Source organism: Lissotriton helveticus, chromosome 4_1 (assembly GCF_964261635.1).
Source record: "Lissotriton helveticus chromosome 4_1, aLisHel1.1, whole genome shotgun sequence".
Lineage (NCBI taxonomy): Eukaryota > Metazoa > Chordata > Amphibia > Caudata > Salamandridae > Lissotriton > Lissotriton helveticus.
Window position 1 is genome coordinate 785,545,131 of NC_136063.1, and position 1,153,433 is coordinate 786,698,563.

The following is a 1,153,433-nucleotide window of genomic DNA, read 5'->3' on the forward strand; positions in this document are numbered from 1 at the left end:
GTTCGGTGCTTGTAGGTACGGATAGAGCCAACTTCAACCTATGGCAGATTTCTTTCGATTCTAACAAGTATTACAAAAGGCTAAAAATAAACCTTAAAGAAAAACCTTGACCCTTCCCGCAGTCCCCCCTCCACCCCACTACATACACTTGTGTGTTGCTGCCCTGTTAGTGCAGTGCCTCCTTCTTCCCAGCTGTGTTGCGATAGCCTGTGCGAATCATGACAGACATTTATTTGCTAGCATGGGAAGATGGAATATATGCGTATAGCGCATCTGTGTGTGCCAGTTACCCACCCGCGCAAGGTCTCAGACTGAGGAGCCTCCCAAGTCCCCACTTGTGTGTTGTTGTAGCTCGGCTAAACACGCGTTCCAGTGTGTGGCTATGGGGACCTGCCTCAGACCAAATGTTTCCTCACGCCTGATGGCGAGGCCCTCCACCTTAGCCCAAGCAAGCATTTAGTGTCGCCATGCCTGCGCATGTAGTGGATTCGCTGCTTTCCATCTTTACGTGCGCAATCTCGTGGCCACTACTATCCCCAAGTCTAGGAACCTGGATGTCACTTTGGTGGCTGCCGTTCTCCGGAATGTATGTAATAGATGTACTGGCCAAGCATAAGGTAGTTAGCGCCCTGTGCAGGCGTGCAACCGACTGGCTACTACGTTCCAATACGCAACGATCCAGGGACAACTCCATAACATGTGTATTATGTCAGCTCCCACCTCAGCACATCAGGGGCATGCCGCGTCCGTTCTACTAAAGTAACGGTTAATGTTGGCAGGTGTAAGTTAGGCCCTGTCTATTAAATACAGTTGAATTTGTCTGAACCGCATGTTTCTGGGTATGCGTGTTGGGCTTTCTTATTGTCTGAGCCCATTCCTTGTCAGTAAGTGGGCGTCCCAGGTCTAGTTCCCATTTTTTGCAGAGGCGGTCCAGACCTATTGCTGCATGAACCCTGAACGACGCAACAAACCAACGTATTAGATGCTACCACACCCCATGACGTGTAAATATTGCATTACAAGATGTGTCTGCAGTTCTGTAGCCATGTCTCCCCATTTGGTCGTTAGGGTGGCTATCAGTGAACGATGTGCGAGAAACTGCCCTGGCGGAAACCCCGCCTCTTCTACTTCATTTGGCTTTCCCTTGGCAGTGCTTTTGAAAACGCCTATGGCAGTGCCTTTGAAAAAGGCACTGCCATAGGAACGCCAAAGCAAGTTCCTGCACGGCATTGACTGTTAAGTACATGCCGTGCAGGAACTGGGCAGGCTTGCAGACAGAGGGGCACAATATGTGCCCCCCTGCATGCATCCCATGGCATGAGGCACCGGAAGGCTCTTTAGGGCCCCCTTAGTTTCCTCACTGCAAGTAGTTTCATGGTGTGAACACTGCCATGAGACCCTGGTAGTGAGGAAACTCGTAATATGCTTGGTGGGGCTCCAGCGGCCCTGCCAAGCATACTGAAGCCTCACACCACCACGTCACCACCAGGAAGCGCGGTTCCCTGGCTGTTACATCGGTGCCATGGTGGTCCGACCACCATAGTTGTAATTCAGTGGTCAGACCACAAGTGCGGCGGTCTTCCCGACCACCACCGCACCTCTACCACAGGTTTGGGTGCCCGATGAACTGCCGAACTCGTAATCAAGCCCTAAATCAGTATCAGACCTCTGTACACCATACCAAATATGGACAGCTTCCTGCCAACGTGATGCAATCTGAAAAGAGCAAAACTACCAAAAACCAGGAATAACAATGTACACAATGTTGTGTACACACTTACACATAAAAGCTGTGTCGGACACAACACACAATGGATGACTATGTACACAGAGCACAACGCAGCCCCACAAAGGGAAATACAATATATGGGCCAATGGCTGGTGAAATGAAAGGGATGCATACAGCATGGACTGCCACCAATCAAAATCTCCATAAGAATCACCAAGCAAAACACACATTTTCTTACACAAACTTTGAAATAAAAAAGTACATTTACTGGAAAATCAAATGCATGCTATGAGGAGAGTGATAGGGAGAACTAAGGCCACGGCACAAACTAACCCAGGGAGGGTAACAAAAAGGGGCACAAGGGGTAAAGTCTGAGGCGTTTAATCTGGCAGCACACCTATACATTTATTTTTGAAAAACCCTGCCTCACTAAAGAAATTGGCAGCAAGGACAAATGTGATAGTAAATATATTCAGATTTACGTGGTCAGTAACATACTAGATTTTAAAATGTCTGTGTAGGGTTAAGGCCCCTGCTGCAGAGACCTCTGTTTGTCAAGCAATGTCCAGGGACTACTGGAGGTAACATAACTCTGCTTATTAAAGCCTTTGCTGGAGAGATCTGTGTGCAGTCTAGTCTCACATTTGACTTCTCGTTACAAAGCATAGATGGTTAATGTGCCTGCTGTAAAGTCCATAACGTGACAGGTTGTTAAAAAAAGTTGCCTTTGGGTAGTAATAGGCGCTTTTTAGTAAGTGCTCCAAAAATGGTTATTAGTTTAAATTCTTATACTGAGAGGTAAATCTGACATCCTTACAGTGAGCTTAAAAACTTCAACAGTGGCACCTTTTAGGTTTCGCCTATTATCATTCGCTTGCGAATGTAATAGGCGAAAATTCAAGGGCTCAATCGACTAGTGAAACCACTGCGGTTTCTTCACAGTGCATGTGACCACGTGACCACAAAAGCGGGTCACGTGACCAAACAAGCACGCGCATCTCCCTAATCCGCAAACAGCATTCATTCAAAAAAACACAGAAACCCCCGCCCCCATCCGGCTTCCCTCCGCGCATCTGCCTGCCACACTTCTCCTCCCCTCTCGCATTCCCGCACCCCCACCAGGCTCTCCCGCCCCCATCCGGCTTCCCTCCACGCATCTCCTTTCACCATGCCTGCTTCTATCCCCACACTTCTCCCCTCGCTCGCATTCCCGCAACCCAAAATACCCTTTGTTTAATGGGGTCTGTGCCATACGATATTCTCACGTCCTTCGGGATGCAGTTAGAAGAACAGCTTTCACCCTCTACAAACTGCAGAACCCTAATACTGCGTGAATGTACCTACTTGGCTCATAAACTGAAAGCACACCCCCATACCCAGAGCAGGAGTCTTCGAACGCACACGGATGCCGATGTTCGGTTTTGCGGTTTGGAGTTAAAGTGTTCGTGTAGAGCAGACTTCTTTTCCGCAAACAGCATTCATTAAAAAAAAACACAGAAACCCCCGCCCCCATCCGGCTTAACCAAATAGCGTTGCCAATAGGTTTCGCATTTGGAAAGTTGGAGCTATTGGTTTTGTAAATGACATTTTATATTTATATATTGTTATTGACAATGCCAATAACGATATATAAATATAAAATGTCATTTACAAAACCAATAGCTCCAACTTTCCAAATGCGAAACCTATTGGCAACGCCAGTGCTTGTTTTTTAGTGGCCAATCTAAGACGGTGGGTGCCACTTAGAACAAACATGTTCCCAGTAACAACAACTTGCTAGAACAAGCATGTGCAATGCAATAGGTCTCACATTTGAGAGCGTTTGAGCTATTGGCATTGTAAATGACCACCCACCTAATTTAGATGTGTGCATATATACCAGTTTTTCAATGCCCGTCACTGGCAGTAAAAAGCTTGCTGTAGAGTGCATTGAAAAGTGTTGTACGTGAAGTGGTGAGTTAATGATAAAGTTGCAGTGTTACTAGAGAGGCCAAAGAGCAAATGGGCATGAATGTAAACTTAACTATGAAGGTTGGCAAGAAGATTTTGTAAACACACTGAAAAGCTTCTGCAGGGAGGCTGTGTTGCTGTTTATCCTGCCCTTGATTGGTGTTTGTATTCGGGTGGTACCAGGGCGACAAGATTGTGAAAACCACGAACTGGGACGTTCCACTATTATAGGAGTAAGAATCCAGGGGCATATTAGCAAGAACCTCGTTAAAATTATTGCTGTTTTAGCAGCAGGAAACTGCCGCTAAAATGGTGATAATGGGCTTGCTAATATGCGTTATAGAATTCCAATAGAAGCCCAGGTTAGATGTCTTGCGCATCTAACCTGGGCTTCTATTGGAATTCTATAACGCATATTAGCAAGCCCATTATCACCGTTTTAGCGACAGTTTCCTACGGCTAAAACGGCAATAATTTTAACGAGGTTCTGGCTAATATGCCCCGCAGTTTCCTATTCCCAAGCAGCACAGAATGAGGTGTCAGCGCAGACCAACTTGAGAAAAACAGAATACGAAGCATTATGGGGCAATTTAAAGTTACTTTAGATGTAGTGATAAAGCGCAGACCAACATTAGGAAAACTGAACACGAACCATTAAGTGGCAATTTAAAGTAACTGAGCGCACAATATTATGTTGTCTGCACTACGCAGTATGGCCTGTTAGTAAACTCTTGCTGTGTATTATATTTTAAATAAAATAGCGCACAGGAGTACTTTTATGAAATAGCCTCTCCTTTTTGTTCGCTTAATTGTGAAGTTTTGTGTGTGGTCCTGTGGTTCAAAAATTAAAGCCCGAAAAAAAAAGAAGACGGTGCCCAAAATCCCGGAGATTGACAGCCAAGCGCTATAGGCTTTGCACAGGTTTGGTGGAAGGGGCACACTTTCTGCGTTATATCTGTATATCATGAGGTGCTTGTATTTTATGTATTTATTTTTCACTTCTTTTGTCCCGCTTCATGATTTCCACTTTTCTCAATAAAGTGGTTTCTAAAATAAAAAAATAAAAATATGAAATGTGTCGTCCAGTATCGCCAACAGCAGCTGTTCCAGAATGGCCCGTTGTAGGGTGATGTCTGGCAGAGTTTTTGCATTGAAGAATCCTACTTTCCTTAATGATATCTGCTTGAGTTTGAGGGCTACTACAGCATCATTCAATGCACTCCTTTAAATACCAGGACACACTGATCACCTACTCTACAGGAGCTGTTAGACCTGGCATCATTGGCATGAGTCTCTCCTCCATTTTTTCCTGTTTGCCTCCTCTGTTTACGATGTTTTTGCTGGTATATGCTTTGGGCACTGTGCCACTGCTGATCAGTGCCACAGTGCAAGTGCTCCCTATGTGAAATTGCTGTATTGATTGACTTCCATGTTTGGCTTATTTGGTTTACTGTCAGTCCCTAGTAGAGTGCACCAGGAGTGCCAGGGCTTGTAAATACAAATGCTGCTAGTGGGCTTGCAGCACATGTTGTGCCACCCACAAGAGCGGCCTAGTAAAAGTATGTCTGAAGGTCTGCCATTGCCAGACCACGTGCAGTCTGACTGCCACGAGGACTGCGCAAGTACACCTACTTGCCAGTCCCTAAACCTTCCCTTAACTTCATGTTAGTCACCCCTATAGTAGGCCCACGGGCAGGGTGCATTGTAAGCATAAGGTAGGACAAGCCTGACAAGGTTGGCATGTCCTAATAGTGAATTACATCCATAGTCGTTTTTCACTATTGTAAGGTAGCCTGCTCTCCATCAGTTAGAATGGGCTGCCAGGATTATTAATGCTATAATCCTAGCGGGCTCGGGGAGCATGGTGCAATGTCGAGTTTGGTATCCCTGAACTCAGGGTTTAATAACGCATCCGTTTGTGTGGATGGTTTTTGGACTCTGTGTTTGAAAATAGCACTTTTAGAAAGTAGCTATTTTCTTGTCTAACTGTCTACCGGTCTCTGCTGGTTCTGGTGTGCGTGTGACAGGAGCTGGGTGGCTCCAGAGAGTCTGAATGAGTCAGTGTGGGATGAGTGGGGCATTTGCATTGAGAGTAGGGGAGAGTAGCTCTTGATAGCCTGCCCTGCCTGATACAATGTTGGCTCCGCCCCCCTGCCAGGCGACTGATGACTCTGTGCTTGCCTGGGACTTCCCTGGCCCGCCTCCTGCCGGGCAGCTGATGGCCCTGCCCCTGCCAGTGACAATGCTGGCTCCGCTCCTGCTGAGCGGCTGAGGACTCTGCCCTGCCCAGTGAATAGGCCAGGTGCTCTGGCCTGGCAACACCCACAACAAACCCAAGATGGGGGGAATTTCCCCTGCACGGACAAAGGGATCAAAGCCAAAAAGGGGTATAAGAGAAGGACCCCTGAACCAAGAAATCAGATCACTTCTGACAAGGAAACCTGAACCAAGGACAAGAAGCCTGCTGATCTAAGGACTGCCTACCCCTTCTGCCAGAGTGCTGTTTGTTGGGGGAATCCTGCATTGCTTCTTTATTTTTGCCAAGGAACCAGGAGAGAGGAACTTTTGTGTGTACTCTCACTCTTTGCTGAGAAAATCTCCAAGGGCTGGAAGAGTGCCAGTCTCCTGTTGAAGTCACAGGGCTAAAGGACTTCATCTGTTAAAGTGCTATTTGCTGGAGTTTGTGAATCCAGCACCTCTGAAAGAATCCAGCAATCTCGACGCCGACGGACGCCGCCGAATCCAGCTCGACATCGTGAGTAACGGCTCCAGTGTCCCGCTTCCTCGACGCCGGCCGCCGGGCCCGATCGACGCCAGCAGCAACGCCAGTGAGTAGTGAGTTCGGCTCCAGCTCCAAGTGACCCCGTGTCTGCACCGCCGCTGATCGCATCGACTTCGAGCCCTCTCGACGCCGTGAGCGCTGCTCACTCTTGCACCATCGACATCGACGACGCCGTATCCTGCTTCATCCCGTGAGCGCTGCTCCCGCCTGACTTCGGTCGACGCCGCTGCAGATCGCCCCGACTCCGAGGCTCGATCGACGCCGAAGACGCGACGCCGGACATCTCGACGCCGCTGATCATCGAGTGCTTCACTTTTCCAAGGTACTGTGTTGTTGGGGTCTGTGCGACTCCGGGCTCGACGTAGCGCTCCTCGCGGTCGACGCCGAACCTTTGGATTAATTTTGCCTCGACGTCGTGTGACTCCCGTGTGGGTTACATTGTTGCCAAGAACTGTGTTTTAGAGAAGAAAAGTTGCTTTTGATACTAAAGACTTTGTGCTAAGAAGAAACCGTGCTTGAACTATTATTTTTCCTTCCAAGAGTATTTATTGAGACTGTGGTATATTTTTGTCGTTATTTGGTCTTGTGCTAAACCTTATATAAAAATACTTATTTTTATAATACTACTGTGTCGTGTCCATTTGTAGTGTATTCACTTTATTACTGTATGTGGTCATAAATGCTTAACGCACGGCCTCTGAGATAAGCCTGTCTGCTTTGCCAAGCTACCAAGGGGGTGAGCAGGGGTTATCTAAGTGTGTGATCTCCTTGCCCTGACTAGAAAAGGTGTGTCCCTATTTGTCAGAAGTGTATACCTCTGCCAACTAGAGACAGCCGCTTCTAACAGGAGCCTCTTGGACCTCCTCTGCTCAGGCATGTCTTTAGACACCTAGCATGTTACTCTCGGGCATACCTTTCAGACACCCAGCATCACACTCAGGCAAGCCTTCAGACATCCAGCGTCTTACTCTCAAGCATGACTTCAGACACCTTGGGCCAGATGTAGGGCCAGATGTAGGAGCCATTTACCGACCGGTAAATGAGTTTTCGGTATGTAGGGGCACTTTTTTACAGAATCGGTAAATTTACCGATTCGGTAAATTTACTGATTCTGTAAAATACCGAATCGGTATTTTTACCGATTCGGTAAATCTCAGATGTAGGTGGGACTCTTCAGAGTCCCAAAGGCCCTACAAATTCGGTATTTTACCACCCAATCCAATTGGGTGTTAAAATACCGAATTCAGGTGTGCATGCACATGTGTGCATGCACACCTATGCCATGTGACAGACAGACATGCCCTTAGGGCATGTCTGTGTGCCACATGGCGCACATGTCAATTTTTGGGGTGCCAGAGGGTGTCAAAGTGACACCCCCTGCACCCTTGCTAAAATCGGTATTTACCGATTCTGTAATTACAGAATCGGTATTTCCCATTGATTCCTATGGGCTTCACAGCCCATAGGAATCAATAGGAAATACCGATTCAGTATTTACCGAATCGGTAAATACTGAATATTACCGATTCAGTAATTCCACATCTGGAATTACCTACATCTCCCCCCCTCTATTTTACCACTTCTTAAATACCGAATCAGTAAAATTCGGTATTTAAGAAGTGGTAAAATAGATTTACCTACCTCTAGCCCCTAGTTCACTAAATACCGGTCGGTAACGGCCGATTTCGGCCGTTACCGACCGGTATTTGGTGTTTGAGATGTAGGGGGCCTAAATATTACAGAATCGATAAATTTACCGATTCGGTAAATTTACCGATTCGGTAAATTTACCGATTCTGTAAAATACCGATTCGGTAAATTTACCGAATCTGTAAATCTATATGTAGGTGGCACTGGAAACAGTGCCACAGGCCCCTAAGAATTCATTATTTACCATGTAATACTATTGCATGGTAAATAACGAATTCCTGTGTACATGCACATGTGTGCATGTACACCTGTGCCATGTGGCACACATACATGCCCTGAGGGCATGTATGTGTGTCACATGGCACACAAGCCTGAATTAGGGGTGCAACAGGGTGTCAAAGTGACACCCTGTCCCCCTTGTCAATTCGGTAATTTTACCGAATCGGCATTTACCGATTCGGTAATTGCCATAGGTTCCTATGGGCCTCTAGGCCCATAGGAATCAATGGCAATTACCAAAACGGTAGATACCGATTCGGTAATTGATTTGGTACAAATACCTACATAGCATTTACCGATTTGTAAATACCGAATCGGTAAAATTCGGTATTTACGAATCGGTAAATACTAATTACCTACATCGGGCCCCTAGAGTGTTACACTCGGGCATGTTTTGATACACCCAGCGTGTCATACTCGGGCATGCCTTCAGACACCCAGCATGTTACTCTCGGACATGCCTTGAGAAATCTAGTATGTGACTCTCGAGCATTCCTTCAGACACCCAGTGTGTCACACTCTGGCATAAGACGTTTGCCACCCAAGGTGATGCAGAGCAGCAAAGGGAATTATGCGCTGAAAAGTTGCTCTTTCTTCAGCTCAAAAAGTGCTTTGCGCAGCTTTGCAGAATTTTGTCTCACGGTAGTGTTACTGGGGCAACTCCCAGACACTCACAATAACACCCAAGCTGCAAACAGAGTGTAAGGCCATGCAATAACACCAAAGGAAGGATGTGCACACAACTCCCAGACACACACAGTAACAACATTCATGCTGCAAACAGAGTGTAAGGCCATGCAATAACACCAAAGGAAGGATGTGCACACAACTCCGAGACACACACAGTAACAACATTCATGCTGCAAACAGAGTGTAAGGCCATGCAATAACACCAAAGGAAGGATGTGCATACAACTCCCAGACACACACAGTAACAACATTCATGCTGCAAACAGAGTGTAAGGTCATGCAAGAACACCAAAGGAAGGATGTACACACCACTCCCAAACACACAATAACACCCAAGCTGCAATCATAGTGTAAGGCCATGTAATAACACGAAAGGAAGGATATACACACAACTCCCAGACGCACACAAACACAATAACAATATCCATGCTGCAAGTAGTGTAGGGCCATGCAATACCACCAAATGAGAGGTGTTCACACTACTCTGCCACACACTCACGCGCTCACAATAACAGCATTCATGCTGCTAACACAGTAGAGGTCCATGCAATAATACCAAAGGGTAGATATACACACAGTAATCATTACAGACGAGCAGGTACGCACATTGCGCAGGAGGCAAGGGTAGCAAATTGGACTATATAAACCAGGCTGAAAAAACTAGGGACACTGAATTGCAAGATGCAAATATAAATTGAAGGCATCAAAAACCACCAGCCACTTTCTATCCTACATAGAATCATCTGCAATGTACTGAAAAAACAGCTGTCTGTACAAGTTTTAAATCACATAGATCCCCATACGGGATCCAATATAAACGGATGTATGACATTAAAACGCATGCTTTTACCACGCATGCCTTTACAACGCTGTTTTTACAACGCATGCCTTTACAACGCATAGTGCTTTGGGGCGCTGGATAGTGAATAGTTTAATTTACTATTCCAACTCCAGTCCCCGTGGATAGTAGGGAAGGTGTTGGATAGTAAATTAAACCTATTCTCTATCCTAGAGCGCCCCCCAGCGCAATGCATTGTAATGGTTTGCGTTGTAAAAGTTGCGCCGTAAAGGCACTGCGTGGTCAAAGTTGCGTTGTAAAGGATGTTTCCCAATATAAACTAACTGACCCGCAAGTGGACAACAGTGTTTTGATCCCCAGTATGTGAGACATATTAAAATACTGAAACTCGGTTATCAACCATGTTTAGTTCAAGACATGATTGAAAAATGCAACTATACCTTCAAGCAAGAGATAAAAAGAATATCAGCCCAAGCATACAGGTAGATACTTACACCAGATCTAAAGACTTGTACTTTTCTCCAAAATACACACAGAGTGATGACTGAAGGGTGCTCCGTGACAGCGCATGACACAACTAAGTCACTGGTCAGGACTGGGTGAACTGCACTTAAGTCACACTACCTATTTTCGTATAAGAGGGGTGGAAAATGTTGCACAATGTCAATTCAAAAACTCAGCATGCTTTTCTAAATTGCAATTCTAGTCTGAAAACCCTTTGTAGAAAGGGATGTGACAAGATGCAGAGTAGCTAAAATGTTTGTATTCTTTTAATACAGGAAGAGTTGACAGTGTTTGCACCCTTAAATTAAGGTGTGACATGCTGCCTCCCCAGAGGAGTGCCCGCCGCAATCAGCGCACAATGTACTTCTCACCACACACCCTATGGTCTACGTGCCAGCATCCATCCACGCTCCACTCGGCCCCCAGGGCCACGAGGTCCTGCTGCCCTGGTGGCCAGTGTAGAGAAGAGAGGAGGTCCTACCTACCTTCGGCCGCCTGCAGCACGCTGACCTCCTGCCTCTTGAAGGCCTTGATGGCCAGCTCCTCCAGGGTGCAGTGAGGGGACGTCTGCGAGAGTAGAGCCCAGCTGGACAGTGCGAGGCCCACGGGTGGGGCTTCTCGGCGCCCTGGAGTTGCGCCGCCGCCCAGCACAGGCCGTAGCTCCGCCGCACCGACGGCTTGCTCAGGTTGTCCTTGATGCTGAACGATGTCAGGGGCTTGTTGGAGTTGGCCGGGGGTGGAAGGTGGTCCAGTGGGCTTCGCCACCGCTCGTCCACCACGGAGGACTTGGACTCCTCCTTGGAAGTCATGCTCGACACTCACAGTCTGAACAAATATAAAAAAGCAAGCAATCCCCTTCTTGTCGTGTGAGAGCCGTCGTGCCACCAGAAAAGTTATTTCCGCTCCTAGGAGGGGACCCCCCAGCCTCCTTCTTAAAACAGGTCCAGAGGCCACTCGGCCAGGTAACAGATATGTCCTAAGATGTGGATGGGTTTGCCATGGAGGAGTCTAGCGCTACGGGCATTACGGTACAAACAGCCATACTTTTTGCTGCAAAGCCAGACTGAACTTTGTATCAAAAATAACACGGTATTGAAGCGTGGACAAACAAAGAGAAAGGATTTATTAAAGAAAAGTAACACGCGTTGCACGCGCGCTGAAGTTCACAGCACACCTCAGTCTTGCACCATATAACAAGTATGTCAAAAACACACACACATTTTTTTTTTAAGTACATGTAGCACAAATACATATTCTAAATAAAAAAGCATACCTTTTATCCCTAGTCCGCCGTCAGGATAGTACTGTTCCTGGCATCTCCTAAAAATGCTTCCAAAGGTATGTGCACATTCGCGCGTTGACTGGGAGATTAAAAAAAATAACGCTAGGCGCGAGAGTGCACGCATGCCACAGAGAGCCATGTGGTTTCAATTATCTTGCCCGTGTCTGGGCACAATAATTGAAACCACATGACCATTGGTGATCGTAAAAGACACCAATAGGCCGTGGGCGGAGCAATGCGCCCGCCTTAGGCCAATTGCGTGCAGTCTTTCATAAAAAGACGCACGCAAAGGCCAATAGCGCGGCACAAAAGGAATCACATGCGTACGAGCTTGTGCGATTCCTAGACCCGTTTTCAAACCCCCCTACAAAATGTCTCGCGCTGCGCACTGCACCGCTAGGCACGAGACCTAAAAAGGGGTGCTCAATTCGTCGTGCTGTCACACAGATCACATAATAAAAATGAAAAAGTTTGTCTAAAGGATAATGTTCTTTTTATGCAACACTTAAAACTTCGGGTATAAAAGTTTGGTGATAAGAGTGTAACAGTACTGTTTTCATCAACTTTAGTATGATGAAACGCCGAATCAGCCCAGCCGGGGTTCAAACAAGTCAACAATCTTACTAGGGGTAACGTGATCACAACGGTTATTATCACCCTGGGCAATGGGACTCACTTGAAATGACTTCGTAAGTATGAAAAGGTTGACACAGCCGCCCTGTTGGGAGTTGAACCTGTGACTTGATGGATCAAAACAAAGGCCTCTGCAGTGACCGCTTAAATTACAAAGCTGTTCACCCGGCAGAGGCAAATGATATTTCGGTAGCAGGTGCATTCACCCACTATTTCACCAGGTTAACTCAACCGTGCACTTAATCACATGGCGTAAGAAGATGCATGATTTTATTCTGTGCCTACCTAGGACAGGCACAACAATAATTTAGTCGAAGATAAACTTCTCTTTAATATTCTTGTTGGCCAATTGGGGCAATCCAAGCGGTCACTGCCTAAGTTAGATTACTTTTATTAAAAAGCAAGCATTGACAGCACCAATGTCTACCTTACAATTGCGGTACAAAAGGGGGTGGTGATGGACGGAGCATCTGAATCAATCAAACACTCACACCCAGTCAAAAGATCTGGGTTTAATCCATCACCGTTCTTTAGCCCACTCTGCCACCCCAGTTCAGACATGGCTATATGCAAATCAGTCTGACCTTGTGCCTCATGGGAACAGTCCAGCCCGAACTGCCAAGCCATGTCTTCCCTGGACCGGAAACAAGCTTCCGAGGACCGATTTCTGGCATTCCAGCCGTCTTCAGCCCGGCTTGCTTGAATCCAGTGGCAAAGTGAGCAAGGGACTCACGTCTGAGCATACCCTGCCACACTTATGGCGGCCAAAAGCGGTACAAAAGGGGGTGGTGATGGACAGAGCATCTGAATCAATCAAACACTCACACCCATACCTTACAATTGGCCAGGCTTCTTCATCAGCTGCTCAGTTAGTCTGTGGAATTGAGGACGGATCAGTGGCTGAATGCAAACATGAGTTAATGGTTAGATGAATGGCTTCATGAGTGTGAGGAAAAGTGAATGATTGTATGGATGAGGTGTGGTGAGTGCTTGGAATCACTGTCTCATTACTGGATTCGCCCATGTACAACGCCACTTACCAATAAATTACCAACCAAACAACAATTAGTATTAGCTTTCAGTTATGTACCAATGCCTGATTATGTTGACACTGCTATCAATTTACATTCTGCTGTCAGCTCTCTGAGCCCCGGTTTTGTGGAGTAACGAGTTTTATAAAACAAACCATTAACAGGTATGATACTTAAAGGATTCACATGTAACTAAAAGTTAATCTCAGGTAGCTGCTACATGCACTGCCGACTGGGAGAGGAATTAAAACAAAAGCATTTCTCAGGGTTACACTACTTAGCCATGTCACTCCCGGTTGGCCCAGCCGCCCCAGCCGCCCCTTCCCTTTCTCTCTGGGAATTGAGGAATTCCAGAAATGTGAACTCGGGGCTCTAAAACAACAATTGAGAGGCGAGCAGTAAATCTTCACCATGCACGACTCTCTGGGAACTTAAGCAGGAAGGATGCAAAATGATGTGTTAAAGCTTAAGTGATGCAACCTTTGCTTACAGCACTAGGCCACATGCATGAAACACAAATATGCTGGGGGGGCGTGGCTATGCACGCAATGAGGTGGGACGTCTTTGGGTAGAGCTCCCCTTAACCCGGGAAAATTATCCGTATAAATCAACTTTGGCCGGTCCACACTCTGGCAACTGCAGCCCGGACCCGCTGACCATCGACCAGCTAAGTTGTAGGTCACTGGTGGGTTTCTAACCGCACCGGAGTCCCGAACCACGGAGCGGCCGCACTCCTGGAAGCCGCGGCAGGGGGGGGCGGTCACGCAAGGCCGAGGACTACCACGAGGGTAAAGGCCGCAACCTACGGCCTGCGGCGGAAAACAACTGAGGCGGAAATTAGCCGGAGCACTGAGGCCTCGCAGCGCTGCTCTCTGCAGGTGATCTACGCCCGCGGCATCAACTTACTGCCACCCTCCGGACCGGGACGAGCGCAGTACGTGCCCACAACAGCGGAGCGGCTGCACTCCTGAAGGCTGCGACGGCAAGGGCGGTCACGCGAGGCCGGGGCCTGCCGCGAGGACAAAGGCCGCACCCGGGGCCCAAGGCAGGGGATAACGGAGGCGGAAATTGTCCGTAATCCTGAGGCCTCACAGCGCTGCAATCCACAGGTGAACTGCGCCCACGGCATCAACCTACTATTGCCTCCCAGACCGGGACGGGCGGCAAACGAGCCCACAGCACGATTGCCATATATTGGGACAGGCGAGCAGCAAGCACACCAGCCGCGAGGACGGACCTGGCGGACCCGGTCCCGGACACAGAGACTGAAGGACACTGGAGACGTGCAGCCAAACAGTGAGTGTGATTACGGGCACTGCCCATTGGTGGGGTACCGCTCCCTGAAGTGGAGAGGAGCCGGGCGGCGTCAGGGCACACTGAAAGGACTAGACCAGCTGCAGCACTGAGATTGCCCCACTAGGAGACCACCTCTACTGACGGTTGGGGCTCACTGAAGACGTGCACTGCAAGGCAGAGTCGGAAGACACCCTTGAGGCACAGTGACAAGCGGCCACAGGAGACGGAGGGGCAACCGAAAGAGGAAGGCAGAAGCTGGCAGCGAAATAGAGCAGGGGCACAACATAGGTACACTTGGTGCCTGGGACACGCAGCTGCCACGACACCAGTGACACGGGGGCAGTTGACCTAGCCTGGACACCACTGGTGACACACCCCAGCGGCGGTAATAGCGTCCTCACCCGCCAGCTCCCTACTGTTGGGAACTGCATAGCTACGTGCCATTGTAACATACAAGAATGACGGAGAGACGTGTGACCACCGAACGCCGCTGTCCTTGTCGCCTACCCCCTCCACGCGTGGACGCTGCCCTGCCCGCGCTCGTTGCAGACACGCCTGCTACTGAGGGAGCAGTCGGCAACGAAGCACGTGATTGCCGAGCGCACGACCTCGACGCTGCCCATGTCTGGGGGCACCAGAACACGCACTGGCTCGGGCGGAGTGCAACTGAGGGGCAAAATGGACAAATTCGCAAAACAAGCAGAGGCTGACTCGGTGACGACTAAACTAGACACGGTACTGGCAGCCATGGAAAGGCTGGAGGAGTCGATGCAATCCACGCGTACGTCACTCGAAGCGAAGATAGATGGAGTGGCCATAGATCTAACCCACTTACGAGCAGACCACAAGAAACTAGCAGATCATACCACGGCCCTTGAGAGCTCAGTGTCGGATCTCGAACCACGTGTCACCCAGTCGGACAAACTAATAAAAGATCTGCTTAACAGATTGAGTTCCTGGAGGATCGGGCGGAGGACGCGGAAGGACTGGCGAGGCGGAACAACGTCCGAATAGTAGGAGTGCCGGAACGATGGGAGGGGAGAGACCCTGCGACGCATGTGGAAGACTGGCTGCGCAAGTTGCTGCCCGAAGGGACACTGTCGCCACACTTCGTGATGGAGCGGGCGCATCAAGTACCAACGCGCCCTCTCCCGACGGGCTCCAATCCCCGCCCGCTCCTTCTCCGTGTTCTAAACTATAGGGACCGAGACTCCATCTTGAGGGAAACACGCAAGCTTCCAGACATTCAGATCGACAACGCCAAGATCCTGTTTTTCCCAGACTACACGATCCAAGTGCAACGCCAGAGACACTCTTTTTTGGCAGTAAAACAACGCCTGAGGCAGCAGGGCCTCCAATACTCCCTCCTGTTCCCAGCTAAGCTCCGAGTGGTGGCGCACGACACAACACATTTTTTCACTAGCCCTGAGGAAGTGGAGACATGGCTGGACAATGGCACAGATAAGGCACCCAGAAAAATAGCGGGAAATCCCACAATGAAACGACACCGAGGCCCGAGGAGGAGGCGTCGGAATAAGTCGCAAACAGCCCCAGACGGTCAGCCACAGATGAGCCCTGGACCTCCAGAAGACGTCATACACCAGGAACAGCAGGACGCCTTGCGAATAGTTGCAGAAATTAGTCACTCACCAATTGCCCACTCGCTCTTGACCACCAGCCCTCAGGCACTGCCCAGCGACGATGAGGCGATATATGGAATACCGGACTCTCAGCTCTCCTCAGAAATACTGGATGTTACCCCGCAAACAGTCGACCTGTTCGGATGATGAACTTTGTCGCACCATTTCTCCCTTCCAATATTCGTGAGCCTCCAGGAGATCTGAGACGCCTAACCCCTTCTGACTCCAGCTGGCCGCACGCACCTACTTGTCGCAAGTGGAGGGCTGCTCCTGGGGCACGTGGCTTCCAACCGGAAAACGCAGTAAGTAGTGCTCCTTGCGATATGGCTGATGGCAGGTGGGCAGACCAGCAAAAACTGATGAGCACCTTGACGGACACGTCCAAACAGGCTGTCCTCTACTCCACCGGGCTCGGTGGGACTGGTTCGCTCATACTAGCGAATGATGTTTGGAGGGTGCACTATGTCCGGCTGCCATACCGGGAACACTGTCACAACTAACGCTGCACGACCGGCTGTCTATGCATGTTCTTCCCTGGGTGGGAGAATGTGAAATATCGCTTACCCAACGACATTGACTGTTCGACCATGAACGGCAAGCAGCGACCCCTATAGACTTGAATGTTGACTATCTCGATAGAGAGTTTGGACGACTGCACGGTTTGCAGTCGCCCTTTTGGTATTATTCCCCAAGTTGAATTTTGTTTGGACCTGAAGAGCTGTCTGGATTGTTTATTAATACTCTGTGTTCATACCCCCACACCACAGGTAACTGTAACAAAGTGTTTGAAGCACAGAGGTGGGAACAGCTGGGTGGCAAGGTATCCACTCCTGGTAGGGCGAGCGGGGGAGATGGGTGGTGGGAAACGTAAACAATGATGTAATGATGGCACTCAAACTTTGTACATGGAATGTACGGGGCATCCATACCCCCTCTCGTAGATATCAAATTTATTCATATTTGAAAAGACACCAAGTTAATATAGCGTTCCTGCAGGAGACCCATTTGAGCGCCGTGCAGGCATGCACACTACGTCGCAGGTGGAGTGGGCAGATATATGCTACGGGTTATTCCTCCTTTGTCCGTGGCGCCTTAATATGGGTAAGGCCGGGGACTCCCTTCGAGGCGGTCCATTCCCACGTCGATAATGAGGGCAGACTGGTGGTGGTAAGGGGACGCCTGGATGGGCAGCCAGTGGTGCTGGCCTCGCTATATGCCCCCAATACAGATCAGCAAGGGTTCCTCACACGGGTCACTACCGCCCTATCCCCATGGCACGGGGTCCCCTGGATAGTGGGTGGCGACTATAATTGCGTCTTAGACACCGCACTGGACCGCTCCTTTCCACCGTTACCAAAAGCTCCTATAATGGGAGCCGTGAAAGCCCTTGCCACCTGGGCGACACAATGGGATCTGCAAGATGCTTGGCGAAGTCGTAACCCAGATGCACAAATCTATTCCTACTATTCAGGCGCCCATGATCTGCATGTACGCCTAGATAGGTATATGCTATCCAGCGCCTTACTTCCACATGTAACTGACACCTATTACATGGGCCGCACACACTCAGACCATAATCCCCATATATTAGAACTCGCATGGGCACGCGCACACCCCCCTATCCCCACATGGAGATTGCAGCCTTATCTACTCCTAGACGCCCCATTCCGGGATTCCCTGTCTGCGCAAATCATACATTACTTCGAGGACAACATAGGTACGGCGTCTACCCCCCAGGTAGAGTGGGACGCATTTAAAGTCGTGATTAGGGGCCACTGCCTAGGCACACAAGCCAATATAAGACGACAGTTAGAAACGGATCTGACACGGCTTTGGGCCACCCTCTTACAGACGGAGCAAGGACCCACCGGAGACGGGGATGGAGGCGACTTACAATCCCGGGCGGAACACAAGCGGTTGTTAGACAGGTTGCGATGCCTCAACTACACGTCCTGCACGCATAGCAAGGGTGATAAACCGGGCAAGCTTTTGTCATGGTTAATAAGCCAAGACGACCGGACAAAACCGATGACGGAGATATGCGACGGCCGGGGAGACATGCTCTACACACAGAAAGAGATTCACGAAGCCTTCGCCACTCACTACATAGCGCTGTACCGGTCCCAGCTGCGGACTCCCCATCCAGACACTACAGAATATCTCGCACACATACCTTTATTGTCATCATGGGACACCCAGCGCGGAGTCCTGGGAGCACCGATAGCACCTGAGGAACTCCGGGAGGTAATAGCTGCGCTCTCTAATCGCAAGTCCCCGGGTCCTGATGGACTACCGGCGGAATTCTATAAGGCTTATCCGGATCTCCTGATTCCGGAACTGACCCGAATGTATGAGGCGGCTATAGAGGACTCTTCTCTCCCACCCACCCTCAATGAAGCCACCCTCATCTCCCTTCTTAAGCCAGGCAGAGATGGAAAGCAACTGGGCTCATACCGGCCTCTTGCTCTCCTAAATACCGACTATAAAATATTGGCATCCACCCTAGCGCAGAGACTAGCCCCCTTCACACCAACTCTAGTACACGCCAACCAAAATGGTTTTGTGACCACGAGGAGCACTTCCCATAATATCCGCCGCTTGTTCAGAATACAAAAATACGCAGTGCAGCAATGGCCACGATCGGGATGCCTAGTGCTAGATCTAGAGAAAGCCATTGACTCGGTAGAATGGCCCTACCTCAGAACGGTGCTACAGAAATACGAGCTGGGGGATGCATTCATAGATATGGTCACCCTACTATATCAAACACCCACAGTGCGGGTCCGCACCGGTGGCCTCTTGTCTGACGCCATCAGAGTTCGGAGAGGGACAAGACAGGGATGCCCTTTGTCGCCGCTGCTCTTTTCATTAGCAATGGAGCCTCTAGCTGAACTGCTGCGAGGGCAAAGTGCAAACTGGGGCATTCCCCTGGTGGACGGCATCCACGCAGTCTCCCTGTATGCGGATGATCTGCTTTTATATATCAGAGATCTCACACAAGTGCCGCAATTACTAACAGACACCTTTTGCACTTTTGCAGCCCATTCAGGACTCAGGGTCAATTGGGGCAAGTCCGGGGTGTATTCCTTCAGCCCGGACCTGCCGGAGTGTGAGGTGCGACTGGACGGGATGCGGCAGGCCTGGCACGCTACAACGTTCAGGTACCTAGGGAACATATTTACCGCTCCCCAGCGGATGTGCTGGAGGGTAACCTGGTCAGGGCCATTTCCTCCTTACGGGTGCAAATAACGTTTTGGAAAACCCTCCCCCTGAATGTTCCCAGCCTTGTAACCCTGACAAAAATGGTCGTTCTACCGCGGCTACTTTACTACTGCTCTAACATACCAGTAAACATTCCAACCCGCATCTTCCGAGAACTGGAAACCATGATCAGAGCTCTTATCTGGAACACTGGTAGGCCCCGAGTGGTGCTAACGAAACTGTATGCACCAGTAGCTGCGGGAGGTTTAGCGGTTCCTAACCAGGAATTGTACTACCTGGCAGCACAGCTGCAATGGGTGGTTGGATGGCTGAGCGGGAAATGCCTAGCTGATACCACCTCAGATACCACGACACTAACACACACACAGGTACTTACGCTATCTCACCCCCTGGCCAAAATCCCTCGAACAACGCAATTGCATTTGGCAGTGGCCCACAAGTGCTATACGCGCAGCCTGCGACTCATGTGAACGGTGACGCCCTATGCCCCCGCACTCCCACTACTGGGTACTCCCAGAGACGGAGGGTTACTGACAATATCCCTGCTGGAAAGATGGACACAGGCCGGGATTGAAACGATGGGTGAGTTATATGCAGACGGCACCCTGCTCCCGTTTGAGAAGTTGGCCGCGGCCACTGAGCTACCAGCAGGGCAGTTTCTATTGCACACCTCACTGATGCGCATGTACACCAAGGCTTGGGGAGATATGACAGAGGAACCACAACCACACCTATTAATACAGTATCTACACGTCATGGGAAATGGCTCGCACGTGATCCATTGGTTAGCGCAAGCGCTATTGTCCCATATGACCTGTACCCTTCAGCCACTGAGAGACAAATGGGCAATAGACAGAGGTAAGAACTGGACGGACAAGGAGTGGGAAAAGATATTGGCAGGACCCACCAATATTCCACGCAACTCGCGTTTTAAAATCATTCAATTTTATATAATGCATAGGGCGTACTTGTCGCCGGATAAAATCAATAAATATTTTGCGACTGACACGTCCAAGTGCCCCAGATGTTCCCCAACGCATGCAAACCTCCTGCTTATGCTTTGGGATTGCCCCAGGCTATCGGCATACTGGCAAGCCGTCACATCACTGTTGGCGAAAGGGACTGACACAGACCTACCGCATACATGGGAAACATGCTTGTTGGGCCTATTTAAAAGAACGAAACATAACAAAGTGCAGGCCAGGTTCTGGGATCTGTGATTGGTCACTGCCAAGAGGCTCATCACCAAACACTGGAAAGGCGCAGACCCACCACACGTTCAACATTGGCACACCTCTTTTAACAACTGGGCGGTAGCAGAAGGCACCACCTTACACAGGGAGGAGACGGCGAGACTCAGGGCCATCCCGATAGCAAAACTATGGGGTGATATTTAGAAAGCCTTTCACCAGGCATGCCTCGAGCAGGGGATCACATAAACACTCTAAGACCAGATATCACTGGAATGCAGACACGGGGGAAAGAATAATAAAAGAAATAACAAACAATAGCAAAGACGACCCTACGTGGCATGCTCGGATCCCAGCGGTCAATGATAAACTGTAGAAAGAGTATGGAGTACCGACCACAGGACACACCTGAATGAGATATGGGCTCCCTCCCACACGTGTAACCAGATGTCGAGACCCCACGTTACACACGCCAAAGCTATATACACTCACCCCACCTAGCGACCCTTGCGCGCCCAGAAGCAACAACACAACGCACCTGCTGACAAATGGGAGCACTTTGCCCACCCACGCACCTAATAGAACAACCCCAGACTAAAGCTCTTTCCTCCTTAGTTTTTTTTGCACCCCCTTCCTCTTCTCCTATTGTTGCAGATCCCTTCCCCCTCCTTTAATTTTTTCACTCCCGACGCGTACATTAGCTTTTTTTCCCTCCCCAGTTGCCTGAGTTAGTAAAGTGCCGTCATTTTTCTTTTTTTTTAACAGACATAATGGCCAAAATAACTAGAGGGACACAATAATATTAACTGACCTGCAGTACTCCTGCCCGCAACTGAGGGACCACCCCACATAACGGGTCTTTCGGCATGATTTGCGTTAAGCGACGCCACAGCATAGATGCAAAAATGGGCTTTACCTGATACACTTGTGGAGTCTGAGTCATGATTGAAACTAATCCAGGGGACAATACTCACCTTTGTCAAAGTGATGGACACACAGCGGCACCACGAGGCAGACCGTGGCTTCGTGAAAGACATCGCTTATTCACTTACCAAACACTGTCGTATTATTAGCTGATAGCCCATTTCCCTGTGGAGATGGGAAACACTTTTTCTGTTATATGTGGAGCGAGGCAATGTTATTCGACCCAGATATGTATGTCCCTACTCCCGCATCACTGGTTATGATAGCAGATGCACGTAATATATGATGCTATGGATACACATGCTTCCTACCGGGAATTGGGATGATAACTTCCTGCCATGTTAAAATGTCTTGCATTGTATTTTGATGTACAACTGAAAACGAATAAAAAATATTCAAACAAAAAAATTAAACACGAATATGCTGGTGAGTGCACACACTGTATAGAGTGGTTTCATTCCCAAGTGCTATTTAATTTCTGAAGATGAAGGTGGGCAGACGTGACCCAATCGCTTAAGTTGTGTTTTCAAGACCAACATCACCAAAACAAATAACTTTTTTCTTAATCTAGCACTATATACTTCCGCTGTCCCTAAGTGCTATAAATAACAGATAATACTACTATCAAATGCATGGTTCTCAAGTCACCAAGCTCAGAACAATGGAAGGCTGAGTCTTCCTTCCCTGGAATCTAACTCACTACGCCATCGCAATGCGCAGAATGCCTTCACGATTTTAAAAACAAAAATGTAACACCAGGCTAGTGATCCCCTACTACAGATTAGGGCTGCAATGGGACCCTAAGCATGCAGATAAGAACAAGATTTACAGGGCTGTTTGAACTGGGAGAGTCTGCAAACAGAGCACTTGTATTAAGTGCTCAAAACAAACAAAAAAAGTTGTTCCTGAAATGGCAACTGGGGATGGATACTAGAACTTGGCCCCTGCTGTCGGGGAGGGATAAACACAGGAAGAGGCATGTGATGCAAGCTTGCAATAAACAAATGGGGAGAAAGGAGAGCGACGATGGAGCCAGCAAATGAGAATCCAATGGGTGGGCTGAAGCCCACAAAAGTATGCACAACATGTCTTTTCTAGACAGTGCATCACTGTCTAGAGCCGAGACCTAAAAAGGACCCATGTGCTGAAAGGAGACTAGCCCTGGTTTTATTGTTTCATCTAGCACAGCAGCACTGATATAGATTTGGTAGCTCTCATTCTATTGAGATATAATTTGGAAAAAAAACAATATAAAAGATAAATAATGATCTTGTGGATCTGAGGCAGGTCAAGGCATGGTGCTACGGACTCAGAGATCAAGCCTTGCGTCAGAGAGTGCGCAGAGGACAAGTTGAGGAGGTCAAGTCAGATAACAGGGCCAAACATAGGGATCAAAGTCTGGAATAATGGGAGGAAAGACAACTGTGTCAGTGTCTTTGGCTCCAGCAACACACAGGTAGCTGAAACCTTGGCAGCATGTTATGCTTTTGATTGATCAGCAGTGCTGCCCTTAGGGTCCCCACCTTCTTTAGTTGTACCCACACCTGTGTGAGAAGCAAGGTAGATATAGCCTTCAAATAAAGTATATGCAAACCCTTTCTAAATCATTCTTCAAACTACAAGGAGAAATTAATGCCTGAGACTGGCAGGTCAACTGTTTGTTAACATAGACCAAGTCCCAGAGTTACTGGCTGGCAGCTCGCTTCTCTAGAGACCACAGACTGTCATGCATCAGCCTGATAATGAATACTGTATGGTTAGTCTGCCATCTGCCTTTCCTTCATCACATGTGTAGAGATGTCTAGGAAAGGAAGTCCTTAAACCTCCAAGAGCAGACGGAATAATACTGACTCGCACATCAAAACATTCATGCCATGCATGAAGTTACACCCATGATTAGCTCGTGGCTATGATTGGGGGAAATAAATGTCATGTGTTAGTCATGTACGTCAGTGTCCATCAGAGTGTGCGTGTGCAGGTTAACACTTGTTTGTGCAGTAGTGAAAGTGTTTCAGAAAGAAGAGAAGCAGGAAGTTAATTTTAGGTCTAGTTAAGCAAGGGATACAGGTGGTGGTGTAGGATGCATCCGGGGCGGCTCCTCCACTAAGGTGGAGGAGTGTTGCCCCACTAAGTACAAAAAGAAAATGATAATAATGCAACCTTAATATCATTACGTTATCATATTTTTCTACCTCAGTAAGGAGCCAGCCAGGTTGGATGGGGCGCGAGGGGGGCTGGGCTTGTTACAGCCTGGGAGAGGGAGGAGGAGTGGTTCCTGCTGCCCCTTAAGTAAGCATGATGGTTTGGCCGGCCGTCTTGGGCCGGCCAAACCGTCTGAGCACCAAAACACGTCGCTCAGACCAATCACGACGCTGCTGTAAGACAGTGCTGTGATTAGCTAGGGGAGTCTGCTTCCTGTTCCTGCATCAGAGGAGGGGCGGAGGCTGGCCATCGACGACAGACGACAAAGTAAGTGTTTTTTCTTCTAAAATTTCGAATTTAGTGCCGATGGCCCTTTAAGTGAGACATTTGTGCTGGGCCCAGCTTGAATTCAGAATTAGAGGCCCCCATCACCCCCTGCAAGTTATTCCTCTGAACACAAAGCAGGCAAAGTCCAGTAACCACTGAATGTGTCCCCGTGTAGGCAAATTGCTCTCTGACATAGCCAGTCAATTTCACTGAGGCAGACTGTAACCCAGATCTGGCTCAATATTGACCAGCTAAGTACCCTGAGGCGGAAGCCGGGGGTGTCTGTGTTGCTGTTAGACTAGCGTTTTTAATATTTGTCTGCTTGCACTAGCGTTTTCATGTTGATTTTAAAAACTTAAAACCGATTTGTTCTTCGTTTTGCTCATTTGCACAAAAACAGCGCCTGAGGGGAAGATCTAAATCCCTACTCAGCGTCATTGCACCCACGTGACTCGGGGCCACGCCCACCCACGTAGCCACGCCCACTCCTCTATCCCCTCTTTATCATGCTCATTTCTCGACAGCGCAGCGGTCGAGCGCAGCGAGCACACTTTCAGCACGCCGAAGACACGCCAAAGACTAGCCCGTCTGTGCCCGTCCGTGCCAGGACGGGGCACAAGGCCGAGGCTCCAAATCCTACCACCCCCCCTAGGCTGGTAAGAACATCATCCGCGTTGAAAGCATTGCGGCCTACCCCCAATCCGAGTTGTTCTATATTTAACCTCTACAAAGTCGGAACTCATGCCTGCTCCGAATGTAAACTGTCTACTACCATATATCAACCTCACACCGACCCATCTAGGAGACACAGGAAAAGTAAACTATTACGCAAAAACGAGCCGACGACTTATGTTTTTTATAGCACAAATTGTCGATCACTGCCCAAGCATAAGCATGATATATTCAACCTCCTTACTGAAAAAAGCCCTAGTGTTGTTTTCTTAACTGAGACCTGGCTGCACGACAGCGCCGGACCGGATGTGGCTATTGCCCTCCCCGATAACTACGCCATTGTCAGAATAGACAGGGAAAAACAGGTAGGGGGTGGGATAGCTATCATCTTTAACAGAGAACTTAAATGCACTTTGGAACCTGTATCGATCCCAGACTGTGAAGCGGGTCTTTTTAAAATCTCTTTGAACCCCAATTTTACAATGTCAGGCCTTCTGATTTATCGACCACCAGGCAACTCTTCTCAATGGGTATCCAATTTTGCCAATCTTATTACTCCCTACTATATGTCATCAAGCAATTTTTCCTTGCTGGGTGATTTAAACTTGCACCTAGAAGATTCCACCATCCCCTCATGCTCTAATCTGTTGGAAGACCTAGCGGCACTAAATTTGTCCATAATAAATTCTAGTCCTACTCATATAGCGGGCCACCTGTTGGACCCCATAATATCCAACATCAGGGAACTTACGTGCATTGCCACCTTGCCTTCCGGCTGGTCAGACCACCATCTTATTAATTTTAGCATTACTTTTCCACCCTCTCCCAGTTTGAAACAAAACACTGACGCCTCATACAGAAAAAATTGGAAGTTAGTAGACATTGATGCATTAAATGCGGCACTAAAACAAAACCCTCCAAGCCTTAAGTCCAACATGGACAGCGTAGCAACTGAAACACATAACTGGCTAAATAATGCAGCAAACAAATGTCTGCCTTCTACTTGCACCAAAGGGAGTAGGCATCGTCCTCCGGCCACATGGTTTAATGATAACCTTAAAATTGAAAAATCAAAATGCAAAGTACTAGAACGCAAATGGCGCAAAAATTACGACCCCAATGCTAAAAGAAGCTATCAAGAAGCCAGGAATCATTATCACGCTGCCTGCACAAAAGTACGAGCTGCTTTTGTCTCAAAAACAATTATCGAAGCTACTAACATGCCAAAAACTCTCTTTTCCAAAGTCAAGGAACTGGCGGGCGCACATACCTCAGCTGTTGCACCCCCACTAAGCACACAACAGTGCCAGGCGTTAGCATGCTTCTTCACTGAGAAAATCGATAAAATTATCTCAGATATTAAGACAAAAAATTCTGACCCAGAACTTCCTCCCCTTTCTGACTCAATACTGATTCAACCCATTTCTCGGGGTGAAAATCTACTGGAATCCTGGCCTGCTCTTTCAATAGATAAACTGAAAGGAATCTTAAAAACTGTTAAATCCGGCTCCCCTAGGGACCCCATCCCTATTAAAGTCATTAAAAAATTGGATGACCATTCTCTGGGGATCATTGCTAACCTCCTAAACTCATCCCTCGACCTCGACACTGTCCCAGCCTTATGGAAGCATGCCATGGTGACACCCCTTCTGAAAAAGCCTAATGCTAACCCAGAAATACTGGCTAATTATAGACCCATATCTCTGCTCCCAGCTTTTTCTAAATGTCTAGAGAGACACGTACACTCTACTTTAGCCACTTTTGCAGAGGAAAATTCCTTACTCCATTCTTCGCAATCTGGCTTCAGGGCTGGTTTCTCGACTGAAACCGCCCTGCTAGGTGTCACTGAACACATCAGAAGACTTCTTGACCATGGCCAGACGGTCGCACTTGTGTTATTGGACCTAAGTGCGGCGTTCGACACCATCTCCCATGAAACGCTTATCAAAGACCTATACACAAATGGTGTAAGAGGAAAGGCTCTAGATTGGATTAAATCTTTCCTGGCAAATAGAACTTTCCAGATCGCATCTGCACAAGCCGTGTCAGACACCCTACCCGCATCACATGGAGTGCCTCAGGGGTCCATCCTGAGCCCTCTATTTTTCAATATTTATCTCAAACCTCTGGTCGATCTTGTTGAAAAGTTAGGTCTAACACTTATGAACTACGCCGATGACACCCAAATTATCTTTTCCCTATCTGAATCTTGTCCCCACTCCCCTTCGTTACTTAAAGAAGGACTATCAAAAATTTTGAACTGGATGACAACAAACCAGTTAAAACTAAACGGCGACAAGACGGAAATACTGATTTTGGGAAAAGATCAAGAACTTTGGAATCCCGTACATTGGCCGGATCAGATGGGCGTTTTTCCTACCCCGGTGTCCCACGCTCGTAATCTGGGCTTTATACTGGACAACGCCTTATCCATGAACAAACAGGCCAGTAAAGTAACCGGCCTTTGTCTCACCATAGCTAAATGGCTGAGGAAGATCCTGTGGATGTTGCCAGTGTCAACGCAAAAGACCGTAGTCAATGCCCTTATTACATCAAGGCTCGACTACGGCAACATTCTCTATTTGGGCGCAAACAAATCTGTGATCGGACGATTACAGGTAGCGCAAAACGCTGCGGTCAGACTCCTCTGCAATATCCCGAAGAACGCCGGAGTCTCGAACCATCGTCGGAATCTTCATTGGCTCAGGATCGAGAGCAGAATCCGTTTCAAGGCCCTGAATTACATGTTCCGAATAAAAGCAGGAACAGCACCAAACTACCTCCAATCTCTTGCCTGCCTCTATACGCCCAAGAGAAACCTCCGGTCACAGACAGCAGCCTGTTTCTGTATACCAAGGTTTAAACGAGCAAGAACAGGAGGCAGATCTTTTGCCTATCTGGGGCCCATCCTTTGGAACACGCTCCCCCCCTGTATCCGGAAGGAAGAAAACTACTGTAGGTTCAGAAAGCTCGTAAAGACCTGGCTGTATGAACAATAACCACTTAACAGTCACCTCCGCTTCTCTGCCCTCTTTCTAGCTGTGTCTAGGCGCCGGGAAACCCTTTTTGGGTAGCTGTTGCGCCTTATAAATTGATAAAATAAAATAAATAAATAAAATATATTAATTAACAGATCTGACTTAAATCCCCTTTTTACGTCACTAAACCCACCAAATAGGACACAAGGCAGATGCACTTTAGTAGAGATGGAAAGGGGTAGGTCATCCTACATAATACCCTAGCTGCAGTTGCACAACTATGGGTCTGATTACGATGTCGGTCGGAAAGCCTCCGACCAACAGCCGCATTCCCCTAGACGGTGTCGGAACCCATCCGCCCAAGTCTGTCAGAGACAATTCCGACCAACCGATTATGATGCTTGTGGTTGGAAGTGGAACCATTCCGTCATTCTGAATCGGTTCCGACCTGCATTTGGAGAATCTGAGTCGGTCGGAGCCGATTCGTACAGCTCAACGGGCAGTGTTTTTGACCGACCGATTACGATGTCAGATTCCAACCGCCTTTCCGACTCGGCCTGTCGGAAATTGACTTTGGGGGACTAGCAGGCCCCCTTCATCCTGAGTCCTCCGGTTTGGGGTTGAGGGGGTACTCATGGGACTCCCCAGTAAAACCATGCACTGTGTGGCAGGCACCATGCGGTGCCTGCGACAGGGTGCAAGGTTTTCCGCCGACACCCATTTTCCCCATAGGAGCTTGTGTTGTCAGTCGGAACACAGGCTCCCATTGAAGTCAAAGGGACTGAACGGTGTTCAGAAACATCATAATCGGTCGGGCGGAACTGCTGACCGCGAATCGGTCTGAACCAAATTCGAAAAGAAGTTGGGTGGTTTAGTTTCTGACCGACATAGTAATGAGGCCCTAACTACGGATTTCAGAAACAAACTGCTCTGCAAGCAACACAAAGGATTGTACACACATTTGTGTACATTTTCAATGTCCAAATGCATAAATTATATTTCCTCCTGAGCACACTGGCACCATATTGGGAGCAGTATAGTCTCTGTCTGACTTTTGTGCTCCTCGCTGGACCCATCTCTCTTAGTAAGCTAGGTATGGAATCAGCAGTAGGCAAGAATAAAGCATTTCTGATAAAGAACGACAACCAAGGTCTTCCGTTTTAAAATGTACTCAAACAGTTAAAATGCAGTAATGCACAGGCTGATCCATCAGAGCTAGATCAATAAACATGTAAATTATAAAAATACCGCAAAGAACTCAGTTAAGTTATACAAGAAATCCAGCATGGATTTCCCTTCTAAGAATGAGGTAAAGGTCTCTTCCTAACGTGGAGAAATCTCAATCATTTCTAGAGGATTAGACAAAGGCTTCACACATTTACTACATTAGTGCATGGGTCACATGCTCATAACCAATAGAAATCAGGCAAAGAGTAACAGTTTCAGAAAAATAAATTTGTGTGTTAAATTATTTGTATTGATGTTTACTGTATACAGCGGTAAAGCGAAAGTACAGTGATGTTCGCTCATTTGCATAACATACGTTGTGAATAATCAATAGGGACTGGAAGAGACAATAGATTATGGCAGACTTGACTAAATGTCCTATGTTGCACTGTAAAAATATACATGGTACATCAGGCAATAGAACAAAATACTAATGTAAAAGAAAAATAAATAAAATTATAACTAATAGAGAAAGAAAAGGAAATATATTGCAGGAGAGGAGGGAGTTTGCATCATGACGGTGTATAATGTGACTTGATCAGGTAGTATGTGATTGCTGAAGAAGGGACGTTAATAGTACTTGTGTCTGGAAAGCTAGTCAAAGGCGTAAGAAGTGTGTTGCTATGTTCGGGGGTTTGCTCTTATGCACTTAGAGGTCCAATTTATTCCAAAGTGGTTTTGAGGACCAACTGGATGTTAGAATATTATCAGAGCTCCTACAAAATGAAACCAAAGCCCACCAAGTGTGCGATGAAATGTTGTTTGAGTTCTTCCATTCACATATGATTGTCTTGATATCTATAGTTATGAGCCAGTCTAGAAAAGATAAGTCAATACCTGATATTTTGTGAGACACTTCTAAATACCAGTGTCCAATGGTAACAGTACAGCGGTTTAATATACTGCTCGTCTGCAATATGTCACAGATTATTTTCTCTATCTCAGACCTAGTTTATGTAATCTCATGGGCGGCCAATAACTTTTCTGGATAGTGAATAGTATTTTGTATTGTAGGCAGTTAGACCATATGTAGTCCCATGAATTTTCAGGAGGCAGAGTCACTGACAGTGTTGTATGAGATCTTCCCCATTTCATACTATGGTCCTGGCATAGTTTGCTGTCAGTTTCCCTAGTAATTTATCGATGTTGATGGCTATGTGATCCTTTTTTATTTATAATCCTAAAATATGACATACATTCAGCCTTGTGTTTGTATTTTCCTACAGCTGATTTTAACTTAAGAAATCTATCAAACAAAAAATTAGGTTGATCATGTTTTTGTTGGAGCATTGAAAAAGAAAAATGGGTTTCCTCATCCTGTTACCGGTCTCTAATAGTTCATATGTCTTTCTCAGCCCAGTCCTCCCCCAGGATCAGTTTCCTATCATTCCTCATGTTCTTATTTAAGCAGAGGGATGTTGAATATGAACTTCGGATTTTATGTTGAAATTTAAGATCAAGGATTTTGATGGCCATAATCATGTCTATTAAGCTATCTAGTGAAGTCGGGACACATAGGTTGGGAATGCTAAACAGATTAAGAAAGGATAGAGGTTTCATTACATTTATTTCAATATTGAGCCACTGAGTATTCAAAAGTGTATGTGGAGCAGCACTTGTGCTGCTTGACCTCTCTGCAGTAGAAATTATTGCAAGTCCTAGAAGGGGCTGGTATCAAAGGGAAAGCGCTTGCTTTACTAAAATCATTTTTGTCTGGTCGGGAGCAATTTGTGGCTGTTGCTGATTTCAAGTCGCCAAACTTCACATTTCCATGTGGAGTACCACATGGCTCGTCATTGAGCCCTACCCTTTTTAATATCTATGTTGCACCACTGGCTAGGTTAATTAGATCCCTGGGTTTCTCTGATATCGTGTACGCAGATGACACTCAGATTGTGGTCTCAGTGTCAAGTTCTCCAGACGATACAGCGGCACAGTTCCATACCTTTCTCTGTCAGGTGGGGGACTGGATGTCCTTGAATTGTTTGAAGCTGAATGATAGTAAGACTGAAGTCTTACTTTTTGGCAACCACACTAACTTTTGGACCCTTGTTCTGTGACCCGCAGAATTGGTTGTTGCTTCCCAAACCAAAAAACATGGTCTAAAACTTGGGGGTTACGTTCGTCTCGACGCTCTCCTTTGAGGGTCATGTTACCCAGGTGAAATCAGCCTTCTTCCCTATGTTAACAATATTGAGAAAAATCCTTCCATACATCCCAGTGGATTTGAGGAAATTAGTGGTTTCGGCTCTTGTGCTATCTAGAGCCGACTACTGTAATGGTCTTTTCATGAACCTTCGTAAAAAATGCCTCAATAAGTTGCAGATAGTGCAAAATGCTGCAGCGCTGTTATTGTTGAATATTCCGAAATATAAATCGACCACCACAGCACTCAAAATGCTTCATTGGTTGCCATTTGAAAGACGGATAGAGTTTAAGGCTCTCTGCATTGGGTTTAAAGCCACTAACAACAAAGGGCCAGCATTCTTTAAACAGAATTTGCGGCCTAATGTTCCTGACCGCCAGCTTCGCTCAGTACTCTCTCATAACCTGGTAGTTCCTAGGTTTAAAAAGTGCGCCTGGGGTAGCAGGAGTTTTCTGGTAAGCGCAACCAGACTTTGGAATACTCTTCTGGTGCGGCTTAAGGAAGAAACTCATCTGTTGCCATTCAGGAAGGCATTAAAGACGTGACTTTTCAATCTTTGAGGCTGTCTTTTACTGGTCCGGTATGTCTTGTCCTGAGCTAGTGCCATGATACCCTCAGGTGAATGTTTCGCGCTTTATACATTTCCTTTTCATTCAGAGAACCATCAACCAGCCTGTCTTAATAAGAAGGAAGTTTAATAATTCTAAAAGTTTAGTAAATTTAAACCACCACATCTTTTGTGTAGTTTCAGCTGTTTGAGGGTGATTCCAACTCTTTTATACTTCCAGAGGTATTGTGAGATCAATTTCCCAATACCTTTATAGACATTTACGGATAGGAAAAGAGGAAACATGCTGGTAATATAATTTATCTGTGGTGAGATCATCATTTTAGTACATTCCATTCTGCCTCACCACATTTAGGAGACCATATTCCTGAAAGATTTTTGATTTTCAAAGTAAGGGTATTTTCAATATGAGGTGTTGTATCCACAAGATTGTGTTTACATTCAATCACTAAGCATTTCAAAATGTTAGATAACCATTTAAGCCCAGATGAATTAATAATGGGAGGTTAGCAAAGGCTGTTCAGTGGGAAGTTCTCTGTTTTGTCTCTGTTGAGAGAATAACCTGAGTTTATTACATAATTATTAATGATCTCCAGTACTGCTGGAATAACTATATCCGCTTCTTCTGTGAATATTAGGACATCATCCGAACATGTAGCTAGGTTTTGAGGGACTGAATCAAAAGGGATGCCTTTAAATTGGGGCGATGACCGAATGCAGTATAACAAATGTTCAATGGCCAGTAAGAAAAGTAAAGGGGATAGAGGGCAGCCATGTCTAGTTCCTTGAACTAAGACAAACCTTTTTGAGATGTCACCATTGATATGAATACTAGCAGGCAGATGTGAGTGTAATAGCATTACCATAGGTTCAAAGGTCTGACGAAGTGCAAATCTCTTAAGCATCACTCTTTATCAAAGGCCTACCCTGTGTCGAATGCCATAGCCATTGGTGGATTAGCAAGCAATTTTGCCTTCAGCCTTACTTGGATGAAGAGTCTTATATTATCTGAGGCAAGTCTACCTTTAATGAAATCTGTTTGGGTTTGGTGGATTAATGTAGGTAATACTTTTTCCAGTGTCAATTCTAGAATTTTGGCATATATTTTGCAATCTACGTTTAAAAGTGATATTGGTCTGTAGTTTTGGGGGTCCGATGTGCCTTTCCCTTCTTTGTGAATAGCTAATGATTGTGGCTTCTGATGGAGTTAAAATACAGTAATGCACAGACTGAGCCATCAGAGTTAGATCAATAAAAATCTTACAAATACAGCAAAGAACTCAGTAAAGTTCTACAAGAAATCCAGCATGGAATCGCCTTCTAAGAATGAGGTAAAGGTCTCTTCCTAACCTGTAGAAATCACACTCATTTATAGAAGTTTAGACAAAGGCTTGACACATTTACTACATTCGTTCATGATCACATGCTCATAGCCAGCATAAATTAGGCAAAGAGGAACAATATCAGCAAAATAAATGTTTTTGTTCAATTATTTGGATTGACGTTTAAGGTATACAGCGTTAAAGCAAAGTACAGTGATGTTCACTCATCTGCATAACATCAACTCCCTGTATCGGAGAAGTACCTAAAATGCTTTGTCAGATGAGGAAGAAGAGCATCCTGGTAAGTTTTGTAGAAGGAAAAGGGGAAGTCATCCGGTCCTGGTACTTTCCAACTTTTACGAGAAACAATAGCCTTTGTAATTTCAGAGCTGAGTATTTATTTATTCAATTCAGAGCTCTCTTCTCCTTTCAGAATGAGCAGGTTCATGTCTTTACGGTAGTTCTGACAGGTTTCAAAATTCACAGCAAAGTTTTTAAGAAATTATCTCTGTTGAGATGTATAATACCCCCCTTGTGTCTATTGGCTGCAAAAGTTCATTTATAGTTTTTATATTTAAGGTAACTAGCTAGAATTCCTCCAGCTTTGTTGTGCTCTATAAGAGTTTTGACTTTGGACAGTTTAACCCATTTATGTGCCCTTTCGGGAAACAACCTTTACAACGCAACTTTTACAACGCACTACCATTACAACGAAACTTTTACAACGCAACATCCATTACAACGCATGCATTTACAACGCAACCATTACAACGCATGGCACTACAACGCACACCACTACAACGCATGTCATTACAACGCAGTCATTACAACGCATACCATTACAACGCATAGCATTACAACACATAGTACCCTTACACTATCCAACACTTACCCTACTGTTGCACCCCCTGGAGTTAGAATAGTAATTTTTACCCCTACACTATCCAACACTTACCCTACTGTTGCACCCCCTGGAGTTAGAATAGTCATTTTAACCCCTACACTATCCAACACTTACCCTACTGTTGCACCCCCTGGAGTTAGAATAGTAATTTTTACCCCTACACTATCCAATACTTACCTTATATGCAATGTAATGTTATGCGTTGTAATGGTATGCGTTGTAAAGGTAGTATGCGATGTAATGGAATGTGTTGTAAAGGTAGTTTTTAAAAATCCGTTGTAAATGCATGCGTTGTAATGGAATGCGTTGTAATGGATGTTGCATTGTAAAAAATGTGTTGTAAAGGTAGGCGTTGTAAAAGTATGCGTTGTAACGTCATACATCCGCCCTTTCACTTAAGATATTATTAAATTTGTACTTGAGAGATTTCTGCGTTGGATTCAAGTCTTTATTTTTGGTCCTTATGATTTCTTGTTCTAACTGTTTGATTTCTTGTTCTAGAGATTTAAGTTTGGCATTTAACATTTTAGGTTTGTTAGACATGCTGATCAAAGTACCCCATAAAGTTGCCTTCATTGCATCCCATTGGGGGGGAATGGGGATAGAGTCTGATATGTTCTCCTGAAAAAATGGTTGATCACCTTAAGAATTGTATTCTTTGTGATTGGGTCATCTAATAATTCATAATTCATCCTCCAGATCTTACTGCCTTGTGGGGGAGTGTTAAAGTCTAAGTATATAGATAAACAGGTATGATCAGAGATTATATTAGGTTCAATTGTGGGATTAGAGACCTTGAGTGGTTAATGTTTATTCATTAGTAGGTAGTCAATCATAGACATAGAGTTATGGGTATGTGAATAAAACGTAAATTTGATACCGGTGGGGGTATGAAGACCTCCATGGATCATACAGGTTAGGAGTTCTGAGTAGATGTGTCATCATCCCATGTGATTTGTTAGGGTGAAAATGAAAGGACGAGAGTCTGTCATTTATTATGTCAATTGGAAGGTTAAAACCACCCATAAGATTAGTACTGTATCATCAAGAAGTCCAGTAGTGTTGCGCTCAAACCAGAAGTCAGGCTCGTCACTGTAGGAGCATATATATTGACAACATAAAAGTCAACCTTACCCCGTGTGTGTTTAGTTTGGTAAGGAGCCATCTTCAAACTTTATCATAAATTACTTCTACACAGGAGCTCTCCGTTTACTTTGCGATCAGTGACACTATGTTCTTTTTCTTAACAGGAGCAGTATCCGCTATCAATCTAGTTGTTATTCATGTACTGCGCCTCCATTAACCTGATGAGGCAAGGTAAAGAATAAGATTTTGTTCAAACTTGTGAAGTTAATCTCCCATAATAATAATTGAATTAATAAGCATGTGGTGAAAATTACTAATCAACTTAGTTTAAAATACATTCATTAGTACACGTGGGTTGAACTAATGTGCTTTATGTTGCAAACGTGAAGAAAAATAATAAACTAACCTTGTCTATTGTCTTTGTCAGTATTAAATGCGGCTGTTTAACTAATGGCATGTGCTTATTTGTGTGCTTATGTTAAGTCTTTTCTGTGATAAAAGCTCGAGGAGTTCATGCAGTTCCTGAAGGAGAGGTAAATATAAAGCTGCTTGTTTGTGCTTTGGCTAGGTAACATATTTAACAGGATTAATTAGTAAAGGGGGTGCGTAAAATAATGGGTCTCAATTCTTTAATTAATTGATGTCTTGTGTTTATTTAATAATAGTTTCCGAAGTGAGGCCTAAAGGTGGTTCAGAAAACATGGCTGGCAGATGCGAAAGCTTGTCCAGAGCGATGTCTTGCACATGCGTAGTTGTGAAGATTTTTACTGCACCAACACCATTAATTGAAAAAAAAAGTTACATGGTCAAGTCGAACGTGCTCAGAAAGAAAAGGCTCAAGGACAGGAACTTAAAGTGTCTGCCAAGGCTAGGAAGTAAAAGTTCAAAACTCGAGGAAAAAGTATCTTTCTTGAGGAAGCCAAATGTCGTGGAAGTGAAAGACAATAGGGCTTATGTAAAGCCTGGATTTGGTCAAAATCGGAGGTGACCTAATCGTGGACTGACTTTGGACAGCCAATGAAAAGCACGAATTTGCTTTAAAGAATGTAAAATGTAGAAAGTTTAGTTAGAAAGAAAGGTATAAAACCTGACACCATGAGCAGGGGTTTGCTCTTGCTGCTCGCCATTTCCTGAATGACGTGACATGCTGTTGGACTTTTGGCGCACGTAAGGACAGCAGACTTTGAATAAATTTTTCCTTTCTAGGTGGAGTGAGAAATAGACAGGGAAATAGATTTAGGGAATGGAAACTGTTATTCTGCTAATATTTCATGTTTCTGAGTTTGCTTTGAAAGTGTCAGTTTTCTAAATCACTTCCTATTAAAATGTTGCTTTCTTGTTTGCTAATAAAATAAAGATTCTAAACGTAAATGCTATTTTTAAAAAAAAATAAAGGTAATAAAATTAGATTTGAAATGACAAGCTGGTCTTGTTTATTCATGGTCTAGTTTCCATCAGTTGATCCAATCGCCTATAGTGGCCTGATTATAAATGATAAATGTTTAAAACCATGGTGAAAACAGTTAATCTGCAGTTGTAAATAATAATGTAAATAATATGTAAGGAGTTTAAATAATCAGACCACATGATTCAGTCGCTCAAAAATGGTCTCATTGGTGTTATGGGCCTTTATATGTGTTTAATGAAGAAAGGTGAGTATTGAGGTTATAGGTAGCGTTATTGAGACAGTTTTTCAATAGGAGCACTGGATCAATTCTTTGGTAGCAGAGGATGGTTACTATGGTAACTGGTATGTTACATGGTAATACATAGGATTAAAGTCTAAAACATGTTAAGTTTGTTCAGTTGTTATATGTAGTCGAAAGGTTTTTTCCAGCAGTGTGAAAATTCCTGGTTTGTGCCGGCATAAGAAGTGTGACAGGTGAAGTTACACAGTGCATTTGTTCTGTTTCAAAATAGTGATATCGCTGTATATCACTAGTGTTGTGGACGTACAGCACAAGTTTAGGGATTTTAGGTGTGTATGGTAAAATGCATAGTGAGGGTTGTCTATGAAATTGTAGCTTTCGAGTATAGGGACTGATGTCCTGTTTTAAAACTCACTGTGAAAAGAGTAGTAGAATTTATCTAAGCTTGAGTGAAGGGTAAGGAAGCGCCGTCTATCTTACTGGCGAATGAGGATTTCTATTGGTGGGTTAAAGTCCTACTAAAGATTTATGTATGCATGGTTAGGGATTTTTCCGTATAGATGTGCGTAAATGAATTTGTAATATTCGATCAAGTTAAACTCTGAATTGCTCTGTATGTGCATTTACAGAGAAACGAGTTCGTTATTACCTGCTAGAAGGGTAAAGTAGCCTTACTTTATCAATGAATTTAAATATTCTGTGAAAATAGCGTCGTCTCTTTCACGTAAAAAGAATACTTGAATGTTTGGGAAAGCTATCACTTTAGTTTAGCGAAACAGACAAATGGTTAGTTTTTGTGTAGTTACTAACTGAATTAAATTGAAAGATTTGTAAATATGGCGCTTTGAAAATATTTTGTAAAGGAGGTGTTAGTTTAAGGAGCGGAGTGAGAGACAGAGAAGCTGCAGCGGCAGCATACGAAGTGTCGCGCCGTGATTGGCTAACATACGTCACAGTGTTTGCGCACAGATTGGTTCACGTGACTAAGGCAAGCTTACAGCTGATTGGCTCATACTGAAACCCAGTAATTCTATTGGTTGAGCAAAATAGTGACTAAGCTTAACCTGATTGGTTTGTTGGTGAGTTTGCGCACGGATTGGTTGGTGTTGCAGAATAACAAGGAAGTTGTTTCGATCTTTACAGAAGTAAGGGAAATTGTTTAAAAACAATGGATTATTATTACATGAAGGAGAAAAAGAAGATTTCATGGTTTCAGAAATTGAAAAACAAATTTAAACTTGACAAGAAAATTGCAACGCGGGGTGGAAGATTAATTCATAAGTACAAAACACCTGCAGTGTATATGTTGGGTGAATATGGTTATCATACTTGTCTTTGGATTGAGAATTGGATGAAATATACTGAAAATGATGGTGCATTAGTATGGCCGGAAGATGGATCATTTAACATGGCAGTTTTGAAAAACTTAAGAGAAAAAATGATGAAACTCGTACCAAAGCCTAGACCTACTCAATTTGAAGCTTTAGTTGAATGGGAGGATGAAATGTTTGAATTACAACGAGAGAGTAGAGGAATATCAAGGAGTATAGGATTAGGTCTTGATAGAGAAACACATCAGGATAGAAGGCGTCGATGGAGAAGTGCAGACATGTGTGATGGCTTGTACCCAGTGTGACTAATTGATGAGGTAACTGGACAAAAGAGTACCCAAAAGAGAAATAATAAAAATAGTGAAGAAAGTGATTCAGAAGATGCTGTATTAGAAGAAATGTATACTAGAAAACCACCACCTTATCAACCAGTTTGTACATGGACTTCTCCAAGTGCCCCTCCAAGAGAAATTATTGATGAGACATCTCCTAAAACGAATCTGAATAAAAGAAAAACACCTGAAAGAGTAGAAACTAGAAGTAGCTCAAATATATCAGGAGAAAATAGAAATTTTGCAGAAACACTGGTTCGATGAAATGAAACCCCAAGAAATGAAATAAGAACAGAAAGGTGTGAGGAATTACCAAATACCTCAGAATATTTTCGTTCAAAGGATGAATTAATACAACAGCTAACTAAAAGCATGGAAGCAGTAACAGTACCTGTAACGATTGGGCCTGTTCTTCCAGTATTCGATCAAAAAGAAATTCGACATTCAGCTTTAACTGTACCATTAAATTTAGAGATACAGAAAGTGACTGAAAAATTTTATGCAGATTTGTCTGAAATACATCGAGAGAAAATGATGATGCCTGATTTAACTTTTAATCAAAGTTTGTCATGTAAAACTCCTTCTGGTGCAGAATCTGACTCTGGAACTCCAGAAAAGAGTTTGAGTAAAATAGATTTAACACAAACCCCAGAATGTAAATTACTTGATGTTCCAAAATTAAAAGCAGATATAGAGGAATTAATAATTGGAACGATTGGAACTGACAGTTTGAAGGCATATCAAGATGATGAAATATTATTTATTTGCAAAAGCATAACATGGAAAACAAAAAACAAATATAATCAATTAGAGGATTTGGCTGTTGAATTAGAAGTAGATTTAAGCAAGCAAAAGAATTTGCAGAAAACGTATAGGGTGGATTTCTCTGAAAAGGATATTGAAAATATGAATACCACAGGAAGAATAATTCATATAAAAGATTTAATTGTGATTTTGAGAAAATGGGGTGAATTAAGCAAATGGAGAATAAAATGGGCAAAGAAAAGAGATGAAGGCAGAACAAGTTTAGCTTTTCCTGCCAGAGAAAAGGAAAATGTAGTAAATGAGTTTCCAATGAGAGAAATACCGGGAGGAGGGTATGTACATGTCCCATGGACAAGACAGGACATTTTACTGTTCACGAATGATTTTCCTCGTTTAAGAGAAAAACCTGTAGAATGGTATCGACAGGTAGACAGATTTGTGAAAGTGTCGAAGGTTTTATGGGTTGATCTTGATGGATTCTTTGACATAGTTGTCCCATCAGATCTATCTATGGACAGAATGTAAAATTACTATAAATTGGCCTAAAGAAGAATATCCTCGACATGCAGTAACAGGTGCTCCTTCACCAGAGGTAATGAGAAAGTACGATCAAGTAATCGTGTTTTTGAAAAATAAAATTCCACCAAAAGAGGTAGATTGGGTTAAAATAGATAGAACAACCCAAAAGCAAAAATAATCAGTACATTCATTTTATGAAAGATTACTGCTGGTATTTAAACAATACAGTGGTTATGAACATTTAAGTGAAAAAGACATGAGCCATTTTATATACAGATTTGTATATGGCTTGAGACCTGAAATTAGTGAAATGGTAAGAACTGGAATAATTGGTTGGCAGTCCAACACAGTAGATGATATCTTGAGAAAAGCAAAATATTGCAGTGATGAATTAGAACCTAAACAAAAGAAGCTAAAGGAAAAGGCTATGTGGGCACAAGTAAAAGTGGCTGAACAACAAATCAATCAATCAATCAATCAATCAATCAATGGCATTTATAGAGCGCGCTACATACCCGTAGGGTCTCAAGGCGCTGGGGGGGGGGGGGTGCCGCTACTGCTCGAACAGCCAGGTCTTCAGCTTCTTCCTGAAGGAGAGGTGGTCTTGGGTCAGGCGCAGGTCGGTCGGGAGGGAGTTCCAGGTCTTGGCGGCCAGGTAGGAGAAGGACCTTCCTCCTGTTGTCGCTCTTCGGATGCGGGGGACGGCGGCGAGGGCGTGGTTGGCTGATCGGAGGTGGCGTTTCGGAGCGTAGAAGTTGACTCGGCTGTTGAGGTAGCTTGGGCCTTGGTCGTGTAGGGCTTTGTGTGCGTGGGTGAGGAGGCGGAAGGTGATTCTTTTGTTGACGGGGAGCCAGTGAAGGTCTCTCAGAGGTCCGGAGATGTGGCTGGTTCGTGGGATGTCGAGGATGAGTCTGGCTGAGGCGTTCTGGATCCGCTGGAGTCTCTTCTGGAGCTTGGCGGTGGTACCGGCGTAGAGGGCGTTGCCGTAGTCCAGTCGGCTGGTGACGAGGGCCTGGGTGACGGTCTTCCTGGTCTCGGTGGGGATCCACCAGAAGATCTTCCGTAGCATGCGTAGGATGTTGAAGCATGATGAGGAGACGGCGTTGACTTGTCTGGTCATGGAGAGGGAGGAGTCCAGGATGAAGCCCAGGTTGCGTGCGTGGTCCGTCGGTTTGGGTGCGGTGCCCAGGGCGGGAGGCCACCAGGAGTCGTCCCAGGCGGAGGGTGAGGAGCCCAGGATGAGGACCTCCGTCTTGTCCGAGTTCAGTTTCAGGCGGCTGGTCGTCATCCACTCGGCTACCTCTTTCATCCCTTCGTGCAGGTTGGCTCTGGCGGCGGCGGGGTCGTTGGTCAGGGAGAGGATCAGCTGGGTGTCGTCGGCGTAGGAGATTATGCTGAGGTTGTGTTTGCGTACGATGGCCGCGAGGGGGCTCATGTAGACGTTGAAGAGGGTGGGGCTCAGAGATGATCCTTGGGGGACGCCGCAGATGACTTCGGAGGCCTCTGACTTGTACGGTGGTAGGCGGACTCTCTGTGTTCTTCCGTCGAGGAAGGAGATGATCCATTCCAGCGCCTTGTCCTGGATTCCGATGTTGCTGAGGCGCCGGACTAGGGTGCGGTGGCAGACCGTGTCGAATGCCGCGGAGAGGTCTAGGAGTATGAGGGCCGCTGTTTCTCCATTGTCCATCAGGGCTCGGATGTCATCGGTGGCGGCGATGAGGGCGGTCTCGGTGCTGTGGTTGGCTCGGAAGCCGGACTGTGAGGGGTCGAGGGATCCGTTCGTCTCGAGGAAGGCGGCCAGTTGCTTGTTGACGGTCTTCTCGATTACTTTGGCTGGGAACGGGAGGAGCGAGATGGGGCGATAATTCTTGAGGTCGGTGGGGTCCGCTGTTGGTTTCTTTAGGAGAGCGCTGAGTTCGGCGTGTTTCCAGCTCTCAGGGAAGGTGGCGGTGTCAAAGGATGTGTTGATGATGTCTCGCAGGTGGGGTGCGATGACAGCGTCGGCCTTGTTGAAGACGTGGTGAGGGCAGGGGTCGGTCGGTGATCCGGAGTGGATGGAGTTCATCGTGCGGATGGTGTCTTCGGTGCTGATCGGGGTCCAGGCGTGGAGGGTGGTGGTGGGGGGTGGTTGTTCGGTCATGGTGTGCGTTGGTTGGTTGTTGAAGCTGTTGTGTATGTCCGTGATCTTGTTGTGGAAGTATGAAGCGAGGGAGTTGCAGAGGTCTTGCGATGGGGTGATGTCGTTGTTTCCTGCGCTGGGGTTGGAAAGCTCTTTCACGATGTTGAAGAGTTCCTTGCAGTTGTGTGCGTTGTTGTCCAGCCGGTCCTTGAATGCTGTTTTCTTGGCGGCGCGGATCAGCTGGTGGTGTTTTCGGGTGGCAAGTTTGAAGGAGGTCCTGTTGTCCGGTGTCGGTTCCCTTCTCCAGACTTTCTCGAGGGCTCGGCAGTTCTTCTTGGAGCTCTTGAGTTCATCGGTGAACCATGGGGCCTTCTTGCTGCCGGGTCTGCTAGGCGGGGTCCTCAGTGGGGCGAGTTCGTCCGCGCAGTTGCTGATCCACTTCGTGAGGTTGTCCGCGGCCTGGCTGGGGTTCGTTGAGCTGGCAGGAGGGTGCTGGCTCAGGGAGGTGGCGAGCTGGTGTGCTGTGATCTTGTTCCAGCTTCTGCGGGCGGCCTGTTGCTGGTGGTGGTGGGTCGTCGTTCTCTTGAAGGTGAAGTGGACGCAGCTGTGGTCCGTCCATTGAAGCTCAGTGGCGTGGCTGAAGTCGATGTCTGTGCTGGATGAGAAGACTGCGTCGAGTGTGTGTCCGGCGAGGTGGGTGGGGGTGGACACCAGTTGTTTGAGTCCCAGGTTGGCGAGGTTGTCGAGCAGGGTGCTGGTGTTGCGGTCGTTGTTGTTCTCTAGATGGAAGTTGAGGTCTCCCAGGAGGATGTAGTCAGCGGAGGGGAGGGCGTGCGGGCTGACGAAGTCGGCGATGTCCTCGCTGAATTGTGTGCGTGGTCCCGGAGGTCGGTAGATCAGGGTGCCTCTGAGGGTGGTGTTCGGGTTGGTGTGGATCTGGAAATTCAGGTGTTCGGCGCTGGTCAGGGTGTTGTCGGTGCTGGTCGTGAGATGGATGGTGTTCTTGTGGACGATGGCGATGCCTCCTCCCATCTGGTTGGCGTTTCGGTCCCTCCGGACGATCTTGTAGCCCTCTGGGATAGCGATGGCGATGTCGGGAGCTGAAGAGGCGTTCATCCAGGTCTCCGTGAGGAAGGCAACGTCAGGGGCTGTGGCGTCTAGGAGGTTCCAGAGTTCGATGGCGTGTCTGTGGACGGAGCGGGTGTTGAGCAGAATGCACTTGAGGTGGGTGCTGCTGGTGTTCGACTTGGCGGGTGCTGGTGCGAGGCAGGTCCGGATGCAGGAGAACTTGCAGGCGTGGCAGCTGAAGGGTCCGTGGGTGCGTCGTGGTGTGGCTTGGTGGCACTCTGGGCGTCGGCCGGTGTTGAGTGCGCTGAGGGTGGCGGCTGAGTACATCCTGCGGGTCGGTCGGGATCCTCGCGGTCCAGGGGTCCTGGCGCTGGGCGCGGTCCGGTCGCGGACGGGCGCAGACGGGCTTAACTTTGGCGCGCCTTCGGCGCACAATTGGCGCGCCCGCTGCGCGTGACCGCTGCGCGTTCGCCCGGTCGCCATTTAAGGCGAAGTGCGCGGGTGGGCGGAGCAGCTGGGAGGCGGGAGCGGGGAGGGTTACAGAAGAGAAAAAAGGGGCGGGGACAAGCGGCGGTGGCGGGAAGGAGGGCGGAGGGCGGCGAGGTAGGCGGACAACAAGGAAGGAGTAACAACTTTAGGAAATAAAAATGTTGATCAGAATCATCAAGGGAAATTTACAGGTAATTATAATAAACCAAAATTGATGGGAAATATAGAAGAGTTAAAACAGAAACTCCCATGTTTTAATTGTGGTGAAATTGGACACTGGAAGAGTGAATGTAAGAATACGCCGAGAAATTATTTAAAAAATGCATCATTAAATCCACAGATGCAGAATGAGATAAATCAGCAGAAACAGCTACAGCGACAGGTAGTGATTCAGCAAAGTCAGATACCACAACCGCCACTTCCAAACTGTGTAAATGTGCAGAGATACAGTGCAGACACAGGATTAAGCAGAGGTGAACAGGTAAACAGATCGCCAAGAGTGAATGTGTCGAATGTGTCTCAACAATATTGCCTGAAAGAAGATGGAGCGAGTGATTCTGAAGATTACTACTGACGGTGCCTGAGAGAGGAGGAAGAGTGTGTGCTTGGAGCCACTCTTGAGGTAGATCAATCTGGTCCATTTGTAAATGGTAAAGTGAATGATGTAGAAATTACTTTCCTAGTGGATACGGGTGCTACCGTTCTACTGTTAGATCAGTGGAAATAGAAAACCTTCCCCTCTCTGGTGAAAAAATCCAAGTAGTAGGTGTAGCAAATCAGCAAATAAAAACAGATTGAACTGAACCAGTTGAAGTTGAAATAGGTAAATTTAAAGACATGCATAGGTTTATAGTTTGTGATAGCAGTCCTGTAAATCTATTAGGTAGGGAAAAAATGAAATTGCAAAATATATTGCTCACCGGATGGAATTGAGCTTCAAACTCCAGAAGAAGATGGGCTTTACAAATTAACAATGTCAATGGTTGAGGCAGAAGAAAGTAAATTATTTCCTGTGTTTGATAAGAATAATCTACCTGAAGAATTAAAAGACACAGTGAATGTAAACATTTGGGATTTCACTGGAGATGAAATGGGTTTGATGAAAAATGTAGATCCAGTAAAAATACCAGTAAAACAAGGAGCAGATTATACAAACATTCCTCAGTATAAAATGAAAGCAGAAGTGATTGAAGGAGTTATTCCTGTAATAGACAAATTCATAAAACAAAGTGTTCTAAGAGAAATTGAGAGTAGCCCATGTAATTCACCGATTATGGGAATTAAAAAGCCAAACAGAACTTTCAGAATTGTTCAAGACCTGAGAAAGGTTAATAAAATTGTTGTTCCATGTTGCCCAGTTGTACCAAACCCAGCGGTAATTTTATATCAGATTCCGCATGATGCAGAATGGTATACGGTTATTCATTTATGTAATGCATTCTTTACTGTTCCATTGCATCCAGAAAGCCAGCAAATGTTTGCGTTCCGGTTCAAAGAGCGTATTCTAGCATGGTGTAGAATCCCTCAAGGGTACACCGAAAGTCCATCTATTTTTAATCAATTGCTAAAGAAATCCTTGGAAAATCTAGATTTACCTGGAAAATCTACGTTAGTGGAGCATATTGATGACCTTCTTGTGGCAGCAAAAACAAGAGATAATTGTGTAACAGATACCATTACTCTTTTAAATCATCTGGCAAATGAGGGACATAAAGTATCTCCTGCAAAATTACAGTTTTGCAAACAAGAAGTAAAATATCTTGGTCACAGAATTGCAAAGGGAGTCAGACAAGTGACAACAGAAAGAATAAAAATGATTCAGGCAATGCCACCTCCAAAAACACAGAGACAGGTTAGAATGTTTCTAGGAATGGTAGGTTATTGTCGCCAATGGATTCGTGGATTTTCAGTAATTGCAAAGCCACTGCAGAGATTAACAAAAGCAGACATAAAAGATCCGATTAGCCTAACAGAAACTGAATTAGAAGCCTTTGAACAGTTAAAGAAAAGTTTGTGTGAAGCACCAGCATTGGGAATGCCTGATTATGAGAAAGAATTTGAGCTGTATTGCAGTGAAAGAGAAGGATGTGCATTATCAGTTCTGATTCAAAGGCATGGAAGACTGAGAAAGCCAATAGCATATTTCTCAGCTGTTTTTGACCCTGTTGCAAAAGCATTACCTTTTGGCCTGCCTGAGCAAGTTGGGGATTGATGGGCCAGCCTATGAATGGATGGTCTCTTTTTTGGAGGACAGAAAATTCCAAATACACTGTCCCCCCTTTAGGTCCACGCCTAGAACTTTAAATCAAGGGGTCCCGCAGGGCTCTATTTTGAGCCCTACGTTGTTTAATCTTTATATGGAACCCCTGGCTAGGATGGTGGAATCCTACGGGGTGGACATTGTATCTTATGCGAATGATACGCAACTGGTGGTTACTCTATCCCACAACCCAGTTGAGACGGCAGACAATTTCTCTGCCTGTCTCGTATCACTTGCAGCATGGATGAAGAGCAATTGCCTCCGCCTTAATGGCAATAAGACCGAACTTTTGGTGATTGGTTCTTCTCCATCTATTTGGACATATGCATGGTGGCCAATGGAATTGGGTCCTACACCCGTCCCCTCAAATACAGTGAAGAACTTAGGTGTTCTTTTGGATACCAATCTTTCATACTCCCAACATATTGCCAAGATAGCAGGGAAGTGTTATGGCATATTGAAGGTCCTGCGTAAAATCTTGGACCTCCTACCTATTACAGCTAGGAAAACATTAGTACATGCCTTGGTAACAACCCATCTTGACTATGGGAATTCCCTGCTTTGTGGCCTTAGTATTAAGGGCCTGAACCAGTTGCAATATGTTCAAAACGCGGCGGCCAGGTTGGTTTTAAAGTTGCCTAGGAAGTCCTCAGGGAAATGTGCGTTACAGACCTTGCACTGGCTCCCCATGAGGGAACGCATCCGGTTTAAGACCATGTGCTTAAGCCATCGGATTGCTCATGGCAAGGGCCCGATTCATCTCCATAGGTTACTAACCATATACCGTCCCAAACGCCTTCTGAGATCTATGGGCAGTATGCTGTTCTCGGCTCCCCGCATCTACGAATCACGGATGGGTGGGCGTTCTTTTAGGTTCTTGGCAAGTAAGCAATGGAACGATCTCCCAGTGGAGCTCCGTATGGAACCGTCGGAAACGAGGTTCCGCTAGAAACTCAAGACCTATTTGTTCCCCGTAGTTTAGTATCAATCCTCCGCCCTCTTTTCCTTTCCCTCCCTTTAGTATGAGGTGATTTCTGTCTGATTTTAGGTGGGAAGGCATCCTAGCGCGGAGACGCACTATTTTAGTGTATTCAGGTGCTTAATAAATGTTTTTATTATTTATTTTTATTATTATTACCAGGTTGCTTAAAAGCAGTAGCTGCAACCAGTGTAAGTTTGGAACAAAGTGAAGGAATAATAATGGGATTTCCTGTAAAAGTATATGTACCACACTCAGTTGAAATTCTCCTTACCAGAAGCAGAACACAGCATTTGACAAATAACAGGCTAACAAAATATGAAAAGGTTATCCATGGCTCGGATAATGTTTCCATTGCGAGATGTGTGAATTTAAACCCTTCCACATTATTACCTGATACTGCTGAAACAGAAATCAGGGATGAGGTTGATCATGAATGCCTGGATGTATTAGAATATTGCACAAAACCAAGGCCGGACATAAAAGATGTCCCATTAGCTGAATCAGATTATGTTTTATTTGTTGATGGTTCATGCTTAAGAACAGATGAAGGTGTTTTGAATGCAGCATATTCAGTGTGCACAGTTGCAGATGTAATTGAAGCTTCTTGTCTCAAAGGAATTCGTTCAGCTCAAGTAGCAGAATTGATTGCTTTGATTCGTGCATGTGAATTGGAAAAAGAGTTATAAATAACTGTAGTGACTGATAGTCAATATGGTTATGGCGTAGTTCATGACTATGGCCAGCTCTGGTCTCAAAGAGGTTATTTAACTTCTGCGGGATCACCAATAAGAAACGCACAGTTGATCAAAAGATTAATTGATGGAATTCAGCTACCAGAAAAAATTGCAGTGGTAAAGTGTACAGCACATAAAAAAGGTGAGGATTATATAACAAAAGGAAACTCATATGCTGACTCAATAGCAAAATTCTGTGCGAAAGAAAATGTATCAATTAATCGTGAAAAAGAAAATGAACATGTTTTGAACTCACTTATGTTAACATCTGTAGTTGAAACTTGGCAGGGAGTAAAACAGTTGCAAGATGAGGCAAATGATGAGGAGAAAAACACATGGTTAAAAGCAGGATGCAGACAGAGAGAAGAAGATGAGGTTTGGGTTTACAAAGATGACAGACCAGTAATGCCAGGCAGCATGATTTCTGACATGGCACGCATGTACCATGGTCCAGGACATATTGATAGAGATTCAATGATTAGATTATTTAGACAAACATGGTACAATCCAAAATTCAGAATAATTGCAGAATCTTTTTGTCAGAGGTGTCTGATCTGCCAGCAGATCAATCCAAACAGAAAAACTGTTGTAAGCATGGGAACAATAGGACGGGAGGGTGGTCCATTTACCAGAATACAGCTTGACTTTATTGACATGCCACCTCACAACAAACTCAGATATGTCTTGGTGATAATCTGTTTGTTTTCACGATGGGTAGAAGCATTTCCAACACGTCACAATGATTCAGTTACTGTGGCGAAATTGCTTTTGAGAGAAATCATACCAAGGTATGGATTTCCGGTAACGGTCGAGACAGATCGTGGAACACCTTTTGAAAACAGATTGCTAAAATTGATTTGTGAAGCACTGGATTTAAAGCAAAAATTACACTGTGCTTACAGACCAGAAGCATCAGGTGTTGTTGAGCAAGTGAATGGTACAATAAAAAACAGAATAGCAAAAATGTGTTTAGCAACAGGAATGAAGTAGACGGATGCACTTCCACTTGTTTTGATGTCTTTGAGAAGTATTCCAGATAGAAAGACAGGTTTGAGCCCTCATGAGATTCTAATGGGTAGGGTCATGAGGCAAGCATTTGTTCCAGTTGATAAACTGTTGAGCATTAATGATAGCATCATTATGTATTACTGCAAAAATCTATCTGATGTGGTGACTTCTGTGTTCCATCAGGTGGGAACTGAAGTAATTACAAAAGAGAAAGAACAAGCTCATGATCTGTTACCAGGAGACTGGGTGAGGACAAAAGTTCACCGAAGAAGAAACTGCCTAGTACCAAGGTGGCAGAAGGCAAGACAGGTGATATTAGTCACAACAAATGCAGTAAAGTGTAGGGGATTGAAGAGATGGATTCATGCTAGTCATACCATACGTGTGTCAGCACCTGAGAATCCTGACAAAGGTGAAACTACAGCTGATTCAGATTCAGAAGAAGAGCCTGAGAAAAGTCCAGATCTTGAAGATCGACAGGAAAGTCGATATTTGGAAAATTCGAATGCGAATGAGGCATTGAATGAAAAAAATGTGATACAAGATTCTGAAGAAAATGAAAATGATGAAGATCTGCTAGATCAAGAAGCAGAAAAAGAAACTGAACAAGAAGTGATTCAAGATCCAGATCAGGAGAGTATTGAAAAGCAGATTGGAAGCTCTGGAAGCAGGAACGAAAATTCTGGAACTGGTGAATTGGAAGTAATTGAAGAAGAAGAAGAAGAAGTTCCAAGTACCAGCTATAAGGAAGATGTTCCTAACAGAGTGAAACTGCCGAGTAAAGAAGTACCTGAATCTAGAGAAGAATCTGATACAGTAAAACTGATTATTAATGAATCAGCTGATAACACAGAAAGTGAAACAGATAAGAGTGGAGATGAATCAAAAGTGAAAAGATCAAGGAAAAGAGCTTGGAGAGTGGAGTATAATTTGGCGGAACCGAAAAGGAAATTGTCAAGAAAAGGAGATAATTGGCCAAATGAAATGAAGGCCTAAAATTTAAATTAGTGAATAAAACAAAAGAGCAGGTGAATGAGATCACAAGTCAAAAGGAAGAAGACTCAAATAAGAAAAAACAAGAAGGAAAGAAAATAGAAGTGATAAACAGCAGAGCAAAAAGAGTAATAAAGCCAAATCAGAAGTACAAATCACCTGAGTGTACTTACATAATAATTCCACCGGTGGTAGAAGTAAACAGTAGTCAAAGAAAATTTGATGGTGAAAGTGATAATGATTGATTTTGATCATTAGGTGACACAAGGTTGAAAAAATGGTGTTAGGTGACACAAGGTCGAAGAAATTGTGTTAGCTGGAAAAAACATTGATGTATGACATAAGGTCGAAGAAAAGCTGTTAGAAAATAAAATTATGTGTTGAAAAAAAAAGAGGGGAGTATATTTAGTAATTTTAAATTTTTCATTTTTTTTTAAAGGCTTTTGTTTGAGAGTAAAGATGCCTATATTAATAATAATTCAAGATGCTCGATTTTCAAAAGATGTTGCAAATTGTCTTCAATATGTGTGATCTTGTTAATTTTAGTTTGGTTAATTTTAGCTGTCATTTTTCCTTTTGGAATAGCTAAAGAGATGTATAAAACTAACATGACTAGTAAAGTTGTGGTTAATCATGATAAAATTGAGAAGACTGATAAAATTATTGTACATAAACCAGAGATTCATCAAGATAGATCTTTGGGAGATTTTTCTAGTAATACCTTTTCAAGACTTTTATCTGAATATGTTAAGGTAATGGATGCAAAAGATTGCTACATTTGTGTGAAGTTACCTACTTCTGTGTCTGAAGGTGTTACATATAATATGCTTCCTCTTACTTATGGCATAACATGTAGTGTAATAGCTAGTTTGTTTTATCAAACTGGACGTTTGGAGTATTACTATTCAAATTATGATGAGATTTTTGCAAATTTAAAAGTTGTAGATAGCTTGAATAAAGTGAAATATACTAAACAGATGAGGGAATTTTTCCTAGTAACTAATGAACTCACTTATGAGTATGCTTTTAGAAATAATTTCACATGTAAATTGAGAACAGAAGAGAAGGCATTCTTAAATATGGTAGAAGAGAGAAGGGCAATTTACAAGCGAAATGAGGTGCAGAAACATACTAAGTCTAAATTTTGGGAGATGGAAGATGAAAAGCTCAATGATAGAAATGAAAATGTTGCAATTCACATAGATAAACCTGTTAGTGGAACATTTTGTATAAGAAGAGATAATACTTTGATAATTATTTTGTTGGTGCAAGTCAATGTGAAGACACTTATCGTATTATAGGGGGTTGGGGATTTAAAGGAGGCAAAGATACAATTTTCCCTGGAATTTATTTTGTTTGTGGGAATAAAGCTTATTACAATCTCCCAGACCACTGGTATGGGACATGTTATGTAGGTTTAGTTTTTCCAAAAAATGTTCATGTAGATAGAAATGCAAAGGGTTCATTTGAAATTAGCAATCACCTGAACAGATTTAAAAGGGAAAGCTTTACAGAAATAATGGGAGACATATTTGGTGCAATAATACCTATGGTAGGTATAACCCTGAATGCGGGAAAAATCAGAAAAATGTCTACAATTGTTGATAGATTGTCAACAGATACTGCTAGTGGATTTCAATTAATGAATACAGCGCTTATTGCTATGAGAACCATGGTGATGCAAAATCGTCTTGCTTTAGACATTTTGCTAGCAAAAGAGGGTGGAGTCTGTGGAATTCTGCATGTCCAACACTGGTGTACTTATATACCTGACAAAAGTCAGAATATAGAAATGTATATCAAGAACATAACTGAAGTACATGATGAGGTAGATCCTTTAGAAGATTAAAGTTTTTCAGAACGTCTGGGTAAAAGATTTGCAACAATTAAACACTGGTTTCAAGAGATTGGTAGTTCAATTATAGGTAAAATAGTTTTTCCTTTAATAGTTATAGCAATAGTGATACTTTTGTTAAAAATTAGTTGCATGTTACATAAGAGAAGAAAACATGTTATGGAAAAGAAAATAATTTACAATTTGAGAAAGGAGAAAGGAGAAAGAAAAAGAAATAGAATTAGAAGAGTTTCGGAGAACTCAATATGAAAGTTGCAGAAAATTAGATGAATCTAAACTTTAGAAATACTAATATTAAGAAAGTCCAAAACATGTTCAAGGGTTGAAAATGTATACATTTTGGGTATTATTTGGTGATTTAGAAATCAGCAGATGAGGGAGTTGATGAAGCAAGGTAAAGAACAAGATTTTGTTCAAACTTGTGTAGTTAATCTACCATAATAATAATTGAATTAATAAGCATGTGGTGAAAATTACTAATCAACTTAGTTTAAAATACATTCATTAGTACACGTGGGTTGAACTAAAAGCTCGAGGAGTTCATGCAGTTCCTGAAGGAGAGGTAAATATAAAGCTGCTTGTTTGTGCTTCGGCTAGGTAACATAATTAACAGGATTAATTAGTAAAGGGGGTGGGTAACAGAATGGATCTCAATTCTTTAATTAATTGATTCAGAAAACATGGCTGACAGAACTGCAGATGCGAAAGCTTGTCCAGAGCGATGTCTTGCACATGCGTAGTTGTGAAGATTTTTACTGCACCAACACCATTAATTGAAAAAAAAAAGTTACATGGTCAAGTCGAACGTGCTCAGAAAGAAAAGGCTCAAGGACAGGAACTTAAAGTGTCTGCCAAGGCTAGGAAGTAAAAGTTCAAAACTCGAGGAAAAAGTATCTTTCTTGAGGAAGCCGAATGTCGTGGAAGTGAAAGACAATAGGGCTTATGTAAAGCCTGGATTTGGTCAAAATCGGAGGTGACCTAATCGTGGACTGACTTTGGGTAGGCCAATGAAAAGCACAAATTTGCGTTAAAGAATGTAAAATGTAGAAAGTTTAGTTAGAAAGAAAGGTATAAAACCTGACACCATGAGCAGGGGTTTGCTCTTGCTGCTCGCCATTTCCTGAAGGACGTGACATGCTGTTGGACTTTTGGCCCACGTAAGGACAGCAGACTTTGAATACATTTTTCCTTTCTAGGTGGAGTGAGAAATAGACAGGGAAATAGATTTAGGGAATGGAAACTGTTATTCTGCTAATATTTCATGTTTCTGAGTTTGCTTTGAAAGTGTCAGTTTTCTAAATCACTTCCTATTAAACTGTGCATTTGTTTATTTCTAATAAAATAAAGATTCTAAACGTAAATGCTATTTAAAAAAAAAAAATAAAGCTAATAAAATTAGATTTGAAATGACAAGCTGGTCTTGTTTATTCATGGTCTAGTTTCCATCAGTTGATCCAATCGCCTATAGTGGCCTGATTATAAATGATAAATGTTTAAAACCATGGTGAAAACAGTTAATCTGCAGTTGTAAATAATAATGTAAATAATATGTAAGGAGTTTAAATAATCAGACCACATGATTCAGTCGCTCAAAAATGGTATCATTGGTGTTATGGGCCTTTATATGTGTTTAATGAAGAAAGGTGAGTATTGAGGTTATAGGTAGCGCTATTGAGACAGTTTTTCAATAGGAGCGCTGGATCAAACCGAATTCTTGTTTCTTGGAGAAGGATGATGGTTACGCCGAAATTTGGACCTTGCCTTACTTCCCAAATGTAAATGTAAATGTAAATGTAAATGTGGGATACTTGTAAAGCGCACTGTTACTCTACCCGAGTGTCCTGGCGCTGTAGACCGCTGGGAAACCCGTCCTGGTTTTCCCTGTGAGATGGTCCCTTTCTGGGTATCTCCAGGGTGAAATCAGGCATCCCCGGCGTCTGTGGGGGGCCGTTGTAGAGATGAGGCAAGCTTAATGCCCAGAGTTGCCGAGTGTGATCCCTGGTTAGAGTAGGCACTGAGGCGAGAATTATCGAGTCAAATTTAGCACTGATGGTCTTTTATTTGCCTACTGAAAGTTGTCGAGGGAAATAAACACTTCAAGATTATACTTACAATATAGTCATGCGTTAAGGACCACAGACTCCGAATTCTAGTTTATGGATTTTATTATAAGGTCAAAAATAGCTAGATGTACACACATCGGAGTATCAATGAATATAGATACACAACAATTAATACAGAGCCAAATCTACGCATATAATTGATTTGGCATAGGAGACACAGAATAATAAACTCCAAGATTAGTACACAACCCAAGATGGAGGCGAAATCCAAATCCTTTTTCATTAGGAAGGAAAGCATAAAATCTCTTTCCCTACACTACTCTCATAAATGATGGTTCTGTCTGATTCCCCTGTCTCATTTCTCAAACGTGTCAGCACGTGTAGACTTCCTTAGAGGTACTCACGTCAAATGAGTCAAATAGCTCAAAGCTATGGAGCTCGCTCTTAAGATGCTCCTTCTCCTCCGAAAATCTAGACGTCTGAGTTTCTGCCCCTGCGCACAATACAAAAAGGATAAATATAGTCCCCTCCTAAATTTATCACGTGACAATTATTTCACTTTTCAGCACTTCTTTAATTAAATCTTTCTTGCTTCTTTGTGACCTTGGAGTGTAAATAGGCCAGGCACAAAATATATCCTCCCCTCTCGCTTCTCAGACTGCTCATAGGCATTCCAGTTATCTCCTTAAACTAAAAATAAGGATGGTAAATTCTTTATACCTACAATGGGATGAGAGCATACTGTTCTGGCACATACAAAGATACATTTCATAATTTCTTCAGTAGCTGAGGAAGCAAAACTATAAACAACCTGCCGCTCTGGGCCTAGACTGCAGGCAACTTTAACACACACAATTACATTAATATTATTATAATGTCTTTCTGCACCTGTGTATACAAAATAATGGTTTCTTCTAACATATGACACATTACATTTCTTGTTTAACGTGTAAAATAAATACCTTTAATAAACATAATACATTGTGATACTGAAAACATATGCAGGTGCGTATAAACCATAAGTATAATGCACCTCTATTCTTTAGAGTGCTGTTTGCGTTCTATCAATGACATTTACTTTGAGCTTATGACAGCAGTCTAAAGTTTTCATTCTTTTTACCAGTTGGTTAAGGCCCTTGACATTGAGAGATAAAACCTTTTCTAGTCAAGTAGATGTGGGCATTTACATTGCGTCAGTCGAGCTTGGTCATTAATGTATGTGAGTACCCCTTTGATGTTCGTTCTAAATGGGAGACAGCATAAAAGACAAAATGAGAGAAAGCAGAGAAGAGTAGGAAGAAATAAACAAGCATTTACAATGCAACGGTTTCGCCTTTGCCAAAGTTAGAGCTATTGGCATTGTAAATGACAAAAATTTTATTTATGTGTTGGTTTTGAAAACAGATAAATAAATGGCATTGTCATTTACATTGCCAACAGCTTAATCTCTTGCAAATGTAAGACCTATTGTACCCTACTGGATTTCACTGAAGAAATTCAGAGTCTGGTCTGCAGGTGTCACGTGACAGATGGCCAATTGACAGCTGAGGGGGTTAAACCGTGCTGGGGTGGCACATTAAGGCGACGCTTGCTGTCCGTGCTTGTGAGGAGGTAGTGCACCTGTTGAGGGAGAGAGAGTGTGTTTGCATATGTGCGTGCATGCATGTGTGTGTGTGTGAATAAGCACTTCCAAGATTTAGTGGGACTAGAGTTTTTATCTACAAATCATTGTTTTCAGCTGTGTTCTAATGGAATCAAAACAACACTACACCCCCCATAATGCATAGTGTGATCACATAAAAGTACAGAACTGGAAAGAGTGTCCATAATGACCAGCTAGACGGTTGTCACCCTAAGAAGGATGTGCTTCAGTCTCCAGTGCCACGGGCGAGTGGAAGCACACACTGTGCTGGTGGAGAAGTAGAAGAAGTACAAGTGTCCATAGAAGAGAAGTAGAGGGGATGCACTCTCCACTCTCTATCCACTCTGCACTCCCTATGCACTCTCCACTCTGCACTCCCTATGCACTCTGCACTCCCTATGCACTCTCCACTCCCTATCCACTCTGCACTCCCTATCCACTCTGCACTCCCTATCCACTCTGCACTCCCTATGCACTCTGCACTCCCTATCCACTCTCCACTCCCTATGCACTCTCCACTCTGCACTCCCTATGCACTCTCCACTCTGCACTCCCTATGCACTCTCCACTCTGCACTCCCTATGCACTCTCCACTCCCTATGCACTCTCCACTCACTATGCACTCTCCACTCTCCACTCCCTATGCACTCTCCACTCCCTATGCACTCTGCACTCCCTATGCACTCTCCACTCCCTATGCACTCTGCACTCCCTATGCACTCTGCACTCTGCACTCCCTATGGACTCTGCACTCCCTATGCACTCTCCACTCTGCACTCCCTATGCACTCTGCACTCCCTATGCACTCTGCACTCCCTATGCACTCTGCACTCTCCACTCCCTATGCACTCTCCACTCTGCACTCCCTATGCACTCTGCACTCCCTATCCACTCTGCACTCCCTATGCACTCTCCACTCCCTATGCACTCTCCACTCTGCACTCCCTATGCACTCTCCACTCTGCACTCCCTATGCACTCTCCACGCTGCACTCCCTATGCACTCTCCACTCACTATGCACTCTCCACTCTCCATGCACTCTCCACTCCCTATGCACTCTCCACTCCCTATCCACTCTCCACTCCCTGTCCACTCTGCACTCCCTATCCACTCTGCACTCCCTATCCACTCTGCACTCCCTATCCACTCTGCACTCCCCATGCACTCTGCACTCCCTATGCACTCTGCACTCCCTATGCACTCTGCACTCTGCACTCTCCACTCCCTATGCACTCTGCACTCCCTATGCACTCCCTATGCACTCTCCACTCCCTATGCACTCTGCACTCCCTATGCACTCTCCACTCTGCACTCCCTATGCACTCTGCACTCCCAATGCACTCTCCACTCTGCACTCCCTATGCACTCTGCACACACTATGCACTCTGCACTCCCTATGCACTCTGCACTCCCTATGCACTCTGTACTCCCTATGCACTCTGCGCTCTCCACTCCCTATGCACTCTGCACTCTCCACTCCCTATGCACTCTGCACTCTCCACTCCCTATGCACTCTCCACTCTGCACTCCCTATGCACTCTCCACTCCCTATGCACTCTCCACTCCCTATGCACTCTCCACTCCCCACTCTGCACTCCCTATGCACTCTGCAGTCCCTATGCACTCTCCACTCTCCACTCTGCACTCTCCACTCCCTATGCACTCTGCACTCCCTATGCACGCTCCACTCTGCACTCCCTATGCACCCTGCACTCCCTATGCACTCTCCACTCTGCACTCCCTATGCACTCTGCACTCCCTATGCACTCTCCACTCTGCACTCCCTATGCACTCTCCACTCCCTATGCACTCTGCACTCTCCACTCCCTATCCACTCTGCACTCCCTATCCACTCTGCACTCCCTATCCACTCTGCACTCCCTATGCACTCTGCACTCCCTATCCACTCTCCACTCCCTATGCACTCTCCACTCTGCACTCCCTATGCACTCTCCACTCTGCACTCCCTATGCACTCTCCACTCTGCACTCCCTATGCACTCTCCACTCCCTATGCACTCTCCACTCACTATGCACTCTCCACTCTCCACTCCCTATGCACTCTCCACTCCCTATGCACTCTGCACTCCCTATGCACTCTCAACTCCCTATGCACTCTGCACTCCCTATGCACTCTGCACTCTGCACTCCCTATGGACTCTGCACTCCCTATGCACTCTCCACTCTGCACTCCCTATGCACTCTGCACTCCCTATGCACTCTGCACTCCCTATGCACTCTGCACTCTCCACTCCCTATGCACTCTCCACTCTGCACTCCCTATGCACTCTGCACTCCCTATCCACTCTGCACTCCCTATGCACTCTCCACTCCCTATGCACTCTCCACTCTGCACTCCCTATGCACTCTCCACTCTGCACTCCCTATGCACTCTCCACGCTGCACTCCCTATGCACTCTCCACTCACTATGCACTCTCCACTCTCCATGCACTCTCCACTCCCTATGCACTCTCCACTCCCTATGCACTCTCCACTCCCTATCCACTCTCCACTCCCTATCCACTCTGCACTCCCTATCCACTCTGCACTCCCTATCCACTCTGCACTCCCTATCCACTCTGCACTCCCCATGCACTCTGCACTCCCTATGCACTCTGCACTCCCTATGCACTCTGCACTCTGCACTCTCCACTCCCTATGCACTCTGCACTCCCTATGCACTCCCTATGCACTCTCCACTCCCTATGCACTCTGCACTCCCTATGCACTCTCCACTCTGCACTCCCTATGCACTCTGCACTCCCAATGCACTCTCCACTCTGCACTCCCTATGCACTCTGCACTCCCTATGCACTCTGCACTCCCTATGCACTCTGCACTCCCTATGCACTCTGTACTCCCTATGCACTCTGCGCTCTCCACTCCCTATGCACTCTGCACTCTCCACTCCCTATGCACTCTGCACTCTCCACTCCCTATGCACTCTCCACTCTGCACTCCCTATGCACTCTCCACTCCCTATGCACTCTCCACTCCCTATGCACTCTCCACTCCCTATGCACTCTCCACTCCCCACTCTGCACTCCCTATGCACTCTGCAGTCCCTATGCACTCTCCACTCTCCACTCTGCACTCTCCACTCCCTATGCACTCTGCACTCCCTATGCACGCTCCACTCTGCACTCCCTATGCACCCTGCACTCCCTATGCACTCTCCACTCTGCACTCCCTATGCACTCTGCACTCCCTATGCACTCTCCACTCTGCACTCCCTATGCACTCTCCACTCCCTATGCACTCTGCACTCTCCACTCCCTATGCACTCTGCACTCCCTATGCACTCTCCACTCCCTATGCACTCTCCACTCCCTATGCACTCTCCACTCTGCACTCCATATGCACTCTGCACTCCCTATGCACTCTCCACTCTGCACTCCCTATGCACTCCGCACTCCCTATGCACTCTGCACTCCCTATGCACTCCGCACTCCCTATGCACTCTCCACTCCCTATGCACTCTGCACTCTGCACTCCCTATGCACTCTCCACTCTGCACCCCCTATGCACTCTCCACTCCCTATGCACTCTCCACTCCCCACTCTGCACTCCCTATGCACTCTGCAGTCCCTATGCACTATGCACTCTCCACTCCCTATGCACTCTCCACTCCCTATGCACTCTCCACTCCCTATGCACTCTCCACTCCCTATGCACTCTCCACTCCCTATGCACTCTCCATTCCCTATGCACTCTCCACTCTCTATGCACTCTCCACTCCCTATGCACTCTCCATTCCCTATGCACTCTCCACTCCCTATGCACTCTCCACTCCCTATGCACTCTCCACTCCCTATGCACTCTCCACTCTCCACTCCCTATGCACTCTCCACTCCCTATGCACTCTCCACTCTCCACTCCCTATGCACTCTCCACTCTCCACTCCCTATGCACTCTCCACTCCCTATGCACTCTCCACTCCCTATCCACTCTGCACTCCCTATGCACTCTCCACTCTGCACTCCCTATGCACTCTCCACTCCCTATGCACTCTCCACTCCCTATGCACTCTCCACTCCCTGTGCACTCTCCACTCCCTGTGCACTCTCCACTCCCTATGCACTCTCCACTCCCTATGCACTCTCCACTCCCTATGCACTCTCCACTCCCTATGCACTCTGCACTCCCATTGCACTCTCCACTCTGCATTCCCTATCCACTCTCCACTCCCTATGCACTCTGCACTCCCTATGCACTCTCCACTCCCTATGCACTCTCCACTCCCTATGCACTCTCCACTCCCTATGCACTCTCCACTCCCAATGCACTCTCCACTCCCTATGCACTCTCCACTCCCTATGCACTCTCCATTCCCTATGCACTCTCCACTCCCTATGCACTCTCCACTCCCTATGCACTCTCCACTCCCTATGCACTCTCCACTCCCTATGCACTCTCCACTCTCCACTCCCTATGCACTCTGCACTCCCTATGCACTCTCCACTCCCTATGCACTCTCCACTCTGCACTCCCTATGCACTCTCCACTCCCTATGCACTCTCCACTCCCTATGCACTCTCCACTCCCTATGCACTCTCCACTCCCTATGCACTCTCCACTCCCAATGCACTCTCCACTCCCTATGCACTCTCCACTCCCTATGCACTCTCCACTCCCTATGCACTCTCCACTCCCTATGCACTCTCCACTCCCTATGCACTCTCCCCTCCCTATGCACTCTCCACTCCCTATGCACTCTCCACTCTCCACTCCCTATGCACTCTGCACTCCCTATGCACTCTCCACTCCCTATGCACTCTCCACTCTGCACTCCCTATGCACTCTCCACTCTGCACTCCCTATGCACTCTCCACTCTGCACTCCCTATGCACTCTCCACTCTGCACTCCCTATGCACTCTCCACTCCCTATGCACTCTCCACTCCCTATGCACTCTCCACTCCCTGTGCACTCTCCACTCCCTGTGCACTCTCCACTCCCTATGCACTCTCCACTCCCTATGCACTCTCCATTCCCTATGCACTCTCCACTCCCTGTGCACTCTCCATTCCCTATGCACTCTGCACTCCCTATGCACTCTCCACTCCCTATGCACTCTCCACTCCCTATGCACTCTCCACTCCCTATGCACTCTCCACTCCCTATGCACTCTCCACTCCCTATGCACTCTCCACTCCCTATGCACTCTCCACTCTGCACTCCCTATGCACTCTCCACTCCCTATGCACTCTCCACTCCCTATGCACTCTCCACTCCCTATGCACTCTCCACTCTGCACTCCCTATGCACTCTGCACTCCCTATGCACTCTGCACTCCCTATGCACTCTGCACTCCCTATGCACTCTGCACTCCCTATGCACTCTGCACTCCCTATGCACTCTTCACTCCCTATGCACTCTTCACTCCCTATGCACTCTCCACTCTGCACTCCCTATGCACTCTCCACTCCCTATGCACTCTCCACTCCCCACTCTGCAGTCCCTATGCACTCTGCAGTCCCTATGCACTATGCACTCTCCACTCCCTATGCACTCTCCACTCCCTATGCACTCTCCACTCCCTATGCACTCTCCACTCTGCACTCCCTATGCACTCTGCACTCCCTATGCACTCTGCACTCCCTATGCACTCTGCACTCCCTATGCACTCTTCACTCCCTATGCACTCTTCACTCCCTATGCACTCTTCACTCCCTATGCACTCTTCACTCCCTATGCACTCTCCACTCTGCACTCCCTATGCACTCTCCACTCCCTATGCACTCTTCACTCCCCACTCTGCAGTCCCTATGCACTCTGCAGTCCCTATGCACTATGCACTCTCCACTCCCTATGCACTCTCCACTCCCTATGCACTCTCCACTCCCTATGCACTCTCCACTCTGCACTCCCTATGCACTCTGCACTCCCTATGCACTCTGCACTCCCTATGCACTCTGCACTCCCTGTGCACTCTCCACTCCCTGTGCACTCTCCACTCCCTATGCACTCTCCACTCCCTATGCACTCTCCATTCCCTATGCACTCTCCACTCCCTGTGCACTCTCCATTCCCTATGCACTCTGCACTCCCTATGCACTCTCCACTCCCTATGCACTCTCCACTCCCTATGCACTCTCCACTCCCTATGCACTCTCCACTCCCTATGCACTCTCCACTCCCTATGCACTCTCCACTCTGCACTCCCTATGCACTCTCCACTCCCTATGCACTCTCCACTCCCTATGCACTCTCCACTCCCTATGCACTCTCCACTCTGCACTCCCTATGCACTCTGCACTCCCTATGCACTCTGCACTCCCTATGCACTCTGCACTCCCTATGCACTCTGCACTCCCTATGCACTCTGCACTCCCTATGCACTCTTCACTCCCTATGCACTCTTCACTCCCTATGCACTCTCCACTCTGCACTCCCTATGCACTCTCCACTCCCTATGCACTCTCCACTCCCCACTCTGCAGTCCCTATGCACTCTGCAGTCCCTATGCACTATGCACTCTCCACTCCCTAAGCACTCTCCACTCCCTATGCACTCTCCACTCCCTATGCACTCTCCACTCTGCACTCCCTATGCACTCTGCACTCCCTATGCACTCTGCACTCCCTATGCACTCTGCACTCCCTATGCACTCTTCACTCCCTATGCACTCTTCACTCCCTATGCACTCTTCACTCCCTATGCACTCTTCACTCCCTATGCACTCTCCACTCTGCACTCCCTATGCACTCTCCACTCCCTATGCACTCTTCACTCCCCACTCTGCAGTCCCTATGCACTCTGCAGTCCCAATGCACTATGCACTCTCCACTCCCTATGCACTCTCCACTCCCTATGCACTCTCCACTCCCTATGCACTCTCCACTCTGCACTCCCTATGCACTCTGCACTCCCTATGCACTCTGCACTCCCTATGCACTCTGCACTCCCTATGCACTCTTCACTCCCTATGCACTCTTCACTCCCTATGCACTCTCCACTCTGCACTCCCTATGCACTCTCCACTCCCTATGCACTCTCCACTCTCCACTCCCTATGCACTCTCCACTCTCCACTCCCTATGCACTCTCCACTCCCTATGCACTCTCCACTCCCTATGCACTCTCCACTCTGCACTCCCTATCCACTCTCCACTTCCTATGCACTCTGCACTCCCTATGCACTCTCCACTCCCTATGCACTCTCCACTCCCTATGCACTCTCCACTCCCAATGCACTCTCCACTCCCTATGCACTCTCCACTCCCTATGCACTCTCCACTCCCTATGCACTCTCCACTCTCCACTCCCTATGCACTCTGCACTCCCTATGCACTCTCCACTCTCCACTCCCTATGCACTCTGCACTCCCTATGCACTCTCCACTCTGCACTCCCTATGCACGTTGCACTCCCTATGCACTCTCCACTCTGCACTCCCTATGCACTCTGCACTCCCTATGCACTCTGCACTCTCCACTCCCTATGCACTCTCCACTCCCTATGCACTCTCCACTCTCCACTCCCTATGCACTCTCCACTCCCTATGCACTCTCCACTCTGCACTCTCTATGCACTCTCCACTCTCTATGCACTCTCCACTCCCTATGCACTCTCCATTCCCTATGCACTCTCCACTCCCTATGCACTCTCCACTCCCTATGCACTCTCCACTCTCCACTCCCTATGCACTCTCCACTCTCCACTCCCTATGCACTCTCCACTCCCTATGCACTCTCCACTCTCCACTCCCTATGCACTCTCCACTCTGCACTCCCTATGCACTCTCCACTCTGCACTCCCTATGCACTCTCCACTCCCTATGCACTCTCCACTCCCTATGCACTCTCCACTCCCTATGCACTCTCCACTCCCTATGCACTCTCCACTCTGCACTCCCTATGCACTCTGCACTCCCTATGCACTCTGCACTCCCTATGCACTCTTCACTCCCTATGCACTCTTCACTCCCTATGCACTCTTCACTCCCTATGCACTCTCCACTCTGCACTCCCTATGCACTCTCCACTCCCTATGCACTCTCCACTCCCTATGCACTCTCCACTCCCTATGCACTCTCCACTCTCTATGCACTCTCCATTCCCTATGCACTCTCCACTCTCCACTCCCTATGCACTCTCCACTCTCCACTCCCTATGCACTCTCCACTCTCCACTCCCTATGCACTCTCCACTCCCTATGCACTCTCCACTCCCTATGCACTCTCCACTCCCTATGCACTCTCCACTCCCTATGCACTCTCCACTCTGCACTCCCTATCCACTCTCCACTCCCTATACACTCTGCACTCCCTATGCACTCTCCACTCCCTATGCACTCCCCACTCCCTATGCACTCTCCACTCCCAATGCACTCTCCACTCCCTATGCACTCTCCACTCCCTATGCACTCTCCACTCCCTATGCACTCTCCACTCTCCACTCCCTATGCACTCTGCACTCCCTATGCACTCTCCACTCTCCACTCCCTATGCACTCTGCACTCCCTATGCACTCTCCACTCTGCACTCCCTATGCACGTTGCACTCCCTATGCACTCTCCACTCTGCACTCCCTATGCACTCTGCACTCCCTATGCACTCTGCACTCCCTATTCACTCCCTATGCACTCTGCACTCTTCACTCCCTATGCACTCCTCACTCTGCACTCCCTATGCACTCTCCACTCTGCACTCCCTATGCACTCTCCACTCTGCACTCCCTATGCACTCTCCACTCCCTATGCACTCTCCACTCCCCACTCTGCACTCCCTATGCACTCTGCAGTCCCTATGCACTATGCACTCTCCACTCCCTATGCACTCTCCACTCCCTATGCACTCTCCACTCCCTATGCACTCTCCACTCCCTATGCACTCTCCACTCCCTATGCACTCTCCACTCTGCACTCTCTATGCACTCTCCACTCTCTATGCACTCTCCACTCCCTATGCACTCTCCATTCCCTATGCACTCTCCACTCCCTATGCACTCTCCACTCCCTATGCACTCTCCACTCCCTATGCACTCTCCACTCTCCACTCCCTATGCACTCTCCACTCTCCACTCCCTATGCACTCTGCACTCCCTATGCACTCTCCACTCCCTATGCACTCTCCACTCTGCACTCCCTATGCACTCTCCACTCTGCACTCCCTATGCACTCTCCACTCCCTATGCACTCTCCACTCCCTGTGCACTCTCCACTCCCTGTGCACTCTCCACTCCCTGTGCACTCTCCACTCCCTGTGCACTCTCCACTCTGCACTCTCCACTCCCTATGCACTCTCCACTCCCTATGCACTCTCCACTCCCTATGCACTCTCCATGCACTCTGCACTCCCTATGCACTCTCCACTCCCTATGCACTCTCCACTCCCTATGCACTCTCCACTCCCTATGCACTCTCCACTCTCCACTCCCTATGCACTCTGCACTCCCTATGCACTCTCCACTCCCTATGCACTCTGCACTCCCTATGCACTCTCCACTCTGCACTCCCTATGCACGTTGCACTCCCTATGCACTCTCCACTCTGCACTCCCTATGCACTCTGCACTCCCTATGCACTCTGCACTCCCTATTCACTCCCTATGCACTCTGCACTCTGCACTCCCTATGCACTCTCCACTCTGCACTCCCTATGCACTCTCCACTCTGCACTCCCTATGCACTCTCCACTCCCTATGCACTCTCCACTCCCCACTCTGCACTCCCTATGCACTCTGCAGTCCCTATGCACTCTCCACTCTGCACTCTCTATGCACTCTCCACTCTCTATGCACTCTCCACTCCCTATGCACTCTCCATTCCCTATGCACTCTCCATTCCCTATGCACTCTCCACTCCCTATGCACTCTCCACTCCCTATGCACTCTCCACTCTCCACTCCCTATGCACTCTCCACTCTCCACTCCCTATGCACTCTGCACTCCCTATGCACTCTCCACTCCCTATGCACTCTCCACTCTGCACTCCCTATGCACTCTCCACTCTGCACTCCCTATGCACTCTCCACTCCCTATGCACTCTCCACTCCCTATGCACTCTCCACTCTCCACTCCCTATGCACTCTGCACTCCCTATGCACTCTCCACTCTCCACTCCCTATGCACTCTGCACTCCCTATGCACTCTCCACTCTGCACTCCCTATGCACGTTGCACTCCCTATGCACTCTCCACTCTGCACTCCCTATGCACTCTGCACTCCCTATGCACTCTGCACTCCCTATTCACTCCCTATGCACTCTGCACTCTGCACTCCCTATGCACTCTCCACTCTGCACTCCCTATGCACTCTCCACTCTGCACTCCCTATGCACTCTCCACTCCCTATGCACTCTCCACTCCCCACTCTGCACTCCCTATGCACTCTGCAGTCCCTATGCACTATGCACTCTCCACTCCCTATGCACTCTCCACTCCCTATGCACTCTCCACTCCCTATGCACTCTCCACTCCCTATGCACTCTCCACTCCCTATGCACTCTCCACTCTGCACTCTCTATGCACTCTCCACTCTCTATGCACTCTCCACTCCCTATGCACTCTCCATTCCCTATGCACTCTCCACTCCCTATGCACTCTCCACTCCCTATGCACTCTCCACTCCCTATGCACTCTCCACTCCCTATGCACTCTCCACTCTCCACTCCCTATGCACTCTCCACTCTCCACTCCCTATGCACTCTGTACTCCCTATGCACTCTCCACTCCCTATGCACTCTCCGCTCTGCACTCCCTATGCACTCTCCACTCTGCACTCCCTATGCACTCTCCACTCCCTATGCACTCTCCACTCCCTATGCACTCTCCACTCCCTGTGCACTCTCCACTCCCTGTGCACTCTCCACTCCCTGTGCACTCTCCACTCCCTATGCACTCTCCACTCCCTATGCACTCTCCACTCCCTATGCACTCTCCATGCACTCTGCACTCCCTATGCACTCTCCACTCTGCACTCTCTATGATGCTCTTCAGCGCTTTGCAGTGCGGTTAGGATATGAAGCGCTATATAAATTCAACTGTAATGCATTACGAAAAATGCCAAACCATGAAAAAACTCCCTGTTGCACTCTCCACTCCCTATGCACTCTCCACTCCCTATGCACTCTCCACTCCCTGTGCACTCTCCACTCCCTGTGCACTCTCCACTCTGCACTCTCCACTCCCTATGCACTCTCCACTCCCTATGCACTCTCCACTCCCTATGCACTCTCCACTCCCTATGCACTCTCCACTCCCTATGCACTCTCCACCCTGCACTCTCTATGATGCTCTTCAGCGCTTTGCAGTGCGGTTAGGATATGAAGCGCTATATAAATTCAACTGTAATGCATACGAAAAATGCCAAACCATGAAAAAACTCCCTGTTGCAAATCTTATGAGCAGTTTTACAAGTGTCTCACGAGGGGCACGAGATGCTTAGCCCATACGAGTCTATTTAGGCCGTTTGGGTACTGAACACCCGCAGTTTTAAGGACATTATTAAAACGGACTGTAAAGTCGAACTGAAAGAATGAAAAGTTATGCATGCTGCAACAAAGGGGATCAGCCGAGCAATTTCACATCAGACAAACCACTGCGTAGTCCTCACTACAAATAAAGGGGCAAAAATTAGTTTTAGCGCCCATGCACTTGATGAACAGCCAGATCGTGGCCTGTGTCTTCATCATGTATTTTTAACTAACGTACACTGAATTCACGTGCTCCACCACTAAAAAACAAGCACTCACCTGGGCTTCCTCGCATGGAATGACCAAAACAAACACAGAAGGAAAAAAAACGAAGCTCCGCCCACCGCCGCGATGACGACATCGCAGAGGCGGAGAGGGAAAAAATCGCGGGAACGCCCCCGAATCTGGTCCGGCCTTGATGGACAGATCCGGCTCCCAATGGCTAGCCTCCATTTATGGAGCTAGCCAATGGGAGGTGGGGGACGTTCCAATAGCCAATATGGTAAACAAAAGATTTCACCTGCGCGAACTGCTTGCGCAGATCGCCAGGTCGAAACCTAAAAAGGGCAGGGATGCCCAAAACATTACCCACCCTTCTTTCTCAGCCCCCCCCCCCCCCCCCGAACCCATTTAGTAAACAAGAGAGCACTGTAGGCTGCAGAAGGCCATCCCCGCTGAGTTCTAACGTTTGGGGAACATTGTTTTAAAACGAATTAAATGCCAGAACAATAAAAAGTTAGGAATATGCTAAACATTCCGAGCCATTCTGAAACATAGGATATGGGTGCAATTTATTAGTGCAGATTTGAAACTTAGGTATAAACATATTAGTTTAACCTTGCATAATCAAGTATAATTGAGTAAAACCTCTGTTGTCCCATGTAGAAACGTTTCAACCGGAAAGCCAAAAAAGGTGTGATATTGAAATACAAGCAGCCTGAAAAAAGGTACAGAATATGATGAGACCTCATCAAACATAAGGGTGAAGAGAGGTGATATATGAAACAAAATCTGTGTCCATGAAATAACCACTTTCTCAACTTAGAACATCTCTTTGATATAAGTAACACGTAATCACAACCTTGTAAAATTTTACCAAATAACATATATTGAGTTGTGAGACAGAGAATGTATAAAGTGGATGTATGAAGTAGTGCTAGACATTTATACCATCAAAAATATATCATCACTCTCCATGAATTAACATTAATACAACAGTCATAAATCACAGTAATATAACAATTGCTATTCGCACAGTAGATATCTAGTAATACTGCACCCATCCCCTTGCGATTTGACATGCATGAGAGTTACTGTTATAGTATCTGGACAAGTTGGTAGTAGATAGTCACAATGTAAGGGTGCTAAGTGTCCATGCAAGAATGATAAAGAGATTCAGTGAATATCGCAAGATCCAATAGTGTGTTGAAGAACATATTTTTCCCATTGTGAAGAATTCTCACTTTAGATGTACCTTCAAAGGAAAAGGGTATGTTCTCTGAGCACCAGAAAGCCCTTTCACCTTACTATGGTGGCCGTAGCGTAATCTTGCGATATACTGATTTTAGTGCCATTCCAGTTGGACACTTTGATTCTCCGCATACAGTTAAGAGATACCTCAGAGTGCTGATATCTGAGTGGGCAAAAGATCAGTGGCCTTGTGGCTCCGTGATGAAAGGTTTGCCAAGAGGGTACTCTATGTGCACATTCTTTATCAAAGTGCTTATCGAAGGTAATGCCTTGCGCCTAAGGGATCAGGATTGCAGAAAGGTTGCACAACTACTGTTGTTTGCTTCAGAATTTTCTGGTAGTCCAAATATTCTAGTATTCCCTCGTCTGTTTCTGTCTTCCAATTTTGTTCAGTCTAGTTCCATAGTGTCTATTCTCTGCAACAAAAGGGAGGATTTCTTTCCTTGTTCAGTCTGAAAATCTTACGTTTTACTTAGTCTCAAGTCTGCTTCTTCAAGACGGTTACGCCAAGGCGTAAATGTAAATGTAAATGTAGTGCTTATATAGCGCACGTATCACCCCCGAAGGGGTCTCAAGGCGCAATACACATACCACTGTGGAACCCTTCCTGGCCTTTCCCTGTGAAGTGTCCACTCCTGGGCACCCCCAAGGTGAAGCCAGGCATCCTAGCGCTGTTGGGGCCGTTGTGGAGATTAAGCAAGCTATTGCCCAGAGTTGCAGAGTGGGAACCATGCTTAGAATAGGCACAGAGGCGAGAATTATCAGGTCCGGGGAAATTGAGCCCAAGACCCGCTGAGGCAGGGATTGAACCCTGGTCTGGGCCAGACCTCTGCATCAGGGTCTGCCGCTCTAACCATTGAGCCACACTTCTCCACACATCACTCTGCAGGCCCGGCATCTCCGATTGTAATGAGTAGGTGTTTGTTTTGGTTATTAAAGTGAAGTCATGTAGCTTGTTTAGGGGTTGTACAATAATATCCATGTTTGCCACCATATCTTGTTTTCCTTTTATGGGAGAATCAGGTAATGGTGGTTCTTGTTTGTTTCGAATTGTAACAGATTTCTGGTCTTAAGGCTTTTTTGCAGGTTTTGTATCTTTCTCTCTTTGGTTTATGCCATTATTGCACCAGGAGTTATGATGTTCCTGTTTAAGAACTCAACGATTGAGGGATAAGCAGGAGATATGATGATGGAGTGACAGGAGATGCAATATTGAAGAAAGCGGTGCCAGGAATAGTGTCAGAACAATCTCAAAAGAGTCACTATTGATAGATCATTAATAATAAGTCACTGATGGTATTACCCCTTATACAGAAGGCTGTGGCATGTGCATATGGTATAGGGAAGTATTGTCATGCCATTATGCCGCGTGTTGAGCACAGACATATTTTATATGCCTCAAAAGGAAATGCAGGTGAATAGCGTGTGCAGTGGGGATTTCTTATGGCATAGCACATTACATAAATTATGCTTTGCAATATGCATGTTGTCTCAGCAACCTACGCTGTAGGCAGGCATCACAGATCTTATATGCTTGTGTGGTAAGTAGCTTCATATATTAATCCGAGCCTAACGAACAGCTAATTTGTGGAGCAGCAACAGAGAATGACCCTAAGATTATGACTAACAGTAATCAGGTTATGTGCAGAACCTACTATCTCTTATCCAAAGAGTTGCAAGTTAGGATTAATAATTGTGAGCATGACCAAAAAATGAGGAGGCATCATAAGTGCAGGGGTAAGAAATCAGAATTTCCCCATTGTTGTTTGGGAACATGCTTCTGTGAGGGATCCAGGGTGTGTGTTTGCAGAGGGGGCCTCATTGAAAACACGAGAGTTAAATGTGTGCAGTGCTTCACCTTATGAAGAAAACGCTGTCGCTGACTCTGGTGGCGTTGAGGGAATTGCCGTGTTTCCGCTGATGTTGGTTGGTCATGCACAGTGCCGGTTTTAGGGCAGTGTGACTGGTGAGGCCGACCACACTGGGGGCTGACTTGTGGAGGGGGTGCCGACCTCAGGGGGGCTGGGGCGCTGTGTTCAGCAATAAGTTATGATTGGAGAGATATGGGGCACTTATGCCCGGTGGTAGTGAGAGAATCCGAGGAGGCGTTCATGTGGTGTGGGGGTACCAAAAATGAGTCTCGCACGGGGCGCCACCAGCTTTAAAGTCAGCCCTGGTCATGCAGATGAAAAACCTCCCGGGCCCTGTCCTGCTGCGTTAGTCGGAAGATGGCGGTGTCAGTGCACTGGAAGGCTGGCGCTGCTGCTCACTGCAACATTCCAAGGCTCCAAAAACGACCAAGGAGACAGTCGTTGAGTTCAGGACACATCCACTACAGCAAGCCCTTGCATCGGTGGAAATCAATTCGGGGACCCAGTGAAAATGTTCACTTTAAGACTCACCTCCGTCACAGCTCGACTACTAGGCAACCATTTTGCCAACTGCTGGCCACGCCCCTCTTGCAGCAAAATGCATTAGAGGATTTTCTTACTAGTCTAATACACAGAGTTCTAATATTCACAACATCTGTTCCCAGTACATGAAATTGTTACATAGTATGTTATTCATTCTTAGACAGTTGCTCTGTCTTTGGGAAAGTACACTCAGGCTCAGACAGCTACACAGAATCATTTTCTCAGCTAGAATAATCCACAAGTCTTTAATATGACATAGAATAAATAGTAGTTCAAATCACGTGTTAAACGGCAAAGTCTCAAGATGAACTACTGGGCCTAAATTTCCGTAAATTAAAGAGAACTTGAATTCTTACACTCTAAATGTTTACATTTTGAGATTTGAGCTACCTGTGTTATCAACATCATAGACTGCATTTACTGCCACTGCTTATACTCCACCTCATACTTTGAAGGGTACTATCTGGAAGCTTACATGTGGAGCCTTACAACATCAATATCCAATCGGGAGTATAGCTGGGGAAGGCGAGATAGAGCAGGCAGTGCAGTTTCTTTAATCTACTAACAAACAACCTTCCTATACAAACAGCACAAGAGGAGCCATCTATAGATTTGACGCTGCTACCTTGGAAATTTGTTTCCTCCATATTTGGTCAATAGTTCTGGTTAAGAAGCATGAGAGAGGTAAGGAACTTTCCAATTGCATTAACCCCAAGACAGAAATTTCTCAAGAACTCAGGTCCACGACTGGGCTAGGGTTAGTCAGTCTTGAAACAGATTCAGATATATCACTCTTAGCATGATAGTAAAAAAACCCAAAGAGAATAGGATGAAGACAAACCTCCAAAACCGATTTACCCTATACAGCAAGAAGAAGACAACCAACTCAGTTATTGCCACATAGGTTATAAGGAGACAAAAATGTGAGTTCGATTGCATCAAACTCTTTAAAGGAAAATCCCTACAGTTCCCTAACTAACCCTTCTTTACGTAAAAGCAGTGGAGCTGTTAGAGAGATCATTTGGTCAGCCATTCAGGCCAGGAAGGAAACATTTATACCCTCCTTCCCCCTGCCTGCTTGAACTGGGACAGATAATAAGACCAAACTGAAAGTGACCAACCATTAGCACATTAACAGTTAAAAATGAGGCCACATTTGAAAATTGGGGCGGTTTTGAACTTGTCAAGACATGCTGTATAGATATTTTCAAAGGTATGGGAGACTGTAAGCATTAATACTTGTTGCATGCAAGATTTGTAGTAAGATCAGGAAAATCAACAGTAAAACCCAGCACACCAGACCCACACACTGCCAATAAAATCAACACACACACTGAACCTCCTTTGGAGACTGTACTGGCTGAGGGAGCAGCGGGGGAAAAAGAAAGCTGTAGCCACCATCTCATCCCCTCTCTAGGTGTTTTGCAAGGTATGGGAGACAGCATGCAGATTTGAGCTTGCTACAGGGAAGGTTTGTGGTAATAACAGGAAAATCAACTCCGGGCCCGATGCAGCGCATCTTGCGGTCGGCGGCATACTTTGGATTTATGCCTTTCTTAACGTTGTAATTGCCCCAGTTTGACCTATTTTGTTTCTACAAGTTATATTTTTGAAATAACTGTTCTAAAGTCATAATTGGCTACTTGCATGTTGGATTTATGTTGCTTTGGTCTTGCTTGGTTCAGATAAAGATACTTTATTTTTCTAAACTGGTGTAGTGTCCATTTGTGGGGTTTTCACTGTGTTACTGTGTGTTTGGGGTACAAATACTTTTCACATTGCCTTTGGGATAAGCCTGTCTGCTCGTGCCAAGCTACCAAGGGGGTGAGCAGGGGTTATCTCAAATGTGTAAACCCTTTACCCTAACTAGAAGCAAGGGTCCCTACTTTGTCAAAGGTGCGTACCTCTGCCAACTAGAGACCCCCATTTCTAAGAGGGGTTAAATTCAGGATTAGGCTTTTCTGCATGTAAAGAAAGAGCTGCCTAACGCTCCACTTCTCTCTCCTTACCAAACGGGTAAACCTTTATTGATCACAGTTGATGCAAGCAGAGTTTGAAGGACGGTGGCTAGGTTCCTGATTTTGGATATCTCACCTGTGTCAGTGTGTCTTGCATTGTTACCACAAGTTCCTTGTTTTCTTATCACTTCCACATGGAGAGCTCAAAAGAAGGCAGTACGTGTTGTCTTTCCAAGACACTTTGAATTGAACCCAGTCTCCCAATTCAATGTTTTAGTGGTGTGGTTGATGATAGGCACTTGTGCTGTCATTGCCTGTTTCTGGTGTGCAACTGTTGAAGCCTCATCAAGAGCTGCTGGGGTGCAAGAGTGATTGTGAGGAATGATTTATGGGGCAACTCTTTTTATCCACAAATTGGCTTTCATGCATTTCATAGTCCAATGAGTAGTCTGTTGGTATTCTTTCATGAAATTACACACATGCCACTCAATATTGCATTGTTATGAGTGAGCGACGTAAATAATCTTCTTGATGGTTCATATAAATTGGACTTTCTGATCGCTTGAGGCCAGCATGGAGTGATACTGATGTCCATACTAGTCAAGAATAGCCAAATAGTCAGCAACTTCCTGCCCTGGAATGGACAACCATTGTCTGTTTTCAGCTCTTGGCAAGTTGGGTCAGACCATGAGTAACCAGCACTTTCTCAAACTTGGGAATTACTACTTCCTTCCTTGAGGTTTTCTACTTCAGAGTATTTTCAGTAACTGTGTATAGCAACAAAGATAGCAACAAATAGATGTTGGCCACTGCCTATTCTGAGACCACCGCCGACAGGTGTACATGCACATGGTCCTGCGAGACCCGACGGCATTCCTCTCTCCCCTCCATCTCACTACAGTCCACCTGCACACCACTGTTCTGTTACCAGAAACAACACTTACATTCACTAAGTCACTAAGCGATCTTATGTTTGCCTTTGTTAGTTTCTCATTTAATGGTTGCCTCTTGCTTTCCCCCCTATTTTCATGTGTTGTGGCATTTGCTATTGGGACTCATTCACATACCTTAAGTTGCTAATTCAGGAGAATACGATCACCAAACTCTCAGCGTATTGACTCTGGGTCTCTACCTCTCATGGTTTGTTCACTGTATCTTGCTACTATGCAATGTACAATTAACCCAATCAGCACTTGAAGAGTTGTCATATATCAATTTATCTTGCCATGTCTGCACATTATATATGGAAAATGGCAATAAAGCTTATTTAAATTAAAAAGGAGATGTGTCCCACCAGATGGGCTGCCGACATTTGCAGTGACTCCAACCCATAGAGATTGCAAGATGCTTTCAGTGATGATTGGTGGAGGTGGGTCAGAGAAAGCCAATAATTGGCAGATGGTTATAGAAAAACAGTGGTCCTCAAACCAATCAGTCTCAAGAGAAAAATTACTTATACTGTTTTCTTAGTATGGAGCTATATTAAATTCACGCTCCTTCTGGACAATGCAATGATACAAACATATATATAATGAAACTTAGAAAATGGACGTGCAAAGACTTAACTTTGTAAGAAACAACATGAATTTATTTTCATTCCTCGTGTTTTTTGGACGTTTTTTATATAAAACAATGGTTGCTCCAAGGGGAACATGCAAGGAAGTAGTGCTCGAAAGTTAAGTAGGTGTGGGAGTATTCCCAGGGTGAGAAATGAAGAGAAAATAGAAAGGTTCAATGTGGGATTGATCAAGAGTGTCAATCTTTGTGTCCTGACCCAACACTATTTTACATGGTCTATTTACATTGATTTTTACAAACACAGATTGTAATCATCTGTGGCACGTAATCAGTAAGGGCTGGGTGGGTCCAGGTGCATGGGTATGTGTTCGTCGACGTTTCGACTCAGCTTGTGACATATGGGACAGTTGGGCCTTTGCCTGCGAGTCTTCCTCAGGATGGGATTGATGGGGATGGGAGGCAACCAACACGTGGTTTTAACACCTCGTCTGCACAGGAACAATTGCGGGAAGAGTAGCCGTGTCATAGGCTTGATTTCATTTTCAAAGGATACCCAGGGGTCAGTCCGGATAGCAACTTAATTGTTCAGGTTCTTGTCAACCGCTGATGATAGAAACTGGCAACAGAAGCCTATTCTCCCCAAAGTTGCCCCTGTATCTGCACCACACCCAGACTTGTTGGCTGGTGTCAACAGACAGCTCTGGGTCTTTTTCTGGGTAAAAATATAGCTGGGTGGTTTCTGATGTCTGGGCGTCCTTTGTCTCTTGAAATGCCCATTGATATTTTTCTGTACAGTCTCAGGTGGGGTGACACGTGATCACATTTCTCCAGGGACCCATGAAGGACATGAAATTCTTAAACCTCCAACAATTTGTCACCATACTGAGAAAGCTGTGGGCTTTTGAAACAGAGATTGATGGCGGCAGACTTAACACCCGAGACTTTGAGGGAATCAGCAGTGACACCACCTTCAGAGAAGTGATAGCCAATAAAGTTAACACTGGACTTAATAAATTCACATTTCTTCCAATTGAAGGTCGATCTGATCTTCTTTATAGGCTGCAGAAAGGCTTGAAGTCTAATGTTGTACTTATCAGTCATCTTTGCATGACTAGAATGCGTGACAGATTCTCCCAACTACAGTTGTGGAAGGGAAACAATCATTACAACACAACTTTCACAACGCACTACCATTACAGCGCATGCCATTACAACGCAGATGCTATTACAACGCATGCCATTACAACGTAAGTATGGGTAAGTATTAATTTAAAAAATATTAATTTAATTTTAATTTAATTTTCTTAAATTAATTTAATTATTTTAATTATTTTTAATTGTAATTAAAATTAATTTTAATGTAATTTATTTTAATTAAACCCCCTGGAATTAGAATAGTAATTTTAACCCCTACTCTATCCAACACTTACCCTACTATTACACCCCCCTGGAGTTAGAATAGTAAATTTAACCCCTACACTATCCAACACTTACCCTACTATTACACCCCCCTGGAGTTAGAATAGTAATTTTAAACCCTACACTATCCAACACTTACCCTACTATTACACCCCCCTGGAGTTAGACTAGTAATTTTAACCCCTACACTACCCAACACTTACCCTACTATTACACCCCCCTGGATTTAGAATAGTAAATTAAAATATATTTAAAAATAAATAATACATTTAAATAAATTAATAAACATTTTTGTAATTAAAATAAAATTAAATTAATATTAATAAAATTAAATACTTGCCTATACATACGTTGTAATATCATCTGCGTTGTAATGGCATGCGTTGTGAAAGCATGCATTTTAATGGATCTTGCGTTGTAAAAGTTGTGTTGTGATGGTATGCGTTGTGAATGTATGCATTGTAACGTCATATATTTGTTGTGGAACATGTCTGCTACACTATAAATTCCGAACTTTAGTCTCTTGTATTGCCTCAAACCCAGATGAGTGGGAAAAGTTGTTATAAACCAAAACTCGGGTCAATGAGTAGCTGCTCGTACCCAGAGTTCAGGTCAACTTTAGAAAACCAACATGCTTTGTAGACCTCTGCCACTAATTCATCCAGGGTAGGCATGAGAGTGTGCTAGTGTGCTCTTTCTTGATGGCAGCATTCATAAGTCACATATTGACCAATATGAGTATTTGTTTTGGCTCCTGGGCCCCTGAGCCACCACTATGGAGGACACTCAGGGTGTAAGCCCTTTCACTCATTCAGTGATGCTTTGTAAGATTAGCTTGTTGCTTCTTAAGTGTAACTTCGACATCATTGGAGATGGAATGGCAAGCATTGGTAGTGAATGGTATGATTGATATGGAGTTGGATAGGTTTGTCTTCCGATAAAGTGGAACAGTCATGATCTTGTAACAGGCCATCAAGATCACAGGTATGAACGTTGCAGGAGAACTGAATAAGGTGTAGTAGTTTCAGTTAAGGAATGTTACAGAACTTGTCTCAGTTAAGACAGGTTCTGGACTTGGTGGATATCCACTGGTCTTCCTGAGTGATATCAGATGTAAATACTCTACACAGTGGGAGCGGATGTATGTTCACCAAGATGCACGTCTGTGTGTTTCAGCATCAGTGCATATGGAAGTCTGTTAAATTGAGGCGTGGACATTACAGTAATAGAGCAGCAGTATCGATGAATGCCATGTCTGTTTGCTATCAATGTGCACATTGCATTTGGACTGAGGGTGATGTCTTGTTCAGAGATCTATGGTGCAGGCCACATCTCCAGCCTCTGCTGTGCCTTCTTTGTCATTATCCAGATCGTCTTTGTCAGTGTGGTTGGAGTGGCTAAAAACCTTCCGTACTCTTTTTCTTTTTTTATATATTCATTTGGAGATAGTTCATTAATCCAAAAAATCCATAGTAGATAAATATTACAAGAAGAAAATACTTTAATACCACAAACAACCTAACCACATGATTACAACCGATGTTTAAAGCCATACACAGTAAAAACCAAGAAATTGATAAGGTGCTATAATTCAAATCAATAATTATACAATCTAATTTAACAATATTATAAAAGTATATCCATTCCGGAAACGTAACAGCCCCAAATTACATTTTAACCTAAGTTCTCCCATAGGTCCTTAAACTTCCTATAGGAGCCTGCTCTTAAGGCATACTTTCTTTCGTGCTCCTTAATCCTGCTTAATTTACTAAATAGCTATGGGGAAGTTGGAATATCATTCGATCTCCACCTTTGTAAAATCAAGGACCATGATAAATATCTGTTTTTTTAAGTCTGTGGAATATCCTAAAACCATTGCCTGGATATCCAATATCTGTGGAACTTTCAATATGTTGTGACAGTATGTATTAATACTCTCTCAAAATTCATCTAATTTTGGACACCCACAGATGGTATGGGTCCAGTTGCAACAAAAGCAGTTTGATGAGGTCTGGGGATTGATTTTATGAAGGAAGTCCAGGAGTACGATACAACAGTTACTTAGAATAAAATTGCATCCGCTTAAAGTTAGCCGCTTTCAACAAGGAGCTATTAAACTTATTAATCTGATTCCAATCAACACCGGCGATATGCAGCCTTACTTGATTTGTCCATTTTCTCTGTGCTTTCAGTAGCTTTCTGTACTCTTGGCAACTCTATGCAAAATAGGCGGGAAGCAGATAAGCAACAATGCTTTGTCTTCCTGCATGAATACAATATCTTTTCTTCAGCAGGGCACCCTCCAGAGTGTAGGAATATACCTCTACAATGGCCGCACTGGGAGTTCTTGTGTGACCTTGAGTTATGTTTACTTTTGGCAGCTGTTTTGTATGCCACATTCATTGACTTCTTCTTGATTGGCTCAAAAAAACATCTTCCATATTTGAAACTCTGGAACTGGACAGTTCTAGAAAGCATCCGAGGTTAGGATGTCAGGCAGAAACCTACTAGGTTTGTGCAGGAGTTGTCACCATTTTTTTGAGGCACACCTTATATCAGTTGGGCTTGGATTTTCTTGTCCTCATTATGCAAGGTGCAGGTACCAGCCAACTCCTTTAGCATGGCATAGAAGTTGTCAACAGGTTTCTCTAGCTTGACTAAATAGGAATCTTTCATACTGCGCTCCAGATGTCTGGTGTGCCAGAGAAATAATCAGGGATAGTAAATATTAAGTATAATGAATCATATTGGCAAATCAGTGAGCCCATTTACAAGACTCCAAGCAGACTGTAGCAATGCCAGTTTATAATAGCTTGAAATATATCTTGGTGATTGTCTGCTTGTTTTCCAAAAGGGTCGAGGCCTATCCCATATGAAGATCAGATAGCCTTACAGTTTCAAATTTTTTGTTAGGGAAGTTGATTCCACATTTTGGGTTTGCCAACTTCTATTAGGACAAATTGTGGCTAACACTTTCATAATGAGATTTTGTAAATATGTTGTACTGCCTTCCAAATTAGTCAGAGGTTTGTCGTAGTGATTCTCCTCAATCTTCAGAAATAGTTGAGAGGATGAATGAAAATCTCAATATCAAATTGGCCAAAGTCTGTGCTTCAACTGGCTTGAAATGGCCGGATGCTCTTCCCCTTGTTTTAATGAACATGAGATGTACCCCAGACAAAAAGACTGGTCTGTTACCTCATGAGGTGATCATGGGCAGAGTAATGAGTTTGGCTTATGTTCCTTTAACTGCATGGTGAAATCGGTCACTTATGAAGTAAATGTGGCAACAGAAGCAACAAAGGAGTAGTGCTGGCATGGACCCTATCAGGTAATCTTAGCAACAAACACTGCAGTGTAATGTGCTAGAATTCCACAGTAGATCCACACGGTTCACACAAAAAAAGTGAAGGCAGCAGATGAAAAATTTATGAAAACAACCATTGATTCGCAAAGTAAAGCTTAAGATCACACAGTGGATCTAGAGTGGGGTGAAACGTATGAAACTGGTAAAGAAAATTAGGTAATAAAATTCCAGATCAGTGAAAGATCTAGTGAAGAACCTGGTACCTCTATTAGTGGTGCTGCTGTCCAGTTTCAAAGCAGGAATCAGAGTGAAGAGCTGTTCCAATATCAAAGTCAAAGGCATGAGTGACAGCATGAAGAAGTAGTCTGTGATCCAAACCATGAACGACTACAGTTGAAAATTCAAGTCACGAAACCCAGGAGAGGATAACAGCCCACAGTGCATTGTGCAGTTGAAATTGATTAAGATACACGTTTTTCATTAAATGGAGAAACAAGTAAAAGACAGAGAGAACAGAAGGAGATAAGTCATTGAACAGAACCTGCAAAAAAATCATGGTCAAATAGAGAAACAAGAGAAACTTGCCGCATTAGGTTAAATCTTGTTATCTTGCTATGGTGTTTTCTAGAGTTTATCATATGAGTGCAATGATGGATGATAACGTTGGTTTGAAGACAGGAAAACAAGGATTTGGACAAGTAGTTATAGATATATTGCGTGTTAATATTCCTCATATAGGTTTGACAATGAATAATGTGAAAATTAGACGTTTATCTAGATTGGTGGCTAGACTTGCTTTAAGTACAGTTGGAGCACGTAATCAAATTAATTCAAAACAAAACTATTTGCTGTTAGCATAGATATCCTTCTTTCTAAGGAAGGCTGTGTTTGCAAAATACTAAGAGGTGCGTCACTGTAATTCCTGATAACTGTTCAATTATTAACTCTTATACCACAAACTTGACTAATTTCTCTTGTGGATTATATTCTTTCAAAAAGATGGGCTTCTGGAAAGCCATAGGTTCCTGGGTTAGTGAGATAGGGAAGAGTTTTAGTAATGTTGGTGAATGGATTGATAATTCGGGTGGGGAGACCTTATGTATTATACTAACCCCTATAATAATTATAATGATTTGCACACTTATTCTGCTTCTTTTGTTAATTTTCTGGGTTTCTGATTAACAATTGTGGGTTTAAACATGAGAAAAGACCAAAGAAGGAAGAAGTGGTCTGAACAGTATGAAATAGAGAATAACAAGGATCATGCATACAACCAATTAGCACCTATAGTGAAGGAGGGCTTCAGATGCCTCCGAATATTTGTAACTCGTGATCACCAAGTATTCATGCAGCAAAATCTTTTCCCCCAATTAAACAGACTTCAAACTGACGTGATGCACTGGAGTACCCTGCTGCTGTCTTTAATGGGAAGGGTAGCCTTCTACAGGATGGTAGTCTGACCACGCCTCCTGTATGTCCTTCAAAATACACCCTACACAGTCCCAGTGACCTTTTTTACACACATAGCCCAGGAGTTCTGGACCTTGCTTTGGCAGGGGGGTACACCGCGTATTGCCATGCATAAATTACAAAGAGGGATCTATGAGGGTGAATTGGAAATCCCTGATATTAAACTGTGTCACTGGGCCTCACAACTCATAGTAATCAATGATTGGGTCTATACAGACAGGGAGAAGCCGGTCTACAGTGTGGATAGAGCGGCGATGCCAGTTGGCAATTATGAGTCTCTCCTATATGCCCATAAGGTGAGTCCAGCGCCATGAAACCTCTGGGTGACCGTGCGCTTTATAAATTCCTATTAAGATAAGATAAGACAATGCCACATATGGCAACAGTGGTGAAGTGCTGGATAGAGGCAAATAGATACCTGGGCTGGCACTCTAGATTGACGAGCATGACCCCCCTAAGGCATGGGGATCGACTGAAGGAGCTGTCCAATCTACGGGGCTTCTCACGGTGGTTGATAATAGGCATTGAGCACCTGGAAGATGTCCGGAGGAATAGGGCACCTCTTCCCTTAGACACCCTCAGTCAGGTATACGACCTGGTGCCCTCCCAGGTGTTTACTTACCTGAGATTCGGGCACGCCCTTAGGGTCTACACTAAACAGGGCACGAACCTTCCCGACTCCTCCCATCTGGAAGACCGGCTTTTAGCAGATGCCATTCCTGATAAGGGGACATCGGTTGTCTACCAGAAACTAATGAACAATGCCCCTGCCCCTTGGGCTCCCTTAGACGCGCCTGGACAGATAACGTAGGCAACATTGATGACGAAGAGTGGGTGGAGGCTCTACAGAGCCCCCGAGACACTGCGATCTGAGCCAGATTTAGGTTCATACAACTCAAAGGTTTGCATCTTTCATACTAACGCCGCACTCTGTTACATAAATTTTGGGGTACACAGACAAAATATCGAAAATAAAATATCGACATGCAATAATATCGAAGTTTTAATATCGATGGTACAGTATATCGATGTGCCATAATATCGACAGACAGAATATCGAGAATAAGGTATGTATGTTAGTAATATCGAAATTTTGTTGTTTAGTGTTATGTATTTTATTTTGTTGTTTATATGTTTGCTAAATATGTTTAGAAATGTATGTTTGAAAATTAGTCATTTTGTTAACATTTTGCGTTTTAGTATTAGAGCGGGTTGTGGGTTTATAGGGGAATAGGGTGGGAAGTAATTTAATAATAATTAATTAATTAATATATGTTTGTACATATTTTTAATTAATAATTAATTGGTAATTAATTAATATTAATTAGTTAATTAATTAATATAATTTTGTACATATTTTTCATTAATAATTAATTAATATTAATTAGTTAATTAATTAATATTAATTTGTACATATTTTTATTTAATAATTACTTGGTAATTAATTAATATTAATTAGTTAATTAATTAATATAAATGTGTACATATTTTTATTTAATATTTAATTGGTAATTAATTAATATTAATTAGTTAATTAATTAATATAATTTTGTACATATTATTAATTAATAATTAATTGGGAATTAATTATTATTAATTAGTTAATTACATTAATTAGATTATTTTTTTAATATATATAATTTTTTATATTGTTAATTAATTATTTGGGAAAAATTATTATTAATTAGTAAATTAAATTAATTATAGCTAATGTGCTAATATATTTACTTAATTGTTATTGTTAATTAATAATTAATTGGTAATTAAATAATGTTAATTAATTTTGGGTAAAGGAGTATTTTTAGGGTTCAGGGTCAGTTTTCAGTTCTTGGGTAAAGGAGTATTTTTGGGGTTCAGGGTCAGTTTTCAGTTTTTGGGTAAAGGGGTATTTTTAGGGTTCAGGGTCAGTTTTCAGTTTTTGGGTAAAGGGGTATTTTTAGGGTTCAGGGTCAGTTTTCAGTTCTTGGGTAAAGGAGTATTTTTAGGGTTCAGGGTCAGTTTTCAGTTCTTGGGTAAAGGAGTATTTTTAGGGTTCAGGGTCAGTTTTCAGTTCTTGGGTAAAGGGGTATTTTTAGGGTTAAGGGTCAGTTTTCAGTTTTTGGGTAAAGGGGTATTTTTAGGGTTCAGGGTCAGTTTTCAGTTCTTGGGTAAAGGAGTATTTTTGGGGTTCAGGGTCAGTTTTCAGTTTTTGGGTAAAGGGGTATTTTTAGGGTTCAGGGTCAGTTTTCAGTTTTTGGGTAAAGGGGTATTTTTAGGGTTCAGGGTCAGTTTTCAGTTCTTGGGTAAAGGGGTATTTATAGGGTTCAGGGTCAGTTTTCAGTTTTTGGGTAAAGGGGTATTTTTAGGGTTCAGGGTCAGTTTTGGGTTTTTGGGGTACAGGGGTATTTTTAGGGTTCAGGGTCAGTTTTGGGTTTTTGGGGTACAGGCGTAAAGGGTAAAAATAAAATAAATTTAAATTTAATTTAAATCAATTAAATTAAATTAAAAGAAAAAAAATTACATTAAATTACTAAATTTTTAATTTATTTTAAATGTATATGTATTACTTTTAATTATTTAATTATGTTTTAATTTTTTATTAATATTTGTTAAAATATATGTATTTTAACATTATTTTTACATTATTATTAATACATTTAAAAAAACAATATTTTTAATTTCGATATTTTTGTACTACGATATTATTTTTTCGATATTTTTGTACTTACCTTTATGAAGATAGGATCCCGATATTATTGTCCTCGATATTTTTGCTCCGATATTTTTGTACGTCGATATTGTGAATCTCGATATTTTGTCAGACATTCAAATTTTGGGCAGTACATACAGTGCGTGAGAGGTTGCACTCAAGAGGGATCCTTCTACCATACCCTATGGGAATGTCACGTGATTTGTTCACACTGGCAGGGGGCGATGGCAGTGATGTCTAGGGTCTTAGCGGTGAGGGTGCTTATGGATGCTAAGTGGTTACTGTTGATGCTACGGGGCGAAGAAGACTGGCCCGGCATAGTAGACTCTGGCTGTCATTGGTATCGGGAATAGAAAAATAGCAGAGCGGTGGGGGGCACCCCGTCAGTGGCAGAATGGGAGGTTGACTTGGACTGGTGCCAAAGAGCGGAGGAAGTGATCTCCAAAAGTAGAAGGTGCCTTAGAAAGTGGGAAAATATATGGTCCCCTTGGTGGGAATACAAAGGTACATCAGAGGGGCTGTAACAAATGCCAGGTCCTGAGATCGTGTGAGGCAAGAGCGGCTTGTGCCCCACACAGTAAGGAATATCATTAGGCGATTCTTGTGTTGTTATGGATTTCGGTCCCAACCACATCGCAATGTAACATGTATGTGGAGTATTGAATAAGTGCAAGCGAAACCGTTTTTAATCTGGATTAAATAATGAGCTTGTTAAATAAAAAGATTCTTAAAAAAATGTGTACGACCAATTAAAGATGGTGGAGGAGAGTTCTAGAAAGAAGCAGAAATTGATGCAGACTGATTTATTTTTTGATTAATAAAGTTTTCTTAATTGTTCTAGTGATTATAAAATAATCAGAGGTGAGTTAATATTGAATTTTATTTTCAAGTTTATATTTTTGTATACTAATAATAATGTATAATATGCAGTTTTACACATGATCCTACATATATGAACTGAATTAGTATAATTGCAATTTAAATAAATTTCGTATGAATTAAAGAAGTGAAGTTATTGATGTGTTTAATTAAGCACGTCTGTATAAATCTCCATTTTGTACAAGATGGATGCCATTCCTGTCGCTCACTCCTATTCTTCCTTCCCCCTGTCCTCCTGGAATACATCCTCTCCCCACAGGCTTCGCAGAGCACACAGCTGATGACATGATGGTTTATTTCTACTGCAGTAATTGCCTTGTTCGTGTTGAACTTGCTATAGTGTAGTGTGATGTAAGATTTCAACAAGCATCTATGTCACTCGGTTTTGTCACTGGGTTCATTCCCTGGGAGAAAGTCTTAGGCCCAGATTTACAAAGGCTTTGTGTCAGGTTGCTTTTTTTTAATGAAGACCTGACGCAAAATCTTTTTGGGGATTGCAAATTGGTATTTGTGTCGGTTTGTAAGAAAAGGTCAAGCAAACCAGTGCAAAGCATTTCTTTGTGTTTCTCTGCATCAAGGGGGCGTTCCATGGATGGTTTATGGGCATTCCTGTACCACCACCTATGGCTTTTGATACAAAACCCTATCTACTAACAATAGTAGAAAGGGTTTTGTGCCAAAAAATTAACCCCACTTAATAACAGGCGTTAAGAGGAGAAGTGCTTTAATTTCTCCTTTCTTTTCTGACTTTGCTTGTGTGCTGCACTGTACATCACACAACCAAAAGAAGGAAAAGTTCTAAAGTCTGTCTAAGCATAGTATTTTGTACTGGAAGAGTACCGTCCCAGTACGAAACCTATGCTAGACGCACACAGACGCCTTTGCACTATCGTGCATGATTCTGTGCCAGCACTAAGGAGAGAGGAGGACAGAGCCATATCTCTGTAGATACAGCACTGTCTTTCTCTCTCCCTCTCATGCAAAGCAGTGCAGCAACTTTGGGTGCTGTGCTGCGCTGCGTGAGGATTTTGTAAATCTGGTCCTTATTGTCTTAAGTTTTCCTATTTGTTCAAGCATCTCTAGATAAAATTAGCATAGAGCAGTGCTTCCCAAACATTTTCGAGCATCGACCCAATTTTTAGAACAACAAAATTTCATGGCCCACCTAGCTTTCTTTAATGGATATGACATAGGTGATTTTTTGTATATAACTAAAGCATCATGTGGTTGCTCACTGTCATTTACAGGCAGCACATTTTCCATTAAAATGGGCACTAAATGTGTGCAATTACTAATACAACTATACTGCACACAAATGATAATGTGTGGAAACTGTGTGTCAGTCAATATATATTATTGGTGCCTCTCGAAGTAAAGAGTCTCGATTTGTTTCTATCCTATTAAAAACTGTTTTCCATTACACTTCAGAATTACAAAAAATTGACTTAATTTTTGCTTTCCTAACTGCTAAATGTGTAGTGTATTTACATTTTGTTGTATGTTACAAAAATGACATCCTAAAGCCCTGCACCCAAGCAAGATTGTGACATAATTCACTTTACTTTTCTTTCCCCATCTGCAAAGTAATAGAAATAACAATTTGTCGGAAAATATGGCCTGACATTTGACCTCTCTCTTTAAAGCACAGCAGAGGTGACAGGATAAATACTGAATTCAAAGGCATCTTTATTCATTGCTTGAACTTTCATGACCCACCAAAAATCGGCTCAAGTCAGGACCCAAAGTTTGTGAATCACTGGCATATAGGGTGTTGAATACATTTCTTTGAATTGGGATGGTGCTTATGTATTAAGGTAATGGCTTTTATTATTCTTGTGTTCTGATTTGCTAAAATAATTTCACTTTTGCTTACACCACAATGAGTTTGCAGAATTTCTAATTAACGGTGTAAGAATTGTGTATAAAAACTCCTGGATTTTGAGGTGAGCGAGACGACATTCTTATGCTACTGTGTGTGTTTCTATTTATATAGCGCACTTCTACCCAGAGGTCTCATAGAGCTGTATTCATACCACTGTAGAACCCATCCTGGCTTTCCTGTGAAATGTCCACTCCTGGGCACCCCCAAGGTGAAGCCAGGCATCCAAGCGCTGCTGGGGCCGTTGTGGAGATTAAGCAAGCTATTGCCCAGAGTCACAGAGTGGGACCCATGATTAGACTAGGCACCGAGGCGAGAATTATCAGGTCCGGGGAAATTGAGTCCAAGAACCACCAAGGCGGGAATTGAACCCTGGTCCCGGGCCAGACCTCTGCATCAGGGTCTGCCGCTCTAACCATTGAGCAACACTTCTCCACTACTAAGAATGCTGCCGAATTTTCATCTTATGATTTTGCTGCCTATTGAGACTTAGAATATTTTCTGATTTTACATACTCTGTATAACTGCATCTAAGAGCCTTCATTACATTGACTCTGAATTGCTTATTGTGCTTATTTTGAATGTTTCTAATGAACGCTTTAACTTTTCATAGATCTAGAACTTAATTATTGAGTGGACCACATTACTTAATGAACTTATTTTACTCTGCTAATTGATGTTTGAGGCTGTGCCCTAATGCAGGGACACATTGCCTCAAAAAATTGAGATTTAATACGTCTCTGATCCAATACACTGTGGGAGAACCGAATGAGGTAACTTTTGGGTTGTCCAGACAAAAGGGCAACGTAACTCACCAGGGCAACACCCTTTCATTCTACCCTGACTTCAAGGCAGTGGTGCAGGCAGCTAGAACGGAATTTCAACCAGCAAAAAAAATTCTAATCGCTGAAAATTTTCAATATGCTATGCTCTATCCGGCCCGGTTGAGAATAGGTACAGACGACAAGACCAAGATTTTTGCTAACCCCAAGCAGGCTATGGACTTTGCCAAGTATCTCCGCCGTAAAAAGAAAACATCTCCTGGCACATCACTGAGGAATGATGCTCACAGGCTCTTGCGCACTAACTGTCTCACACTATCGACATTAAGGGGGGTTCTGGCAGTACTGACTCACTGCATGATGCAACCCAACCCGCTGTGGAATTGGAGCCTCCATTCTCACCGACAGGTTGTAGGCATAGACCTGATTCTGCTGTTTTGTACCACGCTATTGCAGGAAAGGAGGTATTGACTCATGGAGCACAAACTGTTTGAGCCGATGGCCACCTCCCTTGTCCACCAGGGAGTTGACTGTGCCGCGGCGTTCCCTCCAATGGGTGTACCCCATCTCGTTCTAGATATCTCTTTTCATATGTTGGGGTGTTTTTTGATTAAGGGGTATGGATTTGGCAATTTGGGTCTGCTAAAGTGGGTGGAGGGATCACATGTTGTTGATATGGAGAAAGTTAAATGTGATTGCATTGATGCAGGGGACAGAGACTGCATTTATTCTGTACGGTATTCTGGCTGCCAGTTGATTACCCGCTGCTGATAAACACATTCACAGGTGTTAATGGGTGATGGCAATAACTGTTTGACGTGGAATGTCTGCGGGCTGAACTCCCCAAAACAATTTCACCAAGTCTTTGCATACTTGGACCGACACGTAACTCAGGTCGCTCTCTTACAGGAAACACACTTTACTTCTGAAACCAGATTTGCAGACATATGGGCTGTGTTTAGGCTGGCCTCCTCTTATTCCTCCTATGCCAGGGGTGTTCTTATTCTGATTAAAAGGGGTATCCCATTTACGTCAAGCAAAACATATACGGATGACGGGGGACGATGTGCCATGGTCCATGACAAGCTTACAATTCACTGATCACTATCATAAATATATACGGACCTTCAGCAGACGACATCGAGGTATTTCAGCGACTATACAGAGTGTTGAGAGACTGGCCGAAGGCAACCATTATGTGAGGGGATCTTAACACTTACCTAGACCCCAATTTAGATAAATCCAATCCACAAGGCGTTCGCACTCCAAGGGTTGCACAGTGTGTTAACAATGCGATGCTGTAATTTGGACTAGTTAATATCTGGAGACTTCTCAACGGTGCAGCCAGAGAGGGTACACATGCTATGCCAGCACACAACAGCTCAGCTAGTCTAGGTTGGATTTCTGGCTTCCCAGTGAGGGATCAACTGAATGGGTCACTGGGGTCACTACTCTTCTACGCACTTTGTCAGATCACAACCCAGTGCACCTTGTTTTTAATATTCCAGCCACGGTTCATCGTCCGTTCATGTAGCGCTTTCAAGCAGAAGTGTTACGGGATCCTATCTACGCCTACACTATCAGATTAGCCATAGTTCACTATTTTATTTAAATACAGGCACAGTGGAAAGTATTGCCACCCTTTGGGAGTCCTTCAAAGTGACAATACGGGGGGTCTGCATCAGTACCACAGCCGGTATCTTGAAAGACATCAGGGGTCAACTCACTAAAATAGAAGCCACTCTGGCAGCCCTTGAACGTGACTACACAGCTAACCCATGCCCCGCCACACTTTCTCGTATCCATGAGCTAATCCTGGAATACGACACATTGGCAGAATCCGAAATCCGATATTTATCATGTAGACATTGTGAGAAGATGGCCTAGCATATGCTGTCCACTATTCTAGTGGGCACCTTGCACCAGTCCAAATAACCCTTATTGATGGTAGGTTTAAAGACAACCTATATAAAAAAGCTATCGTAGTGGTAGCTGTGGAGAGCAGCCTTCAGTAAAGCAGCTTGTTTTACCAGTCTACAATCTCATGAATGACCAAATGAAAGGAGAACCACACCAGGTATATATATATAAAATATATGGATTTATTCTAAACACATCCCTCTAGTCTCTTTATGAGGCTAGAGGTAAAAGTACATTCAGTAAACTTATTTAGCACACACTAAATTAGCACAATATACGTTGAGCCCTAGGGGCGTACCAAACCATATATAAAAAAAGTGGTATAAGAACCACGACTGACATAGATACAAGGCCTAGAGCCTTTAGAACCGCTGGGGCCACGAGGAACCACCCAAGGGAGTGACACAGGGGACCCACGGGCGACGCATGCAGTGTCTAAACACAGCCGCAAATCACCATTAACTTCCATGGGGAAAGTCGCAATTGGAATTTTAAAGATTAAGGACACTTAGAAGAGGACTTGGGCCAAACTCCTTTAGAACTAGGAGGTTCTAGAGTCAACACCCACGGGAGCACCGGAGTACTCGAGTTACCTCACCCAGGGAAGCCAGATGCATAGGTGTCTTTTCGTGTCGGGTTTCAATGGAGAGCTGCTGCAAAGTGTTGCTGGCGTCCAAGTGGAAAGTGTCCGGGTGGATCCGAGGGTGGATCGGAGATGTGAAGAACCTGAAAGCAGAGGGGACAGAGTCTGGGTCACTTGCCAGTGACCAGGAAGGCGATGAGAAGATGCCCACCGATGTCGGGTGATTTCAGGTGAAGAAGGTGAAGCTTGACTCTTCAGCCACGAGGACCAGGAGGCGTCGAGGACAACCAGGATCTGGATTCGAGCTATCCCACAAAGGATGTCGAGTGCTGCAGTGTTGGTTTCCAGATTGAACCCAACAAGCCTTGGCAACAGCAACCCATGCAGAAAGCAAAGATTGGCTTGGGTGCAGACCAGCAAGGTCTGATGGACTCACCCCTTGCGGGGGAGTGAGGGAACATCTGAAGCAACCAGGGAAGCACAAAGGAAAGAAGAGTTACCTTCGTGGGATCCACCAGTTGACGGACCAGGGATCGCGAAGGGGCCTCAAGCAGAAATGCTAGAAGCAGGCTCACGGAACACTCGTGGAGTGTAGGCCCACAATCTTTGATGCATATGGTGCTTGGGGCTTGGACTACAAGTAGCCCAATGCACAACTTCAGAAAAGCTTGGGAAGTCAATGCACTTGCAAATGTGCACAGTGTCCAGGAGTTCCGGTCCCACGTCACTTGTGTGGGCTGCAGGTCTCAGCTTTGCTGGGATCTCATGTCGGCCTCTGAGAAGTCTGGAAGTCTATGTCCTGAGTCACAAATACTACAGAATCCGGCGGGAGCCTCGGAAATGCAGTCTAGAAAGATGCTTCTTAGTGCCTGCTTGAGCAGGGTAGTCACTCCTTGACGCCAAGGGAGATTCTTCCCTCTTCTAGTCGTGTAGAATGTCGAAGTTCCAGGATATATGTTGCAGAGTTTCATCCAGGTGTAATCTGAAGTCCTAAAGATTGGGTTCCCATACTTATACTAAGGTATGGGGTTGGACATACTCTGAGGACTCACCTATGAGAGGATCCAGGGAGGGGGGTGGTTACACCCCTTACCCTGTGTCCAGTTTCGCGCCAGAGCAGGGGCTGAGTTCCCCTGCAACCGGTTTGAACTGGGGTATGCACAGGGACACCAAGTGTGCCCCCGGCACTGTCTTAAAAGCATTCTATAAATGCAACCACCCAGCCCCAATACACTTAAGCCTGTCTGGGAGGTGGTTACACCTCCCTGTCACAGGAAACCTATTGTCCTGGCCTCCCCTGCCAGAGTTTCGTCCAGCAGCAGGAGGTCAGACTCCTGTCTGTGGCTGCAGCATCCATTTTGTGATGCTAGGGCTCTTTTAAACTATTACCGGTTAGGTAAGTGTGTACATGTCTTCTCCCTCTAGAAGAGTGGAATTCTACCCCCGCCGCCAGGACTGGCGGGGGGTATGATTCCAAAGTGTTTGACCCCAAACACAACATGTTTCCATGCAGCCATTCCAAAGTTTGCATTTACCACGAGGTTATAATGCACTTAAGAGTATATGGTCTGGCTGCATCACAGAACAGCCTCAGAGAATAGGCTCTAAAAGCTGCAGAGGGGCCCAGCTCATGCATGGGCACCCTCTCACACAAAACCAAGCACTCTGCCTTCAGAATTGATAAGGCCTGCCATAGGAGTGACTTATAGGTCTATATGTGTCAGTGATTAAAGGTAGATATAGGTAGCCTATATCTTTGTAAGGGATGCATGCACCACCTTACCCAGGCTGCAGTAGCAGGCCTGTGGTGCCATTTTGGAAGGCTTTCCAGAGGTGGCATAATACATGCTTCAGCCCCTGGTAGGCCTCTGGGGTACCTATGCCCTTGGTACCTAAGCTACCATATACTAGGGACTCACAAGGGTAACCAAGTAACCAATCTGGAGTGTACCTAAAGTACATGCAATCATTTTAGAGAGGAAGCAGCTAGGCTGGGGTCCTGGATAGCAGGGCCCCAGCCAGACTAAAGTCGAAAAACAGTGAAACACCAGCACAAAGTGGGAGTAACCATTGTAAGCAGATCCTACTCTCCTACAGACATGTAGCCAGGTCATATGGAGAGGGAGGGAGACCTAGCGGCAATCTGGCTACAAAACTTAAATCTTGCATTGAACATCACCCCATAGATAAAATAACGGACTCTCAAGGGGCGGAACATTACACTTCCCTGTAAATAGTGGACCAGTTTCGAGATTTTTATGCCTCGCTATACCCGTCGCGAGAGACAGTGACAGATTTAACGGTAGCGGAATATTTGGCAGATACAGTTTGTGCGTGGCTGGCGGATGGTCACCGTGAGTATTTAGATCAACCAATTGATGTATCGGCTATAAAGGCAGTGGGCAATTAACGCAAAGGCGCCGGGCCCCGATGGTCTCATGGCCAAATTTTATAAAGAACATGCCGATCTACTCGCACAGAATTTATTAGAAATGTACGCTGAAGCACATGAATTGGGTGCTCTGCCGCCGTCCCTTCATCAAGCATTAATCATCACACTCCTAAAAAAGGACAAACCATCTGACCGTTGCGAATCGTACCGACCTTTGTTCCTGTTTAACCTTGATGCAAAAATACTTGCAAATATCCTAGCCACCAAATTGCAACCCCTGATGCCCTGCTTGGTCCTCCTGGACCAATCTGGCTTTATTCCAGAACGATCAACATCCCACAATCTCAGAACAATATTTGCGATGATGCATGTTCTTGAACCGGGCTTGCACGCTGCCACCGTAATGTTAAACGCTGCTAAAGTGTTTGATTCCATAGAGTGGAGCTACATGTTCCAGATTCTACAGCGGATGGGGTTTCTGTTAATGTTTCTGGGCTTGGTGAAGTTATTATATACCGATCCGTCTGCTAGGGGGAGGGTGGGGGGACCTGACATCCGAGCCATTCTCGATTAAACAAGCCACTCGTCAGGGATGCCCCTTATCACCACTGCTGTGTGCAATTGCACTCGACCCCTGGCTTGCGTGATCCGACAACGTCATAGAGAGATGGCTCTCAACTTCATACACTCCCCTATTGATATATCCCTACATGCAGACGACATGGTCCTCTTTATCAGGGAGCCCTGTCGATACTTAGCGCAGGTCCTGAGAGAGTATATCAGTTTTGGTTTGTTCTCTGGTCTCACCATTAACTTGGACAAGTCAGTGATAATGCCTTTGACAGCTGTAACCTCCCCGCCGACCATGGAGTATCCCCTAGTATGGACCACGATGCCCATCCGGTCCCCCTATCTAGCATCATTACACATACATGGCAAGGTACCCCAAACGCGAAGATGAACACACTGGATTCAACGATTGCAGCATGGCCAGCTAGCTACTAAACTTCCAATATACACCCCAGCGTTGCCCCTGGCACATCATGCCGCACTCTCGGTGACACAGAAAGACGGCCCCGTATGATCGCTCAGAGAGACAGGCATTGTCACTATGCAGGACCTTTACCCAGGTGGCACGTTCATCACTTCTGAAGATCTTCAATATATCACTAACCCTACACCATTATTCCAGTTCACTATCCACAGGCTTAGGCGGGCTGTCAAATCGCATTTCACTACATATCCGATCGAGCCACAGGCGCTTCAATCGTTACAGCTCCTATTAACCACTCCTACTTGGAGAAAGTTAGGCACGAAGCTGTATAAGGCTGTACCGGCCGAACAAACTAATGCACCAGATCAGAGCCTTGCCCTCTGGAATAATAAGCTGACTCCCCCTTTGACACTCACCGAGAGGGAACATATATGTAACCTCACTAGCACACTTACACCCAATGGCTACCTACGAACTATACATTATCTCCATCAGATATATCATGCGCCCCTTCGGTTGCACAGGTATGGACTGCGTAAGTCCAGCAGATGTAAGTGGTGTGGCCGCATTGACTCAGACTTTTTGCACCTCGCCTGGGAATGTGGGCTGGTAGCACGATTTTGGGAACAGGTGGTGCGCCATGTACAAAAGTTTTCTGGGATAGTACTACAATGAACACCGCAGGTCTGTTTACTGTTATGTTCCCCATGTGAAAGGTCCTATAGGCAAATTTTTACGCATCACACTACTGATGGCCAAGCGCCGGGTTGCTGTAACGTGGGAGGGCACTGATGCACCGAAAGGCGAACACTGGCTCAAAGACATGGTATATTGTAACGAAAATCTCGAACTGTACACAGAAGAACTACCAACATCGTCCAAGCCCAAGGATATTTGGGAGCCTTTACGTCACTTTCTTCAACAACAAGCCCTAATCAACTCTCCAGATGTAGCTAAATAAGATCCTGTATAATTCTAACCTGTCACCCAAAATGTCAACTGTGGTCATTGATTTGAAATATGATGGTCATTTTTCTCTGTATTGATCAATCACACATTGTTGTTGTTGGTTTGCTGCTGAGCTGTCTTGCATGGTAGCGTTTGCTGCTTCTATTCTTCGAAAAGGCAATAAAAAGATTCTTTTTTTTAAAACTTTTGGGTTGTCCAAATTTTGAGGTATGTTTGGGTCCCGCAACACTTGAATAAAGGAGATGTGATAAGTGCCCATCCCCTCCACCTCTGGACAGCTGTGGAAGAAGATGACTGATGCCCAGCAACAGTTAACTGATTGGCTGAAGGACTGTCTGAGCAATATTTACTAACCATGATGATATTGTGAGATATTTGCCATCAACGAAGGCCCCAGACTTTAACAATATTGGTGGATGTTTGCCTTTAAGTAACTGCACTCAAGATTAAGCACATGTAGGTAGCCCTTTACCGATCGGAATCGGCCGAAAATACCGATTTTCGGCCGTTTCCGATCGGTAAAGGGCCATGGAGATGTAGGGGCACATTTTCGGTAATTTTACCGATTCGTTATCATTACCGAATAGGTAAATTTACCGAGTCGGTAATATTTACCGATTCGGTAATGATAACGATTCGGTAAAATTACCGAAAATGTGATGTAGGTAGCCTATGTTCCGGCAGCACATGGCTTACAGAATCGGTATTTTACCATGGAATACAAATCCATGGTAAAAAACCGATTCCTGTGTACATGCACATCTGTGCATGTACACATGTGCCATGTGACAGACAGACGTGCCCTTAGGGCATGTCTGTGTGCCACATTGCACACATGGCCGTTTTGGGGGTGCTAGAGGGTGTCAAAGTGACACCCCCTGCACCCTTGTGAATTCCTTAAATACCGATTGGGTAAATACCGAATCGGTAATGCCTAATCATTCCTATGGGCTTCAAAGCCCATAGGAAAGAATGGGCATTACCGATTCGGTATTTACCCAATCGGTAATTAATGAATTGTTAAGGATTCGGTAACGAATCCAGATGTTGGGACCTACATCCCATTTACCGATTTTAAAATACCGAATCGGTATTCAAAATCGGTAAATGGGATTTACCTACATCGGGCCCAAAGCATATAAATATTGAATCGTTCTAAACATTCAAGTACTGCACCCCTCCTAAGTGGCTGATAGGGGTACTCAACTGTCGCTGTCTGAGAATAAAACTGGGCCAATGGAAGTTTAGAGCCCTTCCAGTAAAGTATTGCACCAGGATTGGCTATTCTCCCCACATACGTCGGACTTGACTCCTTGAACTGCAGAGAAGCTTGCATTGCTGACATCCACAGAAGAGAAGCTAGACTTCCCTGCATGCTGAGAACCTGCCTTGCCAGCTTTAGGAGGCTCAGCTGCTTGAATGTTACTGTTGAGATCATTACCCAATGCTTGAAGTGCTGCAGGTTTGGAAAAAGACCCACTACCAGGCTTACCCCAGATTCACAAAAAGTGGCCCTCTCATTTGATATTCATTGAGGGGAAATGAAGTGGAGCTCCATTGTCCTGCCAGGAGGAGCGAGATGGAAGAGATCAAGCACTCCTGTGGTCAACCATTGCGACTTTGGGCCTTTTCACAACACACTTCCTCACCCGTAGCCTAATATTTCATTTTTCCTTGCAATCTGCCTCAATGTGGACTTGGCTGCATCCTCTGTGCAGTTTGATAAACCAGCCAGCAGTACCGTGAAGGACTTGTCATTTTCCTGAGACCACACACGCACGTTGTGCAGGAAAAGCTGCACATAACGTAATATCTGAGGACTGCGAACAACCAGGTACCCGAGTACACATAACGTAATATCTGAGGACTGCGAACAACCAGGTACCTGAGTACACATAACGTAATATCTGAGGACTGGACCAAACAGGTAACTGAGTGATGGGCACTTCATTGCCTGACCAGGCGCTTACTGCACATATCCAGTCCAGAAATTTGCCCTGTGGTCAACACAATCATAAACACACAGATGATTGACCACATGAAATAAACAGTGTGACATTTTAATGCCACCCCAGAACCTCCTGAACTCCTGCCATGCAGATATGATCCTACCTGATTTCAATAGATAGGTTTAACGCATGTAGGGTTGCTCTCTGTGTCTGGGATTTTCCATAGAATCTCCCTCTAACATGTGTGCTAACATTTGAGAACAGATAAAAGGGAGATTTTGACATTTTACTTTTCCTATTAACGTCTATTGAAGTGGAACGTTGTTTAGGTGGGAAAAGGCTATATGAAGACCAGGAAATTATTTATGGAGGGAACTGTTATAGAGAGAAATACATTAGATTAAAATTCCGGATTGCCTGCAACCAAGAGGTCTCAATGAACACATTTAATTGCTATGTTTTCTCTAACATTGTTAAGCTTTGCTCTTGGATTTACAAGAAATGTTGATTAATTTTCTCCACCATAAAGAATGATTATACTGTTTGGAACTAATTTATTAATTTGAATTGTCATGATACAAACAGGATTAATGATATTTTCGCTACCATCTTTGAAGGTTGTAAAGTGTCATGCGTTGAAGCTTGCGCCATTCTTTGCTCATCCTATAATAGACTCTGAGGATGATGCGCCTGACTGTGCAACATATATTTCGGATGAATCTAGTCAAGCAACAGAGGATCCTATTCCAGGTAGAATTGTCTTGATGGTTATTCTACTATTGATCAGGATACAGGAGTAAGACATACAGGTGCAGCAGTAGTCAGAGCATAATAGCATGACTCTTCAGACACACGCCACATAGTAGAACCATCAACACTACCAACTTATTATTCTGCACAAGCAGCAGAGTTGACAGCCTTGATAGCTGCTCTTAAGCAAGGAACAGGAAAAGTCATCACAATCTATTCAGATTGTACATTCCAGCATTATCAGATGGAGCAGGGGGGTTTCCTTAAGTCAGACAGAAATCTATGTATGCATAAGAATCGAAATTTGCCTAGCATTGTAATGGTAAGTTTCAATTCTATTAAGGACACGGAGGCAAGGATTATGCTTTTTACCTTCTTCGCTGATTTATTCACAAACTCACAGCAGCCAAAAAGCAATAACATCAGCCCTACACCTCAGAACAAAGGGTATGGGCGAAACAAAAATTATACGTGTCCATCAACTACAACTCCCATGAACAACATCAGGCAAGGCATAACGTAGTCCTTTCTTAGTGTCTACTGCAGCTAGGTAAGGCCTCCCTCTCATGACCACTTCCTCTTTCTTCGCGCGGCACGCTATTCTGTTACTGATCTTTCTTGACGCCATCATTTCCTATAAGAAAAATACCACAGCGTCAGCAGTGAAAGGGAAAACCTGCCAGTGCACAAGGATCGTACAATGCATGACATTCAAGTCTTATAACCATAGAACTGGAAAACCTGAGTACTTACAGTGGTACGGGCGGGTCGTCTCCTCTGGTAGCCAGGGAGGGATAATCCTCGCCTCCGTACCCTTAATAGAATTGAAACTTACCGTTACAATGCTAGGCAAATTTCGATTCTATGTCAGGACCGGAGGCTTCAGATTATGCTAGTTTAAAGCTGACTCACCACCAAATGCGCAATATCAACCACCGGTTTGAAGTAAAACCGCTTAAAGGTGGAATCAGAGGACCAGTCCGCAGCATGCATCAAATCCTCCAACCGGGTACCTAAAGAGAATGCTTTGGAGGCCATGGCCCCTCGGGCCGAATGAGCACCAAACTGCTTTGTGTCAATACCTGCTTCTTGCATGATCCACCGTACCCATCTGGCGATGGTGGGAGATGAGACAGCCTTGTGCGGCTTTCGCAGCGCAATTAGCAGCTGTCGTTCGCCCGGAGGGCGAAGTTCCAAGGTTAAGTCCTCATAAGCCTTCAAACATTGAACCACGCATAGCTTGGGGGCGTCCACGAAGTATGGATAAGAAATCGTCCTTGAAGCACACTTTGTGCGACGCCCCAACGTGAAGACCACTCCATCCGGGGAAAAAACCCTTGCCGAGACATCCAAGGCACGTACATCCGACACTCGTCTGCATTAAACCAGACACAAAAGCATTGCCAACTTCGCCGAAAGTTCCTTCAAAGGACAGATACTTGTTCGGCTGCCATGACAAAAAGAGGTTAAGGACCAGATTAACATCCCAAAGAACCGAGTAACGCGGTTCCGGAGGCAAAGAGAGTCGAATTCCACACAGAAGCCGACAAACAAAAGGATGCTCTCCTATTGGCACCCCCGCCACCGGCTGGTGGCCCGCCGAGATCGCTGATCGCATCGCGTTGATAGTACGATAGGCCAAGCCAGCCGAAGCTGATTCCGCCAAGTAATTCAACATCGGAACGACGCCTGCGACCAGGGGATCCAGGTTCCGTCGAAGACACCAACGGGACCACTTATTCCAGCCAGAGCGATAACGCTTAGTTGTGCTGCTAACCCAGGCCTTTGAGAGGAAACTCTCAGCCGCTCTCGAAAGTCCCGGGAGCGACCAACGTCGCCCGAAAGCCTCCACGCCATGAGGTGAAGAGAGCTCTGAGTGATCAGGTGATGGGGTTCCCCGTCCGCGCTGAGAAGAAGACGCGGAAACAGGGGGAGTAGGATTGGAGAATCCCAAGAAAGTTCCAAAAGAACCGGAAACCAAACTTGAGACCTCCACCAGGGAGTCACCATGACCACGTCCGCGTGTTGGCGGCGAGGATGGGCCGCCGTCCTCAGCACCATCGAAAACGGGGGAAAGGCATAAGACTTCTCCCGGCTCCAGTCCTGGAGGAAGGCGTCCGTGGCCTCCGCAAGTGGGTCCGGCCTCCAGCTGAAGAAACGCGGGAGCTGATAATCCAGACGGGATGCAAAAAGGTCCACTGAGAACGGGCCTCAGAGGTCGTTCAGCCACCTGAAAACTTGCGGGTCCAGCTACCACTGACTGGAGTCCCACAGATGCCGGGAATGCCAATTCGCTACCTGGTTGTCCTGACCCGGCAAGTATTCCGCCGTCACCGACACATGGTGTGCCAGGCAGTAATTCCAAAAATCCTTCGCCAAGTCTGAAAGAGCCTAGGAGCGAGGGCCACCCAAATGGTTTACGTAGCGCACAGCGGAGATATTGTCCATGCGAAGCAAGACGCAAGAGCGAACTGTGTCCCTGGTCCAGCAGCGAACCGCGAAGGACCCGGCCAACAGTTCCAGACAATTGATGTGGAGCTCCTGCTCCCCAGACGACCAGGCGCCGCCTGTGGAAAACTCTCCACATCGGGCGCCCCAGCCAGCGCGGCTGGCATCGGACTCTATCACCAAGTCTGGGAACGGACCGAAAATTGCTCGGCCATTCCAGGCCTCCATATGTGCGAGCCACCAGGCCATTTCCTCCTTCACCTCGTCCGAGAGGGGAACCACCTGATCGTATGTCAAACCCCGACGGAGATGGTGCGCCTTGAGGCGCTGAAGGGCCCGGTAATGCAGGGGTCCCGGAAAGATCGCCTGGATGGAGGAAGACAGTAGACCTACCACCCGGGCGATCTGGCGGAGAGAAGTGTGGGATCGTGAGATCGTCTGACGGAGGGTGTGGCGGATCTTCCCTAGTTTCCTGGAGTGAAGGCTCAGAGTGCACTGCACCGAGTTCATGGTAAAACCGAGGAACACCACCAACTGAGACGGAACAAGAATTGACTTTTCGCGGTTGATCACAAACCCCAGCCCCTGGAGCAAGGATACCGTCTGCCGAAGCTGAAGGTCCAACTGCACGGGGCACTGTGCCAGTAACAGGATATCGTCCAAATAGACTATCATCCGGAAAATTTCACCGCTGGGTGGAGGAGCTTGGTGAAACACCAAGGGGCTGAAGAAAGCCCGAATGGAAGGGCGGTAAACTCGAACACCTGACCTCCCCACCGGAACTGCAGAAAACGCCAGTGCGGAGGTTGAATGGAAACCACCAAGTACGCATCCTTGAGGTCTAGGCGGACCATCCAATCGCTGGGAAGCAACACATCTCTCAAAAGATGGATCCCCTCCATCTTGAAGTGCCGATAAACCAACCACCCATTGAACTCTTTGAGGCTGATTACCGGACGCTTCCCACCATCTGCTTTGTCCACCAGGAACAGATTGCTCAAAAACCCTGCCGGGTGTCGAGTCGAATGACAAATGGTGCCCTTGCGAAGCAAGTTTGAAACTTCTTCGTCGACCAGTTGCACGTCCGCGCAGGAAAAAACGATAGGAGCAGGAGGCCTGTCCTGGCGGGGCTAGTCGTAAAACTCCACGTGGAAACCACGTATAGTTTGCAAGACCCAGGCATCCGCCGTGATCGCGGCCCAGGCTTCTGGGAACAAGGCCAAGCGCCCCCCCCACGCGGACGTGGTCCGCCAAGATAACACTCACCGTTGGAGGTGTTCCCAGCAGCATTCTTGAATCCACCACGGCCACGGAAGCGTTGTCCTCTGGTAGAATAGAAGGTGTTGTAATTCTGAGAGGAGTTATACTGCCCTCGTCTGGAGCCTTGATTTCTGTTGGTCGGTTGTTGACCACCACGGCCGGCCCCCCTGGAGAAACGCTGCTAGAAGACCTTTTTAATACTTGACTGGGCTCTATCTAAGGGCGTGAAAGTATTGACAAACTTCCCCAACTCCTTTATGAAAGGATCTCCAAAGAGACCACCCTGGGCTACTGCCCCTGCTTCAGAAGAGGCCAGATCTCCCAGCTTGGGGTCTAACTTAATCAAGAGGGACCTTCTGCGTTCTGTAGACAGAGCGCAGTTCGCGTTCCCCAGGAAAACGACCACTCTCTGCGCCCAGTTAGAGGGGACCTCAGGGGAAATGGCCGCCCCGGGCACTTTCGCTTCTTCCGCCATGTCCAGGATTTTCGTTATCGGGCCTATGGCGTCCAAGAGCTTATCCTGGCAAGACCGCCAAGAGCGGTCAATGCCCTTGCGAGGATCTTTAACGAACTTCGCTAAAAAAGTGGCCATCTTGGGGTCCAATTCTGGGGTCAGGGCAACCTTCCCCTCTAACGCAGGCCTGGGGCATTCCCCACGTAAACAACTCCTCACCTCCTTCTCCTAGGGCTTGCGGAGGCAGCTAGCGACGAACTTCGCCACCTTCTCCCCAGGGGTCCAGGCCGCTGACCCAGGATGCATGATTTCATCCGGGTCGAGCATGTCCGAACTATCATGTGGCAGTTCGGCGGCGGAGCGCGAAGGCCGCCAAGAACGCACCGACTCATCCTCATCATCGGTGTCCGCTGGGGTGGCCGGACCGGAAGACAAAGGGGCTGTCCCTGTGGACCCCGAGGGGCCCAGGGCCGGTGAGGGCACAGGGGCGGGATCGGTCGCCTTAGCCAGGAACGCGTCGCGTAACCTCTCAAAGGCTTCCTTGTCCACACCCTGCGTTCCGCTCGACACCCCATCCTTACAAGGTCTCTTAGGAGCTGGGCCCGTAGGTACATCAGAAGCCTCCAGGTGTGCCTGAGTCACTCTCTCGCACTCCTGTATAATGCGCGCAGAGAGACGTTCCTCCATATGCCCTACAATCTCTGTTACACACCGGTAAATAGAGCTATCCACAGCCTGATAAAACTCGTCGTCATTCAGGTAGCCTTGCGACTCTTCCTCTCCATAATAGTCATCCCCCCTCGCTACAGGGATCTAGCGCCAAGCACAGCACCACTAACTGGGGAAAGAACCAGAGAGATCGCTTAAGGAGCAGGGCAGCAGGCTATAGCCTGTACAGAATTGAGGGAGCAGAGCGAGGCTGCCAACAATTGATGCCCGGTAGCACCGGGGTTAATGGGGGGCACTCAACCCACTAGAGCGCAGGCCCTCTTAAACAGACCGGGCCTCTGTCACCTCCCTACGCGCCAGAGACACGTGTAAACAGGAAGCCAAAAAAGACAGTAAAGTGCCCTTATACGCCCGCAGGCGGCAACGCGGTCAAGCCGCAATACAGACCCCAGCCAGGGCGTTTGTTTGCTGCTAAGTGGGGGCTGGTACCGACTCAAAGGCTGAGCGTCTCGGTGAGGTGACTGGGCAAGCACTGGCACAAACGTTCTCCTCAGCGCGGTCTCCTGACGAAAAAACGCGCCGAGGAGAACGAGACGCGCTGGCTCCCCCTAGTACCCGGAGGACACACAGGGCAAAGTCGCGTAGGGGCAAAGAATGTCCCCGCGGCTTGTAAGGGGCTCTGAAAGAAAAACGGAGCACCAAATAAACCCCCACAGTTGTAACCATACATCAAAAAACAAAAAATTAACCTCAAAATCCCCCCAACCACTAACGAAATTGAGGAGCGAGGTAAAACCACTTAACTGGCTGCGAAGCAGCGAAGAAAAAGGGGGCGGTCATGAGAGGGAGGCCTTACCTAGCTGCAGTAGACACTAAGAAAGGACTACATTATGGACTGCCTGATGTTGTTCATGGGAGTTGTAGTTGATGGACACATATAATTTTTGTTTCGCCCATACCCTTTGTTCTGAGGTGTAGGGCTGATGTTATTGTTTTTTGGCTGCTGTGAGTTTGTGAATAAATCAGCGAAGAAGGTAAAAAGCATAATCTGAAGCCTCCGGTCCTGACATAGAATCTCTTTGAGGCTTTAATAGAGGAACTTGCATTACCCTAGGTAGTGGCAGTTGTGAAACATGCAGCACATACAAATGGACAGGATTTTGTGCCATGTGGAAGTGCACTAGCAGATTGGGCAGCTAAAGATGCAGCTAGGCGCACACCCCCACCTGTACCATCAGGTTCCCAACATGTCCATGTTTTAGTGGCCCAGACTGCCTTGCGATCTGAGTCTGAATCAGACACTACCACCGATAAGGTAATGCCTCAATGTGGTCGGGCACCCTCAACAGGCTGACTATTTCACCTCTTCCCCTCTAATATTGAATTAGTCTGAGGCTATGACTGGTAAGTTTTATTTTAGTTGGGTTGTTCAGCAGAATAGTTTCTTAACAGTACAACACAGTCAGCGTGGCTTTAAAGAAACATATAGTTCGTCTTAACAGAGGTGGGTCCTTCAGAATTGGCTTCTTGCTCTTCTCCTCCAAGCTTCTTCCTAGTTCAGGTGGACTTGTACCCCAAAAGAAACAAACATACAAACAAAAGAAAGGCTCAGGCTACCATTTCCTGTTTTTAAACACTCGAAATGAGGGAAGGGAGCGTGCACCGTCACCAGCCCTACAGTGTTGTGCCTAGTGTGGGAAAACACATTGGTGGTTCAGTAGTGCCCAGTGATGCGCCCCCACAGCCCACGTACAAGCCCCGAGCATGCACCCGGTACTTGCCTGCTCCCCCAATGGCGAGGAGGCAGGGAGAACCTGCCTCCTCGCCGTCGGGGAGTACAGAGGTCCCGGAGGCAGTGCTCCTTGAGCGGTTCCTTGGTTCTGGCTCCTGCTCACAGCTGTGTGACTCCCGCACTGCTGTATAAACAACAAGAGAGAAAGGGCAAAATAAAATACTCCCACACCCCTAGGGTAATCAGTTCAAAACAACAAAAGAGTATCCGAAACTAAGGTATATACAAAGCTCTAAAAGGGGGAAAAACGGTAAGACAGCCCGTCCACCACCACCCTTAAGTGCCTTATATCAGAAAGTGAACTGTGTCAAAAGAATAGTGACTTCCCAGTGTGGAAAAAAGGAACCCTCAGGCACCCACACACAGTAGGTAGCCATGTTTCTGCATCGGGTTCCTGTGGTTAGTAGTGTAAGGGTATAATAAACCAGACAGGTGCAGATTAAAATGGGTGTAGACCACTCCCTCGACCAACACTTTTAATAGAGGGGTGATTCGAACCCAATTAAAAACAATGTGAATGTGAGGACAAACAAGGGTTGAGTAAATTTGAACCCCCTGTCCTAAGAATAGGTCGACATGTTTCAGCTTTAGGGTCCTGTTCTACCCAGCATTCCTCAGGACCAATGGTAAAATCTCTCCCAAATTGGCATGGCAACCCTAAGTAGCCTACTCACGTTGGAAGGAAGATAATCAGCTTTACGTATGTATTTTTACCAACTTGTAATCGCTGTATTGATAAAAACTCCGGTGCTCAACCTCCGTTTTATGAGGGGTATGGAATCTGAAATGAGACCAAAAACAAAACACCCAAATACAAAATAAATCAATATTTTTTCAAAAGATTATGTCTTCAATTCCAGATATATATTACAGCTATGATTATGAACTACCCATCACACGCCCAGTGACACAGAAAAAGATATGCAGTCATTTGAAAAAATAAAAAACTAACCCCTATCCATTATGATCAGGGCAAACTCAAACTTCTGCTACTGACTACCATTCATGTAGTAGCACTCTCATTATGGCGTTACATGTAATCTCGCGCAACAAACGGGTATTTTTTTCATATGCCCTATAGATCAAGATTAAGGCTTTTCTTTCTTATCCAAAATCTATTTAAAAACAACAGTATTCCTTCGAAAAAATTACTAGAGACCAAACATAATAAATATCCTATCACGCTTTTCAAACAGGAAGACTCTGGTACATGCATTCAATGATATAGTTAGACTCACTCAGTATATGTTCCGAATGTTTCCCAAACATAAGTAAAGGCAAATCTTTTGCCACAGGATCTATTTGGAAAAAAACAGACCTGAAATCAAGTTCTTTATCTGTATTTTCATGAAGCCTTATATTTAGGATCATCTGAGTAAGTCAACCATAACAATATGATTCTAACTAGTTAGACATTACTCATAATACACTACCGTCATAAAGTTTAGGCTGAAACAACATTATCTACATTGTGAAAATACTATGTTTGGTCTCTAGTAATTTTTTCGAAGGAATACTGTTGTTTTTAAATAGATTTTGGATAAGAAAGAAAAGCCTTAATCTTGATCTATGGGGCATATGAAAAAAATCCCCGTTTGTTGCGCGAGATTACATGTAACGCAATAATGAGAGTGCTACTACATGAATGGTAGTCAGTAGCAGAAGTTTGAGTTTGCCCTGATCATAATGGATAGGGGTTAGTTTTTTATTTTTTCAAATGACTGCATATCTTTTTCTGTGTCACTGGGCGTGTGATGGGTAGTTCATAATCATAGCTGTAATATATATCTGGAATTGAAGACATAATCTTTTGAAAAAATATTGATTTATTTTGTATTTGGGTGTTTTGTTTTTGGTCTCATTTCAGATTCCATACCCCTCATAAAACGGAGGTTGAGCACCTGAGTTTTTATCAATACAGCGATTACAAGTTGGTAAAAATACATACGTAAAGCTGATTATCTTCCTTCCAACGTGAGTAGGCTACTTAGGGTTGCCATGCCAATTTGGGAGAGATTTTACCATTGGTCCTGAGGAATGCTGGGTCGAACAGGACCCTAAAGCTGAAACATGTCAACCTATTCTTAGGACAGGGGGTTCAAATTTACTCAACCCTTGTTTGTCCTCACATTCACATTGTTTTAATTGGGTTCGAATCACCCCTCTATTAAAAGTGTTGGTCGAGGGTGTGGTCTACACCCATTTTAATCTGCACCTGTCTCGTTTATTATACCCTTACACTACTAACCACAGGAACCCGATGAAGAAACATGGCTACCTACTGTGTGTGGGTGCCTGAGGGTTCCTTTTTTCCACACTGGGAAGTCACTATTCTTTTGACACAGTTCACTTTCTGATATAAGGCACTTAAGGGTGGTGGTGGACGGGCTGTCTTACAGTTTTCCGGCTTTTAGAGCTTTGTATATACCTTAGTTTCGGATACTCTTTTGTTGTTTTGAACTGACTCCCGCACTGCTCCTTCCTCGAAGGTCCTCTCGGCGTCCTCTGTCTCGTTCTGGGTGCCGATTCCGCGGTCCTTCTCCCTAGTTCCTCGGTTTGCGTCCTCCTCTCCGTCTTGCTGCCCAACATGCGATGACTCTTCCGGACGCCAGCCGTCCTTTTCACTCGTCCCGTTTGCTGGTCTCCTTTCGTCGGCTAGAACGCCAACCTCACTTCTGGCATCTTCGTCGACGGCGGCCATCTTGGGTTGGTCGGCGCCGTCAGCGAGATGATCACATTGCTTTCCCCTTCGGAATGGACGATCGGGCCATTAAACGACCGGAAATAGGGAGAGATAATCCACATTTGTTTCCCTGGTACATGTATGGCTTCAAAGGTGAAGGGCTGTAATGCAAGAAACCATCGTAAAAATTTAGGATTAGAGTCCTTATGTAGAGACAGCCAGGTAAGGGGAGCATGATCAGTTAAAACTAGGAAAGAACGTCCCAAAAGGTAATATGGGAATGCCTCCATGGCCCATTTGAGTGCTAAGCATTCTTTCTCAATAGTCGCTTATCTAGTTTCTCTGGGAAACAATTTTCTGCTGAGATATAGGATGGGGCGCAAGTTTCCGGAGTCATCTGGTTGAGACAAGACAGCCCCAAGTCCCCTTCCTGAGGTGTCGGTTTGGAGTACAAATGTTTTTTGGAAATCAGAACAGGTCAGTACAGTAGAAGTACACAGAATCTTTTTCAGTTTCTGGAAGCTTTCCTCTTCGGAGGCCAGCCAGAGAAGGTGTTTCCCTTTGGGTTTTTTTGTGAGTATATTGGTGAGGGGGCTGGCTATTTGAGAGAAATGTGGTATAAATCTCCTATAATATCCCACTAACCCAAGGAACAAACAGACATCTTTTTTACAGGAGGGCCGGGGAATCTTGGAGATGGCTTCTATTTTCCTGACCTGGGGCCTTATGCATCCCCCATCGATAGTGTATCCTAGATACTCTAGGTTGTCAGTCCCAAAAGTGTTATTTGGGGTTTGAGGATGAGACCGGTCTGTTTTAAAGATTGAAGGACCGCTTCCAAATGGACCAGGTGTGTCTCCCAATCAGGACTATACACAACAATGTCGTCCAGATACGCAATGGCAAAGTTATGATGTGGGGTTAGTATGGTGTCCGTTAACCGCTGAAAAGTGGCGGGGCCCCATGGAGGCCGAATGGCAGTACTTTGAATTGGAATAGTCCCATGGGTGTTGAAAAGGCCATTTTTTCCTTGGCTGCAGAAGTTAATGGTATCTGCCAATAGCCTTTGGTTAAGTCTATTGTTGTCATTACTCTGGCCTCTCCGAGACTTTAAATTAATTCGTCCACCCAGGGCATTGGATAGGCATCCAACTTTGACACCGGGTTTACCTGGCGGAAATCAATGCAAAATCTGATGCTTCCATCAGGTTTTGGGACAAGAACGACCGGAGAGGACCAGGCACTATGGGAAGGTTCAATAATATCGGCATCCAACATGGCTTGTATCTCCTGATCAACGGCCTGTCTCCTAGCCTCGGGAATACGGTATGGTTTGAGTTTGACTGGTTGAGCTGTTTTTGTGACTATGTCGTGTTCCACTAAGGTGGTTCACCCAGGAGTACCTGACACAACAGTGGCATACTTTGCACAAAGTTCCAACATTTGTTGTCTTTGTTTGACCGTCACTTGTGGTTCTAATTGGATGGGGGTGTCTTCCTTACGGCCCTGGGGAACATAGGATGCTTCCATAGGTTTGTCTATGGCAATATGGTTTATGGGGGTGTCTGAGGTTGGGGTTCTTGAAGGAGGCTCTTCCCAGGCTTTGAGAAGATTGACATGATAGATCTGGCCCTCATTCTTTTTGTGGGGGACATCCACTCTGTAGGTTACCGTATCCAATATTTTGTAGGGACCCTGCCATGTAGCTAATAGTTTCTTGTCAGAACTAGGTAGAAGAAAAAGTACCTGGTCTCCCTTTTTGAACTCTCTAAGTTGAGACCGACGGTTATACTTCTGTTTTTGCCTGGTCTGTGCATTTTCCATATTTACCTGAACCTCTCCCCATAGGGAAGATAGGGTGTCTTTCAAACTGGCTGAATATTGGAGTAGGGGTTTGCCCTCATCTTCTTCCTCCGTCCACTTCTCTATGGTCATGGCTAGAAGCGTTCGGGGTTGTTGCCCAAACAGGAGTTCAAAGGGCGAAAAGCCTGTTGACTTCTGTTCATGTGTCCTAATAGCGAACAAGACGAGGGGAAGTTGCCTGTCCCAAGCCCTCCCTGCCTTGTCTATGCTTTTTCTTCGGATGGTCTTGATCGTGTGGTTGTATCTTTTTACCAACCCATCTGTTTGAGGGTGGTAGACTGAAGTGCGTATTTGCTTTACTTTGGGAATAGCACATACTTGTTTCATCAGACGGGACATAAACGGGGTTCCCTGATCTGTTAACAATTCCTGAGGGAACCCCACCCGGGAAAAGAACGTAACCATCGCAAGGGCTATAGCTGGGGTGGTTGCAGAAGAAAGGGGTATGGCTTCTGGGTATCTGGTAGCATAATCTACCAGCACTAGAATGTACGGATGACCCCGAGCAGAGGGAATCAAGGGGCCCATTAAGTCCATCCCTACTCTTTTAAAGAGAATATCTACAATGAGAAGAGGTTGAAGTGGGGCTTTAGGAATGACAGGGTGGTTGACTAATTGACAACGGGGCACGTAGTACAATACCTAGTTACTTCTTGATAAACCCCTGGCCAATAGAATTTTGGTAACAGGTACTGTAGGGTGTGTTCCTTTCCATAATGTCAACCCCCAGGCTGACTATGGGCCAAGGATAACACCCGGTAGGCTTGTGGCACCAATAATTGTTCTTTCCTTTTGTCTCCCTCCTGTGAAACCCAATATAAAAGTCCTTTTTTCACATAGAAAAAAGGGTCTACCTTATCGGGCTGGTCTTCCTGAACCTGATTCCATGCATGGAGAAGCATGGTATCATCTCTTTCGGCAGCTCGAAATCTCTGTCCTGTCTCTTGCGATGGGTCTGGACAGGTAAAGATAGGAGTGGGTGAGAGTGCTTCAGACTTCAAATACAGCGCTCGCTCTTTCCTTTTCTCACTGCGGGTTTTTGGTGTTTTAGCGAAGGTTTCCTCTATTTCTTCGGCATAAAAAGTGGCACAATCTAACAATAGGGCCGAGGAAGGTGATGTGGTATAAGCCTGTAGATATTCATGGAACCGGGGAAGGTCTGTTCCCAGCAGGACTGCCTCGGGGAGGTTCGGGACTACGTCCACCTTCCTTAGCTGGGACTCTCCCTCTGTATCTAGTAAAACTTCAGCCAAGGGATACAACTTTTTGTCTCCATGGACACATGTCACCTGTATACATTCCTCTTCTACTAATTAGGAATCCCTTATCAGAGACCGATCCACTACTGTCTGGTGACAACCTGTGTCTAGGAAAGCTACCACTGGCTTCCCATTCAGGTATATCTGTTTCCTATATCTTTCTGGGGGTTTCCCGGTCACCAACACCCTCCCTCGGGTATACCCCACTTCCATGGGCTCTTGTGGAGGAAGGCGGGGGGGGGCAATGTCGAGCTATGTGTCCCCACTCAGCACAGTGGAAACACTGGGGGCCTGTTAGGGTAGGACTAGGGACTGGTGGTCGGGACCGGAGTCGTGGAAAGGCCTGGCTCTTCTGCTCTACGGGAAGTGTGGTGGGTCTGACTACCATCCTTGGGGGTCCAGTTTGTGTTTTATGGGATGGAGCCTTAAACTCAGGGGAACGGTGGAATGCGCAGGCCAGATCCACTGCAAGTGTAACAGTCAAATTGGGATGTTGCTTAATCCAGGCTCGGTTATTAAATGGTAGGGCCTCCAAGTATTGCTCGAGATATACTTTCTCGGTGAGCTCATCCACAGACGAAACAGTAGGTTGTAACCAGCGGTTACCTAAGTCATTTATCCGATAATACAAGGCCCTAGGATTGTCGCCTGTTGTCCACTTTTCCTTTCTAAAGCGAGAGCGATAATACTCCTGGTCGCACCCTAACCGTTCCAGGATGGCCTTCATTATATCTGCGTAGGTGGAGACCCCTGATGGATTGGCATCCTGATAGGTGGCTTGTAATTCGCCTGACAGCAGGGGAGCGATATATTGTCCCAATCTTTATGGGGGCCATGTGGCTGTGGAGGCAACCCTCTCAAAGTTCACAAAGAAACAGTCTGGGTCATCACCTTGTTGGAATTTTTGGAGGACCGAGCCAGGTACGTTAGGGTGGACACGTGCATTGGAAATAGCAGTGGTTAGACGAAGAACCGCTGTATCTTGTACTTTTTGATTCGATGTTAGAAGAGCTGCTTGGTCTTTCAGGGCTGCCTGTAAGGCCTCTCTCTCCTTATACGCTTGTTTGGTTTGTTCCTCAAAGACTAGTTGTAAGTGGCGCTGCCCTTCAGCTAACTGGGTGATGATTGCTTCCATGTTGGGGTTCTGTCGTTTAACCCAGACTAAGATCCCACTTCTGACACCCCTCAACAGGCTGACTATCTCACCTCTTCCCCTCTAATATTGAATTAGTCCGGGGCTATGACTGGTACGTTTGCTAGGTTTTATTTTAGTTGGGTTGATCAGCAGAATAGTTTCTTAACAGTACAACACAGTCAGCGTGGCTTTAAAGAAACATATAGTTTGTCTTAACAGGGGTGGGTCGTTCAGAATTGGCTTCTTGCTCTTCTCCGCCTAGCTTCTTCCTAGGTCAGGCGGACTTGTACCCCAAAAGAAAGAAACAAACAAAAGAAAGGCTCAGGCTACCATTTCCTGTTTTTAAACACTCTAAATGAGGGAAGGGAGCGTGCACCGTCACCGGCCCTACAGTGTTGTGCCTAGTGTGGGAAAACACATTGGTGGTTCAGTAGTGTCCAGTAAAGCGCCCCCACAGCCCACGTACAAGCCCTGAGCAAGTACCCGGTATTTGACTGCTCCCACGACCCTCCTGGGCCGTAGTGTAGGGAGACCCAGCCTCCTCGCCATCGGGGAGTACAGAGGTCCCGGGGGCAGTGCACCTTGAGCGGTTGCCTGGTTCTGGCTCCTGCTCACAGCTGTGTGACTCCAGCGCTGCTCCTTCCTCGAAGGTCCTCTCGGCATCCGCTGTCTCGTTCTGGGTGCCGATTACGCGGTCCTTCTGCCTGGTTCCTCGGGTTGCGACCTCCTCTCCGTCTTGCTGCCCAACGCGCGACGATTCTTCCAGACGCCAGCCGTCCTTTTCACTCGTCCCACTTGCTGGTCTACTTTCGGCAGCTAGAACGCCAACCTCACTTCCGGCATCTTCGTCGACGGCGGCCAACTTGGGTTGGTCGGCGCCATCGGCGAGATGATCACACTCATTAAGCTGAAAGATAATGTAATGCCTCATTAAGCTGAAACAGCATGTTCACATCTTTGATAGTTGCAGGAAACTGCTCCACCATATGAGAAACAGTTATGGGAGGCTTGAGAATTATCCCAGTCAGGGGGAGATCTAATTCATAGACAAATATCCACATGTAAACCAGTGATGCCTCAGGCTTTACTCATGACAGTCCTTGATCAGCTGCATTTACCAGCCCACATCTCGAAAGATCATTTGTCTATGCAAATACAACAAGATTGGCTTGTCCCCATCTTACATGATGTGCTTACCATGTACCTTCATAATTGTACTGTTTATTAACAATTCTCTCCAAATCCCACATTGAAGGTGATAAATTCTACCATTTCACGGCCATAAGGTCCATTTAAAGCTCTCCATATTGACTTTGTGGACTTGTTAGATAGGTGAACAACTATCTGTATCTTACAGTTGTAGTTTGTCTTTTTTCTCAATGGATTAAAGCAGGACTATGCATCCACTGTGATGCGAAGACAGCTGCTACTTTTCTGATTAGTGAGGTGATTCCTTGCTGTGGAATCCCAGAAGGGAAAAGATCTGTTAACGGCACACATTTTGTTAATGCAATCTTCACACATTTCGCAACAATGTAAGGGATAAAACATAAGTTATGTTCCATTTATCATCCCCATAGCAATAGCATTGTTCAGCACCTTAATGGTCTGCTGAGGAACAAGACCAGCAAGCTATATTCCATGTTTTAGATGAAGTGGTTGTACTGCTTAGCTTTGGCACTCTTTTCCCTTAGGAACACCCCTTCTTCTGATCATCACCTGACAACCCATGAGATTGTGACAGGGAGACCTATGGATACACAGATACCTGCCACTAGAAGTAATGTACAGAGAGAATGTATTGTGGAAATCTTACACTATGAAATGCATGTTTCTGTAGTAGGGGATCTCTGTGTATAGTCATAATCTAGTGAATAGTCCCGCCCATGTGCGTGGAACCCGGAGCAATCAAAAATAATCTCTTATAGTGTCAAAAAATGCAGAAATGCATAGACACTTAAGAGAGAATTTAAAGACAGATAATGTAGCCTAAAAAGGCTACACTGTCCAGTACTTCAACTAGAAATTCCACCATAAAATCCACAAAACAGCAAAGCCTGTACAGATTTCCCTTGCTTTACCAGCAAAATCCCTCAGGAATGATAGAGAGAAGAACCTGGACAGACAAGCCCCATAGGCTGCCATTATGAGGCTCAAAACAGGATACTGTGCCTTTAAGAGAATCTTCCAGAACCTTCTCCCAGTATCCCAGAATGCATAGCAGGTCCAACTGACTTCAGTTCTTTTTTCCGGCTCCTGCAAGCAGGACCCTGGAGCATTGAGCTCTCCCTTTTTAGGGTGGTTTGGTGTTTTTTCATTGAAATTTCGTTTTTGAGTACTTTTAAAGTACTTTGTGACTTTTCTTCTTGGTGTTTGCACTCTTTTTTTGTCGAATATGCCTTCTTTATTCAACAAATGCCCTGAGTGCTCCAGGAAGATGGCTAAGTCAGACCCTCATGAGGTGTGTATCCTCTGCCTGCCCTCTTCCCATGTTCCAGAGAAGTGTGAGATCTGTAAAGGCTTCTCTGGCAGGACCCTGAAAGACAGGAGGAAGATCAGACTTCAGGGCCTCGAGGAAAGGAGGCTGAAGGCTCAAGGTGGGTCTGCTGGGGCTTCATCTGCCCATGCTGAGGCCTCTGGGGGGCTCCCCAGGGGCAGGAAGTCCAGCAAACGTCCTATTTCTCCGTCTGGATCGGTGGCTCCGACCACGACGTCGAGAGGAAGGTCCACGGCCAGTTCCCAGTCTCCCCAGGGCTCTGGGTCGAGAAAACGTCACCCGTCGACGTCGAGGAGCTTACACCGGCCGCCGTCGAACCCAGTGACGGTTTCTTCGTCGTCGCCGTCTGCGTCGACGTCGAGTGGACGGCGTCGACGGACCAGGCGTCGGCGCTCGCCGTCGAGGCGACACCGCCGTTCGCCGTCAAGGACATCATCGTCGTCGAGGGGATCCTCGTCGTCGAGGCCGCCGTCGAAGCGGAAGAGATCGCCGTCGAGGCAGAAAGGGTCTCCGGCGAAGAAGAAGTCGACGTCGAGGCGATCGAGGTCGCCGTCGAGGCAGTCGAAGAGGTCGCCGTCGAGGCGGTCGAAGAGGTCGCCGTCGAGGCGGTCGACGCCGAGGCACAAGCGATCGTCGTCGAGGTTCCGAGGATCGTCTATCTGGTCAGGATCGACGTCGAGGCATAGAAGCCGGTCAACGCCGAGGCATGTAAACCGGTCGACGCCGAAGGGCCGCTCGACGTCGAGGGGACCATGTTCGACGTCTGAACACCGGTCTTCGACGCCAGGGGGTCGTAAGGACAGGCCGAAGACTGTAGGGGGCTCCCCTCAGTCAGGACGGGATGGTGGCTCGCCGGGAACGGCATACTCAGAGGTGTATACCCCTAAGAAGACTATTACACCTCCTCCTCCTTTGCCTAGAGGCCCTCCTCCGAGGGCTCCGACTCCTCCTCCATTGCCTCCTCTGCCTGCTCGTCCTTCCGGACCGCAGGCCCCGGTACCAGGTGTTCCTCCTCCGGTTCCACCGAGATCGGTGTCGATGCCCAGACTTCCGACACCTCCGAAGAAGACTCCTAAGTCGAAGGTTCCTCCTAAGCCCAAGACGTCCGAGCCGGGGAAGCCGGCGGAGCGTCCCAGACCCAGGAGATCGAGGTCTCGCTCAGGGAGGAGAGATAGATCTAGGAGTGGACACGGATCCTCCTCGAGATCCAGACATCTCCATAGGAGGCATAGGTCCAGGTCTCGTTCGGCCTCTGGGACCCGTGCGTATTCACCTACATTGTCGGATTCACCGGAGACGAGGGTGTCTCCGATAGATGACTTTGGCACGTTCCAGGAGGTTCTCCTGAGAGGGGCTGCGAAGTTGGGGATCAAGGTGACGGCCCCTACGCCCACGACTTCTGTGATCTTCGAGACTTTGCACACGAAGCACCTGTCTCGTCCCCTACTGCCTTTGGTGCCAGGACTGGTCGAGCCTGCTGAACAGCTCTTCCTTACGCCGGCGGTGGTGAAAGCCGCTCCCTCCAGGCTTGTCAAGAAGTACCGGGCTCCAGAGTCGGACCCGGCCTTCTTACGGAAGGACCCAGTACCTGATTCGGTGATTGTGACGGCGGCTCGGAAACTGCATGCTACCTCCCCGTCCTCCACTGTGCCTCCGGATAAGGAGAGCCGCTGGATTGACTCGGCTGGACAGAAGGCGTGTGGGACGTCTTCCACGACGATGAAGGCCTCCAGCGACTCGGCGTTGTTGGGGCGGTATGACCGTGCACTGTGGGACTCCATGGAACAGTTTGCGGATCTTGTCCCGCGTGACAGGAGAGAGGACTTCATGGAGATCGTCCAAGAAGGGATGCTGGTTTCGAACCAGGCCATCAGCGCCGCGGCGGATATCTCCCTGTTGGCCGCGCATGGATACTGCCATGGTATCAATCAGAGACGCCATGCTTGGCTCCGGCTGACGTCGCTCAAGCCTGAAGCACAACAACGAGTGGCAAATCTGCCGTTTTCCGGCGATACCCTCTTCGGGAAACACGCAGATGACGAAATGGCCAGGATGAAGGCCGAGGCTGAAACCCTGACGGCAGTGGGCTTGGAGAAGCCCAAAGAGAAGAAACCCTACCGCCAGTTCCAACGACGGTTCGGGTCACAGGGTAGAGGAAGGGGACAGTCTTCTGGGCAACAGCAGCAGCAGCAACAACAGCAGCAGTACAGAAGGCCCTTCCAGAAACATCAGAGGGGTAGAGGTGGACAGCAGTCCTCTACCGCGAACAAGAGCCCGGCTGGGTCTCGACCCTGAGCGGTTACTTCCCCTTCGTCCGTTACCCGCTCCGGTGGGGGGAAGCATTCAATTTTTTGTGGCAGAACGGAGAAAAATTACTCAGGACAAGTGGGTGCTGAATATTGTTTGCAATGGATACAGTCTTCGGTTCACCAGCCCTCCTCCATCGATTCCCCCGGTCAGCTCGCAGTATCAGCTGCGCGAGCTCCAGGCGGAGGCCGATATCCTGTTAAGGAAAAGGGCGATAGAGGACGTACCTCTGTCTCAAAGAGGAAGAGGCCTGTACTCCCGGTTCTTTCTGGTCCGCAAGAAGGACAAGAACGAGTTCAGGCCCATTCTGGACTTGCGACAGGCAAACAAGTGGATTCGCAGAGAAAAGTTTCGCATGCTGTCGTTGCATCAGATCTACCCTCAGTTGCAATGAGGAGATTGGATGTGTGCCATAGACCTACAGGATGCATACTTCCATGTACCCATTGCATGCAAGCACAGGAAGTTTCTGCGATTTCAAGTCGGCACCAATCACTATCAGTACGCGGTACTTCCATTCGGGCTGAAGTCTGCGCCCAGGACATTCTCGAAGTGCATGGCAGTGGTAGCGGCACACCTGAGGAAGAACAAGGTGTTTGTCTACCGTACCTGGACGATTGGTTGATCAAGGCCTCCTCCTTCTCGGAAGCTCAAGCACACTTCCAGAAGACGTGCGTTCTATTGAACAAGCTGGGGTTGCACATCAACATGTCCAAGTCTGTCCCGACTCCGGTCCAGTGCATCCAGTACTTGGGAGCCTCCATCGATACGCTGACAGCAAGCGTGTCTCCTTCGGAGGAGCGACGATTATTACTCCTTCGGAAGGCTCAGGCTCTTATGGCCGCTCCATCTCCAACAGTGAGGACGGTGTCGTCTCTACTGGGATCAATGGCCTCTTGTATCTTCCTGATGCCACATGCACGGCTGCACATGAGACCGCTGCAAGAGTGCTTAGAAGATCAATGGGACCAGAGGAGAGGATCTTGGGACGACAAGATACAACTGTCTCTACGTGCTCTTCAGTCTCTAAAGTGGTGGTGTTCAGCGGAGAATCTCCTCAGAGGGGTTCCCTTCCACAAGGACATTCCCACTCAGACTATCGTGATGGATGCTTCTCTCCAGGGCTGGGGAGCGCACTCCGGAGACCTACAGATTCAAGGGACGTGGTCCCCGACGGAGTCCACGTACCACATCAATTTCCTGGAACTCAGAGCTGTTCACTTGGCACTGAAGGCCTTTCATCCGTCCTTTCAGACCACGTCTCTGCTTGTTCAGACGGACAACACGACAACGATGTATTACCTCAACAAGCAGGGGGGCTCGAGATCACGCACTCTGTCACAGGAGGCGCAGGCGATCTGGCACTGGCTTCTGGCTCGAGGACTGTCGATAACGGCCACGCATCTGCCAGGTGTGCAGAATGTTCAGGCAGACGAACTGAGCAGACTGATTCAGGAAAACCACGAATGGGTCATAAACGACGAAGTACTAGGAGAAGTCTTTGCAAGGTGGGGAACGCCAGACGTAGATCTGTTCGCCACCGCCGAAAACAGCAAATGCCGAGACTTCGCCTCCAGCTACTACCAGCAGGGGACGCTGGGGAACGCGTTATGGATCAACTGGTCGAACAGCTTTCTGTACGCTTTTCCACCCATTCCCCTGATTCCGACGGTTCTCATCAAGCTGTCCCAGTCCAGGGTGCGGATGATACTGATTGCCCCGGAATGGCCCAGACAGTGGTGGTTCACGGACCTGCTTCGCCGGTCTCTCCTTCCTCACATGAAGCTGCCGTGCAGGCCGGACCTTCTCACGAAGTTCGGGGGGCGGATGGTGCACCCCAACCTCTCGTCTTTGAGTTTGGCGGCATTGCTCCTGAAATAGTGCAATATGGCCATCTGAATCTCCCTGAGGATTGTATGGACATACTGAAGGAGGCTAAGCGACCTTCCACTAGGACTTCTTATGCTTACAAGTGGAAGAGGTTTTGCATCTGGTGCAAGTCTAAGAACTATGACCCGACTACATGCAAGGAGGATGTCATCCTTCTATATCTGCTTCATCTGGCGCAGTCTGGCCTTAAAGTTCATTCCATTAAGGTTCATCTGGCTGCTTTGACTGCCTACAGGAAATGCCCTTCTCAGACTTCCTTCTTTCAGATCCCTGTGATCAAAGATTTTTTGGAAGGCTTGAAGAAAGAGTTCCCTCCTGTCAGGCTTCCTTCGCCTTCGTGGGACTTGAATGTGGTGCTGTCCAGATTGATGAAGGAGCCTTTTGAACCTATTCATAAGGCTTCGTTGCAGCACCTGTCCTGGAAGGCGGCGTTCCTCGTGGCCATTACATCGGCCCGCAGGGTGAGTGAAATTCAGGCGTTGTGTTGCCAAGAACCTTATACTGTATTTCATGCTGCTAAGGTTGTTATGCGTACTCACCCTAAGTTTCTTCCCAAGGTTGTTTCTGATTTTCATATCAATCAGGCTATAACTTTACCTACGTTCTTTCAGAATCCTTCGTCTCCAGCGGAAAGGTCTTTGCATTCCCTGGATGTTAGGAGGGTGCTGAAATTTTATTTGGATAAAACCAGTGATATTCGTAGGTCAGACCAATTGTTCATCAATTATGGATCAGTCAGGACGGGTCTTGCGACCTCTAAGCAGTCTATCTCTAGGTGGATTGTGTCCTGCATACAGCTGTGTTACCAAAAAGCTAATAAGACCTTAGGAGGTAAGCCTAAGGCTCATTCCACCAGGGGCAAGGCTGCCATGACAGCATTGCTCCGTAATGTTCTGATTGCAGAAATATGCAAGGCGGCCACTTGGAAGTCGGTTCATACCTTTGCTAAGCATTACTGCCTGGACTCTGATGCCAGGGCAGACGCTCAGGTTGGGCAGGCTTCGCTGCGAAATCTGTTCGCACTGTAGTGGCGTTAATTCTCTTTTTTCCACCGCCGCTTTGGTGTGGGGATGGGCTTGCCATTCTATTCACTAGATTATGACTATACACAGAGATCCCCTACTACAGAAGGTGTAGTTTCTGTCCTGTAACTCCAGTTCCTGAACCTATTTCTGTCATATGTGGGTACCACATGTTATCTAATAATCTATAGGACACACTAGCATGAGTAATGAGTTCTCTTCGCAGGTGTGTGATGTAACTAGTATTCCTAGAATGTACATTACTATAAAAGAGCAATAATAGAAGTGATAGTAATAAAAGACAAAAAAATAATCCCCAAAATTGTCCAAAAGCAGAAAATTGTCTTCCATGCACAGCTTTATGTCTTTTGCATCTCTACCTATGTAGGGTAAATGCTGCCAACACATGTTAGGGCAGTACAGTTTCTAGTTAATGCCACAAAATATGACTCTGTAGCAGACGTTTTATACAGCCTTACAGATAGGCGGGACATTAAGGATGAGATAGCATGAATGAAGAAAACAGGTCGTCCTAACACTGTAGAATAGATACAAATAGTCTCAGGTTTAGGGTTCTTAGGAGTAACATGCCCGCCCACTAAGTGAAATAGTTATTTAGTAAATCCTTTACCCTCCGACTGTGTTCGTAGGCCAGAATTTAGAGTTACTGGATCAGTTTATGCCCATAATCAATGGCATTCTGATATCAAATTTTCCTGTAGGGTCATCTCTTCATGGAATAGTGCTGACACTAGTCAGGATGTAGTAAGAAAGTGTGTGTGTATATGGATATAATGTTGTCTGATACACTTGGATAGATAGTACAGTAAGTCCTCAGACAGTCATGAGATTAAAGTCATTTTATCTTATGTTTCAGAGGAAATGGCACTGTTAATGTAGGCTTTAATATCAACTGCAGTGCCACAATAGATAACACCGACATGCAGGGGGGCATCACCAGCCTCATGGACCATTATTGGCAGTATGGCAATACCACCAAACTAGAGTGGCCTATGCTCATTCATCACCCGGCAGGCCCCTCTCTTGGTAATTCCTGAAGTGATTTTGTCAGTAATTCAGGAACATCTCATGAGCCATCCAGTGACTTTGTTACACCATCATCGAAGGAAAAGAACTGCAGAGTATTATGGCACTACCACCTGGAAGGATTTTCCCCAAGAGTACCAGTTATATAATGATGCACAGTTGTTCTTTGGAAATATTCTGTTTGTTCAGGCAAAGGCAACTCATCGATGGCTACACGTAACTCTATGGGAACTGATGAGATCTATAAACACTAACAGCTAGATTCATCAAGCCGAAAACGGCTCGCAAAGGGCCAGATTCTGAGAATCTGGCCCTTTGCAAGTGCAATTTTTGCATTTGGGATTCACCATCCCAATTGCAAAAATCGCTAATAGCGATATCGCATATTTGCGAGGAATTGCATTTAAGGAATCTCTATTTGAGATTCCTTAAATGCAATTCATCAACCATTTTCAATTTGCGAATTCGCAATTTCCGGCCGCTATTTACCACGAAGTCAGACTTCGTGGTAAATAGCGAAAACTAAGAAAAATGCACTTTAGTGCATTTTTCTGAGTGGTATGTTACACACACACACATGTCCTTTGGACATGTGTGTGCGCAACATCTGGCTACATTTGCTTTTCAGGGGCGCTACAGGGTGTCCTTTGGACACCCCTGGCACCCTTGAAATCGCATCCTTATTTGCGATTAGCAAATTGCTAATCGCAAATAAGGAATTAGCAATTTGCTAATCGCAAATAAGGAAGATGTAGGAATCGCAATATTTTTTGCAATTCCTACATGAATCCCGTTTTACAAGTCCTTAATAGCGATTCCTTATGAATCGCTATTAAGGACTCGCAAAACTGGATAATGATGAATCTAGCTGTATGAAAGATGGATTTAACGTCATAAAGGAAGGACTGCATGCCATGAGAATGGTGATAATGCAGCACCATTAAGTACCTTACCTTATGACAGCCATGGAAGGAGGGGTATGTGCAAAGATTGGGACTGCATGTTGTACTTTTGTCCCAGCAAATGATGCGGACAATGGAACTTTGTCAGAAGCTATACAAACTTTGCATAATCTACAGAAGAAAATGGTAGATGAAAGAGGTGCCCCAGATAATTGGTTTAGTGGGTGGTTTTCTTAACTATCATCCTGGTTGTTGAGACTGTTGAGGGAGCCTTGTTGACGGCTCTTGTGGCATTACTGTTGATATATTTTGGTATTCAATTAATTTTATCATGTTGTAGGAGGATCAGTACAAAGGCGGGAGGGATGTTTCCAGTTAGGAAACCAACATGAGTAGTACAGATTCAGGATTAGAGCCTGAATTTGAAAAATCAACTAGAAGGGGTATGTAGGAGTGGAAATGAAACATTAAGAAATTATGCTATAGCAGACATCGGTAGAAAACAATATAAAAGCATATGTGGTGAAAGAACAGTGTAGGACCAAATCCTGTGCTGATGCAAGAGAGGTAAAGAGTTCACTTTAAAATAGAGTGCGTGACCTACAAGGTCTTAGTTAAAGGAAAACCTGTGTTTGTAAGCTTGAGGGAATTTGTGGTCTTAGCACACAGGCAATTATTCTGTTGTTTTAGCCAATTAAGAACATGACTGAAGATTAGGAGCAGGAGATTGAATTAACCAAAATCACAGAGAATCTGATAAGATGTCTTGGGAGAAGAATGATAATAAACACACACAAATACACATGCTTTCAAGAGTAGAGAATAGTTAGTTTGCTAAGCATTTTTAGAACATTCAATGCAGACTGTGCAGAGTGAAGTCATAAGGTTAGGAACACAGGTGACGAAATGTTATGTAACCAGCTACTGAGCAACTCATTATTTGACCTCTGTAAAGAAGCATTGTACATTGTGGTATATCAGTGGATGCCTGTGAAAAAGCAAGTTGAGACCAGCTGTTTACCTGCGTGGGGATGGCTGCTCTTCTTGTTGCAACTGTATAAAGCTATGTTTGCCTTGCCAAGAGGAGTCTTGTCTTTTTTTTTATTTTAGGCTACCTTGCAACAGATAAATCAGTGAGTCGAGCTTTCTCTGCATCAATAGTTTTTTCAGTTGTCCACTGGGGCAACTACCTTTAGCACTTCTTTGCCTTTATTGACTTCTTTTCACAGGGTTATTTTTCACTTTGCTGTTACTGGTTGTTGAGCATTGCGTACCTGGTTAGCACTGCCTTTAGAGTTATCGTACTGTATAAATGATGACTCTGTGTTAGGTTGTGCATCGTACCTCTAAGCTTGGTCATATTAGCAATTTTCAGACCAATGACAAAATGAAATTTTCTGTTGCGCCTTCTCTGTGTTTGAAGGTCTGGAGTTGGGCTTTGACTCTACATAAGCCAAATGTCGATTCTCACTTCAACACAGGCACATGTGCACGGAAGAGCAGTTTGCTGGACATCGGCAAACTTTCTGGGAGGGCATTCTCGACTCTGTAGGCTGTGGGGTTTACCTATCCCCTATCTCATCTCCAGTTGTACAGTCCTGCCCAGCCCTGTAGCATGTAAATGAATCATGCCACACACGGAAATCGGTAGTACACGTCTTTATTCTCTAGACTATAACTGTTAACTGACACATACTGCGTCATGAATTTTATTAACCACACCCAATCACTTACATCCCTAGACTACAGAGTCCGTTAGGGACAAGAGGGGTCCCACACTCTATAATACACAAGACACTACGGTTACATCACAATCTTTTCACGCATCTGGAATTAAGGCGATAATGGGACTGAGCTTTGGGATTTCCTCAGCGCCTCAGTGTTTCAACATGCCATCAAGAAAACACTATAGGGCGTGACGGGTTCCTTAATATCATCAATGATATTCGGAACTACTCGTCCTTTCTGGCAGAACATCACAAGTAAGTAAATTGATACTTGTATAGCGCACTACTCACCCGCAAGGGTCTCAAAGCGCTTGTACGAATACCGCTGTGGAACCCATCCTGGCTTTCCCTGTGAGGTGTCCACTCCTGGGCACCCCCAAGGTGGAGGCCAGGCATCCTTAGAGTTGTGGGGGCCGTTGTGGAGATTAAGCAAGCTATTGCCCAGAGTTGCAGAGTGGGACTCCATGATTGGAATAGGCACCGAGGCGAGCATTATCAGGTCCATGGAATTTTTGAGCCCAAGACCCACCAAGGCGGGGAATTGAACCCTGGTCCTGGGCTAGACCTCTGCATCAGGGTCTGCTGCTCTAACCATTGAGCCACACTTCGCTAAGTCAAAGCGACACTACAGAGGCTGGGTGATGCAGGGCTGACGCTCCACAAAGACAAATGTTAATTTTTCGAGTCTCAAATTGAGTTTTTTAGATTCATCTTCTCGTGGAAGGGTTTGCAGGTTGATCCACAAAAGTTAGCAGCAATCAAATTGGCATTGGCCCCAAAGCACCCCACAGAAGTACGGAGCTTCCTGGGAATGGTGACTTACTATGGGATGTTCCTACCACATTTCGCAACACCGTCAGAACTTTTGCGAGCTCTCACAAAGACTGGTGTCAAGTGGGTGTGGAGCCCTATGGAGCATGCCTCCTAACCCACGCACACAAAGCACTCGACAACGCCGGACCAGCCTACCTGAACAGCAGACTCAGCTTCTACAAACCCACCCGCCAGCTCCGCTCTGCCAGCCTCGCCCTCGCCGCTGTCCCCCGCATCCAACAAACAACCTCCGATGGCAGATCCTTCTCCTACCTCACCGCCAAGACCTTGAACACCCTCCCTACCCACCTATGGAAGACCCAAGACCTACTCGCCTTCAGAAGACTCCTCAAGACCTGGCTCTTCGAGCAGTAGCGGCACCCCCTCCCCTCAGCGCCTTGGGACCTTCATGGGTAAGTAGCGTGCTTTACAAGTACTCTGATTGATTGAAGGCGTTAGAGGACATTAAGGAGGCACTGTTGACGAACACCACAATGGTGTATTTAAAGGCAGATAGAAATAGGGAATTGGTGGTTGATGCTAGACCAGCTGGACTAGGTGCAGTCATTTTTTTTTTAATAAAACCTTTATTTTTGGTTTAAGAAAGGAAGACATAGAAGGAAGGCAAGAAAACAGAATTAAAGAGCGACAATTCCGTACAACTCCCCACACAGGGGGCAAACAAAGCGGCTAGACATTATGCAGTGGTTCCCAATCTGTACGCCGCGGCGCCCTGGTGCGCCCCCAGACATAGCCAGGGGCGCCGTGACACAACACTTAAATATTCCCGGCTTGTGCATTACTTGCATTTTGTAAACTCGTGATCTAAAATATGTTTTGGTAATTGTATATGAAACTCCCTTTTGCTCCACTAGATGGCAGAGCGACATGTAAAATAGCACATTAACTTCTCCTGTTTGTCAGATATTAACGCAGTTCACACAGTGGAGATTCAACGAGGGTGTTGCTTGTATGATTCGCATGTGCGTCCGCAGAAATTTTTCCAGGGGGGGGCACCATTTTTACTTCATCACCATCCTCCGACATGATTGAGCACAAGTATTAAATAAACAAATAAAAAAATCTAATAATACAAAGAGCTTAAATAAACAAAGAAACCCATGGGGTGGGAGAAAAATCATGTGAGGCTTCACAGCAGATTACCTGGCAACCACAATGAAACAGAGGAAAAAACAAACAAGCATTGACATAGCCAATAGGTCTCGCCTTTGTGATCTTATAAGTGTTTAGCCATGCAACACTTGAAGTTGTTGCACCAAGGATAATGTACTAGACAACTAAACACTTAAAAGGTCCCAAAGGGGAGACCTATTGGCTATGTCAATGCTGTTTTTTTTTTAAATGACAAGCAGTGCTATATGGCTCCGGCTGCCACTTAGTCCACCACATCCCACGTAGATGCTGCAGCCATCTTTGAATGGTTTTAAAGCCAATTCAAAAGTTGTCACCAGTGTATGTTAATCCCTATCTCAGCTGTGAGACTGCTCTCCTGCTTCCCAATTCTATTAAATACAAATGATGTAAAAAGAACATCCCTTTCTGAGCTGCACGGCTCATCCTACCCACGTTTAATGCGCAGATTTGAAATACTGATGGTTTGGGCTTCCCGGAATTCAATTGGTTGAGAGATAGACAGGTGTAGAGAGGTAGAGAGAGGTAGAGAGAGAGAGGTGTAGAGAGGTAGAGAGACAGAGGTAGAGAGAAGTAGAGAGAGAGGTAGAGAGAGAGAGAGGCAGAAAGGTAGAAAGAGGTAGAGGTAGGGAGAGATAGAGAGGTAGAGAGAGAGGTAGAGGTATAAAAGTAGAGAGAGAGGTATAGCGATAGAGGGAGAGGTAAAGAGAGAGAGGTAGAGAGAGCGAGAGAGAGAGAGAGGAAGAGGGAGAGAGGTAGAGAGAGAGGTAGAGGTAGAGAGGTAGAGGTAGAGAGAGAGTGGGAGAGGTAGAGATGGTGAGAGAGGTAAAGAGATAAAGAGGTAGAGAGAGAGGTAGAGAGAGAGGTAGAGAGAGAGAGGTAGAGAGAGAGAGGAAGAGAGAGAGGTAGAGAGAGGTAGAGAGGGGGTAGAGAGGGGTAGAGAGGGGTATAGTGAGGTAGAGAGAGGTAGAGAGAGAGATGTAGAGAGAGAGGTAGAGAGAGAGGTAGAGAGAGAGAGGTAGAAAGAGAGAGAGGTAGAGGTAGAGGTAGGGAGAGAGAGAGAGGTATAGAGGTAGAGAGAGGTAGAGGTAGAGGTAGAGAGAGAAAGAGGGGTAGAGAGAGAGAGAGGTAGAGAGAGAGAGAGCAGTAGAGAGAGAGAGAGAGCAGTAGAGAGAGAGAGAGGTAGAGAGAGACGTACAGGTAGAGCGAGAGAGAGTGGTAGAGAGAGAGAGAGAGGTAGAGAGAGAGAGAGAGAGAGAGAGAGAGAGAGGTAGAGTAATAGAGGTAGAGAGAGAGGTAGAGGTAGAGAGAGAGAGGTAGAGGTAGAGGGAGAGAGAGAGAGAGGTAGAGTAATAGAGGTAGAGAGAGAGAGAGGTAGAGAGAGAGGTAGAGGTAGAGGTAGGGAGAGAGAGAGAGAGAGGGAGAGAGGTAGAGGTAGAGGTAGAGATGTAGAGATGTAGAGGTATAGAGAGAGTGGTAGAGGGAGAGGTAGAGGGGGAGAGAGAGAGAGAGGTAGAGAGAGAGAGAGAGGTAGAGAGGGGGAGGTAGAGGAAGAGAGAGAGGTAGAGAGAGAGGTAGAGAGGGGTAGAGAGGTAGAGAGAGGGTTAGAGAGAGCGGTATAGAGAGAGGTAGAGACAGAGAGGTAGAGTGAGAGAGGTAGAGGTAGGGAGAGAGAGGGAGAGGTAGAGAGAGAGAGGGGTAGAGAGAGAGAGAGGTAGAGAGAGAGAGCAGTAGAGAGAGAGAGAGAGAGAGGTAGAGAGAGAGAGGTAGAGAGGTAGAGGTCGAGAGAGAGAGAGAGAGAGTGGTAGAGCGAGAGAGAGAGGTAGAGAGAGAGAGGTAGAGGTAGGGAGAGATAGGTAGAGGTAGAGAGAGAGGTAGGGAGAGAGAGGTAGAGAGAGAGAGGTAGAGGTAGAGAGAGAGAGGTAGAGAGAGGTAGAGGAGGAGAGGTAGAGAGAGAGGTAGAGAGAGAGGTAGAGAGAGAGGTAGAGGGAGAGAGAGAGAGAGGTAGAGGTTGAGAGAGAGAGAGGTAGAGAGAGAGAGAGGGGTAGAGAGAGAGAGGTAGAGAGAGAGAGGTAGAGAGAGAGAGGTAGAGAGAGAGGTAGATGTAGAGAGGTAGTGGTAGAGAGGTAAAGAGAGAGAGGTGGAGAGAGAGAGAGGTGGAGAGAGAGAGAGGTAGAGAGAGAGAGAGGTAGAGAGAGAGATAGAGAGAGAGGTAGAGAGAGAGAGAGATAGAGGGAGAGGTAGAGAGAGAGAGGTAGAGAGAGAGGTAGAGAGAGAGGTAGAGAGAGAGAGGTAGAGAGAGGTAGAGAGAGAGGTAGAGGTAGAGGTAGAGGTAGAGAGAGAGAGAGAGATAGCGAGAGGTAGAGAGGTGTAGAGAGAGGTGTAGAGAGAGGTGTAGAGAGGTAGGTAAAGAGAGACATAGAGAGAGAGACGTAGAGAGAGAGGTAGAGAGAGAGAGGTAGAGAGAGAGGTAGAGAGAGAGAGGTAGAGAGAGAGGTAGAGGTAGAGAGGTAGTGGTAGAGAGGTAGAGAGAGAGAGGTGGAGAGAGAGAGGTAGAGAGAGGTAGAGAGACAGGTAGAGAGAGAGAGGTAGAGAGAGAGGTAGAGAGAGAGGGAGAGAGATAGAGAGGGAGAGGTAGAGAGAGAGAGGTAGAGAGAGACAGAGGTAGAGAGCGAGAGAGATAGCGAGAGGTAGAGAGGTGTAGAGAGAGGTGTAGAGAGAGAGGTAGAGAGAGAGGTAGAGGTAAAGAGAGACATAGAGAGAAAGATGTAGAGCGAGAGGTAGAGAGAGGTAAAGAGAGGTAGAGAGGTAGAGCGAGAGGTAGAGAGAGAGAGGTAGAGAGAAAGGTAGAGAGAGAGAGGTAGAGGTAGAGAGGTAGATTGGAGATCCTAGCATTTCCAGAGCATTAAAGGCACTACTCATTTGTAACGTCATTCCTTTCACTGCCATCCTGCTTTATCTAAATAACTAGGGCCCTCAAATACAAAAGGATGTTGTGGTCATAAAGCTTACAATTTGCAGCATCACAGTGGTTGCTACTGCAAAACCCCTTTTTAGAGTTGTGTATAACCTTCATGATTGACAAAAGGGGTTCTGCATCTTACTTCATATTGGAATTTGGAGGGGCAGTGGAAAGGGTGCTATCTACAAATTGCAATTTACAATGACATATATCAATGGTTTTCAAACGCAATGGCAGTCGCAAACCATTGATCTGATACCAACTCTGAGCTGCAGTTGGTACATAATTCAGAAAAGAAAAGTTGTCCCTGAGGGACAGCTTTCCCTTCGTGAATCATGGCAGGTGACAGTGAGTACAGACAGTGGTCCAGGGGCTACACTCGATACTGCAGTGAACATGAGGGACTGCCCCTTTGGAGCTCAAGGCGTAAACTCTTTAATCCATCTCATTGCAGGCCCTTCTGTAATACTAGTGCTTATGGTGCAAAAAACAGGCATATCGTGTGTGGTGCAGACACTTGTGTTCAGTTTGAACTCTTTTTCAGTTGTCAACAAAATATTTTAATTCATATTTTGGTTTCCATTGTCAACTGTTTTTAAATATATCCATTATTTTATTTTAGAAATAATGGATATATTAAAAAACGTATAACAACAGTTAACAATGGAAACCTAAATATGAATTAAAATATTTTGTTGACAACTGAAAAAGAGTTAAAACTGATTATTACCATGGAAAAGAAATTGATGAAACTTGAATGTTCGCTGAAAAGTGCACACATCCATCGGAACAGAAGTGTCTGCACCACACACAATATGGTATACGAAAGGGCACCTAAACAGTAGGTACCAGGATGTAGCAGCACCAACAAAAGAAAGGAATATAGCTTGAGTACGAATAAATCACGAGTGCACAGAAGGACTTTCCAGTTGATCTCGCAAAAAACAGGCAGCACATCCATTGCATCTCTGGGCGAATTGTGTAATTCGGTGCCGGCGTTAATGAGGCTTTGATGGTTTTCACCCCTTCCTAGGGCCCCTGGCTGCAGCTCCACTCTTCCTTAGCTTGAAAAATGTGCCCCTGCCCCCCACTCCCTGAAATTCGACTCTAGGTACGCCTCTGCTTCAAGCTGTGTGAGCAGCCAGACCCGGACCTTCTCTCTTGCCCATCAGCATCAGTTTTCCCGCTCATCAAGCAGGACCGTCATTGCAAGTGCTTTCTCACGCTTTTAAAATTGACAAACACCACTTTGGGGGCTATCAATAGTGACGGGCCGGTGTTCCAGGGGGGGGCAAGTGCCCCCCCTTGCCCTCCCCTGCGGACGCCCATGATGATTCGTTTTACCATCACCTACTCGTTCAAAGATTGGGACTTAAGCATTGTAAAGATGCCTCTGTACTTCCACTTGTCATGCTCCAGCACTCTACATCTCCATTCTTGAAACCTGGAAGTTGGTCAAAGTGTATGCTTTTTGATTGTGCTCCCAAAAACTTTAGAATCAATCTTATTTCTTCCCAACCTCTAAAGTCTGTAATTTAGGTTTTACTTTAACAGCAGTCTTGAGCATTTCCTGTGTATATTCGCAATCTCAAGTGCTGCTGCTTATGACGTAAACTACATAACTGTAGCATTCGTTCTTTCACTAAACCCACCGCTCCTTGCCACTCTGTCTAGTTTAACCCTTGGGTGGGTTTATAGATCCAGTCTGGCACATTTTGCAATACCAAATCAACAGTTGCAGACTTCTCAAATCGTAAGACAAGTTAAAAGGGAGAACTATTTAACATACTTGACATCAACGCAAGTGATATTAGTGAAGTGAAATATATGTAGAACACCAAAACTTTTCTAATATGGACAAATGCTACTAGGATTAGTGGAGCAGCATTTGTATATATCAAAAATGGCTCCTTAACAACTAAAATGATTTGTTGGAGAGCATCCAATTCTACATGCAAACCACAGTGCTGGGGAGTATTCTTTCTGACTTTATTAAACAACTGTTACACTTTTATTTTGTTACATCTATGATTATAATACCTTTGCTGTGCCTGCCGTCGTATACCTTCATCAGTTTCATGCCAATTATTTTCAGGGAATAAAATGGAAGTACTCCAGAGGCCGGGCTTACATTCCCCCATCCGCCCAAAAAAGTAACATAATGGGGAGCCGCGGTCAACGGCCAATAGGCCAAGGGAGCCGCAGGTGGAAAAAGTTTGGGAACCACTGCATTAGGGCATTGAGGACAAAAGAGCCGACAATATGCAATCAAAGGTGCAGACCAGAAGGTTTATAGGCAGTCCCGGTAATGTCCGAAATGAGGCGGGATCTAAGGACATAGCGGGGAGAAACGGTCAGTTAGGTAAGCTGGCACATTAAAGAGTGTCCCCGGTTGCGTAAGCTCTGAATCCGCTTCCGATGCCATGAAGAGTGTCGCAAGAAAACAAGGAAGGAAGAACAAACCCCTCCCTCCCTCCCCCCTCCCCCAGTGGTGGTGACAACAATCATACTAGCAGACATACCGAGAACATCACTCATACCTGGAATAAATGGAGAGCTCGGACTGTGGCCGGACAGACAGCGGACGGTAGTCCCCTGGAGAGGAAGTGCACTAAGGGTCCCCAGCGAAACATAAAGTTTTTGAAGTTGCCCAGGAAGATGTCCGCTACCCGCTCCATGCTCAGTAGTTTCCACAACTTTGCGTGCCATAGGGAGATCGGCGGAGCCCTCACCTTCTTCCAGGCTGCCGCCAAAGTGAGTTTAGCAGCTCCGAGACATAACCACAGAATCTGTTTGTCCGCTCGTGTCTGGTGTTTGAGCGCCGGGTCTCGAAGACCCAGCAGGACATGAGCCATTGAGTCGGCGATCGGGTACCCTAGAATCTCTCTAATATGAGACAGAATCTCCTTCCAGTACGGGCGGATGACCGGGCAGTCCCACCAGATGTGGCGGAAATCCCCAAGCAGTCCGCAGCCCCTCCAGCACCTGTCAGAGGAGGATGGGAAGATGCGATGTAAGCGGGCGGGGTGCAAATACCAGTCCATGAGGGTTTTGAGGTGGGCTTCCCTGAGCTCCACCGAGTGTTTGTGCGTGGTGATGTCTCGCCACAGATTCGACCATTCCCCATCTGAGATGTCCCGCCCAAGGAGATCCTCCCAGGTACTCATGTAACGGGGGCGAGGTGCCACCGCAGAAGTAAGCAGAAGGTTGTAGAGGAAGGAGATAACGCCTTTCATGGAGGAAGTGCGTAAGAGGAAGGCCTCAAAGGCAGAGGGGGGTCTCGTGGCCGTGGCATTGACCGTAGGGGACGTAGCCCAATGGAGCAGCTGGACGTGGAGGAAGCGCTCGGACCACGGCACTCCGTAGTCCCGCATACAGTTGTCAAAGGTAAGAGGAGCATGGCCATGGAACAGATGCGTGAGAGCACGACATCCTCCCTCTCGCCAAACGTCAAAGGGCCCGTCACGTAACGCCGGCGGGAAGGCCGGGTTAAAGTGTATGGGCTTAAAGGGATAGGGGAACGTAGTCCAACGCTCATCACCAGCCACCGTGTCCCAGACCTTTGGAGTAGTGCTAGTGGGAGTACTAATGTATGCATTCTTGATCCTGTCGTGTTTAGGCTTCCATGCCAGATCCCAGATTGATCGACCCTCTACACTCCTGTCCATGTGCAGCCAATGCTTCTCCGAGAGTTGTTGGGACCACTCCACTAAAACCCGCAACTGCGCGGCTTTGTAATATAAGTGCATATCAGGGAGGCCCACCCCTCCCTCCTTCCGCGGCCGGCGGAGAGTGGCAAAAGAGAAGCGAGCCCGTCCCCCTTGCCAGACAAACCGTATCACCTGGGTCTTAAGACGTCGGAAAAAGTCAGTCTCAAGCGGTATAGGGAGCGCCTGGAAAAGATATAAGAATTTGGGGAGAAGGACCATTTTAAGGGCGTGGATTCTACCCAGCCACGAGATGTATTTCGGTCTCCAGCGCTCCAGGTCCGCCCGAGTTTGTGCCAACAACGGGGGGAAGTTCGCGGCATACAGCTGCCCAAGGGAGTGAGTCAACCGAATCCCCAGGTATCAAATGGAGCGGGGGGCCCACGACAGGGCCGTGATTGGCCGCAGTCGATCCACTTCTGCCGTGGAAAGCGTGAGATTGAGTACAAAGGACTTATCGTAGTTGACTTTGAAGCCGGCCACTTCCTCGAAGCGCGACAAAACTTGCTGGACGTGCAGGAGGAAGTGAGCTGGGTCCTCAAGAAAGAGGAGGACATCATCAGCAAACAAGGTAATTTTATGCTGCTCTCCGGAAAATGGAAGGCCACGTATCCCCCGTGCTCACGTACCGCAATCGCCAGTGGCTCAATACTCAAGGCGAAGAGCAGGGGGGAGAGGGGACAGCCCTGCCTAGTGCCGCGCGAGTGCGAGAAAGGGGCAGAAAGGTGACCATTCACTGCCACTCTCGAGCGGGGGCTGCTGTAATTCGCTCGCACCATAGCAAGGAATTTAGCGAAAAACCGAAGGCTGTCAGGGTGTGGAATAAAAAGCCCCAGTCCACCCGGTCAAAGGCCTTTTCGGCATCAAGGCCCACCAGGATGGCTGGAATCCTGAACCTGTGGGCCTTCTCAATCAAATGGATGACCCTCCTCGTATTATCATGGGTCTGGCGCCCCTTAATAAAGCCAGAATGATCGGGATGGATGAGCGCCGGCATCAAGTCCTGGAGCCGGCTTGCGATGATGGAGGAGTACAGTTTGGCGTCTATATTGAGGAGGGCTATCCGCCGGTAAGAGGAGCATTTAGACGGGTCTTTCCCCATTTTGGGAATAATGGAAATCACGACCTCGGCCATTGAGCTCGTCGTTTCCCCGGCTTCTGCCATGGCGTTAAAAAGAGAGACCAGAAAGTCGCTCACCTCTGACGCAAAGGTTTGATAGAAAAGAGCGGTATAGCCATCAGGTTCAGGAGCCTTATGGGGTTTCAAGTTGTGAATAGCGGCCAGGACCTCCTCTCTAGTGAACGGGGCCTCCAGTAACCCATTCTATTCCTCGGAAACCCGGGGCAGCGGAAGACCGTCCAGGTAGGCCTGCTGGCTCACAGGGTCAGAGGCCTCCCCTCTGTAGAGTGCCGCGTAAAAACGTCCGAAGAGATCGGCCTTGGCCTCATCTCTGTGGTGCAATGTCCCCGCCGGATCCTGAATGCCTCCCACATACTCCCGTTTCCGCTTATCCCGGAGCTGGCGAGCCAGGTGCCTCCCCACCTTGTTTCCCTGGGCATAGGAGAGGTGTCGAAGTTTCAAGAGCGTGAACTCCGCTCTGTTGTTATAGTGGGCTCTAAGCTTCCCCCTAACCGCCGTCAATGGGCGAAGGGTCAGCCTAGAAGGGTTCCGTTTATGTTCCTGTTCAAGAATGGCGAGTTCCTTTTCTAACTCCTCATGCTCCTTACGCCGCAGCCTATTAAGTTGGGCATTGAGGGCCAAGCATGTGCCTCTCATTGACGCCTTAAAGGCGTCCCAAGTGGTAAAAATCGATGTGTCAGACACGGGATTAAGTTCGAAAAATTCTCGTATAGCCTTGCGCAGGTCTTTGCACGAAGTGTCATCCCGGACAAGCGAGGCCGGGAAATACCATTTGCGGAGGCCGTCTCCCCTTGCTGACCAGCGTAGGCCTAGCACTAGCAAGCTGTGGTCAGAGACCGAGAGTGGAAACATACGGGCATCACGGACATCCCCCCTAAGGGATTGGCTTAAAAAAATGTGGTCCAGGCGAGAGTAGGTATGATGAACATGGGAGAAGAAGGTGTAATCTCGAGCTAGGGGGTGAAAATCGCGCCACCCATCCACCAGCCCTAGGTCACCCACCAGGCGTTGTGATTCAGTGGAGAACACCCCAGTATCTGAACGCTGACTGTGGGAACTATCTACATCCTTGTTCCAAACCAGGTTAAAATCTCCCATCACAAACAGGACACCCTCCACAAAGTCATCCACCCTCCGTAGTAGGTCTTGTAGAAAGCTATTCTGGCCCGCATTCGGAGCATACACAACCACAAAGGTGCATTGTCTCTCATACAGCATCCCTTTAACCATCAGCCAACGTCCTTCCTTATCGCTGCGCACACCCAGGGGCTGGAAATGAAGAGCGGACCGGAAGAGAAGGGCCACCCCCCTGTGCTTCGTGAGGGCCGATGACCTGTAAATAAGGGGAACATTCTTATGTTTGAGGCGTAGCTCGTCCTTGCACGCCAGGTGGGTCTCCTGGAGGCCCACCACATCCAGTTGATGGTCTTGCATATACTTCCAGAGTTTCTGCCGTTTTTGCGGGGAGTTCAGACCCTTCACATTCCACATACCTATATTAAGTGGCATGGTACAGGAAAGACCTCCCCTTTCGCTGCGCGTACACTGCAAGGAAATCTCACAACTCCCCTTACTCCAAGCAGCCAAGAGTTGTGGCGGGATAGTACTCCCCAAAGAGACACAAGAGTCCAACAACAGGCATCCGTCCGCATGCATACTTTTCGGTCACCACCACTGTCCCCCCCAATCCCCAACATCCCCACCCCCCGCTAGGACCCACCAACAAAACATACCCCCCCAGTCCCCGAAACCCACTTACAGAACAACAGAACAGAGGGAAGCAGTGGGGAGGATCAAAGGAAGGTCTCTCCAAACAGTTCAGAGGAAACAACAGGTCCAGAAGGCGAACTGGTTTGGGCATCCGTAAGGAAGAAGGGCCTGGGGAATAGTCAGTGATTCCCCAGAGGTCCGGTCCGGGGTGTCTTCCCACAAAGTACATAAGAACCCACAGTACCTGATTCGGAGGCGTCCCTCCGACACGAACTGTTCAGCCGTCCAGGATTCAGCGCCACGGAGCTGCCTTGCGACGAAGCCACCGTGACCGTGGTCACGGATGCGACTGCTGCTCCCCGTTCATGCTGGCTGGCAGTGGGGTCCGGCCTCCCCACCGCGGCCGCGGCGCCTACTCGGTGCCAGGAGGGAGAGCGCCTTCTCCGCCTTGAAGGGGAGCTCCCTCCTCTCGGGGAGGGAGCCTTGTCGTCCAAACCCAGGAGGTCTCTGGCAGCCTGCAGGGATCGAAGCTGAACCAACCTGTTTTGCCATCGGAAGATGAGAAGGAAGGGATGTCCCCAGGAGTAGGCCACATTGTGATCGTGCAGGAAGGAGGTAACTGGTCGAAATTCGCGTCGCTTCTGAAGCGTCGAGGCCACTAAGTCCTGAAAAAGCTGAGGGTGATGGTCCCGAAATTGCAATGCAGGAAGCCCCCGCGCTTTCCTAAGTATGCGTTCTTTCAGTTGGTAGTCGTGGACGCAAACGAGGTGTGGTACTGAAATGTAGCACCCGTGTCATAAGAATCGCCGTATCATGACGATTTTGGTAACATCAGACCGAAAATGACAAGTGTAAGGTGTGCGAGTATTTCTCGTCACATTTGAGTGGCGAGATCACCATGAAATCAGGGATTCCGTTCTGAACCCTCGGATTCCATTTTATGTACGGCAGCCATTTTGTGGTTGCCCTCACATAGGCCGATGACTAAGGCCGAACGAGTCCTAGGAACACGTACACTCTCGTTGACTTCTGTGTGACCTGGGCAAGCTGACTCCACTGCCCGAAGCCAAACCTGTTCGGCCAGTTCCTTTTCCAGTGGCCGATCGAGATTAGGAATCAAGCCACAACATGCCATAAACCCTGTATTGCACACAACTATGTCTAATCTTACTCACACCTGTCTCTGTTCCTTTCTTTATGGCCTGCTTTACGATGAGGAGGTGCCCAATTTTATTAGGGGCCCGTCCGATTATCTGATGAAAAGTGTTGGGCCTTGCCGGGTAATTGATTGTGGGCTGGACAAACTTAAATATGGGCTTGTCATCATGATTCTGCTTTTTCTTTGTCGTGAAAATATGTGAATGGTCAACTGTAAATAAGGAATGTTTGCCTGAAGCATAATATTTGGTATAAAAGGGATGACCAGCTTTGTAAAGTTGAGCAGTCTCTTGAGAACATACACCGTGTTGTACTTCTAGGATACCTGTTACTGGTTGCAGCCAATAAATCTGATCTTTGACGTCACCAAGAAGTCTCTGCGTTTCTGTAGTCTGAGACAGGAGAATCCGAAGTCTTTGGGTGTGTCCCTGGCACCGCTGGGTTCTAAATAACCCGGTACTTCAGAGGATGTCGGGAGGGGGAGCTCCACCGCTTCTAGGTAGGCCCACTCTATGGACTCTGTCCATTCGGATTTCGTGAAGATCCTCCTCTCCCAAGATCTGCAGGAAAAGGGCCTCCACTTAGCCACGCAGGTCTCCAGCTTCTCCATCCCAGGGCACTGCTCGAATGCGAATGTTATTTCGGCGGGACCTGTTTTCCAGGTCCTCCACGTGGGCCTGGAGGTCTAAGTTCTGTTCCGTGAGGCGGATCACGTCCTGCTGGAGCTGGTGCACCTCGTCAGCCATCCCCAAATCATGGTCCTCCAGCGTGGCCACTCGCTCTCCAATGTCATCCATATCTCTCCTCATCTCGCGGAGATCCGAGGTGAGTTGGGAGCGGAGCTCCGAGATGTCCTCCTTAATGGCGGAGAACAGTTCCAGCATGAAAGCCTTAGTGGCGGGTGCTTCATCATCCCTGGGTTTGGGCGAAGCGCTGGGACCGGGCGATGCCGGCGGCTGGGAGCTCCTTGACGGGGCGTCTTTGCCCGGCTTCTCTTTACGCGGCGACCTGTTGTACATGGCCTCAATTCGTCGGAGCCACCACCCCAGCGGGGGCGTCAGGGCAATTGCCTTGGCGTCCAATGGGCCCTGCAGCGGCTACTCCTAGGCCCCGTAAGCTGCGCAGTCCTGAGCAGGCCCCAGAGATGAAACGGCAGACCTTGTGTGAATCTGCAAGCCGCGGGCCCGAGGGAGGGGGTCCCCAACCCAGCTCCGTTGTACTACCTCCGCCGATATCGCAGAGGGCCAACAATCCCGCCCGGTGCGGCGTCAGCAGGGGGAGATCGCCAGGGATGGCGCCGCAGCAGGCCAAACTATTGGTGCCCCGAAGATAGTGTGCCAAGGGGGGAGAGAAGTCCATCCACAGCGCCCACGGTAATGTCAGAGGCCCCGGAGAGGGAATACAGAACCAGAGCAGGCACCAGGCAGAGGAAGGGGTAGTAGGCCCAAGATCCCCGGGCTCTAGTAGCGTAGTAATCTGGACCGCCGGATGCGGTCACTCCGGACCCCGGCGAGCCCGCGCGGGACCCCCGGTATAGCGCTCAGGCTCACCTCCCAGTAGGCGGTCTCTCCGGGTCGCAGGCGGTCTCGGCGATCTGTGCGGGCAAGCAGTCCCCTCTCCGTGCCCCGGCTCCTCGGGGCCGCCCCGGACGGAGCGCGAGCTCCGCTCCCACGTCCCAGGCCACCCGAAAGTCCTCAGGAGGTGTCAGGGGGAGGCTCCGGCCTCAGCAGCAAGACTCCCGTGTGCCGTTCCGCAGCCGGGCACAAGGGCGGCGCGGGGCAGCAAGGTCAGGCCCGGTCCGCTCGCCAATCTCCGGCCTCAGGTGGAAGCTGGCGCCGGCCAGCCGAGAACACCGGGCCGTCGGCACAGCCCAGGGGCAGCAGCGGAGCCGTCCCGGCAAATGCAGAGAGCAGGGATGCCAGTCGCGTCTCCCAGAGGGGGCCGTGGTGCCCCAGGCAGCGGCCGCCGCTGTTGTGGCAGTGAGGGGGGCCTGCAGTCTCCACCGCCAACCACGCAAGGCCCCGGCTTCAGCAGTCCGACCACGCTGCAGGCCCCGAGGCGCGCAGGGGCCGATCTCTCCTCCGGTGAAGCCGTGAGGCCCCGCAAGCAGCGCCAGAGAAAGCTCCCAATGGGCCCCGGAGCCAACGCCACTGGACGGATCCGTCTTGGTAGGGCTCAGACAGGTGCTAGCCAAAGCTAAGGTAAGTGCTGTGTCGGAGGGACGAAAAGCGCGTCCTACTCGTCCGCCATCTTGGACACGCCTGCAGTCATTTTTTTAACAGAATTATTTTTATTGTTTTTTTCCAAAGACATAGGGCCACAATTTGTGAAACAACAGATGACTAGGTGCAGTCTTGATCCAGGAACAGACCTCTGGAGTGTGGCTCCCCTAGCGTTTGTTAGCAGAGCTCTAACTGTGACTGAGGTAAGTTATGGTGAGTGGTATCCCACCTAATCATGCACTGTTCACCTGGTGCTATGCACTTTAAGCAATACTCAAAATATTATACCATGAATTCATCATTATAATTCTCGCATTTATTCAACAAATACTTAAGGTGATTTATACAAGAAGCTTATGTATGTTATTGTATCATCATAACAATTCTCTCATATGCATATACAAAGGACTTGTGAAAGCAATACAATCTATACAACATTTTCACTGTGTTATGCATTTCAAATAATCAACATGAAGCCCAATGCATTTCGGCACATTAGCTGTGCCTTCATCAGGGGCAGCTCTAAAAGGAAAATGAGAAAATAATATGTGTCAGTGTTTATATATTTGGAGACATGGGGGATGAAATAAGTTGTGATGTTTGGCGTACCTTAATGTCCAACTGCTAGTAACGAAATGTCCATGAGTACCAACACTACAAACCAAAAAGATTCTTATATAGTCAATGATGCTAATGTATGCTCATGGGTTGAATATTGAGCATTAAAAATGTCTATGTAACATACCTGATAATCTGAATGCTGAGGCTGTAATTACAAATAATGATTGTGGTTTAATATAAAAACCATAATATCATCAAGAATATTGCGTGAACCATGAAAACGAAAATGACCCTACCTTATCTTCATAGATATGCGAATTCTACACGAAAAAACGAAGACAATGTGTTATTCCCGACTGTGGAAATAAATTAATAGAAAAAACGTGCTCTATGTAACGCGCAGTGATGGGTAACTGCCACTTTACCTTATGCTGAATAGCGGGTCGTCTCTCTCAACGTTCACTGCTAGCGTGTAAAGACTTGTGCAGAGTGCTCCCGACTCACTCCATTAAAATACATGAACATACACGTGGTGATGTGTATGTGGAAATCATAAACGGACTGACCGCTTTACAAGGAGGAGTTCATGCGCACCATCTTGTAATGGGAAAATTCACAAAGGCAATATATGATGCCCGACGATGTATACAACGTTCATTGTGTGTCTCAACGTTCAATAATAACCTGTTGAATCTTGTGCTAAGTGCTACCGTCTAGCTCTATTAAAATATCTGGAAATACACGCAATGATGTGTATATGAGAATCAAGAACGGACTAGCCGCTTTTCAAGAAAGAATTCATGCGCTCCATCTTGAAATGGGGAAATTCACGAAGGCAATATTTGTTTCCCAACTATAAAAATAAATGAATCAAAAACGTGCACAATTTAACGTGCAGTAATGAGTGACTGCCACTTGATCTTGACCTAAATAACGGATCGTCTAACTTCACGCACATAGATAACCTGTTGATTCCAACTGTCTCCATTTTCATGTCCAAAAAACACGTAGAGATATGCTTAAAAAATCAAAAACGGACTGACCGCTTTACAAGGGAGTCTGCATACGCACCATCTTAGAAAGGGGAAATGGGACTGACTACCCTGAATAATCATAGCACCAGTGGAAAAGTTTATTTATTTTGGTATAATCATTTGGATTAAAACGGAGTGCTCCTCACAACCCCAATTACCCTAACTGTGACTGAAGCACGCTGTGCGCAAATCTAGAGGGAGGGTTTGGCTATTAAAGGAGCGTGTAACCACTTTCATCTCTATGTCTTTAGCAGAGAGTTCTAAGTTGTAACTAACCATAAATCACTGGTGAGTCCGTTTGCGGGTACAGCACCCCACCTGCAACCAAGGATTGACATTGGGTGTTCTGCTACTGCCATACTGATTCAATGTTGTGTATTGACCTGGTGCTGACAATCCAGTAGACTTCCCATCCCATCACCCCTCTGAAACTGTGGAAAAGGGGCGTGGGTGGACATGCCGGATGAGGTGAAGTTTGCCCGCATGGAGGCGGCTGCAGCCTGTCCGTTGGCGCTGACAGTGGAGGATGTCCGACATACCACTAAGAAGGATGATGAGTTGGTGTGTGTGACGGAGACTATTACAAGTGGGTGAAAACTGTTCTTGCAGAATGCCAATCAATGAGATCCGGAAAAGAAACCGGTTGTCGGAGTTCTGGAAAGTGAGGGAAGAGCTATGCTGCATGGTTGGGAGTATAATCATGAGGGGCCATTGAATGGTAATGCCCAAATTGCTGGAGAGACGAGTGGTGGAGGTGGTGCATCTGGGGCATCAAGGCATTGAAAAAACAAAGGCCCGGATGAGAGAAAAAGTGTGGTTCCCAGGTGTGGACTTGCAAGTGGAGGAGACGGTGAAGAGTTGTATGGGGGAGTCCCATGGCACAAGTCCCACTAGCCACAGAAGAAACTCCCACTACTGCCTAAACAAACCTAAATCTGGACGTTGGAAGCTTATGTTTATGTTATGTTATAGGAACTTATAAAGTGCAACGGTTACCCGGAGGTGTCCTGGCGCTAGCCGCTATCCCCTGGGTAAAAAACGGTAGACAGCATTTACAGGTTAAAAAGCCAGGTCTTTAGTCCCTTCCTAAATGTCAAGAGATCTGTGGTGTTTCTCAGGAAAAAAGGAAGGTCATTCCAGGCTTTTGCAGCGCGCACAATAAAGCTTCTTCCACCCCAAGAGGCTTTTTTTTGTTGGTGGTACTATCACCAACTTGGCTTCCATGGAACGCAGGGTTCTTTTAGGCCAGTAACATTGTTGATGCTGTTTCAGATAATCTGGACCTGTGCCTTGGAGGGCCTACCGGATGCGCTGCTCACCCTCCTTGTGATTGTGGATGAACAGTAAAATACCCAGTTGTTGAACTAGTGGCAACAACTACATTTTCTCATGTGCGCCCTGTGCTGGATAAAACAATGGCAGCGTATGGGCTGCCTGAAATGATCAAAACTGACAATGGGCCTCCATTTCAGGGGGCGGTATTCCAGAAGTGCTCAGAAGGCTCGGTATCCAGCACCAAAAAACTAACACCACAGTGGCCACAGGCTAATGGCACTGTGGAAAGGTTCATGAGAACTCTGAATAAGGTGCTCAAGATTGCAGTGGATTTTAGGCATGACATTAGCTAAAAGTAACATAGCACAATTATGGGGTGCCAGACAGACTCATACGGTGGGTAGATGGTGGTGAGATATGGACGACTTAATGGTGACTGAAAAATCAGTCTTTGTGCATAGAAGATGCCCCAAAAAATGGACACGAATATGGGAAAAGTGGAATTCGTATTGGGGAAACATTTGTGATGCCCCACAGGAAGATTCTTTATCAGAAGATACTGACTAGATAAGATGACAAGAGAAGAGGTTTGTACACTAGATGTAACTGTGGACAGAAACGAGGGTGCAAAAGAAAAAACCCGAAATGGAGGTGGTCCAATTATGGTATTTCATGATTCTGTCGTGATTCGTTACTGTGATATATGCCGCAAGTAACATGTATGGTATGACAGCATTGTTATTCATTGAAAATGTTAATACAAATATTTTTTTTTTTAAATATTGCAGTGGATTTTCAAGAGGATCTGGAATGGAGTTTACATAGTTTTCTGCAAATGTATTGCAGTACGCCTCACTGCACCACTCAGTGCACCCCAATGCAGTTGCTCTTTCAGAGACCAGTCAAAGACAGCATTCCCATTGGGACAGGGTGGACCCCGGTCCTGGTTGACCTAGAGGGCACTGAGAGACGAAGGAAGCTAACCAATGAACGTCCAGTAGAGTCAGAAGAGCAGAGCCCCGGAACCAGGGAGCAGGTGATTGATCAAGAATTGCCATCCTGCATGGAAGCTTAAAACCTCGTTTGAGAAAGGGGCTGGGTGGTCCAGAGAGTTCAATGATCGATGGTCACATCTCGACGTGGATTAGAGACTGTCGCCCGCAAAATATCCTGGTTTCAGAGGTGGAAAGAGGTGCTCCACGGAGGGGTGTGGAATACACCACACTAGTGATGAGCTGGTGGGTGACGATCTGGACATTTGGGATGCTCAGGTGTCAGGACTAAGGATGCCTCACTCTCCAGATCCTGAAATGGGTACCCCCGATGATGACCAAGAGTCACCCAGCCTAGAAATGAGGAGCCTCGGAGAGTAAGAGTAGAACGAGGTTGACCTACTGGGCTGAGTCATAATCTAGCACCCAGCCAGCTGCTGAGGGACTATTTATACAACTAGTAATCTAATTATTGGAGGTTGGATGGAATATACTGAGCCACGGGGACCCGGTAGCTCAGAATACGTTAACATGCACTGATGAGGCCAGGCACGGATGAGCCAATAAATAAAAAGGGGAGCTGCCCACTCGGGGTCAGTCCCAAACTGTATGCCTATGTGAGCTGATGTCGTTCATTGAGGGCTAGGGCCTAGCGCAGTCCACCACGAGGGGTCTGTGGTACACTATTGACAAAGCCAGTAGGTGTGCCTTACCAGGGGCGGCCTTAGGCATGTGCAAGCTGTGCACCTGCACAGGGCCACCAAACCCCAGGGGCCACCACGCCAATATATATCCTTAATATAATAATCCGCTGAGGATGGATACATATTTGCGTGGCGGCCCCTGGCAGGGATTTGGCGGCCTCCGGCTCTGTTCCACTTCCAAACACCCTGACCCCCTCTTCCCTGGCCTCCACGCTCCGCTCCGCTCCGCCCAGACCCCCTCTTCCGGGGGCCCCCTACCTGCGCTCCCTGCCCCGGGCCGCCATGAGCCTAGAGCCGCCCCTGGCCTTACTGAACATGCCACCCTAATATTGTTACTTTACATGTTTTTCAAACTCATAAATTCACAGAAAACCTCCAAGGTCAAAGTGACGTTATAGTTAGGGGAAAATGTCAGTGTCAATGTAACGTTTTAAACTCACCTCACACCCTCACCTGTCAAACTGTTTATTGACTGGCTCTTCAGTGAGAATGAAGTCAGATGTTCAAGAGGGTGATCCATTAAAACAAATAGAGAATGAACAGGGGACATCAGATCTCCAAAGAAGCCTTTCTAAACCCTTCCCGCTGACTCTTCCCCCTCCACCTCCCTTTTACTCATCCCAAGCCTTCTCCTATTGCTATGAGCTCAAAAAGGAAAATCTAAATCCTTCCTTCTGCTATCCCTCCACTATCCCTTTCAATCCAAATAACAGACTAACATGTCCACCACTCAACTTAATTTCATATTTTACTATAATAATTCACCACTAATCCTTTAGGGGTTCCGGAGTAGCGTACTACTCGCCAAACAAAGCGCTTCAACACCTCATCAGGGGTAGCAAGCTCTTTATAAATTTAAACATTTTTCCCTCTACTATCCCTTCACTATCCTTCGCAATCCAAATAACTGACTAACATATCCACCACTCTGACTTTCATATTTCACTATACTAATTCACCACTATTCCCGAGTAGCGTGCTACTTGCCGAAAAGCGCTTTGACGCCTCGTATGGGGTAGTAAGTGCTATATAAATGCAATTACAATACAATAATACATAGGCTTATAAAGAAAGGAACTACAATTAGGTACAAGGAGACATTTTTGTTTGTCAGACGGTGAATTAGGGCGAAAAGAATGTGACAGCACCAGCTGCATGAAAATGAATGAAAATGTATGGAGGTGGGTTCGATTGATCATTATGCCTCTATAGGAACCATATTCCCTTTGCAGTTTAAGAATGCCACAGCAGTAGGCGCTGCCTCCTCAACATATGTGAACCGACAGATCTTAAAACACATCAGACACAATGGGCTACCCTGGAATTCATGATAGCTAAAGGAAACCTCGCACAATTGTGAGGAGCTGCTAAACCACCTACGTTGGAGGCCTGGGAGAGAGACCTTGACTGGTTTATGTTTAGGGAGAAGACGGTATATGTCGCTAGGGGGTGCCCCAAAAAATGGGTGCCCATCTGGGGCCCTTGGAATAGCTACTGTGGGGAAATCTGTACACCACCTGATTGCACTGAATCAAACGTCCCCCTTTCCCTGTGATGTTCCCCTTTTTACGTCGAGCATAGAGCAGCGCGTGCGCTGCGCAAGTAAAACGACCTCTTGGAATCGCTCTGGCCTTTTCACATGCTCGTGTGTGTCAAAAAGGCCAACGGCTTGCGGTTACGAGCAGCAGCGCCCAGTGAGCAATCTGTCAGATTTCACACGCGCGCGCAGCTGCCCGATTGTTGATCACTGGTTAGCTTTACTGTCAATCCCATTTACTTGCTTTTGGTTTTATTCAGCGACTTTCATTGCCCCCGATATATCTGAGCATAACTTATTTCACTGCCCTTTTGTTGGACGACTTGTGTCATTAAACACCGGACATCAGGGAGCTACTGTTCGCATTTTCTCTTAGCACTTCATGATTGTGCGTTCTGCCTCTCTCCCCTGTGTACTTCTTCACCCTCTGACTTTGCCCCCATGCTCTCCATATTGTTGATTCCCCCAACTTGTCTGTTGCTTTCTTCATCATCGTTTAATAAATATATATGCAGCCACTGAAATTTTCTACCTGGCTGCTCCTTCTATACTTTTATTTAATTACCACTCCAAGATGGGCATACGCCGAATTGGAACAGTAAATTAAAGTAAACCAAATGCCTTCCACTGCTTAATGACTCATACGCTTACATGCCTGGTGACACACAAATGCCATTATGCTGGGGTCAGTCATTTTTTTTTTATGCCCTTCAGCATTGGCTACAACAATTTTAAATTCCTTTTGCCTATGCTGTTTAGCATTGCCAACAATCATTCAGAAAAGCAAAACGTCAGACTACCAGCTTTCAAAGGCATGACCTTTGACTTTGCCACTGCTTTTTTTGCTGAGTGGACTCAGTGGCTTGACCCACATTTTTGTTCCTTGGCTGGTACGGGATATATACATGTGTCAAATAGCTTATGGCAGCTAGTGCCCTTGAACCGGTTTAATGCATAACTGTTGCTGTTTGAGTGTATGTTGAGTTCTCTATTATGGGTGCTATTATAAGGTGGCCTATAGTATATGTTGGTGAGCAGTATGCTTGTTACTACATTCAGACCCACCTTTGTGACATGTCTGTTCTATGCATAAAACTACAGAGTGGAGAAGGGCCCGAGGGGAAAAGGTTTATAGACCTACCAGCATCTTGTCCCCCAACTAAACATACTAAACACACGGAAGATGCCACAGGTCTTTGCACGATCCAGAAACACTAAGGAACCTACAAAGTATTCCACAGTAGGAACTGGAGTGACAGGATAGTGAAGAGATACAAAGGGTGGAAAAGTACCCATCAGCCCACTCAATAGTGGAACTTCGTCATTTGGGATTTCATGCTTGAAAAGTTGGTGTCCAAAAAGCACTTCCTCAAGTAGACATTGAGGCTTGCCTAGGACCCAATGGTTGAACCTTCAACCAGAACAAATGACAGAGTATGAGGCCTAGGTTATGATGACGAGATTTTATCATCTATTCTAAGCGAGAACCCTAGCATGCTAGACCAACTACCGACCAAGACTCCGACAATAGTAGGAGATTGGGAAACAGTACTTAATCTTAAGAAAAGTCTTTCTAGAACATCAGTGCATGGACAGATCATGGCAGAATATTTACATGGTAAATGTGCACCCACAGGACTGATAGTAACGAACGCACCAAGGCTTTTTCTGACTGATAAAGCCTTTATCAAAGATTGGTCACTAATAGCGTGGCGTTGTACTAGAGATTGGCTCATTCTTATCATTACAACGGCCAAGAGAATAGCAGATGCCATCCTAGTCGAAATACAAGTCCTAGAGGGGCAGATAAAGACTACTCTTACCACTAAGAAGTTTGAGAAACAACAGGAAGACTCAAATAAGGCCAACAAAGAATACAGGGAAACTTGCCGAAAAAAGCGAAAAAAGCACTGGCAAACACAACAAAGTGTGTGGAAAGAGTGGGTTAACGAAAAATAAAGAATTAAAGAGCAAATAAAGACCACTAAAGAGACAAGGAAGGGTGCAACAATAGAGAGCATCACACAAAAGGAAAAGAGACAAGACAAAGAACAAAGGAGGGAGTGCAAATGGCAGACCCAAAACCAAGTGCTCAATATAGGAGGCCACTACCATTTAGCTTATCTGAACCACAGACGGGGATCAGATGGGAAAAATGGGTGAGACGTTTTGAAAACTACATCGACGAAACTGATGTTACAGCGGCCAAGAAGCGAGGACTGTTCATAAACTTAGTTGGAGACGAGATCGAGGATTTGCTAGTGACCCTGCCAAAAGGAGACATTGACACATATGACAAGCTAAAGACGTGTCTAACGGTCAAGTTTGACCCACAAAGAAACGTGGACTTTGAGAGGTATAGCTTCATGATCGCGTTCCAACAGGCGGAAGAGTCCCTGGATGAATTCGCAACAAGGCTGCGGAAACTGGTCACCCACTGCGAATTCGACAAGTTCGACAATGAGCAGGCAATAAGACTGCGCATTATCGAGGGATGCCGCGACACAGAATTTAGAGCCAGGGTACTAAAAGAACCAATCTCCCTAGAAAACATCCTCGCACTAGGAAGGGCGGAAGCAAGAGCGACTGCCCACACAAAAGAGATGGAACGAGGCAAAACAAGAGGGGGAGAACAGATACAACGAATGACCACTAACAATCGGCCAGGAAGCTGGAGGAAAGACAGAGGAGACCAGGCAGTGAAGAAGCAACCGGAGGGAACCTGCTACAGATGTGGACTGGAGTTTTCGCACAGAGGGCAGTGCCCAGCATTCGGCCAGACATGCCGCAAATGCAACGGGCGAAATCACTACGCCAGTGTGTGCCAAGGGACACAATTTAGAAATGACCGGGGAAGACCTGGAAGAGCACGGATGCCAACTAGCAGACACATCAGGCACGTGGAAGTGGGAGTGCGAAGTTCGTCTGCAGAGTCAGGGGAGGAAAGTGAGGAAGATAGAACAGAACGGCTGTACCTCATGACAGACGTCACCACAGAATCCGGCGAAGAGGAAGAAGAAAGTGAGGAGAGAATATGTCTGGTGGACAAAAAGAAAATTAAAAAGACTGAATCGGTAACCATCAATGTAGGACAACACAAAACGAAGTTCGTCCTGGACAGCGGAGCAACGTGCAACATCATGTGCGTCTCCGAATACAAATGAATGAAGATGCAACCAACCCTGAAGCCATCGAGAGTACAAGTGTTCACTTGGGGGGCGAAGACACCAGTAATAAACTTGGGAAAGTTCAAAGAAGAACTGCAATACAAGGGAGAAGAAATACATGTGCTAAAAGGGGACATTCCCGCACCATGCCTCTTGAGCAACGTCACGGCCCAGGTAATGGGGCTAATGGAGATGACATACAACATGTCGGACAGGGGAAACATCCTGAAAGAATACCCCAAACTGCTAAAAGGACTAGGAAAACTAAAGGGACGGCAGATAACACTGCACATTGATGAGACGATCAGGCCAGTTGCACAACACCACAGGAGAGTGCCCATACACCTGCAGCCACAAGTTGCCGAAGAACTGGAAGAGCTACTAAAACAGGACATAATAGAGCTCGCAGATGGTCCGACACCATGGGTATCGCCAATAGTAGCTGTCCCAAAGTAAGACAAATCAAAAATAAGAATCTGTGTGGACATGAGGATCCCAAATAAAGCAATCGAGCGAGAGCGACATCCTGGACCACATTTGGACGACATGATTAGCTGTCTCACAGGCACAAGAAGATTCTCGAAACTAGATCTATGCAAAGGGTACCACCAACTGGAACTAGACCCTCAGTCGCGATACATCACGACATTCTCCACTCATCTAGGCCTATTCAGGTACAAGCGTCTGAGCTTCGGGATCTCTTCCGCAGCAGAAATCTTTCAAGAGACTATACGACAAATAATAAGACCGGTCAAGAACAGCCTAAACTACAGCAACGATATTCTGGTGTTCGGAAAGTCAGACGAGGAGCACGACCAAGCACTCAGAGAAGTGTGCTTGCAACTAGAGAATGAGGGTCTGACACTAAACGAAAAAAAATTCGAACTGGGGCGAAGCGAACTCGTATTCTTCGGCCACATCTTCTCCAAAAGAGGAATGAGGCCGGATCACAGCAAGGTGGAGACCCTAGAAAAGGCGAGGAAGCCCACCAATGTGGCGGAAGTAAGGTCCTTCCTAGGGCTAGCAAGCTACTGCGTACGCTACATCAAAGACTTTGCCACTGTAAGCGCCCCACTACGAGAGCTGACAAAGCAAGGACAGAGCTTCGTGTGGACAAACAAGTGCGAGAAAGGGTTCGAAGAAATAAGGAAAGCTGTGACGGCGGTGGATCACCTAGCGTACTTCGACCCCAAACTGTGCACAGAACTAACTGTGGATGCGCGTCCCGTCGGACTAGGGGCAATCTTGGCACAACATCAACCCGGAAAAGACTCCCCAAGAAACATAGTGGCCTATGGGAGCAAGAGCCTGTCAGACATTGATAGGGGATATTCCCAACCTGAGAAGGAGACCTTGGCGGTGGTATGGGCCTGCGAACATTACCACATGTTCATCTACGGGAAGCCCTTCACAATCATAACGGATCACCAGGCGCTGATAACGATATACGGTAACCCAAATGCAAAAATACCGCCAAGGATAGAAAGATGGGGGATCAGGTTAATGGACTACAACTTCAAGATAATCCACAAGCCCGGAAAAGAGCAAAATCCAGCTGACTATGTGTCACAGCACCCCCTACCAAAGAAGTCGGAATCAACGACAATGGCGGAGGAATACCTCAATTTCGCACTGAAGCTAAGCACGCCTGCAACAATAACACTAGAAGAACTAGAGCATGAAACAAAAAAAGACAACACCATGCAGGAGATCATGAAAATCACCAAAACACAACGCTGGAGACACGTAAACGCAAACACCAGCGTGGAAAGAGGAGTAGACAAGGAGGAGCTGCTGGCCTTCAAAAGAATCAACGAAGAACTATCTGAAAGTGAAAAAGGGATAATGATGAGAGGCTCAAGGATCGTAATGCCCAGGACCCTGAGAAGAAGAACGGTGGAGCTAGCACACGAATCACACCGGTTCATGGTAGCAACAAAAAAGATGCTGTGGAAAAAGGTGTGGTTCCCAGGACTAGACAGCATGGTGGAAGAGACAGTGACACACTGTTACGTCTGCCAAATAACGGGGCCGACATCCAAACCAGAACCGCTGCAAATGTCCCCGCTACCGACAGCGGTGTGGACGGAGCTCGCAGCAGACTTCTACGGCCCCCTGGAGACAGGAAGCTACCTGCTGGTGATCATAGATGAGTATTCAAGGTTCCCCATAGTGAGACCCGTATCAACTTCAGCGAGCGCGACACTACCAGTACTAGACGATGTTCTTGCAGCATGGGGCTCACCCCAAACACTTAAAACAGACAATGGTCCACCATTCTCAGGGGAAGAGTTCAAGAAATGTATGGCATACCTGGGAATAAACCACCGGCGAATAACACCCCTGTGGCCGCAAGCAAACGGGATGGCAGAGCGGTTCATGGGGACCATCAAAAAGACAGTACAAAGGGCAAAATTGACACAGATATCGATTGGCCAGGCCCCATGCCAAGTACTAAGGGACTATCGAAATACCCCGCACAGCTCCACGGGAAGGTGTCCCGCTGAGCTGGTGCTAGGGCGAGCAAGTAGAACAAGACTGCCGCAAATCAAAGAAAGAGAGAAGGCAGAACATAAAGACATTGCCAGAAGAGACCAGGAACAGAAAGAGAAGATGAAGAGATATGCTGATCAAAGAAGGCACGCGGCAACTGGCAAAATAGAGGAAGGTGACATGGTGCTCGTGAGGCAGCGGCAAACAAGGAAGTCAGACAGCGCTTTCTCCAAAGACCCGCTGAAGGTAACAAAAATAACTGGACCCATGATCACCGCATCAGCAGGTCAGCATCATGTTACACGGAACAGCTCTCACTTCAAAGAATTGAGAACAAAAGAAGAAGACAGGCCAAAGCAAGAGCAGACAGGAGACGCGATACAGGCGGAGCGACCAACGGACGCTAGAGACCAGCGACCAAAAAGAGAATGCAAAAAGACAAAAAGACTGATTGAAGAGATGTAAGGAGGCGGAGATGCAGGACCGGACGTGCGAGATATCTCTCTCTCTCTCTCTCTCTCGCTCTCTGTCACGGGACGCGGAGCTAAGGACAAGCAAAGTTTGTTTTACAAGAAAGGGGGAGATGTCGTGCCCAGGTGGCACTAGGACCCTGCAAGGCGAGGGTCAGGGACATGGGACACCGGACACCACATCCGGTCAGGGGAGGGATCAGGGACAGTGTTGCCAGATTGGGCGTTTTCCCGCACAATTGGGCGACTTTTTTCCCAGTTGTGCGGGAAAAACCCATGACTGGCGGGAGGTTACTTTTTGGGCTATATGTGTGGCCTTGTGCGGAAAAAACTGGCTTGGGCGGGCGCCCACAATCACACACACACTTAAAGCGCATCGCGCACACGAGCAGAAAGCAGCCTGCCATAGAGCGAGGTCTGGCATCCATCAATGAGGCCTGGCTCAGGCCTTTACATTCCAGAGCGTTATCTTATCTTGCTTGTTGTCACTGTATTTCATTAGCATGGTCACACACTCAGCACATGCGCGCTGTACCTGGACGCCCACCCCCCCCAGGTCACCACCTTGATTTGTTGCTTAGTTACAGTTGCAACGTCATGGCCTGGAGCCATTTGCCACTGTAAATTAGCCCTAAATTAGCCAATGTGGGGGGTCAACCAGGGCCGTCATTCACGTAGCGCGCGAAAACGCTACCAATGAGGGCCCTGGACAGCAGGTGAGGTGTTGGTCAGCCCCCACAAGCTTCCCATATATGCGGGGGGCTGACCGGACCGCACCTCTCTCTCTCTTTCGGCGCGGTGACGACGGTGATATTCGTGGTGGTGGAGGTGGTGCTGGTGCTTGAGGGCGGCGGGCCGGCGGTGACTTTCCGACTTTTTGACCCGGGCTGTTTGCTGGAGAGGAGCGGAGGTTGGGAGGAGGACTCGTGAGCCACTGTCTGCCACTGGTGACACTCGTCGTGTGTCACACTGCCGCACACCCAGGCCCCACGCACCGCAGTGAACTTGAGGCAGCGCCCCAGCCCTTGAAGAGACACGGTGTTGTGACGCATTTTAAAGGTAAGACACCAGCCTCTGCCCCCAGGCCATGCCAGGCCATGCCAGGCCCAGCCGGCCCATACGTATTTATTTCAGTGTATTTCCTTTAATGGTGTTTATATATGTTCACACAGTTCACGCTCCCTCGTTTTGTAATGTATTTATGCGATGTTATATAGCGCGGACTTTACCAGAAAGCGCTTCACAATAGGAACAGTAATATACATGAGGAGGAAATTAGAAGTGAACAAAATACAAACGCAAACGTTAAGTTACATGAATCAAAAGTGGCAATAGAATTTTCAATAGTGGGAGGTCCTTTGTATTTTTTTAAAGTTCCTTCACGTTCGTACTTCACCAAAAATCGGTCTTCCTTATGATTGCTTTATTTAAATACATTGGTTTCTTTATCTTCTTGGTGGAATGTTCCTTCACGCATGGTTTTATCTCCGGTGTGTTATTTTCTTCACCTCATCCCCAATGTTAAGTGAAGTGAGAGACAAAATGCAGGCAGCAGTGATGACAAGGCTCCTCCTTTATTTAAGTGTTACAAACAAAACCCTGGCAGGAGCGGAGGGACGCAGCCGACCGACGGTCACGTCATCCCAGTCACAACCCCTCAACTGTACATATGCAAGTTACTAGCTGGCATTCTAAAATGCCAGCTGGTGGTGAACAGGGTAGCGCGAGGGCAGGGGACGCACGAGGATGGAACGGGGGCCTGAGGGGGGACAAGATGCCAGCTGGTGGTGAACAGGGTAGCGCGAGGGCAGGGGACGCACGAGGATGGAACGGGGGCCTGAGGGGGGACAAGATGCCAGCTGGTGGTGAACAGGGTAGCGCGAGGGCAGGGGACGCACGAGGATGGAACGGGGGCCTGAGGGGGGACAAGATGCCAGCTGGTGGTGAACAGGGTAGCGCGAGGGCAGGGGACGCACGAGGATGGAACGGGGGCCTGAGGGGGGACAAGATGCCAGCTGGTGGTGAACAGGGTAGCGCGAGGGCAGGGGACGCACGAGGATGGAACGGGGGCCTGAGGGGGGACAAGATGCCAGCTGGTGGTGAACAGGGTAGCGCGAGGGCAGGGGACGCACGAGGATGGAACGGGGGCCTGAGGGGGGACAAGAGGGCATGAAGGTAAAAAACAACATAACACGCAGACTTTACACTCAGATCTGAGACCAAGTCCCTTTGGCTGCAGCTGTTACTGTGCAGCGAGCGCAGGAAAGTTGAGATCAGACACAGGTGGGAGGAAGTACTGGAGGAGTCCCTACTCTTCAACGAGTCTTCAACTTCTGGACGGGGTGATCAGACCTCAGAGTGCTTGACACCTTCCTGCTTTCATAAATGTGCTTGAAAATGCACCATTTGCCCACTCTTTTTTCCGGTGGTTCAGGCACGTTTGCTGCACTCACTCTGCGCCGCACCAGGCCTAGCCCAGCCCCCAGTCAGGCCCAGCACCCAGCCCACGCCAGGCCCAGCCACACTAGGCCCAGCCTCAGGCAGGCCCAGCACCCAGCCCACGCCAGGCCCAGCCACACTAGGCCCAGCCTCAGGCAGGCCCAGCACCCAGCCCACGCCAGGCCCAGCCACACTAGGCCCAGCCACGCAGCCCAGGCCACGGAGCCCAGGCCCAGCCACTGCCCACCACAGCACAGCCTGGCGACGGCGCACAAGAACTGACTCACACACTCTCTCACTCACTGAGAAAACGAAATGACTTAAGGGGCACTGTTGGTTTCTAAGCACTAGAAAGTGACTAATCTTTAAAAATTCATATCTCTGGTTCCCTACAGTGAATTATTTTCGTTTTGGTGTCATTTAAAAGATACAAATATTACCTATTTTTATAAATTGGTGTTGGATTTTTATTTTGTGTTGTGTCTTAATTATTTACTCAAATGGTGTTTTTAAATGCTTTACACACCTTTCTTTGAAGTGAAGCCTGTCTGCTCGCAGCCACGTTACCAAGGGTTGAGCATAGGAATAATTTTCTAAGGCCTACACTGAGTCCTATCATGTGTTAGTGGCCTTATTGCCAGTGACAGACCTACATTTGACCCTACTAATAACCCGCTTTCCAAATATTGGAAAGTGGGTTATTGGTAGGGGCAAATGTAGGTCTGCCACTGGCAATAAGGCCACTAACACATGATAGGACTCAGCATAGGAACCTCACTCACCAAAAAGGACCAGCATCTTGTTTCTATTGCTTAATGACCTCACTGACTGACTGATATGCTCTATGGAATACCAATGCGCCTGTATGCTATAGTATCCATTGCCAAGTAGGGATTTATTGATAGTATTTTGTTATTGCTTTTTACATGTTTGGCAGTGAGCCAAGATCAATGATTGCCTTTTGTCTGTTGCAATTTCAGGCAGTCGTCAAGCCTCATCGTGAATAAGTCCATCTTTCTGCGCCCAGCTGACTTGGCAGTTTGACTATTGCAAGATGGGCAAGTGGTCACAATATAAAAAAATATACAGAAAAGAGTGGGAGTTGGATCCTGAACTAAAAAAATGGATTGCTCCTGTAAGGACAGATGATAGCAAAGCAGCATGCAAGTACTGCCATGTGGAGATCCGTGCCCATTATAATGATCTGAAGCAACATGCAGCAACCACTAAACACCGCTCGCGCTGTAATGCAGCGAGCACATCTGTGGCATCCTTTGTCCAACCTATCCCTTCCATTTCTAACGATCAGAAAAGAAGAGAAATCAGATTTGCCATACAAACTGCTTGTTGTACATCCATTAATAACATTGATGGGTATGGTGACATTTTGAAAGATGAATTCCCTGCCTTCCGAATGCACCGCACAAAATGTACAGCACTAATTAATTCTCTGTTGGGCCCATATTTCAAAGAGGAATTGCTGAAAGATATTGGAACATCACCATTTTCTTTATTGATTGATGAATCGACTGACATTGAAGTGAAAAAACTACTGTGCATTTGCATTAAATATTTCAGCACAAAGCTTAACAAATTTGTAAGCACCTTCCTTGCCATGGTAGAATTAGATCAGGCCTGTTCTGAAGATATAGCAAATGCAGTCCTAAACATGCTGGAAACTTGTAACCTTGACATTAAAAATTTAATTGGCATAGGTACAGATGGGGCAAGCGTCATGTGTGGGAAGCACCACTCAACATTCACCTTGTTGCGAGATAAACAACCATCCTTGCAACTTGTGCGCTGTATTTGCCACTCCCTTGACATCATTGCTAAGAAAGCAATAAGGAGCATTCCTAGCAATATCGAATTTATGATCCGAGAAACTTACAACTGGTTTTCCCACTCACCAAAACGCCAGGCTGACTATAAGGAGTTGTATCTGACATTGGACGGAGGAATGCCCCTGAAATTAATTTCTCCTTGTGAAACACGGTGGCTAGTGATGGCAGATTGTGTAGATCGTTTACTAGAACAATATGATGCCTTAAAATTACACTTTTGCACAGCATCCTATGTGGAACACTGCTATGCAGCAAGGATGCTCCAGGAAATGTATCAAGATGAGATAAATCTACTTTACCTCACTTTCTTAAAGCCAATGCTCCAACAAATAAAGGTTGTTAACAAGATTTTTCAGCTAGAATCTGGGGATACACTCCACATCTTCCGCGATCTATATACTCTGTACTTGTCCACACTTAAAAGGATACTAAAACCAAGTGTTTTCACAGCTAATAATCAGGAGCAGTTGCAGAGCCTAGACTTACAAAGTTCTGCCATTTATCTTTCACTGGATGATGTGGATCTTGGGCTCGCTTTCCGTAACATGCTGGATAAAAGTAAACTCCCCTCTGTGTCAAAGGAAGCCATTGTGACAAGGTGCCTAGAGTTCATGAAAGTGTTGGTGTCTGAATATAAAGTTCGTCTCCCCGAGTCTCTCAGCATGCTTAGAAAGTTAGAAAGTTTGAGTCCGCAAAAAGTACTTGCAGATCCCAAACCACCTGTAACAGATTTGCCACAAGCCTTTTTCACCTGTCCATTGGAGGTCCTGGAGTCACAGTGGAGAACTATATCTTCATGCTCATTTCATAACACTTCAAACATAGAATCGTTCTGGATGGAAGTGTATAACTACACCGATGCTGCTGGCAGCCATTGTTTTCACGAGCTTGCAATGGGTGCTATAAAGATGTTGACTCTCCCGATATCCAATGCTCATGTTGAACGAGTTTTTTCGCAGATGACGCTGTTAAAAAATGATAGAAGGAACAGAATGGGCCTAAAACTGCTTTCAAGTATTCTATATATTAAGTTTGGACTGAAACGCATTGCAATAAAGTCCTCTTCATTTCTTCCACCCCCGCAATTGTTTGCACAATTTAACAGAACAATGTATGATTAAAATTCTAACAGTCAGTGCCGCCACCACCCCGGAGCTGCATGCAGCTCATGTGTGTTGTCAGGGGTTGAAAACTTTCAATGTAGATTTTTAATCTGTAATGTAAGGAATAATGAAGCCACTAAGTTTTACAGACTTTACTGCTCCCAATAAATTGTATTTTAATAAATTGCTCAGAACACTATTTTTGCCTTGCTTATTCTTTGTTTTCTACTATTGTATTCTGAGCGGTGCCTGTTTCACATGACAAAGTCACAGTAAGGACTGGTCTTAAAATTGAGTAGCATTAAGGCAGGTGCCCAGTTAACACCCTCCCACCATCTGTATATTGAATACAATGTATATTTGTCCTTAAAATTGTTTGTGATGATAATTTGTGCATCATTTCAGAGTTCCTAATTTGGGCTGGTTTTTGGGCTGGAACTGGTCTGGTTGGGCTTATTTTGGGCTTGTTTTTGAGCAGCTTTGGGCTTGGGCCGGGTCTAAAAATCTGGCAACACTGATCAGGGACACACACGAGGACCGGGCCTCAGGGCGAGAGGTCGCAGGATGTGGGGCGCTGTATGACCGACCATGATCGAAATACAATAAAGGTACCTGTGTAATAACACGACGTCTGGCGTGTGTTCTGTGGGTCCCGGGGAACACGACAGTGATCACCCCAGAGCATCATACAGGGTTGTTATCAGTAATGTAACAAGCATTGGCATAACCAGTAGGTCTCGCCTTTGGGACCTTATAAGTGTTTAGCCATGCAACAGTTGATGTTGTTGCACCAATTATATTGTGCTGGATAACTAAACACTTATAAGTTCCCAAAGGCGGACCTATTGGCCATGCCAATGCTTGTTTATGTTGAAATGTAATCCTCACCCTCCATATGTCGTTATTATATCTTCACTTAATGTGTCCTCTGTATTGTTTATTTGAACTGATGCTTGTTTCAATAAAAAGATGTATTTAAAAAAAAAAGAATGTCCCAGCACACGAAGTTGACGAAAGATGTCCTATAAAGAACTATTTCGTCATATCAAATACATTTAACGTCGTTAAAATAATACATATATTATGCTTCTATGGATAAACATATTTAATAGACGAGTTTGTATAAAATAGTGTATATATAACATATATGGAAACTATCGTAATATACATTAAAGGAGATCCTAATCGGTAAAGAAAGCGTGTTAGTATACCTTTTCTTTAATTTACATCTATCCTACAGATGTTTGTTGGGGAAATACTCCACTCAAAAATGGCGGACAGTTTGCAACGAAATGAATGGAGCCCTCTGTCAGCAATGTTTTAGTTAGTCTAGTTGTCTTTGATGGAAGGCAGGCCGCAGTAGCCTAGTCAGTGTTTCTTCGTCGCTGGTTGGAGGATGAAGGCTCCGTGGCGTCAGGAGGCCCCAGTCACCGGTGGCGTGAGCAGGAGGGGCCAGGCAGCAAAGGGTGTATGCATTCTAGAGACGCACAGGGATCTGGAGAGGCGGTGACAGGCAGGCAGGGAGGGAGGGACGCTTCGCATCATCCGCGCGGGGAGACCCTCCCCTTGACAGACGCACGCCTGACTCACCGGTGGCTGAGCTGACCCCTCCTTCATACACATCGTTCCCTGGCACACAACGCAAACTGTGGCACCGAGCTAGCGCTCTTGGACCCGCTCAAAACAGGCACAGACCCCCCAGCCATGTGGACCCCCTCCTGCAGAAGCCTTGGACACGCTTGCCCGGCACTTCTCATCCTGCTCCTCCTGGCTTCCCAACCTCTGCAGGTCAGTTGCTCTCGCATCTGTTTGACCCCTGTATCGCCCTGAAAACAATTCTGTAGGGATTGTAAAATGATTAACTTATTCTGTAGTGTTGCGCATGCCTTCTGCAATAGTTTTGCAAGTCAACAGTTACTGAGAACACGAACGGGTTTTCTGTTGGAAAAAAAAAACTTCACCGGGAAGATGAAACGCATTTTGTGTTTTTAATCATAAATTGCTGTTATCCAAAAACTCTTACAATACTAGTGACAAGTTTTAAGTGCAAACAGAACAGTTCTCGTGGTTATGTACAGGGCTGGAAATGGAAATATGTTTCGGAATCCCATAAATTGGTTGTCAATGAGTAGCAGCAGAATGGTGGTGGAGTCAAAAGGGATGATGTCCAACAGTTAACTTTTACTTTTTTTAATTTATAATTGTGCCCCAAAAAAGTAGAAACAAAGTCCCATCTGAATTTGTTAATGACTCTGTATTGGCCTACTTAAGTGGTCACAAACAGTCTGCTTTGTAAAATGTCTTACTGGGCTGATGCACCTGCTGCCTAAATCTTTGCGTACCCAGCAAGTTCCTGGGTACGGTAGTTGAAACAAGATAACGGGCGGCCAGTGCGTTTTATGGCGACATCTGTATGCAGCCTAGTTACAGGATTGACTCATTGTAAACAGCATAAAGCATAGTTCTGTTGGTTACTGCTTATGTTGCAGAGATTCTTGGGTGTTGCCTTAGGTCACAAGTTGGTATCCTTTTTGCTTGTAGAGCTATGTACCAGCATCAAGAAGCTGCACTCAAACTGCAAAGCATACGGTTAGAACCGTATTGTTTCTTCCCAATCTTTTGTAATTCTAAGGTTGTTAAAAAGGGTTCCTTTGGTTAGTAATACCCACTTACTGGAAATGCTATCTAAGTGTTGATTAGTGTAATTACTCGAATGGATACATACATGCTTATATAATTATTGCTGGACATACATACCTCCTATGTACAAAGTTAAAAACTTCAAAACCCTCCATCCAAATAATAGTTTATCCCGTAAAAACTTGTCAAGTGACATGTAGCTTCCAGCCAAGATTAGACTTGAACAAAAGTAGTGTTGATGGCCTTTTGAGTGAGTCATGTGTCATGCAAGGCAATGGTCCCGACCCAGACAGGCGGCTCCCGGTTTGCTTTATTTAAGTCAATGGGAGTAATACATTTTCACCATTGTTTTTTAAATGTTGGCATGTATGATGTATGTTGGGCCCAGCTGTAACTTAAAATAAGAGACCCCTCACCTTCAGGCTGCAACTCTGAGCAAAAACCACACACAGTGCAGGCCCTCCTGAATGTGCCCCATGGATGGCAAATTGTCCTGGGACACACTCACATCATTTGATTGGGTCCAGCCTGGATCCAGCTCAATAATCGCTGCTGGGTCCCCCTGTAATCCAGGACTGAATGTGTGCATTTTGTAAATGTTATATATTACTAAAAATGTATGTGGGTGGTTGTGGGTTTTCAGGGAAATCTGGTGTCCCTAGAATAAAGCCACTTATGTTTTTGGAAAGTTTGCAGCAGTTTATAAAGCGGTATCAGAATAATCCTGATCACATAAGGGGTTGACAAGACTGAGTTTACCATTTATGTGGCATTCCAGCAGTGTTTTTCATGCACATGACAAAGTCAATGCTTGGAGGAAGACCTCCAGCATAAATTCTGATTACAGCACGAAAGACTTGTTAACTACTCCTGTCTAAGTAGACAGTGAATGGAACTAGTATCTATTTCTTGTAGTAATAACCTACCTATTCGATGTTGTGATTATTTGTTTTGCAGTAAAATGAGGTGACAGCGTTATATATAGAAAAGTATGGTCTTAACCATTTATTGAAAACGTTAATAATCTGCTTCTCTTGCCTATGAGGGTAAATTGTTTGTTATGGGTTTCAAAATTAGGCCATGCACTGGGAAAAGTGTCTGATTGGATTGTAAACAGTCATGAGGTGTAAACTGAAACTAAACTGGTATAGTGGTGACTGTTGTTGGTCCCTTGTTTTCTTACTCATAATTTTGAACTTGACCTACTTGACAATGTCATGAACTAGTAAGGTAGCTCCTAGTGCTAATGGACTTTGTACCAACGCACTTCTTACCTAGAACAGAGGTTTCAATTTAAGTGGGCTGATTTCCCTCTCATTCCTCAGATGGTCATACATTATCATTGACTTATGACTCAAGTAATGAAGACACCTGCTTCTAAATTGAAAGTTGTTTATTTCAGGCTGTAGACCGAATACTTGATTTATTGTAATAAACGTACAGATTAGCCTACCTCCACCAGTGGTGTAGTTACCCACTGGATCCTGCTAAGTCACTTAAAGCACTGATTTACAACTAAAGGTCTGAACTGAAATGCTAACTAAAGGCATTCTTGCCTTTTTGGATTGCAGCATTTTACCTTCTGCTTTTGAAGCTGATTCCTCCTGTTGTGCTTCGCCCTGTGCCCTCTGCTACACATCCTCTGCATCCCCCTCATGCACATAGCTGTATGCCCCTCAATTGGAGATTGGCCTGTGTTCTGCTGATATGCAGAGCATAGTGCTTACCTCATGCTCATCACGGGTTGCAGCTCAGAGCCTCATTGTCCAGTGTTATATTGATGTGCGTCGCCCAGTACTTCTTTGTGGTGCTTCTCCCTGTTCTTTTGCACATGCTTATGTACTACAGATAGTCTTTACGTTCGTCACTGTGTATGGATGTTTGCTTGGACTGTTTGACAGTGGAAAATGGAATCTTTGTACGTGTAAGGAAATGTTTTTCGACTCTGAGAGTGCACTGAAGCCTGCTAACCAGACCTCCATGCCAGTGCCCTGACCCTACAGTGTATGTCGAATTGACTGTACCCAGTTGGAAATGGCTAACTTACCAGAAAATCCCTTGTAAATGGTACTCTGGTACCCAGGGCAAGTAAGTTAGACGGGTATCCCAGGCCCTGCAGCCCTGATAGTGCTTCCCTGGTATTCCCCCAAGTAAAACAAGTTCCCTAGTCCTCCACTGCAGACTGGTAGGGCAGTCATACACTGCTAACCAGAAGTTGCCATTGAAACAATGGCAAAGCCACCACGTCCCCAGGAAATGTGTGTAAATCACCCTTCTAGCAGACCTACTGAACCCCAAAGGCAGGGTGCAACTTATGACACAGTCCTTTACTACCCTGACAGTAAAATTCCCAAAACAACTGTTTTTACTGTAGAAAGGCTTGGTCACTTAAGTGGCGAATACAGGGCCACACACTGACCCCTCAACTATGCTAACTCCTGAACAGTGCTACTAAAGTGGGCACTGCAAGGTATCAAACAACTTGTACCATTAAGCCCGACTTGTATCTCAAGTCGAAATTGATGTAACTTGTTTCAGTGTGCAGCTTTAGCAAAGCTAGCTCTTTGTTGTCTTTAAAACTCCTGGGCCTTCCCAGGCACACGTGGAGCCTGCTCCACGAGACAGCTTTTGGCCCTCCTGGTGAGACGTGCCAATGACTCTCCGGAAGGAGAACAATGAGGGATTACAGTCCAGAGTGGTGTCACCTCCCCCCTGCAGAATGCCACTTGAGTGTTTGTCCCAAAAGGTAGGCTTCAAAGGTGAAGCCCCATTTGAAGGGCAGATGGGCCGCCCCATTGTTGGGAGAGACAAGCTGGCACAGGAAGCAGAGAGGGGAACCCAGTTCCCAAACTGGTTTCACAGGCGGGGAATAGCCCTGAGGTAGCCACACCCCAGGAGTGGGCTAGTGAAGTTTGAACACCGACAGATAAGTCTCTCCATCTTCTGAGTGGGTAGAATGGTGCTGCCCTGGTGGCACTTTCTGAGCATAAAGGGTACACCCCTGGCACCCAGACCTTGGATCTTGACCAACTTGGAAGAAGGACCGAAGGAGGACTGCCCTGCTGTTCCCAGGGACCAGCAAAGAGTGGCTGCAACGATGACCACTGCACCTGCTGCATTTGGTAGCTAGTGAAGAGAGGGACTGCTGTGTCCTGCTCAAGAAGAAGCTGTCTCCAGAGATCAGTCAAGCCATGAGAACTACAAGGTCCAGCTGACTGGCCTCCTGTTCGCAGCACAGGGACACAACAGCTGAAGAATCCTGCTGGGGCCAAGTTGGTAGCCCAAAGCTTTCAAGTCACTACTACCACCACCACCATGCAGCACCAAGGACTAAGACCTGACACACAGAGTTACACCCGAGTTCGCTGAACATGGGAGTGCTGTCAGAGATTTGCTGGGACCATCAGACGGTGAGTTACCGACCCAGGAAGGATTGGCCTGTGACCGCGACAATGTGCGACTGGTAGTCTACTGGCGACTGGACTTCAGCGAGCCCGGAGAGGACTTTGTGAGAAGTCGACCCTGCACTCAGAACCCCCTCATCATCTTTGTGGACCGAGGAATCCCTGCAGAAAGACCCCGTTGACAGTATCGCATCAACACCATCTTTAGAGCCAAGGATCTTGCTGGCCCCCCTGACAAGCTTCCTGCTGGAGTTGGTCGCCTCAAGTGCTTCTAACTGACTGCATTGACACTTACCTACCTTTTCTTTGAAAAAGTTTTAGTGTTAAGTTCGTTGGCTTTGCCAAGCCTTATTCATGGTTGAGCGAAATTGCTTTGATTTATTATTGCTTGTAAAATCAATATCTCCAGAACCTTCCGGTGGATCTTTTTCGTTCTAGTGTCTAAATTCTTATAAAAAATAGACTGAATTTTTATAAATTGGTGTTGGATTTCTTGAGTATTGGGTCAGTTTCATCTTGAAATGTTATGGTGCTGTTTAAATGCTTAACACTTGTTCCTTTGTGCAAGCCTTGTTGCTTGGTGCCACAACTACCCAGGGTTGAGGTGAGGCTTTTACAGACAAAACCTACTCGACATAAAGTGTTGGAAGTGTATTACCACCATATAATGCATCCCATTTCCTCATGGTAGCTGTTTTGGATCTGTGCATGCTTGTGAACTCATAAGCTGAGTTCCTATGTATCATATTGTATCATTTATATAGCGCTTACACCTATTTGGAGCGTTGAAGCGCTTGCCTACTTGGGTAGCATGCAATGTCGAGTGTGTGGTTGGAAGTGTGTTTTCTTTGTTTTGATCCTGTGTGGGAAGTGTTTCCATGTGCTTCATGATGACCACTGAGGTGCGGTTATTGTGTTATAGGAGGCAGTACTTAGCAGTGTGATAAATGAAGAACTGAAACACTTTTTATGGTTTTCAGTAAACTGGCAGCTTTGTACAGCTCTGCAGATCCCTTTATGGTATTTCTTACATATGTAGCTGGTTACTGCACTGGGTTGTTCATTCTGAGATATTTGTTTGAATTTGAAGGCCCAAAGCAGCCATAAGTTAAATGCCGCAATGGTGTGTGCATGGTCTATACATGAGCAATACACATTGGCTCTGTCAATACTTGCTAAAGGGCAGTTCTTTTAAGGGACTGTAAAACACTGGTCTTTCTGAAGGGAAGATGGGTCACTGTAGTGTGCTGCTGAATCACCACTACTTTTTAGTTTGTGTGCATATTTACACACACCCCTGGTTTGCATTTTTATACGCACCGAGTTTAGTGTTGTCATTCCTTCCTCTTCAGTTGAACTGTTCTTTGAGTTTTTAGTTCTGTAAACAGTTAATGCTGGCGAAACAAGAGGCTCACCCAATTTCCCCGCTGAAACTCTGGTTGCCTAGACGAGAATAGTACAGTGAACACAAATCCGTTTTTGTTCCTGATAAACATTTCATGGCGGTTTCTGTTTTACCGAACACGAGAGATGTTTTAAAATGTGTATCTTAAACTGTTTCTAAAAACAGCGATGCATGTGTTAACCCCTTTTTAAAATTCTAGTTACCAGTGCATGCACTATTAAACTTCAAGGAAGCGAGAGAACTCGGACACCGTGTACTTTCGAGCAATGTGCATTGGGGAGCGCCTCGCAGAGAACCTTTTAAGATGACTAATGTGCACTGCCCGCATTTATTTCCAGTATTGCTGATCACTGAACACAAGGCCTCGTGTCACATCCTTTTCTACAGTGTCACACTCTTAAAGCTGCTTAGTCATCAAAGTGTTGCCTTACAGCAGCTTGAAATTCTGCTGCACAAAGCACGGGTATACACCACTGTTGAAGATAATTGTCTCTTGTGGTGTAAGTCATATTTCTGAATTTCTTCCCTTTTGCTTGCGGTGTTTGGAACATTTTTTAGGTCATCATTTACAATGCCAATAGCAAATACCACATCGTCAGTGGCAGTAGACTATTGTAACATAAGGAGAAAACGAGCATTGGACCACATATAAATAAAAAAAAATGTTTATAAGCAAGAGGAATTAAGAGAGGAACAAGAAAAAAAAAATATGGGCCTAATGCTGAAAAAGATACTTAGGAAAAAGACTATCAGAATCATAGAATTTGTTTCAACAGTACATGTTCAGAAATCGCTATGAACAGCATTTGTAAATAAATTATTCAAACCTATTACTTATATTTAATTTTTTTAATTTTTCACTAAGTGTCAATTGTCAATGTCTGAAACTTCAAGCATCCCTTGTTCTTTAGTATTCTGGAGTCCCCGTATTGCAGCAACAAATGTGAGCAAGCAGAATAAGGCCACACCGAGAACCAGATTTAAATTGGGGTGCTGAACGAGAACTTTAAATAGCAGAAAATGGGTGTTGCTTTACTGGTGTACACATCACTGATGAGTTGTCAACTGAACTATTGTGTTATTTTCGAGAGGCTGTATCTGGATTTTATATCCAGTTCTGAAGCCCTTGTGTGGATTTTTTCTGAGTTATGAGGTCTCCTATGCAAGCTTATGGTTAGCTCTATGTTCCAGCTCCTCTATATGAATTGTTGTCTGGCTTTATAAGCCTCATTTATTGTATTGTGAAGTTCGCGAAGGATCCTCTGGACCTTTTGAAAACTGTCTTTGTCCGTAATAATAACTTGATTTTATATAACGCTTCATATTCCTTTTCGGTAGTGATCAGACCAGGAGGTCCCATCTGGGGTATAGTTTCCAGTTATGGAGTTTGCCTTGTTGTGTTTCTATTTCTTGAAGTTCATCTAGAGTATTGTGTCTGATTCTGGAGGTATCATTTGGAGTGCTCTCCAGCAAACGTCATTCAGAGTCACACGCCTTGTTCTGAAGGTCACCTGCAACATCTTGTTTATTTCTCGAAGCCACCTCCTGGCACTTTCTCTTCGGGGAGGGGGGGGGGGGAGGTCTCCTCTGACGTACAGTATCTACTTCTGAAAGTCACAGATCAAGGAGCATGGGGAAGTGTGCGTGTTTGTAGCTGCCATTGCGGATTTATATCCTCTTCCTTTTTTGCAAGCGTGTGTGTTTGTACGGGAAGTGTGCACTGCTCGTACCTTGGATGCACTTGATGTTTGTGCAAGAAAAACATACTCTGCTTCTGTCCCTGTACTTTGAGAAAAACCTCTTCACTATATAAAAAAAAGTACAAATGTGATTGGCTTTGCCAATGCTTGTTGGTAGGACATGGAGTCATCAATGGACCAATAATGTCTTGGCCATTGACTTCCACCACTGGGACCACAAGACTTTGAAGCAGTCTTAATTTAAATATCCTTCTTTAACTTTTTTTTCACCCCCGTGGAGGCCTTTACCTCTTGATATGGCTGACTTCTGTGCTTTATAAATGTAAACTGTCTGCGAGCTTGTGTGTAGAAGATGAACATTTAGAAAGCTTAACGAAAATACACCAGAATAATCATAATGTGACACTGTGGGAATGATGTATTTTGCTGGATCTACTTTCCAGGAGAGCAAGAATTATAGATCCCGCCAGTGTCGCGCTGACGCGGCCTGGCCATTGTCTAATGTCGTTTGTGAGCAAGGCGAGGTGCCTTACAACCTTCCTCTGCAGGGATGACTACCAGGGACCCGAAACTGCTCGGCCGGCCCCCCGGGGGGGGGGGGGGCTGAAGGGGTGTGGCCGAGCTGTTTGCAAGGGCCGGTTTCAGCCGATATTATTACCGTGGGCCGAAATTGCAGTCCCCCGTAACAAAAACAGCCCCCCAGGGGCCCAAAACCGTCCCCGGCGGCTCACCGGGGAAACGCACGGTGCCCGTTACTGCCAGTCCGGCCCTGATGACTACTCTGCGCAGTTAAATTGGAAGACTTTGATTTGATGCCACAAAACATGCGCAATTATGATTGTAAATATCCCTTGGATTATTTCAGTGAGCGAATATCGATGATCTTTCTAAACCAACCCCCCCCCCCCCCAAATATTGAGGAAAGTGAAAACGTTGTAAAAACAGGCTGTAATTCGGATTTCGTGTAGGACTTCATATCTGCATGTCTGTGCAACAACATTTCAGTTCACATCTCCAAACTTGAGTCGGAAGCACCAAGGGGGTCTGTCACATTTCCTTTTACTCCGGCGTTCCTTCTGGGCAGGCCCGTATCCTGACCCAAATCTGCCACTTTCAACAGACACGTGGACAAATCGGATAGCTTTTTATGCTTCTTCTATACTTTCCCAGTGAAATATGAAGTCACAAAATACCAATCACTATTTAACTAATTTTGAGGTATGGAAGTGATATGCATACATTATTTTGCATAAAGCTGCCTTTGACTAGTGAGCGTAGTGGCATAAATATATACCAATAAATGTGACTTTCAGATACTGTGCCAACCTTTAATTCTGAAACGCATCTTCACTAGAAAATATTAAAGTGCAGTGTTGTCAGTTGCTAACTCCATTTGCCAGGTTGAGGCATTCATTTCAAGGAACTATGTTACTTTTAGGAGGTTGTTCATTTCCTTCCTGCTCTGAGAGCTTGATATCTCCTTTTAACAAGCATTAACCCACAGCTTACACAAAGCACTATGGTTACTCCCTGTACAGCTGTATGCTATAGTTTTGTTGAAAAAGTATTCACTAATTTCTAAATCTGTAGGGTTTGCATGTGTAGTGCCTATATGTGAAATAATGGCAGTGCACCGTAACTACTATCCGCATTCTGAGTAATAAACTACAAAATCACTAACCAATATTCAATAATAAGCAGTAGCCTAGTAAACTGCTCACAAATTAAGGAAATAGCTAGTAATATTTGGCAGATATGTAGCGGATAAGCTGTACGTTTGCTTATGCATTACTACTTCAATGTTAGGGCTGCTCTTCAGAAAGATAGAAACCATGATGGTGGGAGAAAAGACTTGCATTCGAGGAAAGGAACTGAGAGACAATTTTTGGCTATGTATTGGACAAGACATTGAGAGTTCTACCGGTGGTCCTGCCTGAGCTTCCCATAGTTACTGGTACACAGTTATAATTGTATGGCGATCTGCTGTTTTTAGGTCGCAGCCTACCTATGCTAAAGATATCCTACGGACTTTCAGAAAGTTGACCTGGGAATGCATTCCGCCAGTTGCTTGCTATTAGCTTTGTGATAAGTAACTCACGTTTTCTGGCTTTCCATTTACTGATTTTATTTGCTTTAGGCTGTTCAGCTTGAGTTTGTACCTCCCCATGCCAAAGCTGTGTATACAGTATTCTTCCACGAACTCGTTTTCTGTAATAAACAGTAATAAACAGGCCTGTAAATATTGTTCTTATCTTGTCACATTTACTCCGCATTCAAAGACAGAGGTCATATGTCAAGCTGTGTCTTTGAGGGAGCCTGGTGTTTAATTTACTTTCGGCTGACTTCATTGTGAAAGCGTTTAAAGGAAAGAGGAATGCAGCGTACCTTCTCCATGGCTCCTGCTTGTGCCTTTACAAGAAATATATATATTTTAGATATATGCATCTCAAAAGGTATCACAATCTTCATCTGCAAAAAACATTCACCTATTGTTCTTGGGGCATAAAGTTCACTATTGGCATTCTCAGGGGTGGGTGGAAGCATGAACGTTTCTAAAATCATGTTCGAAAACTATTAAAAAAAACTTGCATTGATTTAGTCTGATGTACTAGTAGTGCTAAGATGTAACAGTTCTGCATGTGAATGGAATACATTTTTGCAGAGACTTTTTGATTTTGAACGCTTTAAAAAAACATTTCTTTATAAATGAGGGTGGCCTGAAAGTTGTGTGCATGGCACCCTTGTTACTTGCTCCATACAAAGTTCTGTAGGGCGATTGCAGCGCCCAGACTATAGATCTACAGGGACGTTATAGTATAGATTATACAGCAGCCCTGGCTTCAGTGCAGCATAGCTGCAGGTAAAAAAAAAGCAAAAAACGCTACAAGGCAAACAGTCCTGGCTGTGCCATAAAGCTTTATTTCTTACCTTTCAGCCATTTGCAATATTACTAAAAAACATAGATCTTGCAAAGGTGACACATATTGGCTTTGCCAGGGCCTTTTTTTCTGTTGTTGAAAATTAGTATAAAGTCTTTCTTTTCTTTTTTTTTTTTTTTAAAGTGGTAATGCATTGATCCTTAATTGCAGCCTATTATTTTGAATTCCATATCAGTCTTTTTGATCGCACTTGTTTTCTTTGATTGCCCAACCTCATCATCCTTGAGAGATTTCCCTGCATCAGAGCGATTCCACCTGCTCTACCAAGAATAGGAGCGACTGTTCAACCCCAGCGCTGCCAGACACGTGTTCACCTGGATCTGCCCTCACAACCGAGCGTCTCCTCGTAGCCAGAGCCACAGCCCGCCAACTAATGTGTCGCTGATTCCACCTCTCGCTGTAAGAGACCACAGGTACTGCGCTTCCATAACACTCCGCCCTATCATAAGACTGTGTGCCACTGTCCCACCAGCCTTAATTTCTGTGCCGGACCCCTCACGAAGGCCCAAGCACAGCAGTCGAGCAACGGCCCTGTCCTACTTGGGTGAGAGTCCAGCACCATTAGCCCACAGTGTCTTCTTGCCGGTTCTACACGGGACCACCCTGCTTCCCATAGCAATCAACCTCAACACATCGTGATGGCAACCAGAGAGGACAGGAACACTATCAAAAAGGTGAAGCCAGACCCACTAATCTCGGACTCCCCAATTAAAAGCAAATCGGACATGGCTGCCACGATGGAAATGATCCTCAGGAAACTTGCAGACCTCCACGAACTTTCAAAATCTACCAAATCTAATACCGACTCTATGCAACTAGAACTCACTGCGATTAGAGCCGATATGAATGCAATAAACACAGGTTTGGGAGCAGCCGAACAACGTATTAGCGACGTGGAAGACCTGGCACGTCAGTCAGCGACTAAGATCCAACGCCTAGAGAACACCACGGTCTAACTCAAACGCCATAACGCGGAGTTAGAAGATAGGAACAGAAGGGGGAACATCAGAATTTTTGGCGTTCCGGAGAACTCCGAAAAAGACGCAGATTCATGCGTGGCCTTCCTTGAATCATGGATACCTATGATCACCAGTATAGAATTCCCACAAGGCCTTGAACTGGATAGGGCACATAGGATCCCCACCTTCGCTTCTAAAAACTCCAAAGGCCCCAGACCGTTGATATGCAAACCGCTCAGATTTCAACATGTCGAGATGATCCTCCAATTCGCAAGGAAAAACCACTCCATCACGTGGGAAGGACATAGAATCATCTTTACGCAGGACTTTTCAAAAGACACAGTAGCGATCCGTAAAGTTTTCCTGAAACTCCGAGACAAACTCAGATCCAAAAACATTGCCTTCTCCTTCGCAGGTCCTGCAAAATTCAGAATCGTAGTAAATGGCCACCCAAGATTCTTCACGGACCCCAGAGCCCTTGCAGACCTACTCGAAGATCGACGCAAACAAGAAATGGATCTATCGACCGGCCTCTCGAACAAAAGGAAAACGTGAACTCCACCTGCTCATATGACATCGTATTACCTACTTGTATTAAATGCCTGCAAGCCTTTGCCTGTTCCCTAACGGGCTTGATATTAATCTAGTGCCATGTTCTTCAGTCTGATGTCGTCCGCTTCAACTCCGAAGCCCATCATCCCACCTGAACACTCTCCTGTACCGTGAGTTTATGCTCTTAAAGTTGTCATATGTTTTCTATGAAGTTTACAACTCTACAATCTAAATGACTATGCCATCTATTAACCTGCAGGTCCCGAGCTTCACTGCAATGGAACACTAATGTTAATCTTTAATATCTTAGCTTAAAATGTTTTAGGTTCTCATTCCACTTCCGCTTATTACTGCTACTATAGTGGCACTTACTCAACCCAAAAATGTTTGTTATATAAGACAAGTTACAGGTTCACTGATACTATGCTGTTTTTGATATCTAGGGACTTTTACTAGCTAGTCGCCTACTACTCATGTTCCACCTAGCACGGTACTGCCGTCGTACTCCCTATGTACGAATTTGGGGGGGAGGGGGGGAACGTGGGTAGTTTTGTCAGGGGGGGGAAGAAAATGGAGTTAAAAGAGTTCAAAGAATAACAGACTTTCTTTATGTTTTGTACTGCCTTTTGCTTATGTTCATTTCTTACAGGTTCATTCACCTTCCGCTGCACTCCCAAATCTTATGTACATGCTGTATCCTGCTCTTAGTGTTGTATCTCCTCACACTGTCCCACACAACCTTAGCACACAGATCCAGTTCCCACACCGACCGCCCAGTCGTTGTGATCAATCCATGACACCCTACACCAATAGCGTTCGATTGCCATTTTACTACCCAGCGATAAATTCTCACTCCGATGTCTAATCCATATCAGTCTTTTTGATCGCACGGGTTTTCTTTGATTTACTGTATTATTAAGTCTTATTCTAATTTTGTATATTCATGAGAAGTATTTTGTGTATTTACATTTTTTCTTCAATTCATTGTAGTGCGCTTTGTTAATTAGCAAGGGGATACACTTTATATATACACAGATGTTCTTTGGCTTACCTTGGTTGTTTCTCTAATTTTAACTCACCTGAGTGAACTAAAATCTTTTGACATAGTATAAGGTAAGCCTGGCTGCTTTTGTGTCAAGCTTCCAGAGGGATAAAGAGAGGTTGATTTTGTGTCTTTTGTGGTTCACCCCAACAAGGAGTGTGGTTGTTACTCGAAGGGTTTTCACCCGGCTCGCAACCAATAACTCAATTCCCGAAATGGCTCCTCCCTTCACATCCCCACTCCCCATGCTCTCTGTTTTGCTCTTCTTCCCTCCCCCCCACCCCAGCCACCTTCCCCCAGTTCCTCCCTAGCTCCCATAGTCTTCCCTGATTGGTGGTGTTCCTCAATGCTTCGTGGTAGTGTTTTGCTGCTTCCCCTCATCATGTCCAGTTTTTTTAATTAGAACAAAAGAATTCGGAGGGCCCACAGTGGGGCACCTCTCTTTATAATCAACCTTTGTTTTTTGTTTTTAATTTGCCACTTGATCTTGGAACCTTAAATTGCAAAAGAAAATAGCTAAAAGGACTGCTGTACCATCACACTGGAGTTGGCCTTTTTTTAAATGTATTTTTTTATTATCTGATGATGTACTGTATTAGCAACAAGATTGTTATTCCTTTTGTGGATGCTGTTTAGCATCAGCAATAAGCATTGGAAATTCAAAAGGTCGGCTAATTGTCTTTCAAAGATGAGACCTATTGGCATTGTAATCCATGGTTTCCCCTAATGATTGCCAATGCTTAATTTGCCACGTAATTGATGACTTTATTTTGTATTTGTAACATAGCTGTTTACAGTAGGGAACGTCCACTCATGCAAGACCACAAGTGAGGGCGAATTGAGCCCTAGTAGTCTTATTAATTACTAAAATGAAATACTTCTTGGAGGGTGCTTCCTTCACTTGCAATATCGGGTGGCAGGGACTTAAATTTGCTGTTCACATAGTATTTGTGTGAACCTTAGGAAATGTTAGCTTGTTGTGGTCCCTAAAAATAACTCTGGAAGGAGTCGTGCATGAGAGTACTATCCAGTCGAGGAATTACACCTCTACCATACTTTAATGCATTGATACCTTACTAGACCTTGGTTGGAATGGAGTGGGTGTGTCAGTTTGTCCAGCACATCAGTACTTACTTAAGCCATCTTATGCACTTTGCACTATGCATATTGTAGTATGACTTTAATTTATTAAGAAAGGTGGCCACAGTCAATTATGCAAAATTGATGGTGTGGGCCCGACTTGCTATGGGATGAGATCAAGGTAGCGTACGGGACATTACCCTAAGTGGTCTAATATTTGGTATACTGGCTGTAACAAGGCTTTGGGCCTTCCTTTCCATGTTCTGGGATGCTTCGCTTCAGGTTTTCACATTTATGTGTACTTGGAACTTTTTCTGTAACTGCTTCCAACTGGATAATGCATAAATCTTCGTTAAGTCTTAAATAAGGTAATTTTGGAAGTGACTCATTTAGCAGTCAGAAGCTGGATTTTAGGCCGGAGAAAGAGAATAGGTTTACAGGTCTAGCTGCAAACTTCAGAGCAGTGGTTCTTAACCTTTTGTCTTCTGTGGATGCCCCACTTAATGATTACTGGAACCTGGGAACACCCACTACATCATTACTGGATTTCCCGGATCCCCACAGAGTCACTACTGGAAGTTGGGGACTTTGGCCTAAACATTTTCGATTATTTGAACTTCAAAAGAATACACAATAGAAACAAGCTTTCATCAAACAAATACATAAATTATCAAATATATTAATTCACAAAGAAAATTTAAAAAATCAAGTTTGATTTTATTGAAATGAAAAGAAATGAAAAAGGGACTTCTAAAGCGCACTGTGGCCAAGCGGCTTCCTGGCGCTGGGGATCACCTCGATGTCTAACCAGAGTGCACGAGAAAGAGGGGTTTATTCAGAAAAAGCCTGGAGAAAAAAGAAAGTTTTAAGGGCTTTGCGAAAATGGGAGAAGATAGGAATAGAGCGGATAGAGAGAGGGAGAGAGTTCCAAATCTGAGGAGCCCGCACAGAGAAGCGTGTGCCACCTGTGCGGGATTTACGGAAGCGGGGAACGTGAAGAAGAGAAAGGGATGAGGAGCGAAGAGTGCGGGTGGGAGCGTGAGAAGAAATCAAAGAGTTAATGAAGTGAGGAGCAGAACGGGCATGAGCCCGAAAGGCCAAGCAGGCAAGTTTGAAGTGGGACCTGAAATGAACGGGGAGCCAGTGGAGGGTTTTAAGGGCAGGGGTGATGTGGGAGAACTTAGGAAGACGAAGGACCAGACGGGCCGCCTGGTTCTGGATGGCCTGGAGACGGCGAGTCTCGTAGGCTGGAATGCCGACATACAGGCCATTGCCATAATCCAGGCGGGAAGTGATGAGGGCAGTGATGATGAGTTTGAGGGCATCAACAGAAAAAAACCGGGAGATTTTGCGAATGAGGCGGAGGGAAAGAAAACAAGAGGATACAACAGAACTGATGTGTGCGTGCATGGAAAGATCATTGCTGATCTTGATGCCCAAGGTTGGATCTCTTCTAAATTCAATAGAGCCCCCTCATTGTCCATACTATGTTCTGTTTGATGCTCTTGCACTTCTCCCAAGAGTCAATTTGAGGATACTAACTTAATTTTTAGCCTCCAATTTCAAACTTCTTCACATTCACAGAAAGTTTTAAGAATTTCAGTTTTACCATTATGCTTCCACATTTACACTGTATAAACCTGGTAATAATATTTAATGTTCTAAGTAGTCTCTGATCCACTTAATAGACTTTGCAGACCACAGGTAGAGAACCACTTTATTAGAGTTTGTAGGCTACACAGAGCAGACCTAAGTGGAGTACTCTGAATGTTTTCACGGTCTCAAGGTGGATGGCACAATATAGTGCTTCAGTCCGTTCCATTTAATTTTAAATGTCATAGGTATCGTTTTTAGGTTTTGCCTACGCAATGCGTACGAAGTACGCATACGCTAGCAAAATCTAATGATATCTCTATGTGGGGTCGGGTATCCGCCCCCTCCTCCCATTGGCTAGCTCCATAAATGGAGGCTAGCCATTGGGAGAAGGCTCTGTCCGTCAATCTCGGACCAGATTCGGGGGCGTTCCCGAGAATTTTTCCACTTTGGCTACGTCACGCTACGTCAGCCAAAAGCCGGGAACGCCCCCGAATCTGGTCCGCCATTGAAGGCACCCGGAAGAAGTCCAGGTGAGTGCTTGCTTTTTTTTGCTGCCTCGGCTCCCGTTCCCGCCCCCCTACCACTGCCTCGCTCTCCGTGTCTCCCCGGCCCCGTTCCCGCCCCCCTACCGCTGCCTCGGCTCCCGTTCCCGCCCCCCTACCGCTGCCTCGCTCTCCGTGTCTCCCCGGCCCCGTTCCCGCCCCCCTACCGCTGCCTCGGCTCCCGTTCCCGCCCCCCTACCGCTGCCTTTATATATTGTTTCAAGCTTCCAACAGCAGTGATTGCTTAGACCGAATCCCGGTTTCTAATAGTAATTCAATGCAGTCCAGAGAAGTCAGTCTCCGTTGTTGTAAAGTTCCGTTGCCATCTAAACCACATAAAATGTTTTATGGCGAAGTAAGCTTGCTTCTCTATTTTTGATTGGTGAAAGATCCAGGCACGTCACAATCCCTTCGCAGACGTATAAGCAGCTGTTGCTGCCCAATTTTTCGGAGAGTGTCGCCGTCTGAAGTAGAGAGTGGAGCCGGAGACATGGAGCTGCTTCCCAGACGCGTAGGCCCCTTGTTACCCCTTCAGTACGCCGAGTGCGGCAGTACGCCCAGTCTGCTGTGCAGAGAGTCTGGGGGAGACCAGTATTTCAGGGCTAGGGAGCAGGTAAGGTCCCGAAGGGGTTTTGCTTATATGAGTTAAACTGACGTGTGTGGGGAGGGAGGGGGGGAGAGGGGGTGTCGCTTTGACAAGTTTAACTGAGGATCAGCACCGTCCCACGCCCGAGCTGCGCCCAAAAGTAAATCCGTGGGGAGAGTCCTGGACTATAAGCATAGAGCGACCATCCCCCCCTACCCCGTCAATTTAACTGGAACAGCACCCAGGCAAAGTCCCTCAAGGTCTGGACTGCACCCCTTTACCGCCACCATCAGGGTTAACAATTTCCGCATCTTGAAAAGCGTGAATGGCTAGTAACACCCCTCCCCCTATAGAGTAAGGCCCAGGGCTAATTATCTTCCTTCGGTGGGGTAACAAGACTACCCCTCCCCCCGCTTGATTTGGACACAAAACCTCGAAGCCTTTCTGAGCCACATACTGTACTCTGGTTAGCCCAATCCTACATTTGAGCAGCCCTGCTCTGCATAATCTTAGAAGCAACACATTTGACTCCCTTTCTTTGCTCCCGTTTACAATTGCTCCCCCGCAACCCTCATCGATCTCCAGTGATCCGGACCCTTAGGGCACCTATCACCTGCATATCAATAAGTGGCCTTAACATTAGCCCCAGGTTTATAGGTGAGACCCCATGTTACCCTTGAAATAAAACGAATCGGGTGTACCCCAAAACTGGCGGTGATGTATAGAGGTGTTTTGAGCGGAGACGGATTGGGAACATTATTGTTACGCTCTCAGTAACTTTGAGCATTTGGGTTTGCCTTTGGACATTCTGGTCTTGGGGCTGCCCTGTGAACGGGGGCCATAAAATGGGCGTGGTAGATTTGCGGACCACGGTGCATTGGCTAATCTGTGAAGTGTTAATTAAGCCGGTCCACTGGAAGCATGCAGTGAGTGCATCATCGTATATAGGTATAACTGAGGGAACAGTATTTATGTACAGATATACCTAGCATATCTTCACCCTTTCGGTTATGTCTGCAGCAGATCAGAGACATAATTTCTCTGCTGAATATATGCCTTTACTTTGGTGCGTCCAAGTCTTCCTAGGTCGTGTGTGGTTTTTTTTTTTTTGCTAGTGGGTATTCCAGAAACTTCTTCAGCGTCACTGACCCGCAAGGACATGCCCAGGCAGCCCCTAGGCACCAAGGGAGCCTGGCTTGTGGGGGCGCAGACACTGGTATGACCCCGCCCATTCGTGGCTGGAAAGGTGACTACAGGACAGAAGGCAGCAGCCGAAGAGCAGTACTGGTCTCTTTGTGTGTCATGGGAGCGGCGTTTGTGTTGGACGAACACAACCAGTGAATGCCCTCTGTTGGACAGGCCACATGAAGGGCTCGCTCCCTCCCCGCAGGACAGGGCCCGGGCCACCGTCAGCACCATTGCCCGGCCCAGCCGCCATCTTGGACACGGCACCACGCGGCCGTGCGGCCTCAGCCCAACCCCAACCCTGGGCCTGGCCAGGCCCCGACATCCCGGCACCACCCTCCACCCAGGAGGTGAACGGCCCACTTGGCAGGTCAATGGGAGTACGAAGTGTCGATGGCTCTCCCCCGCCAGGTGCCGAGCACCCCCAGCCTCCTCGGGCGCTGGCTCCACCCCCCTGCTGGGTGTCTGGACTCCCTCATCCCAGACCTCCCGACCTCCAAGAGCGAGGGTCCGGACATCAAAGAGTGCCAGACCTATAACTGAGGCAGCCCCAGGACAGGAAGGCAGTTGTATCCTGGATTCGAGAGACCCAAGAAGAACTCATCCGTAACTGGCCTGCTGGCGCTGCCGCGGCCCTCTGCCTCGTGAAACCTTCGTCTTGGCCTGCTGGCGCTGCCGCGGCCCTCTGCCTCGTGAAACCTTCGTCTTGGCCTGCTGGCGCTGCCGCGGCCCTCTGCCTCGTGAAACCATTGTCTTGGCCTGCTGGCGCTGCCGCGGCCCTCTGCCTCGTGAATCCATCGACTTGGCCTGCTGGCGCTGCCGCGGCCCTCTGCTTTGTGAGACTATCATCTTGGCCTGCTGGCGCCGCCGCGGCCCGATCCACAGACACTCCAGCTCGAGGATTGTGAGCTCGCCTCGTAACACCACCTGTACCGATCCGGTACCAAGACTGTCCCGCTACCCCCTTTTCCCTACAGAGACTAGAAGTGAGAGGACCCCCGGGTCCGAGATATCCTGTATCGCTGATATCCTTGCCTTAAGAACCTTACATAAAGCATTGAACTCGACTTGGTGTGGTGCCTGTTTGTGGGGCGGGAGGTACCTCGTCTGTACGATCGCCGGAGACGGTCCCACTCGGGGATCTCTCCCCCAGTATCCGGCCGACCCTCAGGGTCCCCGTCTAACATTGGTGGCCAGCGACGGGATACGAACCTACGCATAATCGTACAGAAAGTCACCCGACCCACGACACACGACCACCATGACAACAGAGAGCGGAACAACGGAGAAATTCCAGATGGAAAAATTGGAAGACTACAACCACCGAGAACTGAAGCAATATTGCATGGAACTTGGTCTCCCAACCACGGGTCTGAGTACGAAGGAAGACTTCAAACGAGCCCTAGAAGCCTGGGCGGAAACGGGTACGGCCGTACCCCGAACACAAACAACCGAAACGAGCCCCGCACCAACTAAAGAAAGAGCGGGTCTCTCCCTGGAAGAGATCCGAGAAAGAGAAAAAACCAGACTCCACGAATTAGAACTAGCCCGACTTCGCTTGGATGGAGAACTCAAGCTGGCAGAACAAAAAATAACCCTGGAACACTTACGGCTCAGGGAAGAGCGAGAAGACAAGCAAAGACAGAGGGAGCTAGAGGAAAAGAAACTAGAGTACGAACATGAGCGCAATCTCAAAGCACTGGAGATCCAGAAACAGGATAAAGACCTCGGGCTCCCCGAACGACCGACCCCGTCTGCCTCGACCGAACCCAAGGTTCACATCCCCAAAGATGTCATCCGGGAATACCACAAGAACGATGATATACAGCAGTGGTTTAAAGCCTATGAGGTGGCAATGACCTCCCACCGGATTCCCCGAAGCGATTGGGGAGCCGGATTATGGGGGAGGTTTGTCAACGAAGGGCGGGACGCCCTGCTGCAACTCCCGGACCAGCTGATGACCTCCTACGACCACATGAAGGCCGCCCTCCTCACTCGATACGGGCTCACACCTGAGATGTACCGCCAACGGTTCCGCGACTGCAAACGGATTCCGGGTACAACTTGGGTGGAGTACGTGAACTTTTTTAGCCGAGCCTTCGAGGGGTGGATCAAGGGCAACAAGGTAACCACCTACGAACAACTCTTTGACCTTATCGTATGGGAACACCTGTCGAACAACTGCTTCGTGGAGCTCCGGCAACACCTCCTGGACAGTAAGCTAACCGACCCTCGACAACTCGCCGTCGAAGCCGACCGGTGGGAAAGCACCCGAGTTGGCCGGAACGCACCCAGCGAATTATCCAGATCGTATCGCCCCCGAGGGGGAGGAGGAAGTCAGGGTCGGGGGAGAGACCCCGGCCCCTCGTCACCCCCCAGAAACCCCTCGACCCCGGTTGGCCGAGGAAGCCCTGCCGTCCGGGCCGGTTTCCGGGCCAACATTACGTGCCACAGGTGCCAGCGACCCGGCCACTACGCCAGTGATCCCAACTGCCCAAAGAATCCGAACACTACCCCCCGCCAAGTTGCGGCGGCGGCCCTAGGGGAAGAACTAATCCCGGAGGACCAAGAAGAGTACGAGGCCGATCCCTCTGAATGGGCACCCGCCGCCATGGCACTGGTCTGCTTAGGGGAGAGAGACATGATTCCGCGGGCCCCCCTTCCCGCCAACACACAGAAGTACGGTCAATGGGTCAACATTAATGGCCGCCGGGCGGAAGCCCTCCGCGACACCGGGGCCAGTGTAACGGCGGTCCGACGCCACCTCGTCACTCCAGACCAAATCTTGCCGAACATTCTTTGCCCTGTCCGATCAGCCGACAACTCTGAAAGCCTATGCCACATGGCCTGCGTCCCCTTCGAGTGGGGGGGAGTAACAGGGATGTTAAAAGTAACTGTCCGCGATGATGCCCCCGTGGACTGCCTCCTAGGTAACGATCTTGAAAGCTCTCCCTGGGCAGCTGTCGAGCGGAGGGAGCACCTGGGGATGCTTGGCCTCCCCGAATGGGTCTGCGTCACGACCCGGTCCATGACCGCCCGCGCGGTCCCCAGCCCGGAAGAGCCCGAGTGGCCAGAACCTCCTCCCGCGCTCATCCCAGAGGAGGCCGCCCCAGAAGCCAGTCCATTGACCCAAACCGAAGAAGGATCCGACCAGCTTCGGGACGTCCCTGACCTGGCACACTGGCGGCAGGAGGGAGGCCCCACGCAGGAACAATTCCGGGCCGAACAGAAAACTTGTCCCTCTCTCGAAGGACTCCGGCAGCAAGCCCTGGCCCAGAGCACCGGGGATACCTCGGGGGCCCACTGGATCTACTGGGACCAAGACCTGCTCTACAGCGAGCAGAAAGTTGCAGAACTAGGGGCCGGTCGGGTGCTGGTGGTGCCCCTTCGCTTCAGAGACTTCCTCCTGAACTTAGCCCACGATGTCCCCCTTGCCGGACACCTGGGGCAGGATAAAACCTACGACCGCCTGGTGACCCATTTTTTCTGGCCCCACATGCGGAAGGATGTCACCAACCACTGCAAGGCCTGCCCCACCTGCCAGGCCAGCGGGAAAAGTGGCCGAAAAATCAAAGCACCGTTACAACCCTTTCCTGTCATCACCACCCCGTTTGAACGAGTGGGAATAGACATTGTGGGGCCCCTCGACCCGCGAACAGCCCAAGGACATCGGTTCATCCTGGTCCTTGTAGACCACGCCACCCGCTATCCCGAGGCCATCCCTCTTCGGACTGTGACGGCCCCCGTGGTGGGCCGGGCCCTGATGGGGATCTTCTCCCGGGTGGGGTTCCCCCGGGAGGTCGTCAGTGACAGGGGCACGAACTTTATCTCCAGATATATGAAGTCCCTCTGGCAGCAATGCGGGGTCACCTACAAGTTCACGACCCCCTATCACCCGCAAGGAAACGGACTGGTCGAGAGATTCAACCGCACCCTCAAGGGGATGATTAGGGGCCTAGAAGAACCCCTTCGACGCCAGTGGGACGTGCTACTTCCATGCCTCCTGTTTGCCTATCGGGAGGTCCCGCAGAAGTCCCTCGGCTTCAGCCCATTTGAACTCCTGTACGGGCACCCCGTCCGGGGCCCCCTCAGCCTAGTCAAGGAAGGTTGGGAGCAGCCTCCCCAGAAAACTCCCCCGGACATCTACAGGTATCTCCTGGCTCTCCGCAACCAGACCCGGCGGTTCCGAGACGCCGCCAAAGCCAACCTCGAGGCCAGTCAGGAGGACATGAAGAGGTGGTACGATCAGCACACGTCCTCCATTGAGTTCGAACCTGGACAACAGGTCTGGGTGATGTCCCCGGTTGAGCCCTGTGCACTCCAAGACAGATGGTCCGGGCCCTTCAAGGTAATCGAACGCAAGGGGCCCGTCACCTATTTAATCGACATGGAGACTGCCCGGAACCCCCTACGGGTCCTCCATGCCAACAGGCTCAAACCCCATTTTGTGCGATCCGAACTCAGCCTCCTGATGGCTACCGATACTGGGACAGAAGAAGACTCCGAACCCCTTCCGGACTTACTGAGGGTCCTCGAGCAGGATGGCTCAGTGGAAGGGGTCCAGCTCTCCGAGGCCCTGTCCCCGGAGCAACGCCAAGACTGCCAAACGCTCCTGAGGCAGTTCGCCTCCCTGTTCTCCCTCACCCCCGGAGTCACCCCCTGGTGCCTCCACGATGTGGACACCGGGGACAGCCCTCCTATTCGACACCGAGCGTACCGCGTACCAGACCGGGTACGAGCCTGCATCCAGACCGAGGTGTCCAAAATGCTGACCCTAGGAGTGATCGAACCCTCAGACAGTCCCTGGGCGAGCCCAGTCGTCCTGGTTCCCAAGGCAGCTGCCCCGGGCGTTGCCCCTGAGCTCCGGTTCTGCGTGGACTATCGGGGGCTGAATGCAGTTACCCGGACCGACGCTCATCCCATCCCCCGGGCAGACGAGCTAATTGACCGGATGGGGGCCGCCCGCTACCTGAGCATCTTCGACCTAACAGCGGGCTACTGGCAGATCGGCCTCACCCCTAGGGCCCAAGAACGATCCGCCTTCTCTACCCCAGACGGGCACTACCACTTTAAAGTCATGCCCTTCGGCATGAAAAACGCCCCGGCAACGTTCCAACGGCTGGTAAACCAGGTACTGGCGGGCCTGGAAGACTTCAGCGCCGCCTACCTGGACGACATTGCTGTGTACAGCCACCAGTGGACCGACCACCTCCGCCACCTGCGGGAGGTTCTACACGCCCTCCAGCAAGCCGGGCTCACCATCAAAGCCAGCAAGTGCCAGGTTGGCCAAGGGTCCGTGACCTACCTAGGACACCAAGTGGGAAGCGGGCTGGTGGCCCCTCTCCAACTCAAGATCGCTGCCATCCAGGCCTGGCAACCCCCTACGATCCAAACGGAGGTCCGAGCCTTCCTGGGGCTCACCGGATACTACCGGCGGTTCGTGAAGGACTATGGCAGCATCGTGGGGCCCCTCACAGAGCTCACCTCCAAAAAGAGCCCCAAAACAGTCAACTGGACCCCGGCCTGCCAATCGGCCTTCGAAAAGCTAAAGACCGCCATGTGCACGGCCCCCGTGCTCCAGGCTCCCGACTACAGCCGGGAGTTCATTGTGCAGACGGACGCCTCCGATCATGGTGTGGGGGCCGTCCTCTCCCAACTCAACGCCGAAGGGGTCGACCATCCGGTGGTCTTCATCAGCCGACGCCTCTTGCCCCGAGAACAGCGCTGGAGCACCATTGAGAGAGAGGCCTTCGCCGTAGTCTGGGCACTCAAGAAGCTCCGGCCCTACCTCTTCGGCACCCACTTCCGGGTGCAAACAGACCACCGACCCCTGCAATGGCTGATGCAAATGCGGGGGGAGAACCCGAAGCTGCTACGTTGGTCCATCTCCCTGCAGGGGATGGACTTCACTGTGGAACATCGACCCGGCCAAGACCACGCCAACGCGGATGGCCTGTCCCGCTTTTTCCGCCTCGACGAGGAAAGTCCCCAAGAAGATGGGTGACTCTCCCCGCCTTCAGCTGGGGGGGACGCATGTTGGACAGGCCACATGAAGGGCTCGCTCCCTCCCCGCAGGACAGGGCCCGGGCCACCGTCAGCACCATTGCCCGGCCCAGCCGCCATCTTGGACACGGCACCACGCGGCCGTGCGGCCTCAGCCCAACCCCAACCCTGGGCCTGGCCAGGCCCCGACATCCCGGCACCACCCTCCACCCAGGAGGTGAACGGCCCACTTGGCAGGTCAATGGGAGTACGAAGTGTCGATGGCTCTCCCCCGCCAGGTGCCGAGCACCCCCAGCCTCCTCGGGCGCTGGCTCCACCCCCCTGCTGGGTGTCTGGACTCCCTCATCCCAGACCTCCCGACCTCCAAGAGCGAGGGTCCGGACATCAAAGAGTGCCAGACCTATAACTGAGGCAGCCCCAGGACAGGAAGGCAGTTGTATCCTGGATTCGAGAGACCCAAGAAGAACTCATCCGTAACTGGCCTGCTGGCGCTGCCGCGGCCCTCTGCCTCGTGAAACCTTCGTCTTGGCCTGCTGGCGCTGCCGCGGCCCTCTGCCTCGTGAAACCTTCGTCTTGGCCTGCTGGCGCTGCCGCGGCCCTCTGCCTCGTGAAACCATCGTCTTGGCCTGCTGGCGCTGCCGCGGCCCTCTGCCTCGTGAATCCATCGACTTGGCCTGCTGGCGCTGCCGCGGCCCTCTGCTTTGTGAGACTATCATCTTGGCCTGCTGGCGCCGCCGCGGCCCGATCCACAGACACTCCAGCTCGAGGATTGTGAGCTCGCCTCGTAACACCACCTGTACCGATCCGGTACCAAGACTGTCCCGCTACCCCCTTTTCCCTACAGAGACTAGAAGTGAGAGGACCCCCGGGTCCGAGATATCCTGTATCGCTGATATCCTTGCCTTAAGAACCTTACATAAAGCATTGAACTCGACTTGGTGTGGTGCCTGTTTGTGGGGCGGGAGGTACCTCGTCTGTACGATCGCCGGAGACGGTCCCACTCGGGGATCTCTCCCCCAGTATCCGGCCGACCCTCAGGGTCCCCGTCTAACACCCTCTTTGCTGGTGATAGTCTGGGGAATAAGGAAGTGACGGCCAGGAACATGAAACGTCTATCAATAAACCGTTATGATTTATATCGGCCTGGTGATTGGCAGACTTTAAGTTTCACTATAAAACCTTGGCAACAGACGTCAACACGCATAGTAGTATTTAATATTCGGGGTTCCTAAATGTGTGCGTCTGTCTTTGGGATCTTCACATTTAAGTGCTTCCCCTTCCTTTGTTTAAATCACCCTACTTTTCATTTACGATATTTTTCTTTTGGAACATTTCAAGCTACGTGGTGTGTTAATTCTGAGTTGCCGGTCAACGGATAAGCTGGGGATAGTCACAAGATGTCCATTTCATGCTTGTACATTAGTGTCGTTATTATGTTGCTTGGGAGGGCCAACTCGTGTGGCAGTTGAGTAAATTCTGCTTCTAGAAAAGACCACCTATGTGACGCAATGCAGCACATTTTGTGATAGTATTACTTCATTATTTTGTCATTTTTACACTTCTTAACACTGTCTAGGCATTGGTTGCACTTAACTGGTACCAGTTTAACATTTAACCATTGACAGCCAATGTGGGCTGCAACCTTGTAACGACAAAGCCTTGATGACTATTTTATAAAAAAACAACAATAAAAACTATATTGTGATTAAAAATAGCAATAAGCAACGGGTTCCCAGTTAAGCTTTGCAAAGGGCCTTCCACTGCACATAAATGTGCATCACTGCTTTTATTAACTTCTGAACGGTTTGAACCAAAATCAAATTAATTACAATCTTCAAATTATACAGCAGATGACGGATTATGTGGTAAATCTACAAGTCAGTACCCTAGTTAAGGGATGGACTAACCTGCAAGCTCCGCTTTGTATCGGGCTTCGTCCCCAGTCAGCATAAAAGAAAGGAACAGTAACTGGCGTCTGCATGGTGCTGCTTACCCTTTTCAAACAGACCAGTCATCGTTATTTAGAGCAACTATACTGTTGCCTGCTTGTGCCTCCGTGTGCCCCTGTTGCCTGCTTGTGCCCCTGTTGCCTGCTTGTGCCTCCGTGTGCCCCTGTTGCCTGCTTGTGCCTCCGTGTGCCCCTGTTGCCTGCTTGTGCCTCCGTGTGCCCCTGTTGCCTGCTTGTGCTGTGTGGGTGTGTGTGGGTGGCTGTGTGTGTGGGAAGCTTTGTGTGGCTGTGTGTGTGGGAAGCTTTGTGTGGCTGTGTGTGTAGAAAGCTTTGTGTGGCTGTGTGTGGGGGGGCTTTGTGTGGCTGTGTGTGTGGGGGGCTCTGTGTGGCTGTGTGTGGGGGGGGCTCTGTGTGGGGGGGGCTCTGTGTGTTTGTGTGTGTCATTTGCGAGAGATAAAGCTAGTGGCATTGTAAATGACAATGCCATTTATTTATGTTAAAAAAAACTGTGTGTGTGGGGGGCTCTGTGTGGCTGTGTGTGTGGGGGGCTCTGTGTGTGTGTGGGGGGGCTCTGTGTGTTTGTGTGTGTCATTTGCGAGAGATAAAGCTAGTGGCATTGTAAATGACAATGCCATTTATTTATGTTTAAAAAAACATAAATAAAAATAATGTCAAGCGCAATGCCAATAGCTCTAACTTTAACAAAGGCAAACCATTGCATTGTAAATGCTTGTTACTTAATATACAGTGGCACTTTAGTCAATTTAAATATTCCAAATGGGGTTTTAGGCCAGTTTCAACTGTTCACTGGATTGCAAAGTCCCAGTGATAGAGTTCAAAACTACCAGCAGACGAGTCCAAACAAATGAATAACTATGATTGAACGCTGAAAAAGGGGTCACTTTTCAACAAGTGCAAATATACCTGCTTGTAGCTGCTGATACAGCAGCGTTTAAGCAGGGATTAGGACGACATTTTCCAAGAATGAAAGGATGCGCTGACTCAGCAGTCCGGTTTACACAAGGCGGAGTGATTTAGAACGGACGCAGTAGTGACCGCGTGAACAGGTGACTCCACCTACCCAGCCTTGGGTTTCATGGAAAATTGTAGCGCATTCTACAAGTTAAACTCTTCTTTCACTTCACTAAAACCAGTTCGGCTAACACGTGTTAATGTGTTATGTGTTGGCGGGAGGCGGAAATAGCTGGCTGAACACAAGCAGCGTAGGGTGTAAGCATCTCTGTTCCGTTGCTCGCTGTTACTTTTTTAGTCACCGATGCATTTTAAATGAGCTGAATCGGTTTAATTTCTGTGATGCAGTGCTTCACGTGTTTTGAAGCAGTTGTCAGATGTCTCTCTGAGCTGCAAGAAGGTGGGGAAGAGAAGAAATGTAGGCGGCTAGAAGTGTTCTACCTGCTTCTGCACCTAAGAGAAAAGAGAAATGAAAGAAGCTAGAGCTTGCTCAGCGCTCTAAAATGTTAGATAAAATTAAGGGTTGTTTTGGAATGTTGGTAATTGCCTGCAGGTGGAATTGCAGTTCTTAAAGGGCATCTCGTTCCATTGCAACACATATCAAACCCCTAGGATATTGAGGCATGGATTTGGAAATTTTGTGGCACAAAAATGAACGTTTTGCGGCACAAGATTCTGTATTTTACGGCATTTTTGATGCCCCTTATTTTAGTGACTGTTAATTGCTCTGTCCTACTAAAAGGAATCTGCATGAAAAAGCCATGGTGCTGATCACAACAGCATTCTGCCTGTCACCCACTGTGAAGATGGAAATGATGAGACACTTAATGAGAAGGGTTTCTATTTTTGTACTTTAGTGGAATAAATACAGGAGCCCACGGGTGCAGCCTTGTGTTATTATTTCCGTCTGCAACTGCCCAGCAGTAGCATTCAGAACTCCGAGCAGGTTGGTAGCTATGGGCCACAAGTCAAAGCATGACAATTCTAAAGCATGCATAACAGGCACGTTAAAACATAACAATTCCAGAAAGCATGCAACAATAAAGAGAAGATGTAATAAAGGGAGGACTAAGGTTATGAGCCCATCGCTACACCTCCACTCTACCCTCATCCTCCAAGACATGAGAACAAAGCATTAACCTTTGATGTCCGAGATGCCCATCAAGTCGCTGAATTGCACAGCATGAAAAAAAAGAATATCAATCATGGATTCATGCTGGATCAAATTGTGTGATCTTAACCAAATACTTTATTCCATTGAGCCTCCTTTTTAGGTCTCGCCCTGGAATTCGCATCCGAAGGATGCGTCCAGGGCTGGAGACTTAAAGCTGTCCGATGCCGGGGAATGAGGGACAAAAAACTGTCACGAGCTTTAGCAGGCGGATTTGGCTGCGCGAACGCGCACGTTCCGTCCTGCGCCGTGCACTTCCCTCCCATACTCCCAGCAAGTCAGGCTAACGCGCATGCATGCACACGCATTTACAATTACACGCAGGCACCCAGACAGGCAACCCCCCACAGTCACACACACACACACACGCATACACACAGACTCCAAGACACATACACACACACACACGCACGCTCGCTCACACACATACACAGCCCGCCGCCGCCGCACGCGCGCGCACACACACATCCCCCCCCAACAAGGCGAAGCCCCACTCACCGGCTTCCTCGGCTCTCACCGGCAGCAGGACTCTTCCTTCCTTCTTCGGCACCGGGGCGCAGGGTAGGCTCCTGCCTGCTCCGGTGCTCAAAACAATCGCGGCTCTTCCGTGGGAGGCGGGGTAGGCTCCCGCCCTCCTACTTCCTGTTTCCGGTTGTCCCGCCCGGCCTGCCTGACTTCCTGGTCGCAGGCCGGCGGCGGACTGCAGCACGCGCCATGCTTGTTCCAAGGAGAGGCCGGCGGCTTGAGCAGGGGGATGGGCAGTTTGGTGTTTGCGTGGTATAGGAAGGTGAGAGCCCAGCAGGAGGACGACAACTTGGAGTTTGTTCTCATTTCATTATATTTAATTACACCCCACACTCACCACGTACTGGCGCCCCTTGCACTCACATGCTACCTCTACACTCGCACATTAAGCGCGCATAGCCTCCCCCCTCCCAAGTTGAGGACACCCACGCTCACTTTAGTGCCTGGATGTAGGTTTTTCGGCGGGGATACGGAGGGTGGGTGAGGGTTTTCAGTGGGTTTATGTGTTGCAATAGCAGTCTGTTACGGTGTGCCTAACCCCCTGTAATAATGTCACATTATTGAATGTGAGAACATCAGATATCTCATTTACTTGTTCTTGTAAGCAGGAAATTAAACACTGTGCCATCCTGAAATGTAAGTTCCTCGATTGTGAGTATTTGGTGCTTTTTGATGTTTATCACCATGGCAGTGCTTGTTGTATTCACATGCAGCTTGTTACAACTCGCTTGCTGACTGATCTATTCCCTTTGCGAAACGCTGCAGAGAAGGCAATCGTTCTAACTTCCATTTAAGAACCTGGTGGTAAAGGGCGGTCATGTGGGATAGCAGACTAACAGCAGCGAATGGCCTTGTCGATCCTTCTCGATCCCGGGTCCAAGAAATTCACGGAGCACAAGTTCTCGGTCTCGTGAGTGGGTTGATAGACGGATAATGAATGCCATCTGTGTGAGCTGCTACATTCAGGCGGGGTGCGTTAATCCTGTGGGGGGTGCCTGTGTTCGCGCCCCCGCCCCCACACTCCTCTTCTGCCCCCACTCTCCGGGACGCAGCCCCCAGGCCGCCAGACTTGTGTAAAAGCAGAGAGTCTGTCCAAGTCACAAGTGCGTAGCGCACGTGGCAGCCATTTACTGACACTGCCAGCAGGATAGTTCGGTGGGTTCGTGTGCCTGCCGCACAAGGTTTGCCTCGCCAGAGGAAGCTTTCATCCTCCCCAGGTTGATACATTCCGAGCTGCTGTGCCGTGTAATATTAACCCTGCCGTAACCACAGATCATCAGACACAACCCACCCGTGAAATTGCTCAGTGGGTTGAGGCACTGCTGCATGTCTGCAGTAAAAAAAAGTGGTTCCCTTGTTTGGCACCGCGGATAGCCGGTAGTAATCTGTATTCATGGTACAGTACGGCATTTGGCATTAATTTAATGCCATGATAAATTGCAACTCTTCATTTCTGAGCTGATTACCACAAGTGTGAATGAGCACTGATTTTAAATGACAGCTGCTGTTGTACTGAGGTTTACATATTTTGTATGTTTATTATTCGTTAAGTTGCAGTCTACACACAACATTGTTATTGCCTCTAGAGATGGTGAGTGTACTGATTTATAGTCTAGCCTGGATCATAAGGGTCAGGTATACAGGATCTAATGTACTCGACCAAAGTGCTTGCCATCCCTGCCCCATGGAAAATAAACCCTTCCACCTGATAAAAACCCAACATGGTTTGTCCCATATACATTATAGCATACAAGGCTCTTTAAAAAAAAATATATATATATATATTATATACACCTTTACAAAAAACAAATACAATATAATGCAGTTTTACCTTTTATGGGTTTTGTTTTCTAGACTGTTGAATTTTTACTGCGCACAAGCTGTGGCAGTCGGGACCTATATGAAATAACTTCTGATGAATGCACACAAATATGTATGAATTCTTAAGTTTTATAAAACGTTATGTTACCACTGTCAGTTCTTTCGTAGAGTCCAGTTCAGTCAGTCAGTGGTATCATTTCAGGATTAGCTTTTTTGCAAGTGTCAGTTTTTCATACACAGTAACTTTCCTCAAAATCGAGGCAGGTGTTACACTTGATTTGTTGTGTGTCGAAAGCCTCAGATATGTATAAATTGACATTCTAGCCAATCACAATGCATTGCCGATGATCCAGTATGCAATAGTGTTTAATATTGCTTTTCATTTACAGATGACTGCATTCAATTCTGGAGCAGCAAGTACATTTCCTGATTTTCCTCTATTGTTTATTTCAGCATTCATTTGCACCCCACCCACTCCCCCCGTTACTTTCAGACTTTTCTTTCTTAAACACTGCAGGTCCTGTCTGGCTTCTCCTTCCTGTTCGTGCTACTGAAGTTCAGATGCAGGATTGGAAGTTTTCTTTGCGTATTTGCATAAATGTGTTTTAAATTGGTTGCTGACTCCTGAAAACATGTGGAACTTCAAATGCCCGTGGGTCTTTTGTCTTTGTGTTACAGCTTACTGGTGGGCGTTTCAGTTGGCTCAGGATTTCAGCCTGATCCAGTGAGTGAAATCTGTAATTGTGGGCATGTGAACTTCTGAGGCCAAAATCAGTTGGTTACATGCTAACATGCAATCCACACCATGCACAGTTACCCCAATACGCGCACACACACAAGCACAAACCCACACGTTCATGCAGTTACATTCATTACTGTTACATATATGACCGCACAAGCACTCACGCACATATGAGCTAATTCAGACATGTACAGATATAAAAAAAATAAAGCAAAGACAGACAGATACAAGTGAGTGCAGAGTGACAGTGAGTGCAGAGTGACAGTGAGTGCAGAGTGACAGTGAGTGCAGAGTGACAGTGAGTGCAGAGTGACAGTGAGTGCAGAGTGACAGTGAGTGCAGAGTGACAGTGAGTGCAGAGTGACAGTGAGTGCAGAGTGACAGTGAGTGCAGAGTGAGTGCAGAAACAGTGAGTGCAGAAACAGTGAGTGCAGAGTAACAGTGAGTGCAGAGTAACAGTGAGTGCAGAGTGACAGTGAGTGCAGAGTGACAGTGCAGGGTGAGTGCAGAGTGACAGTGAGTGCAGAGTGACAGTGAGTGCAGAGTGACAGTGAGTGCAGAGTGCGTGCGGAGTGACAGTGAGTGCAGAGTGCGTGCAGAGTGACAGTGAGTGCAGAGTGCGTGCAGAGTGACAGTGCGTGCAGAGTGACAGTGCGTGCAGAGTGACAGTGAGTGCAGAGTGACAGTGAGTGCAGAGTGACAGTGAGTGCAGAGTGACAGTGAGTGCAGAGTGACAGTGAGTGCAGAGTGACAGTGAGTGCAGAGTGACAGTGAGTGCAGAGTGACAGTGAGTGCAGAGTGACAGTGAGTGCAGAGTGACAGTGAGTGCAGAGTGACAGTGAGTGCAGAGTGACAGTGAGTGCAGAGTGACAGTGAGTGCAGAGTGACAGTGAGTGCAGAGTGACAGTGAGTGCAGAGTGACAGTGAGTGCAGAGTGACAGTGAGTGCAGAGTGACAGTGAGTGCAGAGTGACAGTGAGTGCAGAGTGACAGTGAGTGCAGAGTGACAGTGAGTGCAGAGTGAGTGCAGAGTGCAGAGTGAGTGCAGAGTGACAGTGAGTGCAGAGTGACAGTGAGTGCAGAGTGCGTGCAGAGTGACAGTGAGTGCAGAGTGCGTGCAGAGTGACAGTGAGTGCAGAGTGCGTGCAGAGTGACAGTGAGTGCAGAGTGCGTGCAGAGTGACAGTGAGTGCAGAGTGCGTGCAGAGTGACAGTGAGTGCAGAGTGCGTGCAGAGTGACAGTGCGTGCAGAGTGCGTGCAGAGTGACAGTGCGTGCAGAGTGCGTGCAGAGTGACAGTGCGTGCAGAGTGACAGTGCGTGCAGAGTGACAGTGCGTGCAGAGTGACAGTGCGTGCAGAGTGACAGTGCGTGCAGAGTGACAGTGAGTGCAGAGTGTGTGCAGAGTGACAGTGCGTGCAGAGTGACAGTGAGTGCAGAGTGTGTGCAGAGTGACAGTGCGTGCAGAGTGACAGTGAGTGCAGAGTGTGTGCAGAGTGACAGTGCGTGCAGAGTGACAGTGAGTGCAGAGTGCGTGCAGAGTGACAGTGCGTGCAGAGTGACAGTGAGTGCAGAGTGCGTGCAGAGTGACAGTGCGTGCAGAGTGACAGTGCGTGCAGAGTGACAGTGCGTGCAGAGTGCGTGCAGAGTGACAGTGCGTGCAGAGTGACAGTGCGTGCAGAGTGCGTGCAGAGTGACAGTGCGTGCAGAGTGCGTGCAGAGTGACAGTGCGTGCAGAGTGACAGTGCGTGCAGAGTGACAGTGCGTGCAGAGTGACAGTGCGTGCAGAGTGACAGTGCGTGCAGAGTGACAGTGCGTGCAGAGTGACAGTGCGTGCAGAGTGACAGTGCGTGCAGAGTGACAGTGCGTGCAGAGTGACAGTGCGTGCAGAGTGACAGTGCGTGCAGAGTGACAGTGCGTGCAGAGTGACAGTGCGTGCAGAGTGACAGTGCGTGCAGTCACTCAGCACCACCACATTATCACTCAGAACCACCACAGCATCACTCAGAACCACCACAGCATCACTCAGAACCACCACAGCACCACTCAGCACCACCACAGCATCACTCAGAACCACCACAGCATCACTCAGAACCACCACAGCATCACTCAGAACCACCACAGCACCACTCAGCACCACCACAGCATCACTCAGCACCACCACAGCATCACTCAGTGTTGGACAGGCCGCATGGTCGGGCTGCCCCCCCTCCCCACAGTAGGACCTGGACCCTGGCTCTCCCTGCATCCCCAGCCAGAGTCCCTAAACGACCACCCGAAGTACCCTGCAATCCCTCCACTACAAGACACCAGCCCCGGACCCAGCTGGCCCGGGTCACCATCCACACCACGACATCGAACCGGCCGCCATCTTGGGGCACTGCAGCACGAGGCCGCGTGGCCTCAACTCGACCCTAACCCTGGGCCCGGGGCACCAACCTCCCCCCAGGAGGCAGAGCGACCACTTGGCAAATCAATGGGAGAAGGAATCGTCAACGGCTCCCCTCCGCCAGGTGTTGATCACCCCCGGCCGCCCTGGGCGCTGGCTCCACCCCCCTGCTGGGTGTCTGGACTCCCTCATCCCGGACCTCCCGGCCCCCAGGCGCGAGGGTCCGGACATCAAAGGGGACCAGACCTATAACTGGGGCAGTGCCAGACCAGGAAGGCAGTTGTATCCTGGAGTCGAGAGACCCGAGAAGAACTCATCCGTGACTGGCCTGCTGGCGCTGCCGCGGCCCTCTGCCTCGTGAAACCATCTTGGCCTGCTGGCGCTGCCGCGGCCCTCTGCCTCGTGAAACCATCGACTTGGCCTGCTGGCGCTGCCGCGGCCCTCTGCCTCGTGAAACCATCGACTTGGCCTGCTGGCGCTGCCGCGGCCCTCTGCCTTGTGAGACTACCATCTTGGCCTGCTGGCGCTGCCGCGGCCCTCTGCCTCGTGAGACCATCGACTTGGCCTGCTGGCGCTGCCGCGGCCCTCTGCCTGGTGAGACTACCATCTTGGCCTGCTGGCGCTGCCGCGGCCCGATCCACAGACCCTCCAGCTCGAGGATTGTGAGCTCGCCCCTTACCACTACCTGTACCGATCCGGTACCAAGACTGTCCCGCTACCCCCTTTCCCTACAGAGACTAGAAGTGAGAGGACCCCCGGGTCCGAGATATCCTGTATCGCTGATATCCTTGCCTTAAGAACCTTATATAAAGCATTGAACTCGACTTGGTGTGGTGCCTGTTTGTGGGGAGGGAGGTAACTTGTCTGTACGATCACCGGAGACGGTCCCCCTCGGGGATCTCTCCCTCAGTACCCGGCCGACCCTCAGGGTCCCCGTCTAACATTGGTGGCAGCGGTGGGATCCGAACCTACGCATAATCGTACAGAAAGTCACCCGACCCACGACACACGACCACCATGACAACAGAGAGCGGAACAACGGAGAAATTCCAGATGGAAAAATTGGAAGACTACAACCACCGAGAACTGAAGCAATATTGCATGGAACTGGGTCTCCCAACCACGGGTCTGAGTACGAAGGAAGACTTCAAACGAGCCCTAGAAGCCTGGGCGGAAACGGGTACGGCCGTACCCCGAACACAAACGACCGAAACGAGCCCCGCACCAACTAAAGAAAGAGCGGGTCTCTCCCTGGAAGAGATCCGAGAAAGAGAAAAAAACAGACTCTACGAATTAGAACTAGCCCGACTTCGCTTGGATGGAGAACTCAAGCTGGCCGAACAAAAAATAACCCTGGAACACTTACGGCTCAAGGAAGAGCGAGAAGACAAGCAAAGACAGAGAGAGCTAGAGGAAAAGAAACTAGAGTACGAACATGAGCGCGATCTCAAAGCACTGGAGATCCAGAAACAGAATAAAGACCTCGGGCTCCCCGAACGACCGACCCCGTCTGCCTCGACCGAACCCAAGGTTCACATCCCCAAAGATGTCATCCGGGAATACCACAAGAACGATGATATACAGCAGTGGTTTAAAGCCTATGAGGTGGCAATGACCTCCCACCGGATTCCCCGAAGCGATTGGGGAGCCGGATTATGGGGGAGGTTTGTCAACGAAGGGCGGGACGCCCTGCTGCAACTCCCGGACCAGCTGATGACCTCCTACGACCACATGAAGGCCGCCCTCCTCACTCGATACGGGCTCACACCTGAGATGTACCGCCAACGGTTCCGCGACTGCAAACGGATTCCGGGTACAACTTGGGTGGAGTACGTGAACTTTTTTAGCCGAGCCTTCGAGGGGTGGATCAAGGGCAACAAAGTAACCACCTACGAACAACTCTTTGACCTTATCGTATGGGAACACCTGTCGAACAACTGCTTCGTGGAGCTCCGGCAACACCTCCTGGACAGTAAGCTAACCGACCCTCGACAACTCGCCGTCGAAGCCGACCGGTGGGAAAGCACCCGAGTTGGCCGGAACACACCCAGCGAATTATCCAGACCGTATCGCCCCCGAGGGGGAGGAGGGAGTCAGGGTCGGGGGAGAGACCCCGGCCCCTCGTCACCCCCCAGAAACCCCTCGACCCCGGTTGGCCGAGGAAGCCCTGCCGTCCGGGCCGGTTTCCGGGCCAACATTACGTGCCACAGGTGCCAGCGACCCGGCCACTACGCCAGTGATCCCAACTGCCCAAAGAATCCGAACACTACCCCCCGCCAAGTTGCAGCGGCGGCCCTAGGGGAAGAACTAATCCCGGAAGACCAAGAAGAGTACGAGACCGATCCCTCTGAATGGGCGCCCGCCGCCATGGCACTGGTCTGCTTAGGGGAGAAAGACATGATTCCGCGGGCCCCCCTTCCCGCCAACACCCAGAAGTACGGTCAATGGGTCAACATTAATGGCCGCCGGGCGGAAGCCCTCCGCGACACCGGGGCCAGTGTAACGGCGGTCCGACGCCACCTCGTCACTCCCGACCAAATCTTGCCGAACATTCTTTGCCCTGTCCGATCAGCCGACAACTCCGAAAGCCTATGCCACATGGCCTGCGTCCCCTTCGAGTGGGGAGGAGTAACAGGGATGTTAAAAGTAACTGTCCGCGATGATGCCCCCGTGGACTGCCTCCTAGGAAACGACCTTGAAAGCTCTCCATGGGCAGCTGTCGAACGGAGGGAGCACCTGGGGATGCTTGGCCTCCCCGAATGGGTCTGCGTCACGACCCGGTCCATGACCGCCCGCGCGGTCCCCAGCCCAGAAGAGCCCGAGTGGCCAGAACCTCCTCCCGCGCTCATCCCAGAGGAGGCCGCCCCAGGAGCCAGTCCATTAACCCAAACCGAAGAAGGATCCGACCAGCTTCGGGACGTCCCTGACCTGGCACAATGGCGGCAGGAGGGAGGCCCCACGCAGGAACAATTCCGGGCCGAACAGAAAACCTGTCCTTCTCTCGAAGGACTCCGGCAGCAAGCCCTGGCCCAGAGCACCGGGGATACCTCGGGGGCCCACTGGATCTACTGGGACCAGGACCTGCTCTACAGCGAGCAGAAAGTGGCGGAACTAGGGGCCAGTCGGGTGCTGGTGGTGCCCCTTCGCTTCCGAGACTTCCTCCTGAACTTAGCCCACGATGTCCCCCTTGCCGGACACCTGGGGCAGGATAAAACCTACGACCGCCTGGTGACCCATTTTTTCTGGCCCCACATGCGAAAGGATGTCACCAACCACTGCAAGGCCTGCCCCACCTGCCAGGCCAGCGGAAAAAGTGGCCGAAAAATCAAAGCACCATTGCAACCCTTTCCTGTCGTCACCACCCCGTTTGAACGAGTGGGAATAGACATTGTGGGGCCCCTCGACCCTCGAACAGCCCAAGGACACCGGTTCATCCTGGTCCTCGTAGACCACGCCACTCGCTATCCCGAGGCCATCCCCCTTCGGAAGGTGACGGCCCCCGTGGTGGGCCGGGCCCTGATGGGGATCTTCTCCCGGGTGGGGTTCCCCCGGGAGGTCGTCAGTGACAGGGGCACGAACTTTATCTCCAGATATATGAAGTCTCTTTGGCAACAATGCGGGGTCACCTACAAATTCACGACCCCCTATCACCCGCAAGGAAACGGACTGGTCGAGAGGTTCAACCGCACCCTCAAGGGGATGATTATGGGCCTAGAAGAACCCCTTCGACGCCAGTGGGACGTGCTACTTCCCTGCCTCCTGTTTGCCTATCGGGAGGTCCCGCAGAAGTCCCTCGGCTTCAGCCCATTTGAACTCCTGTACGGGCACCCCGTCCGGGGCCCCCTCAGCCTAGTCAAGGAAGGTTGGGAGCAGCCTCCCCAGAAAACTCCCCCGGACATCTACAGGTACCTCCTGGCTCTCCGCAACCAGACCCGGCAGTTCCGAGACACCGCCAAAGCCAATCTCGAGGCCAGTCAGGAGGACATGAAGAGGTGGTACGATCAGCACGCGTCCTCCATTGAGTTCGAACCGGGACAACAGGTCTGGGTGATGTCCCCGGTTGAACCCTGTGCACTCCAAGACCGATGGTCCGGGCCCTTCAAGGTAATCGAACGCAAAGGGCCCGTCACCTATTTAATCGACATGGAGACTGCCCGGAACCCCCTACGGGTCCTCCATGCCAACAGGCTAAAACCCCATTTTGTGCGATCCGAGCTCAGCCTCCTGATGGCTACCGATACTGGGACAGAAGAAGACTCCGAACCCCTTCCGGACTTACTGAGGGCCTTCGAGCAGGATGGCTCAGTGGAAGGGGTCCAGCTCTCCGAGGCCCTGTCCCCGGAGCAACGCCAAGACTGCCAAACGCTCCTGAGGCGGTTCGCCTCCCTGTTCTCCCTCACCCCCGGAGTCACCCCCTGGTGCCTCCACGATGTGGACACCGGGGACAGCCCTCCTATCCGACACCGGGCATACCGCGTACCAGACCGGGTACGAGCCTGCATCCAGACCGAGGTGTCCAAAATGCTGACCCTGGGAGTGATCGAACCCTCAGACAGCCCCTGGGCAAGCCCAGTCGTCCTGGTTCCCAAGGCGGCCGCCCCGGGCGTTGCCCCGGAGCTCCGGTTCTGCGTGGACTATCGGGGGCTGAATGCAGTTACCAGGACCGACGCTCATCCCATCCCCCGGGCCGACGAGCTAATTGACCGGATGGGGGCCGCCCGCTACCTGAGCATCTTCGACCTAACAGCGGGCTACTGGCAGATCGGCCTCACCCCTCGGGCCCAAGAACGATCCGCCTTCTCTACCCCAGACGGGCACTACCACTTTAAAGTCATGCCCTTCGGCATGAAGAACGCCCCGGCCACGTTCCAACGGCTGGTAAACCAGGTGCTGGCGGGCCTGGAAGACTTCAGCGCCGCCTACCTGGACGACATTGCTGTGTACAGCCACCAGTGGACCGACCACCTCCGCCACCTGCGGGAGGTTTTACACGCCCTCCAGCAAGCCGGGCTCACCATCAAGGCCAGCAAGTGCCAGGTTGGCCAAGGGTCCGTGACCTACCTGGGACACCAAGTGGGAAGCGGGCTAGTGGCTCCTCTCCAACTCAAGATTGCTGCCATCCAGGCCTGGCAACCCCCTACGACCCAAACGGAGGTCCGGGCCTTCCTGGGGCTCACCGGATACTACCGGCGGTTCGTGAAGGACTATGGCAGCATCGTGGGGCCCCTCACAGAGCTCACCTCCAAAAAGGGCCCCAAAACCGTCAACTGGACCCTGGACTGCCAATCGGCCTTCGAGAAACTAAAGACCGCCATGTGCACGGCCCCCGTGCTCCAGGCTCCCGACTACAGCCGGGAATTCATTGTGCAGACGGACGCCTCCGATCATGGTGTGGGGGCCGTCCTCTCCCAACTCAACGCCGAAGGGGTCGACCATCCGGTGGTCTTCATCAGCAGACGCCTCTTGCCCCGAGAACAGCGCTGGAGCACCATTGAGAGGGAGGCCTTCGCCGTAGTCTGGGCACTCAAGAAGCTCCGGCCATACCTCTTCGGCACCCACTTCCGGGTGCAAACAGACCACCGACCCCTGCAATGGCTGATGCAAATGCGGGGGGAAAACCCGAAGCTGTTGCGCTGGTCCATCTCCCTGCAGGGGATGGACTTCACGGTGGAACATCGTCCAGGCCAGGACCACGCCAACGCCGACGGCCTGTCACGCTTTTTCCGCCTCAGCGAGGAGAGTCCCCAGGAAGATGGCTGACTCTCCCCGCCTTCAGCTGGGGGGGACGCATGTTGGACAGGCCGCATGGTCGGGCTGCCCCCCCTCCCCACAGTAGGACCTGGACCCTGGCTCTCCCTGCATCCCCAGCCAGAGTCCCTAAACGACCACCCGAAGTACCCTGCAATCCCTCCACTACAAGACACCAGCCCCGGACCCAGCTGGCCCGGGTCACCATCCACACCACGACATCGAACCGGCCGCCATCTTGGGGCACTGCAGCACGAGGCCGCGTGGCCTCAACTCGACCCTAACCCTGGGCCCGGCCGGCCCCGACATCGGGGCACCAACCTCCCCCCAGGAGGCAGAGCGACCACTTGGCAAATCAATGGGAGAAGGAATCGTCAACGGCTCCCCTCCGCCAGGTGTCGATCACCCCCGGCCGCCCTGGGCGCTGGCTCCACCCCCCTGCTGGGTGTCTGGACTCCCTCATCCCGGACCTCCCGGCCCCCAGGCGCGAGGGTCCGGACATCAAAGGGGACCAGACCTATAACTGGGGCAGTGCCAGACCAGGAAGGCAGTTGTATCCTGGAGTCGAGAGACCCGAGAAGAACTCATCCGTGACTGGCCTGCTGGCGCTGCCGCGGCCCTCTGCCTCGTGAAACCATCTTGGCCTGCTGGCGCTGCCGCGGCCCTCTGCCTCGTGAAACCATCGACTTGGCCTGCTGGCGCTGCCGCGGCCCTCTGCCTCGTGAAACCATCGACTTGGCCTGCTGGCGCTGCCGCGGCCCTCTGCCTTGTGAGACTACCATCTTGGCCTGCTGGCGCTGCCGCGGCCCTCTGCCTCGTGAGACCATCGACTTGGCCTGCTGGCGCTGCCGCGGCCCTCTGCCTGGTGAGACTACCATCTTGGCCTGCTGGCGCTGCCGCGGCCCGATCCACAGACCCTCCAGCTCGAGGATTGTGAGCTCGCCCCTTACCACTACCTGTACCGATCCGGTACCAAGACTGTCCCGCTACCCCCTTTCCCTACAGAGACTAGAAGTGAGAGGACCCCCGGGTCCGAGATATCCTGTATCGCTGATATCCTTGCCTTAAGAACCTTATATAAAGCATTGAACTCGACTTGGTGTGGTGCCTGTTTGTGGGGAGGGAGGTAACTTGTCTGTACGATCACCGGAGACGGTCCCCCTCGGGGATCTCTCCCTCAGTACCCGGCCGACCCTCAGGGTCCCCGTCTAACACTCAGCATCACTCAGCACCACCACAGCACCACCACAGCACCACCACAGCACCACCACAGCACCACCACAGCACCACCACAGCACCACCACAGCATCACTCAGCATCACCACAGCCCCATTCAGCACCACCACAGCATCACTCAGCACCACCACAGCACAAATATGTTCTCTCAATGTTTCAAGCTTTATTACAAATGTCACAAAAAGATGTTAATATTTCACTTCTGTTCTTGGATTTCGTTACAATAAAATACACTAAACATAATCTTCACAAAAGTTATCTACAAAAGTTTAAGCTATTGCCATTATAAATTACAATCACTTTTATTAAGTATTAAAAAAAATTAAAAGCCATTGTTATTTGTAATATCAATACATCTAAGTCACGTAAATACAAATGTTGCATTACAAATGCTATAGGTGTCACATTTGCGAAAGTTATAACTATTGGCATTGTAAATGACAAAGCTATTAATTTAGCTATTTTCAAAACCAACACATAAATGAACATTTGGTGAATTACCATTAAAATATTTGACTTTTTTACTAAGATATTATTGTACTCTTTTATGCAAACAAAATTTAGATACTGCATAAATAACTTTAATAAAACATATTTTATATGTAGCTTTTTATGTAAAAAAAAAACTATAGCACAAAGCAAAAAACAATTGCCATTTACAATGCTAATAGCTCAAACTTAAATAATGCGAGACCTATTGCATTGCAAATGCTTGTTTAAACTACTTTTTTGACCCTGCCAGTGTGCATCTGCCCTCCACTTAGCAGGTTAGGCTACCCGAAGACAACTGTTGGTAACACACAGGGTGAGTAGGCTGTCCAGTGCCCCCTCCATCCCACCCAGATGTTCCCCTATAAATTGAAACTACAGGTACACATGTTAGATCAGTCAGTGAGAGGCTGAGGGGCTAGGATTGCAAGTAGCCACGTGCTCAGTGGGAAAATGCAATATGAGTGGTGTGCGTGCATGGGTGCCATGTGCTGAATATGCCCGAGTTCATGGTGTCTAAGTGCAGGGTGAGCAGTGCATTTGAATAAGGGCAGGATGGGAGCATGCCAGTGTGAGTGCATTGTGAGCAAATTGCATGAGTTTCATGCCTTTTTTGTATGTGCGCAGTGTGAGGCATTTAGAGGTGTGGGTTCAGAGTGAGGAGGTGCCTGTGTGAGTACAGGTTGAGAAGTGAGTGTGAGTTCAGGGTGCACTGTGTGCTATTTTAGTCCAGCGGGAGGGTGTGTCCTTGTGGTGTACTTGAGAGATTGCAGCCCATAAAAGTCAGATCTATTGCTTTTTACAGTGTTCGTTTTGGTAATAATGTCAAAGTTGAAGAACGGCTTAGAAATGTTGCTCATCTGGATAACACACACGCTTGTATTGCTCTGCATGCTTAAGGTTTGTATTACAGATGTTTGTTTACTCTAAGGCCTTCATCAGAAGGTTGCACAAAATCAAGGGTAATACGACAAGCAAACAGTTACGTTTCAGTAGTTGGGATATATATATAAATTATTGAAGGTGTGGCGCAGCAGCCAGGGCGACTGACGCCGGACGCAGGGGATCACGGTTCGATCCCCGGCACCGGCGGCAGGGGTCTGCCCAGCACCATGTGACTCTGGGCAATAGCTCGCTTAATCTTCCCAACAGCCCCCAGCGCCGGGATGCCTACGGGTAGCTGTGCGCTTTACAAATACTGGATTTACATTTACATTTTTAAAACATATGTATCAGAAAGTTTTTGTAAATAGTATTTTGTCTATATCTATGCCTAACAAAGCTCTTTAGGCACTTGTCACTTTAAGGATAAACAAGAAAAAAATGAGAAAAAAGTGGTTAATTTGAAAAGTTTGAAAAAATGGATGTATAAAAAAGGCTGTGACAGTTAATTGCACATCATGTGATCAAGGCACTTTCAGTGCCGAAACGCGTAATGCTGCTAATGCTGATGGTGAACCGAATAAATTGAAAATCTGCACCTTACCGGAGGTCCGTGCTCCGTTGTCTTTTTCCAGGAAGAGTAGGAGTTTTCTGGAGATCTATAATGCACCTCATAATATGGGGTTATTATTCAATTTAGACTTCATAGCCCATGAATGACAATTAATTAGGAGAGATGACTTGACAATAGATTTACAGATTAAGGTACACAATATTTACAGGAACCTTTCGCACATGCCAAGTACAATGTTTTTTCCATAATATAATGTTCTTTTGGCACGTTTCAGTAAATAGATAACAGCATATTTTCCAAACTATGCTGGCGGACCAGTTCTCCATGAACTGTGCGATTCGAGGACAATTGACGATATTTATGACCAGTATTGCCCTTTTCCTTGGACTCACAGAAGCCAGAGAGTGCTGTAGGTTTGCTGAGTTGTCAGGTGCTGGGTAATGTTGGCAAATATATGTATTCATTCTCGTCCTCTCCCTCTTGGCGCATGCAGAGCTTAGGTTCCAGGTAAACTAGAAAAGTGCAACTTGAGAGTTTCTTACCATTGTCACAATTAGTCATGTTCATTCACTCTTCATTCTTTTGTTGTCTGAGAATTAGGCTACTTTGAGATGACATTTGGTTACTAAACCAGTCACGACGACCAGGAAAGACAGTCGTCCCAAACAGGGATTTTTCAAGCAGGTAGCAACACCTCTAGAGGTAGGCGCAGGTGAGAGTGCCGATGACTGATCTGATTTTGGGTTTTATAAATCGCGAACAATCACCCTGAAGCGTCTCCGCGCCAAGAAACAAAGAACAAAATGAACACAGGGTTTAGTAAAGAGACTTTTTTTTAAAGGTTGCGGAAACTCAAAAGAGAGGGAGCTAGTTTTATCTCTAAGGGAAGGCAATTCCAGATTCGAGTCATGCAGAGCATAAAGCTCCTACCTCTCCAGGCGGAGAGCTTGTAGGGTGGCACAATCAGAATCATGGTTTGGCAGGACCTAAAAGTCATGTTAGGGACCTACCATCTGAGTTTTTCTCTTAAGAAGGCAGGATCTTGTCCCAGAACCACCTTCTATGTCATACAAAGGGTTTTAAAACGAATCCTTTGATGCACAGGGAGCCAATGAAGGCTCACCAATGCCTGTGAGGCCGACTGGAACATCGGGATTCTCATCAGCAGCCTTGCTTCTGTATTCTGTAGAGTCTGCAGCTTTTTCAAGGGAGCCTTAGGTAAATTAGCATATAGTCGATTGCAATAGTCTAATTTGGATAATACAAGGCAAAGAACTACTGTTTTCAACAGGTTTGCGGAAAGAAACTGTGCTATTTTCCTAATCTTCTGAAGCACAAAGAAGGATATAGAAGTTACATTTTTGACTTGTTCTTTATAAGTCCGTTTATCATCAGGTAGGGAAAAAGTTGGGATACTGTCTGGCTGCTCATAATGGCTGGTGCACAGAATCTGGATTAGTTAGGGGCTCTCGGCATGCTGGGTGAGCGCCAAGAGGCATGTATCAACTGGTCAGGTGCTCGCAGGTATGGAATATGATGCAGACGAGGTGGTCACTTCTTGTCCCCAACCTCTAAAACCACAGGGCAGGGTCATAATTCAGGGGGTATGAGGCACACAAAGCGGAGGTAAACTGGTAAATAGATCCTGAGTATGTAGCTTAGATGTTCTTGACTATCTCTCTTTGCTTACCTACTGTTGTGGTTGATTGTTATTGGTCAACTTGAGAGGGGCTTTGCTTTCCACCCTCCGGATTCCTTTATTTGTCAGTCAGTCAGCATTCCTCCAGTCTTAGCAATACTTAACAAAATGAGGGTTCTTACGGCAGCAACTCTGCCTGGGGTTCTGTTTCTGATTCTGACAGTGTCTCTTCATTCCAGGCAGTCTCCATTGCTCGCCCCTCTTCCCCTTCCTCCACTACACAGAATCAGAAAAGTCCTGACCACTTCTGTAGTGTATTCCCTGTCTCTATAGGGGAGACAGACAAAGTTTTTTTGGCTCTGGTGTTAACCTTTCCCTGCACAGATGTAAAGAACTCTTTCAAGCCAAAAGGGGAAGTATGAATACGCCAATGGGTGCATGTGCATTCAGAAACAGTATTAGTTACCCTCCAACCGACCACTCAAATTTAAAGCGGTTTCCAAACATCTAAGCTCAATTCTTGCAGATACAATGAAACTCAAAGGCAGAATTCTACCAAGGTTAACTGTAGATTAAGTTTTTTAGCTTAGAAACAGAGTGGCCTATTTCCAATTAGGGTCTGTTGCAAATTCCTGGTCAGAACATGATATTGGAGCAGGCTGTCACTTTTGACTCTACATAGGCCCATCAAAAAAGACAGTAAGACTCTTGCAAAACACCACCACAGTACTCTCTTGGTACTTCATGCATACTAGACGCAGCACCTGCTGTGCTTACAATGGTGGCTGCGAAAAGGGTTAATGAGTGTAGGATCTGTCAGCACACTTAGACAAGACAGGTGGTTGTTATGTTGTATATTCCTTTAATATGCATTCTCTTTATACCGCGAGTTAGAATATAGAGTGTAGAGTGTACTTGTGTTCTAAGGTTCTAGTCAATTGTAGGCTGAGCTGCTGAGGTGGAGACATCGTTTCCTTGGCCCTCACCTGTTGTCACTTTTACTGGAATAAATACCAATCTTACAACCTGCTACGTCTGGATTACCTTACTACAAATTGGCGACGAGGGAAACTGGCGTTTAAAGCGTTCTCACAAGACTAAATCTTTCAAAAAGAATATATATATCGAAGGAAATTCTCAATTAGAGAGAAAGAAATAGGAAGAAAAGCGGACCGGAGCAAAAAACCGAGCAAAAGCCTTCTGTGAGTTACAATAATTTTTTTACTACCACCGCTTGCTGACTGCGTTACTTACATAGCGCAACCTTAGTTTAGTCAAGGCCTCTGCGAGCAGCCGTTGGTGGTCATCCTACTGGCATTGTTCAACTGCGCTCGCCATTCCACTGCGTGCGCTGATTTCGGAGGAGCCCGCGCGTCATTCACCAGCGCGTCCTCTATCAGGAACTGACATCAGACGCGGGTCACGCAGCATGACCCCAACGTGGCGGCCATTTTAGCTCGTTTTGTTTACTACTCGCATTTTAGATCGGCACTTCGAGGAAAAGTTGTGACAGATCGTGAGGAGGCCACGTTTCATTTAAAAAAAAAAAATGTTTTAGAATACATCTGCAAGGGCTGGCCCAAAAAGAAGAATATTCCTGGATTGGATGTTTTTTGGCAAATCCGTATGGAATTGTCCTCGGAAAATGACTTACTTTTTAGGGGTGATAGAATTGTTCCACCCGTATCCTTGAGGAAGAAAATTTTGCAACTTTGTCATGAGGGGCATTTTGGTATTATGAGAACCAAGTCTATCGTCAAGGGAATGTTTTGGTGGCCAGGAATTGACGGTGAAACTGAGGTTTTTGTTAAGAATTGTGTAGTTTGTGGGTCTGCTGACAAGACTCTTAAAACGTTCAAGCCCAGGATGAGTGATGGTTTAATTCCTGACTTCCCTTGGGACACTGTCGCAGTCGACATAATTGGACCCATTGGGGATTCTAAAGAATATGGATTAGTTGCCATTGACCTTTTTTCCAAATGGCCTATTGTAAAATTTGTAGACAAAGTGGACACTCTGACGGTGCTTAGTTTTTTAGATAAAATATTCATGATGGAGGGTTTGCCAGCTTGTGTGCTATCTGATAATGGTGTCCAATTTACGTCCAAACAGGCTAAGGAATATTTTGACAGGTGTGGTATCAAACATAAGACTACCGCACTGTACAACCCTAGTGGGAACGGCACCGTCGAAAGGTTTAACAGAGTAATTAAGGGGGTCATTCAGGCTTCAGTACATAGTAAGCTCGACTGGAAAGTACAAGTTCAGAAAGCAGTCTGGTCATACAGGGTCACTGTACAAAACAGCACTGGCACTTCCCCGTTCACCATGATGAGAGGCAGAACAGCAAGATGTAAATTTAATCCTGCATGGCTTTTTGATGGGAAAATAGTTTCTTGGTCTCCTGTTGAGGTCAAAAGTAATTTGCTGTCCAGTCACGACAAGAGCAAAGAGTTTTATGACTCTCATCACAACACCAAAGATGTCTTTGTCAAGGTTGGAGATTGGGTAAGAGTTAAGAAGCCTTTCAAAGTACCAAAGGGGGAAAGTCGCTTTGAACCTCCATGTAAAGTTGCGGAGGTTTTGAGGAATTCGGTGAGATTAGATGATGGAAGAGTATGGAATCTTAAAAACATTGCCTTAAATCCTGATCAGAATTATATTGAGATTCTTCCAAATTCCGATGTCAATAATTTTGATTGGGTGGAGGACCATTTTGAGAATAGTCAGGTTCAGTCTCAACTCGGTAATGATTTTGTATCTGTGGATATGCCAATGCGACCAAAGCTTCCTCTGCATATTGAGGGGGGAGTGGGTGAGGGTTGCAGTCATGATTTCCTGTCTAACACCAATGCATCTACCTCCACGAGTCTGGGCATATCTGGTACTCAAGATAAGGTCAGTGTTTTGCCTGACAAAAGAACAAGAGTTGCCCCCAGATGGCTCAAGGATTTCACTGTATAACATGTTGTTCATGTGTAGAATTTTGCTGTTTGGCTTTGTGTTTCTTTCCTTTTTTTGTTTTCGTTTTTCCTTTATTTTTCCCTTCCAGGTTCTACATCTTTTCCTTTCATTGTGTGGGGGGGGGGGGGATGTGTTATGTTGTATATTCCTTTAATATGCATTCTCTTTATACCGCGAGTTAGAATATAGAGTGTAGAGTGTACTTGTGTTCTAAGGTTCTAGTCAATTGTAGGCTGAGCTGCTGAGGTGGAGACATCGTTTCCTTGGCCCTCACCTGTTGTCACTTTTACTGGAATAAATACCAATCTTACAACCTGCTACGTCTGGATTACCTTACTATAGTGGTTTCCATTACTTTTATCAAGCATTAGTAATTAACTGTGAGGCTAAATAAATACGTTTTTACTTTTCTTTGATCTTTACATTGTTATTTCAAGTCTTAAGTGTATGACGCCACTTGTACACTATTGTGTGACTTCCAGTAATTACAGTATCTTAAGTAAGCCCACATCGCCAATCAGGACTAAGCCTTGACTGCTTGCCATTGCTGCCCATTTAGAGTCAAAGAAGTGGATTCTTAACCTTCACTGCACTCGTAGTGGTATCCAGTTTTTGGGTCTCGGGCCATTCTGGGGGTCACTGGCCTTCAACCATGGGGGTTGAAGGCATTTTCCACTTGTCCTGTGGTACCTTCTATTATGGCTCTGCATAATTGACCAAGTGCACCAGTTCAGATCTTGACTGTCAGGGTGGTGAGGGCAAGCAGAGACATGTTTCTTCAGGGCGTTTATAGTCAAACAGACAATACAACTTATTTTCCAGCTCAATGCTTATCTTCTAGTTAAAAGAAAAGACTTTAATGTTGCAGCTGAAACGAAATACGTAGTAGTTCAATAGAGGTTTCAGGTATAGGGTTGTAAACTCTTCGACAATATCTAATGAGGTTCTACACTCCTTCCAGTGGACATTCCCTGCTATAGGAGTTCACTAATGTCTACAGTGTCTAATATGGAATACACATAGACCATAATTAGGATCAAATACAGTTTAGTGGCTTTCAGTGACATGAGTTCACTTGAGCGAAATTCTTAACATCTTAAGCCTTAATGTCATATAGCAGATTCCTCCACTTTAACCTACTTGGTTGAAGATTCAGCTCTGGTGTTAACTGTGGGTTCATTCTGAAGGCCTACCCTGCAGCTTTGGCATTATTAACGCCGGGCCCATGGTATCGGCCTCTCTCAAAACACCAACCACTTGGCAGGTTTAGCATGGCAGGCCTGTACAGCAGGCATTCAGCTTTAGAAGTTGCTGCCTGCTAGACCAGATGCATATACACGCTTTGCCATGGCAACTGCGGCCTCTGGGCCAGGACTCTATAAGGTGTACATGTTTGGCATATCTGGCTTCTGGACTGATCAGAACTTTAGCTTCTGCAGTGATGAGATATATTTAGCTCTTATATTGGCTGCAGCAGTCATTTTTCTACCACAGCAGGTTGCCAGACTTCCCTTCCATGCTTTGCGCTGGAAAGTCTTGGGGCAGTTAATGATGGCCAGGGGTTGCTAAACAGGGGGAACCCACACAACAAGTGACACTCCTAGCTTTGCTCTTGAAAGACTTGGTGTAGTTCACAATAGGAACCACTTGTAAGAAAGTTGGACCCCTAGCATTACAGGTTACTCATGGCCTTGCTGCCTCTCTGTTAGAGTCCACTGGTAACATGCCAGTCTTCTCTGACTGCTTCCTCCCCCCCCCATGCTGCCCCCCCAGCAGTTAGCCAGGCTCTAGACACCAGGGAAACCCTCCTCTTCTCCAGTAAGAAGTGCAGACTTTTGGTGATGGTCCTTATCTTTGGGAGACTGACTGTCATGCAGACATTAACCCGTCACGCAGAACCCTTTGATTACTCGGCAGATCATTTCTTCCTTAATCCTGAAGAACTTTGAGCTGGAATAAAGTGGGATGGTTTGGGACTATGTTTTATGCTCATTTTTCCAAGTGGGGGATGTGGATCCCATTGCGGAGGTTTCAGAACCAGTTTGGGTTTGTTCTTTTTCAAAAATCATTTTCTGGCTTCTCCTTTGACACTTTTGTGTGAGATGATGGCTTTCACAGCACATATCAATGATTCCGACATCCTGCAGGAGTATTCAAAATAAAGGCACAGTGACCTTTAAGATCTTTGTATCAACTCTTTCTGAAACAGTAATCATAAATAGACAGAAGGGCCGACCTTGCCTTGAAACTTCTTCACTGCAGTCCTATCCTTAACCTCTACTATTTTATCAGCTTGCACTGATTAGGAATAACTAATCAGTAGCCCTCTGTCAAAAAGGACCTTATTGATTTCCTAAGGGTACTTCAGAGTCTGGATCTCCTTGTTCCATCCACAAGAATGCAGTCGGTACCCTTCCAATGTCTGGGTAAGCTATTTTCGCCCTTCATCTTGCCTTAGGTTGAATCAGAGTCCATCCAAAAAGGAACCGGATAGTCTTACTCGGAACTCTCCCCATCAGTCACTCTCCCCTCTTACAGAGACCGGCTTCCACACATGTGCTACACACCCACTGCACATTGAAGCACTCAGCATGCATATGAAATGTAATCGCAATGGTCTGGGGTTCACATAAACACACAGTTTACACAAGTGGGGTTAGTAAATCACACTTTCCTATGACCGAGGAATAAAGGTCTGGTCACAATAATGATCACCAAAAGTTGCTATACTTCTTTATATGACTTATCAGGGGTATTGGAAGTAGTCCTTTGCCAGCTACGGGGGCATTTGATGTGCCCCTCCAGGACATAGATCAGGTTCTAAGCCTTTCCTTACAATGGCCCGGCGTAGGCCTCTGTGCACATGCTAAATTAGCATGGTTAGTGTGACAAAAAAAGTCAGAAATACAGTTTTACATGGAGTGAGACCCCCAGGGCAGGGGTTTACATATGCCTGTTTACCAAGGAGGGGGCCTTTTTGCCTCCACTACTTTATTACAATGATTGTCCATTTGCCCTGAATTCTCTGTGCCACAAAGAACTGGCTAGACAGTATTTATCAACGACCAGCCTGTCTTTCCATGAATATGCTTGAAAGTGAAGGTGATTTTTAGTGAGCAGTGTCAGAAGATTTTTTTGATTACATGGTGCAAGAAAAAGTGAGTGGAAAAATAAAACTTACAGTATACATATCTTTTTCCATGATCCCTCTGTAAACCTTCGAGTAGAGGGCGCGACTGTGTGTTTAAGGAGCTTTTACATCACAGTTGGTCTCTGGGGTATTTAAACTGTAGGCGATACCCCCAAGATTTAATGGACATTCGACTGTCTTGTGTATACTGTCTCCACATCAGGGTACGATGATTTCTATTATGATATATAATCCTTTGAGAGCTTCTAGCATCCATTTACCATGTTCATGTAGTTAGAAACATTGAAGCCACTTTGGTTAACTTATGTTAAGTGTTTCAGCCAAGTCGGGGATTTTGAGGCAGTCCTATCTCTGTTTACTCCTTGTTACAATTAATTAACCATTCGAGAAAAATGGGAGGAAGAACAAAATATTTTAAAATTACGTAAAAATTATCAACCAACTGATTAAGGTTTTCATCATAGACAGATTTTCACTTTTTTGGTCTCGCCTGGCGTTAGCAGTGCGCATGCGATGCTCTCGCCATGCGAGGGCTTCTTGCAATCAATACGGTTCGAGAAGTTCAGTTTCTGCTCCGTCCCTAAATTTCATTGGCCAGCGTCATTTACCGTCATTAATTATGCCGAACAGAGTGTGATCATTGTACCGGAGGCTTTTCAGTCCCTCCTGGTTCCTGCCTTGTCCACTTTTGACCACGCCCACGGGGATTGGATCTTTCACTGGCGGCGTGAGATGGTGGGTTTTTTAATGACCGGCGGCACTTTTTTTTTTACTATTGTGTACGTTCGCACAGTTGCGTGGTGACAGCTGTTTGTGTTCTTGTTCTTTAGTGCCTTTGTTTACTTATAGCAACAAAAAAAGCACAAAACTGCATGGAATATACTGTGATTACATTTAAACATGATTGCAGCATAGGTCACGCCGTACTCATTGCGTGTTGCCGCAATTTAAATAAGTCTGTGACCCATCAACGAGCCAAAGTAATTTTTGAATTCGATCCAAAGTATTTTTGAATTGTTTTTTCTGTGGCCCAAAATGAAATCAGTTACCTGGATGCGATACACACCCCTTGTTTGTATGGACTAGGAGTTGGGTGGGTGTTTTTTGTTGCACTTGAGGCTTGGGCGCAGTTATACAGGGACCCTGGAAGGGTCTACAGAACACTAGCTCTTTTTTGCAGAGTGCCGCCTCCTCAGTTCAACTTTCTGCTCTGATGAGCGAGACTTCTGTCCCAACGTTCGTGACAGTTTTGATCTGTCGAGCTGTTAAACTGACACCGAAGGGCTCAAGGATACACTTACCCATAGAGTGGTACATTTAGTCAAAATGCCGCCTGACTGGGTTTAGAATTGTAAATTAGCTTTCGCAATGTCAGCTGTACAGATGGTGGCAATTAAGTCAAGTACGCTCTGGCGAGATCACTGGTAGCCAAACTGACTGCCACACCTCAATTACCTTTCACTGTTGTCCCGCTCTAACCAGCTCTTCATTTAATCATTTAACCCACCAATAATGTTTATTTAGCTAAAATACATTTAGACCTGTGGTCCATTAAAATGCATTCCTTTGGATTAATCCTCTGTAAAGTGTGACCTAAACAAGAGAGTTTCCGAGTCAGGCCTGCCAATAAAAGGGTAATAAAAATATCTATGCTCAGAAGTGTAAATAAATCGGTTTATAAATCACAACCTGTTTTTATTTCTACACTAGAACAACGAGCCAAAAAAGTCATAATTAATAACTGCAGTTTTTTGAGAAAAAACTTAATTTACTTTGCTTCTGAAATCTGCAACATTCGTTTTCCGACATCCCCAACAGTTTTTCAAAGAAACACCCACGATATAAGCAACAAACATTTGCAATGCTATAGGTCTCGCATTTGCGAGAGTTTAAGTAAGCTATTGGCTTTGTAAATGGTAATGCCTTTTATTTATGTTTTAAAAATCAACACATAAATTAAAGGCATTGTCATTTACAATGCCAATAGCTCAAACTCTCGCAAATGCGAGACCTTTTGTATTGCAAATGCTTGTTTTAAGTGTGCGTTAAATAATGTATTTTATAGAATTTTTTTCAGAATGCAAGAGATCAGTTTATGAAAATAATTTTCACGGACTGCACTGATGATTGTGAGCAGAAATTAGCTTTTCAAATAATAGCAGTATGTGAAACTAAATATTTTTCAGAACAGGAGTTTTAGTGTTGGAAGACCCCTTTCTACTTGTGGCTTCTGACCTTGTATTCTTCCTCTCCTTCCAAAGACACATCTTGCATAAAAACACATGGTAATTCATATCCTACCTTTTTCACTGATCTCTTTACAACAAGAATTCATGTCTTGTGCCACAGCCCTTCTGTTCTGCAGAGAGTTGCACTTAGACTTCATCCACTACTGCTGTTCGCTTTGGTTTTTTCTTTAAAAAAAAAGTTTCAAATGGCGCTGTAAAGTCATACGCAATATGTGGGTGGAAATTTATATATGTATAAATGTGACACAAATGTGGTTTTCCATATTTCCTTTCTTCTCCCTTGAGACACTTTTAATCCCTTACACATTCATTAAACCGAAGTGGACTCCCTCAGCATTCCCACTTATTCCTGCAAATTGCTAGTAGAAAGTGTGTTTTCGATGGCGGGTAACTATATGCAACACCCATACATGAACACGTTTTTAGATGTTCTGCTTTTTGCCTGATTCCCACTTAAAAATTCCCAAAGTTCCACCCCTAAACTTCCAAATAGGACAATTCCTTTATACTGGCAAAATTCTCACCTTTATGAGCAAGTATTAAGTTCAACTTTGTTACAGAATCAATGTTGTGAATGGTACCCTGTGTCTTTAAGTCTCGTTTTGCATTCACTGAGTTTACCATGTACAAGTTTAGTCTTATCTCTGTTGTTGCACAAAATGCCTGTTTTCCCTGTGTTTGAAATTCACCCAGCTTTGCGATCTCATTACCAACAGGACAAGATGTCCTCAGATAGTCTCTTGTTCTTAGTGCCAATCCGCTGAGTATCCGCGGAAATGACCAGCCTTGTCTGTACTCTCATTTCACCTTTGGATGTCTGTCCCTCCTGAAGTCACCTGCTCTCGACTGTCTTCCCAGACTTCAAATCTCAATTAAAGATCTAGCTCGAACCCCTCGACCTCTTAAATGCCTCCGGATTTCTCCCTCTCTCCCTCTCTCTCTCTCCCCCCTCCTCCCCTCTCTCTCTCTCTCTCTCTCTCTCTCTCTCTCCCTCCCTCCCTCCCTCCCTCCCTCCCACTTGGTCCAGTTTCTGGTCGCTTGTTGGTGCATCCCACGTTGTGGCACTGCACAGACTCATGAACAAATACACCACTGACGTGCCTTGGCAGCCGTGCACAGAACCGGGCCCTTCTATTGTACGCAAAGAAAAGGCTATTGATTTGGACGTAGGATATAATGAGACTTGTAAATGAGGGTGCACATGTCAATTAGATGAACATTATTGTGCAGGCAGGCTGAAAGGCCGAAGCGTCCCCGTTAGCATTCCGTGAAATGGAGGTCAGCCAGTTGGGTGTGTGTAACACAAGCATGTAGGCCTTAGATAGATAAACGCGCCCGTTTAACTGTTGGCTGTCCAGGCTGCCTCCCAGACTCCATCACCAGAACGAGAAAGGCAAGTTGTGTTCTGCACAGACCCAGGGCTAGATGTCCACTTCTGGCTGGTTGTGATGTGTGAAGACACTGATTTCCCGCTATAGATGGTGTACAGTATATACCAAATCGACCTGTCCGTTTGTTTGAGAGCTTATTTCTTCTGCGTTGAATGAAGGGCAGTTTCTGGCAAAAGGGGTGAGCTAATATGGCTTTTTCACAGTTTCCAATTACTGCCAAGAAGAAAACTGTAAACCTAGCCTCTGACCGGTTCCCCCATGTCTTAGCATTAAACCGGTATCATTGATTAGGGTAGCTGAACAGTAGGAATCACCAAGTGATAGGTTATAAGGATGTCCCACATTAGTAGACTCGGCTCACACTGTGGGAAAACAATTGGGCTAATTCACAGCAGCATTAATAAGGACGGGAAATAGTACTACAGGAGTACTTTTTACATACTAATGACTTTGTAAATCGTTCCTGAAATGTCCAATTCTCTATTAGCAAAAGTGCAGAGAGTGCACAGTCCCTTCCTCTTTGTACTGTTTGTATAGGACTATTCCTTGAATGTTCACATTTTAGTCCCATTTTAGATGTTTTGGGGCCAATTCACAAAACCACGTAAGAGCTGTAAAAGAGTAATACGGGAGTATTATTTTACTTTTTCCAAAATGCTTTTTAAAATAACCCCGTGTCTTTATTTGAAAGAAATTGAAAGAGTGACCTGCAGGGAGTTAGCATGAGTTTTGTACCACCTGTGATCTCTATTTTGCTAAATGCAAAAGAGCAGTTTCACCTCAAGCTGCTGACTGATGCTTTTTAACTGCAATTGATAACAAATGTAACTTGTAATTCACTGATCCTCATGTAAAGCGCCCTGATACCTACGGGTCTAGCCAGCGCTATATAAAACTCAATAAATAAATAACTTGTCTCTCCCTCCCTACTACCCAAAACATTGCTAAATATTTTTGTAATTTTTTAAAGTTCTTTTTATGGAACACGTCAAACATGCTTCAGAACAATATCATATATCAGCGTACATTTGAAGGATTGGTGGTTACAACAAGTATCATAAGGTGCATATGCATATTATCTCACTTCCTACAGGACATTTCTATGATCAGTGCGCTCTGCGTAGCCACCCACCTCTTAACTTCTGCTGGAGTCCTTTACATTCTTGATAACAATGCTCAGTGGCCTCTGTACCTTGACCTTGCACCCCATATCTTTTCCCATTTGCATGCGCAACCCATACTTTGGTAAATCAATTGTTCTGTCCTGTGACACCAGTACATGTCTCTCATCCAGGAGTCCAATCACAGGGGCTCCCCTACCCCAATGCCCGGCAATGTTTATCTTGGCCACCCCACCTGCTAAGGCCAGTCATGTCCTGGCCCATTGTGGCCATAAAATCTCCCCTGTTACTCCCAGGATGTGCCACCTTGGCTCCATCTGGACCGTCGCCCCCACCACCTCTGTCATTACTCTGGCCAAGTCCTCCCAGTACCTTTGAATTATGGGGCAGGACCACAGAATGTGGAAGAATGTCCCTTTCTCGCCGCAACCCCTCGCGCACTCTTCACACACAAATACCCACATGAAATTTCGCCATTCCGGAAGCATATGATCGGTGTAGAATACGAAGCTGGATAAGTCTAAATCTTGCCATACCAGCTATTTTTCTGGGGCTATGTAGTGCTTCGGCCCAGTTGTCGTCCTCGGGCAGACCCACATCTGACTTCCAGGCCTTCCCTCAGGAGTATTGTGTAGTCCGGGGAGTTATTCACAAGTTTTCTGTATATGAGGGATATAGCTTTGTCGACCATAGGGTCTAGGAGGGGGTCTGTCCTCGAGTGGTGCATATTCCAATATCAAGTCCCCTTCCTTCAAGTAATGGTGAAGCACTTGTCTTAACTGCCGGTATTGAAGAAACTCACCTCCTCCCATCTGGAATTCCTCCCTACAGGTGTCGAATTCAAGCATTTCCCCACCCTTCCAAACATCTCCCAGTCGGTCGATCCCTATGAAGCTCCATTTCCGGAAGCCCTCTAGTTGCTGCACATCCCTCAGGCGGTCTCCCTCCCATAATGGTGTCTGCTCTGTGAGTTTAGTCTCCCAGCCAGTCATTTTTGTTTCTATATGCCATACCTCTGACTGTCAATGTGTGGATCAGTAAATGTGGATTTCCTCTCCCTTTTCGATCTAACTCAGTCAGATAGCTGCTTTGCGCATTGCCCATCTGTCCACCCTATACACCAGCTTCTCGAATGGTGCGAATACCCAACCATTGATATTAACCAGTTGAGGTCCAATAATATTTCCTAATATCCGGAACGGCCAACCCCCCTTCGCATACACCTTTCTGAAGTTTCTTGAGTGCGATCCTGGCGCTACATTTACTTGCATTAGTGTGTATGAATTTGGAAGTAATCGCGTGCTAACAAGTTGCAAACTTTGACTATTCATTTTTCTCACTTATTCCTATGTAAGTCGCATAAGTCACTTGATGAGTACACTAGACTTTCAGACATAGCATCCTTAATTTTTATTGGACTGATAATACCAAGTTTGACGAGTGCCACTTTTGATATTTCATACCAGAGGGTGCCTGTTTCACAGAGATCCAAAACAACCGGGGTTGGCTCTAATCAGTAAGGCTGAGCCAAAATAGTTAAACAACAGGACAGAAAGGCCAGTACTGATACTCTATTAGATGTCTTATTCTATCAACCAAAAGAAGTCACCTGATCAAAACTGGGAAATGCTCTTCAGTAGCTATTTTATTTTACAAAATAAATTTTTGAAAGTACATTTATTTAAGCTTTCAACATATACTGTAAAAAAAAACCAAACATTTTATATACAAAATGAAAAGCGGACACAAAACTGGGCAATAAAATCAACCATACAATTCCAAAATCAATCATATAACAGTCATACCACAAACACTCATGCATTCATTCTACAGTACTTAACCCATTTGTTTATCTTTTATTCAATTTAGGTTAAGTATTAGGTCTGCTGCATACATAAAAGAAATTTAACAAAGATTTGTGCAATACACTCATTAATTTTGATATACATCTGATGAATTATAGATATTAAACAAAGGATGGGTGTATAATTGAGGGCCGCTAGTGCGGCAACAGATCAACAATAGGGCAATACAAAATGAGCAGACGCTGGACGTAAGAAGGCCTACGCGTTTCGAATCCCTACGAGTTGGAAGGGAATCTCATCAGGGCCAGATCGCTCACAACTGGAGTTATCCAGTGAGAGGGATTGAAGCACAAATGTCACCTCTACGTTACATGATGGTGTGTCCCGGGGCGTGGGTTTTTTAGCAGGAAAGGGGGTTCGCCGGGGAGTCGGCCAACCGCGCTGACAACGGAAATCTTTAGGTTCAACTGTGCCTAAGTGCATGCAGGGCGGTTTTCTACTCGCCTAGCGGCACGGAGAGTTCTAATCTTCTCTGCCAAGTCCTACGGGCGTTCCGCTCGGCACTACTTCCTCGCACAGGACTTGGCAGAGAAGATTCGAACTCTCCGTGCCGCTAGGCGAGTAGAAAACCGCCCTGCATGCACTTAGGCACAGCTGAACCTAAAGATTTCCGTTGTTAACGCGGTTGGCCGACTCCACGGCGAACCCCCTTCCCTGCTAAAAAACCCACGCCCCAGGACACACCATCATGTAACGTAGAATTGACATTTGTGCTTCAATCCCTCTCACTGGATAACTCCGGTTGTGAGCGATCTGGCCCTGATGAGATTCCCTTCCAACTCGTAGGGATTCGAAACGCGTAGGCCTTCTTACGTCCAGCGTCTGCTCACTTTGTATTGCCCTATTGTTGATCTGTTGCCGCACTAGGGGCCCTCAATTATACACCCATCCTTTGTTTAATATCTATAATTCATCAGATGTATATCAAAATTAATGAGTGTATTCCACAAATCTTTGTTAAATTTCTTTTATGTATGCAGCAGACCTAATACTTAACCCATTTGTTAATCTTTTATTCAATATAGGTTAAGTACTGTAGAATGAATGCATGAGTGTTTGTGGTATGACTGTGATATGATTGATTTTGGAATTGTATGGTTGATTTTATTGCCCAGTTTTGTGTCCTCTTTTAATTTTGTATATAAAATGTTTTTTTTTGTTTTGGACAGTATATGTTGAAAGCTTAAATAAATGTACTTTCAAAAATTTATTTTGTAAAATAAAATAGCTACTGAAGAGCATTTCCCAGTTTTGATCAGGTGACTTCTTTTGGTTGATAGAATAAGACATCTAATAGAGTATCAGTACTGGCCTTTCTGTCCTGTTGTTTAACTGTTTCCCAGAGAAGCCTTGCAACTCTATACTTTTCAGAGAAGCAGACATGGCAAATTCAGGGTGGGGTTCCTTGCCATTTGTGACTTGCCATACTACTTTCTTAGGAGCTGCATCACAATTTATAAACCACTCTTTTCTTCGGATCCGTAGAAGTGTATGGAAATCCACTGTAAGCAGTAAATGTCTTAAAAACCTAATTTCCTACCCCTTTTATATAAACATATACCCACGTGGTTTTACAGAATTGGCGAAGACCAGAACTGCATCCATGTCTAGGAATGAATGAATGAATGAATGAATGAAAGGAGTTTTATAAAGCGCGAACAGCTGCCCTGAGGCGTCCAGGCGCTAATGAGTAGAAGAAACTTCTGCTGGGGTGGATTGCTGGTGAGGGTGAGTTATTGGAGTCCTATTGGTTGAAAAGGAAGGTTTTCAGTTGTTTGCGAAAAGTAAGAAGGTTGGGGTTGGACCTTAGATGAAGGGGGAGAGAGTTCCATAGCCTTGATGCATTATAGGAAAAGCAGCGGCCTCCTGATCTGGCTCTTCGTATCTGTGGTACAACGGTTAGGAAGGCTTTTGATGAACGGAGTTCTTTTTTGGGATGGTAGAGGGTGATCAGGGGGTAATTGATCGCCGGCCCAGATTTCCAAAAGGCTTGGTGGGTGATGCACCCTTATGATGGACACTTTGGTTTCAGTACATTCTTGCACTGGATATAATCATGATCTAAATACATTTGCTTTCCCCAAGGTATACGTGAGTACAGACCTACTGTAGCAAAGGACATTATGTTTACCATATTTAGTTAGTGTAGTTTGCATTGAAAGGATAAATAAACACTGACTAATAAGGAGTACCCATGCCCAGCTCAACCCATATATTGTTCCAAAATGATACACCAAATAAATGTAATTTAAAAAGTCCATAAAACAGACGTGTAAAATAAAATGTTACTATCTTTGAAAATTCTCCAAATATAGCTTACGTCTAAGGAAAAAATATAGAAAAAACGAAGTGCCAAACAAAGTTCATGCTTTACAAGTATGTTGTGATGGTTTTTCCCTCTCTCTCACTTATGGAACACCCCAAGCTTAGGGTCTCACTAAGGGCATGACACGTGGTCCTTGGGAATATTGCAATGTGATGCTTTTATTAAGACTACCAGTCCAACAGTTTAAGTGCACCATCAAAATTGATAACACAAGGGAGGGATATCGAAGTCCTGGAGCATAGTCCTGTAAGGGAAGGCCTTCTTCTTCCAGTCGTAGTTCTCCAATACTTCAATCAGGGCCGGTACTCCCCCAAAAAGAAAACAGAAAAATAACACTACAGTCACTGTCTGTACTAAAGTCTTAATACTCGATATTGTGCTGCCCATCACCATCATTCATGAGTCACCGACAGTGTGAGGTAGGGAAGGAAACAACTGAAGGGCGGGGAAAGTGAAGGGTTCTGTGCAGGGGTTATCACTCAGTAACTATAGTGCCCTATTTGTGCCATAGCCCCATGAAGCCCTTCCCCGCCAACCTTCTTCTCCACCCTTCCGCCTCAAGACACTTGCCTTGAGCTACGGTCCACAAGGACCGTAGCGTCTGTTATCGCGGCGTCCTGTTTCCTCAGTGGTCGTCTGGATACTGGCACAGGGTTTGTTGGGGAACTCTCCCTCTTCGGTGCGGCACCGACGTCTTCTGCTCTCCCCCTGGCTCTCTCGATACTCCAGTCTTCCTCGGTCGCGCCTTCCGCTCCTCCAGGTCTCTCCTCCTCTCGCTGCCTCTCTCCTCCTGTCTCGTAATCCCATGATGATCTTCTCCACCTGTCCCATCCGACGCTTTTTCCCGCGACATCATGTCTTCCGCTTTCTGAGGCACTAGACCGCTCGCGTCTCTGTCGAATGTCGTCCCGCCGGGCGCCATCCTAGATTCCTCGGCCGCTCCGGTCTCGCCCTCGCCTATATTACATATGTCTTTGGAGGCACCCCTTCCGGAAATTGCATTATTCGTTCTTAACCTGATATTCTGGATTTGTTTAACTACTTAAAAATATTATTTATCATTGGTGATCCAATTACAAAATGTAAACAGGAACAATGCAAGGCATTATAACCATTTCTAAGCGCATACTCCTCTTTATTATTGCATATGCACAGTCTGATGACTCATAGGTGCATAATGTGAGTTTTGGGTTCTTATAAAGCACACTGTCGTTGATGGAGAACCCATCTGACTTTTTAAAGAAGTTAGAATATATGTTAAGAATGTCAAGAAGATCGTAGGAAAAGTAGGCTTACTAATATGAACTATGTTCTGTAAGGTATAAATCGAATGAGGAAGGTAATGTAATTGTTTTACTAGCTGACAAGTGAGTGGTTCTGTAGAGGAGACAAGCTTGCATGAGAGCATAATTGACGGCGTTTGGGTAAATAACATATGCTGCTCATTATCGCAATAAAGGTAATGGGACATATTTCAGATTCTTTTGTCAAATATTATGTTACAGCTGAGGAGGTGCACCACACCACAAATGCCAAGCAATCATCAGAGATCTTTTGGCCAGAATGGCATTTTTCTCTTCTATCCTTCCGTTATCCTTCCTAATCCATATAACCGACTAACCTATATCCACCACTTTAATTACTTTCATATTTCACTATACTAATTCAACACTAATCCTTTATGGATCCCGGTGTAGTGTGCTACTGGCCGAAAAAGCTCTTAGACACCTTGTCGGGGTTAGTAAGCTCTAAATAAATGCAATTACAACACAATACAATACCTAATACACTGCTTAAAGCACACCCAGCATGATGACCTGATTCATCAATGCCTTGAGACAATGTGCTTTTGAGACTATGGATTTTAATTAGTTATGATAGGGTAGCCTTAATATGGCCATCTTCAGAAAATACAGCTCTGAAGATAAGCCAGAGTTCTATCGTCTAATAAACTTATTAGACAGTGGAGGAAGTACCGACACCCACCTCACCATAATCATGGATGACTAGTGGTATGGGCCAAGAACTTCATCTTGCTTTTACTGAAACAAGTTCGGTGTATGATCAGTTGCTAATCTGTAGTTTACGGACCACCGGCTTTCAGGTCCACACAGCATGGGGGGAATTGGGGGGGGCTAGTGTTTGCACTGTTGTTTGGCAACATTCAGTTAGGTGATCGGATCTGATTGAATGAATCGGGAGAATGAGACGTGCCTGGAAAGGGGTTTGTCAGTTACTGTCATCAGGATGTACCTGAATACAAGAAAAAGAGAAACTACTTACTAAGAGGGTAAGCACTTCATAAGGTTTAAAGCAGGTAAACTTGTTTGCATCCTGCTTTTTTATACCTGATTTGCCAAGTTTCCGAAAACTTTTCCCATCAAAGATTGTTCACTTCGTTTTTTTGCCTTTTAACTCTTTATTTTATTTTTGTGCATATTTAAGACATACGAATACATAATGTAACATACATAGTACACATGCAGGCATAATAAAGTCTTTGTGAGTGGAGCCAACTAAAATTAAAAAGCGAGCCTTGTCAACGTTAACCACATATGACAGATTTTTCTTTTATTTAATTTGGTTTCATCATGCACTGATTGGCAGCTTTCCTAGGAGGACATGGTTTCACAGTAAATACTATTAATAGCCAGGAGACATTTTAACCTGAAAGTTCAGTGAGTGGGCCTGCTCACACTTAATTTTTAAAAAGAAGCAATTAATTCTAGACCCATTGTCTCCAACAGTAAGCATGATGACTTCCCGAGAGCAAAAGAAAAGCACCTTCAGTTCCATTAAAGTGGTGTGGGCTGGCAGTGGGTGGATGTTGAGTGGCAGAGGAGCTCATTACCTTAAGAGCTCTTTACTGCCTTCTTTGGTTTTAGAGAACAAAGCACTTTGGGTTGCTTTGGGGCTCCTGACCGTGGAGTTAAAGTGGGTGTGAGGGTCTATGGCTTGCTTTGGAATCCTGCGCCATTAGGATAGCTTCCCTTGTGGACCAACTGAAAATCCCACCCTGAACACCTGTGAATTTGGATGTCACAGGTTATGTAGGCAGAAGAACAGTAATTTTGTTTTGGAAGAATAAGCATCCCCTGCTGACTTGCTAGATGCTGGGAAAGACCAACCGCGCCTGGTTGGGTGTGGGGGTCTTCCACAGACTACCTTGCCAAGAGGTCTGAGCTGTGATCACATCCTGTGGACTGTGACCACTATCAATACGCTTTGAAACTTTTCTGTGATGTCCCTAAGAGAGGAGCAGTGTGAATCAGAACTGAATTTTCGCTGTCCCTACGGGCCTTTTAGCAACTGGCTGATTACCCTTTTGTAAACAGTCTCTAAGTACTGCTGCTGCCTCGAGAACATTTCGAATTGACTATTCTCTTCGACTTGGTTTGTTTTGTTTTATCTTTCTTTTTTTCACCAAATGTATGTTTTTTGTTTAGTAAAGTCATGTCTTTTTAAGTAAAAGTGTTTTTGATCTTTTTTAATTTTTTAACTGCATTGTTAGTTGATTGTGCTATGACACATTTACCTTGCACTTTACTCTAAGATTCTGCCTTGTCGCTGCTGTCTAGATATTAAAAGTGAGCCAAGGAAATATTGGGCATTCCTGTTTACTTCTGTAGGCTGGAGTACGCACCATTGCCAACAAACGTGCTTCACACAGTTTCCTTTTAAGCGCCTTCAATAAACCAGGAGGATTGTATTTCCTCTGACTTCACATCTGCTCTGTTAACTTTAGCTGCACCCTGCTACCCTCTTTTCTAGTTGAGGTGTGGGCAGGTAAGGCAGAGCCGGACCAGATAGGGGCCCCCTACCAATGGAGGGAACACCAGGAGGCGGGAGTGAAAAGCCTGTGAAAATTACTTGCAGCGTTTGGCATGCATGTTTTGAACTGACCAATAGAAGTAGGAAGGCCTGGGTGAGTAAGAGGTCAAAAGGGGGGGGGCACCGGACCACTTACCACAATTGACTCTCACCGTTGAGACGGGCCTCTCACCATTGACTGCTCGTCATTGGATCGACCTCTCTTCAGGACCGGCTCACCTCGCTATCAGAAGGCGCATCAGACTGAGCCGCTGCACAGCAGGAGCAGCGGGGGCTGGGCAGTTCTGGAGCCTAGCCAGGATCCTGCTTCTTTTGGGCCTCCAGCGCGGTGCAGATGGAACAGCGACCGAGTTGAGGAGCCGTGAGCAGAAGCAGGCCGCTGTGGGCTGAGGAAGTGCAGCAGTAGAGAGGCAGATGGGCGGAGCCAACAAAGGTGGGGATAGACCATGCTTCGGCAAGAACAAAGCCCGAGCAGGTGCAGAGCGTGGTCAAGCAGGGCTGGGGGCTAAGGCAGATAGACACAAAGACAAACCGGGTATGGGGCAATAATGACTGCACCTATCATGCAATTGGATTATAGTTAGTCTTGTTCTCAGGGTGCCAGGGATCTGAGGCTCAATACCCCTAAACCTCCTAGGAAACCATGTCCTACAATTTTGAACAGTACAATATGATCCAGCACTCCACTCAATGTCAAACAGGTCTGATATTAAATATAACAACATTTCAGATTCATTCAGCAGGTCTTGTATCAGTTTTCTGTATTCATAATCTTCTTAAATACAACTGTAGCCAATGCGTTTCGTCCCTAAGGACTTCTTCAAGGCTACAAAAAAGTATACATGATATGTATTATATTTACTGTCATTTACAATAATATATACAGTTAAAAACAATTTTACATAATACATTTTTTATATACAATTTGTTGTCATAGACACTCTAACGCAAAGTTGTGATTTGAATAAACATTTTCAAACCAGCTTATACATTTAGATTATTATAGACAAATATATACAGTTTGTGAATTCTTATGCTATAAGAGAACTCAAAGCAATTAGAACAATACATGCTATTAATTTACGACCTGCTGGAAAAAACACTTCTAAGTGACATTCAATTTAACATACACCATGAGGATCTTTTTTCTAAGTGACATTCATGGATATATAGTCTGTCATGATTTCAGTATTGGTGGAAGAGAATGGGGCACACATTTATAACTAACAAACACTTTATAATTCCATTGGTGATACGCCATGTAGCGGAAATATCACAGAGAAGTAATGAGAAAAAAATTATATGTATATACATCAAAGGAAAACATACTACTCTAGAGCTACAGATTCAAAGCTTACCAAGTATAGTGTCATGAGTCTTTCTTTATATTAATCATGATAATTCTCGAGATCAGTCACTCCCTTCCAGAGCAGCCTCCTATATGGCTAGAGCATAAACAAATGATAAATCATTAAAAACTGAACCCTATACCAAAGGTGGTTGTAATGGATGTATTTTATCAAAATAGAGATGCCTTGTATATTTCAAGAGGTGTTTTATTCTAAATATTGATGTCCCTATAGTTTGGGGATCCAATTTCTCATCGATCTCTGAGAGGATATCGGCGTTAGCCTGTCGCAATCTATAAGTCAGTGTGAAATTAAGCAGCTTTTAGTTTAACAGAAAAAATGGCTCACTGACTGTTTAAAAAGTGTAAAAAATAAGAGATTAAAAAAAGTTTTTTTAATAAGTAAGCAACTGATTTTCCTAAAAAAATTTCATTCAGTAGTGACCGTGTATTAGACTGACCTATCTAGTCTAAACTAAAGTTATATAAACTGAGAAAAGGGAGATGATTGGTCCACATGAAATATTTAATAGCCAATCATGGTTGAAAGTTCGACAGAGAAATGCCTCGAAAAATAACAAATATTATAAACTGGAATAGCGGAATTCACAGTGATACCCTAGTATTGCCCTTTATGTTATGGTATGTAATGGAGCCACACTTAGTATACCAGAGTCATATTCTAGGTATTAATACGCACTATTTCCTAACTACCGAACACTACAACATAGATCCACAATTGATGTACCAGGCTCGTATTTAAGATAATATTGGCCCTTTCTTCAGATTTTAAAGGCTAACCAGGCATCTAACCAAGTACCAACAAAGGTATTAAATCTATTTCCCTCCTAGGACTTACTTGTGGTCGGCATCGATGTGCACCCGTCCCGTGGTCCTTCTGTTGTATTTTTAGCTGTCAAACACCGGCATTTAAATAGCCCGCGTTTGTGAACACCTGTTTTCAATTATCACATGGAACACGATTTACGTGTCGTAATCGTGGCCGCCATCTTGAAATGAGCGGAAAACTAATTCAGTTATTTAAAATTAGCAAAAGAATACCCATTTATATTCCAAAAATGTGCTCCATTACAAATGTCTAAAAGGACAACCAGTTAGAAAATTATAAAAAGTGGTGCTAAACAAAAGGAAACGTTTTTTATGATTATTATGGCACAATATATATACCAAATTTGTCGTTGCCATCTTAAAGTTTCCGGAAGTACTAGTTACGTGCTTCCTGAACATTGTATATTCTAAACTTCAGATGGCGTGATTAATAATGGCCGTCATCTTAAAAGGTTCAAAGTGACATATTTACACAGTGAATGATCCTAACCATATAATATGATCCCAATTTATTTTAAGGTTTAACAGCAATAGGAAGTTGATAATATTCCGTTCGCACATTAGCAGAACGTGACTAAAATATCCCCTATTTGGTGTAGACATTCCCCAGTTTATGAAACGAACTATATCATAACCACTTATTTGTTGGTAAATATTATTTACAGATTAACCCTAAGCAGAGCAAGGGTAGTGACAATCTGATTTTGACCCTTCACTGGCAGCCAAGGCAGCACTGCAGTAAGTGAGGGGGCTGAGACGACTCACCGGGAGGCATAAAAAACATGGCAGGAAAGAGCGGCAAAGTGGGAAGGCAAAGGAGGCCAGCCCAGCTCCAGGAGGGAGCAGCATAAGAGCAGGAGGTAGGGCAAGCACAAGATAGGAATGGAGCGCTCACAGGGAAAGGGGGCGGGCTGACCCTGAGCTGTGCGACAACCTGCAGGCCCTGCTGGAGAGGGCGCATGTCCTCGTGGTCAGGCGAGGGAAGGAGTGGCCTAGTGAGCTTTTCATGGATTACCTGGAGAAAGGGCCTGCAAAAAAAGCGCAAGCGGCCCCAGGGAGGAAAAGCACACAAGGCAGCTGAGGCCCCAAGACCCAGCGGAAAGGGGTTTGCAGCCGGAACGGTGTACCGTCCCAAAACTGGTGTCGCGGGCATGGCAAAAAAGGGCCAAAAGCCTGGAGCAGCACTTTTCCAGAAAGGGGCAGGGCCAAAACAGTGAGGTCAGGGCTGTCTGGTGTAGAGGGAGTGTGACACAATCTGCCCCATCCAAGAACAATTAGAACAGTGACTCGGATGGCACCAGCGGGGACGGCAGCGATGACCCCCAAGTGGGGCCCGAAGCCAACACGACGGCACCAGAAGGGTCAGGGAGCGCAGCGAAGCCACATGTACTGGCGAGCATCATGTGCAAGATGGCGTTGGGCTGATTGCAAGGGTGCGTGAACCGCCACAGGTGTTGTGGGGGCATTGCTAATTATGGTACTGAAATAGGTGTCACGAACTCCACAGCACAGGGGCAGTGTGGAACCACCCACCTTTGGCATGCAAGCCGGATAGGTACACGGGCATAGAGTTGATATAAAGGGGAAGCATGGGGACAGTCACCCTTTCGGCAACAAGCTCACCCCCGCCACCATTTATGCCATGATGGCCATTGTCGCGGGGGCCAAGCACTCAATTTAACCCAGACTATCTCCCAGTGAATTGGCAGGGCATGAACCCCTGGGAGAGCCAGACAACATCTAGCGAAGTGGATGCAAACCCCAAAGAAGTGGCAAGTGAGACTACAGCTAGGTCAGGCGAGAGCACGGGGAACCCAACGAGCAAGACACTAGGGCCAAATAAGATGACTGGCAGCGAAAGAAAGCAAAGGGGCTGACCAAACATCCTCAGGAAAAACTGCTTTAGCTGGAGAAACTGAGGCTGGTACCTTTGGAGGGTGCACAAGGGGCAGGAGATGGCATGCCTGCTAGCGAGCTCATCCACCCTTTCCCAGAAGATCCTCCCATTTCAGCCTAACCAGCCATATCCCCCTTGCATTGAAAAAACGCATATGGTGCAAGGAATATATTGAATCTTTTTCTCTGTTAGAGGTGTGCCGTAGAGAACTTTTTGCAAGCATTTAGAACCCTGGCATATGTATTTGTAGGTAAATTCACACAGAGTGCCGCAGCGCTGTTTCTGCACGAGCAAAAGGTACATGAGGCCCAGCAGAAGTACCAAGGAATTGGCAGAGGAGCTTGGGGGTCCCTTTAACCAGGGAGAAGACCGAGGACCCGGTCACCGGGCTATCATTCCTGGGAATTGAACTGGATTCTGTGGAAGGGGTATGCAAGCTCCCAAGTGATAAGGTAGCTGAAGTAGATAATAGGGCAGGTGCTCAGTAAAAGGAAGGCAAATCTGGGCAAGCTCCAGCAACTGCTAGGTAAACTTATATTTGCCAACAAGGTGATCCTGGCCGCACGATCTTTCGTCAGGCGGCTGGTCTGGTTGACCAAAGGGATCACAAAAAGGCATCACAGGGTGCGCTTCACAAAGGGTAAAAGAGGGTCTAGAACAGTGGGCTACATTCCTGGCCAGTTTCAATGGGACACGTGGAGGGAGCCCTGGGTAACGTCAGGGAAGCTGGAGCTCTTCACGGATGCCGCCGGGGGCCGCAGCTGCGGGCAATGCTGGGCACTGCCTGGACAGCTGCACGGTGGCCTGACACCTGGCACGCCAGAGATATCTCCAGAAACATTACACTCTTGGAGCTCTTCCCCATCATAGGGGCCTTTTTTATATGGGAGGACAAATTAGCTAACCGGCATATCACACCATGGTCTGAAAAGTAAGCAGTGGTGCGGGCACTATACTTAGGAACAGCGCGTACCCAGCAATGAGGCGAATATTGTAACAGTTAGTTGGCTGTCAATTGAGGGCCAACATATCGGTTAGGGCCAGGCACATCTCAGCTGTCATGAACTTGGTGGCTGATGTAATCTCTCGTTGTCAGTGGGAAAGATTCAGAGAACTGGCATTGCACGCACAACAGAACATGAAGTCGGTACCCGGGAAACTCTGGAACCTTGTGGACCCAGCCTAGCAATGCTGGTGGGCAATAGATAAGCCCCTAGGACAGCGAAGAGATACCTAGGAGCACTCATATCACATGTGCACAGCGGTAGGCATTGGCACGTAAAGACTACGAGGGGATTTGGCTACACAACACAAAGGTGACATGGTTAGGACGACCTGGCATGAAATGGGGACAGCTGCTTCAGCCGTACTGGACACGTTGCTCCAAGAATGGCAGCCAGATGCTATCCTGGGTCACCTTGGGGGGGTGGCAATAGCCTAACAAGCCTGGGGTGAAGGGATACGCTAGGGCCAATGGTATCGGCACTGGCGGCTCTGGCAAGGTTGATCCGACCAGCGGACTTCATATGGTCGGAAATAATGGCCCGCGCGTTTCGAGAGGGGCAGTAGATCAAGCCGCGGTGGACAAATCAAAGCGAAAGCGGACCATTTCCATGGCAAAAAAATGTAGGGCGAACGGAGGGGGGTTCATATGACATGGGCTTATCAATCTTAAAATATCTGGTTACTACACGGAGGACATGATCCACTTGGCTGGGGTGGACATGGATATTTTCCTGCTCCAATATAGTCAGGGGTCCTAGAGCTGCTAGGTTTCTCCTAAAATGAGCAATGGGGGGAGCTGCCAATGATCGGGAAACCGCTGGCACCGTGGCGGAGACAGCACAGAAAGATACCCAGAGAAAAGAGTAATCTATAAGAGCTGCTCAAACGGTGTCCTTGGGATGCCCACAGCAGGGGCACTGGGAGCAGGCAAGTGGTCGGGTATGGTCCAGGGCAGGTGAACACAGCACTTGCAGCCCAGGCTGGGCCTGGCAACTGCCCACAAAGCAAGGGAAGCCTAGAATACGCTAAACACTCAGACAAACACTGAGACACCTGTGAAGGAGCCATTGCTCCTATCAACCGGAGATAGGAGTTAGCAAAATAGGACAACTTTGACATTGACGAATGTGATGTTCATCAAGTAAGCATTTGGGTTGTGAATGACCAACCAATAAGTTGCGAAATGTATGATCCAAGGATGGTGTTAACTCGCCCGTCTGTAGGGGGGGGGGGAGGTCCACCCCAGGTTAATAATTCTTGCCACCTGCCTAGTGTTTGAGTTAGCCAGGACAATGCCCTGCTGAAACAGTAGCTGGGTTGTACTGTGGAAACTTCCGCATTGCCCGAGGTCACTAGAAAAATATTCAGGACAGTAACCATGTGAATTACATCACTGCTGTTAACTAATTAAGGGCCATAATGCAATTATCTGCATTCACGTTATCTCATTTACTAAATTTAGTTTCCTCGTTCCCCAGACGTGCTGTTCTTGCATAAGTAAAAAGTATCCTTGTCCAATGTTGTTTTCATGGCTTTGAATAGGGATGGTTGTGAAACAGGACTGCACAAAACTGTGCCCAGCAGCACCTCCCGATGCCGAAGATGGCTGCAAATGTTAACCCATACCGTTCAAGGCCGTAAAGGACATGTTGAAATCGTCCTTGCTTTCAGCCTTGTGCTCTGAGCTCCCCCAGTGACAGAGGACACAGGCAAGGCTTGTTGTCAAATGAATATTAACTTGTATGTATGGACCACTTCCTATTGTGCTTCTGCCATTTCTAAGATCTATAAATGACGTGTTACTATTACCCAATTTAATAATCCGCATTTTACCCACATTGGAAGGATGAATGGTAGGTGTGCCAGGATTTCAATTTGCTGCCTGCAGACCATCGCATTTTTCATCTACAACCTTTCCCCTCACTGAGCTACCCTGCCAAAACTTTTGAATACAACTTTTTTTTATTTCTGAGCTGAATTCGAAATTTGCATATGGTTTTCATAAAAACAAGCGCCAACATTAACCATTTGACATGATTTTGCTAGAAAATGGTAATGCCTCACTATCTTCAGCAGATTAGTTCCTTCATTAGAAAAATGTCATGTTTTGGTCAGATCTGTGTATCTCAGAGTGGTAGAATAGAAAATGAGTTGTACATCCATGCCGAGTAGAAAGTGTACCATGTCGTGTAACGTCATCTGTGTCTAATGTTCATTCTGCCGGAACCGTGATATTAGCAGGGCCAGAAGATCAACTTAATGTGTCTCCTCCCGATCTTTTGCATTTATCTAGATTGTCATGTAGCTTTTCAGCCATTTAAAGGGCTTTTTTTTGTCCAGACTTCTGTTGAATTTTCCACTGGTCCAGTTTTGTACTGGACTCTCATATTTTATGGATTGTGGGAAAATAGAAGGTAACATGGAAGGAGATGTGTGGAGGAAGGAAATAAAGTGGAGCATAGTGATCGGAAATGGGGAGAGCATGGCTGGGGAAAGGCAAGGAGATGGAAGGGGAGACCAGTTGCGAAAGGACCGAGAGAGGGAGGGCTGAAAGCAACGCAGGAAGACGGGGAGGAAGGCGGTTGGTTAGAGGAAACGAGATCTACTGATAGGGAAAGCAGAGGAGATAGAGGCAGGTAGCTGATAATGCAGCCAAGAAGTGATCACGAGGCAGAGAATGGGAGGAACAGTGGAAAAAGGCACAATGAGATTAAAAAGGTAAGAGAATGGGGAACTTGAATATATAGCATTATAGATGGGTAACAGTGAATTACCGGGGTGTTTTTCACCAAGTGGTTCAGAGTGACGTCAAATAGACAATAACACACAACCCCAAGGTGAAAAAATGCCCCCGTAGTACAGGTCATCTATAATTTTATGTTATGTATGGCCTCCCAAATCATCTGCCCCTGCCTCCAACTGATGCTTAAGGACCGAGAATAATGGGAGCGCTATAGATAACATGCTCTCTCCTGCCTGACACAAATGTGAAAACGAAATATCTTACCAGCTATGTTTAACTAAAACTTACCATCCCTGCCTTCCTTCCCCCTCCTGGAAGACCTTTATGGCATTACAACAGTTGGTAACCAATTTTGTTATTAACAGTTGTGATGTCATAGCAAAAGGAGTTATGACTTTCAGAAACTGATCTAAACGATAGAGCCTTCTACGACAGCCATACGTAACATGCAGGAAAGTACAGGATTTGCGAGAGAGAATATGTAAACTGCTGACCGGTGAGGAAAGACAAGTGTGGGAAAGGCCAAAAGTTAGCAATCTGGAGACAGACGAATGTCGGAAATGGGCAAGTGGAAAGCAGGAAATGGCTACATTTAGATGGTGGGTGAAGTAGGAAAGGGGCACAAGTGAGTGCAAAGCGGGAGAGAGGCCGCTAGGTTGAAAGGTGAAAACAAGCATTGGAAATGCAATAGGTCTCGCATTAGGAAAGTTTGAGCTATTGTTATTGTAAATGACACTTTTTTTTAATTTATGTGTTGGTTTTGAAAGTAGCAAAATTAATAGCTTTGTCAGTTACAATGTCAATAGTTTTAACTTTTGCAACTGTGACACCTATAGCATTTGTAATGCAATGTGTTGTATTTACGTGACTTCGATGTATTGATATTACAAATAACAATGGCTTTTAATTTTGTAAATAATTAATACTTAAATAAAAGTTATTGTAATTTATAGTGGCAATAGCTTAAACGTTTGTAAATAACTTTTGTGAAGATTATGTTCAGTGTATTTTATTGTGACGAAAATCCAAGAACATTGCATTTGCACCTACACACACACAGAGACACACACACACACATATAGATGTGGTGGTGGTGGTGGTGGTGGATCTGTGGGATATGGTGGTGATGGATGTGGATGTGGTGGTGGTGGGGATGGTGGATGTGGTGGTGATGGTGGTGGATGTGGGTGTGGATGTGGGTGTGGATGTGGGGGTGGATGTGGGTGTGGATGTGGGGGTGGATGTGGGGGTGGATGTGGGGGTGGATGTGGTGGTGGATGTGGTGGTGGATGTGGTGGTGGATGTGGTGGTGGAAGTGATGGTGGTGGAAGTGATGGTGGTGGAAGTGATGGTGGTGGATGTGGTGGTGGTGGTGGTGGAGGATGTGGTGGTGGTGGTGGTGGATATGGTGGTGGATGTGGTGGTGGTGGTGGTGGTGGTGGTGGATGTGGTGGTGGTGGTGGATGTGGTGGTGGTGGTGGATGTGGTGGTGGTGGTGGATGTGGTGGTGGTGGTGGATGTGGTGGTGGTGGTGGATGTGGTGGTGGTGGTGGATGTGGTGGTGGATGTGGTGGTGGTGGTGGATGTGGTGGTGGATGTGGTGGATGTGGTGGTGGTGGTGGTGGATGTGGTGGTGGTGGATGTGGTGGTGGTGGATGTGGTGGTGGTGGATGTGGTGGTGGATGTGGTGGTGGATGTGGTGGTGGTGGATGCGGTGGTGGTGGAAGTGGTGGTGGATGTGGTGGTGGTGGTGCTGGATGTGGTGGTGGTGGTGGTGGATGTGGCGGTGGTGGATGTGGTGGTGGTGGATGTGGTGGATGTGGTGGATGTGTGCGGTGGATGTGGAGGTGATGGTGGATGTGGTGGTGGATGTGATGGTGGATGTGGTGGTGGTTACAGCAGGAACCACAACATGCCGATCTGAGGACTGTTCAGCAACACCCATTCAGAATTTACTTATATTTACACTAGAAAAATTAGTGTAAGTGCTATTGTGAGCAAATACACAGACCGTGATCAATAACCAACCAATTCTTGGCATAGAAAGCACTTCTCTGAGGTCTGTGGTTGCTGCTTTCTGACTCTGAGGTTGGTCTTTAATGCCTTATCCATTGACTTTTCCCGTAAATATGTCTAATTGAGGCCATCCTGAAAGTCCAACAAGAAATGATACCGCTTGTTTGGTAAGAATTTCTAATTAAGCTAGTATGTAAAACCCGAAGCCCCTTCTTTCTTTCAATACTTCCGCTCTGGTAAATGCAATCCCATGTAACATGTTGTAAACTGTGAACCCAAGGTTTCTATCTGATTCAGGAGATACGGGCAGATGATTAAACAAGCAAGACTTTACTTTGGAATGTGCTCGTATTTCATTGCTTTGGGTCAATACCAGATTTGAGCCTAGGTGAAATCAATAATTTTGAAAAAACATTTTCCTTAACTTAATAAAAGCTGCGTTAGCACGAATTTCTCGCATTTCAGAAATGGACTTTATAAAACTTAACTTTGGGGGAGCGAACTAGGTATTATATTTGATGCCCACTGGACAATTAAAGATACATCACTATTCATTACACATTTCTGTACACTGTTGGTTGCTGGCCAGTAGTAATGCCCGAAGTTGTGTTTAAAGTAAAAAAAAAAAGTAGACACGGCCTTCCGGCCGTGAAAGTGAAAGTACGGCCGGGCGGCCGTGTCTCGGGGAAAATACAGATTAACACCCAAACACAAGAATAAGCAATTTAAAAGTGAACAGTCAATATTTGCCAAGAGCTTTCCATTTCACTGCAAGAAGCGTGGCTGGAATTTGCGCTTTCGCTAAAGCGCTTTAGGCATGCTGAAGGGCGAGGGAGGCGAGGGAGGAGAAATGCGAGAAACGTGTGAAGCAGGGGGCGGGGGTAGCGGATACCTTTGAAGTGAAGCTAAGCTGCACTTCAAAGGCTTGTTGGCACAGCGCACGCTGGGGAATGCCTCTGGGAGGGAGGCTGGTGTCTGTGCATGCGCTTTTTATTGCAATGCGCATGCGCATTGAGCGAGCTTTACACGGGCACTGCATGGAATCGCCCGATCTCGGTAAGCTCTGTTTAAGCCCCTTTATCTCTCGCTCCGCTCAATGCGCATGCGCATTGATAGGTCACGAGACCTAAAAAAGAGGGCGGGAAGAGAAAGTGAAGACGATAGAGGGAGCGAGGTACAACAGAGGCAGAAAAGGACCAGGAGTGGTTAAGACGAGGGTGAGAGAGAAGGGTATGCACTTATCCGACCGATTTCACGTTTCATAATCTGTCCCACTGGAAATATGCAGCAGGGGAGGACCAAATAATGCGGCATCGTTGACTAAATTATGCGTCAAGAAAAGGCAAATTATGCAGCATAATGCAACACATTGTTTGCTAGTATTCATTGTTTTGTCATTTTTACATCTGTCAATACTGTCTGAGCACGATTTCGCCTAATTAGTACCAGTTTAACAACCAAATACAGAAAGAAGCAAATAAAAGATGACCAGTTGACCTTTGTGAATAGCCTTCCACTTCACGCAAACACGTTGCCACGGTTTTAGTAACTTTTGATCCCTTTGAGCTAGAATCATTTTTTGGGGGTTAAAATCTGCAGATTATGCAACAGATGATAGGTATCTGGGAAACGAGGCAAATCAATAATTGTGCGAAAAGTTTCGGCTGCAGAATTGAATAATTCCAGTGTCCTTGTTCATAAAACAGACCTGTCACGTCTATGTCCGGACGGAAAGCATATCATTAATAAATAACTCCAGCTTGAGGACGGAGAGCTGATTCAGGAGGAACTTATTGTGATTGCATATTGTAGGTGTTTAGTTTTATAAAGTAACTCATCCGGTCTGAACTGGAAATTCAAGAACATGGCAGTATTGGAGCCTACCTGCTCAGGAATTATTTATGTATTCGATTTAATAATGTTGTTTGTTTATGTTCGTACATCCTCAGATTGTATGCTATGTCAACATGCCATTCTCCCAAAATGCTCTTAAAAACCTGCATTAAAATTTAAATTTCCAGTTGTTTCATTTTCTTTCTTTAGACACTGTCCTTACTTTCCACCCTGTGCATGTTTCCTACTCTGTTTACAGCATACTTTAAGTAAAGTGCATATGTGCCTTAATCTCTAGCGTTTTATTTATGCAAATTGCCCACACATCATCTCCTAGCTTACAGTCGCCTCATTTGAATCCACATCCCTGCAACCTAATACTCAATGCCCTCTAGCCTGTCGACCTACCCAAATATCCCACCAAGCTTTTGTATAAACTTACAAAGCCCACATCAACTTATATAGCCCGCATCGATAATTGCCCATATTATTTTATTCTAGCCCAGAGAAACTGTTGTTTCCTCAGAGCACAAGGCTTATTGCAATAGCTTGATCAACCACTAACCTTCGCGGAGTTGAAAGCTACTCGGCGTAAAGCACTTCAACACCTCTTCGGGGGTAGTAGTAAACCCTAGATCATGCCCTTACAGTTTCATAGAATCTGTGGCCAAAGCGGAGCTGAGCTCTCTGGATCGAACTGGGACCAGAAATAGGTCTGGGGCACATATTTTCTTAAAAAAAATAAAAAAAATGGTTGGCAACGTACAGCTTGGTGACCATGCAAGGATCGCAGCATTTTATGAAACACTTCCTATCAGAGGGGTAGGGGTAATTTTGAGAGTGGAACGAACAAAAAACGGTTATGCTTTAAGAAATAGAATATCCTGCAATAACTTTATAGCTTATTATTAGTGTTTCGATCTCTTTCAGGTTTGTAGGAAAAGGTTGCAACAAGAACTGAAGAAGAGAAACTCAAAGATACGCCATGTTTTCTTTAAATGTTCCCCGCCCTAAGGGAGCAAAAAAAAAATATATATATATAAGTAACACATTTAGAATGCCTTTCAGGACTTCTAAGAGTCAGGCATTGAGAAACCAAAACGTGCTGCCATTATAAACTATATATTTCCGTTCCTGGGTTGGGTCTTAAACATGTTCGCAAATATGGAAAATAGACACATACTTAGTTGTGTTAAAGGACTATGTGCACATCCACACTTCTGTTTACTTGGGGACCCTACATTGTCTGTGGGTTTACCTTTTTCACTCAATACATTCTGCTTCCAGTCCTTGAGTGACACTTGTCCTGTTGGGATGGGAATACCTTCTGCTTATCCCCATGTGAAACAGCGCTGCAGAACTTCTCCCACTCTTTCCTCCCTCAAGTAGCAATGAGATCAGTCAGCTGCTGTCCTCTGTCTCGTCTCTGTGGCTGCTTCAGTTGGATGCTCCCATGACCGAGAGAGACTCAAACCAGTTGAGGCCACCTGACAGTGGCGAAGAGTGGTACTCCCCACGTTCGAGCCTGAATCTTCTTTAGCAACACTACAGTGTGTCCAGGGGCGGCTCTAGGCTCATGGCCGCATGGCCGCCCTGGGCAGGGAACGTAGGTAGGGGGCCCCGGAAGAGGAGGTCTGGGCGGAGCGCGGAGGCCAGTGAAGAGGGGGGGGGGGGGGTGGGGGGTGTCAGGGTGTTTGGAAGTGGAACAGAGCCAGAGGCTGCCAAATCCCTGCCAGGGGCCGCCACGCAAATATGTATCCATTCTCAGAGGATTATTATATTAAGGGTATAAATTGGCTTGGTGGCCCTGTGCAGGTGCACAGCTTACACATGCCTAAGGCCACCCCTGCTGTGTCAAGCAAGGGTCTGGGTCCACGCAGCACTAAAACGGATTCCATCCACCAGACCTACTTTGCTTGAGAGTGCAAGACTAAAGCGTTAATAAAACAGGAGGTGAGTTGGCACACGTAGATAGTCATGAACTAGTCAGAAAACTCATTCAGTAATTTAAGTGTCTATGGTAGCGGTTTGTATGGAAGCAGCAGGTCATAATTTTTGGCCCTAGCAGGGTCCACTCAATGTTTCAATTGTTCAAAGAGGCTTAAATAGGTGCCTTTGTGTTGGATAATTATATGTGTCATTTCAGCACTAAGAGACACTTGTGGTGTGCATTAACAGTATGAAACCGGAGTACACTGCGGGCTTTACTTATGTGCTTCGAAGCATGAAGGAAGGGCTGAACCGGCAAATAGAGGGGGTCCTCTGATTTTTTTTTCGGTTTCATAACCCCAACCCCCCTCTGTACTTTATGCCCTTCACCAAAGAGCTCCTGGGGAATGAAAAACGTGTTTGGGCCTCAGAAAATGAAATATTAGATGAAACTAAAAGTTATCAAGATTTGCTTCATTATAAACACTGCGACCTGGCATAGATGGCCCACATTGTGACCACAATGCACTAAGAGGGCATCTGAGTTGTTTCCTTTCAAACCCACAGCTGAGGGCTATTAGTGAGTGTCATTCCTGTCTTGAGTGCAGCCATATGGAGGCCGTTGGCACTAATATTGCTGTACAGTCACTATGCAGTGTACTAAGTAATAAACAATAACTTATGAGCAGTGTTCGTTTATATGTAGTGGGCAGTACCAACACTACTTTGCACGGTTAGAATACATACAATAAACCACATTAGCACTTCTTAGAAGGATTATTATACTTCTAGTTCAAAAGAGACCATCTCACTACAGGTGATTACTGACACTGTCTTCAGTCTTCAACTTTTCACCTGCAAATCAGTGATTTCAGGTGTGTTAGTCTAATTAGTTGATTTGGACCCGAACAGGTCTACAAGAGGCCTAACGCACCCAGAATTCATTCGACTAGGAAACCAATGTCTAGGTCTGAAAGTAGTGTATTTAATGAGCTAGACGAAGGTGGCTCGCCCTGTCTAGTAGTCCAATACCATGATTTCTCTAAAGGACTGCCATACTTTGTAAAGAGACAATACCACCAGTTATTTGCAAGAAGCAGATACTTAATGTAGATATGCATTGTAGACATATGTTGTGAAAGAAGACAGCGTTTCTCCATGAAAAGGGACCTGGGTTCCTTGATACCATCTCAGCCCACACGTCCCCTATACATGATAGCAGGAATCCCATCTGGTTCTGGATTGATGAAGACCCAGAGCAAGCATGGCGTTCAATTTAATGATTACTTTATTCGATTGACATCAGCAATAATAAAAGTACAATAAAAACAATCATACAAGTATATTAAGAACATCAATTAATATTTCGTAAAATACTATTCCATACTGATTCAGTCTCAAGCATAAGGATGATACACAGCTATTACAAATCTCAATACATACCAACAAACAGTAAAATTATCTAAAAGTTGTAGATACAAGAGAGCGGGTCTCACTTGATTAAAATTCAAATGTACAAGTAATGGGCGAATATACTTTAGTCTCAGATTAGCCCATTTGGGACAAATTAAAACAATAGGTAATGTGCCGAGTGCAGAGAACTCATCACAAGAACATATGGGAGGGTCTTGTGGCCTATGCCATCCAGCTACAAGTTGCAAGAACATGTTCAAACGAAAATATGTTAAGAATCTTCTGTGGTGGACCAGCATATCCAATGAGATAATAAAATTAAATGTTATCAATAGATTTTACCATAGCATAATACATGCAGCAGAGTTTACGCTGTGAGTCTAGCATTCTAACTTCTTGAGTATGCTCGTGAAATGCTTTCTTGACTCCTGCAGTAACTGATTTGGAGATTTTCTCTGGCAAATTAAAAACATGTGATAGGCCCAGATTTGACAGGGTAGTTTTTATATAACTCAGCCATGGTATACACAAGCTATAATTAAAATTCAACCAATCTCTTAATATTAATGTTAAAATCCATTTCTTTTTTAGTTCCTATAGAGCCCCAGAAAAGTATGGGGCTCAAACATATATAGTCAGCTATATAACCTGCCCCTGTCTCTTCATGAGCTATTTTTGCAGGGACATTCTGTGAGATTCGTAACAATTTCCTTAGATATTTATTTTCTGCAATTTGAATAGAGATAGGTGATGTGTAACCCCAGATTTCAGCCCCATAGATTACAGTTGGACCCACTTAGCATTATAGAGGTGTAGTGTAGGCGTTTATATGACTATAGCCTAAATGCCTAGAAAAAGCGCCAATACTGAAGGCAACCCTGTTAAAGGATTGAGTATGTGATTTCAATAATGGCGCCCAGGAAAATCTGTCGTCCAACGGGATACCTAAGTAGCTGAACCGGTCTACCTTGCCTATAGTATTATCCTTTTACACATATTTTCTAGTCTTGGTGCCTATGGGTCCTACGGTCATAGTATATGATTTAGAATAATTAATTTCTAGTCCCAAATTTTCCATAAAATCATTATAATGGCTTAATAAAAGCAGCAGGCTATTTGCTGTACGGGAAATAAGAACATCATCATCTGCATACAACAAAGCAGGAACTGTTCTATGTCCTGTCCTTAGGACATCTTTACAATGATCCCTTAAAACTGATCTAATTGATTTATATATAAAATAAAAAGGAAAGGAACTAAAATACATCCCTGGCAGACCCCTCTCTCTAGCTGAAAATGCCTAATGCATTCTCCTGATGGACCAAATCTTACCGTTGCTTCAAGCCCCGTGTGTAAGTTATGCAAAAATGTCACTTTTGCATCATTCATCCCAATATCCCCCAGCGCAGCCCACAGCTTAGATCTTACCACTGTGTCAAAGTCAGTGCTGAGGTTCATAAAGGCTAAATGTATACTTTCTTTTTTAGCCACCGTGTATTTGTTAACAATAAGATATAAATTCAAATTCTGTTCAATCGTGCCTCATCCCAGGCTGAACCCATGTTGAATGTCTGATAGGATATTATCATTAGCCCAATCTATTAGACTCTTCAACAAAACCCTACCCAACACTTTTACTTCCGCATCTATCAAAGAGATCAGACGGTAGCACGCTGGGTCAGCGCGGTTCCCTTTTTTAAAAATAGGGAACTATGATCGATTGCTTCCAAGAAAATGGGATGTGATCACGGGCTGCTACATTCAAATGTTGACTGACCAAAGGAGCCTATAGATCTATGCATGATTTTAAAAGGTCGCCAGGGACCCCATCTGGGCCCGGCGCCTTCCCTACTGACAATTCCAATATGCTTTCCCTCACCTCTTCTATTTCAAAATAGACCTTATTTTCTGTAGCAGAGAAGGCAATTTTAATGTGGTCGCTATCTCCTGCATATATACGGCCAAAATGCTCTTCCCATTTTTGCGCAGGTATGGTAACGCTTTGGTCTAATACTGTGCCCTCATTAAAAAGTGTCTGGTTAACTACCTTCCAGTAGTCTGTGCTATTCCTCGCATTGCATTCCTCTTTAAGATTATCCCAGTCTTCCCTCTTCAGGGCACTTAGACTGTTCCTGCTAGCTAACGCTTATGCCAGCCTGGCCGCTTTAACTGCACATGTCTGCCTCGGTTTAGTCTTTAGGGCTAGCTTTAGATCTTTATGGGACTTTCAACAATTCTTATCGAACCATTTAGGTCCTGGACTAATTGCTTTGACATTATCTCTAGTCAAGGCTTGCTGAGTCTCTTTGCAGATAACAGAAAAATAATCTAAAATGGCCTGATCATGCGCAAATGTATTCACGGAGACCTCAAAATTGCGACTGCTCTTCTGGACCAGATTCTTTAAAAAGTCCTCCGGGAAGGCTTTCCTCCTGCTAATACGCCTCCCTTGAGTTTTAGGTGTTAACAGATCTTTATGAATATTGGGCGTCTTTGCTTCAAGGTCACTCCAACTAAGCTTTGTTGTTTTCGGGTTGTGATCACTAAAAATACTCCATACTATTTTAAAATCTACCAAATACTGAAGCAGGCGTGCAGAAACCAAAATATAGTCAATAGCAGTGTTTTTATTTCTTGGCCATGGGTGAGACCTATTCTTCTCTAGATAAGAGATTAAAAAGTTTGAGTTCTGAGATCAAAAGATTACGATTATCACCCTGACTAGTGTGCTTAAAATGAATCCGCTTTGGTTCCTCTAGATGGACCTGGTCCCTTTCCTCAACACAGGTGTCACAGGGGTGTAGGTTAAAATCTCCAGCTAACAAAACTATTGGCGAGAAGGACCACTCTAACCATGTTTTTTCAAAAAATCTCCTAAGCTCCATATCCAGAGCTATCTTAGAGGAAGGTGAATTATAAATATTAATTATCAAAACGTTGTTATGACGGGCTAACGATAGTAATACTCCCAGGATAATTCCAGACTTAAATGTTATTAATTTGATGGTACAGTCTTAATCTCAGGTTAATAAACGTTGCCAGGCCCCCTTTAGCTCTACCAGATTGGGATGACTCTGCCTTAACCTGAAAAGCAATAAACCCATTCATGAATACATTACCCTCTAAATCCCAGATATCTGTAAAGCACATTATCCCATATTTTTTGCAATGATCCATTCTTTGACTATCCGCTAGTAATGTGCTTAGCCCTGCAATGTTCCAGCTTAGTTTGGACACATTATTTTTTTATCCTATTTAAAGGTACTCCTTCTCCAGTCCCCGTCTTATCTTTGACAAGCAAATTCCTATCCTCGCTAGGTTCCGACTGAGATGGATTGTTATCCTCACTGGGCAGTCAGTCTACATCTGCTAGGGCGTCATAACGGTTGTATGTTGTTATATCAGGATAACTGTACTTGTGCGCTATGCCCCTTTCTTCACTATAACATCTGTCTGTGTATCCTCTCTAAATACCCTTGGAGCCCTAATGGTCGCCTGGCTCAGTTGGTGTCCTGTCAAAGACAAGATCCCTTTGGACTCCTTTTAACCTTTTAAAGCATACAGGTACACCCAACTATTGCACATGCGCAGTTCAAATCACCAGCATTCATACGAAACCAAAAAGATAATATAACAAGCATTTACAATGCAATAGGTCTCGCATTTACGCAAGTTTGAGCTATTGGCATTCTAAATGACAATGCCTTTTATTTATGTTTTGGTTCAAAGGCATTGTCATTTACAGTGCCAATAGCTTAAACTCGCGTAATAGCGATACCTGTCGCATTGCAAATGCTTGTTTCTTTTGTAACCTCCCTTGAGGACTGCCACTCTTGCATATGGATTTACTCATGTTATTTATTACTGTCTGTGCACTGTTTTTTCCATTTAGCTCAGGAACTCATTTGCGCAAATGCTTGCTTGCCTCTCGCAATTATGAACGCTGCTCTCTATATCGGTTAACGCTCGCTTCCTCCATCTTGTTAAATATAGTGGTGGCGCCATTTTTTTATTTAAAATGTAAAGATGGAAAGTAGTTATTTTTTTTTAAGTGCCCAATGCTGCACTTTTACTTAAACCATGTTGGCCGTACTCCTTTCTTTATTCGCGGCTCGCCGTATTCACGTTACCAAACGTAACCATTTTTATTTTTAAAGAGCACCATGCTGAGCCTCCAATTTAACAATGACGGCTGCTCGCCTTTCTTTATGCACAGCTTACCGTATTCACTTTGCAAAACACACAAGTCTCTAGGTCTGTCCATTCTTTTTGTCTGTGGCGGAGCGTAAGTTTGTGGCATCATTTTCTTCTTCCCTCGTGCTCACTTGTCTACCTGTCTTTCTCCGTCTCGGGCTCAACAGTAGCAGTCATCATGGCTTACCGTGGCAGTTCTTGCAGGTACAGCCCTCTCTGTATACTGAAAACTTTATCGTGCAGGGAGCGGAGGAGAGCGACTACTGTGTGATTATCAAAAATATTAGTTTTGGCCAATTTATTATTCTTCCTTTTAATGATGGTCTAAACCCTGCATCTCAGCTTGTTGGCGACCCACACTTGCTCCCAAACGTCAGCCCTTGGCCATCACGTGATTCATTGCACCCCTGTCGTACTTTCTCATACATCTAACCACATTTCAGAGTTTATGACCCTGTTGTTGAGCACTGTTGTTTCCTTCAGCCATAACTGTACAGACAGTCTAGAAGTCTAACAAGTACAAACAACAGCAGCCACTGCAGCGAACACGGAAGACTACGAAAGCGAAAGCAGCTCAGTACTGGGTTGTAACTGAGGGCGGGGGCTGCCTGCGCATGCGCGTCATTCCAAAGTTTCGTTTTTAGGAGCGAGCCCCGGAGCGAAAACGAAGTGGCAGCTGAAGTCCCGGGTCCCCGGAGGGGGCCCGGGTGAAGACCAGCGGATACCAGTGCGGGAGAGAGAGACACGGAACACGCAGAAAGAGACCGGTGAGTGGGGGGATGTGTGCGCGCGCGTGTGTGTGCGTGTGTCTGTGTACATGTGTCTGTGTACATGTCTGTGTGTAGAGCACGGTGAGATGGTGGGGGGGGTGTCGGGCGTGTGTCTATATGTGTGGCTGAGTGTGTGCGCGTGCGTGATCATGATCCATGGTGACTGAAGAGCCTGCCGGAATCGGAGCGCGTGTTGACGCGCGCGACCTGATCCCGGCAGGCTGCTGCGTGTGTGCGCGTGCCAGTCTCTTGTCCTCTCCCTTTCAGTCCTTGAAAGCCAGGATGATTACAATAGTCTCGCTTTGCGACAGCAGGCCTTTGGCCTGCAATCGCAGGGCGAGACCTAAAAATGGTACTATATTTTATTATATATAATCCTGTTAGGATTCAAAGTAATACAAAATTAAAAAGCAAATTAATGTTAAAACAACATATACATCATCAATATGCATCAAATAATCAAATAGGATTAAAACATATCCTAAAAGAACACAATCTGAAGGACTGTGACAGTTGTTGGAGACATAAGAACCCAATAGATCAAATTGGCACACTGAGGGACACATGTATGAACACATTTTCTCATAGACACAGAATGGGTAAAACCCTTTGATACATCTGGCCCTAAATCTTAAAACAAAACAACGCTGGGTCAACACTTTGTCACGTTATTTTCTTTTCTAATGGACCCCGGTAAGGCTTGGGGGCTCAATCGACACAAATAGACGCGTTTCGGTGGTATAGTATGGTTCACCCCCTTCTTCTGGCTTAATGTAAGAAATCATTGTCTCCCCAGGCAACCTAAAACAACAATACATAAAGAATATACAATTAAAATTCCATCTTTGGATTTTGACATATAGAATAATGCATCTTTTTCGTTTATTATTTACTACATTTTAAAAATATATTTTTTTATTATCTTTTTGGTTTCGTATGAATGCTGGTGATTTGAACGGGCATGTGCAATAGCTAGGTGTACCTGTATGCTTTAACAGGAGCCCAAAGGGATCTGGTCTTTGACAGAAGTGTCTAATTTTTGTGTCCTGTCCCTTCGGTGAGTGGGACCCTTTCTCCTATTTTTGAATTCAGTTGGTGTCCTGGCCTATACAAATAACACAGAGGCAGTAGAACAATATTACTGAATTCCACATGAGTATACAGTTCCCATGTAGCAAACTTTTGGCCAAATTGTGAGTATTGAAATTAACAATGATGCAGTCTCGTGTGTCAAGACTCCACTGCCCGATCCACCACACCTGCCTTTGTGAATTTTGTGAATTTGTGAATTTGTGAGGGTATTTGTAGAGCGCAACGGTCGCTCCGAAAGGAGCATCTTGGCGCTAAATTTCCCGGTAGAGGATTAGATCATATCCTAGAGAGAGAAGAAGTTATATGGCGGCTTTGGTGTAGTCGTCTTTTAGGCTGTAGATCCAGGTTTTTAGTAATTTTCTAAATTGTTTTTCATGGGTTTGGAATCTCAGATTTTTGGGCATGAGGTTCCAGGCTTTAGAGGCCAGGTGGTGTAAGGTTTTGCCACCTTTTGTCTTCAGGTTGAACCTGGCAGGGAGGATGAGATTATCATGGGAGGAGCGCAGAGACGATCGGGGGGCGTGGCCTAAAGGGGGCGTGGTCAGCGCGCACGCCTGGGCTGATGGCGGCCGCTGAAATGGATGTAAAGCGCGACAGCGTTGAGATCGGCTGTGCGCTGAAAGAGGAGCAGTTCTTAGCAGTGGCGCTTAGAGTGCAAGCAACAAAGTAAGTGACACCACACGATGATTAAAAGCAGTTTTTAAACTTCAATTCAATAAAAATATACACTCGTACCACCAGCTCCCGGCTTTTCGCCTCAGGACTGGGTAAGGAAATGGACTTTGCATCAGGATGTTATTAGCGAACCTAAGCGGAAAACTTCTACAGCGACCCAACCAGTGTCTTATTAAGCAATTGTTCATAAGATTCCTTTTGGCCCCCTCCTTAAACTTGGGACACCTGCGAGAATTCTCACATATGGGCATGAGGCAGGGGCACACCAATCATTGGCTGTACTTCTATTGAGGCTTCTTCCCTCTCTTGGTTCTTATTGTTTCCTTAGTCCTTTGAGGAAATGGGGGGGGGGGGGGTGTTCGTCCCTTCTGAGATTGATGTGCCGTGCTGTAGATTCCATATGAATATGTGGAGTTGGAAGAGAATTAGCACAATTATCCCCTTTTTTACGCAACCCTGTAATAGGAGTTCTAGTATCCACTCGGGGACACAAATGTGAGGTCTCTTGCCTATGTAACGCAACTTTGGTGTTTCTTTCATCCTTATCACAATAGGCACCAGCTTGTTCTCTACTACCCAACATCTTCTTAACATCCTCAATGGCATTGTTTAAAACATCCAGCTTTGCATATATCAGTGACAATTCAGCCCTTAAAAGTGATGAGTTTAACCAAAGTCTCCCCTTCTAACATCATGTCATCTTTCACATTCACTGAACAACAACACAGGGTCTAGACTCTTAACCAGCAAGGCTAAGTCAAATAAACGTAAACAACAACACAAATGCCAGTGCTGGACTCCAATTAACAACCTTTTATGCTAAACAGTGGTACGAATAAAACATACCAGTTCGCTATTACTTACGTCACTAGTTTATTTTAGTCATTTATAGTCACTAGTCAAAATATTTTTCATTCTTTTTCAAAGACAGTATTTTATGCATATATACATTATATACAAATACATACAGTTTTTACAGTTACACACAAATTTTTACAGACCTACAAAATAACATCACATCCGCAAACACCTTTCTCACTACAAGCATTCAGCTTACATTCATATTCATGCACTCTAAACCTCTTAAAGTATGGCCCTTAATCAACAAAGCTACTTCATCATATAGAATCGTAAATCATATTTGTCTAGTCGTGGAATTAATATAGTGAAGACAAAATCAGTCAGGATTGCTCCTATATTGTCCTAACATAATTATTAAACTCTTGAATAGTGACAAAGAGCCAGAAGTGGTCGACGCGTTTCGAATCCCCTATTGTGGGATTCTCCTCAGGACCAAAAGGTTTCTATAAAGACAAAAATGAACAGATAACCCAAAATTAGAATCCCTATACTATGAATAGTGTATTCAAAGAACATAGCTAGCCACCAGCTCAAATCCGCTTACCTTTAAATTCCTGTAAATTGGTGTCTCGTGTAAGGAGTGTAGTGGTTTAATCACAATATTCTGTAATTACAAACACAATAACAACACACACACTTGTTACATGCACTTCGCCACTCTATTTGTCCATTACCTAGAGCGGGCTGTAAGAATGCTTGTAGTACTAACCTGAGTAACGATGTAACTGCACAGGAAGTTCCTACAACAAGGCATAAAGAACACTAGTTGGTTGCCATATATTTTAGGTGTTGCAAATCCAAATGAGAACTTGCCCGATAGTCCGCGGCTTACCCGGTTTTTAACTTTGTCGGCCTCCGCCGGGGCTTGATGTTCGTACCGGCGCGTCTATCCGCGGGGCGACAAGTCACTTGTTCCTCGTACTCGTTCCTAAAGAGAAACGAGTAACAGCCATTTTTTTAGTTTTGTAAAACGAGTCAGCTTCAGATCCCTGTAGGAATCTATAGATGATACCAGCCGGCTTATGTTTCGGACGGCGTCTCTGCTCATTCTCTCCCGCTAGATTGTGTAAAGGTGTGCCGTCTTTTCTTTCTGCTTCAGATCACGCTCACGTGACCGCGATTTTCTTAAAGGGATCGAAGCATTTCAAAACCCTTAAGCTTTATTGATTACGGGGAACATTGTCTGCTAGAGGGGTGTCCACAGTACATTACCTTGCCCCCTGTCAACTGATCGGCCATCTGTGCAGTTATTAACATGTGGATTGAACCTGGTATATTTGGGTGACCAGGGTGCCTTGTGGTATATGTAGTGTCATAAATGTGGTGGACTACCTGTTTGAGAATCTTCAATTGTGTCAACCATGTTGGTGGGGCCACAACTATTGCTGCATGTCCGCAAGTCAAAAGAGGCTTTAAACAAATTAGCCGGGGGTCCCCTTGAAGATTTCTGAAATCTCATTTAGCCCAGTCATAGCTGTGTTGTATTTCATTATTAACAACGCTTCTCGTTGTGCCAGTCTAGCTTCGGTGTTTCTTTCATCCTTATCACAATAGGCACCAGCTTGTTCTCTACTACCCAACATCTTCTTAACATCCTCAATGGCATTGTTTAAAACATCCAGCTTTGCATATATCAGTGACAATTCAGCCCTTAAAAGTGATAAGAGTTTAACTAAAGTCTCCCCTTCTAACATCATGTCATCTTTCACATTCAGTCCTTCTTTCTTTCCGGCTTGAAACAGGTATGCTGGATCTAATGGAAATATCAGCGGAGGGTCAGCTGCTGTTGGGATGAGGGCAACATCCAGGGACTTAAAAGGTAGAGAACTTCGGGCCGCTTTTTTGTTAGCCTTAACCTTTGGGATTTTCTTCTGGCATTTCACTTGCTTGGATTGGGATGGACTGCCTGGCGAGCTATCTCTCGGAGGCAAAGATGTAGCACTTGAGCCATGTCCCACTCGACCTGTCTCTATTGGTAATTGTCCTTGCTCAGGTGATAAAGATGTTGCAGGACGAGGCAAAATCCTAACGCTATTAGAGGTGCTGACCGTGACTCTTTGTGATTAAATTCTTAATTGCCTTCATGGCCTTCTGATCTGGAAGATTGGTCCCGCCTCCTGCGCCGTGCATAGAGCTAGGGACCGAGTCCCACCCCAGCCAGGAACAGGTAGGATCATTGCAAGCCTTAGACAGCCTGAATTGTGCAGCCCGCACTGCGGGACGCCTGGATTGCCTTTGAGGCCACATAGACGACGGGCTTCGCCTCCCGCGCGGTGCTGAGAGCACTCTCTTCCACTGCCTCTCTCCATGCCCAGTCTTTGGCACTCCCTTTATCTGTCATTTATGGCCATGGCTCAGCCAAGCAGAACAAAAAAAAAAGGCAGAGCATTTTCCGAGCAGTTGAACAGCATTCACAAGCAACAACTTCACACTGCACAAACCAACACACGCTGGGATTAATGCCACGAAAAACAAGAATGTCCTCATCTGGAAACCAGGGGCAATTCATATTTCTTGTTTAATGTAGTTGGAGAAGTCCAGTTTTTACTCGCCCCTGCCCTGCTTCTTTTCCCCAGTCTCCTGGTACCTCCGTTGTGAGCTCTCCACCGCCCCCCTGCTGCTCTTTCCCTCCTGCCCACACCAAACCTCTGCTCGATTACATCCACTCTTCATGTTTATATTTGCAGTTTTATATACTTGGAACATGGTCTGAGTCCTTTTACATGAGCACTAGTAATATTACACAGTCACATTCATTTTTTTGGGAGTATGCGAATGTTAATACATTTCTTTACATGTACTTCTGCACTTATACATATATGTAACCAGTGTTACCCTGACATGATGCCCCTGGGGAACTCATGTGCTAGATTGGATGCCCCATTAGTCGGTCTTTCGGAGGTTAGGACAACACAGCTTTGGCAACATAGAAGGTGTCTTTCCACAAAGCTTCATGCCCTTGCATTAATATTGCAACCCCAGGACATGTGATGCTGTTATCTGCTTTTGGAGCTTAATCTGACCTTGCATCAGCAAGCATCGGTTACAGCTGCACAGATGTTGCCTCAGACAGCCAGACTATCAATCCAGCTAAGCTGAAGGAAGCCTCATAAAAGCATGTACAGCACAGCTAAAAATATGGACAAAGCCAATAGATCTCGCATTGTGAGACCTATAGGCTTAGCCAATGCTTTTTTCTGAAAAACCGGGACTAAATATGGGTTATGTGTCGAGGGTCGCTGTGTTGGGAAAGGGTTGAGCGTGGGGGTCATTTAGGGGTCGCTGCTGCGGCATGCCCCTTGTGACCCCTGCACTGCCTTCGCGACCCTTAGCTTCAACAGTGGCATGAACAGAAGCAGCTCGTCCTTATGGACGACGGTGGGGGCTTCCCTCACCTCGTTTTTGTCAATTTTTCATTATATTAAATGTGAATAATATTACATTATTCGCTTTTAGTTTAATAAAAAAATGGAATACAAATAGTTGTAACCTTTTTGTTTGATATGCATATTTGATTTGTTTGGGTTGGTATTCCTTTTTAGGTCACATGCACAGCTGCCATCGGGTGCTCTCACTTTCGCCGCACAAGCGCCCGCTGTTGCTGAGCCCTTGATCGCGATCACTTTCACTTTCGCTGCCGTCTCTCGTCGGAAAAGCAAGGCTCCTGAGGTGAAAAGCATTGCAGAAAGCAATTTCTTTCCAGCCACAACCCCCCCCCCCCCCCCCCCCCCCCAACATTGCTTTATAAAGGCCTGGTCATACTTTCTAAATGAAATCTCAGATTTTCCTATGGGTTTCCACCTCCACAAATAAATGCTTTCACGCCAGCCCTGCATTGTGAACACTGAGATTTGCATTTCCGGTCAGTCGCGCGACACCGGATGCTCCCCAGCTGACAAACACCCCTGGTCGTCCCATAGTAAATAAAGAAAAACAATTGAGCGCTGTTCTGCGCCGCTCATAAAACCCAGGGGACGTTATCATTTAATGACATCCAATTTTTGCTGCCAGCTCTCATGTTTTATGTGTTTACGTTTGCACGCAGCAGCTAAACAAATCATGGACTGCGCCGGGAGATGCACAGAAACCTTATGCAAGACCCGCTACCTGTTTGTGCTCCCCGCCCCAGCTACATTAGCACACTCCATTGAGTTATGGCCAACCATAGGGCGGTGTGATTTGATTTTGGTAAGGGTGTGATGACTGTATTGTTAATAATCTGTCGACTCTGAAGGGCCATGATTTAGTTTCGCATGTTGAGTTACGGCTCATGTGTCCTGTACTTGAGGAAGGAAGCCAAAAAGCTGTCACTCCTACTTCCCATAAGTCTGCCTTCTTCTGTACCCCTGTCACGATGCATTAAAGCGGTTGCGTCTTATTTTATTCGAGGCAGTTTTAGCAGTATTCCACGCTGGAGTTCTTTTTTAGGTCTCGCCTGTCGATGCGCATGCGCATCGAGCTTGCGAGCCTATTGCGGCCTAACCACGCTTTAACTAACAAGCAAGGAATCGTGGCGATTCCTTGCAGTGCCCGTGACTTTTAAGCTCAATGCGCATGTGCATTGAGCTTAAAAGCGCGTGCACAGCCGCCCGCATTCCTCCGACACCTTTGAAGTGAAGCTTAGCTTCACTTCAAAGGCCCGGCTTCTTCACACCCACATGCCGCTCTCGCTCTCCCCGCTCCGCCCCTCCCCTGCCCGCCGTGTGACCTCGGCTTACACTCACCCCTCCTTTCTCCCCTTTAGGCTGCTTTCGGATGCTTTGTTCGCAGCTTGTTCTCGATCTTATTCGTTTTGCACTTTTCACGCATCCATTTGCAGTAGGAATTCAACACTGTATGTCAATCTCTTAAGTACTGCCCATTCTTCAAATACAGCTGCAAGCGCATTTGTCTTTTTTTGTTTTTGTTGCCATCATTTTTCATATGAGCTGATCTGGTGTAGCTAATTTTGTTTTCGTATCCCTCCTGCAAGCATGAAGGACATTGGGAACCACCTTAAAGTCTATCTGATTACATTTCATGAAAATCTCCACTTAACAAATCTGTTCTTTCCTCGAGGACATTCTTCAGAAGAAAACCCTCCGTTTTTAATTGTATTTTATTTCGGAGCAGGTGACAATTTTTTCAATGCTTTACTTTGTGAAAATGTTTGTTTAATGTTTTTTTGTAAACACATCAATGACTCCTCTTCGTCCATATCCCTGGCCCAGCTCACAAAGGTATACAGAATTTCATAGTTCACTTTCACAATAAAGATTGCTTCCTTTTAAAAGTTAAAACTTTAAAAAGCTTTTGTAGCATGCTGTATCGTAATTGATTTTTTATGTCTAAAACTTGTAAGTGTTGTGTGTATTCTTGGTAAATGTCACGGCTGTGCTTTGACTTTCCTGTAAAGAGAAGCTAATGTTACTGGGAAGATGAGTGGGGAGTGCCTTGTCAGCCTGAACACGTTGGCCTTAACAGGTGCCCTTCAACACACGTGCTTCATGCTCTCGTAGTGGGGAAAGTGCGCTCGTTTCATGTGCATTAGACATTTTCTTACTTGGGAAGTGAAGAGGGCATTTTAAAACTGCTTCCAGATGAACATAGCTTAACTACTCAATATGAATTGAATCACCTTTGGAATGAGTCGACTTCACACAGGAAATGTCATTGCAGGTGGGGTCAAGTTAATGTTTAAAAACCATTACTTTGGGCCGCTTCCGTGTACTGCATGAGCAGTCCCTGTAACTTCTGCAGGCCAGCTGCTGCTGAGACGCTGACACTCTCCCGCTTTCTGCTTGGCGCCACCAGCCCTTCCTCCCCTCCTCCCCGGACGACCACCGTCTCACACCCCATCCCCATATGCTCCTTCCCTCCCACTCGCTGGCTCCCCCTCCCCCCCCCCCCCCCCCCCCCCACCAGGCTCTCAATGCTTGTTTTAAACCAAGGCAGCGGGGGCTCTTCAGCGTGTCCGACTCAACATTTATCCAGTGACTCAACAAAACAACATTTAATCAAGAAAACTGCACTCAAATCATCGTAGGTTCCCAGCTTGACAAAATGTGTGATCGTTGTCAAATGACTTTGCTTCACCGTGCATCGGTTTACTCGAGAGTCGAATCCGAGACCTCTTGTGGACACTACGTTTAGAATGTGTGCAATATAATAAATAACACCCACCAGGCTCTCAATTCTTGTTTTAAACCAAGGCAGCGGGGGCTCTTCAGCGTCTCCTTTGCCTAAAACTCACATGGTCGCTCTTGGATTTATTTTTATTGGCCATTAACTCTGTGGTTTGCGCACTCTGTCAATTTTTTACAAACAATTTTTTATATTCTCCCACTGGGCAAAGTAACATTTGCTGTGGGCTTAAAAATATCAGCATTCGTTAATCACTCGTGCATGGCTTACTTTTTTTGGTATCACTTGTTCTCTCTCTCTCTCTCTCCCTCCCATAACTCTCTCTCTCTCTCTCTCTCTCCTCTCTCTTTCTCTCTCTCTCTCTCCCCCTTCTCTTTCTTTCTCTCTCTCTCTCTCCCCCTTCTCTTTCTTTCTCTCTCTCTCTCCCTCCCATAACTCTCTCTCTCTCTCTCTCTCCCTCCCATAACTCTCTCTCTCTCCCTCCCATAACTCTCTCTCTCTCCCTTCTCTCTCTTTCTCTCTCTCTCTCTCCCTCCCTTAACTCTCTCTCTCTCTTTCGCTTCCCTTCATTTACTCGCCCACGCAACGCCACTCGCCCACGCAACGCCACTCGCCCACGCAACGCCACTCGCCCACGCAACGCCACTCGCCCACGCAACGCCACTCGCCCACGCAACGCCACTCGCCCACGCAACGCCACTCGCCCACGCAACGCCACTCGCCCACGCAACGCCACTCGCCCACGCAACGCCACTCGCCCACGCAACGCCACTCGCCCACGCAACGCCACTCGCCCACGCAACGCCACTCGCCCACGCAACGCCACTCGCCCACGCAACGCCACTCGCCCACGCAACGCCACTCGCCCACGCAACGCCACTCGCCCACGCAACGCCACTCGCCCACGCAACGCCACTCGCCCACGCAACGCCACTCGCCCACGCAACGCCACTCGCCCACGCAACGCCACTCGCCCACGCAACGCCACTCGCCCACGCAACGCCACTCGCCCACGCAACGCCACTCGCCCACGCAACGCCACTCGCCCACGCAACGCCACTCGCCCACGCAACGCCACTCGCCCACGCAACGCCACTCGCCCACGCAACGCCACTCGCCCACGCAACGCCACTCGCCCACGCAACGCCACTCGCCCACGCAACGCCACTCGCCCACGCAACGCCACTCGCCCACGCAACGCCACTCGCCCACGCAACGCCACTCGCCCACGCAACGCCACTCGCCCACGCAACGCCACTCGCCCACGCAACGCCACTCGCCCACGCAACGCCACTCATCCATGCAACGCCACTCATCCATTTGCAAAACGGAAAATGTTAAACTCTTCTATTGCGAGACCTATTGCATTTTCAATGCTTGTTTAATAAGTCCTAGTAATATGTTTATGAATAGCTTGGCTTTCACAGAAACGCAGTTAAAGGATCTACCAAGGCCCGATCACAAATGGGCTGTAAAAACCAGATGAGCATTGTGGGCCCTCTAATTTTTGGTTTCGTAGAGTGAAAAAAATAAAAAAAAGCAGCACAATATGTGCACAATCACCACATGCATTCCCCAGAATGAGGAATAACTTTCTAATTGCAGATGTGTAATTCCCCATTCCACAGCGTGCAAACAACACCTATCCACTGTTTGATACCAATATAGGTGAGAGGTACCACCAGCTGCAAATCACAGGAGCAGACACCTGCAATCCAGGCCATATTATAAATCAGTTTTGAATGCAAGCAGGAGTGTTCGGCCAAAACGGAGTTTGTGCCGTATCGTGATGAGCCCTCTGTCTGAATCTGAAAATATGCACACTTAAACAGAGACCAGATCATTTGAAGATCAGTGTTCAAAAAGGATTTCCTTTGACCCCCCAAATTTATGGAAAATGAAGAACCTAATAACGAGTGAGAAAATGCATGCCTATTGTTAATGCACATGTATTTTCCTACATTGAAGCGTCTGTAAGTGCTCAGAAGAGAAAGGTGTCCCCGAAGAGCTACACAAGGTGATTATAGGTCAGAAGAAAGTGAATTCCAAAAAGAATGTAGCTTTGAATAAAGACTACCTCCCATGTCCAGCTCTTTTGAATGTGGGGACAACCGGATTGTGTTAGCTGAGTGCAGCAGTCTTTTTGGCTGATACATATTGAGGCATTTCCACAGAAAATAATGGTCTGACCCTTTTTTGTGCAATTTGGGTATCTGTTTATTTTGGGCCCTAGCTCAGCCTGTACCTAGAGAAACCTAAATTAATATAAGTTTTTCCCTCTTGACCTATATTTCTTTATTCTTGGCTAAAATAAGCTCATACTAAGGGCACACAGAAGCACTGAAACATTACTCTGCTACAAATTAAGACTCTTTTGAAAGACATTTTCTTTCCTTTTATTTTTATTTGTCTTCTCAGCTGGAGTGTATGGGATAACCCACCCACGACACAGCATTAGAGGGTTGAGTTCTTCACCCCTAGGGAGTTATCGGTGTATGTAGGTTGTTGGTGGGGTATGAAATGTGTATGTATGCAGTGCATGTGATATGTAAGTAGAGAGTGTAGAGGTGTGTTTGAGTGTGGGGGATGGTAAATATTCATTTTTGTATCAATTTGTATTGTGAAGATACCAATCATGTGTAGTATAAATAGAGTTTTTTGATGATAATTTGCTTGTACTTTATTAGGATTCATTGATTCATATTCACAATTTTTTTTTCTTCCACTCATGTATAGAATGAAAATTTAAATGGTAAAACATATCAAATGCAAATATGTAATTTATTTTACAATCAAAAAAAGTAATGTATATAGTTGAAATCAGATTGTAATTCATAAAGCAATGTTTTTCAGCTGAAAAGACAAATAACAAAAATAAAATAAAAATAAAATGTATTTCAAGAGTCAGATTTTGTAGCAGAGTAATGTTTCAGTGCTCCTTTGTGCCCTTAGTATGAGCCTATTTTAGCCAAGAATAAAGAAATATAGGAGGGAAAAACGTATATTAGTTTGTACTTTCTCTTCCCCTCTTTTCCCTGACCTTCAAATTACTCCTTTTAGGGGGGTGCCTTTACTCTATTCACCTAGAGAAACCTAACAAACCTACACATTTTTTAAAACTTTACACCTGGGGAAATGCAGGGTCCGGGTGACTTGCATGGCACTCACCAGTTTTTTTTTTTTTTTTTAACCCAGAAGCTCTTGCAAAACTCAAACTTTGATTACAAAATATATTTTTCTATCATTTCTATGATGGAACGTTCTGTAATCTGCAGGGAGCCACACAAGTCCTACCATCTAGCATTCCTCCAAGACTCCCAGTAAAAATGGTACTACACTTGTTTGGGTGGGCCACGGGGCCCACGATCGGAAAGGGCCCAAATCGTAACATGGACACTTCACATTTTTCTCCTGAAATCTGACTCTTTTTTCCAAAGTGGGTAGCTGTGAACTTTGGATCCTAACTCAGCCTGCAGGTATGGAAACCCTGAAAACCTGCACATTAAAAAAACAAACTAAAGACTGGGGTAATCCAGGGTGGGGTGACTTGCATGGCTCTCACCAGTTTGTGGTACACAGAATCCCTTGCACATCACAAACTTTGTCTGAAAAATGCTTTCCCCTCACATTTCTGTGAAAGAAAGTTCTGTAATCTGTGGGGAGCCACATATTTTTTTCATTTTTTATTCAAGGCTTCATATCTGTACCACTTATTTACTATGGTCTGATGAGCCTTTAGCAGTATGGAGCAGATAAAACAGGAGAGGGACCAGAGCCCTCACTTGGAGCTTCTAGAAATGCTGACACATTAGGCTCTGGTCAGCCCTACTCCCTAAGATATCTTTAAAAAACACAAGGATGACTAAATAATACAAGCATTGGCATAGCCAGTAGGTCTCACCTTTGGGACCGTATACATGTTTAGCCATGCACCACTTGATGTTGTTGCACCAAGGATATTGTGCTGGATAACTAAACACTTATAAGGTCCCAAAGGCAAGACCTATTGGCCATGCCAATGCTTGTTGATGATTGTACTGCAGCGATTACCTTCCTCTCCCTCAAATTGTAAAGTGCTCTGATATCCTTCGGGGTCATGTTTGCGCTATATAAAACTTTATAAATAAATAAGTTGGACTATTACTTTCCCTGGCAGTTGGGGTAAGTAAAACAAATGCTTTTAAATGTTTTTATGTTGTGTTGGCTTGCAGTTTTTAGTGTGTTTTGTAAGTGTGTGTGTGCATGTGTAGACATTGTGTGTGTCGTTATTGCCTGTTTGTATAAGCATATGTGTGAGTGAAATTGAAGGGCAAAGGGCAAGTGAAGTCACTTCCGCTACCCCTGGCATTGTGGTGAATTGGCGTCCATTGGTAAGAGGAGGCCCAGTGGGAAGAGTGGCTGAGTAATGAAAGGCGCCTGGGTACCTCGATGCCATATCAGCCCTCACGGCCCCCTGTGCATGGTAGCAGGGTTTCCATCTTGTTGCGTCTCACAAGATGCTGCCGAGGGAGTTCCATCACTGCACATAGTGCAGCCTGATTAATTCTTTTCTCTCCTCAGTGAGTGCTCACACGCTGTACCATAGCTCTTGACACACTGGGACTCTGCTGGGACAGTCCGTTGGCACCGCCATTGTTCTGACCAGAGGACTGGTGCTAGACCTGGACACAAAGCGATGTTTGTACATATTTCAGATTTTAGAGACCATGCTTGCACATTAATAATAATTGTATCTGTTTACTTACCTTTAAAAAAGGTTGCACACGTGCTCGCCGAAGGGCCGTGTTATAGAGGGGAGGAGGCTAAACCACGAGACGAGTTAGAGGAAGATGGGCCTTGATTAAAAAGGAGCAAAATCGTGCTTGTGAAAACCTGCATTGCTCAGCTGATGAGTGATTCTTTGAGGGATGTTTTCCCTGTGTGCTATAGCTACCCGACCACACTGAGCTGTCATTGTTAACACTTTATCGGCCAGCGCGCCTTTGCTTTTTGTTTAACGAGAAGCACATGTGCTGTGATTTTGTGAACGGGCTCGTGACTGTCTCGTGGCGCACCAGAGAAGGCTGCTCGGCGCGCGAGGCACGGCTCTGGCAGCCTGCCCGCCCTCGCGCTTGCCTCATCTGCGACCGGTTTAATGGCGGACAAGGACAGTGTGACCACGGGAAGCTCTGAGGGGGATTAGCGAGCAGTCACTGGGACAGGGCAGGGGTTACTGCAGGTCCTTCTGCTTTTCCCCTCTCTTGCTCGGATACAGTCCTCACAAACAGCAGCTTGTTTTTCATGTGCCTTAGAATTAATATTTGTATTGTGTGTTTATTTAAAGAAGTATCCTGACCCATCTACGTCTGTGTTGTGGGCAGACTCACTTTCTCTTTTTTATTTATTTATTTGAGAGTTTTAAATCATTGCATGCAGTTTCTCCCCAGAAAGTGAGGGGTTTGCAGTTTATGGCAGTTCTAACTTGCATCGGGCATCGCCTTGGTTTTATATTTGAACTGTGTAACTAGAAGGCACTGTTCAAATGGATTTACTGTTGCACTTCTGTAAATTCAGTATTGCCTTTTAAATGAAAACGTCTAGTATTGCTTGAATTATAGAGATGAACATATGTGGTTTGCATAAATGGAACACGCACGCCATCAGAAATCCCTGCTCATGTCATGCGTTTCCCTGCTCCGTGCAGTTGAATGGGCGCCTCCACATTCTCTAAGAGGAGATTGCGACCTCTCCCTACAAGCTAGGACTCTGGGTGCTCGGCCTGTGATGGAAAGGTAGTCTCCTGAGATTTTTCATTCGAGGGCAGTGGGCCCAGCAGTCAAGGCCTTACTTAAAATAGGTGGTGTGGAGGTTGATCCAGAAAGTGTGGGACAGGTAGTGTGACCACTCTTCCCTTATTTCCCCGGACCGTCTGTAATTTCAGGTTGACATCCGTTGTCCTTAACCCGTTGGCTGCTGCTGTCGGCCATTGGCTGACGGCAGCACTACCTCGCTGGTGCTCCCGTCGGCCAATGGCCGACGCAACCGAGCCCGTTTTTTAAAACGGCCGCACTGCCGCAAAAAAGCAGAAGCAGCCAACGGGTTAATGTTGTCTCTTACGGGCGCCTTTGCCCTAATTTTAGTAACTGTAGCCCTTGACCAGCAGCGAGAGATGCCACGGCATATTTCAATACATTAATGTTGCCTGCAGGACTCTACTAGCTAAGAGCAGCCAAGCACTCAAAGGAGACCGGGCCATCTGCAGCTGTTACCCAACAAGAATTGTGCAGCGCGGGCCCTGCTTTTCTGTGGTTAAAAAGAACAAAATAATTGTACCTATTTTGTTCGACATTTGCCTTAAGGTAACTCCATTAATTGAATGCACACAACTTAAATGAACAAACATTTGAAATGCAATAGGGTTAACATTTGCGAGAGTTTGAGCTATTGCCATTGTAAATGGCAACTCCTTTTATTTATGCGTTTTGAAAACCTGCAAGTGGTACGTAAGCATGCACGTTGTACTTATAGTCCTTGCTTACTAGAAGCAAGGCTGGTAGTAAAAGAGGCGCAATTACTACCAGCCTTGTTTCTCATAAGCAACGACTATTAGTACAACGTGCGTGTTTACGCCCTGCTTGCAGGTTTTCAAAACACATAAATAAATGGCATTGTCATTTACAATGCCAGTAGCTCAAACTCTTGTATTATCCGAGGAGACCTATTGCATTGCAAATGCTTGTTGAGACTGAGGCGGCAGCAGCCATAGACAGGGACCATGACGCCAGGCCGTGCGTTTCAAAAGCATGAGGGAGGAGGAGGAGGAGGTATTTTCAGCCAAAGCCGATCTCGGTCTTTAAATGCAGGGCAAATGTGGAAAGATAAGAGCAAGATTTACAGCCTGTTTACAACAGGGCTCTGTAAACTACCAGCACTGTTCTTGTGTTCCAGCAGAAGGAAAGAAATAGTGCTCAGAAGCTCAGAGTAACAACACGTGTAACAGAGGCAGTTCTTGAAAATAGGCGGAGCTTTTAAAGCCCATATCCTGAATATACAGGCCTCGCAGATTTGGCGCAAGTGCTGCCTAGACGAGACCTAAAAATCCAGTCTTTGTAGGTTATGAAAGCTCTGTTGGTTAATGCAATCACTGCAGCTAACTGTGCGTACGAACCACACAACTGAATCCTAGTTGATGCAGTGTGGAATAGTCAGGCCACTGAATTTATGAGGTGGGGGGCTGCAAATTGTGCAGCAGCGCCTACTAACTTATGCCGCAGCAAGAGGCAAATTATACAGTATAATGCTGCACATTTAGTGATAGTTTTTTTTCCATTAATTTGTCATTTTTACATGTTAATATTATCTGGGCACATTTTTCATCTCATTAGAACCAGCCCGGCCGCGGGCTGCATACATTTAAAAAAAAAAAAAAACTTACCTTACTGCTGCCGGGTACCGTGTCCTCTCTCTTGAACGCCTGTGTCCGACTCCAGGTCGGAACAGGAAGCAGGCAGCCAGTCTCACACCCCTAAGCCAATCACAGTGCTCCAATGGAGCATTGTGATTTGTCTCAGCACAGTGACGCAGCACTCAGCCAGGGGCTGGAGGGATGGGCATGACTGGTTTGGGCGGCTCCAGAGGGCCGACCAGTCATTGCACACGTAGGAGTGGGCAAACGACTCCTCCCCTGCTCCGTAAGCAGAGCAGGCCTGCCCAGCCGCCCGCAAAAAAACCCATAAAATGGTAATAACTAAACTTTATTACCATTTTATACTTTTGCTTCTCGCACTGCGAGAAAGCAGTGGGGCGAAGGTCCTTCGCCATAGCAGAGGAGCCACCACCGGAATCAACACAACCATGGTGTTGGTACTACAACTCTGACATTAAGGACGTCCATTTTAGGATGCACAGGACTTCCATCCACCAAAGTGGCATGCTTCATTATCGAGCCGTGTTCCTCATGGGCGGGCGCTGCAATGCCCATCAGTCCCTTACGAGGGGGATCTTTGCCGGAGACCTTTAACTCCAGTCCAGAAAATGAAACCATTGAGAGTTGCCCTGTGCATGACTCAGAAGGGGAAAGAGGTCTATTGGGATGCAAGTTTAAAATTGGCTATAGATTAATAAATGCCAGTCTTTATTGTTCAGGAAAAAATCCCAAGCCAAGATTAAACATAGGAATAAGTACCTAATAGGGAAACAATGGGCATTAGGTTCTTAAAAATGGGGTCAGTATGATGTGTCTATGGCAATTCATCAGGACCGGGTTCTGTGCCGAAATCTACTTTAAGAATACATTCATATATGTGTGTGTGTTAGAAAAATATTCCTATGTGGTGTCACTATTATAGTGATTAAGTGCAAGTTTTGTAGAGCATACAAATTTAGGTAAAAAGTCGCACATTGGCAGACTTGTGACCCAGCATGTCATCTGCGCACCTCAAACAGTGTTAAATCGGCACTTTATCTGCACACTGCAAACACTGGGACATCTGTATCATCAGGGAATAATGAGAACAAAACAAGTACTGCTCACCAATTATTTAAAAATTGATGGGCCCCTCCGAGTTCCATGGAGCTGCTTCATAAGCTTGTGAACTGACAAATAATTAGAAAAAACAACAATTGATGGACGGAATGTTGCACAATGGCAAAATATTCACCCCCCAGTCACAGATCTGGGTTTAATCCATCGTTATTTTGCTCACCACACCACCCCAGTTCCGACATGGCCATATGCAAATCAGTCTGACCCTGTGCCTCATGGGAACAGTCCAGCCCGAACTGCCAAGCCATGTCTTTCCTGGACCGGAATCAAGCATCCTAGGACCGGTTTCTGGCTATCAGCCGTCATCAGCCAGGATAGCTTGATTCCAGTGGCATGCAGAGCACGGGACTCACGTCTGAGCATATCCGTCCCACTCGGGGTGACAAATGCAAAAACAACAATTGATGGACGGAATGTTACACAATGGCAAAACATTCACCCCCAGTCACAGATCTGGGTTTAATTCATCGTTATTTTGCTCACCACACCACCCCAGTTCCGACATGGCCATATGCAAATCAGTCTGACCCTGTGCCTCATGGGAACAGTCCAGCCCGAATTTCCAAGCCATGTCTTTCCTGGACCGTAATCTAGCATCCTAGGACCGGTTTCTGGCTATCAGCCGTCATCAGCCAGGATAGCTTCATTCCAGTGGCATGAAGAGCACGGGACTCACGTCTGAGCATATCCGTCCCACTCGGGGTGACAAATGCAAAAACAACTTTGGTATCGCTTTGTTCGCCCTAAGTTGGCAGGGTATGCCCAGGCGTGGGTCCCTTGCTCACTCTACCACTGGATTCAAGATAGCCTGGCTGATGAGGATTATGAATCCGAAACCGGTCCCAGGATGCTTGTTTTCGGTCCAGGGAAGACATGGCTTGGTAGTTCGGGCTGGACTGTTCCCATGAGGCACAGGGTCAGACTGTTTTGCATATGGCCATGTCTGAACTGGGGTGGTGGAGTGAGCTAAAGAATGGTGATGGATTAAACCCAGATCAGTTGACTGGGGGTGAGTGTTTGATTTGCTTAAACGCTCCGTCCATCATCCCCTTTGGTATCGCAAAGAAATAATTAGGACAGGATCATAAGTGCGAAATTCATTTATGGTTACAAAACGGATGCCCAAAGACATAGCGGCAATTGGCCACTTACTTGCTTTGTAGAGAAACTAGGAAAACCTACCGGCTCGTTCGCACTCCAAAAATAGGCAACATGCCGATCGGGTACTGGTACTTACTATGGGGGCAGGGTGTGGTTTATGTCCCAATGCCGTGTAGGCCCCTCTTTTGTAAAGTTCAGCTATTATGTGTAAGCCCAGAACCATGAGCTGAAATCTTGTGTGTATGTCGAGTACATGTACGTATGTAGTGTGTGTAGCACATGCGCCTCAGTAGGGCTCTGTGTATAAGTGGGCCTTATACCTGAAGCCAGTGGGATCTATTGTCAGTGTCCCTGGTTTGACATAGAATAAGATGTAGGGTGAGGACAGCTTCCCCAACAGTGGAAGTGCACTGCCTACAACTCTGGCTTGAGGATAGCGAGCCAGACATTGAAGTGAGGAGGAAGGAGACCGAGCTACCCTTAGTTATTACATGAGAATTTTTCTTAGCACAGGGATGCAGATTCGTCCTTCCTGAATGCTGCCATTTGGTTGATGACCGGGTGAGGGGTTGGGGATGCTCTTAACATTGTGCTATGTGAGGACATTTCTAGGTCGGTCCTTCCCCTTTTTTAAATGTGTATGTGATGGAGTGTGCAGGGACCTACTTGCTCACAATTACCATACTCACCTGGGCCCATATAGCATTCACACTTTGAACTATCAGTCCTGCCTAAATATTTACTAATTTAGTAACCTTATCAGTGCCTAGAGGTCCTTTTAGGACATATACCTGTACACTGTGACTTACCAATCCCTGTCAACTAGGGATCGAAAAGGGAGTTAGAATAAACAGGCAATATTTTAACAAATTTACTTTCTTATAATAACCACAGACTTGGGGAAAGTTTTAAAACCTTTATCTTTGATAGATTTTCTGAGTCAAATGAAAAGGGCCACAATCTCGTGACTATAAAATTTACAAGCAAGAATATAACCAGTAGGACATAAAGTTTGTAAGAAATCACAGTAACACCTTTAAACACTGGTACCTGGGAAGGGTGAGAAAGGGGAAATAGCACAAGGACATACCACATAGATTATATTTACCTAGAATGGTGCAATGACCAATCCTGGCCACGGGCTGGGGCAAATAAACAAGACCAGGAACAGGCTCCCGACTAATCAGCTTCCCACGGGACAAGATAGGTGCAGATCAGGACAGGTGACCTCAGCTAAGTGCAATGCCAGCGTCACACCCCTCTATCTAGGAAAGCCAATTAGTACCCCAGTTGGGTAATCGATTCTTCTGACAGAGTGCTCCGCCAGCACCTCTGTTCTCGATCACCTATTGAGTGCGTTGGGTCAGTGACAGGTCAGCTATTCGAACAAGTCGGACAATTTCTCTATCTAAACCTACCTTAGTTATACCATTTCGAGGGCAATGTACCACCCCTAAATATTGCAAATCTATGCGTTCCCCTTCAGTGATTGGTTGGAAAGACGAGGAGAGGTCATCACACCACACTAAGATGAAATCGTTTCAATATTGGTTTCAATTGATTCCGGTTATCACCCATAATTTTTTTTCCCCATTCACTTTTATTCCACCCAGCAATATTGGTACACATTTTGAATACAGGTCAGATGGTCAGATGAGCAGGTTCCCAGGAACATCGTGAGTAAGAAGAGTGCTGGCTGAGGTTCAATGCCAATGCTTCAGCAAATTCGGAGTTTGAGTGCGCGTGCGCAGCCTTTTTAAAGATTGGTTTTTTCACAGGATTCAGGCCCAAGTACGAGCTAGCAGTAAAATCAAAAAGAGACACATTAGAATACAAAAATAAATGAATGCACTGTATACCACTTAACTCTACTCTAACCCTATTACTGTATTTTATCTTTCACATTAATAGTTAAGCAAAACGAACAAGCTTAGTACAAGCTGCAGCATAAGCGTTAGCCTATGAGATTTAAAGCGGCCATTTCTGGCACTAGTGCGCAGAATCGAGAAGTTCCCACCAAAGCAGAAGTACGTCGCACCACGTAAGTGTGGCAGACACATGCATAGTACAGTTCCCGCGTTTTTGACAGCCAATTTTAATGTATTCGAGTTACTGATAGTAAAAGCACATAGGCGAGCTTCCCCTAGATACTAGAAATGTTGTGTAATGCAAATATTAGTTGACAAAACATATTGGTTAATATATTAGAGGTTATTTCGAGAGAGCTGAATCCAAGCAAGTCTCTGCATATGTGAGACCTTGCTCCATCATATGCTTACTCTCTCCATGTATGGAGAGAGGAAGTATGTAACCAACATGTAACCTGGGCCTAATTTTGAATGGCCGAGGTATTTTGGGACTGGCGATCACTAACGGAGTCCTCCATCCTGGAGGTGGGAGGTTTTCGACGGGAGTCGCCTCTTGCAGCCTGCCTCTATCTGGGTGTTGTTTTCGGCGGCTTGGTCTTTGCCTAGCGCCAGACCGCAAAAACTCACTCTTGCTCCCCCATCACAGTTTGCCTGCTTCCCGTCGGTGAAGATAGTGGGCTTGAGGCGGCCATTTTCATCTCATCTGATGGCCTCTCTGTCGTTTGCTTGTCTTTGGATCGGCAAGCAAAACCGTCCTGCTGCGTTGTTGTGCTGCCTCCACAACCCTCCTGTGGGTTTTTACCCCAAACTCATATTGCTCTGCCTTTGCTTAAGGCCCTGTGAATGGACTGGCCCCGGGCGTGCCCTGGTGGGTGCTGGTCTGCTTGGCTTTAATCTTTTCCTACTGCCTTCTTCCTGGCTCCTGATCCCCCTCTGCTCCTTGCTGCGTTTGCCTGTGTTTATGCCTTGCTCCGCTGCATTTCGCAAGTGTTGGACATTGATGTTTGTATCTACTTTTATGTTAACTGTGCAACTATTCACGTTCTCACCTATGTAAAGCGCTCTGATACCTCCGGATCTAGCTAGCGCTATATAAAACTCCAAAAATAAATTAATGTAGGTGCATGATCGCAGCAAACTATTGGTCGAGTCCTTAAAGCATTCTCTCTCCATTGTTGTATGGTGATCTTCTTTTATATAGAAGGTACTTCACTATGTTTGGAACACCTAGCTAGGGACTGACAAGCTACTCCCTCCATTTCTTTTTGTTTTTGTATGCAGTTTTTATACAGCGCAAACTCAACCCGAAGGTTCCGGAGCGCTTTACATGAGCACCAGTTACATTATACACAAGGACACATTCATTTTTTGTTAGGCATTGGGAGATTAAGTGATTTGTCCAGAATCACAGGATGTTGAGCCCACAACGAGACTCAAACCTGCTTCCACAGCTCCAAAGGCGGCAACTCTGGCCGTTAGGCTACATCCTGTCCCCCACTGGTGGGAGTGGGGCTAGCATTCCTTTGATGATTCATGTGCTTTGTGCAGGTTAAGCTGCTCTGTTGCCAGTTCTTTTTGATGTGAATTAATGAGCTGTTGACAAATCAGGGAGTTCATGGAGAGTTGAGTGTGTATTTTAGGTGAGGTAGACCTCTGGTAAAAGGTAGTGCTGTGGGTTATCTACACCCATGGGGTTTAAAAGAACTATCTTGCACTTATAAGTGCCAACATGGATTTGTGTTAACATACAAAAAGTAGGTAACAAGATTGAGTCCGAAAACTTTATGCACTGATGGCTTGAACAGCTCTTCCAGGTAACATATGGCCCTCATGTTTGCTGTGTCATGTCTGATCGAGGGTGATTGTTTGGGTAGCACCAGGGCACGTCCTAAAAACAATTGTGTGGGTAGTAATTAGCTTATGTAATTACATCATATGCAGTGACCTGGGGGAAATGCCACAAGAAGTGATGCTGCAACCCTTTACTATCCCTTATGTAAAAGGAACTAACCTACTTTACAGCCGAAGCTGTTAGAACTCAGATACTATACGTATAAAATGTAAATGTGTATAAAATGTATTCATGTCTACATCAAACATACACTAATTTTATATCTGAACGCAAAGCTGTGAAGGTTTTAAAAACAAGTCTATACTTAAATCATAATCCATGCTTTCTAAACCTTTAATCATGTGCTTTTATAAAAAAATGTGCCTCGTGGAAATAAATTCTTGACGCACAAATACAAATTATAAATACAGATACTGACAAGGATGTATGCGATTTGATCTCTGTCATGTAATTTAATGATGCTGGTAACACTGATTATACAACATTAATGCTGTATTTAATTTTGGCCTGTGGTTGCCGGTACGTTTTTTTGAGGAATAGAACTTTTGAATGTCTGTCCCACAAGCAGTCCCTATCCTGAGTAAACAAATGTCTCTGGCCTGGTGCTGCCTATCTTTATCCCATGAGAGGACTGCCCAGGCCCTGGAATTTGGCAGACTATATCAAGGGATGGGGGACAATTCATTGGTGCCCCTTTTATCATAAAACACACCCAAATCTGATACTGGTGCAGCCCAAAATATTTCCCAGGCAAAACAGACATTGGAGAATAGGACTAAGGGAGATTAGGGAGAGAAGTAGGTGGACAAATGAAAGGAGAGAGAGGGGGTTTCAGAGAGAAAAAGGAGAGAAACCTGGACAAAGGAGAGATGAAAGAGAGAATAACATGGCCAGTGGACAAGAGAGCAATAAGGAGATGCAAGCATGGGTAAATGGAGGGAGAAAGAGATGGGGCTCGCCGATAAAAGAGGAAAAAGAAAAAAAGAGGAAAACGAATGGGGTTCGAGGGGAACGGGGATTTGATTTGATTTGATGAGGGAAGAGGGGAACTAGAACAACTAATTGGTTGTGACAGACGCATAAATATAAAGAGCATGTTAGAGACAGAATCATGTAGGGTCGGAGGGCAAAAGAGGAGGAGACTGGTGAGAAACTAGAAGGGAGGTTGAGATGGAGAGAAAGGGAAGGGAACGAGGGGGCGAAGAGAGAAAGAAAGATAGGATCAGAGGGGAAAAGAGAGAAACAGATGTGGCCAAAGTTGAAAAGGAGAGGGTCAAAGAAAACAAGCATTTACAATGCAACGGTCTCGCCTTCGGAAAAGTTAGAGCTATTGGCATTGTAAATGACAAACTTTTTATTTATGTGTTGGTTTTGAAAACGGATAAATAAATTGTCATTTACAATACCAATAGCTTACTCTGTCGCAAATGCGAGACGTATTGCATTTGCACACACACACCCACACAAGAGCCCCACACACACACACGAGCCCCCCCCACACACACACACAAGAGGCCCACATACACACACACACAAGAGCCCCACACACACCACACAAGAGCCCCACACACACCACACAAGAGCCCCACACACACCACACAAGAGCCCCCCACACATCACACAAGAGCCCCCCACACACACACACACAAGAGCCCCCACCACACACAAGAGCCCCCCCACACACACACACACACAAGAGCCCCCCCCACAAACACACACAAGAGCCCCACACACACACGAGCCCCCCACACACACACACACAAGAGCCCCCCCCCACACACACACACACACGAGCCCCACACACACACACACGAGCGCCCCACACACACACGAGCCCCACACACACACACACAAGAGCCCCACACACACGCAAGAGCCCCACACACACAAAAGAGCCCCCCACACACACACACAAAAGAGCCCCCCACACACACACACAAAGAGCCCCCCACACACACATGCAAGAGCCCCACACACACACATGCAAGAGCCACACACACACACACACACACGCAAGATCCCCACACACACACGCAAGATCCCCACACACACACACGCAAGATCCCCACACACACACACACACACGCAAGATCCCCACACACACACACACACACTCAAGATCCCCCCACACACACACGCAAGAGCCACACACACGCAAGAGCCCCACACACACACGCAAGAGCCCCACACACACACGCAAGAGCCCCACACACACACACGCAAGAGCCCCCCACACACACACGCAAGAGCCCCATACACACACACGCAAGAGCCCCATACACACACACGCAAGAGCCCCACACACACACACACACGCAAGAGCCCCACACACACGCGCAAGAGCCCCACACACACACACACGCAAGAGCCCCACACACACACACACACACGCAAGAGCCCCCCCCCCACACACACACACACGCAAGAGCCCCACACACACACGCAAGAGCCCCACACACACACGCAAGAGCCCCACACACACACGCAAGAGCCCCACACACACACGCAAGAGCCCCACACACACACGCAAGAGCCCCACACACACACAGAGCCACACACACACACAGGCTGGGCGAGGCTCTGCGGCGGTCAGTCAGTTGGAGGAGAGGTTGGGGGTTCCGGGTGATGCAGCAGGTGCTGTAACACCAAGGCCTGGGAGCGTGTGAGGACCTTCTGCAGTCCGATTGTGGGTGTTTTGCCTGCCCACTCACTGTGCTCGGAGGCCATTTTCCTTGCATTATGGCTTATGCTATCGTACTTAAGAGCAGTGCCGGCTACTCTACATTTCATTTATTTTTTGGTAGTTTTATATAGCGCGAACTCGAAAGTTTCAGAGCGCTTTACACGAGCGCCAGTTGCACTACAGAGGGAAACATTTATTTTGTTGTATATTAGGTTTCTTGTAGGCACAAGGAGATTAAGTGATTTGCCCAGAATTACAGGATACCTGAGTCGCCCGCCAGACTCGAACCTGGTTCCCCATCGCCACCGTCAGGCACTCTAGCCCTAAATCCACTGCCTGCTTCACCTTACAGAGCAGTCGAGCTTTGTTATTAACTCTACCTTCTAGAGGAGCTCATTTCCCTGGACACCTCCGTCTGAGAAGGCCCTCTTCGTCTAGCGCCGACTTCTAGGTTAGCACGCTATATGTGGGAGCCAATCCAGGAGAAGCAAGCTATACTGCCCTCTACTCCATATGGCAGCAACGCTGTCCCCGGCACCTCGTTCCTAGAGCAACATACCGTGACCCCATGACTGCTCCCTAGCTCTTAGGGATGTACAGTCTCCCTGGTTCCTTCTTCCTAGACTACTCGCGGCGCGTTCTACATAGGATTTAATTATAATTGAATGCGATTTTATATAGCGAACATTACCCGAAGGTCACCAAAAAGAGTGGTGCACTACCAAGATATCCAAGAATTAATAAAGAAGCTCAGTCAGTATCTTCGTGGAATAAGTCTTTAATTGTATAAATCCAAAGCATAAGTGTGAAAGCAATCAGCCAACGCGTTTCGTTCTTGAAAGAACTTCGTCAGGGCTGAAGAAAAAGACATAAATAACAAACATAAAGGTCCAAAGTGAAACAGCAGAGACCGCATTACATATAAAAACATTTCATGTTTAAAAAAGACACAGAATCCGGAAACCCAATGTTAACAGCAACCTAAGGGTTCCATACTGTGCTTATAACCAACACACATTTTAAAACCGTTCCATCTAGAAATCACGTGGTGGCAACATTATCATAACTGGTCCCCAAAAGTATGTATATGGTAAGTATGGGGCCTTTCAAAAGTAAATCACACCTCTAATGTGATATGTCTTATTCAGTAAATCACACCTCTAAGTGTGATATGTTTTATTCGATATTTGAGAAAAGGAAAGAAAAGAAAGTGGGGGCAGGAAAAGTAAAGCCTGTGCTGTGTGTTTTATATATTCCAAAACATATGTAGTGCATAGGCACATGTTGGACATACTCAGATAGGACCGATTCTGGCAACCTCATGTGATCCTACCTATGAATACTGTAAAAAAACAGATTGTGAATGAAAAAGCACATCACAAAGTGAGATATCACATACGATCTAATAAAAGCATGTTGTCATTAAGGTCAGAGGAACAACCAGTTAGTTGAAATCATGCTCGTGTTTTTCCTGATAAAGTACTGGCAAAGATTTCTGTATGTTAATCAATGAGAAACAAGCGTCCCTAAAATGGCAGTAGCACAGATTTATGTATGCTAATAAATGGGAAGCAAGCGTTTAGCAAGTATTCTCCAAATGTAATCATTAAAACGGTTGTCACAGCCTTTGTAACCTTCCCTTAACACAGATTATAAGCAGCCATGAGTTTGGTAGTCCCTAATGGCTAAGGGTAACAGGAAAAAATATATATTCTATGTGTGGCACGCATTCCATCAGTTTAAAATCTTCAATATCTTTAGTTTGTATACAGAATCCAATCTAAAAAACAGGCATTCAGTAACTAATTCACAGATCTATCCTCATGTAGATTGTGATCGCCCTCGTGCCCAATTAGTTAAAGCTGAAAGCACAGGCAATTATTAATGACTAAGACATAAGGGAAATAACCTTCACTTATAGGCATTTCAAGAGATGCTGAACAACAATATGTAGATGTACAAACCAATTATTAACGTTGAGCAGTGGTTCCACTGGGTCAATGAGTTCAATGATGTCTAAAAGTCGTCGAGAAAAGTGTAGCGCGTAGGGAGCGTAGGCCACCTTGATAAGGGCCAAACCGTAGCACTAAGAATAAGAGCAAAATGCAACATGAAGGCTGAAGCAGTAAGATTAAAGCCTGTGCTTAAAATAAGCTCAAATAGAAAGATTAATATAACATAAACGTCCCCAAACTGCATAGCTAGCTTGAGCTTTTAGGGCATGGCGTTATGCAATAGCCAAAACTGGGACATACCAGCAAGTAGAATCTTAAGTAAAAAGTGAAGCTTTTGAGGCCTGACTTCGGGCTATCGTACGTGGCGCAACATGTGAGAGTCCACATTTCTCACCATCTTTTGCACATCTTTTAAGTTTGTGCAAAAAAGCCCTAGCGATCTACGGAGCCCGGTGTGGACATATTCGTACCATGTCAGCAGCAAGGCTGCACTTCAATAAATGAAAGGATGGTGCATTTAAGTATTAAAATAAAAGCATCTGCCTGCTTAAAACCATGAGTCTATAACGATCTGAAAACATAACACATGGAGCCAGGGGCATCAGGCTCTCACTCCCAAAAGTTTTTCGAAATTAATGTGTAGTCATACCGCCAAGGCGGCAGAATGCCCAAGCTGGGGTTATTTATACAAACTACAACAGCAGTGGGCAGTGTATATTTCCAAATAATAAACCGCCTTGTGGAAAAAGACACACGAGTGTTCATCTAGAAAGATCACACAATCTGCCGTGACGGCGAGCTGCCAAACCCCAAAGCAGAACGCTAAGCAATAAAATAAAGTCACAGGACAGAGTGGCTAGTTCTTACCTACGATTCGTACGTCTCGAAAAGATGTCGATTGTGTGCTGGGAAGGGATAGAAATGCGAGGCCCCTTATATATCCTGCTGTTTGGCGCGCGAAAAGAAAGTTTCACCGTAGAAAGACTCCGTTGGCTTAATGCCAAAACGAGTAGTTCAATCGTCATGCATGGTTCTGCATACAACTGACGTCAAAACCGGCTGTCCGTCACATTGCACCGCGTCCCGAGCAGTGTTCCCAGGCAGCATGGAAACAGATAACCCAGTTGTGAAAATAAGAACAGACCGTAAAATCCCGGTCGATTATAGTATGATCACAATGTAGGCAGGAAGAGAAAATAACGCTCCGTTCGAAAACCCATTAGCAAGCAATACACGAGTGCGCAGAATTGAATTAATCAAGCACCTTCCCAAAATGCAAAGTTTTGCATACAAAAACGAAAAGCTCCGGTGTAAAAACAAACAAAAAAACCCGATCAGTTATAATTAGATCGTAGTAAGGGATGAAAATAATTCTCTATTAGAAAAATGTTCCGTTAGAGGCAAGAAGCAATACACAAATGCACAAGATTGAATAGTTCGAACTCCAGCGTGGAAGCGGAAACAGACCCTACCAGCCTGGTCTATTTAAGTTGGATTGTGGTAAGAGACAGACACATTACCCGAAGGTGTCCGAGCGCTTTACAAAAGAACCAGTTGCGTTACATAAGGACTTTGGAATACATGAGTTACATAAGAGATACAAACAGAAAAAAATGCAACTATACAAGTGGAGTGAAATGAGGGAAAATTTGCAAATGCACAAGATAGCACTCCTTTCAGAGGATAGCACGGGCCCCTGACTCCTGCTTATAGGGCTGCAGGCCACCCCTGACCCCTCTTTCGTAGGGCAGTACGCCACGTCTCTGTCCTCTGGCCGCGAGCTGCTTGAGAGAATCACTGTATTGTCCTGGCTTCTTGCTTCAGCTGCGCGGCGCGCGAGGGGAAGAAAGAATGGAAAGTTCTGATAAACAGAAAGTGTACTCGAGAGCTGAGGTTACAGCCCCCTCTGTTCGGGATCGTGGTTAGTTGCCGCAGGCAGAATTCCCTTGACGAGAAGTGGCCGTGCTCTTTGCAAGATGGCTCTGCTGCAGCACAAGAGCTGACCGGACACCTCCCTCCTCCACAGCCCCATCTGGGCACATTCTTTCAAAGCTGACAGAAACCCACCCACAGGGCTGTCCGGAGCAAGAGCCGGTCAGAGGGGGGACTTGGTGTCTACAAAAACATTTATTAGGCTTCTGCTGTGCCAGTTTTAACCCCCCTCATTCAGATGTTTGCAGCCAGTAGGAAAGATAACTAGAAAAAGCCATGTAAAGCACACGCCTTACACTTTCCCCCACGTCCAGAAACTCGAAAGTTTCAAACCGGCATCCCGGAGCGGCCACGTCCACTGGTACAAGACGGTACTGCGGAGCTTCGCAAGTAAGCTACTGGCCGGCGCCATCTTCGGAGGAATGACAAAAACAAACCTTGGAAAAAAATAAATAAATAAACAAACGCCCACCGCTGCATGATGGAGAAAAGGGGCGGAGCTTAAAAAAAACACAAACGCTCACGAATCTGCTCCCACAATGATTGACACATCTCTCTTCCAATGGCTAGCCTCCATTTATGGAGCTAGCCAATGGAAGAGAGAGGCGGGTTAAAGCCACAGTACTGGAAATTTTTGCCTGCGCTACACTGCTGCGCAGTGAACGCCAGGCGAAACCTAAAAACCGAGGGAAAGTGACCGGGAAGGCGAGAGTGAAAGATAGGCGCAGATGGGGATAGAGAAAATGAGAGAGAAAGGAACAGAGGTAAAGGAGTGGAGAGAAATGGATATGGTGAGGGAAAAACAAGTTAGATGTGGTGTGGCAAGAATGTAATAAAGGAAAGTGTTTGCTACAAAGGGGAAAAGACAGACAATAAAGACAGATACTGATGGGGCATGGCTGAAAACAAGAGAGAAGATATATAATGGAACAGATAAGTTACAGTGAGGGCAGGAGAAGAAAAGACTAAAGGTGGGTCTGCTCCCATGGAGCAGTGGTGTGTGGGGTGCCCTCTCACCGTTAGTGGCAGTGGGCGTCAAACTCCAACGTTTGGGGGGTCTGCACTTATTTATTTTTACATATTAAACACTGTATTATTAAAGCCAATGACTTAGGACACATTTAAAATGTACATGGTGCATGACGTTTGTGATGTAGAGCGGCCTTCTGAACGAACGTATATGCCCTTTAAAAAACACGAATGCACTAGCAAACAAACATGGAAATAAAGTTGATGAAGTATATTTTAATTTTGTAAGTCACATAAATGATTTCCTTATAAATGTATAAACTAAACGTAGCAATGGCTGAAATTGACAAAGTTTTTAAACAAAGTTGTGGGACCTTACTACGTTTTAGACATGTTTTACTGAATAAAAAAGTGCTGGGTGCAGTTAAGCGATCCAAAGAGAACTGCTTTCATTTAGCAAATAAAGAGAAAGCCGCAAGGGGGATGTAAACACCCTGGGGTAAAGTGATGCGAATCATGCGCTGTTTTGAAAGCAAATGTGAGCTGACACGTGATGAGGCACAAGGTGGCAAAACAAAACACCTCACAGAACCCCCTGGCTGCTGGGTAAGGGGAACAACAAAAGACCTCACAGCACCCCTTGGCTGCAGGCTAAGGGGAACAACAAAACACCTCACAGCACCCTTTGGCTGCAAGGGAAGGGGAGCAGCAAAACACCTCACAGCACCCCATGTCTGCCAGCGAAGTGACCGGAGTCCACCCTCTCTAACTAAACTAGTGGGAAGATCCGTACACCCTGCGTCCACCTCCAACTTGTTCCAGGAAAGCACACCAATGTTATCTTAAGTATGTTTGAAAGTAGTAGGCCAATTTAAGACATTCTTTAGGTCCATTTGAATGGTTGGAGTCCCGTAAAATATGTATATGTTGCAAAAGTTGTGCATTAAAAAAATTAATTTTTAGATCTTGGCTACCAGACAGCGCAAGCTGTCTCTTGGCGAAAAGACCTATTGTCAGTTTACAGTGGGTTTAAAGGCCACACATTGGTTTTGTTTATTGTCGCTTATTTGTTTACTTTTTAGTCATCAGCTCGTGTGGACTTTATTTCCTCTTCCTATGTGTTGGACCCGGCCTCGTGGCGTGGTCCCCCTCCTCCCGCATGGCGGGCCCTGGACGACATCGACCCCTGTCCTCCCCCCTGAAGCTACCCTCTCCAGCCTTCAACGAGGGCCGCCACTCCTGGCGACCCCCGGCTCTCCCCCTCAGGAACACGGTGACTCCTACTCGCCCCACTCTGCTGGTCCGGCCCTACCTCGGGCCCCCATCTCAGGCCCCGACTCCATCTTGGGCCCTCCACGTTCGGACCACGTGGCCTCGGCCGCGGCCCCAGCGAAGCCCCGACATCGAGGCACCAAGATCCGACCAGGTGGTAAAGCGGCCACTTGACGGATCAAGGAGGAGGGGAGTTTCGATGGCCCTCCAGCCGTCCCCGGACGCCTGGTTTCGATCGCCCTCCGGCCTCCCTGGGCGCTGGCTCCACCCCCCTGCTGGGTGTCTGGACACTCTCATCCCGGCCCCTCCGACCCCCAGGCGCGAGGGTCCGGACCTCAAAGGACTCCAGACCTATATCTGGGGAAGCTCTGGAATGGGTCAGGAGTTGTATCCTGGAGTCGAGAGCCCTGCTGATCGAATCGCGGCTGACCCTGACAAGACCTCGTTACTCTGAACCCTGAAACCATCTTCGGAGCCCTGCTGGCGCTGCCGCGGCCTGACTTCGCTGAAACCATCTTCGGAGCCCTGCTGGCGCTGCCGCGGCCCGACTTCGCTGAAACCATCTTCGTAGCCCTGCTGGCGCTGCCGCGGCCCGACTTCGCTGAAACCATCTTCGGAACCCTGCTGGCGCTGCCGCGGCCCGACCTCGCTGAAACCATCTTCGGAGCCCTGCTGGCGCTGCCGCGGCCCGACCTCGCTGAAACCATCTTCGAAGCCCTGCTGACGACGTCGCGGTTCGACCTTGCGGAACCCCCCCAGCTCGAGGATTGAGAGCTGTGTATTCCGGTGCCAGGCTGGTACTAAGACTGTCCTGCTACCCTATTCCCCCAATTACCGAGACATTAAGGATCCATCGATCCGTTTGTATATACATTGCTGAGAGAACCTGCCTTGATTGCTGGTAAAGTCTTTAAGTATCCATCCTCTGGTGTGGTGTCCATTTGTAGTGGTGGGATTGCTCGGCTGTACGATTCTAGGAGAGGAGCCTCACCCAGGAGGCCTCTCGATGGCGCTCGGCCGACTCCAGAAGGAGAGGTGGGTCTCGGGGTGGTCAGTCAGACAACTTCTGCCTCCCCTGGGATCGCCTTTCTAACACTATGTTTGTCCCTGGAAAAGCCAGTGGTTCACAAGGCATGACCAATTGGCTTTGCCAATGCTCTTTGTTATGTACTGTGGACTAACTTGAGTCTGCTTAGTACCTGATTTCGCAATGAATATTCAGTATCGAATGTCAGCTCCACAGTTACTGGAACTTTGAAGTAATACTCGGTGAATCGTAAATGGAAGCTTGTTTTCAGTAACTTGTGTTGTGTCCTGCTGTTGTTGAGGCACAGTGTACGTTGCTTCTGTCTGATAATCCTACGTGCAGTTTGCATCAGCGGCCGCTTATGGTAGGTTTATTCCAGAATTGGCACCCCAAGGTGACACTTGTGTCCCCCCAGTAAGGAACACGTCTTGCACTTTGAACTCAAGGAGGCGGACCCGTTTGACTCGATACTAACCCTAACAGTGCTACTTCCCAGTTAGTGGTTCCAGTATGTTGCTCGTGCGTCTCTGGCAGTGGTCCAAACTGCACATTCTGCTTCAGGATGGACACCGGTAGAGGAACAAGAGCCCCTTAGAACAGATCAGCATTGCACTGTGCCCTCCTTGATGGGGCGCCTTTGTGCTGCTCATGCGTTTCTAATCAATCACATGTGCCCTTTGCTCTCACCCGTCCTTGTTTGTTTGCCAACTCTTAGGGCTTCTTGGAAATGGCGGGACTTCACACAACAATATAGCTTGGAGGCAGAGCGCGAGACCAGGCTGCTCAGAGGCCTGCAGTCTGTCTTCTGCTGTATTTGCTTTAACTTGATGCAGTACTTCACTTTGTTACCGCCTTAGACTTTGTCCTAACAGAAAAGTGACTACATGTTTTTCTTTCGCATCAAGTCGGTTGATGGTAGCACTGTACAAACATTGGCACCCGTCAATGGCATTTGTGTACAGGCCAGGCCGACTTTTGTTTTAATTAATAGTGCTAGGTGTTTAAGCATTGCGTTGCCATGTAACGTGCATAGTTCCCAACTGAGTTTGCTCACCTTTCGGTAGTTAAGCGCTTTGTCTGAAATAATGGTCTAAGAGGAGTTCCATGTACTATACATCAAAATCATATACATATTTTATCGTTGTTAAAAATCACACCTCCAAAATTACAGTTCCAGGTTGGTTGTAAAACACAGGCCAGTGCCACAGCACCACGATTAATAAACATCATTTTTAAAGATGAAATATTTAGCCAGACCTCGGTAGCAAACAAATCAACCATTTATGTAGAAATAGGGAATGGGATGGGGCGGGGGAGAGCAGAAGGAGGCGTGAAATGACCCAGCAGTTAATATACATTTGTTCTGTAATGGGACTATTGGCAGGGATTATGATTATCTTTACTACTCAAGGCAGCAGCAAATCAAAAACATAAATACGTAAACTACATTCCCCCCGGAAAACTAGTGAAATTAGTCCTAAAGCACTGTTCTTGTGACATCCGATCCCCTACGTTACAGCACAAGAAAGTCTCCTGTGTGAGGCTTGACTGCCTCTTTATTTGTTTGAGACAGTACATTGTCTTTAGTAGTGTTTTACAACCTTTCCCGTGGCCTCGAAACTTGGTGGCCCAAAAGCACAATCCCAACACTGATCATTATTGTTCCTTCTGGGGCCCTGAAGGGTTGGCAGTATGTGTGGAGGAGGGCTCACATGATCTTTGAAGGATTCTCGCAGGACTTCAGTGAGATCCGTGTGCCCCTTCACAGAAAGAAATATATGTCGATGCCATCACTTTAATATGCTTTTGCACATTTTCCATCTTTTCGTGCTGGGTGTCATGAGGTTAGTGTATCTCTTCCCTAGATACTGAAGATAGTTAGAGGGACCGTTGTAATGTACCATTAAGGCCTCTGTTGTGACGGGGGCGTGGCTAAGCACGCAATGGCGACGGACGCTACTAGGTAGAGCTCCGTAAAAAGTTCCCTTTCCCTGAGCCATTTATCCGGCAATTTTTCACTGTGGCCGCCCGAAATTGAAAGCGGACCCCTCCGGAGCCCACCGCGGCACTCTGGGTGGACTTTCGGTTCCGGACGCCGACGGGGCCGACCCCGGCCTCTCCTGCAGCCCTCCTGCGGGACTGAACGCCATCTGGCCGGCGGAGCAACCAGGGGAGACCGAGGCTTGGGCCTAGTGTGCAGGCCCAAAAGGACTGACTGCACCGCACTGCCAGCGACCCGCGGGCCGCCCACTGCCCCACCGGGAGAACACACCGGAGGTCCGGAGGCCACCCCACATAGCTGCGGGACACCTGGGGCGGAACTGGCCGGACGGAGATACAGGCGCTCCCAGCCCATGCTGCGGCCTCCGCACGCCTGCTGCCCCGGACGGAGGTGAGGCACACCCGGGCCCCCACTTGGCGCACCCGCAGCAACGAGGAGGCGGGGACCGACCCAGGAGAGGCACGAGGAGTGGCGGGAGCCCCGGCAGACAACAACCCTCCCCCGGGACGCCACACTGCAGCCGACACCACCTGGAGGGCCCGCCAACTTCCCACAGGCACAGAGGAGTCGGCGTGGAGCGGCCGCCCCCAGACCCGACACTGAGGACCTGAGCCCTCGGCCTGGGAATCGCGCCGCCGCCGGAGACGACACGGCCGCCCCCCCTACACCGGGGGCACACGGAGGGACCCTCGACACCGGGCCCGCCCACGGGCCCCCTCCCGAGGAGGTGGAAGTTGCCTGGAGGACAACGGGGCGCACGTGGCGGGAAGTTCTGGCCTGGAAGGTGACGCCCAGACCTCACGGGCGCACTCGCTGCACACACTGCCCCGGCCTCTACCACACCGGGACCGGCGGAGCACGGCCAGGGGGCGGCAGGGTGTGGACTCGCCCGACAGGCCCCCCCCCAGACGAGACAACGACAGCCCTGATTGAAGAGGCGACTGCCGACCGCTGAACCCCCCCCACCCAGGAGAGAAGTAATTCCGGGGGAGCCATCACCGAAGTGGGCGACTACCCTGCTGGACAGACACCATCTGCACATGTCCGGGGGAGTGCGGACACGCACCGGGACGGGTGGGGACCCGCCAAAGGGGAAAACGGACAAACTGCTGCACAAAATGGCCGCTGACCAATTGGCCGCGAGACTAGACAGCGTGCTGGCGGCCGTGGAACGCATGGAACAATCGCTCCAGCAGACCAGAACCTCTCTTGAGTCCAAAATAGACGGAGTCGCTGTGGACCTGACCCTCCTGCGAGACGACCACAGGAAATTATCCGATCGGACCAAGACCCTGGAAGGCGCAGTGAAGGAGATTGAACCCAAGGTCGCCCAGACGGACAGGCAGGTGCAAGATCTCCTGAATAGAGTGGAGTTCCTGGAAGACAGGGCTGAGGACGCGGAAGGAAGGGCGAGACGCAACAACGTCGGACTCGGGGGAGTCCCTGAAAAATGGGAGGGGAACCACCCAGCGCGACATGTGGAAGATTGGCTTCGGACCCTGCTGCCCGAGGGCTCGCTATCTCCCCATTTCGTCGTGGAGCGCGCTCACCGAGTGCCGACAAGGCCCCATACCACCGGCGCCAACCCGAGACCGCTGCTCTTCAGGATATTGAACTATAGAGACAGGGACACGGTGCTGCGGGAAGCACGACGACTGGGAGAAATACGTATTGACAATGCGACAATCATGTTCTTTCCAGATCATACCGTCCAAGTCCAACGCCAGAGACACGACTTCATGGAAGTGAAGCGGAGACTACGCACCGCGGGCCTCAAGTACTCCCTACTTTTTCCTGCCAAACTGAGAGTGGTGGCGGGGGACAACACCTACTTCTTCGGCTCCCCTGAGGAGGTCACTGAGTGGCTTGACGGGGGCATGGACACAACACCCAAACACTCCCGTGGAGGTGGGACGAGGCCCAGGCCACGCGGGCTGCGGCGCCGCCGCAGGCGAGGGACCCAGCAGTCCCAGCACCGGGAGGAAGGGTCGCGCCACTCTCCCCCGGTCGACCAGATGATCCAGGAACAGCGAGATGCACTCCGGATGGTTTCCCAGCTGAGCGACCCACCCTCACAAGAGATGGCCTTAGACGGCGGCCAGCGGACAGTACCAAGCGATGATGACGCGGCCATTTACGGGATCCCGAACTCGCAGATCTCCGTCGACTTGCCTGTTGTAACGCCTCAAACCTCTGACCTGATTCACTGATTCCGCAGGTGAAGTTTGCAATGGTTAAGCCTTGGAGGGGGGGGGCCGGCAGAGGTCGAATGGACGATGGAATGCGGCTGGTGCCTGCTACTGCTGGGGATGTCTCCCTCCCCCCCCCCCCTACCTGCCGTTTGATCAGTGGACACCTGGAACTGTGAGTACTGCCCTTGTGGCGTGGGTGGTAGGCAGGGTGGGAAATGGGGGGGTTGCCACATGACCTACACCCACCTCTGGTCGACCCCGTGGGCGGGTCTGGGCGGGAAGGGGTTCCTTCCGGTGGGGGCCCGCGGCCCTCGACACAGGATGCTCTGCCCCACACCTGCAGAGACTCACACTGCTGAGACCGCACATGAACAGAGTACTTTTGCGCACCGGAGCACAGACGGTGGCCACCAACACCCTACGCTGCAAGGCTCGGGGAAGGGATATGCTCTCCCTGACTAACTACATATCCTCCTTGCCGAGACTGTGCTCGACGCACGTTGCCCCTTAGACGAGTAAGGTTGTTTCTCTCACTCGAGAGCATGGACGGTGGCCCGTTTTGCCACTGCCCTTTTGGTATTTTAGTGGGGTACGCCCGCTGTTGGTTGTTGTTATTCATTGTTATTCCTAACCCTAATGTCTTCCCGAACATTGTTGAGTGTACTGAGGGGGGGGGGATACGGGAGAAATGGGAGAACTGCTGTGGGAGCACCTGGTGGAGCTGCTGTTAGTGGAAATGTTGGGGGGGAGTGTAGACTGCCAACATGACTGCGATAAAGCTGTGTACCTGGAACATTAGAGGCATGCACACACCTTCGCGTAGGTATCAAATATACTCCTACCTGAAGAGACAACATGTACAGGTCGCACTCCTGCAAGAAACACATCTGAGTGGGGCAGAGGTGGCTGCGCTGCGGCGAAGATGGAGGGGACAACTGTATGCCACTGACTACTCCTCGTTTGCCCGCGGAGCGCTATTGTGGGTGAAACCGGGCACTCCCTTCACAATGTCCGAAGTTCACATAGACCCCGAGGGGAGGTATGTCCTGGTAAAGGGCCGCATGGACGGGCAACCAATAGTCCTGGCGTCCATATACGCTCCCAACACTGATCAGGGCACCTTCCTGGCGCGCATCTCAGAGACACTGGCACCTTGGCATGGAGTCCCATGGATACTGGGAGGTGACTACAACATGGTACTGGACCCTGCGAAGGACCGCTCGGTCCCGCCCAGGCCAGAGGCAACATCCCTGGGGGCCACGAGGGCACTCGCGCAGTGGGCAACACAATGGGACCTGAAGGATGCATGGCGCGCGCACAACCCAGACGCTAGGGTATATTCATATTACTCAGGGGCACACACGCTACATGTCCGCCTTGACAGATACATGGTCTCAACGGAACTATTACCACACGTTACTGACTCCCAATACCTAGGCCGGACACATTCGGATCACAACCCCCACACCCTGCACGTGGCTTGGGACCGCCCGCACCCACCCATCCCTACATGGCGACTACAACCTGCTTTGCTATTAGACGGCCCCTTTAGGGACTCCCTGCAGGCCTGCGTAGCGCAAAACTTCGATGATAACTCGGGCACAGCGTCCTCCCCGAGAGTGGAGTGGGACGCCTTTAAGGTGGTGGTACGGGGGCATTGCCTGAGCACTCAGGGAAGCATGCAGAAAAAATTGGAGGTGGAACTGCGCAGGGTAGAGGCGGACTTACTCCGCTGGGAGCAGGAGGCGGTGGGTGGCACGGGAGACCGGCTGAGGGAGGCCCGAGCGGAACATGAAGCATTGCTGGAAAGGCTGCGACACGTTAACTTCGCGGCTCACTCGGCGCGAGTGCACCAGTACAGTGGCAAGCCCGGGAGGCTATTGGCCTGGCTGGTCAGACAGGAGAACCGCACGGAACCAGTATCCGCCATCCGCACGGCTGAGGGAGAAATAGTGTACACCCAAAATAGGATACATCAGGCGTTTGTGGGGCACTACCAGGCCCTCTACAAATCACAACTACGGGTTTCCGCGGCCTACATTGCGGATTACCTTGCGGACATCCCACTGCCTTCCCTCACGGACGCACAGCAGGGCGCTCTAGGGGCGCCATTCACCCCAGACGAAATGCGTGAAGCCATTTTCGCGTTATCCAATGGCAAATCCCCTGGCCCGGATGGTCTGCCAGCCGAATTCTTTAAGGCGTGTTCGGACACACTGATCCCAGAGATGCTCAAATTGTACAACAACGCAATTGAGGACTCGACACTCCCGGACTCGCTCAATGAGGCGAACCTGGTCTCACTACTAAAGCCAGGCAGGGACGGTACGCACATGGGGTCTTACAGACCGTTAGCCATGCTGAACACAGACTATAAAATCTTCACCTCCCTCCTGGCCCGACGCTTGGCCCTAGAGGTCCAGACCCTGGTGCATGCGGATCAGAATGGCTTCATGCCGGCGAGGAGCACCTCCCGCAACCTGCGTCGCCTCTTCCGGGTTCAGGAAGCGGCCACAACGCATTGGCCGAGATCAGGGTGTCTGGTCTTAGACCTGGAAAAGGCCTTTGACTCTGTGGAGTGGCCATACCTGGGGGCAGTATTGGAAAAATTGGGTATGGGAGATGCCTTCGCGGAAATGGTCGGACTGCTCTACCAGAGACCCAGTGTCCGAGTGCGGGCGGGCGGGCTCCTGTCGGAGAAGGTCAGGGTACGCAGAGGCACCCGACAGGGCTGCCCCCTGTCGCCCCTCCTTTTCTCCCTGGCCATTGAACCCCTGGCGGCCTTGCTGCGGGACAGAGGAGCGGAGTGGGGGATCCCACTGGCCGATGGAACACACACGGTTTCGCTCTATGCGGACGACCTGCTGCTCTATGTGCGGGACCTTACTGAGATACCCGCCGAGCTGTCGGACATCTTCCAGACCTTTGCAGAGGTCTCGGGCCTCAGGGTCAACTGGACCAAGTCGGGTGTATACTCGTTCAGCCCGGACCAGGGGGAATGCGAAGTACACCTCGGAGGGGCTCGGCTTACATGGCACCCAACCTCGTTCAAATACCTCGGGCTACACATTTACAGGTACCCACAGCTCATACTGGAAGGTAATTTGACGCGTGCCATCTCCTCACTGAGAGCCCAGATGTCCTTCTGGAAGACCTTGCCGTTGAACGTGCCCAGCCGGATAGCACTGTCCAAAATGATAGCGCTCCCCAGGCTACTCTACCACTTTGCGAATATCCCAACATATGTCCCCTCGCGGATATTCCGCGACCTGGAAACAATGCTTCGCGGCTTGATCTGGAACGCGGGACACCCGCGCGTGGCCCTGGCTAAGTTATACTCCCCCACTACGGAGGGTGGACTGGCAGTCCCCAACATGGAGCTATATTACCTAGCTGCACAGCTACAATGGGTGATGTACTGGCTTAACGACACCCACCTCGACGACACGGCCACCGCGGGACACCAATGGACCCACTCCCAGGTGTGCGCCCTGTTCCACCCGTTAACCAAGGGACCCCGACCCCTACCCCTGCACATGGCTGTAACCCGCAAGTGCTTTGTCCGCAGCCTGAAACTGACGCAGGCCATCAGACCGTATGCCCCGGCCCTCCCGCTGCTGGGCACCCCCAGGAGGAACGGGATGATAACGCCTCGCAACCTGGAACACTGGATCGCAGCCGGAGTGGAGACCATGGGCGACCTGTATGCTGATGGGGCCCTGCTTCCATTTGCGGAACTGTCGGAGGGCACAGGCCTGCCGGCAGGGCAATTCTTGCTACACGCGTCGGTACTGCGGGCATATACCGCCTCCTGGGGGGACATCCAGGAAGAGCCACCGATGCACTATCTAATCCAATACCTACATGTTATGGGCAGAGGCTCACACATTACACACTGGTTGGCACAGGCGCTTCTCATCCACACACAAAAACCCACACAGCAGATCAGGGACAAATGGGCGACCCACAGAGGGAGGGACTGGACAGATAAGGAGTGGACCCTAGTTCTAGCCAGCCCTGTGAACGTCCCCCGCAACTCCCGCTTCCGCATCATCCAGTTGTACATATTGCACCAGGCTTACTTAACACCAGATAGACTAAATAAGTATTTTGCGATCAACACTGCCGCTTGTCCCAGATGTGACCTACTGGACGCGGACATCCTGCACATGCTCTGGTACTGCCCATCTCTGGCTACATACTGGGGGGAAGTAACATCGCTCCTAACTCACTGCACGGGCCCGGGATTGCCTGACACGTGGGAGGCATGTATCCTCGGGTTGTATAAAAGGACTAAACTGAATAAAACACAAGCCCGGTTCTGGGATCTGGGCCTCATCACGGCCAAGAGGCTGCTCACTAGACACTGGAAACGGCGGGAACCACCCACCACAGCACACTGGTTCGCATCCTTCACCAACTGGGCTAGAGCGGAGGGCACAGCACTTCGCCTGGAGGAAATAGCGGGCCTGAGGCAATTCCCGATCGCACAGCTTTGGGATGGCATCCTGGGGTCCTTGCAGGGGGAGGGTGCGATCAGAGGGCTCACGTAGAGAATGCTATGCTGGACGAGCGCCATGGGGTGACAGCCTAGTAGGCGGCGCCACCATCACCATCGCGTATCACGCCCCCCCCAGCCCTTGACACCGACCCATGCGCGCGCAGGCCGCAGACTAGGACAGCCACCCACACGAGTGCTCTCCAGCAGATGCCACCTTCCAGTTCGCCCCCAGCTCCGAACCGTTGCACCGCTCCCGTAGGTACACTCCACCCCCCCCCCCTTCCCCTTAAATGTTCACATGTTTGAAGTATCGGACTCCTGAATCCTACCTGTAGCCTCAGCACCCCTTCACGCCATGGCGGACAGAAGCCATTAGTCGCGCCCCCGACGGCGAGTCCAGGCGCAGACGACATCTGCTATCACAACAGCTAGGCTACCCCACTTGACTACTACTCGCGCCAATAGCCTGGCAGGCGACCGGCGAGGCACCACGACCCACTGGAGCTGTCCCATCCCAAGTTGCGTTTTATTGCACGAGTGCACCACTGACCCGCTAATATACTGCCACATTATCAGTGTCCACTGCACCATGCGACGGGGTCTTACTTTAGCACCGTGCAAGCAGGACAGACATGACGCGGCGCAGCTGCGGAAGCGACATTGGGACATGCCGATACGAACTGTTCTGTTTCGTTTGCTGAATTCATGGTTTAGTTCTAGAAAAATTATAAAACAAGACGTCACTTATGAAACTGTTTATCTACTGAAAGGAAGTGATGTGACTGCAATACCTGAAGTTTCACCTGCCGGCGACAAGAGGGGCGCAACGACACGCCCTCCTTTGCAGTCCCTCACCCTCGAGATCTACTGCCTTTTTGCAGCCGGCCCGCAGGGTTGTAGGCTTGGCTATATGTACTGTACTTTTGAACACTAATAAACGTCTTACAAAAAAAAAAAAAAAAAAAAGCCTCTGTTGTGACCATCTATTTTAGTGGCGGTAAATTAAAAAGGAGATTGATTGAAAAGTGTACTAGGGTATACCCTGTGTTGAGAAAGCAAATTGTTGAACCCTGTAGACATTAGATAGTGTTTCCTAGATGCCATCATGTTGGTAAAAAGCCCACAAAATAGTTTGTTCTCCAGTCATCACATAGGAACAACCAAGGGTTAATTACCTACGCGGAAATATGCTCGAATGCCAACCTAACTTTGAAGTCAGTTTTCATTGGTGTACGGGTCCCCCGTGCATACTTGGAGTGTTAGATTTGTTACATTCATGTGTGTTGAGCGTAACATACTCTGGGGCTGAATTGCTACTGAGCTTTTATTTTTGATTTATTTGTATTTATTTACACAAAATGTTATAATACTGCCATGACCTATTTGTTGTGCACCATTCTAGGGTTAATTTCGCCTGAGTGTTATTGGCATGCTGTGAGATTGTAACATGTTTCCTGAGGGTCTAAGGATAGCAGGCAATACTTTTACAAGTGATGTCCTGTTTCCCACTAGTTCCCAAGGCCTTGGTTAACTGGCATGACAGGCCCGGCTTGACTTTTCAAGGGATAGAGGCTGCAAATGTAGACTTTGCTTGTGCTGGCAAGTGTATTGTCTCTAACCACGATGGGTCTTTCTTATGTAACACTTCTGTCATGAATGTGGCATAAATGGCTATTTAGAGCACTAAATCAGCCATGGCAATATTTGTTGAAATCATATAAAACAAGCGAGATAATACTTACCTCAGACTTACCTTCGGAACAATATCTTGTCAAGCTAGTTTTATATTCACACGTATCAGCCAAAATTACAAACATCTTTCAAATTTGCTATATGTCGGTGCATTCACCAAAGCGATACACGCTTTATACTTAAGTGTGTTGCATGTGCAAAGATGTGCATAATAGCAGGACAAGGCACATAGAGAGAATTAAGAATTCCGTCTTCAGCCCACTTTAAAAGTGGTGTTGTGCATCGCAAGGGTCCTGTCAAAAAGAACATTATTTGATACGCACTTATTGTAAACCAGTATAGCCAGCCCAACGGTGGTGTCCCCCCCCCACCCCCCCCCCCAATGGCTCTTTATTAACATTTTAGGCATAGCAATGCCACATTTTTTCATAGACTCGATTTACAGTAGAGTTTGACATCATCACAACCATAGAGCATGCTTATTTATACTGTTTAACCACCGTTCTCCGTGCATAAGTCAACTATTTCACATTCGGCCAAACGGTACAAATAAATTAAACCCAGGCCAGTCCATCAGTGAGTCCAGTGATCATTCAAACTGATAGGGGAGCCCATATATTAATCACATTTTCTGAGCTGCAGTTACTGTGCAAAGATGCCCAATCAAAATCCGGTGTCTGTGTATAATAGCATACCACTGTTTATCTCCCCCTTTAAAAATAATCCCTTCCTCTCAATCCCCCTCCCCCTTCCAGGGGTTCACAATAGAACATGTCCATGGCAGTGACAACAGAATTTCATCCATTTTAATCGAGAGGGCCAGCACCATCGTATTCAAGTCATCAGTACCCCTATTTTTAGGTCAAGCGTAGCGTATTACCTCTTGTTTACTTTTTAGGTTGAGCGCAAGCGTACAACCTCTTGTATCCTTTAGTATACTTCTCTTGTGGACTTAAAGCCATCTGCCTGGTTTTGATTTTGTTTATTTCAGTGTCCTTTATGCATCCTCGCTTGCTAGTGGTCAGTACTGCCTTTTTGTCCCTCCTTTACTCGTGTTCCTCCCACAGAGACCGGACTAATTACTGGATCATTGCGCCGCGTCATGTTTGTGTTCTTTGGGGTCTTTCTTTTTCTTGGTTTCCTGCTTGTGTTTGATGAAGCGTCCCTTTTCATTTTCAGACCATTATTACTCTGAGCTTTGCTGCGTTTCTGTAAGCCGGGCTGTAAAGCATAAAGCATGCTGTTATCGCCCTCACATTTACAACACCGTTGCTCCTCTTGTGTTTTGTTTTTTTTGCTCCCTCAGGCCGACCGCTGTGCTCTCGGTTCTGCTCTCAAACCTTCCTGCCTCTGACACTTCCTTGTTTCTGCCTGCTATGATGCAGGTCCTCACGCCTCTTCTGTGCCAAGTACAGGGCTGCCTGAGATTACTTTTTCAGTGCATTGGTAATAATGATTGATGGGTAGATGTTGTTAAACAGTGTGCACAAGTGAACTAATTAAGTTTTGATTGCCTTGCGCTTTTTGGTTATACGTTAATATCCCCCCCCCCCACCTTCTGCATAATAAGTATGCACATGTTGTACTTGGCTAACTTTTGAAATAGTTGGCATGTAGTAGCCTTAATTCTGTCAAATATAACGCCACCCAAATTTTGAAAGTCATTTAAAACTGGCCTAGTGTCTAGCAAACGCAGCTCTGTGTGTGCAAATTATTTATTCCTTCTTTAGTCCACACTTGCCCTATCCACATTTGATCCAGTCGAAGCGTCGTGCGGGTGGGCCCTAGGCATGCATGATGCTTTGGCCAAACGCCCTTGTTAAACGGCCGCCTTTTGGCAGCGGCCTCTGGACATATGTCGCCTCTGTGTTTAGCAGGAGACCGAGCAGGTGCTGCCCTAATCTGAAAAGATTTGACGCAATGTTTAGCAACTTTGTTTGTTAAAACTCTTTAAAAACTGTAGCAGAAGGTTAATCCGGCAACGGATTTGGAAACTCTTTCGAAAGAGAAGAAGGAAAGGTATTTTCTTTCATTGCTGAATGTATAAAAATGCTTCCTTTTTAAAAAAAAAATCGGAGATTGGTGCACTAAAACTACTTCCTTGCTATTTTAGAACGTTTAGGTGATTTTTTCATTAGGAGTAAGTAGTGAGTATACATAGGGTGTTGTGATAGTTGAAGAGTCACTTCTATTTTAGACCTATTGCTGTTATGCATTAGAGGCAGTAATATTTTTTTTTTAAATGGCTCACTGGAAGTTTCTCGATTTGCCTTTGCCATAGCCTTTTTTACACGCCACGGCAGTAAAAACACAGAGGGAAAAAAATTATTACGATGAACTCTTTCTGAATAGTTGTGCGTTTTATCTTCAAATTTCACCGAACCATTGGAACTACATTCACCTCAATAGCAGTTCGCCTATATTCGTGCAAACCCCTGCAAACGTATTATTACACAGAAGGATGTCTGCATCACATCTCCCCTCATTTTGCATGGTGGGCTCCTGTCTGGCTATTTTAAATTGTAAGAAAAGTTGTTGAGATGGTCTCTGACCCCTTCCTTTTCCTTTGAGAAGTTTGCTGCAGTGCTTTGTTTGCCAACTATAAACACCAACCACACTTGCAATTATATAGATTTTGTAGCCTGCTCTTCTCATTTGTTTGTGATTGCCTCTGAACCCGTTGCTGAGTTTTACTGCAGTATTCTGTCTTATTGGATTTTAGATGCTGGGAGATAACATTCCACAGACTGAGTGGAGAAATTAAGAAAACAGGTGGATTTGGTGTCTATCGATCACTGTTGAGAACATGAGTAACACACCCCCTTTATTCTACCCATGGCTGCTTCCCGGGAGAACTTTGTGTACATTGAGTGCCAAGTTGGTCGTCGTTTAGAAGATAAGCTTCAGTTGTCGAGGCCTCTTTTACTGCCAGCCTTGCTTCTCGTAAGCGCTTGCAGGTTTTTAAAACATATAAATAAAAGGCATTATCGTTTATAATGCCAATAGCTCAAACTCTCGTAAATGCGAGACCTATTTCGTTGCAAAATCTTATTGTTTTCTTGTCATGGGTGTGTCAGATGTGTCATCGGTAGAGCTCTCGACCATGTATGAACATCATGCAGCCACATTTTTGGTGCTCGGTTCTCTATTGGCCTTCCATTGCATTGCTACATTCCTCTTGGTATTTACCAGGTCCAAGACTATGAACTTAAATACTTGTTTAGTGGTCTAGGATCTTGGCATAAATCCTAGTTAAGTACCCAAGAGCACTAAGTTCTGTACACTTATCGAACACTTTGGTTATTGGTTTCAGTATTTCAGATCAGAGTTGCTTGATGCATTGCCATACCATACAAGTCTGCTTGTGCCACCTGGCTTCGTGGGCTAGCATCAGATGCACCTCATTATATACAGGCAACCCTGCTTGGAGACAAGTAAGCGTGGGGCAGATAAATAATGTATACTTGAATCGGGAATTCCTAGTTATTGATTTAGTGTATGGCAAAATCTCTTCCTATTCTTTGTAAGCTCCACAGCTGTCTTCTCATCTCATCGCCCCTTCAGTGTTGAGATGTTCACTTGGTTCACTTAGAGGACAGGGGCCGGTTTCAAGTGGAGTATAGTTACTGCATGTCTGCATTTCCATATGTTAAAATCGCAGATAGCAGTTCAGAGTGAGGGGGTTCGTTCTGCTCTTCCTGCCACGTGAATTGGCCGCTTTCACCAGCACATTGTGTTTCATAAATTGCCCTACCATCAGTCTTTACTGCTCCATGAGGGAGCCGGCCTGACCTTTGGTTAAGGCCATGCTCCAGGTACCACTATAGCTGCACTGAGAGGGGAGGACTGTCTATTTACACAGAAGAACCAGAGGGGCGGGAGCAAAACTTCACACCTCAGTCCTCCAACATGGGACCAAATGAGGGTTCAAACAAAGTTTCAGGTGTTTATCATGAGCAGATGGTACCCGTTCAAGGCCTCTCTAACCATCACGCGTTTGTAAAGTTGCGTCTGGTGCTCAGCACTGGCATATAGTTTTTAGGTCTCGTGACCTACAATGCGCGCAAGCGCATTGAGGGAGCGAGAATTCAAGTAGCCAAAATCATCGTCAAACCAAGGGCTTTCTGCTGCGGTTTTCTTGAAGTTCACATGAATCACGTGAGCAAACAAGCACGCGCATTCACGGCCAGCCCAGCACATCAAAGGGCTTCTCCTCCCCTAATTATTCATGGCCGGCCGCACTTTGTTTCCCAAAGGGCTTCTCCTCCCCTAATTATTCATGGCCGGCCACAGGCCGGCCGTACTTTCAGTACTTCCACCACTCGTGTTCTTCTCCCTTGTTTTTTAATGCATCGCATGACTGTTCTCACATTGCCCTCACGTAAAGCGCATTTTGTTTAATTCAGATTAGTTTCACTATCCTGTTATGTTCGAATAAACTTGAGGCTGGAATGTCTTCGTTTTTTACCACACACGTGTTGGGGATCGTATACTTCCATAATCCTCTGCAGCGAAAGCCAAAATCTTTAAATGCTAATTTTTTATACACCGTACAGTTTAACTTTCAGAGTTCTCTACGTTTTTCAATAACTTAAGTTGCTACCACTAGTGATATTGAAGACCGCATCTTGTAATTGGTGCAGCAGCATCGTCCACAGCGTTTGTTTGTTTGTCCGCCCTCTCGAGATCTCCCTCTAATTCTGTTCCTCCTCCTCTGGTTGCAACTTGGTGTTGTGAACGAAGACGAGACTCCTTGCATTTGGCATCGTCCACACCGTTTGTTTGTTTGTCCGCCCTCTCGAGATCTCACTCTAATTAAACAGCCCTTCTTTCTGTAGTGGCTGTACTTTTTCAGTGTTAACTTGGCCAGTCTATGCAAATCTCTTGTCTGCCTCTTATTTATGAATATCTTTTCAGTTGTTCGATGTGCACAAGTTACCTATAAAACTGTCCCCCTAAGTATCTCCACCTGCACACCCCTTGATGTTTATCTGCTGGTATTTTACCCATGCCTTTGCACGACAGCTTGCTCCTATAATTTTCTCTTTGTGATGTTTGTTCCTACATTGAATGCTAACTTTTTATTCACCGTACAGTTTAACTTTCAGAGTTCTCTACGTTTTTAATAACTTAAGTTGCTACCACTAGTGATATTGGACAAATAACAAACTTATTTATATGTGGTGACATATAACACAGACATTTGGTTCATTTCTCTTCCTCCTACACCTCACGGACATATATTCATTTCTCCTCCCCCCTCCCCAGCCAGCTTCCCCCAGGCCCCTGCTGCTTCACACCCTCATTGCCGCTCGGCCCCCTCCCCTGCCCGCCGTGTCGCATTTCTCCTCCCCCCTCCCCTTCTCTGCCTTCCCTCCGTCTTGTTTGCTTTGTATTCTGCGACCTGGTAGTCTTATTTTGATTATAAAACTAGAACACCAAATCACACAATGCCGAGCAAATAAAACTGGACTGCCTATGTATTTGAGAGCTCTCCAAATGTTCACAGCCGAAGCCCGAGGGTGTAATTAGTTTCCTGCAGTAGAAATAACATGCAACATGCTGTATTTCTCTATGATGTTTCCGAAGTACCCGAATACATTCAGGTACTGATACAGAGGCCCCCTTTAAATTGACACAAATTATACATATTGTCTCAAAGTAACACAGTATTACGGTGAAACCCCAAGAAATTGATAGAAATTATCACCGTTCACTTTTAAAAGTGAAACATTGGGAACTCGAAACTGGCAATACATGAGTGTCCGCTGGGGGGCAATGTCCCATGGCTTTTACAGGCGAAGCAAGAATGGACCCCAGTTGGTGCAAACGTTGTCCAAATTTGAATACTACAAAATAACCTACATCAGAGCACCAAATGACCTATCCAGATGTTCCAAAAGGGTCCAGATTCAATCAACTGATTAATAGCAGAACTTTGGCTGGTCAGGTCATATTCTCTAGAAAATCACACAGATCATACAGCCGCACCTACACTGACACTCACACACCCTCAGCCTCACACACCCTCAGCCTCATAACACCTCACACACACACACCGTCACCATAACACCCTCTACCTCATACAAAGGCACACGCACACACCTTCATCCTCACAACACCACACACCATCGGAATACACACACCCTCCCCCTCACACCACCTCACACACACTCACCCTCACACACAATTACACTCAAAGACCCTTACACACCCTCAATAACCGTCTCAAAAATCACACACACTAACACACCCTATCAGCATCACACATCATATCACAAGCAATCACCCTTTTCAAACTCACTCACACTCTCTCACATTACACAAATGTCACAAAAAAACGTTAATATTTCACTTCTGTTCTTTTATTTTCCTCACAATAAAATACACTGAACATAATCTTCGCAAAAGGTATTTACAACAGTTTAAGCTATTGCCATTATAAATTACAATAACTTTTATTTAAGTATTAATTATTTAAAAACCATTGTTATTTGTAATATCAATACATCTAAGTCACGTAAATACAAAACATTTGCATTAGAAATACTATGAGTGTCACATTTGCAAAAGTTAAAAGTATTGGCATTGTAAATAACAAAACAATTAATTTCGCGATTTTCAAAACCAACACATAAATATAAAATGTGTCATTTACAAAACAAACAGCTCCAACTTTCCTACTGCGAGACCTATTGGCAACGCCAGTGCTTGTTTTTTGATGTTGCTGTTTTATGTAGTGGTCTGTTGATCATTGATCTATAGAAGTCATTTAGGTGGAGATGCTAGTGCAAAAACATGTGGAAAATATATTTTTGCTCTCTTTAGTACCACTGCCAGTTTAAATCGGAGTGCAAATTGTGGTAGCTTTGGTATTCTGCCTGACCTTACCACTAACTTTTAGCTGGTGATCACTTCAAGAGCAAACTAGGAGCCCATCATGGTGAAGTCAGTAGGTTTAGTGTTGGCTACTAGACGTTTGGCAATGCTTGTTTTGTTTTGACACTGTGTTGGTAAAACCTCATTCTTAGGGGAGCTACTTGGCCCTCCCTATACAAACAAAAAAGTCGGTTAAAATTAGAAATATTCCTTTAGTCTCAGAAAACACATATTGGAATATAAGTCCCCGACTTTGAAGGGAGTTACTTTGAGTAAGGATGTGCTTCTTGTGAAACCGCAGAATGCGTCACTCACAGTGAAGTTATTAATGGCTGACATGGGCTGACTCATTGCCCCATGCTGCATGTGGTAGTGGTCCGAAAAATGTGAATGACACAACAAACAAATGAATGACGAGGTCTGGTGGTGAAAGCCCTTATGAGTAAGTACATTTTGTATATCATGTTAGTAACATCAAAAGGTCTTTGCTTTAACCAGACCTAAAAATGTGCAACTATCGTAAAAATCTCGTTCCATATGCCGTATAGACCTTACTGGGACAAATGAAAAAATGCAACGAAGATCCCGAAATGGTGACAAAACAAGAGATTTTCATTTTTCTTTTCTATTTTTTATTTCTATTTTACTTTCTTTTTTCAGACTGGCATCCCACTTTAAGATACCCATACCAAAGAAGACTTTGGGAATTATGTATTTTCCTAATTATTTCTGGTGATAATGTGAATTGTTTTATTCACTACACTTGAGTACCGTATTCACATCATGTACATTACCAATTAAACTAAGCAATCTGTTAGCATTAGGAATAAAATGCCATTGTTCTTATTTATTTTTATGATAAAGTTGTATTCCAAAATTCGTATTTCATCGGCTTCGCATCATCTCTCCAAATCTTATCGACCAGTATAAACTTTTCGGTAATTGAAGGTTCCATTCTGGCCTTGCTGCTGCTGGGTCCTTGAGTGTGGTTAGCTCGCTGTGTCTGAGGCAGGGGGGAGATAAAGATGAGGTCGGTGGGTTTGAGGAAGTAACTCGCGTTCTGGCGAAACAAAGATTGGATTGATATTTTCATCTAGCGGAGTGCGAAGGCAGATGTTAAATAAGATGTAATTCTTCGTTCCGGATACCACATAATGTGGGCTTTAAGATAGACTAGAGGCCCAATTTATGGTGCGACAGACTGGATAATTCATCACAAGATGTCCGCTGTCCCATGCGCTATATTAAGTGTATTGTAGTCTATGATCATTTTAAGAAGGTTTTAGCAAATGGTGTTCTCTCCTTATTTCCTTATCAAATGATGCAAAGTGTTATAAAATGTTTTTCCATATGTGAATTGTACCTTAATTCACTGTCCTTCCTCTAGCATAAAATGTACAGTTCGCAGAAGTTCTAAAGTGCGTTGTTCTGCAGTGATGTGTACAAAACACAGTGTTTTATCCTCAACCTAATCTTTGTGGCTCCAATCCATGCAGTTGCCTTTAACATAATTCCGACAAGCATTCTGTAGCTCTGTTTATCTGCAGAGGAATATGAAGTACCCAGTGTGAGGACGAGATGTTTTGCGACCAGAACTCCAAGTGCGGTCTGTAGCCTGGCAGATGATGATGATGACGACGATGGGTGGGTGGTGGAGTTTGTGTTGGGGACTAGTGGGAATGTTTGGGATTAGTCAGTCTGTTCTGTGTGTGGGCTGGTTAATGGCATGGTGTAAGGGTTCTGTGAGCATGCCAAGCTCAGTCTAGCATGCCAGGTGTTGATGTGCTTTTTCCAAGTCTGAGGCGTAGTGTGACACAGCACTGAAAACCCATCTACAGCCAGTAGATGAGCAGTATGGTTGGTGGCACCATTGGTTAGTTTTAATAGAGCACGTTTTAATGAAACCACAGCTAGTAATGCCACTTTATTACCTAAAAACACCAATGGCTACCTGTGGCAGTTCAGAGGGTCTCTCTTAAACTGAGGACCACGCTTGACACAGAAAAGGGATAGGAGCGAATGTCTACATACACAAGTTGCTGCTCTAACAGATTAAGGGTTGGAAAAATAATTTAAATATTACATCATCAGTGAACTCTTGGAAAGCAGACATATAGATTAATTGAAACAGTTTTTAATCTATCGGGCGTTATCCTGTGATCTAAATCGTTTGATGGCAGCATCAGTAATTGGGTAACTTCCACATTGGAACCCCTATTTCAAATTACTGAGATTATAACTAACGAAAAGTTGCTTGTGAGAAAATTACATCCAGGCTACCAAGTTACATCATTAAAGCCTGCAGAGAACGGACAGTTTGTAGCAGGGAACCTACCTGGGTTGATAAAACACTCGACCCGTATGTAAAGCTGCTTTCCTCTGTGTTATATTGCTTATTTGCTCCAGGCAGGCATTATTCTGAGACCTCGGGTACCAGGGCATGTTCCTGGTGCTACAAAGAGGGAACTAGTAGGGCAGCATGAGGATAACCACCTTCTTTCTGGAAACGTTGACAGAAGTAATGTCCAGAGAACACCAACTGAATTCGCTCTAAAGGTACCTCCTGGTGAACGGTTGCATTGTGAAACTTAGATTCACTTACACTTTAGATCGGATGTGGCGATGCCTTTAGTTCAGGGAAATCATATGCTGTCCATACTGAAAGGCTGCATGGTTTCAGATACTCGGTCCACCTATCTCACGAGAATTATCAAAGATTTTGGGTCACTAACTCCATCGCAGGTTTCCCCAACTCTACCTGGCCTCCAGTCTGCCAAAGCCATCTACAAAAGTTATGGCTTTTTGGTGTCTGTCAGACACCCAAAAGCTGATGGTAGGACTGCTTGCAGTACATCTGACCACTCGCAATCGCATGGGCTAGCATTCCAACCCATCAGTCCTTTACCCACCATGCCACCTCGGTTTGGACTCAGCCATACGCAAATCAGTCTTGACCCTGCACCAATAGGACGAGTGTAGCCAGAACTGCCAGGTCAGGGACTAGCTGAACCGGAACACAAGCACCCCAATGCAGGTTTCTTCATGATTGAGGCTTGTAAGTTGGGTGTAGCTTTGTTAAGGTGGCACAGTGAGCACGGCACCCACATCTGGGCTTCCCCATGCCACTTGGGGCAGTACATGAAACACAGACGGTGATGGAAGGAATGCTTTCAATGCCGCTAGCAGTCACTCCGGTCTAACCACTGGCAGTCATTCAGGTTAGCATTCCAACCTGTTGTTCCTTTGCCCACCTTGACATCTCAGCTTGGACTCAGCCATGTATAAATCAGTCTTAACCCTGCTCCAGTAGGAACCAGCCCCCTTGTTGAAAGAATTAGACTGCGCACAGACTACAGCACCTACAAACTAACCGGGATATTTTAGCCATGCTCCCAAAAGCATCTGCACATTGGCAGCCAGCCACTGTCCACCTTTAAAGATTTGAACAGTTTATTATACAACCATATGACGGTGTGCATCCCAGAAAACACACATGAGGTTAGGTCTAAAACATGGGAAAGGGACAGTCCTGTACACGTGGCTTCTTTCATTTATTTTCCATTATGCTGGTCTGTATCCTTTTCCGGGAGATGTTTGTATGTCTGTCTAGATATGTATATGAGAATACTAAGATCCCAAATATCACATGACTGGGCTAACCGGATTCTGCGCCACATTCCACAGCACACCAATCCGTGCGAGCCAACAGTTTTTATAGCCTAAACAGTTCCTGTTCCTCACCCTCCATAGACACAGTATTTCATTGAATAATATCACCCATATTCCCTCCCAAGCTCCCCTAGCTTGGGGCACATCCAGAGGGTGTGCAGGAGAGTGGTGTGCTGTCCATTGTCTCAAAAACAGATTGGTGTTTGTCTCTTTTGCAGCATAGTCTGAGGTTCTGTGCAGTAGTACAAGTAGCACAAATTGTAAGCAGCATTTAATTGCCACATCTCTGGGCGAAATTAGGGCCTCCTCCCTATCCTGATCCTTCAGTGACCCTTTGTCAATTTACTATTTTGTCTTCAGTTTATCTAGACCAGGGGTCCCCAAACTACGGGCCGCGGGCCAAATCCGGCCCGTCTAATGAAATCGAGTGGCCCTCCTGTTGCGTCCAGATCCACAGGGTTATTGAGTTATTCCTACGCGTTATTCCTACGCTCTGTACCTGATTGCCTCGGACACATGCGCAGATCGAAGGCTGCCTGTGACTTGACTTGACTGGACGGCGTACGCGTGCGTCTTGCGTCATGCGTATCTGTGCGTGGAGGGTGCGCGGGAAGAGTCCGGTGTCCGGGACAGGCGCGGAGATCGGGAGCGGCGCGGGAGCCTTGTGAGCCGGTGAGTGGGACCGTGGATGGAGCGGGCAGCAGTGGGTTGTGCGTTTTTTATATAGGGCGGACTTTCCCCGAAGCAAAGGTGTGATTAGCTGAGGGGGGGGGGGGGGGGGGGGTCCATGGAGACTTTGTTTTATCATTGTGCGTTTTTTATATAGCGCGGACTTTACCCGAAGCAAAGGTGTGATTAGCTGGGGGGGGGGGGGGTGTCCAGGGAGACTTTGTTTTATCATTGTGCGTTTTTTATATAGCGCGGACTTTACCCGAAGCAAAGGTGTGATTAGCTGGGGGGGTGGGGGGGGTCCAGGGAGACTTTGTTTTATCATTGTGCGTTTTTTATATAGCGCGGACTTTACCCGAAGCAAAGGTGTGATTAGCTGGGGGGGGGGGGGTCCATGGAGACTTTGTTTTATCATTGTGCGTTTTTTATATTAATTTGCACCAATACTAAGAATTCAGACATAGATTTTAACAAAGGGCTCTCCGGTGTCGGCCTCCTATATTGAGTTTAACTGAGTATTGCCCCAACCAGACTTTTTCAAGGCAGTTGAAATCCTCACAGGGAAATGCTCACTGGCATTCACAAAACGCTTCTCCTAGCTTTCAAGAAATGTATTTACTCATCAATTACCGGCCTTTCAAAATCACCTTGAATTGAGGAAACAGAATGCTGGGTACAAAGTACAAGTAGAGTTATAATACTGCAATAAATGGAGGACACAAGAACAAACGTTACTTGGGCAGTGGTGGCATTTGTGCAAGTATCGAAAGCGAATAAGAGGTAGCAAATGGTCAGTGTGTTACAAGAGAAAAGTGACGTGTGCATGTTACAAAAGAGTACCAAACACAGAAGGATAATACTGCAATAAATGTAGTATTGTGAGATAGTGTTTTTAAAATAAAATCACTGTAGTTCCCTGCATTTACTTACTATGTTTACCACAATTGTGATTGTCTGAAAGAGATAGATAGGCGGAGGAGAGGGAGTGAGCGGGGAGGGGTGCTGCAGTGTCAAGGAGGAAGGGGGGGATGTGGGAGAGGGGAAGGTGTTGTCAGATACCATGGATGTGTATTCTGAATATACTCGCTTGGACAAAAGGCTATCTTTTTTGCTCAAGTTGATTTTTTAGAAATGCGGTCATGGAGTTGTCTGCCTGTGGTGAATTGTATCCATGCCAGACAGGCATTTTACCTTGCCAGTCACAAAATGTTGAGCATTTTGGAAGATGTCCTTTGCCTGCTTCTACGCAAGTAAGAACTGTGTGCCCATTTTAATCAGGTCTCCCTTATTTCCCCTATCAGCTACTGGTTGTCACTTTGGCCATATCATTTCCTGTTATAAGACTGACCCCGGCCCCTCACCACAGAAAGGAAAGTTGATGTGGCCCCCGCCTAAAAAAGTTTGGGGACCACTGTTCTAAACACCTTGCCTAACCCCAGTCCCACCCGCTTCTTGTTACTCCCTCATCCCTTGCACAAGCCCATCCATTGCTTTCCCCACCCTTTCTGTTTTTTGGGCTTTTTCTGGGCCCACCCTAAAGTACCTCCTTCGTTTCTCCGCATCCTCCCCCTTGCATCACTGCATCCGTTACTCCACCCCCCACCCACTCCCCTATTGTTCCCTAAATCCCTCGGGGACCAGTGAATTCACATTTTTTGGTGTTGCTTGGAACTGTATAAAGTGCTTTTTATTTCCTGATCCAAGTAACGTCGACATCGTGGTTTGGTAAATAGTAAGCAAAGAAGATGGAGCCCACATCATTTTTTTTTTGTTTGTTTTTTCTACCACTTTTTTTTTTGTAAAACAATTTTTATTGCAGATCCACTCATTAGATGTAGTAGCAGCTTGCACATCATAGTTGTAATCACAGTTCCCAAAAGAATATTATACTCAGCCATTCAGCCCTCAACCCGGAGGTCGGGCGGCGATTTGTGTGGGTCCAGTATGCCCATAGATGTGTTGGGCCATGTATGAGGAGGACAGTTCAACCAGTTTCTGCGTTATGTTTTTAATCCCCTCCCCCTGCGCTGCTTCCAGTCTCGACCGTGGTATTATGGTAATGCTTGTAGTGGTCTGCGCTCCCCCCCCTCCCCCACTGTGTGTCTGCGCCTATGTCCGGTGCTGGTGCCCATAGCTATGGTAGATGTTGAAGGAGGTTTATGCGTTTTCTTGTGTGTGTGTGTCTGGTGACGGTGCTGGGTGAGCGACGGGTGCCAGAGGAGCAGGAGGGCTCTCTGCTTCTTCCCCTTCTAGTCCCTCTAGTGTATTATCCTTCAGAGCTTGGACCAATGTCTCCCATGCTCTCGCCGTGTCCTGCGCTTTCTCGTCTGAGCCTTGTTTTTTCTACCACTGCTGCACTTTTGCCTGTGCTGAACAGCATTGGCAAAGCCAATTGGTCAACAAGGCGAGACCTATTAGCTTTGCCAGTATTGCTCACATTGCTAGCTCCTAAAACTAAAATTAATGAAAAAATGCACAATGGAAATATTGTAGATACGGGAAGCAAGATGGCGGCCGCTACTGCAGCCGAGTGAGGAGGTACGCGACCTACCTGGTCTGACCGGTCTGCCTGCGTGCTGTTTGCCCGGTCTTGCTCTGCTCCGAGGCGGTGTTTTCTCTGCTTTCGTGTGACGGAGCGCAGTGGTAGAGCAGAGAGACGGAAGGCGGGGGCGGAGAACCTGGACGGAGCAGAGAACAGCGGAGAGAGGTCGGCGGTGTTTCGAGTGGTGTTTCGAGGGCGGCGATGTTTGTACCTGAGTTTGGACCGGTGATTCTTCTTCTGGACGGAGCGGAGCCTGCAGATTGAGAGACGGGGAGAACCTCTAGCTTTCAGCTCCAGCTGGGGCCTCAGGTGGATATACTGGTGCCTGTGTCCTGTGTCTGGATTTCGTTTTGCTGAATTCCTCTCAGGATATGCTTGGCTTTTACCAGTAACTGCAGTAGTAAGTGAAGCAGCAATTATTTTTTCTCGACATCACAAAGGAAAAAAAAAAGGAGAAAACAAGACTTTAAAAAAAAAGGCATTATTCCAGCTTTATCTTTGAACTTCACGGAACTTTAGTGATCTATTTTTTTTTTTTACAATCATTTCTCATAGCTGTCTACTAGCTGCTATTTGTCACAGTTTTTGCCCAAATTAATTGTCTATATAACTGCCTATATAACTGTTTAAAATTATGGCGCCTAAAGGCAGAGGACAGAAAACAAAAGCTACTACTACTTCTTCTACCACAGCTAGCGCAACGCCTAATACTGTCGGAAATAGTACAGCTGCTGAGCTCAACTCACTTAATAGAACTGCCCCTGAGACTCGAACCCGTCAGCAAAATGAGGCTATTAAAGAGCCAGTAGTACCTGACCTATTTAAGAGGAAAAATACAACTACCCTGCCTAAGGGCAGTACCCTTATACCTGGAGCATCCAGTCCTTCTGTTGCTGTTGCACTTGAAAACCAGGATGTAGTCCCTCCGCAACATACCCCTTCAAATCCACTTTTGGGCATGGTTGCTGGCGGAGGACCTCCCCCTTTGGAAAAAGACATTGATGATGATTTAACTGAACTTTGCCAAGCGGTAGGGGGAGTGAGAGTCTCGCCTCGGGCTGTTGAAGGGGGTGCTAAAGAGAAGGACGGTGCAATTTCAGTAACAAACGATGTAGAGTCTGTCGGATCAGGGGGTCAATTTTACTCTATGTCAGATCTGTCGCAGGGATCAGACGGTGAGATTGGTGATGAGCTTATCAACGAAGGCCATTCATTTATGAGGGATTGGGCGGACAACTGTAATCAAACCTTGGAGGAAGGTCTTCTTGGCTCCGGTTTTTTGCTGGATGAAGGGGCTCCCAATACAGTGCGCAGGGCTGCAGAGTTGCCGGTCCCTTCTGCAGGTGCTGATCAACATGTGCTAACTCAACCTCAGTGGGAAGGGACAGGAGTCATATCTGATAGCCAGGTTGAACTTCCTGAACTTTTGGAGGCAGACGAGGAAATTACGCTGAAGTCTATCTACAACTTGCAAACTTCAATGTATAGGTTGATTATGGCTCACAGGGAGGAAACTAAGGCAGAGGGGCTTCGTACCCAAGGAGCTGTTCGCAAACTACAGAACGTTGTTCGCCGATTAGTAAAATCCAGCAATGAAACGAATGTGAGAGTACAGGAGACTGAAGGTCGCATTTCTACTGTCGAAGATGAGCTCTCCTTACAGAAAACGTCTATTAAGGAGCTGGAGAGTACCAGGCAAGATATCGATTGGAAACTGACAGACCTTGAAAATCGCTCCCGGCGTAATAATTTGCGCTTATTGGGTATAGCTGAACAATCAGAGGGTAGAGATACACGCCGCTTTGTTGTAGAACTGTTCTCGGACGCCTTCCCGGACCTTAAAGGATGGGACTGGGATAAAGAAATCATTAGAGCTCATCGTTTTCCTTTCAACCAAAAACGTGGTCAGGGGGGAGAAAATAAGAACTCAAGAGCCATTTTGATTTGCCTGCAAAACTATCTACTTCGTGAGATCTTGTACGACTTGGCCAGACCATCAAAGACTAGAAAGGGCTTGGGTCATGAGTTTTTTGTACGGCCTGACTTTTGTCAGGCAACTGTGCAGCAACGTTGGCGGCTTAAATAGCTAATTGTCCCAATTCAGTCAAAAGGGGGGCAAGTATTTTTGTTGAACCCTGCTAAACTCAAGGTGGTGTATAAGGGGAAAACCATTTTTTTTGTTTCTGAGGTTAAAGCACAACAATTCTTGGATACAATGTAGGTGTTAATGTAGTAGAGATAGGATAAGGTTTGTGTATTCTCCTACAGGTTTTCTTCTTTTTCTTCCTCGTTTTTTTTTTTTTGGATTCTTTTGTTTTCCCAATGTTAAGCTAATTGGGTTCAAGATTTAATATGGTTTGGACGACTTGGGTAGACTTGGGCAGACTTGGGTAGAGCCACATAACTCATACTCACTTTCCATCAATGTGGGCACTAGCCCTTAAGCTTCTGGTGGTGGGGTTTTGGGAGGAGGGTGGGGTGGGAGGAGTGTGTAGGGGGGATGTGTGGGGGGGGGGTGGGTGCAAGGAAGTACAGCTACAGTATGTTCAGTTTTGGTGCCCAGAATTTTTTGGTTGTCAGTACTAAATTTTTGTATTCTTTATTGTTTGAAGATTGATCGCAGTACAGCATTAACATATGAAAATGGCTAGAGTCTCGATTTGTTCCATTAATGTTTGCGGTTTAAATGACAAAAGAAAAAGGGGCGTAGCAGCCCAGATGTTCAGAGCTATTCGAGCCGACATAATTTGTTTACAAGAGACACATATTTCTTGGGCAAACAGGGCTTGGCTCAAGGATTTGGGGTTGCAGGTTGTGGGGTGTTCTCGTCAGAGCTCTACAATAAGGGGGGTTGCTATTTTAATGAGGTCCGGGTTGGGGGAAGTTAAAAGAGTTAAAGAAGACCCACTGGGACGATGGGTAATCGTAGAACTTAAACTTGGGAATTCGATTATTGCTATATGTTCGCTTTATGCCTCCTCTATCGATGACCCCACAGCGTTGCATCAACTAAGTGTGGAGCTGGCTTTATGGTCACCTAGGTTAATATTAAGTGGGGATCTCAACCTGCATTTGGATGCAACTTTTGATATTAGTGGTAACAGTGTGTATGCAGGTAGAAAAAGGAACGTATTTAAGGCAGTCAAGGGGATTGCTCAAGAGTTTCAGTTGGTAGATGTGGGGTATGAAAAACGGGAGGGAACCTATGGTTGCACATTTTTTTCTGCACCTCATAAAAGATATTTTAGGTTGGACTACTTCTTTGTCTCTAAGTTACTATTTAACGAACTCACTAATATAGAATACAGGGTCCTACCAAAAGTCATATCTGATCATAATCCTATTACCCATGGCTTTGATTTAAATATTGTACATAATCCTAGGTCGTGGTCTTTTGACCGTAAGCTTTTGTTTGATTTATCCTACGTCGGGCATATGAATACCTGGATTCCTGAGTTCTTCGCTAACAATAAAGGGTCTGCTTCTGCAGAAGTAGTTTGGGATACATTTAAGTGCGGGGTTCGAGGCGAAACCTTGAGCTATGTAATAAGAAAGCAGAAGGAGAACCGGAGGAAGGAAGAAACTGAGATGAATAACTTGAGACTGTTGGAGATTCAGCTTATGCAGGCTTGTAGCAAAGGATTAGCCACGGATACTATTCTTAAAGAGTTATTGGTTTATAAGGTTAAGATTCACCAAGGTTTTGCTTTAAAATCTGCCCAGCAATTGGCTGCATTTAGAACAGAGGTGTATGAAGTAGGAGAAACCTCAGGGAAACATTTAGCTAAAAGAGCTAGGCAGAAAGCTGTGTTTGCTAGTATAAATAAGATTAATAATGCTGTAGGGAAGACTGTTAATAATGCTGCTGATATACTTAATGTGTTTGCCGAGTTTTACTCCAAACTATACACTGAAGACATGGTAGAGGATTGCTCAGCTCAGGTAACCCAATTTACAGAACAGGCCTTGAACGGTATTTTATCTACACAAGAGAGGGAGAAGCTGGACTTGCCCATTACTTGGGAGGAGATTGAGACGTCATTGTTGTCCTTGGCGTCTGGAAAAGCTGCTGGCCCTGACGCTATTCCTTTAGAGTTCTTTAAGCTCTTCCGAGGCATACTAAGACCAGAACTGGCTGACTTATTTTCAGCAGCTCAACGTGGCAGCGCCCCTGCTTCTTGGCGGGAATCCACAATTACTGTATTTCTTAAAAAAGACAAACCCCCTTTGCTACCGTCATCTTTTCGTCCTATCTCACTCATAAATGCGGACAGTAAAATCTTTTCTAAAATCCTCGCCTCACATCTGTCTAATATTATTTCTTCTTTAGTTTCTAAATATCAACATGGGTTTATTCCTGCTCGCGATACCGCTGACCATATTCGACGGGTAATCACTTTCCTGGATTGGTCTCAGGCAACTCGGTCCAATGTTGGACTCATATTTCTAGATGCAGGAAAAGCCTTTGACCGGGTTGCCTGGGGTTATCTCTGGGATGTGCTTGCTAGAAAGGGATTTGGTCCAGGTTTTATAATGGCTTTAAAAACATTGTACGTTTCTCCGAAAGCCCGTATTCGAATTAATGCCCAACTTTCCCCTTCCTTTTTAATTTCTAGGGGCACCCGTCAAGGATGCCCCTGTTCACCTTTACTTTTTGCACTTTATATAGACCCCTTAATTAACCGTTTTATTTCTGAGGAAAAGATTAGACCTATCTACCTAGCCAATACAAACTACCGAGCCTTGGCTTATGCCGATGACATTGTAATTACCACCACGGATGTTCAGACTGCTCTTCCGGCAATAAATGATCTTGCCAAACAATTTGGATCATTCTCTGGCTATAAATTAAACTTGGGGAAAACTCAGATTTTATGCTCTGGGGACAATCCATCACCAAATATTCCTATTATTTCTGAGGTTACATATCTGGAAATTAAAATATCTTTGCCCATTGAAAAAATACCAGAACTTAATCTTAATCCTATGATAGCCCAAATCAACACTACATTAAGCCGCCTTGATCATCTACACTTATCACTATACGGCAGGCTCAACATTTTGAAAATGCTGACCCTACCAAAGGTGCTGTATCTATATCGCACTATACCTTTGGAATTTCATTCGTCCTGTTGTAAAAATTTAGAAAGGGCCACCTCTAGGTTCCTTTGGGGCTATAAACGACATCGCAAAGCCCTTAAAAAAATGATTCTGAGTAAAGAGTGTGGGGGATGGAATGTCCCTTACTTTTTGTTTTACTACCTGGCGGCAGCACTCCAGTATATCAGCCCCCTCATAATTGGAGACAGAGTAAATATCCCCACTTGTCAAACTCCATCGATCTTTGAAATGACTATGGGAGAGAGAGTGAAAGCTAGCTTCCTTAAGGTTGTTGAGCCCAGCTATTATAAAAAAAACAAAGTATAAGACGCTGAAGGCAGCTTTCATAGTCTGGCAAAAAGTTCGGAAGCTTTTGGGTTTGTCTAAACTTAATGCCTATACTCCCTTAGCTTCTCCCGGTCTTTTGCCATCTGTGATTTTCTGTGACTTAACTACTCACAAGTGGGAGCAGAAAGGATTACGATATTTGGGCGACTTATTCATGAATGGTGAAATGGCTTCATTTCAGGAATTAGAGAATAACTTCTCCTTGGCAAGAAGTGATTTTTTCAAATTTCTTCAGATTCGTAGTTTCTTACAGAGCTCTTCGGCTATTAAGTCAGCTAGAATGATTAGAATTCATTTGTTTGAACTGTTACAGAAAAAGGCTCCTATCGGCTCGTTGTACTTAAGTCTGGTTCAAGAATGTGGGGATGATATGGATCAGTGCCAACTGAAATGGGCAAACAAACTGGGGGTGCCGGGGGTTGATGTTTTGTGCTCTGTTAAATTAGCTTCAGATTGTTTAATCACAGGGATGATGAAATCACAGCATCTTATGTGCTTTCATGACCTCTATTACACTCCCAGTAAGGTCGTTAAGTGGAGTACGACCACTGGAACGAATTGTAGTCGGTGTGGGCTACATGCAGCTAACGATGTCCATATGTTTTTTCAATGCCCTAAACTCCGGGATTTCTTTCAACAAATTGAAAACTTTTTGTCGGTTGTTCTAAGCTGTGATATTATAATAACTGCCGAATTGGTGCTTTTGGGCTTAGAATCCGACATTTCAAGAACTAAATCAATAAGGTGCTTTTTATTTATCTGTATGGCAGTAGCCAGAGCATGCATTACTAGGGAATGGATTAATTCAGATCCCCCTTCTTTCTTTACATGGCGTGAGAAGTTACTTTTTATGTATAATTTAGAGTCTGCTATTTATAAGCTAAGAGGGGCCAAAAGAAGAGCTCTGGGGGAGAAGATCTGGGCACCCATTGCTGAATGGATTTAATTACTTTGCTTAAATTTGCAAATGTCTTTGTTCTTATTATGTATACAGTCGGAATTATGTTACTATCTACTGCTGTATTTCCTTGCAAGAAAACAATAAAATAAAAAAATAAAATAAAAAAAAAAGGAAATATTGTAGATACCTGTTAGCAATGTAATTGTTTTATTTGTAAGCTTGTAGGTAGAGCCCTCCAACCCCTCCCCCAGTATGAGTAAACGTAAAAGATGCATAATTTTTTTTGCTAATTTTTTTGATCACCAGGCATTCCTCAGAACGATAGTTTCAAAAGTAGTTTTAACAGTGCATGCGTTCTGTTTACTCTTTTTACTGTATTGTACATGATCTCTCTGTTTAAGAGGGCAATCCTGAGCCTCATCACTGTATTTATTAAGCTTTATTTTAAAATGCATTTTAGCTGCTTTGAGCCACAGTAAAATTCTGATAAATGCTTCGCTAAGGACATTTGCAATGACTGTTTTCCAACAGATGGTTTACGTTTTGGTCGCTGACCTTGTCTGTCATTAAATATGTTCCCTCATTTGTTCTTGCTCTCAGGTGGTGTCTCAGTCCTGTGTGTGGTATGGCGAATGTGGGGAGTCTGCAGTTGAAGGAAAACGGTATAACTGTGAATACGATGGGCAACCCATACCATTACCGGAGGACGGCCATGAACTGCTTCAAGTAAGAAACAAAGTATATGTGCACAGAGATAACTATTGACTTAAATACTGGCAAGCACGACAAGAGCTTACCACCATCACAAACTGCACCCTGATAAATCCTGCTAACTCTCTCCTTTAGTCCAGATCTTGAATGGACCCCAGTTCATCATTGTTATTCACAGGAGAGCCCTTGTCTCATTGTTTCTTTAGCTGCAAGCATCTGGAGAATCCAGCAAAGATTAGGATACACAAGCCCTCTAACCATGGTAAAAAAGGTCTCTTTCCTGCCACCAAAATAAAAACACCCAAAAATAGGTATAGTACAGTACCTCTCTAATAAAAATAAGCGAAACAGTAAAAAAAGTGTTGATCCACGGGTGCAAAATGGGTATCGTTTGCACTGAAAAAGCAGTACTTCATTATCTTCAAACCTGGAATAGACATCACTACAAGAGTTGGTGAACAGAAATGGAAGACTAGTTCAAGGAATGTTCGGCGTTGGATATGACCTTAGATTAACAAGGATTTAAATTAATACCCAATCAGGGAAGTTGGTTGTGAGCAAAGGTTGAATGGAGATTTAGAAAACAAGCATTGAAAATGCAATAGGTCTCGCAATAGAAAAGTTTGACCTTTTGGTGTTGCAAATGTAAATTCTTTTTTTTTTTTGTTTATATTTTTTCAAATTATAAAAGTATTAATTTTGTTTTTTGTAAAGTAATAGTTATAAATCTACCAAATGTTACATTTATAGCATTGGTAAAGTTACATGTTTAGTTTTGTCCTTTTTTACATGTTTTGATGTGCAAACTCATAATTTTGTGTAAAATGTTATAAATAAAGGATAGTGACCTAATGTTGTTTTTAATTTTTAATGGTAAAAGTTTTTACATGTAAAAAAGGACAAAACTAAACATGTAACTTTACTAATGCTATAAACAACTACAGGCAATGGCATAATGGAGAAATTAGGGGTGAAAAAGAACCTTCAAAACTAAGATTTGAAATGTAGAGTGGAGGGAAAAAAGAGGCTCCTGGTGGAATCACCGTTAAGGCAGCCTTGGTATTATGTAATTCTGGCTTAACTGGCACCCTAGAAAAACTGCATGTATTTATTTATAATAAACTAAGGACTGAACAGTACACATGCCGCAGCTGGGTAATAATCTGTGCAAATTCCAGGAAACACCAGGGACCTGATGCTTGTGGCCAGTCAGCAGGGAACGATGCTGGTAATGGAGGGTGGGTGTGTATTGGAATGAGCGCGAGGTGTGCGTCTTGTATGTGCTGATAAGCAGCGAGCGTGGGGAGGAGGGAAGGGTTGTGAAAAGCAGCAGTGAGGAGAGAGGGCTGTAGTTGCCAGGAGATGCGGATGTCACCTTGCATGATTTCCAAGACAAGCATCAGCCTGCTGTCAGTTTAGTTCCGTCGCTCGCCCAACAGGGCAAGAAAACCGGCTCAGATGCCTTATGACTTCCCGTCCATATCACTACAGGAACACTAAGAAAACAAGCCAAAATGTACCTAGCAGATCGTAAAGTAAGGAAATTCTTGAGCAATTTATTTCAAACAAGCACTGGTAAAGTCAAAGTGGATTTTGTGTTAGAGAAGCACGTGTTATTCAGCAGTACGTGTTGCCAAAACCTGCCCAAAGAAGATCTTAAAACGAAATATCTTGGACCACAGTGCCATAAATAAGCGGAGAGGCAGAAGAACTCTCAAAGTAGTATTATAAAATCGAGTCAGAAGGTAACGTTTGTACTTTAACTGGTGATCTTAAAAAGCACACACTGCAAAATATTAGTTAATTCTTTGCACAAAGGGATTGTGTTTTTGTTTCTCTTAAGCCTCTGTCCTAACAAGTTTCATTTACGGCATTTGATATAACTATTGCGCTCAAAGTGAAAAAATGCATCCACGTGTGATCAATGAACAGTCTTTAACGCAGGCAAAAACATAGACACTGCACACACTTGCATGTAAATCTGCAAATAAAATGTTATCTTTACTGCACCGTAAATACATCAAAGAAAAGACGTTTGGTCTCAAGCACGGTTGGCCGGCCGTGAAAGCCTTTGACGGAGGGCATTGCTGTGGGGAGGGGGGAGGAGAAATGCGACACGGGCGGAGCGGGGAGAGCGACGAGTGTGAAGCAGCAGGGGCCTTTGAAGTGAAGCTAAGCTTCACTTCAAAGGAGTGGGAGGAGTGCTCCTGGGGAACAGATGGCGATTTGATGATGTGCACGCGCATTTTAGGTCAATGCGCTTGCGCATTGACCTAAAAGCGCACGGGCACAGCATCAAATCGCCAGTCTAGGTAAACCTTGTTTAAGCCCCTATAGTCTCGCTCAATGCGCATGCGCATTGAGAGGCGAGACCTAAAAATGGGTAGGACCTTGCGGGAACTGGCGATTGGCAAGCAAATTGTGGGTCTCCGGCAAACAGAAAATGCATTTGGAGAAAAATTATCCATGGGCAGAGGTGTGCCTGTGAGAAAAATACCCTTTTTTACTTAATGACAACTCTTTGCAGACCAGAGGGGCAATTGAATTGAAGTTGGAAAATAAATAATTAACACAGTGTCAGGGCACGACAAAGCTTAAAAAAGGTGGCTGCAAACCTAAGGCAAAGAAACAAAGAAAAAAAGGCCACAGATGGCTTGAACTACTCTATGCAATCTTTGGACATAAAACCCCTTCCAGAAGGGTAAAAGGAAAGTTCAACACTGGTATAGGTCTAGGAACAAGTCTTGGTCCTGAGGATTACCCATAATAAGGGGAATTTGGCGATAATTAATAGCTACTCCCAAGGCAATCCTAAACCGAATATTGGATGCTTTGTTCTATCCAAAGAAAACGGTGGTATATTCCCTCTTAATGTGTATAAATAAGGAGTTTGCTTAAAAATAGAGCAGAATAGGACAACTCCATTCATTTCTTGAATGGCAGCCAAAATGTAATTGTGTAATTTATAGTACTGTGTTTTGTTATTAATTTGATGTATGATATAGGATTTATATCCTTTGTTTTTTGAGTTTGTGAGCTTACAATATAGTCAAAAGTGTGGTGTTTGTCTTAAGAATGACAAGTGCATAAATATGCTGTTTATAATAACTAAAGGTTTAACTAAACTATGAGGACAAGAACATTAAAAACTTGATCACTTAAAAAATGTGGACAAAATAAGTATCAGCAACGTATCTATTGTTTGATTTATAAGTGGCCCAGCCTTGTTGAGTAAAGAAGCCCAACCCCCCTTAGTGTCTAAGGAAAAACTATCCATTAGGATCCCAGCAATTGACTTCACAGATCGAAAAAGCTCTCGTACAAATTTCTTGTCACTTTTCAGTGTGAAAGAAGAGTTTGCAAGCTCTATTTTGCTGATAAAAACACATGTGTAATGTACTCAGTAAATTTAGTATAATAAACTTTCTTGGGACATAGATAACTTAGGATCGGGGAAAACTGCAGGAAATCATTTTTCTCCACTTTTGTGAGCAAACAATCTTTTCTATGTTTTGAGAATCTTTTTGGGCATTTACGACTCGTATTTACATTGTTCTTCCTTGCAGTGACTTCCATATTTCATTCTCAAAAGGCAACATTAACTGCTCTGCCCCTTCGCCACCTCTTGGTTACAAGTTGCATCTTACATTGCAAACACAGGGCCTGATTCACAACTTTGTTTCTGTGTTTTAATTGTGCCTTACTCCTGTCTAAAATGTGAGTTATGCCTGAATTTGCAGGCCTGATCCACAAAGCATTTTCTGTGAGTAGTTTCCAGAATTAAGGAATGGTGAGTTGCAAAAGCCTTGGGTAAGCATGTCTTACGCCTTGAAATTGACGAGCAGGCTGTACTAAAGTATACATTAAGATGCTCTCTCAAAGAAAAAGTATCCTTGCAGGTTGTTAAGAGACTGCTTAAGGAAATTGTGTGCTTAGCAGCTTTTAATGAATTTCCAATCTTAGCTGATCTGGACTTATGGTCTTTGTTTCAAGATTCAGAAGCATCTAGAATGTACCGTTCTCATATAGACTGGGAACCCTACAGAAAACGGGGATGGTCAGCCATCAGAATTATGCAGGTTTGATTACATTATTGAGACTTTGCGGGAAGGCCATGTCATATCACTACAGATTTTCACAGGAGGATCGACACCCATTGGTACCACCAGAACTGTATGGTGAGACACAAATTGCTGCCTGACACTGGTTTATATGCATATGGTTACTGCCAAGTAAAGCAGTGTTTGCCTCTGCGTTGAGCTCCAATACCTTCCTGCAAATCTTCAGTGGCCTGTATAGGAGTATACACATCTTGTGAAAATTGAGTCCAAGAGGACTGCCAAAATCATGTGCCAATTATACAACAGATTTTGCTTCAATATTAGGAAAACATCAAACTAAGAAATTTTGAAAATGCAACATCTACATTAAAGAGGATGATGTAGTATAAGGCATACTAGTTTTGCATAAAATATGTAAAGCTGAAGCAGTTATCTATGTTTTCGAGAACGGGAACAATTAGCTTCCTGCATGTAAAAGCCAAGATTGAGTATAGTACTCTGGGTTGTGCGAGCTGCGTTAGTGAGTGCTCTAAAACAGACCTGTCAACTGTATTGAAAGTGGTCTTTGGGTCTCCCTTTAATGGTTGGCCACCTTCTACCAGCATCTTTCAGCCATTAGCTGGAGACTTTGTCAGTCGTGCCTTGATTAAGCCCAGGGGAGTGCTATTGGCTGTTGGATGTGCCATGCTGCCCTTCACACCAATGCTAGCATTGAACTGGGTAACTACTTTAGTTATAGCCTACTATTACTGGCTCTCGCGTCATGCTGGAATGTGCTAACACGGCATGCATTAGCACATTAAACCAAACCTATCGGCTTGCCAATCATTTTTTAAGGCTTGAATGGGATTCACTTAAATTGTGAACATTTTTTCATGTGTTATATACCTTCAAAAAAGTGGCATGGTGACTGGTATGCTATTAATGCATCTGATAACTTCTGACTTGGCAGAGTCCTATTTAATTGGGTGCAATAAATACCACCTACTTGCAAGTTTTGGGGGTATAACTTACTAATTTTGTTGCTTACCGCAAGTTCTAGTAAATACTAGGCATTTTACTATGATAAATATTGGCAGGTTATGACATGCTGATATTTATGTCAAAATCATAATTGCAATATGTGCAATAAAAAACTGGAATTACTGCACTTATCGCAATTAACCATGTTTCTCACAATCCGTGCTGTAAGGCAACCCCCCTGGCTGGGCATTTTGCACAGACATAATTCTGCTCTACAGCCCTGCTTACTTGCTGTTGAACATCACTCATTCAGTCTATATCTTGCATTTCAAAGTACAACTTGTCAGTAGCTATAACATCCTCTCATGTCCTGTTCTCTACTCCGCATATCCAGGGCATTGACTTATACTGTATGTATGTGCATTTATATAGTATTTCTAGAGATTAAACCTAGTCAAAAGACGGGAGGGCGCTATACATGGTCAGTCTTGCAACAGTCGGCCCCAACCATACATGAGTAAAAAGCAACTGTTCACTCTACTCTGTGGTCTCTTTAACAAACATTACACACAGTAGCACGTTTGTTTTATGTTACCATTTAAAAGGAAGGCTGCTCTTCCAGCCCCCTCACTTTGCATAGTCAAGCAGAATACGACCTTTGGACAACAAAAAGTTTAGAATTGGATGCTTCCTCTTTTGCACTCTTTAAAAATCGGTTTTGTTTGTTTGCATGAATGTGCAGGGGAATCATAATGAGCTTTTGTCACCAAAGGGGCAACCCATTTCTGTGCACAGGCATACATTCAGTATTTGGCAATGCATAGCAAGGGATATGGTGGCAATGGGCTGCAGGCAGTGGCAGTGTATTACCTGCATTCTTTGGTTTGGGGGCGGAGACCACGGTGAAATGAGGAACAATGCAGACAGGGCTCTTATTAGAAAGTCAATCAGGGACTATTAGGAAGTGGCTGCAGATTACTTGTGTTCCCTGAGTACTGCAGGCAGGGGCGGCCTTAGGCATGTGCAAGCTGTGCAACTGCACAGGGCCACCAAACCCCAGGGGCCACCACGCCAATATATATCCTTAATATAATAATTCTCTGAGGATGGATGCATATTTGCGTGGTGGCCCCTGGCAGGGATTTGGTGGCCTCCGGCTCTGTTCCAAACACCCTGACCCCCCCTCTTCAGTGGCCTCCGCGCCTGCGTTCCTCTGGGGGCCCTCTACCTGTTCCTGCGGGGGGCCCCCTACCTACTCTCCCTGCCCAGGGCCGCCATGAGCCTAAAGCCGCCCCTGCTGCAGGTTTGGTGGATGGCAACTGTGAGGGAGAGACTGCAGTTTCTGTTGCTCAGGTGAGGGAGTCTCTGGGCAGGTCCTTTCCTGTGTGTGTGTTTGATGCTACAGGAATGCGAAATGACCAGCCGACGCAACATCTTGCGCTTCATAATGCTTATGGTGTGGTTGCTCCAGGTTGGAGGCGGGCCCGGACTACCTGCCCTGAGAAGCGTTACATCACACCAACTCACTTAACCAGACTGTGTTCTCCTTCATCCTGCCCTGATTATCAGAGGAAAGGGGGAGGGGCATCTCTTGCACAGATATTTAAATTACAACAATCTGGTTTCGGTCATGTACTCCATCAGATTTTATGGGAAAATTAAACAATATTTAAATTGTGTTTACCAGTGGGTGGTGATGTGTGTGCATGTTGAGGTTCTTGTGGCTAACAGTGGTATTGTAACATGTGCAAATAGTGTTGTTTCCTTCTACAGTTGTGCATGCTTCCTCATAATGCATCCACAATAGTCCTAAAAACCCTGCTTGAAAACTGACCTTGACTTAAAACTTCTGATTGTCGACTCACCTCTCTTTCAAACAAATTTCACTTTCCCTTTCATCATCTTCTGCATGCTTCCTCTCTCTGAGCACAGCAAACTCTAAGACACATGTATTTTGCATTAAACTCTCCATTGCTTTATTTATGCAGCTTACCCACACCTCAGTTCAAAGATCAAAACATCTTCTTTAAAGTAATACACCTGCATTCTAACAATACCTAATTTTCTGTAGCTCATCTATTAAAACCGCCAACCAGTGCTTGAATGCACATACCCCACCCCCTCACTAAATATCACATCAAACTCCTATTGATTGAATCTACCACATAGAAACTGAAGTAAAAGTGTGGCATTTTTTCCTTAAGAGCGCAATACTAATCCCTATAGGTAAAAACAGCAATAACCTATTAACCCTGGGATCCGGAGCAGCGTGCTGCCCGGTGTAAAGCACTACAGCATCTTGTATGGGGTAGAAGTGCTATAGAAATGCAATTAAAATACAAATTCAATATATTATTGACTCTACTAGTAATATCATAATGTCTGTATTTGTTGCTTTGCATGATTTGGGGAACCAGAAAATAAAGAATTATTGTCATCTACGAGAGCAAGCAGTTTGTAATGTTTTGTCCTGTATGCTATGATATTGTGACTATTTTTGTTGAGACCATTTATTTTGTCCCCATTTAGTATTAAGAATGCCATAAAGTAGTGAATTGAGCCTCATCTCTCACTAAATGTTTGTTTTGGAGTGCTTCTCCCATCTGTAGTTTTTCTCTTTCATGTTTGCCTGGGTCTTTTCAGGACGGTTGACCCAGATAGTGAGCACCCAAGTAGTTTGGGAGTCACACAGAGTGCAGTATGATATACCATAACCGTTCTTGTTCTGCTAGCAAGTAATATCATAATACTCAGTGGTTGGGCAGTCGATTGTAGTTGATACAGGCAGCATAATAATTCTCTTTTACTGCTTGACACTTACATTTGCATAAAACACATCACACTGTACTGTAGCAGTCCACGACAAATAAGCCACCCATTGCCAACTAAACAGGCATGGAATGACTGAAGAGGTCTGCTACATGCTGCTCGCCAACGGACGGGTTTAATTTGATCCAACACTGCAGGTTCCAACTAGCTAAACACTATGACCTCTTCTTTACATCACACAATTACAGTTAATATCATATCATCCCATAATCTGATTAAGTCCAGCCCTGCAGATCTCTCCACCATTTCTCACTTTGACCTATGCCAGCTTAGAAATTTTACCCTTAAACAAAATATCTCAGAATAGACAAATCAGTGCAGTAACCAGTTAAGTGAACAGTGAACATAACAAATACCATAAAGGGGCCTGCAGAGCTGGTCAAAGCTCCCAGCTTACTGAAAGCCATAAACTGCACGCCTATCTCTCACACCTCTTCAGCCATCACATTAAGTGCTTAGTCCCATAACACGATAGCGGGCACCTCACTCACAACACTGAAACACTTCCCACACAGGATCAAAACAAAGTCGGCACCCTTCCAGCCACACTCCCTACACAGTGTAGACTGCTAACTCACACGGTGCCACTGTGTGTCACACGATTTCGGCTCCCTTCACACAGTCACCCGGTGAGGAGCTGAAATCACACTGTGACAGGGCAAACGAGTTCAAAACTACTGTAAACAGTGAATATTTAGCTCGTTTTTGGAGGCTGTAAGCAGCTGATGTCCATGAAAGGTGTGAAAACACCCTTGGACATCGGCGACGACCTCCATGACCCTTTGTTTTTTGTTTTTTTCGTAGATGGTCGGGGGCTTGGTGAGGGGCAGAGTGCCTCTTAATTAGCTCTTGGTACCAGGCCCTGCCCCTGATAGGCCCGCCCCCTCCTCACACAGTGAACATATTTTGTACATTCTCAGGAATGCATGTAGGCAAGCGCACATTACAATACAATATTACAAATAATAAAAAATCTAATTTTTATTTTTTAACTTCTTTATTTTCAGATTACACATAAGAGTTCTGAATTTGAATTTATGTAATTGTGAAGAAAAACGAATCGGTGTTGAACCACACGTTAAAGCTTCAATTTAGCGGTGTGGTTGGTAGATGAAGTGTAGATGTTACTGCACAACTATTTACGTATGCCCTCTTTTTCCCTCAAAAAGGGCGGCCTGGCACACATGGTAAGACTGGTAGTGGAACCCAGTATTTAGACTTCTCTTATTGCGTAAGACTGGGGATAAGGCAAGAGCAGTAGAATGTTTCCATTTTGATCTGAAGGTCTTATCTTAAATTCTTAGTTCACGTCTCATTAGTTGTTTGAATTCCAAATAGTTAAACATTCCAAAGTTTCCAAGTCTTTGCAGTACATAAGGTCAAGGAGATACAGTTGGGTAATAACTTGGGCACGCCTTGCCTCTCACATCGAAAGAAATCTAGGTATGAGATCAGATGGTTACTAGAAGCTGTAGTAATGTAAGCATTTATGTAAGACTTTAAGATTCACAGTTGAAGTTTCTTACTAACATATTGTTTCTTTGAAGGAACTGTGCCCATCACTCTTATATGGCAATGTCAGCCTCTGCTGTGACGTTCAACAGCTGAAGACACTCGGCACTAACCTGCAATTACCGCTCCAGTTTCTCTCCAGGTTAGTAGGTTATTGCTTGGCAATGAGCGTTCTCCTGGGTTCCATGCACTTGAAAACCCATCGATCCACTGATTATATCTCCCTTTCATAATCGATCTCTTAGATCAGGTGAGATTTGAGGTTCGGAATCTGCTAGCTCTGGTTTGTCAGATATGAGGATACTCCGGTACACAGGTTTTTGATGATTGTCTGCACCTTTCTTCCTTTTATGTCTAAATGACCTGGCGCCAATCGCATAAAATGTTATTTCTGACAAAAAGAACAGCCCCAATTAATGAGAAAAACCCCCAAAGCAGTGCATTTCAGTGCTTCTCTTTATCGAGTCCACACATTAGCTAGCTTTTTGTCTGAATTGTATGCTTTTTAGGTTGTTTATGTTGAAATGTTTATTTCCTTTAGAAGATCAGATTACAAAATAATTTGAATTTCAAAAAATAAAACAAGAATATATATAACTTAATACTATGCAATGCATATAACATATATACATACATGTCTAGTAAACCCCATATATGTCTACTCATGAATATTTTTAAGGAATGAGCATCCCTGGTAATCTTCCAATGGAAATTTTCAAATATACTTGCTATTGTAGGAATTCAAATCCTTTCACCTGCTCCCCTGAACCTCTTTCTACTATTCTGGATGACCCTATATATTTTCCTCTAGAAGTCAATGTACGCTTGCTTGAAGGTGATTTGCATAACTCAGTCACTTACAGTAGAGTGTTGATCCTTCCCCCTCAATGTCTTTTGGTGGGATTGATAATTTGGCGCATCTGATTGATCTGCGTGGACACAGGCTCTTTTTTGTAACCTCTTTATTGTAGTTTTATCGGCAAAGTTTAGCATAACATTCCGTTCATATATTTCTCACCAATAACGGTCTGGAGCAATCCAGGTAATATTCATAAGAAGACCGACACACAGGTGCCAGGCATTGCATTACCTCCCACAAATGTTGATATAGCATGCATCTCTGTCATTAAAAATCAGTACATAACCAACTGCCAACAATAGAGGGTTATCAAGACGGCAAATTGCAGAAATATCTAATACCACTGGTGGTTGCAGTGGGGTACAATCCCTGTGATTCATGTCTTTTTATATGCGAGCAAAATGCGCCCCATCCTTTTTTTTAGATCTGCCCGCCTTGCCACAAATTAGAACTTTTCATTTTTCCTCTGTATAGCTCTTTGTCTTGGTGGTCATAGACCCTTTTGCTTGTACTTCTGAATTCTGTTTGGTCTAACCTAACTTAAGTCCCTCACTTAGCCCGGTGTTTGTGATTTATGGCAGTATTTCATATGGAGACCATGTGCCACAGAATAGCTTCGCCTTTGAAGACACAACATTGCAATACATATTCAACCTTACAATCTGTCAAGCCAACCATCTGGATTTGACTTTCAGCCTTGTTAAGCCCAACTAAGGAATACAAAAAAGTGATGAATGGAATGCTTAAATTGATCTCAGCCACTGGTAATTACTCAGGGCTGCATCCCAGTCCCCGTTTCTTTTTTTTTGTCCACCATACCACCTCAACAGGACCCATCGATATGCAAATCAGTTTTGGTCCAACTGCAATAGGAACAGTCCTGCCCGAACCACCAGGCCAGGTCCCTTCTGAAACAGAAGTCGAGGAACTCCAGCCTGGTTTCGGCCTTGTCAGTAGTGTGCACCTTTGTTTCACACTGAGCATGGGACCCACATGTGGGCTTGCCCGTCACATTTAAGTCGTCACTCTGAGGAATACAAAAAAGTGATGAATGGAATGCTTGAATGAATCTCAACCACTAGTGATTACTGGATCTTGTCAGAGGGAGCATGGTGTGCAAAAGAACAATGGACTGGGATGCAACCTGAAAAGCTACCAGTTGCTGAGATTAAATCAAGCATTCCACCTATCACTTTTGTTTATTTGCTTTGTTCAGTGTGGTACATTTAATGCAATGGGTATGCCCAGACGTGGGTCCCATGCTCACAGTTCCATAGAACTGAAACGGCGCCCAGCTAAAGAGGTCCAAACAGACCAAAACAAGTCTAAGATTGCTTGTTTTCCCTTTCAGATGGCACTTGCCCTAGCTGGGCTGTTCCATTGGCGCAGGACCAGGACTAATTTGCCAATGGCTGGTTCCTGTGTGAGGTGGCATGGTGGACAAAAGACTGGGATGCGTCCCAATTGATTACGCGTGGCTGAACTTAGTTCAGCATTTCACTCATACTTTTGGTTTCCTTTTCTTAATCCCTCAAAAACCCTCTTAAAAACTCAAAAAGAAGCCTGCAGCACCATCTAAGGGCATGAAGTGACGGAACTAGGATCTGAAACCCATTGCTTCATTCTCATGGATAGAACCAAGCAATGATAAAACATTCCTGCTAGGATATGGCTTCCTGGTGTGTGGAGAGGAGCTGCCCGGATGGAGCGCATAGCCATGGTCCAACTGATGCCGTCCTAGTAAACCAACACAATTGGAGATCCATCCAGCAGTCATCTGCAACCCAGATGGCCTGGACAAGCAAGGCATATCTTAATCGCAAGTGGAATAAGGGCATGTTCGGACACCAAGAAACACTACTTGCCGGCACAGTCCCCTCACTTGCCCCTATGCACTCGGATCCTTGACTTAATGGTGGTCAGGCATCATGTTGATGCAGAGCTGCTGCAGTCCTCATCTGACTTGTAAAATGCCTATCATCCAAAGGAGTCTCCTATCCCGTGACTTCCAAAGACTTTTCTACAACAAAACAAACTGCAAACATCCGGGCCCAACACTAGGTGGCCATCTATGCACAGTGTGTAACTCTGCAACTCTACATGCCAAGAACAGATGCATACTGGTAAGTAGCATTTTCCATTCTAGGTTTTGTGTCCCAGAGGAATGCTAGGACACCCCCCTCCTCCTTTTGGCCCAAGACATTTGACCATATCAAACCAGGCTGGCTCTTCAGAATCCTGGACCACTTGAACTATCTCACTAAACCAGGAACACCCTCCTTGAAAACATCGTTAGTCAGTTCATGTCCTAACACTCTACTCAATGATTTTCTTTTTTGTATGGAAAGATTTGCTCAGCATGCTAAGTAAGCATCATTTACTTTTCGTAATACCAACAGCATTCTTTCTTCCACTGCCTTAATTTCTCTGAAGTGTAAATTGTACTCTGCATAGATACACATGTTCAACAGTTTGTGTAACTTCTTAAAGACCTCTTGAGATCCACAAAGGAGAAAATCAAGCAATGGCAACGCTGATTTTCCATAATAGTTCTTGGCATGGAAGATACCTTTGTGTACGGATATGCTCTTTGTGAGAGGGCCGAATGCCTTCATGTTAGCCAGTGACTGAAATGGCCTGACCCATTGCCCCAAGGTGGATGCTGGAGTCGGTGAACGAAAAGCTGAATGACACTACAGCAGACAAGAGGATGAAGAGGTCTGACTGACAGCCCCTTTAACAATGCAATAGTGAAGACCTTTTGATTTTACTAAAATTATATCGAACACCAGTCCTTATAACAATGTCTCTCTGGATCACATTGTAGCTCTTTACAGAGTTGAATCTAGTTTGTATATGTGCGTCCGTGTAAAATGCATTTTTAGGCTGTGTGTCATGAAATATATTGTCTTTAAGGAGCATTAGCACCTCAACTTGTTTTCTATTGTGTTCTAGGTGCCCGTCATGTTTTCATAATTTAATCAACCTCTTCTGTGAGCTGACTTGCAGCCCACACCAGGTTCAGTTTATGAATGTAACCCAAACCCAGGACTACCCAGTGCCAGGTACAAACATCACAAAACAGAGCATCACTGCAGTGGAGTATTACATTGGGAACCGTTTTGCGAATGGTAAGCTTAGTGTTTCCTCATGCCTGTTCAGTAATCTTTTTAATGCCTTTTACCACTTGTCTTTGAGATTCTATCCACATTTTTGACATTTGTGCCTAGGTCAGACACTGAGAGTCTTGTTTAGCCTTTGACAGGTAGCATAGGGGTGCTCTGCTGCCTTGCAGGCCACAACCTGCCATATTGAAAAATCACTGCCTGCCTGACTGAGATATCAGTGCCTTCAGAAGAGCTGCTATCATGGCGGATTCTCTGAAGGCACAGAAGCTTTACTATGCAGGCAACATTTCCAATGCACCCGCACAGCAACATTTTTTGTTTTTCAGAAACAAACTTCCAACGCAAGAGTTTTTTTAAAAATAAATCTCTTTATTGAGCAAAATAAGCAATCCACTTTTGTACAAAGAAAAATTAAATAAGCCTCCAACAGGCCCTATTTGTAGCATAGTCCAGTAAACCAACGGTCGCACAAAGGGATCATGGCAAGTGAGTATATCACATTATTGTTTTCCATTTGTGCTTTCAATGAAACCATAAGCATGACATTATATGAAATAAAATAAAGAAAATAACCTAAAAACAAGAAAGAAATCATAGCTGCGAGTACGTGAGAACAGAGGAGCAGAGCAATTAGCACAATAACTTTGTGGAGTTGAGGACAATTAGCAAGCGAATGCAAGCATCATTACAGTCTGCCGCAGGACAGGCCACAGCAGGTAGTACTAAAGGAGGAAGTCGCTACTAGCCGCGCAATAGGCACACATCCAGCCTGTACATTCAGCACACAGGTTATTCCCATTCATCACCACCATCTGCTGCGGAGTATGCGGCCATGCTGTGCCCCCCCAAGAAGCAGCGGAACAGATTTGCACAGCGCCCTCCCACAAACCATCCTAGCCCACACCCTCCGGCACAATGGAGCTAATCGCCCGGGATTGCACCTCCTGGGTAAGTTTTGCAACGTATGAGCGGTATGGCCCCCAAATGTCCAATGGTCGGGAAGCTGAGGGAAGTTGTTGGGAGTATTCCACACTGTTAATATTGCAATAGGCCAGGCTACGGAGCCAAGCATGTACAGTGGGGGGGCGTCTAGCACACCAGAGCAACGCTATCTCTCTTTTTGCCAATAAAAAGCCAATGGCAGCCAATTTACGGAGTGGGTGCCGAAAATTGACCATATAGCCAAGCAGAGCTATTTCCGGAGTAGGTACCAATGTTAGGCCCAAAATGTCGCCCAGAATCTTGTGCACCTGGAGCCAATATTCCTGCAAAAGCGGGCACGTCCAGGACAGATGGGAGAAATCAGCCTGTGGGGCACTGCATTTGGGGCAGGAGAGCGGCTTGTTGGAATCTATCTTATGAGCAAGAGCCGGAGTGTGATAAACCCGCCTCAAAAATTTTAAGTGTATAAGTTTATGTCTGCTGTTAATGGACACTTCCCTAGTGGCAGTGCAGCACGCCGCCCACTGGTCGTCAGTAATCTGGGTGCCGAGGTCGCCCTCCCACATGGTCCGCACCGCTGCATCCGAGGAAGGAAGCGAGGCCAGGCAGAGCCTGTAGAGCTTCGAGACCACATGCGATCCCGTCTGATTCTGGACTATGAATGTGAGCATGTCAGCGTCCGCAGGTGGAAGTGGGAATGTGCGAAACGCAGCATGGATCTAATCCTAGTCGGCGTGAAAGAGTCCATAAATGTTCGGTCCGTAAATCGCTGATCCTCAGTTATGGAGAAAACATGGCCGTCTGGGAAGAGATCCCCGATCGTGGCCAATTGGAATTTGGATAGTGTACGTCGCACCACCGGTTCACCAGTGATGGGGAGCCAGTGAGGGTTAGGCAACGGAAGAGCAGGGGAATACAGTTTTTCAATGCTCAACAGCCGTCGCAGCTTCTCCCAGGCCCAGCACGTGGTGGAGACGGTTTGTATGTCTTGAGGGTCTCGGGGAAGCCCTCTGGGAAGGAGTGAATTAAGGGCCACAGGCAGCGCCAGATCGGCTTCTGGTCTCAGATAAAGAATTCTGGCGTCAGGGTGAAACCAGGAATAGGCATACGAGCATTGCGCAACTAAGTAATAAAGGAAAAAATCGGGCACTCCGAAGCCGCCACGCTCATAGGGAAGCGTCAGCGTACGCCAGGCTACCCGGGGGTTCTTCCCGCCCCATACCAAATGCAACAAGACGGATCAAAGTTGTGAAAAAAAAAACCTGGTAAGTGGGATAGGGATATTGTTAAATAAATACAAAAACCGAGGGAGTACAATCATTTTGATAATGGCAATCCGGCCAGCCATAGACAAGGGAAGTCGAAGCCAATGCTCCATACTGTCTTTCAGGAAGTCAAGGGCATGGCCGTAATTTAAGCGGACGATGGACACCGTGTCCAAATGGACATGGATTCCCAGATATTTCATGGAGTCCGTGTTCCATTCAAGAGGGAAAGTGCTCGTCCATTGCGAGGTGGAGGGGGTAAGCGGAAAAATTACAGATTTGTGCCAATTTATGCGAAGGCCTGAGAATTCGCCAAATCGGGTTATCTCCAGCAATAAGGGTTCCAAATTGGTCCGAGGTGTCCGAACATATAGAATCGTGTCGTCTGCATATAAAGAGACGAGGAGAGGTCCAGTGCGAAACCTGAGGGCCCGCGATGGAGGTGCTTCTCCTGAAAATGGCACACCAGAGGGTCCATAGCAAGGATGAACAGCAAAGGGGATAAGGGGCATCCCTGACGGGTGCCTCGTGAAAGAGAGAATTTCATGGAGATGGTGCCATTTTAACGGATCCGGGCAGTCGGTGCTGTATACAGCAGTTCAACCGTCGCCACAAACAGCTCCGGCATACCCATACGCCTCATAACCGATAGACAAAAAGGCCACTCCAAAGTGTCTAATGCCTTTTCGGCATCCAAGAACACCGCTGCAGCGGGGGTGGCAGGGTCAATTCTGTGCAAAACCGAGAACAGCGTACGCAGGTTGAGGGAGGTGGACCTGTGTGGAACAAAACCGGCTTCGGCCGGCGAAATAATGGATCCCATAAACAGGGACAGACGGATCGCAAGAACTTTAGCCAAAATCTTATAGTCCAAATTTAATAGGGACAGGGGCCTATAAGAGCTGCATAAGGATTCATCGCGGTCCGGTTTGGGAAGAAGGACAATAACAGCTTCCCGGAGCGTGGGAGGGAGATCGCCAGACTCCAGAGCCTCCGCGTAGACCTCTACCAGTTTTGGTACAAGTTCCTCTTTACACTCCTTGTAAAAATCAGCAGAGTAACCGTCAAAGCCCGGGGCCGAAGAGCCCCGCAGTGAATCAATGGCCTCAACAATGCTATCCGGAGTTATGGGCATGGCTAGAAATTCCTGCATATATTTTTCGAGGTATACCATGGCAATCTCATTCAGATATGGGCTGGGGTCGCGCCGCTCATCCACAAGCGAGGAGGTGTATAAAGTTTTGTAGTATGTCAAGAAAGTGTTGCATATAGCAGGAGTGAAGTAATGTTGTGTGCCCTGCGTGTCCACAATTTCTGATATATAGGCCGCCTGGTGGGGAGGACGGAGCATCTGCGCGAGCAGTTTGCCCGTCGTTCACCTTCACCATATTGACGTGCCGTATAGTGTTTGCCCAGAAATCGCAGTTCCCTGTCTGCAGCGTCCCTGAATTCCAACAGCAATGCCAGTCGTCTGGCCTCCCTGGATGTCGATGGGGATGTAAGTATTTCCCTCTCTGGTGCAGAGATATCGGTCTCAATGCGGGTCAAGGTGGAGCGTATCTCTCGCAGAGCCCCCACGTGCTTAGCAATGCATGCCCCGCGAATGGTGGCCTTGAAACCCTCCCATAGCGTGGCCCAGGAACCCACTGTGCCGGTGTTAATGTCGAAGTACTCGTCAATGGCGCCACGGATCTCTTCCTTAAAAACCGGATCTTGTAGGGCTCTGCCAGGGAAGCGCCACTGCCTTTCATAGCCACCCAACCTGGGGACCAATAGAGTCAAAACAACAGGAGAGTGGTCTGACAGCGTGCGCGGCAGGGTGGAGAAGCCCTCCACCCAGCCAGCGATGCCAGGGGAGAGGAGCCAATAGTCAATTCTAGTACTAGTGTTGTGGAAGCCGGAATGATATGTATACTCAGGAACATTAGGGTGCAGTCGAGCCTCTATGTCCATTAGGGAAAAATGTGTACAAATTTCTGCAAGTACTGCTCTGGCCTGACTCTTGCAGTCCGGGGAAGGGGAGGTACTGTCTCTACCTGGGTTCATTAACAGGTTAAAGTCGCCCCCCCATCACTAATAGATCTATGTCGGAGTGGAGCAGCATCAGTTGGAGGCCCCGGAAAAAAGCGGGAGAATCCACGTTAGGACCATAAACCCCCACCAGTGCAATCTTGTACCCCAAAAGCACACCAGTAATCAGCACATATCGGCCCTCATCATCTGACTTACTGCCAGTTAATACAAAGGGAACACGCCTGTGCACAAATATTGCAACACCTCTGGCATATCTACTGTAATTTGAAAAAACTCTGTGTGCCCTCCATCCCTGAGCCATGGAGGAAGCCTCTGCCTGCGCCAAGTGAGTTTCTTGCAGAAAAAGGACATCAACCTTGTGTCGTGCCGCATAGTTCAATACCTGTTTACGCTTTCGCGTGTTGTTCAAGCCACGGACATTCCATGACATATGCGTGAGTCTGGACGGGCCAGACTGCAAACCTACCCCGGCCATAGCACTGCACCAAAAAGAAGGACAATCAAGCTTGCATCGAACAGTCCACTCTCATTAGTCCCACCAATACTCACAATCAAAAATGACCAAGCAAATAAAACATTCCCCGCCCTCCACCCGCCACCCAGCCTCCCAGTGTCCCCAGAGAGGCAAACCCCAAACAAGCGCTGACGTGAGGTACAAAACTTAACAAGTAACGACAGTGCCATTAATCGAAAATGCAGCAAATAAACCAATACCCCAAATAAGTAAGACAAGTAGGCATACGCCATAGGGGGTAGCAACGCCACACCATGCGGGCGGCCCAACTACAGCGACTACAGTAGTGGTGACAATTGAACAAGTGTCAAAGAAAAAAGAGGCCACATCAAGTCAGCAACCCTGTGAACAGGTCCCTTAAATCAGCCAATAAAGACCCTTCAGCCTTGGCAGGTCTCAGCAAATAGGTCTGCACTGGACTGTGTGTCATTCCGGGCCGGCGAGTGCGCCGCGGATCCAGAAGCCGATGGGGAGCCCTGCCGTCTATAACCTTGACAAAAGTCCTGCGCCTCCGTGGGGGAGTCAAAGATGCGATATCTGCCGTTAACATCAACCTTCAATCGGGCAGGATACAACATACCGTATTTTAAACCAAGATTACGAAGAGTAGCTTTGACCCCATTATATTTGCGGCGGGCCTCCTGAACCATGAGCGTGAAATCCGGGAAGAAGGAGAGGACGCTGCCCTGCCACCGTACCTCGCCGGCCTCGCGGGCGGCTCGAAGCACGGCGTCTCGATCCCGGAAGTTCATGATCCTGGCGATTATGGGCCTCGGGGGTTGACCAGGGCGAGGCTTAGGACCCAAAGACCTATGTGCACGTTCGACCACAAAGCCAGCCGTGAAGGTGTCCTTGCCGAACAGTTCAATGAGGAGGTGTTCAACAAAAGTGTCAAAACAAAACCCGTCGCAGTCGTCTCCGCCACACCAAGGATTCGGATATTGTTGCGCCGACCACGCGCTTCCAAGTCCTCATTTTTCATGGTCACGTCTTTAAGAATTTTCTCAACTCTTTCCAGTCGTTTAAGCGCTTTGGCGGTACCGTCTTCCGCATCAGATATACTGGATTCAGCAAAGTCCAGTCGTCTGTCGCGGGCCTGCACCTTGGTGCCCATATTGGCAATCTTCTGGTCTAGGCTGTCGAAGCGGGTGTCGAGCGCCTTGAAGCCTGCGCACATTTCGCTCATCATGGTAGCTACCATGGAGGCGGTGTCCCCCATGCCTGCGGAGCCGGTCGCCCAAGCGGATGAGCCTGGCGGAGGGTCTGTAGCAAGGAGGGATGTCTTGTCAAAGCTTAATTTTCGCTGATTCGGGTCCCTCTTCCCCATAATCAGGGCAGTGAGAATTGCATTGGTGCCAGTGAAAGAGTGCGTGTCCGAATGCGGCGTGGAAGGATGTATCAGGGCAGATCCAGGCCTCAGGTAGCATCACGGCAAACCAGGCCTCAGTGTGCGGCGTCTGACCGGGGGGTGTAGTGACCAAGCATTGGTGTGTAGAATCAGCCCCACTTCCTCACGCCGACAGCGCAGGGAGCAGTGACCGCCGTGGCCAGCCGCCACAGAGCCCCTCGGCGAAGTAGAACTCACTGTGGCCAGAGCAATGTGGGAGCGTCCCTCTCCTTAAGTCCATCAAAGGAGGGTAGGTGAGAAATAAGGGTCCCCACGCGTAGTGTCTAGGCGGGGCCGCCCGTGGGCAAAAGGCGGCGCCCCAGCCGCCACCGCCCCCCACCGCAACCGGGCGGACGGTCCCGCTCCCCGCCCTAGTCCAGAAAATCGAGGCCCCGGCTCCAGCGCGCGGACAGGCCCGAAGGCTGCGGCCGCACCACGGAGACCGGTGCCCCCACCCAAGAGTCCGCGGAGGACCAGCGGCAAGCGCGAGCGCCCACACCCAGCGCGCGGCGGGACGGAGGCTCGGCAGAAGAGCACCGCGCCGCACTCACCAATCCCACCGGCGCAGAGAGGGAAGATGGCGCCGAGGTCCGAATGGCCTTGGTTGCCCTCCGCCGAAGACACCACTCAGGACGCTCCCGTGGCCTCCGGATCCGCCCAGTTGGTCAGGGCGATTTCCCCATTCGGATCGGCAGCAATGTGGTGGCCTGCGACAGCGGGTTACATGTATTTAGTCGCCGTCGGGAGCCCGCATGGAGGAGCTTCACTCAGAGGCGGCCATCCCGATCGCCTCCGTGGCTACGCCCCTCCAAAGCGAGAGTTTGTCTGCAAAACAAAAAATAAATGTCCTTGACATGCTGAGAATTTTCTCGCACTATGTATGTATTTGTTTTCCTTTTCAGGACCACGGGGCTTTCCCTGGCAGTCCCAAACAGAAAAATAAGATACATTTGTTTATATAGGACAGGTCTTAGCCATTCTGACCAGCGGCTCAATATCAATTAGGCCATTAGTCAAACGTCCATCAGAAGAAACATGACTGTGCATCTGACGCTAAATAGAATAGGTGGACAGGGAGTTACGCAGACGTGGTATTCCAACACAGCTCTACACAGTGTTCGGTCTGCCTCATTCAAAATTAAGCCATTAGTCTGGGCCAGGCCTCCTTTTATTGTTTTTCATATCTATAGATCCCCTTCTCTCCGCAGAGGTACTTCTTGTTTTTTGGCCTGCGCTTGCATCGTGTTTAGCATTATGTGAATGGCAGAAGCAGAAGATACAATGTTACAACAGCAGTCTGTAGCCTCACATATCTATGCTGCATCTGGTTTTTATTGCTGCACTAGCCCATTTTTTTCATTTGGTTTATTTTTTCATAATTATTTTATTAGGTTTTTAAACCTTTTGAATCAACGGTAAAGAAGAACTAATTATACAGTCACTTGGCTGTTGCTACCTCTTCAATATTAGAAATATACATTCTAATATTGCCATACATTGCATGTGATATAGAAACAGACTTCTAGTCTTAATTACCATCAACAATCAATAATGTATACATATCAACATATTACCAACATTTGTCCATGAGAATCTAGAATAGCAACTCTTTGTCCTGCATGCTTTTCCAAATTTGTTCAAGCATTCTCGACTTTAGTATATTATTCTTTAGACCTCCGTGCACTAAACGAGATGTCTATCAGTGAGATTGCGTGGCTTCCATATTTTTTAAGTCCATCTTGTTTTGTGACCACTTTAGTCAAAATTACAAGTATCTTATTCTATCTTAAGTTCTGCCCATATTACGAGCAATGCCTCTCTTGGAGATAGATTGTTGAGCATGTAAAACCTGTTCGGACGCATGCCCTATAAATCCAGTTCCATTTTTCTGGGCATTGACGTTTGGTTCTCAAGGTTGTGTACCTAGTAATGCTTTAGTGTTCCCCAGTTCACTCAGCCAGAATGTAGGGATCCTGATAGACTGTTGGAGCTAACCAGACGAGCCTTCGTCGTGGTGGGTGAAATAAAGCCATCATTCAGTATCTCTCAGGGAAGGGAATTTTAATGTGTCATGCTGTCAGGTACTACTTCTTGGTCCTGGGAATCAGACTACATAAGATAATATATTTTCTTATGTGGGTGTCTTCTGCAGGCGCTCTGTAGTCTGCGTTAAAGTTTGGAAATCCATTTCACAAGGTTTGTTGCACTTACATTCTTTGGCTATTTTAACTCTTCCTGCTTCCTATCTCTATATCTGTTGAACCTGGAAAGCATGTAAGAACATCAGACGTTCGGTAATCTAAGGTTTCTCTTTTAGGAACGTGGACTGGGTCCCTTGTCCAGTGGCTGCCAGAGGTTGTTTAAGGTTTTCCAAAAGCCTTGGGTTACAATATATATAATGCACTGCGACTGTCAACCTTGGGCAGTTACCTTAATACAATACAGAAAATGACATAGAAGAAGTGAGCAGTAAACCGGCTCATTATTCAACAGTTTGGCTCAGCAAATATGATATATTCATCTGGGAGTTAATGTATTTCTCAAATTTCAATGACTTGATTGAGTTTCTGTTTAAAACAAAAAAAATAATATAGCATTGAAAAACGATTGTTAGAATGGTTTCACTCTAGAAACAACTTGAAGTGAATAGAAAGATTCCCTATTAACTCTAACACTGTAACCCAGCGGTACATTGCTTCGATATTACAACTTGCAGGGTTTCATTTCACAGTTTCAAATAGGCTTCAAACTAAATCTAGAGTAATGTATGGGAATATTTATTGCACTTTTTAAGCATGCTGTGTAGGTATCAGAATGAATACAAAATAGGATTACGCAGTGTAACCAACTATTGCCTGGGATGGCCAATGCTGTCCCTAATTTTCGAGTTTTGCGATTAGAAATCTAATTTGATGCACAAATAAGAAAAGCTACATGCCTGTTACTGTGGTACAAGTAGGCCCAGGTACTCTTCTATTTCAATCTCCTGCCCCGGGGTGTAGTCATTATTAGCTTTGCAGACGCGATGACTGTGGGCCAAGGCTAGTGAGGGACCACCCTACTCTAAAAAACAAATAGCAGTCTTTTGCCACCCAGCAAGGGGGCACGAGCCCACTAATAATGCTTGAACTAGGGACCTTGGCTCACTTGCTACACATTGGACCACACTTTATATCAGATTCTGCCATAACCAATATTGGATACTCCCGGTCTGCATTACATATGTATAGAATAAGGCTATAGATGCCCTGTAAATGTCCAGGCAATGTAAATACAGATCCGAGCTTGGGGCATGTTGTGCAATGCCCCTAAAGCTCATTAGCCTAGAATTTTCAGAGTTGCTTGTAAATAACTATTCCTGTTTTTGAAAGGTTCACGTTTGATTTGAAACCCAGTAGATTGAAAATATTCTCTACATTATACCTTTAAGCTAAGCCGCTGAAGTCTTCTACTCTCAGCTTGATTTTTGTGCATCGATGAAAATCAAGCATTTTATATTCAAGTTCATCGGTCCACCATCTAACCTGATTTACCCCCATGCTTGGACATGTAAGTGTTCTTAGGCTGGTATGGTAGAATTGTGTCTGCATCAGTGATGTTTGCCCAGCACTGGCTATCGGGGTACAGCACTTGGTAAACCCATTACTCGTCCACAGCACACCTCCATTTTCAGTTCTCTGTCCCTTTATGTTTTAGAGTTCTGCATTCTAAAGGCTGGCCTTCTTTGTTTAATTTGTATTAATGACCACTCAATCCCTCATCTAGCAATGTACAATGCCTGCCGCGATGTTGAAGCTCCTTCAAGTAACGAAAAGGCGCTGGGTCTGCTGTGTGGCAAGGACGCCAAGGACTGCAATGCCACTAACTGGATTGAGTACATGTTCAACACAGACAATGGACAGTCACCCTTCACTATCACACCCATCTTCTCAGGTAATGCAACAACTATGACTTTTCAGAATTTATGACTGCATTATATAGTATGTTAGAAGCGGAGGCTTAAAGTTTAGCATTTTATTTTTTTAACACACATGAGGAAATGCAGTGCCACATTTCTGAGAGAGTTAATGAGGATATACATCCCCTATAAAATATAATGTTCTTATTCATATTTTTAGTGAAATGTTAAAAAACAGTGTAACATATTGTCCAAATTACAGTTGGGTGATGGTTCTGCTGCAAATCAACACATTTTGGCCATTTTTCAAACAACATGCTTGGTTTTTATAATAGTGTTATGATGTACTTGAAATGGCAATTTTAAGCCATTTGCTCATGTTTTAAAACTATACAAGGTCATGTTTCAAGCAACTCCATTCCCCCATACACTGTGCAAACCTGGTCTAACACCAAATCCTACCCATGCGTTACATCATGGCTGTATTTTTTCTTTATTGAATAAATCGTACTGTGTCGTGAAATGCTTTTTTTCTGTTTTTATAAAGCAATTTCTTCTGTAATTGTTTTTTTTTTTTTTTTAAATTATAAATATTTTTTTTTTCAAAACTTAAAACATCTCCTTCTCCAAATCTGTATTGGTCAAAAGTACACTCACACAGGCAGTTCATATTTCTTGTATTTCGAATGCAATACATTTCTAAGGGCTGAATTGAGCATGTATTTTTGCATACAGGGCCTTTCACCTATGGTCTTCCTCATTCTGGTCATTTACTGATGTTGCCCCCCTCACTGGTGCCTGACCATGTTGGTTTTCTACCTCGCCCAGACCATAATAGTTCCTCCATCTGTACCACACATTTTCAAACTTTGGAGGACAGTCTCTTCCCTCATAGGCTCACTTTTCAGCCTAATTGCACATTCCATTCCTGCTTACCATTTTGCCCTCAAGGGTGCTCTTGAGGTCCACAATCGTGGGCTGCCTCTTGCTTAGCTACTACACGACCAAGTGCAAAGAACTCGAGGTTTTTTTGTCAAACATCTTTTTATTAGTTTTCCAGAGATCGAGGTACATAGAGCTGCAAAAATAACACGTAGGGGAGGGAGACCCCAAAGCGCCAGACTAGACCCCCGAAGGGGTATCTCTGCGCTATTGCTGCAACACGAGAGTGTGCTAATTCTGAAAGTGTGTCCAGTAAGGAGGAATGAAAGCTAGAGGCATTAATTATCATGCATCTTCTGCATCTTCCAATGCATAGTCTCAGCGGAACCGTACATTGTGCTAAGAGATCTAATACAGTTTATGAACTAGTAATTGGCGTCTTACAAGACTCTTTAGTGGTCAACTTTTGTTTTCCCCCCTACCGCCCCTCCCCCCAATGTTAACCCACAAAAACTTAAACTAAGGTTTCACGGTCAAACATAAAAAAGCCAATGTTCCAGTCAAATTGCTGTGTTAGGTCACCATCTGAGGAACTAGAAGCCCTTCCGTCCTAGCATCCCCTCCGGGGGTGCCAGTGGCTGTACTAGATGTGGAAGAGTTGAAGCGCACATATCCTTGGACCACAAGCAAACAGGGGCAGCCCCTTGGATAGGTATTCCACCAGTGGGCCCACACATAGTTAAAACTCTTACGGGAGTTCTCCACAATGTCTGCCATTCATTCCATCACCAGTGCCCGCCACAGCCTGGCATGCCATTGTTTGACGGAAGGGGCCTCAGACTTTTTCCACGCTGCGGCCACTGCTATCTTGGCTGCCCCAAAGCAAAGCCACATCACCGATCGATCCCCTTGTGTCTGGCACTTCAACTTAGTGTCTCGGATCCCCAGGAGTGTGTGTTCTAGAGTATCTGGAACCGGGTAACCCAAGATCAGCTTGGTTTGAGCAAGGACCTCCTTCCAGAAAGGCTTGATGCGGGGGCAGTCCCACCAGATGTGTCTAAGTTCACCCAACTGCCTGCAACCCCTCCAGCACCTGTCGGAAGCAGTGGGGAAGATGGTGTGTAGCCTCTAAGGGTGGAGATACCAATCATACATAATTATGTAGTGGGCCTCTCAAGTGCATAGACCGGTTATATTTGAGAATAACCCTATAGAATGAGGACCATTATTTCTTCTGCAGTGGGGTGTCTAAGAGTGTATCCCAGACCCTTTGGTGTCCCGGTGTGTGCTGGGAGTTATGCGTCCGTAGAAGGGAGTAGAGAAAGGAGATGGTGTCCTTTGAGGAGGCCCCTGACTGGGCACATTTTTCAATGAGAAGTAACTCCCTGGTAGCGGCCAGCCGTACCTGCGGTTGCAGAGCCCAGTGTTTAAGCTGAAGATAATGGAATTCCTCTGCGAGTTGGAGTTGAACTGCCCTAGAACATTCCGGGAAGGCGAGCAGTTCGAACTAGAGATTTTTGTTCAACATGTCTTCATCGGTCGAGATGACTAGTATCCCAACCCATGGGGTGCAAGGTTTTTCATAGTTCAGTATGCTTTCCAACTCACTCATAATTTCCCTCCAAATAATCTTTTCCATCTATCCACTGTTTGTAGCACTCCACTGGACTGGGTAGACTAGGCCATATTCTGATAATCAGCATCCCGATACCCGATTCACAAGTCTACCAACATGTAAAACAGTCCTGTTCTTTGAAGGATGTCTCCATTGACACTTTCAAGTAAGACCGCCTCACTCTGGTGACTCGCACTGTTAAAGTTACCGTTCCCTTTTCCTGGACCCAGTCTCTCGCTTCAAGCACACTTAGATGCTCAAGGCCCTAAGAAGCTGTGCTCTGTGAGCACTCAACACCGTGGATAGTCCAAACTCACTAACTGCAAAAGCTATGTCTTCAAGCAAGACAATCAGCAACCACAAACCTTCCCCCAGAATCTGCATTCCCACTAACACTCAGTTTGCTGGTACCGGCTGTCGTCTCTGCACAGACTAAAATCATACTTTCTTGAAATCAGCTTCAATTGGAATTGAAGTTTCCTTGTTCAGCCCCTAGTCCCTTCACATCTGGATGTTAGCAGTGCCTCACTTGTCAGCACCTCCACCTTTCCCTATATCCCCAAAAAAGTGTGTGGTACCCTGCAACTCTTCTTGTCTAAGGATGAGAGGATTATTGACACATCTGTCTAGATCTGGTATTCCTGCATTGGCTTCCCTTGTAAGCCCAGGCCTTGTTTTAGACCTGCTCCATCACTTGTAGAAGTCAGGCCAGCAGGACTCACAAAAATCCTTTACATGGCTTGACATTAATTCAAAAATGAAGACCAGTCTTCTCAAACTAGGCACTGATCTGAAACTGCAGTCCATCATATATCAAGCTCAGTCCTCTATTTCAAAAAGAAGTTAAATATGTCTTCTCTTTAGTGAGCACCTCAAATGCCACTTATAATGAAATTCCTATTTAAATCTACCCCAAGTGCCATGCTATGAATATAAGTAATATTTTATCTAGTTCCTTTCTCTGTATCTCATCCTACTCACTTTGTAGACCCAATCTTGACTCGCCTATAACGCTCTTTACTGCTGACAGTGTTCTGGTGCTTCTTTGCTAGGTTCATGCTACATTACTGTATATGCATAGAAATATGTGCGCCACAGTTTGCACACACTGCCCTTAAAGCAGTCCGTAATTAAAGTTGTGTACACAAAGGGCTGCCTGATAAACCTTTCCTGCCCCTTTTACATGTGTAATTGATACTCAGACACCACATAATGTCCAAAGTTGCGTTGTTGGTCTCCTCTGTCCCTTTTGGGTGGATGTTCATTTATTTTGTAAACACATTTTATTGAAGTTTACGAGTCTGTTCAAACACACATCCTGTAAATTCCCATAGTAAGATACATACAATCAGCGAGAGTAATGGAACCAACATGTAAGATGCAATCATTGAAGCGTTCTATGCATGGTAGTGTCCCTCCCTCCCACCCTCTACTTAAAAAACATAAACAGAGACTATAGAAATGAATTCCACATTGTATGTCATCCTCCCAACATTCGCTCCTGTCATTGTCAAAATGTAACTCTATTCTAACTTCCCAGAACTACCCCCTCCCCGCCCTCCCTCCCAGGCATGTCACTTCTAGTACTTCATACAAATTACAGTGTGTTGATGTTACGTTGTACTTTCTTAGTCTACCAACATTATCAGAGGAAAGGGTAATGCACAGCAGTTGCAGATTCATGGTGCGTAACATTATCAGAATTCCCATTATCGGTTAGACTCCAGGACAATCTGTCTGGCCTCCCACTTCAGGGGCCTATGTCCCAGGTTCTTCATCACTGTCGCTGTCAGGGATCTTGAGGAGCACTACCAATGCCTTTGCCGCATCTAGTGCCTTCTCGCTCCCCGCCCTCATTGCTAACTGCATCCAAACTATTCCCTCACATTCTGCCCATTTAATGAATTCTTCCTTCCAACATTCTATGTTGGGGCCCCTCTGTGCTTTCCAATGTATAGAGATCTCCCATTTAGCTAGCAGGAGATCCATGTCTATGAACTTGCTAGTGATTTTACTTTTTTGCAGTAATTGGAAACAGGTGTTTCTGGTGCTCTTCCACGCCCTCTTCACAATATCGGCCCAGGCTTTGTCCGGAATCTCCACCCCACATCCTCGTCCCTGTGTTAGCCGTCTATGCAGGCATGTAACCGCTTTGAAGGTTCCTGCCGCTCTTACCAGATATTGACATCCCAGTGACTTTTTTGGTTTAATAAGGCCCTCTTTCCAATGCTGACGGATAACCGCAGTAAGTGCAGCGTGTAATAGAAAGTCTCCCCCTAGTAAGTCATATCGCTCCTGCAGATCGTTAAAGGGAATCATAGATCCATCTTCATATAAATCCCCTACGGTGGCCAGGCCTTTCTCTTTCCACCGTCCCCACCCTTCCCCAGGCACCCTTCAAGCAACACCTTGCACATGGACAGTGGGATATCCGGCGCATAGGGAGCACCAATCCTCGCCTTTTTAAAGCTCTTCCTCCAACACTGTCTTGCTGTTTGGAGGACCCCAGGGAGGTCACTGGCGCGAACAGGGAGGTCCAACACAACACGAGAGAGCACCCCCAGTTCCGGTGTGCCATCTCTCTGCTCCCCCACCCCTCTTATCCTTGTCGCTATGTTTTGTGTGAGCCATTGTAATTGAGCTGCTAGGTAATAAGTTTCAAAATCAGCCACCGCCCATCCCCCTTCTGCTCGGGGTCAAAACCCGTGATCATGGCTTTGAGTTGTTTAAAATATCGCAGTGGGATCCAGATTTGGGTGGCTGTTAATGCAGCAACTTTCTTTCAAGTTAAAAAACAACTAATGTTAGGATCTTGGGTGTATTGGATTTCCTTAAATGAACACAAGCAGGTTTATTAATAGTCTATAGCTGAAATGTACCAAAAAGTGGTCACATTCTGAAAATGTCTTAAAACGAATCATGTGAGATAGTCACTAACATTCCAGTCTGTGAGAAAATAAATGTAGGAAAATCAGTAGAAATGTACATTATATAAAGATCCTGTCTTTTAGGACACATTGGATTTATACAATTATGTTGCTGGTCATTAGAAAACTAGAGTCTCCTTTTATCTTAAATATAAACCTTGTATGTTGGTGCTGCTTCTTTCCTCTTCAGGAGTCTAATGATATACCATACCCTCTAATCTGCTTGTAGATGTTCCCCTTCGTGGAATGATCCCAATGAACAATGCCACCATCGGCTGCAATGAATCTGTGGAAGATGGAGGGTCTCCATGCAGTTGTCAAGATTGCTCTCTTGTCTGTGGACCCAAGCCACAAGCCCCTCCGAGTCCCATCCCGTGGACCATTTTTGGTTTGGATGCCATGGCGGTCATCATGTGGATATCCTACATGGCCTTTTTAGTGCTGTTCTTTGGAGTAATCATCATTGTCTGGTGTCAAAGGTAAAAAAAACCATATCCTTATAAATCACATTTCACAATATTAATGTGGTTGTAGCTTTAATAGATCTTGATACTGTAGCAGATGAGCCTAGGGGCTTTGTGATGTGAATAAAAAGAGAGCCACATGGTTTCTAAACTGAATATTCAGTAAAAGCTACAGGCTGTTATCGCTGGCTGTTAAGCTGCATTTACAAAGAAATAAGACCTACGTTCTCTTTGCCCCCAAGGCGTTCTGTATGATTAAAATAACGTATATTGGTGTGTGTTTATATAAATGATGCATCATTTACAAAGCCTCCTCTAACTGCACCTTTAGTGGTTCTCTGCACACACAGCATCAGACTGGGGACAAGTGTTAACAAAAAAAAACAAGGCTACATACCTTTTCCATCTATGCCCACAGGATTTGGAACATCATCTCTGTGTGCACCAGGGTCACCCTAAACCTGCTACAATTCAGGAAAGATTCGAATACTCACCTCTTTAAAGAACACTAAATCATGATGCACTGACAAGCCACAAATCTGCTACCTCTCAAATCACTTGTTGACCACATCCTTGCCTTGACCTTGTACATCACTCTGCTGCTTCTGATTGTTTCCGCTATGCACGTACAACATACATAAGTTCATGCAGAAACTGGTAATTTTCTGAATTTCAGTCGACGGGGGGATTTCTTTGTGGTTCTTCCCTCTGGGTAATGATTTCATTTTAATTCCTGTACTAGTGATCTAAAATAAATAATTCATTGCGATTAAGGAAGTTAAACCTGAAAGTGGTTTGCATATTAATAGTTTTCGTTCTCTAAAATGTGTATTGGAGTCTTTTAGAAAGGATAGTTGCAGTGTATCCTAGTGGTACATTTCAGCCCATTAGCAAACACTGCATTGTTCATATATTTATTTACTTCTGAACTCTGTCGTGAGATTCTTTTTCTGATGGATACTTCTGACCAGAGAGGCCTCATCTTGTTAATAATATTCCCAGAGTCAGACTGGATCCAGACAAAGCTGTACTCCTGCGCACCAGTCTGTGGCACTGTGCGGCACCGCGCTGACTTTGCTCGGCTCTGGCAAAGCCGAACGGAGATGCATATAAGTGCCACCTATGTGACCTAATCCGTTCTTTTAGCACCTTCGGCTGCAAATCTGGAGCTGTACTCCTTTCTACTCTGAAATTGTATGTATTTTTCAAATCACTGTGGAAGGGAAATGTCCCCTCCTAAAATGACAGGGTTTAAACCTCTTAGGGTCTGTTACAAATAGATGTCTGACAGATCCTCCACGATTTGTGCCTCTGGGGTTTGGGGTCAAAACACAACTCTTAGACCTGCGACGATTGTGCCCAGATGAACTGGAAGGCCGTTGTGGATCTCTATACCACAAAGCACTGCAAGAATCCACGCTAGTCCCCGTTGAAGTTGAGAGTAATGTCTCATTTCCGCTTCCAATGTAATTCCTTAGGCAGATCATGTTCTAAAGTCTGAGATCTGAAGTCTGTATGAGCAGAGCACCCGGGGAATGTATCCGATTCCAACCAGTATCGGAGGAGATTGCAAAAGATATGCAGTGGTGGCTGCTAGACTGTGATTGAGCTGGTAGCAGACCCTTCACCTTGCCCAACCCAGAACTGACAGTGGTGACTGGTGCATCGCTGCTTGGTTGAGGAGGTCAACTGGGAGAGATGGAGATCAGACACCTCTAGGTACCGACAGAAACCTGGCTCCAAATCATTCTATTTGAGTTTCTGGACATCTGCTTGGCATTGAAGGCCTTTCTAGTGTCCATTAATGGGAGGCTGGTGCACGTTCTCTGGGACAACACCACTGCTGTGTGGTAGTGCAACAAGCAATAGGTAATCAAGCTGCATATGTCTCCTTTGAAAAATAGGACCACCACAGGCAACTTGAGAATAAAGCAATATTGTCCACTTGAAAAATCACAAACTAGATTGCCTCTCTCTGAACCGGGGCATATATGTGGATTAATGCAACAAAATGTTGTTTAACAACATCAATTTTAGTGAACAAGTTACTTGCCATTGGTAAAGCTCTTTCTGGTGGATACTCTAACTGTAGATTCCTCATCGCCCTTCCACCTCACCATCTTGCGGAACGGTCTCTTTTTTTTTTCTCTATCTAAAACGGTCCAATCTAGAGACCTGCACACTGGTGGTATCAATTTGCTGATGTGCTCTGGGTCGGAGGGTGTAGACAAACCTGCGAAAGAAACTCACATCCATTCACATAGGTAGCGCTTACATGTGACTCCTTTTGTCATTTCTGAAGTGGAACAAAGTCGTTGTGGATCCGCAAGGTGCCACCCACTAGAGTGTATGAATGCTGCTTTAGAGTTTCTTCACATCTAGTATGACGCCTGGGGAATATTCACTAGCTGAGTAATCTGTAGTTAGAGGAGCCACCAGAAAGAACACTACTGAAGGTAAGTAACTTATTTTTTTGGAAGATTTTGATTTTCTTGCACTTACATGAACAAAATAGTTTATAGTGAGGCATTTTGCTATACCAATGTAGATTTCCCCCAAATATTTATAACCCAATATGGTTTCACTTCCTTAGTACTGACGTGTCATATTTGGTTATTGTTATTGCAAAAACAGCAACAGTTTCACAACACATATTACTGTAAGTCCATTTAAAATGCATGTTGTTAGCCAAATGATTTGCCTGTTTTTGCCCTTTAATAGCTATAACTGAAAACATGCTTTTATTGTTTTACATTTTCTATTGGTTTTACGCATTACAAGGTACCATTCAAACAATACAGTGTTAGTAGTGCAAGGAAAAAAGAGTGTCGGAGATCAATCAAAGTACAATCCGAGTCATTAATAGTAGAGGAAAATGAACAGTAACTGATGTGAGAGACCAACACTTCATGGTAAAGTCATTTTGATCATAAGACAGGGTAAAAGAGTACAACAGATCCAAAGGCTAGCTAGTTCAAATAAATAACTGAAGTGTTGTAATGCATTTGAAACGAACGTGCTAGTCTGAGGATAGTGGATGCTTTTTACGGCAGGTTGTCATCTTTTAGCTTTCATTTTGAGCATAATGGAGTGCCAGTCAGTTAATGCATTTGGTTTCTTTGTGTGGGAATTTAAGAGCCATATAACTGAGTCTTCTGTCTGTGCCATTTAAAGAGCTGAGATCAAATGTGGGCAATTCCGGTGCATTGGGCCACGTCCCACAAGTTGCTGTGGCATTCGTATCCACCAGCAGAGCCAAATCAATGAATGTGCCGCTCTTCCCATCAGCCTTGGGCCTAGGTAGTAAGCCTGAGAGACAAGGTTTTGGGTCCATCAAATGTAATTTCCTTGTCCAACTCCAAATCAGGTCAGGAGCCGCAGGCGTTGCGGCCTGCTCCATACCCGCCGGTCCCTGGGCAGAACGCGACGCCGGAGGAGATAGAGTCCTTCCTCATGGCCATGAGGTCGCTCGCTCGCTCCTCCGTCTGGTTCCGCGGTGCCATCGTGCCAAGCGGCCCGACTGGGTTCCCACGCGGGCCGGGTGCTTCGGCCCCGGCGCCGTCGGGCGCTTCGGCCCCGACGCCGTCGGCGACTTCGGTCCCGTCGCTGCAGGGCTTCGCCGGATCCGGGTCGTTGCCGGTCGACCTCACGACCTCGCCGGCGCCGACCCCCAGGGAGTCGACCCCGGCGCCGTCCCAGGATGACGCCGTCCCCGGTTCTACCCTCGATTCAGGTCCGGCTTCAGAGCGGCGCCGCTCTGCGCCGTATTCAACGCCGCTTGGAGATTTCTACTTCTACGACCCGGCCCCATCCTTTGAACCGGAGTACCAGGTGATGGGTGATGAGGATTGGGAGGGGTCCGAGGACCCTCTGGCACGTGAGTGTCAGTCTTCTCAGGACTGGACAGGTGAGCTTGGGGAGGCCAGTGGTCTGGACACTTCGCCCGACACTGGTTTTGTCTCCCCTCCTACCGTGGCTACGGAGGAGGGGGCTGCCTATAGTGTGGTGCTGACGCGGGCTGCCAAGGCCTTAAGCTGCCCGTCGCGGCCGTGAGGACTAACCTCCTCACTGAGGTCGTTAAACCGCAGGCAAGCTCGGCCGAGCCTCTGCTGCCTTTTAATGAGGCCTTGTCTTCTGGGCACTTGGTCCAAGCCCGCTACATGTCCGCCTGTAGATAGGAACGTGGGCAGGCGGCACCGCCCGGCTCCGGGCGACCCTTGCTTCCTGTCCACCCACCCCACCCCCGAGAGCCTGGTCGTCCAGGCCTTTAACTCCCAGACCGCATTCCTGACGGCTCCCCCGATCGGGAATCAAAGAGGTATGAGCAATACGGGAAAAGGGTATTCTTCTCCATGAGTTTGGGGTTGCGGTCAGTCAACACCGCATGCCTCTTGGGCCGTTACACCCACTCTCTATGGGACACGGTCGCGGACGTGCTGCCACAATGTCCGGAGTGGGCCCGGACTAAACTCGCCCAAGCCCTTGCGGAGGGTCGAGATGCGGCACGGTATTCCATCCGTTGTGGGCTGGATACCACGGATTCACTGGGCAGAGCGATGGCAACGACGGTGGCGATTCGTCGCCACGCCTGGTTGAGGTCCGCCAACTTTTCAGCTGATGTCCAAAACACCCTTATGGACATGCCGTTCGATGGCCATCGCCTCTTTGGCGACAAGGCAGACCAAGCGCTTGAGCGCTTTAGGGACTCCAGGGCTACGGCCAAGTCCTTGGGCCTCTTGGCCCCGCGCCAGCAAACGGCTGCCTTTCGCTCTTTTCGTGGCCAAGGAAGGGGCGCCCCCACACGTCCTGCCAGCCACAGGCCGCAGACTACCATCCAGCGCGGTGGCGGATGTGGAAACCGCCGTGGCGGCGGTCGGGGACAACGGCGAGGCCAGTCCACACCTACCCCTGCAGCATCCGCCTCAAACCCCTCCTAGTCCGAGCTTTCAGGCCCATGTGACGCCAGTGGGGGGCAGGGTTCGCCATCACCACCTCCACTAGCGCACTGTCACATTGGACAGGTGGGTGCTGCAAATCGTCAGAAGGGGCTACTCCCTCCCCTTCGAGGCGTCCCCGCCAGCCATGCCACCGTAGTACAACCGTGTGTCGGGGGATCACTTGAAACTTCTACAAGAGGAAGTTACGGCCCTCTTGGCCAAGGGGGCCATCGAGTGCGTTCCTGGGCCAGAAGTAGGGTGTGGGTGTTACTCCCACTACTTTCTGGTACCCAAGAAGGGCAAAGGGGGCCTACGCCCTATCTTGGACCTGCGGAATGTCAACGGCTTCCTCTGGAAGGAAAAGTTCAAGATGCTGACACTGGCTCAGGTCTTAGCTGCCCTGGACCCAAGAGACTGGATGGTAGCTTTGGACTTGCAGGACGCTTCTTTTCTTATCCCCGTCCTGCCGGCCCATCGGCGTTACCTGCGGTTCACGGTAGGCCACGAGCACTTTCAGTTTACCGTGCTCCCCTTCGGCCTTACCAGCGCCCCACGGGTGTTCACGAAAGAGATGGCGGTGGTCGCAGCTCATCTGCGCAGGTTAGGGGTTTCAGTCTTCCCCTACCTCGACGACTGGTTGTTGAAGTCGTCCGCCACCTCCAGACTACGGCCGACCTCCTGCACCTGCTGGGGTTCTCCATCAATGTGCCGAAGTCACACCTGTGTCCCTCTCAGAAGCTCCTCCTCATTGGAGCGGGTCTTGACTCGGCGCAGTTTCGGGTTTATCCTCCCGAACAGCGGGTTAGGGATATTCAGGCTCTGATTCCGATCTTTCAGCCGTTATCCCGAGTCTCGGTCAGGTTGACGCTGCGGCTTCTGGGGCTGGCGGCCTCCTGCATCCTTCTGGTGCATCACGCCCGGTGGCAGATGCGGGCTCTGCAGTGGGACCTGAAGTTTCAGTGGGCCCAGCATCAGGGCAACTTGTCCGACCATGTCTTGATCTCGGAGGGCACTGCAAGACAGTTGCAGTGGTGGCTCATGGACCGCGATTGGGTCAGCGGCTGATCCCTCTCCCTACCCCAACCAGAGCACGTAGTTGTGACAGACGCGTCCCTCTAGGGCTGGGGGGGCCACATGGGAGAGGCGGAGATCAGAGGCCTCTGGTGTCTGGCGGAGTCCCGGCTCCACATCAACCTTCTGGAACTCCGGGCGATCCGGCTTGCACTGAAGGCATTCCTCCCCTCTGTCCGGGGGAGTGTAGTGCAGGTGTTCACGGACAACACCACCCCCATGTGATACTGCAACAAATAGGGCGGGGTGGGGTCGTGGACCCTATGCCAGGAGGCTCTGCGCCTCTGGCAGTGGCTGGAACATCAGGGCGTGACCCTGGTGGTTTAACACCTGGCAGGTTCCCTGAACGCCAGGGCAGACTAACTCAGCCGTCGGTGCATGATGGATCACGAATGGCGTCTGAACTCGGACGTGGCGCAAGGCCTCTTTCAGCAGTGGAGAGAGCCTTGGTTAGATCTATTCGCCACAGAAGAGAACGCGCAATGTCATCAGTTCTGCGCGTTGGAATTTCCAAGGCGGCACTCGCTCGGTGACGCTTTTCGTCGCGAGTGGAGCTGCGGTCTGTTGTGTGCCTTTCCGCCTATACCACATCTGCCCAGAGTGCTGAAGAAGATCAGGCGCGGCCGGGCCCAAGTTATCCTTGTGGCTCCGGACTGGGCACGAAGATATTGGTATCCAGAGCTACTCAGCATGTCTGTCGATCCCCCGATTCGTCTGCCTCTTCAGGAGGACCTTCTGTCGCAGCAGCAGGGGGACGGTCCTCCACCCGAACCTGTCCAGTCTCCACCTCCATGCTTGGAGATTGAGCGGCGACAGTTGAGGCCATTTGACTTGCCTCCTGAAGTTTGTAATGTGATTCTGGCAGCCAGGCATCCCTCCACAAAGTCGGTATACGCCTGCAGGTGGAACAGATTTGTGGCATGGTGCACAGCAAAGACTGTGGATCCACTCTCTGCCCCCCTTTCTGAGGTTCTCCTCTTCCTTCTTTCTCTTGCACAGCAGGGCTCTGCTCTTGGCACTATCAAGGGCTACCTTTCTGCCCTTTCCCCCTTCTTGAGGCTACCTGATCAGCCTTCTTTGTTCAAGTCCCCGATTGTTAATAGATTCTTGAAGGGCATCACTCATATGTTCCCCCCTGTTCCTTTCGTGATGCCCCAGAGGGACTTGAACCTGGTTCTGACTTACCTGATGTGCGCTTCCTTTGAGCCGCTTCATAACTGTCCTCTCCGTCTTCTTACACTTAAGACTGCTTTCCTGGTTGCCATCACCTCTGCCAGGAGAGTGCGTGAGCTTCAAGCTCTTTCCTCCAAACCTCCTTTCTTTTCTGTCCTTCCGGACAAGGTTGTGTTGCGGACAAGACCCTCTTTCCTGCCCAAGGTAGTCACAGCCTTCCTCATCGGGCAGTCCATCACCTTGCCCACCTTCTTTCCGCCTCCGCATCCCTCTAAAGAGGAAGAGCGGCTCCACCGTCTGGACCCAAAACGTGCGCTGTCATACTATCTGGATCGCACACGCCAGTTCCTGATGGATGACCAACTCTTTGTTGGTTACTTGGGTGCTAAGAAGGGGGGGCAGTGCACAAACGGACCATCTCTCGGTGGGTCGTGTTTTGCATCAAGACATGCTACTCTTTGGCTAAGAAGGATCCTCCTGTTGGGCTGAGGGCCCAATCTACACGGGCCACGGTGGCTACTACTGCGCTGGGCCGGGGAGTCCCCTTGCAGGACATCTGTCAGGCAGCTACGTGGGCCTCGCTGCACACGTTTGCAAGACACTGCTGCCTGAACAGCCAAGTCCGGAGGGATGGCTTCTTTGGCCGTTCCGTCCTCCAGGACTTTCTGGTGTGATTATTGGTTCGCAGACCCACCACCGGGGTTGGTATTGCTGGGGTATCTATTCTTTTAAACAAATATATTTTTATTTGCATTTTATCAAAACTCAACAGTACAGTCGTGAAATCAGCAGTATTTATACCCCTACTCCCACACCCACCCACCCACCTCAGAGCTCCCATTTTCTGTCACAGTATACAATATCTCAGTTCAAAGTCCATTGATATATGGCACACTTGTCTCATCACATCCCACCCTGTGCTCTCTTGTCAGCGCTCTTGCGCCTGGATAGTCAGATTTCTACTTTCCACCCATCCAACCCGTGATAATGTCGCCATTTGGACCAGACCCTTTGAAATTTTTTCGGGCACCCCCTCGCTTTGAATGTTACTCTCTCGGCCGCCATGTAAAGGTCTAGCCCTCTTCTCCATTCCTCTAATCCTGGTGGCTCCGGTGACCCCCAGTACTTTGCAATATCCCTTTTTGCTACCACAAGTGCAAGAACCAGGAAGGTGAGGAGTGGGCGTGGCAGGTCTACCTCGTTAGTCATGCCCAATAGTGCCAGTTTGGGCTCCTGTTGGAGCGGGACCCCCAAACCCTCCCCCAGTTCCGTGAATATGTGCGTCCAGTAGATTTGTATTGTGTTACAAGCCCAAATGGTATGATATAAGTCTCCGTCATGCTGACTGCATCTAAGACAGTGTGAGTCGTCTATTTTCCCCATTCTGTGGAGTCGCACTCTATCATAGTAGGTTCTATGTAGTACTTTAAACTGAATGAGGCGTAGTCGTGATTTAATTGCCACCTCCCGGGGATGCATTAACACAGTGTCCCAGTCCAGATAGTCCATGTCTCCCACCTCCGCCTCCCATACATGTCGAAGCCGTGCCAAATCACCTAGCATGTTGTTAGTTAAGGTTTTGTATGTGAGGGAGACCATCTTCCCCTGTATCCGTTCTTGAAGGAGCCGTCCCTCCAGTGGTGCATATTCTGGGATATCGTGTAGTTGGAGGTTCTGGGCCTGCCACGCATGTCGCAGCTGTGTGTATTTGTATAGCTGTGAGTGGTGTAGCCCAAAGTCGGACTTTAGGGCCGTAAAGGATTTCAGTTCCCCTTTGGCGATCACATCTCCTATGGTGGAGATACCTATGTCGTCCCACCTTCGGAAGCCTCGTAATTTCTTGAGCACCGTTAACAACTGACAGTGCCATAGCGGCGTCTGCCGGGTGGGCTTCTTCTCTCAACCCATGGGGTATCTATTCTAAGGTAAGGAATCTAATACTAACCTGTTTCTTTCAGATGCACAAGTTACTTACCTTTGGTAACGATATATCTGTAAGAAACAGTAGTTAGTATTAGATTCCTTACCGCCCCACCCATCCTCCCCGTTCTGCGAACCGATATCCAGGGTTAAGGCCTTCCCCTTTCAGGGCCCTAGTGTCATGGCACCAGTGTTTGTTTTTATTATGGCTCTGCGTTTCTGGCGCGGAAAAGCTGTATAAGAACTGACGTCAGCGCGGCGTCTAAGTACTCCGGCGACGTCATCCCGGCGCCAACGACGCCGACGACGGACGCGGAGCTGCAGACGACGCCTACCGACGCGCAAGGGTACTGCTACGCAAAAGTTTCCGGATCCAGTCTGACGCCTGGGGATATTCTAAAGTAAGGAATCGAATACTAACTACTGTTTCTTACAGATATATCATTACCGAAGGTAAGTAACTTGTGCTTCAAGTTCCTCAAGAGAAAGGCCCTATAGAGATGCAACTGCTCTTTTCATGGTATATGTAACAAATTGGCCAGGTGGCTTTTCCGGATCCAGTCTGACGCCTGGGGATATTCTAAAGTAAGGAATCTAATACTAACTACTGTTTCTTACAGATATATCATTACCGAAGGTAAGTAACTTGTGCTTCAAGTTCCTCAAGAGAAAGGCCCTATAGAGATGCAACTGCTCTTTTCGTGGTATATGTTAAAAATTGGCCAGGTGGCTTTTCACCTTCTTGCTCTGTAAAGGGTCTATATGCTTAATAGCGGCTGACTTCCAGATAGTCAAAATAGTATAAGCCTTGATTGGTAAAAGGCGTGAACGGCCCAGATGCAATCTCGGGGCATATGCAGTGTGTCGTCTAATTCTTTGAAGATATCTGTGCTAACAGTGTCTGACCATTACCAAAAGACAAGTTGTCTCAATAGGAAGCAGTCATATCCTCTAAGAGAAGCTTAAGTATGATTCACATATTCAAAGTGAGCTACAGATACTGACTGTAATTCGGGACTTTGGATTAGTGTTAGCCAGAGTACAACCCAGTTGCGCGGGAAGCTAATAGGTCACAATATCAGGGACAGTGAGGCATCCTGATCTGTAGGGAGACTGAGGTTGGGCATGGCCAATCTGTGTCTACCATTTCTCCATCCTGTTAACGTTATTGAAAGAAATGGTATGTAAGCATAGTGGAAAAGCAATATAACAGACTGGTTAAGAGGATAATTTTAGCAATGGCTGTCCTACTTTGGGACGAGAGAGGGAGCTTCTTCCAAAAGCCAGCAATGATCTTGCTGCTAATGCTTTATCCAAATACCCTAAGAGTATGTTGGGTTGCCTCCTATAACTATTGAACCCTAAATATTTTATTTTGTGTAGGGCAACCTTAAGACACTCCGTATCTATTGCAGTGAGAGCTTGAGTCCCTTAATCTGTTAAGCAAAAGATGAGGATTTGTCTCCACTTTTAATCCAGACATCCAGAGTTTCATTGCCAGTGAGAACAACGGTAGTGATAATTTGTATTCGATCAGAGATGTTCCTCCCTGTTTTAATTCTGACTATGGAATTGGCATAAAAGGGCTTGATTCAAGAAACAAAATCTTCGTCAAATTGCATTGCCTTTATTACCATAAACCGGCAGGTCCAATCATGCATACAAAATGTTTACTCCAAATAGATCGAGATAACCGCTGCTAAAGCTATTATCATCTGGGATATGGCCTTAACATGAAAGAGTTTATGCAGATTAGACTGCAGAACAGTGTTGTACTAAATTTCTATGCAAAAACAACAGTTGATGGACAGAATGCAGAACAATGTCATACATTCACCCCAGTACAGAGATCTGGGCCTAAATCCATTGTTTTTTTGCACTCCACACCACCCCAGTTCAGACATAATTTCTAAACGTATTCAATATCTGACCCGTATTTTTATTAATTATAACTGATGTCAAGATCCAGGTCTTGGAAGCTAAATGGGAAGAGGGAAAGGAAATGGGCTGTCCCAGTTTATAGAAAATCGATAATGTGACCCACATTTTTCAAATATATTGAAGACCCTGTCAAAGAAAATGTTGGTTCCACTCTAAATAGCAGGATATCATCAGCATATAGGGATTGTCTTTCCTTCCATGAAAACTCCAAACCGAGGTATGAATCAACCAATCAGGGATGATAAAGCCCAACTACTCACCCGTGAGGGTCTCAAGGTGCGGGGGGGGGGGGCGGCTCCGTTGAAGGCTGGGGTCATCCGAAGAGTCCGGTCTTGAGGTCTTTCCTAAATTGGGGCAGTGTGGGGGCTTGGTGGAGGTTGTCCCAAGCCTTGGCTGTGAGGTAGGAGAAGTACCTTCCACCTGTTCTGGTCCTGTGGATGCTTGGGACGGAAGCCAGAGCGAGCTCGGCTGATTAGAGGTGTCATTTGGGTGCGTAGAAGGAGAGGCGGTTGTTCAGGTATATTGGTCCGGTGTTGTGAAGGGCCTTGTATATGTGGGTGAGGAGCTTGAAGGTTATTCTTCTTTCGACTGGGAACCAGTGGAGATAGCTGAGGTGTTGGGTGATGTGGCTGCGACGGGGGATGTTGAGGATTAGTCTGGCTGCGGCTTTCTGGATGGTCTGGCGTTTGCAAAGGAGTTTCTTGTTGATTCCAGCACAGAGGGTTTTGCCATAGTCCAGTCTGCTGCTGATGAGAGCGTGCATGCGTGACAGTTTTTCTGGATTTGGAAGGGATCCATCTGAATGTCTTCGCAGCATGCAGAGGGTGTTGAAGCAGGTCGAGGAGACTGTGTTGATCTGTTGGGTCATTGTGTATCCAGCCACATTTATCCTGCAGGCCAGAAACTCGAATGTGAAGGCAACAATGTAAAGACTATAATGCTTGACTTCATTTTTCGTAGCGGCTCAGTTTTCTGTATTTTTGCAGGATCATCAACATGTCTGCCTTTGACCTAGATGTTGTCTGTCCTTATTTTCCCAAGAAACTGGAAATCTTAAGTCACTCAGACATAGACCTCTATATGATACGTAATGCAACATCAGTCTGGAACAAATGCCTAGTTATCTCAATTTCAAGGTCAAATAAGAGCAACATCCCAAAGTAGTTAACCCTGAATAGTCCTATTTTTACCTTATTTGTTTAAAAGAATGCGTCTTAGACTAGCTTCTTGGTGGTCTTTGGTTATACCAGAAATTCCTAAGGTGATATTGGAAATTCCATCTTAGATAAGATATAGTTTAAAAGGACTGCAACTTGACCGCTTGTTAGGAGATGTCCTTCACCTCAGATTATTGGGCACGATACTGCCAGAGAAGATTTTGACTGCCAGAAATGCTGCTGTATCGCACTTTCTACTGAAAGCTGATATTGAGGCCGAGTCTGGCAGAAGCTGATGGTGATGCGGCGCAAGCTTGCCTTTTGCAGGGATTACAGCCTCCCTGACTACTGATAATTACAGCGCTTGGCTGTAAACACGGAAAACAGTAGACTGTTTCTCCCTAAGAAACTCTAGATGCAAGTTAGACTACTCCATGCGCTCCTAGCTTTGCGTATAGCAGTAGGTTTTAGGGTGTTAGGTTTTTTAGATGACATTTGTAACCATGGTAGAAATGTTAATTTTTTTCTCCTTGTTCGCAACATGCATTATGCTGTTTTAATTATATTCTGTGTGGTTGTTTTCTATGTGCTAAGCAACAGGTTGCACCATTTGAAATAAACTCTTCTTAGTAAAAGTGTATTTTTCTTAGTGCTGTGTGTGTGGTATTGACAAGAACAAAATGTGTGTTTCCAATCACTACGGTGTCACTGGATCCCTGTTTAGGGGCTGTTATTAAACCAATAGCATTGACTCCACTTCAGCTGCATTGGGTGGGTTTCTGCGGGGCTACTAAAACCTATCTTTCACATTCAAGAGTTGGTGCATTGAACTCCGTTCGCTTGTGTCATCCGTGGATGTGAAAACAAATTTTGTAGAACTGAGCCATAGATACAGTTCACACAACAGCAGTTGACCTCAGAAGAGGGAACACCCCTTCCCAAAATAAAGATTCCAAGAGAGCCCCCAGTAACAATCACTCTGGCCCACATAGAGCAGTCAAAGCTAGGGCAAAGCATGTGGACTGAAGCCTAACTGCTCCAGAACTGCAGACATATATGTCCTTTAAATTAAATCAGATATGTTGCCACATCTAAAGAGAGAATCACTACAGTTTTGGTGATGGTATTAGTGGATATTATGAATTAAAATAGCCATTCTAGCATCAAGTTGGATTGGTCCAGGTGTATTGACTATACTATCAACCTGCAGAGGGTTAATAAGTGCTTTAGCCAGGATTTGATTTCTATATTCAAAAGCAATATTGCCCTGTATGTGGCAAAGTTAGTTTTGGGCATTTCCCATTTATTAAAAGACAATATGGTATGTCTCAGATTTTGTGGCTGTGCCCCATCAATTCTAGCATTAATAATATATGACTTCCTAGTTTCCCAGATAATTACTTAAATAATTCTGGTGGGAAACCATTAGGTCCCTGGGTCTTGCTACTCTGTAATTGAGTAATAACCTCTGAATTCTAGTTTATCATCATTGCCTCTCGCCAGCACGGGCATGTTTTGAACAAAAAGTTATGTTGTCTACTTCCTTGGTTTTGTAGACTTTCTTGAAGTACTCCGGAAATGTTTGTGCTAGCAAGTAGTCCCAGTTATCGTACTCCAACTTTATTCTCCACTGCAATCACCCATTTAGTACCTTCACCACACATGAGCCACGTAATTAGTTTCTACTTCATTTCCAACATTGTAAAATCTACTAAGCATACCTACATAGTGATTACATTCACCATTTTTGGCCAAGGACTAGTATTCCTGCTTCCCTCTCCAAAAAGAAAAAGTGAAACGAAGAAATGTGAATCAGTCCACTACTAACACAGAATATTTGAGCAGATTTGTGCATCACGTCTTATTCATCTTGTGGTCATTGACACAATAGAAGGAACATCTCCATCCACTTATCAGGGAAACTGTTGTGTCACCAAGCCTGCCAACCTGCACTCATTCAGTTCCTCCTACTTCTGCTGCCTTTCAGCTGCTTTATAGTTCCTCCTGCATTGTATCCTGCTAATTTATGTCTCATCTGCCACCCTCAAGACTTGATCTGGGCCCGAGACTCTTAAGGAGCCTTCACTTCTCCCAGGTTTATTTCTGTTCAGCGGGGCTCAACCTTCGCTCTTCTCGATTAGCTGCTGGCCTGTTCCCTAATTCTAGCCTTTTCAGTTTGAAACCGAGATTGATGACCGCCCCCATAACCTTATGAGATTTCCACAGACCAGTCAGTTGCTTTTGTTTTCCTTACCCTCAGTTCACTCTTGTTCTTCGGCCTACCTCCGGCATCTTCCCAGTCCTTCCCATGGCCCCATTAGTGGCTTGTTCCTGTCATGATGCATGGTGGTGTTCATTATGTGGTCATTCTCTTTTGGAACAAGATCGAAATAATCTACACATTTTGCAGCATAATCTGCTAGCTTAGCATGCTGTTCACTGTGCTGCCATTTATTGGTTGTATCCGAAAGTGTTTATTTACAAATGGTTGTCTCATCTTGAAGTTAAAATGCTAATTCTGTGCAGTAGTTCATCCAACAGCATTTCATACATGAATTTCAGTATTTTTAATCCATTATAATGTGCTGTCAGCTGACACTTGTTCTGCGTATGACAAAATACTTTCTCAATGCTAAAACAGCTGGATTTAAGCAGTGTATGAAGAAAATAATGGAGTATATACATTCAGTAGACCTCTTTGTCACCTATATATTACAACCTCAAAGATTTGCATTGCCTTTAGTATCCCTATAATGTTATTTCTCCTTTACTGATCAATATCTCTTCTATTCAGTGTCAGCGAACGTTACTCTGGTGTTTGAAGTCCCATGGTGTGCGTAATCTTTTAAGCATTTTAATTGGCCGATAGTGATTCACTTTGATACTGTTCAAGTCCCAGTCCTGACTTCTCACACACTGTCCTGTGGCTCAGATGTACCATAAGACAATTTTAACCTCAATATCACACTGAGAATTTTTACTGGCTTAGATCTCCACTGGAAATGTGTTTCCTCTCGATGCTTTGGTGCTGTTTGAAGAAATATTAGTTTCAAAGAACCTTCCTATTGCAGAGGTACGTTCTACTGAGCAAATGTACTTTCCATCATGATGTAAAACCATTACGCTGCTCTGCTGTACTTTTACCTGAATCCACTGCACACCAGACCTTACCCAAGCTTCCTCCATCAGCATGCCCAGGAACTGTCAAGCACTGCAAGTGTATAGTAGAAAGTCAATGGAGTTATGCTGAAGTCTCTAGTCAAAGAGCTCATGTATAACTTGCAAAGCAATATACTCTGTCTGGTCAAGGCTCTTCGGAGCCATGCCATTGAGTGCCAATTATATTACCATCTCTATAAACTCTCAGCCACTGGAGGTTGGTAAATCCAGGCCTTCGGTGACAAATCTACACCAAGCTCAAGTCTACTGCTGAAAGAGACTTTATAAACTTGATGGGCCAATATCCAAAATAAGTCTATTGGACTTGATTAAAAAATAATACAGAAGTGGAGCAAACATTCAGTGTGTTCATATGCTCTGTCGCCCATTCTTCAGTGTTCAAAATTCAGTGTGCAACTTGTGCATTGGCAAATTGCTGCATGGTAGTAAAAATCGTCGTCATTTTTAAATCCGTCAAATTGCCACTAATGAACAGATATGATCATCTCATTAGCCTTTTCCTATAAGCAGTTCAATCTTCCATCTTCATAGAAGGCACAGTTAACTAACAGTAATTCAACAGTATTATTCATGCAAACGTAAGGTTTTAGTCTGATGAATTTTGTGTAATCAATGCCAGCTATCGTTCTCTGCGCTCCTTAAGCACTAAAACGGTCTATGACCTTAAACAGTTGAAGTTTGGGAGGTGGTGTAATTCAAGTGCATAATTTCGTCACTTTCCGTTTTGTGAAAATTTTGGCCATGTGCCAACATAAGGTACACATTTATGTGAAAGGTACTTGTTTTCCACTTGAGCAAATTGTACATTTTTACAAGGAGAAATACTGTTGGGAAACCAATGTATTTTTGGGAATGCCTCATTGTTTTCTTGATTTGTCCTTTGATATGTTCTCCAGAATACACGTATAAATAGGCCTGTTATCTCCTTTAATGCATTTGGTTCTGCTGTTATTCACCTGAGTGGAATGAAATCCAGGCCCGTTTATAACTGTACACATTTCACGTAGCATACCCTACACAACTGAATTCCTTCTAGGTACTTGTGAGAAGATTCTGAGAAAAGTTTCTGGAGAGAAGCCAGGAGTCCTGCAAGTTAGAAATGGTGGTTTTTCAGGTTTTCTTTCTGAGGGTTGCTTCCATACTGGGATGGGAACGCAGGTCCCCTCAGGTCTTGCAGTTTGGTTTGACTTATCAGCTTGTTCTGCGAGCAAGAAGTCTCCACAACCTTTATTTCCCATGAAGTCCATAAAAAGCTAAATTATGTAAATCTTATTGATAACAATTTTCCTAAAGTTGGTAGCATGAGTAACTCAGAAATTCCATATTCACAACACTGTTGTTTTCTCTTTCAGGAAAAGAAGTATCACTTCGGAGTACACACCGATTGACAGTAATTTAGCTTTTTCCCTCAATTCACATCCAGAAATAGGTAGGTTCACTTTTAAAGTTTTTTAAACTTGTTCTTGAATGTGTAGGCTTCTGGTTAACCTCTTTCTTTGCATTTTGCACAGCTAAGGAATCGACTTGTTGCGACCGACTAGGCGAAAGGTTTGAGAGCTGGCTCAGGCGTATGTTCACATGTTGGGGGTCCACCTGTGTTAGAAATCCCCTGATTATTGTGCTGCTGTCTATCATCTTCATTGGAGTCTGCTGTTCAGGACTGAGATATATGCAGTTGACCACAGACCCGGTGGAGCTTTGGTCTGCCCCCAGTAGTCAGTCTCGCAAGGAGAAGGAGTACTTTGATGCACACTTTGGGCCCTTCTTCAGGACAGAGCAGCTTATCATCACCGCACCAAATGCCAAAGTAGACAATTTTTCATCCTACCCATCGGGGGAAATTATACCATTTGGACCACCTTTGAACCTTGACATTCTGTTTCAGGTAAGGAGTAAATTAAAGTAACATTTATTGCACGTGTTTGTATCCGTAAGCATCAATGTACTTTTTGAAGTGGTCTAGATAGGGTATTGGAATAGTCTAGGATGGCATTCACAAAGTCCTTGACTTCCATTAATATACATTTTCACCTCAAAATTAGAAATGTTTTTTAGATTGTATTTGCTAAACTAAAAATAGCAGTATTAACGTTTTGTGCAAAATTATTTTAAATGATACCTTTCGCTTTCCTTTTTAAATGTGTGAAACGTACAAAATTAAGATATTGAATAAAAAAGAAAAACGGGTAAAGGGGTATGAGGGTAAAGATGTGAAATAAAACTGATTTAGAAAAGCAAGAAAAAGAATGGCAGAATTAAAGTAAAAAGATTTAATGGCAAAGATTTTAAAAAAAGCAAAGACTAAAATGGCACTCTGCACCTTGCCAAAAATCTCAAAGTGCTCACTTCCCTGTCAGTACTTTTGTCGTGGCACAAGAGAAATGAGGATATGACTACAGTGCCTTTAGTTTTTCTGCAAACCATGTGTTTACTACCTAAAATCACATACGTAGGTAGATTCAGTCCATCTTCTTCCAGACCTATGAGGTAGTCATGATAACTCTACTAGTGTGCAGACATGAACAGCCACACACTAGTAGAATATCCTTCCCCATCGATCTGTGCATCACAGTGTATATGGAGGAAAAGAGAGCATTGTAAAATGAAAGTAGGAAAGAATCCTCTATGCTCATTACTTCTACCTCTTGATTATTTCACAGCTGTGATGGAAAGGAAGACACAGCCTGTATTTGATTGTAAAAATTATTTCTTTTTTAAATGCACTGTTCGCGATGTAGCTAACCGGAATTGTGTGGAGGTGTATGGATATCTTTGAGGTAGTGGCACTTGTGTGGATTACAGGTGCTATTTATTTTTACCTTTATGTGACTTAGCTGGGAGTAGTGCAAAGCTAGATGATTACACTTACTTTTCTGGAAACTATGCACATCTCTACTACAAAATATCAGGATTATAACAAATCTGAAGCAATGATGCATTCATACATTTCAATGAATTTGAATTTGAATTTTTAGTTATTTATAGAGCGCACATTCACTAAGCAGATTTCAGAATCGAGGGAAGCATCGGGAAACTAAGGGCTGAAAGCCTGCTGGAACAAAAAGGTCTTTAGAGCCTTACGAAACTCCAAGTAGGAGAGGGGGAGGATCTGAGAGGAAGGGGCAGGGAGTTCCAGAAGGTAGGTGCGAGTACCGAAAATTTCTGGCCACCGGATCGTTTTTTCTTAAACCGGGGGATGACTAGCAGGGACTTGACAGAGGAACGTAGGTCTCTGGCAGGGCAGTAATTAATGACGGCGGAATTAATAAACGCAGGGGCAGTGCCCGCCCGGGCTTGAAAGGTGAGGCAGCCAAGCTTAAAAAGGGCTCTTTGTTTAATCGGTAGCCAATGTAGGGCAGTGAGAAGGGGGGGAGGAGTGATGGTATTTCGGCAGGCCATGCACCAGGCGAGCTGCCTGGTTCTGCACCGTCTGAAGACGTTGAAGTGCATAAGCGGGGGCACCATTATAAATGATGTTTCCGTAATCGATCTTAGATAGGACCATGGCCATAACAATCAGTTTGAGTGCTGAGGGGGAGAAAAACTGGGATACTTTCCTGATGATGCGTAAAGTAAAAAAACAGGAGGAAACAACAGAGCTAATGTGGGTGTGAAGTGTCAAGTGGTGATTGAGCATAATTCCGAGGGTCTTAACAGAGTGGGAAGGGGTGGGAGGGGGACCAAAGGAAGGGGGCCAGAAGGAGGGTGTCCAGGGATTGCCGCTGCCTCCAGTCAAAATCAGCTCTGTTTTATCCGGGTTGAGTTTGAGATGGTTTGCGTTCATCCAAGCCCGGATAAACAGCAGGATAGACTGGAAGCGGGGGGCAGCTAATGGTGGAACAGAAAAATCAAAAATGAGTTGGAGGTCATCAGCATAGTTGTAAACTGTGACCTCAAGTTTGTTGAAGTGCGAAAATAAGAGGAAAAATATAAAGGTTAAACAAAAGAGGGGAGAGAGAAGAGCCCTGGGGAACCCCGCGATTCACCCTGCAGGGTGGAGCCGAAAAATTCGGCAAGATGGACCGCCTGAGTGCGCCCCTCCAGGAAGGATCCTATCCAGGTGAGAGCCTGGTCCTCTATGCCCGCCGCCCTGACACGGGACAGAAGGATGGAATGGTCTACCGTGTCAAAGGCGGCGGACAGGTCGAGGAGGACGAGGGCCTGGGGGATGTTGGTGTCGAGACCCTCCCTGAGTTGGTCCATAACTGAGATGACCACCTTCTCAGTAGAATGTCGGGGACGGAAGCCCGCCTGGCAGGGTGCGAGGTAGTTGCTGCTCTCTATAAAGGAGCTAAGTACATGGGTGACGTGGGACTCTGCTACTTTTCCCAGATAAGGGAGGAGGGGTATAGGGCGGTAATTTGCAGGAAGAGAAGGGTCGGCTCCTGGTTTTTTTAATATTGGGAGAATTATGGCAGTCTTGAAAGGGGCCGGGACAATGCCAGAGGTAAAACAGTTGTTCAAAAGAGAAATGGCGGGGGAAGGGCACGCAGAGAAGAGCTGGTAGAGGATGCGTGCCGGGCCAATATCAGCTGGGGAGCCCGACTTAACGCGCCTAAGCAGCAGAAGCAGGGATTCTCTCGGGAGTAGGGGGATAGTGGTAAGGGAGCGATTGTCAGGGGGTTGTGGGGGAGAGAAGGAGAGAAGGGGGGGGGATATTGGCTTTGATCAAGGCAATCTTATCAATGAAAAACTCATTGAGCGAGTCGCATAAGACCTGAGAGGGTGGGATCTTGGGTGAGGTTCTGTCCGAGGATGCCAATTCATGGACGGTGGAAAATATCTCACGAGATTGACATTCGGCCGCTAAGATGCGCCCAGAAAAGTGCTCGGTCTTAGCTGTCAGAATGGCAGCTTTATATTCATTGAGCACGGTGATAAAGTGTTGTCTATGGACGGGGCTGTATGCTCTTCTCCAAGCGCGTTCGGCCTGCCTTAGCTCCAAATTCTTTGCTTTAAGAGCGGCACTGAACCATTTGTTGGCATTATGGGTGCGGTTGATGGCGATATGCTTCAAAGGGGCCACCGGGTCGCAGGCGTTAGTGAGCCACTGATCTAAGGTGGCGGCCTGAGGGCGAGGATCGAAGCCCAGAAGGTCTGGGCAGGTGGCAGTTAGTGAATTGCAGAGAGAAGAAATGTCTGCTTTATGCCAGCTCCTGACCCAGGTGTTTTTGGGGAGAGGAGGAGATGAAGTATGGTTCAGGTCCAGGGAGAAAGCGAGCAAGGAGTGATCTGACCAGGAACAGGGCGAAATGATAGGAGTGGACATAGGAATGTTAAGTGTCCAGATCTGATCTAGGGTATGGCCCCGGGTGTGAGTGGGGCCTTGAACGTGTTGGGTAAACTTGAGACTAAGGAGCAGTTGGGTGAAGTCTTTAGAGGTGGAATCCTCAGCAGGATCGGTAGGCCAATAGTTAAAATCACCCAAAACAAGGACAGAGGCATTGTTAATTACCAGGGTAGCCAATAAGTTCTGAAAGGCAGGGAGGAAATCGGGGGATGGCTGAGGTGGTCGATAGATTAAAACACACGTGAGTGGGGTCTTAAAAGAAGTGGATCGCACTGCAAGGCAGTCGGCTGCTGGTAATGTGGGCGAGGCCAGCGTCTAAAAGTGAAAATCCTTGTGAGTAATCAAGGCTACACCGCCTCCTATTTTGCTCTCGGGTCGATCGGCACGGAGCATGGAGTAGTCGGCCGGGAGGGAGGCTAAGATGCTAGGCAGGGAATCAGGTCTGTACCAGGTTTCGGTTAGAAACAAGAGGTCCGGGGAGTTAGAATCCAAAAGATGATATATTTCGGTCTGGTGCTTGACGGCTGATCTCGTGTTAAGGAGAAGAGCAGAAGTGGAGGGGGGGGGGCTGACATGGTGGGCGTGGGGGAAGCAATGCCGAGCTTTTGAGCATAGGACAGCGTGGTGGGATTCAGCTGCCAGTTGGCTCTGTAGGAACGCAGCTGTTCAGGGGTATATGCATGAAATTGCACAGAGTATGGTGCCCCGCGTCCCGGTCAGTCGTGGACGGGCGCAGACGGGCTTGCCTTAGGCGCGCCTTTGGCGCGCAATCGTCGCGCCCGCTGCGCGACCGGAATGTGCACATGTTATATAGAGAAAGGAAGTTGGCTGTGGGGGCGTGGCCTGGGTAAAAAAGGGGCGTGGCCTGTGTGGGCGGCGGGGAATGGCGACAGTGGCAAGATCCTGCATCAGCGTTTGGCTCCGCTGCGCGATGAAATGTTCAGAGGCTGGAGGCGCCCTGAGCAAGTGAAGGAGGGGGCAGGTAAAAACAACAGTTTAAACGCGACACTCAAATGTTTAAAAAACGAACAAACAGGCCTACTCCTGGCTTCCGCCTCAGGAGAAATCACAATCGTCAGGGGCTAGTAATCAGCGCCTTAAATAGTGCGGAGGGGGCGTGGCCTCGGTAAAAAAAGGGGCGTGGCCTGTGTGGGCGGCGGGGAATGGCGACAGAGGCAAGATCCTGCGTCAGCGTTTGGCTCCGCTGCTCGATGAAATGTTCAGAGGCTGGAGGCGCCCTGAGCAAGTGAAGGAATGGGCAGGTAAAAACAACAGTTTAAACGTGACACTCAAATTTTTAAAAAACGAACAAACAGGCCTACTCCCGGCTTCCACCTCAGGAGAAATCACAATCACAATGAGGGGTGGTACTTGTTTTTACCAGAGTTATGATGTAGTTCTCACAAATTTGCCGGCCTTAGTAACCAAAGTGTAAGCCCACCACACTAGTACAGAGCTTTCATCTGACCTGCCGGTCTGGTTAAGTGTAGAGTTGTCCTGAACTCTGGAGCTGAAGTTTTTTCTCATTTTATATGTAAAGCTCTAAGGTAATGGTGCTTTGCTGAGAGAAGGGAAAGTACTCATTTGAGGCACGTGGGCTGCTGAATTCATATCTATAGCATAGATCACCGCCTAGTGTTGGGTCCGGATGATTGCACATTGTTGTCCTGGAAGAGTCTTCGAAGTATCACGAGATAGGTGGCTCCTCCCCTGGACTACAGTGCGCATGGGCATCGACTCTATCCCCAGATTGTTTTTTTCCGCCATTGGGTTCGGATGTATATTCGACATCTCCAGTTCGGAATCGATATAGACTTTTCATAAGGCCCAAAGGCCTTTTCCTATACCGTCGGTATTGTCTTGCGTTCGGTGCCCAGCTCTGTTCTGGCTCAGTTCCCGAGTCGGACATCCAGAAGAGTCGCGAGCCTCTTCGGTGCTCAAGGCCCAGTTACCCTCTACAAGAGGAAGATCACGGCGGCAAAGCCTATGGAGTCCTACACGATTCCTTTGAAGCGCAAGAAGCCTTCTACGGATTCCCCGGTTCTGGTTGAGCCGCTTGCCACACGGACTCAAACAGTGGCTACACCCTCCCCCACTTATTCGGATGGGGAGGCTGGGGAAGGTGATGAGGAGGAGTATAATTTCCCTGCCAACACTGATCCTGAGGATCACCAGGACTCTTGGATGGATGCAGGGGACCAGCACACTGCCCCGGACACTCAGGTGTACAATGTCAAAACCTCTCCTACAGAGGATTCTGCAGCATTTAATGCCCTAATTGAGAGGGCGGCTAAAAACCACGGCGTCCAGCTGCATGCTGACCCTATTGAGGTGGACTTCCTCTTTGATACCTTTTCCACAGCAGAAAAGACTGTCAAGACTCTCCCAATGCTGAAAGGGGTTCTGAAACATGCTGTGGACATTTTTAAAGAACCCACACGTGCCAGGGTTATCAACCCTAGGATTGAAAAAAAGTATAGACCGGCACCTGACGACCCTACCTACATCAAGGGCCAGTTGCCATTGGACTCTCTGGTTGTTTCTAATGCCCGGAAGAGGGCAAATTCACAGTCCACTGGTGATGCTCCTCCCCCTGACAAGGAATCTAAAGTGCTAGAAGCATCAGGGAAGAGGGTGGCGGCTCAAGCGGCCAATATCTGGCGCATTTCAAACACTCAGGCACTCTTGGCCAGATATGACAGGGCACACTATGATACACTAGAGACCATGTTACAACATCTACCAGATCAGTATAAAGAGGCAGCGGAGATGCTGATTCAGGAAGGGAAGCTCATCTCCAACGCTTCTATTAAATGTGCCCTGGACGTGGCGGACACCGCGGCAAGGGCCATTAACACTAGTGTCATGTTGCGACGTCAGGCCTGGCTCAGAATCTCCGGGTTCAAGCCGGAGATACAAACCACCATCCTCAATCAGCCTGTAAACCCTGATAGACTATTTGGTCCTGAGGTGAATACCACCCTGGAAAAAATAAAAAAGGATACCGAGACTGCAAAGTCCATGGGGGCTCTCCAGTCCCAACAGTTTCGGGGCACTACTTTTCGTCGCTCAGGCAATAGAGGTGTTTCCAGAGGCCAGATGTCCCAGCAAACGCAATACACTAAAGGTGGGGCGCAGTCCTCTTACACCAAGCAGAGTAGAGGCGGCTATCGGGGCAACAGCACAAAAGGCAGAGGTCGTGGAAACAACAACTCCCGCTCCTCCGCCACCAACAAACAGTGACGCCCTGTCACTGCCCCCCGACCATACAACACCTGTCGGGGGGAGACTGCAGCAGTTCCTGCCGGTCTGGAAATCCATCACCACAGACAGGTGGGTCAGAAAACGTATCCAGTACGGTTATTGTCTGGAGTTAACCTCCACTCCACCCAACTTGCCACCAAAACACCGTCCTATGTCCACAGAGCATTTGCACTTATTGCAGCAGGAGGTACTCGTCATGCTGCAAAAAGGGGCGATCGAGCTCGTGCCAGTGGAGGAAGAAGGCACAGGAGTGTACTCCCTGTACTTCTTAATCCCGAAGAAGGACGGGTCCCTCAGACCCATACTGGACCTCAGACCCCTAAACCAGTATATTCTCTCAGAACATTTTCACATGCTGACACTGCAGCAGGTTCTTCCGTTGCTCAATCAAGGGGACTTCCTCGCAACCTTGGATCTCAAGGATGCATATTTTCACATTCCACTACATCCATCACACAGAAAATACCTCAGATTCACCATTCAGAATCAGCATTATCAATTCAAGGTCCTCCCTTTCGGGGTGACCACAGCGCCCAGGGTGTTCACAAAATGCCTGGCGACAGTGGCTGCGCACCTCAGGAGACAAAACGTTCACGTCTACCCTTATCTGGACGACTGGCTTGTCCAAGCAAAGTCGGCCCAGCAGTGCGCCGCCAACATGTCCCACACCATTCACCTCCTTCACAATCTGGGATTCTCACTAAATTATCCGAAGTCGCACCTTCAGCCAGCCCATGTGCTACAGTATTTGGGCGCGACGATAAATACTCTGGCAGCCACAGCACAGCCAACTTCTGTGAGGATCGACTGCATTCAGGCACTGATCCAGAAGTTCAGACCGCAACATTCGCTTCCAGCAAGAGTGTTCATGCAGTTGATGGGCATGATGGCCTCCTGCATCTTCATAGTCCCGCACGCGAGGCTACATATGCGTCCGCTCCAAGAATGCTTGGCTCATCAGTGGACTCGGGCTCAAGGGCAGTTGAACGACCTTGTGTTGGTGACCGGTCGGGCATACAGCTCTCTGCATTGGTGGAATCCACACAACCTTTGCAAGAGCCGACCGTTCCAGGAGCCTGTGCCACAGATTATCCTGACGACGGACGCATCTCTCCAGGGATGGGGAGCTCATGTACTCCACTACACGGTGCAGGGACTATGGACAACGCAGCAAAAGAAAATGCACATCAACTACCTGGAACTGATGGCAATCTTCGTGGCGCTGAAGGCATTCAAGGTACATCTGTGCAACAAGGTCGTGTTGATCCGGACGGACAACATGACGGCCATGTACTACATTCAAAAGCAGGGAGGTACGCACTCTCCACAGTTGTCTCATCTGGCTCAGAGCATGTGGAAGTGGGCCATTCAGAGGAACATCTTCCTCATGGCGGAACACCTCCCGGGCAAGGACAATCAGATGGCGGATCTGCTCAGCAGGTACGCCACCAAATGCACGAGTGGGAGATACATCCATCAGTACTCCGCCCGTACTTCCAGCAGTGGGGTCATCCAGAGATAGACCTGTTCGCCACAAGGGAAAACGCAAAATGCCAAAGCTTTGCCGCCAGGTTCCCGCACCCACAGTCGCAGGGCAATGCGATATGGATGAACTGGTCAGGCAGATTTGCGTACGCTTTTCCCCCAGCACCTCTCATACCGCTGGTGGCACGAAAGCTAAAGCATGTAGAAAAAAGAGGGAGGCCTCCTTTTCAGTCAAATTAGGGACAAGGAGTATAAGTTGAAGGAACAGAGAAAGTCCCAAGGTCACTATCTTACTCAGAACCTTTCAATGTATTACCCGTTTATCTCACAAAGCCCAGTTGCCAAAACATAAATGTGAAAAATCATTTGATAATCAATTAGAAACAATTTGAATAAAAATTTGAAAAAGGAATAGAAACCTCAACAGTGTGTATATTATAAAAGTATACAATTTATTACAAATCATTAAAAACAGTAGTTATACAGTGTAATAATAGTGCCCAAAATCACAAACATCAATGGTTAAAAATTTTTTTGATAATCAAGTGAGCACAATCTTTTTTTTAAAAAAATACAATTTTTAAAAGCAGTCAAAAAATCACAGTTGTTGTAGGGGTCGACGCAGCGTTACGGTGTTTCAATGATTTCACCTTCTTCAGGACAAACAATTCTGTGGGTCATTTAGTTAACAATCCTCACTTTCTTGAATTTTTAGAGGAAGTTAGGAGCGTAGTCACTCTTATGTTGGAAACTGCTGGTCTTTGTTTGATTCCAGACAGGAGTGCCTCCTAGTTTCAGGAACTTTTCCAATGATGAGGATACTGGAGGGGGGCCACCGTATTGATAATTAAAATAAGCTTAAAATGGGATTCTATGTCCCTTACTGCAGCGCCACTGGATGCCTTCAATTCTCCTGGCAGCGTCAGAGTATTGTTTTGATTAAAAAAACCAAGGTCTGTCATCAATCCGACCGTGTTGGTTGTAACCGGCCTCCCTGCTCCCCTCTCAGTCCGGCTTGGTATTCGTTCACCGCGCAATTCGTCTGTTACGAAAGCTAAAGCAACACTCGATGACACTCATCCTGGTTGCTCCAACGTGGGCACGCCAACCATGGTACACCACGTTTCTAGAGCTCTCCGTGGTACCGCATCAAAGGCTCCACCTCACACCCAGGCTTTTGACGCAGAACCATGGTGACATTCAGCATCCAGATCCGCAACAGCTCAACCTGGCGATCTGGCTCCTGAAGTCTTAGAATTTAGCTACCTTAACTTGCCTCCCGACTGCATGGATATCATACGGGAGGCGAGGAAGCCCACCACCAGAGCTTGCTATGCAGCAAATTGGAAACGGTTTGTCATTTACTGTGCAGAACACAACATCAACCCGCTAGATGCATCTACTCACGACATCATTTGTTATTTGTTACATCTTTACAAATGCAATCTAGCATATGCTTCCATTCGGATACACTTATCCGCCATAGCGGCTTATCTCCAAAACAGGCAGCGTCTCTCGGTTTTCAGAGTGCCTGCCGTTCAGGCTTTTCTGCAAGGCTTGAAACGAGTCATTCCTCCCAGAACCCCACCGGCTCCTGTATGGAACCTTAATGTGGTCCTCACCAGGCTGATGGGCCCCCCTTTTGAGCCTCTGCATTCTTGCGAGGTTCAGTTTTTAACATGGAAAGTGGCTTTCCTAATAGCCATCACGTCGCTGCGATGTGTAAGTGAACTCCAAGTGCTCACTGTACAGGAGCCATTCATACAGATTCACTCAAACAGGGTGGTGCTGCGCACTAACCCTAAATTCCTTCCTAAAGTAGTTTCACAGTTCCACGTCAATCAGACCATTGAACTACCTGTGTTCCTTCAAAACCCAGAGACTGTGGCTGAAAGAATGCTCCACACTCTCGACGTCAAACGAGCTTTGATGTACTACATTGATAGGACCAAAGATTTTAGAAAAACGACACAACTTTTTGTTGCCTTTTCTGCCCAGCACAAGGGCAACCCCATTTCCAAAGCAGGTATAGCCAGGTGGATCGTTAAGTGTATCCAGATTTGTTATCAAAAAGCTAAGCGCACTTTAACGGTCCCCCCCAGAGCCCACTCCACCCGCAAGTTGGGGGCCTCCATGGCTTTCCTTGGTAATATCCCTTTGGAAGACATTTGTAGAGCAGCCACATGGTCTACCCCACACACATTTACTAAACACTACTGTGAAGATGTGCACTCCAAGCAGCTGTAGGGCAGGCTGTTCTGAAGACACTTTTTCAAACATCTGCAGCCGGCACGGGCGGCCGCCAATAATGGAGGGACTGCTATCTATTCTATGCTATAGATATGAATGTCAGCAGCCCACATGCCTCGAACTGAATATGCTACTTACCAGTATGCATCTGTTCTCGGCATGTAGGGCTGCTGACATTCATATCGCCTGCCCTCCTCCCCGGCGCCTGTAGCGGCTGCAGAATTTACACTTACTCTTAGCATGGTCATCGCTCACACTGTTACACTCCATCTTCGCCACAATGGCTAAAAACAATCTGGGGATGGAGTCGATGCCCATGCGCACTGTAGTCCAGGGGAGGAGCCACTTATCTCGTGATACTTCGAAGACTCTTCCAGGACAACAATGTGCAATCATCCGGACCCAACACTAGGCGGCGATCTTTGCTATAGATATGAATGTCAGCAGCCCTACATGCCAAGAACAGATGCATACTGGTAAGTAGCATATTCATTATTTGTCACTGGAATGGGGAAGCATTTCAGTATATCTGACATTTTTTGTATACCTTTGCAGGCTTGAACAATCCACTACTCTGAGAGACACTACTTAATTTCAATAAGCAAATCTAATACTGTTCTTTTCTTAGATTTGTCTTGACAGTGCAGTTGTCTGCATGACCTATCCGTCCACCAGAGGAAACTTAGCTTGAAAATGGGATACTGCAATTAGATGGTGTGTGCCTACTCTAATGGCCAGCTGGAGATAATACTGAGTTGTTATTGAGAGATTCAGCCACTAATCTAAAGATACCTGCAGTGATCGCTTTCATTTTGCAATTAGTATTTTAAAACGTTTAAAACCTACATTATTAAAACTGGGACTTGAATATAATTAATTGGCCAGGACTGATGGTGCGTTTGGAAGGTCTGACCATCCTGGTATATCTGTTAGAATACGATAATTTAAAGAGATCATCCTAAAGTTGGCCATTAACTTGCAAGTCACTGCAAACTATTTTAAGTTAATAGATAGATGGAGGAAACCTAGCAAAATGAATGATATATGTTTGTAAAAAGCCCCCTCTAGACCCATCAACAAAGATGGGAATAATCTTAAGATTGAATCATCCGCAATAACAATTAAGGGATTTGGAAATTGTGTAGTGATGTAATCTATTCCCCTTTCCAAGGCTTTTAAAATATGTATCCTCTAGAGCGCGGTCTGAAGTATGAGTGCATGCATTTATAAAAATCAAACTAATAAACTTAGCTCAAGAGGATATAATTGTACTGCTCAAGCAGCAAAAACTCATCTTACCTAGTACTGTTTTGTTTGGATTGATGCATCTTTGTTGATGTGCCATAATCATGGTTGTGAGCTCTAACACATTTTTTGTAGCAGACCAGACCTGTCTCTATTGTGCTTGTAGTTGATTCCAATGCAGTGTTGTCATGATTCAGAGAGATGCTGACAAGGACATAATGGGACATGATGGCATAGAGCCTGTGCAAACACGATTTTTAAATTAAATAAACTGTGTGTGAAAGTCCAGGTTTTTTTATGTGAAAGGTGAACTTTAAAAAATGCTAAAATTATTCAGGGCTGTAGTTGCTCTTTAAGAATTGTCCTTTTTATTGATGTTTTATGGTTACATTGTTTGACACCTTAGTTTTAACTTACTTCACTTTTGCTGGTCAGAAGTGCTTAGTTCTCAACCTACAAGTGTGTTGCTTTTATCTTGAGCTAACCTAAAGGCCTCTGTTAATCTTTTGTTTTTCTTCTTTTAAAATATTAGTTGGATACAGTTCTTCTTGTATTTTATGTTGTAATCATTTGATCTCACTAATTTGTGACCGGTTTTGCTTGTTTCAGGTTCTTGACTTGCAAAACGCAATAGAAGGCATAACGGCATACTATGAAAATGAGACTGTAATGTTGAAGGACATCTGCTTGGCCCCTTTGGCTCCCTACAACAACAACTGTACCATTCTCAGTGTACTAAATTACTACCAGAACAACTATCAAGTACTCAACCATTCTATCGGCGATTTCTTCTACACTTACGCAGACTATCACTCTCACTTCCTATACTGTGTTCGGTAAGCTGTTTAAAATTGCAATGGCTTGTTGCTTGTCTTCATGAGGCCTCACACTGACCATGCATTCTTGCTGTTTTCCAGAGCCCCAGCCTCACTAAATGACACTACCGTCCTCCATGATCCCTGCTTGGGTACTTTTGGCGGACCAATCTTCCCATGGCTAGTGTTGGGTGGATACGACGGTGAGTACTGTGTAATTTTCCCACTGTGCTTTTTCAGCAAAGGCTATAGCTGGAATTCATTTTACAATTAAGATACAAACAGACAGAGCCATGTAAACACTGTTATGCATGTGCTCAGAGCGGTGCAGAGACTGAGGCAAGCACACAACAGTATGTAGGTCGCATATTATAGTAATGACAAAAGTAACTCTTTTTGTAACTCAATAAAGTAAAATGTAGAGAGAAGGCTCATGCCAACTGACGGTTTGTGTGGAATAGGAAAACAATGAAGTAGTCTGCTGCATTTTAAATTGACTTTTCATATTGAGTAAACTAAATTTGAATTCACCCAGACCCAACGGATAATGGTACCTAACAGATCAGAGACTAAAACAAAGCCAGACTTGGTGCCCCAACCGAGCTATTGATGGGAGTTTTGTTATTTCTGTTCTGAGTCTTGTCATATAAGTAATACCTTCCAAATTTGAAATGTTAATCACCCAGCTGTCTACTACTTTCTGGGAAATGTGTTTTCCCACAAAAATAACAAAAATCCACTGGAACAGGTGTACAACAGTATAAAAAGACACCTAGTATTGTGGAATTAATGTCACTGTCCTTGGTGTCGATGTTATGTTAATACCATTTATTGAGCGCACAAATACCTGGAGGTGTAAACGTGAAAGAGAGAGTTTGCTGGAGGTTTTGCCAAAAATCACAATTTCTGCTTCACTGAAAGAACCTGATATGTACCAGCCCAAACAACAGAATACATTGTAATGGTGAGCATCTGGAATGGAACTGAAAAAACGACTGATCCATGAATAGCTCACTTGGCTCCTGACATATGAAATTTTGTTAATATGTTTGAGACCTTAATAAGTCCCGTTGGGCTTGTAGATCTAAATTTACTTGGGCTGAAAAATGCCATGCTGTCTGTCAGAACTAGGCACGGAGCTTCAGCACTGCTCCCATATTTGAGGCATGCTGTGATGGTGGGAGTGATATAATAATAAGGGAGCTTGTAAAGCGCCTGGTTATGCCAGATGGCGTGTCCCCGCGCTATAGTGAGTAGCTGAGCAACCCCCCCCCCATCCCTGCAGATTGCAGCGTGCTCCCCTATTGTCGGAACAGGTACGTCTTGAGCTCTGATCTAAAACTTCTCTCTGATGGCTCCAGCCAGAGCTCAGTGGGAAGTTCATTCCACTTTCTGGCCGCCAGGAGCCTAAAGGACCTTCCACCCATATGTGGTCTTCTTAATGCTCCTGCTCAGAGGTGCAGACACACTGGGGCGAAGAGCGGTCCTGAGACCCAAATTTATTGTGGAGACACTGGTTTTGGAAGTGAAAGGCCCCGAAGCCAGCGTCCACATACAAAATGGTGCTACTCTGAGTCTTTACCAGGAGGGAAAGTCACCTGAGAGTGAGAGAGGTCTTACAGGGGTTGCACTGATACACTGATAAAAGACAAGGATAAGCCATATGCTTTCTAGAGGCTCTTTGAAAAGTCAAATATGTGAAAGACTCCGCCACCCACTGTGCAATGATGTGGCAACAGTGTGAATGGAATGCCAGAGATAGCCACACCAACTAGGGAACATATTACTGCAATGAGCTGAAACAGTTTGTGAGTTTCCAAGTAAGAATGCACATCAGGAAAAACTGAAGCATAATTTCTGAGCAGTTACCTACCAATGCAAATGCGCCTAAAGAAGCCAAGGGCAAGGAGGCTCAAGAAAAGGAGGGTTTTTGTTTGCTTGTCGTGACTGTTCCCCCCGTTGTAGGGCAGGAGATAGGAGCTGAAAACAAAATCATGCAAACGGAAGTTAAGTTCAAAACTGGAGGGAGTAGTGAATGACTGTGGGGAAGATCTAAGATGAAACAATACATACATTTGAACAGTGAAATCTCCACAATCGCTGTCCTAGAGCTTAAAGGTACAATTGCTTGTAAATGTGCCCCTTACGACAAAATTGAGCGACATCAAGGCTCTTTCCTCTAAATGGAGAACTTCATTTAAGATGGAGGTATAGTCACCAATTTTCCAACACGCATCATTCTGCTCACTGCAAATAATAGATGAGCATGGAAGGCCAAGGCCCACGTCTTTAGAGAACGGCTTTGTACGGTATTCTATTGTTTGGTGTAGTCTATATTGTGCTTCTTTGAACAGTATTTCAACTGTGTGTGTATGATGTTACCCGTTTAGCAGCTACTACAGACACCATTTTGTGACTATGCAATGTGTTACATAAGCTGGGGCACTAGAGTTTGCAATTCTGAAATGTGTCCTGGATAATTTTAGATTTGCCGCCATTGCCACATATTTCCTGATTTCAGCAAAAATGCATTAAGTTTCTGGTTAAAAAGGATAAAAATTACTATTAAAATGTGCCTTGTCTGTTACAGCACAGTGCAGACCTCTTGCAAAGGTTAACTGGTCACTGGTTAGATGCTGATTGATGTAGTCCGGTGTTCAATTGGTACTTATGATGTGAAGCATTTGGCCAAACAGTATTAGTGTGTGTTCAAATGACAAAATGGTGAAAATCCTCTCCAAAGAGCATGCCGCATTATGCTGCGCAATTTTCCTTTCAAAGGGGCTCGCCATTATGGGGGCAGGTAGTCCCTGTAAGTAAACACAAAACACTAATTAGATGACCATCTTAAGATCAGGCTTGCACTCAATTTTTAACAAAAAAGTTTAAAAAAAATTGTCTGATACACTAAAAATGGGAAGGAGCAATTTCTACGTACAGTGCATAAAGAATTGAGTGTGCGATGAATGAGTGTATTTTTTAGATGAAAAATACTCCTTCGTGCAGTGCAAGAAGCACTTTACATGAATTGGAGTGATAGACTAAGCAGCCAATCGTGTCTGGCGAGGGAGTAATACTCCATTGTGCCCACTGCAAGTATATTTAAGAATCAATAACACAACGTTTTTTAATAGCTATTAAAAATTATACATTAAACATTATACATACATTGTCTGTTAGACAAATCTAAAAAGCAGAACTGAGATTTATTTTCTTAGTGGTTTGTTTATAGTTGAATACGTACGATTTACATTGAGGGTGAAAAGAGTACTCCAGATTCATGCATGGCCATTGTTTTATCCTCTGTCTGAGTTCTGCTCCGAAGAATATGGTTTGTGTCTCAGATATTCTTCTTTTGACAGCTTTGTTACTTAAATTCACTGCTTCGCTCATTCATACCCTTATGCTGAATACATATGTGTAAAGTTTACATTTTATCAATGTTGCTGTTCATTTCTTTTCCCTTTGACTTGTATGTAGAGGAAAATTACAACAATGCAACGGCACTTGTGATAACCTTCCCTGTGAACAATTACCACAACGACACCGAAAAGCTGAACCGAGCCTTGGCCTGGGAGAAAGAGTGAGTTGATTGTGATGTAGCATTAATTTGATGAAAGAGAGTAAACTGTTCACCTAGGGGATCCCCATTGAAAATCATGAGCACTGAATAGTCCTGCCCATGTGCTGGGATCAGAGAGCACTTCTTTAACACACATCTTCTTAAATGTAGACATTCGCCATACTCCAGGAAGGCCAAGCCTAGGACATGATTTTGGTAAAAAAATGTTTTACAGCCTATAAAGAAGGCTATATTGGCCGATTACTTTAATTAATATTTTTTTTAAAATGTCAAAATAACATTGATAAAATAAGAATATTTCCCAGGAGCGGAGTAATTGTTTTCTTATATATATCCTTCATAAACCTATTTTTAAAGAAATGGAAAAGAAGGAATAGGGCATCGTAGACATATATTCTACAATTCTGTAGTTCTAAAAAAGCACACCACGCCGTTGAGGGCTCATAGCCCTCCAGTGCCCCATCCCATCATGCCCAGCAAGATTACAGTAAGAAACGATTCCTTATTTAGGCCTCAAAGAATGGTATCGAAATATGTTAGTGATGTTGTACTAAACCGTCATCGAGCATAGTTATGGACCACAGACCTCACAAGGGACCTTTTCATTTGTTTATTATACATAATTTTTGCACTCCAGCACTTCGAATCCTTTGCTGAAAGGGCTTTGTACATATTTAGAAAATCATGTTGTGAGGGTGTGTGCTTTATGTAATATGGACAAATTCTCACTGGCTGTTCTGTCTCTCCTTTTAGAACTTTGTTCTAAAATGGCTGACACTGCTTATCTGCATGGGTGCACTTGGAAGTTCTGTCCATTTATTATAGAGCAAGTGAGATGCCTGGGATAATTAAAAAGTTGACAACCATTTTTCCCTCAGAATGCATGTGCTTTTACACTACGGAGCAGTATGTGAGCCAGGCTCTGAACCTTTGATGGCACATTTATATTCATGCTGAAAAAGCAACAGACTCCTATTTTTACAGTAACCCCACATATAATCTACGCCCACGTCACCATCATGACGGTGATCTCCTACTTTGAGGTATCTTAATTTTCATGCATCAGAAAAAGAGTTCTGTTTCAACACATAGATGTTTGGAAAAGAAGATATCTCAGAAGCATTTTTAATGGATCGAATAGAACGTATTCTAGAATAAGCAGTTATTGAAAGTTTGGTTTGGAAAACAAACACTGTAATCTGGATTTCTTTGCATACATACTACACTGGAAGTTTTCCAGCAGTTGTGTTGCTGAAACTGAGAAGTGATCTCCTCCGTAAGGTGCTTAACGGTTTTCCCTTCTTGACCCCACAAAGTCTAAAAGCACATCTGAAGTCCTTAATAGTTTTAACAGATTAAGAAGCAGAAACGATTTGACTATTTTTGTTCTTATAGACCTGTGTGTTCACCATGTTATTGCATCGTGAGCAGATCGGTTTAGTAAAACGTCATCAAGGGTTTGTTTAGTCTATATTCCCTGACTGTAAAGGCTTAAATAAGATAATTTTAGAAGTGAAAGGGTGGAACTTGCCCTGGCACAGAGAGAGTAGGTGAGAGGAAAACAGTCCCTTAGAGGAAGTACAAGTACAGGTGCTTGTCCCCTTGTGTTTGGGTGGTGATTGAATAAATCCAAAGGGTATTTGTACTGAAGGTCAAAAATACTAGAGCAGATTCCACCGTAAGAGAAGTCCCAGGGAAAAGTCTAATTAGCAACACCTGATGGGAAGCTCAAGTTTATCTACAGATCCCTCTGAGGGCGTAGTTTGTAATCTGTTTTTGCTTTGCTGCCTCAACAGGCGGGGGTGTCGGTGCAAGCACAAATATAATTGCGTACCCTTCTGGTCATCACTTACTGGTCCCGTGATCTCTCTTAACAAGTTGAATTAGTATCTTTTTTTTTTTGGTTTTTTTTTTTTGTTCAAAAACCTTTATTTGAGCAAGCATAGAAAAATACAAGGATGGGCCTACAACCTCACGGGCTGGCCGCTAATAAAAAGGCACGAAGCATGAATCAGAAATGTACTCCCGTGGCCAGGTACAAATCAAGTACCAAGCAGTACTCCCAACATATCACAGAGCAGCTTGAATTTTTATTTTATACAAAAAGAAAAACAAACACTAAAAAGGCGAATGCACAGTAATCAAGGTCAGCCCAAAGAACGGAGGGGATGGTCTACAAGCAGGAGAACATATCAAGAGCCCTGAGGCTCTAACAAAGTCGGGGGGGGGGGGGGGAGCAGCGGGGAGAATCGGAAATTCACAAAACAGTATGAAAAGGTTCCGGGAACGCTCGCCTAGGGAGATAGGACAACATCAGTAGTGCCTACAAGGGGAGGGGTACAGAGATCCCCACGATACTCATTCCACTGGCCCCAAATCCTCGTCCACGCCCTGGGTCTGCCCCTGGCCACATATACGGTCTTCTCACGAAACATGGACCAGTCCATGTTGTCCTCCCATTTTGAGACCTCAGGGGGCCTGGACGCGCCCCATAGTTGCGCAATGTCCCGTTTCGCAATCATGTAACCCAAGGTAGCCCATCTGGTCTGGGCTACAGAGTAGTCAGTGGGCTCCCACACATTCAACAGACACCGTCGTGGCTCCGGCCGTAGGTCAACACCAGTCACAGCAATCATCACCTCAAGCACAGCAGTCCAGTAAGCCACCACGACCGGGCACTCCCAAAGAATGTGTAAAAAAGTAGCACTCGACCCACAACCACGCTTACATAACCCATCCAGGGAAAAGCCCATCGTCACCAGACGCGGACCAGTGACATATACTCGATGAAGGATTTTAAGTTGAACTAAACGGAGACGGGCAGGAATGGCTACCTCCTTGGGAGAGGAGAGCGCCGATTGCCAATCCTCGTCGTCCAGTTCCAACCCATCGCCGACCCAAACCTCCCGAAGTCGGACCAATAAGTCCGCCCGAGTATTGATCAGCTTCTTATAGATCAGGGAAATAGTGCTATCAGGCAGATGGCCATCAAGGACACGATCCTCGAGAGGGGAAGACTCGGGCAGGGCCTCGTCAGGAGTCAAGACTGAGGCGAGGGCGTGTCGGACCTGCAGATAACGAAAAAATTCCCTACCATTCAAACCGTATTCCGCCTGGAGGGCCTGGAACGACTTCACACTACCTTTCGACCACACATCACCCACCTTACATATCCCAATCATATCCCAGCGGTCAAAGCCCTTAGTAGACCAGAGACACCCCAAACGTTCCGAGGCATAAAGCGGCGTCGCCAGTGTCATTCGATCCCCCCAGCCCAAACTCACATTCGCGGCTCGCCACACAGTTGCTGCAATCCTGGACGGGCCCACAAGATGGCGCCCGGCTGATCGAGAATAAAGCACTCTATTAAAGTCCCCACCCGGCAGCTGGAGTCTATCCATCTCGAATGCAGGATTTCGATCCGGCGAAAACATCACGTGATTAATAGCAGACAACTGGGAAGCCCAATAATATCGCTTGATATCGGGGAGCGCCATGCCCCCGTCGTACCAGGGGATGGTGAGCTTCGCGAGGGCAATACGTGGACACCCGTCCCAAATCAGTTGTCTTTGAAGACTCTCGATCTCTCGGAAATAGGTCTTGGGGATATCGTCATAGGAATTCTGTAGCGCGTAGAGGAACCGCGGCAAGGACATCATTTTAAACAGAGCCGCCCTGCCCAAAGGAGACAAAGGAAGCTTACGCCAACGGGCCACGTCCAGTCGCAATCTAAGCAACGGGGGGAGGAGATTCCGCTCAAATCGGAGCGAGGGGTCCAGCGTAATGAAGATCCCTAAATATTTGAAGCCCGACTGGACCACCTGGATAGGAAGTCTGCTAGGCAATGGGGGTAAAACACCCGAGAGAACATACATGCAGGACTTGGCCCAGTTAATAACGAGGCCCGAGTTGGCACCAAACGAAGTGAGAACATCAAATAAAACAGTCAAAGATTTACGCGGGGAGGTGAGGTATAAAAGAATGTCGTCCGCGTAAAGCGAGACGCGGTCCTCAAAGTCCGGTGACCAGCGAATCCCCTTGAGCGAAGGTTCCCATCGAAGCCAGGCAGCTAATGGTTCCAAGGCGAGTGCAAAAAGCAACGGAGACAAGGGGCAGCCCTGACGGGTACCCCTGCCAAGGGTGAAAGGGGTCGAAACTCTACCATTTACCACTACTTGCGCCAGAGGTTCAGCGTACAATAACTTGATCCAACCAATAAACTCAGGCCCAAAACCAAATTTCTCAAGAGCCGCCCAAAGATAAGGCCATTCCACAGTATCAAAAGCCATTGAGGCATCCAACGACACCAAAATGGCCGGCTCCGTCAGAAGCCCCGCCCTCGCAATCGCACCGTGGAGACGACGAAGGTTAAGAGCCGTGTTGCGATGCGGGATAAATCCGGACTGATCCGGATGGACCAAGCCACCAATGACCGACCGGAGGCGGGACGCCAGCAGTTTCGCCAATACCTTGGGCTCAACATTCAGCAGGGATATGGGCCTATAGGATGAACAAAGGTCCCGCGGTTTACCATCCTTAGGGATGACAACTATCGTGGCTAGTCGCTGATCATATGGGAGAATACCCCGTTCCCGGGACTCCAGAAACATGGCGCGAAGATATGGCGCCACTCTGTCGGGACGCAACTTGTACAGTTCGATTGGCAACCCGTTCGGGCCCAATGCTTTGCCCGAACGGAGTGAACGGATGGCGGTAGCTATCTCATCAACAGTAAAGGGGGAATCCAACGCTACACGATCCAGGTCGGAGAGACTGGGCAGAGCAATATCACGCAATATAAGGCGAGCGTCAGCCACATCCCTCACAGACACAGGGGTATATACCACACGGAAATACTCAGCAAAACAGTCAACTATTCCAATCGGGTCCGTCACACTCTCACCACTCAAAGATTGAATCACGGGCACCACACGATTAGCTCTCTCCTTCTTATCCAGCCATGCCAGCAATTTACCCGCTTTGTCCCCCACATCGTACAAACGACCCTGTTGCTCCCGAAACATCACTTTAGCAGCATCCGTGACCATAGATTTATAGGCAAATTGTTTCAGACCCAGGGCGTGGAGTTTCGCAGACGTAACACCAGATTCCAAAGCATCCTCCAATGCAGAGATCTCCCCCTCAAGGTCCACCACCTCCCTATTCCTCGCCCTCTTAGCTTCAACAATAAGGGAGAGGGCCTGCCCACGAATCACCGTCTTAAAGGCCTCCCACAGGGACACAGCTGAGGAAACCGATCCCTCGTTATCCAGAAAATATGCGTCCAAAGACTGAAGCAAAAGGCTGCGGGTCTCGGGGGAGGTAAGGTACCACGGATTGATGGGAGCCACCCGGCCCACTGTCTCCACTCCAACCTCAAAGCGGAGCCAGAGCGGAGAGTGGTCAGAAATACCCCTGGGCAGGTGTACAATCTCACGCACCGCTGGCGACTGAGCCGCAGGCATCAGAAAATAATCCAGCCTAGATAGACTCCCATGGGCCCCAGAATGAAAGGTGTATTGAAGCTGAGTAGGATGTAAAAGCCTCCAGCAATCCACCAGGCCAAAGGTATCCAAAAACCCACCCAACCACTGTTGGGCCGCAGGAGTATCTCTAGGGGGGTGGCGATCATGGAGACCGGAGATCACCGAATTAAAATCACCAGCCAGAAAGAGAGTACTATCAGGGAGGTCCAACAACACACGGCCCAAATCGGAAAAGGTAGAAGTTTGCAAACCGGGGGGCACGTAAACAGGGAGAGGGCACGACCCTCATAGCGACCCACAAGGACAGCATATCTCCCTCGATCATCCTGAATCACATCATCAATAGCTAGGGGGAGGGAAGCCCGAACAAGGATACCCACACCCCTAGAACCCGAGGTGAACCCTGAATGTGCCACGAGGCGATATCCCCACCTATTCATCGCATGACAAACATTGCCTACCAAATGAGTCTCCTGCAGGAAAACAATATCAGGAGATAAACGTCGTATACATTTCAACACCACACTCCGTTTAATACGATCACCCAGACCGTTAACGTTCCACGAAACAAATCTCAACCCGCTACCCCCCATCCCACCCAATAAAGCCAAAACCCCCCACCAATGAGCAGGACACAAGAAACATCATCAAATACAGGATAAAGTCGCCTTGAAAATAGAACACACAAACAACGAACTTCCCAACCGCCCACCCCCCAAGTAACAACAAAACACCCCCCACCCTGCACCCCTGCAAAAAGCTAAAAAGCCACCCCAACCTGCAGTGTGCCTGTCGCCCAAGAACCCCTATTCTACACAAAGACCCCGGAGGAGGAAAGGCTCCGTCCCACCCGCCACCCCGATCAAGACCAATAACGAGAAACAATCATACATCAAATCACATAAGCAGTAGAGGAACGGAGGCATACACTCCTGGAAAGAGATAATCAAAACAAGGCACCAGGCAAAGACGAAATGTTCAGCTCTCTACACCACCTTCAGCACCGCCCGGGTGGGCATCGGACTCCGTCTCAGGAGGTTGGCCAGGCAAGGAGTCCAGCCAGTCATTCACAGCATCCGGCCGATCAAAGAAGAAAGTTCGGTCATTGTACTCAACCCGCAGCCTGGTTGGAAAAAGCATAGCGTAGCGCATCCCCATGTCTCTAAGACGCTTCTTAGCACCACGAAATCCCATCCGCTGCTTCTGGACCTGCTGGGAAAAGTCCGGATAAAAGTTCACCGTGGCATTTTCAAAGGCCACCGGGCCCTTCACCCGCGAGGCCCGCAGGATAGCGTCCCGATCCCTATAGTGGAAAAGTTTTGCGACAATAGGTCTCGGCGGGGCACCTGGCTTACCCTGGCCCCCCGGAACCCGATGTGCACGCTCCACTGTGAAAAATGTACTAAGGCCAGATGGAGAAAGGTGGTTTAGGATCAGGTCTTCAACCAGGAGATCAACCGAATGGGGTTCTGGATTCTCCGGAACACCAACCACGCGAACATTACAGCGACGTGCCCTGTTCTCAAAATCGTCCAGGCGCCGGGCCATGAAATCGTTCACCCTACGGAGATTGCCAATCTCCGTCTGTATCTCAGAGACGTCCGCCGTGAGGCTGGATGACTTGATGTCCAATGACTTCACCTTCTCATTCGTTTTTGAGAGATCGGCCCGAATTAAGTTCACATCGATGGCCACGGTGTCAATTTTGTGGGCCAAGGTTTCATATTGTTGGCCTATCGACTCCCTCATGCCAGAAATGGCGCCCATGATGTCCTGCAAGGAAGGCTCCGTCGACGCATCCACGACGTGGTCAGACGCACTGGGACCGGGCAGGGCAGCTCCGGGGGACCCCTTAGAGTGGGTATAACGGTCCATGACGTTAGATTGGACCGGACCCCCGCGCAGAGGTGTCTTCGTCTTCCGCGTCTCCCGGTCCCCTCTGCCCGCCATTTTGGAGATGCGTCACAAGGAGATTCACCAGGGTCAACGGACCGGGCACCAGAAAGGGAGGTTTCGGGACCAGAGGACCGCAACAAGGGCACCACTAGGACAGGGACAGCCAAATAGGAGAATAGTCCAGCCAAAGGCCCGACAGCCGACTCGTGCCTTGGACCCAGCTCCGGCCTGATCCTCTCGCCGATGTCCCAGTCAGAGGCAGAATCGAAACCGAAACTTAAGAAGGGGACCCACAAGTCCAATCCCCCTGCCGTTGTTGTTCAACTCCAAGACGGCCACTGAACCTCACCCAGTCCCGGGCGCCCCTCAAGGGCGGAGCCCAAAAGTTCGAATCACCGTAACTCAGGCACCCGGTGTCAAAATAAATTTCTGAAAGGTCCAGGTAGATCAGCCCAACGTCCTCTAAACAAATCCTCGTGAAAAATCAGGATTTATGCAGGATATTATGCCGGGAGCGGCGGGGGTCCGGGGAGCGCTGTGCTCACGCGGCCATCTCGGATGCCCGCCAAGCTCCTCCTCCTTGAATTAGTATCTTGACTGGGAGGAGTATCAATTCACCGTGGAGGAGTTTATGGAGGGTCTCCCAGCAGGTGTGGGAAGTGGGTTAGGTCAGCGAATGAGTTCATCTACTGTCACATTGAGGTACCAATGAAGGGTCTTTGTGGGGAAATCTGCCTTGGTTTCCAACAGACCACTGCAGCATGTGCACTGGGATGGAGCTGTGACGCAACAAGAATTGTGGGTGCGCTTTGTTTATTTAATAGCACTGCTTAGGTTTTCAGTGGGGAACTAAAGGTTTGCTAGGTGGGATGTCAGGCCCAAGGCCCACACCATTGATATGTATTTTTCATTAGGAGGTGAGATGTTTTTCTCTTACGAGGAAAGGAATATATCCAACTGTAAGTAGGTCTGTAAATATGTAGACATTCCCAGAACATGTGAATTATAAGTATACTCTTTTCATAATAATGTGTTTATCTGGTTATTCATTGAAGTCGCTGCCAGTCACAAATTAGTTAGGTCTTATTGGACCATCCACCCAGTATTGAAAGTATTTAGGCCGTTGTCACCCATAAACGAGGAGACTGCTCTGAAAAGAGTTCTCCTCTAGTTCACCAGTACACCTAATGTCTCCCTAGGTGTTGAGGTACCACTGCAGGGAGTTAGTTACCACGCCTCATTACCGCTTTCCTTTTTCAGAAGCTGCTTCATATTACATTAGTACATAATTATGTATGGATATAGTGGTACCTACAGTGCTAACTTAGCTGGAAACAAAAGGAACAGTGATGCACATAGTGAGTGTGAATACTAAGACAACCTAAAAGATTTTGCACAGAAATGGAGGGGATGCTGAGTTTCCCAAGTTCCTCTTGGTGGGATCACCTAGTGAGGTTGACCAGGTTGGGGAGGGGTTGGGGATGTCAAAGTCTCTCTTCTGATTGGAGCTGCTTCTTCACGCCATGGCTTAGTCTCACTCTTGGTTACCCACACATTTTGGGCAACAGTGTCTCTGCCCAGCCCAGTGAATGCAGGCTTCTGGATATTACAAAGGATAGGAAAGCTGCAGGAAGGCTTGCATTGCTCCTGACCATCTGTGTACGGCCTGCTCTATTAACAGAGGTGTAGCACTTTCAGTCTCCGCGAGCATTGGACATGTTTGACAAGTACAGCGTTTACTGTACAAAAGTGCTGAGGAAGCAAAAGCACTGTCGTTTGATTGTTACCAGGTACAGACTACTACAGTAAATGTGTCATAACTATGTATGTACTTAGGTTTAAAATACCAGCTTTTAATGGTACCTTTTTTCCCACTTGTAAATCTATTTTCTGCTTTCCTCCTCAGATTCATCAGTTTTTTGAAGAACTACACTAATAGCAATTTGAGCATTTCCTTCTCTTCTGAGCGGAGCATCGAAGATGAGCTAAATCGTGAAAGCAACAGCGACCTGTTCACCGTTTGCATCAGTTATGCTGTCATGTTTCTATACATATCGTTGGCTTTAGGAAACATTAGAAGCTGTGCCAGGCTTCTGGTAAGTGTATTTTATAAAATTCTGTCCATCTTCTTCCTAAATACAGTTTTAACTGCTCGGTAAAGAGGTACACAAAATACATAAGTCATCATGCGCTTCTATGACTTGGCCACTTCAAAAGTTAGAACTGTATTTTCAGAACGCAAATCTTGATTCACTGTATCAGGATTTGCATATTCTATGAATGTGAATCCATTCCATGATACAGAAAATTCTCCTGTCCTGGTGACATATGCTTTGTATAAAAGTGATCAAGGAGAGGATGGGGCGGGTAACAGGGTGACCTCAGTGCAAATCCTTATGCAAACCCATAAATTTGAACCTTGTTTACATCCTATGTTTCTTTCTGGACCTACACAAAACAACCATTGAAAAAGGTAGAAGTGAATGTTGTTCCAAGGTGGGAAACCGAAGGCGACGCCCCCAAATGTATGCAGGCGCAGCGAAAGGGGGTTCTCTTATTGGAATATACTATACTTGCTCATAAGGGAAGGAGAAATTTCACATTTTCCTTTTACTTTCTCATGGAGATTGGCTTCATGATAAAGAATCTGCAGGAGAGAGTGATGAAGTAGAAATACTCAAGTTAATTTTCACCATTCGCAGAGATCCACGAGTACTCCATGGGATTTTTGTAAATCGTATAAAAACGAGATAAGTACTCCAAAAATAGGACGAGCCCTACAAGGAGTCGATTTCTTACTTTTTTTCTATTTTGTGAATTTTTATCCCTAATGTTAGTGGCTTGTTTGTACTAAGGTGGAAGATGAGAGTAATTTAGGGCAAACTCTTTTTTCGTATTTCCAAACGAAGTAATATTTCGTAGGATCTAATTCCTGTTCTTTTGCCTCTCTCATCCTGCTCTTTAATGTCTCCCCCCACAATGGTCTTGTCCTCTCTGGATGTGGAAGGAATGTGTTTTGTAGAATTACATTTCGCAAATGGGTTCTGGAAGTTTAAAAGACATGCCATGCGAAGAAATATCCGACTATATATCTCATGCAAATGAGAATAGTATTAATTTTGATATTGTGTGAAAAGAACTTTTATGTCTATCGCAATATAATTTTTTTGTGACATCTAAAAAAAACAATTACCGTGGTTTGTTGAATCTCATTACTCTTGCCCTAACCAGTACAAATATAATTATATATGTCTTTATTCTTATTGTAGCTTCAATTCGTTTCGGTTCTTCTACTCTCACCTAAGGATGCATTCAAGGTTTTTTTTTTCTGATAAGTTTTTATTGGTTTTTAAACATGAGACCTACTGTCCACATTCCATTGCATTGCGCAAGTATTCTGCCAACTTCCCGCTTTGATTACACAATGTGTTAGTGTAATAATAAGAAAGAAAGTTTGTCGCCTGAGATAGCAAGACTTACAATGGAGTTACGAAAACAGGACCAGAACCTGTTAGAGCACACAAGGAATAGTAGGTCTGTTATCAACGTGGTAACTAGAACAGTTCCCTTATGGCTAGAGTCAGGACTTCTGTGGTGACCTGATGAGAGTAGTCAGTATCCCCCGGGCAGCTAGTATTGGTCATAAGAGATACTGGGTTATGGTTTTAGGGACATCTTTGGTCCTCTTCTCCTTGGGCCGGGCGGCTGAGTGCAGAGATGTTCTCAGGGGCGGGTTTTCACGACCGGAGACATCCGCGGTAGAGGGGTCCTGCACAAAGTTGCTGCAGTTGAGTTAGGAGGACCACTGTTGGCAAAGTCAAGGTGGGCTTAGCCTCTCGAAGGTCTGAGGACCAGGCACTGTTGGCCCTCTTTGACTCTGTTTATGGGGCACGGGTGTGGGGATGCTTTTCGGTTTCGGTATTGGCGGTCCTGAGTCCTCACAGTTTCTTCTGAGGTGCCCTCAGGGATGCAGGGGAGCAGCTTTACTACTCGGGGAGTTGCTGGGTCTTGGGTGGAGGACTGGCAGCCCTCCCTGGATTTTGGAGGCACAACAGCCGCAGGATGAATTGTCTTTGGTGAAGTTGTCAGGGACAGCAGACAGGCCGGAAGGGCTGGCGCCAAGTCAAGTTGCAGGTCCTTTTTTCTTGCTTTTGCGGTCCTTCAGTGTCTTCCTTTGAGGTCGGCAGGATCTGATTTCCTCGTGCTAGAGATCCCCTAAATACCAGATTGAGGGGTGTTAGGGGAGTGCGGAGTTGTAGCCAATGGGCTTCTTACCCTTGAAGTCATGATGCCCCTGTTATGCCCACTTCCTGTGGCAAGTGGGCATAACCCTGTCCCAGAGTTCCTAATTCTCCCATCACCAAGATGGCAGACTTTTAATTTCCGTGTCCACATCAGGTAGCTCACCTTAGGGGTGGAACAAGCCTGAGGGTGACAAGGCTTCTTTAACTACAAACTTTCCTGCCTGTCCAGGCATCAAATGGGTCCTGATCAGGGGAGTTGGCATCCCTTCACCTCTGAGGGAAGCCAGATTTGCATACCAATAACGGCAGGCTCTTTGAAACTCCCTGCCTTGGAATGCTAATTTATAGGCCATCCTACTGGACGGGGGTGTAAAACACCCTCTGCTTGAGGAGGATTTGCTCCTGACCTCCCAAGAGCATGGGCTCTCACCCCTGGTAGTCAGATTCTCGTCTGTGGTGGCAGACTGGTCAGAGCAAGTCAGGCAGCACACTAGTAGTCGGTAGACTTTCAAGGGGCTCACCTCCAGGGTACCCTTTGTGTGCATGTATTGGCTCCATCACTGGAGTCAGTGTGGGTTTATTGATGCAAGATGTTTGATACCAAACATTTTTGGTTTCAGTGAACCGTCATTTGAAGTTTTTTATCAGTTTCCAGCACATGCACTTTAAAATTACTTCCCTGCTCATGTGTAATCTCTAAGAATGGGCTTAGACATTACAGGGGCAGCAGATATGTTCAGATATGTAGTATAGTGGACCCTGCCTTAGGTCTGTAAAGTCTACTGTAGGGGTGGCTTACTTATACTGCATGCAGTGTCTGTAGGCACGGCACACAGGGATGTGTGCCATGCCATGTTTTCACATTTGGCTGCACCAAGACACAGTCTACAATGGCAGTCTGCATGAGTTAGGTGAGGGGGCCCTTAGAGTGGCACAATACATGCTGCAGCCCTTAGGCACCCTCTTTAGTACCCATGCCCTGGGTTGCCGTTTGCCAGGGACTTACAGGGTGCCAAAGGTATTGACAATTGGGCGAACAATTATACAGTTTTAGGGAAAGAGATCTGGCACTGGGGTCCTGGATAGCAGGAACCCAGTGCACTTTCTGTCAAAATTGCATCGAATACCAGGCAAAAAAGTGGGAGTGACCATGTCCAAGAGGGGCACTTTCCTACAGGGAGTCAGTTTCCAGTTCACAAATTGTATCGATCCTTAGATTCCTTACGAGTTATTCAACTTTTTAACTGCTGAATGGGAATAGGTAACGAAACCTCAATAGAACTAAACACAAATGTGGCTATGTTGTGCTCATTAATTGCTCTTGTTTTGTTGTCTTTGGAAAATATGGCAAAATAGCACTCTTCCATGAGCTTTTGCACTTTAAAGCTATACATTCAGACAAAATGTGACTTTATAGAGGCTTTCTGAGCTGTATTTGTGCCTTGCCTCCAGTTTAAAATGGTTATATTCATGAACACAGCAGCAAATGCATTTTTTTCTGGCTTGTGTCTCCCCCCTACATTTAGAAAGTATTTTCTCCAACCTAGTAACACATTTTTAATTTACTTAGATGTGCACCAGGTATGTGCTATCATTCAGATGTGTAAATCAAGGCATAAACAGCCCTCCGTGGCCAAGTTGTTGTCTTACTTTGAGAGTGACGGAGCGTGTGTTGTGAAAAAAAATAGACCTGTTGAGCACAGCCTATCCACTTTACTTCAGTTGCTTTGAATACTCTAGTCTGCCCCGAATTGGTTATTCTCTTAGCCAGACAGAACAAATTCTTCTTTGATAGAGGAACTGTCTGCTTCTCTCTTTTGACAGGTGGATTCCAAGATCTCCCTGGGCATCGCTGGTATCGTGATTGTCTTGACCTCTGTGGCCTGTTCATTGGGCATCTTCAGCTATGTTGGAATCCCAATATCTCTGATCGTTATAGAAGTCATACCTTTCTTGGTGCTGGCAGTTGGGGTAGACAACATCTTCATCATTGTGCAGACTCTACAGGTAAGGTAGAGTTATTTATCCTGTCAAAGTCTGTATTTATCTGTAAATGTGTGATTATGTGCTCCTGTGCTTCAATACGATGTGGAAGTATAGGATTTGCAGACATATACGTCTCTTCGATCTACTGCCAAGAGATTGGCTAATTGGAAAGTAGAGTTTTATTACGAAAGACCTAGCATTACAAATAAAATGCTTTAAGCTAAGGGACGTCTTTATGAAGTATATTTTAAATAACTTTGTTTGAGGTGGACTGGCATTCCTTAAAGAAATGTACTACGTTTTATTCCTTCCTTTTTTATTTGTAACATTTCTCAAGCAGACACATTTTTACTCAAAAGGATCCCGCTAATGTCAATCCATTGTAGCCCACGTGCACACTTCAAAGGTGCATCGATTTCCTTCGCTGGTCACCTCTTGACTCTGGGTACTACGTTCACTGTTGTGTACCGACACGTAGCCAAATCATAAACGCAAGAACGAGGAGACCACTCTCCACTCGCTCCTCAGATCAGTATTTACACATCTATTCCAGTCTCTCCATTGACTTTACTGTCCTCTGAGAATTTTCTGCAAGTTTTCACACGTTAACATAGGATCCTCTGCGCACTCCTGTATCTCTTCCTCATATGTCTGCTCGCTCCTCCCCACACCGTATTGCCCCTACCTGCTTCTTTTTAACCCACCACCAATGTCAGTTACTCTCAATGCATGTGCCTCTACTTTTCATTATCATCTAATTCTGCAATGTTCTCTCTCTTTCAAAGTACTTCCTCCCACCTGAGTCCTAAGTAAAACAATACATTTTTAAAAACCTGTCCTTGAACGCCCTCATGCCTTAACACTGCATCATTGTCTTTCTCACACGGCACTGCCTTGCACTCTGCAACATCCCAGCCCACTGCCCCCACGACCAACACGGAACCTTCCAAGTAGTGTTCCTTCAAGCTAGTAAGCCCTGAAAACAAGAGAGCATGTTCTAGCTATTCTTGATTGAATGAAAAGACTGAATACGTTTATTGTCCAGAAGAAAAAGTAATTTGATTAATAACCGATTTCTTAACACTTTTACAGAGAGATGAACGTCCTCTTGGAGAAACCCTAGATCAGCAGATCGGCCGTGTTTTAGGAGAGGTTGCACCCAGCATTTTCTTATCCTCGTTCTCGGAGACCATTGCATTTTTCTTGGGTATTTATCACTAACTCTTCTTGAATAACATGTGGGTACATATTTGTTACTCTTTTCAATGCGTTCAGGCTGCAGTAAATTGATTACAGTGCGGTGACCTGTTCTCAATATGGAAGTAAGCTTGTATAAATGAAACCTTGTAAAGATGTACCACGTGGAGTGCAAAACAGTAGGAATTCAGTCTCTCATTGTAACCTGAGACAAGTTACAGTTGAGTATTGATGGGTACTGCATCATGTTTCTCCTGGACCCATGCCCAGTTTTTGAGTAGGTATAATGTAGCTTACCAAGGGCTTGCAATTACCTGAAGCATTGTTGACTCTTAATGATTTCGAGAGGCTCAGTATCTGTAAGCCTTTTTGTGGTATCCTCCGTATCCTTGGCTTTAGTTTCAGTTATTTAGCTAGTATTATTAAATTGAGGTGAGTCTGGCAACATAGAGTATTTATTGCAGTGGTCACAGTCTGCCTTCTTTTCTTCCTATTTCAGGGGCTTTATCGACTATGCCTGCTGTCCGCACGTTTTCACTCTTCGCTGGGATGGCTGTGTTCATTGATTTCCTTCTCCAGATAACCTGCTTTGTGAGCCTTTTGGGACTGGATATCAGGCGTCAGGAGGCGAGTCGAGCAAATTATGAAGCAGACTAATGTTAATAAAATGTTTCCTTTGAACCAAGTTTTCCAATGCTCCACTTTTGTTGTGGTTTCTTGCAGAAAAGTCGGCTAGATATTCTGTGTTGTGTCAAAGGATGTGACGAGTCCAGTGGTGGCGGAAGGTCGGAGAGCTGTCTGTTTGTGTTCTTCAAAAAACTTTATGCACCACTTCTGCTAAAGGACTGGATGCGGCCAATTGTGGTAAGTTCCCCAAAGGTCGATCAGTGTTTAAGCATGCTTTAGGCGAGGAAACTAAGCAGTAGATGTTTTTTAGAAGCAACCTGTGCCACTATCTTCATATGGCGGTCACACTTTATTGACACTGACTTTCCTGTTACTGAGCTGAGTGGTATTCTAAATCATAGTCCCTCATAGTATGAAAAGCAATACCCTTTTTACAGGATGAATATCGGTGTGCACACAGACATTTGCAGTAAGAGCATTACTTCACTGACAGACCTACTACGATTTGACCTTAGCCTAAGTAGCACACAGGTATTTACAGCAAACCATTAGTCTCCTTTCCCAAGACCCACTAAACCATACATGGTACCTGTGTAACTCTCCGTATAGGGCCAGTATGCTTTTCTATTGCCTTTAACTCAAAGGCATTCTCTCTGTGTCAGAAGGGGTCTTTTGCTGAGGACAATGGGCCTTTTTTTCTACAACCTCAGCAAAGACATGACATCATCACCTTCTGGAGTGCGAAGAACTATTTTCGCAGAGCTATGAGAGAGCAGGTGTTCAGGCCAAAACTAGGAGTGCTTGAAATTTGGGTAATTTGCTTTTGCATCATTACAATTTTTGGGGAAATTGCACAAAATTATACATAATTTCGTAAAATGCAAATCACCCTCCCTTCCACTTTGCAGTATGTATTTTGTGCTAAAAAAGCATGATGAACACAAGTACTGTGAATGATAGCTGCTTTTGCATTAATGCCATTTGCGTTGTTCCATTACACTAGGAGGCATAATGGCGTCATTTCATGAATTTCAGGTAAAAAGTGTAATGAAGATTTTTGCTCTGCAAATGCATCAACTTCGGGATGCTTCAAGGATACTTAAATGCTAGCTGGCACTCTGTTTATTGGCTAGGGATATGCTCTCCTTTTGTCTGCCTGGCATTTTCACTGCAGTTCTGGCTAACCTCATCATGTGTTTGTTAAATTATTTTCCTTTTATCATTGCCTAAGTGGTTGTGACAATTTTCAAATCTTACTAGCTGGTGAACTTGATACGTAATTTAACTTCTAAACTGTCTTTTACGTGGGGTTTGTTTTGCAAGTTTGCTTGAGACCAGAATTTAGGTTTAGCCAGCCATAAGCACTAGATTATATGGTATGTGGGAACCTCTATCAGCCTACCTATTGATGCAAGGCTATGGATGGGATTACGGAGCACGCATGCTGATTAGAATGGGTCCCGACAAGCATGATGTAGGTAATACAACTGTCTGCATATTAGCAAGTCGAAAGGAGAACCATCCTTTAGTCAGCTTCTTGTAGGATTTGTGTATGTATACTTTAAGGGATTAATCTAGAGATATTGTACTAGAGGGAATTAATTCCAAATATGCATAAGAGTTTATGCTCACCATGAACTCTTCTTTTCTCCATGGTCCTAATTTTACTTACATTTTAAGGCCGAGGCAGGGGAGTCAGTTGACGTGTAAGCCTTTTTCTCTACTTACCTTCCTAAATCTGTTCGCTGATTGTTGATTTCACTTTTCACATTTTGGCACTTTTATTCTCCCAGAGTCGAGAGAACTACTTGCAGAAACTCAAGTTAATGCCGGCAGTGACTAGGAAAGAGCAGACTATTTTAGCTTAACCAAGACTGTAGGGCTTCATAAGCCTATACATTGTCCTATCTTTGTGTTGTATTTTCATTTAGTCCAATAAAATGTTTCAAATCTGGAGTATTTGCAGTAACTGTGAAAGTGGCTCAATTGCCAAGAAAGTTGAATCCGCTGAAATCTCAGATATGAATGCAGTCACAAGCTATTCTGGATGCTTCTGGAAAACAAGCCATTTAGATATTTTTTTTTTTAAACCTGAGCTTATTAGAGGTCACGGCTAAAGCACATCACACACTTTTCTTTGCCAATACATAGATCAACCAAATTTCCACTTTCTTATTCTTCAGTTGTTGTTGTCCCATGCTCCGATCTCTGAAGTAAAATAAGGGTTACAAGTAACAATTTACAAAAGCCTGTAAATAAATAAGTAAATAATAAAAAATGGTTCTCATGGCAGGCTGTGGGATGAGCTCTGTCTTGAGAATAACATACAGTAGTTTACAACCTCCCTCTCGCTGCTCGAGTACTTTCGAGTTACAATTTACACTGCACCAACCCCACAGGCAGATTTTCCCATGTGGCCAGCTGCCTCCATTTCCACTGATTCTCTAGTGTCCACCAGATTATTCATGTACACTGGTATTTGTATCTGATGTTGTATATTTCTTTTTTCAATTTGTTTGGGGCAAAAACCTGTTGGGGTGGGGGGGGTTAGTGTGCAAACTGCAGTCCTACATTACTTAATTCAATTCAGGACTGGAAAATTAATGCAAATGTCACACGTCCTGCAGAGTGTTATAGACCATACGGCCTTATCCGGATTTCTGCACTTTTGTCCCAAATTAATTCTTCTGTTCTTTTCTTATAGATCTCAGTGTTTGTTGGAATTTTGTCCTTCAGTATTGCTGTTGTTGGCAAAGTAGAGATAGGATTGGATCAGTCTCTTTCGATGCCTGATGTAAGTATTTCTTGGTGAAATCTGGATGAAGGAACTTTACATCTGGCAAAGGTTTTTGTTCCTACATTTACAACACCTGTAGTTAATGCATTAATGGAACCTATAAATGTTTTTTGTTTTACATTTTTGTTCATTTGCATTGTACTTTTAAAGTACTGCAGTCCAGACTGTTTGTTCTTTCATTTTATAGAGCGCAAACGTTTACCTTGAGACCAGCTAGCACTTTGAGATCTATGCAATCTGAGGGTAGCAGTCAAGGCTCAAAGTGGAAGTAGGAGGTATTCATCCTGCATCTCAAGCTGGGGTGATCCTCACTCACTGTCAGAATGGTAGTAGATTCCGGATTCTTGCATTCTGAAAAGAAAAAAGCCCAACACCATGCCCCCCTCAACTTTTGATAACACAAATTACTTTTAGCAGGTGTTCCATGTGCATCAAGTCAGTTTGGAACATTGTGTAGCAGTTATTTTCTAGGTTGAATGCGTATGGCGCTTAGAGTGAACATTTTGTATTCTATACTTAATTTTAAGGTACCAGGGGCCAGCCTCCTTGAACCATTTGCTTCTTTTGCTCCTTATTCATTCACTGTTGTCTTGAGACATTTTTAATCAAATCATGGGTCAGCCCGCAAGATTAATTTAGTCTTACTATTTTTCTATCGGCTCTTTGGATGTGTCCGCCTAGGGACTATTTTACATCTGAAATCATTTGGATAGCGGCCCAAATGCACTTGGGGTGTGCAATGACAAAACCAACAGAAAAAAGAAGGCTGTGAAAATTCAATTTTTTTTCTAAAAGAGCTTTGCAGTTAGCCTGTAAAAATCTGTGCATATTGTGTGTAAAGTTCGGATTCCTGACGTGAAATGTCTTTGATCTTTTAATTTAAGTAAATTGTGCTGATTTGTTTCCAACTTTATCACATTTACCTTCTAGGACTCCTACGTGCTGAACTATTTTAAATCTCTTGGTGAATACCTGCACACTGGCCCCCCTGTATATTTTGTGATTGAAGAAGGGCACAACTATACCTCAGAGAAAGGGCAAAACATGGTATGCGGTGGAACAGGCTGCAACAATAATTCCCTTGTTCAGCAAATTTACAATGCAGCCCAAATTAGCAATTAGTAAGTAAAACCCTTTTAATGTTTTCTCTAGAAGAGTATGTAGCCCCTTTGTAGATTGCTATAAGGACCACAACAGGAAATTAAAGCACCTGCGCATACTAAAATATTTTCTAGGCAGCGTATAGGTGCACACCAAGCGTATAGGTGCACACCCAGGTGATAGTTGCCCACTATTACCAAAAAGATAAAGTTCAGGCAAAACCTGGAGAAGGAGGCACCCCAAGTAACAATTCAAATGCAGGTTCATTAAATTACAAAAGATACATTCAATGTATTCATTGTCAATATAATTTAATTAACATCACACAAAAGAAAATCAATTTGATAACATCACCAAAAACTATTGAATCGCCCAAATTAAATAACACAGAACTCCAGCCGACACTTGTTTCGCGACTCTTGTCGCTTTCTCAAGATTCAAGATAAACCAAAACCATAATCCAAATGCTACTGCATTCACACTCCCCAGGTCCAAATGTAGACGGAGAACTTGGATCCAGTCGGCAAAATGTTTTTTTTTTAATCCATCTTGAAAATTATCCACGTATATGTCTTGCATCTCAATAATTAATCGTCATTCTCCTCTGAAAAGACGAAAGCTTATTCACATATTTAAACCGACCCATGATAAGGTATCCGGAAAAGTCGAGATTGTGTAACTTAAGCAGGATATTCTTGTGATTTATTGTGAGCCGTATATTATCTTGACATATTGATAAGATATATAAAATAATTTTGTATGTTGACAATAAATGTATCTTTTGTAACTCAAAGACCCTCCATTCGAGTTGTTACGTGGGATGCCTCTTTCTTCAGGTTTTGCTTGAAATTCATCTGCTTATACCTAGACATGCATATTCTTACTTTTGGGGTTTAAAGGTGGCATTTCTTTCTCTCTCTCTTCTCTCTCTTCTCTCATTGTCATGTGCCCCAGGACTACTCTTGGACAGCAGTAGGAAAGCATGCATTATTAAAAATTCTTTAGTATTGAATCTGTTTTTATTGACAGAATACGAAGCAGAGAAATCAAATTGAGTCTTCTACAACCCAGCGAGCCGGCTAGTTGTAATAAGGCTGTACAAGCAAGACAATGATAAAAGTAGGGCCTCTCAATGTTAAACCCAGCAAGCCGCCTACAACCCCTCAGGGCCGGCCGCGTCTTAAGGGGGGAATAGTAACAGAGTGGTAGTGCTGTGGGCGGGCACTCATGCCAGTTAAAAACAAGATGCCAAGGGAGAAGTATGGTGACCCACCGAGGCGGTAGTCTCCGAGTAGTATTCCGTATTTAAACACTCAACGGAACAATGTGACAACGATAAAGAAATAAAAACATAACACCATCCCTCCCCCAGCCCCTCTCCTCAGTGATCAAAACAAAGGAAGGATATACATTAGCTCATGTGCCCTGGATGTTAAAACAGGTCCACCATGTCAGGGAGTGGAAGGGGACCAGTGATACGCATTCTTATGGGATGATAGTGGTGTCATCCGGAACTAATTTTAGGATGCAGAGGTATGGTGTGCAGGTTAATTCTAGGAATTCAGTGGAGAGAATAGCTAAGAGAGGGGCCCAGGTTTTGGCATAATCTTTACTCTTCCCCGCTGCTGCCATAGAAAGCTTCTCCATCACTAGGAGATTCCATAGCTGGTGTAACCAGTGTGTGTGCTCCGGTATCTTATCAGATTTCAGCCTTGTCATTATAACCCTGAGTGCAGTGTTCAATGCAAGCGCCATTTGCTGCCCCCTAAGCGAGCGCAGTGGAAAAATATTAAACATTCTTTAAAGGAAGATACTCTGAACATGTGACCCAATTTCCAAATTATATGCAACTTTAGCCAGGGTGATGGGAGGAGTGCTGTTGTCAAGAGGACTAGTTCGCTCAATTCAATAAAACTTCTCTCAGGTAAACTGACCCCAGTGGCTTAAACTGCAGAACAGACTGTGATTATGATGGTCCATATTTCAGCAGTGGTGTGGTGCTAGAGGAAATTGAATCAGAAGGCTAGATGAGGAAAGGCATAGAAATAACAGTGGAAAGCTATTCTTCAGGAAATTTGGTAGCTTTGTAATCCGCAAAATCAGTAGCAGCACTCAAAGCCTGTAATGGACTAATTGACATCTGAGCCTAAGTTAGTTAATGCAGTGGGTGCAGGAAGTGGGGGGGAATAAAACATACCTTATCGCGTCTCTCCAGTCTCTCCTCCACGTCAGGACTCGGCTGAAACCAGAAAGCACCCGGGCTCCCTTGACCAATCACAACGCTGCAATGCAGCGTTTTGATTGGTCTGAGCACCATGGTTCAACACTCAGCCAGGGAATGGGGGCCTGGGCATGTTCTCCATGCAGGCTCCGAGAAGGCCAGCCAAGCATTCATGTGCACTTGGAGTGGGCAAACCACTATTCCCCTGCTCTGCGAGCAGAGCAGCCCCCCCCCCCGCCCTGCCAGCAAAGCAGCAGAAACAAATAAAATAATAACATTCAGTTATCATTTTGTTTTTCCTTTAGTTACACTGCTTAAAAGCAGTGGGGCGATGCTCCTCTGCCTTAGCAGAGGAGCCTCTGCTGAGTTAATGTAGAGAGCTTCTACTGGCCAGAGTAAACAAATGGACATACTGACATTGACATGACATTTGCCGTCAGTCACCTTATACTGGAAACTTTCTGTTGAGCTTCATGGTGAATTAATACTGCGCTGGCAAACGTGCATAAAAGTTGTTGCTGGAAACAACTGATAAATTAATCCTACACCTCTGCTAATGTGGGTGCTGGATATTCAGGTTATTCAGGGAAATTGGGCTTTAAAAAGTTCTACTTGTGGTAGACTTACATTTTTTTCATTATGTTAATTTTTCATTTTAATTCTGTCATGGTTTTCCAACTTTAAGTTCTTGGTGTCTATGGATTATCAATGTTTTTTGCATAACCTGATAACATATTAAGGTGCCTCCCGATCTAGTAATATCTTACCCATATTTCACTTTGTAATGCATTTGAGGTGTTACTGCTCAAAATGTTTAAAAGTGTGTTCTCTCAAATAGTTATGACCGCTCATTTGAGGTACCTGGTCTTTCACTTACACCCCCTACCTCAACACTGGTTAGTGATTTCAATACCTCCTTATACAAGCCTTAGGTGATCCCTACACCAACTGATATATTATCTGCTTAACCTAGACCTTCATGTTATTGAGGCCTAATAATTTATTTTGCACTGTTGAGTCAACAGGTTTCAGATCACGCATCTTCAGATGTGGTTATCATCAAAATCACCAGAAAGCATTATTCAAAGGTTTCAGTCTGGAGTTAGGCTAAACCCATTCTTTGGCACAGATGTGCTTTTCCAAAATGTATTTTTTATATCCCTAGTCAGACATGCTTATTAGTCTTTTTGTATATGTCCATTTTGAATACTCCTGCAAGCGGTATAAGGTGTCTCAGTTGCTCCATTTACCAATCATAGAGTATCCCTACCACTGAGCAGCACAGGATTCAGGGTCAGATGTATGAAACCTTTGGCTTTCTTATACACTCTGATTCAGAATTAGCTAACACAAACAACATTTCTGGTCATGTGCAAAACCATTTTATGAGTTGGAAATGTGCGAATTGATACAGATTTGGAATTTGGAAGTGGCATATTTTGAGTATTCCTTCCAAATAGCGAATCTGTATCTGGTGTATGAATGCCTTGCACCTGAAATGCCTGTCCCAAACAATTAGAAAGTTACTGCTTGTTTGGCCCTTTTCCTCTTTGAGAAATTTGGAAAACATTTCTGAGAAAGTAGGTGGTGGTCCATGGAATCTCTGCCAGTTCCCAAGAGAATAGTTAAAACAAATAAAAAGTTCTGTATATAAACAATTACAGTTTCTACTTTTTTAAAAGCTCCTTTGTTACTAAAAGACCTGGTGATCTGCTGTCACTTGCAGGCCAAAGTCGGGGTGATCTGCTGTCCCTCGCAGGCCATAGTTGGGTTGACGCAAATTGTCACCTACCTAATATTAAATGTTAATTAGGTAGGCAGGATTAAGACACTATCCGAACCCTTACTTTACGAACCCACCTAATAGTACATAGTTTGGTTTGCAAACTAAGTTTCTAGTTACACATTTTAACAGCTTTTTGCAACTAGAGCTTAAGAACATCTGGCTCTTTGTTCTGTCAAACTAGACCATTTGTACCAATTCTTAACTGGATAATAACAATGAAGATGACTTTTGTAAAGTATTTTGTATGAGAACTCTACAGCGCATTGAATATTGTTTCAGGTGTGGGTAATCCACCATGCCACTTGAGTTTTTCTTCTAGGGCAACCAATTTACCTTCAACAGAAACTCCAGTCCCACATTTTTCTCTTTTCATCCTGACTGGAACACCCTGCCTCATGACTGCAGTAGGACACTTCTGTAGTAGGGGATCTCTGTGTATAGTCATAATCTAGTGAATAGTCCCGTCCATGTGCGTGAACAACCCCGGACCAATCAAAAATAATCTCTTAAACTGTCTTCTTTGCAGTCCTGCATAGACACTTAAGAGAAAATCAAGACAAATAATGCAGCCTAACACTTCCAAGGCTACAAAGGCCACCACTTCATCTAAACAGTGAAAAGGATAGCCAACAATGTCAGATTTTACACATTTTACCAAGTTTCCCTCATAGACAAAACTCCCCTTCACCAAAATCCATGAAATGATAGAGAGGAAGGGTTGGACAGACAAGCCCCCATAGGCTGCCATTATGTGTCCGGAAAAGGGATACTGTGCCTTTAAGGAACTCTCCAGAGACCCTCAGTATCCCAGGATGCACAGCCAAAGTCCTTTTACGTTCAGTTCTTTTTGAAGGTGTATAAAGCAAGGCCTGTAGCATACATTACAGTACCATTTTCTCCACCGGGGAGGAGGGCGGGCGCTTATGACTATAACAGAGATACCCCTAATACCGAACTGGAGTTACAGGTAAGAAACTACTTCTGTAGTAGGGGATCTCTGTGTATAGTCATAATCTAGTGAATAGAATGTTAAGCCCATCCCAGAAAACCAACCCTGCAGTGGAGAAAAAACAGACAACACCACTACTGTGCAAACAGATTTCTCAATGAAGCCTGCCCAACCTGAGCATCTGCTCTGGCATCAGAGTCCAGACAGTAATGCTTAGCAAAGGACCGACTTCCAAGTGATTTTTACCTCAGCAAATTGTCCTGATAATGGTCTCAAGTACTGTTTAGGCAATGAGACTAAAACATTGGCAGAGTAACCACAACAAATGCCCACAAATGCACTTAGTTGTCAAACCTTTCTCCGGAGGAAAAGAATCTTCATGCACAATTGATGAGCGATTGAGTGATTGCCCTATCTGTCTGAGATCACGTCTTGTTAATGGTGTAGTTTCTTCTGTGATCATTGTGTGACATAAGGCTTGTGCTGTTCATCTGACCCTATACAGACACTGTGTTTTAGTTGGAGAATTGCTTATTAAAAATCAAATATGGCTATACCGTACCACGCCTAATATAATTGGCCTATCTATTTAATATTGATACATTAGTTTGTGTGGGAATTGGATGTTTTTACACACCAAAATCCTTATCAAGAGCAATCAAATAAAAATGTTCTCCTCCTTCAGGAGGCAATTTGTGTCAACTTTACAAGGCTTTCATTCTGCTCAGTGCTTCAGTGAATTCTAGGCGACCCTCTAGCTCAAGGACTCCTACTTCCTAAATCCCATCCACCCTGCTCACGTCCAGTATTTCAGGTTTGTGATGATTTCAGGTTTGTGATGAGTGGGAAAGCACTATCCGCTTAAAGTACAGCCTTTACGAACAAAACAGCCACCCCCTCTGTGTCTGGAAGTGGTCGCGGTGCATCTTCAACACAGTTCATACCTCGACAAATGGCTGGCAAAGAGATACAGCCAAGAGCAATACCTCACGCCTACTCAACAAGCAGGTTCTCTCTTCTGTACATTAAAGCTCACAGTAAATTTCAAAAAGTCTCACCTCTGTCCTCAATAAATGCTTCTATTCTTCTGAGCCATACTCAATACAGACAAAGCCTACCCCAACGAGATAGTGGCGACATTTCAGGAGCTGCTACCCCTTTACCAGATGGTGCATCCTCTGACAGTGAGAATTATAATGAAACTAATCAGAATGATGGCTTCTTGTGCTGCAGTGTTGTCACCATCCCAACCTCAGGGCACTAAGTTTTGCAGGTTGACTCCTGAAGTCTTGGAGTTTGGGTATCTCAACTTCCAGGAGACTGCATGTGTTGGACCCGGCCTTGTGGCGTGGGTCGCCTCTGTCCCTCCACACCCTGTGAGCGTAGGCCTGTACCCCGAGGCCCCTGCGCAGCCACCCCGTTAGTGTAGCCTGCAACCCGAGCCTGGTCGTCCTACCCCCGTTAAGCCTAGATCCCCCTGGAACCTCGACCAGGCCTGCCTTCCCCGCTCCACTCCCGGCTCCGAGCACCTAACCTTGCATGCCCCACAAGGCCCGGATGCCATCTTCCCTTTCCGACATCCCGGTCTCCCTGAGCCTAGCGTGACCCCGGCCCCAGCGAAACCCCGACTCCAAAGGCGCGCTAGTCCCGGCTGGGGGGTAAGGAGCTCCCGAGGGAGATAAGCCCGGGAGTTTCGATGGCACCTCCGGCCTCCCCTGAGGGGCTGGTTTCTGTCACACCTTAGGCCCTCCCGTGTGGGCCAGTTTCGATCACCCCTCTGGCCTCCCCGAGGGCTGGCTCCAGACCCGCTGGGCGTCTGGAAATTCCCAGACCCATCTTTCAAAGGGATCAAAGAGCCCACCGCCGGACCTCGCCAACGACCAGCCCCCAGGGCCTGAGACCTCCGCCTGCGAGGGTCTGGAGATCAAAGAGCAGAAGGACTATACCTGGGCCCGTCCGACAACTAGCGGGCAGTTGTATCTTGGACCTAAAGCCCTGCTGATCTGATCGCGGCCGACTCTAAGAAGACTCATCCGGAACCTCTGGGCCCTGCTGACGCTGTCACGGCTCTTTCTTCGCCTTAAGGAACTGAACCACCTGAGCCCTGCTGACGCTGTCGCGGCTCGAGCCTGAACCTGTAACCATCAGAGCCCTGCTGACGCTGTCGCGGCTCGATCTCTCAGACCACCGGAGCCCTGCTGACGCTGTCGCGGCTCAAGCGGAACTTGCAACCATCAGAGCCCTGCTGACGCTGTCGCGGCTCTCACGAACCTCGCCAGATCGAGCCCTGCTGACCTCGTCGCGGCTCGAGGAGTACTCTGGTCCGGCTGGACCATCGAGACCACCATCACGACCGAGCCGACTCGACGGAGGTGAGGCAGCCAGTACGACCATCATCCCGTACCCCCCGGCTCGAGGATAGAGAGCTGTGCGTAGGGTACGCCGCGTACTGACCCAGAGACTAAAAGACTGTCCCGCTTCCCCCTCCCCGAATCCTCCAAGACTTTGTGGTCCCTTGACCACTGTGTATATAAGAGTGCTTCCTTCATTATCTGCTATATAAAGAACTTGTTGCTAGCACCCAACGGTGTGGTGTCTGTTCGTAGTGTGGTGTGAGCTCAGTGTGTACGATCCTAGACCCGAAGTCCTCCCCGGTGGGGACCTCCCAATCAAGACTTGGCAAGTTCTGTGGGAGAGGTGGATCTTGGAGGTGACCGGGTGAGCACAACCAGGCCCTCTGAGATCGCCCCTTCTAACATTGGTGGCAGCGTCGCGATAAGAACCTACGTCTAGGGATCGTACAGCACTGACACACTACCCGAACGAAGAGCAACCATGAGCATCACCAACGACGAGACTACCTTCCAGATGGAACTTCTGAAGGACTATTCGCACCGGGAGCTCAAGCAATTCTGCAAAGATCTCCATATCCCGTCAACGGGATTAAACACCAAAGAGGACTTTCAACAAGCTCTAACAGCCTGGGTGGAGACCCGGAGCCCAACCTCCAGCACTGACAGAAGCCGATGGAGGGGGAGCACCACTGGTCGAAACCCACGCCCCAGAGCGAGGAAGAGCAGAGTCCCCGACGCGGACTCACAGCCCGGAGAGAGGTCTGTCTCGAGAAGAGATGACCGACGCAACCGAAGCCACGAGCTCGAACTAGCCCGTTTGAAAATAGAAGGAGAACTCAAGCTGGCCGAGAAGAAGCTAGCCATCGAGCAGCTGCGGCTGCAAGGAGAACTGGAGGAGAAGAAGCTCCAACGAGAACATGACGGAAAGAAGCTCCAGCTGGAGCACGAGCGCAGCGTATTGGAAATAGAACTAAAGGCCCGGAACTAAGGCAACAAGACAGCAGCGACCCGAGAGTCTGTTCCCACAGTGGAACCCAAGGTCCACATCCCCAAGGATGTGGTCAAAGAATATTATAAAAACGATGACATCCAGCAATGGTTCAAGGCCTACGAGGTAGCTATGACCTCCCACCGAGTTCCAAAGAAGGATTGGGGAGCCGGGCTGTGGGGTCGATTCCTGAGTGAGGGGAGAGACACCCTACTCGACCTACCGTCTGCCGAACAGACCTCCTACAGCCACATGAAAGAGGCCCTCCTCACAAGGTACGGGCTCACCCCAGAAATGTACCGCCAACGCTTCCGAGAATGCAAGAAGATCCCCGGCACCACATGGGTAGAATATGTCAATTTCTACAGCCGGGCCCTAGAAGGGTGGATCAAGGGCAGCAAAGTATCCACCTTCGAGGGGCTCATCGACCTCATTGCCTACGAACATTTGTCCCTGAATTGCTTTGTAGAACTCCGACAGCACCTCCTGGACAGCAAGTTGGCCGACCCCCGGAAGCTGGCCGTCGAGGCCGATCGCTGGGTGAGCACCAGAGTCCCCCGGGGGCCAGGGGGAGATTCTGGCCGAAATGAACAGGGATTGGCCTGCTAGTTGGTTGACCAGCTAGGACCCTGAGGCGGAAGCCGGGGTGTCTAGTCTGCTACTAAAACGCTGCTGATTTTTTAAACTTGCTCTTTTGCACATTAGAATTGTATTTTAAAACTCGATCTTTTGTTGACTGGTAAAATGCTCTAAACAGCGCCTGAAAAGGGAAGTCCTTTGTCCCTTTCAGTGCCGCTGCATCACGTGACACGGGGCCACGCCCACCCTCGTAGCCACGCCCACTCCAGGAAGCCTTATAGCGCTGCGCTTGCCAGAAGCCGGTGTTGACCAGCTAGGACCCTGAGGCGGAAGCCGGGGTGTCTAGTCTGCTACTAAAACGCTGCGGATTTTTTAAACTTGCTCTTTTGCACATTAGAATTGTATTTTAAAACTCGATCTTTTGTTGACTGGTAAAACGCTCTAAACAGCGCCTGAAAAGGGAAGTCCTTTGTCCCTTTCAGTGCCGCTGCATCACGTGACACGGGGCCACGCCCACCCTCGTAGCCACGCCCACTCCAGGAAGCCTTATAGCGCTGCGCTTGCCAGAAGCCGGTGTTGACCAGCTAGGACCCTGAGGCGGAAGCCGGGGTGTCTAGTCTGCTACTAAAACGCTGCTGATTTTTTAAACTTGCTCTTTTGCACATTAGAATTGAATTTTAAAACTCGATCTTTTGTTGACTGGTAAAACGCTCTAAACAGCGCCTGAAAAGGGAAGTCCTTTGTCCCTTTCAGTGCCGCTGCATCACGTGACACGGGGCCACGCCCACCCTCGTAGCCACGCCCACTCCTCTCATCTCCTTTTACTATGCACAGGACCCGACAGCGCAGCGGTCGAGCGCAGCGGGCACACCTTCAGCACGCCGAAGACACGCCAAAGACTAGCCCGTCTGTGCCCGTCCGTGTCAGGACGGGGCACGAGGGCGAGGCTCTCTCTCTAACTGCACCCTCCCGATTGGTAAAAACATCCTCCGCTTTGAGAGCGCTGCGCCCTACCCCTAAACCAAACTGCTCTCTGTCCAACCTTCACATAGTCGGAACCCATGTTTGCTCCGAGTGTAAACTATCCACTGACGTCCGGAAACCCTACTCTGACCCACCTAGGAGACGCAGGAAATGTAAAATCCCACGTAATAATGTACAGCCAACATACGTATTTTACAGTACAAACTGCAGATCATTGCCCAAGCACAAGCATGAAATCTTTAATCTCCTCATTGAAGAATGTCCTAGTGCCATCTTCCTAACCGAGACATGGTTACATGACAGTGCTGGCCCAGACGTTGCTATTGCCCTCCCTGACAATTACGCCATTGCCAGACTCGATAGGGAAAAACAGGTTGGGGGCGGGATAGCCATCATTTTTAACAGAGACTACAAATGTACTTTGGAACCTGTTCTAATTCCAGATTGTGAAGCGGGTCTTTTTAAAATTACCTTGAACCCCAATTTCACTATGTCAGGCCTTCTGATATATCGTCCACCAGGTAACCCCTCTCAATGGGTATCAAACTTCGCAAATCTTATTACCCCCTACTATATGTCATCTAGCAATTTCTCTCTGCTAGGTGATCTAAATTTACACCTGGAAGATCCCACCATCCCCTCATGCCATAATTTTCTGGAAGATCTAGCTGCACTGAATTTATCTATTATCAACTCCAGCCCCACTCATACAGCTGGCCACTTGTTGGACCCCATAATAACTAACATCAGTGAACTCACGTACATCGCCACCGTACCTTCTGGCTGGTCCGACCATCACCTCATCAGCTTTAGCATCTCTTTTCCACCCTCCCCTAGAGCGAAACAAAATACTACTGCCACTAATCGAAGGAATTGGAAGTCAGTCGACATAGATGCCTTAAATGAGGCACTCAAACTAAACCCTCCTAGCCCAAACTCCAACATGGACCACGTAGCAATTGAGACACAAAATTGGCTAACATATGCCGCTAATAGCTGTCTGCCTTCTACTCAAACCAAAGGGAGTAGACATCGTCCCCCGGCTCCATGGTTCAACGACAGCCTTAAAACCGAAAAGTCAAGATGCAAAGTATTAGAACGTAAATGGCGTAAAAAGTACGACCCTTATGCCAAAAAATGCTATCATGAAGCCAGAAACCACTATCACGCGGCATGTACAAAGGCAAGAGCGGCCTTCGTCTCAAAGGCAATCACCGAAGCAACTAACATGCCCAAAACTCTTTTTGCCAAAGTTAAGGAATTGGCGGGCGCACATACTACAGCCGCTGCACCCCCCTTAAGCGCTCAACAATGTCAGGCATTAGCTTGCTTCTTTACTGAGAAAATCGACAAAATTATCTCAGACATCAATACTAAAATATCTAATGATGATCCTCCCCCTCTGTCTAACCCCAGCCTACCTCAACCCACTACTGTTGACAACAACCTGCTGGAAGCCTGGCCGAATCTCTCATTAGAGAATCTCAAAGGAATCCTAAAAACTGTCAAATCCGGTTCCCCTAGGGACCCCATCCCTATTAAAATTATAAAACAATTGTATGACCAGTCCCTGAATATCATTGCCAACCTCTTAAACTTGTCCCTCGACCTCGCCACTGTCCCGGCCTTATGGAAGCACGCCATGGTGACACCCCTCTTGAAAAAGCCTAATGCTAACCCAGAAATACTGGCCAACTATAGGCCTATATCTCTGCTTCCTGCTTTTTCTAAGTGCCTCGAGAGACACGTACACTCCACGCTAGCCACTTTTGCAGAAGAAAACTTCCTACTCCACCCTTCGCAATCTGGTTTCAGGGCTGGTTTCTCGACGGAGACCGCCCTGTTAGGTGTCACTGAAAATATCCGACAACGTCTTGACCAAGGCCAAACGGTAGCACTTGTGCTGCTGGATCTAAGCGCGGCGTTCGACACCATCTCCCACGAAACGCTCCTTAGAGAATTACACACAAATGGCATAAGAGGAAAGGCTCTGGAATGGATCAAATCCTTTCTGGCAAACAGAACCTTTCAGATCGCATCAGAACAGGCCGAATCAGACACCTTACCCGCAGCTCATGGAGTGCCACAGGGGTCCATTCTGAGCCCTCTGTTTTTTAATATCTATCTCAAACCATTGGTAGAACTTGTTGAGAAGCTAGGGCTCACACTCATGAACTACGCTGACGACACCCAAATCATTTTTTCCTTGTCTAATTCTTGTCCCCACTCCCCGTCACTACTCAAGGAAGGATTACTAAAAATACTGAACTGGATGACAGCAAACCAGTTAAAACTGAACGGGGACAAGACGGAAATTCTGATTTTGGGAAAAGACAAAGATCTCTGGAACCTCGCGCATTGGCCAGAACAGATGGGTATTCTTCCTACCCTGGTGTCCCATGCTCGAAATCTGGGTTTTGTACTAGACAACGTCTTATCCATGGATAAGCAGGCCAGCAAAGTTACTGGAGTGTGTCTCACCATAACCAGATGGTTGAGAAAAATCCTATGGATGTTGCCTATGTCAACTCAGAAGACCGTAGTCAATGCCCTTATCACATCAAGGCTTGACTACGGCAACATCCTATATTTAGGCGCAAATAAATCTGTCATTGGACGACTACAAGTGGCGCAAAACGCTGCGGTCAGACTCCTGTGTAAGATTCCTAGGAACGCTGGTGTCTCGAACCATCGCCGAGACCTTCACTGGCTCAGGATTGAGAACAGAGTTCGCTTCAAGGCCTTGAACTACATGTTCAAAATAAAAACAGGAGGAGCCCCAAAATACCTCCAATCCCTTGCTTGCCTTTACACACCTAAGAGAAACCTCCGGTCCCAGACAGCAGCACGGTTCTGCATACCAAGGTTCAAACGTGTAAGATCAGGGGGCAGATCTTTTGCCTATCTTGGACCCTCCCTGTGGAACACGCTTCCTCCAAGCATTCGGAAGGAAGATAACTACCATAGCTTCAGAAAGCTTGTAAAGACCTGGTTGTTCGAACAATAATCCCTCAATGTTCCCTCCGTTTCTGTCTCTTCGCTTCTAGCTGTGTCTAGGCGCCGGGAAACCCTTCTTGGGTAGCTGTTGCGCCCTACAAATTGACAAAATAAATAAATAAATAAATTGGCCCGCCAGAGGGGAGGGGGGAATCAGAATAGACAGAGGGGTTCCCAGGTAGGGTCCCCGCGTAGTCCCCCCAGAAACCAGCCCGGCACCTCGCCTCCCACAGCGCGCGCAGGGTTCCCCCCAGCTAAGCCAGGGCCCCGAGTCAGCCAAGCCTGCTACCATTGCCAGAAACCCGGGCACTATGCCAATGACCCCCGCTGCCCCTTGTTCCAAAAGCCTGCCGCTGCCGGGCTCCCAGTGCGCCACATCACCTCAGTAGCCCTAGAAGAGGAGGGGGAGGAAGAGTTCGAGGGAGCAGACCCCGCAGCTATGATGTTAGTCTCCCTGGGTGACAGGGAGATGGTCCCAGGAGCCCCCCTACCCGACAACACAGAGAAATACCAACAGCAGGTGACTGTCAATGGCCACCACGTAGGGGCGCTCCGAGACACTGGGGCCAGTATCACTGCCGTCAAACGGCACCTCGTCACCGAAGCCCAGATTGTTCCCCATATCTCCTGCAGGGTGATCGCAGCTGATAACTCCGTCCGCACCTGCCGGATAGCTCAAGTCCCGTTCGAATGGGGGGGCGTCTCTGGGGAGTTACGAGTGGCAGTCCGCTCCGACATGCCTGTGGACTGCCTGCTCGGCAATGATCTAGAGAGCTCCCCATGGCAGCGGGTTGAGAAAAGGACCCACTTAGAGATGGTGGGCCTGTGTGAGTACCCGGTCGATGACCGCCCGAAGAACCACCCCCGAAGAGGCGGCACCGGCGACCCCCGAGGACCCCGAGGTCCCTGAATCCTTTGAGACCCCTGAGCTGTTACCCGGGGAGAGCTTCCCCCCCCGACGCAGGTCCCCTCGGCCCTGGTGTCGAACCGACCCCGAGCTTGGACGACCTTCCTGAGCTGGCCCAATGGCGCCAAGAAGGGGGACTGTCCCGAGAAGAATTCTGCCTAGAGCAGACATCCTGTCCATCCTTGGTGGGGCCGCGGCAGCAGGCCGCCGCCCAGGCCGCCGGTGACCAGTCCGGCTCCCACTTTGTTTATTGGGAAAACGGCCTCTTATACAGCGAGCAAAAGTCCGCCGAACTAGGGTCCGGCCGAGTGCTGGTGGTCCCCCTACGCTTCCGCGGCTTTCTCCTGAACCTGGCCCATGACGTGCCCCTGGCGGGACACTTGGGACAAGACAAAACGTATCACCGCCTAGTCACACACTTCTACTGGCCGGGCATGCGCAACGAGATAGTGGCGACATTTCAGGAGCTGCTACCCCTTTACCAGATGGTGCATCCTCTGACAGTGAGAATTATAATGAAACTAACCAGAATGATGGCTTCTTGTGCTGCAGTGTTGTCACCATCCCAACCTCAGGGCACTAAGTTTTGCAAGTTGACTCCTGAAGTCTTGGAGTTTGGGTATCTCAACTTCCAGGAGACTGCATGCAAATTCCTAAAAGGTCTGTTAGCTCTTATAAGGGCTTGCTATGTAGCCACATGGTAAAGATGTGTTAGCCACTGTACCAGTTTCCAAAAGCAGCCCTTACAAACCTCAGTGCAAGAGATCTGTTTCTTGCTCACATTAAAAAGGAAGGCTTAGCATACTCTTCCATAAAGGTACATATAGTGACTGTGGCAGCTTCCCTGCAAAAGAGAGCACGCCAGTCAATATTCGAAATTCCCGTTGTAGGAGCCTTCCTTCATGAGACCTCAACATTATTTGTGCCTGACTCGTGGAGTTGCCATTTGAGCCTTTATTATCTTGCCTGCTGCAGTTCCTTTCATGAAAGGTGGTTTCATGAAAGGTGGCCTTCCTCTTTGCAGTCACTTCCCTTCATAGAGTTGATAAACTGCAAACCCTCACATTGGAATAACCATTCATTCAAGTGCACAAAGATTGGGGCGTCCTTACACTCTCCTTTTCTCCCTAAGGTCTTCTTCCCGTTCCATGTCAATCAAACCATTCATTAGCCAATGTTTTTCCCCCACCTCAGTCAGTTGCAGAAAGAGCCAACACACTTTAGATAGCAAGAGTACTCATGTACTCCGTCGGCATCCAACCCTTTAGAAGGACTTAGCAGATCTGTGTAGCTTTTAGTCAGCCCTACTTAACCTCTTGAGTGCTCATAAGGAGCTCAGCTCGTCATGAGCCACAGTGGCGCTGAGCTCATGACGAGCTGAGCTTGTCATGACCTCTGCGGAAAGCCCACGCGGGGGATAATTTCCCTGCTGTGCTGGGCGTTCCATTGAAACAGGCGTGGTCATGACGAGCTCAGTTCGTCATGAGCACAGCGCCAGCATGCAGGGTGACGAGCTGAGCTTGTCACGAGCACCGCGGGACTGCGCACGGCCCCCCTCCCCCAGCACCGTGGGGAATTAGCCCCGCGGCGAAGGGGCTAAGTAAATCTATTTCCAAGGAAGACTTTGTTAGATGGATTTTCAAATGTAATCAAGTTTGCTAATCCAAGGCAAAGTGCATACCCCGTTCTGTGCCTAAAGCACATTTTACTCGAAAAAGCGAGCCACTTTCTCTAGGCAGCAACCTAGTTGTAGCCCTATGTAAAGCTACATCGATATCTACTATCAACACTTTCACCTAGCATTATTGCGTGGACATTTTTGCCCGAAAAGAAGCACAAGTTAGGCAAACTGTCCTTACAAGCTTCTTCCAAACGTCTTCTGCTCCAGCTTGAAGGCCACTGCTTTTAAGTCTGTGCAAATCATGTGATCTGCGAAAACGTTACTTACCTGTAACAATCAGTTTGCAGCTTGTAGTGCTGTAGATCCACATGTTCCCCACCTCCCTAGATGCAAGCTCACATCACTGCATTTATAAAAGTATTTACGCTCTAAATACATATTTCCATTCCACCAGTACACAGACAGCCCAGCTTTGCATTTCTATAAATGCTTACTTTCACATATATGGGAAAACACATTGTAAGGTGTGATCTATACTCTGGTGCATTGTGGGTTTTATTGGAGATATCATGAGTCACTTAAAACGAAACCTCTACTTCGAAGAAAAACAATGTCCAAGACTAGGTGGCAGGAGTGTTCATAGAATGTGAATCTACAGCACTGCAAGGATCAGATTGTTACAGGTAAGGAGCTTTTTACTTCTCAGACTGTGAGCTCTAATTGTGCAATGCCCAGCCTGCCAATATGCTCCCACAATTTAGTCTTCCTGATCATCCCTACCTGCAATCCTGTCTAGTGTGATGAACCTTCTTTTAGTGAAAACTAAAGAGCAGAGCACTCCTACCTTCTCCATCTGCACTTGGAGGATAACCTACTACTGAAGGAATTACTTCACTGCATTTGTGTTGCAGCGATTTAAGATTTATATACCTATAAGTGTAGGGTTCACTTTGACCACTGCATAAATACCAAGCATTGAGAATTGTTCTTGAAATAGAATTCCCTGTTCACAAAGACTTCCACACCTCACTTAGCTCTGCAGAAAGTGCTATCGATGAGTGTAAGTGATGCACTCTGATTCATAGAAAGTGGATTTGTGGTTGCTCAGGGTATTAGGTGAAACTTAATATTGCAGAAAATTTGGCTCTGTGCAGTATTTATATTGTTCATTTTAGGGTAAAGGCATGCAAACATAGCTTTGCCCAGGCATGGGGTAAAGTGGTGTGGACATTGGCAATGTGGTGAACATCCCAAAATCTTAACTTTGTGAACATTCACAGATATTCCGAAAGTCTATTCACACACAGCTTGCACGCTTAACTTTTTTGCTAAACATTGCTGAGTTTGTTTTGTGTGGAAAAGCTCCAAACACAATTCAGGTGACCAAATAGTTTCCAAATGAAAGAACGTAATATACAAATACACATTTCTGCAACCTTTACCCTTGAAATTTTTCTTACTTGCAGACAATAAGTGCATTACATTAGTACATCACCTAAACGCCTTGTTTAGATGACCAGGTGTACTCCTGTGGATTTTTATGAGTTGTTGGCAGGGTTTTGCAACTGTGAATATCCTTTTTCATTTTTTGTAAATGGGGCAAAGAATATTTCTGATTGTTGGCCCAGTTGACTAAAGATTTTTCCTCCGGTTATTTTTTATTTTAGCACAAAGATCGGCTATACGCCGTCCTCGTGGCTTGATGACTATTTTGATTGGGTTAAACCACAGTCTACGTGCTGTAGAGTCAGAAATACTACTGAAACGTTCTGCAATGCTTCAGGTAAGAGCCACCAAATTTTCTCTTTTAATGTCCATACAGTTTTGTTTGCTGAACCAAGTGTTCAGAAGAGTCACTCAGTGATTTGAAATTAATGTTAGAGGTATTTAAAAATGCGTATGAATGTTAGCCGTCTACAAATGCTTCTGCTCTTTAAAAAGTTTTTTATATACATATTATGCATATTTAGTTTATCTTGATGCAGAATTGAAGCACTGTGTGAAAGCTTTGTCTGCTTGAGAGAGCAAACTCCATTCATTCTGTTCAACAGGGAAACCTGCATTAATAATGGTCTGCATTGGTAGCTCCTAATTAGTGCCTAGTGGTGTGGTATGTGTGATACACATTTACTAGTTTGCTCTTATTGAGGCTATTTCTCTTGCTGGCTTTCTCACAGATTTACAACGTAATATATGTTTCATGCATGAACGAACTGGTGAAGTTCAACTGCAAGCATAATACCACAGCAGTTGGGTGTGAACAAACTCTCAAAGTACATGGGAATAACCACATAGAATGCATCCACAATATGGAATATACTGTCAAAAGGTTTGGGTGTGCACCCTTCCCGCAACAAAACTGTCATCACCCCAGTGAGAAATCTATATTCCTTCAAATACTACAAACATGGAGCCAGTTATGCTTCCGACTTCTAGCAAGATCAAAAGTGACCAACTAATTGCTCATGTCGATAATCACTTCTACCATCTTCTTGGTGCATCCTACAAACATGTCACCCATGAAACAGAAACTCTTCACTCAGTTACTGACCCTGCCCAGTCTTGTCTTACAGTATCAGCTGTGCATCCTTCTCATGTGGTATACATGAAGCCTGCTGGAACCCGACCTAGATTAAGCCTCTTGTCCCTATTATATTAAAGTGCAGCACACACCTCACATTAAAGGTGGTGGTTACGGGAGGGTCCCTTTCTTTGAAAATCAGGGACAAGTGCCAGAGGGTAATCTAAAATGTAGATTTGACTACAGGGACAACTACTCTACTGCCTTCTGTCCTCTGCGGAAATAATTACAGGATTTAACCTCCTCTTAACTGGGCGCCTCCAGCTCTTTCCCTCTTCTTGCACTCTGTTTCTCTCAGTTTTTTGCCCCTCCGCCCAGGCTCTGTAGGTAGACATTATATTCCATTTATTACTGAACCCATGTACTGTAGAATTGAATTCTTATCGTTTTTGCAGTAGCAGAATGTAGGCATTACATATTGTGCTGTTCTGTGCTTTATTTAAATATCCATAGCCTTCTGCAGCTGTCTCTAATTGAATTGCCCAACTTCCATCTCTGCGACTACATTTAACTCTTCATGACACCGACCTTGTTTCCATGCTGAGACATGCCTGCTTCAGCAGAAACTGTGAATGATTGACTCCACAGAATGATAAAAAGAGGACGGATGGGAGATAATCACATATCCTCCCTACATTAACCTATGAATCAAAAATGTGAAGTTCCTGGTCGAAACTTTACCTGTGGACTGTGGTACTGGTTTTTCTTATAGTACTTTCTACATTCAGTGATTGACTCCAGCCAGTGTAGATGTTTGTTGGTTCAGGGATATTGCTGTACACACAGCACCTTTGTCATGTGTGTTGAGGTAGCTGGGAAGCATATGCGGAGCACACAGCAGATGGTTAAGCTTGCAGTCAGTTTTGGCTTTTAGATTCATCAAGACTATCTGTTTGATTACTGCCTACGCATGTTGCCTATCCACTTGTAAGTACCTGGGGTGTTTTAATGCTCATTGAATCATGTACGTGCTGCGAGTGATTGATGATATATAAATAAGAACGTGTGTTCATTGTTCCCTCTAGTTGTTGATCCTGCATGTGCACGTTGCCGCCCACCAACTCCCGAAGGCAAGAGGAATCCAGTGGGAGAAGATTTCATGAGGTTTTTACCCATGTTCTTGTCAGATAACCCTAATCCGAAGTGTGGGAAAGGGTAAGTTCTACTCCTCATCTCAGTTTATCTCATGTCATTAGACCGTTTTCTAGATAATGCATAAAAACTAAAGTTTAGATAGGAATGAAGCCAGTTTAGTACAGTTAAGAAAATATGTGCTTCCACATTTGGATTAGTTTAACCTACCTTTCTGTTGCGTCGACATGGCAAGTGACTTCGGATCACATAATTTAATGTCAGAGGGTGGCATAGTGCTCAGTGCAACAGATCAATTTGCATTGGCTTTTAATTTAGAACAGATTGGTGTGTGACATCAGTTGTTTTTTTTAAAAAGTAATTGATTATATAGATTTCATATAAATGTAATAGTGTGCTATACATTGCCTTTCGGTTACCTCAGAACTCTGATGATGCATGGAATATAGCAACGCCGCTGTTCGTATTTCTGGAACTACTAATAGCCTGTATTTGTTTCATGTTACTCTAAACATGATGGGAAGAAGCAAGGCCAAAATTATAATCCATTGAGGCCAAACATTTAAAACTTACTGGCAGAATATTATGTCAACGAAATCTGCCCAAAATTGGTAAATATGTAAAAAAAAAAAAGAACAACAAAGTTCTAGAAAGTAAGCTTTGGTTGCTTTCTAAAGCACAAATTGTGGTCCGAAACAGCAAATGCCTTCTTAATGAGTGGGTGAAAAACATTCATGTTGTTGCTACAGGTTTAAAGTGGACTGCATCAAAACCCCTTTCTTTTCAGAAAATACTCTGGGAATACACATGCAGCAGCACTGTTTTTACCTGAAGAGTTTAAAAGCTGAAATGCTTATTTCGTTCACATGTTTAAATGTTGTTTGGTTAAAAGCTAGAAGTTCATAAATGCTCAAGGATGTTCTTAATAATATTGTGGTCTTGCTCACTTAGAATCGTGTTAGATAGTTGAATCATACTTATTTATGTGATTTTTTACCTGTGAGTGACATTGATGATTAATGCTACAGAGTGTAGTTCTGCACTACACAAGTAATTTCCCTTGTTTTCTAACTCAAGTAAGAAGTCATCTTTTTTGCGAAATATTATAGGTTACAGAAAAGTGAGGTTGACACTTCAAATACCACCTTGCTAGCTGAAAATGTGGATCACTGCTGTGAAATAATTTGGCAGCTTGTGTTATGTAATTATACATTCAGGTGCATTGAGTGACATGTGATTTCTATTCTTCCACAGAGAGGAGTAGAGGTCCTTCTAGCCCATCCTGCTCTAGCCCTTTTATCCTCTGTGTTGTTGGTGTGTGATAGAAGCCCACATTTTAAAAACCTCAATACAACAGATATTTCAGAAACTTGCCAGTTCCTAAGAATAGTTACCACCATCAGGAAGTGATTTTCCTAGAGTCTTGAAATGGCATCTTCCCTTGTAAAGATATCCTGAAAAACGCCTGCTCCGTTGTGTTTCCCCACTGGGCGTGCAAGAAGTGTGACTTCAGTCAGCTTAAGAGAATGACCTGTCTCTCTTTCTCTCTTTTTTCTTGCAAGTAAAGTAGTAGGATCTGTTGTATCTTGTTCCCATGATTACTATGAACAAGAATATCCATACAGATCTAGTTAGGTTTAGCTTTACTACTGCAATATTTCCGAACCTGGTTTATAATTTGCTGACCTGGCAGTACAAGGTTTTTTCAAAATACCAGGCTTAACAAAAAAAATACCCCAACAGAAAAAGTGTTTCCAAGGTTGTGATGTCGGAGCCAGTGTGCCCAATAAGATCCAAATGACATAGATGAAAACAAGAAGACATTTTGTTAGTGCATGCAGAAGCCCTACTAGTTTAAAAGAGTATGTTACCCATGGAAGCTGTTAATCCATTACATAATAGTTGCAGACATATGTAAAATAGTGTGTTATTAGGTGCTTAGTGGAGTGGTGTGGCTCACTGGTTAGAGGCGGCAGACCCGGGAGCAGAGGACGGTCCGGGACCAGGGTTCAATTCCCGACGCGGCAGGGTCTTGGACCAGGGTCAACGGACTCGATAATTCTCGCCTCGATGCCTACTCTAACTAGGGATCACACTCTGCAACTCTGGGCATTAGCTTGCCTCATCTCCACAACGGCCCCCCACATATGCCGGGGATGCCTGGTTTCACCTTGGAGATACCTTGTAGGGACCATCTCACAGGGAAAGCCAGGACGGGTTCCCCAGCGGTTTACAGCGCAGAGATACTCCTTCGGGAGTCGATTCTAGCGCTTTAGGAACCCACAATCAATCAATCAATCTAAGGATGAGTCTTTAACAAGTAATAAGTCTGCACCCTTCTGTTTACTGGGAACTTGGTACCCCATTGTAGCACTTTACTCTGGTAGCAAAGCAAAGCTACCCAAGGTCCTAGTCAGGGGAGGTGGTGTGGACCAGAACTCCAGTTCACTGGTCAGAAACAAGGAACACTCAAATATTTGTCCACTCAGTGCTCTTGCTTATAAAAAGGCATAGTACTTTATTATGCACACACATCTGAATAATACTCATTAATTTACAAATATCTACAAGTGGGCAGATGGACATACCAATGTGATATCTTCCTGATAGTTCACACTCCTTGTGAACCCTGAACCTTGTAACAGTACCCCCACTTAAACTAGACACAATGTAATGACGTTTTGTTATCAAAAGGCAGGCCTCCGGGCTTTGTCAGGGAATCTCCTCATAATAAAAAGCAGAAATGGATCATACAAAAGTAATACAACTCCATTAAAAACTCTATGGGTGGTACCATCTTATAGTAACCTTCATTATACCATATATCATTTAATTGACAATTTCATCATTGGCACACATTATACTGTTGTATAATGCTTTATTGACAGAGTCTTTCTTCTGCTTTTAACATGTTGTCGCTGTAGCTTTAGGACTAACCAACAGGGGTCTCTGCAAGCCTGAGCCTGTGTGCAAAAGCATAAGCTCCAGGAGTGCTTGAAACTAAAGTAACATTCTCCCGGTGGCTTCTATATAAACGTGGAAGACTTAAGGTAAACGTTTGGGAACATATTCTATAGGGTCAGATGCACCTCTGGCAGCCCCGCAAAAATTTTTACAAAATAATTAGAAATGTTGGTGCTAATTTGCTAATATTGAGGTTCTCACGGGGTCTTTATGGGACGCTCCAGCAAATGAGGCAGTGAATAATAATGTTCCCCTTTCTCCACTTCAAAGATATTTTTTTCCATCTTTCAGAAGCGGCCCACGCCATTGGTTTACATTTTCTTTTTTTTTTTAAGTGCCAGGTAACCTTACCCCTTCGATGGGTGACCCGGCATGCGCACAGAACTGGGGTTGCACAGGGAGCCCACTGCCTCGTGGCACTGGTGGCACCCATGACAGCATAGCTTTTGTGTGCTGGCTCGGAGTCAGCATCCTCTTATTTGCCCAGCCTATGTCTCAGCAGGCGAAGTGTTATCGAAGGTGTTCTTTCTGCTCCCCACAAACATGGACATGGGGAGCCGGGGTGGCACACTGCGTTACCACAGGAGCGCAGCAGCGCTACAATTTTCGTTCCTTTCCCAGGGATATGGGGCAGTGAGACAAAACAACTACTGCTGCGGAATAGAAATCATATCTGAAAGAGACCTGTTTGTGGTAGATTCCTTGCCTTAGAATATCCCCAGGCATTAGACTAGATCCGGAAAGTTTTGCTAGCAGTACCTCGGCGCGTCAGTAGGTGGCGTCATGCAGCTCCGCACCCGTTGCTGGCGTCGAAAGCATCGAGATGATGTCACTGAGACTACTTAGGGGCCACCCATGCGCGCTGACATTAGCTCTTTCTTTTTCCGCGCCAGCAAGCGCAGATCCGGTTAGAGCACGTACCTTAGTCACTTTTTGGCTATCCTTTTTGGGACTTTTTGTCTCTTGGTCTTCTCTGGTGCATGTAGGGATGCCTGGTTTTAAGTCCTGTGGGGCCTGCCGTCACAATATGTCGGTGGCGGACCCCCATGACGTCTGTCTCTACTGCCTGGAGCGCGACCACGACTCCAAGTCCTGTCTGGACTGTCGGGGCCTGGACCCGAAGGCCTTGAGGGAGCGGCGCCAGAAGTTGCTTGAAGTTCGGCATTCGTCCCAGCGCCATTCGCGGTCCAGGGGCCGTTCTAGAGAACGCACGCCGGGCCACCATCACCGCTCCCCGGGCTCCAAGTCTTCACCCTCGGATTCGGGTAAGAGACGACACAAAAAGAAGTCGAAGAAGCGTTGTCGCTCTCTGACGTCCCCCGTCGGTCCCCGGATGCGGTTGAGGGGGACAGGGGTTCCCCCCTGCGACTCCTTCAGAGCCTGGGAGTCCCACGGCCTACCCGGGTCCGTCGGCCACTCCCGCACAGATGCAAGAGTTTCTTTATGCCATGGACCGCCTGTTTAGGCCTTGGGCTCCTGTCGGTGCGCCTTTGGGCCCGCGGTCCCGTGACAGGATCCTGCCGGACCGTCGACTCCACCGGTGGCTCCGGCCCTGGTGCCGCCAGCGGCATCGGCCCCGGCGCCGCAAGATCCTGCGCCGTTGGCCTCGGCGACATGAGGTCCCTCACTGCCGGCTCCGGCCCCAGCGCCACTTTGGCTCTGCGTTCGGCACAGCAGTGGATGCTGTTGGTTCAGCCTCTGCCTCAATTCCCGGCCGGTTTTGTCCCCGCCTGGGATCTGAATAGGGGCATGGCGACGGTTCGGGGACAGCCGGCGCCGTTCCCGGCGCCGTTTTCTACTCTTTGTTCCTTCCCCAGTTCCTGCCCCCCGCCGTGGAGGACGACTGGGAGGGGTCCGAGGACCCTCTTGCTCGTCAGTGTGATTCTGAGCAGGATTGGGCGGACGACTTGGAGTAGGCTGGCGGCCTCGACGTCTCCTCTGATCCGGGGTTTGCCTCTCCCCTGCCCACTATGGAGGAAGGTGCCTTGTACACGGTGGTGCTCCGTCGGGTAGCTGAGGTCCTTAACCTTGATCTCCCTACGGTGGCCCTAAAGACAAATCTCCTCACTGAGGTGCTCCAGTCAGCGTCCACTTCATCGGAGCCACTGCTGCCATTTAATGACGCCCTCACTGACGGCTTGTTGGGGACTTGGTCGCGGCTGGCCACAGGGGCCCCTGTGGATAAGAACGTCGCCAGGGGTTATCACCTGGCGCCAGGTGACCCTGCCTTTCTGACCACTCATCCGACACCCGAGAGTCTGGTCATTCAAGCTTGAATATCCAAGAGTGCCTTTCCCACGGCTCTGCCGGATAAGGACTCTAAAAGGCTGGAGAAGTTTTGCACGCGGTTGTTCTCCTCGGCCAGCTTGGGGCTGCGTTCGGTGAACACCGTATGTCTGTTGGGCTGCTGTTCCCACGCAGTGTCGGATAACCTTGCTCAGGTGTTACCTCAGTGCCCAGAGGAGGTCCAGGCTGTGCTGTCCCAGGCTGTGGCTGAGGGTAAGGATGCGGCTAAATTCGCCATTCGTTGTGGCTTAGACACCGCGGACTCCCTCGGTAGGGCAATTTCAACGACTGTGGTGCTTCATCGCCCTCCTGGTTGAGATCTACCGGGTTCTCCCCGGAAGTCCAGAGCTCGCTCATGGACATGCCCTTTGACTGCACTCGCCTGTTTAGTGATACCCCCCCAGCCATGCCACCTCAGTTCCACCGCATGTCGGGGGATCACTTTGCGCTTCTCCAACAGGAAGTTGTGGCCCTCTTGGCCAAGGGGGCCACGAGCGCGCCCTTGGGCCAGAAGTAGGACGTTGTTGTTATTCCCACTACTTTCTGGTCCCCAAGAAAGACCAGGGGGGCTTGCGCCCCATCTTGGACCTTAGAAACGTCAATCGCTTCCTCCGGAAGGAGAAGTTCAAAATGTTGACTCTGGCTCAGGTCTTGGCTGCCCTCGACCCTAGAGACTGGATGGTAGTGTGGGACTTGCAGGACGCATATTTTCACATCTCCGTCCTGCCGGCCCACCGACATTACCTGCGGTTCACAGTCGGCCGGGAGCATTTTCAGTTTGCCATGCTCCCCTTCGGCCTTACCAGCATCCCTCGGGTGTTCACGAAAGTGATGGCGGTGGTCACAGCTCATCTGCTCAGGTCAGGGGTGTCAGTCTTCCCCTACCTCGACGACAGGTTGTTGAAGGCGGGCTCACCCACCTTCAGACTACGGCTGACCTCCTGCATTTATTTATTTTTATTTATTTTGAAAGTTTTATATAGCGCGAACAAGATCTTTGCAGATATCAGAGCGCTTTACAGAGGAGGGGTACGAGCATGTGAGTGAATAACCATTAGGGTGGGGGTGGTATATGAGGGAGCATAGACAAACAGCTACATCAATAATGATAAAAGTACAAATAAGTGGTAGGATAAACAAACCGGTAAGTCAATATCACACGTCATACAAAAATGCAAGGGGTTCGCACAAGTGGTACAGCTCGGTATCGAGTCTTTGAAGTTAATCCCCAGTAGTAATTCAAGTACATTTAGCCATGAGGATAGCTTTTACTTCTTTCTTAAAAAGTATGGTAGAGGAGATGAGCCTAGTTTCAGGAGGGAGTGAGTTCCAAATCCTGGGTGCCATTCCTGAGAAAGAGCGTTTATAGGTTTTTTCCTTGCGGAACCTTCTAGGCTTTAGCAAAAGATTGTTAGTGCCTCTAGTGTTTCTGGAGCCTCCAGAAATCGCCAGCTTCTGAGCGAGGTATCCTGGTGAGCTCAGGTGGACAGCCTTGTGCGTCAAGCAAGCGATTTTCAGATGTATTCTGGCTTCAAAAGGCAACCAGTTCAGGGATTTGAAGTCAGGGGAAATGTGTGAGTGTTTTTTTGAACCAGTGATGAGTCTCGCTGCGGCGTTTAGAGAAGCTCTTATGGGTGCCGTAGTAGCTAGGGGGAGACCGCAGAGGGTGATGCTACCGTATTCTATTCGAGGTATGACTAGTGATTGTACCGCAGTTTGGAAGTCTTTGGCTGGAAGGAAGGGTTTAAGTTTCCTTAGGGTGTTGATTTGGTAGTTCACTCCCTTAGTTGCTTTGTTGATGTGTTCCTGCATGTTGAGATTGGTGTCCAGTGTTATGCCTAGAGATTTTGCTGAGTCCACGATGGTGGGTTGAACATTGAGTGCCGTTAGGTGTTTAAGCCACGTTTGTGCGGTAGTGATCTTCGCGGGAGGTGAGATCAGAAGGAACTCTGTTTTAAGTGCATGGAGTTTGAGATGATTAGCGGCCAGCCAGGATTGGGTGCTTCTGATCGTTGAATTCAAGAGCATGATGTCTTTGGGTGATTGTAATTTGAGATAAAGTTGGGTGTCATCAGCGTACATGTGGAAGTGAACATTGGATTCTTGTAGCAAGGTGGTGAGAGGTTCCATAACTAGGTTGAACAGAGTTGGGGATAGGGAGGATCCTTGTGGGACGCCTAACGATACAGGTATAGGCGAGGACATCAAGTTGTTACTCTTGAATTTCTGCGACCTGTTGTGTAAAAAGGACGTGAACTACTTGAGCACAGTTCCAGATAGACCCATTCTTGTGTTTAGTAGTTCGAGTAAATTCTCATGTTTGACGGTGTCAAATGCAGAGGAGAGATCAAGAAGGATGAGGAGGCAGGTATCGTTTTGATCTAGGATTTGAAGGGTGTCGTCAATTATGTGAGTCATAGCAGTTTCTGTACTGTGATCTGCTCGGAAGCCTGATTGATGAGAGTTGAGGAGATCAAACTGATTAATGTGTTTAGTCAATTGTATTTGTGCGCATTTTTCCAACAGTTTGGCAAGAGTCGGAATATTGGTAATGGGACGGTAATTGTTTAGGTCAGAGGGGTCGGCTGTAGGTTTCTTTAGTAAGGGTGTGACTTGTCCAACTTTGAGGGAGTCGGGAATGGTCCCTTGTTGAAGTGAACTGTTAATGATTTTAGTCCAGAGTGGCAGGAGCGACGGGGTAAGGTCTTTGACCGCGTTAGCAGGGAGGGGGTCCGTGAGGTGATTGGATGGTTTCAAAGTGCTGAGCAGTCTGCCAATTTCTTCTTCCGAGTAGGTGACAAAGGATGACCATGTAGCATTGTTTTTTGGTTCAGTGGGTGCTATGCAGTGGGGTTTGGAGTAGAGGCTTGCGTCAATGAGGAGATCGTTCTTTATGTTGTCGGTTTTTTGGATAAAGAAAGAGGCGAAGTCTTCGCAGGAAGGTGCTTCGCACATAGTGCTGAGAGGTTGGGGTTGTTCCTTGGATTGTGTTCTGATTAGCTCAAACAGCATTCTCGGACGATTTTTGGCTTGGTCGAGCTGAAGGCTGAAGAAGTCTGATTTTGAGCGTTTAATTTTCCTGAAGTAGGCATTTCTCTTTTTCTTCAGGGATTTTAGGTTCAGTGCAGAGGGAGCTGATCTCCAGGTGCGTTCTGCCATTCTCATGGCACGTCTATCGTCATTGAGACTGCCATGGAAATTTTTGCGGAGGCTTTTTTTAGCTGTAAAGGTGCGGCTTCATTAATTATTGAGGTCATAGTGTTGAGATAGTGATCAGTCAAGGATTGGACGTCTGTAACGCCAGTAGGAGGAAGTAATAGGTTGCAGCTGTTGGGGGGTAGAGAGTTTGAGTTGACTTTTTTCATGTCTCTTTTCCAGACTTTGGGCTTGGAGGATTGAACAGGGTTAAATTTAACTTTTTCATTGATGAAGAATGTGAGTATATGATGATCTGACCAGTCACAGGGTTGGATAGATTCGAGTTGAATAGAGGCCTCTTTGGAGATGATAAGGTCGAGGATAGAGCCTTTCTCGTGAGTCGGACTGTTGCATATTTGAGTGAGGTCAAGGGCGTTGAGGACATTTTTCATACCTTTTACCACCGCGTCATTGTGATCGTTCCAGTGGAGGTTGAAGTCACCAAGGTATATTTGTGTGAGTTGTCGCCCAGAATTAGTTGAGATCATATCCATGATTTGTTGGGAGAAGGTAAGGTTGTCGCCGGGTGGGTGGTAAATGCCGTGAAGAGAGCATATTGGTTTGCCCTCACTGATAATATCGAGGCAGATGTATTCACAGGAGGTTGGGGCGGGTAGGGAAGGAGAGGTTACTTTCAGGACAGAGAGGTTGCTCCTGTATATACATGCGATTCCCCCACCTTTTTTTTTGCCGGACCTGTCAAGTCTAGTGATGTGGTAATTGGGGGGAACCAGAATGTCCATTATGGGTGTAGAAGATTCAGTTAGCCACGTTTCAGTCAAGATGATTAAGTCAGTATCCAATGTTAAGATGAGATCAGCGATTGCGGAGGAGTGTCTAGAGGCCGATCTGCAGTTGAGGAGGGTACATTTGAGACGGGGTGTGTCGAGGGTGGAAGGGGGTTCTAGAAAGAGGGGGACTTTACTCAGGTTACTAAGGATAGCGGCTCTGTTTTTCAGTGTGGGGGGTCTAAGGGGATTTGAATGAATCGTAGGAATGGCGAGGAGAGTGTCGGGTGTGTTGCTATGGGGAGCTGGGTCGTAGGAGCGAAGGAGGGTGATTGTGTCGAGGTCCGAGAGAGGGTTGCAGGAGCGATGGGGGCGGTTTTCGCGATTGTGAACAGGGATTGAGGTCCGGTGCGGGGGGAGTTGAGTGCGAGAGTTAACCGCCCGGGTGGAGGGCCTGTTAGGAGGGTTGGTGATGGTGGAGGCGGGTGAGGGGTGTCTGGTGTGTGTGCCGAGTAACTGTTTGATGATGTGAATGTCTTCTTTGAGCTGGAGGAGGGTGTTGGGTGAGGGGTGACTGGAGTGTGTGCAGAGTAGTTGTTGTTTGATGATGTGAATGTCTTCTTTGAGCTGGAGGAGGGAGGCCATAATTTAGTCCAGTGTGGGATATGTGTTGGAGGTGGGGATGGGTGGGTTGGGCGTGGATGACATAGTGGGGAGGTTGGTGGTATGGATGAGAGTATTGGTGGTAGGCGGAGAGTGCAGGGTGGAGGATGGGCGTATGTTAGTGTTGATGGGGGTGTATGTTGGGTAGTGGGGGGTGAGAATGGGGGGGAAGTGGGATTGTAGATGGTTCTTTTTTGAGGGGGTGGAGTTGAGCTAATGGAGGTGGTGTGTTCTGTGTGATTAGTTAATGGTTGGAAGTGGGGGCTGGGCATGGGGGGGATAAAGGGTGGGGTTTGTCTTTGTGCTTGTTGATCTGGTGCTGATCTAGGTTAGGCGGGTTGCGTGTGGGATCTGTGGTGTCAGGGGTGAAAGGAATGGGAATGAGGGCTGGTGTATGGGGGGAAGGGGTGAGGTTGGTGTATGAGGGGGAGAGATCTATGTCTGTGACTGAGGGGTGTGGGGTAGCTACAGTAGGTGGGTGAGTGACTGAGGTGCAGGGGGTAGAGGAGAGGTGCATGTCGTTTTGGGGCTGAGCTAGATTAGAATGGTTGTAGTTTGGGGCTGTGGTGTCAGGGGTGACAGGAATGGGAGTGGTATGAATGGAGGTCAAGGTGATGGTGGGGGGGGGGGTGCCGATGGTGTATGTGGGCGAGAGATCTATGTCTATGATTGAGGAGTGTGAGGTAGCTGCATTAGGTGGGTGAATGTCTAAGGTGCCGGGGGTAGAGGAAAGGTGCGTGTCATTTTGGGGTTGAGCTAGGTTAGAAGGGTTGTGGTTGGGGGCTGTGAAGTCAAGGGTGATAGGACTGCAGTTGCTATGAGTGGGGGTCAGGTGATTGGAGAGGTGTTGTTTGAACGTGGGGAAGAGGTTGTCTAGTAGTTCCAGGTTCCTGTCTGTGGATTGAATTAGGACAATCCCGTTATTGTAGATAGTGATGGTGGTTCTGCCCGGGAAGAGTTGGGATGGTGTGATGGAGAGTGTTAGGCCATGCGCGGATTTCCTGGAGGTGGAGACGTGAGTAAGGTGAGGAACGATTTTCTCCATTGGGCTCTGCGTGTGGTGTGGAAGATATCAATGTTCAGTGAACCATTGACTGGTGAGAAGTAGGTGTCTGCAAAGGGAGTTTCAGGATGAGACCTCAGGAAGTTGTGTTTAAAGCGTTTAGCTGCTTTTTTGGTGAGTGTGGGTGGGTAGTTGATTCTATATGTATTCTTGCCGATGGGTTCCATGTTGGGATGACGGTATAGGTAGGTGTGGGAGGGTGCACAGTCATAACCAGTTGCATGGACCAGACGTGACGCTAGTGAGCAGCCAAAGTATATGAGGTAGTAATCGGTGCATACAGAAATAAGGCTTGGAATGGGTGCGGGTTGCACAAATGTAGGGTGCACAATAATTCTATACGGGAGCAGAATACCAATGCAGACAATAATAGCCAGTTGCATGGAACAAAAGTGACAATAGTGAGCGGCCAAGGTATATGAGGTAGTACTCGGTGCATACAGGAATATACGGGAAAGAACAGTGTAATGGGTGCAGGTTGCATCAATGTGACAAGTCTATATGAGGTATTAGTCGGTACATTACAGGAATAACAGTTAATTTCGATGTGGGTTACAAACAAGTGCAGAATAAAGTAGGGGTATAATACTGAAAATAAAACCGGAATAAAATATCTGTGCAGACAGTAACATATCTGAATCGAAAGTGACAATAGTGATTAGTCAAAAATATGTGAGGTACATGGAACAGTAGCAGAATACAATTGCAAACAAAAGTTATATGAAACAAGTGACACTAGTGAGCAGCAAAAAATATATGAGGTAGCAATCGGTGCATTACAACTGACGAAAAAGTGGGACGTGCAAGATACAATTAGGAATATAAAAATATAATACCACTGTAAAAGGCAAAAAGTATGTGAGGTAGCAATCGGTGCATTACAGGTGCAGAAAAAGTGAAATGTGCTGGATACAATTAGGAATATAGTAATATAATACAACTGCAAAAGGCAGACACTCTATCATAATCCGACGTGAAAACACCAAGCTGTGTAAATTGTGCAGCCGATAAGAGTAGTCTAGAAAGACCTTAGGTCCGATGTTGGAAATGACTAGTCCATGAAGGTCTCCTAAAGGTAGACAGACTAAGATGGCCGAATCGATAGGGGAGCTAGAAATATTAGTCCTCTGTCTGCTGCTATAACTTTGAGCCCAGGGAAGGGCAGTTTCACTCTCTACTTGAGCAAGCACTGCTCATAGCTTGCTGGGAGGGAGGCTTATCTTTATTTTTGGTGGTCTTGTGTGGGGGAGTTAAGCTGAGGAGCCTCGTGGACATCAAAGGTACCGGAGGGGATTTATTTCTACAGTTTTATGGCCCCGGCCATTTTGCACAAAGGAGGTAGTTTAAAAATGTGAGCAGTTTATGGCCCCATCCATTTTGCACAAAGGAGGTAGTCTAAAAATGTGAGCAGGCGGGTGGGGTGAAATAAATACCTTATACCTCCGTAAGCGTGTTGAGCTTGCCAGCAGAATTTTGTAGTTGCAATGTTTTAATCCAAGTGTGTCGCAGTCCCTTCCGAATGCAGCTATATGTGAGCTGTGTGTATGCCTCAGGACTCCAAACCTTCCAGGCGACGTGAGCTCAGATGTTTACCACAGGGGTTCTAAACCTGTATTTCCCTGAACGGTGGGGAAACTCATCACCAAGTATCCACTCCCGGTGCCGGTGGGGGCAGGCTCCTGTCGACCCTCTAGCTCTCGTTGGTCCCAGGGCTCGCTTCAGCAGCTCCTCCGGGCAGCGGCGCCACACCTTCGGTCGCATCCATCCTCCGGTGCAGCCGGGGGCAGGCTCCACTCAACCGACGCCCCTCCCGGTCCCGCATCCAGCCTCCAGTGCTGTGGCGCGGGCGGGAGGGAGGGGGGGGGGGGGGTGGTCCGCTGTCGTGGCCTCGTCCCGGCCAGTCCCGGCACAACAACCAGCGACCTGCACCTTGGAGCGGGCGGGCGGGGGGCCTCTCTCAGCCCTCCGACGCCACCAGGACTCTTCTGCTGTGACCAGTGCAGGCAGGATCCCGGAGCCTCAGCCGCTCAGTCCCGGCAACGCGATGGGGGGGGCTTGATGTGTCCAGCCGCAGCGATGATCCACGGGGTAGGAGCCAGTGCAGGCAGGCTCCCGGAAACCTCAGCCGCTCAGTCCAGTATCAGATCGAATGTGCTCCGGTGCTCCGGTGCAGCGGAGCGGGCGGGCGGGTCCGTTGTCGTGGTCTCGTCCCTTTGTAGTCCCGGCACGGCCACCAGTGTCCTCTGCAATGGAGCGGGCGGGAGGGGGGCCTCTCTCATCCCTCCGACGCCGCAGGGACTCCTCTGCTATGGTGTGGGCCGGTCGCAGCGATGATCCGCGGGGAAGTGCAGGCTCAGCAGGCTCCCGGAGCTTCGGCCGTACAGTCCCGCAGCGCGATGGGGGTGCCTAAAGGCGAGTGTCCAGTAGCCGATCGCCGGGCTTTGCAGGTTCCAAACCTCCGTCGATCAGGTAAGCGGGCAATCCAGTTACTTTTGTTACTCCAGTTACTTTTGTTGCTTTTCCAGTTACTTTTAGTGTTTCCGTTCCGTAGGACTGGTGGGTGCTAACAGGGATAAAGCCCTAAATGGGATCCCAAGCACTGGGAGCTCTTAACAGGAGCTCCTACCAGGCGGCCATCTTGGAGTCCCGGCGGAGTCCCGGCTCCATATCAACCTTTTGAAGCTTCGGGCGATCCAACTTGCACTGAAGGCATTCCTTCCCTCTGTCCGGGGAAGCGTAATGCAGGTGTTCACGGACAACACCACCGCCATGTGGTATTGCAACAGAAAGGGCGGGGTGGGGTCGTGGACCCTATGTCAGGAGGCTCTGCGCCTCTGTCCATGGCTGGAACATCAAGGCATTACCTTGGTGATTCAACACCTGGCAGGTTCTCTGAACGCCAGGGCGGATGAACTCAGCCGCCAGTGGCGCAAGGTCTCTTTCAGCAGTGGGGAGAACCTTGGTTAGATCTATTCGCCACCGAAGAAAACACGCAATGTCATGAGTTCTGCGCGTTGGAATTTCCAAGGCGATGCTCGGCGACGCTTATCGTCGCAAGTGGATTTGCGGTCTGTTGAACTCCTTTCTGCCTATACCACTTCTGCCCAGAGTGCTGAAGAAGATTCGGCACGACCGGGCCCAAGTCATCCTTGTGACTCCGGATTGGGCACGAAGATATTGGTATCCCGAGCTACTCAGTAGGGCGATCGATCCCCCAATCCGACTGCCTCTTCGGGAGGATATTCTGTCACAGCTACAGGGGATGGTCCTCCACCCGAATGCGTCCAGCCTCCACCTCAATGCGTGGAGATTGAGTGCCGACAGTTGGCAGCTTTCGATCTTCCTCCTGAAGTCTGTGATGTCATTCTGGCAGCCAGGCGTCCCTCCACTAAAATGGTATTCACCTGCAGGTGGAACAAATTTGTGGCATGGTGCACAGCAAAGGCTGTGGATCCCCTCTCTGCCCCTCTTTCTGCTGTCCTTCTGTTCCTTCTACCCATGGCCCAGCAGGGCTCTGCTCTGGGCACTATCAAGGGTTATCTTTCGGACATCCACGGCTTCCAGATCAGCCTTCTCTTTTTAAGTCCCCGGTTGTTAACCGTTTTCTCAAGGGCATTACACACACGTTTCCTCCTGTGCCTTTCATAATGCCTCAATGGGACTTGAATCTTGTCTTGACCTATCTGATGTGCACTCCTTTTGAGCCCCTTCATAACTGTCCTTTACGACTTCTCACTCTAAAGACGGCTTTCCTGGTCGCTATCACCTCTGCCAGAAGAGTGAGTGAGCTCCAGACTCTTTCTTCTAAACCTCCTTTCCTTTCTGTTCATCCGGACACAGTGGTTTTAAGGACCCGTCCTTTTTCTTGCTAGAGGTTGTCATGCCCTTCCACATCGGGCAGACCATCACTTTGCCCACCTTTTTTCCGCCTCCACATCCTTCAAAAGAGGAAGAGAGGCACCACCGTCTGGACCTAAAATGTGCGCTCTCATTCTATCTGAAGCGCACACAACAGTTCCAGGTGGATGACCAGCTCTTTGTTGGCTATGTGGGTGCCAAAAAAGGTCGGCCCGTGCGCAAATGGACCATCTCTCGATGGGTTGTTATGTGCATCAAAGTATGTTACTCATTGGCTAAGAAGGAGCCTCCTGTGGGGCTGTGTGCCCATTCTACCAGGGTGACTTCAGCCACTACTGCCTTGGGACGCGTCGTTCCCTTGCAGGACATTTATCAGGCAGCTACGTGGGCTTCGCTGCACACGTTTACCAAGTATTACTGCCTTGACAGTCCAGTCCGGAGAGACGGCTTCTTTGTCCGTTCTGTTCTCCGTGACTTTCTGGTGTAATCTTGTTTGCAGACCCACCACCGGGGTTTGCATTGCTGGGGTGTCTATTGTAAGGTAAGGAATCTATCACTAACGTGTCTTTCAGGTGCACAGGTTACTACTTGTGTAACGATGACACATTAGACATTATTTAGTGATAGATTCCTTAGTGCCCCACCGATCCTCCCCGTTCTACGAACTGATTTCTAGGGTTAAGATCATCCTTTTCAGGGCCCTAGTTTAATGGTACCAGTGGTCAGTTTCTTGCATGGCTCTGCGTTCCTGGCATGGAAAGTCGTGTACAGAACTGACATCCGCGCGCATGGGTGGCGCCTAAGTAGTCTCCGTGACGTCATCTCGGTGCTTACGACGCCAGCGACAGATGCGGAGCCGCATGACGCCACCTACTGACGCGCAGAGGTACTGCTAGCAAAACTTTCCGGATCCAGTCTGACGCCTGGGGATATTCTAAAGTAAGGAATCTATCACCAACTAATGTCTCTTACAGATATATTGTTACACAAGTAGTAACTTGTGCTTTGTGTCCTTTACCATCAAGATGGTTCAGTGAATTATGCTCCTGTCATCTTTATGTAACCTATAGATTAAAAATGCGAGACATCCAGGTCCTGCTCAAAAGGTTTTTCCCTGAGGTCAGGACATTGAATGCCATTAAATTGGTTATTAGTTACACTAAGAAACTGGAAATATCTGTAATAAGCCATATATTAGTAAAAACTGGTTGTTGTGGAATTTTCATCCCCTGACAGCGGTCTTATTTGTCTCAAAAACTTTACTACATTATGTCTGTCCGATCTGGAGAGTGCGCCTATGCACTAAGAGCATTTATTTGAAAAAGACGCCTTTTTTCCACTAACACTTTAATTTGTCCTAGAGGTATTCCTGGGTCACTCAGGCAAGAGACACCGGACTAAAGGATACGTCAATCCTCATAACGCTTTTTATGTGAAAAGGTGAAAATTAAAAATGCGTTGTCTCAAAGTGACGTCGCTAGCTGAAAATGCCTTTGCTACTCCGTTTCAACATTCCAATTCTTTACAAATTCTGATCAAAATGGACTAGCAATACACTGTTCAATCTTCCTTGTAGTTCACAAGAAAATGCATCTATTGCAGCTGGCATGAGTGACAGCCTCTTCCTTGCAAATGGCAGAGGCGGACCTCAGGTTGAGCAGAGAGAGAGAGACCCTGTAGACCTGTGCTTGTTCAGTGTCCCCATAATCGCACCTTTTCAGTGTTGGAGGTACTGCTTGGAAAGGTCTGCAACATTTAAGACCTCACACACCATCTGGGTTTTCTGAAAAATGTATGAAATGTCCTTTGTGTTTTTTACAGGTAGTTGTGAGAAGGTCTGGCATATAAAAATCTGATTATTACTTGTCGGTGACCACCTGAAGTGCATTATTGCTTAAATGTACCCTTCTGAAGTTTACAACCAATACTAAAATCGACCATAGCTGTTGTGTTATGTAAGCATAAGAGGAGGGCATAAGGAGAGCAATGATAATACCTGGAAACCAGCATTTGGTATTTCTTACTGTGTGTAATGCGTGCCACCTTTACCCAGCCTGCTGCGCTCATACTTAAACCTTTAGTAAGAGCACATGCTCCTTTTCACAATCATCTCTTCTCTTTACAGGGGGCATGCTGCATACAGTTCTGCTGTCAACCTAATAGACCACGGTACTAATGTTGGTGCAACATATTTTATGACTTACCACACAGTGTTGAATACCTCCACTGCCTACATTGACGCCATGAAGAAAGCGCGGATCATAGCGAAGAACATCACGGAGACGATGGGCATCGAAGATCAGCACTATCGTGTCTTCCCTTATAGGTATACTTGTTTTATTCCTGCCACAGATATGTAAAATATGGTATGATCTGTTTATAACTATTTCATGTCTCCCTGTAGTGGCCAAACATTGTCTTTGAGATTCCACTTTTAAATTATCTTTCAGATGTTCAGGGCTGTGTTCTTGTGTCCCATAGCTTTAGGTATCTGGACTTCTGCTTGACGTTCTAGGCCTTGCACCTTTAAGAACCTAAAGTCCCATGGTGAATTCTCCCACTCTCCACACCTGTTATTCAAGATTGCAAATCACGGCACAATGCAACCATTGTTCAAGGTCTGCTGTTATTTCCAAGCCCCACCATTGTACACCGTATTGAATTGTTTGCTAGTTTTGTACTTAATATGGATTTGCTCTCTACCCCACCACCGTACACTATATTAAGTTGTTACCTACCCTCACCGTTCTCTACACGGTTGCACGTAGTCCGGAATCATTCCCTACGCTTTTCGTAGCATACCATTATTATTGTACACAATCTTGAATTGTTCCCAATCCCGTTTATCAAGCATGAGCTCAAATCCCTCCCTACTAACTCACCATTGTGCATGATTTTGAATTGTTCCCTCCCTTGATCCATGCCGTTTACCCAACGTGTACAGGCTGTGTGACTCACCAGCTAAGTTTGCCCTTTATAAATACCTTTGATTTCACATATTCATTCAAAGATAAATGTGCATTCGCAGTGAAGAAGAGATTGGGGTGCACTATGCTTGATGTACACTTTCATAGAAGGATGAGCGCGTGGTTCAGCAGCCTGTTGTCCTATTTGGGAGTTCTCAGCATGCCATCCCATGCTTCTGAATTGCTTTGTAGTTGTGAGCGTTCGCCTATTTGCTGGTAAGGAAGTGACTCATCCGGTAGCCTCGACCATTCATCATTACATGTGCCACTGACTGAAAATGAAACCCTTTTTGTTCTACTTCCCTAACGGGCTGATTTTACTCAATTGCGTGTTTTCCTGTGAAACCCATTGTGGAATGATCCCCAGAACAAAGCTTTCCCAAGCCATCATTGAGCAAACAGTAGAAGTTGTGTAAACTTTTAATCACTGGATTCTGGCTCAGAAAAACTATATTTGGGAATAATGTTGCAAGCAGTGTAATGATTTGTAGATCCGGTTCAGGAATGATAAGGAAATAAAGGACTTGTTTCTAGCTCTGGTTTTTGATTGCAGCATGGTGCACCCATCTGTGGACGTGCAGCAAACATGTTAGTTGAATTTATTGGACATCCTCATGAAGGAAAAAGAGTGCGATTAAATCCTTCTTCAGTAGCATGTATTGGAAAGTCATTGACTAAACACTGATGTGCGTCTTTGCTCTTTACACAGCGTGTTCTACGTGTTTTATGAACAGTACATGACTATTGTCCATGACACAATCTTCAATATTTGGGTGTCCTTGGTTGCGATCTTCTTGGTGACGGCCATCCTTCTTGGATTTGAACTCTACGCAGCCATCCTGATGTGCCTAACCATTTTCATGATACAAATCAACATGTTTGGTGTGATGTGGCTCTGGGGCATCAGCTTGAATGCTGTGTCACTAGTAAACCTTGTCATGGTGAGTGCATTTTTTTTTAATTTACTGTTTACGTGCTTTTAATCTAGCACGCACCTCAAAGATGTTTTGCTGAGGCGTGGGTTTGCGTTGTTTATTTCCAGTCCTTACCTTTCATCTACAAATTGATGTGAATTGCAATTTTCTGTGAAAATATCAGCAGTTCAGTACAGTCAGAAGATGGGAAGGCCTAGATTTGCAGCCTTTTAGTTTGATTGAATATGTTCCTATATTCAAGCTCTAAGACTGTTTCCGTGTAATTCATATGTTGTATGCTCATCTATACTTATACCAATCAGTTCAATAAAATAAATGGTTGCCTACATCAAATCCCCAAAGCACAATTGTGCTGTATTGTTGATAGTTCCCGGAGCACAACATCTCTTAGTCCGACTACATGTCTGGGTCTCTTTTTACTACAGATTTTTGAACAAGGCTCCTGAAGTGGGCTTGAATTCTTTTGTATTTGCAGCACTGCAGAATATCCATGTGTTTGTTGCATGGCTCTATGGAGACTAAATTGAGTGATCTTTTGCTTTCTTGGGTCATATCTCCCTGACCAGGGACACCTACCATTATTTTTTTTGACATTACTGTCTTAGTTTTATCATGTATTACATTAACTCTTTCTTATACATTTATAATTTTTTTATCTCAATACCTTTTATTCCTTGCAAATTTTATTTTGTTACAAATGTCTACACTCAACATTTAGTGCAACACAATAATAGTTTTTTATTTTAGTATTTAATATTATTTTAATACCTTCTAATAAAATGTGCCCCAACTCAAACCATGATCCTAGGTTGCTACTTTACTTATAAAAAGTTGTTTTTATTAATTAAATTAAACCATTAAAGTGCCCTTGCTCTGTCGGAAAGGCATTCATTTTAAATTAAATTAATTCAGTTTGGCACCATCCTCACAATACAAATCCTAATCACAATAACAAATCATTATTAATATCTTATTGCTTTAATTATATTAAATCAATTTAAATTACTTTTATTTGCCTTTCAAAAACAAGGAACTTGTGTAGTTACACTATCATTACTCCACACCCTAGTCCCCCAATGGTAAATAATATATTTTTAAAATTAAATTAAAAACATTTTTTCATAACTTTAATTATTTCTTTTAATGTTGTGCATTTACTCTTACCCAATGCTAGTCTTAGCCCTTAACCCCACCAATGTTATAATATTTTCAGATATATTTTACTAGTTTAATTTTATTTAATTATTGTAAATAAAAGTAAACAAAAGTAATAATTTACAAAAATTATGTCCTCTTTGATCACATAATTCTGGACAACATAAAGGCATAAGACAAAAAGTAATACAAATTCTATTTATCGGAGTTTCCAATCCTGCACAAGACCTTCCCGCACCATTTACCCACCTGTTGTAATTTGAACTAGAAAGTAAATTGTAATACTCAAGACGTACAGAAATTATATTATCCCAGAGGTATGACAGATCATGGGATTTGTATCTTCAGACCAATTACATTTACTTCCACTTAATGGACCAGCACACAGTTGTTTTTGCACCACTGGTTATTAGCCTTGAGAAACCAGGATTACCATGTAATATGTAATCTGTTGCTGTGTATGAAAGGAATAACCATGCTAAGATTTGGAGTGTAATTTTCTAATATGGAGCTTGGGTGGATTTCTGTTAAGACAAATGACGTCAAAAGCGAATAAAGACTGTGTTGAAAAATTACTTATTGGATCTGCCTTATCTTTGGGACAATATATGGACAATGTAGTTCCTTGTATACCTCTAGTATTACAACTGATTATATAAGACGTCAAGCATAGGCATAGCAACTGGGTCTTGCCTTTGGGACCTTATAAGTGTTGAGCCATGCAGCAGGAACACTGCTGCTGTGCATTTGTTACATGTTGCATGTAACAGGGTTAAACCCATAAAGTCAACGGGACCTGGGTGAGTACACGTTATGGACAGAGGGGTCCCAGACTTGGAAGAGCAAATTATATACAATACAGATCATCAATATAAAGATAAAGAAGAAAGAAACGTATCCAAACATGCGATGTTTTTATTCACAAAGCACTAAACCTTTTCTTTGGTTGAAAAGAATTAATCACGATAATTTTTTGTATTTTATCACATTATTTACATGCCCACATGGGAAGAAGGGGAGGGGAGTGCTGTGTAGGAATTGGTGAGAAAAATACGCTATTGGTTTCAAAAATCAACAATATACAGCAAAAATCAATATTCGTATTATATTTCTAAAGTGGTCCCCATCCGTCGGAGCCACACAAAACACAATTTGTTACAAGCACTGCTGCAAAACCGGCCCCCAGTAACAAACTCTCCCCACTGGTCCAAAACCGGCCCACATACAGTGTACCTCTTTTTGGTCCAGTACATAAAAAGCCTGCTCCTACGGATCCCTACTAAATCGTTGCTGGACTGCAGGGACTCTCAGTGAATCATTAATGGAATCAGACAACACTCCTAACCCATTACTGGAAACCGGGGACCCCATGGCTAAGCAATTTCTATGATTTGAATTTCTAAACAACATGAAAAAGTACAGGAACAAGTGTACAATAAACAAATGCTCAAATGAAGAACTATTTAATTCACAAATCTAGATGAATCGAAAATGTAATGGGAAGGTTGGTCAACGTAATAAAGAAAATATGAATATGAGATCTAGCCCCGATACAGCAAACGCTGTATGTTCGTTGCTTCTAAATATGTTTTTCCATTCACGGGGAATACTCCTGTTCACGAAGTTACAGGTCCTGACCAGTTTCAACAGTTCTTCTTGTGAACATTTGTCTAAAATTGTAATTGTTTTATACGCAGTCCATTTTAGTTTTGATTAATAATATTTCTATCGCCGCTGTATGTTGTGAGGGTCTTTAGGTTGGCAAAACGTGTGGCTTACTGGGCCCATTTCATTATGCTTAAAGCATGGATTGGGTTCTCCTAGCACCTATATGACCTGCTTTGATTAATCCTGTATGTTCATAATGTCTTTTACAGAGCTGTGGTATATCAGTGGAGTTCTGCAGTCACGTGACCAGGGCGTTCACCGTCAGCACAAAGGGCAGCCGAGTAGAACGTGCAGAGGATGCACTGGCACACATGGGTAGTTCGGTGAGTGTTATTGAGAAGGTTCTTATTAGGACTGTGATTAGCTGCACACGGTGGGCACACACTCTCACTGCAACGTTGACAATTTAGAACAATTACTGTGCTGAGTGATCGCCAAATCAGTAGATGTTGCCATGCTCAAATAACTTTGTAACAATGTAACCTGTAACTACGATCTGACCCTCATGTAAAGCGCTCTGATACCTCCGGGTCTAGCCAGCACTATATAAAACCTTTAAAATAAATAAAAGAAATAGAGTTGTACAGTGAATCTTGACGGAATAAAGAACCGTTTTTTAAACGAGTTCAAGGCCCTATAACGGGTCGGGATTTAAGTGTGTATTGACCCCAAATACTGTAATGCCCAGTTACTTAACAGTAAGTTTAATCACTCTTAGTCTACGACCTCCACGTCACAGCCCTTACATCTATGAGCGTCGGCTCCTCCCCGCAGCCTTATTCGACCAAAACCAGAAAACACATACAGCTCCTAACCCTTCCCTCTATGCCACACCCATATCCTGTGGGATATAAACCCCTGACCTTATAACCGAAATCCTGTCATCCGAAGCCAAATAAAGCCAAACACAGGGAGGGAGGGAGGGATGGGAACTTGATGGAGAGGTGGTAGACTCATGAAACTTACCAGTAAGTAACCGGGCATTACCTACTTGTCTGACCGCCCAGTCTCAGTCCTTACATCTATGAGCAGATACCCAAGCAATAAATGAGCTTCATACACTACTGTTGCAGAAACAGAAATGTATTTAAAAATCTACTTTGCAGGACTTTAGTAATTGTGTACAGAACTCCATACTGCATCACCAAAACATGTTGAAACCTCACCGACCACCAGCAATCCTTAATGTGACATAAAGGTGTGTGGCAAACTCCACATGGCGGCCCTGCAAATATCTGCCATTGAAGCACCCTTCAAACTCACCCAAGAAGCAGCCATCCATCTTGTAGAGCGACCCTGATCTGAGCCAGGCACTGACTCACCCACGGACTCTTATGCTGCAGCTATAGCCCACTTCATCCACCTAATGAGAGTAGACACAGAAGGCTTCAGACCCTGTCCAGCCAAATCAAATGTTACAGAAAGTGAATCTACCTCACGAAAAGAAAGAGTAAAATTCAGATACACACAAATCGCCCGCTTTCCATCCAAACAATGCAGAAGAACTTTATCTTCTGTCTGAGGGTTAGAACAAAAAGCAGGTAAAACCAACTCATCTGAATGATGGAAAGTTTGAAGGCACATTAGGAACAAACTTAGGATCTGGCTTCCGAATCACCCTATCCGGATTGCATTTAAAAAATGGTCTAGAACACAGCAAGGAGTCTAATTCCCCCAACTCTTCTTGCCAATGTAATGGCCACTGGAAAAATCACCTCGATAGTGAGAAACCCAAGGGAGACCTCTTCCAAAGCTTCAAACACCAACGTTAAATCCCGGACTCTGCGACTTCACCATCGGTTTCTTAAGAAAATAACTCCTCAGAAGTCTTGCCAGCAGCAAATCCCTGAAGCAGATATCTCTTAGCCAGAAATCTTGGTACAAGCATGTTTGTCCACATCCTTCTATTCACCCTCCAGAACATTCTGGACAGATTTATGCATTGAAAGACTCCTTCCTCTGTTAGTTTGCAAAGAAATCCTCTGGGAGTCTGGAAAAGCCAAATTGTCTTGCACATGTTGCAAGATACTCTTAAGCACTTACCCCTGAATAAACCGTTCCTTCACCTCGCCCTCAGAATCACAGTCAAGATCTGGAGGTTCAGGGAAAAGCAGAGGAAACTGCAGCCTCCATCATTTTTTGCACCTCTGCAAACGAAGGGTCAGCTTGAAGAATAGGAATCATCTCCTCTCCAATATTCCTACACCTCTCCACTCTTTCCACCCTCCATGATCGCGGATAAAGGAAAAAAAAGAAACGGCCATTTATATCTATCCAGAACAACCCTGAGTCAATGAAAAATCCCCAAATCCATAATTTCCCCCCTTCCTGTAACAACTGCTGCTAGGAAGCTAACCAGCAATGGAAATGTCACAGGCAGGCCAATACCGCCATTCAACCAAAACAACTGAACTATAACCTGGCCCAATAAGCATGGAGCATATCAGTCCAAAGAAAAAACACCCTTATTAGGCTTGCGCTAACCAGTTACCGCACAGCCTCCGAAACAAGTGACAACCAATGCCGGAGGCTCGTGCTGCCTAATCACACCCAGGCGCGAGCCTTCCAATCAAGAGGCTCACGCAGGCGCAGCCAACAATAGTGCGGCCTCCTGAACTATGCCCCCAGCTGGAGATGAACTATCTGAACACAACCAGATGCGCCCCCCAGAAAACACACTCTGGCTTCTTTTACTAAGCTCAGGGCACAAGTCCTAAAAAAAGAAGTGGGGGGACGCGGACGTCACAACAGTAAGGGACGTCACGAAAGGTGGCTTGCACCATCAGACTCATTGCCTCCCCTCGCCCACCCCTTAGATGCGATTGCATCAGAGAAGCCAGCGCGTGAGCAGCGTTCTGAATGAGCTTCAATCTCGCCCCAGAGAGGCAAAAGAGTGAATGTGTGGCTCCATTTGCTCCAGTTATCGAGCTCCCGGTAAAATAAGTGGGGGGACGCCGTCCACCTGCGTGGTACCCCGACTCGAGCCCTGACTAAGCTCGTACACCAACATGGGACAGGAGCTGGTTCTGCTAAAGCACGGACTCTAATGCTCTGTACTACCTGAATTGAAGAAAAAGGTCGCTAGTGCAGACCCTTGGCAACCACATATCTACCTTCACATCCCGGAGACATGCCAGCCAACGATCCTACTTGACGACGCACCTGCAGAACAATGCAACAGAATTTCAGTATATGAGGTCAGGGGTTTTATGTGGCCTAGAAGGAAGGAATGGGAGCTGTATGCGTGTTTTTTGGTTTTGCTTGTTTAAGGCTGTGAGAAGGAGCGGACGCTCACAGGTGTATGGACTGCGACAGGGAGGTCAGACGAGGAGGTAATATTGCTTATAGCTTTCTGCCATCTGTTCATCATTGAGAATACTTACAACTCTGACTGCTTCTGTTAATATCACTTGACCTGACCCAGCGTGTAGCCCCGTAATTGACTGATGCTTGTGCTGCTTAAGGCTTTCTGTTGCTTTTGAATGTATAGTGTATAAATTCAGTGCAGTGCTCCAAAATCTCATGGCATTTAATAGATGCTCCCCATCTCTTTCTATCGCTATGAATATTCCTTTTTAGCTGTACGTGCTTTCAGCAAAAATTAAATTTGGGGAATGGCTTATTTTTTAATTTAAAACATAGCTTCAAAAAGGTTTGTCTAGCAAAAGATTTTCTGTAGAATTCTTATTCATCCTGAAATCTTTTTTTCATTGCATTCCTTTCTACAAGGTCTTCAGCGGCATTACTCTGACGAAATTTGGAGGCATCGTGGTGTTGGCCTTCTCCAAATCTCAGATTTTCCAGGTGTTCTACTTCAGAATGTATCTAGCAATTGTGCTACTCGGAGCTACCCATGGCTTAATATTCCTCCCTGTCTTGCTGAGTTACATAGGTAAGCGTATAGACAAAGCTACACCCAAATAGACAATAAAACGACCATGCTCCAAACTTGCAAATTCAACCTTTAAGTGGATTCAGTATATAATGGAAGAATATAATACTTCTATAAATGCTTATCAGTATCGATTTGTTTTGTTAATGTTCTTGCGACAGACGTTATCTTGTGATATACGAAAGCCTCTACATCATTTGGCCCTACAGTGGCATGTTTGAGTTCATTCTTGATCATAACTTAGTTATTTAATTTTCACATTAATGTACTTTATTGGTGGAAATAGACTGCAGTGTTTTCACACACACACTCTATAGGAGTGACGAGTACATAAAATACCTGGGACTGGTGTACCATTTCCCTATTTCTCAAAATGCCCCCGTCCATTTGTTCACTGAACCCAGTAGCAATAAGTACACAGACACGGTTGAGGGGGAAACCAAAATCGGCCCAAACTTAAGCATGGCCTGTACATATGGTGTACTTGGTCCCGTATTCTGCAATGAGAGCAGTGTCGCAGTTTGCGCTTCAACTCTGCTTTATTCGTGTGACTGAGTGCAAACGGGGACAGAGCACCTTATTACAATAAACTTGCTGCAACCAGAGCAGCTGAGGTTTTGTGCCTATCTTGTGGGCAGAACGTTAGTAAATGGTGAAGTGGCTGTGTGATGCAGCTGCACCTTGTTTCATTCTGCTGGCAGCAGCTGCCTGCAATTTAAAGGGGAAACAAAAATCCCAATGCAAGTGGGTGCAGTGAGTGACTGCAACCGCCTTCAGTGGGATGCCTAGGAAGCTCCATAGGACCCCGTTTACCCTTTCAGAGAGTAGCCTTCAGAGGCGAGCCCTCACGGCGTGTCTCCCAAGCGCCTCTTCGCCTCTGGCAATAATATGGCGTGTGCACGGAAGCAAAAAAAAAACTCCTGTGATTCTGGGCAAATCACTTAATCTCACCGTGCCTTAAAATGAAAGTGTGTGTCCTCATGTAAAAAAACAAAAAACTTAACTTGTGCTATGTAAAGCGCTCTGATGCCTGATTCGGTTCGGGTCTAGTTCGCGCTATATAAAAAAACTCTATAAAAAAGGGTCCATTCTGTAATACAGCAGTGCCCCGGGGCTGCTGAAAATGGTGCACACACCTGTTCTACCCCGGGCCCATGATGTTCAAACCCAAAGAATACAATGTGCGCCTTTTATGGAACCTGCGATTGATATTTGAATATGGCAAGTGAAGGTGGAGCAGGGCCGGTTCTAGGATTTGCGAGGCCCTGGGCTAAAAGGGAATGTGCGAGGCCCCTCTAATGTGGATAAGTGGCCCCTTGCAAGGAGACCCATTCACAGACACTGTGGGAGGCCTATTGTCCATCATTTTGTCGCCCCCCACAGTTTTAACTTTGAGCGCACAAGACTTTCTCACACCTTCAGTCCGATAGGTGTGAGAATTGCTTGTGGGCTGAAAGTTAAAACTATGGGGGCGCCAAAATGATGGACAGTGGGCCTCCCACAGTGTCTGTGAATGGGTCTCCTTTCAATTGAAGGGAGCGTCTCTCTCCCTTATGTATACAGATACTGTCCCTGAGAGGCCCGGGGAGGGGGGCCCCCCTCCATTTCAAAGAAAGGTGACCCCTTTCTTTGAAATGAATCACTAGGGAACCAACAGGACACATCACCAGTGCGTGGCCCCATGCTGGTGGGCTGAGTGCGAGGCCCTGGGCAGCTGCCCACGCTGCCCATGCCTAGCGCCGGCCCTGAGGTGGAGAAAAAGTGCAGTCCTGCACTGGAAAATACGAACCTCTCCGCCCATCTATACAGCATGTAGTGTGTGCCAGAGGTAAAATGACTGGGTGATTGTCATGAAATTGCCAGTTGAGATATGAATGTTTAGAGAAATTACCATCTTTACCCTCAGTGACCTTAAAATGATTCTGACTTTTTAAAATGCGGTTAGTGATTTCATGGCAGAAGGAAGCAGGTTAATTTTGGGTTTTTACAAGTAAAGGGACATTTTGACCCAAACATGTTTTTAAAAAGAAGCTATGGGAATGTTGTGGCAACTCATGTACCAAGATTTTATATATATTGCCCTAGTAACCGCTTATCTTGGCTGAAGCTATATATATATATATATATATATATATATATATATATATATATATATATATGTATATATATGTATATATATATAAATATATATAAATATTTTGAGCATGAGCAACATCAGAAGGTAAACGTTTGCTTGGATGACTCTAGTCTAGTGTGCCAAGTTGAAGTAAAATGCAGAAACTCCTAGGGAAACCCACAAGGCTTAAATGTTAAATTCAGATGAGGAACTTTTGTTAGTGTTATGCAGTGGCACTGACCCCAGGAGAACTGCAAAGAGTAGTGTCACAAACCTCTTTCTGTTCCTTTTCTGTAATGGCAGTGTGGTTTCCCCATGGGGAGTGAGCTATAACATTAGGAAGAAGAAATACAGACATGCAATCTGTAAAAAAAATACAACTGTTGAGTTGATCTCTCACAGTCCCAAATGTGATGAGGAATAACATATATGCAGCACGCCTCTCTAGGTTCGCTCAAATACAAGCATAATTAACCGCGTCAGCAGAGGAGTCTAGCAAGGGGAGGCAGTCCACAATGTGTTCTATCTCATTTAGCACCAGTTGAAATGGAAGTCATGCCTTTCCGTCGTTGTATCAAGATGTTCTGTAACTGTTAAAGTAATTCCGAGATGGATGGTCACGGATGAGAAGATCTTAAGACCCCTGCCCCTATGATTTCCTTATTTTGCTGAACGTTTTTACAGTGGCAATCAAAATTGAGGGTATTTTCTATGTAGGGTAGATAGATGGGCTTGACATATTCCTGGAATAGTGCTTCAGCAGCCTGAGAAGAGTATACCAGCTATGTTCAGGTTATTCACATAGTCTGAGCTTTTCCTTCATTTTTAAGAATCTTCTCCTTTTCTTTAATGTTTGTTAATGGGATTTAGAGATTCACCATGTCACTGACCCTTTACTCGGCTGTTGGTGAAGGGTCCTCATACGGTTTTCTATGTTTAGTTCAGTCGCCCGTCTTGCCCGCCCCTTCAGTCTCCGCATAGCCCTGAGCGGCTTCCTGCGTCGACGTCGGAGTCTACACCCTGTTCCCTACATGTTGCAGTGGGGTCGATGTCAGATGGTGCCCAGGCCGAGTCCCCTTTGGAGGTCGTCGATGTCCAGGCGACTCCGACTCTACGTTGGTTGATGCCGATGTCCACGCCTCTTCTATTTCATGAGGTTGGTGTCCCACCTGACTCCTCGGAAGTCGATGCGACTCCCTTACTGCATCTGTCGACGCCGGTGCTGGCGTCCATGACTCCTCTTATGCAGGAGGTTGAAGCTCCTCTGGACTCATCAGATCTGAGGTCGTATTGGTCCATGGTGCAGGTACCTTGTGTGGCGTGGCCTCCAGATCAGCCTCAGGTTCCTCCACTTTTGCTATCTAGTGGACGGGTTAGACTCCAACCGTCTAATAACAATGGTTTATTATCACCTCCCCTGATGGCAACTGAGGCCAGTGCTGCTTATGCACGGATGATTTAACAGGGCGGCAGCTATTCTTAGTTTTCAGCCCCCTGTGGTTTCCCTGCCTACTGTTCCATTGTTAGATCTTCTCCACATGCAGCCAGTTGAGGGTGAGCCTTTGCTGCCCCTTGGGGCATCTTTATTTGACATCCTGCTGGGCACATGGGCTAGGCCTTCCTCTGGTGACCCTGTGGATCGGCTCATAGCTAGTCAACACCGCTCTACCCCGGATGATCTATCACTTCACCCTAGAGCTCAGGGCCTACTTGTTCAGGCGGCTTTTGACTTAGTCTTCCTCTGCCTTACCGCTGTTACCTCCCACCAGGGAGTCTAGGTGGTTGAACGCGTGTGGTCGCCAGCTTTTCGCCTCTGCCAGTGCTGGCATCCATGCATTGAATATAGCTTGCGTGTTCACACGCGCATCCTCTACCCTTTAGGACTTGGTCGAGGCTCTTCTTCTTTCAATTCCAGAAGGCCCGCGGGTAGAATTAATCCGCCTTCTGCATGATGGCAGGGGAATGACACAATTTTCCTTCCGCTCTTCTCTTGACACCACTGACCCAGTGGGAAGAGCTCTTGCTCGGTCTGTTGCTTTGCGCCGCCATGCTTGGCTGCGCGACAGTCATTGCCCGAATAATGTTCGGGATGCTCTTAGGGATCTGCGTTTTAATGGCATGGACCTTTTTGATAGCCACGCAGATTCAGCCGTCTCCCGCCTCAAGTCTGGGCTACCGGGACTCTTGCGGCACGCCTTTTTGCCTTGTGAGTATTCTTTTATTCTGCGTAGGCGATGTCCCCGTGTTAGTTTGATTTCATATATGTCCTGGTTCTCTGGGTAGCACCCGGATAGTGTAGGTGGTGGTTCCGCCATCTCAGTATTCTTTCCGTGCACCTGGACGGCTGGTTCTGTCTTTCCTTTCAGCCCTCTGAATGTTTGCTTTGCCCAAGAGGACTCCCCTCGCAGTGGTTTACACTTACCCTATGTGTTGTATTTACAGCTTATTGGGTGGCTGCCTTAGCACGATCCTATGGAGTTTTTCGCCACAATCTTGCTGTGGGCCTCGTTTTCTGCTGTTCTGCGATCCCGACGTTGGCATCGCTTATGGCACTTTCAGTGCAGTTGACTAGTTGTCGGTAGTCCCTCTACGCCAAGGTGTGGGGTCCATACCGTATGGCTTCTGCCTTTCCTGTATTCACGATCGGGGGGGGTTCAGCTTCGCTGTGATTCTCTTGCCCATGATGGCTGCTCTTTGTTTGCCAGTCATTATCCGTAGGGCCCTTGTTCTGTTCTGTTCAGGCACTGTACTCACATCCGACGCCGTCCTCATTTTACGCCAGGATACAACCATTGTGTGGCACGTTTCTAAGTGTTGGCGTAACCTGGAAATGCACCCTGGTATAATTGCTATCATAAGGTGTTTGTGTTGTTTCTTCCACTGGTATGGTGCTGGTTCTTCCCTCCCCTTTAAGGGTTCGTGTAACAGTTTTTCGTGCTTCAGCCCTTACTTTGTTTGTCTTAGGTTGCGGCTTCGCACTGTACCTCTACAGTGTACATTGCCTTGTGCCTTCGTTGTCTGGGCACTTTCCCAACAGGAGTTTACACATTCCCTGCTACTTTCCACACAGGTGTTTTCAACACTTCAGCTTGGTTTCCTGCTGTCACCACTCTCGAGGGGAGTGTTCTCTTTAGGCCACTTGCTTTTTGGACCCCTGGAACATTCGGTTGGTCCTGAATGTCTCCTCCTCCTCTCTCTTGCCGGGGTATGTTACTCCTCCCGGGCGAGGGGCTGCTGTAATTTACTGGTCTGGACATAGGTTCTGCTACCTCATGACTGTTGGTACTTTTCGCGTACCTTAGTTATCTTGTGTGATGCTTCATTTTTGAGCGTCTTTCTTTTGCCTCTATATCTGCTCTGTGCTGTTACACAGCAAAATCGTGCTGTCAACGTTTCTTCTTCCGGTGTCCGTAGTCATTGACTCAGCCTTCTCGCCTACAAGCTCCTTAGTGGGTGTCCAGCTTGCCTGGTGCCCCTTTTTTGCAAGTTGCCTGCTGGTTATGCCATCTCTCGCATCAGGGCTGCTCATGTAACCCTACAGAAGGGTTCTTGTTATACTTCGTGTAGTTCGACCATCCACACGGTATGCTTCTGTTTCGTCCAGTCTTCCACTTGGCTATCATTTTTACTGTACTCCTGTTTTGGGTGCTTCTGCTGGTTGCCATAAGCTCTTTCACATGCCTGGTAATGGAGTGGCTCTCCAAAGGCATATCTTCTGTTTCTTTTACCACTGGCACTTTTTAAACATGGATCGGCATCCTGCCAATACTGTCCAACGTATTTGGCTGGTACAAGATTTACCTTCGGTAACGATGTATCTGGTAGAGACGTAGTCTGGCCGCAGATTCCTTAACGCCCGCCCGTCCTCCCCGTTCTGCGAGGACCTTTTCAGGTTGGGCTTTCTACACTCTCCTCCCTCCGGGTGACTTGATCCTTCTGCAGGGTGACATTTCACTTCACTCCGACACAGAATGCTTCATTCTGCTTTCATTGCTCTACTCCGCCCATTCTCGTGATTGGACGGTATGCTCATGTGTCCTGTATCCTTCCAACCCTACGCCCTGGGTTGTATAGTGTGGGATCTATTCATGTTTTTTCCCACCCCCGTTCTCCCCTTTTCTATCGCCTTGTGGTCTCTTACCACCCCTGCGATCCATTGGTTTGAAGTCTATTGGCTCTGTCACATTTTATAGGTCTCTTATTGGGGATACAACATCTCTTTCTGGTGACGTCTTGTGGTCAATTGTCCTAGCTCCTGTGTTCCGGACTTGTTGTCCATCACGGTTCTACATTAGGGTTGCCGACTTTCTGTCGTCTGCCATGATATTGTTTACATCTTCATTTACCTCCAAGGGTGGTTGTCCTTCACTTTTGCTGGGTTGCTTCTCAGAGCGGTGCTCTGCTCTTTCCCTTTACTAGTTTTAAATATACAGTTCCTGGCACTGTCCTTTATGGTGCTGTTTTTCACCATTTCCATGTCTTTCCCTTTTTCGTCATTTTCGCACACTGTTCCCATATTCTAACAGTTTTTTGGTGGTGGCTCTGCGTTGTTGCGCGGAAAAGTTTCTCCGGCGAAAACTGACGTCAGCGCCCCGGGAGGGGCATATATGGCTCTGCTGATGTCACGTCCGTGGGCGACCTCAGGGCGGAGCGGTGCGACACCACCCCCGGCGCGCAGATGTGCTGCTGCGGAAAGTTTCCCCGATCCAGTCTGGCGCTCGGGGATATTCTAAGTTAAGGAATCTGCGGCTAGACTATTTCTCTAACAGATACATCGTTACCGAAGGTAAGTAACTCGTTCTTCAAAGAGATTACTGGACAGGGGCAGATGGTCGGTTTAGCTCCACCACTGCGCTAGACAGTACAATATTTTTTCATAAATTTGTTGAAAATCGCCAAGTGGTTTGAAAAACAACTATGCATTTGAAAAAACAGATAGTAACATTTAGAGCGTGTTCCATTCTAATGTAGATACATGTGAAGTTGCGTTAACATTTCAAGTTGCATTATCCAAATCTTCATCCATATTCAACTAAGGAGTCTGATCTCTGCATGCCGTGCAGCACTTTATTATCCTCCTGTTAATAGGGAACCCAGGTACATGAACCCTCAGATTTGTGGGTGAACAGTGAGTAGTTGAGCCGTATCAGGGTTCGAGGCACAAACCTCTCAAGAGACCTAGACTACGATCTGAAGGGTGATATATACATCTTGTCATCAAAGGCCTGCATATGGAGAAAAATAGTGACTTGGTTCTTACAGAAAAAGCTTCTTACTAGAGGAACATATAATTAAATATTAATTAGTGAAAACATTTGTGTGTGAAAAAACCTGTCGCTGCGCTACAGCCCCCTCAACCCTGGCTGCTTAGTTTGTAAAAACTGCAGTCTCTTTAGAAAGTGAAGTACACAAATGGCTACAGGATCAGCAGCCGATACCTCAAATGATCATGGAAATGCACACGTAAGCCAAATGTCTCATTCGCAACCATGTGAAACTAATGTGCTATGAGTAACTTGCTCTGCTTCTTTGTTTGGCGTGTGCTTGATTGTGAGAATAGTATTTGGATTTTAGATGTCTTTAATCTCTTGCTCCATCGGTACACATCTATTTGTCTTGTGATTGTACCAGTTTTATATACATTTCAGTTTAAATGTTGGCAAACCAAAAAACTGGTGGGCACTCAGGATTGTGCATGTACACAAGCATTTGCTATGCAACACAGACCATCCATGCTGCATATTAAATGCTTGTATACATGCACAATCCTGAATTCCCACCTGCTTTTTCATTTGCCAAAATTTGAATTGAAATGTACGAGGGTTCGCCCCCATGATTGAGCATCAACACTCTTGGTGGACTTGGCCACATATCAGCGATGTCTTGAAATTCATATATATACATTTTCTAGTGAAGGGAAGAAGGGTCCCTCCTGCTCATCTGACCTGATCCAGGTCAGTTTCAGAAACTATAGGGAATTGCCCCAGACTGCATACCTAAAATGATGAGACGTGCTTCTTGCCCATCTTATTTATTTTAACAATTTATAGAGCGCGCAAATACCCAAGGGTGTCTCTCCCTCATCCTGTATTACTGGAGATGTGGTGGTCCAACAACAGCGACTGACTGGGCAGAGTCTATCCGGACCCCAATACACATACGTAGAGTAGTAGTTCCTCTGTCGCCTAGTTGCCATGAAGCTGTAGCACTCTTGAAAAGAAAAAACGATTTATTTGTGTTTCATAGAGCGCGGACTTGACCCGTTGAGTATCGGAGCGCTTTACAGGGTTAACAGGTTGTCTGCAAATAAGACTTGGGAAGGGGGGTGGCACATTTGGGACAAAAACAAGTACAAACATTTTACATGAACGAAGGTCCAAGAGTATAAAGGTGGAGTACCCAGAGGTGCTGGGTGGATAGCATCTTGTCAGTCCAAGGTGTAGTAGCAATAGAATAAAAACATTGTCGCTGAGGTGAGTGCAATGCAAGAATTAGGAGAGGAATTTTCTCATTAGGAAGGTTTTGGCTTCCTTTTTAAAACGTGCCTGAGATGGAATTCTTCTAATGGTGGGCGGGAATGAGTTCCATATTTTTGGTGCAGCCCCATTGTTTTTTCCTTTCGAAAGCGCAGTGGCTGGAGCAAGAGGTCTCTGGAGTACTGGGAGTTTCTGGCTCTTCCGGATACCACGAGTTTCTGGGTGAGAAATGCAGGGGATTTAGTGCATAGAGCCTTGTAAGTGATACATGCCAGTTTAAGTTGAATTCTGGCTTCAAGAGGAAGCCAGTTTAGAGCTTTCAGATGTGGTTTCACTTTTTAGCACCTGTTAGGAGTCTGGCGGCAGCGGTGAGGGAGGATTTTAAGGGGGCCAGGGAGATCTTGGGTAGGCCAGAAAGGGTAGAGCATCCATATTCGAGTCTGTAGATAACTAGTGCCTGGACTGCCATTTTTAGGTTGGGCATGGCAAGGAAAGATTTTAGTTTTCTTAGATAGCTCAGGTGAAACCTGGGTGTTTTGGCCATAGAGTTGATGTTGTCACGCATATTCAAGCTGCTGTCCAGGGCTATTTGGCAGAGTCCACAATGGTTGGTGGGCAGTTTGAGGCTGTGATCGACTTAGTCCATTCTCGAATGTCCGGGTTGATTTTGGGTTGGGAGATTAGAAGGTATTCTGTTTTTTGTGCATTTAGTTTGAGCTGGTTGGAGGTGAGCCATTGGACAGTCAACTTGAAGTCCTCATTCATGGAAAAAAAATCTCCTCCGGAGAATAGTTTTTGATGTAGATCTGGGTGTCGTCGGCATACATGACGACGCCCATTGGCAAAGCGTAGTACTTATGCTAGCCGTTCGAGGTAAAGATTGAAGAGGTTAGGGGACAGGGTTGATCCTTGAGGGCCTCCAATCTTAATCGGAGAGGCAGCGGAACGATTACCGTTGATTAAGAATCTCTGGGATCGGTTCTGGAGGAAGGATCTAAACATTTCGAGCACTGAGCCATCCAGTCCCCTACTGAGTTTGAGGCGTTCGAGAAGTTTCTCGTTGTTGACCATATCGAAAGCCGAGGATAGATCCAAAAGAATTAGGAGACAGGTTTTTCCTTGGTCAAGTGCTTGGAGAGCATCATCCATGATATGGAGAATGGTGGTTTCAGTGTTGTGCCCAGGCCTGAACCCGGATTGGAATTTCTCTAGTAGGTTGAAGTTGGTGATGTGTTGGCTCAGTTGAAGCTGTACACATTTCTCCAGAACTGTAGCTAGGAGTGGGATATTTGATATAGGTCTAGAGAGGCAGGATTCAGCGTAGGTTTTTTTTTATGATGCAGATGACTTGACCGGCTTTTAGAGAGTCCGGTATCGACACCTTGATTGCCGAATTCCCATGAGTGTTTGAGGTCAACTTTGTGGTCGGTTGGTGGCAGCGACCACTATGCTGGATAGAAGCTTGACACCTTTGGTTTATCTGAGCCTCAACACTGTGGGGAAACAGGATGTATTATATGGTGTGACCTCGACCGTGTAATACCCTACCAACCCCTTTATGACCAGTCAGGTTTCATTTGTCAAATCGTAGCTAATTTCTGGGTAGCTTTTGCTCTGTGCAGTGCACAGAGGAACAAATGTAAAGCATGTAAACAGCACCAAAGCAAATGAAGAAGAAAGAAACGCAACTCCAAAAATCCGGCACCTATTTACAAAAAATAGGTATTTTTAGGAATTTGTGGACATCAAAATGAAAAAGATAAACGGGAGGGTTTCAGAGATATAGATTTTACAGGGAACAATAAATCAAGGTTTTTTGCTTAAATGTGAACAAGCATTTGCAAGTACTACAAATTTGACAAACTTTTTTCAAGAAAAACTTGGTTTAGATGGAATGCAGTTAGTTTGGGCAACCAACTCTGGGAGGGAGCCAGTCAAGGGGCCCAAAGAAATCTGAAGAAACGGGTAGTCTTCTGTCTAGTTTCAGTGTCAGTGGTTTCTTGTTATTAACTTGAATGGAGTGGTCCTTGATGAAGGATCCTGAAGATGTTGTGCAGTCAACGGGGGCCTTCCTGGGCTACTCCTCAGTCCATGAGTCTGGTGAGGTGATTCTGACCACAGAGTTTGACAACCCACAAAGTTCTCTCTGGTTAGTTGTTTCCTTCTTTTGGTGATGCCTCCTTCTGGGCATGCAGTCTGCACTCCTCCGACTCTCCCAGGTTCAGCATACTCGGGTGCAACTTTTGAGCGTTTGGTCCTGGTTTCTTAGGCTGTATAGGGCGAGGGTGGACGATGCAGGGATCTCAGCTACCAACTTGCTGGGCAAGCTCCTTGAGCTTTTGTGGCCCTGTGCTGTAAACAGTAAGTCAGCCAACTGACTCTTGCAGTCTCTGCTTCTGGTTGGGCTCAGATGATGACTTCTCCACAAGTAGGACACAGCACTGTAAGGGGTAGCTCAGAGCGGTGATCACCTGGTATGTGACAAAGAATCTTGCTCATTGCAGTGGGGAACGCAAAACCTACGCTCCACACCCGGATGCACAGCGTAATTGGATACTAGATCCCACCATTTTTTAGTCCATATTTCTCTTAACTCGAGTTTAGTCCATATTTTAACTATAATTGTTCGTTTTCTCTTTGTCAAATCCACATCATTCACATTTTGCATTTTAGGAAGCTTCAAGTATTCAAGTGAAAAAAATATTCATTATATATATATATTTTTTTTTCACTTGATTATTTGATGAATAATATTTTAAAAAAGAAACTACTGAACTGAAAATTTCGTGCATTAATGTGATTAACTGTATAAATCACTGATGGGTTTTCCTTGATTGATTAATTTACAGTGACCCCTGACGAAGGGCTGGTGACACAGCCCGAAATGCATTGGGCTTTCAATAAAGAAATGCTGCTTGAAACTATTGGTTGTATTTGGATCATATTTCAGTGAAGGTCTGGATGGGCACACCGAAATACTTGAAGCTTCCTAAAATGCAAAATGTGAATGATGTGGATTTGACAAAGAGAAAACGAACAATTATAGTTAAAATATGGACTAAACTCGAGTTAAGAGAAATATGGACTAAAAAATGGTGGGATCTAGTATCCAATTACGCTGTGCATCCGGGTGTGGAGCGTAGGTTTTGCGTTCCCCACTGCAATGATGTTGATTCAGTGCATTAGGGCAAGCACAAACCTGGATTGCACGCAAAACGCAGAAGGATGATTGTATCGGAATGAACTTTTAAAATTTGGAGTGCATACCACCCCTATTCTTAAAGAATCTTGCTCAACAGAAAGTGCTGAAATCCTGATCCCCTCATTGTTTTTGTAGATAATTCGTCCACCAGGAGTGTCCCCACCCCCCCACCCCCTTTCAAGCACAGAAAGAAGTATAGTGCCTGACTCTTGTCAAGCTCATTTTCAGTTTACACAGGTGCAGCAGTCTTGTTGAGAGGTCACTTCAATGCCTGGGAAGCACCAAACCTAGGACCGTGCAACTCCCACCACTGCAAATTCAGATCGTCCATCTCTTTAGGTCTTTATGTTCTTCAAATTATTTTCTGGCGGTCAACCGTATCTGGGAAGGTATACTCTGTGAGATACATATCCACTTTGTATCTTGACTTGGTAAACCAATCCTACCTCCCAATGGATCCAAATGTAGCGTTTGCCTCAATGATGTATTCATTCTTCACTTCTGAGTCAGTCTTCCATGTTGAAGGTTTGGGGCTCCGTTCCTCGCTCTCAGCCTCCAGTGAAGCACATACTGACGCTGGGGGCTTCTCCTAGGATTAAGGAGCAGCACCAGATTTGTCTTTACCAGCACTACCAAGTGTAATCCAGCTGCTGGTCCCAAATCCCACCAGGTGGGACTCCAGAGATGAGGGATGCTCTTGTAGACAAATATCCTGACCCACGTGAGGTTGTACTTTGGTGGGGGTGGGGAGGCAGCGCTGTCTCGGGGCTGATAGTGGAGGCAAGGCAGCACTTGCACACAAAAACACACAAGAAAATGAGGGGTGAGAGGATAAAGATCCCTCTTCGACCTCCCGCTCAGTAGTTTTATCTCACAAATAGAAGAGGGATAATAACGCTACTTGAAGGTGGATTAGTGAAGGGGAAATGCACCAAATTAGTAGAACTGCCCTCACACACAGCAAGCTGTGTCATGCTTCATCATAGGGCTGCTAACACACCTCTGCGCAAACCAAACGCTGGAGGTGGAGCATTAGGGAGGGGGACAATACAACATACAGTGTAAGATCACAGGTGAGAAAAATGTGCAGAGTAAGTCATATAAAACTGGTATCAGGGAGTCCTTGTCATAATTTTAATGTTGGGTACCCTGTCAAGATTTAAAACGAAAAATGTGGATGCTGGGTTGGGGAGCTTATAATGAGACGCCAGCCCCTCCACTCTGCATACGCGTTGACATCTTTCAGCCAGCAAAATTAATACCCCGGCTTTCCTCAGGACTCTCAACACTGTGATCCCTAGGTGCTCACCCTACCTCCTTTAAATCCAGAAGTGAAGGGAATGTCACATTTCCGAGTCATTGCTCGGTTGAAAAAGTAGTGGAGCCCCTCGCTCTTGAAGAGGAAACTGTAGGATGATTAAAAAACAAAAAACAAGTACAATCACTTTGTTGCAATGCAGGATTATTGCAGTGCTCACTCTCAATTTTCAAGCACGTGCTATCAACTATTATGACTAAGGCTGTTGAAGTGCTGTGTAGTCAGGTGCATGTGCCCAGGCTGGAAAATTAGGGACTTTATGTTCTGCAGACCTTAACAACTCCCCCAAGGCCTTTCCTGGGCATTGAGCCCCAGGCCCTCAAGTTGGCTCAGATCTGGACGAAGGAAGTACATAGAGCTAGCAGTCTCAATATTTCTGGACAAATAATATCCAGCTCCCAAAGACAGCACAGTTTCTGGTGGGGATGGTTGTTGCATGAAGGGCAAGGTATTGTCCTCCCACGTGGACATTCAGGTTAAGTGCCATTAAATATATGGAACAAAATGTATCATTTGGGCAAGCCAATGCCATTTTGGCCAGCTACAGACTGCACCTGTGGTACAGGTTTGGCAGGTTCCTCCTAGGCTATGCTAGGAATATTATACATTTATGCCTAATAGGCTGTTGAGGACAGAGTCTGGTAGGTCCTTGTGTTGGTACTTGTGAGTGGAATCTTCAGATTTTATGCCAGAGTTCCAAAGAAAGCTATCTAACCTTTTGATGTGGAGAACATAGTCCGATTGTCATCTAACCATGTTCAGAAGTAAAATATTGGCATGCTAACGGCCAAATAAGAGTGCAGTACAGTTAAGGATACTTCTCTTCCAACTGACGAATGCCTTCCAGTCTTAAAAGATGAAGTCATCATTTTGTTTCAAGCTCCCAGCTGGAGCCTCCTTCTAGGGTATCATCCAGAAGTCGAAGAAAAGCTTCGGAAGGAAGAACTTGCCCAGCAAAAACCGAGGCCAAGACGTTTAAGGATCAACCTGTGGTTCCTAGACCCTCCATGGCACCATCTCAAGAGGTGTATTTCAGTTTCAGGAAAAAAATCACCAATGAGTGGGACTTCTCTTTGGTGAGGAAAAACTATGCTCTACAGCTCCCATGGCCACCTCTGCTTCCGTAGGTACGCTGCGAAAGTCTGGAGGATGTTGAGAAGCTTCTCCTTGTAGGAACAAGAGAGCCAGTACTCTCAGAGGAAGAAATACTACTACCATTTGTTTCTTTGCAAGGAGACATGGTGGAGAACTTGTTCCCATGGCAACCATGGAGCAAAGTACTATTGGACACTAAATTCAATTACTAATAACTCTCTTCTAGCTCTTGACACTCAATGGTAACAAGACAGAGTAGTCCAAAACTTACTCAAGAAGCAAATGTGTCCGACTTCAGGACCGTTTTTTTTTAATTTACATTTCTGTCCTCTTTCGAGTGGAGAGTTGGAGCAAAGAATGTCAGAAAGGGGATGGATTGTCCATCATGAAAGGGTGTATTAAGATTCGTCGAAAATGCCCCCTTGTCCACAACATCATATTGTCTTGGTAAAAGGTGATGTATGGTGGATGATCGTACAGTTTGTAACGAACTAATGCAATGAGCTTATGTTATTGCTATAAGGAAGACTATTTTGAAAGTCATACATAATGGACTGCTGTGAATCGGCTCAAATGGGCTACATGTCAGGAAAATGAGGACCAATTTAAGGTCCATTGGGGCATTACAGAAGGTTTGGGTAAAAGCATACGGACCAGACCTTTAAGAAAACACATTACAACAGGTAAATTAAATAAGGATGGTTGGTCCAGTACACACAAAAAGGGCTACCAAGCAAGTTTTAACAATCTCCATGTCAACTCCTTGCTGGGCTAAAGACAGCATAAGAAGCCACACATCTGACAACTTTGCCTTTAATGGGTCTGTGTGGCGTGAATTAACCCAGACCACAAACCAATTCCAGCGTAAACTTCTTTTGTAGAATGCCTGGCTGCTAGAATGGCATTCAAAACTTTGGGAGGGAGATGGAAAGCTTCCAGCAGTCACTGCTCAACCTCCGTGCATGAAGGTAAAGATTGCCTAGGCCTGGGTGTGGGACCCTGCTTTGCTGCTGTGAAGATCTTCCTAAAGCGCCAGCATGATTATAGGACAGATGCCATGCCCAGAAGTTCCGGGTACCACATTCTCCTGGCCCGATTAAGAGCTGCTCAGATGACATGGGCCTGGTCGTCCCTGATTTTGTTCTGAACCCTGAGTAGTAATAATAGTGGGAAGGCATACAAGAGTCCTGTTCTCCAAGCAAAATGAGTCCCCTAGAAGGAGGCTTCTTCGAACCCCAACACAAGTATTGACACTGCCTATTCTCAGCTGTGGCAGTTAGAGTGAGCTTGTTTTCACCCCATGATCCACTAGGGATAACCATCAGAGTTAGTTTCCCTGGCATTCAAAGATCCAGCCAGGTGATTCATGACAACAGAAGCCCTGTTGACCAAGCCAGTTCTAGAGGCACAGGACCCTCGACCCAACTCTGCCCTCTTTGTTGTAGTACCACATAGCAGTAGTGCTGTTCATGAGAACCTAGACCAGCCTCCCTTTGATGGACTATAGGAAAGCCTACAGCTCGAAGTGAATGGCCCACAACTCCAACAGGTTGATGTGAAGGCAAGTCTCTGTCAGAAACTAGAGTCCTCTGATCTCTACATCTCCCAGACAACCTCCCCAACCAAAGGTGATGCCTATGTCACCTCCAGGTGGGGTAGGGCGAGGCGTCTGCCACTGGTCCAGTTGAGGTTGAGCTATCACTGCAGGTCTTTTACAGTCTCCTCTATAACCTGGATGAACTCTGACATGTTCCCTTGGTGCTGAGGCCACTGAGACTTCAAATTCCACTGCAGAGACCGCATGTGCCATCTGGCATAGTTAACAAGCAGGAGGCCAAGAAGTCTCAGAGCCAAACTCACTGAGACCTGAGAACGAGGTTGAAACATAGGGTTAACAGCCTGAATGTCCTGGACTCATTGTTCCCTTGGGAAGGCCTGAACGTTTACCGTATCCAGGAGGGCTCTGATTAAAGGGAGAATCTGAGTTAGGTGTGACTTGGATATGTAACTCGAGAACCCCAAAGATGTTAAGAGGTCTACCGTCATCTGAAGGTTGTCGAGATAAGAGAAAACTGATCTCCTTAAGCCACTAACATGTGCTGCAACCACTGCCATCACTACCTGGGTCACCCTGGTGAGGCAGAAGGGTAGCACGGAGAACTAAAAAAGCAGAACTGCAGGGAACACCTTGAGGAATGCAAATGTGAAACTAGGCATCCTACAGGTCCAGCACTTACATCCAGTCTTCTGGATCCAGCGAAAATATAATTTTGGCCCATGTAAGCATCCTAAATGTGTACGTTTTCATGAAGAAATTAGGAGTGCGATAGCCTAAATTAGGACAAAGGTGTCTGGTCTTTGGCATCCGGAAATAACTGGGGTAACATCCAGTCCCTATTTCCAGAGCTTGGACCCTCTCTAGATCTCTTTTGTCCAAAGGAGCCCCGACCTCCTGCTGCTATTTGAAGCACCCATTTTTTTAATGTGATGCTCTGCCACCTGAGGAGGAAATACCTTATCCTGCCTACTAGAGGGTGGCCATGTGGTGCCAAGGGCAAGCTCAAGTGGGTTGGTGCTGGCAGAAGAAGGGGTAGGCTTGGGCTGAGCAGTTTAATGTCCCTGAAGGCCTTGACGTTGTGGATCCCCAGCCTCAAAAGGACTGGTTGTTGCTGTGGCATTGTTGCTTTTGAAGCCTCGAAAAGGGGGAACTGTCTGGGATATTGCTGCACAGCCATAGGAGGGCCGGGGGAGCGTGCTGTAGCCATGCTTTCCATGTAGCGCTCCAGGGCTGGGTCTGCCTTATCTCTAAAGAGACAAGTGCCATCAAATGGCATGTCCATTAGTAACCTGAGCCTAAGCACCGACTGCCTGCCCAAGCACTCAGTTTTCAGCCCGGAGTGAATGACCTACTTCTCTGCGTCCTGATGATGTGCTCCAGTTTGGCACAGTATTCTTCAGGGACTGGTTGCAAGATCCTACTGACCATATCCCACAACACGTTTAAGTATCCTCACAGGAGGCAGCTGGCATTTACTGAGCTTGGCTTCAAAGTCCTGAATCTCCTAAGGATTAATTCCTGGTGCAGTTCCCGCAAGTCTTGGAGTTGTACAGGGGTCGTAGGCACCAAAGACATACCTGGTGGGGATCTATCAAACGCATCTGCTTGTGACAGTCCTTACAAGGTTTAAACCCTGAAGTCTTTGGAGGGAACATAATCCCTTACATACAGAGATAATATTTTGACAAAAACCTGAGGGAGAGAGCTCCCGATCTACGTCTGAAGATGCGGAAAGGAACGGACGTCAGCGCACAGGGGTAGCACATATACATGGCTCTGGTGTCCCTTCTTGGCATTTGTGGAGGCGCTTGATTCAACCTGCTGGGGCGCGGGAGCAGTACTGAAAAAAATTTCAGGATCAACCTGGAGGGAGTGGGGGGGGGTATTCCAATGCCAAGGAGTCGGCAGTTAGACATATGCATTAGAATGACTTTTTTTTACAGATGTTGTAATCAAAAATAGAGAGGAGAACTAGAGAGGCTAGTCCGTTTCCCCAGTTTATATGTTAGCAATCAATGAGAACTAGCTCTGGTTTAAATTGTTTGTATGTCTGCGGGTGGAGGAAAACTATTAGGTTTTATGAAGGCCCTCATCCACCAACCTAGTTGGTGGCATGCTTCATCATCGGGCCCCACCTGAGGTACCGAGTGTACCTCAGGTGTGCTTCGACGCCAGATTACTGCAGAGCGGGTTTTTTGGTTCGTGAGGGTGCTGTGAGTGAGGTTTAAAATACTGTCCTGGGTGTCCCAAAGACTTTTAATGGTGGGCCCCAGGCAGTCAATTAAAACAAAGGCTTTCGGACGTGCACGGTAGGCTTATGGCCTCCGACGTCCTGTGCGGTCACTAGTTTCAGCCAGGCCTTTTCTTCTACTGGCTTTCGTCAGGACCTTATATGTGTAGGGTGTTACAGGGGTTTGTATGAGTTTGTCAGTGCCCTGTGTGTAAAGCACACGCTACGGTGCTTATATGTGCAAGAGGTGTTTCCTCTCAAGTTGTACCTGTGGGGGGTAAAAAAGGACAGACATAACATTTAAGTCAAGGCTCCTTGTAGCGGGCTAAAAGCATTCAGTGAGGCTGCGCTGGGTGCCTAGAGGGGACCACAGGCAAGGCGATAGTGTTGGCGTCAGTGGCGGGCAGTGAAAGTGTGGCCGGTCTCACAATATGCGTAATTATATGCACAACTCAGCATGGAGTTCAGCCGGGGTCCTGGCCCCCGGCTGAGCTCCATGCTGAGTTGTTCGCTAAAATCAGGTGTAAGCAACTCCATTTTAATGTTTTTTATTCCTTCACCACTGTTTCGCCAACCCCAGTTACGGTACTTAGGCCTAATTTCACATATAATTACGCAGCTATGAATGATGAAAGCTTCTGCTTCTCCATGTTCTGAGTGGCACTACAAAAGTGTGCCTTACATTTTATTGGTGTGTCAATGACAGTGAGCATATTAAGGTCCTTCAGTATGCCCCTTAGTATGTGCCTGACTTAGTGGTGGTGGGCAAACAGATGAACCTCTGTGTGATTATGTCAGTGATGGTGAGCCTGTTCGGGTCCCTCAGTGTGCCCTTCACAGTGTTTTAGTGAGTGGCGGTGTGTGAATGCATGTCCCTGTGTGTGACTCGGAGCGTGTCACTGTGCTATTCACACTATTGGTGTGCCACTGAGGCAATGATGGTAAACATGTTTTAGTCACTCAGTGTGCTCCTTAGTGTGCATTTGAGTGAGTGGTAGTGGGTGAACACAAGTCCCTGTATGTGACTCTGACTGTATGAATGTGCCTATGACACCTTTGGTGAGTCACTGTGTCAATGACCGGAAGTATATTTAGCTCCCTCGGTGAAACCCTGACTGTGAATTTGGGTATACATGTCTTAATCAAGCCCCTTCAGAAAATGGTAGGGGTTATGCTACTTAAAATGGTGGATCTTAAAGGTAACCACAACTGACAAAAACTCAAATGTGATTAACATACGTCTTTACAACAGCAATATATGAAAAATTTAACTTTTTCTAGCCTCCTGGCACAGTTTTAAAATGAATATATCTTAAACTATTGAGTAGATTATAAAAACCAACAAAAGCACGATTTCTAAGTAAAATTCTACTCCGAAGCCAAGTATGGTGCAAATCCTGTCAGTGGGTTGGGCTGTAAGTACAAGCAAAATTTCCTATGGCAGCTAAAATGGAAAATCACTTCTTTCTGACCCTCTCCTTAACTCACCCAGCCCAGATCTGCAAGAGAATTAGCAGGCTGGACCTTAGCTGATTGAGCTACTGATTTGCAAAATGTCTTGCAAATCCATCAATGGGGTCAAACATTCTACTCGAAAAATGCCTTTTTAGGGTGTGTGAGGGCCCTTGCTCTTAAAAGGAGCACTCCCCTCTGTTGACCACTCTCCAAACTAGATACCTACCCAGGAACAGTACGCTCCTTGTTCTCATAGCTGTAGGGGATCGGGTGCTGGACCTTCAGAAAGCCCCAGTCCATCCACCCTTGTTTTGAATAGTACGCTCCTTGTTCTCATAGCTGTAGGGGATCGGGTGCTGGACCTTCAGAAAGCCCCAGTCCATCCACCTTTGTTTTGATTGTGATTGCCTAAAGCCACTGTCACGCTTAGAAACTTGTTCGGGATAAAAGAAATCCAATGGAGACAACAACCTTTCATTCAAGGATGCTCCTACTTCATAAGAACAATGTTATCTATTTAAAAATAACATAAAATGTCTGCGAAATACAGGATTTGAAGCTCCCACTTTTTGTGGAATAAAATCAGACAAACAATGATCAAATATGTGTATTTATTCATGTCTTTTTAATTGTTAATTTCAATTGTTAATTTCAATCAACAATTGAACTTGTTAAACAAAGCAAATACAATTAGGTTTCTTCAATAAGATCTACTCCTTTAATTAGAATACTTGAAATGCTAGCTCTTGTTTTTAAGCATCCCAAAATATGTTCTTTCTGCAAAAAAGAATTATATCAACACGCACATAATTACAGAATTCAGAGATTTACCAACCACCTGCGGCCAGCCATCACCCTGTCATTCGAGAATGATAAAAAAAAATATTGGCTGTTTTTCTCATTTCAACGCTGTTGGTGCTTTACACAGGCGCTTGGTGTCATTTGGGCACACATTGGCAGACTGTAAGGATGCCATCAACAAGGTGGGCCTTAATTGCCACCAGGGCAACAAATATGGCCCCTGCTGTGGCAGATCACCTAAATGTCGCATCCACCTCTGCAGCAAATCTCGTTGCAGGGCATTGCTTTTATTAAAGGGAAACATCAATGTGCTTGCCTTTTTAGCCACAAATCCTGGCCTCAGCCCGCCCTGCACTTCAGGAGGTTTCTTTTGCCCTACTCCAACCAGGCCCACAAAACAAACCCCAATTTATGAGATTTGTGTTCATAGAAAAATGCACTTTCGTATGGAAAAAACAGCCCGAAGCACTGCCCTGGCCAATCATGCTCTTTACCCTTTTCAGATGTCAGTGGCGTTTGGCTGCTGCTTAAAAATGTACGAGGTGGCCGCTGGTGCAGGAGATCCATGTGCAGGTTAAGAGGCTCATGTTTACAAATGGCATGAAATCTGCACAGGGCATTCCAGCCCACTTAGCAGCCTCCTACCTTTATACAAGCGCAGCACACATTCAATAGGGCCTGGCTCTGCCCCCGGCACCTGGAAGAGCGAAGACAGGGTGCGCGTGGCCTGATAAATGCTCCAGGCGGCGAACTCAACCTGGAAGCGTGCTTCTCCTTGCAAACTCCTCCCGTAAACTGGCAAGAAGGGCCGCCTGAGTACCCCAGGCATTACACTCCGAACTGGCGAGGCACTTAGCTAGAGAAATACGCATTATTAGGGGGCGGAGCTTGCCAGCGTTGATGGCGGACGCCTAAGCGAGGAGCTCCGTACCATTACCCACAACGATCCTGATAACTATCCTTTCTCTGCAGAGTCAGACGGTGACAGACGGAGGCATTGTCCCCCTAATGCCCAGCGTCGGACTTTGCAGTGTGTCCCAGTAGCCAACGCCCGTCGGAAACGAAGACTAGAGCCGGCGCCGCATCGCGGCGGACTGGGCCGCAATCCCCGGTCTCGCTTGGAGAGTTGCCCGGTTTGCGTAGCTGTGCGTGCGGCCGGCGGTGCGGGGAAGCCCCCGGTCCTACCGGAACACCACCACCGGGGAGAGACTGCAGACTGGATCGGACATCGGAGGCCTTAAGGGGGAGACCCGCTACAGTACGGGGTGAGACTGGAGGCATACTCGCCGGTGCAACACGGTAACTAAGGAGACCAGGTGAGGGCCTAGCTTTGACGGCATATAGAGCTGGGACCACGCGGCTTGCTCTGCCTGGCGGCTCCCCGGGACAGCTACACCGTCGAAGGGGAATGCCCAGGACCTACACCCACACGCTCTGACCACAACCTTAATTCTGCTGCATGACTGTGTGCTCTGGTTGTCCCATGCGTGGCTGCCGACGCAGAAGGAGTGCCCTACAGCACGTGTCCTAGCGTCCCTTCCTCTCGATTAAGGCTGGGGTTCGTTTGAGCCCAGACACAGAAGGACTGGCGAGAGTACAGGCTACCGGGTGGACAAGAGGCAGGGCCTTGGGGCTGTGGAAAGGAAGCGTTCACAATCGCTTCTTGAGGCCCTGCCCTTCCCCCCCTTCAGCGCCATTTTGCGGTGAGGTGACGGGTCCTCTGCCTGCACACTGACTCAACTGCCTCGGTGGAGTACAAGGACCCACTGAGCCCTTCGGTCACTGACGGCTACCTGATAGAGCTGTATTTGAACGCTCAGCCCAATTGCTTCGGAGAGTGTTGCCACACCAGGCGAGGGGGTTCGGAGAAAAACAGTGTTCACGGCTGCAGAGGGTGGGGCCCCTAGAACACGCGACAAATATTGAGATTGACCCATTGATCAGTGTGATTGGGTTGTAGAAGGTGGCATACTTCGAGACTCCTAGCCCTAAGGTCCATCAATATACTAGACGTCGAGCTGTGGGGAGCCGGAGAGTGGAGCGCGCGTTATTCCGCGCAAGTGGCCTGACGTGCGTTAGCTGGCAGTAGTGTCCTCTTCGAGGTCGTCCATATACAGGCGCGGTGAGTCAGTGGTGGTCGCTTAATCTAGACATTCTGTTTTTTTCAGCATGGGCAAGGGCGACAAGACCCAGACTAAACTTGCCTTCGACCAACGGCGGGCGAAGGGGCCGGAGGCCCAGGCCCGTGAATCATCACCACGGGGTAATGCCCCTGAGAGCTCACTGTGTGCGGATATCAGAGAAATGCTGGTGTCCATGGAGAAGGGCCTACAGGATAGCATGGCCTCAATATGCTCCAAAATCGATGTCCTCACGTACCGTATGTCCGAACGGGTGGACAAACACTCGGAGCGCCTCGACATGTCGGAGAGGCGCCTCACGGAAGTGGAGGAAGCTCAAACGGAATGGGACAAAGACCGCAAACAGTTTGGTAGACTGCTTCAGGTCATCCAGGACAAGTCAGAGGACTTGGAAGCCCGCTCGAGACGCTCGAACATCCGTATTACGGGAGTTTCGGAGACGACGCAAACTGGAAAAATTGAGCTTTTTGTGGAGAAACTCCTCATCACTCTGTTGGGAGAAGACGTCTTTTCGCCGATGTTCATTGTGGAAAGAGCCCACCGCACGCTGGGACCCCGGCCGCGACCGGGGGCACCTCCGCGACCGATAATAGCTAAACTATTGAACTACAGGGACAGAGACACAGCGTTGCGAGTGGCCAGGGACAAGGGGAAACTGCAGTTCGAAGGTATGGACATTTCCCTATGTCCTGACTTTACTGCAAAAGTCCAAGAGGAAAGATGACATTTTGCCCCATACAAGAAGCAACTCCGTGAACTAGGACTGGACTATGCGATGCTGTACCCGGCAAAGCTGCAGATTAACAGACAAGGTCACTCACATTATTTCACGGACCCCAGGGAACTCCAGAAATCCTTGAAGGAATGGTCTAAAGAACGGAGGAAAAGTCCAAAGGGCTGCGAGGATGCCCAAGAAGAGGCCTCCCACATGGATGAATGATGCTGCGTCTGCTCCAGCTCTCTCACTACTTGTCAACTGGGGTTAAGTATTGGGTAGATGCTAGGTCCTGATTACAATGAATCCTGAGAGCTATTCAGCACCTATTATGGACTTCTAGGGTGCCAGCGCGAAGACTGTGCTGCCGGGACTGGATGAGATCATTTCATTATATTTCTGTTCCCCTACAGGCATGCTACGTTGATCATTGGTGTGCGAACTTAGCTACAGAGTGTACCCTATTACGAGTGTTGGGTGAACATTAAACATACTGCATTGGGGATAGGGATAATGGGAAGACACCAGCTGAAGTCTCCTGGAGTAAAGATGTTGACTCATGTTGATGGACACTAGATGGGTAATGGTGCAGGGGCGGTTTTGTGAAGTACAATGCTGAAATATGGCTATTTGTTGTTTCTGGTAACCTCTGCCCTTGTGCTGTTAGCTCACGTTGCCCCTAGAGGGGCTGTTTTGGGGACTGTTAAAGGTAATTGCGAAGGGGGGGTGAGGGGGGGAGTGGAAAGGGACTGTCTGGCCAGGTTGGGGGTGGTCAGCTGTGGGAGGGGGGTGTGAGTTCAAGGGAGAGTTTTGGTTTTGGGGAGGGGGAGATGAAAGTAATGCCAAGAAATGTGTTGTCCGATTTTGCCTATTGTATACTACCGAAGACAGTCATGGCTTTGCAGCGGATGGTGCGCAGAGCCGAGAGAACTCCGTTTGATGTCTATCGCATTTCACTGCTGAGATGACTGACACAAGCGTAATGACCACAGTAGGTGACTCTGAGTCGCTGAGAGCATTGATGTGGAATGTGAGAGGGCTGAATGATTATCGTAAGCTTAGGAAGGTTCTAAACTATCTATACAGGCATCACATCGACCTCGCCCTTCTTCAAGAATCCCATCTCCCACTCAATAGTAAGATGCTACCAGCTAAGGGGCTTGGGGGCAATAGTGTGGCGGCAGGATTCACTACACACTCCAGAGGGGTAGTCACCTGGGTCAATCCTAGATCTAAATTAAAATTAGCCTTGCTTGAAGCAGATCCGGAAGGCCGCTACATAATAGCCAGGTGTATTGGCAAGGGACACGACCTCATAGTGGTAAATGTCTATGGGCCCAACTATGACAACCCTGAGTTTTACGTTGCTTTGGCAGCGCATTGCAGAACCCGTGTTTGCTCAAGAATGCTGTGGGGGGGAGATTTTAATTTTGTGTTTGATCCGGACCTAGATAGATCGACAGGGCCGGCCCGACGACCGGCCGCCGCGGCTCTACACATGCAAGCGGAACTGATTAAACTAGATCTTGTTGACATCTGGAGATACAAGCACCCCACAAAGGGCGGTTATACACACTACTCAGCCTTTCGCGACGTTCACACGAGAATAGACTACTGGCTGGCGTCTCAGGTACTGCTGAACTGTATTAAGGAGTGCGCGATATTGCCGCGTACACTTTCGGACCACTCCCCTTTGCTTCTAGTACTTGCGATACCGGTGAAGAGAGTGCCCCCCTTCATATGGCGGTTTCCCCCTTATTCTCTATCGGATGACTTATTTAGGGGAGAACTGGCAGAGGACATAGATTTCTTCTTTGAAACAAATTTGGGGTCTGTTGATAGCTTTCAGACAGTATGGGACACTTTTAAGGTGTATATCAGAGGGGTGGCAATGGCCAAACACTCAAGTGTTCTTAAATCTATAAGGCAAAGACTGAAACACCTTGAGACACAACTGTCGGACCTTGAAGGGCGTCAGCGGAGTGACCCCGATGCCGATACGGCAGCGCAAATCCAATCACTGCTTGCTGACTATAATGAGGAGGCAGATAGGGAAGTGCAGCAGATGGGCAAGTATGCCGCGGCGCGAACATACGGGGAGGGGGAGAGACCTAGTTCACTGTTGGCACGACTGATGCGAAACAACAGGCTCCCATTGGTGGTGGACGATCTGATCACGGCCACAGGGGAGGTAATCACAGACGAGTCGGAGATTCTCAGAGAATTTACGGACTATTATACTGATCTCTACAAGTCCAGGTCCTCTCAAGTGGAGGAGGAAATAGACGATTACCTTAGCTACATTAACCCTTTCTGCAAATGCTGGGAGCATTGTATTACAAACCCGCGGCTAAGGATAGGAGACAGAGTCACGGATGCCTTCGAAATAAGCAAGGGAACTAGGCAGGGATGTCCCCTCTCACCCCTCCTATACGCGCTGGTCGCGGAACCACTAGCATGTGCGATCAGAGAATATCATAGCTTGAGGGGTGTCAGCTTTCCAACATACAAAATTGGTATCACTACGTATGCTGATGACCCGGAAGTGAACCTCGCGCCGGTGCTAAGAGAAGTGGTAAGGTTCGGAGCTCTTTCTGGACGGAAAGTAAATTGGACCGAATCAGTTGCGTTCCCATTAACTCCAGTAACCCAACCGTTTGATATGGAATACCCATTGCAGTGGACTACCGACTCGATTAGATACTTAGGGGTATGGCTCCACACGGATCCAGAAATTCTTGTGAGGGAGAATTACGGAGTTGCATATACAAAACTAGTGGAAGACGTGAAAACATGGTGTAAGCTCCCGTTATCCTTAATGGGAAAAATAGCCATCATGAAGATGGTGATCTTACCAAGATTTCTGCTCCTTTTTCATAACATCCCTGTGGTTTTATCCAAGGCCTTTTTCAAACAATTGACCCAGGTCCTCATAAGGCTAGCTTGGGGGGGGTAAACAACCCAGAGTCCAGTGGAAGGTACTGATGCTTCCTTATGAAATGGGGGGTTTGGGTGCCCCGGACATGGAGAGATACTACAGGGTGGCTCAGGCAGCCCATCTGCACACATGGATACATGGAGACCCAGATATCCCTCATGTTATACTTGAACGGCTGTTCGCTGACCCTTCCCCATTATCGGCCACTGTCTGCTACCTGGTTGACCCAGGCGTTGGCAAACTGGACTCGATCAAAACTACGAATCACGCCTGGCATGCGTTGGTGCGGGCACGGAATTGTGACCTGCTGTATTCCCCACTAATGCGGATAGAATGGGCAGTGTGGCTAGCCCCACTAAAAGAGAAGGGAGTCACGAAAGCTTTGCATGAACTGGGAATTACAAAGATGGAAGATATGTTCTTCAATGGGACGGTAAAAACCTGGGAGCAGGTTCTCCCCTCGCAGACAGAGGCCTCCCTTTTACTACGCTTTCAATTCCACAGGGTCCGAAGTGCGTTGCTGGACCTCTTGGGTACGGACTTGGCAGAACCGCCCGAAGTCCCGGAGCTCACTTACGTGATCAAAACGGTGCCGTCCCGCAAACTAGTTACTAACCTCACTAAACTAGCAGTCCAACATAAGCAGTTCCAATACTCCAAGGCTAGGACAGAATGGCAGCGCGATTTGCAAATGCAAATAGATGACGAGATGTGGAGGTATTGTTGTTCCAGCACTAGGAAACTGTCACTAAATGGAAGGCACAGATTGGTTCATTTCAAACACATACAACGCGTTTACTATACCCCAGAGAGACTCCATAGATATGGACTCAGGCAGTCAGGGGAGTGTGAACGTTGTCATGTGCAAGTTGCAGATTTTATGCATTTGGCATGGAACTGTCCAGGTATCGCTAAATTCTGGGTAGAGGTGTTCTCGGAACTGAGCCGGATATTAGACACAGAGATCGCGGTGAGCTCGGCACTGGCGCTTCTGGGATATTCCAGGGCACTCCCGGTGGCACTGCGACGCTTGGCTGATATGGCTTTGTTAATTGCCAGGCGGGTTGTTGCTGTTTGCTGGATGAGGGGACCATTACCTACAAAGAAGAGATGGGCCAGGGACATGTTATACTGCTGTACTCAATCGGAAATATATAGCGAATTACTTCCACCCAAGAGCCGTCCAAAGAACTTCTGGGGTCTATATCAGACATATCTAAGTGCAGGGGAGGGGGAGGAGACAGAACAGGGTGAGGTAATTGATATGCTTGACGCACTTGAGGGATACGCTAAGCCTGAAGAGGGGGAGTGCACTGAGTAACGTGGGATCAGAAGGGGAACGATATGAACCTAAGGGGGGAGTGGGGGCGGGGTGCGCTACACAGCCTAGCAACACTGCCAGGAGAGTCGAATGGAGAGTGGTTCTTAGCGACGCTGTACTAAAGATGCCGATGACCAGACTCCGGAAGTGGTGCAAGCTTTTCTGTAGTGGGCGGAGGAGGGGGTTGTTTGATAGACTTCTTCCATGTGTTCAAATTGGGGGGGCAACAGCTGGCGAGTTGAGGGTGGGGGGTTGTTGGGGTAGGATTTCAGGATTAGGATAATGTTAGGAGCCTACTCTTGGTTTACAGCTCACTGGGCTTGGCGTGTTAATGGCCCAACCATAGGAGAAGGCGTTGGTGCAGGGTGTTTTTGACTAGCAGAACGCATTGAAACTGATGATATGAGTGAAGATTCTGGCATTACATCCCCAGTGAGCGCCCCCGGGATGCCGGCTGTAAGGCTGTGTTAGATGTGACTATCTATGCGAACAACCTGCTTATACTTTGCTGCCGGCCCCAGGGTTGTAGGCTGCACGCTGTGTTAAGTGTTATGTGAGAGAATAAAGGTTTAAAAAAAAATACGCATTATTATAGCTTGTAACACCCCCTCACACGCAACACGCCTTGTTACAGCTGCTTATTACAGAGTTAGCAGATAGGCTGTTTTTCATATTTCAGCCAAAGCAAACAAGCGGCACTGAAAGCGATCGCTATTGTTAAATTAAAAAAAAAAACGCACGTGCCACTGCAAGCCATATGTCTTCAATTATAGCGCCCGTGTCTGGGCACGATAATTGAAGACATATGGGCTTTGGTGCGCGTAACAGACACCAATAGGCCATGGGCGGAGCAATGCGCCCACCTTTAGCCTATTGCGTGCTCTGTTTAAAAAAACACGCACGCAAAGCCCAATAGCTGAACCCAAAAGGAAAAGCACACGCATGAGCATGTGCCATTCCAGGGACTGTTTTCAAACCCCAGAAAAAATAGCTCGCCTGCGCAAGTAGTGCTGCCCACTGCATCGCGAGGCCTCAAAGGGGCTGTGTGGGGGTCATGTACCCTATGTTGGGAGGTGATTCTCCTTTACATGTGGGTGCAGCAATAACAAATCTTCTAAATAGCAGCTCATCTCACACGTTCTTTCAAAGCGACAAGGGATGCACTCGGTCATCTCCAGACTGGCTGTTCCATTCATGGATCTCTTCACTGCATATGGATCAGGAAGTGTCCTGTGTTGTTCCATATACTTCTCTCTGAATTTTCCCTTGGAGATGCCTTTAGGTTTAGTTGGTCTTGGGCCTGTTGTATTCGTGCCCGTCAATCCCACTTGTGTCCAAAGTCCTGCTGGAAGTGTGGGAGGATGGGGCAAAGCACATGCTCATCACTCTAGACTGGGCAAGGAGGTTCTGGTATGCTGATCTGTTAGCAGTCTGCTTCACTTTCCTTTAAGCACAGAGTAGACCTGTTCTCGCAGCAGGAGAAGATTCTGCTCCTCATTCGCTGCAGCTAGAATCCTTGTACCTTCCTAATGATGATGATGATGATGCAGGTATCTGGGTTGCCTAGGAAGTCTGGTTCAAATCTGTCCAAACAGGCCTTTAAAACAGGCTTGTTCTGTTTTGAGAGTTGAAAGGTATTTCTTTAATGTAAAAAAACAACAAAGGAGTGACTTGTTGGCGCTGTGGGCAGAGAAATAAAGCCAGGGACACCAAAGGAAAAAAGCCTCCCACCAATAGTGACAAGGCGATATTGGAACCTACTTGGTCCGCAAAACGTTTCGGGCGGCGGCAGCGGACCAAGTAGGTTCATGGCGGCGAGCCGCTACTAGCGAATGGCCGTAGCGTGAAGAGAGCCTCCCCCGCTCAGCCCACTGATGACAGCACCACAATATCGTGCTATTTTTGGGCCCCTGGAAATACTAGGGTTGCAGAAACCGAATAATTCCGGTATTTTTAGAATATAATTTTTCACATACTACATATCCACTGGTTGGACACGCCTTAGCGAGCGTGGACCACCAGGGATATTCACTTTAATGGTCCTGAAGAAAGCTGCATTAATTACCATAGACAGCTGAAACATGTCGACCTACTTTTGAAGGGATATAAGTGGTCAAGAATATTACCACTACCAATATCCTATACACTGCTTTTTACAATATTAGCTGACCACAAAAGAAAGTTGTTTTTGGTACAACTAATATTTTTTAACATCTCACTAACACTTGCACATAACACATACCTATCAAGTCCATTTCACAATAACCTGCTCCGCTGCAAATCAGGCGTTGAAGCACACTGGAGGGACATTCGGGGCCTCCAGTGGGAACCCCATGATGAAGCATGTCACCACTAGGGTGAGTGAGGGTTCTTCTTAAACAAATATGAGTTATTGTTTTCTCCCCTTTGGTATGTGATTTCACTCTTTCCTGCAATTTTGGTTCCAATATCGCCTTGTCACTATTGGTGGGAGGCTTTTTTCCTTTGGTGTCCCTGACTTTATTTCTCTGCCCACAGCGCCAACAAGTCACTCCTTTGTTGTTTTTTGCATTTATGATTGGGGATACAGGAGTGACTTCTTGTTTATCCTCTCTCTCTCTTGTTGTTAATATATATTTCTTTAATGTAGTCAATACCAGACCAGGTAGGTCTGGTGGTGACTACATTAAAAGACTATGTGACAGCAGTGTCTGCATTAGTATGTCTTCCTTACAACATCCTTCCTTGTTAAAATTGTTGCTAGTGGAGCAGTCATTTGTTTCCTCCCACTCCATTTATCGTTTCTTAGTGGGATTTAATTCTTGTATCGATTTTATTGATGGCATCTCCTTTCAAACCAATGCTATTGCCTAATTTGACTTACTCTAAAAACTGTTAATGGCAATAACGTATGCTGGTAGGGTCTGAGGAGTTCAGACCCTCTGTTTGTTCACTCTAAATTGTTTCCTACACGGCTACGTTGGTTTTTCATACCTGCCCCCTCTTCTTGCCCAAGTTGCTTTCTCTGTTCCACCTGGGCCATTCAGTCACCCTCCCACTTTTCTTCCCTACTCCACATCCAGCCAAGGAGGAGGAATGGCTGCATAGACCAGACCCTAGATGTGCGCCATTAGATTGCTACAGCATGCGACTGGTCTGTTAATGACCAGCTCTTTGAGCTTTGCGGGTCTAAAATGGGCACGGTGGTGACCAGATGTGCAGTTTTGAAAAGTGTCATCCTCTATATAAAGATCTGCTCTGCCCTCGCCAATAGTGTCCTTTAAATGGCATTTGTGCTTATTCTGCTAGGGTCATGGTGTTCCACAGCTCTTTCCAAAGGTGTAGCCACCTGGCTGATATATGAAACTGGTACATCATCTTTCTTGAATTCTTTTGCAAAGCTCTACTGCATCACGGCTCGGGCACGCAGAAATGTATTGCATGGCATCCTTGGTTAACCAGCCCTATCCACTCCTACTTTGGTACTGCCTTGGAACGCATTCTTAAGAATAGGAATCTGTGGGAAGATGTTGCCCTCAGTAATATTTCCGGTTTCCCCATTATCTTCCTCCACATTACTCATTGTCTTCGATACATTCAGTAAGCTAGAGCCGTACTTAATAAGACCCCATGCTACCATATGTTATGAGCCTCGGTGGAGAGCGGAAAAAGGTATCAGGAATTGACATCAGTGTGAAAGGTGGCGCCTATTATACTTCCATGATGTTGCCTCTAAAAGTGGAGTCCTGCCTGGAGCTGCGTGGCACCACCTGGCAGAAAAAGGGATTTGAACCAGTCTGAAACCTGAAACATTATACAGAAGGGGAAGAATAAGCACATTATTCTGTATCAATGAGAATTATAGTTACAGAAGGCGAATAACCCTTCTGTTATTTTAGTGCCTGTTATAGCTATTTCGGTTCCTCTTCAGACTTGGTTTGGTGCAAATAAAAAAAAAAAAGTAATAAAGTAACACCACCGCTTTAGGTGGCATAGTCTATAGGTCAGAGCTATGACTGGAGTTGTATGGTGGCATTGGACAGCTTTTGCTAGAAGAAAACGTTTACAGATTTGGTATGGCACCTGGGGATGTTTGCAAGGAAAGGAGTCTGTGGGAAGATAGCATATTCACCAGAAAAATACATATTTTTAGAGAGGCATTTCAGCGAGGGTGTAAGTAGAGGTGAAACAAGCAAGTTTGTAAGCCCATTTTTCAGCAGCAACCATTGAAGATCATTCAGCACTGGTCTTTGCGGTTGAAGGGTGGAAGCCTAGATTTGTAAAGGCCAATCAAGGAGGTATTACCATACTTGATTGGTTTAAGACACACAGCTTGAACAACAAGTATACATTTGTGAAGAAAAAGTTATTTTATCTTCAGTAACACTTTTTCTGATGGATAATCTATCTACTTCACAAATACCTCACCTTTTTAATATCACTTGGTGCCAGACTGTATCCGAAACGTTTGTATAGCTCTCCTCTGCTGGTAAGTGGCGCCATTACTGTGAATTGCAATTAACTCCTGTGCAACTACAGGATCAGACACCACCCACTCTTCCTCTTTGAACGACAGAAGCACATGAGCTAGGGACAGCATCTTGAACTTTTTCTTGTAAAAATTCCAGACCTGGAGATCCAGAGTCTGATGCAGACCACTGTCCTTCCGGGGAAATGGGCGGTACTGAGAGTAGTGTCCCTGCCCAATTTCCTGCTATGGATCCAGCACCACTGCTCCCTTCTTTAGAAGGGTTTCCATCTGTTGCTTTTGGAGCCCAAAGTGATCTTCTGACTAAAGGGACTCGAGAGGGGTACGCGAAGGGAGGAGGAACCTTAGTCATGTGTGCCTCCTCAAAGTTACTGAGGACTCCATAGCACTGCCGCAGAGTACCCTGTATCCAGGCCAGCCCTGATCTGCATGGAAACGTCCTGGTCATCCCTCACTACCTCAACAAAATTATCATTTAAGTGATCAAGTAAACTCAGCACCACTGTGTTCACAATGTCTCACAAAGCCCTGGTATGCATGCAACATTCATGGACCTCTAGGCCAAACTGTTTGTAAAGAAAACTTTCTTCTGTTCCTCCTCCAGTTTTCTGGGATTCTCAGTTCGAAGGAGCCATACGTTGGCTCAAAGGAAACGATGGCAGAGATTGAGGATTGCCTTATCACGGTTGCAAAAAGATTTAAAAAGAATGTGGCTAGCTACTGGGAGCTTGTCCAAACATCTATGATAACCTGAGATGTGTGTTCACTTGTGGAGTTCAATGACATGGGGGAAAGGCCACAGTAGCCCTTATTTGGTAGTATAACCTTGAGGTGAAATCCTGAGTAAGAAACTTCTCACTAGCAAGAGGCAGTAAAGTAATTTTAGACGGATTCTTAGTGCCAGGTAGCTAGATGACGCTACCTTGCAGATTTGATAAGATAAAAGACAGCAGGTGGTCTGACATGATTTAAAGGTTCTGCACATGTTTGCCTATAGTCTTGTCAGAGCTTTGGTCTCCTACCTCTGTCGTGATGACCCACAAAGAAGGATGTAAATCCTGTATTTAATTAATTAGCATCAGTGTGTACAGCAATGTCCTTAAGAAGAGTGGAAATTTGATTGAGTGCCAAGGGATTCATGGTGGAGATGCAAGACTAGCCAAGTCTTCTATGCAGAACAATAAAAAGAGTGTCCTTAGGATCTAATAAGAGGGGCAAGTAGAACTATTTATTGAATAAGGTTGATCTAAGTTAGGAACCTTGCGGGACCCTGCAAGAAACCTTCCCAAAATTGAATAGAGAAAGAGTAAGAACTATGACTTGCTCTGTCCGATAAAGATTGGCAAAGCAGTGCACTGGCTCTCACTTCTAGTTGGACCAAATGCAAAATTAAAATTGCGTGAGAGGTGGTCTAAAGGGCAACTGATCCTCCTTGGTCTTAATGTCTGATATCATCCGATCCCGCTGTCAAGACGGATCTAGTAGCATCAACCTACCAGAACAGGATCCTAAAAAAAAAGTTTAAAGAATGTGCCTTAGATTGTGGCTTTCAAGATTTTCACAGAGTTCAATAGAGGTGGGAGTAGCTCTCTCAGAGCAAGGAGGATTAGACAACTCAATTTTTAGGAGAGAAAATCTTGCTGGAGGAGTAACTGGTTAGAACTTTAGAAATATTGGCTTTATACATATTGCGTGCTTGGATATGTACAAATATGATTCTGGGCAGTTGTTTTTCTACAATTACATTCTGCCTGTCTGAAGTAAAAGCTGTATTTTTTTTTTTAAATGAACCCTGTGAAAGGCCTTTCATTGAAGGCCAGATTTTCATTATGAACAGCGCCAGTCTTAAAGCATCAGTGATCCAGATTTCTGATTGTAGAAAAATCGGAGGAGGTAATAAATATGATCAATAATATAGCCTACTATAGGTTGTGCAATGTCTACAGATTGCTTTTGCCTCTTTGGACAAAACAGCTTACAGGAGTGATATGCATATCATGAGTGCAGACACTTAATGTATAGCAGGGTTGTAACTCAACAGCAGCTAAAAGTGCACTCAGCCTGTGGCACAAATTTAATAGGGAAATAGGCGGCACCTAAAGGCTAAGGCTCAGAACCCCATTGTGTACTGGTACACGACTTGGGGATGCTACTGTGCTGGCTGGATTTGGGTAATCAACCAGGTTGGTAGAGCAGAATGGCGTGGAGAACATACACGGAAACGAGAAGCTGAAGCAGGAGAACACGGCGAAATCTCTCTCTTCCCCTTCTTATATTTGGGTTCAGCATACACGGAAAAGAAAGACTGAAGCAGGGGAGCGAGGCTAAATCTTTCTAGACCTCCTTCTCACAACTGTAGTGCCTCGGGAGAAAGAGCAATAAATAGAGTCCCTTACATAATCGCTGTCTTTTACTTAGAGGAGTATAGACCATTCTATACTTCTTCCATTCGCAAAAACACGCGACAAAATAGATTATGCCGTATCCTTAAAAGCCCTAGTCCTGATGAGGCCCGTAAATGTTTGGGCTGAAACGCGTCGACATTTGTTATGAAGACACCATCAAAGATTTATGACTATTAAAATTGATTACAAGGAGTACTTACATAATAGAGATCCAAACAAATATACCTCCTAGGCCCTTATGTTTTTGGTTGATCTCGTTTTGAAGGAATGCACTTTATAGTTTTTGAAGCATGATCCTCGTTAAAAAATATGGGCTACAATATACAAAGGTCCAAAATATATGTTAGTTTGTCAATGTAAATATTGTGTACATATTTTTGTAGTTTGTATTGAGTATATATATGTTGTGTGTGTATATATATATATATATATTGTATTTGTTGTGTATATATATACATGTTTTGAAAAAGAAAAGAAAAACTTTTTCTTTCTATGAAAAAATAGAGTGAAAACAAATAAAAATAACAGACTTATTATTGGTTTGACGGTTGGTTGCAGATGAATATAAAACACAGATTGTTTTATATTCAGGTTCAAGTCTCGGCAACAATGCTCAACATCCTGTGATTCTGGGCAAATCACTTATTCTCCCCATGCCTAACAAAAATGAATGTCCTTCTGTAACGAAACTGGTGCTATGTAAAGCGCTCTGATTCCCGATGTCTCGGGTCTAGTTTGCGCTATATAAAACTATTTTTTTTTTTTAAATGAAGTGATAAAGGAAACATTGCCCTTTGGATAGATTTTTGGCGACAGAGATACATCATGGGGGCAATATTCCGGACTGACAACTCCTGAGTAACACAGCTGGAGATTTATTAAAACTGATAAGACGGGCTTTAATGTCAGCATCTTATTGGAGATCCTTGAATTTTCTACAGAGTTATCGATCTCGGGCAGTTCTAATCGGATCCAATTTGATTTTTCACTGGGTATATATATTATGCTAGAAAATTCTAAATAGGTAGGGCAGTTGACAATACATGCTTGCGAGGGACAGGCACCTTTTTGCAAACACTATGGGAGTGCCTCTCGAATAAGAGTTATTGGGTGGGGCGGTGCAAAAGGAATTGGAATCAACCCTTGGACTCTCTCTCTCTTAAACTGAAGCATCCACTTTACAGCTGGGTATAAGAAATGAAACTGACCTCTATTAAAAAACTACTTAATAATCAAGGATTTGCAGTTTCAAACATAAATTTGGCCAGAAATGGGGCTGCTCTGCTACACCACTCTTGGAAGAGTGGACCAGGGCATGGACTGTTGTATGGCCATAGAGCAGGTGTCAGAAAGTTAGTGAAGATTTGTTGGGGCAGGATAGAACGAGCTAGTATTGGTTAAGCTGCTGGTAAAGTTTTGACTCCCAGGGCCTCATTTACAGCCAGCCTTTCTGCTGCACGTCAAAGAAAAGGGCAGGAATAGATATGGCGCATTCCTATCCTCCTCACCTGCGCTGCCTTACAAGCAGGTGTGCGCCAGCGCAGATACCCTTGCGTCATTTTGCAAGCGTGCCTGCGCTGAGGGATTGATTGTTTTTGTGCAGAAAGGTGTACTGTAGAATGCAGCACGCATGGAAAAACAAGGATAAATGTAAGTATTTCTCCTTGTTGCGCCTCCTTACGCCGCTCCCGGGGAGGCGTAGGTTTCTGATGCATTCCCAGGTTTACAAAATGTTGTCAATCTGGGAATGAGTCAAGTTCCATGGATGTTGAGTTGGAACACCCATGGAACGTTAACGCAGTTAAGCATGAAAGAGAAACATATTTACAAGGCCATGAAAAGTCGAGCAGGGTGACTTTACAGGGCCTTGCATATATGGGGAAGCTCATTGTGCTGTCGGTGCATCAATAAAAGTGACGCACCGCAAGCGTAATACTCTTGTAAATAAGATCCCCAGTTTAAAATAATCCAGGGGTCTGTGCCTTAAATTATGGGATACGTCCTTCCTGGGGGTTGTTTAACCATGTACTGTACTCTACTGGACCACTACTTCTTTTGGCACTGTCGTTTCATACCAAATGACAATATTTATTTAACTTGCAGTTCAATGTTCTATTGCTTGATACTTTTAACCCCTTCGCTGCGGCGGCTATTCCGCCGCAACGTTAAGGGGGCGGGGCGGCGACGCGGCGGTCCCGTGCTCGTGACGGAACCGCTCCGTCACGGCACGCGGTGAGCTGTGCTTGTGACGGAACGGTTCCGTCACGGCCCCGCCCGCTCAATAGAACGCGCCGCGCAGGCGCGGCGGCGGGGCCGTGACGGAACCGTTCCGTCACCAGCACAGCCCACCCGAGGCTCGTGACGGAACGGTTCCGTCACGAGCATGGGAGGGGTTAAAGTATGGCAGTCCTGTAGGTAGTGCCCATCAAAGAGTAGTTTCTCCTCATAAGTGATAGTTATGTACTGTTGAAAGTAGGATTGTCGTGTTAAGATGTGGCGTGAAGGGTTTCAGAAGTGAATGCCACGTAGGTGCCATATTAGCCACTTCCCTAGCATTGCCCCTCTACATGATCGTGAGTACATAAAGTCAATTTTTGGCCTTTCCAGCAAAATCAGTTGGTTCAGAACTTCAACAGGGCAGTAATAAAATAAAAATGTTGCCACATATCACGTAACGTTAGTTTATTTGAATAGACATGAAAAGAATTTCAATTCAGTGTGTCCGTAAGGAGACAAATGTATCTTGGTGATGTCCTCAACAACTTTTAATTATCTTCTCTATAGGGCCACGAGTAAACCGAGCCAAAGTGAACGCCGCGCAGGAAAGGTTTAAAGGCACGGAGCGAGAGAGACTCCTCAATTTCTAGGCCTTGGCGACAGAAGGCGGAAGAACAACAAACAGTGGTTACACGGACACTAAACAGGGAAGCGCACTGTGCCGACGCGGCGGCTAAAGATGGCTGACAGTGGGGAGCGCATGGTGGGGACTGTAAGGCTACGTTTTCAAACAGCAACTTTGTAACTCAGGAAGCTTTTCACAGGTTATTCTGCAAAATCATCAGTGTCAACAAAGGCTACGTCTTAGAACTCGAAGACTTTTATAGAAAATATTGAAGAAAGTGAAACGATGTTTGTACACCTGGGTTTTTCTTTATGCAAGCAGATGTACAATTTGTAGATTTTTTAAAGAAAAAAAATGCTAATTAACAGTGTTTGCTGATTTGTTTGGGGGGGGAGAGGGGGGGGGGGGGGGGTTCGCAATCCGTAAGAAGGAGAGCTGCAGACTGTATATACATAATATATTTTTATTACATTCTCAGATATGTACGCAATTTTGTAATGAAGAAAAACTCTTATTAATGCTATAATAAATTAACTTTATACACATTGTGTACAGAATAGCGGCAAATGCTTTTCAGAAAGCTGTAGGTTTCATGAGAGCCTGTTCCCCGAACACCTGCTTGAAAAAGACGATATGTTCCTCACAGTGTTCTCCTGCAAAAGAAAACAAAGTGTCGGGACTGACAGATGCATGGAGTTTGTCAGAAGAAAGGACTATGAATGAAACCAAGCAATAACGTTTACACTTTGCATTCCAGTTTTATTTAAAAAATAAAATAAATAAATAAATATACATGCTCGACTAATTATGGTTAAAATGTGCTATTTTTGCGTGTTCAAAAGAAGTTGCCACACGATAACTATTCCTAAAATTATGCATGTCCTAGATGCGAAGTTCCCAGCACTTGAATGGAATTACCTACCTTCGGTTCCAATCTGTTTTGGGGCTCTAGAAAACGGATTTGGAGACAATATTCCTTGAAGAAGATTGATATTTAAAGGGGTAATGAATGCATGTTCTGTTTTAACAGCAAATGATTCAAGGCGACGATCATTTTATGTGTGCATGCTCTATGGGGGGGGGGGGGGAACTGGTGGAATGACAACGGTGCCTGTGATTTCACACTTTTTTTCTGATGCTATTTTTGCTGTGTTTTGCCATTTAAATGACTGAAGAGGTTAAATGAAGAAAGAGTAGAATAAAACAATACTCACTTTACAACATCTGTCAATAAATGTGCAGTTATTTCAATGGATACTTTAGAGGGGGGGAAGGTGTAGCACGTTTACATTTTCTTAAGTCACCACAAATTCAAGTGGAGGACCAGGGTCCAACTGGATTCACAGGATGTACGGTTTCTGCATCGTCACCCCAGATTTGATGCCTTTGCTGAACCCTACATTTTTGATGGCTTTAGAACTCTGTGCACCTTACCCCTGCTATCTAGTAGTAAAAATGGGTGCACTCTCCTTTTAGCCATGGTTAAATGTTCTTCGTAATTGGAACGTTTTAACTTGCCTAAAATCCATAGGGAAATATGGTGTAACAAAGTGAATCCAGGGCTTGGAATTTAAAATGCTACTTGGGACTGCAGCACATATTGTAATACCTGCTGCTTGGCTGTGCACACACACACAGCGTCTGACCTACGTGTTTAGCCTGACAGCTGCAGTGTGACTTGTAAAAAATAACTTTTTTGGGCAGTAAAAATCTCCCTTTTAAATAGTAAGTCACCCTAAGGTTCCCCTGTAACCCACAAGGTAGAATGCATCTTATTTAAATGTGGGGCATGGAGAAAATTACTAATATTGCCATGACCCTACTGTGACGCGGCCCCAAAACCTATTTTCACCGTGGCAGGTCTTGCTGACTTACGTAGAAACCCAGGGCCTCATTTACAATATTTTAGCACACAGCAGCACCGAAAACCTCCCTGCTGCGCTGGCGTGTGTCAAAATAAAAGGGCAGGAATGTGCCGCATCTACAAGATACGGCGCACAAACAGCAGCTGTGCGCCAACGCAGACACCCTAGTGTCATTTTGAAAGGTGGCCTCGCTGACCGGATGATTGTATTTGTGCAGGATGGGACACCTTCCTGCACAGGGACAATTAAAGGCATTTTCCTCTATCTATGCATGCTGCAGAATGCAGCACGCATAGAAAGAGGAAAAAAACGAGGATAAATAAAAGTATTTCTCCTCGCTGCATCTCCTTATGCCTACTCTAGGGAACACCACAGCAACACCCATGGAACGCCTTTCATGCAGTCATGCATGAAAGGGAAACATATTTACACGGCCATGAAAAGTCACACAGGTTGACTTTACATGGCCTTGTAAGCATGGGGAAGCCCATTGCACTGCAGGTGCATCAATAAAAGTGACGCACCAGCTACGCAATGGGCTTGCAAATAAGCACCCCACAGTGTAGGTTAAAATACTAATATGGTATCTCGGGAATGGGACCAGGTAGAAAAGTAATTAAGCAACTACTTTTAATAGGTAAGAAAAATCCAATTTAATGGTGAGGTTGGGTTATTTTGTATAAATATTAAGGAAAATTTGCTTTTAGAAAGCTCCTTTTAGCCTCCTATTTACATCGCAATGTCAAATCCTACTTGGTAGGTTTGTTGAGCCACATGGGAAGCACTTGGAAGGGAGAGAATAGGTTGTCAAGATAATTCTTTGGTATCACCTGTCTGGTGGATGAAGGAGTCTGCTTTGTCCGTCAAGGCTTGTCTCTGGGTTTGCTGTGAGTACAATACCTTCTCCAAACTGGATTATAGTGTTAGATATGGGGGGGACACAGATTACTGTAGTACACTCCACACACTCATCCCTCAAAGCCAAGGTTTAGTGTGGCCAAGGACTTTTGCCATCTTCAATTGGCCCATACATTTGGGCCTGATTGCAAAAAGGAACTACTGAAAAAGTAAGTAGGTCAGAGCCTGGGAACGTTTACCCCATTGGTTAGAGAAGGTACAGCAGTGCCCTCCATTCACTAGATACTGCCGGGCATCTACAGATACCCACTACAAAACACTTTCTGAACTTCAGAAGATGAGACGTGTACTGAACTTGCTGGTTATGACCAGAGAGGAGCTCTGAAGGACTGACTTGGTCCCTCTTGAACCTAGGACAAAGAAGTTGACCCTTAAGTGTCAGTTGGCTGACCTGTGTAGTTACAGGGAGATCACAAGCTGCAAGAGAACTTTTTTCCTGGAAGTACCCTGCTGACCAGTGGCAACTGGACATGGACTGGACCCTTTTGCTGGCCTCTGCCTGATACTGTGTGCGTCTCTAACGGCCTCCTCTGAGGTCCCAGAGGTTTAGAGGTGTACACCTGTGGTGGATTAGGACTTAAGAGTTTACCTTCTGACTCAAGTCTTATTAGTACAAACCTGGTTGGCGTATTTGATCACAGTCAACCTCAAATTGTGACTAGGTTGTGATCTGCCATGACCACTGCCTATCTCCTGTTCTCTTTATTTGAATTTTGTTAATTACATTTTACTCTATTTTTCTAATTCCGTTTGGGATTGTATTGTTTGGCATTTTGACCATTTTATTATGGTTTTGGTGCTGCATAAATACTTTACTTATCACCCTAAATTAAGCCTGTCTGCTGCGTGCCATAGCTACCAGGGGGCTGAGCTCAGATTAATTTAGTGACTGACAGTTTACCTTGACATGGTTTGTGATTATTTCTTGACTCAGATAGTCACCCACCCCAAATAATAATCCACGTTCTTACAGAGGTCTTGCAATGGAGGAGATATTTACTTCAGACAAAGCAGATTTTACCTTGTCTATTTCTAACTAGCCCCTTCGGCGCTGATGACGAGCTCAGCTCGTCATCAGTTGCGCCGCTCGCACGCTGATGACGAGCTGAGCTCGTCATGTAACGCGCGTTTTTAAAAAACGCCGCGTACCGCGGGAAAAGCCGCAGCGGGCATGCGGTTAGTGAAACTCCCTGCAAGTCCAAGCCTACCAGAAGAAAAAAATTACTTACTTCAGTAGTGATATATCTGGGGGATGAGTATAGGTACCATAGACTCCACAACGTATCACTTCAAGGCTTCAGTCTGGTACCGAAAAGCTTGTTTGAAATGCATGTCTATAAAGGATGCCTGTCATCTCCAGAGAAGCCCGCAGACCTCATCCGTCCATGGCGATGGAGCACACTAGTTCCAACTGCTCATCCCAAGCATTCATCAGTGGTATTCAGCCCAAAACAAATTACTCATTTGGCTGCTTGCAGACTATCCTGAATGCTTAAGCCAGAGTAGCCTGAAATTCCTCAGGCTAAAGCTCACAGACCATGTCCAAGAAAGCGTGTGTTTAACGTCTAAGAAGGCAAGTTTATAACGCATGCCTTTACCACAAAAATATAAATATATATCAGGTAGGTGAAACCCCTTTATATGCATTACCTTCTGGCAGTCGTCAGTAGGTAGTTATAGTTGGGACCTTGTTTCCATAAGAAAAGCTTTTTTTGATTTGCCTATAACTTTGACGCAGTGTGACAAATCTTCATGAAATTTTCCAAAACAAGTGCCCCAGTGAATCTTGTTCTGTATGGAAAGTTTCAGGGTCCAAGAAAATGGGAGGGAGGGGTGTGGTTGAGTGTGTTTCTCATGTTAATACCAAAAGAGTCTTTAGACACGCCTGCACCCCGAACCACTGGACCGAATTACACCAACTTTTGCAGGAAGGTAGATCTCGCTTTCAGTTATTTGTTGTAAATCCGTTCAATGGTTGTTGAGAAATGTAAGGAAATTCAAATTTGTATATCTACGATCATGAAGTCTTCGCAAATAATGACAAGCTTGTGCAGAGCTCTGATTGGCTGCCAAAACTTCTACCAGCAAATGTTGGCATTTATCTTTGGACTTTGCTTAAGCCAAGTCCCACATGCAAAATGTGAAAAAAAGAAAAGGGGGCCGGGTAGGAATACTGTGACCTGCAAGCCTTGGTCTTTTTGGGGTCCCGGAGGGCCCCCAGCAGGGCAAAAAAGCATTTTGTGAAAAAGAAATTGCTGCAAATTCGTGGCCCAAAAAAAAAAAAAAGAACAGGTTCCTGCGCTTGTTTTGAAAAAGGGCCCCTGGAGAATTTTATAATAAAAAAGGAGGGGGGTACACGGGCCTCCCCCTCCTGAGGCTCTTGTGTGGAACACTACCACCCAGGGCTTTATTTCAAATAATGGAAGGGGGGCGTGCAGACCCCTTCCTGGGCTTCTAGACGCAGCAGGGACTACCACCTTCCCGGGGCTCTGTTTTTAATAAAGGAGAAGGGCAGCGCGGGCCCTCTTCTGGGCTTGTCGAAGCACGGGGGACCACCACCTTCCCAGGGCAATAATCTTTGCAGGGGCGCCCGGACCCCGGGGACCACCACCTTCCTGGGGTCTAAATAATACTGAACACGGCCACGCAGCCCACCTCCTTTATCCATATATGGCCCTGGGGACTACCATACCCCATGACCAGCTCCTGCTATGTCCCAGGGTGCTCGCCCACAAGACATAGCTGTTTGCTTTTTCTTGGCTTCTCTTTCCCTGCCCGCAGACATGTGGGCCCTTGCACACAGGGAGCTACATTTACAGCAACTCCCTGTGTGCAATACCATGCCTGCTCCTGCAGGAGGCAGCGAGCCGGCTGGGTCCGCTGGGCCTTGCGGCTCCCCCTACAGTGCCATAGAACACTGGGTGCCCTGGATAGGAGCATGACACCCAGGGAGTTGTGGTCAGGCCTGGGGCCAAAATTGTCCTGAGGGGGGTACTTATGCACAACCCACCTCCACCATTTAAATGTGGCTGGGCCCTAGGGCCGAAATCGGGGAGGGGGGCTGCGCAGTCCGCCTCCTCCACTGAAATTACAGCAGCCGGCATCTTAAGGATTTCAGGGGCCTTGGGCCAAAGGTATTTTAGGGGCCCTTATTCGGGGCAGCTTTGAATTCATGATCCAGTTTCAGCTCTTTCATGCCTCCTTGTCCAACGAAGAGGCGCTCTAGTCCAAATTCTAAATCGGTATGTATTTAATATTCATAACTAGTTACATGTTTTTCCAATATTATAATGCAGCAGCCACTCACTAATAGTTTTGTAAATAACTTTGGGACCCTACTCTCCCATTTCCCACATGTGAGGTCCTGTTTTGATCTAGAACAAGTTTCTTTTATGGATGTTACATGGTCATATCACCCACATTAAAAATAAATTCCAGGATAACTATTTGAAACCATATGTATAACAACTGTTCAAGCTCATCAGGGCAAGACTCTACAAAACAGAACTAGTTCTAAATGGGGAGGGGAGGGCCTGGATCAGGGCCCACTTTGCCTACGCCTTAAGACATATGCCCCTTCCTCATTTATAGGGAGGAAAAACGGAAAAACAGAGGGCAAAAACGAAGTGCAAACAAAACGAGGAGAAAGGAACAACTAGCAAAAAAGACAACACAGAGGGTAGAAAACCAATCAGGAAAGGCAAAACTGAGCGGAAGAGGGAAAACAGAGAGCACTCAGAGACACACCCATGCACCTACTTACAGACCCAATGATACTCTCAAGCAAACTTTTAGAAAACATTCACAATCACTGACATCATTTGCGATGTCATAAGTGATCTAACATGTGAGGTCATAAGCATTGCATTGCGGGGGCGTAAGTTATAGTTAGCTCAGGGAACTAGAACTGTTGAATTTCACTGGTTTTGTATTGGTCTAACTATAATTTCCCTGTAAACATTTGTTTTTGTCAGTGAATTTTGAAGGTTTTTCTTATTCTATTCCCGAACTATAATGTCCCTGTAACCTTTGCTTTTTTAAGTGCCAATCTATATATATAGCCACTTTAAAAACAAAATCTGTATATTTTCACACTAATTGACCCCTAAACTCAACCACCCATAACCTTAAATATACCTTTAACACTTAATAACCTTACCCACCCACAAACATACCTTTACCACCAAATACCCTTATCCACACCTAAACTCTAGAAATACCCTTACCGCCACAAACCCTAAAAACACCCTTTCAATTCACACTGTGGATTTATGGCCAAGGATATTTACCTCCACTTCATCTGACCCCATACATTGTGAGAGACTGTGTGAAGAACCAATGACCCTCATCCTTGTACCACCAACTTGAACAAGTGCTGGTATTCCATGCTCCTAGAAGTGTTGGACACATTCTCACAAGAAGTTCCCATTGAGTCCAGACTTCCTCATCAATCATCAGGATCAGCTCAGACATTCGAACCTCAGCCAGATGAACACAATAGTGTTTAGTGAAGGTGTGTTGTAGACACCTCTAAGCACCCAGTCAGGTTCAGACAGGACCACTGCTTTTGCCACGGTGCTGCACTAGCTTTTTGTCTCTGACTCTAGTCAAAGCCAACTAGAAACTGAAAATGACACCCATAGCCACAGACCCTAAAACCATGCAACTTTGAATCTTTTGCATTTGTTACTTTAGGCCCACTGAAAACGACAAGAAAACTTAAAGAAAATGGAGCCAGCAAACACTGTCCACCTAGAATATCACTGGCCTTAGACATTAAAGACATTTAAAAGGCTAGTGTGTAAATACTATACAACCACTCTGTAAGGTGCTACCTTCTAGGTTTCTGAGTAAATAGGAATTTTCTTAGGCTGTTAATAAATATACTATTTGCTAATAAGCTATAGCACAGACCGAAGTGAGTGCCAACTCTCTATCCAAGTTTCTGATGAATACTTCTAACCACAGATTTCTCACCTCTAGAATACTCACCAGAATTGATCTGGAAATGTTCATAGCAGTGTTCTCATGCACCACCAGGAGGCGCCGTGAGGCTCCACGTTGTCTTTGTTCCCCCAATGTATATCAACACCATCCTTTCAGTCTAGCTTCTGTTCCTTTGTTTCCATGCCTTCGAACGCCGCTGCTCTCTTTTTTGTTTGAAAAGTTTTCCAACCTTAATTCCAATGAATAAGGGAACAATGTCCCCACTTAAAACCACAGGGTTTAAACCATTCCTTGATTGGTCTAAACAGCTGTGGGTGATGGACCTGCAAAGAAGTGTTTGGGCTTGGGGCACAACATCAAGTCATGTGTGGAGGGTGTGAGGGTATCATGCATCCAAAGGCAATTCTAGACAGTGGAGTGAAGCTAGCTGTAAGTCGGTAAACATTGAGAGAAGCCATGCAAATCCCTCTCCAAGTCGGGGGTGGGGACATGTTCTAAATCTCGAGGCCATCCAGTAAGTCGAAGACCAAGTCGAGGAAGTAAGCCATGCTGTGTATTTATGGCATGCTTTCTGCTCCCTCTTGTGTGCCTTCAGGCCCAAAGGGGCCTCCAGTCAATTTACTAGCAGCGAATACATCCTCTGTGCCCTTTAAGCCTAGGCCTGACTTCTATCTATTATGGCTGTGCGACCTGCTTCGGTCCCTTTTTGTCGTCGCCCGAGCTAAATGAGTTGTCTGACCCCAGGCAAAATCAGTCTTGATCCAGACAGACTATGCTCTGACTCCACTTCAGTGCTCCCGTGGGAGAGGTGTGGCCCAGCGGCCAGGGTGACTGATGCTGGAATCTGGGGATCACGGTTCGATCCCCGGCACCGGCAGCAGATTAGCCCAGCACAATGTGACTCTGGGCAATAGCTTGCTTAATCTTCCTGACGGCCCCCAGCGCCTGGAGACCCTTACGGGTGATTGTTCGCGCTTTACAAATGTGAATTATTATTCCTATACCATCTGATTCAGACGAAACACTCCATCTACCATGGAACAGTTCTTAATTGCTCCACCAGCTTTTCGGTTCCAACCCTGACCAGAATTTGTTGCCACTTGTTGAAGACAATTAAGATGTTGAGGATGATTTACCCCAACATTATAATGCTGAAGATTTAGGTTACTTACACTGTAAGCATCTGTGCGTGGCATGTAGTGCTATAAATTCACATGCTCTGCATACTCCTGCCATCTAGTGTTGGGTTCAGAGTTGAGCAACCTGTTTTTCTTCGAAGAAGGCTTTAGAGTCATGAGGTAGAGTGACTCCTCCTCTCAGTGATAATGCACAAGAGCATCGAATCGTTTGTTAGATTGTTTTCCCGCAGGCGGATGAGAAAGGAGTATAAGGAAAGTGTCTGAATAAAGATGTCCATACCAAGAGAAGTATATAAATGTAACTGCGGCCACAAGCGTCTCTGGAGGGCGCATGTGAATCTACAGCATAACATACCACGAACAGATGCTTATGGGGAAAGTAACCTAATCAATCAATTTGATGGCATGTGTGGCTGCAGATACACATGCTCTGCATAAACTGTATAGCAATCCCTCCTTAGAAGTTGTGGCTAGCGTATGGCAGTTGCAGTAGTTTGAAAAAGGGTATGTAGCACTGCCTGACCTACATTGGCTTGTTGGCGTGCTAAAGCATCTACACAGTAGTGTTTAGTGAATGTATGTTGTGTAGGCCATGTAGCTGCTTTACAAATTTCAGCTATGGGGATATTTCCTAAAAAAAGCCACAGATGCTCCCTTTTTAAAAGTAGTGTGCGCTCTGGGAGTTACAGGTAAAGGTCTTTTGGCTTTAATATAGCAAATTTAAATGCATTTTACTATCCATCTGGCTATGCTTGATTTGTGTATAGGGTAACCTTTATGAGGTGAGGAAAATGCTACACAGAGTTGCTTTGTTTTACTGAAAGTTTTAGTTCTATCTATATAGAACACATGTGCTCTTTTTACATCTAGGGAACAAAGAGCTCTTTCTGTCATAGAATCAGGGTAGGGAAAAAGACAGGTAGCTCAATTGATTTATTGAGATGAAATTGAGAAGCTACCTTAGGAATGAATTTGGGATTAGTCCAAAGAACCACATTTTCTTTATGTATTTGAAAGCATGGCTCTTTCAAGGTTATTACCTGGAGTGCGTCAACCCGCCTGAGTGAAGTAATGCATCTAGAAATGCCACTTTCTTGAAAGAAAATGAAGAGTGTAAAGGCTCAAAGGGATGACACATAAGTCTAGTAAGCACAATGTTTAGGTTCTAGGAGGGTGCTGGAGGTACATGAGGTGGAATGACTCAGAGTCTTTCCATGAACACTTTAATGACAAGAACTTTGAAGAGTGATAGATGCTGTCTATTTTGGAGATAGGCGGCTATTGCAAGATGCAATCGAATGGAAGTTTATGCCAAATTGGACTTATGCAAATGAAATAAGTAGCAAATACAGTCCTGTACAGTTGATTTGATAGGGTTAATGTGGTTAGATTGGCAATAGTAAACTAAATGCTTCCATTATGCAGCATAACAGGCTCTAGTTCTGTGCTGGTTTAAGAATATATATACATTCTGCTGGTAAGTTTAAATAACCAAACTCTATGACCGCAGGAGCCAGAAACTCAAGTCCAGCATCTTGGGGTCTGATTTGTCCCTAATCCTGAGTAAAAAAGGTCCGGCCTGTAGGGGAGCATCTCGTGTGGGACTACTGAGAGATCCTGTAGCGTTGCGAACCAGGGCTGACGTGCCCAGGTGGAAGCAGCAAGAATCATGGTGAGAGATGTTTGTCTGCGTTTCTGAACCAGAAAGGGAATGTGAGGGAGATGCGGAAAAGCGTAGGCAAACATCCCTGACCAACTCATCCATAGTGAATTGCCCTTGAATAACAGATGTGGGAATCTGAATGCGAAGTGCGGGCATTTCGCATTTTCGTTCCTGGCAAACAGGTCTATGTGAGGAGCCCCCCACTTTTGAAAGTAGGGACGGAGGACTGGCGGGTTGATTCCCATTAGTGAGTCTGTTGGTGCGTCCTGCTGAACAGGTCCGCAAGATGGTTGTCTGTCCCTGGAAGATATTACGCCAACAATTGAATTTGATGGTGAAGAGCCCAGTTCCATATGGTCTGAGAGAGGTGTGACAACTAAGAAGACCATGCCCCCCCCCTATTTTTGTTGATAGTACATGGCTGTCATATTGTTCGTCCTGACTAGGACAACCTTGTGTGATAGATGGGGAAGGAACGCTTTCAGTGCAAGGAATACTGCCTGAAGTTCCAAGTAGTTAATGTGTAGAGATTGAGGTTTGGCATCCCACAGACCTTGTACTGTGTGGATTCGTAGATGTGCACACCAATCAGTCTCTGAAGCGTCTGTCAAAGTAATTTGAGAAGCAGGGTCCACAAAGGGCTGCCCTTCAACAAAATGTTGTGATCCGAAGTGTCCTTTCGGATCCCACTATGGCCAGGTGGCCGTGGCGGTCCGCAACCTCTGGAAGGGAAGAGTGTTTGGAACATTTTTTAGTTGGAGCAGGATCTGGGGCAACAGTCCTCGTGTGCTGCCCGAGTGGCAGGGTGTATTAGAGTTTCTCTTCCACATCAGAGACGGAGATCTCTTCGATAGAGAACGCCCTTTTTCCTCTTCACTCACAGGCTCTTCTTGGGTGTGCACCTCATCGAGGATGTTAGAAGTATCGACCTCGCTGCGGCAAGACATTTCCAGTTGAAGCGCTCTTCGATCACAAAGTGTCTTCTTCGATCGGAAAGATATGCAGGCATCGCAGTCAGCCTTGTGGTGGTCTGGCGATATGCAGAGGTTATACACCTGGTGTTGATCAGTGTGCGGATATTTGGCATGACACTCTGGGCAAAATCGAAAAGGTGTCCATTCCATCAAGAACACATCTTCGGTATCGACGGTGCACGCAGAAGGGTAGGCCTGAGATGGGTGCTGCCCCGTAGGTTGATCAGTCGATGTCCGAACTGATGAAAGTTATCGAGCAACGCCGGAGTGGAAAAGCACAATTGACATGCACTATACCGTCAAAGACAGGATAGGACCGAAGACTTGTACCAAACAGAGTTGAACACAGAGGCGAGGAACACATGCCTGAATCGGACTGCAGACAGAAAACAATCGAACAAAGATCTGTGGGCACTAGTGTGATGCTCAGTTGCCATGCATGGATAACATCCACAAGCTTTTCTGTAGCTGTACAGGCATCCCTCATGGATATCCCTTTTGATGAATCACACTTTTTTGAAGAAAAAGCGGATTCTACCCTGGAACACTTCAATGAATGCCAGGCCATAGCACGCTCCAGGGCTTACTGACAACACCAGGCCCTCCCACCCTTGTTACAGTCAACTCAGGACTTTCATGTCCAGGGTTCAGGCAGACCAGGTGCACCCAGTAGGAGACACGATTCAACATTTTCTCATAGGGTAGCAGTCCATCACATTTGACAGATGGGTACTCCACATTATGCAGCAGGCCAATGCCCTTCCGTTTCTTTACAAGCCAACATATCTGCGGCCTCAGCAGAGCAGCTCTGAAAGGATCACCTATCCATTGTTCAAGAGGTGCGACCACTACTGTCTAAAAGGTGCCTTCAAGAGCATGCCATTATTTCATTGTGCCAAAGAAGGATAGAAGCCTTGAGATCTAGAACGAAAATTAGAGATCTGCACGCTGTTACCTCTAATTATTGTTCAGCTCCATGTTCGAGAATACGAATAGAGTTAAAATGAAAACAACGTCAACGTGCTGGGGTGGCACTAATGTGCGGCTCTGCTCAGTCACTTCCTGAGAAGAAGAAAGTCAACATGGAGCCACATGGCACCACCAAGAGCAATGCTATGAAAATTTACAGATCTCGTCTGGTGCCTGGGGAATAATATTCTTAAAGTGAAGAATCTGTGGTTAAATAGAGTATACACAAGAAAGAGTAAAGTAGACGGTGATTCTGTTCTTCTGAACACTACAACGTCCCAGAGCACACCTTGATTTTGTTACCCCTGAAGTCAAGTGCCCAAAAGAATTAACTAAGTATCCAACTTGAGTGCAATAATGTGGATGACCATGGGACTAACCTTACTACAGCAGAAGTAAAATGTACCTATAAAGGATATTTCTTTTTCTCCATACTGTGCCAGGTCTACTACTCCTTGCAGCTCATTCCCAAATCACTCACTGTGGGACTATGGGGACTAATGCCATAAATGTATATGGGATTCCCCTTTCTGTCAGCCTATTTGCACAACTTTTCTCTTTATTACTACTGCAGTCTAATCTCAGACCTGTACACCTAACAGGTTTTTTTTCTTCAAATGTCAGCGCCTTATCCCGGTTTGTCCTACACCTGTGTTTATAATGAATACATTGCAGTATGCCAAAATATACTGTCAATATATTAACACAATGTACATGTTTTGGGCTCCAGTGACTAACTTTGCAAATCGAAACTAACGGCGTTATTGACGCGGACAGAGAGGTTTCACTATGATGTATATGTATACACAGGTGGGATGGTTATCAGCAGTTTTACTGACCTGTTCCAAATTATTTCTATGCTGCAGCCATTTAGAACCATAAAGCAAATGTGTAATTAATTCTGGATTCATTGTGCTCTTTGGCTTTAGCACATTCAAAAATGTCCATCCTTTGAAAGACTTCAATCCATGCTACGCCTCTGCCTTTAGTGCTAAGGACAATAAGTGTAAGTTACTCCTGTTAAAGCTAGAATTAGGGAGAATCTTGATGTTGATTTAGACCCTCACAGTGAAGGCTGCATAGGGTTGTAAATCACTAACTTCCTTCGCAATAAAACATAATGTGGATGGATTAGAAACAGCGGGACACCAAAGCCGGAGGCCGAAAGATTGGAACTCATAATCCATGGCAACGAGAGTGAAAGGCGTCTTAACAAAGGATACTGTAAGGTTCAGTCACTACTATTATGGCCCTTTTCCTGAATGCCGCTCGGGCTTGTATCACAAAGAAACTCTCTGGTGGACATGCAAATATCTCCTACATAAAAGTAAGGGAACCAGACTGTCTTCAGGAACTTTAGGCAAAGTAGTAACAGGGGATTCTTTAAAATGTATAATCAGTGCAACTGACGATCGAGTTAATCCACTACACAGTCATATATAATATATTAAATTGCAATTCGAAAAACAATAAGATGAACTTTAGTCAGCAGAATCTAACCAATAAGGCAGATTTACCAAATTCAACTACATGCACCTATACTAACTTTACTACGACAACAGTGTATTAAAAACAGTGAATTATTCCAGTTTGGTAACATGTCACGGACTAATCACATATATTGATGAAGCATCTCTGCAAAAATTAAATGAAAAATTAAGAAAACAGTGTATTGTTTGTTGTGGTATCTATTAAATGGTCACCACAGCCCAATTTGTGTACCAAGCAGTGCAAGAGATACTGAAATTAAACCCCCTACAATTGAAAGTAAAAGACACTTTTATATCACCCCGTCGGAGAAACTGCATTAAAGGCCACCTTCAGGACATCAGTTTTGTGTAAATCGGAAACACTCCAGAGTTGGTGAATTAACAGATGCTCAGAAGCACTGACTAACTGATAAAACAAATGTCTATTTTGCAGGTCTGTCATAGAGTTACAGAAACCCTTATGGAGCAGACCTGGGAATATACACTTTTTAAAAAAAATATTTTATTAAAGCGTGACAGGCAATCCACAGATGGAGAAAGTCAATAACATAGCCAGTACCGGAATCATCATATGCCATAGAAAACATAGCGCGTTGAAAAACTGGTGTATACATCAGGATTGTGTAGTTATCATTGAAATGACACAAGGGTAACATTTTGAATAATAGCAACAAAAAAGCATAAAACAGAAGTACAAAACACAGAAATGTAAACCAAAAAATAGAAATTAAAGACAAAAAAATCATATCTACGAGATTGCAAGACCAATACAGTCAGCCAGTCCGCAACGTGCCAAATAGCATCATGGGCAACAGTAGTAACACAGACCCAACAAATGTCATCCGTCCCCCCGGCATCTCTCGAAATGGGCATCAAGGAAACACAAAAATAGGTGAGCATTAGTATGAAGAGGCAGTGAACAGTACAGGCAGTCGTAACCTGGTAGACAGCCCGGAACGCCGGCCCGAGTGAGCCAGCGTCGGGGGCGCGTCCAAACTGCAAAGGAGACGCATGAGCAGTGAATGGTTGTCGGGACGCTACAATCGTTGTAATGGACACAGTACCACCAGATGACACACACTCAGTCGTTTGGAGCATGGCATGGGGCAAGCGCAAGCAGCCCCCACATCAAGGTGGTGTAGAGTGTGGCCACTAAGTAGCTCTTGCTCTAGCCCAGCCCAGTCGGCGTGACAGGATGAAGCGACTGGGAAGGCGTTTCCTGAGCGATTTTCGCAATGTACTGTCGGTATGGACCCCAAATGTCAGTTGGGCGGGAAGAAGCAGGAAGTTGTTCCGAATATTCAACACTATTCACGTTGCAGTAGGCCACACTCCTGAGCCATGAAGCTAGTGTCGGAGCGTGTCGTGCGCACCAGAGCAGTGCCACCTCCCTTTTGGCCAAGAGGAAGCAAATGGACACCAATCTGCGAAGATGGCGGGGGAAATTTGTAACGTAGCCCAGCAACGCAATTTCGGGAGTAGCAATCAACGTCAGTCCCAACATGTCGCCCAACACCCGGTGCACCTCCAGCCAGTAAGTGTGTAACCTAGGGCAGGTCCAGGACAGGTGCGAGAAGTCCGCCTGCGGGGCGCCACACTTGGGGCAGCAGTGGGGCCTACTGGTGTAAATCCTGTGAGCAAGCGCCGGGGTGTGATACATCCTTCGCAAGAATTTAACGTGTATGAGCTTGTGTCTACTGTTCATGGATACATCTCGGTCACCGTACAACATGCCTCCCATTGGTCGTCCGAAATCGGCGTGCCCAGATCCCGCTCCCATGCAGCGCGCACCGCCCCGTCTGAAGCAGGAAGAGAGGCCAAGCACAGTTTGTAGATTTTGGACACCACATGCGCCCCTGACGTGTTTTGTATTATAAATTTAAGTGCGGGGTTGTCTTCAGGGGGAATGTGGGAAATTCAGCTCGTAACATCGAGCGGAGTCTCGTTAAAGTGAAGGAATCCATGAATGTTCGGTCGGTGAAGGAGGGAGTCCTCTGTCAGAGAGAAAGCATGACCATCAGGGAACAAGTCGCCGATCGTGAGTAGTTGGAACTTGGACAGCGTACGACGAATTACCTACTCGCCTGTAATGGGGAGCCAGTGAGGGTTGGGTAAAGGAAGAGCAGAGGAATACAATATGTCTATGTGTAGAAATCGCTTCAGCTTGTCCCAGGCCCAGGCAGTGGTGGACAGCGGGTGTATGTCATGTGGGTCACGAGAGAGGCCTTTGGGGAGGATTGTGTTAAGTGGCAGTGCATCAGCTTCCGGTCTCAGATGTGGGATCCTAGCATCCGGGTGAAACCAAGGGTGTGCATACGAACATTGCGCGACCAAGTAATAAAGATAAAAATCTGGTACCCCAAATCCTCCTCTCTCATATGGAAGAGTTAATGTGCGCCAGGCCACACGGGGGTGTTTACCGCCCCATACTAACCGTAACAGGGCAGTGCGTAGTTGGGTGAAAAAAATCTTGGTGAGAGGGATCGGGATGTTATTGAAAAGGTACAAAAACCGGGGGAGGACTACCATCTTGACGATAGCAATCCGGCCAGCCATGGACAAAGGGAGACGGAGCCACCGGTCCGTATTATCTTCCAAAAAATCTAGGGCTTGTCCATAATTCAGACGAATAATGGACACCGTGTCAAGGTGCACGTGGATCCCCAGGTATTTAACAGAGTCCTCGCACCATTCCAGTGGGAAGGAGCAAGGCCACCGTGTGGTGGCGGGGGTGAGCGGAAACCGCTGCGATTTGTGCCAGTTGACTTTGAGGCTGGAGTATTCGCCAAAGCGAGCGATCTCTGACAGCAGGGGTTGCAGGTTGACTTCTGGGGTACGGACATACAGGACCATGTCGTCTGCATATAGCGAGACTAAAAGTGGGCCGGTGCGGAATTGGAGCCCCCTGTGGAGATGTCTCTCCTAAAAGTGTTGCACAAGGGGGTCCATAGCAAGGATGAAGAGGAGTGGGGATAAGGGGCATCCCTGCTGGGTGCCTCTAGAGAGGTTAAACCCTTCAGTGATGGTGCCATTCAAGCGAATGCGAGCCGTGGGGGCAGTGTACAGCAGCTCAACCGTGGCAACAAACATCGCGGGCATGCCCATCCGCCGCATCACTGACAGGAAAAAAGGCCATTCCAGAGTGTCGAACGCCTTTTCGGCGTCTAGAAATACAGCCGACGCCGGAGTGGAGGGGTCTATCCTATGTAAGATGGAGAAAAGCGTACGGAGATTCAGGGAGGTAGACCTATGGGGGACAAAGCCGGACTGGGCCGGTGACACAATAGTATCTAACAGCAGCGCCAGTCGTATCGCCAGCACTTTGGCCAAAATTTTATAGTCGAAGTTGAGGAGCGAAAGCAGTCGATAGGAGCCACAGACCGTGGGATCGCGTCCCGGCTTGGGCAGCAAAACAATGATTGCCTCACGGAGTGTTGGAGGGAGAATGCCGGTCTCCAAAGCCTCCGCATAAACTTCGACAAGTCTTGGTACCAGTTCTTCCTTATATACTTTGTAAAAGTCGGCCGTAAAGCCATCAAGACCAGGCGCCGAAGAACCCCGCAAGGAGTCAATGGCTTCAATTATAGAGTCCAGTGTGATGGGATCGGCCAGGAAGTCTTGCATGTATTTCTCTAAGTACACCATGGCAATTTCATTAATGTACGGCCCTGGGTCTTGGCGGTTCCCTGGTAGGGCGGAAGTGTAAAGGCGGCGGTAGTAAGCCAAAAAGGTATCACATATATCGGGGGTGGAAAAAAAGTGTGTGTCCTGTGAGCCAATTATGTCCGTGATGTATGCAGCTTGTCGTGGTGGGCGGAGCAGCTGAGCCAGTAATCTGCCCGGCCTATCCCCTTCACCATACTGGCGTGCCGAGTGGTACTTGCCCAGAAACCGCAGCTCCCTGTCGGCGGTTTCCCTGAACTCAAGGAGCAGCTCAAGTCGCTTAGCCTCGCGGGTCGGCGAGGGATTAGCGAGATTCTCGCCCTCCACCGCCAATAGCTCGGCCTCCACTCGGTCCAGAGTAGCACGGACCTCACGCAGAGCCCCAACATGCTTGGTGATACAGACTCCCCTGATGGTGGCCTTGAACCCCTCCCATAACGTGGCCCAAGTGGCCACAGAGCCAGTATTGATGTCGAAATAGACCTCGATGGCAGTACGAATCTCCTCAGTAAAGACAGGGTCCGCAAGTGCTCTACCCGGGAAACGCCACTGTCGTTCGTACCCACCCACCCTCGGCACCGCCAGGGTCAACATCACTGGAGAGTGGTCAGAAAGGGTTCGCGGAAGTGTGCTGAGATCAACCACCCATCCCGCCAGGCCCGGAGATAGTAACCAATACTCAAGTCGTGTGCTGGTGTTATGGAAGCTGGAGTGGTGAGTAAAAGCGGGGGCGTGAGCAAGCAGTCTGGCCTCCACGTCTAGCAGGGAGAAGTGTGAGCAAATAGCAGCTACCGCAGCGCGAGCAAGTGGCTTGCGATCTGGGGAGGACGACGTACCATCCCTGCCAGGGTCCATTAATAGGTTGAAATCGCCTCCCAACGCCAGCAGCTCAATGTCCGAGTGGAGTAGTGTAAGATGCAGGTCATGGAAACATTCCGGGGAGTCAGTATTAGGGCCATAGACCCCAACCAAAGCAACTTTATGTCCATACAACACACCAGAAAGTAGCGCATATCTGCCTTCTCTATCCACCTTACTGTCCGTAACTACAAAGGGAATTCGTTTGTGGACAAGGATCACAACCCCCCGTGCATACCTACTGTAAGTGGAAAATACTCTATGAGTCCCCCAACCCCTAGCCAATGAGGCAGTGTCTGCCTGCACCAAGTGGGTTTCTTGTAGGAAGAGAATGTCCACCCCATGACGGTCAGCATATTGCAGAACCTGTTTTCGTTTTCGAGTGGTGTTAAAGCCACGAACATTCCAGGACATCAACTTAAGCCTGGAGGGACCGGACTGCAGACCTAGCCTGGCCATAGCGCTAAACCAAGGACTGTAAATGGTGGGCATACAGCTAACAGACCGATACCATGAATCTCGCAATCAAACACAAATATAAAATTTCTCAAAGAAAACATACACCCCATCTCCCACCCACCACCCAGCCTCCCAACCCCCCCAAGAGAGGCAGAACCCAAACAAGCTCTGAACAGTTGTGCAGAACACAAATAGCAAGGTATACATTGTAATAGAACATATCTGCCAACTAAAAATTAATAAACCCCAATAGGATCTGAACAAACAGGCATTCGCCATGGGGGAAGCAACGCTACCCCATGTGGGCAGCCCAGCAGAGCGTCCAACGAGGTATTAACACGTAATTGAACCCACAAGAGCGGAACTCTCAATTGCCATACAGAAGGAACCCAAAATAGAGAGCAACTGGGTGATCAGCCTAGGCCAGTTTCAGCGAACAAGTCAGCACTGGCCTGCGTGTCAGACTGAGGCGGAGAATGAGGCCTGGAACTGGGAGCCGAGCCCTGTTGTTTCTTGAAGCCATGGCAGAAATCTTGGGCCTCCGCCGGAGATTCGAAGATGCGAAATCGACCGCCCACTTCCACTTTCAGCCGTGCCGGATAGAGCATGCCGTACTTCAAGCCGAGATTGCGGAGGGCGGCCTTTACACTAGTGTACTTCCTACGTGCCTCCTGCACCATTAGTGTGTAGTCCGGAAAGAAGGACAACTTGCTTCCCTGTCACTGTACCTCTCCCATCTCGCGTGCGGCGCTGAGTGCAGCGTCACGGTCCCGAAAGTTCATAATCCTGGCAATGATGGGACGAGGTGCTTGCCCAGTGCGTGGCCTGGGTCCTAGAAACCTATGTTACCCGTTCGACGACAAAGCCAGCCGTGAAGGTGTCTTTTCCGAACAGTTCGATGAGGATGTGTTCCAAAAAGGTATCAAACCGGCCCGTGGCAGTTGTCTCCGCCACTCCAAGGATGCGAATATTGTTCCTGCGACTACGCGCTTCGAAGTCCTCATTCTTAATGGCCACCTCCTTAAGAATTTTTTCGACACGTTCCAGCCGTTTCAGTGTTTTGGCGGCCCCGTCTTCAACATCGGAGATTCTGGACTCCGCCAAGTCGAGGCGGCGGTCATGTGCTTGCACCGTGGTGCCAATGTCTGACAGTTTCTTCTCTAGGGTATCGAAGCGAGTGTCCAGGGCCTTGAAGCCCGCGCGCATTTCTCCCATCATGGCGGCTACCATGGACGCTGCGTCGCCACCACCCGTTGAGTCGGCAGCACCAGAGGCCGCACCAGGCGAGGTGAGGAGGGGAGTCTTATCAAAGCTAAGTTTCCTTTGGTTAGGATCTCTTTTCCCCATCTCCCAGGCTGTGTGGAAAAGCGCTGCAGCCGCAATACGGCTAAGGAGGCGGACAGTCAGTCAGAAAGCAGGGACCGATGCTCAACTCGGCGGCCCTACCACGGTGCCACCAGGGTGTGGACAGGCCAGGCGATGGTAAAGGCAAGAAGGCAGGACCCAGTCCCTGGGCGTGTGGTTCCAGAAACCAGCGGTCGGGAATAGCCAACTCCGCAACCTCAAAGCGGGACCCCCTCCTGAACGGGCGCGTCGCCACACTGCGCGCAGCGAGGCAGGGACAAACTCTCTCTCGGTGAGCTCCACCAGAGGAAAGGGGAGATACATGGTCTCCCAACCGGCATGCGAAAGGAGGGGCCGCTGTGTGTAGCCGGAGAGCACCGCCAGTTGCCCCAGCCGCCTCGTTCCCAACCCCCACGCCACCGGCCAAGCCCCACCGCGACCGCCCAAACACCAGCGCGGGTCCAAAATCGAGGCCCCAGCTCCGGCGCTGCACTAGGCCGTCGCTTCGCACCGGGAGCCAGACGCCCCAGAAACGGGAGCCGCGGAGGAAGGGAGATGCGCGCGTGAGCCCAGCGGGGGGAGAAGCGGGGGAAGGAAGCACAGCGGCCGAGTCGCACTCACCCAGCGCACCAGCGCAGAAGGGAAGATGGCGCCAAGGTCCGGAGGCCTCGATTCCCCTCCGCCGTTTACGCAGCCTAGGTTGCTCCCGCAGCGCGGAAACTTCGCTCAGCTGCCCAGGGTGTCATCAGTAGTCGGCTTAGTGCATCTGGGGGAGGCAGGGGTAGCGGATCACATCCCGCTCGCTGCCGCTGGGTGCCCGCATGGAGGAGCTCACGGCAGAGCGGCCATTTTGTTCGCCGCCGTGGCCACGCCCCGGGAATATACACTTACACTTATACATATATCACTTTATTACATATTCTTGCCAAGTTAGTTTAGATAATCTGGCTGAATAGCCCACATTCAAAAAAAGCTTTCCTAAAACACTGCAACAGCTATGTAATGGTTCAATGAGACTAAATGATACAAATCTGTAATTATCACATTGGGTTTAATACACTTAAGCGTTAGAAGTGTTATTTTAGAGTATTCAGGTGTACCGTAGTGGATAGCCTCTTAAAAGAGCGGTTGGGGAAGATGTTAAAAGATCCAAAGATCAGGAGTGAGAGATTATGGATCTATATTAGAGAGCTATCCTACCTGGTATCTGAAGGGAGGGTGAGCATAGTATATGGATGCAGCTAGGGGCTCTCTTCAAGGGGCGGAAGGCGATGAGGGAAACACCAATGTAAAAGTGAATTAACGATTAAAGCAATTATGTCCTGGTGTGTTTCAAGGTGAGAAGGGAATAGACTTTGCATATGCTGCAGGAAGAAGTAGCAGAGAGGATAAAGCATGGGAATCACATGCAACTGTCAAATGGACACTGAGATGAGCAGACAGGAGGGATGGGATGGCATAAGAATGAAAGGGAGATTGAGGAAACAAGAATTTTACAAGCAACATTTGGCAAAGAAAATGTAACCCTCTGCTAGGTTAAGCTTCAGGTAACAATGAGCATCAAGATAGCAGAAATGGAAATGGTTATGCAATCTTGAAGTGAGCTGGAAAGGGAGGAAAAAAGAATAACATTTTGGTGTTGTGGAATGAGTGAGATATTGCCAAGTGTGATTACATCAGGATAGAAGAGTTATGGCAAAACAACTTTGACTGGTTCCAAAAAGCAGGTGGGAAGAGGAACTTGAGCTTAGAGAAATGGAACTGTTGAGGAGTGCTCTCCCAATGATGTGCAGGTTAGCCATAGTTTTGCAATCTCACTGAAGGATGCAGAGAGTTTAAAAAATAAGAGAATGGAGAAAGGGTGACAACAGTGAACTGAACGATGATGGAGGTTTTGAAAAGTCTGTCTCTATGGAGTACGCTTTACTCATGCATAAAAGGAAGAGCTATGCTCCTAGGTTTTAACCTCACTTAGCTTTTGAAAAACTACTGCCAGTACACTTAATGTCAAGGGTGCAACATTTGTTGCTATGTTTTGAGAATTACAAATTGCATCATTGTTTCATAATGGTTTTTAAAAGCTAAAAGAGGTTCTCATTTTTAAACTGAAGAACAATTAGCCCATTGTGCTCATTGTTGCAAGTAACAACACATTAGACGGCTCCAATGTACTCTAGCTGGCCTCTAGAGGCAGGTTTCTCTATAGATACATGTCAGCATAGATTAGATAAATATTTTAAATGTGGCCCTTGGAAAAATGAACCTGTTTGCTATAGAGATAGCACCAGATTGCCTCCCAAATAAGCGAAAGGCTGCCCACCTAAAATTACATATTCCTTTAAAGATGACCTGGTCACTGGAAATATATACTACAAAACGTGGGTCTTTCCTTCCAACCATTCATTTAGGTTTGTTGTTAGGCTTTATGTCCTCAGACTAAAGTCAAGGAAGTTTGGGGGTGAGATGGAGAGACGATTTTTTGTATCTAATAACCAAAAAAAACACAATAGCTTACTTCGTGTGACACTACCGTTCACCTTTCAGTGGGAACCTATGATATTTTCCACATCACCAACAGACTGCTTGTATTTATTGTAATAACATTAAATGTAATTACTTGCTCCAGAATTCCTACCAATAGATTCTTACCTGGAGTAAAATTAGGATTTCCACGTAAACGCTGGTTCCTTTGTTCAAAAAATCGGAAAACAGTATAAAACAGCATGTTATCTGCAGTTTGCTTTGCTGCATCCAGGAATTTGCGTGCAGAAATATTATCATGTCCTCCTATGCTACGGATAAACCTCAAAGCAGCCAACACTTGTTGCTTTGACAGCAAAACCTCTACAATCTCATCATTAGCCGTTGAGAGTCTCTGTTGGAGAAAACATGAAGAACAGCTTTATATACCCTACAAGTAAGGTGCAATCAGCATTATTACATCAGCAAATAAAATATAATTTACTTGCATCATTTATAATTAGGACGGACACGTTTTTGGTGTTTCATCTTGTGTTTACTACAAGGTTTAGGTTAAAGCATGTCAGCTCCAAGCAGGAAAATATGCCAAGGCATGAATGTGACCATTATGCAATCATTCTGGATTACTGTTCCAAGTGGATAAGAGCTGGAAAACAAAAAGAAAACAAGTTACTTACCTGTAACTTTGGTTCTCCAGTATTGGAAACTTTCATAGATTTCCATGCTTGAATCATTCCCTGTCGTCCAGAAGGGAATCCCCGGTATACATAAAATAGCAATCAAACCATTACAAAAAAAGAAACTAGGTCTAGGCCCATTCCAGTTTTGTAACATATCCACATCTTTTTTTAAAAGAGACCAAATAAAATGAACCACCAATCAGATTAGCCTCACCCTCTATAACCTTCCTGAGAGAACCTCAGACTGTTGTAGCTGTTGTGTAATCATATAACTGAAGATGCTGAAGGCTGAGCTTTTTCAGGGGAGGAGGGTGGGTCGCATGGGAATCTATGAAAGTTTCCAAAATTGGAACTTTCATAGATTCCCATGCTTGAATCAGAGTAGCTAGCAGTTATGAGCACCTTTTTGGAACCTTGATTCCATATTTATCCATTATTAACAATTAGCACCAAAAGGCAATGGTCACTAAACATATTTATAAACATAAGGTAAAAAGGAAAACACCAGCAAATGAACTTCAAAAAATGTGCAAAGAGCATAAACAGAAAGACGGAAGGAGGGTTGAAAAGGAAAGCTCACCACTTAATGAAATTGGTTCCTCAGGACTGCCTGGCCCACTGCTGTGTCACTCTGCGTTGAGTAATGTCTTGTAAACGTATGAGTGCTGCTCTGCAGATCTCCCGGATAGGAACTCCAGCAAAGAGGGTAAGAAGAGATCGCCCTCGTGGAATGAGCACAGACCCGACCTTCAGGGGGCTTGCCCGCTGCTCGTTGACAATACTGGATAGCACTGGTAATCCAACAAGCAATCCCCTGCTTGGAAAGGGGAAAGCCCTTACAATAGGCACTGAAAGACAAAGAGCTGAGGTGACTGCCTGAAGTCTTTAGTATGTTGAAGATAGAATTTTAAGCACCTCTGAATGTCCAGTGAGTGAAGTGCTTTGTCTGTCGGAGTAGTAGGTTGAGGGAAAAAAGTTTTGAGTATGACCAGCTCATTCAAATGAAAGTCTGAAGGCACTTTCGGTATAAACTTTGGGTTGGTACGGAGTATCACTGTCCCCTTTTTAACTTGTAGAAAAGGTTCCTGAATGGTGAGTGCCTGTAATTAACCTACTCTCCTTGCCGAAGTCAAGGCTAGCAGAAGAGCCACTTTCCAGGAGAGAAATTTCAAGTCCGCCCGATGAATAGGCTCAAAGGGACGCTTCATGAGCTGGGTGAGAACCAAATTAAGATGCCAAAGAGGCGGTGGAGGCTTGACTGGAGGGAAGACTCTAAAAAGGCCCTTGAGAAACTGTTTAATTATCCTTGCTGACCAGAGGGAAGGACCAGAAGATGTGCGTCTGAAGCGAGAGATGGCAGTCAGATGAACTTTGATGGATGAGTGAGCCATCCCTGCTTTCGCTAACGAAAGGATGTATAGAAGAACTTCATGCAGTGCAGAAGAAAGAAGAGGAATGCCTTCCCTCTGGCACCAAAAGCAGAAACGCTTCCACTTTAGCCGGTATGTTTTGTTCGTACTTGGGGCCCGTGCCTGAGAAAGCACGTCTCTACATTCTGCCAAAAGGGTCAAACCAAGAAATTCTCTGTGCTCAGGAGCCATGCCGATAACTGCAGGGATCGAGGATCCGGGTGCCAGACTTGGCCCTGGGACATTGTCAGCAGCAAAGGAATCGGCTGCAAAGGAAGCAGACATTCCAGGAAGAGGAGATGCAGCTCTGTGAACCAAAATTGGAAGGGTCACACAGGAGCTATCAAAATCATTTTGCAAGGTTCCGCCTTGAGCTTCCTGAGAAGTCTGGGGATCAGTGGAATAGGGTGAAAATAGTAAACAAAGGCGTCGGACCAGGTCATCAAAAGCGCATTTCCCGAGGGGCGTGGCTAGCAGCCAAGCATGGCGGCAGCCTAGAAGACCAGCTCCGGCAGACGAAGCGGCCTCTCCATTGATCCGACCCATTATCCGTGGCTATCTTAGACCTCAGTCGGAGGGACCGAAGGCCCGGGACCGGGCGGCATAAGCGGCGAGCATCCGGATGAAAATCGGACACCGGGTGACGAAGATCTGACCGGCTGTCCGCGAGGCCCGAGCACAGGCCGGTAACCAGGGAGCCCAGTGCTTGGAAGCGCCGACCGGAAGTGAGCCCTGGACGGCGGAGGTGGACCGGAAGTGGCCGAGGACCCGAGAGCGGCGTCGGAGGAGCTCTGGCCGTCATTTCATATCTCCCCTCCTGTGCCCGTGTCCGGATCCGACGGCTGCGGTGCGTCTGGAGGGGCAGTGAACGTGTATGCGGCCAGAACGCCACCCTGCAACAGCCTGCATTACGGAGGTGAGGCGCCGCATACCCATACCGGCAAAGCGGGACTGACCAGCGGGGGCCGCGGGCGGATGAGAGAGGCCCCCCCCACCCTCCCTCCCGTGCCAGAACTGCTGAAACAACACGCCTGATTGAAGCCTGGAGGTGCCGCCGTGGAGCGGACCGGGGGGGCAGCAGTGCACAGAGGGACCGTTCGTTAACTGACCCCGGGCCCAGGAATCACTGGTGGCATGCCTGGCTGATACACATTGGCCCGCTCTGACACCACTAGAGACCGCCAGGGACGTGTGTGTCCCCAACTGCAACCGGACACTGTTTAATATAGCCAGGAGGTTCCACGCACTGTCGCGGTTGTAGCGCTGGGGAGTGAGATACATTTGAGGGGGACGGACCACCGAGGCCCCAGCCTCATACTATCACAGATAGGGGCCCTTGTCTGATTTGGACTAGTGACCTGCCTTGAGCGCTACAACTCTACCACAGGCTATACCACAACTGGGACTGGTCCGCCCCCCCCCTTCCCTCTCCGTGCTCCGTCCTTCCTACAGGCTAACTCTACACACAACTGCCTGACCACTTCTGGACGTCATGGCGGGAAGAGGCCCCAAAGGCGGCGCAACGCAAACACGCATTGAACGCTACACATGTGACAAAACCGCGTCCCCTCCAGCAGACGGACGGCACGCCTCTGGGAAATCAGTGGATGGCGCGGGGACTAAAAAAGCGACGCTTGACGACGTGATGCGTGCACTTACGCAAGTCCAGACCACGGTAGGCTCAATCTCTACCGAAATAACCCTTATCAGAGCGGATCTCCACAAAATGGCTGAAAAGGTGGGTTCGCTGGAACTGGTCACAAACTCGCTGGTGGAGGATGTCTCAGAGCTTCAGACGGCGATGGAGAAAATAACGGCGGAAAATAAAATGCTAAAGGACAAGCTTGATGACCAGGAAGGGCGCTCTAGAAGGAACAATATACGAATTCTTGGAGTTCCTGAATCGGAAGGAACTAGAGCTACTGATCTCTTCGTGGAAGAGGTAATCAAGTCACAACTCCAACCTAAAGGACTGTCGGCGTTCTTCTCGGTTGAAAGAGCACACAGAGTGCCGGGTGGCCAGCCAAAGCCCGGGGCGTCTCCGAGGCCTATCCTGGCAAGATTATTTAATTTCCGAGATAGAGATGCCATCCTGCAGGCGGCGCGGGTGTCCCCCCCTGTGAAGATTCAGAACTCCACACTGGCCTTCTTCCCAGACTACACGGCGGAAGTGGCCCGGAAAAGAAAGACGTTTCTGGACATAAAACAGGAGCTCAGGAAGAGAGAGATCCAATATTCCATGCTCTTCCCGGCTAAACTGCGAGTGGTGGCAGAAAACAGAACGTGGTTTTTTGACAATCCGGAGGTGGCCCGGGACTGGCTGGACGGCTGGCGACCTGCCTCTCAACCCCGCCGCGTGGGACGAACAAAAAAGGGCCACAATGTAAGGGACCAGGGAGACGTCCGATCAGAGGGACCGGAAGAAGAACGACGCTCACCGCTGAGAGACAGTGCGACTGGGACTCTGGAAGAACAAGATTAATAACCCGACAGTTACAATGGCACCCCTTGTTTATTATTAATGTGCTTGCCGCTGTGGCTGCCATGGACACCGGGCTGTGGACCTCTGCTGAGGGTATGAGAGGTCGCTGACTCCGGAGAACTCTTCACCCCCAACGAGCAAGTAACTCTGTGTTTCCTTTTGGGTGGGGACAAGCACTCTGCTAAATTGGGGGGGCGGGCAGTTTTGAGTCCGTGTAGCAGGGGAGCAGGGAGGGGGGGGAGTTATGGGATTTGGGGTAATGGTAATGTTTAACTGTTTGAATTGTTTGACTCTGCAGAATGCAGAGATGGCAGCAATAGTCACAATACGCCGGAGACTGCACGCTGGCCAGGCCGGCAATAGCCCGGGGAGGGACGGCCCGTCTCTGCAAGCGAGTGAGTGCGTCCGTGTGAATGAATGCGGCGTGGATGCGCTGACACTTCACCATGTCGATCTCATGTATGTACTTGTAGGCACACAATGGCACACATGTCACAGCCTGATACCGTAGTAGACAATCCTAACACGGGGCCTGTGCCACCGTTGCAATTGATGTCCTGGAATGTCAGAGGTCTGGGAGACAAGGTGAAGAGAGGGTTGGTGCTCCAGAGTATCAAAAGGGTGAATCGTGACTTAGTCCTCCTTCAGGAAACTCATCTAGTGGGAGCGGCCAGCAGGGCTCTAGATAGGCGAGGGTACCGCATGTTAGTACACTCAGACTTCACGTCAGGGTCCAGGGGAATGGGCATTTGGATGAAGAAGTCATCCCGATTTATTTTACAGACTACTAAGACTGACGCTCATGGCCGCTTTGCAGCAGTATGTGGACAATGGGAGGGAACATCCCTTAACGTGGTGTCTGTCTATATCCCACCAGCGCTACATGCGGCCGCACTTCCGGACCTGGGAAGGTTCCTGTTAGAACTCCCTGATGGAGATCTAGTGGTGGGAGGGGACTTTAATGCGGTGGCTGACGCTGCGCGAGATAGGTTCCCGGCTCGGGCGCCCACATCCGGTCCAACCCGATTCGGTGAGTTCCTGGAAGCACAGGGTCTAGTAGATATATGGCGGTGCATGCACCCCGAGGATCAGCAATACTCTTATTATTCAGCCGTTCACAACTGTCTGTCCCGTATTGACTATTTCCTTACACTGGGGGACGGCCGCCTCGCGATTACTGATGTGAAGATAGGGCCCCGGGGTATCTCAGACCACTCCCCTTTGACGATGAATCTGACATGCTCGGCGATTGCCCGAAGGAGAATCTACCCAATTTACCCGGGGTACCTTAAAGTACCTCGCATCCGTAAGGATCTGAAGAGGACAACTAGGTACTATTTTTCGGAGAATTCAGATTCAGTGGCCTCCCCGACGACCCTCTGGGAAGCGTACAAAACAGTGTTACGGGGGCAGGCGATCACAACAATAGCAGGACACAAGCGCTCACAAAAGCAGGAGCAGTTACATCTGGAACTGCAGCTAGAACAAGCAAATACGGCCCATATGGCGCACCCGTCAGAGGACACACTTCATTCACTCCACATTTGCCAGCAATTACATGACGATCTCCTCAGGCGACAAACACTAGGCAATATTGAGGCGACTACACATAGGGTATATGACATAGGGGACAAGGCCAGTAAACTACTAGCATGGCTAGATAAAAAAAAGAGGGCACTAGGCACATTTTGCAACTAAAGGACTCAAACGGCTTACTTCACTCATGTCCCTCTAAGATTATAGAAATCTTAGCTGATCACTTCCAAGATGTCTACACCCCCAGAGCCATGGTTACGGCTGAAGCGGCAATGTCGGCGCTTCAGGCTGCACGGGTCGAGACTCTACCTCCGGAAGCAGTTACTGAGCTAGAGGCAGATCTGACGGAGGACGAGATTCGAGCGGCGATAGGCGCATTGCGCACAGGCAAGGCGCTGGGCCCTAATGGGATTCCGATTGAGTGGTTCCAGGCTATGACGGACACCCTGAGCTCTCCTCTGCTGGCCATGTTCACGGAATGCCGGGAGGTGGGGACTCTACCCCTAGATCAACGGGTGGCAACCATCGTGGCCATCCCAAAACCAGGTAAACCGCCCATAGACTGTACGTCATACCGCCCAATCTCCCTGCTTAACGCCGAGGCGAAGATTCTGGCGAAACTTCTAGCAAACAGACTGCTCCCGTACCTGGCGCACTTAATCCACCCGGATCAGTCTGGCTTTATGCCACATAGAAGCACAACACTGAACCTCCGGCGGGTGCACGGAGTATTGGCGCGAGCCCATCAACTATCGGAACCAGCGGCCATACTATCATTGGATGCCAGAATGGCATTTGACATGGTGGAATGGCAGTACATGTTTGCGGTATTGGCTCGCATGGGCTTCGGTCCCAAGTTCCTTTCTTGGATTAAATTGTTGTACGCGAGCCCTGTAGCACATGTAACGGCCACGTCTCCCGTACGATCCCCCTGGCTAGGGGGACGCGCCAGGGATGCCCGCTATCCCCCCTACTGTTCGCACTAGTACTGGAACCTCTGGCCTCCGCCCTTCGGACTACCCCGTTATTGAAAGGACTGCAATGGGGTGATGGATGGGAGGATAGAGTCTCCCTGTACGCTGACGATATGTTGGTGTACCTATCGGACCCGATGGCTGGTATTCCAAAGCTATTGGAGATCTGTGATGCTCATGGTCAGACCTCCGGATACACAATCAACTGGACAAAATCTGTCATTTATGTCCTGAAAGGTCCGCTACCCATTCTTCCTGATAGCTGTCCGTTGATGATAGCCGCCACCTCATTTAAGTATCTGGGTATACACATTGCCTGTGAGGTGGATGTGTTCTATGATAAGAACCTGTTGCCCCCACTTGCCCGCCTGAAGGCGGACGTGAGACATTGGAAAGCCCTGCCTCTCACACTGCTGGGACGCGCGGCATTATTCAAAATGATGGCTCTGCCGCGCCTTCTATATGTACTGGAAAACACTCCGGTCTTGATACCGCCTTCCTATTTCCGGAAAGTAACGGCGGTGATGACGGACCTGCTGTGGGGAGAACGCCCTCCCAGAATAGCGCATGCCAAACTCAATCGTGGGTGGTACGACGGAGGGATAGCTTTGCCAAACATGCAGCTTTATTATTGGGCTTCACAGCTCAAAGTCATTAATCAGTGGATCCACGCACCACAGGCTGACCCAGCATATTTAGCAGATAGAGCGCAATTGGGAACGCGCAGCATGTTGGCTCCTCTCTACAATTCTAGCCAAATGGCGACGCTGTTCGGCCCAACCAAACATACCGTATCGCTGTGGCACAGGGCGACGTCGCGACTTAAATGGAAAGGGGTCATAACTAAGCTCACTCCATTATGGGACACCAAGCGCCTAGGCTGTCTTCGGACATACAACGGCTTTAATCAGTGGGACACCATTGGAATCTCGACAGTGGGAGATCTCTGGACCGCTACGGGTGTGATCCCTTTCTCCCAATTACAGCAGCAATACGAGCTGGGCCCCAATGAAACGTACCGATATTTACAAATAAAGCATGCATTGATGGCAGCGATTGAGCCAGGGTCGACTGTCCCGGACTCCTCGCCTCTGGAAGACAGACTGCTCACAGATTTTATGCAAACAGGTGCCACCTCACTCACCTATCGTAAATTGCTGAATAATCTCCCAGACCCCCTGCTCAAGCTGAGAGAGAAGTGGGAAACTGAATTAGGGGCCATGGATGAGACAGACTGGAACGCCGCACTAGCATCACCTCGAGAGGCGGGCGTTTCAGCTCGATTCCGACTGATACAATTCAAAATACTTCACAGGGTATACTACACCAGAACCGCCCTGCATAGAATGCACAGGGCAGAACACCCGTATTGTCTTAGGGGATGTGGGGAGGAGGGGACATTACTGCACACACTTTGGGATTGTCCCATTATTTTGACATATTGGCAACAGATCATGCGCACTATCTCCCAAACCCTTGAAACCTCATTGACGCCAGATGCGCGTGTGTGTCTGCTGAATGTGTGGGAGGGAACCGACTTGACACATCGGAAGCGGCAGTGGATAACTATTGGGCTCATGGTAGCCAAGCGAGACATCGCCCAGCGGTGGGGAGTGCCTGACATACCTACGTTGACACTGTGGTGCAGAACGATGGATAAACTCATGTTAACTGAACGGGCAGTGTACGAACTGAGAGCCAACCCTCGCAAATGGAACGAGATCTGGAAAGCATGGAATAGATATAGAGGGGGACTGTGTGAACCCCTTTCTGAGGAAGTGGAAGACAGTTCGGGAGATGAAGGGGAACTGGATGAATGAACATTGGGAGGTGGGACAGGGGCAGAAGGGAAGATAGCGACCGTATGACATGGGGAACGCCCGGCCTAGAGCTCAGGAGGGGATTAGGACACATACTGCAACACCTACACCGGCAAGTGGCGACAGAGATGCCACGAAATGTCTAACGATGAATATTTGATCTGTAAGAGTCTAAAGTTTTGTTTGATTTATATAAAAATGAGACGATGCATGATCCGAGACTACTTATGTATTGCCTAGCAACATTGTTCGAATTTGCTGCCGGACCAGAGAGTTGTCGGCTAAACAGCTGTGTACATTCATAGAGGTGATATCGCATGTGTAACAGTAACTGTTGATTCGCTGACTGCTACCTTGTATTATTGGCATACTTACAATAAAGTCTTTAAAAAAAAAAAAAAAAAAAAAAGCGCATTTCCCAATGATCCCAGATGGGGAAGCCTGCTTGCGTAGAATTGGCATTTTTTGTTCTCCGGCGTGGCAAAGAGGTCTATGGACGGCCTGCCCCATAGGCGAAAAACCTGCTACATAGTGGACTGGTCCAGTTCCTATTTGTGGCTGACAGATTTCAGTCTGCTCAGCATGTCCGCCATCTCGTTGAGAACGCCCAGAAAACGTTCCGCTTTTAGCGATATCCCATGCTGGATCGCCCATTGCCAGATTGTATGAGCTTCTTTTGATAAAAGTCTGGTGCCGGTCTCCTTGTTTATGTAATGCATGGCCGTCGTGTTGTCCGTTCGTACCAGGACTGCAGACTGCTCTATCCGCAGGAGAAAAGACTGCAAGGCCAGGAAAATCGGTCTGAGCTCTAGGAGATTGAGATGCAGAAGGTGATCTTGGGGTAGCCAACGGCCGCTTACATGAAGGTCTTGCAAGACTGATCCCCAGCCCTCCAGCGAGGCGTCCGTAGTTATTATTTGAGGAGCTGGTGTGACCCTGAAAGAGAGACCCTGAGAAATGTTTTCCTCGTTCTTCCACCATGATGCGGCGTCCCTCATAAAGGCGGTCACGAAGATATTGTCCTCGAAGGACCCCTCCACTTGGCGCCACTGTAAGTCTAGCTCCCCTTGTAGAGGGCATATCCGTACCCTACAGTGAGGAATTAGAGGAATTCAAGAAGAAATGGACCCTAGGAAGGATTTGTAGAGGCAAACTGAAAGTGACTGCCTTCTTAGAAGTAGACGGGCCATGACCATCAGCTTTTCTGGACTCTCCAGGGTCGGAAAGGCTTTGCTGAGAGACGTGTCCAGAATGGCTCTCAGGAACCGGGCTGTTCTGGATGGACACAGAGTCGACTTTTCTTTGTTGATAATAAGATCCAGATTGTCGAAAAGGAGTGTGCACGCTGCTACTGATTCCTCTGCCGCGTGCTTTGAAGAAGCCTTTAGCAACCAGTCGTCCAGGTGAGGGAAAACCTAAAGATGTTGCTTCCGCAGAAAAGCTGTCACGGGAGCTAGTACTTTTGTAAAGATCCGCAGAGCAGATCTGAGTCCAAATGGCAGGACCTCAAACTGAAAGTGGCTCTCGGCTACTGTGAAACGAAGGAACTTCCTGTGGGTTGGATGGATGGGTACATGAAAGTAAGCGTCCTTTAGATCCAATGTGGCCATGTAATCTCCTGAGTTGAGGAGTCAAAGGATGTCCTGCAAGGAGACCATCCGAAATGACTGTTTGATGAGATAGGTGTTGAGCTCCCTCAGATCTAGAATAGGGCACCACTTCTCCAAGGACTTCCGAACGAGAAAGAACTGGGAGGTGAAACCCTCTCCCCACTGAGAGAGAGGAACCGGCTCTATCGCCACTTTCAGGAACATTTGATGGACCTCTAAACGTAGAAGACGAAGATGTTTTGACTCGGTGGCATGAGGGGGCTTGGAAGGCAGTGCCTGGACAAACTCCACAGTATGGCCGTATTGAATAATGTTCAGAACTCAACGATCCAATGTTATTTGCCACCAGTTGTGGAAGTAATGTGAGATTCTGCCTCCCACTGGTGTTACAGGAGGAGAAGGGTCAGTAGTCAGAGCCAGTAAGCTGCTGGTGATGCTTAGAGGAGTCCTTCCCCTGGCGTCCTTGTCGTCCTCTGTTAGATCAAGAGAAAGAGGATGATTGTCCCTGCCGCGGGATATATTGCGGGCGGTAAGATTGAGAGGCTGATGCATATGAAGAATATCGCTGTTGCTGGGATCCTCTTCTGTAGGTAGGAAGACCTCTGCCTCTGGCCCCAAGAAAGAGGACCTTGGGGTATTGCAGAGTCCCTAAGGATTTTGCGGTCTCCGTGTCTTTCTTGATATCTTGGAGCACATTATCAATATGCTTCCCAAAGAGTGCCTCCCAATAGAAGGGAAGATCCAAGATTTTGTTTTGGACTTCTGGACGTAACCATGTAGTGTGAAGCCAGCCTTGGCGACGAAGGACAGCAGCTCCCGCTAGGGAGCGGAACACACTCGTTTCAATGTCCATTGCACAGTCAATGAACTCAGATGAGGTTTTCTCCCCCTCTTGAGGAATCTTTTTTGCCTCCACTCTTGCATCCTCCGGCAACTGATCCAGGTAGGGGGAAAGGTAGCACCACATCTGACAATCGTAGCAACCAAATATTGCTAAGGAGTTTGCAGCCCTGACCATCAGGCTGGACATGGAGGAAAACCTCTTGTCGAGGCAACTGTCCTCTTTAACTGGAGGTGTAGTGAGGGGAGCCGAAGGATTTTTGGACTTTCTTTGGGCTGCCTGGGAGATAACAGAGTCCGGTTTAGGCTGACTGACCAGGCAATCCAGGCTATCCTCAGGAGCCTTATATTTCTTTTCAAGGCGAGGCAGTACTGGAATCCCTGTGGCTGGACTTCTTATCACCTTTAGACCCTTGTCCCAGACATGACCAACGATAGGAATGACCCGAACAGATTTTCTGTAAGGCTCCTTAAAGTCATAAAGGAAACATTCAAATAAACAGCATGGGCAGGTCGAATCTCTTGGCTGCCCGCTCCATCAAATTATGGAAACCCCCTATGTCTCCAGGGGGTGAATCCACTGGCGCTGGGGAAGGCGATGCTGGATCAGGAATAATATAGTCATTCCACACCGTGTCTGGATCTGGAAGAGTGACCGTTGCCCTGGTCCTCATCAGAGGTGTCATCCTGGATGATAGGGATGATTTGCGGTGTATCCGGAGCCACGGGCAGTGGTGTAGGAGGTGGCAATTGAGGGGTAGAAGGCAGTGTAGGAGGAATAGCTGTAATTGGCACCCCAACCGGAGCTGGAGATTGTGTTGGGAATCTCCGTCTATAGTCCGAAAGCATGAATTGTAAGTCCATTAACAGGGAGGAAGGCATAGAGACCATCTGCTGTCGGTAGACCTCTTGATAACCTAAGGGAAGATCATATTGCTGCTCCTCCACGTATTCCTCCTCAAAGTCTGTATCCTGGCACTTAATGTGCAAATGAGATGGGCTATTTGCATACCCATTCGGCCCGTCATCTCCCTCAGATCCCTCCACTTCAAGGAGGAGTGCGGATGGTAGAGGTGTCACCCTCCTGGGGGAAGTCATCTCAGGGGTAATCTGGCACTTCCTGATCATAACTGCAATTTTTCCCCTCGTCGACGATGTTGTAAAGGTCGTCGACGAAGACATGAACGCCATCGACGGTGCAGTCGTCGAGATCGTCATCACCACTGCAGCAGGTACTGCCGTTGTCATGGTAGACGTGGTTGCCGTCATCACCACTGCCGTCTAAGTCATCGATGCCATCGTCGACAACAAAGTTGCCACCACTGCGGATCCCACAACCGGTGTCGATGCCATCAACGCTGAACCATGCAGCGTAGGTAGAGACGAGGAAATTACCGTCGACAGAGCCGGAACTGAAGGAGACAAGGACTTTGACTGTACCTTTGAAGTCTTCGTTGACGGAGTCGTTGACAGCATCGTCAACAAATGCATTTTTTTTCACAGATTTTCCATCAGAAAAGACAGATGAGGACTTTTTGAAGGCCTTAGGAGCTGCTGGAGGAGAGGATGGAGGAACTGAGCTGGACTTCCTCTCTGATGACACTCCTGCTGATAGTCCTTTCCTCTCCTCTACACCTCGGTGAGGAGATTTGCTAGGACTACGCCTTTCAGACCTATGAGAGATCTGTTTCAAGGCTTTACTGGGACAGTCCTCAGAAGGTGAAGGGGAAGACCGACCCCTTTTCACTGACCTCCTAGAAGATGAAGCAGAGGAGACCTCATCACAATCACTGGAAACTTTCTTCTTCCTTGACTTAAGCTTTTGGAGCCAGGTCAAGAGACGCCCCTCACGAACTTACAATGTCTTCGTTGAGAAGGTCTGGCATATTTTACAGTCTGCTGCCTTATGGTTTGGGTACAGACGGTAAATGCAATCCTTGTGCTTGTCTTGTCCTCCACATAAAGTCTCTTCTTGGGCAAGTTGCACACGCTTTGAAGAAGGCTTTCTTCCCCTGGTCAGACATATTGACACGTAGTTCAAGCAGGCTTTGTAGAAAAACAGCTGAAAAAACTCCAGGAATAAGGTTGATAGGAAAAAACTGAGCAGAGCTCAGTGGAGACTCCCTTGCACAATGTGCGGTAGAAAATCTGAGGGTCTGAAGTTCTCTCAGGAAGGTTCTAGAGGGTGAGGCTAATCTGATTGGTTGTTCATTTTATTCGGTCTCTTTTACAAAAAGAGGTGGATATGTTACAAAACTAGACTGGGCCTAGGCTTAGTTTCTTTTTAGGTCTCGCCTGTCAATGCGCATGCGCATTGAGCAGAGCGAGACTATAGGGCTTTAAACAAAGTTTACCTAACTGCGGCGATTTGGTGCTGTGCCCGTGGCTTTTAGGTCAATGCGCTTGCGCATTGACCTAAAATGCGCGTGCACATCACCAAATCGCCGTCTGTTCCCTCAGCCGCATTCCTCCCACACCTTTTGAAGTGAAGCTTAGCTTCACTTCAAAGGCCCCGGCTGCTTCACACCCACATGCCGCTCTACCCGCTCCGCCACCTCCCCTGCCCGCCGTGTCGCATTTCTCCTCCCCCCTCCCCTTCTCTGCCTTCTCTCCGTCTTGTTTTTTTTTTTACCCGCTCCGCCCCCTCCCCTGCCCGCCGTGTCGCATTTCTCCTCCCCCCTCCCCACAGCAATGCCCTCCGCCGTCTCTCGTGTTTCTTTTGACTCGTTTTCGTTAGGGTTGGTGCTGTCTTTTCATGCTGCTTCACACCACCTTTTGCAACAATACTTGTCTTGATTTGGGATTTTATCTTTTTACACCGAGTTGCAATAGGTTCGTGGTGAATTCACATGTTATATTGTTCAGCAAAGTGGATTATTATTATTCCAATCTGTAAAGTTGCAAAACAACCCCCAGTAAGAAACGTGAAACTGTAACTCGGGTCAAGAACTGCATCTCCGTCATTACCGCATGCGTTCATGCTTCACCGTGTCACTGATTAAGGTAAATCAGCAGTTAGCTGTATCTTTGAATTTGGAGCAAAATGTCATTGGCAAACCTCTATTTTTTTTATTAGACTGCATCATCTAAAGAGCTCCTATGCAGAGCGAATAATCATGTTATGCCGCCTCTCCCGATACTAATTTACTGGAAGTTTCTACTAGACAGCTTTGACTATCTATCCCAGCTGATACAATGTCAATCAGAAAACTGAGCGAGTCACGGATTTTAATCATAACTATTTTTATAACCCTTTTAACAAGACACGGTTTTATGGGCAACTCAACATTTCATATAAAAAAATAGGAGATTAAATTCCTGCTGCTTCACACCCTCATTGTCTACACACACACCTACAAGCATTCCTCCAAGTTGTCTCTCTCTTCAATCATGTGTGTTGTATCCTGCACGAGCGCCGCGTCAGCTGTGACCCCGCTCTGTGCATGTGGACGCTGTGAATGTCCCTGCGTGTGCGCTCCACTCGTGTCTTTCTATGCAGGCTGCCTTCTGCTGTGTGCATGCGTCTGCTGTACTCGCAGACTGTATGGGTGCCTATTTGTGACTATGCCCGCAGGCGTGCGCCATGTTTTGTATACTCTAAGTGTGTGTTCTCTAAAGGAATGCATTTACTGTTGTAGGCACAGTTTGTGTGTACATTCACTTCGTCATCTGCTATGTAGGTATACCTTATGCACGCTGTGTGCGTGAGCCTTCTGCGATTGCCGTACATGCAGCCTCCTGTGTGTGTTTGCGCCGTCTGCTCTGTCTGTCTCACCCTCAACCCCTCACTCACCCTCAACCCCTCAACCCTCACCCTCACTCTCACTCACCCTCACTCACCCTCACCCTCACTCACCCTCACCCACCCTCACTCACCCTCACTCACCCTCACTCACCCTCACCCTCACTCACCCTCACCCTCACCCTCACTCACCCTCACTCACCCTCACCCTCACTCACCCTCACTCACCCTCACCCTCACTCACCCTCACCCTCACTCACCCTCACTCACCCTCAACCCCTCACCCTCACTCACCCTCAACCCCTCACCCTCACCCTCACTCACCCTCACTCACCCTCAACCCCTCACCCTCACTCACCCTCAACCCCTCACCCTCAACCCCTCACCCTCACTCACCCTCAACCCCTCACTCACCCTCACTCTCACTCACCCTCACTCACCCTCAACCCCTCACCCTCACCCTCACTCACCCTCACCCTCACTCACCCTCAACCCCTCACCCTCACTCACCCTCACCCTCACTCACCCTCACCCTCACTCACCCTCAACCCCTCACCCTCACTCACCCTCACTCACCCTCAACCCCTCACCCACCCTCACCCTCAACCTCACTCACCCTCACCCTCACTCACCCTCAACCCCTCACCCTCACCCTCACCCTCAACCCCTCACCCTCACTCACCCTCAACCCCTCACCCTCAACCCCTCACCCTCACCCTCACCCTCACTCACCCTCAACCCCTCACCCTCACTCACCCTCACCCTCACCCTCACTCACCCTCACCCACCCTCACTCACCCTCACCCTCACTCACCCTCACCCTCACTCACCCTCACCCTCACTCACCCTCACCCTCACTCACCCTCACTCACCCTCACTCACCCTCACCCACCCTCACTCACCCTCACCCTCACTCACCCTCACCCTCACTCACCCTCACTCACCCACCCTCACTCACCCTCAACCCCTCACCCTCACCCTCACTCACCCTCACTCACCCTCACCCTCACTCACCCTCAACCCCTCACCCTCACTCACCCTCAACCCCTCACCCTCACTCACCCTCAACCCCCACTCACCCTCAACCCCCACTCACCCTCAACCCCTCACTCACCCTCAACCCCTCACTCACCCTCACTCACCCTCACTCACCCTCAACCCCTCACCCTCACACACCCTCACCCTCACTCACCCTCAACCCCTCACCCTCACTCACCCTCACCCTCACTCACCCTCAACCCCTCACCCTCACTCTCACCCTCAACCCCTCGCCCTCACTCACCCTCAACCTCACCCTCACTCAACCCCTCACCCTCACCCTCACTCACCCTCACCCTCAACCCCTCACCCTCACCCTCACTCACCCTCAACCCCTCACCCTCACTCACCCTCAACCCCTCACCCACCACACATATTGTGTTACAATAGGTGTCACATTTGCGAAAGATAAAACTATTGCCATTGTAAATAATAAAGCTATTAATTTCGCTATTTTCAAAACAAGCACATAAATAAAAAATGTGTCCTTTACAATACCAATAGCTCAAACTTTCCTAATGCGAGACCTATTGCATTGCTGTGCTTCTCTCCCCTGCTGCACTCTCCTGCTCTCTAGAGAGGTGGCCTAACGACCAGAGCTGCCATCTAAGTGACGTAAATACAAAACATGTTGCATTCCAAATGCTATAGGTGTCACATTCGCGAAAGTTATAACTATTGGCATTGTAAATGACAAAGCCATCAATTTAGCAATTTTAAAAACCAACAAATAAATAAAATATGTCATTTACAAGACCAATAACTACAACTTTTCTAATGCGAGACCTATTGCATTTCCAATGCTTGTTTTGTAATAGTTTTTATTGCTATTTTATGTATACCGGGGACTCCCATCTCGACAACAGGGAATGATTCAAGCATGGGAATCTATGAAAGTTCCAATACTGGAGTAAATGTTAATACTGCATCCACCAATCACCAGTGAGCACAGTCGGTCTATGTAAGGGCCACAGTAGCATCCTCTTTCTTTGCTGTTTTTGAAGCAGGTCCTATAATGTGTGCACAGTGTCAAACTATATGATGAGGCTGGGAGAAGTTGGAACTGAGGGTGCGGGAAGTCGCTAACACCAGTAAAGAAATGCCAGATGTTCACAGGATATGGTACCTCAGTGTGTAGGTTTTTATATTTGTCCATTTTTTCTGTGAAGAGTCACAAGTGTATGGAATAAGGCAGAAGATGTCTCAGAAAACTAACGAGTGGTTGCCAGTGATGTTAGTATATCTAAACTACTTAGAAGTGCGGGGCAGTATCCACTCACTTACATCAGTTTCATGGAGCACACTGTGTGGAAACAGCCAGCTTTGGTTTCCTTCTACAGTCACTTCATGCATCTCCTTAGAAATAAGGAGGGTTTGCTAGGGTATGCCTGCATGAGGCTGGCAGTTGCATAGACTACTGGTGTGCTGCTTCAAGTATGCAGATGCAGGTTCTGCATATGCAGCCACTATCTTTAGAAGGCCTACATTTTCTGAGATATTTTCACTAGTTGTACATTTCCTCTGAAAATAATATAGGTCGAGAGACTTTAGAACCAAAGTAGTGAGTCGGCTATCAATTCATGTATGAAATGGATACATGTAAAAAGTAGGCTGGTAGTCTCCCATTCCACCTAATGTGATTTATTATGAGTGACATTACTGTTTCAACACCCATGCAATAAAAAAAGGAGGTTGGCTAAGTATAGCATAGGCTATGAAATTAAAATACTAGATTGATACCAACTACAATAATTGAGAGCTGATGAAAAAGTTATTTACCCCCAGTAATATCATTTTCGTGAATTGTCTACCTAACTGCAGATTCCTTGTGCTAGAATACTCCCCATAGGCCAGAATGGACCTATAAACATTTTTCCTGCTGTGTTCCCACAGACAACTAGCTGGCGCCATGCAGCTCTGGGTTGGCTCTATACCACTCCAGAAGTGACGTAGGAAAGTTGTATTTAAGCATTACCCCTGCGTGCTGACATCAATTTCATATTTTTCAATCCACGCTCTCAAACACAAAGCATGAACATTTGTTGGTACCAGTATGCGTATTTCCAACTTGTGACTTTTTTGGATGCTGAAAAGACACCACACCACAGAACGGGGAGGTGAGAGCGCAGTGAGGGCACGCAAAGTCATTGTATAAAGACGATCGAAGTAGACCTCCCCCAAACAAAGACCTTAACGGGAGCGAAGAATTAGACATCACCTCTCACACATCGGGAATATTGGATGACGATGCTCCCCCACGAAAAATCTTAGTTTCCACAATCCTAAAAAAATTAGACATAATGGGGCACCGGGCCCCAAGGGCCTGCCTGGCTCCCTCTTCAGGGTCGACACAGACTTCTGGTCAGAAAACCTGACCCAGTTATACACAGAATGCCGGCTTTTGGGAGGCGTTCCAGACTCCTGGAGAGGGTCGCTCCTGCAACCAATACACAAGAAAGGGCCGAAACCCATCCCAAACAATTACCGTATGATTGCCCTGCTGGACATCGAAGGCAAGGCCTATGCAAGTATCATTCTGGCGGAACTATCAAGCTGGGTGAGCTCAGAAGGCCTGCTGCCCTTCTCCCAAACAGGGTTCAGACCCCGGGGAACAACAGTGGACAATATAACCGCCCTTCCATACCTCGTCCATCAGGCAGTTTCTCGTAAAAGCCTCCCTCTCTTCGCTTGTTTTATTGACTACTCTGCAGCGTTCGATGGGGTAGATCGATCCATTCTTTGGCAGAAGTTGGCACTTTGGAACATTAAACCAGGTTTACTAAAAGCAATCCAATCATTGTATTCAAGAACGTGGGTCAGAATTAAATTCTTGAGCGACTCTGCCACAGAGAAAATTGAAACGGACCGCGGCCTAAAGCAAGGGTGCGTCTTAGCACCGTTGCTGTTCAATTTATACACAGCAGATATGGGCCAAGCTTTGATCGGAGCCACTCTAGCCACACCCATGATTGGGGGCACCAAGATCCAGCTAATGCAATACGCGGACGACCTTGTACTTCTAGATCACACCAAAATAGGCTTACAAAAAGCACTGACCGCCGTGGCAACCTACAATGTTAAAAATAAGCTGGTGGCCAAGCCATCTAAATCCAAAATCGTAATTTTTGGGTACTACCACAAAAAAAAACTAGCCAATGGAGGCTTGGCCAGCTGATCCTGGACTGCACACAGCAATACATCTACTTGGGTGTCTGGTTTAGCCAAACAGGCCGCCCAGGAGTCCACCTTCAAAAAATTCAAACCAAAGGCAAATGCATCATCAACGCCCTCTATAAGCTATACGCTACTTTACATAGCCCCACAACGACGGCCATCCAAAGAGTTATAAGGGCAAAAGTAATGCCATCCCTTAACTACACACAACAAGCGTTCCCAGGAAAACTAGCCAAAGACCTTGAAAAAATCCATTGCAGTGCATATAAAAGGCTATTCCACCTACCTGCCTGCACCAGGAACACCTTAGTGTGACTAGAATTTACTCTGAACCAACAGAAACTGGAAGAGATGGCTTCCCTGAGTAAATACTTTTATCTTACAACAGCGGCTCAAGAGAAAACAATGAAGGCAGTTTTTAAAAGCATTTTCTTGGAACCTGGCAACCCTTGGTCAGCCACCCTCGCCGTGGCCAAAGACCTTCTGAATCTAGCACTTGAGAACTGGGACCCTGAGACAATTAAGTACTCTGCTATCAAAAATACAATTAAAAAGCAAGTCCGTCTTCGCTCTCGTATCCTAGACCTGGAATCACTGGAAAAAAGAGGCTTTCATGAGTCCCAAAGTCTTCCGAACACAGAGCACAACCCTAAACTTCATCTCACGCAGGCCGTGGGCCGAGAAGCCTTACATAGGATTCTAGCATACAGACTACACCCCTTGCCTCTTAAAGAATTATATACCACCGAGTCGACAAGAACGGCGATCATGGAGTGCCGGCTCTGCAAATACAAATGCAAGTCTTTGACCCACCTCCTACTTTGCTGTCCGGCCCTGCGCTTAGTCCGCAGACTTTATCTCAGGCCCATCCTGCTCGACCTGGGCACGCGATCTGCCAAGGAGGCAGTCCATCTACTGTACACATTGAACAGAGTAAAGCAGATGGCTATGTTTGGCAAATTCATCCAACAGACTCGTACGAAGTTGATGACTAATCCTGGTTAAGTGACCAGATAACCAGATAACGTAGGTTGGACTGAAAGAACATGGACCTCTTGCCCCTTAGACTCTAACTACATAGATTTTTATTTTAAAATGCTTATCCTTTTAACTTTTGTATCTTGTTTTTAATGTAATGGTTTTGAGTAACCAAGCAATAAATAATTCATTCATTCATTCATTCATTCAGTGAGGCCTCTACGGTTGAATACAGTGTGCACCAGAAAGAGCTTTACCGAAGATAAGTGACAAGTTCTCCTGAAGGATCTTTCTAACCACCAATTCCTCACTTCAGAATAGAAGCCAACACATTCCCTCCCCAGGTAGAGGGTCTGTTGAGTGGACTTCGACTTAAAAGCCCAGCAGCACCGAACAGGCTAAGTCTCCTTCTAGCAAGAGAATGCTTTCAAGGCAGTAATGATTGTGAACATATGGACTGAGGCCCACACCACAGCCAGGAAGATGTCAAGGACAGGCACTCCATGAGCCAATGCCACCGTAGCACCCTAAGAACTGGTGGAATGAGTTTTAGACTTTCCTTTTTGACAAAAATCTTACATATCAACAGGAGGAGAGTCCTCACACTTACCAAGGTGTCAAACTGTTAAATTTGAAGCATACAGCTATCATAAGATGGAAAATCCACTTTTATGATGTATCCTGATGGAGCATTAGAACGTTAACTTATTAAGCACTGAAGAAGTTCCACAGTTTCATTAGGGAACAAAACGCGTTGGCTGTTTTTTGGGGTTTTAAATAAAGAAAAATTTTGAAGAAATCACTATGGACTAAATTAGAGCATTTGTTAGTGGCATACAGGACACACGCTGCCCAAGAACCAATATCTGGATCCCACCCACAAATGTCTTCCTTGGTGGTTATCAGATGTGCGCTATTTTCCACAGAGGCATCTATAATTCATTGGATACTAAAGGATTGACACGCAAACTGCAGGTAGGTAAAAATGTGGCTGCACGCATGTGACTTGGGATCCCTAGAGCGCAATCAGTCAGACAGGGCCTGAGAGAAAGTCATTGGCTCCTCATTACGCATAGAATAGAATTTATCATTGTGTATTTTTCATCGTGCTCTGCAAGGACAAGGTCCACCACCAATTCTATTCCAGTTTGCTTCCCTTTACATTCTCAACTCCTTCGAACCTCCATTTGGCCTTAGCACCCAGTGTTAAATGAGCCAGAAGTGGAGGACGATCTTTCAGCTTAAATGCAGCTAACCTCGAACTGTCTTCCGTAAGCCATTCGTGCAACAGATACAGAACTATGCTTTCGAAAGCACTTAAAACCTGGCTTTTTAAATAATAACACTCTCTAGATGGCATCCCATTTTGTATGGTGCAATGCCTTTGTGGCCAGGGCTGGGATGCCTTCGGGTCGCCATGCACTTTATAAATCCGATATTATAGTATAGTATATTCAAATTAAATCTAAAAGAAGGTGAATACTAACTGGAGTTTACCATTTCACAAGGGTTTATTACCTTTTTATAGTTTCTTGTAAATTGGTGAGTTTAACTAAATGTGTCTTCTCCGAATACTCCTGAGTTGGTTTGCTCAAGCAGCAAAGGGTGTATGCTTAGTTTTTTGTAAATATCCTTAGATACCTTAATTTCGTTTTTGCCTTTTGAGCCATCACTACTTGTGAACTAATGTTTACTCATCACATCTTCTCTATTTGTCCAGAGTAGTTGACAGACTTATGACTAAGTTCTACTCCTGTTCGGGAATGTTTTCCTAACCCCTATGATACAGCTGATATACGTCTCGGACATCACCAGTGTAACCACACAGACCTTCCAGAAAAGCGGGTGGAGAGTTGTAGGGAAGTGCCACCTCAGAGAATTGCACACAAAAATAGGTTTATCCCTATAAACGGAAGAGAATGCAGTGCTTAAAAGGTAGGGATAAACCACCCCACTCCCTAGAATGTGGTCAGAGTCAACATAACAATATACAGTTTGTCCTCAAGCACATGTTAACACATGTTAACAATAAAACTTGAGATACACAGTTCTCTTCTTTGTTTATTCTCTTTTTGTGTCTTTTTCTTGTTCGATTGTTGTAATCTTTTAGCCTCACGAACCAACATGTGTCTCGTCGCTTACAAGGAAATATCCCGCAACTTCCTCAGGGCTATCTTCTCCTTCTAAAGCTTCTTTCAAGTGGTTTTAATTCCGTCCTGCTCTCTTAGCATAAGTAGAGATCATTCTTCCACATAGACTCTGTAAAAAGTATCCATAAGCTAGCTCCATATATCAGATAACCCATTTAGGTGTATAATCCTTCCCGGTGTCAATCTCAGGAACGATAAACAGCGAGTGAGCTTGAAAGGAGCTATGGAAGAAGATAATAGCCCTGAGTAAGTTGCAGGATATTTCCTTGTAAGCGACTAAACATGTGTTGGCTTGGGAGGCTAAAAGATTACAACAATCGAACTTGAAATGGACACAAAAAGAGAATGAACAAAGAAGAGAACTGTTCATCTCCAAAGTTTTTTTGTTAACATGTGTTAGCGTGTGCTTGAGGACAAACTGTATATAGCAACAGAGACCTCTCTGTCACCCTCTTTCAGCTCATCCTCCTCTTTTGAGAAAATATGCATCACTGTCTCCGATGTCCTTCTATAATCTGAATCCCGTAGTACTTTGATCTCAGCTTTCTGGTGGAGATAGAGCAAGGTTCACAGCAAGACTAAAGCAAGCACCATAGAGGAATGTGGTCTGTCAATACCAATCTTAAATATTCCCCATACGCATAATCATTCCCGTCAATGTGTAATTTTGCCAATATTGGCATAAAATGGTAACATTGTAGTGCACCGTACTGTTCCTTCAAGACCTTAACCAAGTGCCAACCTTCCAAAGCAGTCTTCACTGCTACTGCCACTATCTAAGGGAAGACCTGTTCAGCACATTATTTTGAAAACACCCCCTTTCTCACAACTTCAGTATAGTCCCATAATTATTGGCAACAATTTTGGGATAACTAGTGATGTCATCCCGGTTCAGTGCAGGTGTATTAACAGGGTGCACTTTTCTATCATTCAGTTACCTCACTGAGTCTCTCGTTGCACTGCACTCAAGCGGGGATCACCTGGTACCCAGATTGTCTGAACATAGGTGGAATACCAAGTCATAAAGTTGCCTCTCGGTCAATTGAGTGTTCTGCATTTTTTCAGGTGAGTGTCCTAGAGGAAGGCAAAATCTATTTACTTTCCTGTTGAATAGGAGTCTGTTATGTCTCTTCTCGTGTCCGTCCGTACCATTAGTTAGTTTATTATCAAGTGCCTTATGGTTGCCCTTTGATATGCAACTGAAATCAGCTCTGTCTACGATTTTCTTCATTGAACCAGATTAGTATACATAATTTTTCTACAATAACATCAGTTTCTTTATCTCCGTTTTCAGAATCCCTCACAAATTCTAAAACAAACACATGCACTGATCTTCCACTCAAAAGGAGCAGTAATCATTTGTTTATGGGTTCTGAGCCCAGCCGCCTCTTGGACAACTTACAATATCCAACACCCAGCCTCACTTAAGATACAATTCTAGTATGTTCCAGCCCTCTTTCTTGCCTGTATGCCACATGCAAGTATTTATTACCATTGTATTATAAGTTATGTACATTAGGAATTTGGGAGACCTACACTACCATATGTTAGTTGTATTTTACAGGTACCTAGGTACACCTCAACCTCCTCAATTAGAATCTGTAAATCCATGCACCAGACTACCAGTTGCCCAATGTACTTTTTTGTTACATCATCATGCGTTATACATCTGTTTGACTTTTAAATCTACCTTTCTCTAGGTAAACCAAATTTCTACATTTTCCCATTTAAGTCAGTCCCAAACATATTGTGTAGTAAGCAGACTCATGCCTTTTCAAAAGTTTGTGTATACGCCAACATACATTGTGCTTACTCCATGCTCTGAGGGACCACATTTATAAATGCCCACAGGAGAAGGTCTGTCAAGAATGAGCAAATTAGCATAAGCAGTGGCCAAGTTGAAGTCTTCCCCAGTGATTTACTCGACAGTGATTCATGCCCTCTTTCAACAATGAATAACAGGATAGATATTTCTGTGGCAACTGTTCAACCATCTCTCCAAAAATGCCTATTGCACCTTCCTTCATTTTCAGCAATCGACTACAGTCGGGTTAGCTCATATTAAGGACAGACTTCTTCATCCTCAGCTCTGTCTTCAAGCTGAAGCATTTTTGCTAGGAGGTCAGTCAACTTGCCCTATGGTGGCTCGGCTGTGTCGTCCTCCTCGGACACCTATTCCTCGATTTCTGACACCCTGGATGTCACTTTTTATAGCTTGCTTGCTAAGGGTCACTTTAGAGAAAACCTCTCTGATCTTTGTTCCAGCAATTGCCAGATACTGGTATCTTCTTTACAATATCTAACAAGATTTTGTCAATTATGGGAAAAAACACAATGAGAGGCCCTTGCTGTACCTGTGTCTAACTGGGGTTATCTGCTGTTCACTGTATTATGCTATTTGTTACATTCCCGGTGGATAATAGTTCAATGTGTTATATTATATTCATGAAAATTACAGCTTGTTTGAGTCTGTTTTTGGACACGTATTTCAGGTGGAGGTTTTTTTATTTTTATATTGATAAAACATTATTTTTTATATTTTCACAACAAGGAAATGGATTTTAATAATCAAAACTAATATAGAGTGTTTGAAACCGGTTTCTTTCTAACACTTTCTGAACACATGAAAAAAGGAATTAAACACACAAAGAGCATACTCACAGTAGGTAGGACATGTAAATGTTTAACCAATGAGTCCGCAATCAGAAAGTCTCTCTTGTTTCCATTTGAACCAGATCCAATGAAATTTAACGGGGCATTTTCTGGCTTTATACACCTCCTTCATGTCGAGGTGCACCTGCCCATACCTCCCTTGGTGGGGCAAAGTTCTGCCATTTCCTGGCAACGTCACGATTATCATTTAAGTAGCCAAAACCAATCAAGAAACATGAGCTACAACCACCTTTGCAACCATCCACGATATCCAGCAGGGCAGCTTTAGGGCAGAGTGGGAAAGTGTGACCAAATACCGTCTCCAAACATGCATGCACTCTTTACTAGAATTTGGCTGATTGGAAAACCCCAAATAATGTGCCGAAAGGTACCCTCTGTGCTGTTGCACTGCCAGCAAGCAGCTGAAGAGGATCTGTCCATCCAACAGTCTGAAAGGGTAGAAGTACATGGTGTAAATATTTAAATAGTATGAGTAGAAGATGGGTAGAGATAGCCAGCACTGTAGGGGCCATTTTGGCTTCAATCCACTCTTCATCGTCCATTGCACAAAGGTCCAACGTCTATTGTACTCTAAGACACAGGAAGGGGTGAGGGGAATTAATGGTGAATGACCAGTAAATCTGAGATATACTTTCTCTCTAGTTGTTCTATTGCTGTTTCGCTTCCAATGAGTGGGAGCTGCAGAGTCCACCGTGTCACAGAAAAGCCAGTCATTGAGGGGGGCATTCATTGCATTGCCCAACATAGTTGGAAATGTGGAAAACCAAGGCCACCATCAATTGTGGCCTGCATATATTTAGTGAAGGATATGGGACAGATACCACTCTCCCATAGAAAACGTGTCAGGAATGGTGTATTGTATGGAGAAGAAATGATGGGGGAGTGGGTATGGGTAATTCTGAATAGTGTATTAGATACAGTGCAGGGAAATCATTTGAAACTGGCTCCTCATCCCATAATAGTGATTGGCAACTTGGCTCAGTTCCCAAGATCATGCTGGATCTTAGTCAGTAACGGGCCAATATTAAGGCTCCAACTTCACCATGGGTCAGGTGTCACTATCATGCCTAGATATTTTAGTTGGGTTGCGCCCATCTTGAATTTTGATATGTGGACATGGTGGAGGGGGTCACCAACAAGTGGCATGCAGATAGATTTCACTCAGTTCACTTTTAGGCCCGAGGCATCCGCATACACCTGTAGTAGGTGGAAGATTCTGGAAATAGAGCTCTGCAGGTGTTGTACAAGCAAGAGGCGGTTCTCATTTTATAAGAAAGCTCTGACTTCAAGACCCTCTCCAGGCCACTGGAACCCCCACAGACCGGTGTCAAATATTTTGGTTTCAATATTAATAAGTGAACCTGGTCTTTAGAATTAACACGAGTGTGGTGAACGCCCCAGGTTTTGGGATAACTAGGATGGTGGCACCTCGCAAGTCACATGGAAACTCACTCCTGTCCCACGCCTCATCATATGCCGCAAGAAGGTGTACAGCAATAAAGAGGTGAGCTCTTTGAAACATTGCAGAGGAATGCGATTTGGGCTGGGCGTTTTACCAGCAGGCATGTCTGAGATTGCTTGCATCTCCAATTCAGTAATAGGTAGGTCCAGCTCCGTGCTACCTGGGGCAGAAAGTGATGGAATATGAAAGTCAACAGTAATTGGAGATTCCTGTCTGATCTGGAATAGCATTTGCTCTGCATAGAGATCTTTGAAACGCTTTTCAAACGTTTGTGCAATATTAGAGGCGCCAACCACAGTGCAACCCCAAGCATCCATGACCACAGGTACAAATCTGGTCTCCAAGTGTTTGTTGGCCATCCAGAAGAAGAGATTAGTAACTTTACCGCCCTACTCGTATATTTTGCATTGTGTAAGGAGCTCTGCATTTTTAGCTGCACCCATTAGGTTGTTTTTGAGGACATCCCTAGTAGTGAGTAAAGACTGTAAAGTATCATCCCTGGGGTCCTCTTCATAATGGGCTCCAGGAGACACAGCTGAACTTCCTGGTTATCCAGCTACTGCTTCCTTTCTTTTTCCTTGACTTTACAATATGACATGGTTTTTTATGTAGCAACTGTTTTAAAGGCCTCCCACAGTATCACACAGGAGAGAAGACCAAATCTTTCTTAACCTGGAAGTATTTGATTATATCATTGTTGAAGAAGTCAGAAAGGCGAGTGCCCTGAAGCCACAAGGCATTCAGTATCAAGATTTTTCCCTGACATTCCCCAGCATGTTTTCAGAGGCACAACACTACAGGGCAAATATAAGAAAGGTGAATCTGATACTGCCATGGTCTTGCTTGCGGGTATAATTATGAAGTAAATGAGGGACGGAGAGCACTCGAGTAGCGAGTGAACTGTCTGATATTCCATAACAACTGCTATAGTTACGGGCCTGTAGAATAATAGATTAGCCCGATGCCCAACTCAAAGGCTCAGTGCCACTGGCTTATGTGAGTATGCATACGCCAGAGTTTGTGAAAGCGATAGGCAAGAAGAAGAAAAGCCTCTCAAGGGGTTGGAGAAAGTTCTCTGGATCTCAATCTTGGAGACAGGCACTGAGGGTGACCGTCCTCTGTAGGATCTTGTAATGGGGTGTCACATGAATCGTCCTAATAAGGATTTATTGTTAAAGTTAACCCTCAGCCTGGCTGGAAACATAAGAGCACAGGTTAATTCAATGGCCATCAGCTTTTGTTTCACTTCAGTGAAGAAGCAACATTTTAGCATAGTCCAAGAAAAGCATGATCATATTTTCATACTCCATAGAACCTGCAACTTCGCGACCCTAAGGATTGCATCTTGGTCACTGTGGTTGAGTATACAGGCTATGACGGGTCAGGGAGGAGCGCTGGGGCAGAGGCTTTTGCAGCAGGGCCCTATGTGCTCGCTCAAGAATGAAACGCTAGGTGAGACTGTCCATAGGATCTAATAAGTGCAGCCAGGTGCAGCCAGGTGATGAGGAAGGTATCCATGGCCGCCTCCTTAATGCCCACTATTCTGATGTTGTGCCTTGCCTTCCGTTCCTCACCCTCAACCCTGTCTTCAAGGAGCTTGGATACGGCTTATAACTGGGTCAGAGTTGCCTGCAAAGTCTGGGTTTGATCCTCCATCTAAGATAATTTCATCTCGGCCTCCCCAATTCTGTCCACAGTGTTGCGGAGGTCCAGCAGAAGCAGCGTCATGTCCACACAGATTTCTTCCATCTTTCCCCTTAAGGGCCATTTTAGGGTCTCTGATGGTCTGTCGTCTGTGCGAGAGGCAGTTGTCTCCTCTGCACCCGGTGATGCCCCACCAGAGGTTGCCGCCACACAGCCTTTTACTGCCCTAGTGTTTCAGTTCATTTTGGTCGGGCCTGGTGGCAGAGTATCTCCTCAACCATCACACCCTATCCCCCTCTGTGCGCACGTGTTTCACAAGAGGATGTGCACTTTCCCTCGTTGTCAATGTTCGTATCTGATTTCAGATGGCAGTTGGGGTTCCCTGTGCCCATAAAACAGGGAGTGGGGTTTTCCATAACAGAGAAAGGGCACCTAACCACCCAGAGAGCAGGAGGGGCAGCAGAGGACATCACAGAAAGAGTCACAGGCCTGTTGGTGTTCGAGCTGTGGACTTACGGATCCGGTTGGGCCTAGCACACGCTGGTCACTGACTGTCTTATGTCTGGACTTTAAATCATGCTTTAACCTTTTCCTCTTGGATATCAGTGAGGCGGCGAGCACACAAAAAGTAGCAGTCAGAGTAGTATCCACGTCTCCGTTCTAGGGGAAGGGCGAGCTCTACTGCTTTCAAAGAAATAAGCCTCTAGACTTGCTGCAAAACAAGTTTTGGTGCCAACGAGGGCGGAGCTGGTTTGGGTGGGAGCGAATGGGGAGCTCTAGATTGTAGCCATTCTCCTTAACAAAAGATCCCATGCAAAGGTGGCTATCAGGTCCAGTGCTGGTAGGGGAGAGCATTAGTCCTTTAGAGATGGTGTAGGGACGTTGGGTACCTGGAAAGATATGGGCGCTACTTTACTTTTGTTGATGCCGGGAAAAATAGGCATGTTCAGCTGCCTTCTCTTCAACTTTTAGTTGGTATCTGAGGAGGCGGCAACTGCTTCCCCTGGCTGTCTTCCGCAAAAAGATCAAACAAGCTCTTCCCATCACAAGTTAGACTCTTACCTTTTCCTGGGACTCTGGCATAAGGGACAGTGATGTAAGTCATTAATGCTGGTCCTGGACAGACTGGTGTTCAAACTCGTGGTGGCAGTATCAACAAGGCCTTGAAATGTGAGCAGTTTGTACTCCACAGACATCTTGCAAGGATTAAGCATGTACTTAAAGCATACTCCTCTCCAGCTAAGTCTGGAAGCATGGAGAAGTACCCATCAACATTGTGATAAAGGTCCAGCTCACCATGATGGCACTGGCTTGGTTAGCGAGATCGCTTGACTGAGCTCCCATTTCACCAGCAGGGTATTCGTGGCCAGAACGACCCAGAATGGGCATTTAAGAAACCTATTGATGGCTCTACTTGACAAGATTTGACCGTCACAAGGCTTTTGGGAACAACAGCTTAGACTTCTCACATGACTCGGGTGCAGGACTGGTGTGTGACAAGGTTGCGACTGGCGAGACAATGGAGTGAACGTTGTTCCATTCTGATGGTCACAGTCCACCAAAGTGGTTGCACAAGACAGGATGATGTTGCATTAACACGGTGTGTGTAGTGTGTGTGTGTCTTTTGACAATACTTTTGCAGCCAGTTACGTCACCCTCAAAGGAACCACATGGTGGATATGACCTACTCCACCGCTCCCCATACTAATCCCATTAAGCAGGTCACACAGAGGTTGCCCTTGAGGTCTTCTCTCTAGCTTCAGGTGTAGGGAAAGATGGATCTTTGACTTAACTGTCTTTTACCAGGTGATAGTAAGAGCCTCCTTTCAGCAATACTATTTTTGGAATCATGCTGACCAGTGGTACAAGCCTGTAGCCTGAGAAAGCCGGACTTTGGCACAATGACCCTCTTCAAGTAGCTGGAACTTGGTTCAGAAGTTGATACAGCAGGCAGTGATCACACAAGGCAGGCCTTCTTTCTTTTCCATAGTTTGCAGCAACTGAAATCTTTACCCACAATCCTTTGCATTTAGTTCGGACTCACATCCAGTGGAGCAATTCTTTATATGTTTGTGTGCTCAGGCATCAAGTTTTTCTGGCTTACTGGGCCAGAATTTATCCATGCATCATTGGGAAGAACGGTGAGTTAGCTGTAAACTACTCCAAACTGGTGCAGCATCTAAGTTTGCAAGGGATCCACTCAGGTTCCAGTGCATCTTGGTTTACTCTGGTTTTCAGAGTGCTGATTCCATGGTGATAACAGACATGGCATAATATGGATCTGACTGGGACAGTCAGGAACTTGTTGCTGGACTTCATTCCTTTTCTACCAGAGGTGACAGGGAGTTGGAATGGGCAATAAGCGCATCATCTTTGGTCAAGTGGTACCAGTGTCCATGCCCTTGACCAGTCTGTATGAAGGTAATGAATCCTTAGAGACCACACGCCGAGATTCCAAAATGTACCCAGTTACGTTCTGGGGAGAGTGAATGTTCCCAGTCATGGCAGACTATACGGATTTACTAGGGAGTGCCAGCAGGCAGCCCCACAAGTTTGATTTTAGAATCAAATGCCTGTAGACGACAGGTATTAATCAGCTGCCACCAAGTGTTTGACTTTTCATGATCTGAACGCTAGTACAGTAATAACCCTTCTTAAAAGGAGTACACCTTTGAATTGTGGAGTTCTCTGCTATTGAATAAAAGTGTAACCAAATCCTGCAGAGCCAAGGGACTCAGTAGGTTATTATAATGCCTGTCAGAATGATTAAAGGAACAAGGTGGCACAGTGCAACTGTGCCAGGGCCATTCAAACATGTGCTTTGCAACAGTGGTGGAAGCCTGCACACAGTGATTGCATACTGCACAATAACTCAAAGAAAAGGCATCATGCCTGTGAACTCAGGCTCCAGACTCACATTGGCAAGACTTGAAACACTAAACAAACAATGGCTGCTATGTTAAACTGCCTTTGGGGTCAATAGGGATATGTTGACCATACAATATGGAGCAATTACCTTCTGTATCTAGTGTAAAAGTGTACAACAGTTTTTGTGCACTCAAAGCGGACTTTAATGTTGAAGTTAACTGGAATGGATCTCCCTTGACAGAGCCATCTACTCCCTTCCAAAACTGACAAACCTTTTATTTTCACTAGAAAGAGTTGCATTGTGCTTTACTCACTCCAGAAAATTCATTTTAGAACTGCATAGGTCAAGTATTAATATCTAATTACATGAAATGGATTCAAAATCTAGTGATCATCTTGCCACACATCCTTTCTAATGTGATCAAATAAACCAATCAAGTCCTTGTTGGCCCATTTTAGGCATCACCAGCAGCTATATTCAGAAGTTCTATACAGAGCATCTCAAAGTGAAACTATCCACCTACCTCCAAGTGAAGCGGCCTTCTATAAATTGCTCTCCATTTGCTCAAACTATGGTTGCAAAACCTAATGCAGCTAGGGCAATAAGATGTTTGAAATTACCCAAACTCTATTCTTCCAGTAATCAATCTTTTCAGTACGGCCAGAAGGTAAACTCGATATAATGTCTACTGAATTTACTGAAATTCCCCAGATATATTTCTCAATAAAGTATGGATACTGATTTTACATTTAGTTCTTACGCTGCAGCTAATTCCTTCACCGACTCTAAACGCTAAAACATCAATACCCTTTCTTTAAGAACTTTACACAATCGTTTCTCATTCATACATGGGTTTCATAGTACAGTTTAAGGGTTCTCACCTTAAGCATATCCAGAGAAAGCTGATGTGCAGGGGGATAAATACTCTCTAGGGTGAGTAGTTGACATGCCTTGAAAAAACAATAAAAAAAGTTAATATCTTCAAACTGAAAGGAAGAAAGAAATTGGTGTATGTTTATGCAACAGTTACAATATACTGGCTAAATTATGGCAAGCACAAGAACACTTTAGTAGCTTTAAATGCAGATCTCTATACTAATAATGGCCACACATCTAATGTTGGTTTTCAAAGTCCTAACACATTCTGGACTATATTACTGCCTCAAGATATAACAAGCAATAATACAGACAATAAAAAGACACAATGCATGCAGTCTCTGTATCCTCCTTTGGACTGGCAACAACAATCATTGGGGGACTGGTGGGGCATAACTGTCTACTTAGCTGTTGGATGGTTTTAAAAAGCATAGGTCCAACAACATCCATATTCTGTCCTTTGAAGTCATTATTTAATCATATGTGATTGATATTATGTCATTATCACAGCGTGTAAAATTTCTGGCAATTTGTCACACAGTGGAAGAAGGCGACGTTACTATCTCAATATCCCACGCCAGGTCCTGTTGAGTGAGGCTCAAGTCCATCATTAAGGACAGTCGAATTAAATAGAGATTCTGACTTTCCCTCACTGAAGTTGATCTATAATAGTTGTCAGGGGCCTTGCTCTATCACACTGTATGTCATCCCTGAACTTGCTGTTTTTATGTATTTTCTATTCTGGTACCATGCTATTCTGACCACTGGACTCCAGAAGAGATGGTACAATGTATCTTTACTGCACTCCACTCCCTTTTTAATGGTAACATAAGGTGAGATCTACTTATGTTTTTTACGGATACCAACGGTGGGGTGAAAACATTTAGTGATCCAATAAAGCTCAGCGCCTAGAGACCCTTACGGGTAATTGTGCGCTTTACAAATGTGGACTTTACTTTTTACTTTTTACACTCCAGAGCATCTCTACATCTCATCCCATCAGTTAGGCTTGCAGTAGAGAAACAACAGCAACCAGTGCAGACTTATCATATATACGTTTGCTCATGAACTAAAGAGTCGACACAGGATTAGAAACCTTACCTACAGGGAAATCATACACCCACAAATGTCCTTTTGAAAAGCCATTAACCCCACTGTAAATTATTTGAAATGTATGGAAGATTTTAAATATCAAAGTAGCTAAATGAATGAGTCTTAAACGTGGATCACTGATAGTTATACAGGTATTAAATACATTAAATAACTTGATTACCATTTCAAAGCGCTACTGTCAACTCCCTTAATACAGTGACTGGAATAAATCGAGAACCATTTAAAATACGTACCAGAGGCTTGGAATCACTGAGGACATGATACTGTAGGAACTGGTGCAGCATGTAAAAGAGTTTGTGGTGGACGAGGGTTTTGATGACTAACTCATACAGGTAATGCTGTAAGGAGAAGATTAGAGGATGTTTTAGCTGATGGTATTTGCCAAGTGGGAAAATTCAGAGTAAAATACGGCCTTTCAAAACCATAACGTATTGTAAATGCCAATTTAAAATATACTACACTCTATTAATTTAGAGGAATTTGCTAAATAGTTCACTTTAAAATGTAAAGTATTCCGCTTTAGGTCTAAATGTTATCAAAATCCTGAAGTTGCACTGTTAGCCAAGGCATCAACAGTGCTGTCGTTTTATGCCGTAATGCAAGATCTGGTACTAGGGTCCTAGTTCACTTAGAGGTTATTGGATTTCAATTGTTACAACTGGAATCATTTACTACCGAGTGCCCCGAGGCCAATGTACAACTGGACCACAAACTGGATATCCAAGTCCCCCGCCCCCTGCACTCAACGTTCTCAGGATAGTGGAGCAGAACAGGCCAAGGCTTACTCAAGGAGACAATTTAGGTTAGACACTCAGAACACTGTACACTTCAATGTCTCTTAATAATTTACTCTCCAGTCAGTGCTTTACTTTATGAAAGGAAAGCACTTTAATAGACATACACAAAATATACTAAAGATAAAAAAAATCATATACAACGAAATTCAGTACTCTTGATTACTTCCGAGCCTCAGATCAGACCCCAAACTCTAAATCATACACTGTATGTTAATGTTAGAGTCTATCACTAAGGTTAGCCAGCTAAGGCAGTGCTCAGAGCCACCAGTTTCAACTTTACAAGCACAGACCACAGTATCACAAGTCAATTGTTGTCAGTTGTTCAATAGGTAAAATTCATGAGTGATCGTAATTTCTGAACTTTTGAGTCTGCACTAGTCCCCCCCTCAAGAAGTGTGCAACTCAAAGAGTGACTGGTTTCATATGCTACTTTTCAAAGCAAAATGTATCTTTGCACAGCAGTGATCTGAGTTTTAGTTGTTGGCACTGGACAGTGCGAAGTGCCCACCCAAATCCTTGGAAGCAGATGGCATTCTTAAAAGGGTACTGGAATGCAATTTGGTGCCCAGTGTCTGTTCACAGTACACTGGATTCCACTAGTCCACAGACTATTCAGTGGTGTGGGAGGATTGCATTTTGTTATAGTCCTGGTACACCAGTGTCTTCGCGGTATGGCACAAGAAGGTTTAAGGTCATAACTTGGAAGCCACTGTTTGCAGTTGGAATTTTTCAGGGACCCCAACAGGTCCAGAGTCATGGCCTTCAGCAAACGGTGCAACTTAGAAAAGGACTGCGGGTTGAAATGTGAATATCTTGAGAACAGCGTAAGCTGTAAAGATATGGTAAACAAACCTCTATTCACAACAACCTCTGACGACGTGCCAAGGGTTGAACCCAACGTAACCCTGGAAGCCACAGAAACGATCAAAGTCACACACAGGTTTTCCTGCAACACAGACACGTGCAGTGAGGAAACAGGCAATAGATACTTGCTCAGCTGTGGGGAAATGTTTTGTAGAATGCAGTCAAGAAGCCATCAGCTATAGTGCAATGCCTTCAAGGCCTTGTATATTTATCTCAAGCCAATGGGTTTCTTCTATGGAATCCTTTATCTCCTCTGACAAGGACAACCAGGAATAGTCATCTAATTGGGACTCTGTGTCTTCACAACACTCTACCCCCCCTTATCCTTTTGCCTTCCCCTCCACACCAAACTGCCTCGAATGCCTGTTGCTCCTGTTTGGTGTGTTTTTTTATGAAGCAGCTTATTTATTTGTTTGACTATTCCACAGCACGTCCCCCTGACGAAGGACCGTTCTGGTCCAGAATGCATTGTGAATACTAACTGTGCTCAAAGAAGGAAAAAGCAGCAATTGTACAATTGTTTATATGGATTTGAATCATGGATTTTTTTATGAATTGTCTGGTTTGACATATTTAATTAGAAGATTAAAATGAAGCAAAAAGTTGTATGGAAGATTTCACATTGAATGCGTTGACTGGTGAAAATCTGAAAAGGCTGTAGAAGTGTGTCTGGCTTTGGGACCATTCACAAGTTTGGGAATCAGAATTTTTCATCTTCTCTCTGTGGTAACGCTATCGCTTAGGCTATATTGACTCCTGTCTTGTTACAACTCTTATAAAAATATTGTCCAAATTTCAAAATGGCGAACTCCACTGTGTTTGTTCTATAAACTCTTAGCTGGCCCCGGATCATTGCTAAACATCAGTCTCAAGCACTTCTAACTTTTCTGCAACTTTACTTTCTTCCAACTTTTTCTCACTTTAGTCACACTTGTGCTAATGGCCATGCCCCTGCTATGGCGTAAAGCATTACAGGTTGTGGTGTATGACATTTCTCCCAGTTTATTGTGGAAGAATTCTTCTCTTTCATCATCGATGTCTTATGAACCAGATTCCTAAAGACATTCATTTGGAATCTTTTCCCCAGATATCCCAATCAGTGTGTGATCCCAGTGATCTATCTATATATACAAGTTCATGCCTATGTCATTGACCTGAGAAGTGAGTGGGTCACCAGGAAACAGTCAACACAGGAGAGGGTGTGTGAATGTGGGAGTGTCTGTGAGAGCGTGTGTGCGTGTACAAATGTGTGGTTATAAGTAACTATGCCCAAATGAGCTGCGCTTCTGCTCCTTTAAAAGACTAATCATTTTCTGCTGCTGGTTGGTACCGGTACCAAATATCGTTAATGGAGGCTTGCCTCTGTTGCCCTGCAATCTGTCCTTGTGTGGCAATACGTTCTCTCAAGGGGCCCTTGATCAGAGTGCACATTTTTGTGTAGCCTATTATATATTGGTTAGAAGCGCCAGATAACCCGCACTATGGGTCGAATCAAACGTTTAATCCGGCTTCATTTTCCTGTGATGTCTTAAGAGTGTGGGCTTAGCCAATTGTTGCACCTAAAATGCAAGTATTTTTTAAGCCACTCAACCATTATCTGTTCAAATTCCATCTAGATGTCCAAGCCGCAAGAGGCACTACATCTCTAAAATTTCAGTTTTCTTCATGGGGGGTGGCAGGGTGGGGGGGGGCGAGGGGGGTTGCATCAGTCAGATATCTGAGCATCTCAAGCCTATCTCTGGCAGAGTGTGTTCTCTGCTCCATGTCCTCCAAAAACAAGTAACCTGCCTTACTTGCCTGTGCTGTAGGCTGCCTTGTTCCTTCTGCCACTTCCGTAACATTGGGTGGTTCGGCTAGTGGCCACCCTGCAAGCTGGCCATAAACTCCACGAGATGGCACCTGCAACCCCCCCCCCCCGCCGCCCCCATGCCTCTGGGACCTGCCATATTCCCTGCTATACTACCAAAGCTAGGGGTTTAGTCCACCTTCTGTTCGTGCCCCTGGATAGCTCCTCCATCTTGTTGCTTGGGCCCCGGATTACGCCCTGAAGAGATCCTATGCCTCTGCCACTATGGTGCTTCCATCATGCGAAGGCTAGGAGGACACTCAGGTTCTTTGTCCCACAAGAGCTAATCAGTTGTGTCTCTAGTTAAGCGGGATGTCTCACCCATATGGCCTAGAGTTCCCTCATTTCTTCCAAGCCAGGGTAAGCTCTAGGATCCCCATGTGCCACATTAGTAGCTTTAAGTAGGTCCGGTGGGGGCAATTCCCCAGCCCTTAGTGAATAACTCCAAGCTAGGCTCAACCCGAAGTCAAAGTATAACATTTTAGTGCAGTCCCACTGCTTTGTTCACTAGAGATTATAATGGTGTTTTCAACAGTCAGTCATCCAGGTAAGGGTGATGCATACCCTTTTCTGGTGAAGGTAAGTGACCACCAGATCTACTGAAGATGTAAGGGGCAGGTTTGAGGCTGAATGGTAGTGTGTTGTACAGATAGTTTTGTCCATGTACCATGAAACACGAGTGCTTTGTGTGCCCGCGGTGTGTGGATATATGAAAATAGGAGTCCTTCAAGTCTTTGTGCTCTTGAACATCTTTTTTGTTAATGGCTTATAATTGGCCTTGTGGGGGGAGCCATTAAAGATTCATCTCTGCTGAGGAATTGGTTTAGTTTCCTGAGATCGAGGATGGGGGAGCACCATGCTGTCATTTTATTCAACAAAAATAATACTGAATAAAAGCCCTTGCTTCTTTAGGTCTTCAGCACTTCCTCCACAGTATTTTTTAATATTAGTTTCAGAATTCCTACCAAAGTGAACTCAGATGTGGGTGATGTTCCTTCTTCAGGACGGTGGTTAGATTGTTCTGAACAAATTCAATACAAACGCCATAGCTTATGACATCACTCAGCTGGGCTGGGAGATGCCCCTGAACCCTACCCACTACTGCTCTTTACTGTGCAAGTAGGATTCCTGTTGGCAGTCTTGCTCTTCTGGCTTACTGTGCCTCCCATTTGAGAAGTCTTCTCTAAATGGTGGTTTAGTTTGGGCTCCCTGTTGACTCTGACGTTTGATGCATTGGGCATATAGCATTGGTAGAAGCCTGGGATCTTGTCTGTAATGACAGTGACTCTCGCATTCATAACTTTCCCCTGGTCCAGAGGGTTGCCTCCTGTGCATGAGTATGGGGTGAAACCTTGTAGAGTCCCTACAGATCTTGCTCTGACCGTGCCAGTCCTTAAAGATTGAAGTAAAACATTTATATTTCTCAAACAGGCTGTGTCTGTAGAATGGCATACTCTGTATGCGTCACTCTATTTCTGGTCCCAACAACGCATTCACAGCTATTCCCACTCCAGTGCAAATCCACTGGAAAAATGTCTGAAATCGGGAGAAGGGAGTGTTTGCCAGGAGGATAGTTTTGTCTGAGGTTTCACAATATTCAGGTAATTCTCAAGAAAAGGAGATTTGTTGTGACATAACAGTCTGTTGAACATGACAAAATGGCAGTTGGATTGCCCAATTTTTATAATGTGCTTGCAAAAGCATGCTCTCTTTTTCTATTTATATCTAACTTTATGATCTTGCAGCACTTTGCAAAAGAGTACAGTTTGTGGACTTTCTTTGCTCCTCAGTAAAGGTTACAGACTCTGCTTTTACTTGGTAAGACATTACAAAAAATGGGGTAGCCCAGTAATGGTCAGTGACCTGGGCACAATTTAATACAAAAAACAATGGTCCTTGACCCGAATTTAGAAAGAGATAAATCAAATCCCTTGTTGGAATATTCATAAATTATTTCCAGAGCTATTAGAATTAATTGTGTGAGCTCCTGAGTAATTAATACATCATTTGAAAAGAAAGAAACAAAATGTGCAACTCCCTGTAATTGAAAACACCATATATTTTTATTTCAAACTGGTGAGACCGTTATTTAAACACGTCATATTTTTGGGGGTAGGTTGCTCCAAGGGGTAGATAACGTGCAAAAAGGGGAGAAAGGTGCTCAAGTGAAATGTGGTAGGAAGGGGACTCAAAGTAGGTGACATAGGAGAGAGTAATTCATACAATTTATATACAAAAGGATCAGTTGTAATTCACCGTCCTACAAAGCCTAGCCGAGTACAATTCATATGCAGTTTTTCAATAGTTTTGATATACATAGAATGTATCATTCATAAAGCACGTGGGGGGTAATGGGTCCAGGCCCTTAGCTGGATGGGGTATTCGTCGACGTTTCGATCCGTCTTATAGCCATCAGGTAGTCAAAGCCTTGGCTGTGTGGATCTTCATCAGGACTGGGTGGGGCAACCTTATAGGGTGGGGTCTAGTCACCCACCCTCTGGTCGTGTCAAGATATGGGCTTTAAGTCACGCTAGTGTAGTCATGGCTGGAGTAGTTGCGCAGTCACTGTATAACTTAGTAGAAATGGGGTCAATCAATGTGCTATTGTGGCCTTGACATGACAGACGGTGGATCATCCCGGATTCATTCCCTGACCAGCACTGATGCAATTCGTCTGGGGAACATATTAGATAACCCTTTCCACCCACATTGATTGACCCCGTTTCTACTAAGTTATACAGTGACTGCGCAACTACTCGAGCCACAACTTGTGGTGCCTCTTTCGACGCATAAGAAGATCTTGACACATAAGAAGGCTCCAGTAGCATGAAGCAATAATGGGTTTGTCCTTAGGTGTGTAGGGCTACAGTCTTTCTGGCTGGATCGCTGTCTGGTCAAAGGACTGAGGCGCAGCTTTCTTGTGATTTACTGCTCATCACTTGCTGTTCTGTTTAACCTGTTAAGTTTCCTTGAGAAGAAGTCTCACGACACGTGATACATGGCTTGCTCCTTAAAAACAGCACGCTAGACTTTGGTGGAGGGCTGGGGTCATCTCAAATGATATTCCCTTTAGCATGGGTGACTATTGCTACCATGACACTACCAAAAGTTGGTGGCAGCAAATTATTATAAGGGGACAAGCCATTTTTTTCTGAACCATAGTAAACAGACTGCCTACCAGCATGCCATCGTAAATCTGTGGACTGGATCACATGGGCACAAGTGAGTTAGCATAACAGTGTTACAGTTCTCATCATAATGTATGGCACCCATATGGTTGTACTGAACGTCATGAGGTTAGTGGTAACAGGAGCTTGCTGTCTTTCCTCTCCCTCCACACCCCAGTTGCACTACTTCTCTCATTACCACCCCCTCCCCCCAACCCTCGAAAATGTCAAGTGCAACTATCTAGTTTGAATACCCATTAATGATGGTGGAGAAAGAGTTATTTTGTTTTTCTCTGAGATGACTAAACCAGTTCAAAACTTTTAAGATGTGAGCAAAAAGGACATAATTGCATAGCCTAAAGGTAATGCCAGGATGTATGCCTTCTACTATGAAGAGAGGGCACTTGCCCCAACCCGTGCTTTGCGCTGCTGAAAAGAAATGCCAGAATTTAAATCCACAAACCCAGAAAGTTGGCATTCAGCCACTTGCCTAGAGGAGGTTGGAGATACAGAGACTGCCAAGAGCAGAAGCCAACTAACCAATTACTCCCCAGCTAGACCAGTGGTAGCCCCATGACATGTCTCCAAAGCAGATTCACTTTTTCCTACTACACTCTGCCTTACATGTAAAAAGAGGAAAGTCTGAGGATTGTTTTTGAGCAGGAAGGTCTCTTTTCCGGCACAAAAACAATCCTGCCTACAAAACAGGTACCATTGCACCACGATGCAAGGGTGTCTGAGTTGGTACAAGGCATAAACATTGTGCACCAGTGCAAGGAAAGGACAGGAATGTGCAATATAAAGTTAAATATGGCGAAATACTGACCTCTTCCTTTATGCATAGCAGCAAGGTGCCTTGCTGTGTTGCGTGAAAGTTTGATAAATCTGGGCCTAAATTCCTAAATTTTGTCAAAAATAGTATAATTCTAAAAAACCTCAGCAGCCCCTGCTTTCAACCTGTGTCTGGACAGATTACACTGTGATACACCTAGAAAAAAACGGTTATTAAGGAGACACAGAAAAATGGGCGGTCAATCCCAAAAAGGCACTGTCCAGAAAAATCATTCTTTTTTTTTTGTTTGATGTTTTTTGCCAATCAAACATATTGGGTAGCTTGCCTCTAATAACCCGCTTTCCTTCATAAGGGGAAGGTGCAGCCGGTGTATTTCTAGGCACCAGATCAGAGCCAATAAATGGAATCAGGTTTTCTAGAGATGGGGTCACACGAATTAGAGGAGCAATGTGAGATCCTCGGTGCAGTTGGGGCTCACTCGTAGTCAATCATTAGCCTCCAGTGAAGAGCAATCTGCTAAAAGAGTATGTGTTTGCATAGCAGGTTGGCTACACTGGCTGTCAAGTGAAAATCACCTAAATTGTACAGAGGAAGTTTCAGGCAGGCAGGTACGGAATTCCAGGACAAGAAGGTTTTCTGTCAGATCAGCCCCATTAAGGGTAAGCTCAATGTGATCTAGCGGTTTGGGAGGGAAAGGTAAACCTCTGAGCCCTGATAATATCATCCCGTATAACTGAACTTCAGCCCCTGACATGGTGATTCCAATGAATGGCATTGTTTGTCAGGGAGTCTGCATTTTCGACCCCATTTCTAGAGTCAAGCTTGGGCACATTAACCATGTAGATTTTGGGGGCTTCGAACAGGTTAAGAATGTTTGAATGGGTCGGCCTATGTTGTACACTATATAGGGGATGTTGTGCCTGGGATGAAGAGGTAGGTCTGGTGTGATGTGGTTTGCCTGCGTTGCTGCACTGTTATGGCGGACGTTTAGATGGCTGATGCTAGAGTTGGTTGGACGCTTAGCCATCGGGAGGAGTGGCGCTGGCTTATGAGATGGGACTGCAGGAGGGGGCAGGTTGGGACCGGCAGGGCAGGTACTCTTGCCATGAGCAACTGCCTCACATTCATTATGATTAACCTGAATGGGCTGTAGGAGGTGACCTGTCTTAGGATTGAAGGAAAGCGAGGGGAGTTAGGTCCTGGGACTTGTAGTCAGTTGGACCATATATACTTGAGTAAGGAAAAGAATTTACCAACTACAAATTGTTTTAAACCCACTATTCAAGGGAAAAAACAAACCAAGTGATACTCCTAGGTAATGGGGGTATATTTTATTCGTACCCTTTCAATGTATTTTTATTTTTTGAAGTGTAAACGTATTGTATGAAAAGGACACTTTACGTTCTCTCACATTTATAGCAATTTTTCATTATATATACAAATATACAATACAATTAAACAATACAACACTTACATAAACACACTTTTGTTACCATATATACAGACTGTTATTTCCCGAAAAGGGGCAAGGGTCAAGCTTTCGACGCACGAAATGATTCAGCTATGAACAAAATGCAGTTTTTTAACAATTCCTACCCCATAAATTAATTCTGTGGTCTACTAAACAACTAATAGCTAATCTTTTTCTGTGTGCCGACGCGTTTCGAACTCGATGTATTCAATTGTCGAGTTCTCATCAGGGCTCGATCTCTTGAATTTTTCTAGAAATATATAAAACAAAGTGTTTTTACTCATTAATCTATACTCCGTCTGCTTTTCATCTAAATACTCTAGTGTCACAGTTTTTTACCTTTGTCCCAGCAGCCGCCGGTCCGCAGGTACTTTGGTTACTTTCAACTGGAATGACTTGGACCTGTAGGTGGGTAAGGGAATTGTATAACTTCCTCTTCAGTTTGCATACAAATGAGAATGCACATACTTTAATTTGGCATACCTCAAGGTGTGGGCAGAGATCTGTGAAGACCCTCCGAGTTGTTTTTCTCTGTTCTTCACGATATTTTAACTGCCTAAAAATGACAGTGCATTACTTGAAAGTTTATATTCATTGACCTCAAAACTAGAGAAGGAGTTCAAAACTCGAAAAGACATACCTGGCGTTTTCGCCTAATTCGAATATGGGCTGCAGCGCTTCTCTGTTTCTTCTGCGTGTCAGCCTAAAACGGTATAGCAGTACTAAGCATTTTTGTCTAATTTGATTCTTCGATTTTTCACAAAGAGGCATTACACACTCGATAGGGCATACCTGGCGTTCGCGCCGGTTTCAACTTTAACTGCAGCGTCTCTGTGTATTCTACGTGAATTTCAAATTCCCATCCGCGGTCGAAATACCCGCTATTCTCCTGTGTATGTAAATATGAATAGAATTTAATTTAATTTCGGCTCCGGGCAGCGAAGTGAGGTTTCTAGTTTAATCTTAGGTGGCACTTACTTCCAACCGTGGCAATCCGGCGACCTCCTTAGTGAGTCTGTGGATGCGGCGGCCATCTTGCAAGGGCTTTTTAACCATGATGGTTACTCAATGGAAACTTCCAGTATTCTGTGGCGGCCATCTTTGAAGGGGTTTATTTTAAGGTTATAAACCATTTGTGATTAGAATAAAGCAATTCTTTAGCATGGTGGATTTTCAGTACATCTTGCTATATTCGTCTTTCAATTAATCAATTAAGCCCCATATCTTTAAATCAGTGTGGCTTTGGCGCATCTTATATCTCACAGCCTTGCAATTTCTGATAGCGAATTCATACCATGTAACGCACTATTGAATCTCAGTATTAAATATGCCTCCTTTTTTAGCAGGATTTCATCTGGATCCATGGGCCTACTGTGTTGTAGGACATACAAAACAGACCACTTAAAGTCGTTTTCAGTGTGGTTTTTCTCGATGAAATGTTCTACCATTGGGGCTGTCAAGATTTTATTTTTTAATCTTGATTTGTGCTGTGTCATTCGTGTGTTCACTTGCTGTGTTGTCTTGCCAATATAGAGTTTTTGGCATGGACACACTATGACGTACACGACATTGCGTGTTCTGCAGTTAGAGAAATGCAAGTGTTTCCATCTGACACTTCCATGTCGGAATTCCTTCCCTTCCAACGTGTTTCCACATGCCACACAGGAACCACATTTGTGGTGTCCCTCAACTGGTTTCATCCCCCATTGGGACAATAAGTTGCTTTTTGCTTTGGGTAGTGCAATATCCGCCCTTACTAATTGCTGCCCGATACTTCTATTTTTGCGGTACGCAAAAAGCGGACGTGGAAAGGAACAATCCAAATTTTCCAACAGGTGCCAGTTTTTTAAAACCACCTGTCTCAATTTGTTGGTGTCGGGCCCAAAGGTTGTTACAGAGACCAATCGGTCCAATTCAGGTTTAATTCTAGTCTGCAGCAGACACTCTCGAGGTGTATACCGTGCCCTCTTGAACGAATGCTTTAGCAGCTTTTTAGGGTAACCTCTCTCTGTTAGTTCCTCACAGAAACGACTCGCATGTCTTTCATAGTCTGCTGACGCTGTACAATTCCTCCTAATGCGGAGCAGTTGACCATAAGGAAGATTGGACTTCAGATTTCTGGGGTGGGCACTTTGATGATGTAACATAGTGTTCTTATCAGTCTTTTTCCTATACAGGGAGGAAATTAGCCGTCCTTCAATGCATGTGATCTCCACATCAAGAAAAGTCATTCGCCTGTCGCTATGTTCCATTGAAAATTTTATATCCAAATGTTTGGCATTTAGCCATGCATGGAACTGAATCAATTCGGTGTGGCTCCCCTGCCACAGAAGCCACACGTCGTCGATATAACGATACCATTGTTTGATATTTCCACTATATGCATTGTCATTGTCAATGAACTTTCTTTCATACTCAGCCATGTACAGGATGGCCATCTCTGGAGCATAAGGACATCCCATGGCCGTCCCTTTCGTCTGCATGAAGAACTGCTCGTTAAATCGAAAGTAATTCTTCCTTAAAGCTATTTCAGCTAATTTAAGAATAAAACTAGTAGGAACCCGATGTGGTCTCTCGCGGGCTTCCAAATATAGTTCTATTACCTCAAGTGCTTCGTCCTGGGGGATCTGCGTATACAGTGACGTCACATCCATGGTGACTAACAGCTGTGACGTAGGATAACATTCTGTACCTTCCACTTTGACTAAAAAATCCATGGTATCTTTTAAATATGATTTTACTGTACTTATGAAAGGTTTCAAAAAGAAATCCACGTATTTAGCCAGCGGTTCCAGGCAAGAGTCACACCCAGAGACGATCGGTCGTCCAGGCGGTTCGTTTAGATTTTTATGAATCTTTGGGAGAAAGTAGAGGACAGGAGTCCTAGGGAATTGTTTAATCAGAAAATCACCTTCTTTTGTTCCCACATAGCCATTATCTATACCAACTTTGACAATATCAGCTATTAAGCCTTGTATGTTTTTAACAGGGTCTTCCTCCAGCATTCTGTACCACGCATTGTTGTTGACCTGTAGTGCAGCTTCTTTTAGGTATTTGTCCCTTGGCCAAAGGACTACTGCACCACCTTTGTCAGCCTGCTTTAGGACTATTGACTGATCTGCCCTTAATTCTTTTATTGCACTTCTTTGTCCTTTGCTTATATTTTGTTGGATGAATTTTTTATTTTTATTTTCTAATTGATCTATAGAAGATAGCAAAGTCTGTTCGAAGGCATACACTTGTTTGGGAATTTTCTGGGTTGGTATGAAGTTCGATTTGTTACGTAACCCAGTGGTCTCTTTCTCAATCGTCGGCGGCTGGTTAGCAAAGAAGGCCCTCAGTTTGATTTTCCGACAAAACTCAACGGTTTCGAGTTCGAGAAGGTGATTTTCTGATTAAAAAATTCCCTAGGACTCCTGTCCTCTACTTTCTCCCAAAGATTCATAAAAATCTAAACGAACCACCTGGACGACCGATCGTCTCTGGGTGTGACTTTTGCCTGGAACCGCTGGCTAAATACGTGGATTTCTTTTTGAAACCTTTCATAAGTACAGTAAAATCATATTTAAAAGATACCATGGATTTTTTAGTCAAAGTGGAAGGTACAGAATTTGATCCTACGTCACAGCTGTTAGTCACCATGGATGTGACGTCACTGTATATGCAGATCCCCCAGGACGAAGCACTGGAGGTAATAGAACTATATTTGGAAGCCCGCGAGAGACCACATCGGGTTCCTACTAGTTTTATTCTTAAATTAGCTGAAATAGCTTTAAGGAAGAATTACTTTCGATTTAACGAGCAGTTCTTCATGCAGACGAAAGGGACGGCCATGGGATGTCCTTATGCTCCAGAGATGGCCATCCCGTACATGGCTGAGTATGAAAGAAAGTTCATTGACAATGACAATCCATATAGTGGAAATATCGTTATATCGACGATGTGTGGCTTCTGTGGCAGGGGAGCCACACCGAATTGATTCAGTTCCATGCATGGCTAAATGCCAAACATTTGGATATAAAATTTTCAATGGAACATAGCGACAGGCGAATGACTTTTCTTGATGTGGAGATCACATGCATTGAAGGACGGCTAATTTCCTCCCTGTATAGGAAAAAGACTGATAAGAACACTATGTTACATCATCAAAGTGCCCACCCCAGAAATCTGAAGTCCAATCTTCCTTATGGTCAACTGCTCCGCATTAGGAGGAATTGTACAGCGTCAGCAGACTATGAAAGACATGCGAGTCGTTTCTGTGAGGAACTAACAGAGAGAGGTTACCCTAAAAAGCTGCTAAAGCATTCGTTCAAGAGGGCACGGTATACACCTCGAGAGTGTCTGCTGCAGACTAGAATTAAACCTGAATTGGACCGATTGGTCTGTGTAACAACCTTTGGGCCCGACACCAACAAATTGAGACAGGTGGTTTTAAAAAACTGGCACCTGTTGGAAAATTTGGATTGTTCCTTTCCACGTCCGCTTTTTGCGTACCGCAAAAATAGAAGTATCGGGCAGCAATTAGTAAGGGCGGATATTGCACTACCCAAACCAAAAAGCGACTTATTGTCCCAATGGGGGATGAAACCAGTTGAGGGACACCACAAATGTGGTTCCTGTGTGGCATGTGGAAACACGTTGGAAGGGAAGGAATTCCGACATGGAAGTGTCAGATGGAAACACTTGCATTTCTCTAACTGCAGAACACGCAATGTCGTGTACGTCATAGTGTGTCCATGCCAAAAACTCTATATTGGCAAGACAACACAGCAAGTGAACACACGAATGACACAGCACAAATCAAGATTAAAAAATAAAATCTTGACCGCCCCAATGGTAGAACATTTCATCGAGAAAAACCACACTGAAAACGACTTTAAGTGGTCTGTTTTGTATGTCCTACAACACAGTAGGCCCATGGATCCAGATGAAATACTGCTAAAAAAGGAGGCATATTTAATACTGAAATTCAATAGTGCGTTACATGCTATGAATTCGCTATCAGAAATTGCAAGGCTGTGAGATATAAGATGCGCCAAAGCCACACTGATTTAAAGATATGGGGCTTAATTGATTAATTGAAAGACGAATATAGCAAGATGTACTGAAAATCCACCATGCTAAAGAATTGCCTTATTCTAATCACAAATGGTTTATAACCTTAAAATAAACCCCTTCAAAGATGGCCGCCACAGAATACTGGAAGTTTCCATTGAGTAACCATCATGGTTAAAAAGCCCTTGCAAGATGGCCGCCGCATCCACAGACTCACTAAGGAGGTCGCCGGATTGCCACGGTTGGAAGTAAGTGCCACCTAAGATTAAACTAGAAACCTCACTTCGCTGCCCGGAGCCGAAATTAAATTAAATTCTATTCATATTTATATACACAGGAGAATAGCGGGTATTTCGACCGCGGATGGGAATTTGAAATTCACGTAGAATACACAGAGACGCTGCAGTTACAGTTGAAACCGGCGCGAACGCCAGGTATGCCCTATCGAGTGTGTAATGCCTCTTTGTGAAAAATCGAAGAATCAAATTAGACAAAAATGCTTAGTACTGCTATACCGTTTTAGGCTGACACGCAGAAGAAACAGAGAAGCGCTGCAGCCCATATTCGAATTAGGCGAAAACGCCAGGTATGTCTTTTCGAGTTTTGAACTCCTTCTCTAGTTTTGAGGTCAATGAATATAAACTTTCAAGTAATGCACTGTCATTTTTAGGCAGTTAAAATATCGTGAAGAACAGAGAAAAACAACTCGGAGGGTCTTCACAGATCTCTGCCCACACCTTGAGGTATGCCAAAATAAAGTATGTGCATTCTCATTTGTATGCAAACTGAAGAGGAAGTTATACAATTCCCTTACCCACCTACAGGTCCAAGTCATTCCAGTTGAAAGTAACCAAAGTACCTGCGGACCGGCGGCTGCTGGGACAAAGGTAAAAAACGGTGACACTAGAGTATTTAGATGAAAAGCAGACGGAGTATAGATTAATGAGTAAAAACACTTTGTTTTATATATTTCTAGAAAAATTCAAGAGATCGAGCCCTGATGAGAACTCGACAATTGAATACATCGAGTTCGAAACGCGTCGGCACACAGAAAAAGATTAGCTATTAGTTGTTTAGTTGTTTAGTAGACCACAGAATTAATTTATGGTGTATGAATTGTTAAAAAACTGCATTTTGTTCGTAGCTGAATCATTTCGTGCGTCGAAAGCTTGACCCTTGCCCCTTTTCGGGAAATAACAGTCTGTATATATGGTAACAAAAGTGTGTTTATGTAAGTGTTGTATTGTTTAATTGTATTGTATATTTGTATATATAATGAAAAATTGCTATAAATGTGAGAGAACGTAAAGTGTCCTTTTCATACAATACGTTTACACTTCAAAAAATAAAAATAAATTGAAAGGGTACGAATAAAATATACCCCCATTACCTAGGAGTATCACTTGGTTTGTTTTTTCCCTTGAATAGTGGGTTTAAAACAATTTGTAGTTGGTAAATTCTTTTCCTTACTCAAGTATATATGGTCCAACTGACTACAAGTCCCAGGACCTAACTCCCCTCGCTTTCCTAAGTATAGAGCGGGCAACCCCCGCGAGAGTCCTAAGGGCATATGATTAAGTCTCCCTTGTTGTGAATTCTTTAATGAGATAAGGAAGGATAGTTTATCCTTCTCAAGTGATGTCTGAGAGGGACACCCTATCATTCAGCGAAGATCACATACAAAGCTTGATAGCTTCCGCTGCTTTCTCTAATGTCACCCTGAGCTCTACTGCCCAACAGCAGAACGAGTCAGACAAATTAATCAGACTGAGCAAAAAACATATTAGGACCGAACTCCACGGTCACTTCTTGTTAAAACATCTGAGAGGTGGTACAATACCGTGGGGACTACAGGTGAAGAATGTTCCTGTAATCTTCACTGAGGACGTGGAGTACAGGAAAGGATTCAGTTGCATCAACACGAAATGCAGCAGGGACCTTATGGTCCACACAATTGAAACCGCACAGAGATTGAGTGCTAAGGAACTAGAAGAAATAGTGACACTAACTGAGGCGATCAAGGACAGCCCGACAATATCTGATGCAAAAGCACTTCTAGAAAAAATAGAGAAGGAGATCCTAACTTTTAAGGATAACGCGTTGAATAACAAAATTGCACAGTACGAAAAAGATTCAAAGGCTTTCACACTCTAAAAGGCGTATCCTTTCCTTAAGGACGAGTACTATACACAATCAGACTCAAGGGAGGCACTTTATAACTATCAGGGAAGATCTCGCAACAGATTCAAAACTTTCTCTGAAACATCTTCTTCAGCTGAATCATCAGGATCTGACAGCCGCGGGAATCAAAATAAAAAACAGGTATCTTTTTTAGAAAAAGGCCAACAGGCAAAAACAAGGTACAAAGTACCATGGGAGATGCGGACAAGGAGAAACTATTACAAGTCGTAAATGAAATCACTACAGTGGTCAATCTATCCCCCAAACAACTAACGAGAGATGAAGAGTCTGTTTTAAACTTGGGATTAAAATTTGTTCCACGTCAGCCCACAGATTTCACACAAATGAAACTCGAAACCATTGAGTTTTGTCGGAAAATCAAACTGAGGGCCTTCTTTGCTAACCAGCCGCCGACGATTGAGAAAGAGACCACTGGGTTACGTAACAAATCGAACTTCATACCAACCCAGAAAATTCCCAAACAAGTGTATGCCTTCGAACAGACTTTGCTATCTTCTATAGATCAATTAGAAAATAAAAATAAAAAATTAATCCAACAAAATATAAGCAAAGGACAAAGAAGTGCAATAAAAGACTTAAGGGCAGATCAGTCAATAATCATAAAGCAGGCTGACAAAGGTGGTGCAGTAGTCCTTTGGCCAAGGGACAAATACCTAAAAGAAGCTGCACTACAGGTCAACAACAATGCGTGGTACAGAATGCTGGAGGAAGACCCTGTTAAAAACATACAAGGCTTAATAGCTGATATTGTCAAAGTTGGTATAGATAATGGCTATGTGGGAACAAAAGAAGGTGATTTTCTGATTAAAAAATTCCCTAGGACTCCTGTCCTCTACTTTCTCCCAAAGATTCATAAAAATCTAAACGAACCGCCTGGACGACCGATCGTCTCTGGGTGTGACTCTTGCCTGGAACCGCTGGCTAAATACGTGGATTTCTTTTTGAAACCTTTCATAAGTACAGTAAAATCATATTTAAAAGATACCATGGATTTTTTTGTCAAAGTGGAAGGTACAGAATTTGATCCTACGTCACAGCTGTTAGTCACCATGGATGTGACGTCACTGTATACGCAGATCCCCCAGGACGAAGCACTGGAGGTAATAGAACTATATTTGGAAGCCCGCGAGAGACCACATCGGGTTCCTACTAGTTTTATTCTTAAATTAGCTGAAATAGCTTTAAGGAAGAATTACTTTCGATTTAACGAGCAGTTCTTCATGCAGACGAAAGGGACGGCCATGGGATGTCCTTATGCTCCAGAGATGGCCATCCTGTACATGGCTGAGTATGAAAGAAAGTTCATTGACAATGACAATCCATATAGTGGAAATATCAAACAATGGTATCGTTATATCGACGACGTGTGGCTTCTGTGGCAGGGGAGCCACACCGAATTGATTCAGTTCCATGCATGGCTAAAGGCCAAACATTTGGATATAAAATTTTCAATGGAACATAGCGACAGGCGAATGACTTTTCTTGATGTGGAGATCACATGCATTGAGGGACGGCTAATTTCCTCCCTGTATAAGAAAAAGACTGATAAGAACACTATGTTACATCATCAAAGTGCCCACCCCAGAAATCTGAAGTCCAATCTTCCTTATGGTCAACTGCTCCGCATTAGGAGGAATTGTACAGCGTCAGCAGACTATGAAAGACATGCGAGTCGTTTCTGTGAGGAACTAACAGAGAGAGGTTACCCTAAAAAGCTGCTAAAGCATTCGTTCAAGAGGGCACGGTATACACCTCGAGAGTGTCTGCTGCAGACTAGAATTAAACCTGAATTGGACCGATTGGTCTGTGTAACAACCTTTGGGCCCGACACCAACAAATTGAGACAGGTGGTTTTAAAAAACTGGCACCTGTTGGAAAATTTGGATTGTTCCTTTCCACGTCCGCTTTTTGCGTACCGCAATAGAAGTATCGGGCAGCAATTAGTAAGGGCGGATATTGCACTACCCAAACCAAAAAGCGACTTATTGTCCCAATGGGGGATGAAACCAGTTGAGGGACACCACAAATGTGGTTCCTGTGTGGCATGTGGAAACACGTTGGAAGGGAAGGAATTCCGACATGGAAGTGTCAGATGGAAACACTTGCATTTCTCTAACTGCAGAACACGCAATGTCGTGTACGTCATAGTGTGTCCATGCCAAAAACTCTATATTGGCAAGACAACACAGCAAGTGAACACACGAATGACACAGCACAAATCAAGATTAAAAAATAAAATCTTGACCGCCCCAATGGTAGAACATTTCATCGAGAAAAACCACACTGAAAACGACTTTAAGTGGTCTGTTTTGTATGTCCTACAACACAGTAGGCCCTTGGATCCAGATGAAATACTGCTAAAAAAGGAGGCATATTTAATACTGAAATTCAATAGTGCGTTACATGCTATGAATTCGCTATCAGAAATTGCAAGGCTGTGAGATATAAGATGCGCCAAAGCCACACTGATTTAAAGATATGGGGCTTAATTGATTAATTGAAAGACGAATATAGCAAGATGTACTGAAAATCCACCATGCTAAAGAATTGCCTTATTCTAATCACAAATGGTTTATAACCTTAAAATAAACCCCTTCAAAGATGGCCGCCACAGAATACTGGAAGTTTCCATTGAGTAACCATCATGGTTAAAAAGCCCTTGCAAGATGGCCGCCGCATCCACAGACTCACTAAGGAGGTCGCCGGATTGCCACGGTTGGAAGTAAGTGCCACCTAAGATTAAACTAGAAACCTCACTTCGCTGCCCGGAGCCGAAATTAAATTAAATTCTATTCATATTTATATACACAGGAGAATAGCGGGTATTTCGACCGCGGATGGGAATTTGAAATTCACGTAGAATACACAGAGACGCTGCAGTTACAGTTGAAACCGGCGCGAACGCCAGGTATGCCCTATCGAGTGTGTAATGCCTCTTTGTGAAAAATCAAAGAATCAAATTAGACAAAAATGCTTAGTACTGCTATACCGTTTTAGGCTGACACGCAGAAGAAACAGAGAAGCGCTGCAGCCCATATTCGAATTAGGCAAAAACGCCAGGTATGTCTTTTCGAGTTTTGAACTCCTTCTCTAGTTTTGAGGTCAATGAATATAAACTTTCAAGTAATGCACTGTCATTTTTAGGCAGTTAAAATATCGTGAAGAACAGAGAAAAACAACTCAGAGGGTCTTCACAGATCTCTGCCCACACCTTGAGGTATGCCAAATTAAAGTATGTGCATTCTCATTTGTATGCAAACTGAAGAGGAAGTTATACAATTCCCTTACCCACCTACAGGTCCAAGTCATTCCAGTTGAAAGTAGCCAAAGTACCTGCGGACCGGCGGCTGCTGGGACAAAGGTAAAAAACGGTGACACTAGAGTATTTAGATGAAAAGCAGACGAAGTATAGATTAATGAGTAAAAACACTTTGTTTTATATATTTCTAGAAAAATTCAAGAGATCGAGCCCTGATGAGAACTCGACAATTGAATACATCGAGTTCGAAACGCGTCGGCATACAGAAAAAGATTAGCTATTAGTTGTTTAGTAGACCACAGAATTAATTTATGGTGTATGAATTGTTAAAAAACTGCATTTTGTTCATAGCTGAATCATTCCGTGAGTCGAAAGCTTGACCCTTGCCCCTTTTCGGGAAATAACAGTCTGTATATATGGTAACAAAAGTGTGTTTATGTAAGTGTTGTATTGTTTAATTGTATTGTATATTTGTATATATAATGAAAAATTGCTATAAATGTGAGAGAACGTAAAGTGTCCTTTTCATACAATACGTTTACACTTCAAAAAAAAAAAAAAAATTGAAAGGGTACGAATAAAATATACCCCCATTACCTAGGAGTATCACTTGGTTTGTTTTTTCCCTTAAATAGTGGGTTTAAAACAATTTGTAGTTGGTAAATTCTTTTCCTTACTCTGTCTTAGGATTGAGGCTCTGTAGCCAGGGGCTAGGAGAATCCTTTTGCAATAAAAGATTAACCAGAGAAGTAAGGCCCTCGATCATTGATCTCATTGTCCCGATTTCCAGTTTGAGGGTGTTGATAAGTTGGTGCATTTCTTGAAATTCTGGACTAGGCCTTAAGCCTATCCCTATTCAAGGAGCAAGAGGTGTCTGGAGCCTATCTTCCCTGTCCTTGTCAGACAGGTCTGACAGGGGTGAAAACCTATTTACACAAGAGATGTCAGGTCCCGACTGTCGGTGGTTAATGCCAGGAGGATTAATGGAGGATTGGCAGGCCCTCCCTGTGTCTAATTTTGCCTCAGTGTTGGGTGCGGGAGCCCCTTTTCCAAGCGATTTGTAAAATATTGCTGGGATGGTAGGGTAGCTGCTAGGTCTTGGGTTGGTGGGGTGGGAGGACCGGGGAGGAGATTTGTCAGGGCTAGAATGCATAGTTGGATCGACCTCTAGGATATTTTCACATTCACTAAGAAGGGTATCTATTCGATCTAAGACACAGTTACTGCCTGCATGTTTCTGTAACTTCCTGGCCTTTTTTGCTTTGTCAGCCCGGCCATTACCACCACCACCACTCCCACTTCCCTCCATAGATTTTCTCTTCCCCATCCTTCTGTGCTTCTAGCTGATAACAAGAGAAAACAAGCTAGGCCTACCCACTAGTGTTCAAGTAAGTAGCACGGATCTAAACAATGTCCCGATAATAATCAAACAGCGTTGGCACGCAAGCTCAAGATGATTACTATATGTGGGGATTACATCAGAATTCTACACAGAGCCTGCGCTTACGTGGACAACAGGATGAATGCAGAAATGAGCACAAGGAACACAATACCTCAACCAACCTCTGCTAGTCCTCAGTAAAGTCCACAGTCCACGAGCCAGATGAAAGGGGGGTGACCCTGCCCTGCCTCTTCCAGTCAATGATGGGCCCGCCCTTGGCCCGGGTGTGGCCCACGCGCTTCCCGAGTCGTGGTTGTGAGTTGGCGCTTTAAAGCTCTTGGAGCTCCTCCTCCAGGGCAGGCAAGGTGACTTCTGGGGCTTGGAGTCCCCCACGGCACAGGTCTCTCTGTTTTGTGGTGCATCCCGCGTCGCGGGTGTGCGTTGGTGCTTTAAAGCACTTGGAGCCCCTCCTCTAGTGCAGGCAAGGTGACTTCTGGGGCTTGGAGTCCACTACAGCATAGGTCTCGGTGTTTTGCGGCGCGTCATTATATCAGTTTCAAGTCTACTATCAAATAGCAATCAGGCTAGTTTGAATAAAATGCAAGTCAAACTGGCCTTCATCAGGATAGTTCACATTTACTATGAAACAAACCATATATGTTTGCAAGTCAAATTTAGAAAAATTTGTCCCATTCTTATTGCTTCCAACATCAGTAAACGGACAGATAAGAATTGCACCACCAGCCTTTCAATGTATAGAGGGACTGCTTTAAAATATAAGATGGCCTACCAAAAAGATAAGTTACTCACTTTCGGGTAATGCTTTCTGGTGGATACTTTATCTAACTGCAGATTCCTCACCTTTGGAATCTTCCCAAGCTGGATCAGGAAGATTTTAACAGTAATACTCCCGCAGGCCAGTAGGTGGTGCTGTGCACCTCTGCGTTGACTTTGCTCCACCACAGAAGTGACAATAGAGCCACATATAATCGCAAACCCTCCACTTCGACGTCAGTTTTTTTGTCTTGAGTTTGTTCGCACCCTTGGATGTACAGTACAACAATAATATGAGGTACAAGTGTGCAGATTCCTACATTGGGGCATTTGTCCATGGAAAAGAGACCAGTCTACAGAAACGAGAGTCGGGAGGACAGAGAGGAAACATCTGTTGGTTAGAGTATCCACCAGAGTATTACCGAACGCTAGTAACTTGTTCTTCTGAGGAATACTTCTAAATGCACATTCCTCACTTTAGAATAGATACCAATGCAGTAGTTCCCAAGGTGGTGGGCATGTGGAATGGCTCATATTAAAAGGTCCTGAAAGACTTACCAGGACAAAAGCCCATCCCATCGTCCCTGGCTGTCAAGGCAGTAGTGCCTCATGAACAGGTTTACCGACACCCGCATGGTGGCCTGACATACGTCAATAATAGGTGCCAGCACAATGGTAGCAGCCTTGGCCCTGGAAGAGTCGGCCCATAATCTATCCAGAGGCTATTTCTTGGTCAGTGCATAACAGATCTTTATGCACAGGACTATAAACCTCAACAGACATTTCTGCACTGCCTTGCCCTACTTTACTCCATCGAGCCCCACAAGGAGCTGATCATTCCCATCCCAGCAGTCACACGTCTGTCACCACTGTCAGCTCTGGGTGGGCCAGACAGAGCAGTCTGCAGTTAGCCCAATAGTGGTCATGTCCCTACTAGAGATCTTCTGCACTCTTCTGAAACCTGTATGGAATCTGATAGGATCCCCTGGTGCTGGGCCCACCTAGACTTCAGGCTCCACCCAGAGTTAGCATCTTCCATCTAGCATAGTTGATGATCAGGACGCTTGAGGCCAAGAGGCCCAGAAGCCTCAGAAACACTCTCACTGAGACCCAAGACTGAGGCTGAAAAGCCAGGATAATAACCCCAATGTCTTAGACTTGTGGTGGACTGAAGCCCACACATTGATAGTAAACTCCAGCGATGTCAGGAGATTTGGCGTTGTCTGGAAGTGGTTTATGAGTGACTGTGGTGAGTCTGCATTTAAACTGCCAGTCATCGTGGTAGGGGAAGACTGGAATCCACAACCTCCGAAGGCGTGCTGAAACCACTTTTGTGAACACCCAAGGGGCACTGGAAAGACCGGAAGAGAACATAGAATATTGAAAATGCTTCTGGCCCACCCTAAACCATAAGTAGCATCTGTGGGATTGCACGATGGTTGTATAAAAGTAAGCATCCTGCAGGTCCAAAGTCACGATCCAGTCGCCTGGCTCAAGAGGCAGACAGAAACGGGGCCAACATGTGCATATTGAATTTGTCCTTCTACAAGAAGGCTTTTAGAGGATGATGATCTAAAATAGGATGACGGCCTCCATCCTACTTCAGCATGAAGAAATAGCGGGCGTAACAGCCGATCCCTATTTCCGGAGCTGGAACCCTCTCTATGCCAACTTTGACTAAAAATGCCTGCACGTCTTAGAGCGAGATGACCAGGAGCTCCAATGAAAGATGTTTTGATGTGGACAGGATATGTTGAGGGTCTAAGAGGAATTGTAGAGTGTAAAATACAAAATAAGGAAAATACCCGCCAGTCAAATTCAGTTAAGCCTAACTAAGAGGTCATTTGATAAATACAATCAACCCCGAAACAGACCAGAAAGACTTCAAATGATAATATCAAAACATGATAACAAATATATAAAGATTTTATTACATGAAATAGATTTTCTTCAGTGCATAAATATCCGACCAAATAATGATTTTTTTTTAAAACAAGATAATTCATCAATACAGTCCCACATGCCAGTTTCATACATAACTCTCATACCATCATACATACCAGAATTACATACAATTCATACCACATACAAACAACATATCCAAAGGTACATAACAGCCATGGGCTGATCTAGATGTTACAGATGGAAACAAATCATCGGGGAGGTGAAGAAGAGATCAGTCAAGATGTCCCCAGATGAGAAAACGCCGACGCGTGTTTCGGTGTGTGGCCACAGCCGGGGCTACACCTTCACCAGGGCGGAGATGTACAACTAACAGGGGGACAAAATATCGGTAGAGAAAATAGAGATATTTTGTCCCACTGTGAGTTGTACATCTCCGCCCTGATGAAGGTGTAGCCCCGGCTGGGGCCACACACCGAAACGCGAGTCGGCGTTTTCTCATCTGGAGATATCTTGACTGATATCTTCTCCACCTCCCAGATGATTTGTTTCCATCTATAACATCTAGATCAGCCCATGGCTGTTGTGTACCTTTGGATATGTTGTTTGTATGTGGTATGAATTGTATGTAATTCTGGTATGTATGATGGTATGAGAGTTATGTATGAAACTGGCATGTGGGACTGTATTGATTAATGATCTTGTTTTTTTTTTTAAATCATTATTTGGTCTGATATTTATGCACTGAAGAAAATCTATTTCATGTAATAAAATCTTCATATATTTGTTATCATGTTTTGATATTATCATTTGAATTGTTTCTGGTCTGTTTCAGGGTTGTTTGTATTTATCAAATGACCTCTTAGTTAGGCTTATAACTGAATTTGACTGGCAGGTATTTTCCTTAATTTGTATTTTCCCCACCTACCTGCCTGTAATTAGCCGGGGGTCCCTCTTCTATCTAAGAATTGTAGAGTGTAGCCTGTTTAATGATATGCATAACCCATCTGTCAGGTGTTATCGTTCCTCCACCGGTGCAGAAAATATCTGATCCCGCCTCCCACAGGTTGGTTGTGTACCACTAATAGCACACTAAAGCAGCGTAGAGGATATTGCTGCAGGGGCGGGGACTGGGAAGTGTGTTGCTTCTGATGAACTGGACATTGTCTGCTTGACCACCAAATCCAAAATAACTGAATACCCATTGCAGGACGGTGGGGGTTGGCATTGGCAATACGTCAACCCTGTGGAGCTACTAATGGGATAAAACTGTTGAGGGTTCTTTCTCGCAGGGATGGAAAGGCCCAAGGAATGCACTGTGGTCCTGCTTTCTTTAAAGCATTCCAAAGCAGAATTGACCTTCGCACCAAACAGACGAGACCCATCAAACGGCATGTCCATTAAAAAGGTTAGGTTAGCTCTGATCAGAGTCTAAACCTAAAAGTTGGTGGAGCCCTCGAGTGTTGTTCCGAGGCAAAGGCATGGTTCTGGCTGAGATTGATTGAAATGGGCCGGGTGTTGGTACGCAAACTCAGTCGGTGGCAAAAGAATTCAACTTGTTGTGTAGTTCCTATAAATCTATATAGGATCTGTTCATTTAGACAACATAAACTGTGGGACTGGTGTCCAAACATTCCAGACACCCCCACCGGATATGTTCCCCTGTATACCAACTAGCTCACAGTGACACTATGAACCCTTCTTGCCAAGGAAAGAATAGTTTCTGGACACTATAGAACATGACAACCCTGTCCCCTCAGGGATGTTGGAAACAGTACCGTACTTTTCGCTCCGTCACTCATGCTCACTTTGTCTTAGAGAGATACACAGAACAAGCATTGAAAATGCAATAGCTCTCGCCGTTGATTAAGTTAAAGTCATTTGCTTTGCTAATGGTATTTTATAGCAAAGCAAATGGCTTTAACTTAATCAAAGGCGAGACCTATTGCATTTTCAATGCTTGTTTCAGAGTGTAAGGAGCGAACTGAAAGGTTGTATTTTTCTCAAGCAAAGTGAAGAAGAGAAGGAAGAGAGGGGGTGGGGGGGACGGAACCAAGGAAGAGGGGGAGAGTGACACACGGGGGTCAGGCGTCGAGGGAGGGGAGATGGAACCTAGAGGAGAGAGACGTACACACATATAGAAGTGGAGCGGAATAGAGGGTGAGATGAAAACCAGGGCAGCGGGAGGGAGATATACACAAGGGGTCAGAAGTGGAACGAGATAGAGAGGGGAGAAGGGAACAAGGGCAGAGGGAGGGACACCCCGCTGGAGGTCAGAAGGGGTCGAGAGAGAGGGGGAGATGGATACAAGTGCAGAGAGAGACACACACAAGGATTAGAAGGGGAGCGAGCGAGAGAGAGAAGGTAACAAGGGCAGAGAGAGAGAAACGCATGGAGGTCAGAAGGGGAGAGAGAGACAGGGGAGGTGGAAACAAGGGCAGAGAGACACATGGGGAAGTGAAGCGACATAGTGAGTGGGAGGGGAACAAGGGCAGAGGGAAAGACACGCATGGAGGTCATAAGGGGAGAGACAGGGCAGAGAGAGATACACAGGTGTTCAAAAGTGGGGTAGGAAAGCGGGGGGAGACGGAAACGAGAGCAGAGAAAATGACACGCGTAAGGCGATGAGCAAGATGGGGAGACGGAACCTAGGGGAGGAAGACGTACACACACACACGGGGTCAGAAGTGGATTGGAATAGAGGGTGAGGTGGAAACCAGGGCAGTGGGAGGGAAATGTGCACACGGGGTCAGAAGTGGAACGAGATAGAGAGGGGTGAAGAAAGCCAGGGGAGAGAGATACATATACAGGGCGCTCAGAAGGGAAGCGGGAGAGGTGGGGGAAACAAGGGCAGAGAGTGCGAGAAGCCGGCAGGAAGGGCAGATGTGCGTAGCGAGATGGGCGAGGAGGCGCAGGGGGTGCATGCTAGAGGGAGAGGGCACAGAAGGAGAGGTCACGGCGGGTGACCTTTGCCGCAGTGGCATCTATGCCACCCCTCTGGCAGGGGTGCCCTCATTAACAACCTTCCTCCAGCTGCCAAGAGCATCGACGCACGTGATGTTAGTATGTCAGATTTACAACCCCAGTACATGTGAGGGCTACATGTAATTGTACCCAAATACCACACACACAAACGTACATGTCAGCAGTGGACATTTATGTGGACGACCATCCTCGCCATGCCGGGGACGGTAGTGTTAAACAGGAGGTGCTTCCGAGATCCTGCATGAAAAAGATCTTTTTGCGTCCGCGGACATTGTTTACCTGCTTCCCCCAGTAGAAGAGCCTCTGCCGGTCTGGGTTTACGTTGAAGGTCTCCTGGATCTTGAGCCTACGACTCTTGATCTTTGTGAGATGGGACAAGTCGTCTATAGTATGCGTCTCTTTGCCGTCAATGGTTCGAACCTGTATCCACATCCTGCAAATATTCAAGTTTTTGCCTTTTGTGAATCCGGAACCCCAAAAGCGCTCCTCCTTTGTATGTGCGACAAACTGTGCCACTCGCTCTCAGGCTGCAGTCAGAGGAACGCCTTGCAGAGGACGGGCATGGCCGTCGATCATCCAATAAAACCTGCAAGGCGGGAAGCACAGGGATGCCAGCCTGCTTCGCCGCCGCGTACAACCGGGAAGCCATGGCTGAGCTCCAGGGAGTGTTTACTAAGAGCTGCTCTCACATGGGGGTCACGGCGCCAAGCACGTCTTTGTGAAATGTATAGCCAGCAGAGGGTTGGTTTTCGCTCGGATTAAAGAGCCTGCGGGGGAAGCTGCGCACTGCCTCCTTTCCATCCTCCCAATTCAAGCTGCCGCCTGGTTTTTAGGTCTGTCCAGAAGGAATGGCATGCATGAACATTTATGAATGGCATAAAAGATACAATTGTCACGCGCTAGATCTGATCAGCATGATCGTGCAATAAACAACAACCCTCAAACAGCGGAAGTTTACTTAGCTGAGACAAAGCCTTCTTTAGCCGAGTTACGAAAACTATACTCAACTTGAGAGTGAAAATTGGTTCAGTCAGCAGTACCGCAGAGGCAGCCGCATGTTTATTTTCGCATCGCGCGTTCACTTTAAGTGAAAGCGCAATACAAAAATACACAAACGCCTGAGTTTGCCAAAGCCGAGAGAGAAGAAAAAAGGGTGTGGGGACTAATGAAGGAGAGAATATCACGTCGCCGATAAAAGAAAGGAGACAAGGCGGCAACAAGGAGGAACTAAGAAGCTTCCTTTACAATCAGAAGCCAGCGTTTTGCATGTAAGATGATGTTAATCAATTAAGAAGATGGGCGGGGCTTCAACTCCGCCTCCGAGAGGTTCGGAATCTGTATTGATTCCAAGTAGCCCTCGTATGACGAGAGCAGCGCATGCGCTGCTTTCCCCAGGCCGAGACCTAATAAACGATTGGGACGTTTTCAATAAGCATTTATTGAACCAGCGTCATTCTAGTGTAAAATACGTGTGCTGCAACAACCACAAGATAGAAACAGATGCACACGGTTATAAGCACTAATAGAGTAAATAGTTGGTAGAATTCTACCATAGTACTAAAACAATGGATATATGCTTCCATATAAATATATGACAGTAATAATTCGTACTCCTATGATGCTAACCCTAACTAGATGTACTTAAATGTACATTTCATCTTCTGTAGGTGTATTGGCAAGATTCCCCCTAGGATAAAACCAACCCCATTACCTGATGTGACAGAATGAAGGACCCCATCTTTGTCTCGAGTTGGACACCCCGCGAGGGATGTTAGACCACTGCCACTGTGTGCTGGAGTGTCTGCGTCCAGGAACCTCAGCGTCTCGTGTCAGCATGGAAGTCTTTCTCCTCTGCCCGCCCCAGCACAGATATGGTGCTTATATACCCAAAAGGTACCCTCAGGGGTTCTACCTTGTTTTGTCATGTTGGCAGAGAATGACCATAGTGATGAACCTTATACACCGTTATTATGCAGAGGATGGTAATCCTACTGTGATTCTAACAATCCTCATGCATAATAAATGAGGCTACTTTTCGGGGAAAACCACACAACATTTATGCAGCACCTAACTAGGTAAACGGTCAGCACCAAAAACCATTATGTAGTGCAATGGTAGAGTAAATGTAGGTAAAAGGTTAGGAGACTTCCCAGGCCTATATGGGGGTGCATTGCGTATCATAACAGACTTAGTCAGACAGAGTTATAGGACCGGGGTCTGTGGGCACTATGGATGCCACAGGAACCACTGTGGGATTCAGTGCTGGTTTAGAAGCACAGATGGCACGGTGGGCAGACCTGCAAGCAGCAACTTGATAGGAGGTCTCCACCGATCCTTGGGACCTAAAGGTGCATTGGAAGGAGCCAAAGGGTGAAAAAGATGGCCTCTCGGAAATCTTAAATGTAGTGCCACATCGCCACTGCCACCAGAATTTCAGGGTGCATCGAGATCAGCTGCAGAATCAGCTCCTCAGTGGGGGACAATATACCGCAAGACAGAGGCACCTTGACGTCCTCACAACTTCTCACAGAGAAAAGGGCGAGACTGGGATGGTCCCGTTTGACCTTATTAAGTGTTCTCTCCAACGTAACTGAAGACTTGGACAGTGACAATGACCTGTCACAGGATCAGCACACAGTGTGGGAATGAGTCTGCACCCTTGACTTCGAAAAGGGTGGGACTTTCAAGACTTCTTTAAGGGTAGTAATGATGCGCTTCAGGTTTCCAGATGCCCTTTAGATTCATAAGGGCACACTTCTAACAAGAATGGCAGTGGTTGCCACAAGATAAAAACCAATAACACATCTAGTGGGGATCTGTCATAGACATCTGTTTGTGACCAACCCCACAAGGCTTAACCCCTGTAGGTTTAGGAGGGGGCATGTATCTTTGCACAACAGAAAATAGGAATTTTGAGAGAAAAAACTTGTCACTGGAGGAGAAAAAGGTTAGGAGCTCGGTCCCTAACCACATACAAAGGTGCAGAAAGAAAGGAACTGGCATTAACACACAGGGGTGGCATCTAAGCGAGGCTCCATTATCACTTCTGGGGCAGAACAAAGTCAAAGCAGAGCTACACAGCTCCAACTATTCGCGCCCAGGAGCACTGCTGATAAACCTTCTGGATCCAGTCTGGTACCTTAGGATATTCTAAAGCTAAGGAATCTGCGGTTAGAAGCATCCATTAGAATTAGGTAATACATGCCAAAAATCCAAATTACATTTATTAATAAAGGTCTGTGGGAGGGATTATTTGTGTTCGCTCCTCCTCCACAGATGACATGTGTTGCAATGCAGGATATGGCTTCTTCCAACGGCAGCATATTTTGTTTCACCACAAATCACGGTCTTAAACTGGGTAGGAGCAGTTTTAGATATAGACTGTCATTGCAGAGATTAACTAATGAGTTCTTGTGTTTCACCAGAATATTTATGTCCAAGCCAGACATAGCAGTTTATAACAACTCTAAGCATTTCCTTGTGTCGAAGTAATACACTGAAACGAACATTCTTGCAGGCTCGAAATTCACAAAATGTCCTTTGTTTTAATTTTTATGGCTTCCAACAATCTGGGCCAGAAGCTTGAGATGGTTACATTCAAAACGGTGTGCTACTGAGAGGCCCATTTGTCGCAATGCTTTCAATGACACACTTTTGCTTACACCAACAGCTCACATCTTGTGTAACAGGTTAGGGATTAAAGTCTCAAAACAATATAGCGGAGGTTGTGCATGTTCTTCCCTTGTATGAGGCACTTTCTCTGCTTCTGTTCTAAGCATGTGAAGGGCCAACAAGTCAATTCCTCAAAAATGTTAAGCAGTGTTTTACTGTTCTCTCAAACAGAAAGTCAGTGCAAAAAAAAAAGCTATTAGGCTACTAATAATTTGTTATCAGCATTCTTACCTGGACTGGAATCTGGAACTGGTTCAGAGAGCGAATGTACTCCATTAGAACGGCTGAAACAAACTTGTGTGGCAACTCCTAGGACAAAAAAAAGAGGATGTCAGATGGACTTTTGACTATTACTGTAACCAGTTACAAAGAGGGTAACATTGATTACCCTCTTCCCATCCCACATGCTTAATCGTAGCCCCTGGACGATGAGAACCAGTAAGCAGACTATATAGGCCAACAGATATAGCGTGCCTGACAAGTAACATGTACCCGATTTCTTGAATTGAGTTTATGAATATCAGTAGGTATGAAACCGAGCCATTTTAGAACTATAAATCACAGGCACCTCAACTCTGCATCTCACTTGCAAATAACTATTGTACCTTTTTAACCCTTTTTAATAATTCACACTGATGTGTGTGGAATAACTATTTATTATAATCGTGATTAATACAATAAAATGTTTGTTCTGTACACTTACAAATAAGGGAGGAACCGGTGTGTGTACAATATAGGAGTCAGAATTATATACTTATTTACATAGCTCTACTATTGCACTATTTTGCATTCTCCCGGTTGTGTGTTTATAGGTTTCTGATAACTTCACTGTTTCAGGGAACATCATGCAACGGATCTTGGCATGGAAGAATCTGCACTACTATTTGTTCACTATGAAGATTTAATTTTATAGATTCATGTTCCATACAAATATCCCATCCTTCGCATTCCACATGAAAACAAGTTACTTACCTGTAACTCTAGTTCCCCAGTATTGGTAACTTTCACAGATTCCCATGCTTGTATCATTCCCCGTCGTCGGAATGGGAGCCTCGGTATATATATATATATATTGCACTATTTTGCATTCTCCCGGTTGTGTGTTTATAGGTTTCTGATAACTTCACTGTTTCAAGGAACATCATGCAACGGATCTTGGCATGGAAGAATCTGCACTACTATTTGTTCACTATGAAGATTTAATTTTATAGATTCATTTTCCATACAAATATCCCATCCTTCGCATTCCACATGAAAACAAGTTACTTACCTGTAACTCTAGTTCCCCAGTATTGGTAACTTTCACAGATTCCCATAGCTTGTATCATTCCCCGTCGTCGGAATGGGAGCCTCGGGGGGGGGGGGGGGGGGGGGGCAAATATATATATATATCTCTTCCTGCTTCTCCAAGCACGGCACGCAGGACACAAGGACCACCACACAGCTTGTCCAGTACACAAGGTCAATTTATTATCCCTTTCTGTTTCTCTCTGGCATGACACGTTTTTGGTAGGCACTACCCTTGATCATATATATATATATATATATATATATATATATATATATATATATATATATATATATATATATATATATATATATATATATATATATATATATATATATATATACAGGTAGATAAACCATAAGAGGTACAAAAAAGGCAAAAATAGGCCTAGGCCTCATTTTGTTTTGTAGCCTATATGCCTCCTTTTGTAAAAAGACCCAGATATAGAGCACCAACCAATCAGATCAGCCTCAACCTTTGGAACCTTACTGAGAAAGCTCATAGCCTCAGATTTTCGTAGCCGTTGCATAGCTATAAAGACATCCCCAAAAGGGTGAGCTTTTCCAGGGGAGTCGGGTGGGCGCATGGGAATCTATGAAAGTTACCAATAGTTGGGAATGAATATGCTACTTACCAGTATGCATCTGTTCTTGGCATGTAGGGCTGCTAACATTCATATCTTAGCATTAGATCGCCGCCTAGTGTTGGGCTCGGATGATTGCACATTGTTGTCCTGGAAGAGTCTTCGAAGTATCCTGAGATAGGTGGCTCCTCCCCTGGACTACAGTGCGCATGGGCATCGGCTCCATCCCCAGATTGTTTTTCGCCATTGTGGCAGAAGATGGAGTGAAAAGTGTAAAGGATGTCCATGCTAATGAATAAATACAATAGTATATCTGCAGCTGCGACAGGCACCGGGGAGGAGGGCGGGCGATATGAATGTTAGCAGCCCTACATGCCAAGAACAGATGCATACTGGTAAGTAGCATATTCAGTTCGAGGCATGTGGGCTGCTAAATTCATATCTTAGCATAGAATACATAGCAGTCCCTCCATCAGCGGCGGTTGCCCGTGCCAGCTGCAGAAACCTGAAAAAGTGTCTTCAGAACAGCCTGTCCTACAGCAGCTTGCTGCTTGGAATGCACATCAACACAGTAGTGTTTAGTAAAGGTGTGTGGTGTAACCCACGTGGCTGCTCTGCAAATATCCTCTAAAGGAATGTTCCCTAGGAAAGCCATGGATGCCCCCAGTTTGCGTGTGGAGTGCGCTCTGGGGGGTATTGTTAAAGTGCGCTTGGCTTTTTGATAACATATCTGGATGCATTTAACAATCCATCTGGCTATCCCTGCTTTGGAAATCGGGTTGCCTTTGTGTTGTGGTGCGAAGGCAACAAAGAGTTGTTTTGTTTTTCTAAAGGGTTGTGTTCTGTCTATGTAGTACATCAACGCCCTCCGTACATCTAAGGTATGGAGCATTCTTTCCGCCACCGTTTGCGGGTTTTGAAAGAATGCTGGTAAGTCAATAGTTTGGTTTAGATGAAACTGTGACACCACCTTCGGAAGGAATTTGGGGTTAGTGCGTAGCACTACCCTATTTGGATGGATTTGAATGAATGGCTCTTGGATTGTGAGCGCCTGCAGCTCACTGACACGCCTCAGAGACGTAATAGCTACAAGGAAAGCTACTTTCCACGTAAGGAACTGGAGTTCACACGAGTGCAGTGGCTCAAATGGCGGTCCCATCAGTCTGGTGAGAACGACATTGAGGTTCCACACCGGAGCTGGCGGTGTTCTTGGGGGAATGACTCGTTTCAGACCTTCAAGGAAGGCTTTAATGGCAGGCACCCTGAAGACAGAGAGGTGCTGCCTGTTCTGGAGATAAGCCGCTATGGCGGATAGATGTATCCGAATGGAAGTGTACGCTAGATTGCACTTGTAAAGATGCAACAGATAGCAGATGATGTTGGGGATAGATGCATCTAGCGGGTTGATGTCATTGGCTGTACAGTAAATGACAAAACGCTTCCACTTTGCAGCATAGCATGCTCTAGTAGTTGGTTTCCTCGCCTCCTTGATGATGTGCATGCACTCCGGAGGTAGGTTAAGGTATCCAAACTCTAGGACTTCAGGAGCCAGATCGCCAGGTTGAGCTGGTGTGGATCTGGATGCTGAATGTCTCCATGGTTCTGCGTCAAAAGACTGGGCGTGAGGCGCAGTCTTTGATGCGGCACCACTGAGAGTTCGAGGAACGTGGTGTACCAAGCCTGGCGCGCCCACGTTGGAGCAACCAGGATGAGAGTCATCTCGTGCTGCCTTAGCTTTCTTGCGACCAGCGGTATTAGAGGGGCTGGCGGAAAAGCGTACGCAAATTTGCCTGACCAGTTCATCCATATCGCATTCCCCTGCGACTGTGGGTGAGGGAACCTGGCGGCAAAGAGTTGGCATTTTGCGTTCTCTGCTGTGGCAAACAGGTCTATCTCCGGATGACCCCACTGCTGGAAGTACGGGTGGAGAACAGATGGGTGTATCTCCCACTCGTGCATTTGATGGCTGTATCTGCTGAGCAGATCCGCCATCTGATTGTCCTTTCCTGGGAGGTGTTCTGCCATGAGGAAAATGTTCCTCTGAATGGCCCACTTCCACATGCTCTGAGCCAGATGAGACAGCTGTGGCGAGTGGGTGCCTCCCTGCTTTTGAATGTAGTACATCGCGGTCATGTTGTCCGTCCGGACTAGCACGACTTTGTTGCACAGATGTACAATGAAGGACTTGAGCGCCATGAAGATTGCCATCAGTTCCAGATAGTTGATGTGCATCTTTTGTTGCTGCGTCGTCCATAGTCCCTGCACTGTGTAAGTGAGCACATGAGCTCCCCATCCCTGGAGAGATGCGTCCGTTGTCAGGACAATCTGCGGCACGGGCTCTTGGAACAGTCGGCCCTTGCAAAGGTTGTGTGGAGTCCACCAATGCAGAGAGTCGTATGCCCGACTGGTAACCAACACTAGGTCTGTCAATTGCCCACGAGCCTGTGTCCACTGATTCGCTAAGCACTCCTGGAGCGGGCGCATGTGTAGCCGTGCGTGAGGGACTATGAAGATGCAGGAGGCCATCATGCCTATCAATTGCATGAACACTCTCGCTGGAAGTGAGTGTTGTGGCCTGAACTTTTGGATCAGAGCCTGCATGCTGTCTATCCTGACTTGGTTTGGCTGAGCCATGGCCGTCAGGGTGTTGATCGTTGCACCTAGGAACTGCCGGACATGCGCCGGCTGAAGATGCGATTTTGGGTAGTTCAGGGAGAAACCCAGATCGTGAAGAAGGTGAATTGTAGTCGACATGTCTGCGGCGCACTGTTGCTCTGACTTGGCTTGCACGAGCCAGTCGTCTAGGTAGGGGTAGACATGGATGTTCTGCCTCCTGAGGTGCGCCGCTACTGTCGCCAGACATTTGGTGAACACCCTCGGGGCTGTTGTGACTCCGAAGGGTAGGACTTTGAACTGGTAGTGCCTGCCTTGAATAGTGAACCTGAGGTATTTCCTGTGTGACGGGTGTAGTGGAATGTGGAAATAAGCATCCTTGAGATCTAAGGTTGCTAAGAAGTCTCCCTGGTTTAGCAAGGGAAGAATTTGTTGCAGTGTAAGCATGTGGAAATGTTCTGATAGTATGTACAGGTTGAGGGGACGTAGATCTAGAATGGGCCTGAGAGATCCGTCCTTCTTTGGAATAAGGAAGTACAGGGAATATACCCCCGTGCCTTCCTCCCCCACCGGCACGAGCTCGATTGCTCCCTTTTGCAGCATCACCACTACTTCCTGCTGCAATAAGAGCAAGTGCTCTGCGGACATAGGCCGTTGCCTTGGCGGGATGTTGGGTGGAGTGGACTTCAACTCTAGGCAATAACCATACTGGACTAGTTGTCGCACCCACCTGTCTGTGGTGATGTTTCTCCAGACGGGCAGGAACTGTTGCAGTCTCCCCCCGACAGGTGTTAGGTGGTCGGGGGGCAGTGACAGAGAGTCACTGTTTGCTGGGAGTAGAGGTGCGGGAGCTGTTGTTTCCTCTGCCGCGACCTCTGTTGCTGTTATTCCTGTAACCTCCCTTGTTCTGTTTAGTGAACGAGGATTGTGCCCCACCTTTTGCGAACTGGGATTGTTGACCCATTTGTCCTCTGGTGACTCCACGTGCACCTGAGCGACGAAAATTGCTGCCACGAAACTGTTGTGACTGTAGGGCCCCCATAGACTTAGCAGTTTCTGTGTCTTTCTTTATTTTCTCTAGGGTGGTGTCAACATCCGGACCAAACAGACTATCAGGATTGACTGGCTGATTAAGAATTGTTGTCTGAATATCCGGTTTAAACCCTGAGATGCGGAGCCACGCTTGTCGTCTCAGCATAACGCTAGTGTTGATAGCTCTAGCAGCTGTGTCCGCAGCGTCAAGTGCACACTTGATGGCTGCGTTTGAGATTAGCTTCCCTTCCTCAATAAGCAGTTTTGTGCCCTCTTGGAACTGTGGAGGCAGGTGTTGTACAATCTGTTCTAGGGTGTCGTAGTGCGCCCTATCATAACGCGCCAAGAGCGCCTGTGTATTGGCGATGCGCCAAAAGTTTGATGCCTGTGCAGCTACTCTTTTGCCCCCTGCCTCTAGCACTTTGGATTCCTTATCCGGGGGAGGAGCTTCACCCGTAGTCTGGGAGTTGGCACGTTTCCTGGCATTGGCGACCACAAGAGAGTCCAGTGGCAATTGTCCCCGAATGTATGCGGGGTCTGCAGGTGCAGGTCTGTACTTTTTTTCAATGCGAGGGTTGACCACTCTCGCTCTCGTAGGCTCCTTAAAGATGTCCCCAGCATGCTTGAGGACTCCTTTAAGCATAGGCAGTGTCTTTACTGTCCTTTCAGAGACTGAAAAAGTGTCGAAAAGGAAGTCTTCCTCAACAGGGTCGGCATGCATGTCCACATCGTGATTGGCTGCCGCCCTTTCGAGTAGTGCATGAAAACCTGCTGAATCCTCAGTCGGGGATGCCCGTGCATTAAAAGGCTGCGGGTCCTGCCCCGCACCTTGGGTGTTCTGGTCACCAGTGTCATCATATGAATCCGGTTGCACATCAGGTTCATTGATTGGGAAATTGTACTGCTCGTCCTCATCATACCCCTCACCCGCAGAGTGTTCTGGGGAGGGAGTAGGGCTCCGTCTCGGAGGAGGCTGGATTGGTTCCGTGAGGCCTGAGGCGTCAAGGGGCACCCTCTTCTTCTTTAGTGGGATGACATAGGGGTCCACTGGCTCCGAAGTGATTTTCCTCTTATAGAGGGTCAGTTTGCCTGTGTCAGCGTCGATGAAATGCTCCGAATCGTCCTCGGATTCGAGTACCTGACGTGGAAGTGGGCCAGTCGGTGAAGAAATCACCTGTTTCGGTGCCGATTTAGTTGAAAATGCTTTTGGCGCCTCCTTCGGCGGCAAAATAAAGAGAAGTTTCCCAGACGGCTTCTCTGGAGTGTCCTTTCGCGGCTGCGTTGATGGTATCGGAGCCGACGGGGCAAAGGCCTTTTCCCTGATTCTTTTCAGTGATTCGGCTATGGGGGACGGCACACTCACAGTTTGTGTCGGCACTGACGAGGATGGTCTGATTTTCCCCTCGGATCCGACGTCCTTGTGGGCCTTGTGCGTTTTGGGCGCGGATCCTGTCTTTACCGCCTCCGATTCCTGCGTTCGGGGCACAGACTTCTTTCCGTGTGCCTGCGTAGCCTCCTTGGAGCCGACTTTGGCGGGTTTTGACGGCGTCGTAGCCGCTGTCCCGTGCCGACCATCTTTCTTGGAGGACCCCTCCTCTGGCGTCGGTTTCGATTTCGCAGCATCGGAATCGACGGACTTCTTCGACTTCTGCGGACCGGAGGTCGACGGAGTCGATGGGGTAGCGGGCACCGTCGGTTTCACCGGCACGGCAGCCATCTTAGGGACACTCGAGTCCTTAACTTTCGGTTTCGTTTTCGGGTCGGCCATTTTAGGTGTTGTCGATCCCGATGGTTTCGGTTTCGGTTTCGAAACAGTCTGCCCAGCAAGTAAGTCCGTGGCCGGGCCCGAAGGCGGGGCTGTGGCTTGCGGCAACGGGTCTTGGGTAAGGCCGACAGGCGATCCCGTGTCCCGGTCGGTATCCTCGTAACCCTCGGGGCAGAGCTCGTCCGCTGAGCTATCCGCCGCGGCCCCATAAATCTCATCGTCGTCTCCTACCTCCTCGACGTATTCAAGGCCTTGACCCGCGACTCCGTCGTCGTCTCCCGGATCCGCCTCGACCTCCGTCTCGGGTGGGGAGATTTGGAGATGATGACCCTGGTCCTCTTCGTCTTGGTCGCCGAAGATGTTCTCCGGATCCGGGGCCGCTTGTTTAGCTTCCATACGCATCGCGCGCCGAAGCTTGAGAGTCTTCTTTGAGCGGAACTGTGCACACAACTTGCACTTGCCGTCGTCGTGGTCAGGCGAAAGGCATTTGTTACACACGGGGTGTAGATCGATGTGTGGGTACTTGGACCCACAGAGCGGGCAGTACTTAAACGGGCTCCGCTCCATGTCCGAAAAGGCTTGCAGTCGTGTCGCGACGAGAAGGCCTCAAAGTTCCGAGAGCGAAGAAAACTCCGCTTATTCCGGCTCCAAGAGACGGAAGACTCGAGACCGTGCGCAGACAATACCGACGCAAGAAAATCGAGGCCTTTTGGCCGCTAAAAGTTAGTTTTTCTTGGTTCCGACAGTAAGACGTCGAGACCACATCCGAACCCAATGGCGGAAAAAAACAATCTGGGGATGGAGCCGATGCCCATGCGCACTGTAGTCCAGGGGAGGAGCCACCTATCTCAGGATACTTCGAAGACTCTTCCAGGACAACAATGTGCAATCATCCGAGCCCAACACTAGGCGGCGATCTAATGCTAAGATATGAATTTAGCAGCCCACATGCCTCGAACCTAAAGTTACAGGTAAGTAACTTGTTTTCTTGCCCCAGTATTGGAACTTTCATAGATTCCCATAGCTTGTATCAGAATAGATAGCAGTTAGCATGCTTAGCACATTTCGTTCACAACGTCCAAAATAACATCATACAATATGTCATGAGCTCAACATAATGCCATAAGACAGTTAGACAACAATATAAATAACGAAATGTGAAAAACAGGAAGGAGGGTAGAAAGGAAAGCTCACCGCTCACTGGAAGAGATTTCTCTGGACCGCTTGACCAACAGCAGCATCTCCTTTAGCATAGGAGTCCAGGCAGTAGTGTTTCATGAAGGAATGTGTACTACTCCAGGTGGCTGCTCTGCAGATGTCCTTAATCGATACTCCTGCAGACAGCGCCGTTGAAGACGAGATAGACCTCGTGGAGTGTGCTTTAATGTGTCCTTCCTGAGGCTTCCCCGCCGCCTGGTGGCAGAAGCGGATTGCACTAGAGATACATCTGGAAATCCCTTGTTTCGATAGAGGCAACCCCTTTTGTGGGGCCCCAAAAGCCACAAACAGTTGAAGTGATTTTCTAAAACCAGCAGTGCGTTGAAGATAGAATTTTAAACATCTCTGGACGTCTAGAGAATGAAGTGTCCTTTCGGCCGGAGTCGAAGGCCGTGGAAAAAAAGAATTTAGAACCACCAGTTCATTCAGATGAAAGTCCATAGGAACCTTCGGAATAAACTTGGGGTTCATTCGAAGGATCAAGGTATCATTTTTGAATTGTAAAAAGGGTTCCTTGATGGTCAGAGCCTGTAGTTCCCCCACCCTCCTCGCAGAGGTAAGCGCGAGGAGAAGAGCCACCTTCCATGATAAGAATTTTAAGTCAGTCTTATGGATTGGCTCAAATGGAGGTCTCATTAGTTGAGCCAGGACCACGTTTAGAGGCCATACAGGAGGTGGAGGCCGGACTGGTGGAAACACTCTAAACAGTCCTTTCAAGAATTGCTTAATGACCCTTGCTGACAAAAGAGAAGGACCCAACCTTGTCCTTCTATATCTGGAGATTGCCGCCAGGTGGACTTTGATGGAAGAATGGGCAAGTCCTGCATGTGCCAATGACAAGATATATGGTAAAAGCTGATGCGGAGCTGACGAAAAAGGATGGACTTCTTCCCGCAGACACCATAAATAGAAACGTTTCCACTTTGCTCTATAAGTCATGTTCGTGCTAGGCGCTCGTGCCTGAGCCAAGATGTTTCCATACAATAGTCAGAAATGTCTAGATCTCGGAACTCTCTGTGCTCAGGAGCCATGCTGCCAATTGAAGCGAGTTCGGGTGGAGAACCTGGCCGTTGGACATTGACAGAAGAGATTGGCTAGACTGGAGATGTACGGGATGGTCCTGAGATAGAAGGAGGAGTTCCGTAAACCAAAACTGGCGAGCCCAGAAGGGAGCCACCAGAATTATCTTGCATCGGTCCATCTTGAGCTTCCTGAGGACCCGAGGGATTAGGGGAAATGGAGGAAAGGCGTAAACAAATGCGCCGGACCAAGAAATCAACAGCGCATTCCCCAGCAATCCCTGATGGTGTTCCCTGCTTGCATAACACCGGCATTTTCTGTTCGCCAGAGTGGCAAACAGATCGATCGCTGGAGTACCCCGGCGGGCGAAGATCTCCTCGACTACGGAATTGTCCAATTCCCATTCGTGCAAAATCGCTTTTAGGCGGCTTAGTGTATCCGCCTTTGTGTTGCACACACCCGGGAGATGTTCTGCCACGAGCGTGATGTTCTGTGAGACTGCCCATTCCCACAGTAGCTGAGCTTCCTTGGAAAGCTGTGGCGATCTTGTGCCTCCCTGCTTGTTGACATAGTGCATAGCCGTGGTGTTGTCCGTACGCACTAGGATGGAGGAGTTTCTTATCCTTGGAAGGAAAGCCAACAGAGCCAAACGAATGGCCCTCAGCTCCAGAACGTTTATATGAAGACGACGTTCCCTTGGCGTCCAATGCCCACTGACCTGGAGATCTTGCATGACCGGTCCCCAACCTTGAAGGGAGGCATCTATTGTAATGATGCGAGGAGCCGGAGGCAACCTGAAGCTGAGACCCACCGAGAGGTGAGATTCCCTTATCCACCAGGCAGCCACCCGTTTCATTTGCAGGGTGACAGTGACTTTGTCGCTGAACAAACCGTCCACTTGTTTCCATTGAAGGTCTAGTTGTTCCTGTAAAGGCCGCATTCGCAGCCTGCAGTGCGGAATCAATTGAATACAAGAGGAAATCGACCCAGAAGAGACTTGTACATCCTGACTGATACTGAAAGCTTCCTCCGAAGCAGACGGGGCGAAGAAATGAGTTTGGCTTGCCTCTCTTTCGATGGGAAGGCTTTGCAAGAATGCGTGTCGAGAATTGCGCCCAGGAATTTTGCTGAATTGGCTGGCCGAAGGACCGATTTCTCCCTGTTGAGCTGGAAACCTAGTTGGTCGAATAGACGCAAACATGTTTCTACTGCCCCAGTTGCCGCCCGATAACTTGGGGCCTTCAGCAACCAGTCGTCCAAGTACAGGAATACTTCTATTGACTGCCTCCTCAGAAAAGCTGCCACCGGGGCCAGCACCTTCGTGAAAATCCGCGGTGCAGATCTTAATCCAAACGGGGGCACCATGAATTGGAAGTGACTCTTTCCCACTGTGAAGCGAAGAAAGCGTCTGTGCGCTGGGTGGATCGGGACATGGAAGTAGGCATCTTCTAGGTCTAGCGTTGCCATAAAGTCGCCTGGATTCAGGAGGCGCAAGACGTCCTGGAGTGAGATCATCCGAAATGAAAGCTTCACGAGATAGGTGTTGAGCTCCGTCAAGTCCAGGATCGAACGCCACTTGTCCTTCGTTTTTCAAATCAGGAAAAACCTGGAATAGAAGCCTTCGCCTCTTTGAGATAGAGGGACACGTTGGATTGCCCCTTTCTGAAGCATTTGCTGAACTTCCAACCGCAGAAGGCTTAGATGACTCGTATTGGTGGCGTGGGGAGCTCTGTAAGGTGGAATATCCTGGAACTCCAAAGTGTGTCCATGACGGATGATGTTCAATACCCACTGATCCGATGTTATCTGTTCCCAGTTGCTCAGATGTTGAGAGATCCGACCGCCCACTGGTGACACATGGGGCGGAGGAATAGTCGGCAGAGTCAGGGACCGCTATTGACGCTTGGAGGCGTCCCTGCCTCGACGCCCTTGTCGCCCATGTGAGAATTGGTGAGAGAAAGATGATGAGTGAGATTGCCGCTGAGAATACTGATTAGAGTACTGCGGTCTGTACGATTGTGACTGCTGAGAGTAGCGTTGCTGTTGGTAACCCCCTCTGGTCGATGTGAAGCCTCTTCCCCTTGCACCACGGAAAGGAGACCTCCTATACTGCAGGTTGCCCAGGGACCGAGCCGTCTCTGTATCCTTCTTTATCCCTTGTAGAGTGTCATCAACATGCTTTCCGAACAGCATGTCTCCGTCAAAGGGTAAGTCCAGGATCCTGTTCTGGAGCTCAGGACGAAACCAAGTCGCTCGCAACCAACCCTGTCTCCTGAGAACCGCTGCTCCACCTAGAGCGCGGAAAGCGGGGTTAGCGATGTCTATCGCGCAGTCTATTATCTCCGATGAGGAGCGTTGTCCCTCCTCCAGGATCTTCTGGGCTTCAGCTTTGGGATTGCCCGGAAGCTGGTCCAGGTAGGCAGAAACGTCGCTCCACATCTGTCAGTCGTAACGACCCAAGATTGCTAGGGCATTGGACGCCCTAACCAGTAAACTGGCTATAGATGAGAAACGCTTCCCAGCGTTATCTAACCATCTTCCGTCCCTGTCAGGTGGAGTCGTTAGAGGAGCTGACGGATTGTGCGACTTCCGTTGCGCTGCTTGTGATATAACCGAATCTGGTAGTGGTTGTCCAATAAAGCAAGCTGGACTGTCATCCGGTGCCTTATATTTCTTCTCCAAACGTGGGAGAACAGGAATGACCATAGCTGGCGCCTGCATCACCTTCTTTCCCTCTCCCCATATGTGGTCCACGATGGGAATGGATCGAACGGCCCTGCGATACGGCTCTTTAATCACAGAGAAAACAATCCGTTGAAGTAGAAGGCATGGCGAGCTTAAAACGCGCCGTGGCCCTTTCCATCAGGTTGTGAAAACCTCCCAAGTCAGCCGGGGGAGAGTCTATCAAATCCGGTACTGGGGATGCCGGGTCCGGACTCATGTCTTCATCCCATTCAACATCAGGATCTAGAGCCTGAGTATTTCCTTGGTCCTCATCTGAAGAGTCCACATGCGTAGGTTCCACCCGCTGTGGAACCTCTACAGCCTCTTGCCCTTGCGGAAGTGGCAAAGACGGAGCAGCAGACAACCCTGGTCGCTCCTGTGTCTGCCCTTCACCGATAGTCATCCAGCATGGATCGTAAGTCCTCTAGCAGAGTGACTGGCATTGAGATCACGCCCCGCTGATCTGGAGCTTCCTGGTATGGAACACGGCTTTGTTGTTGCTGCTGTTCCTGACCATAATAATATTCACTATCTGACTCAGAGTCATGATATTTGACCTGCAGTTGGGATGGACTATAAGCATCCCCAAAGACACCATCGTCCTCCTCAGAGTATTCCTCCTCGTCCAACAATAAGGCCGGAGGCAATGGAGTTACCATCCTAGGCGAATACATATCCGGGGTAATTCGCCTCTTTCTGGAGATCTGTACCCTCACAAACGTCGACGAGTCCGTCGTCGACGGTGCCGTCGTCTAGATCGTCGACGGTAGAACTGCCATCGACACCATTGTCGTCGTCGACGAGTCTGTCGTCGACGTTGTTGTCTTCGTCGACGTCGTGGTCGTCGTCGTCGACGGTGTCATCCTTGTCGTCGTTGACGATACTACCTTGGTTGACGGAACCTTCTTCGTCGACGGTAAAGGAGATGAAGTCGTCGACGGTACACTCGACGACGATGTGGAAGCCGTCGTCGACGATGTCTTAGACACCTTAGCCTTGCCAACTGAAGAAGCCTCAACAGTTGGTTTCTTGAAAGGCTTAGAGATTTCAGCCTGATGGGGTAGCCCAGCCGAGCCATCACCCCCTTTCTTTGACTTTGGTACTTGAGGTACCGGCCCCTCCCTCTCCTTTACACTTGTGTGAGGAGATTCACCGGGCCCAGGCTTGCCAGACCTGTCAGAGGTCCCATGCACAGCCTTAGAGGGGGGTTCAGAGGAAACTGGCACAGATGACCTACCCCTCTTCTGTGACCGTCGCGAGGAAGTAGAAGAAGCATCCTCATAATCACTGGAAATAACACCATCTCTCATCTTTATCTACTGCAGCCAAGTTAGCAGACGCCCCTCATGGTCACGCAGGGTCTTCGTGGAAAAAGTCCTACAGATCTTACAATCCGCCACTTTATGGTCTGGGTATTAACAATATATACAATCCTTATGTTTATCCTCAGCAAAAAGTCTTTTTTTAGAACAAGTGGCACAAGGCCTGAAAAGGCTCTTCTTTTCCTTGTCAGCCATCTAAAAGATTCCACAAACAAATCCTGTCAAGAATAGAAGAAAAAACTACCTCAAGAAGAAAACTAGGGCAGAGCTCTAAAGAGACTCCCTATCACCAACGTGCGCTAGTAAATCTGAGGCTATGAGCTTTCTCAGGAAGGTTCCAGAGGGTGAGGCTGATCTGGTTGGTGCTCTATATTTGGGTCTTTTTACAAAAGGAGGCATATAGGCTACAAAACAAAATGAGGCCTAGGCCTATTTTTTCCTTTTTTGTACTTCGTATGGTTTATCTACCTGTCCGCTTCGCTCAACACACACCACACCAACACACACTTCAGGTTAATTACACAGCCTTTTTTCAGGGTTTCACAGATGGGACCAATGTAATGTATGGGCTTTTGAAAACATGACTTTTTACTGAAATATTAGCATCTGGTCAATCATTACATCCTTTAGAGTACAATTCAGCACTACAGTACTCTTAGGTGAATGATGAGATATAAAAATATAAAAAATAATAATAATGTAGTTAGCCTCATTACAGATTTACGAACATTTTGCTTGCAGCACAAGTGAATACATAATGACTGAAAGTAAGCTACTGTATTTTGTCAAGTCCACAGATGTCGTACAAATGTGTTAATTACATCGTAATAGATTAAGCTTTCCTTCCCATGCATTGATCTCTGGATGGGAAGTAATCATTTTACTTAAAAATGTTCTTCAAAAACAACAGTGTATAAATATGCCCAATTTTAGATGCTCAAGAGTTACCGTGTAGTTTTCCACGTACTCTGAATATTGCACTATGGTTCATCTGAGGGTGGACAGGCAGAATTAAGGAGGAGTAAGAATACATTTAGAAACATTTGTGCCTAGGATCTGATAGTATTATAGATACAGGTTCTACATTAAAATGTTAGAGGCCTCCTTTTTATTCATTTTTTAATGTTGCATTAGCGAATGGGTAAATACTCATAATTCACATATTCTAACCTAACAACTATTAGTTTCAAATAAAAGTGATTGACTGTGACTTCACAAAAGCAAGGTGGTGGAGATTAAGGAAACAAATAGCCCTGCTGAACATTTGATAGATTCTGAAGATGTCGCCATCTGTATATAGGACTGTGAAGAAAGCCAGCAAGGAGATTTGTGAGGATCCCTCTTGCACTGCCTGCTCTCGGAGTCCTAGCATAAGTATAAAAGCAAAGGCAACTTTGACAGGGGAGTGGGGGCAGTATGGATTCTGGGACAGGTGCACTAACATTTCGGCGATCACAACCAATCCAATCATGTAAGCCTATCCTGCTACTTGCGTGCTTCTTGCTGGAAGCAATGGACATGATACACATGGCTAGTTTACATGCACCATGAACGGCTACATGCTGGAGGGAGCACTGCTCTTTCCCAGCACACACATTACTTCATGCCTGCAAGTTTGGAAGGCAGTTGGGCACCACACCAGTCTAAAGCGGTTTGTTCCCACCCGGGCCATCCTTCCAGAAAGGCTTTCATATCAGTTTTGGGACTTTCGATAAGGGCACACTAATCCTTTTTAAGGATACACGTTAGTCAATGAAGTCTAGGAAAGTACTAAGCCCCGATTCAAGTTCCTTCCCATTATCTTGGGTTTGTAATAGATGATGAAATCATATTTTGAATACTGTCATTCTTGTGCTTACTCAACTACTAATGAAGATTCAACAGCCACAAAGCAGCATTTACCCCTTTAGAGGATACCTTTCTGCTGCCCTCAAACCCAGGACTTTCCTCAGCGGAAGATAGCCAACATGACAGTTCAGTATTACCAGAAGAATGCAACTATATGGTGCCTCTCACCATTCCTGCCTCAAGACCTTCCTTTGCATGAGATCTCTTATGTCTGTGCTCTGCTCAGTAGACAGAGGATTCCCCAGTCAAGGACTGACACTGTTTGAGGCCCACGACCTTGGAACTCAGTAGAAGGTACAGCTCGTCTTCAAAATGACAGGTTCCCTTCCTGAACCATCACACTTCTTCACGCTAAAGCTCAAGGTAGTCAATCTACTCCATAGAAGCAGTAAATATTCATACAATTTATTTTAAAACATGCTTCACAACAGATCTACAACCTTAGATTAAGGAAAATCCGAAAAGTGTATATTTCTTCTAACAATGGCCCTTAAGAGCTAACCTTTGGTAGATTTTGCAGAGGAGGCTCAAGCCAGGTACAAGTCCACCAGACATATTCTTGCGTCAGTCTGACAGACAGAAGGCTAGTATCAGAATTTCGTAGGTTAACAAGGCAAATAGATACCTCTATTCTAATTAAGTGACATACCTTTTCAGTAAACACAGAAAGTACATGAGTGTACATATCAGACTGGTCGATGATGGCTTGGGTCTGTGGTGATCGCTTCATAAGTGAGCTGCCTCTGTTTTGCCCAGATTCAATTACCTGCATAGGAAGAAAATGAACACACAAAATTTGCCTTTTCAGAGGGTCAAACAATCCATGTTTCAGGAATGGTTGTGTTTAATAAAGAACAGCCAAGTAGCATGTGTGTGTCATACTAAACATGTCAGACAAAACAACAATGCAGGACCATCAATAAGTTTTCCCTGCAAGCAAGCATACTTAGTTTTATAATTCACATGACAATTTTATTATGTTGAATAATTAAAACTGCATTTAACTTATGTCTGTACCAATACACAATGCACTATGTAGATTCTTCAGGAAGGTTATCAAGGACTAAAGCATATACCTGTCTCTGATTCAGCAATATTCAGGTGAAACACAGGTTACATTTATATTGACAATAGTTTGCCTAGTATCTCTTCTAATACTAACTCGGATAAATCTGGTAGCACCCTGAAGTACAAGTAAACACTCATTATTAAGCTGTATAATCCAAATGTTTCTAAATTCAGCACTATAAATGCATGACAAATCCCTTAAAATAGGGCTTTATTCTAAAACAAACACTACCCCAAACCTTTACCACACAATGTGAGGAACCAAAAAATGGGGTCGCCTGCTACGGCAAGAAAGAAAGCCGATACCAGAGTTCCAAAGGCCCATTACTCAAATGTACCCAAATTATCAATCTACAATTCACATTACAGGGCATTTATCAGAAAGACAATGTATAAAACTGAGAACTTTGCAGAGGGGCACACAATGATGATTAAAGATTTTAGCATGGCCGTAGACATACATAAAGACAAAATCTTCATAAACTAGTGCCATGTTGGAGTCAGGTCTAAGGACCTTACAACGGAATTGTAGAAATGTAGTTAGGCCGTCTGTTGCACAACCAAACATTTGTGAAGAAGGAAAATGTTACTTACTCTGTAAGCATCTATTTGTGGCATGTATTGCTGTAAATTCACATGCTGTGCATACTCCTGCCATCTAATGTTGGGCTTGGATGTGTGCAAGTTGTTTATCTTCAAAGACACCTTTCAAATCTTGAGGTACACTGACTCCTGCTCTTGTTGGTTATGCGCATGGTAATCAACTCTATTATTAGATTATTTTCCCGCACGACAGGTGAAGATTGAAAGTGAAGTGAAGAGATGCACAGAGAGATGTCCATGCAAAAGAGGGAAAAACGATAGTAAAGGAAACTACAACTGCCATAGGTGTCCGGGGAGGAGCGTGGGCACATGTGAATCTACAGCACTACATGAACACAAACTGATGCCTACAGGGTAAGTAACATTTTTAATTCAAGGCATGTGTGGCTTTAGATACACATACTGTGCATAGATTGTAAAGTAGTCCTCCGAAAAGTAGTGGCTAGCCTGTGGGTGTTGAAGTAGATTGGAAGAGTTTAGGAAGTATTGCCTGGCTAACACTGGCTTATTGGCAGGCTACTACATCCACACAGTAATGTTTTGTAAGAGTACGTGGCGTGGACCAGGTAGTGCTTCACCTGTGTCAGCTACTGGAAAGTTCCCCAGGAATTCCAAAGAGGCTTTTATTTCCCCGAGTGGGGTAGATTCTAGGAGGAATGGGCAAAGTCCTCTTAGCTTTAGCATAGCATGTCTGGATGCATCTCACGATCCATCTGGCAATGCTTGATTTGGACAGGGCCTTTCCTTTATAGGGTTGGGAGAAAGCAACAAAGAGTTGTTGTGTGTTCCTATATGGTTTAATTCGGTCAATGTAGTACAGAAGGGCTCATTTCACATCCAAAGTATGGAGAGCTTGTTCTTCAACTAAGCCAGGTTGTGGGAAGGATATAGTGAGCTCAATGGATTAAGATAGAACTGGAAAACTACCTTAGGGAGGAATCTAGGGTTAGTGCAGAGGACAACCATGTTCCTATGTACTTGGAAGAAAGATTCTTCTACGGTTAGTTAGTACCTATAGCTCACTGACACACCTGAGTGAAGTGATGGCAACCAGAAATGTCACCTTCCAAGAGAAGAACTGAAGGTGACAGGAGTGGAGGGGCTCAAACGGAGGACCCATGAAACTTGTCAGTAAGATATTGAGGTTCCATGCCAGGGCGGTGGAACCCAAAGGGAAATGACTCTCTTGAGATCCTCCACGAAATGCTTAATGACTGGAATTCTGAAGAGAGATGTGTTGTCTGTTCTAAAGATAGACAGCCACAGCAGCCAGGTGTAGCCATATGGAGGTGAAGGCCAATCCGCAAACCTGCAAGTGAAGCAGGTAGCAGACAATCTCTTGTACTTTAGCCATTAAAGGGTCAATATGTTTTAAGTGACAGTAGTACACAGACCTCTTCCACTTGGCTGCATAACAGACTTGGGTGGGAGGTCTACGTGCTTCCTTGAGAATGCTCAGGCATTCAAGTGGAAGATTAAGGTACCCAAATTCTAGGATCTCAGGAGCCAGATCGCAAGGTTGAGAGACCTGGATTCTGGGTGCCTGATTTCTCCATGGTTCTGCTGGGGAGCCTCTTGTGCGGAAACAGAGAGAGTTCGAACAGAGTCCTGAACCAGGGCAGACTGGCCCATGTGGGAGCCACCAGGATGAGAGAGAAACATCTGTTGAAGCCTGTGAACCACAATTAGAAGTAGTGGGAGAGATGGAAAAGCGTAGGCAAATATCGCTGACCAACTCAACCACCGTGCATTGCCCTTGGAATATGGCTGTTGAAAACTAGAGGCGAAGTTTGGGCATTTGGCTTTTTCAGCTGTGGCGCAGAGATCTATCTCCGAGAAGCCCGATCACCGGAAAAAAAAGGAGGAATTTTAGGTGGAGTTCCCGCTTGTTGACTTTCCTGCTGAGAAAGTTTGGCAAAGTTGTAGTCCATTCCCAGAAGGTACTGCACCAGTAGATGTATTTTGTGGTGTAAAGCCCACTTCCAAAGCTCTGGGCTAGCTGCAAGAGCTGAGGAGATCAGCTGGCAACCTGTTTCTGCAGGTAACACATGGCTGTCCTATTGTCATCCGGAGGAGAACAACCTTGCCCGTCAGGTGAGGTATGGAAGCGTTCAATGTTAGGTTAACGGCTAGGAGTTCCAGGTAGTTGATGTGGAGGCCCTGGTGTCTGGGCTCCCATTGGCTTGGATAGTCCGGTCCTGTTAAGAACCAACCTAATTCTGTAAGGGAGGCGTCCGTTGTAATGGTCCTCTGCAGAACTAGGTCAAGAAAAGGCAACCCCTTCAACAGGTTGTTGGTGTTTCACCAGTGCAGGGAGCTACAAGTGCAGCGGCTGATCAACACTAGATCCTCCCACTAGCCCTTCGATTGAGACCACTGTTGTGCTAAGCATTCTTGCAATGAACACTTGTGTAACCTGGCATGGGGCACTGTGGAAATGCAGGACGCCATCATGTTGAGGAGGCGCATGACTGTCCTAACAATACCTGGCGATCTGGTTGGAAAATACAGATCAGTGCCTGAAAGGACTGGATCCTGGTAGGGTTTGGAAAGGCCATACCAACCTCTGAACTGAGAATTGGTCAAAGTCAGGGCTAGATTTGCAGGGGTTGGAGATGGGATTTCGCGGAGTTGATGGTAAACCTTAACTTATGTTAGAGGTTTATCGTGATTTGTGTGATTTTGCGGCATTGCCGGTGGGTGGCAATCTTGATCAGCGAGTCTTCCAGGTAAGCGAAGACATGAATACCCTGTCTGTGCAGATGAGCACCCACCACCGCAATGCACTTAGTGAACACTGAGTGGTAACCCCGAAAGGGAACACTTTGAACTGGTAATGCTTTCCAGTTACCACAAACCTGAGATAACAGTGATGCACCTGGTGTACTGGTGTGGAAATAGGAGTCCATCAGGTTAAGAACGGTCATGAAGTCGCCTTGTTGCAGGAATGACATCCTGAAGGGTAGCCATCATAGGAAAGTGTTCCGAGAGAAAGTATTTGTTTAGAGGCCTGAGGTCCAGAATGGGTCTGAGGGAACAGTACTTTATTTGTAATTAGGAAGTACAGAGTATACTCCCATGCCCTTTTGATGATGTGGGGCAGGTTCTATAACCCCTTTGAGAAGGAGCGCCTGGACCTCATCCCTGAGTAGCCTTTGGAGTTCTGGGGAGAGTCTGTGTTTGCAAGGTGGAATCGTCGGAGGCATGTAAGGGAGCTCCAGACAATAACCATGTTGGATAACATCCAAAACCCACTGGTCCGAGTTGACATTCTGCCATATGGAAAAGAACTTGTGAAGGTGCCACGCGACAGGTGTTGTGTAATCAAGGATGAGGAGAGGCAAGTCAGGGTTTGTGGTGGTGACAAGTCCTTTGGGGGAGCCACCTTTGCCTCTGCCTTTTGAATTGTTGCCTCTGTATGATCCCCTAAAGTAACCTCTGGGAGAGGATTGTTGGGCCTGTGAATGGTGGTAAGGCATGGAGGCATTGGAAGAGGTGGCCTTCGAGCCTCCACATTAGGGCGTGCAATTAAAGGAGCAGAGATGAGCAGGTGCTTGTAGGGTGCCCATAGCCTTGGAGGTCTCCATATCTTTTTTTTAAAAAATCTAGAACCTACGGCTGAATAAATGTTGGCCACCGAATGGCAGGTTGAGCAGGTTCAAGGCGTGCCTGCGTAAGAGGTAACTGGAGTGAACCTCCCTGGCAGCAGTGTCAGTGGCATCTAATGTACATCAGATAGTAGTGTTGGAGATCTGTTCCCCTCAGACACGATCTCATAGCCCCTTTTCCTGTGCTCCCCTGGTAGACGTTGGAGGAGCTTTTACATCTCATCCCAGTGGGCGTGGTTATACCTCGAGAGCAACCCAATAGAATAAGCAATACGCCAATGATTGGCCGATCGCACGGCCACCCTCTTACCTGCAGCGTCTATACGTATGATCTCCTTATCACGTGAAGGGGCCTCACCAGCAGCCTGGGAGTAGTGACAAACAGGGAGTCAGGTGGGAGCTGGCCATGAATGTAAACAGGGTCGACCACTCTAGGTGTAATGACCGCAGCGTGGACGAGGTCTTGAAAAATGTTGGGGTATGGCACAGCATACCCCTGTGCATGGGGGTATTAGGTGGAGTGGTGGGTGGAGGAGAGGGTCTCAAATAGAAAGTCCTCCTCTAGAGGTTCAGGTATGGAAAGAAGAAGCCCTACCAATTAGTTAGAGGTAGGACATGGCATTGTCCGGAGGAGAAGCGCAGGCAGCGTACAAGTTAGGTTTGTTGCCCCTCGGTAAGTCTGTACTATAGGAGTCCCAGGGGTCACCGCGTGGACGAGTGATGAAGGTGCCCTATGGCCCCCATGTAAAAGTGAAGTGACCCCTAAGGTGTATAGGAAAGGGGGACTTCTGGAGAAGCAGGCAGGAAAGGTGAGCACTGTGGCGTAGGGTGAGTTGATGGGTGTGTGGAAGGAAAGGTAGATGCCAGGATTGCACAAGGTCCCACACTACGAAATGCCCTTAGATATAACTAGAAATCTGAAACCACCCACAAGTGGTTCGAGAAAGTGAGCAATTTATACTTGCTTTCAACAGAATTCCTTACAGAACAGTGGTTGAGACTGAAGATTATCAGGCATAGTCGTTCACTTTTTGCATGCAAAAGGGCTGTTCCTTCCCCTTTTCCTCTCACCAAGCTGTATTTGCATCATCACTCCCAGCACTCTGAAGTAAATGAAAGGTGAAATGTACCACTTTACAAAACCTCTAAGTAAATAAATGTTTGTCTTGGCGCCTTCCTTCAAAGACACATGAATGGGTTTTGTGAGAATGGCTGTGTGTCAGGACAATTGTCTGAAAGGAAGGTTAGTTGCATTTATTAGGCAAAAAGAGTCTGCAATGAGCCAGATATGCACATCTACGCTAGAGACTCATCCCTTAAGCTACCATGTATGTGCAGAAAAAAGGAGAAATTCCATCACTTAATCATGTGAACACAAGGTAGGTTCAATTCAACACCAACTGGTGAAAAATATAAGTGCTGAGGGATTACAGGTCCTATGTGAGAACGTTAAGCTTCATACTCATAAAAGTAAAACCTTGCATACACAGTTTTGGTGTTAAGAGGTTTCTTATATAGAATAAAGAGGTCCGCATTTGAAACATTTTACCGAGTTTTTGATGGAAGGAAGGAAATCAAACCACTAACTTTTCTATCGGACACAAATTCTGAAATCGAATAGCCTTCTCCAGCCTCCAATCAAAGACCTTGCTGTTTGTTAATGTATGTCACAATCCCCATGTAGATGCTGAAGCAATATTTTATTCACACAGCTGATGCCATCACTGAAAAACATTTACAATAAGGTGGAAAAATGGCTTTCCAGCAGGAGAATGGAGATTCCGGGAAGGTTGCCTAACACCCAACATTTTGTGGCATGCTTCATGATAAGCGAGCTATGCACACCAGAGTAGGTAAATACTACTCTGCTGGACTCAACCTATGATGGGAGTTCTTAGATAAGTATTTGCTGGAATAAAGAAGGGGTCCAGTTAAATAAAAATATCTCAAGGCTTTTTTCCCCGAAGGAGTTTCCTTTATTTTTTGGGAACGTTATATATGGTTAAAGAAAATTGAACTAAAATGGTTCAACTACCCATATGAATTAAACGAACATGTTTTGGCCAGATTCTAAGCCCACTTAAATCAACCGCCTCCTTCAGGACTCCTACACTACCTGCCTGATTAAACAAACATTCAGTGCACATAAATGAAGTCTAATGCTCTCATACTTGTGGTATTTTTCCATTTTGGGAGGACCTGCAGGAAAAATCAGAATAAACACATAAAATCATAATTCAATTATTTCAATCGATTGCAGTAAAATCAATGTTCAACTGATGAAGGAAATTATGTGAATATGATGCGTGCATCCTCAAAATCATGAACACTGCAAAGCAAACCACAATCGGTGTGTGTCCTCGATGCACCACACAATGTCTAGCACCACTAGACCACCTACACATGGTTGTGATAGTGGGTTCGTCACTCACATCTCTCCTACACTTCCCATTACTTAGCATGGATCTGGGCTTATCTTGTTAATGTGGGGAGCACATCCTCTATAGTCACACTCTTAGTAAAAGGAGAAAAGACATTTTATTCAATATTCCTCATGGTAATTTTTATTTCCTAAATATATATATTTGCTATTTTTAATATTAAAACCCTAATGCCACAGTCTAGGTTTTCAAAAAGACACAGGAACCATGTGGTATTCCATTATTTAATATGTATAAAATTCTGCTAAGCTGACCTGTGTTGGCTGAGGAAGACAATAGTTTGTGCCATCTGATAATCACTTCTTTCTATCAATGAATAGGAAGAGTTTAGCCAAAGCTGGTGGCGCTTTAAAAAAAGAGTAAACTGAGAGGCCTAATACCGTATCATACGACAACATCTTATGATAAGAAGTACTTATTTCAAGAACCTCCAATAAACCAACTAACAGCTCAGCTCTGTATGATCCAGCTTTAGTCCACATTGGATGGCTTAAAATGCACATGTACAAGGTCTCCTTGACTCAAGCACATCCAGAGCTTTCATTAGAACACAGCTAATGACGTGGAACATAGTGAGCAGGGCGGAGGACACACAACAAGCTGTTCTCGGTCTAGCTGCATTCCTTTCTGCACAGATGCAAACAATCCCCTGGTATGACACTTTTAACATAATTAGTATTAGTGAAATTTTTAGCAAGTATTGGCCAGCCCAGTAGTCGTGGTGTTGGACACCAACCTTTTTTTGCTTTGTCAATGTTTGTTTTGTCATATTGTTTGCAAAAAAAAAATTCTGGAGAAGTCACCAGGCTCTAACAAATCTAAAAAATAAAAAAAATTAAATAAACACTGACTAAAAGCAAATTTAGGACATTGGTCTCAAAAAGCCTACTTTGCTATACTAGACTTTGGCACTTAAGGGAACTACTCTGTGTGCGGATGTGTTCCTAGTGAAAGAACAGAATGCACAGATACATGTGAAGTTAGCAAATGGCTGAAGAGGGCTGACCCACTGCTCCATGCTGTATGCTGTAATGGACGGAATAAAATAATAAAAGCCTAATGGATGAAGAAGGCTGCCTGAAAGCCCCTATATTTAAGTATATGATAGATACATAAATTTTCTTTTTTAATTAAAAGGTCTTGGCTAACTCATCTGTGGGCAACGCTGTAACATGTCATAAGTCGGTGGTTACATCCATTAGCCATTAGTTCAGGCTAAGGCCCGATGTTTACAAAGAGGAGCGTGTGGGTATGACATTGCAATATATTATGGTTCTTTAACTAAGCTGGTAGATTGCCTTTCACTTGAACACAACTAATGAACACATTTATCCATATTTTTATTAGAGAGAGAGAGAGAGAGAGTGTCTATAAAAGGAAAGGTGGGCATCTCACCCCAGTATAGCTTTGTTCCGCTTCCAGGTACTTTTTATATTCAAAATTCAGTTTGTCAAACACAGTAGCAATAACGGATAACGGCCCTCTGCTCGGTCCACTTAACACTGCAAAACACAATGTTAGGAACCAGGTGAGAAAAGACTACAAAATCATTGTTAACATTCAATTTATCACTTGAATTCAGTAGATAGAATTACATTATATGCAACTTATGGTCATTGTTGTACTAATGGTGAGGCTCAGAGAGCAGTGACTTCAGGGGTTGCCAGAATGTTTCAGCTATTTTAGGTACAACTTTTTTTCATCAATTTTCAAAAGTGAATAATATAAAACTCAGTGTGACTTTTCACCCTTATCTCGATCAAAAAAGACCCATGGCCCTCTTACTACTTCAATTTCTCATGTGTCCCGCATGTATTCCCTGAATGCCAGATCAGAGTTCAGACCGGCAAAGAACGTACTCGATAATCATCAGATCCTCTTCTGTGTCTCCCCATTACAGGGTTTAAACTCTCCCAAGGAAGCAACCCTGCGCAAACAGAGTTTCTCTTTGTCATTCGTCTTTTGTCCCACAATTATCAGTTGGGCTTTTCCTGCAGGTAAAAGCTTTCGATGATAATTACTGAAGAGTGGCCCAAAACTAGTGGTGTAGTCTGGCCCTAATACCAGAAGGAAAATGCACCAACAGTTGGTATTAAAATAAAGACAGGATTAGGGTGCAGTGGGACAATCCTACCCCCTGAACCTTGGCGTCCGTGCATCTGATGCACTAATAATAGGTGCTGCCCCTGCTTACAGGTCTCAGGATACCCATTCTACCTGTCTTTCCACTTTCCTTCTCTCTCGTATCTTCAAACCGATCTCATTTCTTCCTCCCTTGGATGCTCCCCTCCCAATCCTGTACCTCTTTCTCTCTTTCCCCTTCTTTCTCTCACTACACCTTAGCTCCCTTTGCCCTAATCTCTTTATTTAGAGTCCCCTTTTTTCCTTTTACCTTACCCCTTTTGCTCGTCCTAACCCCTTTTTCGTTTCTCTTTGATCCTTAGTGTCTTTTCCCTCGCTACTTTCCACCTTTCATCTCATATTTTTTTCATCTCTTTCCTTCCCCCATTTCTCACAAATCTTTTAATTCTTCCATACACCTTCCCTTTCTATTTCCTCAAAGAGTAAACTTAAAGGTAGGCATCAGGCAGGCTATGAGCTTGAAAAATTCCAAAAAAGGCAGTCTCTAAAATTACTGCAGCTAGTGCAAAACAAACTGTCCCCAGACCTCAGTGGCATTGTCTCGGCTACATCACTGATCGCTCCGCCCCTTGCTAAATGGTTTCTCCACTGCTAGTAGGCCCCATTTCACAACACTCAAAGACGGACGTCATAACCCATGGGAGGCAAGACCCAAAATGACGACTTTAGGTGACAAGTCTAAAGTTGAATATTTGATCTAGGACATCAAAACATCTTTCCACCAGTTCACCAATTTGGGGCACAATCAGAACATGGGCTGCAATGTGTGGCCACATAGATCCCAAGCAGCAACTACCAGATTTTAAATGACCTCACAAGTGGATCTTTTCAATTACAACATTGCCATGCTCAGGGAGGAGAGCTGTGCTTGCATCCCATCCTGTGCTGCACAAGATGACAACAGCTTCTAGCACTGTAGCACTACATGGTGCATACTCATATGCAGGCTGTCAGGCAGGGTCTGCAAGAATAAGTATGTGTGTATATATGATAAATCCTACTGTAATAGATGGAGAAAGCAGAGATGTACGAGTTACTTACCTTTGGTAATGATGCATCTGGTAGAGCCGATTCTAGCCACAGATTCCTTAACATAGAATTATCCCCAGGCGTGGGACTGGGTGCCGGAAATGTTTTGCCCAGCATCCCTGCGCACCGGGGGGACGGCATCAGGCGGCTCCGCCCATGCGGCGCCCGCGTACGTGACGTTAGCGAGGTCACATAAGTTCCACCCCGGCGTGCCGAAGTAAATTTTCTTCAGAGAACTTTTCCGTGCCACAACGCAGAGCTATCAGACAAAACTGTGGGAGTATGGGAACAGTGTGTGAAAGAGAAGAAAAATGGAAAAAGGAATGGTGACAAACAACACCAAAAGGAGCAGTGTCAACACTGTAGTACCCAATGGCAAGGAAGAGAAAGAACAGAGCGCAGCCCTGAGCAGCCACCCTGCCAGCATGTAGACAGCCCCCCCCTTAAGACAAGGGACATAAGCAAAAATGTCACAATAACATGTAGTAGGGCCATGACCCCATTCAAAAATAACAATGGGGCACCAGTTCCAAGATAAACCAGGAACTACAACCTCTGAGGCAACCCCGGCACAGAGTGCGACAACCCCCCCAAGGGGCAAAGAGCAAGGCACAACCAGGGGACCCCAACTCAGAGGTTAGCAGAGGCCCCAGGGCTCTTAGTAACCACGAGGGAGGGAATGAGATGAAAGGCAAGCCTCCAACCTGGAACAGCCAGAACAGAGGGGCACACAGGATTACCCTTAGATCCATCCTCCAAAGTTCCAATAGAGGAGGAAGGAACAAGAAACAGGACAAAACAGCCTGTCAAAAAAACAAGTAATACACCCACCAGAAACATAGCCACCCCCCAGGAGGCGAGTGCAGAAGACCAAGCGAAAGGTCCTCGCAGAACGGGGAGGAAGGGCCGTGAAAGGAATCTGCGGCTAGAATCGTGTCTACCAGATACATCATTACCGAAGGCAAGTAACTTGTACATCTGATAGAGACTACTAGCCGCAGATTCCTCTACGTAGAATAGATACCCTAGCCATTCCAACAGGGAAGGAGGGTCTGCGGAGGACCCCACCAGCCTGGACACAACAGAAAGGCCCACAGGGGACTAGTCCCATGGACAGGACGAAGAGCCCCATCCTCCCTGGCAAGGAGGGGGAACCCCCACAAGCAGAACACCACTGACCCCAAGAGGGATGTGGGAAGAAGAGAGAATTTAGAAGAATTTAGAAGAAACCCATTCACCCTCAGCAGAGGAACTAAGGGCAAGGCCAGGGAGGTCGAAGCACCCCACGCCCCTACAAGGCAACAGAGCTCCCATCCAATTCCAGGACAATGAAGAAGCAAAGCCGAGAGGGCCCAAGTAAACGACGAAAAAGAAGATGAGCCCAACATAGACGGAAGGCAACCGACCAAACAGAGCGGCGCCCGCAGCAAGAAGCCGCCGGAAGAACAGCCCGGGGCCTCAGGAAGACCGGGCAGGCCCCGCCCGACAAAGGGAGAAACACAGAACCATCCCAGTGTCCAGGACAGGAGCATGGAGGCGAGGAAAGGCCCCGACACACTACGACGAGGGGTCCGAGCACACAACCTAAAGAAGCAACAGCAACATACATAAACGCCATGGAGAGAAGAGGCCCGGAGGCGACCCGAACTCCCTAGGAGAGCGCAAGGTATATAACGGCTACCACTACCCCACATAGCGTACATTAAGTCCCAAAACATGGGAACCCTCTTTGGAAGGAACGTCCGCAACAGAGGAAAAAACAAAAGAGCCACGGGGAAAAAAACCCGCAGAAGACTTGTCAAGCAGCTCAAGAGAAAAACAAAAGGCCTAATCTCAGGGAAGAAGGAGAAGAAGAAGGCGAGGAAGAAGAAGAAGGCGAGGAAGAAGAAGAAGGCGAGGAAGAAGGCGAGGGAGAAGGAGAAGGCGAGGGAGAAGGAGAAGGCGAGGGAGAAGGAGAAGGAGAAGGAGAAGGAGAAGAAGGAGAAGGAGAAGAAGAAGAAGCCATCAAATGGAAGATCAATCAGTCGCTCCCGAACATTCTCAGGGAACACGCCGTCCCGAAGCCAAGCATGGCGACGGAGGGCGACTGAGGAAGCCATGGCCCGGCAAAGCACCTCTGACATGTCCAGAGCGGAGCGGAGAATAAACGCCGCTAGCTCCCGGCCATCCAACGCATGATGCCGTAAGTCCACCTGAACAGACTCTTGTGAGGCGGCGGATGCCAAGGACTCAGTCGAGTCCCACAAACAAGAGGTGGCCCTAGCCAACACACATAAGGTGTTAAGGGCCCGCAGAGCCGCGCTAGTCGAGACGAACAAGTTGCGCCCCCAAGAGACCGGGACGGTGGAGACAACAGCGGCGGCAGCGAGGGAAAAGCAGTCCGCAAAAGTGGACTGGAAGCAGAGGGGTGGAGGGAAAGACACGCCGGGTCACGCGGCGCTGGAAGGTGCTGGTGCAGGAGGTGTTGAGGAAGTGGATCCCATGAGGCGGGGTGCCTCCCAGCTCCCGTCAGGGAAGAAAGGAGCGAACCCTCAAAGGGGAGTTCCCTCCCACCAGAGCCCTGGTGGAGAACCTCAAAAAGATGGTTTGCCGGAAAATGAGCAACCGGGTCACCCATGCGCAGAATACCCACAGCCGTGGACACTATGTGAGCGAAGGCCGCACCCGCCTCCGTAGGACCTCGCGGGAGAGAAAGCAGCTCCTCCGTGGGCGACGGCTGCAAACTAAGGCGGCCGTTCCCGAAGCCAAGCGGGGCGGGCAAAGGCCAGACCTGGAAGTCAGAAGGAGGAACCGAAGAGTGGGGGACCTGTTACTCCTCCGGCGAACACCTCACAATCAGTGTTGCCGTGATCCTCCCCTAAACACTACATGCAGATGAGTTGAGGGTCCGTCGCCGACATAAGACGCCCACACGACGTGCAAGTCTTGAAGCCCAAAGGCATTCGTACACTGTTCCACCAAAATATATCACAATGAGGAAGAAAAAGGGGGCTTAAACAGGCCCAAACAGAGACCAGATTCGCGTTGCACGCGGAAAAGGAAAAAACTGATGTAGGTGCGCCGAGGCGGGACTTATGTGACCTCGCTGAAGTCACGTACGCGGGAGGTGGTGCCTGGGCGGAGCCGCGAAATGCGACGCCCCGGCACGCAGGGATGCTGGGCAAAAAGTTTCCAGATCCAGTCTCATGCCTGGGGATAATTCTACGTTAAGGAATCTGTGGCTAGTAGTTTTTATCAGATATGGTAATCAGGATACAAAGCGTTCTCTGGTCCATGAATGCCTGATGCGTCAGAAGTGATCCATCATGAAACCTGTTGGCAAGCTGTTGACAGCCTCCTTGATGGAGGTTTGTTTGTGTCTAAGAGCACCTAAAGGCTTGCGTTGGGGTAGTCTGCCACTGTGAGGAATGAACGAATCCATTATTTTTCCATCAATTGCATTTTTGTTTTTAAATAAAACTATTTGGTGTATGGGATACTAGGCTTGGTTCATTTTCAGATTTTTTGTTTAGTGAAAATCAACATTAAAAGTAATGTAAAGAGGCTTTGTTCCAATACTTTAGATTTTACAAATGGGGTTCAAAACAGCAACAAACATGAAATGTAAACTTACTTTGAGAACACACAGATAAGATGACCATTTTGCAGTCTTTCCGCTGAATAAGAAAATCCATTAGCACTCCTTTGTCAGGTAACAAATTTACCACAGGCTGCAGTTTCACCTGTAGATACCACAGATAACCTAGATAAAGGAAGACACATCAAACATTACAAACATTCTAAATTAGAATAATATACTGCTTTCTCCCACCCACTTAATAACACAGCTGCAATACAGAATTATTTTTTGGATGGGTTTCCTTCGAAGGAATATTGCCCAATGCTGCCAATGTAGAAGAAGACACCCTCTAAACTTCAATAGCACAAGAAAACATTACTGAAGTGTTACAATAGCTGCTTAAAAATAAAACGATAATGAAACAATTTAATTTTTTGCTATTGGCTCTTAGCCTACGGGGCGACGCTCCTCCGCCATTGCGGAGGAGTCACCCCTGCTTAATCAATGAGACATAAGACTGGATGTATATTCAGAAGGCAAGAGAAGTATCTTTGCTACAGGATACACATTTTCCAATATAATAGGGTCAGAATTTTCTTTTTACGCAAATTCTTGGTAGACAGCCATGATATAACTCGGGAGGCATAATAAGGTAAACATTTGTGTACAACTTGTATTTGGCTTTAGCTTCCTTGATATTTTTCTGGGCAACTTCTAAAAAATGATCAACATGCACAGTAAGTGCAATCATGCATGGGTATTACTTTTGATAGCGAAGGCTAGGGAGTAGGTCATTGTATGCTAATTCTCTCAACCACAGTAAAAAGGTCCAGTCATCAGAACCCTATAAAACTGGCATTGTATATGCATTTCAAGCATTTGTTTGGTTATCCCGATCTTCCTATCAAGTCTGAGGATAGTGATGAGGGAGGACTCTGGTGTATATCAATTTGCACAAGGCTCGCCAAAAGTGGAAAATAAACTGTTAACTTCTAAAAGTAATCAAAATGAATTAAATGCAATGAAGGCGTACCTGTTAATGTTAATGTTACTGCGATTTGTATAGCGCAACAGCTGCCCCAGCAAAGGGGCATCCCGGCGCTGTCAGCAGAGCAACTAACACAGAGGGAGAGGCAAAGGCTACACGATGTTAAACAAGTATGTTGTAATGGCCTTCCTGAAAGCCAAGTAGTTGGTGTGACTAGCAAAAAAATGGTCAGGGGTTCTGCCCACTTAACCCTCCCATACCTGAGCAGGAGACATCCTAAGATGAAAAAATAGTAACAAAGGGTACCGAAGGGATTGATCCAAATTTAATTTTTCAAACAAGAAACAATTAATTATCTTGTGAAACAGAAACTAAACATGAAAGAATTACATATAAAATTCATCAACACATATGAGCGAACATCAAGGGAAGCACAACAACCGACAGTCTATCTACAAAATATCACATATACATATATACAAATATACATCACATTTATAGTATCACGTTTCTATGTACCCCAAACACAAAATATATATACAAAATATATATATATATATCCTAATTCGGATCAGTGCCTCCACTTCATTTGTAATGAGAGCACAATACAATGGTAGTCCCAAGAGTAAAGCACCTGGGGGTTACAGAATCAACCCAGTCTATATTTGCATGGGTGCCAATCTGAAAAAAATCAAACAAATTATTTCATCGAAACAAGGGACTCCAATTGAAGCAAAAGGTGTCGACGCAGTCGCGGTCGCGTTTCAGCCAGATGATATAGGCTTCATCAGGACAATGGGTACTCTATTCATCTAGGTCCTTGCAAATTCTCGGACAGATATCGGCGGCCAGCAAAACACACCCACCCACATGGGGGGGGGGGGGTGGTGCTTGGGCAGGAATCACAATCTGACCCCAGTCCCAAGAGTTCTTCCTTTATCTTTAAGCAGAACGTCCACTTGGATAAGGCAAGAGGACACCAGGCGTGGCTTAAATACACGTACTTTCTGCAATCACAAGACCAAAGCGACACGGACAACCAGTATTCGCTGCGGCGGGAATGCAACTCCAAGTAGTTGGTGTGGCTCCGAACATGGGTGGGAAGTGAATTCCAGAGGTGGGCTGCCCGGCTGCGGAAGGAACAGCCTCCTGCCCGCACTCTCCGAAACCTTGGAACCCTCACCAGGTGCTGGCCTAGTGAGCGGAACTGAGGTGTGGGTACCTAGGGGTCACTAAGTTGGCCAGGATACTGGGGGTGTTGAGTTTCAGGGCTTTAAAAGTGATGAAGAGGGCCTTAAATTCAATTCTTCTGGCCACCGGCAGCCAGTGTAGCCAGTGGATGTTGGCTGACACCGGGCAGGACCTGTGCAGGGCAATCAGGGATCTGGCTGCTGCGTTCTGGGCCCGTTGTAGACACGCAATGTCCGCCTTATTTGCCCCTAAATATTATAGCTGCCTGAATGATGGTCTGGCCCGTCGGGGAGTCAAAAAAGCCCAATAGGGATCTAAGCCCCCCCCCCGTAAAAGCCCAAAGCAAATCCCTACTACCTTTTTGATTTGGACTTGGTAGTTAAGGGATGAGTCCAACCATACCCCCAGGTTTTTGACGGCCTGTTTGGGAGATACTCAGGCTTTCTGGCCACCAGAGTTCGCTCCACAGACCATGGTCCTTCCCCACCAACAACACCTCTGATTTACTGGCATTCAGCTGGAGGCAGTTGACGGACATCCACTCAGCGACCACTGCCAGATTGCCCCGAAATTTCAGGGCGTCCCTCTCGGTGTCTCTTGAGAGTGCCACCACCAGGTGAGTGTCGTCGGCGTAGGAGACCATGGTCACTCCCCTGTTTCTAGCCACCACAGCCAGCGGTTGGACATAGAGATTGAATAATAGGGGACTGAGGGAGGAACCCTGTGGGACACCTTGTTTAATGGGGTGTGTGCCTGAGGCAAAGGGGGGACCAGTAACCACAAATGACCTCTCACTGAGAAACGATGTGAGCCACTTCAAGGCCAGACCGACAATCCCCGCTTCCTCCAGGTGTTGTAACAGAATGGCATGGGACACTGTGTCAAACGCAGCACTGGGATCCAGAAGGATCAGTGCCGACATTTGCCCAGCGTCCAAAGCAGACCAAAGGTGTTCTGTCACAGCCTAGAGAGCAGGCTCCGTGCTGTGGCCAGGTCGAAAACCATTCTGGGAGGAGTACAGCGTGTTGTTCTTGGTCAGGAAGTCTGAGAGGAGGGATTTGACATGTGCCTCCTTGATCTTGGCTGCCCAGGGGAGTAGGGAAATGGGGCGATAGTTTTCAGGCTTGGCCAAGTACAACAGAGGTTTTTTTAAGTACAGGTAGCACCTTGGCATGTTTCTACGCCTTGGGCACGGTTGCAGTGGAAAGCAATATGTTAATTACCTGCCTCAAGGAGGGCATAATCGCAGGAAGCACCTTTCTAAATTGCTCTGGTTTAAGAGGACCAGTAGGTGAGCCAGATTTCATTTTCCTGCATAGTGCTTGCAGCTGGTCTGCGGAAATGGGTGTAAAAGACTCCAAGGTATTAGCAGTTTGATCACACCCTACAGCTAGAGGGGTGATAGCTGTAGCAGGAAAGGACCTGTAAATGCTATCTACCTTCCTTATAAAGGAAAGGCAAGGACCTCGCATTGCTCGTTAGTCTGGAATTTCCTGCACTGAGTTGGTCTGCTGCGATCTAAAGCTGGAGAGTATTGAGAATACGCTCTTTGCCGGGTTGTCGCTGTTACAGATTTGGTCGGCATAGAACGTTGCGAGCGCCGAATGAATGACCCTATGATAACTTTTAACTACCGCTCGATAGGTGTCTTTTGCAGTGGTGTTAAAATCCCTTCTCCATATACGTTCCAGCCTTTTGCGGTCTTTGCGCAGATCAGCTAGATCGCTATTATACCACGGTCTTGTTCTAGCTTTACGGTTCAGTTACCATTTCTCAGGGATAAGGCCATCTCGTGGCTGCCTGATCCAGTCTGTTAAGTCCCTGTATGCCTCATTAGGGTCATTAGGAAGGCTAGGGCATGTAGTGGACAGGCAGGCCTGGAAAGAATCCCAGTTAAAGCTTGTGCCAAGGGCGTTTGAGCGAGGATGTCTGGTCCTTGCTCCGTGAGGGAATTATCTCCTGGAGGGACATGGGGACCAAGTAGTGGTCAGACCACCCCATAGGGATGGGGGCAAGAACTGTCAGCGAGGGTATATTAGTGAAAACTGGGTCCAGCAAGTAGCTAGGTGTGTGGATCAGGCCTGACACCAGTTGTACTAGCTGGCAGGCTGCCATATCTACTATGACATTTGCCACGTCAGGGTCGTCTAATTTGTCTAGATGGATATTCAAATCCCCAGTGACTGTGAAGTTGGCGGTGTTAACTGCCAGCACGCTGACCGCCTCTGCGAGTACTACCTTAAAATCTGTGGAAGGCCCAGGGGGCCTATAAACCAGAAGCTCTGACATGGTGTAGTTTGGGCTAAATGTGACCTTAAAGAGAGCGCATTCACATTCGTGTATAGTCTGCCTAGTGAAGGTGCAGGGGTAGACCGATTTATAAATGACCGCGATGCCCCCTCCTCTGGTCGCCCTGTTGAGAGTGAGGATGCTATACCCTGCAGGAAGAGCCAGGCCAGGTTCCGCAGCATATCGTCAGAGAGCCATGTCTCGGTAAGAAAGAGGACATCAGGGGAGGTGTCCTCCAGTAGGTCATAAATGTCAGTATGATGTCTAGCTAAAGATCGGCTGTTGAGGTTAAAGATCTTGATGGCCTTCTTAGACCGTGGATGATGACTGTGTGATGCAGCGTAGGAGTGGCACTAAAGCCACAGCTCAAACAACAGAAAGGCCCCTAAATAGTGTTCCCGCAAGACTGTCTGCAGTTGCTCACCCCTTTCCTGAAGGCTAACAGATCCTTTTTGGTGTAGGTCAGCCCAGCTTCGGTGAAAGGGGCAGCGTGTCTGGCGACGGACTGGCGCGGACTATGCTCTCCAGTCAGACGGTGGGAAATTTTTTAATCGTTGGCAAACCCCCTAGCAGTTTAATCTGTCACTGCCCAATGGAGTCAAAACCACCCTTTGAGGGGCTAATTCTACAATACAATTTAGAGAAACCCAGCTAGTGGTGAAGAGTGGCTCCACAGTAATGATTGCTGCGCTATTTCCAAGGTAGGTAAGAATAAACTCCACCACCCCCAAAAATCCAAATAAACTGAGCAGTGGGTCCCGTTTCCCAAACAGAACTTTGTTTTTGTGAACTTGTCCGAAATGCACACAAAGTGCTAGCATGACTGGAAAATGGCCTTGATTTACTTTGGATCCATTTGTATTCCTGATGGACTGGGTATAGTAGCATGCATACTGAATTCCTAACTAACTTATTTTACTAGCATTTTGATCTTACAGCAAGTACTGATTAAGGAACTGCCAAGGAGGTGTTGGAACTCTAACTATGGAGATGATAAGTTCTAGCATCTCAAGACTAAAGAACACAGCGAAGCTCTAGGATAGCTGATCTTTATTATTTATTTAGAAGTTTTCTATAGCGCTAACAAGACCCGAAGGTAGCAGAGCGCTTTACAGTAAAAGGCATGACAGGGTGAACAAAAAGACATGTAACAAATAGAGGCAGTCCTCGAAAGACAATATTGGGGGAGGGGAAGTTCGTAACAGTGGGGCTTTTGGTATAAGGATACATAGATGACACATAGTTCAGTGGGAGATCCCAGTTATCTAGGACCTAGGGAGCGGATGAGGAACAAGGATTTGAGTTGGTTCTTGAATTCCGCATAGGACGGTAGAGTTCTGATATGCGGGGGATAGAGTTCCATATTTTGGGGGCATTTCCAGTGAAGGAGCAGTCCGCAGTTTTCTTCTTTCTGGTTTTTGGGAGGATGAGCAGCAGGGAGTTGGAGCTTCTCAAATATCTGCTTTGGCCTGCTTTTTTGAGCTTGATTGCCATATATTCAGGTTTACCGGTGTGGAGGGCCTTGTGGGTTAGGCAGGCCGTTCTGAAGGTGCTAAGCATTTCCACCGGGAGCCATTCAAGTTCTTTGAGTGCTGGGGAGATGTGGTCAAATTTTTTGCATCCTGTGATCATTCTTGCTGCCGCATGTAGTGTTGTTTTTAATGGAGCCAAGTGTGATTTGGGGATACCTGTAAGGATTGAATTCCCATAGTCCAGTCTAGATAGAACTAGAGATTGTGTGGCTAGTTTAAGATCCTTGTTTGGAATGAAAGGTTTGATTTTGTTCAGCAGTCCGAGGTTGAAGAAAGCACTTTTTGCCGAGTTCTTAATGTGGTTTGTCAAGGTTAGTTTGGGGTCTAGGGTGAAACCCAGAGATTTGACGGAATCAGTTGGCGTGAGAGAACCTTTAAGAGCATCGATCGACTTCAGCCACTCAGTGACTTGAGGGTTGTCTTCTTTGTTTGAGATGAGAAGGGTTTCGGTCTTGTCGGGATTGAGTTTCAGGTGGTTTTTTGTCAGTCAATCTTGAACATCTTTTAAGACAGCATTTAGTCTGTGGATGTCGTTAGGTGAAGAGGTTTCCAGGTAGATCTGCGTGTCATCCGCGTAGAGGTGGAAGAGGATGTTGGCATTCCTGAGTAGTTTGGCGAGCGGTTCCATATAGATGTTGAAGAGATGAGGAGAAAGTACTGATCCTTGGGGGACACCCTTGTTGACTTGCTGTATTTCGGAGGTGAAGTTCTTCAGTTTTATTATTTGCGAGCGGTTGTGGAGAAAGGAAGAAAACCAGTCAAGAACTACCTTGCAGAGTTTTGATGAGGAGCTTATGGTCTACCGTGTCGAAAGCTGCGGATAGATCAAGGAGTATGAGAAGGCAGCACTTGTCAGCGTCGAGAGAACCGTGAATGTCATCTATGATGTTCAGCATCGCTGTTTCTGTGCTACGACCTTGTCTGAAGCCAGATTGGAGGGGGTCCAGGAGATTGATGTTATCCAGATGAGGAGTCAGTTGCAGGAGAACGCAGCGTTCCAGTGTTTTGGCGAGTAGAGAGAGGTTAGATATCGGTCTGAAATTGTTCAAGTCAGTAGAGTCGAGACCGGGTTTTTTCAGCAAAGGGGTGACTTGTCCCATTTTTAGACAGTCGGGGACCACTCCGCTTTGTAGGGAGCTATTTATGATTTTGCCCCAGATAGGTGCTAAGGTGAGCTTCATTTTTTTGACAAGTGAGGGAGGAATGGGGTCTGAGATGTGAGCTGATGGTTTGGACGTCGAGATTAGCGAGATTATCTCAGTTTCCTGCACGTGGCGAAAGCTTAGCCAAGGGAGGGGAGGGGGGCCGGAAGGGAGGGCCTGAGGGATGGCCGCGTTGCTGATGTCTAGAGATAGTTCGATTTTTAAGACCTTGTCGTTGAAGAAGCTGGCGAAGTTGTCGCATAGTTCTTTGGACGCCTGCAGGGGTGAGGGCAGAGGCTTGGATGTTTGATGTCTGATTATGCTGTAGAGTTCCTTAGGTCTGTTTTTGGAGTTGGCAAGTGCCTCTCGGAAGAAGTTGGATTTCTTGTTTTTGATATGGTTGTTATACTTCTTTCGGGCTGTTTTTAGTTGTAGGCGAAGGATGGTTGTTGGGTTGTTTCTCCACTTTCTTTCTTTGGCTCTCAATGTTCTTCTTTCTGCGTTGAGGTCCGAATTGAACCAGGTTCTAGACGGGGTGGCACGGCTTCTTTTGAGCTTTGGAGGAGCTAGATTATCGAGAATGGAGACTAGCTCAGAGTTGTAGTTGTCAATGAGATCGTTGGTCGAAAGGTGTGGAGAGTTGTCTGGGAGAAGTGAGCTTAGCTGCCCTTCTAGAATGTCTAGGGGGACTTGGGAGAGGTTTCTTGACCATTTGGGTGGGTCTTGGGGAGGTTTAAGCGGGATGATGGGGTGATTAATGTGAAATAGGATCATATGATGATCTGACCAGTCAACGGGGAGTATGTGGTTGATCGTGATTGAATTCTTTTGTGCAATGATGGCGTCCAGTGTGGCTCCTTTGTAGTGTGTCTCCTCGGTGCAATGTTGAGTGAGGTTGTTATCTGCGAGGAGGTTGGATAGCGATCTAATTAGAGGGTTGTGGGTTTCATTCCATCGGAGATTCAGGTCACTAAGAATTAGGTTTTTGGAATCGCCAAGAGCGTCTTGAGCGATCAGGTTGGATAGTTGGTCTCCAAACTCATTGTTTCTGCCCGGGGGGGTGATAGAGTAGATGGCAAAATAGAGAATCATTGTCTTTGGTTTTGATGGAAACGGATAGACATTCAAATGAGTTGTATTCAAAGGGGGAGGTTTCTGTGATGTTCCAGCTGTCCTTGTGGATGATAGCAACTCCACCTCCTCGATGTTCTATCCTGTCTTTGGAGATGAGGGAGAATCCCGGTGAAACCAGCATGTCTAGGCAGGGGGGAGATGACTTATTTAGCCAGGTCTCAGTGAGGAACGCAACATCCATGTCGTGTGTAAGGATGGCTTCAGCTATGTCCGTTGCATGTAATGAGGCCGATCTGCAGTTGATTAGGAGGCAGTTGGTGATTCTCTCCTGAATGCTGGTTGTTTTGTCTTTAGCTTCTCTGGGTATGGCGGTGAGGACTGGTAATCTTTGTCGTTTGAGGGTGAGTTGATCTTTCCGGTAACCAGTGATTACTTGGATTTTAGATTTAGGTGAGACTGAGATGGGAGAGTCGTAGGTCGTGGCTAGTAATGTTGCTTCTCTGTCTGACATAGGCGCTTCTGATCTGAGTGGCCTGGTGGTCAGGTGTTTTGAGCCTGCTGGGGTGTGAGATGAGGTAGTGGTCGGGGGCCTAGTCCATGGGGCTCTGGAGAGTTCAGATTTTTTGGGACTGGAAGCCAGGCTCTTGGGATAGGGATCGAGCGGGTGAGCGTTGAGGGCTACTGTGGGCCCCTGGGTGTTGATGTCGTTGGCGAGGAGGGACGTTCGGGGAGGGGTATTGGGAGGTTTGGGGGGATTATATTGTGCATTGTGGGGTACTGTGGGTCCCTGGGTGATGTTGGCGTTGGCGAGGAGGGGCGTTCGGGGAGGGGGTTTAGAGGGAATACAGGCTATACCGAGGTTGAGGAGGATTTCAATTAGGCCTTGGGTGATGGAGTCGACCTGTTTTTCCAAGGCTGTGAGCCGCTTAGTTATGGAATCAATGGGGGGGTTGTGGGCAACTGCAGTGGGGCCGAGCGAGTTGTAGTTCGGGAGAGTGGGTTGGGAGATAGGGATCGGGGTAGAGGGCGGGGGTGGTGTGGGAAGAGGGCTGGGTGAGATATTGGACATGGGTGGGAAGGGGGGAGGGTCGGGAGGAGGATAGGACGGGGGAGGTTTGAGAGTAGGGGGGAGATTCGAGGGGAGGCTCGTTGGCTGTGGGCTGCCAGTTGACCGGGGGGTGATTGTCCTCGGGGGTGGGAGGTAGCTATGGGGGGTGAGGTGGTAAGGGAGGGTGGTAGGGGGTGAGAGTTGGCTTTCCTGTTGGTGGAGGATAGGTGGGCGTGGGGGGTGGGATGTGGCGGGGGGGAGCCTGACGGGCTGTGTGTGGATCGAGGGGGGTCGTGTCACGGTCTTCTCTGTCTGTAGAGGGAGTGGACGGTGAGGGTGTAGATGCGAGGTGCAGCGGGGTAGGGAGGGCTGACTTGAGAGAGGGGAATAAGGAGTCAAAAGCTTCCAGGTTATCATTGTTGGCTTGTATGAGGACTGTGCCATTCGTGAAGATAGTCATGGTTGTATAGCCCCTGCCAATTGATCTGAATGGAAGAATCGTAGTTAATTTGCAGCTGTGAGCAGTGGAGGTGGTTTTGGCGATGAACATCCGCGTTCTAATTGTGGAGACCCAATATTCGGGTCTTTCTGTGTGGAATATTAGGTCCATCTTCATCGGTCCTATGGAGGTCGAATGGTAGATGTCAATGATTAGGGTTTCTTCATGTTTGCGGATGAGTTTCTGCTTGAAAGTGCGTCGAAGCTTTGTAGAGAGGAGGGGGGGGAAGATGATGGTGAAGGAGTTCCGACTGTGAGGTTTGAGGTGGGCAGGTGTGACTGGAGGGGGAGGTTGGTCCCGGGCCATAGTGAGGATAGAAGAGGGGGGAGAGCCTGGTGAGTTGCGATGTGAAGCTAGGAGCTTAGGTGGCCCAGAGTGACGAGCCGAGGAGTTCCCGTAGAGTGTTGAGGGTGACGTGACTCCAGGTGATCTGGAGTTTAAAGAGCTGAAGCATGAAGAGAGGCGGCTGCCTCCTGTTCAGAAGTCTCAAGTATGAGCAGAAAGGTACAGACTGGGTGCAGCTTTTGTCACTGGAGTTAGAGCAAGTCTCACAGATAAGCAGTGAGTTCTAGACTGGTGAGGAAGAGTAAACGCTGATCTTGCTTTGCACAACACTTAAAACTGAATCTTGACAATGAGAATAAACGTGCACCTTAAACATGCCTAGAGAAACCACACAGAACTTAGAAAAAGTGATGAGCAATCAAAGTAAAAGTGTGCTTGACTAGGTGGAAACAGTAGGGTTAATCAATTAGTGAATTTAAGCTGTTTAAGTAAGCAATTACCTGTTATTATTGACATGAAACATTATGAAAGTTGATGATATCGTAGCATTGCTTTTTGACATCATTGCAGAGTGTCGCAACAAATTCGACTTTGGTGCAATTTCAAAATGAAAAACAGTACATGTCTGAAATTTTCAGTATAAGTGCTTATTGTATAAAGATCATTTGTGTTCAGACATGATTTTATTTTAATGGCTTTTAGAATTCATTTACATGTTGCTACATTCCTGAAATAGTGGCAATAGGCCATACTTGAAGTTCAACATTTCTGTGTAATATTTAAACGTTTATATATGATATGTGCTTTTAATTTGTTATGCTTAAGATTCATTTGGAGTTTGCTAAACTATAAGATGAAATGATGAATTTAAACACGTTAAAATGTTTTTCTGTTTAGGCTGCTTAATTCATAGCCTTGTGCAATGGACTTGATACAGTCTCAAATGTTGCTTTATTTGTTCTTGATTCGTGTGACATTCCTTATAACAAAGACTGCTCTTTTCCCATAGTGTGTGAATGGTGAGAAGCTGACTTTTTCCCCATATCCACAATGTGTAACAAGCTGAAAGAGTTCTTTGTCTATTAACTTGTGAGGATGGAAGGACATTTGTTTCTCATGACTTATGTGGGAAATTATGCTAGAACTTAAGTAACAATTTGTACCTGGAAAGACAGAAGAACGATCACATGACTATCAGACCATTGTAAACCGACCATTGAAGTCATGATGACAAATATGAACTATATAACCACGATGCACAGGAGGAAGAGTGGCATGATGTTTTCTGAACTTTTGAGGAGAGCTTTTGTCTAAGCTCAGGCTGCCCCTTGACACTTTGCCTGCCACTTACCTGCTGAACTATTTCTATTATGCCCCTTTGCTTTTGGCTCTTGCTGATGAACTTGCCTGTTGGACGATCTGAAGCAGTTTGGGGAGAAACTAGACTTGAACTTTCCTGATGTATGCTCCATTTCTCCTTGCCCTTACCCATGGACTTTGCCCATAGCAGGCTAACTTGATCCCGTTGCCAATGCTTAGAGAACTTCCATGAACCAACTTCTTTGTCATTGTTGGTGATAGAAATTGTATTGCTGATCAAAAACCATCTTCTTATGGAGTCTTTATACAGAGTTAGATTACTTTAACTGAATGTGTGATTCTATATTTCAAATTGTTAGATGACTGAACTTCTTAAAATATTACTTGAATGCATTGATTTTGGCTCTTAAATACAATAACCAAATTCTCTAAACGTGTCAGAGTCTTATTAGGTCTAAAGTTATTTTGCAGAAACTGTGCTAGTAAAACACTTATAAATTATTTTCAGAACATCAGGTTCTTTTGCTCTTGTTCTGTGTAGCCAAGACAGAGCTCTTGGTTTGCATGATTCTTGTTAGACTGAATTTCTTCAGGAGGTTTGGTCTACCAATTGCTATACTGTATTTCTTTAGTAGGGTCTTGAGAGTGATTTACTTGAACTTCATTACCAATTTTAGAATTGGCTACCAATTAATGCTCCTCTTTGGGTAGCCGACAGTTGGACCTTCTGATTCCTCACCTCTCACTGCAAAAGAGAATGGTCCATTTGAGAACCATTGCCTCTGAGGTGAAGTATTGAGTCTGTAAAAGTAAAATCCTACTCCATGTGCCCAGTAGGAGTGTTGAGGCTAAGTTCATGAGAGCAAAAGCTTCCCACGCCAACACTGGGTGTGGCTTTCAAACACAACAACACCAGACTTCTATACAGTCAGAGACATGACAGTCTGCATTCTAGAGTGGAGACTGACTACTGGCTCTCCTTGGAAAATAAGTGTAGTAAGTCATATATAAATCACCCACTTCATCCTCCTGCCTGTAGGTATAGCATTTATGCGTATGTCTGGGGAAATGTGGGTAGGCTACAAGTGTTAAAATCCAACCAATATGCACACAACTGCTATGATTTTAGAGTGCTCATTAAGGTTTACAGTAGTCACAGGTTGTTGCGTAACCTCTCTTATTTCTTCCCCACACGTTGCTTCTTTTACTTTTCACCCCAGAATGTTTTGTGAATACACATGCATTTGCCTTACTTTCAATATGTATCCTCCTCACAAAGAGAAGGAGAGATATTTGGATGTTAACTGACTCAGCGAAACCAATGGTAGTAGGCCAGCCTGTGACCTAGTTAAAACAACTTGTACACCAATGTTAAGCTAAACATCTCTTGCAGTGACGAGAGGCTGTCTGCCCCATGCACACATCTGGTGCTTTGTACTAAAGGGCAAGGACAGTCTCAATGCATAAGACCCAATAAGACATTATCACTTGACAGGAATTATTTCAGAGAAATTGTAATTTAAACAGCACTTTGGATGTACTGGTTCCTCCAAAAGGCTTGGAACAAACGTTAACTTTCACAAATCAGTTGTATAAGACAAACTGCCTTCTGAATGAGATGTGAGACTAGTGTGCCGGCACCATGTATTTGCTGAATAACTGTTTCTCCAGGTGAGGCTGATGACTAGGTGAGGTTTGTGTTGCCACAGCCTCATTTGGTGCACAGCTCTCTTTAAGCAACGCTGAAGAAACAATGAGTTAGTGAGCCTGCATCTTTGCTCGCTGCCCATCATTTAATTAGACAGCACTAAGGTTCCAACAAGGTCTGTGTGCCCAACTGCATGTGTTCTGCATCTTAAGTGCAATCACTTCACCTAACCGAGAGTAGCTGTCACTACACCAATGTCCACTGAATATCAATGCACCAGAAGATTGCAGATCCTTCACCACAAGCTGCAAGAATCCCCAGACTGTACAAATGGTTCAAACTAAGACAGGTCTTGAAATGCGGCCTCCAAAAGTGAACGGATAAAAGGACGTACTTGGCATTTCAGTGTACTTGCAGTAGTATCTGGCATGTGCATTTCTAGGGCCAGTGGCAATAGTTGATTGCCTTTCTGTCCTAGAGCGGAGTAAATTCTCGAGAAATAGCTTGAAAACAGAAAAAACTAAATATGAAAATACATCTGGAAATATAAAAAAGTGAAAGAAAAATATAATGGTAAACAATAATGGCAAATTATTACCTCTAATAAACATGATCTACCCAAGGTAATATACTTCAGTCTATGAGCTAGTACTTTAGAGACCATTTGCGAGGGATACTTTGGTTAGCTTTCTGTAAAAGAAGTACAACGTACTATGGGGAGGAAAACATGTACTAATATGCCACCGCCGACTAGGTTTTATAGCCTCAATATCGGAACAAACTAAATAAATTGAAGACTTGTTGAAAAAAAGATATTCTTTATGGGAATCATTCGAAAAATGGGTTCTTTTAACATCCCCTAGACTTTCAGAAATATCAAGCAACATAGGCATCTTCATCAGGGACCACTTTGCAAATCTTCATTCCTTAATGTAACAATAATTACTTGTGAAGAATTCAAAGCTCATCAGGGTTTTGACTTCATTTTAGTTTTTGCCAAAAAAAACACTGAACTATTGAAGAAGGGTAAGACATATGGCAGGAAAATTCAAGCAGAACTCCTGGCACCGAATTACACATAGATCGGGAGGAGATGTTGTAGAGGAGAGGGCCAGCAAACTGAATCTTGATGCTCTAATGGTACCCTGGAAAAGCCTATCCTCCCATGCAAAATTCTGCACTTTATGAAGTACAAAGAAACTGTTATAAATACTATTAACACAACATTACATGTGTCATTACATATCCACCAAACTTAATAAATACAGATAAGCTACAGTTAGACTTTATTTCCCCAAGCCTACTTGGTAATTTCAATCTTTAATAGTCAAGTCAAGTCAAGTCAAATAATTTATATAGCGCGCTACATACCCAGAGGGTCTCAAGGCGCTTGAGGAAGGGAGGGGAGTTACTTGTCGAATATCCAAGTTTTAAGTTGCTTTCTGAATGATAGGTGGTTCTGAGTGAGGCGAAGGTGAATGGGGAGTGAGTTCCAGGTCTTAGCTGCCAGGTAGGAGAAGGATCTACCTCCCATGGTGGTTTTGTTGATGCGGGGCACGGCAGCAAGGGCTTGGTTGGAGGAGCGTAGCTGGCGGGAGGGGGTGTAGAAGGAGAGTCGTGTGTTGAGGCATTCGGGTCCGAGTTCGTAAAGTGCTTTGTGTGCGTGGGTTAAGAGGCGGAATGTTATTCTCTTATTGACGGGGAGCCAGTGGAGTTTTCTCAGGTGACTAGAAATGTGGTCTTTACGCGGGATGTCTAGTATGAGTCTGGCTGAAGCGTTTTGGATGCGTTGGAGTTTTTTCTGAAGTTTTGCGGTTGTTCCGGCGTATAGGGTGTTACCGTAGTCCAGGCGGCTCGTGACCAGTGCGTGGGTGACCGTTTTTCTAGTTTCGGTGGGGATCCAGCTAAATGTTTTTTTGAGCATGCGAAGAATGTTGAAGCACGATGATGAGACGGCGTTGACTTGTCTGTTCATCGAGAGTGAGGAGTCCAAGATGATGCCCAGGTTCCGTGCGTGGTCCGTCGGGGTGGGTGCTTTTCCAAGGGCCTCTGGCCACCAAGAGTCATCCCAGGCGGAAGGGGAGGTGCCTAAGATAAGGACTTCTGTTTTGTCTGAGTTCAGCTTCAGACGGCTGTGTCTCATCCACTCGGCTACTTCTTTCATTCCTTCATGTAGGTTGGTTTTGGCGGTGTTCGGGTCTTTGGTGAGTGAGAGGATCAGTTGAGTGTCATCAGCGTAGGAGATGATGTTGAGGTTGTGTTGGCGTGCGATGGTCGCGAGGGGGCTCATGTATACGTTGAAGAGAGTGGGGCTGAGTGAAGATCCTTGTGGCACGCCGCAAATGACTTCAGTGGCTTCTGACTTGAATGGTGGCAGGCGGACTCTGAGTTCTTCCGGTAAGGAACGAGCTGATCCAGTCCAGTGCTTTTCCTTGTATTCCAATGTTTCTGAGGCGATGTAGGAGGGTGTTATGACCGACTGTGTCGAAGGCTGCGGAGAGGTCAAGGAGGATGAGGGCGACTGTGTCTCCATTGTCCAGTAGGGTTCGAATGTCGTCTGTTGCTGCGATGAGTGCGGTCTCAGTGCTGTGTTTTGCTCGGAATCCGGACTGTGAGGAGTCGAGGGATTTGTTCGTTTCGAGGAAGGCGGCGAGCTGGCTGTTGACGGCTTTCTCGATGACTTTGGCCGGGAATGGTAGGAGCGAGATGGGGCGGTAGTTTTTGAGTTCGGTGGGGTCAGCTGTGGGTTTTTTCAGAAGGGCGCTGAGTTCGGCGTGTTTCCAGCTTTCCGGAAAGGTGGCAGAGTTGAGGGAGCAGTTGATGATGTCTCGGAGGTGTGGTGCTATGATGGAGTTAGCTTTGTTGAAGATATGGTGAGGGCACGGGTCTGTGGGGGATCCTGAGTGGATGGAGTTCATCAGGTGGATGGTGTCCTCAGTGGAGATTGGGTTCCAATCAGTTAGGATGTTCAAGGGGGGAGAGGGTACGGCAGAAGGTTGGGTGGCTTGGTCTCCGTGTTGGTTATCGAAGCTGTTGTGGATGTCTGCGATTTTGCTGTGGAAGAACGAGGCAAGGGAGTCGCAGAGGGTTTGAGAGGGAGTGATGTCGTTGGAGTTGGCTGAGGGGTTGGTAAATTCTTTGACAATGTTGAATAGTTCCTTGCTGTTGTGGGCGTTGTTGTCTAGACGGTCTTTAAGTGCAGCTTTCTTGGCAGTCCGGATCAGTTGGTGGTGTGTGCGAGTGGCGTTTTTGAGGGCGTCCTTGGTGCTGGTGTTTGGGTCTTTTTTCCAGGCCTTCACAAGGGAGCGACAGAGTTTCTTGGATGTCTTAAGATCATCGTTGAACCAGGGAGCGTTTTTGCAGTTTAGTTTGATTTGACGTTTTTTCAAAGGTGCTAGGTTGTCGGCGCTATTCGTTAGCCATTGAATGAGGTTAGCAGCTGCTTGGTTGGCGTTCGAAGAGTGGGCCGGGGGGTTTTGAAGAAGCGATGAGGAGATCTGGTCGATGGTGATTTTGTTCCAGTTTCTTCGCAAGGTGGGTTGAGGAAGGTAGTCGGTTGTGGTCTTTTTGCAGACAAAGTGAACACAGCTGTGGTCCGTCCAATGGAGAACTGTGGTATGACTGAAGGAGATATGTTTGCTGGAGGTGAAGATGGGGTCAAGTGTGTGGCCAGCGTAGTGAGTGGGGGTGTTAACAAGTTGTTTGAGTCCGAGGTTGGCCATATTGTCCAGAAGGGTGGTGGTGTTGCTGTTGTTGTTCTTTTCCAGGTGAAAGTTGAGGTCTCCCAGTAGAATGTAGTCCTCGGAGGGGAGGGCATGTGGGGTGATAAAGTCAGTGATGTCTTCACTGAATTGTGTACGGGGTCCTAGTGGCCTGTAGAGGAGGGTGCCTCGGAGTGTCGTTTTGGGGTCGGTGTGGATCTGGAAGTGAAGGTGTTCGGCACTAGCGAGGTTGGCGTCTGAGCTGGTTGAGATGCGGATGGAATTCTTATGGATGATTGCGATGCCCCCTCCCGTTTGTTTGATGCGGTCCTTACGGATGATCTTGTAGCCTTCTGGGATGGCAATGGTGATGTCTGGGGCTGAGGAGGCGTTCATCCATGTTTCTGTTAGGAAGGCGACGTCCGGAGAGATGGTGTCTAGTAGATTCCAAAGGTCGATGGCGTGTTTGTGGACCGAGCGGGTGTTGAGAAGGATGCATTTAAGGTGGTTGGGGTCAGATCTCTGTTTGGTGTTCGTGGATGAGGGGTTGGTCTTGGTGCTGTCATACTTGCAGGAGATGCATGTGAAGGGTCCATGGGTGTGTCCAGGAGCGGCTTGGGCGCAGTTGGGGAGGCGGCCGGTGTTTAGGGCTAAGAGGGTGGAGGCGTCGTATGTAGTGTGGGTGGGGTGGGTGGTACGGGGGCCAGGGGGTCTGGCGCGGGGCGCGGTCTTGGCGCGGACGGGCGTAGACGGGCTTACCTTTGGCGCACCTTCGGCGCGGCCGCAGCGCGTGGACGCTGCGCGTTGATGCATCTGTCATAAGTAGAGAGGTGGAGGGGGCGGAGCGTGGGAGGGGGAGCTGGGAGGCGGGAGCGTAGGGGGAGGGACGGGCTGCAGGCACAACAAAATGGTGGGCAAACAACAACAAAAAGGACAACAGGACGCTATGGGCGCAATCACGCAGCAAATGTGCTCAGGGCGGCAATGCGGGTAATGTGATCTAGCGGTGGAGCACACAGGCGCTATATAAATCAAATCACCAAACCAAGCAATGCGGAGCGCTATGCCTCAGACCGGGTTCCAAATCAACTGGATTAAAGGTATGGCAGTGGGGAGAAGCAGCGTCACGCACACAGGCACAATTTAAATGGTAAACACAATGTAAGCACAGGTCGTGTGCAGAAACAATTCAATTAAAGTGTGGCGGTGGGGAGAAGCAGCGTCACGCACACAGGCACAATTTAAATAGTAAACACAATGTAAGCACAGGTCGTGTGCAGAAACAATTCAATTAAAGTGTGGCAGTGGGGAGAAGTAGCGCTACGATACCAATCCAGCGCTACGAGGTCGGGAGGAAGGGTGGAGCGACCGCTTCACAAGGAGTCAGGCTGGGTTAAGTATTTAAAAAAAGAAAATGATTACAGGTATTTTTAAAGGGTGAAACCCACCCCCCAGCCCCCTTACTCCCCAAGAGGGCAATGAGGCACTATACACATAGCAGAATACATAGCCAACACGTGAAGGCAAAGAAACATGCCAGAATTTCCAATAAGAACCAAGAACACAAACCCTGGAGGAAAAACAGCACAACCATTGGGTAAGGAGGGCAAGGAAATATATGAAATTAAGAGGTGGGCGTTTAATCCTAATACTGAATTTAATCACTGATGGAAGTAGTCTTGGGTAAAAAGGGAGGTCATTCCAGAGTCTTGGTCCCTATGCCAAGAAGGCATACTGGTGTGTGCGTAACAAAAATAAAAAAATGCCATTAAAAAGCAATAGTATGGTACAGTATTCATGCAAAATGTTCAACCACACTTGTTGATATGAGGCAGCCCAACTGAACTTTGAGCACACAGTGCACTGGATTTATTTTTCATCTATACAATTTAAACATACAAAGATTCATTACTGCAGTTCAATTATTTGAATCCTGGAGAAAATGAGTTATACAATGTCCAGTTAATTAGGCAGGAGAATAAAGTACCGGATTTGGCAAAACATAAGCTAACATCAGATGGACCCCTCTTCGGAAAAAGCTGCTGAAGAGGGCCTAATCAGAAAAATTAAATAATTGCATTTCTTCAATGGAAGGTTTTCTGCTTCTCAATAACTTACCTTCACTGGCACTGATGATAATATCTGGCTGAAAGACAATCCACGATGAAGAATCTGCAGTTTAAGTTAAGGAAAATATCCTCTTGAAAAATAAAAATAAAAAAAACACGAATTGTACTCTCCAACGTTAGAGTATTTATATCCTCTCAGATAATATTTTTTGCCAAATTACTCCACTGTTATTGCATGAATCAACTTCATGCAAGCCCATGCAGAAAGAACGTCAAAGAAAATATGCATACAAGACTGTACAGAAAGCTGAACACGTATCAACCAATAGAACAGATTGTGTAACACAGTAACTCCGTAGGTAACGTATACATTATATTTTCCCAGTGGTGATACCTGCTTCTACAAAATTGAAAAATCTTAATCAGGTGAAAAGTCCCAATGACTTGTGTTATGACTTTTCCTAAGTCCTTTTAGAGCCTAAAATTAGGAAAAGCTAAATGTTATGCTTTAAGTCATCTAACTTTAACAAACACTTATAAGGTTAGCTGTGTAGCCACTAAATGATATAGGAACTTTAACTGCCACGGATTTACAACACAATGTCTATTACAACTTGCAACAACAAAGGAAAAAGGTGGACTGTTTAATATTGTGTGCATATTTGTATAAAACGGTCCACCTATTACACAGGCAGCAATAGCAGCTTTATAGTTATGGTTAGGTCAGAGTTTCAAGGCCTTTTTTGATTTCTTATGATCTTTGGCACCGTCATTCAAACCTGCATGAACCGTTGCCATAAACATGTAGGTTTTTTGCAGTTTCACCAAGCAGAGGCCAAAAAGTAAAAAAAAAAAAAGAGTAGGCGTGCAAAAAATAAAAATAATTCAACATTTCCCATATCAACTGCTTAGGATTATTTGATCTCCAATGCAGAAAAACAGGTGAACAGAATTAGATTAAACTTGCCATGAAAGTAGAACTTTATTCAAGAGGTGCCTTTGCTTGGTTTATTCCGAGTTCATTAAGTAGTTTGAAAAGTTAGCATTCATTTTATTTGTGTGTTGGGGGAAGGTGGGGGGAGAGCTTGAAAGCGTAAAAAAGATAGTGATATCTGGAATGTTAATCCATGGTGGATGGCAAATCCATGTTCGCATACCATCTGCTCATCCAAACTTAAAAAATTAATACATCTCAATGGACAAGGGAGACTTTTCACTAGTCATCCTGCGAACCCAAAGTCAGAGCCATGGACCTGAAGTTCTTTGATTCGCAGGCCACAACTTGATATAAATGTTGCATTAATTGTTACAGGACTCGAGACCTTGTCCCAGAATCCTGAAAAAATTGGAAAGCGCTATCAGGGGCAGTTGTAGCATCATCTGATCCCTTCGCTTACATGGTGGGGTCTAAAAAGCCCTCCCCGTTCCTTTTAAGGCAAAATTTAAACAAATCACCTATTCTGCGACAGGTTTCACAGCACCAGTTGGCTTCGCAAACCCATGGATGAGTTTTGGGACTCTTGTTAGCCATCCCATACCGTCCACAACTCAGGACCAGATCCACAGACCTTGCACAAGGGCCAACATGGATTCAGAATCAGCAAGGGTTCATAATTCCAACAGCAGGGTACACAAACCCTTAAAATATTTTTTAAATAATTTTAAAAGAAAAAGACACAGCCCGACTGAAGCCCAGGCCCTTTGGCCAACCCCCGAACAATGGCCGTGCACCGGAGTCTGTTGGTAGCCCATAATTGAACATAAGCTCAGGTCCAGGCAGTTAACCCACTGCACTCAGGTGAAGGCTGTGGACCTTGCAAAGAGGTTTAACCTGGATCTACATGGCAGCACAGTGTTGTGAACTCTTTTAAAAAAGTAACGTTGTAGTTAGCTTTGGTTGAAACAAATTAACCTAGGTTTAATAAGATCACAGAAATTAATTTTAAAACAGAATTAAAGTGAAATTATGATTGAAAAATCTGAAAACTAAGGAGATATGTCAGTTATGGTTCAGAAAACTATCCATTATCCACACTCCAGTCATGCACTGGTTATGACCTCACATACGATATCACTCAAAAGATGGTAAATGAGAAAGCTGATGAAATCATCCTTTGGTACCCACAGTCTGCTCATTTCCTTTTAAAATTATTTTCTTTTCTATTTAAAATTATTTTGAAACAGATTAATATTCATTAAGTATCTTGCCTAAAATACTGTTACACCCAATAAAACACTCATTGCAACGTTATTAATCCACTTAATTTTCTATGGATATACCATTCAATAATACTGCAACCACTCCTAAAGTAACTTCACTCTCTTCAATCAATCAATAAAACTGTATTCAAATTCTTAAATAAGACATTAATAAAAGCACACAATATACAGTAAAATTTTTAATTCCTAAAAATATATAAGATATACAATGTCAATAATTAATATTGATTAAAAACCATTCCCTTTTTGGTTTATCAAAATCGAGACATACTATAATAATTGTTTTTCTACATTTAATAATACATTTTAAAAATACAGTAACGGAAGCAATAATAAATTAATTCTCTAAGCGCTGGAGGACCAGGAGAGTGAGGCGGCAATGCCTACAACCAAATTATCTTAAAATTGGAACTATACATCTCCTTCTGTGAATGGAATAAAATTTACAGAGGAAGAATAATTGCAATGTCGATTGAGAAGATACATCATCACACGGGTATTTACACATTGGTCTTGACAAGTCGTTTAATTTAGGGAAACTCGTTCTGTGTATTAAGCCTAGTCTAAAACGGGTTAACAAAAACCTGTCAATCACCTGTGACAATCCTTATGTATAGTTGCTTATAAAAAGTAGTTAACATAAGATGATGGGTCTGTACAGTTGTTTTTATCATTACAGTGCTAATTCTCTTTTCAGCGATCCAGCGCAGGCAGCTGTTTTTAGGATCTTTTCTATTGACCGCCCTCATAGTTTTCGGATCGTTATAGTACTCTGTATGGCCAAGGTTATGAGTAAAAGTTGTTACATACTTTAACCAGGTAATTTGCATTGCCTCATCTAGCCCCCCTACTGTCATTCAGAATTCGGCTTTTGAGAAGTTGCCCCTCAGTGGTCCAGATCCTTGGCCAGAGTAAAACTGGCTGGATCTTTATGATATCCATTAAGTAAGGCAACCCCAGCTCTGTGTGGCAAATATACGTGGAGGTACTGTAAGGGACAGCCAGCAGAGATCTGATGAAAGTGTTCTCTTCTATCTGTAGGGAATTGACCGCAGCATGGCCCCAAATTCCAACACCATAGCTGGAATTGCTGTACACTTAGCTTTATAGATTTGGAGCAGTTCTCCTGAGGAACGTCTACCCAACTTTCTACTAAAGTTAGATAGGGCAGCCAAGGCCTTTAAAAATAGAAATCTTCTGGCTTTTATTGCCTCTGTCCAGGTGTTTGTGAGATCAAATACTATCCCTAAATAAGCAAAGGTATTTACACTTTCAAACCTTCTGGCATCTATATAGCATGCCTACTCTAATTGCTGCCAACCCCAAAATTCATAATAAATGTTTTGGAAGTATTGACAGTAAGACCCAAATCAGCCATAAAAGTATCAAAACTATTAACTACCCGTTGAAGGCCCCGCGGAGTGCGGGCCATAAGGACCGCATCTTCCGCGTAACAGGAGTGCGGGTAGGGGACGTTTATCAACTAACGGCAGGTCCTGGCACTCCTTCGCTAACACTGCTCCTAGTTCCTTTATACAAAGAGTAAAGAGAAAAGGGTGCCAGGACACACGCCTGTCTTACGCCTCGTATCATCCTAAATGATTTTGTGCATTCCCCCCCACTCCATAACAAACTCTAGCCTTTGCTTCTGAGTAAAGGTGCCTTATGAATAAAATAAATGAATTTTCCACCCCCAATCTCTCTAACATTTCCCAAAGCTTCTCGTGAATTACACAGTCGAAGGCCGCAGTCAAATCAACAAATGCCAGGTGAAGCCTGCCCCTTTTTGCCTTTGTGTACTTGCCTAAAATAATATTTAAATTAAGGCCCTGCTCCACACTATCCAAACCTTTGCAAAAACCATATTGAACGTCGCTGATAATCGAATGGTCCTCTGCCCATTCCTGTAATCTAGTTAATATTACCCGTCCTATAATTTTGACAGTAGAATCCAGCAGGGAGATTGGCCTGTAAGATGCTGGGTTCTCCCAGTCACCTTTTTTAAAAATAGGCACCAGGATTGATTCGGACCATGTTGGCAGGAAACATGTTGAGCAGCATGCATTAATTACTTGGGTTAAGAGCGGTCCCCATAACAAGATGTTTGATTTAAAACGGTCTACCGGGATACCGTCAGGCCCGGATGCCTTACCTCCCACACTTGACATGATAGCCTGGTTAACCTCTACAAGATCGATATATATATCTCAATTTGTTTAATATCTGGCAATATTTGAGAGTCGTTGGCTGTGCCTGTGTCACCACATAATTTGCCTACTGGATTGTCTCACTGATAGCTATCTCAATAGATGCTGTGTCATTGCCTACCAAAAATGGAGCATTGACAGCTTTCCAAAAAGCAGTCATGTTTCTAGTCTCAAAGGCTCTAAGCACGTCGTGACAAGCTTCTTCTTTTATTGCGGATTTCCGATCTCTTAGCACCTGCCTATATTCCCTTCTGGCCTCTTTGCTATCCGCTCGATTTCTGATAGGGTTGTGGAGAACACGTTTAAGTTTCGAGTAATCCTTGGTACATTTAGAGTCAAACCACGCAGTTCTTTTCATTGCTTTTTTGTTGGACTTCACAAATAACGCTTTTTTAATATGGTCTGATATTTTAGTGAAGCCTTTTATGATGTCACTGTGAGGGGTGGTTTCAATAACCCCTTTGCTGCGGGGGTAATTCCCCCATGGTGCAGGGGGACGGGGGTGAGCACCGCACCGCGGTGCTCGTGTTGAGCGGGGAATTAATCGCGCGTGGGCGGAGTGTGGCCGTTATGATGAGTCCATCATGAGCACAGCTCCACTGTCACTCATGACGAGCTGGGCTCGTCATGAGCACCGTAGGAGTTAAGAATAACAAGAAAAGCATTATTACATCTTGACACAACCTTTTTTATAAGCTCTTTAGAGCCCACATTTACCCAGCGAAAAGCACTACAATCATATATAAAGTATCACTACATACCCTATTAAGACAGACCACAAATTTAATAAACTTCTATAAAAGAAACAATATGGACAAAAACGCCTACCATTTTAGCTACCACATGTGCACCATCATGAAATGAAACAACCACCATTACATACCACACATGACCTTTAAAAAGTATAACACACTATACGACCACAGATCCATTGATAAATATAAACCTAAAGAAAGTCTGACTACAACAAGCAGACGTACAGTTATCACATATAACTATCGAGAAAATGCATCACCATTCAAACACAAAAACACAAACCCAACCACCACCTCTAAAAAGAGCAACCTAGATCTATAAAACCAATATACAAACTTGGAACACTTATTACAGTGCAACACCTAAGCAATAAAAACGGTTCATTACTTCTTCAAACTAAATGTCACAAATTAGTCGATCCACAACAATCATCATGAAAAATATTTTATTGATTTTTTTTTTAGGGTACCAGTTCCAAGCTTCCTCAGGAAGCGTAAAACCAAGAGAAAATAGGAAATTAAACCACCAGAGTACAGGAACTCCGCACCCCCATTCAGTTGTCTGCCCAGTCTGTCTAGAAACATACCTGGCTACTATTACTCCAATTCCTCCATTCGTTCAAGCCTAGCAACAAAACATTTACTGGTAGTAACACCAAGTCCAATTCCCTTCCATACGATATTGTTTTCAAGGGGGCTGTGTGCCAATTATTCGATGCATCATACTGAACCCTGCTTGTATCTTCGCCATTCTCACTGGAAAGCATAACAATTTCAGCATATATCAATTTCTTGAGATCTTGCAACCAGTCCCAGAATGGTGGCACCACAGGGGCCTTCTGAGGCATAGCTAAGAAGCGTTTCACCAAGACCAGAACGAAGTCCACAAATCCCCACGTGTTCAGTGTTTTTTGTGTGAGTCGATAGACCCAGCAAACAAAGTGCCGCCTCCTTGGGTATCAGTATGCCAGTTACTTCAGTCAGATACCACACTACAGCATGCCAAAACCTGGCAACACTGAGCAAAACCAAACCATGTGGCAGAAATCAGTGTCTGGCTCAGCACATCTCTGGCACACATTCGACGCAGCCTGATACATGTGTTCAATGTGCCTCTGGGTCAAGTAACCCTGGTGAAAGCAGAGTGTGTACTTCAGCCTTGCTTTTTTTGAGGCAGTCTTAACACTACCCAAACATTTTCGCCATTTATCATGAATTAATTCAATTTTAAATGGGTTTCTGCTATCGTTTAAGATGGTACACAGAAACGTCCCACAACTATATTAGTGCTGTATAAACTACTGTGATCGCTTTATGTCCATTACATTGTGTTATGGCCATCTACAATCCATGAGAGATATTGGGTTCCTTATGGGTGGTGTCCTGTATCCAAGATAACTGACCGAGAATACAGTAAAATGTTGCTGGTGCTCAATTCATACATTTCTCTCAGGTCCTCCACAGAAGTCAGCACCCAGTTATCGAAAAGGTTCCCCCAGCTATGGATTCCTGCCTCCACTCAAGGACCCATGTTGTAATGTATTGTGAGCCAAAAGCAAGTGTTTGTCCTATCCCTGTTCATGAGCCGTCACAAAAGATCGGTGTCCGTCAATTCTGCAATAACATCATTCTTCACAGGAATACCTCCATGGGAAGGCATCAGCCACTGAAACTGGACCATGACATAGTATAGCTCATAATTCGGGGCACCCCTTCCACTTTCCACTAAGGGGGCATACAGTTTTGATTTTGTCACACTACAATGCCCCATATCTATATCAGTGCGATGAGCAGTGATCTCCATTAATTCACTCAGCCTCGTGGTTTATGATGTTACCAGAATTTCTTGATGTAAATGTTAAACCATATTACATCTAACTGTTACATATTTACTATTATGTATACGCCTCTATTAAAAGACAACTGATCATGGGAATTAATAGGTCGTTTTAACACGGATTTGGCCTCCTTCTCTTGAAACCTTTATTCCACAGGATGTTAATCAAATTATCATCTCATGTTCGACGGGGGACGGTGTTCGACTGGTTTTCTTCCTTTCTTGCCGGCCGCCGGCAAACGATCTGGGCCCCGCCTGATTCCGCCGTGATGCCGCCTTTGGGAGTCGGGGTCCCTCAGGGCTCTATTTTGAGCCCGACCCTCTTTAACATCATTATGACCCCGTTGGCGGCACTGGTGGAGTCGCATGGTGCCCAGATCGTATCCTATGCGGATGACACCCAGCTCCTCTTCTCTTGTACGAGAGGAGGCGACTTTGATGGGGAGAGTATTCGGGATTGCCTTGGGGCTGTTTTTCATTGGTTCCATCTAAACAGCCTTAAGTGCAATTCCGACAAGTCCGAAGTACTTTTCTTTGGGTGTGACACCGAACCTGACTGGCAGACTTGGTGGCCACGGGATATGTTCCCTCCATCCTGCTCCTCTCAGGTTGCAAAGAATCTAGGGGTGAAGTTGGATAACAGGTTAACCCTGAAATCTCAGATCCTGGGGGTGTCGGGCATGTGCTTTGGCATCCTTAGGATGCTGCGGAGGTTCCTTCCTTTGTTATCCGTGGAACATAGGACGCTGACAGTTCAGGCTCTGATTGGGTCCAGGTTGGATTATTCCAACATTCTCTACCTGGGCCTTCCAGAGTACTTGCTGCAGCGCCTTCAAGTGGTGCAGAACGCCGCGGCCAGGGCAATCTTCGGCCTTAGTAGGCGCTCTAGTGCCTCGGGCTTGCTGGTAACGTTACATTGGTTGCCCATTCGCAAGAGGATCGCCTTTAAGGCTCTGACCTTGGTCTATAAAGCTCTTCACAAGGAGGGAGCTAAGTACCTCCAAAAGAGACTGGTCTTTTATCATCCGACCAGGTCTTTGAGGTCGGAATCCCTGCACCTTGCGGTTGTCCCTCGGGTAAAGAAAGCGCGCCTTGGCGGGCGCTCTTTTGGATTGCTGGCATCTCAGCTATGGAATTCTTTGCCGCTGGCCCTGCGGGGAGCCACTAGCTTGCTGGCTTTTAGGAAGGGCCTTAAAACGTGGCTTTTTATTCAGTAGCCGTTCTCTCTTGAACTCCTGGCTCACTGCTCTTTTAGTCTTTTATTTGGTGTTATGTTATTATGTTGCAGCTGTCTTTTGCCTTCTCCAATAAAAGCGCCGGGACACTCTTTTTGAGTAGCCGTGCGCTATAAAAATGAACTAATAACATAACATAACATAACATAACATGTTTATACTATACGCTTATCCAGTATTTATGTGAAGAGGCCTTATTTAACTAATTGTGAGGATCCACAAGATCCTAAAGGGTTCACAGGAAGTCCCAAAATGCCAATGCATTAGAAATGTTGGGAATGGGCAATAGGTTGCGTCATCAGTGAAAGAAAACTGAACTCTTTTTGGAAAAGGCACGGAAAAGAAGTCCAAGTTGTGTTCAAATTAAAGAGGTACCCTAACATTTGACTGGTATTTCACACTAGCGAAAATGAAAGCTTTGCTCTTCAACACGCCAGCAGAGTGCTAGAGTGGTGGCTATGGGGTTGCGATGCATGATCAGGGAAGGTGCCCCGAAGTATGTATATTTTGAGAAGACGTAATGGTTGCTGATGATGGTTCACAGATACCAGATTCCACATGGGCTCTGTTGCTGGGAATGGGAGATCTTAGAATGAAAAATATGACACACGTTGATCTGAAATTATGGCTCTGTCTAATGGCCATGAACTTATAATTGTGGTGTCTGATAAGGCGATAAAGGTGCTGGCAATAACTCAATGGCACTGGAGATTGTCAGACATTTTAAACATGTCACACAAAGTAAACAATGAGAGAAAGCATACCTTAACCTGAATACCTGTGGTTGACTAGAAGGGAGGTCTCGATTTATTTCTGTACTAGATGTTGTGGGGGTTCCTTGCATTAATCGCGAATAGTTCTGTTAGACGAAATGAAGTTCACAGGCAGGGGAGAAACACCAAAAAGTAGTTTGTGCACTCGTACTACTTCTGTAAGTTGTTGTACTGGGGAGGGGGCGGTTTGATGGGTAAGGGCGATATTTGGCGCATTGAAAGCTCTTATTTCATCTAGATATATGTGGCTTAGTGTGCAACTGACACAGCTTTTTATTACATTTACTCTAGCTAAGGTTCTAAACCTCATTCATAACGTGTCAAACAAAAAATGTACTATAATAATTCAACATTCAAGTGACTAAAGGATACATAGTTTGCAGGGAACAGGTGACTGGCTTGTTACAGATGCAGGGCCTGTACAAATACAGAAAGATAAATGCACAAGTAATATATATTTTTAAAATAAAATACACACATTACAGTCTCAACTTTTATCCATTGGATTCATTATCTCTTTTCAGTAGTGCAACATCACTCTAGATGACAGCAGTCACAGTTAGACAGCTTACTGACATGTCTGTTTGGTCCATTTATTGTCTCCCTACATTGTTGAATAGTTTCTAAAACATAGGCTGCTTGTGGTTTCTATAGTGCTGGCATATTACACTAGGCTATTTAATACTAACATCATGAATAAAAGCAATGTATTCCATCACTGAATATGCACCTCACATTCGGAGGCTGTGGCTGTAACACTAAGCACCCCATAATCCTTTTCTATTTGTTATACAAGTTATATTTGCATACTGGAATATGCAAGAAACCTAGACCAAGTGGTCCCAGGGCAATCAGGTTCTTGGGCTCCCATTGTGACAACTTAAGGCATTTGCCACTGGTGTCCAGGATCGATTATACAATTGAACCCCAAACTGGATTACCAAGTGCTTTCCCCTTAGGGCTTCGAAAGATCTGCTTCACTACCCACCCAAAAAAAAGCCCAAGGCTTCCTCAAGGAAGTGATGCGGGTTAGCCACAATACAATAAGTCATAATAGCTCTTATTGACCAAATGTCCATTTGGTGTTTACCAAAGAAAACCAGAACTCACCAGCTTGTTCATAGTCTAAGATCAGACCTGAAATATTATTATAGCCCATGCGGGAAGCAAAGCATTTTCCTGTAACAATGGAATGGTATTCTATAGTGTGTTCCCGATCCTCAGGTCTGCGGTCTAGGGACACAAGGCACAGTCCCCAAAGTCAAAAGCACACACTTCAATCGCACTCTTCTACTGCTACTACTCTGTAGACACCAGCTGGGATTGCTACCCTTCTAAGATCTCAGGTATTTTTATGTTAGTACTGACTAAGATGTGTGCAAATGTGTAGGGTGTATAAGAGTTTTACAAAGTTTCAATATACTTCCTATGAAATCTCTTCAGACCCACAGAATTACCCCTTCGCTAAAGATATCACCAAAGGGGCACTTGAGTAACTATATAATAGCTTGCTCTTTAGAGCCTTATAAAATAGCTAAACAGCAGTAGTAAGGGGTGTACAGAAATAAGTTGCATTATAATGAGTGACAGGGTATTTGGTTGAAGCACTGGATATTAACTTTCCACCAGTGCACTAAACTACTTTTGCTTTCTGCAACACTAGTTTTAGTTTCCATACTTTAACAATATTACAATAATTTAAGACAGTTTAGAGATTACAGGCTACAAAATACAATTATCAGACACTCATACCTGCCACAGCGATCTGGCATGGTTGCAGAGATCGAGCAGGAAGAACTGGCCGATGATATGTGACGGTCCCATCAAACTCTCCTCGTAATCGAATATCAAATATTACTGAAGACTGCAATATTAAAAGAGAAGAACAGCCAGCCTTTTAGTTTTTATTAAATACACATTTTGTTGCCATGCAAGTCAATAATCCAAACACAAATCACTGAGGGACTCAATGACTTTTCATCAAAGACTAGTCTGCACAGGATTGAACATTAGGTAATCTCCCAAATAGGTCTGAAATACGAGGAGGAGAACACAGATATAACCACTCACCCCTATCCGAAAATTTCTCCTGCCATAATAAGCGTGTGTTCTCGGATGGCAACAGGCATTTGAACTAGTGTTTTGTGCCCCCGTGGAAAAGGCAGCAAACAATTGGGCAGCCCCGTCTGAAATAATTATCTGGCATCCACACATTTTGCCCCGTGCAATCTTAAGGGGGCATTGCCTCAATTGCATGGGCGTGTGGCTCCATTCAAATGAATGTCTTGCCTTATCCACCCATAATATATAACTCACACATGCAGGGGCAAGCAAGCTGTCGAAGGGCGCACTGACTGCGCCACTTAGGACATGGCATACAGTCCATAAACCCCACATCCCAAAGAGTTCCTTTTCAGAGAGTATGAGGGGCCCATGGTCTTAAAGGTATTCCACTCCTCACCCCTTCAGGCAGGTGCAGTCACACCACATTCCTCATATGTGAAGATAATTGCGTCCTCTTTTAACTGAGGCTGGGGTCTCGGTCTTAAAATACAGGCCAGTGGTTTGAAACCACCAGTCAGTCTTTCAGTAACACACTGCCCCTAGTGCAGATGAGAGTTTGTACCTGCAAGGGAGACATAACATTTCAGTAACAGGACACACAGTCCCAATCGGAATCGGGCACACCAAATAACAGTGTACCATGACACAGACTGGGACTGTGCACCCGATAATGTAGTATGGTTCCTCTAGTTCACAAGAGATTAGATACAAAACGAGACACTATTTCAACGTCTTTCACGTCCTCTTTCCCTTAGATCATAGACACAAGGTGAAAAGGTGAGCACAGATACAATTAAAACAGGGCAGTTCCCTTTTTTGGCCATTTTGTTCTCATATCGGGCCTCCTACATGCTCAAGCCTGGCCCATCATAAGCATGTATGATCCACCGCCATTAACAAAGGAAATTCTAAACACCCTTAACACACGTTTAGCACATACGCCCTCTGGTACCAGAGTAATAGGAGGGGGCATTACCACCATGATGGGGCAGTCAACCAGGTCTCTAAGGCTCCCAGGAGTCTAATAGTGGCTAAATGGCATGTTCAATGGGGTTATGCAATATATGGAGAACATGGTATCACACAGGTGCACAACTTACATTCTACTGGCTGCACACCAAGTACTATCATGTACGGATGATCTTTTCTCCTACCAGCAGACATCTTAAAATTACATGGGGCTGACATCCTCCCCTGAGGGATCTCTGACCATTTTCCAATCGCCCCAAACCAAGAGGCCTAAGGGCAGACTCCTTGCACTTAAACTCTGGCTCAGTGGTGGATGGAAAGTTTGCAACTTTCATTACAGAGGAAACAAACAATTACTTTGATACAAACAAAGGCTAAGTAGCCAAACATTCCGTATTATGGGAGGCATACAAAGGAATGATCCAGTAGTGTTCACGATCCTTTCTGAAAGGTACAGAACACGCAAGAGAGGCCACTCGAGCCAAGCTTGAGTAGAAGACCCTAGAGTCAGAGCAAAAAAGGGATCATTAACAAAAACCTGCAGATGATTCGGCAACAGGAAGTAGCCAACAAACTGTGCAACAAGGCCATATATGTGGCACAGCATGTATGGCTAGTGGCATGGAGGCCAAATCTACGATATCAGAGACAAATATGGCAGACTGCTATACTGCTTGTCTAAACAAGAGGCCACTAGAATGATTGCTCAAATCAAGGAATCGAGTGGTAACTAAGTCTCAGATTCACTCCAGAGTGCCAAGAGCTTCGCAGAATTCTGCAAACAATTATACATGGTGCAATACTCCATTATTCCAGGAGTCTCAAAATGTTCTTGAAGCCCAGCTGATGAAAACAAAGCTGGGAGAGACCCTAAGTGGGATGCATTCAGGGAAGATTCCTGGTCCGAATTGCTCCCCCTTAACGTTTTAAAAAAATATGCCACTATCACATTCCCACACATTCTTGGCATCACAATGAAATGTCCCAATCAGTACAGTGTTGGATGACCTGAGAGGCGCAACACTCACACTAATTCCAAAGCCCAGCCAACTGCCAAAATTATGGCCCTTCTATAGGCCAATTTGAAGTAAAAAATATTGGCCAAGGCTATGGCCAACAGGCCGATGGAAGCGATCTCCACTCTGCTCCACCCAGGCTACAACAGCTTCATACCGGGAAAGAGTACGAGGCATTGCCTGACACATGAGTACACGGGGTATGCCCAGACGTGGGTCCTGGTCTCACTGCACCACTGGAACCAAGCTATTCCTGGCTGGTTGCTTGTGTTTTGGTTCAAGGAGGACCTGGCCTGGCAGTTCAGGTTGGACTGTTCCCATGAGGAGCAGGGTCAAGACAGATTTGCATATGGCTGGGCCAAACTGAGGTGGCATGGTGGGCAGAAAACAATGGATTGGGATGCAGCCAAAGCGTTTGCCAGTGGCTGAGATTAATTTGAGCATTCCATCCATCAACTTGTTGTTTTTGCTGCAAAGGTAGGGCATAGTCTTTTTGTACAATTTTCAAGACTCATCAGTCAGACATGATGGATTGGCAACCATGGAGAAGTGATTGCTGCCTCCCACAGGTTGGACATGCACCACTAAGGGCAAACTAAAGCAGTTTGGTGGCTGACAGGGGAAAAGGAGCTGGAGGACTGATGGCTTCTGGAGGCATCAATCCTTTTGAATACTCTATCTGGAGTATTAGTTGGAAATGATTTAGGGTTCACCTTGCTTGTCGAGGCCTGTACAACAAGACTCTCCATGGTAGGATGTGTGGTGGGAAAGTTCAGATCACTAGGTGCAGATCAAAGACATCTGGCCACCTTCTGAGTAACAAGAACAATATTTAGCCAGGGTAGCTTTCAGCACATCTGTGAGGGCATCAATGCAAGGGTTCAGGTATTGCCAGCCCAAGCTGCAAAATTACAGTCAAAATATTTGTTTTAGTCTAGATGGAGGGCAGCTATAATTCTACCACCTTGGCTACCCTTGAAACCACCACTGCAGATTAAGCACTTTCCTCTATCTATCCCCATATGGCAGGTCAAGTTCAGTCCCCGTGGCAATAACAAGCCCACCGGAATTTTGTAAATTAACTTATAAAGAGCCAGTGTAATGAGGCGGGAGCAAGCGATCCTCCTCACTACCAACCTCATCAACATCCTGGGGTGCACCCTGCTCTGGCACAGAATGAGAGTCCGAGCCAAAAAAATAAATGAGGGCTCTGCTGATTGCTGGGATGAGGTAAAGGCGCAGGATTAAAATCAGGGTGCACAACAGCTTGTGCTTTTGTGATCTCATAGTAAGACATTGGTTGAGCTTTAGCAGATGCTGGTTCAAGATTAGACATGACCATCAGCACCGGATCATCCCTCGACGTAAGGGTGGCAAGAACTGACGTGGATTTCATGGCAACAGTGGAAGTCTGAATCGCAGTCAGTCCAGATCCGTTAATGGATACAGATGGGACAGACAGTCCCAGGGAAGGACCCACTGCCAATAACCCAACTGGAGACCTCTTGCGGTTATGTGAGGCCTAAAGTGTGCCATATATGTAACTGGAAGCACAGTGAAAGATTCCAGTATTGCCTCCTTAAAAACCTCAATCTTCTGCAGGGGTGGACGATGGCCAGGGGAACTGGGAGAGCATCAGGACCAATTAAGGAATCAGCTCAGTGGCCCCAACCGAGTGCAACTGACATCTTAACTCGCTCATGCCTTCTCTCTGGAGTCAAAATGGTGGGATGGGATCCGGCCTGCTTCGCTTTTTTAAGCTTATGCTTGGACTTTGTCTTACCGGAGGACTTTGAGCAAGCAGTGGAGAGGCTACGGAAACACCTCTGTGATCACCATCAAGACCTGGCCTACGTCTTGGAGCAGAAGACCGATCGTGTGAAGGTCGCAACTTCTTCCTATGTTCCGCAAAATACAACTTTATCGCCCAGTCTCAACTAGCTTCCAGGTGCATGAGGGTGCATTTATCACAAGACTCTTAGTTGTGTCTAAAGCCCATGCACCAAAGATGTCCCTCACATGAATGCATGACAGACATCTGCTTCCTGCAGTCATGGCACAGAATCCTGCAATCGTGGCACAGCTTGAATCCTGTTTGTTATGAGGACGTCGTTCCCTAGCACACTGGAAAGAAATCTGGAGTCACCCCCAAAACAACAAAATCAGCAAGCGTGGAAAGGAAAGGATATCATCATGTAGGTGTGGTTCTTACATGCAGCTCTATTCCATCACTTTCATGGCAGTATGGAGCCCACAGACACCACCTAGAAGCACACAGGAGCACTGCTACAAAATTCTCTTGATCCAATCTGGCACCTGGGGGATATTCTTGGGCGAAGAATCCGCAAAGTATCGATCAGAAAATGTCTTCTCCAAACAGACTCTCTCTAAATGTATTAAATACTGCACTCATTTAAGGAGGCAAGACCTTTAAAACTGCACATTTTTGAAGATACAGTAGAATTGACCTAAAAACAGAATTTATCAAATAAGTGTATCAACAGGTAAAAGCCTAAGGCCAGATGTACGACACGTTTTAACTGTCGGAAACAGAGAATTGGGATGTTTGCGACCAATAAAGAGTTGTTTAGCATGTACTTACCCTATTTTGCAAGTCAGTATTCTATTATTGATTTGTAAAGAACAAGTTACTTACCTTCGGTAACGCTTTTTCTGGTAGATACAGTATCTGCCTGTGGATTCCTCACCTTGTGAATATCCCCCGTGCGTCAGCAACGTTCGGAATTTTTCTTCGTAGCACGCCGGCGTGGACGTCATAGGAACGCGGCATCGCGCGCGACTCCGTCTGACGTCACCGACCCCTTATTAGGCCTGCGTCGGCGTGATGACATCAGTTCCGCCCTTTTTTCCGTGCCTTCGAGGCACCCGGACGGACCAATGACAGGAAATATACATATATACAGTGTACATAGTACATACAAACCAAAATAGCACACATAGTGCGTAACAAAGGTATCAAAAACCCAATAAATATACAAATAAATATACAAATAAACCCAGGTATAGCAGAGTACACAACGGGGAGGCGGGTGGGTCAGTGAGGAATCCACAGGCAGATACTGTATCTACCAGAAAAAGCGTTACCGAAGGTAAGTAACTTGTTCTTCTGATAGATACATCTGCCTTGTGGATTCCTCACCTTGTGAATAGAGTCCCACAGCAGTCCCCACTCCCGGAGGAGGGTGTCCACACTGCTCACCAGGAAATCTTGGAGGACAGAACGCGCGAAGGGGCCGTCCCTCCTCACCTCGGTATCCAAGCAGTGATGCTTTGCGAAAGTGTGGAGGGAGGCCCAAGTCGCGGCCCTGCAAATGTCCTCAACAGGTACACCTCTAGACAATGCAGAAGAAGCAGACCTTGCCCTGGTAGAATGAGCTCTTATACCCTCAGGAGGGTCCTTACCTGCCAGGGAGTAACAAATCTTGATGCACAGGATTATCCACCTGGAAAGTGTGCGCTTGTGCACCGCTCTGCCCTTCCGACAGCCAGCAAAACCAACAAACAGCTGGTCGTCCATCCGGAAGTCTTTCGTTCTGTCCAGATAAAAAGACACCACCCTCTTAGGGTCCAGACGGTGCAGTCTCTCTTCCTCCTTAGAAGGGTGAGGGGGAGGATAGAAGGTAGGAAGGGTAATGGACTGTCCTAGATGGAAGGGAGTTACCACCTTAGGCAGAAAAGCAGCCCTGGTCCTAAGAACCATTCGTTCAGCATGAATGGTCAAGAATGGGGGCTTAGAACTAAGAGCTTGAAGCTCACTCACCCTCCTTGCCGAGGTGATTGCTACTAAGAAGACAGTCTTAAAAGACAAAAGCCTCATGGGACACTTGTGTAAGGGTTCAAAGGGAGAACCCATCAAGAAAGTCAAGACAAGATTTAAATCCCACTGAGGCACGACAAAAGGAGAAGGAGGGAACTTATTTGTGAGGCCCTTCAGAAACCTCAAAACCACTGGAGATTTAAAAAGAGATGGCTGGTCCGGCAAGCAGAGAAATGCCGATAACGCTGAGAGGTAACCTTTGACTGTGGCAACAGCAAATCCTTGCTGCGCCAAAGAGAGAGCAAACTGCAAAATATCAGACAGATGAGCCCTCAAAGGATCAACAGCCTTCTCCCTACACCAAACAACAAATTTAGACCATCTACACGAATAGATGGACTTGGTGGAGTCACGCCTGGCCGAAAGAATGACATCCACCACATCGTGAGGGAGAGAAAAAGAGTTCAGGTTGCCCCGTTCATTCTCCAGACATGAAGGTGTAATGTCTGGAGGTGGGGGTGTAGAACCTGCCCCTCCATCTGAGAGAGGAGGTCTGCCCTGTGAGGGAGACAGAGCGGCGGGTGAGAGAAGAGGTGGAGTAGGTCCGTGTACCACACCCTTCTTGGCCAATCCAGGGCGACCAAAATGACTTGGGCCCGGTCCTGGCGAATCTTCCTCAGAACCCGAGGAATCAAGGGTATGGTAGGAAATGCGTAAAGGAGTTGCGAGTCCCAACTCAACTGAAACGCGTCCCGCAGTGCTCCTTGCATCGGATACTGGAGACTGCAGAATGACAGCCAGTGAGCATTCTCGCGAGTGGCGAACAGGTCCACCTGAGGAGTCCCCCACATCTGAAAGATGTCGTGAACAACCTCTGGATGGAGCCTCCACTCGTGGTCGGCAGAGAACTGCCGACTGAGAACATCTGCACGTATGTTCAGAACTCCGGCCAGATGATTTGCCATTAGACAAATCTGGTGGTCCTGAACCCAGGACCAGAGCCGCAGAGCCTCTTTGCAGAGACACCGCGACCCTACTCCTTCCTGCTTGTTGATATACCACATCGCGGTCGTGTTGTCCGTCAGGACTTGAACCGACTGACCGCGAAGGGAAGGGAGGAAGGCCTTGAGCGCCAGACGTATCGCCCGCAACTCTAGAAGGTTGATGTGAAGCAACCTTTCCTCTGGAGACCAAAGACCCTTGACCTCCAGATCCCCCAGATGAGCACCCCACCCGAGAGTGGATGCATCCGTTATCACAGTGGCAACCGATGGAGGTAGTTGGAAAGGCTTTCCCTGAGACAGATTGCCTTCCACGCTCCACCATGACCGATCCGCTGCAGTTTCTCTGGAGATCCTCACAGACTCCCCGAGATCTCCGTTGTGCTGATACCACTGCCTGCGGAGGCACCACTGGAGTGCCCTCATGTGCCAGCGTGCATGGTTGACCAACAGAATGCAAGAAGCCATCAGACCGAGCAGACGAAGGACCTTCAGGACTGGAACGACCGATCCATTGTAGAATAAAGGAATCATCTCCTGTATGTCTCAAATCCTTTGAGGTGGAGGGAATGCACGACATACAGTAGTGTCCAGTACCGCACCTATGAACAGGTTGCGCTGGGAGGGCACCAGGTGAGACTTGGGTACATTTATCGAAAAACCCAACCTGTGCAACAACTGAGTTGTCTCCTGCAGATGAAGGAGCACCTTCTCTGGCGACTCTGCTTTGATCAGCCAGTCGTCCAGATACGGAAATACAGGTATTCCCGACCTTCTGAGATGTGCCGCCACCACTGCCATCACCTTGGTGAAAACTCGAGGCGCAGTAGTAAGTCCAAACGGAAGAACCGCAAACTGGTAGTGTTGCGATCCCACCGTAAAACGGAGATACTTCCTGTGCGACTTCAGGATGGGGATGTGAAAATACGCATCCTGCAAGTCGATCAACATCATCCAGTCTTCTTCCAACAGCGGCTGAAGAACCTGCGCAAGAGTGAGCATCTTGAACTTTTCTTGTTTCAGATACAAGTTCAAGATCCTGAGATCCAGGATTGGCCGAAGTCTGCCATCCTTTTTGGGGGGTAACTGTAAACACAACAATGATGGACAGAATGTGGATCAATGTCACACATTCACCCCAGTCAAAAGATCTGGGCCCAAATCCATCGTTTTTCCACTCCACACCACCCTGGGTTAGACAATGGCGATATGCAAATCAGCGCTGACCCTGTGCCCCATGGGAACAGTCCAGTCCGAACTACAAAAGCCATGTCCTTCCCAGAACGGAAACAAGCATCCGAGGACCGGCCCGGTTTCGAGGTAACACCTCTCATCAGCCCGGCTAGCTTGATTCCAGTGGTGTGGAGTGCCTGGGACTCACGTCTGAGCATCCCCAGTACACTTAGAGCGGTAACTGTAAACACAACAATGATGGACAGAATGTGGATCAATGTCACACATTCACCCCAGTCAAAAGATCTGGGCCCAAATCCATCGCTTTTCCACTCCACACCACCCTGGGTTAGACAATGGCGATATGCAAATCAGCGCTGACCCTGTGCCCCATGGGAACAGTCCAGTCCGAACTACAAAAGCCATGTCCTTCCCAGAACGGAAACAAGCATCCGAGGACCGGCCCGGTTTCGAGGTAACACCTCTCATCAGCCCGGCTAGCTTGATTCCAGTGGTGTGGAGTGCCTGGGACTCACGTCTGAGCATCCCCAGTACACTTAGAGCGGTAACTGTAAACACAACAATGATGGACAGAATGTGGATCAATGTCACACATTCACCCCAGTCAAAAGATCTGGGCCCAAATCCATCGTTTTTCCACTCCACACCACCCTGGGTTAGACAATGGCGATATGCAAATCAGCGCTGACCCTGTGCCCCATGGGAACAGTCCAGTCCGAACTACAAAAGCCATGTCCTTCCCAGAACGGAAACAAGCATCCGAGGACCGGCCCGGTTTCGAGGTAACACCTCTCATCAGCCCGGCTAGCTTGATTCCAGTGGTGTGGAGTGCCTGGGACTCACGTCTGAGCATCCCCAGTACACTTAGAGCGGTAACTGTAAACACAACAATGATGGACAGAATGTGGATCAATGTCACACATTCACCCCAGTCAAAAGATCTGGGCCCAAATCCATCGTTTTTCCACTCCACACCACCCTGGGTTAGACAATGGCGATATGCAAATCAGCGCTGACCCTGTGCCCCATGGGAACAGTCCAGTCCGAACTACAAAAGCCATGTCCTTCCCAGAACGGAAACAAGCATCCGAGGACCGGCCTGGTTTCGAGGTAACACCTCTCATCAGCCCGGCTAGCTTGATTCCAGTGGTGTGGAGTGCCTGGGACTCACGTCTGAGCATCCCCAGTACACTTAGAGCGGTAACTGTAAACACAACAATGATGGACAGAATGTGGATCAATGTCACACATTCACCCCAGTCAAAAGATCTGGGCCCAAATCCATCGTTTTTCCACTCCACACCACCCTGGGTTAGACAATGGCGATATGCAAATCAGCGCTGACCCTGTGCCCCATGGGAACAGTCCAGTCCGAACTACAAAAGCCATGTCCTTCCCAGAACGGAAACAAGCATCCGAGGACCGGCCTGGTTTCGAGGTAACACCTCTCATCAGCCCGGCTAGCTTGATTCCAGTGGTGTGGAGTGCCTGGGACTCACGTCTGAGCATCCCCAGTACACTTAGAGCGGTAACTGTAAACACAACAATGATGGACAGAATGTGGATCAATGTCACACATTCACCCCAGTCAAAAGATCTGGGCCCAAATCCATCGTTTTTCCACTCCACACCACCCTGGGTTAGACAATGGCGATATGCAAATCAGCGCTGACCCTGTGCCCCATGGGAACAGTCCAGTCCGAACTACAAAAGCCATGTCCTTCCCAGAACGGAAACAAGCATCCGAGGACCGGCCCGGTTTCGAGGTAACACCTCTCATCAGCCCGGCTAGCTTGATTCCAGTGGTGTGGAGTGCCTGGGACTCACGTCTGAGCATCCCCAGTACACTTAGAGCGGTAACTGTAAACACAACAATGATGGACAGAATGTGGATCAATGTCACACATTCACCCCAGTCAAAAGATCTGGGCCCAAATCCATCGTTTTTCCACTCCACACCACCCTGGGTTAGACAATGGCGGATCAGGAAATACCGGGAGTAGCACCCCTGACCCCTCTCCTGATCCGGAACCACCTCTATCGCACCCTTTCTGAACAGTGCCAGGACTTCTTCCTGCAGGAGAAGCTGGTGGTCCTTGAACAATAACCTTGGCAAGGAGGGTAATTGGGAGGGAACTCCTGGAAAGGAAGAGCATACCCATTTTCTACGAGATTGAGAACCCAAAGATCTGATGTAACCGATTCCCAATCCCATAGAAAATGAGTAAGCCGGCCCCCTACCGGACCCGCATGATCCGGAATGGCGGATCTAGGGCTGCTTTGCTGATGTAGGTGGGGGTGGGTAGTAGAGGAGGAAGTAGAGGAGGAAGAGGCCTGACGTCCACGTCCACGACCCTTCTGTCTACCTCTGTAAGACTTGTACAGAGGGTTCTGTTGCTGCTGTTGCTGCTGGCCTTGTTTGAAGGAACGAAAGGAGGACCTGCCAAAGCCTCTGAACATCCTGGTGGCTGTGCCTTTCGCTTGCAAGCCCAAAGACCTAGCCGTCGCCCGGCTATCTTTGAACCTTTCTAAAGCCGCATCCGCTTTCTTCCCAAAGAGGCCAACTCCGTCAAAAGGCAAATCCAAAAGAGTAGCCTGTACATCAGCGGAAAACTCCGAGGACTTTAGCCAAACAGCTCTTCTGGTAGCCACTGAAGAACCCATCTCTCTAGCCACAGAGTCTGCCGTGTCCATGCCACTCTGAATAACCTGGCGGGCTGCCGCCTGAGTGTCCAAAACAACCTCATTAAAGTTTTTCCTGTCTTCCTCCGGAAGCTTAGCTGACAATTGCTTGACCGAGTCCATTAAGGCATGCACATACCTTCCTAGTAAGCAAGTAGCATTTGTTGATTTTAAATCCATGCTACCTGAGAAAACCTTCTTAGCGGCTTGATCCAACTTCTTGGAGTCTTTATCTCCAGGAACCTGGGGAAAAGAGCCTGCTGATCTGTTCGCACAAGCGGCCTGCACCACCAGACTCTCCGGCGAAGGGTGAGATGACAAGAACTCAGGGTCTCCAGGAGCCACCCTATAACGCCTCGCCACCGATCTAGACACCGCAGGTGCAGACAAAGGCTTTTTCCAAACTTCTAGAATCGGCTCGGTCAGAGCCTCAGTGAATGGTAGAGTCGGCTCAATGACTGAAGAAGGCGAATGTAAAACTTCTGTAAGGATATTAGATTTGAACTCCACTGTTGGTAAAGTCAAGTTCAGCAACTCAGCAGCCTTTCTGATTACCATATGGTATGGCACTACATCCCTAGAGGGCGCATCCGAAACCACAGGCAACCCCATTCTGGAGAAAGTTCAAGACTGCTTGCACTATGTAGATCCTCAAAGCAATCCTCATGTTCCTGAAGCTCACCTTCCTCCACTTCAGGTTCCCCATACTCCTTCTCCTCCAAGAGACATTGGGCTCTACGCCTCGACCACTCCAGACGGATCGAAGTCGACGGATCCGGTAACGACTCAGACGGAGTCGGAGCCGGTGTCGAATGAGGAGCTGGAACAACAGGAGGCTGAGAAACAGGAACCGGTGTCGAGCCTCGATCCAAACTTCGAGGTCGCTCCGGAGCTGGCGAAAGCGTGCGCGGAGTCGATGACCTCGGCGGCGCCGTACCGATCCAAGAAGGATATGGAGTCGGCATAAAAGGCAGAAAGGGTGCCGGTGCATAAGCTTGGGGGACATCCAAGTTAAAAGACAAAGGACCCATGGGACCCGTAGGTGCTCCAGTGGGGTACATTGCCCTCGCATATACTCCAAACATAGCATTTAGGAAATGCGAAGGGTCCTGACCAGGACCAGGAAAGGAAGGGTATGAACCCATTGACGGCTCCGCAGGAGGTTGTTCCGGATTCGGTTCCTCCTGACCTTTTTGACCTTCCAGGTCATCCTCGGGAGTCGGTGACTGAGGAACCTCGACGACCTCCTCATGCTCCGAAGACTGTCCCGAAGCCGGATTCGGATCCGGCTCCGGTGTATGTTCTCGAGATCGCATCGGCGTGGCTCCACCAGCAGGAGACGGAGACACAAAATCCTTGTGATGTTTCCGAGAAGACCTCTTCTTCGAGTCCGATGACCCCGAAGGATGGTGAGAACTATGCTTCTTCCTCCTATGTTTTCTCTTCGAGGAACCCGAAGCATGCCCAGAAGCTGACTTCGACGCCGACTCCGATCTGGCCCTTGACCTCGATCTCGATCGTGACTTCGATCGCGACCTCGATCGCGACTTCGATCTTGACTTCGGCCTCGATCTGGAGTGTCTTGATCTTGATCTTGAAGATCTACCGGCTTCTTTACCTTTAATCTTGGCTAACAGAAGTTTAGCCTCCCGCTCTCGCAGAGCCTTCGGATTCATCTTTGAGCAGGATCGACAGCCCTTGACGTCATGATCCAACCCTAAACACCACAAGCAATCTTCGTGTGGATCGGTAATCAACATCATCCGGGCACACGAGCCACACTGCTTGAAACCCGTCTTCTTCGACGACATCCTCGACGAAGAACAGAAACAGTAACAGACAAAAAGCAACAAAGTCTCTATCTGTAACCACAGAAGATCCCTGAAACCGTTAGCGTTGACGACTCGGAAAAAAGGGAACTGTTGTCATCATGCCGACGCAGGCCTAATAAGGGGTCGGTGACGTCAGACGGAGTCGCGCGCGATGCTGCGTTCCTATGACGTTGTCCACGCCGGCGTGCTACGAAGAAAAATTCCGAACGTTGCTGACGCAAGGGGGATATTCACAAGGTGAGGAATCCACAAGGCAGATGTATCTATCAGAAATAGGGTTTGAGAGTCGATATTAGTAAGGGGCGTTTCAAGGGTGTTCCTTCCTAATAACGAGTCATAGTGGCATGTAGGAATGTTTTGCGACCGTAATGTGGTCACTAAACATTCATATTTTACCCACTCCATGAAGGAGGTGGTAACCTGTTCACAAACGGGAAGGGGTCCCAAAGGGACCACTTACCCTTTGTGAATGTGGGCACCAACATTTTTTAAGAGCAGACAGTGGTATCACGAACCATTGTCTACACTTAGATAATGAAAAGGTAGCTTTTCATTTTTATTTTTGAAATGCATTCTGTTTTCCTTTAAGGAAAAAGGGCTGCATTACAACTAAAATTTTATTTAAAAAGCAATCACAGACATGGTGGTCTGCAGGCCACCATCCCTGTGAGTGCAGACCATTCACAATGGGTTGAAAATCGCGACCTGCCCCATGAAAATTAATGAGGCAGGTCCCTTGCACCCATTTGGGAAACACAAATAGTGTTAAACACACTGTAGACCATTGCAGTTTAAAATTTCATAAAATCGAATTGCAAAAATTCACTATTAGGAAATCACAAACCGGTGATTTCGTACATCTGGCCCCTAGTTACTGGCTGCAGACAAGTTCAAGGGACACCAATGACTGGAAGAACTACAAGTTTGAAATCAGGAATCGAGCTTAGATGACACAATTTAAGTATTTGTCTCTGGGAACAGACTTGGTCCAGCAGGTCTAGATGTAGAAGCAGTAGTCCATATTAAAAGTAAAAACAATTACAACAATTTGGAAATGTAAGAAAACCTGAATACTAATCGCCTCTGATACTAGAGTATCATGAGACATGCTGCCTTAAGATGTTTGGAATCACAAATGTACACAATTTCAATAATCCATATGTACTAATCCTTACTCATAATTAGGTCTTTCAAGAACTGAAAGGTTCTATCGATTTGTGGAGAGAATAAATAATCAAATACAGTTCTACAGTTCAGAACTCAATTTTATATTTATTACTAACAATTCATTTGATTTTCGTTTGATAAAAATCTTCTATGAGAAACTTACTATGCAAACAATTGTTTTGTAGCTTCAGGGTTCATATCATGATGCCGGTTTCTGCCCTGCACCAGTGCAGAGGGGCACGCATGCATTAACTTGGAGAGTTTTCAAGTGAATGCATGAACTGCAAAGGCCAAAAAGAAGAGCACAGACTCCTACAGCATCATGATACGGTACCAGGTTGCAGATTGTTATAATTTAGATAAACAGCACATGTGCCTGTTCAAAGACATGCAGGCAAATTATTCTCTACAGCCAACAATCCACAACCTTTACATCTTGGAGCAAGAATGCAATTGAGGCTAACTGGAAGGAATAGGGAAAATGTTCTGCAAGCAAATCATACCTCAGTGTCTTGATGATGAACTACCACCAGGTTGTCCACCACATTCACCGCAAACTTCCCTGTTCGATTCAGCTTTAGTACATGCATCTTTTTACAAGAACCTTCCCTGTAGTAATAGTAAAAGATCACACTAAATGCTAACATCAAACCTTTATTTTTTACATTCATTATTTTCAGTGGAATGCCTGCAAAAGAAATGATCTATTAAAAGAAGTAGCTATTGCAATACGTAACATCATGTGAATGAGAATAGTGTCAATTAAGAGAATTTGTCGTGGAGTAGACAGATCCCGATGTGAGGTTTAAATGAAAAAGAAACTAACCACCAGCATGACCAGCAATTGGTCAAGAAATAAATCTTACAAAGCCAACAGGTTGTCTAATGTCACACATCACTTCAAAGTGACATGTGGCAATCTAAGAGAGATCTCAACAAGCATTGGCAAAGCAAATAGGTCTGGCATTGTCCACCAGGCTTTTGGCAATTCTTGTTTTGTTTTGTCATGGCTTTTGAAAACGTTTTGTTTGGGAAGCTGCCAGGCGTTTATCAATCAAAAAAAAAACCAATAAAAAAAAAAAAGAAACTAAAGGCAAAAACTACTGTTGTAATCTCTGGCCCTGAAAGGAACCACTTTGTGTGTGGACGTGCTCCTTGACAAAGCACTGCATGCAGTAACTCGTAGTGAAGTCAGTCAATGGCTGAAGTGGGATGAAGCAATGCCCCTTGATGCATGCTCGAGTGGGCCGGAGAAAAATGTGAATGACAAAACCAAAGACAAATGGATGAAATGTAACTGAGAAACGCTTTAAGTAACTAGGTCAGAAGGACTCGGCTAGCACAGACCCAAAAAGGCCAGCTGTTGTGCCATTGACTGCCAGCCTCTTGCCTTTGAGAAAGACGCAAAGAAGGAAAAAAGGAAAGAACACAGAAAAAATGCTGGAAACCAGTTCAGGATTGTGGGAGACTTAACTGCACAGGTGAACCACTCAGCGTCTGGTGCAGAGTGGTGCTGGGGGACGCGGATCCACCTTGAACCGGAATCTTTGTGGTAGGTTTCTTCTGGACTGGGCCGCTGTCTTCGGGAGACTGGAGTCTTTATTGAAGGCAACAGTCTTCCCAGGGGTTTTGGAGGTCGTTGTTGCAAGACAGGTCACAGGGTCATTGAAGCTCGAGACAGGCAGGTAGGGCTGGGGCCAAAGCAGTTGTTGGCTTCTTAGAACATCGCAGATCTGAGGCTCAGGTCTAGGGGAGCCCCCTAAATACTAAATTTAGGAGGCAGTTTAGGAGAGTAGCAGGTACAGCCAATGGGCACCTTAACTGGGGTGGCTACTGCCACCCACTTATGGGAGGGGGCATAGACCTAGCCCTGATTGGAGGGGAGCCCCCATCTTCAAGATGGCGGGGACTGAAAGTTGTGCTTCACCTTGTTTCCCCCCACCTTAAGGGTGGGTTGGCAGAGGTGAGCGCACATCCTTCCTTTTTGAATTTTCCAGCTGGTTTTCCTGCCCAAGGTGGGGGTGTAAACCAGGGGCTGCCACCTGCTGCTAGCAGCAGAGGCTGGGGGTTGCATTACAAAGGCAGCAGGCCTTTGAAGCTTCCCTCTTCGAGCACTAGCCCATACTGGGAGAGGAGGCAGATCATATCTGTCCAAGATATGCATTGTTTCTGGTCCCAGAGAGCAGGGGCTCTCTACTCTGGGGTCCTATAGTCAGTAAACCACCATGGGGTGCTCATGCAGATATGCCCTCACCTGGAGTATAGTGCACCCTGCCTTAGGGCTGTGAGGTCTGCTAGAGGGGTGACTTACCTATACTGTCATGCAGTGCTGGCTGGCCTGGCACCCAGGCAGGGTGCTGTGTCGACCTTATAGTTTTCCCCCTCACAGGGGCATGCAGGCTGCAAGGGCAGTGGCATAGTCCCAGTGAGGGGGGAGTCCCAAGGGACCCTCTTCAGCTTCCAAGCCATAGGTACCCAGGGTACCAGTTACTAGGGACTTGCAGGAGGCAGAAGTACCAATTGGAGATTTGTTTTAGGGGAGTACTGACACAGGTGGCCTGAATAGCAGGAACACTGTGCACCCCATTTGAAACCACATCAAAACCAGGCAAAAGTAGGGGGCTAACAATGCAAAAGAGGAGCTTTCTCACAAGGACTATCAACAAATGTGTTTTTGGGCTAGGTCCACACTGTGTCTAGAGCAGCAATAGCACAGAAATCAAAAGGCCTACGAAGATAATTCCAATGGTTCCGAAATCAAGTTTGCCTCTCGTTACCAGAAGAACAAGAAGTAGCTCCTTGACCAAGATCATCCTCTTTTTTAGGTTTAATTTCCTAATGTAAGCTGGACTGGGAAGGGCTCGTTCATTCTTGGTATCCCGTTCCATTGAGCTGTATTCATGCAGCTCTTCAGTCAGCGGGCCTTGAGCTTCTTTTACTGTGGACCAGGTGTGCTCCTCCCAGCAGGCACAGACCAGCTCCTAGAGAGGCAGATAGGCTCTCAGTTGCCCCCAAAGAGCAACTGCAGTAAGTTGACTCCACTGACGTCACAGACTTAGATCAGTTTGAAGGGAAAACCGCAACCATCAAGAGGGTTCACACACCTCATCTGAGGAGTTTCACCTAGGACAAGAGTAAACTACACTTGACGAAAGGAACGGGTTGGAATACTCAATTACCCACCAGGTACATATGTTTAGGGGAAAGAAACAGTAAGGGTGGACTTATACGCTATGCTGTTCAAGATGAAAATCACAAGCCTGACACAAAGGCGTCCACCAATTTAAGTGGCATGAACACTGGGTCCAAACGGACCCCACCATTAACCTGTCCACCTAAAACCCACACATCTCACAGACATACCATGAGATGCAGGCAGGGTTTCGAGCACACCACAGCACCGAGTTGGTTATGCTCTCGGTGCTGGATGATCTCAGAGGGATGGCTGACAGTAAAAAACTAAGCGCCCTGATACTTTTAGACCTGTCAGCGGCGTTTGATACGGTCAGCCATACCCTACTTTTGGACAGGTTGGCTGGGTTTGGGGACTCAGCCTATCAATGGCTGGAATCCTTTTTGTCCGGGAGAACCCAGAGGATTCAGTTGAGAGATGTGGTATCAGGAGTGGGAGAACTTACATGTGGTGTTCCCCAAGGCTCGGCCTTGTCTCCCCTCCTGTTTAACCTGTATTTACAACCACTAATAAATGCCCTGGCTGAGATGGGTTGCCGCGTGTTCAACTATGCTGACGACACTCAGTTGTTCTTGAGCATAGATGACACTGCACGGGCCCAGTCACAGGCACAGGAGGTACTCAGATACACAGTTAACTGGATGTCCAGGAACCTCCTGAAGATTAACCCCGAAAAAACTGAGGTGCTAATAGTTTCATCCACCTGTTCCCCCTGGAGTTACTTGTATTGGCCCCAGGAACTAGGTCCCACTCCTAAGCCAGCTGACTCGATCAAAAGCCTTGGCATTAAGATAGATAGTGCCCTCTCAATGGTCAGCCAGATCTCTACCGTAGTGGGAACGGTCTCATAAGACAATTGCGCAAATTAGTTCCGCTCCTTTCCCAGTCCATGCTTCGTACTGTAGTTTCTGCCACCATACTGTCGAGGCTGGACTATGGAAATGCGCTTTATTTGGGCTTAGCAAAGGTATTAACTAACAGACTGCAGGTGGTTTTGAATGATGCGGCAAGACTTATTTTTAAACTCCCAAGGAAATCACATGCCTCCCCACTGCTGCAGAGCCTTCATTGGCTGCCAGTGACGCAAAGGTCGGTTTTTAAAAGTCTCTGCATAGCCCACAAGTCCATCTATGGGCAAGCCCCTGCCTATATCAAAGAAAGGTTAGAGATCTATCGGCCTGAAAGAAGTCTAAGGTCCTCTGAGGCTCAACTGCTCGTGTGCCCCCGGTTCAGATTGGTTACAAAAGGTGGAAGATCTTTCTCGGTCTTGCTGCCTAGGATCTGGAATGAACTGCCTGAGGCTCTTCGCAAAGACGGAAACCTGCTCCGTTTTAGGAAAGCCCTAAAGACTATCTTATTCAGAGCAGCATTGAGCCCAGTATAGTTTCTACTCGTTCTCCTGTTGCTGACTAGGTTGTTATGTTTTGCGGTCAAAAGCGCCCTGAGACCTGCCGGTGATTTGGCGCTATACAAACTGACATTAACAATAACAATAACAACAATAACATACACCCTTGACACGAGTCCAAGACATAAGGAATGAAAGGGACTCATCCATCGCTCCCTTGCCAGGCAGGCACTGAACAAGAGAGAGATTGGAGGAATTCTTCTCAGAGGGGTACAGCTTAGAAAGAGGGTACACTTTGGGTGCACCCTATGATCAGAGAGCAGCTAATAAAGAACTGCTTTTCAAAGCTATGCAACAAGACATTCTCCTTAACAACGGTCATCAACCCAATAGTAAAACATGTTAATGAATCTATGATAACGTAAGCCTTCATGAGCAGGAACCATTGACACTTTTCACCTACATATGGATTCGTGGGAGGAACAATACAGATCAAGTGCCCTCATTTTTACTTCATTTAAAAACATCAGCATATGTTAAAACAGAATAAATTGTGTATAACAAAAATCACAGATAGTTCTTAATGTATAACAACACTAGTAGTAAAGGGAGTATGACAGAAAGACTTCCTAAATTTTTTAAAAAAAATAAAAGGTGAATTACCCTGGTGAGGCAGAAAAGGCACTTCTGAAGTCAGAAGGTGGCCTTTGTATGCTGGTAAAGCAAGAGAATCTATGAAGGCAGTATGTCTGCATAATATGCAATCAATAACTTCCATATATCTTTTTGCATTCAAACTTTTAATTGTGCTATTGCTAACATCTTACTGTTTTCTTTCAAGATGTACCTTGGCAGATGATATAGGACCACTTCGGCTCCATTGCTGTTTGGTGTTCTCCAGTGATGTCTTAAAAACAAGACAAACAGCTGCCCATATCTACAAAAAATGTTGTTGGTTATTACATAGATTTGGTGACAGGAACTCAGTTTTAGATGCTCACTAATGATAAAGACTGAACATGCATGATATAAAAAAACACAGTTATGATATATTAGAGGTATCTGCAAAAGAATAAATTATGCTCACCTGTAACATTTATATCCAAACTGCCATTAGCACTAACAATCTTGAGATACAACTACCGTTATAGAAAAGAGATCCAAAGAAATCACACAATGTTGGTTACAAGCATTTTTTTAATTTTCTACCCACACAATATTCTTGACACTGGCTCAGAGGCAAAAAGACCACCAGGAGTCACACGTGTCCCAAAAAAGAGGTGGCACACAAGGAGTACAGGGCCCCCATGGACCCGCTCACCTAAGGACCTCGGTCCCCCCTTTGAAGTGCATACTGGGTTCTGTCTGTACTGTGAAAGACAGAGCAGCTACCTCAAACAGCAGCCCTGACTTTCACTAATGTGCTGCCCTCAGTGCAGCTGCAAATTTGATTTGCTCTGGGAGCAGTGTATTATCAGTAAGAGTGCACTCTGTGCCTGTTCATGCCTGGCACACCTAGTTAAAGGTGCACCAAAGTCAAACAGGGACAGTGCGCTTTAAGTGCAATAAGGTCCCTGGGGCCATATTACATCAAATGGCTCAGGAGGGCAACAGATATTTTCACCCACTTTTTAGCCAGAAATGCTTGTGCGGCCCCTTCTGTAATACAGATAGTGCAAGTGCTATCTCAGAGGAGCGCTCACTTCATTTGCATCGGGCCTAGGCACATGCAAATGGAGAAAATACGTTGCCGCTGAGCCATAATATGTGGGCGCACTGACTGTGCCACAAAGAAATGGTGCAGTCAGTGTTTACCCAAAGAATAACTATGAAACTGGCGGAAAGAGGGTCCCGCGGACCACCCCTGATAGCATCTCTAGAGCAAGATTAATCTTCAGATGGGTAAACTAGCAGACCTCACAGAAGGAGAGAAGAACCATGCACGTTTAAATGGGAAGGGAGGTAATCATTGAATGAATAAATAAATATGTAACTTAGTAGGAAATCAAGATCTTAAGGAAGTATGGGAAGAGATGAGATGATATTGATTCTGGTGCTGGGTGAGTCAGCAGGAGGAAGGTAAAGCCCCTTCAGGTTCAATATTAGAGAGGGGATCACTGTCTTTAAGTGAGATAAGTTTTATAACCGGCCATGTGTGAGTAGCAAGTGACCTTTCTAACCACTTCTGAATGATTTGAGGGCACTTGCTAGTCTAATATCAATCGAAATGGCATTCCAAATGTTCGGTGTCTGGATGGTGAACAGGCAAGTTAGTGATGATCTATTTTTGAATCAAAGTATTTCCAGAGAGTTGAGTCTTGCATCCTTATGAATGCTGCATGCCATTTTGAAAAGTGCAAAAGGCTTCCAATGATAGCCATGTACTTTTAGTACTTGCGTTATGAGCTGATGTTTCTTTTCGTACAAGATGAGTCTTGCAGCAGCATGAAGTACCACTGCCCTTAGTGTAGCTATTCAAACAGCCAACAGACCCGTAAAGAGGAAGTTCCCAATGTCATGGTGGGCAACGGCAAATCCATTCACAACGATTTTTAATCTTCCTTTTGAATCAAAGGTTTCGTGGTCCGAAATAGTCTCAACTGGTGCATTTTACATCATGGATTTTAAACCAAAATCGGTATTCAATGTACTCTCCAATGTGATACCTACAGATGTTACATTAGTGCCAACGTCAGAGAAAAAGTTTTCGGATTGAATGTCTGAAAGAACTTTCGTTTCAGAGGGGTCAGTGTGAGCTCCCCATGTGCCATCCAAGACGTATTTGGTTGAAGCAGTTTTCAAGTGTAGAGCATGTACAGCGGAGTATTGTCATCGGACTGATGACAAGTGGTATGCAGAGCGGCCACAAGGTGCCCCAGGAGTTCCAGCGAGAAGTTGAAAGGAACAGGAGCCAATATAGATCCTTGTGGAGAGTACCATTTAATCATCTATGAGCAGTCTTTTAGATAGGATTTCCAAGTTTTTAAGGCACTGATCTCCTAGGTCCATCCTAGATTTCACGGAGTTACACAAGATGTTGTATCAAAATCTGATGAAGGATCTAGAGGGATGAGGAGGCAACTACCACCTGTCCCAACCTATTTTAAACGCAGTGGCCTTCCATGAAGCCAGACTGAAGTGAGTCAAGCATGAAGTTTACTTTCATGCACTCGTTTAGTTATTCTGCTATATCACGATTTCAGTGTTGTTTTATGGTGGGAGGGCAAAGATGGTACGGTAGATTTCATTTAACTCACGGTTCTATCTGGGGTCGCTTTCATTGGTAGAGCAGCTGTGGTGGCCCACTGAACCCTTTTTATTGCCGTATTTTACAGTTCAAACAGGGGGGCATTGACCCATTTCCATCCTTGCACTAAGGCCCATGACACATCAGCTATGAGACACTGGTGTCTATCTGGGACTTTGGAGAATAGGTCTGAGGAAACCTATTTTGGATTACTGTTGGGACTGTTCTTTGTGATAGCAATGAAGAAGGTTTGAGCACTGGGAAAGTATGTTGCCAAGGAAAGGAGTCTAAAGACTAATCAGATGATCTTGGTGGTGGCTACTGTTAGGAAGAAAATCCTCTGCATGGTTTTGTGAAGTTACACCGGCTTGCCCTTGTACGTTTCCTGGACAAACCTGGGTATTTTTAACCAGTGAGCTCCAATTCTATCACCTTCAAAGCCGTGCTTTGATACCAGCACATACCCAGAAAGTATCCCTTATGTGTGAGTGGAAACTACAATCCCAGCCTGGCTACGCTGTGATAGACTGAGGTGGCAGTGTGTTTATAGTCATGTAGACATGCCATTGTAACTGTACCCCTGTGGGGAGGCTGCCTACCGTCATTTCCCAGCAGAAGGGCCATTGAGTCCCCAATGATGGAGGTCCTTGGGGTATATCATTTTATTGTAAGACTGCTATCGCTATTGTTGTTACTGTCTAAAGCGTATCTAGATTGCTCAGTATTCATGCTCTATATACGACTGATGAAAATAACTCCTCATTATTTGCTCTTGTCTATCGTTTCAGTGTACTTTAAGACTGTTGTCACGGTTACTGTACCTCTGTAAAGCACATTTATACCTCTCAGTGCTCATGTACTATATAAAACTGTCAAATAAATATATCTACGAATGGGGCATGTATGAAGGATGTGTGTAGGGGTGGAGAAGTGCATGTGTATCTGGGTGTGTCTGTATTGTGACGGGAGCTAGAGTGCACTAACCTCCGTGTGTGAGCTTGGAAGGCCATTTCCATCCAAGACACAGCATCTGCATATACGCAATCTCCTTTTCTTCTCCCCTCAAAAATGGTGTACCTGGCAGATGGGGGTGGTAGCCATACCATACGTCCCCAGTTTTCTGTGTTGTGGCCATTTCCTACAGCCATGGTCTACAGACTTGGCCAATAAACAAAACAGCTCCAACTGGTCTCAGTGTGGCAAGCACAGCAGGAAGTCTTCAAATATGGTCCACAACATCCCGAAAAAAGGCTCTCCCAGGATTTGTTTTAGTGTAGGCAGAGATCACACAATTTAGCTTCTACAATAGAAAGTTGTCTTACCCACGCTTGAAACTCTTGAAAAGTGCAGTCGCTTGAATTGGCTCCTGCTGTCTGGCATATGACTTACACACCCGTATAAGGGAAGAGGAAGGTTAGGATAGAAATGGAACCTCTGGATAGTGCCATTCTGTCTCCAGACTGGGACTAGGTCTAGGAAAGTTGTGGAATCACTTTGCTGCTTGAGGAGAAAGAAAGACCCAGCTGCCTGCACAAGGAGAGGAAAGAGCAAGATCTGTCCTAATGACAGCTCAATAAACAGACTACTCAGGAGCCACGATTGCCCCAACCCAGTTCTCTAAAAAAGAAAGGCAAGGGACTACTTCATTACTTTCACCAGTCAAGCAGAGTGACCCAGCATCGACCCCAACCCTCTTCATATTTGTTGGGTGTCAGTACCTAATCTTGTCACTCGGAGACCAGGAAAAGTCAGTCTTCATCCCTCATCTCATCATCTACAGGAGGTTGTCCTGATTCCGAATCTGGAGCCGGTTGACCAATTAATGTAGCACTTCTGGCTCCTAAGATATTACTGGATTACATCACAAACACCCTTACCTTATGTTTGGGTTTTGTAATGTGCGTATCCGCCCCTAGACCGCAGCGTCCCTGGCGGCTCAGTAATGAAGGAGGCTGGTTAGGACTGTCACAGCGCTGAAATGCCCTGATCTTGGGGCAGCTACACGCTATACAAAACACAAGACCTGTAGCTTCTGGTATGGATTCTAAGCAGCAGACTGAAAGGGCAGCTATCCTATGAATAATGCTGTAAATTGAGAACCCTCTGCTACAATGTTTCCTTCCTGGACAGAGTTCACTTGCTCGGACCTAAATGGCTGGTACCTTGGGGGTAATGCTGCTGGAGCTCCAAAGGATTTGAAGATCTGAGAGTATGAAAATGTACTGTGGTGTGCTCACAAAACTTCATAAAGGGCTGTGATCACCCATAACCTGTCTGTACACGACAGAGGGTAAGCAAGGAGTGACAGACACTGCCACCCTAGTGGTGCCGCATTCTACCCAAGGACTGCTTCTAAACAAGTCTTGTTGGTCCTGTTTTAGGACCATGCCTAGGCTGCTGCTGAGGAAAAATGGAGTGTGGTGAGATGACTGGTTCATCTTTGTACATTGTGTATTAACAATGGAGTGCCCTTTGTGGGTGGGTACTATTCAGTAAAATAGTTTGAAGCAATCTCAACATAGTATAGGAAAATGTGTCTAAGGTAAATGAGAGCACCTCAAAATTGTTAAGGAATTTTGTGACTGGGTGTCCTGATAATCCTAAATGCTTAACGAAAGTGTGATAGAAAGCAGACAAACGCCTTGAAAGACTTGGAAGGAAAATACTCTTCATCAAAAGTTGCTCCACCAGACCAAAGAGGAGTTGGTCATATGGCATCTGCTTTATCACATATCAATTAGGTGTCTCCGGGGGTCACGCCACGGTTGTAAAGATAAGCCCCAAGATACTCATATCTTAAAACTTATTAGAAACACATATAGCATTTTCTCAGCTCCGCTGCATGATAAAATGCCATTCTAGATGCAGGAAAAATGAGATATCCTCATACGTTAGAGTTGAGGTCCATAGAACTACTTTCCTGCAGAGGGTCACTGCACCAACTTTATATTTCTTGTTGATATACAACTTATCAGGGTCATTTGTTACAACAGGGCTGTTATTCCACAAATTTTAATTAGGTAAGCATAAATGCAAAAATTAAGCGTAGCCAAGAGCTTAGAAAGAAGACTGGTTCACTGACTCTACAATATGGAATTGTGTTGAAACACAATTTGCCCCTAGACTAAAATTCACACACCAGGGGAAATATGACAAACAGTTGGTGGAACCACTGCTAAGCATACAGAAAACACCTGTATTTGCTTATAAATCAATTTAAGGGAAAATAAAGATTTTAACACATAAAAGCATAAATTCATAACACTCAAAAACAAGCAAACTAAGTTGGCATTTTTTTATCCTTCTGTTATACAGAATTGGAGCCCAAAGATTTCACTTCCAGTCCCAACTTCCAACTCGAAAAGAGGAGAACATTAATTTACTCCACTTATTGTGTAAATCAGACTGGGCAGGCCTAGGTATGCCACCAGTTTGGTGTGCATTGAACTTGTCCTGAATGCATCTAACCCTTGTCTGGGATGCTTGTTCACTAACCTATCTCTGCAAGTGTACATGAACAGCTTCGGCCAGATTCTTAATGGCAGGGTCAAGCATTCCAAGTAACCTATAAATAGACAGGTCTTTTTACACACATAATTTAATTCTGGATCGTTTCCAGCATTCTACAATGGTCGCAACACAACAAGTTGATTTCAAACTTGTGGCCCACCATTGAATATCTGATTAATGACACCATTTGTCGACATCCTACTTCACAGATCATTTTAGTGGCATTAGAATTGGCATTTGCTGCTGAAAATAGTTGGTCTTGGAACAGCCCTGCCAGCATCTCATAGAACCCAAAATTTGGATGCGTTGCTGGCATTGTTTTTGTCATGACATACTTCATGGCAGGTAAATTGAATGCTCATAAAAATATGTGCGCCTGAACCTCAAATCAGTGCAGTAACACAAGAAACATACATTTGCCACTGAATGATGAGGCAAACTGTTCCCACTTTGAAATACATATTTGAGAAGATTGCAAAAACATGTACTGTTCCATACTCGCAAACATCTCCGTCGTCTAACGCTGGCAATAGATTTAAAAGGAACTGCAGAAGCACCATAATTCAGATTTCTGCCCAAGAGAGAGCTAGATATTTCTGGTTTTCTTTGATTATCATTACTTCAACTACAGTATTTAGGTCTATGTATAAAAGTTATTTTATTTTTACAAAGTAAAGCACTAACTAGATATTTAATTATTAAGCGGTAATATGCTGTTTGTGTTCTTAATGTCTAAGGCTCATCACCTCCTTGAGTTAGCCATGCACTGCTCTGCATTGAGTCGAGCGCTGAAGAGGATTGAATTGATTTCAGACACTGATGGCTTCCTCTAAGGAGGTTGCACATTTTTCAGCAAATTATTATTAATGCCATGGGCTATGGAAAAAACTGTGGAAACAGGCTATAGGTTGCTCAGTAATAGCAGTTTCAGTCACTACAATTCATAAAAGTATAATCCAACAAGGGAAGTCGCCGAAAACTCAGCCATTAAGCATCAGCAGATTTATATTTTAGGACAACCATCAGACCCTTGACTTTATTATTGTAGAGGTATCACATTCCATAATTGAATCCTTCATGCTGCAATGACTGCTTTGAATTGGAGAGCACGGATGCAGTGGGAGCCGAATGTGAGACTTTACTGCAGACTGTAATATTTTAATAGTAATACCTGCCTCTTAGCTTTAATCACTTGTAAGTCCATAGTGTCATATTTGTATTTCTTAAACCCAAAATTCATTAAAGAGCAGGGAGTAATTGACCACGTTTATTGCATAATTAAAATAGCAAACATGTCCAAGTAACAAATACAGTTAATGGAAATTAGCTGGCCTGTCATGTGTTGATACCTACACTCCAACACAAAACTGCCCAGTGGTTTCTGTTTTTTTGTAGCAGTGTTTCTTTTTATCATCTAGAACTGATGTAAGTCGAGCCCAGAAATAAGTTAAACTATTAGGCATTCTGATGGTTTCAGTGTCAGTCATGTCGCAATTGTAAAGTATTCTAGTGCTCATTTGAGTCCAGGGAATGTCACTGACATGGGGTATCACTCAAATGTTAGTTTTCTTAATGATAAGAAATCATTTATGAATACTCATGCATACGATGTAAGGAACTCTGAATTGTTACACAGACAAAATGATAAAATTAAACAAGCCACAAATACTCCAATACTTTCAAAGATGCTTTTCTCACCATGCCACTATTGAATGCGGAGGAGTTACAAGGTAGTATCCTCCATAGTAAGAATATAAATAGGGCCAAATTAAGGATGTGTGTATGTATCTCTTGAATACAAAGTATACTTACATTGTTGCCATTGCAATATCTCTCTCAGAAAGTTTTAGTGGCTTTGGCACCGCTGTGGGCAATTCAATTTCAAATTTCGACAATTTTGACATTGTTCCACCCTGTGTGAAAAATATTTGATGTGTTTTTAAGTATAAATATTTAGTAACAACATTACAAAGATTATTTTACTTCAGATGTTCAGAGTATAGAAAAGTGGTGAATGTTTTTTAAAAACATTTTAAAACTTTTGACTTTGTGATCATGTTGAAATGTTGATGGTTGAAAACGTGCCACATCTGACAACCCAATCACAGTTAAGAACTTCTCTTCAAACTAAACAACCCAAACATGAGAGCAGAAATTACACCAACCATCTTACCAACCAAACTTGCAGACCAGAGCTGGAGAATTCATCAGAGTAATAAAGTTTTTTTTCTTCCAAAATGTTTCTATATTTACCTCATTGGGGACTAACTATGTTAGTCTTAGACCACTGACTCTGCCTTATACCCAACTGTGGTTAACTTTCCACATGGTAGTGGAACCGTAAACTACTATTTAAAATTTTCAAACCAAAGGACTCTGCAGCAAGGTACAAGCAGTATAGAACAATCCTCCCTCCTTCTGTCCTAGCATGCACCCTTGCTACTAACTTTTTTAATATAAAGCTAACTGTTGTGAGTGGTTTGATGGATGACAAAGCGGCAGGTGAGTGGGTTTTGAGGACAGAAGAACCTAGAAACATGTTTCTGTAGATGCTACATGTGTTAATAAAAATTGCTGTGATGTGTTCCATCGTTACTATATGCCAGAGCAAGCCCGTCTGCGCCCGTCCGCGCCAGACACGCGCCTAGCGCCATACCCCCTGCCCCTTTTAGTACCGAAAGGATCACCTATACCTCTGTTGAAATACGTAAGTGGAATCCAGGACACCTGACGACTTGCACCAAGCACAACCCAGAGGATCTCCATGACCAAATTGAAATTGGCTGTAGGGACTGTACATCTCCCGTACCGCTAATTAATAATAAAGTCAAGCATCTGACTGATGGCTCTACTAAACTTACTAATATATCTATCTCCCTTATTAATGCACGCTCCTTGGCTCGGCATAGGCAGGATATAGCCGATTTAATTGTGGACCACGCTATAGATATCCTTTTTGTAACTGAGACATGGATGGATGATTCATCCGAGCCCGACTTACAGGTAGCAGTACCTGACGGCTATAAGGTGTTTAGATGGGACAGACAGGGGGGAAAAAGAGGAGGAGGCTTGGCAATTGTTAGCCGTGATATTTTCTCGGTCAGAATTTCCCCTGTGCCATCGCCAGCATGCGAGGCATTACACTTTACCATCAACCTAAACCCTTCACATAACCTTAAAGGAGTGCTCATATATAGACCACCAGGTCCTCGCGCAGAGTTTCTTTCCTCTTTCACTTCTTGGATGGAACCCCTAGCCATCGAGGACTCCTTTATGGCACTGGGAGACCTAAACTTTAATTTAGACAAGACGGACGAGGTTGACACTCAAGCTCTTTTAGCTGAATGTCTCACACTGGGTTTAAACCAGCACATAAAGGCACCAACTCATGAAGCTGGACATACCCTGGATGCCATCTTCTCTAACATCAATGAGTTGGAGGTATCCAATATATTGCCGTTGACATGGACAGATCATCATGCCATACTGTGTCATCTACCGATTAAACGGACTAACCCTTTTAAACAGATCTCTTCTCAGAACAAATTTAGAGTGTGGAAGGATATCGATTACGATACCTTCAGGACATCCTTGTCTAACACTTGCCCGGAGATTCAGCCTAATCCTACTGAAGCAGTAGGTCAGTTTCTCAACTGGGTAGGCAACGCGGTTGAAAAGCATGCTCCACTAAAAACCATCTCGAAAAACAGAAAAGTGCCTTCAGCACCATGGTACTCAGAAACTCTCAGAAAACAAAAACAGACCTGTAGGAACCAGGAAAGAATTTGGCGAAAAACTTATGATAACATAAGTAAGGCCAAGTACAAAAATGAACTTACCACTTACAAAAAAATGATTCAGGAGGAAAAAAAGAATTATTTTGAGCAGCAAATTGAAAAATCAAAAAACTCAAGTCGACAACTGTTTGAAGTAGTCAAGACTTTGTCAGGGAAAGTGGTAGACCTGAGCCCTCCCCAATCACAGGAATTCTGCAATAACTTAGCAGGTTTCTTTTTCTCAAAAGTCAATGACATTTACTCCGATTTTTCGGTTATGTCATCTAATACCAACATACAACTTAAACAATTAAAAAATATCCCGGACTGCTCATTTGCTAAATTCAGGGACGTGACGAATGAAGAGATAAAAGATCTCATGAGACAGGTAAAAACTGGCTCATCCCTAGATCCTTGTCCCCCTAAAATTCTTATTCCAGTAAATGACTTGGTTAGTGAAGTCATCACTCCAATTTGTAACGCCATGTTCCAATCCGGGATTTTCCCGGACAAGTTAAAAAACACACTACTGAAACCCCTCCTCAAAAAGAGTGGTCTAGATAAAACAATCCTCAAAAATTATAGACCTATCGCCAGTTTGCCTTTCCTGGACAAAATAGTGGAGAAAGTTATGAACAGCCAACTAGCCGAGTATATTGAACATAACAACCTCCTGGACGAGTCCCAGTTCGGATTTCGCAAACTACATGGAACTGAGACCGCTCTTATAAAGGCGGCCGATGACATTAGAACCATCAGGGACCAAGGAGGAACAGCGATAATGGTCCTGCTGGATCTTTCGGCGTCCTTCGACACGGTCAATCATGCTATCTTGATTGACCGTGTCGAAGAAATGGGCATTCGCTCCATGGCCAAAGAGCTTCTGGCCTCTTTTCTGTCGAACAGAACGCAAGCAGTGACCTTGGGCAAATTTCAATCTACCGAGCTCGCCCTTCCATGTGGCGTTCCGCAAGGCTCATCCCTAAGTCCGACACTTTTTAACATCTATGTGTCGAACTTAGCTAGGGTAATCAAGAACTACCGGATGAGCCTTACCTCATACGCCAACGACACCCAATTGGTGATCGCAATTAAGAATGATGGTAAGGAAGTAGCTGCTAGCTTCCAGGAAGGCATGGTGGCCATCAAGGAATGGATGGCTGAGAATTGCTTACGTCTCAATTCAGAGAAAACGGAGGTAATGATCTTTGGAAAACTATCGCCACAATGGTCTAACACATGGTGGCCCACTCCGCTTGGAGCCCCCCCAGAACCTGTGCATAAGGTCAGGAATCTGGGAATTATTTTCGACGATAATCTCAATTTTACCAGCCATGCCAATCAGGTAGCGTCATCTGCCTTTTACAAGCTCAAGATCATCAGAAAAATCCTGCCCTATCTGCCTGAGAGTACAAGGAAAACAGTGGTGAGCTCCTTAGTACTCTCATCACTTGATTATTGCAACAGACTATTTGTAAATGCTCAGGCACGGGTGGTGGCCAAACTGCAGCTTATTCAAAATGCTGCCGCAAGGCTACTATCTGGCATTCCCAGATTTCAGTCCACCAAGCAAGCAATAAGAAACTACCACTGGTTAACGGTGAGAAATCGCATTAGATTCAAGACCTTGTGTCTCACCTTTAAAGCTCTCAAGGGTCATGGCCCAGCGTTTCTCAAACAGAAACTCTGTCACTACCTTCCGAAAAGATCTCTTCGATCTGAACAAAGACTTCTACTGGTAGTGCCTCGAACCAGGACGGTTAAATGGGGCGACAGATGTTTCATCAATTCCGCAGCCAAACTTTGGAACCTGCTTCCAATGGAAATAAAGTTGGCACCCTCGCTACTCCAATTCAGGAAACTGGTAAAAACTTGGTTATTTGACCAATAACTGTTCAGCTCAATATTTCCTAAGGTAGACACTTGCTTAATCAGAGATCGTTAGCTAAGTCATAGCGCCAAGACGCCCACGGGTATATGTGCGCTTTATAAATTTTTAAAATAAATAAACCACCCTGGCAGAGCATCAACATGTTCTAAAAACTGAGCAACACTAAAGTTTATTTGCCTTTATGAGGTGGTTTATCAATCTGCATGGCAGTGTTCTCAGGCTAAATAGTTCAGTTTAATCAATATTAATCAAACACGATACACTAATGGTAACATATTGTGAGTCACCTACTAAATCGGGACCTGCTCCAACCAAAAAAAGAGACCTGAGGCCAAGAATCAAAATCTAGATTTTCCCCAGACCGGACATCAGCAGATAACATGCATGTACAATACCAGAAAGGACTTAACCTGATATTGGAGGGAGTTCCTGATAAAGTGACACTGGCTAGTCATAGGGATGCAGATATTAAAATTACCTCAAGGGTAAACCAAATAATTTTATTAAAGGCACGTTAGGCAGGAATAAAAGAAAAGCTATCAGGATGCCCAGTAAGTGCTATGACTATAGCATCCCTTAAAACGCCAACAAGTTTCGACCTGTATGCTGCCTCTATGAGTTGAAGGCCTTCTTCAGGGTTAAGCAAGATCCCTACAGAATATGTGCATTTGCTCATGCAAAACAAGTCAAAGTTCTAGTTTATGAAGATTTTTGTACCTCTAAGGGTAATGAATTCAAAATTGATGAAATCGGGGGAAACATCACTTGAACCTCAGGTACAGACTTTCTACCAAACCATTATAGAGGGTGGGGAGGGGTCGATAATACTGTGCAATTCTCATTATAAAGGTATAACATAGTATATCCTATCTCTGTACTTGTGTAGGCGTAAGACTGTAAACTTGTATTGTTACATCTCAAGTGAGAGATAAGTTGCTGGGGAAACATTCATTCATCTCTCAATCAGTTGTGCCTGCAGAGGTTATATCTGTTTTTCGTAAATTGGCTTGAATCCCATAGTTGTTACATTGTTATATTTGTTATACCCAGCATATAAATGGATAGTCATCGTTCAAATACAAGTTCCTGACCTTGAAATCTATATTTATATATCTATAAATATATTTCTCTCAAAGTCACATATTAGTTGTTAAGCCAACGGTTTCGGAGACATTTTTGATGAAGCAAATCTTTGAACAAAATACTCCATACGAATATCAGCATGTATTCTCATATGGTGAGCAGACTTGGCTAATTTGGGGGGCTTTACCTACTGAATGTCCAGGGACAGTCTTCCACTTTTGAAACCCAAATTTGCAGGCTTCCTGCTCTGCTTGTCTGTGAGATGGTTTGCGATGGCTCAGGCGGGGGTGGAGGGGGAGGGGTGAATGACTCTTTAAAAAGAGCCATTTTCTGTGCAATGTTGACCACAGGCAAGAAAAAGGAAAGGGCATGTTTTACTCAGGTTCGGGAAAGAGAGCTACTTCATTGGGAGAAGGTGCTGGTTATCTCTTTCAACTCCCAGACACATCACCTTTGCAAGGAGGGGGAACTGTGTTGGGGGAAAAAGGGGCTGGCATGTCATTAGGATAACACTCGCCCTGCACAATGGAAACCAACATCTTGTGCAAGTAGCCCATATGTCAAAATACACTTTATTCGATTTGATTAAAATCATAAAAGCCAATAAAAACACGATAATATATAAAGGTTAAAAAGAATACATACAGATCTTCAGTTTTAGCGACGCATTAAACAGTCATAAATAACAGGACATATATATCAACAATCATGTTACAGCATTACCCTTATTGAGCCTTGATTTTGTTCTAAATGCTGCAACTAAAAAGCTAGCCACAGAATATGTAGTAAAAATATTGCCTAAAGACTGTAAGTATAACAGGGCAGGCCTGACTTGTATAAATCCAGCTTCTTTTAAAATGGGTAATAAATATTTAATTCTTGGCTCCCTAAATGCACTGCAAAACATCATAAAGTGCAACGTGTCCTGAGTAGAAAAATCGTCACATTTACATGGAACTCCTGATTCCGGCGTGCTCCATTGCTGGAAGCAGCCCAACACATAAGGAATTTGATTAAATCTAAATTTAATTAGGAGGTGTCCGTGTAAGGGTTTAGTTACAAAGGTGAGGTAGGGCTCTAAAGATGGGGAGGATAACAGCATGTAGTGTGATCTTACTGACGTTTTTGTCAGCTCGAGTTCCTCCCGAGCCAGCCTTGCATTCTCCATGAAAGGTTTTTTGACCCATTTGATATCCTCAACCCTGATAGAAGATGGCAAATTAAATAATCCTGGTCGACCTAGTTTTTCAAAAGCTAGTCGTACATATTCTAACCAGGGGATTTTCTTCCTGTGATCAAGAGACTTGACGTCCTCCAGGATGACATGATTAAGAGAGAGTTCCTCATTAAGCCAGAACTTCAACCAGCACGTTAGGGGAGCCAGTCTCAACTTGTCTGTGATGTAATCTAGACCCATTAAGAGAGAGTTCCTCGTTAAGCCATAACTTCAACCAGCACGTTAGGGGAGCCAGTCTCAACTTGTCTGTGATGTAATCTAGACCCATATGGTGTTTATTAGACACCAGCATGCACCGGTTCATTCACCACAGAGTAAACACCACATACTTGACATTCGATGTACGCTCCCTTCAGATATTACAGGGGACTGGACAGAACTTTACACAATAGAGCTAGTAGTCCTCAGACTACAAACTATGCTCTTTTCACTGTCCGTCTACAGGGTAGAGCAGGCAGTAGCCACTGTGACAAAGGGGGTTCACTTGGGTGCACCTGACAAATGCACAACTCAGATTTCTCAAGTCACGTTAAACAGAAGACCACACAATCCCAACCACACTGAAGACCAGGTGCAGGGTGGGCAAGAGACATAAGTAGTAGAAATGAAAGCATGAGTCTCCCTGTAACCTAAACAGAAATTGCGGGCATTTCAAATAATACAACTGTAGTCAGAGTGACATAAGAAAATTGTTCAGGATGTATAATTTTACCATTGAATGAACAGCTAGCAATGAATTTAGCAAAATGTTTAGTTAGTGAATAAAGTGTTTGGACAGGTAGACTCCAATGTAGTGTCATGTTTACTAAGGTCACAACGTAAATTAAGTGTAGTAAAGGCCAGTGTGTGCATGTAGAGGGAAATCAGCAACATAATAACTATATTAAATAGGAAACCATAATAAATAGGACACTGGACTTATTCAGACACTTCTTGAGTCTAAACTTGGCAAACAATTTCTATTCTTATTGTCGCATAGGCTGATGTTTCAATCTAGTAGTTATCCAAAAGTGGCCATCAGGACAAACATTCAATAAAAGCACAGGCGAGAAGGGTTAGAAAAGTGGACTTCAGTTAGGCCAAGTACAGGTGTCAATCAAAGAGGGGCAGAAGGGGCACACAATTTCCACACAAAAAAAGAAGGCAAATGCAATAGTGTGTATCAGGCCAGAGTTTAAGCCGCGATCCAACTCGAAACCAGCAATTCCCCTACTGTTTACACTCCTCAATAGTGGTTTGCCTGCCGATAGAATCGGACACCATTTGAGGCCACAGGTTTGATTTTGTATTGGCTTTTCACTGGTCAGGTTCCTTTGATCAGTCCAGCTGACATTGCCTGCTGCTGTTCTAGAAAAACTACCAAGGTGGCAAAGGACTAACACACGTATGGTAGGAACCAAGGTGAAACAGGGAAAGGCAAACTGTACTCATGCTCAGAATGGTTTGTCAAAGGCTAGGGACTGCACAGGGCATTCTCGATGTTTGGAGAAATGGAACATGACTGAACTGGCTGTAGAATAAATGGGAAACCACAGGTAATATTGTTAGAAGCTGGAGTGAACTATTAAAGCTTAGGAGTGGTGTAGCAGGTGTTACTTATGATGGGATCGCTGCAGACCACGAGAACTGATAGGAATCCAAGGATACCATAACAAACCAGATCAGCAGGGAGAGGAGAAAAGAGGATACCAGAATGTATCAAGCACAAACAAATATCCACTGAAAGGGAGGAACTGCCAGAGGGACCTAAAACGGGGAGACTGGGAAGGGAAAAAAACATGTGGGATTAGAAAACGGGTAAAAGGTGTATGAAGCTGAAATCCACAACACAACAACTAACGGGTTGCCAGACACAGACTACTTGCCAAAATGGTCTTACATATTGACTCTGCTCCTTATGCCTCAGAAGTGTACAAGAAAGTGAGTGTCCAAGTGTATCAAAAAGCAGTCTAGTTTTCAGTCACTCAAGTTTACACTTTCCATTTCTCAGCATTCTTCAGCCCGGACTAGGCTTAAATCCGATGCCCAGTATTTTCAGAGAGTGAATCATTACAGTATCCCCCTCAAGCCTTTCAAATAAATATATTCTGTATTTATTATCTTATCTATGACTTGAGAAAAGGCCACTAAAAATAGTTACTGATTATCACAGCTACTGGAGTCTCACTACACCATTTTAGGACATTCAGTTGCGTAGACTTGCAGGGACAAAAGTCTTGCCCTCGTATAACAACACCCTCTGTAAAGACTGCATGTCAAGTTCCTTCAGAATCGTTTGCTGGATCTTAATACCTTGTTGCATCTTTAAGAAATTTGATGCAGCTTATGTTGAATGCAGTCAGAAAGTATGGAGCGGTTGTGGGTATTTCTGAATCATTAGTTTGCTGTTAAAGAAAATCTGTCTTGCAATGTCGGTTTCCAGGAATGTATGGAATGTCTGTTGAATCTTGCATAGAATAGTATAATGGAAGTTAGATACAATAGAATCTAATTGTGCATCCACACATTGATTTTATGATGAGCCCATTGCAGACCATGCCTCCAGAGAAAGAGTATTTCTTTAATTTCTAATCATTAGCCAGGGTCAGACTGGGACAAAAAATAGGCCCGGTGTGAGAAGCTGGCTTGGTATATGTTGCACACTTATGTAAGTGGGCACCCTGCACCAATCCAGACAACCAATATGGTGATTTTAGTGGTCTTAGACAACCTTAGAAAGCTCTCTAAGTGGTAGCTGTGGAGAGCAGCCTTCATGCTTAGTCCAGAACAAGTGTAAAGCAGCTTGTTTTACCAGAACATAATCTTATAGGTATAGAAAAAGCAAAAAAGAACCACAGTGTAGTTATAAAAATATGTATTTATTATAAGTAAGGCTTCCTGTTTTCCATTTTTACTGATTTTTACAGATAAATACAGACATAAAACCATTTATTTTCTTGTCTGTATTTAATTTTAAATGTAGATAAAAACGGAAATCGGATACTTTTTGAGTGATTCTAAATACAATTTGCCATGACTGCCAGGCCAATACATGTGTGGGTTGATAGGTAAGGGTGTTAAAAAAAGGAATTTTAGTAAAGAAGCTTCAACAGCAGTAGCTATGCCCAAGGCTGATACTGAAATGTACATATTTTCATATAAGTGCTTTGATTTATCTTCTACGGGTGTTCATATGACTGAAACGTGGCAGGTATTCAAACATGACTGCATATTTATTGGTTAAATAAATGTGGAAATATACCAGTTTCAGCTTTACTTTGTTCCCCAAACCCATAATAAATATGGATAAATACAGATAAAGTTGACAAAAAATAAATATGGATAAATACAGACGGAAATGACAAAAAAATAAATACCATAAAACCGGGAGCCCTAATTATAAGACACTCACTAACACATACAAATATCTCCTACCCGGAGATAAGCACATAATACTTTGCAGAGAAAACAGGTAAGTCGCACGAAATACACAGTGGTCACCAGGGGGAGACCAAACCATATACTAAAATAGTGGTATACGAACCACAACTCGAGTCAAGACTATACCGAGAAGACATAGAAGTGCCTGGGACCCAAGGAACCACCCTTGGTAAGTAACCAGGAACCCCATGGAGGCTATGTGCAGAGTGGGAACACAACAGCTGACTCTATACAAGTCAATGGGTAAGTCGCGGATGCAATTTTAAAGAAGAAGGACCCTGAAGAAACCCAGTGGAAGACAGAAGGTTGGAGAGCCACTGCGCCAGTGGATACCCTAGGAACCAGGATACCTATACCAGGGAAGCTGGGTGCATCAGTGTGAAGTGTGCTGTCCGAGTCTAGAAGACTGGTACTGGGAGCACTGAAGGCCTCCCGGAGGAGCTTTACAGTACATGGAATCATACCCCCACACCGTAAAACATGATAGGGTTAGTTACAGCCAATTTAGAGTTAGCCATCCTGTAATGACGCATGGCCACTCTATATATCGTAATGGCTGATGCACTTACAACCCAGGAGAATGGACTCTGAAGGTTGTAGGGGTGGACCCGCTCATGCAGGGGCACCCTCACACTTAGAACCGAGCACCTTGCCTTCAGGATTGAAAGGCCTGCTTTAGGGGTGACTTATAGGTTTTAAGTATAGTGACCTCAGATATAGGGAATCTTATATCTTTCATAAGTGGTGCGAGCACCAGCTTACACAGGCTGCAATGGCAGGCCTTTAGTCACAATTGGAGTGGTCTCCCATGGGTAGCATAATATAATACATGCTTCAGCCTATGGGAGACCCCTGGTGTACCTATACCCTGGGTACCTCAGTATTATATACTAGGGACTTGTAAGAGTACACCAGTAGAGAATCTGGGGTGTACCTGGGTACTCACCATAACCAATTTAGGGGAGAAAAGCACAGAGACTGTGGTCCTGGTTAGCAGGATCCCAGTCAGACTAATCAGAAACAGTATATCACCAGGCAAAAAAAGGTGATAATCATCAAAGCAGATTCTACTTTCCTACACCCTGGCACAAAAATAAAAGTGCCCGCATTAGTGAGGCAAATAGCTAAAAATAAAAAATACATTTGAAAAGAGGCGATATCAGGGAAATCAAAAGGAAAAATGGGCCACCTGGCCATGAAACCGGCCCAAAACTGCTAAAACTAAACGCCTCACACACTGATCTGACAGACCGGCTTATCAGGCTCTTTCTGATTGCCCTATAGGCCAGCCCAATCCGGTCATTAACTTTCATTGACTGAAAAGTATCTCTTTTCATTACTGAAAGACTTCATGAATTATTTATTGTGCATCTATTTAAATCATTAGCTGCATCGCATCTGAGCAGGTCCAAAATTGATTATCTAACAAAGCCAATGCATCTTTTAAATCTTCTGAACATCTTGGCAGAACGCAGCAGAAGAGGCCTTATCAGTACAAGCAGCTTGCAAGACCAATTGCTGGGACTGGCAAAATGACTAACAAGTTCTATAGTACCTTGAGTGCTATTCATTCGGTATGGGCTGACTGCAATTGACCAAAAATAGCCCTAAACTGCGTGTAACTTGACAACAGCCCTTGAAAGGGGTTTTCAGACAGGTCCATGGGCATGGAAAATTGTCAAGTTCCTTTTGATCAGACCCTCTGAAAGCCCCTGTGGTTTCCGAACACCAATAGCAGTGGGAAAGAACTAACAACTGCAGTAGGAATGGAAGAAAACAGGAGAAGAGTGTAAGAAAAAAACACAGGACTGCATTGTCACAGGCTAGGAACAACACTGGGAAATATCAATGTTTGTAGTAACAGTATGTCACTGAACTAGCTTAGGATAAATGGGAAACCACAGATAGGTATACAGGTACCAACCGGATGGAACTATAAAAGCAGATGAGTATTGTAGGATTTCTGGTTTTTGTAATAATGTTACTATGACAAGCCTCCGCCAGACCACACTACCAGATAGGAACGCCCAGGACGACGCCACAAACTAGACCAGCCAGGAGTGAAAGAGGCAAGAGAGAAAATTATACCCAAGGTTATAAAGGCACAGAAAAGGGAAAACAATAACAAATGTGTAGAATACAGGTGCAAATTGGTTCAAAGTGGAGTGCTGCAAAAACTAATGATAGGTCGTCAGACATAGACTCCATGTCAATATGCCCTTGAATACTGGCTCTACGTCTTATGCCCCAGAAATGTACCAGCAACCATGAAGTGAGTGTCTAGTGTTAACACCCTCTTTAGTTTACACTGTCCCATTGTTCCCACAGTCAACAGTCTTGATTCCGCCTATGCCAGATTCCCAATCTTTACCTAGTCGGAATAATTACATCATTCCAGAAAAGCGTAAACTGGAGAGATCAATACCTGGGATCAAATATACAGCGGTTATTACAGTGGACAGTAGCTTTCACTCTAGCAATTTTTAGGTCAAGCCTGGGCAGCGCATGCGCTGCTTTGCGAGGCATACTGTATTCAGATAAGGACTTGAAGCTCCACCCACTCTCCGCCCATATTTGTGATTGGCTTGTGTCCCTGTCCACAGTAAACTGTGGCTGTTCATTGGTCAATAGGTTTAGTAGTCCCTCCTTAGTACTGCCTGGTCTCATTTTGTAACCTCCCATGGTGACACCCCCTGTGACGTGTATTGTTACCCAGTAGGCTTTAATTACAACCTCCAAGCACGATTTTCTCAAATAGCTTTGTCCTGCCTGCTGTTGCAGGCTGAACACACTCTCTCCTAACGCTTTAAAAAAAAATATATATATATAGCATGGGCACTAAAAGCATTTGCAATGCAATAGGTTGGGCGTTTGCGAGAGTTTAAGCTATTGGTGCTGTAAATTACAATGCCTTTTATTTATCTGTTTTAAAAACAGCACATAAATAAAAGGCATTGTCATTTACAATGCCAACAGCTCAAACTCTCGTAAATGCGAGACCTATTTCATTGCAAATGCTTGTTTAGCATGTAGACACTTGTCCTCCGTGCCACTAACATTTTGATGCTGTTGCCAGTAGTCTTTGATCAACTCCGGCCTGATACACTCCAGCATGTTTAACTTTACAAACCTTTGTGAGCCTCCCGTCATTCTTTAACTCCTGTACTTAGCCCATCCATGGGTAAACTTCAGACCCTATTATCCTGTACTTTTACTGAATCTTTGTACTGATAGTAACTTGTAAATAACAAGCAAAAAACATGTATGAGGTATGTTGATATAGGCGAGTTAGGTTGCTAGTACTCAAAGGCTAAGGGGTTTCTTTGGTCAGAAAAGAGGTGTTTTAGCACAGCGGCCCATTTGTTATGCAGGCAGAGTAGCAACTAAAAAACGTACCGAATGTCCCTAAACATCACACAAGTGCAGTGTCTTAATGCACAGGCATGATATGCCTACTCAATTCCCTAAAGGGAGAGTTCAAATTCACAGTATGCATGACTAGAGGGTGCTTGCCCAGAAAAAAAGCATAAAAAAATCACTCTGAAAAAAAGTAAACCATAAGTAACTATTTAATATTTCATCAACATGAAGAGGGTGGAGTCTCAGATAGAGCTCAATGGAGAAGACAACCTTACAACGGTCAAAAAACAGAGGTTTAAAGAACGTTTTGTAGCTAGGCTTTTTAAATAATCCAGTGCTTTAAGGTTCTGTGCACACAATTGTGAATAGGAAGAAAACGCATCATTTTTATGCCACAAAATAAATTGTTCCAATCTGAAAAATGAAGCAATCCCAGAAAAACGTCACCAATCCTAAAGCAAACCACAGCCTAAATAACATATCTAATTGCCATATGAGAGATAATTCAAAAGGCAATTGTGACAGACAATATATTCATGGGACTTCCAGTGCCACAGAATGTCACTTGGAAGTCGTAAGCCATTGCTCTGCTAACAAGTTTGATCTATTGACATTGCAAATGACAATGCCTTTTATTTTTGTTTTCCTTTTTAAAACATAAATAAAAGGCTGTCATTTACAATGCCAATAGCATAAACTTGCAAAAAATGCAAGACCTATTGCATTGCAAATGCTTTGTTTTAATTTTGTTAGACAACTAAAAGAAGTATTAATGCAGCTTTACATTATACATTGAAAATGCAAATGTTTGATGTATTTAATATACTGCTGTATTACGATAGTTATTTTTACATTGTAGCTTTAAAGTATCGTAATGTGAAAATCTGCTAATCACAAGTCTGAATCCTGGAGCGAACGCTGGGTGGGTTATGTGACTATCAAAAATGTATGCATATAACCCACAGGACAGAAGTTTGAAACCCTGGACGGCAAACTCATTCTGTTGGGGTCGATAAAATCAGCAGCTTTGGTAAATAATAACCATTATTAGGCGGTCACAAGCTTGTGGTGCGAGTTGTATGCACAGGTTCATAATCATAACAAAACACATTGCTTATAACATGTTAAGTAGACATTGAATCGACCTGGCCATACCTGGATAAATGACGCATCACATTAGGTGTCACGGAAAACTGTAATATTGCAGGTCATAATGGGACGTTTAAAATGAGTCTGGCATAGCAGCAGGGTACTCTATCCATCTGCGATACCCAGCTGGGTAGGGGACGGCAGGGTGCGACAGTATTTCATCTGCACGCTCTGACACCTTCTTCCATCACCATTTTGTGGGTTTGATATACATTAGTTTGCCCCAGGACTACAAAGGAATACTTCCAAGCCCACATCAGAGATTTAAAACTCCATTTAAGATCTTCATATAGACACACGAAATGACTCGTAGTCAAACGTCAAGCCTTGTAATTATCTCTGCAATTAAGTCCTGTCATAATTGTCAGCTCTCGTCACACAGTCTCGCGAGAGGAGATTTCCAGTGTTTTGCATCAACCCCAGAACAGCAGAAGGGGGACAAAAACTGTTGTACTTTTGAAAGGGGAGGCTTCTTAGGTGCAGCGAACCCTATGTCACACACCCTCTGTTGACCTACCGCTTCCATTGCCCCTCTAGGTGGCCTCCGGCAGCCACCCTCTTCTAGTCGCTTTTCACAGGGTGAATACGTTTACCGGGTTGGCAAGTCTGTTTACCATCAGGGCACCGGCTTTCCTGCAATTTCATAATACACGAGGCGCAGCACAGTTTGTGAAAAACACCACAGCTCCTGGACGGAAAACGTTGCTCTTATGTGTAATTTAGACCGGACCGCTTCCAACACTTACATTATTGCATACTGAGGTCCGATGCCTGTCATTCCAAAGATCTGCGCACACATTCGTATTTATTACTAATTCTGCGCTAACATGTGGGCAGTTTAATGTATGGATTTCGAGTCAAAAGGGGTTCACCACATAACATCTTCTATGCCGGATTGGTTTTAAAATGTTAATTCCCACAGTTGTCGAGATACAGACCCTATGTAGTTACAGTGCTGTTATGCAATATAGTTACTGATAAAATACATTCTATTAAAACATTGTTGACAGTAGGCCATTTGTTAAAATAGATCGTTCATTATTCGTGTTTGCAACATTTACACTACAAAAGAATGATGAACTAAAAAAGGAATACAGATTTTATTGTTCAATTTAAATTAGACCATTAGAATATAACACCCAAAAACGAAGATGCAGCATTGTAAATACAAATGACCATCGGTCTCAAAACAAAGTGTACAGTAATAGGAAACCCCGAAAATTCTTGGCAATCCAATAACCGGCAAGAAAATTAATTCTACTGCTACAAGACACCAAAATAAAGTGGTTCTTTAAAAGGGATATATTATAAACGAATAAGACACAGTTCACATTTCAAGTCAACCTCTAAAAGTGTCGTAGGAGAAGGTGGAGTAAAAATAGAATGGGGTAGACCATCCTGCTTAGACCAGCAGAGGATAAATGAACGGAGGGCATAGAAGCCGGAGAGTGTGGGGGAGTGAAGTGAACAAGAAGACAAAAGCGGCTTACCAGCAACACTAGGCGGGTAGGACTGGTGAGTTGCCTGGTGCGAAGCCCCAGTCTCCAGCCAGCTAACGCTAGACAACAGTTAGGCGTATTCGGTCTGTGTACGTCTCCGTTTTAGAAAGACAAACTCCCAGAGATCACTATAAGTTTACACAAGACGTGACCGAAACCGAAACCTGTTGTGGGGCGGGACTTCCGTCTTCTGAAGCCCGCACCCACGGAGTGGCTGGCTCAGCGAGGAGCAGTGGTGACGTGGGGCTCCCATGCCGGAGGGAGAGCCCCGCAGAGGCTGCAGATTCCGGAGTGGCGCCGATGCGGTGAGTGGGGTTAGTTGTAGTGGGGGGGGTCTCTGTATGTGTGCGTGCTCGTGGGGGGGTCTCTGTATGTGTGCGTATGTGCGCTCGTGTGGGGGCGGCGGCGGGGGGAGGTGTCTCTGTATGTGTGCGTGTGTGGGGGGCGGCGGGGGAGGTGTGGTGTGTGTCTCTGTATGTGTGTGTGCGTGCATGTAGGTTCGCTCGTGTGTGTGTGTGTCTCTGTGTGTGTGTGTGTGCGCGTGCATGTGCGAAAGCAGGGGGAGGTGTGCCTGTGTGTGTTGGAGGCTAAAGGAGACAGGAGATGGTGAACGCGCGCGCGACCTGATCCGATTACGGCAGGCTGCGCGTGCACATCTCTTGTCTCCTCTTGCCTCGTTGTAAGCCGAGCTGACACCAATAGGTCTATAGAACTTGCTTCGCCAGGGCGAGACCTAAAAAGTGTTCTGTGCAGAGAACCTGAACTAGAGTTCGCTGTGCCATATAGAATATTTGACTTCTAGTTTCTATGCCACAGACTGACCTCGCACATCAATAACTCTGCACACAATGATATGCTCAGATTCTCTTCATAGAATGCTTTCTGCTGCTGGGCCATAGAACCATTGTCCATCACAGCTGTTCAAGAGAATATCTGTCCAATGGGCTGGTTCCTGTGGAAGGGGTGATGAATAAGTGTTTCTGTAACACCGCTCACAAACATCCAAGCCACAAGTGTACAGAGGAAGGCATAAAAGATATGCAACAAAAGTCTAGCATTACGATTGTGACCACACAGAGCCACCAAAGTCTTTCCACAGTAGGATGATCATAACAGCATTGCATACAGTCTCTAAATAAACTCAAGCGGTCTGTGACCAAGTGAAAGTGTGAAAGCTAAACTAGTGGGATCATAGCTAATGCAGCTGCCTCTCACAAATCGAGAATCAGTGGTGAAAAGCTCAATAGCATCTTATTTAAAAACAGAAATTCTCATCTACAGCAAATTACTTCGAGCATACAAACAAAACAAAAGCGAAAACGGCAGGTTAGGCCTCACACAACAGCCAAGTCACAAAAGAGCTGCTTCTGAGTCAAACCCAGTAATCTCTGGCTCTTACCCTGAAATAGAAAGGCTGCAAGACGTTGCAGAGGACAGTGGTGGACAGAAGGATGACCGAGCTCTCCGGGCAATACAGGTACCAGTTCACATTGATGCTCTGACTCTTTAAGAGCTTCAGGTAACGTTTCTCTGCAAACACCTGGAAACCACAATACAGAAAGGGATGTTGAAAGCAGAAAAAGTCTAAAAGCAGTATTTACATGAGCAGCAGTAAATGTTTCTCTTTAAACTGTAAAACGCAGGTGCGGATTGACAGGGAGCATAACAAGGGCAAAACTAAGACCTTCATTCACACTTAGCAGCCATGTTCTTACATGTAGGTGTTTCTAATGAAGGCAGAAAACATGATTTTGAAGCTACTTCATGGTACCGGAGAAAGGCACAATACTATAGCAAGGCACATAGAACATGAATGCACACATTCATACAGAGACCACACATGCATGTCCACACATCAAAAGAGCAACTCTGTTGTCTGATTGGAGTACACCAGTGTTGTGGCTCTTGAGCGACACTGGTTAACAAATGCCCCTACACTTGCTACTGCCCAAAAGGCAATAACTTACTCTGAATGCCAAGAAAAGGCCTCACTCACCCCTGTGTCCTTTTCTTCTGCTAATGGCTGGCACCTGCTTGGCTTAACATAGATGCAGTGCACATCAGTACTTTAATATTTATAACTGCTGGCCCTACCCTTGGATCGTATATAAAGAACAAATGATGCCAAGGACATCAATAACACACTTTTAGTACTAGGTGGGATAGTTAAATTATCCCATCCTGTGACAAAATATATTATCTTAAACACAATAACGTCTTGTATTTATTTTTGTAAGTCTTCCCACCTCCACACAGAGCGCACAATATATTCTTTTTCTTATTTATTTTTCAATTTAATTGAAAAAGAATTAGATTTGGGCTAACATAATTTTTTTAAGCCCATTTCAGACGTGTAAACAAACAAACACATATATATACACATCACTTTTTACATAAATAAAAACAGACAAATATACATACATTGATCCATTGGCATTTCTTTTTCAAGTGTTATAGCCCTATTTCTTTTAACAGGATGCTTACTACATGTACAGACTCAGCATTCCTTCTCAAGTAAGATCACCCAGACCTAAAAACAATGGGTATAACAAGTCTATATCTTTTTTTAGACCTATCTTGAGTCCTTTACTCCTTGCAACAAAATATATTTTCTTCACAACTTAGAATACTTTGTCTGGAGTCTTCTTGGAATGAACTGTCGACGCGTTTCAGCCCTCACAGTATGGGCCTCATCAGGACTTAGGCTAATGAGATATTCCGTCTATGGGATCAAGAAATCATATATAACTATATACATCCTATAGTAAATATGTACAGGGGTCAGGGATATATAATAAGTATTTACATATATACATATTTGAATACCCGGGAAGCCTCGAGGTGGTCAGACTAGAAAAGGAACACACCCTTCGTGCCATTATTCTAAAATGTGCATTGCAACTTACAACAAAATTTCCAAGTGCAATGTTGCTGTGAATGATTAAAACACCCAGTGTCGTGCTTAAATAGAAAAGCCACAGATACCACGTCACCTTAATGCACCTATAGTCACCCATACAAAAACCTATTTACCGTAGTTTCTTGCCTTCAATAATGTATCTGTCTTCTCTAAAGAACTCTTTAGGCAAGGCTCTTATTCCATCGTGGAAAACTAGGAAAAACCGCACACAACATCTTATAGATACTGTTTGTGTCGTTTTAAAAGCCACATTGGACATCACTCATAAGTTCTGCTCACCTATTGTATGTGTGACAGTCAATGGACGTTAATCCGAAGCTACTTTTCTTAATTTTCGTGTCGTACCCTTTCCACAGTTCCCGAGCTCTTGTTCTCAAAGCGCACCAATAAAACAAGGGAGCGCTAGATAAATGACTGTTATGCCAAAATCAACACAAACACTTTCATTTATGGAGCCCGCCGCTAGCAAATGTCACTTACTAGATAGAATCAAAAGAAGTACAGCTATTCAATGTGCGCACCGTAATGCCCGCGGCAGTCGGGACATCCTGCCTTAAGATCAGTCCGGAATATTCTTCTCTAGGGCACCTAATATGACCAAGGGAGCATGTTTAGAAACTGTCTCAATTAAGCGTTAGAAAACCGCTTTCTATTACTGTGCCAGAAGACCAATTCCACTCACTTTATTTTGCAAGTAGAGATCCTGAATTTGCACACCTTCACACGAACGCGAGCCGGTTCCTACTGCCGATCACGTGACACAGAACCACCTCTTTACAAATCAACACTAAAAAAGGACTCCGTGGCCTGTTTTCGAGATAGATATAGAAAACAGAGGCTGTTTGAAACTAAAGGGGCTACAAATAAAACTCTGTATTACGCATACACTCTTCAAGTGTGTTTCAAATGTAAATGAAGGATAAATAAAACAACCCAATAGTGACCAATAAAAAATATGAAGTAAATAAGAAATAGATAATAAATAAAAAATGAAAAATCAAAATATAAAAGAAGGGGTGGAAACGACGAAGTGTATTTAAACCAAGTTATAGTTTTTTAGAAAAAGACAAGTGCAAAGATAGAAAGTTGTAGTCCCAGTCTGCCACTCCTAACAATCTAATAATTTACATTATATATCCGGTATTTGTCTATACAGATTGTTTAAAAAGGGAGAAATATACTCAATTGGCTCAAATCAATGTTAACGATCGGGACATGATATCAGGTACCTGACAGTAAAGCAGTATATATTTGAAAGTAGGTACTGAACAGTAACACAGTGTGTTTTCGAAAAACTATTATCATCAAATTAACGCCCAGATTTCATCTCTGTCGTTTAGACCAATACTCGCCGTCTTGTATTTTTCTATTAGTCTAGCTTCCAACCTGTCCAACTTGATTTTGATTTCCTCCTGTTTCGTTTTTCCTAGTACACACAGAACTGTCCAAGTCATATCATTTTCTGTATGTTGATGGGTTTCATAATGATGCACCAGGGGGGCCCTTGTACCTTACATTTGACCCTCGATTTATGCTGGAGAATACGTTTCTTCACTGCTTGGGTAGTCTGTCCAATATAAAATTTGCTGCATGGACACTTAATACAGTATATCGTATTCTTTGTATTGCAGTTAGAAAAACTTTTTTGGTGATGTTTATATCCGTTAATTTCAAACTCTTAGGTATCTGTAGTTAGGTTACATGCCACACAATTTTGACACCTCTAGTGTCCTATTATAGGTGGTAGATTCAGAACACCTCGTAAATCTTGAGGTGGTGAATCGACTTTTCTTGTTGCTCTTACTAAGGATTGTCTTATGTTTTTGCCTTTTTTAAAAGCAAAGAGAGGTTTTTTAATTCCTAGATGTTCAATAAGCTTCCAATGCTTTTGAATGATTTTCTTAACTTTATGAGCTTTCGGATCGTACGTCAGTACGCATGTAAGAGGAGTATCTTTTTCCTTTATTTTTGGCACTAGAAGAACCTCTCTAGGGGTAAACCATGCCCTTTTCAAGGCGATCTTGACTAACCGTTTGGGGTAGCCTCTCGCTACCAATTTGTCCTTCAGAATTTCTGCATTCTTAAAATATTCATCTTTCTTACTGCAATTTCTCCTTACACGGAGAAATTGCCCATACGGCAAGTTCTCCTTAAGGGTACGGGGATGACAGCTCTTAAAATGTAGTAGAGTATTACGATCAGTACTTTTCGTATACAAGCTTACTTCCAAGTGCCCATTGTCATCTTGGATGTTGACATCCAGAAAATTCAGTTTTTTTTCGTTACTGGACATTGTGAAATTCAGTTCTAGAGTTCTTAAATTGAACCAGTTGTGGAATTCTTGCAATAGTGTGTCGTTACCACTCCACACCGTAAAAATATCATCAATATAACGACACCAAAAATTTACCTTGTTCTTAAAAGGATTGGTGTCGCTATATAACCCCTTTTTTTCAAATTCTGCCATAACCAGATTGGCGATTTCTGGCGAAAAACTGCAACCCATGGCCACACCAGAGATTTGTAAATATAGTTGGCCTTTAAAGTTGAAAAAATTGTTTTTTAAACAAATAGTAGCCAGTGACACAAGAAAATTTGTAGGCACTTGGTGTGGGCGTTCCCTCTGTTCTAGTACGCATCTCATTACTGCAATAGCCTCATCTTGGGGGATATTAGTATACAATGATTCAATATCGAATTATACTAATAGTTGGTTGTCACAGTTAAAAGGCCGATCCTCTATTTTTGTTATAAAATCCATAGTGTCCTTTATGTATGACTGAGTTTCCTTGACCAATGGGATAAGGAAAAAGTCGATATATTTTGCCAAGGGTTCTAGCATAGAACCACAGGCCGATACTATGGGCCTTCCCGGAGGGTCAGTTGTGGACTTATTTACTTTCGGCAATACATATATGTTTGGTATTTTATTCTGTTCAGAATTAAGGTAATCAAATTCCTTTTGACATAACCATCCTTGTTCTAAACCTTCCGATGTTATGTTTCGAATTTTTTCTTTTAACCTCTCTGTAGGATCAACATCTAATTTTCTATAATGATTTACTTTAGACAGTTGTCTATTCACCTCTTGGTCGTATTTGTCGATATCCCAAAGGACAATTCCCCCACCCTTGTCCGCCGGTTTAATTACCAACAACGGATTATCTGAAAGATTTTTTTAAGGGCTATTTTTTCTGCCTTATCACAGTTAGTGTTAAAATAAATTTTCTTAGATTGTAATTCATCCAATTCTCTAAGTATCACATCCTCAAATATTAAAACTTCTGGTGGTAATAATACACTTTCTGGGACAAACCTAGACTTGTTCTTCAAACCACTAATGTTGTTTGGCTCATTAGATTCTCTTTCTAAAAAGAAAGTTTTTAATTGAATCTTTCTGAGAAAAGTCAAGATTTCTTTTTTGGTCTCAATAGGGTTTTGTAAGGCTGATGGAACAAAAGACAATCCTTTTGAAAGGATGGTAATTTCTGCTTCAGTGGGAGTATAATTGGAGAGATTATAAATTGGTATCGTATTCAGTTCATTACTATCCCTTATCGTATTCACCGTCTGTATGTTTTCTTGCGTGTTCTGAATGGTTCGCTCTCTTGAATCTGGTATTGATCGGGTTGTGGAAACTGACCTTGGGGCGGAAACTGCCCTATCTGTTGATTGTACCCTCTCCATCTCCAACCTCCTCCCCTTGGTCGAAATCTGCCTCTGTTTAGAAAAGGTGGGAAGGCTCTGGGGTATTGGGGATACTGGTAATAGCCACCGAAGGTCCTTGATCTGAGTCCGAAGAACTCTCCGAAAAAGTAATGAATTTATTTCTTGATCTCCCTCTATATTGTAAGTTCAGAGCACTAGGATTGTTATTTGCAAAAAAGTCTTCTTTTAGATAGGGGTATACCTCATCTAATTTAAAGCTTTTTATATCTCGTCCTACTTTATTGATTTTTAAATTTGTGTTATGTGCTGTGAATTCTGCAAGAGTTTTTTCAACTGCCTCTAATAGTTGTTTTGCGTCTGTAATTGTAGAATCATCCAATATTTCTTTTTCTAGTGCTTCAATTTCTTTTAATTCCTCCTCATTTAGTCTTAATGCCGTTTCTACAGACAACACCATCCAATCAATGGAACATTTTGTTCCAACCCCACCAAATCTATTTAAATAGGTTTTGTCTGTAATGAAGATGACAGGTATATTCTTAACTTGAAGTCCTACTGGGATTGTTTTGCTTTTAAGATGTTCAGACAATACCTTAGCATGTAATTGGGTTCTGATATTTTTCTTTTTTAACTGTTTCAACTTTTCAATTTTTTCCAAGTTAGTAGTTTGTGAAATAGCTTGATTACCACTTAAAAGTGATGGTGTCCTTTGTAGAATAGCATCAATTTCTTCATTACTATAACTAACCGTTACTGGTTCTGACATTGCCCGGAGATCGTTTAGTTGTACGAACCTCAAAAAATTCAAAAATTCAAAAATTATATTCGAAATAGTATATACAACTCTGACTCCTACCATGCGTAACTCTAGCAAATAAATCACTAACATATATACATTTATATATACATTTATAGTAGAGCGCGCTCTATTGGGATACCCGGGAAGATAACTGACCAAAGTGCGTTTCCTCTGGTCTGGTTGTTTTATTTATCCTTCATTTACATTTGAAACACACTTGGAGAGTGTATGCGTAATACAGAGTTTTATTTGTAGCCCCTTTAGTTTCAAACAGCCTCTGTTTTCTATATCTATCTCGAAAACAGGCCACGGAGTCCTTTTTTAGTGTTGATTAGTAAAGAGGTGGTTCTGTGTCACGTGATCGGCAGTAGGAACCGGCTCGCGTTCGTGTGAAGGTGTGCAAATTCAGGATCTCTACTTGCAAAATAAAGTAAGTGGAATTGGTCTTCTGGCGCAGTAATAGAAAGCGGTTTTCTAACGCTTAAGTGAGACAGTTTCTAAACATGCTCCCTTGGTCATATTAGGTGCCGTAGAGAAGAATATTCCGGACTGATCTTAAGGCAGGATGTCCCGACTGCCGCGGGCATTACGGTGCGCACATTGAATAGCTGTACTTCTTTTGATTCTATCTAGTAAGTGACATTTGCTAGCCGCGGGCTCCATAAATGAAAGTGTTTGTGTTGATTTTGGCATAACAGTCATTTATCTAGCGCTCCATTGTTTTATTAGTGCGCTTTGAGAACAAGAGCTCTGGAACTGTGGAAAGGGTACCACACAAAATTAAGAAAAGTAGCTTCGGAGTAACGTCCATTGACTGTCACACATACAATAGGTGAGCAGAACTTATGAGTGATGTCCAATGTGGCTTTTAAAACGACACAAACAGTATCTATAAGATGTTGTGTGCGGTTTTTCCTAGTTTTCCACGATGGAATAAGAGCCTTGTCTAAAGAGTTCTTTAGAGAAGACAGATACATTATTGAAGGCAAGAAACTACGGTAAATAGGTTTTTGTATGGGTGATTATAGGTGCATTAAGGTGACGTGGTATCTGTGGCTTTTCTATTTAAGCACGACACTGGGTGTTTTAATCATTCACAGCAACATTGCACTTGGAAATTTTGTTGTAAGTTGCAATGCACATTTTAGAATAATGGCACGAAGGGTGTGTTCCTTTTCTAGTCTGACCACCTCGAGGCTTCCCGGGTATTCAAATATGTATATATGTAAATACTTATTATATATCCCTGACCCCTGTACATATTTACTATAGGATGTATATAGTTATATATGATTTCTTGATCCCATAGACGGAATATCTCATTAGCCCAAGTCCTGATGAGGCCCATACTGTGAGGGCTGAAACGCGTCTACAGTTCATTCCAAGAAGACTCCAGACAAAGTATTCTAAGTTGTGAAGACAATATATTTTGTTGCAAGGAGTAAAGGACTCAAGATAGGTCTAAAAAAAAGATATAGACTTGTTATACCCCTTGTTTTTAGGTCTGGGTGATCTTACTTGAGAAGGAATGCTGAGTCTGTACATGTAGTAAGCATCCTGTTAAAAGAAATAGGGCTATAACACTTGAAAAAGAAATGCCAATGGATCAATGTATGTATATTTGCCTGTTTTTATTTATGTAAAAAGTGATGTGTATATATATGTGTTTGTTTGTTTACACGTATGAAATGGGCTTTAAAAAATTATGTTAGCCCAAATCTAATTCTTTTAATTAAATTGAAAAATAAATAAGAAAAAGAATATATTGTGCGCTCTGTGTGGAGGTGGGAAGACTTACAACAATAAATACAAGAAGTTATTGTGTTTAAGATAATATATTTTGTCACAGGATGGGATAATTTAACTATCCCACCTAGTACTAAAAGTGTGTTATTGATGTCCTTGGCATCATTTGTTCTTTATATACGACTTGATTCACCCAGATGCCAAAGGTTTACCGGGTTTTCCCCTGTCTTTAAAGAGGTATTTTGTTACACTTGGTAAAGTGTGAGGTTATGCAGTTTAGATTGCTTCACATGAGTCTTAGTAGATTCACCAGACCAGGGGAAACGCACTTTGGTCAGTTATCTTCCCAGGTATCCCAATAGAGCGCGCTCTACTATAAATGTATATATAAATGTATATATGTTAGTGATTTATTTGCTAGAGTTACGCATGGTAGGAGTCAGAGATGTATATACTATTTCGAATATAATTTTTGAATTTTTGAATTTTTTGAGGTTTGTACAATATTACTAAACGATCTCCGGGCAATGTCAGAACCAGTAACGGTTAGTTATAGTAATGAAGAAATTGATGCTATTCTACAAAGGACACCATCACTTTTAAGTGGTAATCAAGCTATTTCACAAACCACTATCTTGGATAAAATTGAAAAGTTGAAACAGTTAAAAAAGAAAAAAATAAGAACCCAATTACATGCTAAGGTATTGTCTGAACATCTTAAAAGCAAAACAATCCCAGTAGGACTTCAGGTTAAGAATATACCTGTTATCTTCATTACAGACAAAACCTATTTAAATAGATTTGGAGGGGTTGGAACAAAATGTTCCATTGATTGGATGGTGTTGTCAGTAGATACGGCATTAAGACTAAATGAGGAGGAATTAAAAGGAATTGAAGCACTAGAAAAAGAAATATTGGATGATTCTACAATTACAGACGCAAAACAACTATTAGAGGCAGTTGAAAAAACTCTTGCAGAATTCACAGCACATAACACAAATTTAAAAATCAATAAAGTAGGACGAGATATAAAAAGCTTTAAATTAGGTGAGGTATACCCCTATCTAAAAGAAGACTTTTTTGCAAATAACAATCCTAGTGCTCTGAACTTACAATATAGAGGGAGATCAAGAAATAAATTCATTACTTTTTCGGAGAGTTCTTCGGACTCAGATCAAGGACCATCGGGTGGCTATTACCAGTATCCCCAATACCCCAGAGCCTTCCCACCTTTTCTAAACAGAGGCAGATTTCGACCAAGGGGAGGAGGTTGGAGATGGAGAGGGTACAATCAACAGATAGGGCAGTTTCCGCCCCAAGGTCAGTTTCCACAACCCGATCAATACCAGATTCAAGAGAACGAACCATTCAGAACACGCAAGAAAACATACAGACGGTGAATACGATAAGGGATAGTAATGAACTGAATACGATACCAATTTATAATCTCTCCAACTATACTCCCACTGAAGCAGAAATTACCATCCGTTCAAAAGGATTGTCTTTTGTTCCATCAGCTTTACAAAACCCTATTGAGACCAATAAAGAAATCTTGACTTTTCTCAGAAAGATTCGATTAAAAACTTTCTTTTTAGAAAGAGAATCTATTGAGCCAAACAACATTAGTGGTTTGAAGAACAAGTCTAGGTTTGTCCCAGAAAGTGTATTATTACCACCAGAAGTTTTAAGATTTGAGGATGTGATACTTAGAGAATTGGATGAATTACAATCTAAGAAAATTTATTTTAACACTAACTGTGATAAGGCAGAAAAAATAGCCCTTAAAAAAATCTTTCAGATAATCCGTTGTTGGTAATTAAACCGGCGGACAAGGGTGGGGGAATTGTCCTTTGGGATATCGACAAATACGACCAAGAGGTGAATAGACAACTGTCTAAAGTAAATGATTATAGAAAATTAGATGTTGATCCTACAGAGAGGTTAAAAGAAAAAATTCTAAACATAACATCGGAAGGTTTAGAACAAGGATGGTTACGTCAAAAGGAATTTGATTACCTTAATTCTGAACAGAATAAAATACCAAACATATATGTATTGCCGAAAGTACATAAGTCCACAACTGACCCTCCGGTAAGGCCCATAGTATCGGCCTGTGGTTCTATGCTAGAACCCTTGGCTAAATATATAGACTTTTTCCTTATCCCATTGGTAAAGGAAACTCAGTCATACATAAAGGACACTATGGATTTTATAACAAAAATAGAGGATCGGCCTTTTAACTGTGACAACCAACTATTAGTATCATTCGATATCGAATCATTGTATACTAATATACCCCAAGATGAGGCTATTGCAGTAATGAGATGCGTACTAGAACAGAGGGAACGCCCACACCAAGTGCCTACAAATTTTCTTGTGTCACTGGCTACTATTTGTTTAAAAAACTATTTTTTCAACTTTAAAGGCCAACTATATTTACAAATCTCTGGTGTGGCCATGGGTTGCAGTTTTTCGCCAGAAATCGCCAATCTGGTTATGGCAGAATTTGAAAAAAAGTGGTTATATAGCTACACCAATCCTTTTAAGAACGAGGTAAATTTTTGGTGTCGTTATATTGATGATATTTTTATGGTGTGGAATGGTAACGACACACTATTGCAAGAATTCCACAACTGGTTGAATTCAAGAAATCTAGAACTGAATTTCACAATGTCCAGTAACGAAAAAAAAACTGAATTTTCTGGATGTCAACATAAAAGATGACAATGGGCACTTAGAAGTAAGCTTGTATATGAAAAGTACTGATCGTAATACTCTACTACATTTTAAGAGCTGTCATCCCCGTACCCTTAAGGAGAACTAGCTGTATGGGCAATTTCTCCGTGTAAGGAGAAATTGCAGTAAGAAAGATGAATATTTTAAGAATGCAGAAATTCTGAAGGACAAATTGGTAGCGAGAGGCTACCCCAAACGGTTAGTCAAGATCGCCTTGAAAAGGGCATGGTTTACCCCTACAGAGGTTCTTCTAGTGCCAAAAATAAAGGAAAAAGATACTCCTCTTACATGCGTACTGACGTACGATCCGAAAGCTAATAAAGTTAAGAAAATCATTCAAAAGCATTGGAAGCTTATTGAACATCTAGGAATTCAAAAACCTCTCTTTGCTTTTAAAAAAGGCAAAAACATAAGAAAATCCTTAGTAAGAGCAACAAGAAAAGTCGATTCACCACCTCAAGATTTACGAGGTCTTCTGAATCTACCACCTATAATAGGACACTATAGGTGTCAAAATTGTGTGGCATGTAACCTAACTACAAATACCAAAGAGTTTGAAATTAACGGATATAAACATCACCCAAAAAGTTTTTCTAACTGCAATACAAAGAATACGATATACTGTATTAAGTGTCCATGCAGTAAATTTTATATTGGACAGACTACCCAAGCAGTGAAGAAACGTATTCTCCAGCATAAATCGAGGGTCAAATGTAAGGTACAAGGGGCCCCCCTGGTGCATCATTATGAAAACCATCAACATACAGAAAATGATATGACTTGGACAGTTCTGTGTGTACTATGAAAAACGAAACAGGAGGAAATCAAAATCAAGTTGGACAGGTTGGAAGCTAGACTAATAGAAAAATACAAGACGGCGAGTATTGGTCTAAACGACAGAGATGAAATCTGGGCGTTAATTTGATAATAGTTTTTCGAAAACACACTGTGTTACTATTCGGTACCTACTTTCAAATATATACTGCTTTACTTTCAGGTACCTGATATCATGTCCCGATCGTTAACATTGAATTGAGCCAATTGAGTATATTTCTCCCTTTTTAAACAATCTGTATAGACAAATACCAGATATGTAAATTATTAGATTGTTAGCAGTGGCAGACTGGGACTACAACTTTCTATCTTTGCACTTGTCTTTTTCTAAAAAACTATAACTTGGTTTAAATACACTTCGTCGTTTCCACCCCTTCTTTTATATTTTTATTTTTCATTTTTTATTTATTATCTATTTCTTATTTACTTCATATTTTTTATTGGTCACTATTGGGTTGTTTTATTTATCCTTCATTTACATTTGAAACACACTTGAAGAGTGTATGCGTAATACAGAGTTTTATTTGTAGCCCCTTTAGTTTCAAACAGCCTCTGTTTTCTATATCTATCTCGAAAACAGGCCACGGAGTCCTTTTTTAGTGTTGATTAGTAAAGAGGTGGTTCTGTGTCACGTGATCGGCAGTAGGAACCGGCTCGCGTTCGTGTGAAGGTGTGCAAATTCAGGATCTGTACTTGCAAAATAAAGTACGTGGAATTGGTCTTCTGGCGCAGTAATAGAAAGCGGTTTTCTAACGCTTAAGTGAGACAGTTTCTAAACATGCTCCCTTGGTCATATTAGGTGCCGTAGAGAAGAATATTCCGGACTGATCTTAAGGCAGGATGTCCCGACTGCCGCGGGCATTACGGTGCGCACGTTGAATAGCTGTACTTCTTTTGATTCTATCTAGTAAGTGACATTTGCTAGCCGTGGGCTCCATAAATGAAAGTGTTTATGTTGATTTTGGCATAACAGTCATTTATCTAGCGCTCCCTTGTTTTATTAGTGCGCTTTGAGAACAAGAGCTCGGGAACTGTGGAAAGGGTACCACACGAAAATTAAGAAAAGTAGCTTCGGAGTAACATCCATTGACTGTCACACATACAATAGGTGAGCAGAACTTATGAGTGATGTCCAATGTGGCTTTTAAAACGACACAAACAGTATCTATAAGATGTTGTGTGCGGTTTTTCCTAGTTTTCCACGATGGAATAAGAGCCTTGTCTAAAGAGTTCTTTAGAGAAGACAGATACATTATTGAAGGCAAGAAACTACGGTAAATAGGTTTTTGTATGGGTGACTATAGGTGCATTAAGGTGACATGGTATCTGTGGCTTTTCTATTTAAGCACGACACTGGGTGTTTTAATCATTCACAGCAACATTGCACTTGGAAATTTTGTTGCAAGTTGCAATGCACATTTTAGAATAATGGCACGAAGGGTGTGTTCCTTTTCTAGTCTGACCACCTCGAGGCTTCCCGGGTATTCAAATATGAATATATGTAAATACTTATTATATATCCCTGACCCCTGTACATATTTACTATAGGATGTATATAGTTATATATGATTTCTTGATCCCATAGACGGAATATCTCATTAGCCCAAGTCCTGATGAGGCCCATACTGTGAGGGCTGAAACGCGTCGACAGTTTATTCCAAGAAGACTCCAGACAAAATATTCTAAGTTGTGAAGAAAATATATTTTGTTGCAAGGAGTAAAGGACTCAAGATAGGTCTAAAAAAAGATATAGACTTGTTATACCCCTTGTTTTTAGGTCTGGGTGATCTTACTTGAGAAGGAATGCTGAGTCTGTACATGTAGTAAGCATCCTGTTAAAAGAAATAGGACTATAACACTTGAAAAAGAAATGCCAATGGATCAATGTATGTATATTTGTCTGTTTTTATTTATGTAAAAAGTGATGTGTATATATATGTGTGTTTGTTTGTTTACACGTATGAAATGGGCTTTAAAAAATTATGTTAGCTCAAATCTAATTCTTTTTCAATTAAATTGAAAAATAAATAAGAAAAAGAATATATTGTGCGCTCTGTGTGGAGGTGGGAAGACTTACAAAAATAAATACAAGAAGTTATTGTGTTTAAGATAATATATTTTGTCACAGGATGGGATAATTTAACTATCCCACCTAGTACTAAAAGTGTGTTATTGATGTCCTTGGCATCATTTGTTCTTTATATACGACTTGATTCACCCAGATGCCAAAGGTTTACAGGGTTTTCCCCTGTCTTTAAAGAGGCCCTACCCTTGGAACACCTCAACGGGAGGCTGACTAAAATCAAGGAAACAAGGAAAAGAGGAGCCTCTCGATTATTTGAAAAGAACACTGTGTTTAAAGAAAAGTAGGGCTTGGTTTGTTCATGCTCCTGACTGACCTCCAAAAGGTGAATGACCACTGCCCCTGTCAAGGGTGTAAGTTGCACAAAATCTGGACTTCAGAGAATCCCTTCACATCAGCATTGAAAAGATACATAACTAAACACAAATCCTTTACCAGAAGTTACCTCCCCTTGCGCTTGGGCTCGGACCAATCTTCGATTCCTGGAGGTCATTTCATTCTAACCTGTGGGAGATGACACACTGGATTGCCCTGCAAGGGTCGGGGCTATTCTTAGTACTGGAAGACATGCTTAAGGCCGATCTGACCTATGTTTTAGATTGAACACCTTTATTGTACATCTTTGTAATTAGCCTCCTCTAGACAAAATCACCATAAAAACTATGGCCGAAGATCATATTAACGCTCTATTTTAATAAAGGAAAACGTTCTGAACATGAAAAAAACTTTTTTATACCTTTTAAATGCATGCCAAAAAATATATAGCGCAAGGATTTCACAAGCACAGATTGAAGGTAATGAAATTACCTGATAAAACTCGATGCCTTGATCAGTAATGAAGACTATTTCTGTGGGGCTTGTCCAACAAAATCCCAAAATGCTGGCATTTCTGGTCTTTGAAGATAAATAAAACAAAGTGAAAACATGTTAATAGAGAAACAAAAGCTGAAAAAATAAATCCTATTTGAGATAATTGTCTTCTTTTTTTTTTTTTTTTATTCTTTTATTAATATAAAGGCGGTGCAATCAGTGAGAATGATACATACATTCGGCACAGTTATGTTTATACAATATGAAACTAAAAGCATAGGCGGTAGCAATCTTGTTGTAGCACAATCTCAATTTGCCTGTCTAAATCCTGCATATGAAGTTCCGCACATCAATTATATATTACCAATAGTGCTCAACATGTCAAGTAGTAGTGCCACGATGCCCAACCTGTGAAATTGTCTAGTAACGTTTAAGAAACATTCCCCCCCCCACATCCCAACTTAGTGTCATCACATTCCAATTAGGACTCAGAATTCTCCTCACCCCAACACGCCCCACTGCCTAGCGTCTGAACTCATTGCAATCACCACATCTCGCTGGCACATTTAGTACTGAAAATCATAACTCCGTAGTCTCATCTATCACTCCTCCTCCTCCTCAGAATCAAGGTCCTCTCCCTCCGGTAAGGGCTCACAGATTTCCCCCCTGTAAACATTCCAGTTTGTCCACACCTTGTTCCATTTCCTGGGGGCAGCTCGAAGGACATACACAGTTCTTTCCGTGACCATTAGGATGTCCATGTGTTCGGCCCATTTGTCCACAGTGGGCAAGTCCGGAGCCCCCCATTTCTGTGCAATATCCCGTTTCGCTACTGTCATGGCAAGTGTGGCCCAGATGATACCGTATCTGTTCAGGTCAGTGGGGTCCCATATGTTCAGAAGGCATTTACGCGGGTCTGGCAAAGTGGAAACCTTAAGTGTCTGGGATATGGTGCGCATTATCCGTGTCCAGTATCCCTGTATTTTGGGGCAATCCCAGAGTGTGTGGAACAGTGTTCCTTCTTCCCCGCAGCCTCGCAAGCAAAAGGGAGTGGGCGCGCTGTGTATTTTGTGGAGTAGTGTCCTGGTGTAGTATATGCGATGTAAAACTTTTAGTTGTACCAGTTTAAATTTGGCCGAGATGCCTACTTCTCTTGGAGAAGCCAAGGCCTCATTCCACTCCGATTCATCCATCTTACCTATCTCTCCCTCCCACCATTCCTTAAGTTTTGTCGTGGGATCTTGTAAGTTGTTGATTAGTTTTTTGTAAGTGAGGGACGTGGCGCTCTGTTGCATATACTCTGTTAATACCCTGTCCTCAAGCGGTGAGGAGTCTGGCAGATCAGTGCCCTGCGGGATCGCTCGCAGCAGTGCGTGTCTAATTTGGACATAACGAAACGTTTCAGTGGGTCTGAGGTCATACTGCTGTTGAAGTTGTGAGAATGGTATCACTGTGTCAGTGTCCCAAAGGTCTCCCACCGTGGAGATACCTATTAGGTCCCACTGTGTGAATCCCTTGCACGCTCTAAGGTTCCCCAGTGACTTCGTGTCCCACAGTAGTGTCATTTTGGTAATTCTGCCTGTCCAGCCCAGGCGCGCCTGCGCTGTATGCCAAAGGGCCGCTGTGTGTCGTGTCGGGCCGTGCAGGTGTTTAAGCCGTGGTTTATTATACAGTACTGACAGCATGGAGTTTGTCCCTAATTGCGCCCAATCAGCCCTGTACGCCGGGTCGTTTCTCGGGGCGTGAACCCATTGGTTAATTATTTAAAGCTGAGCCGCCCAGTAATACATCTGTATGTTGGGAAGTGCGATCCCCCCCTCATACCAACTTTTTACCAACTTGTCGTAGGCTATTCGCGCTGTACCATTGCTCCAGAGGAGATTGGAGACCAACGCCGCAATCTGCGTGAAGTATCGCGGAGGGACAAGATGCGGGGTGTTTTCCAGTACATATAGAAATCTGGGGAGTGCCATCATGTTGAACAAGGCTGCGCGCCCCAGGAGGGTGAGGGGCAGGGTCGCCCAGTGCTTAACGTCAGCGCGCAGGCGGTCCAGAGGTGGTTTTAGGTTGCTAGTGAAGAAATCTGTTTCAGAGTGTACAATGATAATGCCCAGGTACTTGAAGGAGGCCACCGGCGCCGCCAGAGGGCAATCGACCGGCAGTCTCGGTGCCGGACCCTTCAACGTGTAGATCATTGACTTTGACCAGTTAAGGGTATAGCCCGAAGTCGCCCCGTGCGTGTTACAAATGTCCAGAAGGGCTGGGATGCCGTGATCAGGGTCGACCATGTAAATGAGCATATCGTCGGCATATAGGGAGACCTTGTCTTCCCACCCCTCCTCCCACTGGATGCCTCTAAATAAGGGCGTGTGTCTGATCAGGATAGCTAACGGCTCGAGCACCAACGCGAAAAGCAGGGGTGACAGAGGGCACCCCTGTCTGGTTCCCCTGCCCAACGGGAACGCCGGCGAGATGTGGCCATTAGACACCACCTGCGCCACTGGATTAGCATAAAGCATTCGTATCCAGGTGATATATTTCGACCCAAAGCCCATTCGTGCGAGCACCTCGAAGAGGTACTCCCATTCCACTAGGTCAAAAGCCATTTTCGCGTCTAGCGAAAGGATCACTGCCCTCTCAGTGAGAAGGTGTGACCTCGCCATCACCCCATGAACTCTCCTGAGGTTCAGCGCTGTGCTCCTATGGGGCAGAAATCCTGATTGGTCGGGGTGGATCAGGGTACTCAGGTGTGGCATCAGGCGGTTGGCCAGAAGTTTGGCCAGTATTTTGGCTTCCATATTTAATAATGATATCGGGCGATATGAGGTACAATCGTCCGGGGGTTTACCTGGTTTAGGTATAGCCACGATCGTGGCCGTACGTTGATCTAGTGGCAGTTCAGCCCGCTCCCTACTGTCCAAATACATGTTCAGCAGGGGACCACTAAGTTCTGAGGCCATCGATTTATACCATTCCACCGGAAGCCCATTAGGTCCCAGTGCCTTGCCTGATTGCAGTGATTGTATCGCCAATAGGATTTCTTCTTCTGAAGGATCTGCCTCCAAGTCTTGCGCAGCCTCTGGCGGTATGCCGGGAAGGGCAATGTCCGCCAGCGACGCCGCCGCCATTTGAGCAGTGACGACACGTTCTGGTGTATATATGGTGTGAAAATGACGTGCTAAAGCGTGCACTATGTCCTCTGGGTGCGTTATGACTTGGCCGTCAGTAGTAATGATTCTCTGAATTCCTCTCGCGCCTCCCTCCCTCCTATCTAACCACGCCAGCATTTTCCCTGCCTTGTCGCCCACGTCATAAATTCTATGTTTAGTGTTTGCTATGTAGCCCTTCTCAGTCGTTCTCAGGTGGGTCTGGTATTGCTGCTGTCGTAACTGTAACGCGTGTGTCGTAACCGGGGAAGGGTCCGCCATGTGTGCCGTGTTAGCATTACGGAGTGCCAGTTCTAGCTCTGCGAGTTCCTTCCGGGAATCACGCTTATGTCCCGTAATAGCTGCTATCGCCGCCCCTCGCAGGACGGCCTTGTAGGCCTCCCACAGAATCGACGGGGAGGTCACCGAGCCACTGTTCTCCGCAAAGTATTGTGTCGTCGCCAATTTCAATTTCCGTCTTATTTTAGGGACCTTCAGATAATTCGGGTAAATGGGGTAGATCCTTGCGCTTTTCTGTTCTCTAGTAGTAAGGGTGAGAGTGACTGGTGAGTGGTCAGATATGCCCCTTGGCAGGATGTCGATCATGTCAACCGTGCCCAATCCCCCCCCCAGGAACAGAAAGTAGTCAATGCGAGATAGGCTATTGTGGACTGCGGAGTAGAAGGTGTATTGGGTCGCTGTGGGGTGTAAATGTCGCCATATATCTACAATGCCCAACGCGTCTAAAAATTCAGGAAGAGGTGAAGGTCCTCTTGAGCGGGCCCTAGTGGGAAAGGCGTCTAACGCAGAGTCTACGATGGCATTCAGGTCCCCTCCAATGATTGTGTCACCCTCAGGGAGGTCCAGCAGAAATTTACCCAGTGCAGGTAATGTCACGGAGTGTAGTGCCGGGGGGATGTATACTGATACCACATTAAGTGGTCTACCCTCCCATTGGCCATGTATCGCCGCGAAGCAACCCTGGTCGTCTGTTGTATGGTGTGCGAGTATAAAGGGCGATGACTTTTTCAGTAGTATCCCCGTTCCCCTGGACCCTGAAGTGAAATCCGCATGTGTCGCCATCTTGTATCCGCGCCGATCAAGCGCTTTGCATGTTGTCCCTGTAAGGTGTGTTTCCTGGAGCAGAACCACATCTGGGCTCTGCCGTTTAATAGCCTGCAGTACCAGGCCCCTCTTTATTTTGTCACCCAATCCCCTGACATTCCACGTGAGCACGCGCAGGGGGGGCACCCCCACCGTTACCGTGGCATTCCCAGCGGGTGGAGCCTGAAGTAAGTCAGCCATGAGACCGGTTTGAGACTGTCGTTAGCAAAGTGTCAGTGAGTGGCGTGATGAGGAGTACGTCCCGGTCTAGGGCGATTACATAACGTGTGAAATGAGTGATGACCAAAATCAAAAAATGCAAACAGTAAAACTTTAACCCCATCCCCCCTCCCTGCTCCCCTGCCCACGGAAAACCCACCCGCATCCCCAACTTGGCAGAGTGCTTAGTCCCGTCCCCATCCACCTTACTTGCTCGTGGGGTTGGTGAGACCCCCACAGGCACCGGCCAGTGCCCGCCCTACTCAGCTCCACCAGCTTCAAGGTCCCAAGGGCTATAGCAGGCCGACACTTGTGCAGCCCAATCAAATCAGCCTCTAACCGGCTGTCCAGAATCAAGTGGGTCTCTTTCAAGATCTGAGTCTAGCGCCGTTGCTCCTTCCTTGTGCACGGGGCTTCCTGACGGTCGGTCCGGCGGCCCTCCGCTGCGCTGGCGTTGTCTGTCCCGGTGCGGGCGTTGAGGTCGGCCCACCTGTCTCCATCCATCAAGCCAGTCTCTAGCCACCTCTGGCATGTCGAAGAACCACGATTTTCCCTCGGCCACAACTCGTAATTTTGCGGGGAAAAGCATGGAGTATTGCAGGCCTCTGTCTCGCAGTGCTTTTTTCACATCCGTGAATGACTTCCTACGTCTCGCCACCTCCGCTGTGTAGTCCGGAAAGAAGGCTAAAGTTGAGTTCTGAATTTTCACAGGTGGGGAGACTCTCGCTGCTTGCAGGATTGCGTCCCTGTCCCTAAAATTGAACAACCTGGCAAGTACAGGCCTCGGAGTGGCTCCTGGCTTGGCCGTTCCACCAGGAACTCGGTGCGCCCTTTCAACAGAAAAGAAATGAGACAGACCTTTAGGTTTCAGCTGGGTCTTGATGAGGTCCTCGACGTATAAGTCCATTGCAGCTTTACCTTCCGATTCCGGCAGGCCTAGGATGCGGACGTTGTTTCTTCGGGAGCGCCCTTCCTGATCGTCAAGCTTCTCCTGTAACTGCTTAGTGACCCTTTCCATGCGCTCCATGGCAACCTGCAGGTCTGAGGTGTCCTCAACGAGCGATTTCGTCACAACCTCCACTTGAGACACCCTCTCCGCCATTTTCTTGAAGTCCGCCCGAAGCAGAGTGACCTCGGAAGAGATGGAGCCCACTGTCGTTTTGACCTCGGTGAGGGTTTTCATAACGTCCTCCAAGGTCACCTTGGGAGCGCCACCCGTCTCAGGAGGTGCACCAGCAGAGTGGCGGCCGCCATTCTGGGATTGTCCATGATGGTTGAACGCAAATTTGTCGAGCTTCGCCTGCGTCGACGCGCTCCTAGAGCCCTTGCCGGCCATTGTTTTGCGGCGACGACGGAGGTAAATGTATCTGGCTGGTGGGTCAGTTCTTGGCTTAGGAGCCGTGCAATCCTCGCAGATTTCGGGCAATCAATCGGGTGGCGCACCGCTTTCAAGGGGGTGCTGTGCCCCCCCACAGGGCTCGGAGACGTTACTGCCGGCGGCCGCGATGACCAGCACGCCGGTCTCAGGAAAGTTCTAGTGCGGTCCGCTGTTTGGATGGACCCGCACTCCGTGTAGATTGTGGTGCTAGCAAGTGCGATGGTGTGGCGTGTCTTCAGCCGGTTCCTGCCGGGGGGGCCCCCTGTGGATTGTTCCCGACCTTCCCCGTGCCCCACTGCAGCCTTGCCAACTCTGGACTGTCCGCACAATTAGAGCGCCACACGATGATGCCCCCTGCCAGGATAATGGGGCTCAGACATGCCCCCTCGCCACTGTGGGGTGAGCCTCAGACCATCAGCTCCGCAGGAATATGGCGGGGCCCTCCAACGCAGATCTCCTCACCCAGGTACAAGAACGGCGTGTCCGTCCGCCCGGCGTCTTCAATATGGCGCAGCCCGGGACTCAGGGAGGCCCTTGTCCACGCCGAGAGTTGTTCTGCTCCCAGAGAATGCCTTCGGTCAGTCCCGGTCCGGGCAGCTCCCTCGGTCTACACTGGGGGCACGCGCCGGATTGGCGGTGTGGTCAGTCACCCCCCGGGACAGAGTGCGGTAGTGGCCGGCTGCCGTCACTGCGCCCGGGCCGATAAGGATGGACTTCCGCCCGGGCCCGCCAGCCACTTGAGGTCGGTGCGGCCAGGCAGGCGCAGGCCCCAGTACGTCGCTGCGGATCGGAGCAGTTCCCGGCGTCCGTTCGCCACCGGGACTGGAGCAAGTTGCGCCGCTCGGGTCCTTGAGCCAATGTCGCTCCTTCGAGCGGGCGAAAAGACGGATGTAGATGCGGATAAATGAAGCGGGCCGTTTAGCCTGTGAGAGCTCCCGCTTTAGGCTGCCATCATGGTCGGCAGTCGGCCACGCCCCCCCCGATAATTGTCTTCTTGAGTGGTTTTGATTTCTGTTGAATAAATGACCAATGCTATATTGTAGAGACCTGTAAATTATCTACTCTGGGTTGGTATATTGCATCGCTGAAGTCTTATAGATGGAATACATCTTGGAAATATAGAACATATTCAGGAGGCCATGGATGCATTTGAAGTAGGTGTAGAATAGATCTCGTCACATGGCTGATGAACAGCATGGGGATTTTCAGGACCACACTGTCCTACAGACAATTTCAGAGGGCATCTGGAATGTTCAAAACTTGAACAACTCAATAAGTCAAATATATGCTCCTTGAATTTGTGAGCAACCTGCAAGTCAAGGGTTTTGACCCTGGGAGATGAACAGTCTTTAAACCCACTGAAAATCTATGGTCTATGAAATGAAAGGCAACACATTGCATAATATAACTGATTCAATTGCAAAGTGACTATTTAGTGCGGAGACAGCAAAATACTATATTTATACAAATTTGCTTCTAAGTAATAGTTTATTTTTATAGACCGCAGTACACGAGTTTAGAAGGTTTAACCTCCTGACAACCTCATCTCCCTCTAAGTAACATCTCCCAACGTTTGGCATGATTTACATTGGTAGGGGTTAAAAGGCCCAGTTGCTCTAGAAATGACATGCAGTATCTCCATAACACGATGAAGGCTTCTTTCTTCAAAGAGGGTCTTGAGATCGCATACTAACTGAAAAGGAGCCAAGGTACTCTGATCAGCAGTTCGCTTATCTCCAAAACCTGCAGATCCAACCTTTCTAACAAATTCACTATTTGATTAGCCTGAAGTTATGGTAGCAATACCGAAATTGGGTGCTTCTTTTTAATAGCATATATACAACAAGACCACAAACTGTTTTTATACTAGGTGATAGTGAGAAAAAGGGTGATGTGGTCTTTGTTGACACCGCATAGGGTTAGGCGTGATATACAGGCAAAAGAAAGTGTACACCTCTTTAGTGTTAAATGCAGTGAACTGCTTAACCTCAAAACTGGTTTTATAGTACAGTAAAGAAAGCACGTTAGTGCACTTATATTCATTAAAACCTTTTGACAAAGACCAATAGGTTTGGGCCCAGACCAAAAGTAGTCAGAAAAAAATGGTAACAGATTTTTTGCAAATACATTACATAAATTTCATCTTTGGATTTGTTGGAAGTACTTCACAAATCATTTTTTGACAATGAAGTGATCGGGCTACCACCATGTGCTATAGTGCAAGGAATGTTACAGAACAAGTGACTGTTCACAGCAATCCGTTTATACGAGCGAGAGAAAAAAACACAACCCCACTATATAGTGAAGCTCGGTTACAAGTTTCTATTGCAAGCAATAAACAACTCTCATCAAAAGGATGAAGGAAGAGACCTCGCTTATGGTGGTAGTTGGATTACATTTTGAACTGTGAATTATAATGCCTTGACCTTTAAAGAAAATATCTCCAAAGTCATGCCTCTGGACTAAAATGGTTTCCACAAAAATAAATGGGGTTAACACTACTCAGTCTGCAGAACAAACGTGCATTAAAAAAAGTTATCAACAATGCTTTCTAACATAAGAAAAATAAGGCTACCTCAGCACAGAAATATACATCTTATGGTACAGGAATACATTGAAGTGGATATGATACGTACAGGCAGACGAGAAATATGGTAGGACTGTATGCAACTTTGGCCTCACTACAATGTCTGGCATTTATTTGCACATACATTTTGAGGTGTGGACATCAAACGTGTTAGGAATTTAACCCATTCGCTACTGCCGTTGGACGTCGCGCGAGCTACCTCCCTGGTGCTGCGCACGTCCAACGGCCAACGTCGCCGCACCCGTTTCTTCGAACGTTCAGCACTGGCGCTGAACGTTCGAAGCAGCAAACGGGTTAATAGCTGAATGCGAGAGTTTTTGTCATGCAGCAAAGTCAATATAAAAAAGAGAATGCTGTAAACAAAAGATAGTTTCACAGCATTAATCCCTAATAGCATTAACATTTACAAAATGAAAAACCCAGGGCTCATTTGTAAAGGAATCAAGTAAAAACTGTTTTACAAGCCGCCATTTATTTTGGTAAAAGTGTTTCTTAGGAATAAGGTCACCAGAATGCTGTGGGATCATAACATCAACTTTATTTTGGAATTTTAAGCAGAGAAAGATAGTATTAGAGTGAAAACAATTGGTAAGCTCAGACATACCCTGTTCCCCCACCCCACCAAGAGCTCTTGTTGTTCATGTGTATGAGGCACCTGTTGACAAGTTATACGCTCCTGAACACGATTATGGTTCACATGAGAGGAAATATCATAAGTGAACAGAAAATGTCCTCATCTGTCTCTTGGGAACTACATGGTGGAAGCTGGAAAACCATCTATGGGAACTTGTTTTAATGAATCCCAGGCTAGGCAGGGGTTACTGGGATTGGCTTGCCACTGGTGCCCTGGTGCGAGCGGGCAGGCTGGCTTGCTGCTGCTGCTACTGAGCACCAGCTACACCCCTTTAGCACTTGACCTTCGGAGTATGGAAACAAGCACCACAAGGCTTACTGAGGGAGGCTGTGTGAAGTTAGAGACTCGTAACTCAACAAACAAACAAAGATGAGTAAATAATAATTCAATATTTAGCCAGGCTTAAGACTTTGACAAAGAAAAAGTACTTTACTAAATCACACACAACTTAATATGGTACATAACATGTAAGAAGGTAAGCATACTGAATCTTCTTCAAAATCGTTCAGCAAATAATGGGACACCTTCTAGGATGTTTTCAATGGGACAATCTCTTTAACCCCTTGACCGCGGCGAAAATTCCGCCACGGTGTGGGTGATTTATGGCGTGGTTCGGACGGCCCCCGGCCGTCCTCCGCACACGCCCACTGTGACGTCGGACGGCCGCCGGCCGGCCGACGCATGGAAGGGGTTAAGGTACTCTTTGTGCAACAACCACAAGCTATCTTTTATGATTCTCCATGGCAGGGGCATAGAGAATTCTGCAAGTCTTTGGGATGGTCGCATTACAACTTGTGATTACTTCCTCCCTGTAGATACTGGCCTTGTTTCCCTTCCCAGATCGGTTTAGCTAAAGAGCCAGGTCTTGAGGGTCTTCCTGAAGGTGTTCAAGGAGGGGGCACATCTGATGTCTGCCGGTAACTCGTTCCAGGTCTTGGCTGCAATGTGAGAGAAGGATCTTCCGCCTGCTCTGGCTCTCTGGATGCGCGGGGTTTCGACCAGTGCAAGGTTGGAAGATCGGAGGTTTCTTTTGGGTACGTGGAAGTTGATTTTGCTGTTTAGGTATTTAGGTCCGATGTTGTGTAGGCATTTGTAGGCGTGAGTGAGGATTTTGAAAGTGACTCTTTTCTCCACGGGGAGCCAGTGGAGACTTCATAGGTGTTGGATGAAGTGTTCGTGCCGGGGGATGCCAAGGACAAGTCTGGCGGCGGTGTTCTGTATTGTCTGGAGTTTGCGGAGTAGGGACTTGTTTATGCCAGCGTAGAGTGCGTTTCCATAGTCCAGTCTGATGGTGATAAGTGCATGGGTGACTGTATTCCTTGACTCAGTGGGGATCCATCTGAAGGTCTTGCGGAGGATGCAAAGGATGTTTAAGCAGCTGGAGGTGACGGCGTTAACCTCCCAGTTCATGGTGAGTGATGTTGAGTACGATGCCGAGGTTCTTGGTGTGGTCTGAGGGGGTAGGTGGGCTTCCGAGGGCGGTCGGCCACCAGATGCTGTCCCATGCAGAAGAGGTGGTACCGAGGACAAGGACTTCTGTCTTCTCGACATTGATCTTCAGCAGCTGTTTGTCGTCTAGTCTGCGACGTCTTGCATTCCTTTCTGGAAGTTGAGTTTAGCAGTGGTGGGTCTTTGGTGAGGGAGAGGATGAGCTGGGTGTCATCGGCGTAGGATACGATGTTGAGGCCGTGCTGTCAGACGATGACTGCAAGGCGGGCCATGTAGATGTTGAAGAGGGTGGGGCTCAATGATGAACCCTGTGGGACTCCGTAGTTGATTTTCGCGGGGTCGGAGAGGAAGGATGGGAGTATGATCCTTTCGCTTCTTCCGGTGAGGAATAATCGGATGCAATCCAGGGCTGTTCCTTGTATCCCTGGGCCATGTAGTATGGCGAATAGTGTGCGGTGGGAGACGTTGTCGACGACCGCTGATAGGTCGAGTAGGATGAGGGCTGCAGAGTGGCCTTGGTCCAGGAGGGTGCAGATATCGCCTGTGGGAGCGAGTAGGGCGGTCTCTGTGCTGTGGTTGCTTTGGAATCCGGATTGGGACAGGTTGAGGACGGTGTTCTTTTCAATGAATCTTGTCAGTTTCCTGTTGACTGTTTTCTCTGCAACATTGGCTGCGAAAGGGAGGAGCGAGATGGGCCGATACTTCTTGAGGTCAGTGGGGTCAGCTGTGGGCTTTTTGAGCAGGGGTCTGACTTCTGCACGCTTCCAGTCGTCTGGGAAGGTGCCTGTTTTGAAGGTGGTGTTGATGGTGCGTTGTAGTTCGGGTGCAATGGCGTCCGTGGCTCTGTGATAGATGTGAGGGGGGCAAGGTCGGTGGGGGGCCCTGAGTGGATGCTTTTCATGGTTGAGGGGGTGTCTTCGGCCGTGATTGGTGTCCAGTTGGAGATGGTGGGCTGGCTGGTGTTTCTGGGGGACGAGGGGCCGTCTGTGGCGCCTGGTGGATGGTCGATGAAGTTGTCGTAGGGGTTTTTAGGTCTCGTGACCTTAAATGCGCGCAAGCGCATTGAGGAACGAGAATTCAAGTGCTGAAAATGCTCATGAAACCACCAGCTTTTTGCTGGCGTTTTCATGGCGTTTTCATGCAGTTCATGTGAACCACGTGTTCAAACATGAACGCGCATCAGCCTCCCTCCATTTGCCGCACAGCACATCAAAGGGCTTCGCCCAGCGTGCGCTCTGCGGCTTCTCGGCTTCTCCTCCCCTAACTTCCTTGCATTTCTCCTCCCCCCTCCCCAGCCAGCTTCCCCCAGGCCGTGTTCCCTCATCCCTCGCACCCCCTCCTCCTTCAGCCTATCACATTCTTCAAACTAAAAATGCGTCCCCGCTTGTAGCATGCAGGGGCCTAAAGTGATTGCATTAACCAAACTAGTTTTCCTACCCAATTTTTTTTCCCGACAGATAAAGGTAAGTTGCATTTATATTTTCCATTTAAGGTATGTGCGTTGTTGTCTGTACATAAACATCTACCAAAATCCCCCAGGATCAGAGTTCACTTACTTTTATTTATGCACTTTGACTGCTGCCCAGATCAGTGATGAGTGCCACTTACGCCACTCACACACGCAACGCCACTCACACACGCAACGCCACTCACACACGCAACGCCACTCACACACGCAACGCCACTCTCACACGCAACGCCACTCACACACGCAACGCCACGCAACCCCACTCACACAAGCAACCCCACTCACACACGCAACGCCACTCACACACGCAACGCCACTCACTCACGCAACGCCACTCACACACGCAACGCCACTCACACACGCAACGCCACTCACACACGCAACGCCACGCAACCCCACTCATCCACGCAACCCCACTCATCCACGCAACCCCACTCATCCACGCAACCCCACTCATCGACGCAACCCCACTCATCGACGCAACCCCACTCATCGACGCAACCCCACTCACACACGCAACCCCACTCACACACGCAACGCCACTCACACACGCAACGCCACTCACACACGCAACGCCACTCACACACGCAACGCCACTCACACACGCAACGCAACTCATCATATAGTGCTGCAAAACTAAATACTTATAAGGTCCCACAAGCGAGACCTATTGGCAATGCCACACACAGAGCAGGTACAGCACAGGCGGCAGCAGTGCAAGCTTCCCTCACACACAGAGCAGGTACAGCACAGGCGGCAGCAGTGCAAGCTTCCCTCACACACAGAGCAGGTAGAGCACAGGCAGCAGCAGTGCAAGCTTCCCTCACACACAGAGCAGGTACAGCACAGGCGGCAGCAGTGCAAGCTTCCCTCACACACGGAACAGGTACAGCACAGGCGGCAGCAGTGCAAGCTTCCCTCACACACAGAGCAGGTACAGCACAGGCATCAGCAGTGCAAGCTTCCCTCACACACGGAGCAGGTACATTTCAGGCAGCAGCAGTGCAAGCTTCCCTCACACAGAGCATGTACAGCACAGGCGGCAGCAGTGCAAGCTTCCCTCACACACTGAACAGGTACAGCACAGGTAGCAGCAGTGCAAGCTTCCCTCACACACAGAGCAGGTACAACACAGGCAGCAGCAGTGCAAGCTTCCAACACACATAGAACAGGTACAACACAGGCAGCAGCAGTGCAAGCTTCCCTCACACATAGAACAGGTACAGCACAGGCAGCAGCAGTGCAAGCTTCCCTCACACACAGAGCAGGTACAGCACAGGCAGCAGCAGTGCAAGCTTCCCTCACACACAGAGCAGGTACAGCACAGGCATCAGCAGTGCACACTTCCCTTACACACGGAGCAGGTACATCTCAGGCAGCAGCAGTGCAAGCTTCCATCACACATAGAACACGTACAGCACAGGCAGCAGCAGTGCAAGCTTCCCTCACACACAGAGCAGGTACAGCACAGGCGGCAGCAGTGCAAGCTTCCCTCACACACAGAGCAGGTAGAGCACAGGCAGCAGCAGTGCAAGCTTCCCTCACACACGGAGCACTCACACACGCAACGCCACGCAACCCCACTCATCCACGCAACCCCACTCATCCACGCAACCCCACTCATCCACGCAACCCCACTCATCGACGCAACCCCACTCATCGACGCAACCCCACTCATCGACGCAACGCCACTCACACACGCAACGCCACTCACACACGCAACGCCACTCACACACGCAACGCCACTCACACACGCAACGCCACTCACACACGCAACGCAACTCATCATATAGTGCTGCAAAACTAAATACTTATAAGGTCCCACAAGCGAGACCTATTGGCAATGCCACACACAGAGCAGGTACAGCACAGGCGGCAGCAGTGCAAGCTTCCCTCACACACAGAGCAGGTACAGCACAGGCGGCAGCAGTGCAAGCTTCCCTCACACACAGAGCAGGTAGAGCACAGGCAGCAGCAGTGCAAGCTTCCCTCACACACAGAGCAGGTACAGCACAGGCGGCAGCAGTGCAAGCTTCCCTCACACACGGAACAGGTACAGCACAGGCGGCAGCAGTGCAAGCTTCCCTCACACACAGAGCAGGTACAGCACAGGCATCAGCAGTGCAAGCTTCCCTCACACACGGAGCAGGTACATTTCAGGCAGCAGCAGTGCAAGCTTCCCTCACACAGAGCATGTACAGCACAGGCGGCAGCAGTGCAAGCTTCCCTCACACACGGAACAGGTACAGCACAGGGAGGAGCAGTGCAAGCTTCCCTCACACACAGAGCAGGTACAGCACAGGGAGGAGCAGTGCAAGCTTCCCTCACACACAGAGCAGGTACAGCACAGGGAGGAGCAGTGCAAGCTTCCCTCACACACAGAGCAGGTACAGCACAGGCGGCAGCAGTGCAAGCTTCCCTCACACATGGAACAGGTACAGCACAGGCAGCAGCAGTGCAAGCTTCCCTCACACATAAAACATGTAAAGCTCAGACAGAAGTTCTACTTGTTTCTTCTCTCTGACACACACACACACACACACACATGCACAGATATAGCACAGGCAGCATCAGAGCATGTACAGCACAGGCGGCAGCAGTGCAAGCTTCCCTCACACACTGAACAGGTACAGCACAGGTAGCAGCAGTGCAAGCTTCCCTCACACACAGAGCAGGTACAACACAGGCAGCAGCAGTGCAAGCTTCCAACACACATAGAACAGGTACAACACAGGCAGCAGCAGTGCAAGCTTCCCTCACGCATAGAACAGGTACAGCACAGGCAGCAGCAGTGCAAGCTTCCCTGACACACAGAGCAGGTACAGCACAGGCAGCAGCAGTGCAAGCTTCCCTCACACACAGAGCAGGTACAGCACAGGCATCAGCAGTGCAAGCTTCCCTCACACACGGAGCAGGTACATCTCAGGCAGCAGCAGTGCAAGCTTCCATCACACATAGAACACGTACAGCACAGGCAGCAGCAGTGCAAGCTTCCCTCACACATAAAACATGTAAAGCTCAGACAGAAGTTCTACTTGTTTCTTCTCTCTCACACTCACTCACACACACACACACACACACACACATGCACAGATATAGCACAGGCAGCATCAGTGCAAGCATCCCTTGCATAACCGGTGCAGCACAGGCAGCAGCAGGGTGCGCGCACACACACACACACACACTCCCCCCACCCCAACACCATCCCCTGCATAGAGAACAGTTACAACACAGGCAGCAGCTGTGCAAGCTTCCCTCACGTCTAATATTCCAGCACTGCTTGTTTCTCTCACACACCAGGATACAGCACAAACCGTAGCAGACAAGCTTCCATTAGTCTCAGTACAGGAAGAGCCTCCTTCATATTAATAATTATAATCATTATTAATGCAATTATTTTTAAATGAACATTCGTATAGCGTTAACAAACACTACCAAAACAAAATCTCTTGGTGCTATTAAGTCAACAAGGACTACAAGTAGAAAGGGCGTGTTTTATGCACCGCTTGCAGGTTGTCAAAACACATAAATTAAAGGCATTGTCATTTAGAATGCCAGTAGCTCTCAAAATCTCGCAAATACGAGACCTATTGCATTGCAAATGCATGTTGATCTTGAGGTGAAAATAGGTTCCAAGCTTGTCGCAGAGATCTTGGGATGGGGTGATGTCTGTGGCTTCGCTGTGTGGGTTGGTGAATTCTTGAATGACACTGAAAAGTTCCTTGGAGTTGGTGGAGTGTGCCAGGATTTTGTTGGGGATAAAGTTCCTCTTGGTGGCTCTGATCTGGTTGTGGTAGTTCGTCATGGCGTCATTGTAGGTGGAGCGGTTTTCGGTTGTGTTGGTGTTTCTCCAGTACTTCTCCAGGCGTCTGCAGGTGCGTCAGGCTTCTTGGAGAGCAATGGTGAACCAGGCGGCTTTCCTGGGGCATTGTCTGCCGGGGTTGCATAGCGTGCAAGCTCATCTGCGTAGTTGGAGATCCAGGTGTGAAGTTTTCTGGCTGCATCATTTGTGTTGGGTACCCAGGTGTGGTTGTCTCGGGTGAGGGTGGAGTTAAGTTGCTCATCGGTAACCTTGCTCCAGTTCCTTCGTGGTGGGCGTGGGACTGGTTTGGGTGGCTTGGGTTTGCTGATGGCGAAGTGTACACAGTGGTGGTCGGTCCATGGCGGCTGCGTTGTGTAGCTGAATTGGACGCGGTTTCCTGCCGCGAAGATGGGGTCGAAGTTGTGTCCTGCTCTGTGGGTCGGTGTGTTGACTAGTATTTTAAGTCCGATGCTGGTGAGGTCGTCACGAAGGATAGAGGAGTAGGGCTCGCTGGGGTTGTCAAGGTGGAAGTTCAGGTCTCCAATGAATATGTAGTTTGTTGAGGCGATGGCGTGGGGTGCGATGAAGTCAGTGATGGTGGTGGCGAAGGGTGTTCGGGAGCCTGGGGGTCTTTAGGCGAGGGTTCCTCGGAGTGTGTTTTTGGGGGTGGTCTGGATCTGGAAGTGCAGGTGTTCGGCGCAGGGGAAGGTTTCGCTGGAGGTGGTGAGGAGGAGGGTGCTCTTGTGAGCGATGGCGAAGCCCCCTCCTGGGTGGTTGGGGCAGTCTTTCCTCTGGATCTTGTATCCGTCTGGGATGGCGGTGCTGATGTCAGGGCGGAAGATGCATTGGTCCAGGTCTCTGTGAAAAAGGCGATGTCGGGCGAGAGAGAGTCGAGTAGGTTCCAGATTTCCATGGTGTGTTTGTGTACGGAGCGTATTTAAAGGAGGATGCATTTTAGGGTGTCGCCGGTGCAGGCATCGGTGGTGTTGGAGGCCGGGGTGGCGGTGAGGGTCTGGCGGCAGTAGAGGCAGGAGAACTGCCCGTGGGTCGTGTTCGGCGAGGCCTGTTGGTATTCTTCAAGTCTTCCAGGGTTGAGTGCGAGGATGGTAGTGGTGTCGTAGCGATGGGTAGTGGGAGGTCCAGGGTTCCTGGCCCTGTCACAGTGGGGCGCAGACGGACTTGCCTTCGGCGTGCCGGTGGCACGACCGCGCAGCAGGCGCTATTAAGTAGGGGAGGTGGAGGGAGGAGAAGCTGGGAGGCGGGAGCAGGGGAATTCCAGGGGGGAATTCCGGGGGGAATTCCAGGGAGGGGGGCCACAGGGGAAGCAGTGGCAAAAGGTGAAAGGAACAGGGAGGTACGAGAAAATAAAAACAGAGGTGGAATTAGAGCAAGACACATCTGGGCACAATAACACTGGCACAACAGGGGGAAAAAATTAAGAAAATAAAACGTCTGAGAAAGGTTACGCTGGTTGCAGGCAGTCTGGTCACAGTTGGAGAGGGCAGCAGGCGCGGGCAGCAGCCTTGAACCTCCCAATGAGGAGGTTGAGGTCTGGAGGCAAGAGACGGCACAGCGAGCTGCGGGGAGAGAGTGGACCTAGACCGAGTAGAAAAGAACCTGAGGCTCTCTCACTTAACTAGCTGTTAACCTTTGGTGGGAACGCAGTCTACTCACTTCCATACCCAAAAATCTGACCCACTACAAAAGGATCCCTGAAATATCCCAGAGAATCCCTGCAATTCACATCTGCTCTCTGGGCTCTCTCCTACCCTCCATCTTATGTATTGCTTTGATAATGGAAGCATAAAATGGATTTGATTATGACCATAAAAATAATATGGACCATATATATCTTTTAAACACAGAGGCAATGAATACATTAGCAACATGCATGCCTCACATGGATAGGCAGAGGATTTGGTTGCAAGGAACTAGCAGAGCCATAGAAAATGCAGGACAGGTGGGTAAATTGACTCCCCTTGGCAGAGACAGTTAACAGGTCTCCACGGTCAGTCATCTATGGGTCGTCCAGCTAATGGTAGCCATATCCGATGAGGAGGGTGTACATGATGTTCCCTTCCAAACCGCAGAGTCTAGATATGGGTTGCAAACAGTGCCACAAGAATGTCTGCCAGTATTCATCAATGGGGATACCCAGTACCATGCAGAACCTGGGGACTAATGCGTTAAACGTATAGTGGTTCTGCAACAACACACTTAACTGAATCTAAATTTCTTCAAATTTCTATATAACTAATGTAGCAAAGAGAGACACACATTTGTCTAAACACGTCTTACTTATAAAGCACAAACAAATTGTGTTGATTCAAAATATATCCAAAATGTATATGAAGAAATCATGTATGGTTTAAATACAGCAAATATACACAAGGTCTAAGTGATACAGTGGAAGTGTGGTGTGAGATACATATATCACAACAAATTACACTTGGGAATAAAAGAATATGTATAACAATACATTCAGAGATAGAGTGAAAACATATTCTCAATATGATCTACAATTGCATTCTTTTTGTTGTGGTCATATGGATTGTCGTGCTTCTAGTTATGTGTCGATGTTTCAACCCTAGTATATGTGCTATTTAAGCGCATCAAACACGGGTCTTCCACAGGAGGAAGAAATAGGGGTATCTTATGTATAGCCTATTGAACGCTAGATTCCAATAGCTGTGAATCGCTACCTCCTGTTGCTTGTGTGAATCTTCCTGGGCTAACACTCAGGCCCTCTGTGGTCGTAAAACCATTGGCACACAAAGGTTGTCAAGGCGAGAAGGGCATTCTGCCTCTTAATCAATGAATCCTATTTTGAAAGAATCAGCACCTTGTGCTCATTAGGAAATCTGTACATCTAACCTTTAGATCTTTGTTCTCAGATCTTTTCCCATCTACTTTGTTAGGACAATATCGACATAAAAGAACTGAAAATGTCTTGTAGCCCCGGGATATCAAATATGCAGAACTTCACTCATCATCTAGTACATCACTGTTATTAATGCTTAGCTGCACTCTACCCTCTTCCATTTTTACCAGCATTTTCTTTTTTATTACTTTGCAGAACTCCGCGGCTCTAATGAACAATTAAAAGGTCAGTGCATGAAAATGTTTCCTGTAAATGAGAACTCTTTCGGACAGTTTAACTTTATCAGAAACGTTATAACAATGTCCTGCTAGTTAAGAATGTGGGCAGTTCTTGTTTCCATAATGTTTTGTTTCTAAAGTTGATTTGAAGTTGTACCTTTGAGTCCCATAAAGTTGCTGATCCATCAACTGTGGGTTGCTGATTCTTCCCCATTGCTTGTTACCCTCAGACACTCCTGCGCCCCAGCTGTGTCTGTTTTGCTTCATCCCTTCCACCCACACTCTCTCGTTGTATGCATTGCTTCTCCCCACTTGCCGTAATAACAACAAAAAAGCGATATGACGTGGCCATTGCCAGCCGTGTCATTGCGCTTTTTTTAGAACTTTACTTTTAGCCATGCTCTGCACAGCCATGCTATGGTACAACATGGCCAAAAGATATTGGCAAAGCCTATAGCTCTCACATAGGTGGGACCTATTAGCTTTGCCAAAGTTAGCTTGAGGCTGTTTTCATCCATGAAATGCAGTGGGATGATGCCAGCAAAGATGGACAACCCTATTAGCCAATGCCTAAAGTCATCTGAACCACATACGCCACTGGCTGAAAGAGGCTCTAAGGAAGCCCCATTCCATATATCTATCTCTGTATGTTTTACATTAGTGATTAACATCAAATCAGATTTCCCTTTACCTCTTCAAAGTTTCTGTGCGTTTTTTACCAATATGTTGCTCATTCTCAACCAAAATCAAAATGTGTGCTCAATTTTACGACTTTGCTTCAAATCTCTAAGCACTGCCAACTTTCGAAACACAAAGACATCTTTCTTGTGTCAGAAATCTGCATTTATGAAGGACATGACAAGTGACCTCATATTCAAATATCTACAGAAACTAGTTGCGAATGACATGGGCTTTCAGAAACTAACTCTGAAAAGAGGGCTTACAGGCTGTGTGCTTGTAACTAAGATTAATCAATTTAAGCTTAATAGTGGAAGATCACCACTTACCTTGCATTCCTGTGAATAGTTTGTCTGGGGGCAGTCTGGTATGAAGTTCACAAAATCCTAAAGAAAATAAATAAATTAGTGAACTAACTTGCAGAAGTAGCAAGTATGAATAAAATGCAGTAAACACAGTCTCTTCTAGCTATGAGAAATTTGTATAGAACAATAATTGACTCAGCCTGCTAATAAGCGATATACTTACCTTTGAAAATGTTTCTTGTAAATTATCTTCTCATAGATTACTCATCTAAAACATTTTGGGCTGTTCAACAGGATGTGAACAAAACATTCATATTCTCCCAGGAAGGATTTAAGCAGCACCAAAACAGATTCCACCTCCAGAGTCACACATGCATCCTCAAGGGATTTTTTTAAATTATGTAGAATCTAACGTCCCTGGCAATGTCTTAGTGTGATAATCTGCTTCTCATTTACTTACTCTGAATGACGTGATACGTTTTTTTCAGTAGAGACCTCTGTCATTAGTCTCCGGACAAGTGCTAACGAGCATTTGCAATGCAATAGGTCTCACATTTGCAACTTAGAACTATTGTTTTTTTTTTTAAATAAAAGTGTGCGCCGTGCTCAACCATAAAGTGTGCCGCCCATGTTGTAAATATGAAAGTGGGCGCCGTGTTAAAACAAAGTGCGGCGCCCGTGCACACAAATCTTATGCACATGGCGGCCTGTGAAGTGGCTGCCTTGGTAATAAAAAAATTATTTTGAAAGTGGCGTGCTAACACATAAAGCGCGGCACCCGTGCATACTAAAGTTATGCCCATGGTAGCCCACAAAGCTGGCACCATGGTGATTAAAAAATTCAACATGAAAGTGGGCACCATGGTGATACAATATTACTAACATAAAATAAAATAAATAATCCCTAAATGAAACACAATAAACATCTACAGCGTGAGTAAATTGTAGTTGGTCGGTGCTCCTTGCCATAAAACTGAAGTGATGTATCGGGACCGCCAACCAATAAGGCGCCTGGAAAGAAGAGCAACACATGAGTGAACCAATGGCAAGCAGCAGGTGGGATTGCACTCCATATACTGATTACAACAGGACGACAGCGCAAGCACGGAGCCTAGGCTTGACCTAAAAATTACTGTGCATGTTGTTAACCATCACTGTGCCTGTATACTCTCAAGGTCACAAAGGTATATTTCAAAGTTATGCTCCTACTGAGATGGGTCATTACAGTGCTAATGACACATCCATGACATCAACTGTTGTTGCCTTCTGATGATAGTAGAGAGATACTGGCCTTATTACCTGAACCCCAGCTGGAGCACTCTACTTCCCCCAACCCCCCACATAAATCTGTATAGTAAGTCATGACTGAGCCCTCCAATTCCAACAATTGTAAGTAGTACGCATGAGAGTACTTTGGAACATGACCAGAAGGATACCCCTGGCCTGGGGTCCCCCATGTCCAATGCTTGATACAGTCTATTTTTATTCTGTGTGGAGTACTTAGGTCGTTCGTTAAACCATTTTTCTTTTTATAAAAGTATAGCAAGGACTGGACATTGATTTAGTATTTAATAATTTGCGGTTTAAGTATGTTGAGAGGTTCTAACTTGCACGACTTCCTTGAGTAAGTCTTGGATTGCTCAGCCAAATTGAGAGTCAAGTGCTTATAGTACTGGGTTTTCAATCTGGGGTTCAGAAGTATGGTGGGCCCATTATATAATCAATAAACAGCCCAGTAACCCTTGGTTGTTGAGGACCACCCAAATTAGGTCTTACAGTTACCTTCTAAGGTTTCACAAACACAGCGGTATATATGCCTACACAAATAAACATATCTATCATTAGAAAATGCATACATAAAATCTCAGTCAAATATTTCAATAAGAGAGGTGCAAAAAAATATATAAAACTGCTGGAGAGAAAATGAGGTGTTAGGCCCCATGTGATGCTGGAGAAGCCAAACGATTTCTTGAGCTGCATAACTAGATATGAAGTGATTATTTGAAGAAAATACATTTTGAAAATGGACATTTTGTGCCAGCTAGGTGTATTTGGTCTACCTGCCAATTGTGTGGATTTTATCCAAGAAATTGTGCTTCACCCGAAAAAATTACTTACCTGCATTAACGATCTTTCTGGTGAATACTTTATCTACTTGCAGATTCCTCACCTGTAGAACAACCCCAGGCGTCAGACTGAATCTGGAAATTCAAAGCTCTCATGCCGTCAGTAGTGGGTGCTGGCTTTGGATGGACGCTGGAAATGGTGTGAGTTGACATCACTGAAGCCATATTGTGCCCCCTCCAGAGCAATGACATCAGTTTTGTACCATCATTTCCAAACCTTCAAGGTGAGGGGTATATTGACATTGAAAGATTAGCGTAGTATCAAAGATAAAAGTGGAAACTTATTAACTTTCCATATAACAGACCCATCAAACAGGACGGCGGATGGGTCGGTGAGGAATCTGCAGGTAGAGAATCCACCAGAAACATTTTTACTGCAGGTAAGTAACTTTTTCTTCTGATGGATACCTCTACCTGCAGATTCCTCATCAGCAGAATGTATTACAGAGCAATATCATTCATAAATTGGAGGGTTGATGCATGGTTAGACTAGAAAATACTGCAGAATCGACTGGGCAAAGAGGCCATCCCAACTTACTCCTGAGTCCAGGCAAAAATGCTAGGCAGAAGCATGCAGGGTTATCCACGTGGTTGTCTTGCATAGCTATGCCATGGGACTCCTCTGGCAAGTGCAGAAGCGGTGGACTTCGCCCTGCTGGAGTGGGTCCTGATTCCTTCCACAGGGTCATTCTTGGCCAAAGCACAGCAGATTTTGATGCATAGGATAATCCATCATGGGAGGGTCCTCTTTTGCACAGCCTTTCCTTTTTTGGGACCACATTAGCCAATGAAGAGCTGGTCATCCTGTCTAGTGTCACCTTGTGCGGTCTAAATAGTAATTAACCGCCTGCCTGGGATCCAAGTGATGTTACCGCCCCAACTCTTTAGTGGGATAGGGCGAGGTAGCAAGTCAGGAGAGTAATGGACTGATCTAGATAGAATGGAGTGACCGCTTTGGAAGGAAAGCAGCTCTATTCCTCAACACCAATTTATAAGAGTAGAAACACGTAAAAGGAGGACGGGAACTGAGAACCTGAAATTCGCTCACATGCCCAGTGGCGGGGATGATCACCAAAAACAACATTTTAAGGGTCCACGTCCTTAAGGGACAACTATGCAAGGGCTCAAACAGCTCAACGATTAGAAAGGTCAACATTGAACTAAGGTCCCAATGGGGTACAATAGAGGGGGTGGAGAATGCAAATTTGTCAACCCTTCCGCACAACGTACACAATAGGAGATTTGAAAAGGGACGGCTGGTCTAGCACACAGAGGAATCCAAACAAGGCAGCTAAGTACCCCTTGACAGTACCAATTGCACAACCCTTCCGAGCAAGGGAAAGTGCGTATTGCAGGACTAATGAGACCTTTGCCTGCAAGGGGTCTACATCATAGTCTGCTTAACATGCAACAAAGTTGCTCTGTCTGCCAGAACAAGCAGATTTAGTAGGGGAGGCGGGAGGCGACATGGTGACAAGATGGCATCCACCACCTCCAGTGGCTGTTGAAAAGGAGGTCAGTTGTCCCCGGTCATGTAGGCGGAGTCCCTGGAGATTGGAAAGGAGAGCCATTCCCCCCACCGCACTCTCCCCGACTGGGAGAGAAGATCCAGCCTGAAAGGCAGGCGAATAAGAGAACATGCAGAGAAGCTTAGAAGGTCTACTTACCACACACTTTATGGCCAATCTGGGGCGATGAAAATAACTTGGGCCCGGTCTTCCTGAGAAATCAAGGAATTAAGGGAATGGAGGTGAACGGGTAGTAAGCGAAAAGTTCAACCTCAACTGAGGCACCGCCCCAGGCTCCCATCAACGTATACTGGAGAGCACAGAACTGCTGGCACTGCGCATTTTCTGAGGAGGCACAAAAGTGCACCTGAAGAGTGCCTCATTGGGCAAAGACGTTCTGCATGACCTCTGGTAAAATGCTCCATTCGTGATTGGCCAGAGGCTGTTGGCTCTGACATTCAGAGACCCCGCCAGTTGATTGGCAGTGAGCCAAATACCTCGACTGTGTACCTAAGACCACAATCTCAACATTTCCAGGAATAGGAGATGTGACCCTACTCCCCCTTGCTTGGTCACATACCACATGGCAGTTGCGTTGTCCATCAAGATCTGGATGGACAATCCGTCGATGGAGGGGAGGAAGGCGGTGAGCACCAGCCGAACTGCCCACAGTTCCAGTGGGTTGACGTGAAGAACTTGCACTTTTGGAGACCAGAGGCCTCTAATATCCAGCATCTCCAAATGGGTCCCTTACCCTATGGTGGAAGCATTCGTCACTACAGTAGCCAGGGTCGGAGGGGGAGTGAAGGCCATCTCACAGGTCAGGCTCACTTTATTCCCCCACCAAGCCAATTCTGATGCAGTGCTGGGTAAGATCACAATGGAGTCTGACAGGTCTTCCCCCTATTGTAGCCACGGTCTGCAAAGGCACCACTGCAGGGCTTGCATGTGCCACTATGAGTGCGTGACTAGGAGAATGCAGGTAGCCAGCAGACCTAGGAATGTGAGAACTCTCAGGACTGGCACTCTTGTGCCTAGGTGAAAGGATGAATTATTTCCTGTGTCTGTAGTCTTCCAAGACAGTGCAAAGGTGCCAAGAAAAGAGGTGTCTAGTATCGACTCTATGAACTGAAGTAATTGTGGGTGCCACTTGTGAGATTTGGACTAGTTGATCGGACAGCCCAGGTCGAGCAGTAGGGATGTGGTCAGGTGCAGATGGCGCAACACAATCTCTGTTGAGCTGGTTTTGAGGAGCCAGTCATCCAGGTATGGGGATATGAGGATGCCTGACAGTCTGAGATGGACGGCAACCACCACCATCTACTTCGTGAAGTCCAGAGGTGCAGATGTTAATCCAAAGGGTAGTACTACAAAATGGCAGTGTGAAGAACCCACCACAAGCCCCAATTACTTCCAGTGCAACCGCAGATTAGGGATATGGATGTACGCATCCTGTAAATCTAGTGACACCATTGAGTCTACAATGTCCAATTCCAGTTGAACTTAATACTAGGGTCAGCATCTTGAACTTCCCCTTTTTGAGGAAGAAGTTCAAGTTCCCAAGGCCTAGGATCAGACAGAGACAGCTGTCCTTTATTGGGTACTAGGAAGCAATATGTGTAGCATCAATGTCCCTTTTCTGTTCCCGGTACTAACTCCTAACTTGACTGCTCCTTTTAACAGAAGTACTGTCAGCTCTTGCCGCAGAATTTCCAAAAGGTCAAGTGTAGGGGTGGAAGATGGGCGGGCGGAGGTTCAGGCGGAGGTTCGGTCAGAATGGGGGCATGGCCTGCAGGAATGGTAGGGCGAAATCACTTTTCTCAATTTGAAGGAACTACTGGTTCTGAAGTTATGGCCTCCCAGGCTATTAGAAAGGAGGACACTCTTCCCCCAAAGACTTCAGGAGTGTCTTGGGACTGAAATAACAGGATTTGTCGAACTGAGCTTGTCAAGGAGTAGTAGGGAGTCAAAACTCCGGTGACAGATGTTTTTCTTTTTTAGTCACCCATACTTCATCAAAATTCATCTGATTATAGTGGTATTTGTTGTTTTGCTTAGCAATAAGCATGGAGACCCATCATGGCAACCATCTTCAAAATATAGAAAACACAACTTTTATAGTTTAATGACTGCCGCTGAGCATGCATTTAGATGCAACATTATTGCCATCTTGAAATTAAGGTAAATAACATGTTCAATACTTTCAAATTCAGAGATGGCCAGTTGCTGCACAGTTTTAAAACTATTCAGCATTGGCAAAGCCAATAGCGTCGAGAGGGAGACGGCAAAAGATGGGCAAGAGTAGAAGGAAAAAGAACATGCAGGAAGGGAGAGAAAGGCTAAGGAGAGAAAAAGTGGGGAAGATGGGGGGAGAAGTGGAGGAGGGGAGTGAGACCCAGACACCAAGCCACAGCACTGCTAGGTAATCTGAAGAAGCTGACAATACAACATACATTTGGGGGGAGGCTCAAGGGGGGGGGTAGGGACACAAAGCAAGTATAAGGATTTAGGGACCAATAAAGAATGCAAGGACAAGAAAGAAAGATATGAGATAGACATGAACTTCCATGTAGAGCTAAATCATGAGTGGCAATAAAAAAGGTCAAAGCAAGGCTAAAGAACATATGTTTGAGGAGTGGAGCAAACGAAATTTATGAAAGAAAGCTATCAGTTCAAGAGCAGGGAACTAACCGAGACTAGAAAGCCAAACACCCAAACATAAGCAAGGCACGGCCCCAAAGCCCATTATATTTAGTATTCCATGCAAAGCTGTTTATGACAGACAGCAGGCACAGACTGTGATGAGATCACAAAAGGCAATTTTATTCATTCAAACAAGGTATGGAGGCAGCCAACAAGAATTGGTGATACAACCAGGAATGCTCAAAGGAGTCAGGGACTTTTTTTCTCTTTTACTACATTTGTATATTGGTTCATATGGGGAACCAACACTGTTTAGTAATCACATCGAACACAACACAACTTTACACAAACTGCTTACCACTGCCTTTGGGGTTCGCTGTATAGCCAAAATTCTGTTCCCAAGGGAAAATTTGATACATTTCACCTCCCCCTTGTCTTCCATCCTTTAAAACAAAGTATGCATGAAAATGTCAGCTTTTGGTACATTCAGCAAAATCCAAGGAATAAGTAGGAGTCACTCTGGAAGCATAAAGTAAGATATATAAACGGTTAAACCAAGTGAATACTGCAGAAATGTTGCACTTTCATTAAACTCAACACAAAACACACACCGTTGAACTTTTGCTTGCTTGAAGTACTTAGTGCACAGACTCAAAGGTTGAATTCACCCTAGGAGGATATAACACTCAATTGCGCCTAAATGTTAATTTTCTGCAGCTATCAACTATATTATATATATATATATATACACACACATACATATATATACATATATATATATACATATATATATATATATATATATATATTCACTGAAAAAACCATAGGTTATAGACCATATATAGTTAGGAATTAGCATTTAGAAAACCTTATTTTACTCACACAAAACCATTGAAATTCCATATATAGTTAGTTGCACTAACTATATATCGCGCACCCGCAATCCACTGCTGATGATGTCACATATTACATCATTCATGACATGGTCAGTGACATCACTGATGACATCACTGATGACATCACTGATGACATCTCAAATGACATCACTGATGACAACATCCAGTGATTATGTGTTTCTGTAAAGTTTAAATATGTTTTACATATTGAAGAATGAGTGGATGTATAAGTGTCTGAATGAAGGTTTTAGTAGGTGCGTGATTGACTGTATGAGTGAGTGATTAAATGCGTCTTACTAAATGCACGGGTTAGTGACTAAACTGTCTGAAAGTGTGCATCAGCATGTCTGTTGTTGTGCAAGCTGCTGCATGTGTTGATCAGTAGCTATATAAGTAGCTATATGGGTTATTGATTGGTTGCACAAGTATTTGTATGGGAGACAGTGTGTGTATGGCTGGCTGGGAGGTGTGTGACTCTGTGCAGATCAATGTGTACTTGTATCAGTGATTCTATAAGAGAGTAAGTATGTGTTAGTATATGTTTGAAAATGTAAGGTACTCTATGTTTAACTGTGTAGATTAGAAAATGGAACTGTGATTGATTCTTTACAGGACTGACTAGGTGTGTGAGTAACTCCATGGATGAGTGGCAGAGTGTGAGTGTCTGTATAGGTGTATGAGTGCATATGATAGTGTTGTAAAGATGAGTGATTGTATGTATGAATGATTGTATGGGTGAATGAGTGAATGTGTGTGTAGACGTAGGAATCAGTGAGTGCGTATGTAGTAACTAGTATTGGTGTGTCAATGGTTTCAAAAATTATACTCTGTATTTAACACTGGGTGTAACAGAGGTTATATTAAAGTGTGAGGAGATGCATTGTATTGTCACATTAATGATATCATCATTGATGTGACCATTGATGTCAAATGAGATATCATCAGTGATGTCATTTGAGATGTCATCAGTGATGTCATCAGTGATGTCACTGACCATGTCATGAATGATGTAATATGTGACATCATCAGCAGTGGATTGCGGGTGCGCGATATATAGTTAGTGCAACTAACTATATATGGAATTTCAATGGTTTTGTGTGAGTAAAATAAGGTTTTCTAAATGCTAATTCCTAACTATATATGGTCTATAACCTATGGTTTTTTCAGTGAATTTTCAAGGTTTTGTAAATGCTAATTCCTAACTATATATGGTCTATAACCTATGGTTTTTTCTGTGAATTTCATTGGTTTTTTAACAGCTAATATCTGTAGCTGTAAAATGTATTCTTCTTTAAATCCAAAAATATATTTTATATGTTTATGAATAATTTTTTTTTTAAATATTTTTTTTTCTACGTTCCCGCTTCGCGAATCGGGAAGCTTCCCGTTAGCTGACCTTGATGCCGCGAAATAGACCGCGAGCCGGTAAACGTTTCTTTACCGCAAGTGCCGCGTTAGAAAACAACATCGTGACGCCTCCCGTCCGCATGACGTTCCACGTTGTCGCGTGATACGTCATATGACGTGCTACGTTAGCGAACTGGTACGCGAAGCGAGTCGCAAAGCGCAGGTTTCTGGAAGCAAACCGTGAGGCCCTGCAAAGCGCTTAACGTAAACACAGCAAGTCATGTGACTTGGTAATAACACTTTTCATTGGTTCATTTCACTTTTGGTTTCCTAATGATGTAAGACTAGGTCATATAATCTAAAATGAACACTTTTGATTGGTTGAGAACTCTTGTTTTTCCCAAATGATGAAAATCCCTCCTTCTTTCCTCACTCTGACTTTCATCATTGTGAGAGAAAGACCCTTTGTGATCACTGAGCAATGGCTTCTTTAGTAGCTTCAGCTGGTGCTTCCCCACCACCTCCACCACATCCAAGGAAGAGTGGACCACCTGCTCAAGTTATAATTCAACAAGAAGAGGAAGAAGAGGAACAGGACGACGAGCACGAAGAGAGGCAGTTTTTGCCTGAGCAGCCCAAGACGTCTCACCGGAAAGAAAACTTCATTTGGCAATTTTTTTAAATTCCCAAAGGTCAGAAAAAAGTAAATGCAAGATACGTAACTTGCCTTATATGTCAAGATAGACTGTCCAGAGGAACCGAGAAAAAATACAGTTTCGGAAACTACACAATGCATCGCCATATGACTAGGTGGCATCCTAACAACTACAGTGCTGCACAGTTTCGGAACGACCTAGATAATCTCCCTATTATGGCCAGAAGATCTGTTGTACCGGAAGTAACGGGACCAGAGGGCAGGGAGATGGTGCCAAATATACAAATGAAATTTGGTGAAGTAAAACACACCTGCGTATTTTGCGATGGATTCATTTCCTACGGAGAAAAAAGCATCACTCTGATCAACAGAGCTATTGACTATCATATGCAAGTTTGTACGAAACGCCCAAAATAATAAATACTTCTTTTTTTGTTTTGTTGCTCCTGTTGAGCCCTTTACAATGAATCGTTTTCATTGCCCCCTCCAAGAAAAACCCAAAAAAATATAAAACCTCAGAAAAATTCAAAAAAAGTAAAAAAATGTTCCGAAAAATAATAAAAAAAATATAAAACAACAAAAACAATAAAAAAAAAAAGTTCTTTTCAGAACTACCTCCCCGTTATTAAAAAATTGGTACAATATTTGGAACTGTGCCAACCTCTATTTCTCTTAGTTCGCTTCCCAGTTCGCTCGCCGGTACGCGAACTAGAAGCGAACCAAAAACAGTAAGTATAAGGGAAGGAAACAGACACTTATGTTAAAAGAAAGACAGCTATAGGGGAGTAAACTAGAGATACTATTACCCGTAATCCACTGCTGATGATGTCACATATTACATCATTCATGACATGCTCAGTGACATCATCAGCAGAGGATTGCGGGTTTTTTGGCAACGTGCCTTATCCACGGTTTAATAACGCTGCCTTTTGCTTTATATACGTTTTCAAATTGTATGAAATATATACCAATAGGTCGTTATGAACCTTTAGGTAGTGCTTTTCTTCATGAGGTCTGGTCGCTTCCATACACATACAGATGTTTCAAAGATGATCAAGAAGTTTATCTGAATGGAGAGGAATGCACTGAGACGCCAGATCATTCACTAATGTGTAGGCACATACAGTTACACGGTTCATGCAACAAACACCGACCAAATATGGCTTGCGTGTTGCAAGGCACGCCAGTTCCTGCTATCATCCCCACGTTCAAGTTGTTGGAAAATGGTAGTTATTTGATGCTCAATAATGAAGATTGTTCTGAGTTAATTGAAAAGGGTCTGCACCTCTGTACGGGTGTTCGCTATGTGAAGCACGAAAGTTTCACGGGCCGAACTCAAGGCCACCTCTCTCTGAGACAAAAGAGCTCTTATTCTTGCCATGCCGTTGAAATCTGTCCCAAGGTTGGTATTTGTGGCCAGATTGAAAACTCCCTATGTTCATGTGTGGGAGGAAATAGAACATTTCTGCAGCAAATAACCCGTTCACTTACTGTTACGATAAAAGGAATACTTTTAATTCAGATTTGCCTTTCAATTTCAGCAAGATGGTTCCGACTATCTTTAACGCATCCTCCACAAAGACCCTGGCGCACTTTTTTAAAGTTGTTACCAGTGGTCTCGTGACTTCATTTGAGAAAATCTTTGGAGTCATCCATGCTTCCTTTCATTCTATTTTCTCCACTCTGGTTCGTGGATTGGCATTTTTACTTGCATTACCAGCGGACGCTCTTGTGCTTTTTTACATTTTTAAATATGGATGTCCCTCCTATGCAACCTCCCACCCTGCAGCTGCTGACACTGTTCCGCAATCGCATGCTAGAATATTATGGCACAATGCCGTTGGCGATATTAAGCACGGCATATGGATTATCTTTTCGATTCTCCTACTTCACCTGTGTCCAGCCTGTATTTCACTGCCTGACCTGTGATTTCGATTGGGCCATTGATTTGTGTCTCTGCGGACCGGTTTCTCCTGACGTCGACTTTAATCAGCTGATGACTCCTATCATTACTCACGAGTTGGTTTGTCCTGGCGAAAGGATTATGGCTGTGGCATTGATGCATGGACTACTTGGTCCCTGGAATTTACTGGCGGCAGCACAGTCTTTCTTGGAACAGAGCTTTCTTGAAAACCCACCGAGCTGTCCTCTGATGGTGATAGAGGATCCGGTGCTGGGAGAGCACGTATGTTCTTTTCCGCTTTTAAATTGGATGGCTGAACTGTTTTCGGATGAAGACGGTGACTTCCTATTGGAGGCTGTTGCAGCTTATTTTGCATACACAGTTATGTCATAGACCTTTTTCATGTTTGATATGCTGAGTACTAGCATTTCATTGACAATTCATTGACTTATTTGTCAAGTTTTTATTATTTACCTTGCCTATTGGCTTAAGACTCGATAAAGTACTTGGCTGTTTGATTTTTCTTTAGCATTAAATTTTCCTAGTTTTTAATGCTTTACCTTGCGGACCGTCCACATATAAACTTGCAATCTACTCTCATGAGATGGCACTTCTATTATCTTATTCAGTTCGTTTCCGGATCATGGGGAGGTGTCATCTAGGTCCTGGATATCTTTACACCGTGTTAAGTTAGCATGGGCTCATTACCGGTTTAAACGCCATTTTTCCTTTTTTGCAACTTCTGCACACGACACTTAGTTGTTGCTTTAGCTTTCCACCTAGTAGTTCATCGTGGTTTACATGAGAATAATATGTTATTGCTCTACTATCTGCTTTGCTTGTTAAACTATATCTGTACAGCGAGTGCTAAAGTTTCAAGAACAACACGATACAGAATTGTTATGAGGTCTGATCTCCACGACTTCATACTCATAACATAAGTGCAACTTCTGCCAATTCTGGGCATGAGGCGGGTTTTATATTGCTTTGCCGAACACACATACACAACAGTTGATGCGGTTCACATGAAGAGAGAGCTGGTGTATGCTGATGTGATTCCTTCAAATCTAAGACACTAAAGTATGGGCACGCCCTAAACCAACACAAAGAGACCTTCTTAGCAAATAATATAATATGTGTATTAGGGAGGGTGAGATATAAGCAGCCGCGGGCCGTGGAGGGAGTTACGGTGAGGCAGGGAGGCGGGGAGGGGGAGAAGCAGGGTGGAGCCCTCTCTACCTTGCCCCTCCCCCTCCCCGCCTCCCTGCCCCACCGTAACTCCCTCCACGGCCCGCGGCTGCTTATAAGTGTTGCTAACTCTTATTCATTTACAGCATGTTAACATACTGTCACCATTCGCTTTTTATGTACTAGTAACTATGCTGGTAATTTTGCTACTGATAATATGTGTACTTGTATTCTCCACCCTGCTTCTCCCCCTCCCCGCCTCCCTGCCTCACCGTAACTCCCTCCACGGCCCGCGGCTGCTAATAAGTGTTGCTAACTCTTATTCATTTACAGCATGTTAACATACTGTCACCATTCGCTTTTTATGTACTACTGACTATGCTGGTAATTTTGCTACTGATAATATGTGTACTTGTATAATCTAAGATACTACGCCTCAGAAGACGGCATTAGTAAATAAACATTTCAAATACACATGTGTTCTTCTTAACTCCATGTTCTGGTTTCTAAGAAATATATAACGACCGACTGTTCATGAGTTCCACGTATCCTGAGGTACTATAAGTTCATATTCTGGATTGTCTAAACATTGAGAGTTTGTTATATCCAATGTGACACTGTACCTAGCTTGCTAAGGAGTTTTTGATTACTAACGTGAGTTTTGGGACACCCTAATTCGCCGAGGTTCCAATCCTCTGTCCACAGTTCTGTGTGAGAACAGAAACCCTGCGACAGGGGCACCCCCGACCCTTGCTGGAGCTTCATCACACTTGCGATACAACTCCAGCAATGCGCCACCTTTACGGCACAGATACATCACGCATCTGTGCTGTTTTTGCCCCATGATGCGCCGCATTGTAAATGCAGCACACCATAGGTGACGGAACAGCGGCACAGAATGACTAACACATCCCTGGTGATGCGCCAGTCATCATAAATGTATCCCTATGCTTCTTATCTTGTTAGAGATGAACCGCCATATGTATCATCAAAGTTTTTTGCATTTCCTAAATAGCGAACTTTAAGGAATAAATAGCGATTCTTTACCATTCCTAGTTTGCGATTAGCTATTTGCTAATTACAAATTACCCATTCATTTCCTTCATTTCCATAGGGCGGTTGGACTCACTTTTAGCTCGAACGGCTGAATGGATTTGCACGAAACTTGGCAAAATTGTAGGGACTGGTAGCCCGATGTGCCTTTGCTATGTCTCAAGATATATGCTCCAGTGGTTTTTACGAAAATTAACTTTGAAAAATATATATTGGGCTACATTGGCCTATATATATGTTGGAGCCCAAATGTAGCCCAATGTAGCCCAATGAAGCCCAATGTAGCCCAATGTAGCCCAAAGATGGCCGCCAGACACACAAAAAAACAAATGTAGCCCAAATATCAGCCAGATGTAGCCCAACTATAGCCCAGTGACAGAATGACCAATCCGCTTCGCAAACCTCCGTTACGCGAGGCGGAGCGCTGTTACAGATATATATCTTTTTTTGAACGTTAATTTCTCAAAATCCACTGGAGCACATATATTGAGACCTAGCAAAGGCACATCGGGCTACCAGTCCCTACAATTTTGCCAAGTTTCGTGCAAATCCATTCAGCCGTTCGATTATTATTATTATTTTATTTTTTTGCCCCGCGGGGCCCTTTTAAAACCTCCACATCAAACCTAGGGGGTCAGCGAGGATCTACTATTCCCCTTTATGGTCATTTGCCCCTTCGCTTTGGCCTCCTCTTGTCTCTCGATCCTACCGAGAGACAAGATGGCGGCCGCTACGGACTGTTTGGAATGTTGACAGACGCCAGAGAACCAATCAGCTTCGCTTCACAAAGCTCCGTTGCGCGAAAAGTACGCGTCCTGGGCCGCTGCCCGGTCCGCTGTTACAGATATATATCTTTTTTTAAACGTTAATTTCTCAAAATCCACTGGAGCACATATATTGAGACCTACAAAAGGCACATCGGGCTACCAGTCCCTACAATTTTGCCAAGTTTCGTGCAAATCCATTCAGCCGTTCGGGCTAAAAGTGAGGCCAACCGCCCTATGGAAAACTCAATGTTAAAAACACGTTTTGGGACCCCCCTTTTTTCTCGGCCCCCACTGGACGAACCCCCCCCCAAATTTTCAAGGGCTGCTCAGAAACAAAATGTGCCATTTTCCTGAAAATTTCAGCCAATTCCGTCCACAAACGCCAAAGTTATTAGACATAGAATTTTCAAAAAACCCATAGAGAAAAAATCCTAACTATATATACCTACTGGCGACCGCCAGTAGGTATATATATATATATATATATATATATATATATATATATATATATATATATATATATATCACTCACTCCGCTTCCTGATGCACTCTGGAGTCTCACCAGCCGGCAAGAAGTACACGGACACGGACCAGTTAGGTGCTGTAGTCTTTAATTGCAGAAAAAAGTCAAAGACGTTTCGGCTCAACGGAGCCTTGTTCACATGACAACGTTACTTTGAGAGGACAGCCCTTTTAAAGTGCACGTGTTTTAACATAATTGATACCACCTGTGAGTTTTAGGTATGAACATGAAAGACATACTGGGTCAGTTTGCTAATCGACATACAGCAACCATATCATGTTATTACGTTCTAATTACAGTAAAATACCGTAAATAAATACGTTTGCTGATATGACAAATCAAGGTGTAAAATAATGTGGATTACATAATGAGGAAATTTCATAGTAAAATACATTTTTTGTAAGGGAAAGGTTGACAATTCCAGTTATACTATGTTACATAATCAAAAAACAGTTTCTATCTTTTGCTTAAGAACATTAATTAAAATAATCAGATATCTAAAATGGACTCCAGGTAAGGAATTAATTTAAAGTGCAAATGCTTTTCTAAAGATGTACAAATATTGCTTTCAGTCCATACTGATAGTGCAAAATATCGCAAAATATGGCAAGTTGGGCATAATATCCCCCATCTTCATGTGCAAAATACGCTACTCTCTCCTATCCTAAACCTTCGTCCTATTTTATACTAAATGTTGGTTATTTAACCAGTACATCTAAGGTGAAATATATGACCGGTATGTTCAGAGAAGCTGTTTTAAAATGAGAAACCTGATAAATTTGTATCACATTAATAACCTGTTATTTCTTGTTTACTCATATCTTATAACAACCCACATATTTCACAACTTTATCATAGTCAATATGAATAAAAACATGCCTAATAGTCCATACATCATATTAATGTTTGAAAAATCCCAAAAATTAAGTCACAGAGGACTGCTTGGGAGTGAGGTTCCCCACAGTCCCTATCTGTGTAAAGTGCCCAACAAAGGTGAATTTTGTTTAAAAACATATTACAATTCAACATAAGTAGCAGCAAAATTCAGTAATTATTGTCAGAAATGAATCTAGTCGCAGCCTTCTCATGGTGCACATGTGGTTTCACCCAACCGGGCTCTTCCCGCATGTGCAAACCACAAGGAGGAGACCAATGACATATACGATTCTTTATACAATGAGAATTTATGGCAAGCATGTATACAAATCTTCAGTTACGTTAAGACCTACAGGAGTCTTTGTATTGAGCAAGAGGATGTACTTGGTTTCGAGCCTTCTTAATTTGGCGTCCCTGTCCCCTCCTCTCCAACTATTCATGATTGCATCAATCACCCAATATTTGAGGCTGGTGTTATCACTGTGGTGGACATCTCTGAAATGCCGTGCCACAGGATAGGTATTGTCGCCATTTGTGATTGCACGTAGGTGCTGGAGGATGCGTTTGTGGACAGCATGTTTGGTGCTGCCCACATACCTGAGTTGACGGGGACATTGTAAAACATATATTGCAAATTCTGTTTTGCAAGTGAGGACCTGAGAAAATGGATGCTGATTATCAGTGAACCCATCTTTGTAAGTTTTGGTGTTCTCACCGTGTAGGCAGGCTTTGCAGGTCTTACACCTGTAAAAACCTTTATTTTCCTGCCACCATGGGGAATTCACAAAAGGTTCAGGGTTTGTTACCACTATGTGATCACGTAGGGATGGGGCCTTGCTAAAAGTGAGAGAAACTCTGTTGGGGACAGTTTTACCAATAATATTGTCCTTCATCACCAATGGCCAGTGCTTATCAATAATCCTACGCACTTGTTGGTGCTGTTTGTTGTATATATATATATATATATACACACATATATATATATATATATTACACACACACGTCATCATTTTGATAGCTGCAGAAAATTCTCATTTTGGTGCATTGTTTGAGTCTGATTCAGAATTAAAACTTGTGTGCAAAAGTTTGCACTAACAATTCATCTTTTCTCTGTCAAATTTCGCCTGACAAAAACCTGACAAAATTTGTGCAGGGAAAATAATGTAATATTGCAGGTTCTGCAGCTCAGAATGGAGACAAAGGAGCAGACATACCAACGTTGTACCCCAATCTGAGCTACGGAATGTGGATATGGGAGATATTAACAAAATGGGACAAAAGAAAGTCACTGTATCTTATTTCCTCACGCATTAGTCCATCCAGGTAATATCAAGGACACTGAATAGAGCATTTTATAAATGGAAGAAGAAGCCAGTTATACAATATGGGGAATCCTAAAATAGCAGAGAGAGGGCACTTGGATTGCCCAGTGTATGATATGCCCTGCTCTCATCAAAAAGTACCAAAGGTAATTTAGAGGAAGGAAATTTCGGAATTATGCATTTAAGGGTTATTTGCTCTTTAATCAATGTATTAGGTGGAATCATTACCTTGTGGGGAGCCCACCTAATAAAGCCTTAAGCTTATACAATATGAAGGTAGGTCACCAATCCAAAAGATGGGGAGAGAGAGAACACCGAGATGTGAGTGGATATTAAAACATTTTATCCACACACATCTCGTCATATTTTTGATCTACAAACAGTTGCACCTACTCAGACATCGAAGGTTTACATGTACTCATTCCAAGCCGTCTTTTGGCATAAATGACATTAGTAATGAATAAGGTGTACAGTGCCAGCATGACACAGAAACGGTGCCCAGTGTAGCTGAACAAACACTGTGTGTAAGCTTGGGAGAAAGGAATTGTGGTAATTCTAGAGGAGATAGACACCTTCTTCCTCCTACAGAAAACAGGTCTTCACAATACTAAAGCTCAATGGAGGGGTTCAGGGAGGGGAATTAATGGCTCACTTGGGCTCCACTGACCCCGAAATGTAGTAGAACTCGACAATAACTAGCCTTCAATGTTCAATGAGCTGTGAAGGTTAAATGTCGTGGCGAGAGATCCTAGAATTAGTAAAGCAGTCTATCTCTCTGTATGGCAGGCACTTGGGTTTAACAACCCTCTGTAGAGGTTTGTGTTTAACCATGAACACTTACTCGGAGACTGAATGAAATACATCTAACCTTGCAAGAACAACATAGACCACTATATTACCTGAAGGAGATTGGGTTTCTGTCATCTGGTCCTTTCACAACAACCCCAGTGGTCCCACCAGTCCGAACAGCAAACACCTAGAAAGGATAAACATACGCTGTAACTGTAAAGACAACTATATAAGCTCATACGTTCACACAATTATGGTTGTTTCATAAAGGGTATCAACTCGATAGATGCAACCATTAGGATTCCTGAATTCTGATGTATAGCCCCCGCAGGACCATGTCACAATCGCCAGGCTCAATCATGCGCCTCATTTTATCATTTTGAGCGACCTATATTTTCACGTGCTGGATACTTGCGTCACAAGTTCTCCGAAAAGTGCTCCATGTGTTTATGAATACTGCTCACCAACAGGGCTCTAGACCAGCGTTTCCTTCACTGTGGGTTGCAAGCCAGTTTCTGGTGGGTCGCGAAAGAGCAATAAACAAAGATACCTTTAAATTTAGTGTGTGCTATGCTTCAAAGACTAGGTCAAATGGTTGTCTATGTCTTCTCATAAATTGCTGCTTATTATTTTACAAGGGGATTGGTGTTTACTTTCCTGTCTCCAACTACAAATAGAGACAAGTTTTTAAGTGAACTATGTGACAATCTTTCTTGGGTACAGAAATGTGAAAGGAAAGGCTGAAGAACATACAACAACATTTTAATACCTGTAAATGAACTCTACACATATTTCAAAACTTATCCGCAGTTAGGAAAGCACAAATAAAGCACAGTTTTTTTGCAATTCTGAAGTGTGATGGAAATAAAGATTTTAATAGGATCAAAACAAATCAGACAATTATGCGGTGAAGCGCAAATTATAAACATTTACTGAAACACGATTTCAAAACAATCACCTGAGTGCTATATACTGTTATCAGTAATACTGTATGTCCGTGCAAATTTAGTGTTACCACACAATGCTTTAGTAATACATTTGAGACATGTACTACAAAATGCACCACCAGCTTCATACTGCACCCTTACTACACTCCTGATGTATACATTTGATATGCTTTGCATGAATCCAGGACTTTTCACCAACCCTATGACTTCAATGACATAACATTGATGTTAGCATACCAACTGTGAAAATTGTTCCACTTGTGCAAAGGTGTTGAACTATGTTCCTAAGTCCAATTTTTAAACAAATGTTTGCAAGTTTTCTCAAGCTATATTCTGGTGAGCCTTCCAGAACTTTTTGCTGCAATTTTTTTTTATCTACTTCACAAAGCCATTTGAACAGAAAATGTGTTCACTGTATAGAATCATCCCACTTGGGTACAACTTTCACACATAAATTGGGAAATGGATGTAACCCGACAGAGCTGCATACAAGGTTTGAGCCCCAGAGTTGGCTCTGAGCAAATAATTTAATCTGGCTTTATGTAATTCAATCTGGTACTCATGTAAAGCACTCCAATGTCCTTGGGCAGTGTTCATTTTATATAAAACTGATATAATCACTGAACAGGTCGTGAGAGATTTAATAGGCGAGGTCATAAGCACTGCATTTTGGGCACGAGTTATGGTTAGCTCAGGTAACTATAACTGCTGAATTTTACCGATTTTCCATGAGTGAAATCTAAGCCTAACTATAACATCTCAGTAACCTGTGTTTTTTTTCAGTACATTTCTAATGTTTTTAAAAAATTCTATTTCCTAACTTTAACGTCGCTGCAACCTTTGGGTTTTTTGTAACCGTGACCTTTAAAAGTTGGTGTGCGAGTGGCTGAATGGGTCAGTGAGAGGATTTTATAGGTGTGTGAGTCGGCGTCTGGGTTGAAATAATCAGCGATAGTGAGTCACAGTGGACTCAGAGACTGGCGGGTACAACCGTCTCAAACCAGCTAATGCCTGGCATATGGCAGCGGAGAGATGGGTCGTGTCTTCCTAACTATCGCTGATTATTTCAACCCAGACCCCAGACGCCAGGTCGGAAATATCACCGGCTTTACGGACCATTACCCCATTTGTGCTTACAGCCCTGAAGAGTCACGGGCTCCTTGCCCGCTTGACGAAACATGTGTCGGCTGGTCATTTGCTTTTGAAGTTACCTTTCAACAAAGGAAGGTCAAATACAATCCTTTGAAGAACAAAAAGACTTTCTATTGTGTCCACTTTGTTTCATTTACTACCTATTGTGCTCTTTTGATTAAGCATGATACATGTATACACCTCGCTTAACGTGTGCACAGGATTCTTGTCATATTTACTAATTGATTTTAATGCTCCGCCCGTAACATGCGACCGATTCTTCTCCAGCCCTTCAGGCATCTCTTGTTCTCTTGGGTTATTACGCTTAAAACTGCCCCAGCTGAGGGTTGCTTCACCTAGTGAGGCATTGTGAAAGAACACCAAGCGCTTCCTTCAAATGTGTATGTTTTTTGGTGAAGGATCCTCTTGTGGTTTATAAGGCATTGTGAACGAGTACCAAGCACTCCCTTAACTATGTGTGTTTTCGGGGGCACGATGAGCATGGCCCCCACTTCACAGACACCGCGCATCAGCTATGTTTTTAATCTCTCCTGCGTGCACCAACCACTTCGTTTGCCGTGCTTGTTTACATTTCAAATGCAACTTTACTCTTTGACATGGTTCATGTGGCACCCGCCTGATGGTTGCTGCTCTTCATTTTATTCTTCAGCAGTGCAACATTGTGAACAAGCACTTCCCTTAACTGGGTGTGTATATTTAGGGGCTTGATGAACACCGACACCATGCATCATCTGTGTTTCATTACTGTGGATGATCAGACATTATGGTTTTGATTTAGGCATGTTCTTGTGAGCTGGAGGTTGAGTATTTCCGAATGTGTAACACTTTCATGCAATTGAACATGCACTGAGCACGAGTACTTCCCTCAAAGTGTGTTTGTTTTTGGAGTACTACGACTGCTGCAGACGCTTTAACATAGCGCTTCATCTCCTGGATTATTACGTTTTAAACTGCATCGGCCGATGGTTGCTGGCTTAGCAAGGCATAGTTGTAAAATGTGTTAAAAGTAAAAGATGCAGGACCGGCACAAACAATGCACCTTTGAGACCCTTCTGAGGGGTGGATACTGAAACGACAGCAGCTGGCGATCTTGAACATTTATCCATAGTTGAGTACATCAGGTTATTACAAGATGCTGTTTTCCTGGTGTGATAGTGCAGTGGAAATGTATACTGTTTAAGATTACACAGAAACAAACAGATGTGCCTTTCTTGCTATTGCTGTAGACGTTTAGTTTTGGGAACCAGGGTTCTTGTCTCGGTTGCTGGTTTCACATCCTGTGTTTTGTGAGGACAAAAAAAATGCAGCTAGTAAAGGAGATAACAGCCATGCTAATCTTTTGGCTAATCTGTTCTTTATGGAACATTTCAAAAGAAAGCCAACAGATTTTTAGGTCTCGTGTTTGGCAGCGTAGCTGTCTCAGCAAGACTTAAAGTGATCTCTATATTGGCTTTAACGCCTTGTAATTTCTCCTGCCCCTCGCCATTGGTTAAAGTCTAGCATTACTGTTGTTTTACTGATTTTTGTTGGCTGTTGGCCCTAAGGTTACTTCAGTGTAGTTCCAAGGCAGCGGCGCCGAACTACAGTTTCGCTCCACTCTGCTCGCACTTAATTACGTGCAGAGTGCCATCTGGTTGGGGCCCCCCTCCCCTCGCTTGTTTATGATCTCTTCCTCCGCATCACTGGTTTACTTTCCTAGGCCATGTGTAACACAATCCTGGCACCGGTTTTGACAAAGAAGGGGAAAGACTGAGAAATTAATTACAACTACAAAACGCTAAAAAAAAAAAAAAACAGAAGGCAGCATCAATCTTCTTCACAGGTTGCAAAGGAAGTGTGCTCAGAAATAGATTTTAAATTATTCCACATGATAACTTGCTGGTATACAGTTTTGTTGAATTTTAAAATATTTAATGGTAAGCAATAAACAATGGAAACATATGGGCATGTTACTTTGTGGCTTGTGAAACTGAATTTGTTTCTTGGGGTTCAGTTTTGGGCACCGTAGCTGCTTTAACATCCAAGGTTACATTTAGGTTAACTCTATTGATTTAAACACAATACAAACACAAGTAAAATGTTTGTGTGGCACAATAGCACAAATTATATTACTTGGAAATGGACAGCGATGTGGGAAATACACAGGCACTACCTAAGCAACCACGCAGCACCCCCACCTCAACATAACTCTGCACAACTCAACACCTCCTCCTCCTGATACTTAGGTGGCAAGGAGTGATGTTGAGGTGATGCTGAGTGATGCCAAGTGATGCTGAGGGGATGCGGAGTGATGCAGCACCCCCTCAGCATCACTTGGCATCACTCAGCACCCCCTCAACATCACTCCTTACCACCTACGTATCATTCAGCATAACCCATGTATCACCTCTGCAACAGTGCATCATAACCTCAGTAGCATCACTAAGCACCACCTCAATCTGCCCTCAGAATATGGCATCTATTCATTGTCGCCTACTGTCCGTCCGCTGCTCACATTAGAATTAAATAACTAGTTCCCAAAGTCGAAAACTCCCATTAAATATGTCCCCACACCATAGCAAAAAAATATATCAAGTCAAGTCAAAAAGGCTTTATTTCGATAAAAGATTATCATAAAAGCTTCACATAAAATTCATAGGTACGATAAGAGAAGCCAAGAGTAAAAACAGATTACAGAAAAGAGCTATGCATAGCAATTATTTACACATCGTGAGTTAAAAGAGAAATTAAACAATTGATTTAAGCCTTTTGGCTCGGATTAACCAGGCCCATGATAAGAATTTAGCGAGAGCACAAGCATAGGTAGTACGGCTATCAGACATTAATATACGAATTGCGTCTGAATGGCACCTAGTACCCAATTGGCGACAAAGATGTTTAAGCCATATTTTCCTAGGTAGATTGTACTCTCCACATTCGAACATAAAATGTGCCAATGTTTCTGGTTTAGCTAGACATACTGGACAGAGCTCAACAGTTTGTGCCGGCGGTTTCCAACTTGAGGAAAAAGTATACAATGGTAGGAGTCCTGCTCTAAATTTAAAATAAAGAGCCCTATCAAAAGGTTTGTCAATGACATCCAGATAAAGTTTTGGGGTTGCGTGCGCTACTGGGGTGTAAGCGCATCCCTGTGGCGGGCACTCTTGTATGGACCCAACACGGAGGTTCCAAAGAAAGTAAAGATCCAAACTTGTAGAAAGTACTTAGAGTTTTTAATTCAAATTTGTATGAATGTATTCCATATTAGCTTCATATGAAAGGCTTGTAAATATTGGCATCAAGCGTTAAAGAAGCTCCAAAAAAAGCTCCGATGCATTTCGGACAGATGTCCTTTTTCAAGGAGCTCTGTGAATGAAGGATATACAAAAACCATAATAAATGATGTATCAAATAACCATGATAAAACATAGAAGACAAACTGCACTTAAAAATAAGTCAAACTGCACTTAAAAATAAGTCAAACTGCACTTAAAAATAAGTGTGAATGATGTGAAAACAACCGCATGCGCCCATGGTGAAGATAGGTATATGGCGAGGTTGAAAAGAGAAAGTCCCCGAGTGAATTCAGACGTGGAATAGCAAAAACCTAAGCGGTCGGTAACAAGCGGATGATAACGTGTTTAAAGGGCAGTTAATAACGGCGGAGCCGTGTGCCTGTGGGATAACGTGCTTGACAACAGGAAAACGGGTGCTTTACGCGGTGTGTAAGTGGGTTTAATAAACGTCAAAGAGCGGCTCACACGAGCATGCACAGTTGAAGCATAAAAATTGATAAGTGTATAGAAGCATGAAAGTGTGAATAAGCAGGGAAAAGTGCCCAAAGCTAACTTACTTCAGAAACATGAAGTGGAGCGTAGGCTGCTCCTAGTCAAACGGCTGTTTGTGAGGAAGTGAGCGCGAGGTTTAGACAAGTGGATATGGGGATGGTAAACACAAAAAAGGGGTATAATGAAAAGGGTGCAAAACGTGAGCCATCTTGGAATGGTGTATAAGTGAGGGGAAAAGTGAAATAAGGATCGTGCAGTTTATGCAAGCATGCAACAAATGCAGGGTAAAGTGCATCGAAAAATGCCCAGGTGGGCATTTAAAGGTAACAACTCAGTTCAGTACGGTCATTCAGACCAAACGGTTTCTGGGATTGCAATCTGTACATCCATGATGTTTCGCGCTGTAGAAGCGTTTTGTTGTTGTCTCTCCCTTCTGTCTTCTGTACAATTTCCAACACTAGGAATTTGAGTTGTGCCTCGCTGTGGTTGGCTTCGTTGAAATGGATAGCGATGTTGGATTTAGTGTTCTTTGTTCGGATGTTGGACTTATGTTCATTTAGTCTGATTTTTATTTTTCGACTGGTTTTGCCCACGTAGGTTTTGCCGCAAGGGCATTTTAACAGGTAGATCAGATTGGCTGAGTCACAAGTCGCATCAACATTAAGTCTGATCTTAAAACCTCTCATGGGGTGATTGAGAAAATTACCTTTGATCACATTGTTGCAGTTACTGCAATGGTGGCATGGACGTGTGCCAGTATGTTGGCTTGCGGTAGGTTCATTCTCGCTTTTTGAAAGTAGTTCTTTCAGGTTCATTGATCTAGTGTAGGCAAAGATCGGGGGATCTTTGAATAATACACCGAAATCAGGTTCAGACGACAAGATCCGCCAGTGTTTCAAAATGATCCTCTTGTATTCATGGCTGGAGGTAGAATACCTCGAGACTAGTACCATTCTTTCACTTTGGGTTTTCGGTTTGCTTTGTAGTGCTTCCTTGCGAGTGATAATCGTGGTACGGTCAATCGCTTCCTTCAAGATAGTTTCTGGGTAATCTCTCTCTTGAAATCTTGATGCCATTGATATGATCTGGTTGGTTCTAGTGTCAGGGTCTGACACGATTCTGGTAATCCTCAACATCTGACTGTAGGGGAGATGCCTTTTAAGAGAGTTCTGGTGAAAACTGCTAAAGAGCAGGGAGTTGTTACGATCAGTGCTCTTACGAAAAAGATCTGTCTGTATACCCTGAGGGGTGATTTTGATCAATACATCCAGGAATGCGATTTCGTTGTGGTTTAAGTTCCAGGTGAAGTCAATCCGGTCATCTTTTGAGTTGAGATCAGTCAGGGCTGATTCCAAGCTCTCCTCAGTGTCTTTCCAAATGAAAAGTAGGTTGTCTATGTAACGAGCGTAAAATTTCAAGTTGTCCGTCCATGTGTTGTTCTGGTAAATGTGGCTGTGCTCGAAATTCCCCATGTATAGGTTAGCATAGGTCGGCGCTGCGCAGTTGCCCATGGCCATCCCGGACCGTTGAAGGTACCATTTTTCTTCAAATTTGAAATAACTATGATATAGCGTATATATCATTAATTCCAGGATAAAAGGTTTCAAAGTGTCATCGATGTTGGATTGGAGTAAAGCTTGCTCTACAGCATCGATCCCACCGTCATGGGGGATTGAGGTGTATAAACTCCTTACATCCGCTGTGCACAAGATGAGTTTTTCATGTTCGAGAAAGTCAATGCTAGATAGTTTATTCAATAGTTCCGTGGTGTCCTTGATGTAGCTGGGTAGGTTCGAAACCATAGGTTGGAGGTAGCGGTCGATGAATTTGCCAGTAGGTTCATGTATGGAACCTCTGGTAGAAACAATTGGACGGAACGGAGGGTCCATGAGGTTTTTATGGATTTTAGGTAGCATGGTAATTGAAGGACTCCGAGGGTGTTCTGTGGTAAGATATTTTCTTGTCCTTTCATCAATTATTCCATCAGTGGTGGCTTTTTCAATGATCAGGAGGAGCTCACTTTTAAACTCGCTGGTAGGATTTCCTTCAAGGACTAGATATGTATCAGGGTCCGAGACATGCTCCCTGGTGCGTTGGTTGTATAGTTCAGTGTTCAGGATGACAAGGGCGCCTCCCTTGTCAGCTTTTAGACATTTGATCAAGTTTAGGAACAGTGGCTGGTTCTACGATGTTCTCAAAGACCTCCAACCTATGGTTTCGAACCTACCCAGCTACATCAAGGACACCACGGAACTATTGAATAAACTATCTAGCATTGACTTTCTCGAACATGAAAAACTCATCTTGTGCACAGCGGATGTAAGGAGTTTATACACCTCAATCCCCCATGACGGTGGGATCGATGCTGTAGAGCAAGCTTTACTCCAATCCAACATCGATGACACTTTGAAACCTTTTATCCTGGAATTAATTATATATACGCTATATCATAGTTATTTCAAATTTGAAGAAAATTGGTACCTTCAACGGTCCGGGATGGCCATGGGCAACTGCGCAGCGCCGACCTATGCTAACCTATACATGGGGAATTTCGAGCACAGCCACATTTACCAGAACAACACATGGACGGACAACTTGAAATTTTACGCTCGTTACATAGACGACCTACTTTTCATTTGGAAAGACACTGAGGAGAGCTTGGAATCAGCCCTGACTGATCTCAACTCAAAAGATGACCGGATTGACTTCACCTGGAACTTAAACCACAACGAAATCGCATTCCTGGATGTATTGATCAAAATCACCCCTCAGGGTATACAGACAGATCTTTTTCGTAAGAGCACTGATCGTAACAACTCCCTGCTCTTTAGCAGTTTTCACCAGAACTCTCTTAAAAGGCATCTCCCCTACAGTCAGATGTTGAGGATTACCAGAATCGTGTCAGACCCTGACACTAGAACCAACCAGATCATATCAATGGCATCAAGATTTCGAGAGAGAGATTACCCAGAAACTATCTTGAAGGAATCGATTGACCGTACCACGATTATCACTCGCAAGGAAGCACTACAAAGCAAACCGAAAACCCAAAGTGAAAGAATGGTACTAGTCTCGAGGTATTCTACCTCCAGCCATGAATACAAGAGGATCATTTTGAAACACTGGCGGATCTTGTCGTCTGAACCTGATTTCGGTGTATTATTCAAAGATCCCCCGATCTTTGCCTACACTAGATCAATGAACCTGAAAGAACTACTTTCAAAAAGCGAGAATGAACCTACCGCAAGCCAACATACTGGCACACGTCCATGCCACCATTGCAGTAACTGCAACAATGTGATCAAAGGTAATTTTCTCAATCACCCCATGAGAGGTTTTAAGATTAGACTTAATGTTGATGCGACTTGTGACTCAGCCAATCTGATCTACCTGTTAAAATGCCCTTGCGGCAAAACCTACGTGGGCAAAACCAGTCGAAAAATAAAAATCAGACTAAATGAACATAAGTCCAACATCCGAACAAAGAACACTAAATCCAACATCGCTATCCATTTCAACGAAGCCAACCACAGCGTGGCACAACTCAAATTCCTAGTGTTGGAAATTGTACAGAAGACAGAAGGGAGAGACAACAACAAAACGCTTCTACAGCGCGAAACATCATGGATGTACAGATTGCAATCCCAGAAACCGTTTGGTCTGAATGACCGTACTGAACTGAGTTGTTACCTTTAAATGCCCACCTGGGCATTTTTCGATGCACTTTACCCTGCATTTGTTGCATGCTTGCATAAACTGCACGATCCTTATTTCACTTTTCCCCTCACTTATACACCATTCCAAGATGGCTCACGTTTTGCACCCTTTTCATTATACCCCTTTTTTGTGTTTACCATCCCCATATCCACTTGTCTAAACCTCGCGCTCACTTCCTCACAAACAGCCGTTTGACTAGGAGCAGCCTACGCTCCACTTCATGTTTCTGAAGTAAGTTAGCTTTGGGCACTTTTCCCTGCTTATTCACACTTTCATGCTTCTATACACTTATCAATTTTTATGCTTCAACTGTGCATGCTCGTGTGAGCCGCTCTTTGACGTTTATTAAACCCACTTACACACCGCGTAAAGCACCCGTTTTCCTGTTGTCAAGCACGTTATCCCACAGGCACACGGCTCCGCCGTTATTAACTGCCCTTTAAACACGTTATCATCCGCTTGTTACCGACCGCTTAGGTTTTTGCTATTCCACGTCTGAATTCACTCGGGGACTTTCTCTTTTCAACCTCGCCATATACCTATCTTCACCATGGGCGCATGCGGTTGTTTTCACATCATTCACACTTATTTTTAAGTGCAGTTTGACTTATTTTTAAGTGCAGTTTGTCTTCTATGTTTTATCATGGTTATTTGATACATCATTTATTATGGTTTTTGTATATCCTTCATTCACAGAGCTCCTTGAAAAAGGACATCTGTCCGAAATGCATCGGAGCTTTTTTTGGAGCTTCTTTAACGCTTGATGCCAATATTTACAAGCCTTTCATATGAAGCTAATATGGAATACATTCATACAAATTTGAATTAAAAACTCTAAGTACTTTCTACAAGTTTGGATCTTTACTTTCTTTGGAACCTCCGTGTTGGGTCCATACAAGAGTGCCCGCCACAGGGATGCGCTTACACCCCAGTAGCGCACGCAACCCCAAAATCCCATTGGACGCATCCGAACAGTTGCGTCACCTGTAAGGTGCACCTTAAACTGATCAACCTCCACTTCACCTTTTAAAACCTCGATTTTTCAGCCTATTACTGTGCGCCACGCTCACATCACCTTTATCCAGATAAAGTTCACATTTTGGAGAGTCCTTGAATTTTAAGAACTCTTCAGTAAGTCTGCCCATGGAAGCATTAGTATTTCGTTGTAACCTAATCCAGTTCCAATAAAGTTTCTTAAGAATTGCCTTTGGAGGAGAAGATCTATTAGCCCAAGAATCGTTTAGGCCCAAATTGAATAGCAGGCTTCTAATGTCACTCAGCCATTTAATTTTGTGCCACCCTGACAAGGACATAATTTCTGTGAGGCCTTGCGCATATTTACACAGTTCAGGCACTCGCCACAATCGTGCCCATAGTAGGAGTGGACGTAGTCTTGCTAGATCTTCGATAGGGCGACGGCCTAAGTCAAGCATTAATGGGACCGTAGGGGTGCCCTGTGGAAGTGACATAATCGCCCTACAAAACTTCCTTTCGGATTTAGGCAATTCATTGGTAATGGATGAGCCCCAAAGCTCCGCCCCATACAGAGCAGAGCTAACCCCTTTAGCTTCATAAATGTCAAGAACAACTGCTATTGGTCTAATTACACAGGAGCGTTGCTCTTTAAGAATAGCTCCTGTGATCCTTTTGTGGGATAATAACATTTTATCCAGATGTGGAGACCATTGCATTTTATGAGATAGTCGGATGCCGAGGTAATCAAACACCTCTACTCTCTCCAAGGGTTCAGTATTCAGGATTGGAGGACGTGCTAATTTTTTGGGGGGATTCAACACAAGATATTTAGTCTTGCCTGTATTGATTACGAGGCCCCGTTTGGTACAGAAGGATTGGAAATTATTCAAAAGCCTTTGAAGGCCTATCGGGGATTTCGATATTAGAAGCGTATCATCCGCGAAGAGGAGGGTGGGTATACGTTCTCCAGCCAGGGATGGTTCATCTGAAGGATGTTCTAAGAGGTGCTCCACCACCCCGTTAATATAAAGAGAAAACAGGGTGGGAGCAAGGACACATCCCTGGCGGACCCCTCTCTCTACCGGGATACTGCTAGTTTTCTCCCCTCCTGGACCCCACCTAATCTGGGCAAAGCTATTTTCATGCAGCCTAACCAATAGTGTGAGTAAATAGTGTGGCAACCCCATATTGGCCAGGACTCTCCATAGTGTCTCCCTCGGTACAAGGTCAAAGGCAGTCTTTAAATCGATAAACGCGAGATAAAGACTGCCTTTGCCCAAGACCACAACCTTCCAGTACACCATCATGAGCCTAAATACTTGTTCGACTGTCCCAGTACCCACTCTAAATCCTGCCTGATAATCGGAAAGAATTTTATTTTCTTCTATCCAGTCCAGTATTCTAACCAGTAGAACCTTACCAACTACTTTTTGAGTAATATCCAACAAACTAATCGGCCTGTAGTTGGACGGCTCGTCTCTGGCACCTTTTTTAAAAATGGGGACCACCTCCGCCCCTTTCCATGACGAGGGGATCGGAGCACCCTTACAAATGGCAACAAGTAAGGATTAAATAAATGTACCCCACTTTGGGATATCTAGCCTCAAAAGATCGCCCGGGATACCATCCGGACCAGCGGCTTTTTGTGGCTTGATGGTACTTATGGCGTATTCCACCTCTTTGATTGTAAAGCCAAAATCGTCGGGGACAGTACTTCCAACTGATGAATTCGTTGTTGGAACCACGAACTTCCCTTCAATATCAGTGGCTGCCTCGATGGATGGCAAATCATCGTGTCGGGAGTATAGTTTTGAAAAGTGGTTGACCCACGCTTGGCTTGGGATGTTACATGAAATAAGATCTATATCCGGCCTATTTCTGGCTCTAATCGTGTCCCAGAAACATTTTGGGTCTTTTTTGAGACTAGCTTCCTTAAGAGTAGACCAGTACTCTTCTACCCATTCTTTTTTGGCGTGTGCCAGTGTAGTCTTATGTTTCTTCCTAGCAGTCTGTATCAAAGATTGGGATTTTCTTTTAACGGCCTCAATTAAAAGGGACTTTGCCCGTCTACATGCAGGGGTATACCAATCATGTTTCCCCTGGGTTTAGGATGGGACAAGTTCCTCCCTTCAGTGCCCTTAACCAAAAAGACCTCCCCTATGGACTTAACAGCTGCTTCAAAGATAGGTGTTGCCTTTTCGGTTATTAGAGCCGGATTGGTATTATCCATTTCTATTTGCGAAGCCATTAGTAGTAGGTCTATGGTGGAAATCTTAGTAGCGTCCACAACAATTTTGTTCCATTTTAGACGTCTTCCGCAGGAGGAAACAGTGGTTATATGAGGGCATTTAGATACGACTGCAGGATCATTACTAAGCCAGGGGTTTGTTAAGGATAGGGAGAGGGAGTTATGATCACTCTCAACAGTAGCTATCACTACCATGTCATGAACTGTAGGAGAGTAGGGTCTGCAATCCTATGATCACCCAGATTTTTGCTTTTTTGCTGCACTGGTTTACGACTTTCCCTGGCTGTGGGCCTGCTAATCAGACCCACAGCCTAGCTGTTCTCTCTATCCAAATTGTACTCAGGTACTGAATTGGCACTGGGCCCTCTCCAAGTCCCTGTACTCAGGGCTGAGGTGCACCCAGAAGTCTCCCAGGGGCTGAAGCATGTATTGTGCCACCCCTGGATTGACTAACTAAAACTGACACAACTGGCTGCACGACAGCTGGGGCAAGGTGGTGTACTCACCCTTTGCTTTAGATATAATATACCTATATCTAACCCTAAAATGGACACACAGATCTCCTATCAGTCACTCCTATGGCAGGCCTTAACAATCCTGAAGGCAGAGTGCTTGGAATCGTGTGAGATGGTGCTCTGGCATGAGCTGAGCCTGTCTGCGGCTTTCGGGATCTATCCCTTAGCCGTTTCCATGATATCGCATACCATATACTCTTAAGTGCATTATAATCCTCGCGGTTATGTGCCAACTCTGGTATCGCTTTATCAAAACATGTCGAGTAAGGTGTCATACGAATTGGAATACTAACCCCTCGCCAATTCTGGCGACGGGGTTAGCATTCCACCCTTCTAGAGGGACACGACATGCATGTAACCTATAACCCGGTTAAAAGTCAGACAGAGCCTTAGCATCCACAAAATGGATGCTGCCACCGAGACACAAGTCTGCCCTCCTGCTGCTGGGAGTCCTCCCAGAGCAGGAGATAAGGACAAAGGGTTTCCTGCCAGGGGCGGTGCCAGCACCGTCCCAGACAGGGTTTTGTGTATTGTAGGTAGGCAGGGCTTTAGAGGAAGGTGACTGCAAGTGGCACCCCGGTGCTCACTGTGCATAGGCCGGCTGAAACCAGTTCCAGGGGCACTCCAGCCCCTGGCCTGGGGAAAGCCCGCCAAGGAAGTGGGTGTAACCACCCCCCTCCTGGTCCCACCCATAGGGCAGGACCTAGTCGCGTGCCAGCCCCCTTTTACAGGATAAAGGTAGGAACTGGCCCCCTTCCAAATCAGATCATCTTTGAATCCTGAAACTACTTTCTGCGAAAGGAACTCAAGACTTCTTCCTAAGATTTCTCCCTTGTGACTAAGGAGTAGTCACCCTGCATCCGCAGGCACCATCTAAGAACACTGCGGTCTGCTGCAAGTCCTTCCTCCGGAATCCGACTGCCCAGCTCGACGAGAACCGGCTTCCCTGGCACCTCTGACCTCTACCCACCTCTACAGCCCAGCTGAGAACCGTGGGTGCGACGAGACCTCAAGGGACCGGCCATCTGCAAGACTGCACGACTTCTTTCCAGCAAGCCCGCCGAGTGAATTCCTGGTGAGTGCTTTGGGGTCCGAGAAGCCCCCACCCTGAGCAGCTCCAGCACCGAAGAGCAGCCCCCCAGCATCTCCACGATCTGCGTGGGGCCCTTCTGCTTTTTACTGCTCACCGCGTTGTTTGGCTACTAGCCCGCTGGCTTGTGGCCTTCCTGACGACGCCCGACGACATTTCTGCTGCTGGTCTGGTTGCTCCAGACTGGCCCTTGCTTCCCTCCATCGGAGAAGTACCCTGGACCCTCCTGGTCCACTCAAGACGCCATTTTAGGTCCACCGCGTGGGCCTTGCATTTGCCAAGACTTGTTGCCCAATCCTGGGTCCAGCGACGTCGACAGCAAGATCCTTCGTGGGACAGCTCGCACCTCCATCCTGGTCGCCGACAACGCCTCCTGGTCCGAGAGACTGCAGAGCCCAGCAGCGCCCACTCACCTGACTGCGGTGACTTCGCCCGGTGCCATCCTGGTGCCCACTTAATCACTGGCTAGTGATTCAAGAACTTGGTCCCCTCTGCTTTCAGGTTTTCTTCTTCCTTGATCCAGGCTTGGATCCATCGAACTTTTCTTCACTGGTCGCCTGCCAGCAACTTCTTCCTTCCAGGCTCCTGGTCCGGCAACGAGATCCCCAACGTCTTTTCAGACCTATGCAGCTGCAGCCCCTGGGCTAGGTAACTTCGGCACTTCGGTGTCCCAGCATAGCCTCACTATCCTAGGGTCAGGATCCACTGTCGTTTTCTTCCTACCAGGTCGGGTTCGCCCGTGAACACTAACTTTGCCTTTACTAGCCTCCATAGACTTTGTCCCGCATCCCGCGTGAGAGTGCACACTCTGCACCCGAGTCCCCTGGGTCTCCTAGTAGTAATCTAACGATTCCCTAGTCCAGTCCTAGCGATTCCAAAGCCTATTAGAACTGTTACTTACCTGCTAGTAATTCGCATTCCACTTTTAAAGTATATGGTTTTTCGTGCCCCTCGGGCATTTGTGTATAACGTGCTAACTAAAGTATTTTCGTAAGAGTTTTGTTGTGTGCCTAGCACCCTGTCCTCATAAAGAGTACAGGGTTGTTGTGATTCTAATAAATACACTGTTTATTTTCATAACACTTGTGTGGTGTCCTTTCACTGGGTGTTCAAGGGGTAATGTGATGGTAAAACAGCTGGCTTAACACGCCCTCTAGAGTCTTAGCCTTAGACCGCGCGTATCCATGCTACTAGGATAGCTGGTCTATAAGGTTGACTTACAACCAATCATCAATAAGGGTTGTTTGGACTGATATATAGTGATCACTAGAATAGTGAACACTGCACATCAGGCCAACTTCTCACATGAACCAAACCCCAAAGTTTTAGGTCCAGCAGAATATAATCAATCCTTGAGGAGTGATCTATTCTGTTGAACGTGTGTGCACCCATGCGGTCTGAGGCTGTGCGGCCATTAGTAGCTCTTAGACCAAATTCTAATGTCAGCGCATTAAGCTGTATTGCGCTGCGGGACCATCTTTTTATCGGGGGGATAGTAAGTGCAGGGATACCCCATTTGCTATCCTCATCACCCAAATCTAAGTTATCCTCTATAGGAAGTGGCTCATAGGTGCAATTAAAATCACCTGCTACCAGGGTATGGTCTGCTTCATCATGATCTCTAAGTTGTGTTTCCAAAACAGAGAGTACCATGGAAGTACACCCATTTTTAGTGCCTCTAGCATCAATCAATCAATCAGTGGCACTTATAGAGCGCGCTACATACCCGTAGGGTCTCAAGGCGCTGGGGGGGGGGGGGGTGTGCCGCTACTGCTCGAACAGCCAGGTCTTCAGCTTCTTCCTGAAGGAGAGGTGGTCTTGGGTCAGGCGCAGGTCGGTCGGGAGGGAGTTCCAGGTCTTGGCGGCCAGGTAGGAGAAGGACCTTCCTCCTGTCGTCGCTCTTCGGATGCGGGGGACGGCGGCGAGGGCGTGGTTGGCTGATCGGAGGTGGCGTTTCGGAGCGTAGAAGTTGACTCGACTGTTGAGGTAGCTCGGGCCTTGGTCGTGTAGGGCTTTGTGTGCGTGGGTGAGGAGGCGGAAGGTGATTCTTTTGTTGACGGGGAGCCAGTGAAGGTCTCTCAGATGTCCGGAGATGTGGCTGGTTCGTGGGATGTCGAGGATGAGTCTGGCTGAGGCGTTCTGGATCCGCTGGAGTCTCTTCTGGAGCTTGGCGGTTGTACCGGCGTAGAGGGCGTTGCCGTAGTCCAGTCGGCTGGTGACGAGGGCCTGGGTGACGGTCTTCCTTGTCTCGGTGGGGATCCACCAGAAGATCTTCCGTAGCATGCGTAGGATGTTGAAGCACGACGAGGAGACGTTGTTGACTTGCCTGGTCATGGAGAGGGAGGAGTCCAGGATGAAGCCCAGGTTTCGTGCATGGTCTGTCGGTTTGGGTGCGGTGCCCAGGGCGGGAGGCCACCAGGAGTCGTCCCAGGCGGAGGGTGAGGAGCCCAGGATGAGGACCTCCGTCTTGTCCGAGTTCAGCTTCAGGCGGCTGGTCGTCATCCACTCGGCTACCTCTTTCATCCCTTCGTGCAGGTTGGCTCTGGCGGCGGCGGGGTCGTGGGTCAGGGAGAGGATCAGCTGGGTGTCGTCGGCGTAGGAGATTATGCTGAGGTTGTGTTTGCGTACGATGGCCGCGAGGGGGCTCATGTAGACGTTGAAGAGGGTGGGGCTCAGAGATGATCCTTGGGGGACGCCGCAGATGACGTCGGAGGCCTCTGACTTGTACGGTGGTAGGCGGACTCTCTGTGTTCTTCCGTCGAGGAAGGAGATGATCCATTCCAGCGCCTTGTCCTGGATTCCGATGTTGCCGAGGCGTCGTACTAGGGTGCGGTGGCAGACTGTGTCGAATGCTGCGGAGAGGTCTAGGAGGATGAGGGCCGCTGTTTCTCCATTGTCCATCAGGGCTCGGATGTCATCGGTGGCGGCGATGAGGGCGGTCTCGGTGCTGTGGTTGGCTCGGAAGCCGGACTGTGAGGGGTCGAGGGATCCGTTCGTCTCGAGGAAGGCGGCCATCTGTTTGTTGACGGTCTTCTCGATGACTTTGGCTGGAAACGGGAGGAGCGAGATGGGGCGGTAATTCTTGAGGTCGGTGGGGTCCGCTGTTGGTTTCTTGAGTAGAGCGCTGCATATGCGCTAGCATAGATATTATATAAGGCAAGGGATAAGCCCATCCTAGGATTAGTTAATAAAACCCCTAGTATATCTGGGCTATTTACCTGCCTAGATGTTACACAGCAATTAAGGGAAATACTTATCCAAATAAGCAGTCCCCCAGAGGGACGTCCCTTCCCTTGCGTTGCTTTCAGGGCAGGAATGAAATGGGTTACAAAACCAACCCGATGTAGCGGTTCAGTGCTCCAAGTCTCCTGGAAGAGGCAGATTTTGTGTGCCTCTACCAAGTCGTTCCATTCAGGGAGGGCCAGTTTCCTATGGATACCTGCAAGGTTCCAACTAAGAATTTTAATTGGTTCCTTGTCAGGTGTAGTATTATGGTCACTAATTATATTAAGGGTTTGGGATTCCAGGCAATCGCTTGCCAGAATAGAAGGTATTTGCTCAGTATCTATGGTTCTGGACACATCTGCCTCAATCTCCTGAACCCCACTAAATAATGTTTCTTGTGCCAGGGAATTTTGCTGTTCAGGTTCCAGTATCGAAACCCCTATATTTGCAACCACTGTAGGTTCATTTCCCATTGTGCTGATGTAACAGCCCATATGTCAATCGACCCCCTCAAGTCCGCTCAAGCAACTAAATCGATTGGAACCATAGAATGGTAACGCCGGGCCTTGAGAAAATGGTCGAGCATTAAGATCATGGTATCTACCCCTCCGGGGAACCCTCGTCCAGGTATCATGGGGTTGTTTGAGATGCCTAGGGGTAGGGGGGAAGAAAAATGACACATGTAGGGTTTGAATTGTTGACTCGAGTGATCTATTCTTCCCTTGACATATATAGGAAACAGTCCCAGCATCCCGAAAGCTCACCAGAATACAGTCCCCTACTATGGATTTGTTTGTTTTACCCACCCAAGGGACCCTTCTCACCATAATGATTTCATTATTAAGGTGTGCCAGGAGGGGCCTGTTCACATTTAGCCACTTAATAACCCTGCTTTTCAGTGTGCAGAAGTTCTCAACTTCGCCCACTTTGAGCAGGGGAACACCGGCCATAACGACCATAAGGTCGTTTGCCTCTGGAGGGAGATTGGGTCTACGGGGCTTAGTGTAAGGCTTAACTGGGGGTGGAAAAGCAGTGCTACCTCTAGCTTGTATAGAAGGAGCTAAGCCTACAGAAGGAGGTGGTTTATTAGGGTTTTGTAGGGGAGCTGGAACTATATTAGCCATAAGGGATTGTATAGGATGAGCAACAGTGGTGATCGGGGGGGGTACTGGAATAACTGGCCTGTTAGAAGAGTTCATTGAGACCATGGGAGGAGAAGTGGTCTCAATAGGTCTAACCTGGGTACCCACCACCGATTTCATACTGTTTAATGTAGTCTCTAATATAGTAAGTCTAATTTCAACCTTTTTTATGCTCTCACAAATGGGCAATAATAGAGACCTGAGCAAGAATTCAAGATTTCCTAATGGGACGACAGAAAGAAGGGCATTGGTGGCATTATTTGCCGTAGCATCAACCATATCAATAGCAGTGGTTACCTTTTTTGAGGGTGTTAAATGTACATCTTCCACTGGCTTCTCAGTAGAGGGAGGCGCTTTTGTAAGCCTACCAAACTCAGAGTGGGGAATTTTTGTTTTAGTTATAGTTATTCCTTGGCCACCCCTTAACATCCTCCTACGTTTATTTGGCGGGGGCCCATATACCCCTTTAGCAGAGGTATGTTTGGTTTTAACGTTAGCTTTCCTAGCTTTAGTAGCCAGTGGAAGCTGGGAAATTAAATCTACAGTCACACTGCTTGGATTAGGGGAGGGGGCTAAGTTAGTGACTGTCTCAGTCAGGGTGTTACTACAGTCCCTCAAAAGGAGTGGGACATCATCTAAGACGGATGTTTCCTCACTTGGTAATATGGAGCTGTCTACAGAGGGCCTATTTTTCAAGTTTTCTATTGAGCGTCTACGCTCCGCCCTAAGCTTATCCAAGTTACTTTCCTTATCCCCTTCTCCCCCAGCCCAGGAAAAATAATTATCGAGGGTCTTGTTTTTTACCCCTCCCAGCCTCGTAGGAGTTCCCTTCCTAACTGGGGAGGGCATAACTAGCCGTAATGGGTACAGAACCTGGAATACTTTGCTTTAACAACACAATAAACCTGTGAGCAGGAGACGAACTAAAGAGGGTAGGGCCAGCCCAGCCTAATCCGGCCTATGACGGCCTTAGACGGTCCCGCCCTTGTCCCGGGCTTCTCCCGGCGCCCTCCCGCTCGCTCCCGCGAAGCGGTGGACCTAGTCTCCTTAAAACAACAAGTCCAGCAGTCTCATTGGATAACAGGCGGGTGGGCGTGGCCAGCGGGGAGAGCAGCCCAGGTGGAGCTGGTTGGGCGCGCAGGGACTCCTGGACGCTGGAGTCCCTGTCTTATGCTCGCAGCCCCGCCGACATAATCACCTGCCCCGCACTACTCTCGAGCTTTAACCTGGAGCCAGCAGCGTCACAAAGCACACAGCGCTGCGGGACCGGCGGAGCGGGTCCGGCGAAGCGCTACGTTGATTCCTCCCAGCAGGGACACGCAAACAGGCAGCAAGGACCAAGGACCAAAAAGGTGAGGGCACAGTTCGCCAAAAGGTTTCCCAAAGCAGCGAGGTCGGAGTCTGCCTTTCACTCGGGTGGCGGGGGGCGTGGCCAGCGGGGAGAGCAGCCCAGGTGGAGCTGGTTGGGCGCGCAGGGACTCCTGGACGCTGGAGTCCCTGTCTTATGCTCGCAGCCCCGCCGACACAATCACCTGCCCCGCACTACTCTTGAGCTTTAACCTGGAGCCAGCAGTGTCACAAAGCACACAGCGCTGCGGGACCCGCGGAGCGGGTCCGGCGAGGCGCTACGTTGATTCCTCCCAGCAGGGACACGCAAACAGGCAGCAAGGACCAAGGACCAAAAAGGTGAGGGCACAGTTCGCCAAAAGGTTTCCCAAAGCAGCGAGGTCGGAGCCGGCCTTTCACTCGGGTGGCGGGGGGCGTGGCCAGCGGGGAGAGCAGCCCAGGTGGAGCTGGTTGGGCGCGCAGGGACTCCTGGACGCTGGAGTCCCTGTCTTATGCTCGCAGCCCCGCCGACACAATCACCTGCCCCGCACTACTCTCGAGCTTTAACCTGGAGCCAGCAGCGTCACAAAGCACACAGCGCTGCGGGACCCGCGGAGCGGGTCCGGCGAGGCGCTACGTTGATTCCTCCCAGCAGGGACACGCAAACAGGCAGCAAGGACCAAGGACCAAAAAGGTGAGGGCACAGTTCGCCAAAAGGTTTCCCAAAGCAGCGAGGTCGGAGTCCGCCTTTCACTCGGGTGGCGGGGGGCGTGGCCAGCGGGGAGAGCAGCCCAGGTGGAGCTGGTTGGGCGCGCAGGGACTCCTGGACGCTGGAGTCCCTGTCTTATGCTCGCAGCCCCGCCGACACAATCACCTGCCCCGCACTACTCTCGAGCTTTAACCTGGAGCCAGCAGCGTCACAAAGCACACAGCGTTGCGGGACCCGCGGAGCGGGTCCGGCGAGGCGCTACGTTGATTCCTCCCAGCAGGGACACGCAAACAGGCAGCAAGGACCAAGGACCAAAAAGGTGAGGGCACAGTTCGCCAAAATATATAACTAACAAGCATTACACCAATCGTCAAAACCAATAGTTCTAGCTAAACACTTAACTCAAAGGCGAGACCTATTAGCTATGCCAATGCTTGGTTTACTTGCATCACATGTATCTAATAACCCAGAGATAGCCATGTTACGATGCAAAGCGCTCTTCCGCGTGCCACTCTTAATCAACCTCACAGGAGGAAATCCCCTACTTGCGCTATACTCTTGAACAACAAATCGGTCACATTTCTGGCGGATTCTGGTTCCCCGTTTACCTTGATTAATGTTAAGGATTTTGGTAGTTTGGGTGACATCGCTTTAGTGTCATCATCAATTCAGATGTTTGCTTATGGTGGAAAAAGGGTTGAAGTTTTGGGTAAGTTCAAAAACAAACTTGAATTCAAGGGTGAGTGCACGCCATGTGTAATTTACGTTGTCAAAGATGGTGCCAATTTGTTGGGATGGCACGAACAAGGTGAGCTGAACATTATACTGGACCCTAATCATCCTGACATGGTTCTGTCTAGGTATGAAGCCAAACAATATTACAGTTCATTAGCACTTCTTGAGTCTGTACATGTTGCGACGACTATGAATGGGTTCGTGCTTATCCGGAAGTGTTTAGCGACAATCTTGGCAAGCTTAAGGATTTCCAACATCGGATAGTTTTAAAAGACGGGGCGATACCCGTTGCTCACAAAGTTCGCAAAGTACCTTTGAGTAGGAGTGGTGAATTGAAAGGGGAATTAGATAGTTGTGTTCCTTGGGTGTCATCGAACCAATTGAAGGGTCAGAATGTTTAAGCCCCGTTGTTTTGGCATGAAAGGCTGATAAATCTCTTAGGATGTGTGTTGACTTACGCGATTTAAATGCATGTATCTGGATAGATCGCCAACCTCTCCCTAACATTAATGAGATGCTGTCTACCCTGGAAGGTGCCAAATACTTTACCACTCTGGATATATTCTCCGCCTACCATCAGATTGAATTAAGTAAAGATTCCAGACATCTCACTTCATTTGTAACTCCTGAAGGGGCGTTCCGCTATCTTAGGATACCATTCGGTTTGGCGTCGGCTTCTGCAGTGTTCCAACGTCTTATGGGCAGTCTATTTAAGGACACTGCAGGAGTCGCCTTCTTTCAGGATGATATCCTTATACATGGGAAGACGGTGCAGGAACATAATGATAGGGTAAGGAAGGTGTTGGATATTGTGAAGCTGTATGGTTTGACCTTAAGAAAGGGCAAATGTAAATTTTTCAGAGATGGTGTGGATTATCTAGGTCACCATATTTCAGCCAAAGGTGTAGAGCCTAAAATGAAACTTTTGGATGCCATCCGTAATGCGCCTGAACCAAAAAATAAAGATCAACTGCATTCCTTTCTAGGTCTAGTTGAATACTATGCGAAATTTGTTCCAAATTTTGCTGACAAGACCATTTGTTTACGTATTCTATTGAAAAAAAATGGCAAGTATGAATGGTCTGAACAGTGCGCGAATGATTTCAACTTGTTGAAGACTGTAATTGTTATGGCACGCCCTCTCAAATCCTTTGACTTGAATGATCAATGCATTGTTGTTACTGATGCCAGTAATGTTGGGCTGGGAGCTGTCTTGATGCAGAAGAGAGCTAACAATAGTGAAGAAATAACTGCTTTTGCTTCCAGAACACTGAGAGGTGCTGAGGACACTTATTCCACCATTGAAAAGGAGGCATTGGCTCTATGGTGGGGAGTACAATACTTCAGGAACTTTTTGTGGGGTAATCATGTAATTCTTAAAACTGACCATAAACCTTTAGTGGATCTTTTTACTACCAAGGGTGGTGGCAGGGCTACACCTCGCATTGCCAAATGGCAATACAGACTTGCCGAATTTAATTATCATTTGGAGTATGTTCCTGGTATAAAAAATAATCTTGCTGACTGCTTATCTAGGTTACCCCTTTCTCACACCAATCATGGGGAGGAACCTGATCAATTTGAATTGGTGTGTGCTGTGGGTTCTGTATTTGACACTGGTGCTGCTTTATCAGAAACTGATTGGAAGCGCGCCATTTCTGATGATGAGAATTTATGCAAGGTAATAGATTTTTTGTCTCAGGGTTGGCCTAATGACAAATACTTATCTCCTGAGTTAGTTCCCTTTAGAAGAGTTTGTGATGAACTGTCTTTAGTTAATGGTATTTTACGCCGAGGTAGTCTTCTTGTTGTTCCTACTTCACTTTGCAAATCTGTGCTTGACTTGGCTCATGTGGGCCATTTAGGTATTCGTGCCATGAAGCGGAGAGTACGTGAGGATTTTTGGTGGCCTGGTGTTGATCGGGCCATCGAGCATTGTGTTAGGGATTGTGGTGCATGTGTGCTTAGCGACAAAACTCAAGTCACTTGCCCATCTTCTGTCAATCCCATTTCTGTGAAGGAAATACCTTGGAACAAGTTAGCCTTTGATGTGGCTGGTCCATTCGATGATTTAGGCAATACTCCTAAGTATGCTTTAGTTCTGGTTGACTATATGTCAAAATGGCCTGAAGTGAAGTTTGTGGAGAGTATCAATTCTGCCACCATCATCAATTTTCTTATTGAAGTTTTTCTACGGGAGGGTTTCCCAGAGGAATTGCTATCTGATAATGGTACCCAATTAGTTTCTGGTGAGATGGAAAGTTATTTTAAAAGCCATGGGATCAAACATGTACTCACTTCTTTATATCATCCATGTAGCAATGGTTTGGTTGAGCGCCTGAATCGTGTTATTAAAGATCAGTTGCAACTTGCCTCCATAAACGGTCTTCATTGGAGACACATGATTTCTGACATGTTGTGGGCTATGAGAGTCACGCCTCATGTTAGCACAGGTATTTCACCTTTCACCTTGCTCAGAGGTAGAGTAGCTGGTTCCAAGCTCAATAAAGATTGGATGTTGAGAAAAGACATTGATGTTACCAAGATTGGGAGAGTTGCTGATGTTAGGAGTGCTGCTCAGGCAAAATATGCTCAGAAAAGTGTCAGAACGTCTCCAGTATGTCAGGGTGATTGGGTAAGAATTAGGAAACCTGTGTTTGTACGCAAAGGACAGGCCAAGTTCTCCCCTCCTGTACAAGTCAAAGAAGTGAAAGATCAGGTTGTTGTGCTTGACAATGGGAAAATTTGGAACAAGTCGTGCATTTCAATTGTACCCAAATGCAAGGTTGAGTTTGTTAAAAATAAATTTGGTTTGGATTCCCTTGATTCCTCCTGTGTTAGGAATCCAATTACTTCTGCAACCACCTCTACTTGCAGCTCTGGTTTTCTGCGCAGGCCGTCAAGATCTAAATCTATGCCAACCAAGTATCGTGACTTTATTGTATCTTAAAATTATTATCTTATCTGTACATTCTCCTTGGTTTTTTTTTTGTTTTTGTTTTTTCTTTTTCTTCTTTCTTCTCTTTTGTAATTTTAGTTATGTATGGGGGAAGGGTTGGTTTAAGGTATTTTAGCATTTTGTTAATTTTGTGTTAGGTTGCATTTTCTCCTTCAAATTTTGTTTGTTTTTGTTTGCCATGTAGGAAGGGGGATGTGTAAAGATGTTATCTTTACTTTTGTTCCGTGTGCCAGCGCGCACGGGACATTCCTTCTGTATTCTTTATTCTTTGCTGGAATGTTTACTTTTGTTTGGTCGGCAGTTGCTGCAGAGAGAGCTATCCACCGACATTATTAAAGAAGAGCTCTACTCCTACTTGGTGTCGTCTTCTTTTCACTGGGGTTCCTGTGAAGACTACCAGACAATCGTGCAGATCCCAAATGGCAAGTAGTGTAACAAACCAGACCAAGAATAGCGCTAAAACAGCCTGCAGTTGAGCCAGAACTTTATGAGCTGTGCGCCTTGATCTATGATATGCCTATCCTCCACCAGTCCCAAGTCAGCACCAACTCGGGATGTATAGTTGCCCACAACAACAGGACAAGCTGGACGCATCACACACATACACGAGCCACTGAGCTGCTACAGTATGGGGTACATTGTTATATACATGTCAACACTCCCAGTTTAAGCATAAGACTCACTGTTTTAAGTGGGAAAAAAGTGTACCAGGTTAGTCTTTTTCAAAACACGTAATCCACCCAATGCAAGGTGATGCACTGAAACAATAATTACCACGAACCTTCCTCTAACTCTCCCCTTTGGTTATTCAGAAGTGCAGCCTTCACAAAGCGTTACATCACTCTTCAAATACTCAGTCGCAATCCTGGAAACCTATGACGTCACAGTCCACACAGCAAGACGTTAAACTGCAAATCAACATACCCCAACCCCCTAAAGAGCAAAGCAGCATATTATGCCTACTGCCACACAGAGAACTGCCACTCTCGGGCACGGCAAACACCAGTAATCACTTCTGCAGTTGCCACCACCCGCGGTATGTAGCCCACTACTACCCGCTTCACCCAGTGCAGCCCAGAGCTTCCTTACTTGTTTGTTCGCTTCATCAAAGAAGACACTGTTGATAGCAGATGCCTTCTCAAAGTGTACCGGCCGCGGGCACAGCTCGAGGTAGTAGTCGCCACCCATGCCCGCAGCCTCTGGAGTTGCCTCCGGGTAAAGCATAACGGCGCGTGCCCCGGGTCACCTGCAGGGGCTGGTGTTGGCACTGGCAGGGAGGTGACAGTACCACCTTCCGCGTCTATCCTTCTTCTACGTCTATGCCTAGGCACTGAATGAAGCATGTGACGTTTTGGTCCCTCCTCTCTGTTTACTGCCTAGCAGCAGATACCATTGACGGCTGGGAAGTCCTTGTCCTTTTTTTGTGTCTATGACTGCTGGAAACAAGTAGTACTAAATTCTGACAGGCCACAGATCCACAGACATAACTTGTACGGTTACTTAAAATTAATAACAATGCGCAAGAAAAGGTTGAGTTTTACGCTACCGACTTATGATACCGTGTAAATTAAATATTCCGTGTTCTTCATGTGCTGTCGACTTCGGAACGGGTGAACCAGGATCGAGTTCTGGCATCTACTCGACATCCTGTGATTCATGGTAAATCGCTTGATCTTCCCTTGCATTACAAAAGACAGACTCTGACCTTATGTAATCAAGTAATATGTACAAACAGATTGATTAATAATGTAATCAAGTAATATGTGGCGACCTAATTGTGCGTATGTATATAACATAGTGACAGTTGCTGCTGTGTAGTTATAGTTATAACCTAGTTCTAACTATAACTACACAGTGGCTGCACCAGGTTTAGTTAGGTAGGTATATAATGTACAACTTACCTAACTAACTAAACATCGTACAGCCACTGTGTAGTTATAGTTAGGACCAGGTTTCAATATGAAATTGCTTTTTGGATTTGCTAATAATGGGTTTGATGAATCTTCAAGAAACATTCCAAAAAAGGTGCACCCACCTCAGCTTCTTCCAGGAAAGTTTCAGGGTGATATGTCAAGTGGGGCCAAGAAAAGGGCGTGGGGACAAAACGCACTTTCCCCATGTAATTTCACATAGGAACTTTAGGCACAGCTACAACCAAAACAGCTGAATGGAAATACACCAAAATTGGAAGAAAACTATTATCTCTGGCCAGAAAGCCTATTTTTTTTGTGATTTGGTGTAAATCTTTTCAGTAGTTTTGAGAAAAGTATTGATATCTAGAGACGGGGGAATGCCTCAGGACTCGAAGACTAAAAGATAAGATCTGATTGGCTGCCTCATATCAACAAAGATGTTTGGCAGGCATTTTAAAACTGAATGGCGGTGCGTCCATTACCGCGCTGGGGCATTGCCCCACAAGCCGCCCGCGCCCACAGCTCCCTCGGTGTCTGTGAACTTAAGTAAACTCTCACTTTACTTAAGTTCAGAGATGCCGAGGAAGAACTCATTGACAATCATGTCAGTCAGCATGACATCGGACCGCCCACCCACTTCAGAATCTGAAGAGGGTGGGGGGTCCTGCGTCATGTTGACTGACAGGCATTGTAACTCAGACCAGGGGCAGGCAGCAGCACAAGTGCACATGACTGGTGAAGGTCGGCAAATTTGTCCGCCATGCCCAGTCATGCGCACTCGTGTCTGCTCAGGCTGGCGCATGCCCATTAGGAGAGCAAGGGTTGAGCAAAGGCTCAAACCTCGGTCTCCTAATGGGCAGGTGGGCGGCGAGTAACCCTACTCTAAGTCAATCCTGGCGCTGCTGGAGCAGCGCCAGGATTGGCTGAGAGGGGTTGACACTTGCCAGCAGTGATGCGGCTGTTCCTGTAGGCGCCAACGGACCCGAGGCAGCGCGGACCTAGTCAGGTAGGATTTTTATTTTATTTTTAAAACACTCCCCCGTTGCAGCCCACCCCCGCGAGCCGGGACTGCTGAAGGGTCTCCTCGTGCACGACACAAGCCATGTGCTTACAGGCCAAAGACACAAGTGTCTCTGAGTTAATGGCATTCACAGGGAGGGAGTGGTCAGTGTTAGAGCGCTGGGATGTGCCAATGCTTTTCTTTTACGGTTCCCAAATAAAATAGTTAATAATACAATCCACGCAGGAAGTCAGCTGGTACTAGCATATTCTGGAATGAAATACCATCACAAATGTTCTATAGCTCCTACACTTTGTGCTTTCTACTACGTGGCGCTCTAGCAAATATTTTCCTGTATGGCTGCGCTCGGGTCAATTCATGGAACTCACTGGGACTCTGACTTTTCCTCAGAGACTTGTGCTCACAGTGGGTTCAGTCATCCAGATGTGGGGCTTCGTAATCAGGCAAAAGAAGGGAGTCCCTGTGTTCCACAAATTTGGGAGTATTTATGTCAGTACCACTCTTTTAGAAGCACACAGACCCTACACATTACAGAACCACAGTGTCAAGAATAGTTTACTGAATAATGCAAATACAAAATTACTTAAGGTTAAACCTGATTGTACAGTTTATTAAAAATATCATATTTTCTTTAGCACTCTTAGTGCTCACAATGTTCAGAAAATGATACAGGAAGAACACAATAGATAAAAAACAACAATAATGATTGCACTACAATTAATAAAAACAACAATTATTAATATACACCAGTTAATACATAAGAGTTAATATTAAAAACAGCAATAGTTGTTGCACACAAGTCGACGCAGCGTTTCGGTTTTATTTTTACACCTTCATCAGGACAGTATTCTAATCAAAAAAGAAACATACAGTTAGGATTCACACTAATCACATTTTGTTTTTTATACATTGTTGTTGAGTCATGTCCATTATACAATTGGAACGTTGGTTCTTCCTAGTGCTCTTACAAAAGGGACGTGTGGTACTAAAAGAGGATACTCTTTTTATGGGGATGAGATCACTAGAGGTACGGGTTGGATGCATGCAGTACACACAGAGTATTAAAGTGTAGCTGTACCTTGTGATTTTCAAGAAAGGGAATAGCCAGGAGTCCTCTTTAATCAATTCGAGGTAATCAATCTTCTCGGGCCATTCGAGTTGTGCACTGGCATCAATACAGTGTGTAAGGAAATCTATGGAATAATGAATAATGGTCTTATTTTATGTATTCTGGGGCACAGCGTGAGACAATAGTTCTCGGCTCGTCAGGATTGTTCTAATTACCTTTATGTTTATAATGCACAATCCTTACATCTGAGGGTCGAGGGAGCCACCGTTTTATTTTCTTCGGAGTCTCTTAGAGAGATGATTGTTCTAATTATCATCAGACAAAGGAAGAGCGGACAAGAAATGACCGTGAGGACTTATACTTCACTTAATAAATTCTCACCCTACCCCTTATCTCACAGATAGATTAAATTCTGTGGGACTTACCATTTTGGAGTAGAAAAACATCTGAATGGATGCTCTTGACAACAGCTTTATCGATTGCAGTGTCCGTCACTGAACAGTCGTCCGTTTAGAAATACTTTTAAATCCGTGTTTCATCCGGATCTATAATTTAATACAGTATTCATTTACTCAGTTTATCATTTTTTTAGACCAATGTCTCGCCTAGGATCTATAGCGATTGCAGGGTTAATGTAGATCTTAGATCGGCTTACAAATTACATGATTTTGCACGATTTTATGCTTACCTAGCTATGGGGTCTGATTTACATAATTATCGTCATAGCCCTCGCCTAATAGGCGGCACTACATTGCGGAGTTTCAAAATTTTTGATTTAGCGCTTAAGTTGAGGCGATTTATGTAACCTTTTTCGACATAAAAAGGTGACATTTTAGCTCATGTTAAGTTCCCAGTTATATATTTAGGAGCCTTAAGCAATGCGGCTAACGCTGGGAATGCGGTAAATTATATGACCTCCCATCTTTGCCGTGCCCAGTTCGAGGCAATAAGTTACGGAGCCTCAAGGGTTTGTATTTAGCGCTTTGAATGCGGCAAATTATGTAGCCCTCTTCAGGCATTAAAGTATTTGGCTCGTGTATAATTCTCAGCCATGCATTAGGGGGCCTTAAGATATAGGGCTAGCGCATGGGAAGCGGCAACTTGTATGACCCTGTTATCCAATGTAAAACAATTTAGCTAATGTCTATACCTACATGGCACACTAGGAAGTCTTGGTGGTCGGGCCTCTGTTTATACTAAAGCGAGTCCCGCTACTTGCCAAGTTACGAGTATCCCTTCGTTAGTATCCTTATTCTTACCTTTTGCGTACAGGTCGGCCTCCCTGCTCCTCTCAGAACCCTCGTTTTCCGGTATTAACTTACACCCGAGGACTTCCTGTTTATAAGTCCGCAAGTGTATCCGGTCAGTAACCTATTTCCCGCTAAATTTTAATTGGATATCCTGTCTGAGGCGAGAGCCTAAACTACATTTGTAGTTTTTTGTTCCTTCCGCGCTGTGTATGCGCTGTCGGGTTTAGACTCCAGAACTACTCTAGTAGTTTTTATTACTTCCGCCCTACGTTTTTGTTAAACGGGCGGGACTAACCATTGAACTACATTTGTAGTTTTTTGTTCTTCCTTCGCTGTGTATGCGCAGTCGGGTTTACACTCCAGAAGTGCTCTGGTTGTTTTTATTACTATCGCCATATATATTTTTGACAGGCGGGGCTAGCCAAGTAATGTAGACCGCCGTGTATGCGCAGGTCGTTTCTAACTTAAGAAATCCTATAGTAGTTTATATTATTACCATCCTATAGATTTTCAAGTAGCAAACATGCGACTCTGTTAATCAGTATTGTAATGGAAGCCTATAGGCGAGTCTGGGTTTTCTCTTGGTGCTACCATCTTCCCTCATCCTTATTATGGATTTTCATTCAGTCGTTGTTAGTTCAAAGAATAATTGTGAAGCCTATCAAAATCAAAGGGGATGTTTCCTTATTTACCACAATTATGATATACTGGCGCACTATAAATTCATGATTGTTATAAGCATTAGCCTTTATTGGAAATGCATGGGGACCTCGATTATTATAGAATGCGTTCCCAGTCTTCTTTGGAATTAAGGCCCTGTTTAACACTGTTAAAGCGGGACATGAAAAATTGCTCTCGCTTTTTCCTTTTTATTTCCATATTGCCCCCGCGGGCATTCATATATACTGTTTCCAGGCCGCACCATGTGAGCTCCTGTACTGTATGTTTTGCTGATTGCCAATGCTCTGTTAATGGGGCTCCTTTCTTTTTTGTCCGGATTGAGGATTTATGCTCATTTATCCGTAGTCTAATTTCTCTTGAGGTTTCACCTATGTAGACTAGATTGCAGGGACACTTAATCATATATATAATGTTCTTTGACCTGCAATTAATAAAAGATTTTATTCTATGTTTTGCGTTGTTATGTTCAACATACTCTCCTTTGTTAACTATTGAGCAATTCGAACAGCTGCCACACGGAAAAGTGCCCGTTGGTAATGGGGCCTTGTCCATGGTCGTTTGTATGAGAGTAGACTCTTCCCTATAGGTGTGCACTAGTTTGTTTCTGAGAGTTTGATTACGTCTGAAAGCAACCATTGGTCTGGGAATCTTTTCTTTGTTTTTATTGGTTATCAGATGCCAATTCCTGTTTATGATATTTTTGATTTTATTGCTGATGGCGCTATAGTTGGTCACAAAAATTAGAGTTTTTTTCTGATCATTTTTACCTTCCCTGTGAAATAGGTTATCTCTGTTAAAATACTTTGCCCTTTTATATGCATGTTTCACAAGGCGTTTGGGGTATCCCCTTTCAGTGAATTTTGTCGTTAGTACCTTAGAATGTTTCTCAAAGTCTCTGATATTAGTACAGTTGCGTTTAAGTCTCAAAAATTGACCAAACGGAATATTATCGCGTTGGCAGGGGGGGTGGTGACTAGTATAATGTAACATAGTGTTACGGTCTGTTTTTTTGGTAAAGAGTTCAACTGCTAATACACCGTCTTCGTGTTTGATCACAATATCCAAGAACTCGCAGCTGCTGTTGCTAAAACTAGAGGTGAATTTTAAATTGCTATCTCCAAGGTTTAGCCATGAGATGAATTCAATCAATAATTCAACTGGCCCGGTCCACATAAAAAAAACGTCATCGATATATCGAGACCAGTGTGATATGTTTTCAAAAAAAGGTGCCATTGGGTTAAAAATGTGTATATTCTCAAATTCTGCCACATATAGGCATGCCAGACTAGGAGCACAGGTAGCTCCCATGCTGGTGCCCTTAATTTGTTTGAAATATTCATTATTAAACATAAAAATGTTGTTTTTCAAAACAACATTAACGCAATCAATAATGAACACTTCCTGTGGATTCAAATCTCTACTTTCTGTGCTCAGAAGGCTCTCTATCATTGTGATTGTACTGTCTTGAGGGATATTGGTATATAGAGCCTCTATATCAAGTGTTACCAATAGTTGAGTGTTATTATTAAAAACTAGACCCTCTACTTTTTGAATTATTGCTGCTGTATCTTTAATGTATGCCTTTTGGGCTACAACATATGGCTGTAGGAAAATATCCGCGTATTTGCTCAGTGGTTCAGTAAGTGAGCCAATGCTCGATACTATGGGTCTAAGGGGCGGGTTTTCTAGATTTTTATGCACTTTCGGTAATCCGTAGAGTGCTGGTACTGTAGGATTATCATTGTATGGGAAATTGTATTCATCAGTGCAGATCACCTCGTCTTCCTTTGCTAGATCTAACATTCGTTTGATTGTCTTTTTTAATTCTTGCCAGTCATTTCTGCCGACTTTCTGGTAATGTTCTTCATTGTTCAACATAGAGGCGATTTTTTCATTATAGTTCTCCGTAGCCATAATAACAATACTCCCGCCTTTGTCTGCAGGCTTAATCGTGAGCATATTACAGTTCTGGAGTTTGTTAAGTGCCTCCTTTTCTTCTAACTTTAAATTATAGTTTAGCCATTGTTTATGGTCTAGGAGGTCTGAGACACTCTTCTCTACAGTTCTCTCGAATGCCTCTATGTCTTTATTAACCTGCCCTAACTGTGGAGTCCACTTGGATTTAGGTTTCAACCCTGATTTATTCGCTGATGGGATCCTATCTTTGTCTTCAAAGAAAGATTGTAATCTAATCTTACGAAAGAAAGTCTGTAGATCACGCTCTAAGTTAAATCTATCTATTGGCGAGACTATTGCAAAACCTAATCCTTTTGCTAAGAGTTTATTATCTGTATCTGTGAGGGGAAACTTCTACGCTCCCAAACGCCACCTCCGATCAGCCAACCACACCCTCGCCGCCGTCCCCCGCATCCGAAGAGCGACTACAGGAGGAAGGTCCTTCTCCTACCTGGCCGCCAAGACCTGGAACTCCCTCCCGTCCGACCTGCGCCTGACCCAAGACCACCTCTCCTTCAGGAAGAAGCTGAAGACCTGGCTGTTCGAGCAGTAGCGGCACCCCCCCCCCCAGCGCCTTGAGACCCTACGGGTATGTAGCGCGCTTTATAAGTGTCACTGATTGATTGATTGATTGATTGAAAGTTAGAAAGATTAATTATTGGGGCTTTATCTGTTAGTCCCAGGTCTTTTGGCTCCTGGTGTTCGGTCTGCGATTGAACTGAGGTTGAGGGTTGAATTTGGCCCTCCCCCTGTTCCTCCCTCTCTGTTGTCCAAATTGTTGGCGCTGCTCTAAAAAAGAGTACAATCAGGTTTAACCTTAAGTAATTTTGTATTTGCATTATTCAGTAAACTATTCTTGACACTGTGGTTCTGTAATGTGTAGGGTCTGTGTGCTTCTAAAAGAGTGGTACTGACATAAATACTCCCAAATTTGTGGAACACAGGGACTCCCTTCTTTTGCCTTGTTATCTCTCCTTGTCCCTAAACTGGAACTATAAGGAGACCTCCTTTCTATTTTTTGGCTTCGTAATCAGGTCCTTGCAGTGATAGCTCAGTTGGCTGAAGCCATAGCTGCGGAGCTTTTGACACAAAGATTACAATTATCTACCCCTGGACCCTGGAGCCGCATCCAAACAAGGACCCTGGGCGCATACGTCACCAGTGCATGTCAGGGCCAGTCAGGTTTAATTAACTTCTACGATGATCAGAGCCTCTAGTCACCTGCTGTGGGAGGGGACATTCATCACTGTCTTTTGAAAGCCCTCGAGGGGCTTCTTGTTGGTGCCTGTCCATTGGGTACCAGACAAATATACAAAATTACGGTCTAAAACAGAGGAAAGAAGTTGTCACAAAGTTGCTTGCAGTCCTGAAAAATCATACCAGCGTTTGTCCTAATCAAACAAGGAAACATCTAGTCAAGTGAGGTGTGAGAGGCTATAAAAGCTTGCGCCTGTTCAAAGAGACCTATTCATATCGCGAAAAATCCTGGCGCCATTGCGGAACAGCGAAAGATGCGTGCAACCCCTACACTTGCAATGAATTTGAATGCATACAAAATTGCAATAATCAAAAAAGCTCTGAAAACTCGTAATGCAAATGAACCAACAAAAGGAACAATGAAATGATTCACCAAATATTTGATAGGAAATCTCTTTTAATGACCACAACATCAAACGTGCTCAAACGTGTGTGTAATAGTCTTGAAACGGCGAATATACACACAATCTCAATGACAGTATTTACCAACACTCAATAAATGTGTGTTTAATTATTTTTCAAAAATGGTCCTCTACAAAAATTAACAAAAAGTAACAATCAAACAATATATAAGGCGCATAATAATCATAAAAACACTCAACAAATATCCCAGTTATGATACTCAGATATAATTACAAAACACAGAAAACACCAATATATAGATCACGTAGAACAGATAAATACTGCTATCTTATATCTAGAGAGAGGTCTGGCCATATCTACAGAACAGTCCAATCAGAGTGTTAATAGAGAGAACCATTCCACCTGTTGGTTAAAACCTTCCTTAACAGCGTTCGCACGCCAAGACTTTAACATTCCGCAAACTATGGAAACATTTTCCAAATATCTCGCCCACGAGACATTTCTTTTGCTGCTTGTGTTTTCTTTTCTTTTGAGATTTGAAGTGGCAGGGTGGCTTTTATGCTGTTTACCATCCCCCTGCTTCTCGACTTTTGGCTTCCTCGTTGTATTCAGACACCCAGTTTGTACAGTGGTACAGTGGACCATCTATATAAAGTGCATCACTTGACTTGCTTGTCTGGAAAGCGGCTGTGAGGTAGAGTACACACGAGGGACAAAAGTATGCCAGGTGATAGGTGTGATAAAGACTGCGGGGCTCCCCATTAGTTCACATGTTTTATATGGTAAACAGCCTTCATGCGTGCATATGTAACATGCCAGTAGTCTAGCCATGTTTTATATGCATTGTTCAGTGTACAAGGGGCACGTTTTATTATACAAACATGGTCTTTTAATATGCCATGGGAGGTCGGTGCACCCAGGTTCATCCAATCGCAGAAGTTCTGCAAGTTCCTTATAGACTGGCCCATAAACGTTTTAAAAAATATATATATAATGCAGCAATTTGTTCATGATCAAACTATATACTTTAAACATTAAACCAAAAATAACAGACCCAAGCGCTTTAAGACAGAGGTGCTACAACAATATCCTTTTGTTCCAGCTACCCTGGAGTTTAGCCACTTTATAAATTCTGATTTTGAGAGAAAAGGGGTCCCAGGGATTTGGAGATACAGTGATTTGTCCAATGAAACCCAATGCCCTCAAACGGAGGCACTCATTCTCCTGTTGCCACAGCCGTGTATATTTTGGTCTATAGCTGTCGTGTGTGTTGTGTTGAAGCACATTAGTGTATGTATTACTTGTATGTAGGATTCATTTATTTGTATAAGTAATGTTTTAGCGAGCAGTAAACATCAGGAACCTTTCCACTTCTGACCTCTTGCCTTCAAACTACACACCTCAGAAGGATCAGGAATTCAATCTTTTGTAAAGAACAGCACCATCACCACTAGGAGTATCTAGGCGCTGTGAATTAGTAGGACATGTGAGGTAATAAGAAGCTCTTCAGAGTTGCTCTTGTGAGAGATGTAGAATGTAATTTTTATAGTTTCCTGGCAGTGCCCCCCGCTTTGGGTTGTATTGTGAAGAATTATGAAGTGGGGGGGGGGGGGGGGGAATAACCACTTCCTGAGAAGACTGACCTGACTCCAGGCTGCTTGGGTTTTGGCATTGACTTGTTGAGTCTGGAGTCTTGAGTCAATAGGGAGGCTCAGGGACTTGGCATAAGGAGATGGTGAATCATCTGTGAGCGCCATGTTGGTGGCCATGTCTTGCTCCTCGGTCTATGGTTGGGCTTGCTCATGAGACATCTAACATCTTAAAGTGGATTGTATGTGAAGGTGTCTTCAGTAGAGGACATCGCTAAGGGACATCAGTACAGTGGTGTATTGAATTTCCTTCATTGCCTAGCTGGAAGGCTGGCGCACGAGGCAAATATTGGGTGTATATTTCTGCAGGTAGCATTGTAAAATAGTTTTTACATTATTTTCAAATTCTCTATTAGCTCTTGTAGGAAGCCCTTCCGCTCGCCCAACAATTTTAGAGAGCTCTGTCCATATTCCAACCTTGACACACAATTACCTGTGCTTTGGCCTAGAATACATTTGTATATGTTGCAAGAGTCAAGCACTAGTAAATTGTTAGTGAATACCACAAACCTATGACTTTGTGGCCGTGCATCAGCATTTCCATGTGGATGCACCATAAACAAGCATTGGCAGAGCTAATAGTTTCTGTGTTGACCACACGTTTTTTGGCTTTGAGCTTTGTTTGTTTTAATCATGGTTTCTGCAAAACTTTATTCTTGGAAAATCCGCCTGGCAGCAGCATCATCATTCTACCAAAAAAAGCCTACAAGCAAAAATATTTTGGCTCTCAAAAAGCACACATTGTCATACCAGTCACTTGAGGGAAATGCTTTGTGTGTGTATGTTGCCCTTGTACAAGGACAGAATGTTATCACTCACAGTGAAGTTAGACAATGGCTGAGGTAGACTGACCTATTGCCTTATGCTGTATACTGTAGTGAGTGGAAGGAAAAGTGAATGATACAATAACAAGTCAATGGATGAAGATGACTAGCTGAAAGCCCCTACATACAAGTATACTTTACATATAATTGTGGCAAAATCCAAAGGTTAAGAACTAACTCCAAATCGAACAAGCAAGCATTTGCAAAGTCATTAGGTATTACCTTTGGGACCTGTTGGCTTTGGCAATGGTTCTAGGCATGCTACTGAGCAGCCATGCTGTGCAGGATCCCTTTTTTTCTTTTTATTGCTAGCAGATCTTAGTTGGATTGGTAAAACAAAGTAGTGCTAGTGGGGGGAAGCAACACAGGGCGTGGGAAGTGATGCAGAGAAAGCAACACAGAATGGTAAAGAAATAAGAGGGGTGCGTGAAAAGGGAGAGAGAAGTGATGGATTGTTAGAGAGAACGAGAGAGAGGGGGTGAAACAGAGAGAGATGGAGCTAAGCAAAGCCAGAATGAGAGAGTGTGGCAGAAAGAGAGAGGGGTATAACGAGTATGTTGAGCTAGAGAGAGAAAAAGAGGGACATAGGAAGTAAGACAGATATAGGTATGTAGATACGTACACAGTTATCGCTACTATAATCAGACACTGGAACAGACCATTGAATGTTGGAATGTAAAACCTTGTCCCGCTCTGGGGTAACTTAACATTTGGTCTGCTACAGGAATTTTTAAATATGAGAGAATGTTAATTTGCTTTGGCAAGTCATGCATTGTAGACTGCACTTATCCCACATGAAATGACTTGCGTGAGGCCTGATTTGGCATCTGGAAATTCTGAGTTTGAGTTCCCTGGTCAATATTTATGTATCACTTTCATAGTTATTTAGACTGTGTTTCTGTTTAATACTGTTTCTGCCAATATGTAACCTTGAGCCACAGTTTTGGTTGATTTTGATTGCAGTGGCTCAGTTTATTTTGTGATTCACAACTCCAATCATGGGTAAAACATGACTTGTTGAACATAGATGAGATGTACTTGCAAATTGTTGGATTGCGTATTGCGTTTCAGGCTTTCAATTTGAACAATCTTTTGACTTCTTACTAACGAAATAGGAGTATCTTCCTGGTCGAGGAGCACACTGCTTTTTCTCTTATCTGTCTTGTATCAAGATCCTACTGGGCTATGCGGTGAAAGAAAGCTTGAATAAGCAGCTACCTACGTCATATGACATCTCTTTTTTAATGTAATAACTGCACTTTCACAATTGCTTTATTAACCTTCCTGCTTTCTCAAATTTGCTTGAAAATGCACCATTTGTCCACTCTTTTTTCAAAATGTTCTCGGGGGAGAACCCCCCGAACACCCCTTATGTTGTTCGGGCTCGCTCGCTGCGGTGCAGTCTGATAATCATTTCATGCCTCACTACTTTCAAATGTCACCAGCCGCCACTGCTGAGGGGCTCAGTCTGCCTCTCCTGAATAAAATAAAATAAACATATAGGGCAGCCCCTAGACCTTGTGGGACTAAAATAAAAACAAAGTTCAGTACAGCAGTAAAATATTTTGATAAAAGTGCAGACTCTGCACTTTACAATTACACTCTCCCCAGGATGGGTGTGGGGAGGTGGAGGTCGGTGCATTATTATTTTAAGGGGGGCCCCCCTCCCCATGCCATATACCTGATCGGGTATGATGTGCCCTATTGTGAAAACAAACCTGTTTCAGTACATTGTGCCTGACTTGTTGCGCCTCACATCTGTTTGGTGACCTTCTTTAATTGCTCCAACCTCTATATTGTTGGTACACAGTTAATTGAGGCAGTACTATTATATATCACCCTTGTGTTCTGATCCGATGTTCCCCATTTTTTATTTTTCTTCCCTATTTGTAATTTTTTTGCTGAAGCAGATTTTTTTACTTTTTATTTTTACCATTGCAATTGCTCTGCCACTGTACTATTTGTCCCGAGGGATCCCGCTCTCCACTTTTAGTATTTCTTCTATTTTCTTTGACAGTGGAGTTCCCAAAGCCATCTTGATAGTCAGTGAGCTCCCTGTGCGCATTCCAATCTTTCCAAACAAATGCTTTGTTGCCAACACTCGCAGTCCTGTTCACCCTGCTGACTTGCATGCAGCCCTATAACTGTCCATTCACTTTTTCAAGCATTTATGAACTTTATTTCTTACTCAGATTCAGTATCTTACCTTCTCTTTTTTAGTTGTTCCTGAATTCATCAGGACTTCATTGTTAAATCCTTTTCAAGTAATTGGCGCCCATGGCCTGGTAGAGGAGTAAGTTAGTTTACCTTGCTTGGTGTTTAGCCACCTGAGTTCCACATTCACTCAGGCAGCACATCTTTAATTCATTTTTCAATTTTTTATTACAAGGATTAATTTGTATCTGGTCTTCCCCCTTTTCTGTAGACTCTTTTCCGTGGAGCGTGATCAATAAGTAAACAATACATTCAGTAATTCACATGGAATATATTCTCTCAGTTTTTAGGTTTTGCCAGCACTACGCTTGCGAAATCTATTGTTTTTAATATACCTTAAAAGGGACTTACGTCCCACATTCACTTTTTTCAGGTCGAGCCTAGAGCAGCGCGCATGCGCTGCTTGAGAGACTTTTAGTAAGGGGCTTCAGAAAGCTCACCAAGCTCACCAAATGCTTGTGCGTGTGTTTTTGTTTTTCGCACAGGCTATAGGGCTTTGCGTGTGTCTTTCTAAGAAAGACAGCACACAATTGGGCAAAGGCGGGTGTATGTCCCGCCTTTGCTCCGCCCACGGCCTATTGCTTGCGGTTACCCACACGGGCCACATCTGTTTTCAATTATCGCGCGCAGATGCATGTGCGATAATGCAAAACAGATGTTTCGCTGTGGCGCGCCCACGCGCACCACTTGCATGTTTTCTATTGTGTTTACTTTTTATCGGCCTTTGCATCTGCAGCCTTTGCTCCAGACGTGTTGAACCGAATCAAGAACAAAGTAGCACTAGTCATCTGTGGCGCAAGGTTTGACACCAGTTCACTGATTTACCAAATTCTCAGGCGTGTGCCAGTGGTATTTAATACATACACAACATATGTGAATTTGATTTTACAATACACACGGCTTCCGAGATAACAGTAGCCCTACCTGTGTGTAGTCTCGGTTTTCACAGCAAGATTCACAAACTAGTCTACTTACAGCTGCGGGGCTGTGACTGGGCATGGGTGCAGACTGGCACCGACCCTTAGTTTCTTCTTTCACGACACAGTGAACAACTATAATTTTCCAGGAGTTGGGGGAAGCTTGTGAATGGCGTCAGACTCTGAGGGTGTTCACAAAGACTACTTGCAAACCCCTCCCCGACCCTTGCATGCAGTTTACTCCCACGAGTGTAATACTCTGCAGTGGGTATGAGGATGGCTGAAGGGAGCTGCACTATCACCGCTGACGAATGATGTGATCTGAAAGCTGTGAGTTTGAGTCAGACAGATGCATTCTTCTGAGGAGGGTAAACTCAGCACCATCAATCCGGTAGTAGTGACATCTGTTATTTACTGTGCTTGGACATGGAAAACAACTGCTATTCAAAAAAGTTATTATTCTCTTCAGCAGGAAATACATTTATGGACAAGGCCACCTTTTCCGGAATTCTGCATTAATAGACCCAGCCATTTGCACTTGTAAACCTGAATTACAAGCTTGGGGGCTTTGTCATTCAAGCCCTCATTGAAGATATTCTGCGTGTGAAGAATTAGAACAGTTGGAAAATGAGACACATTTGTCTGAGTTCTTTATTCATGGAGAGTAGTTTAGCCAGAACTAAAGCATTATGATAATTCCTTCTACTGGTGGTATTTGTGTATATAGGCAGGGCACAAGTCCTAAAAAAAGAAGTGGGGGGACGCTGACGTCACGACAGGAAGTGACGTCACGAAAGGTGGCTTGCACCATCAGACTCATTGCCTCCCCTCGCTCACCCCTTAGATGCCATTGCATCAGAGAAGCCAGCGTGTGAACAGCTTTCTGAATGTCTTCCGATCTCGCCCCAGAAAGGCCAAAGACTGAATGTATGGCTCCAGTTGCTCCAGTAATCGAGCTCCCAGTAAAATAAGTGGGGGGACGCCGTTCACCCGCGCGGTACCCCGACTCAAGCCCTGTATATAGGTAAGTGTGTGCCCTCTTCTGTTCATCGTTGCTTTTAACCATGTCTTGTCCTATAATCTTCCCATCACCCCACCTTGCCTTTCTCCCTGCGTTTGCCCCACTATTTCCCCGCTATTACGTTCCTTTATCCTCCATTCGCCAGCATTCTCTCGCCCTTCTTTCACCTCTTCCTTACTGGACTATTTTGAAAACTCTGTTGCTTGTTGTTTCCTTCATACTCAGGGTACACTGGTGTAGGTAGCTGTGTGTGTTTGAATCTTCAACACTTGTCTGTTTGTACCTTTCCTGGGTTTCCTTCCAGTAATGTTCCGTACATGTTTATCAATGCACATTTCGTCTTTCTTTTTTATCACGGGTACCATTGTGATGGTTTGTTTGCTCTTGCAATGACTCTGGCAGCTCCCTCTAAGCTTCATGCTGCGACTTGTTCTACTTTCGAGGTTAGCAGCACTTATCTACTGTCACCATTCGTACAGTCAGATTCATGTTGTTTTGTATGTTTACTTCCTTAGGTAATCTTTTTACACTGATTTCAGTTCTGTTGCTCTTCTGCTCTGTCCTTTATTTTTATCATTTTACTGCCAATAGGTCTCGCCTTTGGGACCTTATAAGTGTTTAGTTATCCAGCACAATATCCTTGGTGCAACTGATGGAGCAAGGTTTCACATATACAGAAACTTGCTTGTACTCAGCCCTCTCTAAATAACCTGTAATATATTAACCAACATGTTTTGTTCACTAACATTTGCACTACACAACATTTCTAGTATCTAGGGGAAGCTCGCCTATGTGCTTTTACTAACAGTAACTTGACTGCATTAAAATAGCTGCCGAAAACGCGGGAAAACCTTCTGCGCATTCGCCTGTCACATCTACGTGGCACGACGTACCTTTCGCTTGGTAGGAAATCTTTGCTTCTGCGCACTAGAGCCAGAAATTGCCGCTTTAAATCTCACATGCTAATGCTTATGCTGCAGCTTGTATTAAGCTTGTTCGTTCTGCTTAACTATTAATGCACAAGTTAAAATAAAGTAATGGGGTTAGAGTAGAGATAAGTGGTATACAGTGCATTCATTTATTTTTGTATTCGAATATTTTTCTTTTTGACTGTGCTACTAGCGCGTACTTTGGGCCTGAATACTGTCACATCCTCCATCTTGGACAATGCTGCGCACGCGCACTCTGACTCTGAAATTGCTGAAGCATTGGCATTGAATGGTTGCCAACACCCTTCTTACCCACGATGTTCCTGGGAACCTGCTCTACTGACCTCTAAAGAGGAAGCAAGAAGACTCAAATAAATACAATGTATATAATTTGTATGCCAATATTGTTGGGTGGAATAAAGACGTGAGAAAGTAAATTGTGGGTGGGTACTTGATCAATTCAAGTCAATTTAGATGATCTCATCTTAGTATGGTGTGATGACCTCTCCTCATCTTTCCAACCCATCACTGAAGGGAAACACATAGATTTGCAACATTTAGGGGTGGTACATTGCCCTCGAAATGGTATAACTAAGGGTTTAGTTAGAGAAATTAACCGACTTGTCTGAATTGCTGACCTGTCACTGACCCAACGCACTCAATAAGCGATCGAGAAGAGAGGTGCTGGCGGAGCACTCTGTCAGAAGAATCGATAACCCAATCGGGGTACTAATTGGCTTCCTAGAGAGGGATGTGACGCTGGTGTTACACTTAGCTGAGGTCACCTGTCCTGATCTGCACCTGTCTTGTGCCATGGGCACCTGATTAGTCAGGAGCCTGGTCCTGGTCTTTTTGCCCCAGCCTGTGGCCAGGATTGGTCATTGCACCATTCTAGGTAAATATAATATGTGGTATGTCCTTGTACTATTTCCCTTTCTCACCCTTCCCTGGTACCAATGTCTAAAGGTGAATCTGTGATTTCTTACAAACTTTATGTCCTACTGGTTATATTCTTGCTTGTAAAATTATGGTCACGAGTTTGTGGCCCTTTTCATTTTGACTCAGAAAATCTCTCATAGATAAAGGTTTTAAAACTTTCCCAGAGTCTATGGTTATTATAAGAAAATAAATGTATTTAAATATTGCCTGTTTATTCTAACTCTCTGATTGACAGGACTTATAGTAAGGTGACGGGGATTGGTAAGTCATGGTTTACAGGTATAAGTCCTAAATCGGATCTCTGGGCAACTGATAGGGTGACTAAATCAGTAATTAGTTAGGCAGGACTGCTAGTTCAAAGTGTGAATGTTACATGGGCCCAAGGTGAGTATGGTAAAACTGAGCTAGTAGGTCCCTGCGCGCTCTATCACAACAACATCAACTGTTGCATGGCTAAACACTTAAAAGGTCCCAAAGACGAGACCTATTGGCTAGGTCAATGCTTGTTTGGTTCATGTGCTTACCAGTTTACGTTCCTCCTTTTCTATTGGTTGAAGCCTGTTCTCCCTTCTGTGTCTCTCTTATCAGTTTCCAGTGGCCTTACTACTCATTTCCATCTGCGCTGGTGGTTCAAACTTTATTTCTTTTGGTAATGCTGCATACTGTTTACATTTATTTTTCCCTCTAAAAACCTATTACTACAGTTTACTACTAAACAGACAGTTACAATTGCATCTTTTGCAGTTTTGTAAACTTTTTTATTACCAGCTAGTCATCTAAGTAAGGGTATACATGTATCCCTGGTCATCTTATATTAGTTGCTACTGCTGCCAGACACTTTGTAAACCATCTTAGTGCTGATTGTATTCCAAAGGCCAGCACTTTGAATTGATAGTGTGTTCTGTCTATCACAAACGTAACTACTTTTAGTGTCTGATTCATTGGGATATGAAGATATGCATTCTTTAGTTCTACAGTTGGCATATAGCCGCCCCCCCCTTTTGCAGCTGAGGTATGACATTTTGCAGCTTTGTCATTTTGAATTTCTGTGTCTTTTTTAACTTGTTTACAAAGTGAAGGTCCAGGATAGGATGTAGGGATCCGTCATGCTTTGGTGTTAGGAAATATGTGGAGTAGTTTCCCCGGTTGATCTAGTTCCTGGGCACTCTTTCTATTGCCTTTTTTTTAGCAATTTGTTTAATTTTTGCAGTAGACAGGCCGTTTCTTCTTTTGTGTGGACCACTTTCTTAGTGGTTGTTTGATCAGCTCTATGCCAAATCGTATGTTGTTCAACATCCATTTGTCTGAGGTCGCTTTCCTCCACTCCTGAAGATATCCTGAGCAACCCTTGACCCTACCAGGTAGGTCGCTCCCCCTCCGCACAGCACTGCCTGTCTCCTTGAGGAAGTTTGAGGCCCTCCACCACCCGCAGGCTACCACCTGCGCCTCATCCCTGGTGGCCAGTGGTAGGCCGGAGGTAGGTTTGTTCATCCTCCGCTTTATTGCTTTTATTGTATTACCTGTATTTTCATTGTTGTGTCTGTGACTGCTGTTGTCTGTCTTCCCCTGCTGCCTATCCGTGGTCCGTGCCCCTTTTTCTTCCCTCTGTTCCCCTCGCTGTCCCGGTGCTCTCTCTGCCCGGTCTTTCCTTCTGTACCCCTCGCTGCCCCGTGCCTCTCTGCCCGTTCTGCCTTCTGTTCTTAGCTGCCCCTGTATTTCTGTATTCTGTATTTTGCCTCTGTGCCACTCGTTTTCCGGTGCCCTTTTTGCCTTCGGTGCCACTCTTTTTTCCCCTCATTTTTGTGCCCCTTTTGCCTTCTGTTCCACTCGTTTTTTGTGCCCGTCTGCCTTCTGTGCCACTTGTTTATCCCTCGTTTTTGTGCCTCTTTTGCCTTCTGATTCACTCGTTTTTTGTGCCCTTCTACCCTCTGTTCCACTCGTTTTTGTGCCCTTCTGCCCTCTGTGCCACTCGTTTTTCCCTCATTTTTTGTGCCCTTCTGCCTTCTGGTCCACTCGTTTTTTGTGCCCTCTGTTCCACTCGTTTCCCTTGTTTTCGGGCCCCTTTTGCCTTCTGTTCCACTAGTTTTTTGTGCCCTTCTGCCCTTTGTCCCACTCGTTTTTTTGTGCCCTTCTGCGCCACTCGTTTTTCCCTATTTTTGTGCCCTTCCTTCTGTTCTACTCGTTTTTTGTGCCCTTCTGCCCTCTGTTCCACTCGTTTTTTTGTGCCCCTCTGCGCCACTCGTTTTTGTACCCCTTTTGCCTTCTGTTCCACTTGTTTTTTGTGCCATTCTGCCCTCTGTGCCACTCGTTTTTCCCTCGTTTCTGTGCCCCTTTTTCTTTGTTACCATCGTTGTCCCTCACCGCTGCGGCGGCACTGCCGCCCCCCCCCCCCGACTGCCCATTGCCCATTTGCTGCCCCCGCCTCCCAGCTGCTCCTCCCTCCCACCTCCCCATATATGCCAGCCACTGGGCGGCCGCACCCCTGGCGCGCCTAAGGCAAGCCCGTCTGCGCCTTGACCGCGCCCAGCAACAGCACTCTGCACGCTCTCAACTCCGGACGGAGCCACACCTGCTTCAAGGCTGCCCCGAAACACACACGGCCCCTTAACCTGTCGGAACTGCAGCTACACCAACCTCCGAGCCGACGAACCACCCGCGAAGAAAGATCCCAACCACCTCCGATGCATACTACTGAACTCCCGCTCCGCAAGCAAGCATGCCGTCGAGCTCTGGGACCTGCTCGACACAACATCCCCGGACATCGCCTTCTTGACAGAGACCTGGTTTAACGACTCCTCCGCATCCGATATCGCCATAGCCATCCCAGATGGCTAAAAGATCACCTGCAGAGACCGCACCAACGGAGTCAGAGGAGGAATCGCCATCGTCCACAAGAACAGCATCAGGGTCTTGACTAGCAGCGACGACGCGCTCAGCACCGCCAAACACATGCTTTTCCAGATCCACACAGACCCTAACTCCACCCTCAGAGGCACCCTCGTCTACCGACCCCTCGCCCCGGACCCCTCCCCCAGTTCATTGACTCCATTGCCGACTTGATCAGCGCGCACGCCCGGACCTCCACCGACTACATCCTCCTCGGAGACCTAAACTTTCACCTTGAGAACAACAACGACAACAACTCCACAACCCTGATCGACAACCACGGACTGAAGCAACTCGTCACAAGGCCCACCCACTCCGCCGGCCACACGCTCGACCCAGTCTTCTCCTCAAGCCTGCACGTCTCAGTCAGCCACTCCTCTGGACCGACCACCGCTGCATCCACTTTGCCTTCCAGAAACCCACCTCGCACCACCGCACCCAACAGATCCCCCGCTGCTGCTGGAGCAAAATCACCAAAGACCAACTACACGCAAACCTCACTCTCAGCCCACCCACCGAACCCTCCAACACCGACGACGCTGCCACAGCCTCAGACGCTGGATCGAGGACTGCGCCAACACCCTCGCCCCGCTGAAGAAACCCTCCCACAGAAACACCAGCAAGAGGGCCAGCTGGTTCACCCCAGAACTCCTAGCCTCCAAGCAAGCATGCCGGAAACTAGAGAAGAAATGGCACAGTGAACAAACTCCGGACAGACACGCAGCACACAAGGACACCATCCGCAACCACCACCACCACCTCATCAGGGCGGCCAAGAGGACCTCCTTCAAAGTCCGCCTCGACAACAACGCACACAATAGCAAGGAGCTCTTCAACATCGTGAAGGAACTCTCCAACCCCAGCTCCAACACCAACAACATCCCGCCGTCACAGGCCCTGTGTGACTCCCTCGCCCCTTCTTCCACCGCAAGATAGCAGACATCCACGACAGCTTCAACACCCAGACAGCCCCAACAGACAGCAACACAACAGGCCCTCAACACACCATCGACCACAACCCCCTGCTAGCCTCGGCCAGCGTGAGCATCGATGACACCATCAAGACCATGCGCACAATCCACTCCGGCTCTCCGTCAGACCCATTCCCGCACCACATCTTCAACAGAGCAAGCAGCTCCATCGCACCCCACTTGCGCAACGTCATCAATCTCTCCCTCGAGACCGCGACCTTCTCAGAGATCTGAAAACATGCCGAGACCAACGCCCTACTCAAAAAACCTAAGGCAGACCCTACAGACCTCAAGAACTTCCGGCCTATCTCTCTGCTCCCCTTGCCATCCAAGGTCATCGAGAAAACCGTCAACAGACAGCTAATCCGATACCTCGAAAAAAACAGAATCCTGGACCCTTCCCAGTCAGGGTTCTGCAGCAACCACAGCACCGAGACTGCCCTCATCGCCGCCACCGACGACATCCGGACCCTGCTGCACAACGGCGAGACCGCAGCACTCCTCCTCCTAGACCTCTCTGCTGCCTTCGACACCGTCTGCCACCGCACACTACGCGCACGCCACACGGATCCGAGACAAGGCTCTGGATTGGACCACCTCCTTCCTCTCCGGCAGAACCCAGAGCATCCGCCTTTCCCCCCCCCCCCCATTCCGTTCCAAAGCCTCAGAGATCATCTGCGGCGTACCCCAGGGATCCACCCTCAGCCCGACGCTGTTCAACATTTACATGGCCCCGCTCGCACACGTAGCCCAACAGCACGACTTCAACATAATCTCCTGCGCCGACGACACTCAGCTGATCCTCTCCCTCACCAAGGACCCCATCACCGCCAAAGCCAACCTCCACGAAGGAATGAAGGCCGTCGCCGACTGGATGAAGACCAGCCGTCTGAAGCTGAACTCAGACAAGACGGAGGTCATCCTCGGCTCCAAACCTTCAGCCTGGACGACTCCTGGTGGCCGGCAGCACTGGGGGCAGCCCCGACACCCACCCACCATGCACGCAACCTGGGAATCATCCTCGTCTCAACGCTCTCAATGACCAAGCAAGTCAACGCCGTCTCCTCCTCCTGCTTCAACACCCTCTGCATGCTCCGCAAGATCTACAGATGGATCCTGACGGATACAAGAAAGACAGTCACCCAGGCCCTCGTCAGCAGCAGACTAGACTATGGAAACACCCTCTACGTGGGAACCCAGACCAAGCTCATCAAACGACTACAACGCATCCAAAACGCCTCGGCTGATCCTCGACGTACCACGCCACGGCCACATCACCCCCCCCCACCTGAGAAACCTGCACTGGCTCCCCGTCAGCAAAAGGATATCCTTCAAGCTCCTCACCCATGCACACAAGGCACTCCACAAGACCGGCCCAGCCTACCTCAACAGACGGCTCTCCTACATCCCCAACCGCCAGCTACGCTACGCCGACCTCTCACTCACCACTGTCCCGCGCATCCGAAAAACAACCACCGGTGGGAGATCCTTCTCCCACCTCGCCGCCAAGACATGGAACACCCTCCCACTGAGCAGAGCCTACAACAGACCCAAGACCCGCTGACCTTCAGGAGGATACTCAAGACCTGGCTGTTCGATCAGTAGCCCCCCCCCCCCCCCTTGAGACCCTTGCGGGTATGTAGTGCGCTTTACAAATGATTGATTGATCCTCCACAGGTGTTGAGTGTGAGAGGGGTTGATGGGGTAGTGAGTCACTCCTGGAGGTGGCAGCTGCTCCTCTTGCACATCCCCGAAAGGGCTGGCGTAGTGGTGTTTGGTACTGCCACTGTTGTCCTGGCGTTTGTGTTTGACTTGTTCCCTGAAACCCTTGATGCGAGGATGCACTTGAAAAACTTCCTCCGGTTATTGGTCTTCTCACAGGTGCTGAGCCTCTCCTGCTGACTCCACTGAATTGCACGTTTCACACGGACTCTGTAACACCATTATACACGTTGATTTGCTGATGGAGATCATCCACTGCACTTCCAAACAGCTGTTCCCCCATTGAAAGGAGTGTGGATTAATTATACTCACCTGTACCTCTGCTTTGAAACCAAACTCCCTTAGCCAGGCATAACGCCTTAGGGCTGTTCCCTCCATTTTTTGTCTTCTTGCTGTGTCTGCTACATCTAATGAAGACTAAGCAAGTATTAGCAATGTTTTTCCCTTCTTCAGCCAGGGACGCTGCCCTCTTGCGGTATTGTTCCAGCAGGTGCTTCATCATCTCTACCATCTCGTCCCAGTTTAGGTACGTGTATCTGCTGAGCAGAGCATTTGAGTTGGCTTTTCTACACTGAGCTGCTACACCTCTTTGAGATTTCTCCCCACCATGTACATCTTTTAGCTTTCCTTATCCGGTGGTGGTCCAGATGTTGCTGGTATATTATCCCTCTTTCTGGCTGTGGCAGCAATGATTGATTCTGCTTGCACCATTCCTCGTATGTAAAGAGGGTCTTTTGAAGAATGTTTGTACATTTTCCCTGCCCTTGGTGATACTGCCTGATATTGCAGGCTCCTTAAAGGCTTCTCTTTCCTGATCTAGGATTCTTGGTAGCATAGGAAGGAATTGATTTCTAGTTTGGGAAGGTAGCGATATCTCTAGGAGGAAACATGATTGTGCTGTTTCTTCCTCTAGTTGCAACCCATATTTTCCAGCTGCTCTCTTTATCAATTGCCCATGCATTGCAAGGTCATCCAGAGGAGATGGCCTTGACGGATATGTGTCAATCCCCTCCTTGGGGGACTAAGTCTTGACGTCCTACCACTGAGTCTCTATGTACTCAGACCCCTCTGTTTCCTAAAATATACCGATAGACTCAGTATCATCTTACTAGAAAAATTCCAGTTCTTCCTCCTCTTCCTGCGGCTCTGGTGTCAGAGGGTTCAAGTTCTTTGGTGTCATTGTCAATCTGTTGTGTTTCCATCAACATTTTCATTCGCTGCTCGTCACTGCTTGCCCCGCTGCCTCTGTGTCACTGAGCTGCTTCTCGCTTCCCCCCTGCACGTGCGCCAGCTCCCCCGCCCCCCTCCGGCCTATATCTCTGCTCCCCTTGCCAGCCAAGGTCATCGAGAAAACCGTCAACAGACAGCTAATCCGATACCTCGAAGAAAACAGAATCCTGGACCCTTCCCAGTCAGGGTTCTGCAGCAACCACAGCACCGAGACTGCCCTCATCGCCGCCACCGACGACATCCGGACCCTGCTGCACAACGGCGAGACCGCAGCACTCCTCCTCCTAGACCTCTCTGCCGCCTTCGACACCGTCTGCCACCGCACACTACGCGCACGCCACACGGATCCGAGACAAGGCTCTGGATTGGACCACCTCCTTCCTCTCCGGCAGAACCCAGAACATCCGCCTCCCGCCTCCCCCCCCCCCCCAGGCCCCCCCATTCCGTTCCAAAGCCTCAGAGATCATCTGCGGCGTACCCCAGGGATCCACCCTCAGCCCGACGCTGTTCAACATTTACATGGCCCCGCTCGCACACGTAGCCCAACAGCACGACCTCAACATAATCTCCTGCGCCGACGACACTCAGCTGATCCTCTCCCTCACCAAGGACCCCATCACCGCCAAAGCCAACCTCCACGAAGGAATGAAGGCCGTCGCCGACTGGATGAAGACCAGCCGTCTGAAGCTGAACTCAGACAAGACGGAGGTCCTCATCCTCGGCTCCAAACCTTCAGCCTGGACGACTCCTGGTGGCCGGCGGCACTGGGGGCAGCCCCGACACCCACCCACCATGCACGCAACCTGGTAATCATCCTCGTCTCAACGCTCTCAATGACCAAGCAAGTCAACGCCGTCTCCTCCTCCTGCTTCAACACCCTCTGCATGCTCCGCAAGATCTACAGATGGATCCCGACGGATACAAGAAAGACAGTCACCCAGGCCCTCGTCAGCAGCAGACTAGACTATGGAAACACCCTCTACGTGGGAGCCCAGACCAAGCTCATCAAACGACTACAACGCATCCAAAACGCCTCGGCACGGCTGATACTCGACGTACCACGACACGGCCACATCACCCCCCACCTGAGAAACCTGCACTGGCTCCCCGTCAGCAAGAGGATATCCTTCAAGCTCCTCGCCCATGCACACAAGGCACTCCACAAGACCGGCCCAGCCTACCTCAACAGACGGCTCTCCTACATCCCCAACCGCCAGCTACGCTACGCCGACCTCTCACTCACCACTGTCCCGCGCATCCGAAAAACAACCACCGGTGAGAGATCCTTCTCCCACCTCGCCGCCAAGACATGGAACACCCTCCCACTGAGCAGAGCCTACAACCGACCCAAGACCCGCTGACCTTCAGGAGGATACTCAAGACCTGGCTGTTCGATCAGTAGCCCCCCCACCCCCGCGCCTTGAGACCCCAAAAGCGCTGAGATGCCTGGCTGCACCTGGGGGGTGCCCAGGAGTGGACATTTCCCAGGAAAGCCAGGAAGGGTTCCTAAGCGGTATACGGACAGCGCCGGGACACCTCCGGTGGAGGTAGCTGTGCGCTTTACAAAATTCCGACATTCGCTGCTCGTCACTGCTTGCCCCGCTGCCTCTGTGTCCCTGAGCTGCTTCTCGCTTCCCTCTGCACGTGCGCCAGCTCCCCCGCCCCCCTCCGCTCCTTCCCGCCGCTGCTCCCCTGTGTCCCCGCCCCCGCACACCCATTGGCCTCCCCACCTCCCAGCTGCTCCTCCCTCCCAAGCCACCTCTTATGCAGGCCGTCCGTCTGCGCCCGGCCTGCACCCAGCGCCAGTACCCCTGGACCCCGCGAACGCCACGACACCAGAATCCACTACGACACCAGAATCCACTACGACGCCAGCACCCTCCGCGCACTCAACACCGGCCAAAACCACACCTGCTTCCAAGCTGCCCCGAAACAGACCCTTCTCCTGCCACACCTGCAGCTTCACCTGCAACTGAACCACCAAACCTCCAAAGACTGGACCCAACCACCTCCGCTGCATACTCCACAACACCCTCTCTGCACCCAAACACACCGTCGAGCTCTGGGATCTACTGGACACCTCCGCCCCAGACGTGGCCTTCCTGACCGAGACCTGGTGGAACGTCTCCTTGGCACCAGACATCACCATAGCCACCCCGGACAGCTACAAGATCACCCATAGGGACCGCACCAACGGAATCGGAGGAGGAATAGCCATCGTCCACAAGTCCACCCTCAAGGTCGCCACCCACGCTGACGACACTCTTAACACCGCCGAACACCTGCACTCCCGGGTCCACACAGACCCCAACACCACCCTCAGAGGAACCTTCGTCTACAGAGCCCCCCGGACCCCAGGCTCAGTTCAGCGACTCTATCGCCGACCTCGCCAGCACCCACGCACACACTTCCACGGACTACATCCTCCTCGGGGACCTGAACTTCCACCTCGAGAACAACAATGTTAACTCAGCCACCCTGATCGCCAACCTCGGCCTCAGACAACTCGTCACCGCACCCACCCACGCGCCAGCCACACGCTTGACCCCATCTTCTCCACAGGTTCCCACGTCGCCTTCGACCACACCACCGAATTCCACTGGACCGACCACCGCTGCATCCAGTTCACCTTCAAGAAATCAACCACACACCACCGCACCCAGCAGATGCCTCGCCGCTTCTGGAGCAAAGTCACCGAAGACCAGCTGATCACCTCCCTCGCCAAGAACCCGCCCACCGATCCCACCAACCCAGAAGCCGCAGCCCGCAACCTCAGACAGTGGATCGACGACTGCGCCAACACCCTCGCCCCACTCAAGAAACCTTTCAACAGCCACGCCAACAAGAGAGCCTCCAAACGCGCATGCTGAAAAACTGGAGAAGACATGGCTCCACGAACGCGCACACCAGACAACCACGCAGCCCACAAGGATGCCACCTGAAGACATCACCACCTCATCAGATTAGCCAAAAAATCCTCCTTCAGAGACCACTTGGAAAACAACGCACACAACAGCTAAGAGCTCTTCAGCATCGTAAAGGAACTCTCCAACCCCAGCGCCAACACCAACGACATCCCGCCCTCACAAGAACTTTGCGACTCACTAGCCATCTTCTTCCACTGCAATATCGCTGACATCCACGACAGCTTCAACACCATGACCACCCAGACTACGCCAGACTCCACCCCCCACCCCCTTGTGAACACCACCAGCGCCAACCGCCTGACCTCCTTGTCTAAAGTCAACGAGACACACAAGGTCATGAACTCCATCCACTCAGAATCCCCGTCCGACCCACGCCCACACTACATATTCAACAAAGCAGACACTGCCATCGCACCCCAACTACGGAAGGTCATCAACATCTCCTTCGAAACAGTGACATTCCTGGAAAGCTGGAAGCACACGCAATCAACGCCCTCCTCAAGAAGCCCAAAGCGGACCCCAAGGACCTCAAGAACTTCCGGCCCACCTCCCTGCTCCAATTCCCGGCAAAGGTTATCGAGAAAATCGTCAACATGCAACTGGCCCGCCACCTGGAAGACAACATCTTGGACCTGTCCGTCCCAGTCCAGATTCAGACGAAACCACAGCACCGAGACTGCCCTCATCGCCGCCACAGACATCAGGCGCCAACTAGACAACGGCGAAACATCAGCCCTCATCCTCCTGGACCTGTCAGCCGCCTTCCACACGGTCTGCCATCGCACTCTAAAGACACGCCTCCTAGAAGCCGGCATCCAAGAGAAGGCTCTTGACTGGAGCACGTCCTTCCTCTCCGGAAGAACCCAGAGCATCCGCCTTCCACCCTTCCGTTCCGGAGCCACCGACATCTGCGGCATCCCCCAGGGATCATCCCTCAGCCAGACGCTGTTCAACGTCTACATGGCCCCCCTCGCACAAGTGGCCCGCTATCACGACCTCAACATCATCTCCTACGCCGATGACGCCCAGCTCATCCTCTCCCTCGACGAGGGACTGAAGGCCGTCGCCGACTGGATTAGGAGCAGCCGCCTGAAGCTGAACTTGGACAAGACGGAGGTCCTCATCCTCTGACCACCCCCTCAGCCTGGGACGACTCCTGGTGGCCAACCACACTGGGAACAGCACCAACACACACCGACCATGCACGCAATCTGGGATTCATCCTAGACTCCTCCCTCTCCATGGCGAAGCAGGTCAACACCATCTCCTCCTCCTGCTACAACACCCTCCGCATGCTCTGCAGGATCTACAAGTGGATCCCCACCGATACAAAAACGGTGACACAGGCACTCGTCAGCAGCAGACTGGACTACGGCAACGTACTCTACGCAGGAATCCCAGCCAAACACCTACATCGACTACAACGCATCCAAAACGCCTCCGTCCGACTGATCGTCAACGCCCCCCGCCACATCACCCCACACCTGAGAGACCTACACTGGCTCCCCACCGACAAGAGGATCACCTTCAAGCTCCTCACCCATGCACACAAAGCACTCCACAACGCCGGTCTAGCCTACCTAAACAGCACACTCAGCTTCCACACCCCCACCCGCCAGCTCCGCCCCGCCAGTCTCGCCCTCGCAGCTGTCCCCCGCATCCAACAAATGACCTCCAGCGGCAGATCCTTCTCCTACCTCGCCGCCAACACCTGGAACACCCTCCCTACCCACATTCGGCAGACCCAAGACCTTCTCGCCTTCAGAAGGCTCCTCAAGACCTGGGTCTTCGAGCAGTAGCAGCATTTTCCCCCCCAGCGCCTTGGGACCCTCACGGGTAAGTAGCGCGCTTTACAAGTATGCTGATTGATTACTGTTCTGAGCATCTGCTTAACCTGTGGTACGAATAGATGTTTCCTGTTGATTGGCAGGTTTAGCAGATGGCTTGAATCCAGAGACATGGAGCCAAGCAGGACTCCTGACCAGGATGCTGGTGGTAACACCCCTGGCCTCAGTGGTGCTTGCGTGAAGAGTGCAGCAGACGGTGGCAATAGGAAATGGTTTTGCCTTCAACCAACAGCTCTTCACCAACACTGCGTATATTGGTCGGAAGGTGTTGGATGAGCTTTTCCATCTCATCCCAATGCGGCTGTCATATTGGTAAGTAGACCAACTGACTTTGCCCAGTGAGTGGCTGACAGTACTGCTACCAGTTTGTCCGCTGCATCCATCTTCCTACTTTCCTTTTTAGGAGGTGGAGCATCCTCTGTACCCTGGACATTGGCTCGTTTTCGTCCAGTATGGGCCACAAAGTAGTCCAGTGGACTAAGGCCATGGATGTAAGGGTGGGTGTCATTGGGGAAGGGTTTATACTTTTTATCAATCCTTGGAAAGATTATCCTAGCCTAGACCGGCTCCTTGTAGATTTCGGATGCTGTTTTGAGCATTCCCTTGAGCATGGAGAGGAAATTTGTTTTTGAGAGTCTTTCCACCCGTAAGTCCTCATCCTCTGTAGAACCTTGTAGTACAAAGTGGTGTTTTTAGGTTGAGATGGTTTTGTTGGGCATCGAGCAGTATCTCCCGGTGGAGGCACATCAGCAGTCATCCCACAAATCGTTCTTGGCTTCTAGATCAAAAGGAGCATCATAGGTTTTCATGGATGCCCTGCACTCTCCTCCCCACAGGATGAAGGGGGAGGTGGCACAAACGGCAGTTGGACTAGTGCCCCGGACCTTGTTTTTTGTGCCTTGTGTTCAAGGTTAAGTTGCTCCTCGAAGGAAAATTTCCTTTTCTTAGGGAAAGTGAGTCCTGAGGTTTGTGTGGGACCTTAGTAGTGATTTTCCCAGTTTATGGCTAAATAAAGAGGCGCTTCTACAGAGCACAGCTTCCAACTCCTCCAGGTATTTCTGGAGAATGGGTTGTTCAGAGATGTAGGAGCTAGCCGTTGATGGTGCTATTGGTTCAGAGTGGGTTTTTGTAATCGTCAGTGTTGTTGAAGAGGAGGCTTTTGGTGTTTAGGATGCCATAGATGCAGAAGTGGGCTTCTGTGCATTGATGAAGAGATTGCTTTTGGAGCCGTTTCCGTTGAAGTCTTTGATGGTGGAGACTAGTTGGCTCAGATCTTGGCTCTGGCTTTGGCTGGGCCTTCGAGCCTGGAGAAGGGAGCATCGTAAATTCCAATGGGTTGTGCCAGTGTCGACCACGGCCCAGACCAACAGGCTGTTTAAAAATCTCTAGGCTCAATGCCCAACACCTGCCTCTGGGGGAAGACACGCGACCATAGTACCTTCACTAACAAGGAGGTGACAGCCCCTGCCGGGACCCACAAGCGACTACTAAAATTACCTTCAACAGACGTTTGCACCTCATGGGCTCATGTGAGAACTTCTGTAGAACCGGTCTGGTGGCCTAAACTTTTCCACAGTGGATGCACTGGTAAACACCCTGAAAAGGTGTAGAACCACAGGCCAGAACACGTCAACTACAAATCTCCAAAGGCTCCATAAGTTGAGGCAAGTCTGGCTTGTGGTGTTGTAGTGCTCAGGCAAGAGGCATTACTGACCAGGCAATTTTGACGATTAGGGCTTGGAGATAAGGGTCGGAAGGCACTGGAAGGGAGCGGAGGCCCTGCCAGAGGGCAACAAATGGGAGCGCAGGATTCGAGGATTGTAGAGCGACAATGAAGAGTGGGTAAAGATCTATGAAGATTGTTCCAGGCCAACGGGAATGAACAGGTCAAAAAGGCCCGGCGGGGGCACGATCAGGCTCCAAAGCCTTATCTGTACATGTCAGAACCAGATGGTATAAAAAAAAATTTTTTACCAATGGAGCCGATGCACATTTGCATTGCCAACTAAGGGAGGAGTCACTATACCTTATGACTGGAGAGACTTCTTCAAAGAAAAACAAGTTGCGTACATCCGAGTCCAACATTAGATGGCAATAGTATGCACAGCATGTGCATTAATAGTCACACATGCTATGAACACAAATGTTTTGAAAATTGTAAGTATACTCGTATGACTCAGCAATGTTCTCTTTTCATGGTCATTCGGGTCCATGATAGGCTACATGTAAGGTTAAGCCATCAAAATACTAACGTGCAACTAAAACACAGGAAGAAAAATAAACATTAAAAAGACTTAAGTGCTTTCATGTTATGTTTATTGTTTACTTTTGTATCAGTCGCTTTGAAAACAAAATCCACACTTATACACACACCGAGAGAATGTCACAGGCATGACTGATGTTTCTTGTTCAAGGTCTGGTATGCTTTGTCTTTAAGTACCAACATCCTATCGCGGTGTGATAAGAAATAACAATGGGCATCAACATTTTGTTTACTTGGGAGTGAAAACACAAAATGGGGGCTGGGGAGGAAATGAAAAAAATAAAATGCATTTCAACCACTAATTCTTATTGCATAGTACAACAGCACTGGCTCCAATTGGTAACAAATGTAAAGTGATTGGTGGCTAAACTTTATTTTTGTCTTGTTTACCTATTTTTGTATTTTCATGACAGCAAAACAATTTGAGAGCTGCAATGTTGCTTAAGAATGTCTCAACTGTTCTTGACCAAAACAGACACTTTGTGTTTACATTCTCAGAAGACTATAATGCTGCATTTCAATTCCAATTATTTGTCCAAAGCAGTCTTTGGTTTTTAGTATTTTTGCCTTATGGTATTTAGATTCTACAGTATGACAAGACTGTTTAGCTACAATCATACTGTGCAATATTCAAAAACCTTTTGGTAGCATAATTAAGAGCCAACCAATACAAGTTTAGTAAAGAAACTGTGTTCCATGTGAATTGGAAAAATATTTTGCAATAAAAAGCAGTTCCATATTTTTTTCTCATAAAAAACTGCATTCCTTTCAGTTTTATGACAATAATTATCAAGCAATTTGGTTTGTCAAATAACATTCTTCTTCGTTCTATACACCCTGCAGTGATGATGCCATAAAATCCATTAGATTAGGAAGCTGGCCGGTAATAATGGTCTCCAAAGTAATTTAAGAATTACTCTGGAGCACAGTACGGCAGCAATGGTGCCCATTCTCAACACCATACTTTGTTAAAATCCCACAAGCGGGAAACACAAACAACTCTGAAAACACCGAAGTACTGTTGCACATCTAGTGTGTTTCCATGGTTTTGTTTTTTGATTGCCATTCAAATTTTACTGCAATTTCCATTGGTTATTGGCAGTTGACATTAACCACTGCACGAACACCTTCAGAAGCAGCAAACTTGTGTTTCTCTTACTGAAAGGACATCCCTTTTGTTCTCTGTATGTTAATCATCAAATATTCTTGGTGGTCCATCATCATCAGTAATGAACGAAGAACCCTTTTTTCCATGCCTCTGCACATGATCTTCATTGCATTTCTCCAACCTTTCAATCTAGAGCAGGTAAAGGAAAATAATTAGCAAAGAAACGAACACCCTAAAACTCAAAAATCAAGTTAAAGCTGAAGCACTAATTATCAAAGGCAGAAAGATGAAAGGAAAAGTTACTTACTTGCAATCCAAATTCTCAAGCGTAGGAATATTTAGTGAAATCATGAACAGTGAATATCTCTGAATGCAACAGAATCGCAGGACACATCCCCAAGAAAAATAGGCATGCACATATGCTAATTTAATGATACTTTTAGATTTTTTCTTCTTTTATAAGAGTTAAGTAAATTACATTTTCAACGTGAAAGTGCAGACTCCAGATTTTACATAATATATGGATGGGACTGGGCATATGCGCATTAAATCTTTACTCCGGGACGTCATTGTGCCTTCAAGACACCAAGTTTACTACTATTGCACCAAGTACAGTTTCAGCAGATTGTGAAGCTTGTACCAGAAATTTGGGCTAACTCGGAAGGTAGTCCAGCAATACGACATAACATGTATTTGTAAAGAAAAGATTGTAATTGCTACCTGGCCTCGATGGTACTCACTTTAACTACCATGGAAGGATGAAAGGCTGAGTGTACCCATCGTGATTCAAACATCTGATCAAGGGGGGGGTCAACTAGAGATTTCTAAAATGGATGTATTAGTACACTGACACCAGGCCTATCAATGTTCTTCCACCAACTATGTCGGGACGGAAGCAGCATTGAACATCAATTTTGTAGAGATCCTGAGAAAGAGCTAGGATTTGAATAGTTTTCATTATTCATCATGGGGAGTTCACGGATATTCATGAACAGTCCACAGAGCAGCACGCTCACTCCTTCTCTCTAAGACAGTGCCAAAATACTAGAGGTAGAAGTCACAGTTGGTAGAAGTCACAGTTGGCTGTCTGGTGACAGGTCTATAGAGCTACATAAACATTTTGCAGAGAGGTCTAGAGAGCTACATAAACATTTTGCAGAGATGGTTGTCCCTCTTGGGTGTCTCTCGTCAAGTCAGACTAGAGAAGAAGTGCTTTGCAAAAAGGTGTAAACTCATTCAGTTAGCTGCTCTGCAAAGTTCTGCACTTGAAACATTTAGGAGTTTTATAGTGGGAGTTGTGTACCTTTGTGATTACACCTAAGCACAATATGAAGCAAACATAACACAGAAGCCCTGGTGGGAGAACACACATCCTTTCAGGTATGGAGGGACCCCCAAGCTGATGTTCTTCAGTCAAAGGTCCTTTGTCATACATCATTAATGCAAGAATGAGAGTTTTATATAGGGTTATGGTGGCTGGTTTACTATTGGTTGAATGAGCAAGCCCTTTGTCTTCCCAGGAGAGATCTGTTCATTCCCGGTAGATAAAGAATTACTGCAGACAATCTACCAAGCCGTGGCTTGATACTCGCAAAAAAGGTTACATGCAAAAACGGCTTTTGTTTTGCCTACAAGGTACCTTAGAGCTCTTTTTGCATTTAAGGTGTCCATTGATTTTTCCGTCAATATAGACTTAGGAAAAAATAATTTGAAATGCCTAGACAGGAAGGGTTGCGTGGGTTCTTGGTGTTAGCTTACTCCTTTGCAACATTGTCTATTTGTTCAAATAGAAATCCATAGTTCACTAAACCTGCCTGCAGAAGAAAGACAATAGGAAAGCAGACTTCCTGCATGGTCTGAAAGGAAAGGATAATTAGCACTATATCAATTTCCCAAAGAGTGGCAGGTATCCTAATTACTGATGCAGTTCCACAGAAACATTAGAGAAAAACATGCCAGAAAGTATTTTCCTATAAACTGCAAGAAATACCATGTGTACTTTTAGAGATTTAAACTGTAAACCAAGCTTTTCTAGTTGTAAGAGAAAATGAAATGTCTTCTTAGCACTTCACTGTATCAATGTTCCTGATAAACCATATGGAGAACTTACACGATAGTTCAGAAGGCCTTCGCTTCTTTCCATCATGGGAGGCTAAACGGTCTATACTGCAATAATTCAGTATCCAGGCCTCTAATTTAAACAACCAAGAGATAGCGTATTCTCGGCAGAAGATCCAGCCAGGGCAACAGGCTCCTGAGTGGTGCTTTCACCAGGTGAACATCAGCGTCTATCACTTCTTCGCTTACTTTGTTCTGACTTGCCTAAGATGGCCACCGCACACGAGGCTTCTGGCAAACCCTGTTCCCCGCTGATGACAGGTGAGACCTCTGGACAACAGGCCATTTATGCAGGAAGCTGATATCTTGCCTTTGTCCAGAGGGCTATGTTGTATGATTTATCATGCTGCCTGACCCCAAGATGGCCGCCAACCTCGAAGTTTCAACTTCTGCATATAAAATGGTGTTTTTTCTCCTTTGTCTCTCCCTCCTACCCTTTTACCTTACCCTTCTACACTCCATTTATCTAGTCTTCTTTGCTCTTTAAATGTTTTCTTGCAACAGATGTAACTTCGTAACAATGTGGAACCGCATGTAAAGCGTTCTGATACCTCCGGGTCTAGCCAGCACTATATAAAACCTAATAACTAAATATCACCAAACCAAATAAAGGGTTAGGTGGAAAGGCACAGAGAAATGTCATTGACCAGCTGATCATAAGCATATTTCTTGGGTCTGGGGCTTAAGTACGTCAAGACATTTGGAGCAATGCCACTGCAGACTCCTCTCCCTCCACAAGAAGGAAAGGGATTTCCCTCTGATAATCAGCAGCCACCACAGCCTTTGCGCACACTCTAGAGTATTGGCATCAATGATCTTTAGAAATGACAGAGTAGGCTAGCTTCCTGGTGACCATACATGAGTAGCAATCTATACGAGTAAAGGTGGTACATTTTGGCTTCGTAAATGGAATTAATATTTGGTACTTGCAGGATTTTTTTTTTTTTTTTTTTTTTTTTTTTTTAACTTGAAACAGTGCCCCGACCATTTTTGCCACTTACACACTAGGACAGAGGGTCAAGGAGAGATCCTTGAATACAATATTGTGAGTCAGCAGGAGAAATGGTTGACAGTTCAGTCTACTTAGGTAGAGTAAGTTCCTGAGGAAACAGTTACTCTGAACAATGTTGATCATATTACATAGGACCATTTCGTTGATAGAGGTACTATGCTCCTACACCGGAGTGTGAAGGGAAGGACGCATCAGAAATCACAGTTGTAAAATAATCTGTCTTTTGTATAATAAGTAGATCTATCTTTTTCATGCATAGTATGGAATTCTGAGATAAAAGCATTTCCTCAGATTGGATTCAATACCTAAACGTTTTCTAGTTACCAATGAACATTTTCTAGGTATAATGTAGATTAATTAAGGAAGAGAAACCAAACACAGCATTCACCCTTATTGGAAGTAGCACCACTGACCTGTTAAAAGGATTCCACATGGCTGAATTATCCTGGTGTTGGCATTTATTTATTTTGAAAGTTTTATATAGCGCGGACAAGATCTTTGCAGATATCAGAGCTCTTTACACAGAAGGGGTACATGAGGGAGCATAGTCAAAAACAAGTCAGAGGAGCGTACAGTACAAATAAGTAAAGGCAAAGCCAGTCATGTAAATCAGTAAATCAATAATACAAGTATTACAAATATGCAACAGGGTCAAACAAGTAATACAGATCGGTGCCTATTCTTAAGGAGACCTAATTAACAGTTCAGGTGTATTTTGCCATGAGGATAGCTTTTACTTCTTTCTTAAAGAGTGTAGTGGACGAGATGAGCTTGCCAAGCATTACAGTAACACCCTCTCACAACTGTACATGGGCCACATAATACAAAATTTGTAAGGATTTACAGACCATTCCTTAAGTAACACTGTGTTGTTCCAGCCTCTGTCAATCATTCACCACCAATAAAATGTAACCACTTTCGCGGTCAATGTTGCACTATATTAAAGGTCAACATCGCTTTTCAGATTTGTTCAACATGTTTGGGATAGTTGGCACACTTTTGCAGAACCTTTGCAAAGCTAATGAAAATACCCCCTTTATGTTTTTTTTTGGTTAGTTTACAGGGGGCTTAGAGCCCGCCCATTGCTTAGCATTAGCTGTCTTCATCTACACTTATTTCCTTGCTTCTCCGTGTTAGCAAGTGCAGACATCGCTTCCTCTTCATGCGTTTGTTCTTCCCTGAGCTTGGCCCAAGTACTTTCCTTTTTTCAAATGTGTGTCCTTTCACTACTTGCACTTTTGCATTTACTTTTTGTTGCATGTCGTTGTTGCTTGGCTTGCTGTCCTTACATGCCCCATCGCTATGTGACCTGACCCCGGCAACTCCTCTATGGCTCCGTGATGTGTTGCATTGCCTGTACCTCCCAACCTCTCCTGCGGCTTGCCAAGCATTACAGTAACACACACAAGTCGAGGCTTGCATTTGGTACTAGAGTACTGCATAACCTCCGTTATTCCCAATAAAATGTTATGACTGTCCTCACGGTCCAAGGACAGCACTTCGGGTAAGGCGAATAAATATTAAACACGCTCTCCATAGTTGAGTAGGCTTCTGCCTCCACTGAATTTAGTGTGGTTCTTAGAAAGGTCTGGAATAGCTGCAGCTTTCAGTGCCATTTCGTCACACTGATTGTGAAGTTCATGCAGTGCAGTAACAGATTTTACAATAAACCCGAGTCATTTGAAGTGACCTGGGGAATAGGAACAAATAGATACTCATCCTTGAAATTCAATATCAGCAGGAAGTTCCCTGATGAACATGTTACTTGGCGCCAGTAACAATCTTTCTGGTGGATAATCCACCTAACCGCACATTCCTCACCATTTGAATATCCCCAAGCGCCAGCGTGAATGCAGAGATTTTTTTCAGAACATTGTTCCTGTGTGCTTGCAAATAGTCATGTAACTTCGTGTCAGCTTCACCCCAGTCCTGGAAGTGACACCGGAGCCGCATATAACTGCCAACACCTGTGCGCGGACGTCAGTGTTTTTTTTCTTGCCTTAGACCACAGCTCAATAACTGATGAGATAAAACAGTGTGCAGATCTCTAGCTTGAGAAAAAGTATGAAAAAGGAGGACACCAAACCACAGACAAGGCAGGTGGGAGGGCAGTGACGAATTTGCGGTTAGCTAGAGTATCCACCAGAAAGAGCATTACCAAAATTAAGTAACTTAATTCTGATGGACACTTCAAACCACAGAATCCTTACATTTTAAGTAGATACTAAAGCAGTACCTTCCACAGAGGTCAGTTTGTGGAACGGTTCAGACCAAAAAGTCCTGCAGGGGTGAAAGGGCTATATGACCATCCCTGACGGACTGGACTGTCCAGGCAATAATGCTTTGTGAACATGTGCACTGATACTCAGGTAGCTGTTCGACAGATATCCAAGAAAGGTACTCTATGCACCAGCACAGAGGTGGAAGCCTTGGCTCTGGTAGAATGAGCCCTCGGGGCTTCTGGAGGCAGCTGCTTAGCCAAGTAACAGATTTTAATACAGAGGTCTATCCATCGAGATGGTCCGCCTCTACATCGCTTTGCTTTTTACTCCACCAGAGAACACCACAAAGAGCCGATTGTCTCCCCAATGGTCCTTGGTTCAATCGATCTAAATGGTCAATGTTCTTTAGGGGTCCAAATGAGGAAGTCTCTACTCTTTCAAGGAGGAGGTGGAGCAAAGAATGTCAGAGGTTGACTGGGCTGACAACCTTTAACAGTGCCCACTGCAAGTCCTTGTAGGGCCATGGAAGACACAAGCAAAACATCCAACAGTTTTGCCAGTAATGAGTCCAGATTGTGGGAATCACATGAGGTCAAAAACCTATCCTTGTGCCCAGAGTAGACAGCTTTAACAGATGAGTACCTGGCTGCCAAAATGACATCATGAGGAGGGTCGAAAGCTGTCAACTGCTGCCACTCAATCTCCACACATGAAGGTGTGGTTGCGTGGCTTGGGTGCAAGACCCTGCCCCACTGATCATCTTCAGACCTCTAGGCAGGAGAGGCAGAAAGACTTGCAGAAAGACTTACTGAAGTCCAGAGCTCTGCTTCATCTGGAATGTGACTCCAAGGGAGAGTCCTATTGGGAACTCCAGCACGCACAAATGTTGACATTGCAGGTTCTCAGAAATGGTGATGAGATAGAGCCATGATTTCCGCATTGCTGGGAGATACTGTTGGCCGCCTCGGGAAGCAACTGCCATTTGTGATCCGCTATGAGTCGCTGGCTGAGTTTATCCGGCATGGCGTTCAAGATGCCAGCAGGTGGTTCATGATGAGGGAAATGCCAGAGCACAGACTCCTGGCACAGTACTCAGAACTCCGCCCTGCTTCTTGCAATACCACATGGCAGTGGTGTCTGTGAGCGCCGGACTAGCCTCCCTTTCGATGGTTGGAAGGAAGGCTTTTAACACAGACTCCAACACGTTGATGTGAAACAGAGTCTCTGCTGGAGCCCGGGTTCCTCTGATCACCCCAAACCAGAAATGATGCATCTGTCACCACTGTCAGTCCTGGGTGAGGTAGGGAGAGTGGTCTGCCACTGGTGCAATTGCGGTTGAGCAGCTACTACTGTAAGCCATCTGCAGTCTCCTACAACACCTGTATAGCATTTGATAGGTTCCCTTGGTGCGGAGCTCACTGAGACGTGAGATCCCACTGCAGACCTACATCTACCATCTAGCTACAAGCAGATGGCCAGGTCTCAGAGTGACTCACGGAGATCCAAGTCAGAGGTTGAAACATCAGTATCAAAGTCTGAATGCCCTAGACTTTTTGACCTGGAGAGAAGGCTCAGACCTGCACCGTTTCCAGAATGGCTCTGATGAACAGGAGCCTCGACAAAGGAGTCAGATGTGACTTTTGCAAATTGATCAAGAACCCAAAAGAAGTTAGGAGGTTCACAGTCATCTGGAGGTTGGTCTATGACAGATTGTGTTGAGCCCACCATCAACAGCCAGTCGTCATAGTAGGGAAAGACTGGTATATCAACCTCTGAAGATGTGCTGCAACCACCACCATCACTTTAGTAGACACTGTGGGGCACTGATGAAGCTTAAGGGTGGGGTGGGGTGTGGGGGGGTGCACAGAACACTAAAAATGCTCTTGGTCCACCTGGACCTGCAATGTTGAACAGATGGCGCTGAACAGATAGTGCTGAATAGAAAGTCTTCCACCTCTCCTGAAAACAAACAGCTCAGATATTGATAATTTACTCAGTTTACCCATTTTTTAAATAACATTAATCTGCAGGGATAGCTGGATTACAATTTTAGCATTACTAAGGCAGGCTTACCTCCACAAGGAAGTCAACTTCGTTATCAGCTGCAATATTCAAACCAGAGACAGCATTGAAAAGCTCCCGATCACTAAGAACATCTGGAACACCACCTTTCTGGAAAAACTGTTACAAAAAAAAAAAGCATTAACACTTGCATTTCATTTTTATAAGAAAATATGTAGAAGCCAATAGAGAAATAATTCAGAAAAAAGTATCTCCTATATAACATTTTGGCAATTAGGAAAACTTGTGAAAAGCTTTCCAAATTGAAAAAAGAAAAAAAGTTCAATGCTGAGGCAGGAGCATAAATTATAGAACTGTGCCCCCGCACCACCCCCACCCCAAATAGACTGTATAACATGGCTATCATAGTTCTTCTCAATACTACTAAAAGGTGCCTGTAGATCAAGGGAAGCCCCTTGTTTATGCTGGATTATTTCTGTGATGCACTACTAATGCTGTGCCACTTCCCCTGGGCTGAAAATAAATCATAATGTATGTGCCCTTTTTCAAAGTGTGTGTGTATATATATATATATATATATATATATATATATATATATCTATATATCTATCAAGTCCAAAACCTCCTCTCTCACAGGAAGAAAGAGCCACATAGGACCAACTCGGTTTTATTCAGCTTTCAGGGCATGACGCGTTTCGTCGGAAGACTTTTTCAAATGCCTAAAATTACGAATGCTGACCAATGTCCACTTAAAACCAGCTTGGCTTACTGTGATTGGTTGTAGTCATCTGGTAGGCACAAGGGAGCATCTCTGAACTCGGTACTCCGAGTTTCACGTAGGCAGTCACTCAGCGTCTGTACTCTCCCAAGTGGGCGGTGTCTGCCTCCTGCTCCCTTCGCACCTGGATGTTGCTTGTGGCAAAACCTGCTGGCCTGACCTTACAACCCCCCCGCCCACTGCAGCTTGGTCGTCGGAGCATCATAACAGTGCATGGTGTCCCCTCGTGAAGTCACGGACCAGTTTGTTGGTAAGTACCGGTTGCAGCGAGCGGTGGTTCAGCGGTTCCCCAGTTCATGAGAATAATCCAAAACGAGCACTTGCCACTGTTTACCGCTGAACAACTTGTGGGGAGGGGGCTCCAAGTGCGCTGTGGCCCCGCACTTAAACATCAAGTCCAAAACCTCCTCTCTCACAGGAAGAAAGAGCCACACAGGTACATATATAACACACACACACACATTTATATATTAGGTCTACATATGCTAGCAATTTGAACTCTCAATGCCTCATGCAGCCCAGCACCCATACAGAAGTTGCTCATCTATATTACAGGTTCTTCTACATGGATAACAGTATTTGCACACGGAATGGTCTCTTTACAGCAAATTGAGTGGATTCTAGAAAGCTTTCAACGGTTTATACTGTTAACTCAACAGAGCAGTAAAATGAAATTTAAACAAAGATTGAGACAGACAACTATCTGGAGCAGGCAAACCTGCAAGGTTTGACAAAAGAACATTAAGAAACTTTACCTAGGGAGAAATTTATGTTAGATATAGGAGAAATGAAAACGGGCAAAACGCCAGCCACAAATGGGCACCGTACTGAATTTTATCAACACAGCAGGAGTATACTGGGGGACAGGTTGCTAGAAGCACATACGGGGGCACAGTGAGAGAGCCAACGATCCTAGAAGTACCCACACTGGATAGGCATCCTGTGGACTGCAGCTCATACCATTCTAGGTCTACGCTCAACATGGACCTGAAACTCCAGAGTGAAGTCTTTGTAAATTGACTGCTGAGAGTAATTAGTACGTTGATTAGAACGGGCTAATCAGGATTTATTCCTCAAAGAAAGACTGCTTAGCTGGAGATGACTGGAACAATTAAAAAGCTTTCAGAGACTGTTGAAGGGAGGTTTGTGGTGGCAATGCTCAATATAGAGAAGGCCCTAAATAGAGCTGGGTGGGATGTTCTGCTTGCAGCACTGCACTGTTATAAATTTGCACCCTAATATGGCATTGATAAAGATACTTTATAAATTGCCTGTTGGACTGGGTGGACTGTCAGGAAAAAAAAAAGATGATACAAAGGAGAACCAGGCAGGGCTGCCCCCGTCACCAAGGTATCTTATTTGCTCTAGAGGTGGAACCACTAGCAACTATAATTAGACTCCAGATATATGACTGGGGAATACAAGTAGGGAAGGTCATGCATGTGGATAACACATTGGTATAAATGTGGTTCCCTGAGAGAGCTGCTGTGCTTCTGGCAAAATGCCCATTAGAAAAGTTACAGAACTTTGCTGCATCCTTAGGACTGACTACAAACTAGATTAAGTCACAGATGTTCCAGATCGGCGAATTTTGGGAGAGTCTGGGAGAATGGAAAGAAGTCAAACACACGGTTCAGCAGGAAGATTCCCTCACTAAAAAGTATAGTGGCAGATGATGTGCGAGAAAAGTGGGGAAATTGCTAAGCTATGTTGGAAAAAGCATGCTGACCCCAAGACTACAGAAGAGGTTGATCATTCGTAAGAATTGTTGATAAAAATATTGACCTCTCCAGATGTAATGCCATCATAGATTGGGTGAAAACAAAAGAGATCTGGATATCTGTCACTGTACAAAATAGGAGTGAAAACCTGCACTGGTTAGATGGGGGTTGAAGGCCAAAGTAGGGGGGGGTCACTTTGCCTCCCCACTGGGAACCTTACGCTGTAGAAAAACAAAGAAGGGAGTAAAGAGGTGCAATAAGTCGTGGGCCAGCCTCCTCTGCAAGGTATGGGAAAAACAACAAGAGTCCACTCTTAATTACAAAAAAAACAGTGCCATCCTTACAAAAAGTAACTAAACCCAGGAGAAATACTACATTTCTGACATGGGAGAGACTACATGTGTTCTAAAATGACTCACCCACCAAAAGGTCCCTTGGTGGCATGCTTCATCAGGTTCTTCCCGCCCCACTGTGGGACGGGCGTGCTACGACCTACAGAGACTTAGGAGCACTTTTTAGTGAAGTGACTTTATGTGTTTGATGTGAGTGGAAGAGTCAGGATATGGGAGTTAAAAAAAAAAAAAAAAAAAAAAAAAAAGATCTGGCTGCGTGGAAAACTAAACTTTAATACTCCCTAGAGCTGGTATTAATAAAAAATGGGGAACTAGAGGAAAAGTGCAGTAATGGGCAGTTTCCTCGGTGGGCTTACAGGTTTCGAAGCCTACCCCTAAGCTGCTCTATGGAAATTCGGAAAGGTGTGGAGAACTTACTATGGACTTGGCTGGGAAGGGCACTTGTTATCCAGCATTAGCCCTATCCTCGGGCAATCAAATGAAAGCACTGATGAAGAGGGGGGGAGCTGCAAGTATGGAGAGAGCGGGAGTTGGCTAGTTGAATTAACTGGGTTCGAGTCTCGGTAATGACACTAAACATCCTGTGATTCTAGGCAAACCACTTAATCTCCCTGATCCTAACAAAAATGAATGTGTGTCCTCATGTAACTTAACTGGCGCTAAAGCTCTCCGATACCCGATTCGGGTCAAGTTCGCGCTATATAAAACACTGCAAAAAATAAATAAAAAAATAGGATACACATTTCAAACTAAAAACAAACCCTCAACTCAGTAAGTGTTTTGGTGAGGATGAAATCTAACTTTTACATAGGCACTACAATGTTGTTTACACAGATAGCAGGTATAGAATTTCTGTAACTGACAACAGGGATCATCTTACCTGCGAGACATTCCTGCAGTCCCTGAAGAGAAATTGCAATCCATAAGGATGGGTGGGCTCAACAGACTGACTCACATCAATGAGCCACACCTACAAAAGAATTATAGTTTCAGCACTCCCAATGAGAATTCAGAAAACGTTTTTTGTTATCATGGTAAACTTTAACAGTGAAGTGCTCACCTTCCCAGCATGCCACAGCATATTGTATTCACTCAAATCAGCATGGACCAGATTGCACTCATTGTACATTTGCTGCATCATCTGCAAAGGGGTGTGAAGTGGAAATAAGAGGGGAAAATACATTAAACTAAATTACCATTGTCACTGGCAACTAACCCATTTTTACATCGAGAGCATGGGAAACCAGCTGCAACAAATTAGAAAGGAACAGGATAAGCAAAAGCATTTCTTTGACCCGGGTAATGTCAATACTACATGGAGTCGTTTATGGAGAAATTCATTGTAGGACTTGCATACTATACGATCAGACATCATTTGACCACATACAAGTAACATATCTAGCCTTAATGTTTGTTGCTTTATCTACCACCCTTAAATTTCGGGCCACAGATTTCAAAATGGGCAGAGTCAACACGACTTTTCATCGAAGAGTAGCCATTCCAAGTTAGTAATAACAGAATATAAAGCGTTGGGCAAGGCACTATACAAGAACTGATCATGATCCTACTGGAGCATAAGGCAATGAAGACACATTCACTGGATGCAAAGCCTTGTGGATTTTTTGAAAACGGCAGAACCACTTTACACAAGAACGCAACACAATTAAACACACGTCTCAAAATGAGATTCAGTGTATGCTTTAAATCTCAGCTAAGGAGACCAATTTATCATTTTATGAATACATGCATACCCCACAACATGTGTAAATTGCTAAGACCTCGATAAGCTCCTACTCACAAAACATCAAAAAAACGGATTTAAATGTAATAATGTATTTACTCTTGCCACTTCATTAAACCCTATTTTAAAAAGAGTAAGTAGCATGATGGCCATTCCATAAGTCGACTAACGAAATCAATTCTAGATAGAGGGACACGATTATATTAATCGACAATCCAGGTCTATCATAGGAGGTTAACAAAGGAGTGATACGGGAAACTTACGTAAAGAACCTGATAGTAAGCTTGTTTCATGTCTTCTCCGTTCAGTTTAACCTCCTTGAGTTTGGGAGCTGGGACCTGATCCTGGCCGATGAAAGACATCACCAGAACATGTTTCTTGAGCATCACTACTTCAGGACAAGGGATTCCAGCTTTCTGCATTCTGCAAAAAGGTGCATATTAACTCTAAACAAATACATCAAATTAAGGGAATTGCAGCAACATCCATAGTTACAGTATACCAGCATTCATTCAGAACACCAGCATTCATTCAGAACACGTTCAATATGGCAACTTTTCACAAACATCCCCCCTCCAACCAGAATATTCTTATATAGTATTGTCATTCTTTTCTAATTAGATGACATTTATTGAACTCTTTAGTTTATCTTAGTTATGAAATTGCACCTGAATGTTTGCCACACTACTTACTTTACAATATAGGGAATTTGAAGTCCTGCATCTATTTTCATATATATTAACTGGTTTGCAGAGTAAACTTCCCTAACTTACACCTATTTAAAACAACCTAGAATACACTTGCAAAACATTAAGTAACCCCTAATTTAAAATAATAAATCTAAAATGCCAGCATAGGATGTACTTCACTCCAATGACCCTCAGCAAAATATATCTAGAAATGTATTTCGGGTGTCCCAAAGACACCGCTGAGAAAACACAATTTATACATACATATGGACATGCCCGGTGGTTTCTAACTTGGTGGTCATCTTGTGGTCATGCATAATAAATAAGCAGTATAGTCTCACTAGAACTTAAACAATGCATACTAGGCTTAAACCAGAACCTAAAGGGTAAGCAAATGTGACAGAGGTATGTCTCACTAGGACAGATACTAGCAACTAGGCATTTAGCAATACACTGGAAACAAACAGAGGGCCCAAAAAGCATGTTGTGGTTGAAGGACATACTGGAATGGCAACAGTTCTATTGAGCACCGGCTTAAGAGTACCAAAGCCTGTCAGATTACCAACAGTTTTAGAGACTATTTCCAGTCACATAAGCACTGGCAGGTATTGAACAGACAAATCACTGAGGGATGAAAATACTCTGAATGTATTAGTCCATTTCAGAGAACACGACACCAGTGATCTTAAATGTTTTATTCAAGCAAGGACAAGACAAAAAAGAAAACAAGTGAAAACTAATATGGCTTAAAAGTTACCTGTTCAAGTTATGCTTTTCCTTTTCAGCCCACATGCGGATTATTTTACGTGGATTGAGTTTGCTGAAACGCTCTTTGAATCGATAGTCATCCTTAATGTATTTGTCACGGTTCTTGAATTCATTGAGAGTAGTTTTAAACACCTTTATGGCACACTCTGAAGGCACTGCTTTATCATCAATACTGAAAACAAAAATAGACAACATTAAACATCTATTGCAAACCGCTCAGCTGTCAAAGGAAAGCATCCATCCAGACACTCGGGGAGTAATGCTTTCTAGAGAAATTATCAAATCAAATTCCTTTCAATACCACAATTGTATGTTCTATGTAATTGATAGGTCCCTGAACAATAAAGCACCAACACATTGTAGTTAGGAAACCAGCTTCCAATAACCGTCATCCCTCTACATTCACACACGCTGTTCTATTTTCTATAGACACCTTTAATATTTACAGAAGTGGTTTGAATACCGCAAAGATATCATTTTTCCATGTTTTAACTCAAAGTTCAGCATTCTAGACACACAATAGACCGTAGATGTAACTGCTACAAACAACCACAAAAGATGGTAGCTGAGAACACAGAACAGAAAGCACTCACCTTCCCCCATTAGCATGGAAGACCACGGATTCCTTCCCAGTACTAAAGCAGCCATTGATAGACTCCAGGGTGCCCGCATTCACCATTTTGTACAACAGTAACCGTGTCTTGGGATCCACTGCTTGTTCCTAAAAGTAAGCAAATTCCTCTTTTACAAAGTGGAGATGATGGGTAAGAAACATTCATATACATTACCATGCTGATGCATTAAAATTACAACACATGCCTGATGCATGAGTGGCATTTCATTTGCCTGTGTGAGCCTAGGACTACTGGCCATCTACATTCAAAGTAGGGTTTAAACACGTTTTGCAACGGGTATCTCCCATGCTAACATAAACCAAACCTATGCTATAACATGGATTGTAGTTTAGACAGCATATCATGTAATAAGCACTACTATCATACGAAAACACGGACTAGCCAAGGAACACAAACGAATATGTGAAGCCACCACTGCATCAAAGTATATCCACACCAGTGCAGTTGTCCGGCAACCAGCCCCTCGTTCCTCACATAGCACAGCCTGGCACATATACAGCCACCACCCCATGCTGAAGTGCAAAATACTCTACTCAATATCCTGCCCAATTAGGACTCCGATCTGCTTACCTATGCCTTGTGCCACTGGGTTGGGGTGTCTAAACGCTGGTTTGTACACCATATGTAACCCACAGTGGCTCCGGTCCAAACAAAGTGTTTGTTTTGCTTGCTTCCGTAAAGCCTTTTATTGTGGAGGGTCCTTCCTACATAACACGAAAATGCAATAGTAGCCAGGTGTCTGAGGTCAACAATCCTACAAGATACTGTTGCTTATGGACAGAAGCCTAACGCTACTTACATGGGACTACTCTCCTCTAAACTTAAGTTCCTTTATCTCTTTAAGTTCAAGGTAGACAGATTCAGGAAAGCCTTGAAAAAACTCTGCCCACTGTCACATGTCTTGTACTGTTCCTTTTAGTCTTTTGGGAGAAGGTGTGGACTGTCCCCTCCCTCCTGCGTGCCCTATACCAACCCCAAAAAATACTACTTTTTTTTATTTTTTTAAACACGACATTTTAGGAATTGTTATAAGGAATAAAGTAAGTCACTACACCATTACCTCAACGTTTTCAAATTGACTTTTGGGACCAATCTAAAACAACACTGCTACATATAGTTTTCCAGTATCGCCCAAGAATTCTATTCAACGCAGCATGCACGTTAACACTCCCAAACGTGATCCCAGATATATGGGGCCAGGTCCACTGGTGCATCATACTAGTGCCTGCCAGCCATCCATTAGCTATGAAAGCATCAGAGCAAGTCTTGGACAACCCAGAAGAGAATTTCCACTTTAACACGGATGCCGGTCCTCCCACAAGCACAGATAACTGATGGAAATAGGAGATGGTGGATTGACTAGCAGCTATCACAACTATCCCCTTCTTAAAGTCGTTCTTTAATACTCGGATCTGCAGGTGTTAGACAAAGGAAATCCTCGGTCCTTCTGGTCAGGCCCAATTAAATCGCACAGACTTTCCCGACCTTTAACTCCTGGGCACGTCAAGTTTCTCTAGCTATCCACATGATTTTTTCCCCAGCCTTTCCTTCTGCTCTCAAAGAGTCCCCATGAGGACATGCAAAGTCTTGTGTTTGTAGTGCAAATGTAACACGCACCAACTTAACCACTGTTATGTCCATATTTAGTCCAACCCCCAGCCTGACATCCTTTCCCACTCGCTCTATCCACACAAACACTCGACTGAGAAGTTGATGCACATGCACAGATCAAGGACCTGCAAGACATCACAAAATTATGTACAGTACCTTCAAGTAGTTGTAGAATGTATAACTTGTAGCAGCATGCAGGTCATTTGTAACCCTGAGCTAGCCGTGCTGTTATGCAGGTTTGTGTTGACCTAACCGTGATAGGACTGCACACCGGTCACAGTCTGTGGAGCTACTGTCTAAAGAATGTCTCTTGGCACATTTCATTCTTGATAATGCTTTTATCTGTCCTTTTTGTAGAAAAGGACCCCTTTTGACATGGTTACCACCACTTTTGGCCTGGTATTTGATGCAATTTTGACAGAAGGGGCACTTGGTTCCTACTATCCTCAGTGCCAAATCTCTTTCCCTAAAACTGTACAATTGTTCCCCCAATAGGCCATACCTTTAGCACCCCTGTAAATTCTAGGGCCTGGGTACTAAAAAAAACCGAATGGCTGCAGCATGTATTGTGCCACCCTAAGGGACCCCTCACCTAACTTGGGCAGGCTGCCTCTGCAGGCTGTGTGTCTTGGTGCAGACAAAAGTGAAAACACAACATGGCACACATCCCTGTGTGCCATGCCAACAGACACTGCATTCAGTATAGGTAAGCCACCCCTGCAGCCCTATGGAAGCAGGCACTGCACTACTCTTACTGACATACCTGCAAGAGCAGATATGCCCCTGTGATGTCTAAGGCAATTCTTAGATGTCATAAGTGAACAGTGAAACAATTTTACATACATGTGCTGTACACTATTAAAAAAGGAGTTCATCAGCTACATGATGGATTCACTGAAATCTATGGTGTTTTGTATCAAATGCCTTGTATTAATAAACCCACACTGATTCCAGTGGAGGATTTATTAATACATGCACCCAGAGGGCACCTTAGAAGTGCCCCCTGAAAACCTACCAGCCTTTTGTGTGCTGGCTGACTGGTGTAGACCACCCTGCCACCACCGACATCTCTGAGCACTGATTTGTTGTCACCTCCTCCAAGCAGGGTGGCTCAGTAATCAACATATCAAGGAAGGAGGCTTCAAAGGCCTATGCTAACCATGATAAGTGGTTAAGGCTTCCAAGGAAAGGGGAAACAGCAACCCCCTACCCAGGGCCCATTTGGCAACCAGGGCAGGCAGGAAATTAGATATGCAGGGAGACGTGGGGCACTACCAGGCCAGTCACACCCCTAAAGATGAGCTGCCCGATGTCCCTTTAGGAGAATTCCACCATCTTGGTGATGGCAGAATTAGGAACTCTGGGACAGGGTTATGCCCACTTCCCACAGGAAGTGTTCATATAGGGGGTATAGTGACCTCAAGGGTAAGTAGCCCACTGGCTAACCTCCTCCACTCCCCTAAATGTAGTATTTATGAGGAGCCGCTGGCACCAGGAAAATGGATTCTGACAACCTAAGAAGGACACCGAACAGCCACGAAGAGCAAAAATAGAGGAGCAGCAACCGACTTGGTGCCAACCCTGCTGGCCTGCCTGCTGTCCCCGACAACTGTACCAGACGACTCGCCTGCAGCTGCTCTGCCTCCAGAAACCTGGGAGGACTGCTGACACTTCAATAAGGAACCAGAATCTCCCGTGGCGCAGTAGAGCTACTTCCCTGCAGGCACCCAAAAAGTACCAGGAGGACTACGGACCACGAAAACCAGACACCAGAAAGCACCACTGCTTCCGTGTCCACCAAGTCGGGGTTGAAGTGGGCCAACGGTGCCAACAAGGTCCTGAGACCCACCAGAGATGCAAAGACTGGACTTCATCGCTGCATGCAGTCTCTTTGTGCAGGCTCTCTCTACCACGAGTGCCTCCCGCAGAGAAAACACAACACTTCAAAACACCACTGCATCCAAACCCTACAGGCAGAGGAGAAGTGGACCAAAGGGGCCCCTACGAGGCTGCGCATCGTGAAACCTTCGCCCCCCTATTGGTTCAGCCGGACTGCCCCACCACCCCATGTGCAGCCTCTTAGTCCTAGAACCATTTCCCATTGCAATCAACAGAGCACCTGAAGCAGACAAGCACCTCTGGGTCCCTTGAGGTGACCTGTTGGTGCTGCCTTGGACCTTGCCCCGTATTTACCTTTACTCCAGAAGATTAGTTCTGTAAGTCACTGCTAAGTACCCATATGCAGTATATGCGTTTTCCCCATAGGATAACATTATTGCAAATTGATTGATTGTGTATCATTTATTGACTGTGTGTATGCAACAAATGTCGAACATTTCTCTTTGATAAGCTTAAGGCTGCTCCACCACACTACCACAAAACGGGCACCTTTGGTTTGTTAAAGCAAGCCTGGTCCACTAGTAAGGTATATCTGTGACTCTACACAATACACCTCTTTATGTATATTATATATAGACAAAACAGTTGATGGACAGAATGCAGAACAATGTCATACATTCACCCCAGTACAGAGATCTGGGCCTAAATCCATCGTTTTTTTGCACTCCACACCACCCCAGTTCAGACATGGCCATATGCAAATCAGCCTTGACCCTGTGCCTCATGGGAACAGTCCAGCCCGAACTGCCAGGCCATGTCTTTCCTGGACGGGAATCAAGCATCCGAGGACCGGTTTCTGGCTATCAGCCGTCTTCAGCCAGGATAGCTTGACTCCAGTGGTGTGGAGAGCATGGGACTCACGTCTGAGCATACCCATCCCACTCGGGGTGACAAATGCAAAACAGTTGATGGACAGAATGCAGAACGATGTCATACATTCACCCCAGTACAGAGATCTGGGCCCAAATTATATAAAGAGCCAGCTTCCTACACTTTCCCACTGTCGTCCTCATACACACCATTTTCTCGAACACAACCCCTCATACTACATCATTCACGGTTTCTCATTCCACCCCCTTGCTACTGCTTGTGCCAATATTATCTCCCTGCATAGCCCCTTCTGAAGCTTTTGTTTGGTAGTCTGCGAGGGGGCAGCCTCCACACCAGAACCCATTGTATTTTACCTTGCCTAGTATACATCACCTTGAATGAAGAATGATCCAAGATTAATCTACCCAGATAATTCCCTTTGGCGATTCTCACACCAGTGACTCTGTTGCTTATTTTGGGTCAGTCCAGAGTGCAACACAAAACACACACTAATCATGCATTAAAACAAATATTAATTCTTGCAGTCTGTCACATATAACACACAAAATGGCCATGAACCTACCGCAGTGGAGTGTTCCTTCTTCTCATGGACCTTAGCACTGCGGCGCTGCTCAGAAATGGCATGTTGTTTTAACGCATTGAAAACTTGATTGGACAGCTTTAAATCCATTCCAATACCATCTCCGACCTGAAATTCTGGTGCAAACTAAACAAAGATAACAGTATCATAATAAAGTTGTTGAAAGGATACAAAACAAGAAGAAAAAGGGTATAGTTGAACGGAAAAGGGGTGTCTACATGATACCTTTAAATAATTTCTTATTCCACAGCTAGAATGCTAATTTCACTACGTTTTAGATCACAACAATACTCATCTTTTGCATTATCTGAACACCACCAACTGAACAGTTGGGAATGACAGGTTTAGTTCACCAACATGACCCTCGAACGCTAGCTTAGATTACATGCAACACTGATAAGAACAGCAAAGGTTGCAGAATATATATATATATATATATATATTTTTTTTTTTTTAAAGGTTTATTAAAGAAAAATGGATCCGTTTTCACTTTACTACCTGCTGAACTAAGTACTTTCAACTTTCCTGATAAAATTATAACGGTCATTTCCAGAACCTTACATACCACATACAATAAACAAATAGGATAGCCAAATATGCTTTACAGTTATACAGTTCTCTTGAAGAGCAAAAAAAAAAAAAAAACGAACAGTTCTTACATTTTCCATTCTGGCAGTGTTCTTTCTGCCACACACAACCTCGTCATGTTTAGTAGTGATGTCTTTTCCTTTTCCACTGAAGCCTTTTTTTGGAGTGGTAGTAGGTTTGTCTGCAAATCAAAAAAAAAAATTTGAAAAGTGGGTTTTGCAGCACAGAAGAACAGCAAATTATAAAAACATTGTCACCAAATTTTGAGAAAGTCTCAGTGTAGAGCTCAGAATGCTCTGTGGATAGCAGTAGTTTGGTGGGAGTGCCCTGAACAAATTCTGGGAGATGGTAGTACAAAGTGATCATAATTTCATAAGCGCCTGTGATAACCTGTTAGGTGCTGTGCTTTAAGAGGACAGGATAAAAATAGTAGACTTCTAAACAGATTAACTAGCAGCTGAGATTATGGCACAATCTGATATTAGAAAAGCTAACATGCTGTACATGCTAAAGAGGATCCGCCTCTGCGTCTTTCTTTCTTTTTTTGAGGACTTCCAAGGAACAATCATTAACATCAATGTGGAACTTACCCCCCATTGTGGGTCACTACCGTTGCGGCTCGTGCAAAGCCTGTCCAGCAACCTTACAGACCAAAATCTTTTCTCATGGACAACAACAAGTGACACTTAAGGCGCATACCAATTGTAACTCATCCAATGTAATCTACTGCATAGTCTGCCCCTGTAAGTTAATATACATTGGCCAGACACAACAACGTGCAAAAGTGCGTTTCTTACAACACTGCAGTCGCATAAGATGCAAAGTTGAGGGAGCACCTTTAGTTGACCACTGTAAAAACTTTGATCACCCACCAGAAAGCCTTAAGTGGACCATTCTGGAACAAGTGAGACTGGGCCCTAGGGGTGGGAGCATAGAACCTATCCTCAACGTCAGAGAGATTAAATGGATCCGTTTCTTTGACTCTGTGCGCCTGGGCCTCAATGAATCCGAAAGCAGTTTTGCACAGATGGCCATTTTATAAATCCAGTGTGTCTCTAAGCACCTTAGGTAGCTTCACGCCTTCTTGTGACACTGTTTCCTTAGCCTGGATCGTATGTCAATACATTTCCTAATCATAATATGTGTCTTCTGACCTGTTATATCGATAATATGGACATATGTGTGTGTTAAGATAATGTGCCTTAGACCACCTTGTCAGGTAGGTCCGCACTTGCCAAATATACTATCACCTTGGCTTAGGCCCTTAAATGCATTAACCTTGTCTTGGAAGAAGCGGTCTTTTCTAACCAAAAAAGTTTTTTACTGAATATTATAAATGTAAAAACTTGTTGCTGCCGTTTTAACTACAGTTTTTCCATGCATGTTGATTGTAATATCTCATAAAATATAACATGTCCGTTTCATTTGGCGCCTTGACTACCCTGTGCATGGCATGTCCGCGCTTTACCAAGGCAGACCACTTTGTATAAATCTGAATAGGTCTCTTTGCCAAAATCCCGACGCCTTTTTTAGTAACAACACGTGCGTGATTTACAGCGGAGTCGGTTTGTATTAATCACGGTTTGTAATAAGTCAGGGTTCATGATTGCCCTCTGTGAAATCTTAGCGACTCGGCTTTACAAAAAAAGCCTCATGTTACCATAGTAACGCTAGTCCAGTCTCAGGCGAGGTTAGAAAAGGACCTCGGGTTACCAAGGCAGCACTCCTGATTGCTACCTGACTGAGGAAGACGCTGGCTCGCGCGCTCCCGAAATAATTTCACTTCGGGTAAGTGAAACTTTGACAGCGTCTGTTTAGACGCCTTTCATTGATGCTTCCCCCTGTTCCTTGATTTATCCGCCAGCTAAACCTAATCACTAATTCGGCTCCCATTACTCTTTAGAATTTCTGATGGATTAAACGGACACGTTTGTTGTACTCCTACGGACAACAATCCCGCCGCATTTATGAAGATACAATCACCTTTTTGAATGGGCCAATACTACGGCAGAGGTATGATATCTGCCTTAATGTTTATTTCAATGTATTTACTCTTTGGCCAACATGCCGAACATTTCGAGTGATTGCCGCCTTCACCTTTTTAATTCTTAGAAACAGCTACCTCCACTATTGTATATGGAGAGCGCGAGTAACCGATGGGACATACTGACGCGCTTTTGGACCAATTAATCCCATCACAACTATTTGAACAGCCGAATACCATTTAATACTACGGCTGAGGTAGGACTTTGGGCTTACTGATTTTTCATTGTATTGACGCGTTTGGCAAATACACTTAGTGACTGGCGCCCCTTTATTTATTTTTACCTCCTGGTTCTTAGATACAGCTATTTCGGCCAATTTGCGCGGCAAGTGCCAGGACTACGTTTTTTCAGGGGCCTATTATCAGTTTCCTCATCAGGTAATTCTTGTGTAGGCCCTGTCATCAACCATACCTCCTTGCTAGTTACCCTTTGTACTTTTTCAATTAATTTTGAATATCGTCTTTTTTGAGAAAGCTCTGGGACTCTCTCTGAGAGATCTTTTTTAATTTTTGTCTCAATGGTTTTGTCTCTAGGAACAGCCCCACAACAACCACCCCGCCCCTCCCCTCTACCCTCACGTCCTGACGAAGACCCGCGTAGTAAGGATCCACCGTCCTACATCCTATGGGTCGAAACGTAGACTTCCTCTACTTATTTAAACTCCTACAGAACATTTTTATGCATATAGCTGTATAGGAGATTTGTCTTTTGAAATTAAATTCATTCTGATGTGTTTACACTGTATTTGACCCCACCTTTGGGGATCTATTTAATTTGTTCGGTGATCAAAAAATGCGGACCGATATAATTGAAGTATGATATGTGATGTTTGAACATTTAAGAAATGTTTTTTCCTTCCTTGCACCTTCCCCTCTCCCCTGTGGGCTTATTGAATTTCTGTGTATTGTGTAAATACTTATGTTCTGACTAATGACCTAATGAATGTTTAGGATTGGTGCGGTGTAAATAAAAACACCTTGCACCTTGATTCGATCCCCTTTTTTTGAATTAATTTATTCAAATTGGTGTGAATTTAAAAATTTGTTGTGTTTTGTCTGGGACCCCCCTTCTTACATACTCTGCGTCTTTCAGGCACATTTCTAGAGTAGGCGTTAAAAAAAGTGTATGTATATGAGAAATTAGGCTAAAGATAATAGGCTTGGTAAATTAACATATAAGAAATTGGAAATCAAGTTATGTAAGAAGGATGATCAGTCACGATTTCTTTACCCAGCTCTTCTCTTGAACTTAGCAGAGGTGAGTGGCACCATGATGCACTTTAAAACAATTTTGAAGATAGGATGCAAGTAGTCTTAATAGCTCAGTTCCCTAGTGAGTTTAGTCCCGATTTGTGAATTATGTGGTGAAGGTTTGTTTGCTTTAAGTATTTGGCGATATTATATAGTCCAGGCAGAGTTCATGGTCTATTCTGAATGAGTTAAGTCAATCACACCAACTTTCAGTGCTAAGAAATCACCAAAAAAAGCACTGATGTCTATGGTGAGGCCAATATCACACACTTCCTGCACAACCAAAATTTGTGAAGCAGTTGTTTGAGCCACGAGAACTACAATTGCAAAAATCTAAATTTCTAGCACAGATGTTTTTTTATTCTGAGAGGGCTGCTACAACCTGAAAACTCAACAACCATTTAAGAAACTTTGGGTGAAATGTACTTGCAAGATCAACGAGTGATTCAAAAAAGCCTCTGCTAAATCATTAGTTTTGCACGATGAAGAGCACATAATGAGACTAAACTTTATTTGATCTCATTTTGAGTAATAAGATTACCACTGATCCACACATGCCACCTAGCATTCCTACAAATATTTTAGCAGACAACAAAGAGGAGATGTGAAGAAAATCTGTCTAGATCAAATGTGAGAGAAACAAGCACTGGCGTTGCCAATAGGTTTCGCATTTGGAAAGTTGGAGCTATTGGTTTTGTAAATGACATTTTATATTTATATATTGTTATTGACAATGCCAATAACGATATATAAATATAAAATGTAATTTACAAAACCAATAGTACTGTCCCGCAGTCCCGCATCTGCGAGAGGGTGGGGTTACACCCGAGGTGCCTGGGGGCTTCACTGGGCGGGCATGCGTAGAATCCAATATGTTAACGGAGTACGACTGTGCCAGGGGAAGCGTGTGCAACCCCTAGCTCTAGTGAGAAACAGATGCAAACATAGATAGAAATGAGGAAGTCGCAGTACTATTTCTGTGTGGGTGGGAGTGCATAGGCAGTTTAAGAGAGATTACGAACTGCAAACTGATACGTATTGTAGCGATAGGAGTTTACATTGTCAAGCTGCGGGCGGGGGAGAGCTCCTGGCAAATGGCCTCGCAATGCTGTCAAATGGCCGGAGGGAAGCCGGATGGGGGCGGGAGAGCCTGGTGGGGGGGGGGGCGGGAATGCGAGCGAGGGGAGGAGAAGTGAGGCAGGCGGATTAGCGAGATGCGCGGAGGGAAGCCGGATGGGGGCGGGAGAGCCTGGTGGGGGGGTGTGAATGCGAGCGAGGGGAGGAGAAGTGTGGCAGGCGGATTATGGAGATGCGCGTGCTTGTGTGGTCACGTGACCTGCTTTTGTGGTCACGTGACTCACATGCACTGTGAAAAAACCGCAGTGGTTTGACGAGTCAATGGAGCACTTGAATTCTCGCCTATTACATTCGCAAGCGAATGATAATAGGCGAAACCTAAAAAGTGAGGAGGCAAGAATAAGAGAGGGAAAAAAAAGCTTGAAAAAATGTTGAAGGGAAATGCAAAGGAGTTAGGTTAGGGCCCACTCCACAGAGCACCCATCAGTGATGTTCTCACCAATTGCAGAGTACTTTCCAAAGAACACCCTCCACCTAGAACACAACAGTTAGCAGGCCACAGCTAGTACTGGCCACAGTGTACCCTGAAAATATCACGGACTAAAAAGCAGCCTCCACAAGGCAGCCTCCATGGAACACCCACTGCTAAGCAATAAGCACAGAGCTCCCTCCATGGTAAACCCTGCAAAAAGCATCCTTCCAAGAGACTCCGCCACAGAGCACCCTCCGCAGAACACCCTAGAACTTCCCTGCAGAAGTTCGTCGCACCTCCCATGAAGCATCCGCCACACAATCCACCCGAGAACCGTCCTACCCAGCGATCACAACGACTAGCGGTTCCCGAGCACCAGCAACGCAGACTGCAACTCCACAGCGCTTGCGGAGCTCACACGCCACAGAACACCCACACCCATCAGATCAAACGAAAGGGGTGCGAGCACGCGCCACGGCGAGGAACACAACACAGAACAGTGTCCACAGGACAATCTCCTTACAGCAGTCTGCACAGGTCACGCGCCACAAAGACCTTTCCAGAGGGCACACTATGGAGGACACCTATCGCAGAGCACTCTCCTGGAAAATTTCCACAGAGCACCAGATTGTCGAGCCCTCATTTAGGGCCCCCTCCAGAGCACCCAAGAGAGAGCACCCCACACAGCTACACGAGCAACTAGAAGAAGCAGAGAAGGGTGCCCAGAACCCAGCACGGAGGAGTCAACACGGAACACCTGCCTGAGACTAGCTATCACAGAGCACCTCACACAAAGCACACTTCACAGATCACCAGGCAGGCAGAACCCTGCTGAGAACACCTTGGAAAGAACACCTCATAAAAAGTACCCTCCTCTGAGACCAGCAATCACTGAGCGCTGTGCTGAGACCAGCGATTACAGAACACTCTCCACTTACCATAATACACAGAGCACCCTGCAGGCAGAACCCCGCTGAGCACACCCTATAGAGAGCACTGCAGTTAAAGCCTCTATAAAAGTATGGTGTCACACGGCTTCAGCAGCAACTCCCCGGCCCCTCCCGTGCTGAAATTAAACCAGTGGTGCACGCACACACCACAGAGGAGCGGGCAAGGAAGCCTGTAGTCTGTGCCGCTCCTGCTGCGCGTAAAAGACACCGATGGGAATGGGCGGAGCAAAGGCAGGACATGCGCCCGCCTTTGCCCAAATGCGTGGTGTATTTTTTTTTATTAAAAAGCAGGCTAAAGCTAATTGCAGCCGGCGAAAGCAAAACCACACGCACGAGAATGTGGTCAGCTTTTAGAACCTACTACATGGAGGTCTTGCGCTGCGCGAGCAGTGCTGCTCACTGCAAGACTAGGCACAAGACCTAAAAAGTGCCCCCATTATGTTACACTAGAAGTACTACTTTCGGATCTGAAAGTGGAAGGCAAACTGATGCAAACTTTTCCATTTTTCATAACAGCCCATTGGTCAATGCACCACTGTTTGCTATATTACTTCCCTCAATAACCATCAAGGAGAGAGGCATTGTTCCACCGCCAAGCTCCAGAAGAGACTCCAGCGGATCCAGAACGCCTCAGCCAGACTCATCCTCGACATCCCACGAAACAGCCACATCTCCGGACATTTGAGAGACCTGCACTGGCTCCCCGTCAACAAAAGAATCACCTTCCGTCTCCTCACCCACGCACACAAAGCCCTACACGACCAAGGCCCGAGCTACCTCAACAACCGAATCAACTTCTACGCTCCCAAGCGCCACCTCAGATCAACCAGCCACGCCCTCGCCGCCGTCCCCCGCATCCGAAGAGCGACAACAGGAGGAAGGTCCTTCTCCTACCTGGCCGCCAAGAGCTGGAACTCCCTCCCAACCGACCTGCGCCTGACCCAAGACGACCTCTCCTTCAGGAAGAAGCTCAAGACCTGGCTGTTCGAGCAGTAACGGCACCCCCCCCTCCTAGCGCCTTGAGACCTACGGGTGAGTAGTGCGCTCTATAAATGTCTTGATTGATTGATTGTTCCCAAATGTCTGATGAGTGTTATATGGAGGTCAGCCTTGAGCAACATGACAATGAAATGTGAATGGTTTCTTTTGCACTGCCTTTTTAAGAAAACTCAAATGGCAATGCATGGATCACAAGTTATCCTAGTCTCAGAGGAACAAGTTTACAAGTATGAATACATTACCTGCTTTGTAAGGATCGTGACGAGTGTCCTGCCAGTCTACTTCATCCTCAGAGCTATCACTTTCCTCACAAGGATGAACCTTTCGATAATTCTCAAATGATATGGAAACTACAGATTAAACGATAAAAGAGGAGTTATGAAAGACAACAGACAAGATTTTCACTGATTAAATGTCAATGTATTTAGATTTGAACCTTTGCTGTCTCCGTTGAACTTCTTTTCCTCCCGCAGAAGCTGTGCATCATATTCCCTGTCAAACTGCATTTGCAGCATCTGCGCTAGTACTTCATCGCTGCAAGTGTCAACGTTGTCCCCAGTGATCAACAGCCCTTCCTCAATCCTGAAAATTTAAACAAAGGTATGTGGGAACAGTAAAATATTCACTAATGCAGACGTGCAGTAACATTTCTTAACTATGAAATTAAGAGGACTTTACAAATCAAGAATGAAGCGCACTCTAAATTGTGGCTTTCAATTCAGTCAACTTGTTTTTGTGGAAACTATATAAATCATCCACTATCAAATGTTTAAATTTCACTTCCACAACGTAATAGAATTCAACACCTGTAAAAAAAATGAATTTTTTTTAACTTCTTCCGTGACAATGACAGAAGACAAAAAGATCCATACACGACACAATGATTTACGGATCTTTCCATTTTCTGTCATTGTCACTGTGTGAGTTTTATTTTTTAACATGCTATTAATGAAATTCGGGGCTATCCATTATATAATATGTTGGAATGGACTCAAAGAAAGATGAATTGTGTTGTGTGTACTATTTCCGCTTTATTAGGGCCGCCAATCAATTTTTGTATTTGTATCAGTATTTGTAAAGCGCACTAACATACCCGTGAGGGTCTCAAGGCGCAGGGGGGTGACGCTACTACTCGAAGAGCCAGGTCTAGAGGTGTCTTCTGAAGGTGAGGAGGTCTTGGGTCTACCGTAGGTGGGTCGGGAGAGTGCTCCAGGTCTTGGCGGCGAGGTCGGAGAAGGATCTACCGCTGGAGGTCTTTCGTTGGATGCGGGAAACAGTGGTGAGGGTGAGGCTGGCGGAGCGGAGCTGGTGGGTGGGGTTGTAGAAGCTGAGTCTGCTGTTCAGGTAGGCTGGCCCGGCGTTGTGGAGTGCCTTGTGTGCGTGGGTGAGGAGCTTGAAGGTGATCCTCTTATCGACGGAGAGCCAGTGTAGGTCTCTCAGGTGGGTGGGTGATGTGGCTGCGGCGGGGGATGTGGAGGATCAGTCGGGCGGAGGCGTTTTGGATGCGTTGTAGTCAATGTAGGTGTTTGGCTGGGATTCCTGCGTAGAGTGCGTTGCCGTAGTCCAGCCTGCCGCTGACGAGGGCCTGTGTCACTGTTCTTCAGTGAAGAGGAGACGGCGCTGACCTGCTTGGACATGGTGAGGGAGGAGTCGAGGATTAATCCTAGGTTGCGTGTGTGGTCGGTGGGTGTCGGTGTGGTTCCCAGTGTGGTCGGCCACCAAGAGTCGTCCCAGGCTGAGGGGGTGGGTCCGAGGATGAGGAACTCTGTCTTGTCAGAGTTCAGTTTCAGACAGCTGCTCCTCATCTGGTCGGCGACGGCCTTCATTCCCTCGTGGAGGTTGGTTTTGGCAGTGTCCTTGGTGAGGATGAGCTGGGTGTCGTCGACGTAGAAGATGATGTGGAGGTCGTGATGGCGGGCCACTTGTGCGAGGAGGGCCATGTAGACGTTGAACAGCCTTGGGCCGAGGGATGAGCCCTGGGGGACGCCGCAGATATTGGTGGCTTCGGAACGGAAGGGTGGGAGGTAGACGCTTTGTGTTCTGCCGGAGAGGAAGGACGTGGTCCATGTCCTCCAGGTCCCCCACATCATTCACTACAGTTCCCGCTGGCCTGTGACTAAGCGTTTTACATGTAAGGGAGATCACTTTTGGACACAGGTCTTACAATAGCAGCCATCCCTCTAATGGGCCAAATTTGGCAAAGTCTAGAGTCTCCAAGCCCTCCGCCTGTCAGGCATGCAGCAGCTGGGCACACTAGATTGTGGCGCATGCAGTAGTTGCGCCAGAGAGATGCAAACCACAGCAGCTTACCCCCTCAAGGAGATCCCATATACAGGAGATCCCCAATAGGTCCCATGTTCCGAACCCTCCAAGTTTCCAGATATCCTTCTACAACACCTTCCCAAAGCAGCGTCTCTTTTGTCAACTTGCCCCTCCCCCAACCTATGGCTGAGACTTTAAACCCCCAGATGCCCGGGTGGAAAAGGATCATGGCTGCCAATGGTTCTATGTTGATGGCAGACAACTCTAGGTTATAATTTTCATGAAGGGGAGTAATTAGTTGTGTGGTCTTATAAACCGGTCGCCTGGGGCTGAGGGGATTGTACTCTACTTTGTTTCATGAATAAAAAGATTTATACCATGAAAAGTTCTAAATTAAAACTTGAGTTTGTAAAAATTGGGATTCCATAGAAGGTTCAAAACCTCCACAAAAGGCCTGTCAGAACAAATGTGTTAATATCACTAGAAATCCTATTTGCATCATTGACCATGCATACATAGCCAGGGTGAGTAAGCTATGATAATTTGCTAAAGAATCATTATCTAAATTAACAAAGTGTTGTGGACTGGTAAATTAAGTTCTACTTTTACAGAACTCAAATTAATTAAATGAGTGACTGAGTTTAGAAAGTTATTTTAGTTTACTAGGGTTCATCACTCGTTAACTCTGCTTTAATACTAAAACACAATCTTAATAGAATTGTGGCCCTGTAAAACTGCAGTGGAAAAGGCTATAGAAAATACACATCATTAATCTGTACTTTGGGGGAACATAGCTCAACAGAACTTATTTTCCGCTTTTCTATATTATTGATTAAATCGCTATCAAAACGTACAGGTGAGGCCATGAGGGTAGATAAGTATTTTTAATTACATCATATTTACCAAATTATTACAGACAGGAGGAATATGAATTTTGCTTACAACAATTTTGTCCCTATTTTGTATTAACGCTATATCCTAACTCTGCTAGTTTATGAGTGTTTTTTAAAGACAGTGCAAATAGGCAATTATACATCATAGAGATCTAACACAATACTGCAAAAATTGGAGTAATTGGAACAAGCAACAAAGAAAAATTTCAATTTTACACACAAACTTACAGCTCTGTTTCAGGAAAGGTATCACTTTCTTCTTCCAACTGTAGTTCCTTTGCAAGTTCCTCACTCATAACTTCATTCAGTGAGCAGGGCATTATTATATTTAAAGGTGCACCCCATGGGCACTGCAAGCGAAAAATTTGAATATGGTTTAGTAGAGTAGTGATAATCACAGAGGCAGATCTTGAATCCATAGAGTCCAACTCTAACATTTTAATGTTTATAGAACAATATTGAAAACAAAACATGTAGCCAACAAGACATATCATAGAAAAGGTGTAGGCCAATAATAATGTTAGGTCTCATTCACACAAATATATTCCTCTCAGGTCATGTTTCTGCGAGGCTTCTACTTTCATCTTTCAAACGTGACCTTTGTTGAAATCCCTAAGCGTGTTTCTGGCAGATGATTTACAGTTCTTTGCTGGTTGCTGAGTAACCGAGAATATTCATAGGTATGTGCACAACAAATGTAGACTTGCATAATAGACTCTGGACTTCCCCAAGGCGGGTGATGACATCACTACGCATGAGTCACCTTTCTTACAGGGTACAACGAGAACAAAATAGCAACCAGTGGCCGAAACTATTACCCACATCACTAATTTTACATCCCATTGGTAGTTTTAAGAAACGGGGAGAAATTATGTTTTACTCCACACACACACACACACACACACACACACACACACGCGTATCATTTTACGTCTTAAACCTTGCTATTATTGTATTGAGAAAATAGTGATATAATTCAGTTGGTAGAAGGGATTAGGCTGTCAGATGTGAAGGAATGCTGCTCACCTTTTGCTGAGGCCAGGCTGGGCCTGGCTGTGGTTCTGGTATCGCGACTTGCACTGGGTCCATATTGACATTCAGGCGTGGCAGAGACTGACTGGCGGAAAATGACAGAACTGGAAGAGGATCTGAAAGATTAACACAGGGTCATTAAGGCATATATATTTTCCCTAACTGCCAACATCAGAAAGTACCTAACACGGAAGTTACAATCCACTTTAAACATATTAGAGGAAAGGTATTCTCATACAAGGTAATATACACAAATGCAAACGTGGGGTGTTAAAAACATAATTAAGACCAAACAAAAAATGGTTTCGAGTCAACTGCCCTTACCAAGAAGAAAGTAAGAATAATCTAGCAAGACCTAAAGAGGGAGAGATATCCGATCAGTCATTCAATCGGTTTATTTCAGTGCGGAAGCAATACTTTGTCATGGTCTACAAAGGAGGGTGTATTCTGTGTACACCAACAGCCTCGCATTAGGCGGTACTTTCTATCATTTCCCATGGGGGGGCACTATTGCCTCAACAAGATCAGTGATATGACGCTCGTTGTTGACATCGAGGTCTAACAAGGCCAACTCAGCTTTATATCCTTCTGGGGTCGTTAAACCAATACAACTGAATTGAGCACCTACTATTCCAGCGCTTCAAACCAGCAAGCAAACTGGTATCAAACGGTCTGTAAAATAGCTATTTGTACGGTTGGAAAGTATGTGAAGTTTCCAAAGCAGAGATGGGAATATCAAATGGTGCTCGATCACGAAAGTGTTGGGAGATACTTTAGTATCAACACCAGAGAAAACAAGTATGTACCACAAGGCACCATATTATGTAACAACCAACACAACGAAGATACTAATGTGTCACCTTCATCCGGATGGAAAGATACTTCAATCAGTCGTTTCCATCAAGAAAACGGAGTGGTATTCCGCCGTCATAATAAACACGACGAAGGAATAGATTATCAGCAATAGAACACGACATTATTCTTCCTCCCATCGTCACCACAAAAATAACAAGTTACTCTTTTTTATCAGACATGTGACACTGGGTTCTGACCAGGAGTGTGTACGTGATCATGAGCCGGTTAAAGGCCGCACCCCTGCCGGGCATGCCCGGGCACACCACTGGCCTCCCGTGAACACAGTGACGTTTGACTGGTGACCATTTCTTTGAGGGCACTCTACCTGGCGTGGTGGTGTCCAGTATTGGCAGCGCTGGCTGAGGTCGGGCTCGGTGGTGTGACCTGAGCTTGATGGTAAGGCCGGTGCGAGGTGGTAATCCGAGCAGAGTGCTATTCGAGCGCCAGATGGAAATGGCCGTAACAGGTCCTGACAGCTCCACTGAAATATTAAGACAGTAGGGGCGGAACGGGCATTCTGGGAGGCGTGATGACGCACTTCCTTTGCACGCACTCTCGCTAGACAGGGCGCGGCGCCTGTTGCCAGGGCTTTGTCACTGTATGCGGTCCAAAGGGTGACAGGGAGTGTCGACGTCACAGACGCAGCACCGTGGCCTGCCAATAGCTGAGCTTCTGTTAGAGGCAGTCACGAGGCGCAGCCAATGTGGAGAGATAGCTTCAGTATGAGTCATTCCAGGTTATATTTGTTTAGCTCGGGCGTTAGCCAAGACCATTTAAGTTTACTTAATTGTTTGTAATATTTAATGTAGGGGCTTTTCAACCATTAAATCTGATGTTAGCCAAGTCCTAAAATAATATTTATACTGTACTTACAGAGCATTTCAGCCATTGTGTTTTGTGTTAGATAGGTGTAGCTGCTAAGTTTTCAGCTTGCTTATGTGTGACGTAATCACATGATGGCATTCCCCCCTTTTTTGTCCCTCAAAGGTAAGAAACCTAGGATAAAACTAACAACCTCATGGTTGAAGAGAGAGTCTGTGGTAAATCAACAGGAAAAAAGTATCTGAGAGAATCGTACCTCCTCCAAGAAAGCCTATTGATGGGATGTAACATGACAAGGAACGTTCCCATAGAATGAGAAGAAGATGTTCTGCCCCGAAATGGCTTACATATAATGAGTTCACTTACACGGAAAGATGGACACTATAACATGGATGGAATGAATATCATATATAAAAGTGTTTTAAGCTGTATACTTTGTGCGAGCTGTCCATGTTATCCAGACTTATAGTACCCTTTGTTCTCAATTTTGTGGAATGTATATTTTCCTTTCTATATCTAGATGGCAACACTAAGATTCCGAGTTATTTATGTATGGTTGTTTCATTCTGATTCTGAAGCAGCAACCACAAGGTACGAGTTATTTATGTACAATTTATTATACTGCATTGTCTTTTGTTCCCATCAAAGGGATATGTGTTGTAATCAAATGATGGTATTTCCCTTCTCTCCCCCTTCCCCCTTCTTCTATCTTTGAAATACTTCTTGTACTAACTGTCATTCATTCTCAGGATTCTAACCAGAGTCAGTTTGCTGCACAGCTGACTGGAATGTGATGGTGCACGTATCGCTATAATAAACCTGTTGACAAGTAACACGGTTTATGGATTTCTCTTTGTAACAGACATTTTGATGTTTTAGCGTGTTTATATGTGTCATTCAAGATTTTATGTGTTCACAGTTACACTTTATAGTGAGTACAACAATGGCTCCCAAACTTTTCGGACCCATGACCCACTTTTCAGAATGACAATCATTCGCGACCCATCTACTTTATTGGTACAAAAGGGGGTGGTGATGGACGGAGCATCTGAACCAATCAAACACTCACACCCAGTCAACAGATCTGGGTTTAATCCATCACCGTTCTTTAGCCCACTCTGCCACCCCAGTTCAGACATGGCCGGATGCAAATCAGTCTGACCCTGTGCCTCATGGGAACAGTCCAGCCCGAACTGTCAAGCCATGCCTTCCCTGGGCTGGAAACAAGCTTCAGAGGACCGTTTTCTGGCATTTCAGCCGTCTTCAGCCTGGCTTGCTTGAATCCAGTGGCAAAGTGAACAAGGGACTCACGTCTGAGCATACCCTGCCAACTCATGGCGAACTAAGTGGTACAACAGGGGGTGGTGATGGACGGAGCATCTGAACCAATCAAACACTCACACCCAGTCAACAGTTCTAGGTTTAATCCATCACCATTCTTTAGCCCACCCTGCCACCCAAGTTCAGACATGGCTGTATGCAAATCAGTCTGACCCTGTGCTTCATGGGAACAGTCCAGCCCGAACTGCCAAGCCATGCCTTCCCTGGACCGGAAACAAGCTTCCGAGGACCGGTTTCTGGCATTTCAGCCGTCTTCAGCCCGGGTTGCTTGAATCCAGTGGCAAAGTGAGCAAGGGACTCACGTCCGAGCATACCCTGCCAACTTATGGCGAACAAAGTGGTACAAAAGGGGGTGGTGATGGACGGAGCATCTGAACCAATCAAACACGCACACCCAGTCAACAGATCTGGGTTTAATCCATCACCGTTCTTTAGCCCACTCTGCCACCCCAGTTCAGACATGGCCCCGTTTGTACCACTTTGTTCGCCATAAGTTGGCAGGGTATGCTCAGACGTGAGTCCCTTGCTCACTTTGCCACTGGATTCAAGCAAGCCGGGCTGAAGACGTCTGAAATGCCAGAAACCGGTCCTCGGAAGCTTGTTTCCGGTCCAGGGAAGGCATGGCTTGGCAGTTCTGGCTGGACTGTTCCCATGAGGCACAGGGCCAGACGGATTTGCATATGGCCATGTCTGAACTGGGGTGGCAGAGTGGGCTAAAGAACGGTGATGGATTAGACCCAGATCTGTTGACTGGGTGTGAGTGTTTGATTGGTTCAGATGCTCCGTCCATCACCACCCACTTTTGTACCACTTTGTTCGCCATAAGTTGGCAGGGTATGCTCAGACGTGAGTCCCTTGCTCACTTTGCCACTGGATTCAAGCAAGCCGGGCTGAAGACGGATGAAATGCCAGAAACCGGCCCTCGGAAGCTTGTTTCCGGTCCAGGGAAGGCATGGCTTGTCAGTTCGGGCTGGACTGTTCCCATGAGGCACAGGGTCAGACTGATTTGCATATGGCCATGTCTGAACTGGGGTGGCAGAGTGGGCTAAAGAACGGTGATGGATTAGACCCAGATCTGTTGACTGGGTGTGAGTGTTTGATTGGTTCAGATGCTCCGTCCATAACCACCCCCTTTTGTACCATCTACTTTATTGGACATGAGGAGGGGCGATTTTTTTAATGTAACTAAAGCATCGTGTTGTAGCGCATTGTCATTCACAAACAGCACATTTTCCATTGACACTTTGCACTGACAAAGTTTTATCGATAAAACTATATAGCACACAAATGATAATACATGGGGATAGGGTTTCTGTGAATATTAATTAGTTGTGCATCACTATGTAAAGTGTCTTTATTTGTTTTGATCCTAATAAAATGTCTGTTTCCAGCACACTTTAGAATTACAAAAATGTTCCTTTCCTAACTGCTGAATGCTTACAGTTAATTTACAGGTCTTTATATTTTGTTGAGTGTTGCACAAAACAACATATTCTAGAGCCTTTCCTTTCACATTCCCTGTACTCCTGCAAGGTTTTCACATAATTCACTTTAAAAACTGCTCTCATGTTGTAGTCTGAGAAGTCATAGAAAGAAAAGTAAACTCCAATCCTGCAGCAATTTATCAGAAGACATAGCCTGACACTTGACTTTCTGTCTTCACCTGCATACCATCGGTCAGCTACTCTACTCCACCCTAAAATTGCATCGCCCCTGGTTCCTCCATCTATGGGTGGCAAGGAAGTGCATCACCCGGATTGCCCAGCTGGCTAGTCAGATACTCCCTTACTCCCACATTATCCCCCTCCAAGGCCTCCCTGGAACCCTGGGACATTTAGAGGCCAATCAGCTGACCGGGTGGCCTGAGCGATCTATTCATAAGGTGGGTGGGCTTTTCCAAGATACTCATTTTCTTACATTCAACCAGTTACGGCAGGATCATGGTATCCCGCCTGGCCAATTTCTGCTACATTGGCAGGTACTGGCGACGATTCTGTCTCTATGGCGCATAGTAGACGAAGAACCTCCTACCCATGCCATGATACATACCTTATATGTAATGGGGGGAGGGAGCCACCTAGTCACATGGCTTTTCAAGGCAATCAGAGAGCAGACATGTATTCACCTCACTCAACTTCGTCTTGCCTGGGAGGAGGATCTGGCGAGACCCCTTTATGACGCTGAGTGCTCCAAAGCTCTAATGTCACCCTAGGTTGTCTCATGAAATGCATTCTTTAAAACTATTCAATATATGGTGTTACACATGGATTATCTCACACCATCCTGACTGAACTGATGTTCCCCAAGGCCGGCCTTGCCTGCACCAGATGCTGGGTCCCTGCGGTTGGCCTCTAACCCATGCTATGGTCCTTCCCTAGTATAGCTAGCTACTGGCATGCAATACACACCACACTGGTCATGGTTACAGAACTCAAAATGTTGAATTTCTGGGAGGCCACGGCCCTGGGGTTTTCCCTAGAGGGAGAATCCCCGCTTTGCTAATCTTGCCCTTTTACTAGCCAAACAAGTCCTTGCCATACACTGGCGGGAAGTATGCACGTACCTGGGGTTGTTAAGCCCCCGGACAGTCCATGGTATTAATGATATGCGACCAGGGGTAAGGGACATTGCAAGATTCCACAGTCATTTACCGAGCTCAGCATCTTACCAGGCAATACATGGTATCCTCCATGAAAATGGCAAAGAGTAGCAAATTTGTGGTAACAAAAACAGTGAACAACAGAACCTCTTCCCCTACCCTCTTCAGCATCCCAAACATGCCATAGACAGCTCTATATCCTGAAACAAAAACAAGACATACGAATAAACAAAAACATTAAAGTGCACATCAGTCAACGCTGCCTAACAATATAAAGTCCTATGGGGTGTATCCTCTTAGGGGCAGCTAGAGGCTCAGTACGTCTCCATGTGGACGGAGGTGGCCAGGAGTAACAATGGTGCATCAGCTTTGCAGTATCATGTTGTATATTAGGTGTAGGACCTGCTGTGCCGAATGGTATCTGTGCAGGCCACTCAGGCAGTGCAAAGTCCTCAAACAACAGCTCAGGCAAAACTACAGAGCCTCAGGGGAGGCCATAGCAACTATGACTTAAGTGTACTATGTGATCCCCATGTCACAAGGAGTGGGATGGCCTCCTCCAAGCATGCACACCTCCCAGTGCAATCACACCCATGGAGACAAGTGTGGTCAAGTGCCATGAAATTCCGGCGTCAATAGAAAAGTGTTGATTTAGTTGCCAACTTCATCCAGTTCCGATCCAGACTGCTGATGAGAGTTTGAGGTGAGTTTCTTAACATACTCAAATGCTGCTTTAGGTACGGCCAGTATTTTCTGCATCCCACCGTGCACAATCTAGCAGGGTAAAGCATATCTTATGGTATTCCCACCTGCTGTAGTCTCTTTTTGATGGGTAGAAATTGTTTGCACGCAACTTGCGCTACAGATGTGAAGTCGGGGAAGAACCCTATGTCATTACCCTGATATTATATGCTTCTTCTTTTTTTCCCATTACAGACGGAGCACCGTGGCCCAGTAATTGAGTAGTTTGGCTATAATTAGGCGCAAAGGTGTCCCCAGAGGTGGCCGAGCCATAAGAGACATGTGCGCGCTTTCCACCACCAGCATCTTTGTCAAGTTTGTTCCAAATATTTCGTATAGCATGGTTTCTAAAAAGTGTTCCATCTTGCCAGTTTTGTTGGATTCCGGGACACCTGTGATGCACAAGTTGTTCCTGCAGGAGCGCACCTCCATATCTTCATTTTTGGCCAGTATGACCGCCAGCACTTTTTCCATGTATTGGCACTTCATGGAGACGGACTGCAGTTTGTCCTCAGCAGTCTAATTGCGCTGCTCCACCACTGTTATGCACACTGTCTCCTTGTCTAGCTTGTCTGCCATGTGGCCCATGCACAAATTCAGGATATCCATCTTGCCGTTTATGGATTGTAAACTCTGCTGTATGGCTAGAAGCATGCTCTCTAGCGCTGATGCACCCTGGGGCTGAGGGTCCTGCTCGTGGTCCAAGAGGGTTTCGTGCTGAGATTTGGTGACCTGGTTAGCCTCAAAAGTGAGGGAGGTTTTGGTCCTGTTGGATTTCCCCATCGTTGCTTCAAGTCTTATAATATAGCAGAGGGGAGTGCATGGGGTCGTGTTGCATGGGCGTCCAACCACGGGGGATAACCCTTCTTGTTCACAGAGAGACCAAAGTCCTAACAACTCAGGGGGGCACGTTCCGGCACCTGCATTCTTGTCCCCCAGCAACTAGACCTCTAACTTCCAGTTCAAAAAGCGATTTAGGCCCAATCTCTTCATCTCAGTCATACCACACAGGGCGGCACTGGGGGACTAAAACAAACACCGTACAGCTGGGCGCTCTCTGTATATTTAGTGGACTTGTAGGGTAGATTACAATGTTAAGCGCCCCTCCAGGTACTCTCAAGCAGCATCAATTTAGTGTCACCCTTCACCACTGGAGCCCCAGCAAAATGCTGCATAGGCCGCATCTCCGACGGACGCACACTGGGCAATGTGGGGAGAGGATGTAGCCTTATGGCTAGAGCGGTCGACCTCGAAGCTGGGGAACCAGGTTCGAGTCTCGGCACGATGCTCAACATCCTGTGATTCTGGAAAAATCACTTAATCTCCCCTTGCCTAACAAAAAGATGAATGTGTTCTTGTGTAACGAAACTGGTACTCCAGTAAAGCGCTCTGATACCTGAAATCTTCGGGTCTATTTCGCGCTATATAAAACTCCCCCCCAAAAAATATGTCTTCCGATGCACTAGGCCCCCGGTCACTTTGCCAAAAGTATAAATTTTCCCTCATTGACCATAGTACTTCATCAATGACATTCTTCAAATTCTTAATGTATCAGTTTTTAAAGAACACTAGTGACAACCAAGAACAATTAACTATTCTTTTTATTTTCGCAAAACATTTCTTTTTATACCTTTTAAAAAAAATAAACTTATTTCATTCTTTGTATATATCAAAAAGGTATTTCTTTTCTTTTTTGTCACATTATTTCATAACATTTATATGTGCATACATCATAAAAAATTCACCATCAAAAAGTACATTGTTACTTGAATTAGATACATGCACAATAAAGAAAAGTAAATATAGAAACAATTACAATCCACAAAAAATACCCCTGGATACAACCCAATCTCACAACAATCATTCCATTCCAACCATACTCACATCAACTACACTCACACAATATCTGTATACGGAAGAGTTCTAAATGAAAAAGAAAAAGAAAGTCTCTGCAAAAAATTAAATCTCAATGACAAGCATGAGATTCTGCACTAGGTCGACGCGCGTTTCGGTGGTTATGTACCACCTTCCTCAGTACCTTTCCAGATATGACCTTTCACTTCCCAGGGGACATGCTACAAGAAGGATGTTGTTCTTTTAACTTATTTCTTTATTTTTGGGAGGCAACAGAACACTATGCGGGATAGAATCCAGTTAACAGGGAGAGCCCTGTGTAAGATACCAGCTATACTAGGGAGATTTCATCTTCTCGGTGAGCGGCGATTTTCTTAAGAATTATGGACTGAGCGATACTTCAAGTAGGACTTTATTTTAAATTATTATTGGTGCAATCGTCTTCACATGTTTAATCAATATCTCTTTCATGGATTGACATCATAGAAGTCTTGGTAACTTGAATCTGAGCCTTTGCCGTTGCTGACGTGTTGGCCACCCTTAGGACACGTACCAAAAGTTCTCTTACGACGCAAAACAGGTCACCTCGCCACCTTTCAGTCGGCTGCAGCGGTCCGCCTGTTCTCGTGCTGCGCCATGTCGCCCCGCACAGCTGCACCCGGGGTTCACACCACCCCCTCATACATGTGTTCTTAGTGGGGTGGCACAAGCCCTCAGACAGAACCAGCAAGTGGCGCCGGCCGCAGCAGCTCTTCACCTCCACAATGCCCCTCGTTCAGTCAACACTATCTCCCCAACACCTCAGGTGGCCCAAGGGGGGCGTGGCCAGCCAGGCAAACAGGGCGGATGCGATTCTCTAGAGCTCCGTCCTGCGGGCCCTGAATTGTCCTGAAATTCCCCTGCCAAAGTGTTCCCAACTCCTGATTACCGGGTGGCGAGGCTGCGGAAAAGACTGTGGAGTCTGGGAGAGAGAATTGAGGCGAGAAACGAGTCACTGGCAGTGGAGGAGCGGACATTGTGCGGCGACGGCGTGTGGGAGCTGGAAAGGCGCGAAAACTCACCCAAGAGTCAAACGTTGCAGACGGCGTCTGGCGAAGAGTTGGCGGAGCCGCGCGGGGCCGGGCTTGTCCGGTGCCGTGAATGCCTGTATGGTGCGGCGGCTGCCAGAGGTGATCCACGGGGAGAGAAGCAGACGGCGAGAGGCGCCTAGAGCGGACCTGAGAGGCTCCGAGCCGGGTGGTGGCACTGACCAGCGCCAAGCAGTTACGGAGGTGCGGCGCGGGTGGGAAGCGCTGAGGAGAGGCAAAGAGACCCGCTCCGGGCGCACTGCTTACGCTGCCCGGGCACCAGAGGGAGAGACGGAGACTCGGCTGCTGGCGGGTCCGGCCCCGGAGGCGGCGCGGCAGGAGGTGGCGAGGCAGACCGCGGCGAGCTTCCCCTGGCAAATACATGGCCTGGAAGACTCTTCGACACGGGCAAAGGCGGTAAGCCTGTGGCATGCTGTGGCGAGCTGGTGGCGAACTGTAGAGCTGAGCCTTGCCCTGGTGAGGGACGACTGACTGGCGCGGACACTCTCTGGGGGTTGTGGCTGACGCTATTCGCCGCCACGCGGTGAACTGTCGATTCAGGAGACACTGCTGGCTGGTCATTTTGAATACCGCCTACAGACTGAGGAGGTCCTAGGGGCTTCACTAAGGGCTGGGAGTCCCTACATAACAGCGGAGGGCAGGTGTTGCGAGACAGAGGCATTGTGCCTGGCCAAACAACATAAATGCTGAGGGGCCATTTTGTCACAGGTGCCATTTTGAACAGTGCTGTGGTGTGCGGCCCCTGCCCCTGGACTGAGCTGGCCGCTCCTTACGCGCCGCCGCTGCTAGACACTGAGGTGGAGCCGGAGGTGGGACCTGGACAAGTGAAACCCCCCTGTGTGGCTGAGAAGGGGGCGCCCCTGAGGTCGGAATATAGCCTGCGCCCGTCTGCCTCATTGGGACGGGGCGAGCACTATTTGACAGAGGCTGGGCTGATCGGCCGCTGGGCCCTGGCTGCTTCGTGCGCGACGCTCGACGGTAAAAGGCTAACGCGGCGGCTTCTTCCCCGCCTGCTTGACGTGCACCGCCACCCGATTGAGCGAGGTGGACCCCCCTCAGGCCATCACTAGGCACAGAGACTGGCGTGTTGATGCCTACGGCGCAGCAGTTAGTAATGGGCAGGCTACGAGACAAGACCACGGCGAAACAACAAGAAGCGAGTGGCGCAGATCTCATGCAAGTACAGAGGCGAAAACTCGTGGAGCCTGAAGCCACCTTGGCAGCCAAAATGGACACTGTTCTGGCGGCAGTGGAACGCATAGGCGCCACACTGGCGCAAACCAAGACCTCCCTGGAAGCACGCCTGGACAAAGTCATGTCTGACTTCACGCTTCTTCACGCGGACCATCGCAAATTGTCGGACTCTGTCACAGAACAGCGTCGCACGGTTCAAGAACTGCAGCCAGTGGTGCTCAGCCATGCCTCGGCTCTGCAGGACCTGGTCGACAGAGTGCACGTGCTGGAGAACCACGCTGAAGATGCAGAGGGCGCTCTCGTCGCAATAACGTCAGAGTGGTAGGCCTGCCAGAAGGAGAAGAAGGGATAGACCCTGAGAGGTATACTGAGGACTGGCTGCGGTCAATCATGCCGGTTGGAGCGCTGTCCCCGCACTTCGTGGTGGAAAGGGCGCACCGGGTGCCGGCGCAGGCCCAGAGGCCAGGAGCCAGACCTCGCCCGTTTCTCTTCAAGCTGCTCAACTACCGTGACCGTGACACAGTGCTCCGCGAGACCAGGAAGTTGAGCGACCTCAGGGTGGGCAATAGCCGCGTAATGCTGTTCCCGGACTACACGGTGACGGTGCAGAAACGGCGCGGCTCCTATCTGGCAGTGAAGAAACAACTCCGGGAGCTGGACCTACCCTATTGCTTGTTGTTCCCCTCCCGCCTGTGAGTGGTCACCAAGGAGGGCACGCGCTTCTTTGAAGCTCCATCTGATGTCTGGGACTGGCTGGAAGAGACCGGACAATGGTCAGGGACGAGACCGGCAGGCCCAGAAGAGGGCGGATGGCAAGAGCAACACTCCAGGAAAAGGAGGAGGAAGAGGGAGGCCCGGAGGACCGTGGGCCCAGGACTGGCAGCAACCAGCCCGGAGAAGATGAGGCAAAAGTGGCAGGAGGCACTCGAGGCGGTGGCAACGCTGGGAGTGGTGGACGCTACCGAGAGCGCAGACTATAGGCTGCCGGCTGAAATGATCGCAAGCGGATCGTCCTCGCCATCCACTGTGCTGTCAGACGCCACTACTCTACCTATGGTGACGCCGCAGATGGCTGATTACATAGCGTGACTGATAATGGACATCTGATGGACTATTGTTCTGCCTATGCTTCTCAGAATGTTCGCTATATCCTTTACATGTTGGCTGCGGCGCGCTGCTGGGGCTAGTGACAGACTTCGGTGCCTTGCGCAAGCCTAGAATGCAGAATTGATAAGGCACCATAGCTATGTTGCGGCGCGCTGACTGGGGAGGTGGTTAGGCGCCTGCTGCATAGAGAGGCCCTTGGAGGGCGGGCCGAGCAGTCCTGGCACACCGTAGCTCTTCAGCTGTACCGAACACATCTCAATCGCTCTAAGGGCCCCGGATAGGGGAACACATTGGAGTAATTTCTGTCCGCGGGCTTTTGGGTCGTTGACAGCACTCCCAGCTAGACTGCCACTACGCTGACCTCCCACCTCTACTGAGGGTGGATCCTGTTGAAGTTTGGACGTATGCTCCTCCGGAGATTCGCCCTTTTGGTTAGTTACGAGTTTCTTTTCCATTGTTTCCTGTTTAGTATGCGGCAAGTTGACTTTCTCCCCAGAGGCTGTCTGTTGCTCCCCCTTTGTGGAAAATTAGTACGGTTTGGTGAACATTATCTGCGCCATCTTGCCTCCCCCCCTGATGCCACACTTTTTCGTGCGCGCCCGCCATTTTAAAATGCCTTGATCAGAACAGCCCTTTTTGCATGCCACTGGCCCCCGACATAGCCCTTCCCCCTCACCAAGCCTGCACGCTGACCAACCCCCCTGCTCGCACCTGCCTTGAACCATAAACCCCTCTTCAGCGCGGCTCTGCCTCAGAACCTCATCCTGTTCCCAGCGCAACACCTCCCTTCTTTCCTTTCATGGTCCCCGGCCCTTTGATGCAAACCCCTTTTTTCCCCGTGTGCCCGTTTGTCTTCCTCGTTCCCAGGCCGACACCCAGCTCTGCCGATACTATTCCTTGCCCCTCCCCGTACAATAGAAAGCTTCCCTCATCAAAGGACCCCCGAGTTGATCAAAGCCCCCACCCCATGAGATCCGATCGAACCCCGCATTCCATGAATTGGCGGAATATCCAGCTGCGCGATAATCAGCACCTGTTGTGACCAGGGTGGGGACTTCTACTGTAAATATGTGTGGGAACGGGCCCGAAGGGGGGATTCCGGGAATGTCTTTCCGTACATCAAAGCATTGCCATGAGTATGTAAACTGTAATAAAACCACAAAAACCTGTATATAAGGGGCCAGGCCTCAGAAATGAGTTAGAGCACCTCAGAACGATACCGGCTGTCTGTTTTGCTGTGTTCTCCTCCGGAGAGAATAAACCTTGTTTCCTGCTTTCCAGTCTCCAGCGCCTGCCTCTTCATTGATTAATAATTCGTGGGTTACAGAGGCAATACCGCCGGGCAAATATCGATTGTCCCCGACCCTAGGTTTCACAATTGGCGTCCCAAGCGTGGGGCCCATCAGCGACTCGTGGATCCAGTGGGAGAGGTCCCGACGACAGAGTGAACGACTGCAACGATCGGGAGAGCTCTTGCCCAATAGACCCTCGTCTGGCAGCCGATCATCCGAACTTCACTAGTTCCGAACAGACCTCTCTCGAGTGATCTACGGTCCTGACTGGGAACCATTAGGAGTGCCGTGAGAAATACGAGAAAAAGAGGACGAACGGGCGCTGGATTCGGAAGACAAGAAACTGTCCATGCGGTCCGGGTAAGGTCGTGTAAACACGACGAGTTGCGAAATAATTGCTTGATTGTTTAGGAAATACTAGTATTACTCTTTGTTAACTTATTTGGAGATTCACTGTCTGCACGCGGAGAAACAGTAGGCTCTTTCCCTTTTTGCAAACAGTGAAGGATAGGTAACGCAGCCGTCGTACCTATTTTTCTCCCCCACTGAATCCTATTATTTATTAACGGTTTTCGGGAGATTCCCTCTCCCACACTGATTAACTGGGTTCTTTGACCCCGAACTACTGTTCACGGATTGTCTTCTGGAGATTCTCTGTCTGCAAACAGGAAATAACAGATTCCTCTTTACTGATAGTGAAAGGGTAGAGGACGCAGACTTTTGCGCCCTACTTACTCTCCCCATTGACTTTATTTATTTATTTATTATTGATTGTTCCTTGTTATTGGTTATTCTTTGTTATTGGTTCATGAGGTATTCACTGCCTGCAAACAACGTAGAATAGAAATATTCTGTCTAGTCTTTGCGCACAGTGATAAGATAGGCAGTGCTGACTTTTTGTCCCTCGTTGCGAGCCGTCATGTCTGTCTTCTCCCCACTGATTGATAATTGGTTCAGCCCGGACCGTTTATTAGAGGTGGATCATCTAGCTCCGCTGGAAGGTACCCCTAATAAGGACATGTTCATAAACTATGGATTAGTCACCATAGCCTATAATAAATTGTGGCACAGGTATACCAAAGAAAGTCAAGACAAACAGTGGCCACTGGTAGGATCCTTCGACCTTGATAAAATAGAAGCGTTAGAAATAGCCCTTCGTAATAATAAGACAACGCCTATTATGCTCGACAGTCTCGGTATGTGGCGAAAAGAGGCAATGCAACGACAGAAAAAAGACGAGGACAGAGCAGGTAGAGGAACATATCAACAGGACAACCCCTGGACACCACGACCCGAAGGTTATCCCCCGACACTACGCACAGGACGACCAGACTTAGGGCCAGACCAATGTGCTTTTTGTAGATATGTCGGACACTGGAAAGCCCAATGCCCGACTCTACTGAGCGTGAGTAGGGGCAGAGGGCCGACAGGAGTAACAGGCCGACAGAAAGGGAAAAGACGCGAGACAAAGAAGAATCAGACTCACATGGACAGACCAGATAGAACCACCACGTTCGATTATGCCCGATGGCACAGATTTCGCCAGAACAATTTCAGCGACATGTTCGAGTTTTCCTAGATCGGACCATGTCGAGACGGGAACCCAGTCTAGCTCTAAATCAACAGACAGAAAGAGAAAAATTATGGCCAATAACTGTTTTATATTTGTCTTGGGTCTTTGTATGTCGTATTTGTACTGTCTCCCGTCTGAGTTGGTGTGTACGTAATGTATGAATCTGCGTCATCCCTCTGCACGTGCTTCCGTGTTACATAAACTCTGTTAACAAAAATTTTAGCTTGAAACAACCTGGAAAGAAAGGAATGGGAAACGAAATCAGTAAGCCACTGATGAACACGAACTTTTATTTAACATAACAAACAAGAAACAATAACGCTAGAAACAAGAACGGTAAACTGTAGAAAATGAAAGTCAACAGAACATTCGCCCCCCCCCCCACATTCTGGAACCTTCCAAAGTAGGGCAGGGTTACGGCTACGCCCAACCGGCAGCAACCCATATAAGGCGGGCCCTGCTGCCAACACTTGGTCAGGAAATCTTAACATATGGGGGAGCCGGAGGAGAGGCAGGGGCCAGCGGAGTCCGTCCGGAGCGGCCCTGGGTAGTTGCCGGTAGTCCCGCCACATGCCTCCTCGGCCCAGCCACAGCGGCCCTGGACAGTTGCAGGCAGTCCCGCCACATGTCCCCCCCCGGTCCGACCACCCATGGCCAGGGACCGGGGCCAACTGAGTCCGGCTGCAGCCGATAACCTAAGGAAGCCCGGTCCAGAGAAGAACGAGACACCTCTTTCTTTTCCCCTCCGTGACAGCCGCAGCAGCTCTGGGCGGCGGGATGTCCTGTCCATACCTCTGCAGAAATTTGTCCAAGTTGGGCTGGGAGGGAGAGGCGACGCGGACGAGCCTCTCCCACCTCCACGGATAGGAGGTCTCCCAGCCCCCGGCCCAGCGCCGAACTCCCCCAGCCAGGCGGTGGTGCCAATACCTGCGTAGCACCGAACATACCATGGTGGCGCCCCAGTACTTGCGCAGCACCGAACGTGCAACGGTGCCCATATTTTCGGAGCACCGAATATGCAATGACTGCACCGATACTTGCGCAGCACCGAATGTGCGCCGCAGGTGGCCATACCTCCGTAGCACTGGGCATGGGCCTTGTGGAGCACAGGATGTGGAGAGACCATCGTGCATGCCCATGAAAGAGAGCGGCCTGGAGTGCACCGGGAGAAGGAGACGGCGCGAACGAGTCTCCCTCGCCCCCCCAGGTGGGGGCATCACAGCTGCACCCCCGCCGAACGTCCCGCTTCCACAAACACAAAGTTCCATTCCCTATTTTTCCTCAGAAAGGTCTCTTCCACTCTTGCAGACTCGACGAGAGGGGACTGCTGCAGGGCCTCAAAATGGCGTCTGGGTCCGCTAGAAGGCGGGTCTCGGCCGCTAGAGTAACTTTGAACAGCAATGTAACTCGGGCGCTTGCCCACCGGGGCGCGAGCCCCCACCTCCGACAACATCTCCGCAGCCTTGAAGAGTCTACAAAGGTCCCCGGCGGAGCCCTCGGCTCCTGCAGGCTTCCGGTAAGGGACAACTGCCTTGATCGCCAGCGAAATAAACATGACATTGCCACCCCTTCGGTTAGCATGAATTCTTGAACTGCCGAAAAGGACTCTGGTCCAACTGCCGGTTGTAGGAAACATTTTCCCTGATGCTACTTCCGGACTAACCCGGCCCCGCCCAAAATGGCGCCGATATCGATAGGAACTTACGAACGCCTCGTGGTGTTCCTTTTTACTAATACAAAACTTGATGTTCTGAGACATATATGATCCTTTGTACACTTGACAAGAAGAAAGGAGAGCTCACTCGACGAACATGTAAAAGGATCCCGTTAAAAATGATGATTACAAATGTACAATGTATTATATTTTTTTATATATATAGCTGATGTATAACCTCGCTTATGACGCACGCACACGGTATGCATATAGGAAATCCGATTGCAACTAGCCTGACTATGCTTCTAAATTATGAAATAAATGCCCCCGAAACCCCCAGCCAATTGATAGACGTTTTAGTTTGCTACAAATGAATTGATAAACTTTCTAATGTTTTTATTGCTGCAAAGCAACACCCCCACTGTACGCACTTTAGCCATTGCCGTGTACGGCCAAATACGATTGCACCCTCATAAATCCACGTACTGAAATGATTTTGCAAAATAAAGGTTTTCGAAATTATGAACGGGTACTGCATGCTTTATTTAAAAATGTGGGATCGGCGGGAGAGTTCTTTTCTGTGCACCCTACTCTGCTCTCTCTTTAAGGTTAAAAGAAGATGGTTGCCCAGCCCCGGATGGAGGATCGAATCTGAGACACGACACTCCGCCGTCAAAAATGCGACTGACTCAGGGATTTGCGCATGGAGAAGGACCCCGACTCCTAGGGATGGGTAAAAGCGAAATGGCGTAATATAAAGGATGGGTACAATGAAACGATGTAAAATGATAAAATATTATAATACAACGCTCAAAGATACTAGGGAACAGAGTTGACCGAAGAGCTGATAAACCTTAGACCATCACAACTTAAAAGAGGTTTAAGGACCCCAATAGCTAAATACACCTACCAACTGGAAACCTCGCACTAAGTACTTCTGATTCTTTAACGTTCCCCTACTCACAGTCTATGGATCGCACTGCCCCCATCTCCCCTTGGCCCCAGAAACCAAAAACCCCAGGGATTTTATCCCGAGGGGATAAGACGAGTACGAGGTAAGTAAAGGACCCTTGAATCCATGTATTCGATATGCACGAATGTTGTCCCCCTCCCTTCCCCTCTTTTCCCTCCCTCTGCAGGTTACATCAGAGATCACAGCCGAGGTGTGGCGAAGATCTGAAGCCTTGCCATGTCTGATACACGAAGCAGACTAGCGCCGCAAGGTGGCACCTAAGCACACCCACGAACTACTAATGTAACAGACAAACCAACAAATAGTATGACTCAATGAAAAATGATCACCCTTAATCCATGATGCGTGAATGGACACATGTCGCGTGTGAATGAAACTATGAGAGAACGTTTGTGTGTGACTGAAGCGCTGACTCAACTGGTCAAAGGACCAAGAATGCAAGGAGGGCGACACGATGGTGCCCCCTTTTCCTTTTTCTCAACGCATGCCCCCCGTACCCGACCTAATGCTCGCCCGTCCTGAACCGCATGCTTACAAAATACTAACACAGACCTGCGATGTCTTGTATCGAGTAATGCACTGAATAATCTATCTTAAATACACGGCCGCTCCCTATGTTGCACGTGTACTATCTAGCCTATTGTTACACATCTCTCTCTCTCTCTCTCTCTCTCTCTCTCTCTCTCTCTCTCTCTCTCTCTCTCTCTCCTCCACACTCTCACTCTTCCGAACGACTAGCACCTAAATTGGCAAACCGCCACCCCTAGCACACCACCCAATTGGCTTCAAATACCGCCAGTATTTGCTCAAAACTTGTCTTTAATGCAATCACCCTAACGCTGTGTCACCACCTCTCCTTTCCGAAAAAATATTTCGATGAAACCGAGATTTGGCCATAAAGGAAAGGACAGGTAAGACGACTGAGGTTCCCTAATCTGACCCGTAATAAGGGAACTAAATGTCAGCGTCCCCTATGATGAAATAAAATGTCTCAGATGACGCGACCTTCCCCGTTCCGAATTGTCACAATCCCCAAACCATAAAGGTAATCGAACCCTTCCCATCTTCCCAGGACGCACCCAGTATTGTGTTCAGTTGCCCCAGATAAGAGTTTTTTAACTATCCTCCACCCCCGATTGTAAAAGATGAGCCGACTTGCAACTAACGCAGGCCAGCTGTGGTTCCTAGAAGTGATTCTTGATAGGCAAATTTCAGAGTTTGGAATTCGAGAAATGCCACTGAACGCTCACCAACTGAACTGTGGCCTTCTGCCGATAGTACCCTTATAACCCAAAAAGTAAGGTGATGTCCCCCCCCATCGCAGTTTTCCATGTCCCTAGCTATTTTCCCATGAGACCCCTGTCTGTGCTAATTTAGTAATCAGGCCGTGAGAGACTGCATAGAAACCAGAATGATGGTTTACAAAGTTAAAGATTAGACCGAAACGAAGAAAATCATTGCAATGAATCTTGTGGAAAGCGAAAATGTTTAGTTAAAAGGCAGGATGCATTGATAAAATGAAAGATGTTTAGCCTATGTTCGTCCCTCAGCGAGATACCTATTAGTACCATGTTGATAGCTCACAACACCCTTTTTAAATATAAACCCCTGGAGAATGGTATAGCTTTGTCAGGCTTGTATTACGAAGGTGGGTCTCCATCAGATGAACTGTTGTGACTATAATAAATAGTTGTGAAGGAAAGTCATAGTAAATCCAATAGGCCCATCACCGGCCATTTATATGTTACTTGTGAACCTTAATATAACGGACGTCTTCATTTCGTGCCTGGAGCTGGGAGAGAAATAGACTTATGTGTTTACCTTCCTCTACCAATTCTCTAAAGACTGTCTTTTCGAACTCATTTAAGGGTACGACTGTCGGAGGAAAGAAGGACCGGATGTGGGAGCACGTGGCCTGACTACGGACTATGGAGCATCTGCGACATTGGCCAAGGCGAGACCGCGACAGAAAGGAGCTGCAGGACGAGGCACTATTTTCCGACAAAGTGAGAGGAAAGGGCTAACTTGATGCCCCTGCTCAATGTTCAAATGTGTGCCGAAAAGTCCCCGCTCTCTGAACTCAGTCATGAGCCCGCCTACCTGGAATTCTCCGCCCCCTGGTCTGTTCCCGATCTGGCCCTGCTCCATCCCCCTTTTTCTCCGACCTACCCTATGGACTACTTACACACTCTTCTTCCATCTGAACTTTTTGACTATCGACTCCAAAGGACACAGGGCGAAAGGGACCTTTTTTGACCGGGAAAGCAAGAAAAAGGTCATGCCCTGCAACGCAGAATCTAGAATAGAGCTGGACCCATAAGCTCCACCGCCGGTGCTCCACAGTGCCAACGGAAGACGAAAACCAAAATGCTGAGAACTCGCTAACTTCGAACATTCCTTAATTATCGTTTCTACTATGTCTCATTTCTCTCCCAGCCACCAATGTATTGACTATGCTCCAACCAAATATATACGGAGCCTGTATATAATAACCTGTCAGTTCACATTATGCAATGTACTCACTGCTCCCACTACAGAATCGTTTTTGTATTACATTTCTATGACTTTCCTGCAAACAAGTTTATCAAAGTTTATCAATAGGCCCGCCTCCTAAAACTTGAGATCTTAAATGTAATGTTTACGACTCCTTCACCTGGGTTCCTACTGCTTTTCCTTATGCCCACCATAATAGACCTGAATAGAAAATGAACCAGCAAGATGTCTTGAATATGTTAAAGGGAGGACTGTGGAAAATTAGTACGGTTTGGTGAACATTATCTGCGCCATCTTGCCTCCCCCCCTGATGCCACACTTTTTCGTGCGCGCCCGCCATTTTAAAATGCCTTGATCAGAACAGCCCTTTTTGCATGCCACTGGCCCCCGACATAGCCCTTCGCCCTCACCAAGCCTGCACGCTGACCAACCCCCCTGCTCGCACCTGCCTTGAATCATAAACCCCTCTTCAGCGCGGCTCTGCCTCAGAACCTCATCCTGTTCCCAGCGCAACACCTCCCTTCTTTCCTTTCATGGTCCCCGGCCCTTTGATGCAAACCCCTTTTTTCCCCGTGTGCCCGTTTGTCTTCCTCGTTCCCAGGCCGACACCCAGCTCTGCCGATACTATTCCTTGCCCCTCCCCGTACAATAGAAAGCTTCCCTCATCAAAGGACCCCCGAGTTGATCAAAGCCCCCACCCCATGAGATCCGATCGAACCCCGCATTCCATGAATTGGCGGAATATCCAGCTGCGCGATAATCAGCACCTGTTGTGACCAGGGTGGGGACTTCTACTGTAAATATGTGTGGGAACGGGCCCGAAGGGGGGATTCCGGGAATGTCTTTCCGTACATCAAAGCATTGCCATGAGTATGTAAACTGTAATAAAACCACAAAAACCTGTATATAAGGGGCCAGGCCTCAGAAATGAGTTAGAGCACCTCAGAACGATACCTGCTGTCTGTTTTGCTGTGTTCTCCTCCGGAGAGAATAAACCTTGTTTCTTGCTTTCCAGTCTCCAGCGCCTGCCTCTTCATTGATTAATAATTCGTGGGTTACAGAGGCAATACCGCCGGGCAAATATCGATTGTCCCCGACCCTAGGTTTCACACCTTGAGGCGCCCTCCTGGCGATGTGCGGGCAAGACACGCGTGATCACAATGGCACACACCAATATATTGCCATGGAATATCCGCGGCATGCATATGCCGACACGACGCTACTCGGTATTTTCCTACCTGCAGCGCCATGGGTGGGGATTGCCCTCCGTCAGGAGACACACATGACACAGGTCGAACTAGGCAGGCTCCGGAAGCGCTGGTGGGGGCAAATACATGGTACCACTTTCTCGGCGCATGCGCGAGGCACACTAATATGAGTTAGAGCAGGTGTCCCGTTCAGTTGTACAGGCACGAAAATAGACCCAGAGGGTAGATATTGCCTAGTGCAGGGAAGGCTAAATGGTCAGGACATCCTGCTAGGCTCCCTTTATGCCCCCAATATGAACCAGGCCTCCGTCCTAGAGTCCCTGAACCAGATCCTCCATCCATATGCTGGCCTCCCCTGGTTGTTAGGTGGGGACTTCAACATGGTGCTGGACGTTGGGCTGGACCGCTCTTTCCCCCCGCTCCGAGCTACGACGGCGATGTTCACTGCGCAAGCGTTCGGGGATTGGCTTGAGCATTAGGGGGTACAAGACCTATGGCGGATTCAACATCCCGACGATAAAGTGTTTTCATACTACTCCCCAGTACATGGCTTGCATGTCCGGCTGGACCAGATAATTGGCACCCAGTCGCTGCTCCCCTTGCTCGCCGAATCGGAATCCTTAGGGAGGACACACTTTGACCACAACCCCCTGCGGTTTAAGCTTGACTGGGGGCAGACCGCCTACGTGGAGGCTGCAACCGGCTGCGCTTGAGGACCCTGAGTTCCGCTCTTCACTGGGCACGGCTGTTTTAGACTACTTTGAAAATAATGTGGAATCTGCAAGCAGCGCTACGGTGGAGTGGGATGCACACAAATCGGTCATACGGGGGCATTGTATGGGAACCTCATGGAACATACGCAAGCAACTGTCCAACTCCCTCACACGCTTGGAGAATGAGCTGCTACAATACGAGAGGGAGGGCGAGGGGGCAGGGCCGCACACACAAACGCTGAGTGACATGCGCGCTACTCATGCAACCCTCATGGAGCAGTTGAGGTGACATAACTTTGCGGCGCATACAGCTAGAACACATGCCAGGGCAGATAGGGCTGGGCGACTCCTAGTCTGGTTGATACAAAAGGAGAGCCAGGGAGCCCCAATTGGAGCATTCCGCACGCCGGAGGGAGGGATGCTATATACATAGCGCGAGATTCACCGTGCCCTGGTTGTGCACTACATGCAGCTATTCCGGGCCCGGGGCACTGGCCCTATACACGCGTTAGAAAGCGTTCTGGACTCAGTCACCTTGCCGGTGGTTCCTAAAGGAACACCAAGACGCCCTCAACGCACCCCTCACACTAGAAGAGGTAGGAGAGGCGATCCAGGCCCTGGCAACTGGGAAGACACCCGGGCCTGACGGACTGCCAGCTGAGTATTATAAGGCCTACCGCGACACCCTGGCTCCCTTACTCCTAAGCATGTACAACATGGCGATTGATGAGGGCTCGCTTCCTGCATCCATGCGGGAGGCGTTTCTGGTCTCTTTGCCCAAACCTGATAGGGATCCGGCGGCACAGGGCTCCTATAGACCGCTGGCAATGCTTAATGTTGACTACAAGATCCTAGCTAAGCTGCTGGCTGAACGGCTGGCGCCAGTGGTCCCGCACCTCGTACATACTGATCAAAATGGGTTCGTGCCGGCGCGGTCCATGTCCTTGAACCTCAGGAGACTCTTTAGGGTAGCGGATGGGGCGCTGGGGAGGTGGCCCAGGGCGGGATGCCTAATACTTGACCTAGAAAAGGCTTTTGATAGCCTGGAGTGGGGGTATTTGGCCGAGATGTTGACGCGCTTTGAGTTTGATGTGGACTTCCTGCAAATGGTTGACCTCCTCTATAAGCGACCTGTGATGCGGGTGCGGTTGGGCCCTTACGTCTCGGAGGCAGTGGCGGTGGGCAGGGGCACCAGGCAGGGTTGCCCCCTGTCACTCCTACTGTTTGCACTAGCAATAGAGTCTTTGGCGGCAGCGCTGCGGCAGACTTTAGACGCAGGGATTCCCCTAGGAGATGCCACACACCAGGTCTCGCTACATGCTGACGACCTGCTAGTATTTATTAGAGACGTGCACTGTATACCGGGGCAGCTGGCCCAACTGCTCAACGAGTTTGCTACAATCTCGGGACTTGGTGTAAATGTGGCCAAGTCCTGCTTATACGCGTTCGACAGCGGGGTGGACGATCCAGAGTACTGCCTAGGGGGCACAAGAGTCCTATGGAGGGCTGATACCTTTAAATATCTGGAGATCCTACACGCGGCGAACAGTGCGCACATGGCGGACCCCACCCCTGACACAGCACATGAGTTACAGCTCCGAAAGCAGCAACACCAGGCCCACCTCACTACAGTCACTAAAGGGCACCTTGCAAACACCGCGCACCGCATTTACGATGTGGGCGATAAGGCAGGGAAGATGCTGGCATGGCTGGATAAGCGGGGAGGCAGTAACAGGGGGCTACAACGGCTATACGATGCAAGGGGACACCTACAGACTCACCCGGAACAGATAGTCCAGGCACTGGCTCACCACTTCCAGGGGATCTATACACCGACGCGAACGGTCACTGAACAGGAGGCCGTAGCATCACTCAGTCACATTTCCATCCCTGTGCTTACACCTGAAGCACGGCAGGAACTTGATGTTGATCTGACGGAGGGGGAGGTCCAGTTAGCGATACAGGCGTTGCAGTCCGGTAAGGCCCTGGGCCCCAACGGAATTCCTGTGGAGTGGTATAAGGCGGTGGACTCAGTGCTGGCCAAGCCATTATTAGACATGTATAAAGACAGCGCAAAAAGGGCACTGCTTCCACTCGACCAACGTACGGCCACTATAGTAGCTATCCCCAAACCAGCCAAGCCACCGACGGAATGCGCCTCGTACAGACCCATTTCCCTACTTAACACAGAAGCAAAGGTCCTGGCGAAACGCCTGGCCAGTCGTCTGACCAAGCACCTGAGTACCCTGATACACCCTGACCAATCGGGCTTCATGCCACACAGGAGTACAGCACTGAACCTGCGAAGGGTACATGGGGTACTGGCAAGGGCACACCTTCTCACGGAACAGGCTGCGATACTCTCCCTAGATGCTAAAATGGCATTTGATCTGGTGGAGTGGGAATACCTGTTTGCTGTCCTGACTCGGATGGGTTTCGGCCCTCAATATCTAGCATGGGTGCGACTACTTTACACCCTACCGATGGCGCAGGTGGTTGCAAATGGCCACATATCGTCGACCTTTCCACTGGGGAGGGGAACTAGACAAGGATGCCCACTATCGCCCCTACTATTTGCGATAGTACTAGAACCGCTGGCGATCCTGCTCAGAGCGACGCCGCTATTCCGGGGCATCACTTGGGATGACGGGTGGGAGGACAAGGTCTCCCTATACGCAGACGACATGCTGATCTACATGACCGGGCCGACTGAGGGGGTCCCCGCCCTGTTGGCCGTCTGCGATGACCCTGGCAAGGCCTCGGGCTATACCTTGAACTGGTCCAAGTCTGTCCTTTATGTCCTCAAGGGCCCGGGTCCGGTGTTGCCGGCTGACTGTCCCCTCGAGATCACCACCTCCTCGTTTAAATATTTGGGTATTTTTGTGACGATCGATGCTAAACAGTTCTATACCGAAAACTTGCAGCCACCTCTGCAGCGATTGCGTACTGATGTTAAATACTGGGCTGCACTGCCACTGACCCTCCTGGGGCGTGCGGCACTCTATAAAATGATGGCTCTCCCTAGATTTCTTTATGTGCTCGAAAACTCCCCATATGTAGTTAACCCACAATACTTTCGACAGGTGGCGGCTTTGGTTTCCAGTCTGCTATGGAGTAATGGTCCAACACGGATAGCACAGACTAAATTGGTGAGGAGCTGGTACGAGGGGGGGATTGCATTACCTAATCTCCAACTATATTACTGGGCATCGCAGCTTAAGGTTATTAATCATTGGATCCACGTCACACGGGAGGACCCCGCATATAAGGCAGATTGGTCACAGCTGGGGACTGAGGGCATGCTTTCGGTGCTGTACAATTACCCGCAAGTGAAAGCCCTACTTGGCCCAACATTCCACACGGCGACACTTTGGCACGCGGCACAATCACGCCTAGGATGGAAGGGTAAAATCACCAGGCTAACCCCGTTGTGGGACACTAAAACACTGGGAAACCTGCGGACCTGTAAGGGGTTTGCGAGGTGGGACGACATAGGGATCTCGGTGGTAGGGGATCTCTGGGACAAAGGCACGGTCATTCCTTTCCCACAGCTCCAACAGCAATACGGCCTGAGCCCCACTGAAACATACCGTTATATACAAATTAGACATGCTCTGTTACAAGCAATCCCACCAAACACCACACTCCCAGAATCATTGCCATTAGAGGACAGGCTACTCACCGAATTCATGGAGCAGAAAGCGACCTCACTCACCTACAAAAAACTGATTAATAACCTGCCAGACCCCACGCAGAGACTTAAGGAGAGATGGGTGGGGGAATTGGGTGACATGGATGAAACGGAGTGGAACGAGGCAATGGCCTCGCCACGGGAAGTAGGTATTTCTGCTAGATTCCGCCTAGTACAGCTTAAGATACTACATCGCACCTACTACACCCGCACACTACTGCACAGGATACGGAGGGCACCACACCCATACTGCCTCAGGGGATGCGGGGAGGAGGGAACTCTCATCCACACGTTATGGGAATGTCCACAAATCAGGGAATACTGGAGGCAGATCATGCGTACAGTCTCACAGGCCATCAATGTATCTGTCCTGCCGGAGCCTCGTAAGTGCCTGCTGAACATCTGGGGCCCAACAGATCTGAACAGATATGGACAACTGTGGGTCACACTGGCAGTAACAGTGGCCAAACGAGACATTGCACAGAGGTGGGGTGCCCCGGAGTTGCCGACGAAGGCAGGGTGGATGAGAAACATGGACCTCCTTATGGTGAAGGAAAGAGCAGTGTATGTTTTGAGAGCCTGTCCCCGCAAGTGGAATCAGGTATGGACGCCATGGAATAAATATAGGGGCGAACCGTGTGAGGCTTTGCCGGAGGGTGAGGACTCGGAATCAGAAGAAGACGAGGACTAGTGGTAGAGGAAGTGCCAGCGTATTGAGGAGGGGGGCCAGGAGGCGGCGGGTGCACACTACTAACGAAGGTGACGTGATAAATGGCTGAGCCTGTAGGATGCTATATGTCAATGGACGCACTCAATTGCAAAACGATGACCATTGTTGGGTTTAATGTTTGTTTCTTCTTTTGTTTTTTGTTCTTCTTGGTTTTCTCTAAGACCTCATATAGTTAATGTCGGATAAATGTACTAAAATTGCATTAACGGGGTATTCGTTATGGACAGGGGACAAAACTGGGCCATGATATGCATATGCTTGCTTTATTCACTGTTCTGATACTAGGCCGTCACTGAACAAGATAGTTACTGATGTACACTGTGTTCAATCTTTGCCCTCTTGAGGGCACGTCCCAATGATATGTAACCACAACTAACGAATGAAAGTATGAATATCTCTTTTTGAACTCCTGACAATAAAGAATTAAAAAAAAAAAAAATCTATCGCCAACCGGCTGACCTGTTCGACGGGAACCTGGGGCGAGCGGTGGCAGCACTTAAGTCCCAGATAAGCTTTTGGTCCACGCTCCCACTAACAATTACAGGTAGGGTGGCGCTGGCCAAAATGATCATGCTTCCTAGGCTTCTATACTATTTCGTTAATTTGCCCCTGTTCATCCCGAGCCCCTTCTTCTCTAAACTTAACGTGGTCATCCGTGACTTCATCTGGGCACATCCCGGCATCGGCTAGCGCTGCCGAAACTGTTCCTGCCAACGGACAGGGGGGGATTGGCTGCCCCTTGCTTTGAACACTACTACCTTGCCGCGCAGCTACAGTGGATTGCCTGCTGGTTGGCAGATAGGGGTGGGGAAGACACTGCCACGGTTGAGCCGCCGTACTCTCTGAGCCGCGTCATCGCTCTCTTTCACCCACTGGCGCCGCCTGAGAAGCCCACTCCGCCGTTGCTGGCGGTCGCATACAAATGCTTTCGTAGAGCCCTATTCCTCACTCGTAAGGTGTTCCCATATGCGCCTGCTATACCCTTGGAGGGCTCATCTGGGAGCGGGGGGGGTACCACTCACCCTTTGCTAGAACAGTGGCGAGAGGCAGATATTCAGACGCTGGGGGACTTATAAAGAGACGGAGAGCTGGTGGCCTATGAAACGTTGATAGCTGAAGACGGGTTACCGCCCGGGGGATTCCAGCTGCACCGCTCGCTGGTGGCGAAAATGGCGGCTCGCTGGGGAGACATGGCGACGGAGCCCACGCAACATTTCACTATGCACTACCTGCACGTCATGGGGAGGAGTAGGCATCTGGTCCGCTGGTTCACCGCATCGATACGGGCGCACACAGAGATCAGCCTAGCCCCACTCAGAGGCAAGTGGGAACGAGACATAGACAGGGCGCTAACTGATAAGGAGTGGGAGAGGCTGCTTAAGAGCCCGGTGCGCATACCCCGAAACATGCGCCCTCGCCTGATACAACTCTTCATTGTCCATAGGGCATACCTCACCCCTGAGCTCATTAATAGGTACTTCCACTGATCCGACTCGTCCTGCCTCAGGTGTGATGAGCTGGATGCAGGGCTGGCCCACCTCTTATGGAGCTGCCCCAGGCTGGGCACTTACTGGCACATGATCTGTGGAGAGCTTAGGGCATGCACGGGCCGCGTCATTCCCTACAGCTGGCCTGAGTACCTCCTGCACCAATTCAAGAGGAAACCCCAAGACAAGGCATCTTCCCGTTTTCTGGATCTGGGTGTAGTGGTGGCTAAGCGACTGCTCACGAGACGGTGGAAGGCGCGCGAACCACCAGCTGCGCAGGCGTGGGTATCCTCCCTTAGGGCGTGGGCGCAAGCGGAATGGATAGCCATACGGAGAGAGGAAACGATTGGGCACCATAAGGAGCCCATGGCGGAACAGTGGGAACGCATGCTTAGCGCCCTATGCTTGCCGGAGGGGACTGATGCGCTGGATGCTGGAGCAGCCTAGGTAGCTGCCTTGGGTGGTCGGACACGCCGCGGGCTCCTTCACTGTCGAGACTCAATGCCATACTAAGCTTTACTGCCTCTGGGCGCGCAGGCCTGAGATGCACACAGGCTCACACAAGATGATGCGCGCTGAGGGGGGGTGCCGGGGGGGGGCGGGGCGGGGGGGAGGGAGCTGCATGCACGTGTGTATGAGTTTATGCCGCTATAGTTTAAATGTTTGCATACATGTTAGATTAATGTAATCTCTATACGTGACTACATGGTAGTGGGATTCACCCCGTAATTATGTCACTATGCCAGATTAGACTACCGGGCAGCTGTACTATGCTCCAGGAAGTTTCGGACTACATCTTGGATGTGCGTGCCAGGCCATACTGCACGTATCCCCACATGTGTTAACATAAGCATGGCTACATGATTGTACACCGCTCTGTTCTGTGATACCTTAATGCTGTACAGACGTGTCTGGTTTGCCAAGTTATGCTGACTGACTCTTGCACTGTACCCTGAATTATAAAATGCTAATAAAATAGATTTGACAAAAAAACACCTCAGGTGGCCCAAGTCCTGCGAGGCACTTCCCCAAATCTTCGGCAGCAATAGAACCCACAGTAGCGTGTCACAGTTGCAGGCCCGGCACAGGAGTCAGAACCACACTCAGCTGAATGGTCCCTCGTCGCAGCAGATCACTGATCCCCCATCTTAGCTGCGATAGGCCTCACATGCGGCTCATCCTCATGGGCAAAATCTCATGCCCCATACCTCATCTCGCTACAATTTTAGGGTATATGGACCCTCAGCGCCTTTGCGCACACCAGGCCCTCGAATTTCAGAACTGATGTGTGTCCGATTACAGGCTAATTATCAGACTCAGGTTCCCGGCCAGCAGAGCTGCACTAGGGTGCAGCCATCTTGCCGTAGGCTCTCTAGCAAACACCAATTTAAAGTGAAGAGTTAAAGTTGTACTAGTATGCTTCTGCAGGCAGCCTTCATGTTTACATAATGATAAAGGGACAAAGATTAAGGGAATTTGTCTATTTAAACACACGTACACACTTGTCGAACCCTAAAACATAAACAACAACATGCATTAAATGTCTGTGTTCACTGCTCAATCGCCACCAGGCCCTGATCACCACTATTCAGCTACGCCAAGTCCCTTGGACTGCAAAGACTTTCATGTGCTAGTCTCTAACATTGCAGATAGCCTCCCGGGCTAGTAGATGCTGCCGCGCACAGTCAGGGATACTAAAGTAAAGCTAACAGTGGAGGATAAGCTGCAGGAGGCTCTCAGGGCGAAGGCAATGAAAAGTCTTTACTGTCTTAGAATGTGCAGCCGTAGAAAACACTATTACTTGCCTCACTTAACATCCGTCTGTCTGTCTGTGACTCTGCTTCGCGCACAGAAGTCACTTTTGCGAAGTCGGGGGCAGCAAGGAAAAAAGTTGCAGCCTTCCACCTTAGTGCCTCTGCCTCTCCAGTCTCAATGAACAATCACAGCTGCATTGATACAGTGGTGCAGCCGCCATGACAGAAAACAACAGGCTATGTGCCGCCCCCTGCCCCATTTTCACGTGGGGCACTGGAACAAGTGAGCGTTGGGTCTGCAATTATTACTGCTTAAAGCCACCATGCTGTCCCTGGCACACTGTCGTATTCCCCCCTTTGACGGAGGCATGGGGTGACTAAACTTCACCTCTACTACCTGGCCACGAGACTCATTGTAATCCACGACTGCTTTGCGGGTGGTTGGTCCAACCCAGCATACCGGGTGGAACTCAGAACAATGTACTTTGCGCAGATCCAGGTGTTTTTATATGGCTGCCGGGTGCCGCAGGCTCTACCCCCAGTCATTAGGACGGTGCTCACGGCCTGGCGTACATCCCTTCGCCACGTGCTATAGGACTGGAAGCTCACCAGACAAACGCCGCTGTGGAATGGTGCTTGGTTGAGGGAAGTCTCGTCCCTGCAGGGGTTCCGCCGTTGGGACCTTATTGGGATTTCGCTGCTTGGAGACGTGTGGGTGGGAGACCACATTCGATCCTTTGCTGACTTACAACAATGTCACGCCCTTCTTCATTCTCAATTCTATAAGTACCTACAACTCAGACACGCCCTTCACACACACATTCCATCCCCCACCGCTCTCCCAGAATTCAGTCTCCTGGAGGCTCAGGTGATGATGGGGAACCTGGGGAGCGGGGAGTCTCCCGAATATACCAGTTGCTTGTTTGTTTTTTGTACTTGTATAGCGCACAGCTACCCGCAGTGGGTTTCCCGGCGCTTGTACGAATACCGCAAGGGAACCCTTCCTGGCTTTCCCTGTGAAGTGTCCACTCCTGGGCATCCCCATGGTGCAGACCAGGCATCCCTCGCGTTGTGGGGGCCGTTGTGGAGACTAAGCAAGCTATTGCCCAGAGTTGCAGCGTGGGACCCATGATCAGAATAGGCACTGAAGCGAGAATATCCGGTCAGGGGAATTAATGAGCCCGAGACCCGCCGAGGCAGGAATCGAACCCTGGTCCCTGGCCAAAGCTCTGCATCGAGGTCTGCCTGCTCTAACCATTGAGCCACACTTCACCAGGCACTAGTGAACAATGGTCCTGCGTCTCTGGACCGGCTCCGGGAGCGCTAGGAGGGGTGGATAGGCCCTCTGGAAAAGGCGGACTGGCGGGACGCCCTTATGGCACATAAAACCTTGACTACATCCTCTAAGTTACACCTGGTCCAACTTTACTACCTCCACGCGGCATATCTCACTCCGACACGTCTTTTCCGGGCCCGTATGAGATCCTCCCCGGCATGTGCGCCCTGCGAGTCTGCTCCAGCAGATTTCTATCACATGGTATGGCAATGCCCGGCTCTAGCGCCGTTCTGGAGCGGGGCGGAACTCGAGCTCACGCAGGCCCTAGGGTGGGAGGTTCCCCATGATCCGAGGCGCTTGCTGTTGTGGGTGTTCGACGGCCTGGACGGCTCCAGGGCAGACAAGCGTTTCCTGGGGACAGCAGTGGCGGTGGCGAAAAGAGATATAGCTGCGCTCTGCTCTCAGGCCGTGGCGCCGACTGTGCGGAAATGGAAGAGAGAGGTGGATTGGTGTGGAGTGCAGGAGGAGTCTCTCTTTGAGGCCTGTGGCTGCCCCGAATTATTCCTGAAAGTGTGGGGTAAATGGTTCACTTTACTACAAGTGTGAGGGTCCGAGTCTTTTTGTACAGCTGCATTGTTTGGGGAATACCACACCCAGTCAGGAGGGGCCACCTATACCTTTGTTGACTGTATATGATGAGATGTGTTTTTACTGTGATGCTTGATTTGCTGCCAATGAATTTGATTGTTCTTAAAAAACTAATAAAATTGATTATCAAAAAAAAAAGCCACCATGCACCACTGGCAGAAGGCTCATGTGGTGGTTGCCAGGCTCGTCTTATGAGAGGAAGTGATTAATGGTCGTGAGGCGCCCAGAGTACATTTTATGATGTGTATTTGCCTGAGCCGACATAGTTAGCGCACTCAGTACAAGTGCACTTGCATTTGATAAATGCAGCACAGTAGAGCGCGCCTCACAGAAATCAGAGGAGGAAACAATAATATGTGACTAATGCATTTTAGTGCAGTGATGCAGACACCTGTGCAAACAAACTACGGCTACCCAACACTCCCACAGGAGACTGGGTATAAACTAACATATAAAGGAGAGGGCGCCTGTAGGAATCATTTATACACATTAAAAATCGAGTCGGTATAATAATCCAATTTGTATGGAATTAAACATCAAATGTTAAGGTGTACCAAATAAGTTCGGAACGAGTATTTTTCTTTTATCTATGAATCTGACTACAGACAATCATACATTTCAGATGTTTGTTATATAAATTTGACAACAGATATTAATGTATTACTTATGATCAATTCCATTAGTGTTCATTCAGGGTCCTTAACAAGGCATTGTAAAAAACACAACCGACCTACATTAATCATAAAAATTAAATAATCATATTTATTATCATGATCAATGGAGATCGATATATTCACCTAACTTGAAAAAGACTTTCAGACAAAAATACATTCCCCATCGAAGATATGTTTGCAAATGATCAAAGTGAGACTTAGTATGGATGCACTGTTGACGTTTTGGTCTCAGATGTCTAATCAGTCAGAGAGACAATCATCAGGACTGTATGACATAAACAGAGCCAACCCAGTGTAGGAAATCCCAGATTTCCTACATTGATTGGGAAGAACGCTGGTCTGAGTGTAGGTGACCGCTTTGTTTAAACTGTGGAAGGATTACAGATCTTTGAGGCCATTTTTATCCACATACATTGGGATTTTGGCTTTTCGCAAAGAGCCACTATGGGTTCCTCAGGGGCCTATCATTTTCGCTCTGTTTACAAACATACTTTTGATGGTAGTTGCATTGTTTCTATTCCACTCCACTCTGCGCCACTCTACTCACCCTACTCTACGCAGGTCTACTCTATGCCACTTGACTCCACTCTATGCCACTCCACTTCATGCCACTCTACCCTATTCCACTTCACCATACGCCACACTGCTCTACGCCACGCCACATCACTCTACTCCACTCTTTTCCACTCTACGCCACTCTACACTATGCCACTCCACTCCAAGCCACTGCACTTTACCCAACTCTGCACCATTCCACTCTACATCACCTCGCTCCACATCACTACCCTCCACTTCACGCCCTCTACTGTACACCATTCTACTCTACACCACTCTTTGCCATTCTATGCACCCTACAATATGCCACTCTACTCTATGCCTCTCCACTCTTCACCACTTCACTCCACGCCACTGCACTCCAATCTTTACCACTCTACTCTATGCCACGCCACTCCACTATGCTCTATGTCTCTGTACTCTATGTGCCTCCACTATACTCTGTGCTACTCCACTGTACTGTACGCCACTCTTCTCTTTGCCACTCCACACCCCTCTACTTTACATACTCCAGTCAGCTGTACACCACTCTTCACCACTCCACTCTACGCCACTGTACTCCAATTCTCCTTTACACCACTCTACTCTTTGCCACGCCACTAACTTTTAGGCATACTTAACAGCAGCAATGCTGCTGTAAAACATGGCTATAAGACATTGGCGAAGCCAATAGCCCTTGCATAGTTGAGAGCTATTGGCTTTACCAATGCTTGTCCTTCCTCCCACTGTAGCATGGGCATACATGCCAGCAGATCCATATCAGGCGGGAGACTCCAGAGTTGAAAAACCCCACATTTTTTATTAAGTTTTGAGAGTACCACATGGGCGAAGGCCAGACAAAATCCACATACAAACATATTATTAAAGGATTACCAAATGTGGAGTTATCTTTGAGTACACTTTGTAGCATAGGAAAAGAAAACACATAAAACACTGTATGCCTACTGCCCCACCCGCATTGGAAAACAAATATCAACACCTTTATATACGCAGAATGACAAGAAAACACTTTATAAATAGCAATCTGTGAAAAGCCCATTGAATCACCATTACAGGGATTGTGATGGAAGAGATGGAAGATCAATACCCCTGTATGTGGCCCATCAAGACCAAATTTTTCTATGCTTTTGGGGACAGCTCCGTGCCTGAAATACAGCCATTTCAGCTCCTATACACTTATCCAGCTCTTCTCGCCACTTTCCCATTGTCGGAGGAGAGGTGCCCTTCCATAGTTGGGCAATATCCCGCTTCGCGATGGCAGAGTGAATGCTGCTTACACTGATTGCCACCTATATCTTCTGTACTATGGAGTAGGACCAAACGAGGGTCTTGCGGGAGGCTACAGGATAACTCCTCTCTAAGACAGGTCAAACCCCTACGCCAGAAAGGCTGTAGAGTTGTACAGCACCACACCATATGGAAAAAAGTTCCCTCCTCCCTGTCGCAGCGCAAGCACACGGGGTACGCCACAACTCCCAGCCTCCAAAGGTGCGACCAGGTGTAGTATAGGTGGTGTACATACTTAAACTGTATAAGACAGTATCTGGAAGCTACCACAGCACCACGGGGACTAGAAATTTACCTCCGCTCAATCATTGTCCGTCAGGTCTGGAATGTCATCCTACCATGCCCTCCTCGTCTTGTGCACGGTCGTTTGGGTATGCGTTGTCAGTGTCCGATATACTTGTCTTATTTTATGAGCTCCCAGATCCCCCATAAGGAGTCGACCTTGTAATGGATTAAATTCAGGGAGATCGGGTATGCACGCCAGTGAGATTAGTCAAGGCATGCCGCAGTTGAAGGTATCTATAGAACTGAGTTTTGTCCATCTGAAACTCTTCCTGGAGTCGCTGAAATGATTTAAGAACAGCACCCCGCATGACGCCCCCCAAGGTGGAGATACCAATCAGGTCCCACTGGTGGAACCCCCTCAGAGCGACCGCCTGGTGCAGATAGGTGCCGTGCCATAGGGGCGTTGCCTGTGTCAACCACCCTTGCCATCCCATTCGCCAAACTGTATACCGCCACAACCTGATCGTTGTCCGACTGGCATGTGGTAAAATTTCAAAGACTCTGCGCGCTGTTTAGTAAGTGCAGAAGGGGGGTCTTTCCCATGGCCATATGCTTTAGGGCGAACGCCGGATCTGAGGGTGAATTATACCACCAGTCATTGATGATTAACAAATGCGCCGCCACATAATAGGAGTAAACATCTATAGCAGCTATGCCCCTTAGTATGTGGATTGGGTGCATATCTGGAGTGCGACACAAATCGCTCCCCTCCATAAAAATGTATTGAGTAGGGCCTTCATCTGGGCAAACCAAGCCCCCTGTATCTATTACGGGTAGTTCTGGAGACGAAAAGAACCCTGGGGAGACAGACCATTTTAAAGATGGTCGACCGCCCGTATAATGAAAGAGGTAAAGAAGACCAAGTAGCTATGTCATCACGGAGGCCGGCGAGGAGTGGAGTTATATTGCGCGTCCATGATGTCTAAGGACAGGGGGATATATATACCCCCAGGTATTGAAATCCGTCCGAAGCATGCTTTAACTGGGATGCCCAAGTGCCCCTGCCCTGATCGCCGCAGACCGGGAACAGCACCGATTTAGTGGGCTTAGTGCGGAGCCCAGAGTTCTGGCCGAAGACATGTAGGATCTGCAGAATGCGTGGACCCGAGATCCAGGGGTCGGTCATAAAAAACAGGAAGTCATCCGCATAGAGTGCTATGCCGTCTGACTGAGATCACGGCCAGTCAAGGCCTCTGAGCAAAAGGTCCCTTCGGACCCACGCCGCCAGGGGCTCCACCGCCAAGGCGAAAAGGAGAGGGGACAAGGGGCAGCCCTGATGCGTGCCTCAACCAATCGGAAAGTAGGGGAAACGATGGCTGGCTATTCACACCGAGGCCATAGTAGCGGTATAGTAGGCGCACATAGGCTAGAAAACGGGGCCCAAAATTAATCGCTTCCAGGAGTCGGAAAAGGTAGTCTCAGTTGAGGGAGTCGAAGGCCTTATCAATATCAACCAGGAGTAGAGTCGCAGGGCATCCAAACTCAGGCACCAAGGCCATAGGGTTATGGACTCGAGGAATGTTATGTCGGGTGGCTCGGTGCAGCATAAATTCGGATTGGTCCAGATGGACCAAGCCCTGAATGCATTACCGCAGGCAGTCCGCTAGGACCTTCCCCAACAATTTAGATTCAAAATTGATTAAGGAGCTAGGGTGGTACGAGGACGGATGGAGACTCCAGAGTTTTAAAGCCAAATCCAAACATTTGTTAAATTAGCTTTCTCCGACCTGAAATTCTCCTCACTTCAATTCAAGTCAACTGGAAATATAAATCCCATTGATGTTTTTTTAAGATACTTCTATCTGCTTCCCAAATATTGGCATGCATGCATGAGAAAATGGGTCAGCTGACTTGCATCATTCGCTAGCCTCACTGACATTGACAGTCACTGCACTTTCGCAAGAGGCACATCTATACAAAGTAATTCCCTTCAGTGCCAGGAACTACAATGGCAATGTATGCTTTTTTAAGCCCAAAATACTTTTGCTTTTAGCAAATGTTTTTTAAGCTTGCCTAAGGCCCAACAGCTTTCCCGACAAAGTTGCAAAAACTGTGACAAAACAAAACAAGCAATGACAAAGCCAAAAGGCTTTGCCAGTGCTTGTTTAGGTCTTGCATTCGTCAAGACCTTTTGTTTATACTAAAGTTATATGTATAATATAATTAAAGTGGCATTCAGCCTCTCCCATTCATCTATTGGCCTGTTATTGTGTCATTCACATTTTTATTCCATCAACTATAGTGTGCACCGTGGGGCAGTAGGCCAGCTTCCTTCAACCATTGTCTAACTCCACTGTGAATGATGGCATTCTGAGTTTTCATAAGATGCTTTACTTCTAGATTTGAATAAAAGTTTCTGATGAACCTGTGCTTTTTGATAAATATATTCCAATAAATACTCCCACACAAAATAATCCTCACAAATATATTGAAGTGCCATTGAAAACCATGGAACACATGACTTTGTTTCAGGGAAGACTTCCATAGGCCATGCAAGCTGTGGGTAGGGGTCCATTGGCACCGGCAGGGTGAATATGAAAATCAACTATATACATGCATATATATATTGATGTATGCACACGCAAGTCAAAAATAATTGGTACAAATCGTGCTCAGATTTTTTACAACCTTACTATTATTTTGCAATGCTACCGATGTAGTAATATGTTGTGCTGAAAAAACTACCTGCCTCATGAATATTATTCAGGTCGCAATTCGGGACGCCCTGTGAATGACTTTGAATACAGCGAATGGCCTGTAAGGGACAGCAGCCCACCACCTTTGCATTTGCTGTCCGAAATGGGAAAATATTTAAAAACAGCTGATTTCCACTAAAGGGACAGTTTCTGCATTTACAAAAAAGGAATCCAGTCTGAAGATATACCACAGTGATGGCATTCTCTCTGCAAATCAGATATCAATCCCCTTGAGGTGTTGGTACATGATCAGTAATTTGCAACCTCTATGGCTGTCCCAAAGCAATGATATATTCTATTGTGACTTCTAAACTGGAGGGAAGCATCCCTTCTGTTCCCTCTCCTATTTGTGACTCATAATGGGTCACAAAATCCCATTTACGAGTTGGAAATTCTATGTCAGAACCAGAGGCTTCAAATTATGCTTCTCTTTCTTTACTGTCAAAAATCCAGCAGCCAATCAAAACAGTTAACGCATCAAACAACATATCCCATGAGCCAATGCCTCTACCAATCAGAGGGTATCAGTCCCTCTATATAAACCCTTGAACACACGGTCTGTCCTCTTTCTGTGCTGCTGCAGAAGTGACAGATAAGTGCACTTTACTTCCATTTATTATAAATGTACGATGTTTGAAAGATGATCTGTGTTTCTTTTGGCCATTGCAACACTAGCACCACATTTATAAGGGATTTCAGCGCTCTTTTGTTTATCACAGGTGTCAGCAGTGCAGCGGGAGCGGGGCCTGGCTATAAGCGGGCCTGCTCATCGATGAGGACTTAGGCCCACATGCATCAAAGCAAAAAACGGTCTCAAACGGGCAGATTCTCAGAATATGCCCCTTTGCCACCGGTATTTTCGCATTTGGAATGCATCATCCCAAATGCAAAAATCACAATTTAAGTAATCCCTAAATTGTGATTACTTAAATTGTGATAGCATTTAAGGAATCTCAAGTTGAGATTCCTTAAATGCAATGCATCAAAGTAAAAAATTAGAGACGCGGCGAAGCCAGATGGCCGCCACCTGAGGAGTCCCGTCGCATCGAGCAGCGCTCGGATAAACAGGGACCTCTTCTGCGTCTTCTCGCTTCTCCTGGCAGTCGGTTACGGACGTCGGAACCCATGGAGATTGTTCCCAGCAAGTATCAGACCTCAAGGGGGTTTTTATGACCCTTTTCTCGCTCCCATTTTTCTCGGAGCTGTTGCGGCCGCCATTTTAGGTGTACTCACCTTGCGCTTTTCTACCTGCTCAGCGCGATGTTGTGGTGCCGCTTTTGTTGTTTTGCCCTCATCTTTTGCCTGCTACTGGATTAATTCTGCTATTTTTTGAGGGGCAAATGTTGTTTTTTCTCTCCCCAGTTTCCTATTATATTCATTGGTGGTTTATAATGCTGCTGAGTGAGGCACCTGCGTATTTCAATGTGGCGCAGCTATTTCTTATGCTAATGCCTTAATTTTGCGTTCTCCTTCACGTTTGCTCCTCAGGATACACTTGTTTTTCCTTATCTTTCTTGGAGTTTTTCCCTTCTTCCTGTGGAGCTTCTTTGCCGCCAATTTTCTGACTCTGACGCAGCGCTGTTTTGCTTGTTCTGCATTGGTTGCAGCACTCGTAGAAATCCCAGGGTCCCTCAACTGGGGTTCGTAAGGATACCAAGTCCAGTTCTGGTAAACGCCTGAAACAGGATCCGCCATCTCCCTCCAAGTCGCCTCTTCCACTCACGTTGGAAGATATTATGGAGGAATTGAGTCTTATTAGGCCTTTTATGACTGATACTGCCGCCTCCTTACAGCGCATTGAGGACAAATGGACAGGCCTTGACTCCAGACTTTCAGATGTCGAGCAGAGGGTTAGTGATGCCCAAGATGTGGTAAATACCGCCGAAACTCTTTAAAAAGAAGTCAGTCAATTGAAGAGGACCACAGAGGATTTGGAAAATTAAAATAGGCGCAATAATCTGCGCATTTATGGTATTCCAGAAAATTCTGAAGGCTTGATAAAGTTCTTCAAATCTCAAGTCCTCCAGCTTGTTGGTCTCCCCAAAACTATGGACTTCAATATCCAGAGGGCGCATAGACTTGGGCCTCAGACTGCCTCTACCTCTTCCAAACCACGCGGCATTATTGCTTACTTTCTCCTTTATTCAGACCTAATGGCTATTCTCAGTGCAGCGAAACAGCACAAACAACTCTTTTGGTCCGGTCACAGAATCTTCTTTAGTCAAGATGTCTCCAAATCCACTGCTAGTCGTCGGAAGGAATTTCTTGATCTGAGACCTGCACTTCGATCTATGAATGCTCGCTACGGACTAATTCACCCCTGTTTCTTCAAGGTTACATACAAAGAAAGAACTTTGAGTTTTGAGGATCCAGCTGACCTTCGCAAGTTTATCCATTCACACAGAGGAGAACAGATGGAACTCAGCAAGCCATGATAATATCTTAATATTTCCGTAGTTTGTCTTAGTTTCTGTTTATTTTGCTTCCCGTTATTATTAAGTGTTTGCTGTTTCTGGTTTACTGTTCATTATTTCCTCATCATTACCTTCTTGTCTTTCAGGTATGTTTTCCTTGTCCTGCTTGGTGGCTACCCCTCCATTTGTTGCCCTCCTATATGTTCTTCGTGTGCTGTATTATTCCACGGCCCCGTTCCTCCCTATTATATGGTAAGCCCCCTCTATCCTTCCTTCTACGTATTTTTGTCAAGTACCTATTTCTCCACCCTATTTATTTTATATTCCACTATGTATTTTATTTCTTCATTCTGTCCCATTTTATCATTTTCTTTTTCTCGATGTTCCTCTCCTGTGTGGCTGTTTTGTCTTTCGTCGCCCCCCTCCCACTCTAATGCCTTCTCCTTTGTATCGCTCCTTGACTAGAGTCTGCGGACTCTTGGTCATCTTCTTCTTGATATCCATTCTGGTGGAGCCCTATCCTCCACTGCCTTTTTCTTTCTCCTTTTCTTTGCCTCTTTCTCTCTCCTTTTCATGGTCCGCTTTTGTTATTCTACACTTCACTACTTCTTGTTCCTCTCTCTTTTTATTCTCTCTTCATGTATCCTTCCGCTTCTTACCTAAGATTTATCTATGTTACGCAAGTATTGGGTTGGTGAGATCTTTTGTTCACCTGCTGTTAATAATAAGAACGGTGTAATTATTTTATTTCATAAATCTTTTAATGTTGTTTGCATAATGAGTTTGTTGATACTAATGGTAGATGGCTATATTTAGATGTTGCAGTTAACAATCACCCTTTCTCTCTATGTAATGTTTATGGCCCAAATGGTGTTGATACATCCTTCTGGAGTGATTTTTCCACCCTCCTTTCCTCACACTCTGCTGAACACTTAATCCTAGGTGGAGATTGTAACGAACCAATGAACCCTTTCCTTGATCGTAAATCTCAGACTAGATACGTCCCTAATAGAATGCAGAAAGGTTTCTCCAAGACTATTACCAATAGGGGACTCATAGATGCATGGCGCACTTCTCACCCCGATATTCTTGAATTTTCCTTTTTTTCCCCCAATTCACAAATCGCACTCACGGATTGATTACTTTTTCCTCACACAGCCCGCCTTCCAATATGTGAATAAGGTTGAAATTGGCTCCATACTCATCTCTGATCACGCCCCTGTTATTCTAGATATAGATTATCCTTCTCCCTCCTGTACTTCCAAGAGATGGCGCTTCAACAATTCTCTTCTTTTAGATACTCAATTCTCCGAACAATTCCTTCCATTCGCCTAAGAATTTTTTCAACATAATCTCTCCTCCATTTCCCAATTTCATGTTCTCTGGGACGCCTTTAAAACCTCCGCTAGGGGCTTTATTATTGATTATGTCTCTCGAAAGAAAAAGAAAGCTCTTTCTCATTCCTTATCGCTTCTTAAGCAAATTAAAGCTCTTGAGCACAAGTATTTTACCACTTCTTCTCCTGATATTTTACCTCTTCGTATTCGAACCAAGATGCAATACAATAAGCTTTCCTGGGACTCGGCTACTAATACCCTCCTTAAATTTCATGCCAAGATGTATGGTGGTCGTAACAAAGCCATCAGATCTCTAGCAAACTATCTACAGATTAAGAAACAAAAGTCTAAAATTGCAGCTATTAACGACGTTTCTGGTACTTTACACTTTTCTGTCTCCTCCATACTAGATTGCTTTTCTAAATATTACTCCCCTTTATACACACCGAGACTTCTCCTTCTCCTGACCATCTTGACTCTTTTTTCAAACCATCCCCAAATCCCTCGAAAATGTCCCTGACCGTACCTCTTTAGATACACCCATCTCTGCTGCGGAACTTATTGAGGCGTTGTCCTTATTGCCTAAAGATAAAACACCAGGTCCGGACGGTTTCACAGTTCGTTTCTTCCTACATTTTAAAACTCTTTTGATCCCTCATTTATTGTCACTGTTGGAATCCTTTTTGTCTGCCGGCGAATCACAGGGTTCCTTTACGCAAGCAATGCTTTGCCTTATCCCAAAAAAGGATAAAGATCCCACCCTGTGTAAGAATTATAGACCAATTTCCCTTATTAATACCGATTGTAAAATCTATGCTAAGCTTCTCGCCCTCCGGATCAATAAGGTTATACCCGATTTAGTTAACATATACCAATCTGGTTTTGTGAAAGGTCGTTCAATCACAGACAATTCACGTACCCTTCTTAATATCATACATCTTGCCTCAAAATCTGACTCTCCTTTTGCAGCCGTTACCCTTGATGCTGAAAAAGCTTTTGATATGGTAAGCTGGGACTTTATTTTTGGCTCTTTGAGATGGCATGGCTTTAGCCCCACTATTATTACATTTATTAAACTATTATATTCTGCTCCAATCACTTCTGTTTGGGTTAACGGTTGTCATTCCAGTTACTTCCCTCTTCTTCGAGGTACTAGACAGGGCTGTCCCCTTTCTCCCCTTCTCTTCATTCTTGCCCTTGAGCCTTTCCTGGAAACCATTAGACATTCCAAATGCTATACAGGTTTTCAATTTCAAAATGTTGATATTAAATTCACTGCTTACGCTGACGATATCCTTCTTTTTATTTCAAACCCATCTGTTTCTTTACCAGAATTGTTCTCCCTATTGAATAGTTATTCTACTGTCTCGGGCTACAAGTTGAATGTTGATAAATCTGAAATTTTACCCCTCAACAAATTCTGCCTCCCCTCTATGTTTACAGACTCTGGCATTAAACGGTCCTCTTCTCACATCATGTGTCTCGGTATTCTCTATTGTAATAACCTTAAGGACCTTGATAAAATTAATCTTGCTGAAATTTGTAAAAAGACTTCGGCCCTTATTGATAGTTGGTCTCCTCTTTTCCTCTCATGGTGGGGTAGATTAGCCACAATTAAAATGATGCTTCTCCCAATCATTAATTTTTATCTCTCTATGCTTCCCATTTCTCTTCCTAATGCCTTCTTTCGTACCATCAATACTATCCTTATCAAATTTTTGTGGAACAGCCGCAAATCCAGATTGTCATTAGCTCGACTTCAACTCCCTAAAGATTCGGGGGGAGTTAATTTCCCTAATCTTAAACGATACCATTCAGCCTTCACTTTGAAACAAATTTGGACTTTCCTTTCTGATTCTACCTCCTCTTCTTGTACTGCATGGAGATCTTTGGAACAGGCACAGTATTCACCCTTTTCTCTTCTTTCCGCCATTTTGATTACTTTGCCTCCAAAACGTATGTCTTTCCCCACTCTTGCTCATTCTAAGGCATTAGCTCTTTCTTCGTTACGTGCCCATCCCTCTTTCAATTCTTGCTCCACGAACATTCCTCTCTGGTATAACAAACACTTTAAGATTAATAATCGCGCTTTGTTTTGGAAGGAGTGGATTGATAAAGGTATCTTTACCCCTCAGCACTTGATGAAAGATGGCACCTTTATGCCTTTTTCTGTCCTTCAATCTCTTTACCATATCTCCTCACAACATGCCTCTCAATATATTACACTCAAAGATGTCCTTACTTGCTATTATACCCCTGCGCACTCCAATCCTACTACCTCTTCTGACCATTTATCTCCTTCCCCAAACCCTATTGATTTTTCACCTCAATTTAAGGCAGCTACTATATAGAAACTATTATCCCATTCCCATGCTACCAGAGTTAAATCCCCCTTATATTTACAATGGGAAAAAGACTTAAGTCTTGATCTTCCAATACATACTTGGGAATTGCTTTGGTCCAGAATTCACACTACTTCCCGCTCAGCCAGTACAACGCAAACTTTATATTATTTTTATAATAGACTTTTTTTGACCCCTTGTGATCTTCACCGTTTTCATTTGTTAGACTCCCCTAAATGTTGGTCATGTCCTCGTGTCACGGCAGACCTTCTACACATGTTCCTCCATTGTCCTCTGATCAATACCTTATGGACCACTATTTGGAGTAAACTTAATGATATCCTCCAACTTGATGTTCCTTTTCTTATTAACGACGTTTTCTTGGGCAGTCTCTCCCCAGTTTTTGCCAATCATAAGGATGTAGGCCCTTTCATTAATCTTTTCTTAGCAATTTCCTTTCAGATTATTACTGTCAACTGGAAGGATACTTCTAAAATCTCTTACCAAGCCTGGTGGAATTTATTATGTCATCATCACAGAATGGACAAAGCTTAGGCAACCTCCACCTCCTTGTTATTTAAGAGAGATTTATTATGGTTACCTATAACTACCTTCTTGTCCAGATAGTTAACATGATTCATGTTGTTACTATTTCTTAATCTTTATACAGTAACTGGTTAATGATGTTTTTCCTTTCCTACTTTCTTTCTCCTTTTCACTTTTCTATCGTCATCTTCTTCCTTTTCTCCTTTTTCTTTTCTTTCTTCACTTCTTCTACGTTAAAATTCACCAAAATGCTCTTTTCACTAAGTATAGTTTTCTTCTATAGGATATAATGTCATTTCGCCTTTGTTTTATATTCCAAGTTGTCAATTTTTCCTACCATTGCGAATATTTTGTACTGATGTTTTACATTGTTTTTATAACTTCAATAAAGCATCTTAAACAAAAAAACAAAAAAAGTAAAAAATTAGCTATTTCGCTAATGGGGGAGCAAATTACAATGAAGTTGAACTTCATGGTAATTTGCAAAAACTTTGAAAAATGCACTAAAGTGCATTTTTCAAAGTTCCATTTTACACACATGCCATTGGGGCATTTGTGTGTGCAAGATGTACTCATATGCATATTTCAGGGGTGCAACAGGGTGTCCTTTTGACACCATGGCACCCTTGAAATTGCATTCTCAGTTTGCGATTCTCTAATTGAGAATCGCAAATTGAGAATGTCTTCCCATTCATTCCTATTGGCTTCTAGGCCCATAGGAATGAATGGGGAGGTGTTCCTTAATTGCGACTCGCAATTAAGGAATGTTTAGAAATCGCTATTTTTTAAGTGATTTCTACATGCATAGCCGTTTGCTATTCCTTTTTAGCGAATCCTTATTTTTTGCTAATAAGGAATCGCAAATGGCATTGTTGATGCATGTGCCAGTAAGTCCTCTTCCTATCGTGAGCCCACACATGAAAGTTTGCGGCGAGCTTGTCGATCTCCCCTTGGGCAGCTTGAAAAACTCCTCGCGAGCCAACATAACGCCCGATGGGGCACAAAACATGCTTTATGGTTTTGCCCTAGGGGAGTAGGGCTCCCCCCACAAAGACTTCTAAAAGCCTTTGGCAGACACGCAGTGAGCTCTGCTTCTAATGATTATCCTGTGGGGCACTTCCCCCCTCTGTTAACATCCTCCTGCATTATAGTGCATTGAGTTCCCTTTTGCTGGTGTGATACACCATTCTGGCCCCTTACTTTGTTGAGGATGAGTCTTTTTGGGTCTATACTGATGTCCTGTATGAGCATCAGGTGGAGGAAAGGTTGGTGGAGTCACTGGACACCCATGTGCCAGACTCTGTGAATAGAGCCCTAGTGCGGGCACTGCGCCCATTTACACACCCTTTCAATTACGGTAGGTGAGAGTTCAGCTCAGGCTCTTTAGGGGATACCCAGCCTTTTGTAAGTAAATACCGCTACTACTGGTAGACCTGGTAAGGTTCTTGTGGGATTGCCTTCGATGGAGGCAGGGGCATAGAAAGCCTCTTCTGTTTTTTTAGACCATGAGTATGGGGTCTCATCAACACCAGAGCATTCTGGGGTTCCTCGCAAACCGGTTGGCACCCTAGATGACTTTTAATTCCCATCTTCTCATCAATCAGAGTCGGAGCACTTGCAATAAGATTCTCAGTCAGCGGTGAAATGCAAACGCAATGTTCATCATATTAATGACATCTCATCTGACAGCCACCCTCGAAATCTCCTTTTTAACCCGTATGAAATCATCCATCCCCGCTCGCCTGACTGGGTGCCCTGTGCTGAAGTAGAGGATTATGTCTAGGCTCGCACACGTAAGGGATTTGAAAAGGAGGTGCGCAAATCCTTATGCTCTGAGTGTCCACGACCATCGCTTACGGGCAAAGTCGCAGATACCCCTGAAACGGACCCCAACATGGCAACTTTTGTCAAAAAGTTCACAAGGAGCCTAAAAAGGGATTGATCCTGCCTGGCTTGGCTGCCAGGACAACTTGTTAGATTTATCCTGCCCACTCATAAAGATTTTGGAACTTGGCTGTTCAAGGCAAAGACTCTAATTCGACTGTTGATCTGGGTGTGTTACTGGAATTGTCCCAAAGGGCCCTGTACCTGCTGGGCAATGTGAATTGCCCCATGTCGGCGGAACGACAAAATTCTCTTTTGATGAGGATTGACTCTAAGTTGGCCGAACTAGCTTCTGGGGAAGCAGGACCTTCAGCGAATGGCCTTTTATTTGGGGATAGATTTGTGAAGGGCCTGGGCAAGTATGTTGCTACCTTCTCCTCTTTGGGCAAAGCTCAGTCCTCAATAAAAAAGGTTTTTCACACTGGTCTTTTTTCAAGGGCCAGGCGTTTCAGGGGACGAGCGCCGGGCAGAGGTTACCTATAGACTTTATCCAGAGTTATGCTCCAAGAGGCAAAGGTGCTGCGTCCCACTAAGCATCGACTAATTGCTACCCGACAAGATATAGAGGAGGTCGAGAATACTCCAACAGAGGTGGATACCATGGTGGAAATACTTCAGGACATGCTACCTATACAGGTAAAACTCATTCCTTGTTTAGAGGTGGTTCTGGGAGCCTGAGTATAATATTTCATGCACAATTGGCAGACGATCACTCAGGACTCATGGGTGCTGAAAATTGTGCAGGGTTTCAAGTTAGATTCTTATGCGACTCCTTCTCTCCAGTTAGAGAATCTTTTTATTGATGCTGAAATTCAGGCACAGCTTGCCAAAAACGTGATAGTCCCCTCTCTTCCGTTTTGTGAGCAGGATTTTTCTGATGCAGAAAAAGGGTAAAGGTTTCCATCTTGAACTCAATCTCAAGCAATTCAGTTCTTGGGTGGTTTAGTGCCATTTCGAAATGAAGGGCATTCACCTTCTGCGAGATCTTTTACAGGAAGGGGACAGGATGGTGCAGATTGTTCTAAAGAATGCGTATCTTTCGATCCCTATATTTTCACTGCATCATCAGTTCCTACAGCTCTGTTGGCGCCACCAGTGGTAGGAGTTTACCCACCTACCCTCGGCCCCTTCATTTTTCACCAAGGTCCTACGTCCAGTGATGCAGTTCCTCAGGGAACAGGGAGTACACCTGATTATATATATGGATGATATTCTTATCATGGCACAAAGCAGGGAGACTGTCTTTCTCCACCTTTCATGGGCGGTGCAACTACTCCAATATCTGGGTTTCATAATCAATGGAGAGAAGTCTCTCCTAGGTGTCTCTCAGAGTCTGGAGTTCTTGGGCTTCAGGTAGATTTGGTTTTGGCTCAACTCAAATTACCCATTGTAAAGGTTTTGTCCATCAAGAAGGAGTCGAGGAAAGCCCTTGTTTCGCAGACTATATCATTGAAGATTTTGGCCAGGTTGGTGGACCTTCTGACGTTGTCTATTCAGGCCATATTTCTAGGTCCCCTTCACTATCGGGTGTTACAACACCTCAAGATCCTGCACCTCCAGAAAGGCTTTACTTACTCTGAACACATAGGTTTGTCGGATGAGGCCAGGATGGAAATCTCCTGGTGGCTGGATCATATGGACTCCTGCAACGTCAAGGCAATTTTTTCCTCTGTTCCAGGGATGGTCATAGAGTCGGTTGGCAGCAGATGGGGTAGGGGTGAGATGTGTCCCTGTAGAGACAGGAGGTAGGTTGTCCACGGAGGAGCTGAAACTTCACATCAGTTGCCTTGTACTATTGGCTGGTTCTTTAACTCTGCACAAAGTGAAATGTTGCATCCTGTTTTGGATGGACAATGTTTTAGCAGTTCGATATATAAACAGGCCCATGGGGACGAGGTTGGGTCTGTTTGTGGAGATTGCCCAGGACTTCTGGCATTATTTCCTACGCCATCAGATACCAGCGGAATGCATTCAGTGTCAGACAAATGTGGTGGCGCACTGGAATTCACGTCTTCTTCATGACTCCAGCGTTAGGAACTTCATCCCTGCATTTTTAGGGCCCTTAACAATTTGTAGTACCCGTGCAAGGCAGACTTGTTTGCCTTTCGCCTGAATACTCAGCTTCCGAAATCTTACAGTTGAAGGTCAGACCTGCGCACACTGAGTTCTAAATCCTTTCTTCAGCCTTGGTCAGGCAAGTTGCTTTATGTGTTTCCCTCTTTCTTAATGATCCAGAGGGTCTTATCTCAGATGCACCAGCAGACTGAGGAGTATATTTTGGTGGCACACTTTTGGAAGGCTCAGTCATGGTTTTCGGTGGTGTTGACACAATCTTGTGCTCTGCCGGTCTGGATCCTAATGTTCCATTGACCTTCTCGTGGATCCAGCGGGTTGCTCTCATCCGTTGGTGGTTCAGGACTGGTTGTCCTTCATGGCATGGAGGATTTCCAGAGACAATGGCAGGTCCCTGAAGTTTCGGAACAAGCTATGTTCTCCTTGATCCAGCCTTAGGTCCCTAGTGCTCACAACCGTTATGCTGCCTCTTGCGGCAGATGGGTTCATTGGTGTAGTAAGTTGGAGATTGATCTCTTGGGGTCATGTATTCCAGTGATTGCTAATTTTCTCTCCAAATTAGCTACCCAAGGTTTTGCCTATAGAACAGGTAATAATTTTTAGTCTGCCTTTCTGGGGGTCATCCACGTGTTGATTGTAGACCTGTAGGTGAACACCTGTTAATTTGTAGACTCCTTAGAAGGGTTAGGCTGGTTCACCCTCTCAATCGAAATATTCTGCTTTGTGGGATTTGAATGTGGTCCTTTGGTTTTTAAGGCATGGCCAGTGAATGAAGACCTTACGAGGAAACAACAGTCTGCAAAGTTGACTTTGCTTCTGTGCCTCATTTGGTGAGGTGTGTGTGAGAGCGCTGGATATAACAGGTAGAGTATTTACTCCTACTGGTGTTTCTTTTAGGATAACTAAACACATTAAAACAGATTCATGCTGTGTGTCTTATCCAGCTTTTCCTGATAATCACAAATTGTGTGTGTGGTGAAGTTGCTTTTGGCATATTAGGATTGCACCCGCAAGTTTCGCAGAGACCCTGGGGGTTAATTGCATATTTCCCTGCAGAAACCTTTGCGTCTGGTGACTTCTGCAACGCTGGCTCGTTGGGTCACATGGCTATTGGCTGAAGCAGGTATTGATGTGGCCACTTTTGGGGCTCATTCAGTATAGGGGGCTATGGCCTCTAAGGCTTTTTCCATTGGTTCTCGGTTGGGGACATTATGCTAGCGGCTGATTGGTCGTCTGATTCCACTTTTAAGGTGTTTTATCATAAACCAATTGTAGATGTCATGTTATTGGTGGTGGTACAGCTTTAAACTAGCATAATCCTGACGTAGAATAAAACTTTTTCTAGATACTGCGTCAACATTTTTCAATTCTATAAGTACACGGAGGCCATGATTATCCCACCTGATGTTATGTTTGATACTATATATTACAAGTCATATTAATGATATTGGTCCCGTAATGGCTACACCTTTGATATTATGTTGTCTAACCCACCCTTTGGTTTCAGCATCCTCTTTGGAGAGGCATGAGGATACGATTCTTTTTCTTATAGACAAGTGCAGATAGCAAGCCAGAGTAAGCACCTGTGGGAGCTGGTTGGAGATCCATCAGAAGCGGGTCATGTTTGGAGAGACACCTCAAATGTGTTGTGTTTGGATACACCCATTAGCGTAAAGTTGCAGTTGCCTCCTGGTATCTACATTGGAGACAGGTCATTCAGGCATGGTTGGAGTTGGTCGATATTTGAAAGAAAGAGGACCTATACTGTGGGTTCAAGGGTATATATAGGGGGACTGATACCCTCTGGTTGGTTGAGAGATTGGCTCATGGGATATGTAGTTTAACAGTTTGTTACTTAGCAAAAAAACAGCTTGCCTTTGTAAATCACCTTATCCCATATCCTGAAAGGGACTAACAAAACGTTGACAAGATAAGTGTCAATAAAAAGTGATAGGAGATGTATCTGCAGCTCAGTCAATGTGTGTTGCCACAGCAGAGTAAAGAGGTGAAGAGCAGTTCAGACACCAACACATTCTCAGGCTCCTGACATTAATCCACAAATCATTGCAACCGTGGGGCATCACCCAGCCAAGCAGAATTAAATGAAATTCTGGATTGGTAGGAAAACATAACATAGAGCAGTGTGGAATCATTCTATTATGCAATATCAACATAGAATAATGAATATGCGCCTTACTGTGGTTATGGTACACAATGCTCACTAATGTCAGTCATCAGAAATCATATTTGAAAACTTACCTATAAACACACCTGGTACCCCCTATACAGCTATATTGCCCGAAATCCTAAAACAGATTTACGAAGAGCATATAGCTACTCCAGCAATACATTTTTGCATGAAAATGATAGATATTAACGATACAGTGGCAGAGATCATTCTTGTTATTATAAAGAGCGATGCAGCTATTTTGGCTATACACAAGTGGTAAACAGCTAGTCCCCAAGACCAGAAAGAAGCAGAGTTGTTTATTTCTCATGTCTAGGTCTCTGGAAGGTACATTCTGTGACCCAGACCACAAAACCCCAGTTAAAATCTGAATTAAAAAATGAAGGAAATTTCAAAGAGAAGAAACTAGATACACAGAAATTTCAAGGAGATGGCTAGAAAACCCCAAGGTGGATCTTCCAAGAAAAGTTTTCAGCATTATCGTAGAGAATAAGATGGCGGGGTAAATGGAAGTGAGACTGATGGGGCAAATGGAAGTGAGACTGATAAGCAGTACAATGTAAGGGAAATTGACACAGGAGATTTTCCTTTTTTTTCGATGTCCGAACCGTCTGATACCTCGAGGGACGAGACAGACGTGAGTACTCTGTCCAAACAGGGGGGGGGCCCTCCATAATACAATCCGTAAAAAGGCTAATTTCGGAGAGAATGCAGGTTCCATGATGGCAGAAAGTACAGATTCCTCTCAGTGGGACTATTCATTTATGGGTGATACCGGGGTAAACGGGGCAGCCTCTGGGCCACAACTCAATCTGAATGAGACAGAGAACCCCGAAGATTTCTCCTTGACTCTCATTTAACGCACAGAGGAGACCCACACAGAGATCTTGCGCACTCAGGGAGCATGTTGCAAGCTCCAGAATTCAGTACAGAGGGTGGCAAAATCTTGCTCCGAGTTCGCTGAGCGGTTCAATGAGGCAGAGGCACGCATTTTGAACCAAGAAGACGAGCTTGCTGCGCAACAACTGAGGCACTCCGCACTGCAAAGGAAGATACACTTTGGAAGATTACGGACTTGGAGAATCGCCTACGGCGTAACAATCTTCGCATATTGGACATTCCAGAGGGTATGGAGGGGCAAGATGTGCAAAAGTTTGTTTGCAAACTGTTCTCTGAGGCCTTTTCCTGGACTGACACAATGGGATTGGGATTGGGAAATCCTCCGAGGACATAGGTTCCCCTTTACAATGCGTAATAGAGCGGGGCAGAATGTAAGCAGACCAAGGGCAATCTTAATATCAGTCAACAATTTTCTGGCTAGAGAAGCAGTATATGACCTGGCGCGACCAGATCGGAAGAAAAAGGGGAAGGGGATAGAGTTTTTTGTGCGCCCTGATTACTGTCCCCTTACCGTAGAGAAAAGATGGCAATTGGGTCAGCTCATTACTCCATTCAGGGATAAGAAGGCGCAGGCCTTTTTATTGAACCCTGCCAAGCTTAAGATTATATATAATGAGCAAGTACAGTTTTTTACTACAGAAGCAGCAGCTAAGGAGTATTTGCATTCATTGAAAAATTGATATTGGGTTAAACCTAGGTAAAGTGATATGGAGTACTGGATGTGCCCCTTATATTTAATAATAGTGACATGTATGGATTAGATTGGTTTTTCTTTTTCCACTTTTTTTTGGAGGATTTTTTGGGAATTTCTCTCGATTTTGGCAAAACAGGCGCTTAAGGGAAAAAAGTGTGGTTTTGCAGGCAGTGGAACAGGGGGAGGTCCGGGGAGATGAAAGCTCATTCCATCACGGAGGCCTTAGGTCTCCTAGCCTTATTTTGGGGGGGGGGGTGTTGGGAGATCACAGCTTCAGCTGAAACCGTGTGGGACGAGGGAGAGGGGGAGTTGGGCACGGGGAAAAAGAATCCATGAAGCTACAATGAGATTAATCAAGAAATTCAATGGCATTGGTCATATGGTCCTAATGTTCAAGATTGTCATGAAAATAAATGGGGGATAGGTGTAAAGATGCTGGCATTTGGCTTGGCTCCCTGAATGTTTGTGGATTGAATAGCTATAACAAGCGACAGCGGATCTTGGCAGAGTTGAGATTGCTTCAATTAGATCTGGTATGCATTCAAGAAACTCACATCCCATGGAGTAAACGAAAACGGTTAGCAGAACTGGGGTTTAATGTTTTGGCATGCACAGAGCAATCCACTACCATAAGGGGGGTAGCTATCTTAGCTAAAAATCATATACAGGGGACCGGAAGAGTACTAGCAGATAAAGCAGGGAGATGGATCATTGTGGAATGTATGATGGGTAAATAAAAGTGCACGGTTTGTTCAATATATGGGTCGAATTACGACGAGGCTGCAGTATCAGAAGGTTTAAATGTGGAACTTGCATTATGGCCCACGCCACTGATTATATGCGGAGATTTAAATATACATCTGGAGGTAGAGCTGTTACATGATAATAACAAGTCGTACAAGGGAAGGAAACCAAAAGTTTTTAAGGCACTGCAGTCTTTAGTAGTAGATCGTGGTCTGGCGGGGGTCGGAGGCCGGGAACACCTTTTTTTCACATCCACACCAGAAATTGGTACGGTTGGATTATTTTTTTTTATCCAGGCTGTTACTGTCAGGTGCTAATATTAAGGTTCACCCGCGGATCTCGTTGGACCATGGCCCTCTTGTACTCAATCTCAACATGTTTAAAACTGGAATTAGACCTCAAACATTTTCATTTGATAAGAAGCTGCTTCTGGATAGCGAGTAAGTGGCACACATGAAAGTGTGGGTTGAGCAATTTTTGGCTATAAATCAAAGTATGGCCCAGATTGGGTCAGTGTGGGATGCCCTAAAAGCAGGTTTCAGGGGTGAAACCCTGAGCTATGGGCTACATAAACAGAAGCAACTACATACCTATGTGCAGGAATTATGTGGCAATTTGTCTGTAGCGGCTGGTTACACTAGCCAGTGTGTCCCGCGCTGTACCGCTGAGGAACCCATCCTGGCCTGTTCCTGTGGGGTGCCCACTCCTGGGCACCCCAAGGTGAAGACAGGCATCTTAGCAATTAGGGCCGGTGTGGAGATTAAGCAAGCTATTGCCCAGAGTTGCAGAGTGGGACCCATGATTAGAGTAGGCACCGAGGCGAGAGAGAATTATCGGGTCCGAGGACATTGAGCCCAAGACCCTGCCGCGACGGGAATTGAACCCTGGTCCCGGGTCAGACCTCTGCATCAGGGTCTGCCGCTCTGACCAGTGAGCCACACCAGATCTCTGATATACAGGTGCATGTAGCAAGGTGTAAGGCTAGAATAAACCTACACTGGAGCGAAGAAATAGCCAAGAAGCACGTTATCAATAGGGGTCAAAGCTATGAATATGGGGAGGCAACCGGTCGCTGCTTGGCACAAAGGGTGCGATCAAGGGAAGCGGCCCAAAGAATTGGACCAGTAGTAGATGCCGGTGGGAACTTGGCTGATACGGATGAAGGGATATTAAAGGTATTCCAGGGAAATTATGAGGTACTCTATGCAGGCGAACCTCCTGATATACAGGTCGCGGAAAAGCTGCTACAGGGCCTTGACTGCAAAAAAATAGATATATTAGATGCAGAAAGACGTGAGGAATCCATTACTATGGAAGAATTAGAAAGAGCTATTAATAAGCTACTGTTAGAAGTATATAAAACTTTTTTTAAGGAACTTAAAACGGATATGCACACCACCTTTCCTTAGGCACAGATAGGAGCCCCCCCCCCCGCTGTCCTGGGATGAAGCTAGCATAATAGTTTAAAAAGACAAGTCCGCCGAACAGCCAGGCTCGTATCGGCCAATATCATTATTGAATGTAGATGGCAAAATTTATGCCAAAATCCTCGCGACCAGGTTGGCTGACGTTATTACCCCACTAGTCTCAGCACGGCAGCATGGATTTATACCGATGAGGAGGACCACTAATCATATTAGCTGTGTAGTTCCTTTGTTAGATATAGCCAATACTATGGGGTATAAATTCAGTTGGATTTTATTAGACGCCGAAAAAGCGGTCGACCGGGTCGCGTGGGAATATTTATGGGCGGTACTACGGCAGGCGGGTTTTCAGAAACATTTCCTTAAAGCTATTCAAGTCTTATATAGACGCCCTATGGCTAAGATATGTATCATGGACCTTGAGTCAGGTTCAGTAAATATAACACGGGGACAAGGCAGGGGTGTCCCTGTTCTCCCTTGTTGTTCTCCTTGTATATTAACCCCTTTTTAATGATGCTGGAGCAAAGTGCAGGAACAGAACCAGTAATCTGTAAACAAGAGCATTATCGGGTTCTTGCATACGCTGATGATGTGGCGGTGGTCACCCCTATTCCTAGGGGGGCTATTTCCAAGATAGAACAACTAGCAGCAGAGTTCGGAGCCACGTCAGGATATAAATTAAATGTGTCTAAAACACAAATAGTATGTTTAAACCAAGAGTGTTTTGACGATTAGCGGGTTGCAAGCGAGGTATCTTATCTAGGGGTTACAATAAGAACATGTTTGAAATCCTTAGTTGAGGTCAACTGGGGTAATATTCTGATGGCGGTACGAAAGCAGCTAGACAGATGTGAATGTTTACATCTGACACTTGTTGGGCGGTGTAACGTTCCTAAAATGCTTATTTTGCCCAGAATCTAATATTTTTTTAGATCCGTTCCTTTAGAAATCCCAGGTGCGCAATTGGCTATATTACAGTCGATATGTGCGATGTTTCTATGGGCACAAGGGAAACCCCGGAGAGCAATGTGCTATATGGTCCTACCACAGGAAAAGGGGGGATGGGCAGTTCCCGATTTTACTTTATATTATCTGGCTTGTATGCTGCATATAAGGTGTGGAAGGTGGTGCGGATTCGAGAGGATTTCTCAGTATTACCCGTTCTCCGCCACTATGCTTTTGCCCCCGATATTTTGGGACCGGATTATAGACAGCTGGCAGGCTAAAGGTATTCAATACATCAGGTACCTCTATAGGAATGGGGATATGATGTCGTTTGAGATGTTGGCTGAAAAGTATCACCTGCCCAGAACTGATTTTTTTTAATTTCTGCAAATCCGTGACTACCTACTTAAGAGCCAATGGAAAATTTATATAACTCCCGTAATTGAAAGTGTAAGGAAAGCGGCATGCATTGGCGTATTATATAATTTATTACTAGAAACTAAGGAAGGGGATTTAGATAGGCAAAACACTAATTGGGATAACAGACTTGGGTGTCAAGGGACACGGGTGGAAAAGTCCATTCAATTGGCGGGGAGATTACTGATGTCCGCCAACCATCGTGCACAGCACTACAAGACCATTTTCAACCTTTATTATACCCCAGCTAGGTTGTTAAAATGGGGCGGCGTTAATGATGGCAAGTGTTTTAGATGCGGAGCAGAGGATGCAGGAATTGTCCATATATTTTTTATATGTGGGCACTTAAGTAAATTCTTTGGGGACATAGAAAAATTCTTGGCAGAACTGATTGGGTGCCGATTAAATTGACTGCATCCCATGTGTTGTTAGGGGTAACGGAGGGAGATGGATGCAGACACCAATATCTGATTTTATAGTCACAGCTATATCCCAGCTGTGCGTGGCATCAATGTGGCTGCATAAGGATGCCCCGACTTTCGAGCTATGGAGGGCAAGATTTTTTTCCATCTTTAATCTAGAATACAGTTTATGTGCAGTAAAGGGGGTTCAGAAGAGGAAGCTAGGCAGAGACATTAGGGGGCCGGTGGTCTCCTATTTGAGTGAAACGCTAAGAAATAAACATTTGTATTTTATGGAAGTATGATATACTGTTTATATTACACCTTGCACTTTTCTCTTCTCCTCTTCTCCTTGGATCAAAAGCGATATTCGATATACTCTGCACACTGCACCAAGCACTTTAATACTTTTATAAAGAGGAGATAAGAGGGGAGAGTTGGGCATATGAATGACTCTTTCACCCTACGTGTATTATGTGCATGTTTTATGTTAGCACTGCGGGATCTTTTTTTTGTTGTCTTTTTCTTTTCTTACTTGTATAAGATCATGTGAGTGGGGATTTTTATGTAACCATTGATTGTATAATTGAAATGTATTTATTGTTCTTTGATGTGGCTTCATGGATTAATAAAAATATATATTTTTTTTAAATAAGAATAAGATGAAGGGGAATCTGATTTGTGGGACAGAAGAAATATTATAGTCTGTGTGTACAGGATAATGGAGTCCATGGAGTTCCAGGGAAAGCTTATCAGCAACGGAAAGATTACTGAAAAAGGTCAGTATAGAAGAGCACTTAGAACAAGCATTGACAATGCAATGGTCTCGGCATTATTAAAGGTAGAGCTATTGGCATTGCTCATGACCTTTTTTTTTTTTTTTTTAAATCATAAATAAATGGCATTGTCATTTACACTGCCAATAGCTTAATCGTTAAATAAATGGCATTGTCATTTACAATGCCAATAGCTTAATCGCTCTCATATGCATGACCTATTGCATTTACACCCACACAGAGCCACACACACACAAATACAGAGCCACCCACACAGAGTCATTCACATAGAGCCACCCACACACACAGAGCGACCTACACAGAGCCACCCTCACACAGACAGAGCCACCCACACATAGAGCCACCTACAAAACAAGAAAAACTAGTGCAATCAGGGGGCAGAAGGCAAGAAAAACGAGTGCAATCAGGGGGCAGAAGGCAAGAAAAACTAGTGCAATCAGGGGAGCGAAGGCAAGAAAAACTAGTGCAATCAGGGGGCAGAAGGCAAAAAAAGATAGCTTAATTGCTCGCAAATGAAAGACCTAATGCATTTGCACCCACACAGAGCCACACACACAAAGCCACCCACACACACATACAGAGCCACCCACACATAGTCATTCACATAGAGCCACCCACACCCACACAATCAATCAATCAATGAAAGATCTATATAAACACCAATATCTATATGGTTATGCAGTTTCGTCCTTGTTGACGTGGGTGAAGGGACGACCGTGACACTGGCTGTAGGGTTTAAGGAAGGTTTTATTTTTAATCCTCTCAATGGTTTGGTGACAAACGTCTTTCTAGTCCTGAAAGTTAGTCTCTCCCGGGCGAATGCACTGGGGTCCGTGGCGCTGCTCGTCTGAGGGTCCGGCTTGGGTAGCTGGTTCTTCTCCTCGGGCACCAGGGGTCTCGCCACATGCAATAGAGAAGACCAACAGGGCGGAAAGCCGTTAGGACACAATCCTCAACTGGGTTTGCACCAGGGGGCCCCGGGGGTGACGGGATAACACCGCGTGATTCTAATGTACAAAGGGGCGTGCTTCGTGTGGTTGGAGTCGGGAGGGAAGGACAAGGAGGGTAGGGAAAAGGACAAGGGGTAGGATGCAGCAAGAGCGGTATGCGCGGTGACTTTTAGGTGCTAGTGGTACGCTTGCCTATCCAGCTCGCCAAACGCCGCCGTACCTGTGTCAGCCACACTCCTCCCTCGGGAGTGTGGCACGGCGATCCGCAGGGTCGTTGGCCTCCTGGCTCTCCTCGTGGTTCTGTTTCGTCTTGGGCTTCTCCGACAACGATGCTCCGGGTTCCGTCTGCTCTCCCGTCCCGATTCTCCGTCTCCGCTGGTTCCGCCTCTCTCCTTGGGGTGTCTCCACACACTGTATACCGGACTTCCTCTCTTTTGACCAATGCGGTCTCCGTGACGTCATGAGGGGCCGGGACTTCCCCCTCGTATGGTGACGCCCACTTAAAGGGCCCATCGTCCTCGCGCTCGCCGTCAGAGGCATATCCGTGTTCCCACTCGGGGCTCTGTGGAGAAGCCGGAAACGAGACGTCAGTATGGGGCGGGCGCCACCATTCCCGTCGGGTAAGGACGCCGTCCTTACATTCCTCCCCCCCTGGATTCTCCCGATCGGGGAGCATAGGCATCCTGGAGAGGAAATCGGCGTTCCCATTGTCTGCACCCTTCCGATGTACAACTTTGAAGGCAAAGGGTTGCAGGAAGAGAAACCACCGTAAGATCCTAGCATTCTGGGTTCGGTTTCTTTGCATCCACTGTAGGGGTGCGTGGTCTGAGTACAGGACAAAAGCTTTCCCTTCTAAGTAATACCGTAGTTTGTCAATTGCCCACCGGATGGCCAGGCACTCTTTTTCTACCGTGGGGTATTTCTGTTCCCTGGGGTGGAGTTTTCTGCTGACATAGAGTATGGGATGTTCCACCCCGTCATCCCCCTCCTGGGACAGTACAGCCCCAATGCCAGTGTCAGAGGCATCAGTGGCCAGGGAAAAGGATTTCTCAAAATTAGGCGGTAAGAGCACCGGGCTTGTGGTGAGGGCTGTCTTTAGGGTCTGGAATGCTTTGAGGGCTGCTTCCGATGGAGGAGTTGGCAGAGCGTTCTTTACGTGTTTCTGCAGAAGGTCTGTCAAGGGACTTGAAAGGACTGCAAAGTTCTTGATGAATCTCCTATAGTACCCTATGAGGCCTAAAAAGGCACGCAACTCCCTTTTTGTGGCCGGAAAAGGAGTACCAGTTATGGCTTTGATTTTTTCCTCCTGCGGGGCTATGACTCCCTCGCCCAGCATGAACCCCAAGTACTTCACCTTTGGAAATGCGGCTCTTGATTTTTTTGCATTCACATGGAGTCCGGCTGCCCGTAAAGCGGTCAAGACTTTGGATACGTGTACCAGATGGTCTTTCCATGATGTACTGAAGATGACTATATCATCCAGGTACACCGAACTGTAGGTGGTGTGGTTGGCCAGTACCCTGTTCATTAGCCGCTGAAAGGTAGCAGGGGCTCCATGGAGGCCAAACGGTAAGACAGTGAATTCATAGAGCCCGTCTTCGGTAGCAAAGGCCGTTTTGTGGCGATCTTCCTCCTTGAGGGGCACCTGCCAATACCCCTTGGTCAGGTCCAGGGTGGTAATGTAATGTGCATCCCCTATCCGCTCTATGAGTTCATCCACCCGTGGTATTGGAAAGGCGTCAAATGACGACACAGCGTTAAGGGCCCTGAAGTCCATACAAAAACGGGTAGACCCGTCGGGTTTGGGGACCATGACTATGGGGGAGGACCAACTGCTCTGGGAAGGTCTTATCACCCCAAGTCGAAGCATGTCCTGCACCTCCCTCTTTACGTCCGCCCTTTTTGCAGCTGGGATGCGGTATGGTCTTTGTTTTCTTACCTGCCCCGCTTTGGTGTGTATTTGATGCTCTGCCATATGGGTACACCCAGGGGTGTCCGAAAAGATAGGGGAAAAGGGCAGTAGAGTTGACAGCAGCTCTCCTCGTTCCGCCTCCGATAAGTCTGGGTTCACTGGTAGTTGTTCCAGGGTAGACCCGCTCCTGTCTTCAGGAAAGGTCAAGTTAGCCGGACGGGGATACGGCCCAATCCATTTTTTAAGGAGATTGATGTGGAAGGTTTGTCTCCTGTTCTGTGTCATTTGTAGGCCGTATGTGGTACGCCCGTAGGTTTCTACTACTTTATAGGGACCTTTCCACTCACTCCGAAACTTTTGGGTGGATGACGGTAGCAGTACCAGAGCCCAGTCTCCCTTTTCTAGGGTCCTCCATTTTTTTCCTTTATCATAATGCCGTTTTTGAGCGGCTTGGGCTCTTTCCAGATTCGAATAGGCTAAGTCCTTCAACTTGCCCAACCTTGACCTTAACTGCTGGGTATACTCCAACAGGTTTCTCTGTTCAGCAGCTCCTTCGTTCTCCCAGGCTTCTCTAGTAATCTCTAACAGAGACCGTGGTTGACGGCCATAGAGTAGTTCGAATGGGGAAAACCCTAGACTGCTTTGTACCTGGGCTCTTATCACATACAACGCTAGGGGTAGCACTCTGTCCCAATCCTTATTCTCAGTATGTAATAGTTTCTTCAGGGTTGTTTTTAGGGTCCTATTATACCTCTCCACGAGGCCATCCGTCTGAGGATGATAGGCGGATGTTCGGATGTGGTGTAGATCGAGTGTTTTACACACCTCGTTCATCATCCGGGAAACGAATGGCGTTCCCTGGTCCGTGAGTATCTCGCGAGGGAAGCCTACCCTTGAAAATAACTCCACCAACTTGTCCGCTACGTTCTTGGTAGTCGGAGTACTGAGGGCAAAGGCCTCAGGGAATCTAGTGTTGTAATCAACGACCACCAGCGCGTAGGTATGGCCACGTGATGTACGTGGTAGGGGCCCTATCAGGTCCATGCCTACCCTATCCCAGGGATTACCGATTATTGGCAGGGGTTGCAGGGGTACCGCGGGTGGTCGAGTCAAGTTCCTTTTCTGGCACACCTCACACTGTTTACAGTAGGTGTCTGCCTCTTTGTATATCCCAGGCCAGAAAAAGAGACGTACAATGTTCTGAGTGGTTTTCTCGCTGCCGCTATGCCCAGCTGTAAGGTGTGTGTGGGCATAAAAGAGAATCTGTTCTCTGAATTCCTTGGGTACCACTAGTTGGGTGGGTTCTCCCTCTTTACTTTCCCTGTAGAGCAGGTCGTTTTCGATCCTGAACCTGGGGTAACTCTGTGATGGCGAGTTTTGAGCGTAGTGTGCTGCTTCCCAAGCTTTTAAGAGAGAGGGGTCATTGGCTTGTGCGAACTTAAACCCTTTATCTATTACCCAGGGATCTACCGACAAGTAAGCTTCCGCAGTATTGTTTTTTAACTCCCTCTTGAACAAGGACAGGAAGTCTGGGTTGTCTACCCCTAGTATTAACTCTTCGGGCAAAGACCTTACTACCCCCACCTTCACTGAGCACGGCTCTCTACCTATGGGATGGATGGTTATACGGGCCATGGGATAGGGCTTGACATCTCCATGGACGCACCTGATAAGAACAGTCCCTTCTTGGCCTATCTGGTCGGGGTGTAAAAGGCGTTCCTGAACCACCGATTGGCGACACCCCGAATCAAGTAAGGCTTTCACTACTTTCTGGTTGACTCGTACCTGAACGTAGTAGGATGGACCCATTTCTGCGGTGTACAGGACTGCCCGCGGGATGTAGCCGACCTCCATTGGTTCGTCTGGGGGTCTTCGATGGGGGCACATTCGTGCTATGTGGCCCCATTCACCACACTCGTAGCACTGTGGTCCCTTATTAGGGGGTCCTTCCGGTTTAAAAGGGCGTGGTCTGCTTGGTTCGGGTACAGTTTTTTTTTTCTCAGGTTTGGACGTAGGTGTTATGGCCTTGGTGGTTTTTTCACTATCCCAAGGAAATGACCGGGGTGCGGCTCTGTTGTAGTTGGCTGCCATCTCTATGGCTTGGGCTGCCGTTAATCCGGGGTGTTGTCTCAACCACCTCTGTGTGCCGTATGGTAGCACTTCCATGAACTGTTCTAGGATGATACTGGTCATGACCTCTTCTTTGCTCCGGGTATCTGGCCTGAGCCATTTTTCGGCAGCCATTTTTACTCTCAGATACATGGTCTTTGGATTCTCGCCTGGTATGCCCTTCTCTTTTCGAAACCGTAGACGGTATGCCTCTGCATCCATCCTTAGGTGATCTAAGATCACAGCTTTGATATCAGCATATGAGGACGTTCCGGTATGATTAGCCACCTGGTAGGCGGTTTGGGCCTCTCCTGAAAGCAGCGGAGCCAAAAAGAAAGGCCACTTCTCTTCAGGCCATCCACAGGCTCTCGCTGCGCGTTCAAAATTTAATAGGAAAGCGTCGGGATCTTCACCGTTCACGTATTTTTGTAAGGCGACCCCTGACGGGTGTGGGCCTATGGGTCTTCTATCCAGCGTAGACGATGAAACGGGTGTTTGTATAACCTTGTGGATAGTGTCCAGTTGTTGTGCCATAGACGTTCTGAACAAGTCCCGGTCAGCATCAGCTGTGCTTACTTGCTGACCTATAGCCCACTCAAGTTTTTGTTGTCCATCAATGAGCGTTTAATTAATTTAATTAATTAATTAAATTAATTAATTAATTAATTTAAGTTTGAATCACTTGTTCCATTGCCATGGTCGTTTTGGGAGGGGAGGATCCCACTTCTGATTCCAGTGTTGACGTGGGTGAAGGGACGACCGTGACACTGGCTGTAGGGTTTAAGGAAGGTTTTATTTTTAATCCTCTCAATGGTTTGGTGACAAACGTCTTTCTAGTCCTGAAAGTTAGTCTCTCCCGGGCGAATGCACTGGGGTCCGTGGCGCTGCTCGTCTGAGGGTCCGGCTTGGGTAGCTGGTTCTTCTCCTCGGGCACCAGGGGTCTCGCCACATGCAATAGAGAAGACCAACAGGGCGGAAAGCCGTTAGGACACAATCCTCAACTGGGTTTGCACCAGGGGGCCCCGGGGGTGACGGGATAACACCGCGTGATTCTAATGTACAAAGGGGCGTGCTTCGTGTGGTTGGAGTCGGGAGGGAAGGACAAGGAGGGTAGGGAAAAGGACAAGGGGTAGGATGCAGCAAGAGCGGTATGCGCGGTGACTTTTAGGTGCTAGTGGTACGCTTGCCTATCCAGCTCGCCAAACGCCGCCGTACCTGTGTCAGCCACACTCCTCCCTCGGGAGTGTGGCACGGCGATCCGCAGGGTCGTTGGCCTCCTGGCTCTCCTCGTGGTTCTGTTTCGTCTTGGGCTTCTCCGACAACGATGCTCCGGGTTCCGTCTGCTCTCCCGTCCCGATTCTCCGTCTCCGCTGGTTCCGCCTCTCTCCTTGGGGTGTCTCCACACACTGTATACCGGACTTCCTCTCTTTTGACCAATGCGGTCTCCGTGACGTCATGAGGGGCCGGGACTTCCCCCTCGTATGGTGACGCCCACTTAAAGGGCCCATCGTCCTCGCGCTCGCCGTCAGAGGCATATCCGTGTTCCCACTCGGGGCTCTGTGGAGAAGCCGGAAACGAGACGTCAGTATGGGGCGGGCGCCACCATTCCCGTCGGGTAAGGACGCCGTCCTTACAGTCCTCTACATATTTGCCCATCAGAAAGAATCACTGCAGCTTTATTTAAAAACATGCCATGTTTTTGGCTTTTCAAATATTAATAACTATAAGACATATCTACTGTGTGAGCATCACAAACTGAATTATAGCTAGGTCCTTGAATGGGAGACTTTTACACTATGATACTTGTTGAATCGGCCTCAGAAAGATGAGAGGCTGACGCAGCCCTTTATTGACTCCGAACTATGCAGTTCACAAGGCTGGCACTCTGCCCACAGATTGATCCTGCGACTGCTTCCTTCTTCTGTGTCCAAATGGCACGGGGACACTGCTTTAATGTGTCACTAGCAACCGGAAATGCGCTCCTCAGAAGATTATTGCATAGGCAGACTACGTTACTCATTTTATTTATGGGCCTTATCTGAACCCAGCACTGGAATAAGGTACCAGGAACTTCCCTGTCTGAATTAATACTAAAGTGCTTACAACTCATTAACTTTATTATTGTGACTCGGATTATCTTCTTTTTACCACTTAAGTAGTAATTTATGGCTTCAAATTCCTGAAAACATACTTACACATTTAATCTAAATTACCACAAAACAGCAACAATTCCGCTTGAAGTAAAATCAGGAAATTCACTATAAAAACACAGATTGTAAGTGACACAGAAAATACATAATATAACTATTCCCAAAGCAATCACTTCCTTTACTCACAGAACCCATCTTAAGAAACATTGAGGGGATAGGGTGTGATGGAACACACCTCTTATCTGGTCCTACTGGCCCATACCATTCCTAGGCTGCCTATGGGCTGGTGCTGACCAAAAGAACATGTCCAAAGTTCGTATGAGGAGCCCCCAACATGTGAAAGAATTTCAACAACTCAGTCTTCAAGTGCAACTCTTCTTCACCTGGATTGACTACACAAATTTCGAAAATCAGAACATAAACCCTCGATTAATATTTATTTGGTTTATTTTATAATATGTTCTTTAGTATGGCAGTCCGGCTGCCAAGGTCGTATTTCAGAGTACTAAGGGTCAAACACAGAGGAGAATTGGAGAATGAGCAGGTGGCGGGGAAAAAAATACGTCAATTAGTTTACGATTGATGATTCCTACACAGAGCAGAACAATTTGGTTTTCAGTACTCTTCCGAACTTCCTACATCCATGTTCAAACAGGGTGCAGCGTAAGAGCCTTTGCAGCAAAGGACTCTGACCCTAAAACTGTGGAGCGCCGGGGGATGGGGCAGCGCCCGGGGGGGCCTGGGGGGGACAAGAAGGAGCGCTGGGGGATGGGGCAGGGCCCGGGGGGGCCTGGGGGTGACAAGAATGAGTGCCGGGTGACGGGGCAGGGCCCGGGGGGGCCTGGGGTGACAAGAAGGAGTGCCGGGTGACGGGGCAGGGCCCGGGGGGGGGGCCTGGGGGTAACAAGAAGGAGTGCCGGGTGATGGGGCCGGAGATGGCTCTGGAGGGGGCCTGGGTGGCAGAGGTCTGGCCGGGCAGTGTGTCTGGCACAATAGCACGGTGTAAGCTCAAGGGCCGGGGTGGGGGAGGGGGGTGCTGAGAGGGGGCCCCAAAGCTGATACATTATTAATAAAAACAAACACGGCCCCCAGTCCCCCCCGACCCTCGAATGCTGCAGCGGGGTGAAGCCTGCGCTGAGATCACAAGTTAACATTGTAAACTTACTGTGTGTAAAGCAAAGGCGGTGGAGCTTTGAGCGTCGCTGCTGTCCAGGTGTGGCGTCGTGTTCAAGAGCTCTATTGAGTGCCAGGAGGGGGGGCGGGAAAAAGACACGGCGGGGATGACAGCGACATGATCTCATCAGCGGGAGGGGAACAAAGACACGACAGCGGGAGGGGGCGGGAAAAAAGACGGCGGGAACGAGGAAAGCGAGAGTAGCCTACCTCAACCTTACCAGCAGCAAAATGGCGGCATCAAGCTTCCGAAATGTTTCGGATTCGGGGGCGTGTTTTGCTGTCCTGAGTGACGGACGACGTCACGAGCTAAAGAACAGCAAAACTTACGCCCCCGAATCCGAAAAAGACGGGGCTAAATTGGAGTGACACATCTCCCCTCCAATGGCTGGCCTCCGTTTAGGAAGCCAGCCAATGGAGGAGAGACGGGGCAGGGAGGCGGGTTAAACAGCACACTAAGAGACATTAAATCTCCGACCCCAGACTGCGCAAGCGCAGCCTTTAGGTCCTCGACCTAAAAAGAGAAGCCAAGATACAGGATGCTTCAGAAAGAAGAGTGTCCTTCTGAAGAAAGGAGAGTGGTTGGCAGCCATCCTAGACAGTGTGACAGAAATCACACTAGCCTGCCTAGATGTCGGGGTTCATGGTAGGTTTTCTCCTTCCAATCTCACCATGGCGACTATTTCCCCCTCACAGACTCAACTGAAGACAGTTTATCCCCTCAGCTGGAGTGCTAGCTGGCACCACAGAAATTGTAACATGGCTGCCAAAATTCCAACACTGCTACAGCATATTGCTGTTTAGCAGTCTAGTCTCTTGAAATAATGACGGTCAGGTGGAGTGCGCTTCAACATTCCACAGCGCACTTCACTGAAGAAATTCCTGAGAGAGCATCTGTTCCTGAGGCGTCGCGAAAGTTTACTTAGGGTAGTTGCGTTTAAATATCGGGTTTTAGTTTCGTCGGAATTCTCTTGCACTTTGAAATAAGGTCAGTGTATATTTAAAAGAACCAAATGTGTATTTCTGCCTAAGCTGAACGTTCAAATAATAGCACTCTTCAAAGAATTTACCAGTGCTTATATTTTCTTTTGTGTTCAATAAGTTTATTAAGTTTAAAAAGTATAAGAAGTAGATAAATACAATACATAGTGATACAATCGAAATCCATAGACATAGTACTTATGATTGAATCAAATACGAATAATTGCCGCAACCAATATAGTGGTAAAATATAAGAAACTCATAAGGGGAATATCAATGAACCAAAATATCCGTAAACAGTATCACTATTATGAATGGGAGAAGTAGAAAGAGAGAAAAAAAGGAAAAGAAGACAGAGGAAGAAAAAGTAGAAAAAGAGGTAGCAAAAAGAAGGAAAAAAGAGAAAGGGAAGGGAAGGATCCACTGCAGTACTACAAACACACACTACACAAATAACAAACAGCAATCAAGTAGAGGACACAAAAGGATACTGGGCAACCAAACCCTTCGAAGCCAAATCCATATAAGCGTCCAGAGCTTTCCAAACATTACTAGAAATCATAGGGGTAAGATGACCACATCGACTGAAATATGCGCGCTGCGTAAAAAAGAAACCCATGCCCACCATGTATGATATGATACCGAGGAAAAAGACTTCCATTCCATAAGGATTACCTTAACGTCAACTGTCAGTAAAAGATCAAGCAATTGCAAATCTAAGGTATCCAAAGGCAAGGAAACTCGGAAAGCTAAGGGGCCCAAGAGGATCATGGGGAAGGAAAGCTGAAAATCAGTATTAAAAATTAATATGAGATGTTTATTTATGAGATCCCAGAAGGGTTGTAAGAGAGAGCAGGTAAAAAACATATGCAGATAATCGCCAGTAGCCAGACCACAGCTCCAACAGAGATCATCGTCCTTCAAGTGTAACGAATGCAAACGCACAGGAGTCCAATGGAGAAGGTTGAGTGAATTTTTTTTAGATTGGGTTAAAGAAGGGGCGATCTTATCACGGAGAGAAAATTTGCCAATCAGCTGCCAGATTTCTGGCGAAATATGGTCGGTAAGATCCTTATCAAAATGATGTAACCACTTTTGTTGGGTAACAGTAAATAAAGCAGAGGAAGTGGAAGACAGAAATTTATAGATCTTTGAAGCCACATGACCAGATCGAAGCCACAAGGAAAATAACATAACAGTAGGAGAATTGGGCTCCAGGCGTACTTTAGCAAGAGCTACTTTGAGTTTTAGAAAAGTATAGAAGTCCAAATTGGAGAGCAAGAACTGTTGAGCTAAAGAGGAAAAGGGCAATGGATCATTATTGGAGTCATATAGATGACGAACTAAAGTTACTCCTTTAGAGGACCAGTAAGGGATCAACGGAGGATCAATAACAAATTTTAATCTAGGATTACGCCATAAAGAAGACCACCTCGATTTATGGATCGGGGTAGCCACTTTCTGATCCACAGACTTAATCGCTGCAATAGTATCTAAGATAATGGAGCGTGAAAAAGGAATAGATAAAGTGGATGTGGTTAAAAAGGAGGAATGTGGTAAGGGAAATGAGAGATGTTGCTCAATAAACACCCAGGAAGGCGTGTGTACAGGAGACGAGGAAAACCACAAAGCACCTTGGGAAGCCAAAAAAGCAGTCTGGTATCTTTCCCAATCAGGAAAATTACAACCACCCACCTCATAAGGTTTCCTCAAATACTTATATGCAATTCTAACCCTCTTATCACTTCAAAGAAACTTAGAAGTAATAGAGTCAATCTCACGAAAAAAAGAAGAGGACAATTTCACCGGAAGCATAGAGGAAACAAAGTTAATAAAAGGAGTAACCCCCTGAGAAGCTGCACCTTCTAAACCTGAAACAGCTTGAATATAGAGTGCTGGTGACTGATGCTGCGAAAGAGATGGGTCGTGAACGGCAGGGGCGGCTGTATGATGTGGGTGATAAGGCTGGGAAATCGCTGGCTTGGTTGGATAGGAGAGAATGCACGAGTCGAGTAGTTCCCGTTGTGGTGGATGAAAATGGTGTGGATGTCACTGATCCAGCTGGAATCGTGACGCGCTTTGCTGACTATTTTCGGGTGGTGTACTCCTCGGTGTCCGATCGGCCGGAGCGGGACTCCCACTTGCTTCTACGTCATATCTCGCTCCCATGCCTGTCTGATCAAGAGAGGGATCTGTTGGAAGCTCCGCCCACTGCGGATGAGATTGCGACCGCTATCCGCTCGATTCGCTCGGGCGGGCCGCGGGCCCGAATGGGCTCCCCATTGAACTTTATAAGCTTTGTCCGGATGTACTGGCGCCGTATCTCCGATCGATGTTCTTGGAGTCACTGGAAGAGGGGTTTCTTCCTCCTGACCAGAGACTGGCCTCCATAGTAGTTATCCATAAGGAGGGTAAGCCGCGTGACTGTTGTGAATCCTTTAGACCTATTTCCCTGATCAATGCTGAACCTAAGATCCTAGCCAAAGTCCTTGCTAATCGTCTGGTGTCTGTTATAGGCGATCTGGTTCACCCGGACCAGTCCGGCTTTATACCGCACCGAAACACGGCACTTAACCTTCGGCGACTGCATGGAGTCCTCGCGAGAGCGGGGACTCTGCGGGAGCCGGCCATCTTGGCGTCCTTGGACGCCACCATGGCGTTTGACACGATCGAGCGGCCTTATCTTTGGGCGGTCCTCAGTAAATTCGGTTTTGGACCCGCCTTTATTCGCTGGGTGCAATTGCTCTATGCTGACCCCTTAGCCAGGGTGGTGGTGAATGGGCGGGCCTCGACCCCCTTTGCTCTTGGTAGGGGGACACGCCAGGGTTGTCCTTTGTCCCCGCTCTTGTTTGCCCTAGCTCTGGAACCACTGGCGGCTTGGTTGAGGTGGGAACCGTCCTTGAGGGGAATTAGATGGTCCCCGGACTTTGAGGATCGGATATCTCTGTACGCAGACGATATACTCTTGTACCTTACGTCACCTCGTAAGTCATTAATCGTCCTTTTTGATGTTTTGACTTCCTTTCATAAAAATTCTGGTCTAGTTATCAACTGGTCAAAATCCTGTATTTATGTTCTTTCCGGTGACGCTCCACTTTTGCCACGTGGCTGTCCCATCTCGGTGGCGCTGGAGGGTTTTAGGTATCTGGGGATATTTATTACCTTGGACCCCGCACTTCGATATAAACGCAATTTGCTGCCCCCCCTCCAGCGCCTCCGTGCGGATGTTGGAACGTGGAGTCGGCTTCCTCTCTCTCCTCTGGGACGAGCAGTGTTGTTTAAGATGATGTCGCTCCCCCGATTTCTATATGCGCTTCAGAATACGCTCGATGTTGTACCGGCTAGCTATTTTCGGGAGATTGAGGGCCTCCAGAGGCAGTTGCTATGGGGGGGCCGGTCTCGCATTGCCCTTTCGAAGCTTACACTCCCGTGGTACGATGGCGGCATCGCTCTCCCTGACATCCGTCGCTACTACTGGGCCTCTCAGCTGGGGGCCATCAATCATGGCACCTACACTCCTTCGCCAAACCCGGCCTTTGCGATGGGTAAATGGTTGTTGCCCGGTGGTGACTACAACAGGGCTCTGTATGCGAAGTTGACCGTCGGGTCACTTACGGGGCCCACTAAAACAGTCGTGCAGGTGTGGCATCGGGCCACGTCTGCTACAGGCTGGGCTGATAAGTTGACCCGTGCCACGCCGCTTTATGCCTCGGATAAACTCGGCTCCCTCTGGCGGTCGAAGGGGTTTGATCGATGGGACATGATTGGGATCAGCAAGGTTGATGATGTATGGATCAAGGGTAGGATCAAGTCGTTTGATGAAATGAAAGTTGAATATGGGCTGAATGATAGAGAATCTTTTAGATATGCGCAGGTCCGACACGCGGTCCTGTCTGTTTTCCCCCTGGGCTCGGATGTTCCGGAAGCGTCCCCGCTTGAGGATCAGATACTGGATGGGCATGTCCCTGATAGCACGATCTCCCTCATTTATAAAAAGTTAATCAATATTAGGATTGATCTATTGGATAGCCTTCGGGAGTTGTGGACTAGTGATGGTCTGGAGCTGGATGATGAGGACTGGCAGGCTGCGCTCTCTTCTCCTAAGGAGGTAGCTATTCCGGCACGCCTTCGATTTGTCCAGCTCAAAATTCTTCATAGGGTATATGTGACTGGTCCGCGTCTGGTGCGCATGGGATTCTCGGCGGATGGATTGTGCAGACGTGGTTGCGGTATGGTGGCCACGTTCCTACATATCATTTGGGAATGCCCTGCTGTACTACACTATTGGAATCGCGTGCATGATGTAATGAGTGAGGTTATGGGTGTGCTGTTGAAGCCTGAAGCGCGGAGATGCTTGTTGAATGTTTGGGAACCGAATGATTGTACCCAAGCGCAGCTTCGATGGGTGACACTGGGTAACATGATAGCCAAGCGTGACATTTCCCAGCTTTGGGGCGCTCAGAGGCCTCCTACGGTTCTGGCATGGCAACAGAACATGGACTGGTCCATGTTTCGTGAAAAGACTGTGTATGTCTCCCGGGGCAGACCTGGCAAGTGGGGGAAGATTTGGACTCAATGGAACGCGTATCGTGGAGATATATGTACCCCCCCTTTCGGAATTTGATACCGACTTGTCTTCCTCCCAACCTGATGTTTCCTCCGCAGAAGTATAGATATATTGATTGTTTCTGTTCTCCTTCTCTTCCCCCCCATCCCACAGTATATTTTGAATGCGATACTGTTAGCTTTACGTTTGTACCCCCCCCGCATAACCACATGATGACAAGCTTGTACTGGACTGCCTTGTTTTCTTTTGTTTTTCTATTTTCTTGTCCTTTACATTCAATAAAAAAGTTTTCAAAAAATAAATAAAAATAATAGGAGTAACCATCATTTTAAGAGTTTAGATACGACCCCACCAAGAAATGTGTTTAGGGGACCAAGTATCTAGAAGTTGACGAATATTGAGAAGAGTTTGCGCCTCATTATGTGCCACTGTATCATAGAGCGTACCACAAAACCAAATCCCTAGATATTTGAGATGTTTAGATTGCCACTTAAAGCCAGCGGTACCCATATGTGCAGGAAAACAATAAGCATTCAGGGGAAACATCTCAGTCTTGTCTCTGTTAAGCGTATAACCAGAGACCGTAGAAAAACGAGCAATAATATCTGTTAGCGCGGGAAGAGCTGAAACAATATCATCCGAAAAAATAAGAACATCATCCGCATAAGCCGCTGTTTTTATGCGATGCGGACCAAAAGTAAACCCCTTGATATCTGGATGTAGATCAATGAGTCTAAGAAGAGGATCAATAGCTAATAAAAACAAAAGCGGGGATAGAGGGCAGCCTTGACGGGTACCTTGACGGAGACTAAAAAACTCAGAAGTAGCCCCATTGACACGGATATTAGCTCTCGGTTGGGCATATAAGGACATAACCATGTTGACAAAAGAGTCACCAAGATTATGGGCACGAAGAACAGCATGGAGAAAAGGCCAAGAAACCTTATCAAAAGCCTTTTCGGCATCTAAGGCGAGAGCCGCCGCTGGAAGGGTAGACCGTTTAGCTGTACTGAGGATATGACAGAAGGTACGGATATTGTCTCTAGCAAGTCTACCCTTCACGAAACCCATCTGAGATGAATGAACTAAAGATGGAATATAAGATTCTAACCGCTTGGCAAGAATCTTAGCAAAGATTTTAGCCTCCATATTAAGAAGGGAAATAGGGCGAAGGTTTTTAGGGTCTGAGATATCTTTTCCGTCTTTCGGAAGTAAGACAATAGTGGCATCTGCCGCAGTACCAGAAACCGCGCTCTCATGAATAAAGACATCGAAAACAGCTTTAAGACGAGGAACCATAGAAGGGAGGAAGGTCTTATAAAACATAATGGGAAAACCATCCGGCCCAGGAGCTTTGCCAGACCGGGTTGACTTGATAGCATGTATAATTTCAGCAGATGTGATGGGGCCACCTAATTTCTCTCCATCCGCAGAAGAGACAGATTGTAGAGAAATCGTTTCTTTAATTCCTGGCAAGCTTCAAATGATGATTGATTAGTGGGGGTATAGAGAGAACTATAAAAATCTCGAAACACCTCAAGAATTTCTTTAGTTTGAAATTTTTTAACCCCAGATTTATCAATAATAGAAGAAATTTGAGAGGATTTAAAGTTAGACTCCTGAAATTTCAAAGTTGCAGCTAGAATCTTACCAGCCCGATTCTTCAGGAGTAACCGTTTGGATTTCTGGGCCTGAACCCCAATATGAGCTCTTTGGTAACGATAGTGTTGTAGGAATATTTCACATTTTTGATGGAGTGCAACAATTGTTTATCATTAGTACGTCGAAAAAGAAGCTCCTGCTGTTTAATACTATCTGCTAACTCCGCAAGTTCCCTTTTGATGTCAGCGTTTCTTTTCGCCATAACTTTAATAATGTGTCCTCGGAGAGTACACTTAAAAGCGTCCCATAAGACCACCGGAAAACTAACTGAGCCTTCATTATCAGAAAAGAAATGTTCAATCTCATCGTGTATGTTTTGAACTTGAACATTATCATAGAGAACTTCCGTATTAAGTCTCCAAGAGGAAGGTTTACTCTTAGGAGCGAGATTTAGGAGAGAAAAAGAAACAGCCGCATGATCAGAGATAAGAATAGGATGAATGTATGGAAAAGATGAGTGCTGTACTAAAGACGAATGCACTAGGAGGTAGTCAATACGGGAAAAGCTATAATGAGGGGGGGAAAAGAAGGAAAAATCACTACCTGTAGGGTTATGGAGGCGCCAAATATCTTGAAGATTTGCAGAAGAGCACATATTCAACAATTGTTTATGAGATCTAGGAGGGCGGAAAGAGAAAGCCGAATTTCTATCCAACACTGGATCAAGTAGTAAATTAAAGTCACCACCAACGATCAAATTACCATTATGTGGAGTAAGAGCTAAATGTTTAGTGATCTTTTGCCAAAAAGAAGGATCATCAGCATTTAGGGCATAAATGTTCAAAACATAAAGATCAGCAGAACCATTAGACAATCGAGATAACAACTAACGGCCCTCAGAATCATGCTCAACAGAAATGACTGATAACCCAGAGTTTTTGGAAATAAGTGTTATGACCCCATTCTTCTTGCCAAGGGCATCAGAACACATCACATCAAGAACCCATTCTTTCCGTAATAACAACGCTTCTTTATAGGAGACCTTTGTTTCTTGTAAGAACACTAAATCCGAAGAGAGAGATTTACAATAATCAAGAACCTTAGCCCTCTTAACCGGATGGTTTAATCCCTTAACATTAAGGGAAACTACATTCAAACCAGACATAGGCTAACAAAGAAATAAAAACCGAGCAAGACGTATGGTAGAGGGAGTAAGACGTCAAACAAAACACATACCAAGGACCAACAATGCTCTATACCAAAAAAGAGCACTACACGAGGATCCAGAAGGAAAAAGGGAAAGAAAGGGAATGAAGAGAAGAAGAGGAAAAGAAGAGGAGAAAGAGAAGTACCAGAAAAGAATAAAAAAAAGCAAAGGAAAGAGACCCACCAGGGGAGGTCTAGAGAGGATCAAACTCATACCAGGGGAGACATGGATGCGGGAAGCAAGCAGACTGCCTGGAAACAGGCAATAATCAAATTAAAAGTAACAACCCAATAATAGCCAGAAAAGTAGGTGATAGGCAAAAAGGGTAATAAAAGAAGCAGAGCAATGGAAAAAAGAGAGCGATATAGAAGTGTGAAGGTCTTAAGAGGTCTGTGAGCTAAATAAAAATAGGAAAACAAAGGCGCAATACAGAGTAAAATAAAAACATCATGAACATATATGAGCAAGCAATCATCATAAAAAAAAGCCAATCTAAAAAGCAAACAGACAACTAAATGAAAAGTAATAACAAGTACCCTGTATATGGACCATAAGTACAAAATATGCATAGTTATCGTTTAAGAAATTCTATAAGAAAGAAATATAATGCAAAACTATGAGCCAGAAATGGACAATATAAATCCTGAGAGGAGAAGAAAAAAAATAATGAACTGTATACATAAAATATAAACCACCAGTGAAGGAAGCATACATATCAACAGACAGAATAATGCGTAATAAATACTGTAATAGAAAGCATCATGAATGAATCTGAACCAGAAATAACAATAACTAGAAATTCATCAAAAGTGCAAGAAAAAGAAACGTATAATGAAACATTTAGATAGAGGGTACAATGAGCTTATAAATTATTGAACCAAGTGTAAACCGAACGTACATCGTAGGCACAAAACAAAAAGATATAAATCAACATATGATCAATAGAGACAAGAAGAAAGGAATAAAAAAAAAACATATGAACAGGAGAGAAAGAAAAACTGGCAACATACGAAGTACTTTCAACATGTGGAACAGAGAGTCCATCAAGCGAACAATGTTCATAATACAAAGAGAGCATGAATAGACCTTGTAACCATGTAACAATATTGAAGCAGAAATATTACAAGAAACATTACATCAGAACGAAGAAGGAAGAATTGTGGCGTATAAGAAAGACGTATATACGAAAAAACCAGAATAAGTGTAATGAAGACCAAAACAAAAACAACATCAACAACAACAGATAAGGCGAGGGACAATGCAGGGAAGGAAAAACAACAAGATAATACGAAGCGGGATAATACCATGCGAGGGCAAGATGAGGAGGTGAGAAATCCAGAGAAAAAGTATAATGACTAGAAAAAGAGAAAAGAACACCACATACAGCTAATGTCAAAGATAATGACATGGAACCGCCATAAAATAACACTAAAATAGAAGAATAAGAACTAAGGATACAAAAAGAGCAACTAACGCAGATGAAATAATATACAAAGAAGAAGAGACCAAAACGTCAGGGAGAACAAAGAAACCAATAGGCTACGAAGAAAAACACAGGTAGCCATGATGAGGGAAATACGAATAACAAGACACCCGAAAGGGTGAGATGAGCCAAAAGCAACACGCAGCATTGAAACAGTTACATATTGCAGACAGAAACATGAAAGAATCTACACAAAAGGAGAAACATAAAGAGAATCAAGTTCCAGAAGAGCAAGGAATAGGAGACGAAGGACCAGGAGCAGGCGAAGAATCCATCTGTGCTTCAGAATGGTTATCCAAAAAAGGAAGAAAGATCAGAAGGTTCGTCAAAAATACGATATCGACCCTTAAAAGTGATACGAAACTTGGAAGGACCAGCAAAAGAAAAGGGAATGTTCATGTCCAAAAGACGTTTGCGCAGATTAAGAAAACCTTTCCTTCGAATTGCAGTGTCCCTAGCAAAATCCTGTGAGATAGCAATCCGATGTCCTTCCCAAGTCACCGATTTAACCTTCCTCATATGAGCCAAAATTTGTTCCGAATGCTGATGACGCAGCGGTTTAAAAATTACCGCCCTCGGATGTGTGGAAGATTTGGGTTTGAACGTAGGAACTCGATAGGCTCTTTCAATTTCAAAGTCTCTCTAAAAAGAAATTTGTAAGGTAGAAGGAAGCCATTTGGACAGAAAATCAATCATTGAGGAGGCCGATTGTTCCGCCTCTGCAAGAAGACCAAAAATACGTAAATTACTCCTCCGATTACGATCCTCTTGCTCTGTGAGGTCTCTTCACAAAGCCGCCATTGAACGTTCCATCTGGTGAAGAGCCCTCGAATGTTGATGTGCATTATCCTCCACCACACTGATACGGGATTCTGCAGTTGTAACTCTGAGAGATAATGCCTTAAAGTCACTCCTGATAGCTGCAACCTCAACTTGCAATAAATCGGTATTAGTTTTGGTACATTGCGCAATATCGTGTACAGCATTGAGGCGCGCCAAAATAGCATCCAAAGTGGTATTAGCATCCTTCTGAGAAGACTCAGGAGTGGGGGACTGTTGTTTAGAAACTTTTTAGAGTCCCTTTAGAGTCTTTAGTAGTGGGGGAAGGACCCATGGTGTCTGCCATAGGAGCAGGACCCAGTAAATGCACCAAAAATGCACCAGAGTAGGAATGCGTAGAGGGACAAAGCAAAAAAGAGGCCAAATGTGACACAAATGACACCTCACCAAGTCCCACTGGTAGTGAACACAGGATGACCAAAAAGCTCAGACTATGGCTGTGACATTTAGAGCACAAAATGGCGGATATAAACAGCTGAGGCACTTGAAAAAGTATGTAAGTTACCACAGGAGCGCAGAAAAACAGTGTCTTTCAATTGAGAGGTAACCTCTAGATCAGGTTACGTAGCGCAAACACTCCAGGTGAGGTAGTATAGCATAAAAAGAGAGCAGAGGGAGGTAAGAAATGTCAGTCAGGAATCCATAGAATCCAGAAAGCTTATTTCTGCGCCTGCGAGCAGTGAAACACTTTCGAAGAATCAACAATATATAAAAAATAGAAAATATCACCTCATGTCGACTTCAAATAGGAGAAGCGCTCCATTGCATTGCGCTTGTGAGAGGAAACACGAGCGTCGCCACCGCAAAAACAAAATGGCGGCTGCTCGCAGCAATTCCAATAGCGAGACTGCCAAACGAGGAAAAGATCAGTACTTGCCTTCTTCAGCTGTTGGAACGTGCAGCAAAACGTTCACGATACATTCCGAGGCAATATTCCGAGTTCGGGACTGAAAAACGGCATGAAACGGGAGCCCAAAATCGTCCCGACAGCCGCTGTAATTCCCGAGCTCAAGCGCGATCCGCCATCTCGTAGCGACGCGCAAGCCACGCCCCCACCAGTGCTTATATTTTAAAAGACTTGTCACGCTGGGTTGAGAAAGTTAAAGAGCGTGATGAATTAAAGTAACTTAGTCATTTTCCTTTCACTGCGTTTGTTAAATGCATGTGAAAGAGATTAGTCATCTACTTGTCAACAAGGTTAAATGGGTCAACTAATATGTAGTTGAAATTTGGTTGTGTTAAAGAAATCTCCAGCTCTTAAATAAATCAAATAAGATGGAAGCACAAGCTTGCACAGACAAATAAAATTAGCACAGTTGCCAACAATTCATTTAATTAACTACTGTTAAGAGTTCAAGAGAACCCTATTGTTTCTTCTATACTAAAAACTTGTGAAGAGCTCTTTTATTAATACAGAAGAAAAGAAGAATTAAAGCAGCCTAATAAGAATTAAACCGATAAGATAAAGGACCGTCATACACAGTGAGTACAGTACATTAAGGGCAGAATAAATATAACCAATTAAAAAAAAAAGAAAAATAATAAGCAAACACTTACCACAATTTTTCTTGCATCATAGCCACATGCCAGAATCTGCGGCAGGACGTTCCTGAAATAGAAAAAGAAAATAAACAAGCTAAGTAAAAACTTCTCATCTCAACCAGACAAACAGCACGAGAAGTAAGAAGAGTAGCAAGCTTCCCAAGTTTCCCTGGTAAGATAAGTTATCTAACATAAAAAGAGAAGTTGGTCACAAGTAAGTGCTGAGTAAATGCTAAAGTTGAATTGTGTACAGTTCTGCAAGAATTAAGAAGAAAAGAAGACCTGCAGAACAGGCAGAGTGCAGGAAGCTGTCTCTTCTCTATCCCAGCCCCTTTCCCCCCTTGGAACTTACCTGCAATGGAATGCTAAAAGGCCTAGCAGGGAAGTTTCTGAGAAGGGCATTGGAACTAACGTCGTTCTGCTCCTGTGCTGTTCAATAGAGGAAAGACATTGGCCCTGACACTGGAACTTGAGCCCACCCCATCCCCCAAACGCAGAGGAGACTAATGACAATGTTCAGTTTGAAACACCAGAAAAAGCATTTGAGTGAACCAGATTTAATTTACAAAACTCAAATTTAAATTGAAGGGGGCATTAAGCAAACTATCTCAAGGATTTTTCTGGAGTCCGTTAATCAATTCCTATGATATTGTACTAGCAAGTTATAACTGATGCTCCAATGAAGGAAGTATTTTAATGGAAACTTTTTCCTCACTAGTGCCACAGTCCTGTAAAGAACAGTGTGCCACAAAATGGTGTTAACGGTAAGCTTCAGCATTTTACAAAAACCAAGTGTGCTGGGACAAAGAAGCAAAGTCACTTGTAAATCCTTTGCATGACTGTTAGATCAGACAGGGGCTAATGCGCCCCAACCGTGGCGGCTCCGGTTATTTGCCCCTGGTGTCCTGGGGTCTGCCCTACTATGGCTCTGCAAACTGGGCCCGGTGCCACACTTTCTGCACTTGACTCAAAGGGTAGTGAGAGTAAGCAGGCACAGGCTTTTCAGGGAGGAAATGTGTGGAGCAAGTGGTCAGAACTCAAGGCAACCAACAGACACAATAACTTAATGTCAATTAATCAGAATGTATAAAGCACAGCTAATCACCTGATAGGGTATCCAGGCGCTTACAGGCCCCAGAGGCTTATTAGAACAGCCAGGTCTTGAGGGCCATTTGGAATTCTAGAAGTGAGGTGATGGTCCAGAGGTGAGTGCGTAGGCTGTTCCAGGTCAAGCCATGGTTGTGAAATTGGTAAGCAATACACCTTCCTTGCTATGGCAGAGGCATGAATTAAGCACAGGTGCAGATGATTTAACGTTTAACCCTATGGGTTCAGATGCACAGCTCAGTTCAATAGTTCTTAACCCAGGTTTAGTTCGAGCAGAAAGTCTCAAATCCTTGTGCTCAGTGCCTCAAAGCTTAGCTCATTCTTTTGATCTGGTCTCAAGTGAACCACGCGTGACCTGCTAGATGGTCCTCCAAATCGGGTAGTGGGACAGGCGCAGCCCGCATTGTCAGTGTTTTTAGCAGCCTTTCCTTTGTACAAGAATTGTTTGAGGAATTCAGCCCAGCCTGGTTGATGTGCGGCACAGCATCTTTGGCGGTTGCAAACTTCCCTGTTGAGTAAAACAAGTCCTACGACAAAGCAGTAATGGCTCCTGGGTTAATTCTTTGGTAGGGCAGTTTCAACATAGTGGCTGTGCATCTTCTTTCTCTTCTTTCTCTCTGGCGTCTTTAGCAGCAGTACAAGCTTACAACATACAGCTGCCAGCAGGCACTGTAACACTTGCTTTGGTGAAGAATTTGGGCTCATTCTCAGGAACAACCACGTAGGTAGCCCGGGAGACCCACTCATGAAACTGTTCACTCCAGGGGCCGTATGGCACATGAATGCGCAGGCGCTAATTGTTGCTGTGCACCAGAGTATGTACCCGATGGCATAAAAGAGGATCGGCTTGTAATGCGCCGTGATGTTGCCGCAGACTTTGAGCTCTGTGTTCATGTGCGTTTGTATCTGTGCGCATATTGTATTAGCTCTAATTGTATTAGCGCACAAACACAAACGCACATAAACACAAACCTACTCTGGCGCACAGCAACAACTAGCGCTGGCGCAGTCATGTGTAATACGGCTCCTGGTTTGTGATATAGTCCACGTTCTCTGGTTGTTCCTCACACCAGGAACACGCTCAGCTTCTCCTCATGGACAGTCTTTCCTCCTGCAGGGCCAGGTAGTAGACTAGGGAGACCCTTGACTCCACAAGCAGAAAGTGCAGACTTCAGTTGATGTCCCCTCACCTCTGGGAGGCTGGCTGTAAGCAGATACTAGGCCTGGTCACACAGCAGTCCTTTGAGCACTCTTTAGATCTCTCTCTTGCTTGGTCAAGATGAGCTTGGAACTGGAACAAAGTGAGGTGGTTTGGATCCCCACTTTTATGCGCATGTCCAGACATGAGATGTGAATCTACTGTCTCGGGCTTCAGAATCGATTGGGTCAGTTCTCTTTCTGATGTAATCTCCAGGCTTCTTCTCTCCAGACACTGCTTTGTGCAAAGTTATTCTTCTTACAGCAGGACTGGATCCATCCAAATGGTACTGAAAACATGGGTACAATGAAGTGTGAGATCTCTACACATGGCAATCATCAGCCCTCCTGAAGCAGGAGACAGGGACAGGCTAAAGGGCAAGCCTGACCTAGAAACGTCCTTGTCTTGAACAATAGAAACCACAGAAGCACCCCTTGTCGCTACCATCCACCACATATCAATTTTCAGGAAGAACTATGCAGCTCCTTGCTAATGGAGACTTCTTGGAATTTCTAAAAGGTAACTCTGGCTCCACCCCTCACATTTGTATCTGGATTTACACCCTTCAGCCACAGCAATGCAGGCAATACACTTCCACTGCTTGTAAAAGTTGTTCTCACTTTTCACTTTGTGCCACTCTAAACTAGGGAAATCAAAAATGGATCCCATTGGCTTCAGTACATAACTCTCACACTAATGTCTACATGTATCTCAGACTCACTGTACACCAGAGAGCCAGGATATCAGTGCCACATTCTGGGGCTCACATAGCAGTTGAACCTTTCACAATAAAGATCTGTAAACCATGCTGGTAAATCTGTAAACCATGCATCACAGACACAAGGAAAAAGGTCTAGTCACACTACAAATCATAAAACATGGTTCACTGCCATTCCCGTCCCAACATCAATGAAGCCCAAATTCGGGGACAATACCCTATGAAGCCAGAAGCTAAGAAGGATTTGAAACAAATTATGTTTGATTTGCAATATCAGGTAATTATTATCCCATGCCCATCTCTCATGAACAACAGGATTTCTTCAGTGTTTGAACAATGGCTCATGGAGATTAGATTTAGATTATCAGAACCTAAAACAAATTTATAAATCATGTGCAATTCAAAATGCTGTTTATAACTGACTGATGACCAAATATAAAAGTACAATATTTTCAGCCAGAGTGTTGTCACCGAGTCATATTGACTGCATTCACATTTGCAGGAACACAATATGAGTTAATTCAGGTACCAAAGGGTCTGAATATAGCCATGGGTCTTCTCGGCACCCATCACTGAACTATTGTAGGAAGATATGAGTGTGGTGTCCTATGTAGACAATATATACAAGACTGCTAATCACTTAGAGAAACATTTATAACGTGTACACAAAATAATCATTATGCTGGCAAATACAGTTACAAAATTAATTTTCGAAAATCCAAATTTGGATTCCTACATGTGATTTTCATAGGCTGTGAAATGTCAAATGAGGGAAAAATACCACTGAGTTTATAGAAGAGTGTAGTACACTTCAACCTCCTAACGTCCACAGAAAATCACAAGCACTTTTGCATTTTGGTCCGACATGCCTTACACATTATACAAAAAGTGTTAAACCCATTAATAAATTGATAACTCCTACAGAATTAGAAAGAGGGGCATATTTCCAGATTCAGAGAATTGCAATGAAACATTGCTGCAGCATGTGACAATATATGTAATCTGGTGATTACCTACACAGTGCACAGAGACGGTCAAACCACTCTGGCTATAAGTTGTAAGTTTTATGTATTCAGTGGCAGAAAAGTGCTTCATCTCAGTTGAGGAAATGGTTACTGAGGTAACGGGTTTTTAGGAACCCGTTTGGTGCCAGGGGATAACACCCGAAGACCTCCGAGTTCTCCCTTGTTCCGGACCACAGAAACACTGAGTCTTCTAGTCGAGTCAGAGATCAAGTTTTATTGGCAGCTACCAAGTAACAGGTGTCCTAGAAGCACGACAAACACGGGTCATGTGTTCTAAGGAGACTGTTCATTTTTACAGAACCAGCCTTCTCCTTATATACAAAAATAATAGCTGCGAGCAAGAATTCTTGAGTTTACGATATGGCTATACACATTTCTACGACAATACAAAAGAGCGAAGTCATGTAGGCAAGCCCGTATTTTAGATGTCCAATTCGTGATAGATTACCCAGCCAAGCCCGGAACTCCCATCAGATATCGGTGAAGCCCCAATAAAAGAAGGCACCTCCTAGTCATAAAACTGGCCATAAACAGGGAACGCGGACAGGCGTGTGTGTAGAAAACATGATCTGGATGTAGTGAATGGTTTGGGGCATGTTATGCATTGATGCTATCGTATTAGGCCACTGGGCGAGGAGCTGCCCAAACAGGTTTGGCTGGAGGCAAGGGAGTCAGTTGGGACAGGTCAGGGGGGAGTCAGGGAAGGTGGACGTGTCCTTTTAGATCAAGCTCGACCTTTAATTGACTTATCATGAGGGCAAGACACAAGATGGATACCGTTTACAAAATGGAGTCTGAGGGGTCGGGACGGAAACTACGATTCAGGGGTGTTAGCATGCCTCGATCATGACGCAAATGCATAGGAATGATGTCCTAATCATTATCGGTTTGTCGACACCAAATTCGTCATGGTACGTTGATGTTTCGGGACACGGGTATCGGACCTCGATACCGGGACAACAGTAGGGTCCAGAATTTCAGAACCACAGACCCTCCTTTTGCCCTCATATAAGGCAATAATTCATGTTAATCCGAGTCTAAATCTGTATGAAGGAATTCGTGGAGATGCTGCTGTAGCATCATTCTGTTGCTCAGTTCGTCCCTTGACACAGGCTTCCGTACACATGAGGTAGCACAAAGGCCACATAGTGCAGGAGCGCACTGTACACACAGGCAGAACATAAACAGAAGTGCTAAGATTATCCCAATGAAGATCAGTGTTTTCCATCCCCAGGTAGCAATCAGTTCCCAGAACCACCCTAGTAAGGACCAGTCCCCTTTTTCTACGTGAATGGAACCAGATATCTCGTGTAGCTTAGAGATGGCCTGGTACACTGTCGGTGCGTTATCAGGGATGAAAATGCAACAACTGGATTGGATCACTCTACACACACCACCACGATCGGCGAGTATGATATCTAGGGCAACTCGGTTCTGAAGCGTCATAAGTCGATCCGACTGAAGTTCGGTCGTCAAATTGCCATTGGCTCCGGCCGTTGTAATCACGGCGGATTCAACTATCCTCGATAACTGGCGAATATTCCTGCTGTTCACCATAGGCCCCCAAAATGTCAGCAAACCCTTTGCGAAGTCAGCGAATTCCTGACCCGCGGTGTCGTCTTTACTCACGACACCTCTAGCTGTCCTTGTCCGATGGTAATATGCTCTGGCCGTGTAGGTGGGAGGCAGCAGAAATGAGATAAAACATGTACCTGAGAAGTCAGGGGGCAACCAGGTGTAGGCTTGGTCATGGCAGACGAAATACGTGCCTTCGGCTGCTAGTAGTATAGGGGAAGTTCGGGAAGCGAACACATATGTTTCCGTGCATATACTCTTTCCTAATTGTGCTTTGGGATCCCTACCGATACCTTGTAAACATAAGGGACCTCGGTTGGGTACTATCCAAACTGGGCGGGATTTCTTTGCTGTCTGGCTCTTACTAAGGTAAACCCCGTATTTAGTTACGTTCCAACGAGTGTACGGAGTGAGTTCATCTTTGGGAATCGTTAGATAGGTGTCGAACTCTCTACTCATATTTCTTATCCCTGCTACTAGTGCCTTGTTACTGGAATCACTCTCAGTGGAACGGGTCGGGTATGGTTCTAGGGCGAATAGGAACATGGTGTGGAAAGCCCACAGAGAACCATAATAACTGAAAGGCAGGAGGAAGTATGGGATACCCTTATCAGTCGTGTGCGGCATGAGTCCGCATACCCAACAGTTCGATGTGTTCATTATGGACTGGTGTTGGTGTAGAAGTTGAATGAATGAGTTTTTTACAAATTCGAGTCTTCTGGCAGACTCGTGTTCAGGTAGAGGGTGAAAGGAGTGTGTGGAGAGAGTGAGAGGAGGAGTTGGCCGAGTGTCATTTGAGAACAAGGAAACTTGAAAGACGAATAGAGTATAACCAGTCAAGAACATTGCTATGCTACACAACATAAAAATACATATTATCAAAAAACTTCTTTTGGCCAGTATCGGGCATAATTGTCTTTCAAAGTCCGTGAGTCTGGCAGGTCTCTTTACCCTAGGAAACTCCATCCTCTAGTTGCTGCCCGCGGTGGTAGGTTGGTTCTGCCAGGGAGTGCGCTCTGTTCAGTCCGAGGTAACTCCCTTGGACCAACCAGAACCGTTGACCTAAACGTCCCCAGTTGCACTCCCCAGACTTCAACCGCGACCCTAGCAGCAGAACCGGATGGCGGTTCGAAAATCAAAAATGAGCAAGTTCCCTGGGCGAGAGAGCTGAAAATTCAAAAATAGTTCTTAGGGGAAAAGAAAATCACATTAGTTTGCTTTTATTAGTCTCTTTGTGTAGACCTTAAATTGTACCGTCGTTTTCCTGGTACGGTGTGGTCTTCAAACAATGTCTCAGGTTCGATAGTGTCCAACTGCATTGACGGTGGCACAAGTCCTTGTAAAATATGATCACTCTCCTTTTCGGTACCAGTTTCTTTTAAACGTGCATCGCTGAAAGGGATGAAGCGAGGTATGGATTCTGTCTCGGAGTCGGCAATTCCTTCGTTGACCCACCGGTCGTATGGAAGGGGCAGAGGGACCCGTTTACAATGGGTCCCGTGCACCCAGTTCTTTTTGCCTTCCACCCGAACAGCTGATATCGTGGAAAGAAGTACCAGGTACGGTCCGGTCCACCTCGGCTGTCCGTTGTTTGTGCGCTGGAAATTCCGCACCAAGACCCACGTGCCGGGTTCGATGGAGTGACCTGGATCGTCAGAGGCTGGCGGAGAGGAGCTGTGAACCTGTTGGTGTAAAACACGCAATTTAGTTGTTAATTCGCACAAATAGTCAAGCAGTACGGGGTGCTCTATTTCGCTGAGTTTCTTTGGCCTTGGCACGCCCCAGACGTTGGCTGGGCGGCCAAACACTATCTCATGAGGACTAAGTCCTAACCTGGAATGGACTGTCATTCTGGTTGACAAGAGTGCTAGGGGAAAGGCGTCAGGCCATTTAAGACCTGTACTGGCTTGGATCTTGGCTAATTTGAGCTTTAAAGTGCCATTGTAGCACTCTACTAATCCAGCTGATTGGGGGTGATTCGCAGAGTGAAACTTTTGTTGTATGCCTAAACACTCACACACTCTCTTCATCACGCGTCCTACGAATTCACTTCCATTATCACTCCAGACGATTCTAGGCATACCGAATCTCGGGAAGAACTCTTTGACAAGGGCTTTGGCAGTTGACAAGGCAGTATTGTCCTTAAGGGGGTACGCTTCCACCCACCTGGAGAAAGCGCAAACAACAACGAGCACATACTTCAGATTGTTGCATCTCTCCATGTGAATGAAATCGAGCTGCAAAACCTCGAACGGATACGTTGGAGGCGCAAAATGACCAGCTGGAGTTGGGGTTCCCCTACCGGGATTGTACTTCAAACACACCATACAGTTTCTGACCACATTCTCTGCATATTTCGGGATATTACCATTTTGCCATACTGGGGCCAATACTTTACAGATTCCTCTCGAACTAATGTGCGCAACTCCATGAGCCATGGTTACTACTGCAAGTACATATGCGTTAGGTAATAGCCATCGCTGGTGTTCTGACAGTTCGACCCAACAACCATTCGCGTCTAATGTACCTTTACTTTCTCTCCATTCATTCACCTCTTTCTCAGTTGCCTCGGCTTGTATAGATTTCACGCTTTCAATGGTGTCCTCACACATTCCTACATCCGTAATCCATCTTGCGGGACCTACAACATACATCCGACTCATCGTGTTCCTTGCAGTCTCTTTCGCAACCTCGTCTGCAAATGCATTCCCGCGGCCAACATCATCCTGAATCTTTTTGTGTGCACTGCATTTCACAATGGCAACTTGTAGTGGCAAGGTCAGTGACTCGAGGAGCTCATTAACTAGCTGACCATGTTGTATCTTTGCACCATGTGACGTAAGAAACCCACGTTCACGCCACAATCTCCCAAAACTGTGAGCCACACCAAAGGCGTATTGGCTGTCAGTGTACACATTCACTCGCTTTCCTTTCGCTAACACACATGCTCTGGTAAGCGCAATTAGCTCTGCAGCTTGTGCAGAATTATGGGAAATGCGCGCGGTCTCTATAATGGTGTGTAATGTCGTTACGGCATATGCTGCAGTCGTATCACCATTCGGCAGCTTGAAACATGAACCATCAACCCATAAAGTATCGTTGCATTCAGGTAGGGTAGTGTCATGTAAGTCTACTCTCCCTTTTGTCTCTTCTTCTGTCCTAAAACAGCAGTCATGGTTATCAATCTTGTCTGTTTCTGTCGGAATAGGTAATAACGTTGCGGGGTTCAGTGTATCACACCTCTTTATGTGGATGTGACTTGCTAGCAGTGTAAGTTCGTAACTGGATAGTCGAGCGCTAGTAAGATGTTGTGTCTTCGTCCTGTTTAGTAAAATGTCTACTGCATGCGGGACCATAACGATCAGAGTATTATTCATGACTAATCCAGCGGATTGTCGAATGCAGACAGCTGCTGCGGCGGTAGCCCTCAGACAACTTGGTAGGGCTTTAGCCACAGGGTCTAGAGTTGCCGAAAAATACGCGCATGGGCGCTGTCTGTCCCCAAAATGTTGTGTTAAAACTGATAATGCACAACCTTCCTTCTCATGGACATATAATGTAAAAGGCTTACTGTAGTTGGGGTTTCCCAACACAGGAGCCGAACATAATGCATCACGCAACTCGTGGAAACTCGTCTGACAATCTTCAGACCAGGGCATAGGATTTGGCGTGTCTTTACAGAGTAGTGCCAGCAAGGGTTTAGCTAGTAGTGAGAAATTCGGTATCCATTGTCTACAGTACGATGTAATGCCCAAGAAGGCCCGAACATCTCTCTGTGTCCTTGGGGCACTCAGTTCTGCAATTGCCTGTATTCTTTCTGGTGTCAGTCTCCTTCCCTCCTTCGACAAGATGTGACCTAGGTAGGTAACTTCTTGTCGACAAAATTGTAGTTTGGAGAGAGAGACTTTGTGCTTAATGTTACATAAGTGATGCAATAATGACAGCGTAGCTCGTTTGCAAATTTCTTCAGTGTCTGCAGCGATCAGCAGATCGTCTACGTACTGAATCAGAGTTGAACCATTCGGTAGAATAATCGTGTCTAGTTGTGTTTTCAGGGCCTGACTGAATATTGATGGGCTTTCGCAGTAGCCTTGAGGAGCACACTTGAAGCGGAAGCTTCGTCCTCCTAAATTGAATCCAAAAATATCTCTACTCTCCTCAGCAATCGGGATGCTGAAGAAAGCGTTCTTCAGGTCAATCACCGAGAACCAAGCTGCTGAAGCTGGAACCATCGTCAATAAAGCAGTAATGTCGGGGACAACTGGAAACTGTGGGATAACTATCTTGTTCACTTCTCTGAGGTCGATGACGAACCTATACACAGGCGGGTGTAAAGGATCAGTACGCTTTAAGACGGGCAGAACTGGACTGTTACAAACATTTCCTGTTGTTTCTTCGATGACGTCTTTATCAATCAGGTCATAAACAATCGTCAATAACGCCTTTTCACATTCGCTAGATATTTTGTATTGGGGAATACGTGGCAACCTAACGTTGGCTTTCAATGTTATGACATACGGTGCTATCTCCAAACGACCTACATCATTGGAGCCTTTAGCCCAAAGTATATCAGGAAGTGATGACAATTCAGTCGGAATATTGTCCTTTGACAAATACATTGGAGAAATGACTTTCTTACCTAAAGTAAGTTGTACTCCCAAGGGGGAACAGTACAAAGTCGCATATAACCTTTTTAGCAAATCCAAACCTAACAAATTTTCACCGCAACCTGTTGTAAGAATGAGGGGTGCTTCTAATTCGCATGGGCCAATAGAAAGAGATATAGGACTAGAGATCGGGTTTCTAACAGGGGCGCCAGAGAAACCTACTGAGACATTCCTTTCGCCAGACAAAGGTGCGCCAGGAAGTTTTGGGTGCATGATAGAACTTTTTGTAGCACCAGTATCCAGCAGAAATGGCTCTGACACTCCTGAGGTAATTACCTTGACATAAGGTCCATTTTGATCTACTGGAACTGAAACAACTCCCTCTCTTTGTCCATGGCTGTCCTAGCAATCGTTACCCTCATTTTCGTGTTCGGTGTAATAGTCGTCAGCATAGTACTGAGCTGACCTAGACGATTCATTATTCTGTTGGTCAAAGCTGTTCATCGAATTCTGAGGCGGAAAAGAAGTTGTGTTCTGGGTGAAATTTCCACGGCCCCTACCTCTAGGGGCATGTTGAACACCTCTTCCCCTTACACCTGAAGCACCGCTCAAACGTCGCGCAAGAGCCGGACAATTACCTTTAAAGTGACCCTCTTCTTTGCAATACGCACATTGATTCGGGCCATAAGCAACACGCTGATGGGGAAACTCGTTCCCTCGCGCGTTTCTCGAATACTGCTGTTGTGGTTGATAATTGGGCTGACTAGCCGTACGAGGCGGATAGGCTTGCTGGAGAAGAACTTTAGTTTTTAAATCTTTTGTCTTTTTGTCGACTTTATCTAGCTCGTCTTTGCGCCTATTTTCATAGTACTGGGCTGTAGCTAAAATTTGCGCTGACGTAGAGACAGCCCAAGCACTCTCTGAATCTTTCAGTTTATTACACAGTTCAGGGATTAAATTATGTACGAATTTGTCTACAAACAATCTTTGACCACCCTCGGTAGCCATATCCTGACCACTATGATCGGTGAAAGTCTCCTCAAATCTTGTGAAAAAGTCAGACACATTCTCATCTTTCTTCTGCTTGCACGCAGATAGCTTGTCCCAGTTTACGCGTACTTCAGGCATTATAGTTTTCATGTACGCGATAATTCTACTGGGAAGTTCAGCTATTAACGGCTCAGGTTTAGAACCACCTATTTGTCTAGCATCTATAGCGGCAATGTTCGCCCATGAGTCACCTAGTTCTTGGTCATGGTTCGTATGACGTATTTTGCTCCATAAAGGATGTGGAACAACGTTCCCAAACAACATGTCTATATCCGCTAAATTCATTATACATGAGCTTGCAGTTTGCGATAACTCCTTATAATACCCAGTCGGGTTTTTACGAGGATCAGGCAGTGTCTGCTTGAGTGCTAAGACTTCGGATCTTTTCCAAGGGACATGTACCCATACACGCCAGAAATGAGGCAGAATTGGTGGATTCGCATTCGCATCACCTTCCCTCCAAACCGGAGGAACCTCTCTCATGGGGTACTGTCTCGCTCTTTTCCCACCTGGTGCATCGTCTTCGTGACATGATCTAGAGACGTTTCCCTTACTCCTATAAGAGAACAACAACTCTATCGCTTTCTCAACATCTGCGCCTGTAATCATACCTTCATGGAACTTAAAGCGTGTACGCCATAGTTCGTTCATTGTGTATTTGGGATCATTCGTCTCCAAATCTTCGCCCAGATATACACACATCTCTTCGAATACGTATCTCTGAGTGGGTGCATTCCATTGACGGAAAACTTCCATAACAGACTAAACATCATATCTAACAGTATCCATAATCCATTGGCGTGCTAGTTCATTCAGCCCTTTTCTTTCCTCGTAATCAGGCAGTTGACTACGGGACTGTCTATGTTCTGTTTTAGGCGTTGTTTTAGGCGACCCAAAGAAAGGTGAAAATAGACTAGTGACGGTACCTGTCACTCTTTGTCTAATAGAAGGAGAACCTTGCGGAGGAGTAAGTGCCTCGGAAAAAACAGGCTGAGGCAAAGAAGAAGTAGAGGCAATAGCAGAGGAAGTCGAAGTAGTAGCAGACGTAGTATCATAGACAATAGCTGGAGCTGTAGGCAAAAAGTCGTAGAAGTAGATGGAGTATGTAGCAAAGATGGCGGCCCTTGAGAAGGCTGCACCGGAGAAGTAGAAACCAGCTGAAGAGGAGCTGGCGTTCGTGCAAGAGCTGGGTTACGTGCGCCGGGCGCGGTATAGTAAAATGCTTTGGCGTTGTAGTAGCGTCTAACGCATACGGTGGAGGTGAGCTTAATAAGTGGGACATTAATGGATCTTTCTCGGATCTCTCCTCTTGACCTTGTCCCTTATTTGCAGTGCTTAATTTGAGCCGGTGGTTTCAGGTGCTTGGCACCGGCATTAATTGTCAACACCGGCGCTAGTGACAGTCTGCCACATGGTGGCCCTGTCTATCTTATTTGGAGATGAACACAACAACAGTTGTTTATTAATTCATGATAGACTCTTAGCAAAAACACGTGCTGAAGCCAAAATCCGTGAAAAGCAGTTTTATTGTAACCCAATGCATTTCAGGCCACTCAAGGCCTTTCTTCAGGGGTGACTATAAGTACAAGATACATAAATTAGCCCACTATCCGTCATTCATCAACCACAGTAATATGTACATCAATATTGTTCCCACTATTAACTTTGTTCATTGAGTTTTCAAAAGGCTGTAAGCATATAATGCGCAGAAGTTCTCCTTTGCATACCTATACTTCATATGTTATATCGCCATCAGTTACCTCCCAAGAGCTTTAAAAACCGTTTTCTAGGAACCTGTATAGCCAGCCTTTCCACCGGAGTTTTAAACTTCACAATATTGCCTGCTTCTTAAACATTCTAGCGCTTTTGCTGTCTTACCTGCTCCCTATACAAACAAACTTCCTCCCACCACGAGCGAGGTTATTTCACTTTGTGTCTGTCAGCCACTTTGTTATAAACGTGACTAGCGCTCCTCCCTCCTTAATCCGCCCACTTGAAGTAACATCATTAGCACCTGTGGAATACTTCACCTTCCTCGTTCTCTCTCAGTTACTCTAACTCCCATAATGCACCAATAATATCTGCATGTTAACGTGACTGGAATCTACCTGAATGACATGCAAATGTATTTTTCTGACGTAAATTGAACAACGCTGTTTTTTGTGACACATTTATGCTCTTTTACCAAGCTCATAAATATGACTGTTAAGTATTTTATGAGCTTGGTAAAAGAGCATAGATTCCAGTCACGTTAACATGCAGATATTATTGGTGCAATATGGGAGTTAGAGTAACTGAGAGAGAACATTTTTTGTAAGACTGGTGAGGGCTGGCAGCTTCCACAGAAATAAGGTTTTACAAAAGTCATGATCTTATTTTGGAAGGGGGATCATCCCCATGGGGGGAGTTGGGTGGTGGGGGCCACACAATTAATTGTTAGCATTTTACCTTTCAGGGTGTCGGTATATGGGAAGGTGGGGTGTCAATCATGGCCTGGTTTCCCTAGGGCAGCGAAAATTGAATATTGTTATTGCATTTTAGTTTGCCTTAATGTGTGTGTTGCAAGTGGAAGTATTTTTTTTCTATATTTTCAGTTGCTGGCTATTCTGTGACCATTCTGCTGTGCCTGGCAACTAAGACATTTGATTGCATTTCCCAGATTGTGTTTATGCTCTCACTATTACTTTTTTATTGCACTCTCACATGCACAGCATTACACTCTGTTCTGATTTTCTACTCATATCACAAATACAGCATTCTTAGTTCATTTCAGTAACTCTGTATTTTACCTATCACTCAGTATTTGAGGATCAAAGTTATGGAAAGCTAACCGAGATGGTGTCTCTGTGGATGACTGCTGCCCATGCCTTAATTCAATTAATGGAGGAGAGCTCTGAAGAAAGTTTAGATAATAAAACTGTATGTAAGGGAAAGGGTCACGGATTATGATGTGGAATTGATTTTTCAGTTAGAGGAGACCCATCCAATGTTGATTTGGCGTCTAGTGATTCTGAAGAACATGGCCATGCAACACATCAAGGCACTCGTGATATCCCTTTGCAAAGACAATCTGTGCAGCTGAAAGACAGTGGTAATGAAGCCCAATCCAAAGTGCAGGCAGATAGTTTGGAGCACACAAAAAGTGCTTACTCTATGGTAGGAATTTTGTGACATTTTCAAGGCATTCTGGGTAAGAAAACCTAGTGGGTGTCTACACAAGTCACACCACCCTGGACTCCCCTGGGTCTCTAGCTTTCAGAAATGTATTTTATTGTTACAACTCTGCCTGTTCATGAAAGCTAGGAATAGAGTGAGCTTCTCATAGTAAACATTTTGCTGCCATTTTTAGACAATAAACATATACCATACAAGCCAACAGACCTGATTCAGGCTGGCCACTCTCATTTCTGAAGCACAAAATGGCTTTATTTAGCTGTCTCTTGCTTGAAAATGCCTCTGCTTAAATACAAACCAATAGAGAAACTAAATTCCCAGGATTATTTTTTCAACAATTCCCACTTCCTGTTCTGAAATGTTGCCATGTATGATAACCTTTCTTGCAAATAACTTTTTTCCATTTTATAAAAAAATAAAAAAAACAAAATGTTGATATATTTTGCTGTTTTAATGGTCCCTCGAGGTAAATCCATACACCCTGGGTACTTTTAGAATTCTCAACATGTGGGAACAAATGACTCAAATTTAGTCTGGATACTTTTTGCTAAAAACAAATATGAAGACTTAAATGATAAGTGCCCGAAAGACACAAAAGATACAAAAATGGCTCAGCACTGGTGAGGGCGGTGAAGCCTCAGAAGTTAAGCGGTTAAAACATTGGCAATCCAATAATTACAAAGACTAACAATGGAAATGAATACCTAAATCACAGATTGCTTTGCAGAAGACACATGACATGTGTCTCCTTCACAGGAAAACCAGTGCTCTCAAGTCATGTGTGAGTGGCTCATTAGATCTTGGTTTTTGCTTTGCTTTCTGGGATTTGTAGTCTTGTTTAAACCATTTAAACCCGTTCCTACAAAAAATGAATGTGTCCTTGTGTAACTGGTGTGTTGTAAATAAGATGTAGATAGATGACAAGATACTTCTAGTTGATTACTTGTAGATTTATTGTAGGACACAGCTGAGTATACACCTCGCCAGCTGACCAGACCATCAACTGACACAGGTAGAACACTCTGGTACAAGTTAGAACACTCACAGGTATTCTGGGAGGCTGAGAAGGTGAAAACACTAAGGAAGGGCTAATGACTACTGTTAGCCATATTACAAGAAGAATCAATATACAACACCTCTTCCTCCTTTACAGAAAAGAAATGAAACAAACATAAGTTTTCACCTTCTCAGCCTCCCAGAATACCTGTGAGTGTTCTAACTTGTACCAGAGTGTTCTACCTGTGTCAGTTGATGGTCTGGTCAGCTGGCGAGGTGTGTACTCAGCTGTGTCCTACAATAAATCTGCATGTAATCAACTAGAAGTATAATAATAATAATAATAATCCACATTTGTATAGCGCACAATCACCCGTTAGGGTCTCTAGGCGCTGGGGGCCGTCGGGAAGATTAAGCAAGCTATTGCCCAGAGTCGCATGGTGCTGGGCTAACCTGCCGCCGGAGCCGAAGTATCATGTCATCTCTTTACAACTTATTTACAACATGGTGATCATGGACAGCGCGCCAATACCTTCGGGTCGAGTTTACGATATATATATTATTACAATAAAAAAGAAAATATCAGGACTACATGTTGCAGTATGCAACTCAAAAACCTGAAGTGTACGAGCTATCATTGCATTGACCTGGGAAACTTCAGAGGTCTCAAAACATTACCAGGCCAACCAGAATTCCAAAATAAGGAGCACGCTGTCACGTATCCATCACTCAAATCACTTTAATATTTCACTGTACTAATTCACCACTCATCCTTTATGGGTTCCGGGGTAGCGTGCTACTCGCCAAAAAAGTGCTTCGACGCCTCGTCTGACGTCAGGGGTAGTAAGCGCTATATAAATGCAATTACAATACAATACAATACATTGATACAGCGCTGGGCAGATTCCCATCAACAACCCTTGCCTTAATCTTCCGAGGCAACAGTAGCTGTGCATAGGAGCAATACTACTAATGTATGACACTGAAACGCCGAGGGCTTACCGGCGTCTTCCCATGTGTGCTGGAGAGTTTTGCAGTAGCCGCCCCCTGATTTCAACCTACAGCTAGCCGCACCCGCTTCGCGGGTGCCGCGTCGTAGATTGGGGAAGTAAGGCTGTTGGGAGCACGTTTGCTCACAGCCCCTTGGAAGGACATCAGGGAGCAGGGTCGCGCTCTGTTCATCAGCGCTGCCGGTGACGCCGCGGGGACTCAACTAACCAGGAGTCCCTGCGCCACGGCACACCTGCAGACTGATTGCCCCTCCCACCACTCGCTTCACGCCCCCATAAAGGAACGCCCAGCCCCCGCTGTGCGGGAGCACGCGGGAGTATCGCGGGAGAAGCCCGGGACAAGGGCGGGACCATCTTAGGCCATCAGGGGCCAGAAGAGGCCGGGCCGGGCCACATCTCTTGGCTCCGAAAAGTGGACACTAAACTAACGGGAGAATGGCTTCAGGTACCCGTTCTAGTAAGATAAAGAAACCTGCGGGAGACGTTGTCATAGGTACTATGGACCAATTTATAACCCGAGCTGTTTCAATAGTAGAAAAGGAGATAACCCTAGCTGAACGAAGATTATCCTGGGACTCTGTGGGCACGCCCAACAAGCGTTCATCTTTAGGCGCCATTGCCCTAGCACCTAGCCCTGCGCATGCTACTCCAACCTCATTGGTGATAATTGATTCCTCATTCATTGATGAGAGATTAAGCCGGATTAGGGCAAGTTTAGAAAGGGTGACCACTACCGCACCAAGCATAGTTCTAGACCCAACACTCCATATTCCACCTGTCCCAACTGACCTCTCGCTGGGGGAACAATCTTTGGATTCCAACTCTGTAACCCTCATAGCTCCTAGTCCCCCCAAATTGCTTAGCGAGGCTTGCGAGGCCCCAAACACACCATCCTCAGTTGTACGCACTGTAGTTAGTACTCCCAGAGTAGTGGTTCAGCAAAATACACCTGTAGGGAAGGCAGCTTTAGGTCTAGTCCAACAAAAAAAGAGAAAGCGTCTTGCAAGCCCCAGTAGGGGGGGCTCCCAAAAACCACATAGGAAAGTTAAGAGGCACACTATGCCTAAAGGGGGTATCGGCACAAATCAAGTCCCACATCAAAAATCACTTACGACCTATAATAGAGCTTCCGCGTTGGAGGGCACTCTTGGTCCGTCGGCTTCTCTAGATACCAGCATTCTTCCTCAGGTCGAGCGCTTAATTAAGTCTGTGGTGCTGCCCCTCGTTGATAAGATCGATAGCCTCACACGTAAACTAGCTACATTTGAACAGTCAATGTTGGACAACTTTTATGCTGTGAAATCCTTAGTCAAATTTCACGCCAAGGCTCAGGTTGAAGAAAATGGAGGGTTAACAAGTGGTGCTGTCTCCATAGCTCCCTCTGTCCCTAGAGTCCATCCTGAGTCTGCACCTTGCCAAAAGACGCCTGTTCCGGTAACGGTAATGGTTTCCCAATCGCAGCATTCTAATAGTGGAACCACACATGTACCACTAACCCTTAACCCTGTGCCTAGTTTGGCCCGTGCAAGGAACAAATCTAGCACCCAAGCCCCTAAGGCTTTTAAGGTCAACTCTGTTTCAAACACCAAGTCCTTAGTGCCAACTGCCAAGGCAGCAGGAAACATATCGATTACAACAAAGGGTGACACAACACCATCCCTTCCCATTCCCGCTAATAAGGTTGTATCCAACCCCCCAGCAAAAATTGTAGCTAAATCCCCGGTTAAAGATAGGGCAAGAAGGCAAACCCCTAATGCTAGTCTCCCCCCTGGTTGCAAGCCCTATGTGGTGATTCTAACGGGGGTTCCTGAGCTTGAAGAGGGTTCTAGTGAGTTGTATTCTGACCTTAAACATAAAACGCTCTCCTGGCTCAAAGCAAATAGACCCCTCCCAGGGCATATTGATGGTAGAATAGCCTTTGTCCGACGTGTGGGATGGATTGGAAATAGACGTAAGAATCTAACGGGGGACTGCGTGCTGATCAATTTTAACGATCCCAGAGCAGCAGGTATGATTTGCAGTCAGCAGTCGCAGTACAACTTCTGCGACATCCAAACTAGGGACTTGGGGTACTTCTATCACCCCCCTCCCCTAATGGGGTATAAGAAATTTTCGCAAGACGGGGGTAGAGGTGCATGGTTCCCGCATAACCCAACCTTGGATGCCAGAGCAAGGGCGTGGACACCTATCCAAGCAGCCCCATCCCAGGGTTGGGGTTGGTGACTTGGTGATATAGTAGTAACCAATACCCCCCTGCTTAGGGTTAATACACCACACATAGCTAGGCGGGCAACCTTGATTAATGTTTCTGTACCCCAACCCTCGCTCACCCCAATTATGCCTTCCTTCTCAGGCGATTGGTCTGAGACTATCGAGTTAGTGGACGGAGTTCAAACTCTGGCCATACAGGGTAGGGAAGTAGGTTGCGGTGAACCTTTGCATCATGCAATCCTGAAAGCTATCAGCTGGAATGTGGCAGGCCTAAATAATAAGTTGGATGCCCCGGACTGGGTGGCGCTTATTGAGCCCCACTCAGTCTGTGCATTTCAAGAGACGTGGTGCGTGGAACCAAGGCACAGAGTGGGTTATGCCACCTTCTTTGTCCCGGCAGGCATCCCAGCATCAGGTAGAGGTCGCCCTTATGGAGGTCTCTTAATTTGGGTAAATATTTCTTTAGGATGGAGAGTATATCATCAGCCCCAAAAATCCCCAGATTTGATGCGCTTAACTATAACATGCCCAAGGAAAGCCGAAAAACTGGAGATTATTAATATCTATACACGTGGGGCTTCTGGGAGAGCATTGTCACCAACTCTTTCTGCTTTGGAGATAGCCCTAGGTGAGTGCAGTGGAGACTCGTTAATTATGGTCATGGGAGATTTCAATTGTACTTTCGAGCCTCTGTTGCCAGATGAATCTCTGGATCTGTATGACGAAGATTCAAGGAGAGGCGTCCCGTCATTAGACCTTCCAATCATAAATAGATGGACGCCCAGAATTATTCAGCTGAACTCCCTTACACTTGAGTATGGCCTGAGAGCAGCCAATGGGAGAACACGCTCAGACCTAGCGGGGGAACATACATATAATAGGGTTGGGCACTCATCCAGGATAGATTACATCCTTCTAAATTTTTCTTTGTGGGCCCACATGAAGGACATGATAGTTCTACCCTCCCTGGACAGTGACCATAATGCACTTTCACTATCCCTAACACGCTGGTGGCGGGAGAGTCATTTAGCCAGTGGAGACCTTGATGTACCTGAGCCAATGCCTTTGGGAGGGGTGGTCCCCTCAAACTGCCTAAGACGATTAAAGTGGGACAAAGTTGCAATCGATGAAGAAAAACTTTCCTGCATTCGTGCTGTTGCCTCTGCGGCCTGTGCAATTTTGGAAAATGAGCCTGTCAGCCCAAACCATATTTCAGCAATGTTTAGCGAGGTTTCGACGTCAATTGGGGGCTTATTTAAGGCTAAAATAAAAAAGGGAAACAACAACCCTGATAAGCGTCATGGGAAATTTGGCTGGTATTCAAAAAAGTGTCGTGCTGGAAAGAGAGCACTAATAAAGGCTGTAAAAAGTGGAGATGCTACCCTAATAGCCACTAAACGCAAGAGTTACAAAGCAGAGTTAAAGTTGGCAAGGAGAGATTGGGAAGACGCATTTTGGCAGGAACTTCGTGTTGCCAGTGGTGGAAAAAATGCAAGAGGCTTTTGGGACTTAATACGCAAGAAAAACAGACCCCTGGACACTGTCATCACTTGTAACATAACTGAGGATCTATGGTATTTACATTTTTCAAAATTGTACACAGCACCTGTAGCAGAAGTGATGGACTTCGCTCTACCTCAGATCTCTCGAGGTGATGGGAGTTACGAGGAAAGCCTGTTTACTAGGAAAGAAGCGGAAGGTGCAATAAAATCTCTTGTTCCGCGCAAAGCGGCTGGTCCCGATGGCCTTCCTGGTGACCTGCTTCGTATAGACTTGGGTAACTGGAGCATGCTAATCGCATCAGTTTTAAACGCTGCTATGGTGGGTGCACCCCTGCCCGCCTCATGGATGGCCGCGGAGGTGGTCCCTCTGCACAAGAAAGGCTCAAGAGAAGACCCAGCGAATTACAGGCCGATTAGCCTGATCGATTGTTCGCAGAAAGTAGCAGGCAAGGTCCTTTTAGCCAGAGTCCAGCAGTGGGCAGATGAAACCAAAATACTTTCAGATTTCCAGGCTGGGTTCCGAGCTGGCACGGGAACAATTGAACAAACATTAAGGCTACTTATGATTTATTGGAAGGTCGTCGTGATTGGGAAGGGTACCTTATATCTGGCCTTCATCGACCTCCGCACAGCCTTCGATTTGGTTCCCAGAAATAATTTATGGAAGGTTTTGTGTGACCTCGGCATGCCATCTTACTTGCTCCACCTGATTATGAGGTTCCACGAAAAAAACTATGCCCAAATTCGCTGGGGGCCGAATGGTGAAAAGACTTCAAGAATAGATGTGAACAGAGGTGTAAGACAGGGGTGCGTACTTGCACCAACACTCTTCTCGCTCTATGTGAATGGGGTGGTGGACTGCCTGACCGGGATACCAGCAGATGCACCCCGTCTGGCAGGTCGTTTAATTCCTACCCTGCTTTTTGCGGACGATACCTTACTTTTGTCAAAATCCCCGATGGGACTTCAGCAGCTTCTCTTTGGTTTTGATGCCTTTTGTAAGCAAAGAGGACTCTGTATTAACACTGATAAAACAAAGTATCTTATCCTGAATCCCCCGCAAAAACTTGGCCCTCCACCAACACTGGGGTCTGTTGCACTGGAAAGGACCAAGACGTTTGATTATCTGGGTATCCGGTTGGTGGACTCGATGAAATGGGACCACCACTTGACCAAAATGTTGCTAAGTTTGAAAAGAGTAACTGGGGCCCTGTTGAAAGAGCAGAGAGCAGCCTCTACAAAACCCATAGCAGCAGTAATGGATATTTACTCGGCCAGAGGAGTAAGTGCCGCTCTTTATGGGGCGGAACTCTGGGGGACGTCAAACATGAAAGACCTTACTCGAGCTGAGAACACCTTCTTGAGAAGTTTGATGTCCCTCGGCCCCTCTGTCCCCATCCTGCCGTTGCAATTGGATATGGGCTGTCGGGCGATTGAAGACCAAGCTAAGTTACGCCCTTTGCTTCTGTGGACCCGCATCTGGAGAGTTCCTGAGCTCTCAAGTTATGCGGATGGCCTGCGTGAGATAATTAAATCCACAGGCTGGACAAAAATAAAATGGTTAAGGGACATCAAAGCATTACTTGCCAATCTGGGCCTAGAAGAAGCATGGCATCAACAGACGGCTCCGCCCAAACTAGTGCTAAAACAACTCTACTGGAAATGGGTGGCAAATAAAAGAAACTCTTCTGTAACGATTTGTAAATCGTCTAGAAATTTCATGGAGTCTAAAGATGTCCCCATCAGAGAATTGTATTTAGACATTATCTCAGCCCCATGGGAAAGATCCTTGTATTTCAAATTTAGAATAGGTCTTCTCCCCTTAATGGAACTCACAAGCCACTGGAAAATTCCTTATCAGACTGCCCCGTGGTGCCCTTTCTGCCCACAGCGTTATGAATCTGTCCCTCATTTTTTATTCGAGTGTCCTGTCTATAAAGTTCCACGGACGAAATGGCTAAAACCCATGTGCCTTACACTGGGAACAAGACATTGTAATGTGGCACTAAGGATATTACTTTCAGACACTCGCTCATTTTATGCATGCGCCACCTCGAAGTATCTTGGGTGGGCATGGCGGATTCGGTCAAAAAGACTTAGACAAATTGTTTAATCATGTTTTTATTTTTTGGGTCTGCTTAATGAATATAACTTTTTTAGGTAATTTATACAATTTCTCCCCCAAAAAAAATTGCTGATTTCTATCATGCAAGGAGTCTTTTATACGTTTTATTCTTATTGCTTAAAATGAATTTTAAATGTATGTACGCTTTTTAAGATATTTTTTATGTCGAAATAAAGCCTTTTTGACTTGACTTGACTTGACTTGACTAATGTAGATATTGGAGGTGCATGTTTATCTGGCGCCTTGACTTTTCCCTGACCACAGAATACCATCCCAGAGCCCATTCATAAGGGTTTTGATATTTTAGGTCTTGGGCCTAGCGTCACACTGCTTAAGCAGTGTGGGCGGAGCCCGAGACTTTATGACTTCAATGTGGGGCTTTATTTTAACTCTCTCTTTCATTGGCTAGCTTCCTAAATGGAGGCTAGCCATTGGAAGAGATGTGTGTCAATTACTATTTTCCCCGCCTTGATGCGATCCGTGGGCGTTTCTGTCTCTTTTTTTAAGTCCCGCCCCCCACACCCTCCCTCTCGCCGAGGTCCCAGTCTATTCCTCTTGTAATGTATCGTTTGCTCCTCTTGTATTTTATTTGCTCACAATTGTCACTTTTGCCTCATGTAACTTTACGTCTGCTTTTGTAAGGTGTTCACTCATATTGTAATGTTCTCATGGATCATTTCAGTGACCTGAAGGGGCCGCCGCGCTGCCCGCCGCGACCCGGAAGTGCTTCCGTGCTCTTTTTAGGACTTGTGCTCTGAGAGTAAGAGATGTTGGTGCACTGAGCGAGCAGCCACTTTAGGAGCGGTGGGACGAGGTCGTGTAAAGTATTCGTCTAGGATCTAATAACCTCTCGTTGCAGCTGAAGAACAGTTATGTGTCACTCCTGAGTCTCATCAAGGTAAAGGCCACAATGATCGCGCATGCACAGAAGAGCGTGAGCCCCGCCATCGATCCGCCTCGCAGGCAGACTCAGAAGTGCTGGGTTGTGTTTTTCAAATGCTGCTCGCGATGACCGCCCCGTTAATGGCTCCCTTTTGAGTGCTGACGTCACTGCAGTATGCGGCTCCTTCAGGCCACCCGGTGTTTTAATGAGCCCGAAGCGCTCGAGCCGCGGCAGTAATTGGCTAGAGGCATGTTGACGATGCCGCAGTGGCACTTACAGCATTTAAAGGATTACAGGGTTATTTTAGCATTTTCGCAATTGTGCATCTCATCAAACTACAAAACATCCCCGCTTCAAAGTGCATCGGGTACAGGACGAGCCCCCGCCGCCTGCAAAGACCCCACGGAGGAAGGAAGCGAGTCTGTGGGAGGAGCTGGATTCACTACCGAGGCTTCCAAGCGCTAGCGCTGAGGGCAGATGTATTTACTTATAGCTCAAAGAGGGAATCACCAGGGAATTGGATAAAAAATTACTAACTTCAACTCTGAGCAGCTTTATTCAGTAATATTTCATTTCTCTGGGGACGCTCTGGGTTCGAGCTGGAACCCTCTGGGACCGCAGAATTAACACCCAGCGTCCGCGCAGCGGTAACGAGGCTCCATGAAAGCCGAATGATGAAAAGCGCAAAGAGAGTGTAACAGCCAAATAGAGTGAGAATGGGAAAGCAGAGAGGAAAAAGAATGGAAAGAAGGAAATACAAAACAGGAGGGAAAGTAGGTTGGTGGGAACTAAAGAAAAACGGAAAAGAGAAAGGAAGGAAAGGAGCTTTTCTTTAAGTGAACATTCTCCGGGGAGCTTCCTAAAAATACGGGAATCGCTCGCCTCCCTCACTCAGTAGTAGATTTATAGATGAAAGTAGGGGTTAGAGGGTATTTTATTTTGTTGGTGCTCCCCTGCGGTCTTTGCACCTTAGCAAGGCTTTTAGATGCAAGTCTGCAAGTTGAGTGGGCTGTTCTGTCATATTGATTTATGCAATGTTAAATGACGTGGCAACGCGTACCTCATTGTTAGTATGAGACCCCTGTGTTCGTGTTTTTGTTTGTACTAAATGTGAGCTAAAATATTTTCACAAACTTGTGATCTGGATATTGTTTTGGCGGGAGGGGGGCATTGCCGCATTATTGTTAATCCCACCGCCTGCACGAAACGTTACTTCTGCTGACAACATCGGCAGCTGATGGCGCCCGTCTTCGGATGTGTGTCCAAAAAAAGGGAAAGTGTAAAAAGTAGGAGAAAGCTGCTCTCTCTAAGTCCAAGGGTGCCCTGGGAGGTGATAAACTCGGCTACAGACTGACGGTTTCAGTGAAAGCATCTGCTGGGATCACTTTGGAGACGACAGATGTTGCCTGGAAATGACACACGATCTCTTTAATTGCTTTCCCACGCATAGGGAAGAATGAAGTGCGACTCGATTTCGGATTGAGGAAGAAGTTGTATTAGTGTATCTTTGGTCAACAGTTTCCCTGGTTTATTATAGTAGTATATTCCCTTTACCCTATCCCTCCGCTTTTTGGAACATTCCAAAGCTGGCAATGCATCTGCTATAGAATGTTGGTGGAGGATTCTCTGAACAGCTGGGATCTGGGCTCTGCCATCTTTTAACAGGACTGTGGTTGGCCAATGTTTGAGGACGTGTCTGACCCTAAACCAGCCTCCCTTCCCAGGGACTGGCCCCACTTCTTCCGCTGCACCCCTGAGGGCACGAGGAAAGACTAAAGCTGCGTGCCAGTTGTATGCTGTGTTGTTGGACTTTTTGATGTTTATACAGCGCAAACGGTTTAAGTCTCTACCGATGCCCCCCCCCCCCTCCCCATAGGGTGGTTGTCAGTGCCTGATCCTCCTCTTCCATCAGCAGCAGACATGCAGCCAGCGCCCCTCCCTGAGGCAGGGTGACACCGCAGGCAGGGCTGCTCGGCGGTTGCATGCCTCTGTTTTCCTCCCGGACTCATTTGGTCTGTACTGTACTTTCTACTGTTGCTCCTGCAGCGTTTGCTATGTAATAACAACATGGGGCTAGACTTCTACTCTGCCGCCGCGATTCCACGCACCAAGAAGACGCGCTGCGGAGACACAGCCCCCCCCCCCCCAGGAGTAGACGATTCAACTGTTGGTGTAAGTTCATATGCATTAAAGTGCTTTTTTTTTTTTACAGTAAAGAACGGATGACAATCCAGTCAAAGAGGCACTGCTTTGTTTTTCAGTTGCCTAAGTGTGTACGCCTCATCACTTCCTTCATTACACACACGGACACGCACACACGGACACCACCACTCCCATGCACACACGGACACCACCACTGCCATGCACACACAGACACCACCACTGCCATGCACACACAGACACCACCACTGCCATGCACACACAGACACCACCACTGCCATGCACACACGGACACGACCACTGCCATGCACACACGGACACCACCACTGCCATGCACACACGCACACCACCACTGCCATGCACACACGGACACCACCACTGCCATGCACACACGCACACCACCACTGCCATGCACACACGGACACCACCACTGCCATGCACACACGGACACCACCACTGCCATGCACACACGGACACCACCACTGTCATGCACACACGGACACCACCACTGCCATGCACACACGGACACCACCACTGCCATGCACACACGCACACCACCACTGCCATGCACACACGGACACCACCACTGCCATGCACACACGGACACCACCACTGCCATGCACACACGGACACCACCACTGCCATGCACACACGGACACCACCACTGCCATGCACACACGGACACCACCACTGCCATGCACACACGGACACCACCACTGCCATGCACACACAGACACCACCACTGCCATGCACACACAGACATCACCACACCACCACTGCCATGCACACACAGACATCACCACACCACCACTGCTATGCACACACGGACACCACCACTGCCATGCACACACGGACACCACCACTGCCATGCACACACGGACACCACCACTGCCGTGCACACACGGACACCACCACTGCCGTGCACACACGGACACCACCACTGCCGTGCACACACGGACACCACCACTGCCGTGCACACACGGACACCACCACTGCCATGCACACACGGACACCACCACTGCCGTGCACACACGGACACCACCACTGCCGTGCAGACACGGACACCACCCGTGCTTAATTTGTAAAAAAAAAAGTGCCATGGCTTTCATTTGGAAAAAATTAAGTGAAAGGGCACTCGTCAGGAGGCTACTGTAGTTTGCCATACACATTAGGTGACTTTGAGCTATTGGCATTGTAAATGACAATGACTTTTATTTATGTTTTGGTTTTTAAAACATAAATAAAAGACCTTGTCATTTACAATGTCAAGACCTTAAACTCGCGTTCATTTACACTGCTAATAGCTCTAACTTTTGCAATGCCGAGACCGTTGCATTGTAAATGCTTGTTTAAATCACTGTAAGCGGTCAATGTGAATTCAGCAGTAGCCAGCGCGCGCCCCTCATTTTCAAAAGGGCTCGTCCCTCTCGTGGGTCCAGTCTGCTTGTGTTTGGCACCGTTTTGCCACTGAATGCAGTTCCCCTTTAAGAAGGCAGGTCCACTCTTAGCAAAACCCCGACTCTATTGGAGGAGCGCTCCGCCAACGTGTCTGTCATGGCAGCGCTCCGGTGCAGCTGATTTCCTGGTCCTGCAACAACAGGAGAAAGAAATCTCTTCCTCCCCTGCACAACGGAAGAGTAATGTTTTGACAGATGTATATAAAGAGACCCGCTGTCGGTCTCGTCTTTTGCTTCTTTTATTTTGCTTTTTATTTCACAAATAAGGTGAGGTACCATTGAAATTTACTTTCTACTTATTCGTGTGCTCATTAATCAAATAGTTGAATTACCGTTAATTCATGTCAAATGTTTGTAATGTCTTTAGTAAGCATAAAGGGTTTATTTTCTCAATCAATCTTTTGTCAGTCCTGTCAAGTTGTAAGCTGTCACTACATCACGCCTTGAGCTCTGCTTGTCTGTCTAGTTTGAGATAAATCGCCCCTCCCTGCTGGTTTCACAGTTCTCTCTCACCCACGAATGAATGAGCAGGCTGGGGATGTCAGTGCACGGATTTGGCAATTTTTGAAGACTTACTGCCTCAGTCTTGTAGGAAGAGCAGGCGTGCAGAGCTAGGTCCGAACACACAACCTGTCAAATATTGAATATCAGGTTCCCCTACTTTTGACAACTGTGCCCCCTTGTACACTACGCCTGTGCGTGAGGACTTTTGAGGGAGAGAGCGCCGAGCCAAGTGTCTGGTCTGGCATGGCGCCCCTACAATTGTGGAACAGTGAAAATGTCTGGCATGTAATTCATGCAACAAACATGGATGAATGATAATTGCTCGTCAATATTAAAATATAAACTAATTCTTCAGCGTGTGGAAAAGTGTCACCTTAATACTTCTGATGAGATCGCTTCATTGAGAGGCATTTTATAAAAGTTATAGTTTCTAAAACATGTACTTAGAAATAGTCATGCCCCCCACACATAATGGGAACTGAGGCTAGTAAATTGTTATTTGTGCCATATATGTGGCCTACTTTCATATTATATATGGAGCGAGATTATAGTATATTTAATCAAACACAAGAGATAGTAGTCTAGGATCACACAATTTGATCAAGCAGGCCAAGATAATGTTGTGGGGCTTAGCTGCCATTGGGAGCTTGCATGCTTTTTGCTTGCAGCAAAGAGTTTCACAGTTGCCTCTGTGTCTAATGTGGTAACTTGGAGATTGGTGGTGGTGGCTGCATGAGGTGAGATCATTATCCTAGTGCAAAATGATGAGGGATGACTGGCCTCTGGCTGTAGTCCAGGAAACAGATATTGTTTAATACATAAGGGAATAGTTACCAAATGTCCACCTGATGCAATACTGTGAGTGGGAGTTTAGGAATTGTATCTTTGATTCAGTATGATCAAGCCATTTTGTCCACTGGTTCATTCAGTGAATGGAACCAACTGTGTTTGGTAAAATGTCCTAGATTACCAAATGGACTAATTCCGGCACACAATACCTATCAGACTCTCACCCCTTATGGACCTGGTTCAAAGAGGTCACTCCTTTCTGACGGAGGGAGCTAAGTAACTTTAAAATTAACTTCTTACCAGGAGATCTTTTAGAATGTTACGAAGAATTCATTTTAAATAGAGGCTCTTGTTCAGATTGCATGACTCCAAGAATAATTAATAGTGGAAGGACTTTCAGTGCCTCATGCTCCTTATGGAGATGTTTTATCTGCTTTACGTTCTGCAAGTTCGGTTCAACCAACAATCATGGGCAAAGTGTGACCGATTAGCTTTGACAATGCTTGTTATACACTTATTGCACTGTTATCTTCTTTGAAGCTTTGAAATGACAGACTGATCACCAGCTCTTTTTGGTTCATAAAACTACACAATTGTGCAGCTGCAAGCCGAGTATTTGATGTGGGTGGGTCAGTGTTCTAATTAGCCAGGTAGCACTCCAGTGCTAAATTTGATTGAGCACTAGTCCTTGTTGAATACATTCTGTGCATAATGAAAATGGAACCCTTGAACACATCCACACTTACAAAGTTAAAGTTAGTTGTGACTCTTTGTGTATGCTGTATCCAAGTCTGAACTACAGTTGTCACATAATGTGCATGTTATGTTTCAAACAACCGACATGATGGCGGGTATACTTTCAGAAAAGGCTGCAGGCATACCTGTGCATTTTGTTGTGTGTAATATATCCTATATTACACTGGTTTGGTGTGGTAGATGAGGTACAGCAGGCACATAATCTGATCATGTCTTGGTGATCATGTTGCGGCTGGAATGTGTGCCTATGTATAAGGGGTGTGGTAAGTGACTCTGTCACTTACCACACCCCTTATAAATGTGTGCTTATACATAGGCACACATTTCATTCCAGTGTTTTAAAATTATCTGATGTGTGCCCCATTGCATGGAGGGTGGGAATGCTGTCCTTTCTTTCAGAGGTTGGTATGGCTTATCCTTCTGTGAAAACGAGACTTTGCCAGATTCTCATTAGGTTTCGACCTGGCGAGAGCACGAAGTGCTCCGCCCAGGGCGAAAACTTTTGTCAACAGTATGGATGTTCGGCACCGCCTCTGTTTCCCATTGACTAGCTCCATAAATGGACGCTAGCCATTGGCAAACAGAGGCGTCCGTCATCCTGCGAGGCGACTCGTGGGCGTTCCTGGGATGTTTTTCTCATCCGGCCCCTTTTGTCTCGTCAGTGCGGCGGTGGGCGGGGTTTATTTTTTTTTGCTCCTCGAGGTTTGTTTAGGCCATTCCGCGGCCGGAGGAAGTCCAGGTGAGTGAATTTTTTAATTCGGTCTCACTTCGCACTGTCTTTCTTTTCCTTCTGCTATCTGTCTCGCCCCCTCCCCCCATCCCCTCACCCGTCTTTCTCCCTTTCATTTCTGTTTTCCCCCATATAGCACTATTTTCTCTTGCTCTGTTTTGTATGCGACTTCGCTTTTGTCGTTTTCCAGCATGGTCTCTCCCCGAGGCTCCTTACGCCATTGCCTCCGCCGCCCTCACTTCTCGGTTCTCTTTCCCTCCCCGACAGGCAGGCAGTCCTAAGCAAGTGTTCCACTGCCTCCTCTCCGAAGGCAGCGTGTGGAAACTCTGCGAAGAATGCGGTAAATGTGGCTCGGGGCTACGGCTTTCCTGAGCCGGCAGAACAGGAAACGCCGCTTCTGGGAGCCCGGGCCTGCCCTCAACAGGACAGTGGCGTAGCTAGGTCTTAGGCGCCCGTCACGGCCCCTGCGTTTGTCGCCTGCGGCAGTCAAATGTAAGGGGGGAGGGAGGCCGCCGCCAAAACACCTACCGCCTGGGGCGTACCACACACCCCCTTGCTACGCTGCTGAAACAGGATCTGCCTGCGATCCCAGCCAAGTGGCCCCTGACGGAGTACCTGTTCGGGATCTCCGTTTATAAACAACACTTAGGAGTATTACTGCTCTCTGCTGAAAAATCTGAGACGACGGGTGATCCTCAAATCACGGGGCACTGAGGTCTCGATGTCCTTTCACTCCCTTTATTTATCTTCCATTACCCCACGGCACGTCCCCTTTGTCCTAGGTAGGATTTTATTTGCTTTTCCCTCATTATCCCACGCTCCCTTCCTATCTCGCACAGTTCGTGCTGCCTTTCCCCCTTGCACAGTGAGATTATCAGGGGAATCACTAGCCTTTACACTTGTTTATTGTAGTAGCACTGCTGACTGTGGTATATGCCTCCTGCCCATCACACGCTTCAGTGTGTTCAACACAGAATCCATTTTCACTGATTTTGTTTAATGCTTCGAGGCAGACCTGAACCCTTCTTTAACTAAGCACAGACAGGAGGGGCCTGGCACCTTCTTTAAACAGCAGTCTGGATGGGCCTGGCCAGGGCTTTAAGTGGGATGAAAAAACTGGGGGGGGTCTCTCAAATGGGCGTGGTCAATGTAATTAAGGGCGTGGCTTAAAACCACATAGGTAAAAAAAATCTGTGCTTAGCATAGTGTGCCGCCAGACTTGTATTTTGCTGTTTCTGTCATTGCATCCAGATATATGGTACAAGTAACATTACACCTACAACAAGTCTATTGCTGTCTGCTGAGCTCATCCGTAGGGTACCATAAGTCTCAGATTTGCAAGAGATTAAGCTAATGGCAATGTAAATGACAATGCCATCTATTTTGCTATTCTCAAAACAAACCCATAAATTAAAATTTTTACATTTACAATGCTAATAGCTCCAACTTTTCCAAAGTCGAAACCATTGCATTGAAAATGCTTGTTTATGTATTTGTTACTTCTGAGAAGATCAGTTTGTTGTGCGGAGGGTTGGTGTATTTTAGTCGTTGGTAGGTGTTTTATTGGAGATTAAGGATCCCTCAAGGTGTTGAAGTTTGTAGAGCCATTGCTTTTATGGCCTACTTGAAAACAAAGCAAGGTAATTTTGTACTTTCTATACCTTGCTGTGGAGAGAGTTCCAAAGTTTGCTTGTGTGAGCTGAAAATGAGTACCTTCCAAGTCTGGTTTGTTGAAGCATGCACTTTAATTCGTAAGAGTCCGTTAGAATGAAGCCTGTGTCTAGGACAGAAGGTCTGATATTTTTGATGTAGGAATCCTCGGTCCAATTCCTTAGAGTGCGTTTGGCGCAGTGCCTTGAAAATGCTCCAATTAAACTGTAAATCAGTGCATAGGCAAGAGGGTTGAATAGTGTGATACCAGGGTTCATTATGTTGGAGTTGCTTGGCCTCTGAGTTTTGCCCCCCTTGCAATAGTCCTTCGCAGACCATTTTTCTGTGGCCTACTGGCGTCACTGATGTAAAGATCTGCTGCACTAATAGCCAGACTCTGGTGCTGTCATTGGTTCTCCATGTCGAGTTTGTGTATGGCTGCTGGATGTGTGGCAGATGTATGGTTACAAAACTGTGTGCAGTGAGTCTGAGTTCTGAGGCTTGTAGTATCCATTTTGCATGGCCCCTGGCTTAGCAAGGTTTGAGGATGGGATACAGCTTCCCCAGATAGTGAAAATATGTTGCCTACATTCCTATTGTTAGAGGGTGGGGAGCCAGACACTGAAAGAGTGAAGATAGAGACAGGAGTTCCCTTAGTCCCGTTTTGTTCCAGCTCCAAGTTGCTTCACTGACATAGAAGGAAGTGCTCCGCAGAGTATTCAAAGAGCTGTTATGAGACCGGGGCTCGTGTTTCAATTACAGCCAGTTTCCCAGAGGTGAGGAGACAACAACTGAAGGCTGCACAGCTTAATGGAGAAGCTGTGGGGTCCCAGCTCAGAGAAGCCTTCTTTGCCTGCTCAGAAAAGGAAGGAGAATGCCTGGCCCTCCAGGAGGAGAGATTGTCGAGAAGGAGTAGCCCATCTGTGTTGAAGATGAAGTGGAAGGTGGTGAGCCCTGAGGAAAACCGGGATTCGGGCTGGGTATGGCAATTTGGAGGTGATGTGATTAGGGTTTGTCATGAAGAGGGCAATCTTTTGCCAACAATGAATATCAATAAATACTCAAATAGTTAAGATATGAGGTCGATTTACATGTGTGTACATTAGGTAAATGCCGTGTAAAATGTCCACTGTAGATCTAGTGGTTGATGTTTGCAGTATTGTGCAGCAACTTCAATGACCGCTCTATTTCAGATTCATGTACTATGAGAATTTTTGCCATTCGGCTGCCCTGCTTCTGAGTGCCCATTGGCACACGTCACTGCTGTCTTTCTTTCCTCCTGGGGTTGTCTGGGGAGGCAAGACTGAAACTACTGGAATCAAGAGACAGAGAGACTGACTGACGGATAGCTGGGTATTCTATCATGGGTACCTGGATAACCTCACATTTGGCTGAGATCTTCAGGTGAACGTCTTCCCTAACATCAACCTACATCTTCTACATCTGTTCAACAGCTATCTGTGATCAGTTGCTCTTTGAAGTTGCCCTTTGGCATTAGTACTCCATTTCTTGTCCCTTTAATTCCAGATCTCGGTGAGGTTGCTGAGGCTTCAGAGTCACAGACACTGGAAGGTAATGCCCCCAGCAGCCGAGCCCCATCTAACTCAATCAGGGGTGTGTATGTAAGGAAATAGGTTTATCATTTCAGAAACCATTTTGCCATTCCACCAAATTTGGTGTCTCGCGTTTGGTGTCCTGACTGCTCTGTCAGATGAAAGTCTACTTTTTTGTATTCTGTTTCATTTCCCCATATCCCTTTGGCTGCCCTCCCAGTCACCATTACCAGGTTTTGGTGACAGTGGAGAGGCCCTGGAGTTTGCCAGTGTTGGCTTCATGTATTAAACAATAGAAAAACGCCAATGCTGCCTTTCTCAATTCACCATCTATTTATCGTCTCACCTTTGACTGAAACATAAAGTGAGGGGACCTTAGTTTCTTGAATCAATCCTGAGTTTTATTTTATTTTACTTCATTTGAATTTTTTGATCATTTTTTATCAAATTTTTACATTTCAAAAAAACGTATAACATACAATGTATGCAAAACATTCTGTACAATAAAACATTCCCCTCCAAACAATCACACTCACTTGTGAATCACAGTAAGGCACACTCATACACACTCTCACTTATACCATTACTATTTACAATTATTGATCCATAATTTTTGACAAAACAATTTTTTTCATGTATATAGCCATAGATTACAATTGACACCTAATTTTATATTTCACAAAATCCCATTCATTGATTGATATTCTTATGGCATTGAAAAACACAAGGTCTACGCGTTTCGAACTCTTCTTAATGTCGAGTTCTCATCAGGACCATACACTCTAACTTCTGCAGATCTGTTCGAAAGACCGCGCCTGAACAGATCTGCAGAAGCCGGCGTACATTGATGGCCTCCCACAACTAAGGGGCTCCATCGACCTACCGAAGCCGGCACACACCCGCTGATCAAAACAAAGCCATTAGGGTAGAGTGTGTGTGAACACCAAGATACACTGGTTGTCCCGCGCCGTGGGCCTGAGGATTTCCACAATTGATTTGTTTTACAAGTTAGTGTGTATGAGAGTGCCTGATTGTGATTCACAAGTGTTAGTGAGTGTGATTGTTTGGAGGGGAATGTTTTATTGTACAGAATGTTTTGCATATATTGTATGTTATAAGTTTTTTTGAAATGTAAAAATTTGATAAAAAATGATCAAAACATTCAAATGAAGTAAAATAAAATAAAACTCAGGATTGATTCAAGAAACTAAGGTCCCCTCACTTTATGTTTCAGTCAAAGGTGAGACGATAAATAGATGGTGAATTGAGAAAGGCAGCATTGGCGTTTTTCTATTGTTTAATACATAAGGCTGTGGCTTGGCCTTGCTGCTTGGGAGCCCATACCCAGTAGTGTTGGCTTCATAGCATTGAGCCCAGAAATGCATTTGCTGCTAGTGCTACTAAGTATGTATCGTGCAGCGCTTGAAAACAACACTTGCTACAAAACCTGGGCTTGGCTCTGTCATCGGCATTAACTTTTTTAATGGATCTCCACCCCCCTCATTGCCTTGAGGGTAGTGCAATCCAATTTGCACGTAGTCACAACTTGATGTTTGGCGACCGGAGAGAAGTCTTAGCCACTAAATGGCAGTCTATCATTCGCAAACTCCTATTTACTCACTGCTTAGTGTCTCTCACATTGCTGAGATCATATTCTGAGACACCATTAATGCAACATCATTGACCATCAGATCTAATAAGAATTTGACATATTTCAGGTGGCCGCCAATTATCAGGTATTTCTGGCTTGGGAACTGGTTCTGACCTCTGTCGTTATCTCTTCCAACTGATAAAGATGGCCTGCCCAGCGCCCAGTAGCATCCAGTGACTGCACCAAAGAGCTGCAGCCCGACTACTACTTCCCAGTGTCCTTTGGGATCCACCTAAGTGATCTGCTTTACCCTCTGTTAGAATAGAAAGTTGCCTGCTTGGGTTTGGAGAATGTGCTGCTGTGCCTGGAGTTATTTTTTGCTATACAGTCTCTGTGTTTTTTGTCTTTTCTCCCCAGTAAGCCTGACAATCATGCAAACGCATTGAGAGATCTTCCTACTTACAGGGTCCTCAACCCCATGGCTATGCCCCTGCAAGGGCCCCTCTTTAAGTTAGGGGCTACTGGCCTATCTATCTAGTCATTTTGTTACTGGCGGTGCTGGCAGCATGGTTAGTACTGAAGGCACGTCCTGTTTTACTTGGCTTCTTCATGAGAGATGCTACTGGCCTCTCCATGTAAAAGGATCTGCCAGCCTCCCTTTACCAGACCTTTCACTATCATGTGAATGGAATATGGATGGTGGGTGTGTGTATACATTTGTGTTTCATGGGTTTAGTGTAAGGACTATGTTAGCTTTGTCAAAAGTCCATAGTGGATCCGTTGGATTCCACATGTCGGTGGCGGCCTAAAATGACAGACTGCTTTGTGTAAGATTACACAGGTCGCGGATGACCTGGCCTTAGTGCATATCTCTCACCATGGTATTCTGCTGTAAGGCGATAGAGTATTCCCTTGGCTTGGGGTGCTAGAGCCTCTTCTGTTTGGAGTGTGCCACAATTAATCTTTCATAGGATTACCACGTTCCCTTTCTCTTTCTGCCTGATCTGCAACTACAATTGATGCAAACTTCTGTCTAGACCCAACTAACATCCCTATCTAGGCGGGTCGGAATTAGTTCCTTTGAAATGGATCCTGTTGGTTATATGTGACCTTAGAATTTGAGTTCAGGCTTGTCAAAAGCAGATTGTTCAGTGATTCCTTTTTATAATAACAATTTTACGTCTGTTATCAATCCGAATTGTAGTCAACTTTTTGATTTTATTGAGCACTTTACTGACAGGCAGTCATTTAAGGATAGGGATTTAAATGTGATGCTAGCTGGAGCACTTAATGACAAACTAGGATGTCAACCCACTATCCTTGGCAAAAGCTTGTTGAAGGGCAGGCATATATATGTAAAGTTTGATCTGTTTAATGCTAAAGAGTTTGTGGGTGATTTGCAATTTAATCCCCATGCCTATGTTTCTGGAGGCTGCCAATCGGTGATCAATTATATATTTGTTTCTAGGCACATTTTAACTCAATTAGTTGAGGGGGCAGTGTGCACAATGACCAAACTCCTTGACAACTGTTGTGACATTTTCTGAAGGGAAATAAGAGGTAATGAAGATGGGTCTCAGGGAACTTGACACTTAACATAATGGCCGTAGACTAGTGGATAGAGGAAGAGTTATCTGGGATCTTGGAAAGGCTCTACACTACTCCTCTCTCTCTCTAATTGACAGCTGTTTAACCCAGAACTTAGAGTCCTTGCAGTAGGTTAATGTTTTTGTAAGGTTGAGTCAAGTCATTAGCGACCTTTTAACGAAGCCAACCAGGGTCCAGGTGGATCGGTCCCACCTTTGTTTCGATAGATAGTGCAGGAAAGCCTGTATCCATCTGCAGCAAGCACTTTAAGCCATCATATGGACAAAAAGGCTACTTGCTAGAGGTGTGAAGGTGTACACATTAACTCCAGTGTGATGCTTGGGAAAAATAAGTTAGCATCACTAAAATGACAGATGCCAAATTATTCTGGCACACCACCTATAACTGCAAATGATCTAATGACGACCATAAAACCCTTCTTTTTTGTATTAGAATCCTGACAACATAGATGCAAGCTTGAAAATGCACCACTACAAAAACTATAAACCTGGTCAGAGTTCGTACATGTCCCTTCCACCCAGTCCCCAGTGTATCCTGGCACACCTATACCAACAATTGTGCAGATGTGTATTACTAATGTTTTCACTTCCTAATGTTTCTATTTGTCTCTTGCCACCCATGGTCACGGGTTTGAATCTACCAAATGTTCCTGGTGTCCACTCTCTCTGTTTTCCTCCTGTTGTTATCAACCAAACCTGGCTGTTTTTGTCCCTCCTCAGATTGCTCTTCTCCCCTCTTGGGAAGTCATTGCAGGAGTGTGGCAAAACCTGTACTCCATGTTTCAACTACTTGTTTTCTCTTATGGGTCTGCTCCCTCTCGTCAATTTCCTCAGTCGTTTCAGGGAGGCCTTGACCCTGGTGGATAAGTAAGCTCCTGCACCATGTCAGCCCGCGTTGGCAAGTCTTCCTGCATATTTATCATCTTGTCCCGCCTTTCTCAAATGGGATTCTTCAGCCCCTGACCATTCTAACATGTCTTGTACCCAGTCTGCTATGGGTGGTGATCTATGGCTAAGCCAGCAGATTACTATGCAACGATTAGCCAATATCGTGCCTGATTTAAAAACTTTGTACACATTCACTTTTTATTACCTTTCTGTGAAGTAAGGTTTAGGAGATATGTTTTTAGTCGGTGTGTAACCACCCTTAACATAGAGTCCTGTTTTTTGTGCAATCTCCTCCCAGTACGTAGATATGACTAGGCAGTGCCACGTCTTGTGGAGGAAGTCTATGCCTTCCACGTGGTATCGGCCACAGTGGTCAGATGTGTCAGGTTAGATTTTGTGCAGCTTAGCCGGTGTTAGGTAAGTCATGTCTATGTAATTATACAGTACCAGTTTAAAGCATGCATTTGAGGATACTAGTGGAATCTCTCGCATACCCGCTTCCATTCCTTGTCAGTGAGGTCACCTTCGACATATGTTTGCCACTTCACATAAGCCCCTAAGGTTGCAGCTGGCAGATCAGCTCTGAGCTCTCGGTATAAATTCAAAATCAAGCATCTCACCATCGAAGAAGCAGTAGCGTGACTAACGTGTATGTGAGAGGTGGAGCCTTTGGGAAGGAAGTTCTAATGCCCATAGCCATATGTGCCAACTGAATGTATTGAAGCAGTTGTCCAGGTTCAACCGCGGACGTTTGCACGTCCTCAAACGTGACAAATCTATCATTAAGGTACAAGGCTGCAAGAGTTAAGCAACCTATCTTTTTCCACCTTTCTACCGACATTGTTCTAGTTATATTGGCAAATACCCCTATGCTCCAGATGGTCATCTATGGCGCCTACGGGAACCTTCTCAGCTCTTTCCTAAGTATCTTGTCCCATATATAGCAAGCAGTGAGTAGCATGTATGGCAGGTGTTGCGGGACACCCCTTCCCTTCATTAGCAATTCCGACAATCATACACCATTGTGAGTACCCCCTAGCAGCCTTTTTTTCCTAATTATATTTCTCGTCTGACCAATGTACTGAGTGTTGCAGCTGTGTTGCTATATAGTGCAGTTCCCTGTCAGGGGCTTCCAGCCCACCTTTTTCCTATTCCTGTTTGAGTGTGTCCAGCTTGATTCTGCTGCGTTTTTCTGCACCCACTAACTCTACCAGCAAATGTTTAAGGACCACAACACCTGATTTGGGATAGGATACGTGGTTCCCTGCTTGATATATAAGCATCTGGGGAGAAGAACCATTTTCACCACTGCCACTCTCCCCATAACTGAAAGCAGGAGGGTTTTCCAAAATGTCACAGAGGATTGTAGACCATTTATCACTGACCCCATATCCAGCCTGTAAGTAGCCTCCTGATCTACCATATTACAGACACCCAAATACCTAACATCCCCTGTAACCCAAGGTATGTCCATCTTCTTTAAATCTGGTACACTCTGGCCTGTCAACTGTCCCATCGGGAATATTTTCGACTCGTCGCAGTTCATTCTTCCTGGACATTCAACAGGACCGGTACAGAGTATGTGTCGTCTAATGTACACCAAGGTGACATCTGAAAAGAGGAACATCACGTGTAGTGTTTCCTACTTTTATTCCACATAACTAGAGCACCTCCTGCAGTCATCAGGTTAATGGTTCCATTACTAAAGCAAACAGTAACAGCGACAAGTGACAGCCCTGTTGCTACACCGGCTCCATTTCATATACCATTTCTGATACCAACCGCCCGTGTGCGAGCTCTAGCTTGCGGCTGTGTATACAACAGTTTAAACCATTTGATGTATGTCTGTCTAAGCCCATTCATTGTAAAAATCACCTGCATATACCCCCAACTAACTCAATCAAAGGCTCTCTCAGTATCAAGAAGGGCAAACACGTACTCCTCCGCTGTTCCCACCATGTGCAGTACACGTGTCAATCTGCGTATGTTATGTAAAGTGCTCCTTCGCAGTATAAAACTGCATTTGTCCTCATGCACTAGGACTGGGAGTATCTCAAGCAATAGATTCGCCAACACATTACTAAGAATCTTCGCGTTTATATTTAGCATCAATTAGGGATGAAACGACAAGACTCTCTCTCGGGGTCTCTGCCAGGCTTTGGGATCGAGACCAATATACGCCTCACACATGAATTCTGGCAGTAACCCTTGTTCATATGAAATGAAATCAAATTAGATTTATAGAGCGCATGGCTTCCCGGGAGCGTCCCAGCGCTATAGAACAAGGAACAACTGTATAGGGAAACCGTCACTAGGAGTCCTGGGGAAACAGGAACGTCTTCAGGAGCTTTCGAAATCTAGGATAACTTGGTTCAGTACGGAGTCTGACAGGGAGGGTGTTCCACAGAGTAGCCGCATTAACTGAGAATCGACGTCCCCCTGTTCGAGCCTTCTTGACTCTCTGAATTTTGGCTAGATTACCGTGAGCAGAACGAAGAGTCCTAGTAGCCTTGTAAGGGTAAATAAGACTTCCTAAGATAGGGGGCCCCATCCCCTGTAGTGCCTTGTGAATGATACAGTGGGACTTGAATTTGATTCTCTCCCGTATAGGTAGCCAATGAAGGGCTCTGAGAGAGGGCTTGGCTGAAGATCTAGAGGACGTGCCAGTGAGCAGCCTAGCTGCCGAATTCTGAACACGTTGGAGGATATTAATGGTAGCTTCCGGGGCGGCTAAAAAAAAGGGCATTGCTAAAATCCAGCCTGGACAGAATTAGACCTTGGATCAACAGCTTCCTAGAATGAGGTGGTAATAAAGGGAGAATCTTCCTGGCAGATCGGAGTAAACCAAAGCAAATACCCGCCGTTTTTTTCGCTTGGGTCTTGAATGAGAGGTCTTGCTCAAGCCAGACCCCCAGGCTCTTTAGCTCATTTTTTGGGTTAGGAAAGTCCCCCAAGCAGGCTGGCCAAATAGTACTGGGTAAAGATGTTATATGATGCCCAAGGAGCATCAGCTCTGTCTTTGCTCTGTTCAATTTGAGACGCGATCTGCTCATCCATGAATATATTTCTGTTAGACATGAATAGAGGTTTTCCGTGCAGTGCTTCTCCTGGGATAGTGAGACGACTAGTTGGGTGTCGTCTGCGTAGGTGACCACCCTAATCCCAAACTGAGTTACCACCTCCTCTAGTGGGGTCATGTACACATTGAACAAAGTAGGGCTCAATGAAGAGCCCTGTGGCACCCCACAATAGAGGGGGGGTTGGTTCGGAGCGTACATTGCCTTCCCAAACCTGGAAGGTTCGGTTGCTCAGGAAGGATGTCAACCATAGCAATGCTGGTCCCGCTACTCCAAGATTGGTCAAGCGTTGGATTAAGATCTTATGGTCTACCGTGTCAAAGGCTGCACTCAGATCCAGGAGGATCAGCACAGCTGATCCTCCTGAATCCAAGATGCACCTTGCTTCCTCTACCACGGCTATCAGAGCGGACTCCGTGCCCTGACCTGGGCGAAATCCAGTTTGGGCGTTGCGTAAAAGCCTGTTAGATTCCAGAAAGGAAGAGAGCTGCTGGTTGGCGATTTTTTCAGCGATCTTGCTGATACCTGGTAGTAATGAAATTGGCCGAAAATTGGCCAGTTCCAGGGGATCTAACTCTGGTTTTTTAAGAGCGCCTTTACCATGGCCTGCTTCCAACTGGGGGGAACTATTCCCTGAGCAAATGAGGCATTAATTAGATCTGTAGCTACTGGTGTAATAGTAGCTGAAACTAATTTCAAGATATGCATCTGGTCGCTGGGTCACTGGGGGAGCCACTTTTCACCCAAATCAAGATTTTTTTTTTTTTTTTAAAACCTTTATTTTGGAAAAAGAATACAGATACAGACCTACAACCACCAAGGCCGGTCAATCATACGAAATAGCAAGAACAGATCAATACACAGCTCATCAGCCGACAACCCGAGGGTCCGGCAGCGTAACAGTAAGGTGTGATTCGGAGCATTTGGCAGATGAGGATAAATAAAAGGTTTTCATGTTTTTATTATATACAAACAACAAGAAAAAAACATAAGAAAAAGAATCGAGGCAAAAGTATCAATATTAGGCCTGCAATGTACAGTAGGGGGGAGACAAACGAAAAGCAAGCATCAAACAATCGTAGAGGCGGGGAGCGGGGACCAAGAGTGAATAGCACTTCACAAAGAACAGAAAATCAAAACACTGGAACGTACAGTCAAGGAGATCTCGGAAGGTCTGGGGGCTCAGCAAAGGGAGGGTCACAAATCTCTCCACGGTACGAATTCCACTGACCCCAAATCCTCCCCCACTTCTTGGGCCTACCTCGGGAGATGTACACAATTTTTTCTCTAAACATGCACCAATCCATGTTCTCCTCCCAGGTCGAGACCAATGGTGCCCTATGAGACCCCCAGAGTTGAGCGATATCTCTCTTTGCAATCATGTTGCCCAGCGTGACCCATTGAGTCTGAGCAATGGTACAGTCATTTGGTTCCCAAACATTCAGCAAACAGCGTCTGGCCTCGGGGAGTAACCCGACACCCGTCACTTCTCCCATCACCGCATGCACTCGATTCCAAAAAAACACGACCGCCGGGCATTCCCATATAATGTGGAGGAAGGTAGCAAGCAAACCACATCCACGCCGAATTAACCCATCCACAGAATAACCCATATGGATCAATCGTGGACCCGTGACATAGATACGATGTAGAATCTTGAGCTGCACCAGTCGGAGACGCACCGGAATAGCGACTTCTTTTGGGGAGGATATTGCAGCCTGCCAGTCTTCATCGTCTAATTCCAGACCGTCACCAGTCCATGCCTCTCGTAGCTGTACAAGAAGGTCCGAACGGGCATTAATAAGTTTTTTATATATGAGGGAGATAGTGCTGTCAGGGACATGTCCATCCAGCACTCTATCTTCCAGGGGAGAAGACTCAGGGATCGAAGTACCAGCAGGGAAGACCGAAGCAAGTGCATGGCGGACCTGAAGATATCGGAAATATTCCCTATCAGTCAGCTTATATTCCCGTTTTAGCTCATCAAAAGTTTTGACTCTGTCAACGGCCCAAAGATCACCCACTTTGCTAATACCGATAAGGTCCCATCTATCGAATCCCTTCGAGGACCACTGACCACCCAGTCTCTCAGCTGCATACAGGGGAGTCGCCCTAGTCAGTTTATCCGTCCAGCCCGTGGCCGATGTTGCACTATCCCATACACGTATCGCCACCGCAGTGGGGCCCATCAGACTCCTGGCGGTCCTGGAGTATAGCGCTCTATTATAATCGCCCCCCGGTAGTTGCCACCTATCCATATCATAGGCGGGATTAGGAACAGGACCATACATGGCATGGTTAATAGCACTCAACTGTGACGCCCAATAATAGCGCTTGACATCCGGCAAAGCTATACCACTGTCATACCAGGGCAAAGTCAATTTCGCCAACGCTATACGCGGCCGTCCACCCCAAACCAATTTCCTCTGAAGGCCCTCGATTTCACGGAAATAGCTTGCCGGAACCAGATCGAGCATGTTCTGGATGGCGTATAGGAATCGGGGAAGAGACATCATTTTAAACAGGGCCGCTCTCCCTAAAGGAGACAGAGGCAATCCACACCATGCCACTACATCCGACCGAAGTCGGGCAAGCGGAGGCAGTAGATTCCGCTCAAATCGTACCCTGGGGTCCATAGAAATGTAGATCCCCAAGTACTTGAAACCAACACTGGAGACAGGTATAGGGCAGAAACGGGGCAAAGACGGTTGTCCACCTGCAAGCGGGTAAATACAGGATTTAGCCCAGTTGATAACCAAACCAGAGTTCTTCCCGAAAGAGCTCAGGACGTCAAACAGAACACCCAATGACTTACGGGGAGAAGTAAGGTATAACAGTATATCGTCGGCGTAAAGCGACACCCGATCCTCAAAGGTAGGGGACCACCGTATGCCCCTGAGCGAGGGCTCCCAGCGGAGCCACGCGGCAAGGGGTTCAAGAGCGAACGCAAAGAGAAGAGGCGACAGAGGGCAGCCCTGCCGCGTGCCACGCCCGAGGACAAAAGGGTCAGAGGCCCTTCCATTAACCACCACCTGTGCCAGCGGTTGCTCATATAAAAGCCTAACCCACCCGATAAACTTAGGACCAAAACCAAACTTGGCAAGGGCAGCCCACAAATAAGGCCATTCCACAGTGTCAAAGGCCATCGAGGCGTCAAGGGAGACCAAGATTGCCGGTTCCTCAAGAGACCCCGCCCTCGCCAAGGCACCATGAAGGCGTCGAAGATTGAGTGCGGTATTACGGTGGGAGATAAACCCGGACTGATCAGGATGCACCAAATCGCCAATCACCGTAACCATTCGGCTCGCCAAGATCTTAGCGAGAACCTTAGGCTCCACATTCAAAAGCGAAATCGGCCGATATGACGAACATTGTTCCCGAGGCTTTCCATCCTTATGGATGACCACAATGGATGCCAGTCTCTGATCCCGGGGAAGAAGCCCGAGATCTCGCGACGCCAAGAACATCCGACGAAGGTATGGCGCCATTTTGTCGGGACACAGCTTGTACAGCTCGACTGGCATACCGTTTGGGCCCGAAGCCTTTCCCGAGCGAAGCGCACGGATAGCGAGCGCTACTTCATCGGTAGAGAAATCCGCCTACATAAGCTCCCTGTCCGAGTCCGACAGACTAGGCAACGTTATATCTCGGAGCAACAGGTGCGAGTCCTCCTCGGGTCTGTCTGAGACCGACGCGTAAACCTTCCGAAAGTGCTGGGCAAAGACCTCCACTATCTCGACAGGGTCCACCACTCGCACACCATCCACTCGTTCAATCACGGGCACCACCCGGTTCAATCTATCCCTCCTGTCAAGCCAAGCAATCAATTTCCCCGCCTTGTCACCCACATCATATAGGCGCCCCTGCTGCTCACGATTCATCGCCTTAGCCGCATCAGTCACCAGAGCTCTGTATTCAGACTGTTTAAGCGCCAGGGAGTGCAAGCTACCAGGCGTAGTTCCAGACTCCATCGCCCCTCCAACTCAGAGATATCATTTTCCAGATGTACCACTTCCATAGTTCTGCACCTCCTTTCGCTGGCAATCAAAGAGAGAGTCTGACCCCGGATCACAGTTTTATATGCCTCCCATAAAGAAACAGGGGAGGATACTGACCCTTCATTCTCAGCAAAATAGTAATCCATACATTTAACCACTTCCGTACCAATGTTGGGGTTATGAAGATGCCACGGATTAATAGGAGCGATCCGACCCCCGGACTCCAGCCGCACATCAATAGTGAGCCAGAGTGGGGAGTGGTCCGAAATCCCCCTAGCCAAATGTCTAATTTCCCTCACTGAGACCATCTGTGCCGCTGGTATAAGGATGTAGTCGAGTCTCGAGAGACTACCATGAGCCCCTGAATAAAAGGTGTATTGGAGCTGTCCAGGATGGAGTTATCTCCAACAATTCGCTAATCCCAGTGTGTCCAAGAAATTCCCCAGCCATAACTGCGATGCGGGGAGGGTTCTACGGGGGCTACGATCCTCCTCTCCACTGACGACCGAATTAAAGTCGCCACCCACTACCAGCAAGCCATCGGGGAGTCCCAGGACTACCCCGCCCAAATCAGAAAACGTGGTGGACTGAAGACCAGGGGGAACATACACAGACAAAATGGAGGTCGTCTTCCCCTCCCAGCGACCCACAACAGCGGCATAGCGGCCCCTATCATCTAGCACCTTATCATCCACTTCGAGGGGGAGGGAGTTTCTAACCAGGATACCCGCCCCCCTCGACCCAGTGGTGAATCCAGAGTGGGCCACCAAGCGGTAGCCTCGTCTATTCAATGCATGGCACGTATTTCCTACAAGATGCGTCTCCTGTAGTAAAACGATATCCGGGGATTGTCGCTTCAAGTATTGCAAAACTATCCCCCGTTTTATCCTATCCCCGAGACCATTAACGTTCCAGCTCAGTACCCTCAGCCCCCTACCCCCCACCCCAGACAGGAACAAACAGTCCTCCCCGACACAAAACAGGCACAAATGATAAAATAGCGACCAAATCGTAGCCTCGTAACAAGCAAACAAGAAAAGGCCCCCCCACCACCCCCCAAGGAGCCCTCAACACACAACCCCCCACCCTGCACCCCTGCGGTAGACCAAAAAGCCACCCCAACTTGCAGTGTGCCTGTCGCCCCATTAAACTAACCTACAAGAAGAGAGAGAAAAACGTCCCAAGAGGAGGAAGAGTCCCGAATCCCTCCCCCCCGGGTATCTACAACATAGAAACATCGCAATCACAGAGCCACTGCAAAGCGTCCAACAAATTGGCTCGTCGGCACAGACTCACTACTCCTGTTCTTCCAAGCCGCCCTCGGCGCCCCCCGAGCTCTCCGGGCTGATGTGTTGCGTCGGCAGGGTGTCCAGCCAGTCACTGGCCACCTCGGGGCGATCAAAGAAAAATGCACGTTCATTATGTTCGATCCTCAGGCGAGCCGGAAAAAGCATGGCGTATTTCAGTCCCATGTCCCTGAGATGTCTCTTCACCCCCGTAAAGCCCTTACGTTGCTTCTGCACCGCCTGCGTGAAGTCCGGATAGAAACTGATCGACACGTTTTCAAACTTAGTGGGACCATTAGTACGGGAGGCCTGCAGGATAGCGTCTCTGTCTCGGAAATTAAAAATCCTGGCTATTATAGGCCGCGGAGCGGCACCAAGCTTGGGCTTCCCACCTGGAATTCTGTGAGCACGCTCCACCGCAAAAAGATTACTAAGGCCCTTTGGTGCCAAGTGGTTCCGAATAAGATCCTCCACCAAAAGGTCCGTAGGCGAGTCTGTAGAGTTCTCCGGAACACCGACGATGCGGACGTTGTTGCGTCTGGCCCGGCTCTCGAAATCATCCAGCCGACGGGCGAACAAATCTCTGGCCATGCGAAGATCGCGGACCTCGGTCTGAAGATCCGAGACATCCGTTATCAGGCTCGCTGTCTTGACGTCCAGGGATTTAACCCGTTCATTGGTTTTCCCCAAGTCCGTCCTGATAAGGTTGACCTCGATCGCCACCGTGTCCAGCTTAGCGGCCAGAGTTTCATATTGCCGACCCATCGCAGTCTGGATACTGGCAATGGCGCCCATGACATCCTTTAGAGTCGGCTCTTCAGTCGCAGGAGCATCGTCACCAGACTCCCCTAGGGCCTTGCTCGGTCCACCCGGGGATCCCTTCGGGCGGGTAAAGCGATCTATAGTCTGTGCCTGAACAGCCCCTCCACGATTCGGGCCTCGGGTGTTGCGCCTCTCAGAGTCCGCCATGCCCGTCATGGTGGGCGACGAGCTCCGACAGGACCTCTGGAATCTGGTCAAAATGATGCCCTCTATGACAAGCCTGTTGTGTCGAGAGGTCGAGGAACGACAACCAGAGCGGAATTGACGGCTAGCCCAGGGCAGCAGTATCAATCAGCAGCGAGTTGGCGTCAACAATGACCAAAATCGAAACCGAGAGTACCACAGGGGCAGCGGATGCAGCTCTCCAGCCGTTGTTGTTCAATTGCCACCTGGGCACCTCGGGAACTCAAGCCCCCGGATGGCCTCCGCCATAGGCCTCAAATTATGAGGAGCAGCAAGTCCGGCTCCTGGAGGCCAAATCGAGTTTTGGAAAAAGCTTTTGAGATCAGCAGGGCATCAGCAAAAAATACCCGTCGTCCAAATCAGGATTTGTTCCAGGATAGATGAGGGTGGCGGAAGGGGTCTCGGGAGCCCTCTGCTCACGCTTCCATCTTGGATCCGCGCGTAGCTCCTCCCCCCCCCCCCAATCAAGATTTTTTGAAATTCCTCCTTAGACATCGGGGGAAAAAGAATCAAAAAGAGGGGGGGGGGGACTGAGAATGTTCAAACACACCGAATCAGATGGTAAATCACTATGCGGTAAAGTGAATAAAATATTTTGAATTTTATTATTTAAAAAAGCTGCTAATTGGTTACATTTCTCCCCTGCCTCATCCTTCATAACTGGGGGATTGGGTATTTTCAGAAGATCTTTCATTATCCGGTAAGTTTCTCTGGATGACTTAGAGGAGGTTCTAATTTTCTCCTCATAGAAGGAAGCTTGGGCAATTTTAAGCGAGGACTTCTACTTCCATATTGCCGCTCGATAATCTGCTTTAGAGTGAGTGGCCCAGTCTTTTCTCCATGTGCGTTCCAGTTTCCTACAGGTTTTCCTTAGGTCTTTGAGTTCCGGAGTGTACCAAGGGTTTTTAAATACACTGCTCTTCTTTCCTATTTTTTTCCTGGGAAGAACATCATCAAGGGAGCTAGTCAGCCAATTAGACAAATTTTTGTCCGCCTCTAATGGATTTGGATCGGAGGGGGGAGCTGTCTGCTCAAGTCTGCGTGTCCAGCTATCTATTGAAAGTTTGGGCCATGCTCTCTCTAGTGAGCGTGATACCGGGGAAGGGGGAGACTCTATACTGGTTTGCCATGTGAACGGGACCAGGAAGTGGTCAGACCAGGGTAGCGGTAGATGGGGTCTAGATTCTAAATGTGGGATGTTAGAAAAAATAGGATCTAGAAGGTGCCCCTTAGTATGGGTAGCATCTTTGTTCTTTAAGGTCAGCTCAAACGAATTTAAGTCAAGCCTAATGTCCATTGTCGTCTTATCATCAGGGTCTTCGAAATGAAAATTTAAATCCCCTAGTAGGATAAAGTTGGTTGCTACCGAGGCGAGGGGAATGATGGTCTCTATTAGAGATCCTGGAAACGCCCCTGGGCTGCCTAGAGGGCGATACACTAGTATGCCCTAAACCGATTTGTTCGGGGTAATTTGTAGACTGAATGTTATGCTTTCACACTCAGAAATACCACCCTCTGATATCCTACAAACGAACCGGTCTCTGTATATAATGGCCAGCCCACCACCCTTCCCATGGGATCTATGTTGTCCCTGAAAAAGGAAGCCAAGGGGGAGTGCCCTTACAACATCCGGCTCTGTGTTTGGGAGCAGCCATGTCTCAGTTAATAACAGAATATCCAGTTTAGAATCCTGGATCAATAGGTTAATTTCCAGGGAATGTTTTGGCAGCGACCTACAATTTAGTAGGGCCATGCTAAGATGAGGCGTAGACTGTGTGGCAAGATTTTGCTTGGTTGTCAAGAAGGGGCTACAGATCGCCTGTAAGCCGTCAGGCCACGACACCACATTACCGAGAGGGTTTATCTTAGGTCTCCGGTGAAGAAGCTCATCCCGCGAGTAAATAATAGTTCCTGTTCCTGTTAAACTAGCAGGAGTTTCTCAGGCAGCAGATGTGTACTGTACTGGTAACATTCTAGTGTCAAACCATCCTCTCATGATGTTGTAGCCCTCTGCATGTCAGTAATGACTATTATTAGTTCTTCCCTGCTCAGGGGAGCATTCAGCTGATCCCTTTCTTCCGGAGATAGCCGAGGTAACGAGAGTGCAGTTAAGTATGGCTTGATTCGGCACTTGGGCGCCTTATGGTGTTGTGTGTAGACAGCACGCATATTTAGAGTGAGGATTGCATTAATAAGTCTTTCTTAAGCAACCATGCACCAATCTACTTTATTTATCCCCTTCTCTGTACAACCTTTGTCCATGCACTTTGGCAGTAAATTTCTCTAGCCTTTCCCATGTGTCCAATAAGGCATTTTATGTGTTTGCCCATAAAGTTGCTTTCTATAAGGTGGTGGATGGCCAGTGCTTAATTAGTAATAAATAAATAAGCGCCAGGGCCCTCATCTGGAGGCCACTGCAGCTTGCACCACCCATTGTCTCTGCCAGTGCTGCAATGGCAATACAAACACTCCTACTAACCATGACATTCTACCAGTGTGACAATTCTGACTGTCCCAGGCCCCAAAAGGCTAGAAGAATTGCTTCGGTGGCCGGTATTAGTCATTTTCAATGTATATTAAATTAATAAACAATTTTTGATGCACTCATCTCAAAACAAGACAAACTGCGCCACCATAAGGCAGACTCATAAGGGCCAATGTTGGCAATTAAGTGCCGATGCTGTGCCCTGAAAACTGCTATCTCAAAATAAACTCTGTAGATAGCAAATTCTCTAGCTCCTTAAATGCGCTTCCTGCACTGTCAGCGAACTTTCCATCTCATGTTTCATTCTGTATATTTTGGACATACATTCACCACTAATCACGACCTTCATTGCCTCCCACTCCGTTGCTCTAGTTTGCTTTGTGTTCAAATTGGTCTCAAAGTAAGTTGACGGGGTGTCCGCCAACCATTGCAAAAATAGCTCATCTGTTAAAGCCTCGGCTTGTAGACGCCAAAGGGATTCCCTGGGCAAACCCCTATCTGCAATGTAGGATGCCATGAGGGGAGAGTGGTCTGATGGGTAACTTACTAAGTAAGTCACTCCCTCGAATTGATGACTGTGGCTGACCTGTGCCAGAAAGTAATCCAATGTGCTATAAGTGTTTGTAGCTGGGGAATAACAAGAGTACAGTCTAGCAGTCGGGTGCTGAGTTCTCCATAAATCAATCAACTGTTGGTCAAATTAGGTTTGGCACCCATTTTTGGAGGGCTCCTATCCAGCTCTCCCTATAGAACACATTTAAAGTCCCCAGCCCAGAGTTGGTTAGTATGTATATAAGGGGTCAATAACCAAAAGAGGGAGGGAAGGAATTTGCTGTGATCAAAATTTGGGGCACACACTAACATTAACATGCCTATAAGTATTCGATATCTCCCCTCTTCATCCACTATAAAATTCTGTTATTGGAATGATACAGAGGGAGCTATCCAAGCCAGCCCTCTCCATGCTTATCAAGAGTAATTGGTTTTATACGATTGCCCCTTCTATTTTTTGTGGAGTTTGCTTATTCTGTCTCTGCGGAGGTGCGTCTCTTGTAGAAGCGCTATACTGCTTACATATCGCTTCATGTAAGAGTAGATAGACCCTGTGACATTTGGCAAAATTGTTGAGGCCACGGACATTTCATGTAATTATCTTATGTGAACTTCTCATATCGTATATTTGTTCTGCACTTTACAGATAACACAACCCACTGTACCTGCAAATAGCTGTTTACTATATGCAGTAGAGCGACTGCTTTGGTATGCTGCTGGGATCTCAACGGTGATCCACTTGACCACTTGACCAGTATAGCAGAACAATAAGAAAACTGCCCAACATTCCACATCCACCCGAGAGTAGTGTTTCAAAGATGTCGTATAACCCCATAGATCAAAGATGTATTAAGTGAAGAGAAAAGGGAACTTAACGCGACCCCCATCAATCCCTCTTATTACTCAATATAAACCCCCCTCCCACCAACAGCCTTGTGTAACACTGCAGAGGACTACCCCCTGGGTTCTCCTGAACGCCCCACCACCACTGTAGAAAAGCAACTGTGATCCCAGGAACGTATGTGACTCAGCCCCGCGAGCCATCCTAACAATAACTTCAACTCAGCACTCCAATCTGATCCCACCTAATATCTGTGCGCATTCAGACCAGGAGAAATGTAATAAATGTACTTCTGTTCATTTATGAGTCCAGTGTCCCTGAGGGGAGATCTAAGTGGCCTCCATGATAAAACTTACAGAGATCAGTCCGGCAAGCAACTGTCCTCTGCCTACAGTTCATCCTCAGGAAGTTGGTCCAGCTCAGCAAAAAGTGCTAGTTTTCGGGTCCTCATGTCAGCCTCGTCTTCCGAGTCCCCGAATATCTCTCAAAGGTTTCCATCTTTGCGGACGAATATACACCCTGATCTTCTTCACCCATTCCACCTGCCAGGGGAATCCTGCCCTTCTCAGCTTTATAATGTGTTGTCAAAGGGGAAACCTGTCCGCTCAGTCGGGCACCTTCTCTCCCGACCTTTATTGTACTTTATTGTACAATTAAGTAAAACTCACAATATAAAACGTTTGTCATTAAAATCGTTATAAGCTTAGATACACATATATTGTTAAAGGAAAAAGGTGTTTAAAATCATATTAAATTATCATTCTCGGTAAAATGTCTATAGTCCACATGTAAGATTTAAAAGTCTGACTCAATGTGCTGTGCATGCTTTAACTTGCCAGGACCTTGGCAGACTATATCTTGGTTAGCAAGTTGTTACACGTTATTAGTCACTGCGCCATATGGTTGGTTCATAAGTCTTGTGGACACCATATCAAAAAACTTTGTCAGTCTACAGTTTAGCTGGACTTCTTCAGGTTTGAAACATATCATTACAGCTTGCCTGCAGCTTGTTACTCCTTTTTGATTCCAAAGTGATCGAAATAGGGCGCGCCTTATGTCTACCAGATTGGGGCAGATGCAGATTATATGGATTAAATCCTCATTCCCTGATTTGCAAAAACGGCAAAGATGATTGTCTGGCCTCCTTTTCCATGGTGCCAAGTGAGGTAGAATTGGTATAATTCCAAAACGCAGGTTTAAAAATGTGTCTTTTGTCTTCCGCGTGAGACCCATTTTCAGATATTCGAGCGGTTTCGGGGCATTGTAATCTTTCAGCACGGCCCATACATGTGCCCTCTTGGCCAGGGTTTCTTTATCTTCAATAGATGATATCAGTTTAGTGACTTTTGTTACCGCCTTTTTGAAACTCTTATTGTCGGTTGAGGACTCCCAGAGCCTAGTTAAATCCAGATGTTCCAATGAGTTTAAAAGGTATTTCTTAGCAGGTGAGTTTGGTCGTATTGACAGTTCTGTCCATAGATGAGCGTTTAGGGTTACTTGTTCCGCGCCTTTGATTTTGCGCCAGCATTTTATGTAGGCGCCTCTTCTCTCCACCGTTTGTTTTTGGATGCCAAATTCGAGGCGAATTTGGGCAGGAGACACATAGTTGGCAAACAGAACATTGGTCTCCCGACCTTTGGGTATTCCACCATCTTCTCTAGCTAATCCCAGGCTGCTTTTGGTGAAGTAAAGAATTGCAACTTTCCGGAATGTTGAATGCACAGTTTGGCAGGGACTATAATACTGTACTGTACTTGGAGCTCCCTCAGCTTCCTCTTTACTGACATAAAGGATTTGAACACATCCTGGACCTCCCTCATGTAATCCGGAAAGATTAAGATAGTAGAGTTTTCAAATTGTATTCGACCAGTTTTGCGGGCATGTTGTAGGTTCGCGTCACAATCTCTTTGATTAAACAGTCTGGCAATCATTGCCTTGGGGAGGGAATCTCAGGCGGCGGTAGGGCTATCACCAGTCGATGGGCCCGTTCTGTGCAGAAGAATTTATACAGACTCAGAGGCCGTAATGATCCGTGATCTATGCTTCAAGAAAGAGTTCAGCTGAGGGGCCCTCTAAGTGCTCGGGGAACCACACAAATAGAAGATTATTATGTCTTGAGTGCCCGTACGTGTCCTCGAGTGGCTCCTTCAGTGTGGATGCCTGGGATGTTAGCACAGTCAGCGTTTTTTTCAGGGTTTTAATTTCTTGCATTGTGTTGACATAGCCCTCCGTCTCAGATACGAGGTCTGCCATAATACGCATATCCACCCTGTTTGAAATGGGATTCCTGGTTGGCTAGGGCATGTGCCTAACCCAGGCAGAAATACCCAACTCTAGTCAGGGCAAGGGAGTTACATTCTGAAGATAATCCCTGTCTACCCCCTTGGTAGCTTGGGAGAGCATTCAGGCTTATCCCAGAGGCAATGTGTAAAGCGTTTGCGCAACACACACTCACGCACGTACCAATATCACACTAGGCACACTACAAAGGAAACCCCACACTAAGGTATGTAAAACAAATATAACCTTTATATTATTCAGAAAATGCAGTAGTATCAATAAGTAACAGGTTTTATATATCGTGTTCCAAGAATGCACTAGGCTCCATTAATCACATCAGTAAAAGCACATGTAATTTGTATCAACATAAAGGTGCCCCAGTTGCCATTGATCCCTTTAGCAAAAACACGGGTCCTCTGTATCAAAAATAAAGGTGCCCCAGTTGCCACTAATCCCTTTAGTAAAAGTATGTGTCCTTCATATCAACATAAAGGTGTCCCAGTTGCCACTGATCACTTTAGTAACAGCAAGGGTATTCTGTATCAAAAAATAAAGGTACCTTAGTTGCCACTGATCACAAAGGCAGTATTACTTATGCCCACAACCCACTCCGGGTCGTTGGAAAGAACAGTATGCTGTGGCTCAGACCTCAGGACTGAGCGTTACCTGGGCATTGTTCCTCTGTTCATCGCGCACCTCCGGGCTTCTCCGCTATGCAAGGGGGCCCTGGCTGGGGCGGACACCACCACCACCACCTACGGGGGCTGCTCTACTCCTCAGCGCCACTCCCTCTCACGACTACCCTTGCTTCGGACGGCACTCCGACAGTGGCAGGAGCTCTGTGCGGTCCAGAGAAGAAAAGGGAAGCACAGGACCGAGGCTCCCTCTATCTCAGGCGGTGAAGTGAGGATGTGAGTCAGGGAAGCGCGGCAGCTCCTTCCTGAAATGGAGCACAACCTCGCTACTCGGCAGTTGGTGTCCTGCTGGGCTGAGCTGCGTCGATCCCGGCTTCACTACTCTGGGGGATTCCCGTTGCTCGTAATCGACTGTGCTGCGGCTCCGCTGTTCTTATGGCAGGGAAGCTTTGGCCCCAGACTCAGGCCGGAGGTGGTGATCGGGCAAATTGTCAGGAACGGCCTCGTCCTCTAAGGGAGCGCCACCAGGCTCCCAGCGCCTTCAAACCCCACGGAGGTACAAGTGCACAGAGCCCTGTGCGGGTACACACTCAGTGCACTTTGATGAAACAGAACTTGGAAACTTTGATGTCCCTGAGTTTCCTACACCTGAAGGCCAGCACGCACAGGCCCTTGGAGACTCCTCTGAAGCAGGGGGTGGACACAGCACACAGCAAAGTTCTTTTCATTTCCTTGGTGGAATCAGCTCCTGCAGGCCAACCCCATACAGCACTCAGCACAGGGGCAGTACTCCTCCTCCAGTCTCTCCAGCTCTTCTCCTTGGCAAAGGTACCTCTTGATTCGCGAAGTAGTCTAAAGTCTGGAGTTTTGGGTCCGATACTTATTCCCCAAAATGTTTTTGTTCTCTTTGTGGAGGGGGCTCTGAGCCCAGTTCAAACCAGTTATGCCTTCACTGGGGCAGCACGACTACAGGAGGTGGAGACAGCATTGTGCAAGGGAGACAGGTTCTATTCAGGTGCAAGGTAAATCTCCTCCCAACACTCTATATGCAGCCAGGGTCTATTCAGCTCAGGGCTGAGTCATCCAGGAAGGGCCAGGCACACCTCAACCCCCCCGAGGCTGTCTACAGGGAATACACATCCCCTGTCTCTGTCACACCAGACAGTCAATCCACAAACAGGCAGAGGCACACAGGATGGTTGAACAAAACAATAGCCACTTTCTAAAAGTGGTATTTCCAAACACACAATTTAAAAAACATCTTTACTGAAAGATGTGTTATTAAATCCTGAGTTCAGGGATACCAAACTCAATTTTTCCATCTTATCCCTATGGGAAGATATGCCTGTAAAATGTTACAAAGCATTCCCCATTCAGTCCGATAGTGCAATATAGCCTTTCAATATTGAAAAACCAAATTGGCAGTATTTCACTATTGGGACATGTTACACACACCAGTACATGTCCTACCTTTCACATACACTGCACCCTGCCCAGGGAGGTACCTTGGGCCTACCATAGGGGTGTCCGATGTGTAAGTAAAGGGAAGGGTAGGGCCTGGCAAGTGGGTGCACTTGCCAAGTCTACATGGCAGTTAACAAACTGTGCACAGGCTCCGAGGAGGCAGGCCTAAGACATCTTTTCAGGGCTACTCACGTCGGTGGCACAATCAGTGCTGCAGGCCCACTAGTAGCATTTGATTTACCAGCCCCGGCACACTCAGTACACTCTACTAGGGACCTACTGGTAAAACAAATATGCCAATCGGGGAGAACCAATCACAATACCAATTTAGACAGGAAGTACTTGCACTTTAACACTGATCAGCAGTGGCAAAGTGCCCAAAGCATTTAAGCCAGCAATAACGAAATTCATCCCAGCATCAACAAAACATGAGGTAGAGGCAAAAAGTCAGGGACTACCACGCCAAGGATGCCAGGTCTAACACATCCTTAGAAGATTCGCTTCTAAGGAAACAGAGTCTATTTGTCCTTCTAGAACAGCCTGAGTATTCTGGATCATAGCCATAATTTCAAAAGGTGTCGGTTCAGGGCCTTTCCCGTATTCTCATTCATTCTCCACTTCCTGCGGAGATTCCCCCCTTTTGGTGTGACATAGTTCATTATTTTGTTGGCCTGAACCTTCTTTGCCACTCTATACTATCCCAATGCAGTACCCCTCTGGACACCAATCACCTTTTAGTCTACCACTCCCAGTTGTTGAACTTGGTGTTGTTCAACATTGATGGGGGCAGAAGGGTGTCCCTGCTCTCCGTGGGCGGTAGCCGCCAAAGTCAATGCCAGCCCACTTCACGTTATCTCTCATGACACACCTCGGAAACCACCAAGCCATCGGTGCGTACCGGGCGGCGCACTCATTCTGACTGCTGCACTGTTAGCTGGGAGTTCCAGCCACTGCGACACCGATGTCAGGTCACCGGGAGTGTCTGCTGTTCACCTTCCGAAGCTGCTACCCTCCAGCTCTACACATAGCCAAGCTCTCCCGCCCTGCCGACCTGGGAGTGGCAATCAACCATGTTGAAGGCTCTGTGCAATACTGAGGTCCCTCTTTTATTTGCATGAGGAACTAGGGCTTGATTATGTTGAATATCAACGCAATCTGGCCCCTTGTTGTTGTGGTGCTCGGTCTGGAATAAACCCCAAGTCCTGTTTAATAGAGAAATTATCGAGGACTGTCTGTCCTGGGACAGGGGCCTTCAAATGCCCTTGTTAGAATACATTAAGATGTTCACCTTCCTGGGCAAGCTGTATATCTTTCAAAACCTGAGGGCCTGCCAAAAGTTGCAAGATCTTGGTTTAAAAAATCATTTATGAAACGTAGACAGCGGGAGTGGGAGGCAGCTGTGCTAGTCAAAATCCAGAATAAGGAGTACATTTTAATCCAAACTGCACCAGGGTTAGAGCAGTGTCTAGATTTTGTATTTCGTTCTTGGGATAGGATCCTTCTAACCAGATTCAGAATAGGCATTATTAGATGGCAGTTATGCTTTCCTCTTGGGCATTTTGATTGACCATCTATTCCTTCTGCCCATGTGACGAAAGCTCACCTCAGTGTTTGTCCCACTTTGTATTCTTCAGCACATTTTAATCATGTGGCGTTTTTTAATTCCAGTACTGAGGGGTCGGGTCTGATCAGATGTAGACCGTCTTTGCTCTATCTGCAGAGGCTGAGCACACCAGCGACCTGTGACCATGTCAGTTCTTTTCTTAAAAATGCTCTACGTGTAAGAAATTGAATCTTTTTTAACCTGATGAGAATGCTGATTGTTAGGTTTTATTGTTATTTGAATTCTCTTATTTTTGTAATCTAATTATTCATCATTCTGTGATTAAAGTAATATATTGGTGCTTTGCTAATTTCATAACGTTTGGCTAAAGATTATCGTATGGCGTGTGAAAGTGATTCATCTTTTTTAAACTGATACACTTTCCTCAGGTATAGCCATAAAGTGCTTCAGACAACTGTGTATTTGGTATTACATAAAGGATTAAAAGGCAAGGTCAGAAACTGATCAACTAACTAGTGCGGAAACAGAAACTAAACGAATCTACTGACTGAAAATCAAAGTCAAACTGTGAGGTTCAAGAGCTTCTGGAAATGATCATTACAAGTTGTGGCTCACAAAACACAGATTCTCACTCTTAGAGATCTTCGTGATGATGAGAACTCAATATACCAAGAAACATGAGTTCGACAAATGATGAGAGAACCTGCTCAAAATATGTCTTATCTGTTGCTCAGTTTTATATTATCAGCTGTCAAGTGCATTTTTATTATTTGCATTCATGCAGGAATCGTCCAGTTTGTAACATGTTATGCATGTTTATGCCTCTAACTGTGTCAAGTGCATAATTGTTATAACAATGTTGTGAGGCGTCCAATTAACTCTGTATTTGTTTTTCCAGTATGTCCTGTCTGTCCTGAAATTCACCTACCCTACCCTTTTTCAAGGGTGAGTATTACATTGAAACCACTGATCCAACATTCAAATGCTGTGTTTGTTTTTGTTGTATAACATATGAATGTTCCAGGCAGCATGCACCACAACCTACTTTCAGAGGGATTGGGTACAGGAATGTATTAATGATGTTTCTTCAGGGGATGTCATTAGAATTTAATGTTCATCTGTTGGTTGTGTCTACGTTGTTTTTCTGCCGTATCTGAAATACATATGGCACCCAAAGAAATTTGAGCTGAGGCACAGTTTAAATCAGAAAGGAGTACACGTTTTCACTCCACAGTGAAACAAATGGGGTGAAAAGATTGTGACAAATGATGTAAATGGTCAATAGACACAAAGAAAATCACACCTTACAGAGCTGGTAGCAGTGAGTCTGTAGTAATGTTGGAACAAACAGTCCATAAGGAAAGTCCTTTTTTTTATTTGAAATAACGGTGGCAACATTGAAGAATCTACATAGAATATCCCAAAATGCACATGCATAAATGCAAACAATACATATACAAAAACATTGGCAGGGCTGGTGGCTCTGTGGACTAATATTTCCACTTCAAGGATATGTGCTTTACCTCATGGTCAGTGGTTCAAATTCTTGCAAGTCTACCGAGCCTTTCATCTTTCCAAGGTCTATGAAATGAGTACTATTGAGTTGTTTCGCAATAAACACCTGTTATTCAGCTCCAAGAGGTCAACATGCCTAACAAATGCCCATGTTGGGTTATGCAAAACCGCTAAACGTGTAATTTGATGCTGTATTCAAGAGATTCTGCTGGTGCTATAAACCATGTGGCGAAAGGCTAAGTGGCTGGTAAATGTCACTATCCTGAACTCCAAGATGGCAATATAGGGACATGTTTTGTAAGTTTCACGTTATGTATTTTTTAATAACTATTTGATTGAGTTTCCCCCTAGTACAAACAGAGGAGATATGATCCTACAGCCCCATTACTGAAACACATTTGCACATGTCCTTCAGAACGTAGTTCATATAAACCACCCGGCGAACCCCTCCTGGAGGTCTCCAAGAGCATTACTTCATGGTCTAAAGTCCAAGGCTGTCTGTCACAGGGTTTGAGGAGAAACCTCTGAATAGACATCAGTTTTCCCAGATCTTGGAATGTTTCTGTGGGTACCCCTGCGCTGCGTACACAGGCCTTTCCCGACTCACACAATGATCCATCCGTTTCTGCCACATCTCCACTGACTGAGGCTCTGAAGCCTGCCACAGTCTGCCAATGTTACTCTTTTTTTGTGATAACCAATTTTATTGTTTTTCAACACTATGAAAATACACCACTCAGATGACACAAAAGGGTACATGTCAAGTATACAGCGAGGCAGATGCACAAACGAAGACAATATTGCAAAGCAAACAGCTATATAGGAGACAAGGTCGTAAAGGCAAAAAATTACATTATTGTCCAAGGCTCAGTCCCAGTGGCCCAGCCATTTTCCCCATATGCGTTTGTGTTTCGAGGAACATTTCCCTGGATTCAGGCTTCTTATGTGCACAACAGTCCTGTCCGCCACCATTGTGACACTGTAGGAGGAGTCAAATGTTTCCATCTGGCTTCTATGTCTCGATTAGCCACCATGGTAGCCGTACAAAAAACGCCCAATCTTTTCTCAAGCCATCAGAACCCTCCATGATCCCAGGCAGCTGCATCAGAAAGTTCCCTGGTCACTGCCATCCAGAATCTTTGGATCATCGGACATCAACATACCATGTAGTATAAGTCAGTGGGGGCAGGTGGGAGCAGGAAGAAGGCTTGCCTGATGTAACCTGATCAGGGTGAGATAGGTACAGTAGAGATAAGGGTTTGGATCAGACAGAGCCGGAAGGAGAACGTTATGATGTGAGGTGCCATCATAGTGTCCACCAGTTTTCATCTTCAAGTGGTCCCAACCATTTCTCTCAGCATGTTCTAAGGTGATCCAGTGTACCAGGGCAAATGATGATAAGGGTGCAGTAAATCTGTGAGATGCCCCCTTTGTCCAGGGTGCCCATGAGAAGTTTGGCTTCCATGGAACTGAATTCAGGAAGAAAGTTGGTACCGGGTACGTGAACATGTAATGCATGGCATAGTTGTAAGTATTTGTTGAATTGAGAAGAGGTGAATGCATAGGACTCATGAAGCTCCTGAAAGGAGCGAATGTGGGTCCTGGACCATATGTCGCCTAGTTGCAATATGCCGATATGGTCCCATTTCCCGACCCCTGTCAGTGTGGACACTTCCTTCAACCACGTGCCGTGTTACAAAGGGGTGTGGAGCGTAAATTTTGTATCCCACTTAATGTGTCAAAGTGCAGGTCTCTCAGCTGATAAGACTAACCGAGTCACCTCAGGGATAGCAGCAAAGACTGTGGAGCTGTAGAATATGTCCATAATCTTAGGGAATCCCAGGGATGTCAATTCCCGCCGGAAGGCTGGGTTGGACAACCCCCATTAAGCCAGTTATTGATCACCAAAAGGTGGAATGCGAGGTTGTATAGGTAAAGGTCATCATCCCTAGACCTCCATCCTAAGCGCACTGACGTGGCCTAGTTTTATGCCAGAGGAACTAGGACACCAGCCTATCCATATTGTGAAACCATTGACAAGGTAGGAGTATCTGGCGGTAGTCAGCACAGGAGGGGAATGGAGGCTGTGTCTTTGGAAGAACCACAATAGTGGCAGTGTCTATTTCAGGTGTGAAGGCACCAGCCTTAGTCCCCTCTTCATAGAGAGCGAGAAGTTAGGGGCGACAAAATATCTCAAAACCTAGCATGGTATTCTGTAGAAAGCCCATCAGGACCGTGGGTCCTCCAAAAAGCCACAGCTGAAATGGCTGTTCCTATTTCTTCAACCAATAAGGCTTGGTCTAGTATTTGAATCTCCAAAAGAGATAGCACAGGGAGGGAATCTTCCTACAGAAAGTGAGGGTCTGACTCAGTCTCCGCACTGGGAGTCCCCTTATACAGCTGTTTGTGCAATATCGCATAGAGCATGCTGAGCGTGGCCGTGTTTGTCCCTAATTTCTTGTATTATCGTATTAATAGCGGGCTGGAGGCCAGCCAGTATAGCAACTTGCATTTTTATCTGCCCATTCGTATACCCTGGCCGCTGAGGCTCGCCACAGTTGTTTCACTATCTCAAGCGATAGGAGACTGATCTACACACGCACCAGGTCCAATTGCCAGGAGACAGTACTATGAGGATGAGCAGCTAGACGCAACTTCAATTGAAGGGCACAAGTTTTCAGCTGAGCGATTTGTTGGGAGCAAGTCCGTTCTAGGGCTCTAATCCGTTACCTCTAACGGTAGCATTGCTGGTAGCCCGTAATGTATCAATTGAGCGGACCATGCCCTTGTTAGTCTGGAATTAAATCTGTACATCACCTTCTAAGTCCAGTGCGTCAGATTCATCTTGGAGGTACCAGGTGTTTTAGGACGCCACATGGGACGGGGCCCATCAGTGGGGGGAACTAAAGCGGAGAAGAAGAGGAGCATGGTCTGATATACCACATGGAAGGATCTGGATCTGAGACACTTCACAACAGTCTGGAGCAGGCATAAAGAGAAGATCTATGTGAGAATGTGTAAGGTGGGCTGTGGAGGTGTGGGGGTACTGATGTTGGTGAGGGATCCCCACGTTACAAAGTCTGAGAGCTGAAGTCCACTCCAAGAGAAAACTAGCTCCAGTTCGAAGGGAAGCTGAGGGAGTGCCTTTAGCGTCTATTTCAGGGATCGGACCACATTAAAGTTGCCCCCCACCACTGTCAACTCCTCGGGAAGGGCCAGTAGTACCTTGGAGAGGTCCCCAAGGAGCTTGTCTAGGGCTGCAGGAGGTGCCTAGGCACAGACGAGGTTAACAGTACGTGCCAGGAATGGACAAAGGTTCCCAATAGGTGTGTCTTGTAGCATTAGGGTGGCGGGGAGAAGGCACTCACAAATCTCAGGATTGCTGTGTGTTTTGTGATCCAGCAGACCGTTAATGTTCCAGGATGACACCCATGGATGCCCCATGTCTGGATGTGGATAATGCAGGTGGACGAAAGAGACATTGGAAGCCTGTCCCTTTGAGGAAGGTTGCCCATGGCTTCCGCCCAGTGTGTACAGCAAGTGACAGTGTACCAAGGACTAGTTGCGTACATTCCTGCATCATTGCATATCTGAGTGTGGTGTGTAACATGTTGGGGATGTTATGTTATGTTAGGGATTTGTAAAGCGCATGGTTGCCCGAGGGGTTCCCTGCGCTAAAGAGTACTGTTTACAAGCTCTATCCATAAGACGTCTACAAGGGGAACAGCAAAGTTTTGAGATGTTTCCTGAAAACGGTTTCGTTGGGTGGAATTCTTCTTATTTTATATGGGAGGGCATTCCACATCTTTGGTACCAGGTGGGCAAATGATCTGCCCCCGCCCCCCCCCCCTCCCACTCCCCCCTGGCACATGTGGCTCTCGTTGTCCTGAGAAGCTGTTGCTGGGCTGATCTTAGATGCATGGTCGGGATATACCTGGACATCATTTGTCTCAGTTTTATCGGGCCTTTTTTGTTAACAGCTCTATATGCCAGGCACAGGGACTTAAACTTTATTCTTGTTTCAATAGGGAGCCAGTGTAGCTATTTAGTGCTTCTTTAGTCGAAGTGCGTTTGGGAATTTTTAGAAGGAGTCTTGCTGCCGCATTTTGTACTACCTGTAGTCTCTTTGTCACATATTTAGCCACACCTACATAAAGTGAGTTACCACAGTCCAAGCGCGAGATTATTAGAGACCACAGCTGCGTCCACTTCAGCTTCAGAAGAACCACGACCCACCACCAACCGCAACAGGTTCCTCGCCGGAGCTGGAGCAAGATCACCGCCGAGCAGCTCACCGCCTCCCTCAGCCAGAACCCTCCCGCCAGCACTACGGACCCCAACGAAGCAGCCCGCAACTTCACGCAGTGGCTGACCACCTGCGCCGATGACCTCGCACCATTGAAGAACCCTCCCAGCAGACCCAGAAGCAAGAAAGCCTCCTGGTTCACCGACGAACTCAAGGACTCCAAGAAGAACTGCCGCTCCCTTGAGAAGGCCTGGCTCCTCGACCAGACCACAGACAACATGACTGCCCTCAAACAAGCCACCCGCAAGCACCACCAGCTTATCCGCACCACCAAGAAGACATCACTGAAGGAACGACTGGACAACAACGCCCACGACAGCAAGGAACTCTTCAGCATCGTCAAGGAGTTCTCCAACCCCAGCACCGGCAACAACGACATCACTCCTTCACAAGATCTCTGCGACTCTCTCGCCTCGTTCTTCCACCGCAAGATCGCCGACATCCACAACAGCTTCGGCGCACCATCCACGCACCCAACCGTAGAACCAACGCCCCCCACCGCCACCCTCCGCACCTGGACCACGGTGACCACCGAAGACACAGCCCGCACGATGAACACCATTCACTCCGGATCTCCGACCGACCCCTGCCCCCACCACGTCTTCAACAAGGCCGACTCCACCATCGCACCCCAACTCCGGAACATCATCAACACCTCTTTCAACACCACCACCTTCCCGGAGAGCTGGAAGCATGCCGAGCTCAGCGCCCTACTGAAGAAACCAACAGCGTACCCCACCGACCTCACGAACTTCCGCCCCATCTCGCTCCTCCCTTTTCCTGCCAAAGTCATCGAGAAGACCGTCAACAGACAGCTTGCCGCCTTCCTCTAGACGAACGGATCCCTTGACCCCTCACAGTCCGGTTTCCGAGCTAACCACAGCACCGAGACTGCCCTCATCGCAGCCACCGACGACATCAGAACCCTGCTTGACAACGGGGAAACAGCGGCCCTCATCCTCCTGGACCTCTCTGCAGCGTTCGACACTGTCTGCCACCGCACCCTAGTTCAACGCCTCAGCAACATCGGTATCCAAGAGAAGCCACTGGAGTGGATCATCTCGTTCCTCGCCGGAAGAACACAGAGAGTCCGCCTCCCCCCGTTTCGATCCGAGGCCACCAAAGTCATCTGCGGCGTACCGCAAGGATCATCACTCAGCCCCACCCTCTTCAACGTCTACATGGAACCTCTTTCAGCCATCGCACGCCAACACAAGCTCAACATCATCTCCTATGCCGACGACACCCAACTGACCCTCTCCCTCACCAGAGACCCCGCCACCGCCAGAACCAGCCTACACGAAGGAATGAAGGACGTCGCCGAGTGGATGAAGAACAGCCGCCTGCAACTGAACTCAGACAAGCAGAAGTCCTCATCCTGGGACCATCGCCCTCCGCCTTGGACGACTCCTGGTGGCCCCCCGCCCTGGGCGCCACTCCCAAGCCAACAGACCACGCACGCAACCTGGGCTTCATCCTGGATTCCTCCCTCTCAATGACCAGACAAGTCAACGCCGTCTCCTCATCATGCTTCAACACCCTACGCATGCTCCGCAAGATCTTCCGATGGATCCCGACCGAAACCAGGAAGACGGTCACCCATGCACTCGTCACCAGCCGACTGGACTACGGAAACACCCTCTAAGCCGGAACCACAGCCAAGCTACAGAAAAGACTCCAACGCATCCAGAACGCCTCCGCCCGACTCATCCTGGACATCCCCCGATGCAGCCACATCTCCGGCCACCTGAGGGACTTGCACTGGCTCCCCGTCAGCAAGAGGATCACGTTCAGGCTCCTTACCCACGCACACAAGTCTCTCCACGACCTGAGCCCCAAGTACCTCAATGACCGCCTGACCTTCTACACGCCCACCCGCCAGCTACGTTCTACTAGCCTCGCCCTCGCCGCCGTACCACGCATCCGAAGAGCCACCGCCGGAGGAAGATCCTTCTCCTACCTGGCGGCCAAGACATGGAACTCCCTCCCCATCCACCTTCGGCTGACCCAGGACCATCTCGCCTTCAGGAGACAACTCAAGACCTGGCTGTTCGAGCAGTAGCGGACCCCTTCCCCCAAGCGCCTTGAGACCCTTCCGGGTGAGTAGTGCGCTATACAAATGTTATGATTGATTGATTGATTGAGATGGCTACTGGCTATAAAATGTACCACTCTCTCCAGACAGTGACTCAACTGCTGTTTAGCGTTATCTGTTAGGGAGACTATCAGCTGAGTGTCGTCAGCATATGACATCACTGAGACACCATCTTCCTGTGCTATATTAGTCAGCTGTCGTACATAAATATTAAATAGGGTAGGACTGAGGGAAGATCCCTGAGGGACGTCACATGTAATTGGGAGGTGGTCTGAAAAACAGTCCCCTTCCATCACTTGGAAGGACCTGTCTTTCAAAAAAGAAGCTAACCAGTCCATGGCACAGCCCTGTTCTCCTATTTCCCTTAGTCTCCCAATTAACGTGGTATGATCTACGGTGTCAAATGCTGCACTGAGGTCTAACAAAAGGATAGCAGCAGAACCACCCTCATCCAAAAGTGCCTTTAGCTTCTCTGTGACCACCAACAGTGCTGATTTTGTACTATGGGAAGCACGAAAACCCATCTGTGTGGGATGCAGTATTTCATTAGTTTCCAGGAAGTTAGTCTAGGTATTGTTTACATGCTTTTCTAAAAGTTTGCTAATAAACGGCAAAAGTGAGATAGGGTGTAGATTGCTATAGACAGGAGGGTCCAAATTGGCTTTTTTTGTAAAGGCCCAACGATTGCATGTTTTCAAGCTTTTGGGACCGAAGCTGTTTCTAATCATAGGTTGAGCAATTCCGTTATGGGATGTAAAATGGTCTCCTGTGCTTTAGCTAAAATCTGGGGCAGGGCTGGATCAATTGGTGATCCAGATTTAGTAACTTTTATAAGATTCCGAACGTCTTTTTCCTCAAGTCTGGGAAAATGAGCTAATTTTGGGAAGGATAAAGGTCCTTCCACCTCTGTGCCTGTCTCAGAGTTGAAGTCCATATCCTTTGGGAATTGGTCATATATTTCTATTACTTTTTTATGGAAAAAGGTAGCTATGTCATAGCACCTTTCGACTGAGACCGGGAGGGTTTTCGTATTTTCATTGGGGTTAGTTAGTGTTTTAACCACTCTAAATAGTTCTCTTGAGGAATTAGGTGATTGAGAGATTTTTTCTTCATAGAATTTAGCTTGAGCACTCTTCATATCATTATGATAGGTCCTAATTAGCAGCTTGTATCTAGATTTTAAAGCTGGATTATAATTCTTTCTCCATAGTCTCTCCAGTTTCTTACATTGTTTTTTTAATTCCAAGACCTGTTCATTATACCATGGTTTTCTTCTAAGGCATGTTTTATTGTTAATAGTTCTCATGGGGGCACATACATCAGCCGACTGGGTAATCCAGTCTTCCCATTGCTGATATTTCTCTTCTACGTTACCAGCAAATTTTGGTATGATGTCTGTTAGGACCGTCTGCCAGGTTCCTTACAACCGTTTGGGCTTGAGATTTCTCCTGCTGTTCGGGGTTGGGTAGGCCAAATCTAATTTAAAGGTGATCTGACCAGGGGACTGGGATAGTTTTTAGTACAGTGATTTCAGGGTCATTCAAAAAAATAAGGTCAAGTATATGCCCTTTCTCGTGTGTGGGTGAGGTCACACGCTGCGTTAATTGTAGAGCTTCTAAATCACCTTGCAGCCGTTTGATGTGAAGGGCATCATGTACATCAAAGTGAAAATTAAAATCACCCAAAATAGTCATATTGGATTTCTCCATCGCCAGACTAATTAAGGAGTCAGGTAGTGCCTCCATGAACTTGCAGCTTGTGCCTGGTGGTCTATAAATAAGTATCTCAGAAAAAGTGCTGTTAGGGGAGAGTGCTGTGTGAAACTGTAGACTTTCACATTCTGGGAGAGGAAGATGAGTTATAGTACATTTGAATGAATCTTTCAGGATAATAGCAATACCACCCCCTATTCTCTCTATCCGGTCCAATCTATGTATCTGGTAACCCAAGGAAGGGCAAGATGGATGTCCGGTCCTGAGCTGTCATTGAACCACGTTTCGGTCACAAACAGCATGTCTAAAGGCTCTTCCTCTAATAAGGCTCTCATATTGTAGTGTAGTTCCTATTATCCCAATAGGCTCTGCGCATTGGAATAATACCTCCAATAGTATAGACCTAGACCAGACGTTAACTAGGTCTTCTACTGTCGATATTAGACTTAAAGTTTTGGGTTTGCCAGCTAGCTCAGAGTTCACTAGAAACTTTCTCGAATAGACAAGGAGGAGTTGAACCTCCCTGGATAGACAAGAAGGGATTTAGTTTCTGACAACCATAGAACATGACAACTTTGCTCTCCCCTAATCAAGAGTGTATCTCTAGAGTCGTGTGAAAACAAAAGACGATATGCCTTGGGATTGAACGGGCAACATTACGAAACATATAAACAAACAAAATGCCTCACACAACAGGGATTCTCGCCAACTCATCCCCCCAACACTCCCCCCTCCCCATACTTCCACCTCAGAAGCATCTGTCATCCATAAACTAGTAACAAAAGCACAATACAACTTGTGACCAGGAGTGGAGTGGTGGACCCCTCCTTGATGTAGGATCAAGTGCAGCTTTTCCGGGACTGAACAACTTGAGAAACAAGATACAGATACAGTATCTGGATGCTGTCAGGAGCTCGGGATCGCGCTGATCAGATTGTGGAGCTCTTTGACAACTCAGAGTTTATCACTTGTGTGTTGGGAGGTGGTGAGCTCCTCACCAGGTGGTTGTCCTGAGTCTGCAAAGAGTCGCCCCCACCCTCCCCACTGGTGTTTGGGGTCAAGGATGAAGCAAGCATCTGTGAGGCATGGGCAGGAGGGGACGGTGAAGGCAAACTTGCTCTTTTTTGCTCCGCGCCGTTTATGGGAGCGCTAGGTCTTTGTGGTTTGGGAGTTGTTGCTGCCTTCACTGACCCTTGGAGGCTGGTCTCTGAAGATGGGGTGCTGTTTAGCCGATCGAGTGGCCTTTCTTCATTAAATGATCACAGTAAGCCATGTCCAGGCTGCCTTTGGGTTGTCAAAGATGTGGGTTTTATAGCAATGAAATATCTAAGCCGGGCCGGGAATAGAAGCCGGTAGGAGAGGGTAAGGGCACAGAGGTTTTGTTTGACTGCCGCATATGACCAGTGTTACTGCTGCACCTTCATGGTATAGTCTGGAAAAGATGAGCACCTTTGCATCGCTGTATCTGAGGTCGGGGTGAGAGTGGACCTCTCGCAAGATGGAATCTCTATCTTTAAAGTTAAATATGCTGGCAATCGTGGGCCTATGCGCTGCTCCCAGAGGTAGCATAGGTGTTAAACCCTGTGTGCCCTTTTGATCGCAAACCATGAAGACAGGAGGTCTGCCAGCATCCAAGATTTAAGCCAGGTTTCAAGGAATTCTGCACTTGTGGGGACTCCATACCTTCTGGTATACCCACAAAGCGCAGATTGTTGCACTGGGAGCGATTTTCTACATCTTCTACTTGGTGATGGAGCTCTGTCATCTGCGAGAGAAGTCAGGAGATTTGGCACTCGAAGGCAGTGACAGGTTTCAGCCTTAGTTATCCTATTTGTGGCATTGCGGAGATCACGGCGCAGAAGAGCCATTTTGACGTGCACCTCCCCAATCTTTGTTTCCACTGAGGCTTAGGAGGTGTGGAAAGTATGACGAATTGTGGCCAGGTTGCTTTCAGGTGACAGTGATTTATCCACACCACCGGCTTGCCCATGGCCCTTTGTGTTTTGATCCATTCGAGTTTGGGAGGCCTTTGGCCTGGTGAGTTTGTCTTTAACCATATTGATGAGGAGATGAGGCGTCACGATCTAGTGCCAGAAGGAGCCCAACCCGGAAATCAACGATATCCTACCACATGTATGCTGACGACACGCAAATATATTTAAAGATCGCCTCCCTTGATGACATAGATCTAATGAATAAGACACTAAAGATGGCTATGCAATGGTTAACGACGAATCATCTGAAATTAAATGCCCAGAAAACAGAATTCATGTTAATTGCACCCCCAAGGAGCCACCCGGAAGTAAAGGAATGGACCAAATTGGTGACTGCACTTAACTGCACACCAACCCTAGTTAACTCAGCGAAATCATTAGGAATCATATTAGATGAGAACCTCGACATGAAAGCTCACATTAATTCAATGGCGAAAAATGCCCGCTTCCATCTGAGCTACTTAAGAAAATTAAAACCATTCATTTCAGAAGCAGACTTGAAATTGGCTATACAGTCCTTAGTCATATCCAGGATCGAATATGGCTGCTCTACACTAACTGGTCTACCTAAAACATCTACAGCACCACTAAAAGCCTGCCTCAATGCTGCGGCAAGACTTATCACGGGATCGAGGAAATTTGATCATATATCTCCTCACCTGAAAGCACTAAACTGGCTACCCTTTGAGGCCAGAATACAAATGAAGACAGCATGTATTACTCACAAAGCGGTGCACTATAACACACCAGGATACCTAAGCAAGAAAATAAAGCTATCAGGAGGAAACAGACCAACGAGAAGCGCCAAGGAGCTGCTGCTGAGGCCGGCCTTTTTTCGAAAGAAAAAGACCTATGATCGAGCATTCACTGGAGCTGCCCCCAGAGTTTGGAACTCACTCCCTCCAAGCATCAGGAAGATACAAAATATTGCAACATTCAAACGGGAATTGAAAAGCCATATGATGAGTAAATACTTGGCATAGGGAAGCCGACGGATCGCTGATAAGAACTACTACACCAGCTGAAGAGTGGTCCCCCTTCATGAATACTAACACTGTCAAGAGACTGACACCACTCGCAAGCCTCGGCTGTACCCTGATTGATACCACAATGTGAACCAAGTGATGTTTTCATAACCAAACTATATAACCTCTACCTCATCTTATCTACTGATATGGATCGCTAGGCCTTTATCACCTTCTATTACTAATTACTCTTATGTTTTGGAATATACCTATTTGGGCACCCTTATAGCCACAGCCTCTTTCACCTCATATCTGTTGGTTTTTAGAATTGATATTGAGAAGTGATATTTGACTGCCAATATGTAACCTACAGTGATGTTATGTGATGTAATGTGCTGAGATGGCTCAATTCGCTTCTAAGCAATAGAACTCATTGATTCCGGGTTAATCAAGGAATCGCAATAGGTTGTTTTTCATAGCCAAACTATATAACTTCTACCTCACCTATCAATTGATATTGACTGTGTTATAAGCTAGGCCTTTCTCACCTTTTATTACTAATTGCACTTGTGATTGGAATATATTTATTCAGGCATCCCTTATAGCCACAACTTTTTCTACTTTATATCTGTGGTTGTTGGAATTGATATCTGACTGTCAATGTGTAACCTACCGCGATGTAATGTGATGTAGTGTGCTGAGAGGGTTAATCCATTCCTAAGCAACAGTACTCAATGAGTCCGGGTTACCAAGTAACCGCAACCCCTTGTCCTCATGCAATTGGGGTCTTGCAAGGTCTACCTTTTCTACTGATATGGATCGTGTTTATGTACTAGGCCTCTCTCACCTTTATTACTAACTGCACATGTGTTGAATAGATTTATTTAGGCACCCTTATAGCCATAGTGCCTATTACCTTATATCTGTTTGTTTTTAGATGGGATATTGGACTGTCAATTGTGTAACCTACCTCGATGTTAAGCGCTCTGATACCCACGGGTCTTGTTCGCGCTATACAAAACTCTAAAAATAAATAAATAAACAAAAAAAAACCCCACTTACCGAAATGACACAGTAGCACGAGCAGCAAGGTCCTGGAGTCAGGTAACACCTAGCAATGCCCTTTTGGCTGTGAAGTACACCGTGGCCCCCAGCCAAGCGAGTGGGGACGCATTGGGGCAGAGGTCATGTGCCCGACCGTGTGGTGCCTCTCCAAGAGCCTTGCGGGTCTGGTATTGAGTTGCTAGCGGAGGTTAGTCTACAGTGATTCATGTAGCAGAAGTTTGAAGGGTGGTAAAATACTGGAGACTTTTTTGTTTGTTACTGTAAAGTCCTGGGCTTGGAACCAGAAAGTCCAGCACTCCAGCTACAGCCACCATTCACAGGCAGTCCCAATGCTCACAGTAAGCTGGATCCCCGCCAGAGTCTCTAGAGAAGTGAATGGCCGGTGTCGATCCCAGATCCCGAGGATCTGCGGCCCAGCCCAAGCTGGCAATCCCGCTTAACAATACCCGTCGGTTGTGGATGGACAGGACGCGTCAGCACAGAGGCAACAGTGGTAGGCAAAACATGTATAGGGTACTTCAGATTGGAAAAGTCACTTGGGTATTGTGGCAACAGAGGGTAGGTCATGGATTCACATCCATATTGGTAGCTATGTTGCCGCCGACAGGTTCATCAATGTCAATATGGCTAGGTCCCAGAGCCGATTAACTTAAAGTGGGAGCCACCAAGAAGCCCCCCAGCCGTGAAGAAGTGCCAACTTGCATGGAGTTGCATTAGCCCAGTGATTATGAGGCCAGTTGGGGGGGGGGAGAGGGGGCAGCAGAGGTGAATGGACCCTTGGTGTGGAGGCCATTCCTGTGTCCCAGGATCAGGCCCCCAGTTTTGTCGGCCTCCTGCCAGACACAGTCTCCCAGGCTAGGGATGTCAGTTAGGCGGTGCGGCTATTGGTGATGAGGCCGTGAGGTGGCTACAGGGTGTCCAAGGCCTGGTCAGAGTGTTGCAGATGAGTGAGGTTGTGGGGGCCTTACACCCAAGTTGCAGGCCGCTCATCCCACCGCAGTCGTCGTTGAAGTCTGGCTGGGGGCAGGTAGGTGGAGAAGGTAATGAGCCGGAGGGAGGCCCACTGGTGCAGCAAACTGCCGCATGGTGCCGGGCCGGCCTCAGGGGCCCATGCAGCAGTTTATTGGAGTCGATGGGTGAGGCTGCTGCCGGGCGTGGGGAGAAAAGGAGCGAGCCCTTGGAGGGGCAGAGGCAGGAATTTTCAAACTGCAGTCCCTGTTTAAAGATAGCGCAGCACTCACTGGGACTCAATGGCTCAGCAGCCTGCCTCCCCCTCTGGGCACCATGTTGAGGGAGAGTGAGGTCACTGCCATGTGGTTAGTAGATGGTGCCCTTGGACTCCTCGGCAATCAGAATCTCCTCAATTGGTCTGGAGGCACCTCCCCAGTGCCTTGCGGATGGATTGAGTCCTTGAAGACTCATAGATGGCAGCGGATGAAGGAGGGGTCCGGAGCACTCTTAAAGGGCCACCGTCCTTTTCGTGTCCAAGCCACATCTCTTGCAATGTTCCTCTTAGCGATGACAAGGCCCAACCACAGCAATGTAGTTTTGTATCTACTACTCTCTAGACCATTCTTGATGTGTAAAAGTCATTCTAGATAGTCCCTTGGAAGTCCACTGCCTAGCGCCTCCCCCAGGCAACTGTATTTTATTTTTAGATTACATGTTTATTTTGGTGCATTTATAATGGAAACAGTGCTTTTTTTCAAAAAGCAAAAGGTTTATAGACCATATTAGGTTAAACAAGGGACAGTGGATGACACTGTTAGATTGTAGTAAAATGGGGAAAAAAGTATTTTATATTGTCATTAAATGCAACATTTCGAATTTACTCTCTTAAAAGATACAGTGTGGTTCTAGAAAATGGTATAGCCATCAAGACAAATCTAACAATAGACACTAATTGGAGTCCGTGTGTTCAGCTTTCATGAATAGACAGTTGATTAAACACTCCACAATGATTTTGCTTTGCTTTCACAAACAAACTGCTCCATAAACAATGAGCAATCAATAAGCTCAGAGATGCGTGAAGCTTCTTTTGCAATGTTCAGCTAACAGTTGGCCCTGATAGCCCTTTGGATGTTCTGGTTTTGCTTAAACTTTCATCGATAGGTTAGTAATCGAACAATGGGCAGTAGCGGAGCTTCTGCTCGTCTGTTGAAAGTATTGGGATTTCATTTTGTGTCACTGCATTTTGTACAGTAAAAGTGTAATAGAGAATACATAATGGGTAACTAAATTATGTTGTCCTATATTGCCATCAAAAGGTGCTGGTTTGTAAATGTCACCTGAAGTCTGAGATGGCTATGTAGGACCAAATTGTACTCTATATATTTTAGTTTAATTTTCAATGTTTTTTTAATTGAATTTCATGAAAGTGTTGTACCGTTAATGTGTTGGTTCTTTTTTAACTTAAAACTTTAATCTAGCTAATTTTCTCCTATTCCAAATTTACCCCAGCTAACATACCAGATCTATACAGTCCTCCGATGGATTTTGTTCTGTGCTGAATGGGACAGGAATACTTAGAGGATGAGCAATTTTCAAATGAGGACCAGGAGTAAGATAATTGCTAACATACAATATTATACGTGACTCTCCCAGTATCCCATATCTGTTTTGGATGAAACCACCAAATCAAATGAACTCAGCCACAGTCAAATAATGAGACAGAATCAGCAGAGTTAATTAAATCTTATTTTTTGTATTCTATTCAAGTTTCAAATGAATGGCATACAACCCTAAATTCAAATTAGAACAGGTTTTAATAAAGTATTAGCAAAACTCTGCGCAATCCAAATATAAAGAGATTGATGTTCCCCAGCCAAGGAAGATTATTATCTTAGCAAAAGTTGATCAATAGGGGAAAATCAGTTGCATTGCATACCAACCCTTTAGGAGTGTTCAGTAGGTTCCAAACGACAAATTCCAGTTAATTTAAGACAGAATATCTGCCTCTTTCGATCACTGCAGCATCAAAGCCACAGTTGTTCTGATGCGAACCCTTTCAGCCGAAAAGGTTCCACTACGCTAGCACACCAGCCAGCCGCAGATTGCAATATTTCATCACAGTTCCCGTTGTTTCTGGATGTACAGATTGTCAGTCTCTATCACGCAAGATGGGTAAAGGTGCCGCCACATCAGTTCCAAAATCTGAGCAATTATACTCACCCGATTCCAGGTTTACACCCCTTGAATTACCAAATTTGTCAGACCACTCTGTCCCATTGGTCGCCCTCGATAGGATGAGATGATGTAGTAGGTCAAAAGTATTCAAATCCGGAAGAATTAGGTAATCCATTACTCGTGGTTTCCTTAAAACCATTGTAGTTTAGTCATACAGTCATTATAGCATCCAGAAAGTAGCCAACTTTATGCTTTCATTCTTTGTCTGTCAGTTGTCAAGCATTTTCCCAAGGATGTAGCACTTTTATTGCGAGTCTAATCAAGTGTGCTCCAAATGTCAAAGAAAGCAATTGAAAGTTAGAACACAAGTGGTAACTTTACGAAAAGTTTCCATAGGCTTCAGACTATTCAGTTCATATTAGGAAAAAGAGAGCAAAGTTGAGGCCTTTCATAAAATACAGCTCATACACCATGAAATTGTGATAAAATATGAATCTCGCGTTACATAAAACGATGTATTAATCTTTTAATTAAACACATTACTATCACTTCAATACAATCGCAAGTAATTCATATAAGTATAGGATACTCAAAATTTTAATATATCACTATCAATTACATATCATTTTGTAAGTTTCTTTTGCACATTATATGTTATTATAGCATTCGTGTTTATAGGCACATCAAAATAAGATTTACAAAATCCAATTTTTACATAACCTCGTGTAGCACTTTTCTTTTGTCATTTTCAGTGCTTACGTTACACATTCTAATATGCTATTCACCCTTAACAAGTGAAACGTTTAATTATAACACAGGCATTTCTATGTTATCGTTATTATCATTCCAAATTGCGATCACAAATGCTGAAATTCGCAGAATTTCGGCATTTGCGATCGCAATTCAGCTCAGTGGTATGTATGAAAGAAAAACTGCCTCACAAAATAAGGAATCGCAAAATTTGCGAATCCCTATTTTGCGATTGCATTTAAGGAATCGCTAATTGCTATTCCTTAAATGCAATGTAAGAAACACAAAAATAGTGTAACTTGGCCCTTAAGGAATCGCAAATTACCACCAACTTCAAGTTGGTGGTAATTTGCGAGTTCTCTGAAAAATTCACTTTTTAGCATTTTTCAAAGTGCCATGTGGCACACATACATGCTCTTCGGGCATGTACGTGTGCCACATGTGCACACATTCACATTTCAGGGGTGCAGCAGGATGTCCTTTTGACACCCTGGCACCCTTGAAATTGCATTCTCAATTTGTGATTCTCTAATAGAGAATGGCAAATTGAGAATGTCTTCCGATTCATTCCTATGGGCCTCTAGGCCCATAGGAATGAATAGGGAGGTATTCCTTAATTGTGAATCACAATTTGCAATTTGCAATTAAGGAATATGTAGGATTCACAAAATTATTTGCAAATCCTACATACATAGCGTTTTGCGATTCTCAAATAGCGATTCGCAAAAAAACGCAATTTGAGAATCGCACAATCAAGGTTTGATACATATGGCCCAAGAGCACGTCATTAAGTTGTTTAATTTTCACATCTACTTATTGAATGTTAAGAGTAACACAAAACTATTTCTTATATTCTCCATGCTTTTACGATGCATTATCTAAATCAAAACTATATTTATAGTTGCTTGTAACATGGAGCCTAACACACGTTTTGTCATTTCCATGTAGTAGTGTCACAAATAATTTCTGTATTAATTAACATAAATTGGTGAGAGGAAATACCTCTGCTCTGTCAAAAGCAATATACAATCCACTTTGCAACATATGTGATCAATGACCATCATCATTGCAGCCCAATCAGTTATTTCAATCTTTAAGATTACTTATATACGTATAAGCAAATGAGCAGGTTCTCAAGTGGTTTCCAGTCTTACGACTTGTCAGTCAAACCAACTCACAACTAGTAACTCTATAACAAACAAGCATTTACAATGCAATGGTCTCGTCTTTGTTAAAGTTAGAGCTATTGGCATTGCTCATGACATTATTTTTGTTTTTAAAACATATAAATAAATGGCATTGTCATTTACAATGCCAATAGCTTAATCTCTCTCAAATGTGAGACCTATTGCATTTGCACCCACACACAGAGCCACACACACAGACACACACACAGACACACACACACAGCGCCCACACACACACACACACACACACACACACACACAGCGCCGCACACACACACAGAGCGCCGCACACACACACAGAGCACCACACACACACACACAGAGCGCCACACACACACACACAGAGCGCCACACACACACACACACAGAGCGCCACACACACAGAGTGCCACACACACACACACACACAGAGTGCCACACACACACACACAGAGCGCCACACACACACACTCAGAAAGGTACATGTTTCATGATTGAAGTGATGGCCTGGCATTGCGTGGAAGGGGGAAAAAACCCACAGAAGAAGAGCTGGTCCCCATGCAGGGCCACTGCTATCAATAATGCAGCTGCCGCAGTTGCATTGTGGCCCAAGAGTGTAGAGGATCTTAGCACCCAATAATGAAAAACTGTGTTTTTATTTGATGCATTTGTTCTGTTAGAAGTCTTACATTTGTAGTAGATTATGACCTACAGGAAAGAGCCTATGAAATCTCATAATCCCTACCCATTGTGATCAGTCAGGCCAGTCAATGTTTGGCATAAAGTGGGGGTCTCGGTGTCGATAATGTTTAAAGGTCTCTGCCCTATAGGGACCGGGTTGTAAGCCAAACGTCCTGCTTCTATCCCTCCTCGACCAAAGCATATGTAGGGTTTCTCCTTCGCCCCACTTAAAACCCCGGCGTTGTTACTTTTGCATAAGCTAAACTGAGTTAGTTAAACGCAACCTAAAAGAAAAGGGATAAACAAAAAAAAAACACTTTCAACACTTGACTCTTAAGAAGTGTTTGGGGGGTCGTACTCCGTGCACCCGGAAGCACACACTGGTCCAAATATCAACTTGTCCCATTTAAAAGGGCAAACATCGGGAAGTCACCAGAGAATAGCATGCTCTCCAGCATAGGGCAGAGATGTGGGATGGAGTGCTGGCAACCGCACATCCGGTGACACAGTACTCTGATGGAGATTAAACAAGAAGGTAAAGGATATTAAGGGGCGAGGATACTGACATCCGGGGGCAGAAAGACGTGCCTCACAGCGTTTCCCTGCATGTACTTATTTGCAGTGCGACATCGACCGGAGAGCAGAAAGTGACCTGGTCTTAAAAATAAATCACAAAGCTTGACGCGTCCAGATTCTAGCTTCGCATTCTGAAACATGTAGTCCTGTGAATCCTATCCAAATCAGAATTACATGCTCCAGAAAGCCTACAAAAAAACTGGGCTGGATGAGGTACTCACTCAGAAACAAAATAAAAATCAAGAGCGCTAGTAATTTAAACTTGGATCGCCTTCGGCATTTGGTTACAAACATCGAACAAGCGTTGGTGTTGAAGGTGGGGGGTGGTGGTGTCAATGACAGTCAGCAAACCATCTACCGTTCAGAAATGTTATTTAGACCAGTGCGAGGCCATCACAACAAAAATGCGCTAGTCGGTACAAGGAAACCCGGAACTGCAAACTGAAAGCTCTGATGACGATCTGTCATGCTATTGGTACGATCTCAAGTCACTCTAATTACAGGACTAATTAGCACAGAGAATTTAGCGCGGGACAGAATTGAGGCGGGGATTGAGATTTTATTCTGCAGCCAAACTTGAAACAGGGTGGTGAAATACACCCATCGTAGCCTGATTCGTCATCTTTAGACTTCCCTGTCCGAATTTTATGGAAAGATAGTTGGTTAAATCTACTCATCTTTAACGCCTATTGGCTACATGTTCACGTCAATTATACATGGTTTTGCGTCATGCTTCAAATCGGGTTTCTCTTTTCTCCGCGTTGGTGACGTTATCTAGAAACCTTGAGCCATGTAATTTTGTTTCCTACCGTGTTTTTTTTATTTTTGCGCATGTGTTTGGTCGGGGTTTTAGAATCATGGGAGAGCGACTGCGGGTGATCCGCCATTTTATAGCTCAGTGAGCGTGCATTTTCAAATGAAATAGTGCATGTGGATCGGAAACGGTTAATTGCACCCACATTGTACTATTATATCACATCTGCGTCCCCCGTCCTCATCATAATCATTATTATAAGAGGCAGATCCCATCTTCAACTTAAGAATGCTACAAATAAATGAAGAACACAGCTCACCCTCGCTAGCTGCCATACAAACAAGCTTCCTCTGTTGAGTGATAACTGCGCACATCCACCAAGAGCTTGCCATGAGACAGCCTTTTGTCTCTAAGCCCCGTCCGTTTCGGATTGGGGGGGGCGTGTTTTTGTTGAGTGACGGATGACGTCATGGATAGAAAGGACAGCAAAAAACACGCCCCTCAATCCGAAATGGACGGGGCTTAGAGTGACAGGCAGAGCTCTTCTCCAATGGCTGGCTGCCGCTTAGGAAGCCAGCCAATGGAGAAGAGCTGGCTCATTTACCTCTCTACTCTAAAACATAATTTCTCGCCCAGCAAAACTGCGCAAGCGCAGCCTACGCAGGCCGAGACCTAAAAAGGGAGGTGGGTTAGTTAACATTCATGAACTGGTGTGCAGACATAAAAGACAATTTGGACTTCAGTGGAAGGAGTGGGACAATGTATAAGTTTGCTAAGGGAGATATGGGCATTCTAATAATGGAGATCCACCATTGACTCAGGTTTAGGTCTGTCTATCACCACTTGTAATATTTCTAAAACTTATTGTTATCTCTTCCTATGTGAGTGGAGCATTCATGTAGCCTCTTCCTTTGAGTTTTTTCTGTGCCCAGGTCCTCCCCTTCTGTATCCGCCCAGTACTCCAATCTCCTGGGCCACTGCTTGTATGCTGGTTCCTAGGGGACCTCCAAGTCAGGGCTATGCATCTTGTAGCCACAACTAGGGCCGGGAACTTGCTGACCCAATTTTCCTTTTTCCCAAAAAGACCAGAGACCAAGCAGGCATATCTCTGGTTTTCAAAGGGCTGATTTGCCCAGGGTCTGCTCCAATGTGCTCACTCTTTTTTCCCGATTACTGAAAATTCTCTAGCAAGTACAGATCATATGGGTAAAATCAGCATCTGGACTGCCAAACCTGGTTGAGTTTTAAAGCATTTTAGGGTACATTTTGGACGATCTCTACAAATTCAGGTATATCATTTGTGAAAACAAATTGAATTGCTGTCATTTAAAGCGGGCATTCTAGGAGACATTCTGTCTGTGCTGTAGGATTGTGGAGAGAGTTGCTTTCCATCAACTCTCTCCCCGTGTCTTGTCACTATCTGTCTCATGGATACGTTTTGAATTCAGCAAGTAATGCTCTCTAAAGAATGATTGGCTCCATCCTCCTGGCCCCAATGTGTACAACAATTGCTGGACACTGAACACAGGCGGTCCAGTGGCAATGTTGCTCCAGGACCGAGTATATGGACCCCACTAATCTACCAAAATGTAGGCCAACTCCTTTTGGGATCTGTAATAGCTTGATTGGTCTTGAAAAGTAATTTAGGTGCCTGACCTCGGGGGCATACAAGGCCTTGCAGTTACTCCTATATAGGCATCGTACCCATGAAAAATACAGAGATGCTGGGCTGGATTACGTTGTTGTACACCTTTTCAGCGTCTAAGGTCTGCTCTGGTCGGATATATGACCCCAACGCAATTGAAGGAGGTACCAGACAAGGATGTCCGCTACCCCTCTTAATAATTGCAATTGTGATGAAACCCCTGGAACATACTGTGAACGATGGGTAAAGAAATTGATATTACAATTTCAGGAGTGACATATATCATCTCTCTTTTAGCAGATAATGTCTTGGTGTACTTGCATGATGTCTCCCCCGGGCTTAGTCAGTGGTATCAGCAGTAATAACATTCGGCCTAGTGTCAGGCTTGCAGATTAATTGGGCAAAGTTGTGGGTTTTCTCCATCCGACATACCAAAGTGCTGATGCCCTCATTGGCAAAGTCACCCTCTCTCAGATGGGAGTTGGGGATACGATTTATCACACCTCCACAGATGTGGTGGAAGGAAATATGGGTAGAGCGGTTAAATCTATCAGGATTATGTAAATTGTAATAAATAACGAAAAAAAACATTGTGGGACTGAGCACTGGGCATCTCACTCCTCTACAACAACAAAATGATCCACACTTGAACACAATTGTAAGGTTGAATGCCACTTGGCTTATTATTCACGTGACAATCATCTCATTTTAACTTTTTGACAAAGTGGATATGTTTTCTGGTGCAATAGGCATATCTTGGAGGTATCTTGACCACTGCCATATGCTGTTATTCCATTCTTCTAGACTCTGTTGTAGGTATTGGGGACCACCCAAAGTGGTACTCCTTTTATCATAGGTGATTAACATCTCCAAGACTAGACCATAACAACACTAACCTTTTGTTGCAGCTGTGACGTTTTGCACATCATTGTTTAGTGGATTGTCGAAATTCTGTGGCGGTCTGTCCATGTGCCCACCTACTCCTCATTTTACCATTCTCATAGATTTGTTTTGTTTTCTCGTGTGGTAAACCTGTTTCACACGTGTCCTACCAGATGCTAAACGTGATTTAGGTATGTTTTTTTTTAACACAGTGCCTGAATCTGTTAGATGATGAGATCCTCCCAGTATGGTACTCCTTTAAATAACCTGGTATTTGTAAAGGGCGAACCCCTAAGGGTCTCAAGGCGCTGCGGGCCATCGGGGAGATTAAGCGTGCTATTGTCCAGAGTCACAGGGTGCTGGGCTGAGCTGCAGCCGGCTCCGGAAAAAGAAAGCTGAGCCCTGTGCCCCGGAGGCAACCGCCCTGGCTGCTGCGCTGCACCTCTCCCGCTTTAACATGGCTCTCACCTCATGACCAGACCACGGCAATAACTGTTGGTGGCTAGTGATGTTAGCGCTTTGCTGCCCTTTGGTAGGTTTGCACTACTGAAATACAATATATACATATCTATATAAACAACAGCAATGAAACAGCAAGCCTATATAGCAACCGCACCTCCCTCTCGGTTACTCAGATTCAGTCCAAAGTCCCAAAATTTGAAGCTACTTGGCGTGAATATCCACTACTCCCGCTGTTTCCCGAGACTGATCCCAAGGACCTAAATTATTTCAACCACGACTGTGAAGTTAACCACAATGAAAAGTTTCCACAATGACTTAGTCCATTCTGTCAATATGTGTCTAAAATATTCTTTAATCTTCATAGGAATATCATAAAAACAGCCAAAGTGTTTTGTCCACCACCTGTAGACTTCATCAGGGCTGTGGAACATACACAAACATATAGTGTATAATACAACATACATAATAAAGAAACAATACAACATATATAAGGGGGCACATGGTCCTCCTCCCCAAGCCTCTTTGTGGCCTGGGGACCCAATCCTCTGGAGCCAACAATATTATAAAGGGGAGGGGGCGCGTAGCCCCCATCCCCAAGTCTGAAAAGGCCCCAGGGACTCCAACCCCTGGAGCCACAGAGAATATAAAGGGGAGGGGGTGGCCCCCCTCTCTGAGCCTTAATAAGCCCCAGGGACCGCATCCCCCGGGCCAGTATGCCACAAAAAAGGGGAAGCCATAATAGATTCCAGAGACCCCCATTCCCTGGTTTGTCCCGCGGAGCTCCCCCTGGGACACAGTAGTTTCCCTGCCCACATTAGCGTGGGTAAGGAACAATATGTCTGCTGACACCCGGCAGGAGCATTTATTTTAAAGCTCCCGCCAAGTGGGAGCAGACATACCTTACCTGCCTTCAGAAGTGTGGCATGGAAGACAAGTCTGCCCCACCCGACGGGGGCTTTAAAGAAGCTCCCCTGGATGGGAGCAGACTTCTGTTTACCTGCCTACGCTTTTAACCCCACCCAACAAAAAAGGAAAGGGCCTGGTGTATTGGGTCACCAGTGTCCGAAGGAGGATTGTAGAGTGTGGGCCTCGCACCTCCTTGCGTTAATAGAATAGCACCAGGGTATGCGACCCAAGGAGGCTCAGAGAGGGGACCACATGCCACTTCCCTTATTAAAAAAGAAATGGCCCTGGGGATGGGGTCCCCTGTGCCCAGGGGGCGCTGGGAGGGTCTCTCTCCCCATCTTCACAAGAAACCTCAAAACCTTTCTCTTCGACAGACCCCACCCCACCCCTTGAAGGACTAGATCCTGCTAACTGCCCCCCCCCCAACCCCCCAGCTCCTCGAGACCCTTACGGGTGACTAGTCTCGCTTAACAAATGCCTGATTGATTGATTGGTTGATTGTTTTGACCCCATCTTTTTTTAAACAAGGTTGTCCCGGGTGGGCACCAGGACTTGAAAGTGACTAATAATTGTGCAACAGGAGCATCTAATGTACTATTCATTGATCCAACATGGAGCTCCCCATAATGCCCTGCGAGGGCTTTTTTATTTAGGAATTTTCTAAGCTTGGTGGCCCTCCTAGAATAGGGAGGGGCACCACCAAGCATTTTTTTAATGTCGTCTGGGGCTGCAGGAAGTAAAGCAGCCCCCCAGCAATATTTAAAAAAAAACACAATAAGTTGCTTGGGTCATTAAAACCTTGACTCCAGGAGAGCGTACCATGTGTTTTTAAAGTACTCGTAGCTGGTGCTCTGTGCTCTTCAGCTGGAATGCAAGGCCCTCACGTGGTTGTTTTTATGATTGCATTTTGTGGGCCGAAAATGTTTAAAGAAAGACTCAAATACATGTTGCTTTTATTATAATTTTTAAATTATGTTTAAGTCTTTCTTTTTGGATTTATCAGCCCACAAATGGCAACAATAAAATCTCTGTTTAAAAGAGATCCTCACAGATATGGAAATTTTGTATTATAAGTTTATTAAACATTTTTACAATAATCACTATTATTAAACATGTTATTGTGTGAATCACTGAAAGGTACAGTAGATTAAAAATATTTGAGATTTTTGGGAGAAAAATTAAAATTAAGTCACTTTTACTATTTTGATGTTGTGACTCATTGGGAAAGTCAGTAAGTCTACCTGAGTGCAAATAGGATCTACGAGACCAATTGCCCATTGCGCATGGTTCCATTCCTTGTCAGTTGAGGTTATCCTAAGTGAACCACAGTTATTTGATGACATATAATTACCCTGTAACTTGGCTCTGTAACTTGATATTACTACTTACACCTGAATAGGTTGTGTCCTGTTTTCACTCAAAGAGCTGATTACTCACTAATGATAGTCTGGAGCCAGGGCCGAGAAGAAAGGATATCTGTGCACTTCAAAGACTCTTCTTTGAAGTCACCCCCACTTCAAAGGCAGAACTGAGTTTAAGTACTGGGTCGCTGACCCTACCAAGACAGTACACTTCTGGACCTGTGAAGAACTCTGCTAGCAAGAAGGACTGCTGTGCTGCTACAAAGACTGCCACTCTGCTGACTGCTGCTCTGGAAGAACTGCATTTCTGCTGTGCTGCCTGCAACCCTCTGCCCTGCTGAGGAAAGGACTAGACCCATCTCACTTTAACCCCCCCAGAGAGACACCAAGGGCTTGCCCAGTTGCTTCCTTTTCTGTAGTTTCAAGGACATTAAAAACTTCCCTTAACCCTGCACCTGGACTAGAATCCATGCAGCGTCAACTTTGTGCCAATCGAAACCGATGCATCTCCTTCGACGCAGTGCTACTTGATGACATTGCTTAGATGGACTGCGCGGCTCGACGACGATGGATTGTGTGGCTCGACCGCGGCGCACTGCCTCCAACGCAAAGGGGTTCGCCGACGAAACTTCGCCGGCTGCGTGGATCGGAACCAACACATCATCTACATCCAAGGTATCGATGATGACACATCGCTACCTCTGCTCTTCGCATCAGGTCTCTGACGTTAAAGCATCCTCCACCCAAGGTACTTTTTCAGCGGGCCAAGGCTGGTCTGTGTATCTAACCCACTCTCCATTGCGGTCGGCCTGAACTTTGGATTTACCCCAATCAAGCACGACCAGATATCCCAGGTTGGCGCTGTAAGACTCTCAGCACTATGTTATTAAATGTTCTTTAAAAATTCATAACTCCGGTTCTACTTATTGGATTTTTGTTGTTGTGGTCTTACTCATAAAATTATTATATATTTTTCTAACCCAGTGTTGAATATTTTTGTGGTGTATTCATTGTGGTACTGTGTGTGTGTGTTGCATAAATACTTTACACATTGTCTCTTTAGATAAGCCCGACTGTTCTGTGCCAAGCTACCAGAGGGTGAGCACAGGTTAACATTTAGTGTGTATCTAGCTTACCCTGACTAGAGTGGTGGTCCCTACTTGGACAAGATGCAAACCTCTTACAACTAGGGACCCCATTTCTAACAAGAGATAAAGGGCAATTTTCAGGACTTGCACACCTTTCCATCTTGTGTAATTGAAAAGGTTGTCAAACTAGAGATAAATGTTGAACTACTTGACAACGCGGAAAGAGGAATGCTCATTAGAGTACTTGCTGTGCCCACCCAGGTTCTGGCAGATATTCACATGCCTGAAAAGCATAGAAAACATGGCTGTACAGATGATCTGTCTTACTGATGCCTTGCTTACAGAGGCTCTGTACCGGACCGTTCAAAAGCCTTCAGTGGCTGCCTGTGTGCAAGAGAGCTATCTGTATAATTCTTTGCCATGTGCCTCGAGCAGTCTACAAGATCGCCCCCTCATACTCAGGAATGTAGGCCACTTTTATAAACCCTCCGGAACCTTGAAGTCGCTATTCAGGCCATGATTGTTGTAGGACTTACTCCGGGCCAGAATGGTGTGGTATCTTGGGCCCTAGGCACTCATGCAGCTAGAATAATGACACAGAGGCATTGTTGTAGGAACTGGAACTGGCTCAGGGTCTCCTGACCGGTGACACCTGGGATGGATGGATGGATGTGTATGGGTTGAGTATGGAACTAGCCCTCAGGGAGTGGCTGGTAACATAGGGCATATGTCAGAACACTAGGACATGCCCGGCAGGACATTACAAATGGGTGGCTGTTCCATCACCTATCTAGCAGAAACACCCTGGGATGCCCTTCACTTAGAACTTCTTACCGCACCCAAGTTGTCTACTTTCCGGAAATTACTTAAAGCGTGGCTATTTTCAGCTTAGTGGCTACTTCTTTTGAACTGTGTGTGCCTCTTTTCTTCGATGGCCTCTGTCTGGTGTCACTCTGTTATAAACTCTGCCTAGCGCCGGGATGATTTCGCACTGTAGAAATCCAATCAACACAAACATCATTCGGAGACCCTAAGAAGCGTCAATCAGGCCAAACCAAGAGTGAATAAAGGCTGAAGCAAGTTAAAAAGCTGTCAATTTGATGTGTGATAGGAATGTACAAAAAAAGCGAGTGATACAGAATGCAAGGAAATGCAAAAATAAAAGATTGTAGCATGTTTTCAATATTCAAGGTGAGAGTTGGGGTCAGAAAAAAATAAATATATCTGTAGCATGGAAGAGGGGGAGTCAAGGTTGTTTTCCATGAGATGCCTAGCTTTGCATTCATAAAATACATTTCCCTGGTGCAGAGGAGAGATTCAAAGGAAGTATTCGAGCACATAGTGTATACCTCCTTGCCTCACCATAAAATCAATCGCTACTGTAGCTGGTGTTCAGAAGCAGGTCACTGCTTTGTCTCCTTGACACAGAGTTTCATTAACTTTTCATGCTTCATTGGAGCGTGATTCGGTCGATTTTAGTTTCTGTAGTTAGCATGTTTTATGTTCATGAGTTTCGGCCACTGTTACTGTTCTTCTAATCCGAACATTTATTATAAATGTGTTTGTTTTTCAGATGGCAGACGCTGGTAGGAGGGTTTTTGCTGCATGTAACTTGGAAGCTGGGCTGGGTGGAGATCAGCAGCAGCTCAAGGTACAGTGAACTCTTTTACCTATTTCTATACAGCACTGAACTCTCACGTAGATTATGAGTGGAACAGGAAGCGATGAACTCAATTTGCTCTTCGTAGTTCGGTTTGTTTTGGTAGTCACTGCACCACCAACAAAAAACATTTTGTAATACTTCATCCATGCATGTTTCCGTTCAAGAAGGTTTATCATCATATTTTGTGTTGGGGCAATTAGAAAAATTTTAATATAACAATTCACTTTGATTTGATTTATTATGGGATTAGCGGGCACATGCATCAACGATAATTGCATTCGCAAACGGTGCGAATCGCAATTTTCGGCCGTTTGCGAATGCAATTATCAAAATTGGAATGCATCATGTATTTCGCAATTTTAGGAATCGCAATCATATTGCGATTTCTAAAATTGCGATTGCATTTCAGAAATCCAATTTCAGATTTCTGAAATGCAATCCATGATAATTTTTAAATTGCGAATTAGCAATTTGGAAGTGGTAAATTAGCATGAGGTTGAACCTCGTGCTAATTTACCGAAAACCTTCAAACATGCACAAAAGTGCATTTTTGAAAGTTGCATTTTACACACACACATGCCCTTTGCACTTAAGTTTAATTTCAGGGGTGCAGGGAGGGGTTCTTTGGACCCCCCTGCACCCTTGGAATTGCATTTTCAATTTGCGATTCGCAAATTGAAAATCGCAAAATTTAAATGCCTTCCCATTGATTCCTATGGGCCTCTTGGCCCATAGGAATCAATGGCAAGGGTTTTCCGTAATTGCGATTCACAAATTGTGAATCGCAATTAGGAAAAAATAAGAAATCGCTAAAAAAATTGCGATTTATTCATGCATTGCCGTTTGCGAATTCTTAATTGCGATTCGCTAATTTTCGCAATTAAGGATTCGCAAACGGCAACATTGATGCATGTGGCCGTAGATCTTTAGACTCTCGGGGCACTGTATGCCCTGATGATAACAAAGATAATCAATAAAGCACTGCTCAGCGTCCCCTGCTTGCATATTATTCAACAATATTCTGTCCTCAAGAGATGGAGTGTGGAAAGTGGTAGGGCAAATGCGAGAAAAATATGTTTGTTTTGCCCATGGTTAGGTACCAGAACTTACAAAGTCTTCAAGTGCTTTTGACTGTTATGATTCCTGTCTTCACAGGAAATCTGAGAGTATCCATTTTAAAATCTAGGTCCGCACAAAACCCATATGAAAGGGAAACAACACGTTTCCTACATATTATTAATTGCAGTTTTATAGATGGGCAAATGCTGAAACAGTTCATGCACTCAGTGATTATAACATCATGAGCGGATCAACCTTGGGGTCTATAGATGCGATTGGGCAGGCTCAATAACAAATAGTAAGTGTGGGGAGCAGATAGAAGTCCACATAACAGTACATCATATGCAGCCAATGAAGGCAAATCTTTGTACCGCTCTCAAGGCTATACCCTGAAAAAATGGTTTACTTTTGCCTTCTGTTTAGCAAAAATCTTTTCCGTGTTGAAGATGTTGTAAACCGTCTACCACCAGGAGCTGTATTACTTTAACAGGACATACACGATCAGACTGCGACTTGCGCACCCTCATCTGAGGTGATGTGCATTGTACTGAAAAGAAATGTGAGGTCCACAGAGGAAGCCAAACTCAAGTCTGCTCTATGGACAGCCCCCTATTAATAGACGGCCCGGCATTTTCAAATGAGGTTCAATTTTCTATTTCAAGGGGAACATCTTGATGGGAAAGAAAGGTCAGGTGATCGCTCTCACAAGCAGATACAGTGAGTAGTTGCACCTGCCTGAGGAGAGATTTCCGGAGGGTTCCTGGGACCTTCATATCCTCTCCCAAAGGACGCCCCATGATACTTACTAACTTTGCGCCACTGAGGGGCTCTTATACCTGTACCGATAATTGGGCGCATTTTCAAGGGACCGTACCACCATGCAAAAGATTGAACACGTTTTTTGGATTGGATGTGCACAGATCAATCCGTTTTATGGAACGGGTGCACTAGTATTTGCAGCTCTTCAGTGATGCAAAGTTTTCCTGGGGGGGGCGTAAACCACTCTCAAAAACCCATTGCATGGTATACCCAAAATATAACCCCCAGGCACCACAGAATGAGTGTCTTAGGATTTCCACCAGCAACCCCTGCCATTAGAAGACCTGTCTGGAGTAGGTGAGATATGAATTTGCTGGTGAGAGAACCCACAGAGTAAATCTCTTTTTGAGTAAGGTCTCCAAGCAAAGTCAATGAACACACATTTTTTAATTAAGAGAGAGAGCAAAAAGGAGAATAGATATGGGAGAAAATAATAGAACTATAAAATATACAATTTACAGTGTACAACAGCAGTTTTGATTGTGCATTAATTTCTCATCAATGCCCCAGCTGGACTAATTTCTAATTGTTTACCAGGAGAAGTATGCATGTTGTCCCAAACAACAAAGAATTATTATTCCCTCCCTCTTTGTCTATGATGTGGTGGGCAAAGGCTGTCAACCTGTCCAGCCCCTCTGCACACAAACACTCCAGGGCAGGTAAACCCGAACTGCTGGTGGTTCTTTGGACATTGGCCCCCTAGAAGCTGAAGTCCTAAAGGGGACCCCCGAAATAATATTGCAAGTACCTGTACGCAGTATATGTTTTTTTCTCATTAGGAAACCATTACCGTGTAAAATGCATTTGTGTGACATTTTTACTTACCCAATTACAAAGTTTTTGGTGTTAAAATATATATAAATTGGTCTCACATTTCTTCTTGAGTGTGTGTCTCATTTATTGATTTTGTGAGTTCAACAAATGTTTAACAGTACTTTCTGATAAGCCTAAACTGCTCGCCCCCACTTCCACTATACAGAGCATTTGGAATTATTAATTTAAACTCTAGAAGCCAATGAGGGTCGTCTGGACTTTCTACGTAGTGTACCTCTTTTTGGCACACTACATGAAAAGCCAGTTTCCTACAGGGGGCAGTTTCTGATACTGCTTCTACTCCGTACTTTCTCAAGAGAAGTAAAAAGAGATTGCATAGCAGTGGTTTTAGATCAATTGAGGAATGTTATTAAGTTACAAGTGGACTATTTAACACCAGTAATTTTGCAGGTATAATGTATTACTCTCGTTCTCCTTGACAGTGCACATAGAGAATGTTTGATATATTTCAGCACAGATTGCTATGGCAGTTGTTCAATACCAAATTATCAGCCATAATGTCGCCATTAACATAATTAAGGAACTGATATATAGTGTGTCTCCTAGTTCCTTGCTTCTCATCCTGTGTGAGTGTGATGTAATAGAATGTTCATAAGGCAAAACTCGGCTGAGAGGTAGTTGGCGGAATCGCGCTCTATCCTTCTTTTGCACAAGCAGCTATTTTATTGTTTTAAACTTTATCTTATGGCTACTTTTAATTAAAAGAAACTTTTACCTGTGGGCCACTTATACTGCACTCCCAACCCCCGCCGGTCCACCGCGGTTTCCGTTTGTGTGGAGAGGGCGAGGGAGCAGGAGGCGGGTGGGGTGGGACCAGGCTGAGGCACTTCCAGGTAGAAGCCATGAAAAGGCAGGGGGGGGGGAGCGGATGCGCGAAGCGGATGAGCCGCTGATGCGCTGAAGGTGCGCCTAAGGCAGGCCCGTCTGCGCCTTACTGGGACCAGGGCCCAGAACACCTGCCCCACGGCCCTCATATAAATTGACCTACACCCCTACACAACTTGAAAAAATTGGGAGCTTGGTTAAAACAGACTGCCTTCACTCTCTTTCCCTAGGACATGGGGACCTCTCCTGTTCAAAATGCTCTTTCACTCTGTATAGAAGCTTGGGACCGTCCAAAGAGGACCCGGTGTATATAACCTACAAAATGTTCTCACTCAATTGTAGGTCTCACCCTAAACATACGGGAGAGCTAATTGAGGACATTGACCCGGGTGTCCTTTTCTTAACAGAAACATGGATGCACAAAGATTCTGTCCCTGATGTGGTCTGCACACTACCCCAAGGATACAATATTCAACACAGTGACCGCATGGGAAAAAAAGGAGGGGGTATTGCGATAATTTATAAAGAGGTTTTTAATTGGTAAGACAAAACCCAACTTAGTACTTAACTCTGGGAGCCTTTTCTTTTCTATCTCTCTCCCAGCGACAGTCTTTCTCGGGAATTCTCATCTACCGACCAGAGGGGCCAAGGGGCGCTTTCCTTAGCTCACTCCCCGAAGTGGCAGCGTCGCTAGCAAAATCTGCCAGTTACTTCACATTGATAAGGGACCTAAATCTTCATTTTGAAGACCCTACTAAAAGGGAGACACTCGAGCTGATACAAGATCTCGCTGCAATACAACTTATACAAAAAGTTAGAGCACCAACACACAAAAGGTCATACCTTGGACCCTGTATTAACTAATATTCTGGAGCTGACCGTAGATACTCCTATCCCTCTTCCATGGACTGATCATGTAATGATTCCCTTCTCTCTAAAAACACCCTCCCACTGTAAACTCAAGGTACATAGCTCGAAGAAAGTCCGCCCTTGGTCTAAGCTTTCCGCTGAGGCATGGTCAACTCTACTCACAAACTCAAAACCTACTTTTGAGGCAGACATCACCTCGGCAGCTAAGACCTTTAACGGCTGGCTGGAATCCACACTGGATAAAGTTATACCGGAAAAAAGTTTTAACCGAAGGACGAGAGAAAATATCACCCCATGGTACTCACCTCAGCTTAGATCGCTCAAACAAAAATGCGAACAATTAGAAAGGATCTGGAGGAAGGATTTCATTGAAAGCACCAGAAATTCCTACAGAATAGCTATAAAGCGAGATCAAGCGGAAATAAAAAGGGCACAGTCACTTTACATTGAGGATAAAATTAAGCAGCATCTAACGCACACAGAGAAATCGTCAGGATCACTAAATCTCTCTTAGAGCCCAATCCCCATGACACTTCCAGAAAGTCATCTAAGGAACAGTGTAATGAACTGACGAGCTACTTTCAGGGAAAAATACAATCTATTTACAAGACTTTCCCTGTATCTCCACTACCTTGTGATCTAGACACCGTGCCAGTCGGAGTGGGGCAACAAGCCCCTAGCTATAGTTGCATGAGGGTAGCTGCCACCCCCATCCTGGAAGAATTTCTTCTTTTGAATATGGAGACTCTAGCTAAGCTAAGAGTTCATGGCATCCTCAGAATGTTACGGAAGGTCCTTCTCCTACTTCCTTCTGAAGCGAAGAAAATAGTGTTCCAGGCCCTAATTGCATTAGATTCTCTAAGCGGGAATTTACTTACCGGACTTCTATGCTATAGGCCCCCGGGGGGTTCTACAGACTATCAGAACTTCTTTGATGTTATTACTAATCTCACACTGGCCCACTCTAGAATGATTATTCTTGGAGACTTTAATCTATGGGAAGATGTGAAGGCTAACAACCACCTGCGAGATTTAAAACATACTTGTACTAATCTGGACCTCACCCAGATGGTGGAAAGCCCGACGCATGAAGGGAGGCTTGTCCTTGATTTGCTATTTTCTAACCAAACCACAACGAGGGTTCTAAATGTAATGCCTCAGAGTTGGACAGACCACTATCTAGTCCTGTTTAGCATCAGGACGGTGCATTCAAGGGACAGTGAAGGTCAGCAAAGGTCCTACAGGATAGGCAGGGAATGGGCCAAACTGGGTCAGATTAGACCCCCAGTATTTGACCCAGAGGTCACACACTTCGACCCCATACTATCGGTAGAAGAGAACTATATACTCTATACAAACCATATATCTGCCATTTTAGACCAGGTAATCCCCATGAAGAGGATAAAAAATAAAAGGAAAGCTACGGCGCCTTGGTTCAATGAGGAGCTGAAACAGCTCCGCATGCTTCGCAAGAAGGCGGAGAGGAAATGGAGGAAGGGGTTATGGGGAGGAAGATAAAATTGAACTAAGACGGAGACAGCTGCACTATAAGGAAAGCATCCTTAAGGCCAAGGCGGACTTCTATGCCAGCTCAATTGCCCACGCATCTAACGGGACAAAAGCCCTCTTTGGAATGTATGGATAATAAAGTGACAGCATCTCAAAAACTTTGCGATGAAATTGCCACACATTTCCAAGACAAGATCGCCAAGATCGTGGATAGTCTCACTGTTAATAACAAGGATGAACAACTTAATCCTGTACAGACGGGAGCTGAAGATCAATTACCATCGGTATATCTGAATAGTTTTCAAACCCTCCCAGAAGCTGCATTTGACAGTCTGGTCGAGAGTGTCTCCTCGGGCTCACCGAATGATCCCTTCCCCTCCAGAATATGGAAGTCATCTGGCCGAGACTCTCTACCTTGGCTGAGGCAGATATGTAATCAGTCCCTGGAGAAAGGAGAGGTCCCAGAGGAATGGAAACTGGCAGTGGTGACTCCACTGATTAAAAAGCCTTCCCTGGATCCTTCAGTACCGGCCAATTTCAGGCCTATTTCTCTCCTGCCCTACCCAGTGTAGATCCTAGAGAAAACAGTTAGCAGGGAACTGTCGTGTTTTCTGGACTATAATTTCCTACTTGATAAAGACCAGTTTGGCTTCCGCCCTGGCCACGAGATGGAGACGGCCTTGGTCACAATGCTGGATAACCTGCGGATGCGTGCCGACAACGGGAAGCGGCTGTGTTAGTGCTTCTCGATATGTCGGCCGCATTCGACACGGTGAACCACCTCATCCTACTGGAAAGACTACAGAATCTGGGAGTGAGGGGGCGGGCACTGCTATGGCTACAATCCTACCTGGCAGGACGTCACCAGGTGATAACACTAGCTCCTTTACGGCCAGTAAATCATCAGTCATCCATGGCGTGCCGCAGGGCTCTGCAATTAGTCCAATCTTATTTAATATTTATCTGCAGCCCCTGCTTCCCATTATAAAGTCTGCGGAGTCTGTACAGTCAATTACGCGGATGATACACAACTGCCATTCTCTCTGGAAGGTGACAACGCAGTATCCGTTGACCTGTTTCAGGAATGCATGCGGAAGACAGCCAACTGGCTTAGTAGGAATTCCCTTCAGTTTAACGCAGGAAAGACTGAGGTGGTCTACTGTTCCTCGGGTAGGCCACCTAGACAATTCCCCTCTGAATTTAGGCTTACCCCCAGAGGAGGAACCATTGACCCCGGCAAGCAGAGTACGTAATCTGGGGGTGCTGATTGACAAGGATCTCCAGATGGAATCACAGGCTAATAAGACCGCCAATGTCTGCTTGCCTTAATACGTATGCTGCGTAAAATACTTCCCTTGCTACCTATAGAGGCGCGCCCACTGGTAGTAAGTAGTATAGTGGGTAGCAGGCTGGATTATTGTAATTCCTTGTATCTGGGAGCCCCACTATACATTTTGCAGGGGCTCCAAAGAATCCAGTCTGCAGCAGCTAAACATGCCCTTGGCTGGCAACGCTGCTCCTCGGCAACACTGGCTTTGAGAGAGCTGCACTGGCTACCAGTGGTGGAACGTATTCGCTTTAAATCCCTGTGTTTGGTTTTTAAAGTGGTACATGAGCTAGGGCCATTTCCTATGCGAGAAAGGTTCTCCTGGTATCAACCCACTAGGCAGCTTCGATCGTCCAGTACCGCCCTACTTACGGTGCCTAGGTTCAAACGGGCCAGGCTAGGAGGTAGAGCATTCAGTGTGGCTGGCGCTCGGTTGTGGAATGGACTTCCCCAGAGCCTTAGACAGATTAGCGCCTTGCTAGAGTTTTGCAGAAACTTGAAAACCTGGCTCTTTCCTAAAGCTATTTAGGCTCTGGCAGGTGCGACCTACTCAATTGTGGCTCAGTTTGTAGTCTGAAGCGCCAGGATACCCGTGGGGTGACAGTAAGCGCTATATAAGTTTTAAAATCAATCAATCAATCAATCAATTCTCTTGCGGCTGAACTACTGTAATTCACTGTATTTATGAGCCCCAAAGTCCACCCTAAAGAAGCTCCAGGTGGCACAGAACTGCACTGCACGACTCTTGACAGGATGCGGCAGCACACAGTCAGCGAGACCTAGTATTAACCCCTTCCATGCTGCCGTCGGCCATTGGCCGACGGCAGCACTACCTCCCTGGTGCTGCCGTCGGCCAATGGCCGACGCGGCCCCGCCCGTTTTTTAAAATGGCCGCACTGCCACGGAAGCAGCCAACGGGTTAATGCCCTCCATTGGCTATCAATAAAGTAAAGGATCTCCTTCAAGGCCCTGTGCATTGATCATAAGACTCTTAGGGGCACTGGCCCCCGCATTAATCAGTCTCTGATCACTGCCTATCATCCCAAAAAATCTCTTTGCTCAGAGAATTTAAACCTAGCCTGCACCCCTAAAATCAATAGGCTGTGGAGTGGAGGCCGCTCATTCTCATACAACAGCTAGGCTATGGAACTCCCTCCCTCTCAACCCTCCAGCTGGAAACTTCCCATTTCACCTTCTGGAAGGGTCTTAAAACATGTCTATTCAAGAATAGCAATTGCTAGCTTCCTCTTTTCAGCCTGCACTGCTGCTAGCACTGGGATGCCTCAGGGTAGCCATGCACTTTATAAATGTTAATTAATGAGTGCTTGGTTTGGATGGCGTAATTGTTTGCAATGATCTTCTTTAACAACAATTTTAGGAATGTAATGATGTATGTGATAATCTTATGTTCTCTTCCTTGACAAATCTGGCAATGCAGTGATTCATGCTATATTATCTTATGTGACCTAATTTTATTTTAATACCTTAAGGATGAAATTTGATCTTTCCTCGTGATTTAGGATTGGTTACTTACTTGTACAGCAAGTGTGAATATGTATTTTCTTTCACTTTGCTTTCTGTTGTTTTTATTGTTTTCTGAAGGAAGAAGATGGGTTATATCCTGTGTCTCCTAGTTCCTTGATGCTCAGCCTGTGTGAGTGTGATGTAATAGAATGTTCATGAGTGCATGGTTTGGATGAGTAAGCAGTTGGAATGAGTGGGGCTGAGCAGCAGGATGCTGCTCCCGGTGGGGCCTTTACCATCTTACCTGTAACCTAATAAACCTACATAGTCTGCTCTACTGGCTACTGGACTAACTACCTACAAGAAGCCTACTTCATTTACTAAAGGAACCACCCATGTACTTATGGTTAATTAAGAAGAGCATTAGAGCCTGTTATATCAATAGGCATGATATTGGCAGATTGGTCATTTGGAAACCTACATTTTAGTGTATGTAGTTGGAGGCACATGAACTGATTTAAAAAGCAATTTTGGCCTTGGACTACTCTGAGCCTCATAGAACAGTGTTGAAGGAATAACCCATACTTTGTTGTAAATATGGAACTGCACAACAGACTTTTCCTTCCCAAACAAATGGCAGTTAGTCACCTGTTCTTATAAACCATATGTGCACCTATTCTATCAAGTGAATTATCTCTTATTTTTTAAGATATTGTACCAGTTGCACCATACATCAGTGGAAAATACATGTTAACAATCCGTACCAAAACCCGTTTTTGCTTAGATTTTGCATGAATTCAGGTTATTTGTGCAAAATGATGATTATTATTACTAATAGAACTTGAACGTCAACTTCACGCCAGGGTAATAAAACACCTATATTATCTATTTTAAAAAAAAATCACTTAATTCAATCATGCTTTCTTTGATGATTGCACCTTTGTTATGTTATGTTACATTAAAATTATTTGTAGAGCGCGCTTACACCACACGGTGTCATGGCGCTGGGAGCGGGAGGACGGCAGCAGAAGGATAAGAGGAGCTTTACTCGTATGCTTGTAAAAAAAGAAGGGTTTTCTCCGATTGGTTGCCCTTAAATGATATCTGACAAACATCTGCTGCAACCAAAATGTAAAGCTTGTTTTTTCCAATTGGTTATAAAAAGCTATATCTTTGAAGGGAATTAAAGTAAAAATGCCACAAATCTCTACTAACAATATCTTGTGACAGACTCATGACATTTTTGCTAGCAGGTCGCAGTGAGTCATGATTCGGAGTATCATACTGTGGTTCCATTTTATGCACATTGAAAGAGAAAAATTGTTGGATTTGTACCACATTATTTTGTACAACAAATATGATCCTCAAACTTGGAAAAAGTGGTCACAAGTTTGCTTCAATAAATTCAACTTGTTATATATTTCTTTAAGTATTTTAAAATGGCTCAAATCTACATTAAGACAGGTAAATTCAAAAGGTTGCGGCTAAAAACTATCCTCTCTGGAGATCAGAACACCTCTTGTCCTATTTATGAGTCCGCCCTCCCCATTAGACACTTCACATATAGGAAGCATCTTTGGCTTTATAGTTGATACATGAGGACTAGCAGAATTAGATACAGTTTCACACATCTTGAATATTGACTTGGAGCGAGATTCACTCCAAGAATTAAATATGAGTTAGAATGGCAAAACAGCTATATGTTTTTCTAATTAATAAAGTGTCAAGCTCATTTATGAGGTCTAGAATAACCATACGGCTGAGTATGTGTGTGTGTGTGTATGTATGGGTGTGTATGTATATGTATATATACATATATATATCTATCAACATGCAGAGACTCACAGGTTGCTTGTTCAAAGTGCTTTAATTGATTGCATAAACCTCAGTGTATATATATATATATATATATATATATATATATATATATATATATATATATATATATATATATATATATATATATATATATATATATTACCTACTGGCGATAGCCAGTAGGTATATATAGTTAGGATTGTTTTCCGTAGGGAAATCGCAACATTCTATTGGGAATAACTTTGGCGCCGGTTGAGGAATCTTCCTGAAATTTTCCTTAACTTTGCCGTGCGGCGCTCCGGTCCTTCCCTGGAAGTTTGGGGGGGATTCGTCAAGCGGGGGCCGAGATAAAAGGGGGGTCCCAAAACGTGTTTTCCCCATGTTAATTTCCATAGGGCGGTTGGACTCACTTTTAGCCCGAACGGCTGAATGGTTTTCCACCAAAGTTGGCAAAATTGTAGGGACTGGTAGCCCGATGTGCCTTTGCTATGTCTCAAGATATGTGCTCCAGTGGTTTTTACGAAAATTAACTTTGAAAAAATATATATTGGGCTACATTGGGCTATATATATGTTAGAGCCCAAATGTAGCCCAATGTAGCCCAATGTAGCCCAAAGATGGCCACCAGAGACAAAAAAACAAATTGAGCCCAAATATCAGCCAGATGTAGCCCAACTATAGCCCAGTGACAGAATGTCCCAGAGTGTTCTAAAGAACAACTAGAGCGCTAACAGTCTTACTTATGACAAAAGTATGGCACACCTGAAGTCATCTTGATTGGAATAAAGTGTTAACACTTAAAACATTTAATTTGCAAAGGAACAAAATGAGGGGGTTCATTTTGCCATAGAAATTATGATTAGTGCTGAAGAAAGAAAAATTAGGGCACATTTTGAGTGACTTCTCAAATCCTCTTCTATTTCATTAAAGAAATTCTGACATGCAGACTGAAACATGCACTTTGAATACCAGCAGCAGACTTCCCTGGTGAGCAGTAGCTTTACTACAGTGATCTAATGAGCAACTAGAGTGCTAACATTCAGAATTTATGGCAAATGTGTGACACATCTGAATGCCTTCTTGATTGAACCAAACAAGCAATGAAAATGCAATAGATCTTGCCCTCATTTAAGTTAAAGCCATTCTGTTTGTAATTAGGTGGCTTTTTAGCTTTGCTTTTATTAGTGTTTTTAAAACTTTCATGTAAATAACATGCATATGTATGCATATATGTATATGTATGCATGCATTTATATTTGTATGGATATGCAGATTATATATGTTTATATATGTATGTATATATATATATATATATATATATATATATATATATATATATATACACATACATATATATAAATGCATATGCATATATATGCATATATATATGTGTATATGTGTGCGTGTAGAGAGAGGTAGAGAGGTAGAGGTGTAGAGGTAGAGAGGTAGATGGCCACCAGAGACAAAAGAGCCTGTGCTTAAAAACTCTGTTAGCAAAGCAGGCATTTGAGATTTAAAAAACGTTTTAATATATAAAAACATTATCCGCTAATAGAATTAGCATTTAAAAAACCTTTGAAATTCACTGAAAAAACCATAGGTTTCAGGCCTTATATAGTTAGGAATTAGCATTTAAAAAACCTTGCAAATTCACTGAAAAAAACCATAGGTTTCAGGCCTTATATAGTTAGGAATTAGCATTTAAAAAACCTTTGAAATTCACTGAAAAAAAACCATAGGTTTCAGGCCTTATATAGTTAGGAATTAGCATTTAAAAAACCTTGCAAATTCACTGAAAAAACCATAGGTTTCAGGCCTTATATAGTTAGGAATTAGCATTTAAAAAACCTTTGAGATTCACTGAAAAAACATAGGTTTCAAGAGTTATATAGTTAGGAATTAGCTTTTAAAAAACCTTTGAAATTCACTCAAAAAACTATAAGTTTTAGTGGTGTTATAGTTAGCTGGACATTTTACTCATACAAAACCATTGAAATTGCTCCTATATAGTTAGTTGTACTAACTATATTTTGCGCACCCGCAATCCACTGCTGATGATGTCACATATTAGATCATTCATGACATGGTCAGTGACATCACTGATGACATCTCAAATGACATCACTGATGACTATGGAGAATTGAGACACTATTGGAGGGGGATAGTGAAGGAATCATTGAAGAGCCCCATTAAAGATTGTCGTATCCTGGTACACAGTAAGGTCACCATTTACTGTGCTTTAAAAGATAATCCAATTTAATATATAAATACTAACGTGTTTTGGAATGCACTATTTCTTACTGCACTGCACTGTTTGTAGTGATCAGGCTCGCTCGCTGCACTCCCTTTGCATCGTATTGGGGCTGGTCTAACAAAATTTGCCAGGGCTGCTTTGGGTTCCCAGTCAGGCCCTGAACACAGCAACTGGGAAGCAAACTGAAGCTTTCTCAACCCATTTTAATAATATTTACATGGGTACCACCTGCCACCACTCGATAATTTGGAAGTGCCAAATCCCCATTCTGCAAATATTCACTTCTTGTAATTTCTTTGAACTTCTGATTTGCGAATGGCCAATCAATCAATCCAATAGTAGCGATCCGCTAACAGGTAATACTAAACTACAAATCATTGAAAATTTTGCTTTGGTGTTCAATATTACTGATTCCTTTATTTAAAGTACTTTGTACATAGCAGCCACCATTTTAACGGTCGCAAGCAGTTTGCAACTGGTTTACAAATCACATTCTTTTGTACATAAGGCCCTTTAGCTCCTATTTTGATGTGTCTATTCCAAAATTTACTTAAAATATGTCCGTTTTGGAGGATGAGGAGAACATTCAGCATCAGACACCAAAGATTGATTCCATGTAAGCCACTTTAAATGGAAGAATATGTGCTAATCCAGAGGACTGTACACCAGCAGATGCAGTGGACAAACGGGTGAGGATTGTTCAGAGTTACTTTTCCAGATGGAACAAACCAGATTCATGTTGGATGTGGCATGTGTTGGTGATCTTGCTTCTACCATGACCGCTGGAGTTGCTATTCTGGCTTAAAGTCATATGTGGCTAGGAGTCTGTAAAGTAGAAAAATCAGCTCTTTTGAAGATCAGTTTCTCTTGCAAGAAGGGGGTTGGAGAATATTTGGAATGGATGGTAACAAAGGCCTTTAAGGACAGAAACCATGCACTCGTTTACAAGAGTAAAGAAACTTCTTCCTCTAACACAAGAGAGTTAAAAATCTTCGAAATCCAGAAGGAAGCATTTTTCATTCTTTAGATCTGGAATGAAGCCGAGCACAGTATATCAGCCAGAAGGACAGTAATTTAAACAATCCTGACTCGTGGGATGTGGTGGAATCCTTCGTTTCAGTTCGAGGATGTATCCACCTTTCCACCTTGTTGTGCTGGTGTGGGAGCCTGAAGTCACGGAGTAATCGGTGGTACAGGTTGTTTGGAGAGGTTACTCTACAGACACTCCAAAGTCTGGTTTATCCCTACTCCCATCTCCAGGTGCAAGGTGAGGGCAAAGATACATTTTCAGGACTCAAGAATCTGATAAGGAAGACAATGTGCTACCAGTTCCTTCCAACAAAAGCGGCCAAGGAATATAGTCCTTCCTACCTCTTGTAAACAAAGAAAAGTCTTACGTGTTTTTCATTCAGTCCTCCGTCTCAAGGGAGTAAATGCTTAGACTTCTGCGATCCACTTTAAGTGTGAGTGGCCCCAAACAGTTATTTCTTTAATTCAGCCTGGGCGATTTCTAATATCTCTGAATTAACAGAATGCATATGTACACATTCCTATGCACGAGGAATATCTGAGATTTCAGTTTAACATTCTAACATTTGCAGTGGAAACGGTTCAAAAGTACATGTTCCAAATGTGAGATCCTGTCTAGCAGCATTACTTTATTACCAAGGTATTATTTTCCATCCTATTTGGAAGGTTAGTTGATTCATTCTTCATCAAGATCTCAGACACATCATAATCGCCATAGAGTTCTTTCGTTGCCTCAATTCCATACCTTTTTTTGACAATGTGTGGCAAATCCAAGATGATCACAATGTAGTGCTTCTGATGGAGCGAGATAGAAAACAAAATTTTGTTTAAACTCGCGAAGTCACATTTCCATAACATGAATAATAATATTAATATTTTGTGATATGTTGTGCTAATACAACTTAGATTAAACTTTACACATGGGGGGACTAACATGTGTGCTCATAAACGTGCATATTTGTTGCATCTTTTTGTTCGTGCAAAATAATAAAATAATTTATTGTTTTAGTTTCTGTCATTACTAACTGCTGCAAAGATTTAAAGAAGCATGTGCTTATTTTGCTTCCCCTTGTCTTTGTGATGTCATTTCTACTATTCTAGGTGCGAATAAGTCTTATGGATTGGTAGATATAAACGCTGCTTTATTTGTTTGCATTTACTAGGTAACATTTGACTAATCGGGTTGGTTAATTAATTAGTGAACCCAGGGGTGGATACAGAATCTACATTATTTCTTACATTAATACTTTTCTTGTGTTTGTTTTATACTAGAAAGCTTAAGTTGCCTGCTTTTGGGCCTAGTCACTTGAGTCACAGAAAAGAGCTGACATGTAATTCTGCAAAAGTCACGAGACGCCCATTCTGAATTAAAGTGTTTATCAAAGCTGCATTCACAAAGCAAAAGCTGACGTGTTGTCATCATTCTGTCGGACGTGGCCAAGGTCGAAAGTGAACATTTTGTCGGTCTTAACTTGGCATCCGCGGAAGTCTATGGACGCAGAGAGAGAACATTTATATACAAATGTTGCAAACCCAGGAAGCTCCTGGTTGCATTCGGAAGAGACAATGGTCCTTAAGAAAATTGACTTGATGGAAATTTTGTAATGTGGGTGACATGTCACTTGTCACTCTCAGCCAATGGGACGTCGAAGATTTTTGAAAACTTTCCTTTGCATAGTTTAGTTAGCGTAGAAAGGTATAAAAAGTCATGCCCCTAGGGATGGGCTGGCTGCTGCTTTCTGACTTTCTGATGAGGGTGATGTGCTGTCGGACTTTGCTTGGAGCACGTAAGAATCCTCAAAGAACTTTACTTTAATTTCTATTATTTTAGCTCAGTTAGAGATATAGGTTTTAGAAATGCTAAACTTTTAATAATTCTCTTAAACTTTGATTAAATTGCTTAAACTGCTTTTTCTCATAATTCTTACATACATGTTTACTTTAATGCTAATAAAATTCATTTATAAAACATTCAACTTATATACCATAATTTAGTAATAGAAATCTTACTTTTGGCAAACAAGCTGGTCTTGATTATTCAGAAGTGTGGGTTACTATTAGCTAGATCACGTCGCCTATGGTGGTCGTTTAAATAGTGAGAATGTGTTATAATGACAATATTCTTTTCGCCAATGTATAATAGTGTATATAGTTTGTAAATTAGGTGTATATAGATTTATTCTGACCACCTGATTCAGTAGGCCCAAAATATGTCAGGTTTATAAATGGGTCCATGAGTTAGTGTAGAGTTTGTTATTAGGTTATGAAGTAGGGTAGCGTTGTTTATGACATATTTTCTATAGCCCGCTGGATCAATTCTCTGGTAGCAGAAATTGATGGTTGCTAAGGGGTAACCAAGGTAATATGTTGGTTGCTAAGGGTTATTAAAGTGTTATGATATGGAAATAGGATCGATGTTTTAACACATGTTGAGTCCGTTATTCGTGCTATCTGTAAGCTATACCGGTATAGATTGTGTGGCGAGAAATTAGTCACGCAAATCATCTGTTCTGTTTGTAGTGATATCGCCGAGTATCACAATTGGTATCGCCGTGTACCAGGAGTATTGTCGCCGTGCAATACAGTGTTGTCGCCGAGCAGCACAGTGTTAGGGCTAGGTGTGAATCTTGAATAGTGAGGGTTTTCTAAGAAATTAGAGCAGCATGAGAATAGGGACAAAGTGCCTTGCATAAAACTCACTGTGATAAGAGTATTAGTTATATTCGAGCTTGAGTGAAGGGTAGGATAACGTCGGTGCATGATTATCTATAAACAGGTTAGAGTCCTGTACGGGTACATGTTTCATATCTATAAACAGGTGAAAGTCCTGTACGGATAACGTCGTTATTTTACTAACGGTGCATGATTTCTATAAACAGGTGAGAGTCCTGTACGGATTTCATGTGTGTTCGAAATTAGGGAATTTTCCGTGTGAAAGTGCGAGTTTGATTTGTATTTTATGTTATTTTCCGTGTGAAAGTGCGAGTTTGATTTGTATTTTATGTTCAAGCGGAACTCTTAGAATTGTCACTTCGCGGTGCGTTCAGGGCAAAGCGAGTTCATAATTATACGTGTTAGAAGGGTGGGGTAAGGGTTACTCTACTGACAAATGAAAATTATCCTTAATGTGAATAGCGCCGTCTATTCCGAAGTGTGGATACTTGAATGTGTGTAAACTATCCTAAATAGTGAAACAAACAGATGAGTCCTTATTGTCATTGTTAAGAATTAATTTACACTGAAAAATGTTCTTAAAATGGCGCTGTGAAAAGATTTTGTGAAGGAGGGGTAAGCGCCGGAGTGAGAAACGAGAAACCGCAGCTGCTGTGTACGTCACAGAGCCGCGCTGGGATTGGGTGATCTACGTCACAAACTGTACTCTGATTGGCTCTTGAGTCTCTGACGATTCGTAAGCTGATTGGTTCTTCAGGAAAACTCCAATTTTATTGGTTGAGCTGAAAAGTGACGTAGCTTGACTGTCATTGGCTTGTTGGTGTGTTTCGCGCACGGATTGGTTGTTTTGCGGAACATCCCGGAAATATTTTACGAACGATTTTGTGAATTAGAATTAACTCTTAAAAAATGAGTTATCATTTTAAACATGTTGAGAAAAAGCCAACATTATTACAAAAGTTTAAGAATTTATTTTCGCCTGACAAGAAAATCGAAACGCGAGGTGGTAAATTACTTCATAAGTATAAAACACCTGCAGCGTACATGGAAGGTGAATATGGATATCATACTGTTTTATGGTTTGATAATTGGAAACGCTATACTAAAAACGACGGTGTTTTAACTTGGCCTGATGATGGTTCATTTAATGTAAAAGTCTTGAGAAATTTACGGGAAAAAATGAATGCTCTTGTTCCAAAACCGAGACCAACTCAATTTGAAGCTTTAGTTGAGTGGGAAGATGAGATGTATCAGTTACAAAGAGAAGCTAGTGGAATTAAAAGACCTTCTAAAAATCCACCATGGAGAAGAGAAACTCATGAAGATAGATTGAGAATGTGGAGACAGGGAAACATGAGTGAAGGATTGTATTTAATACAGGAAATGGTAATGGGTACTCCTACAGGGAAATCTATGGAAAGTGAATCTGAAGATGCTGTTATGGAAGAAATTTATACAACAGCTAGAAAGAATCAGCCTTTGAGACCTCCTAGATCATGGTCTACTCCGGTAGTTTCTACTGAAACTTCACCGAGTGCACCTCCAATTAATGAGGCTCCTAAACTCTATCCAAACAATTGTGAAATTATTGAAACTCCTAGAAGACCAGAATTCGATAATGCTCGAAACGAAGGCAGACATTTTACAATGGCTCCTAGAGCAAGAGAAGCTCCAAAAGATTATAACAGAGAGGCAAGAAATATTGAAGATGTCAATTCTGCTGAATATTTGAGATCTAAAGAAGAATTAATTAAAAGAATGACAAAAGGCATGGAAGCTGTGACAGTTCCAGTAACGATTGGTCCTGTTCAGCCTGTATTTAATCAAAAAGAATCTAACAAAACAGGTTTAACTATTCCTCTAAATGCAGAAATTCAGAGAGTTGCTGAAAAATTTTATTCAGATTTATCTGAAATAAACTCTTCTAGATCGAGAATGCCTGATTTAACCTTTAATGAGGATTTATCTCCAAAAACACCAATGGGTGCTATATCAGACGTAGGGAGTCCTGAAGTCAGAGTAACCACACCAAAACTTGATGTGGCTAAATTAAAAGCAAATATCGAAGAATTAATAATTGGAACAATTGGTCCAGATAGTTTAAATTACTATCGAGATGATGAACTACTGTTCATTTGCAAAAGCATTCAGTGGAAAACAAAAAACAAATATGATCAATTAGAGGATCTAGCTGCAGAACTTGAAATCGATGTGAGTAAACAAAAGAACTTTGCAAAACATTACAGATTAGATTTTTCAGAAAGTGACATTGAGAGTTTGAACTCAATGGGAAGAATAGTACATATAAAGGATTTAATTGTATACATCAAAAAGTTAGGAGAACTGAATAAGTGGAGAGTAAAATGGACGAAAAAGAAGGAAGATGAAAAATTGGAAAAATTGTCAAAACAATTTCCAATGAGAGAGATCGCAGGTGGAGGATATGTACATGTCCCTTGGTCGAGACAGGACATTTTGTTATTTACAAATGATTTTCCGAAATTGAGGGAAAAACCGGTTGAATGGTACAGGCAAGTCGATAGATTTATTAAAGTGTCAAAAGTTCTGTGGATTGATTTAGATGGATTTTTCGACATTGTCGTTCCATCTGATCTTTGGACAGAATGTAAAATATCAATTAGTTGGCCAAAAACAGAACCTGAGCGAATTAAAGAAACAGGTGCTCCAAATCCACTTGTAATGGATTTTTACGAAAAAGTAATTGTTTGGATGAAAAATAAAATTCCACCCAAAGAAGTTGATTGGGTTAAAATAGAGAGGACAGAACAGGAAACAAAAGAATCAGTTCATTCTTTTTATGAAAGACTACTGTTAATCTTTAAACAATACAGTGGTTATGAAAAACTAGATGAGAAAGACATGAGTCATTTTGTCTATAGATTTGTTTATGGACTAAAACCTGAAATTGGAGACATGATCAGAAATAGCATTGTAGGATGGCAATCACTTTCTGTGGATGATATACTGAGAAAAGCTAAGTATTGTAGCGATGAATTAGAAGTGAGACAGAAGAAGCTCAAGGAAAAGGCGATGTGGGCACAGGTAAAAGTAGCTGAGCAACAGGTTGCCAGCATGGGTAATAAGAACACTAATTTTGTTCAAACTGGAAATACGAACCAGATACAAGGAAAGTTTAAAGGTAATAATTTCCAAAAGAAATTTAGCCCAAAGATTGAGGAGTTAAAACAGAGATTACCTTGTTTTAATTGCGGCGAAATTGGACATTGGAGAGACGAGTGTCCTCATCCTCCTAAAAACTTAAAGAGTCCCTTATTGAATCCACAGATGCAGAATGGTGTTGAACTGCAGCAACAGCTACAGATGCAACAGGGGTTAAACGAATTTAACATTCAGCGACAGTTGCAGCAACAGCAACAGCAACAGGTGAATAATCGTCAAGATCAAATGCCACAACCACCTTTTCCGAATTGTGGGGGAGTTCAAAAATATAATCCAAATGTGGGATTTCAGGGAAGTGAACATGTAATAAAACCACAAAAGCAGCAAAAACAACATAGAGTTCAAATGCAAAATGCCTCACAACAGTTTCTATTAGCAGAAAGTCAAGACAGTGATTCTGATGATTATTGCTGACGGTGCCCGAGAGAGGAGGAAGAGTGTGTTGTTGGAGCCACTCTTGAGGTTGACCAGTCTGGTCCTTTTGTAAATGGGAAAATTAATGATGTAGACATCACTTTTCTAGTGGACACTGGTGCTACCCGTTCTACTGTTAGATCAGTGGAAATTGAAAACCTACCTCTCTCTGGGGATACCATCCAAGTTGTCGGAGTAAGTAATCAGCAAATTAAAACAGACTTAACTGATCCAGTTCCAGTTGAAATTGGAAATTACAGAGACAAACACAGATTTGTGGTTTGTAATAGTAGTCCAGTGAATCTGTTAGGCAGAGACATCCTATGTAAAATGAATTGCAGAATATATTGTTCTCCGGATGGAGTAGAATTACAAACAATGGAGGAAGATGGTTTGTACAGAATGACAATGATGATGATGGAAGCAGAAGAAACAAAATTGTTTCCTGCATTAGAAAAGAAAGATTTGCCTGAAGAGCTCAGAGAAACAGTAAATTCAGAAATATGGGATTTTGATGGAAAAGAAATGGGTCTAATGAGAAAAATAGATCCAGTAAAAATTACATTGAAGCAGGGAATAGAATTTCCAAACACTCCACAGTATAAAATGAAAACAGAAACAATTGAAGGGATTACACCAATTATTGAAAATTTCATTAAACAGGGTGTGTTAAAGGAAATGGAGAGTAGTCCTTGTAATTCACCAATTATGGGAGTTAAAAAGGCAAATGGAACATTTAGAATCGTACAGGATTTGCGAAAGGTTAATCAAATTGTTGTTCCATGTTGTCCAGTAGTTCCAAATCCAGCAGTAATTCTGTACCAGATTCCGCATGATGCTAAATGGTATACAGTCATTGATCTTTGTAATGCTTTCTTTACGGTTCCTTTACATCCAGACAGTTATGAAATCTTTGCTTTCAGATTCCAAGGTAAGACCCTCGGATGGAGTAGAATCCCTCAGGGCTATACTGAGAGTCCTTCAATCTTTAATGAGCTGTTAAAGAGATCATTAGAAAACCTAGATTTACCTGGTAGGTCTACGTTAGTACAATATATTGACGATTTGTTAATAGCAGCTAAAACAAGAGAAAATTGTGTGACAGACACAATAATTCTGTTAAATCGCCTTGCAGATGAGGGACATAAAGTGTCTCCAGCTAAGTTACAGTTTTGCAAACAAGAAGTAAAATATCTTGGTCACAGAATTGCAAAAGGAAAAAGACAAGTAACAATTGAGAGAATAAAAATGATTCAAGCAATGTTACCTCCAAGAACACAGAGGCAGGTCAGAATGTTCTTGGGAATGGTTGGTTACTGTCGACAATGGATAAGTGGATTTTCAGTAATTGCAAAACCACTGCAAAGATTGACCAAGTCAGATGTAAAAGATCCAATTATTCTCAATGATGCTGAGATGGAATCTTTTGAGAACCTGAAAAAGAGCTTATGCCAAGCTCCTGCTTTAGGTATGCCAAATTATGAGAAAGATTTTGAACTGTATTGCAGCGAAAGGGAAGGATGTGCATTATCTGTGTTGATTCAGAGACATGGAAATTTAAAGAAACCTATTGCATACTTCTCTGCAGTTCTTGATCCTATTGCAAAAGCATTACCAGGTTGCTTAAAAGCAGTTGCAGCTACAAGTATTAGTCTTGAACAAAGTGAAGGAATCATTATGGGATTTCCTGTGAAAGTTTTTGTGCCTCATTCAGTTGAAATATTGCTGACAAGAGGTAAGACTCAGCATTTAACTAGTAGCAGATTGACAAAGTATGAGAAAATCATACTAGGAGCAGATAATGTCTCGATTTCAAGATGTTTGAATCTGAATCCTTCTACATTACTGCCTGATTCTGAAATTGTGGATGACATTGAAACAGAACATGAATGTTTAGATGTCATGGAGTTCTGCACAAAACCAAGAAAAGACATCAAAGACAGACCTTTGTCTGAATCGGATTTTGTCTACTTTGTAGATGGCTCATGCTTAAGATCCGAAGGAGGTGTCTTGAAAGCTTCATATTCAGTTTGTACAGTTAAGGATGTTGAAGAAGCATCATGTCTCGAAGGAGTTCGTTCAGCTCAAGTAGCTGAATTGATTGCTTTGATTCGTGCATGTGAAATATCGAAAGATATAAGAGTTACCATCATTACTGATAGTCAGTATGGGTATGGAGTTGTACATGATTATGGACAACTCTGGTCACAGAGAGGATACATGACATCAGCAGGGTCACCAATTAAAAATGCAGTCTTCATTAAGAGATTAATTGAAGCTATACAATTACCAAAAGAAATTGCCATTGTTAAATGTGCAGCGCACACAAAAGGAGTTGATTATATCTCCAAGGGCAATGCCTTTGCAGATGAGACCGCGAAATACTGTGCGAGAAAGGGTTATTCATATAATCGGGAAAGAAGTAAAGAAACTGATTCAAATTCATTAATGCTAACAACTGTTGTAGAAACATGGAATGAGATTAGAGATTTACAAAGTGAAGCAGATGATGAAGAAAAAGACTTATGGTTAAGATCAGATTGTAGACCACGAGAAGAGGATGGAGTGTGGGTTTACAAAGATGGCAGAGTGGTTTTACCAAATTGCTTGATTGCTGACATGGCCAGATTATATCATGGTCCAGCACATCTGGGAAGAGATTCTATGGTCAGACTTTTCAGAGAAACATGGTTTAACACCAAGTTTAGAACAATTGCTGAATCTTTTTGTCAAAGGTGTTTATCATGCCAACAAATGAATCCAAACAGAAAATCAGTGGTGGGGACAGGAATAATTGGCCGAGAGGGTGGTCCCTTTACCAGGTTACAAATGGATTTCATTGAAATGCCCTTACACAACTGTTTGAAATATGTGCTTGTAATTGTTTGCTTATTTTCAAGATGGGTAGAGGCTTTCCCTACACGACATTGTGATTCAATTACAGTGGCAAAACTGATGCTCAGAGAAATCATCCCAAGGTACGGTTTTCCAGTCACTATTGAGAGTGATGGAGGAAGCCATTTTGATAACAAACTGATGAAATTAATTTGCGAAGCTTTGAGCATTGAGCAGAAAATACACTGTGCATACAGACCAGAGGCATCTGGAGTAGTAGAACAAATAAATGGAACAATTAAAAACAGAATTGGAAAAATGTGTCTTGAAACAGGGGTAAAGTGGACTGATGCTCTTCCACTTGTTTTGATGTCATTAAGAAGTACACCAGATAAAAAGACAGGTTTGAGTCCTCATGAAATTTTAATGGGAAGAGTTATGAGGCAAGCTTTTGTACCAGTAGGTAAATTATTAAGCATAAATGACAGTGCTATTTTGGATTACTGTAAAAGGTTATCTGATATGGTAACTTCTGTGTCTAATCAGGTGGGAACTGAAGCACAGTCAAATGAAAAGGTTTTGACACATGATCTAAGACCTGGCGATTGGGTCAGAACAAAAGTACATCGGAGAAGAAATTGTCTGGCTCCTAGATGGCAAAAGCCTAGGCAAATAATTTTGGTTACTACTAATGCTGTAAAGTGCAGAGGATTGAAGCGATGGATTCATCCTAGTCATACTATTCCAGTACCAACTCCTGAGAGTTCTGATGTTGAAAGTGACACTACAGATGATTCTGATTCCGAAGCAGAAGAAGGAACAGAAGGTGAAATAAATCCAGATTCTGAAGATCGACAAGAAAGTCGACATCTGGAAACTGTACCAGTGACAAGAAAAGACTTGGAAATCATTGAAATAGATTCTGAAGGTGACGAGAATCTATTAAAAGGAAAGATAACTGAAGATTCGGTTGTCTTAGTCGAAGACAAAGAAGCAGAACAAAAAGAAGTTTCAGACCAGGAGAGTATCGAAAGGCAGAGAACAAGCTCTGAAGTAAGGAACAGAAGTCCGAAATCTGGGAAGTTGGGGGTAATTGAAGAGGAAGAGGAAGACGAATTACCGAGTACCAGTGACGGAAAACAAAGTGAAGTTCCTGAAGGAGTGAAATTGCCGAATAGAAAAGTTCCTGAGTCAATTGAAATTTCAGACTACGAAACTGAAGAAAGTGACGTGGAAAGTAGAAACAAAAAGAAAAGGACTTGGAAGTCAGAATCAAATAATTCTGAACCAAAAGAAAAGTACGTGAGAAAAGCAGACTACTGGCCTGGTGGAAGATTGAGAGTCAGGTTAGTCAAGAAACCAAGAGAACAAGTTGAAGAGATCAGTAGTCAAAAGAGTCCTGGAAAAGAAGTTGGAGTTGGAAGGAGAATTGAAGTAGTGTCGAGAAAAGGAAAAAGAATAATAAGACCAAACCAGAAATACAAGTCTCCTGAGTGGACTTATTTAGTAATTCCACCTGTTATTGACATATATGATAGTAGTGAAGAAGAAAATGAAATTCATGAAATAAGTGATGATGAATGAAATACAGAAATATTAATTTGGCAGAAGGCTGAAGAAAAATTTGTTAGTTGACGTAAGGTCGAAGAAAAACTGTTTAGTTGAAGAAAACTTATGTATGACATAAGGTCGAAGAAATCTTGTTTAGGGTTTTAAAAAAAAAAAAAAAAAAATTATTTTAAAAGGGGGGTGTAAATATAAATTTAGATTAGATTTTAAAAATTTTGTTTTATTTTTTGTTTTATTTTAGGCTAAACTAACCAAAAATGCCTTATGTTAAGGAGAACACTTCAAAGTGTACTATTTTTAAGAGATGTTGTAAGATGACTCTGGTGTGTCTGCTCATTTTAATTCTACTCTGGTTGGTTTTAGCTGTGATTATTCCTTTAGAAATGAATAGAGAATTACATAAAGTTAACATAACAAGCAAAGTGTTGGATAGCCAAACTAAACATAGTGCTTCTGCGAAAGTTATTGATCATCAACCTAACATTCATCAAGACAAAACAATTAGTGATTTTTCAAGTAATACATTCACAAAGCTTTTGAGTGAATATGTTAAGGTAATGGATGCAAAAGACTGCTATGTCTGCGTTAAGTTACCTGCTTCTGTTTCTGAGGGAGTAACATATAATATGCTTCCTCTCACTTATGGTGTAACATGCAGTGTGTTAACTAGTTTATTTTATCAAACTGGACGTTTAGAATATTATTATTCAGATTTTGACGAGATTTTTGCAAATATCAAGATTGAAAATGTTTTAAATAAGCACAAAAAGGCAAAACAAATGAGAGAATTTTTCCTTGTTACTAATGAACTCACATATGAGTATGCTTATAAGAATAATCTAACTTGCAAATTAAGTGCTGAAGGAAAGAAGTTTTTAAATATGGTTGAGGAGAGAAGAGCAATTTATAAAAGGAATGAATTAGTCAAGCAGACTAAGTCAAGCTTCTGGCAAAGAGAGGATGGAAAGTTAAATGGCAAAATGCTTGAAAATGTTGCAATTCATATAGACAAACCAGTTAGTGGAAAGCTTTGCATTAGAAGAGATAACACACTTTTTGATAATTACTTTGTTGGTGCAAGTAACTGTGAAGATACTTATCAGATTATGGGAGGTTGGGGATTCAAAGGTGGAAAGGATCCAATCTTTCCTGGAATTTATTTTGTTTGTGGTGACAAAGCCTACTACAACCTTCCAGACCATTGGTATGGAACTTGTTATGTGGGAATTGTTTTTCCTAAAGTGTTTCATGTTGACAGAGATTCAGAAGGATTGTTTAAAATTCATAATTATGTAAATAGAGTTAAAAGAGAAACTTTTACTGAAGTTCTGGGAGATATTTTTCAAGCAGTGATACCTCTTGTTGGTATAACCCTAAATGCGGGGAGAATCAGAAAATTGTCCACTATAGTTGATAGATTATCAACTGATACTGCTGATGGATTCCAATTAGTGAATGTTGAAGTTATTGCAATTAGATCCATGGTTATTCAAGATCGCCTTGCTTTAGACATACTTCTAGCAAAAGAAGGAGGAGTCTGTGGCATTTTACATGTACAACATTGCTGTACATATATACCTGATGAAAGTAAGAATATTGAAATGTACATTAAGAATATTACACAAATGCATTCTGAAATAATTCCTTTAGAAGAAGAAGATTTTACAGGGAAACTTTCTAAAAGATTCCAAGAAATTAAAAACTGGTTTCATAATATTGGGAGTTCAATTCTTGGCAAGATTCTGGCACCTTTGATTATTATATTATTCATTTTTATTTTGACTAAAATAGGTTGTTTATTGCATAAAAGAAAGAAACAGTTGAAAGAGAAAAAGAGGATCTATAAACTTAGAAAAGAAGAAGAAAGGGAGATTGAGTTACAGGAATTACATAGAGAACGTTATGCAGATCGTGAGGAATTTGCAGATACTGGCTTTTAGAATTTACTGACACAAATGAATTTGAATCATTTTCTTTGAAGTAGAAATTACAAAATTTTGGGTATTGGTGTGGTGATTTGTTAATCACCAGATGAGGGAGTTGATGGAGCGAGATAGAAAAACAAAATTTTGTTTAAACTCGCGAAGTCACATTTCCATAACATGAATAATAATATTAATATTTTGTGATATGTTGTGCTAATACAACTTAGATTAAACTTTACACATGGGGGGACTAACATGTGTGCTCATAAACGTGCATATTTGTTGCATCTTTTTGTTCGTGCAAAATAATAAAATAATTTATTGTTTTAGTTTCTGTCATTACTAACTGCTGCAAAGATTTAAAGAAGCATGTGCTTATTTTGCTTCCCCTTGTCTTTGTGATGTCATTTCTACTATTCTAGGTGCGAATAAGTCTTATGGATTGGTAGATATAAACGCTGCTTTATTTGTTTGCATTTACTAGGTAACATTTGACTAATCGGGTTGGTTAATTAATTAGTGAACCCAGGGGTGGATACAGAATCTACATTATTTCTTACATTAATACTTTTCTTGTGTTTGTTTTATACTAGAAAGCTTAAGTTGCCTGCTTTTGGGCCTAGTCACTTGAGTCACAGAAAAGAGCTGACATGTAATTCTGCAAAAGTCACGAGACGCCCATTCTGAATTAAAGTGTTTATCAAAGCTGCATTCACAAAGCAAAAGCTGACGTGTTGTCATCATTCTGTCGGACGTGGCCAAGGTCGAAAGTGAACATTTTGTCGGTCTTAACTTGGCATCCGCGGAAGTCTATGGACGCAGAGAGAGAACATTTATATACAAATGTTGCAAACCCAGGAAGCTCCTGGTTGCATTCGGAAGAGACAATGGTCCTTAAGAAAATTGACTTGATGGAAATTTTGTAATGTGGGTGACATGTCACTTGTCACTCTCAGCCAATGGGACGTCGAAGATTTTTGAAAACTTTCCTTTGCATAGTTTAGTTAGCGTAGAAAGGTATAAAAAGTCATGCCCCTAGGGATGGGCTGGCTGCTGCTTTCTGACTTTCTGATGAGGGTGATGTGCTGTCGGACTTTGCTTGGAGCACGTAAGAATCCTCAAAGAACTTTACTTTAATTTCTATTATTTTAGCTCAGTTAGAGATATAGGTTTTAGAAATGCTAAACTTTTAATAATTCTCTTAAACTTTGATTAAATTGCTTAAACTGCTTTTTCTCATAATTCTTACATACATGTTTACTTTAATGCTAATAAAATTCATTTATAAAACATTCAACTTATATACCATAATTTAGTAATAGAAATCTTACTTTTGGCAAACAAGCTGGTCTTGATTATTCAGAAGTGTGGGTTACTATTAGCTAGATCACGTCGCCTATGGTGGTCGTTTAAATAGTGAGAATGTGTTATAATGACAATATTCTTTTCGCCAATGTATAATAGTGTATATAGTTTGTAAATTAGGTGTATATAGATTTATTCTGACCACCTGATTCAGTAGGCCCAAAATATGTCAGGTTTATAAATGGGTCCATGAGTTAGTGTAGAGTTTGTTATTAGGTTATGAAGTAGGGTAGCGTTGTTTATGACATATTTTCTATAGCCCGCTGGATCACTTCCCACCGAGCCGTGAGAGCATACCCTGGTGCACAGCTCCTTAATCCTTCTGGCTATCCCAGAGTTCCTCCAAATCTCACTCCAAAAAAACAATGTTTGGCTTTCCATGAATTTATTTCATTCATAAGTTTTTCAAAAGTTCATATTTCATTCGCAATTATATTCTTTGAGATTGTAATCAATTTCAATCCATTAGTCCAATGCATTTCGGTCATTGTTGACCTTCATCAGGGACAATCAGCTGAAACAAGGTATAGTAATGCTTGTGTCAATCAACAATAAAATAATCAATTTACAAAAAACAGTCAGTTTACAAAAACCTTGCAAATAAAACATTGATTAACTTCCATGATGTGTTCAAAATCGTGTTCATGCGTGATTCCCCCAGTGCATAAGTGCTTACATAACGTGAATGTCAAAAAATGATGCCTACTAGGCACTCACATGTGCTCCTGTTCGTGAATTCTTCAATAATGCATAACTAAAAAATAAGATGAAATCGAGCAGCGCGCTTTACATGAAACTCTTTGTCTGGTATTTGTTATTTTAAAAAAACAATATTGTCACAGTATTATCGACTTACACATTGGACGAAAAACGCCTTCTGCACTCTTCATCTACTCATTCCAAATGTTGCCGGCATTAGCAAAACGTCTGGCCAATAGCGTAACTTTTCACAACAACAGTGTAAACTCAAGTAAAATGACTAGCTCTGATTGGCCCGTACCTCGGTGACATGATCGGAATCCCGGCCAATGAGAGAGTGGCTATACTCACTCTATTCGATACTAACTTAAAATAATATCAACAGATAAATGATAACATGCATAATGAAACACTGGGAGGATGACCGTGCATCCATTAATGTAGGCAAGGCTAAGCACCTGGGTGCTTTAATCATGTTCCAAATAAAATGTCTAGATTGTACAAGATATCATGTGTTTTAAAGGTAGCACGTGAATTCAGTATGATCATTGAACCCGAATGGCTTGTGCGAGTTCAATAGGTACATCCAGTTGTTTTCCCTTTGAAGGAGAAAACGATTGTTGTCATGTCCTTCTGTCTTTTCAATTGTTTCCAAAATCAGAAATTGCAGTTGAGACACGTTGTGTTTCTCTTCTTTGAAATGCATAGCCACTGTCGATTTAACGTTCCCAGTCCTAATATTAGACTTGTGTTCATTGAGTCTTATTTTTATCTTACGTGTGGTCTTCCCCAAATACACTTTCCCACAGGAACATTTCAACATGTATATGGCATTCGCTGTATCACAGGTGACGTTTACGTGCAATTTAATAGTGTGTCCTTTCATCGGGTGCGTCACTGTATTACCCCTCATGATGTTGTTACAGTGCCCACATTGTAGGCAAGGTCTGGTTCCTCGAAAACATGTCTCTTTTGTCTTCTTTTGTTTCAGTAATTCCCCTAAATTTTTGCCCCTAGTAAAGGCAAAAATTGGTTGTTGTTCGAAAGCGTGTTTAAAGTCAGGTTCCGCTCGTAGAATGTTCCAGTGATTTCGAATGATCTTTTTGAATTTATAACTCGTCGTAGAGTACTTGGACACAATTGTCATCCTTTCTTCTTTCACCTTAGGTCGTGTTTTCAATAGGTCTCTTCTAGGTATACGACTCACTTTCTCTATGGATTGTTTTATTAGATTATTTGGATATCCTCTGTTGCGAAATCTTTCTCCCATAGCTTTCAATGTACTTTCTACCTTGTCAGTGTTTGAGGTGATTGGTATTTGGTGTAGCCCAGAAATAGAGTGCTCATAACTGCCACAGCTAGAATAACTAACCTGTGGACTCTGGGTTATGCAGGAGCAACATAGATTTACATGCCCACTCACATCTGTCCATGTTCAGCACACTAAATCTGATGAGTGACAAAAAAGAGTAGCCTCAAGATGTCTTCTGGAGACATATTTATTTCTTCTGTAGTTATCTATGTGAACTTGACCTCGGGTGGAATTTCTTCTATCTGTGTTCCTCTGGAAAGAAAAAGCCATTATGAATAGCGATTCTGAATCAATTTTTTAGTTATTCAAATATTACACTAATAAGGTTTTTTTAATATTTACCTTCTAATATGATTGTGTGTTTCTTTGCATAATTGAATGAGGGACTTAATTAACATATTATGGGATATGTGAATAAACAGTAGAGAGAGAGAGAGAAGCTCTGTTTATTTAGGCCATGGTCTTTAAACCTCGAGATTGAATAAAATTCAGAACATTTGTACAAAACAAATCAATATCAAGGCAATACAAAATTTTATAAAATCAGACAAATGCTTTCTGTACAGCTCCACATATCTACTTCTACTAAAATCTAATTCAAGAGTATTCAAGAGTATTCTAGATTGTAAAATCTAAAAATTATAAAAACCCACTATACATAATAAAACTGGAAATTATTATCATTTAAAATAAGCAAGTTCTTTACATTTGACATTATTCATTTACAGTATAAGAAACAGTAACCATTGATTAAATTAAAGATGTACGACCATTGAAATTTGCGGCTCGCAAATTGCGAGTCGCAAAATTCAATGTACAACAGTGTCTCAGACACTGTTTGCGATTCCCAATGGGGTTGCAAATAGCATGCCTCACGAATATTAATGAGACTGTCGCAATTTGCGACCAAGTTGGAAATGGCTAGCACTCCCGGGGATGGTGGCCTGCTGGGGTCAGAAGACCACCATGTTTGGGACTGCTTTTTAAATAAAGCAGTTTTTTAGGTTTTGCCTGCCAATGCGTACGAAGTACGCATGCGCTAGCAAAACCTCTTGAGATGTATATGTGATGGATGACCCGCCTCTGCCTCTCATTGGCTAGCTCCATAAATGGAGGCTAGCCATTGGGAGACAGAGGCTGTCAATCACGCTTTCTCACGAAAACGCGATTCGGGGGCGTTTCTCGGGCTTTTTTAAGCCCCGCCCCTTTGTCCTGGGCCACGCTGTCATTGGCTGCCGGCCCGGGACACCCCGTGACGTCATTCCCCGGGCCGCGCTGTGATTGGCTGTCCGGCCCGGGACCTGACTTGTTCTTTCCTTTCCTACCTGCCTTCCCCTCATCCACTCCTTCACTTCGTTTCTATCACTCCCTCCCTCCGTGTTATTCCTTTTCAATGTCCCGTTGACCTCTCTTTACGTTTCCTTCCACAGCTCCACCCCTGCTTCCATTCTGACGTCACCACTCCTCCAGCACCTTCGTCATTACTCTGCTTCTCTCCCTGATGCTCTTTTCATTCCTTCTCTTTCTAGACACCTATTATGTTTCTTCTCTCACGCTGCCACTCCCTTTCATCTCTTATTTTTTCCCTACCCTACCTCCTCTCTCAGACGTTTAATCTCCCACTCATTCCCTTCACCTCTGTCACACCTCCTTCTTTACCTCCCCCTTCCTTTCCTTGCTTCAGCCACCTCAACCCCGGTTAGCCTCGTGGGTTGCTGCTCGTGCATCGGTGCGCGACGGGGGCCTCCCTCCCCTGCACGAAGGCGCAACTAGAAGCGACGGGTCATAACTCCTGCTCCTTGAGCCATAAGCAGCCCAGGGACGGGAAGCGCTAGAGGACGCCCCCCCTCCCCGGTAGTACTAACTGCTGACAGGCACTCCTCAGCCACTGAGCACACCTGCACGTGAGCATCTGGGCGCACCCGGAAATGCGTCGTCAGCATAATAGGCGCTCCAAAAAAAGACTCCTATAGAATCGGAATAATTAGGTGACTTGGTTAAGCAGCGAATTACACACAGCAGCAGCAGTAAAGATGCCTACTTCATTCTATTGGCCAATCCTCAGTTTGGTGATAGGGACAGAACCAGTATGAAGAGAAGACTTTTTCCAGCAGCACACAAGGGTCAGTAACTTCTTGTTCTATTCTCAGGTCATCGGGTATCCACAATAGCTTTTTTTGTAGCTACTTCCATTTACTGGCCTCCTGTCAGACCCTTGATTTTCAATTCATCCGACATGCATCCCTCTAAATTTACTTCACAACAGATTGTCTCGTTGTAAATCACCAAAAACCCAAATAGCACTAAAGCATTCCAATACAACATTAGCATTTGCTTAACAAGCACAGGATAAACATTTTTGCTTCTTTAATGAAACGTTTGCTTTTGTATTTTGTTGACTTGTAATGTTCTCATGTATCATTACTGTTCCTATTGTGAAGCGCTCTGACACCTTCGGTTAAAGTCTGCGCTATATAAAAACGCATAAATAAAATAAATAATAAAATAAAACAAAGAACTGCATTTCTTTATTAGACGCTGCAAGATACATAATCCATGAACCCAAGAAACATGGGACCCAGCGGATATGCAGATGTGTGTTATTTCATTGGCGCTGGGCGGCCTTGTTAGAAAAGGTTTTCATCTGAAAGGCTTGGGGGCGGATAGTTGCCTGTCACTAGATACAGAGACTGTTTAAAGCCAGACCGGGGCTCCCTGGTGGATGCGCTGCTTGGACAGCCTGAGGAAAAGTTGGGAAGCATCAGGAAGTGAACTCAATCACTTTGGAGTGATAGGCGAGAACCAGATGAAGGCATTTGACTTCTTTTGTAACTCCCACTAAGGACAGATTGCCAGCGCGAGCCAACCTCCATTACTGCAAATCAGACCCTTTCCCCTATGCCAATTTCATTAGAATGGCCTGCTGGTGCAACGGAGAAAAAAAAGAGGTTAGACACAGTAATTTTACAGGCAGCCGGGTACAAAAAAAATCTGCATAAACAGCAGTCAAGGCTGCTAATAGGGGAGTTTATATGCTCTGGGACCAGGCAAGGGCGGCACATATGGATATAGTGCTGGATATTAAATCGACGGCATGCAGACCTACTCCAGGGCCCTTGGAGGAACAGACTAATTATGGAGAGAGGAATTGTGTTTACTGGTCTGTCTTGGGGGCAAAGATGGTGAAAAAAAGTGCAAGCAAGTTGTGTCGTTAAAGCAGAACATGCTGTTAACAGAGAGGCCACAAGCAGGAGAGTTCTTTATCTCAAGTAAACAGGAAAATCCCAGCTCCCAAATCTGCTCCCAACCCCACCTCCTTTCCTAAACGTGTATCTATGTATGTGCTAGTGTGTTTGTGTGCACGCATGTGTGTGTGTAAGAGAGAAACAGAAAAGTGTGGGTGTAAGAGAGAAACAGAAAAGTGTGGGTGTGAGAGAGTGTGTATGAGTTTATATGTGTTTGTGTGTGTGAGAGGGACAGAGAGAGGTGTGTGTTTGAGAAAGTGCTGTGTGGTGGGTAAGAAATGACCTGCCGACGTGGGGGAAAGCAGGTTCGAATCCCTGCTTCGGCTCAACATCTTTTCATTCTGGGCCGATCTTATCACATAATCTCCGAGCGCAAAAAAAAAAACACCCAATAAAAATCGTTCCTTGTGTAATGTAAAGCACTCTAATGCCCTTGGGCCAAGTTAACATTATGTGGAACTGTAAACAATAATACAAAGAAGGAGCTAGTGTTTCTGTGTAAGAGTGCTTCTTCTGGCAGCTGCATGTCTTTGTTTTTTGTGACGAATGGAAAGTGAGCTGTCTTCTGTCAATAAATGATAATGTGCAGATTATTCTGCAGTGCTGATTTTTTTTTTTTAATGCAACCCATTTTGTTACCTCCTCAAAACCGTCACTTAATATTTGGGGTGCTCTTTGAACAGCGGCTGCACTGGGTCAAGCTGACTGCTCAAATAAAGGGATGCAACACTTTAAGGAATCATGATGCGATGGGCATTAACATTTTATGATGTAGATCAAAGTTTTGCAAGGAGACCCCTGGGCGGGAAGACTATGAGGCCTTAGCTACTGTCAAATACGTGCTGTAAGGAATATGTACAGAAGGCATGAAGTGATTGAAGCTCGCCCCCACCTACAGTTATTTACTACACAGTATTAGAGGGAAAAGCGGCAGTGTTACTAGAGTTGCTTTGTAAACCTGCCCTCCGGTCACCAAACCCTAAAAGCATGGTTGCAGCACCCCAGCCTTCAATTAACAAATGCACACCCAGCCCCAAGATCGGTGTGCTGTGCTGAAGAGTTTCAGTTTGTATCAGAGTGTATATATGTTGGGTGGGAGCAGATAGTGTTTCTCTTCCTCATGGCTGTGTGTTCAGGAATCAATTTAAGTATGGGTAACCCCAGCATCACCCTTGTGTTACGGGGAGACACTCCGGTTGGAGTAGCTGTTTACAAGTTTCGATCTAGAGATTAAACTATTGGCATTGTAAATGACAATGCCATTTATTTATCTGTTTTCAAAACCAACACATAAATACAAATTTTGTCATTTACAATGCCAATAGCTCAAACATTTCAAAAGGCGAAACCATTGCATTGTAAATGCTTGTTTTAAAAATGCAGCCCATTTTCCTTAAAGGAAAACGGGATGCATTAAAAAAATTAAAATGAAACTTTTCAGTTTCATTTTTTAAGGGCAGGCTGTGGTCGCTGGGACCACTGACTGCTCTTATAAAAACTTTTGCGCACCTGTTCACAAAGTGGAAGGGGTCCCCTGGGGACACCTTCCCGTTTGCGAATGGTTTGCCACCTACTTGAAGTAGGTGGTAAACTGCGAGTGTTTTGCGACCTCAAATTCGGTCGCAAAACACTCATACATAGCAATAGCACTCGCTATTAAGAAGGGACGCCCTTGGCATGCCCCTTCCTAATAGCGAGTCGCTAACCCTATTTTGCGAATCGCTAATAGATTAGCGACTGACAAAATAGGGTTGGTACGTTGTGCCACAGATTTTTGCGGTCGCAAACGTGCCAAATGCCCCTTTGCGACCACAATAAACCGTCATACATCTGGCCCTAAAATGTATGTCTTTGACCTGTACTAAAGTAACAATTACCTGTGCCATGGTGGAGGTAAATTAAAAAACAAACAGACACTTAGCACAATGAACAAATTTGAAGAACCTTTTCAAACTCCTAAAAATGGTAAGCTGAATAGTATTTAAGCATGGGATAACAGAACAACTCATAAATAATGGCTATTCACACCTGTTAATAGGGGTTAAATTAGATTGACATGTTGCATATATGTAGCACATTTAATCTAAAACATGCATGGCACAACATGTTGATCGTCACAAGTTAAACCACCATACAGTTCATGAAAATCAGTCCGCAATTCTGCTGGATAGAAGGTCTCTAGAAATAATCACCACATTTATGGCCAAGATCACACTAATTGTGTAAATCTATAAAGAAGCTATAAGGAATAAGTCTTAAGGGTTGTGCTCAGTCCTTCACAAAGTAAAAGTATAATGGTTACCACCAAGCAGGAAGTCTTTGAAACTAAATAATGGTCGAGCCCAGATTTCTATGATCCAGTCAAAGCACCAAGCAATGCTCTTCAGTTTATAGTGCTTGAATGCCTTTCTGAAAATAGTTACAACAGAAAATCCTCTTGCAAGACCCCGGTGAATTCTCTGGTCTTACAAGATCATCGCGTCTGCTTCTGTGATGGTTACCCTACATCGGAACCGCACAACTTGGAAACCGATTTACCGGCAGCATGCAAAATAATAACAGGTACGTTTACAGGTATAATTAATGCAGTAAGCAATACTGGTCTTCAGATGGGCCCATGCCAAGAACTTTGACTGTCACATCCTCTTTAATGCTTTCATGCAGAAAGAGATTCATTGGTGGTTGACGGTTGTATATTTTGCATGGCAGACCAGGTATCTTCCAGTCTCCTCCAGTCACAATGGATGCTAGCGATGATGAGTAGGGAGCCACTCTACAGACCTGTAGCCATATTCACAAAACTAAATGCAGCCATAAACATGCTTATAACCTTTTCATACACAGGAATTCGCAGTGGGATTCCTGGCAGGTAGATATCTATTTGCTACTAGGGATTTCTCACCGTAAGTGAAGAGGGATCTCCAGTAGTAAATCCCACTCAGTAGATGGGAAGTGGGCGTTCTACGGTGTGATTTGTCTTGGATGATTTGGGATGTCAACAACTATGTACATTTGTGGACATTTTGAAATCCTCTCCAATCTCTTCCCAACTAGGAAATGGCTGAGATTAACTTTAACCAATTTACTCCTCTTCAAGGATGGGAAGGAGAACAGATCACCCCCAGATTTGTAAGGGTTATAGGTAAAGGTGTCTTTCTCCAGGATTTTCTCGGGGGAGAAAATTGCCCATACTTTCTGTATGGAGTTCTCTGCTATGGAGAACTCCACACAGGGGGATAGGTGTCTTCACAGGAAGTTGTGACGTTCTCCAAATTCCCCCTTCAAGTCTGTAGCTGGAGCAGCTTTCCAGGCATATATTTTCCTTACCTTTGTGCCTACCTGTAGGCTCTAGAATTGTTCCACACTACCCCCTATCTTTTTCTTTGTTCCAATGGATTGTTGAAGCTGAAAGTTCTACACCTCTGGGGATAGTTTGACAGTCCCCATGTGATGCTCATGAAGTAAGGAACCTGCAATGTATGAGTATACATTAGAGGCTCTCTTTTTATTAACTTGGCCAGAGAGCCATTACAACATGGACATCGTTACCGGTTAGGTGAATGCTCTGATTCTGAAATGATGTGCACAGGTTTAGATGAAGAGAGCAGGGCAATCAATAATCTGTATTGTCCTTGGTCTCATGCCCTTCCTTCTTGTAATCTCTAAATTAAGAAAGACAATGCTTCGCTGATTCTGGTTGTCCCAGTTTGTGTCCACTTAACCTGGTTTCCTCTCATTCATTTATTTTTAAGTAGTCCAAAATGGGTGTTTACAACTTTGCCATCTGCCCTGCGGTTCCCAATACAATACATTACAATAGGCATTTATAAAGCGCAAAACTACCTCCAACAGAGGTTTCCTGGTGCTACGCAGACTACATCAGCAACCTAGCAAATATATATATATATATATATATATATATATATATATATATATATATATATATATATATATATATATTCGGCATAAAGACGTCCAGCAGCAGAACAGACGAGGCAAACCCAGTATTTGTGAGTTGTGATTTTAATTACTCATCACCATACGGCCATGACGCGTTTCGGTGCAAACAGCACCTTGATCACATGACATCGATACAAGGCGGGCGTGCTCTATTTCAAGGGCTCAGAACCAATGGTCAGTTGCTAGTTACATAGATATAGAAAATATACTATCACGAAAAGGTAATTGCATAAGTGCATGATCGTACTGTTGACACACGTGGGCTTAGTCGTGACATTTGATTATACAATTTGAACAATATCTAGATATTGTACAGTGTTTGTTTTTTGTTAAGATCTTACTTATGCACTAAGTTTTGGAGTTGAATAGATAAATAAACATTCATATTATACACACTTATTTAAAATTCATCAATTTACATCACTAGCAGCAACAAATAAAATTTTAAAACTTTTGTGCAACATTACGCAATGTAAACAAACTAAAGTGCATCATGGGAGAATTTGCTATATGTTATGTAAACAACAGGCATTGTTTAATTAAATATATAAAAATATATAGATTAATATATACCTATGTGCATATAAAAAAAAGACACATTTAAATATAAAAATCATGAGGTATTTACACCTATAAAAATTCTGTTGAATTTATGATCTAATTCATATAGGACTCCCTAACTTTTAAATTACTACCATAGTGGAATAACCATAGGTCCTAGGGATGAATCCCTAAATAAAGTATACTTGTGTGCCCACTTAACCTATAAGTGACTAGTGGTTGACTGACATTTGGTTCTTGAGCTGTTACGTGCAACACAGTGCGAAAATGTGAAAAAATATAGTATTAATTTAAAATGTGATATTGGGATGAGGCAGTTGCTATGTTCATTCAAGATTGTACCGCAATATATGAATTATTCAAAGATAAGTGTGGCAGTCCTCCCCCGCATTTAATCCATTGGGGCTCTTTGTATCAAGCAGGATAATGTGCCGAGTTTCTAATCTGCGCAGCAATAGATCACGGTCTCCGCCCCTTCTTTGAGGAGGGACAGTGTCTATTACAAAATAGCACAATTCAGAGGCCTTTTTGTTGTGTACTGGCCGAAGTGCCTGGCTACCGGGTACGCAGTGTCCCCGTTGGTTATGGCTCTTAGGTGCTGGAGTATACGCTTGTAAACATGCGGCCTCGTGCTGCCAACATAGCGGAGGCCGCAGGGACACTCCAGCACATACACTGCGTACTCGGTGCGACAGGTCAACTTATACCTGATGGTATTTTTATTTTATTTTATTTTTTCACATTTTTAAAGCGCTCTGTTACCCGGAGGTGTCCTGGCGCTGATGACTAAGGGTGCATGTGTTACATTAGAGAGGTCAGTTTGTAAAAAGCCAGGTCTTTAGAGCTCTTCTGAACGATAGAAGGTCTTGTGTCTGTCTTAGGCTGGGCGGTAGAGCGTTCCATGCTAGATGGTAGTCGGAATCATATATATATATATATATATATATATATATATATATATATATATATATATATATATATATATATATATATATATATATAATCCCTGCTTAAAGAGCCAGGTGTTTAAGGCCTTCCTAAACTCATGTCTGATTCAAGCTGGCGCAAGTACGATGGCATAGAGTTCCACAGTCTTGCGTTCCTGACTGAAAAGGACCTATCCCGTGTCGAGTCTTGGCATATTGAGGGATGCAGAGCAGTCTGTTACTGTCGATATGGGCTGAGCCGAAGCTTGAGATGACCTGGGCTCATATCTCCCATGGCTCGGAAAGCAAAGGTCAACGCCTTAATTCAATCCTCTTAGCCACCAGGAGCCAATGTAGTTGTCTCAGGTGGGGGATATATGATGGCGGAAAGGGACCCAGCAAATCAGCCTTGCCACAGCATTCTGAACCATCTGTAGTCTGTGTATCAGGTAGGCTGGCAGCCCCAGATACAAACTATTGGCGTAGTCCAACTGTGAAGTCATCAGCGCATGGACTATTGTCCTGTGGCTCTCATCCAGGAGCAAACGGAGGAATTTCCTTATGCTACGCAGCCTCCCAAAGCATGCTGACGATGTAGATTAACACACCAGTGGTAGTTAAGTAAGGGGTATTTAATACAACATCATCCAACAGCCAAGGAATCTCAACTGTCGTGTCGAGAATGTAGAGGGAAGGGAACATAGGGGAACCAAGGTTCCACGCTGGACATTCCAGCCAGGGAACACGTGACATCATTACACTTCTTCCTCTTGACATATAAATAAGTAACAATGTAGCTGAAAACAATTAAACATAATCACGCAAGTGCAAAGGCCACCTGCGAACTCTCACACTCCTGCGAGAACCAGCAGACCGCTGAACAGGAACAGAAGAGAGACCTCCAGAAGAAGACCTGTCAGGAAAAGAAGAATCACAACCAGCAAAGTGAGAGAGGCGACTGTGATTCCATATACGACCATCCTCTGTCTTAACAGCATTTTTGAAAAGTTTTACAATGGTTCTAGGAGCAGAGAACTTCGACCAATTTTGACATCCAACAGGTGCTTTTATCTTAACTTTCTCCCCAACTCTAAAATTCATAACCTTTGCAGACTTTTTCTTGTCAACATACACTTTCCTCCTCAATTGCAAAGATAATTCTTTATCTCTCCAAGCCGCAACATCATTGTTTTTAACACCTTTGTCAGTCACCATCCATGCAGGACACAAACAAGTGTTGGGAGCCCTCCCCTTGAAAAGTTCAAATGGTGTTTTCCCTGTGGATGAATGCGGGGTGAACCTATAAGCGGTCATCCGGCTCTCTAACTCACTTCTCCAATCCAAACAATTAACCTTTGCTAACTGAATACACTCCTTAAGAGTCCTGTTAACTCTCTCCAAAGCCCCATTCGCCTCAGGGTGGTATAAAGAAATTTTCTTATGAACAACACCACACTTGACAAGATAATCCTCCATAACACCTGAACAAAACTGAGGACCATTGTCTGAAAGAATAGAGTTGGAAAAACTCTCTCTTTTGAACACAGAATCAAGAAAGGAAATCACGGAGTGACTTGTGACCTCCCTTACTATACTTACCTCTACCCACCGGGAATATAGATCTAACAAAACCAACATGTAAGGAGTCTGTCTTTCACCATGCAAAGGACCCACAATATCAATTGCCAGCTCATCCCAGGGAGATCTAGGCAATCTTCTACAAACCATGGGTGGGCTTCTTGTCTTAAGCACTTTGTCACTGATCTGACAAGGGGTACACTCCCTTACAACACGTTCCACCATTATGTCCAAACCCGGCCACCAAAAATTCTGACGAATGCGTTCTTTTGTCTTAGAAATTCCCATATGTCCTTCATGGGCCATGTCCACAATAACCTTCCTAAGATTCAAAGGCGGAATCAATCTGGTTCCCCTCATAAGTAAACCATCAACAACAGCCAATTCATTTGCCACCAAAGACCATGGTTTGTTAAGGGAAGATGACTTATTCTGTTGCAAAAGGCTGATAACACCCAACATGTCATCATCCTTTGCCAACTCAACCTTCCACTCATCTTCCTTCACAGCTCCCAGAGTAACATCACAAACACTTAATTCTGAATCAAAATCTACTTGCTCACCAACATCCTGACCACCAACCTCACCTACAACACTCACCAATCTGGATAAGCAATCCGCTGAGACGTTACTCTTACCAGGAATGTACTCAAACTTAAAATCATACTCCTGCAAGGAGATTACCCACCGTCTTATCCTTGAGGAAATGGAATCCAAACCCTTTCTTTCAAATATTTCCTTTAGGGGTTTGTGATCAGATCTAACTGTAAAAGATGAACCCCACACAAACTTCCTGAATTTGTTTACCGACCAGAAAATTGCTAAGGCTTCTTTTTCGATGACCGAATAACTTAATTCAGCCCCTTTCAAGCATTTAGAAGCACACGCAATCAACTCTTCACGACCCTTCCTTACCTGAATTAACAGAGAACCCAGACCTTTATTGCTCGCGTCAGTGACAATGAAAGTGGGATCCCCAGGTACAAATGCCTGTAAGTTTGGTGCATTCCTAAGATCAGACTTTATTTGTTTGAACTCCACACTGCATTCTTGTGACCACACAAACTCCACATTTTTACACATTAGTTTCCTCAAATGTACAGTCTTATCAGCAAAATTTCTCACAAACTTATTATAAAACTCCGCCATTCCCAAAAACGAGGAGACTTCTTCTTTAGAGGCAGGTTCTTCTAACATTTCGATTGTGTCAACCAACTCTCTCTTAGGACTAATACCAAGTCTTGAAATGTGATGGCCCAGATAATCAAGCTCTGTGACACCAAATTTACATTTGCTTCTGCGTAACGTCAGACCCACATCCAACATTCTCTTTAAAACAGTATGAACCCTCCCATCATGTTCAAACACATCCTTCCCACAAATCAACACATCATCTTGGTAACATCTAACCCCTGGTATCCCTTTGAACAAATCTTCCATAATCCTTTGAAATACTGATGCCGCAGACACCAGACCAAAGGGCATTCTTAGAAACTTAAATACCCCCATGGGAGTAATGAAAGATGTTAACTCCTGACACTCCTCACTCAAAGGAACCTGGTGATAAGCTGAAGCCATGTCCAAGGTGGTGAAATAGCAAGCACCGTCAAGTGTTGAAACTAATTCCTCTATATTTGGAAGAGGATATTTATCAATTATCACCTCCTTATTTAGTGCACGAAGGTCCACACATAAACGAATCTCTTTATTGGGTTTGCGTGCTACTACAATAGGGGCGAGCCACTCTGTCGCTTCAACTGCTTGAATTACACCTGTGGTCAACAATTTTTCAATCTCCTTCTTTACGGCTTCTTGCACGCAAACAGGAATTCGTCTGACTTTTGCAGCAACAGGGGTAGCACCAAGTTTTAACTTTATATGGTGATTATAACCTTTCAAACAGCCCAACTTGTCAGAAAACAAATCACCAAATTCTTTTACAAATTTGTTTTCATCCCCTTTGACTGACTGAACTTGTACAGAAGGATGTGCATTGGGGTTAAGAATGACACCTAAACGTGCCTGATGCGACCAGCTTAACAAACTGTCACCACGTTCTGCCACATAGATTTTAGCGTCAGTAAACCTTCCTTTAAATTCAATACAATCTTCAAAGTAACCCAACAACTTGATGGGCAACTCATTGTAACCTCTTGGATTAATGTCAGGTTTCCTAAGAAACTTTCTCCCTTTAAAAATTTTTATGTAGACATCCTTTGCAACAAAAGTGATGTGGGAACATGAATCAAACTTCATCTCGACACTTACATTCCCCACTAAAACCCAATCAGTAGGGTGTTCCACATCATCTTCACTTATTTGAAAACTAACCAACTTAGTCTCAGTCCCATAATCTCTCTTGTTTCTTAATCTGCAATTCTTCCCACGGTGACCCCTTTTGCCACACACATTACAACTGAACCTATTTGCCGGACACTCCTTTGCATTAGCCATGTGTCCAAATCTTCCACACCTATAACAATTACCCTGAAAAGGTGTAGAAAACTTCCTAGCAGACTGTAATTTAACAGCACTGCTATCTACCTCGATACTCTTCTCACGCACAGGTTCCTCATTTTTCTTCTTTACATCTTTCTGTACCACCTGACACTCTACTTCCTGAACTTTACTACTGGTGGATTCTTCTTTACCGACTTTACTCAGTTCTCCAACACACTTTAACATGTGCTCAACCCTCTTTGCGATACTAATAACTTCATCCAAAGGGGGCTCATCCTTAAGCCAGAGCTCCTCCCTGATCTTATCACTTCCGCACCTCAAAACAAATTGATCTCTAACCCTTTCTTCCACCAACCCACCAAATTTACAACTTGACGCCAATTTTCGTAATGAAGTAATGAATTCTTCTACACTTTCCTCCTTCCCTTGTTCACGCAGGCCAAAATAGTACCTCTCCATAATCGTGCTTACCTTAGGCAAGTAATGTAAATCCAATTGTCTTACACAAACTTCATACTCGTTCAAACCTCTCTGGTCAGCTTGTGTAAGTAAAGGTAAATTTTCCAACACCTCCTGTCCTTCTCCGCCTAAGCAATGCATTAATAATGCATGTTTTCTTTCCCCACTCAAGTTAGCACCGCACACTTTAGCATAGTTCTCAATTTTTTTTTCCATTTTTTCCATTTAACTAAAGGTTCGCCTGGATCTGATAAAAAAAACGGTGGAGAAGTAACATTCTGCATGACAATACTCAAATTAGTTCCTTTAACTTTAAATCAATCACCTAGAGTAATACCCGTAACAGTTTCCCCCCCCCAAAAAAACTTTCCAAGCATGTATATTCTTCACATCAATATCTTCCCTCCAAACATGCAATTAATTTAAAGTCAAAAATAATGTAAATATATTACATTTAGAATTTCTGTAAGAATAATGTAACCCAAAGAGTAAACCCTAGGTGTGCCTGTCACCGTTGATGTCTTTACTACAGGTGAGGCAGCATTAATTTAAATCAAATATAACATAAATAGAAGGTGTGCCTGTCACCGTTTAACGCAGTCCTTCACCAACACGTCTGGAGAGTTTCAAGTATCTAGACTCCTTTATTTTCCAACTTTTATCCGTCTTCCACTGTTCCAAGTTCACAACAGGATTCAAAATTTTAATCCAAAAACGATCCTTTTCCCACGAAAACGGCCGTTTTCCGATGTCAATACACTCGGAAAACGGCCGTTTTCCGATGTCAATACACTCGTCCCACGCCGTTCTCGCCCTTTTCTTTAGTACATCGGGCTTGTTTCCAGCCTGGGAGTCTGATCCTGACTCAAAATGGCCGACAGAAAGCGCTCGGGTTTCTTTTCACGTCGAGTTGGGCTTCTTTTCCTTTCCTGAGATCCACACTCACCCAAGATGGCCGCCACAAAACATTCTGTCGTTTTTCTGCAGGCGAGGGGGCACCTTTCTTCCTTTACTCCATACGTCACGTTAGATTCGGGGAAGACACAGAGGCCTACCTCCTCATCACAGAATCAGCGCTAAATTCTTATTGCAATGAAATCAGCTCCTCGTTCTGCCGCCCGACGTCTCCTCGAACCTGACACCAGAAAAGGCAGTAGTAACAACTCCAGTTGAAGGGTGAGTTTTCTTTTTCCTTTATAAAGCCTTTTTTTCCCTTGTTGTCATTGAGGTTGTTTCCTCTCAGCTTGATCCTTTTCCTTGATCCCAGCCAAGCGTCGCCAGTGTAATAATGTAGATTAAGACACCAGTGGTAGTTAAGTAAGAGGTATTTAATACAACCTCATCCAACAGCCAAGGAATCTCAACTGTTGTGTCGAGAATGTTCCCATGATGCACTGGGCCAGGGTCAGACTAATTTGCATGTAGCCAGGTTCTGAGCTGGGATGGTGCAGTGAGCTAAAAAACGGTGATGGATCAAGCCCTGATCTTTTGACTGGGTAGGAGTGTTCTGCTTAATTCAGATACTCTGTCCATCACCACCCCCTTTATGAATCGTTTAGGGAACACGTGACATCATTACACCTGTGCTGTAAAAGATAGATCCGTTTCACACTTGATACCAAGATTTCATGCTGCATCTGTTGGAATCGGTGGAGGTCCCATATCTGTGGGCCACCAGAGGCACGATGCGAGAGGGGTGACTGACTAAAAAACAGGACCGCTGTCTTATCTGCATTTAATTTCAAACAGTTACTATACATCCAACTTGAGATATTTTCCTTGAAATTGTGGAAGGCGTCAGCGAATTGTTCTTTAAAAGAGAACACCAGCTGGGTATTGTCCACATAGGAAACCACCTCCCCCCCCCCCGATGCAATGAGTGCCATCAGTGGTGCCAAATAGATATTAAAAAGCAGCAGACTAAAGGCTGAGAACTGAGTCACTCCGCACACTAGAGGTTTTTGAATAGATTGCAATGTTCGTAGAAAAACCTCTTGTGAAAGTTCCTCAAGATAAGACCGGTTCCAAGAGAGAGCCACTCCCGAATGCCGGACTGATTTAAACTTTCCAGTAAGATTGGGTGTGAAACCGTGTTGAATGCTGCTGATAGGTCTAACAGTACAAACATGGCTGATGCGCCGCCATCAACCGTCATCCTCACAGACTCAGCTACTTCAACCAGGGCTCTCTCGGTACTGTATCCAGTGCAGAAACCAGATGGGGTATCATGAAGGAAGCCGTTTGCCTCGATGAAATCCGATAGCTGTTGAGCCATCTTCTCTAGCATTTTTGTGGGTGCTGGCAGAATGGAAATCGGTTGAAAGTTACCTAGCATGGCTGGGTCAGCATTAGATTTCTTCAACACTGGAAGCAAGAAAGCTTAATTCCAAGCGGCTGGAAAAATGCCCTCTTTCAACGAGGAATTCCAAATGTGGTTCAACACTGGGTTTAACAAAAGGGCCAAAGATCTAAAAATCTGTGGGGGGGGCAGGGCTCTCCAGGGGAATCTGACTTGCAACTCTGCAGTTCAGCCTAAGATGCCACGGCTGTGATAGGACGGAACTCCATGAAGGAGCTGGAGGCGTTATAGGTTACTGTATGGTGACAGTCTTTGCTCTAGCCAGGAATGAGGAATACAATTTTTGATTTTTTTTCCTCAGTGAAGTCTGACAGGCTTGTGCACAGGGAGGGGGACGGGTTGACAATACCTTCTGATGCTGCCAGGTTGGTGAAAGATCTAACAATCTTACAGATTTCTTTTGCAGAGTTTACTGAGCTCTCTATGCGGTTAACCAAGTATCCTTTCATTGCCCTTCACCTTGAATTATGTAATTCCTTCAACGCCTCCTTATAAATATCCTTTGCAACAGGATTGTAGTTCTTTCCTCAGCAGTGCTCTACCATTTTGCATCTGCTCTTTTCCATTTTCAGTTCGACAAACAATCCTTCCCCGAACAAGTTTGAACAGTCTCTGCTTGTCGACTACGAGGATGAAAGGCAGGGATTTCAGACCAGGGTCCTTCCCAGGAATTTGGCAATCATTGTTCAGGTTTTCAGAAGCCCTACTCCTCCTGCTAATGCTCACTACTGATAATACAACAGGAACTGCACAAGTAACTGTCCCAGGAGCCCTAGCAGGACTCCTGGGGACGATTTGAGAGGATGTTCTGAATGGGTCAGGCCTCTCAGATGAAAACCACAACTTCCGGTGATGACCTCTGCATTCAAATAAATGAATCGCTCCCTTGGGCCACAGTGGGGCCTTTCCCCACCAAATTAGGCCTCATTTGCTTGGCAATTCTTGTCTAACTTCAAGGAACTGTGCTCATCAGTAGGTGTCCATTCCTCAAGAGTCTTACTGACAAGTTGGCTTTACATTCAAGTCCTTCCTTTGTACATAAGGTTTTCTGCCTTCCATTTTGATTAAGAAATGTTTTAGCCCGAATTTATGTCTAATCATTCTCCTGTGCAAGCTCAATTGCATTTGCTGGATTCTAAAACACCTGTTCTAATTTATCCGTATAGGGTGCTGACTTTTAAAGGGTCTGATTCTGTGTTGTGGGGTTTTGGTCCTACTAGAAAAGGACTTGCACCTCCCGTGGCCACTTTAAGAAGATAAGTACATTCTACTACTTCAGTAGCCTACAGTGGAGAACATTTGCTTTGTCAAAATGATATCCAGGGAAGCATCGTAGGCCGAAGTTCAAGAAGCCTCTTTTTTTGCTCTAAACATTTTATTAATTTTGCAGAACGTAAACATGACAGATACAAATTGCACAGCTGACTTAGTGCCTAATACATATTCTTAGAAATTTCGGAAGTGGCTGAAAGAGTTGGCCGTATCCTGTAAAAGGAACAATGAATAGAAAATAGCAGAGGTCGCAGGCCATACAAAGTACAAAAATCAACGTACACCCAGTGGCATAACAAAACTTGAGGGCCCCCCTGAAAAGTGCATGGAGAGGGCTTCCCATGGTCCGGACCCAGTCAGGAGCTCTCTGGCCTGCCCCTGCAGAGTGCTGGAGGCCCCCCCCCGGGAGCCATCGCGGGCCTGCAGGGCTAATGTTATACCACTTCGTACACCACTTAGCCAGAGGGGTAAAACCGCAATACAGAGTAATAGGGCAGCAGGGTGGATTAAGTAGGCAACTATGTCTGAAGCGCTGGGACAGAAGAAATGAAAAAAGGGGGGATAAGGAAACGGGAGAACTAAGGGGAGTGGTGAACCCCACATGACGATTAAGCAAACAGGCAGTTTAGATGGGAGGGGGGAGCTCACCGCCGGCAGTAACACCAGTGTGGAAGCGTATCACCTTATTTGATGGACATAAATACATCAAGGGTGTGTCAGATGGATTGTGGAGACAAGTGCTGGGGTTCGCCAAGATTTAGCAAGGTCTCTGTGCATGACTCTATGGTAGGTGACTCACGCCCACCATAAGATGCCTTATTGAGTGCCTTACATTCCAATAGAAGTTTTTTTGTATATACTGTGAGTATAAGGTCCTTATCCCTCAGCTCTAGCAGGGCGTTGATAGCATACGGGCCTAACAACATGAGGGGGAAGCTTAAAGGGATGTTTAGCTTGAAAATGGCAAGGAGCCTCTTTATCAGTCTTTGGGAAGTTCCTTCAACAACTGTAAATCATCTCCTTTTCTGTGAAGATAAAGTCTTCGGTGGCTTTGGTGCCAGAGTTCAATCAGTACAGCTGAGCTCTATTCTCTTAAACTTTGGTATCTAAATCAAAGCTTCACGGGCGAGGCACGCACAGGCACCAATATTGTTTCTTTTTATATTTCTAGGCGTAATTGTTTGAAGTGTACCTCCTAGAGCACTGACTGGAATGAGGAAGTGCTTTATTAGGAGGTAATGTTAAAATTACTTTCGAGTAATTCTGTTACTCTGAGTGTAAACCTTTTTAGGTCTCGCCTGGCGTTAGCAGCGCATCGTTGCATTCGCCATGCGAGAGCCATTTGTAATCGATTCTCCCAAAGCTGAATATGCACGCGTACCGAGTACCGATGGACAGAGATGTACACGCGCACGCCGATGTGGGCAGGCTGACTCCATTTTGTTTAAATTCGCCGATGTGGACAGGCAAACTCCATTTTGTTTAAATTCCGGCCCCGAATTTATGCTTAACTTATGATGTGCTGCCCTCTAGTGGACTCATGACAATCTTCAGGGCAGCAGCAGCACCTGACTTAATCAACAACATTTTCAATGCTTGTCTTCGCCCTGTCTCTTCCTTCTCGTCTGTCTCCCTGTCCTCGTTATCTGCCTCTTTCTCGTATCCTTTGCCTCCTAATCTTCCTATCTACTCTCCCCTTCAACAGCTGTCAATGTCTCCCTTCTTTCCCTGCCCTTTCGTGTCCAAGTCTCCTCCCTTCACCCTTTCTCTACTCTTGCTTGCCTTCGCATTTTTCCCTCTCGCTTTGACTCTCTCTTCCGTGGTCTCCTGTCCCTCGGGATCTCAGCGTTCCCAAGTCTCTGTCTCCCGCTCTCAAAAACAACTCCATGCTTGTTATAAAAGTTAACGAAGTTCAGCAGCCAATCTCCATTTCTGGCTTCAGCGTAGAACTTTACAGCTGGTGCATGGCGGGTTTTAGTACAACTTAAAACAATTCATCGTCTAGTTCAGCTATTTTGCATCTGTTGATAATTTACAGTTCGTTGTCATATATTTTTTATAAACCTGGTATTACAAATTCTGTCGATATACCCTTTGCAGATGCCATTCATTCCTTTGGAAAATATTTGGCCAGATGGCTAACACACTTTGTTGTACAATCAAGAGAACCCGTGTATCGAGAACCCGAACATTTCGCCCTAAAGTAACCTTCTTAAAAGATTAAGCTAACGAAGCTGGAAGTAATGGCTAAAGATGTGTTTCACCTGACAATAACTTGTAAAGTAAAAAACAAAGGATCTCCCGGAACTCGGCGACACTCCAGTTTTGTAAGACTGTAATAGACAGACACAAACACACACACACCTCCTTACACACACACACCTCCTTACACACCCCCCTCTTACACACACCCCTCCTCACACCCACACCTCCACACACCTCCTTACACACACACCTCCACACACCTCCTCACACACACACAAACTCCACACTCCTCCTCACACACAACTCCACACACTTTACACAGACAACTCTCTCTCACACACACACACCCCACTCCACATATCGCACACACACAGCTCTCTCTCTTTCTCTCTCTCTCTATCACACACACCTCCCACCCTTCCACATATCTCACACCCATACCTTACACTCCTTTTTTTATCTGGAAAATAAAAATATATTATCACACCGCTAATTTTGGCAGCATTTATCAAGAAGTGGACTTGGGACATAAGATAGTGACAAAACAAAATATTGCATCTGTGGCTTTTAATAATTCTGTATAACAGGCTGCCATAATTTGCTCAATATCTTATTAGACACAATTGAGTATTTTTCTGTGGCTTATGTACCAACTGTCTTGGAGGTTTATACTGAGATTCATGTGCTTGAAACCACTTCCTTCGCCGTTGTTTGAGTATCACACTCCCCTGAAACAAAGGAGGCCATCTTTGGATGAAACAATCTTGTTGTGTATTATACGAACCTACCTTGTTTGCTTATTATACTTATTTCTCTAGGACAGGGGTCTCCAACCTTTTCTGTAGTGAGAGCTACGTGTGTTCAGTGAAAATCCTCCTGAGCTACTTATATTTTTAGAGATGTAGTAGTAACCACATAAGGCAAGATTACTGACCACCATATGCAAGTGTTGATCTTCGTGCTTTAGGCATGGTTGCCAGCAGCAATGTAAACAAGCATTGGAAATGCAACAGGTCTCGCCTTTTGTTAAGTGAAAGCCATTTGCTTTGCTAATGGTATTGTATAGCAAAGCAAATGGCTTTTACTTAATAAAAGGCGAGACCTATTGAATTTTTAGGTCTCGCCAGGCGATGCAGCGCGAAGCGCTGTCGCCAGCGAGATCTATTGTTACTGACTTGCCTTGGAAGGGAGACAGGATATGGGCACGCGCAGGGGTAATTGGAGGTTGTGAACGCGCTCGTGAACATGCACGTACACACACACGATGTGCACATCTCCTGTCCCCCTTCCGTCCTCACAAGCCTCATGCAATATCACTTTCTTTTTTTTATGCGCACGCGTGCTCCAAGCATGGCACACTTTACATGTACAGCATGCCTCACCCTACTTACCGGCTTTTGTGGGGACTCTGCTCCTCGGCTGGTCTCTGTCTTCAGCCAGTCACTGCAGCAATACACGTGGCTCCTTGTCTTGCTCACAGGAGCCCCGCCTGAATTCCTGCTTTGGTTGCAAAATGTGGCCTTCACGAAGGTGGGGTCGGCTCCCGCTGGACTTTCTCTACTGTTTTTTTTGTTGCTGTTTTTCTTTTTTGCTGCTTTGGGCGCTTTGGCGCCCCCCTCCTGGTTCGCACGAGCCACGCAGCACTTATTCAAGTACGGCGAAGTCCGCAGGTGCCTTCACTGGACACGAGTCGCAGGCCACGCCGATGTGCACGCTCACGGCGTGCCTACAACGCGCGCATTGCGCTGTATCACTTTCCCTTGTTATAGCCTGCAAATAGACCTGGGCCCCCTGGAATTGCTACCACCAGTCGGAGTTTGAGACTGTCCTTCCTGACATCAACAGACAGACACTTCAAGGCAGCCCGACGCTTGTTGTATTATGGCCACCCTCTGAGAGCGACAGCATACGTTTCCCTTCAGCGACTCCCAGGAAGAACGCGCGCCTGCTCAGCAGCACCGGTTTGTGTATGTTTTGCCTCTTCCTGAAGCTGGTCCGCTAAAGTGGGGTCTGCTGTTACTCAGGAAGGTGCGCGAGGGAGACGGCCAGCTGTGGGTGTGTGACCTCATGGAGCGCAAATGAGCTACAACTGGTTACGGGCCCGGGATCACACCGGACCTGACCACAACGCTAGGGCTCACTCCGGCGGGCCAGTAGGTGGGGATGGCCATGCCGCCCCCCTGGCAGGGTGTCAACCCGGAACCCCCTCGCTTTTTGCCATTGTGCTAATGACCGTACGGGTGTCGTGTCCTGGGGTGCGGGCCCTCGGGCCAGGAGACGGCACCCCCGCGGAGGACCTGCGGCTGCAGCTCAGTATGGATCTGGAGAGGAGCGCCGGGGGCTTCCATCTGACACTAAGGCATGTGTGGTAAATAAATAATTAATTACCGGTTCTATTTTTCAGGATACTCATATAAACAGATAGCTCAATAAATAAGAGTCAGGATTCGAGGTATCTTGAGTCACAGGCTTTAATCAGGCATAAAGGACAGGAACAGGACAGCCTGCATGGGAATAGGATGGCAGCTGCCGGGGGCCGGGGAAATGGCAGGATCGCTGTATCATATTAACAGTACATGATATATATACATTTCATTTACAATAGCATTCAATACAGTAGGCGTAGCAGTAGGCGTGGTTTCGTAGCAGTCGCGAAAGATAAGGGCAAAATGATGTAATAAGAAGGCGTGTACAGGGCGTATACATAGACATGTGATGCAAACGTAACAGAATATGTCATAAATGGGGCGGAAACATGGAGGGGGCTACCTGAGCAGCTGGGACCTCTAACCTAGTGGTGCGCGCAAACGGGCAATGACGTGTTACCAGGGAGAACTGGGGGCTATGACTTCTGCGCTAGAAGAGGAGACTAAAGTCTGGAGTGTCAGAGCGACATGTACCTAGGGCCTATCTGGTATCTGGTGTTTAGAGTACATGTTGATAGAATCCAAAAGTTATCAGGGCAAAGACTAACAGACACTAAGACTGGTGCATGCATTATTCTACATGTATTGCGTGTGCTAGGAATATTCTATGAATATTAATACAGTATTTCTCTTACATGGAGACATAAAGGCTAGACCATGACGGAAACTATTGATGCGATTCAGTAGCTTAGGAATGCAGAGAAGGAGGGCTGGACTGATAACTAGAAACATAACATATTCTTGGCAGACTGGGAGGCAGAGCCAGGCCGGGCCGGGCACTGCGTGGCAAGAAGTAAGCTAAGGGTCAGGGATGCAGGTGGGGGCTGTATCGCTCCTCGGAGAGGGTTCAGGAGACAGGAGCTGAATCTGAGTCCGGGCCTTTTTGAGGCCTAGAAACGGGGACAATTCAATGAATTAACGTGCACACTGTAAAAGGTGGCAACGTAGGTTTACATAGGCCTAATATTCGTTGTTTTCACGAAGACTGGAAACTGGCATACTAGAAATGGACACAACTGTAATTGCGTCTTTAATCGATCAGAGAGGAATATATGCATATCGATCATGCACATATAACATAAGGTGGGGAACACGTAGGCACATATAACATGGCAACATTTACTTTTCCACACATGGTCAGGTCTTCAGCCTGGTAAGAACGCGGGGCGGGCAGGGAGAACGGATGGGGGTGGGCACCTTACGTATCCCACCCCTTACATAACAATGGTCTGTACTTTCTGCTTTTAAATCTTTGCAGGCAGGGCCCAAGCCCAGGGCGCCAATTTCCAGAGGGGCGCAAGGAGCTGTCTCTGGCTCCTGTGCTGCAGGCGCAGTTTTTAACACCCTTCCACCTGCTTTCATGCACTCCCTTCTCCTCTCACCCTCTTCTGACAAACACTATATTCTCAGTTATTAGAACACTATAAGGTGTAACGTCACAGCGACCTCCGTTGCAAAAACTTTACATCTGCCCTGTTCCTAAAGAGATTTGAGGGGCGTGCTGGTAGGGAGTGTTAATAAACTACCAAAATATGATTATTCCAAGAGTCAGAGGTCCACTGTGTCCTATTAGAGAGTTCTCTCTGGTAACTGATGGTTTACAGCTCTAACTTTAGTAACCTCTAAGCTGTTGAGCCTGGGGCCTGTCCCACATTTTTAGCCTAGTTAATTTTGCCTGGTTGAAGCTTACTTTTAATACAACAAAAATCCTGACCGCAAAATTACAATTACGTCCATTCCGTTGATATACACTCGCCATACAACCAGTATTTAACACATGCCAACACCCTTCATAAAAAAGTCAACTATATTCCACTCAACAACTTTCAACACGCTACCACAAATTTCTACACTACAAAATTAAACACAATATTAAATTAAAAACCACATACATTCCACATCACACAATTTCAATACATATTTTTACACAACACCACATAACTTTTACACACCACATACATTTAAACCACACCACAAAATTAATGTCAGCCTATAAAATCCAACACACCATATAATTCAGCTACACTACATAACACACAATACCAATCCATATAATTCTACTACATTACACACATTCACACTACACATGATTCCACTACACAGTCCACATAAAAACACTCCATACCATAACACATAATTACACTCAATACACTTCCACTCGGTGCCACACATTTTCACAGCACACAATTCAACTTCAAATCCCCAACCCAAGTAGCCTATTTACGACAAGGCCGCTGCAAACTCATTCATAAAAGCAGAAACGTTCCTGGTGAGTCCGCACAGCTACAGCTAAAAAGGATGCACTTTTAATGCTGGCATCTCTTCTTTTTAAAACACTGTTGACCTCTGGCTTTCTATTAACCCAGCCCACTGTCCTCCTCCCACGGTATATTCTGTGTTCCCCACCCTCCTCATTTGTGTTGTTTTCTGGCCCCAAATCACCCCTGCTGTTTTAAAACATTCCACTTCACGTTGTGCAGCAGCACTTTCTGTAAGATAAAATAAACAGCAACAAAGGTGCTAGTACGCAGTCCATACCGGCTGCCTCATAGCACTTTTTCATTATTAAGTTGCAGTTGTACTCTTGTCTACAATGTAAGCATTATCTCCAGATATAAATATGATTGTTTGTTGACTTATGACGTTGGGTCTCCAAGGTCAATCAGTTCACAGGGAAGTGTCCCAGTATCTAACACTTAGAACATTCTTAAAGCCTTTATACATTTCGAAATATTCCTACCAGTACGCTTAAGCACACCTCTTTTATGATCGGGTTCTTCAGTTTACAGTGGGGCTATAATTCCATACCATCCTTTGCCAGCACACGTCCTATAACTCAAGTGTGTTAAAGTTGTAAAATCACTCTACGTAATGCTCTATTAATCACTGAAATAGTAGTAGATTAATTAAGGCAAATAAAAAGGTCACTCTGTGAATATATTTTTTGTTTGTTCGTTTTGGCCCAAAATCTTATAAAACAGCCTTAAGCCAACTGTGTTTTTTTTATACGGACATTTTTATTACATAATAGGTCGTGCGATCACCTGCTATACATTCCATCCTACATTTTAAGACTTCTTCTTTATATTTTAATTCATCCATTCACACCCCTTTACATTAACATAGCCATACCTTTACTATAAAGTTGCTATACAACCTTATAATATAGTGTGCACGTTCTTTCTTAAAATAATCACTCCACTGCAAACAAAAAACACAAAAAAATACATTTGCCATTTACAATGCCAATAGCTCAAACTCCAGCAAATGCGAGAACTATTGCAAATGCTTGTTAATGCTTGTTCTCGTTCCACTCATGAAGTCCCATCCTCTGTCTCGGTTGGTTCACAGCCTTGAAATGTTGGGAGCTTGAAGACATCTTGTCTTCGGTGTAGCTCAGTCCTTTTGTACCATTTTTTATTTTTATTTATTTTTGCAATTTTCTATAGCGCGAACTTTACCCGAAGGTGTCCGAGCGCTTTACATTAGAACCAGTTGAGAACATAGCAAATATTTGCTTTACATAAGAACCAGTTGAAAACTTAAAGATTTAGGATTACATGCATTACATAGAGGATACAAACAGAAAAAAATTGCAAATGTACAAGAGGTAGAGTCACATAAGGAGGAGATACAAATGGAAATACTCTAGGCATATACTGGTGATATCTCTATCTACATAGGGAGGGGATACACATGGATATACTCTAAGAGTCACATAGGAATGGTAGAGAGCACAGCGGACTACTGCATACACTAGTGATTAGAGTTATCTCTATATACATAGGAAAGGGATAAGACTGGATATACTCTAAGAGTCACATAGGAATGGTAGAGAGCATAGCGGACTCCACAAATTCTAGTGGTTAGAGTTATCTCTATATACATAGGGAGGGGATATGACTGGATATACTCTAAGAGTCACATAGGAATGGTAGATATTACAAAGGTCTACTACATATACTAGTGATTAGAGTTATCTCTATATACATAGGGAAGGGATACACATGGATATACTCTAAGGGTCAGATAGGAATGGTAGAGAGAACAAAGGTCTACTGCATATACTAGTGATTAGAGTATGCAAAAAAAACAGGGTTCCAAAAGTGTGGATGCAGTCACAGCACAAAGGGAGGGTGGGAGGGATGCAAGGGTATAGAGAGAAGGCAAAGCAGAAAAGGGAAGAACCATTTGAGGATCATCAACGGGGGAAAAGGGTTAAAGGACGAGGGAATGGAATGAGGGTCAGAGTCCAGAGAAAAACTGTCCGAAATCAGCAGCAAAGTGTCGGCCAGGACAGAACAAAAAGTAAAGAAGTCCAGGAGAGAAGGTGGGAGATGAAGCTGGAGGCCAGCCGCAGGCGCGTCACCATCTTGGAGAGCTTGCGGTCAGCCGGCTCGGTGGGGATGAGAGTGCGCCAGGTGGTGAAGGCCATGTTGACGCTGTTGGTGCGGTCACGCGTTGGCCGTGAGGAGCTGCACGGCAGCCGGTGGGTTGTGTGTGGATTCAATTGCAAGCAGTGTGGACTCAGGGAGCAGCGGCACATTCAGAACACTGGTGCCATGTGAAGGGGGGGGGAAGGGGTGAGTGGTCCGGAGATCCGGCCCGTGTTGCAGGGCCACAGGGCATTCCAGGAAATGGCAGTGGCCCCAAACCGGCAGCAGGTCGGGAGGCAGGCCAGAAAGTCCGAGAGATGGCCGCAGGATTAGCAGGAGGCCGGAGAGAAGTTGGGGCGAGCCAGTGGAAGCGGCGATCGCCATCCGAAAGTCGCCGCCGGCCGCCATCTTAGAGTCAGGCAGGCGCTGGGAGGATTCCCTCGGTGGGGGGTCTCCACCGAAATGAGGCTAGTGGATATTATGTCAGATCGGCGAGAGTCTCGACGAGCCAGGGCAGCGCAGGACGCAATCCTACCTCCCAGCAGCGGCCGCATTCAGCTGGAGTCCACGGCGAGGTGCCGCCTGCCATTTTGAGCGCCTCCGCCCTCTCTTCCTTCACTTCGGGAGATCGAGCCTGTCCGCCAATTTAGGAGCGACCGCTGTTTCTCCGCACATGCCCTACTCGCTCCGCTTCATGTTGGAGAGATGCGCGGTCAAAATGAAGGGCTGTAGCAGTTAGAGGGGTTAGCAGGGTTAGAGCAGCTATGCTCCACCTGAGTTCCTGGACTCTTTCTGGACTTTGCTGTTTTCTTTGACCTATAGCGCTTGGGAGCGCTCCATTCTGCTTATAGCGCTGGGCGCGCTGTATTCCTGCTACCTGCGCTGGGAGCACTGGTTCTTGCCTGCTAGCGCTTGGGAGCGCTTCATCTCTGACCTAGCGCTTGGGTAGCGCTTTATTTTCCCTCTCGCGGCTGCCCACGCCGCTGCTTGCCGATCGTAAATCCCCTGACAGTTGCCTACCCTGCATGGGACTCTGCTCGGTTCCCATCGAGTGTCCACCTCGATTTCTGGTCCCCTCTACCCGAACCGGTGCCCACCCGGCATTCACCCGTGAGAGGGAAGATTTCTTCTTGCAAGAAAGAAAGAAAAGCAGAGGAGTTGTTTCTCTATGGAGGAGGACTTGCCTCATAGAGTAATTGCTGGAATTTGGAATAATAGACTTTGAATGAAGGAATTAGTGCAAAACATTCGTTTTCAAAGGAATTCAGAAGGATGTTGTTCAAAACATTCAATGACGAATACATACTTCTAGCCTGTAGATGGCAGCATAATCCAGGAAAAAAGTAAGGCCATGAAGTAGTAGCGTACTTTCGTCACTGAAAACAGCAAAACTCTTTAATTGAAACGTTGTTGGGCGAGGGAAAGAGACACCGAGCAGTCTGAAAACGTGCTAGTGATAAATATCAGGTAGTTTTGCTCTGGCAGACACGCAGGGCCCTTTGTAGACCATATGAAGGAAGCTCCGATCCGGACTGCTGAGCCCCTGGCCCCACCCTTTTCTGTCGAACGTTCCATTTCCCTGCGCAAGTGACCACCAGCCAGGGCACAAGTCCTAAAAGTGGGGCGGGGGACTAACCTAGTTAATCAGTTAGCAAGTGGCATCACAGCACGTGACATCACGCCGCCTGACGCACATGACATCACAGCAAGTCTCATCACAAGAAGTGACATCAGATCTTAAGCCCTCACATACATGTTTACCAGGTGTATCGTGAGTACATTTGAGCACATTTCGAGTATACTTGCTAACTCTCCTGATTTAGGCAGAAGATTCACACTTTTGGATGCTACACATAAAACAATGTTGCCTTTTGTTAGCTTAAAGCTTCCTCTATCCATAGTGCTTGAAAAGAAAAAATAGTGATATTTAAATTGTTACAACGCCTCCTCAGGGTTAGTACGCGCTATATAAATGCTATTTATTTCGTGCAAATACTGGGATAGATTAACACATCTGACGTTCTTTCACTGCATGCATATCTCCTCAACAGGGACTGAACAAAGTGAAAAGTTGCCTCTCTTAAGTATGTGTGAAGTGCTAACAAGGTGTGAGTCTTAGTTTCTCCTCTGCTGCTTTTGCTTCTAGGTGTGAGGCTCCTGACTGCTGCCAGCCAGGAGCCTCGAACAAAAGGAGGCCTGATGACCCTTCAGACTCGGCCTTTGTTAAGAGCCAGCAGGAGTTAGAAATAAGAGAGTCCCGTCCCCGCTTACACATTGTTGCTGATCGAAAGCAGATAATGTGCAGGCACTGCTTTGAGTGTCCCGGTGTTTGCAAATTACTCCGGGACGAATTCAGCATCTTTATCAGTGAGGCCCAACTTCTTGGCAGGGTGGACGGCGTCCACCCTGTGAAAGAAATGGGTGGACGCCGTCCACCCGCGTGTACCCCCGACTCGTGCCCTGCCACCAGCGACCCCTCAGATGCCAGGATGCATTTCCGCATGGCCGGATATTTGATAGATGATGAGTTTTCACCACGCTGAAACCATACTTGCCGACATTGTAGGAATAGAAAAGTGGGAGATTAAAAAAATAATCCCCCCAAAAATCAGGAGAATGTATTTCTCCCATTGACTTCTGTTTGGGACTTGTAAAAGTGCTGCTACAGGATCAGATATCAGAAATGCAAATATGCTCTATTTCATGCATGTCAAGAGCACGGCGTAAGCGCTATGGCGGGCAGAGAGAGGGTGGCAAAAAAATGTGCACTGCCCCTGCATGAGCTGGTTCCTGGCAGTGCATACTCCGAGTCACACAAGAATAATCACTGTCGGCAGTGTCGGATTTTTGCTTGCAGGAATCAGGAGGCGGGTGTGGTGTTAGCTTGCGCCTCTAGGCCAACACGAGGTGCACAGAATGATTGTGACGGCGGCACTCGCTGTGGTTCGGTGCTGGCAAGCAACTGACTTGCTCAGCCACACCCACATGCTTTTATTTGCGGCGCATGTGATGGGACAAACCAAAAAATGCACGCAGACGGGTGACAATCACTAGACCACCCTGGCAATGCATCTCGAGGTGGTACATTACATTCATACCCAACTTTAATAAAACAAACAGCAACTTTGGAGCTGGGTTGTGTGCCCAACAAACTTCTTGCGAACAGTTTACCAGGTTGAGACCATGTCCTTCTAAGGTGGCTCACAGACCATCGAGTGTTCACACCAGGAAGTCCTTGAAACGGATGGAGGACAGTAGATTGTCTCTCAGGTGGTATCTTGTATGGTGACCGCGGCTTGATGAGTTCTGGGTAGTGGATGTCGTCATGGAGTTGCCCTCAGTGACAGACGTTTTAAGGCATGGGCAAATTGTGCTCTGGCCCAGGGCCCCATCCATTCAGGGGCCCACCCATATAGAGCCAGCTCTGTTTTGCAGAGAGTCTTGCCCTGATGACCTTGAATAATTCTTAAACAGATTGTTATAAATGCTGTTTTCTTCTAATTTACTTTTAATCTGTGTGATGTGTGACAGTCTAATACAGACATTTTGCAGAGGAATGTTGGTTATGTTTCATGCAGCATCCATAAGAAAGTTACTTTTAGATCAAAACAGGACCTCACATATGAGAAATGGAAGGGTGTCACATAGATCATTTCTAGTAATATTAGGTAGTTGCTGCTGTGTTACAATATTGAAAACACGCATCCCTTTCCCTGAATATTAGATCTAAACACATTTAGAATTTGGAGGAGTGTCTCTGTGCACTGTGAGTGACCTGGACAAAGAGGGCATGAAAGCGTTGAAATTGGATCATAAATTCAAAATTGTCCTGAACAGGGGCCCCCAAAATACGTTTGGCCCACGGCCCCCAAAATCCGTAAGACGTCCCTCAGTGACTCAGATGTTATTGGGCTCGACCTTGCTCTGTCTTGAATATCTGGGTCGTCAACTTGGGTGTGAGCCGGGGGAAATGAGGCCACCCATGCATGGTTCTCTGGCATTTGGGTGGAACAAGTAAAGGAGGTGGCTTCCTCCCAGAATTCTCTTCTGGCTCTTTTGAAGAACAAGATGTTACGGGTGTGTTCTTCGTCACTTCTACGGGCCGTGACCATGGTGCGTCTTCGCCTGATGACCACCCACAGATGATACTCAAAGGGCAGCCTGCATTGGCTTCCTGGGGATCGCTCTTTTCACAAATACCAAGTCACAGGCTATATGTTTGAGAACCGAGCTCTCCGACTGGTGCTGGCTCGATTGTTAGTCTCTCTCCTTCTGTGAAGAAACCTAGCATCATCGATGGGGCCTGACGTCCACCCTGGCTTGTGAGAGATGGTGCCGGTCACTACCCATCCCACGCTGGTGTGTTCTGTAGTTTGAACTGTGGTGGAGTGTTTGGTCTGTCGATATTCTTGAAGGATTCCTTAGATGGCTCTTTCTATTGGTTGTTGATCAGCATGAGCAATGCGGATCACCTTATTCAGTCTGCCCATAAAGCGTTATACTTCTCAATTGTATTGTGGCCAGCAGAGGGGGTTCTCTTGCGGTAGTGTGTACCCCATGGCCGGCGATAATCCGAATATTCTTGGCTTTGAAATGATGGCCCATTGTCTGTCTTTAATTCTTTGATGCGACCGTGAGTGGCGATAATCTTTGCCATTTTCGAGATAATATCAGAGGCAGTTTGGGATCTCATGAGTTCAAGCTCCGGATACTTGGTGTAGTCATCGATTAAGACAAGGGAGCATTGCCTGTCGGGCAGATCAACAAAATCCAAACTGGCACACCTACAGAGCTGCTGAGGGCCGGGCTCTTGACTATCGTCGCTGGTGCTTCGGTGGATCCAACCACCTGGCACCACTGGTAAGACCGCATTGCTGCCCTTACCATATCACCCATACCCTGGAACCTGTTCTTGGTCTTGACTATGCCTTGGTGGCCATGGTGGGCAAGTTGCACAGCTTGTTCTGTTAGGCTGGATGGTATCACTAAGCGGGGTCCTCTTAGCAGGGACCCACTGACGTCAGTCGTTAGTTCATGGCGTACATTGAAGAGTGAATCCAAAATCCTTTTTGGCTCAGGGGTTCTCTGGGATAGGTGCGCCTTTAGCATGTGCCATCTTCCGGATTGGTTTGCTGTTATGGCCAATTGTAGGCATTCGTCGGCCTTGGTGGCCAGCAGTATGGTATTGTGGGACAGCAGGGAGGCTGCTTGCAGGATGCCGGTTCGCAACGACTTCACGTCGCACAGTGACAGGGGCGCGGAGTGAATATCGGCCTCGTCATAGTGTGGTCTTGGCCTGCACCACTAGGCTAACACAAGGTGCATAGAATGATTGTGACGGTGACACAAGCTGTACTTCAGCGCTGGCGCGTGACTGACTTGCTAAGCCAGGCCCATGTGTTTTTTTTGTGCGGCACGTGCAATGTGCTGGGACAAACCAAAAACTGCACGCAGGCAGGTGGCAATAACTAGACCACTTCGGCAATACATCTCAGGGTGGTACATCACTGCGGGAAGCTAGCCTTGAACTCAATAGTCTCCCGCCTGACTCAGGTTGAACCATTCTAGTACAAAGAATGATCATTTGCATCATCTTCAAATTCACATAGCAATGAAGGGAAAAACAACAATCTCAATAAAAAACTAAGCTTGGATTTATGTTGTTTATCTCAGGGTCACTGTTTCTACACTAAGGGCACTCAACGTGGAGTGTAAACTATACCTTTATGCTTAAAGGTGACCCACCAAAGTATGGAAAGAGTGATGGATGAATGCTTAAATTAATCTCAGTTACTGGTAATCACTCGGGCTGTACCCCAATCCATTGTTATTTTGCACACCATGCCACCTGAGTTTGGACCCAGCCATATGCAGATCAGTCTTGAACCAGCTACCTGCCTGGTGAGCCTTAATCAGGGCGAAACCGTTCCTAGGCTTCTTGTGTTCCGATTCAGGGAAAACCCGGCCTGGCAGTTTGGGTTGGACTGTTCCCATTGGAGCAGGGTCAAGACTGATTTGCATATGTCTGGGTCCAAACTGAGGTGGCATGGTGGGCAAAATAATCATGGTTTGAGATGTGGCCCAAGTAATTACAAGAGGCTGAGATTAATTCAAGCATTCCATCCATCTCTTTTTGTATATTTTATATGTAAAAGGACAGCACAGTTTTTCTGCTGAACCCTTTCAAATGATCCCTTCAGTCTGCTGTGACAACCATTGATTGTTTTTCACGTCAATCTCATTTGTTTGCTTCTTTTTCAAAGGCTTTCCTTTGTCTTCTTGTGTTTGTCCCTCTACTGAAACATTGATTACTTACCATCATTTTCAATGGCTGACTTGTATCCGTCCTCTGCTTACATTAGGGAAGTATTTTTTAGCCGGCCATCAGAGTGCATGTATCTTCTTTCTCTCGCCTGTGTGCTGCTTTGCCCTTTGCATTCCTGCCCCCCACCACCCTCACTCTGTATTACTCTTCCCCCCCCCCACAGCACAAGGGTTCATCCCTCCCCTGCTCAGCTTTGCTTTCCTATTTTTCACTCCCACACTTCATCTGTTTCTCACTGCTCCCACTCATCAGTGGCGTTGGTTGCCCAGTAGCTCCCTTTCCCCTCCCTGTCACACTCAGCTTTGGAGTTAATAATCCCCTGTAACTTTTCTCAGCTCGTCAGTTGTTTCCCTACTCTACTCTCCTTAACATCCCCTTGCTATTATTCCCTCCCACTCTCTACTGCTCCACAGTGGTTGCTGCAATTGGCTTTGCCATAACCGTTTGCTTTTATAATGCGCTTTCAAGCAACATCAGTTGTGCTTCCTCAGTATGCAGCCTTTTTTTTTTACCGCAGAGCTTAGCAACAAGTCTGTGAGAATGAATGTTTTCTAAGTAATTAGGATTTGCTCATGTGCCTGTATTTTAATCTTTTAAAGTGGCCCTTTAACATATTTGTTTCTTAAGGTAAATTTGTGATTTAATCTAGGGTCACAGAGATCTAATTCATATATAGGATTAAAGCAATATACATGTTTTTTTTCACTTCTGGGGTGGATAAAACATTGTTCTCTTTTTCATTAAATAGTGCTTGTTAAACTCTATTTTAATGAATAGTTAAACTGTAATATATACAGTAAGCAAGTATTGGCAATTCTGAAAATTTTAAAACAAATATCCGTTCTGAAATGAAACAGAAAATGTGTTTTTGTTAAAAAATTATCTTACATATATTGTGATCCTGTCTATAATCAGAAATCATTCACCATTACATTTTAGCCCTAGGTCAATAGAACAATAAACATCACTTTACAAGAACAATTTGCCAATGAAAATCTGGGCGCCTATTTTAAACATTTTTCTCCCCACCAAATGCCGTAGGTGCACATATGGACATTGCAGTTATGCATACAGAAAAGACATGCACTTTGACACACACGCCTGCAGAATAAAGGGATATACTGTTAGCATCCAACCTAGATGTAGACAGAGACATTGATTAAAGAAAAGAAACACAAATCTTTATGACCTGTGTATGCTCTGGTCCTGCTCCCACTACCTCTGAGGCCAGGGGTGGCAAGGGCAGTAGGGTTCCAAAACGCAAACCAGGCCCTGCAGCTTCTACCCCTGGCGACGCCTAGTTTACATCCATGTCAACACTCACCCACTGGTCTTCCAGCACTAGAGCACAAACAACTCTACCATACTCCTTACTACTGACACGCAGCACTCACCCACTGTTTTACCAGTACTGGGGGCAGCAAGAGGTGCATGGTGTACCTAAATCATGGCCTACAGCACTCCATTAAACACGACCTACAGTACCTTCCCAGTGCTTGTGCAGTACTGTGGCACACAAGCAACACCCCCACTCCCAGTGTGGAACTGATCGTTCAGGGGATGTATGTGATTTCATTGATAAACAAGTTCATGGAATACCAGTACTGAGAAACTGTTTCACCTAAACGGTTTAATGGAAATTTTCAGAATGAATGACATTAATCGTTTCACAGAAACCAATTCATAGTATGTCTTTTTGTTTGAAATTGGCTTTTGCATGATTATTTTTTAAGGTGACAATACAATGGTTGTACCCATCCCTGAACCCAAAAAGCTCTTTCAACCCCTATCCTCCACCCATCCCTGAACCATAAAACCCCTCATTACCTCTAATCTCCACCCATTCCTAAACCCTAAAACCCCATAACACACCCAAGCTCCACCTATTTGTGAACCCTAATACAACCCGTACCGCCCTTAAACACCACCCATCCATTACTCCTAAAACCGCTCACCACGCCTAAACTCTACCCATCCCTGAACCCTAAACACCCTTTTCTACATCCAAACACCACCAGTCTCTGAATGCTTAATACCTCTCACCACACACACTAAGCTCCACCGAATCATACCCTAAAAACTCTTCACCACCCTTAACCTCCTGCCGTTACTGAACCTTAAAAACCCTCGCCAGTCCTAAACTCCACACAATCAGGAACCCTAAACCCTCTTAACAACCATATACTCCACCCATCGCTGGGCCCTAAAGTCAACTCACACCCCTAAACTCCACTCATCGTTAACCCTAAAAGCCCCTCACCACCCCTAAACTCCACCCATTATTGATACCTAAAAAAACTCATCACCTTTAAACTCCACCCATCGCTGATCCCTAAGAAACCCTTTCTGTGCCTGAACTCCACACATGCTTGACACCTAAAAAACCCTGACCATCCCTAAACATTAGGCATCCTTGAACCCAAAAACCCCTTATTAGTCCTAAACTCCACCCAAGTTTAATGTAATTCTGGATTTTGCCTTAAAATTATTTTTCCTCTAAAATGTTTCCTTGAATTTTCGATGTATTTGTATTTCCTTAAAATTGTCTTTCCTTGAAAACGTTTCCCAGGATTTGGTTCCTTCAGTATGGTTTCTCAGTTTTTGTTTTTCCATTCATTCACATACATCATTTACAGGCAGTCTGGCACAGCCAGATGGGCCGGCTTGGACGGGGTAGAGTGTGGGTAATTTTTGTCCTGTGAGCTGTGATAAGATCGAAATAACCAGCCCACACGCCGGCACTGTAGAACTGGCTAATCTGGCAGTGCCAGTCTGCCCAAAAGTCCAGTACACCATTGCCCGCTACTGCTTTTCCAATACAAGGAATCACAAGCTGCTCTGCCACAAACTTCAGTCCTGACCTTCAGCACCCTCTTTTCTACTAGGACCCACATGCAGCTTTGCCATGCACGCAAGAGCTGACTTGAAGTCCAGTCCAGTTGTTGGACGCATATGAACTTTCCCGTACTCTCCATTACTAACATGCAACCAAGACTTGGTTGCACCAGCAGCGCTACAGTACACCTCAGTCCTGACATGCAGTGTTAACCATGCTCTTCTTCTGCTGGGACCCACAGGCAGCTTATGTCATGCACCTCAGTCCTGACATGGAGTCCCTACCACCTCCTCATTTCCATACAATGCCAATTGCTCAAAATCGCGCAATTGCGAGACCTATTGCAGTGTAAATGTTTGCTTAGTCTTTATTATTAACTATATTTATCATTTTCAACAATCACTAAAAGCAGAGTTCACATTGGTTGTATCATGCCTTAGTTTCAGATTGTTGTGGTAAACAATTGTACGATAATGATTTAATTTAAATACAGGTTTTGCATACGCTGGACATGTCATCCTGTATTATAAGGCGCCTCTCAATTTATCCTGCATGTCGTTATAGTTTCCCAGTCCCAACCAGGTTGACCAATATGCCTCCTATGTTTATGTAGTGTTTTATTTGTTACATCTATGGTCTATACACAAAAATATATCCAGGGGTCTGAAACTACAACTCTGAACACTATACTATCCTGAACATACCAAACCATATGTCTACGCCAACTACCTTAAAGGAGACTGCTATACTCGAAAATGGTATTCAAATAGACGGATTCCCATCACTCACCCATGGGTGACATGCTTTTTCAGCTATCGCCTACTCAGTAGTAACTCTCCTGCATTCTGACTCTTGCCTGTGCTCTTTTTAGTTGTCAGCACTACAGGGCATGCATGGGATGGCCAAAGCAGGAAATCATGTAGGTATGCACTAATCCAAAAAGATACGTGATAATGGACTAATCTCTCCCTATCTCACACAAGGTCAGTCACTTGTGTCTCCTGCTCAAAAAGGAAGTCTTGAGATGTGGCCTATACAGCTTTCATTGATCCTCCTACCACTGTAGAGTTTCCAGGTGAGTTATTAATTGTCGGTATTCCATTTTAGTGGGTTTTTAATTGATGAAATTCATAGACCTCCAGTATATTTGGTACTTCAGTGTCATGCCCCTTCTCTCCAGACTCAAGTTCTTTGGGTTTAGAAGGTCACAACAGCTCTTTAGCACAGTATGAAATAGATTTTCAAATGTAGAAGCCTATGCTCCTGTGTTGTCCTCCTGTGCCCTGGACCCGCTTTCAATCAGTTCCATTGATTTCCCCCACAAATATGATCAGAGTACCCAAACACCACCTGTACATTTTTGGGGCCCTGTTATTTTATTTTTGGGGGGCAGGCAGGATTTTCATATGCTCACCAGCTTCCTCTGTTAGTTTTATAGATCCTGCTTGTGTGCAGGTCACCTGCTGTAAAAAGTGTTGGCCCTGAAGATCCTATTTCTTTGAAGCTGACACATATTGGGTGTGTTCTAGGCCTGATAACCTTTTACACTTTTACTCAGCACCAATGTGTTGGATTCTGCTTCCTTTGAGGATGAACATCCTTGTGGGCCTGGAGTATGTCTCTGGAATGTAGCAGATGAGTAGGTCTTCTTGTTACTCGAGTCGCATTTCTCAGCAAGATGTCTGCCCATCCAAACTTACAGGCTGGTCAATTATTTTGTGGTCTAATACTCTTCCCTAATGTCCCTTCATGGCAAACAGAGTGGTCAATCTGCTTGTTTTCTTGCAACCTAGCCGCTCGCCCAGAATGTCTAACCCCAAGATTCACCTCAGTTACTCTTGTGGTCTACTAATTGTGTTTGCCCCAGGGGCGTGATCCAGCCTAACACATGATCTTGCCAAATGTGCTCCGTAATTCAACCCTCTGCTAGTGCACTTTTCCAGTTGCACTAATTGTATGCTTCTGAGTCATCTTTGCTGTATGATACACGTGCTGTTTCAGTCTCCCATCGTGTTTCTAATGTTCCATAAAGAGTCACTGCTATAATCCGCATGTCTCTTCACTGATGATGGGACTTTACCACTTCTTGCGTGGAGCCACTCAAATGCGAAAAAGGCTCAAAACAGACGTAGGAAATCTGTCTTCTTACCTAGGTTTCTAGGACCTGCAAAATGATCTTCTCTGCTGGAATTCTCTCTAGGTCTCTACGATTTAGTCTTCTGGTTTATGTTCCAAACTCCCCAGTCACATAATCCTCCTAATGGAAGGGCTAGGTATAGAATGGTCTCATGTCTTCTGCAGAGTGGCTGCACTCCTTTCCAGCTCCAGTGGTCTGCTTTTATAACTGGAGTGAACAGAGTTCAGTGGTGCTTTTCTGAGATCATGTGAGAGGTAGCTGCTCAAAAATGTGCCACCAAGCTATCTTCTGACTTTTCTCTAACTTCTGCTGGCTTCTTTAGCTTCAGCCTTTCTAGATGTACAGCAGTGTATTCTTGCCATGTAGCATTCCCACTTGACGTTTTTTAACACCTCGTCTCTGCACCAGGACATCCTTTATGTGTATATGTGAATATGTCACATCTGTATAGTGCGAACCTAGCCAAAGCCAGTAGAGCATTTCAAGTGTCAAAGGCAAATATCTATGTTCAAAGAGTGATTAGAGAGGTGGCTAGCTTCTGGAAACAGAAGTAGGATCTTATTACACTGTGCTGTAGCATTCTTTAAAAAGGTAGTCCCTCAGCTCTTTCTTAAATAGGAGTATGGTTGAGCGTAGTACTGATGGAGAGAGGAATGTTGTTCCAGATCCTAGGTGCATAGACGGAGAAGGCTTATTACCCTATTTTTCTTTTATTTATTTTTTCTTTACACAGGCTTTGCCTCCAGTCTACTGGTGCCATGACTGCACGTGTTCCAAGAGATTGTGGGCTTGTCAGCTAGATATGCGGGGTGATGTCATGATGGTCTTGTAAATTATGTGGCTGTTTTTGAAGTTGCTGCAGTCCAACAAGGGAAGCCAGTGGAGTTCCTCGAGAATGGCGGTGATGTAGTGATTTTTCTTCCGGCCTTGGATAAGAAGTACTGCAACGTGTAGTATGTTCTTTTAGGATAGCTGGTGTGAGTCTAAGAGCCCCGGAGCAAGGTTTTCTCACCATCCATATGTGAGTGTACAAGTGCCTAAACAGCAATTCTGAAGTTGCTTTCTTGGTGCAAGGTTTCACTTATTTAGTAGAGAGAACTGGTACCATACTTTTTGTTTTCTTGATAATGGGTTATTTAGGGATGTCCAGTGTATACCCAAGTTACTTGGCATTGGGTCATAGTTGGGGTTTGAATGCACCTAGGTCCATATCATTGAGCCAGGTTTGGAATTGTTGCTGCTTGGTGTTTGGGGAAATGTGAGAAATTCTGTTGTGGTACGGTTGCGTTTGTTAGGTGCTGAATATCCAGGCCTGGATGAGGGGCAGGATGTCTGGATCGAAAGGGACTTTCAAGTGATGCTTTTTCATGCACTAGATACAGGCAGTCATGGTAGATGATCTGTGTAGTCGCCCCATAAGCAACAGGTGAGCTATCCAAAGGCATGTAGTGGATATTGAAGGTGGGAAGGGACAATATGGACTCCTGTGATATTGGGCTATCCTTCCTATTGTTGTCGGGCCTCCTGTTAAAGGTCCTTCCCTGATGCTGCCTCCCTCTGTACCCCATTAACAAAGACACCCATTCCAGTTGCAGTCCTTGATGCACCCTTGCACTTCTGCTTTGTCCCATCATTTGCACTCTCCTTGAGCCCTTTGAGATTCCTTTACCACATGCAGCAAAAGGCCTTTAGAAACCCCTTCTGTTGAATCTGCATTCAAGCTTCAGAAATCTATCCCTTAAATGTGATACACACAATTGGATTTCCAAACAAATGGGGAAAAACTATGGGCCTGATTTAGATCCCGTCCACCGAAATATAAATACCATTGTATCCTATGGGATTTATATCTCGGCAGACGGTATATCCGTCACCATTTTTTTTGTTTAAATATCTTCATTGGTATTTTACATTAACATGACTGTAATTATTAATTTGTACGATATGTTTGGAATCTGACATCTGCGATACAGACCCATGGTCAGAGGAGTAGTAAGTATATCGCACAATAATAGGTAAACAACACAATATGCTTTACACCAGTACAAACAGTTATATCTTACATGAGAATATGTGCCAATGACTCTGCATGCCATTGCTCACAGTGTAATTGCATCATGCTTTTATCAAATAGTGTTGATGTTGTTCGTCTCACGCTAGACACAGCTCATCTAAGCAACCCTTACAGGGTTTCACGCATATGTACTGTATGCTTACAAACGGTGACAGTCGGGTCTTATCGTCTGTTCCCTGCTTAATAGGAGAAATTACTTATGTGACGATAGAGCATAGATAATAATCACCCATTAACACCAATAAATCTCATTTTCCAAAAACATTCAAAATAAACAAACTTAGAACCTATAAGAAATATCTGCCATCCATGAAATACAAACAATTTTTCTAGCGCATCATTGAATTACAAAAGAAGGAACAAATATTACTATCAGTACATTTCTGCCTAGCCACAAGTCTGGCGAATAAGTGAGATAATGTACACAACAAGGCACACTAGTTTGCCAACAACTAGGACAGTAATGCATAGAGGCGGGTGAGACGCTAGTGGCTATCTATATCAGGCTGGGGAAACAACACTTGCCCAGGCTATGGTTTTTGGGCCGTATCACCTCTCTCTGACCAAGAGATATGGGTCTGAGGGGTGAGTCACTGATTTGCAAGTAATGCAATGTCAGCCGCTATCTGGTTGCCAGCCTGCAAGGCAGCCACCAGTGCGTCCCAGCTCTGTGCAATGGGGAATTTACGAAGCCCTGCTGTTTCCTCCTTATGTAATGTCGTACTGTCTGCCTGAGCCCATATTCGAAAAATGGACGCTTCCAGCTAAGTGTCTCCGGTGGGGCTGCATTTTTCAGTTATGAGACGTTTTGCTGTAATGAGGCCCAGATCACGGAACCTGGATGTGACTTTAGACTTATTAGATCTGGTGTAAAGCCCTGAAAGGCAAATCTCCCATGACAGCGGCATCACCTTGTTTGTACATGTGTATATCCGTCACCATTGTGATGGAGTAACCCATCCGCCGAGATCTAAATCCGGCCCGATGTGTAACCTAAGGTATGCCTTATGAAAACGACCAGGCGTTCAATTGAAGCTCGCACATGATTATAATACTACAAAACAACTAATCAAATATGAATTAATCAGGATGTAACTGACAAAAGAAATAAACATGAAACAATATGCTGTCATTGCGGTGACTCTGCAAGGCCCACCTATCTTCTTTGGCCACCAAAACCTCCCCTCCTATCCTATTTGGAGCCAGACCTGATATAAAATACTTTCTTGTACCTCCAGATCAGAGAAGGATTTTCTCAACCCCTGCATCATTTTTCTTCTCTCAACAGGTGATGGGGCACCATTTGGAAATAAAAGCACTCTGTCTGTTAGTTTGAACGTCTTTCTCTTTTTTGTTGCAAGCTTAAGGATGCCATCCTGTATAGTTTCATCTTAGAGTATTGCTGTAACAATTCTGAAGTTCTTGTCTCCATTGCTTCCTCCCTACTGTACGCAATCGATAGGCCCTTTTCATGAGGATTGGCGTTTCCTTTTCGGTGGGATTAATTTCTGTGGAAATAAAGGCTTCAGCAGCAATATGGAAGTCAGTGTCATTCCCCTCAGTCGGCCAACCAATCAGCTTCAGATTTGTACCCTTAGAATTTTCCACTCTCTCCAACTTATTTTTACAGAAGCACCATAGCTTGCACCAGTCTGCTGGAATTTGAAATACTTAATGTGTACCGCGTTTTAGTAGGTCACAAGGCTTTCCACCATTCCCACTCTGGCCTTGTGTTTCTGCACCACTCTTTCATTTTCTGCTGTCATCAGAGTCACCATTGTTTCAGCCTTAATTTGGACCCCATACCATCTTTTCATGTGTGAAGCCAGTTTAAAGATGCCATCACTGCATTTTTCCTGAATTAAGCCTTCCAAGGAGTCACTATTATCCATTTTACTGGGTCTTCATGCCCTCTTGTTGCCGAGATCTATAATTTATGTATTCCCCTAGCACCCTTTACTTCTCTGATGCACTATAGGTGCATCAATGGTTTCACATGTGCTCACTGTGTTGGTTGCCTATATCTAATTCTGTAAGTGAGTCCTGCATATAGAAGCACTCAGTGGTTCAGAATGTTTTAGCTTCTGGCTCCATGCCAGTTGCATCCTCTGAGTTCTCAATGACCTTCATAAAGCATGCAGGAGCTCATTGTCCATGCTTGGGGACTGGCCAGGTAATCTTACCCTCCGCAGTGTGGGAGCCTCTCACTTTTGCCCTATAGCCTCTCCATTGGGTCCCCAACCACAACGAGCAATTGCCCATGGTTGCTGGTCTCAACAGTCACAAGCGCATTTCCCCATCGCTCCAATACTCTCTCAAGCCACAAAACCCTCCGGGAGGAGAATTCACTCTGTGGCACGACTGTGACAGTTCCAGTGATGCCTACTGCCACCTAGTAATCATTTTAAGATATATGGTTTCACTGCTGCCACGGTCCCCATTGAGGGTCAATTCATCTTCTGCTGTGCTTTCTTTCATCTGGGGTACCAGGACTTCTGAACTCCTGTTCATTGTTTATTACCTCCTGGGACCCACCTGTGCCGAAAGTAAGCATGGAAGTCAGCCTAGGTATCACAGAGCTCGGTCAAGCTGAGGAAGTTGGCACTAAACTTTCTGGATGTTGGGGTGGTATCTGACACTGACATAGGTTCAAAAGATAGGATGCAAAGAAATTACTTCAGTGTTCTTATGAACAATTCCATGGTCTCTTGTGGTTTTAAGTTCTGACAAGACAGGCGGTTCTTGTCTCTATCATACAATCGATAGCTAGTCAAAAACTGTCCATCCTAAGTAAAAATATGCCTTCAAGTTGCCTTTAACCCCTCAACCACTAGGGATATTTCCCCTGGTCCTAAGGTCTTTTTGTGACATTTGGCATTGTTCAAGCTTGATCATTTGTTTTTCCACAAATGATTTCCAGATCAAATGTTCTGCCTTTTTTCCCTATGTATATATACACCTGTGTGTATGTCTACAAATAGGTATCTTCAGTCAAGACTTTCCCTAGTCTTTCTTATCACAGATTCTATTTCAGGATGAATGTTATATCCACCCGCTTTTCCAGTCTATTGAGATGCGATGGAGTTTTTAACTTCCGTTCTCCCCCTTTCAGTCTGTTGGTGATAGTGTAGGAATTTCTCTCTCCGTTCTTAATAGTGCTGGTCAATTATAGTTAGAATTCTGTCTTCATACTCCAGTTCATTTCGGTGCTGGTCCCACTTGAAGATGGCAGGGGCCTGGGAAGGAGAGGAAGAAGTCAGTAGTCCTCCAGTCGGTCTTGGTTCTTCTCCCGTTCCATCCCCCCTCCACCACACTGTGCGAGGATCACCAAATAAGACCCCTGGAATCCCCTGTATGTATATATGTGGTATTTGTATAACACAAATCTAGCAGAAAAGGCAGCAGATCACTGTACTGGGTCAAAGTCATGCCCTTGCTTGGTAAAGAGAGGAAGCAATTCAGTGCTCCTCTTGTCAGTATTGGTTCTTCTACTGGAATGGTAGGCAGGCATTGGTGATATAGGGATTACTTTTCCTGTGTTCTTCCTTCTATTCTCCTTCCCCTCTCTGTATTGGCTGTTCACTTTTTACCTCCTCCCTTTTAGCTTTTACTCCAGCTGTAATCGATAGGCTACCTAAGATGGGTTGCGGTAGCAAAACCCCTTTAAAACTGTGTCCCCTCCATCTTTCTGAATCCCCATGTCATTTGTCATCATACACTAAACGCCTCCAGTGCTATCATCGGCCTGTCTTAGTTTGGCTGCCATATTTGGGCCTGGGTTTGGCCAGCAGCCAGAAAATCCTGCAGGCCTAGGCTTTTCTGAAAGCTAGAGACTCAAGGTAATCCAGTGTGGTGTGTTTTGCATGGACCTTATCAACTTTATCTTACACAGAAATCTCTTCAGTGTGAACTATGCCTAAAAAACAGTACTGGCCCATCTTAAATTCACTGTTGCTGGCTGCATTATTTAGACATTCATTGGCTGGCATCCAGGAAACCCTCCCAACTATGGATATTTCTGAAAACTAGAGACCCAGGGTAATTCGTGTTAGCCTGGTTACAGTGTATCACCCCAAGCTTTTTTAACCAGAGTGCCTTGAAAATATAAAAGTATAGGTTAAAAAAAGAAACTCAATTTCCTCATGTGATGGTAAAATCCAGAGATGCTATCTAACGACGAATAGCCTACCATCCTGCATTTCCACACTTCTCCCAATAAAAAAAGTATGCACCACATTTGTGGGTGGAATATCGTGCTTGACACTGTTGTGTTCGATTTTAGATTCTGTATGCATTTTACGATTCATGCCCTTATTTTTTTTTTTTTTTTTATTTATTTTAGCGATTTGTATAGCGCCTGGTGACCCAAGGGCATCCCCGCGCTGTAAGGAGATTGTTTATCCTGTAAGGAGAGGGAGGGAGGAGGAACAGTTATTTCGGGAATAGGTGCGTTTTCAGTTTTTTGCGAAAGGTCAGGTAGATGGCTTCCAGTCTGAGGGTGCGTGGGAGGGAATTCCATCTCACGGCCGCTTGCACTGAGAATCGTCGGCCTCCGGTGCGGGTCCTTTTGAATTTGGGGACGTTGGCTAGGTGCTCACTGTCTGAACGGAGGGATATGGATGCTTTGTAGGGGGTGACCAGGCTGCTGAGGATAGTAGGGCCAGATCCGTTGATAAGTTTGTGTGTTGTACACATGGCTTTGAATTCCACCCTTTGGCGAACAGGGAGCCAGTGCAAGGCCTTGAGGGCTGGTTTTGCTGACACTCTCGACGGAAGGTTCGTGAGCAGACGGGCCGCAGCGTTCTGTGTCCGCTGTAGTCTAGTCAGGGTGGCCTCTGGGGCGCCCAGGTAGACCATATTGCTGTAGTCAAGACGGGACAAAACTAGCCCCTGGATGAGAAGTTTCCTAGAGGGAGGAGGAAGTAATGGGAGGATCTTACGGGTGGTGCGCATGAGCCCAAAACAGGTGCCAGCAGTTTTGGCCGCTTGCGTCTTCATGGTGAGCTCCGGTTCGAGCCATACTCCAAGGGTTTTGATTTCACGCTTCGGGGAGGGAATTTCTCCGAATACGTCGGGCCAGACTGTTGGGGGGATGGTTGCCCATTGTTTTCCCAGGAGCATCACTTCGGTCTTAGACCCGTTTAATTTTAGTGATGAATCACTCATCCAGCTGTGTATTTGGGTAAGGCAGTTCGCCAGTTTCTCTGGGTGGTCGGCTAGTTGGGAAAGGGAGACGACCAGTTGAGTGTCGTCAGCGTAGCTTACCATTTTTATGTTAAATGGTGTCACCACGTCTTCCAGGGGAGCCATATATGCGTTAAACAGCGTCGGGCTCAGGGAAGATCCCTGCGGGACCCCGCTTGTGAGGGGGAGGGTGGCTGAGTGGTAGATGCCGTCCCATACCTGGAACGTGCGTCCGGTGAGGAAGGATTCTGTCCAACTAAGTGCCGTCCCGGTGATCCCTGCTGCCTCGAGCCGATGGAGGAGGACACGGTGGTTGACTGTGTCGAAGGCTGCGCTGAGATCCAGGAGGATCACTGCCACTGACCCTCCTGAATCCAGTATGCGCCTTGCCTCCTCGATGACGGCGAGGAGGGCAGTATCTGTGCCATGGCCCGGGCGGAAACCAGTTTGGGATTCCCGTAAGATGTTGTTTGTTTCAAAGAACTGGGACAATTGTCTGTTGACCAGTTTCTCAGCTAGCTTGCTGATTGCCGGTAGGAGAGAAATTGGTCGATAGTTTCCCATGTCTGCTGGATCGAGCTGAGGTTTTTTAAGGAGTGCTTTTACCACCGCGCTCTTCCAGCTGGCAGGAACAGATCCCTGGGTAAGTGAGCTATTAATGAGCTCCGTGACCGTGGGAACGATGACAGGGGCAACGGTTTTGAGGAATCTGATGGGAGCCGCATCAAGTGGAGAACCACTTCTCATTTTGGTCATGGTTCGCTCGACTTCCAGACATGTTACTGGCCTGAATGTCTCAAGTTGAGGACGAGGATGACTTTCGGTTTGACTGGGGGGTGTCGAATTGTCCAAGTGGCTGGTGGGCCCGGGCGGGGGGAGGGAAACTAGTATACGGGCGATTTTATCGTTGAAGTACGTGGCTAGGTCATTACTTCGGTCCACCGATGGGACACTGGAGGACGGTGAATGGGGTACTTTGAGCAGCTCCTTTACGATTATGAAGGATTCCCTGGCTGAATTAGAAGATTCTGTAATCCGCGTGTCATAGTGGGAGGCTTTGGCGTGCCTGATGGCATCTTTGTAGAGTCTGACTGTATTGTGGTATGCATCCTTGCTGGAGTGCTGCCAGTCTTTCCTCCAAAGCCGTTCGGCTCTTTTGCAGTTTTTACGGAGGAGTCGGAGGTCAGTGGTATACCACGGGGCGGACCCAGGTTTTCCGTTTTTATCCTCCCTAGTTCTTAGTGGGAGTACGGAGTCCAGGGAGGTGGTGATCCACTCTCTGAAATTGCTGTCAGCGACAGCCGGATTGTCTGCGCGTGCCGGGCAGGTGTTTTTAAGAATGCTGGCCCACTCTTCGGTAGGAAGTCTGGACCAGGTCCTGTCCCTGATGTAGGTGGGCGGTTTTTGAGGTTTCCTGAAGAAACCTGGCAGTAGGAAGGAAATTAGGAAATGGTCTGTCCAGGGTAAGGGGGAGGAATCTTTCACTTGCATCGATGGAGTGTTAGTGAACACTGGGTCCAGCAGGTGACCCTTGGTATGAGTGGGTCCGGAATTAAGGAGGTGGATGTCAAGAGCTGCCAGATCAGCGATCAGGTCAGCTGCTGTCTGGTCGGTAGGGTCTTCGAGATGGATGTTAAGATCTCCTATTATCAGGAAATTCGATATGGAGTGGGCCAGGGTTGTAACAGTGTCCAGGAGAGCGCTCGCGAAGGGGCCTGGATGCCCGGGAGGGCGGTAGACAAGGACTCCTGTCAGAGTGTTGGTCGAGTCTAGTTTGATTGTAAATTGCAGGCTTTCAGAGTCAGGGATCTGTGCATCCTCAGATTTGCAAAGAAGGTGGTCCCGGTGGATGATGGCGACACCGCCACCTCGGCCTAGGGGGCGGGGTAGGGACTGAATGAGGAAGCCTGGAGGGGTTGCTAGCACCATGTCTGCCTCAGAATGTGGGGCGAGCCATGTTTCCGTGAGGAAGAGGATATCAATCTTTTGGTCTTCAATGAGGTAGGTATATAGGTACAATTCGTGTTGCCCTTATAAAGGGATAGAAATCCAGTCCTTATTTAGGTATAGCACTTGCTGCCCAAATACAGGCATGGCTGCTTATATCCGTTCATCTACGTCACAATGACTTCTTGAAAAACCAGACTCTTAAGCCGTTAGGGACTTCCCCTTGCCTGGATATTGATTTCTCCAAGAACTCATTTATCATGCATGAACATCTATTCCTTAGAGCTTCATTCATGACGTTCATATGCCCAACTTTTACATCAATAGTGGCATTCCTAAACACCTTCAAGGTATAAATATACCTTCACTTGCTATGGCATAGCATGGTGTGGTTCAGTGTAGTTCGACTACCTACTTGCACGACGCTGCTCGCTATAGCAAGTGCTGAAGGAAGCCACCTCCCCAGCTGGCGCACTGACTAGAAGCTGTCATCCTCCTGCTGATAATCCAGCTCCAGTGTTTCTGACTCACCTTGCAGGGTGTTGGGAAATCGAGTCCCGGGAAAGAGATACCAACCTCTCTCATTCTAAGGTATGGAGCTGATTAGAACCTAAAGAAACCTTTGGCAATTCTTGGCAAACCTAAACCTATGCTAAACCAGCACCTACTTCTTCCCTCGTACTAGACCTAGGTTAGGTACACTGGGGTAGGCGTATTTTAGAAGCACCAGTTGAGTATTTTAGCCTGTGTTATTTATGTATGTATTTTTACATAAGTCATAGCAACAGACAATGCTATTACAGTATTATTTTATAATACTGTTTGCACTGTACGCATTATACTTCGCATTCTGTCTAACGATTGTAGCAGTTCATATCTCTTGCATGAGAAAGAAGACTGTTCAATAAACCTTTTTTATTGAAATGACCGTCTCTCTATTTCTGTGCAACTCTGCAGAAACGAAGCATGCACGATTGACTAGGTGAAATAGTTATCTATTGTTTCCACGACTCTGAAGATATGATTCTGACTCAAAGGGAAACAAAGTTGTCATGTTTATGTGGTTGTCAGAGACTAATCCCTTCTTTTTTATTCAAGAAAGTTTCTAGTGACCTCTGAGTTAGCTGGCACACATAATTAAGTTTAATGTACTCGAAAGAGACATACTTACCTCAGTCCTATGTCAAATCTATAGTGTATATTATTCCAATGCTCAAAACCTATTAGGGATATAGGAACTACACTACAACATGAAAGGGACAGAATTGTTACAATGTGAAGTGAATGTAGTCTTCATTGTCAACGATCTTTTCTTTGAGATATATGTTGTGCCACGATAAACACACTCCCCGGTGCAATATTGTTGTCGTTTATTAAGCCAATATTGAAACAGCAACGTGAGAAAATCCAGAACTCCATCTATTGAAGCACCCTGCTGGATGTCTGCCGGAACACGCGACTTTTGACTAAGGTTTTCTGTAATTGGGAACCGGTCTGTGTGTGTTGTTTATCGTGGCACAACATATATCTCAAAGAAAAGATTGTTGCCTGCTATTATCATAAGCACTGATAGAGGTTTGACAATATTAACAGGAGCAGGATCTCACCGTATTTCTTTTGGGTAGACTATTTTCTGCCCCTATTCCGATTAACCTCCATGCACTAAGGGGCTAATTACACATGACAAAATAATTTTATATACTTGGACGCTGTGGAAAACAAAAATTGTTTCGGTCAAGCACGTTTATTATGCCACATGCTCTTGGGTGATACAAAAACAGAGAACCCCCGTTTTTTAGAATCAAAGTGGATATTAGTAAAGGTTTTACCTACACCCTCGGTATCTTGTATAATCAACATAAGCTCTGAGAAAAGAGACACTTATCCTGGAAAGTCCTGATGAAGGTGGTACACTATTTGGCAGCACACCGAAATGCATCGACACCTTTGTTGTTTCAAATTCGAGGAACTATTAAGTCTGGAATATCCTATATGGTCATGACTTTATTGTAATAGATTCAATCGAATTAATGTTTTTATGATGATTTTCTAAAGATATCACTTGTCGTTGTCGCTTGTTTTTTATGTTTGTGATTTATTGCATATTTTTATGAATTTTTATTTTTTAACTTTCTGTGCCATTAATGAATTTTTACACCAATGGGAAATAAATAAAAGCTTTTTTGATGTTTTTATATGATTATCTGTAAGTCTATAATTTTGTTGGCTTCCCCTTCTTGTTGATATATATTTGTATGAATGATGTTCATTTTGAATAAATGATTATGGTCATATGGTAGTTGACCCCAAGGGAAAATGTCCTTTTTGCACGTAAGTCATTATTTATTAATTTAATTTTATTTTATTTATTTTAGTAGTTTTGTATAGCGCTAGCTAGACCAAGGGGTATCCGAGCGCTTCACAACATATACATCATATAAAATAGTGAGCAGACTGATAATCAATCATACAGAGTCGGTCATCAAAATGTTTGTACCCAGAGTATATCTTGAGCTGCGACCGTGTTGTCAGACTCGAGATTTTAGTAAAGCTGGAGTTGCAGTTGGGGCCAGTCCAGGGACTCAGATCCCTCGTGTACAGTTGAGGAAGAGGTCTTTGAGTAGCCTCTTGAATTTTGAAAACGAGGGGGTTGTTCTTATGTGGGGATGAATGGAGTTCCAGATTTTAGGAGCGTTACCAGCAAAAGATTAGGCTGTGGTCCTGTGCTGCGAGATTTGAGAGGGATGAGCAGTAGAGAGCTGGAGCTCCCGAGGTTCCTGGACTGGCCTGCCCTATTGAGTGTGGCGGCCAGGTATTCTTGTTTACCTGTATGCAGGACTTTCTGCGTGATGCAGGCTGTTCTGAAACTGTCTCGCAACTCCACTAGGAGCCATCTGAGTTCTCTGAGAGCTGGAGAGATGTGCTCAAATTTCTTAATTCCGGAGACCATTCTTGCTGCTGCGTTGAGTGTCGTCTTCAAGGGGCAAGGTGAGATTTTGCTGTGCCTGTCAAGGTTGCGATCCTGCATTCTATTCTGGAGAGGACTAATGCTTGGGTGGCTTGTTGAAGGTCCTTGGGCGGGAGAAAGGGTTTTATTTTGTATTTAGGTTGAGAAAGGCACTTTTAGCAGATCTTGAAATGTGTTTCTTCATGTCAAGTTTTGGGTCTAGGTTGATCCCTAGAGATTTAACCGAGTCTGCCAGGGAGAGGTTACCATTGAGGGCATTGATGGCTTTGAGCCATTCTTTGATTTGAGGGTTATCATCTTTGTTGGAAATGAGTAGTATTTCTGTTTTATCTTGGTTCAGTTTCAAGTGATTGGTTGTGAGCCAGTCTTGTACCTCCTTGAGTGTGTTGTTTAGTCTCTGGATGTCCTCGATTGAGGTCGTTTCCAGATAGAGCTGCGTGTCGTCTGCATATAGATGAAAGGGGATGTTGGATTTTCTGAGTAGAGAGGTGAGGGGTTCGATATAGATGTTGAAGAGCTGTGGGGAGAGTACAGACCCTTGTGGAACACCTCTGATGACCGGCTGGAGGTCGGATTCGAAGTTTTTGATTTTTATTCTCTGTGATCGGTTGTGAAGAAAGGAGGAGAACCATTGAAGGACTGTCTCTTGTAGACCAGCTCTTTCTTGCAGAACCCTTATGAGCAGATTGTGGTTGACTGTATCGAATGCAGCCGATAGGTCTAGGAGGATGAGAAGGCAGTATTGATCCGAGTCGAGTGACTTGAGTAGGTCGTCTATGACGTTGAGGATTGCAGATTCAATGCTGCATCCCTTTCTGAATCCCGATTGGTGGGGATCTAGAAGTTTGATGTTTTCAAGGTGAAGGGTTAGCTGAGGGAGTTCACATCTTTCCATGATTTTAGCAAGAAATGGAAGGTTCGAGACCAGTCTGAAATTGTTCAGATCTTCTGTGTCTAGACCTGGTTTCTTTAATAGTGGTGTGACTTGCCCTACCTTGAGGCAGTCTGGAACGGATTCAGAGCTCAGAGAGCTATTGATGATCTTGCACCATATTGGAGCTAGGACTCGCTTTAGGTCTTTGGTCAGGAGAGGCGGTAGCTGGTCCAGGGCGTGAGCTGAGGGCTTGGCGTTGGAGATTAGATTGACTATCTCTGCTTCCTGGATGGGAATGAATGATGACCATTGTTGTGGAGATTTCGTGGAAGCGTTGACAAGGGTTTTGGGCATATTGATCTCATTGAGAGAAGTGGGGTTTAAGCCCAATGCTAGGTTGATCTTGACGATTTTGTCGTTGAAAAAAGTTGCGAAGCTGTCGCACCGAGCTTTGGATGCCTGAGTTAAGGTAGGTATGCTTTTGGAGGTCTGATTCCTTATGATGTTGAAAAGCTCTTTGCCGTTTTTTTGTGTTATCTAATGCTGAGCAGAAGAAACTGACTTTTTATTCTTGGTGTAATTTTTTTACACCCTACGGGCTGCTTGGAGTTGATCTCGGTGGAGGGTTGAGGGATTGTTCCTCCAGGTTCTTTCTGTGGCTCTTAATTGTCTTCTTTCATCATTGATGTCAGCTGTGAACGATGTTCTAGAGGGGATGTTTCTAGCTTTCTTTAGTTTCATGGGAGCAATTTGGTCTAGGGTAAGTGTCAAATTAGTGTTGTAGAGAGAGGTGATATCGTTGGTTGAGAGGTGGTCAGTGGCGAAGGGGAGCAGCAAGCTGATTCTTTCTTCTAGGACCGCTCGTGGAGTTTGGGCTGTGTTCCTAACCCGTTTGGGAGGGTCTTGTTTTGAAATTGTATTGGCCAGGATTGAAAGGTTAATGTGAAAGAGGACTATGTGATGGTCGGACCAGTCGACTGGGAGGATGTGATCGATGGTGATAGTCTTACTTTCAGCTATAATGGCGTCAAGGATAGCTCCTCTGTGATGAGTTTCTTCTAAGCAGTGTTGTGTCAGATTGTTCGCAAGAAGTAGGTTATTTAAGGTTTGAATGAGTGGGTTCTTAGTTTCATTCCACCTTAGATTGAGGTTGCCCAGGATTATGTGGTTGGAGTTGCCTAGAGCGCAGTGGGCAATCAAGTCGATAAGGTGAACCCCGAATTCTGAAGAATTGCCTGGGGGATGGTATAGAAGATGGCAGAGTGTGGGTCTGGAATCCTGAGTTTTGATGTTGACTGAGAGGCATTCGAAGGAGCTATAAGCACAAGGGGAGATTCCGTGATGGTGATGTTGCTCTTGTGGATGATTGCGATGCCCCCGCCTCTGTTCCCTTGCCTGTCCTTGTTAATCTTCATGAATCCAGGGGGAACCAACATATCCATGATAGGGTAGGAGAGGTTGTTGAGCCAGGTTTCTGTTATGAATGCTATGTCTATGTCATGGGAGAGAATGGCTTCCGCTAGCTCAGATGTATGCTTAGAGGCTGATCTGTAGTTTATGAGCATGCAGTTGATGCGGGGTTCTTCTCTGTATTCATTCGGTTGGGCTTTTGGAAGGAGGGCAAGATGGGATGGGGGTCTGGGGGCTCTCGGGGGAGGTTGTTTGCTTCTGAATCCCGTGATTACTTGGATCGTGGATTTTGGGGACGAGTTCAGCAGAAGGTCGGAGGGTGCCTCAGGGAGTATCATTATCTGTGGTGAAAGTGAGGAGGATGTTCTTGAGAGTGTTTCCAAGGAGCTGATCTTCCCTTTTCTAGGGGACCCGACTTTAGGTCTGGGTGGAACGTGTGGCTTGGTGGGGGGTGTTACCTTACCTAGGCTTGGTTGGATGAGATCGACTAGCTCTGGGGGTGAATGGGAGGACTTTCAGGTTAGGGTAAGGGAGGAGAGAATTTCACTTAAGCCTCAAACCAGGATTTCCAGCTGTGTTTCTAGTAGGGAGAGGCGATGCGTCGTGCTGTCTATGTAGGGAGGATGGGTGGCTGAATCCAAAGTGATCTTGGGTGAGGGAGAAGGGACCAAGGGAGGAAGGACCAAGGGGTGAGGGTGGGTGTCAGAGGCCGCATTGTCCTTGCTGACTGGGGGTGGGTCTCTGACTAGAAGGTGGTTTGATGAGGGATAAGAGTCCTGTTCAAGATGATTCTTGTGAAAGGGGCTGCCTGGATAATCTGTATTAGGAGTCAATGGTGAGGGGAGTGCTGCCTCAAGGCATGTGACGTGTCCCGAGTGAAGAGGGGACAGAGGGGTGTGATTGGGCTGAGCTGGAAGGTGATGTTCCCAATTGGGAGTTAATAGAGGAGGGGAGGAGGGGCATGGATGGGCAGGATGTCTGCTCGACGGGAATGCTGCCTCGAGAACGGTGACTGATACCGAGTGATTCTGGGGCAGGGGGCTGTGGTTGGGCTGAGCTGGTTGGAGAAATTCCATCCTAGGAGTCAGCAGAGGAGGTGAGGAGGAGCCTGGGTGACTAGGTTGTCTGATTGACGGAGGGTAAGTGGAAGGAGGAGGGGAAGAGTTACGATGGGGGACTCTGGGTGGAGGCTGTCTTATAACCTGGAAGTGAGCAGAGAAAGGATGGATGGAGTTGTGAAGGGGGCCTCGGGTTGATGCCGAGGTGGGTGTCTGGGCAGCTGTAGGGGGGGTCCGATTCATCTCCTGTCGTGGTTTTCTATCTGAGTGAAAGGCTGGGATGGATCCGAAACCTTGAGTGGTCAAGGGGGCTTCTTTTAGTGAGAGGAAGAGAGAATCGAAGCTCTCAAAGTGAGCGTTTTGGCCTAAATTAAGACTGTGCCGTTCGTGAAAATGGTGATGGAGATATATCCGCTCTTTAACTGGAGATTCGGGAGGGAGGTCGTCATTTTGCAACTGAGGGGAGTGGTGGTGGTTTTGGAGATGTTGAGATGTTTAAAGTAGAGTGCCAGAAGTCCGGCCTGGCCGTGTGAAAGATAAGGTCCATTTTGATCTGCCCTCTGGAGATGCAGTGGTAGGTGTCAGCGAATAGAGTCTCGGGATGTTGTCTGAGAAGTCTATGTTTGAAGAGTTTCTTCGCTTTACTAGAGAGTTTGGGGGGGGAAGGCGATTGCGAATGAGTTCAGACCATGGGGAGTCAGGAGGTTTGGAGTTAGCGGGGTGGCAGCAGGCAGCAGGAAGCGGGAAGCGAGTTCGGTGGCATTCTTCTATAATGTGAGGGGTTCGAGTTTGATCCGGAGGGAGATGGGGAGGAATGCTGATGAGGAGAGGGGAGTGAGTTCTCTCCCTCTTTTTTTTAAAATCAGCAAGATCTTCTGCAAGTGTTATGAGCTCGCAAATTAGAAGCTCCTGGGCTTTCTTTAGGGCAAGTCCCCAAAAGTATGACCATATCTTTGGTAAAAGCAAAAGGTGCTTTGCTTTCAGTAATTTTAAGTGTGGTCTCCTTGGCTTGGCCATCCGCTTTTATCTCCTATTAAAGATTGGGTGTGTGGCATTGTTCTGGTATTGGATTTAGTTCTAGGATGCTGTCTTCCCAGGTGCTTCTTTGAGTGTTTTTTATCAATGCCCCTTTACAGATTTGTGTAGTTCTGTCCAGGTGGTGACGCTTATTGCCAAAGGAGTTGGTGAGACATTAGCAGGTCTTGGTGAGCTTTGAGAAGGACAGATCTAGAACTGCAATGAGGTGACGTCAGTTACTTATTGGTAATATTATGTTTTTCCGAGTAATCCTTCCACATCTGAATCTTTGCCAATTTGATACCATATGTTATCAAGAGTAGACTACTTTGTATAGTGGTAGGGTGGGGCGTTCTCTTACTGGGCCCTGATTAGAGGACAGATTAAGCCCAAGGTGTTGGGTTTTCCATGTTTTTAATTATTTTCCGGGTATGTCTTGAGAGACATGAAGATACATAATCAAACTGTAGAACTCTGATGAGGAACCTTGGACTGTAAAAACTGACAGGAGGAAGCCTGGATCTGACCAATTAGATTAACGACCCATTTACTGGGAGTTGTTTTGCTCTGAACATCTGGAGCTTTGACATGCAACTGCAGGATGTGTTCTGTTTATATCCAGCCTCCTGTCTCAAGGCACCGAGGCTATGAAACTGAAGCGTTCTTTAGTCGCTCGTTCTTGTTTTTTCCTTCCAGTTGATGCACCTTTTTAGTGAATCTGTTGTGACATGCATCAGCTAGCAATGCTTTTACATAGCAGCCTGCTGTCAACTGTGCCCTCACCTGCTTCATCAATTGTGAATAAGAAAACAGACATGCTTTCTTTGGGGAAATGCTATTTTAGACGTTCTTGTCCCTGGCAGGGTATATATTGGCATAGGTAGTAATGACTATTTATATCCTGGTTTACCTATGTCTTTATGTCTGCAAGATGGCTCAGCTGCTTAGGCGCTCGCTGCTGAAATCTCATTTGACATGCAGATCGCATGGCGTTCCATCTTTATGATAATTTCAGTAAACAAATGCGAACTAGAAACACCTTTTACGGCTTTTTAAAATGGCCTAATTCTGCTGTTGAGGGACTTCCTGAAATATGTTACTATTTATTATTAAAAATATTGCCTCGTATGCTCTGTGTTTGGAATAAACCCGTGAAATGAACTGCATGCTGATAATGTGTTACAGTAACCAGACTTTTGATTTTATTTGCAATAATACATGATACTTCATACAAATTATAAATACAAAAAATAAGGTGAAGTGGAAGAGAAAACCGTAGCCGGCATTCTACAATATCAGACAAGAGCATTTTTAGAAAACAATGCTAATTACAAGGGTTTAAGATAGCATAAATAGGCAACACATTTCATTTACTGGGCCTCAGCCTCCTTGCACTGACATACATTTTAAAGTTGCTGAAAAAAAGTGGCTATTTAATTTATGGAATAAAATGTATTTGGGAAACAACCTTTACAACGCAACTTTTACAACGCACTACCATTACAACAAAACTTTTACTACGCAACATCCATTACATCGCATGCCATTACAACGCAACCATTACAACGCATGACACTACAACGCATACCACTACAACGCATGTCATTACAACGCAAACCATTACAACGCATAACATTACAACGCATAGTACCCTTACACTTTCCAATCCTTACCCTACTGTTGCACCCCCTGGAGTTAGAATAGTAATTTTTACCCCTACACTATCCAACACTTACCCTACTGTTGCACCCCCCCCTGGAGTTAGAATAGTAATTTTTACCCCTACACTATCCAATACTTACCTTACATGCAATGTAATGTTATGCTTTGTAATGGTATGTGTTGTAAAGGTAGTATGCGTTGTAATGGAATGCGTTGTAAAGGCAGTTTTTAAAAATTCGTTGTAATGGCATGCGTTGCAATGGAATGCGTTGTAATGGATGTTGCTTTGTAAAAAATGCGTTGTAAAGGTATGCGTTGTAAAAGTATGCGTTGTAACGTCATACATCCAATGTATTTATTTGTGTTCCGTAGGAGGAACCTATTTCAAGTTGTACTCCTATGTTGCAATATTCAAGGACTGCTTCTGTGCAAGCCACAACTGTATTTCAAATGGCTTATTGTGTGGTTTACTTCAATAGTGAAATGTCATTTGTAGGGTAAAGGTTGTTTGACATTTATTCATGATGTAAAGGTTGTTTGACATTTATTCATGATGTAGGTGTTTCCTAAAGTAACTTATTTTATGTAGCTCAATTTCTACAATGTTGATTGGTTTATGTCATGTATCCTAGTTAGTGCAGCCCTATAATACTACTTCACGCCGTGACCAATGCGTTGTCTTTCACTTATCTGAAACTATAAATGTGCTATTTCTATGATGTATGCTAGACTTTTACTTAATTCCACAAAGGCATATTTTATGATAGTCTGTTTATCTGAATTTAATTAGAGACTTTTCCTTGCTTCCATGCTGAGCAAGTCCCTCTGTAGGACTGTTATCTGACTTTATAATTGGACTTAATGAACTGAGTAGATTCCTGCTGGCAAATTCACTTATGGTATGACCTTTCTTAATCGGCTTTATTTGTATGCATTATTGATACTGATTTGAATGTTATCCACATATTTTTGCCTTCTGTAGTGATTCTTATATTTTGATAAACCTTTATGATTTTGACTTTAAATTTTTTCCTGAAAAGGTTTTCTTTAGCTGTTTAAGGGCTCCCGTCCTTTGGGTCTCGAACGGCGCGAGCTTGCGTATTGGCCCTTTGAATTTATTAGTGCAAAATCCTGACAGACTTTTGGCAGAGTAATGCCTCCAATGGTAGAACAAATAGTAGAACAATATAGTAGAAATAAGAGAATAGCATTTTGGTGCAAGTTAGTAAATGCAAGTGTTGATGCAAGATGTCATAAAAAATATGCATTCCAAAAAATGTCAGGGGTTAGGGAGACCTAGAATCATGTGCATTTATGCTGGTGTACCTGTTGATGGTGTCTGGAGTTGCATTACGTGAGTCAAAGTCAAAGTCAAAAACTGCTTTATTCGATTTTGATTATAAAAACCATAAAAGCACAATAAAAAACAGAAAAAAAGCATTACGTGAGTATCAATAGGGCTTTTTGTGAAATGAGTTGTATTGCGTTGATAGTTGTCTTATGCGGATTTGTGAGTATGTTTTCTTGCAATGTGTGATGTGGAGTGAGTTGTTTGTTTTGCGCCTGCTGCAGTGCATATTATATCAATGGTGTTTTGTATTTTTGTTTTCAGCATATGTCAAACTATATTGCATTATAATGTGTTGCACGAATTGCTGAAACTACTTTAATTGTGGCCTAGATGAAGAGATAATTTGACATTATGTAATCTATGTGAAAAGGTATTTGGATTTATGGAAATCTAAAATCTCAACATAATATTTAAGGTTGCTGAAACGGCTTGTTGCTTCACGTCAGATTATAAATTGAAATCCTATAGGTTAAAGTTCTTTGAAATCCTTAATTGTCTAGCTGTATATGAATTAATCCTGGGTAGTGTTGTTTATTCTTTTTACCGCTTGCCGAGAACCTATCTTAGCGTGGTTAGAAGCACTCAAAGTGCTTTTCCCTTTCTGGGGTGAGTTTGATTTTCCATCCCATATCCCGATAACGAGACAAAGGTTTATTTGTTTTGGTTTTAAATATTGCGTTTGATGACTTGCTTTAAATTCATATTGCGTTTGAAGTCTCGTTTTTAAAACCTATTGCTTTTGGTTGTATTAGTATTGCATGTACTGTGAACTAGATTGAGATTGCAATGGGTGCATTTTTTATTAAATCTGCAATTCCTGCTACCGATTGAGATTCTTCACCCCCAAATGGTACCTCCACACACAAAATGCTCTAGGAACATGGATTTCATACATGCTTTTGGCATAAAGAACGGAATAGACTTGTTAGCGTGCGGGCTCATCTGCTCGTTTTACCATACTCACCTGGGCCAATAAAAACATTACACACTTTGAACAGGTAAACCTACGCTTAGTCAGATTCTTTTAACCATTCAGGACCTATACCATTTGACTTACCAATCCTAGTTACCGGTACCTAAAGTCCTAAAGGATCAAGGGTGTTAGCATAATAGGCAGTAAATAAACATTTGCACTCATAGAATAACCACAAACTCGGGAAAGGTTTAAATCACTTTATCTATGTAAAAATGTTAAATGTCAGAGTCCATACTATTTCAGTCAAAATATGTTATGATTAAGCGAACTGATGCGAAAATATTTAACGAGACTTTCTTTAAGCATAGAAATATGGGAAGAGGAAGAAAAGGAAACAATACCATGACATTCCTACTTTATTTCATATTTACCTAGAATGGTGTGAAGACCAACCCTGGCCACGAGTTTGGATAAAGAACAGAAGACCCCCAGTAGTGCAGGTGCCAACAGGATAGAACGGGTGCAGACCAGAATCAGGACAGGTATGGACCAAATTGGATCAGGACAGGGCCACCGCAGGTCAGGACCAGCACCCACAGCTAAAGTGCGACATCAGCGTCACACCCTCTCTGCAGCTAACAGTCGGACCCTGATTGGGTTATCGAACTCCTTTCCAGAACCCCAATTGGGTTATCGAATCTTCTGACCGAGTGCTCCGCCAGCACCTCTGCTCTCGATCGCCTATTTAGTGCTTTGGGTCAGTGACAGGTCAGCTATTCGGACAAGTCGGAAAATCTAACTAGCTAAGCCTACCTTAGATATACCATTTTCCAGGGCAGTGTACTATCCCCCAATGTTGCAAGTTGTGTATTCCCTCAATTTGATTGGTCAAAAGACGAGGAGAGGTCATCACACCATACCAGTTATGAGGTCACTTGTTTCATTATACAGATTTACGTTCCCTCCCATAATTTTTTATTTTCCCATGCACTTTTATTCCACCCGGCAGTGAATATATCAATAATAATTACAATGTAATATGTCGGTTCATTCAGCTTCCTTCCAAAGGGTCAGAATGTAAAGTTCTCATGAGCATCTTCTAGCAAGTCAGGAGGTGGCATCAATTCAATGCCATGGCTTGTGGACTCGGGTGAAGTCAGCGCATGTTCAGTTCAGAACCCAGCATGGAGCAAAGCAACCTCGATTTTGATTGGTCCAAACACAAGCTAATAGCAAAGTAGAAGAGAAACAGTTTTAGAACAAAGAATATATGAATGCACTGTATACCACTTATCTCTACTCTATTCCCATTACTTTATTTTAACTACAGCATTAGGATTTAAGCAGTACAAATAATTTAGTAAAAGCGGCAATGCAAGCATTAGCATGTGAAAACATAGAGAAGCCATCTCAGTTCTATTGCGTAGAAGCAAAGTTTTCCCACCAAGCAGAGAGACTACGTCATGTCACATGAGTATGACAGACGCATGTGCAATAGAAAATCCTGCGTTGCGGTGGCCATTTTAGTGCATTTGGATTACAGTTAGTAAAAGCACATAGGCAAGCATCCCTAGATACTAGAAATGTCGTGTGGTGCAATTATTAGTAAACTAAACATATTGGTTAGCACATATTGCGTTATTCTGAGTAGACTGAATCCAAGCAAGTCGCTTTACGCGTGCAACCTTGCTCCATCAGACTTATTGCTGACAAAAATAATGACATTGTCCTTTTTATGGTACTTTTAAAGTTAAATAGATTCAGAATTTGACGCATGCCATTTTGAGGTGAAGCCCCAGTCTAGACCTGTGCAGCTCAAAGCTTTAAATGAATGGGACTATGTGGTGCAATCTTCGAGGTAGACCAGAATAGCCCTTTTGTGGAAGGAGAAGTGAATGGCCATTCAGGATCATTTTTAACTGATATTGGTGATACCCGCTCTACGGTTAGTCTGCTCGAGGTTCCCAACCTACCCACCTCAGGAATTGATGTCCTGTTAGTAGATATTTTAAATAAAAAGGTGACCGTAAGTTGGCAGCTAATGTACTGGTGAAAATTGATTCAATTACACATGAACATGAATTCATAATCTGTTAATTTGTTGGGACAAGTTCTCATATGTAAACGTAACTATGTAATTTACAACTCCCCAGATTGTGTTGGTAGTCAGACAAAGGACGAAGATTTCAACTAAAAAAAAAAATATCAAAACATGCAAGAATTGAAATGTTCTCACAAAAGAAGATTTGCCTCCAGATTTAAGACATACTGTGAGCAAGGAGGATTGTATTTTGTTTAGGGAAAAAAATTAAGTTGATCAAAAGTACAGAGCCATTGCAAATTACTGTAAAACCGAATGCAGTGCATCCCCACACACCTTAATACAAGTTTACTCATGAAGCAGAGTAGGGGATTTGACCTAAAATAAAATGATTAAGCAGTACATTCTAAAAGTTGGAAAAGGGGGCACCTCTCTGAATCTGAGGTTAAAGAAGCCTAGTGGAAAAGGGAGGATAGTACAGAACCTTTGCAAAGTTAATGATATTGTGATCTTAGGTTTCTCTGTGGTACCAAATTTTGCAGTAGTAGTATTTCAGATTACCACAGAAGCTGAGTCATTTATTGTCATAGATTTATATCAAGCATTATTCAGAATTCTACAGTGGTAAATGTAAAATCCTTTATTCTCTCCCAAATTCTGAAGAAGGATTTGTAAAGACTAAATTTGTTCTGTGACTCAGTGTTAGTCCAATATATTAGCGACATGTTGGTCGCAGCCAAAAGGAGAAAAGGCTACATACTTGACAAAATTGTTATGTTGAATTATTTGGCCGAAAGTGGGCATAAATTATCTTCAGTGAAATTACAATAAGGTCAAGAGGAAATGATTTATTTGGGGCACCAAACTGTGAAGGGAGTAAGGAAAGTGTCCAAAGAATGCATTTCTATGACTCAAAATGAACACAACAACAGCACAGAGATAAGTGAGAATATCTGTTGGGATGGTTGGCTACTGTCACCAGTGGGTACCATACTTTCTCTGATTACAAACCCTCTAGAAAAGCTGATTCACAGTGATATAAGGAACCCAATGCAATGGGACAATGAATGTACCAAAGCTTTCCTAAAGCACAGACATGGTTTGTTTAGCACTCCTGCTCCAGTAATGCTAAATTACGAGAAAGATTTTTATTTATTTTGTCATTTAAGAGAATGGTGTGTGCTTTCTCATTTGACTTAACAACATGGTCAAGCGGAGTGGGCCATTACATATTTTTCTGTTACATTAGATCCAGAGGCTGCCACCCACTCTGGTGCATGAAGAGAATTCCAGCAACTCGTTTGGCAATTGTTCAAAGTGAGACGATTGTGTTGGGGCACACATTTATTGGTCTGGTTCCACATTCAGTTGAAACATTACTGACTCGTACACGTACTCTGCATTTTACAAACAGTCGCTTAACTAATTAGAACCTTTCAATTAAATGATGCATACCCTGAATCCTGCAATAATTCTGCATTGTCCAAGAAGGACCTTGAGGATGAAATAGATGAAAGTGACCATGATTGTATTACTGTGACATAATTGTGCACCAATCCAAGACCAGATATTTAAGATGTACCACTTAAATTGGCTGGTTGAATTTTATTTGTAGGTAGTTCTGGTCTAAGAAGCCATTATGGAACTCTTCGAGCAGCATATGCCCTCTACACAACAGTGTATATTGTGGAAGCATCATACTTGTGTAATGTAACTTCAGCACAGTGGCAGAATTGATAGCAGTTACAAAAGTATGCTGTGTGTCCAATGGATTGAGCATTACAAGCTGTACAGATAACCAGTATGATTTTGGAGTGGTCCATGTCGTTGGCAAATTGTGGTCACAAAGAGGTGTATTGACATCTGCTGGTACACCTATTGGGAATGCACCACAAATTCTGGATTTGTTAGAGATCCTACAATTCTAAAGAAAACTGCTTTCGTTAAATATGCCTCGCACAAGAGTAGAGACAACAGTTTCAGTAGGTGCCAAAGACTAGGGCTTTAGTATATAGGAGCTGAAGGCGCTCTGCAAATTGACGTAGGTCAGTTGGACATAAGCTTATTGGTTACGGTGCTCACAGGAAAGGGGCGACCATACTAACCCCTTACTTTGTGGCGGAAAGACCAACCACACACAACAATAGCAACAGTCCTGTGCACAGGTACAGAGTAAAATTACATAGTGTAAAGGTAATTCAAACACATTTGGGACAATATTCCACGTAGGTTTCTTGGTTTCTTTTTCTTTTACGTCCCAACACAAAAAACAACCAGCCAACATGTGTTTCGTCAGAGAAACAATGTACTCCGACTCTTCAGGGCTAAAGGTAAAGTCGAGGGTGTGTAGAATCCCTGTACCGGTGATAATTCCAACCCGGTCGGGTTTCAGAAAAAAGGATCGGGTACGAAGAATAATTTTAATAGAGTAACAGAGGCTGTAAGTAGTGGTGATACTTCCAAACCAGCATCCACGCCAGAGAGGTTGAGTGGGATAATTGGTGCTGGTCACTCTGGTATGTGATGAAGCTCAAACGCCAATACACTGTCAAAATGGGAACAATCCTCCCAACAGCAGGAATACGTTTAGGACAGCAATACAGTCCATGCTGGTCCTCAGAGACACGTGTGTGTGCCTTTTTCCAACTTCTTTTCTCTGCGGTCCTCGTGTCTTGGAGGTGTTCAAACAATCTGGAGTTTCAGTAGGCAATAATTTTGCTGAGGAGACTGTGAAGTCCTGTGCTTTTGTTTCTAGTTCCATTAGAAACCAATGAAAAATCAAAATGTCAAACATTTTCTGTCAATGCCAGCTCAATCAATTAAGGAGTTGAGGGAACTACCAAATAAAGCGCCAGAGGGTGAAAAGAAAAGATGGGAGAAACCAGGATGTACAGAAGGCAAAAATGCTATTTGGATGTCAGTGATAAGAGATTTGTACTGCCTGATTCCATTTTGTTGCAGGTGGCAAGATTCATTCATGTGTCTACACATGTGGGATGAGACATTATGTTGTCAGTCTATAAAAAAATATTAATTTTGTCCCCATTTCAGAATTTTAGCAGAGACTCCGTGTCAGAGATGTGTCACCCGTGAACAGGTAAACATCTGCAGTGGGATAAATGTGACCATGAGTCACATGGGAAAGTCAGAAAGTCCTTTCACAAGATTGAAAATAGATTTTATAGAGAAACCCGCTTATAACAATCTTTTGTTGATTGTCTTTTTTTCTTAGTGAGTTGAGGCTTACGTAACTCGCAAGCTTTAGCCAAGCTTTTATTGAGGGAATTCATTCCTAGATTCGGTTTGCCAACTTCTTTAAAGTCAGATAAAGAAACTCATTAAAAAAATTAAGTACTGGGAATCCTTTGCATAGCACTGAAATTGGAGCAGAAATTCCATTGTGGATAAAATCCAGAAGCATCAGAATTGTAGAGAGCCAATGGTATCCTGAAAGTAAATCTGACTTAAGTATGTGCCTCGTCAACATTGAAATGGCCAGATGCACTTACCTTAGTTCTGTTGAGTATGAGGAGCACACCCAACAAGACTATTGGCTTGTCACCTATGAAGACTTAATGGGGCTAGCTCTGAGAATTGCTGGTATTCCTTTAGCTGCACTTGTGAATATCTAGTGTTCTGGTTCTGGGTTACTCCAAGGGTTTGGCTGTTTTAGTATGCTCTATCTTTCACTAGGTTGATAGGTAAATTTGGCCACACCTTCAGCAAGTGCAGAACCCTGTCATGACCTAGGGGCAGATGTATCAACATCCGTGTTTGCGATTCTCAAATAGCGATTTTCTGAGTATCGCTATTTGAGAATTGCAAAATGGGATGTATTGAAAAATTCGCAATTCTTTTGCGAATTCTTAATATTCCGTAATTGCAGTTAGCAAATTGTGAAATCGCAATTAAGGAATACCTTCCCATTCATTTCTATGGGCCAGGAGGCACATAGGAATGATTGGGAAGTCCTTCTCAATTTGCAATTCTCAATTTGAGAATCGTAAATTGAGAATAATTTCAAGGGTGTCATAAGGACACCCTGATGCACCCCTAAAATGAACATGTGTGTGCATATGGCGCACATACATGCTCTAAGGGCATGTATGTGCGCCACATGGCACCTTTACAAATGCCAAAAAGTGCATTTGTGAAAGAAATCGCAAATTACCACCAACTTCAAGTTGGTGGTAATTTGCGATTTCTTAATGCAAAATCGCACAACTTGGGTGCTTCATACATAGCATTTAAGGAATCGCAATTTGCGATTCTTTAAATGCTGACGCAAAATTAAGGAATCGCAAATTTAGAGATTCCTTAATTTTGCGAAGCGATTTTACTCATACATCGCGTTTTCCGAATTTTTAGTCTCAAACGCTGCTTTTTCGTGAATTGCAGTGTTTGCGGCTAAAAAACGGATGATTCATATGCCCCCTAGAGTCTAGTGATTAAGCCGTGGTTAAGAAACATGTTAATAAAACCTGTTTAGAGCCTTGATGGAAAGGCTCTTACCAAGTGATCTTGGTGACAAACACTGCTGTAAAGTGTAGAGGTTTGCCACATTGTATCCATGCATCTCACAAGCAGGGAGTGAAGACTATTGATGAAGAAGTGGTGATACAAACCACTAATTCTGAGTTTTGCTTTAGTTCTCTAGTTAACTACGTAGATCCAGAAGGGGGGAGGACATAGTATTCAAGAAGAACACAAAGTTCAAAAAGAACAAAAAGAAAATCAAACTTCAAAAACTTGAACTCTGAAAACCCCTACAGAAATTCAAGCTGTTCAAGTTGAAAGTTGTGCTAATCATTAAACATAAATTAGTGAAAAGGAGACAATTGGAACAAATCTGGCTTAAGATGGACGCTTGATACAAGTTGATTGCTCAGAAAGTGTGAGAAAAGAGGAAAGAGTGTTGCAAAGAGTTGACAATCTGAATAAATTGGAGAAGAATCTGCTGCAACTGTGACGGATCTAAATGGAAGAGGTTCTCAAAAGCCTGAAGTTATGAGATCACCAAGGGTAAGGGTGCGAAACAAGAAGTATGCAGTTCCTTAATGGGCATATTTGGCAAATATTAACTAGAAGACATTGATCTAAGAGACTACAAATTCCTGTTGGAAGAGCCTCCAAGCATAGACACGATTTGAAAAAGGTGATCAGCATTGAATAATTTCCTGATGAAGTGACAGAACTGAATTTTTTATGTTTGAAAATAAACTTTTTTGATTTTTTCATAGTGTGGCTGCATAACTATCTTAGAGTTTTATTTTGAGATTTTTGTTTATGCTCTTTCTTTTAATAGCTATGCTTGCATTTGCAAAAAAATATTTTGTACCTTGGATACCCAGCTGAAGATAGTTTGATTCTTCTTTGAACTTCACGAACTGAACTGCTGAATTACATGCCGGTATCTGCATGCATCACTTTATTTTTGAAAATTGAAATTACTTGCATCACATTTTTAACATTTTTGAAAAACTTAATTTTTTAAAACTTTTTCACTCTGTTTAGAAATGTAGTTTTTGTTTGAGAAAATTTTTATAGCAACAAGAAGGCTACTTGAAAACAAACATTTTGCTTGGCTTTAAAGATAGTTTTTAGGATTTTCATATGGTTAATATTGATGTGCTAGTGAGTCTATACAGTCCGATTGGACATACCTCTGAAGATAAAAATGATTCATTATATAGTAATGTTATAAGAGATAGGTTATAAGAGATAGTAGATTAGATCATAAAGATGTTTCTCTTGGTAAATTTAGGGAAATACTTGTATTAATTTGTTTACAAAATATCAGGTGATAATGAATGTTACATACTGTTACATATGTACTTATCTGCATACTTTTGTTTCAGAGGGAGTACCATATTTGCAGCCTCCTCTCAGTTATGGTATTTCTTGCAGCGTCTATTTGCCAATTATATTCGAACATCATCTACTGGAGGAGTATGAAGTGGATTATGAGTTACCTTTTGATGAATTGCCTGAAATTAAGAATTTGTCTTCTGCTAATAAACAAAATAAACATAGTATGCTATCTAGCCAAAGTTTTAATCAAACTACTGAGAAGAGTGTGTGGAAGTTGACTGATGTAAAGCGTACATTTATAGAGCATTTAATGAAATGAGAGTGAAAATAAGTAGGAATGCTGCAGCGGTAAATGAGATTCAATTACAGGAAGAACCAGAGAGGAGATGTTAAAATTCACAGGTATATCCTAGACTTAGAATTGATCAGGAGAAGAAAAGAGATGTATTCATGATGCATGAGAAACATGATGAATGGGAAACTTTAGAGGTGATTGGGACACATGAGTGTAGTTATAAATATATAGTTCACAATGATTAGGAGATGACACTCTATTTAGGATCATTTACAATGGCCGTGTTAAAGAGCTTATTTTAACATTCCAAGTAAACGTGTATGTTCCAGCTGTCTTGCGTTAGTCTTTCCAAGGGTCTAGCATTGTAGGTGAGATGAATGAAATGAGTGAAACAAGTTTTAAAACAGTGAAACGAGGGGTTTGGCCTAGACCTCATGGATATATTTAGTGTGTTGATTCCCCCTATTGGTGTGTGAAGATTAGAAAACTGCCTTTAGTGGATCGTTTGACTGCTAATACCGCAGATACACTAACTAAAATTAATGAGGAAATTATAGCCATTTGTGCAATGGGGATTGAGAATCATCTTGCTTTACATATTCTTCTCGCCATTGAAGGTGATGTGTGGCGTGTAATAAAGGTTCAGCAGTATTGTACATTTGTGTCTGATAATAGCATCCTGATTAAGAAGTATAGTAATAATAGAACGAATATTTCAAATGCAGCTAAAATCATGGGAAAGACAGGCATGGGAAGCAACTGGTTCATGGTTCAGAATGATTGGAAAAAGAATTTCAAAGATGCGTGAATGGTTCGGCAATGTTGGTGGTGGTTTAATAGAGAAGATACTGCGCCCTACTATTATAATTATTCTTAGTCTAATTCGTCTATTTCTTTTATCAAAACATTTGATAGTTATCTGTTTTTAGGAAGATTTCACATTTGATTATGGTGAGAAGAAGATGACCAAAAAAAGAAAGAGGGAAGATTTTGTTCTTGGTGACATCAAAGCCTGTGTCTATGATTAAATGAGTGCTGTAGAGAAGACAAAGTTGAAGAAACCAAAAGTTATGGGTGAATTGTTGTAGCATAGAGAAGTATAGTTTGTGATTTCCAAAATCATAAGAGGGGAGACCTGATACAGCATTTTTATTAATTAGAAACTGTATGTTATGTGTATTTCAGTTTGCATAGCTAGTCTGAAAATGTAATTTACTGGGCCTCAGCCTGCTGGCACTGACATCCATTTTAAAGTTGCTAAAGAAATGTAGCTTTTTAAAACTGCACAAACAAGTTTCCTAAGTGCATGTTTTTTTTCTCTGTTTTTGCTTTTTCATAAAATAGATGAAGTGGGATATATTTTACTGTGATATTTTCTAATGCATAAAATGTATTTACTTGTTTCGTCCTAAGGCAAAAAACATGACCGCTTGCAATTGGCTTTATTTTTATGCAATAGTGATGCTGATTTGAGTCTGCTTCAGTGCTTACTACTTTTTGCCCGTTGTAATGATTCTTAAACTTTGAATAAACCTTTCTGATTTGACCTGCAAAGGTTTTCTTTATTTGTTTAAGGGCCCTTGTACTCTGGGACTCACATGGTCCCGATCCTGTACATCGACCCTTTGAATTTATTAGTGCAAGGCTCCGACAACTATATTTGAAATGTTGCAAGGTTTAAGTAGGCAAGTTGGACACCATGTAAGATTTCAAATGCAAAATAAAATTGAGAAGTAAGGCATTTTAGCTTGAAGACTCACTTTATTCCTGGATAAACTCCATGTAAGAATCACCATTCAGGAACCCCCGCGCAACCTCATTACTTCTCAAGTGCACCATGTGGTACAAGGTATTCATCTTGATTCTTCATGGCAATGACGCCAGGTTCTGCTTGAATACAATGTAGGATACTGTCACCAGTAACAGAAGTTAGGGCAAGGAAGATTTGATAGACCTTAGAGAATTCTCTGTCATCTCTTCTCAGTTGATAGGTGACAGGGTAGGTTCAGCAACCTCCTGGAGTAACCTAGTTTTCCCTTCAAACAAAATAGTAAGCCAGTACTAGCCAATATTACTAGTGCCCAGAACACCCTGTGATCACCAGTCACGTCTGTGCCTCAAGGTGTATCTTATTGTTCCTGAGAAAGTAAATAAGAAAGGGGAATTGCCTCACAGCTCCCTTTCAATTACTGTTGCCATCAACACACTTTTGAAGCCCAGGTGGAGAACACACAGAAGCTAAGAAAAGGAGTGCTGTATTTTAACTCAGCATTTTTTCACTACTTGTCTGTAGCATGTGGACATTGGCAGTGGAAAAAAAACGCACTCCTCTCCTGAAAATACCTGAGTTGTGGAATGTGATATTCTCCCTCCTTTAACTGGTCCAGGGTTGTTAATCTGGTATTCTTCATCTCTCACTTTGCTTTTGCCCTCAGCTCCCCTCCTCCGTCTGCCTGAATTTTACCTTCGGTCTTTCCGTCTCACTTCTTGTGGTCTACCATCATACTGCTTTGATGTTTCTTCTTCAACTCACCTCAATTGGTCTCCTAGTCATCCTTGTCCGACCCACCTCTGCTTTTCTGCTGGTCTTCTTTCCCTGCCCTGACTCTGCCCTTTTATTTATTTCCTTCACCCCATTTCCGGTCTCCACCAGTTGTTCTTTCTCCATCCCACTTCTACTTCTGGTTGACCTACCCTAGCTCAGCCTGCTTTCCTTCAATTCAGCTATTCTGGATGTACTATATACTATACTTTCAGGGCAAGGTGGGACACTTACCAGAAGTACAAGTAAATCTGGGTCAGCTATGGTGTTTTCCCAATCTGTTTCGTGTTTTATTCTTTGCTCTTACATACTGTGTTTATATTATACCATTTCTGTTTCTCTGTATGTTTCCCACTTTATATACTTGGCATGGTCGGTAGTATTTGTTTTATCTTTACTATCGTTAAAAAGTTGGTTTCTAATTGTGATCCAGTCCTCACTACTTATTTGAATTCTTTTACACTTGGGTTCTTTGTCATAACACTTCTTTTGTCTTATTTCTGATGTTTCACAAACAGTTTCTTTTATTCTAGATATGTCTTTTAGTGTAATATTACATTCTCTCCATATATGCACTTAGGGTCGATGTGTTGTGGAAGAAGCTTGTCTCCCTCTTAGTAGGAAGAATGGAGATTTTTTGGTGAGAATGTGGGGGGCTGTTTTGTTTGCTCGTGCTATGTTTTGTAATGCTCCTATCATTTTACATCCAAAAGATTGGCCCACTCGATGAATGTTTTAACAGTGCGGTTATTTTCTTGGCTTGCCCGTTGACTTTTTAGTTACATAAAGTTGTACATTTGTGTTGAATTCTTGAAATCACGAGAAAGTTTCAATTTTATTAGAACTGAATTGTACACCATTGTCGCTGATAATCTTTGCTGAAAAATCCACTTTGTCAACAAAGTCTTTAGGGAATTTGATGACTTTGTAAAGTATTGGGTTCGCTTAAAAACTTTTATTCAAACTATCTATAATAATAATCTGTTATTGTATTTATATATGTGTGTTCTGGTATGGATTCGTTGAACGATTCCATGAATTCTATTCCTTGCATGTGCCAAGATAGTTGAGTATTTCTGTGAGTTCTAAAGGTGTTTTATAATAATAATAATAATAAAGGGGCTTATAAAGCGCACTGGTGACGCCATCCCGGCGTGTCCCCGCGCTGTGGAGAGAGTGACGGAGCAAGCCACATCCGAGGCTACTGAGTGAACAGGTAAGTTTTTAAAAGCTTCCTAAATACCGTTTCGGTCGTGGCCAGCCTAATGTCGATGGGAAGACTGTTCCATTGATTGGCTGCCAGCACTCGGAAGGAGCGACCACCCATTCTGGCCTTCTTAATACGAGGTACCTTCAGAAGGCCCATGCCCAAAGAGCGAAGTGCTCTGGTGGGCTGGTAGGGGATGGCTAAGTCCTTCAGATAATCAGGGGCTTTTGAAACGGTAATCCTGTAGCAGAACAGCAATGCCTTGAACAGGATCCTTTTTTTTATAGGAAGCCAATGCAAGGCAGACAGAGTGGGTTTTGACGGCGTTCTTTTGGGGAGTCTGAGAACTAGCCGTGCTGCAGTGTTTTGTAGCACCTGGAGCCGCCTAATGTTTTTCTCAGTAGTCCCCAATAGCAGTACATTCGCATAGTCAATGCGGGAGGTAACTAATGCTTGGGTCATGGTCCGTCTGGCCTCCAGGGGCAGGAGGTCCAGGGTGCGGTTAAGGGTCTTCATTATCCCAAAGCACTTCCCTGCTATTTTGTTGACGTGGCTCTCAAAGGACAGTTTCGGATCCACCCAGACTCCCAGGTTTTTAGCCTCCCTGCCAGGGATAGGCGTAGGGCCAAGGCATGGGGGCCACCAGTCCTGAGTCCAGCTGGCATCCTTTCCCCCTATCACTAGCACCTCAGTTTTAGAGCCATTAAGCTTCAGGCAGTGTTGGTTCATCCAGCCTGCAAGCGCCTGCATGCAGGCTTTAAAATTGGCCGCAGCTAACGTGGGTGACTGTGATAGGGAGATGAGCAGTTGGGTATCATCGGCATAGGATACTAATTCTATGCCGTATGATTGGACTACCTCTGCTAATGGAGCCATATAAAGGTTGAACAGGGTGGGGCTCAGGGCAGAGCCCTGGGGCACCCCCTGTTCTAAGGCTATGCTGTCAGAGAGAAACGTGCCTCTCTGGACCTGAAAACTGCGGTCAGAGAGGAAGGCCTTAAGCCAGCCCAAAGCCGCCTTGGTGACCCCAGCACTGCTCAGACACCGTAGCAGGATGGAGTGAGCCACAGTGTCGAAGGCAGCGCTGAGGTCCAGCATAATGAGAGCCATAGTGTGCCCTTCATCTGCACCAATCCGCAGAGTCTCGGTCGCTCGCAGGAGGGCCGTCTCAGTCGAATAGTGTTTTCGAAAGCCAGATTGGGAGCTGTGAAGTGCCTGGTTAGCCTCAAGATGGTCCATGAGCTGTATATTAGCCAGTTTTTCGGTCACTTTAGCAAGGAAAGGCAAGAGGGAGATGGGTCTTAGGTTCTCTAGTATGTCCTGGCTAATGTTAGGTTTCTTTTTTATAGGCAACACTATGGCCTTCTTCCAGTCTCCCGGGAGGGAAGCCGAAGAAAACGAGAGTTGGATGATGTGCCTAAAATGGGGCTCGAGTACTTCCAGACTGGCTATCAGAACCTTAGGAGGAGCAGGGTCACGAGGAGAGCCCGATTTGACACTTTGGCACACGTTTACCAATACCTCCGGAGGAGGGACCAGGAAACTGTGCAAACATAACTCCGTGTGGCTAACCTCGCTATTTACCCCGAGGTCATGGGTGGTGGTGAGGTTACCAGAGAAGCTTGCATAGATGTCCGAGATCTTTCCCGCAAAGTATCTCGCAATCCGATTGCAGGTGTCTACAGAGTCACTGGGAGACGTATTATCAGACGAAAGTACAGAGATCTCCTTAAAGATTTTAAAAAGCTCTCTCGAGGAGTTCTCTGCCTCATCGATCCGATTTTTGTAGTGGGCGGCTTTGGAGAGGCGAACTTTTCTGTAGTACTCCCTCTGCATTTTTTTATATTTTGTCTTCATCAATGGGCAGAAATTAACACGCCATACACGCTCCAGCTTTTTACAGGCAGATTTGAGTGTCTGGAGTTCAGGAGTGTACCACGAAGAGGTTTTCCTCATATTTTTGGGATTATTGCCATTCCGGATGGGGGCGGTTTTATCAAGGGCGCCTAAGATGCGGGATTGTAGGTGGCTGTATGCAGTGTCACAGTCCGTGCCTCCTAACGGACCACCTCCTATGAGATGTTCATTGAAGGCAGCCTGAGAGAAGGATTTCCACTTCCGCCGCGGGTACCGCTGCTCAGATTCTTTCTTAGAGTCAACCTCAGAGAGCAGAATGGCAAACGGTATGAAAAAATGATCGGACCAAGGGACCGGGATCGGTGTAGAGGATTGTAATCTCGCGTGGTTACCGAAAATAGGGTCCAGGAGGTGACCTTGTCTGTGAGTGGGGTCCTGATTTATGATATCAAGCTGTAGAGAGTGGAGTGCGGCCCTAATGTCGCTCGCCTCTCTATCTAAGGGATCATCAAAGTGGGCATTCATATCGCCCAGCACAAGGAAGCTCTTTTTCCTGATCGCATGGTGAGCAGTGGCCTCCAGCAAGCTGGCAATAAAATCATGCATCCTACCCGGAGGTCTGTACACAAGGATGCCGGAGAGGGAGGTTTGCGGTCCCAAGTTTATCGTGAATTCACCAGCTTCACAGTGATCAATATTCAAAGGCGTTAGGGTGCATTGCATAGTAGCCCTCGTGGCAATAGCAATACCCCCCCCCCTGCCATCCTTCCTATCGAGTCTAGCAAGGGAACAGCCAGGGGGCAGAGCCTCTATGATGTCTGGATCGGGGAGTTCACCCAGCCACGTCTCGGTAAGAAACAGAATATCGAGTTCCTCGTCCTCGAGTAGATGGTAGATTTGGAGACTGTGCTTACCGAGAGAGCGGCAATTGATCAGTCCTGCTTTGGCCTGCCTATTTACAGGAGCGGCCAGTAAAGGGTTGAGGAGTTTAAAAGCACAATGCGGGCAAGCATGTATTGATAGCACCTCCATGGAGTGCATGCAGTTAAGGGAGAGTTCAGGACGCAGAGCAAGCAGCTCCTCTCTATCATAGCGTAGAGTGGGGGATGATGTAAGATCAGGGTCCCTGGCCCCGCGCCCCGTCCGGCCGCGGACGGGCGCAGACGGGCTGGACTTTGGCTCGACTTCGGCGCGCTTCCGGCGCGCCCGCTGCACGCGTCCGCTGCGCGGTCGCTGGCCAACACACATTTATAGGCCGTAGGGGAAACTAGAACGCTGACTTTGCCGCCCGAGCCCGGAAGTGGTAGGCTCCTCCTCGCCCTCCGCAGCAAACGCCCAGAAATGGACGCGGCGGAACGGGGCGGGAGTCGGCAAGCAAGTGAGTTACACACAAGTAATTTCAGCACACAAAAACACTTTAAAATTAGCCTTAGTCGCTAAAAGTAAAAGTTAAAATGCACCGCTAGGAATCAGCGCTAGAAACAGTGTGGTACTTTCAGAACACAGAGCGCGAGCGGATAGAGCCTGCCACTGCCACCGGCAAGACTCTTCTTATGAGTGTACTGAACCAAGTCTTGCCTAATGGGCGACAAACGATGACATTTTAAATAATTAATTCTACACCTTTAGCCTTACCTGGCCTACAAAACATTTGTCTTTACCTTTGCGCTGTTAGTTTTCTACAAACATGACCAAAATGTGCCTGAGACATCATCTTTTGTTGTACATCGCTAGGTAGAGTTAGTTTAAACATTCAGAGGCTTCAGAGGCTGTATTACAGTATGTGCCCCGGGGCGCAACAGGCGTTTGCGCCTGCTTTGCGTGCCCCCGAAGCACTTTGGTATTGCAGAAGGGGGCGCAGACGCTTGTGCTTCTCGTTCAGTAATACTGATAGCACAGGCGCACTTAAAGCTCCAGCGCTACCTTCAGGGGGCGTTCCCTCATTTGCATAGGGGGTGTGTTCTAGGCAAATGAGGAAATTCCTCTGCCTGTGAAGCACCCGAACCATGTTACAGTCCCGGGCACAGAAGCAAAGAAGCTCTCAGGGGGCACACTCGGTGCACCACCTTCTAGGTCACGCACTGTGAGTGCGCCCCCTGAGAGCTTCTTTGTGCGCCCCTCAGAGCAGCCCTCTGGAGGGGGAAAAGGGGGTCCTATGGAACCCCCACACATCCCCTTGCAGGCGGGTGCAGACACTAACTGCACCCACCTGCAAAGGGATCTCTAATCCCCTTCAAAAGTGCAGGGGGGTTTCCGCATGCACTCTAAAAACACAGAGGGACTGCAAGCAGCTACACCGTGTTTTCACATGAAGGCACTGCCAGGGCAGCACGAGTTTGCGGCTGCCCTGGGGCAGCGCATTCATCGTCATAAGGCGTATTTTCATTGTGTACGCCTGGTTCACCTTTTAAAAGGTGCGCTTGGCGCAAACAATGAAAATGCGTAATACGACCCCATATGCCTATCCTCTACTTATAATTTTGCCTTTGATTGCCCAGGATAGTTGTATATTTCATGGCAGACAATTCTTTCTGGGCCACCCTTCTTTTAAATGGAAGAAGACAATTTTGCAAACTTAAGTATGCAATTCAGTTATCTATTTTTGTTGCCAAAGCATTTGTGAGGCATTTCTTTGCGTCCATGCTAGCAATAATACAGTTATCTAGCTCAGCCGTCACAGATACACCCTGTGTCTTTTTGCATATGTATTTTAGATATGAATATAGTCAACACATGCATCTTTTTCACTAAGAATATTTTGTGCAACATAGTGAAACTCATTGATATTTGCAGCTAAGCAAGACAATCTTGCTGAACATTTTGTATTAATTTAACCAGATAAAATTAGAGCAAGGGGTTTGTGAGGTAGACCTGTTATCCCAAATAAACTGCCTGTGTACAGGCCAGTCTCTTTGTCAATCACTCACTAGTTGTACTTAGAAAGGCACAAGGTCCTAAATGCAAACGCAGTGTTATGCACAAAATTGCCAATCAACTTGTCATGAAATGGTACCAATGCCATACTTGCTGGCTTCTACTGAAACGATACATTTTAAGGGTGGGTTAAAACATTTAGGGGCTTTTGCTGAATACCTATTATATCGCCTTTGTAATAATTAAAGCCCTGCCGTAGGGTTTGCAATCCAAGTGCTTTATTAGCCAGAGATACAGGAAAACCCAACTACTCCAGCCGGGTGCAGCCAACAATCAACTGTCAATCAGCCCTTGACCACTTCAGAATCCTGACATGTCATCATCGGAATGTTCTGAAGTCAGAGTGGTCTCTGCCTCCCTGGGGTTCAGCTAAACACAATATGACAACTTTTCTTCTAACAAGACATGTGTAATCTCCTTTGCAGCACTTGTTTAAGACCTAAAATGACATGGAATGTGTTCTGTTACTTGGGGGTGGAAAATGTGCATCAAATACATTCTCCTTGGCAAAGCACCTTTATAAGAGGCTACGTGGCCTAGGTATTTAACATCCCTTTTTCTGAAAACACTCTTCTTTTCAGTGTTAACCTTTTGTCTCTTAAGATTCTTAGCTTTGTCATTGTCTTCTTCTGTTGATTGATAGACTAAAATGTTGTCATGACAATGTGTGATGCCTGTAGCGTGTCTGAAGACCTGATGCATGAGATGCTGAAATCCTTATACAGCGGAAACGAGAAAGGGAATTTTTTTCAAGCTAGATTTTAAGACTTTTCTCTCAAGTTCACGTTGGTTACATTTTTCAGGCTAAGTGCACTAGACATTTTAACCCCCATGGAGCGTAGCAATGATTTAATTTGTCTTTGGAAGTGGGTGACAGTCAAACCAAATGTTACTGTTAGACCTGGCATCCTTGGCATGCTTTCCCCTGTCTTTTTGCCTCTGCCTTCTGTATTTTTGCTGTGTACTGGATTTCGTTTTTGCTGGTTTAGATTCTTTGGGCACTTTACCACTGCTGATCAGTGCCAAAGTGCAAGTGCTCCCTATGTAAATTGTGGTTATGGATTATTGTTTCAATGATTGGCTTATTTGATTTACATTCAAGTCCCTAGTACAGTGCACTGTGTGTGCCCAGGGCCTGTAAATCAAATGCTGCTAGTAGGCCTGCCAACTTGTCTTCCCCGGACCGGAACAAGCATCTTGGGACCAGTTTCTGGCTAATCAGCCATCATCAGCCAGGCTAGCTTGAATCCAGTGTCAAAGTGAGCAAGGGACCCACGTCTGGTCATACTCTGCCAACCCTGCAGCACTGGTTGTGCCACTCACACAAGCAGCCCTCCAAAGGGTTCTCAAACCTGCACAGCACTGTTGTGACTGCCATGTCGACCTGGCAAGTGCATCCCCTTGCCAGGCCCCAAACCTTCCCTTTTCTTTCATGTAAGGCACCCCTCAGGTAGGCCCAAGGTACCCCTTTGGGCGGGGTGCAGTGTAGGTGAAAGGTAGGACATGTTCTGGTGTGTGTGACATGTCCTGATAGTGAAAAACAAAATTGGCAGTATTTCACTATTGAGAGACTATCTGTCCCATAGGACAGAATGGGAGATACTTTGTAACCGGGCCAGGCTGGCGGTAGCGGACACCGGTTGTTTTCCCAGTGGGCCAGAAATGTTGGGGCCGGTTTTCAAGTGTTAGGGGGCTGATTTCCATTCTCAGTCCGGCAGTGCTTTGTAACATCGTACAAGTATAACTTCCCATTGGGACAAGACAGAGAAATGGAGTTTGGGCTCTCTGAACTTCAAATTTAATAACCCATATTTTAGTAAAGATGATTTTTAAATTGTGGGTTTGAAAAATCCACTTTTAGAAAGTGGGCATTTTCTTGCTTAACCATCCCGTAAGCATCTGCTGGGCTGTGGATTGACTCTCTGGCTTTTGAGTGACAGGTGCTGGTGATGTGCATTCACTGTAGACAGCCACTGGGGGGTTGAGATGTGTCCTGCCTTTCCTGTATGAGTCAGGGCTGGGCTCAATAGACCTGAGCTGCATTTAGAGTAATATGAAGTTTGCTTGCACATGAATAGACCTGATCTGACTGGCTTGGACTGAGCTAAGAGACTGTGCCCCAAGAGAACAAAGAAAAATGTGGGACAAATATTGGGATCCAGAACTTTATATTCTGTAATCAAGAGGAACTTCTGCTGAGGAGAAAATCTGGGGAAACTGGTGCCTCACTTTCCCTATGGTTGTAAAAAAAAACCCTGCCCGGGGCCAACGAAGCGTCACCTCCCAGACGCCGTGAACCAGCTTTGTTTGCATCATTTGCCAAGGAACGGTTCTTTAGGGTCTGTGTGACTCTGGGCCTGATGTTGCGCTCCTTGTGGTTGGCACAGTCCTTTGGGATTGTCTTCTGTCATGACACCGTAATAGCCCAGGGGTAGCTATTTTTTGCTACAAGCCTTATTTTTGTGAATAACCTATTTTTGTTGACATCTTGACATATTTATGGTGGATTTTTGTCATTTGGTCTTGTTTTGGTTTAGATAAAGATTTCCTATTTTTCTAAACTGGTGTTGTGTCCATTTGTAGTGTTTTCACTGTGTTACTGTGTGTGTGCACACATGCTTTACACTCTGCCTCTGAGATAAGCCTGTCTGCTTGTGCCAAGGTACTAAGGGGGTGAGCAGGGGTTGTCTAAGGGCATAACTCCCTTACTCTGACTAGAAGCATTAGTCCTTACTCTTCAATGATTTTAAATAAGTCTCCATCTTTTATGTGCAACAACAACATTAGCCAGCCAAAGAAAAGACTCATTTAACTCTACACCTTCCTTTTAAAAGGTTGGCAACATGTTCCCTCACTGATAGAGAAATATCTTTCACTTTGTATTTCACAGCCCTTGTGCCTGGTTTGAATCTTATTGAATGATGGAAACCCTTTACTTTCCTAGTTTACTACTGAATACGTCTGCATACCTCTCAAGCAGTTCCTCAGTAGAGCACTGTACATGAATCGCTGAAACGTGCGGGTCTGCCTTGGGATCACAATTTCTTTTCAGAGTCTAGTGGTGTTGTTGTCACTGAATATTGTCTCCCTCTTTTGTGACGTATATTTAACTATTACTGCTCCTGCCCTGAAATCAGATGTGTAACCAGAACAATACTATTTTTCTGGTGCCCACTTGGTCTGAAATTGGGTTATTTTAATGTAATATCAGCCCATTAATTTGTAAATACTTCCCAATTTACAAGAGTTATGAGAGAACTTGAGTATACCATGATCCATGTCTCTGTTGTGTATGCTTATAATGTACAATAGGTTTGTCATTGTTTTGGTCATTTGCCGTGAGTATTAATGTGTCCACATCTTCCTCAAGTAAATCTAATTCCTCCACTTTGCAAACCTTATTTTTCTTGTTACTTGTACACACTTGTGCAGAGAATGGAGTAGTGATTAAAAAAAGGATTAAAGATAAGTGATGAGTTCTATCAAATTACAGGAGGACCCTAGGCCTAAGAGCAGAGGTCACACCAGTCAAAGCACCAAGGGAAGGAAGCTCTCCCTCCAGTGTGTAAGGTGCACTAAGAATATTGAGGGTCAAGAACTTTTAGTCTCTCTGCACCCAGGAGAAGATTTTTCCCGAGAGCGGGTATACGCCACACGTAGTGAAACAAGGGTAAATTACATGTATTTGGAGGTGACCCGAAAGGGGGAAAAAGTGAAGAAATTCAAGCCATTAAACAGGTCAAGTATTTTTACTATATTCTCATCCTGTAAGGTATTGGATGAGGTAGTGTCAAGAGATATTGAGTACATAGCCTTCATCCATCCAAAGCAGGTATAGAAGTAACTAAAGTCAACTTTAATTTTACTGTTTTTGTAGACTTGTTATTAGAGGCTAGTAATGTGCTTAATGTATTAGGACAAAGAATAGTGCAGGCAATCGAGGTAGAATCTCCCCCTCCAGTATCCCCTCTGTTGGCAAACCATGCCGGCTTAAATCAGGAACAGCTACATTTGGTGATTTGGGAGGGGGGGCAAGTCTGTTTCGACTCCGAGTGGTGGGGCATAATCGCGGTACCCTAAAGGTAATTATTGCGTCCCAGCCAAGAGAGAGAGTGACTGATCAAATCCCTCTATGCAATAGGTCTGCGAGTCTTAGACCTATTGCATATAGGAGAGTGTCCTTTACTGGGTGGACAGGTAGACTTGGTAGTTGCTGGACCCGCCAGCTTTGAGTTTGTTTCTTGGAATTAACATGGGTTTGGGAACTTAATAAGAAAAACAGATCTCACACAACTATGGAAGGGAAATGAAATCATTTGTTTCGAGGAGACCTGGCTGGCGGGTGATTCATTCCTCCAGAGCGGGTACATGCAGTTTGTAAAAGGAGGAACTAATCTGGGGCTCAGGTGGTTGAGTGGTGGAGTAATGCCAATGGTCTCTAATAAATGCAGTAGAGGGGCAAGAATCATCGAGACAAGTAGTGATTGGATACTACCTTGTTCACTGGATCTCTATGAGGTTTGTTTACCACAAAATAATCAAATAGTTGTGAATGTCTACATAAATCAAGAAGAGTCTCGGAAGGAGATGTGGGTCGTGTTCCAGGGGGATCTGGTAGGATTGACAGAGCTCCCGGGGAAACCCCCCCGATTCCCCTTCTAGGGGACTTTAATCTTCGGCTCGACCCAGGGAAGGTTGGTTCCGGGGCTTTAGATATATCAGGACATTGTGATTAAAACCCATATGTGTATTTATTGCTAAAGTAGTGTTAGAAATGGGGGTCTCTAGTTGGCAGAGGTAGGTACCTTTGTCCAAATAGGGAGCCTTGCTTCTAGTCAGGGTAAGGGGGATACACTTCTAAAATAACCCCTCCTCACCCCCTTGGTAGCTTGGCACGAGCAGACAGGCTCATCTCAGAGGCAGTGTGTAAAGCATTTGTGAACACATACAGTAATACAGTGAAAACACTAGAAATAGACACCACACCAGTTTAGTAATCTTTATCTAAACCAAAAAAAATATATACTATATAGTAATAAAAATATGACTTTCATATGGTAGAAATAGTTCATTTCAAAGCGAATTGCAGATGCGACACTTTTCACACAAAGTACCTTGGATGCGTCACGCAAATAAACAAAACAGGCCGCAAGGATGGTGATGCGTCAGTTCCTAACTCTCAGGAAGGGTGATGCGCTGGTTCCTTGCTCCGGGGGAGGTGATGTGTTGGTTCCTTACTGCGGCACAGGGGAGTTGAGGCGTTTGTTCCTTACCAGAGTGGAGTTGATGCGTCGATTTCTTACTGCCTGGGGAGTTGATGTGTCTGTTTCTTACTGCATCCCCCAACGCTGCAACAGACTTGGTGCCGCGATGCGACGATGTGTAGACTCTTGCAGCCGCACAGCTGGCTTGTGTCGAATTCAGTGCGGTGATGTCAGACTTTGGAGATCGTTGCACCCGATTTGTCGTGTGGCGATTTCTCGAGCCTCGGCAGGCGCTGCAACAGTTTCTCCGACGATGCTTTGGAAACCGGTACGGATGAGTCACACTTTTACAATGTTGCATTGGTTTTCCAGCTCCCAGCGGAGAACAGTTCGCTAGAGGTCTAAAACTATGGCAGGCACCTCTTGCAGGACAGAACTTCCAGCAGGGCAGTTCAGGGGAGCTGGTGGTGAAGATTTTGTGTCCCTGAGACTTCAGAACAGGAGGCAAGTTCCGTTTCAAGCCCTTGGGGACACAGCAAACAGCAAAGTCATTTTCTCTTTTCCTTGGCAGCAAGTAGCCACTGAAGGCCAACCCCAGACAGCAAACAGCACAGGAGCAGTATTCCTCCTCCGGTCCTCCAGCTCTTCTCCTTGGCAAAGGTTCCTCTTGATTTCCCAGAAGTGCTCTGAAAGTCTGGGCTCCTCTTTTCATACTCAAACATCCTTTGTTCTCTCAAGGCAGAGAGTGTGTGTACCCAGCCAAAACCAGTTCTGTCCTCACTGGTGCAGCTTCCTGGCAGGAGGTGGAGACAGCATTGTTGAAGGCAGGCCAGGCCCATTCAGGTGAAAGAAAATCCCTTCCCCCTGCTCTAAATGCAGCCCAGGTCTTTTCAGCCCAGCCCTGACTCATCAGGCTCTCTGGAGTCACTGCTTCTCCCCAGCCCCTGCCAGACATGAAATACACAAACCTAGCAGAGGCACACTGGACGGCTAAGCAAGAAAATACCTACTTTCTAAAAAGTGGTATTTTTAAACACAGAATGTAAAAATCACCCTCACTAAAAGATGTATTTTAACATTCTGAGTTCAGACATATCAAACTTTCTTTCCCTACCTTGTTCCCAGGAACAGTTATGTTTATGAGATGTTATAAACAAACTCCCCATTCTATCCTATAGCAGCAGGTAGCCTTGCAATGGTGAAAAACGACATTGGCAGTATTTCACTATCAGGACATGCCACACACATCAGAGCATGCCCTAACTTTCACATAAAATGCACCCTGCCCACAGGGGTACCTCGGGCCTACCTTAGGGATAACTAACGTAAGAAAAGGGAAGGTTAGGGACTGGCAAGTGTGTGCACTTGCCAAGTCTACATGGTAGTACCAGACTGCACACAAGCTCTGCAATGGCAGGCCAGAGTTACTTTATACAGCTTGCTTCTGTGGGTGGCACAATCAGTGCTGCAGTTCACTAGCAGCATTTGATGTACAGGCCCTGGGTGCGCACAGTGCACTGTACTAGGGTCTCACTAGTAAATCAGGTAGGCCAATCATGGAATCACTAATCCATAACAATTTACACAGGGAGCACTTGCACTTTGGCACTGAACAGCAGTGGCAAAGTGCCCAAAGCATCCAGACCAGCAAAACAGAGTCCAACACACAGCAAAAACACAGGAGGCAAAGGCAAAAATACAGGAGAGACCCACACCAATGGTGCCAGGTCTAACAACTAGTATTTAGGTGACTGAGTTCAGGTTTGCCACCTAATTAAAAAATAAGAGGAAATGCAAAGAAGCGCAGTACTACTAACAGAGGTACTTGCGATTTTTCCAGTGTGAGGCACATGTATGCATGTCATAGCAGACTCATACTGGCAGCGCTACTGTCTGACCTATTAGGTTGTCCATTTTATAGGGCTAGTGCCCTATAGTACAGGACAACTGTTTACAACTGTTTACAAACTGAGCAATACCATTGTATTTCACTACTGAGTCATATGTTTAGCTAAGACAGAATTTTAGCTTTCTCCGCACATAGCACTACATCTTGACGTTAGACTCTTGCACTCATATCTCGTCCATTTCCACCGTAACATGCCGGCATTGTCCTGCAATTATAAAGTGTTTAGAACTTGTTTTCTTCTTCCCAACCTAAATATAGCTCCACCGGCCTCATGCACAAGATTTCTGATGAGGCCAAGCTCTGAGAGTGTATGCACCCAAACCCACTTCCATTTGAGGGGCAGACAACAAATCTCAATGTTTGCATGCAATTTTCCATATGAAACCATAAGAGAACCATGCATAATTCTGGTGTATATCACACGGTTGAATGAAGAACATATATTGTTGCATGGTACATAGAGTGCTGAGTGTTCCACGTAAAAGTCTTTTTTATTATATTTCAGGTCTGAAATACGTTCATGGCTCCCTTCCTCTGGGTTGTTTGTCGGCATCATTTATGCAGGTTCCAGGGCGTTGTCAAGACTGGTAAGAAATTAACATAAGAGAACAACTTTGTCTATATATTTCTTGATGAGATACATGTGTAGGAAAGGACCTTTTGTATGGAGAAAAGCCTTTGTTTTTTTTTGTTTAAATTTGTTTATTGGGATTTTACATTTCTTGCTACAAGTTGATACTGCATCATTAACATATTATAACATACATTTGCAAGTGTTCGAATGTTATCTATAATGAAGCATTCTACAATCTCATCGTATATCAAACACAGTGGATAGGGTATCTTACGACAGACCGGGAGTTATCTTCTAGCTTAACTTGCCATACATTGGTATGTTTTGTGGTGTCTGATTGGGTGGGTATCCCGGGGGTGTGGGTTGGTATTTCGCCCTCACCTCTACCTTTGTATATCGTCCCAAATAGGATTCGTGCTCGCATTCCCTGTCGAATAATTTGGTTTTGGAAATACCGAGGGGGAGAACAAAACTGTTAACTGGGGGGGGGGGGGGGGGAAGCTGGCTGTGATTCAGTTTTACTGTACTGTTGTGTGTGTAAGGGGAGGGCCGTTTGATGGAGAAAAGCCTTTGGTGTAGTGTTGATGATGATACCTTCGTTTAGCCAAGAGACACTTAAGAACCAGACTCGCTGTGTACTTTAGTTCTTGGAGTTTCAAAATTGTGAATTTAGATTTTTATGAGATGTGCTCCAGCCGGTAGGCCAATGGCGCATCGGAAAACATCAAAGCCTGCATGATCACAATTATAGTAAACAAATTAAAAAAAAGAACCTATAGCACATAAAAGAGGCGAAGCCACAGAACGTTCTTCTCCTCAGTTTATCTAATGACCTCCTTTACATTTCATATATGTAGAGGAAATAGACTAACCACTATGTAGGCCAGAGGCCAAAATATTCAAAGTACAAAAATGGTCAATTTAGGCGACACTTGGCTGTAAGTGTCTTTATCTTTGGATAGGCCTTCAGTTAAAACAACTAAGTTTGGGGTATATCGTTTTTCCATATGTTAGGTACAACAATCTTGTGGATGACTGATTTTAAGGCATTTGCCTTTGAATCTCTCAATATGGGCACAGTTTTAAATTGTGCAATGTTACTGCTGGATTGGCTAGAAATTAATGATTGGAAGCACGGGATCAGCTGAAAGGTGTATCTAGTTGTCCTCCGAGGTTAGCTTACTCTTTTTATTTGTTATAACAATTTTAATTGAGGCTTTAAAGTACAAACAAGATAAGAGGAGTACAGGACAATCATAAAACCAGTAACACCATAGGCTCCCCCAGGTTGAAAAATACCGGAGGGCTTTCTAGGTACTGGTGCGCCCGGTTGCAGATCGAGGTGGTTTTCTACCAAAGGGGGCAAGGGGGGGGGGAGTGTAGATAAGTATGTGGGACGGGTAAGCCTGGTTCTACCGAAAAATCAGCAGAGATGTGAATTGGTCTGGGTTGAAATCTTGGGGGCCTAACAAGATTCCATCAAACAGAGTTGAAGCGTATATAAAACAGTAGAGCAGGGAACTGGGAGGGGGACTGAGTGGAAGGGTGTGGAGTAGCTGGAGGGGAGGGTCACAAATGCTTCCGAGACACAGGGAAACTACTGTTGCCGAGGGGGCGTGAGGGGAATGGGATGCAGCTGTCCAGGGATGAGGGCTCCGATGAGATGAACCTTGTCCCGTCTGCCTCCATTAGCTTGCTCTTGGCTCATTATTATTCTCTCTGTCCTTCCTAGTTGACCTTCCTGTGCCGAAATCACTAGTTTTGAGAATCTGCTGAACCAATTCGACCTTCCTATTAACATGCATTCTCTTGGCTGGATGAACATTTAATACAGAAAAATTCTTATTAGCAATGAGGTTAAAATTTGCTTGCAACTTGTCTAAGTGAGAACTGTGGCTTGACCACAGTCCGCAGGGAAGAGTTCAACGGCTGCCTCAACTTAACAGCACCAAACCCCTGGCACATCTCTCATGGCTATTGAACATATCAACATGCAAAAGTTGTATACATCTTTTGGCCAGCCAGATATTGACCTGTTGGAATTAGCTAGATAGATCCTGGACTTCCATGCACTGATGGATGAAAAGGTGAGGTGCCTCTACGTAGAAGACGCTGCGCCCTCCCTAGCTTGCTAAGAGGGCTTACATGGTTGATTTGTGCCCAGCCAAACAAAAACAGGAGATATTTATCCTATTACAGAAGGGTGTTTCGATTGTAATCTCTAACAGAAGCCCAGCTCATCCAAGGTTGTTACAAAAGTCACTGGCAAAAAACATTTGACTTATTTTGATAGGAGAATCTGCACTGCCACAACTTCCTCATAGATTCACCAATCTATTTGCCCCTTTTAGTGGTTCTTAAATGCAGACTTGTGAATCACAAAATGAGAATGTCCACTCAATCAGATTCACTCTGATGTACACTTATACCACTAATGCTTAATTCTAAATGCGAGTGCAGCTTATAAGAATTGATCTAGTGGACACAACCTGCAAAAAGTTGTGAACATCTGCAGATTCACAAGTTTGTAGATGTTCGCAAATCTTTTGTAGGTAGTTTGACATGCTGGAACTAGTTGTAAATATACTGTTGTCAGGGATGGTGTAAATCCATCTTAACACTCTTAAAATTGGCCTGGGTGTAGGGGAAGAGGTTTCACCTCCTGAAAGAAAACTTTCTACGGAGGTGCAAAAAGAGAATAAAATGCACTGATCATTTATGAATTAGAAAATATCCACTTGCTAAATGTGTAAATCTTTACTCCTGTGGGTATTCCTGGGAAATTGCACCAGTTTTTGTGAATTCAGAGACCATCTGAAATGTTCTCCGAAACTATAATTAACAGTACCGAAGCAAATTTCAGACTCACTTTGTGAATTGGGTCCAAAGTCACGCAGGATTGGCTTCCTTCAGTACAATTAAAGACTTGGGAGGCTTAGTTAATTCCAATGCACCATATTCCATGTTCGTCGTTTAGGTGTCTTCAGGGGTCGCAGGTTCTACCCCTACCTTGCCCCTTGAGAACCCTGGCATTGCATGTGCGACCCCTGGACTCAGAGGTGGCAAAATGAGCGCCACAAACACAGGGGCATCTCCTCCTTATGGGCATTGGTTGGGGCTCCAATGTCCTTGTTTTTTCCCATTTTTTTCCCATTTATAGTGAATAACAGTATATTAGTTACTATTAGTATAATAAAAAACGGAGTACAATTAGCTAGAATATATAACTCTCCCTGACAGCTGAGGTAAGTAAAACATGCTTTTAAATGTATGTTGTGTGCATGTGTGCAGGTGAGAATGTGTGTGTTGGGGGAGAGAGTGTGTGAATGTGTGATTGTGAGTTACTGTGTAAGCATGTGTGTGTGAGAGAATGTATTGGTCAAATGGGGTGTGCTGTCACTTCCGCTGCCCCTGGCCTTTCAGTGAATTGATGACGTTCATGCCATACTCCCATTTTGGGGTTGACTTCTCATGTCAGTTGGAGGAAACAGTTCTGGCTGAAAGTAGAAGAGGATCAGAGGAAGACGAAGTGGATGTGAAAATAATAAGGTTCCAGGGGGAGTGGAGAGAGGAGGAATTTAAAAGCTCGAGGAGTAAGTGGAAGAGTGGATGCATTGATTTTATCGGGCTCTTCCAGGCCTCTAAATATAACCGGCCCAGCTTCTTTGGGAGTTCACAGCTTGTTTCCTGGCTGAAAATTACATTTTGGAGACAAAACAGATACTTTCTTGCTCCCAGACTGTTTTGTTTTCATTATTGTTGCTACAAGGGCATGTGAGAGATTGGAGTATCTTGTTTCTAAAAGTGTTTTTAGGCTTACTATCCGGAAACCGTATGTTTTTCTTCATGTTCACAAAGTGACAAGTGGAAATGGGAGCAGGCCAAGTTACAGTACTTGTGTTTACAGAGCAGGAGAGTAATGCTGAGTAGTCTCCGAGCATTGGCCTGTACATGCATGGTCCTCTTCCTTACTCGGTAAAGGAGGGCATGGGGCACTTTCCTCCAGATGCATCAAGCACCCATTTTGCGATTCCTTATTAGCGAAAAATAAGGATTCGCTAATAAGGAATAGCAAAATGCTATGCATGAAGATCTCGCTTAAAAAATAGCGATTTCTTAAAATTCCTTAATTGCGACTCGCAAATTGCGACTCGCAATTAAGGAATACCTCCCCATAATGAATGGGAAGACAATCTCAATTTGCGATTCTCAATTAGAGAATCGCAAATTAAGATTGCAATTTCAAGGGTGTCAAAAGGACACCCTGTTGCACCCCTGAAATCTGCATATTGGTACATCTTGCACACACATGCCCTAAGGGCATGTTTGTGTGTAAAATGTAACTTGTAAAAATGCACTTTAGTGCATTTTTTAAAGTTTTTGCAAATTACCATGAAGTTCAACTTCATGGTAATTTGCGCCCCCTATTATCAAAATCGCTAATTTTTTAACTTTAATGCATTGTATTTAAGGAATCTCAATTTGAGATTCCTTAAAAGCAATAGCAATTTAAGTAATCGCAATTTTGCGATTTCTTAAATTGCGATTTTTGCATTTGGGATGATGCATCCCAAATGCAAAAATACCGGTCGCAAAGGGGCAGCTTCTGAGAATCTGCCCCTTTGCGAGCGGTTTTTAGCTTGATGCATCTGGGCCTAAGGGCCATATGTATGAAGCTCAAATGGGTTTGCAAACGCCGAAATTCGCACAATTTCAGCGTTTGCGAACCTATTTTCGCTAAATGGTATGTATGTAGCAAATTTGAGTGCAAAATAAGGAATCGCAAATTTGCGATTCCTTATTTCGCGATTGCATTTAAGGAATCGCAAATTTAGCACTTCCTTAAATGCAATGTATGAAGCACCCAAGTTGCGCGATTTCTCATTAAGAAATCGCAAATTACCACCAACTTGAAGTTTGTGGTAATTTGCGATTTCTTTCACAAAAGCACTTTTTTGCATTTGTGAAGGTGCCATGTGGCGCACATACATGCCCTTAGGGCATGTATGTGCGCCATATGCGCACACAAGTGAATTTCAGGAGAGCATCAGGGTGTCCTTATGACACCCTTGAAATTATTGTCAATTTACAATTCTCAAATTGCGAATAACTTCACATTCATTCATATGGGCCTCCTGGCCCATAGAAATGAATGGAAAATTATTCCTTAATTGCGATTCGCAATTTGCTAATTGCAATTAAGGAATTTTAAGAAATGCGATTTTCTACATACATACCAATTTGAAAATCTCAAATAGCGATTTCTAAAAAATCGCTATTTGAGATTCGCAAATCTCGATGTTGATACATCTGCCCCTAAGTCTTTGTTATAGAATATGAGTAGTTTTGAATACCACTAAATCAGTGCTGTCCTGTGATGGGCCTATAGTTTTCTGTACACTGCTAAACCTATACTGCACACAGTGATCTGTAGAGCTTGCACTGATTAATTGATGATTGTAGTCCTTATGTGAGCTAGGAAGCCTCATAACTGTATGTTACTAGATAATGCGTGTGCATAAAGTGTCACTCTTTTATTTACGCACAATGTTATTTTCATTCGCTTGTATCCGTGACAACTCAGGAGCGTAAAGATTTTTGGAGGCTCCAGGCACAATCACATCTAGTGATTTGGTGGCCCTACTTCCCTAGAAAGAGGAACCTGTCTAAGGCTTTCAGATTAAATCTGGCGACAAATGTGGTGGTGCCTTAAGACTGCTGCCTCAAATCTCCTTGATACTGTGCCGACTCTGCCCTAGGACGTGTGACACTTGTGACTTTTAACTCTTGTGCCCGGTGGTGATATTGCTGTGACTCTATGAACTCCTGGCCCTCAAGTATGACAACCTGTAAGTTTGCAACCTAACCTTAGGTTGCCAGGGTGCATTCTTACAATGATAAGCATGGGGATAATAAGCCCTCAGAAGATTGTCCATACATAGTAAACGGTATACACCCGTTACAACGGATCTTTTACTCCGCACTACCATTACAACGCGACCATTACTCCGCATACCATTACAACGCATTGCGCTGGGGGGCGCTCTAGGATAGGGAATAAGTATAATTTACTATCCAACACCTTCCCTAGGGTCCACGGGGACTGGAGTTAGAATAGTAAATTATACTTACCACTATCCAGCGCCCCAAGGCGCTATGCGTTGTAACGGTATGCGGAGTAAAAGTCGCGTTGTAATGGTCTGCGGAGTAATAGTATGCGTTATAACGTCATACATCCATAGTAAACAACGTACGTCTGATACTGTAGTCATCCAGTAGGTTTTTTAAAGAGTATGAATAGAGTACATGTGTGTCCTTGCCCGATCAAGCTTGCATAGGGTGCAGAATTACCTAATGTCAGTCGCCAATTTAGTATGTTGTAAATATTTTAAAAGAAAAAAGGATGATGCATTTTAGGCAGCCATCTAAGGTTGTGTGTGAAAGAACCTTCTGCTTATAACCCCACACATACATACCCCCTGTGCACTATTACTGATCTCACACATGCTGTAACAGGTGGCATCACAAAGGACACAGTCTGTGCATTTCTCAGGTAACTTACAGAAGTCAATGCAGTGGGTGCCTATAGAAACAAGACTATATGTCCACTGTCCGCAAAACAGCGTAAAGAAAACTATAAACCTTTGCAGCTTAAGTGATGCAGTAAATGGCATTGATGTGATATGTAATGTAACCAGTGATTGGCATGTTAGCATATATAGAAGAGAGAGACTACAGCATCTCCTCTCACAAACAGCCATGCTGCCACCACCACCAATGAGACAAAGCCTTGTAAGTATAGAACACTTCTTGTATCCTATCTCTACCCTTTCTTTCCTATCCTCTTTCTTTCTATCATCCTGTGCCTAATTTCCCAGCAAGTCAATGTAGAGGGGTTTAGCTAAACATGTATACCAAAGTACCGGTAATTACTGCAACACCAGCCATGTTTGGCAGGAACCTCGTAACGGAAATGCTAATGTACTTTTTTATAAAAAAACAATTATAAAATACTTTGAAATTAAAAAAAGAGAGGTCAGTAGCCACACTTTCAGAGATGTGCACTTTGGGTGCCCTTGGACCAATTTTAACATGGAGGTCCTCGCGGAGGTTGTATAATTGTTAGGCTCACTGGGGCGAAAACAAAAAAATAACACCGAGAATGTAGAGGGAACCTGACACAGGGCAGGGGGGCATGCTCAACAGGGCTATGCAAGGACTTCTGTCCCATAGCATAAAAATGAGAAAGATGGCCCTTAGAGTTTTTTACAATTTTTTCAATCCGGTAGGGACTCGCTGAAGGCAACCAATTTGAATTCTCTGAAGGCAGTGAACCAATCACTGGATGTGGTATGGGATTTCAACTGTACCAGATAGTGAGGGTTCATTTTTCCGGATGGCGTCTTCAGTTTTTAGGTCTCGCGACCTATCAATGCGCGCAAGCGCATTGAGCGGAGCGAGAATTCAAGTGCTCAAAAAGCTCGTCAAACCAAGGGCTTTTTGCTGCGGTTTTCTTTGAGTTCACGTGAATCACGTGAACAAACAAGCACGCGCATCAGCCTCCCTCCCTCTCCCCGCACACAGCCTTACTTGGATTTCTCCTCCCCCTACAGGCTTCCCCTGCCAGCAGCATTTGCCATCACGGCCGCAGGCCGTGACTTCAAAGGGTTCCATTTGCTCCTGCCTCCCCGCCCACTGGTTCACACTTCACTGGTCTCACATCAAAGGCATCAGCCTCCCACAGGCTTCTCCCCCCTCCCCCCGCCCCCCCAACGTCCTCTTTGGCTCCTTGGCTATGTTTCCTAACAGGGCTTGCAGCGTGTTTAAATGTCTACATTGCTACAGGGCTTCTCTACCTGGGCGACATCCCCTGAACTGCGGACTCTGTGTGCACTCTAACTTGCTTCTGAACCATCAGTTCAGATTGTACACACACACACACACGTGTGGCGTGGTTGCTGTATCCTCTGTGTGTGTTAGGCGCTTTACTTGTGGCACCAAGTTGTGGAGTGCTTCCTCCACTTTGGAAAAGGCGCACAGCTTATGGAAAGCGCTTCCCTTCTTCAAAAAGGAGCACTCCAAAGACGGCGCATGGAGAGCTTTACTGTGCATCAGATATGACAGACATTGAGGTTTAAATTGCTTATTACCCTTGATCAGCAATGCAGCCATTATATAAGCTATTTTCTGAAAGCCGTTGATCGGGAGTCTACCAATGAATGGCCAAAACAGCACTACACCCTGCCTTCCGCACACCGTGGAACACAGCAACAGAGCTGCAGATCAGCAGTTCGTATAAATACCATTATGCCTCATCAATAATGCACAGCCGTTCCTGTAACTACCAATGAGCCCCATGCATGAGCAGCAAGGAGAGGGAGCAATGAGCGGGGGAAAGAAGAGAGAACACTTGGGGTGCAGTGGGGAGTAGGTGGGGCGCAAATGGATAGTAAAATACAGTAAACTGAGGTATTCAGGGATACAAAGTGGGACGGAGAAAGTGATAACAGTGCAGGGTGTTCACCTGTCATGCAAATTAAAAAACGAAAAAATAGACGAGAGTACCGGAGAGTGATATATGCTCTGGAGTGTTTACAAAACATATTAAAGCATGTAGAGCCTAGAAGGCCACGAAAAATGCAGAAAAAATTAGGTACCATACGTTAAAAAAACAAGCATTGGCATAGCCAATAGGTCTCGCTTTTGGGACCTTATAAGTAGTTATGTAGCATAATATCCTTGTTGCAACAACATAAACTGTCGCATGGCTAAACACTTACATGGTCCCAAAAGCGAGACCTATTGGCTATGCCAATGCTTGTTACCTGATAGTCACGTGCGTGAACATATAGCAAATCAATGTCGAAGACCCATTCAGTAAAAGGCACAACGCTTATTACTAAAAAATATAATTTGCTAAAATTAAAAACAACCATACGCCTGTGTGCCTCTTTGTACAATAGCAACAATAAATGTATGCAGAACCGTCCAAAAACTGCTCTCTCAGCGTGCTGAACAAGCTCTAGCAGAATATATGTGGCCGAAAGCATGTAGCACTGTAAAAATGGTTTGCTTCAATTGTTACGTTTTTTGGGTTGTATTTACAGGTTTTGTGTGAGTTCATGTTATTTAGGTATTTTTCTAGAAGTGTTGTAGGATTTCTACAAGTTGTGATTCCTCCTTGTAGGAATATTCACCTAGATTCATCAATGTCCCGTTTTGCGAGTCCTTAATAGCGATTATTAAGGAATCGCTATTAAGGACTTGCAAAACGGGATTCATGTAGAAATCGCAATTTTAATTGCGATTTCTACAGCTTCCTTATTTGCGATTAGCAATTTGCTAATGGCAAATAAGGATGCGATTTCAAGGGTGCCAGGGGCGTCCAAAGGACACCCTGTAGCATCCCTGAAATGTAAATTTAGCCTGATGTTGCGCACACACATGTCCAAAATTTTTCTAAGTTTTCGCTAATTACCACGAAGTCAGACTTCGCGGTAAATAGCGACCAGAAATAGCGATTTCGCAAATAATAAATGGTTAATGAATTGCATTTAAGGAATCTCTAATAGAGATTCCTTAAATGCAATTCCTCGCAAATATGCGATTTCGCAAATTAGCGATTTTTGCATTTGGGATGATGAATCCCAAATGCAAAAATTGCGCTCGCAAAGGGCCAGATTCTCAGAATCTGGCCCTTTGCGAGCTCATTTTTCAATGATGAATCTGGCTGTTAGTCTCCCTTCTCCACTTAGCTCCAGAACCAGACAGTATGGCATTTAGTGAGTTAAAGTACATTGCAAATCATACATTCACATACCCTGATTGACACAATGTTTAGTAGTTGTAATTGTAAAGCAAACTAGGTTTTGTCGAAATTCACTTATTTTATTCACAGAATTGGGATTGGTTGAATTTTCCAACCTTTAGTTTTAGGGTTATTGTTCTATCATGGGTGTTCTAAGGGAACAATGGGGCGTCCTTTGGGAATGTTGTGGACACACAAAAAGCTATAACTTTGTGGCTAGTCACAGCATATCCTTTTGCAAAAAAAAGTCAAATTTGCGCCAAAAAATAATTAAAGTGCATAAACCCTAGCAAAAAACAGATCAGATTTTAGTTTTAAGTATAGACCTCAAAAACCCTGTTTTGTATGTTGCCAAGTGCTGGTAAAGAGATTTTTGTGAGTTTCAACTTTATGAAAATCACAAGTGCATGATTATTAAAGTTGATGTTTTTGTGAATCTATGCTAACGGTACCTGAAGGCATGTGCATTTATCTTTAGGGGCTTTCCTGCTTTGGACTATGGGGCTTTACCTTCTTATAGGCTGCCTTCCTATAACATCTTTTTTTGTGTGCCACAAAGGATTATTGCAGTTTCGGCGCATGACTAGATTTACTCCAATATGATATACAGAATAATATAGCAGATCTCTTTGAGTACAAATTCACCTTTGTGATTTGCAAAAATGAACTTGCATTCGTAAATCAATCAATAACCACTCACACATGGTTTTTAAATTGGTCTCAATGTTTTCAGTTTTTTGTATTTATTCTAAGAAAATTAAATGCTGCACGGAACATAATTTTGGAAAACATACGTTGAATGATATCCTACCAAGCACCATTGTAGGGCGTCCTCATTCCTCACTCATCATCCCTACTTCTCATCTCTATTTCTCATTCATCATCTCTACTACTCTTCTATCATCATCTACTTCGCATCCCTCATCCCTACTTCTGATTCATCATCTCTACTTCTCATCCCTACTTCTGATTCATCATCGCTACTTCTCATCCCTACTTCTCATCCATCATCCCAGATTCTCTTCCATCATCCCTGCATCTCATCCACCATCCCTACTTCTCATCCCTGCTTCCCACCCCTACTTCTCATCCATCATTCCTCCTCATCCATCAACCATACTTCAGACAAGATTTACTCCAGTGTAATATACTCCATAACGGGATAATAAAGCAAATCTTTTTTAGTACGAATTCACTTTTGTGATTTTACAAAAATGAAATTGCACTTGTAGATCAGTCTACTTAAGCATGGACGTTGAATAACCACTGCATTCTATCGGTCTAGCCACTGAAACAACACAGTCTTCTCATTGTCCATTCTGGTTGACGACAGAGGAGAGGAAATACAGTTCACTGGAAGCAATTTGCACAGTTTGCAATGAGAAGGCTGTTTTTTTCAAGTGGTTAGTCCAATAGAATGCAGCCCTCTCTCCTATTGGTTGTTTCCAACCAATCAGTGGGAAGGGATGTTTCACAACATTGAAAGAGTGTTGGTATGACTGATGGATGAGGAACAAGAAGTAGGAATCATGGGTGATGGATGAGAAGTAGCTATGATGGATGAGAAGTAGGGATGATGGAAGACAAGTAGGGATGAAGCATGGATTGTTGTAAACGTATCTAGGACCCTATTTAAATATTCCTGATTTATTTCTTTATGCGGTTATATCAAATCATATCCTTATAAAGGCATAAGAATCATACCCATATTAAGTCATAGCCAATGCAGTCCGAATACGGCAAGGCTACTCCCCTAGACTCCTAGAAAGCACAACGTGTTCTTAATCAAACCAAGCCTCCAGCAGCCCGGGAATTCCCCCTGCTTCTGTATTGATTTGTCCTAGAACTCCTGGAGTCCTAAAAGAACTGCGAGTTCTTAGTGACGTCTTATGTCCACCCTTACGTCAAACTCGGCACCTTCCAGGTATAAATATACCAGCATCTGCCCAAGCAAAACACACGGTGGTTTGGAGCAGATCGGCTACCTACTTGCCCGACGCCCTGCTGTTTCGAGTGCCGAAACAAGCCGACCCTCCCATTGACGCACTGAGAGAGACGCTGTCTTTTCTCCTGCCGAGAAATCCAGCTCCAGTGCTTTCCTGTCACCCTTGCGGGTTGCTGGGAGATCGAGTCCTGAGAGAGAGATACAAGACCTCCTTCATTCTATAACCAAGGTACGGAGCTGATTAGACCCTTAGAGAATTCTTGATTCAGATTCTTGGCAGAAACTATCTTCACTAAAACTGCAGCTCACTTACTCCTTCCCACGTACTAGGCTTAGGTTAGGTACACCGGGGTAGGCGTATCTTAGAAGCACCAGTTGAGTACGTTTAGTTATGATTTTATCTATGTATATATTTTATCTATTTTAAACACCGTATGGCTCAGAAACCATACCATGCTTTTACAGTATTAGTTCATAATACTCCTTTTACTGTACGCACTTTACTTTATGACAAGTATTGCAATTGTGGCAACTCACTTCTCTTGCATGAGAAAGAAGACTGTTCAATAAATAACCTCTTTTATTGAAAACGCCCGTCTCTCTATTTCTCTGCGCTTCTGGTGAAACTAAACATGCACGATTGACTGAGTAAAATAGTTATCTATTGTTTCCGCGACTCTGGAGTTATACTCCTTATTCTGGAGGGAACAAAGTTGTCCTGTTTATGCGGTTGTCAGAAACTAATCCCTTCTTGTCTATTCAGGAAAGTTAACACCTTCTTGTTTACTCAAGAAAGTTTCTAGTGACCTCTGAGCTAGCTGGCATTCATAATTAAGTCTAACATATTCAATAGAGACCTAGTCGACCTAAGTCCTACGTCTAAACTATTGTTTATGTTTTTTTTTTTTTTTATCCTCATCTGCCCGACACACGTCCCTTAGATGCGGAAGGAACCAACCAACCATCTCACTGCCTTTGGGGGGCGAAGCCCTGAAGATTGAGCCGCCTCACCACTCGGCAGAGCTTTTTTATGAGTTCATGAGTTGGTAGGAGCAACCGTACATCTTATGACGTAGTCTCAAAACAACTTCGTGCCAAAAGATTCAGTATATGGATATCGAAATCTGGGCAGACCACAGTACTGAACTATTGAGTGGGTGGGCTTAATCATCGGATATTGGGGAAAAAAAAAAAAAAAAAAGACATCACTTCCACTCTGTCAAAAGTTTCCAAAATGTGAGATTCTGGGCTCTGCATGATCTCCTCAGATCTACCTTTGAGGTTTCATATAATGAATTTAGCCATGCTGGGTGGGTGGGAGGGGTGGTGTCCACCCAATGCATGCATATCTGCCGTCTTGCCAGCAAAATGGCGTAAAACAGAAAGGATCGTGCTGCCCCGGTTATGTTCTGGTCTAGACCAAGAATGACAAATGTTAGTGATAAGGGAATGTCGATTTTAGTAATTGCGTCCAAGGTAACTTTGATCTCTGCCCAGTAAGTAGCTATATGGGGGCAATCCCAAAACATATGAGTATCTGATGCTGCGGGCAGTTGGCATTTATTACAACATTTCCCCTCTTGAAATTTGGATAGACGTAGAGGGGTGAGATATGCCCGATGTAGAGTGAACAGATGGTTTCGTCTAAGCCAAGCTGGTTTTACCAATTTATACAAAAGAGTGAAAGATTCTGTCCAACTGTCCTCATCCATTGCCGCAATTTCTCTACCCCATAGCTCTTTTGGGAGGTGAAAATCCCCATCTATCTCCTCCTGTATAGACCAATACCAACAAGCCACCTCTTTGCCACCTATCTGTTTTTCGACTAGCTGTTGTTCTAGGGGACTAATTCTCCCAATATTAGGGGCTTTCCTGATTAATTCACTGGCCCAACTACTTATTTGTATGTATTTGAATCTTGACAATGTCAGCCCTACTTTTTCCCTAAGGACCTCCCACGGTGTCAAGATACCTCCACAAAGTAAATCACCCCATCTAGAGAGCCCGGCTGTTATTAAGGGGGTTGCCAGAGAGTCCTGCAGGCATAGTGGAAGCCCAGGAGAGTCCCAAATTGGTGCATGATTAGAATAATACGCCAACCCCACTCTACGCTTAATTTGTACCCATGTCTTCAGTTGCGTTAGTAGGATCTTCAGCCTCACCTTCTTAAAAAACTTTTGTTCTCCAAACTTAAAAAGAAACCCATCCAATGGAAGGTTCGCACCTACCAACATAGCTTTAAATAGCTTCCCATTTGAGGTAAGGTCTGGTGTCTTCAAAAGCACTCTTGAATGAGAGAGCTGAAACGCCCAGGAATAATACTGTAAATCTGGGAGGGACAGTCCCCCTTTTTCCCTCCTCCTCCTCAATTTTTTCCAAGCCAACCTCGTGGCTTTGTAGCCCCAAATGAAAGTGTTTATTTCTTGTTGGCACTTAAGAAGCTGTTTAGAGTCAAATGCAATGGGAATTGTGTTAAAGATAAAGGTCAATTTCGGAAGGATAGACATCTTTACGATGTTGACCCTCCCATAAATTGAAAGTCTAAGACCTACCCAGGATCTTAAAAGGGCCCTACACTCTTTTGCGACCAGGTCTAGGTTTGTTTTTGCTAAGGCATCAATATCTTGTGTTATTTTGACTCCAAGATAACGTATTGAGTGACTTGAGGGCGTCATCCCCACACCCGGATTGGCAATATTCCATGTCATCAATTCGGTCTTGTCGGCGTTGATGTCATAGCCAGAAATACCACCAAATTCTTTGGCTTTTTCGACCACTATGGGGAAAGCATTAGCTGGATCACTGGTATATATTACAATATCATCGGCGTATAGCCCGACTTTCCTTTCCCACCCACCGAATTTAAATGGAGAAATTCTTGCGTCCTCCCTAAAAGATTGAGCAAGTGGCTCAATATATATATTAAATAGTAAGGGGGACAGGGGACACCCCTGTCTTGTCCCCCTAGTGATCCGAAAGGGCTGAGTACACACACCATTCACCATAATACTTGCACTGGGGTTTTGATATAGGAGTCCAATTGCTCTTCGAAAATTTGGACCAAATGCGAATTGCTTCATAGTTTCAGCTAAGTACGCCCAATTTACTCGGTCGAACGCTTTGGTAGCGTCAAGGGTCATAATGGCCAAGGGAAGGGAGAACGTTGAGGCAATATCAACTGCCCCGATCAAATCGTATGTAAGGTCCGAGAGTTGTCTACCCTTTATAAAACCCTTTTGATCAGTATGTATAATTGAGCCGACCTCACGTCCAAGTCTATATGCCAACACTGCTGCAAAGATCTTATAGTCACTATTTAAAAGTGAAATTGGCCTATATGAGCCACATTTGGCTGGGTCCTTCCCGGGTTTCGGAATCAAAACTATAATTGCCTCTCCCCATGATTTAGGGGGAGCCACACCATTTATTAAGATGTCATTAAACAGTCTTGTCAGCACCGAAACTATTTCGGGGGCTACGACCCGTAATAATTCGCCAGGAAGGCCATCTGGGCCAGTTGCCTTGCCCCTCTTCACCTTTTTAATACTATCCCTCACTTCTTCCTCTGATATGGGCCTGTCAAGACGATCTCTTTGTTCAGAGCTAAGAGTGGGAAGAGTAATCCTCTCCAACCATCTAAAACTTGAGATGGGGTCCTCCAAGATTTCTTCTTTATATATTTTCTGGAAAAACTCCAAAAGTGCTTCTCCAATATCTTTAACAGATGATCTTTCACTTGCCTCGCCCTCTACTATAATATGTTTTATATGTTTTTTTGCCTGGTCCGATTTAATTTTCCAGGCGAGGACCTTACCAGCGGACTCACCATATTCAAAGTTGGAGAGTTTACTTACTTCCCATTTTAGGGCGACCCTTTCCTGAAGCATATTTTCTAGCTTTTCTTTTAACTCCTTACGCTGTTTTTGTTCCATATTAGTCCCAGTTCCGGAGCCAATACGTTGATCCAATAATGCAATGTCCCTTTCGATACTGTTAATCTTAGCTCTGTAGATTTTCCCTCGATAAGAGGCTCTATTAGTTATGTAGCCTCTCAGATAAGCTTTATAGGCCTCCCATACTATATTTAGCTGAGTGGAATTAATATTAGAGTCCATGAAGAGATTTGTTTCATGGATGAGGAGGTCTATTTCTTCTTCCTCTAAAAGAATAGTGCGGTCAAATGACCACACGGTCTGGGAGGATTGCTGGACCAATTGCAAACAGAAAAATATAGCGGAATGGTCCGATAAGTGTAAGGGCAAATACGTTAAGTCCTTTAAGTGATCTCTTAATGAATAACTAAAAAGTGCATAGTCGATTCTTGATTTATGGTTATATTTATAATTGTGGTATGACACGCCAAGTGCCTTACCAGCTCTCTCCCTCCATGGATCCGCCAATCCGAGTGTAGACATGACATCCCCCAATACCTGCCTGGATTTTTTAAAAGTTAATGCCCTTGAATTGGGGGATTTATCCAATTTTGGGTTAAGTACCAGATTAAAATCTCCCATCCAAATTATTGGGCCTTGCGTTAGTAATAACTGGTTCTGAATTTTAATCAAATATGAGGGGTCATCCAGATTAGGACCGTAGTAACCAACCAAATTGTATGTACTATTATCTAGACTGACTTTTGCGTATAACCATCTCCCACTTAAGTCCTCCTCATATGCAAGGATCTGAACATTTATTTGCTTTTTGAAGATAATTAGTATACCTCGAATATTTGCATTATGATTAGTGCAAATAAAACACTCTACCCATCTGATTTTACTTAGCATTTCCTTCACTTCGTGTTGGAGAAGATGTGTTTCCTGGATGACTATGACCTGCGCCGGAGAGTCCCTCAGATATTGCAGTATTCTATGTCTCCTACTCTTTACACGCAGGCCATTGACATTCCAGGACAAAAATTGTATTCCCATCAGCCAGTGTCCGAACCCCTACTCCAGCTCAATGGAGGGTTGCGACTCCCAGTGAGAATTGAATGAAATATGAATAAAAATATAGTTGATGGAAATTGTATGTATGAAGTGGTGCCTGAACAGTGAGGATATTTTATACTTTTTCCCCTTCCCCCCTCCCACCCCACCCTGGAAAACCCCCCCTTAATTAATCTGGCTAATGGTGCCAGATTTGCCTCTCTATGGAGTTCCCTATGCCCAGGTCTGTAGATGATTGAAATGTAGCCCGGCATGCCTTAGTTTTTTTCCTTTTTTTTTTTCCTTTTATTTATTTTTTTTTTTTTTTTAGGGGAAAGCCGTCATAGTTATATGAAGTAAATTTACTAATGATATTGAGATTAGGTGTTTGTCACACACCTTCCCACATATCGGAAATATTATTCTAATATGTATAATATGTATTCCCCTTTTAGATGCTATATATATATTTTAAATTCAAATATATATTTTAGTCTTTTGTTTCCTACTTTTCTTTTTTTTTTTGTATTTCCCTTTTTTTTTTTTTTAACACCCTCTGTGAAAAAAAAGAAAGAACAAAACCTTTTTTTTTTTTTTTTTAAAGTGCATTTTTTTTCCTTCTTTTCCCCTCATTCCCCTTCTCCTTATTCCCCCTTTTTTTATTTTTTTTTATTTTGCAAGTTTCCCTCCCTTTTTTTTTTTTTTGTTTACCTTTATTTCCCTCTTTTTCTTTTCTTTTATCCCTGTTCCTCCATCCTTATATCCCCAATGTCCTTCTCCCCTTTCTTTGTCATTATATATTAGTTCAGTGACTCAGTGTACCATGTCCTGTCTGTTTTAACCTAAGAGCTATCGCTAAGCATTATCTCTTTGGTGATCGTTAATGGACGCCAGAAGTTCGTCTGCCTCCAATGGGGAATGGATGTTATGCATTTTGTTATTATACATAACCCTCAGAAAAGCAGGAAACCTCATTTGGACAGTGGCACCCAGAGCCCTAAACTTCTCCATTTTCTGGCCTAACTCCCATTGTCTATCAAGAGTAGATTTAGACAGATCAGATCTTACAACATAGGAGAAGTCTAGAGCTTTTAAAGCAGTGGATTTTAGGGCCAGGTTCAAAATCTTCTCTTTTACAGAATACGTCAAGAAATTGACTAGAATCTTCCTAGGTTTAGACCTTCCTTGTTTTAAGCGGAAGGGGTCTCTGTGGGCTCGCTGAATATCTTTTTCTAGTTCTTCCACGGATTCCTCCAGATTTAAGGACTCTTTGAGCAGGGAAGCTACAAATTTTTTCATATCACTCCCCTCTTTTCCCTCTTTTCCCTCTTTTCCCTCTTTTCCCTCTTTTCCCTCTGGAACTTTCAGGATTCTAATGTTATTTCTCCTCGAATTGTTCTCCAAAGATTCCGCGCTCTCTTTTGTTGCATTCCCATCACGCCTTAGGTAGTAAATCTTTTCATTAGCAGAATCTAATTTGGCTTTTAATTCATTGACTGTGCTTTCGAGAGTATCCGTCCTCTCAGAGAGAAGGTCTACTTTCTTATCCAGAGCGTCAAACGCCGCTTTTATCTCCTGCTGGTTACGTTTTGATTCAGCGAACCCGGTTTTAATTTCATGAAGTACGTCTTCCAGTGAAATCTTCTCCTTCATTTCAAAGGTCTCATCTGCCTTATCCTGAGCGGCTAAAAGCCCAGCTTCTTCCGAGATGTTTTGGGCAAAGCCTGAGCCACCTGAGTCTACTTCCCCTTCCACTTCCACCGCCTCCTCCTGGGTAGAACCTTGGGTGTCATCTGTGTCGCCCATCTTATTATTATCCTCTAATGATCCACTTGGGATTTCTAGTACTTGAGGCAACACCTTAAAATAAGATCTAAGTGAGGGGGTAAGCCTCGCTGCACTACCTTTAGTATTTCTAGATCTTAGTTTGGAGCCTAATTTTGAGTCTTTTGGACCTTTTTGCACAGACAACCGGGGGGTTATAGCCGCAGTTACTGTAGTGGCGGAATTTGCAGTGTGCACGCCGGAAAATACAAATATGGAAGGGCCCCGAATAATCTCTTTAGAGCCAGATTCTGATTCTTCTGCAACGTCTTTAGCTCCCTCCTTAACTCCGTCCTTGGCGTTACCCGGGCTGAGACCCAATTTAGTAAAAGTATCAGCAAGGGTATTATCTTTGACAGTGCCTCTATCACCGACCTTACCACCTTTAGTGGCCACACACCCCTTCCCGAACACCTTTCTTGGAGGTAGTGCCTGGACGAGTAAATTTTCCGCTACTCCCTCCTCTGATTCTGTCCTTGTCTTTGTCTTTGTCTTGGATTTAGGTCTAGGGCGACGAATCCTCTGGGTTTTGCCCACGTTGAGGGTGTCTAATTGGGTGTCTAATTGAGTTCCTTTGACTGTATTAGGGCACTTTAATGATGTATAAAGGCAGCTGAGATCACCTCTAGCAGCCACTCTGCGGCTCCTTCGCAGCTCCACGGCTGCCTCTACCCACCGAGAGGGAGCAACTGTAGGTGGGGTCTTGACACCACACATCCACCACCAGCAAACTAGACGCTTTCGGTTAGGGTTAAACCAAGGCCAATATTGACGCTTTCTGCTGCTTTCTGCTCAGCTCCGCTCTGTTCTTTATTTTCCCTTCTTATTTTCCCTTCTTGAAGGGAAAGATATCCAGAAACCAGGACAATTGAAGGCAAAAAAAAAAAAAAAAAAAGCTCCTGTGCCTGTAGTACCCCTTGCTCCGCTTCGGTCAGAGCGGCGCCTGCCTTGACTCCTGGCTCCTGTCGGAGAGGTGCATCGAGCGTCGAGCGCAGAACGCTAACAACAGGCGTAATGTGGAGCAGGGACGCTACAACTATTGTTTATGTTATTCCAATGCGCAGAGCCTATTGGGAATATAGGAACTACAATACAGGATGAGGGATTAGAAGTAGGGATGATGGAAGAGAAGTAGGGATGTGAGTGACAACATCACTGTCGATGAGTTCTAGAATGACCATCTTTTGAAGAGGGACTAGTGCGAGCAACCAGTCGGAGATAACAATGGTGGCTAAGTCATTATGTGATTATTAAACTACTTTCATTATTCAAACGTGACTACAGGCCTTATTATTGGATGAAAAGCTACTTGCTGCTCCCCCTACATCAATGATCCATGAAAAGTATTTATTGTATTATAGTAAACTCTAGCACAGTAACAATGGAGCTGTCGTGCACAAAAGAGCAGCTATTCCACAGCAGCTCTAGCTCCAACAGTTCTCTTATAACCTTGAACATATGCTCCAAATGATATCACCGTGAACAGTTTTCTAGCAGAGTACGGTGTCCTAAGAAGATAAAAGGAATAATAATAACACAGCCCACACCCACCTTCCTTACAAAAGGAACTAAAGTAATGACTAATCCATCTCACTGCTGCAACTGTCATATGTAGGATTCTTGGGTACCTGTCACGGGAGCTGGAATACCACATAGGTGCCAGCGCAAGAATAGTGAACAGGGTCTTACTGTTGAATCTACTTTCAATTATTTGTAAGGTTTTTGACAGAGACTAAGCAGAACATCACCGTGCTTCCATTTTTATGATTGCGCTAGGCCAGTAATAAAATGGCCAAAGTGGGAAAAAAAAATTGGGCATTATGCCCAGGTGTTTGGTACGTCATTAAGTGCTGAAAAGACAATGCCACTTCTATTACATCGTTGTGGACCAGAAGGGCAGAAAGTGTATGAATACCTACCCAAGTTATCAGTTGAAGAAGTCCCTTGCCTCAATAAGTACGAGATATGCATCAAAAAATGTGACCTACATTATCTTCCAGAAATCCACACAATTCTCAAGAGGTATCATTTTGGGACTAGAGGTCAACGTTCTAGTGTATAAGTAGATAATTAGGTGACTGATCTAGCAAAGCTAGCAGCCTCATGCAAATTTAGGAGCACACTAAACAAGACTATGCGATTAATACATGTTGTACTGCAATATAGAGGAAGTGATGGTCGAGCTATGGCAAAAAGATGATCCTGTCTTAGATGAGGTGACTGGACCTACGAAGAAAATACAACATTTGCTAGATTGCATTGAAGCGATCAAAGATGAGAACACAAAAGTGGAAAATATGTAAAGGGGTAAACGTAGAGAAGGGAGTGTTAGGTTTCAGAAAAATTGTTTTAAGTGTACAAACACAGGTCAGCAAAATAATAATGGCTAGCCAGGATGGAATTGTTTTCTGTAAAACAAAAATTGTGAGAGACAGGGATATTATGTAAAAAACTGTAAGAGTAGAGACTACAAGGGAAAGATCAGTGAGATTGAAGTTTTAAATATTTCATTGAGGCGGAGTGTGGGAAAATTGTCCTATAAGTGGGAGGTAATTGGAACAGCCACTTGGATGTGGTTAAAGTGTAAGGAGAAGGCGTAGACATGTTGTTTGACATGGGTGCACAAACAACCCCGATGCCAAAGGTGTTTTATGAAAATAATTTGCACGGAAGAATGAATCCTTTTAGACCGGTCATTAAGCCTCTAGTCTAGGGAGGATAACCAATTAATCATGAGGGGTATTTCATGGGATTGCTGGAATACAAAGGCAGATACTCATCTGATAACCTCCACCAAAGGGGACAACATTGTGAGTTGGCCTCAAATAATTGTGAAAGATTTGATTGAAATCAACAGTGTTACATGTGTGAAGGAAAAGATGTGTGTTCAGGACATGTAGATGGACTTCTTTGAGGTATTCAAGAATGAGTTAGACTTTTTAAAGGGCTACGTACATAAAATTATTCTAAAAAGCAGATGCCGACCCCGAAACTTGTAAAGTACATGGTGTGCTAGTTGCACTGAGGCAAGCCATGAAGGATGAGTTTGAGTGTTTTGGTGAGAGATGGGATCATTGAAGAGGTTGAGGCCACTGATTGGGTGCAGCATGCAAGTCCAATGGAGATATACGATTATGCATACCCCCTGCTGTTGTATTGATAGCTGTTCCCTGGGGGTAAGTACCTGCTATGTCATCTCATGCCGAGTGGAAGAGGTAGAAACATATATATTGTTTTGAGAATCCTTAAATCGTCAGGAGAGGTTCTCGAAAACTGGAGGAAAACATGGTCTGTTCTGTTACAAGTGAAAGTAATTGATGGTGCAATGAATAGTAAAATAAGTGGCCAGTGCACAAAGGTGTCATAATGTACTGCACGCAGTCTGTTTCTAAAGACACTAGGCATGAGTTGGTTGCCTGTGAATGATCATGTGCTGACTGATCTTTGCTATCCTTCTTCCCTAACAGCCAATCCCAGTGTTCTTTACCTTGCACAATGCAGCAGAAGTGATCTCATGCGGAATCCAGCGGTGTGCGCTGAAAGAGGTACTGAGATCATCTTATAAAAAATATATCACCTGATTTGAGAGCTTAACATTGTCATTTGTTGTTTTGCACGTACGTCTGTGGCCTTGATTATGAGTTGAGGATCAAATTTCGATCCCTATGCAAGCAGGAGTTCACACACAGATTGGAGTTGTGAGTTAGTCAAATCTATTGAAATTTATATAAGGGAAATAAATCTGAGGAAAAAAGGCAAAGCCTGCAGAATTCCTCATGATACTCCTGGTTAGCAGCTCATCCCATTATAATGGTATTTAGTGGATGTAGTAAACACTTTGATTCCTTATTTCATAATCAGGGCCCTAGTTGTTGCTACCTGACCATGTAGTGTATGCAGGTATGGTTTATTGACCTGCAGTTTAATTTAGTCCTGTAGGAGAATTCTTTTGTGAGCTAATGTGCCGAGTTATTCAAAGAAGTACAGTGTATGTTATTTGAGAAATTAACTAAACTCACAAGCACTTGACCACACCTTTTTGTGAATAGTGTTCCAAAGAACAGGTCTGTTCCACCTTACTTTTAAATTGTTGGGCTCTCAGTATTTTCTGAGTTTCAAGCTCCTACTGTTTAAATACATGGGTGTGAAATAGGGGACACCCCTTCCGCTCCCCATTTATGAGTTGTGTTTGCTTTATGTAATTGCATGCCTTGTCCTTCCTCTACTCCCTCGACAGCATACATGAGGGCATTAAATTGCTTGGCATAGCCAGTAGGCATGGCCCTGGCAAGCCTGCAAGTGTTTTTATCCGTTTATTTTTTGCAAGCATATGCATTAGGTGTTAAATAGTTTAAAAGCCATAAAAAGTACAACACAATTGCTGATTTTTAAAAGAGGTGTGCATGTATCTACCAAAAAAAAGCAAAAGAATGACCCACCGCAAACATAAGTGAAATGAAAGTAAACATTGGCTCACCAGCCCTGACACTGAAGTGGACTGCTTGTTAGGCATGTGCACAAGCAAAATGCCATCACTTCTTACAGTGAAGAGAGCCAGTAGCTGAAGTGGCTTACCCATTGCCCCATGCACTTTGCTGTGGTTGAAGGTAAGGCCATCACGAGCCTCCGGCCTGCTTACATTGGAAGATTCCTCTTTGGCCTCCTGTTACCTTTTCACTAAAGTCAGGGATTCGTCCTCTTGCAGACCCTTCTAAGTTTATGGCTTAGGGAGACAACCTGTGAAGGCTCAATGTTGGATTCTGATTTCCTCACATATCCATTGCTTGGGCTCATGCTTTCCCAGAACTGTCAGCATCCTGTACCAGACTCCTTAATGTCCATATTAGAACTTAGTACTTCTATGGTTCCAAAAACACCAGTAACTATAAACCTTACCTCTGACCCACCAATGTTTTTTCTGGGAAATAGACATCCAGCAATGTCATGTTGTTCATTCGTCTTCATTGCTTGTCTGGGGTTGTTTTCATACGTCTCTGGGGCCTTAGCAAATCATTGGGTGACATTTTTGTAAGAAAGCAGGCACATTCATTTAATCCTCTTTCCTTTCTTAAATGACAGTAGTAATCTGAATTAATACACCACTTAATAAACCACCATTGCACGAAAGAACTGGGTGTTTTCTAAATGTGTTAGTTTGAATGGCCCTTCCATTCACCTCATATTTATAAACTGCTTTCAGTGGCATGCGGGGATGGGTAGATGCCTTCTTGTTGATTGTCGAGCCAACTTCATCCTTTCTTGTGCACATTAGAATTCAGCTGCTGGCTGGTTTAACTCTTTGCTTCATCTTCATCTGCTCCCTCTTGTAATCTTCTTGTTGTTTACTTGAACTGAACCATTGTCTGTTGGATGCACATCTCTGCGGGCCAGCTCTTTCAAGCTTCCAAAATTATCTCTCTATGCCCAAGTTATCTTTCTTCAGTGCTACTTTGTTGCGGTAACTCTGTTGCCAGTCAGAAGTTACACTGACAGATAGCCAATAGACCCAAAAGGCTGAAAATTGGTGGTTATAAAAAAAAAGCTTCCATCTGTACAAATATTGTGACTGCAACGTATGCGACTGGAACTTATGAAACTCATAGTATCTTGTGAAAGATTTAGAAAGGCTTTACATGGATTGTTGAGAGGGGTGGGGGTGAGGACTTACCTTTAACCATCTAAAGGCTTCTGCTTAGCTTCAGGAAGGGCAGTCATTAGAAGACCCAGTTTCTTTTGAGCAACTGGTAGGTAGGTGAAGGGATTCATGAGTCATTTAGTTTCCCTTCTAGGGTCAGCAGCTTTTTGGTTCTACCCTGGGGAAATCATGACCAAAGTATTCATGGACATCAGTCATAATGTGCTTGTAGAGAGGGACAACAAATCATACTCTCACATTTGTTTGGTCCAATAGATCCAATCATTTTCCATGATCAGCTTACAAGGGACATTTTCAAGAAAAACATCTTCTCCACCGAAGGCAACATATTCGAAACTATTTTCTTTAGGAGGAGCTGGCGTATATATGTACTTGGGTGGTTGGATGGCTCATTTCTCTACAGCATGGTGGCCTTCCTTGGCATCTGATCTTGCAGGTATAGCTACAAGATAAAGCTCTCCTCTATCTTACCAACTAATGAGCTTACCTCTAGTTTACAACACTAATGGTCAAATCAGACTCCATTCCAATGGAGTGAGTGGAAACAGGAAGCTAGGAGAACATACATCAGTGGCCTGAATTACAAGAATGGTGTCTCTGTAGACCCTTGAAATAACCCTCATGTTTCTATTTCCCTGTAAGTAAATGACATCTTCATCTCTAGTACCCAAACCTACACATTCATATATGTCAGTCAGTCAGTCAGTCAAATTACTTTTATTCGATAAATTAATATCATAAAAAGACATGGTACAATTATACAACAGATTATTTACACAACATAGCCATAAACACGATAAAAATGTAATAACATAAATATTTCATGAAACCATGATTAGATTGCGATGGACTCCATTAACCCTCTTGTCTGCGTTAATGCCGTGATCAGGGAAAGAAGTAAAAAACATCCTATTCCTGGTTAGCTGAGGCAGATGGCACACAAATACTTCTGTTTCTAAATCGTACAGCAGCTTCAAGAAAGCTTGCAACAGAAAATATGATACGATGTGTACTTAATTTTTGGAGAAACAGAAGGGCTGGCCTAACCTGTATGAACCCTGCCTCCCTCAGGATAGGTAACAAAAACTTTTTCCTGAAATCAGCATAAAGGTCGCAGAACATGAGGAAATGAAGAGTGTCCTGCGTCGAAAAATGATCGCATCTACAGGGACTGGCCTTTTCTGGGTGCACCAGTTATGAAAATAACCTAGTGATAAATTAATCAAATTAAAACGAAATCTGGTTAAAAGATGCCTGTGAAAAGGGCGGTTCACAATTGTGAGATAAAGTTCAGGGCCAGGGGAGCTGACTAAGACATAGTTCGCTCTAACAGTAGGTTTCCGGATTTCTACCTCCTTTCTCTCTAGCGATAACAAATTCATCATGGCATTTTTAGTCTGTAGAACGTCCTTTCTTGTGATGGTCTCCGGGGAGTGAAAAAGCTCGGGACGCCCTATTTTGTTAAAGCTAGATTTAATATAGGTGAGCCAGGGAATCTTACTAACATTATCCAGCAGGAGACAATCTTTGAGCATGGTATGGTTCAGGGAAATTTCTTGGTTAAGCCAGGTCTTCAACCAGAATGTTAATGGGGCTGTTTTTATCACATCAGTCACGTACCCCAGCCCCAACTCAGTGTGGTTTGAATAGGTGGGGGTGGACTGTGGAACTGTTAAGACTGATCTCAAGAATTTGTTTTCAATCACCTGAATTTTATCCTGAGGGGAATAGCCCCATATCGGACAGCCATATGTGGCAACCGCGAGACATTTAGCTTTATAAACTTTTAGTATTGCTTCCACTGGTCTAGCCCCCAGCTTGTTTACAAAACCTAAGAGGGCAGAGGTTGTTCTTGCAAATGCGATACTTCTACTGTTATATTGCGGGGCCCAGTTCCCTCTTTCGTCGAATAGGACCCCCAGGTAAGGAAACGTAGGGACCCTATCGATTTATTCTGCACCACACATAAAAGTTTTAGCTCTATTTTTCTTTGAGCACTTTCCTACAATCATGACATGGGATTTTTTTGAGTTTACTTTTAAATCCAGGTTCTCCATAAAGCTCCAGAAGGCATCTAGTAGCCTTTGGAGACCTACCCCAGTGCGAGCCAGAAGAACAGCGTCATCAGCGTACAGGAGAACTGGTACAACCAGGTCTCCTATACGCAGAACATCCTGTGACGCTGCCCCTAAGGCTGGCTCAAGTGCATTGATATATAAAGTAAAAAGAAGGGGGGCCAGAATGCAGCCTTGTCTGATCCCCCTTCATGAGCTAAAGTGACTAGTGCAGCACCCTTCGGTGGTGTCCCTCACTGAGGCTAAAAGACCAGTATGCAAGTCAGCTAAAAAATTTACTAGGGAGGGGTCAAAGCCCATATTTAATAAAATATGCCACAACTTTTACCTGTTAACCAGGTGTAAGGCAGAGGAGAGGTCCATAAACACCATATACAATGACGCCTCCTTTGCTTTAGTGTACTTATCAATTCAAAGTTGGAGATTGAGACATTGATCAAGTGTGCTCCTTTTTGTTCTGAACCCATATTGTGCATTATACAGGACCCCTCTGTCATCCAGCCACTCAGTCAGCTTATATAGAATGACACGACACTGAATTTTTACGGAGGAATCAATCAGGGAGATAGGCCTATAACAGGAGGGGTCCTGTCTATCCCCCTTTTTAAATACCGGGATAATTATAGATTTTGACCAAGATGCCGGGAGACTATTTGGGCCCAGGACATTAAACAGATTTGTTAAAACTACTGACCAAAGTTTTAGGGCGGCGTTAAACAAGTCGGCCGAGACCCCATCAGGGCCGGGGGCCTTGTTTTTTATCATCTCCCCTGGCTCTCTTTCAACTTCTACAATCTCAAATACTACCGGGGAGGCTACAGTCTCAGGCAGGGTAGGGTCTTTATTAATCGTCGTGCCTGGCAAGCTATACATTTTCTCAAAGTGAGCTTCCAATCATCATCCGCTATGTTGCCATCAAGGGGTGAGTTCACATCGGTCGAGAACAAAGATTGATTAATAGTCGCCCAGAATTTCCCGCTGTCTCTCAACACCTCTGGTGACGAGAGTTTGGATCATGCTTCCTCCTTCAATTCCTGCTTTCTAGTTTGTATTGCTTTTTTATAAGCTAACCTTAGGCTTGCTATGAGCCCCCTATCCTTGGGGCTAGCCTTCAGAGCTTTAAGGAGGGCGGCATGTGCCCTAGTACAGTTGCTATTGAACCACCTTTTCCCAACATGCGTGTTCTGTGTTCTCCCCGTCTGTAGGCTTAGATTTATGTGCGAACAGATGGTATCGAAGGCATCGATCATCTGTGGGCCCTGCGTCTTATTATTTAGACATATATCGACCTCCGCTTCTGCTTTAGATAGGATTTCCCTCAGGAAGGTATCAGGGATCACGTCTACCCTGGTCTGTTAGGGTCACTTCCTTCCCTCCCTTATGTGATGCGCCCTTAAAGCCCAAAAGGTCCCCTGTCATCATCTCCAGTGTAACAGGATTGTGGTCACTAAAAACAGAGACCACAGACCTGTAGCTTAAAACCCTAGATAAGTAAAAAGATGTTAAAAAGATATAAGCAACAATTGTACCTGCGTCTTTCCCCTTAAATGTTGGGGCCCTTTGGCCAACCTCCCCACAGCCTTACTCATATAGGTTCCAGGTGGCCAAAAAGTGTTCCAAATCCTCTCCCTGCTTGGAGTGCTCAAAATGGATAGGGGCGGAATATAACAGCCCTTCATAGCCCATATTTATACAAAATTGATCACAGGGATGGGTGTTGAAATCCCCCAGCAATATGATCTCAAAAGTATTTGAATTTATACTATATACTAACAAAAATTGTTCTAGTGAAACTAGATTATTATGTACATTGTCGTTAGAATTATAAAAATTAATAAACAATATTTTGAAGGTATCAGATACTATCAGTTCCACTATTAAGCAGTTAGGACTACCTGGATCAAGTTGTGTGAGTGTGCCCTTCAGCTCTAGAGAAAACAGGCTAATTAGACCCCCCTTAGCTCTACTCACCTTGCTATGTTTAGCCGGTATGCAAAAATGGCTATAGCCATCCAGGTAGAAAGTATTAAGAGGGTCCCATGTCTCCTGTAGGGCTATTATGTCATATGTTTTTATGAACCCCTCCCAGTCTTCGTTACCAGATTTTGCTCTTATCCCAGCGATATTCCAACTCACAATTTTGCAGGTATGGGCTAAAATCCAACTTATTGGCTCCGTCTTGTCTTTTAGTCAATCATTCTCCTCCATTTCAGATAATGGAGAGAAGCGGTTAGCCAATGGTAAGCCCATATCCATAGGGGTTTCAAGCACCCGTGGCAAGGGTCGAGCTGCTGGGGGTACCTGTGAGTGGTGCACTATGTTCTGATAGGTAGCTGGGGGTTTAGTTCCCCCGATGACTGGGAGACGTAACCTTTTGAGTGGGGGAGGATAGAAAAACCCAGTGGGAATGGCCTAATGCCAGAGTTTAACAGTTCAGATCCATCCCAAAATAGGCGATCTGCAATATTTTGTGTGTTAAAGTTTATAACAATACAGTCCCCTTCTACTGACTTCTCACATGGGCCAACCCACCCCACTCTTCTGACCGTGCTTATGCTTGCCGATATATCTGTATCACCAGTAGAATAATGACTACACCAACTTCTAGTTTTATACAAGAGTTCCTGAGTACCTTCCTCAGCATTCCGCCCCATTCATATATGATGTTACAACTTTGAGAACCTACAGAAGAGGTGTGGTGCAGCAGCCAGGGTGCCTGACTCCGCACCACGGGGTTCATGGTTCGATCCCCGCTGCCGGTGGCAGGTGACTGGGCAATAGCTCGTTTAATCTTCCCGAGGGCCCTCAGCGCCAGGAAACCTCTTCAGAGGTAGCTGTGCGCTTTACAAATTCAAGGTTATTATTATTATTACAGGTATCAATGCTGGATCAGGAAAACCAGTTCAGTGTGCCTCTGTCTGGCTTCAAAGCATCACCGAAAATATTATGGTTCAATAAAGTTGTATTCAATTTTGCCAAATACAGACCGAGAGCTTATGAAAGCCTCAGTCCCATTCCTTCTCTTCCAGATGGTCAGAACACTCACAGCTTAAGACCCATATGTAGTCTCTACATTTTTGGTGCTGTTTATAAATCCTCGATATGTGGTGTTTATTATCAGTTACCCTCTGTAGCAGTTGTTTGAATAAAGTGAGGGGCCCCACGCCTCCTGCTTCTATATCAGCTGAAGGACACAATGTTGCACTTGCATGTACCTATAGCACTCTGACTCTTCCAGTCCATGTAGCTTTTTATGTGCTCCAATATTTAATACTCCCTTCATCAGATACATTTCCCAACTTTGTCCATGTGCCAAGACGCAATGTGATGAAGCCTCCCTGTTCCACCCTAAGTTGAAGTCTTGGTTACCCAATATCTATGGAAATGGTGCTGGCAATGAACCCATCTCGCAGCTCATGTGATCCTGCACTTTAATGGTCACTCTCAAAATGGCCGGAGTATCATATTAATGGGTTTATCTTTTGGACTGAGCAACAGGCACTCCAACAGTTACCCTCCCACAGGATGTGGTCCTAGAAACACCTGTGCTTCTCAGTCTCCACCTTAGACCACTCCAGAGATATTGGAGGTGAAATGCTTAATAATAGACTGGGTATACCCAGCCCTCCTTGGTTTGCAGTTGATATCCCATTGCCTCTCTTACCCCTAGAAAGTTTGCACATATTTGCTGTAACAATTATCAATAGGTGTGACATCATTGTCATGAGAAGGAGGAACAGTATTCTGGGAAATAGTATCATCTTTACACTGGCTATATGCCCCAGCAATGATAAGGCCAAGTTCTGCCCATGCTGAGTTTCCCTACTAAGTTTAGAAATCATCTGATATAATGTAGCGGCATCTGTCCCTGCTATCGTTGTGTAGAGATAGAGTTCAAATATTTAATTGTGGTAGAGCTTAGTATGATTGGCAAATATGTCCGCAGCCGTTCCGTTCTCTCTTTCGGGATATTGATTCTTAAGGTTTATGATTAATGAAGGTTTATCTTAAACCCAGTGACTTCACTAAAAGCTTTGATTTCCCCCAGCTGCTCTGATCAGGAGTCCCTGGGGTTAGTCATAGAGACCAAAATATAATCCGTGGACAATGAAAGCTTAAATTAGTTGAACCCCCAATTTTACCCACCCACCCCATTTCTTTTCAGCATTATGTTTTTCATGGACCAAGGGTTCTATATACAGAGCCTGGTACCACTTTCACCACGTGAGAGTCCCTACCAATCACCTTCATACAACCAGACATTTTTGCCTAACTAACCATTGCCAATGAACGAAATGGACGGTCAAAGCCCTGGCTATGAAGACCTCATGGAGAAGGTTCCAGAGGACTCTGTCAAACATCTTTCTGGAATTTAGCATAGTGAATAAGGCTGACTTTTTCTGTTTGTTCATTGTGTTCATTTGGTGTAAGACTTTCTTGGCGTTGACTTCTGCCTGCCTTCAAACCCTTAAACTCTGAAACCCAGTTGGTCCAGATAGTTCAAATGGAGCATCAGCTTATTTAAACGAATAGCCGAGACCTCCTGGAATAGCTTCGCATTGGTATTCACCATGGAGATAGGATGATATGTTATGTTATGTTATGTTATGTTAATTGGCTCTTCTATAGCGCAACGGCTACTCACAATGGAGTGTCCCGGCGCTTTGGCGAAGAGGACCTTTAATGGAAAGGAAACATAACTGAAAATAAAAGACAACACAATTCCTAAATAAAAAGCCATGTTTTTAATGCCTTTCTAAAAGACAACAGACTAGGGGCCTGTCTAAGAGCAATTGGAAGTTCATTCCAAGCACGTGGGGCCAGGTAATGAAACAAACGCCCCCCTTGTCTGGCTCGTTTGATGGATGGAACGCGCATTGTAGACAAGGAGGCGGAGCGAAGACCTCTGCTCGGTTGGTACAAAGCAAGGCGCTTTCTAATATACCTAGGGCCCAAATCATGGAGGGCCTTATAGGTAAGCGTCAGGCTTTTAAACAGCACCCTTTTGGCTATAGGAAGCCAATGCAATTCCTTCAGCAGATTGGAAGCACTAGCTCGTCTAGGTAGACCATAAATGGCCCGAGCAGCTGAGTTTTGCACGACCTGGAGTCTTCTTACAAGATACTTAGGAAGACCTAAATAAAGGACATTAACATAGTCCAGGCGCGACCCTACCAATGCCTGGACAATAACCCTTCGATGATTCACAGAAACCAAAGGGAGGAATTTCCTGAGCATCCGTAGGATACCAAAGCACTTCCCTGCAAGACAGGCTATTTGAGGTCCAAAAGTCAACTCGTTGTCAACAATAATACCAAGGTTTTTAGCCTTGGTACTGGCATTGGCAGGGGGAAAAAGATCCTGAGGCTACCAGTTCTTCCAGTTTGGTTCGGAGACACACCCGAAAAAGAGCAGCTCCGATTTATCGGAGTTGCATTTCAGGCCATGCCTCCTGAACCAATCAAAGACTGCTTCTAAGCAGCCTCTGATGCGGGTCCCATCAAACACCTCGTTCTTATTCTGAGTGAACAAGAGCTGGGTGTCATCAGCATAAGACACGATCTGGGCGCCAAACAACTCCGCAACCTCTGCGAGGGGGGCCATAAAGATGTTAAAAAGCAGGGGGCTAAGAATAGACCCCTGAGGGACCCCCACTTCCAGGGCTGACATAGCTGCGGAGTGAGGTGGCGCCCAGATCGTTTGTCGACGGTTGGCTAGAAATGATTTAAGCCATTTCCACACCGTCCCCCTTAGACCACAATCCCAGAGTCGAATTAGGAGAGTGTCATGGGGAACGGTGTCGAACGCCGCCGACAAGTCTAACATAACCAACATGGCCTTTCCTCCTGAGTCTAAAACTCAGTGTTGTACTACATTCTTTTTTATCATTTCCTAATTTGAGCAAAATGGGTGTTCTTGCTTCTGACATATTTGGTGTCACTGCTTCATTATTTGCAATATTACTGAGCGCCCCAGTCAGGATGCCTACCTGGCTAGGTCAGTATTTCTTGTACAATGATTGGAGGAACCCATCCTGCCTCCTGTCTCCACCTTGAGGGTCTTTGTGGCCAGTATTATTTCCTTTGAAGTGACCAAACGGTTTTATTGATATTCCCTGAGGGTCTCCAGGAGACTTCTTTTAAGATAATCCACTACTGTGGGAAGGATCTTTTGAGTCTCCCAAATAAAGATTCTGTTGGAATTGGTGGACTGCTTCAAGTTCTTCATATTCCTGGGCTAGTAGCTTATCTCCTGGTTGTCTTTGGGATCCTATGAATGCTTGGGCTTGTTTGTGTTTCCGTTTAGTCCAACATCCTTCCTGCTCTATTGACCCTTTTATACTAATGTTGTACGATCCTTGCAAGAGTGTTTCCTCCCCTATTAAAGTCATTTAGTCGTAACTGGCTGTGTATTGCCAGGACTTGTCATCATACCATTGAATTCATTTCACCTTGTAGCAAATGTCTTGTTTTTTCTTTTCCCTCTCAAGAGCCTGCTACTGTCCTCCCTCACTAGCCTTAGTGTACCTCTTCCGTCATGCAAGTCCCTCTCAATACCGCCTTCAGTGAGTTGCATATAACCTGCATCCCACATTCCCCTGTATCATTAAATTTATGGTATTCTTAGATTTGTGTCAAAATCTCTTTTTTGGCTACCTGGCCTTTGAACAGGATGTTAACCAAGTGCCATACAGGGTTCCCAGCAGGTCCCCCTTTACCCAACCCCAGAGAGCATTGAACCGGAGTGTGATCTGAGAGAGCACTCGCCCTCTAGTCAACCTATGCAATAACTGAGCCAGAAGACTGGTCTACTAGAATCATGTCAGTTCTCGAGGAGGTACTGTGTGCTGCAGAATGATGTGAAATATCCTTGGAATGGGTGTATAAACTGTGCCACGTATCTGCCAAGCATAGTCTGGCTAGATAATTCTTCCCTTCTCATGAAAGGGCTGCTGTCGCCCAGTAGCTATGTCCTGATCTGTCTGTCTGTCTGCCCACCGAAGACCAGTTCCCACTTGTCTAAGAAGAGGGTGCTTGTTCCTAGTGATTATAAGTTTTGGCTTGTGTATCTCAGGAACCCTTCTTGCCCCTGGTTGGACACTTATATATACGCTAGTGGGATTGGTTGCCCTCCCAAGTGACCATTTAGAAGAAGATCCCTGCCCTTCTGCTCCACCGTGATAATCACCAAGGTAAGGCCTGCGGCGAGGATTAGAGTTCCCACCTCCTTTATCTTTGTGTTTGCTACAGCACAAAACTGTTGAGAAAATGAGTGAGAAGTGAATCTCCAGTTGACCTTTTATCAGAAAGTGACTTCTTGTTTAGGTATTTACAGTTCTAAGAAACACTACTCTTTTGATAGGGATGTTGAGACCTTTCACGTTAAAGGGTCACATTATAAGGGCCCTTACACCCATCATTTTATGACTCTGTTATAGGACCTTAGTTTGGGGTTCATTTCCCATCACCACCCTAGTGTTTCGTTTGGCTTCTGTCTTCTTCCTGCTTCTGAATGGCTGTCTTGGTCCTAAGCCCTGCTCATTGTTGTGGCCTGTATTGACCTTCCCAAGTGAATACTCACCCTCTTATGCCCCTCTAAGAACATATCTATAAACTGGCTAATTCCTATAGCACTACAACAGTTCCCTGTCTCTGGAAGTAACACCAGGATGAGCTCATGAAGGAAGGCCTTGCCTCTAAACCTAAACTTGCCACTCTTGGAAATATCTAATTTCAGCATTAGAGAAGCCCACCTGAAACATCTGCACAACCATCCCTTCCCTCCCTTCATCTCCCCGGTCTCTATCCCATTGTTACCAGGCTCCAAATCACCAAAATTGGCTCCATCTCCATACCAGGTGTCAGTGTCACTGACGTCTAACCAATGTCCTCCTCTGAAGGCCTGAATGCTGCCACAACATCTTTTGGGGATGGTTGCTTATACTGGTCCATAATCGGTTTCTGCTGTTTTTCAGTGGTCGTAGCTTTTGTTTTCAGCCTTTTCCTTTTACTGGTTACCATCCTCCTCTTATTCTTGGAATAGGGTGAGCAGGTTGAACGAGCGCGTTCTGACTTCATGCCCTCACTGTCTTGTGTTTCTTCTGGGATCTTGAGGCTGATCTGTGTTTCCCTCAGAGACTTCCCTTGGATGTTTTGGCTTTGCCATTTGAAGATTAAACAGAAGAGGTGACTCATCTATAGTCTATGTTATGGGCTCTGAGAAATTAAACTACTGGGAGAAAAAATCCTCACTTCTTTTTTTTTTTTAACTGTTTTTATTGATTTAAACATCAGGGCATGAAATTTACACACATTATAGATTCGTAATTGGCTACAATCAACAAGACTTCTTGACAATGCCGTACATTTCTCAAATGATAGTGATGGATTATTACAGACACCTCCCCTCCCAGATACTCCATCTTATTCGTCCAGCTATGGCGATGTTACCTGCCCCTCTGGTGGCGGTGGTTCACAAATATAGCCTCTGTACCTGTTCCATGCACCCCATACTGTTTCCCACTTGTGAGGACAACTACGATGAATAAAAACCGACTTTTCGGCCACCATCGCATCATCCATGTCTTTGCACCAGTGTCGGAGCGTGGGCACTGCATCAGATCCCCACAGTCTAGCAATATTACGTTTGGCAATCAGCATTCCTAACATTACCCAATCTTGGCTCTGGTGAATGAGATCGTTTGCCTCCCACACATTCAAAAGGCAACGCCTCGGTTCTGGCATCAGCGAAACATCCACTGCCTGGGAGATCGTGCGCATTACCTTGACCCAGTATCCTGCAATATGGGGGCAGTCCCAGATTGTGTGAAAGAAGGTACCCCTCTCCCCGCAATTCCTGAGACAATACGGGTGTTGTGCTTTCTTAATGGCGTGAAGCGTCGTTCTGGTGTGGTATGTGCTGTGCAGTATTTTTAATTGGAACAGTCTGAGTCTCGACGATATGGCTGTTTCCCTTGTTGATGACAGGGCCACTTGCCATTCCGATTCTTCAAAGTCTCCCACCTCCCGGGACCATGTGTGTGGCAATCTAGACGTCGGGCCAGGCAAGTTGTTGACTAATTTGCAATATGTGAACGATGTTGCCCTGGTAGTCATGTGCTCTGTTAGGAGTCTGTCCTCTAGCGTGGTGGCCTCAGGTAACAATATGCCAGGCACTATAACTGCCTGTAGTGCGTGCCGGATTTGGAGATACCTGAATTTTTCTGTGTGCTTCATTCTGTACTGAGTTTCTAATTGTGTAAATTCGACCATCGCCCCCTTTTTCCAAAGGTCACCTATCACGGAATTCTCAATATTGTCCCAGTCTTGAAACCCTTTACTGTTCCGGAGCTGTCCCAGCTTTTGCGAGTCCCAGAGGGGTGTCATTTGTGTGATTGTTCTTGCACATTTTAAGCGGGCCTTTGCTTGGTACCATATGTGAATTGTATGTGCCGTTGGGCCGGACAACCCTGAAGGTCTACATGTGCTGTACAGGGCCGACATCAGTCCGCCATCCTCTAGTTCCTGCCTGTCGGATCGATACGCCGGCTCGTCCTGTGGGGCATGTAGCCAGAAGTTGATTAATTGAAGGTGCGCCGCCCAGTAATACAGTTGCACGTTTGGAAGCGCTATCCCCCCATCGTACCAACTGCGTACTAGTTTGTCCCGAGCGATCCGCACCGGCTTATTCCCCCACAGTAAACCCGATACTTCAGCCGCAATAGTGTTGAAGTAGGCCTGAGAGACTGGAAATGGCGTATTTTCTAGGATATATAAAAAAACGCGGAAGAGACATCATTTTGTAGAGCGCCGCCTTACCCAACATTGTGACGAGAAGACCGTGCCAAACCGCGACGTCCCGTCTGAACCTTTCCAGTGGGGGCTTCAGGTTTTTGACATAGAACTCATTAGGATCTGGCGTTACATATATGCCCAGGTAATTGAAGGCTTCGGTAGTAACTCGAAACGGGCAGTCTGTCGGCAACAGCGGTGGCGGGCTGGTCAATACAAACATTACGGACTTGGACCAATTTATGGTGTAACCTGACACCCTGCCGAACTTTTCACAAATATTCAGAAGCATCAGGATGGATTTTCACGGGGAGGTGAAATACAAAAGTACGTCGTCTGCATATAATGATATGCAGTCCTCCCAGTTGTCAGTCCAGTAGAGTCCGCGGATTGAGGGTTCCCATCTAATCCACGCCGCTAAGTGTTCCAAAGCTAACGCAAATAATAAGGGGGATAGTGGGCATCCCTGCCTCGTTCCGCGGGATAGAGGGAAGTCTCGCGATATATGTCCATTGGCCACCACATGCGCTATCGGTTTAGAATAGAGTAAGCGGACCCAGGCGCAGAATTTTGGGCCGAAGCCCAAGTGTTGCAGCACTGAAAATAAATATGGCCATTCAAGCATATCGAATGCCATAAGTGCGTCAAGCGAGAGAATGACTGCGGGTTCCCGGATCAACGATCTTCGAGCCATCACCGCGTGCAGCCGCCTCAGGTTGAGTACCGTGCTCCGCTGGGGCATTAACCCAGACTGATCTGGATGCACTAGAGACGGCAAATGAGGGGTCAGTCTCAGCGCTAGAAGCTTTGCCAGTATTTTGGCCTCTGCGTTAATTAGAGATATTGGGCAGTATGAGCTACAGTCCTCCGGGGGTTTGCCCAGTTTGTGGATCGCTATGATTGTAGCCAACCACTGGTCGCGTGTCAGTTCTCCGTTCTGCAGACGATCACGAAACATAGTCAAGAGGAAGGGGGCTGTCAGATTCGCAGTATGTTTGTAGAATTCAATGGGGAAACCGTTCGGCCCCACCGCCTTCCCGGATGCTAGAGAGCTAATTGCCGTCTGTAATTCTTCGACGGAGAGGTCAGCTTCCAACAGCTGCGCCTCTTCTGTGGAAAGTGTCGGCATTGCAATATCCTTAATATATCCATGTGCCTCCTCTATAGTGAGAGGAGTATACTTGTTCAAAATGGTCCACCAGCGCTGCTACAATATCACTCGGGCCGATACCTGGGAGTCTGTGGACGTGCGCAGTAGCGCGATCACTCTACCCGCCTTCTCCTTTTTATCCAGCCATGCTAAGAGCTTGCCCGTTTTATCCCCTAATTCATACACCCTGTGACGCGTGGCCTTAAGTCTGGCTGTGACCATCTCCCTCTGATATGCTACAAACTCGCTTTGTTTAAGGTGCACTCTTTGTGCAGTTTGGGGGGTTGGGCTGTCTGCGTGTTGGCTCGTCGCAGCATTTAGGTGTGCCTCTATATCATCCAGTTCGGCCCTTTTCTCCATTTTGTACCCCGTGATAGCGGCTATAGCCTGCCCACGTGCCACTGTTTTGTAGGCTTTCCAAAGGATGCTGGGCTACTGCACCGAATTCGCATTCTCCTGAAAGAAGTTATTAGTAGTTTCCGTGAGCCCCTTTAATACTTCAGGTATGCGTAAATAGTTGGGATAAATGGGGAAAATGCGATGTCTGACTGGTTGATGGGTGGTGTATGATAACAGTATTGGGGAGTGATCCGATATGCCCCCAGGGCGAATATCTACCTCAGTCACCCCTCCCAGGCCGTCCACCGAGACCAAAAAGTAATCAATACGCGTAAGGCTACCATGAACCCCTGAATGAAAGGTGTATTGTTTTGTGTTAGGGTGCCTGTATCGCCATGCATCTGTAAGTCCCGGTGCCTCGATTAAAGTGCTAATTCGGTGTTTGCTTGTTGCGTTTGGTTTGGCTGGTTATCTATCAATATTCCCATCCACTATGTCATTAAAGTCGCTCCCAATCACCATCTCCCCTTCCGGTAATGTAAGCAAGAAAGCAGTGAGTGCAGGGTGTGCTAGTGCATGAAGCGCAGGCGGGACATAAACTGAGACTAGATTGATCAATTTCCCTTCCCACTGACAGGTAATAGCCGCAAAGCGTCCTTGATCATCGACTTTCGTCTGTTGTATTATGAGTGGGAATTGTTTCTTAATGAGTATGCCCACCCCCCTCGATCCTGAGGAGAACTCTGAGTGTGCCACCATTTTATAGCCCCACCTATCCATGGCCCTGCATGTTGAACCCATCAACTGTGTCTCTTGTAAGAGTGCTACCGCGGGTGCACAGCGTTTCTGGTATTGCAGTACTCAGCCTCTTTTTACCTTATCTCCCAGTCCTCGCACATTCCAGGTGAGTATCGTTAGAGGGGTACCCGTAGTTAGCCGATCTGTCTGTTGAGTACTGTCACAATGAGTCTGTGTAGGCATGTCAGGCATAAGCAGATTGAAACTTCAGTATCATATCTCATCAATACAATCCCTTCACAAAAGCAGCCAGTCGTTACAGCAAATGTGCCCTTAGAAACAGTGCAAACAAACTCCCATCCCCCCTAGAAAACCGTCCCTTCCCCCCGACCCACCTCCCTGCCTCCCTGCCTGACGGATTCATAACTACCCGCCTCCCCAACTGAGCAGAGTGCTTAATCCCCTTCCCAATTCCAAGTGGACGGGGTGAGAGTTAACAATCATCGCCCCCCAACCCCACATAATACCATAATGTCTTAAAACCTTCCCAGCCCCCCCCCCCCCGACCCAAGGTAACAGGTCATCTACTGCTATTTTAAACAAGTGTCATGTATATCGAGTGGAACAGTTCCAGAGAAATCCTCTCTTCTTGAGCGTGGTGGCTGAAAGGTTCTAGTAGAACAGGATGGTGTGTCCCTTAATGGTGAGACTCTTTCAGTTTCTTGCTGCCTCTATGATCTGCTCTTTCTGATGGAAGAAATTACCTAGTGAGGAGTTCGGGTGGCAGATTGGTCCAGGGCCCGGCAAGGACAGTGGAGATGAGTAGTGCATTCTATCCAGCTATGTATGCTCAGCATCTGGAATTCCCAACAATTCTTTAAACAGTCCTTATATGAGCGGCATTATGTTGCTGCACTCCAACCTCCATGAGGCCCAGTATACCCTTACATTGTTCCTTCTGAAACAGTTTTCCAAATCTTCTAGATGGCTTTGGAGATCAATATTCTGGTCTCTTAGGGATATCCATTCCTGTTTCAAGAATTCTTGTTCCTCTCCCATTCAAAAGAATATACTCTCTCCCTCAGGTGATATAAGTCTGTCATAACATTTCTGAATTCATGGTTCAGGTCATTCTGGAGCATGGCGAGGGCTTCCCTCAAAACATGAAAGAGGTCTGCCATGAATTGTTTTGCACGGGGGTAACTATATTTACCTTGTTCTTTCCACTGGTTGTTTGGCATGATGGTCAGCTTGTTTGTTACCCCTTTGTGATGCCACTTTCTGTGCCACCGGTGTCTGTGAAAGCTCTTGGTCTTTCTTGACTCTGTTTGTGGCCATTGTAGCAGAGTGGTTTTTGTTCACAGCTGAGAGCAATTCCATTTTGCGGAGCGTCAGACTTCCTCAGCGCCTTCCAGGTCAGGACCCAACTGATTGTTGGTTTCCACTCTATTGGAACCCATTAGCCACCCAAGAGCGCCTATTTGGTGAATGCCCCTATTGAGCTGCCTATGTCAGCAATGGGGAAGGTGGAGCAGAAACATTTGCGATCACCTATCCCACGAGCCTGTTTACCCCTCAGTGTGCCCTTTGTTGAAGTGCTGCAGGCTATAGCCCACTCCCTATGCTTACTCCTTTGACTTGAGACCCATGGGTGGGTGAAATAATTCCCCCCATCTGTTTGGGTCCCAATGGACCTCACTGTCTCTCTCTCTGCCTTAGGTTGCTCTCTGATATGCAGATCGGATACCTCCTGGGACCACACAGCCGAACCTCCAGGTCCTGCCAGACCCACCCTTTTCTCCACTATACAGTCACTGTTCGGGGCAGGCACTGCCTAGAAGCATCTCTCAGTTCACTTGGAAAAGCATCCATGCCTCCGTCATATCAGAACCTGAGGGGCTGGTGACACCGGCTCTCCTCACGTGCCAAGTCTCGCATGGGGGCTCCTATCTTGGCCACTACCCATGCATTACTCTCACCTCAGCTTGATGAGCTTAATGAGTCACCGCCCAGAGTTGCAGGAACCCTGGAGAAAAGGCAGTTTCAGATCTCTTCCAGAAGCACAGAGGAAATAGCTTTTTTAATCTTGAGACTATGATGGCAGCTATGAATATGTGATACTCTGGCAGGCCAGGTCTAGGGTAAGAATGTGTGTTGAAATCCTCTGCCATCTTGGCCATGCCTTTGTCACTGAGGATTTTAAAGAAAATACGTAATCTTTTGGTGGAGATTATGAAGAATTAGAGGATAGTACATCTTTTTCTGGATAACAGGCAAGTTCATGTCTCTTACCAGGACTCAAGCAGCATAGAAATAACCAAAAGTCCTTACATTACTGAAGGAACACCTCCACCAGTGCAGATTATGGAATTTATCAGCACACCGGTGCCTGGTTTATGACACAACAGTGCAGAGTCTGTTTATCTAAGGAACCATCATTTCTCAGAACAATCCCTTGTATATCTATGGCTCAGTCTGCATTGGGATTTGTTAACACACTCTCTTCTTAAGGTTTCATGTTGTCACATTCTCTTAAAGTTCCTATTCCGCTACATTCTACATTTCTGGTTGTCTTTAAGTTTGGGTCTGTTGAGTCTTATCCTTGTTTTCCCTAGAATATGACAAGGCCTGGGTTGGCGGTCCCCTTCATACTTTCCAGCCACAAGGTGTTCTCCTACTTTTATTTACCTGTTTGGTCATAACAACTCATGCAAAGAGGGTTTGGATGTAACCTACGGATCACTTACAGCCCATGCCTCGCGTCAGACTGCAGGGACCTGGCAGGAGTCCAGTGGGCTATAGAGGGGTTCTTATGCTACCTAGGGGGATCAGCAGTGATCATTTAAATGGCCAACACTACCACAAACACTCACGTCAACTTGAGCGGCTCATGATCCAGGGTTTCTTGTAGTAAGAAAGGGTAATTTCTCTTTTGGCAGTGCATGGTCGAGCATAACATAGGACAGCTCTCTGGTGCACTTTGCTCCCGTTTTAGGACTTTCTTTGCCCACCCACATCCCACATGATTTGGGCTTTCTTTGTTGGATCTCTTTGCCTTCTGGCAAAATGCATTCCTTACTTAGCTCTCTTCCTGGACTTCCCAGGTTTGGTCTCAAGCACTATCTTGCTAGGGCCACCAGTTCTTCCATTTGCACTTTGTCCTGGCCCATTGATACCAAAACCCCTGATGCAGCTAAACATATTGCTAATAAAGGCCACCTTTACAGCACATATTTAGTGCAAATGTCATGGCCCTCTTCCCCTTTCAATCACCTTTCTGTAGCAGAATAATCAGTTATTTCCTTAGTACCAAGTCTATTGAAGTCAGCGGATCTTCAGAGCCCCACTCGCCTCAACAAGACGGTGAAGTTTCACCTCTGCAATTCCCTTTTGTTTAATTTTAGCCTAGAAATTGTGGTTTTCTTTTGTTGAAATTACTGATCTCATCTACCAACTGAGGAAGGAGAGCAGTTTATTAATCAGCTGGTTCGGAACCTCCTTTCTATGAGAGGAGGTGTATAAGTGGGATGATCAGCTTATGGCCCATCACAACACATTGCAGGAAAGCCAGTTGGGCTGCACCATCACAGATTTTTCTTCATTATAGATTTCATGCAGTATTTGCAACTTCTGTTTTTCTTCTCACTTGTTTGAACTTTAAGAACCTAGTTTTGCTTTTTTTTATTTCACAAATGTTTGCACGGTTCTGTGTCACGTTTTTGTTAAAATTTCTGGTCGGAGGTTCTTTTTGAGCAAGGACGATGCACGAAGACGTGGCTGACTGGTAATAGTTCGATTACTTACTGGTGATCGCCATCACTCCTTGCCCCTTACCTTATAACTGAGGGGAGAGGTTGTCCAACAGGAATTAGAAGATAGGTACCTCCGAGAGAGGCGTCATGGTAGGAAAAGGCAAACTTGAATCCATTTAAGATGGCCAAGGGGTGTTTGCTGGAGCGGTAAATAACAAAATTCAGTAACAAACAGGAAGAGAAGATAGACTCAAAAGTAATGAAGATTACTAATCAGTAATCTATATAAAACCTCTCATTTGTGAAGCACTGGAGCTGTACTATCCGTTTGATCCTTAGGTTGCCCAAAAGGGCGCCCTCGAAGCAGGCCTTGCAAAAACTACACTGGTTGCCTGTGAGGAGCAGAGTCGAGTATAAAGCTCTCTGCACCTGCCATCGGATTCTGAATGGCAGGGCACCCCGACCTCTGCAGAGTTTGATTGAAGCTTATGAACCTGCCAGAGCGCTTAGATCTGCGGGCGGGGGACTGTTGAGGATCCCCAAGGTGAAGAAGGCTCGCATGGGAGGCAGATCTTTCAGGCACCTAGCACCAAACCACTGGAACAAACTTCCAGTAGATCTTCGCTTGGAACCAGCAGAAGCGAGGTTTCGAGCTAAATGAAAAACCCACCTCTATGTTAGATAGGTTGGTCCGCTTAGCAGCCTCATTTCTCTGTTTTATGCCCTCTCATCGTCAGCGCGGGGACACGCCGGTGCGCGTAACTCAGCGCTCTACAAATGCCCCCTATTATTATTACTATCAAGTTTCCCAGGTCCATGCTGCCGTGGCTCCTCCAGTCCAAGTCTTTCATGCATTATGGGCCATAGAGTCCTGAATGTGTAATGGAATCAATAGGACTACAGCTGGAGAAAGCAAAGAACAAAACCTGGACTGGATGAGCCGCTAGCCTTGAGAACTGGTGCACTTGAGAGCTACGAAGACTTCACTTTTGGTAGAATTGACATAACCAATGTCTGTAGCCTTTAAATTATGCATGAAGCGATGGAGCCGAAATAGAAGGCAGATGTTATTGAGTCATTTTTCAAGAGTCTTGTTTTTTTATTGCTGTTTGAACTCTAAATCGTAACATGCGTTTGTGTTTTGTTTTATCTCAATAGCAAGTATCTCCCGCCAGAATATGGAGGTAAGAGGCTGCCAATTGTTGGAACACTTCAATTTTAATTTACAGCTCAAATTGTTCTTTTCATAGAAAATAATGATATCTTTTCTGTGGTGAAAGGTTTACACAGTCTAATGGTGCGAGGTAGCTGAATGACTTATTTAGTGCTGGCTAGGCTTGCCTTCCCCCTGATTTTCTTTATGTGCAGCTTGCAAGATGGTGTAATATGAAACTTGTGGTGTGACACTGGCCCTGTGCCTGGGGAAACTTTCTGGCTTAAGTATGTCTTCTTGGCGTTTGCGATGGAAAGCATATAGCTGCAAAAAAGCAGATAGCTCTAAAAGGCATTTTACTGTTTGTTGATGTTATATACAGTTCAAGAAATGATGTTAATCTGCATTTGTGGTTCTAGGAATGTGATACTCTGCACAGGAAATGGAGCAGGAGATGGCGCAATATTAAAGTTAAAGCAGTTCGAGACCTGGCTTGGAGTCTCTTGCTTGAAACTGTGTGAATCAGACGCATTGTAGAATCAGACTAAAGTTACAAGGTCTGCCATTTCAACCCTTGGCCAGTAACTTTGGATGTTGTGCCCAATTTTGCATACAATTCCATGAACTGTGTTTAAAAGAAAAGTCTATGGTCCCATAAGGTGGTAAGACCACATTCAGCCTCAGATCACCTCCTCTGACTGATGGCGCTAGAATGCAAGAAAAGCCCTAAAAATGTGTTGTATTTTTTTAATTAGGAGAGATGGATCACCTCAAAGGCAAAATTATACTTTGCACAGGGCGCCAAAAATCCTTGCACTATTTCTTCTTTAAAATCTGCCCACCTCTCTTGCATGAGTCCTCTCAAGGCTTTGTCAAAATGCCGAGGTCTCAATATTTCCTATTCTTGGCCTATTCATTTGAATGAATTTCTGCTTGTATTTTGCATTTCTGTTTTTACAAAATGGATTTGAGCTTTTTATGTGTTTTTATCCGGAACTGTACAATTTTAATCCCTTGTATTGTTAATGGTGTTATGTAATTGCATATTGTAGGCTGTAAAGCGAGGTTTTTTTTCTTGTGCTATTCTGGATTTATTTGTAAATCCGAATGAAGTTTATGACTGACTGAGTGAGTCCTCTCAAACTAGTCGCACAAGTTTAAATGACGTCTTCATCAAACTTATGGCTATTTTTGGGAATGCTGCAATAACTTTTCCGCTCAGTATTTTACCCTCAGCTTTAGAGTTTGAGAGAAAAACAAACACGTTTGCTCATGTGTTCAGATGTACGAGAGTGGGATCACCTCAAAGGCAAAATTATACGTTGCCCAGGGCGCCAAAAATCCTTGCACTATTTCTTCTTTAAAATCCACCCACCTCTATTGCATGAGTCCTCTCAAACTAGTCACACAAGTTAAGATGACGTCTTCATCAAATTTGTGGCTATTTTTGGGAATAATGCAATAACATTTCCTCTTAGTATTACCCCCAGCTTTAGAGTTTGGGGGAACAACATACAAGTTTGCATATATGTTCAAATGTATGACCGCTTTCATTTTTCCCTAGCCGTTCTCTGGCAGGATCCCTACACCAAATTACTGTGAAGAAATGAGATGTAAATCTGTGGTAGTTCCAAACTCTGCTGCAATACATAACACCCCCATGTATCGCTGGACCAAAGCAGCCTAAATGATGCCTAATGTGCAGCTTTGGTGTGGCATCAGCTATAGCATTTACCACTGCCAGTTGTGGAATATGTTCTTTTTCACCTAAGCATAACTCTGTATGAACATTTATTTGCATTGCTGCTCTTTCATTGGTCGGTTAAATACAGTTGGCCCTTCGACCGTCCTAGTGTTCTGCAGGTGGTCTTTTGCTGCTGAGGCAGTTCAGCTGTTGACTGCTCATCTTTCCTGTTGGCATTTTTGGCACCAGCCCATGTTAACTCTCCTGCCAAGCTTTGGTTGTTACCTCCATGTAAGTTGGATTGTTCTGCCATTTTGTAAACATCAGAAAGCTATGTTTCTTGGCAGCCTCCAAGACCAAAAATGATGATCTGTGTCGAAGTGATGCACCTGAGAGCACCCTCAGCCAAGAAGTGACATTTTGTAACCGTCTGTCCACAAAAACGGGGAGAAGGAGGATTCATTGCTGCAAGTCCTCCAGAATATATCGGAAAACACAGAGGAATATTGTGAACCTGAAGACTTGCCTGAAAGTCACTCAGCTTTCCAGAGGTAAAATCCTTTCTTAGTACATGGAACCCTCAATCACCATTGATGGCTTGTTTCATCACTGGATCACTCTTTGCTTAGAGTAGGCATATCACCAGTCAGAATGCCCTCACAAGGGAACACTTATCATGAACTCGTATATTTATGCGCCCATCAGAGAAAGAAGAGTTTTCCAAGAGTGGGATCCATTCTTGTGATTAAAATTAACTGAATCTAATTCACCTTTATCTCAGTGTGTTATGTGATATCTACAAGCGGCTATCGAAAGAGACCTCAACTCCAAAGTTGACATGGTCCAACTCTGCCCCCCCCACAGGTCTCCTCACTATAGCTGCACCTGAAAATGTGAAGCACTGCGTCTGCTTTCCGCTTTCCACAGGCTGTTGTTTTTCTCGCACACGGCAACACAGCAGTAATTTTCCTCAAGTCCTTTGGTGTAAGCTTACTCCCAGCTTAAAAAAGGAAACAACTCCAGCACAGCGCTGTCCATCCTGAGCACTAAGAACATCTGGTTCCTATGCCCAGGACTTGCGTCAGAATAATGGGGAAATATATGCAGTTGAATATAGTTTGACTAAATGGAATACTGCATTGAGTCAAGGGTATTCTGTGGTATTTGTAGTTCCTGTAAAGAATGCATAATTTGATACAATTGTGACCACAATATAACTCTAAAAGTATTACTCTATAATGAGGCCTCAAATGTGACTGTAAAAGAGAGAGAGTTACACGTCCTAATGAGTCTACAATTTCTCAGCAGTCATATCTGAAATGAGAGCTCAACAGTTTAAGAAATACCTACAGAGAAATGCAGTGTTTGCCAGAGTGGTGAAGGAAAGGGTCCGGTTCCCCTTATGTTGAGGAAAAAGCTTTCAAGAGGACTCTATGATTCAAAAAGTCCTTCTACAAACATCAACACTTCTCAGTGTGATTCTGCTGAACACGTCTCAGTGTGATTCTGCTGTAACCAATGGCATAGCAGGCTGGGATTTCTTAATGTTTTCTAGATTTTTTTTTTACAGTAGTAGTGCTTAGCTCAGCCTCCAAAAGATATTGTTGGTCCATCTACTATGCGTACTCTGTGATAACTGGACTCAAGTTATCACATTTCACCAGCCTTTAAATTCCTTAGTTGACGAGAAGCCCCCCAAAAAACTCCAGTCGTATTATTTGCTTGATTCACAGAACATTCTGTCAGACCAGGATACTGTTCTTGGTCAAGACATGTCATTATTCCTCCTCCTTCAACCCAACCAGATCAGCAAAATCTTTTATCTGATTGACTTAATTTGCTTGGTTTGAGTATGCTGCTGGGCACTTTATTCCCAGTCACATCCAAAACCTTAGAATCTTGCTGTGCTCTGAGCCCTCCCTCTCGCTCATCTAGAGGCTTTGAAGATATGCTCTTTAAAAAGTCATGTCCATGCAACCTCTTATGGTGCGCTGTATGCTAACCCAATAAACAGTTTACGTTGAAGCACTCTTTGTAGTAGAAGTAACAAATAAATGATACAATATTGTATGTGATTGCCTCACATAACAAATCACAGCAAGATATATGTGCGTTAAAGTTTAGACATTAGGAAAATGTCTTCACGAAGATTGAGGTAGAGTATCTTGGTAGTGTACCCATATTGTTATTATTGCTTCAAAGATGTAGTATAGGCGTGAAGATAGGATGAATATGACACTTTACAAAACATGCGTTACAATGCCTGTCATTACAACACATTTTTTACATCGCAAAATCCATTACAACGCATGTTGTTATAACGCATAATCCATTACAGCGCAATTCCTATTCTAACTCCGCTGAGGCGTTACTTTGGGGAATGCGTTGTAATGGATTATGCAATGTAATGACATGCTTTGTAATGGATTTTGCGATGTAAAAAATGTGTTGTAATGACACGCGTTGTAACGCGTGCGTTGTAAACAATGTTTCCCGGAAAGGATATGCTGAATGTTTTTGCCTGTGAAAGTATACTTTAATTGATAATATTGTATTGGATTTATTTGATAATTTGTTTGTGATTGGCAAATGTGATATTACGTAAGCCTGTTAGGCTAATCCTGTATGTCTTGTAAATAGAAATGTAAATTTATTAATCTGCATACTGAATGAAGTTAGCAGGAAGAGACAGTTCAAATTGCCTCTAATTACGGAAATTTTAGAAACTTTTGGATCACAGAAAAAATCCAGATTAAATGATGGATAATTATACATTTTTTAAAGAATATTTGGGGAAGCTGAACTTAGTTAGATATCTCTTTGGTGGCTGGATATATACAACAGGACAGTATAGCATATATATTAGCTTCACTTGTGAATCGCTAATAAAAGCTAGAAAATCGGACAAGGTTTCTTCAGAGATTTCTGAAATCTTTTCTTTAAATCAGCAAATCAGTATAGTAATCACATGTCAAGGTGGTAATGGGGTTCACACATGCCTATGTGTTAAGGTGGTCACAAGGGAAAAGCAGCTGGACAAAAATATGTATTTTTTTAACCGAGTGCTTTTACTCATCGTTTAATCTGCAGTGATTAATTGGAACCAAGCAGTTAAGCCCTGATGGCTCTGTTAACATGTGGAAGTGGTAGCCTTGTGTTGGGTTGTACAGGATTAATAAGCAGCAAGCAAGACTTTGAGTTGTATCAAACTGGCACATTCAAAGTGGCAAGCCTTCATTGTGCATTGTCTTGGTGAAACACTGACACTCATCCAGGTCACTGAACAAAACTTATTTATTCAACTATATGCAAAGCTCAGACACAGGCTGTAAACACTGTACATATGTGGTACCTCAGGGCGAATAGCAGCCGGCAACAGTGTTTACTCTCCTCAGCAGCTTGTCTTTTTTGCAACCATCTTACTTCCAACCAGTGCTGTGTACAGTGCAAGCATCAGAAGACATGTCGGCTCAAAAGCTTTGGAGAGGAACTGTCTGTCACAACATTACATCTCCCCCTTACTTAGCTAGTGACCTACTGCAATCAATATATAACAGCGATGAGTCTTTCAGGGAGATGAATGTAGCAGAGAGGACCGGTAGGCAGTTGTGTGACAGTGGGGCCAGTGGGGTACCGGCAAGGTTGCTGAACTTTGAAAAGGAGGAAGGGTGTGGTACTGGGAAGTTTCTTGGGTAAGGGTTAGAAACAGCAGTTGTTGTCTTAGAGCAAATCTTCATGGTCAGTGTTTTCTTCTTTAGCCCTTCTGAATAATCAGGAGTATGAGGAGTTCCTTCACACAGTGAGCGCTGAACTCTTCAGCTCTGTGATCGCACAGCTGATGGTTGAACGTGGTTCACTCTTGCAAGAGTATTTTGATTTGCCCATTATCGTGTCTCTTGGCATAATTGTGATGGTTCCACCTTCCTCCTCTTGTCCTCAATCTTCTGCCATATGCTATTTTTATGCTAATCACTCTACAGCACATCATCCAGGTCATGCAGGCTCACAGATGCTACTCGAGGGACTTGAGTATGTATTTTTACCTCAAACAGCAATTCGGAAAGGGTTTTGCCAGTAGTGCTGTCCAATAGTCTGTCAGTGTCTGGCACAGAACCTTTGACAGAATTTCCATTTCCATCTGTAATATTTCTAGTGTCTTGTTGAGAGTGCCTACAAAATATTTTCCCTTTCGGTTTGCTTGAGGTTACAAGGGAGTGGTCTTGCGAAGTGTAAAACCTATGCATGCAGCAAAGTCACTGACATTTTTACCAGGCTTGATAAGACAAGGTATGTCTTGAAAATTATGTTTAGCGCTGGAATGGCAACCTCTTCTGCAGTGTTGGGTGCAGGATGTACCTCAGGGGATCTAACTATTCATCCACATCTTCCAGCAAATGATAACCAGAAGGAACTGACTCAGTTAAAAAGTGATGCCTATGTTCTTCCACATGCTTTCCTGCAGTTGAGAAATGTACATTTCTGACACAGCATGTTTTTGTGGCTGTGGTGCCCTAATGACTCTTATAAGCCACATCACTGATATTTTTTCTCATCTTGGAGAAAAACAGTATATCCATCACCGAAATAAACCTTCGCTATGATATGTCAGTTCACACTGGAGGCACTTGTGAAAAGAAATGAGAAATGCGTTGGTACTAAGAATAACGTAGCAGATGCCAGGACTCTCAGGTAAACGTAATGGAGAAGTTAAGCTCAAACGCTATACTTAATAAAAACATCAAAATATATGTTACTCCATCAGTGTCCCTTATGCACAGGTGAAAACTGTCAAACGCCCTTAAGCTGGCTGCGATGCTTGGTTGGATAATGCTCTGGGGCTTGTTGTAAAATGGCTGCCGCGCGCCAGCCTGTTTATTGTGCAGCGTTCGCTGGAGCTGAAATCGACCCACAGGCTAAGCCTCTCTGTTTTCCTTGACAGTGCACTCTTCTTGCTGATAGCAGCTGGATGCCTTCCAGTACACGATGCCCAGGTACGTTTGCTTCCAAATGTTGATTCTAATTCTATTTGTAGCTACAAAATGGACTGCAGCCCTTGTAACTGCAGAACCTAATTAACAAGTGCGAGTACAGCAAACTCACTTTATTCCAGCCGCCTTCTTGCAAATTGATAGCACGTGAGATGAGCTCGACTCCCACTGTCTTTACAGTTAGCGCCATCTGCCACTTGCCGGGTTTTCTCTGCAATTAGGACCCTGGTGTGAAGATATATTTTCAGGTTTTTATTTTTAGAATTGTTCTCATTTTATCTCTCGTTATGGGCAGTCAATGAGGCTGGAATGTACGTTTCTTTCAGATATGTTGATATTACCAGCCTATTCAATGCCACGCGACAAAGTGCCCTAGATGTACTCCTTGAACTGAATTTTATTTTAACACATGAGGTGTCCCATGGTGTTTTTGAAGCTAGACTTCTTTGAAGGAAGCAAAGCTTTTAATGTTGAACATTCTTTTCAGGTCATTGAAGAACTCTTTGCCAGGACTGTTTTGCTTTGGCTGGTTATTGTTGTTTATTTGGCTGTTTATTGTAGACGCAGTGTTAAAAGATTTACATAGGTTGTAAGAAGTGCAATATTCGTTCATTAACATGCTATGGTAACTGCTCTTTGCTTACCGCTCCACTCACACTTTAGCAAACCTCTAGTGTTCACTTTTTGCACATCAACATTTGATGAAATATATATTTATATAATTGCTATCCGCACCTAGCTGAAAAATTACAAAAACATTTCACTTTGAAATAAGGTACCGCAGGGGTCTTCATGGAATCCTACATTTTATTTTATGTAATGTATATGTACAACCACTTGCAGATCTGTTGCAAAGACATGGTATCTTATGTCATCCATTCATAATTGGTCATCTCCCATTCTCATGACCACACTAACAATGCTGGCCAGTTTTGAAAAACCGCCTGTCGGAAGTGGCTACGTGGAAGAGGGATAGCTTCCTGAAACTCAACAGAGGCAAAACTGAGGTCATAATAGTCAGAAACAACATACAACACTGGAGAACTAACTGTTGGCCTGACTACCTGGGCCTTCTCCCTCAGCTAAAGCCTAGCCTTAAAAACGTTGGCATTTGACTAGACACCAACTTCTCTTTTCAATCTCAGGGAATAAGGTTGGCTGCCTGTTGTTTTGGCCTCCTGAGAATGTTAGGGGAAATTCTAGGGACCCTGGCCCAGAAGTGCTCCAAGAGCCGTCGTTCAGGTATCGGTGACATCTCATTTTGACTGTGGTAATGTCCTTCACCTGCGAGTCACTCAAGTCATTATTTACAAATAATTCAAAATGCTGTCTCTCAACTACTTCTACATGTGCCTAAAACAAAACACCGGATTGTCCCACCTTGTAGTCCTGACTTTTCGATCTTTAACCAACACAGACCAACACAGTTCCTACGCCACATGGTCAAGTCCTATAACACGACCAGAGCATTAAAATGTGGCAATTAGAATCTGCCAATAATCCAGAGATTTAGAAAAAGCAATCAAAGGTGGACTTTCCTTTTCATATCTTGACCGAAGCTCTGAACCTTTACCCTTTCATATTAGACTCTTCAAACAAATCTCTGTTTTGGAAATCGCTGAAAACATGGCTATTTCAAACTGAAATGCACCCTGAGCAAATATAGCTGTCATTGTAAGGTTTCTAGCACTGACAAATTGCAACTTCACTCTAGGCACAGTATTACAGTTTTGTATTAGTAAATTGCTACCCGAGCCAACCTGGAATGAACAAGAGCAGCTCCTGACATATGTGTTTAGCTCTCAATAGAGCTTGTCAGAAAAGCATAGCCTTGTCTTGACTCAAGGGGGCACCCAGTATAAGTCAAAACCAAACACCCACAAGGTCAGAGCCCTGCATAAATAATGCAAAACAAGGGCAGGAACTCTGGATAAGTCCCATGTTTAGGTGGAGGGCTGCTCCTGTTGGAGCGCTTCTACAGCACCAACAACACTCTGAATCTGCCTATCTCAAAAGTCTGATTTCATAGCAGAGCTTTTATGTATAGGATTAGCAAAATGCTGTCTACGATGAGCTAGAAAAATCACACAAGTATTTTACCACTCCAGGCAACAGAGCATGCTATTTGTAAGTATTAGGATGCTCAATGTTTACAATACAAGAATGGATTAAAAGGTTAATTAAAAAACTAAAGCAATACATTTATCGTCCAATGCTAATGGTTGAATTTTTTAAAACAAATAATTTAACCAAATTGGGTTTTTAAAAGAGCCTTTGGGACACTAACCATCGAGTCCTGGGAACAGGGTCTGGTGGGGTTGTATTTGGCAGAGGACTGCAGGATGGATCAGAGGGCGATGGAGGACATACTCCTGTGGTCCACAGTGATGCAGATGATGACCGAGTGAGTGGCGTGAGAGGATGCCTTCAGTGGGGTGTCGTACCAGAGGGAGGTGCATGTACAGCATCCCTTGTACCCAAAGTGGGAGATATTCTGAAGGGCGGCGACGTGAGTGCAGCGCATAGTGCTGCATCAGGGTTTTAAAAAAACCCAAGTATTTTCATGTTCTTGTTAATGGGACATTAGGATGGTGATTTGTATCTAGGAGAAAACAGTAACTTAAAGGTCCACTGGCATCTAGTGCCATGTATGGATTTTGAATATAACACCGACTGCACAGTGAGAGGCTCATGTAAACCCATGGCAAAATAATGTATTTGTAAGCGTTCTAAAAACACAAGTTGTATTCTCTGCCAAACCCAAGATACGAGGGTTCCAGTGTCATGGAGTCTAACATGGCCCAGCAATTCAGCCCTTGCCTCTCTGATCCACTGGGGAATGGCAGGGACTGTAAAAGCACCCCAGCGCTGTTGTCTCTGAAATTAAGGAGCGAAAGGGTCACTGTGTCCCAGAGTGCACCAAATACCGAAAGCTCTGGTCTCTGCGACCAGATAAGGCTTGGGCATGGGCTATTGTAGTATCCAGCAGATGTGTGCTTTCCGAAATCTCATGTTCCAGTAAGCTGTAGGAGCAACAGGTTCCATTCCCTCCCTTGTGACTAGTTTTGGGACAAGGACTACAGAAGTACTCTGACCTGTATGCTCAGTGAAATCGAGAAGGGGAAGCGATCCCATGGCCCAGAGTGCACCAGCAGCTAAAACTGAGCATTCTAAAACCAGATTCAGATTTAATGACATGAATTGACAAAGCCAATAGGTCTTGCCGTTAAAATTTCTAAGCTATTGGCTTTACCAATGCCTGTTTGGAGAGCATTAATTTTAAAGAAAATAATTGAAAATACTGGAGAAAATCATTGGCTTCAATATTTTCAATCATTATAAACGGCATAGCTTATAATGAGTATTTCTTAATTGCTTATCACACAGGAAACTCAACACAATATAAAAGGAATAAGGCAGTGTCCGAATTTAGAGGACAAATGCATTGTTTCCATGACATGCTACCTCCTGGCAACAGCCGATTATGCACTCAAAGCGCCGCGTCACCAACACCGTGCTGTAGCTGAACTTGCTATAACCTCAAGGGTGTTATGACCACAAGATGGCTCATGAGGTTTTACGGAAATTCCAAAACAGTATGTTGCAAATGTGTATTAGCATGATTTCAATTTTCTCGTTCCTCCTCACAATATAGGGATAGAAACACAACCTCTACCTGTTCCGCATTTACCAACAAGGGTGTTATGACCACAAGATGTTTTCTAACACCAGTTAATAAGTTCCTCATCAAGTGTGTGTATTCTATGTTTGTATGTTAGTGTGTCTAGTGTGTTCTTTTTTATCAAAGAAAATATTTTTTCACTAACAGTACTATAGTACGGCTGTAGTATGTCACCTGTAAACCGTTGGACATTTTACCATTGGATTTGGAAAGAGAGACCACCAGAAACATTTTTTTGTCTCCTTTCCTTTGCAGGTTGATGGAAAGACAACGCTCTTCTTTTGATAGGCACATAATCTGCACTATTAATATTTTTTCCTCACTTTTATTAGAAATTGTCTGGTAATAGTTAGAGAAACGCGAGTAAGGTGGGGATTTGTGCACCCCGTCCTGAAGAAGGTGCCTCGGGCACCGAAACATGTTGACGCACACAAAAAGGAGGTGCCGTACATTGTTAGCGTTTAAACCTCCTATCTTCTCTATTTTAACAGCACCAGCCCGGGGGCTTATTAAATAATTTTTGGTTACCCCACGAGCCAGGTTCTTTTTAACTTTCACTATTCCCCAAACCCCACGTAACACTCACATTACAAAAAAACCACTTACACCAACATCACACATAGTTCCATACAAGTGCTCCCGCGTCTCCGTAGGTCGCAGCACGCCGTACCCCGTAGAGGGGTACGATGGCCCCGATGATGAAGCATGACACCAAGGGGCCTTTTGGTGTGTGAGGGGACATAAAAAACACAGGGTGATTCCCCACTGTGGAGGTGACCCCCTAATTTCCAAGGAGTGTATTCTAATTGTTTATTTATGGAAGAGGACTTTGGCTGATTAATTTGTTTGATGTGTACACCTCTTTTTGAGCACCACTGTCATGATTACCAGATTTTACATTTGAATATTCACCGCAATGACGTAACAACAGTGGGAAACAAACATTGGTTCCCACTTTTGCCACGTGATAATGGAGTTCCAGGCTGTGCTGACAGTGCTCCGAGAGTCTGATTGTGCAGCCCTGGCTCTAAGCACTCCTGCACAGCAGAGAGAACACTTTAGGGAGGGCAGAGTAAGGTAAATAGGAAGGTTTAGAGGCTGCTGGGGGTGAGTTGCAGGAGGCTAGGTTTTCTTGTTTTCTATTTTTACATTTGAGGCAAGAAGGAAAGGCCATGTTATGTATGGCTCCCCAATTACTTCTCTGCCTCTGCATAACAGTTGAAAGCAAGAACATAAGGTTTTGAGGGCCATACATAACATAGCATTTTAGTTGGGTAAAAAGTGAATTAACAGGGATGTTTTACACCTGGCATCTGACTAACATCATAGACAACTTGAGCTTAGCTCCCAATGTCTGTTTGATGTAACTCAGAACCCCGCTAGTCTCAGTACTCATCTAGAATTCTATATATGTTATATGATTTTTTTTTGTGCTGTAAATTAGTATCACCCTAACTCGGCTGTATAATTTATTGGTCTGTGCTGTGCAATAGTATGGTTTGCTTGTTCTTTGATCTAATAGGCTATAGACTCTCTTTATGTATACTTTCTTCATTTTCCTCCTAATGCTCTGTAAACAGAGTGAAACTATTTTATTATCTTGAGAATGTCACCCATTTTTCTGTTACATATGGTTTCTCCTTCAAAGATTCTCTGCTTTTGTGATAGGTTTATCGTAGTGAGGAAGTGATAGTTTGTTTTTGTCCTTATCCTTTCTTGCCATTTAAAAGAAAAACAAAAACAATAATAGACTCCATGCGACACCAACTAGCGTTACCAGGTAGACATGTGTATAGGTCAATCTACACTAACAACAGAGCCATGATTCAACTACCCGCTTCTTGAGTTTTATTGGCAAGACACTCAAAGCACTTTCACTTACTGCTGGTCAGGAAAGAATTAACAAAGAAGTTTTCACCGATACCACCCTCGCAACATACTGATGATGCCGTATGTACATTCTTCTGAAGTAAACGCTTTAACATTTCTAATATAGAATGTAATAGTATATTAATGGTACTTCTACAGCACACTTCTGCCACAATAGCGGAATTGTAGCGCTTTAATTTCATTGTGTTATTACAGACTAACCTCCATGTTTAGTTGTGTTGCAGAAGTGTGTGGTTGTAATGTAACATATGTGGGAAGAGTTGGGTGAGGTGTTTGAGGTCCTGATTCCTGGTCTGGAAACATAGCCCTGCTCGCATGCATGTATGTATGCTAATACTTAAAGGTTATATGATGGTGACAGTTGAGCTTTAGTTTACCTAAAGATTGCTGCGTTTATGTCTGGAGTAAGAAATATCCTGTTTAGCTTTGGAGTTCATTAGTTTTGTGGTTGATGCAGGTTTTTGTGGAGATTCCTTAGTATTCAGTTGGGGCGCAAAAAAATTTAGATAGCTGATTTTGTATGGCCATCCAAAAAACGAGGAGTTTTTCTACTTCCCCTACCTGGAATGGGAGTGTTCTGGAGCTTTTCCGTGTAGACTGCGAAAAAGTGCAGTCCGATTTGGATTTTGTTGAATTGTGGCACTTAAAGCTGTGGAAATGTATTGGATCTGAGCATTCATCTGGTTTGGAGGGTCTCAGATTTTGTCAAAGGAATGTTGGTCTTATTCCAGACAGTGCTTGATGAATTATACACAGTTCTTTGAACATAATCCAACAGGACACTGCGAGACTATGCAAGGTCGCAATGACAGACGTGATATGGTGCCAGGGTTTCAAGTGTAGAATTCACCTCACTCTTGAGTTTTGCTCTCACTGTAATTTATTTAGAAGAGATTTCTCGGTTACTAGTTATAGTCCATTGCGGTATTCCAAGTGAGAACGCACAAATGAGATGTGGCTAGAACTCTGTGGAGGGAGCCTAAGTAGGGGAAATCTGTTTTAAGATTTTGAGTATATTTGTTGAGGATTTCACTACAGTGTCTGTTTGCAGTTCAGGTGTTATAGAGGCAACTAGGATGATTACTAGAAGTTACATTTGTTTGTGGGGTCCTTCTCTTACATGTGCAGAACGGGATTAGATCACGTGTGTGATCAGTTTCCACATCTAAGTAGTTTGATTTTGTCCAAGTTGAGCTTATGGCGATAGGCGGTTATCAAGCCTTTCACGACAATCCAACATTGCGCCAGTTTAGATGTCATGCTATCATTGAGGTTCTTGAATTTGAAGGTAATTTGCATGTCATTAGTGAAAGTATACCGAAGGATTGAATGCACCCAGGAAAGGGCTGAGGTAGATGTCGAAAAGACGGGATAAAATGGTTGAATCCCTGGGCGCAGGTATCCAGGTGGTGGGGTTTAGAGATAAAGGGTGGTAATGAGATGATGTGGCTCTTGTTGTTTAGGAAGGAGGTGATCTAGTCCAAGGCTTTTCCTAGGGTGTCCATATCCTTCAGTCTGGGTGCTGCACCTTGCTGAAGTGAACAATATGTCCAGAAAGATCAATGCGGACACTCCATTAGCATCCTCATTCGTTCTTTGTGCATTGCTTAGATTAGGATAGATTCTGTCCCACTGGAAAGATGGAAGCCAGCCTCTGCTTCTGAAAGGATGTTGCATTTTTTCTGGGAATTCCTGCATTTTTCTGTGACAAGGAGTTCTCATTTGTTATTTTTATTCCCCATTCACAATAACACCACATTTGCCAATAAAAGAACACCAGTCAGGGCCTCAGCTGGTTCTGATGGCCCTGATGTGGTTGGACAAGGCCAGGTATTCTGTAACCATTTCACAACTTTACTGTTCGTTTCCTATGGTTGGTTCTGGGAGGGCCTGTGGGATCTCCATACATGTGTACATGAACTAGTCCTGGCAGTTACATTTTGAAGGGCAGAGGATTTCTGGGGATTCTCATTCTTGGTGACTTTCTGAAAATACTCTAGACTTGTTAATGGAATCCTGGGCACCGGGTACTGTGAGGGATTCCTAGTAGCATGCAAAGTGTGATTCATTGGTGTGTAATGGCACCTGTACACCATGTTTGTCCCTCCAATAGTTGTTCATAACTTCTTATTGTTTGTTTAGTTAGGGTAGAAAAATGAATACGTCTAGGTCATCACTTTTGTCGGCACATGATAGAGTTTCTCATTGGGTATTAAGTACTTGTTTTTTGGAATGCTTAGAATCTTAAGCTTTAGATAACCTCCGCTCTCTAAGATGCAGGGCCTTTTGTGTTTGTTTGAGGATTAGCTAGTTAACTTCGGCTCCTCTCCAATACAACTGCCTCCTAAGGTTAAAACAAATTGGTTGTGTCTGATATCCTATAGGCATGTCCTAAATGTATGCACCTTAGAAGTGGATATAGATTTTTCTTCACGGAAGGGATTTGACATATTGCTATAAGAACAAAATGTGATTTCCCATCAATTTTCTATACTGTTTTTGAAAGAGTGAAACATTTCTTGGTCAAAGGCGTAAAAGAGGAGGAGGCCGAAACTGTAGATATGCAAGGTTAGGCCGCTGTCTTGATAAACCCTTGCTAGATGGATTGCGATCCTTTTTCTGTAACTGGTATTGATACATCTACATTTGGGTGCCCTCATTGAGGGCTGCAATGAATTCCAAGCCTTTCCAGCTTTGCTGTAGGCTCAAATGTATCTTAAAGTCTGCAGACTGGTGTCAGTATTGAACTTTAAAGGGTTTTAAATAAAACCTACATAAAGTGCTACAATTAGGTGGTGGAAAGTCTTTCGACTAGCGTGATATTTATTCGCCATACCTTTCCTTCAATTTTAGTTTTCCTTCAACACCTAATGTGGAAAATCAACATTTTTAGGTATCCTGGACAGGCGTTTAAAAGAAAAAAACTAATCAGAAAGCCCCTGTGAATTATGCTGCTTAGAATATCGAAAAATGCTTCTCTATTTCGGGGCAACGTGCAACATTTGTGAGCTCACTTTGCCTACATACACTGCATTGTTTTACATCAGTTGGTACAAGCCCAGCAAGGTCAGACAGAGGTACACCTCTACACAAGGAATGTGGCTGGGCATCTCTGCAAGTCACTATGATTATTTCTTCTAATAATGCATTAAGACCAGCCCTTAGGGTTCCATGTCACAGTTTAATCCCAGGGTATCAAAATAAACCATTCAGATAAGGGTAGATGGAGTGTTATGGAATGAGAGCCATGGTTACGCCCAGCATCCCCACAGTGGATTCATCAAGCAGGGAGCTATTAGTGGATAAAAGGCTCAGGATATCAACATGGCAGATGGACCACTTCACCTCTTTCTAGATCTGGGCAGCAGCTGTTATCCAGAACCTGACTATTCCTAATACAAATGATCACTGTGACCAAATGTTGACAATAGTTTCCAAGCTACTGCGTTGGTACAACCAAAACCCAGTTGTGAAGCTCATAACTGGAAACAGTACATTTGAAGTGACCTTGAGAACCAGACACACAACTTCAGGTGTAATATTGACAAGATCTAAAGGATGGATACGTCTGGACCAAATCTTCAATTTCCTGGAGCAAATCACATTTACGCATGGAGAAAAACTTTAGGATCAGACCCAGTCTCAACCATTTGTAACTCGTCAATTGGAATTTCAATCCTGAACGGTACATGTCTGAATGGGAAGGATTTTTAATCATGAGATGTATTAATTACCTAGACAATGTGTAACCTCTTTGTTTTAATTGCTACTGCCGTATAAACTACCAGCTGGCTGTTGCTGCAGTTGTAGCCCTTACTTCCAGAGGACTGTGGCCTTTCACAAAACAGCCCGATGCAGGAGCAAGTACTAAGACATTCACTACTACAACTAAGTGCATTGCCTAACTAAGAGGAGTCTAATTGGAAAATATGTTTTTTTTTTAATTCTTAGCTTGTGTGTGCTGCTGCTGCTGCACACGTGGATCATTCCTCATAATTACCGCGTGTCTGCTAATGGAGGCGCACTTCAGAAATGGCACGCCTTTGAAATCAGCATGCCTGAAGCTTAAATAGATATTTTCCTCCTTGTGATGCGATGGGGGGGCTCCTAAATGACTTGCCAATTATTTTCGAGGCGTGTGGAGCGTTCAGCGCTTCTCCATAGGAAGCCAAGGCTTGGAGGATTGTGTGTGCGTTTGGGTTCTAAATGAAATGTCAATAGAAGCAATGCTGTGTGATCAATAATGTATTTTCAGCTTTGAAGCGCGGCTCACCTCATAAAGGCCCTTCCTGGGGATGTTTGGCAGTCCTCCTGATCTTACAAAAAATAGAAATAAGTCTTTGAATGCCATTTAGTGTTGGACGCTCATTTGGAGTTAGAGATCGAAGCCGAAGTTACCCATTGCGTGGCGCACTTTACCTCTCGGTTTATCGTCAAGTCATCTACCAACCTGGTTCAGTAGAAACAAATGGCACTTAATCAGGCTACTGGACATTTCCGTCCATAGGAGTAGCCAGAAAATGTAAATACCCCCCACTTCAAATCAAATCTCTTATAGAAGCAAGCCATCACAGCCCTCTCCAGGAGGGCTCTCTTGTCTCTTCCATCCATGTATCCATCCATTCATCCTTCCATCCACCTGCTGATATCCACAATTTCACCATTATATTCTGTCATCCATTCAATCTTTCTTCTATCGTTCAGTCTCACCATTCCGTCTGTCCACCCATCCATATCCAAACCTATGCATCCATCTTCAAGCCCATCCATCCACTCAACTATCTCTGCATCCACCCATTTTGCCATCCATCCATCATTTCACTACATCCATCCTTGCACTCCATCCATCATCCCTTTCACTCATCCATCCTTTCACTCAGCCATCCAATCATCCATACGTTCCCTCATCCTTCCATCCAACCACTGATCCATCTATTCATTTATTCTTTCTTTCGTTCATCCATCCATCCACTCCTAACATCCATCCATGCTTTCAGTCATCCGTCCATCCACCCTTCCTTTCACTCATCCATCTATTCTTGCACTCATCCATCCACCCCTCATCCATCCATCCACCCCTCATCCATCCATCCACCCTTTAATCCTTCCACCCTACCGTTCACTCATCCATCCAACCTTTAATTCATCAATCCTTTCACTCACCCATTCATGCTTTCACTCATCCATCCTTTAGCTCATCGATCCACCCTTTCACTCATCCATCCACCCTTTCACCCTATCTATCTCTCCTTTCTCCCTTTCACTCATCCCATCCAACAAACCATCAACCTTCTCTTTGACTCACCCATCCGTCCTTTCACTCTCTCATCATCCACCCTTTCACTCAACCATCCATACATTCCTTAATCTGTCTTTCCTTCCTTTTCACTCATCCATCTATTCTTTCACTCATCCATCCATCCACCCGTTCACTAGTGCATCGATTCTTTCATCCCTCCATTAAGACATCCATCTACCCATCAACCATCCTTTCACTAACCCATCCATCCACCCTTTCACTCACACATCCACCCACCCTTTCACTCACACATCCATCCTCTCACTCCCTCTAGAATTGGGGTTCATGACATCACAACGTCCACCCTTTCATCCATCCATCCTTTCATCCATCCATCCTTTTATTCATCCATCTATCCACCCTCTCACGTAAACCATCAATCCATCTATCCTTTCACTTATCCATCCATTCTCTCTCATCACCCATTCACCCTTTCACCCGTCCATCCACCCACCCACCCTCCATCCCATTCATTCATGCTCTCACCATTTCATCCCTATATCCACCCTCCCTTTTATTCATTCATCCATTCTTTCACTTACCCATCCATTCACACTTTTATCCATCCATCAACCCCCTTTCACTCATCCATGCATTCACTCACATATCCTTACATTCATCTTTGCACACTGCCATTCATTCATCTATCCACCCTTTCACTCACACCTGTACATCAGTCATTTCACTCACTCAACCAACCACCCACCAACCCTTTCACATGAGAGCCTTTTTTCTGCCGAACTGCATACAAGCAGTCCATCACTAACTGTATCCCCACTATAGCTGCTAAAGCGGGGGGGGTGCACGTTGCCCCTGTTTCTGTCAGTCCATCACATTACTACACTGACCTGAAACCTCCCGGTAATCATCAGCGACTTTTCCTGGCAAACACCTGTCTGGAAACACTACAATTAGGGACTATGCAGACGGTGTCCCACTACGGCCAGTTATTCCTTACCTTTACCAGCAGGTGGCTAAGTGCAGTAGGTTGGCGAAAATTGTATTTCGGTGTTTGGCTATTAGTGCCATATTTAAATGAGCACCCTATCATTTGTGCTGCAAAAGTTGTAACATATTTACCACCTGCTTTTGTAAATTTTCAAGTGCAATTACTACAAGCTCTTTTTTTGTTTGGTCCCTACTACATCATCAATGCGGTAAAATTGCCACTCCCACTGCAGCTTTACCCCTAAATTGTCAGATCGCAATTTTTTTTGTTTTTTTAGATACCAACTTTATTGAAAGTTTTCTAGCAAGACACATAGCAGTACAGGACAATTGAAAGGATTGTATTTGTATAGCAGTACAAGAGTCCCAGACAATAATGGTATAAGGCATTGCAAGTTCATAACGACAGGCCGTAATAGCTACATCACTTCCCCCATATTCGGTCATGCTTAAGGGGGCAGCCAAGGGCCTCATAAACCGGCTTCTCCTGATGAGCGCACCAGTCCACCAACCTACACCAGTACCCGATGGTTAGTGGTGCGTGCTGTTTCCAAGTGCGAGCCACATCTCTCTTGGCGACCAAACAGGCCATTCCCACAAACCCGTTCAGCCTAGGGGCCCCCCAGATCCTCCTCCAGCCACAGCAGTATATCACAGGAAGGTAGGTCCAGGACACAATCCAGGACAGCAGAAAGCTCCCAAGCCACCCCCCCATATGGGCCTCAACACTGGGCAGTTCCGCGCAACATGGAAAAAATCGGATGCTGGGAGCACGCACCTCGTGCATGTGGCAGGGCCTTCAGGGAGCAGGTATTGTATGTGCAACGGGTGATATAGGCCATGTGTAAGTAGTTAAACTGGGCCATACGCAGCTGCTAATAAATCACAGTTCGCAGGGCACCATACAAGCCTCTCTCCACTCGTCCAGGTCACCTACCCAGGCCCCCCATCTCTGCCTAGCCTGCTCGAGGTTGTCCGGGGCGGGGATGACAAAAGAGCGGTAGATTGTTGAAGTAGCCCCCTTGCCCAGGTGCCCGAAGAAATGTTTTTCTTCCAGCGGGCTATATTCAGGCAGCGGTTTGTCCGGGAGCTCGTTGGCCCTCAAAGCATGGCAGAGTTGGAGGTAGCGAAAGAACTGCAAGTTGGACAGAGCTTATCAGGTCTTGATATCCTGGGATGTCAAGAGGCTACCTCAGCAGCAAACATTCCCTAGGTAGGTGACCCCGATACCGCCCCAAGGAACAAATCCCTCAAGACTAGCAAGCTTACAAAGCCAGGTTCCCCACAACAGGGATGTTATCTCAATGAGGCGACAATCCCAACCAGTGAGTTGAAGAGCTGCCCTCCAGCAGGTCAAGGACACCTGGGTACAAGACGGGAATGTGTCGGGCAGGCATGTCCCATACAGAAGGACAAGCAGGCCATCTAGATCACCGAAAAGATTTCTAAATGGTACTCTGGGTCTTCCCACCCACCCGTGAACACTTCGTTAATCAGTACCATGTAGGCTGTGAGGTAGAATAGATAAATATCTGATAGACCCAGGCCGCCATCAAAGGGGAATTTACACAATGTCTAAAAGGCTACCCTGTGCCTGCCTCCCGCCCACACAAAGCTAGTGACCCTGGCCGTCTGGAAATGAAAACATTGGTGAGGGAAAGTTGCTAAGGATGTACCGATAAAGTGGCTGGCACACCATCTTAAAAGGCGCAATGCCCCCGACGGGTTTTAATGGAAGACTGGTCCACTCTCCCCACACTTCACCCCAGGCAGCATCTGTCTCCAACAGAGGTTACCCACAGCAACTAAAGTGGGGGGAGGGTGACATCTGGGTCCTTTAGGCGCCCATGCAGAAGGATCTAGTGCCTGACAACGCATATCACCCTGAGCAAGTGTCATTGCAAATAGGTCCGCAACAAGGACCGCACTGGAGACCAAGAAGAGGCGCCCACATCCTGGCCCTTGTGAGGAGGAGGCGTGGCCTGCCAGCACCAGGGTCAGTCCCACTCAACACCCCTCCTCGTGCAGAAAGGCCACCTGAAGAAATATCTAGCACCTGAGTCATGACGTTGAGGTAAGTTGAGAAGAAGAGCCCAAGTCTGGTTCAACAGAATGGAAAATCACAGACACTGGAGGTGAAGCAGTTTCTTCTTCGGGAGCCGAACCTGGGCTTTCCATGCCAGCCCCATCCCAGACCCGGATCTTCTGAGGGCGGGAGCCGCCACCCCTCCACTGTCGACGGGGCAGTGACTGGGCACAATCCACTGGGTTTCCAGAGCGTTGCAAATCAGGGGTGATCTCCACAGCAGCCACTGCTCATTTGTCCATTCCCAAGCCTGTTCCAATGTGTCAAAAAAGAGGGTGTTTGCTTAGAAGAAGACCTTAAGGTGGGCGGGGAACAGAAGCATGAAGCGCAAGTCTAGTGCTCGGAGTTTCTGCTTTACTTCAGCGTAAAAGCGCCACCACTGCTGATCCACCCTCATGTAATCAGGGAAAATGAGGACTTTGGAGTTATCGAACCACAGGTCTGAGTGGGTGCGGGCCTCCTGCAGGATCACATCTCAGTCTTTGAAGTTGAGTAACCTCAGGATCACGGGCCGTGGGGAGGCTCCAGGCAGGGGCCTCGGCGCCAGGGAGCGGTGTGCTGTTTCAGTGATGAAGAAAGCCGACATTTTGGTTTTGGGCACGCTGTGAAATACCGCCCTCCCACAGGGAGGCGCACACACACGGCGAAGGAAGAAAAAACCTGGAAAGCGGTTGCACTCTCATAAAATGAGGAACATTAAAAAGACAGTTTTCAGACTAAAGTGTGGGGTTTTATTTGTGCAACACTCTCTATCTGAAAAGGCTTTCCCAGATGTCAAATGAAACCATATGCAAATGTATATAAACATATTCATCAATTAACATTAATGGATTTAGTTTACCAAACAAGTTATACTTAATATTTGGACCTTTTGTGAGTATACACTCTGCAATGTATTTTTTAATGTATTAGGCAGTTTATTTCGTTTGTGTTTCAACATGTAGTATTCTCAGTATTTCTACTATTTCCATGAATTCCATACTATATAATATATGCAAAACATGGCGTCCATCAGATTGACAAAGGCTGTTTTTACAGCCGAAACGCATCTCTTTTGCCTGCTGGATTGTGGGAGGCCCATCTCATTAAAAGAAGCCATAATCCTGCAATCCTCGTGAACGTGCCTTTTTCCTTTTGGAGCAGGGGTGTGATTTTATATATATATATATATATATATATATATATATATATATATATATATATATATATATATATATATATATATATATATATATATTTCACCAAAACTTCCCCCCGCAGAGGAAAGCAACGGGTCGCACAACCAGTTTGGATTTAAGCAGCAATCCTTTTTATTTTATCAATTCACAGGGCAAATGGCGCATTGATCTACGCGTTTCGGTGTCACTCCACCTTGCTCACGATCACCGGGTTTGCCCCACCCATAAACATTTAAACACTGTGTTTACATTTTTTCCAACATTTCCTGTCACATGACCTGATAAGGATTATGGTCCTTGTAGTCTTTACTAGATTGTCTAAAACAAAAGTGTTAATAAATTTTGCGCACCAAATTGCAAAATCAAAACTGTGCAATGGTATTAAAGCTTGAACACCTAAACCGCCTTCAATTAGGCTCATATGTCGCATTACAATTGTTTGTGCTGCCTTCCAATAGGCTTACTTCACATTTTAATTTTATGACTATAACACATTTTCAAGAGCGTTCGCTTAATTCCTATTTTCTTTATCAATCTACAGGTGCACATGCAATTCTTCAGATTGATTCAACCCGTTCGGGTGCATAGTCCTCAGGTTAATGATGAATCTGGACTCAGCTCGCCTCAGTTTTTTAGCTCGGTCACCTCCCCGCTCTCCTTTGGTAATTGTTTGTATGCCATAAAATCTCAGTTTTAGCCAATCCCCTTGATGTGATTGTTCCATATGTTTGGCTATGGCATTTGAGCGGTCCTTGTGTATTGTTGCCCGCATGTGCTGTAAGATACGATTTTTCAATTCCCCAGTGGTGCTTCCTACATATCGCAAAGGGCACGGGCATTCCACTATATATACAGTGAATGGTGTCTTGCACGTGATGCATTGTTTTATTTGCCATTTCTTTTTGTTGGCCAATGTGATTTCTTTCGTTGGTTTAGCAATCTGACACATTTTGCATCCGTGGCATTTCACAAACCCCTTGGTTTTCAGCCAATCCTCCTGTCGTTTTTTCTGAAAATGGCTGTGTATTAGATGGTCCTTTAGATTTCTTGCACGCCTGTATGTGATTACAGGGTGAGTGCCCATCAATTCTTTTGCGGTATTGTCCAATTGTAGGAGTTTCCAATTTTTTCTGAGAATTTTGGATATTTTGTCGCTTTCTTGGGAGAAGTCCATTATTAACCGGATTTTATCCGTTTCTGTATCATCCTGTTTATTTTTTCTCTTGAGACATTCCTCTCTTGTTTTCATCTCCGTTTTTATTAAACTGTTTCTCACTGTTTGTGATGGGTATTTCCTTTTAATGAATCTTTTCATTGTTGTTTCACTGTTTTTCTTCCATTCGTCTTGCTCACTGCATATCCTACGGACTCTCAAAAATTCACCGTACGGTATGCTGTTTAGTAGTGTTTTTTGGTGGAAGCTGGTGGCCTCAAGTGTGGCATTGGTTGAGGTTTGTTTGCGGTGGAGAGTTGTGTGTATCTGTTGGTTCTTGATATAAATTTCTGTGTCCAGGAAGACAATTCGTTCCTTGCTCATGTTGTAAGTGAATTTTACATTTTTCACGCTGTTGTTCATTACTTGAAAGTATTCCTGGAAATCAGATTCAGTTCCATCCCAGATAATCAACAAATCGTCGATAAATCTCTTCCAACTCACGACTTTATTCACCGATGTTTCATTCATTGAGTTCCATGCCAGTTCCTGCTCCCACCAGCCCATCGTAAGGCAAGCATATGACGGGCTGAAGGAAAATCCCATCGCTGTCCCGCTTCGTTGTTTAAAGATTTCTCCTCCGAAAGTGAAAATGTTTTGTTCCAAGCAGATTGTTATCATTTCCAGTAGCATCTGGTTATGGCTGTTGAACTCCAAGCTCCTCTCTTTTAAGAAAAAATTACATGCTCTTACTCCCATTTCATTGTCAATGTTGGTATATAGTCCAATGACATCCATTGAAATCAGCCAATATGAATCTTGCCACGGAGTGTCCACCAAAGTTCTTAAAAGATCGCTCGTGTCCTGGATGTAGGAATTTAGTTTCGAAACAAAGGGCTTTAGGAAGTGATCGATATATTCCGCCATCGGCTCCAACAAAGAGCCCTTTGCAGATATTATTGGTCTTCCCGGCGGATTTTTTTGGTCCTTGTGAATCTTAGGCAAGAAGTAAATTGTTGCCAATATTGGGTAATTTACCGTTAGATACTTCTGTTCCATATCATCAATGAGTCCATTCATTTTCCACACATTTAATTTGTCATCAATTTTGTTCTTTATTTCCATGGTTGGATTGTACTTCAATTTTTCATAATGCATAGGGTTTCTTAATTGTCTATTTGCTTCCATTACATATGCATTCCGGTTCAAAATTATCACATTCCCGCCCTTGTCGGCGGTTTTTATTTCTATGTTATCATCCTCTGATAAGTTTTTTAGTGCCAGTCGTTCCTCTTTTGTTAAATTGTCTTGGCCATAATTCAATTTCAATTTATACAGATCCTGTATTACAGCATCCTGAAATAGGTCCACTTTGTTGCCCGGAGTCAGTTGTGGGTAGAACTTAGATTTAGGTTTTTTTCCACTCAGACCTGCTCCCCGTTGTGATACAGCCTGTGAGAGGGTCACTTCTTGTGATGGATCCTGAGTCATATTCATTAAGGTTAGAAAGCCCTCTGCGTCTGTCAATGGCAATGTTCCCGCAGTTGCTGACGTTTGGGTAATTTTTTGCTCTTTCAGTATTTTTTCTCTGAACGCTTTTGCTAATTTGATTTTCCTGACATACAGGTATAGGTCAATTCTCACCTGCGCCAGGTTCATGTGGCTTTTTGGACAAAAGTTAATTCCCCTCTTAAGTAGAGATGTTTCCGTTGGGGTTAATATTCTTTCTGATAAGTTTATCACTTGTAATTCATCCATTATTTTTGTTTCTTCTTCATGGTTCGTGTCTCCACTCCTGTCTTCTCTGCTCCGCCACTTGCTCCTTTTGCCTCTTCTGTTGCATTTTTTCCGGGCCATTGCCTTCCTCTCCCCCTTCCTCTCCGTGATTGGAATTGTGGAGTTGGGCGGTTCCGCTCCCAATATCTCTGTTGTAAAATGAGGCGCATATCCCCTAAAAAAGGAATCCTTCTGGTGGTCTCATTTTCCTCACCAGGTGTCTGTTCCGTGGATATTATTGAAGACGCCGAGCTGGACATGCTCGACATGCTTGCCCAAGCCATTTGTTCCTTTAAGCCATCAAATTTCCGAGCAAAAGAAAAAATACGGCCTTCTGCATAGTCATTGGTGTCTCTGATGAATTTAGAATGTTTCCTATCCATCACTATCTCCTCATGTTTTTCAATTTCTGTCTCCAGATCTTCCTTGAATTTAGTTAATTCCGATGTTAATTTCAGAGTGGTTAATTCTTTTTCCACTAGTTGCAACTCCTCTTTAAGTTTTCCCAAAGATATTTCAATGTGCTTGATTAGAATTTCAATTAGGCCCAATGATGATTGCAATAAGTGTTCGCCCCATTCTTCTAGCAGTTCATTAGATACATCGCTGTTATTGGGCATTAGTAGGATTCTCAATCCCCTGGGCACCATCTTAGCATCCAAGTACTTTTTCAGCGTGATAATTTCCCATGATTTATTGATTTCTTTTCGGCTCAGTTTTTCCCAATTTTTTAATTTACTTCTGGCATCCGATTTCCCTGAGGTTGAAGCTGCACCCGTTTTGTCTCTTGGGTTGCTTTTGTCAAACAATTCCATTACTTTTGCCGAGCGTTTTGCCTCACGCTTTTCCATATTGCGCCGTCTGTTTATTTCCCTTTTTAAACTTTTGATCGTTTCCTTTTTGCTTTTTGATTTTAGGATTCGCTGTTATGCCCGCTTTCTGGCCGGTACTTTCTGAGCGACTTGTAGTAGTTCTTTTACCCGCTAGATACAGTACAATATTTGCGGTTTTATAACTTCAGTCACTCGATTTCCCGCTGTTAGCCGATGCTGATTAATGTAGCCAAACACTTTCTTAACGCATTCATTCGGGGCACACGCTTACCGTTTCCGTCAGAGTGTGTCCCGTTCTGCGTTCCAATCTCAGAAATGGTGTTAGCGTCGGTAGTCTCGGATAGCAGTTCCTTTCCTCAACAGCAAAGCGGCGTTCACTGCCTCCCTCGTTATGTGTCCTCCAAAGCGGTTCCTTCTCGGGAGCTCATGCAGCGCTCTCACATGTGCGGTATCCTGCGGCAGAACCCAGCCGCTTAATATTTCACCAAAACTTCCTCCCGCAGAGGAAAGCAACGGGTCGCACAGCCAGTTTGGATTTAAGCAGCAATCCTTTTTATTTTATCAATTCACAGGGCAAATGGCGCATTGATCTACGCGTTTCGGTGTCACTCCACCTTGCTCACGATCACCGGGTTTGCCCCACCCATAAACATTTAAACACTGTGTTTACATTTTTTCCAACATTTCCTGTCACATGACCTGATAAGGATTATGGTCCTTGTAGTCTTTACTAGATTGTCTAAAACAAAAGTGTTAATAAATTTTGCGCACCAAATTGCAAAATCAAAACTGTGCAATGGTATTAAAGCTTGAACACCTAAACCGCCTTCAATTAGGCTCATATGTCGCATTACAATTGTTTGTGCTGCCTTCCAATAGGCTTACTTCACATTTTAATTTTATGACTATAACACATTTTCAAGAGCGTTCGCTTAATTCCTATTTTCTTTATCAATCTACAGGTGCACATGCAATTCTTCAGATTGATTCAACCCGTTCGGGTGCATAGTCCTCAGGTTAATGATGAATCTGGACTCAGCTCGCCTCAGTTTTTTAGCTCGGTCACCTCCCCGCTCTCCTTTGGTAATTGTTTGTATGCCATAAAATCTCAGTTTTAGCCAATCCCCTTGATGTGATTGTTCCATATGTTTGGCTATGGCATTTGAGCGGTCCTTGTGTATTGTTGCCCGCATGTGCTGTAAGATACGATTTTTCAATTCCCCAGTGGTGCTTCCTACATATCGCAAAGGGCACGGGCATTCCACTATATATACAGTGAATGGTGTCTTGCACGTGATGCATTGTTTTATTTGCCATTTCTTTTTGTTGGCCAATGTGATTTCTTTCGTTGGTTTAGCAATCTGACACATTTTGCATCCGTGGCATTTCACAAACCCCTTGGTTTTCAGCCAATCCTCCTGTCGTTTTTTCTGAAAATGGCTGTGTATTAGATGGTCCTTTAGATTTCTTGCACGCCTGTATGTGATTACAGGGTGAGTGCCCATCAATTCTTTTGCGGTATTGTCCAATTGTAGGAGTTTCCAATTTTTTCTGAGAATTTTGGATATTTTGTCGCTTTCTTGGGAGAAGTCCATTATTAACCGGATTTTATCCGTTTCTGTGTCATCCTGTTTATTTTTTCTCTTGAGACATTCCTCTCTTGTTTTCATCTCCGTTTTTATTAAACTGTTTCTCACTGTTTGTGATGGGTATTTCCTTTTAATGAATCTTTTCATTGTTGTTTCACTGTTTTTCTTCCATTCGTCTTGCTCACTGCATATCCTACAAGTAAGCAAATGCAACTGTTAAATGTATGGGATAAAATACAATCCTATAATAATGATAATACTGGACGTCCACTCAAGAAATAGGCACTGTTAAATGTAAGTAATCAGACACAAGGAATCATAGGAAAGCATGAAAAGATATAAAGATATATACTCTAAGTACATCAGATGATTATAACAGCTGTAGGCTTGAATGTGCACACATCACAATGCCAATAATCAGAGAAAATACATCACCGGCTGCAATAACTTCATTTTAGCCCACATCAGACTGGGGGATTCAAAGCCATGGTCAAGGTGCTCAGCAGACCCGGAACTACCACACTGAATAAGACATGTTCATCTCTTCAGACCAAAACAAAATCCCGCTTTCCAAGTCCGCAGTCCCCAGTTTTATAATCTCAATGCACTAGAAGTTTCAGAGAAGTCTTCCTCTGAAGCATTCCAAAGCCAAAGGAGTTCTCACATATTCTTCTGCACTCGCAAACGTTCCAGCCACCTATACTTGGTGAAGCTTGAGAAAGTAGAAAACATCTCCAAAAGTGCAGAAAACAATCTTGAACCTAAAAAAACATGAGTAATCTGGGGGCTTGCGTGTGTGTTCAAAGCTCAAGCTAGACAGAGACAGAATTCTAGATGGCATGAGGGCATTTCAAAGCAATAGTAAAAAAATCATCATAAAACTTCCCAATGTACAACATAATGTACATTTGTGCACCACTGCCTATTGCACCACACACTTTATTTCCCAATGTACAAAATAATGCACATTTGGGCACCACTGCCTATAAAACTACACTCAGAGACAGAGAAGTACATTCCACATCTTGCCCTCTTTCATGCTTTCAAACATACATCCCACGCGTTCTGTTCTTGACAACGCTGTTACACTCCAATTCTGAGGAGACACTAAATGAAATCCCTAGGCAGAGTGAATTAAAACGTGCATTCAATTAAAACCATGGTAGTCAAAAGTCATCACGTGGTCCCAATATATGAGAGTGCTTCTGGCACTGCACATGCATGCCCCGACCCGGCCCACTAGTACCCCAGCGAGCCCCCACTGCTCCAGGGAGTCCGGTAGTCCCACAAGGCGGAGATAATTCCACCGCAATCTGTTTTCAGCGGCTTCTGCTCTCTCCACCTGCGAGGCCACTGAGGCTGACAGCTTAGACATCTGGCTTTTCAGCAAAGCAACTTCGTCTTCGGTACTGGATACACGCTTCTCGACCTACGTTGTTCGGGCCACCACCTTGCGGAAAGTCTTGGCACAGCAGGGAGAGGTCCACACCAAGGCCATCCACCTTAGACTACACAGCATCCCTGGAGTCCTGCATGCCCTTTAGACCACACCCAGGTCCGCTTCTTCCCGCCGCGCCAAGTCGGGAACCTGGACCCCGAGCCCCCGGCAGCCCCAGAGAGGTCGGTCGGCAGGACAGTGTATTGGTCCATCTTAGTCCGAACCGGAGTCTGCTGCAGAATTTTCCCTCACCCCATCCTTCAGAGCCAGGGATCCCGCAACCGATGAGGGAGGGGGAGGCAAGAGCACCACAAGTCCAGGGTCCAGTGCAGGGGGGCACAGCATCAAGGGCCCTCCAGTAGCTAGGCCCCAGCAAGAAGGCACGCAAGCCAGGGGAGGTCAGCATGCCAAGCGCAGGCAAATGTGACAGGCACAGCACCCAGCCACCACCCACAGGGGCTCCTCACCGTCCCACAGTTCATTCACCTCCAGCTGACCCCCAATTGCTGCAGGATCTGGGGGGCCTCCTCACTCCACAGCTGAGGGCCCCAGTAACTGCAGCCAGGTCCTTGTGAGCTCACTGCATCCCCGCCAGGTGTCAAACCAAGCAGGCCCCTTCCACCTCCGCCTGCCTCCAAGAACGCTGCAGGGGACACCACTGGGCATCACCACAGCTGTCAGCCGCACTCCCGACTGTTGCATCAACAGGTACAATGGCCCCCGCCACAGCGACTTCACTGCCGCAACCCAAAGGCCAAGCTGGGCCTACCGCCTCCGCCTCTTCGGCTCGCAGAAGTCTTTCGCCGGCCAGGCAGGCCTCACCACTGCTGGTCCCCCCCACACCTCCGGGCAACACAAGTGGCGGGAGCTTACCAATTATGCCAGGCACTGCAGCTCGTGTCCTCCCCTCCTCTCAGGCCGCAGCTGACACCGCCAGAATGACGAAGGATCACCCAATGCATGCAGCCAGGGCCATACTGCCGGTTGTTACAAGTGGTTGAATCTGCCACCAGGCCCAATCGAAGCTCAGTAGGGCGAGGCATGCCTCCCCGTCAATTCTCCGGATCGCTGACCATCTGGGCGAGTCCAGGGACTGCCACGAGCGCTAGCAGGACCAGGCAATCGGCACCGCCAGGCTGCTGCCCCCCGTAGTGCCGGGTGGGCCGCATGATTAAATGGTTACACAATTAAAAGGCTCAGAAGCCGCAGGAGGAGAAGTAAGTTGGAAGCCGTCGGCACTCTGCTCCTGACCACGGAGCACAGTGGCTCCATTCTTGCCTTGTTCACGGAGTACAGCGCCTGGAATCTTGCCACGATGTCCCCAATGCCAGCCTGATTGCGATCTCATTGTTGACGTCAATTAGGACCGGGTTTCGGCCCATTCCTGCAGACTGCTTCCAACTTCTCTTCCCGCGGCTTCCGAGCCATTTAATCGTGCAGCCCCCCCCGGCACTTATTGGGGCGCCACCATCACCTCAACCCTATTGAACCCACTATTACTCAGACTTTCCGGCCGCCTCAATTCTCCACTTACAAACACTCCATGACGGCCATCATCCATTTGGCTCACTTGACCCCATCGACAATTGACTACTCAGTTACTTCCCAGGCACTTGCTTTATTGCTTAGTCCTGATGATGATGATCCCATGACCCTGTTGGGGATCGAAACGTCATCGACACCCACATCTTAACTCTAAACTGTAATTCTTAAAATATGTGGAGTACAAGATGTATTGTTGATTGTGGCTTTTGCTAATTTACATTTTTCACTAGAAGTCACTTTTAAGTCACCTGCCTGTGATTAGGAAATTGGCTGAATTCCCAATACCCTGTCACATCCTGCTCACTCACCGGTTTATGTTTTTTTTTGTTTTAACTAAATTGTGAATAAATCTTTGAAACTGTCAATTTCTGACACAAACGGACCCAATCTTCACTGCAAAATTGTGGCTTAATCGTAATTATTTACCTTGTAAGGGACCATTGTCAGGTAGGATGGCAATAACTGGACTGCGGACTAGTTCAGAGCTCGACCGCCATCTTGTCCATCAAGGCCACGCTGTGATCATGAATTTGAATGTGTGCAGAAATCGGGTTTCTGAACAAAATTACTGTTTGCAAACATATCTAAGTTATACTATTGATGTTTTTCAAAGCACTTTTAAGAAAGAAACCATCCTTAAAAGCTGATTTAAAGACAATCGGTTCAATATCAAGCGTGGCTTTCTGTGTAATATTCTATTCTAGGTTTCTTAGGTGGCCTAATGTTACATGTGGATACGGTCAGACTGGGAGAGAAAACAGGCCAAGGACCAAAATTAAAGTGGCCCCGATAGGCGAATCGGATAACTAAAAAGGGGTCTACATTTGCAAATGTCAACAATTTCGTAGAGAAACACTGTATAGTAGATTTGGAACTTATGGGTGACTGCATGCATTTCTGCTTCAAAGGACAATGTTTGTATTAATATCAGTTTAATCAACAGTAGAAACAGGCCCATGAGACAATAAAACTGGCCCACAAACAGCCTGAAAACTGGCTCACACACTGACCTGTCGTACAAGCGCATCGGGGAGCAGAAGGGAGCAGAATGGGATCAAGTAATTTAGGAGGAAAAGCTGGACAGGAAAAATTCTTAACGTATTCTTAAATTATACAAAAATTGATGGATGGAATGATTGAATTAATCTCAACCACTGGTAATTACTGGGGGTTGCATCCCAGTCCATCGTTATTTTGCACACCGTGCCACCTCCGTTTGGACCCAGCTATATGCAAATCAATTGTGACCCTGCTCAACTGAACAGTCCAGCCCAAACTGACAAGCCAGGTCCTTCCTGAACCGGGATTCAAACTGGACACAAAGGGACTCCTTCAGGCCTAACAGAGTTGCAGCATCAGAAGATGCGAACATTATTGTCGTTCTACTTCTGCAGCACCACAACAACCAATGCCTGAGAAAGAATCAGTGATGTGAGTATTTGAAACTTTTAGCTGGCTAAAAAAACAAAAACGGTCTCTAGAGGTTATATGCACTTTGTGCAACCAGGTGCAGTGTTGCTGAAACGCCGGATAATGTTCCATGGGAACCAGTGGGATGTCTAAGCAATTGATGGATGTGCATCCCAACAGCATAGCTTGTGTGGGGACGCAGAAGAATATAGAGGCTGAAGGACAACACACTGCTTCACAGAAAGTTCAAAAAACCAAACCAATGCCAATACTGAGCACAATTCCTGAAACTTATTTCATCCCTAGACCCAAGAAATTAAACATATAGGTCCACACTATTTAAAGTGCCATCAATCTTTTTATTTGGCAAAAATGCTTTTTTTATTTGTTTTCATCTTGCATTTTATATACGTACATCATAAATATATACAACCATATATAAAAACAATACACTTGATACTACTCAAAACATCACGGAGACGCAAGCATACACTCAATGCAACTCTTCAATCATACCAACATACAACCTCATCAGACATTTCAACCAGACACACACACCCTACGTACACCACACTGGGCCGGGCCCGATTTCACTATACCAAAAGGTTTTTAGTGGCCACAGACCCAGGGGAGATAAACTTAAAAAACAAAAGTCAAACAACCAAACAATTAATAAAGAGTCTCACTCCGGTGCACAACTAAATCAAAACGACCTCAGTATACTTAATGAAGCCCTTATTTCTAGTGCACCTAGTGGACAATCTACACAAGAACTTGTTGATTTGACAATACAAAAACACAAGAAGGTCGCCGCGTTTCAAACCCTATAGGTTGAAGGGTTCTCATCAGGACCAAATAGTTCTAAAAAGGAAAGAAAACACAACTTATTTAGAAGGTTACAACCACCACTAATCCAAAAGAAAGCAACCAACGGTGAAAGGGCCGCCTACCTTATTCAAACTGCAGCACAAATCTGCGATGGCAATTTTGAAACAGTACTAAGTCTCTGCAAAACACAAATATGGAAAAAGAGACAATCTTACAGACATTTACAACACATACAATTAAAGGGGACCCAAGGGCAATTTAATGACCAGCTCTGAATACATGCCCTATAAACATTTATCACAATAGAGTATCAGAGGGTCAGAATTCCTACAGGTGATTACTGGGGACACGGTAGTGAGTTGTTACCACTAGCCAAACAACTGAAAGTTATAACAGCCAGGTCAAGTTAGTGTCTGGTCTCTGGCACCCATCAGTCACCACTCGGATCCGCCCTTCATCATTTGGGGCTCCGAGGACAAACAACGCACCTGATCTTTTCTCTAACATGGAAGGATTAACCTTCCGGTTAATCAAGACATGACTTTTTATACTTAAGTATGGAAAAGAGACCTGAAAGTCTGTTTAACAAAAATATAGAAATTGACTGAAAATAACAAAAATTAAAGTGACTTTATAGTAAGGGAGAGTAAAAAAACCTTATTGTATGGAAAAATGGAAATTCACTAAAACAAAACTTAAAGTGACGTTATAGTTTGGTGACAGTCACACAAGCCCTTAAATTTACAAATTGAAAAAACACTGCAATTCACTAGTTCTAGTTCAGTGAGCCAACTATAACCTGCACCCCTTTCATGCACTGATTATGACCACATATTACATCACTCATGACATGTTAAATGACATAATTGATCACATCATAAATGACACGAATGACATAATCCAAGTTACTTCCAATTTTCATCACCTCATAAACTCTTAGATCATTTCAAAACATATAGCAAATTTCAGGCTGTATTTTCTTTTTTTTTTAGAATTACCCTATATATCTGCTGCAAGCATGGGCAACCCTTACACTAAATATCTTTGCTCTGGATCCAGCTATGCAAAGGTATACAATCCAACACAAAATTGCTCAAGCAACTTTACAACTGCTGTACAAATAAAGACAACCTCCAGTGGTAACAAAGTAATTTGTGTAAATTTGTCTCTTGAAATTCACGTACCAGCTGGTGAGATGGAAGAACAAATCCTTTGTACTTACCCTCAGAGCTATAACTTAGTAAACATATATCTGCTGCCATCCACAGGTGTGATTAGTCACTCCAGGATGCCTATTCCTTCTTGTCCTGACTAAAACTCTCACACTCAGCGACCCTGCAGCCATTTGTAATTCAAGACAGACTGCATAATAATTCATAACTGCTAGAGGTCATGTTTGTCATCGAGTAGCCTTGCCCATCCATGGGAACTAACCACTAATCACCAACTGCACTGGTATGGAATGAGTGAAGTGATCTATTACTCACCACTGACCTCCAGTGGACTCTAACATTGTCCTTCATTACAGATTCCGCCAAAATATTCACTGTGACTTCTTTTGATATCTTTCAACGACATTATTTTTAAGCAATGATTGTAACGCAGTCCATCCCTGCAGATCTCTGATCATCTTCCCCTCCCTCCTATGCTAGCTAGAGAACTTAAAATCGCAGAGCAGCTGAGGCCTACATAGCAGATTGTGAACTTACAAACGCCATTGAGACCTGCAATTGTGAACTTACAAATGCCATAAAGAGACCTGCAATTGTGAACTTACAAATGCCATAAAGAGACCTGCAATTGTGAACTTACAAATGCCATAAAGAGACCTGCAATTGTGAACTTACAAATGCCATAAAGAGACCTGCAATTGTGAACTTACAAATGCCATAAAGAGACCTGCAATTGTGAACTTACAAATGCCATAAAGAGACCTGCAATTGTGAATTTACAAACACCATAAAGAGACCTGCAATTGTGAATTTACAAACACCATTAAGAGACCTGCAATTGTGAACTTACAAATGCCATAAAGAGACCTGCAATTGTGAACTTACAAATGCCATAAAGAGACCTGCAATTGTGAACTTACAAATGCCATAAAGAGACCTGCAATTGTGAATTTACAAACACCATAAAGAGACCTGCAATTGTGAATTTACAAACACCATTAAGAGACCTGCAATTGTGAACTTACAAATGCCATAAAGAGACCTGCAATTGTGAACTTACAAATGCCATAAAGAGACCTGCAATTGTGAACTTACAAATGCCATAAAGAGACCTGCAATTGTGAACTTACAAACGCCATAAAGAGACCTGCAATTGTGAATTTACAAATACCATTAAGAGACCTGCAATTGTGAACTTACAAATGCCATGAAGAGACCTGCAGAGCTTATCGAAGCTGGCAGCATACTGTAAACCATAAACTGCACATGACACACCGCTGAGCTCTGCGTCCCAGAACCCGTTAGCCACACTTCGATGGTCGCCACGCATGACATGAAAGCACTTCCCACATAGGCTCAAAACAAGAAAACAACCTTCCAACCATACATTCTGTACTTTGTAGCATAATATCTGTGCAGGCAAGAAATTCAATGCTCCACAAAAGGGTAATTAGTGCTCTATAATGGTGACAATACAATGCAGGGGCTGTGATTCATGCAAAACCCTACACACAATACTTTGAATACTACAGTTTTCTTTTGGAATATCTGAAACGCATTTACAAGACTTGCGTCATCATTGCAAGAGAAAGATATGGGGAGGGGTACACATTGTTTGCATTTGATTTGAGCCCTGATATGGAAAATAGTGGACTTTAACTTCATAATGGAACTCTAAAACTGAAATACGTTTTAAACAATCCCTGGGGTCATATGCTCTGTGTTTTCCTGTATGATCTAAATCAATCACCCTTGACAGATTGTGTTCAATTATATTTAAAAGGAAATGCAATGTGAGCTGAACTGATGTCTAATGCTGTACCTGTAAAACAACATTTCGTAGTAAAATCTGAATAATGGTTCTACATCTTTATTCGCATTTCAAGCGTACATATTCAACTCTGTAAATAAAATGGTTTAAGAGGGGCTGTGCATGTGTGACATTTACGGATCAAGGGGTTTGGAATAATTAGAACTTATAAACCAAAAAGTAATGAAAACACAAAAAGGAAACTGAGAAGTTGTAAAGGTTTTATTTGTTTTCTCTGTAGAGATATTAATAGATATTAATAAAAAAACATTTATTGTGGGAAAGGAACTAAAAATAAACATTGGCAAAGCCAATAGGTATGGTGTTGGCTGCCAGTCTTTTGTTTTGGTAACATTTGTTTTATTTAGTCATATTTTTTGTTAGACATAATTATTGGAGGACCTGCCAGGCACTCACTAAAAAAAGAAAACCATTGTGTAAAAGCAAAAATATTTTTTTGTTCTCAAAAAGCACACTCAGTCGCCCCTGGCACAGAAGTGTACTAGTTAGCGTGTGGATGCCATTGTTGCGAAAGCCAGTGACTGAAGTGGGTAGACCCATTGCCTCATGCAATATGCTATAGAGAGTGGAAGAAAAAGGTGACTGACACAAATAGACCAATAAAGTCAGTTATGGGAGACCACATCCAACGAAACATTAGACAGTCATGTAATTTTGGCTTGAAAGATAAAACTTCTGCGGGCCTTACTGTCCTTTGTGCTTTGCTTTGCATAATTTGTGTAGACCTTTTGTGCTGGCTTTTGTTTTTTAAAAGTTGATCAACAAATGGGTCCAGGAGTGGTAGGGGCTCTTGAGGTCCCGCCAGTTGTGGATATTCACACAGGAGCATATAAAGTCCGCTTACGTTCTTTCCTCTGTTCTTTGTTGTTATTATGTTTTGAAGAAGTTTGGAGCACAGGTGCCCTTTGTTGTTGGGCTTTAAATCGGAGTGATTCATCATATCTTTAATCTCAGTATCCAAGCCGTGCATTTCATCTTTTTGTTAATGTTCTGTGCGTTTTCTGTACCGGCTATAACTTGATCCAGCTGCTCTCAAGGTACCAAGTACATCCACTGTGGATATTCCACCAGCTCCCTCCTAAAAGACTAGTGATTTACAGAATAGCTATGCCCAACAACGACTAAATGTCTAAACCGGAGTTCTTTCACACGTTTCCTTTTAAACTGCAGAGATGTATGTTTGTTACTAAACTTTTTAATAAGGCGATACTTCTTCAGATCTTGGAACTGCTGATTTGATATTTCATCATTGTCTTTTAGGGTGTTTTAGGCAGCCTCCGAAATTGCAGCCTCTAAATCATTTGAAGTCATTTACTGGATTAGTTTTCTTTGCTGCGGGTTATCTGTGAAAAACATTTGTAGAAGGGCTCGGTTTCGACTTGGATGGACGTGTCAACATGGTGTTTAGTATTTTACTATACCAATCCGACTGTAAATGCTATTTGGGACTCTCTAAGGAATCTTTTTTTCAGGCCTTGGGCTATATTTGAGTTTCTAATCACTAGGGAGATTGGAGTCGTTTTCTTGAATACCTGTTTTTAAATCTACCAGTAAGTAACCCTGATGTTTCGCTGCAGCGTCATTAGCTTCAAAGAATAATGTTTTGTGTTGCTACATTTCTTTCACTATAACTCATATCTGTTGTTTGTCATGAACGTTTTTCAACAAAATCAAGTAGGATTTGTTTGGGGTTATGGATAGGCTGCACTTGCCCATTTTTAACAAGTTCTGCACTATACAACAGATGCTTAGACTGTGGTGGTGTGAATATTATGTGAAGGTTTTCTCTATCTCTGGGTTATACCCAGCTTTGCACATAAGGTAATATACAGTTGCCATATTTACGTGGCTGGGGGGTAGCAAATCCTCATCCTTGAGACTAGTAAGTATGCCTCTATGTGCTCGAGACTCGTGTAATAATACCTTCATGTGTGTAGTACACAGTAAAATAGTGTGTAGTACACAGTAAAATATTTTTGCTTTGCAGTAGAGGTGTCTTACTATTCTGGAATCCCTTATGCCTGTGGTTCCCAAAGTGTGTGCCGCGGCACCCCGGTGCGCCGTGATGAGAAGCCAGGGGCGCCGCGCAGGATGTTGGGGGGCTTGAAAGTAATGCCACCTTCAACATGCATCGCACGTGCTTCAAAACATTGGCGCAGAGCGGCCTCTCTCCACCTCCCGCCCCCATTCCTGCAATCACAGGCTGCGAGAGGCTCACCCCCACCACAAACACTTTTCACGAGCGCCCGACCGACTGGGCAGCTGTACCCCGCCCTCCCTTTCCAGCTCAAACACATCCCCTCCGTCACCGGCTGCAGTCCCAGCAAATCCCAGCCCATGCAACATGTACTATGGAGTATGAAGGGTTCTCTAGGAACTCCCGCTATTTAGGAAACATCGGACTATGGCTTAAACCTTTTCTGGCTGTGCCCAGACATGTCAGTAGTTGTAGCGCGGCCCAGGTCAACACACTGAGGTGGGACCCTTCATAGGGCGAAACCTGTTTTACACTTTAATAATAATATCCTGTGGGGAACTAGACACGTGACAGATCCAGCACTTGACGCCCGCCAACTCTTGGCATCAGCCGTGTTATCTACATCATGATTGTTAAATAGGGAAGTATAAGGTTAAAATCTATCAATAAATGTGAGACGAGCGCAGAACCTGAGGAATAAACCTCAAATTCCTTGCCACTCCCTTGTAACCTTTTATATGTAACTTCCATCACAATCTTAAGAGAAGTGCCCGTAGATCTTCCTGTACTTTTCTGCATTACATAATATTACAGAATTTATGGTTCAAGGAAACAATGCGCACCTGAGCACCTTTGATAAGAGATTACAGTGGCAGGACACTCTGAGCCTCAATTATCTCCCCCCCAACCCCTGTGTTTCACACCTGGTAAACTGAGGCGCCAGGGTGTGGCATTCTCTCCCCTTTATGAGTTTCATAGTAAGGACAAAGAGTTAACAAGGTAATACTGCACGTTTCCCACACTTTGTACTGCAAAACTAGTCAGGAATTCTAGGTAAAACTTGTTGGGAGAAGCACTCCTACAACCATGCAAATGCAGGGCCCCAAGTGGGATGAAAAAAACGGGTAGGGGTCTCAAGGGGCATCGATGCAACAAAGGGCGTGACCTAAAACACTCAAGCCAAAAATCTGTGCCTAGCACAGTGCGCTGCCTGACCCACCGGCAGAAAAATGGTGGAGAGCCACGGCCAACCGCCAACCCGGTCAAGGGAGCCATGGGTCAAAAAAGTTTGGGAACCACTGCCTTATGCCTTCTGCTTATCTCTGAGAAATAATTGAATACGTTCAGAAAAGAATTCAAGTGTAGTCCGCTCAAACAACTATATTTCTTGCAGCCATTCTCCAGGTCATCTGGTCCTTCTTTGTTAAACCAAGTACTCATGATTGATCTTTCTTCATCAGAGTGTCTGCACTTACTAGTCTATTTAACATGCATCCGACATAGCGGGAACATTAGCTTACCCTCATCCCTGTACGGGAGAACAGGATGATAAAGCCTACTGGGATCATAGACTTGACATTTAATCAGGCCAAAGTATTTATTGAGCACGTTAAAATCACTTTATATGGTGATGAGCACATACCCTTGGTGGTACTGTTTCATCTTCTTCATGTATGAATACAGACTTGTGAAATCATAGCAGATTATTTACACACCATCAGTTGCAGCTTTGTTCAACAGCATAGCATCAGTTTGACCCCCCCAAAAGATAAAATAGGGTTCAAGAGGCTCGGACAATTCCTTGTTCTTAATGTAGGAAGTGAGTTTTACATTTGACTTTACAATGTGTAGCCACTGGTGCTCCCACAGGGATTTCACAACAATAGTGCGGTTCTCAATAATATGAGGCTTTAATAGAGTCCAGCAGTGCAGTTGCTCAAATTTGGTACCCAGTAGCCTGCTAAATTTGTGAGGGTTGTTGCTTCCTTGGAGCAGCTGTGGCGGATACACCATTATATTCGAAGAACGTTGGCACACAGTTAACAACAGTGCAACCGTTTAGGAAATATGGCTCCATCCGATATTCACCACACTGTAAGGTGTGTTGGGTAAATGGGTTTTCCTTTTCAGCGATGTATTATAACAATTGAATGAGTGTTGCAGAGTGGCCCTTTTGTTTGCTGTTATGCAGGTCGGGTAGCTATGCTTTCCTGCTGTACAAATGTGCTTGGAGATATCTATACACATTGGAAGCAGCATCACGTATTAAAAGGGGTCTAGGTGGTCAATGCCATTTACTATCTCAAGGTTGTTCAGATGCACCACTGTGTCTTGTTTTGTCATTTGTATGACACAGCCTAAATAGATTACAATTGAATACAACTTCTTCACAATATGCTTACAACTCGCACAAAATCAGTAGTCTTGTCACAATTTTTGTATACCCACTATTTTCAGAGTACATTTTTAAAACCACTCTTTCTCCCTAGGCATCATATAATCAGTGCCATGGTATTCAGGTGAAGAAATAGGCTGACATGATTGTGATTGACTGGGTTGACTTAGGCTCTCGAAAACCGAATACTTTTGTCAGTTTACTGATTTTCATACACTGAACATTTAAAGAATCAATTAATCGTATGTACAAAGATTCTACCCGATCAATTTTCAGACTTGAGTGATGGGTCCAACGGTTACCTTATCAAGACTCAAGATGAAGAATAAGAGTTATGGGTCAACATTTTATATCCCTTGTAATTTTGTTTGTAAGATTTTAAGGAAATCGTTCATGCAAGAGGTTCTGTAAACTCTGTTTTCATCTGTAGTTAGACGATGGGCAAAAACATGGTTGGACTGATGCACAACATTCTTTTAAGTACTTTCTATATAAAATATGATACAGGTTAGAGTTTTGGTCTGGGTCCGGTTTTTAGTCATGTAAGTGTGTTCTTTTCTTACAGAAAAATGCATTGTATACCTTTGCAGCTGTGGTCAACAGGCAATGTAACTGTGGCATTAGAAATAATCATTGTTACTGCATGTTAAACCTGAAGGTTGTTTTTTGTGGAGAAACATGTATGCTCCTATTGGCACCATATTTACCGCACAAAGCTCCTAATTCAGAGTTTGGCAGAAGGGTACTACATCACATGCATGATGACTAGCCTGGCTGCCTTATTACATGTGCATTAGGCTTTAATTGATTTGCAATAAGGTGGATGGGATATCCATCACGTTTGTGAAAGAGTGGCGTGTCCACCAAACTCTAAATCTGTCTGTTCAACAGTGTGAAACCCTCTGCAAAATGTCTCTGGCGGACAGGTAATTTGTTGACCCCGGCCAAAAAGTGACATGCCCATGCTAAAATCTATTCTGTAGCTCACAAAACTGTTTAATAAAAAAACAGACAGATTGGGAGGGACTGCCTAATTCAATGTATACCCAAACATGATTGTCTTGTGTGAACCATCATCGTTATTAAATGCTCTCTGACGATAAACCTCCGTGATTCAGAACATTTACAGTCACTTAAAAGTAATTTAAAAAATGCCCAATTCCCTAGAGCCTGGTAGTAGCCTCAGCAGGGTATTTCAAGATTGACATGGGCTGGGGATGCCTTAGATAGTATGAGTGCAAAAAGAACAATTGATGGACAGAATGCAGAAAAATGTCACACATTCACCTCAGTACAGAGATCTGGGCCTAAATCCATCGTTTTTTTGCTCACCATGCCATTCCAGTTTTGGTATTGTTTAGATAGTATAGGGGCATCAGTTGTGCTAAGTTTCGTGAGCTACCTTTCAATGCTCACCTTTAGACGTGTAGATCTAGCTAAGTTTAAACTTGAGTAACAATGTTGTTTTTTCCACTGATTTATTTATTTATTTAACTTATAAAGGCGTACAGCTACCCACACAGGGTTTCCCAGCGCCAAGGGATAGCTTAAAAGACTGAATAGAGAACAGAAAGCAAATTATTGCAGAAAAAGCCATGTCTTGAGGCCTTTGCGAAAGTTGAGAAAAATGGTTTCAGTTTTCAATGAAGTCGGTAGGGAATTCCAGATCTTCGGACCTAAGTGGGAGAATGAGCGACCGCCCATTCTCACCAACTTATATCTTGGAATCACAAGATCGCCTTTATGAGAGGACCTGAGAGAACGTATAGGATGATACGTATGAATGAGTTCCTATAAATATAAAGGAGCGGTGCTCTGCTTGATCTTAAATATATAGCAGAGAGCCTTGAACTTAATTCTGCAAGCAATCCTGAGCCAATGAAGGTCCAGGAGCGACTGGGAAATAGGGGCTCTACGCGGGAGCCCCTATTTACTGCTAAGGGTTCTCTTTAAGGTTCTATACACGCCTCCCTCTCTCCTGGAAAGAATGAGAGCCACTTTGTAAACGTTTAGCATGATTTTCCAAAAACTCCACAGCATCAAATACGTCTTGCATGGAACGTCTTGGTTAGAAAACACTATCAATAACCTTTCTCATTGAAACAGATCTGGAACATATGTTCTGTGAGAGCATGGTGCCCTGATGAACATCCACAAGGCTGCGATCTATTATGTGCTCTAAGTTGACTTATCAAAATTCTTCGTAAAACTTGGTTGTATGAAATTTCGCGACATTTCATTTGTTACTTTTTTATTTTCTCTCTAAACACGATTCCTTAATCTGGAGATTGGTGATCAGGAAATGATGCAGCCATTGACGTGGGATCATGTTTGGAAGGCGTAGCCTTGTCCTTCTGAACAGTCTTATTCATTTACCTAGTCCCAATATTTTTTGCTTTCTTAAATTCATTGATTAAAAGCTTCTTCCATTTGGCGGAGCTCGTCCACTTTTGCTTCTTGGTAGCGCAAAGATTTTAAGACTTTGGCACTGTATTGCCATGACATGTCTCTCAAGCATTTGATACGGATCAGCTCATTAAGGGCCTGCTTTTTGTCATCACTACCTCTTTTACCTTGGTGAGTGCTATTGTATGGCATATCTGTCTCTCTGCTTTGGAGTGCTAGTTTATAGGTCTGTAATGGTTTCAACATAGAGCAAGCATAGGCTACCGCTTTATTGACTACTAGCAGCCCGCCCCGATGTTGTCCGGGGGCAATGAGGCTTCAGGGCCAACCGCCCGGCCCCCGCCTGCCCCGACATTGTCCGTGTCCCGGAGCCACCTCCCGCCCTCGGCCCCCTCCCGCCCCGACATTTTACGTGTCCCTTTGCCTTACCTGACCCGGCGCTCCTGACTTCACCGCCGCTCCCCGCCGCTCATGTCCGCCGCTTCCCCTCGTCATCATGCACGTCGCTGCCGGCGCTACTTCCAGGGGACTACTTTTTTTTTAAGTTAAATTTTTTAATTACGTTTAATTTTTATTTTATATAGCCTATGTCCATCTGCACACCCTGACATTTTCAACGATGTATCGGGTGTGTGGATTGGCGCTGTGGTTCCCGAGTTTACCTGGCTCAAAGGTTTGTGTTCTCTCTTTATAATAGTAGTATAGATGATTGCAGGTAACAATGGGGGTGGCTTAGAAATTATCTCTTGGGTCTTCTTTGAATAGCCTAATTTTTGTTTATTGTAATTAATCAAAATATTTCCCCGATTAAAGAGGGACCTGTATTTTTGTCATTTTTTCCTACGTGAAATATCATTCAAGGCTGACTTGATTAGCTTTCAATATAGCATGTTTACAGTCATGTAATAATTGGTTCATGTTATTACTTTTTCTGTCAAAGAAGAATTTCTTTGTTTTTTCTTCACTTCCAAGGTTTTAAATGTGCTTTTTGATTTTAGCCTTCGATGCATGTAAGCAGCTCTTTAATGCATACCGAATATTCATTTTTTAGCGGTAAAACTGTTTCCTTTGGAACAATGTGGCTCTGGGAAGGGGTTAGGTGTATATTGACTGCAACCTCTCAGAGAGCTGCTCTCTTCACACCCTCAACATTACCTTTTGTGCACCCGTCATGACCCATGTGGAAAAAAGTTTGGAGTGCCTTTTAATCCTACTCCTCCTAAGCACTCCCTTATGGTACAATGTGCTTGGAAGTGTGGCTTTAGACCCAGGTTCCAAATGGCTTTGCTAAAGAGAGTTGTGGAGGAGTGGGTTGTGAGTCAGGGGCATCCTCAAAATCTACATCAGAAGCTAGAATATTTGGGGAGTAAACATGAAGAGGAGCAGGAAGATTTTGCTGCCACCAGGTATGGCAATATCAGAGAGAAATCAGAGAGGTTGAGGTCCGGTTCTGGGAGATCCTCAAACTCTATGTCAAAAGTCAGAAACTTGGGGGCTGAGGCTTCAGGCGATATCTCAGGATTCTGTTGTGACCAGACCATCTTGAAAATCAGAGGCTCAATATGATGCCTTAATAGCATCAGATTGTTTAGTGACATCTCAGTGCTTTATTTGTAAAATTGCATGTGTCGGTGCTCAAAGCGCTGCTCAGACACCCGTGGCTGGCGCTATAAAATGTCAGTGCGCGAATAGCCAGGGTGCACAGTCCCAAATCCACCTCAGGCCTTTTTAATTCACTGCCAACCACTCCCTGCCACGTTATCTCACTCTTAAAGGTGTCTGCTTTCTCCATTCAAGTCTTGATTTTCTGTATTTCTTTTCCTCCGTCTTTTCGTTTTGTATGTTTTTCTCTCTGTTGGCCTCGGGAAATGTATGATATTGCAAAATAAGTGCTGGTCCCCATAAATAAGTGCTGGTGCCCCCCCTCCCTCCCCAAGTGGCAACCACTGGCTAAAATTAAGCACTGAGCCATTTGCTTTGGCACCCAGTTAAAGAGAGATATTGGTGTTGGGTTCTGGGGGCTCTTCCAAGACTAGAGCAG

At 45.4% G+C, this 1,153,433-nt stretch overlaps 5 protein-coding genes and 1 long non-coding RNA gene across 8 annotated transcripts in view; 4 read left to right on the forward strand and 2 right to left on the reverse strand.

Moving 5' to 3' along the window:
• The first annotated feature begins 151,081 nt into the window (after positions 1-151,081).
• LOC144828067 (uncharacterized) lies at positions 151,082-152,992 on the forward strand. Its single transcript, XM_078686205.1, has one exon. The coding sequence runs from the start codon at positions 151,082-151,084 to the stop codon at positions 152,990-152,992; it is 1,911 nt and encodes a 636-aa protein (XP_078542331.1).
• A 1,422-nt stretch (positions 152,993-154,414) lies between these two features.
• Positions 154,415-465,020, forward strand: NPC1 (NPC intracellular cholesterol transporter 1). The gene is made up of 25 exons (XM_078687419.1): positions 154,415-154,762; positions 300,664-300,789; positions 310,175-310,281; positions 313,954-314,129; positions 324,034-324,201; positions 329,820-330,069; positions 346,786-346,862; positions 346,945-347,318; positions 359,577-359,803; positions 359,885-359,985; positions 363,263-363,365; positions 372,654-372,843; positions 376,816-376,998; positions 378,070-378,184; positions 378,674-378,801; positions 378,898-379,038; positions 381,506-381,595; positions 382,529-382,719; positions 399,753-399,868; positions 401,692-401,821; positions 418,644-418,844; positions 420,194-420,425; positions 423,452-423,565; positions 426,972-427,134; positions 464,158-465,020. The coding sequence occupies exons 1-25, from the start codon at positions 154,679-154,681 to the stop codon at positions 464,238-464,240; spliced, it is 3,870 nt and encodes a 1,289-aa protein (XP_078543545.1). The 5' UTR covers positions 154,415-154,678; the 3' UTR covers positions 464,241-465,020.
• Positions 464,663-731,226, reverse strand: RMC1 (regulator of MON1-CCZ1). The gene is made up of 20 exons (XM_078687420.1): positions 730,974-731,226; positions 705,488-705,564; positions 694,417-694,501; positions 687,806-687,862; positions 667,910-667,996; positions 653,715-653,855; positions 636,713-636,813; positions 628,991-629,080; positions 624,106-624,211; positions 609,652-609,763; positions 608,272-608,316; positions 598,922-598,975; positions 580,141-580,269; positions 574,752-574,858; positions 566,286-566,402; positions 550,455-550,532; positions 520,289-520,393; positions 518,948-519,016; positions 487,154-487,379; positions 464,663-464,868 (listed from the first exon to the last, which is right to left on the reverse strand). The coding sequence occupies exons 1-20, from the start codon at positions 731,106-731,108 to the stop codon at positions 464,789-464,791; spliced, it is 2,001 nt and encodes a 666-aa protein (XP_078543546.1). The 5' UTR covers positions 731,109-731,226; the 3' UTR covers positions 464,663-464,788.
• A 106-nt stretch (positions 731,227-731,332) lies between these two features.
• Positions 731,333-748,047, forward strand: LOC144827331 (uncharacterized). The gene is made up of 3 exons (XR_013610142.1): positions 731,333-731,543; positions 745,843-746,022; positions 747,142-748,047. It is a non-coding gene; the product is annotated as an uncharacterized LOC144827331 (long non-coding RNA).
• A 13,722-nt stretch (positions 748,048-761,769) lies between these two features.
• RIOK3 (RIO kinase 3) lies at positions 761,770-794,759 on the reverse strand. The gene is made up of 14 exons (XM_078687421.1): positions 794,570-794,759; positions 793,384-793,505; positions 792,586-792,707; positions 789,639-789,784; positions 789,445-789,552; positions 782,481-782,590; positions 781,804-781,947; positions 776,859-776,986; positions 776,255-776,437; positions 775,072-775,231; positions 774,128-774,208; positions 773,948-774,037; positions 770,267-770,374; positions 761,770-763,030 (listed from the first exon to the last, which is right to left on the reverse strand). The coding sequence occupies exons 2-14, from the start codon at positions 793,444-793,446 to the stop codon at positions 762,923-762,925; spliced, it is 1,551 nt and encodes a 516-aa protein (XP_078543547.1). The 5' UTR covers positions 793,447-793,505; positions 794,570-794,759; the 3' UTR covers positions 761,770-762,922.
• A 101,649-nt stretch (positions 794,760-896,408) lies between these two features.
• The window catches only part of SLC35D4 (solute carrier family 35 member D4), a 570,185-nt gene continuing 313,160 nt past the window's right edge, over positions 896,409-1,153,433 (forward strand). For 2 of the 3 annotated variants that reach the window (XR_013610545.1, XM_078687423.1), the window contains exons 1-8: positions 896,484-896,666; positions 902,356-902,400; positions 926,553-926,599; positions 954,277-954,354; positions 1,066,059-1,066,140; positions 1,088,097-1,088,174; positions 1,109,289-1,109,314; positions 1,115,907-1,115,958. Coding sequence is in view for 1 of the 3 variants with exons in the window: in XM_078687423.1 (XP_078543549.1) it covers positions 896,595-896,666; positions 902,356-902,400; positions 926,553-926,599; positions 954,277-954,354; positions 1,066,059-1,066,140; positions 1,088,097-1,088,174; positions 1,109,289-1,109,314; positions 1,115,907-1,115,958 (480 nt within the window). In the remaining 2 variants the exon portion in view is untranslated. Of the gene's footprint in view, positions 896,667-902,355; positions 902,401-926,552; positions 926,600-954,276; positions 954,355-1,066,058; positions 1,066,141-1,088,096; positions 1,088,175-1,109,288; positions 1,109,315-1,115,906; positions 1,115,959-1,153,433 lie in introns of all 3 variants that reach the window. The other variant, XR_013610546.1, reaches the window with a different exon arrangement.

Coding starts and splice junctions, on each gene's coding strand:
- LOC144828067 (XM_078686205.1), top strand. CDS start 151,082: ATGGGCAAGTGGTCACAATATAAAAAAATATACAGAAAAGAGTGGGAG.
- NPC1 (XM_078687419.1), top strand. CDS start 154,679: ATGTGGACCCCCTCCTGCAGAAGCCTTGGACACGCTTGCCCGGCACTT. Junction 324,202..329,819: donor TATCACACCCATCTTCTCAG/GTAATGCAACAA, acceptor ATCTGCTTGTAG/ATGTTCCCCTTCGTGGAATG. Junction 381,596..382,528: donor AGTCTCTTTCGATGCCTGAT/GTAAGTATTTCT, acceptor TTTACCTTCTAG/GACTCCTACGTGCTGAACTA.
- RMC1 (XM_078687420.1), bottom strand. CDS start 731,108: ATGCTTTACCCGGAGGCAACTCCAGAGGCTGCGGGCATGGGTGGCGAC. Junction 629,081..636,712: donor GATATTGCAATGGCAACAAT/GTAAGTATACTT, acceptor CATTTTTTGTAG/ATATGGGCAGCTGTTTGTCT. Junction 464,869..487,153: donor AAATCCTAATTTTACTCCAG/GTAAGAATCTAT, acceptor TTTCTTTTGCAG/GAGAACACTGTGAGGAACAT.
- RIOK3 (XM_078687421.1), bottom strand. CDS start 793,446: ATGGACCCAGTGCAAGTCGCGATACCAGAACCACAGCCAGGCCCAGCC. Junction 789,785..792,585: donor ACCTTTCCTGAAACAGAGCT/GTAAGTTTGTGT, acceptor TTAAATTTTCAG/GATTGAGGAAGGGCTGTTGA. Junction 776,438..776,858: donor TTCCATGCTAATGGGGGAAG/GTGAGTGCTTTC, acceptor TTTTGTTTTCAG/TATTGATGATAAAGCAGTGC.